The sequence below is a fragment of the Ornithodoros turicata genome, chromosome 4 (genome assembly GCF_037126465.1).
Source record: "Ornithodoros turicata isolate Travis chromosome 4, ASM3712646v1, whole genome shotgun sequence".
In the NCBI taxonomy this organism is placed as follows: domain Eukaryota; kingdom Metazoa; phylum Arthropoda; class Arachnida; order Ixodida; family Argasidae; genus Ornithodoros; species Ornithodoros turicata.
The window spans coordinates 42,249,754-43,393,813 of NC_088204.1; the positions used below are offsets into that span (position 1 = coordinate 42,249,754).

Below are 1,144,060 nucleotides of genomic sequence, written 5' to 3' on the forward strand. Positions count from 1 at the left end.
CGACCTCCCGAACTCTATATCTTCATCCATACGTCTTTTTGCCAACGACTGCGTCGTATATCGCCTAGTTTTTTCTGGCTCTCACCGACATTCCTTACAACTTGACCTCGATCGAATTAATGCCTGGTGTTCCACTTGGCTGCTATCACTTAATGTCTCGAAGTGTGCACATATTTCCTTCTCACGCGCTAAGCAATCTTATCATTATTCATACACACTTAATAATCGCTCTATCCTAAAATCTGATTCATACAAGTATCTCGGATCGCATCCTACATCTAATTTAAGCTGGGGTAACCATATTAACTCCATAATCAGCGATGCCAACCGCAACCTAGGATTTATACGCCGCAACTTAAAACACGTCCCTCCGACGATAAAGACTGTAACTTATATCACGTTGATTACACGTAAATTAGAATACGCGTGCAGTATATGGGATCCTCACGTCGCCAATCTTGCCAACTTTTTTGAAGCGTTACGGAACCGGGTTGCTCGTTTTATTACTAACGTCTATCATTATCCTTCAAGTGTTACAACTATTAAACAATCCACTTTCCTTCCTGACCTCGAGGCACGCAGGAAATTTATTAGGCGTGTCTCTATCATAAATTATTTTATATCAGTTTATTGATACCCAATTTTTTGTTACCAGCTGTACATATATCCCCGCGAGTGGGTCACCCCTTTAAAGTTGAAGATTTCTCATGTAACACCACACATTTTTCTCGCGCATTTTTTCCTCGATCCACCACCGAATGGAACAGTCTTCCATTGTCGCTAGTCACCACTCATGATATAAATGCTTTCAACCGTCAACTTTTGCATTTTCTCCAGATTTAAGTTATTGTTTATGCACATTATTTTACATATATCCATTATGTCTCACTGTAGGTATATACGTGTTCATCTTGCTTTTCATGTGTGTGTCTAGCTGTAAATATCGTATTCATCTTGTTTCTTGTTTATCAGTGTGCATAGTAGTGTAATGTATACGGTAGAGCCCTGCACCATCCGTTTATTGAAGCGGATATCCGCAAGATACTTGCAGATTCGGATAAAAATTTAGCACTGCCTGCGGTGTGCGGATCGGATGCGGATGGCTCGAGGTCGGATGCGGATCGGACGCGGATGTGAAAGCACCGGATCGGATGGGGATATACCGCGTGCTGTAATTTTTCGACGAGAAAGTTATTTGCGCCGACAGCGAGCGCATATTCGGGTTCACCTTTAGCCATGAACGGCCAAGACGGGAGAGGAGGAATTCTGGCATTTCGAACCACGCGAGCACCAGGGAGGTAGTGTGTGGAAGGCGACTGATCAGACCAGGGTGATAGGCAGAACTGACTGTTTATTCCAGAGCGCGAGGGGAGACCGCGCTTGGTGTCGCGCGGATATGGCCGCTACAGGGCTCCCCCCCAGCAACGACAAGGTCGCTCCAGGATACCCGTTTGGGGGGTTTGGGAGGTAGGTCTAGTTGACAGGTGGGGGTGAAGCCTGAAGCGGTAAGGAATGGAGGCTGAGTGTCGGATTCGGTGAAGGCGGGTTTGAGCCGATCGATGGACACCGTTTCCCGACGACCACCGTAGTCGATGATAAAGTATTTGGGATGGCGTTCGATCACGTGATGTGGACCAGAGTAGGGGGGCTGTAGAGACCGTCGGAGGGCGTCAGTCCGGAGGACAGTTGACGATGTCTGCCACCTCGATGAGAATGTCTTCGGGGAGGGCGGACAAGGCATGGTGAAATTTCGTTACTTGGGATGCTGATCGGAGGTGGGGTGAAACGAAGGTCCGATGGGTACTAAGAACTCGAGGGGCAGTTGGTCGAACTACATTGTTGTTCGAGTACAGCGAACTCGAGAGTTGGTACCGTTGCCATCCATGATCACGTCCGGGTCACCAGTGTGGAAGACGACTGATCAGACCAGGGCGATAGGCAGAACTGACTGTTTATTCCAGAGCGCGAGGGGAGACCGTGCTTGGTGTCGCGCGGATATGGCCGCTACAAGCGTTGCACGCGTTCCAGAAGTCTTTCCATATCGCGTTTGTTGAAAGGTTTAATTTTGCTTGTCGTCGTGAGTCCTTCCGTGACAGCATGGAGGCATCCAAAACTATACCAACATGCTTCCTGCGGTCTTTACGCGTCCTTCGAAACGTGCAGTTTTGCGGATCGTATGCGGATGGTGCGTCCTGCTCAGCGGATCGTATGAGGATGTAAACTGTTGTGTATGCTGCGGATGCGTATCGGACGCGGATAACGTGTGCGCGGATGTGGGTGCCAAAAATCTCATCCGCGTAGGGCTCTACTATACGGGTTCATCCTGTTGGTTATTCAGGAGTGTGTCTATCTGTAAATATGTGCGCGTTTATCTTGTTTGTTGTTTACCTTGTTCTTGTTGTTCTTGTACTGGAACAACCTCCCTCATGTAATGCCCCATTGGGGTAATTTGAGGTATTTACATAAATAAATAAATAAATTTGTACCGAACCAGTTCAGTTAGTTTGAGTAACTGAGCTCATTTATTTATTTATTTATTTATTTATTTACCCTCAGGTCAGGCAATTACACAGGGGAGTGGCATAATGAAATGAATATACAACGAATTACATGCAAAGTAATTGGTCCAGCAGCATGCGGAAGCAATTAGGGTCCCGGACGATGATAGTTGAGGCGGGAAGACTGTTCCAATCGTTCGCTGTTCTGGGAACAAATGAATTTGCGAAGTGATTTGTGCGACTAAATGGAACAAGTAGTTTCTCTGAGTGGTCGAGGTAGTTGGAAATGTGATTGGGTGATGAGAACAGCAGGTACCTGGGGAGAATGTTGTGGCAGTAAAACTTGTGCGGCAACGTGAGGCGAGCTATTTTGCAACAGAAAGAGGAAGAGAGGCTTGTTTCTTGAGTAGTGTTACGCTTGAGTGTCGGGAGTAGTCAGAAAATATAAAGCAAACTACTCGGTTTTGTAATGCTTCTAATTTGTTAATGAGGTAATCCTGGTGCAGGTCCCAAATAGATGATGCGTATTCTAATTTTGGGCGGACTGATGTAACATAAAGCTGCCGTTTTATGTCGCAGGGTGCCTTTGAGTAATTGCTTATGATAAAGCCAAGAGTTTGAAGTCAGGCTTTGGAGAGCACAGAATTAATGTGGATGTCCCATCTAAGATCATCTAAGTGTGCTTGGGGGTTCATCGGTCAGCTTCTAACCAGCTCACAGTTGCAGACGCGAAGGAACCTCCGGTACCAGCTCTAAGAGTTCAGGAATCACTTCGTCACTTCATTCGACTGTCAACGCGGCATCGTCGGCACCACCTTGTTGAAGCAATTAATAAGAGAGATAATTCCACTTTTCACCAGGCCATTCTGCCATACCGAGGCATCTCACCATCATATAAACGCATTCCAGCATAGCCTTTGCCATGGTGGGGCGTTGTCCCTCTCAGAGTCAATACAGAAATTCCAGTTTTTTCGTCGAAGAAGTCCTCACCTCCTTGCATGCAGCGACAGCTGAGCTTGGAACTGATCTGGATGATCGCACGGCGGTATATGCGGATGGCTCCGCAATACCTGCAGGATCCGTCTGTGCCTTCGTTGTACCAGCGTCGAATACTGCGCGCAGTGCTCGACTATCGCATCGAACTTCATCGACAGCAGCACAGCTACACACTCTTCTTCTAGCCATAGTGCATATCTCGTGTGCGCCTTCCCAGGAAAAATTGGTTATTTTAGTGATTCTAAAGCGCTTTACAGACCCTTATGACACCGGGTACACACCACCTCTCAGCTCCTATACTTAATGACATACTAGTAGCGCACCAAAAAGCAGTGACCGCTGGCCATGACGTGATTTTCCGGTGGATACCTTGCCACTGTGGGATCATCGGGCATGATGCGGCCGATGACAACGCCGGGAAAGCACATGGGAATAGTACATTCCACAGTGTTTACTTCACGAAGGCGGACGCCAAGAGTGCCTTAAAGTCTCTGAGCCATAAGCTGTTAAAAGATGAACGGTTTTGTGGCGAGGCTGGATCTTCTCTTGTGCACCAGGTTGATCCCGAACTAGCCCTGGTCCTCCCAACATCCATGCCACGGCAGCTTATGCCATTGTTTCACAGGGTCCGGCTCAATGTACCATACAGTGCAAGACTGCTGTACAGGCTTGGGAAGGCGGACTCTCCTAATTGTCCAGTCTGTGGCTCTATCGAAGACGTCGAACATATTATAGTTATGTGCCCATGATACTCTGAGTGTCGTGACAGACTTGTAGCCGCGTTAGGCCGGGGAGGGGGGATTTATTGGCAGAAAAAAAAAAAGAAAAGGGAAAGGTCAGCCATGCAGCACGCCGGCTTGCTATTGCCTAAACAAAAAAAAGGAAGAAAAAGGAAAAATATAAACAAGAAAGAAAAAGAAACAACAAAAAGGAAACTAAATAAATAAAGAAAAAAGACAACAACAACTTTATTTTGGCTTTGGAGAGTGGGGAGCTTCGTCGCCACATGCGATACTCTACCCTATTGCTGGTGGGAAAGTGGGGAATAAAATAACGAGCCCCTTCACAATAACCATCGAAGTCCGATGGTGTCCAGAAATGTCAGAAGAGCTTTGAGCGCAGAGCGTTGCTGGGCTGGATTAGGCCAGGGACCAAGCAATTTCGATAGGGAGGGGCGAGAGTCCAGCTGACGAAGAGACTCGGAGAGTGTGGTTTTGGAAGGTTAGCAGTGGGAGCAATGAAGAAGAATATGCTCCAGATCCTCAAGAACACCACAGTGGCAGCAGGTGGGAGAGTCAAGTGTTCTCAAGCGGTAACGCCACTGAGCTGTAAAGGCCACATCGAGGCGCATTCGGTGGATTAATGCAGCATCTTGACGAGTGGTGTTTCGTGGCATGCGGAAAGCGAGCGCTGGATCAACTCTGCTCAATATAGGGGGGGGGGGGGGAGAATGTCGGTTGTCCATTGGCGGGAAGCCAGGGGTGTCACTAGGCGTCGGAGAATTGAACGGCGGTCTCCTCTCAGCAGAACAATGCTGGTCCGTTTCCGATACGAGAGTGCTGCTTCTGTGGCGCTGTCGGCCTGCTCGTTCCCCACGACGTCACAATAGGCTGGAACCCACTGGAGAACTAGCCTGTGGCCTGCTGCGTAGATAGTGTGGTAAGCCATTAAAGCTCAGCTACGCCGATTTTCGAGTGTTACAGAATGGAATGTGTATATTCACACGATGTGTTCATAAGGGAGCACTCATTATGTATGCAAAATAGTTATCCCAAACTCCTCGCGGTTTTCCGAAAAAGTGAATTTTTAGTTTCACTGACATCCCGTCTTGTGGCCCGCAAACCCTGTGTCGACGACACATTCGTGGTCTGCCCGCGCTCCGGCTTGGCATGACTTTTGGCTTGGTTTCTTCCGCCAAGCCGGCCAGTTTCTTCTGCCGAGCCGTCTGCTGCGCAGATTCACATTGGGGAAGTGATACACAGTTCGCTATTAGGGAGCCAGTATATTTCTGGACTTCACTAAACCCACGGGGAACGTGAGTTTTGCTTCCTTCGACTGCAAAGCATTTGCTAGGCCAGTACAGACTTCCTGGTGTGATTCGTGTTCTGTGCTGCGTGCCGAGCATGCGTGAGCGTTTTGCTCTCGTCTGCAAGAGCACTTCAGCATGCAGTCCCAATGTTTCAAACCACAATTTTCCGAAAGGCGAAAGAGAAATCTATTGACTGCAACAATGGGTTACAACTCCGACTGGGTGCCACCTTCGAAAGCAGCGATTTGATCTGTTCATCTGGCTCATACGAATGTTACGGAAGCAATGCGCAACTTGTTTCACAAGAAGCCGAAGATGTGTCGTCCGGGATGCTATGCCAACCTTACCTGCAGCAGGAGATTGCAGGGGCAGGACTAGGCAGCAGATAAAGGTAAGACGCGTAATGTTAGACAAGTCAATCATGCGGTGCAAATTGCATCACGTAGAAGAGAAAAATACGCTATCTGTCAGTTACTGCTTCATCCTTTAGAGATTACGCCCCAGCGGGTGTATTCTCAGTACATATTTGGAATTGCCTTATTTGTTAAATGATTTCGCAGGCATTCTGGCACCACCGAAAAGCTTGCAGTCCACGTTTCAACTATCACCGTCTGGGTTTCAAGCTGAAGGCTGTCACCAGTGCCAACCAGACGCCCCTTCAAAGTTCATCTGTTTTTCTTGACGGAACAGTGACACCTGGTACTGAGAAATTTCATTTTCTGATTAATCAAGTGCATTCCATCACTTGTGCTGGACTTCTTGTGTTCGTATACCCTTGCTGTTGCTCGCTAGCATAGAGCAACCATGCCTGAGGTGCCAGCGCTTTCAGAGTACATTTAAGGAGGATCATCGTATCATATGCACGGCAGCACATCTTGTGTATTTTGAGTAAGGTATAAATTCAATGTTGGCTCAGCTGTTGTATTTTGGTCACAAATAAGGTGTTCTTCCAGAGCGATCAAAGGCAGTTCCAAGCAGTTTCATGTGTGCAACAGCACATACTTTTTCTCAGTTTTGACTAAAGTAAAGCGAAAACTTCCAGTTGATGCACTTTCGGTCATAAATTATGTTTTTCGAGACATTTAAACAGCATCATGTGTGCAACAGTACATACGTTTTCTCAGGTGAAGTAAGGTAAATCTGTCCGCCGTGGTGTTCTGGCAGTGCAGCAGAAGCTTGTGTTGCATTCAAGTGGTATCATGTATACAAAAACTTGTTTTATGCCTTTCTGTAGCTGCTGTACTAATATTGTGAGTACTGAGCCATTCCTGCAGAACATATCGGAGCATTTTGTGTGCTATTGTGCTAATGTTAATTATTCAATGACTTCAGCTAACATTTACATTCTTACTTCCAGCTAAACTTGTCACGCAGGTGCCCTACCCCTTGGTATGCATAATTCAAGATTGTACCGAAACAATCCACCTGGAGCATTATTCTTCAATCGGCAGTGGCATTACTATCACAACACACCACATACTGCATGTCTATGGTGCGTCTACAATGCATCAAACCTATTCTCAGGTACAGGCCAGCTGGTACACAATTACAACATGAAACAACTGACACAGAGACCATAAAGTCATGCCTTTTCCTCCGCGCCTCAGGTTTCATGTTATTATCCTCACATGCAGCTCAATTAGCCTGTGCTGTGCAGCATGAGCGAAAGCATATATTGTTTGTGGTCACATGACACGGAACATAAATACGTGAAACCTTCATATGTTGGACACCCGCGGTGCAGCCGAAGCGTCCCCTACTTATAGAGGTGTCCGAGTTACAGAATATGACGGCAACAAAAAATGGAAGAGATCACAGCTGTGAAATATGTCCCCCTACTTCAATTTAAGGTCCTTAGTGGTACCTCTTGGTGGTGCCTGGTAGTGGTTCCTCTACCCACTCTTCACTGATAATTATTACTGATTTTAGTATATTCAATTCCGTTCAGATTCTACTCCATGGCATTACCTCTGGAGCTTTTCGAGCAGCAAGGACTTGTCTCTGAAGCGTCAGCCCACTTCTCATAGCTTTGGTGCAGTGCTCGTTCAAAGGCTCTAGACAAACTGAAGACAAGTGCTCACATAAAGAATTACAATGTAGACTGACAGCACTTGTTTTTGGGCTCTAAAAACTAAAGCAACAAAATGCTGAGACCAGTATAGGGGAAAAAAGGGGGGAAAAGTCAAGGCCACTGACTCATTTTGGGTCTTTTTGGTGCAAAGATGGGCCGATATTGAGGTAATTTGGCCAGGGTTTTGTCCGACTTTGCAGGGAAAACCCTATCCTACTTCCAAGATAGGCAGGTGTCCGACATAGAGAATTTCGTCCCCATGTAGTTTCAATGGGAGCGTGCCCGTGCAATGAAATCATGGGGAGTTGTCCGAGGTAGGGAGGTGTCCGACTTTGGAGGTTTTACTGTACTATAGAGCATTCTACATCATGTAATCTAACAGTTGTTCACGTTTGGATATTTTAACCATGGAATTTACCCTGCATGCACCATACCATGTCCAAACACGAACAACTGCTAGAGAGCAGCATGTACTGTTTCCGTATAGCACTTATGGCTTGCGTCCTGTGATCGGAAACAGTGGTATCTTTTTCTGCTACAACCGGTAAACTACAGTAAAGATTTAGAAATACTGTGTCATACCATAAAGCACTATGGGAAATGGCAGTTTGAAAAACTGGAGAAGACTGTCATTAGAATGGGGGACATGTTCTACGGTGAAATTTTTTACAGTGTGTGCTGTACCACGTAATGCACTGCAGACCTACCACAGTATGGTAACGCTCTGAATACTGATTTGCTCAAAAAAGGAATGTGTGAATTTCTTGTACTAACTTCCCCATATGCAAGGTTGTAGAAAAATGTTTTCAGCTAATGAGGAGGGAGAGGACATCATTCTGGAGTCTCGTTGACCTACAATGTGTCCATGCCCAAGAATTAGGGACAAAACGTAAAGCAGGCTTCACCTAAAACAGCTCCCATAGAGCCTGTGTATTTTGGAACGAAAAGCGCGTGCTACATATTCTGCTGGCAGCGCTTTGCATTCGTTCTCTAATGGGATGTTGCCTCTGCCAAGACGAAACTTTTGAGCATTTTTTTGGGCATGAATAGTGGCATCTTCAAGGTTCCATTCGGGTTCCAAATTTTGAACATGTAAAGGAGCCTTCAATCGCCGCACGGACGCGTAGCGGCGAAGCCTACGTTCAAGGCCACGCGCAACCACAGGTTTGGAAAATGGCTCGCCGCAGAAGAGACTACAACGGATAAAGAAGACAAACAAGAAATAACAATACGAGGAGCAAAGATTTGTGTGTTACTTCACGTGGTAATGGTATAGGATATAAAAAGTTAAAAACTTGACAGCTGTTAGGAGAACTAACATTGTTGAGCAAACGTGTGTACATTATGGCTGTTACGAAGTCTGTTGGTATCTGCTAAACTGTGAGCAATCAAACAAAACATAAAATAAAGGTGTGGTCGGAGTGAACGGCACAACAAAGACAACAATAATGACGATGATGAGATGGGGTGTTTCACCGCGGAGGTGCGTACCCTACCCCACTGCACGTGGAACATTATGTGAAGATGATGAAGGAAGGATGAAAACACAAGAAAGAACTAAAATCAACAGCAGAAAATGAACCAACGACAGCTTAAGACGACATGTACTACTTTGCACAGGAAAATGTGATATCTGAGGTCCTACGATGTGTTAGGGTTGTCAAACCAAGTTTATCGAGGATAGGTTCATAATTATAGACACCAATGCGTCGGTCATAGAGAATGTACAATGACTCCAAGGGATTCGACGCTGTCATTCGGTCAATCTCTTATCTTTGAAAATTAGTGAAGCTAATTAAGTATACCATTCTAGTTAGCCATCGAACACTGATGAGACCGGCTAGGAAAGATATCCGAGAGGCCAGGTATGTTAGGCGTCCAAACGGCACGTCAGGGGCTCTCATAAATTTTTAATAACAACTGTGGCACCTAACAAAGGACAACCTGTATATCCTCATGTGTTTCCATACTGACTCCCGGAAGAATTCGAGGTTCGTTCGAGTAGACCGAATGTACAATCGTGTTTATGAAATAGCGCAAAAAAAAATTGGACATGGTTGCAAAATTTGAGACATGGAAAAATAAAAGATGTGACTCAAATTGGTGGGCTAAAGTGTGCCTAAGGAACCAACATTCAGTTAGCTTATAGAAACAAGGTATTCTGTGGCACGATAGGTCTGTAAGTTGAGTGAATGTTGGCGTGGATATGTCGCGGTGACGTAGATGGTGTCGTCTAGACGAAAGAGGCTGGAGGCTGGAGGCTTGAAGGCTCGGCAGTGCAGAGAACCTACGGATATGCATGTAAGATGAGGGAAGTAGGACAACCACGCTGAACTATAAAACCGATCTGTATATTCCGAAACTCCGAGTGGCTGAACACACCGTTTGTATAGACTGCGGTTTCGTTTCTTCTCTCTCGCTCTCTCCTTTTTCTTTTTTTTTTTTTTTGGGGGGGGGGGGAGGGGGCTTATTAATACCTGAAGACAATTTATGATACAGCTATAGGATGTCAGGCTTCCTCGCGAACGCAGGAGCCTCTGTCTAGGGAGGAAAGCGCAATTGTAAAAGGCGGTCACGTGTTCCGTTTGTATTATAACACATTACTCTGCTCTCTTTTGATCACAATAATGCTCGTTGCCTTGTCAATGTCATCTGCATTTTTTAGATACTGTAGATATGTCGTTCACCTCTAAACTGCAAAAAAAGTTAAGAAGTCACGACTTCTGTTGTTTGAGTTTCATTTGCGATTTTGTGGCGACTTTCTGTTCTATCTATCAAAGTCTACCAAAATAAGCACAATTTCAGACAACGGAAAAAAAAAAGACGTATCGTGCTGCGTTCCTGTCTTTTATTATCCATACTTAATACAGCTAACGCTGTAGTGGCTCAGATCTATCCCTATTGCAGCCTAATGCCGCGTGCGTTTCGACAGCCGTACTCCTGGCTTTTCTTTTCGTCAGTGGAGAGAGTTCTAGCAGGTGTGCTGTCTCATCAGCGTATTTCTTCTGAAGATTTACTATCTTGATCCAGCCGTCGTACATGCTCGCGCTTTCAGCAGACTGCTTGGGACTGTGTTGTTCGCTGTCGCGTCTTCTTTCATTCGATCATCTTTGTTTCTGTAGGTGTGAAGAAAAATTTATTGACTAGTTGATAAGCAACTGGCGAGCACCACGTACAAGTCAGTTGTGTAGCATCGATTGCTAGTACGTATGAGTTGAATAAATATGAATGAAGCACGATGAACATTTGATTTACACATAAGAGTTAGCGACGTCTTCATGTCGGGAAAAAAATTCGCATGGTTGCATATGCGATCACAATGTCCTCCTTTTAACGTTGAAGCCAAAATAATCGGGGGCACTTCAAACCACGTTACTCAAGCTGTGACGCAACATTTGCCTCAGCTTGCCGTCGTCTGGATCTTTGGACGTCGTTCCCGATTTCCGTTCTTAGCTCACCTCGCATCATAGAGTCCACATCTAACATGCGTGACACGCGCTGGTTGAGTTCGACACTTAAACCTGGCCTCTTTCCTCTTGGGTGCCACCTTCTTCCCAGTACGTGACGTCACGTTTCTGTTATCTCCTAGCCTGTAGCGCAGAATTTTCTTCCAACTTTAACATATTTTAGCCCATCCCATGCTGCGTCCCATTTGTTTGTTCGCCGGTGATGTAGGTTCTCTAAGACACAATTTATCTTTTCTAGTCCTTGGCTAGAAGGCCATCCTAGTCAGCGCTGCTGCATGTGGCTCATCGCGGCGTAATGCGAAAAAACATGTATATACTGGGTCACGCTCTACTGTCCGTACCTCTTGCATTTGTTTCCCAGACCTAGAAACATAGTTAGGACGTTTAACGTCTCCTGACGCAGATATTTCCCTGCAGTACCTTGCTCAATTATTTTGCCACACCTCTGAAAAGACCACATAACTGTGCTAGTTCATCTCTGGTGTCCGAGGACAGGGCTGGGGTCGCAAGGCGTGGTAGACTCTCAAGAAGTAAATCGTCATTCTTCCCTGTTAATGATGTGAATTTAGCAACTTCCGTTTTGCTGTCAGTGAGCAGTCTGACGTTCGCACCAGATCCCTTTATAATCTCTGCCAGCTTTCTCACGGACGTGTAATATATTCCTTGTATATTCCCATACAGATTATCGAATACCCTTTTAGCAATTATTCGTTCTATGGCGTACAGGCAGTCTGAAGACATATAGGAAGGCCCATCTGTTCGTACTCCCGTCGCAGACTCCCAGAATTCTCAGACGCAGAAAATAGGGGCACAAAAGCTCTTGCATACAGGAACAATGGCAAGAACGCGCGCAGAGCGAATAAGCTTTGGCAACGTCCTAGCATACTTCCTACTCAAGACAAGACCGCAGTGCTATCAGGTCCAGTAGATATCTTGATGAACAAGGAATTATTTCATTAGATGAAGTACGGAAGGGGAAAAAAAGTCACTAAAATCGAAGAAAACAATAAGTCGGTCGTTACTTTTGTGCACGGGTTTCGTTGATAGCGGCTGTAATCGCCCTCGCCTTTCTGTCTGTCGTGTGGTTAATGCAGAAGTCGTGATGAAGCGGGCAACTCAACAAGATACAGATAAAATAATGATTCCGCGCTTGATGCCCCGGTACAAGTACATCATGAGCCGTGCAGTAGTGGCCGGTCTGCAACCGCTGTAAGAAAAAAAGAAAAGAAAAGAAAAACAAAGAGAGAGAGAGAAACTTCAGTAGTCGAGTGGCATCGGCGAGTCCCGCAAAAGAAGCTGATTATCGCTTTTATCTCTTATCGCTCTCAAAGCATGAACGCGGAAGGTGGACGGTTGTTTAGCTGTGAGACCTCATGTATTTATTTCCCCTGTTGGCCATGGAGGCAATACAGAAGGGAGGTTAGCATTTCGTATCATAATGCTACCACAGCAGCATACAACCACATGAAAAAAATGTGCAGATACGTGGAGGTAAATAAACAAGTACATTAAACATTTTGGTCAACTGGAGCAAAGAATGACAACACGTACAAAGTGGAAATTGAAAACGGCAATGCAGCGCAATGGTCATGCCGGCCAGACGCGTGAGCCTTCCTCCTTCATCTCCCCCTCTTCATCCCTTCCCCCAGCAAAGTGCCGCCAGTGTAGGCATGCAGATCGCTCCAATTTCCACGTCACCCCTCCGCCCGCAATGGTCGCATAAGCATTTCTTAAATTGTTTGGCATCGGTAACGGAATGCATATAAGCTCTTGAATTAACGATCCTCTTAGGTATTATTATGACAAATTTGTGAAACAAACACTCACAATTATTATTCGGCCAGTGGAAAGCAGACGCAGATGTACGGCAACATGAAAAACCCAGTGCGGCACCCCCCATTGTTCTCTATAGAACCCCGCTTCATTGTCCCTGATGTTTTGCACATGAAGATACGAATAGTAGAGCAGCTTCTTGAAAACCTGCTCTGGAAATGCAGGACGTAGACACTGCTAATAGAGTGCGCGATCCAAAAGGAAAAGACACGTCCGTGAGAAAACTGGTGGACATTATAAAGGAAACTGGCGCGAACGTCAGACTGCTCACAGACAGCAAAACGGAAGTCGCTAAATTCACATCATTAACAGGAAAGGATGTCGATTTACTTCTTGATAATCTACCTTTCCTCAGACACCAGAGATGAACTAGTACACTTGTGGGATCTTTTTAGACGTGTGGTAAAAGAATTTGAGCAAGATACTGCAGGGAAAGATCTGCGTCAGGAGCAGGAGACGTTAACTATGTTTCTAGATCTGGGAAACAAATGCAAGGGGTACGGACAGTAGAGCGTGACCCCGTAGATACATGTTTTTTCGCATTACGCCGCGATGAGCCACATGCAGCAGCGCTGACTAGGATGGCCTTCTAGCCAAGGACTAAAAAAGAAAAATTGTGTCTTAGAGAACCTACATCATCGGCGAACAAACAACTGAGACACAGCATGGGATGGGCTAAAATATGTTAAAGGATAGAAGAAAATTCATCTGCGCTACAGGCTAGGAGATATCAGAAACGTGACGTCATGTACTGGGAAGAAGATGGCATCCAAGAGGAAAGAGGCCACGTATAAGTGTCGAACTCAACCAGCGCGTGTCACGCATGTTAGATGTGGACTCTATGACGCGAGGTGAGCTAAGAACGGAAATCGGGAACGACGTCCAAAGATCCAGACGACGGCAAGCTGAGGCAAATGTTGCGTCACAGCTTGAGTAACGTGGTTTGGTGTGCCCCCGATTATTTTGGCTTCAACGTTAAAAGGAGAACATTGTGATCGCATATGCAGCCATGCGAAGTTTTTCCCAACATGAAGACGTCACTAACTCTTATGTGTAAATCAAATGTTCGTCGTGCTTCATTCGTATTTATTCAGCTCATACGTATTAGCAATCGATGCTACACAACAGACTTTTACGTGGTGCACGCAGTTGCTAATCAACCGGTCAATAAACTTTTCTTCACACCTACAGAAACAAAGATGATCGAATGAAAAAAAGACGCGATAGCGAACAACACAGTCCCAAGCAGTCTGCTGAAAGCGCGAGCATGTAGTACGTCTGGATCAAGATTGTAAATCTTCAGAAGATCTACGCTGATAAGACAGCACACCTGCTAGAACCCTCTCCACTGACGAAAAGAAAAGCCAGGAGTACGGCTGTCGACAAGCACGCGGCATTTGGCTGCAGTAGGGATAGATTTGAGCCACTACGGCTTTAGCTGTATTAAGTATGGAAAATAAAAGACAGGAAAGCAGAACGATATATTTTCTTTACTTTTCTATTTTTTTTTTCGTTGTCTGAAATTGTGCTTATTTTGAGAGATTTTGAGAGATGACGACAACAGAAAGTCGCCAGATAATCGCAAATCAAACAAAAACAGCAGGAAGTCGTGATTTCTTAACTTTTTTTGTAGTTTCGAGGTGAACGACATATCTACAGTGTCTAAAAAATGCAGATGACATTGACAAGGCAACGAGCATTATGTCCGCATGCAGCATGTGGTCGAAAGAGAGCAGAGGAATGTGTTGTAATACAAACCGACCACGTGACCGCCTTTGCGTTTTCCTCGCTAGAGAGGCTCCTGCGTTCGCGAGGAGCCTGACATCCTATAGCTGTATCATAAATTGTCTTCCGGTATTAATAAGCCCCCCCCCCCCCCCCAAACAAAAAAGAAAAGAAAAAGGAAAAAGGAGAGAGCGAGAAAGAAGAAACGAAACCGGCAGTCTATACGAACGGTGTGTTCAGCCAGCCGGAGTTTCGGAATATACAGATCGGTTTTATAGTTCAGCGTCATGCGTGTGCGTGCATGGTTGTCCTACATCCCTCATCTTACATGCGTATCCGTAGGTTCTCTGCACTGCCGAGCCTTCAGCCTTCAGCATTTTTTTCGTCTAGACGACACCATCTACGCCACCGTGACATATCCACGCCAACATTCACTCAACTTATAGATCTATCGTGCCTCAAAATACCTTGTTTCTACAATCAAACTGAATGTTGGTTCGTTAGGCACACTTTAGCCCGCCAATTTCAGTCAAATCTTTTATCTGTGTGTGTCTCAAATTTTGCAACCATGTCATTTTTTTAGTTTCCTTTTTTTGTGTGCGCTATTTCATAAATACGATTGTACATTCGGTCTACTCGAACGAGCCTCGAATTCTTCCGGGAGTCAGTATGGAAACACATGAGGATATACAGGTTGTCCTTTCTTAGGTGCCACAGTTGTTATTAAAAATTTATGAGAGCCCCGGACGTGCCGTTTGGGCGGCTAACATACCTGGCCTCTCGGATATCTTTCCTAGCCGGTCTCATCAGTGTTCGATGGCTAACTAGAATGGTATACTTAATTAGCTTCACTAATTTTCAAAGATAAGAGATTGACCGAATGACAGCATCGAATCCCTTGGAGTCATTGTACATTCTCTATGACCGACGCATTGGTGTCTATAATTATGAACCTATCCTCGATAAACTTGGTTTGACAACCCTAACACATCGTAGATGGGTAGAAATCCAGCGAACCGGTAGAATGTAGGAAGGAGTTGCCTCAGGACAGGCTTCTGTCCTGAGGCAACTCCTTCCTAACACATCGTAGGACCTCAGATATCACATTTTCCTGTGCAAAGTAGTACATGTCGTCTTAAGCTGTCGTTGGTCCATTTTCTGCTGTTGATTTTAGTTCTTTCTTGTGTTTTCATCCTTCCTTGATCATCTTCACAAAATGTTTCACGTGCAGTGGGGTAGGGTACGCACCTCCGCGGTGAAACACCCCATCTCATCATCGTCATTATTGTTGTCTTTGTTGTGCCGTTCACTCCGACCACACCTTTATTTTATGTTTTGTTTGATTGCTCACAGTTTAGCAGATACCAACAGACTTCGTAACAGCCATAATGTACACACGTTTGCTCAACAATGTTAGTTCTCCTAACAGCTGTCAAGTTTTTAGCTTTTTATATCCTATACCATTACCACGTGAAGTAACACACAAATCTTTGCCCCTCGTATTGTTATTTCTTGTTTGTCTTCTTTATCCGTTGTAGACTCTTCTGCGGCGAGCCATTTCCCAAACCTGTGGTTGCGCGTGGCCTTGAACGTAGGCTTCGCCGCTACGCGTCCGTGCGGCGATTGAAGGCTCCTTTACATGTTCAAAATTTGGAACCCGAATGGAACCTTGAAGATGCAACTATTCATGCCCAAAAAAATGCTCAAAAGTTTCGTCTTGGCAGAGGCAACATCCCATTAGAGAACGAATGCAAAGCGCTGCCAGCAGAATATGTAGCACGCGCTTTTCGCTCCAAAATACACAGGCTCTATGGCAGCCGTTTTAGGAGAAGCCTGCTTTACGTTTTGTCCCTAATTCTTGGGCATGCGTGTGTGAAGGTGGTTTTGAAGAGTGTAGGTGGTACAAGACTGTATTCCCACATTCTTGGCAGTGTTGACTAATAACCATAATCAAGTAGAGGGTACATTTGTTGCTTCATATATTTGTATCATGGCAAAGTATGTAGAGATACATCTGTCTCAACATGCAGGTGACAAAACTGCTTTTTATGCCTAAACTATGACAAATAGTTGTCTGTTCAGCACCACTAATCATGTGCCGGCCTCCATGACATGTCTGTGACATTCCAAACTGATTAATATGTCCCATAGATGTGTGCAATGCTGAAAATGACTGTGTACCTTCTATGGATTCTTGATTCAAGAAAACTACTGTGTGATTTGCTAACAGCGCCTGGCTGTAACTTCACAATTCTACATAAAAATATGTAAAGTTTGCCGAAGGAAACATAATGAAGGTCCATAGCGAAAAACCCTGAGACAAGGGATAGGAAGGGACACACACAATGTCTCAACATAGCGTGTTTATGTCCCTTCTTGTATCTCCTCTTCAGGTCTCGCCATCATGGACACTATCACCAGCTCGCTTGCTGTTGAACCGTTCTTTCAACGATAAGGGTCACTTTCATGGACTGGATGGCAGCCAGCATGCTGTCAATAAAAATAATAACGGAAGGAGCTCAATATGATCCTTAGGCTGTGCGTGGTCATTGCTTTCTGACAAATGGTGACTTAGATGTGTCATCGGTCACCTGTAATCTGCTAATATGCACATAGCTAAAACAAAGTATATTTTTATTTCTTTGAATACAGTTGGTACAGCACATTGTTTTTTACATGTTCCTTGGAAAATATAAATAAAAAATTCTCTACTCTGCAAGTCTCCTGTCAGCTCTACCGAGCAGCTTCGAATTTCACTACAAGCCACGTGTGAAACCTAGACCAAACTAGTGGTGAAGGTCCATATACGTCATAGATAGATACTATTATTATTATTAGATCATAGGTCAGGCTTAGGTCCTGGTTGGTAGCAACGCATTTGAATCTTATTAAAAATTGGTGCAGGAGGTGACCAACATAACTAAATACACCAAATGACTCTCACAAATTTTGTGGTGTTATACTTTTGAAACAACATTAATACGTTGCAGTGATCTTTTCTCCTTTTAAACTAGAAATATTAGGTCTTCGGCATCACCAGCCTTAGTTGCTAAGCATGCAGTTATTTACGTTGAGCGCTGCAGTTTCATATTTGTTTCTCTGGACAAGCAAGCCCGCTTCCCGATTTTGATAAGAGTCTTTCAGCTTTGACAGTGCATTTGTGGACAAGGAAAACATTGGGACTATTGTGTATTTTGCTATGAAGTGCACCGTACAAGGCAGAGGACACCATCAACCATTCCCACCAAGGTTTTGTGATAAAGTACATATACCTTTTGTCACTGACTAATTTGGTGGCAAAGTTACTTGAGTGACAGTTGTGCAATTTTAAGCACATGTTTAAAAAAATAGGATATGGGAAGTGCTGACTGGTTGAACATGTGGAGTACCCAATATAATAATTGGGGGTTTACGTCGCGAGACAACTGAGTGTGGAATACACAGCACAGTGTAATGTTCCTTATTCTGGCAATGTTAGCACGGTTCAAGATGTGGGAAATGTTGCACTACCCTTAATAATATCTGTTGGGCCCAGCAAACAGGATACACATACCCTGATCTGAAGACACTATGCCTAACTCAAAAGCAATATGAGATCGACCCGTACGTGTTTATTTGCGAAACTATTATGAATGAAATATGGCCTGTGTGGTATAGAACAATGCGCACACTCAAGTAAACATGCAAAAACTACGACCTACATACCGCGATGCGCTCTACGAGATAAACAACACACTACAAAACTACATCCAACACTTTTTGTGCGGGCAACTCTAATGAGCACTTTCATATAACCGACGAATGGTTCGACGAATGGTTCAACGAATGCAGTTCGAGTGGTCACGATACATTCCTACGTCGTTCATTGCAGTCGCGCTATGATGCTGCACAATATATGTATCTCGTGTAACAAGCCTGGCAATCGCACGATGTGCATGGGCAGAAATACGGTCTTCTTTCTTTGAAGACCAGTCCTCTGCAGGTATATATATATGCTCAAACGATCACAAAGTCTCACGTTGTTGCTCAATCGCTCCCATTCCTGCACTTGTAGTAAAAGCAGCAAACGGGTTGACGTGAATGGCAGCTGAACGGTTGAACTGCGAAGTTCTCGAGCACACAATCACAATTTCACGCCGAAAATGATGTTGAGGTGAGTTCGCGGTTGTTGTTTCCATCGTTCAATAGTTCTCGGGATTACCTCGGACCAAACGACCAAACGCTCATCGTAGCCGGCGGCCATAACTGGATTTCCTCGCAAACGGGAGAAGACGCCAGGGAAGTCAGAGAAAGCCTCAGCTTTCATCCAATCAGACGCACGATTCTCTATCTACGTAGATGGAGCAGGTTTATCCCATCTACGTCACAAAAATGGCTGCGCCCATGGCTTGTTTTGGTTTCTTTGATGAGTTAATTTTCGTAATAGGAAGACAAAATTGAGAAACGAAGGTGCGTTTCGGGGGCAGTTGGATGTGCTCGTTCTGAATATCACAACCGTTTCAACACTTCGGGAAATCGGCGTAGCTGACCTTTAACACATCTGTGACTAAAGGCGCGGATGGGCCTCGTATGCCGGAATTTTCAATTGCTTGAAGTGCAGATTTGGAGTCTGTGAAGACTGCCCATTCCCGCGGTGTAAAATCAGCGATGTGTTGTAAAAAGAAAAGAATGGCATAGAGTTCCGCAGCTGTGGAGGAGGTTGGATGTGAAAGGCGTCTTCCGTGCACTACGCCTTCGGATGGTATGACGAATGCTGAGCCGGACATGTTGTTTCGGGATGCGCCATCGGTATATGCTGCTGTAAACGTAGAAAACTTCTCGTGTACCAGAGCATGAAAATCGGCTCGGAGGACTTGAGGGGGGATCTGATCTCTTCTTTCCAGAAGGTTTGGAAGGCGTACAAAAGTGGGCGGTACCGGTAGAGACCAGGGGGCTTCCGGCGGTATAGTGTCCTTAGTTATGAAGCCAGTGAGAGTCTGGCGTGTCCTCTGCGCTACTCGATAGAAGTCGCTTTCAGGGCGGTATCGAATTTTCCTGAGGAGCGGGAGGCGGGGAATGTGAGCACGCAAACGGAGAAGAAAAAAAAGAGAAAGACACTGGGCTCACAGGGAGCCCAGGAGGCCCGTATCACGCAGAAAGCGGAGCACCGCTTTTGTGACTCGCCACTGGCTAGCTCGCTGCACAGGGCCAAGGAGTTTTGCGAGAGAAACCTCTGTCCGTTCGTCCGTGCACCCAAGCTCTCAGAGGTGTTGCCAGAGCACGGCCCGATGGTGGTGGTGACGCTGACAGTGGGGGAGCTGATGGAAGATATCGTCTTCTACGGCGCAGCAGGGGCAACTGGGAGATGGGATGATGACCATTTGAACAGGAGTGAAAGGGTGAGGGCAACGTTCAGCCGAAGACTATGTAGAAGGGACTTCTTCTCGCGGGTACAGCGGCAGCCGATGACAAACTCCAGTGAGGGATCGATGGACTGCAGGAACGCACTAGGTTGGATAGCGTTTACAACAAACAGGCGGGTGCCGTCGCCGCGGAGACGAGGTACTAGCAGGCGACACGCAGACACCGGGAGTGGCAGTAGGGGCACCGGCGTGGCCGCATCAAGCGCGACACGTCTCGCAGCCCCGTCAGCACAGGTGTTTCCGTGTAGCCCTGTATGCCCAGGTACCCACTGAAGGTAGATACCGTGGCCGACATAGGAGAGGTGGGCGTACTCCTGAAGCACCGGGGCCGGGTTGACAATCGACCTTTGACACACCACGGGAGTGAAGAAGGTGCTGGGCCCATGGCCAACGAGCACTCAACTGCCAGCTTTGCGAGCAGTTACACAGTTTTTAAGGGACACCAAGCTGTTAGACGGGTTATGACCCTGACTGTGGCGTTCGTCGCCACTTCGCGACATCTCCAGTGGGTGTGGGTGGATGTGTCTGGCATTCCTTTCCTTTGGTGATCTGGGGTAGCCGGTCCTCGTGATGAGGACTACAATCCTCATTTTTTTTCTTTCAATCATCATCATCATCATCAAGACCACATGAAATGTGCACACCTAAATATTTGTAACTCAGTACGCTGTCCAGCTTAACGTTGCCAAGGTGGTAGGAATTAACAGAATGGTAAGTGTGGCTGATTGCCATGTGCTTGCATATGTTAATGTTCAAGACCATGAGCTCAGTTCACACCAAGAAGATAAGCTGTCAAGGTCATTTTATAATGCAGACACGTCACTGGAGGAGTTAATAATACGGTATATTACGCATTCGTCAGCAAAGAGCCTTATATGCGATGTAATAAAGGAAGGTAAGTTGTTAATGTATATTAGGAATAGGAAAGGCCCGAGGACGGAACCCTGGGGAACCCCTGAAGTGACAAGCGTAGAAGGAGAAAATAGCGTAAAATAGCGTAGGAGAAAATCTTAGCGTACACAAACTGAGTATGAAGGAAGTCGCCGATCCAAGCTACAATTTGAGGATCGATTTTCAGAGCTGACAGCTTCTGGAGAGGGAGATGATAAGGAACAGTGTCAAAAGCTTTGCGAAAATCTATGAATATGGCATCAGTAAGAGACTTGTACTCAAAACGCACTCTCGCACACAATCTGGATCGGTCCGCAATCCTGGTCGGCGTAATCCCGCTGGGCACGTCGTACCGTCCGCACTTCACATTCGTGATCTTGGTTTTCATTTGCAGCCGTCTGGTGGAAGCTTTACACAATACCACCAGAAGTTAAAACTTAAATAAAAAACACTGGTCCAGGGTGTCTACTTTAAATAAATTCACATTAATACAAATGCGATTTCGTCTGTTTCGGCGTTTGTCGATGTTGTTTTCTTCGTGCGGGCTGCTGTCATCATCGCCATCTTGCCAACCCGGAACCGAAGTAGTAGACTTTGAGACGGCATAAGAACCAGACTGTATAAGAACCACTTTTTCTAATCCAAGATGGCGTATACTAATCCAATTCTAAGCCAAAATCCAGTTCTAAGCCAACACAGTCCACTTGTAATCCAACACAAGCCAAATTCAAAGCCATCTGATTGGCCGCCATTAGCCCCGCCCACTTCACGTTGATTGGTCCACGCCAAGCCCCACTGATCATTCATTGGTCAATCGTTGCTCTGCTCCTTTATGCTAATTAGTTGGCTTGGCTCAGCCCACTTCACGTTGATTGGCGCACACCGAGCCTACTGATCGTTGATTGGTTGATCGTAGCTCCACCCCTTTATGCTATTTAGTTGGCTCCGCTCACTTCATGTTCATTGGACCATGCTAAGCCCGCTGATCGTTGATTGGTTCACCATAGCTCCGCCCCTTTAATGTTAATTACTTGACTCTGCCCACTTCAAGCTGATTGGTGCACGCCGACCCCGCTATGCTAATTAACCGGCTCCACTGATTGGTCGTACTCTCCAGGCGCTCCGCCTTCACCAGCGCGACGGCAGCCCCGCTGTGGCTTTATCTCAGATGTTCAAAGTTACCTTGTGGCGTGCAACTTTCCGCCCGCTTCATGCTGATTGGTCCATTCTAAGCCTACTGATTCAGACATCTAAGCCAAAGCCTACTGATCACCCTCCCAGACTTTCCTGACGCTCAAATTGGACGTCCCCAATGTAAGCCTACCTATTAGCCCTCGCTGGCCCGTTCTAAGCCCACTGACACCAGATGGCACAACTCTTTACTGGCTCCGCCCACTTCACGCTGATTGGTCCTTCACAACGATTGGTCCATTCTAAGCCTACCAATGGCTGGGCCTGATTGGTCCACGCTAACGCTCCTGAACGGTGATTGGCTAACCTGAATTTGTCGCTCCTACGCCAGGCAGCAGCTTCAGACAAGGCACACGACAATTGTTGATTTCAACCTTTATTTGGTACAACAGCCTCCTAGTCCAGCTGTGGGTTGGTTCAGCTGCATCAGAGAGATCATTGGTCCATAATTCTATGCGGTCATCTCTCGCGCTCATTGCTCACTCAGCTCCCTCGGTAGATTCCAACTGTTATTGGTTCATCTAATTGCAAGTGGTCTGCGCGTAAGTCCATCTGACTGCAAGTGGCCGCTCACCCAGTTCCTTATTGGTTCTAGTTGGTCACAGCTCCCTCATAGGCTCCAACTCCGATTGATCCATCTAACAGCAAGTGGTCACTCACCCACTGCTATTGATCCATGGAACTGCAAGCCACTCATTGGTAACTTAAACTCATCTCTAGATGAGATAAATTTAACTGTGGGAGGTTGTAACTTTTACCATAAGATAGGTTTAGCGGGGGTCATATGCTGGTAGGCTCCAACTGCTATTAGCCCGTGCTAACCGCATGCCTCCACCCTGCTGCTCATTGGTTCACAACGTTTCTGCGCATGCTCTGACAGCGCCGAAGAAGGTTCCCTACACATTTAATAGAAATTATGCTATTGGTTCAGCTGCGTCATTGGGCACGGCTTGGTTCTGCTGTGGCTGGCCCTGATTGGTCCATGCCACTTACCTCGTGGCACAACTCTTTACTGGCTCCACCCACTTCGCCTTGATTGGTCCATTCTAAGCCTACTGACTTCTAAGCCAGTCCACGCTAAGCCTACTGATCACTCTACCAGACTTTCTAAACGCTCTAATTGGCTGCTACTGATTGGCCCTCACTGGCCCGTTCCACTGACACCAAATGGCACAACTCTTAACCAGCTCTGCCTACTTCATGCTGATTGGTCCATTCTAAGCCTACTGACTTCTAAGCTGAACCACGCTAAGCCTACTGATTGTCCCTTCACACCGAAGCCTACCGATGTCTGGCCCTGATTGGTCCACGCTAAGCCTACTGAACAGTGATTGGCTAGCCTGTCGCTCAAAAACCACAATGCAGTGGCTTCAGACAAGACGCACGACAATTGTTGATTTCAACCTTTGTTTGGTACAACAGGCTCCTGGTCCAGCTGTGCGTTGGTTCAGCTGCATCACACAGATCATTAGTCAGGGTCATCTCTTGCGCTCATTGGTCACTCATTGACACACCCTCGATAGACACAAACTGCTATCGGTTCATCTAACTGCAAGTGGTCTGCTCATTGGCCCATCTGACTACAAGCCTCTCATTGGTCACTTATGTCTAGAGCTCCCTAACAGGATCCAACTGCAATTGGTCACTTCCACGCATCGCTAGACCCAACTGCTACTCCCTCTAATCTCTAGATGAAATAATATAAGTTTAACTGTGGGATATTGAAACTTTTACCGTAAGATAGATTTAGCCTGGGGCTGGTAGGCTCCAACTGCTATCGGCCCCATGCCTCCATCCGGCTGCTCACTGGTTCACAATCAAACTTTTTCACATGCTCTGACGGCGCCGAAGAAGGTTCCCTACACATAGAAGAGATGGCGCCGCTTGTGATTACCCTCTTTGCAAAGATTGACAGCTGTGTCGCGCCATTGCATTGGTGACTCATTTCTATCCAACTGGTTCATACTTCTAGAGAGCCAAGGTTAGAAGGCTGAACAGCTTACATGCCGCCGTCTCCCGCTGTTCACATAGCCACAGTTGCTAATGGGAAATTAAAAAAAAGAACGCGTTTAGGGTACACATCCCAAAACACACTCTACACGAGTAAAGTTAGTTCACCTGGTTGCATGCGTGCGCTACGTCAAGCCCACCCCTGAGAACAAGCTTAGGATGTGTGTGCTTTGCAGTGCAACCTAAAAATTTTTTCAATCAAGTAGAATGGAAAATGATGGAATGGAGCGCGTTCATTCTTGAGAACGAATTTTGTGACAGAACCACAACAACAACAAAAAAATTCAACGTGTATTAAACAAACTGAAAAAAAAAACTCATCGTGATGCTAATCAGGGAAGCCAGCACGCGTTCGAACTAAACAGGAAGAAGCACATGATCGAGAAAACATCGATAGTTGATGCTGTGCAGAGAAGCTGGTTTGAGAGAAAAACAACTTGAATGATCAATAAACCCTATAGGGTCCGCTTGGGTCCGTTTTTATTTTAGACAGCGCGCATTCAACACACGAAATTAAATAAATCGAGCAGAATGACAATAACATAGTGGCGCTATGTGGTGAAGCTCAAGACGCACTGACGCTCCAACGTTTATTAAACAATGCTATGCAGTGAAGCTTCGCACGTACTCAAGCTTAAAAAAAAGAAGACTCAACCCAAGCTGAGTATGAAGAAACACAATTTCACATTGCTCCCCTCAGAATACTCTATTCAAACATAGGCAGCGTATATTTCACGCGACACAGCTCGTACGCAGAGCACAACTGGAAGCACCCTTAGAAATATAAGTTCAGGGCACAACGTCGCACTATGAACGAGTTCATCTCGGAAAAAATCGCTCACCTTCGCAGACGGGCACATAGATTCACAAGCACCATGCAGCAATATCTGAAACATGCGACGCGTGGACAGCTCACGCGACTTTAGTCAGCCCGTGTTTACGCATATTGCAGTTTTAGACGGTGCACTTCAACATAAGATATTAATTAAATCGAGCACAAAGCACAGTGATGCTATGTCGTGACTGACGCTCCAATGCTTATGAAACAAATTGCTTGGTGCTGTGCACGCACGTACTCAACTCAAGCTGAGTATGAAGAAACACAATTTCAGATTGCTCTCTCCCCGAACATCCCGTGCAGTCGCACCTCCGCGTTCCTTCTCTATACTGGAGGCACCAATATTAGAAATATTAAGATCGTCGCACTATGAACAAGTCCATCTCATCAAAAAAAAATTGGCTTACCTCATCACACCGGTATGACGCACGTAGATTCTTGTCGCGCGACGCGCTACAGCAGGGTAGGGAAACACGGGCGCGTGGACAACTCACACGACTTCAGCCTGCCCGCGCACACCTCACAACATGCGCCGACCTACCAAAATGTCGCGCACCTTCCAGGCATCCACATGTCGACCACTTAACCTTCCAGCCGCACGGAAAACTAGATAGCCGAAACACAGGCGCATAACACACCCCTCCGGTTGGGACCATCTGTTTTATATCAATGCTCGCTCGTTTCCGCAAGGTTGCAAGTCCGAGAAATTGGGTCACTTTGAAGATGAGCCGATGTTCGAGCCATTTGTTTAATATCGAAACGCACTTCCATCCGTCATGGCCAAACTGAGTACTCTGCGGCTGGCCCTAGCGGAAAAAATGTTGCGTCAAGGTGATGTAAATACGCTTTCTCCGAGAAACTGGGTCACCTCGTAAATCATGTTTTCCGAGGCCGCGCGTATTAAAACCAAAAGTAAGCAGTGATCACACCACGCTATGCGATGAAAAAAATATCCATATGAGCCCACGTCACCACATTGCCGAAACAAGCTTTCTCTAACCAAAAACAAATGGTTCGCTTATGCAGTTTCCAAGAAGTTCCAAGTGTCCTTCGCAGCTAACGGGCGCGCATCACGGGCCGTTCCTGCGTGATTGTGTAAACAAAATCGCACCACCCTCCAAGGGCGCATTTGAGTTCCGTCCGTCGGTCGACTCTGGGTCAAGCGCACAACGAGGAAGATGAGGAAAGTTCTCATTTTCAGTTCATTCGGTGTGCGTAGAAACTGAGAAGTCGTCTGTTTTCGAAAAGCTGGATAAACCCGGATGGGAGCATTGTTCCGGAGAACGAAAAGCTGGACGTGTTGGACTTACGCAAGGTCGACACGGGGAGGCGAACGCCTGATGGAAAGCGATAAACGCGTTTTAAGCGATTCACGGATGAAGAGTTGCAAGAAATGCGTGAATTACCGGATCTGAAACTAGAGAAGAGACTCATGGATGGATCGGCCGAAATCAGCTCCCGCTCCCCTTTATACAAATGACGCGTGTGCCATATCATAACTTGTTTCAGCGTGCTCAAACAAGCTCTGGCTTTTGTGCGTTGTGGTGAGACGTGGGACTCGTATGATGGTGCAGATTTGTAAGAAACACTGGTAATTCACACATTTCTTGCAACTCTTCATCTGTGAATCGCTTAAAACGCGTTTATCGCTTTCCATCAGGAGTTCGCCTCCCCGTGTCGACATTGCGTAAGTCCAACACGTCCAGCTTTTCGTTCTCCGGAACAATGCTCCCATCACTGGGTTTATCCAGCTTTTCGAAAACAGACGACTTCTCAGTTTCTACGCACACCGAATGAACTGAAAATGAGAACTTTCCTCATCTTCCTCGTTGTGCGCTTGACCCAGAGTCGACCGACGGACGGAACTCAAACGCGCCCTTGGAGGGTGGTGCGATTTTGTTCACACAATCACGCAGGAACGGCCCGTGACGCGCGCCTGTTAGCTGCGAAGGACATTTGGAACTTCTTGGAAACTGCATAAGCGAACCCTTTGTTTTTGGTTAGAGAAAGCTTGTTTCGGCAATGGGCAGGTGGTGACGTGGGCTTATAGGGATAGTTTTTTCTTCGCATAGCGTGGTGTGATCACTGCTTACTTTTGGTTTTAATACGCGCGGCCTCGGAAAACATGATTTACGAGGTGACCCAGTTTCTCGGAGAAAGCCTATTTACATCACCTTGACGCAACATTTTTTCCGCTAGGCTCCGCCGCAGAGTATTCAGTTTGGCCATGACGGGTGGAAGTGCGTTTTTGATATAAAACAGATGGCTCGAACACCGGCTCATCTTCAAGGTGACCCAATTTCTCGGACTTGCAACCTTGCACAAACGAGCGAGCATTGATATAAAACAGATGGTCCAAACCGGAGGGGTGTGTTACGCGCCTGTGCTTCGGCTATCTAGTTTTCCGTGCGGCTGGCACGGTAAGTGGTCGACATGTGGGAACCTGGAAGGTGCGCGACATTTTCATGTGTCGGCGCATGTTGTGAGGTATGCCCGGGCAGGCTGAAATCGTGTGAGCTGTCCACGCGCCCGTGTTTCCCTACCCTGCTGTAGCACGTCGCGCGACAATAAACTACGTGCGTCATACCGAGTGTGATGAGGTAAGCCATTTTTTTTTATGAGATGAACTTGTTTATAGTGCGACGATCTTAATATTTCTAATATTGGTGCTTCCAGTATAGAGAAGGAACACGGAGGTGCGACTGCACGTGATGTTCGGGGAGAGAGCAATCTGAAATTGTGTTTCTTCATACTCAGCTTGAGTTGAGTACGTGCGTGCATAGCACCAAGCAATTTGTTTAATAAGCATTGAAGCGTCAGTCACGACATAGCATCACTGTGCTTTGTGCTTGATTTAATTAATATCTTATGTTGAAGTGCACTGTCTAAAACTGCAATATGCGCAAGCACGCTCTGGCTAAAGTCGCGTGAGCCGTCCACGCGCCGCATGTTTCAGATATTGCGGCATGGTGCTCGTGAATCTATGTGCCCGACTGCGAAGTTGAGCGCATTTTTTCCGAGATGAACTCGTTCATAGTGCGACGTTGTGCCCTGAACTTATATTTCTAAGGGTGCTTCCAGTTGTGCTCTGCGTACGAGCTGTGTCGCGTGAAATATACGCTGGCTATGTTTGAACAGAATATTCTGAGGGGAGCAATGTGAAATTGTGTTTCTTCATACTCAGCTTGGGTTGAGGCTTCTTTTTTTTAAGCTTGAGTACGTGCGAAGCTTCACTGCATAGCATTGTTTAATAGACGTTGGAGCGTCAGTGCGTCTTAAGCTTCATCACATAGCGCCACTATGTTATTGTCATTCTGCTCGATTTATTTAATTTCGTGTGTTGAATGCGAGCTGTCTAAAATAAAAACGGACCCAAGCTCTATAGGGTTTATTGATCATTCAAGTTGTTTTTCTCTCAAACCAGCTTCTCTGCACAGCATCAACTATCGATGTTTTCTCGATCATGTGCTTCTTCCTGCTTAGTTGGAACGCGTGCTGGCTTCCCTGATTAGCATCACGATGAGTTTTTTTTGCACTTTGTTTAATACACGTTGATTTTTTTTGTTGTTGTTGTGGTTCTGTCACAAAATTCGTTCTCAAGAATGAACGCGCTCCATTCCATCATTTTCCATTCTGCTTGATTGAAAAAAAATTTTAGGTTGCACTGCAAAGCACACACATCCTAAGTTTGTTCTCAGGGGTGGGCTTGACGTAGCGCACGCATGCAACCAGGTGAACCAACTTTACTCGTGTAGAGTGTGTTTTGAGATGTGTACCCTAAACGCATTTTTTTTATTTCCCATTCGCAACTGTGGCTATGTGAACAGCGGGAGGCGGCGGCATGTAAGCTGTTCAGCCTTCTAACGCTGGCTCTCTAGAAGTATGAACCAGTTGGATAGAAATGAGTCACCAATGCAATGGCGCGACACAGCTGTCCATCTTTGCAAAGAGGGTAATCACAAGCGGCGCCATCTCTTCTATGTGTAGGGAACCTTCTTCGGCGCCGTCAGAGCATGTGAAAAAGTTTCACTGTGAACCAGTGAGCAGCCGGATGGAGGCATGGGCCGATAGCAGTTGGAGCCTACCAGCCCCAGGCTAAATCTATCTTACGGTAAAAGTTTCAATATCCCACAGTTAAACTTATATTATTTCATTTAGAGATTAGAGGGAGTAGCAGTTGGGTCTAGTGATGCGTGGAAGTGACCAATTGCAGTTGGAGCCTGTTAGGGAGCTCTAGACATAAGTGACCAATGAGAGGCTTGCAGTCAGATAGGCCAATGAGCAGACCACTTGCAGTTAGATTAACCGATAGGAGTTGGTGTGTATCGAGGGAGCTGAGTGACCAATGAGCGCAAGAGATGACCGGGACTAATGATCTCTCTGATGCAGCTGAACGAACCCACTGCTGGACCAGGAGGCTGTTGTACCAAATAAAGGTCGAAATCAACAATTGTAGTGTGTCTTGTCTGAAGCGGCTGCCTGGCTTAGGAGCGACAAATTCAGGTTAGCCAATCACCGTTCAGTAGGCTTATCGTGGACCAATCAGGCCCAGCTATCGGTAGGCTTCGGTGTGAAGGGCCAATCAGCGTGAAGTGGGCGGAGTCAGTAAAGAGTTGCGCCATCTGGTGTGGGCTTACACCGAAGTGTATTTAATGAAGTTATTGATATCCTGTACAGAATAGGAAGTCTGTAAAGCACAGTCGCCCTCACCAATGCCGCGTGAACCGCGAGCAGGGAACGCTGATCACAGCCCCATCCTGAGCCAGAAAGATGTTGAATTGCGGCGAGCCATCGCTGCACTTTAGTTTCAAGGTGTTTAATGTGCCGAGCCCAGCGCAAGTCCGAGTCGATTAGCACGCCAAGGAAGCGGTGAAAACGTACCGGTTCAAGCTTCACGCGTGAAAGGGAGCTCGACACACTTTTCGGGTGAAAGGTCCATCCCAAGGTGCGTGAGGTACGTATGGATATTGTTTAAAGCGAGCTGCAGGCGGCGCTGGAGAGCTGGGCGTGATTTTCCTACTGTCCAAAGGGCGACGTCATCTGCATACACGGAAAACGACACTTTGCGAGGAATTACTGATTGTAGGCCAGCCATCACCACGTTAAAGAGTGTCGGGCTGAGAATGCTTCCTTGGGGGACTCCTTGAGGAACAGGATGCTGAGGGCTTTGGCCTTGGGACGTACGGACAGCGACAGTTCGGTCCGTAAGGAAGTCTTGGAGCCAGATGAAGAGCCGACCGGATACCCCAAACGAGCGCAAGGCGTGCAGCACACAAATGTTCGAGACGGTATCAGTAGCATGGGATGGACTCTCGTAGTGCACAACGCTACAAGGCTTCTGGACATGTTTAATTAGCAATTAGAGCTAATTGGGACCCCCCACATTAATCAGCACCCTCCAGGGAGCCACCACACTAATTGGGGAACGTCTATCTCGTGTCCAGACCACCCGAGCGTTGTGCACTACGAGAGTCCATAAAAAATAAAAAATAGGTAGAGATTAAGTTTAGAGAAAGATTTTAATTGAAGATCAACGACGCCATCTTGAAGAAAGCGGTCCGGAACGGCCGGTTGCAAAGCATCGCAGCTGTGACCACCAGTTCCGGACATCCTGTGACGTCAGCTGTGACGTCATCATGGCATGTCTCGGCAAGTTAGGACAGCTCTGGACATGCAGGGAGAAAAATACTCGTAATACAGAGGCTGGGAAAGCAAGAGTATGCAAACCATCAATAGCTAACAAGAAAATAGAATTAGTTACACAACAAATGATCCCACCACAACAGGAGCGCAGAACGATGCGACTGCTCTATCCGACAGCCAGGCAGAGAACTGAGTCGTAATGGTTTTTTTCTCCTGTATAAAGCCCCACAGCTGCACCACCTAGCGGTTACTTTCTCAACTAATCTTAAAACAAAATTATTAAGAATCACGCCAGCGCTCCTGCCGTTCCCAAGGCAGAAGAAGAGAGGAAAATGGTGGGGATACCCGGACAACAGCAACCAGCACCCGACGTGCACTGGCACGAAAATCGCAAACAAAGTTGACGAAAGCATTAGTTACACAACAAATCAGCTCACCACAGCAGGAGCGCAGACCGATGCGACTGCTCTCCGCAACAGCCAGCCAGAAACTGAGCGAGCGCGGGGAGCGCACGTCTGCTTTCCGCGACAGCCAGAGAGAAACTGACTGAAGCGACGCGCCGCGGCAGCTACGCATGCGCGCGCGCTCCTAGCGCTCTCTGGGGCGACCACCTCCGAGAGGCTAAGAGACAAACTTGGCCTTCGGGAGAGGAAAATCAGTTGCGCTGCGCATGCGCTAGAAGGGATGTCATGTGTCTCTCTTTGCTGCCGCCGTGCCGTCTGCTCGCTTCGCGTGCGCGTGCGCTAGCACACAGCGGTTTGTTTGCTTGAGGATGAGATTTGTGTTTGTGGTTTGTGGTAGCGGTGAAGCAACTTTGCCAAATATTCCGTTCAAGTTCCTCGCTGGATGTCCCGCTCGTCCGTCGATGTTCAACAGGTGAGGGAACGTTTCAGCAACGCCTGCGAGTTTCATGCTCCCAGTTCAAAAGGTGAGGGCGTCTGTACAAAATTGTAAAATGGGCCGCTCTGTTACTACAGATGCAGCAAGTGCCAGTCCACTTTTTCTCAGCTGCACCTTCTCAGTCCAGGCAGCAACAGCACCGCACCAGGTGAATGTAGGTACACAACTTCCAAGTGAAAGACGCACGAGTGCAATTCTGAAGCTGGTAAGTACGTCTCATGCTACACACCATTCGCGTTCAGCGCTCTTATTTTGCATGTGTTGTAGCAAGTAATTCAGTGGCATAAACCGGCAGACTGGTGCGTAATGTACACCCATAGTGCTAAGTTGCACTAATTCTGGTGACGTGTTCGTGAAATCTGTGTAATCGGACTGTCTAATTGTCACCTGGTCGCGGTATATGAGTACGAAATATCGTGGTTTCGGCAGTTATCAGTAATCTTTCGTTGTGCTTAATGGTTCCTATTACTTTGTATTTGTGTTTCTACTGAGAATTATCATACTGTATTCTTAACTGGAGCAACAAAATTACCAAACACATGAGGATTGTGTTGAAACTGAGGACATTGCTTATTTTTACTGATTTCAGATTTTCAGGCATGGAGAGAAGAAATGCAGGATGCAGCCAAGAGTCATTTTACTAAAGGCACAGGGGTAAAAAGATTGGAAGATGGAGGTTTAAAGTGTTGTTATATTTGTAACTGATCGGGTGCTTTTACAGAGAAGAACGTCAAAGGAAAAAGGTCCATAAAATCATAAGGTTCCGTCAGGCATGGGGCAACCTGCATTGATGATTCGTCTGCATTGTTCCAGACTGGCAAGGTTCCAGGACACAACGGGACATTCCTAAGGGACCCCCTACCATCTCGCTCATGATCAGAGCTGACAATTAAGGCATAATGGTTTCAAATTTCCAAAGATTCTCTAAGAAGTGGCATGCATTTCAGAATTTGTATGAGTACAACACAACAGCGTGTACAGCCCGAGACAAAAGTTCACGGCACTACGCCTTTCTTCATCGGAGCGGTCCCCTGCCAGCTACCAGCAAAAGATCGAATAAGAAACGGGTCTATCTCTCAGTATGTGCGTCCGCTCTTGTTTGATGGTAGGGTGTCACTCCAATGAAGAAATGTAACACCATGGTGCTCCGTAAAGATTTGTACCAAGCTGCACATCGTACAACCCCGACAACTAACAAACACTGCTCGGTAAGGTCAGTGTTCCAATTTGAGATTTTGCTGCCTATTTCTTCCCAAAAGGCTGCTCTTGCTTGTGAACTCCGGTGTACCAAGACAAGTTCAGAACAAAGAATTTATAGTTAGACTTTGAAGGCAGTAGTCAACATAAATAAGTTTTACCTCTGAGATGATTGCCCATTCAAGGCAACAACAAACTCGTAGGTTCACCACATCATCTAAACTTCCTCGGCCTGTTACAGCTTGTTTCTGTCCACAAGGAGTGGTGACATGAACTATCATTCATCGAGCATTTGTCAGGAGGTTGTTAGAGGAATCAGTCAGACAGATGTGCTTCAGATGTTTTTTTTCTTTTTTTTCAGTTTTCAGGTTTTTATTGTTCTTCCATTACAGTATACACTGACACTGATAGTGGGCAAGCCCTGTTGAACAGTCCAAGACACAGTCAGTACAAATGTCTACACAATTTGAGGGGAACAGAAATACCAAGAACACATGACAAGTATTAGAAACAAATAGCAAATGAACAAAGAGAAATGCAAATCATCAAAAAGTAATTGCACCCTACGTATCAGCAGAAAAGTCCTGTTTGATGGTGTTTTTGAAGGATGCCAGATTATTGTTGGGACGAATACGTACACCAGTGTTTTTCAAACTGTGGGTCATGAGCTGTTGAAAGATTCATTGTTTCATGCCCAACCAGAGGGTAAAGCTCAATTCATGTTCAAAGCATTAATGGACTGTCATGTGTTGTCAAATGACAGTGTTGCATTCATGAGTAAATGATGTAGATGTGAAGGTCCTTAAACATGAATTCAACAGAAATCCTCTGGCTGGGTGTATTTCCTGCTGCTTGGCACACTCTTGGAATCTGGTTGAAAACTGCCCTGCTACTATGGCTTTCTTCACACCATCGGTGCATCAATATTCGAACAGATTGGGACAAAAGTTTATGGAGGACCAGGGTGTTGCATTTCTTCATGGGAGTGACACTCTAGCAGCAAACAGGAGTGGCCACACACACTGAGAGGTGGACAGAACAGCCAGTCACCTGTTTCTTATTCGATATCTTCCTGCTAGCCAGCAGGGGGCCGCTCCGATGGGATGCAAGGCAACAGGCTCATTGATATAGTGTCCAGCTGGAATTTGTGGTATTGTGGAACGATGTATTGCTAACGAGACCAGTAAAAATATCCAAAACTGGACCTGGACTGCGTGTTTGGCTCACTGAGGTTACCGAAGAGCTACGTTTCCTTGAGGTGTGAAACAAAGCTTGATAAAATGAATCAACCAAGTTGTGTGATCTAACTGGCCAATACTGAGTAGATTTACAATATAGATTTGCAATATCTTGAGGACTTTTGCTCTCTTGTAACAAATGCTAAATAAATGCAATCAAGCATACATTGGAACTCATTTGCTGAGGCAAGACAAATGAACATGCAAACATATGTGATTGTGGTAGTTATTTTCACGCACATAGTATGATCTTCTGAATTCCCAGTAGCTGTTCGAACACATAGCTGCTTTCACATAGCTGCACCCGTTTTAACTCCTTGCATCTTTGTTGAGACAAAGCGGAGTTGTTTGGCATTTTTGTTCCGCAGTATCACAGCAGGTTTAGCACTGCATAGCCAAGATCGTACCTTTACTAGTGCATCTGGGAGGTCCCCATAGAATCCCGCATAATATTTTCTGGCTACCGCACGGATAGCCAACACTAGCATGAGACAAAGTAGAAGCCAACTTGAATATACAAGGCGTAATGATGTGCATGAAGAATTTTAAAATGATTGAGCATTGTATGCGAATTACATTATCAAAATGTTGATGAGAGTCATGTACCCCGGCCACCATATTTTTGATGATAACGAAAGACGGCAATTGAGCTGGTGTGATGCCAATATATTTTTCCTTTAATCTAATGAAATAATTATGCATTATATATAGTCATGAAGAGTTTGCTGATGGATGTTGGAAGGGTGTACATTTCCTTAGATAAATCATTCACAAGAATACACACAGCGGCTTTGAGCTCACCAAGGTTTTATGCAATGCCAACTGATGTTAGTATTTTCATGGTAAAAAGCATCTGCTGCAGCTGAAGAAAACAATACCATCAGTCAGGGGCAGTTGTCTCGTTATATTGCAAGAGAGTACTCAGTACTGGAGAGATATAAACACACGGAATAAAACAAACTGCCTAGTGCAGTGAGTGGAAAGTTTATTCCACTTCTTATTGGCAGAATATTAACACAATTTTTTCTACAAGATTTCTCAGGTCAGAGCACTTTATATGATATACAAATTGCCAATTATGTGTGTTATGTGTATGTATATCACCACACTTAAATGTATTTACCTGCTGTAATATACCCCACACCAAGCTAAAAATGGGGCATATTGTCTTCAGTTGAAAAGTCAATGCAGGAGAGCATGCATGGCTGTAAAGTGTTTCACCTGAACCATTACCCAAAATGTATGAAGTGGCAGTACACAACTATCACATAGAATGACCCATCTGTGGTGCTATGTGTAGAATCTATGCACACTTTTCTTTTGATGTTAACATTGCCTTGAGTTTGAGGGAAAGCACAGGACGAACACGGGACGAGACGAACACAAACACACGAACCAGCAAAAAAGCTTTAATACACGAAGTGAAGGAGAGACGGGTAAAAAGAAAGTGTACACTTCGGCATTAACATCAAGTCAACACCAGCTAGCTTTCCTGCTCCTCCTGTGTTCATCACACTTTTGTTGGTGCCCAAATGCCTTAACAGCTGTTTTTGCATGCCTGTCATGAGAACTAGCAAGAAATCCTCATCTTGCAACAAGTCAGTATTTCCTCGTTGAAAGACAGTAGGATCATCCTTCTTGCCTTTGTGTGTGAGGGAAAGCACTGGACTGTTTGTTTGGGCTCTGATAGAACTGACCAACAAGGCAACACTGGTTTGGTTGTCGTCGTGTTTCCTCTCACTGTAACATATATTATAGTCCCTCATGGTGATGTACAGGTACTGCCTTGTAGTGAGGTGAATTGGATCCTTCGAAACGTGCCATCCAGCACACCCCGAATACTGAGCTGCATAGTACGCTGAGTGCAATGCCGTCACGTAGTTTCCCTAACATAAACAAATAGTTTCTGGAAGGTAAAAAAGGACACTCCAGTACAACATAGTGTTTTACAAGTGCCTGTACGCCCGCAGCACATCGTTGCCATCTCGGCTTCTCCCGTACCTGTTTTTTTTAAGGAGTAGCAAGCTGGCACTTGCCTGGCTGACATCTCTTTTGTGTGAATAAACATATACCCCCCCTGCACGGGCTGCCTCTATTACATCTTCCTCTGTTTTTGTAAGTGGGGTGTAGGGCAGCCCCAAAATCATGTGCATAATAGGAAGCTTGGAAGACAAACGAGACCTTGCCAGTTTGGAACATTGCAGACATATCAGCAAGGCAGGTGTCCCCACGCCTGACGGAACATTGTGATTTGATGGACCTTTTCCTTTGATGTGTCCTCTCTATAAAAGCATCCAATCAGTTACAAATGTAATAACACTTTAAACCTCCATCTTTCAATCGTTTTACCCCTGTGCCTTTAGTAAAATGACTCTTGGCTGCATCCTGCATTTCTTCTCTCCATGGCTGAAAATCTGAAATCAGTAAAAATAAGCAATGTCCTCAGTTTCAACACAATCCTCATATGTTTGGTAATTTTGTTGCTCCAGTTAAGAATAGAATGATAATTCTGAGTAAAAACACAAATACAAAATAATAGGAATCATTAAGCACAACGGAAGATTACTGATAATTGCCGAAACCACTATATTTCTTACTCATATACCGACTTCGGTGTTAAGATGGAACAGGTGACAATTAGACAGTCCGATTACACAGATTTTACGAACACGTCACCAGAATTAGTCCAACTTGGCACTATGGGTGTACATTACGCACCAGTCTACCGGTTTATGCCACTGAATCATTTGCTACAACACATGCAAAACAAGAGCGTTGAACGCGAATGGTGTGTAGCATGAGACGTACTTACCAGCTTCAGAATTGCACTCGTGTGTCTTGGAAGTTATGTACATACACCTGGTACTGCTGCTGCCTGAACTGAGAGTGTGCAGCTGAGAAAAAGTGGACTGGCACTTGTTGCATCTGTAGTAACAGAGCGGCCCATTTTACAATTTTACAATACAAAGTTGCTTCACCGCTACCACAGACCACAAATCTCATCCTCAAGCAAACAAACCGCTGTGTGCCAGCGCGAGCAGACGGCACGGCCAGGCGCCCACAGCTCCCCATAGAGCCCATAGTTTGAGATAATTCAGGCAACACTGGACATACGACCAATGAAAATGCGTCGTGATGCCTAGCAGCCAACCAATCAGCAACCTCTCAGTTTGGCTCGGCTTTCGGCCGGCCCTGGCTGGCTGCCATTGACTTCTACTGGTTTTCATACCTGGCGCCCGTTATTCCAAAATAACTAAGACATTTTTGATAGGCGAAATACATATTTATTGATGCAACGTATAAACTCAAATGTTTGACTCATATATTCACCGTGCGTAGAGGACGTTTCGTTCCTTGAATAGACAGTAACCAAACCAAGTTCGAACTTGCAAAGCACACATACAGTCTACTTCTGGGGGCGAGCGAAGTCCACGAGTGCGTGCGTTTCACAGATGAGCATCGTTTTCTCATTTTGGCGATGCACCGTAGGTCACACAGTCACGGGAAATACTTTTGTCGTACGAACACTCTCTTCTTTGTCACTGTATTTGAAAATGCGACAGCGCTCGAAAGTGTTCCTCAGGCGTCAGCTCACCAAGCATTCCAGTTCCGACCCGGCAAGAATGTCCGTAGGTTGACACTTTATCGGAGATCAGTACATGGCCATCACTATAGCTCACGAACAAACCCGCGCGTACACTTCCTCTTTGGTCGTTGTGGTCAACCGACATCGGCGAGCCGCGGAGACGCAGCGACCTTGCTTGGAGCTGCCCGCCTGGCCGACTGCCCGCGAAAAGTGAGCTGTCAGATATTTCGAAACTTTATCAACCAATCCCGGAGCGCGCATCCTCCTTTGGCCAATGGGCATCCGTCATGATGCCTGACGATGTAATACCACGTGACTGTGACGTGATTTTATTTTTCTACTGCCGCAAATGCGGGGAGCTGTGGAGGCCTGGCACGGCGGCGGCAAAGAGAGACACGTGACATCACTCCTAGCGCATGCGCAGCGCAACTGATTTTCCTCTCCCGAAGGCGAGGAGGAGGAGGAGGAGGAGTGTCGTTGGGAGGAACCCGAGAGGTCTGCCTGCCTGATTAGGCGGCATGTTTCTCGGGAAGGGAAAGGTGGTGGAGAGGAGGAGAGTAAAGGGTGAAGTGGAAGACCGAGCGGAATCCGCTCGGGGGGAGGATAGCTGCGTCCATGGGCCGACTTCAGGGGAACTGTGCCGGCATACGCCTATTACACATCTGAGGGAAACCCAGGAAAAACCCCAGACGGCACAGCCGGCCCGCGGATTCGAACCGCGAACCTCCCAGTCTCCAAGCGCACACGTTACCGCTGCGCCACCGGAGCTGGTCTCTCCCGAAGGCCAAGTAAGAGACAAGAGCATTCCTGCGCCCCCTGCTGGCCGTTCTCATTGGTCGAGACGTCATCCTATTGTCTCAGGGCTACACTGTTTTTTTTTTCACTAATGCTCGTTTGGACAAGGTCAATCTACAATGAAGCCATGGCATGACGTCATCATGCACCAGCGTGGCTCAAGGACGCGTGCGCTCTAGACAGGGGACCTATTATTTATTGAATCACTATCCCAATATTATTTCCTTTATTCTTCTATAACGATTGAATAGGAAACTATTGCAGAAGAGCACCATGCATGAAAGCTGATCGTAGGAATTCCAAAGTCTTACTAAATGAGACTTGCAAAAGAACAAAATATCCTAACATGTAACTCCATCAACGGCAAATAAGAGGACTAGGCACTCAACAAATCAACACAGAGTACGGGTAACAAGGAGTGCAGAACGATGCGTCCACTCCGTCCGACAGCCAGGCACGGAACTGAGTCGTAATGCTTTTTCTCCTCTATAAAGTCATGCATCTACTCCTCTTGCGGTTGATTTCTGAACTAATTTAATCGCGAAATTATTAAGAATAGCACTATTCCCATTCAGGCCAGCAGTATCGTCAAGACAATAATGTTCCTTGTCAAAAAAGAAAAAAATACAAAGCGCCAACAAAGGAAAGCATGCATGTCGGGGCATGTCAGAACACGTCAGGACAAATTGCACGAGTGCTGGGCAACAGAGGAAAACAAACACTTGAACAGAGTGAAAAGACACTCACCATCCTTTTTCACGTTCACAGCATTCCTCCATTGTAAATCCTCTCGTCACAAAATCCACCTACATCGTCGAACACCATTCACCAGTGACGAACCACACATCCGCACCCCATCAGAGGCACTACTACTACAAAACTATAATTTTACGAGCCCATTAAATTCTACTTTCGATGGAAACTATAATTGCCCTGTTACTTGGATCGCTATTAATGAAGCGCTCCATTTTTTTCTCTCTTCCCATTTCAGCCTTGTCATGCAGTGAAGCAGACTCACATCCAAAATAATTAATTTACACTGAGGGTGCCGTGCTTCAGGAATTCCTATCCTGCGCTCAGATGCAAGCATTTCTTCACGGATACCTTTAACAGCTGACTTCCTCAACATACCGAGCTCCTAACAACATCTAACAAACAATCAGAGAAACCCTCTTCTCAGCTGCACCATGCGACTTTCTTCTGGGTAAAATCGGTGATTTAAGGAAGAGAGAAGCGAAAAATTGCGCGCACTTGTGCTTGACTTAAAAAACCTGAAGCATATGCTAATAAACTAAGAAAAAGACACTCATGTCTGGTATGTGATAGTGCCACATACGCAGACGCATTGCCCTTGCGTAAAGAAAGCACAGGAGAGGGATACACAAATTTCCTTAGGTGAGCAGGGAAAAGGTTTAAGACCTCAGGTCACCACACATCGCTGCAGCTTTGCGATCGCAGCAGTGTTTAATTTTGCAGGTTTTTGAGCAGAAATGCTGGTATCGGAGCACGGAGTAGAAATTTCTATATTTCTCTGCTCCTTAAGAAAATTTGTACGTCGTTTTCCAAGCAGACCGCGTTTAATTTACGCGAAAATGAAGTTGTGTATGCTCTATGATGATCCGCCGCGGGCTTAGGCCTTTTCCCCGATGAGCAGTGTTTTGTATGCGATGTCGCATGTCTGGACTTGTTCAGTAGTGTTGCAATTTTTACCCTTCGCAAATATCTTGTTGCTGCCGTCTTGTGTTAGACGTTGAGCCAGGCGCCCACAGCTCCCCATAGAGCCCATAGTTTGAGATAATTCAGGCAACACTGGATATATGACCAATGAAAATACGTCGTGATGCCTAGCAGCCAACCAATCAGCAACCTCTCAGTTTGGCTCGGCTTTCGGTCGGCCCTGGCTGCCATTGACTTCTACTGGTTTTCATACCAGGCGCCCGTTATTCCAAAATAACTAAGACATCGTTAAGACATAGGCGAAATACATATTTATTGCTGCAACGTATAAACTCAAATGCTTGACTCATATATTCACCGTCCGTACAGGACGTTTCGTTTCGTGACCAACCAAACCAAGTTCAAACTTGTAAAGCACACATACAGTCTACTTCTGGAGGCGAGCGAAGTCCACGAGTGCGTGCGTTTCACAGATGAGCATCTTCTTCTCATTCTGGCGATGCACCGTAGGTCACACAGTCACGGAAAATACTTTTGTCGTTACGAACACTCTCTTCTTAGTCACTGTATTTGAAAATGCGACAGCGCTCGAAAGTGTTCCTCAGGCGTCAGCTCACCAAGCATTCCAGTTCCGACCCGGCAAGAATGTCCGTAGGTTGACACTTTATCGGAGATCAGTACATGGCCAGAGTCACTATAGCTCACGAACAAACCCGCGCGTACACTTCCTCTTTGGTCGTTGTGGTCAACCGACATCGGCGAGCCGCGGAGACGCAGCGACCTTGCTTGGAGCTGCCCGCGAAAAGTGAGCTGTCAGATATTTCAAAACTTTATCAACCAATCCCGGAGCGCGCATCCTCCTTTGGCCAATGGGCATCCGTCATGATGCCTGACGATGTAATACCACGTGACTGTGACGTGATTTTATTTTTCTACTGCCGCAAATGCGGGGAGCTGTGGAGGCCTGGTTGAGCTTCGTAGCGATGTGCGGTAACGCTACGATTATTCCTGAGCGCTCCGTGCGTTTAATGCGTTGTCCTCTTTGCGTGCATGCGTGTGCGTTTTTCCTGATTTGTAACGTCATCGTGGCATGTCTGGACTTGTTTAGCAGTGTTGCAGTTCTTCCCGCTGCTAGTATCTTGTTGGTGTCATGTTGTGCTAGCCGCGTGACGATGTGTGGTGACCTGAGGTCTTAAGCCTTTTCCCTGCTCACCTAAGGAAATTTGTGTATCCCTCTCCTGTGCTTTCTTTACGCAAGGGCAATGCGTCTGCGTATGTGGCACGATCAGATACCAGACATGAGTGTCTTTTTCTTAGTTTATTAGCATATGCTTCAGGTTTTTTAAGTCAAGCACAAGTGCGTACAATTTTTCGCTGCTCTCTTCCTCAAATCACCGATTTTACGCAGAAGAAAGTCGCATGGTACAGCTGAGAAGAGGGTTTCTCTGATTGTTTGTTAGATGTTGTTAGGAGCTCGGTATGTTGAGGAAGTCAGCTGTTAAAGGTATCCGTGAAGAAATGCTTGCATCTGAGCGCAGGATGGGAATTCCTGAAGCACGGCACCCTCAGTGTAAATTAATTATTTTGGATGTGAGTCTGCTTCACTGCATGACAAGGCTGAAATGGGAAGAGAGAAAAAATTGGAGCGCTTCATTAATAGCGATCCAAGTAATAGGGCAATTATAGTTTCCATAGAAAGTAGAATTTAATGGGCTCGTAAAATTATAGTTTTGTAGTAGTTCTTCTAAACTGCAATGCAAGGTAGAAAATAATTAATATGGTGGTAATGCCATCATGTTCCCGTAAAGGCGTTCTGTGTCTTGTGCTTTGGCGTGCGCGAATGGAACTTTGCTCCCCGGCTTTCCCGCTTTTTTGCTCGCAATGCGCGAATGGAACTTTGCCCCCCGGCTTCCGCGCCTTTTTGATCGCAGGTGTAGCCTCAGACAACGAATGTATGAGCATAGAAAGGGTCATGTATTACATAAGCCTGGAGGTGATGTGGAGTGGACTCACTTATTATTTTAAGGAGCAGTGGTAGTTTACTGTAATTCTAATGACCACGATGAGCCTTTGGGGTGAAAATCGTTAATATGCAGGGTGCTTTTTTGTTGAATTTTAATAAGAGAATGAATGTCATTAAGAGTAGGACAAAGGAAATAATCTTGCGATTCAATAAATAATAGGAGTCTTTGCCGGTGTCTTCTTCTTCAGACAGGATGTGATGACGTCACGCAGTCTGTAGCAATGCATTGACCGTTACTGGAAAAAAGTGTAGCAATAGAAAAATGGTGTGTATTGTCCTGGACGGATTTATGATGAGCACTGTTTTTGAATAAGAGGAGTGCGTGTACTTAGAAATAGTTTGATGCTGGTTTTCTTCTTTGTTTCTTTTCGCTTTCCCCTCCCCCCTGTTGTCTGACAAACATGCGCTGACATGTCTGGGCCTGTTCTGACATGCTTTCCTTCTACATGTAGTTTTTTTCTTTTTGTACAAGGAATATTCTTGACGATGACGATAGTGCTGCCTTGAATGGGAGTAGAGCTATTCTTAATAATTTTGCGATTCATTTAGTTCAGAGAGTAACCGCGAGGGTACAGCTGTGTGACTTTATTCAGGAGGAACAAAGCGTCATTATTCACTTAGCTGCATGGCTCTCGGCTGGGACGGGCATGTCTTGCTGAACCTTTTTTTTTTTCCTTGTACAGCAAGACTTTGGGAATGAAATGCTACAATCGCCTCGTGTCTATGGTGTTTTTCTGCAATAGTTCCCTATGCAATCATTATAGTAGAATAAAGCAAATAATCTAGGGATAGTGATTCAATAAATAACAGGTTCCCTGTCTAGAGCGTACGCGTCCTTGAGCCACGCACCTGCATGATGATGTCATACCGCAACAGTATTGTTTCAGGTTGACCTTGTCTAGAGGAGCATTAGTGGAAAAAACAGTGTAGCCCTGAGACAATAGGATGACGTCACGACCAATGAGAACGGCCTGCAGGGGGCACAAGGATTCACTTCTCTCTTGAACACTGACGGGTCTGGACACGCAAATTCTGCTCCTGGTAATTGCGTTGGCTGTCAGTGGAAGAGCGTAGCTTCGGTAGGGTTCTGTCTGCCTCTGATGGGGTGCGGATGTGTGGTTCGTCACTGGTGAATGGTGTTTGACGATGTAGGTGTATTTTGTGACGAGCGGATTTACAATGCGGGAATGCTGTGAACGTGAAAAATGATGGTGAGTTTCTTTTCACTCTGTTCAAGTGTTTGTTTTTCTTTGTTGCCCAGCAGTCGTGCAATTTGTCCTGACGTGTTCTGACATGCCCCGACATGCATGCTTTCCTTTGTTGGCGCTTTGTATTTTTTTCTTTTTTGACAAGGAACATTGTTGTCTTGACGATAGTGCTGGCCTGAATGGGAATAGTGCTATTCTTAATAATTTCGCGATTAAATTAGTTCAGAAATCAACCGCAAGAGGAGTAGATGCATGACTTTATAGAGGAGAAAAAGCATTACGACTCAGTTCCGTGCCTGGCTGTCGGACGGAGTGGACGCATCGTTCTGCGCTCCTTGTTACCCGTACTCTGTGTTGATTTGTTGAGTGCCTAGTCCTCTTATTTGCCGTTGATGGAGTTACATGTTAGGATATTTTGTTCTTTTGCAAGTCTCATTTAGTAAGACTTTGGAATTCCTACAATCAGCTTTCATGCATGGTGCTCTTCTGCAATAGTTTCCTATTCAATCGTTATAGAAGAATAAAGGAAATAATATTGGGATAGTGATTCAATAAATAATAGGTCCCCTGTCTAGAGCGCACGCGTCCTTGAGCCACGCAGGTGCATGATGACGTCATGCCATGGCTTCATTGTAGATTGACCTTGTCCAAACGAGCATTAGTGGAAAAAAACAGTGTAGCCCTGAGACAATAGGATGACGTCTCGACCAATGAGAACGGCCAACAGGGGGCGCAGGAATGCTCTTGTCTCTTAGCCTCTCGGAGGTGGTCGCCCCAGAGGGCGCTAGGAGCGCGCGCGCATGCGTAGCTGCCGCAGCGCGTCGCCTCAGTCAGTTTCTCTCTAGCTGTCGCGGAAAGCAGACGTGCGGTCCCCGCGCTCGCTCAGTTTCTGGCTGGCTGTCGCGGAGAGCAGTCGCATCGGTCTGCGCTCCTGCTGTTGTGAGCTGATTTGTTGTGTAACTAATGCTTTCGTCAACTTTGTTCCCGCTTTGTTTGCGATTTTCGTGCCAGTGCAAGTCGGGAGCTGGTTGCTGTTGGCCGGGCATCCCCGCCATTTTCCTGTCTTCTTCTGCCTTGGAAACGGCAGTAGCGCTGGCGTGATTCTTAATAATTTTGTTGTGAGATTAGTTGATAAAGTAACCGCTAGGGGGTGCAGCTGTGGGGCTTTATACAGGAGAAAGAAACCATTACGAGTCAGTTCTCTGCCTGGCTGTCGGATAGAGCAGCCGCATCGTTCTGCGCTCCTGTTGTGGTGGGATCATTTGTTGTGTAACTAATTCTATTTTCTTGTAAGCTATTGATGGTTTGCATACTCTTGCTTTCCCAGCCTCTGTATTACGACTATTTTTCTCCTTGCATGTCCAGAGCTGTCCTAACTTTCCCAGACATGCCATGATGACGTCACAGGATGTCCGGAACTGGTGGTCATAGCTGCGATGCTTTGCAACCTGCCTCTGTGCCCCGTCGCCTAGCGACGGTCAGCGGCCATTCCGGACCGCTTTCTTCAAGATGGCGTCGTTGATCTTCAATTAAAATCCTTCTCTCCACTCTATCTCTACCTATTTTTTATTTTTTATGGACTCTCGTAGTGCACAACGCTTGGGTGGTCTGGACAAGAGATAGACGTTCCCCAATTAGTGTGGTGGCTCCCTGGAGGGTGCTGATTATTGTGGGGGGTCCCAATTAGCTCTAATTGCTAATTAAACGTGTCCAGAAGCCTTGTAGCGTTGTGCACTACGAGAGTCCATCCCATACTACTGGTATCATATGCGCGCTTGATGTCGAGGAAAACCGATCGGACGGTCTGTCGATGGGCACGACCATGTTGAACTGTAGAGACTAGGTCGAGAACTCGATCCATGGAGCTTCGGTGGCGACGAAATCCAGCCGTTTCGTGAGGGAACGCACGTTGCTTTTCGAGCCACCAGTCGAGGCGATGCAAAACCATTCTCTCCATCAGTTTCCCCTTGTTTCCATCAGTTTCAGCTTGTCAGGCTCACAGGGAGAAAGGAGGATAGGGCATTTGGGGGCTTGCCTGGTTTCAGGATGGGAGCAACCAATGCCTCTTTGCATGTATGTGGTAAAAATCCTTGTTGCCAAGACGTATTATACACATGAAGGAGAGCTTGGAGTCACCGCCCGTCCAGGTTTCGTAGGGCGGCATAGGTGATTTTATCAGGTCCAGGGGACGAGCCAGCGTTCACAAGCTTCAACGGTGCCTTTAGCTCGATTACTGTGAAGTCGCGGTCCATAACTTCCGGGGGACAGGGCCAGTCTTGGTGAAGTTCAGCCGTCAAACTGTGGACAAAACTGTGGTGTAGTGGCGTGGTCGAGGCAGCCGCCGGAGTCGTTAGTACCACACAGAAGTCCGTCGCTAGCGTGTTTTCGTCTACACCCTTAACGATAGCCAAGGCCGCGAGAGGATTCTTTTGAGGGGGCGCCTCCTTCAGAGAAATCCTCAGAGAAATTTCTAGAATCCTCGTACATTCACAGAACAGAATGCATGTAACAGTCACAAGGGGCCTCTGCTTGTTTGTTACAAGGGTTTAAAAGGTTTCCAGTGCTAACTACCTCAACAATTCGTTGCTTTCATGCTGATGAGGACGCATGTATAGGTGCCGAAACGTCCTAAGGCTTTTGTTTTGTTTCGTTGTTATGTAGTCCAATGCAAAAAAAAAAAATCAATATACTGAATAGGATACCTGGAAAGTTTACTGTACAGCGATAGTACGTTTCGTTGCGAACCTGTGCACGTTGTAGATTGTGGTTCCCTGTTGTGCTAGAGTTGTAGAGCCTACGGGTGATTCCAGGACTCGAGGTCCAAATCGATGCGTGGGAGATAGTGGCTATGGTCCCGACTCCAACAAAAACTAACTTCATGGAGAAGAGGCAAGGTCGTCTGCTAAGCGCTAAAATCAAGGAACCACCACCATCAAATCGAGAAAACTCCCTTTTCTCTGTGAGCGCACATGTATCGGAAGCATTTTACAGAAGCCACGTCGCAACCATGCTCCTAATATGCGGGAGTAGGTAATCGTAAACAATGCCCTGTTAGCAATTCGTACAAAATCTCGTCAGGGGAGCGTCACCTATATCCACATAAAATAAAACCCGGTCGTCTGCTTTGGCTAAAAGAAAGGCACGGCTTTGGAAGAAGAAGTGAGAGAGGAATCCGCGTGTTGCAGAAGAACCATCGTCGATTCGCGAGGGTCGGACGTGCGGTAAGTCCCACAGTGACAAATTCATTTGCTATAAATACTTTCAGTGTGATATGTTTTGCAAGCAGCAGTCAAGTGGCCAAGCGGTCATGCGCGCATGCAAAAGACAAAGTTAACCAAATTGGGCAACCATGAGGCAACCATCAATTGGGAAACCAATTATTTGTACGTCGCCGTACATGTGCGATTATTCGTTCTACCTGATGTCATAGACACCTCGCTGACTCGTTCTTAGCCTAAAGTTTTATACAATATGAGGCTCCAATCAGACGGACATATTTAGTGTTATTCCTATTAAGTGCACTCCAACTCGCTGAATGTCATTTTCAGTACACGCTTTCTACTCGACATAAGTACACTAAGCTATGATAGCAACCTTTCCTTTCTTTTTTTCTTAATGAACATATCCCCCTCCCCCCTATGATAGCAGCGACAACAGCTGAGATTCACGCAAGCAATTTAAAATGCCGTTTGATAACGTCACTAAATTTTTGACCACGTGTGGGTTTCTTAGTCAGATGTAGATGATAAGCATCGCTCCGCATTTATCCAATATCACCGAACTCCTCATGTAAATATCTCATTGTCACACTTGTAGATAGCTTTTAACTGCCATGCTCGCTTGCTATCGTCATCCTCCTCTCTCTCTTATCCTGGTCAATCTCATCGCTCATCGCTCATACCTGTAGATAGGTTTTAACTACCACACACTCTCTCTCACATCATCTTTCCCATAATCATCTCCGACACACTCACCATAGTTTTGGCGCTCTATCGCCTTTGTTGCCTTTGTGCCATTAAACACATAATCAATCAATCAATCAATCAATCAATCAATCAATTTAAAATGCACTTCGTGCAGTTTGTTCTTTCAAGGTTAAATGGACTTTCCAGTAGATCGTAACTACGGTGTCATTTTATCCCTCGTGGACCACTGGCCATGGTATTGAAAATTCCACGCGAAATGATGGCGTAGTTTGACTGTTGCTCGGTGGAATGCATGGCATGAGCAGACTTCAGATGTTGAGAATATGCCGGAATTCCCTTTCTGGAAAAAGGCGAAAACGTCATTCCCTACACGACCAATTAGACCACGACCTTGAGTGAAGGGATGCCACCACTGTCTTCCACATAGGGAGCGATGTCACAGTGATAGCGTTACCGCCGGATCATCTGCAGCTGCGGAAGCAGCGCTGATCTTTGAAATGCCAGACATAGTGGTACCTTGTTCATAGGTGGGTTTCCTGAGGCGACTGTCCCGTTAAAGAAGCTTTGCTTCAATTATGTGACCAGTCAACACTAACGTGACCATTTTGGCGGGACAGGTCTCGCTTCTATACTGTTGTGGCCCCACTGTCCTACTAACATACTTGGAGACTGCACACAGCAGCTCAAAGTCTGTGTTCTTGTCCCGCTCAGGTTTTCCGTTTTCTCCCGTTTTCCGGTTCTTCCACCAGCTTGCCTTTGTCCACGCAATTTTATATGGCTAACAAGGGTATTCTACTTCCACGTAGCAGTGTTTCGGCTCACATTTTCCCAGAATCCAGCCAATGGAACTTCATAAGGTGTTGGCTAACAAGCCATTCCTATAGGTACTACTTTGTTAAGAGCAAAGATCGCTCGCGCACGTTTGCTCATTGTACTTCATCGGTGGCAACAGTGGTTTATCCAGAATCCCAAGCACAGAGGGGCGTTGGAAAAAATTTGTGTTTGGGAGAGTCATTATTATAGTTCCATGATTACAGCTTAACATATCGTTACCAACATGTGTCTAAAGCTGACATCACAAGGGCACCCCCTGTAGGGGGTACATAGGTGAAAAAGTTAGGGGGTGTCACTGAGCATTTGGTGGTGTTAGGGGTGTAGGGGTGTGTGGATAAATCACTGGATGGCAGCATGGCATTGATATAATGATCGATCATCGCGACATTGAAGATATTCACGAAAGGGAAGCTAAAGTTCGAGATCAGGCGAGATTTTCCATTGATATCTGCAATTATGAAACTCACACGAAGCAGAACACATTTTCGTAAAGTAAATTACAATATGGCCGTCCCGGAGTGCCCATATTGCGAACTGTAGAGCAGGCGTACTTATTTCCAACACGCCGCGAGGTCGACCAGTGTCGTCATCATGCGACTGCTCCATGAACTGCCGTTAGTTTGGTTGAAGGGCTGAAGCCGTGCTTTCGCTGTGGTTGTCATGCTCGAAAACGCGTGTGGAAACCTATGTTTCTAGGCATCGAGTTCTTCAATAGCTTCAAATAGTCGAGTTCAGAAAATCCCAGTGCTCTTTTCGCACGCATTGCATCCTGGGCGCTTGCTAAGCGGGGGAGCGAAGAATAATCCCTCACATTTCGCTTTCGCTGACCTTGACACGTCGTGGACAATGGACCGGTAGGGGAGAAATCGAAACAGTTTGGAGGCTACCCGTTTCTTTCGTATTAGTAAACTCCCACAGTTCAAAGCGACGCTAAGCACTCTGGGATTTTCTGAACTTGTCTATTGAGTGAAACAGGTTTAGTGGAGTACTTTTTGAACTAGTCAAACTCCCTGCACAGGGCTCCTAGCCAGGGACGAAAACTACAGCACGTGGAATTTCTTCCAGTATGCAGGATGCACTGTTTATTATATTTCACTAGACAGTATGACATGACAGGGTTGACTTTTGGCTTTGACATATGCAACCATTCGGATTCGCATTTTCGTCTTTTCTGTGACAAATGGAAAAGGCCAGAACACATTTGTTTAGTGGGTATCTTGAAGCACGTGTTCAACGCCATGTTTCTGAACATCTTAGTTGCAATAATTATCTGGCCACCTCACACAAACCTGCGTGCGTATGCCAACTGAAACATCGAAACACCACCACTGACGAATAACCACCACTGTTAGACGGAGCAAGAATTAGAGCGAAGTGGTTCTATACTTATTGGATTATTGTCCTTACACGCAACAAAATTATCCACAATATATGAAGCACTGACACCTGCAATGCATCAGGGAACACTGCGAAGCTTAAAGCTGTCCGCGTAGGAAAGCGCGCGCCTGCTGCGCCGGATCATGCTGAATCCACATTAGCGCCGGAGCCGTATATGAAAATACTAGCCGTATATGAGTTTGGACATTGGGAGGAGTCACAAAAAAAAAAGGATCGACCTGTCAATCACAGTTTCCCTCCACTGATTGGTTTGCTTTTTATCAAGGGGTTCGCCATGACACTTCACTGCCACCCAGAATGGCGACGAAAACAAACACAGTGAAGCGGGGATTTCGTGACAAAAAATTTTCACATAGTGCTCTGATTTTACGCTGCAGATGTACATCGTCATATACGTTTCTCGGAAATCAGTTTCAATTGATGCTCACCCATCGATATCTAACCGAAAATAATACGTTTTGTCGCCGGTGTTAGGCCTAGTGAACACTGGGATCACGACGAAGTCATCACCAAAAACGGCATTGTGCTGTACAATATTTTATTTAATTGCTGGATTTCATGAATGTAATCATTCTTGCCTTTTATATTCCAACTATTCATGTAGATTTGTTTAAAAATTGTACCGACGACAGAATGTGCCCCAGCAGGTTGTTCTGCCGACAACGGTACAACGCACTGGTACAACAACGGGAGCAGGCGAGCAATTCCCGACTTGCCCCACACACTCTATAGGTGGCGTTCACCAGATTTGCACCAAAAATCCACTACTTTTTCGGATTGCGTGGTATTCATTTCCATCCCATCCAATCCACTTGCCACCCAAAATGGCGCTGCCCATGTTGGACAGGGGACAAATAGTGAGGATAGGCTGATTGAAAGCGTCCCATATTTCAACACTCCATTGGTCGGAGAGCTGAAAAAGTGGGTGGAGCTTCAGGTATAGGCATGACCCATTAATGGCCAGACTCCCTTTTAATATACGGCTCTGATTAGTGCTGTGCCGCAGCGCCACTTACAGTTGGATCTCGTGGCGAATATGTTAACTTCTCCTTAAAACTTCGCCGCCGAGTCCACGTACTGAGTGAAGTGGGTTTAGCGAACTCACTTAATCGACAGAATGCTGATTTGTGCGACGATACGAATCATACGAACTCAAACCTTCATTCGTTCGAAGTGACGCTAAATCTGTCCCTGTGATAGGGGTACGGCAATTCTAGGAACGAGAAGTGCCGTTTCTTAGGTTATACGTGCTCTAGCATACGGGCGAAGGCTGCGATAGCGCATCAGTGAACACGGTTTGTCGTGTATGAGCGAAGTGTATGAGCGAACTCCAAATGCATATGGTTGTATAGTCAGTGTGCTCTTTAAAAACGCACATAATATTAGGCAGAGTATCGCGCGCGTCCGTTGATTTAGTGGATGCTCAGAAAAATGAAGCGAAACCTGCCTTTGACCTGCCTGTGTTTGTCGGAATATGCTGACCTGCATTTTACTTCACTGCCATTTCGGTCATGCTTGAGTTGCCATCGAGCTTTCCACCCCTATGCAGGCAGCTTGAACGTCGCGGAAAAATCTATGTACACCATGTAATCAAGTACCAGAGTCTCGCCAATTTCAGTACAAAGTTTTCATCATGAAGGAAAATCAAATACAAGTCATCAATACGGTATAGTTTTGTTCCTAAGTGCGTTATTGTGCAAATGTTGTGTAGACGGTTGATATGTGGTAGCCGCCAACAATCAATGAAATGTGTAATTTTTCTTGAAACTGGTGATTCGTAAATGTTCATGGATGTGGAAGAGACCAGCCTGAATAAGCTTACGAGAATCCGAATTCTAACTCTACTTAGAATCTCAAGAAACCTCCCGTGAAAAATGCGCACGGATACCAAAATTTCATGAGACGTTACGACACAGAATATGCGTATAAGCTCACTATAATCAAAGTAGTTTCTCATAAACTCATACTAACATGCAGAGAGTGAACCATAGCGAGATGAGTAGCTGGGGCAGCCAGCTCCCTCTCGTCCTCTGGAAGCACGTCTACCTCACCCGAATCCGACGACATTACGTAGCAACATTGCTGCAAGTGGCCTTCATGGTGCTTTTACTAAACGGCGTTTGGGAAGAATCCGTTGCTCCCTACTCTGCTGCCCCTTCCAAAGAACAATTCTACGACGTGTCGGACCCCTTGGAGCCATGGAGAAGAAAAAACTTCACACACGGTCTTTTCGCCTTCACACCACCTACTGGAATCGCCCTCAACATAAGTGGAAAAGCGGCTCCTATTCTTGGCTCCTGGAGTAAGTGTAACTGCATTGAACTTTAATGCATGTGCCGTACATCCGCGATTGACTTTGCTTCATGACAATAGGAAGGTAAACATAGGGGGACATATAGATTTTTTTATGTTCTTCTTATTGCCCCCACTTCTTCATTGCCCCCACTACCAATCTGCCCGAACCGCACTCTCCGAGTCTCTTCATCAGCTCGACTATCGCCCCTTCTCCCTATCGAAAAAGCTTGGTCCCTGGCCCAATCCAGCCCAGCAACGATCTGCGCTCAAAGCTCTTTACGCATTTCCGGACACCATCGGACTTAGATCGTTATTGCGAAGGGGCTCGTTATTTTATTTCCCACATCCCATCCAGCAATGGGGTAGAGTATCGCCTCTGGCGATGAACCTCCCCACTCTCCAAAGTCAAAATAAAGTTGTTGTTGTTTGTTTTTACGTTGCATTTCGCACGTAAGAAGCTCCGTGTCGGACTTATTTGCGCGGGATCCAATGCGAAGCAGATTTTACTAAATTCGTTTTTGGACCTATCATGACGATACTAACCAGCGGCATGGCCGAGCGGGTTATGGCGTGCCCCTCCTTGATTGTAGCCGAGGTCGTGCTGAAGACTGAGGAGTGGTGGGTTCGAATCCTACCACCGGCTGTGCTATCTCGGGTTTTTCCCTGGGTTTTCCGAAGACTTTCTAGACGAATGTCGGCACAGTACCCCCTGAACTCTGTCCAGGGCTCAGGATAACCCCTTGTCCCGCACTCCTTCCTGCTGTCCTGCCTCCGTCACTACGCATCTGTACGCCTCTCATAGCCACAGGTGCTTCGCGGCGCTAGCACGAAATACAAAAATGACGATACAAAGTAAAATACTTCGAAATACTCTGCGCCTATTATTGTACTATAAAACAGGGGTCTCAAAGACGGCCGCATGTGGTCCACAATGACCTGTTCTGTGGCACGAGAGCCCTTGCTCATCAAACAGAATGAAGCCACCCTCTCGTAAAATTCAATGAAGCATTGGGAATAAAATCAGATTTCCAGGCATTGTTTTTACCCTTGATTTGCTGGTAGCTGATTCCCGAAGTAATATAATTGAGCCAAAGGGCAATGTTCTCGAAAACGTTCGTGAAGCTTACGGTCAGTCTCGCCGACGTAGAGCGTTTCGGGGCACGACCAAGCAGAACATACAGTGTTGGGAGCTCTAAAGAACGACAACCTGTTCGGTTAGTGGCGAGAGCCCAACTGATGCTTTAATGATCGTGCTCGTGAGATGGTGCCTCGCACCAGTAGCGATGTGGATGAAGGTGCTGCACTGCTACATGGCCCTCCCCTTAGCGAAGCGGTCGATAGTCATGGGCAGGCGGTGGTAAGGGGGAGGGCCCAGCGGACGTGGCGAGGTGAGCGGGTAGTTGCTGAGGTGGCGGGTCTGGGAGACGGTGAGCAGGGAAGCTCGACGGGGGAAACCACTCCTGAGGTGGGGGCAGAAACCGACGCGAAATAGGAAGGGGAATCTCCGGGCTCATCCAAGAATGCCGGCTTCAAACGGTCGTGGACACTGTGTCCTGACGGTTTCCGAGCTGAAGCGTGAAGTGCTTCTGAGAGCGCTTGATGACACGGAATGGTCCATCATAGGGATGTTGCAGAGGCTTGCGGGTGCCATCATGCCGGACAAATACATGGGTGGCGGACTCAAGAAGTGGGTGCTGGAAGGAGGGTCGTGTGCAAGGTCGCGAAGGTTGAGGGCGAAGGTGGGCCATGGTTTTGCGCAAGCGGTCGACGTAGGAGGTCAGGTCAGCGAGGGGAGGATTGGCTGGAGTCGGCAAAAAATCACCGGGAATACGGAGCGTGGCGCCGTAAACCATTTCCGCCGGCGTGCAGCCCAAATCTTCTTTAACGGTCGCACGAAGCGACAGGAGCACGAGAGGCAGCACTTCGGTCCAGCACGAACTGCCATTTTCCTTGAGGGCGGTCTTGAGACGACGATGAAATCGCTCTACCATGCCGTTCGCCGCAGGATGGTAAGCGGTGGTTCGAGCGCGGTGAGAGCCGAGTATGGTGGTAAGGCGGGCGAAGAGGCCGGACTCGAACTGCCTACCGCGGTCGGTCGTTATGGTAGCCGGGACAAAAAAACGGGCGACCCACGTCTGGACGAAGGCTGCAGCTACAGATGAGGCTGTGATGTCAGCAAGCGGGGCGACTTCAGGACAGCGGGTGAATCTGTCTATGATGGTGAGCAGATAGCGAAAGCCTTGCGAGGGTGGAAGTGGCCCGACGATATCTATGTGAATATGAGCGAAACGAGACTCCGGTGCCGGGAACTTTGCAAGCGGAGATGACGTGTGCCGGGATATTTTGGAGCGCTGGCACGGCAGACAGGATTGGACTCAGCGCTTGACGTCGCGTTGCATGTTGGGCCAGACGTAGCGAGCCGATACCAGCTTATGTGTAGCCCGGACGCCGGGATAGGCCGCGCCGTGGAGTTGGTCGAAAATAGCACGGCGGATCGTTTGCGGGAGAAAAGGGCGGGGCGTGCCGGTAGACACGTCACACCAGACGGTTGACGAAGCTCCAGGCAGCGCGACGTTCCTGAGGGCAAGACGTGTTGGCGAGGAGCGGGGATCGTGAAGTTGCAGATCGGCGATGACGTCGAGTGACAAGGTAGAGGTGGTAGCGGCGGCGATGTCTACGCGACTGAGAGCGTCGGCAACGGAGTTTTGTAGGCCGGAGAGATGGCGTATATCCGTCGAGAACTCCAACACAAAGGCAAGGTGGCGTTGCTCCCGTGTGGTGTAGTTGGCACCGGACGAACGGAAGGCATAGATGAGGGGTTTATGATCCGTGAAGATGGTAAAGACACGGCCTTCGACAAAGTGCCGGATGTGTTTGACGCTGAGGTATATGGCGAGCAATTCGCGTCCAAACGTACTGTAGCGTGTTTCCGCAGGGCGCAATTTGCGTGAAAAGAAACCGATGGGAGTCCAATCATCCGAGTCGTCAGACATCTTCTGCTGGAGCACGGCGCCCACGGCAGTAGCCGAAGCGTCTACCATCATGCAAGTTGGGGCGTCTGGGCGAGGATGGGCAAGGAGGGTGGCGTTTGCCAAAGCCTCCTTGATTCTGTCGAATGCAGCGATGGAGTCGGCAGTCCAGGCCAGTGGTTGGGACGCCGGAGACTTGGCGGTGAGGAACTGCTCCAATGGGCGAAGGATCTGAGCGCAATGCGGGATGAAGCGGCGATAAAAATTCGCTAATCCCAGGAATTTGCGGAGCTGGTTTAGAGATGTTGGCCGGGGAAACTCGGCGATTGCCTTGACTTTCGATGGGAGTGGTGTGAGGCCATCCGCAGAAATCCTATGACCCAGAAAGTCCAAGGAGGAGACGTTAAATTCGCTCTTGCTGGCGTTAATAATAATTCCGTACTCGGAGAGACGAGAGAAAAGCTTGTGCAGGTGGATGATGTGCTCCTCTTCGGATTGACTGGCCACGAGGATGTCATCGATGTATGCAAAAACAAATGGCAAACCTCTGGTGACGTAATCTATGAAGCGCTGGAATGATTGGGCGGCATTCCGTAGCCCGAAGGGCATCCGTGGGAATTCAAACAAGCCAAACGGTGTTGTAATGACTGTTTTTGGGATGTCGGCTTCCGCAACGGGTATCTGGTGGTAAGCGCGCACCAAATCAAGCTTCGAGAAAATCGTCGCGCCGTGAAGGATTGCCGTGAAGTCATGAACATGAGGGATGGGATACTGATCGGGGATGGTAACCCGATTAAGCGCTCTATAGTCCCCACATGGCCGCCAGTCACCGGTTTTCTTTGGGGCCATGTGGAGAGCAGAGGCCGAGCTGCTTGATGATGGACGAATAATGCCCATTTCCAACATGTGGTCAAATTCGTCCTTCGCAATTTTCAGCTTCTCCGGCGGTAGTCTACGGGGGCGGAAGAAGACGGGAGGACCTTTTGTCTCGATGTGGTGGACCACACTGTGCGGGACAGGCTTCGACCAATCTGGTGGGCGCCTGAGTTGAGGGAACTCCTTGAGGACGGCAAGGTAGGGATTACCGTCAGTTTGGAAGACTGACACGCCCAGAGACTGATGGGACGACCGTATGCCGGAGACAGTGAGGCTGGTGGCTGAGTCAATGAGTCGGTGGTTGCGCATATCGACGAGCAGCTGATGGATCTTAAGAAAGTCTGCGCCGAGAATGGGGTGAGAGACAGCCGCAACCACGAAGAGCCAACGGAACACACGGCGGAGACCCAGGTTCAATGTGAGGGAGCGTTGACCGTACACGGAGATCTTAGATCCGTTAAGAGCGGTGAGGTGGAAGAGAGGTGGCTGTCGTCGTTCGTTTCCGCTCGCTGGCAATACGCTCACCTCCGCGCCGGTGTCCACAAGGAAGCGGCGGGCTGATGTTTTGTCCCGTATATAAAATAGGCGACTGGACTGGGAGGATGGACCATTGGTCGCCATCAATGGCCCGCGGGCGGGCTTCCCTGCTGCCAAGCACATGGTAGTAGGCAATGACGGGCCTCGGCGCCAAACTTGCGATGGTACCAGCAAATCGTCGCCGCCGGGCTTCCGTCGCGGCCTCCGCTATTCGAGCGGCTGGGAGAATGGCGCCGTGGACTCTGACTGAAACGGCGGCGACGGTAGGGTTGACGAGTTTGCTGCGGTGGAGCATGTGATGCTGCAATTAGAGAGGCAAGCGCGCGGAACTCGCGCCAAAGGTCTTCAAATTGCGGAGAGCCAGAAGGGCTCGCCGCTGCAGACGGTGTTGGATGAACGGGGTGTTGTAGTGCAGCGGTGGCAGCGATGGACGGGGTGGCGACCTCAACAGCCGCATCTGCGAGCGTAGCCAGCTGGTCGAGTGACATTTTCGCTGCTGTTGCCAGAACCATTTGAACGTTCTGTGGCAGACGTTGTAAAAATAATTCACGGAGAAGAACGTCGTCCACGGTAGCGGAATTGTCGCCAAGCAGCTGCCGCATTCGGCGAAGTAGCTGTGTGGGGCGGCGGTCTCCCAGCTCTTCAGCGGATAGCAGTTGTTGAAGGCGGGACCGGCTGGAGGAGGTGATGCGTTGCAGGAGGGCTTGCTTGAGCTGATCGTAAGGTGTGGTTGGCGAGGGATTGGCGAGGACGTCGTACACCTCACCGGCCGCAGTTGGGTTGAGGGCGGAGGTGACGTGGTAAAATTTCGTCAGTTGTGATGTTACGCCAGCGAGATGAAATTGCGCCTCCGCTTGGATAAACCACACGGCCGGGTTGCGGTCAAAAAATTGTGGTAACTTGACAGCCACTGCAGATAAAGATGGGTTCGATGGAGGCGGCGGGTGGGCTTGATTGTCGACGGACATGGCGGTTAAGGACGATGTTCGATCCTTACGTTCGACGTTCGGGTCACCAATGTTGGGAGCTCTAAAGAACGACAACCTGTTCGGTTAGTGGCCCATCTGGAAATTTGCCGTCTCCGAACCCCATTTCCTATGGAGGGCCCCCAACTTTACGCAACATCCTTGTTCATAGCACTCTCCCCAGTCCCGCTAATCAACGCGACGTTTCCGTGTTTGAAGCCCCGCTGTGTGATACATTGGTCCAAACAACCGACTATTCAGCACAAATTACCGTTATCTACATACGGTAAGTCATCACAAATGTAAAACTGCCAACTTAATATATTGTATTTTCTGCTCCGGCGTGCCCCATAACGCTCTATCGGCGAGAATGAGCGTAAGCTCCACGAACGTTTTGGTGAGCATTGCCGTCTGGCCCAATTACAAATTACTACGGGTATCAGCAACCATCAGATTACCCTGGTCTCCAAACATTTTTCCAGTCCCGATCACACTATTGATAATCCGTGCGTGGTCATTCTTCACTCCGGTTTTTCTTCTGCTTTAGTACGCAAACGGGAACAGGCCTGCCGTATCCATTATCACAACACCCTTCATCCGATACTTTTAAACGACAGACAAGACTTCGGTTTTTAATCAAAACGTGTCACACATGCCGTCCCCCTAACACCTGTTGCGTAACCACCTAGTGGCTGGTTGGCGTGTTTGGCGTGCTTGCCTCTCCGTTTTGAATTTTTCCTCGCTTCCGATGAAGAGCAAATGCTCCAAATTTTAACAGACACTATTAACCACTTCGCTTTTTTCCCCCAGCTGTTTCTTCTCCTCCCCGTTGGTATCTCCTTAAATTCGCTACCTGGCATTCTACCTGCTACACTGGCTGGCTACCTGGCATTCGCGCTTTGTCGTTTTTTTTTTTTTTATAACTTTCGTTAGCGCTAAAATTATGGCTGGACCAACTAACGAGTATCGTAATCTAAATCCGCATTCGCCTCTGTCAGACGATGGAGGAAGAGCTCCCCCCACTTGATTCAGAGTCGCAATTTGGCAGTAAAGCGTTGACGTATCTACATGTGTGACGTATAATTAAACGAGTATTGGAATACACCTATGAATTGTACCGGTGTGCACTGTACAATACGCGCTTTGCTATTTGCTTTGTGCTTGCTCCAGCATGGAGGAGATGGCTCCATTGGGGAGGCTAACCCACTACCTGGCACTACCGGGAGTTGACGGCCTTCGAGGGGCAGAACTGGCCCCGCTCACACTGGCAACGTCACGACTATCGCTGGGCGGGGGGATGGAGCGTCATCGGCCGTGATCACAGGGAACTGTGCCGATATTTGCCTTAAAACGTCTCAGGTAAACCCAAGGAAAACACCCACACAGCACAGCTGGCACCCGGAATCGATCACCACCCGGTCTCGGCGTGGAATGCCATCATCCTAGCCACTAAGCGACGTCCACCCGACGGCTAAGCCACAGAAGCTGGTCCGGAGTTCCTCATTTAGCAACAGTAATGCGGCATGATTCACCGTTCATTGAAACCAAACGCGACACTGCTCGAACCCTTTTCCCTCTCACTCATGATCCTCTGGAAATTTGGGATGCATTACAGGCGTCGTTGAACATTAAAGGTCAGCTACGCCGATTTCCCGTCTTCTCCCGTTTGCGAGGAAATCCAGTTATGGCCGCCGACTACGATGAGCGTTTCGTTCGAGGTAATCCCGAGAACTATTGAACGATGGAAACAACAACCGGAGAACTCACCTCAACAACATTTTCAGCGTGAACTTGTGATTATGTGCTCGAGAACTTCGCAGTTCAACCGTTCAGCTGCCATTCACGTCGACCCGATTGCTGCTTTTACTACAAGTGCAGGAATGGGAGCGATTGAGCAACAACGTGAGACTTGGTGGTCGTTTAGAGCATATACCTGCAGAGGACTGGTCTTCAAAGAAAGAAGACCGTACTTCTGCCCATGCACATCGTGCGATTGCCAGGCTTGTTACACGCATCATAGCGCGACCGCAATGAACGACGTAGGAATGTATCGTGACCACTCGAACTGCATTCGTTGAACCATATTTCATTCATAATAGTTTCGCAAGTAAACACGTACGGCTCGATCTCATACTGCTTCTATGGTGAGCTAGAATGACTGGTGTGCTTACCGGCCTATCCAATGCATGGGAGCGCTTGGTCACGGCCTTGGCACTCGACCACGTGTGATTGTTTACGTGGATGCGCTGGAGCTCCCTGCGCGCCTTGCGGGAGGATTTTTGTGGGGATCCGAGGTACTCTTCTGTTTCGTATCACGTGCCCTTTTCATGAAATGCAGAGGATCGCACCGTGCCGGCCGCGAAACAAAACAGTGTCGATGAATGGTTTATCAAGAGTATCACGAGCTCAGTGCAAGGTCGTTGCTTGCTGAGGTTATCTCTCACTCTCTTGCAGTTGATAATTTGTTGCTTACAACAATGATCATATGCGATGCAACAGTGGTCGGTCTGTGCATATCGCCGTATTCTCGCTCAGGCTTGAGGGATATTTGCGCTTCGGGGAACCCTTCGAGTAGGATTGGCAATGCGTTGGGCGTTCGCTCGCAGCGCGTGCACGATCTATAAGCAACTTGTACAACTTGTACCCCGCCGAAAAGCTGATAGCCTCCTCAGCAGGAATTGAATCCATAACCTGACCACAAGCAACTGAGGGTTTTAGTAAGGGGGCCTCCATAAATCACTGATTGTAAAATACGCGCACAGTTGGTTAGACGAACTGCAATGGCTATTCCTTGCAATCTAACTGTGCTTGTTTTCTCGCATTCGAAATCGGCTATCGCATAAGGACCGCGTTCAGGCGCAAGTATGGAAGGATTGTGTATCGAAGGCAAGGGAAGGGCCACTACAGGACCTCACAGGATTACCCGAGACAGCACGGTTTCAATAGAGAACGCAGCAGCAACAAATCGTATACTTTGTCATTTCACACAGTTTTCAGAAACCGTTTCTCGCAGTGATTCACAGGTTAGAGCGCAGGAGTCGGACTCGTGCGTAGTGCAAGAATTAAGAGTTTGTGATGCGTAGCGTTTTATTAGGCCGGTAAGTGGCCGGGATAAGTAGGGAAGCGCACCAAGTGTGCGGATAAACAGTTTTCCACGGTTTAATCACGGGTCAGATAAACCCTCGTTGCTTCGGACACTGACCTGGTGACAAATGTAGGACCGTGCAGTGCTTTAGAGACGATTGCCTCATCAAATACCGCGATCATATGTACTACACCGCAATGTACTTGATGCGATATAAATTACATCTAAGCATGCGACAATATTCTCACTTGTTATCCCTTAATGCAACCCGACGTTTCGTTGCTTTTCTATTCATCCTGTTCTGAACCCTGAACTGGTGTACGTACAAGTGGAAAGAACTTCGGCAATAATGTGCCTGCTGTTCACAGTCACATCATAACTACTGCTTGTTGCTCGCTATTTTCAAGAAATGAGACTCAATGTAAGAACAGAAGGAAGTGTGTTTGGGGAAGACACTCATTGTTTTAGCCCGTACAGCCTGTATGTGTACATCTCGCGCTTTTTTTATTGTACACACCATCATATAAGGACAATAAAATGTCTTTATATATAACTGGTTTGTTGAATGCCAGTATTCAATAGCGAGCAATGGAAGAGCGGCGCTAATATTGGAAGTAAGAACGACAAGATAAATCTGCAATAAAATGACCCCCAGCACCAGGAGGGCCACCGCAGATTTACCAGCGTTCACGGAGTGGCCCGGACTTGACCCCCCTTGGGATTGCTGGTTCTGCTGAAGCTATCTTCCGAAATTTGGGCGGATTTGTTAGGAAGACATCTGCTCCTGAGCACAAAATTGATGAAAGTGCTCTCTCTCTCTTTATTAGTCATGATGTACTTTGGGAAGTTCGCTGCTCTGTGGTGGCGTCTATGAAAACAAAGTACAGGTCACAGCTCAGCATGGAGCGAACACTAAGAACTGTTACGCTGAGAATGCGCCCTCGTTTTGAGACAAGCTCACCTGAGCCAGCAGGAAGAGTCTATTCTGCTGGAACTGTTTTTCTTTTCCCCTTTGGTACGGGTACCAAAGTGGAAAACAAAACAAGGTATCTACACTGTGTCACTGCTCTCCCCCTTTCCCGGCTTTTCGCGATGCAATAATCTTAAAGAATATGAAGACCAATACACAAAAATGATCCTGAAATTCTGTTTCACAGTTGATATATAATCAGAATGGGTCAGCTGGACTAGAAAGCATACCATGCTTTCTAGTCGGACGGGTGGACGGCGATGGGACGATGGTGGAATGACGCTGTGCTGCCTCCACAGGGTCGGGGCCGAGGGTATCCTCCACTGAGCACTGTCGTCGCGGGCGTCGTTGAGCGCCTTCGGGGCTGGGGGCATCTTCAGGGCTTATTCATTGTCGTCTCCGGTCATCGTCGTCTCTTGTGATCCTGGGGTCGGGGCTGGGGCGTTCATGGCCAGAACAACAGCGCTTCGAAGAAGGATAGCCCGCACCTCCACCAAATGATACGGGCAGCTCAGCGTGGTGATGGTGTTGGGAGCTCTAAATAACGACAACCTGTTCGGTTAGTGGCGAGAGCCCAACTGATGGTTTAATGATTGTGCTCGTGAGATGGTGCCTCGCACCAGTAGCGATGTGGATGACCAGACCAGCGATGTGGATGAAGGTGCTGCACTGCTACAATGGCAATGGTTTAATTGACAGAATGAGAATGGCCGTGCGTGACCCGCGCCAGTGCCTGCCGACACCGTCGTCGTAACAATATATCAACTGTGAAATAGAATTTCAGGATCATTTTTGTGTATTGGTCTCCATATTCTTTAATGCATCGCGAAAAGCCGGGAAAGGGAGAGAGCAGTGACATAGTGTATAAACCCTGTTCTAAAATCGTAAGCAAAAACCATTGCTTCTACGACGAAGGTATAAAAGAGACAGTGTTCCTACAGGACGTGACTTTCTGTCAAACAGCATCTCACCTTCTACTACCTCTAGTACGATGTTCGCGACTAATACATAGTCACCCCGACTTTTGCTTGTCAAACGACGCGATTATATGTTATGAGGTAAATAAGGAGATCTTCTGCAGCTTGCATAATTTGATGTCAAGAATTGGCTGAGGTATCTGACTGATTTTCCAAATACTCTGCATCTATTAGTACATGACGCTGTTTTTGGAAATGGCGTCTTAAACAACACTTCAGGGGCATGAGTATGGAAGGATTTGTGTGACTTTCAGAGCGTGTGTCACGATGGTCAGTCTGTCGCGCCCAAAACTTTATACATTGTGCACCAGTGTATCACTGCATTACTCCACTAGCGCATCATGTTGGGTTGTACAACAATGGCGTGTAAAAAATCCTGCAGCCAAAATTTTAGGAGCCTTCCAACATGTCTCCAAACGGAGGTATTTTATTACCAAACAGGGGCTGGGCATATACAGACAAGCAGCAAGCAGCAAACGAGTATGTACTCTGCTGTGAATGCAAACTACCTCAAGTATATCTTTATGACTATCGAAGTCACTTCCTTATACATTAATTTATACATAACGTATCTGTGTGACGTACCCAAGGAGACTGGAACGGAATGCCTTTGTGCTACTTCACAAAACATGTTAGAGCTTCACACAGAATTGTACAAAACAAAAATACTCTACTCAAGTTACTTTACCCGAAGTGCTTTTGGGAGTAACTTGGTATCTTACAATTACTATTAAAAGGCAGTATTTAGTATATTGACTTGAATACTTTTTTATTATCTTCTACAAGCTTGCAGAAGTGAAAGTCCACTTCATGCCTCCCTTTTATTTTCTATTTTTTTTTCTTTGAGTTATATATGGCTAGGCGAACACCTTCTCGAAGAAAGTATGTAACTACAAGGTCACTAATTACCTATAATTCATTAATTAACCTCTTTAATTAGGGGATTTCGCGCAGAAGCGATGTAGCAGAACCAGAGATATTCCTTATCCCCCGAAGAAAATTATCTCCCGATTATCCCAAGAAGGAATCGAAAGGCATTGAAACACTGCCTTTACCACAACATTCCAAAACGCGAACTCCTCCGTCCGTCGTAATCATATCTCCGAAGCGTGACGTATCAGCACGCTCACATTTTTTTTCTCTCTCCCCTTGTATCTGCCAGATTGCTTCAATTTCGGCCATCGCGGGAACTCCCTGGCGCTCCCAGGTGCTCTTTGCGCATGCGGCCACGTGGCCTTGAGGGCGCAAAAAGCGGCAGCGAGTCGTGCCCTTGGTAGCCACCTATCGGCAGGCCCGTCGTCACGACCCGGTTTCAGTCGCCGTTCAGCACACCATTCATTCTAGCTCACCATACTGCTTCTGAGTTAGGCATAGTGTCTTCAGATCAGGGTGTGTGTATCCTGTTTGCTGGGCCCAACAGATGTTATTAAGGGTAGTGCAACATTTCCCACTTCTTGAACCATGCTAACATTGCCAGTATAAGGAACATTACACTGTGCTGTGTATTCCACACTCAGTTGTCTCGCGACGTAAACGCCCAATTATTATATTGGGTACTCCACGTGTTCAACCAGGCAGCACCTCCCATACCCGATTTTTTTTTTTTTTTTGAACATGTGCTTAAAATTGCACAACTGCCACTCAAGTAACTTTGCCACCTCAGTCAGTGACAAAATGTATATGTACTTTATCACTTCGTAGCAAAATACACAAGAGTCCAAATGTTTTCCTTGTCCACAAATGCCCTGTCAAAGCTGAAAGACCCTTAACAAAATGGGGAAGCCCGGGCTTGCTTGTTCCGAGAAACAAATATGAAACTGCAGCGCTTGACGTAAATAACTGTATGCTCAACAACTAAGGCTGGTGATGCCGAAGACCTAATATTTCTAGGTTAAAAGGAACAAAGGAGAAAAGACCATTGCGGCGTATTAATGTTGTTTCAAAAGTATAACACCACAAAATTTGTGCGAGTCAGTTGGTGTCTTTAGTCATGTTGGTCACCTGCTGCACCAATTTTTAATAAGGTTCAATTGTGTTGCTACCAACCAGGACCTAAGCCTGACTTATGATCTAATAATTATAATAATAGTGTCTATCTATGACCTATGTGGACCTTAAACACTAGTTTGGTCTAGGTTTCACACGTGGTTTCTAGTGAAATTAGAAGCTGCTCTGTAGAGCTGACAGGAGACTTGCAGAGTAGAGATTTTTTATTTATATTTTCCAAAGAACATGTAAAAAAAGTGCTGTACCAACTGTGTTCAAACAAATAAAAAATATACTTTGTTTTAGCTATGTGCATGTTAGCAGATTACAGGTGACTGATGACACACAATGGGCTTCAAGGGTGAGAACACAAGAATACCAACCACCACCACCAGCCAACCAACCAACAAGAATACTACCACTGCAGGCACTGTCCTGAAATTCTAAGTCACTATTTGTCAGGAAGCAGTCACCACGCAAAGCTTCATGATCATATTGAGCTCCTTCCATTATTCTTTTTATGGACAGCACGTTGGCTGCCATCCAGTTCATGAAAGTGACCTTTATCGTTGAAAGAACAGTTCAACAGTAAGTGAGCTGGTGATAGTGTCCATGATGGCGAGACCTGAAGAGGAGATACATGAAGGGACATATTTCAAGAAACATATTTCACACAAGGGACAGCATTTCACACATCTATGGGACATATTAATCACTTTGGAATGTCACAGACATGTCATGGAGGCCGGCACATGATTAGTGGTGTTGAACAGACAACTATGTCGTATTTTAGGCACAAAAAACAGTTTTGGCATCTGCATGTTGAGACAGATGTATCTCTACATACTTTGCCATGACACAAATATATGAAGCGACAAATGTACCCTCTACTTTATTGTGGTTATTAGTCAACACTGCCAAGAATGTGGGAACACAGTCTTGTACCACCTACACTCTTTACAATGACCTTCACACACGACACATTGTAGGTCAGCGCACACATTCCTTTTTTGCGCAAATCAGTATTCAGAGCGTTACCATACTGTGGTAGGCCTGCAGTGCATTACGTGGTGCAGCACACACTCTAAAAAATTTCACTGTAGAACATGTCCCCCGTTCTAATGACAGTCTTCTCCAGTTTTTCAAACTGCTATTTCCCATAGTGCTTTATGGTATGACACAGTATTTCTAAATCTTTACTGTAGTTTACGGGTTGTAGCAGAAAAAGATACCACAGTTTCCGATCACAGGACGGAAGCCATACGTATAATAATAATAATAATAATTGGGTGTTTACGTCGCGAGACAACTGAGATCTGGAAGCCATAAGTGCTATACGGCAACAGTATATGCTCCTGTCTAGCAGTTGTTCGAGTTTGGAGATAGTATGGTGCATGCAGGGTAAATTCTATGGTTAAAATATCCAAACGTGAACAACGGTTAGATTACATAATGTAGAATGCTGTATAGTACAGTAAAACCTCCAAACTCTGACACCTCCCTACCTCGGACAACTCCCCATGATTTCATTGCACGGGCAGGCTCCCATTGAAACTACGTGGGGACGAAATCCCTTATGTCGAAAACCTCCTAATCCCGGAAGTAGGACACGATTTTCCATGCTAAGTCGGACAAAACCCTGGCCAAATTACCTCAATCTCGGCCCATCTTTGCACCGAAAAGATGCAAAATGAGCCAGTGGCCTTGACTTTCGCCCTTTCTTTTCCCTATACTGGTTTCAGCATTTTGTGGTTTTAGTTTCGTTTTTTGAGTCCGAAAACAAGTGCTGTCAGTCTACATTGTAATTCTTTGTGTGAGCATTTCTCTTCGGTTTGTCTAGAGCCTTTGAACGCGCACTCCACCAAAGCAATGAAAAGCGGGCTGACGCTTCAGAGAAAAGTCCTCGCTGCTCGAAAAGCTCCAGAGGTAACGCCATTGCGTGGAGTCTGAACGGAATTGAATCTACCAAAATCAGTAACAATTATCAGTGAAGAGTGGGTAGAGGTACCACTACCACCAGGTACCACTACCAGGTACCACTAAGGAACATAAATTGAAGAAGGGGGACATTTCTGGCAACACAGCTGTGATCTTTTCCATTTTTTGTTTCTCTCATATTCTGTAAATCGGACACCTCTATAAGTAGGACACGCTTCGGCTGCACCGCAGGTGTCCAACGCAGGAAGGTTTCACTGTATTTATGTCCCGTGTCATGTGACCAAAAACAATATGTGCTTTTGCTCATGCTGCACAGCACAGGCGAAATGAGCTGCATGTGAGGAAACCCGAGGCGCGGAGGAAAAGGCATGACTTTACGATCTCTGCGCGAGTTGTTTCATGTTGTAATTGCATACCAGCTTGCCTGTACCTGAGAATAGGTTTGATGCATTGTACAGGCACCTTAGACATGCAGTGTGTGGTGTGTTGTGATAGTAATGCCACTGCCAATTGAAAAATAATGCTCCACGTGGATTGTTTGTTTCGGCACAATCATGAACTAAACATACCAAGGGGTAGGGCATCTACGTGACAGGTTTACCTGGAAGTAAGAATGTAAATGTTAGCTGAAGTCATTGAATAATTAACATTATCAATATACTGCTGCAGATCATACCAACAATAGCACACAAAATGCTCCGATATGTTCTGCAGGAATGTCTCTGTAATCACAATATTAGTACGCAGCAGCTAGAGAAAGGCATAAAACAAGTTTTTGTATACATGATACCACTTGAATGCAATACAAGCATCTGCTGCAATGCCAGATTTACCTTACTTCACCTAAGAAAAAGAGTGTATTGTTGCACACATGATGCAGTTTGAATGTAATCCTGAAACTTCTCGTAAAACATAATTTATGACCGAAACACACCAACTGGAAGATTTCAATATACCTAACTCAAAACTGAGAAAAGGTAAATGCTGCTGCACACATGAAACTGATTGAACTGCCTTTGAGGGCTCTGGAAGAACACCTTATTTGTGACCAAAATACAACAGCTCAGCCAACATTTTAATTTATACCTTACTCAAAATACACAAGATATGCTGCCGTGCATATGATACTGCTTAAATGTACTCTGAAAGCGCTGGAGTAAGAACATAAACACCTCAGGCATGCCGGCAGACTTGGCATACTTGGCATACTTGGCAACATATACCGGCAGACTTGGCGGAAGCCAAGTGTCATGCCAAGCCGGAGCACGGGCAGACCACGAATGTGTCGTCGACACAGGGTTTGCGGGCCACCAGACGGAATGTCAGTGAAACTAAAAATTCACTTTTTCGAAAAACCGCGAGGAGTTTGGGATAACTATTTTGCACATACAATCAGTGTTCCCTTATGAACACATCGTGTAAGTACCATTCCATTCTGTAACACTCCAAAATCGGCGTATCTGAGCTCTAACATCCAGGGAAGCTAGAACGTAGTCCAGACATGCTCGCGAACCAACTAGAGTTGTAGCTTTGCTCCGAGTGGTGAAAGGAAAGCGGCTTGAACATTCTAGCCACGACAGCCACAACGGATGCGAACAATGACGCTCCGCGGCTGACGATGCGAATACAGAAAGACGTCTAGAGGGCGCAAATGCCTGTGCAGGTTCTAATTCATCATCATCATTTTAAAAAGAAAGTGCGACAGTAATAGTAAGCACTAATAACCTCCGTGAAGCTCTGTGGTGTACTTCCGTATTTTTGCAGCGTTCTTCTTATTTTTTAAAATAATTCGTTAGCATTAGGGGTGTCAAAATGGAAAAAAAGCTATATGTATGTGTGTATATGTGCGTATGGTGTTTCTGTGTATGAGATGAAGCCTGAACGAGGAAGGCGTATAAGTGGACATGTAAAAGGGATATAAGAGGATAAATGGAGTTAAATGATTTGAAATTCAACTAGTAGAAGATAATTAAGAGTAAGAATAATCAAAGCTAGTTAGATGTAGTTCGTAAACGCAAACGATGTAAACGTAATTCATGAGCATTAATTGAAATTCAAGATTACCTCAGATAACCTGCAGTTACCTTTGGTAATTAAAGGGTAACTGAGGGATATAGTGATTGAAAGTGTCGAACTGGAAGTCAGGTTAGACCGGAAGTGGAGAACCAAAAGTCGAGTTGGACCAGAACCGGAATTCAAGTACAACAAGTACATTCAAGACAGGAAGTGAACAACTGGAAGTCGGGTTTAGTCGGGTTTAGGGAAGTCGGGGTTTAGTCCAGCATGGACCGGAAAAGGCGCTTAATGCTAGGGCATTTCTCTCGCATTTATCGCTAAATCGTCACTTTTTTTTTCTGCTGTACCTCTTAGCTCGATATTCCGTGCTTTTTTTTTCGGTTGTGTAGGTATAAATAATATGAAATTGTACCTCTTCGTTTAAGCTCTGATGCCAATGGAGAACACCTCGGCACTGCAAGACTTCGTGGCACAAGAGGGAGAGGATCGCGTTGGGATTGCATTCAAGGAAGAACCAGACGGCATTTCTTACGTCGTTCGATTCAAAGACACTGAGTTTGATATTGGCTTGGATTATGGTGAAGACCTGCTCACTCCTGGCCCGCGCAGCGTCGACAACTCGCACGAAATAAGTGAGTCCTATATATTTGTGATAATGTGACATAGATGTAAACATCTGTGACGAAAATTGAGGTGAGGGCAAAGATCGTGAGGGCATTTGCCCACCTCTACATCACGCCACAACACCTCCAGCCTACAACCCGTACGAGCTTGCTAACGGTTTGAACGTTTGAACCTCGCTCCCACTGGGCGCCTAGAAGCAGTGCAAGTCCCGTATCTTTATAATACTGGATGTTGCCATGCGAAAACATGAAGAATAAAACTGATAAATTTTACATCGTGTTCGGTTACGATCATATTAAGGATCACACACTAACGTTACGTAATGCAGTCGCAGTTGCGTAACGCGCAAGCGCAGTTGGAGGCGCGGAGGGTTCGCGGCATCTGCATTCTCGCAGGCAGTTCTCGCAGGGATGAATATGGGACGATTTCCTATTGCTCGCTCCCGATGATCCAGGGGATGACACATGGATGAACTCATCCCGATGAGGCCGTGAGATCAAAACGGGGTGATTGGGAATCATATGTGTTTGCTCGGATGTTTTCCCTGACCCTTCTAAGGAGCCCAGAAAGTCATCTGAAAGATTGTTGCTGGCTGACGCATTATGAAAGGGATGTGACTTGATTTGACGGCTACTACAAAAAAAAAATATTTTTTATAACAAATGGCGCAGAACATCGACGCGCGCGTTCCCGCACAACTCACTCTGCAAGGCAAAACGAGGAGGAGGAGGATGTCAACGTCACCGATAATCTCATTACGGGTCCAAGGGCGACCGTACTCCAAACAGAATCTGCGTTTCCTGACCTTTCTTTTTTTTTTTTTTTGGCTCTCATTCATCTGCGTACAGCAGACAAGAATTCTCCAAATCAGTTAGCGGGCTGTACCGTAATCAGTGCCGTGTATGCCAAAGGGAGTCTCGCTATTAATGGGACCTGCCTATACCTGAGGCTCCACTCACTTTTTAGGGTATCTAGCCAATCACAGGTAGAAATACAGTTGTCTATTATTATATCCATCCAGGACTTATACCTCACCCTTATTTGCTGGGTGCCACAATGTTGGAGAAACTCGATTGATTCGGATTGAAACGCATACCAATGCTGACAGACCAAAACAACGGGTTTTGCGCCCACTTTTATCAACGCCATCGGCATGAAGTGTGAGCGTAGTACCTTCTCCCCACGCTAACCACTGGCGGCGCCCCGGTGCCAAGCCTCGCCCTCTCCCCCGCTGCTGGCCAGACCAGGCCTCCATAGCTCCCCGCATTCGCGGCAGTAGAAAAAGAAAATTACGTCATAGTCACGTGTTATTACATCATCAGGCATCATGACGGATGCCCATTGGCCGAAGGAGGTTGCGCGCTCCGGGATTGGTTGACAAAGTTTCGAAATATCTGACAGCTCACTTTTCGCGGGCAGTCGGCCAGGCGGGCAGCTCCAAGCAAGGTCGCTGCGTCTCCGCGGCTCGCCGATGTCGGTTGACCACAACGACCAAAGAAGAAGTGTATTCGCGGGTTTGTTCGTGAGTTATAGTGACTATGTCCATGTACTGATCTCCGATAAAGTATCAACCTACGGACATTCTAGCCAAGTCGGAACTGGAATGCTTGGTGAGCTGACGCCTGAGGAACACTTTCGAGCGCTGTCGCATTTTCAAATACAGTGACTAAGAAGAGAGGGTTCGTAACGACACAAGTATTTCCCGTGACTGTGTGACCTTCGGTGCATCGCCAGTATGAGAAGAAGATGCTCATCAATGAAACGCACGTACTCGTGGACTTCGCTCGTCTCCAGAAGTAGACTGTGTGTGTGCTTTGCAAGTTCGAACTTGGTTTGGTTGCAGTCTATTCAACGAACGAAACGTCCTGTACGCACGGTGAATATATGAGTCAAACATTTGAGTCTATACGTTGCATCAAGAAATATGTATTTAGCCTATCAAAAATGTCTTAGTTATTTTGGAATAACGGGCGCCAGGTATGAGAACCAGTAGAAGTCAATGGTAGCCAGGGCCGGCCGAAAGGCGAGCCAAACGGAGAGGTTGCTGATTGGCTGGCTGCTAGGCATCACGACGCATTTTCACTGGTCGTATGTCCAGTGTTGCGAGAATTACCTCAAACTATGGGCTCTATGGGGAGCTGTGGGCGCCCTGGCCAGACTGTTCTCCTGCCTTGCCTCGCGTGCGGACGCACGCTCTCCTGTTCGTCAATAAACCAGTTAACATTATGTAGCCACAGCAGCCGCCGGCTCTAAAGCGAAATGCACCGCCTCCAAAATATTGTCGCCACCGGCGCGCGTACTCGGAAGATCTCTGATTGGCTGTGCAATATATGTATAAATATTTGGATGCTCATTGGTCTTAAAAACTGGCGTCAGTTTCCTTCGGGCTGATTGGGCGAGAGCCATTTGACTGAGGAGCGAGCATCCGAACGCGCGAACCGCTCAACGGAAGCAGTCGAACGGAGGAGAAAGAAAAACGACAGAGGAGACATCGGAGACACCGCATCTGTCCGGCCCAGGTGGGTCAAGCTGCCGTTGAATCAGCGTCAAACAGCGGAGGCTGCCATCTTGTGGAACGTAGTTGCCAGACCTGGAAACCCGAAGTTCGCCGTTACGGCCGCTGTTGTCTTTTTGTCATGTTTGCTTAAACAAACGAATTTATTGAAAAATGATGCAGTAAACGCGTAAAAATTAGTAATAACTAACCCATGTTGTCTTTAACATTCTTAGTGATTGTTGTAACGCTCGCGTTGTAACGTATGCACAAGCTAGAATGGCAGTTTCGGTTTCGTGGTTGCGGGTTTTGGCGTGCTACATATCTATCATATGCAGGCACATCTGGAACTACATGTTGAGCCAAAATCTTCCTGAAATGTTTTTGATATATTTGTAAAGGAGGGGAAGTATGGAACGTTAAACACTCCGGGTAAAACCTAATTGATAAATGCAGACGTCCAAAGATAACGAAATGTGACCACACCTCCATAGACCAGAGGGGAAGGCATAGCAAAAAAAGAAAAACAGAAGACATCTACCAAAATGTTACAGATCAATGACTTGATGCTTCCTCTTTTCCTCTATCGTGATTACTCAAGCAGCTCATTTCTAAGGTACAGAAGTGACGAACTCTCACCAGCACACTGGTGAGTAGCCTGCCCTCTTCCTGCACCAAAACGAGTAGCCTACACTAAGCGTATATTGGTATGATGGTTGACCACCGTGGGAACAGCATACTTCTGCTTATGGAAAGCAGTCTCAATATAGCTTATCCCTCCTTATTGGAGAAAATCTTCACTGTGATGAGCATACATACAGGCAAAGCACATATGTTGCTTTGCAACCACTTATCACCTGTGCATTTTAGATCTTCGCATAGAGACAGCGCTTTGGAAGTGCACAAGTGAGATATTTTGCTGAAGGCACAGTGCACGTGATTTCAAAGTTCCTCGGAACGACGTGCCATTCAGACACAGGTAACGATCATGGCACATGACAGAGCCCAGGCCAGATATGTTGTACACGTCCATACATAAACAACTTTTACTTCAAAACAAGAAGTAGTTACGTCCAGCAAAGTAATGTCACTATGTGTGCACACATTTTGTGTACGCAGTGACGGTGTTCCACATTTCACTTCTATGAGGCATGAAGTGTTTGTGTGGAAAAGGCAAAAGGCATATGGGTGGGTGAATATGAATTTTGCAGATATTAGTAACCTGTAATACAAACCATTTACTTATCTTTTACTGCTGCACAGATTTCTTAATTGTATGCATGCCCCGACTAATGTGAAAGCGAAGCAAACAAATTTTCTTAAGAAATCTATAATCACTGATCTACAACAAAGTAAACTTCATTTGTGCATAAGCTTTGTGAACGTAATCACTGTTTCACACCTTACGTCTAATATAGTTAAAAACGATAAACCCCCTGTGCAGGAAAAGACGAGAGCGGAACACAAAAAAGACGAGGACACCACACTGAACTGCCAACCAAAGAAATTTTCTTGTGAAACGGAAAAGTGAATATAAACCTATCGATACTTTATGTTCAGCGAAAAGCTTGAACCTTCAAAAGTTCAAATATCAAAGAACTCCGCTGAAATCGCTGTAGTTTTTCTGTAACCGAATTTTCCATGATTACATGTCCAGGGACCTAGTAGGAAACAACAATTGCATGACCCCGCGCCATCTGTCGAGGACGCATGTAATACGCGCACTTCCGGGCGCTAATCCCGCGAAAACGAAAATGGCAGTGGGCATTTGTGACCACTTTCTACGTCGAGAATGTCGAGCCTCTTGAACATGAGTGCGCTGGAATTCCACATTCGATAACTGTCGCTCACACAGAACTGCTGTTCGTGCGTTGGCGTGCTGGAAAGTGTGTTCTTCGCAGCAGAAGATTCCTCATCCAGAAATTAATCGGAGTCACATTCGTCCTCAGCAGTAGCTCACCGTGCCGTGAACATGGACTGCTTTGTGAAATTTCCATGTATCAGGGACAAGCACTTGTGTAAGCCGAAACAAGCGTTGTTTTTTCGTCGTGCAGGTGTTCATGTGTGAAATGCAAACCGACGGATACTACGGATGGATACTACGGTTTTTGCTGCCGGGAGGTAGAGAATGCGTGTGAAAAGCAGACAGACAACTGCATCAGAACTAACGAATATTTCGAAATACTGTGCCTTGGCACCGAAGTACTGCAAGTGTCTTTTACATACATCCGAGAAACCGAAGAACACGGCAACATACACGGCAGCGCCGTGTGGTCTTTACGCGCTACTTGAACGGCAAACTGGACGTAAAACCCTTATTTCTGGAGGAAATTTCGTTATACCACCTGTCGGCCATTCACAAGAAGGATATGGGGTGCTCCGAGAAAATACAATAGAAAGTACTCCACTGGATCTCGATCTGCGTCGTGCATGCTATTAGGGATGCTTTCCCCTCAGTGCGCAGACTTGTAGAAATGTTGATGTCAGCATATTTTCATTTCTTGCTTGCTGCAAGTTTTTCTCATTGCTTTTTCTTTGCTGTCACAGCATATTATAATTACTAGTTTGTTCCTGGAGGGTTGAGTAACCTGTGGGCATAGATGTATTTGTAGGTTATACTCATGTCTCAATTGTATATATGAGGAGTAAGTAAGATAATTTTAATCAGTGTCATTCAGCTTAACTGTGTTCAGAACCTTTTAGTATACTTCTTAGTGACCACGTTTCCAAATGTCAATTAATATTTGAACCAAGATTGGGATTTACATTTAATTAACTCTGTTTTGCAAAACGGAGTACTTGTAACTGATTTATTATCTCGTCACCAACTAACATTTGTAAAGGAGGACTTGAGGGCTGACTTCAGGTATTATTAACCCTTGATCTGGGTTCAAAGTTAACCATGGACCATTGGTGTTCATAATACTCCAAAATGGCTAAATAATTATTGCATAAGTTCTCTGTTACTGTAATCGAGATGTACTTTTGTAAAGTACTTTTAACAGACCCGTAAACTGCAACTGGCTTCAGTGTGCATGACAAATGCATCATAACATTTAACTGAAATATAATATAAGAACAGAAGCAACATTTTGTCACAACTCAAACTATATCTTTCTTTTTGATTGTCCAGAGATTTAGGAAACAGAGTAGGGCTTCCTGCCCTCTAATGTTTCGACGTACTTGATAGAGCTGTAAAACCTGCAACAAAATAAACAAGAGAAGTATAAACAGTTTCTTCTTTCGCTTTTGTTCACTCTTGTATTCTCTCTTGGTGAAAAGATTACAGGAACAATAATGCTGCAGATCATGCATCATCATCTTGATGAAGATGAGAACATTTCTTCAGACATGCAAAGTGAGACAAAAGAAATGTACAATGCAGCTAGGTTGTTCAAAAACAGCATCTATCCTTCACAGCAAATCTTCGTCGACTAAAACTTTATATATGTGGATGTTACCACATCGTGTAGTTTCCATCCAAAAGTAGGACTAGGCAAGGTTGTTTGGTTGTTGTTGGTAGGTTGTTGGCATGCTGATGTGCTATACCGTTATAGCACATCAATATAGATGAGGGGCAAACACAGTAGCCAGCATGATGGCTACAAACTCAAGTGAAGATTTATTCAACAGAACAAGAAACCGAAAGCATGAGTAGAAAAAGGCAGTGCCCATGCAGTGTATGGTGAACCACATTAACCTCTGAGAAGGTGGGATCGGAAGAGCAATAAAGAGAAATGACAGTTGCGTCCGAGATAGGGGAACTCTGCAAATTTAGGACCAATATGACGTGGTAACCTTGCATGGCTCACTGCAGCTCTGACACACATTGAACAATTCCAGTAGTGGGGCTTCAAAGACAATGAACTTTTGCTGTTTCATTGGGCATTCAAGTGTAGAGGATGCATCTCTAGAAAATTAATTAGCCTTCCTTAGTCATAACTACATCTCAACAGGAAGTATTCTTGTACCCTTCAAACAAGCTAGTAGCTCTCATCGGTTTCTTCTCCTATTGTTGACGTCATACTAATGTTCTGTACCTGTCCAAAGACTCCAAAAAATGTCACAAAGTCTGCAACACGTAACAAATCTAGTGCTTCCATCTGTAGACTTTGCATACCTGCTTTCAGCTATTTCTGTCATGTCAACTTGAGTGCCTGGATCACACACACACGAAGCAGTCTTGCGCCACTTCAACACTGGAAGGCTCCTAAAACTAAATTTGTTGATGTTGACAATGTTGAGTACGGGACAAGTAGGATAACATAAGTTAAATGGAATACGTCATCGCTATATTATAATTTATACATGTGTGGCGCCTGTACATACCTAAGACGTTGTGTTGAACTCGTCACCTCGGTGAATCAAAATCACTAGTTACTGAACATCAGTGTGCTTCGGACGTCTTTGCAATTCGCCTTCTACGGCATCTTCGTAGTCATCGGCAGCAAAATGAGCTCAGCACACACGACATGACTGCTACATCTAATAGCCGAGTGTTTCGAACCACATTCGTTTTCGCGCACTCTCCTGTAGAACCTTGTGGTAGAAAACGCCCGCCGCCGATGGTGAATGATTTTTGCATCCCCGAACACCAAAACTACACCGGGCATATGTAGGTCTCTCGAATAATCGACACAACAGCCACGAACATGTCATTCACTTATACTTTCCCCCACCCCCCATGACCACCCACGACGTAAACAATAAACGCGATAACACAGATGGCCTTGCAGATGGCGCGGCGGATCGTAGCTCGTAGCGGCGAAGTAGCTGAATGCTTTATTAACGTAAAAGCTATGGAAGTGAGCGTCATTTTTAAAATGGCGTTTAGCTGTAAGATAATGTGCGTCAACTTTGTTCTCTACAAAATTAACTCTCACGTGGTAAGGGTTGACCTATCCCTGGGAGCCCTGCACCCGAAACCCAAGTTGCTCTTTTTCGCCGTTCGCTGGCAGCACCGTCCATGTTCCGGCAATCTTTAAAATATTTATACGTAAAAAATATGCCGAATTGAGAAGTAATGCTTTCTGTGTCTTATCAAACAACGATGTTGTGCACGACAGTGGACAAAAATATGGGGGTTATTTTTCACTTTCCGGTCCCTTTAAATACATAAGAACCCTCCTCTCCCCCTTTATTCCCTCTCGTGTTTTACTTCCTGTTTACACCACCATCTCTCGCACACACAACCGTTATAATTAAGTGGTCGACATGAATGCTGATATGTTTTGGGAAAGATAAATACAGAGGTTACTGACGCAGTTACTACCTGCTTTTTTGATGCACCTCTCGAAAGAGAAGGCTACCGTGTTTTTTTACACCTGAACAGAATTTTTGTTTTTTGGAATTCTGCATGACAATCCCATACATGTCAATAAGTGGTCCCCCAATGCACCGTATCTATATTAGAGGTACTGGTTGAATGTTCTTTTAAACGAGTGGTCATGCACCTTTCAATTAAAAACAATTAAAAACCCCCCAGTGCTGTATCAACCAGCCCAAACACTGGCTCTGTTTATGCACCTTGATGATTGCCCGATATATACGTTATCACACTTTAGTGGTATAGAGTAAACTATATGAATATGGCATTCTGCAAATTTCTTCCCATGGTCACCAACCAGGCCAAGTTTTAACCGTTTTTCATGTTATATCTAGTCAATCAGGCTTTCTCTTAATTCATATGAATCACCAACCAATCCTTTTTCGTGTTACGTCAATATGCTTGCATATGGGGATAACTGAAAGGTATACGCTATGTGTGAATATGAATGTCAGCAGACTGGACGGTGGGAAAGGTCTTTTACCATACAGCTGAACACACACCGTCCTTCAGCCCCTTTCTTTGAGTGTGGAAGGGGATGACGTGAACGAGACGGTTACAAAACGAGATGCATGAAAGCGGTTCCACTTCCAAACCAGACTTTTAAGAGAAAAGTTACATGGAGGTTGAAATTGATACATGGAGTACTTGCGAGGGATTCGAAGGGATTATGCAACTTGCCTTATCAAATATAACCGATTACAAAATATATATATATTTGCGAATAAATCCAGTCTACCACTATCATACACTGTGTGTTATTATTCCACAACTCAGTCGCAAAAATATTTGTAGTTACGAATAGCGTTTAAAACAATTTCCAGTGGTAAACCTTCGCAACATAGCTTTCAGGGTCGTTGCAGGAGAAAATTGTTTTACGAAGCACTTGTGACAGAAAACATTCTTCACTTGCGAAAGCGAAAACGAAGCTGCCTACTTCAAGCACTGCCGTTCATTGGCAATCACAAAACATAATCTGCGCACTAACGAAGAAGTGTTCTAGCCAATATACGCACGACGACGGGTATGAATGTACAAATGTAGTCACTTCTTCGCACAATATCGTCGTAGAGTTACGCTGGGCACCTTCTTCTACATCATCCAAAGCAGCCTGAACTGGCTGGTCTGCATCACAATATTTAACGAACATCACAGTCCACAGACACAACTGGACAGAACGCACAGGATCGTACGCCCGCAGTGATTGGAAATACCGTGAACACATCCACACACCCATTGAGGAGCGACGGCAGTCATAATTCACGCTCGATTGGATACAGATTGAAGTGGCTATTTTGAGAAATAGCATGCTCGGTGCACATTGCTTGTAGATAATTTTTACTTCGGTACAAATCTAGGTGGCAGATTTTGCGATGTTGGCAACAACCGTCCCACAAGATGGCGATCCCCGTTGTTTTACGCGGGGAATGGGGCGAAATACATGGCAAGATGGCGACTTTGACTCATCTGGTCCGGCCACGCGTGTTCTCTCGGACTGCAACCGTTGTGCACGCAGACGCTAGGGGGTAGTTTGAGGGTTTTGAATGCTTTAGATTGTGGCGAACTGCTAATGTCAGAACGGAATGGCGCATCCACCTCATCACAACAGCGGGAAGACGAACATGACATGGAATCCCTGCGCCTCCAAAGGACGCAGAAATCGTCAGAGAGGAAGTCTTTCCGACGTCAGGTGAACGATAAGACAAGTTTGATTACTTTTTGTGACTGAAGGAAGTAATGCAGGGTTATCACGTTAAGTGTATTACATATAACATTTACGAGTCACTCGGTACGTTAGCGGCGTTTCATTGTGCAGTGCATTGCCGTAACTTGTACGTTTCTGATATGCCGTTAATCAAATTATGTGTGGTTATGCTAGTTGCCCCTCATGCGCGTCGCAGCCGTTCATTCACTGTGATCTACGAACATTTGTGACAAATGCCTTGGTGTTCAAATACGAAATCAAGATCGATTGCCTATCATAGCAGTGATTTTCGTGCAGAGTTACGGATCATCAATATATTTTTTGTTTTGTTTTAGTTCTCCCGCAGCCATCGGCAACAACGACGCACATAGCTCAGCATTGGCTTTTGAACTGCTCTTCGATGTGGAAGCACCTAAAGCTCCAGTGAAGCCTGTTACAAGACGTAAAAAGATATGTACTGTAGCTCTTTCGAGGCAGTTCCCGAGGACATATAAAGTTGATTTGTCATACACCATCGCTTTTTGATTGTCTGCTTTGGGACAGCATGATCGTTGATCTACAGCAAGACAGCAAGCGCCGAAAACAAACGGACGAGGCTGGGGAGGGTAGGGGGGACGAGAGGAGAGACGAAAAACCCGAGGAGAGAAGGGGAAGGAGGTTGGGAAAGGAGGTCGGTCTGCGCATGCGCACTGGGCCCCAGCTTTAGTCCCACGCTGCACCTCTGAGACGCTATGAGTGGCTCCTGGGGATCACGTGGTTTGGGCGCCCGCCATTTTCCCTGGACCATTGCATAAACGGCAGCTTCCGGCGGATGGCCACAGTGAGTACAGCCTTATTCACCTTCATTCTTTCATCATTCTCATCATTACTCCATTTCTCATCATCACCCCACCCTCACATGGCGCGGTCGACCTACGGATCTCTGCCTAGGGAATCCGGCGTTCACTAGTCATTCAAGCCCAAGCCAGACTGCACCCTCACATGGCGCAGTCGACCCACGGATCTCTGCTTCTGGAATCCGGCGTTCACTAGTTATTCAAGCCAAAACCAGACTGCACCCTCGCATGGCGTAGTCTACTTTCGAATCTCAACATGGGCAACCTCGCAGCCGATAAGTAGACAAGCTTACAGGATAATCAGTCACCACTCCAAGCCTAGCAGCCCCGCATCCCCGTCCCCTGCTGCAAAACCCCTACCCGTCCCCACGGCAGCCTCGCCACCCAAGACGGACATTACACATTCCATGATGGTCGCCACTTGAACATTCGTCCATCAACCTCCTCGCCTGGCTTCCCCCCCGAGCATAGCAGCTTAGTATACGGCCCCCGTTCATGTCGTCGCGGGTTCACGTGACTTGCCATTTGCCCTTTCCGCTCCTTGCCCTTCGCTTCACGCTTCGCCTCGAAACGCGATGGCGTCGCTCATCAACTGCATCAACTGGGACGCATTGTCCAGTATCACTCAGCTTGGTGACGTATCGAATGAAGCCCTCAAACAAGAACTGCGACATCATGGATTATCATATCATGGTCGTCGAAATGCCCTCATGCGCAGACTATTCGACTGTATACAAGAACGAGGCGCTTGGCCATTATCCGTCCAACCTCGTACCCAACAATCACCTGCCGCCCCCTCGCAAATATCGTCGGAGTCTTCACAGCCTTCTCCCCAGTCAGTCACTCCGTCGTTGCTGCAAGTCACGACGACACCTTTGAGGACAACGGCCGTCACTCGTCGAAGCAGTGGTTGAGCGAACTCGAATGCGCACGCAAGCTCGCAAAGTGGTCTGACGAAGCCCTTCGAGCAATTGCTGTAAGCAAAACAACTCTTGGGAAACACTACGAAACGTGGTTATCTTGGAAAACGGCGTTCCAGACTCAGTTCAGAGATGATCTCACGCTGATAGAATGGCAAGCAAAAATCTCTGAAGGCGTTCAAAGTCCAGGGCAATCACTGGACAGCTACACGTTCGCCAAACTCAAGCTCCTTGCCCGTTCTCTAGTTCCCTTGACTGAAAAGCAGCAAATTGACTATCTTCTTCAAGGACTTCAAGACCTCAACTTTGTGGCAGCAATTGTTGTCCAGCGACCAAAGACCGTTGCAGACTTCATTGACATCGTCACTGACCTCGAGAATAGCCTCCTACATGCCCGACATTGTCATCCCCTTACGTCTCAGCAACGGACTGACAGCCCACCTCACCCGCGAATGTCAACAACTGGATCACATATTCAAAATGGTCGCATGTCTTCGTCTACCTCCCCTAGTCACACTCTTCCATCGCCTGCGAACGGCATCACGAACTCTTTGGTTGCTCGTCGCCAACGTATCTCTGCTTTGCCTACAGCTGAGCAGGAGGCGAAATACAAAGCGATATCCGACCAATACGGAGCTCCAGCGTTTCGTAGAAGACAAGATATTTCCACCGCTATGTGATACAAATGTAAAAATATGAGACATTTGGCAAGTGCCCTGGTTCTATGGCTCGCCCTCAGCCTACCCAAGCTCAAGGAACTAATGTACCGCCGTCACAATCAGCACTGCACAGCACCCCAGCTGTTACGGATGGCTCCCAGCTACAGCGTTCCTTCTTTGAGGCCACCATCACAGGCCTTGGTACATACGACGCATTCCCGGACACAGGATCCAAGCTCACTCTCGTGTCCCAATCACTTCTTCCCGCCCACATGGTCCTTCCATGGACCCAGCCTCCTCTGGATGTAGTAGGTGGTTCCTCAGTGCTGCCCATAGGTACTGCCATCCTTGAGATCACCATCGGAAACGTCTCTGCCTTGGTCAAAGCAGCAGTTCTGACCAACAATGTGTTGCCCTTCATCATTGGTGAAGTTTGGTTCGAAAATGCCAAAGCGCGATTGATTTTCCAGCCACCCAAGCCAACGTACTTACAGCATGACTTCTCTGGCACTTTCTTACAGGGACGCCCCAAGGTTGCACCTCGCGTGGCCAATGCTGTTATCCTCCGAGGTTCTGCCCTTGCCTGTACTGCTGGTGCTCCTATTCCCTCCTATTCCTAAAGACTGCCTACAAACGGATCCCTTGCCTTCTGAGCAGGAACCTCCCTGGAAAGCCTTCAACCAGGAAGTACCTTTCAACATGCCTGAGGCCAACACCAAACCCCACCCTTCAGCCCAGCCCACCAGTGTTATCTCGGTTTCAATTCATAGTGAGCTTCCACCAGCCGCAATCGGAGCTCATCTGTCGCCAAACCAACAGTCAGAAGTTCAGTCCATCTTAACAGGTCATCATCAAGTCTTCTCCCGCCATGAAGATGATATAGTCCACTACACGCGCATTGAACATCGCATTGACATTTTGCCAAATACCACACCTTATAGCTGCAGCCCGTACCGCTACACTCCGGATGACCGAAAATTTCTGGAGGAACAGACAAGGAAACTCCTGTCTCAAGACATTATACGTTATGCTACAGGCCCCTGGGCGTTCCCCGTCGTTGTCGTCACCAAGGGTAACAAAAAGCGACTTTGTGTGAACTATGTGCCTTTGAACGAACGTACTATCAGTGTTGTTCAACGTTTGCCTCATGCGGTGACATTATACAAGACATAGCCGGATGTGGATTATTCGCTTCTCTTGACTTAAAAAGCGCCTACTGGCAAGTGAGCCTTTGCCCAGAGGACTATGAAAAGACCGCCTTCATTACCCACCATGGTACTTTTATGTGGACTCGCATGCCATTCGGGTTGAAAAATGCCCCGTCGACGTTTCAACGTATCATGCAGTTTGTCTTTCGGGACCTCCAGCCTCATACCGGCAAGCATGGCATTCGTGCTTATTTGGACGATATTCTGATCTATGCTGAGTCACTTTGCACCTTTTTCACTTTTCAGTTTTCTGGCGTTTTTTGCTATATTTTTGAACCTTTGCACTGTGCCACCAAGAGGGCTTGGTCTCTTCGGAGAAGGGTGGTATGTGAGCGTAGTACCTTCTCCCCCTGCTTACCATTGGCGGCGCCCCTGTGCCAAGCCTCGCCCTCTCCCCCGCTGCTGGCCAGAGTGTTCTCCTGCCCAGTGTTGCCACACCTACAGATTTATCATGAGATCTACCTACTTTTTGAAGAATCTACAGATCTACAGAGATTTCTGAAAATCTCATGATTTTTTTTGCTCCAACGAATGAGTCAGTCGACCCAGTGTTTCGCATCAGTGCACAAAACGACAACGATGAAAAACGTCAGACGCGGGAATGAGTGTTTTACTGACTATTTTTTAGAATATTTTCCACAGTCAATTTGACGAAAACGAAGCAAAGAAACAGCCTCTCAACGACCACCAACTGGCCTCCTGCACACAAAACGCATGCTGTTGGGTCAAACTGCTTCAACTTCGCCGTTGACAAGGATTTGACCCGTCGATCATGAAACTGGCGGGGCTCGCCGAAGGAGAAGGACGTATACTGCGTCTGAATTATTGGCGAGCCTCAACGCTAAATCAGTTTTCTTGAGTGTTTGTGTGCGCGTTACCAGTTTGCATCACAGACTTGACTCGCGTTGAAGTGAAACAACAACGTTTATAATTCACGTCACGCATGTACGCTTTCATTACGTCTGTGGAAATAATATCGACCTGTTTTTGTGGTCCATTGCGATCCTCGCTCACCATTGTGATGGCGGGACGAGCGAGATAATTGTTCCTACTACACGCGGTGCGTTATTCTTGCATTGGAGCGCCACTGCTCATGTGGATATATCACATGCCAAAGTATTAAAATCTACGTGCAGTGGCACTTTTTTGTGATTGTAGCAGATTTGAATACGCGACATCGCAAACCGAAAGTTCCAAAGCGTAATGCCAGTGCGCTGCAGCAAATAATTCCGGCTGTGGTCTTCAGCAGTGGAACGAAATAAGCCCTTGCTCTCCCACTAATTTAGAGACGCAGGTAGACATTACAGATTTGAAGGCAAAATGTTCAAGAAACAGTTTTGAGTGGCTACAGATTTTTAGCTCTATCTACAGATTTTTCGGGCTTGGATCTACGGATAAATTTGTTTTGCGTGTGGCAACACTGCTCCTGCCTTGCCTCGCGTGCGGGCGCACGCTCTCCCATTCGTCAATAAACCAGTTATCATTATGTAGCCGCAGTGACTCCAGCCTTATTCACCTTCATCCCTTCATCATTCTCATCATCACTCCATTTCTCATCATCACCCCACTCTCACAGGAGAGAGGCATGTTGGGAAGGCTCAGAATTGCAGAAATGGTTGCTGGCAGAAGTGATCGGCCAGGAGAGCGGTGGAAACGCTTCTTCGTAGCAGACGATTGCCAGAATGAAGTTTTAAATCACGTTATGTAAGTAGATCGAATCAAAAATGAGCAAAGATGTATGTACAAATAAAATTCGATTATATAATGCAATATCCTCCGTATGAGGGTCGTTCTTCTTGCTATTTTTTTTGGTATCACGGTCTTAAGGGGGTGCAACACCATCTAGGCCCAATGGCATTTCTCATGCATTTTAAAACCGCGTAACTCCGCAAGAAATTGCTCAATTTGCATAAAATAAGTATTGAATGGAAGATCTCAATGGGTTCTAGTTCTTAATGGTGCCAGAAATTCATCTTTTATGTTGGAAATGTTTCCGCAGACGTCAGAAATTGTGTTTCGCGCCTCCTTCAATTTTGTTGGCCGGTCACAAAATAGACCTAAGGTGAGAATTTTAATCTCATTAAAGCTCAGCTACGCCGATTTTCGAGTGTTACAGAATGGAATGGTACTCACACGATGTGTTCATAAGGGAACACTGATTATGTATGCAAAATAGTTATCCCAAAGTCCTCGTGGTTTTCCGTAAAAGTGAATTTTTAGTTTCACTGACATCCCGTCTTGTGGCCCGCAAACCCTGTGTCGACGACACATTCGTGGTCTGCCCGCGCTCCGGCTTGGCATGACTTTTGGCTTGGTTTCTTCCGCCAAGCCGGCCAGTTTCTCCTGCCGAGCCGTCTGCTGCGCAGATTCACATTGGGGAAGTGATAAACAGCTCGCTATTAGGGAGCCAATATATTTCTGGACTTCACTAAACCCACGAGGAACGTGAGTTTTGCTTCCTTCGACTGCAAAGCATTTGCTAGGCCAGTACAGACTTCCTGGTGTCATTCGTGTTTTGTGCTGCGTCAGCGTGACGAGACGAGAATGCGTGAGCGTTTTGCTCCCGTCTGCAAGAACACTTCAGCATGCAGTTCCAATGTTTCAAACCGCAATTTTCCGAAAGGCGAAAGAGAAATCTATTGACTGCAACAATCGGTTACAACTCCGACTGGGTGCCACCTTCGAAAGCAGTGACTTGATCTGTTCATCTGGCTCATACGAATGTTACGGAAGCAATGCGCAACTTGTTTCACAAGAAGCTGAAGATGTCTCGTCCGGGATGCTGTGCCAACCTTATCTGCAGCAGGAGATTGCAGGGGCAGGACTAGGCAGCAGATAAAGGTAAGACGCGTAATGTTAGACAAGTCAGTCATGCGGTGTAAATTGCATCGCGTAGAAGAGAAAAATACACTATCTGTCAGTTACTGCTTCGTCCTTTAGAGATTACGCTCCAGCGGGTGTATTCTCAGTACAGATTTGGAATTGTCTTATTTGTTAAATGATTTCGCAGGCATTCTGGCACCACCGAAAAGCTTGCACTCCACGTCTCAACTATCACCGTCTGGGTTTCAAGCTGAAGGCTTTCACCAGTGCCAACCAGACACCCCTTCAAAGTTCATATGTTTTTGTTGACGGAACACTGACACCTGGTACTGAGACATTTCATGTTCTGATTAATCAAGTGCATTCCATCACTTGTGCTCGACTTCTTGTGTTCGTATACCCTTGCTGTTGCTCGCTAGCTTAGAGCAACCATGCCTGAGGTGCCAGCGCTTTCAGAGTACATTTAAGCAGTATCATCGTATCATATGCACGGCAGCACATCTTGTGTATTTTGAGTAAGGTATAAATTCAATGTTGGCTCAGCTGTTGTATTTTGGTCACCAATAAGGTGTTCTTTCAGAGTGCTCAAGGGCAGTTCAAGCAGTTTCATGTGTGCAACAGCACATACTTTTTCTCAGTTTGTGAGTACAGAGACATTCCTGCATAACATATCGGAGCATCGTGTGTGCTATTGTTGGTATGATCTGCAGCAGTATATTGATAATGTTAATTATTCAAGGACTTCAGCTAACATTTACATTCTTACTTCCAGGTAAACCTGTCACGCAGATGCCCTACCCCTTGGTATGCATAGTTCAAGATTGTACCGAAACAATCCACATGGAGCATTACACACCACATACTGCATGTCTATGCTGCGTGTACAATGCATCAAACCTATTCTCAGGTACAGGCCAGCTGGTACGCAATTACAACATGAAACAACTGACACAGGGACCGTAAAGTCATGCCTTTTCCTCCGTGCCTCGGGTTTCATGTTATTATCCTCACATGCAGCTCAATTCGCCTGTGCTGTGCAGCATGAGCAAAAGCATATATTGTTTGTGGTCACATGACACGGAACATAAATACAGTCAAACCTTCCTATGTTGGACACCCGCGGTGCAGCCGAAGCGTCTCCGACTTATAGAGGTGTCCGAGTTACAGAATATGACGGCAACAAAACATGGAAGAGATCACAGCTGTGAGAAATGTCCCCCTTCTTCAATTTAAGGTCCTTAGTGGTACCTGGTGGTGGTGCCTGGTAGTGGTACCTCTACCCACTCACTGATAATTATTACTGATTTCAGTATATTCAATTCCGTCAGCCTACTTCTCAGAGCTTTGGTGCTGTGCTCGTTCAAAGGCTCTAGACAAACTGAAGACAAGTGCTCACATAAAGAATTACAATGTAGACCGACAGCAGTTGTTTTTGGACTCTAGAAACTAAAGCAAAAAAATGGTGAGACCAGTATACCCTCTTAAAAAAAGGGTGTACTTTAACACCTTTTTTTGCCACATATATAACACCCTTTTGGAGAGTACAATTACGCTCAAAAGGGTGTCTCCTCACTCTCTCAAGGGAGTAACATAACACCTTTCTCCCTACTCGAGTGTAATATTACTCCCCGGCAGGGAGAAGGTGTTATGCTACTCCCTTGAGGGAGTGAATAGACACCCTTTTGAGCATAATTGTACTCTCCAAAAGGGTGTTATATATGTGGCAACGAAAGGAGTTAAAGTACACCCTTTTTTTAAGAGTGTAGGAGAAAAAAGGGGCAAAAGTCAAGGCCACTGGCTCATTTTGGGTCTTTTTGATGCAAAGATGGGCCGATATCGAGGTAATTTGGCCAGGGTTTTGTCCGACTTTGCAGGGAAAACCCTATCCTACTTCCAAGATAGGAAGGTGTCCGACATCTAATTTCGTCCCCATGTAGTTTCAATGGAAGCCTGCCCGTGCAATGAAATCATGGGGAGTTGTCCGAGGTAGGGAGGTGTCCGACTTTGAAGGTTTTGCTGTACTATAGAGCATTCTACATCATGTAATCTAACAGTTGTTTACGTTTGGATATTTTAACCATGGAATTCACCCTGCATGCACCATACCATGTCCAAACACTAACAACTGCTAGAGAGCAGCATGTACTGTTTCCGTATAGCACTTATGGCTTGCGTCCTGTGATCGGAAATAGTGGTGTCTTTTTTCTGCTACAACCAGTAAACTACAGTAAAGATTTAGAAATACTGTGTCATACCATAAAGCACTATGGGAAATGGCAGTTTGAAAAACTGGAGAAGACTGTCATTAGAACGGGGGACATGTTCTACAGTGAAATTTTTTAGAGTGTGTGCTGCACCACGTAATGCACTGCAGGCCTACCACAGTATGGTAACGCTCTGAATACTGATTTGCGCAAAAAAGGAATGTGTGCGTTTCTTGTACTAACTTCCCCTTATGCAAAGTAGTAGGAAAATGTTTTCAGCCAATGGGGAGGGAGAGGACATCATTCTGGAGTCTCGTTGACCTACAGTGTGTCGTGTGTGAAGGTCATTTTGAAGAGTGTAGATGGTACAAGACTGTGTTCCCACGTTCTTGGCAGTGTTGACTAATAACCATAATAAAGTAGACGGTACATTTGTTGCTTCATATATTTGTGTCATGGCAAAGTATGTAGAGATACATCTGTCTCAACATGCAGGTGACAAAACTGCTTTTTATGCCTAAACTATGACAAATAGTTGTCTGTTCAGCACCACTAATCATGTGCCGGCCTCCATGACATGTCTGTGACATTCCAAAATGATTAACATGTCCGATAGATGTGTGCAATGCTGAAGATGACTGTGTACCTTCTATGGATTCTTGATTCAAGAAAAGTACTGTGTGATTTGCTAACAGCACCTGGCTGTACCTTCACAATTCTACATAAAAATATGTAAAGTTTGCCGAAGGAAATATCATGAAGGTCCATAGCGAAAAACCCTGAGACGAGGGATAGGAAGGGACATACACAATGTCTCAACATAGCTTGTTTATGTCCCTTCTTGTATCTCCTCTTCAGGTCTCGCCATCATGGACACTGTCACCAGCTAGCTTGCTGTTGAACCGTTCTTTCAACGATAAGGGTCACTTTCATGGACTGGATGGCAGCCAACATGCTGTCAATAAAAAGAATAATGGAAGGAGCTCAATATGATCCTTAGGCTATGCGTGGTCATTGCTTTCTGACAAATGGTGACTTCAAATTTTAGGACAGTTCCTGCAGTGGTAGTATTCTTGTGTTCTCACCCTTGACGCCCATTGTGTGTCATCTTTTTTTTTTAATTCCGTGTTAGCGCCGCGAAGCAACTGTGGCTATGAGCGGCGTACAGACGGAGAGAGGACAGCAGGAAGGAGTGGGGGGTTAGTATGCGTCCTGGGCCGACTTCAGGGGGAACTGTGCCGACATTCGTCTGGAAAGTCTTCGGAAAACCCAGGGAAAACCTCAGACAGCACAGCCGGTGACAGGATTCGAACCCGTGTCACCTCCCAGTCTCGGCGTGGAAAGCGATCATCCTAACCACTATGCTACGGGAGCTGGTTTGTGTGTCATCGGTCACCTATAATCTGCCAATATGAACATAGCCAAAACAAAGTATATTTGTATTTCTTTGAATATAGTTGGTACAGCACATTGTTTTTTACATGTTCTGTGGAAAATATAAATAAAAAATTCTCTACTTTGCAAGTCTCCTGTCAGCTCTACAGAGCAGCTTCGAATTTCACTAGAAGCCACGTGTGAAAGACCAGGCCACCTAGACCAGGCTAGTGGTGAAGGTCCATATAGGTCATAGATAGATACTATTATTATTATTAGATCACAGGTCAGGCTTAGGTCCTGGTTGGTAGCAACGCATTTGAATTTTATTAAAAATTGGTGCAGGAGGTGACCAACATAACTAAATACACCAACTGACCCTCACAAATTTTGTGGTGTTATACTTTTGAAACAACATTAATACGCTGCAGTGGTCTTTTCTCCTTTTAACCTAGAAATATTAGGTCTTCGGCATCACCAGCCTTAGTTGCTGAGCATGTATTTATTTACGTTGAGCACTGCAGTTTTATATTTGCTTCTCTGGACAAGCAAGCCCGCTTCCCCATTTTGGTAAGAGTCTTTCAGCTTTGACAGGACATTTGGGGACAAGGAAAACGTTTGGACTATTGTGTATTTTGCTATGAAGTGCACCCTACAAGGCAGAGGACAGCATCAACCATTTCCACCAAGGTTATTATATTAGTGATTGAGTACATATACCTTTTGTCACTGACTAATTTGTGCCAAAGTTACTTGAGTTGTGCAATTTTAAGCACATGTTTTAAAAAAATAGGATATGGGAAGTGCTGACTGGTTGAACATGTGGAGTACCCAATATAATAATTGGGGGTTTACGTCGCGAGACAACTGAGTGTGGAATACACAGCACAGTGTAATGTTCCTTATTCTGGCAACGTTAGCATGGTTCAAGAAGTGGGAAATGTTGCACTACCCTTAATAACATCTGTTGGGCCCAGCAAACAGGGTACACATACCCTGATCTGAAGACACTATGCCTAACTCAAAAGCAATATGAGATCTACCCGTACGTGTTTATTTGCGAAACTATTATGAATGAAATATGGCCTGTGTGGTATAGAACAATGCGCACACTCAAGTAAACATGCAAAATACGTATAAGGGCTCTCGACCTACATGCCGCGATGCGCTGTACGAGATAAACAACACACTACAAAACTACATCCAACACGTTTTGTGCGGGGCAACTCTAATGAACACTTTCATATAACCTACGAATGGTTCAACGAATGCAGTTCGAGTGGTCACGATACATTCCTACGTCGTTCATTGCAGTCGCGCTATGTTGCTGCACAATATGTATCTCGTGCAACAAGCCTGGCAATCGCACGATGTGCATGGGCAGAAATACGGCCTTCTTTATTTGAAGACCAGTCCTCTGCAGGTATATGCTCAAACGATCACCAAGTCTCACGTTGTTGCTCAATCGCTCCCATTCCTGCACTTGTAGTAAAAGCAGCAAACGGGTTGACGTGAATGGCAGCCGAACAGTTGAACTGCGAAGTTCTCGAGCACATAATCACAATTTCACGCCGAAAATGATGTTGAGGTGAGTTGGCGGTTGTTGTTTCCATCGTTCAATAGTTCTCGGGATTACGTCGGACGAAACGCTCATCGTAGCTGGCGGCCATAACTGGATTTCCTCGCAAACGGGAGAAGACGCCAGGGAAGTCAGAGAAAGCCTCAGCTTCCATCCAATCAGACGCACGATTCTCTATCTACGTAGATGGAGCATGTTTATCCCATCTACGTCACAAAAATGGCTGCGCCCATGGCTTGTTTTGGTTTCTTTGATGAATTAATTTTCGTAATAGGAAGACAAAATTGAGAAACGAAGGTGCGTTTCGGGGGCAGTTGGATGTGCTCGTTCTGAATATCACAACCGTTTCAACACATCGGGGAATCGGCGTAGCTGACCTTTAAGTACTAGAAAAATATGTCTAAAATCTCTGTGTCCTGAAAGATTTTGTTTATATCGAAGCATAGTGATTCTCGTGAGCAATGGTTAGCCGATGCTGACCCGCTGGGATTTTGCTGTGCGCGGTAGTGCTATCTCCACAGAAATCTGCACAAGTGGGAAAAACCGGATAAATTGTCACAATCTGTCTTTTTGCATGTGATAATAAATGAAGTGTGGGCGCGCAGCTATCGCTCTTATCTCGGAATCCTTCGTTCCGTGGTTGTGCTGTGCCTCGACAGTCACGGTTTTTCGCATAGCAGGAAACCTATCTGCGGAAAATGGTTGAGATGCAAAGAACAATCCTTGAGCTTCTACAAGAGAAGGCATCTGGATAATCTTTCAGTAGTATCAGACTCTCACGAATCAAGCAAGCGACAGTACGCAAGACGTGTCTGCAGGAACGTCCGGAAACAGATCCCATGTTGTTGAAGGGCGAAGCATTGTGGGCTACGTGCACTTCTTCAACAGATTTCAAGCGCTGGGAATCCACAGTCTGTTCAACTGCACACTTGCAGACATGGAGATAACGTAAGAAAAGAGAAATGGATTGCGGAACGAAATTACGCTGCAATGCAAAGTGTGCTCGCTGAAGGCCGTTGTAGATATTGAGGGCCCACCAGATAGCATGTCAGATTGTATGGACGTGAACACAGCAACTGTTTCCGGGGTGCTCTCCATTGGGGCTGGCTATACCTTGAGCGGTTCTATAATGACTAGCTGCTTCCAGAGTTCGTTGACCCACGCGTACCACGCAGTATGCCGATCAGGGACCCTGACTACAAGAAGAAATACAACACGCAGGAGAGGTCTTCGTAGTGCAACCCTTCCGCCAGACTGTGTATTCATACTGCAGTGGTACATGTACTATAATTCCCTTTTCGTCACACAGCTGTCCTTTGCTGTGCTTGCAGTTGACCCCAATGGGGGCTTTCATCATCTAATTCAAGTTATCGGACCAAGTGGCCGAAGCCTCTGCTCCGCCTGCGGTGTCATGACGAACATGAGCATATTCCCGTGGAGCGTGGACTGCGTCACACAGAGGGACACTGTACGCTAGCTGGCTTATCACAAGAAGCCTGATTCCTGTATGTTTGTGTGTCCGTGGCGTTTCTGCTAGTGTACATTGGGTATATTGTGGAAGCTTATCTCTCGTATTCACCTTTTTGACTGTTTTTTTATATACTAGTTTTTTATATACACATATCTGAGCTCTTCTTAGTCGGTATGCCCCTTAACTAAAATATGCGCATCCTGCCCAACGCTGCAGTTGGTCACCTTATTGCCCAATCACATTTGTGTGCGGCAGTCGCATACTGTTATAGACAACACTCAAACGTTACGTTGTCTTGAACTGTCCTTGTGGATTAGGACGTGCTGTATGAGGGATGCGTGAGTTTCAGTGAAATAACACAGCGTTCACATGCGTGCTTAGTTTTCTTTTAATGGGGTAAAATACTATAGGGAACGGTAATACTAATGTGCCACAGGTGACAGTTGACAGCTCTACAATTTCGACGTTCTGCATTCTGTGTACTAAAACATCTGGCAGCGAACAGTTTGGCTGACAGTTAAAACATTGGTGTAGAACGTGGCGTAGAACTTGGTATAGAACTTCGCGTACGCCAGATCGCCCTTCTCCAGGTGAGGGAAAGGAGGGACTTGTTGCAAGCACGGTGGCCGATGGTCAGCGTCCGCGTCTCATTGGTCACAATTTGTGCACTGAGCTCGCCTTAGAAATTCCACTGCAGACCTGTTGATGCATGCCACCTCGTTACAAAAGCAAGTTATCCGGTTGTTGCAGCCTACCTTTGCTGCCCACCGATGACGACCACCAACCTGTCCGACGCCCCCGCACGCTGTACAATCCGCCACAAGCACTGTACCGCTGGCACTGTGCTCGTGAAGATAACTGCCGCCGCTGTCATATGCAGCTTCATTCCCGTCTTTTTAGACTTTGTGTACAAATATGAGTGTCGAAGTTGTGGCGTCGGCGTAAATGAGTCGACAACAGCACTGTCAACTATACTGAGACACCCATCACTGTTCAGGTGATCAGATGCCGTCAAAATTAGGCAATGAACGCCATGTAAGACCACGCTGCCGACTACACAACTTGGCTCGTCTTTACCGATCACACTGAGCCAAAAATACAGCTTTAGATGTGCCAGTGTCAAAGCATCGTGATATCGTAAAACAGTCCACAATAAGTTTACAGGACAGTGCACTAATGATCTGGGGCTGACGATGGTGCAGCAGTAATTTACCTGTTCACGAAATGATCCCGACGATTCCGAATACAGAGAAGAACACGTGAGTTTGCCATGAATTTATTCCTGAATTCATTCAGGCATCCGCAAGCCATACCACTTCATTGCTTTCTCAATTGGCCAGCGACTCTTTTTCAAATTATGTAAAGGTCTGCGCAATCAGCTACTGTTCTTTCTTGTTTCTCCGCTGTTCCACGAGTGTTGCAAACATTTGGTGTGTTCGCGAGGTTCTGTTGAATGAAATTGTTAATCCGTCTGCTATCACACACACAAATAACAGATAACACGCGGACGCTGTTCTCAAGGTGATAATGGCAAGCTAGAGGTCGAAGGTAAAAGAACAAAGCAAGAGGAAAAGAGTGCCTTGTAATCCTTTCCGCTGATATCGTGGATCAGTCGCGTAATGTCCCAAGCAGCACAATGTACTGAAAGTCGAGTGCAATAGGGGTGGACGGTATGTGTCTTATCAATGTTCTTTAGTTTCACGAGCTTGTTCAAGGTCTTTCACTTACCCGTCCACTCCTGTTGCACTCGCCTTTCAGTACATTGTGCTGCTTGGGGTAACATGTAACCGTCTGGCGCCGTAGTACCAGGAGCCTCCACAGTGAACACACCTCCGCGGTAATCAATTAGATCATCCTGTGCTCCATCCATTGGGCGGAATTGACGAAACGCGGAGGGTGTTGCACCCCCTTAACTAGGTCGTCTGTCTTAACTAACGCTAGCGACGAAACATCCCATTTTCGCGTAAATAATGATGGCGGAGCGAAAGTTGAAGCTGATTTTGCACATGCCACTCCACCTCGCCTCTCCACCACCATCCTCCATTTTGGAGAAAATGTGGTGTCATGGCAGCTCCCATGGAAAACGGTAACTAGTGAAGTTTGACTGACAGCTCGAGCCTCTTTTTTAGGCTCCTCCTAATGGCCAGACACCCTCTTGCATACACGGCACTGACCGTAATGACATCAAAGCAACCCGGGCGGCCTCGGCTACTTGCGGGAATTGCCATCGATGCGTACGGTCCCGATTTTTAAAATCGAATTCTGCGATATTTATGCATCTGTCGAATGAATCACTTTGCATGGTGCGTTTCAATAGGCAGGATAACTGCTTCGATTTAAAAAAAAGGTAGCGACTGAAGTGCTTTATGGGCTTCGTTGAATACCATGCCAATAGTCAGGACGTAGCCCAGAGAAACTAAAAGAATGAAAGAAAGAGTCTCTATTCTAAATATCGGCGAAATGTCGTAGTCAGGCAGAGCTTCCTTGTCCTCAAAGCCGCTCTTTATTTTCTTGTGTGTGGCTCCCGACACTCTTCTGTCTTGTGTGCGCCATGTATATGTACTATTATGTGACACGAACCCAGGAAGCGAAGCCGAAGCCTTCAGAGGCACGGTTGTCCAATATAAATATTTGTACATATTCACGATGAAAGAAGGAAGTCACTGAAAATGTTAGCCAGCTGTAGGACTCGAATCCACATCTTCTGGATTACGTTCTGGAACATCGATTGCCATCATGTACATAGTCAATGCTATTGTCCCTCTAGTTCTTCGCAAAGTGTCCGATGCGAGGAAGGGAACCAACGTTCTCCCAAGGGGGAGAGAACTCCATGGATGTGAAAATTACACCCATCCACGCCAACATTTCGTCATCTTTATCGCTTCTTGTAGACATACAAAATTCTGAAAGCCTCCGTTTGTCAGCAAACTGTGAGGGTTTGAAGCCGTTAGAGCCATCCTACTTTGGTGTGGAAGACTTTAAGGACATATTTGCTCCAAAGGAACCGTCACCAGCGAGAATCACTTCGATAAAAACCATGATTGATTACCTCTTCGAATCTAAGAGCTGGGAGCGTGAGCACTGTTTCCTTGTTTGCATCCAGAATGCTGCAGTGACTGATGTTGGACTGTATCATTTGCGTCTAGAGCAAATCCTTTAGTTTCGGATTAGTTAATAAAAGGCACGAGCAGCGCGAGGTGTGTGATGACAAAGTGGTGTACCACATTCTCTCGCTGACTGGACCGAACTGGATGTCTCCCGGTAGTGTTGAAGCCACACGCACAGGCTGTCCACGGAGTGAAGCCTCAATAAAGGTTATGGGCCCAGTACTCAAGTCAAATCCCACCACGAGAACCAGAACCTCCTCATGTTAAAGTATGTGTTGATATGGATGTGGCTGAATCACATGCAGAAGGTGGGAATGTTGTGAGCCCCCCAGGTGGGAAATCACAGCTCAGTATCTAAACTTGAAGAAGACCGTGAATATGAAGCTACTGACGAATCTGATGTGGAGCCTCCACAGAACGACACTCCAATAAGACGATCGACGAGAATCAGTAGACTACCTAATCGTCTGCAAGTTGATCCAAAGAAGGTTAACTACTGTGAAATGGCGACAGAACAGCAAACTGACGAAGAGCAAACTGACCCACGATCTTACGATGAAGCAATGGCATCGCCATGACGACCACAGTGGATCGAAGCCATGGAAGAGGAACTCAAATCTCTTCATGAGATGGAAACGTGGACCTTAGCATACCAAAGAAAGCAGACATGAAAGTGGTCAAATCAAAGTTTGCGAATCCTCCTTGCATTAGGCCTTGAGGAAGGAATGGCCATGCGCCAACTTTATGTGGAGACAGCGTACCTTCACGGAAGACACGAGAGAAACTGTCTACGTGAAGCCACCTTTGGGCTATCCCGGAGCTGCCAATATAAGTATGTCTACTAAAGAAGGCACTTTACGGCCTCAAGCAATCCGGGAGGACATGGTATACCTAACGCTCGATGAAATCCTCAGGAACTTGGGTTACAGGAGACATGAAGCGGATAGATGTGTTTGCATATTGATCCAAGGACATCAGAAGGTTACCCTAAGCGTATATGTGGACGACATGCTTATGATGGCCACTTCATCAGCCCTTCTAAAAACAGCGATCAAGGACCGAAGGAACAAAGTAGAACTGAAAGACTTGGGAGAGCCAACCTATATTCTCGGAATTGAGGTACTACATGACAAACAGAACAGGACCCTAATGATCAGTCAAAGTAACTACATCGACGAGATCTTAAAGGGACTATGAAATTTCCCGAACCCCCATCCTTTTTTCGCTGGAAACTGTTTTTCCCGCCGAGAAACTAATATGCCACAAATTTTTCCAGACGAAACTGCTCCGCTCTGGTGGAGCGCGCGCTTGAAATGTGTCTTCCGTGTTCCTCCTCTCCCACGCACATTCTCCCGTCGATGGTGTAACCAGCCGCCGGCTCTCAAGCGAAACGCACCGCATCGAAAATATTGTCGCCACCCACAGGGGTGCCCTGTCGTATCCCTTCCCATTGAAAAGAGCGTGCAACCCTGCGCAAAGAACTGTGGGACGGTTCAGGCCTGACGTTTACGCAAACGTCATTACTCACATGATCAGTAAAATGGCGGCGCACATGATCGCCGGTGAACACGTTTGTAAACAATGTCACTTTTGCTTCTGTGATTGGATTCAAAAGCATGTTTTGATCGTACTGACAAGTTTGATCGAATGCAGCAACAGTTAAACATGATCCTCAAGGATGTGGCCTCATAGTACACGGTGAAGTGTTGCGTACAGCGGCTAATTCCTTCGCAATATTTCCGCGGTACCGGCTGCCCGTTGATAAATAAACCTTGTTGTGAATGTATGTCATCTTTGTGTTTTACCTAAACTGAATGTGAAGTGTCCACAAAAAGAAAAAAAAAACGTCCCCTACCTCAGTCAGTTGGGCAGCCGCAGTAGTTTATCGCTTTACCGGGTTTTACCATGACATGGTGTTCCTGAAACCTTGGTTAGGAAGTTTGAGAGACAAGTTGGTAGTCCAGTAGTTACTAAATGAAGTGTTTACTGACGCAGGTTAAAGGAACAGTGCTGGGGAGACCCAGAACAAAAAGCAGCAACAAACTATTTACATGAGCCAACGTTTGCTCTTGACATACACTATGTGAAGTTTGTATTGTATCACTATATACAAGGCAACATGACCCAAGGGCAAGTGGGTGAAATATTTACAAACTATAAAACAATGAAAGGATGCTCTATATAATATATACATTACTGTAGTAGAACAGAGTGTGTTACAGTAGTAACCTGTGAAGTGGTCTTAACCATAGATCGAGAAAGTGCCCGTCATAAATAACTCGTTACAAATTCAGTTACCCCATGAAAAATATAACAGTTAATAATTATGTTCTTCAGCCTGAAATGTAACTTGCAGTTACTGAGTTACTTACACTTACGTTACTTCGAACAAAAAATAGGTAAATAGTATTTGGTAATAGTGTTAGGTAATTAGCAGCGCGTGTGAGCAGTTGAGCTAGACCTTGAGTTACCTGCGGAGAAGTACAATACGACTAGGTCGTTTTCATTTATGTCCAACAATAGACCTCTCCCTTTTTGTAAACAAATGACGTCATAGTGTTCGACACCGCTACAAATTTGGTAAAGTTGAACTACACTCGAAGCTAGAGGTGAACAAGGTCAACCCCGAAAGCCTCCGTCTTGATGATATTATGATGGTCCCAGAAAGGGATGCGACCTTCTTTCCTATTTTTCTTCCAGTAGGAGGCAGGAAACAAGTTCCCATTCGTGGAACCCAGCCCACCCCTTCCGATTTGTCTCTGTCTACCAACATTATGATGACGTTTCTCTGGTAGGGGTCCATTCGAACGCTTTGCATCTTGCTCCCTGTGGGCACACAACGGGCCAGCTTCATTTCAATGGCAGCAGTTCTTACTCCCTGAATAGAATACTGTCATTGATTGAGCATCACGAAATGGTAAAAAATGGCATAAATGAACTGGAGGGAAAGCAAGAAAATATGTGGACGTGAGTGAAAAGTGAATTAAAAGTAACTTGGTACTTAACTTACGTTACTCTGGCAAAGTTACCTAAAAAAGAAACGAGTTCCTCTGAAAGTTACCACGGCACAAGAGTACCGAGTTAAGTTACAAGTTGCCAAAAAAAAAAGGAACTTTGTTACGGTAACGAGTTACTTGTAACGAGTTACCTCGAACTCTGGTCTTAACCGTGATACTGAGTACCTGCTCAATGCAATGCTTCTTGCAACAAACAAAACACTTCAATTACTCCCCCTTAAACTGTGTTAACTTTGTGAAAAGCTGCCTGCAGCGCTGTCTATGCAAGTCAGCAGTGGCTTGCCTGCTTGCATGATGTAATCGTACCTCGAGGTATTTTTGTGCTATACTCTTCACGATGTGATAGTAATGATTTTCCAGTGGACCCTGATCAAGCATATGTTGTTGCCGGAGTGATTGAAACACTTGACTTTCAAAAAGGGGTTCAAGCACACGAGGAAGCACTTCACGCAACACTATGCTCGACGGCTGTCCTTTCTCATTTAGCGCCCCACGGAGAACTCTTTCTGATTTTCGACAAACAGCAATAACGTCTTGTGACGGAAAGACAGCTTCACCTTGCAGTCTTCGTAGTATCAAAGAGTGATATGGCCTTGGCTCTGACATGGTTAGCGTTGGGACACATGTCTCACATTTCAGGTACCCTTGTAGGTAACGTGCAATATACCCTGCGATGTACACTACCACCCTCTCTCCAAAAACTGAGGGTTCACGTGAATCTGGGAAGTAGTCATGGTCCCGCAGGTCAGCCGGCACGACGTGGTCCTCTGTTGTCATGTTTCTTCTAATCGATGTTACATTAATGATGTCTTCTGATCGAGATGTATAGCTGCTGGCATGAAGAATTGCAATGTTTTCTAGTGGAAGGCAATTTCCCATTCCTGTTTCTTGTACTTCATTTTGGATGAGCAGTTTCTTGAATCCAGCTGCCAATTGTCGTGCTGTTGGGTTGTTATTCCATCCCCCCTGAGCTCGAAGTGTGCCAAAGAAGAGTTCCAAGTGATCTTGGCTGATCCTATGTGTGGGTAGGTACGTTATGGCACCCTTGGAAATCAGGTGCTCATAAACTTCCAAGGAGCTCTGGCAACAAACAAGGAATCCCAAGAATCCAGTTTTCCTGTTGCATTTTAGGATAGCAGGGCCGGATATGCTTGTTCTAAGTGAAGTGATGTACGCTGCCGCGCAGTTGAAGAGGTCACGAACATTTTCTATGTTTTCTGGACATAGGGGCTTCTTCCAGTTCTTCTGTATCATGCTGCGGGAGTTTAGCACATCAAAAATGTCATTCACCATCCTAAGGAACTTCTCAGTGGCTTCCGAGTCACTGAACTCTGGAAGGGGGAGACTGCGGCATTCAGCTAGTGCATCAGCTACAGATGTGCTCATTACTTGGGCGGCCAGGTTAACCTTCATAGGCTGCCGCTGCCAGTTGATGTGTGCCACCCGCAGCCTATTTCCTGCATGCAGGCCTTCCCTCGCTTGCAGCAAATGCAGCTTCTCTATATATGCCCATGAGATAGTGTCTCCTTCATTATCTACAAAGGTTTCCTTGTGGGACAGGGCATTGCGGATTAGTTTTAGCATATGACATGCGTCCAAAAATGCACTTATTGGCTCACCAGTCTCAGGGTGGGGAAAGCTTGTCTTGAGGCCCTTTTCGTAGTCAAAGGAGCAATCCAAGTTGCGAAGCATGGCAACGTTTGACGATGCCCCATCACAAGTGATTGACACGATGGTTGCACCTGCTTCATGTAAAAGTGATAATGCCTCGCGCACAAGGTGTGTCTTCTGCTCACCAGATATGCCATCAACTAAGAAATAGCCGATTGGCAGCTTCCACTTTTCCGTGATGGAAACAATCATCACAACAAATGCTTCTTTGGCTATTGCTGTATCATCGGTGGAGTCAGGCCCGAGGCTGACATAGCCGTATGTCCTCCTTCCATCCCACTCGACATGTTTCCTTATTGCCATTTCATCAACCATGAGGCTGCACACTGTAACTCTGCCTTTGCTGTTTTCATAAGCTGTCTTCATTCGGAGTGCTGTGAGGGCTTCTTTTGAGAATCCTGGTTCGCCGTCGATTGATTGATACCACTTCTTTATTGTCCGTGGATGTGGCAGGCAGGTGTCGAAAGTGCTACGCACATATTTATAAGCACGAGGGGAATAAAAGTGGAGTGTCAAGGCAAAGGCACGTAACTCTGGGCTGTACTGACGTGGCACGGGTTTTCCCTTCTGTTTTGCTGTTTGTCGTTTGAGGATGTCTTTGTGGGCTCCTGCTATGTTTTCTAAGCAGTCTGCATTTTCTTGCAGTAGTATGTTCTTGGACCTCAAGTCTTTTATTACATCTTCGAGGTGTGCCACTTTTTGCTTTATGCGTCGCTGTGCCTGCTGGAGAGCCTTTATCCTCTTTTTGCTGGCAGTGTGCAGCGATGCCACTCGTTTGACCTCCTTTTTCAAAAACGCCTTAACAGGTGTGTCCTCAGTGGCATGGCTGTCCTGGACAGTGAGCATGCAGTCGTCTTGTTAGACGTAAATTCATAACACACACATTGAAATTTACCAGCTTCTCGCAATAAAAAATAAGTATGCATCATTTAACTTATGATTTTATATATTCTACATTGAAATTATCGTGCAAAAATGCAGGTTGCACGGTACATAATTATGCCAATCAATATTAGGTACCTCATTGTAAGTTTAATCAAAGGACCTTCAGAGAAATGTCTCAGCTTTCTTTACCGCTACGTTGTTGCAGTTCACATCCCCCCTGCCTTTGTGTGAAGGGTCAGCTGCGAGTGTTTCCACCTGACTTTCAGTTTATAGGAACAGGCATGATTCATGATTGATTTGTACCATGCACATGATTAGAAGCAAACGAGATGCACTAACAGCTTGCGAGGGCTACGTAGATGGACAAGCTGGAGTGCTCTTCCTCTATGCCTCCCAATCCTACTTCCTAGAATAAATGACACAGACATGCAAATCAACAAAGAATAAATCAATGTAAGTATTTTATTTCATCATTGAGTGTACATCATAAATGCAATTCATTTTTCTCATGCTGTTAGTAAAAATCAGTCAAATCACAAATCAGTCAAATCACAGATCTAAATCAATACATGCCATCAAGATGTCATGTTAGGAATTAGAAGATACATGCAAACACATTTGATGGAATAGAAAGAGGCTGGTTTATAGCGCGTAGTACGCTCCAAGTAAGCTACGTAGATGCAGCCTGTACAAAATGTCAGCCGCCATCATACCCTCGTGATGAAAGATTTTTCTTCTAAAACGTAAAGGGCACAATAAACCCTTGAGTGTTCAGGGTACATCTTGCTCTCCCTTTCTCTTTTATTGTGTGCAATATGTTGTATTTAACTGCACTTGGTTATTAATTTCGAGGTAGTGGCCATGTCTCAAGACAGATTGGTATATCCTCCAATGACAAGAAGAACTATATGGTTTGAATGTATCCCCAACTGTAGTGGCACAGAGAGATTCTATGTTACTGTTGATATAAGCATGCCGCACATTCCCTCTGTGGTCTGAGATGAAACAGTAGCCCTCCTGATTGTTCTTACCAATATAATCCCTCTGGTAGGGGTCACAGGAGTGGAGGTGCTCGCAGTATCCTATGTGTCCGATAGAAAAATAAAATGCATGTATATACCTTGACTGCACTTAAATGTATAGCATCCTTTCAACTGTTTTGCTTTTGGTAGTCCTCACCAGTGAAATCCTTCTGCTAGATGTGGCAGCAGCATAGGGAGCATAGGTGATGGCACTGGTTTCCTGTATACACAAAGGAAAGGAAAAGATGGAGATCACCCTCAGCTATAGCTAAATGTACTGTAGAATTGTAAAAGCAGGTGTACACCAATAAAGAAGGCAAAGCATAAAAACGTTAGCATTCACAAAGCATCACTACTGTGTTTCCATACTTATAACCCCTTCATAGCAACAGTGTGGGCGAGTTGGTACATACTGGACACAAAATACACTGCAGAGACCGGACATGACTAGTCAAATGAGACGGATGATTCAAATTCATAATAGAGGTGGTAACAGTGTGCCTTCCATTACCCTCCTTTCCCACGAGACCCAGTATGTCAACCACAAAATTGTTTTCATTCCTTCCCAATAAACCACAGTTGTTAGTCAAGAGCTTCATTTGTCTACTCACATCCTGTCTCTGCGCTGTTTTTTGTGCCAGTTTATACCTAGGGAGTGACTTTTTCGGGTTCAATGCCTTTCTCAGATTCGGGGGGTAAAAATCAGGCGATAATTGTGCCTTTGTTATACATATATATAATTATATGTATAAATATATATAATTGTGCCGGGTGTTATCGGGTGTTTTTGTTTCTCCTCTTGTCTATTGAGTCCTTTCCTAATCTCTCTTTTTGTGTTTTTTTGCGGGATCGTGACCTTCCAGTGGTAATCCTCGAAGGCATAGACAGTGTTGACACACATGGGTGTATTGCTGGGAGCGTAAGTGACCCATTCTTAAATGTGTTACACGTGGCGACCTTTGTTTGTCTTCAATGGAAACGTCACTTGAAAATTCCATAGTGACTGGAGATCAGAAAGAAATCGGGTTTAACCCGAATTGGTCGTGCATCAGTTCGGGGGTAATAACCGGGCAGAATCGGTTTTAACCCGAAAAAGTCACTCCCTATTTATACCCCTTCTTCATTTCTCTTTCACATTAACATGTCTCGGACACTTGATAGCCTTATGGACATAATTATGTTTCGGCCCAGCTTACTGATTTGACCCAGGTATAAAAATAACCTTGGGTCATGTGTACCAATATGTAAATTTCCAAACACAAATCAACAGGCCGGTCCAAAACATTCAAAACAGGATTGCATTGAGCAGGAATTCTGACAGTTGACATTCTCACCAGTGAGGTATTTAAGCTTGAACAAGAAGCTTGAGGTGATGCATGTCCAGCTTGGACATATCCCTGCAAAATTTGATGAATGCAGTACTGTAGCACAGTTAACTCTGTGCAAGCATATGGAGAACCAGAGAAAGCAAGTACTTACTAATACGTCCTCGTCTTCGAGCTCTGTAAATGGGTTGTGCAACGGGTTACAGTCAAAGCCCGTGCTTTCCTGCAGCCAAAGTAAATCACATACAATACAGGTTTGATGGTTTTAAGAAAGCATAAAAAAAACGATTGTTCAGACCAATTAGATGCCGTTAGATGCCGATGTTAGAAATTATGGTGCTCTGTGCATATGACTAATATTTTGCATAGCTGAAAAGGCAGCAATTTATCTGTATAATGTAAAAACCCCGAGACTAAGGAACACGAAGGGACAGACACAACACCCTTCGTGTTCCCTAGTCTCGGGTTTTTTACATTATGCATCATCTTCACCAGCTCGCGTGCTTCCTAGCCATTTTTTCATAATTTATCTGTGCCCTGTTGTGACCCCGTCAGATGAAAAGTACTGATAACCAAGCAGAACGTGCACAGTGACGTGCTTTGTTTCAGCACAATATAAGAAACAACATCGAGTCGTCTCACTTTGTGTTTGCTGGTTGACATGTTGAGTCACTCAGTTATCTCGATATCAGTTGTTTAACAGGAACCACACATTTTAGTGCAGCATGATTTAGCATCATAAAGCAAAATGTACTATACTTACATCACTCATCTCTGCACAGGAGCTGGACAATAAGTCTTGCTGTCAGGATAGAAATTTCAATGTGAGCTGACTTGTGGAACTCACAGCAGAGTAAACTAAACTGTCTAAACTCTGAGGTAATAAGATGCACAAATAAATTAGCAATACGCTATGCAAGTAGGTCTCTGCGCACGAGAGGGGAAATGTTTGGAAGACGACATGACAAAGTGAGTATCCTCTCCGAAGGCAATAATAGAGGACCACATGTGGACATGTAGTAAAATTATGACACTATATGGTGAAAGACGAAGCCACCTGGTACACAGTGTAATTGATGGCCCTCTTATTTTCGAAAAGGGTGGGGAAATTGGGATGGCTCCACCGGCACGAGGAGAAAGGGGCAACCTAAGGGGCTGCGCAGATAGCTCACACGCTTGCATAGCATACAATGGCATACAAGTTGATGTGTAGAGACTACACTCCTTCACACAGTAAGATACATTATGCATACTGATTGCAGCAATAGTAGACAATGGATAGCAATGGTGGATAAGTTTTTTAGACTCTGTGTTAGTACTGCAAAGCAACTGTGGCTATGTGTGGTGTACTGAGATGGATAGATAGAGCGAAAGAGAACAGCACGAGGGAGTGGTAGAAAGGCTCTGCATCCTGTGTCGAATTCACAGGGAAATGTTGCATGATGTAGCAATAATTGTCCAAATAAAAAATCATATACATGTTTGAGGACTTCAAGTCCTGTAGCTCACAGCACCCTGAGTGTGCACACGAAAGGGCCACTCACTTCATGTTCTCCCTCACAGGTTTCCTCTAGAGCGAGTTCCTCCTGTGTTCTGTCTGGAGCTGGGAGTTGCTCCTGTGCTCCACCAGGAGCTGTGACTAGTTCCATCTAGGAAACAACCAGTATGCCATACAGCAATTGCCACGACATAGCAGAAAAATACAGAATATAAACCTAAATGTATGAAGCACAAACACTGTGCAAGGAAATGCTGTGAACACTGCGTATCATGCCCTGAGAGTGTGAACACGAAAGTGACACTCACTTCATGCTCTGCTTCACGTGCTGCCTCAGGTGCTGTTGAAAGCTGTGCTACCTGGAACATAACCGACATTATATGTGTGCCATAGGTAATTAAATATTGCTAGGGATTGGCAGAAAAATGTAGATCACAAGTTCATATCTCATGTGCTGCACTTTCTAGTCATGTTACTTAATTGAAAATTTCAATAAGGTTACTGCGCATGACCAAAACAAAAAGTATGTTCCCTGATAGCATTACTTACAGAATTTGCTATTCAAGTTTTTTCTTTCCTTTCTTTTATTTTTGTCGACATTAACGCTCACTGATTCATAACAGGTTGTCACAATTTCTTGTACCGTTCAAACAATATTATACGCACTTTGGAGTACGGGAACGAGAGCACTCAAACGCACCTGCAGCTCAGGAGCAGACACAGAAGGATGAGCGATGGGCACCGCACCAGGTCTTAATCGAATCCGTGCTAACGATGTCCAGTCCATGTCACGGTTCTGAAAGTGCTTGGAGCACACTACACTGTGTTTGCTGGGTGTCCATCCAGTTCTCCCAATGGCCTCAACCCAAGCTTCTCGAAGCGTAGGATCTCGTGGGAAACTGTAATCAATAAATAGAAGTAAAGTCAACTGTCGTACGATGTGCGACAAACGCATATACTTACCAGTGAAATGTTATGCCCGAGGCTTTTGTTGCCTCGCCGGACCGGTGCTGACAGCCCATGTAGCAACAACGTCCCATATTTATTATTGTAAAGTGTTATTCACAACTTTAAATACCTAAAAGACGCAGACAGCGACACCAGACTAACACCACATAGTTGCGTTTGGCAAGTTGCCACCGATTGCCACACAGCATAGAAACCACGCCAATTTGTTTTCGTCGCCTTCCGTGCGCGCCGTATCGTCTGCTAGTGACGTCAGGCCTGGACAAGATGGCGGTTTTGCAAGGAGCGACCGCTTGGGGGTGGTTACAAGGTCTGGGACTTCTGGCACCCCTGTGTCGCCACCGGCGTGCGAGCTCGGAAGATCTCTGATTGGCTGCGCATTATATGTATAAATATTTGGATGCTCATTGGTCTAAAAAACTGGCGTAAAAAAGTTTCCTTCGCGCTGATTGGGCGAGAGTCATTTGACTGAGGAGCGAGCATCCGAACGCGCGAACCGCTTAACGGAAGCAGTCGAACGGAGGAGAAAGAAAAATGACAGAGGAAGCATCGGAGACATCGCGCCTGTCCGGCCGCGCGTGTGCTCTCGGACTGCAACCGCTGTGCACGCAGACGCTACGGCGTAGTTTGAGGGTTTTGAATGCTTTAGATTTAGATTGTTGCGAACTGCTAATGTGAGGACGGAATGGCACCTCATCATCACAACAGCGGGAAGACGAACATGACATGGAATCCCTGCACCTCCAAAGGACGCAGAAATAGTCAGAGAGGAAGTCTGCACTCTTTCCGACGTACTGCAGGTGAACGGTAAGACAAGTTTAATTACTTTTTTTGTCACTGAAGGAAGTAATGCAGGTTTATCACGTCAAGTGTATTACGTACAACATTTACGAGTCACTCGGTACGTTAGCGGCGTTTCATTGTCCAGTGCATTGCCGTAACTTGTGCGTTTCTGATATGCCGTTAATCAAATTATGTGTGGTTATGCTAGTTGCACCTCATGCGCGTCGCAGCCGTTCATTCACTGTTATCTACGAACATTCGTGACAAATGCCTTGGTGTTCAAATACGTAATCAAGATCGATTGCCTATTATAGCAGTGATTTTCGTGCAGAGTTACGAATCATCAATATATTTTTTGTTTTGTTTTAGTTCTCCCGCAGCCATCTGCAACAACGACGCACATAGCTCAGCATTGGCGTTTGAACTGCCCTTCGATATCGAAGAACCTAAAGCTCCAGTGAAGCCTGTTACAAGACGTAAAAAGATATGTACTGTAGCTTTTTCGTGGCAGTTCCCGAGGACAAATAAAGTTGATTTGTCATACACCATCGCTTTTTGATTGTCTGCTTCGGGACAGCATGATCGTTGCTCTACAGCAAGACAGCAAGCGTCGAAGACAATCGCACAAACTGACGAGCCTGGGGGGGGGGGGGACGAGAGGAGAGACGAAAAACCCGAGGAGAGAAGGGGAAGGAGGTTGGGAAAGAAGGTCGGTCTGCGCATGCGCTCTGGGCCCGAGCTTTTTTCCCGCGCTTCAGCTCGGGGACACTGAGTGGCTCCTCGAGATCACGTGGTTTGGGCGCCCGCCATTTTCCCTGGACCATTGCGGAAGCGGCAGCTTCCGGCGGATGGTGTAACTGTACGGACCGCACTTCTGTACCCCGTTACGTCACCGGTGTTGCGCAATGGCAAGTAATGCTGCGAGCCCGCTGGTGCTGTCGCCTCCCAGTCGCAGATAGAAGGTCACGAGGTCTCTCGTCGCGTCTGAGGGTTGAAGTTGAATCATTACGTTTTCTTGGTTGGAGGCGTTCGGATAACACGCTATAATGAACAGCGTTTTGTGTGTGAATCGTTTGTTACACTTGAGCTGCCAAGTATGACATGTGAGCTGTACTTTTTCATTGAATGTATTCGTCCTCTGCTCTGCGACCGTTCACAACAAGGAACTCACGCACCTCCGTGGCTTTGAGAGTTTTGCCGACGAGTTAGCGATTCACCGCAACGTGTACTGGTTGTATCGCCGTCACCAATGGAAAGTGTCTTGTGGTTGCTTGGCGTTGCAGTTATATTTACGTCAGTTGCAGTTATGTTTACGTGTTGGCAATCCGACAACAAAGGAAGTGCGTTGTGAAGTGTGTGATATTTGGAAGGTGCCCCCTTTGTTGCTCGATTTGTTTGCACGAATTATCGTAAAAGACTGGGTGCTCTAATGTTTTGTTTTACTTTGTTTCAACTCGTGTTCTTCGTCACCATTACTGGTATTATTCAAAGCAGCTTCGCGCCTTCACGAGATTTTGATTTACTCTGCATTTATTGTTCTACAGATGGCTGTATTTCCTTCCGCCGAAGGACTTGTTGTTTGCCTAAGAATATGTTTCATGCAAGAATTTATTGATGAGCACGTCACGTATTCTGTATTCAATGTTGAGCACGTCTTACATCTGAACATTTAGCATTGTCAACCACCATGCCTACAAATGCAGCGCATTGTGTAAGAGTTCTGCACATCGTAGTTATTTCTGCTAACTGTTTGTCGTTTCACAAATTTATTGTTCAACCAGGTTTCCAATACTGCACCCTAAGGCTGAGGGACACAATCTAACGACACCAGTTCGCCTGCTTCACTGCCATCTTATATTATTGTGTTACGTAAGCTTGAAGTCACCAGTTGAGGTAACTGGAAAGAAGCAAAAAAACCCAGTACTCACGTAACATGCCCAATATTTTGCAATTAAAAAAAACAAGTAATTGGTACTATTTCAAGTAAACTGCTTGTTGGTCTTCTGACGGAAATCTGCTTTCTTTGTGCTGTTCCATTTGCCAACAGGACAGAGTCCTCAGCGATGCAGGCTCCTCCGAGGGTATGAGCACTCTTGTATGTGCGTCAAGGACGAGGGCATCAGGCTCAAACAGCTGAAATGTCGACATTTCGCTCAAATAATACAATAACTAAGACCTAACATCTACATATACACATTATATGCTATACATACATAACTTTTACTTTTAATAGAACACAGGATATTTTCTATTTTACACTGTCACACAGCTCATCTAACAAAGTATTGGCACCAGTGTTACCAGCAAATAAGGGCTGAAGTAGCTGCACAGGCTTGCAGGATACCCAGAGCATGGTTGAACACAGTAGTACACCACTGGTATGATAATGGTTGGTAGGGTTATTTTTTGGTAATGTGAAACAAAGTGGAGAGTTGTAGCAGGAACACAATCTCACGAGGGCATAGTGCATCAAAGGTACGTTCCTTTAATTTAGGGGTGACCTGCAGAACACTTGCTGGAGTTGTTCTGGCATGTTACCCCGGTGAAAGACTTCAGCTGCCATACACATGGGCTGCCCTGATTTGAGAGAAGAAAATAACACAGCACACAACTCGAGTTCCAGTGAATGCAAATGATGTAATCTAAATGAGCAATGATTATAAGTGTAAACAAGAAAATGTCCCCCTCAATATCATAATTGTGCACATAATAAAGCAAACTGTAAATCAAATAACAAAAAGGTAAAACAAAACTGGAAGTAAGGAATCTGGAAAAAGGGTTCACAGCATTTGTCTGCTCTGAATAGTGGGTTGCAATGATCATGCTGTCTCACCTAAGGGGTTTCAGGCTCCGCCGAGGGAGTCACCTGTAAACATGAAAGCAGATGAGTGGAGAGAGAAGAACGGATACGTATCTTCAACATATTACATAAATATTCTGTTGAAGTATGGTTTCTAAGATCATGCTAAACGAAGTGTACTTTTATCAACAGTGCACCACCTGAGTTTAGGGACTATATTCGGTAACTTCTGTTTTCTTTTTTTAACTCTCTCTGTGCCGTAAGCGGTGGCAAGGTTCAGAGTCACGCAGATGAGAATTAACCCATTTACGCAACCCTGAAATCTGTGATAGCATTTGAACCACACGGACTAAGAGACCTTTGTTAGCCCCAATAACGAAAAATACTCACACCTTTGCGCCGTTTAGGTGGATGTTCTTTCCCCGGTGTGGACAGGTATTGTGATGGTGCTACACCTTGATTCAGACGACACTGAGCTCGTTATCCAGTACGTTGAAGAGATTCAGCGTACGCTTCGTAAATGCGATCATGAAATGTCCGCTACAAATACGAGCAGTCGATGGCACCACATCGTCTTTCCACTCCGGCGGCCCGATTGCTTCGTGGCATCAAAAGCTGTCCGTCTCGTCACTGGGAAGCATGATACAGTGGATGCCAGGCGAATATTGACGTAAATTAGGGCAACCAAATATCCAACATCGTCCTGGCATGTCGACGAAAACCGCAGGATGCGACTGCGATAGACTGCGACCATCGCGCGAAAACTGCTGTCATGGAGATTCCCACTCCAGATGAACGCATACGCGGGATCCTACGGCGCATGCTTCTGGTGGGACGCGGGATCCTACCGGCTCAGCAAAACGTCACGATGACGTGTTGCAGAGCCGGCCGTGGTCCCGTCAAGTTGCTTGCGGTGTCTCCGCTCGGCAGTTCACCACGGCGCGGCGCCAGCTGTCCTTCCTTCGCCGCTCCGTTTAAATTCGCTCCCGCGAATACTCCTCGCATGATGAAGGTACAATTTTGGTTCTGACTCGGGAAAAGGTTTCCTTTCTGATGAAAAAGAGAAAAAATAATTTCATAGTCCCTTTAAACCGCTTCAAGATGGAGGATTGGAAACCGATAAAAACACCAATGGAAGTTGGACAGACGATTGACACGACGACTGCGACTGCTGCAGAGAAGAATCCGAATGTACCATATCAGTCCCTGATAGGAAATTTAATGTATTGGGTGCAAGGGACACGTCGAGACCTTGCTTTTGTCACTCACTACCTGAGCCAGTTCAACTTAAACCACACGGTAAGTCACTGGAGGATGGCGAAAAGAGTGCTCGCTACCTCAAGGGAACCCGCAACGTTGGAGTAACATACAGCGCATGCAAGGAGCCAATAACAGGTTACACCGATGCAAGCTGGAACGAGTGCGGTACTGACAGATCGAGGAGTGGTTACGTGTTTATAATGTCTCAGGGTGCAATCAGTTGGAGATCGACGAGGCAACAACTAACAGCTTTGTCAACATGCGAAGCGGAATACATTGCGCTCACGGAAGGCTTAAAAGAAGGAAAGTGGATGAAAACGTTCCTGGCAGAACTTGGATTCAATAACTAAGGAACACAGATCTTAAAAGTCCGTTGTGACAACCAGTCTGCCATCAGAATAACTGAAAACCCGATTTATCACGAACGAACAAGGCACATCGATCTCGAATACCTATTCCCCAGAAATGAAGTGGAAAACAAACGGTCCAGGATCACATTCTTACGCACTGAAGACATGATCGCCGACGCTTTGACGAAACCGGTGCCGAACGCAAAGAACACCGTGTGCGGCAAAGGATTGGGCTTCACAAACTTTCCTTGATGTGTAGGATTTGCTGGACGCAGGGGGGCATATGTTGGGCTGTATCTTTTGCGTCTAGCGCAAATCCTTTAGTTTCGGATTAGTTATCTTTTAATAATAAAAGGCCCGAGCCGCGCGAGGTGTGTGATGACAAAGTAGTGTACCACATTCTCTCGCTGACTCGACCGAACTGGATGTCTGACTGATGCTCTCTCCGTAGTGTTGTAGCCACAGGCACAGACTGTCCACGGCATGAAACCTCAACGACTGACTTTGTGCACCGATACTTTCGGTTGAACTTTCCAATACTACCTTGACATTGTGCGACATGCCATGAATACATACGGGAATGATCACCCGCACAACTGAAGGGTACTTCCCTTTACTGCTCTTCCTTCCACTCATCTTTAAGTTCCTGACACATTCAGAATCACCGTATCAGCGTATACTGCGCAGGAAGCGGTTTGTGCGGTATTGTGAAAGGTTTTGTGCAATATTTTTGCACGAAGTACAACACAAACAGTGCATAATTGATAAAAAACTAAGCGTCGATTACGTTTTCTTGAGTATGCACTTGAAAAACAGCTTCACCACGCAACATGATGAGAACCAGCCGTCGTTCTGAGTATCTGTCTCATAGGTTTTGTTTGAGGTGTATCAATTGATAAGAAAATGCATAAACGTCCTGTTTTGAAGAGATCCGGAAAGAGAAAGATATCATTTTGAATAACCGTTGGTCCTGACCGTGTTAGGAGTCGTTCTCTTTTTATAGTGTATAGACCCGATCCACGCCACTTCATCTCACAGGTGTCCTTTCATCATTACTTGGGTGGGTGTTCGTGTTGGGTGGAAGAACTACAGTTGTCCCAATTTCTTAATAATGTTGGGCTGTATCTTTTGCGTCTAGCGCAAATCCTTTTCGTTTCGGATTAGTTTCGGATTAGTTATCTTTTAATAATAAAAGACCCGAGCAGCGCGAGGTGTGTGACGACAAAGTGGTGTACCACATTCTCTCGCTGACTGGACCGAACTGGATGTCTGACTGATGCTCTCTCGGTAGTGTTGAAGCCACACGCACAGATTGTCCACGGCATAAAACCTCAACAAAAGGTTATGGGCCCAGATCGGTTTCAAGACACCGAGTAACCTCAAGCGGTGAGCAAGTTCATATTCTTTTGAGAAAACAAAATGGCGGAGGGAACGTCGACTAACCACTCGGTCCACTTAGAGAAGCTTGACTTCAGCAATTATCCCACATGGCGTTTTAAAATGACGATATACCTCAAGGCGAAGGGACTTCGGTCAGCCGTGGAAGGCGAACGCCCAATTGACCAAGATGCCAGGCGTGAATGGGACAAGAAGGAGATCGAGGCTACTAACGTCATGGTCCAGTCGCTGTCAAGCGCACAGACGAGTTACGTCGTAAACCAGACGTCTGCAAAGGACATTTGGAACAAACTCGAAGAGGCTAACCGAGGTCGTGTACTCGAAAAGAAAATTGCTCTAAAACGGGAGCTTAACGGGATTAAGTGGACCAAAGAAGAAAATGCAGCACAATACATGCACCGCGTAGAATCCCTTTCTGAGCAGTTACGGAGTTTAGGCGAGACTATGCTGCGAAGATGCTGAAGTAGCAACTATAGCCATTCAAGGACTGCCAAGAGCATATTATGGAGTAGCCCGAGGCTTTGACGTGTGTTCTATGCCCGATATTACCCTACAAAAGGTCAGATATGCCGTTCTACAAGAACAACAACGTCAGAAAAGGGACTCAGTTGATGAAGCCGCTTGTAAAGCAAGTGCTCGGCCGAAAAGGTACCAGCACGAGGATAAATATGCTTCGCAAACCAAAGCGCTAAAGTGCTACAATTGTGGGAAAACTGGACACTTCGCACGAAACTGCTGGACCCGTTCAGCAGGAAACGCTGGAAGTGGGACGCCACGTCAGAACAGGAATCGAGACGAGTCATTCAGGATTCGACATCCCGACACAACTGAAGGAAAGTCGAGGCAAACGGCCAGACTAGCCAGAGCACCCACAGCACAGGATAGAAACGGACGACTGACAAATGAATTTGCTTTCGGCGTTAAGGAATTTAAGTGTGCCTCTGAAGATTGGTCCATTGATTCGGGAGCCACAAGCCATATGACCGGATGCATGGATATCCTAAGGGACTTCAAGCCCGAAAAGAAGAGGCAAGTTACGGTGGCCGGTGGCAAGACTATTGACGCTGAGGGGTCCGGAACCGTCATTTTTCGCGTCCTAGATGACGATGTGGACAACAGGCTAACAGCAAGAAACGTTCTTTATGTTCCTGGTATAACGGATAACCTGATTTCCGTGTCTAAGCTTACCGACAGCGGTATGCAAGTTATCTTCAGCGACGACGATTGCACCGTCCACAAGGAAGAGAACTTCGTTTTCTCCGCGGTGAAAACTGACGGCATCTACAAAATGAATGCACAAGCCATACCGGTAACAGAGCGGGCGGATCATGCAAAGATCGACAGTGCAGAAATGCTGTGGCACCGTCGTATGGGACACTTGAACGTCGACGCGCTTATGAAAATGTCACGAACAAATGCGGTGACCGGCCTACCACTCCTTTCGAAGAGAATGGAAACCTGCGAGAACTGTGTCATTGGGAAGCACTCAAGATAACCTTTCAGGGCGCTCTCAAGTCACAGCTCAGAAGTACTAGAATTGCTGCATCTAGACCTATGTGGCCCTTTTCCAGTGGAGTCAATAGGGAGAAGCAAGTATTTTATGGTTATTGTAGATGACTGTAGTAGACGAGCAGCAGTTCATTTCTTACGCTATAAAAGCGAAGCCGCTGAAGCATTAAAGGAACACATATGCACCGCCGAAACCCAACTTGGACGGACTGTCAAAAGGATTCGTACTGACAATGGGGGTGAGTTCGTCAACGATCGTTTGGCACATTTCTTAAAAGCAAGGGGAATAGTTCATGAGAGGACCGCGCCATATTCACCCGCTCAGAATGGCGTTGCAGAGCGAATGAACAGAACATTAGTCGAGACAGCTCGAACGCTCCTGCACGAAGCTGAACTGCCTATGTTTTTTGGGCCGAGGCAGTCAACGCTGCGGCATACATAAAAAACCTTTGCAGCAAGAAGGTTCTCGATGGAGGCATATCAGAGGAAATATACTCGAAACGCTACCAATCGGTACGATACTTTAAAGTTTTGGTTGCCTTGCCTATGCCTGGATTCCTGGTAACCAAAGAAACAAGCTCGATAAAAAAAGCCGGCAGGTTATTTTCGTGGGATATTACCAAGACAAGAAAGCTTATCGTCTCTATGATCCGTCCAGCAAGTCAATCATTGCTAGCAGAGACGTAAAATTTATAGAAGACAAAAAGGGTTCACTCCTGTTGAACAGCGACAGTAAAAGCCAGGAGGATTACGAAAGTTTTCAGTACTCAAGTCAAATCCCACCACGAGAACCAGAACCTCCTCATGATAACGTATTTGTTGATATGGATGTGGCTGAATCACAAGCAGAAGGTGGGAATGTTGTGACCACCCAGGTGGGAAATCACAGCTCAATATCTCAACTTGAACAAGACAGTGAGTATGAAGCTACTGACGAATCTGATGTGGAGCCTCCACAGAACGACGCTCCAATAAGACGATCGACGAGAATCAGTAGACCACCTAGTCGTCTGAAAGTTGATCCAAAGAAGGCTAACTACTGTGAAATGGCGACAGAACAGCAAACGGAGCAAAAGCAAACTGACCCACGATCTTACGATGAAGCGATAGCGTCGCCACAACGAGCACAGTGGATCGAAGCCATGGAAGAGGAACTCAAATCTCTTCATAAAATGGAAACGTGGACCTTAGTACCAAAGAAAGCAGACATGAAAGTGGTCAAATCAAAATGGGTCTATCGCATCAAGAGAGACGCCGCAGGAAATATAGACAAGTATAAGGCACGCCTTGTTGCCGTAGGGACATAGCAGGTTGAAGGCGTGGATTATTTTGAGACTTTTTCACCCGTTGTCAAGTTGACAAGTTTAAAACAGCCATCAAGGACCATCAAGCCATCAAGGACCTAGGGCAAAAGGTCGAACTGAAAGACTTGGGAGAGCCAACCTATATTCTCGGAATTGAGGTACAACATGACAGACAGAACAGGACCCTAACGATCAGTCAAAGAAAATACATTGACGAGATCTTAAATCGCTTCAAGATGGAGGATTGCAAACCGATAAAAACACCAATGGAAGTTGGACAGAGGAATGACACGACGACTGCGACTGCTGACCTCAACAACTAAGTCTCCGCAAATTAGGCTACATGTTTCCATGGGCGTACGGGGAGTGTGTGTGTGTGGGGGGGGGGGGGGGGTTATTCTCAGACGTCATAAAATATTAACCTCTGAGCACCCGCACAGTCCGCAGTGTCCGTCACCAGTAAAAGCAGTGTGTTTTACGCTTTGCCCCCCCCCCCCTCCCACCTCCGGAAAAAAAAAATTCTGGGAACGCCCATTCATGTTTCGGTCTGTTAGCTCCCCTTAAAAAATATGAGCACGCAGCTTCAGACAAAAGTTTACGGAACGCGGCACTGGTGTGTATCTTCGTTGGAACGGTACCCTGTTACCTATCAGGGAGAGGTTGAATAAGATACGGGTGACCGGCTGTTCTACCCATGTCGCAGTATGTGTGTCCGCTCCTTTTTGCTGCTAAGGTGTCGCTTGAATGGAGAAATGCGACACCCCGGTTTTCCATAAACTTTTATCCCAAGTTGTATCAACCATACCACGTATGTCGTTTTTTACCTGTACTGCTTTTGTTCACACTACCTCTATGTTTTGAACAGCTCGCCTGCTTCCTGTCCAATATGCCGTGGAGTCTAGCATCATCCAACTGACTGCACCTCGGGAAAGCAATTATAGTGATAATCACAATATGGTGAGACCGTTCCCCAGCTATCCTTTCTCTAGTCTGTAGTATGTTTACTTCATGATACGTTCCTGAGCAAAGTAGTTTTTGCCATGAATGTGGGTCCCATGGTTCCCATGGGTTTTTCGAGGCAATTCCAGGCAGATCCAGTGGAGCTGCCTGGTCTATTAATGGATGTTCGCTCTTCCCATTTGTTTATTGACTATGCTTGACTTTCATGAGTGGTCTATGTAAGATCGGATCTCTGCAATGGCAAGTTCCGTGACTAAATCATTGTAAGCCAATGAAGCTTTCCAGAAGCAAACGAGAAGAAGGCAACAACTTGTGTTTGGAGACACTCTCGTGCATCCTAAAACGGAACTTCACCATAACGCGATCTTAGCCAAATCTTAGGTAAATATATATTAGCGTCGAATTTTTTTTCAGCTGGAACTCCAACGCTTTCCGTACCCCCGTGTGTTTGAGGGATCTGAAGGTGCCACATTGTCCATGGTCGCAATACGCTTTGGAATTGGTATCTTCGTACCATTCTGTACCCTAGTCATGACACTGGTTCAAGAGAAGTCCACAGGCATGAAGGTAAGCAAGCAATCAACCACATGGCATCATGCGTTTAGCTGTTCTTTCATCACTCTTGGTTGCTTCGAAAAAGTGCGCATACCAACGGCTATGACGTGAAGGGTGGCTGCTTGATTCTATGATGAGAAAAGCCAGCTCAACAAGCAAAACCGACGACACAGTATATACCAGCAATGCTCTGTCGTGTGTCATTCGATTTACGTGTTTCTGATATTTCACAAGTCAGTCTGTGCATCTTTACCTACGAGCAGGCTTCTTGCTTGTTTCATTTGCTGAAAGACAGCTTTAGGCGGCTTCACTTTGATTGACTCACATTTTGTTTGTTTCGAAATTGTTTCACATTTTGATTTCGGTGCTTCTTCCATTACACCAATAACATAAATCTTCGTGACAAGGGGTCAACAGTCACAAGGGGCCCTTACCAGTCTGTTAAAAGGGTTTAAAAGGATTCCCGTTTTAAGCCCCCGTTTCATTTTCCTGTGCTGATGATGACGCCCGAATAGGTGTCGAAACGTTCACGATTTTTTCTTTTGTCACTTGTTATGCAAGCCAGTGTTACTCCATACTATTAAAGAAATAAATCTTCGTCTAATATAGAGCCGTGCTTTATGAGGCCATGAGGAACCATCACGCAAAATATATTCGCAACGCCGTGTAGTGTCACCACAATGAAATTTAAAATGTACTCTGATAAAAGAACCTCGGAAAATCCCCAGCTCTTGTACTGGAGCTCTTCAATGCTCATCATACGGCCTGGGGTCGCATTCTCCGTGTATGCCGATGACGTTGCCCTTTGGACAGTAGGCAAGTCACGACCAGCCATTAAGCGCCGTTTACAACAAGCCTTAAACAACGTTCATCTCTACCTTACGCGACTTGAAATTGACCCTTCTCCCGAAAAGTGCGTCGAGCTCCCTTTCACCCAAAAGGCTATGAGTAATTTCCCTCTTTGGGTTGGTGCACGGAAGCTCGAGCCTGTGCGTTCCCATCGCTTCCTTGGTGTGATCCTGGACTCCCATCTGCGCTGGGCTCGCCACATTAAACACCTTGAAACCAAAGTGCAGCGATGGCTTCCTGCCATTCAACATCTTTGTGGCTTCGGCTGGGGCAGTGATCAACGCTCCCTCTTAGCCGTTCACGCGGCTTTGGTGAGGGCGACTGTGCCTTACAGCCTTACAGTCTTGCATAGGGTTTCTGCAACATCGTTCAATACCCTTCAGCCCCTGTTCGCCCGAAGCCTTCGTCGCTGCCTTCGCGTTCGACGAGTGGCTGAAACACGGCGAGTCCTAGCTGAAGCTGGAACTCCCGGTGGAGGTCCTCCGTGAGCGGGAAACGGCTCGACACTTCCAACGAACGTTCCCCGTCATCCACTCGTCAGGAAAATTCGATACCGTCCTGAAAGTGATTTCCATTGCGTGGCGCAGACGGCACGTCCCGCTCTTACCGGCTTCACACCTAGGACTGTCACACCGCCAAACGCCCCCTGGTATCTGCCTGTGCCACTCACCTTCCCACGTCTTCCTGACCTCCAGGTCCGCAGAGCTCAGGTTCCCCCTCAAGTCCTTCGAGCCCATTTTTATGCTCTCGTCGACGCGAAGTTTTCCACCTCTACCGCCGCTTACACCGATGGCGCATCTCGAAATGGCAAGTCCGCGTCAGCATTTGTCGTCCTCGACGAAGGCGTTGTTCAACGACGTCGCCTTTGGCATTCTACATCATCCACAACTGCGGAACTCTACGCCATACTTTTCTTTTTGCAGCACATCGTTCCATTCCCATCCCGGAATTGGGTGGTCTCTACTGACTCAGCATCTGCGCTGCAAGCAATTGAAACTTCTGGCATCCGAGGTTCCTCCGCCCCGTTGGTTATGGATGTGTTAACCGCTTACAAACTTGTCTACGAAGCAGGAGATAGGCTCACTCTTCAATGCGTTCATGCCCATTGCGGTGTCGAAGGCAATGAACTGGCGGACAGCGCCACCGAAGCATCTCTCTCGTCTCGGACACGGACGCGTATTGCACTGCTGAGAGGCGATCGGCGCTCCATATTTTGAAACCTTATGACTCCTCTGGCTACCCGCCAACGGACCGCCGACATACTACCCCCCGCCATTCTGAGCAGAGTTGACCCAGCGTTCGCTTTCCGCATGCCAGCACATATCTCTCGTCAAGACGCCGCATCAGTTCATCGAATGCGCCTCGACGTGGCCTTCACAGCACAGTAGCGCTACCGCTTGCGACAAGTTAACTCTCCTTACTGCAGCCACTGCGGTGCTCTTGAAGATCTCGAGCGCATTCTTCTCCGTTGCCCACACTGCCACCTTTCCCGCTCCGTACTCTCCGCCTTCCTCAACGAGCTCGACTCCCGTCCTCTCTTTCTCACCAAACTGCTTGGCCCTTGGCCGCGTCCAGCTCACCAACGCTCTGTCCTCAAGGCTCTCTTCGCCTTTTTGGACGCCACATGACTTCGATCCTCATTGTTACGGGACCCATTCCTTCATCCCCTGCTTCCCCTCCAGCAATGAGGTAGAGTATCGCCCCCGGCGATGAAACTCCCCACCCATTATCCTGAAATAAAGTTGTTGTTATTGGAACCTCGGACGTACGGCCAGATCTCCTCGCCTGGCGTAGACAACTATCGGTTTCCGCTGCGCCGGCGTACGTCACGAGATCTTCCTGCGAAGCATGGAGGAAAGAAACACAGGAGCAGCCCTTCCAGCCTTTCGCCATTGGGACGGGCGTGCAAGCCCTCGCACTGCATTCTGGGATGCTCCTGTCTACCATGTGACCGCTCACGTGACCCCACGAGCATGCGCAGGTCAGCTCCCAAAGCAACCCTCGGGAGTCGTGATTGTCTTGCAGCTCAGACCGCTCAGACATCTGCATTGTGATGAACGCCGCGCGTCCAGTTTTATTTGTGTGAGTTCGGAGGTTTACTCTTGTTTTACCCTTCTACTACAAGACCGTTCACAGTCTGCAGGACAAGCACGCATGACTAGAAACATCATTCGTGGCAGTGACGTTTGTGTGACGACGTGACCACGTTTTGTGTTTGTTGCTGAAGTGCTAAAGCGTGCCAGTAAACAAACTTGTACAACAATGAAGGAAATGAGATGAATCTGCAGCTCTAGCACAGCGCCAGCTTGCTAACGAACTATTCAAGATGACTCTCTCACAGACAGGGGTACAAAACAACCGATCAAGTACGTACTTACGAATGAACGTTATTCCCGTGACAGAGCTGCTTTCTGTTAACGACAGCCGCAACCGCGGTAAGAACACCTTAACAAACCGTTGTTTCCGCAATGGTGCTCACATTTTATGAGTAAATGACTTCGGAAAAGCATAAAAGCACGTTAAGCAGCGCGAGCAACAAAGCGTTGCTAAACCGAAACTTTAGAGAGGATCACGTGGCGGACAGGAAGTAACGGCGGTTTTGACAGGAGCGACCGCCAGAGGGGTCCCACGAAAATCTGTTCGAAACGCCCCCTCCTGTGTTTCCTTCCTCCATGCTGCGAAGGGAATGGCTTACGTCAGGAAGTATACGTCCCTACCCTCGCACCCCTGCGCGCTCTTTTAAAGAGCGTGTGAGAGGTCTCTTCAAAGGCGTTGAGAAGAGAGGCCTCGCGTCCGTCACTGAGGTCACCGGTGCTCCCAAAGCCAAAAAATAAATAAATAAATAACAAAATTAAAATAAAAGGGCGGGCGACACCTCGCTGCTCCTTTAAATATATTTTATTTCAGAAACACTCTAACTCTTGTGACAGGTCCAGTCTTTTCGTCATTTCGGATATGTTAGACGTCAACTGTTAGTTGTCATAGCGACCTCACAGGACTGGAAGGGAGCGAGAAACCAGTTGCATAGTGTACGGCAAGGACGTGCTGAGACACTCAAGAAAAGCACTGGGAATGGCAGTGTTAAACGAAATGGCAGTTTGCCTACCTCGTAGACTTTCTTCTGGCACTCTTGCAAGCATACGCTTTTATAACGCACCACGTCACAGCTTCACCCACGAGGCGGCTAACGATCACAGAATGGCCAGGCGCTCCCTATACGTACTCCTCTGTGGGCCTACGAGCATAAGAAGTTTCAGGGTAGCGCCAATCTCTTTACTCCCAAGCACTTGACTTCATATAACCTGAAACGTCGTCATTTCCCTTCCGGCGGGCTGATGCGCTAATTGGATACGTTTAGATTAGATGCGCTGTGCTGCAGGTGATCAAAATCACGTAGATTTACTTGTGCGAATGGTTCTCGGCGGTGCGGGGACACATATACGGTGAAAAGTAACTGTTCTGAGGCTGGAACACACAATCAGATAAACAAAACACAAGCCTCAGTGCCTTAGAAGCATTTGACAGGGACTGAAGAGATGCGTTGTTCAAATCCCGGCGCTCTGGCTTTTTTGACGGCTGCCATAAGACTGAACACACATAAATACTCGCATTGCGAAGTGGAAAGGGTCTTCGTGGAACGGCGTTGCGCGGGACAATCTTTTAAAGTGAGCCACCATTGCAAAATAGATGGTATAGGTACTTGATGGAATAGATTGAAACATTCAAATAATTTATTTTACTAATTCCGTCCTTCATCAGACCCGGTTGCCAGGAAAGGAAACTCGGGGTTTCTCGGGTGGCCGATGGTGCAACAGATGATGGACTAACAGATGGTGAAAACAGACTGCACAGTATTTCACATTAGCCTCTTCTTTACTTCAGGCATTCCGTTCTCGAACTGGTTCGGGTGGGCGTGCGACACAAGGAACGCCTGCAGACATGAATCTGTTCAGAGCACACGTTGACGCGTATGACTCCGAGTTTTAATGGAACTCTGACCTGAAGTTGGACGCGTTTTTCGTTTGTATGTATTCGAAAGGATAATATACCTCCAAGCCACACCCGGAATATTTCGGCTGTAAACGGCAGCCAAGTTTGCCAAACGAAGGCTCAAAAACAAACTTGGATTTCTCCCCTCAACGCGCTAAATCAGCGCCGAAAACTAGCTGTGGCTAGCGAAATCTTATTTGAGGTGAACTTGGGGCTTATGTTCATTGGAAGATACTCCGCATGAGATGTTCCGTTTGTTTGTTAGTGAGCAGCCTTCAAAACAGGAGGGTTGGACTCGCTCGAGGAAGCGCTACCACAAGGGAGCTGCCATCTGTTAGTCATGGAATGCATTGAATTCCGTTGTCTGCTTTATCCTATGTAGCGGAAGAACGCGAAGTCCTGTCCCGTATGAAAATGACGAAAAAGAAGTAGCGCGAGCCATTTGTACACTCAGGAGGCAGAAAGTCCCGGTTTGACTTGAACGCCCCTCGTAGATTCAACACTAGCGCTTCCAAAACGAACAAGCGGGTGCAGGTGCAGGCCATAGTGGTCTGCTGCCAGCACCGCGGCCACTGTCGTGTTCTTTACGCTTGTCTTTCCTTTCATGCTGCTGCTTTACTCCTGCTTTACTAGTGACTGGTACAAGTGTTTGTTATGGCTCTGACCTGTAAGTAGAAATGTAGTTGCTGGGTTCCGACAGTGACAACGAGTTGATGACGTATGCATTCTATTCGCGGGGAAGGGAAGGAAGATCGCATTCATGTTCCTGGCTATCACGGGAACATTGTGCGAAGATACTATGAAGAGGAGTCTTGTTTTTTTTTATTGCGTGTTAGCGCCGCGAAGCAACTCTGGCTATGAGCGGCGTACAGATGTGAACAGACGGAGAGAGGACAGCAGGAAGGTGTGGGGGACAGGGGGATTCGTATGCGTCCTGGGCCGACTTCAGGTGTAACTGTGCCGACATTCGTCTGGAAAGTCTTCGGAAAACCCAGGGGACAGCACAGCCGGCGGTAGGATTCGAACCCTCCACCTCCCAGTCTACAGCACGACCTTGGTTACCACCAACGACCGGACGCCTTAGCCCACTCGGCCATGCCGCTGCTAGTCTTGTTTTTCCTACTCGGTTCTTCATCAATGTATATTTTTATGAAGAAGAAAAAACGATTTTCGGCCGCTCCAAAGCTTGCGCCTTTTTACAACGCTGTAAAGACAAGGGTAATATGCTTCCCGTGCAGGCAAAAATTCGAATAATCCATTCGGTAGGTCTCAGATATGACCGCGTTATCGCTACTCACGTGTTTATCGCGACAATGAAACCGGTATTGTACCGCACACATATCAAGGAACCGTCAGCGTTATACAGACGAGTCGTCCGCTCCATGTGCACTCGTTCTGCACTTTCTATCCAGCATGTGGAGCCCGCCTGTGAACTCGTTCAGAACTAGTGCTGCACCTTTACAAAACGAATACGAGAATGCAGAGGACACGAGCGCCACTCGCAAAACGAATACAGCAGTGCTGCACCGCTTGAACTAGTTCAACCAGTGCAGCCAAATCGAAGATACCTCCTGTTTCATGTGGTACCACGTGGTACAGCTTGGGAGTTTATGGAACACTGCAGTGGCGTATTTCTTCATCGGAGCGGCCCACTACTAGATATCAGGACGGAATCGAATAGTAAACGGGTGACCAGCTACTCTTTCTATCTCTCAGTATGTGTGTACGTTTATGTTTGTCGCTAGGGTGTCGCTCTGATGAAGAAATGTGACACCCCTGTGTTCCGTAAACTTTTGTCCCAAGCTGTACTACTCTTCTGGGCCTGGATGCTATTTCTAAGCTGGGTCTCGACATTTAGGGAGCTACTCTCCGCTATTTGCAAACAAGTGAAACTGCTGTAGTACTATCGTCTCATCTTTATTTTCACCTTGGATTTGCCAAAGGTAGCGTGAATACCGTAAAACTTCGTCGAGGAGTACAACCTGTTATAAGTAAGTTACGCAGGCTACCATTGTATTTGAGAGATCAAGTCTCGAACGAACTTCACAAGGTCGAAGACGAATGAATCGAACGAATTCAAGCACCTGAGTGGATTTGATCCATCGTTGTGGTCAGAAAAAAGGACGACACCTTGCGGATTTGCGCAGACCATAGGGAGCCTAAAGCAGTGGTCGTCTAGGCTTTTCAGCTTCCTCGCATAGAATTTCATCTCGTTAGTAGGGGCGCAATACTTCGGATAATGGCTATTCCTGTTGTGCGATGACATGGTGTTGGAGTGACTTTTCCTTTTATCTTTGCGTTTTGATGAGTCCATTCTCCGTTCTTCTCTAAATAGTACACGTGAGCATGGAAACAAAGCGCAATATTGGATCTCGAGGGCGCATCCCTCGCTTACCTCGTCTCAGTCATCATAACTCCATGACATTAACAGATGACTATACTCCACCATAGCACGAGGATGACAGCCAAACGATTTTTAGTGACCTATTTTTCTACTTTTTCTTTTCATTTTACCGAGGCTGTAGCAGTATCATCTACTACTGAGAGCGTGCGCATGTGAATACGACATTGGATGGAGGTTTCGCAAATCTTGAGTTGCAGGACTCGGAGTGTCTGAGGACTAAAGACATGTTCCTACATTTCTTTGAAAAATCTTGCAAGATGTGCGCATCCCCACGACGTAAAATTACTTGTGCGTTGTGCACGCGTGACACCGAAGCAACACTTGGGCAAAACAAGGTGCTGACAGAGCCGGACGGGCTGTCCTACCACAGCTGTGTAACAGCCTCCCCATTACCGGAAACAATAACGGAAGCGTAACGGAATCGAAATCGAAAGGCTGCTATCAAAACGGGTAACGGCAACGAAAAGATAAAGGTAACGAAAACGGAAACGGTAACGAAAATACGTCCGTTACCCTCTCCTGGGTACAACCCACGCATCAGATCACAGGTTAGGAGCAGTGCTGCAACTATAACACAACGGTCAACATCGTAGCATTGCCTTTGCATCCAGAACACTGACATCAGCAGATCGAAAGTATTATGTGGGTGAACGTGAAGCCCCCTCGTGCTGGTGGGCCTGCGAACACTGACACATTTACTTGTGGGGACGTTGATTCCGATTATACACGGATCATCATGCCTTAGTGACGCCGCCGTAACACAGTCTCGAACGCCGTTAGTTACGCATTGCAAGGTGCACACAGAAAAATAGCCGTACTTCGAGAGTTCTTCATAGTGCGAGAACCTTTTTTCTTGAACCTCACCTGTCCTCGAGAACAAAAGTACTGCCTAGGATCTCTTGGCGCCATACTTTTGATGGACCTTTTAAAGGGGAAAAATACGGACAAGCCGAAGAAATTTTAAACGGTCTTTCCCGAATGGTTATTTTTATGTGTGTGGACTGCACGGTTACTTTGATACAATTTTGAGGTGCAGCATAAGAAAGGAACAGAAAACGTAGTCTTAGATGCGTTGTCGACTAAAGTGATACAGTCGAGACATGTTATCCGTCACAGTACACCCAAGGGAGACTTAGCCATGTAGCGAAGGCGAAAAAAATAAATAAATAAAGAACAAATCTGACCCGGCAACACTGTCATCTCCGTGACTCGAGCGATACTGGGTGTTGGTAGCACAGGTACGACCGTAAACAAAATATTTGGTACGCGCTCATGGGTCTTGTATCTACTAATAGTTTATTCATAATTTAAATATAGGAAAAGCTCCCTGTTGCCCCACTAGTACGAATATACGAAATCATCTACCACCCGAGTACGTTTCCGTATCCTGCTCCAGTGCGCATGTGTAACAGTAGGCTCGTTTGTCCATGAGATGTTCTGATACTGGAACACATAGTCCGAACACGTTTGTCCATTCATCCTTGTATCCGTGCGGTGTGTCCGTGCATTGTTATTCGGAGTTCGTAAATTTTTTGGATTGAACTCGGAGCGACGTTCACATCTCGAAGCGGTAGACCAAGATTAACACGTGTGAACAGATGAGTGCAATGCATGCCCTGTTGCCCTGCATGCATGCCGCGAAAGAAAAAAAAAAGTTTCGTCATGGCGAGACTGGCCATGATAGCGTGAGTGCTAACGAATCAGCTGTGCAGCAACGATGCCATGTTTTCTTCATTTTTTTTTTCAACTGACGTATTATGATTGGTCACTCATTCAAGAAGTACAGACGGCTAATCACTACGTGTACATTTAGCTCTAAGTGAGAAATGTGCCTCAAGTGACTTCCTGTTTACTTGCGGTTATCACGTACCCTTCGTCAAAAGCTGTATTTCGAACTGATATGCTTCATTAAGTCTGATATGATTTTCCCTGTTCTCATCTGGTATTGCTGTCCTTCATGGTTAGCGTGGTTCGGTCAGGAAAAGGGGAAGGGAATAGAACGCGGGAAGGACCAACACCACCGAGATAACACAAGGCCTCTTCATGCACGCCACGCTAGTTGTCCCTCCGCTGCTTCCCAGAGCGTGCCTAAGCAAGCGACGTCGCGCTCTTGTTGTTGAAAGCGATGTTTTACCGAACGTAATGGAATTTAGCATCAACTCAGGAACAAGGTCAACTGATCAATGAAGCACTTCTAAGTTTATATATTTATCCGAAGGTTGAAAATACTACTTTACTCCTTCGAACACTTAAATGGTTACATAAAGCCTTAAGTGCGATGATGGGTTGCTTTCAATGTGGTGAAACATCACAAACATGTCGGTCACACTCATTGTCCAAAATTGGTGTTGCGGATGCTTCCTAACTTGCTTTTTAGGTTGTCACAGAAGACACTGAATTCTTCATCACTTCTTCTCTTCTGGTTCCTAGTGAATTTTCTAGGGCTTTCTGAGTGGTCGTGTTCTTCATCCTGGCGCGTTAGGAACTCGTTGATTCGCGACGAGCACACGTGGATGACATGTAGGCCGGGCAGCTTGAATAAACTGAAAGCACAGCACCTGGCACCAATCGTAGTCGATTGCTTTCGATTTCAGTCGTCTTCCCAGTGGCCCCATCGCTGTGCGTGAGTTTCGCGACAATTCCGATTGCTGAAAATGCAGTTTGCAGACCTGCGAGAGAATAAGGACGACCGTATTACAATCAACATATAAGCAAGATCCCACAGCGCATTTCAGCGGCAGTGGCTTCAAGTTTACTTACATACCTTGGAACGAATACTCGGTTTAAAATCTGCGCGTGGAATCGCCTTCAGCTAATGATACCTTGAGAGCTTCATCCTTTGGAAACGAGAACACATGCACATATTTGGCCCTCGTCGTTGTTGTCTCGACAGCGAGGAACGCAGCATAGAGCCCTGCACGGGCCCGGGCCGTTAAAATACGCCACCACCGCGGGCCAGGCCGGGCCCGGGCCGACAAATATGTTTCCGAGAGTCAGGCCCGGCCGGGCCACGCAGCTAATTCCACACAATGGAGATGCATTAGTTATATCATCATGCGCTTTCGTCATTCCTGTGCATATTTTGCAAAGACACGCAAGGGATACTGCATTAGGCATATGATTTAGAAGATTCTGAGAGCCACTTTACATTGCTCCTCACACCTACAGTATTTCACAGTCACTTGGCAAAGCTTGGTGAGAGGGGTATGGACTGGGAGAAGGAGTTTGTCGACAGCATCCTCTACCTCCGCAAAATCTTGACAGTGTAACTATAACGCCCATGCCCGCGTACGTTCTGGATTTAATTTGGTCTGGTGCGGTTATGGTGTTAAACCGCCATCACTTGTATGCTTGTCTTCTCTCCTTATAAATTTACTGATAAATTTGTTTGATAATCGCCAGAAACGCGTACGTCGCGGCTGGAAATACTATGCCGGGATGTACTCGCCGGGTCACCGGGCCGGGCCGGGTCGGACCGCATAAAAATATGAAGGTCCGGGCACGGGCAGGGCCGGGCCATTTTTCGATGCGCCCGGGCCGGGTCGGGCCCGGAAAAGGCGGCCCGTGCAGAGCTCTAACGCAGCACCTGCCCATGTGGAACTGACTCACCAACATCAGTTTCAGTTAACGGAGACTGCCTATCTCCACATAGAGCGTTCCAAAACCATACGTGCCTGTCACTCAAGAAACCTGACAATGCAGTACGCGACGCACAGGCCAAAATCTCACGAAACAGACACTAGAAGCATGGAGAGATGATCGACAAGTTGCACAACGCTTGCATCAGCATGCATCGGGCCATCGGACTCGGGCAACTAGCGTTACGTCACACGCTGGGAGAGGGAAGCATGAAGAGGCCTTGTGTTATCTAGGTGGTGTTGGAAGTACGCGAATACAAACGCGCCATGGTTAATTATGCACTGCTTATTATCCATACTGCTAACGTCATATCTGACGTCATTCATTTACAATCGTAGTAGTCCGCACAACGGATGGATGGCGCTGACGGTCTCTATCGTGGCGCCGTTCTGAAGTCGCAGAGGCCTACGGGAGTTTCGCTACCTGTCTATATATACCTTGGTACATCACCTATCGAAGCTAGTTTTGCAAACAACTGTCGACTGGTCTGATATATGCCCTCTAATACCTCGCATTCCGAATTCTGGTTAACAATGTCGCGCGACACTATAATCAGGTCAAGTATCGAACGTGCGTCACTACGTGGCCTTGTAATTTGTTTCCTCATGTGATGCAAATTCATGTTGAACAATGTACTCAACATTATTGATGAACATTGACACCATAGGTTTACAGAGCGTAACGTATTACAATCTACTGTATACCTGGGGGTTAAATAACCAGCAATTATTAGTGTCTCGTTTTTCAAGGATAACAAGAAGTCATGGGGTAGATGTCAAAGGTAACAAGGAGTCATGAGTCATCTCGAGCAGCATCTATTAGTATCAGGAGGTCGACAAAATGCTCAAAAAACAATCGTTGGTGAAAAATATAGCAACCTAACCGAGACAGATTCCATTTGCGGTACATCTAAAAGACGGACATAGCCCACATCGTGTCTCAACCAACGAGATAGAGAGGAAATAGAGTGCGCAACTGCCTCGGCTTTAAGCTCTGATGCCAGTGGGTGTCCCTGTCCTTTCTCTCTCACACTACCCCTGTCAAGGCAAAAACGAACGAAAAGCGAACCGAAGGACCAGTGAAACGCGAGTGCGCAACGCAAGTTGGGTTCAAGTGGCCATGGGATATGCACGCTCGAGGGAGTGCAACTTTTTCTGCACGAAAACAATCAGCTGAATTCGCTATAAAGCCAGTTCCTTATCAGACAGGTCCTTATTGGCCATCGCCAGCAGTTGCACCGGTGCAGCAGGTGGGCGTCGCCCAGCTCCACACTGCTGACGATGGCCCAATGAGACCGAAACAGCTGTCCAGTGCTGGTGTGGCAATGTTTGAGACTTCTATACACATATTCTACGTGCATGCTACTAAAAAAATTACTCGAAAATCACTCAAATTCGAACCTATTTGGCACTGTCTCAAAGTGACCATTGCTACGGCCTCAGGTGCCAAAGCCCGGCGAAGTAAACCGAGTCAGGCTGTTTATTTAATTAACGAGAGCATGCTAATGAGAAACTGAGCGGCCAGTTTGTCGCCGTCGCATCTAGATGCTAACTGAAAAAAGTTTCCCGGTAGGTGGCGCCGTTTTCGAATTATTCAGCCCGGGAGATTTTTGTGAAACACGTATATGTCTACAGGGTGTCTCAGAAAACATGGCATTGAATTATAAGAAAAACTGCGCCAGAATCATACGGTGAACGGCATTTGTTTTTACTAGGTGTTTCCCACCCCCTGATGTGAATGTCATGTGACTTAATTTAAAGTTTAATTATGTAAATATTTGCGAACTGGACTCAGAAATTTGCCAAGTAAGGGTCACTTTTTTACGATACCAATATGAAGACCGTGCTAAATTTACTAAAATTCATGATAATTGAGTTATATTCAGGAGCTACCCTGTCTGAAAAAATAGCGGAACATCATGCTCTTCCGAACACTGAGCATAACGTGCGACGACGTTTTGAGCGCGATCGCTGCCAGTCCGACGAAACGGGGTCGCAAACCGAGCCCACAAGGCTATAGTTAAAAAGTTGATCCCAGCGGAAGCCTGATGTGATGAGCCATGCCTGTGTTATATCTTTCTACGATGTCGGTATGGGCTGGGTTTCCAACCCCGATTCGTCGGGCTGACAACGATTGCGCTGAAAAACTTGTCGCGCGCTATCCTCTGGGTGCTCCGAACAGCATGGTGTTTGGTTATTTTTCCCGATGGCATAGCTCCTGAATATCAGTGTCAAATATCACAAATTTGAGTAAATTCGGCACGCTCTTTATGTGTTTTATTTATTTAGGATACTGTCGACGCGACGGGTAGGTCGTTACATGAGTCAGCCGGCATAAAACAAACATTTCAATTTTTGTATAAAAGCGGAAACGTTTCTGGCACTAATAACACTCTCCAGAAGACTGTTCCAGTCGTGAATTGTTTTGGGGTAAAAAGAATTCTTAAACACATCTGTACAGGCATAGGCTTCTTGTAAATGAAGGTGATGTTTATGCCTTGAACCCGTACTATCTGACCAAGTAAGCGACAGGGCGCAAGCTGCTGAGTAGTTGGAAAATGAATTCAAACCGTAATGTCTTGAATTGTAATTCTATAGGAGGCAGTCTTGCTCGGCGGCATAGCCTAGAAGCAGATGTGCTAGTGCGAAAATACCTATAAATGAACCGAGCTTCTTTGGTTGGACAAGTGATTTGTACGCGTTAAGTCTTACTTGAGGCGTTGATTGCTATAACGCGCGTTTTAGCTGGAACAGTCTTCTCACTGCTCTTTGAGTAGCGTAGTCGACATGTGCTCTCCACGATAAGTTCGACTGAAAATACACTCAAGTACTTCTGGGAACTAACCTTGCTCAGTAAAGCATCGTTGATGCAATAATTATAGGCTAGAGAGGTTTGCTTTCTTGTAAAAACATTCTTCTTCGCATTCTGACTTAACTGGGATATTATGCATCAACCTACTACATTTTGCAGAGCACTGGCAGCATTGTGCAGTCTGGTCGTCCGTACAAGCAACTGCCCTATAAAGTACAGTGTTATCAACATAAAGACGCAGAGTAAAGCCGCTAACCCCGAGTAACCAGTTACATCTGGAATGTCGTAAACAACGGGGGTCCCTGTTGTTGTAACTGAACCCTGGGGAACCCGTCTAACAACCCTTAACTAGAGGCTTCAACCTGCACAAGCTGTTGACGAAATGAAAGTTATGATTCTATCCATTTAACAAGTTTACTCAGCAATTTTTTGTAAGGAATGGAGTCAAAAGCACGAGTGAAATCAATGAGCACAACATCAATTTGTAAACCTTCACTGATTGCCTTTGCCAAATCGTAGTAAAATTCTGTAAGCTGAGTCAAGGTTGAAAATCCCTGTGTGAAACCGTGCTGTCGTGAGCTCAGTAGACCATATTTTTCTACATGTGTTATGTACTCATAGAGCACGTGCTCTATGATCTTACATATGCATTGCTTGTTAATGCTACAGGACGATTATTACAAGGCAGCAATGGGTGTCCCGTTTTAAAAATTGGAACTGCTTTGCTAATGTTTCACTCAAACGGAATCTGACCAGTTTCAAAAGACTTTTGAAAAATTAGCTGCATATATCTGGCACACCAAAGTGAAGGACGCCTCAAAAATTCGTTAGGTATGTTATCTGGCCCACAGCTCTTTTTTATATTGAGTTTTAATAAAAGGTTTAAAATACCTTCCACCGAAAATAAAGGATTCGAGATACAACTCTGCACGGGCGCTACTGTGCTAGTACTTTGATTATTCTCCTTCGTGTAAACGCTGTGGAAATAACTATTGAAGATGCAAGCCACTCTGCTTGCGTCGTCAATTATTTCATTTTCTGAGCGTAGCTTGATTTCTGCTCCACTCTTTCCCGTTACCTGCCCTCAAAATTTACAAGACTCGTTTCGCATGAAGTTTGTTAAAGTTGTGGTAAACAACTGTCTTTTTGCATTTCTAAGTTCTATTTTTAATTGCCTGCAGAGGGCGCTCAATTTAGACCTCAGACTTGTACAGTTGATTCTTTCACGATAACGTGAAATGCTACGTTTTAAATGTATGATATTTCTATTTATCCACAGGTTACGTTTGGTAATTCGTTTGCGATGCCTAAGAATTTTTTCAAGGCATTGGAGCACTATGCCCTTAAATTGTCGCCACACGTTGTCAACTGATTCTTCTAACGATATACGTCTGTGCTGAAATGTATCAAAGTTATCTTCAAGAAAGTGCATATCTGGTTATCTGGTGCCTGACTGAACTTAAGCACGGATATCACTTTTCCTGGAATTATTCTCTGTCGAAAATTCGTAGTTGTCGGAAGTCCCACCATCTCATGGTCGGATATACCCTTTTCGACCGAGGTGAATCGGCCAAAGCTCTGGTTACAAATATGATATCAGGAATTGAATGTTTATTATCGAATATTCTAGTCGGTTTATGAACTAGTTGTGTCACACCATATAGTATACGCTGAGAACTTTTCCGTTCCGATACACCACGTGATAGAGATGATAGAGAGGGGGGGGGGGGGCGAAGGAAAACACACTTGAATTTGCGATGCACTCACGGACAACAGGGAACATGGCGTTTTGTTGACCACCTCACACCTGTATTTTCTCAGAGAAGATGACACCTCCGTCCATGTAGGTCGCGGCATGTACCATTTTCCTCTTCAACAAACGATCCTAATCTTTATACTCGTCTTAACCATGTTTATCAGGTTCCTCTAGCTCCTGAAATAAAACACATAATCAGGTAAGCATTTATACCTCTTAAAATCGGAAGAAGCATTCTGTGCAGTCCGTTTGGCGTTTCATCGTCCGGTTCTTCTGCGGACGCTGTGTCTTCCTAGCGTCGAAACTTCTCCGAGATATCGCCAATATGTTTCACATGACTCATTGTCATCACGGCGTCTTAGAAAACGCACTAAAACCACGTAAATAGTGCACAGGAGATGCCCGATATCTGCCACGGCAACTGAAGAGAAAAAACGACCTCGCAACGACGCGTCAAGTTCCAACTGACGCCTGCGCCAGCCGCCGGCTCTACAGCGAAACGCACCGCGTCGAAAATATTGTCGCCACCGGCGTGCCAGCTCGGAAGATCTCTCATTGGCTGCGCATTATATGTATAAATATTTGGATGCTCATTGGTCTAAAGAACGGGCGTCAGTTTCCTTCGCGCTGATTGGGCGAGAGTCATTTGACTGAGGAGCGAGCATCCGAACGTGCGAATCGCTCAACGGAAGCAGTCGAACGGAGGAGAAAGAAGAACGACAGAGGAGACATCGCGTCTGTCCGGCCACGAGTGTTCTCTTGGACTGCAACCGTTGTGCACGCAGACGCTACGGGGTAGTTTGAGGGCTTTGAATGCTTTACATTTAGATTGTGGCGAACTGCTAATGTGAGAACGGAATGGCACATCCACCTCATCATCACAACAGCGGAAAGACGAACATGACATGGAATCCCTGCACCTCCAAAGGACGCAGAAATCGTCAGAGAGGAAGTCTGCACTCTTTCCGACGTACTGCAGGTGAACGGTAAGTTTGATTACTTTCTTGTGACTGAAGGAAGTAATGCAGGTTTATCACGTTAAGTGTATTACGTGCAACATTTACGAGTCACTCGGTACGTTAGCGGCGTTTCATTATGCAGTGCATTGCCGTAACTTTCACTGTGATCTACGAACATTCGTGACAAATGCCTTGGTGTTCAAATACGAAATCAAGATAGATTGCCTATCATAGCAATGATTTTCGTGCAGAGTTACGGATCATCAATATATTTTTTGTTTTGTTTTAGTTCTTTCGCAGCCATCGGCAACAACGACGCACATAGCTCAGCATTGGCTTTTGAACGGCCCTTGGATGTCGAAGCACCTAAAGCTCCAGTGAAGCCTGTTACAAGACGTAAAAAGATATGTACTGTAGCTTTTTCGAGGCAGTTCCCGAGGACAAATAAAGTTGATTTGTCATACACCATCGCTTTTTGATTGTCTGCTTCGGGACAGCATGATCGTTGCTCTACAGCAAGACAGCAAGCGCTGAAGACAAACGGACGAGTCTGGGGGGTAGGGGGGACGAGAAGAGAGACGAAAAACCCGAGGAGAGAAGGGGAAGGAGGTTGGGAAAGGAGGTCGGTCTGCGCATGCGCACTGGGCCCCAGCTTTTTTCTTGCGCTGCAGCTCGGGGACCCTCTGAGTGGCTCCTCGAGATCACGTGGTTTGGGCGCCCGCCATTTTCCCTGGACCATTGCGTAAACGGCAGCTTCCGGCGGATGCCTGCGCTCTCTCTGCTCCCTCTCGCGGCCCGCCGTTAGAATTTGAATTGAAAGCCTCCCGCCGCACCGGAGCGCCCTCATAATTATTGCGTCTGCTTTGGGTCAGCCCGTGCAATTACCTCTTTGTTTTTAGTTCTTCTGATTATTTTGCGGAGTGTGCCATCTTTGGATTGTATCTTTTGGCATTTTGCTGGTACGTTTTATGACATTTGCCTTTAGAGGAGAATATGAGCACGAATTGAGGTTACAGCATATATTTTATCGAAGACGTAAACGGATAAAAAAAAACAGAAATATAGATCATACGTGTGCTAAAATACATCAAAATAATGGCTAAAAAAGCAAAAAAAAAACAAAAAACACAAGGATATATGACAAGAGTGGACTCTTCTTCCCCTGCCGGATCTCAAAGGGGGAAGCTGCCCAGCTTGGAATCTAAAGTGGTTCAATTGACCATGGGAACAATATGGTACCTGTGAGGCTCCCACTGTAAGTTCTGGAACCATTTGAGGCCAGAGTGGTACCACTGATTTCACCAATGTGGAACCAGCCACCCCACTTGCGAATCCAGCTGGGACCACCAAGATTCAACTGGAACCATTCAGGAACCATCCACATTCAAATGGAACCAGTCCAGATTCAAATGGAACCATTCTGGAACCAGTCCAGATTTTTGCATGGGATACGAATGTGCAACATTCAACGAACACGCTTTTATTCCGTTACTGACGCTAATTGGGACGTACTTGTTAAGGTTTGCGACTCATCTAATCAATAAATAATGCAACAAGATATCAAAGGTTTGTTTCTACTGCAAAGGTATCCAAAGAACACATACCATTGATGGTACACATTTAGTAGACGCATGCACACCACAATATGAAAGTACAAAAAAGGGTGCATGTTATTTCTTCTGCAAGTGTCAATGCACCACATGGGGTACAGTTATAATTTAGAAAAAACATACTCGATTGATTGTTCGGTTAGATTTTCAGTCTTCCCTTCATATAGTCCATATCCAATGCACAATCACGGTCCGCATGATGCCGAACGAAACGCGCATTCAAAGACGTCACACATACGACCAGTCGTCACATTGCCCTCAATGCATGGCTTGTATTTTCTCGTACTTCCACTCGTGCACAGGTTGGAAAGCAAACAACGACACATAATGCAGAACTTCAGAAACACCTATTCAAAGTTGCTCACACTTGTGCGCGGTTTTTACTAGGCTCCCACAGCTCCTCCTCTTCGCGGCTCTAAAAAAATGTTTGCACGTCGTAAACACGTGGCATTACTCCGTCAGGGATCGTAGGTGATATCCATTGGCCGAAGGACATTGCGCGCTCCGCGATTGGTTTGCAAAGTTTCAAAAGAGCATTCTTTGGCGGGCTGCCGGTCTTGCGGACATTTACGAGAAGAGAAGACAGAAGTGGCAGCGGCGTCTCGTCGATGTCATCAGCCGGACGCTCCCATAGACGCAATGGTCCACGGAAAATGGCGGCCGCCCAAACCACCTGATCTGCAGCAGCCACTCACAGCGGTCAAGATCGGCAGCGGGGGAAAAAAGCTCTCGTCAAGTGCGCATGCGCAGACCGTCCTCCTTTCCCAACCTTCTTCCCCTTCTCTCCTCGGGTTTTTCCAGCCGCCGGCTCTAAAGCGAAACGCACCGCCTCGAAAATATTGTCGCCACCGGCGTGCCAGCTCGGAAGATCTCTCATTGGCTGCGCATTATATGTATATATATTTGGATGTTCATTGGTCTAAAAAACTGCCGTCAGTTTCCTTCGCGCTGATTGGGCGAGAGTCATTTGACTGAGGAGCGAGCATCCGAACGCGCGAACCGCTCAACGGAAGCAGTCGAACGGAGGAGAAAGAAGAACGACATCGCGTCTGTCCGGCCACGCGTGTTCTCTTGGACTGCAACCGTTGTGCACGTAGACGCTACGGGGTAGTTTGAGGGTTTTGAATGCTTTAGATTGTGGCGAACTGCTAATGTGAGAACGGAATGGCACATCCACCTGATCATCACAACAGCAAGAAGACGAACATGTGATGGAATCCCTGCACTTCCAAAGGACGCAGAAATCGTCAGAGAGGAAGTCTGCACTCTTTCCGACGTACTGCAGGTGAAGTTTGATTAGTTTTTTGTGACTGAAGGAAGTAATGCAGGTTTATCACGTTAAGTGTATTACGTACAAGATTTACGAGTCACTCGATCGGTACGTTAGCGGCGTTTCAATGTGCAGTGCATTGCCGTAACATGTACGTTTCTGATATGCTGTTAATCAAATTATGTGTGGTTATGCTAGTTGCCACTCATGCGCGTCGCAGCCGTTCATTCACTGTGAACTACGAACATTCGTGACAAATGCCTCGGTGTTCAAATACGAAATCAAGATAGATTGCCTATCGTAGCAGTGATTTTCGTGCAGAGTTACGGATCATCAATACATTTTTTGTTTTGTTTTAGTTCTCCCGCAGCCATCGGCAACAACGACGCACATAGCTCAGCATTGGCTTTTGAACGGCCCTTGGATGTCGAAGCACCTAAAGCTCCAGTGAAGCATGTTACAAGACGTAAAAAGATATGTACTGTAGCTTTTTCGAGGCAGTTCTCGAGGACAAATAAAGTTGATTTGTCATACACAATCGCTTTTTGATTGTCTGCTTCGGGACAGCATGATCGTTGCTCTACAGCAAGACAGCAAGCGCCGAAGACAAACCAACGGACAAGTCTGGAGGGGCAGGGGGGATGAGAGGAGAGACGAAAAACCCGAGCAGAGAAGGGGAAGGAGGTTGGGAAAGGAGGTCGGTCTGCGCATGCGCACTGGGCCTCAGCTTTTTTCCCGCGCAGCAGCTCGGGGACGCTGTGAGTGGCTCTTCGAGATCACGTGGTTTGGGCGCCCGCCATTTTCCCTGGACCATTGCGTAAACGGCAGCTTCCGGCGGATGGTTTTTCGTTGGCGTTTGGCCAACGAAAAACACACACATTGCGGCACATTGGCTCTCTCTTCTCGTCCCTCCTACCCCAGGCCCAGCTTTGTTCGTTTTTCTTCCGCGCTTGCTGTAGAGTAACGATAGTGTTGTCTCAAAGCAGACACTTAAATAGCGATGGTGTCTAATAAAACAAGTTTATTTGTCCTCGCGAACTGTTTCGAAAAAGTTACAGTACATATCTTCTCACGTCTTGTAACAAGCTTCACTGGAGCCTTAGGTGCTTCGACATCGAAGAGCTGTTCAAAAGCCAATCGCAGTTCGCACACCCAGAATATACAGGTGTACGGTTTTCGAGAACAGCTACGAGGTGTGTCGTCGTTGCTGATGGCTTCGGGAACACTAAAAAAATAAAATAAAAACAATCTATTGACGATGCGTAACTCTGAACGAAAATCAATGCTGTGAATAGGCAATCGACGTTGATTTCGTACTTAAATGCCAAAGGACACGTGTCACAAATGTTCATAGATCACAGTGAATGAACGGCTGCGACGTGCATGAAGGTCAACTAGCATAACCACACATTTGATTAGCGGCATATCCGAACGCACAAGTTACGGCAACGCACTGCATTATGAAACGCCGCTAACGTACAGAGTGACTCGTACATGTTGCACGTAACACACTTAACACGATAAACCTGCATTAGTTCCTTCGGTAACAAAAAGTAACCAAACTTGTCTTACCGTTCACCTGCGGGACATCGGAAAGAGTGCAGACTTCCTCACGAACGATTTGTGCGTCCTTTGGAGGTGCAGGGATTCCCTGTCATGTTCGTCTTGCCGCTGTTGTGATCATCAGCTGGATGTGTCATTTCGTTTTCACATTAGCAGTTCGCCACAATCTAAATCTAAAGCATTCGAAACCCTCTAAACTACGCTCTGGCGTCTTTGAGCACAACGGTTTTAGTCCGAGAGAACACGCGTGGCTGGGCATGTCTCCTGCGTCGTTTTGTTTTCTTTCTCCTCCGCTCGAAGCACCGTCCGCATCCTTCCTCCTCAATCAAATGACGCTCACCAAATCAGCGCTTAGGAAGACTGGCGCCAGTTCTAGGAGACCAAAATATTTACACATAGATGCCGCAGCCAATTAGGGATATTTAGATCAGCTGCGCCCAGTGGCATATCTAGAGAGGACGGCGCCCATGGCAAGCTGTGCAGTTGCGCCCCAGTCTCAGCGTATCCCCATGATGTTGTTCGCGATAAACATGGAGTACTGCTGGCTTGTCGCTTATGTTTTTGTTAACCCAGAATACACACAAAACCCTCATAAAAAAGAAAACTATTGTCAGATTGGACAATTACAACACTATATTCCAAGCCTTCGCTGCTGCGTAGCTGTCTATGATGTCATCGAAGTCCGATTTTTTTTTTTTCAGTTTTATGTCTTTCTATGCTGAGCAGGGCAAGATCCCAGAGCCTTCTTTGACCCATGGAAGCTCTCAAATATGAAAGTATCAGTTTTATTTCACTGAAAGACCTTTCACAGCTGACGATAGAAACCGCTATCGTTAGCATCATCTAGATCGCAATACGGTGAGGACATTGCCCTGGGCGCCGTTTCATGGGGGGCGCCGATAGCGTTAACTAAGGTGGTAAAAAACACAGGAAAAAAGAGTGCAGAAGCTTATTTCTACGGAGGCTCGCAATGAAAGCTACGTCACCTTTATTTTCCTTCTTTTTTTATTTTGGAGGTTGCTCCTCCGTAACGTGTTCTGGCCACGGCTACCTCTGCAAGCAAAGCAGGAGGAACAACAAAGCCACACACCTCGCCTCGGACCTCGGACACTGGAGCAAGTGACACAAACCCGCCATTGTTGTAACTACCCTCAAGCGGGTGCTTTTGGCAAAACTGCCATCTTGTCCTGGTCGCACGTCATAGAAAACGTCATTTGTAGGTCATGTGACTTTGTTTACATGTCGTTTTGCCGCTTACCGACATATTTCCATCGTCATAACGCCAAGAGGTGAACGTATTTTGCTAGTGTAAACTATGCGGTGCTTCTTCCGCAACATGGTAGCCCATTTCTCCTTAGTGTAAGTACATCGCATCGGCTCAGTGGGTCTTAACGCTCGGTCGTCATCACATCTTTGAAAGTCGTCAACAGTACGAGGCCTTATGTGCAAAAAACTGTGCGTTTTACCGCGATATTATCGGATAAAAATAATTACCGTGATCGAAAGACGTCCAAAACCTTGCCCAGAAACTACAGACGCGAAGGGGGTCGGACTCGCTCAAAAAAGCGTGACCACAAGGGAGCTGCCATCCGTTGGTCATGGAAGGCGCTGCTTTCCGTTGGCTGCTTCATTCGGCTAAACTTGACGTGCTGATTTTCCTGAATTCATCACTTGCTATCTAAATTCGGCGTACTATGTGGGTGTCTCATATATATTTGTTAAACAAATAACCAGTGAACATTTTCCCGTTACATCACTTGCGTGTGTACTGTCGTTCGTTCGTCACTTTAGGTATCTTCAATTTGGCTGCACTCGTTGAACTAGTTCAGGTGGTGCAGCACTTCTGTATTCGTTTTGGCAGTGCCGCTCGTGCCCTCTGCACTCTCGTATTCGTTTTGTAACGCTTCGGCACTAGTTCTGCACGAGTTCACGGCCGGCCTGCACTTGTGGGACAGAAAGTGCAGTACGAGTGCACGCGGAGCGGACGACACGTCTGTAACGCTGACGGTTCCTTGATATGTGTGTGGTGATATACCAGTTGGTTTGTCGCGATAAACACGTGGGTAGCGATAATACGGTCACGTCTGAAACCTACCGAACGTATGATTCGAATTTTTGCCTGCATGGGAAGCATATTACACTTGTCTTTACTGTGTTGAATAAATGCGCAAGCTTTGGAGCGGCCGATAATGTTTTTTTAAATAAAAATATACAGAGATGAAGGACCGAGTAGGAAAAACAAGTCTCCTATTCGTAGTATCTTTCCACAATGTTCCCGTGATAGCCGGGAACACGAATGCGATCTTCCTCCCCCCCCCCCCTTCCGTGCAAGCAAATAGGATGCATACGTCGTCAACTCGTCGTTATTGTCGGAATCCAGCAGCTCCAATTCTGCTTACAGGTACACAGCCATAACAAACACTTATACCAATGGTAGAGCCCTGGACCGGCAATCCAGAAGATGTGGGTTCGATCCCTACAGCTGGCTAACCTTTTCAGTGACTTTCATCTTTCATCGTTACTTATACCAATGACTAGTAAAGCGAATGGAACAGAACTCACACAAACAGTATACATGAAAGGAAAGACAAGCGTAAAGAACACGCAAGTGCCGCGGTGCGGGCAGCAGACCACTATAGCTATAGCCTGCACCTGCACTCGCTTGTTGGTTTTAGAAGCGCCAGTGTTGAAGCTACACTTGCACTGTCTCAGTCGCCGGTGCACTCTCTTTGCTCCACATCGGCACTCCCCTGAACTAGTGCCGGTGGTGCAGGCCAAATCGAAGATACCTTTCTTACCACGAAACTCAGACCACAGACCAGAGCATGCAATGGCGGGTGGTTTCGTTTTTGCCATCTCCGGTTCCCGTTGGTTCGCAGAGCAGCATGAATATGACGGTTAACTGTGTGTATTCATCTTTGGATTATTGTTGCCTTGGGAAATACATGCCTACATTTGTTACGATGGGTAACGATTTATTGGTTTCACTCGCAAAGCATACAAACGCCACATCAACACGTCATAGGCGGTAAATATGTTCATCTGTGTTGGCGGAAAGCAAAGGGTTGGCGGTGTCGCAGGTAATCTTATAGATAAAATATGATTCACGTTTGATATGACAACGTTTATCTTGTGATTCCGATAGCACTACTCAATTCTGCACGTATCCCGAAGGTTCGTACGTACTCAACGCAATTACACGACTTGCCTCGCTTCCTATGCTGGACGTCGTTCCCTCCATCGGTTCGTTTCCTAGTTTGTTATCCCACGTGACTGCACAGGGTTGGCAACAAACGGAGCAGAAATTCGTCCACTAACACTGTCCATGACCAACGGATGGCTGCGCCCGGGGATAAGAGAATCCCATTGACGGCGCTCCAAGTACGTTCTCTAGAGTCTTCCTATATTAACTTTATGACAACCGCATTGTTTACAAGGGGTTTGAGCGCCGATCACGGTGGCCGCCATCTTTAAGGTCACGTGTGCCTTGACGTTTGCTGTGACGGGCGACCAGGACCTGTCCAGGATGCATTGCGTTCGCCCAGCACGCTTTCGACTACGGGGCAATACATTGGATGCCACCCCTATGATGTCTGCATTGTTCAAAGACAAGTCTTTTCGCAGATTTGTTCGTGTGTCAAAGTGAATGAGCGCGTGTTGTGTTGTGATGTTTCCCGACACAAGTATCCTACGTACGAACAGTCTCTCGAGTTCAGAACTGGAATGCAGTGGTTAGCTGACGCCTGAGGAACACTTGTGAGCGCCGTCAAATTTTCAAATGCAGTTACAACGGAGACAGGATTCGGTGTCCATGCGCCAAGCATTTCCCGCTTCGTTGTAACATTGGCACTGCAACCAACGAAAGGAGATGCTCACCGTGAAATCGGATGCACTCGTGTGAGCGTCGCTGTCTTCTAGGAGTCGTCTGTGTGTGTGTTTTGCGAGTTCGAACTTGGTCAACGAACGCAACGAGTTGGACTCTGTACGCACGGTGAATATTTGTGTCAGACTATTGAGTCAGTACGATGTTTCAAATAAATGTGTATTTTGTTCAAAATTTTCCTTGTTATTTTGGAGTACGGAATAACGCGCGTCAGACATGTACCAGTACAAGTAAAAGCCGATGGTAGCCAGGACCGGGCCGAAAGGCGAGCCAAACTAAGGGACGCCAGATTGGCCGAATGGTAGGCATCATAGTTCATTTTCATTGGTTGCATGCCCAGTGTTGCCTGAAGTATCTCAAACTACGGGCTCTGTGGAGAGCTGTGGGAGCCTGGTTTTTACCGAGCTTGCTGAATTCAAAACAGACACTAATGCCGGTGGCGCTGTCGCTGTCTTATGTGACAATGAGAGCGTAAGGTTGAAACTCGAGTCAAAGTGGTCAATTTCTACACCCGAGGGAATTATTTGCGAAGCGAATTATTGTTGCTTTGAAAAAGCAACAATAGCGAAGCAACAAAAGCAACAAAAAGTAAAACAACAAAAGCTTTAAAAAGTTTTCGTAGTAACAACGCGTAGTGCTCGTACTCCTGCGCCTGTATCTCTGGCGTCTGTGATACACACCAGACCGCTTTAACGGTCATATTAAAACACTACGTCTGTCTAGTGCGCACAGCAAGCATCCTAGAAGGCACCAGAATCATTCTGCTGTCGTAGTAGGCCACTCTGGTGTTGACATCAGGAGAACTCGGCAGCACCAGAATCACCCTGGTGTCATGCCATACATTTTTGCTGTGCACATTACGAACACCAAAAGAGCCTAGTGTTAACACCAGGAGCAGCAGGGAACACCAGAATATTTTTTTTTCAATCGGGCTGTCGCATATGTAGGTCCAAAAGGGAGTTAAAGTTAGACCCTTTGAATGGGTGGCATTATTAAATACTGTTGACAGAGTGTAACAGGGCGTAACACAGGGGGGAGAATAGCGTACGCCGTGGATAGTTAGTAAATTTGACATGTGTGCCATTTCCAACGTGTGTGTGCGTGTGAGTCCATCTCCGCGTATGGCACCTCCTTCCCGCCTCTTCCCGGGCCATTTAGCCTTTTAGAGCTACATTTGACTGGAAGTTATCATCACTGGCGGATCACCAAGGGAAACACGCAAACAAAAATTAGTCGCGCTTACAAACATGCAAACTTCCCGCGCAAGGACACACGCCCAAAGCACAGGTTAGACAGAGAGGTCGTGCAAATTCCAGCCATGTAAGCGGGAGCAATTGGCCCGAGAACAGATCCTACTAATACGCAGAGAGTTCACAAATTCTGAGATTATCTTCGTCTGACAAGCGACTTTGCAGGTGAGGGTTCGGATATTTCCTAATCGTAGTAACGGAAAGTCCTGCACCAAAGTAACAACACTTCGAATTAAAATACAACTCTGTTGCCGACTGTGTTCTCTGCTTAAATTACTCCTCAAATATGATTATAGGGTAATGCAAGGTGACCAAAGACTACACACAATGAACTGACACTTACACAACTTTAGCTGCCTATATTGCCTTTCCCCAGTTCAGGGATGTGTATTGTGTCGTCTTTTTATGTGTTGCCCTGCACTGGGGTTTTTAGCGACGTGAATGCAGGACAAAACCAATTTTGAGCGGCCAAATTTTAACATCGTTCGAGAAGAACACATGTGACTTACTTGTGAATATGAGCGCTCATATATGTGAAATTAAGGTCACGGAGTTTCAGCCCCCTACCGGTTTCGCCTGTTGCACTCTCTAAGTTCACGTTTCACAAAATCGCTTCCAAAACGGCACTCGCGAAGGACGGATGACCAATTTGACGGAATTGTGGGCTTACTATAGTCTGATATCAAAATTATATCGAAGATGTCCTAAGCTGATTTCGTAATGTCTATATGTGAAATTAAGGTCACGGAGTTTGAGCCTCGGACCTCTTTTCCCTGTTGCACCCTGAGAGATCGCGTTTGAGCTTTGGACCACTTTGCACTGTTGCACCATGAGAGATCGCGGTTGACAAAATCGCTTTGGAGACGGCACTCTGAAGGGTCAAATGGCCAATTTTATCAACTCCTGCGCTTAATATCATGTGATATAAAATTATATCAAATATGTCCTTTTGTAATATGTATATGTGAAATTAAGATCACGGAGTTTGAGCCTCGGACCTCTTTTCGCTGCTGCACCCTGAGAGATCGCGTTTGAGCCTTGGACCCCTTTGCACTGTTGCACCATGAGAGATCGCGGTTGACAAAATCGCTTTGGAGACGGCACTCTGAAGGGTCAAATGGCCAATTTTATCAACTCCTGCGCTTAATATCATGTGATATAAAATTATATCAAATATGTCCTTTTGTAATATGTATATGTGAAATTAAGATCACGGAGTTTGAGCCTCGGACCTCTTTTCGCTGCTGCACCCTGAGAGATCGCGTTTGAGCCTTGGACCCCTTTGCACTGTTGCACCATGAGAGATCGCGGTTGACAAAATCGCTTTGGAGACGGCACTCTGAAGGGTCAAATGGCCAATTTTATCAACTCCTGTGCTTAATATCATGTGATATAAAATTATATCAAATATGTCCTTTTGTAATATGTATATGTGAAATTAAGATCACGGAGTTTGAGCCTCGGACCTCTTTTCGCTGCTGCACCCTGAGAGATCGCGTTTGAGCCTTGGACCCCTTTGCACTGTTGCACCATGAGAGATCGCGGTTGACAAAATCGCTTTGGAGACGGCACTCTGAAGGGTCAAATGGCCAATTTTATCAACTCCTGTGCTTAATATCATGTGATATAAAATTATATCAAATATGTCCTTTTGTAATATGTATATGTGAAATTAAGATCACGGAGTTTGAGCCTCGGACCTCTTTTCGCTGCTGCACCCTGAGAGATCGCGTTTGAGCCTTGGACCCCTTTGCACTGTTGCACCATGAGAGATCGCGGTTGACAAAATCGCTTTGGAGACGGCACTCTGAAGGGTCAAATGGCCAATTTTATCAACTCCTGTGCTTAATATCATGTGATATAAAATTATATCAAATATGTCCTTTTGTAATATGTATATGTGAAATTAAGATCACGGAGTTTGAGCCTCGGACCTCTTTTCGCTGCTGCACCCTGAGAGATCGCGTTTGAGCCTTGGACCCCTTTGCACTGTTGCACCATGAGAGACCGCGGTTGACAAAATCGCTTTGGAGACGGCACTCTGAAGGGTCAAATGGCCAATTTTATCAACTCCTGCGCTTAATATCATGTGATATAAAATTATATCAAATATGTCCTTTTGTAATATGTATATGTGAAATTAAGATCGCGGAGTTTGAGCCCCGTGCCTCTTTCCCCTGTTACACCCTGAGAAGTCGCGTTTTACAAAATCGCTTCCAAAATGGCACTTGCGAAGGGAAAGCGACGAATTTGATCAAACTAGGAGCTTAATATAATCTGATATAAAGATGTCCTACGCTAATTTGGTAATATGTACTGTTGGCGACACGCTTGTTTGAAATCAGCACCCTGTGGTTTATCCCATCTCAAAACCCCGGTGTTGCGAGATCATTTATGTTCAGTAATAAACACGTCCAGCATATCGTCTTTCTTTAAATACAATATTGGAACAACATTTCCGAGGGCAACCAAGGAAATATGGACTGCAGAACTACCGGCATGCGATTCCAGACAACCGTGTCGCAAGCAATACATGTGAAATTAAGATCACGGAATTTGGGCCTCATACCGCTTTCCCCTGGTGCACCCTGAGAGGTCGCGTTTGATAAAATCGCTTCCAAAACGGCATTCGCGAAGGTAAATGCCCAATTTGACCAAATCGGGGGCTTAATATCATCTGATATAAAAATGGTATAAAAATATCCTAAACTGATTTGTATATCTGAAATTAAGATCACGGAACTAGAGTCCTGTACCCCCTGTTGCATCCTGAGAGGTTTCGTTTGACAAAACCGCTTCCAAAACGGCACTCACGAAGGCAAAGTGACGAATGTGATCAAATTTGGGCCTTAAAGGGATAGTAACATGCAGCAACTCGCTTTGGGAGATATCACCGTTCGATTACCCGTAGCTTGAAATGTAAGCCTACAAATTATGCCGCAAAAAATCTGCATTGTTTTGGAGAAAATTAATTTTCAGATAATCATATCCGCATTTTCACCACAAAAGTCAGCTGGCAACAACAGCTACCAGGTACGTTCTACGGAATTCCAGCTGATTTGTTCTTTGAGAGGCCCCAGATGATGCCGCAGACGACGTACGGCTAGTGTTTCCGCGTCTGCTTCTGTCCTGATTCCGGAGCTTCAAAGTGTTTTGCTGTACGCGGTATTTGTTGTCAAGGATGCCGGATGTCTGCAGTGTGCCTTACTGCAAGAATACTTCAATGGCCGCTTTAAGCAGGCTCCCGAGCGCCATAACCCGGGTTTTCAGGGGAACGTACCGTTGGTGTCTCTACTTAAAGGTCAGATATGCCGATTTGGAAGTGCCACAGAACTGAGCGATACTCGCGCTGTGTGTTCATTACCGAACACTGAATATGTGTGCGAAATATCTTGCTCCAACTGTTCGTAGTTTTTTAGAAAACAGTTTTTTTAGTTCCCACGCCCGGTCGTCAGACCGTCGGTAAACCCTGCGCACGGGCGCACCGACGTCACTGCTCTCGGTTTATCTGTCTTTGGCTTGGCATGGACTCTTGGCTTGGCTGCTTGGCTTCTTTCGTTTCCTCCTCTATGGATCGTACATAAGCGAACAGCTGTTATGTTGTTGCTAAGCCGGAAACAAAGCATGTGAATGTTTTTTTTTTGGCACAGCGTCGTTGGGAAAGTGCACTTCCTTGTTCTGACCTTGCCTTTTATGGGCTGGAGCGATATGAATCGTAAATATGCCACGGCGAAGTTGTCGAAGATGCGAGAGTGCTACGCTGTTAGAACAATTCATCGGTGCATTCAAGTGTTACCTATTATAAGCTGCCAAAAGACCAAGCAGTGCGAAGCTCTTGGCTGACAGTGGTGCCTGCTAATTTCCACTGCAAGGATTTCGTCCACGAATGTTATAATAGGTTACGCGCGACTCCAGAGGCAATTTGGAATCTCGGCACGAAATCGTCTGATGAAAATCTGAGGTGCCCGACGCATAACATTTTGAACGTGCCACGGAGGATCAAGGCAAAAAACGAGAGCAAAAAATGGTAAGTCGAGGTTCAGATATAAAAAATAGCAAGCGTAATGAATCGATTGTGCAGCTGTCCTACTGCGCTTACTCTGATATAACCACGATTAACAACACAATAGTACTATTGATAATCTAACTTCTGAATTATCACAGGTGCACGCTGAAGGCGGAAATGAAGCATGATCTGGCTTGCATCTGGTCATGAAGAAATTGCTGACACGTTAGTTGCAGTCCACCTCCACCAACAGGTATGACAATGTGATGTTATAATTTGAGTATTCATCTATGTTCAACTTTTCATGTGCACTCGCATGCAGACATTTTGACACCACTTTTAAATCTGCCCTCAAAGTTACAACCTGTGCTTCCAGGGTGGAAAACAAAGATCGCCATTCCGATTAGCTGCTATCTCCCAGTTCAAGCACTTTTGTGTCTGGACACTGGTTCCTGTGGATGGGGTGTTACAAGCTTTACTGTCTGATATAGAAGGTACGTTACATTAGTTCAGTTAATTTGTCTTTTGCACATTTTTGTTACTGTTAGTTGGATTACTGTTGGACATACAATCCTTTGACACACCGAAGCTGATGTCGCCTCTGATAACATTTTAGAATTTTCAGTGTCATGAACGTCCATTGAGGAAGGTGCCTTTACTATCTGTGAATCTTCAACTGAAGAATAGCCCAGAATTCATGTTAACATTGTCTACTCTTATTAATTCACTGTCTGTTTTCTGAGAGCTAAGAAAAATGGAAGCTATTTATTTGTCACAACTTCACACTGGATACTGGTGTGGTACTGGCTTGACATGTAAGCTAAAATACCTGGATTCTACAATAATTATGTTCAACTTGGTGCATTACCGTGGGCAATGCCACATTCACTACATTTTTAGTGGGTCCGGTGCACAAATACTGTGTGCATACTGAATACATACATACTGTTCGATAGGCAAAAATACCTGAGCAGTGCTGTGTAGTCTTTTTACCCAAAGTCCATACTCTTACTGCAAAGTCACAGTACGTAGAACAGCAATGTGCAGGTATGCTGCGATAGAGATTCACAACAGAAAGAAGACTGTTGAGAGCATCTAAATTTTAATGAGACGAGACTTTCGTGCACAAGGCTGCTCTTGTCAATGTCTGACATGAAGTTACAAAATCCCAGAATACATAAAACATGTTGTAATGTAGAGAGCGAGGGGTGGTACAGACATAAAGATAATTATATAATCATATATAATAAAATAAAAAGGGGGTACGACTGCCCCCTCAACTCAACTCGACAACTCAATAACTCTACTTATTCTCTACCTTACAACATGTCATATATTCTGGAATTTTGTAACTTGATGTTAGACATCAAGAAGTACAGCCTTCTGTGCAAAAGTATTCTTTCTGTTGTGCATAATCATTATGCAGTAAATGCGACTATCCATTTCTTGTCATTAAATGCTTTTCCTTTCTTTCTTTCTTTTTTTCTGCAGTGATGAGCATCCATAAGGACACATGCCAGAAAGGGAGTCTCTCTGGGATGACAAACCCTCATCACCTCATGAGGATACAATGGTTGACGAATGGTTCTCAAGCACATCGAAACTTCCAACAAATAATTCATGAAAAAGCCAGTCAGTGCTAGCACCAGGAATTGAACGTGGGCCATCCTGCTAGCAGTCAGAGATGTTCAGTGGTGTAGCCACGAGGGGGCTAGGGGGTCTCGAGCCCCCCCTACCTGCCACGGACCGACCCACACAAATCGTGCAAATCCGAGAACATAATATATGGGGGGGGACCAGTGTGACTATCGCGAAAGTTCTTGCAGTTCATGGCGTCTATCTAAGAAGCATTCTTGAATGGTTTTCAAAGTATGAGCTTTTCAAAATACTTCCAATCTCGTGACACCACTTCATTGGTCATGACAGCCTATACATGTAATCGTACTGTGAACGTCTAAATCAACTATTTTCGTTCCCTTTTTTAATCCTCAGTTTGAAGTGTGCACAAGTATGTGTGTGTTGTCGACACAGGATCAGCGGGGGGGGGGGGGTTTCGTATCGAGCCCCCCCCCCCCCCCCTTTGAGGTCGGGCTACGCCACTGGCGATGTTACATTTCAGGCGCTCATTGACTTTTGGTGAATTACTTGTTGACTTTGTCCCAAGGTGGAGCTCGCTACAGCTCATTTGCTATCTGTTAATGTTGTGGCGTGTGTTGCGTTTTTTTCTTTGTGTGTTCCAGACTCAGAACGGTTAATTTGGATCAGGTCAGGTACGTTTCATTTAGACATGGCAAACATAAAGTGGTGTTTCTCCACACAACTTAGCAGTGGTCTTCATGCATTACTGATACAGGCGTGAATAGAAACCTAGCCAGAGCAGCTGATACACAGAGAGAACATAGCCCGTGTGTGTTTGTCTTTTCCACCGCAGCCCTTGGGTTTCCTCCCTGATGGCTACACATGTCAGGGATAGGTTTCAGAACCGGTAGTTCCCGCCAAGTGTGAATTGCTTTTCAGGGGATCATCACGCTGGCAGATGAAACATATGGTTTAAATTATTTGCAGGACAGGAATTGCGCAGCTTCACACAAATACTACTACTACGACGTAAGAGTGGTTTAAAATCTATATTTTTTGTGTTCCTGACATTATCGCACAAGATGTAGTATCCACTATGATCCTTTATGTGGGGGGTATGTACAGTGCAATCAACAGATGCTATTTACAAATCTGTGTTTTCTACTGTGTTGAAATGGGGTAGTTTGTATCTGAGAGCCATAGTGAAACACAGGCCCTCGAGAAACATCGCAACACATTGCAGGGACTCTGGATGCTGCCTAAATTTCCAGAACACACAGCTCAAGGCAGCGGTTAAATAACAAGTGGTTAGAGAAATCAAAGATAGTTGCATCCGTAAGCAGTCCACTGTTGGATTTGCTTCTGTCAGAGATACGTTATCTCAAAGGGAACGCACGGACACACTCAGAATGATACTAGGGCTGCCTGTGAAATAGAATGAGGAGAGGGGAAGATATATAACCTTTTCCTTGTCTGTTATTCTATTGGTTAAATTGTCATTTTCTTAGCAGCGTATGTGTGTATATTCCAGAGTCTGCTAATAAATATATCAGTTTAGAGCTAGCAGTCGCATTGTAGATGTCTCATCCTGTCCTTGGTTGCTTGTGATTCACTATGGCCATGCTTGCTAATGCAAAAACAGAAAACAAAAAAAGACAATAGAAAAACACGGAAAGAGCGACCTAAAAAGCTGCCTGTTCTAGTGCTCACATGGAGGCAATGCAATGAGGTAACATGTTCCATTCATGAATTGTGCATAGTAGTACATATCACAACGGCAACCGATTAATCAGATTTTTCTTAAGTACTTTTTTTTTTTTTAGCTTTGTTTGCACAGTCTATTATTGGAGCTTTATGTGATTCCCCTCTTCAGATACTTTAAGATTGCTGATGCTGTGCAGTTTGTTAATTTTGAAACTGTACTGTGCTGAGGTACAAAAACAGAATTGTCATATCTGCATTTGAGCACATTGGAATAATTTGTAAGTACTTTACTTGTTGACATTAATATTTGCACCAGGTCACAACATTGTTGATTTATGGAAAATGTAAATAAATATATTTATTTGCTTGCCAAACAATGCACAAATGTCTTCTTTTCTAGTGAGATATTCCCTGTTCACCAGACATAAATGTGGAAAAGTTAAAGGGGCACAATGATGGTAGAGTCTAGCGTTGCTTTTTGCCACTTCACATATATGCACTGTTATTCGTGTGCACATGTAGGAATAGGAAGGTAGAGGATGCGCATAAAACATTTTGTATGCAGCCACAGATATGGTTCAGAAGATTAATTAGATGATGTCCAAGCATATATAATTGTGCTTCATGTGCAATGGGTATGCTAACGGATTGCTTCCATGAAGCCTTTTTATTTATTTTTTATAAATTCTTTCTATAAATGTTATTTTTGATTTTATATAAATTTCATATTACATATTGTATACTTATATTTTTATAAATTTTATACTAAAAACTCAAGTTACACGGCCCCTGTAAGAGTGCCCTTTGCAAATGGTTTGATAACGTGTCTCGAACTGTAAAGGTAAGAGGCAATCGAGAATGCTGCAGACAAGGTTGCAACTTACATATTGCTTATCACGTCCTACATACAAAGTGCTTTGTACAATAATTCCTGAGCACGGAATTAATCCCGAGGCTGGCCAGTGATGTCACCCACGACGACAAGTCACATAACTGCCTTTAATACTTTTACACCCCATGGGCTGAGTTGTGAATTGAAAGAGCACTCTACAGAAGGATACGGTGCACCTGATTTCTAGGATCTATGCTATGCCCTAACTCTTCAGACACCACATTTCTAAGTGGCAATATGTGCTCTGGTACTTCTTTTGCGTCTGCATAGTGTGCAACCACATGGCTACTGGAGGGTCCGTGTGCATGTTTTTGTGCGACGGTGTTCATTACAAACAATATCCAGATGTTAGACATAAAATGCAGTAGCTTGTAGCGTACCACACAACGCAGCGTGACATGGGAGTGCGTGATTCAAAGAAAGCTTCTGGAAAATACACAGAATCTCACAAAAAGTTTAAAATGTGATTTGTATTTCGTTTTACGTCTTTCGTCGTTACATACCATCGTCGACGCTGTTGCACATTGATAAATCGTACGTAAAACTTGTCCCATAGCAGTATGCGGTTTCTCAAATACATAGCAAAATTTTCCTGCAGTAATAAAACGCTGTCGGCACTTTCTTGCTGACACGGCTGTCGAAACGTCAGCCTCTACAATGGGCAAGTGCTGTAAAGGGGCTAAGGCAGACGCGACTTGATACAAATTGTACGTGCTCACAAAACACAAACGACGAATTCCAGTCACAACATCGCACAGAGGTTGGTTCGCGAATGAGTTCGCAGCTGCTGCACTGTTTACTTATCGCGGAACGGTGGAACCCGGCTGTCCGCCATCTTCAAGCACAGATACGTGAAGCCGCGAGAAGCCGTAGCTGAAATCCACTGACAAGTACGAAGGCGCGTACACGTCACAATGCCCGTTCGGGCGCATTTACGTCATAAAGATGGCTGCGCCCATGTGTGTTTCGGAATGAATTACCTATTTTTTTGACATGGTACTGTACCGAACTGAGAGAATGAAGGTGTATTTTGGGGAGAGCTGGATGTGGGCTTTCAGAATATCACAACCGTTTCGACTATTTGGGATATCGGCATAGCTGACCTTTAATGGTGTTTGTGAGTTTGTGAGCCTCTCCGGAAGCCGAGCGCCAGAGCCGCTGAGCGCGCGTCGCCTATCGAGCTTTCTTTTGTCGTCTGCTTTTAAGTAAACATAGCAGTAGACCATAGCAGTCCTCTATAATCGTATAACTATTTACCGCCGACATCCGATGATTCCGGAAACACAGAGCATGGGCGGTTGCAACGTGTTCCAACGGTTGCGCCATTTCAAAAGGCAGTACACCGGAACATGCGTCACGCTCCGGAACTGGCCTCGCTCTTCCCCAGCGTTCTCCGGCTCCCCGGCTCCGAAGGAGGGGTGCGCAGGGTGCACCCGGGAACGTGCACCGGAAGTCACTTTGGAGGTGTTAAGTGATCCCCTGAAAGAGGGGATGTTCCCGGAGCACGAACCTAACCCGCCCAATGAGGAATACGAACATTTCGTTTTACCATCGAAGACGACGACGTACGGAGAGAAAGTGGTAACCTACGATTGCGTGCTATCATACCGATTTCCCCAACTTTGCACTTTGCTGCGTGCTATCAACCGTGGGATAAAACTTAAAACAGCGTCTCGTGTATGTTCGATGCACTTCCCAGACGACGCAAACGTAGTATGACGTAGTGATATCTTCAAAGCAAGACTGAGTGTGCCACCGACAAAGAAGAAAAGAAAAAGTCGCTGAAAGTCGATGTTGTGCCGACCGTCTTTGTATGACTTCTATGGAGAAGATATATGAAGGTAAGATTACCGTACATTTGTGGCCGCTTACGTGCACGAGATAAAGATGACGTAGCGTTGAAGTAATATAGTAGCGCTGTAAACTTGTGTTATTTCTTTCTTTTGCTTTCAGAATGAAACCTATCCATATTTCAAGCACATCGATGGATATTCGCACTTGTGGCACAATGACAGGTATAAGCATTAGACTTTCTGCAGTACTTGAGTTCGGGGTTTCGTGGACACTAACTGAATTGAAACTACCGGTAGTTATGACAGGAGTACTTTGACGCGGTCACTCCCAGCTGCCGTTTTCGTTTCCCGGCGCATGAAATCATTATTTTACGCCTGTTATTTTCGTTTTCTAGTGTAGATTTAGTTGTAGCACTGGACCAAACTGTAAGCCGGTGTGGATTCCTCAGCACAATTGTGTCACATCAGCAGCGACATGAAAAAGTAAAGCAAGTGCACGGGACAACACAAACTGCAGTTCCTGACCTGCAATTTGCTTGCGATTTATGTAATATCAATTACATTATGCCAGTGCTTTCTTTCACAGCTGCTCAGACTAGCTCCATTCAGCGCCCCAAGACAGACTGGCTTGAGTCTCAATCCGTCCTGTGCACTCTCTCAAATATCAGATCAGCTCAGTGCCCTGGTAATTTATGGCACAAAGGACTCCTGTACCGGGGTGCTGCAACTGGAACCAACTGGTACTCGCAACACATCAGTACTGCACAGTGTTGAGCAGCGGCTTTCATATCTACATACATGATACCGCTGCACGATCTGAAGGATAAGCTGTACAGACTTCATAAAAGTTTGATGATACAGATATGCAAGAAAAAATTCTCAAGAGCAGAACATGTGCAGGTATGCCTAGTATAGGATATTGATCACGCATCATTCCATATTTGTTCAATTTCCCATGTCCAGCACATGTCACCCAATGGACATAACCTTTCACCTGTCTGATGTGAGTGAAGGGGGCGACACTGATCTGAAAGCTCAGAAATTTAGTAAAGTTTCTAATTCCAAGGGTACAAATATAAGACGTGTATTTCAGTAATGTCTACCATTGGGAGGGTGCACTAAAGCCAGCGGGGAGCACTGCAATATGAGTACATCACACAATTTTGCATGTCAGCCACCTGCTTTTCATCTCTGCAGTTGGACATCTCGTCCCCGTCATATCATGTCAGGTGTGGTGACAATTGTCAGTGATCACTTCACGTGGTGCTTTGTGCCACCCCCAGTTTTCTTCATGAGTATGGTAGTGTTGTTTCATGGAATCCAGTATCTGGATCACCATTTAAGTGTAATACATTCTGGTTTTCAGGGATGAGCATGCTACACCTTGATCTCGGCCTGCAGAATCCCTGCGAACAAGCCAAATGTAAGCCTGTGCATTGCTTAGCCAACATCAGACCAGGTTCTCTAAAAATTATCCCCCTGGTAGTTGAAAACTTGTGAAAGGGCCTGTTATCTTAACTGGCGACATTTTTTTTCTGTCAGTCCAGTAAAAACATAATGGGCCATTGTCCCTGTGATGGGGGCTGCCTGCCGTTCGTAGAAAACTTTCAGCAATTGGACGAGGACACAGGACAGACTGGAGAGGCACAAACTCAGGCCTCTCTCCTGTGTCCTCGTCCAATTGCTGAAGTTACCACGAATGGATATGTACCAACTACCCCGCATGGCTACCTTGACTGCCTGCCAGACACACTGACCCTCGTGAGTACTCTTGGCAGCATAAGCTGGTAATAACACCCACGATACTCTATACGTCACATACGTAGCCCTGGAACTAAACAAGAATAGAGAAAGGGGCAGATTTTGAAAAGAAATTAGTGCACATCATTTCACAGCAGCTGTTTTATTGTAAGATGTAACAAAATGATCTCACTAGTAAACTTGAGGAACACTAGTATGGGAAACACCGACATTCACAAAAAGAGCAGCATAACAGGCTCATTCTACACTGAAACTATACCATTTCTGCATGAATAGACATATTGGCATAAAAATTCATACTATGATCTCCACACGTGAAGCAATGGCTAACAATATTTGACCACGAATCATGGAGTTCATCTCGTACTAAAGTAATGTAGAAGACTAGCTGGTTATATATGGTGGAAGAAAACACAGAGACAGAGGAAGACGCTAAACCATTCTATTGTGTTCACCAAAAGTAAAGTCACGAGGGAGAGGAAATATATATATATATATATATATATATATATATATATCTGTAACTCAAACATCGCCATGCCAGTACTGGACAGCTGTTTCGGCCTTCTTGGACCTCATCAGCAGTACGCAGGCAGGCGACGTTTGAGTGGATGGCGTCAGAAGGTCACGTAACACGTAACACACACACACACATATATATATATATAAAAAATGAAGAAAAATAGCATTCGCTCTTTGGCTGCACGTTAAACATATGTTTATAAGTCCCAAACGTCGCCACACCAGCGTTGGACAGCTGTTTCGGCCTTATTGGGCCTTCATCAGCAATGCGTAGGTGGGCGACGTTTGAGCGAGTGGCGTCGGAAGGTCACGTGGAACGTGATGTCCTCCCGTCAGGGTGAGTGACTCACCTCTGAAAGCCCAGTGCGAAGCCAGTAAAGTATCAAATGAAGAAATGCTATTTTTCTTCATTTAATACTTTACTGGCTTCGCACTGGGCTTTCAGAGGTGAGTCACTCACCCTGACGGGAGGACATCACGTTCCACGTGACCTTCCGACGCCACCCGCTCAAACGTCGCCCACCTACGCATTGCGGATGAAGGCCCAATAAGGCCGAAACAGCTGTCCAATGCTGGTGTGGCGACGTTTGGGACTTTAATATATATATATATATATATATATATATATATTAATCAGCCTACTCAAAGTGAAGAGGTTTTATGGATTTGCTTGAGTAACTGGGCATTACACTCATCCATGACGAGTGCTAATGCTCTTTTCACAACAAGAGACAAGCAAGAAACTCGGCAGTGTGAGTTTCAATACTGTGGGTATCAGTTCAACAATAATTTCAATACTGACAACAACAAAGAAACAGTGTACATTATATTGCACCACGTCAATAAAGAATTTTAGAAAAAATCTTCCTGGGAACAGCATCACGAAGGATACTGCCCTGACGACTGTTTTATAGGTCGTGCATTCACAGACACAGCTCACCCGGGGGCAGACCGAGTTATCAAAGGGTCCTTCTCAAATACATTAAGGACTGGCTCCCCTTTGCCTTCCTCCACCTAGTATGTGGATTTAAAGGAAGACCAGGGCACAAATAATTAGTCTGCCGAAAGGGAAGGAACACAAGCGAGCTTATGTAACGTTGAAGTGGGAAGCATCACCTCGAGCTTGGGGTCTCTGCCATAGTAGCACAATTTGTTGCCGGAACGTTGAGGTAATATTTTACTGAAACGTTACAGAAACGTGGCTAATGTCCTCTTGAAAATCTGTTGCAGCAACATTGCCGGGAAACATTTCTGCAACATTGTGACAGCACTGGAACCATGTTTCCCCAACACAAATGCAATATTGAGGTGACATTTCCGTCATGTTTCCAGAATATTGGGGCACCGTTACAGCAATATTCTTCAACGGACACACAATATTGCGGCAACATTTGCGTAATGTTTTCGCTACATTGTGACAGTGTTATAGCCACATTTCCTTACCACAACACAGCATTTAGGCGACAGTTATGTAACGTTCGTACAACATTGTAAAGCGTTACATCTGTATTTGTTGAACACGCCCCAGGTAGCACCGAAAGGTATGGCAACATTTCATCAATGTCATACTGCGACGTTGCCCCAATGTCGCTAACTTCATTTGCAACATTCATTTGTAACACTCGAGCAACGTGTACACAAACAACATTGCAGCACCGTATGTACGCATTTTTCAATGCGTGACTTCACTTGAATAATTTGCCTTGCACACGACATGATGCAATGTACAAACAATGTTTTTGTTTTTGTGTAGACTATACACAGGTGCTGGAGCTCACACGGTGGTGTCCTACATTCAAGATCGCCAACGAAGCTCCGGATGTTGAAGTGCTCCCTGCTCGTGCATGTGGTGGCAAACTGATTCTTGCAGAAGCTGTGGAGCAAGAGAGTGAAGTAGGATCAAACGAATGACACAAAAAATAAGAGGAAATGTATTATCTAAGCATCTACAACCGATTGCATTTAACCCTCCTTGCAGGGGTTCCATAAGTGAAGAGTTCAATGCTGCTGACCCACCCGTGTGTGCCACTCTGAGACCTACCACCACATCTATTCAAAACGGATACCTGCATTTTCACTACAACAACGAAAGAAGCTACAGTAGTGACCGCCCACTTGAGTGCCGCAGTTGCAGAAATATCTTTTCTTCGATTTCCCCTTTTGGTCTCAGCAAGTAGATATTAACAGCATCTATAGTGACCTAATATGTCTCTATCCCAATAAATGGTATATTCTCAGACAACATATTACTGAATTAGGTATGCACACCCAAGGTACGTATGCATCAAGGGAAGTAACAGGCAGCAAAGCACATCTGAGAAACTGTAATATGAATGTGCAAAATTTCATTTTTCCTCAACGTCAAGGTTTGCACAAGGACGGTTTTGAGTGTTAGGAGATATATCTCTGTGAAATTAAGCTGATATTTCTGTTTTGTTGTTTACACACCGACCATTGCAGCTGCACTGTTTTAATTGGTCCTCCCCGGCTTCAACAAAATCGTTCCTGCACGTTTCACAAGGCTGAAGATTTTCAGAAATCTTTATTGTGTAGATGCTGCATACAATAAATTTACATAACAAAACATAACACTTTATATAATGGTTGAAATATTAGCAGAAAATTTGGACTGTCCTGTAGATTACCCTTAATTCAAGGGAATACGTACCACTTGGAATAAATTTGAAAGAGACGTGCCAGATCTCTACAGCTTTACATTTGTTTTCTGTCCAACTTCATTATCTTGGTTGTCAAAACATTATATTGTCTGTCATGCAACAATAGCTATTTGTGGTTCGAACCAGACTCTCTTCCCTGTGAGGAACTGAAGGCAGCTTGTCTGTCTCGACTATCAAGTTTGAATCACATTAACTTGCATGTGGCAGCACAGCACGGGAACTATCGAGGTTGTGAAATTCCAAGGGGACTGGACTCCTGCCTCATGTTCATTGCCATTCACGTCGAAATCAGACTCTGTGGGGAAGTGCTGCAACTGATTACGGCACTGCAAGTTAAGAACCCGCCTAAACCTGTGCAGTTCATCGGTTTAGTTTTATGTCTCTGTGTCACTCTTTCTCGTTGATACATGCTTCATGTTTAGGGCAGCAATGAAAGTAGTTGCATCAGTGATATTACACTTGATCCAGCCGAATATCGTAACTCTAGAAATATCTCTTGCATCCTAGGTGATGCTTTGTGATTTCAGGATGCATAAATTTGCCAACAGCTCAAATGTAATGCCAACAGAGATTCAAGAGGTTATGTTTAGCTAAATATCAAAGAACCAATAACTCCGGAAAAAGGTGCTTACGCTAAAATTCCGGATCTTCCGGATTTCCTTTTTTCTTTTCCCCCTGATTTCTCGTTTGTGTATATGTTTGTGGCCTGCCTCGACTAATTCCCGTTATTTGCGTCGTGTACGTTAGCTACCTATGACCTTCAAAACATGGGAATATGCGAACCACAGTTCGATTGGGGTACGTTCGCAGACTTAGCTAGGTGACTGCAAAACCAATTTACAGCGGGCCAGGAGTCAGTAACGCACATTGTGTGATGTCCTGTTAGATATGACTACTGTTGAACAAGAAAGCACACATACCTGTTTGCATGAATTTTTCACCATCCGTCAAATGTCGGCACACTCCATATACGACGTGACCAGTTTACAAAGGGTTAGCTTACAAATTGTTAAAACTGTGTGCTAGTCCTGTTGGTGTCGAGTTATAACTGGAAGCGCTAAGATAAATGCACAGAGACAACCACAAAAGATTATCCAAGCGGCGCACTGGCGTTTTGCCGCTGGTCGGTGTGTGTTCGTGTCGGCGTACGCGTTTAACACTGCGATTCCAGCTACGAAGTATTATAACAGCGTCAGCAAATGATGCGTCGATCTTCCATAATAATTTATACAGCACGGCACGAACGAGATTCCACAATTCTGCCCGGCAAAACATTGACACAGCGGGAACATCTATGCAAAGCGGAAGCGGTCTTCTTCCGTGTCCGCGGCGATTGGCTCCTCCGCAGAGATTCTGTGTGACGTTTTGACAGTTTTTTGGGTGAGGGACTTCCGTTTCACCGTCGTCTGCTGTAGCTGGACGTTTGTTGAAATTGCGTGCAAAGTATGACGTTGTCTGAAGTGAAATTTTCGCCGTCGTGAATATTGTCGGCCGTGTGATACACCCACACCATAGTTTCGGTTTGCATGCCGCTGCATGAGACGGTCCTTTTAACAAGACCCCATATAAGGATGATATCAGAGATGTCGTAAGCTGATTTTTTAATATGTATATGTGAAATTAAGAACACTGTGTCTGAGCCCCGAACCTCTTTTACCTCTTGCACCCTGGTAGGTCGCGTTTGACAAAATTGTTTCCAGAACTGCACTCGTCAAGGCAAAATGTCAAATTCATCTACATAATATTATGTGAAATAAATATAAAATAAAAGATGTCCTAAGCGGCCGAAACGACTTGTATCATATTGCCAGCGACATATTATCAACGGGTTATGCAATGTCATTCAACTGGGATTGTAACAAAGGCGATCACAAAGTTCGGAAACGTATAGCAGCAAAACCCTCCGTTACGTACAGAACCCTTTATTAATCATGGTGCCAAGGGGTACCTGTTTCCCCTGTTGCACCCTGAGAGATCGCGTTTGACAAAATCGTCTCCGAGACATGCCCTATATACAGGGTGCCCCAGCTAACTGCAAACATATTTTTAAAAATATATATAACACTTTTTCTAAGGTGAAGTCAATTGCAATATAGCATATGCTGAAGTGCACTCCCTAGGAGGGCATTAGCAAAGTCCAAAGGCAATGACTTAATTAACTTTCAATAATTAACTTTTTAATTATAAAAGCTATGAAGTTGTCGCAATGAGAACATCTGATCTCTTGTTACCTGATACCAGAGCCGTTACCTGTGATGTTGAAATAAATGGGAGACAGAAGACGAAAGTAAAGTAGGGGAAGTAAGAAAAAAATGGCGTTCCTTCACGAATTTTTTGCGGGCGATCTATCGAACGGATTTTTCTTCTGAAAACAGCTACGATATCAGGTGACCGAAAGGAACAGATGTTCTCATTGGGACAACTTTGTAGCTTTTATAATAAAAAGTTAGTTAATTAAAGTTAAGACATTGCCTTTGGACTTTGCTAATGCATTCCTAGGGAGTGCCCTTCAGCATATGCTATATTGCAATTGATTTCATCTTGGAAAAAGTGTTATAAATATTTAAAAAATATATATATTTGCCGTTAGCTGGGACACCCTGTATATATATACTCATGGAACGATGCGACAGCACCAGAGGACACGTGTCCTCTGGTGCTGTCGCATCGTTCCATGAGTATCTGTTTTTCTGCGTGCAGCCATAGAAGCCATCTTACTCTGTAATTTTGAATTTCAAACACGTCTAGTGTCATTTACTTGTTTCTTTAATGGCTTTCCCCCTCATTATATATATATATATATATATATATATATATATATATATATCCCTTCCCCCTCATATATACATATATATATATATATATGTTTGTAACTCAAACGTCGCCATGCCAGTACTGGACAGCTGTTTCGGCCTTGTTGGGCCTCATCAACAGTACGCAGGCAGGCAACGTTTGAGTGGATGGCGTCAGAAGGTCACGTAACACGTGATTCCTCCCGTCAGGGTGAGATAACTCACTCACTGAAAGCCCAGTGCAAAGCCAGTGAAGTATACAAGAGCGTTACGTGACCTTCTGACGCCATCCACTCCAACGTTGCCTGCCTGCGTACTGTTGATGAGGCCCAACAAGGCCGAAACAGCTGCCCAGTACTGGCATGGCGACGTTTGAGTTACAAACATATGCTATACGTGCAGCCAAAGAGCTCCGGCTATTTTTTTCCTTGTATATATATATATATATACATACATCTGTCTGTAACTCAAACATCGCCATGCCAGTACTGGACAGCTGTTTCGGCCTTCTTGGACCTCATCAGCAGTACGCAGGCAGGCGACGTTTGAGTGGATGGCGTCAGAAGGTCACGTAACACGTGATTCCTCCCGTGTACTGGCATGGCGATGTTTGAGTTACAGACATATGCTATACGTGCAGCCAAAGAGCTCCGGCTATTTTTTCATTTTATATATACATACATATATATAATCAGCACCAGAAGGCACGTGTCCTCTGGTGCTGTCGCATCGTTCCATGAGTATCCTCTTTCTCCGCGTGCAGCCGTAGAAGCCATCTTAATCTGTAATTTTGAATTTCAAACACGTCTAGTGTCATTTACTTGTCTCTCTAATGGCTTTTTCCCGCTGATTATAATTCACTGGCTTGCACTGTGGCATTGAGTGCTCAGTCACCCTCCCAGGTGTATATCGCTCGCTGAGCGAACCCTGGTTTGCCAATTCCGAACGATGCGCAGCTACCCAGAGCTGACGAGCCGCAAACACGGCGAAACACGTGTCCTCTGGTGCTGTCGCATCGTTCCATGAGTATCTGTTTCTCTGCGTGCAGCCATAGAAGCCGTCTTAATCTGTAATTTTGAATTTCAAACACGTCTAGTGTCATTTACTTGTCTCTCTAATGGCTTTTTCCCGCTGATTATAATTCACTGTCTTGCGCTGTGGCATTGAGGAGTGCTCAGTCACCCCCCCCCCCCCCCCCAGGTGTATATCGCTCGCTGAGCGACCCCTGATTTGCCAATTCCGAACGATGCGCAGCTACCCAGAGCTGACGAGCCCCAAACACGGCGAAACACGTGTCCTCTGGTGCTGTCGCATCGTTCCATGAGTATCTGTTTCTCTGCGTGCAGCCATAGAAACCATCGTAATCTGTAATGTTGAATTTCAAACACGTCTAGTGTCATTTACTTGTCTCTCGAATGGCTTTTTTCCGCTGATTATAATTCACCGGCTTGGACTGTGGCATTGAGGAGTGCTCAGTCACCCTCCCAGGTGTATACCGCTCGCTGAGCGACCCCTGGTTTGCCAATTCCGAACGATGCGCAGCTACCCAGAGCTGACGAACCGCAAACACGGCGAAACACGTGTCCTCTGGTGCTGTTGCATCGTTCCATGAGTGTCTATATATATATATGCTCGATGTGCAGCCACAGAGCATTAGCTATTTTTCCTTTGTATATGTACTTGCTGGCTTGCACGGCGGCCTCCACAGGTGGCGCTGTCACCGTGGAACATTGATGTCTCGCCGAGACGCACTGTTAGTGCCGACCCAAGATCGTGTCACTTCCCTACGCCGGGCTGACGAGTCCCAGGTAGGACGAAACAGCTGTACTCGGCTGGGCTGTACTCGGCTGTACTCTGGTTGTTTAAAATGGCGTAAGACTAGAAGATTAGGTTTCTTGGTAACATCCGATCGGTGATTGTTGAATCTAATTCGGAAAGAAGTTTTTGTCTGACCCACGTATTGGGCCCGGCATGTGTTGCATTGGATTACATAGATAACGTTGCATGAGTTACAGTCCGCGTCTGCGTTGATCTTGACGGTCAAGTTGGAATTCGTACTTCTGACTGTTTGTGCGGTCTACATTAACTTGCAAATCTGGCGTCTCCTGCCATTACATGGATGACAGCCCGCCGGAGATTTAGTGCGTTCGCCTACTTTAGAGCGAACCAAGCTATCTTGTAAGTTACATGTACGTCTGTAAGCGACACGTGGTGGATCAGGAAATATGTTTTTCGTGCGTTCTGACTGGAGAAGGATACTGTGGTGGCGGCTGAGTATGCTGTTAATGTTTGGGATATTTCCGGCAAATGTTACAGTTAAGTTCACAGCATTACCTTCTGATTTGTTTTGTCTTTTTTCGAGTAAGCTTAGAAGGTTTGCCTTGCGAGCTCTGTTGAGAGCATCTTGAACTACATCGGGTGGATACGGGTAACTGTCAACCGACAAAGATTTGCTGCAGCTGTTTTAAATTTCTGTCCAGATCGTCGTCATTCGAGCAGATTTTCCTATACCGAAGAGCGTGACTGTAGGGAATGGCCAGTTTCGTGTGGCGAGGATGACAACTACGGAATGACAAGTACTGCTGAAAGTCTGTGGGTTTACGGAACAGATCAGACATTAAAACTCCATTGATTAGCTTAATTTGAACATCAAGAAAGCTATTCGTGACGGGAGAATAGGTGTGGGTGAAGTTAATAGAAGTGTGGAACTCATTGAAATCGCGTATAAATTCGAATAGGCTGTCTTCCGAATGTGGCCAGATCAGAAATACGTCATCAAGGTACCGCTTGTATAAAGTGTGTATGCCCTCACGCGTGCTCAAGAATGCTTCTTCTAGAGAACCCATGAATAGATTTGCATACTTTGGTGCCATCTTAGTGCCCATAGCGGTGCCATTGACTTGTAAATAGTGTCCATCGTTAAATTCAAAGTTGTTGTTCTTTAGGATAAGTTTTAATAGAGTTGATACGACAGATGGATCACAAGAAGAATCAGAGCTGCAGCCTGCCTCGGCTGCAGCTATGCCATCATCGTGGGGAATATTGGTATATAGGGAAGAAACATCTAACGCAACTAGGAGACTAGATGGGGGTGGCTGACTTTGATTTAGTATTTGCAGGAACCGATGAGTGTCCTTGATGTACGATGGTAGTCGCGGGGGTATGTCCTTAAGAAGATTATCTACGAAGCTACAGAGTTTTTCAGTGGCTGCCCCATTGCAGGAGACGATTGAACGCCCGGGGTGCCCCGGTTTAGGAATCTTTGAGAGCATGTAGAATTTACCTGGCTTTGAGTTACGGGGAAGGAGGTATTCATATAACGCCGAATCTATCTTCTTTGCGGCCTTTAATGCCTTTAGATGTTTTGTGATATCTGAAAGAATCTGTTCCGTGGGATCAGCATCTGAAGTTTTGTAAAACGTGGCACAATCAAATTGTCGCAGTCCCTCATCGATATAATCCTGCATATTCATTACGACAATTATCCTTTATCTGCCCATCCTGACATCCTGACATCCTTTATCTGCCCTTTAGGTTTTTCGATTCTTTAAGATGCGACAGACTACTTTGCTCGGCTTGGATCAAATTTGGTTTTGTTTTGCGGGAAGAGGAATTGTATGATGTAATTATAACTCTTTGAACTGCCTTTGTATATATATCGAGAGCTTTCTCGCGATTGGGCTCTGGCGTAAATGCACACGGTATTTGAAAGGTTTGGGTGTTGTATCAGGCTTATCATGAGAATACTCTTTGAGGCGCATACGTCTTGCAAAATTATCTAAATCGAGGTGGAGTTGGTATTCGTCTACCTTGTTATTATTTGGGCAGAATGAAAGCCCACGGCTAAGAAGTGATAGTGCAGAATCGCCGAGGGGGTGGGACGACAAATTAACAACATCTTGAGGTGATGTTGGTGTCGTGAGCGTTAGGATTTTGATTGTTACAGTGTTCGCCTTCACCTTGGGAATCTAACGAAGGAGTGATTATGCAACTTCTGCCTGCGAGATTCGCGTTATATTTAGACATAAGGTCAGGATCTATCTGGTCCCTTGTCATTTTTTTTACATTTGGTGTTATTCACCGTTTCTTCAAAGTTCCTAGTGAACAGTGCCAATTCTGACTCATGCGCGTCCGTAAGGGTGACAGTATCCCGGATAGTTTTAGCTTGCTGAGATATTTCTGCAGTTGTTTCCTCGCAGTGGGCTATCAGAACTTCTAGTAATGCAGTAAAGGCGTTGTTAGAGGTTTCATTCCACTTCTTTTGAACGGTGTTGTTCAGAGGGAAGGTTGGCTGGTGCTTAATTGCGAGTCCTTTAGGAATTTTGTTATAATCGCTATAGACTTGCAGTGCGGTACGGTGGGAATTGTAACGTATACATTTGTCGCTTAATTGTCGGAGTTTTAAAAATGCCTTTGAGCTTTTCAATGAGTTCCACACTTCTATTAACTTCACTCACACCTATTCTCCCGTCACTGTTAGCTTTCTTGGTGTTCAAATTAAGCTAACCAATGGAGTTTTAACATCTGATCTGTTCCGTAAACCCACAGACTCTCAGCAGTACTTGTCATTCTGTAGTTGTCATCCTCGCCACACGAAACTGGCTCAGTCAAGCTCTTCGGTATAGGAAAATCTGCTCGAATGACTACGATCTGGACAGAAATTTAAAACAGCTTCCTACAAACCTTTGTCGGTCGTCAGTATCCACCCGATCTAGTTCAAGATGCTCTCAACAGAGCTCGCAAGGCAAACCGTCTAATGGCAAAAGGGCAAGGGTGCAGGCCAGCTGGTACATGGTGAAAAAATTTGGAACCCGAGAAAAGGACAGAGGAGGGACGACACGACACGTCTAAGCTTACTCGAGAAAAGACAAAACAAATCAGAAAGCATTATGAGAGAACTGATGTTCTGAGGCTGGAACAACACAGAAAGGACAATCACATACAAAGCCTCAAGTTGCTCAAGTTGCCTGCTCATCTTTCATCTTCCAGCAGAAAGCAATGCTGTGAACTTAACTGTAACATTCGTAGGAAATATCCCAAACATTAACAGCATACTTAGCCGCCACCACAGTATCCTTCTCCAGTGAGAACGCACGAACAACATATTTCCTGATCCACCACGTGTCGCTTACAGACGTACACGTAACTTACAAGATAGCTTGGTTCGCTCTAAAGTAGGCGAACCCACTAACTCTCCGGCGACCTGTCATCCATGCACTGGCAGGAGATGCCAGATTTGTAAGTTAACGCAGACCGCACAAACAGTCGAAAGTATGAATTCCAAATTTACCGTCAAGATCAACGCAGACGTAGACTGTAACTCATGCAGCGTTATCTATGTAATCTAATGCAACACATTCCGGGCCCAATACGTGGATCAGACAAAAACTTATTTCCGAATTAGATTCAACAATCACCGATCGGATCTTACCAAGAAACCTAATCTTCCAGTCTCACGCCATTTCAAACAACCAGAACATTCAATCAACAAAGTCTCAGTTTTTATTCTCCAGTCGAACTTCTCCGACCGCTTCCGGGAACAACGTGAATCCTACCTAATTTACGAATGCCGATCGGCCATTAACGAGAACCCTGGCAGGCTGTCAACAATAAGAAGTTTAACTACCTAGATAAGACCCTGTTGCCTTTTCTTGTTTGAGCCGGATCAAAATCCCCACTGACCCAGAAGGACGATGACCCCACTCCTGGACCTGACACAAAAGCATTCTGGAATTTTCCCAATTGACAACCTCCAGGTGGGGGAAATTTCCCCCAACCGATCAGGACGTCATTCCCAAACCCCTTATCAGCCTCGTGGCCACATTTAGCTATTTCGTCCCGAAGAAGGCGGAGCTTCCGCCGTAACGTAGACATCCTCCCTAACTTTTCTAATTTTTCAGTTTTAATAAACCCTTCTTTGTTACTTCCCCTACTTTACTTTCGTCTTCTGTCTCCCATTTATTTCAACGTCACAGGTAACGGCTCCGGTATCAGGTGAACAAAGAGATCAGATGTTCTCATTGGGACAACTTCATAGCTTTTATAATTAAAAAGTTAATTATTGAAAGTTAACTAAGACATTGCCTTAGGAGTTTGCTAATAGCCTCCTAAGGAGTGCCCTTCGGCATATGCTATATTGCAATTGATTTAATCTCGGAAAAGGTGATATATATATATATATATATATACAGATACTCATGGAACGATGCGGCAGCACCAGAGGACACGTGTTTCGCAGTGTTTGCGGCTCGTCGGCCCTGGGTAGCTGCGCATCGTTCCGAATTGGCAAACCAGGGGTCACTCAGCGGGCGATATTGAACAGTTAGACTTTCACGGCTGCTACGTGACGTAGCAGCCGTCTGTCTGTCTGTCTGTAAGCCAGTGAAGTATAAAATGAAAAGAGCTCCGGCTATTTTTCATTTTTTATATATATATATATATATATATATATATTTTAATATGTTCGGATTTAGCTTGGACACCCTGTACACTCGGCTCGGACTTCGGAGGCAGTGTCACCTTTCTATTGTTCGCCACCGCTCTGGCTGGCGCTCGCCGGAAGCCGCGACAGGCCGCTGGAGAAAACGTTGGAAAAACGTATCATGTGGTTGGGAATTAAGAGTAACATACGTGGAAATCTCCAGGCCCTTGGTAACAAAAGCAGGAAATGAGCGATCAGTGCTGACCAGATATTGCAAAACCGTGGCTTTTTTATAGCCTTATGTTGAAGGCATAATACTGCAGGAATGGTAAGGAATACTTTGTCCTGGTTGCTTTTCTGAAAAAGGAACCGATTCCTTGCGTGGCTGATTTTCTGTGAGCGGAATAACAGCAAAAATTTATTTATTTTAGGAAGAGCTTAGTGATGTTTGCTGGCAGCGAGGCAAATTGAAATGCCCGGCGTCGTACGTGTATTACGCAACTAAAACCGACAAACAATTTCAGGGAATGCTGTGGAGGACAGGCATAATTGAAGGCGTCTACTGGATGGGCCATTTCCTTGATGCCGGCTTGGTGATTATAACAGCTGTATCCCTGATGTACGGGCCGTTGTTTGTGTTGCCAAATAGTTCGGGAACAACATTTCTGCAATACACCAATCCTGCTATCATGCTCCTCATCCTACTACTCTTCGGAGCCCTTACCATATTACATGGAATGTTCCTCTCCGTTTTCATCTGGAGGCGTAAGTTTCCTCTTGTTACGTCTCTCCTTCATTGCTGGTTTCATTCAAAAACTAACTGTTGGCGACTTTACAATAAAAACCAGGGGCTGTGAACAAAGCAGAACGGACATATCTAGCTGTGTCCTGTCTGGTTTATTTACTGTCCCTGGCTTTTAGTGTAAGGTCGCCAATAGTCAGTCATGTACCAACCGGCCACATAGTTTTCGTGATCGTTCCGTCATTCAGCAAGGTCATAAAATGCGTTGATATTTTCAGATGAAATGTCCTTCGTGGTGTCCGCCGTCTACTGGTTTTCTATGACTGTTGTACCTTATGTCTGCTTGCAAAATCTGTTTGGTCACGGTTACTACTTTGTCAACGGAGCGGTGAAAATGTGGTCTTCCATTTCACCATTCATGTACTTGCACTGGTGCTTCAGGGTTATCGAACGGTACGAGAAATATAGTGAGTATGCGCCGTTTAGTCTTCGAGAACAGTATAAAATTGACAAAAGAAATGACAATCGAATAAGATCAGTACAGTACAGGTACAGATGCTCCGGTGACAATTGCCTGTGCAATGACGCGGGAGCTCCATGCAGCACAATATCTGCAGTAAATATATTTAATTTATTTATTTATTATACCATAAAGGCCCATACGGGCATTACATAAGGGGGGACGAAATGATAGCATCACAGCGCACAACAGCACAACAAAAGCGAATAACACACACACACACACAAAGTATCAAAGGCACACAATGTAAACGAAATACACAGGAACGTGACAGACATATGACAGAGGTGTGTCATATGAGTAGATCTCACAGTCCTCTTTTAAACTCAATGGTGTTGGTGATTGAAACAAGAGATGAGGGTAAGGTGTTCCACTCGGAAATCGCTAATGGGATGAATGACTTGGAAAAGCTCAATGTACGAGCTCTAGGGCAACAACAACAACTTTATTTTCGGTCTTGGAGAGTGGGGAGTTTCATCGCAACAGGCGATACTCTACCCCAGTGCTTGGTGGAATGGGGGGAATAAAATAACGAGCCCCTTTACAATAACGATCGAAGTCCGATGGTGTCCAGAAATGTCAGAAGAGCTTTGAGCGCAGAGCGTTGCTGGGCTGGATTGGGCCAGGGACCAAGCAATTTCGGTAGGGAGAAAGGGCCAGAGTCCAGCTGACGAAGAAACTCGGAGAGTGTGATTCGGGAAGGTTCGTAGTGAGGGCAATGAAGAAGAATGTGCTCCAGATCCTCAAGAGCACCACAGTGGCAACAGGTGGGAGAATCAATTTGTCTCAAGCGGTAACGCCACTGAGCTGTAAAGGCCACATCGAGGCGCATGCGGTGGATTAATGCAGCATCCTGACGAGATGTGTTTCGTGGCATGCGGAAAGCGAGCATGGGATCAACTCTGTTCAACATAGAGGGGGGAAGAATGTCGGTTGTCCGTTGGCGGGAAGCCAGGGGTGTCACTAGACGTCGCAGAATTGAACGGCGGTCTCCTCTGAGCAGAACAATACGGGTCCGGTTCCGAGACGAGAGTGCTGCTTCTGCGGCGCTGTCGGCCTGCTCGTTCCCCACGACACCACAATGGGCTGGAACCCACTGGAGAACGAGCCTGTGGCCTGCGGCGTAGATAGTGTGGTAAGCCATTAACACGTCGGTGACTAGGGGTGCGGATGGGCCTCGTATGCCGGAAGTTTCAATTGCTTGAAGTGCAGATTTGGAGTCTGTAAAGACTGCCCATTCCCGGGGTGGAAAATCAGCGATGTGTTGTAGAAAGAAAAGGATGGCATAGAGTTCCGCAGCTGTGGAGGAGGTTGGATGTGAAAGGCGTCTTCCGTGCACGACGCCTTCGGATGGAATGACGAAGGCTGAGGCGGACTTGTTGTTTCGGGATGCGCCATCAGTATATGCTGCCGTAAACGTAGAAAACTTCTCGTCTACCAGAGCATGAAAATGGGCTCGGAGGACTTGAGGGGGGACCTGATCTCTTCTTTGCAGAAGGTTTGGGAGGCGTACAAACGTGGGCGGTACCGGGAGAGACCAGGGGGCTTCCGGCGGTATAGTGTCCTTAGTTATGAAGCCAGTGAGAGTCTGGCGTGTCCTCTGCGCTACTCGGTAGAGGTCGCTTCCAGGGCGGTATCGAATTTTCCTGAGTAGCGGGTGGCGGGGAATGTGAGCACGCAAACGGAGGTAGTGCCGAGCCGTTTCCCGTTCACGGAGAACTTCGAGCGGGAGCTCACCAGCTTCAGCCAGTACTTGTCGTGTTTCAGCCATTCTTGGAACTCCGAGGCATCGACGAAGGCTTCGAGCAAACAGGGACCGAAGCGTATTTAATGAAGTTGTTGATATCCTGTGCAGAATAGGAAGGCTGTAAAGCACAGTTGCCCTCACCAATGCCGCGTGAACCGCGAGCAGGGAACGCTGATCACAGCCCCATCCTGGGCCAGAAAGATGTTGGATTGCGGGGAGCCATCGCTGCACTTTAGTTTCAAGGTGTTTAATGTGCCGAGCCCAGCGCAAGTCCGAGTCGATTACCACGCCAAGGAAGCGGTGAAAGCGTACTGGTTCTAGCTTCTTTGAGCCAAGCCAAAGTGGGAAATTGGCCATAGCTTTACGCGTGAAAGGGAGCTCGACACACTTTTCGGGTGAAAGGTCCATCCCGAGGTGCGTCAGGTACGTATGGATATTGTTTAAAGCGAGCTGCAGGCGGCGCTGGAGAGCCGGGCGTGATTTTCCTACTGTCCAAAGGGCGACGTCATCTGCATACACGGAGAACGACACTTTGCGAGGAATTACTGATTGTAGGCCGGCCATCACCACGTTAAACAGTGTCGGGCTGAGAATGCTTCCTTGGGGGACTCCTTGGGGAACAGGATGCTGAGGGCTTTGGCCTTGGGACGTACGGACAGCGACAGTTCGGTCCGTAAGGAAGTCGTGGAGCCAGATGAAGAGCCGACCGGATACTCCAAACGAGCGCAAGGCATGCAGCACACAAATGTGCGAGACGGTATCATAGGCGCGCTTGATGTCGAGGAAGACCGATCGGACGATCCGTCGATGGGCTCGAGCATGTTGAACTGTAGAGACTAGGTCGAGAACTGGATCCATGGAGCTTCGGTGGCGACGAAATCCAGCCATTTCGTGAGGGAACGCACGTCGTTTTTCGAGCCACCAGTCGAGGCGATGCAGAACCATTCTCTCCATCAGTTTCCCCATACAGCTTGTCAGGCTCACCGGGCGAAAGGAGGATAGGGCATTTGGGGGCTTGCCTGGTTTCAGGATGGGAACAACCAAGGCCTCCTTCCATGTATGTGGTAAAGATCCTTGTTGCCAAGACGTGTTATAGACATGAAGGAGAGCTTGGAGTGACCGCTCGTCAAGGTTTCGGAGGGCGGCATAGGTGATTTTATCGGGCCCAGGGGACGAGCTGGCGTTCACAAGCTTCAACGCTGCCTTTAGCTCGATTAGTGTGAAGTCGCGGTCCATAACTTCCGGGGGACGGGGCCAGTCGTGGTGAAGTTCAGCCGTCAAACTGTGGACAAAACTGCGGTGTAGGGGCGTGGTCGAGGCAGCCGCCGGAGTCGTTAGTACCACACAGAAGTCCGTCGCAAGCGTGTTCTCGTCTACACGCTGAACGAGAGCCAAGGCCGCGAGAGGATTCTTTTGAGGGGGCGCCTCCTTCAGAGAACGGATTGTCCGCCAGATCTTCGTGGCCGGATCGAACGGTGAAAGGTGGTGGCAAAACTTACGCCAACGCTTCCTGTCCTCGTTTTTAAGTTCTCGTGTTACTTTAGCTTTCATCCGGCGGTATTCCACAATGTCCGTAAGTTGCCCTGTCCGACGAGCCGTTCTTTCTGCTCGGCGACGTAATGCTCTAAGGTGATTAATAGCGGGGGAATGGCCGATATGGCCTGTTACCCTTTTAGACGTGACCACCGCGTCCTGAATACCGCGGGTAATTGCTTGAGAGAGAGCCTCTGGGGACATACCGGTGTGCACAGATGTTCTGAGGCCCTCACGAAAACGTCTCCAGTTTGTGAAAGAAATCAGTCCAGCAGTGGCTGAGAGGGGCAGTCTGTCGTGCGAAATATATAGAGGAAAATGATCGCTGCCTCTAGTGTCGACGTCCGTAGCGCACGACAAGTGGCGAATCATGTCGGTTGAGGACCACGAGAGGTCCAATACATCAAGTGACAGTGGGGATCGCATGTAAGTGGGCTCGCGGTTGTTCAGCAGGCACATGTTATTATTCTCCATTGCCTCTAACAACCTCCTTCCCCTACTGTCTGTCCTTCGGCTTCCCCAGGCCGAGTGATGTGCATTGAAGTCCCCTAGCACAAGCGCCGGGGCTTCCAGAGAACCAAGTAAGCGTTCGAGGTCACTCCACGGGACCTGTACCGCGGGACGGATATAGATACTGACGACCGTTAACAGCATGGGGCCAAGGCGGATCCTGCATGTGACGTAATCATAAGAGCGATGACAAACTGAGCCGATGGGTGCAGCAACGAGGTCATTGCGAACGTATAGCGCTGCTCTACTCTCAGGGGAATCATGAGAGCGATAGATTGTGTATCCACTAACACGATGTGTACAATCCATGCCGTGTTCGCATATAGCTATGAAAGGGAACTTGTACTGTTGGAGATGTAATTTAAAATCTGGGAGCTTGTTACGCAGGCTTCGAGGATTCCACTGCATGGCCAGGGCTTTTTTATACAATTCCGTCATGCTGATGCGAAGATAATGCCTCCAGTGCCAGAAGCGCTTGAACCTCGGGCAGTTGCGACGCACCAGGAAAAGCAGAGACAATGGCCTTAAGGGCAGCGAGTACCGCTGAGAAAAGTCCCAGAGGAGGCATATATTGGGGGGCTGATGAGGGTGCTGGTTCCGTCACACTGGCGTAAGTGTTTGTAATCTGTCTCGATGGACGAGGAGGCGGTGCGCTTGTGATAGGCGTAGCCGCGACTGTGTTCAGCGACCCTCGTTTACCTGGTGCAGATCGAGGGGGTAGTGCAGGAAATTCTTGTACATTTGGACGAGACGGGAGTGTGGCACTAGCATCCCTAGGAGCGTCAGACGGAAGTCGTAGGGTTCGGTCTTGGTGCCTCTTGGTGGCGGCGGTCTTGACAGGACATAAAGAAAATGATGCGGGATGGCTGGATTGGCAGTTAGCACACTTTGGCTCTCGTTTATTGTTGCAGTCTGATCTCCGGTGAGGTCCGGCGCAGATGCCACACCGTGTAGAACCTCGGCAATTTCGTGCAATATGGCCAAATCGTTGGCAGTTATAACACTGTATGGGGCCTTCTATGTACTCTTGGACTGTGAAGGTCTGAAACCCAAGGGCAATTCGGGGAGGAAGACGATTGTAGGTTCAAAAGTCAGGATAACGCTCCGTAACGGGGTGAACACATCACTGCCATCTTCTGCTAGGGAATGCCGAACCTGTCGCCGTGCTGATAAAACCCCTGCGTCTTTAAGATAGAGCACGAGGTCGTCGTTCGAATACTCTCTTGGAACATCATATATCTTGCCCATATTTCTGGCGTACGATTGGGGTATGGATGGTATCACCGGAATGCCAGCTAAGCACTTAGCAGACAAAAGGTTGCGGGCGGCTGCTTCGGACCGTACGGAGACGAAGAGAGAACCATCTCGGTGGAAACGGTGGTGCATAACCTGTTGTTGGGTTAGCAGGCGTATCTCACTAGCGACCGCATTAGGATTCACCTTCCAGAAGGAGTAGTCAGTAGTTGCTGGTCGAAACAGTATGGGAATACCGCCGGCTCGGTTCTTCTTGTAGGTGACAGTGGTGAACGGGTCATGAAGTGAAGTGGCAAGGTTGCTATCGTTCATCGCATCTGTCTGCTGAGGAGCTGGCGGTGCCGAGGTGTCCATGGTGTTATCGGGAACATTCACGATCTGTGGAATGTTGGGATCACCAGAGGATGGGCTCCCTACCCGTTGGCGTTTGGCGGGGCTGACGGGGACCTGTTGACCTGTGGGAAGTGTCATAGAGACGTTGGACCTCCCGTCCAGATTACGGCGGGAGGTCCGTGATGGTTTGATTTCTTTTTCAACGGCTCTGAAAAAGCCGAAGCCGTTCCACTTCACAACGACGGTTATCCTCGTTGCTGCTTATCGTCGTTGCTGCTTATCAGGGAATCTCAGCTCTAGGGCAGATGATATAGGAAGGATGTTGAATTCGACTTAGTCGACGGTGAGGAGTTGACAAATTAATGTCGACGGAAGGAACCTGTGAGTAATATAATCTATGGAATAAAGACAGCCGTGCTATTTTTCTAGGAACAGCAAGAGGGGGAATGGCAACATCTTGTTTCAAGGTTGTAATCCTAGTAAATCTAGAGTAATTAGATGTTATGAACCTTACGGCGCTATTCTGAACAGCTTCAAGGTCATTAATGTATGTTACTTGGTGTGGGCTCCACACAGCGGCGGCGTATTCAAGTTTACTACGAACAAAGCTTTCGTAAGCTATTTGTTTAAATTTTTTTGTATAAAAAGTTGTTAAACTTTGGGTGTACACCTCTTGAAGTTACACTTCAGATAACCTAGAACTTTATTGGCGCCAGAGACTGTATTATGAATGTGAGTTTTCCAGTTCAAATCATGTGAGAGGTAAACCTGAGGTATTTAGTGAGAGCCGGAACTGAGAGTAGTAACTGAACAAGCGCAGAAAGTTGGGCTAGTTGGTGAGACAGCATACTGCAGATTTGCCACCAAAACAATTCAAACCATTCAAATCTGCAGTATGCTGTCTAACCAACTAGCCCAACTTTCTGCGCTTGTTCAGTTCCTTTCTTGTACGTCGGGCTTCTCTTCTACGTGTTACCCCAACATTTCATCACAGAACATTCCACATTATATTCTTCTGATTGGAGCGACTACGTGCCGTGCGAAGTCTGTCACCGTCGCCCTCAAGCAGGGGTTAGTTTTACCTGAGGTTCGAGAATTCTGTGGTGGTGTACCCCCGTCGAATGGGCATCTCAGGAGGTTTTACAAGATTCTACGTTCAGAGTTGTGGCGACAGGTTCGCTTCTACGTCCAATGCCTGCGAACGTCATGTGCGACTGTGGGAGCTAGTCAACATATAGCTTCAGAAGCTTCCGCCATTTGTTGAACCTTGCTTATGCCCATGGTGAAGTATTGTGGAAGGGCGTGTTGCGCGACCTTCTGATGATCAGCAGATCCTTACGCAGGGAACGGCGGCCGCAGCAAGTGGTTGTCATTGGTGATGTGCAGGTCCCCCTAAGGTGCGCAGTGTGCTGGAGTTGGGTCCGAAGTTTTGTATCCCGGCCCACCTTTCCAGGCATGATGCCCTCACGCTTGTAAGGAAGGTTACACAATGTTTGAAGGAGGAAGACAAGGACAGTTGTGTGAGGGATGGCATCGAGGCGCTTGAGGGGAGTTATTGTGCATCGAGGAGGATGATCGACGTGCATGTGATCAAGAGGTTTGTGCAGGACGCTGGGGTCTCCTTGTTGTTGGCTGATAAAGAAGGGGGATTTGTCATTATGCCTGACGCTGTGTTTGAAGCTAAGAAGTCGGAAGCTTTGGACAAGAACTTTGTCAAGGTGAATCAAAACGTCTTCAAGGATGCTAAGCGAAGAGCCTTAGTATTGTGCTCCAGCCTTGAGCTCGGAGCGTTGACGAAGAATATCAGAAAAACCAAGGTAGGGTTTCTTGGCGTGTTTTTCGCTGTTAAGACGCACAAGGTCGATGCCCCTTTGAGGACCATTCTTACAGAGAAGGGGACTTGGCAGAAGATTGTGAGTGGTTTCCTTCAGAAGCACTTGACTGTTGTCTCTTTTGAGGATCCCTATGTGATTCGTAACTCTCTGGCCGTGATGGACTACTTGGTGTCAGAGGACCCGGGTGTAGAAAACAAACAGGAAATACACCGAACGAAACCAACCCACGAGGTTCTGTATCCGTAACCTAACAATTTAGAACAGAACAAAGTAAACGTAATGAGCTATAGGTTACTAAAATTTAAAAAAAAATGCTAATTTATTCGGTCCCTTACACGGTTAGATGACGAGCGCGTGTCAGAACTCGGGGCGTCGCCCGACCTCCCTCGGCACAGCAGGAACCCCGAAGCCACCTTGGAAAAGAAAAACAATAAACCGCGGGGGATTCAAAGCTTTTTTGACATTTCTGGACACCATCGGACTTCGATCGTTAATGCGAAGGGGCTCATTATTTTATTCCCCTCATCCCACCAGCAATGGGTTAGAGTATTGCCTCTAGCAATGGACCTCCCCACTCTTCCTCTCAAAATAAAGTAGTTGTTTGGCCATGTTGTCTTCAACACAAGCATGCCAGCCGCCCCGTCACAGGACCACAGCGCTGAGCTGTTTTTAACGTCCTAGTAGAAATAAAAAGACATACCCTGGCTTCATGTTCCCTGCAGCCGGACAGACGGGTTCAGCAGAAGCAAGATGGGCGCCAGTTATGGGGAAACTACGTCCTCGTACGTCCGCAGGTCCACCCAGCCTGCGAAGGGACAGAGATATTCAGCGAATTCAACAAACAACCGAAGTTTATTTTGCCTTGATACACCGCGACCAGGCGCCCCGCGTAGTACAGCAACAGATAAGTACCCTCCGCTCCAGTCCCGTGAGCACATTCACCACACCCACACCCTCAAAACGCTTTCGGCGCACTCTTAAATGCTCTGCTTCCTGCGGCAGCGCCCTTTGGCGATAACAGTGTCCTGTCTGAGATGTCTGGTGGCGCCACCCCATAACTTCTATAGCCATTGCGAATAAATTTCTCATTTAATTTCCATCGAAATATTTCAGGAATCGATAGGCACCAAATTTATATGTCTACCACTTTCCGTTTTTATAAAAAAGCGTGAAATATGAGTACACACACACCGACTGAAAGTAACGTCAAGTAATGTAATGTTACACACGGAAGACCCCTTGCCTCCACCCTAGAGCACTGGAACGTAACTTTATTGTTCTCTTTCGCAACCTCTTCCTCTTCCTCTTCTACTCACTACAAGTAACATTCATGAACATTGGTCTCTTGCATACTGCAGGTTGAGTAAATGAAGCTGGTTTATTTCCTGATCTGTGCAGCAAACGAAATTTCGTGTGATCTTAACGAGGTAGCCAGTCACAGCAGTACCCCTAACAATATTTTTCTTGTTGCCTGGAACATTTATGATCTGATGAGTCTCACACACGGAATGAGCAGAGCTGCATTACTCTAAGTTACTCAGGATATAAGGTTGTTACGTAACTGAGTAAAAGTAACTTGTACTTGTAACTAGATACTTTTAGTGTATCTTGATTAAAATATCGAATACATTTTTATGCAGCTAGGTACTTGTAACTGTAAATGAGTTACTTTTTACGGGTAACTTTTACTCCTTTTTGAGTATTTTTTTGAGTACGTTTGAATCAAGAAATAGGCATCGACAGCGCGAGCTAAGTGGAGCCACCAGTGACGAAGTCCGCAACCCGGTGAAGCTCGATAAACTGTGCTGCAGACAATCCAATCCGTCAAACCTACCCAATCAGCGCGGTCGCTGCTTTCTCAGTCAGTCCTGCTCTTCTGCTCCCCCAATTCACCGCCTGTCACATGTCTGCACATGTCTGCCTATGCTTACGTTTGGCGCTTTTGGTCACGACCTACTCTATACTAGAGACCTGGAGAACTGGCAATCGCCTATGGGAGAGCCGGGTCATGGGATAGTTATGGTAGTGGCCACTGCAAGCGCCACATAGCATTATTGGGGAGAGGGAATGTCACTGTCACCATTGCCACCGTCTTTCGTGCTACCAGGCTGTTGCTAAGCACGCGTCATTCTCTCTCTTACTGCTTCGTCGTTGTCAACACAGCCCACCATGCCGCGGTTTTGGCAAGTCACGTGGTAACGTATAGTGCGGGCTAGCGCCAAATGCCTTAGCCAAGCGGCGATTGCCAGAACTACTATCCCGGTGCTGGGAGCTTTGAGGATGTCCAGGTCTCTAGTAGGTCGTGCCTTTGGTGTGGTTCGCGTCAGTGTCTGCCGTTCAACCGGTTCAAGTTGCCGATTCGATATGACGGAGCAATCTGAGTGTGACGTTGTGGACAATGGTAATGACACTGACAAAGAGGCTGCGTCACCCGTTGGCTGCTCTAGAGGAAGCACTTCGAATTTATGTCCAAAAAGGACAACTGAAACCTTGAATTGAAGTGTGCGTCGTGTGCACCTAAAACGAGACTTTTAAGAGTCTCGCTCACCTCCACCTCCAATCTGCGGAAACATATGATGGTAAGTGCGGGAACCTCTCATTATATATTTGCTTTGCCTCTCTCAAGATTTGCGAATGATCGGAAGGAATCCATGTGTGCATCGTATGGTACTGCGTATTTGCTGTATTATACTACCATGCCGCTGACTGGATACATTACAGCTGTTTCAAATTAATAACTTTCCTAGCGGTTTCATCTGTCAGCGATGAAGAACTTGGATAGGAGCAAGCAGGGGGGGGGGGGGGAGTTAACTGAAAGCATTCAGAATCCACATATGCCAATGCGTCTCTGCAAACCACTCCCGATATTCGGATGTATGGACGCGAGCGCTCAAGGTACTCGCAGGGTATGTGCAATATTGTTGGCTTATGAGTTACACATTTGGTGCCATCCATGTTATTTTGCGATTGCAATATGTGGCTTTCCTTTCCTTACCGTTTTAAAGAGTAGAAATTACTTCAGGCCAGCTTGCTTTCCATGCAGCCGCTTTTACACACACTTGGACCACTTGTATTGCTGAAACAGTACAAACAACTAACATGAAAGGCAAAGGCAAACAAATGGCAACTGTGCCCGTGTTTTTGTGGTTACTAGTATTGCTTGATTTGTTTATTTTTTGCAGAAGAAGTCAACAAAATGGTGCGACGGCTGATTGTCAATGGTTGCCTGCCCTTCAGCTTCATAGAGCAACCACACTTCAAACACATGATGAAGTGTGCATTTCCAGGAAGAGTTGAATGTCGACGAACACTTATGCACAATTTAGAAAAGGAGATGTCTCAGATGAAGAAAGAATTGAGGGATGCGCTCATGAAGTGCAACTACGTAGCATCAACAACAGACTGCTGGAACGCCCACAAAAAGTAATGGTTGTTTTGTTATTCATGCTTTAAGTTAAATCATTAATTAGGTTAAGCTGTTCTCACACATCATATCTTGGAGTAACAGCTCACTGGGTTAATGGCGAAACACTTGAAAGGGAATCATGCGCCCCGGCTGTGCAGAGGATCCATGGTCGGCACACATTTGATTTCCTAGCGTCTGCCTTGGAGTCCATATATGCAGACTACAATATAACAAACAAGCTTGTTTGCACTACCACTGACAGCGGTTCCCATTTTGTTAAGGCTTTTAGGTAAGGTAGCCCCATATGTGGATAATTTAAAATTCCAATAAGGAACAGTGACTCTCATTCTCATTTGTCATCACCCCAGTTGCTTTGGAAAACCTGTGACAGTCCAGGGCCCAGTACTAGAGAACGACATGAATGAGGCTGACGTGGATGACGAATTCGAAGTCCCAATATGTGATGTGGTCACTAGTGCGGAAAATGAAGGTGACTTCCAGTACAGCCTACCGACTCAGCAGTGCTGTGCTTGTCATATGCTTAACTTAATTGCTACAAAAGTAAATATGAACTTGTTTGTTTTCGGAATCGCAGCAGTGATGGGGTTTAATATGCTGTTTTGGTCAGCTTCTGTAAGTTCCTCCGCGGAAGTAATGCCACAACAACAAATGCAGTTCTTATATGTATAGTTTGAATATGTGATGAACGGTTGTAGGTACTTAGCAATATCTTAAGGCAAAAAGCAGTGTTTACATCTAATCAAAAGCTTCCCCCCAGAAAAGAAGCAGACACGTGTTATGGAAGCCTCTGCTATTATCGAATGTAGTGGCATATAGAGTAATACTTATCCTCCCATGTTTCTATCTAGGACATTGAGAGCATTGAGTCTTCATTCCCGGCATTGAAGAGGCGATAAACGTTCGCCAAGTGCTCTGCTTTGTGAAGTAAACAAGCGAAATCCAACATAGCTGCTGATGCCATCAGCGCAAGTTGCTCTGTGTACCTCCCAGCTCTTGTCGTCACGAGATGGAACAGTGAGCACGACGCCTTGAAGTCTCTTCATGCAGTACTCACACAGAAGGATGCAGAAATGAAACAGATTTGTGACTAGTTTAACATTCCTCGTTTCACAAAGGCAGACTACGACTTCGTTGGGGAGTATGTGGATGTCATGACATCACTAGCACAAGCTCTTAATTTGTTGCAAGGGGAGTACCATATGTATATGGGATACCTACTTCCAACCATAATCATACTTGAAATGAAACTCACAGGTCTGTCACATGAACGCATGAAATATTGTGCACCTCTTGTAGAGAACCTTCAGTGAAGCATAAGAGAGCGGTTTCACTCAATGATGTGAGATGAAAGACTAATTGTGGCTCCTGCGCCATATCCATGATTTAAAACGCATTGGTTAGAGGAGAGTAAACGGTCACTTGCGTGGCGTGGCAGGAGAAAATGAGCTACACTCAGCAACACTGCATGTAGTACAGTACAGGAGAGAGTGACGGCGACTGTTGTGACACATTTTTTTCGTTCAGTCCAACAAGGACATCGGTTCCAGAGTGTGAACAGGAGTTCCTAAAGTACACAACCTTAACGACAGTGAAAGACCTTAGTGCCTTTCAGTCCTTCCCTGTAACCAAGTCGGTGTTTCTGAAGTACTATACTGGACTGCCAAGCGGTGCCGCAGTTGAGAGGCTGTTTAGTTTGGGGGGTCTTGTGACTACGAATCTCCGCGCCCGCATGAAAATTTTGAAATGGCTGAGCTCCATCAAGCAAACAAAACGTTCGCAAAGGCGAGCAAAGACAATTGAGGAGGTGTGATAAGTAGATATAATTAATTTATATGAACTTATCATAGTTTTATCAATGCGGCATTGCTTGCGAGTCCAGTTACATACTATCTACTCATGTGTGTCTTGAAAAGAACTTGGAAAGAATATTTGAAGAGGGACTTTCGTCCAGCAGTGTGCGCTTCATCAGGCTACAAACTTGGTGTTAAGGCACACTATATATCATACAGACAGGAGAGGAGTAATACACTGGTACATCGAGTCAAACAACAAACATACTGGAAATTTCAAATTACCCCTAGGCGTAAAGGTTAATGGTGACCATGAGTTAAGTTACCGTGTGAAAAATGTAACTACGTTCAGAGGCCATACCAGTCGGGGAGCAACTCCGATCCACGATTTTCCCGATTCTAGATGGCGCCACGCTCGCCGTCCTTATCACGCCATTCGCCTCCGACCCCCGAAATAATCCCCATTGTGCATGGTTGACCTCGCGAGTTTAAGGCGGCCCGCGCCCTCTGCGTTGTTTGTCGAGTGGTAAAGTGTCGGACTTTGCCACGAAAGGTCCGCAGTTCGATTCGAGACATTCACGCTTTTGCTTGTCTTCTATTGCTACATGAATACTTTATTTTTATTTTTTTGTTCTTATATATTTATGCTACAATTATTGTTTTCACAAGTCACTACCGCCTGTACTGACTGATTGTGGAATGTTTAGTTGCTCTTCGTATTGTTTTACTAGTGCATACTTACTGTATGCCGAGTTGCCAACGTACAAGTGTGATCGGATAGTACGGATGCCGGTATCTCGGAGGCTCTCAATTCGATCTACCAGCGGCTATAAATTAATCTATAAACATTGCCTACACACAGCGCTTACAATGCCAGTCTGAAGAATCTAGTGCTGGAAACGGTATTTTTTTTGCACCCGCTTACATTATAATAATAATAATAATAATTTTACTCAAGAAAGCAAACTACAAATACAATAAAACAGGCCCGTCTAAGCCCTAATAATAAAGCCGTAAAAGCTCTAATAAGGGGGATGCTTCCGCATTGTTCTATTCAATTCAATTCAGTTTTATTCAATTTTATTTCCTTTCGGGTGGGAGAGAGTAAAAAGTCAGAAGGCTGTGCTGTTCGTGAATGACCAATAAAACCTTTCTGCAAACGACCAGTGGTCTCCCCTCTTTAGCTGAAAAAAAAAAGATCAAGAAACAAACAAGAAAGGAGAGGACACTGATTGCCTCATGCTCCATATGTTCAAATCAAAAGTTACCGAAAAAGAGGTGCTAAGGACTCGTTGCGAGCTTCGAACTCCCTTCGAAAAAACGTCTTTCGAACAAACGGCGTCGATCAACCTGCTTTCGATCGAACGGCTTGCGACCAAGCGGTCTTCGATCAAACGCCTTGTCCAAACAGCTTAGGATTTCGGAATAACTCCTTGAACTCAATCTTTATGTATAAATGGACAAGATAAAATGAAAGGAACTTGACGCGCGACGAGGTCTCTGAGCACGATTTCCGTCTCATAACGCTCTGATTATTACCCGGAAACTTCAGTACTATATTTTTAGACACTCCTTGGTTTTCACAGGGTACTTCACATTACACAAGACCTTTCGTTCAGCGTAGACACTAGTGCAGCGGAGAATCCCCAGTGACCCGGAGCTTTTCCTTATCTTCCTCAGAAGGCCTCCCTTTGTTCGCCGTCCAAAGACAGACGGGTACACGTTTTTGGTCATTCAACGTGCAACTAGCAAGGATTGTCGAAAGATGGAAAATCCAGGGAACCGGTCTCGAAAAATTGGCCGTATCTCAAAGTAACGTGATCGAAGTCCCCGTTGCACTGTACCCCCCCCCCCCCCACTCCACACTACTGCAAGTCCCCCAGTGCACACTACTGTAAATATGTTATCTGGCTGTTTCTGCGCGGAAACTGCCAAAGCCCACTGAGACTAACCTGAACATGAAAATGCAAAACATGAAAATGCAAACACCGCTGTTCCGTCGCGTCCGTTTCATTTATCTCCTATTTCTTAATTTTATTTATTTATTTATGTATTTCCTGAATATGAATAGCAAGCCGACGTCCCATTTGGCTGACCTTTAGCTTTTTTTTTTCTTTTCGTCTAATAAATATATCCCCCCTCCCCCGTCGCTCTCGTTGGTTTTCCTTGCTTCGCGAACGTGAATTTGGGTTCCGGAAAAGACTGTTGCTCATTGCGTGGGCGGAAATAATTGTGCAGCGGCCGCTTGATCGGTTTTTCTTATTGGTTCACGTGGAGCGTTCATGAAAAAGAAAAAAAGAAAACAATAAAGATAAAAATAAAAATAAATCGATCAATAAAAGAAAGAAAGAGAAACAACAAATAAAGCTGCAGTTCTAAGTAGCGTTATCCTAAAAAAAAACATTTATCTGTGTGTAATCCGCTTGCTGGCTGTTTCAACATTACGAACGTTACAGGGCAGTCCTGTTGAACGTTACTGGAATGTTTGTGAAGTCGGCCTTCCACTAACCGTAAATACGAGAGATTCTGGTTAGCCTTATGAGACAGTTGACTGAGTAAGCACAAACCCGAAACGGCAAAATCGAGCAAATTGACGTTTCATGTCAAGCTAATAAACTCATCTCACCTCTCTATAAGCGCACCGAAAAGCGCTCATTCATTCTCGCTCATTCTGTAATTAAACCTCTGCATACCGCTAGCACAGCTGTACGATTCCTCTTCAGAATATCATGGACGCATAGTACTACACTCCAGAATACAGAGGAAAAAATATTATTCATGTAGGTGTCGTACTTGTAGGCGAGACAGAAGCCCTCAAACACACTCCGGAGCAAAGCGCAGACATTACAGGGCTTAGGGTTGCGCCCTAAACACCGGCCTTCTCGTGCGCTGCCTCACTGGCGGCGGCAAGGGTTGTGGTGTCCGGTTTTCCGGTTCAGGTTTTCGCGGTGCCCATTTTCTCCGCCTCTGTGACCCTCTTCGCTGTGAAACTTTTAATGCTGGTTCACGTCGTTGCAAAGCAAAATATTTCACGTTTATCTCAATTAACATATAGGATGACCTGTCGCAACCCCCTTAAGGGGCACGCACAACATCAAAATTAAATTTATAAAGACAGGTGTTCAAGTTTACATTGTTGGCTGATGAGATGAGTGTCCACATGTGAGGTTCGCAATTCCTTCAGTGAAAAGGAGTCCAATCGTAAAAATTACAGAAAGGCGGCAATATATTGGTGATGTAGTGTTCTGTCCTGTCAGGATGGGGTACCATATTCACAAGGTATGGAGATGCCAGCTCTCCGGTTGCAACAAAATCGCTGGGTCAAAAACAACAACAACTTTATTACTGGATGATGACTGGGGAGCTTCATCGGCAGGGGCGATACTCTACCCCGTTGCTGGTGGTGATGCGGGGAATGAAATAATGAACCCCTTCACAATATGGATGGAAGTCCTGTGGTATCCAGAAAGGTGAAAAGCGTCTTGAGGGCAGAGCGTTGGTGTGCTGGATGTAGCCAGTGACCAAGCAATTTTGTGAGAGAGAGGGGGTGCGGGGGTCTAGCTCGTTGAGGGATCCGGAGAGCACGGTACGGGAAGGTCGGTAGTGTGGGCAATGGATAGAAAAGAAGCACATGGTGCCCAGCCAAAGTAGACATCAAACCAAAGTGAAAGTAGACGCAGAGAACAAAATTGGCTCTTCCTGAGAAGCGACATGCCACATCGGCATAGATCCATTCGTATAGAGAAGCGCGACTAACGAAGCGATGAATACAGGACGGAACACACACAGCGCATTACTGACAGCTCAGTGTACTGCTTCCTAGTTTTCACCTATTTCCCAACATTTTCATGGATTCCGTTTTACAGCTAGTGTAGCCGTGCTCCCTCTTTTCATCATCTTTAAGGCATATCTCAGTTTGTCCAACAACTTTCTAAATTTATAGTGCAAAATAAACCACCTGCTTCTGGGACGCCAGGGACAACGGGACGACACGAGCGTCATCAGCCTTTCGTGTTGTCTCCTCATTCCCCGGTGTCCCTCAAGTTAAATGTTTTTTCTGTACTATGAACATTCACCAATCCCCCCCTAGCCGCCATCCTTTCAATTCTCTCAACTTTCTAAATTGTTTACAAGGGCAGCATTCCGGGACACCCCCCTGAAACCCGGCTTGACCTGATAGCAGAGGACTACTCAAGAAACCTATAGGTTTACAGGGTGGTGCGTTAGTAGGTGAGGAGGAACAGATTTGGGCAGGGAGAGGAGGACATATCTGAGGCGAACAATTCCCTTTCGCGGCCCGACCTGATAACAACGCCGATAACACGCCCAGGAACTTTCGAATAAAATAAGACGTGATGTATAACTGTAGGAACGAGCATGGGACTTTCCAGATATCGAATGATTGCCGGATAGAATTGGCAGGTTTGCGCCTGTGATAGCCTTCTGAACGACAAATTGACTAAATGCGAGTTCTAAGGGTGCAACAAGGAAAACAGCTACGGTCCGCAGACGATACACAGACTACGTAATTTTATGATGATACCGTCAGTATCAAGTTGGTATCAAGAGTTACTACGAGCTAAAATAGAGGAAACTGACAACTTTGCGCCAGCGAGTGCCACTTGGGCGACGATTTGGCAAAATGTCTGAAATATATAGATTGGGCTGGTTGGTGTAAATCCACAAGCGACCAAAGAACACACACGAAACAACAACAGGGCGACTTTTGTGTAATCTTCTCTCCTGTTTGTTCTTTGGTCGCTTGAAAATGAACGATTTGACCAAACGCTACTTCGCAGGCTGTAGCATGGGAAACAGGTATCGGCCGCGGAGTCATAGCTATTAAGCACGCGTATACAGACTACGTAATTAAATGATGATATCTTTGATATCACGTTTATATCAAGAGTTATTACTAAATGAAATGGTAGATGGAATATGGAATGGAAGATATGGACATTTGGCGTCTGAGCAGCGGCATGGCCGAGTGGGCTAAGGCGTACGCTTGGCGATAGGCGATGACATTTGCAGAATTTTACTGTCATTGTAGAAAAATCGCAGTCTAAACATGGGCGCTGTGCAAAAATCGACGGAATCCCCATAGGCGCAATGCATTAAACTTCATTTGGCCAGGGTGCACTAGGTTTATATTCTGCTAGCGCCTTTCATGTCTCCAGGAGTTCCTTGCATGGTGTTCTTCTGTATTAGACGATGACATCTTAAAATTTTTATTCTGTTTAGCTGTCAATTGGCATAAACGCAGTCTCCCATTGAATTCACATCCTGTAAGGCCGCTTCCCGCATAGCGGCTGAGCATAGTAACGGAGCGCGCCGGCGGGGGGGGGGGGGGGGGGGTGACCACGAAATTTGGGATGGTTATTTATCTCCCAGCGCATAGACTCGGTTTTGGAACAGTATTCACGAAAATGTCAAGAAATAGAGCATGAACACTAGTACACGCAGGTCTTTGTATTAAATCGTAACATAGTTTCGCGTCTCCTCACGGAAAGACATCCTCTCTATCTCTTCCTATTTTTTTTCTTTTTGTCCAGCTTGGTTGAATAGTAAGTGACTCGGAGGTTTTCTTGCGGCTGGAGGGCTGGTATTTCCATGCCCTTGTGATACGCCATCCTCACAGCAATGAAACATCCGGAGGGCTACACTAAATGGGCACTAGAGTGCAAAAGTTTCTCTTCGCGATATGAAACAGTCCGTTATCTTGAGAATAATGCAAAAGGAACGATTTCTCCCATAACGCCGTCTGTAATTAAAACGTCAATAAAGGTGCCAATTTCGAGGTTCCTTCCTCCGAATCTGCGCAAACCGTCACGGGTACGTCACCCCAGCGCATCTAATTGTCAAATGAAATAATTTGCGGGAACTGCCCGCATTTCTTTGTCAGTCAACGCAATACGAGGTGAACTCAGACTTGACTGTGGCGCATAGGTATACACCTCGCCGGAACGCATATCATACGCATCTTTTGTAGCAGCGGAAGCTTTTGCAAATACGAAACAGGAGTATCCCGTTTGAAACCATTAAAAATAACCTTTATAAACCTAACCTGAAAATAACCTTTCAAAAATAAACGCGTAAGTAGCCACTGTCGAGAATAAATCTCCCAGAATATACGCTTAAAAATCAATGCACAAAAATAATCGCTGGTATATCACGAGTGTAAATGAAAACACCATGGAAGTCACGGTTAAGAATATATCACTAAAAATAAATCGTTTCAGAATCCCCCCAAATCCACCGTACGGTTCCTACAGTCACGTGGTAGGGCCGCGAGTGAAATAGTTCCGAAGTCGGCCAATTTCATTGGGCTTCTATGCGCATAAGTACTTCGTACTTATATACTTCGTTCACGAAACAACCGCGCTCCACTTGAACGTGAGAGTAAAGCGAACTGAGGACACATGCACGAATGAACGGGCACTCACCTACACACGTCCTATCGATGCTTTGTCAAGCGAAATCACGCGAGACGTGCATATACTGCATAGTGTTTCTACACTACAAAAGGAAACGTAGCAACACCACATACAGGGAAAAGAACACGGCAGCCATGACTGTCCATTAGGTAGGGGGTGAGTAATAACAACGGCAAAACCACCAATGTGAGCTACAACGTTCCGCTATCCTCTGCGTTGAGATACAGAAGTATTACTCCGCTGTCGCATTCGACTACAGGATATATTTTGAAGCAGTTTATTTTTAAGGACATCTTTTGATACAGTTTAGTTTTAACGATATATTTTGCAACGATATACTTTTGATTGTCGATTCTCGAGCGATTGTTTTGTGGGCGGGGATTTTGGCGCGGTTGATTCCTTGTCGGGGAATTTTACGCGGTTTATTCTGCAACAATGCTTTTGAAAGTGTTTTTCTGAAAGGATTTATTCTTAAAGATTTATTAGTGTAAGCCCGCATACGAAACATAGATGTATGTAAATGCGTCAGTGTGCAGTTCGTACACCCTGACACTTGACCCTGACTACTTGATTGCGTTTTCTGGATCTGAAAGAATATCAGCACGCAAAGCATATATGTTCATTTTTGTTTCATGACATATGTATCGTAACTCGAGTCCAAAACCAGCTTTAAGAAGCGGCTGAGTGATAGCGGTGAGCTCAGAACGGTAATGATCATGATGCTATAGCGATAACATCGTAAGTCATGGCTGTAATGTACCTGCATATCATTACACACGATCATTACACAAGTGGTTGTCCCATTACGTACACCTCGCACGGAGATAAGAAATAATCATTCCCCATGTGGAAACTTTCTGAAAACACAGCAGAAAACTATATTTACGCATTTCTCGTCGGACATGCACAATAATTTTCATTTTTGCCCTTTTCATTATGCAAACAACAGCGCAATAATCGTGTTCACAGCGCTCACACACAAACATATATAGTGCATGTTGTTATTTGGAATCAGCTGTTTGTGTTTCGTCACATTCAAACAGGTGCCCGCACATATTCTTCTAAACACACTTGGAAGGCAGCTGATCACAAGAACGCAATGCGAAGGGTTCTAACGTTGGTCGACTGCGTAACATCCTTCTAAAACATGAAGTTGAACAGTGATAACGTAAGCGGTGGGAAGTGACTGTTCTAATGCTGGAACACACGAACAGACCAACACAAAACAAGCTTCAACGCCTTAGAACATAAAAATGGCGGGGCACTTGACAGGCAATCAAGAGGTGCGTGGTTCAGACGCCGCCGCAGTCTGACATATTTCTATATATTTCTATTTCTGACGACTGACATATTTCTACAGTGATAACACGAGTTAAGGACAGCAAAAAATACCCTTTGTATCATTGGAGAGGATTCTGCGTTTGAAGAAACGTGACGTCCAAGGTTTCCTTCCGCAACACATACTCGGGTAGAAATCTACGCAAACAGAGTCATCACGCATTATCCGAAAGTACGGATAGCTTTACCTGTTTCATAATTCCACATAACACATGTGGACGCGTGGTAGCTTTCTAGCTTCCAGTAGCGTATCTGAAGGTTGCCTGTGCCGCTGCGCATTTACAAATTTTCTTCTATGCGACGGGTACATGCAGCGTCTGTGCCGCGTCTACATTCATATTAAATATGAATGTATTGTAGCACAAAATTACTTGTTTCTATACGCTAACTTCAGATAATTGCCCTATGGTAAAAATGGTTGAGTGAGTTTTGCGAAGCCGGAAGGTTTTTATCGGAAGCGCTTTATTTTGTTATTTTTTTATTTATGATATTTGCTGTTGTGTCATGTTTCAATTTGTCAATGATACTAGTGTTACCTGGTGGTGTCATTTGTTCTTGTTGTATGTGGTAATATGATTACTAAGCGTTTCCATTGTTCATATCATACATAGTTATGTGTTCAACATTGTTCCCGTTACAATTGTTACAATTGTTTTGGTACATGCTGCCCCCTTCTAATATCGGCCGAAGCCGGCGGGCCCGTCAAGCTGCCTCTGTTTCCTCGACCCCGCCCATTGTTCCGAATGGGGCATAACCTAAACAATATGAATGAAATCGATTGGAGGCGTTTTTTGTACGTTGTACGTGCGTTTGGCGCAGTTTACGAGACCGCATATCGAGTGAGACAACAGACAGATATTTGAGTACACTTCAATTTTGCAAAATTTCCCATTTCACAAAAACTAACGCGACATTCCGATTGCTCGTAGCGTCTCACTAATGATACTGGTGGGCTTCACAGAGCCGTCGCGGGGCGAGTTTGCGCCCGGGGCAGGGCAAACCTGAAGCGCCCACCTTTCCAGTTGCCGCCGGAAGCGCTGTAAACAAAGGGGGAAAAAAACGCTTATTTGTACTACCGAGATCGTAAATTCAAATTATCTTTATGCCCGCTTTATACTGTCCAATTAATCTGCCAGGGCCTGCCGTTCGGCGGCCTCTGCTGAGAGCACCTGTGGCGGCTGCCCCTCTCGCACCCCCGTCGCGACGGCTCTGAGGCTTCACCCCAACGCTTAAGTGTAGCAAATGACGCCTTCTTTACATGTTGAAAATGTTGAACCTCAATAGGACCTCGACAATCTCAATATTCACCCAAAGACATTGCATGAGAAGTTTCGCCGTGCCACAGGCCACGTGCCACTAGCGAACGAATGCAGAGCGCTGTCAGCGGAATGTGGTGCACGCGGTTTTAGATTCCTAATACATGGGCTGTGTGGGAAACAAACAGGTGAAGCCTGCTTTACGTTTTGTCCCGAATTCTCTGGCTGGTGTGCACCACAGGTGTGTCCGCAAAAAGGTAGGACTACGGATAATTTCGACCACCTGTGGTTCTTAAGTCTCCGACCCACGGTGCTGGAAACCCCACCCCCACATTGCTACCGTCCTCGACCAAGATCGATCTTAAGCTCAGCAAGGCTGGCAGTAATAATTCCTACCAAGTACTACGAAGGCTGGCAGTAGTAAACCACATCTATCGAAGTGCCGCAACGGCTTTAATCAGTAGTTTTAGTGATATTTCAAACAGTTACCTGATACCATTGTTCTTCATTACGATCCTGCGTATACACCTCAATGTCCCTTAAAGGTCAGCTACGCCGATTTCCCGATGTGTTAAAACGGTTGTGATATTCAGAACGAGCACGTCTAACTGCCCCCGAAACGCACCTTCGTTTCTCAATTTTGTCTTCCTATTGCGAAAATTGCGAAAGAAACCAAAACAAGCGATGGGCGCAGCCATTTTTGTGACGTAGATGGGAAAAACCTGCTCCATCTACGTAGATAGAGAATCGTGCTTCTGATTGGATGAAAGCTGAGGCTTTCTCCGACTTCCCTGGCGGCTTCTCCCGTTTGCGAGAAAATCCAGTTATGGCGGCCGGCTACGATGAGCGTTTCGTCCGAGGTAATCCCGAGAACCATTGAACGATAGAAACAACAACTGCGAACTCACCTCAGCAACATTTTCGACGTGAAATTGTGATTATGTGCTCGAGAACATCGCAGTTCAACCGTTCAGCTGCATACACGTCGGCCCGTTTGCTGCTTTTACTGCAAGTGCAGGAATGGGATCGATTGCGCAACAACGTGAGACTTGGTGGTCGTTTGAGCATATACCTGCAGAGGAATGGTCTTCAAAGAAAGAAGACCGTATTTCTGCCTTTGTGCATATCGTGCGATTGCCAGGCCTGTTACACGAGATACATATATTGTGCATCATCATAGCGTGACCGCAATGAACGATGTAGGAATGTATCGAGACCATTCGAACTGTATTCGTTCATCCATTCGTCGGTTATATGAAAGTGGTCATTAGAGTTGCCCCGTACAAAAAGTGTTGGATGTAGCGCATCGCGGCAGTAGATCGAGAGCCCTTATACGTATTTTTTGCATGTTTACTTGAGTGTGCGCATTGCTCTATACCACACAGGCCATATTTCATTCATAATAGTTTCGCGTGCGGGTCAATCTCATACTGCTTTGGGTTAGGCATACTAGCATATGTATCCTGTTTGCTGGAGCCAACAGATGTTATTAAGGGTAGTTCAACATTTCCCACTTCTTGAACCATGCTAACATTGCCAGTATAAGGAACATTACACTGTGCTGTGTATTCCACACTCAGTTGTTTCGCGACGTAAACCCCCAATTATTATATTGGGTACTCCACATGTTCAACCAGGCAGCACTTCCCATACCCTAATTTTTTTTTTAACATGTGCTTAAAATTGCACAACTCAAGTAACTTTGGCACAAATTAGTCAGTGACAAAAGGTATATGTACTCAATCACAAATATAATAACCTTGGTGGAAATGGTTGATGCTGTCCTCTGCCTTGTAGGGTGCACTTTGTTGTAAAATACACAGCGTTCAACTGTTTTCCTTGTCCACAAATGCCCTATCAAAGCTGAAAGACCCTTATCAAAATGGGGAAGCCCGGGCTTGCTTGTCCAGAGAAACAAATATGAAACTGCAGCGCACAACGTAAATAACTGCATGCTCAGCAACTAAGGCTGGTGATGCCGAAGACCTATATTTCTGGGTTGAAAGGAAAGAAGAAGAAAAAAAGCACTGCGGCGTATCAATGTTGCTTCAAAAGTATAACACCACAAAATTTGTGAGAGTCAGTTTGTGTATTTAGTTATGTTGGTCACCTCCTGCACCAATTTTCAATAAGATTGAAATGCGTTGCTACCAACCAGGACCTAAGCCTGACCTATGATCTAATAATGATAATAGTATCTATCTATGACCTATATGGACCTTCACCACTAGTTTGGTCTAGGTTTCACACGTGGCTTCTAGTGAAATTCGAAGCTGCTCTGTAGAGCTGACAGGAGACTTGCAGAGTAGAGAATTTTTTATTTATATTTTCCAAAGAGCATGTAAAAAACAATGTGCTGCACCAACTGTATTCAAACAAATACAAATATACCTTGTTTTAGCTATGTGCATGTTAGCAGATTACAGGTGGCCGATGACACACAATGGGTGTCAAGGGTGAGAACACAAGAATACTACCACTGCATGCACTGTCCTGAAATTCTAAGTCATCATTTGTCAGAAAGCAATGACCACGCACAGCCTAAGGATCATATTGAGCTCGTTCCATTATTCTTTTATTGACAGCACGTTGGCTGCCATCCAGTTCATGAAAGTGACCTTTATCGTTCAACAAACGGTTCAATAGTAAGTGAGCTGGTGATAGTGTTCATGATGGCGAGACCCGAAGAGGAGATACAAGAAGGGACATACACACACAATGTTGAAACATTGCGTATGCCCATTCCTATCCCTCGTCTCAAGGTTTTTGCTATGGACCTTCATCATGTTTTCTTCCGGAAACTTTACATAATTTTATGTAGAATTGTGAAGGTACAGCCGGCGCTGTTTGCAAATCACACAGTACTTTTCTTGAAACAAGAATCCACAGAAGGTACAGAGTCATCTTCAGCAGTGCACATATCTATGGGACATGTTAGTCACTTTGGAATGTCACAGAAATGTTATGGAAGCCGGCACATGATTACTGGTGCTCAACAGACAACTATGTCATATTTTAGGCACAAAAAGCAGTTTTGGCACCTGTATGTTGAGACAGATGTATCTCTACATACTTTGCCATGACACAAATATATGAAGCAGCAAATGTACTCTCTACTTTATTATGGTTATTAGTCAACACTGCCAAGAATGTGGTAACACAGTCTTGTACCACCTACACTCTTCAAAATGACCTTCACACACAACACATTTAGGTCAACGAGAGTCCAGAATGAAGTCCTCTCCATCCCCATAGGCTGAAAACATTTTTCTACGACTTTGCATAAGGGGAAGAAACACGTTCCTTTTTTGAGCAAATCAGTATTCAGAGCGTTACCATACTGTGGTGGGCCTGCAGTCAGGGTTGTTAAAGTTACTTTTCAAAAGTAACTAAGTTACAGTTACATATACTCAGCTTCAAAAGTAATTAAGTTACAGTTACAGTTAGAGTTACTGACAGGAAAAAATACTGAGATACAGTTACAAATACCGTGGCAAAGTATCCGAGTACGAGTTACTTTCTGCAATTCTGTACTTAGACCATATCTTTCGCCTTTGGCTCATAATAGGTGTCACTCTAGAGCCACAGAGACATCCCTTCTTGGGTAATCGTACGCAATTGCAGGCAAAACATTAAAAGGAACGCCTAAACTGGGGGTAACCGAGACAGGGACAAAAATTGGCTCAATGAGCAACAAATGAACATTTTAATTGCCAAAAAATCTCACTGAGTTTCGCATGGCCATCAGATCGATGGACTGAATATCTTATGCCCCGACTAGTTCTCTATGCGACTGCGATTCTTGTGGGTAAATTATATGAAATGTATACAATGAACACAGTACATCACACAAGCAAAAAATGTGCAGCGCAGCACTATCTACGCTCCGCAAGTACAACACACCCACTGAAGTATAAAGTGCCTCAACGCCTCAACAGTGCCTGTACTCGCGCACTTGTTTGAAAATCACACAATTGGTTCACACTGCGCATTCATCACAAGAGAGTGGCGAGGAACAAGGAATGTCACGTGCGAGTGGGCGTGAGCACGTGCAGCAAAGGGCGGGAGGAGTGGAGCTCGTGCCTGGTGTCGGCTAGGGAGCCTCGACGGGTTGCTGCAGCTTCTTACGTGCATGGAGGATCCCTTGTGTCGGCGCGCCCTTCGCACCACCTCCTGCTCGGCGACAGTGTTTCATCGTTTTTACTCAAAAATACTCAAAAAGACAGATACAAGTTACTGAAAAAAGGAATTAAGTTAGAGTTAGAAGTGCGTTTTTGCAAATGCATTTATTATTTCAATTTCATTTTTTTTCAATTTCAATTTTATTTCCTTGCGGTTGGGGGAGCAGAAAAAACCCAATGAGGCTTGACACCGGCTCCTCCCCCAAGTTCACTATTTACAGCAACAATACAGTAACGATCATAGCAGAAAGCAATATTGTAACAATAGGCAAATGAGAGTGAGAAAAATGGAAAGAAGAAATATAATGCCCATAATACAAACAAATCAACTAACAGTTCAAAATTGACTCAATTAACAGTTAAATACCCAACATAAAGCGACAGAGCATTCCTTTTGACATCAACAATGGATTCGGCGACGTACCAACAAGCTGATTAAAAATAAATGGTGACATATACGTCAATGACTGCTTGCCGTAGTTTGTTCGATGCAATGGGACAAACCAAATCCTATGTCGAAAAGAATACATAGATGTCAGCGTAGTTAACTGACATAGTTCTAGAAATGTCGTGTTATTTTCACTGACGTTTTTTGAATAAGTTAAGGTAAGCTTATAGTTGTAGAATTTCGGTATCGGAATAATATTGTACCGTTCAAATAATTCCACAGTATGAGACAGTCGACTGACACCAGCAATAATCCTTATAGCCCATTTTTGCAGGACAAACAGCTCGTGAATATTTCCAGCCGTCGTTGTTCCCCACACTAAGAAACAATAATTGTACCGTGAATAAAATAAAGAATTGTAAAGCAGCAATTTAATGTTACCTGGAAGAACGCAACTATGTCTGCCTAAAACGCCATTTGTAGGAGCAAGTTTTTTGGAGACATAAGATACATGGTTGTCCCATTGCAGATGTTCCGAAAACATTACCCCTAAACATTTAAAGCTAGGGATTACATCAAGTTTATGACCGTCATAATTGACAGAAACGTCTCGAGCTATGATTTTCCCTTTAGGTCGAAACAGCAACACCTTAGTTCTTGCCGTATTGAGACTAAGGGAGTTACACTCGGACCATTCTTTGAGTTGTTTAAGGGCGTTATTTGCTGCTGTTACAACTTTCGTAACAGATTTCCCAGAAAAAAGTAATGTTGTGTCATCGGCGTATATAATGAAATCTAAGTAAGTCGTACCAGCTGAATGTGGATAAACGTTGATTATATCGTTTACATAAATGTTGAATAATAAGGGTCCTAAAATACTGCCTTGCGTGACTCCCGATTTTATAGTCGCAAAATCTTATAGAAAATTATTTATAGAAACGGCCTGTTCACGGAGGTGTAAATATGACCTTATCAGATCTAACGGAACACCGCGAATGCCATAATACTCCAATTTTTGTAATAAAATGTTGTGATGAATACAATCAAACGCTTTACGAAAATCTACGAAGACCGCTAAGATTAGACGCTTTTCTTCAAAGTTTTTTATTATTATTTTAGTTTTAACAAAGCTGTTTCGGTTGACCCATGTTTACGAAACCCAAATTGCTCATTAATGATAACATTATGCATGTTAAAAAACTTCAATAGTCTATTGTAGACGACTTTTTCAGGGCCTTTCGAGAATATAGGGAGGACGGATATAGGACGGTAGTTGGACAATTCATTTTGATCGCCTCCCTTATGTATAATTGAGGCGTTAATAATGGCGTTCCTTCACGATTTTTTTGCGGACGATCTACCGAACGGATTTTTGTTCTGAAAACGGTTTTGGTATCTGGTGACCGAAGAGATCAGATGTTCTCATTGGAGCAACTTCGTAGCTTTTATAATTAAAAAGTTAATTATTGAAAGTTAATTAAGACATCGCCTTAGGAGTCTGTTAATGCTCCCCTAGGGAGTGCCCTTCAGCATATGCTATATTGCAATTGATTTCATCTCGGAAAAAGTGATTGATATATTTTAAAAAAATCTGTTCACACTTAGCGTGGACACCCTGTATAAAACACGAGGACAGGGCATTTCCTCAAGCTACGCAAAAAGTATCTAAGTACACGTACTCAGATACTTTTACTAAGTTACTTAAAAACCCTGCCTGCAGTGCATTACGTGGTACAGCACACACTGTAAAAAATTTCACCGCAGAACGTGTCCCCCGTTCTAATGACAGTCTTCTCCAGTTTTTTGAAATGCCGTTTCCCATAGTGGTTTATGATATGACACAGTATTTCTAAATCTTTATTGTAGTTTACAGGTTGTAGCAGAAAAAAATACCATTGTTTCCGATCACAGGACGCAAGCCATAAATGCTATACGGCAACAGTACCTGCTGCTGTCTAGAAGTTGTTCGTGTTTGGACATGGTATGGTGCATGCAGAGTAAATTCCATGGTTAAAATATCCAAACGTGAACATCTGTTAGATTGCATGATGTAGAATGCTGTATAGTATTTATGTGCCGTATCATGTGACCAAAAAATGTGTGTTTGCTGATGCAGCACAGCACAGGCGAAATGATCTGCATGTGAGGATAACAACATGAAACCCGAGGCACGGAGGAAAAGGCATGAATTTACGACCTCTGTGTCAATTGTTTCATGTTGTAATGCGTACCAGCTCGCCTGTACCTGAGAATAACTTTGACGCATTGTACACGCACGTTAGACATGTAGTGTGTTGTGATAGTAATGCCACTGCCAATTGAAAAATAATGCTCCAGGTGGATTGTTCCTATACAATCTTGAACTAAGCATGCCAAGGGGTAGGGCATCTGCGTGACAGGTTTATCTGGAAGTAAGAAGGTAAATGTTAGCCGAAGTCATTGAATAATTAACATTATCAATATACTGCTGCAGATCATACCAACAATAGCACACAAGATGCTTCGATATGTTCTGCAGGTATGTCTCTGTACTCACAATATTAGTACAGCAGCTACAGAAAGGCATAAAACAAGTTTTTGTATACATGGTACTACTTGAATGCAACACAAGCTTCTATTGCATTGCCAGAACACAACAGCGGACAGATTTACATTACTTAAACCTGAGAAAAAGAATGCACTGTTGCACACATGATGCTGTTTGAATGTAATCCTGAAACGTCTAGAAAAACATAATTTACGACCGAAACACATCAACTGGAAGATTTCGATTTACCTTACTCAAAACTGAGAAAAGGTATGTGCTGTTGAAAAGGATGTGCTGTTGTATGTGCTGTTGACACATGAAACTGCTTCAATATAGCCCTTGAGGGCTCCGGAAGAACACCTTATTTGTGACCAAAATACAACAGCTGAGCCAATATTTAAATTTATACCTTACTCAAAATACACAAGATGTGCTGCCGTGCAGTAAGAACACCTCAGACATTGGTTGCTCTAAGGTAGCCAGCAACAGAAAGGGTATACGAATAAACGAAGTTGAGTACAAGTGATGCAATGCACTTGATTCATCGAAAATGAAATGTCTCAGTACCAGGTGTCACTGTTCCGTCAACAAAAACAGATGAACTTCGAAGGGGCGTCTGGTTGGCACTGGTGACAGCCTTCAGCTTGAAACCCAGAAGGTGATAGTTGAGACGTGGAGTGCAGGCTTTTCGGTGGTGCCAGAATGCCTGCGAACTCATTTAACAAATAAGACAATTCCATATATGTTCTGAGAATACACGCGCTGGGGCCTAATCTTTAAAAGATGAAGCAGTAACTGACAGATAGCGTACTTTTCTTTTCTATATGATGGTATTTGCACCGCATGACTGACTTGTCTAACATTACGCTTCTTACCTTTATCTGCTGCCTAATCCTGCCTCTGAGATCTGCTGATACAGATAAGGTTGGCACAGCATCCCGGACGAGATATGCTCGGCTTTGTGTGGAACAAGTTGCGCATTGCTTCCGTAACATTCGTATGAGCGAAATGAACAGATCAAATCGCTGCTTTCGAGGGTGGCACCCAGTCGGAGTTGTAACCGATTGTTGCAGTCATTAGCTTTTTCTTTCGCCTTTTGAAAAGTTGTGGTTTGAAACATTGGAACTGCATGATGCTGAAGTGTTCTTGCAGACGGGAGCAAAACGCTCACGCATTCTCGGCACGAAGCACAGAACACGAAACACACCAGGAAGTCTGTACTGGCCTAGCAAATGCTTTGCAGTCGAAGCAAAACTCATGTTCTGCGTGGGTTCAGTGAAGTGCATAAATATACTGGCTCCCTAATAGCGAATTGTTTATCACTTCCGCATTGTCAATCTGCGCAGCAGACGGCCCGGAAGAAGAAACCGGCCGGCTTGGCGGAAGAAACCAAGCCAAATGCCATGCAAAGCCGGAGCACGGGCAAACTACGAATGTGTCGTCGACACAGGGTTTGCGGGCCGCAAGACGGAATGTCAGTGAAACTAAAAATTCACTTTTTCGAAAAACCGCGAAGAGTTTGGGATAACTATTTTGCACACATAATCAATGTTCCCTTATGAACACATCGTGTGAGTACCATTCCATTCTGTAACACTCGAAAATCGGCGTAGCTGAGCTTTAACGAGCTGGTCTCTCGCCCCCTCTCTCTTACAAAATTGCTTGGTACCTGGCCAGATAATCCAATCAACCAAAGCTCTGCCCTGAAAGCTCTCTTCACCTTTCTGAATACCATATGACTTCGATCCTTATTGTGAAGGGGCTCATTATTTCATTCCCCACATCACCACCAGGAATCAGGCGGAGTATCGCCCCTGGCGATGGAACTCCCCATTCATCATCTCGCAATAAAGTTGTTGTTGTTCAATGGGTGCGTTAAGTGGAGACTTCAGAGTGAAGGGATCGAGTCATCCACTAAACGGCCAAACGTGCGTTACTCGAGCCAAACTCCGTGGCTACATCTCAGAAACGAAGTGATGGAGTGAAAAGGACCGGGAGGGAAGTGTAGTGACGTATAGACCTTTTTCGTGAGATATAACGTGAGAGGATGTTTTGTCAAGTCCTGCCGCACACGCGGGGCAAGGCACATCTTGCACTTTTTTGTCAGGAAAGGCAACGGTTACCCTGTACGAACTTGAGACAGTCTGTGTTCACCTCACATTGGCTTGGAGACAACAGACGCTTCCACCCACTTTGTAGAGCACAATTCCGACGTGACCAGAGTTGAGGGGGTTGGTTGCCTCAGCAAATTCCCTGTAGTTCCCAAATTCTGCTGGCCGGCTATCAATGTCTGTTTTGTTTATTATGTACTTGTACACCACTGAAAAAGAATCGAAATAAAGAAGTGATATTTCGTAGTCGTTCTATTGTTACGTATTGCCCTATTGGTTTTAGTGCGAAATGTATTTGTTACACGACATACGGCAGAAGAAGCACCGTACATAGTGGCACTGCACTGATAAAGAGCACTGTTTTAAGAGCTGGTTCGAATAGAAGCATATTTCGTTCACTTACGTGATCTCCGTGTCTTGAGCCACCGTCGTATGTGGTCCTCCCATTCCGTGTCATTGCTTACGGCAGTTATTATTACATGTCGTACCTCCGTGGTGGTGGAGAAAGACGAGGACTTGTCACTTCATCTCAGGTAATGGTAAATCTGAATGAGCATAAAATAAGTGTGATGCCCAAGAGGATGCTTTGTTGCACCTTCACAGGATTTCGACTTTGGAACACGTCAAATACAATTTATACATTGTTGCTCGCAGTTCAATGCAGTTATTTAGAGCGTCATATTTACATTGCTAACACACATAGTTGTTTTTCTGTCCCCGCTCTAAAACTATGGCTTACAAACCGAGGCACGGTCAGGTATTTCTGCATTTTACTGTTGCGGCCCCCTTTTTTGTGCATTGTTGGGGCTGTCTTAGGAGGGCATTGTGGATACTGGGAAAATCCCTGGATTCAGTGATTCGGGTTGACCATCACCAACATAATGGTACCCCATTCTGTATCGTTGAACACTCTGTGCGGGTTGCTGTAAATGCTCGTTTGTCCCATGTAAACAATGATCTTCCGCAGTTTGCATCTCGAGTAGTTTCGGGATCTCTTGCACGTTTGTACTGACTGTTCCTCCGCCCCCCTCTTACTACTATCATGTACACACTTCACAACAAAATAAGTAACTGGACAATTTGCAGGATCTCCGTCATAACTCTTGGACGAATGCAACCCTGATTGGGCACCATAGCCGGTTCCACATTGAAAACGTGGAATTTGCTATATAGAATAGAGTGGAAAGTTGAAGTTGAAATTCTGGCGTCAGCGCTCTTTTTCCTGAGTGGTTCGAGTGAGTGCTATCCTTATTTTGACGTTAACAGACTTATCTTCTAACGATATGGTGTCTTGAATGAAAACAACTCTATGTGTGATGAAATGGTTTTATGATTTGGCACCAGTAAAGTCTGCATTACCAACATATCGTACATATTCGCCATTGACTTAATGCATGATGCATAATACAGTCACAAACATCTGCTGAAACATAAGGCTTTAATCTGCACAGAGTCCTCCTATTTTCTATGTTGGGTGAATCACTTTTCCACCATTTCTGAGAACAGCATGTCTGAAGAACACTTCAGACTTTCTTATGGCAGCTTCAACAAGTTGATCATTCCTACAAATCCGTTGCACAGAGATTTCATCTTTTTCCAGAGCACAAAGTCTGCACACTCTACTTGATACACAAGTATTTGACATTGCACCTGATAATAGTAGGCATGAGTATCGCAGGCTATGAGCTCGCCAATATTAAGTCATGCACAGTTACTACGCTTATTGTACAGCTGCTCAAGCTTCTCGTTTGCTATGAAAAATAGGCACTTCACTTTGACTACTCGTCGTCCACAGCAAGAACGCTGTGGTATCATGTCAGGCGTAGGAGCTGTAAATGGTTTGGCAGATGTGAAATCCATTTTTGCAACTGGGTGAGCATTGCATTTCCTGACGTGTGCAGGGAGGCTCTTGTTCTCCGAGTCTGTGCAGGTTTTTTTTTCTTTCAGGACTCCAGCCTCCAGGTAGAAGCAAACTGCGGGCATCCACATGTGGCACGGGCGCCATGCAGTCGCAGTGGGACCGTCACAATTTCTCAATCTTTTAAACAAAATCCACACCTTGAGATGTGGTGCAGACAATGCTTCGGAATGATTCACCTGCAAAAATAGTGGAATATGAAACAGAAAACTTGAAGAGGTCCTGTAGAGTGTGCATGTTATCGGAGATTTACTATGGCCACACTTGTACACCCCCCTTCTTCTCAACGTCTTAATCTTGCTTTATTTATTTAATTTTTGCACGTACATCTAGTGCCATATGTATGTGTCTGCAACAGCACTGCGCGAAGTAATGTGTACAAATAGAGAAATTAGGAATAAGAGAACTGCTTGAGTTTTGAACACCAGAATATCCAGTGTCTCAGTGAACATAATTTCTATTTGAAAAGTATGTAATTCATCCGTAGTTACTTCAAGTAGTAGTACCCACATGCCATATCGTATTATTGTAGTATAATTATAACGTTGTCGTAAATTTTTGTACAACATAGCATCCTCATGTTGTGATACCTCATTGTGACGATAAGACATATCAAGGAGTCAAATTAAGGTTCTCACCTGTGAAAGCTTTAGCATGTGATCGTCTTGAATCTCTCTCAGTCCGGGTTTCTGACTTGCAAAAAAAAAAAATGAATGCCTCCAGTGCCTTCTTTGCAATCAGTTGCTTCTTAGAAATAAAGCTATTTTTCAACACAAATTATTCGTGGATATCACTATGGTCCACCTGAGGCCACAATGACAAATCGTGTGCACAGTCACCACTCTTTAGAGCGTACGGACTTGGTACGGATGAACGCCAAAGCATAACTTTATTTTCGCTTGATAATGGGACAGATCGTCACCGTCCAAGCTGTCTATATGTTTCTTGCTTGCACTTTCGTCACACATGAAGCCGTATATCCGTTGTGGAAGGAAGCTATCCAAAAGACAGTCCGCCAACGTCGTCAACACTCAGATATTCCGATCCGGTGGTACCACAATATGGCGTCAGAGCAGAAGACTCGCTTCCGCGACGTCACGTGAATAAACCCTATAGTCCGTTTTCCACTGTTCCGCCAGCTCACAGGTGTACTTTGGAGTGTTGTGGCGTTTTGGCGCGTAGCGTGAATTGTGTTGTGGATGCTTGCCTTGCGCTGCACAGAGACACCTCCGCCTCGAATGCCCCGCACAAATTTCCAACGATTGACGATGTATCGACTCAGCCTTTCGCAAAAACAATTTCTTAAATGCTTCACTTCTATATATCGCACGCCTGCTGTATCTGACATCTCCCAAGCAAGCACTCCAACGCGCAAATAGGTGCGAGCGGGATGCGATAGGGAGTATCTGGCAAAAAGGCGGAGATTGCGGAGCGTTCAACATTTGATCCTTATGGGGTTAGACAGGGTCACTCCCTTGCGAGCGCAAGAGTCGCTACTTAGCGCGCACTGATGCTCTTATAATACATCTGTATTCATTCTATGAACGTAGGTCATTTATGATTTTTGTTATCATGCAACCCAAGTGTTTGTGACAAATAAGAGTTAGCGAAAATTACCTATAATATAGTAGGGTTCCGTGTTTCCGGTTTAAATCGAAAAAGACCGAAAAACATACACCGAGTAAAGTTTGCCTCATTTGGTTTTAACCGAACACCGAATAGAGAGGGATATTCCAGGACATGACCGAGGTAAATTGCTGCACATGCCCAGAAAGTTGTTGATCGAGATCAGAAAACCATACAGAAATATGGTGGTTGTGAAAGATGTCCGTTTACTTTTTCGTCAGCTGTGCAATGCCACCGCATCGACCAACGCCATGTTGAATGAGCGGCTTGCGGAGATTACATTGTAATTTCTGTTATGCGATAGCTGTCGGGTAAACCATGTACACGCCAGGAAAATCATCGAAAAACGCCAATTTAGTGAAAATCAATAAACGTCGGAAAACATTCGCCGAACCGGCCCAAAAATAAAAGCTGGTGGTTATTAAACGACGCATGCCTTGTAGCTCCTCTTTCAGCCCAAGGAGAACCGGGCTTAAATGAAAAACGAAAGTCTGTTAGAGGAACGGTGAAATGTTCCGATTTCGTTTTTTTTTTCCTTTCCTGGATGCACCGTGTAAAACGTGAGCTGTTGCGGAGGAACGGAGCTGATCTGATACGAACATCCCATAGAAAACCTTCCACTTCTTCAAAGAGGTTGATATAGGTTGAATAGGATGTGATTGAGGGAAGTCTACGTCGCTTCGTAATGCTCACAGTCCCCATGGAAGGGTCAGTCAGTTATCCGGCGCCGTCAAAGCGCCGTTGCAGTAAGAAGCAGGGTGTCGGAGCGAATCGAAAACCGGAACCGAAAACCGAAAAAAACGCTATTTTGGTGCGAACCGAAACCGAATCGAAACCGTATACGTTTTTTTCGCTCAGGAGCGAAACCGAACAATTTATTGAGCGGTTTTCGGTCCAAGCAAAAACTTCGCCGGTTTGTACTACGAGTAGCGATTGAAACTGTTGTCGTGTGTTCTGAAGTCATGTCATGGATACTTTACGTGGGTTACGGTTACGGTGCAATGTATGTCGGTATACTATGACCCTTAGGCTCTTAGGCTGTAACGTTTTATCGTTCGCGCACATAGACTTAGAGGTACATGTGACCGGTTGTGACTCTCTACCAAAGTGCCGTAGCGTTCGTTTTTATTTCATCTGCCCAAACTCTCCTCAACTAAACAGCGACCCAAGGGGGCTGCGAAACGGCTTCCCTATCGGTAATCTCGCGCAACGTGTCCCTTGTTTGAGAGCAGCGAAATTGAATATATTTACGTATCCGCGAGGCAAGCGCGTGCGAAATGGCGCCTCTTTTGTGGACAGGACACGAAGTAAAGAAAACGAAGCCGTCGAGTTCCTCGATTTGCGTCGTACTCGTGCGGCGAGTGCTTGCTGGCGAGGAAGCAGCAACAGGCATTCGGATGGGACACGATCGCACCAATCCAGCAAGAAAGTACTTTACGTACGGCATCACGACAAACAAGCCCGTCTGTATCATGCGCTTCAAGGGAGGAGAAAGCCTATTTGAACAGACAGTTACCTACAGGAACCAGGAGCATATCAATTTCTCAACTGCCTATTAACATTAAATGCCATGTATGCGGAATAAACGGGTTTACATTTTGCAACATTGATTTTTTTTTCTGGGAATGAATGTGCCCATCAGAAGCTGAACCGGTTAAAACCGGTATGAACCGTTATTTTTTTGCTCTGGAGCAGAACCGGTACCGGACCGTTTATGATAGAACCGGAACGAAAACCGGAACGAAAAACGTTTCGGTTCGACACCCTGGTAAGAAGCCGACGAATTATCCGTGTCCAATGAGGCCTTCCCATGTATGCCTGATGCCAAGGGGGCCTGCTGACGTCACCCGTACAGATCGGGCCGGACCCCTGACAGCCGCTTTCTCCGAGCATTTTGTAAATTTTACTGTGCAGTGACAACACACCGGACAGCTAAAATGTATAAATATATAATATATAAATATGGCACTTCCTGATAGACTGCTTGATAAATGAAAAAAAGGTTTCAAGTTATGCTAAATATCATTTCCTTGCTCTTTTGACAATGCAGGTGCACAACTCTCCTGGACTGAGCTTTTCGATGAGGAAACGACGCTTGACAACGTCAGCATCGGAAGCTTGACTATGATAGCCTTAGTTACTGCTGTCGTGCTCGGTTTCCTCATCTGGTATCTGGACAACATCGTTCCTTGGAACTATACTGTTTCGAAGCCATTCTACTTCTTTCTCACGGTATGACATTAATTTCAGGGCCATAAGCTCGAATGTTTTCTATTAAATTTTATTATTTTCTAGTTCGACTACTGGACCCCTTACCGGAAGTGGAACATTCGCAGGGAGCAAATGAAACTAGATGCTGAGACATTTGAACCAGAACCTACTAAAATGGACCCTGCGGTTGTATTCGTCGATACCAATAAGGTAATGTTACGGGAGCGCGTGTTGTTCATACGTTTTACACGTTCTCTCTATGACCTTGTACTATGCCTGAAGACTGGGACGAAAGGAATATCATCACCGGTGTATAATGTTAACTTGAACATCTACAGCAAGCAAACTACGGTTCTCTTGGGCCCAGAAAAGTGCGGTCATATTACGCTTATTAACTTCCTTACAGGTGAGCAGTTGTCGGATTACACCAGTTGTAATATGTTGTAAGAACATAACATGTTCTTGCAATCACAACTAGCCAATGCATTCACTTGGTGAGTCTGTTGAATTTGTTTATTTTTCCTCTACTTTTCAAGCATCGAACGCCATGGCATAGCGCGTTAATAACCAAGTCTGATTGAGAATACTACCACTGCTTTCCTCATTTGTTCAAAAGAGGATGTGTACGCCTATTTGTATCAATTAACATACAGGGTGCTAATGTGTTTCTTATTTACCGTTATGTAAATTTATGGGTGGATGGTATTAACCCTCGGCAAACTAACAACCACTCTGATGAGTTTTCTTTTGCAACAAATTGACTTTTCTTAATTGGGCTTCGAAATTCGCGAAGAAGCAGAAAGCGCGTGTCCGATGTATCCCGTTCCGTTGCAAAATACACTTCTTCGTACAATGGCAATAAGTGGAGAAAATTTTGAGAAACCCTTCATTTTGAGATGCGGAACTTGACGGCCGCCATCAGTACTTCGTCAAGGGTGTGTTCCTCAAGCTACTCCTGAGTAGGGTAGTTGACGTGGTTGTACTACACTGTGTGATTCTATACAGTAGCTAGCCGGTAGAGTAGATTTGAGAACGCTGCCATCGAACTAGAATGAAGACGAACGGCTTTTTACGGAGATGATGGGGGGAAGCTTCCAACAGGATGGCTGCATCGTTTCTGAAGATCTAAAGTCAATCCCAGTTGAAAATATCATAGGAAGATTCAGTAAAAATACACAATTGCAGTTCTTTCCCAGCAGCTTAGGCAGCGCGAAACGAAGAAAGGAATGATAAGAGCATGACGGCGAATATGGAATACAAAGAAATATGCAAAGCACAAAATGCACTCTGAGCTGAAAAAAAGAAGAAAAAAACGCTGGACGTTTACGATTGTGTAACGCGAACTATAGCGACATCATCGTCGGCATTGGGCTGTTATTTTAATCGTCCAGTTCTAGTCCTTGCAGCTCATGATAAGGCAGTGGCAGCGCTGTGAGATTATTCTTGAACCACAAGCGATCATACACGGTGCAACTGTACCCAAGTGGTTACCAAGTAAAACGTTCCCGTACACTTCTGCTGTTTTCGAAACAATCCCCAGAACTTCTTCGTAGGTTATGGCTCTGTTCTTCAGCTTCCTGCCCCTACAGGGCTGATGCACGGTATACTCCTGTAAGAAAGAAAATGCAGGATATGTAGTACGACAGCTGCCGCCATCGGAATGCAGCTCCACATGCACACACCTCTGCACATTACACATTCAGTATGGTGGCACTAGTTCAGACATCTTTGTGGTGCTGGCTGAGTTTCTTTCCAATACAGGCGAAGAAATATTTTAAGGTCTTATTCTGGTCATAAAGACCTTAAATCACTCATATTTGGATAGTACATATATATTGATTTAAATCTTGTTAGATATTGATGATTTTGTGTGGAGTAACTGTGTGAAGACTCAATGATGTTAGTGTTCGTCATTACAAATGTGGTCTAAAATTGTTGTAAAAAAGAATATGTTTGGTTACAAAATAACCACACTTCAGTCATATAATCACAAATGTCACTTTGAGATTATTCGAGGAAATACATCCCAAGCAATTCAACAGGTAGTTCCAATCACAAGGTATGTGTTAAATGAAAGAATCAGCAACGCCGTCGGTGATGCAAGTATATATTTTTACTTTTGATGACTAGTGCCACGGGTGATGTATGCAGGAATGAGATGGTTAGTTTGTAGCAAATCACTGCACTAATGTCACCTTGCACCCGAGAATTGCACGCCTGTGTTATTTCATAAAATATCACATGCACGTCCCGCACCTGTACTACTCATCACCGAAAAAAAAGGGAGAGAAAGCACACAATTTCCATATTGAATCTAACACTGATTCATTTGTTCCGCACACAAATCATGATTGGAACCACCTTCCCATTTGTCTCGCATCCATTTTACCTAGGAGGAGGAGGAGGAGGAGGAGGAGGAGTGTCGTTGGGAGGAACCCGAGAGGTCTGCCTGCCTGATTAGGCGGCATGTTTCTCGGGAAGGGAAAGGTGGTGGAGAGGAGGACAGGAAAGGGTGAAGTGGAAGACCGAGCGGAATCCGCTGGGGTTGAGGATAGCTGCGTCCATGGGCCGACTTCAGGGGAACTGTGCCGGCATACGCCTATTACACATCTGAGGGAAACCCAGGAAAAACCCCAGACGGCACAGCCGGCCCGCGGATTCGAACCGCGGACCTCCCAATCTCCAAGCGCACGCGTTACCGCTGCGCCACCGGAGCTGGTCCCATTTTACCTACTAATCATTTTAAACAGCATACTGCAATTACGTCGCATATATTTTGTGACCAACGTGGACTTCCTTTACTACTCAGTTTTTAGACTATAGTCATAACAATTCTCGTCCCGAAGGAGGCGGAGCTTCCGCCGTAACGTAGACGTCGTCCCTAACTTTTATAACTTTTAAGTTTTAATAAACCCTTTTTTGTTACTTCCCCTACTTGCGTCTTCTGTCTCCCAATTATCTCAACGTTCACTATAACTACGTAGCCGTCCGGCCGAACTCCAATTTTTCAAAATATCTGAGCCGGAGACGGAAGTTACATCAAAGGAAGTAAAAGATTCAGTAGTTTAATGCATTAGTTAACAAAAATAATTAGCTCTTAGATTTAAAAAGTTCCAAAAATGCAGATGACCGACGTTTCGGAGGAAGCTCCTCCTTCATTAGGATAAAGGTAAATGACGCTGTGCAATGGCTTATGTAGGTTTCTTGTATGACGTCGTAGTTGAGCAGGAGCTCGCCACCTCCTGGCGATTGTCGTACAAAGTTACGGAAATTTCCTGGAAGGTCACGTACGGGGTCCTTGGTACAAAGGGTAAATAGCCCAGCTACAGAGCTTCGGCTATTTACCCTTTGTATATATACTTGCTAGCTTGCACTGCGGCCTCCACAGGTGGCGCCGTCACCGTGGAACATTGACGTCCCACCGAGACGCACTGTTAGCGCCGACACAAGATCGTGTCACTTCCCTACGCCAGGCTGACGAGTCCCAAGTAGGACGAAACAGCTGTACTTGGCTGGGAGTGCACGATCAAATTGTAAACACATGCTCAACGTGCAGCTACAGAGCTTCGGCTATTTACCCTTTGTATATGTACTTGCTAGCTTGCACTGCGGCCTCCACAGGTGGCGCCGTCACCGTGGAACATTGACGTCTCGCCGAGACGCACTGTTAGCGCCGACACAAGATCGTGTCACTTCCCTACGCCAGGCTGACGAGTCCCAAGTAGGACGAAACAGCTGTACTTGGCTGGGAGTGCACGATCAAATTGTAAACATATGCTCAACGTGCAGCTACAGAGGTTCGGCTATTTACCCTTTGTATATATATATATATATATATATCTTGAAAAGTTGGAGTTGGATCGGACGGCTACGTAATTATAGCTGAAACAAATGGGAGACAGAAGACGAAAGTAGGGGAAGTAACAAAAAAGGGGTTTATTAAAACTTAAAAATCATAAAAGTTAGGGAGGATGTATACGTTACGGCGGAAGCTCCGCCTTCTTCGGGACAAAAGAGCTAAAAGATATATAGGTAGATATATATAGATAGATATAGATAGATAGATATATAGGTATTCAATAAAGATCAGAAGTGGAGACGGTGCTTCTACAGGATAAGGAATAAAAGGGGGACTTTATTAAAAACTAAGAGGGGGTATTCGACGTTTCGACAGCAGCGCTGTCTTCAACAGGTATTCCTGTTGAAGACAGCGCTGCTGTCGAAACGTCGAATACCCCCTCTTAGTTTTTAATAAAGTCCCCCTTTTATTCCTTATCCTGTAGAAGCACCGTCTCCACTTCTGATCTTTATTGAATACCTTTATTTTTCGTGGTCAACCGCATTCGTTTATTTCAACTTATATATATATATATATATACACACAGGGTGTATGCTATAAAAGGTCAGTCACATTTTCGCGCGTGGTGCGATACCTACTTGACAGACAGACTTCCGCTGCCGCAGAGTGAAGAAGTTACGGCAGGAAACCCTACAAAAAAATCGTCGATATCAGGCACTGCGTGATAGTTGTTTGTAGCTTCCGCATGGGGCGCTAGTGACGTTGAATCCACATGTGTACGCTCCTGAACCGTCAACTGGCGCACAGCAACGACAGAAACAAATGGAACACGAACAAATATAATAACAGGAATAATGAAACTCTATTGAGACACAAAATGAATGAAATAAAAACGTTAGAAGGGCGGCTAAAAGTGTCGTTCTCGCAACAAAGCAATCGCAAACAGACTGTCGTCTGCTAAGAGAAGAAGCAGAAATGTTTCGCTAGGAAGCGGCATACGAACCGCAACATGTGCAGAAAACATCTAAAACAAATCGTATCAAGCTTCGTTAAACGTAAATCTGAATGAGTACCACGGGTACGTATCGTGCATAACAGAAATACGTGCCCACATGAGTTTGTTTCGGATTCAACGTCACTAGCGCCCCATGCGGAAGCTACGAACAACTATCGACAGACTGGCGTGTTTACGTCGGTATAGCACATAGGAAATGCATGAAGACGAAAGTTTGCGTGGCCGTATCTATTTTGTTACGCAGTGCCTGATATCGACGATTTTTTTGTAGGGTTTCCTGCCGTAACTTCTTAACTCTGCGGCAGCGGAAGTCTGTCTGTCAAGTAGGTATCGCGCCACGCGCGAAAATGTGACAGACCTTTTATAGCATACACCCTGTATATATATATACGAAGGGTGTTCAAGTCAAACCGGGCCTTTTCATTTTTCGCAAAAGTAAAATGAACTTACAGGCGAGAAAGTAGTTTTATTTTTCAACGTTTTATTGTTGTTGTACGTTGTTAAGTTTTATTTCTCCAGCTGCACTAATGCACTTGTCCCAGCGTTTCACGAGGGCTTGGATACCAGCAGCGTATAGAAATCCTTACCGGCGCGTAGCAGCCTCGGACCGCATTCTTGATCTCGTCGTCGCAGCTGAAGTGGCGGCCCACAAGGAACGCCTTGAGTGGCCCGAAGAGATGGAAATCGCTTGGGACGAGGTCTGGACTGTAAGGGGGATGTGGCAGCAACTCCCAGCCAAGTTCCTATAAGGTGCGTGACGTGTGATGCGCGGTATGAGGGCGTGCATTGTCCTGTAGGGATGAGCTGCAGTATCCTGTGCATTATCCTGTAGAAGGAAGCACATCCCTGAGAACCTGTAATATGCACTATTGATGGTGGTACCGCTGGGCGGAAAATCAACATGAACAACGCCAGCATTGTCCGAGAAAACCGTGGCCATTACCTTACCCGCAGACGGGGTGCTTCGGAACTTCTTGGGAGCTGGCGAGCCCGGATGCTTCCACTGTTTTGATGCGCGTTTAGACTCGGGAGTGAAATGGTGCACCCACGTTTCATCGCACGTGATGATGTGTTCAACGTGTTCAACGTTCCCACAGAAAGGTCCGTCTATCCAGCCAGTTCGAGACATGTTATCCGTCGGTCCTTGAGGATAAGGCGCTCCACAAGTTGGATTTTCTCAGGAACGCTGACACTGGGCTATGAGCCGCCCCGGCCGGGATCGTCCTCCACTGATGTACGGCCGTCTCGCAACCGTTTGCACCACCGCTCAAACGCTTTGCTGCGGCTGAGTGTATCGTGGCCATACTGAGCCTGAAGTCTTCTGTGAATTTCAGATGACTTTACGCCTTCATTCACGAGAAAGTTCATGACAATTCGCTGTTCGATGTGCGCGCTCACCTCGTTGTCGGCCTCGTTGTCTGTCTGTTCTGCACCAGGGTGTGGAACCGAAACGTTTTTCGTTCCGGTTACATCATAAACGATCCGGTACCGGTTCTGCTCCAGAGCAAAACAATAACGATTCATAACGGTTTTTAACCGGTTCCGCTTCTGCTGGGAATATTCATCCCCACAAAACAAATCAATGTTACAAAATGTAAACCCATTTATAACGCATACATGTTATTTAATATTAATAGACAGCTGTGAAATTGGTAGCTCCTGGTTCCTGTAGGTTACTGTCTGTTCAAATGGGCTTTGTCCTTTCTTGAAGCACATGCTACAAACGGACTTGTTTGTCGTGATGTCATACGTGAAGTACTTTCTTGCTGGATTGGAGCGATCCCGTCCCATCCGAATATCTGTTACTGTCTGCTACTGTCTAGCCAGCAAGCACCACCGCACGAGTACGACGCAAATCGAGGAACACCTTCACTCACAAACGCGCTCTACGGCTGCGTTTTATTTTCTTCGTGTCCTGCCCAGAGTTGCCACTTTGCACGGGCTTGCCCTCGCGTATACGCAAATGTATTGAACTTAGCTGCTCTCAACAAGGGACGCGTTGCGCGACATTACCGATAAAGAAGCTGTTATGCAGCCCCCTTGGGTCGCTGTTTAGTTGAGGAGAGTTTGCGGGGATCAAATTAAAACGAACACTACGGCACATTGCTAGAGAGTCACATGTACCTCTAAGTCTGTGTGCGTGCGCGAACGATAAACCATTAGAAAGGGAGCCTAAGGGTCATAGTATACCGACATACATTCCACCGTAACCGTAACCCTCGTATAGTATCCATGACATGACTTCAGAGCACACGACGTCTGTTTCATTGGCCTATCCGTAGTCCAAAGTTTTTTCTTGGACCGAAAACCGTTAAGTATATTTTTCGGTTTCCCTCCTGAGCGAAAAAAACGTATACGGTTTCGATTGCGATGCGGTTCGCACCAAAATAGCGGTCTTTTTCGGTTTTCGGTTCGCTCCGACACCCTGTTTTGCACAAACCACGTGGTGAACGCGGAAGCCTGTCGCGTGTGAAAATGACGAAAAGGAAGTAGCGCGAGCCATTTGTACACTCAGGAGAGAGAAAGTCCCAGTTTGACTTGAACACCCCTCCTATATATACAGGGTGTCCCACAAAAACGTGGCATTGAATTATAATAAAAAACTACACCACCTAGAGTCATGCGGTCAATGGCATTTGTTTTTACTGGGTTTTTGCCACCACCTCATGTGAATGTCGTGTAACGTGAGTTTAATTATGTAAATTTTTGCGAGCTTAAGTCGGAAATTTGCCTAGTAAAAGTGACTTTTTTACCCCACCAATGTGAAGAGCGTGTCTAATTTAGTGAAATTAATGATAATTGACAGGGATATTCAGGAGCTGTCCCATCGGAAAAAATAGCCGAACATCATGCTCCACGGAGGTCGCACAGAATAGCGCAGGATGAATTTTTCAGCGCAATCTTTGTCAGTCCGACGAAAGGAGGTTGGAAACCCAGCCCTCCCCGGCATCACAGAAGGAGATAAAACAGGCACGGGTTATCACGTCCGACCTTCGCTGGGATAATGCTTTCCCTCTCCCAATTTTAGGAACTGTTACTTTTTCTACTATCACTCTGTGGGCTGGCTTCGGAACCTCCTTTCGTCGCACTAAGAGCGATTGCGCTCAAAAAGTCATCGCGCGCTATGGTCCGGTGCTCCGAAAAGCATGATATTCGGCTATTTTTTCCGGTGGGACAGCTCGTGAATATCACTGTGAATTATCATGAATTTGAGCGAATTCGGCACGTTCTTCATTTTGGTGGGGTAAAAAAGTGACCTTAACTTGGGAAATTTCCGAGTTCAGTTCTCAAATATTTACGTAATTAAGCTTGGAGTACATGACATTTACATTAGGAGGTGGCAGAAACCTAATAAGAACAAATGCTGTTGACCGCATGATTCTAGGTGGCTTAGTTTTTTTATTATAATTCAATGCAATGACACGTTTTCTGGGACACCCTGTATATATAGACTTGTGTTTGAAGGCAGCGGGCATACGACAGGTGATTCCAAATCGAAATATCAGTAAATTTGGCGCGCGGTTGGATGACTGCGCTCGAAAATGCTTCGGAATCGTCGGTCCTACGTCGATGAAGGTGTCCGCCCATTTGGTCGAACGCCGTTTGATCATAGGTGTTTGGTCAAACGCCGCTTGGTTCAAAGCCGTTTAAAGGGGCTATCGCATCCATCTCTGTCTATTCCGAAACTTCAGTACACAATATTTCTCAGTGACCTCTGACAAGGGCAGCCAAAACCCCAACTGAATTGCTCGCGTATATGCTGAGTAATCTAATGAAATACATCGAGAGAGCAGACGACGCATAATGAGGTCCCTCTCCACCGTCTCTGCACAACGCCTTGATAACGTCACGCTCAACAGCGCCAATGAGAGCGCTTCTTCCCGCACAGCTGATCGGTGGGGCCGCGGGGCATCTGGATGCGAGACGGCCAGCAGACAGCAATCGTAATCTTATAAAACTTATGTATCTTATGCTTTTTTCCTTTAGCCTGGATTTATGCTTTATTTCTAAATAAATAAGGTAGAGGTTATCGCCACTGTGTGTATTGCCACAGTTTTATCTCCTCCTGTATATGGGAGCTTTCTGAACCTGATACATATATTAAACATTTCAAACAAGAACTGATTATATTTAGTACATTTTATTTCCTCATTCTTGCTATATTTTCAGTTGCTATGTAGGGAGCTGGCATTATGGTTCATGCAGGTTAGGGTGGTAACAGGTTCTTTTCTTCCATACGAGCAGTGCGAGCTTGATGTGCTGAAAAAAGTAAAAACAAAAATTTAAGACAAAGATAAAAACTTACCATCATATGCATATCGGAGCCCGATACCATACCGCCATATTCTTGAATCCTTAGTGTGTCCTCTGTGCGCTGAAACTGTAACTGGAATTCCAATAAAAGTCACACAGGTGCGCATATGGTTCGTTAGATGCCATTAATAGCCAGAGTTACTAACAAGGAATTTAAAAAAAGCAGTTCATTTGAATCACCAACAGAATTCAGAAAAGTGTATGCAGCTGGACCAAAAACAATAATGTGCACTTTAGTGGGTTCATAACGCAACGCTTGTCTCTGCATAGACCTTGTGGTGGCCCTGAAAAGGGCCTTTTTTTAACTTAGTTTCAATGCAACGTTCAGTGTGTGATGCAGGTGGGAGCCTCATTTCTGGAACCTAAAAATAAAAATTCACAATATATAACAACATCAAGCCATGACAGTATGTGAGCAATATATGGTATGAAAAGTGTGCATAAACCTTGCCTGATGCTTCAGGACTGCTTCTGTAAGGCTTGGCCTCTCACCATACGTTGATGACCGCGCTGGCAGAGTTGCTACAACTCCAGACTCCCTTCTGCGCTCCTGAATGCGTGTCAGCACCTCAGCAATCAAGGCTGATGCATAACCTATCCAATAAGAAGATGGGAGTTGGCACGTAAACTATCTGATCAATGCACTGAAAATTGCTTGAAAATATTTCAAAATATTTCACTTACATTTGATGCCTACGAGATTTTGAAAGCCCTTGTGGTTGCAACATCTTGTCTCCATCACTGCAAGAAAAGAAAACAAACTCTCAAAGTTTCTATTTGCCTCATGATCTCAAACTTACACTTCAGTGTCTGAGCTTTCTGCGGTTTCAGACAACTGGAATGTCACATCCTTTGTGTCGGGTGGGCTGTACGCACAAGAGAAACAGATTAATTTGCCTTCATCACAAGTGCTTTTCATCTCTGCTGAAACAATGCCACATTGTCACTTTTATGTACACCAATCCAAACAAAGTTCCCGGAAATAACAACAATGCTGAATACATGTTGAAAAAGAACATACTGCCCATACCATGTGGACATCCGTCGTGTCCAAGTCCACAGGCGCTGGAGTAGAGGTACGGCCACCAGGCGATGACGTCGAAAGGCCAGCATGCTCCAGTGGCACAACACAAAGCTATGCTGCATCATCATGTGGCAGCAAAGCCTCTGCTAAAGAAACAGCTGCGCTTTTGTTTCAACTGCTTTCTGAAAACTCTGCTGCAACTTGTGAGGATGTAAAGGAGAGTGTACCAGTGGGTGGGAAGGTTATAGCCGTCTGGGTTCCCCTGCTTGGCATGAGGATGCAGATTGGGGAAGAATGTCAGTTGTCCATTGGCGGGAAGCCACGAGTGTCACTAGACGTTGGAGAATGGAACGACAGTCTTCCCCTGGGTTCTGGTTTGATAGCCCTATAGGTGATACGAAAGTGCTGCAGGCAGTAGTGGTATCAGGATTCCACAGGGGAGGAGGGGCATAATTGTAGTGACGCTATAAAAAATGTATGTATTACTGCCGACATGGTTCTAAAGCTGCGATAAAATGTAAGCAATCAGACAACTGGTCAGAGGCGTTGTGCTTCTTTAATGGTCATGAATCGAATGACGGAAGATGCGCGTGGTCACCGGATATGCATACTGAGTCTTCGTCTTCTCCAATACACTCCCGGCGCCAACGATGGACAACAAAACAGAAACACGGGACAAACAGCAGCAGGGGCGGATCTAGAGGGGGGAGGGGATGCCCTGCGGATGCCTGATCCGGATGCCCTGACCCCTACTCAATTTCTGTCTTCACATAGTGTTTGATTGACCCTAGATCGCGTACGTGTCTGTCTTATTGTCCATGGCTGGACCCCCTCCTCAGAAAGCTCCTGGGTCCGCTCCTGCTCCCGACGTTTGTAAAAGATGAAATATTTCATTGTCTACACATCCCAAGAAAATATCTGACAATAAAGGGGCTAAGCAGGATCCTATACAAATACCTGACTTTTGAGTATACACTTTGTCTTCAACCTTCACTTTTAGTGATTGTAGGTATAAATCCAGCAAATACAACAAGCCCTGGCTACTAAAACCGCATTCATTCTGGAACTTAATAAAGCCATAGTCTTGAATACAGTCCTCAACACATTCCATTAAGGGACTTGTAGGAATAGAATAGTAGAGGTCCTTTACATCGATTGACATAACACTTAGATTAGTGTTTAAGTTCTCCTGTAAAAAGTTCACAACTTCCTGCGAGTACTTGATCCTAAACGGGTCACTGATAGTCAACTTCCGCAGTGTCTTTTGTAAAAAGGCACCTAACTCCTTCTGTCATGTTCCCTTTTCTGATACTATAGGTCTGAAGGGAATGTCCGGTTTGTGAAGTTTGGCGGTGAAGAAGATTTCCAGAATGTCTTTTTTTACCTTTGCTATGTTGTTGGCGACACTGTTCAGGGAGAGGTCTTTGCACTTCTTCACTACACTCGTCTTCAGGTTGTCCCTTTTAGTCTTCTCTGTAGTTTTGAAGTTCTTGGCCACTGCTTGGGCAGCCTTTTCATGATAAAGGCCGCTATGCAAAGCGACAAAACTACCATCCTTATCAGTTTGTAACAGCTTAACTTCTTGTTGTTGTAGAGATGTTGCTATCTTCTTAACCTTTACAGCTCTGTGTGTGTTTGGTAGACGTTCTTCAGTCTTTTCCAAGCAGGTTATGCCTTCTTTGATAAATCTGGCCCTGTCCTGTTCAGGTACGCTTTCGCACGTTCCTCTGACAAACGACGCTTTTCTTACGGCAGACACATCCTGCTTCGGGCAGAACTTTGGTCCCAAGTTTAACGTCGTCTTAACGTAATGTCTTCTGTTAGGGACGATCCCCCCAAACACACCAAGCCTCCAGCCATGGTCGTGCCTTTCGCCTTTTTCTTGGGAAGATATGGCATAACGAATTTCCACATTACCTCTGTAACAGTCTTTATCCATTTTCTTATTCTTCAAAACAAAAACTGAAAGGGAAGTGTTTGAAGTCTTTTTAATCGAGAGATTGGGCAAAGGTAATTGTGTCAGCGAACCGTCTGTGGCACTGACACGTGAAGAATTTAAATATCTAGAAGGCAGATGTAGAACATGAAAAGTGACTTGTTTTGTTTTCCCCTTTCCCCTCGGCAACCCCTTATTTAAGGATTGCTGCCATTAAAGAATCTGTTGATAGTGGAGCAGCAAGTGTCGTCTATGTGTGTTCTTGTCCGTGTTTTGTGCTCCGGTTTTATTCATCAACTACAAGTTTGTACCAACACTCGTAGCAGCAGTCTGTGTGCTCCATAACATTTGCGAGGACAGCAACGAGGGCATCAACCCAAGGTAACACATTGTAGCTTCTCATTTGTGCTAGAATCTTGTGTTTGTAGGGTTATCTTTTGTAGTGCTATGTTCTGTAGAGTCTTCACAATTATATGCACATATTCTTTCCATTAGCTGGGCTGCAGACATGCAGGACTTAGAACGAACCTTCCCTCAGCCAACATGCCAGTCCCAGGCAGATGGAGGCAATGCAGCCGTGCGGGATGCCCTGTGTGCCTACACAGCAGCCCATCTGCTTTAAGGTGAGCACGGCATTTGTCCTGCTCCCTGATGATAGCAGAAGACAAATAAGCACACAGTAGATCAATGAATGGGCATGGCGAGCCTGAATGCTACAAATTATATTTTGGTCGTGCATCAGGGGACCCAGGTGACGTTCTTCATAGCGACGAGTCTTGTATTTATAATGGCAAAGTCCAGGTACATGATTACATATCGGTTTTGCGAGGGGAAGTATAAATGTGCCGATGTGCAGGAAATGAATTGATCACATGCAGCTAAAAGGTAGGAAAATGATACAATTTATTTTACATGTGCGTTAGGATATATTTAAGAGCATTCTTTAAAGGCACACACAGACACTACAAACTTGCACAATACACAATTTATACAAGCATTGCTTCATGCTTTTACAATATACACAGTGTTTCACGAAGGGTCCCCAGTCGAATAATTTGTGAACAGGTGGTGCCATCGAAGATAGTTTTAGTAAAGATCCTTGGGAGTGAACTTAGAATGGAACTTATGAATCCTTTGGCCATGAAGTGGGTGGTGAGCAGCTCATTTGCGTACGCTCAACAATTGAACATCCATCCTATCTTTAAAATTTACTGTGCAAGATTTACTGAGCCTCTCTTTTACGTACCGAGGCCTTCAGCGAAAAATATTCCAAGAAAAAAAAACCCCAACAACACAGTGATTTTGCTGAGTAATTAACCATTTTCGGTTTACATATTTCTTGCACGGAGCAATTCACCAATCTGCTCCATGGATCACCCACACTATCTCTCCTATGGTACGACGGAACAGTACAAGAAATATGTGGACCGAAACAGATTAATGGCTCGAAAAAATCAGAGTTGACGAGGTTATTTTCTTTGAACATTTTTCACTGAAGGCACCGCTACATAAAACACAGGCTCCATAATCGTGCAAAGTAAAATTTAAAAATTACAATGTGTATTTGTTTAGTGAGCGTGTGCAAACGAGCCGCTCACTACTCTCTTCGTGGTCGATGGCTGATGTCCCAAAGATCCTTATAAAAGAGAGTTATTCAGTGGCGCCACCTGTTTACCAATTACTCGGCCAGGGTACCTTCGTCAAACACCCAGTATACAATGAACGCACACTAAATATATTTGTGTGCTCTCTGTTTAGTGTTCCGTAGCAGACCTTGGTGGGATGAATGTGGAATATTTACAGGGTACATTGGAAACAGTGGTGTACGTGGTGATGGTGTGTCTCGTGTTGTGGAGTGTAGAAGTGTTTGTATAAGTGAAGCTTGCTGCTGTTGAAAAGTCATTAGCATCTGTGTGCAATTTTGAAAAAAATGATTGTTAAGGTATGCTCCATTTTGCCAAACTCCTGTCTTTCTTCATGCAGGAGCTCGCAATGCTGCTGCTCTTTCCGCTCTTTCTGCTGAGGACTTCATTATCCTCTCCAGGCCATCCAGGAAGGTGTCTTTCCTGCTGTGCTTTCTGGGACGCTCCTGCAGTTGAGGACGGCCTCAAGACGACAGCAAACGTTATGTATTGCAGAAGCTGTATGCGACATTTTTCATGATGAACTGTGAAACACAAAGCGCCAGATGCCTTACCGTCACCAATAGGCGATGTCGTCATGTTGGCTTCCTCTTCGAAGACATATTCTACATTTGTGGCGCCAGCAGAAAATTCTGCACTTGTGTTTGGCTCTGAGGTGAAAAATTACACATTTCATACCATGGCTTCCATGTTCCTCCATTTACTGTAACAACACAACTCTGCAGGAAATGTATCAAAATATCAAGAACTTAATTCACCTAGCATTGATGGTTGCTCTGTAAACCCGTCTTCTGCAAAAGCTATGGAATGTCAGCATGAGTCTCGACATGCACTACATATCCTATAAAACAAATACAAAGTGATACATACGAACGCTCTGTGTCATGGGTCATGGCACAGTTGGCAGCAGCACTGTCCACTCCATTTTCTGCTGCTGTTGGACTTGGTCTTCCGCCAAATATGGCATCCATTTCTTGGAACCATTTCCAACATGACGGTGACTGACCGCTCCGACCCCTTTAGTTTTTTCCTAGTAGTAGTGTAGTAAATAGTAAAAGTAGGTATTAAATAAAAATTCAGCCATGTACCAATCATACGCCTCATCCCTTATACTGGCATCCTACTCATATATCATTCCCCAGACACTGAGATATGGCATCGCAACTGTTGCGATGAAACGCCTCATCTTATCGTCACTGACGCAGTAGTAATTGAAACAGTGCTTTCCGAACTCATTCAAAATGTCCGCGGTGTAGTGCCGCCCCGCTGCTATCGTACGCAGTTTACCTTAACGAGAATGGCGGTGCGTTCATTGCGTATTGTTAGACACGAAGATGCAATTGTGCTTAAAAGCTTACCTCGTTATACCTGTGCTTCATGTTCTTCCAGTGGCTCCGTATCTGCGTCCACGTGAAGTTACCAAAACCGATGTCCACCATCTTTTGCTGGACCATTTCAAACGTTGTCTTATTTCGCTGCCGCTTCGAGTCTAACAGCGACGCGACGTCCAGCTCCATAACTACGCACAGCATAAATCTGGTGCTGTCGTCGCTCCACACACATCGCTGTTGACCCGAAGGGCCAGACGCTACAGCAGTAACGTCGGTAGCACCGTGGTCGGTAGCCATGCTGTTATCAGGTGGGAGATGGGAGTACGGTGTGGGAGGGAGCACGAGAGATCCGGCAATGGAAGTACGGGAAGTCGCGTATTAAGTCGACTGGCGCGGTTTACATGTCGGTGTTCAAGCGACGCCTGTCGTCTCATCTACCCGTCTCGAGCGACTCATTTCGACTGTGTCGACTTCTGTTTTAGGTCGATATATATATATCGGTTTACATGCAGCGCATCAGTCGACTTCATTAGATAAGTCGACTTTTGTCGTCTTCATGTAAACGCGCCTTATATGTGTCCCGCGGTACAGGTTCGGTGGAGTGACCTCGAACGCTTACTTGGTTCACTGGAAGCCTGCCGCTCGTGCTGGGTGGCTTCAATGCTCGTCATACGGCCTGGGGAAGCCGAAGGAGGGACGGCACCTCAAGGAGGTTGTTCGAAGCAATGCAGAATAGTCACATGTGTCCACTGAACAATCGACAGCCAACTTATATGCTATAACAAACGTCACGCGATGTATTGAACTTTTCGTGGTGTCCAGCGGATCACATTTACCCTGCAAATTTTGACAAGCGTCGTGTCTGCCGTCCGCACAAGGAGCCCAGTAAAAAAAAAAACTGATTTAGATAAAAGCTGGTGCCGTCAACGCGTGTCTCCATCCCGGCTGTCAGATGGTCAGGCGTATAACTAGACTGCATCCATGCGCACTAGGTGGTAGCCGACTGAATAGCGGACTTGGCGAGATTTGGAACGAGACTTAACATGGCGGCACTTCCGGTTAGACCGCTAGGCAGTCGACTAACCGGGGTATTGGAACGCAGCCGTAAAGTTGCACATAGTGGTATGTTTTTTAAAACTGCGTAGAGAGTTGCAACACATGTTTAGTTGTGAAGGTGACAGTTTATGCACGATGTCCTAGAAACTTAGCGCATTAGAGTCCTGCTGCGCTTGCGCCGTACGCATTTCTTGCGTGAGCAACGAGATGGCGCCACAGGCGCCTCGGCTAGGCAAGCCTGTTCCAATAGTGACAAGCAAAGGGGTCTACTCAGCTGCCTAGTCAGGCGGCTTCGCGGGCGCGAGGTATTGGAACGCATCCTAAATCTTATCCGTTGACTAGTGCGGTAGATTCGGAAGCCGCTTCCAAGACCACGTAGACATCGGAAGCCACGTTGTCAGCGGTCCACAAACACTGTGCAGTATTGCGGTATTCTTACGCTCTTACTTTACGAAATATCGAGTAGATGCGGCATGTCGGAAATGCGTGCACGTGAAGTAATAAACCGCCTACGCCAATTAAGTAGCAGATGTACAACTGCACATCCATATATATCAGTATTCGTTGTATTAACGCCATTTATTGCAGGTGCCGACGTACCGACTACTGGGGAAGTTTACATCAACAACTACGATGTAGTGAGCAACCCACGAAAAGCATGGGAGTTTCTCAGCTACTGTCCCAGGGACAATATCGTGTTTGCTGACATGACAGTAGAGGAGCACATCCTCTATTTTACATCGGTCTGTATGCGTATAGGTCCAGGCAGCTCTCTGAAGTAAATTAACGAATTGCGAAAATGCAGATCCGCGGCACATCTTGGAGGGACGCACATGATGGAGCAATGGCTGTTCTGAGACAACTCGACCTGTTTAATGTAAAAGATGAGCTGGTGGGAACCCTCACCGTCCGCATGCAGAGATCCGTATGCGTTGCCATCGCCGTTTGTCTAATGGATAAGGTAATACTCAAAGAAAGCTTGCGTTAGTCATTTCAAGCGAGAAACGACTGGACTTAACTGTTAAGAACTTAAAAGGACCCTGAAATGATTTTCGCGGATTCCGAGTACTCTGCAGGACACCGTTCTCATGATCCATCACTATCGTACACACATCGACTTTTAACCGTATCCAGTACAACGGGGGCGCAGTTATCAGACAAAAATAGCGGGGCGTGACCGCTGGACATATGCCTTCGAAGCGGGCTTACGTCATCGCCATCCAATTCTCTCAGCCAACTGGGAACGACGAGGACGACACACCCCGCGGGACCATGTGGGTGCATGGTCTCGGTTTGGACAACAACGACGTCGTATATCTGCCGTCGAAATCACTTGAAATATGGCGAAAGGCAAATTCTCAGCAATGGAGGAAGAAATTATGTGACGCACACAGCGCCTATGGATCGTTCGGTACTCAGCAGCTCGTAGTTCTGACGAAGAAGTTCAAAGAGGAAAACGTGCCCCGGTAACCATGCTGACAGTCAACGGCTATATTACATTTTGCGTAGGATTCTGTGTCAACGGTTAGATACAATCTTGTCTCCAGGTAAAATTAAAACATATTTCATAGCGAAGTATGCAAGCTTGTTTGCAAATTTTGCAGTTTGCTCGCAAAAGCTCGTCCGCGAATCGGCAACAAGTTCTGTGCATGATGTCACGGCCAGTTCGCCTCGGAGGCGGGCCGTAGCAGCTGCAGTTCACGCCCGTGGTTAATATGGAATATCTTCGCTATTTGAACGATTTTCAACTTCATATTTCACAGCGTGAATTCTTTAGTACACGGGAACAGATTAAAAATGATCGTGGGCTTGTCAAATATCCTTTCATGTTCCCTTTAATTGCTCTAAGGTCGACTGTAGTAATGAAAAAAAAAAATAGCCGAAGCTCTTTGGCTGCACGTATAGCGTACGTTTGGGCGGTGACAAACATATGGGTACTATGGGGAGCTGTTACAGTCGGGCCCTGCCTGGATTCCCTGCATTTTGGCCCTGTCTTGCATGGGATGAGGTGGATTGTGAGGGACCGTATCTAATTCTTGAAAGCGCTGGGTACGGAGGGTTCTAATAATATTTTAGAGGCTGTCTACAGCATCTTCATGTGGCGTAGCTTTGATTACTTAATTTAAATTGCATATTTCACAGAGTGAATGCTTTAGTACACGGGAACAGATTAAAAATGATCGTGGGCTTGTCAAATATCCTTTCATGGTCCCTTTAATTGCTCTAAGGTCGACTGTAGTTTCACTTTCCGGGAGCAAGTGTGCTCTCATGTACGCAATGGACGTTTCAGTATCAAGTAAACTGTGCTATACTGTCTGCTGAGAGATGTGGGAAAAGGATTCAGGCGAGCCGGTACATGGTGAGTACGGTTGCCACCTTTCCGTCGACAAATACCGAATACCAAGGGGGGATGGGGATTCTTGTGGTTTCCACCTCGCGTTCTTTCTATTGATCATCACGCAGTAGTATGCACTCGTGCTACTCGCTCGTTATTAGGAATTAGAGAGCGTGGTCGTTTTACAAACCACGGAATTGGTTATAGTGTGATAGCAAGCGGGCTCTGTATACATCGATCTTTGAATCAATGAGATTTATGGAATGTCTTATTATCACAAGTTGGTTTAGTTATTTCAAACTGGCCGAAAACCAGTAGAAGTCCATGGTAGCCAGGATACGCCGAAAGGAGAGACAAGCAGGAAGGCCCCTAATTGGCCGACTTAAATGCATTATGTCGCATTTTTATACCTGCAGTGGTCCGGTCAATTTCATTTGCATTGTGTCCAGTACTGTGTGAACTATATCAGACTATGGGTTCTATGTAATGGAAGAAAAATAGCCGAAGCTCTTTGGCTGCACGTATAGCGTATGTTTGGGCGGTGACAAACATATGGGCACTATAGTGCCCATATGTTTGTCACACTGTTACAGTCGCACCCTGCCTCGATTCCCTGCATTTTGTGCCCTGTCTTGCATGGGATGAAGTGGATTGTGTGGGACCGTATCTAATTCTTCAAAGCGCTGGGTACGGAGGGTTCTAATAATATTTTAGAGGTTGTCTACAGCCTCTTCATGTGGCGTAGCTTTGATTACTTGATTTAAATATCGCTCAATCTTTGATGACGAAAAAGTCGTATACTTCGACTCCGGTAATTTCCGAAAATTTTATGTCCGGATTACATTTTCACCCGGACACCGAACGCAAGCCTTGAATTTCCGAACTGTTCGGGTGAAATCCGTACAGGTGGCAACACTAGATACAGGGACACAACCTGGGACAGGGAGGAAACCATACCATACATGTGATGAATGTCTAACGTATTTAGTTTGTTTCTCAATAAAGGGTTACTGTGTTCCAAATTGTCTTGTATTTACCTTGCTTTGCCCATGTCTCCGGTACGTCTCTCTGTGCCGACAGTCGCCTGAGATGTAGCAAAACACATTGATGAGTCGTTAGATTAGTATGCGGCTCCTAACGTTAAGCCTCCAGTTCAAGAGGTGGTCCAGTCAAATTATGACTGCACCACGATAAGGTATCGCCACATGACATGTTTTCCATTATCGTCGCGGATGTTTTTGTGCGAGCACTGGGCCAAGGTTTTCACTCACTCAACAACATTCCAGTCTTCCCTAGAGTAACGGGTTCGTAACTTTGCTTAAAAGTTATGAGACTGGTAATCTCAGAATGCTTATTAACAACTTAACTACAAATCACATTACCCTTTCGGGATTGTTCCGTCGACTGCTTCCACCTGTCGTTGCAGTAGTCTTGGAATATTACGAGGCCCTGATCCTCAATTCCTGATCTGTAGTTTTCGAACTGGAATTTGACTTTCACGAAAAGAAACATATGACACTGCGAGGCTGCGAACTTCGGTTTCGCACATGGCCGTTGGCGCTCTTCAATTTCAGGTAGAATTCAAAACCGCATCTCGCTCCTTCTGATATTGCAGGTAGTGCAGCGTTTATGATCTTTTCTGCAAAATGAGTTAATATAATGGTAGCAACTGTACCTGAGAAAGATACAAAATCCGTTGAATTGTGGCTCTGAGTTAGGAATGCTGCACAATATTTATTAGGCAATGAAACTCAACACGCCAGAGCAATCTAACAAGATGAGCTTTTAAAGGTGCTAGTAATGCAGCAGCTGATTATTTCACGATTATTTAGCTTTTTTTTTTATATTCGCGACATCCTGCAGGTGTTAGATAGAGATCTAGCTGAAGACCAAGAAAGACACAAGTGAATTATATCTATAACATTATTGTCAGCAAGTAGCACGTATAAGTTAGTTGTAGCGAAGAACTTCACCGCAATGGACGAACACTCAGCGTACACGGCGATATCACCCTGTCTCCTGAGGAGAAGAGTTGTACGAATGTAGGAATGTAGGAAGAGGAAGGTAGCGCCCTAATGGTACTTATGTTGAGGTAGTGTTCTGCAGAGAAGAAAAAAGCGTAGGCCAAGTAGTTGTCTCGCGACGTAAGGCTGCGAATTATAAATAAATTGGCGTATGGCAAGCGTACTATGAACATGGGAAGAGTCTTAGACTTTTTGAAGCATCGTAATGGTCACGCTGTTTGATAACGCCAACAAGGAGCAATCTTACTCGCTATTTGCAGAACTATCCGTAGCGACTCGGCATATGGCTATATAGGCAAATATAAAACCGATAGCAGAATAATGGCAGTGACATCTCTAGGCGATCCTGAATATGAGCTTCACTTTTCCGTGGTGGAACGTTCCGCTCGTGTGATGTTCCTTTACTTGCAGTGTAGACGAAGCGCAAAATCAACAAAGGAAAGGGATACGCTTACGTGGACACCCGCGCATGTGAGAAGGAATGATGCGTCTAGTCGTCTGACAACAGGAGGCAACGCACAATTTTCATCTCCGATGTTACACACTTTATACGAGCGACGACACAAAGCGAATGACGCGCACTGGCGGCAGCTGGCGAGAAGAGTGACCAACCATCGTAGAGGAGGTGGTGTTCCTCTACATAAGTCCTGACCGGCGATGATGGAATGTCCCAGCGGGCAGATGGACGTGCATGGACGGCACGCTGGAACGGTGCCGGTAGAACTGGCTGCCAGGCGCAGTGGCGCGCGGCAGCAGAGGCACGTCGTTTTCGTCGTCCACGGGCCGCCACATCACTCCCCCCCCTAAGACTCGGAGCGGTGCATGCGGTTGAGGTCCGCGTCGATACCATGAAGAGGAGAATGAGGACGACTCGTGGATGATGGACGACTGGACACACGTCTTGTGCTTGTGGCTGTTGATGCAGCAGCAGCGGGATGGCGGGAACAAGAGTGCTGCGGTCCGGGCGCGTTCCAGTGATGAGATGTGATGTGAATGCTAAGTGTTTGACTGCTTGGATGCTTCAGTGGTAGCTGATTGTGTTGAGCGGTGCTGTGTGCGTTGTGTGCCGTTGAGTGATCGTTGCTGCGTTGCTTGTTGCTGAGTGTTGCTGAGTAAGTGCGTTGAGTGGTCTTTGCTGGGAGCTGATTGTTGCTGGGTGAGTGCGTTGCTGAGTGGACGAGAGTACCTCGACCGGTACGTAAGCGTGGACGCTGTTTGTCGCCAGAGAAATTCCGGGGAGGACCATCATGAAGCAGGCGGAGGCCGTAAACTGAGCTTGCTGTGGTCTCCCTGCGGGTTCCCGGTGGAAGAGTGGTCCCGGCGTTCTTGCCTGGTAGGCGTGTGGTTCGCTGCTGGTTTGCCGATAATTTTAGGATGATTAATTTAGGATGACGGCACGACGGCACCGATGGCCTTCTCCATGTTGCCCGTTATGGTGCGAAATACTGACTCGAGATGACTTGGCAGTGGCCTACATTCCGGCTTTCCGGTCTTGAAGAGGGAATATGGTTTCGGTTGATGCTTCATCGATCTTTGAGGCTTTCTTAGATGTTGTTGCGCCATCAAACATCGAACATCCTTGAGGCTTTCCTACAGTCCTTTGTGTAGGCTCGGTCCCAGCTCAGACCTCCGCTACCGCACTCATCCTTTCGCCTCTTTGCTTCTTGTCGTCGAATATCCCTCGCCTCAGCCAGTCGGTGCGTTTTCGCCTTTCCATAGGCTCCATTTCCGTTCCTGAATTCCAGGCTGTAGCTTTCGGTTGTTGCGCCCGTTTATCTTGGAGGCTTTTCTATGGTCTTTGGAGGCTCGCTCGCGACTCCTTCGAACTTCGGATATCGACCTCCTCGCTCCTTGTCGTCCAGCACCTCTCGTCTCAGCGAGTCGCTACATTGGTTGCTTTCTATAGGCCCCATTTTCGTTCAAGCGTTCCAGGTTGTGGATTTCGGTTGCTGCACCCGTCAATCTTGGAGGCTTTTCCACATTACATTTCTGTAGACTTGGTCCGGGACTTCGGCTACCACCATCGTCGGTCGGTGTGGTGGAGTGTCCATATTCTCGGCCAGTCGGTGCATTTCCCGCTTTCTAGGCTCCATTTTCGTTCCTGCATTTCAGGCTTTTGGCTTTCGATTGTTGCACCTTGTCGATTTTTGTAGACTTTCCTACACTTCGTTTGTGTGTTGTGAACGGCCACGTCCCAGTTCGGCCATGTAGATAAAACGACGTATACAGGGTATCCCAGAAAACGTGTCATTGAATTATAATAAAAAATACATCACCTAGAACCATTCGGTCAACGGCATTGGCTCTTTCTAGGTTTTTGCCACCTCCTGATGTGAATGTCGTGTAACGTTAGTTTAATTATGTCAGTTTTTGCGAACTGAAGTCTGAAATTTGCCACGTGATGTGAAGAGCGTGACTACGTTTACTCAAATTTATTATTGAAATGAATATTCAGGAGCTATCCCATCGAAAAAAATAGCCGAGCACCATGCTCTACAGAGCTCCAAGAGGATAGCGGGCGACGAATTTTTCGGCGCAGTCGTTGTTAGTCCGACGAAAGGAGGTTGAAAACCGAGCCCACACCGGCATCGGAGAAAGAGATAACACAGGAATGGCTTATCGCGTCTGGCTTCACTGGGGATCATGCTTTCCCTCTCCCAATTTTAGGAACTGTCACTTTTTCAACTATCACTCTGAGGGCTGGGTTTGGGACCTCCTTTCGTCGAACTGACAGTGATTACGCTCAAAAAGTCGTAGCGCGTTATGGTCCGGTGATCCGAATAGAACGATGTTCGGCTATTTTTGCAAATGGGAAAGCTCGTGAATATCACTCTTAATTACCATGAATTTGGTTGAATTCCGCATGCTCTTCATATTGGTGCGGTAAAAAAAGTGACGTTTACTTTGAAAATTTGTGAATTCAGTTCATAAATATTTATATAATTAAACTTACGATGCATGACATTCGCATCGGGAGGTAGCAAAAACCTACAGTTTTCTCGCTCATTTTAATCAATTTGCCAAATTTTTAATCTAGGCGCCAGGCTAAGTAATCCACCTGCCAAAGTTTTAATCCAGGTGCCATACCACTTAAACCGTACGCAAAATTTTTGATCCGAGCTTCAAATCAAATATGCGTGCAAAAATTTTAATCTGTGTGCCGCATCATTTAATCCGCCCGCCATTTATTTTAATGCACCAACGAAATAAATTGCTGGCAAGTGTATTTGATGATGCGGCAGCTCCAAATGACTTCGTTTTGAGGAAATTTGTTCAGTATTTTTGATTTTCCTGACAGGAGCACGTCTCCTAATAACACAACTTTCTACCACACGACATATCCTTGTGACGAAGGCAACTGATTATAAATGTAGGTTAAATAATTATGTAAACAACAAGAAGGAGAAAATGGTGACGGGATTATGGCTGTCGTGTGACTCTGAGCATGAACACCAACCATCGGATGATGTTTCTGGCATGGTAGTGTTTCATTTAATTTGAGCCGGGCATATGTAATGTGGAAAGCACTCTATAGCCAGGGAAGAACACTGTCTGGTCTTGCACGTATTCCAAACAATTTATTCAGTGAAATTAAGGAAATAAATAACACAAAGAACACAATGCAGTACAGCTTTTTTGGCCTTGCTATCGCAACTACTGAGCGATCACATATCGTTGCCTTCAAGAGCAGCTGAGACAAACTTAAAATAATTGCGCTCGTAGGCCGCGCAGTCCACACGCAGGACCTTTTGCATGGCATCTTGCGCAGCAGAGGTCAGCATAGCCCTTCGGTGCTCCTTTTTTGTGGTGCTTGCAGGAGTTTCTAGCAGTTGGTCTTTTCTTCCTCTGAGAAAAGCCTTTACGCACAGTTTAAATTTCGCAAACACTTCTTCAATAGGGTTGAAGAATGGACTGTACGGACTGTACGGAATACTTCGTGACGTGCGTTTCTTGGAGACTGGCTTCATGCGCACGCTTGTGACATGGAGCGTTATCGAATATAAAAAACTGCATTTGAGCTTGGAGAAAGTAGCAAGGAGAAACAGCTACTCTTGGAGGAACGGCGGCTGCGCCTAGAGGAGCAGCAACTGCAGTTCCAAAAAAAAAAAAAGTATGACATGGAGGCAGCCCTGGAGAGACAGAGATTCGAGGCCCAAGTTAAGCTTGAAAGAAGACGCCTTGAGTGGATGAGAAGCGAGAAGAGCAGCGCATGAGGATGAAAGAAAGTGACAGAGAAGCTCGAAGAGAGGCTGAACACAGACAAGCAAACCTGATGCAGTTGCTTTTGGAAAAACTTTTGACGCGTAAATAAATATCGACTGCATATGGTACACCAAAGGTAGTCACCTTTTACAGTCAGAGCGCAAATGAAGCCCAAATATCCTTTTTATCTTTCCTTTCAAATAAAATACAAAATTAAGTGCCCATAATAGTTGTATTTGGTCTTCAATGCAGCGTTTTTTTTATACCGTTAGTTTTTTTCATAAAAAAAACTATAAGGGCTACAGAAATGCTGTTTTCACTGCTGTCGTCCCTGGGTCGGCGGACGTTCTTGGCCATATGTTGCTCAATCGTCAAATGACTAATTAGCAAAAAATCGTTTATTAAATTTTTAATTATAAAAGCTACGAAGTTGTCCCAATGAGAACATCTGTTCCTTATGGTGACCTGATATCGTAGCCGTTTTCAGAACTAAAATCTGTTCGGTAGAAAGTCCACAAAAAATTCCTGAAGGAACACAGTTTTTTTGTTCATTGCGCATCTTCGGAGACGCGTCTTTGCTTCACCCCCAATGTGAGAAGGTGACGGAGCCTCATGCGTCGAAGATGACCTTGAACTTGCGTAAACAAAACAAAAACACATGTATCGGGTGACGCTATCGGAACTGCCCTTATCTTGGGTTGCATGTTCTGTTTGCTTTTAATCTTTTTCCAGGACGCAACACGCTACAGTGTAAGTAACCAAATTACAAGCATCATGTTTCCGTCCAACCAAGGGTCCATGAAAGCTGCATATCACACCGTTGGGACACAAAGGCTGGAACCGGAGACACGGAGACGTAGACCTTCCACGTAGACCCATCTGTAGACTCTCCACTGACCAGCAGCTTTACTTTTCGGGACACAACAGGTTGCATGCTGTGAAATTCCAGTCAGTCATGTGTCCCAACAAAAGAGAGAGGGCGCAGACAGGTGCATACTGAAGGCTGGAACCGGAGACACGGAGATGACAAAATTTCTCTTACACAGCAACGGTTTAATAACAACCAACCGCTTATATCCCCAAGAACCTCTGAAGGGGGGCAAGGAGAATGAGCGAGGGGTTACTAACACAATTTTCCCTCGTGGCTATCTCCACCGACTCCAACACCAAACGCTTCCACTTGTTCATTTCCGCACGCAGAACTGTCAGAAGAGTCACTGAATACAGGCTGACAGCCATTGCATTCCCTGATGTGGGCTACAAGTTCACTAGACACAAAACTCTTCTGGGTACTACGGCTGTGTTTTAAAAGGCGAAGATTCAAGCACCGACCTGATTGACCCACATAACAGAACCCACACTGAAAAGGAATGCAGTACACAACGTTCTCCACACAGTGTACAAATGGATTTTTGTGGGCAACAAGGCATCCGGTTTTCACAGAACTGAAGGGTGACAATCGGCTTAGCTTGAAAGCGATCGGGAATACAATTCTAATGCCAAAATTCTTGGCAACAGCAAGTATGTTATGCGAAATAGAGCGATAATAGGGGATGACAACAGTTTTGAGTTGCTTATGAGGGTCATCAGACGGTTTTTCAGGAATGAAAGACAGACGTCTAATTTCAATGAATGCCCGAGAAGAAAGCACATGGAGATCATAACCTCTGACATTGTTTTTCTACGCTTGAAACCACACAACGAATACAACTTTTCGAGGTAGCAGCTCTCAACAAGGAAGAAACTATGCCATATTTCACAATTTTAGAATGAGCACTCGAGTAAGGAAGAAGAGATTTGGCGTTGTCTTTTCCGTAACGTCAGCAAAGGCCATTCTGAGTCATGAATGTGGGTGAAGAGATTCAGAGGGCTTAAGAGGGTGAAGAGATTCAGAGAGAATGCCAATGATGCGGGTCTTGGCTTTCCGGACGGACCTGTCAAAGGGTTTAAAAGGATACAAGAACGGTGTTAACTTTAGCATGAAACGACGATACGAAGAGAATGGCAAATCGCCCGGATTTATAGCACTCAAGAAGCTTCAGATCGGATCGTTCCAATTCACTCAACGTGGCAGAAACCTTAGAATTTGTGAATAAGCACTGTCGGGAATGCGGGAAATGCGCCGTTCAAGAAATACATTCTTATCAGTGATATCGGGATTTCTAGAGGAGACATAGGAAAGCATGGAAGTGTAGGAGCCCGAGAGGAATGTTGTGAACAGCCCGGATGACAACAAGAACTAGTTTATTCGACGGGATCGCCTAGGTTGCTATACATCACGCGCTCTGCGCTATCTTCGTCATTGTCGATGCTGACGATATGCTACATAGCCCCCCCCCCCCCCCCTCCAGAAACGGCGAAGAGACGTCCGACCAACGAACGTGTTTGGTCTTCGGCGGAGAAAGCGTCGTCAAGGGGAAGACAGCTGCGGCGAGGCGCTCGTTGTCGACGTGGGCGGGCTTCAGGCGGTCAATGCTGACTGTGTCCTTACGGCCGTTTACCGAGATGGTGAAATGCTTGGGTGAACGGGACAAGACGAGTTGCGAACCGGAGTATGGAGGGTGAAGGGACTTCCGCGTGGCATCCGTTCGAAGATACACGAGAGACGCCGTGGCCAATTCATGGGGAACGTGATGCGGGCGGTTGGAGGGTACACGGGTATCCGTGGGACGGATCTGAGCGGAGGTATGGCGCAGGCGATCAATGTATTCGGGCGCGGCTGTGGAGGGCTGAGCTGATGGATGAAAGAATTCGCTCGGGAGTCGAAGCGTGGTGCCAGCACTGCTGACGACAGATCTTGCTTGACGGCAGAACGAACTCCGAGGAGGACTATGGGGACGATGTCAACCCAGTTGGTAGGGTCTGCGTAGGCCATGATGGCTACCTTTAGTTGACTATGTAACCGTTCTACAAGGCCGTTGCAAGCAGTGTGGTATTCGGTTGTGCGGCTGCGAGATGTTCCCATGAGCGTCGCGAAGGCGGCGAAAGGGTGCGCTTCAAACTGACGGCCCCTGTAACTATTTTAGAAGGGACACCAAACCGAGAGATGCACGATGAGAGGAAGGTGGAAGCGACCGTTCCCTCTGAGGCGTCAGGCATTGGGGTGGCTTCAGGCCATCTCGTGAAGCGATCAACCGCCGTCAGTAGGTAGCGGAACCCTTGACAAGGTGGCAGCGGCCCGACTATGGCCAAGTGCACCACGTCGAAACATGCGTCGGGAGGGGCGAAACGTCCTACGGGAGCTGTGGTGTTGCAAGAGACTTTGGTGGCCTGGCAAGCTGGACAGGAAACAACCCAGGCACGTATGTCCGCGTGCATTTTGGGCCATATGAAACGCTCAGCAACGAGCTTTTGTGAGACGCGAATTCCTGGGTGCGAGAGGCGGTGCAACGACTCTAAGACAGTTCTTTTGAGTGACAAGGGCACGAAGGGTCGCTGTCGGCCTGTAGATGTGTCGCACGGGATATGGAGGGAGGAACCGGGAATTTCCAAGTCTTCAAAGCATAGAGAGGAGGAAGACCTCCGGAGGCTTTGGAGCCCGCCGTCCGCTTGCTGCTCTCGAGCAATATTCTCGGAGGAACAAGCGGTGCTGTGCATGGCGTCGATGTGGCTGGGTGCGTCCGCCGGACTATTGTCTGAGCCCATCACATGCACGATGTTGGTGCAGAACTCCGAAAGGAAAGCTAGAAGGCGCGTTTCCCGCGGGAGTAGCGGGTGCTTGCACATCGAAAGGCAAAAGTCAGGGGCTTGTGGTCGGTTAGGAGAGTGAACTTCCTGCCTTCGAGAAAGAAACGGAAATGGCGCACGGCTAGGTACGCTGCCAGGAGTTCTCTTCTGAACGTGCTCTATTTGACCTCTGCCGGTTTGGAGGCCTTCGGGAAAAACGCTATGGGGCACCAGACGTCATCGATTTTCTGCTGGAGAACAGCGGCGACTGCAACGCCTGAGGCGTCGACCATTAGCACTGTTTGGGCTTCGTGCTTAGGGTGGTGAAGGAGTGCTGCGTTAGAAAGACTGGTCTTGATATCCTGGAAAGCCTGCCGGGCTGGTTCGGTCCACGTCAGAGTACGCGCAACGTGGCTGGCGCAGCGGAGGAGTTCCTTCAGCGGGCGCAGTTTGTGGGAGCAGTGCGGAATAAAACGTCTATAAAAATTGATGAGCCCGAGGAAACGTCTGAGCTGGCAGAAAGATTGGGGCTCCGGGTATTTGACGATCGCTTCGACCTTGGCGGGAAGAGGCGCGATGCCGTGACCGAGGAATTCCAGCGACGATTGCCCGAACTCTCATAGCTGTTCATGATGTTCATGATGATACCGTGGTCTGCCTGGCGGGCGAAAACGAGACGCATCTGCGCGAGATGTTCTTCAAGAGACGAGCTGGCAACCAAAATGTCGTCGATGTAGGGAAAGGTGAAATGAAGGCGTCGAAGGACGCTGTCAATAAATCTTTGAAAGGTTTGAGCGGCGTTCCGCAGTCCAAACGGCATACGATGAAATTCAAAAAGACCAAATGGGGTGGTGATTGCCGTCTTAGGGATATCGTCTGGTGCAACGGGGATTTGATGATATGCCTTCATTAGGTCTATCTTGGAAAAGAACTTCTTCCCGTTTTGATTGGCGGCAAACTCGTGGAGTCGGGGCAGAGGATATCGGTCCGGCACTTGGGCTCGACTTGGGGCTGTTGGAATTGTCGTGAACCGGTGAGGCACTGCTGCGACGTGAGCGGCCAGAGGAATTTGGTCGAGACAGGGCAGAGACCATACTGTAGAGGTGTCGCACTTCGGCGCGAAGTTCCTCGATTTGCTGCAGACTCGAAGATGGGGGGAGAGGCGCGGTGGAAGCCTACTGAGAAGAGGCACAATCAGCTGCGACGGAAGGGCCTGTGACCTCTATGATTTTGTCAGTGTGCTGTGCGAGCTCGGAAAGGGAAATGCTTGAAACTGTGGTCAAAATCATTTGAACTTGCGGCGGCAAGCGTTGCATGAAGAGTTCGCGTAGCAGCGAATCGTCGAACGTTGCTGCACGGTCACCAATCGGAGCTTGCATGGCCCTCAGTAGCTGGGAGCCGCCGATCGCCCAACTCCTCGGCTGTGAGGCAGTTGTTGCAGCTGCCTGCGCTCAGACGCTGTCGTACGCTGGAGAATAGCGTGTTTGAGCTGGTCGTAGAGGCGGTCGGCTTGTGGGCTGGATAGAATGTCGCCTACCTCCAAGGCGACGTCGAGAGGCAGAACAGCGACAATGTGTCAGCACTGCGTCACCCGAGTGGTAATATCTGCCAGCTGAAATTGTGCATCCGCTTGCAAAACCGAGACCTTCGGGTTGAAGGTCCAGAAAGGGGGAAGCCGCACGGCGACGTGTGCCACGGGTGGTACAGAGGAAGCGCTGGCCATACCAGGAGGTGGAAGGTTAGAGGCAGGCTGATCAGAAGGCGGGCTCGTGCCGAACATAGGCGGCTGTTCCGGGTCACGAAATATGTAGGAGACCGAGAAGAATGATGTGAACAGCCCGGGTGACAACAACAACTAGTTTATTCGATGGGATCGCCTATGTTGCTATAGATCACGCGTTCTGCGCTATCATCGTCATTGTCGATGCTGACGATATGCTACAGAAGCAATATCAATTTTGGTGGGCTTAACCATAAGACATGATTTGGGTGTAGCAGAGAGCAGGGCAGCCGTACTATCAGAGAGAACAACATTGGATTTAGGCATTAGAATTGTATTCTTGAACTCTTTCAAACTAAGCCGATTGTCACCCTTTAGCTCTGTGAAAACCGGATGCCTTATTGTTGCCCACAAAAATCCCTTTGTACACTGTAAGAACGTTGTGTATTGCATTCCTTTTGAGTGTGGGTTCTGTTATGTGGGTCAATCAGGTCGATGCTTGAATCTTCGCCTTTTGGAACACAGCCGTAGTACCCAGAAGAGCTTTGTGTCTAGTGAACTTGTAGCCCCAGGGAATGCAGTGGCTGTCAGCCTGTATTGAGTGACACTTCAGTTCTGCGTACAGAAAGGAACAAATGGAAGCGTTTGTTGTTGGAGTCGGTGGAGATAGCCACGTGAGGAAATTGTGTTAGTAACCCCTGGCTCATTCCCCTTGCCCCTTTCGGAGGTTCTTGGGGATATAAGCGGTTGGTTGTTATTAAACCATTGCTGTGTAAGAGAAATTCTGTCGTCTCCGTGTTTCCGGTTCCAGCCTTCAGTATGCACCAGCTTGTCTGCGCCCTCTCTCTTTTGTTGGGACACATGACTGACTGGAATTTCACAGCATGCAACCTGTTGTGTCCCGAAAAGTAAAGCTGCTGGTCAGTGGAGGGATGCGCAGCAGTTCTGTAGCTGGGCACCCTTCGCAGCAATTGCCTGTGTAAAAGATGAATTTTATCAGACATGTAGTCATGCTGTTAATAAACTTTCAGTATAACTTGTCAATGCATGTGGTATACATGAATGCGAACAACAATCACAGAATCAGAGCTTGCAATACTAGAATTTACAGGGAGAAATGTGGAACAGCTAGAAAGTGACAAGAACGCTACAAAACTTGCAAGGACCCACATTTGAAAACACTTTGAGGCAGTCCACATTCAGCCACTTGTGAGCCCGCAGCGTTGTTAAGAGGCCCTCGAACTCTGTCGATATATGCTTCAAAACCGCGTTTGCTCATAACGATAGCGCGGATTCGTGTCTTCTGAACATGCGCTCCATAGCACACAGTGGTAGTGGATACGCCAACCGGCGCAAGGTGATCCAGAAGGCTTCATTTTCCCTATTGAGATTCCTTGGCACGTGCAAACGGTTGACTGTAGACGAAGGGCGTCCGCTATTTGTCCAATGCCTTGCTTTTCAAATCTAAATTGCTGTTTAAACTCCCGAACGTTGATCGTCCATGGCCTGGCGGTGATGCAGCGAAATCCTCTGCCAGCAGGGCATCTTCTATGTCGTCACACTCAAGGTGGCTAAGAAGGAACGGATCATCAAGAACACTATAACGGGCCGCAGACTCAGGTTACAAAATATAAACCGCGACTAGCCCTCACAAAGCACAGGAAGCAACTAGAGAAAATGTCGTCACACGCGCATATGACACTGAAGTTTATCGCGTTGACAACAGATGGCGCGACGGTAATCGTACCGCGAAACGGAGTCGAAGGAGACCTTGTGCCAAAACACTTGTGATGTCTCTCCGTATCCCTATCGTGAGTCGTTTAGGGAAACTGAGTCGGAGGCAGCTTACGATTCTCTAAAACTCTATTAATTATGCGTTTCAGATACCCGTATTAATCTTAGAAGAACCGACTCGATTAATGGATCCTAAATGTCGTCACGAAGTGTGGGAAATGATCATGAGAGCGAGCCGGAGGAGCAGCGTGTTGATGACGACGAACAGCATGGAAGAAGCGGAGAATATGGCCGACAGGGTTATTATGATGCACGAGGGGAAAGTGGTCTGTGCAGGATCTCCAGGGTGGCTCCGTGAACGTTTTGGCTCCAAGTACTATATGCATTTCACGAAGGCCACGCAGTTCAGGTAAGCAGTAACGTTTTACAGCGACAATTTTTTTACTCAGTGTTGAAAACTTATACAGAGAATAATTAAAACATAGACTATTAGTAAAAACTTTTAGCAGCTATAAAACCCATATTTTATCTCAAGTCGTTCTCTAACACAAATATTATTAGGTAGTAGTTGATGGTAGTTTTGGTAGTTGATTGCTTCATGTCTAATAGCAATGCGGTATACTTGGACTGAGTTCTTTAATCGTCGTTGCACCTCATCACAGAACAGAATAGCAATGTACCGTGAACTAAGACCGCCAGTTTCCCTGCGCACTTTCTACTGCACACTAATAGCCTGTGTTCTAGCAAGTTAATACAATAAATTTTTAGATCAAACTGTTTGTCACGGCAGCGCTTTGATATTGTTATCAATCGCGTGCTCTGCAATGCACATAAACTAGCTAATGAGGTAATGAGTGAAGCTCAATTTTGCATAAACGCTGTAAGTAAATATATATTAAGCACCATAATATGTCCTTTTCGTATTGGTCATAAGCGGTCACCGTCACGTATTCTTGTACAAAGGTCTTCAACGGGTAGAAAAGACATTTTTGTTACCCTGAGAGGAAAACTAACCAATTTTGCACATACAACGACAAAAAATGAACATGATTGTAAAGGGAGAGATACAACCAGCAAATAAAGTAAATGCTTCAGGGTTGAATTAGAATATACCTTTCTGAACGGCCTCGCGTGCTTGGACAACGGTTCGGTTACTTGTGGTTCGGTTACATTTCATTAGCTTCAAACTGCGAAAAAAAAACAGGGTATTCCTTTTCTTCTCGCTATTTGAACCCTCCTGTGCATCATATTGTAGGTCCAACTACGTGGAAAGGTTGATATGGCAATACGTCGGGAAGCCTACAAAAATATCTGATACCACGTACGAGGCAGTGTACTACATAGGGGAACGCAGCAGGACATCGAGGATGGCGGCTTTGTTTCGAGCACTAGACCTGGACAGAACCAGACTCGGCTTCGTATTTATGGGTGTGGCGGTCACATCTCTTGAAGACATCTACCTCAAGTGGGTACTTCAAGAACATTGTTTACCAACGAATATAGAATACGCAACAATTAAATAGCAATACAATAGAATAGCGCTATCCGTCAGTACCGCTGTACTTAGAGCTGCCTCTACTGCCGCTAGACACATAGCATTATTTGCACGAGTGGCAAGTATGTGTACATTGATCGTTACGGGCACGCAAGTGCTCAGTGGCACAGCGGTGTTCCCATTTCGCAGATTTTCTTTTTCTCGTTTTCCGGATTTCAGACGAGGAGTACAGTTGGGTAGCACATTAATTGGAGAGTTGATTGCATAAACGTCTAAGACATGTTGTATGAATCTTGATTTTTATCAATTCTTCTAATTTGCAGTACATTCCCCCTGTGTGAAGTACCAAGATCTGCAAATGCCATTTGTTCTACGCCGTGCTCTAGTAATTGGGTTTGGGTGCGCTGATACCGGGATCGCGTATGATTCACTATGCAGGGTGCGTTACGTAACCTGTCATTTGACCTGTGTAAAAAATGGCTCAACAGAAACATATGGGGTAAACGGCTGCATTCCGGCCATCTAATTTGCCACCTACTAAAGATTATTTCGAGGACTTGTAATTGAAATAAATTATATTTTAATTGAACTCTGAAATTTACCTAGTCAATGTAACGCTTGTCTTGCTAAATCAGATATATCGTGGTTCAATTAGCCAAACCCACCGCAAAATACGATTCGTAGTACGGTGGTTATGTCCAGGAAAGTCATCCGAAAATTGAAGTTTTCATTTGCGCATTTGTCAGCGATGCACTAAGGCGGCCGCAAAACAGCGGCGTGAGGAGGGCATATCACTGTCCACCTGATAGAAAGAGCAGCTGAAAAATAAGGCAAGGGTACCTTTCGCATCCAGCAATCAGAAACCCGCTTATCTGCACATACGGGGCGTATCTTGTTCCCTTTCCTCCTTTTCTGCAGCTGCTCTGTCAGATGGACAGTGATATGCCCTCCTCACGCCGTAGTTTTGCGGCCGCCTTAGTGCATCGCTGACAAATGCGCAAATGAAAACCTCAATTTTTCGGACGACTTTTCTGGACATAGCGGCCGTACTACGTAACGTATTTTGCGGTGGATTTGGCTAATTCAACCACGGTCTATCTGATTTAGCAAGAAAAACGTTACATTGACTATAGGCAAATTTCCGAGTTCAGTTCAAAAACAATTCATTTCAATTAAAAGTCGTTAAAATAATTTTAGTAGGTAGCAAATTGAAGTCTGGAAGGTAGCCTCTTACCCCATATTTTTCTGTTGAGCCGTTTTTTACAAGGGTCAAATGACACGTTACGTGACGCAACCTGTATATTTACGGGCGTGTGGGGTATAAACACTCTTTCGATTACATAACAGTTATCTTGGGGGAGGGGGAGGGCAGAGAACGCATCATAGGACGACGACAAGAACCGAGAGGCAATCCATGTTTTAGGGAGTAGGATTAAATGTGAAATGGACGATTGAAGAAGACACGCTCACAGCCAGCGCCTAATCATAGGAAGCGAGCACTGGATGTGCTTCGACGTGTTGAGAACCATCTCACAACTATAGGAACTGTTTGTGCACTATGCACTATGGTCAATCATTTACCAATAACCATAAACGTAATACCCTTTAAGCACATGAGGAAGGCTAAATTACGGCGAGCACGACTTCAGTAAACACAACTTTAGCCACCGAAGTGCACAGCAACGCGACCTCCAGGAAACGGTCGCCGGTATCGACGACGGTCGCTCGCATCAGCCTGTCAGTGACATAATGGGTATGATCCAAGAGTTTCATCCCGATTAGGGCAAAGAGTGACGACAATAGAAAAATGGATGTAACGTATGGATGAGCATGGTGAAGCTTTCGTTGGCCAGACCTGGCTCTTTCTAAGCTCAAGATTTTACTAGAACGTGGCACAAGGTCGTATCGCATAACGTCCAGGTGGAAGCAGAGGGAAAAAAATTGATAAGGCGAAATGGCTTCCAGCATTTCATTACTGGGATCGCTGTACTGAAGCTAGCTCAACCCTTGATAATGTTGAGTATTCTGTACCATAATGAGCTTTTCAGGCAATCATTAGAAGTAAACAAATTAAGTAACGCGAATTGCTATGCGTGAATTGCTAACGTGAATTGCTATAGTCACGTGGTATGGCCGTACGTGAAATGAACAATCCGCTGCGAGAAATAATCCCGAAGTCGGCCAATTTAATTGAGCCTCTATGGGCATGGGTATACTTCGCTCTTCGATACTTCGTACACGAACCGTAAAGCGGTAAAGCGAACTCAGGATACATTCACGAACGAACGGGCACGTAATTCCTATCGATGCTTTGTCAAGCCACATAACGCGAGACATGCATATAATGCGTAGCCTTTCTAAACTAGAAAAGAAAACGTAGCGACAACACATACACATAAAAAAAAAACATGGCAGCCATGAGAGTCCACTAGGTAGGGTGTGAGTACTAACAGTCGCAAAACCACAAATGTAAGTTATATGCCTATATCGTAGAGCTATCCTCTGCGTTGAGATACATAAGTATTACTCCGCTGTCGTATTCAACTGCAGGATATATTTTGAAACAGTTCATTTTTAAGAATATATTTTTAAAGAGTTTATTTTTAACGATATATTTTGCAACGATATATTCTACATTGTGGATTCTTGGGCGATTGTTTTTGAGCGTGGATTTTTGCGCGGTTGATTCGTTATCGGGGAATTTTACGCGGTTTATTGTGAAACAATGTTTTTGAAAGAGTTTTTCTTAAAGAATTTATTCTTAAAGATTTATTAGTGTTACCCCCAGCACGAGTTCTTCATTTTTAGGGCGATGCAGGGTTGTTTTTGTAAAGCTATGCAACGTGGATCAATAACAAGATCTGCAAAAAGAAAAAGGAAAAAGAAAAGAGAAGTAATATCTGTGCTGGATATTATACCGCATAATGCCTTATTATTACGCGGACTCACCGTGTCAGGGAAATATTGGCGCAATATGGGCAAAATGGGCTTACCAATATAGGCAGCCCGTATTGGTCCAATATGTTAGTGTATACTTACCGTAGTATCATGTTTTTATACACTACGACGCAAGCGGTTAATCAATCATAAGATGAAAATGATAATGTGTTAGGAAAAGAAATATAATCTACCATAATAACTGCAGAGCTCCATGTCTGTCACAGCGTAGTCCAGGATTAACAGTGACTGTTGTGCTACTTATCTACAATACACGAAGTGATACAATGCACGAAGTGAATGCGGTGTTGTAAGGCAATAAGCAATAGCAAATGACTTACGTGCCGACTGTTGTTGACCGGGTATCGGAAGAACGAGGCGTTCGAACTGTCGAATCCCTTCTCGTTTCTACCCAAAGAAGCCGAGCAGAAATGTTGCTCGGGCATCTTCCATGGCGGCTGTGACTCTTCAGTGACACTGACATGGTCCGGCCTGCACTTTTAAAGGAGCATGGAAAGTGCTGAGAAAGGAAGTTCTCTCTTTGACCACGTTTAATTGTGTCCCCACTGTATAATGTTTTTACACCATAAATACTGTCCTAGCGACCATATTGATCCCACGGCAGACGTTTGATTGCCCCGCCCGCACGAAACTCCCGCTTTTCTGTGGAGGCGTGAAAAACCAATGAACGCGGAGTGACGTCAGCAGGGATCGGTCATCGACATGGCGGAGGCGGCGGTGGTCGGAGCGGCGTCTGCTGCGTATGTTTCTTGCAGTTTCTTCTGACGGACGCTTCTCAGCAGCTCGGGTTGTCGTGCAGGTGCTTCTTCTCCTTCTTGGGGGTTAAGTGAGGTCAGCGAATGTCCATGGCTGGCTTTGCCTTCTGCATTGCTCGCTGGCGTCAGGTAAATTTAGCGACGGAGCAACACATCGCTTCAGATAGATTCAGAAATCGGTGAGAATTTCGCGACGCTCGGTGGTGACTCGTAATCAGTCACATTGAAATGTAGACTGCATACGCGGAGTTCAGTGCGGGCTGAACAGCTCACGTTTAAATCAAGGCAAGTCACCTACCTTTTACTGGCTTATTTGCCGGAACCTGATGCATGCGAAAGCCGCGCGTTCACTTTCGTTTCAATTGCGCAGTCTCGAACTCCACACGGCATGATTGCAGGTCTCATCAATGAAGCACATGCTTGTGTAAAACACCTGAGACAACGTATCGATTACATGGAACGCATACGAACCCCCTGTCCCCCACTCCTTTCTGCTGTCCTCTCTCCATCTGTCCACGTCTGTACGCCGCTCGTAGTCACAGTTGCTTCGCGGCGCTAACGCGGAATTTAAAGAAAAATTAAATGGAACGAAAACGAGAGACCGATCAAACCGCAGAGAGCCACATTGAACACCGCCACATATGAGACGACGATGCCGACGTACATACGGTACATACTCTGTACTCGTAGACACATACAATGACGATAAAAGAAACCACCGTCACGTGCCATCGGTAAACCGATACCATTTTCAAAACGTTTATTTTCTTGTTTGATATCCTAGAATGAATAGCAGCGAACAGGATGCACGTCGCTTTGTCGACAGCAGACGAATTTTTCGCAGCGAATGAGGCGTATCGCCGGTGTGACGTCACAGGACTAGAGGGGTGGCCCTGAGTCCTGAAACATCCCGCCGCGGCAGCGTCTTTTACAATTAAATTGCGTTGTAGTGGGACCTTTTTGAGCCGAAATATTTTTCGTGTGCGTATGCTTTTCATAGACCATTTCACGAAATACGAGCCGTTTTTATACAGCTTGAATAGTTTCCTTCTTCCCTCTCCACTTACCGCGCATGCGCGCCGCGCCGTGGCTACAGACCGACCACGCCGCGATTCTTTCGTAGCGAGGGCTCTAATGCTAACGCATTAATAACAAAGCTCGAGGAGGCCGCCTTGCGAGGAGGCTTGCCTGATCTGACCGGTGAGGTGGGTCTATGCAGATGACAAAGCGCTAACGAATAGGTCTTAAAGGGGTACTGCACAGTTCGAAAAACACTGCTACTGTTGTATGCATCTGGTCGTCCTCGAGGGGGAACGACTCTGCAAAGTTTCATCGCATTTAGCAGATGCAAAGATACTTGACAACTATTCCCGATTGTGTAAAATGTCGTTGGCTCTCCTCTGTAGGCAACCTGTTCTCTAGCGTAATGACCCATTTCCGAACAAACAGAAGCTGACGTTTCTCAGTCTTCGCATTCGGCCACATCAGGCTATGTGGCTCTACTGTGACTACGCTTGCGGAGCATTCTCCTGTTTCTGGCCGGCTGACTCTGACTGGATCCGGCTACCCCGCTTCGGAAGGGCGCACGTCGACAGACTGGTATCGGGGATGACTTCATGATACACAGGAAAATGGCGCTTAGGTTGCCGAAACCGAAACGTAAAACGCAGTTAATTTCCACCGCTCTGTAACAGCCGCAGAAAACAATAATGGGTGGCTATGAACTTCACGCAAACATTCGAAACGTTTCTGTCCCTCTGCACAGAACTCCTTTCATGAAAGGATGAATGACGCTCAAGTATAGCTTGAAGGTTAATTATTTGTTATTGAATCATGTTTCGTGTATGAGTAATAAATTAATAAATTTAAAAGGAAAGTCCGCTATAGCCACTATTTGGAATTCATTCGGGCCAGCCCAAGCAGCACGCCAATATTGGTCCACTATTGCCTATATATTGGTCCACTATTGCAGATTCTGTTGCCTCCTTGCTGTCTTCCTTTCTCTGCGACACGCCACAGACCCATATAGGTTGCCAAATTGCCAATATTGGCCCCATGTGGGCTGCCAATATTGGACCAATATGGGGAGTGCAACCAGGCTCCATAGTGGACCAATATGGGCTGCCCATATTGGCAAGACCATTTTGCGCCAATATTGCCAATATTTCTGTGATAACACCAACGGGGAGTTCGTGTAAGAATAAAGCATTATCCTGCATAATATTCACCACTGATAACACTGCTCTGATTTTTGCTTATTTTATTTCTGCGGAACTAACTGATCCACGTTGCAGATAATCGCAAAAAAAAAAAAAAAAAACGAAAAACTACGCCCGCCTTGCAGAAGGGCACAGGCAGTCCCACCGAACTGCCAATGCAAAGATCCCTCAGAAGCCCTCATTGGGATCGCAGTATTCTGTGAACCAGAAATTTCCAACTCGCTCCGAGACTACAAAGGAGCGAAACACTTTCGTGACGGTGACGGACATACGCCAGAGCAATTCACACTGCTTGCAGCAGCTTGAAAGCACCTAACTTTACAGAAGAGCCATCCCTTCCTATCACACATTGTGTTTTTTTTTACCTGCCGCAATTCCGTTATCATTACAGCAACCAGCGACATTTTAGCCCTATGAAACGTCCGTTCGACCTGTCGCGCATGCGCATTAGCTGTAGGGCGCGTGATTTCGCTCGAACAACCCGATCGCTCTCAGTCGGCTCGACCGATTGGCATTGGCATCGCGAAGGAAGATGGCGGCTATTTGCAGAACGTGGAATGTTGAGTTGTCGAATTCTAGCGAACGTTACATTGGGATTGCCAAGTACGTTGACTGTTTCGAACAATGTGTATCATCTGCGGGAAGTTGTTGGATTTAACGATGTCCTGAATTGGGTATTTTCACACGCTTCAACGTTCAATCTTGCCGTGCTGCTTGGGCATTTGTGCAACACGGGTACTACCATTTTCTGTATTTTCAGTCAATATGGGGTGTACGCGGGCAATATGGGGCCCATATTGCCAGGATTTTCCCAATATTGGCTCAAACTGGGCAATATGGTGCTCATATTGCCCATTTTCAGCCAATATGGGGAAAATCTTGGCGAAACGAGTCCCATATCGGACCCGTATCGCCAGTGACCAGCCAATATGGGCCCAATATTGTGTGCTGCTTGGGAGGCTGGACTACAAGTCTACATTCCCAAGATTGGCGGACACGTCTCCCTGTGTGCTTAGCCTAATAGCACGTGTTGTGTAAGCAAGACAACTTTACGTTCGTACATGTGTATAAGTGAGAGGAGGCATGAAACCCGAAATAAAGGAGGAGGGCAGAAGAGAGCGAACGGCATGGGTCACTTCCTTTTGATTGGTGATAACGGGCACTGCGTGAAGAGCTTGATAAGGACTCTTCAAACTGTTTCATCGCTTTCAAATGCCAGACTTCCTTTTAGACGAGTAGCGGTGGTACAAATGGCATTTTCAATGCCATCATACCTCTGACACTTGGACCTTTTTTTGAATGATGAAGGATTAAGAGCTGCAGACCTGGGGATGGCTGCTGCTCGGGCTGATGCTCTATCAAGAAGATGTGAGGGATACCCGCGGGTATTGAGAAAACGTTTCATTCTGGACGGCTGATCATATAAGTCAGAATCAGAATCGGTCAGGGTTGTGTTGCAAAATTGTGAGAAACCAAAATTATCTATAAAGGAAAGAAGATGGGCGCCTTATTGTTCCGTGAAGCCATGGAGATAAAGAAAACTGGTTTGAAATGTGTAAACTTGCCGTCAATTCATTTATCGGATCGGGTTGAGGGTTTTCTTGTTGGCGATAAAGAACGTATTGTTTCTGATAGGGAGGAACAACGGGGCATTGTAAGAACACGGGATCAGGGAGACCTGTTGGAGGTTGGGCAACCTTGAGTAGAAGGCGGAGCTAATTACGAGAAGATCAGGGTTTAAGCGGGTGTCAAAGACAATAACGTTTCTTGGTTCGCCAGTCAGTGCTATGTGTCTATGTCTGTCTCTTTAGCTTCCCGACACTGGGGTTTTAGCGATTTTAATCATCATTCACCGAACAGCCCAATTTTTAACCCTCTTTCAGTCAGAATGAACGCTACAGATGCGGCGAAGCCGTAGAAATTGGGAAAAGAGGATAGCGTCTCTAACATGCCGTGGGTGGCATGAAGAGTAAGAGAGATAATTGTGCGAATAAGTCTCTTTTTAACAGATAGTACTTTCAAGCGTGGAGGAGGCAGCTGGTCAAGAATGTTAACCGCTTTCTGAGAAATTTCGCGCGTGAATCTCAAAGCAGAATGTATGTTGTTAAACGCATCCATAAACTGTAGGGCCTCCGTGAGAGAGCCAGCTCGAGCAGCAGCCATCCCCAGGTCTGCAGCTCTTTATCCTTCATCATCCAAAAAAAGGTCCCCACTTCCCCTTGCGGTTGGTTTACAACCCCGCCATTACTCCCTTAATGAGCCAAATTAAATATGGTGCAGATGATCTCTTCACTTCTGGGCACCTTTCTTCGAATACTATCATTTCCTATAGACGGCCCCTCAACTTGAGGTCTCCCTTGTTCATAGCCCTCTGAAAACTGTCAATACACAAAATGGAACTTTCCCTTGCAAGTGACCCCGTTGCTTCACATGCACTCATGTTGGCCCGAGCCACCACCGCCTCCATAGTTCCGATGGCAGGTACGTGAGTGCGTCTGGTCATTACACAATCAAAACCGCTAACGTAGTCTATGCTATCTTCTGTTCGATCTGTCCCAACATTCTCTATATAGGTGGAACCGAACAAAGCTTCATGAAAAGTTCCGGGAACATCGTCGACTCGTACATTTACAAATTTCTGACGGTATCAGCAACAACCAGATAACCTTGGTTTCTAAACATTTCTCGAGTCTCGACCACACTATTGATAACATTCGCGTCGTTGTTCTCCGCTCCGGTTTCCATTCCGCAAACGCAGGAAAACGGGAAAAGAGCCGCCTGACCTGATACATTATTTGAGCGCTACCCATCCAACGGGCCTAAACGAAAGACTGGTTTTAGGATTCTAATCAACTGCCGACCGGTGTTACACACGCTGCCCTGGTTAACACCTTCACGTGCAGCCCACTACCGCTTTTTGGGCAGTATGTTTAACAGCCTCAGACACTAGCTTTCTGTTTCCCCTTTTTCTGAAAAAGAGCATCCGCTCGAAACGTCAAGCACAGTAAGTATCGTCCTCCCACTTTTTTCCCTTTTTGGGTACACTAGCCCCGGTTCTTACTCTTGTGTTTGGTGTACCGGGCAGTCCTTTTTATCGTTTTAACGTCCAGATGCAACACATCTGGAAGGTAGATTCAAGGAAGGCAGTGCAGACTTTCGTAGGTGGAGTTTCTTGGTACTCAAACCCAGTTGTTGCACAACTGACGGATCCCTCTCATAGTGTGCATTCTTAAAATACAATTGGCAAAATATGCGCTTCTCTACATCACTGCCAGGACGCCCTCCAATGCTGTCAAGCCACAGCTGCCGCCGTGGTTGATCGTGCGGTATGGAAGCGTTTGTTCGCGGAGAACACTCCGTTCGGGCACCCTTGGACGACACAACCGAGAGGCACGTTAAATGGAATCCAAGACTGTACTGCGATAAATTGGTCTGTTGTTCCAAAAGATATTTAAAAAGAAGCTTGGAAATACACACACGAACCCTATAAAACAGCGTGCTGGATCCCGAAAGTCCTTCCGATGAGTTTTCTGTACATGCGTACGTTTTTTTTTTTTTTTTTTGTTTGACACCAGGTGTGCAAGTGCCAGAGCGAACCGCGATGTTTAAAATTCGAGTTTACGAAAATTTCGAGTTGTTAACGCATGCATTTTCGTATGTGAAGTTGCTTTCGGGTATTCTATCGGCAGCAACTGCGGGAGTCCCTCCAGCATCTGGTCAGAGACCCTTTAACATCATTTTTGAAGTTTAGATATCTCTGCACCACTAGTCACCAACTCTCGTGGCAATTCAGAGTGGCTTGACCCAAGTACACTGTGCAATAGTCTTCGTGTAATGGGGACGACACCTATGGTACCCTATATCGTATATGGAATATGCACCCTACTTAGGTAATTCTGAGGTACTTTTCATCATTCCCTAGGCGGAAGACACTGAGCAGGGTTTTCCCATTTCCCTTTCTCACCAAGTCATGCTTCCCCTCCTCCCCCTCAAAGTGGTGACATGGAAATTCTGTGCAGCTAGTTGCTGCAATGCAGACTAACACTGTTTTGCGATTACGTCAAGAAATACCAGGATTTTGTGATGATCTCGTCGCCAGATGATCCGGATAGAGGTATCGCTGTCTGCAAGTTTTGTCTTAATGTACTTACAAGGCAGCCGCTCGTTCTTTTCTGTGAGCATGTCGTTCGAAGGAAGTTTTCGGTGACTCTCTTACAAAAAAATGGACGTCAAAAAACACCGATTTCTACATCGGTGTGTTCTACATTTGATGTGTTCTGTCTGCGCAGCGGAAATAAACTGGCGCTTACGCGGAATGCGGTGGACAACAACGTTCTCTTATTAATACATATTGGGAGTAGATTTGCAGGCAAGATGAGTCGCCTAAGGTCACCTTACGTTCAGGGTGTCGAACCGCAAAAAATACGGGTTCGGTTCGGGTTCGGGTTCGCGTTGTTTTGATTTCGTTCCGGTTCAGTTCCGGTTCAGCCACGCCAAAACTCGAACCGGTTCGCAAACCGGTTCGCAGCCCCGAACCGGTTCGCGAACCGGTTCAACGCTTCCGTTTTATATGTTCCATAAAACTGATTTTATCAGGAAATGCGTGGCTAATAGCTTACTGCTGTTGTCTGCATTGACGTCTTTAGCGGTGAGGTAGCTCTTTAGCGAGAGAAATAAGAAATGGATGAACACTTATTGCAAATAGAGTCCACGCTGATGAAGCGGTGTTGTCCCGCTACTTTCTGTTCCCAAAATCTCTTTTTCACACGCACAGTGCCAGCAAGATAAACTTAAACGAAGCCTAGTAAGATGGACAGCGTAAGATAGACGACAGTACTTGCCGGCACACTGCCTTCGCAGCGTGAATCGATCTGAAACCGTACTGAAGCATGTCGAAAATAAGCCTGCCAGCCTTACTCTGTCCGAGCTCACAGCAGTGTACTAGTTAATCCACAACACAAAGGCAATGTGTCACGACATAACTGCGCTACCAATAAGCAGAACCACATTTACTTTTCAGACTACGACCAATCAAACAGGCACCGTTCTGCGTACGCTCCTTCTCTACTTCTTATGTTTCTGACTTGTTTAATTTGTACTGCTCACATGTAAAGGGAAATCTTGGGCGCTTATTTGATCACATATTCGTCCTGTAGAGCTATATAACTGGCCTACTCCATTCCTGTTTCATTCTTAGGCGTGGCACCTCGTCTCTGAAGAGTAGACGCCGCAACGCGTGCGGGGCGCTAGCCGCGGCGCTCACAAGGACAACTGCGCTTCAACATGTTAAAAAGACGCTGGAAGTATACTTACTATACGTCGTCGTCTGACTGCTAGGTGAAAATTTTGGAAATCCATGATATAGGCGCGTGATGATGATACCAATGTGTCTTCGTTCGGGGATAGAGAGGAACTCTTATGCTGACTTCTTTTATGTCCGAACCGTTTTGTTGCGAACCGGTTACCGCTATTATTTTTTACGGTTCTGCTCCGGTTCGGGTTCAACAGTGTCATGAAAATTTCGGTTCGGGTTTGGGTTCGGTTCCGGCAAAAATAACGGTTCGGGTACGGTTTTCGGTTCGGGTTCGGGTTCGGTTCGACACCCTGCTTACGTTTAATGACGGATCGTGCAATATCCCAATACAGAACGAACGGAAGAGAAACGAAAGAAGGAACACATGTAAAGCGAGCTGTACAAGCTAGAAGCTCAGGAGGGGGTCTCACGCGTGTGCTTCCCTTACTTTTTTATGCCCTCTTCTTTCTTTGTACCCTATGCAGGCCGCAGCCCTCCTGAGATGGTATGTTGAGACATTGTTGATAAATGCAGTGTTGACGGATGGTCTGGTGTGCCGCACCTGACGCTCTTTAGAATGCCTTGCTTGGGAACAATGTGTGCCACAGTAAAACGGCGGTTTGCGAGCTTGTGGCGGTTGGCGGCTGCGAAGCCACCCCTTTCGTGCAAGCACGAGGCGCTACTATATTTGGGCCGTGACGGCTGTGGAGACGATCGGGCCGCTGTTTCATGGCTGGTGATGGATTTCATTAGTGGTCTTAAGCTGCTTTACGCTTTGAACTAGTCCCCCCTAGGCTAAGGCGTCGACTGGCTCGCAGCACTGGTGGTGTACCGCACAGAGCGGGCTGTGGCGTACAATTGCTTGTGGGAACGGTTGTGCTGGTGTATCGCTCCTTCTTATGTTTTGCAACGTGCAAGGAGGTCGGAATACATGTGAATGGATTGTTTCATATATCTGTGCGAGAATAAATACAAACCCACAGGTCGAATGGCTTGTAGCCGTTTACTCGCTGATCAGCTGCGAAATAATAATCAGCTAGTAAGGCGGGGGCTCGCGCCTACGTCGCGTGTGCGCTACATTTCGTATGGCACGCTCAGCAACACCATTATTGTCTAGACACATACTAATAATGTGTGGAAGAAATTATTGGACCCAGAATGGCACTCAATCTCTGCTCGACATTCACAGGATTGCGGCTGGAGAGGACCCTAAGAAAGCCGGTGCAGGCGATGCCCCAGAGGCACAGGCAAAGAAGGAAGCCGAAGGTGGATGCATTTCGTATAGAGTTTGGTTGTATCTGCGCCTGCCTTTCTGCACGACTTTATTTAATGTACCAATCGGTTTCTTTTTCGCAGATCTGGAAGCCTTGCATGTTGTTGCCAGTGCGAAAGCTGGTCCCGTGAACGTTTGCGCATTTCTTGTTGGACTTTTGATGAAAAGGTTCGTCATCTGGAGAAGGGTATGGTCAACGAGAACACTCGAGCTGTGGCTACCTCTCGGCCTCTTCCTTTTGTCCGGTTTTCTTGAAGCGCGTCTTAGCCATAAAAACAATGGCTCTCAGCAGAAGCTCACTTACACCGTACAGACACTATTTCGCCAGTCTTATGGCTTTGTCGTGTCCGACAAACCAGATTCTCGCTTCGTAAAGAATGTTATCGTGCCGCTGATGCAGGACAACAATGTGCACCTGCTGCCTATAGAGGGACATAGTGTTGAAAAAGAGCTCTTAGCGCTTGCACAAGAGGACATCTACCGATACGTCTACTGGTATCATTATGGCGTGACCATCCTTGGTGACAAGTAAGTCTTTTGCTATTATTCAGAATGTAAACAGTACCCACAGAAGTCAAATCAATGAAACGTAATCAAAGGTACAGTCTTAATCTGGTGACGGCATTTCAGCGTTAGGAAAATAGCATTTTTTTAACGACAGCCTTCGCCGTCACAGCTTTACGCCTTCCTACATGACGCCACTGAGCCGTCAAAAAGTGATCGTTCTGTTAACGCCATTCTGGCGTGACGTGTTTTCGTGTGTAGGCGCACTACAACGTTAAAAGCACTCGTGATTTCGACGGCCATACGCCGTCAGGGTGTGGCTGGCGTATACCGGAACCGGCATCGCCGGTTTACGCGCCTGCATCGTGACCGGTGGTGTAACCAGTGCTCCGGTGTCTTCCAAGTCACCTGCCACAGGTATTGGTCACTCGCCTATAGAAGAGGTCAAGGTGAAGAGGCAAGGTGTAGAATGGCGCAAAATGAAACGTAAGAATGCAAAGTTATTATGTGTATTATATCTATTAGACGCCATTTTTACATTGCCAGAATACATGGTGCGTCAACGAAGTTATGAGGCTGGTTAACGGTTGCACGAACAGTGGAACGAAGTTACATGGGTCATTTCGCACGTCTGCTACAGGCGCTAACCCTTTCGGATGCTAAAGGAACGCAACGAAGGAATATTACTAGTTGACTAACAAAATGACATTTCATCCTTTCGTAAAATTTGCGAAACTCACCAGAAGCACTGTGCTGCTCATTTCTAGCTGCATGCATCTGGTCCAGTGCTCCTGTGGTTGGATTTGTACTTTACATTTTTTAACGGGCAACAATAAACACACGAAATAATCACTCCAACGTAAACTAATTGTACCTGTAGTCACTTCAATGCTGATGTCAGTCTCATCCCTCAAGTGAGAGCTCTGTAAAGGACGGCGTGCCCTGCACATGCAACATGTCTCACTTAGAACATCTTTAGAAGTCGAATGGCACATGCTCGAGATGTGCTCTTCGTGGACCGAACACCGCTTACCCAAGAGCATGTGCGCTGTCGGGGGGTGGCCACTGTAAATACACCAGCCAGTTCTCGTTCTGCTCGTTCCCCATTAAACTCTAATCATCATCGTCATCATCTAACCCTTTTCGGTCAAAGAAGAACGATAAAAAAAAAAACAGAATATATATCTTCAACACCTGCAACAAGTGACAAGGAATTTTGTAACAAGTGCTTGACCCTTTTTGTCTTGCACTGAGCAGTAACTACCTCTGCGCTGCAATACATTTTATTATAGCAGCAATCTGCGCTGCAATAAATCTTCTAACTTGCCCCGATTTGAGAAATATTCAAGCGTCTGGTACGTATGATACTCAGCCTTATTAGACACTTCTGGGAGTAAGATCAATACCTGATGAAAGTAATGGCATTAGTCACCACAATAAGGTAACGAATAACGTAATGCATTACTTCTGAAAAGAAGTAATCAGCAATGGTAATGCATTGTAAAATAAAGGTAATTTCCCCACCTCTGTTTGGTAGCGCATTTGGGAGAGGGAGACGAGGGTGAAATCCTCCTCCGCCATGTAAAGTCCCCATAGAACTCCTTCCAAACTTGTTCCTTTTTTTGTTCGTTTGTTTGGCTGCGCCGCTGGCACAGAGAGTATGAGTTCAATTCAAACGTTGAACGTTGCCATGCCAGCACTGGACGGCTGTTTCAGCCTAATTGGGCCATTGCCAGGGGAGCGCAAGTAGGCAGGGTTTCAGTGGGTGGTGTCAGAAGGCACGTAGAACATGATGTCCTCCCGTCTGGGTGAGAGCTCCACCTCCTAAAAGCCCGTGGCCCCTTAAGCATAAATGGAAATGACATTTACCGTCCTACGCCTCAGAGTCAGTAAGTCAAGGAACGACATCATCATCACGGCAGTGTTGGCTGCCTTTCAAGTGGTGATGCTCTGATTTAGACTGTCACTCATCTTTCGTCTTTTCAATGGGAGCTGTACACTTTTTGTGACGCTTTTCATTTGTCGCAAGTCACGAAATCTGTCCTCCGTCTGCAAAAGAGGTACTGAGGGAAGACGTGAAAAAAAGAAAAGACAGAAATCTGGGGACCGTGAGGAAGCAGTCTCTGCAACGTCAAATAATTTTTGTGTATCGATCGTTCTTCGTAAAAGAATACACTGTATTCTAAGTATTGTGTCTATTCTCTGTAAGTTTCTAAATCTGGCCTCCTAGACGAGGAAAAGCTTAGGCAACACAAATGTAACACCAACCTGGGTTGAGTAGCTACAACATTAGATTAACGAGGATCTGTTTTACCAGTCCATAACTGAGCCTCTCGCTCATTTTCTCCCTTCTTCGTTCTTCCCTATTGCTGCCCGACATAGTTCGCTACAACAAACATCACACAAAGTACTCCACTGAGGCAGTCGACCGGTCGTCACTGTGGTGTCTGTGTTGCCCAAGCTCAGGCTCTGCTCGTCATGGGTCTCGTCCAGCAGTTATGTAGTCTCCTTAATATCCTATTCTATCTGGACACCTAGGGCATACGAGCGTCGCGCAGCGCTCGTAAAATTATGCTCGGAAATTTTAGGGACGGCTTGGAGAGCATCGGAGGTGGTATTACGTTTTTCTACTCTATGTTGTGAATACACGGCTATTCGTATTCTGTCATGAGCAGCCGACAGGGCGCTCGCGTTTTTGCGAAAACCAGATAAAAACTCCACGCCGAACTTCATACGTAAGCGAAATCTATGTTTAAATACCGGGAAATGACTTCATAAGTGAAGTCTTATCGTCCTCTTTGAATGTATCAGCCCTCTGTCCATGCCCGGAGAAGTACTATTTATAAGGTTAATCGTGTCATAAATATATTTATTCAGACAAAGGATTAACATCGTTCAAATTTGATCAATACGAGGTTACCAGTAAATACTACTGAATGAGCTATCAAGGTAGTATGAAATGCTTTGGCCTGTGCATACTGAAAGCTTTGATTACCACATGAGATGTCAGGTTACGGTTATTATGAAAGGATAAACAAAACAACATTATCTTCTGATACAAAATGCTGTTTGTGACATGAACATCGTGCTCAGAAGAATGAATGTACACAAAAAGAAGGATAAGAGTATCAACAACTCGTGTACGCTGATTAGCTTGCTAGAGGAAATGGATAACATGATGTCGACGCAGATTTGCAATCGAGTGCGAAGTGCGAGCCATGCAACTTGGGCAATTAACACGTGGAAGATTAAAATCAATCAAGTCAAAGCATATCTTCCTTCACTATCACGCCTAAGTACAGCTAGGGTTGCCGAAGATAAATTTCGGGATTTGTGATGACGATAAAACAAATAATACGGCGTTTCGGGATTTTAACACTGTATCAGACGACGCATCATGTACTAATTTTATCTCAGCACAGTCATTCCGTTCAACTTCCTCCGAATAACTCGTGAACAGGAGGCATCTGCTCCATACAGGTGTTGAGGAACCACACGGATAGAACTTTGTATCTGGCATAAATCGGCATTGCGCGTGGCGTATCGCTGAGCTCGATCATGCCGCATATTAGCGCACTCACTAGCACCACACCCGTGACCGTCGTGACGTCGGCAAAACAGCACATGCTGTGGTCACAAGTGTGATGTTATCTGGTGAATGCGCTAATCTGCGGCATGATCTAGCTCAGCGATGTCCACCTTCACCCGAGTTCGTAGCTCGTGATTAGCTGACGTCTTACCAGATGATAGTGATGGCGAGTTTCCAAGACCCGAAATGCCGACGTTTACTCCAGTAAGCCTCTGTCAATACTCTCTGTGAAACTCGAAAGTTCGATAAAGATGTTCTAGATGAACTTAAGAGACAGGTAAGGAAACAAGACCTATAACTTCAAAACACAAACGAAGGCGACGTGTGCGCATTATCGTTGGACCAACCACAAGAAAAGATAGGAAGAACCAGCACATTTCAGAGAGTTAAAGGAACATCATATCCCTCCCCCTCCTGGAGGGGTGCCGAGCAAACTTATGGGGTGTAGGTGTGCTGGGAAAATCCCTGAACGCTATCCAGTGGGATAAGATATATCAAGATGTTTTTGTCATCCTACATTATGGCTAGGCTTTGCGGCAGTACAACATTCATCACAATAGAGCAACACTGTGCGACTAGCATAAGGGCCGAACCCCATCCGCCTCACCTGGGTCACTTGGGAAAACCCACAGTTACCTCTGTTTGCGAGCCGTATGGAACATACAGGGTGTTTCACCCAAGATGATAAAAAATTGTGGGACTTTCGGCAATTACCTTCTGAAAACTTTTGCCACCAGGCTTTGGACAATTTGCAATGGACCTTTTCACATACGCGTCGTATCCTAGCGGCTCTCCAAGGAACCATGCTCGGCGCGCGTCAAAACAAATCCACGTGGACATCACAAAGGACCAAAACCGGTCCAGACTGGGGCCGACAACGTCGCTCCTTTCGTGCGGTCTCCCCACTGGTCCCCACTTCTGTCGTTCCCATAGTGCGCCATCTAGTGAAGGCGGAGATAATCCTCTACGGCGCGTCAAGGTCATACGCATGCGCATAGGCCATTGTGAAAAAGGTCCATTGCGGGAAATATATTTTTTTTTTCAATTGAACTTCACTCACTTTTTTTACAGAAATATGAAGTCATCCACGGATAACCACAAACCCAACAAAAACTATGCACAGTATCGCAATAGAAATAGTCGAAAAAAAATTTGCGAAGAGTCGAAAGTGTCGAAAGCCAGGTCTGTTCGATTTTCCCAAAGACGCGTGCGCGACATGTGCGTCTAGAGGAGCAAGTGTCCCCGCCTTCATTTATTTTTCCTTCCTTGTGATAAGACGGTTATCTTGTTTTCTTTGTGATAACACTGTAGTCACCAGCATCAAGGTCAAAGCGGGGGAAAGGAAGGTAAAACAAGAGGCGGGGACACTTCCTCCCCTAGACACACATGTGGCACACGTTTCTTTGGGAAAATCAAGCAGGCGGGGCTAAAGCGTAATTTTCAGTATTTTTTCGACTATTTCTGTTGCAATACTGTGCATAGTTTTTGTTTGGTCTGTTGTTATCCGCGGTTATCGGTGGTTATCTGTGGTTATTTCTGTAAAAAGAATGAGGTTTGCTGGGCAATTTTCCAACTTCAATTGAAAAAATCAATTTCCCGCAATTAAAAAATTGTCCAAAGCCTTCATAGATGGTGGCAAAAGTTTCTAGAAGGTAATTGCCGAAAGTCCCACAATCCTCCGGTGAGTATATCCCTAGTTAAAATTTTCCCCGTTTTGTCCCCTTATGTCCACTTTTAAAAAGGGTTCACACGACCCCGGGATAAGTGTGCGGATGGGGTAAACGTCACAGCCTACGTCATCAAAATGTGCGTCTTCTCCGGTACGCGGAGGACCGGAATCCCACCGCGACCCACAAACGGTCTCCGTGTTGGCGGAGGACTTGAGGACGGAGCAACGTCTTTTGACTGTCTCTTCTTTCTTGTTTTTTTTTTCTTTCGACAGGCTGTTTTACAGTTCTGACCGCAGAAGCAGAGGAGATTCGAAGAGTCGCGTAATATAAAAGAGAAATCGTGTGCGGGTCTTCACGAAGCAAGAAAAAAAGTGGAAAACGAGGGTTTTGCCACGGGCAAGCTGATCTCCAAATACGATACCCACTATTCGCTCCGAGATCGAGCAGTGTCGGCCCGCTGCGGGGAAACGATGAAGTACCATTGTGTGGACGCGTCGTCTGCTTTGACACGTTTATTCAGCGTTTACTGCAGTAGGTGGAGCATTGGAGAACCAGGCAGTATCGTACCAGTGATCTTCCGGTGAATATATACTAGAATTACAGAAAAGAACTATCAATTCCGAACATCCGCCCACGTGTTATCCACACTAGAAGGGTGACAGTTTCGCCCCCTATAGGTCGATCTCTCAGCGAATAGCACGGCGTGGAAATGTGGCCTTACTGCAGATAAATTATGATTATGACTATTATGATTATGACAGGCTTTGCATACGCATATGTTACTCCGCACTGTAAATAGCTTTTACTACGTGTCCATACCTGTCGAGACTCGAGAACTGACAGTTGCCTGTTTCCTTCGCTGAAAACTCAGTGCAGTTTGGGTTCTTTCTTATCAACGAAGTGTACATTTTATGACTCTGCGGCACAGCAAGACAGCTCCTACGCAAAGGCGCCGACCGCGAAATATGCGTTCTCATGGACGATAGCAGTTCCTTTTTTTTTTTTTTTTTTTCGCTAGTGCAGTGGTTCCCTCCATTGTGGAATGCTGGAGGTGCAATGTACAAGGGGGGTTCCATAAGTTTCCGGCCCGACGAACTTTTAATAGTCATCGAGACGAAACAAGTGTATCACTTTTCGACATAGTCACCCTTAACTTCGATGCACTTTTGACACCTTTCAACCAGCATTCTTATACCCTTGAAAAAATAGTCCGAAGTTTTGTCCGCAAAATGCTGGAAAACTGCCTCTTGCACCTCACCATCGTTTTGAAATCTCCATCTTCTGAGATCCCTCTTCAAGTTTGAGAACAGGAAGTAGTCACTCGGTGCCAAGTCTGAACTGTAGGGTGTGTGGTGGACTTATTGGAAGCCGCACTCCTTCAGTGCAGCCTTGGCAACAGAAGCCGTGTGGACAGAGGCATTGTCCTGGAGCGACCGGACACCTCGACTCAACCTTGAAATGGCTGCAAGTTATTTCACGTGGCTCATTGCAACACAACCACGGTCGGCGCCTGTGTTTAGGTCGCGCGACTATGCCTTTGAATTAAATGACACGTCTTTCGTGAAACTTTTTCGGCTCACTAAGGAAGCAGCATGGGATTTATGGGAGGAGCTTCGACCTGCCTTCACGTCAGTGTCGCAGAGACATAGCTGCCTGCCGCCAGAAACAAAGGTTAGCAAATGTATTTTCCATTCTTCTGCCATCTTTGAGAATTTTAAGCTGCTTTATACTACCATCTCATGCAAGGCTTTCCTCCAGAGAACCATCGGATGAACGACAGTTGTGCTGTTGTACCAGACTGACTCTGTATTTTACTATACCAACTTCCTCAACCAGTACAGCCTTGTAATATTGAAAATATTTTGTGACAATAACCTTGCTTTGAACAAAATATGTTTGCGCGAAGCAAATTGTGTGTTGCCTTGTATAAATTTCAGAGAGGAACGCCCTTGTATACATATTTTTACCATGTCAAAAGGCCCCGTTCCACAACTGCATTCTGGCGAAATATATTCGCCGCTACATTAATACACCTTGAGACAACGTCCGTGTGACAAATGCTATTAACTTATCCCTTACAAAAATGTGTATGGTCAGTCTATAAAATGTGTATTGAACTTCGACAATATAAGGCTGTAAGGAGTCAATAAGTGGTCTATAGACTGTGTATGATCATTCTATAGAAAGTTTACTCAGAATTGGCCACCGACTTCTTATTGAGTTCTTACCACGAAAAGTCTTTAGACAAAGCTATATAGAATCTTCATAGACGTTTAATGTACTTGCTATTGTACGTCCTATGGCTGTGTATATATGCAGAAAATCACACTCTAGGACACACATATCTGGAGCTCAAACGTTTATTAGGAATCACTGGTAGGTACAAAATAAGAGCATTTATGTGCATTTGGAAGGATGTAGGACACGGCGTTACTTGTAATCCCTAACCAGGAGGCTGGACAGCGTATTTTTTATCTTGCTGTCATCCGACAGCTGAAATACAGATGCTGTATATGCTGGAACAGAGTAATAAGATATAAGCATCTTTTCGTCACATCGTACTAACACTACCTAAATATGAAGATGCCTGTTGCACTTATATATAGTGCTTTAGTTAAAATTGCAACTATGGGGGTCATTATTGCGAGGGGTTTGAAAGCCTTTTTTTTTGTGTGTGTATGTGGATATTCTGTAAGGGTTGAAGCATATTGGTGCGGTTCAGGTGCAGAGCAGCAAAAGTGAACACTTGTATCAGTTTAAAACGGTCGATTCCTGTTCGCAGAAGGGAATGTTAATGAACTGATTAAATTGAATAATCTAGACAGGGTTACGTACAGAAAGTAGATATTTTTCACACTGCAGTCACCGATACCGTAAAAATCTGCAGGAAGACTTACAAATCAGGCTCACATTGCAGTATAGGCGCAAAACCACTGCTGCGTTTTAGATAACCTCTGCATGTAACCGTGTAATCACACGAGCGCCTTTTCTGACTGCGCAGCGACTGAAGGAGGAGAAGGAAATTTGAACACTACCCAAGCAGTAAATTGTACTGAAAGTCGAATGCGATAGGGGTGGACGAGTAGGTGGAAGGCCTTGAACAGGCTCGTGAAACGAAAGAACATTGATAAGACACATACTGTCCACCCCTATTGCACTCGACTTTCAGTACATCGTGCTGCTTGGGTATCTGTGTAGGCACTCCAGGAGGGCGTACCATCTGCGCGTTATCATTTACCCTCTCACGCCTTCAGTCGCTGCGCCGTCAGTAAACACGCTCGTGTTAATACACGGTAAGTTACAGGACAACAGCGGCCCCTTGCTCTGCTTGGAAGGCAAGTCCAAATTTCATTCTGGAATTATCCAAACTACTGCCTTTATCACAAGACAACACCTTGGCAGTAATTATCAACGAATAATGAAAGACAGAGAAGGTGGGTAGAAAGTCAGGAAATTTCACCATCTGGTTCTTGTGAGGGCTGTCACCGAACAATTGGGAGTGTTAGGGAGTGGGGACGTCCGGATGAATATAAAATAAGTCTCGGATATGCAAGGGCGGTGAACCAAATGTGACAACAGCTAGAAATTATAATCAGAATTCAGTTGCGCATGCTTCGAGAATACAATGGTAGCAACGATAAACGGCATCCCACTAAAAAAGTGGATTACCCAGACGTTTGTCACAAGTTCACTTACCGATGAGTGTGTTCACCCTCGCCCTGTCTAGTCCCTCTTTGGCCGGCCTATCTTTGTGGGCATTTGACGCTACACCGAACAAGGATTTCCCCTTTAATTCGTCCTCTGTGAACAGCACACGCAGCAAGGCTCTGGCAAACTTGGTGGGCTGACCAGAGCACCTGTTCTTCAAGTAAGTCAGATGGTGACTCCCTACAAGTATGCCTCCTCCAATATCCACCTACAAAGTATGCATATATTAGGGAGTGCAAGAATGTGTACTGCGTGTTGCTTGGGACTGAACATGATTGAGAATGCGGAGGGACAAAGACGACACACACACACGGAGGCATTCAACTAGCAGTTGGACAAACAACTCTAGTCAGGAAAGTCCCGAACAACAAAGGCGACCTCTAGCGGTGAGAGGTTGACTGACCTCTGGCATGCGTTACTGGAAGACTGACGAATGAAGGTCGCTTCTACAATCTTGCGTTCAAGCCGTGAATTGTGTCTGTGAAGAACAGAGGCATGTGGTAGGGAGGAGTGCATGTAGGACAAGAGCGTAAGTGGTCTTTGAGCCTTAAGGGCATGTCATCTGACTGAGCTCGAATCTGTGTCCTGTGCTTGAGGAGCTGAACATTTAGACATTGTGACGTTTATATATTGTTCCTCGTAGGATAGCGGGAGAGAGTATATGACACCTCTTTAGCATGGAAGAAATCTGTTTCGGTGATTAACTTGACATTCTTGATTGGTTCTTGGTCTATTTACCACGGGGATCATTCCAGTATAAAGGAGTATAAAGGAGCAGCGGAAAATAATTTCTACGGGAAAGGAGGACGCCACTTTTTTTACCCTGTGAGCAAATCCATGGAAGTAGGGAATGCTCACAACCAGTTCCTTTTCCTCTGGAGATGGCAAGGTCCTACCCACTGAAAAAAACTTTCTTTGCCAACATTTGCACTTGTGATGGCGGGTACCCAGCCTAAAGCAGTATCTCAATCTGAAGCTTGAGGCTACTGTAGCAGAGATGAGCGAATCAGTTATTGAGAGCCGATTTAATGATGGAATCTTTTACAGTCTTCGAATGATAGCTGGAGAATGGGAGTAACGGTGTTTTGCTTCTTTGCTGGTAAGACTAACAGGTGCCAGTTTGGGAGAATCGGAGTGGAAGATCAAGGAACTGCAGCTTGTCCTTGTTGGAAAGCTCCTAAGTGAACTGCAAGCCCAGGCTATCTTGCTTGAAAGTAGAGACAATTTTTGCCCTCTTAACTGATCTATGGTGGATAGCTAGGTAGTCATCCACATAGTGAAAAGGACTTGTGAAGTTGTCCGCCATAGCACGATAAAAAAAAGCTGGCATATTTCACTCAGCACGGGCGTTACACTTGACCCAAAGCACACCCCAGCCTTTTGAGTGAAGATATGGTCTTTGAATTCAACAAGAAGGGAGCTGAGATACACCACACAGGAAGGTGTCCATGGTAAAACCACACGCGTTCTGGAACTTCACGGCTCCATATTCCATGGAGTCGTGAAGTTTTAAAAGTTGGCAAAAAGCGTTTTTCTTTCAGTGGGTAGGGCCTTGCCTTCTCCTGAGGAAAAGAAGCAGATTGTGAGCATTCCCTACGCGCATGGATTTGCTCACAGGGTAAAAAAAAGTAGCGTCTTCCTTTCCTGTATAAATTGTTTTTCGCTGCACCTTTAAACTGGACGGAATGATCCCCGCGGTTACCAAGAACCAATCAAGAATGTCAAGTCAATCACTGAAACAGACTTGCTCCGTGGAAAAGAGGTGTCATGTACTCTCTCCCACTATCCTGCGGGGAGCCGTATATCGGCCAAACGTCACAATGTCTAAAGGTTCGGCTCCTCCAACACAGAGCAAAAATTCGAACTCAGTCAAATGACATGCCTTTAAGGCTAAAAGACCACTTATGCTCCTGCCCTACATGCACTCCTCTCTACCACAATGCCTTTGTTCTTCACAGACACCATTCTATGCTTGGACGCGAAATTGTAGAAGTGACCTTCATCAGTCATCCATCAGTCTTCCAACAACGCGTGTCAGAGGTCAGTCAACCTGTCACCGCTAGAGGTCGCCTTTATTGGCCAGGACTTTCCTGACTAGAGTTGTTTGTCCAATAAAATCAGTTGCTAGTTGAACACCTTCATGTGTGTGTAGCCTTTGTCCCTCCGCATTATAAATAATGTTTAGTGCATATATTAATGCTGTTAGACTCCACGATTATATTCATGGAAATAACATTACTTTAGTGGCTAAAGGATGTCTGTGAACAATTAGTTTCATGTGCAATTTTCCTTCACAACCATGATACATCAGCACAGCACTTAGTAACTGCAGACTGAAGAAACATTATGACAAACACAACATTTGAGCCTCATCAACGCTCAAGCTATGACCTGAAAGATGGTGATTAATTGAAGAATGTGTCTCGTGCAGTGCACCGGCTGTGCGTCAAAATATCAGGACAGGAAAAAGAGGGTGTCGTAAAAATTTTGGATACCTGTAGGAGGCTAGATAAGTCACTACTTATACAGACAATCATGCTCAGGTAAAAAAGCACATTTAATATAACCGACAGCATAGTATTATGCGAGGGAAAAATACTGAATCCCCAAAACTTTGTCGCAAAAGTTTGCTTTGGATATGGAGGGGGCTAGGTTACCTGAGGCTCTGTCACGACAGCGCTGGATTGTGCTTTCCCTGGATCCATTTCCATCATTCTCTTCAGCCTTTTCACCATTCTTGCAGAGTCTTGCAGATTAGAAGAAAAGCAGGGTAAACACATTACCCAACAAGTCAGATGCACGCTGCCCCATAAAGTGTGTGTGTGTGGGGGGGGGGGGGCATTCCAGCCAATACCAACCAGAGGTGGCTGAAAAAAATTGTGTGCATGCCCCTTGTGGGAATGTGTTCAGAATAAAAATGCATTGGGGTGCCTCGAACTTGGCCCAACCATGAGACTTGGCCAAAACGGGCTCTGTTCTTGAGCTCTTACAATGCCGCTGGATTTGTTATCGTTCCATATGCTCTTGGGGGGACTAAATAGACCCTTCCGCACTAGTACCAGACAAAGAAAGTGCAGGTATGCCGTCTCTGTATGTCAGAAGGACACGCATAATGGACAACACTTTTTCATGTTTGGGCAAAGTTCGAGGAACCCCAATGCTAAAGAAAACAAAGTACTGATGTAAAAAGTTTATGCCCTATACACATACCCCTAAGGGGATGCACACAATTTTTTCAGCGAAATCTGATAAGATCGAGATACACCTCTGGTTGGTTTTAGCTGGAATGACCCAGGTCGAACATGCTCGAGTTGGGATTACAAGCATTCGATAATAGCTTGTGGCATATACCTCAGACACCCTCACGAAACTACCTCAGATATCTTGTGTCATATAGTAGAGTGAAGTATAGCTCAGGTAGCTGCACGTCATGAGAAGTAGCCCAACGGCAGAACAAAACACAAGGTGCAGGCAACAGAAGACAAGCTCTCATCCTGTGCTTCTCTAGCACTTGCCCTGCATCCTTCCTGGTTTTGTGTTTCATTCTGCTGTCGTGTCACCTCGCCTTGCAGCAGAAGAGAAGAAACTCCCTGAAGGCATTTTTACACAACTGCGTTACCCATTCAATTAGACACCACTATATAATACAGACAGACATACCAGCAGATTCTTGTGCCTTTTGGAGTTTTTCCTTCAACTCTGTGACTTCTTTTTTTAGTGCTTCAAGTTGTGGTTCATGTTCACAGCATTGTCCCTGAAAGAAAACACTCATTTCATACAGCGGCTGAAATAGAGAGAAACCGAACAATCGCATGCTTACTGTCTCAGCGTCTAGTGGCTCTTCATCTGATGCAAGACTAGCCTCTCTGGCGCTTTTGGTTCGCCTCTTCTCCATGGAGTGTTCTGATCCTGTGACGGGAATCAGTGCAGCAGTTTAAGTTAAAAACAATCAAAGCGGGAGTGGGTTTGCCGCGGTACCCCAGCGTTCAGAATTCAAAATCTCAAAATCCACAATACCAAAATGTTACCACATCATATCTGCGAGGTGTGTTTATGTGTGTCAGAAGGCACCGTTTTTGAAAATAAGATATGAAACAACCTGTCAGGTTGTCGTACCGGGAGACGCTGTATCAACGCCAGAGAAGTACGTAGCGTCTTCTTTTTAACTAACTCCGCAAAGTACCATAAGAGCAATATTTCTGAGAGATGGAAGGAAAATATACTTACCAACTGCTAAGACATACGCCAGTGCAGGTGCGACACCCTCCTTCCACTTAATAAGAACCTTTTGCTTGACAGTTTTTACATGGGCAGGATAGGCGGCGAGTTGCCTTGCAAGGTCTACATCAACAAGGCACCGGGTTGGGTAAACGTCCCATTTCTCCAACCCGGGCCACTTCACCAGAACATGCGTCATCGCACACACGCCAAAAAAGTCAGGAAACTACAACACAGGGACAAGCGAACAGAAAAAAAGACAAACGAAAATGAAAATACAATATGGTGGGCGGCGAAGGAACGGTTAGCCAGCACGGCGCCGAAACGTCCAAAACGTTATATGCTTGGATTGGATTGACTTGCGTGCTTCCTAGCTGGTCTTGCGGTCTGAATGAGGTCATACGGCTACATAGCACATAATTAGACAAATTTTGTATTCGTTCTTCAGTCTCTCAGCTTTGAAGCATACAGTTTTATGAAATTTCTTGTATGTCGTTTTTATAACGTAGCCGTGGCTTCTACAAAAGGAACGCATACAAGAAACTGGAGAAACCAATGTTGAGAAACCGGAACAAGAAACCGAAGACACGTTGCGGAGATACCGTGTACGTGAACGTTCGTGGCAAGGGTTTACCATGTTACAAAGCAAAAAAGTTTGAAAAAAATGCCAAGCTATTTCAATTTTAAAAAACAAATACATTTACAGTACGAACTTAACTATTCATGTGGCACAGCAGGCAGCGGTATGCCACGCGACAATATTGCACCCCATTCTAACGCTCACGAGCACTCAGTGAATTTGGTGTAGCTGTGTCTTCGCTGCTTATGGCAAAAGCTAAACCAACGCCCCTCAATATCACGAATATAACCAGTAAACCAGGGAACTACAACGCACGCGTAAGAGCACCTGCTCCGTATGCCTCACTACCGATGTGGTCTGCCGCGCCGCGCGCGTATGAGGTATGACACTTCTTTGACAGTCTGCGAGTTTGTGCTTTGCTGATGGTTCCGGTCGTCTGCTAAGGTCACTACATCGCAGCAGTTGTAGAATCAGACACGGCATGATGATATGATCGCTACGTTTTGAAATGTGCTTCCCTATATGGAGCGTCGCTTTGGATTTTGTCGCTTCAACTTCTACCGTCGCCTCTTTTTTGGGTGCGCACCCTAGGCTTGTTTTTCGCAATGCCAAACAAAAAGCGTTATAACCAAAGCTTGTGGGACCGTAGTTTCCCGTGTCCCGTGCGCACTCGTCACCGAGAGAAGAGGGCAAAGCTACAAGACCTGCCAGCAGCAAGCCCATGTAATGTATCCAGCATTCATGGCACGTCACACAGTGCTGGTACTGAACTTCACGAACAGGAAGTGTCGTGCACAGAGGGGCAACACCTTGCTATTAATGACGATGAGGATCGTCCCCATGAATCTGCGACTAACAGTCAGAACAACGCAGAGGGTGCGAACTGTGAAAGCGATAATGCGGAGTTGTCGGAAGCTGGTAGTGGCGACGAAACGAGTAGCGACAGAGCGGGCTATGATGGTAACGGCGACCAGGACGCTTCAGATGGCGGCACTTCGGATGACGACACTTCAGGTTCGGATGATTCCCTCTACGAGGAAGCACCAGGGAGAGATCAAATCCCAGACGAACTTGTAAGTTGCTATCGTAAACACATATATTATAACACAATAATTAAGACAGTAATCATCATTCCTGAACACATCTTGTACTGGGCATCAAGCGTGTGCTAACGTAAATTCCTCTTATTTCAGGATGAGCCTCTCTATACCGGATCGAAACTCACTCGCCGGGAAAGCCTGCTGCTAATTATGACGCACAGTCTCAGGTATCATTCCTCGAAAGAGGCAACTGAGAGTCTACTGAGAGTCGTTGAAGCTCATATCCCCAACACGTCAAGCCTGCCACAGTCCAAGTACCTTTTTTACAATGCATTCACAGCATGTATGGCAAGCCGTACTTTCCACTTATATTGCCCCACTTGTCAGTCGTATATGACACAGATGGATGGTACTGATGAGACTAATGCACCTGTTTCTTTGCTGTGCACTCAATGCGATTGCAGCTACGATGCAAAAAAGCTGTTGAAGGACAGCTCCTACTTCGTGACACTAAACATTGGCTGCCAAGTACGCAGTGTCTTAGAGCAGCATGGCCTTCCCACAAGGAACAACGATTCAACTTTTGACATCTCAGACATCACGGAAAGTCTCGCATACCGGAGGCTCCCAATGGGGAACGACGACGTATCTGTTACTTGGAACACTGACGGCGTGCCTGTTTTTTCATCTTCAGGATTCAGCATCTGGCCGTTACTGCTTCAGATGAACGAATTACCTTTCAAGACACGGAGTGAATCAGTCATCCTCTGTGGTTTGTGGTTTGGGTCGTGCAAGCCCAATATGAATTGTTTTTTGAAACCATTTGTGAACGAGATGAACACGCTCTCGTCGGATGGGGTATCCTGGACAGACAAGAACGGAACTGAAAGGCTCTCCCGTGTTTTCCCTGGGCCGTGTTCTGTGGACACTGTTGCAAGGTGTCTCTTAATGAACATGATACAGTTTAACGGTAAATATGGCTGCGGGTGGTGCGAAGCACGTGGTGAGCAAATGGCAGTGGGCAGGGGCACTGCTCGTGTTTACCCCATGGAACAGCCCCTTCCAAAGTGCAGGACAGATGACAGCATAAGGCAAAAAGCTGGTAAAGCAGAACGGAAAGGCGAAACAGTGTGCGGCATCAAAGGACCTAGTGTTCTGTTCTTCCTCACGTATTTTTCCTTTCCTTGTGGGTTTGTGGTGGACTATATGCACGCTGTGTGCTCTGGCTTTGTCAGGGCCACAGCGTGCATGTGGTTCACACACAAAGGACCTGAGCAATATCACTTGGGTCACTGCCTTTCCCAACTAGACTCTAGGCTCCAAGGGCTGCAGCCTACATGGGAAGTGTCACGGTTACCGCGATCATTGCAGGCATGGAAATACTGGAAGGCCTCAGAGTGGCGCAGTTGGCTTTTGTATTATTCACCAATTGTTCTAAGAGGCATCCTGCCAAGTAAATACCTGCACAACTGGCTTAAGTTTGTAAGCATAATGCACATACTTCTTGCGAAGTCAATTCCTCTCGATAGGCTTGTTGTTGTAAAGAAAGAGCTGCAATCTTTTTTACTTGAGTACCAGAAACTCTATGGTAAGCGACACATGACCTACAACGCTCATTTGTTGTTTCATCTTGTGGATAGTGTACGGGAGTGGGGACCACTGTGGTGCTATTCATGCTTTCCCTTTGAAAGCATGAATGGCACACTTCTGAAACTCTTGAATGGGACTAGGTACATCGACAACCAAATCGTTGAGAAGTACTCTTTGCTACGAGCACTTCCGCAACTAGCTAGTTTTTGTAGTGACAAGACTCCCAGCTTTGTGCACCAGTTTGTCAGGGATACACTTCATGGCTATAGTTTGCGAAAGAATGCTACAAGGTATAGCTCTGCTGTACTGTACGGCAAGGGAACATTGCTCTCCTGTGGGTCCAGGGCTTTCAGGAAGGTTACGGTGGATGGGTTTACCTATTGCACTAAAGCCCTTGATAAATCTCGGCGCTGCAATTCTTTCATTTACAAAGACGGGAACTTTGGTCGAATTCATTCAATTTTGTTCACCTCTGGTTCTGATAATGGAGATTCAGTGATGTTACGGATTGAGAGGATGGAAGTGAAGAAATACATGTTGGCATCTATAGCTGAAGCAAGTGCCTTATTTGTAGAGGCAAGTTCCACCTCTGAAACGTTTGATGTTCCTTGTCGTGACATTCAGAAGTGTCTGTATTTAAATTGTGCAGGTGCTATGTACTTATGTGTGTTGCACAAGAGTGGTGTCCTTGAGGCCACGTAAAACTGTAATATCATTGTCCATGTGAGGGATGCAGAAATAGTGGACTTGTTGTTTGTGTCCGTTTACACTGCTCTTGTACATATGTACGTGTCATGTTGAGCCTTGATAGTATCACACTTTTTTCATGTTTGACGTACCTCAGTATTATTTAAAGGGGCAATAAACAGGTATACGGGACACACTTTTTTTAAATGCATTGTGATACGCTGCCGAAGTTGAATGTTTTAAAAAAAATGTTGTCTCAAAAAAGTAAATGATGGCTCCATACTTCATATTCACTGCACTGTTTCGCCCTCATGACCCGCCCTGCGATGTCCTGGCGACAATAGCGACACATCATTGTGACATTGCGCATCTTCAGCCATTTAGAATGTGGGACGCTTATATATTAATTTTGTTGTAATATCGAGAAGTGAAGTCAATTGTAAACATACTCCCACTTATCAAATCCGAGATAGCCAGTTCCAACCCTACCAAAAATCCTCCACATTCTATTTCACGTGCGCACTGAGTTTTCAATGTTGTATTTCACCGCGAGGTCACCGCAATGTTCCTGCAACCGGTTCCCTCGTGAGCCGCAGCTTGTATCAGTGGGGTCCGTCATTGACTAGGAGAACGAGATCTCCTCCGGGGCCTAGAATTTGGTGTTGCTATATGTTGGAATATGGTGACGTGATCCGGTTCCAAGGAAAATGAGAGACTCACGCGGATTATGCTCTTTGAATGGCATTGTTTCATGATAAATACACTCGCTGGAAGTAAAAGAATTTCATATTTGGATATCGTGAGCTACATTCTTTCATTTAGCATAATAATAGGAAAATGTTATTCGACCTGCTTTGTGCCCCTTTAATATTCAATACTCATTCATCGCATGCATTCATTATAATCCTATTGAGCTGAATATGATTCTACGTGCTCCTCTACTCTTATAGTTTTTCACTCTTCATGTTATTATCATCAGTGTCTGTACAGTTCATTTCACTGATAAAATTTATGCGGTGTTCATTACAAGCTTGTGCAAGAAGTGCTTTCTGTGATTTGTCACTGCCATATTAAACATGACCACAAGTCACAAAGAGGACGCAGACATCCACATGTGTACCACTATAGCTACATTATCACATGTGGTATCTGTTGCATTGTCCGTATCAAATATACTGTACAAAATGCAGGGATCTAAACTTTTGTCCCAAGCACCAACATTGAAGTGTGCCAGTACACTTGTCGGCTTCATCGTTCTTTCAAACATATTATTTTGTCGTCTCAAGATGCACTTGCATATCACATAGACGACTATTGTGCCTATAGTGCACAGAACTGAGAACTACGTTCCTACACACTAACTTCATTACATTCGCATTGCATGGCTAACTGAAGTGGGTGATGACATTTGCACTGAACTCAAGTATTTTCAAATACTGGGGCGACCAGAGTTGGCAGTAATCATAATGTTTAGCGGCATAATGATAATACTGTGAAACTAGTTTACCGGGTACTTCACGACTCTACGTGCACATTTTTCCTGCCGCAAAAATTAGTCTGTGTACAAACCAGGCATTTAGCATGGCTGGTCCCAAAAATTCTGTCTTCTCTCTGGGTCATGTCCTCCTCATAAAATTGACAAATGAAGTATATGTACATTGTCAATATGTTGTCTATAAACTGTATATGGCCATTACACAATAGGCAGTACGTAAGTAGAAAGTCAATAGGTGGTCATTACACTTTTTATTGACAAATGGCAATAGAAAGTGATTGTCAATAAAAATTCAATACAGTGCATAGCAAGTCCATAGGATGTAAAAAGAAAGTCAACGTTCATTTTTGTAAGGGATTTGAGATAAAGAAAGCTGTTTCTGTGCTGACATTATGCATATACAGGGTGTGGCTATAAAAGGTCAGTCACATTTTCGCGCGTGGCGCGATACCTACTTGACAGACAGACTTCCGCTGCCGCAGAGTGAAGAAGTTACGGCAGGAAACCATACAAAAAAAAATCGCCGATATCAGGCACTGCGTAACAAAATAAATACGGCCACGCAAACTTTCGTCTTCATGCATTTCCTATGTCGGAGCAAGTGGCAGACTCTGCAATGGAGCGGCTTGATCTGGCCTATAGAGCAAGTGATCCGAATCTGCGACTGGAACACTTACGCCTAACTTGGAGTTTAGCCCTGGCCAATCTCAGTTGGTGGATGGCGGCCAGAGCCGGAGGAAGAAGGAGGAGGTACTCATGTTCCATTATAACGCCACGTTTTGCAACATCAAGGTCCTCCTAATCTCCTAACGTTGCCATTGTAATCTCTGACGTATCGCTTCCTTCATGAAACAAAATCGCCAAGGTACGATGCGAAAGACTAGTCCCGGCGAAGACCCGTTGCGAGGCGGCCATGTTGGCGAAACAATGACAGGAAATAGGAAGCACAAGCGACAAGTGACACGTCACATAGAGTTCCGGTTGAATCTGCCTATTTTGGCGGAGCGGTCTGGGTTGCTCCCTGGAGCGACTTTGGCTCCAATGCCGCTCCGAAGCTCCCATTTGAAGACTCCAGAACTGTTCCTAATCTACCAATCGAACAGACTTGCTCTCGGCGGAGCAACAAAACTTGCTCCGGAGGCGCTCCGAATCTACCTTTGGAATTCAACATTATGGAACCACCCTCGTACCGCAACGTACAAAATGCCTTTTTTTTTTTGTTCAATCATAGTGCAGAAAAGTGAGAGTGAGTGAGTGAGTGAGTGAGTGAGTTTACGCAGCCTGATACCTGTTGTTGGAGACGGACTTATCCGCTCCCATCCCTCGTCTCGTGTGAATGTTCGGTGGGGACGGGGGCTCCTCCGTCCACGTGACGTCACCGCCCGCCGCGGACTTATCCCGGGGATGCGTCCCTTGTGTGAACCCACCCTTAGGTGAAACACACTGTATACTGAAATACAAGTTGTTACACGCACGTTCGTTAAGTGTACCGGGGCGTAAAACGTTTCTAACGGCAACGAGGATGCTCCTTCGGAATTACCGTGAATCTGCATCGAGTCACAGTATACCTAGCAACGCTCCTGATATAGCTTCCTATCAAACAGTGCCTTTAATTCAGGTTATTCTCTATACTGTCCAATAGGTCCCTCCTGGGTCTCCCATGGATATCCCTGTGATATTCAGACTGCTTCGTATGGGATATTCGAAGATCCAGGGCACGATATCCCACAGACGTACAAGGACATCTGTTGTTTGTTGCAGTAAGGAAAACGCCTGTCATTGTGCGATATCCCACAGATATCTTGTGGATGTGGATATATTGTGGAGGTTCACGACCTTGTATGGATGACAAAGGGATATTAGTATTGCACAGTCTCTGCCAGTGTCTGATGGTCACACGCCACGCACTTCGTACGCAAAGTCCCACCTCCTATTATATTTTAAGCTGCCGAGTTTTAAAAATCTCCAATTTTCGAGGCCCCCGCTGACCGTGGCGCCAAGCCGTGCCAAGCAGCTTCATGAAACAGGCAGGAAGTGACGCTTTGACCGGTTGCTCTATGGCTATACGCCACAGTGTTTCCGCTCACTTCCGCTTCCATTCCGAGCATTTCGCTGCGCCGCGTCCCTGTTTACAGGCATCGTCATGAGAACGCAAGTCTACGCACTTCCGTTGCGCGCTCGGTACTACGTCATACCAAGATCGGACTAGGTGGAAGCGAGCCAAGAGTGAAAGGATGGCCTTATATTCAAAGTGCTATGATGCCGTGACGCGGAAGCGCAGCGTGAAGGGGTTTCGACGGAGATGTTTGGCACCCATAGGTCTACATTTCAACCATGACTTCGTGTAATATTAGGGATTGGATTCACAACCCCTTTAACGTTTTCTATTGCTCATACCTGTGCTTCAGCTCATTCCGCTAGATGGTGTCACAGTCGGAAGCCGCGTTATGGAAGGTATTGAAAGCAACAGAGTGCGTCGAACTTGATGCACAAACCTGCTGCACAAAGCGCTTTTCTGCCTATAAAAAAGCACTGCAATACGTAACGTAAAGCCACGAAGGCGAAATAGAAGAATGAAGGCAATCAACAAGCACCCATGCAGAGCTATTGTCTGCAAATCTGTCGCTGTCACGGCAAAGCTGCCGAGTCTGCTGTCTCTTCGAGTGCATACCGTGTTTCCACTTTATCCACATTACGTAGAACGCATCAACTAACTGTACACACTACTCTTCGAACTGTGACACGTGGGTGCGGAAGACACAGTTCTCTACATAGCGTACAATGCCGTCCGCAACGCCGATTCCGACTGTGGCGCCATCTAACGGAAGAAACTGATAACAGGTATGGGCCACGGAAAAACAGAAAATGTTTGGAAGTAGCCGGCGGTATATTTTCACGAAATATTGTTATGGCGCAGAGAGAGAAAGACCAGGAGCGGAGGAGGGATGCGAAGGTAGAACCACTTATTGGAAGTAAGAGCCCGTGGCACGCACACAGTTGCCCCGCGTCCTCTTCCTCTCTTGCTTCTTTACAATATTCGCAGCAGGTACACTGCACTGACGTAAAATTTTAACATTTGATAAGTCGTCCGATGCAAGCTTCCGAAAGGCAGCGTAGTTCGTTTTACCGTCATTACAAACCGCGAACTTTATCTTAAGCAACCCTGTATACAGGCATATAGCTTAGTCAAGAAAAAAAAATGAGGAGGGCGGAGGGAACACGAAGGCATTTTCAAATATTCGATCGCTGTGCTGCCCTGACGCCGTGGCATCTGCCACTGTAGAGGTGTGGTGTCTATCTACATGAGTCTTGATCGGCGATGATGGTATGCAACGGAGAGGCGATAACAGTGGCCTATCTGGGTGGCCGCGCCGGTGGAACCGACGTAATCGAGGCCCGTGCTCCAAGCGCGTGCCCATCTTCGTCGTTTTCCATGGCCCGCTACAGTGCTCTGCCTTCAGGCGCGGAGCGGAGAGAAAGGTGAGTGTTGAATTTCAATGGCAGAGTCGGAGCAAGATGCAGACTCGGCAATGGAGCGGCTTGATCAGGCCTAGAGCAAGTGATCCGAATCTTCTACTGGAACACTTGTGCCCAACTTTGAGTTTAGCCCTGGCCAATCTCCCTTGGTGGATGGCGGCCAGAGATCGCTTCCTTCATAAAACAAAATCGCCAACGTACGACGCGAAAGACTAGTCACGGCGAAGACGCGTTGCGAGGCGGCCATGTTGGCGAAGCAGAGACAGGAAATAGGAAGCACAAGCAACAATTGACACGTCACATACATGTAGAGTTCCGGTTAAATCTGCCTATTTTGGCGGAGCAGTCTGGGTTGCTCCCTGGAGCGACCTTGGCTCGAATGCCGCTCCGAAGCTCCCATTGGAAGAGTCCAGAACTGTTCCCAATCTGCCAACGAACAGACTTGCTCCGGAGCCGCTCTGAATCTGCCATTGGAATTCAACATAAGGGCTTTCTACACCGATGGAAGAGAGCAAGAGCGACCGTGGATAAGGCGCACTGCTGGACATGTCGACGGCCCGGCACATCACACATTGCGTGAAACGGTCGGTGAGTGGGGAGGCAGCTGCAGAGATAAGGCTTGCCGGTTATGATCGGTGGAGGCGTCGGGCGTCAGAATCCTCCGTTGTAGTCGCTGTTCGGAGTCGAGGAGAGTGGTGCCGTGGGGTGGAGTGGGGTGCGGCATGGGAGCGAGAGCTAGATCGATCCTAGTAATATCAAGGCTGCGCCAACCGTGTTGGCTGCCGAGGCGCCCGCTGAAAACGTGCCGTGGCGTCGGCAGCCGCGACTGCCGAAACAGACAGGCGAGCACATTGCTCTCGTGCCGCGGCCGGCAACACATGAGCGTCGAGATGTATGAATTGAAGCTGTGGGTCGTGAGTGAGTGTGGAAGGCTGTGGATAGCGCGCGTCGGCCCCTGGAAGCGGTGAAGCGATGGTCGGTGGGAGGATGGGATGGTCACTGAGCGTTAGGGTCATTGCGTGGTGGTTCGCATCGGTAGCGTGGACGGGAGCTGTCGGCGTGTCGGTCGAGAGGCGAATGGCTGTTGTGATGTGGTCGTGATGAGCCGAGTAATGGTGGTGGCTTCCAGGGATAGCGTGGCGTGGTAGTGCTCGCCGATGGTGTCACCAAAATTCGTGATGGTGAATGGCCGACGATGTTCATCGTTCGGGTCACCAGATGTATTGGTGTGGTGTCTCTTTACATGAGTCCCGACCGGCGAAGATGGTATGCTACAGAGAGGTGATGACGGTGGCCTATCTCCATGCACGCTCTGGTGGCACTGAGGCCGGTGCTCCAGGCAGTGTTGCCAAATCTCCTTCACAGGAAGTCGCTAGTGGTGTCCCGAAAAGTCGCTAAAATTGAAACAAAGCCGCTAAAAAAAGTCGCTGCCACTACTGTGCCATTTTTGTTCATTGCACGTTATGAAACAATGTGGTCACAGACCTACCAAGATGTTTCAGCAAATGAGGGTGCTAAACCGCCAAGAGAGCAAATGGCAAAATGTGTCTGAGGTGGATAAGAATGAGAAGTAAATGAAATTCGGAACCTTGAACATCTTCTGCAGAACTTTTTACCGTTTTCTCATCGGAGGCACGGAACGTGGTTCGTTTATTACTTAAAAAAGGCTCCGATGCCTGCTCGTGTTTTTGTAACCTACTATGCTTCTATACAGGGTGTCCCAGAAAACGTGTGATTGAATTATAATAAAAAAACTACGCCACCTAGAATCATGAGGTCAACAGCATTTGTTCTTATTAGGTTTTTGCCACCTCCTAAAGTGAATGTCATGTACTCCAAGTTTAATTATGTAAATATTTGCGAAGTAAACTCGGAAATTTGCCAAGTAAAAGCCACTTTTTTACCCCACCAATATGAAGAGCGTGCCGAATTTACTCAAATCCATGATAACTCACAGTGATATTCACGAGCTATCCCATCGGAAAAAATAGCCGAATATCATGCTTTTCGGAGCACTGGACCATAGCGCGCGATGACTTTTTGAGCGTAATCGCTCTCAGTGCGACGAAAGGAGGTTCCGAAGCCAGCCCACAGAGTGATAGTAGAAAAAGTAACTGTTCCTAAAATTGCGAGAGGGAAAGCATTATCCTAGCAAAAGTCGAACGTGATAAGCCGTGCCTGTTTTATCTCTTTCTGCGATGTCAGGGAGGGCTGGGTTTCCAACCTCCTTTCGTCGGACTGACAAACATTGCGCTGAAAAATTCATCGTGCGCTATTCTGTGCGATCCGTAGAGCATGATGTTCGGCGATTTTTTCCGATGGGATAGCTCCTGAATATCCCTGTCAATTATTATTAATTTGACTAAATTAGACACGCTCTTCGCATTGGTGGGGTAAGAGAGTGACCTTTACTAGGCAAATTTCCGACTTAAGCTCGCAAAAATTTACATAATTAAACTTACGTTGCACGACATTCACATGAGGAGGTGGCAAAAACCCCGTAAGAACAAATGCCATTGACCGCATGACCCTAGGTGGTGTAGTTTTTTATTATAATTCAATGACACGTTTTCTGGGACACCCTGTATGTCTGAGTGCATACCACACTTGCAATAGATCTCTTGAATACTAGCGGCGCCAGCCTAGCTCTTGTGGTACTTATTCTGGTCTTACTTAGGAGGCATTTTGGAAAGCGCTTGCGTCTAGTCCACGCGGCGAGTATGAAAAGGAGCAAACTGGAAACAGCTCCAGGAAACTAGCGCGCTAGTGCTGCGAAGAGCAGCATCGAAAGTACACGCTGCAGGGAGCACGCTGGAGCTCTCTCTCTCTCTCAGAGGCGATTGCCCCTGAGCAGCTACGGCAGGGAACAGGTGGCACGATATCACATTATTCTTTGCCAGAGCTTCTCGACCACCGAAATGTGCCAGGAAAATCACGATTCTTCCTCACTTCACGAAGGAATATTGGAATGTCCGTGTCGCTAAAATGTCACTGAACATGAGATAAACTGATGTTCTGAGGCTGGAACGACATAGAAGGGACAGATACAAACAAAGCCTCAAATTGCCTAAGAAATCAACGATGAAAGATGAAAGCTGGCTAACCTTTTCAGTGACTTTCATCTTTCATCACTGAACATGCCAGAAAGTCACCAAAAAATCCGCTAATCCCAAATACAAAATTTTGTGGCTGGGCAGACCTGGAAATCCGCTAAATTTAGCGACTTTTCCCCAAATTTGGCAACACTGGCTCCAGGCGCGTGGCCATCTTCGTCGTTGTCCAGGGCCCGCTACACCACTCTCCGGCGCGGTGCTGTTTGGTGTCGCATTCTCGTTTTTACGCCCTTCAATGCATCCATTTTTCTCTGGAATTTTCGTCACTTCTGTAAGGTTGACAAACGGAGTGAGCAAGTGCTATAGGCTAAGTATGATGCGCTTTGCTACACATCCTGCTGAACCCAAGTAATACAATGTGACCCGTCCCTGCACATTCGTAATGGGTTCGTGATAGAGTCGCGACTGACAGATTTCCATACATCAAAATATCCAGAGGTCTAGCTCACAGTAAATGAGTGAATCCACATGCCCTGTCTGCACCCGTGAGGTTGCTAACCTAGGAGAGAGATTACCGCTGTTAACTAAGGTGTGGTTCCAGTTTTTCAGTTTACGTCTTAGCTTCCCAACGAAAGTACATTTTAGAGAAGAGTTGGCTAGTGGTGTAAAGCCACGCGCTAGACAAAACTTCCACAACGTCACAGTCTCAACCTTTTGGCAACAAACGCGTAAACACAATGTACCAACAGGGATGTACCAATTGGTCCAATATAGCAGGCGCGCTGTCATACTCTATTAAAGGGACTCTAAAGTGACCGGCAAACACATAAAAAGTGTGTGCTTTCTGGAAGCTTGTAACTTCTACGCTTCGGATAGATAACAGTTCTGCCCTGCATTGAGCGAAGGATTGCTGCGCCAAGCAAAATTTGCGTACTCCAAGACGTGGCAAGCTCGAAGCGACACGAACCACCTAATCAGAATGCACTCAACTGGGACAGCCAGCTGTCAGGTCGTGGTCAACTGCAAAGTGCTTCGTAGTCGAACATGCACTGTTGGCGCATCCCGGAACACTTCAACGCGAACGAGACATTCGTAGAAATCGCTTGGATGCAGTGTTGCGTACAGCAGCGCTACCAAGTTACGTTCACATCTTTTACCTTCTGCTCACTCTACTCGCGCCGGGACCGTGGGTATACAGTCAAACCTCGCTTTACGAACACCCTTCGTTTCTCAGAAAATCGTTCGTAAATCGAGGTATTCGTAAATCGAGGTCCAAGGTGTGCATTGCACAAATACATCACAAAACCACGGGAAATTGATTTGAATAAGTTTTATTTTTGAAAATATTGCGTAATTGTACTTTGCACCATACTTTCTGCAGGGTCTATCCTGTTTAGAAGAGATGACAGAAAGTCTGACACTTGACTCATCCACCCGGTCCTCAAAGTACCGTATCGCGCGCGGATGAGACTGTTTCTAACGGCAAATATCACGCTTGTCACCGGCTGTCAGGACTGAACGCTTTCTCTTGGAACGGCAAGATGTTTCCATCTCGGAGACCTGGTCCAAACTCACAACCGTTCGGCTGTAAACGCCGGAATTATTCTTTCAGGAAATGGTGAATCATGTTTGTGGAACGTAGTGGCGTTGGGATATTGTATGTTTGACCTTGGCAGCATGTACTGAGGAACTTTCATTATCCTCCGATCAATTGGCCTGTCCTCTGTACGTTCATAACGCCCGTTCGTATATCGAGGTCAGAATGGCTTGGCTACTTTGGGTCCGTTCCCTAATAATCCGTTCATAGTTCGGATATCGAGGGTTCGTAAAACGAGGTCAAAATACACGGAAAAAGTTTGGTTCCCTGTGGAGCCGTTCGTAAGTTGAGGGAATTCGTATATCGAGGGTTCATAAAACGAGGTCCAACTGTATATCGTGGGTAATGGCAGAGCAGGAGACGACAAGAAGTTACGAAGAGAGAGAAAAGTCGACAGATGGCGCACATCGCGTATTACAGGTTACAACTGTTTGAAGTCTAAACTGAACTGCGCATGTTTTCCTGTTATTCGTTAAAAAGGGTCTAATAGTAATTTGTGACCTGTCTGAAATGCGTTATGTAGGACTTGTAGGGACTTCTCAAAGCCTTTGAGGCCGATCTATTGCGACCTTGCGACCGAGTTTACGCACGTGCACTCGCGAGAGGGCGCGGAGGCGGAGGACCAGAGGATAAAAAGGCTCACACGGGTGTGTTTCGGGGGAATCCCCTCGGCCGGAACGGTTCCGGTGAGGTTTGCTGTGCGACGTTGAGGAGGAGCTGGCCGCGGGCACAATGGTGAGGTCACCAATAAACCTTCTTTGCTGCTTACTAGTTCTTGTGTAGTTCTTCCGGAGGGTGACTGACTCGGGAAGCCCCGAGAATGGGACTGTCGGCCGGCCAAGGCCGGGACGGTGTTTTCCCACAATTGGCGCCCAACGTGGGGCCCGAGTCAGTGCGTTTGGAAGACCAAGTTTTACTTATGGCTTTTGGGTGTGCAGGTCGGACGGTAGGACCGGTGAGGTCTGTTCGACGCTTCGAAGCTGCTTATGTTCTTTTTATTTTTCCGTGGTCAGCTCCCCTCTCCCGATTGGTTGTAGGCAGCGACGCAGCTGCAACCTACGGAGCATGACGAGGTACCTGCAGTTCCCCAGTCCTGCTCTTCAGGGACGCCTGGCCTGGTCGCAGCAGTGCCTGCAGCGCTCACGCGACAGTCCGACGACAACTCGACGAAGTGTGGACGCCGTCTCTCCCACACCTCCGCTCAGGTCGACGTCCGCAGTGCACGCACTATCGCCACCTGATGCCGCGTCGGCTGCGCCGCCGGCACGGAGATCCGCTGCAGGCTTCGGCTGTAGCTGATGTTGAGTCATCGCATGACTGCCAGCAGCGTTATTGAACGAACTTCCCTCCCGCGTGTGCCGCGTGTGTTTTTCTTTCTTCAGTGTTTTTCCCCATTTGTCCTGAACTTCGGTTCACCTGTGTCGGTGGTAGTGCCCGGACGGCGCGTATTGTTTTGGGGTGGGGAAGTATAGGGACTTATCAAAGCCTTTCAGGCCGCAGCGCAGTGCAGCGCAAGAACTTGATAACCGCGCTATCAAGATTCCGGAGGTTGTCGCGGCCGAGGTTGCTCGAACATGCCGGTTTACACACGTGCACTCGCGAGAGGGCGCGGAGGCGGAGGACCAGAGGATAAAAAGGCCCACACGGGTGTGTTTCGGGGGAATCCCCTCGGGAGCTACGGCCGGAATGGTTCCGGTGAGGTTTGCTGCGCGACGTTGAGGAGGAGCTGGCCGCGGGCACAATGGTGAGGTCACCAATAAACCTTCTTTGCTGCTTACTAGTTCTTGTGTAGTTCTTCCGGAGGGCGACTGACTCGGGGAAGCCCCGAGAGTGGGACTGTCGGCCGGCCAAGGCCGGGACGGTGTTTTTCCCACAGACTTCAATATTACGTGTAACCTGTCTGCAATGCGGGGCGACCTTCGATATTTCCCGTGGCGGACGTCTTTTGGCGCTGCGGTTGTGAAATTCTCAGTTTGAAATTGGGCAGTATGAAAAACATGACGGATTGAAATGTGACGGCCTGTGTGTCATAACAAAACCAAGTTGTACCTGGCGCTACATAAAATATGGTAGTAGTTGCACGCCACCTACAGTCCTTTTAAACATTTCACATTCGCAAATATGTACCTGTTACACGCCATGGAAACTGAAAAGGCCAGCAAAATCCTGCCTGCGTGTATGTTCACAAACTGAGTCTCTTCAAGCACAGGTCTCGTTCACGCGGTCAGGGCTGCAGCGCAAGCCGTTTTGTGTGGATATAGTGGCGTCTCATCCAAGCTGATCCGGCTGACTTGGTTGTGAAGCCCCTCATAAAAAAAAAATACAGCATCAAAGCGTTCTGCTAACATAACTTTCTTTTCCAGGGTCCGTCTGTGGTACAACGCCCAGTGTCCACACACAGCCATCCTCATAACTAACATGTACCACACAGCGGTCTACAGAAACCTTAGCACAAAACAGAACTGGCATATCACGCTGACGAACTATCCGTTCGAAGACGTGAAGGACCAAGCAGAAGACAGTTTCCGGATGCAGCACGGCTCCATCGTATCCGACCATGAAGAGAACCTGTTCGTTGCTAGGAATGGACTCCTCCGTGTTGTCCACTCGTTGGTGATTTCTTTGGCAATGTCCTTTCACTCAGCCAGTTACATTTTTTTGCCTGTCCTGGAAAGAGTGAACGGAGTGAAGCATCTGCAGCTCATGACTGGAATGCCCGGGTACATCTTCTGGGCGGGTAACCTCCTGTTTGACGGTTTCTTTGCCGTTGTTCATGGCGGTATCTTCACTGCAGCGATCTTCTGGAACCACAGCTATATCACGTCCCCATATGTGGGTGAGCTATGACATTGTACTAGTGTTTTATGTACGTAAGGTTGACATAGTGCAGCAACGTATGAACATAGAGTCGGCCCCGATGGCTCAGTCGGCAGCGTGTACCGCCTCCTGATCTCACGATCGCGGGTTCAAACCCGTTCGAGGACGGTAGCAACTTGGTGGAAGGGTACAAGTTGTTCAGACACGCAGTCTCCCGAGAAGGACGTTAAATTTCGTGGTTCGAGATTTCTGCGCACGTGAAAGAACCCTCATGTGGGCAAGAGTAATCCAGAGTGATCCAGATCCACTGTGGCGTCGCTCCTGACCATAGTTTTCTCGCTACGTAAAACCCCGAATTATTATGATGTACGTAGAGGACCCACATTTGTTGAACCGGTCGTGTGGGCAAACAGCCACGGTAGTGAGACTCGGCGGGAACTGTACTTTGCATCTCACCACATCATGTACCTTGCCAAGTGCCACTCTACAATCCACATTGACAAACGCAACACGAAACATACTCCCTAACACAAGAACGAGATGCTGTCGTAAAAGAAGCAACGCAGTTTCCTCAACTCTTCTTCTTGATTGCCGGTCAAATGTGCTAGCAGCCATGCTGTGGAGGTAACACATGACATCTTGTCCTTTATTTTATTTCAAGCATACATAGAGGGGCATCTGGTGAATATGATAGGAAAGAACCAAGTCGGGACTAGACACGCAAGAAAAGCCTCCGATGCCTAATATATATACATGGTTATGTACCCTGGACCACAGGAAGGAAAGGACCCCCACAACGCCCCATTGCACATAACGATTGCAGAACTGAGCCGATAAAAAGTCAGGAGCCCAGGGGGTCCACTCTCCGCACTCTGACCGGCAAATGAACCGTATGCATCCCCATCTAAAAACGCGCCGAAAGAAAATGATTTTCGCAGCTCAATTTCTCATTGTAATTTCTTCGATTAAATTTGAATACGTTTAAGAGTGTCAGCGTCAAAGAACGAATCAACTAATAAACGTCAGGTGGATATCCGGAGTTTGCGCCATCTTATATTGGTGGGCGTTGTTGTCATCACCCCAGGAATATCTCAGCGTGAATAGGGATACTTTTCGTATCATACTGCAGAGACTTAATGTCTCTTCAATTTGGCCTGCACCTCTGGCACTAGTTCAGGGGAGTGCGGAGGTGTGGTGCAAGCGCGTGCGCCGCTGACTGAGACAGCGCAGATGTAGGTTTAGCAGTAGCACCGCGCAGTTCCTTCCAAAAATAAGAAGCGAGTGCAGGAGCAGGCTGGTCGTCTGATGTCCGCACCCGCATATTGTCATGTTCTTCATGCATGCTTGCTTTCTTTTTTCATGTACACTGTTTGTGTGTGGTGTGCTTCATTCGCTTTACTAGTCATTCGAATAAGTGTTTGTTATGGTACGTTACCTGTAAGCAGCGGCTGGACGACGTATGCATTCTACTTGCTTGGGCGAAAGAAAGGGAAGATCTTGATCGTGTTCCCGGCTATCACGAGAACATTGTGGGCGACACTATACGAACACGAATTATCCTTGTTATTCATACTTGGTCCTTCATATGTGTATATTTTTATTAAAAATAATTCCAGGCCCCTCCAAAGCTTGCTTCATTTGCCGGCGCAGTGAAAGCAAGCGTAGTAACTAATGTTCTGTGCAAGCGAGAATTCGAGTTATCTTTTCGGTTAGGTCTCTAAATATAACCGCATTATCTCACGTATTTATCGCTATCATGCAACTTCACTGGACTGCTGCCTCGCACACATGCCCAGGCTTGCGCTGCAGGAAGGAACCGTCAGCGTAGCAACATGCACGTCGCTGACGCGGACCCGCGTCGTCTGCTCAGCGTGCACTCGTACTGCACATTTAACCAGCAAGTGCAGGCCAACAGTAAACTCGTGAATTAAGTAAACTTCATTACAAAACGAATATGAGAGTGCACAGGGCGCGCGCGACACTCGGAAAACGAATACGAAGGTGCTGCACCGCCTGAAGTAGTTCAGGGAGTGCAGCCAAATCGAGGAGACCTGTAGTGCGAACGTGTGTCCCGATCGGTGTTATTTTAGGTCTCTTCGATTTGGCCTGCACCTCCGGCACTAGTTCCGTTGAGTGCCGATGTGGTGCAAGCGTGTGCGTCGCGGACTTCGACAGTGCAAGTATAGATTCAGCAGTAGCGCTGCGCGGTCACTTCCAAAATGAAGAAGCGAGCGCACGAGCACGCTGGTCGTCTGCTGTCCGCACCGCGGCCACTGTCATGTTCTTTATGCTTTTTTTTTCTTTCGTGTATACTGTATGTGTGTGTTGTGCTTCATTCGCTTTACTAGTCATTGGCATAACTTTCTTATGGCATGTTACCTGTAAGCATGCAGCGAGAAAGAAAAGATCGTAATCCGGTTCTCGGCTATCACGAGAACTTTGTGGCAGATACTACGAACACTAGTTCTTCCTGTTTTCCTAGTTGGTCTCCATCTGTGTATATTTTTATTTAAAAAATATTTCCAGCCGCTCCGAAGCTTGCGTCATTTGCCGGCGCAGTGAAGACAAGCGTGATAACTAATGCTTCCCGTGCAGGCGAGATCTCGAGTTATCCGTTCGGTTTTAGGTCTCAAATTATAACCGCATTATCTCACGTATTTATCGCGACCATGCAATATCACTTAACTGCTGCCTCGCACACATGTCCACTCTTGCTTCAGGAAGGAACCGTCATGCCGCGTACCCACATCCGGCAAATACGCGCGGCATCACGTATGCGGGGTTGAAAATTCATGCCGCGGTGCGGGGCAAGCCGCCTCCGCGTTCTGCTTTTGCTCGAACGCCCACTGCACAATTTTTGGCCGCATGCACACATCTTCGTCCAGTCATGGGGTCAACGGAGATTGCGTCACGCTCTTGTCTTCTTCCGGCCACCCACGTAGTCTGCAGCACGTCGTCAGCGTCGCCATCTTGAGAGCCGCGGAAACCGCAGGCGGTAGGGGCTGCTGGGCGGCAAGCATTTTCCTTTCTCTTTCTTGCACCCTTATTTGCCGCCCAGCCGTAGTCCGTAAGCCGTTTCCGCGCACGTGTACCGCATGTGGGTACGGGTCCATAGCGTACCAACATCCATGCCGCTGACGCGTATCCGCGTCGTCTGCTCCGCGTGCTCTCATACTCCACTTCCTATCCAGCTGGTGCAGGCCACTCGTGATGTCGTGAAGGGGTAGCGCTGCACCAAAGTACGAGTGCTGAGGGCGCGACCGGCACTGACAAAACGAATACAGAAGTGCTGCAGTGCCTGAACTACAGGTTTTCCCGCTCATTTTAATCCTTTTGTCACTCAATTTAATCCATGCGCTACCGAATTTAATCCAGTGGTGAACCATATTAATCCAGACACCAACCAATTTAATCCAAGCGCTACCCAATTTAATCCAATTGTGTATTGTGTACGACTGTGTATTCAGTCGTCTCATGACTGAGACTTTCATGATTTCGCCAATGTATCATGAGTTCATGACTACTGATTCAACAACCCATGGATTTTGCCGTGTCATGCGGTGTTTTATGATTGCTTTTTGTCATTAGGACATTTCATGACTATTTTCATGATATGTGCCATGAATCGATTTTATGGAACTACCACTGCTTCAAACAGTGTCATACAGTAGTTTGTGACTACCGACGGTCATTATGACATTTAATGACTATTTTCATGATTTGTGCCATAAATCGATGTTATGGAACTACCGCTGTTTCAACATTGCCACACAGTGTTTTATGACTAGCGACGGGCATTATGACATTCCATGGCTATTTTCATGACATGTGCCATGAATTCATTTTGCGGGACTACCACTGCTTCAAACAGTGTCATACAGTCTTTTATGACTTCCGAGGGTCATTATGACATTCCATGACTATCTTCATGACATGTGCCATGAATCGACATTATGGGACTACCGCTGCTTCACACAGTATCATACAGTGTTCGGTCACAGCTGATGGTCATTATAACATTTCATGACGACTTTCATGATAAAAGCCCTCAATCAATTTTATGGCACTATCATTGCTTCAAACACTGTCATATTCACATTCTCTGACTATTTTCATGATAAGGGTCGTGACTCAACTTTATGCAGATACCGCAGCTTCACGCAGTGTGGTGCAGTTTTATGAATACCGATTATCACTAAAGTATTCGTAGATAATCATCAAACACTGTATAACACGATGTGAAGCAGCTGAGTTGCATCGAGTCGGTCATGATAGATATGATGTAAATATCATGGAATATCATAATGAGCGTCAGTAATCATAAAACTGTATATGACACTGTTTGAAGCAGCCGTAGTCGCATAACACATTGGTACGGTCAAAACTGGAATACACAGCCTGTATACGGAGTCGTTATCAGGTGTGATAGGCTAGAGCTTGTTCAGAACAATGCTATGAGGTTAATTTTTAAAATACGTGGTCGCGCAGCAAGTATGTTCGAGATTAAAAGGCGGTATAAAATCCCGTTATTGGCAGTGAGACGTAAATAGCTAGGCTTGTTCTTATATATATATTATATCATTCTGATTCTTATGTTACCCCTGCTAATTTTTTTCTCTCGTGGTGTAGAGCATCCTTACACGCTAGAATCAAAGTTAAGTTACACAGACACACATAAATACTCCACACTGGGGCTAGGTATTAGCGAATGGAACGACTTGGCAGCAGATGTTGTCGCACTGCCAGATCTTGGTAGTTTTCAGATAGCATGCGAGAAAATATTCTTTTGATTGTAGCACTCAAACTTGTCTAAAAATTTCTACTTTGTGTTCCTTCTTCTCCCCCTGATGTAACGCCTTTACTTAAAGGGTCTTTAAGGAAATGAAATAAAATAATGTCGGTTCATGCCACATATAACGGAAATGGTCATGTAATGCCATAATGGCCGTCTGTAGTCTCTAAAACACTCGTGACACTGTATGAAGCAACGGTAGCCGGATGAAGCCGAGTCATGACCCATATGATGAAAATAGTCATGGAATGTATTAAAGACCATTGGTCGTCAGAAAGCACTATGACGCTGCTTAAAGCAGCGGTAGTCCCATAAAATTGATTCATGGTACATATTGCCACGAATCATCATCCAGACAGGCACGAAACGGTACATCTCATCCCGGCGCATGCTGAAGAAGAAGGTGGTGAAAGGGCTTGCCGTTGTCGGCCTCACAGAGGTGGGCAACGTCACGACTGACGCCCTGGGCCGACTTCTAAGGGAACTGTGCCGACATATGTCTGAAAGCGTCTGAGGAAAACCCAGGAAAAACCCCAGACAGCACAGCCGGCACCGGGATTCGAACCCGGGTACCTCCCAGTCTGGACGTGACATGGCCAGCACGCTAACCACTGAGCCACGGGAGCTGGTTGCTGAAGAAGAAGCAAGAAGCTTCCAGACCACGGAGTAAGAAGACTAGGAGATGACACTGCCCATAGAAGCAAGCGCCGGCGCGCGACCTGAGACTGTCACGTTGGGGAAGAGAAAAAAGGCAGTTGCTGACTTCACGCGACAGATGGCACGGCGGCACTGTCTTCCATTTTGCGCTTTTACATGGAAGGCTATGGGGGAAAACAGTGCTTCTCGCGAGTCGTACATCAGCCTCTACGGATGATGACAAACTAACGAACGTGAACGATGTTTGTCTTGGCAATAAATATCATGCTTGTCAACTACATAACGCTTCTTGTTTAGCGAAACCAACGGAAAACAATTTCATTCTTTTGCCTCTCGGTTCTGTTGAGCAGACGACAGGAGCACGGTGATCGGGTAAGCGTTTCATCATCATCTTGTTTCCTAGCGTTTAATTCACGTGCTTTCACGTGTTTTAGTCACGCCGCCTGACAAGCGACAGTATCACGTGACCGCATACTTCGGAAATTCTGCGTCCTCGTGCAACAGATGGCAGTGCGGGCCGGGCCGCCGAGCGCGCGCTCCTTGTACATTCTCTGGTCGCGGGAGAGAGTGAAGTTTCATCTCCTAGTCTTCTTACTCCGTGTTCCAGACACATCGCCTGCTCTCTGGCAAACGCACGTGCTGTTTCTAGACTTTTCGGCGCGACGCTTAAATGCTTGTGCGCTCCAAGCTGGAGCATTCATTCTTTGGACTCAGTTGTGTTCAGAGAGCTATCGCTCTTGTGTTTTGCTACCAAGTAGTCTAATAAACCGTTCGCTGTTTATTCGACGACTCGCCGACCCATTTCGCTTCGTGACAATATCACGAAAATAGTCATGAAGTGTCATAATGACAGCCAGTAGTCATAGAACAATCTATGACACTGTTTGAAACAGTGGTAGCCCCTAAAATTGATTCATGGCCCATATGAAAATAGTCACGGAATGTAATAATGACCATCGGCTGTCATAAAACACTGCATGACACTGTTTGAAATACTGGTAGTTCCATATAATTGATTCATGGCACATATGAAAATAGTCATGGAATGTCATAATGACCGTCGGCGGTCATAAAACACTGTATGACACTGTTTGAAGCAGCAGTCATCCATAAGATTGATTCATGGCGCATATCATGAAAATAGTGAAATGTCATAATAACCGTTAGTAGTCATAAAACACTGTATAACGCTGTTTGAAGCGGTAGTCCCATAAAATTGGTTCATGGCACATACCATGAAATAGTCATGGAAAGTCATAATGACTGTCAGTGGTCATAAAACATTGCATGACACTGTTTGAAGCAGCGGTCGTCCCCTAAAATTGATTCATGGCACATACCATGAAATAGTCATGGAATGTCATAATGACTGTCAGTGGTCATAGAACACTGTATGACACTGTTTGAAGCAGCGCTAGTCCCATAAAATCGGTTTATAAAACATATCATGAAGATAGTCATGAAATGTCATAATGACAGCCAGAAGTCATAAAACACTGACACTGTTTGAAACAGTGGTTGTCCCATAAATCGATTCATGGAACATATCATAAAAATAGTCATTAAATGTCATAATGACCAACGGTGGTCATAAAACACTGCATGACATTGTTTGAAACACTGGTAGTCCCATAAAATTGATTCATGGAACATGTCATGAAAATAGTCATAGAATGTCATAATGACCGTCGCTAGTTGTAAAACACTGCATGACACTGTATGAAGCAGCGGTAGTCCTAAAAGTCGATTCATAAAACATATCATGAAAACAGTCATGCAATGTATGATGACAGCCAGAAGTCATCAAATACTGTATGACACTGTTTGAAGCAGCTGTAGTCCCATAAAATTGGTTCATGGCACATAACATGAAAATAGTCATGAAATATCACAATGACTATCGGTAGTCATAAAACACTATGACACTGTTTGAAGCAGCGGTAGTCCAAAAAAATCGATTCATAACAGTATGACAGCCAGATGTCATAAAACACTATTACACTGTTTGAAGCAGCTGTACTCCCATAAAATTGATTCATGGCACAAATCATGAAAATAGTCGTGAAATATCATAATGACCGTCGGTAGTCCTACAACACTATATGACTGTTTGAAGCAATGGTTGTCCCACAAAATTGATTCATGGCACATACCATGACATATTCATGGAATGTCATAATGACTGTCGGTGGTCACAAAACACTGCATGACACTGTTTGAAGCAGCAATGGTCCCGTAAAATTGATTTATGGCACATATCATGAAAATAGTCATTAAATGTCATAATGACAGAAAGCAGTCATAAAACACCGCATGACACTGTTTTAAGCAGCAATAGTGCCGCAAAATTGATTCATGGCGCATATCATGAAAACAGTCATGAAATCGCATAATGAAAAAAGGCAGTCATAAAACACCGCATCACACTGTTTGAAGCACCAATAGTCCCATAAAATGGATTCATGACGCATATCATGAACATAATCATGAAGTGTCATAATGAAAAAAGGCAGTCAAGTCATAAAACACCGCATGACACTGCAAAACCCAGGGGTTGTTGAATCAGTAGTCATAAACTCAGGATACATTGACGAAATCATGAAAGTCTCAGTCATGACATGACTGAATAAATACGGAATACATTCGCATGTGTTGCTTGGATTAAATTTGGTAGCGCTTAGATTAATTTGGTTGGTGTCTGGATTAATTTGGTACAGCACTGGATTAAATTGGGTACCGCTTGGATTAAATTGAGTGATCAATGGATTAAAATGAGCGGGAAAACCTGTAGTTCAAGGTGTGCAGCCCAATCGAAGAGACCTTTTGAAGAAGCAGCCGAATGTGTTAATAACCGTGTTCACGCTAATGACAGTGCCCCCGGCATGTCGGCACGGTTTTTATTTGCGCAGGTGTCAGTATTTGGTGATAGCGCGCTAGTTTGAAAGAGCTGTCACCATATTTAGTTAATTGTCTGGCACGGTCCTACGGGAAGCAAGCCAGTAGACGTCAGAAGAGTGCAGCGACGACCTTTAGGTAACCGACTAGTTTGCTATAGGTCTCTTCGATTTGTGCACTTGCTGAACTAGTTCAGGCGCTGTATTCGTTTTGCCAGTGCTGCTCGCGCCTTCTGCACTCTCATGTTCATTTTGGAACGTGTTGCACCGGCCTGCACGTGCTGTATAGGAGCGCACGCGGAGCAGACGACGCATCTGTAACGCCGACGGTTCCTTGACATGCCTGTGATGCACCAGTTGCATTCTCGCGAGTAGCGATAATGCGGTTGTATTTGAGAAGTAACCGAACGCTTGATTCCAATCTTTACCTGGCACGGGCGTAGTATAATTAGAAGTCCTATAGCCAAGAGTTTTCTCTAATCCAATTCCAATTCAATTATAATCCAATTATAAGCCAAAATCCAGTTCTAAGTCAATACAAACCAATTCCAAAGCCATCTCATTGGCCGCCATTAGCTCCGCCCACTTCACGTTGATTGGCTCATGCCAGGCCTACTGATCGTTGATTGGTTGACCGTAGCTCCGCTCCTTAATGCTAATTAGTTTGCTTGGCTCCGCCCACTTCACGTTGATTGGCTCATGCTAAGCGCACTGATTGCTCATTGGTTAACCGTAGATCCGCCCCTTTATGCTAATTACTTGGCCCCGCCCACTTCACGCTGATTGGTGCACGCCGATCACTGAGCTCCGCTGATTGATCCATTCTAAGCCTACTGATCACTCTCCCAGACTTTCTAAGTGCTCTGATTGGCCCGTTCTAAGCCCACAGATTGGCTCGCTGAACATAGCCTTTATTCGCGGCCACGAGATGGCAGCGACCCCGCTGCGGCTTTATCTCAGATGTTCAAACTTACCTTGTGGCGCAACCAGAGCCATTTATAGGGAGAGTTTGGCCATTTTTTTATCTTTTGCCGCCTCATGGGAGGAGCTTATTTTGATGTCAGAGTCGTCGTTGCGCCGCAAAAAAAGCTTGAATCCGAGCGGAACCCGCTAATCAGCCATGTAGTCCTCGCCATATTGATGCTGCCCGCCAGCTGTGACAGCTTCATGGTCGCGTTGAATGTAATCTACAGGAATAACCGGCTTATCACCCACTGGCGCCAGTGATAAGGGAGGCTTTATTGCCGAACTGACCCAAGCAGCACAATGTACTGAAAGTCGAGTGCAATAGGGGTGGACGGGTAGGTAAAAGGCCTTGAATAGACTGGTGAAACTAAAGAACATTGATAAGACACATACCGTCCACCCCTATTGCACTCGACTTTCAGTACATTGTGCTGCTTGGGGAAAGAGTTCCAAGGGCAGAAGGCTTTTGAAGCAAGAAGTACGCACGTGTCATCTCTGCTTGGATTGTAAACAAGGATCAGCATCAACATGGCGTCGGCGACCGGTTGATGACTGGATAACAATGGAGTACGATGGGGGGAGGGAGGTCGTTCAGCCATGACGTCGCATGACGCGCTCCTCCTAATAGCCAAACTCTCTCTGGAAACGCCTTTGGGCACAACTCTTTACTGGCTCCACCCACTTCATACTGATTGGTCCATTCTAAGCCTACTGATTCAGACTTCTAAGCCGGTGCACACGAAGCCTACTGATCACCCTCCCAGTTCGAGACGCTCTGATTGGCTGTCCCCAATCTAAGCCTACCGACTGGCCCTCACTGGCCCGTTCTAAGCCCACTGACTCCAGAAGGCGCAACTCTTTACTGGCTGCGCCCACTTCACGCTGATTGGCCCTTCACACCGATTGGTCCATTCTAAGCCTACCGATGGCTGGCCCTGATTGGTCCACGCACTACTTTTCTGTGTGGCTGGCACGGTAAGTGGTCGATGTGCGGGTGTGAACCTGGAACGTGCGCGACATTTTGGTGTGTCGGCGCATGTTGAGCCTGTGTGCGTGGGCAGGCTAAAATCGTGTGAGCTGCCCAGCGCCCGAAATTAGTGCCCTACTGTGCGGGGTCGCGTGAAGAGAATCTACGTACTGCGTCATACCGATGTGATGAGGTGAGCCCTTTTTTTTGTTCATAGTGCGACGATCCCAATATTTCTAATATTGATGCTTCCAGTAGAGAAGGAACGCGGAGGTGCGACTGCGCGGGATGTTCTGTGAAGGCAATCTGGAATTGTGTGTCTTCATACTTGGGTTGAGTACGTGCGTGCATAGCACCAACCAATTTCGGTTTAATAAGCGTTGGAGCCTCACCACGTAGCATCACTATGCTTTGTCATTCCGTTTGATTAAATTAATTGCTTATGTTGAAGTGCACTCTCTAAAACTGCAATATACGCCGACATGGGCAGACTAAAGCTGCGCGAGCTGTCCAGGCGCCGTCGGAAATTCGTGCTTCAGATATTGCTGCATGGTGTCGCGTGAATGACAAGTTTGTGAATCTATGTGCCCGCCTGCAAAGGTGAGCGCATTTTTTCCGAGATGAACTTGTTCATAATGCGTCTGTGCGTCGTTGTGCGAAGGAACGCGTGCGAGGTGTGTCGCGTGCGCTGGCTATGTTTGCACACTGGGGTGAGTTGTGAAGGCAATTGCGTTTCTTCATACTCAGCTTGCGTTGAGTCTTCTTTTTTTAAGATTGAGTACGTGCGAAGCTTCACTGCATAGCATTGTTTAATAAGCGTTGGAGCGTCAGTGCGTCTTGAGCTTTAACCGTATAGCATCACTGTGCTTTTGTCATTCTGTTTAATTTAGTTAATTTCATGTGTTGAGGTGCAACGCACGCTGTCTAAAATAAAAACGAACCCAAGCTCGATAGGGTTTACCGATCATTCAAATTGTTTTTCTCTGCACAGCATCAACTATCGATATTTTCTCGATCATGTGCTTCTTCCTGCTCAGCTTTTTTTTTTTATTTCGAACGCGTGCTGGCTTCCCTGCTTAGCGTCACGATGAGTTTTTTGCACTCTGTTTAATAATGTTTTTTTGTGGGTCTGTGACAGAATTCGTTCTTAAGGATGAACCCACTTCATAGCACCATTTACCATTCTGCTTGATTGAAATAAATTTTAAGGATGAAGTGCAAAGGACACACAAAAAACGACCCTAAGATTGATCCCAGGGGTGGGCTTCACCTAACGCACGCATGCAACCGGTTGAAGCCAATTTTACTCGTGTAGAGCGTGTTTTGAGATGTGTACCCTGAGCGCGTTTTTCTTTTTTTTTTCGCAACTGCGTCTATGTGAACAGCGGCATGTAAGCTGTTCAGCCTTCTAAGGCTGGCTCTTGGACCACCATGAGTCACCATGGACCTTTTTTTTACACTCGCGACGCAGCTGTTCATCTTTGCAAAGTGGGTAATCACAAGCGACGCCATCTCTTGCATGTGTAGGGAACCTTCTTCGGCGCCGTCAGAGCATGTGAAAAAGTTTCATTGTGAACCAGTGAGCAGCCGGATGGAGGCATGGGCCGATAGCAGTCGGAGCCTACCAGCCCCAGGCTAAATCTATCTTATGGTAACGGTTCTAATATCTCACATTATTAAACTTATATTATTTCATCTAGAAATTAGAGGGAGTAGCAGTTGGATCTAACGATGAGTGGAAGTGACCAATTGCAGTTGGAACCTGTTAGGGAGCTCTAGACATAAGTGACCAATGAGAGGCTTGTAGTCAGATGGGCCAATGAGCAATGCACTTGCAGTTAGATGAACCGATAGCAGTTTGTGTCTATCGAGGGCGTGTCAATGAGTGACCAATGAGCGCAAGAGATGACCGGGACTAATGATCTGTCTGATGCAGCTGAACCAACCCATAGCTGGACCAGGAGCCTGTTGTACCAAATAAAGGTTGAAATCAACAATTGTCGTGTGTCTTGTCTGAAGCCACTGCATTGTGGTTTAGGAGCGACAAATGCGGGCTAGCCAATCACTGTTCAGTAGGCTTAGCGTGGGGCAGTCAGGGCCAGACATCGGTAGGCTTCGGTGTGAAGGGACAATCAGTAGGATTAGCGTGGTTCGGCTTAGAAGTCAGTAGGCTTAGAATGGACCAATCAGCATGAAGTAGGCAGAGCTGGTGAAGAGTTGCGCCATCTGGTGTCAGTGGGTTTAGAACGGGCCAGCGAGGGCCAATCGGTAGCGGCCAATTAGAGCGCTTGCAGAGTGATCAGTACGCTTAGCGTGGACCGGCTTAGAAGTCAGTACGCTTAGAATGGACCAATCAGCCAAGCCGTGCCCTATGACGCAGCTGGACCAATAGCATAATTTCTATTAAATGTGTAGGGAACCTTCTTCGGCGCCGTCAGAGCATGCGCAGAAACGTTGTGAGCCAATGAGTAGCATGGTGGAGGCATAGCAGTTGGAGCCTACCAGCGTATGAGCCCCGCAAACTTCCCTTATGGTAAAAGTTACAATCTCCCACAGTTAAATTTATCTCATCTAGAGATGAGTGTGACTGACCAATGAGTGGCTTGCAGTTCAATGAACCTATAGCAGTGGGTGAGTGACTACTTGCTGTTAGATGGACCAATCGGTGTTTGACCCTATGAGGGAGCTGTGACCAACTAGAACCAATAAGGAGCTGGGTGAGCGGCCACTTGCAATCAGGTGGACTAACGAGCAGACCACTTGCATTTAGATGAACCAATAACAGTTGGAATCTACCGAGGGAGCTGAGTGAGCAATGAGCGCGAGAGATAACCGCATAGAATTATGGACTAATGATCTCTCTGATGGGACTGAACCAACCCACAGCTGGATTAGGAGGTTGTTGTACCAAATAAAAGCTCAAATCAACAATTGTCATGTGTCTTGTGTGAAGGTGCTGCCTGGCTTAGGAGCGACAAATTCAGGTTAGCCAATCACTGTTCAGTAGGCTTAGCGTGGACGAATCAGGGCCAGCCACCAGTACGCTTAGAATGGACCAATCGCTGTGAAGGGCCAATCAGCGTGAAGTGGGCGGAGCCAGTAAAGAGTTGCGCCATCTGATGTCAGTGGGCTTAGAACGGGCCAGTGAGGGCCAATCGGTAGGCTTAGATTGGGGACAGCCAATCAGAGCGTCTGGGAGGGTGATCAGTAGGCTTCGTGTGTACCGGCTTAGAAGTCTGAATCACTAGGCTTAGAATGGACCAATCAGTATGAAGTGGGTGGAGCCAGTAAAGAGTTGCGCCCAAAGCCGTTTACAGAGAGAGTTTGGCCATTAGGAGGAGCGCTTTATGCGACGTCACGGCTGAACGACCTCCCCCGTCGTACTCCAGTGTTATCCAGTCATCTACCGGTCGCCGACGCCATATTGATGCTGATCCTTGGTTACAATCCAAGCAGAGATGACACGTGCGTACTTCTTGCTTTGAAAGCCTTTTGTCCTTCAACTCTTTCAGTTCGGCAACAAAGCGCCCCTTATCACTGGCGCCAGTGGGTCACAAGCCGGTTATACCTGTAGATTACATTCAACGCGACCCCGAAACTGTCGACGGCTGGCGGGCAGCATCAATATGGCGAGGACTACATGGCTGATAAGCGGATTCCTCTCGGATTCAGGCTTTTTGGGGGGCGCAACGACGACTCTGACATCAAAATAAGCTCCTCCCATGAGGCGGCAAAAGATTAAAAAATTGCCAAACTCCCCCTATAAATGGCTCTGGTTGCGACACAAGGCAAGTTTAAACATCTGAGATAAAGCTGCAGCGGGGTCGCTGCCATCTCGCGGGCGCGAATGAAGGCTATGTTCAGCGAGCCAATCTGTGGGCTTAGAACGGGCCAATCAGAGTGCTTAGAAAGTCTGGGAGAGTGATCAGTAGGCTTAGAATGGACCAATCAGCGGAGCTCAGTGATCGGCGTGCACCAATCAGTGTGAAGTGGGCGGAGCCAAGTAATTAGCATAAAGGGGCCGTGCTACGGTTAACCAATCAGCAATCAGTGGGCTTAGCATGGCCAATCAACGTGAAGTGGGCGGAGCCAAGCAAACTAATTAGCATTAAGGAGCGGAGCTACGGTCAACCAATCAACGATCAGTAGCCTGGCATGAGCCAATCAACGTGAAGTGGGGGGAGGTAATGGCGGCCAATCAGATGGCTTTGGAATTGGTTGGTGTTGGCTTAGAATTGGATTTTGGCTTAGAATTGGATTGGAATTGGATTAGAGAAAACTCTTGGCTATAGGACCTCTAATTGTACTACTCACGGGAATGTATTTACTGCGCTGAAAGGCTCAAGCTTTGGAGCAGCGGATATTTTTTTTTTCAATAAAGATATACAGAGATAGAGGACCGAGCTGGAAAAACAAAAACTCGTATTCGTACATCTTCCCACAATGCTCCCGTGATAGCCAGGAACCCGAAGGCAATCTTCCTTCCCTTTCGCGCAAGCAAGTAGAATACGTCGCGAACTCGTTGTTGCTCTCGCAGTCCAGCAGCTCCAAGGCTGCCATTACGAACACTTGTTCCAATGACAACAAAAGCGAATGAAGCACATGAAAGGCAAGCATGAAGAACATGACAGTGGCCGCGGTGCGGACAGCTGACGAGTAGCCTGCACTTGCACTGTCTCAGTCGGCGGCGCACGCTTTTACGCCATATCGGCGCTCTCATGTATTAGTGCCGGAGGTGCAGCCAAATAGAAAAGACCTTATATTTTTGGAAGCTTCAGGTACGCCATTATGCATTACGTACTTATCTCTTTCAGGAAGCATATTTGCGCTTTTCTGTGCATATGCTATGGCTGTATTGCCGTTAACGTACCTGTGCTCAATGATGTTCACCAATGCTGCCTGGGCGTTTTCAATCTTGGCGTTGCTTCTTTTCCTAGCGGGTAAGTTTGGGTCTTTCGCTACAAATTTCAGCAAACATGCCGCTGACTTAGCCGCGTGAAACAAGTGCCGCCAGAGCAAAAATAACTTTTGAGGCGTTTAGATGTGAAATGCCTCCAAATGCTTCAGTATGTCTGCATGGCAGTAGCGGACAGTATCTTTTGTCTCGTAAAAGCCTGCAATGTATTGTATGGGTGTGCATCACGTGTAGAGAGGAGGACGTTTCGGATAGGTGCTGTTGGGTATCCACTCTTAGAACGGAACTTGATTGCATAGCATGCTCCCAGTCAACCTTCACCCCGAGTTTTTCTCCCCTGATCTCTTGAACATAAGAGGCGTACGCGTTTTTCTGACACTTCTGCTTGCTTTGCAAACAGTTACTGCACGATGGGACACATCGCATTTCAGAACTCTGGACAGCTGTTTAGGCCTTGTTGGGCCATGCGCTTATGTTGTTACGTTAATTGTAACAAAAAGGCGTACGCCCGGCACTTTCCAGAAATCAGGAGAGATGACACTATCATTCTCTACAATAATTTACCTTCAGCGTGTTACGTGGCCAAGTTCTGCTTAATTACATAGTCTCTATATGCCAATGGGACAGGAAAGGGGTAGGCGAACAGACAAGGTAGCGGTGTAGTTCGTGACCTTTATTGCACACCACTGTACCGCAGGCTTCGATGCTATAAAACTTAAGCTCGGTTTCAACCCTCAGAGCGCGTGCTAACACGTGCTTGCCGAGATGGGTCGTCATTCGCCGTTGATGGACAATGGGACTGTCACACCAATGGGACTCTCAGATGACCTTTTGTTCCGTTTGCTGACTACGTTTCTTTCGCCAGGGTGCTAAAAGGAGGTTGTCACAAAGAGGCGAAAGGCGCCGTTGTTGCCATAGCAACGGGGTAACTTTTGCATATACCGTTCAATTTCGACACCGCGTCGTTTGCACCATCATACCAAGAGTGTAAAGGTCGACGAGTGTGAAGAAGAGGTCGTAAAGTGTCAAAGGGGGTCGAAATGGCGAAGTCCCGGTGGTTGCGAATTTGCCCTCAAATTTGCTTGGGTTCCGTCGGAACCATGGCAGACTTCCGCGCATTTTCTCGCTTTTAAGATGTCTGGCGTGCTTCCACGGTATCACTTTACTGGCGGATCCCTAACTTTATTGAAAAGCCAAAACAAAGGCGAAATTAGAAAGCACCATTTACATACAGCACCCTCTTGTGGTTTCTACCTTAAGCAATGTGTTCTGTTGCAATGAGCCCTAAAAACGTGTATTATAATGTAGACTGGTAAAGTTCCTATTATCGTAACTAGCTAACTTAGTTCGTTTAATATGGCACGCTTAATCGAGGTCATGTCTAAAAATCTAACATACGCATACCGTTTTATATTATGTATATCGTTCTTATATTAAACTGTACAATTTTACAAAATTGTCCATTTGGCCTATCGAGTCCGGGCGGACCCAGGCCCACCCTCTTGAGGGTGTGGTTGGAGTTTCGTTGTCCAAGTGGCGAGTAATAGGGGCGGGGAGAGGAGGAAAACTAATATGTAACATAGCATTGGGGGGCGGGGGGGGGGTTTGGTTCAGGGCCGTCACTAGTGAGAGTGTATGTTACGGAGGCTGTTTTGTGAAACGCTACCCTCCAAGCTGTAACATGGGAAACATGCTCTATGATTAAAGGGGTTTCTCCCGTTCCAAGGGGCTCTGCTGCCGCCTTTTCCCAACTTCGCCGTCGCCTCTGTAACAATCCCAGTGGAATGGCATAGCCATAGCATAGCCGTTGATAATATCTCTGTGGCACCATGATACAAGTCGTTTCGGTCGCTTTGGACATATTTTATTTTATTTCCATTTCAGGTCATATCAAGCGCAAAAGGTGATGAAATTTGCCATTTTTCCCTGACGAGTGCTCTTTTGAAAGTGATTCTTTTTTTTTTTTTTTCAAGCGCGACCCCTCAGGGTACAACAAGGGAAAGACGTACGGGGCTCAAACTCCGCGATCTTAATTTCACATATCCATATTACGAAAATCAGCTCAGGACATCCTTGATACCATTTTTGTCAGATGATATTAAGCGCCGAAGTTGATGAAATTGGCCATTTGCCTTCGCGAGTGCCGTTTCGGAAGCTATTCTGTCAGACGCGACCTCTCAGGGTGCAACAGGGGAAAGAGGCACGAGCCTCAGACTCCACGATCTGAATTTCACACATCCACATTACAACATCAGCTTAGGACATCTTTAATACCATTTTTATTTCAGATGATATTAGCGCCGAAAATGATGAAATTTGCCATTTGCTGTTCGTGAGTGCCGGTTTGGAAGCAGTTTTGAAGCGGCATGAAGAAAACACGAGCTACGGAAAGAGGCGCTTTCTCCACTTCTGTCGATCGCCTTTCCAATAACTACTCAGAAAGCAGATTATGTTTCGCTGCTTTATGACACATGATCACACCAATCCTGCAGGAAATGCTCAGCTTCTTAGTTCGCATCTTGTGTCAAATTACGGCGCCATAAAACGTTACCGCCACTTCGACACTGCGCCATACATGTTGCTGTGATGGCGTTGCTTTTGAGTGTCCGCAATGGAACTTCGGCCATTTCTGAAGTGATTTTTTTTTTCACTACGCTATGCGAGTATGTCATGAAGATCATGCGTGATAAATCTAAATCACGTCAAGAATGGGCGAATATGGAACATACGCAACCGAAATTGTGTGTTTTTGTTTTACGACCCCTCACTAAATGCGCGTTAGGAAGGATGTCGGAGCTTTTTCAACAATCTCTTTTTGATGGATGGAGGGAGCGTTTAAAGACGAACAAAGATGTCACCCATGTTAACCCTTTGGTATTTGCAGAAAAGCAGTAACGCGCCGAAAACGTGCATTGCTTTTTTTTTTTTTTTTTGCAAATGAGGATATTTTACGATTTTTCATCTGGACACCTGCAAAACCGAGAACCTGAAGGATACAGCAAACAGTAGAGCAGCACATGGTCAATAAGCGCAACTGATTGCAACTGTGGTTGATTGCATTGATGAAGATGCAACTGTGGTTATGAGCGGCGTACAGATGTGGACAGACGAAGACAGGACAGCAGGAAGGAGTGGGGGATCGGGGGGTTAGTATGCGTCCTGGGCCGACTTCAGGGGGAACTGTGCAGACATTCGTCTGGAACGTCTTCGGAAAACCCAGCGAAAACGCCAGACAGCACAGCCGGTGGTAGGATTCGAACTCACCACCTCCCAGTCAGCACGACACCAACGAGTGAGACGCCTTAACACACTCGGCCATGCCGCTGGTGGAAACTAGCTTCGTAGTCAATATACCTATGATTCACAAATGTGAGCTAAAAAGTTAGAAAATGCACAGACTAACAATACATGTTCCTACATATTCCTAACTACTCACAAGTTTAGCTTATACAAGTTAGTGAAATAGGGGAAGATCGTCATATTATCAACCAGCCTCATATTATCAACGCCTTATCAACAAGTAACGAAGAGGAATGACAAAAGGCCGTTAGCAGCTACTTACCGCCAAAAGAAAAAGATATGCGTGTCTTCTGGCGAAAAATTGAGAAAAAAATTCTCCTTCGTCGTTATCTCACTTCTTTTGTCTCTGTTCCACGTCTTCCATATCATGAAAACTGCAGGAGAAAGAGTCCGCCACTACCCGTATTTGTGGCGGAGATACTTTTCGGCGATCGCTACTTCGCTACTGAAAAAAGTAGCGAATACTGTAGCGGCGCTACTAGTAGTGCCGCTATGTACAACACTGCCTCCGACACACAGGGTTAGAATCCTGCTCCTATACTCCCACTTCTGACACTTTGGATACGTCTGATGTAATAAGCGCTCCGATACGACCATGCATCTTACACATTCGTACACCACACGCTGACTTCGTTTCTTAGCGTCCTATACCACTGACAACAAAACATTCCACAGAGTGCGCAGAACGCAAGGCGCTAAGGTTGCTCGGGGCCGAACAGGAGACGGTATTGCTTGTGTGCGCGGAGGCTAGTAGCGGCATTATTGGGCCTTATGTGGAAGTGTACATCTTCTGAAGAGCTTCGAGAACGTCACGTCGCATCAGCACGAGAGCGAAGCTGCAGCTGCAGAGAAATCCCGTAGGAGACCCAACATAAGCGACAAGCGAGCTCAAATATACAGCTCTATCTGTGTATTCTCAAAAAGCAACTACGGACAACAACCTATGGAAGAACAACTATGGAGCTACATTAACAGCGCTGTCGCTGTCGTTGATTTGATGCCACTGTAACTTGCATCATAGCTTTTCTCGTTTCACCCTGAGCGATTTGACTGGAAACACTGCGTGTCGATGTTCAAGTGTGTGTTTTTGTTTTTGTTTTTTAAGAAAACTAATTGCATACAGATAACTGTTTGTGGTAGTCACGAAGCATCCTTTCATAATGCGTCACAAACGGAAAATCTTCGAGATGACTTGCTCGGTTATACTTCAAGTGCGGGGGAGGATAAGTAGCAACTTTTGATCTCCTTCGCATTGATGGTTAAGGGAAGAACCATCTCTTCTAATTAGAAAGTTCATTAGCGAAAATAGGGCAACGGTGCACGTGGGCGCTAGTTGAATACCAAATATAACAGGGTAATTCCAAAAGTAACTACAATTGCAATACAAATTATTTGCAAATGCAACTGAATGACAGTTACATAGTATGGAAAGTAACCCTGAAGGTAATTACTGAGCATGCAATTTCACTACTTGTTCTCTGTACGTGCAGGTTAGGAAAGTGCTAGCTCCTCAATCGGCTGCGCTATTAAGACCCTACCATTGCAGAACACACTGTTGGAAGTGTGTGCCTTTGCGTGGAAGTGTTGATAGACAGCTAATACGGAGGCAGTTAGGGTACTGCTGCATTACACCCAAGAAGTGTCTAATGCTCAGCAGTGAATTGCTATGTTGTATTATACACATACGTATATACGCATTTAATTTGCTTTTGCAGGTATGGTTGGCTCCCTGGCTGTGGAAATGTTTGGAATCCTATTGAGACATGCACCTTCCGACGCAACAAGTATCTTAATAGTATTGTGGGGATTCTTTTGCCGTTGGTTTCCTACCTACTCCCTCACGCGTGGTGTGATTAAAATCATCCTCCTGTATAAGTTCAACGTACTTTGCACAACTGGAGGCGATGTACTAATTGAAGCCTGCTCCGACCACTACCTCTCCAATGATGGAAGGATTACACCATGTTGCAACGGTACGAAATATGACGCATGTGTCAGTTCGTCAGCAAATACTGGGGGTTATCGTTCTGTGGAATACAGGGTAATGCCCGCAGGCACTGTCACTCTCTCGTCCGTGTCTCAACACTTTAATGCTGAGCTTGGAGTGCAAATTCCGAGTTTGCACATTCAGAATCATGCTCTTGCTACAAATATTGAAACAGTGTAGGATAAAAAGGGAAGCGAAATCGTTCAGCTGCGAATTAACGGCACCTGAACCAAGACAACGAGGGCCCCCTGTCACCCACTGCTTCCTACTGTATACTCTCTTTATCTGTTCACATCTGTACGCCACTTATAGCCACAGCTGCATCACGGCGCTAACAAAGAATATGAGAAAGAGAGAGAAGGCGGGATAATACACAAACTCGAGAATTTGTAGCAGTACAGCAGGGCGTGGCTGCAACGAAAAACCGGCAAAGATCGCAGACTGGCCCATGGGGGGTCGACGCAGACGGCTACCTTCCGGAAGGAGTGCCGCTCCAGCGAGCGTGCTAAATTGAATAAGCTCTTTAACTGGAAGCACTTCAACGTCTTCCATAGGGTTTTCCTCTTGAATGTATAAGAAATCCGCACTCGAGGTTTTTGCGTTTTATTTTATTAGGTAGGTGATGCCTGTCAGTCGTCACAATATGCGCGATATTCGTCAACTATTTTCTGAGCCAACTACCTTTCTGGAGAGGGCCTTCGCATGTAATGCGTTCATTGCAGCATAAATTGCCTTGCCTTGCTGATTGCTTCTGGAATCATACTGTATCTCATTTACCTTCCAGCATTGAAGAATAATGAGACAGCTGGGGCGACGCTGACGCCTCTCGGCATGGGCTATGAAACAGGCTTGTTTGAACTGGTCACCATGTTAGTTGAAGGCTTGCTGTATATGGGACTCCTGTCGCTCATGGACTCCCCTCAGATGAGTGCCCTCCAGTGGTACTGGTATGGACGCAACGAAACCCAGGGCTCTGCTGATCAGGACAAGGGTCCGAGACTCGTTGCTGTCGCTCTCGACCACGACGTGGAGAAAGAAGCAGAACTTGTAGAGGAAATTTACAAAGCCCACGTCTTTAAGAATGTCGCACTTGCTGTCCGCGGCCTTGAGAAGTGGATCGGACACATCAATAGGGTACGCCCACTACTACACCATGATATATGAGCAGAATGACCCATGTTTTCGTTTTTGAGAAACAGTTGAAAAACATAGGAAAATTCCTCCAGCATGAGAAGGAGACGTGCAGGAAACAAGGGAGCGCTACTTTTGGCTACAAGCTAGCTACAAACGAAACCCAGCCAGAGACAAGGGACGGCAGACTTCACGCTACATCTGCTTAAAGCTACATCTACGCTAGATGTACTTTTGGCGTATAGCATTTCAGACCCATTGCAAAACTCGAAATGTCGTATTCAGTTGCAGGGGCTAGATAGAAAGGTGCGCATTTATTACAGGATTGAATATTCCGTACACTTTAGTGCATCGCACTGGCAGAGCAGGGTCAAAGTTTCTCTTCCGGAAGGGGCAAAAACTGTTCTATTGGCAGAACCGGGTCAGGCGTTGAATGTTCCATTGGCGAAGCAGGAGCACAACATTTGCTCAAAGGAGCAACAGTTTTTGACAGAGCGATTTCGTTGGGGCAAAGCCAGCGGAGCACGACGAAGGAGTGAAATAAGTGAGGCCGGTGATATCACAACTTTTATTTATTTATTTTTATATTTTTCGTGTGTCGCGCAGGCTGTCGCCTTTGGAAACATCACACGCCTCACTGTGTGCTTCAATTTATAAGCCCCGAAACAGTTTGGAGAACCCCATATGGCCAAAGCAAACCCGAGAACGCGCACGACTAGCGCGTTATACGCAAAACGCAGTCGCACTTTGAATGGGTGCCAGCATTCCATTGACGAAGCAACACCGTACGACCCCGCCGCGAACATGCTTAAAGGAACATGGAAAGGTTCGAGAATACATATGTCGAGATAACTCGAAATTAGGATTACAAGCTCTGGGACACACATTCGCACAAAAACCACGAATGCAGCGCGTTATCTCGCAGCGCAAGACCGCTTTTAATCTGGGGGTCAGAAAACCTGCTCCCCTATGCTGCCTCTGCCTCTGCGACGTCATGTGCCTCGCCAATACCAGTGGTACGAAGCTGTCATAGAAATCTATTGTAGCGGGAAACTCACGTGCCCTCCGGAGCTGAACCAATGACTGAGGACTAGCCACCCTTTTTTTTTATTATGTCGCCAATGACGTGTGGCGTGCGTTACTCTCGCACTACTCTCCTCCTTTCTGCTCTGCTTCCCGTCTTTTGATCTTGTTCCCTGTTTCTCTTTTGTGCTGCTGTTTGGTTTGCGCTTGTTCGAATGCAGTGGGTTACAGAAAAACGACGGAGCCTTGGCTGTTTTTTGTTCCATGAAGTATATTATTGTGCGGTACACGTTTATGCAAGCAACACGTACACAGCATGTCTACAGTAATGCAAACAACATGACATTAATATAGCTCCGGAATTTGCTTGAAGAAATCTGACGACGTTGGACTGCCTCGGGCAACGACTGCTACGGGCGGCTGGAGCTCAGTGGCTGCAAGATTAAAATTAGGATCAGATATATAGGTATGCATGTGAAAGTTGCAATGTAAACACAAAGACTAAAGGTTCTACTGAATGCGAAAATAAGACAAGTTACGGTACGGTTGTACAAGTTGTACCTAAGTACAAAAATATCATTGATTGCACTACCTCACAATGATATATAAAGGATGAACACCCAGACAAACTTGGCTTTGGAGCTATGTACAGGACAGCTGGATGAAACTGGTCGAGCGAAATCATCGAGAATCACAGACACACTGTAGTGTCACGCCTTTAGAGAGTAGCATAGGTCTCTTAGAGAGTAGGACGTGAGCGGGTATTTAATCATAACATGAAAATGATATTGTTTCACGAAACGAAATAAAATCTACCATCGTAACTGCAAAGCTACGCGGTTGGTCACAGCGTATTCCCCCGGATTTACAGTGACTGTTGAGATGCTTAAACACAAAACACGAAGTGAATGCGGTGTTGTAAGGCAACAAACAATAGCAAATGACTTACCTGTCGACAGCCGTTGACCGGGTATATAGGAAGAACGAGGCGTTCGGACTCTCAAATCGTTTCTAGACCGAGCAGCAGAGCAGAAATGTTGCGCAGACATCCTCCCTGGGTGCTGTGACTGTTCGAGGACAGTGACATAGCCAGTCAGCGCTTTTAAACAGGAAAAATTGGAAATCATAGAGAAACCCATCCGCTATACACAGCATGAGCCATCCGGGGCGGACGCCGGCGACCGCGTGGACACAGGTTTCAGCCGACACAGCCGACGCGCTGTCGCCTGTTTGAGCGCTCTCGAACAAATTTGAAAACGACCAATCATCGTTCAGAAAACAAATTCATCCCCATAGGAACCAATCAGTAAGCACTAGCCACTGGATGTCGCCCTGACGTTAAATTTATGACGTTTTGTGACGTCCGAATACGTGAAACGCATGAAGCGCCTGACTTTATCCCACAAAAGAACTTGCGAGTTTCGGACCCTTGCCAATACTGATGCGAGCGCCTTCTTTCTGTGTTTCTTTTGCAGTCGCATTTTACGCCGATCTTCCCGCGTCTCGACTGGTCGCTCTCGTTAGCAGATGATCCGCGGTGACCAATTACAAGACCTTTGCCGCCTAACGTCACGAGCCGCTTGGACCCGCTGAGCGAGGCCGCCGCCGCTGAACTCTCTTGCAAGGGAATTATCAGTAAATTGCCACTTCCCCATGAAAGTAGTTTGCTTGACGGTTCCTGAAAGTAGTATACTCGTACGACGCAGTAAAAAACTATGTTCCAAGAACCTTCCATGCTCCTTTAAAGTCCACCCAGAGGGGGCAAAATTTGCTCCTCCATTGAAATTAACCATACATGCGCTAAACATACTAAATGGCTTCCTACTAATTCCCTTGAGCAGGTAACTGGTTCACGTCACGATCGTCGTCCCCACGGCTGCAGTAAAGTGGGATATATTTCTGTTGTATCTGTATCTGTACCGTTCGTTGTGTGCTATCTGGTAGACAAATAGATAGATAGTTGGCCGACAAAATGGCGCATTCTCATGTGTTCCACACTATAATCCCACCTATAATTTTTTTGGACAACGTTTGTCTTAGCCCATGACACTCCGAGGAAGGAAAACGAGAGAACTTTTTATGTGGAACTAGACAGACATTTTTAGAACCAACTTATACCATTCACTGTTTAATTGTCGTAAATCTTCCGCAGTTCAGACGCGAAAGGCGAAAATATACACCTGTAAAAATTTGGCTTTTTTCAAGTCCGTCATAGAGACCATGCTCCATTGTCTTAGATAGCATCCATGTTTTCGAAACTTAGTTCGTACACTAGAATATTAATTGATTGGTTTACTTTTCGGAATTACCTTCCGCAGATAAAAACAGTGGGCAGTCTCAGCTTCACGTTGAAGCAAGACGAATGTCTGGGTTTGATCGGTGTCAACCTCTCGGGCAAGACAACCATCATGAACATCCTCACTGGCTTGGTTGTGCCTACGTCCGGCAACGCCTACATGCCAAAGTTAAGCTTACGAGGTGACCTGAAGCAATGGCAGCAGTGTATTGGCTACGCTCCAGAGTCCACTTTCCTAATTCCCTGTATGACTGGACGGGAAGTGCTGGATCTGTTTGCGCGCTTCAAGGGGATATCAGACAGGTCACACGTCGTCACAAACGTCTTGAAGTTTGTCAGCATTACGCAGCAAAATACCATGTGGAGCAAGTACAGGTGAGTGTCAGGTACTTCCACACATGTGGGTAAGGTCAGCAATCGATATGACTAATGGTTGGAAGACGGAGGCCCGCAAAATGGACGGGCGGCGTTTTGTACGGTCATTTTGCGGCAGTCACAAGAAACACCGCGGCATGGTGACGCTGTGCTACATATGGCATCATAGCGCTATGCCTAGCATTTCGCGACGTACCTTTCGATGCTAACATTCAGTAAGTTCAGACTCTTGAGCTACATAAGTACTCAAGCGGCTTAACCTTAAAGTGCAGGAAAACAAAATGGAACGAGATTCATCCGTTGTTCACACTAATTAAAACGAGGCTTAAGCAGGAGTTTTTCCAAAGAACAATAACGTGTAGAAGAGTGCCAATCCTGAGGATCCTGCAGAGTTCGAGGTAACTCGTTACAAGTAACTCGTTACTGTAACTAAGTTCTATTTTTTTGTAACCTGTAACTTAACTGGGTACTTTTGCGCCGTGGTAACTTTAAGAGGAAATCGTTTCTTTGCAAAAGTAACTTAAGCTAAGTTCCAAGTTACTTTTAATTCGCTTTTCACGCACAACCACATATTTTCTTGCTTTCTCTATGGTTCTTTCACGGCATTTTACGCCATAAAACGTGATATTCAATCAATGACAATATTCTATTCAGGAATTAAGAACCGCTGCCATTGAAATGAAGTGTCTCATAATCACAATTTCTTTGTTTGATAGCGAAAGCTGTAAAGTGGAGGTATAAAGGGGGTAGGGGATATTTTGGAGTCGGCGGAAGAGTGTCTGAAGTGTCTAGTAAAGCGCCTGAGGCTCATGTTTGGCAGGGAGCGGGGTTTATAGGGAGGGTTTGGCCAGTGGGAGGAGCCTATTTTGAAGCGAGTCGTGTTACGTCACTCAGCGGACCGGAGCAAAGTTCCAGCACTGCCGCCGACGCTAATTCGTACCAAAGTGCAAAGTTGGGGTAGTTGGTGTGACATTACTAGTTTAGGCTGCCAAGGGGGACTATGGACAAAGTAGGAGACACGACAACAGAAACAGCTTACTCTCAACTGACGAATTTAATGCAAGGAACAAAAATATCTGAACTACAAGATATGATGACGTCAACGGCAATGACAGCAGGCTTAGCACAATCCAATGGCGATATCACGATCTGTGCGACTTTCAGTTAGATAATCAAATTCCGCAGAAGACAAGGCTATTGACGGGGAGCTGACACAATCGGGACCATGCTGAAAAATGTTGATGGCCTCATGTATCTCCCTCACTGTCTGATTGGGATGCTTGGCAAGCATGCACGTGCGGTCAAATCACGGTGTACAGCCGCAATCCCGTCAATTCGTCAGTTGAGAGTAAGCTGTTTCTGTTGTCGTGTCTCCTACTTTGTCCGTAGTCCCCCTCCTAAACTAGTAATGCTAATTCGAATCAGACGCCCATGCGCATGTGCACTGAAGTGATGCCCGCACAGGCTCTGAATCGTGAGCACGGAGGAGAAGTAAGGAGACCGAACTCCGCTGGAAAACGACGTCGCAATTCCTCGAGTCAATTGTTGGCCGCGGCGCGGCGCTCGCGTTCCCTCCGGTGCTAGCTCCGCGAAATCGCCTGCACGGCAATGCGCCGTTTGTGCTCGAATACTCTATTAAAAAGCGTTCAAAACGAATGTTTGATTGATAAGCATAAACAACGGTGTCTCCAGTAACGCGTTAATATTTTCTGGTCAGCTACAATTATTTTTCTTTTCTTTTTTTTTTCAGTTTCTGCTACTTCATTTTTGTCTCATAGATGGAAGCTACCTGTCGGATAAAAATGAAATCGGAAATAGGAAGACAAAAGAAACTAAACTTTAATACGTAAGACAAACGTCTGATATTGCCAAAGGTGTAGTGTCGAATGCCTCTGACGGAATCACCTGTCGCTTCTCCCCGGCCGTCGGGGGTATCGTGCCCTTCTCTCTTTGGTGCGCGCGTACTTCGACCACTGATCTCTATGTATATAGGCTGGATCGCGCATAGGAGAGGGGCTCGTGGGGGAGAGGTGCGGCAACCGGCCGCCATGTTGGAGGGCCCACTGGCACCGGCTGCTCCCTTAGGAAACAATGGGAAGCGATTTGATTTGGAGTATTTTTTGCGCTTTAAACGCTCCTCATTGCTGACTAGCACGCATCTTTCTAAGGAATCAGTGTGCTGATGTATTCCAAACGTGCTTCAGCCGTGTTTTTCTAGTTTTTAATGCTAATTGCCTTCTTTTTCTTCTCCGCTGCATGTATTCCGAATAGGGGGTCGTAACTGTCGTGCACAGGCGCGTACGCATGAAGGTGAATTTGGTGAATGTCAACCTATAAAATTAATTATTTTTATTCAGAAAGATTTCACACTGTCTGGGTAAGGTACCTCCACATTGTAAGGTACCTCCGTTTTTATATTTTTTGTGTGTTGTTCGGTTTTCGTGTGGTGTTCCGCGGTTCTCGTTCGTTATTATGTGATTTGGTATTGTACGGTTCTCGTTTGACTTTTTCCAATATCGTATTATGTTCTACGAGTGTCTGCGTGTGTGTGCTACAATAAGACCTCGATCCTTATTCTGAAGGGGCTCGTTATTTTATTCACCACATCGCCACCAGCAATGAGGTGGAGTATAGACCTTGGCAATGAAACTCCCCATTCCTCATCTTAACATAACGTTATTGTCACGAGTGCTTTGCAGTTGTTCAGCTGTCAGCGTATTTCATTACAGAAATTCGAAGCGCTGTGCACGAAGAGCATGCACATGCATGACTTATCACACACGCTGTAGGAGCAACTGCACATACGAGGTTAACACAGCAGTTTATTTGCTTCCATCGTACCTCACAGATTAAAAGAACAGTGGAACAAATTGGCATATTGGCGTAGGTTCTGCATCCGGTTCTTCGGCACAGCTGAGTGACTGAGGGGAACCTGCAAGCACAAGCGCATTGTTTATAGAAAATACATGGTCTTGAGATCTGTAGGAGCAGTCACACATACTTTCTTAGTACGCAATGGCATCAGCGAAGTGCAAACAAGTCCGAGTTGTCAGATGCACGCGATTCGAATAACAGATTTTTCTTCAAAATAAAGAGCTTGAAAATAATATTGTATAATATTGCAGAAAAATTAACAGCAAGGTGACAATGTTTACTTCACGATGCCATTATGATGATAATTAGACGTTGACCACTAGTTATTTAAACCTCCATGCAGCCTTTTTCTAATGCACAAATAATGACACAGGAATGTATAAAATCAATTATTATTAATATCAGATATCACAGATATAGCAGTCGTCCTGGGTTACAGGTGATGGTTATTGGTGATGGTTACAGGTGATGGTTACAGGTGCTGTCTTGCCCTGTAGTCTAGCTCCTTGTTGTCGCGCATGCGAAGGGTGAAGTAAACAGGCTCGCTACAGCCCAGCTGTATCCGTCTTCTGCAAAGTCGAAATCAGTGCGGCTGAAATCAAAACGCCAGAAATAACTGTAGGAAATATTTAAAATTCAAGGGCAGTAGAATCTAATAATTAGGGAAGGCACAGCATAATGTGGCTTTGTACTCCACATATATATTAGGTGCAGTGCCCACATACCTGGGCCTTTTTCGCACCACCCCTGGGGCACACCGAAAATAATTCCTTGCAGCAGCTGCGATCTCTGTGTCCGTAGTACTTGGAAATGCCCTTCGAACGCAGGCTGAAAGAAGTTCGTACAACTTAACTAACTAGGAAGATATATCCACAGGAACACAGTATAACAGTGAAGTGCAGTGCATTGAATAATTAAAGGATTTCAAAAATTAACCGTACCAGTTAGAAGACGTGATATTAGGATCTCCTTGAACACTCTCTTATTCGCATTATGTCCGGAGTTGCAAACCCAAGGCTCACGAGTCTTTTCAATACGTTCCTGGTGCACTCGGCGCTGCTGGAGCCCCCTGATGTCCAGAGCTGACAAACCTGCACAGTAGAACGGCAGTTCAAATAGCTTCCATAAAACATGTAGTGTGAGCGTACAAATACTCTGAAGTTAGTTTCATCTGTCAGGCTTCTCTCAATTGCGTGAAGGCGAAGCTCATCTTTAACGGGTAAAATATCAAAAGACTCCACATGTGATACGTCATCAGGTTGCATGTGCTGTTGCAGCATGCTGCGTATTTGTCGAGTTTCCCGACCGAGCTTCTTGGTGTCATCAGATAGAGCTTCCATCTTTTGGAGTAGCCGTCAGAGCATCCCCGAAAAGTTATATGCCACATCAGGCGTATGTGTTTCTTTGTTTCGTACTACGATACTCACGGCGGTTGACCTTGTTGGAATCCAGCTTGCGTGTTGAGGAACCTGCGATTCGATTTGCATGCCACGTAAAAATCATGATGTGTACGAATATAATTGTGTAGCGAACAGTAATGCATTTCGAATGATATGCTAACCATGTTCATCTTCACTGGCTTGCCTCTTCTTCCCTGAAGTGCATGCACCGCTTGTGCAATATACTTCACTGTCATCAGTGCCTGAAATATTGAAAAAATTCAAATTGCAAAAAAATGATATAATGTGGAAAAAGTAATATAACGCAAAGAAACATTCACGCACTCCCCGAGGCAGGTATGCTGAGAGGTAGAGAAATTTCTCTAATCGAAGTGTAGAAGTAATACTTAAGTCATGTACAGTGTTTAGCAAGGGAATAGAGTGAGCAATATAGCAAGGCCTCCACTCACCAGAGCGCATACTCCCACTTCTGCTCTGGCCTGCAGCACTGTTTGGTGTACCGCAAGCTTGTGACGACACAGGTTGAACTAGGAGCCCGAAGCTCTACAACAAGAACATGACTTGAGTAAGCCTGCTGAAATGTAGAGATAAATGCATACCATCCGACTCATCATCACCATGCAGGTCGGTCATGTACTCTGCTTCTTCGGCTTATTTGAGTGCACTTTCATAATCTGTAATAACTTAAGCTAGGTTGCACAAAGCAGTTAGATGAATTAGCAAAAACTGGCTGCAAATGGTCACCTCCAGTAAAGATCACCCTGCAGCTGAAGGTTTTCCATGTGTTTTCAGGTCTTTGTTTTTCAATTGCCCTTTTCATTCGCATAAGTCCATATGCCGGCCACAATACAGACTTTCTGTCCTTGGACACCCACGTTCTTGGTACTATTTCTATTGAGTTTTCGCCCAAGAAGTGTACGGCAGCGGAGTCTAGACTAGTTCCGCCCCAAAGTGGCCGCTCATTTTACCTGCAGGAAATGTATCAAATGAGAAACAACGTAATTGTGGTCAAAAGATTAATTGCCCGTTAAACAACCACCACAGAACAATGCGAAGCATGCAAGTTGTGTGTTTATCAATCATGCAATATCAGTTTTGCTGCGTACCTGCAATTCGTTTGCTAGAATAAAGAACGGAATTGCTACATTCACAAACAACCTCCACAACGACATTCCTAGATTACAAATCGCGTTGTGGTGATGTCCGTGGACCAGTTACCTAACCACATCTTAAGTGAAGGGATAGAAAGCGAGCAATACAACATACCCTTATGAAAATGAAGTTTTCCTGTCTATTGACATCATTTGGACATTATTTGGCCTCTTTGGTATTTCTATAGACTTTGACTTCCTATAGACAATAGTCCAAACGATGGCTATAGCCTATCATTGGCCTTCGTTTTTCCCAAATGTCTATAGACAGTAGTCTAAAGGAATTCTATACATTTTCTTTAGCCTTCCTTTATCCTTAGTTATCAGAAGACAGCAGCAAATATAAACTCAAAAGGGTGACATCGTATTTAATCGTTATATCATTGGCCTGTTTGGGAAATCTGATACAGGCAGCAAAATGAGACTCTGTTAGACTGTTCATACATATTGGTAATTAGCTGTGTGATTAGCACCCTGTGTGATATTCTCGGACAAGTATATGATGACACAATACAGAAATGCACACATGGACACCGCATGATACAATGTAAAAAATACATGACAGATACTTCTAACTACACGTGCAAATTAAAAATGTTCAGATAAAAAAAAATATGATCTCAGCACAGGCCACACCCATGGGACGATACGTAGTCTCCCATTGATACAAGAATAAGATGTGCTTATGAAAGGAGGACGTGGAATCACCACATACAGGGAAGATGGGGCAGGCAGCAAACAACAAAAAAGTGACTATTAGGGTGCTTATGTAGTGAGCAATGTTCCATGAAATAAATTACTATAAGACACCGCCATGATACAATGTAAAAAATACATGACAGATACTTCTAACTACACGTGCAAATTAAAAATGTTCAAATTGGAAAAATATGATCTCAGCACAGGCCACACCCATGGGACAATACGTAGTCTCCCATTGATACAAGAATGAGATGTGCATATGAAAGGAGGACGTGGAATCACCACACACAGGGAAGATGGGGCAGGCAGCAAACAACAAAAAAGTGACTATTCAGGGTGCTTATGTAGTGAGCAATGTTCCATGAAATAAATTACTATAAGACACCGCATGATACAATGTAAAAAATACATGACAGATACTTCTAACTACACGTGCAAATTAAAAATGTTCAAATTGGAAAAATATGATCTCAGCACAGGCCACACCCATGGGACAATACGTAGTCTCCCATTGATACAAGAATGAGATGTGCATATGAAAGGAGGACGTGGAATCACCACACACAGGGAAGATGGGGCAGGCAGCAAACAACAAAAAAGTGACTATTAGGGTGCTTATGTAGTGAGCAATGTTCCATGAAATAAATTACTATAAGACACCGCCATGATACAATGTAAAAAATACATGACAGATACTTCTAACTACACGTGCAAATTAAAAATGTTCAAATTGGAAAAATATGATCTCAGCACAGGCCACACCCATGGGACAATACGTAGTCTCCCATTGATACAAGAATGAGATGTGCATATGAAAGGAGGACGTGGAATCACCACACACAGGGAAGATGGGGCAGGCAGCAAACAACAAAAAAGTGACTATTCAGGGTGCTTATGTAGTGAGCAATGTTCCATGAAATAAATTACTATAAGACACCGCATGATACAATGTAAAAAATACATGACAGATACTTCTAACTACACGTGCAAATTAAAAATGTTCAAATTGGAAAAATATGATCTCAGCACAGGCCACACCCATGGGACAATACGTAGTCTCCCATTGATACAAGAATGAGATGTGCATATGAAAGGAGGACGTGGAATCACCACACACAGGGAAGATGGGGCAGGCAGCAAACAACAAAAAAGTGACTATTAGGGTGCTTATGTAGTGAGCAATGTTCCATGAAATAAATTACTATAAGACACCGCATGATACAATGTAAAAATACATGACAGATACTTCTAACTACACGTGCAAATTAAAAATGTTCAAATTGGAAAAATATGATCTCAGCACAGGCCACACCCATGGGACAATACGTAGTCTCCCATTGATACAAGAATGAGATGTGCATATGAAAGGAGGACGTGGAATCACCACACACAGGGAAGATGGGGCAGGCAGCAAACAACAAAAAAGTGACTATTCAGGGTGCTTATGTAGTGAGCAATGTTCCATGAAATAAATTACTATAAGACACCGCATGATACAATGTAAAAAATACATGACAGATACTTCTAACTACACGTGCAAATTAAAAATGTTCAAATTGGAAAAATATGATCTCAGCACAGGCCACACCCATGGGACAATACGTAGTCTCCCATTGATACAAGAATGAGATGTGCATATGAAAGGAGGACGTGGAATCACCACACACAGGGAAGATGGGGCAGGCAGCAAACAACAAAAAAGTGACTATTCAGGGTGCTTATGTAGTGAGCAATGTTCCATGAAATAAATTACTATAAGACACCGCATGATACAATGTAAAAAATACATGACAGATACTTCTAACTACACGTGCAAATTAAAAATGTTCAAATTGGAAAAATATGATCTCAGCACAGGCCACACCCATGGGACAATACGTAGTCTCCCATTGATACAAGAATGAGATGTGCATATGAAAGGAGGACGTGGAATCACCACATACAGGGAAGATGGGGCAGGCAGCAAACAACAAAAAAGTGACTATTCAGGGTGCTTATGTAGTGAGCAATGTTCCATGAAATAAATTACTATAAGACACCGCATGATACAATGTAAAAAATACATGACAGATACTTCTAACTACACGTGCAAATTAAAAATGTTCAAATTGGAAAAATATGATCTCAGCACAGGCCACACCCATGGGACAATACGTAGTCTCCCATTGATACAAGAATGAGATGTGCATATGAAAGGAGGACGTGGAATCACCACACACAGGGAAGATGGGGCAGGCAGCAAACAACAAAAAAGTGACTATTCAGGGTGCTTATGTAGTGAGCAATGTTCCATGAAATAAATTACTATAAGACACCACATGATACAATGTAAAAAAATACATGACAGGTGCTTCTAACTACACGTGCAAATTAAAAATGTTGCAATTGGAAAAATATGATCTCAGCACAGGCCACACCCATGGGACGATACGTAGCCGCCCATCGATACAAGAATAAGATGTGCTTATGAAAGGAGGACGTGGAATCACCACACACAGGGAAGATGGGGCAGGCAGCATCATCATGCGTGACGTCATGCGTGACGTCACCGGTAGTCTCGTGTGGGCCACCGGCTGCTTTTTCGGCACGCGGTTTGTAACTTCTTCGTGTCGCATGCATGACCAGTCGTCTGCTTCCTCGATTTCATTCTAAAATATGCGCCAGCGGTAAAAGCAAAACCTACAGAAACCCGTACACGAGGAATACGGGTGAGGAGAAGCACAGTGTTGCTGGACTGCTTTTCCGTGGAGGAGCGCCTAATCACTCAAAGGAAAATATCCATTTTCTAATCATCTGGGCCACTTGGGGATGAGAAATTGTATCCACTGAAATATCATACGGTACGGATTGATGTCGCACTGTTACCCCAACACGTTTTTTGTGCGGAGTCTCCCTTTAAAAAGGTTATTGACAGAGCTGTGTACCAACACTTCCTAGCTTTCAGTGCTGCGGTCTATATTTTGAGCAAACATAGCCCAGTTGAAATGCCTGATGTTGCAGGATCACTACTGTATTCATTTGCTGCCAAAGGATGTTCAGTTTACGGAAAGGAAATTTGTCCTGAATTTTCACAGTTTAATACACATAGTCGATTATGTCCGCAGATTTGGTGCTCTTGACACATTTTCATGCTTTCCCTTTGAGAACTACTTGAAAGATCTGAAGCATGTGGTTCGCTCTCCACACAAGCCCCTCACAGGTAGTTAATCGAATGATGAGAGAGTTCTGTTTTAAGCAGCATGATTCCAAACATATTACACTGAAATGGGAGCATGACGAAGGACTATTGAGTGCAGCAGCTGACGGTGCTAAACAGTGAAAACGGATTGACCTGCCATGCTTCTGCGTATGTACAAACTCCGATGCTGACTGCACAGTACAGCTCAGGAATGGAACCATCGTTGTACTGAGAAATATTTGAGAGCACAGCGGAATAATCGTTATTTTGGGTAGCACTTTCAAGAGTCTTTCCGACTTTTATAAGACACCAGTGGCTTCCTCTTCGCTAGGCATACACATTGCTAGTGAGTTGTGCGATACATTAGTGTTGGGATGTTGATTGCGTCACATGTAAAGTTGTTCGCTTCCCAATCAGGAAAGGTTTCCTTGTGATACCTTTACTTCACACTGCATCAGATCAAAGTATGTGCATATATTTGACTTGTGCGTTGTAACTGACGTTTTTTACCTGATGTTGTAGTTCAATTCATTCAATTGAGTTTTTCAATTGAGTTCAGTACCAGTTGCAAGGTGACCAAGGTGGTTGCATGCTGTTGTAGAGGTCACTTTGAACGTATGATTTTCATGAAACTTTGCCCTCATTAGCCTGCTTAAAGGTCAGCTATGCCGATATCTCAAATAGTCGAAACGGTTGTGATATTCTGAAAGCCCACATCCAGCTCTCCCCAAAATACACCTTCATTCTCTCAGTTCGGTACAGTACCATGTCAAAAAAATAGGTAATTCATTCCGAAACACACATGGGCGCAGCAATTTTTATGACGTAGATGCGCCCGAACGGGCATTGTGACGTGTACGCGCCTTCGTACTTGTCAGTGGATTTCCGCTACGGCTTCTCGCGGCTTCACGTATCTGTGCTTGAAGATGGCGGACAGCCGGGTTCCACCGTTCCGCGATAAGTAAACAGTGCAGCAGCTGCGAACTCATTCGCGAACCAACCTCTGTGCGATGTTGTGACTGGAATTCGTCGTTTGTGTTTTGTGAGCACGTACAATTTGTATCGAGTCGCGTCTGCGTTAGCCCCTTTACAGCACTTGCCCATTGTAGAGACTGACGTTTCGACAGCCGTGTTAGCAAGAAAATGCCGACAGCGTTTCATTCCTGCAGGAAAAAATTGTGCTATGTATTTGAGAAACCGCATACTGCTATGGGACAAGTTTTACGTACGATTTATCAATGTGCAACAGCGTCGACGATGGTATGTAATGACGAGAGACGTAAAACGAAATACAAACACATTTTAAACTTTTTGTGGGATTCTGTGCGTTTTCCGGAAGCTTTCTTTGAATCACGCACTCCCATGTCACGCTGCGTTGTGTGGTACGCTACAAACTACTGCATTTTATGTCTAACATCTGGATTTTGTTTGTAATGAACACCGTCGCACAAAAACATGCACACGAAAGCTCCAGTAGCCATGTGGTTGCACACTATGCAGACGCAAAAGAAGTACCAGAGCACATATTGCCACTTAGAAATGTGGTGTCTGAAGAGTTAGGGCATAGCATAGATCCTAGAAATCAGGTGCACCTTATCCTTCTGTAGAGTGCTCTTTCAATTCACAACTCAGCCCATGGGGTGTAAAAGTATTAAAGGCAATTATGTGACTTGTCGTCGTGGGTGACATCACTGGCCAGCCTCGGGATTAATTCCGTGCTCAGGAATTATTGTACAAAGCACTTTGTATGTAGGACGTGATAAGCAATATGTAAGTTGCAACCTTGTCTGCAGCATTCTCGATTGCCGCTTACCTTTACAGTTCGAGACGCGTTACCAAACCATTTGCAAAGGGCACTCTTACAGGGGCCGTGTAACTTCAGTTTTTAGTATAAAATTTATAAAAAATATAAGTATACAATATGTAATATGAAATTTATATAAAATCACAAATAACATTTATAAAAAAAATTATAAAAAAATAAAAAGGCTTCATGGAAGCAATCCGTTAGCATACCCATTGCACATGAAGCACAATTATATATGCTTGGACATCATCTAATTAATCTTCTGAACCATATGTGTGGCTGCATACGAAATTTTTTATGCGCATCCTCTACCTTCCTATTCCTACATGTGCACACGAATAACAGTGCATATATGTGAAGTGGCAAAAAGCAACGATAGACTCTACCATCATTGTGCCCCTTTAACTTTTCCACATTTATGTCTGGTGAACAGGGAATATCTCACTAGAAAAGAAGACATTTGTGCATTGTTTGGCAACCAAATAAATATATTTATTTACATTTTCCATAAATCAACAATGTTGTGACCTGGTGCAAATATTAATGTCAACAAGTAAAGTACTTACAAATTATTCCTATGTGGTCAAATGCAGATATGACAATTCTGTTTTTGTACCTCAGCACAGTACAGTTTCAAAATTAACAAACTGCACAGCATCAGCAGTCTTAAAGTATCTGAAGAGGGGAATCACATAAAGCTCCAATAATAGACTGTGCAAACAAAGCTAAAAAAAAACAAAGTACTTCAAGAAAAATCTGAATAATCGGTTGCCGTTGTGATATGTACTACTATGCACAGTTCATGAATGGAACATGTTACCTCATTGCATTGCCTCCATGTGAGCACTAGAACAGGCAGCTTTTTAGGTCGCTCTTTCCGTGTTTTTCTATTGTCTTTTTTTTGTTTTCTGTTTTTGCATTAGCAAGCATGGCCATAGTGAATGACAAGCAACCAAGGACAGGATGAGACATCTACAATGCGACTGCTAGCTCTAAACTGATATATTTATTAGCAGACTCTGGAATATACACACATATGCTGCTAAGAAAATGACAATTTAACCAATAGAATAACAGACAAGACAAAGGGTTATATATCTTCCCCTCTCCTCATTCTATTTCACAGGCAGCCCTAGTATCATTCTGAGTGTGTCCGTGCGTTCCCTTTGAGATAACGTATCTCTGACAGAAGCATATCCGACAGCGGACTGCTTACGGATGCAACTATCTTGGATTTCTCTAACCACTTGTTATTTAACCGCTGCCTTAAGCTGTGTGTTCTGGAAATTTAGGCAGCATCCAGAGTCCCTGCAATGTGTTGCCATGTTTCTCGAGGGCCTGTGTTTCACTATGGCTCTCAGATACAAACTACCCCATTTTAACACAGTAGAAAACACAGATTTGTAAATAGCATCTGTTGATTGCACTGTATATACCCCCCACATAAAGGATCATAGTGGATACTACATCTTGTGCGATAATGTCAGGAACACAAAAAATATAGATTTTAAACCACTCTTACGTCGTAGTAGTAGTATTTGTGTGAAGCTGCGCAATTCCTGTCCTGCAAATAATTTAAACCATATGTTTCATCTGCCAGCGTGATGATCCCCTCAAAAGCAATTCACACTTGGCGGGAACTACCGGTTCTGAAACCTATCCCTGACATGTGTAGCCATCAGGGAGGAAACCCAAGGGCTGCGGTGGAAAAGACACACACACACGGGCTATGTTCTCTCTGTGTATCAGCTGCTCTGGCTAGGTTTCTATTCACGCTTAATGGCCGTAGCAGTAATGCATGAAGACCACTGCTAAGTTGTGTTGAGAAACACCACTTTACGTTTGCCATGTCTAAATGAAACGTACCTGACCTGATCCAAATTAACCGTTCTGAGTCTGGAACACACAAAGAGAAAAACGCAACACACGCCACAACATTAACAGATAGCAAATGAGCTGTAGCGAGCTCCACCTTGGGACAAAGTCAACAAGTGATTTACCAAAAGTCAATGAGCGCCTGAAATGTAACATCTCCAGTGGCGTAGCCCGACCTCAAAGTTAGGGGGGGCTCGATACGAAAACTCCCCCCCCCCCGCTGATCCTGTGTCGACAACACACACATACTTGTGCACACTTCAAACTGAGGATTAAAAAAGGGAACGAAAATAGTTGATTTAGACGTTCACAGTACAATTACATGTATAGGCTGTCATGACCAATGAAGTGGTGTCACGAGATTGGAAGTATTTTGAAAAGCTCATACTTTGAAAACCATTCAAGAATGCTTCTTAGATAGACGCCATGAACTGCTAGAACTTTTGCGATAGTCACACTGGTCCCCCCCCCCCCCATATATTATGTTCTCGGATTTGCACGATTTGTGTGGGTCGGTCCGTGGCAGGTAGGGGGGGCTCAAGCCCCCCCTAGCCCCCTCGTGGCTACACCACTGAACATCTCTGACTGGTAGCAGGATGGCCCACGTTCAATTGCTGGTGCTAGCACTGACTGGCTTTTTCATGAATTATTTGTTGGAAGTTTCGATGTGCTTGAGAACCATTCGTCAACCATTGTATCCTCATGAGGTGATGAGGGTTTGTCATCCCAAAGAGACTCCCTTTCTGGCATGTGTCCTTATGGATGCTCATCACTGCAGAAAAAAAGAAAGAAAGAAAGGAAAAGCATTTAATGACAAGAAATGGATAGTCGCATTTACTGCATAATGATTGTGCACAACAGAAAGAATACTTTTGCACAGAAGGCTGTACTTCTTGATGTCTAACATCAAGTTACAAAATTCCAGAATATATGACATGTTGTAAGGTAGAGAATAAGTAGAGTTATTGAGTTGAGTTGAGGGGGCAGTTGTACCCCCTTTTTATTATATTATATATGATTATATAATTATCTTTATGTCTGTACCACCCCTCGCTCTCTACATTACAACATGTTTTATATATTCTGGGATTTTGTAACTTCATGTTAGACATTAACAAGAGCAGCCTTGTGCACGAAAGTCTCGTCTCATTAAAATTTAGATGCTCTCAACAGTCTTCTTTCTGTTGTGAATCTCTATCGCAGCATACCTGCACATTGCTGTTCTACGTACTGTGACTTTGCAGTAAGAGTATGGACTTTGGGTAAAAAGACTACACAGCACAGCTCAGGTATTTTTGCCTATCGAACAGTATGTATGTATGCAGTATGCACACAGTATTTGTGCACCGGACCCACTAAAAATGTAGTGAATGTGGCATTGCCCACGGTAATGCACCAAGTTGAACACAATTATTGTAGAATCCAGGTATTTTAGCTTACATGTCAAGCCAGTACCACACCAGTATCCAGTGTGAAGTTGTGACAAATAAATAGTTTCCATTTTTCTTAGCTCTCAGAAAACAGACAGTGAATTAATAAGAGTAGACAATGTTAACATGAATTCTGGGCTATTCTTCAGTTGAAGATTCACAGATAGTAAAGGCACCTTCCTCAATGGACGTTGATGACACTGAAAATTCTAAAATGTTATCAGAGGCGACATCAGCTTCGGTGTGTCAAAGGATTGTATGTCCAACAGTAATCCAGCTAACAGTAACAAAAATGTGCAAAAGACAAATTAACTGAACTAATGTAACGTACCTTCTATATCAGACAGTAAAGCTTGTAACACCCCATCCACAGGAACCAGTGTCCAGACACAAAAGTGCTTGAACTGGGAGATAGCAGCTAATCGGAATGGCGATCTTTGTTTTCCACCCTGGAAGCACAGGTTGTAACTTTGAGGGCAGATTTAAAAGTGGTGTCAAAATGTCTGCATGCGAGTGCACATGAAAAGTTGAACATAGATGAATACTCAAATTATAACATCACATTGTCATACCTGTTGGTGGAGGTGGACTGCAACTAACGTGTCAGCAATTTCTTCATGACCAGATGCAAGCCAGATCATGCTTCATTTCCGCCTTCAGCGTGCACCTGTGATAATTCAGAAGTTAGATTATCAATAGTACTATTGTGTTGTTAATCGTGGTTATATCAGAGTAAGCGCAGTAGGACAGCTGCACAATCGATTCATTAAGCTTGCTATTTTTTTATATCTGAACCTCGACTTACCATTTTTTGCTCTCGTTTTTTGCCTTGATCCTCCGTGGCACGTTCAAAATGTTATGCGTCGGGCACCTCAGATTTTCATCAGACGATTTCGTGCCGAGATTCCAAATTGCCTCTGGAGTCGCGCGTAACCTATGATAACATTCGTGGACGAAATCCTTGCAGTGGAAATTAGCAGGCACCACTCTCAGCCAAGAGCTTCGCACTGCTTGGTCTTTTGGTAGCTTATAATAGGTAACACTTGAATGCACCGATGAATTGTTCTAACAGCGTAGCACTCTCGCAACTTCGACAACTTCGCCGTGGCATATTTACGAATCATATCGCTCCAGCCCATAAAAGGCAAGGTCAGCACAAGGAAGTGCACTTTCCAAACGACGCTGTGCCAAAAAAAAAACATTCACATGCTTTGTTTCCGGCTTAGCAACAACATAACAGCTGTTCGCTTATGTACGATGCACAGAGGAGGAAACGAAAGAAGCCAAGCAGCCAAGCCAAGAGTCCATGCCAAGCCAAAGACAGATAAACCGAGAGCAGTGACGTCGGTGCGCCCGTGCGCAGGGTTTGCCGACGGTCTGACGGCCGGGCGTGGGAACTAAAAAAAAACTGTTTTCTAAAAAACTACGAACAGTTGGAGCAAGATATATCGCACACATATTCAGTGTTCGGTAATGAACACACAGCGCGAGTATCGCTCAGTTCTGCGGCACTTCAAAATCGGCATATGTGACCTTTAACGCCGGCAGACTTTGAACGAATTGTTTATACTCATATCTTCATTGTTTTGCATTGCAATGTATACTGCTTATAGGTACAGGTATGTGCTTGTGAGTTTCAATAAAACATCAGAAGAAGTTGTGTGTACTGTAATTACTAAGGAAGCTAGAAACATGTTCAGTTTTCCTGTATTTTCCTTGACCCTGCACGACGTAAATTTCATCAACTGGAACTGACTGGTAATTTTGTTTCTAAGTTTGAACAAGTGAGTCTGGGCAAAAGGATAACAAATGGCACAAAACATGTGACATTGATTTTACAGTTCTGACTGCACTGAGTACACCAATCAGCTTGCCTGCATTTATGCTATTTATTACATATTCTCCGCGAATTCTCCGGAAACATTTCCAATTTAGTGCTAGTGCGCACTCATCCAGCATAGCCAGACACAGGACCGGTAGACTAGCTGAATGAGAGCATGATGAACTTCATTTTTCTTACTAGTCGCTTCGCAATGCCAGCAGAAAAGAAAAAGACAAAGATACAAGTTCTTCATACCAAAACAAATATAGATGCCAAAACCCACAGTAAAATGATGTGGGTTACATGTGGTATCAACGTTATTTCTATATTTGTGTGTAGCATGTTGGGTTATGAAGTGAAATCTGCATTGAAACAATGCTGTCTCCCCCACGTTTCCAGTTACGCAAAATGTCATTATGATAATCAACGCTGTTTTAACGTGCAACTCTCAACTGTTGCACTATTGCTGTTGAATTTGCGTTGTGTTGATGCACTACAGTTCGCAGTGTTGAAGCATGAGGTACAGTCTGCGTGAAATTAGCGTTCACTTTTTGCGTTTCACATAGTTCAACGATATTCAACGTTGATTTTGCATTCTGTCAACCATCTGTGTTGACTGGGAATGGACTTAAAATAACCTTACAGGGCCAAACTAGCCTAAAGTGTCCCAAACTTACCAAAACTACCTGATCTATCCCGACGCAGATTGCAATCAATCCCCCTCCGTGCTAGATGATGAGACGATTTTGAAGCAGTTTATGTTTAACGGTAAATTATTAAGCGGTGATCTCTAGTGAAGCAGTTTATTTTAGGAGATTTATTTTAACCGTATATTTTTAAGCGGTTTATTCTTGCTTATTCTTAATATTCGGGTGACCCCCGAACAGACAGGCCTCTGCTGTGCTTTTGCAGCTTGGTCCCGCACAACCCCCATGCTGAGCCGGTAACATTCCCTTCCCTTCCCTACGCTTCCCTTCCAGCTGACGTAATCTTCAAAATGGCGTCGAGATGATGCTGGCTGGCCGTCCCGTGACGAAACTTATGTAGGAACACGTGAAAAACACGTCACCCGATGCACCGCCCAGAAGGCGGCAAAAGATCGGAGAATGGCCAAATTCTCCCTATAAACGTCTCTGGCGTTGGAATAGACAGGGGTGACACAAACCCGATATTGTTGTAACTACCCTCAAGCGGGTGCTTTTGGCAAAACTGCCATCTTGTCCTGGACGCACGTCATAGAAAACGTCATTTTGAGGTCATGTAACTTTGTTTACATGTCGTTTTGCCGCTTACCGACATATTTTCGTCGTCATAACGCCAAGAGATGAACGTATTTTGCCAGCGTAAACTATGCGGTGCTTCTTCCGCAACATCGTAGCCGATTTCTCCTTAGTTTAGGTACATCGCATCGGCTAAGTCAGTCTTAACGCGCCGTCGTCATCACATCTTTGGAGGTCGCCAAAAGTACGAGGCCTTATGTGCAAAATTGCGCGTTTTACTGCTAGATTATCGGATAAAAATAATTACCATGATCGAAAGACATCCAAAACGTTGTGCAGAAACAACAACAAACTGTTTGGCCGCCGATCACGGGCGCCGCCATCTTTAAGGTCACGTGTGCCTTGACGTTTGCTGTGACGTGCGACCAGGTCCTGTCCAGGATGCATTGCACTCGCGCAGCACGCTTTCGCCTACGGAGCAATGCACTGGATGCCACCCCTTTGTATGTGACTCTCATTTTTTCAATGAGTCGTTTTGCCGTCGCTTTGCGCATGCGCTCTGGCTACCATCTCGCCTTGCCTAGAAAGCAAAATAAACCACTATTCTCGCCGCGTTGAGCGGTTGTTGTGCGTTGTGCCCACGACCTACTCTACACTAGAGGCCTGGACATCATCAAAGCTCCCAGCACCGGGGTAGTAGTTCTGGCAATTGCAGCTTCGCTATGGTATTTGGCGTTAACTAGCTTTATTTGTTGCCACTTGATTTGCCGAAACTGCGGCAATGTATGGTGGGCCGTATTGACAACGATTAAGATGTACGGAAGAGGGTAGCGCGTGCTTAGCAACAGCCTGTGTAACAGACGAACGACGGTGGCAATGGTGATAATAGTGTACATATCATTTCCTCTCCCCAATAGTGTTACTATTGGATTGAATTGGATTGAGGTTTTACTGGCGCATGAGCAACTAAATGTTACTATTGCTGCCAATGCTACGCAGCGGCCACTATTGTAACTAACCCTTGGCCTAGCTCTCCCATAGTGCAGGTGCCATTTGGCGCAATTTGTCCATGTCTCTAGTACACAGGCGGTCGTATTGTGCCGCTGTGCGATGAGTTGCCCGGTTGAGCGTTGAGTTGCTTTTTCGTGTACTTCCTCATCCGTGTGTGTGTATTTTCTGTTCTCGTCATACTAAAGGAATATGATTCTTACAAGTCGACTCTGCGTCTCTCTTTCATGCGTATTTTTGTATAGTTCGGAGAGTGCTGCATGGGCACAATATCTACGAAGCCTTGTGCCACATACAATCATGCAAAGTACGCGTAGTAGAACGGAAGAAAATCAACGAATAGGCGGAGAAATGCTAAGCGAAGAGCCTCAGCCACAACGGTAGTGGATAAATACACTTGCTATTTGTGTGGATCTTCCGCCACACAGTGTGGAAAATATTTTTTTATTCCGTGTTAGCGCCGCGAAGCACCTGTGGCTATGGGCGCCGCACAGACGTGGACGGATGGAGATAGGACAGCAGGAAGGAGTGGGGGACAGGGGGTTAGTATGCGTCATAGGCGGACTGTAAAGGAATTTCACATTAATTCTGAAACACGCAACACGTTCCCTGTAAACAGGCAGTTGTTTGTTGGATCCCATTCAAGCATTCTCCATTATTTTTAAAATAAATAGATAACTGATGCATGTATGCACCAACATTTCTGCACCGGAAATAAAACGCTGCAAGAGCACTGATGCGAGCGACTTGGTTTGGATCAAACGTAGACATGACGCGGAAAGAAGACAGGACGCCACACAGACAACTGATTTGTTTGCTTTGTGAGGTGTACATTGCGAGTTAACGCAAACATCTCCTATACCCGGTGTGTGCTCCCCATATGGTCGCAAATGCAACCGTGCAACTTGTCAACTTTGGAAGTTTTTAATGCGTTAGCATTAGTCGTGTCAGAATGGAAAAAAGCTGTACACAGTATGGGTTTGAATGTGTGTTTGTGTATGTGGTGTCTGTGTATCAGATGGTAAGAGACACGAACATGGATGGTATGGACATGTAAACGGGGGGTATGAGAGGGTAAATGTAAATGGAGGTGCATAATATGAAATTGAAGTAGTTGAAGGTTATTAAAGGGGCCGTAAACAGGCCACTAAACATTTCTGAAATAATGATACCCCATGAAAGAACCCAGCTCATAATACCCAAATATACATTTCGTTCGGCTCGTGCCAGCTCATTGACCCGTATAACTGCTTTCAAAGATGAGTAACCAGCGAGCCTCTCTCCACAACGCATTCGTCACATGGCTACGTAGCGTTTTGCCGTCCAATCGGGGGGCCGAGCTACGCACATGACGCTTCAAATTACCAGCCAATAAACATACTTCGTTATCAGCTGTGAGCCGGAGCGCTCAGCTTGTTTGTGTGAAACGATGTTTCGCGATCCGTGGTTCCGAAATTCAACGTCATGACATCTTCAACATCTCCGGCTGGCGCAAACGTCAACAGCTGGGCTGCTATCACATGACGCGATTCGAACCCGGGTTCCTCCCAGTCACGACGTGACAGTTCTAGCACGCTATCCACTGTACCACGCGAGCTGGTGACGCGATGCCGCGTGGCTCAAACCAAAGTACGGCAGCCCAGTTGTCGGAACCATTCGAAGATGACGAAGATGTTCCATAGTGCACCTATGTGCACCTACCTAAGATTCCGGAACTGTAGTCCCGGATATTCGTTCGCGCTCGTGGTGTGCTGCGTGCTACTGCCCAGAAAACGTAGTGCGCGTATGACACCTAAATTAAACGCATTTCTTTCTCAGTTTGAGGCTGTAACTGTTTAGATTTTGAATAGAAGAGGATTCACGTTCATCTAGTCCAATTCCGCATTTGAAATGAAATCGTACGTGGAACACTCAATCGTAATTGGTGGGGAAAGCGCAACGTCAAAATGACGTAAAGTTAGAGCGCGGGGCGGAGCTAAAATGCGAAAGAGTGCAGTGAATATTTCATCCGTATGCAAGCGCCTTTTGTTTTTGAGCGTTAGTAATTGCAAGGAGTTTTCACTGCCTAAGTTCCAATAATATAACACAAAGAAATGTGCACCTTTTGTTCCTGTTTACGGCCCCTTTAAGAGTAAGACGTAGGAGTAATTAAAGGTAATTAAAGGCTTGAGTTTAAACGTAATCAATGTAAGAGATATGGAATTAAGAGAAAGATTAAATGAAATTAAAGGTTACCGAAGGTAACCCCAGGGTTCCGGAGGTAGTTAAATTTAATTAAAGGTAATTAGCGTCAACTAAAGGAAAATTGAGAGTAATTAAAGGAAATTAAAAGGAAAGGGAGGAAAGTTACCTCTGCTAACGTGCAGTTACTTCAGTAATTAAAGGCATATTGAAAGTAACTGAGGCTAATTAATGGTTTAATCAAATGGACTTACATATAGTAAGTGAAAGTGTCGAACCGGAAGTCAAGTATAGCCCCGAGGTGGACAACTGGACGTCAGCTTAGACCGGAACCGGATACCGGAAGTCAAGTACAGACGGTGTACAACCGGAATTCCGGTTTACACAGGAAGTGGATACTCGGAAAGCAAGTATGCACCGGAAAAGGCGCTTAATCCTAATGCATTTCTCTCTCATTTACCGCTAAATCGACACTGAATTTTTAATCCGGAATTGTGTTGGAAAACGTGGGGAGACGTCCCACCCCAGGCTGTATTGTCCAACCTATTTCATTACACACAATTGTTATGGTGACAAAAAAAAAGAAGAAACCTAGCACATGTCATAAAAATTCATTTAGCGGTAAATGCGAGAGAAATGCATTAGCATTCAGCCCCTTTTCCGGTCTATACTTGACTTTCGAGTATCCATGTTGGTCTAAACCCGACTTCCGGTTGTTTACTTCTGGTCTAACATGACTTCTGTTTCGACACTTGCAATCACTATATGTAAGTCCATTTAATTAACCTTTGACAAGCGTCTATTACTTTGAAGTACCGTTTAATTACCTAAGGTAACCACAAATTATCTAAGATAATCTTGAATTTTATTTCATGTCTTTTAAGTACATTTACTTGCTTTAATTACTCTCAATTTCCCTTTAATTGACGTTAATTATATTTAATTACCTCCGGAAACCTGATGTTACCTTTGGTACTCTAATTTCATTTAATCTTTCTCTTAATTATATATTTCTGACATTTATTACCTTTAAACTCAACTATCTTGCTTTAATTACCTCTTATTCCCTTGAATTACCCTTACATGTTACTCTTAATTGCCTCCAGCTAATTTTATATGATTTACCTTCACTTAGATTTACCCTCTTACCTCTCCATTAGATCTCCAGTTATTTATACCTTGCCTCAGTGTGGCTTCACCATCTCATACACCACACACACAGATTTTTGCACTTTGACACTCCTAATACTCACGCATTAAAAGAATCCGCGCATGATGTGCGCGGCGGAACGAGCCGCGTCGCATGGCGCTTTCCTAACTCCTGCGCTATCCATTGCGCTACAAACCAGAAGAGCGACTATTCATCCACCTATCCACAGCGCATGCCCAGACGGGCGGATTCTTTCTTCTCCGCAGACGCAATCGTATTGTCTCAGGTGGACCCAAGAGCTATCGCTGTTGGTGAAATGCCGCGAAGCATTCGCGTTTTTTGTTGTTTCATTGCCCTTGCAACCCGCTACTGCTGAAGACATGGTTCATCGATATCGATAATCTGTAAAACCTCTGTCTGACCAACAATAACAAAATACTATCATCCATGTCAGCTTGGGAACTACATCCGACGAGCCCCATATATATAGCCAGTCGGAGCCTCAGGCTAGTGAACTCAATTACAAGCATTTATGGCTTATGCGTTTTATTTTAGTGGTGCGAGTACAGAAGGTAACGTATCATTCTCCAACGTCTGTGACAGAAATACGTAGAACGTGGAAGGACCTTGGAGAACAACCTCATAACGTTGTCTGTACTCCACTGAATAAAAGAAAGAGATAGAGAGGAACAGAGAGAATAATGGTGAGCGGCTTTTATTGTCCATTAACATCAATGGTAATGAAAAAGTTTGAGTCCTAATTTCAACAAATTAGTAAGGCGAATGATAACACTTCGTTGGCTGTCATCCGTTTCATCGGCTGTCCACAACCACGCTCCTGTATTTTTGTGCGCACGGAATCTTACGGGGCCATTATTTCCGCCAACGCAACCTGGGGTCATCTTTTCCGGGACCAAATTTTCCGCGACCATCTCTCATGTAATAGAGTATACAGAGTGTTTTTTATTCATTAGAATTTTTTTATTAAAAAATTGGCAGAGCAGAACATATGCGTTTTTAGCAGGTGGGTTGTACGGCCGGGCAGACATCCTGAAGGACAGAGTATGCAACTGCTCGACGACTAATTAGTTAAAATTCATTAATTAACTGATTAATTACATGTTGTCGGGGAAATGCGGGATAGCAGAATTGGAGACAGTCATTATTCAAATCCATCGGCCTTATTAAACGCTTAGAAGCGAGCGTACTTCGAGATATAAATTGCAAAATTTCCCTAATGCAAATGAGCCGTAACTAGAACTATGCGATTTTTGAGCGGAGAAAGAGCGACAGGCAATCAAGGTGAGAGGGCACGTGCTTTGGAGCGATACCCAAGCAGCAAAATGTACTGAAAGTCGGGTGCAATAGGGGTGGACGGGTAGGTGGAAGGCCTTGAACAGACTCGTGAAACTAAGGAACATCGATAAGACACATGCCGTCCACCCCTATTGCACTCGACTTTCAGTACATTGTGCTGCTTGGGATGGAGCTGAATGGAATAGGCACTAATCTGTTCGCCAGATACACCGCTCTCCGACCAAGATAAGGTCAAGGTCGCGTCGTTTCTGCGTTCGAAAAGCGCGTAGTTCTTGAACATGAGAGAACTGATGTTCTGAGGCTGGAACAACATAGAAGGGACAATCACATACAAGGCCTCAAGTTGCCTAAGAAATTAACGATGAAAGATGAAAGTCACTGAAAAGATTAGCCAGCTGTAGGACTCGAACCCACTTTTTTGCACACTCATACAATACAATGTAAGAGTGAAAGGAGGATGAGTGAGAGAGAGTGACTGGTTTGTCCCTTCAGATGACGCACCCTGGAAGTCGCTGAGAAGGCGTGTTAGATTTGCTCAATTGGTAGAGCCCTGGACCGGTAATCCAGAAGATGTGGGTTCGAGTCCTACAGCTGGCTAACCTTTTAAGTGACTTTCATCTTTCAGCGTAGTTCTTGTTTCGGCTCATCTGCATAGCGAAATTTGACATTTTATATCTCAAAATACGTTTGCTTCACATGGTGTTTTATAAGGACGGTGGATTTGCATAATGACTGGCTCCACTTCTGCTATCTCGCACTTCCCTGAAAACATCTAATTAATAAGTTAATTAATGAATTATACCTAATTAGTCGTTCAGTAGTTGCATCCGTTCTTCTGGACAGGATATTCGCAAGGCCGTGTAACACACCTGCTAAAACGGCATCTGTTTTGCTATAGTAGTCCTTTTTATTAAAAAAATGTAACGAACAAAAAATATACGTGTATATTGGCCAGACGGGCAGGTGCCTAAATATCATACTTAGAGAACTGTCCCAGAGCATGAAAAGCGTACCGTCGGGTACTTTGGCGTACCACTGTGATAGGTGTGGTTGTCTTCCTGATTTTCGGGGCTGTCCTAGGGAGAGCGCGAACCAGATCACTTGGGAGATCATCGAAACCCATCACATTAAACAGGAGGAGGGGGGGGGATTAGTTGGAAATGATTCCGTCTCCCGCGTATGTTATTGGTAATGCCATATGGCTTTGTATCATCCACAGAATCTTTTGCATCCCGAACTTCAAAACTGAGGGTATTGTCACAAACAATACATAATCTATTGATCTTTCAGCTGTTACAATTCACGTTTTTGCTTGCCACTTCGCGAGAGCTACAATAAAAAACGTCTACCAGGTCGCGCGCTTTCCCGGCTTAGAGCAACATCGCATATGTCGTTAATAAGTAATAGAGTAGCACTTCTAGTTGCCAACTGTACGAGGGCTACGATAAAAACATTTTTCTGAGAGATACCATTGGGGACTCCCCATTGCGAAATGCAGCGTGTTTCTAGTGACAAATCACAGTGAGCGAATTGTCGGTCTTCGTCCATCATGTCAAGGTCACACACGCAAACAATAGTAAGCCACCATTCCAACAGAAATGTCATCAATACCTGTGCATCAACACACAGGAGAGTGCTACGCCGCTGCTGTGTTGCAAACGTAAATCCGTTTTAAATTATTACATTTTGATTTTTTTTTATTCCGTGTTAGCACCGCGAAACAACTGTGGCTGTGAGCAGTGTACAAAAGCCTGGACAGATAGAGACTGGACAGCAGGAAGGAGCCGATGATAGGGGTTTAGTATGGGTCCTGGGCAATCTTCAGGGGGAATTGTGCCAACGTTCGTCTGCAATGTTAGCCTGAAAGCACAGGGAAAATGTCAGGTAGCATAGACGGGAGTAAGATCTAACCTCAGTCTTCAGCACGACTTTGGGAGCCACCAACGAGCTGATTTTACCAACGCGGCGCTGGTGATGTAGGGTTCACTGGTATGTTTCTATCCATATGTAAATTATTTATCAATGGTTTCCGGAACTTCCATTATAGAGCTTCAGGAAACCAAAGAATCATCATTGGTGAAACCTATGTTTCCTCTCACTGATGCAGCTAATTAAGCAATTTTAACCGAGCCAATCCATGCTTATTTGTGCAGTCACGTTAATTGAATTAAGAGAGTACAACTGACTTTTTGAGACATAACCTTGATTATGCGTATTAAATTAAATAAGTAGTAAGTGCACGGGGAAATGGGAATTGAATGGAGTAAACTGCTGAGATGTTGAGTGAAACGGGAATAAGTGCGTGGATTTTGTCCTACGGTTTTCAGAGTGCACAGAGGGGAAGAACAAGCGGTAACTTGAAAGAATACCCAGCTTACCCAGAGAGCCAGTGGGTGCAACAACGTCGCCGCATAGTTACGCCTATAGTAGACACTGAGAGCGAGAAAATGTACTGAACCATACTTTTATTGCAGCATTGGCGAGCAGAAGATACTGGGAATCGCTATAGCACTTCTCGGTGTTCCACCGATCCTTCTGCTCGACGAGCCCATTTCTGACGTTGACCCCGTGTCACGAATACAGATCATGCGTATTCTCCAAGTTCTGAAGAGCAGCCGGACCATGTCAATAATAATTTCGTCTCACGGGTAAGATGCCCACTTCGTGTTATATTTGCGTATGATAGCGACAACACTAACACATTTCCTCTCAGGATCAGGCACTGCGAGCACCTTTGCGACCGCGTCGCACTCCTTGTAGGTGGAAAGATCGAAGCGATGGGAAACGCTTTGCAGTTGAACGAAAAGTATGGTCGTTGCTACACGATCACCATCAAGACACTGGCAGCACAGCGCAATGACATCTACTATCACAACAGGATATGTAGGGCAATGAAAGAAGAATTCCACCAGTGTGCCCTCAGTCACAATTACAAGGTATACGAGTTGATTCTTCCCCACTTTTCTTCCGTTTTGTCACCCTACACGCCCATTGTTACACCAGGTGGCGCAAATACAACCTCACCATATATAGTAGATTGTTCTTTGCGTCTAAGAGTCGAAAATAGATACCGTGTAGAGACTTGATGACATCCACCACACGTTGCACGAGCACAACGATGGATTTGCGAATGTCTCTGGAGATATCGATATATGCACATGTTCATGCAAGGTCCGTACGAGGCAGCACTGCGGTTGGGTAAGTTTGTAATGAACAGCGTTCCTCTGCATTTTACTCTCACGTACGACTGATCGATACGAACCAGTTGAACGCTTCCAGAATATATACCTTGTTCCACGTACATATGTCCACATAAAACCAAGCGAGAGATTGGTAGGGATTTCTCCAGCACCCCCACATCCCAATACCACCCGACGAAGCTGCAGCACCCCGCCTCCATACATGACAAAAAGGATAAAAAGTATACGAAAAGCGAGCAGATATGGGTGTCACAACCAGGGCACGGAGCCGTTATTTTTTTGGGTTCGGTTCATTCAACCGATATTAATCGGTTCAAACCGGTTTACGTCTGCTGTGCTAATCAGTGTACCACATGTCCATGAGGGGTAATATCAGGTTCCGGTGATGGCTTGGTCCTCCTTGCTTCCTCTTACTCGCTCGCCTACACACTTCATAGATACAAAGAACCAGGGAGTTCACAGCAGATCACACTTTACTGTACCGAAAATAATTAATTAATGAATTAATTAATAATTCGGGGCTTCACGTCGCGAGACTACTGTACCGAAAAGTAGATGGGTAATGGACTGGGCCTAATGGACCTGGTCCTTAAATTGAACTACTTCGAGTTCAATGGCGAATACTACCTACAAGTACACGGTACAAGTATGGGCACACCTGTTGCACCCACGTACGCAAATATCTTAATGGGGTTCCTAGAAAACGAAGTTCTTAGCCCCCTCGCATTAAAACCCACTAAGTACCTTCGATACATTGATGATATACTTATAATATGGGAACACGGGAACATGAAGTTCAAAAGTCCGTAGATCTACTGAACACCGCGCATAGCACTATAAAGTTCACATCACAACACTCAACTCACTCAATCAACTTTCTCGACACCACAATATCACTAGACAACGACAACCTCACCACAACCCTGCACAAAAAGCCAACTGACAAACAACAATACCTTCACTTTAAGAGTCGCCACCCGCGTCACTGCAATGTTGGAGTGGAATTCCTAATGGGCAGAGTGTAAGATTGCGCAGAATTTGTTGAAACAACGCAGATTATGCTGAGAAGCTTGACGAACCCTGCAGCACACTTGCCCAAAGGGACTATCCAGACTCCCTCCTAACCGACCGAATTCAGTCGCAAGGCACTCACACTCAATCGAAACGAGGTTCTGGAACACCGAAAAGATCCTGACGCGTGCCTAATAAGCTTCATCACAAGATATTCCCACGCGCTTCCAAACATCAACGCCATTCTACGGAAGCACGAGCCCCTCCTCTAAAGCAGTCACCGACTTAGCAATATATTCACCCATCCAATACAGGTGACTCCCCACCCCCACCCCCCATACCGACGCGCAAAAAACCTAGCAGACTCCCTGCTCAATGCCAAAATCAGCAAAACGAACACCCAGTACACTGGAACACGCCCCTGCCACCTCCCTAGCTGCAAAACATGCAAGCACGTTCAACACAATAACTCCATCACAAGCACTGCGAGCAATTACACCCACCCTGTTAACCACGCATTCACATGCACAAGCTCCAATGTCATATACTGCATTGAATGCGGCGACTGCTCTATGCAATACATTGCTGAAATCGGCCAACAAATGAACAACCGCCTTACCGGACATAGAACCGACACGTCCAACAAACTCCCCGAAGCAGTCGCCGAACACTTTAACGTTCCTGGTCAAAATTTTGACAATATTAAACTATACATTCTAGAAACCGGGTTCAGGTCCACACGTGACAGACGTGATAGGGAGTCTTATCTCATATACAAGTTCAGCGCTCTTCACCCGTTCGGTATCAATAAATCACAAGGAACCCAAGAAACACTTCACAAATAAAATATGCTCAGACCTTTTCCCTTCTATCCCCTATATCATCTGTTATGTTTTGTGTGGCCACTGCTTTTTGCTTTCTTTATTGCATGCCACAACTTTGTATTACGAATATAGATCTTATAAAAAAAACGCTTTGCTCCCTCTGGAATTTTCCCCACGTAACCACTAACCTCCTTATCTTTCGGAATGTTGCCAATTCCTGCCCGTTGTGCCGTTTCGTCCCCGTGTTCGTGAACCTCCCATTTCTGTAACCGGTCTGGAGCCAAGGTCACTTCACTCACATAATCCCCTCCACACTCTAACAAAGCTCCGGCCGTAGAAGCCCGTACGGACCCTTTCTTCCCTCCGGGATATTGACCCACAATTCGCATGAACCTTTAACACGTCACACCTAACCCTTTAAATGCCATGCCAATGATGAGGACGGTGCCCAGAAGAAGAACAGTCTCTGTTCCAAATATCGGGAGCTCCTGTCCTGAGGCAACTACTTTTGTATCGAAAAGTGGTCGGAAAATGGCGTACAGCATACCAGTGAACTCCATTGCAAAAGGCCAATGCCTAAAGAAAAAAAGAGATGCAAGCGGTCACGTGGTGGACAGGAGTATCTCAAAGAACCATGCGCAGGCCGGCACGCTGCTCGTCGTTGAAAAGAGGATGAGAGGCTGCTTCTGTGTGTCCTTCCACCATGCTCTGGACCGCACGCCAACCTCTTTCCCGTGGTCGCTAGAGGTCTACGTGGCTTGTGGATGTCACTGTGAACTATTAAAATTTACGTCACCTTCACACTGCGACGCTGAATGAAAGGAAACAGCTGAGGCAACAATGCAAAGTGTAGCTGTCGTGTAGCCTCGAGTCACAAAAATGTACAAGGATGTCGTGAACCTTTTGTAGGTAAGGCTGTAGGAGATGTATGAACTCACCACTTATTGGTTTATCAATTTGTCCGCTCTATGAATTCGGCAAGATTCCGAGCGATGCAGGGAGCTGGTGCGCGGCAGTCGAGTGAGAAGGTATTGGCGTTTTTACTGTCTGGCGAGCCGGTTACCGCATCATATTTTTTCGGTTCAGTTCCGGTTCGTTCAGCGGGAGGTAAAAAATGTTTACGGTTCGGTTTGGCAAAAAATAACTTTTTTTTTTGCGGTTTTCGGTTACGGTTTAGTTCCGGTTTCTACCCTCACAACACCAACCACACGGGATCGCTCCAAGATGAAAATCCTTGGAAAGTTCTCGGTCATCTAGATTCCTTATTTCTATGTTCGTTCGTGTTTTCTGTGAGACAGACGATCGATATTCGGAAGCTCTAGTGCTACTATAGTGATATTATTTTATTTTCTATAATACTTCAGTGTCATTGTGCATATTTGTGCACGCGGTTTGCAGACGCTTGAACTGTTCCCAGATAGTCAACACGAATACAATAAGGCGCTTTTTCTCTTTTCAGGGCATACTATGCTTCCGCGTAGGAAAAACCTACAATGACTGGAATGAGATCTTCTACAAGATGGTGGATATTCAACAAAAGCTCGAGTTTAAGGATTTTCTCATCAGTGACATCACACTGGAACACATATTTGTTGGGCTGGCACGGAAGCAGATCCTGGCTACAGCAAACCGCGTGTACCTTAGTACTAGTCAGTAGCGTAATGAAGAATAAAAACCGCTGTACTGGTACCCATGGTTACAATTGCTCTCCATTATATAGTATCATGATTGGCTGGTTGGTGTAAAAACGAAAACTATGGAGATGTTGACCTAACTCTACATTGGGACGGCTACTTATGACTCGTAGTCCCATGACTCCCCAGCACTACACGAACAGAGTCCATAAACTGCGTAAGTGAATGCAACGTACTGCGTAGGCATGTGATCTGCTGGGATTGGTTGAACAAAAAAAAAAAAGAAAAAGCAGCTAAGTAATTTTGTGTATACAGACTAAAAAGGTATTAGCGTTTCGTCCCCAACAAAATTTGCCAAAATGCATGTCACAAGATTTTATAACTTGACATAAGCACAACAAGATAAACACACCCCTTTCATTTCTACTTATAGAATTCACGCTCAGCGATTCGATAACAACGAAACACACCGCGTGTCGAGTTCATCAAATGGCTGTGAATCCTGGTAAATTAGCGTTCCCAAAACAAGGATTTCTCATTGTCTACATTCAACTAGATTGGAAACGCGATAAACCTTATTTTGGAACGAATGGACATATATACGCAACGGCGATACAATACAGATGCGGAGCAGATGTAATGCATGTCGCCTGTTGACGTCAAAAATCAAAGAAAAGAAACAAACGCAACAGCTCAGGAACGCACGTGGAGACGTGTTTTATAGGAATTTCTACTCCGCGCTCAGGTACCAGCACTTCTGCTCAAATCAGCTTACTTCATCAACATCGAGCAAAGTGAATACTGTAAAGCAACAACATCTATCAAACAAACAAACCCACTTCTCCTGATTGAACAGCACTGAGCTCTACCAAGCGGCACGGATTTCATCTGCGTAAAAGCAGTGAAAGAAGTAGAGGGCAGTGAAAAATTACACATACTGTTGCCCGAATAGCTATGGCTGCAAAAACCAAAGCATACGGTAATAGACTGAGAAAAACACACCCATTTCTGCTATAAGAAAATTATTGTATAATGAAATACACACAATTGTATTGTCCCTGCGTAAAGAAAGCACAGAACATGGGTACACAAATTCCTTTTTGCGATCAGGAAAAATCACTTCTAGTGGAACAGCATAATACGGCATACGCTGGATTTTTGCGGATGAAAACTGCAATAAGAAAGGTACTGCTAAACAAGTCCAGACATGCAATAGCGTAATACGGGGTGAAGGCATAATACCCTAGTTACACTAGCGCTCTCAACCACGGTTGAACTCAACCGCGGTTGAGAGTGTTACACTGCAGCGCCAACCGTGGTTGACACGTCAACTGCGGTCGACTATCATCTGAGCTACTCGCCGTCAGTTCACCGATTGAACTGACAGACAAGATGGCTGCCACCAATGCTGCGTCTGCGTCGTCGGCCGATTTTGCGATGGACCAAACGAAAAAGAACCCTATTGAAAAATCTCATATGTGATGTTGTGGGAATCTGGTGTGAGATCTCATATCCCACATCAATATAGGACCTCATATCCCACATCAATATAGGACCTCATATCCCACATCTGTATAGAATCTCATATTAGTATAGGATCTCATAAAATTATAAGATCCCATACCATATGCGAGTGGCTTGGGTTTTGCTGTCTTAGCACATAACATGAAGTTCTTTCTCTGCTGACACCAAATAGTTCAAATTAATATTACCAATCAACAAAACGTTAAATAACAAATTAAAAACAAATATCAACGTACGTTGAATTTGGACCTGTGAAAATGACAGTGAATGAAAATTTTCACAGGACCATGAAGCTTAAAATCTAAAGTTACTGCAATTCGAAGTGTGTTTGATATTTTTTTCTCAATATGCATTTTTAACTGCCATCCACTCAGTACTGGGGAAATATAGGGCCCCATATGAGTTCATTCTACGAAATATGTGGCCACATATGGGGCCAATATTGGAAATTATGATCTCATAAGGGGCCAGTATAGTCGCCCACAAGGGTAATACGAGTTCCCAAAAAAGGCTGGTGTGGGAAGTATAGGGTCCCATAAAAGCCTGATGTGGGAATTATAGGGTCTCATAAAAGGCTGATGTGGGAATTATAGGGCCACATAAGTCTCATATCGATGCTCACATCAAATCAATATGGACATGCGAGATCTTACATGTCTCATACAGATTCCTACATGTAATAATGTGGGACTTTGTGGGATTTTTCAATAGGGAAGCGTTTCGTCTGGTCGGATGCAATGACCAGGCATCTCCTAAACCTGTGGGAAGACAATCTAGGGGCTTTGAGAAGCCAAAAAAGGAATGCTGTCATTTATGACCGCATCACGTCAACCCTAACCGAGGGTTGCCACGGTGCAACCTTCGTAGGAAAGCAAGTTAGGATGAATATAGAAAGCCTGACGAAAGAATACAGGTAGGGGTGCTTTCCATTTCATTGCACTTCCTATTTGGCGTTCAGTACTGAATTACAAAACCCGTTTTTGGAAATGCAGGGCACTAGCGAGGTGCGGAATTCGTTCGGCGGCGATAACCTGACCATATATTCGCAAAATTCATGGATTTTTGGGGACACTTCCTGTCAATGACATCTCGCTAGTGGAAGAAAGTATCCAGGTAAAGCGTTTGGACGTTTTGCGGCTCTTTAGCGTTTGATGCTATTTGTTACGACTTGTGACATGTGAAAACCTGTATTTCCAGCTGCCTGAACTACAGCTACACTATTTCGTTTACACACATCTACACAACAGCTTCATCATCAAGAACATTGAAGTCATGAACCATAAGCTGAACCACTACGCATGGGTGATGACCTGATATGATCTGTGGAACTTGGCATCCGACTGCTCTGCTTCAAGATGATGAGGGGAGACGAAAATGGGGGAGTTTATTTCATAACTCAATATAATATGCACTCGTTGCTGCTGGTGCACTCTTTTGAAATCAGTACACATGGCTTAAGAAATGTATGTGTTTGAAGGGAGACACACCCTATGTAACAATAGTTATACCTGTGCAAAATGCTTTTTAAAGATGTTTTATACCTTACAAAAATATAGGATTATCTTGAAAGGTAAATGTTTGGTTTAGTAATGTTTGTATTTGTATGTTAGGTAAAGCAGCTGTTACAAGATGTAAGATAAGAAGAATGATGAATAACAAATAAGGAGGTTGCTTCTTAATTAACTATTTTTCACTGCTACGAGTGACAGGAAATGGAATTGTAATTATAATAGTACCTGTGCACTGCTGACAATTGCCCAATGCCGAAACAGCTGTCCACTACTGGTATGGCAGCATTTGTGTCCTGAACCAATTTTTATTCAGCCTGCTATCCCCGAATTCACAGATGTGACTTGACTTGAAGCCGCATCTTGACTTGTACAAGTCTACACGAAGACCTGTCTTCGCTCAAGACGGTTTGCGTCTTTCATGAACTTTCCCGCTGGCACACTTTGCCAAGTTGCCTAACTTTAACTGTGTCTGGGAGTGAGATTTAAATTTCTTGTACTTTAAATTTACTTTGCAATAAGAAAACACGACATTTCTTACCATCAGGAGCCCTATGATTTGCGGTATACCTGTCATCTGGCACCAACACTTGTGCAAAGACTTTGTAAACGAATTGATGGCATATCAGCTCATGTAAAGCGAAGACAAGGGAATATTCTGAATGTCATGCGGCTTCCTGAAGCTTGCGCACTGCAGTGCTATCTGTCTGGTTCAAAGTAGCGCAGGAGCTAACTTGATTGCCCAGTAAGGCCAGAATAGCTGTCCAATGTCTGGTAATGTGCATTATTACACATTTTCAAGGTCCCGGTTGTCCATGAGCCAGAGGAAGGTGCTGAGGTAGTTGCCTCTGCACCACAAGAAGTATTGACTGAGGAGGAGCCACAGGAGAACGTGGATCCTGTAGAAGCACCTCCCAGAAAAAAAAGAAATAAAAAACAGACTGTGCTGATGCAGGTTTTGCAGCTTACAAAAGCTGCAGAAAAAAGAGCTGCTAAAGCAGACAAAAAAGAACGAAAATGGGGAAAAGAGCCCTACACCTTCAGGAAGAAGCAAATCAGCTGCAGCGGGAAATGTTGCAGATGATGAACAGTTATTTTAATGGAACGTAATGTTTTGCAGCATCATGTGTAATTTGCAGTTTCATGTACACGGTGTGTGTAGATAAGTGTCATTTGCACACTTAGCTTGTTGTATGTTTGCCCGAGGAACTTCTGGCGGCAGGAATTTATGCTTGCAAACTCTACAAAAAAAATCGTGGAAGCCATACTCAGCTTAAACTGACAGACAAAAATATCAGCCCCCGTGCATTAGACTGGGGCAGCATGTCAGCCTCAGGAGAGTTGTATTCAAGTATCGCTAAATCTGTGCTGAAACCGAAGCGATGTCCCAAATGGATAATCATGGGTTGTGTTCTTAGTGCACACAACTCACTTCTTGATATTGCCTTGTTCTAATGCACGGAAGCTGATGTTTTCGTCGCTGTTTATTTTTTATGCTGATTACGGCTCCCAGTTTTTTTTTTTTTTTTTTTGTAGATTTCGCACGCATAAATGTGCCATTGTGTTCCACCAACTCTTGTCAGTTAAGCAGACAAGGAGCTAAGTGCACAAGTGTCACTTATCTGCACACACCCTGTGTAATAAACTTTCACTCTTTGTAGTAGCTGTTGCATAGTATTTGTACATCAATTCAGAATGTGTTAAGCCTGTTAGTTCTAGCCTGTAAGTGATGATGTTCTGTTTACTTCTGGCATAGCTGGTCATAACTATACATGACATTTTTCTCGAACGCGCCTCAGCCGAATAGTTCAGAAACAATTTACGCTGTCAAAGAACTTTATTTTAGGTTAGTATCCTTGAGACACGAGCCAATATTCTACACGCATATGTAGCCTTTGACGTAGGCATTTGGGGTGGCCCTGAAAAGGGCCGTTTTTGATTGGTGATGGTCCGTCGTTCAGGATAGGGTCTTCTGCAGCATACCTTAGGCTGTGGTCTTCATGCAGTACAGGTGCTGTGCAAGGGCATCACGAACACGTGCTCCGCTTCCCGTATAGCAGCAGATATGTGATGTTGCGGCATCTCTATTGGGAGATGTCTGCACTCTTCAATCCAGTGTTGCTCAACTCCGTCGTTGAGGTCCTCACAGATGTTATGGAGGATGCACACACTAAAACATATCACACCTTTTTGAGTGTAAAGTTGGAGTTTGATAACTCATACCAAATTCGGTGTAAAGTCAGTAGGGTGTAAGAATCTACACCCTTTAGAAGGGTGTAAATTGAAATATTTCTTACACCCCTTGTGGCGTAAAGTTGGTGTTTGATAACTTACACCAGTCGTGGTGTAAAAACAGTGGGGTGTAAGAAATTACACCCTTTAGATGCACGGGCCGATTGTGATCTGTGCTTCAACTGCAAGGATGGGTACAGTCAAGAGCCATCAGATGAAGCTGTGTTACATAGCAGGCTACCATTATGCGTGCATGCACCAGAGGACCCACAACCATGCGCCTGGTGGAAGTAAAATGCTCGCATGCATTTTTAATATAGTAATTTATTCCTGACTATTCAGGCATGGACACAAAGTTTAAACAGATACTTTCTGACTAGACATCACACTGAGAGTGTCTGACTATAGGCACAGCTTGTACAGGAACCATGGGTCATTTTCTCATGAAAAATCACTTTGCATAAGCTAAATGTAAATGAGCAGCAGTCAACTGGGATATGATAAAGAAATCCACTTGATAAAAAGGAAAACAGCAAGTGCAGTTACATATATGCTAAACACAGTTCTGTTGATGAAAATAAGAACATGTGGTAAAAGCAAACGTACTTATATGCAGTTTTACATAAGGTACTTCAACAAAGTGATGAAATGATATGAATAACAACACACGTGGAAAGTTCAGCGAAGGCAACTGGTTCTTTAGTTGCGATTTTGACATTCTACCGCATGGCGTGCAGCTTCCCCACCAGTATGCAGTGCAGTAGACGGTATGCTCACAATACCACAAGCAGATAGAGTGCTCACCTAACTTGCCTAAGAACTTCAACTGAAAGACTGTACTTGCCTGAGGATGATGCGGTCATTTGCATTTGACCTGGGAAATGTTTGCCAGTGTCTGAATTAAATTTGGCCTACATTTTCAAATGTGGCTTGTTTACTTTGTTCAATTGTGTAACATGGAAGAGAAGGAGGCGCAAAGGACAAAAATCGAAAAGCAGATGGGGGGGGGATATATATTTATTGAATGGAAAGAAGATGGAAAAGCAGATGGTACATTCAGGGATGCTCGTGCTCATCATAGGCATTGCATTTAAAGGTTAGGCAGATGACACGTTAAGAAGAAGGCTTTTGTCTTAGCCAGTACACCATTTTTACACCAAGATAGGTGTTGCTATTTTGACTGTGGGGTGTAAACTGTACAGTACACCATCTTTGCACCTGGATAGGTGTTCTGCTTTTGGCTGTAGGGTGTAAATTGCAAAATACACCCCTTCAACACCTAAATGGGCGTAAATATTCTTAGTGTGCAGCAGGCTCTGATGATGGTGGTACAGTTGTCAATATCACACTCAAGTCCTTTGTGTAGAATCCTGAACCTCGCTTTCAGCCTTCCAAATGCGTTTTCTACGACTCGCTTTGCACCAGAGAGTCGGGCGTTGAACTATTGCGTTTGTGGTGTGTTTGTAGCCCTGTCCGGGTACGGCTTCATTAGGTGTTGCTGCAGCGGAAAATCCTGGTCACACAATATGACAGGGCCCACATCCACACCTTGCAAGCTCACTGTGAATGTGTTGAAGAGGGTACTGTTGATTACAGCACTCAGCCTGGACCTCTGAAGTACTGCTGAATCGTGTTTCCTTCCAGGGGACCCCACATTCACATATGATAACGTGTAGTATAGTCAGCAATGGCAAGCAAAATCACACTGTACCATCCCTTAGAATCGTAGTAGTCTGAGCCCTGGTCCTTCGGCGGCACACCTCAATATGGCAGCCATCTAGTGCTCCAAAGCCTTGCGGAAAAACTGTTACGGCTTCGAACCGACGCAGGTGCTCTGGCAACTCAGCGTCTGTTGGAAGCTTGACAAACTGCGCTTGCAATTTACTGACAATTTGTGCGCAGAACTCCCTGTAGACCATGTTGACGAAAGACCTGCTCACCCCGAACAAGTTCGCGACAGTCCTGTCCTCCGCATATGACGACAGCCTATACAGGGCAACGGCCACTCTCTCTCTGAGAGGTATCGCTTTCCTTAAGTGGGTATCGACCTTGGCCATAGTTTGGCATACTTCAACCAGGTAGTTGAAAGTGGCCCGAGTTACACGAAAGTCACTTTTAAAATAGTCGTCGGGAAGTCCTGGGAGTGTTGTCTCCCACCAAGATGCTGGGCGGCGGTAGTTGCGAAGCTCTTTTTGTCTTGTACACAACCGCAAGGCAACAGTGGTCAGAGTCTGCATTTGTTGTTGCGCTCGTTTTCTCTTCCGGCGTTGGCGGTCCAGTTCGTTACGGACAGCGTTGAGCTCACACTGCCTTCGTCTCAGTTCACACTGCAGCTGGGCGAAACAGAGGAAAAAGTTCTTCCTTTCCCCCGTATCTCCGCGGACGTAGCTTTGCTCAGTGACATCGCTACGCGCGATGAAGCACAATAGATACAAGATATATACAGCAACGCGAAAACAATACACGGTGGAACTCAGAAAGCAAACGAACGAAACAGAAGGCAAATGGACAAAAATACGACGGGAGCGAGCATACAAAGACGAACACGACAGATTGAATTACAATGTTGCTAACGCCCGGTCGTATTCCGTTAAAACTGAAAGTCATAGTTGCAACAAGTTGCCAAAAATAAGGTCATACATAACTACCTGCTCGTATAGTGCTTAAACTGTTTTAAATAAACGTTACATGATGTATAAGTCATCTATGCATGACTAAATTCTATTTTTGCTCACGTAAAGTTTTTTTACTGTTCCGTAGCTTCTGATCTTGTCCGTTTGGGGCACTAGTCTCGACCGAGATCAATTCGCTCGGTGTAACTGGTTTCGACCGTGGTTGGGTCAACTGCGGTTGACGCTACTCAACCGTGGTCGACTCAACCGCGGTTGAGAAAGCTGGTGTAACTAGGGTATAAGGCGGAGCGCTCAGGCATAATCGCAGGCTCAGCGCACATCGCTACGAAACTCAACGACTAACACAAGATGACAACAAGATCCCAGTGGAGGGTAAAAATTTGGGACAAGAAAGGCACTGCTAAACCCATTCAGACATGCGACATCATATACAAAACACTGCTCATCGGGGAAAAGGACTGTGACCGAAAATCATTCAGCTTACACACGTGCATTTTTTTCGGGTAAACTAAACACGGAGCGCTTCTTCCTCCCTGAAAAACGACGCACAAATTCTCTTAAGTGAGCAGGGATAATAACTTCTATTCGAACCACACTCTGAATTTCTACCAAGAAACGAACAGGGCAGCGAGCTTCAAATCCACCTCACAGACTCGATACCTTTTTGAATATATCCTGCGGGTATTGGAATACAGCTTTATCGCCAAGATAAAGCTTTTTTCTATTTCGTTTTAGCACCGCGAAACAACTGTGACTATGAGCGGCGTAGAGATGTGGACACATGGAGAGAGGACAGCAGGAAAGAGTGGGGACACAGGGCTTAGTATGCGTTCTGGGCCGTCTTCAGGGGGAACTGTGCCGACATTCGTCTGGAAAGTCTTCGGAAAACCCAGGGAAAACCTCAGAGAGCACAGCCGGTGGTAGGATTCGAACCCACCACCTCCCAGTCTTCAGCACGAGGTTGGCTACTACCAACGAGTGGGACGCCTTAGCCCGCTCGGCCATGCAGCTTGTAAAGGTAATGATCTGCTGCGCGCTGTTATTGAGTATAGGAAATGCTGAAAAATATAGCTCTCAGCGTGTTCAACGCTACGTAGGAAATAATAATAACAACAACGTCAGAGCAATTTTTTTCTTTCATCATTTTCAAGAGCTCTTTACTTTGTGCGCTCGAACCGTGATCTCACGCATACGCCATGCTGTGAAATTTCACCAAGAAAATTAAGCTTCTGTGATCAACGCAAACACTGCCAAGAAACATCAAGATAAACACACCCAATCACTTCTACTCATAGAATTCGCGATGAGTGATTCGATAAGAACAAAGCGCACCACTTGAGGAAAACATATCAAATGCAGCGCAACAGGAACCCGTCGAGAGCTGCTCATAAAATAGCCTGCCCAAAACGAGGACTTCATCAGGTTCACGAGGCAATTCTATTAAAACGCAACAACCCTCATTTTTTAAGCCAATATTTCAAGCAGTTGTAGATCACTTTATCACTCAAGTCACAGTAAAGGCATATACAAAGAAGTTACTTCTAAAGTGGGGTCCCAGCTTCACAAACGCGCACGTTCAGTCACACATTTCTGTACCCACTACGAGCAAAAGCCCGAAGTCTATTCACAACCACATAAATCCGTATTAGTCCTCATATCAATAGTCATCCAACCATCGTCAGAACGCGGAGCAGACACATATATGCGATTGCGAAACAATAGGCTATCGCTCCGTATTAAACACGATACCGCTAGATGACCGTCGCGAACCAAAAAAGAAACACAGCAACTCAGGAATGCATGTTGGCTATACATCCAAGAGAGAAACGGCGTCGTGCTTTTGTGCAACACAGAAGAGGATTGATTTGTTTTTAGTTTAATTCCAAATATTATCCCAAATATTTTGCAAGAATACTATGAGAATAACAGGAGAACAACATTCACTACACAGTGTAGCTCTTATCATTTTTTAAGCAAAACCAGTTTACATATAATTATTCATAAGCATTCTACCATTCACTAAATAGGTGAGTCACTAATGACTAAAATAATATAAAATAAAAAATGTCATTCCAACATCATTGGCTGCAAGCTTCAGTACCCAACAGAGCTGTGCGCTTTGATTCCCCTCTACACGCCTTGGGCCCACCTCACAGACTCGAAACCTTTGACAGCTAGGAGATATTCAGGAGAGTTACCGCAAGAATGATCATCTGCTGCGCTCGTCGTATTTTTTATAAGAAACGCCAAAAAACGAAAAAGAAACTCTCACTGTCGTCATGTTAAAGTGTCACGGTCCGTGAGCAGCCACCGCGTCACATTCCATGCATTGTCCGCGCGTTGCTTTCGCGGCCCGTCTCGAGTTGATGACACTTGTAATTCGGGAATATTGGCAGTGCCATTAGGTAAAACCTTTAGAGGGGAGCGGCACAGAGTTACCGGCGGAAACACCGAACGATGTTTTGCCGTTCCGGCGTCTGGTCGTCGCCAGTCCCGTGCGCCTAACAAAGCCTCCCCCTCCTCAGCTAATCGTGTTAATAAGTGGAGACCTTTTTGGTGTCGCCGACATGAAATTACCTGTGCGAGGGTTCGGAACATGAACGCCGACACCAAGTCAGTTGGTATCGGGCCACCTCCAGGACAGGTCGCACACCTCAGTGGCGTATCGGGCGCCTCGGGACTGTACCTCAGTGTTGGGCTGATGAAGTGTCTCTTCTAACCTGTGCGCGACTGCGTCCGAATTGATCTTCAACTCCGGATCCATCGTTGGTGTTGTGCGGACAATCTCCGACACGGTCATCTGTTCATCACTTCACCGCGACAAAGGTCGCGGTGAAGTGATACCAGCCGTCTACCACCAGCACCTCAAGACTGGACACCCCGTCAGCCGCAAGTTAAATGTCTTTGTTCTGTTTATGTTTCGCAACGCCACGTTGCTATTGAGTGGTCCTAATTTTGTATCAGTATTATCTCGTGTCAAACTGCCACGTATAAATGATGTTAATGGAACGAGTGTGTGACTGCCTATTCTTTGATCGGGTGACTAGCTTTCCGACCCAACGTCGTCCGGGATCATTCGGCCTCATCAGGGTCTAGACCTCACACCTGTGCGTGTGACAATATAAACTGGCGTCCGCGACAGGACACTGGTGAGACGTTCACCGAATTCAGAGAGAAAGCTAGAGAGAAAGCTGCAATTACCCGATCTTGGAGTAAACAGTCACTCACTTTGCAAAGATGAATGTTGTATCCCTTATAGCGGCAGGTAAAGAGTTACGATTGGAAAGAGAGGAGTTGAGAGCATGGGTGGAAGCTCAGGAAGCGAAGCTTCACGTAGCAGAACGAGAGAAACGTGCAGCCGATAGAGAAGCTGCTAAAGAGGCAGTCGAGCTACGTATGAAAGAATTAGAGGCGGCAAATGAATCGCGGCGAGTGGAAGCCGGGTTAATTGAAATGAAATTGCGACTTGTCGAACTTGAGAATTCGAGGCCGACCCCGGTCGTTCCTCAACCAACGCACCATGCCCCTATCTTAGGTTTGCGAAAAGGCATGGCGCCTTTTGACGAGAAAAGGGACGACTTACACGCTTATTTACTTCGTTTTGAGCGTGTCGCGAAGAGTCAAAATTGGCCGGAGGGTCAATGGGCAGCGTCACTAAGTATGTGCTTGACAGGAGAGGCGCTGGGAGTGTATTCGCGTATCGCACCTGAAGATTGCGGAGACTACGAGAAAGTAAAGAGAGCGTTGTTGAAGCGTTTCCGCTTAACGGCGGATGGGTTCCGCGAGAGATTCCGGACCAGGTTACCGGAAGATGGAGAGTCCGGTACACAGTTCGTGACCAGGCTGAGTGGCTATTTCGACCGTTGGGTTGAATTAGCGAAGGTGAAGCTGGGCGATTTCCAGGAACTTCGGGGACTACTCATTAAAGAACAGTTCCTCTTAGACTGCTCCGACGCAGTGTCGCCTTTCTTGAAAGAAAAGAAGTTGAAGACGTTAGAAGAGATAGCGGAAGCGGCAGACGATTATCTGGAAGCCCACAGCATACGTAATCTGGGTCGTAAGCAAGGAGACACGCAGAAAACGGCAAAAATGGGCATTGATGTGCAAAAAGGTCAAGATCAAGCGAAGCTGGGAAAGACCACGGGCGGCGACCAAAAGTCAAACCACAGTAAAACTGCCACAGTAAACCACAGTAAACTGCCACCCAGGTGCTACCTGTGTGGAAGGACAGGCCATATCGCGAACCAGTGTCAAAGTACTTAGCACAAGAGAACCGACAGTGTGCGTTTGAAGTAACTGCGGAGCGATTGGTCACAGAGCTGAAGCATGTAAGAACCAACAAGACGGGCGGCCCGATAACGCGGCGAAACCGCAAAGCTCCTGCTTTGTGGCTCGAGAGCAAGGGAGCGTAGAAAGCGACATACACTCTAAATCTTTTCACACCTTTAAAGGTGTAATAGCGTGCATGGCGCACGCCTTTTTAGGTGTAATTTTGGTAACATCATAATGGAGCACGGTTTCGCACAAATTTTCTTTACTAGAGTGTTGTCTGTCCTCCAAAAATTCATTCTTGGAACATCTCAACATTGTTCAACAGTATTGTAGACACTTGCGCGTGCTCGATTATCGATAGCGATGCATATATGCATTAGCACGTACCTACGATATCCAAGACATAATGAAAGCAAGATTTGCACTCACACTTGATCTTTAGTAATGCTTTCCGAATTTTGTAAAATCTCATCCTGGAGATGCAATGTTACGCAACCAGATTGAATGTGCATAGCGCACACCTTTAAAGGCGTGAAAAAGTTTAGAGTGTAGCCAGCGGCTATATAGAACTGAAGAACGGCGACCGGGTTCCCGTTGTAAACGCTGTTTTGGCTAACAAAGTCAAAGTCCTTGAGAGGGACTTACCAGTTGTTGAAGGAAGGATTGGGGAAAAGACAGTGTCTGTACTGCGAGACACGGGCAGCAATACCATTGTCATTCGAAGGGATTTAATTCAAGACACCCAGCTCACTGGTCAGGTGGGACTCGTCTACCTTGTGGACGGAACCATGCGACGATTGCCTGAGGCTGTTGTGTCAATAAGAACGCCCTACTTCTCTGGCGATGTTACGGCTAAGGTTATGGAGGCACCGTTGTACGATGTCATATTGGGCAATGGGCCGGGAGTGCGAGCTGCGGATGATCCCTATGAGGACTGGGATCGAGGTGAGGAAAGCCGCAAAGTTGAGTTCGCAGATGGCGAGAAAAGCACCGGTATCGAACCTTTCGTGGATAAACCGGAAGGTACTGCTTTTACAATCCAAGAAGGTTGTAAGAGGCTGCTGAAGGGCGACGTTCATCCCGACAGTGGGCCGACTGAAGGGAGCGCGATGGCTGTTGTAACCAGGAGCCAGAGCAAGGCAGCGGGGAGACCAGTTCCAGGTCTGCGAGTTCCTCAGATTGACGGTGGGCCAACGGATGTTGCAACGCTGATCAACGCGCAAGAGGAAGACGCAACTTTACAACATTGTTATCGGAAGGTGGGACAGGCACAGCCATGTCACAACACGACGAGAACATTCGAGTTCGTCAGAGAAGGAGGAGTGTTGTATCGAAAGTATCACCTCAACGAGGGAACGATGCGGCAGCAAGTGGTAGTTCCGACGCCGTATCGAGACACCGTTCTGCGACTGGCCCACGAGGGCATCATGGCAGGTCATCTTGGAGTAAAGAAGACAACAGAGCGAGTCCTGACTGATTTCTTCTGGCCCGGGGTACAGGCAGACGTTCAACGTTTCGTCAGATCCTGCGACCACTGTCAGAAGACCACCCCGAAGGGACGAATTTCGAGAGCGCCACTCCAGTCGATGCCGAAGATCGACACACCATTCCAATGGGTAGCGCTAGACATCGTGGGACCCATATCACTCCCATCACGTGCAGGGAACCGGTACATTCTAACTCTGGTGGACTTCGCTACACGCTACCCTGATGCAATCCCTCTGAAATCCATAGAAACAGAGCGCGTCGCCGAAGGTCTTGTGGAAATTTTCTCCAGAGTAGGCATCCCTAAGGAGGTATTGAGCGACAGAGGAAGCAACTTCGTGTCAGGTTTGATAAAAGAAGTGGGGCGCCTCCTTTCAATCAAGCAATTACAGACGACCCCGTATCATCCCATGGGAAACGGCTCGTGGAACGGTTCAATGGGACCCTGAAAAGCATGTTGCGCCGCATGTGCGAAGAAAGACCCACCGATTGGGACCGATACTTAGCGGCGTTACTGTTCGCGTATCGGGAAGTCCCGCAGGAGAGCCTATAGGTTTCTCACCTTTCGAGATGCTCTGCGGTAGGCAGGTCCGTGGACCCCTGACCGTGCTGAAGGAGCTTTGGACTAAGACCGACATCCCCGAAGAGACTAGAACGACCTACGAATGCGTCGTAGAGCTGAGAAACCGCCTGGAACAGACATGCAAATTAGCTCATGAAACGCTAGAAAAAGCCGGAGCGCGGTATCGTAAGTGCTGCAACGCAAGAGCACGGGAGCGCAAGCTTTCCCCTGGCGACGACGTCTTGGTACTTCTTCCAACCGACAACAATAAATTGTTGATGCACTGGAAGGGGCCCTTCCCGGTAACAGCGACAAGGGGAGCTGTCGACTATGAAGTGGATGTGGGAACAGCGAAACGTGTGTTCCACATAAATATGTTGAAGAAATATGAACACCGCGATCTGCCCAAAGAGACTGCCCCGAAAGTGAACACCGTGATAGGACATAGCCCCGACTGCAAGGAACCCGCTCGTTCGGGACAGGCGTTATGTGCGGTCATCTCTGAAGCTGGAATGTTGGGAGAAGAAATGCCGCTCATCAGGTTGCAGCCCACGGAAGACGTCCACGACGTTATCTTATCTGGATCAATTTGTGAAGAAGGGCGACGTGAAGCGGAGCGACTGTTGGACCGGTACAGCTCCGTATTCTCCGATGTTCCGGGAAGAACGGATCTCATGAAGTGCCGTCTACAGCTCACGACTGAACAACCGATCTACGTCAAGCAGTACCCACTTCCATTCACCTTAGGAGGAGCGGTGGGCGAAGAGGTGGAGCGTATGTTGCAAATGGGAGCCCTCAGAGTCCGCATACAACTCTCCTTTAGTGATAGTCAAGAAGGCGGACCAAACCAACCGGCTGTGCATTGACTTCCGCCGAATAAACAGTGCTCTCGTTTCCAATTCCGAGCCAATTCCAAACGCCGATGAAATATTTGCTTCTATCGCGAATAAGCGAGTGTTTTCCAGGCTCGACTTGTCCAAGGGCTACTGGTAGGTGCCCTTGGATGACGAATCGAAACCGAAAACTGCGTTTTCCACCGGAACGGGACTCTATCAGTTCCGCTATATGCCGTTCGGGATCAAAATTGCCCCAGCCGTCTTCACCCAATTAATGAGAAAGGTCTTCGCAGGAGTGCCCGACGTGGTACACTACTATGACGATGTTCTAATTGCCTCGGAAACCTGGGAAGAACACCTAAAGTCGCTCGAAAACGTATTCCAACGTCTACAGGAGGCAGGTCTGACAGCACGACCGACGAAATGCGAACTAGGCTGCAGCAGGATATCCTTCTTGGGACATGAAGTCGGCGAGGGAACTAAGACTCCGCTTATAAAGACGTTGGAGAAGGTGCAGCATGCGGTGCGACCGAAGACAAAGCGGCAGGTCCGTTCGTTTCTTGGTTTATCCGGCTATTACAGGGAATTCATTCCGGGATATGCCGCCATCACAAAGCCCCTCACTGACGTCATCAAGAAGGGAGCGCCAAACAATGTGACCTGGACCGAGGATCTGGAACAGGCGTTCCAAGCACTCAAGACAGCACTGTCCAGCCCTCCTGTCTTGCGCCTGCCCGACCTGCAACGCCCCTTCACGTTGAGGACAGACGCGTCGGACACGAGTTTCGGGGCTGTACTGCTACAAGAGCATGATGGAAGGCTTCACCCCGTCTCCTTTGCAAGCCGCAAACTAACGGCGGCTGAGACCTCATACGCTACAGTGGAGAAAGAAGGGTTGGCCCTAGTTTGGGGGATAACAAAGTTTAACCCTTACCTTATGGGGGTACCCTTCGTTGTACAGACCGACCATCGGCCATTACAGTACTTGAACAGCAGCAAGCACCTCAATCAGAGGGTGCTGAGGTGGAGTCTCATACTCCAAGAATATGATTTTACCGTTGAATACATTCGAGGTAGCGAAAACGTGGGCGCTGATTATCTGAGTCGCATTTGACCTGATTTCTCTGTATCCACAAGAGAACATTAGCATTTGATTTTGTGTATGTATGTGCTTATACCTGTTCAACCCACAAAGTTTTGTGTTTGTTTTGCGATTTAGTAAGCTGGGATAGTGTATCCCCGATTTTATTCCCCTCACCAGAGAAGCGCGTTGTGTGTGTTTGCATGCTTCTGTATTTTTCGTGTTCATTTAACTATAGCTGTGCTATGTATAAAACAGAAGGGAATCCCTGTTTGGGAATATTGTATGCGCCTAACGGTTTTTGGGATTTACTAAGTGTGGACCTGTGATCCGGATGAATTACTATAGGTCAGTTCATTATTGTTGTATTTCGATATTACCCATGTCTCATGAATGTTCGTGTGCGCGGTGGTTTGCTCAAAGGACCCGAGACTGTTTTGTTTGTCAACGTGTTTCGTACCCTAAACACGTCTTAAGTGGGGGGAAATTGTCACGGTCCGTGAGCAGCCACCGTGTCACATTCCATGCATTGTCGGCGCGTTGCTTTCGCGGCCCGTCCCGAGTTGATGACACTTGTAATTCGGGAATATTGGCAGTGCCATTAGGTAAAACCTTTAGAGGGGAGCGGCACAGGGTTACCGGCGGAAACACCGAACGATGTTTTGCCGTTCCGGCGTCTGGTCGTCGCCAGTGCCGTGCGCCTAACAAAGCCTCCCCCTCCTCAGCTAATCGTGTTAATAAGTGGAGACCTTTTTGGTGTCGCCGACATGAAATTACCTGTGCGAGGGTTCGGAACATGAACGCCGACACCAAGTCAGTTAGTATCGGGCCATCTCCAGGACAGGTCGCACACCTCAGTGGCGTATCGGGCGCCTCGGGACTGTACCTCAGTGTTGGGCTGATGAAGTGTCTCTTCTAACCTGTGCGCGACTGCGTCCGAATTGATCTTCAACTCCGGATCCATCGTTGGTGTTGTGCGGACAATCTCCGACACGGTCATCTGTTCATCACTTCACCGCGACAAAGGGCTCTCGTCTACCACCAGCACCTCAAGACTGGACACCCCGTCAGCCGCAAGTTAAATGTCTTTGTTCTGTTTATGTTTCGCAACGCCACGTTGCTATTGAGTGGTCCTAATTTTGTATCAGTATTATCTCGTGTCAAAGTGCCACGTATAAATGATATTAATGGAACGAGTGTGTGACTGCCTATTCTTTGATCGGGTGACTAGCTTTCCGACCCAACGTCATCCGGGATCATTCGGCCTCATCAGGGTCTAGACCTCACACCTGTGCGTGTGACATAAAGGGACTATGAAATTTCCCGAACACCACATGCTAGAACTGTTCTTCCCGCCGAGAAACTAATACGCCAGAAGTTTTTCCGGGCGAAATCGCTCCACTCTGTGAGAAGCGCGTGCTTGAAGTGTCTCTTCTGCATTCCTCCTTTCCCGCGCGCTGTCTCCTGCAGATCGGGTAATTATACGGGCTCTCTTTTTGGCCCCCGTTGCGTCACCGGTGTTGCTAATTCCAAGTAATGCTCGCCCGTTGGCGGCGTTGGCGCCTGCTGGTCGTACCTGGTACCTAAAAGGTCACAAGGCCTCTGGTCGCGTCTGAGGGCTGAAGTTTCTCTTCGTTCGTTGAAGGCGTTCGGATAACAAGCGATAATGAACAGCTTTTTGTGTGTGAATCGTTTGCTACACTTGCATAGGCAGGTATGACATGTGAGCTGTACTTTTTCAGTGAATGAATTCGTCTTCTACTCGGCGGCTGTTCACCACAAGGAACCCAAGCACCCATCTCCGTGGCTATGAGGTTTTTGCTGACGCGTTAGTGGGCCTCTAGCGATTCACCGCAACGTTGTATTGGTTGTATCGCCGTCACCAGTGGAAATGTCTGGTGGTTGCTTGGCGTTGCAGTTATATTTACATGTTGGCAATGTGACAACAAGTGCGTTGTGAAGTGCGACTGTGATATTTGGAAGATGTCCCCCTTTGTTGCTCGATTTGTTTGTACGCATTGTCGTAAAGGACTGGGTGGTCTAATGTTTTGTTTTACTTTGTTTCAACCCGTGTTCTTCGTCATCATTACTATTCTTATTCAAAGCAGCTTCGCGCCTTCAAGCGATTCTGATTTACTCTGTGCTTGGTCTACAGACGGGACGTGCTGGCTGTATTCCCTTCCTTTCCTAAGGACTTGTTGTTTGCCTGTTTGACTAGGAATATCTTTCACTCAAGAATTTGTTTTATGAGGTATTCAATGTCGAGCTCGTCGTAGATCTGAACATTTAGCATTAACACCCGCCATACATACAGAAACTCAACTGGAGCGTATTCTATAAGAGTGTTCCGTACATCGTGTATATTTATTATAACTGTTTGTTGTTTAACACATTTATTGTTCAACCAGACTTCGAATACTGTGCAATACATCCATAACCCTGAGACTGAGGTACACAATCCAACGACACCAGTTCGCCTTCGTCATTGTCACCTTGTATTATTGTGTTGCATAAGTCACGGGTTGAAGTAGAGCTCTGCACGGGCCGACTTTTGGTGGCCCGGTGGCCCAGTGAGTAGAGCCCGGCACAGTATTTCCAGCCGTGACGTACGCGTTTCTGGCGCTTATCAAACAAATTTATAAGTAAGTTGATAAGAAGAGAAGACAAGGCCACAAACATACAAGTGCTGGCGGTTTAACACGCCGTAACAGCACGAGACCAAATTAAATTCAGAACGCACGTGGGCATGGGCGTTATCGTTACACTGTCAAGTTTTTGCTGGAGGTAGGGAATGCTGTCGGCAAACTCCTTCTCCCTGTCCCTACCCCTCTCACCAAGCTTCGCCAACGTGATCGTGAAATACGTGAGGAGTGAGGAGCAATGTGAAGTGGCTTTGAGAATGTTCTAGAGGGTCGAATTATACGCATAATGCAGTGTCCTTTGCTTGTCTTTGCAAATATATGCACAGGAATGACGCAATCGCGCGATGATATCAACTAATAGCCCTCCATTGTGTGGAATTAGCTGCGTGACCCGGCCGAGCCTGACTCTCGGAAATATGTTTGTAGGTCCAGCCCGGCCCGCGGGCCGGGTCGGGGCCGGGTCGGTGCAGGGCTCTAGGTCGAGGAAACTGAAAAGACGCAAGAAGCCCCAGTAGTCACGTAGCATACTCTATATTTTGCAATTACAAAAAGGACAAGTAACTGGTACTATTTCAAAGAAACTGCTTTTTAGTCTTCTGGCGGAAATCTGCTTTCTTCGTAATCATCCCGCCATCATCCCGTAATAAAGTTGTTGTTTTTTGGTTTCTTTGTGAATCAATTATTCCATTTGCCACCTGGAGAGAGTGTCCTCAGCTGTGCAGGCTCCACCTAGGGTGTGGGCACACTTGTATGTGTGTCAAGGCACTAGGCTCAAACAGCTGAAATGTTGACATTTAGCTCAAATAGTACGATAACTAAAATGTATGAGACCTAACATCTACATATACACATGATATGCTACACATGCATAATTTTTATGCATATGCCAAACACAGGATGTATTCTATTATACACTGTCACACAGCTCATCTAACAACTGTATTGGCACCAGTGTTACCAGCAAATAAGGGCCGAAGTAGCTGCACAGGCTTTACAGGATGCCCAGAATAAGTTGAACTAGTTGAACACAGCAGTACACCGATGATATGGTAATGGTTGGTAAGGTTATTTTTTGATAACGTGAAACAAAGTTCAGAGTTGTAGCAGGAACAAAATCTTATGAGGACATAGTGCATCAAACGTAGGTTTCTTTAATTTAGAAGTGACCTGCACAGCACTTGCTGGAGTTGTTCTGGCGCTGTTACCCCGGTGAAAGACTTCAGCTGCTATACACATGGGCCTCCCTGGTTTGAGAGAAGAAAATGACTAACACAGTATGCAACTCCAGTTCCGGTGAATGCAAATGGATGTAGTCCACCTGAGTAATGATTATAAGATAAGGAACAAAAGTCTGCACCTCTTAAAAGCACCCTAGCTTATTCAGGTGTAAACAAGAAAATGTTCCCCTCAATATCATATTTGTGCATATGGTACGGTAAACTGAAATCAAATAACACAATTAAAAAAAAAAACTTGTGAACAATATACATAGCCTGAATTGTAGACAAGATGAAGAGGAATCCGGAAGGAGGCTGCACAGCATTTGTCTATTCTGAATCGCGGGTTGCAGCTCTTGGCCATGCTGTCTCAACTCAGGGGTTTCAGACTCTGCTGAGGAAATTACCTCTAAACATGAAAGCAGATAAGTCAAGAGAAAAGGACGGATACATATGTTTAATATGTTAAAGCATGGTTTCTAAGGTCATGCTAAACGAAGTCTATTTCTATCAACAGTGCATCACCTGAGTTGAGTGACGAGATTCGGTAACGCTATTTTGTCTTTTTTTGACACTCCTTCCCTCTTCCACATATGTGCCCCAAGCGGCCGCAAGGTTCCAACCTTGTTAGCCCCAATAACGGGAAGTACTCATATTTTTGCGCCATTTAGGTGGATGCTCTTTCCCCGGTGTGGACAGGTATCGTGATGACACTACACCTTTATTCAAACGACACTGAGCTCGGTATCCAGTACGTTGAAGAGCTTAAGCGTTAACGTCGTAATCGCAGTCATGGAAATGTTCGCAACAAACACGGGCAATCGATGGCACCGCGCCGTCTTTCCATCCCGGCGATGCGATTGCTTCCTGGCATAAAAAGCTGTTCGTCTCGTCACTGAGAAGCATATGACACTGGATGCTCCGCGAATATTGACCTGAATTAGGGCAACCAACCATCTAACATCGTCTCGGTATGTCGGCGAAAACCACAGGATGCGACTGGGATAGACTGCGACCACCGCGAGGAAGCTTGCGTCATGGAGATTTCCACTCCCGATGAACGCATACGCGGGATCCTACGGCGCATGCTCCTGGCAGGACCACGACGCGTCACGATAACGTGTCGCGGATCCGGCCGTGGTCCGCGTCAAGTTACTCACTGTGTCTCCGCGCAGCAGCTCGCCACGGCGCGGCGCAAGCTGTACTCCCTTCGCCGCTCCATTTAAATTCACTCCCGAGAAAACTCCTCGCATGACGAAGGTAAAATTTTGTTTCTAGACTCAGAAAAATGTTTTCTTTCTGATGAAACTAGAAAAAAATCATTTCATAGTCCTTTAAGCACTGCGTAGGGAATGATAACAATAACACCGACGAGGCAATTTTTTATAGATTTTGTCGTTTCCAGGAGCTCATTACTTGGTGCGAGTCATCGGAAATTAAAAACGTCTGCTGTGCTGCTGTTAAAGTGATAAAACAGTGCTCCCGCTCGGCGAATCGGTAACCGATCGTGATAGCGCGCGTACTCCCCGTCAGCGCGTTGGTGAAATTTCACAGTATGATGTATGCGCGGGGCCGCGTCTCGAGCACACAAAGCAAAAAGCTCTTGGAAAAGATGAAAGAAATAAAAATTATCTAACGTTGTTGTTGGTTATTTCCTACGTAGCCTTTAACACGCTGAGAGCGAGTTTTTTTTAGCATTCTTATGCTAATACGGCGCGCAGCAGATGGTTATCTTTGCAATAAATCTCTATTCCAATACCCGCAGGATATATTCAGAAAGGTATCAGTCTGTGAGGTGGACCCTAGGCGAGTAGAGGAGCCGCAAAACTCGCTGCCCTGTTCGTTTCTTGGTAGAAATTCAGAGTTTGTATCGAGTAGAAGTTATTTTTTCTGCTCACCTAAGAGAATTTGTGCGTCGTTTTTGTCGTTTGTGAGCTTTTTAACGCACACTGTTATCGAACATGTAGACGTTCTCTGAAATTTCGTGTCCTCATATTTAATGCGCACTTGCTGTTTAAGGTGCCGGTGCGGCTGGTGTGTCACAATACCGAAGGAGATCGACTGCTTGTGCTGTAAGGAGCTCGAAAGCACGCCGAATGACCGCAGTATGAATGCATTACAACCCACGAAGATTTCCAACTTCTATGCCTCAATACTACTGTCCTGAAGGTGGCATATTTTGAACTCCGTGGGCAGCGCGAACCCATGAGCGACCACATTCACAAGTAAGTCACATGTGTCCTTGTCGAACGATGTTAAAATTTGGGCCCTCAAAATAGGTTTGGTCCTGCATTAAAGTCGCTAAAAACGCCAGTACAGGGCGCAGCACATAAAAAGACGACACAATACACAACTCTGAACTGGAGAAAAGCAATATAGGCAACTGTGTAATTGTCAGTGTGCTGTGTCTTGAGTCACCTTTTTATGTATTGCCCTGTGCTTAGGCTTTTAGCGTAGGCTCTTAGCAATATTGAGTGTTCTTTCTTTCGGTTCAGTGAAAAGTAAAGAAAAATTGGTTCCTAAAGGAATACAGCATGTGTAGTGATATACAGGGTGTGTGCAGATAAACCGCAGTGGCCCTCAGGTACGAGTGCATGTGGAAATGCCTGTACTGTGACCGCTTACCTATTTGCCCAAACTATATTTTATGTACATCTGTGTAGACGGTACAGATACACTGCGTATCGCCAGTTTGCAAGGTGAGTTTGGCACAAGCTTGAGAAAAACCCCAAGCAGCACAAAATATTGGGCCCATATTGGATGGTCATTGGCGATACGGGTCCAATATGGGGCCCGTTTCGCCAGGATTTCCCCCATATTGGCTGAAACTGGGCAATATGGGCCGCATATTGCCCAGTTTGAATCAATTTTGGAAAAAGCTTGGCAATATGGGCCCCATATTGCCCAGTTTGAGCCAATATTGGGAAAATCCTGGCAATATGGACCCCATATTGCTCGTGTACACACCATATTAACTGAAAATGCAGAAAATGGTACATACCGGTGTTGCACAAATGCCCAAGCAGCACGACGAGATTGGACGTTGAAGCGTGTGAAATGCCCAATTCAATACGTCGTTACATCCAACAACTTCCCTGACCAGCTCCGGTGGCGCAGCGGTAACGCGTGCGCTTGGAGGTCCGCGGTTCGAATCCGCGGGCCGGCTGTGCCGTCTGGGGTTTTTCCTGGGTATCCCTCAGATGTGCAATAGGCGTATGCCGGCACAGTTCCCCTGAAGTCGGCCCATGGACGCAGCTATCCTCCCCCCAAGCGGATTCCGCTCGGTCTTCCACTTCACCCTTTCCTCTCCTCCTCTCCACCACCTTTCCCTTCCCGAGAAACATGCCGCCTAATCAGGCAGGCAGACCTCTCGGGTTCCTCCCAACGACACTCCTCCTCCTCCTCCTCCAACAACTTCCCGCAGATTATACACATTGTTCGAAACAGTGAACATACGTGGCAGTCCCATTGTAACATTCGCTAGAACTTGACAACTCAACTTTCCACTTTCTGGAAGCAGCCGCTATCGCCTGCCCCTCGTGAGAGACTCCGCTCGGTCTATTGCGCATGCGCCATCCCGCCCTCCAACTCTCTCTCTCCTTCCGCTTGTATGGACCCATGCGGTCTGCACGCCAACCAAAAGCACGCAAAGCGTGTGCCGCTGGCGGGCAATTTACTTTCGGTTTCTCGGTCTGAAACGGAGAAACCAGCTACGGATGAATGTCCGTACTGCGATCGGTGTTTCAGTAAAATGTACAACTTGAAACGATATGTGCTGAGTGTCCATAAGGTAAATTACTCTCCATAACTGAAAAAATAACTTTATGTGCTGTCACTGCACGGCCGAGTATCGCATTTACGAGGACTTGGTAGCGCACCATGAAACGATCCACAGCTTCGCAGCGAAATATGAGTCGCGGAAATTTACCTCCATGGAAGGTAGGTCTCTAATCTCATCCCCTACGTATAAAGAAGGGACAATTTGCTAAGCCAGAGGCGCTGGCAGAGCAGAAGTTCCACATTGCAATTCATGCGGCCTGCTGCAGCACTTCTTTGCCGCACTTATTTCAAGCAGACTCGGGCTACGCTGTTGTGAAAGCAAACATAGGGAACCTACGTCGAGGAGATATTAATTGTTTGTTTGTTTTTTAGAATATGTGAAACAAAATTCGAGAAAGCTTTGTTTTGGACAGGATTGTCAACCTTGCCTTATACATGCACATACTTGTACTAGATTATGTGTTTGGATGGTCATATATTATGGTCTATACAACTTTAAAATCTCTAGCACAGGAAAAGCGGTTGGAAGAAAGGTTCTATATTTGTCTAAAAACATAATTTGGAAATGTATATGATTATGATTAGAGTGAAAATTTTATACAAAGCACTTTGAAAGACATACCCCCACCTGAGTCTTCAGACACTGCTTATCTGAGCTCATTTCACTATCCCACATTCAATAGCATATGTATGTAACATCACATCATTGAAATATCACCTGGCTGATAGTGTTGTCATATACTAATTGTGAGAGGCACATCACATACATTTCAGTTTTCAGTACAAATGCTTGATTCGACATTCCGTACAAGAGCACAAATGTGTATGGTAATTAGTGGCACACCTCAACAATAAACTTAAATTCAGAATGATTTTAACAGAATTCAAAGCGTGGAAGGAAGAAGTGGAGAAGGCCACACACACCAAGTTCTCAGCCCCAACCGGATCAAGAACAATTGCTGGTGGTGTCAAGAAATGGTACTTGCGGTGTCACCGGTCAGGCAGTCCCTTACAGGCACAGGTGCAAGACAGTTGAAGTCCCAAGGGAGTGTTAAAACTGGTGGGACATGTCTCGCACACATGACGGTCTGCAAGGATGGTACAGAAGTGAGAGTGAATTACCAGAGTTCACACCTGGGGCACAATTTTGAGTTGTGCCACGCTACTTTGTCTCCAACTGAAAAGGCGGGTATTGCAGGTAACAAAGAGTACAATCAGTATTATAACATATACCAACAGACAACCATATCAAAACTTATGATTTACATGCACAATATTGAGAACTATTTTTTAGTATCCATTGCTAATTAAGTTTTCACTATGAAGATGTTACCTAGTGACCCTTGCAGGCACATAACACACAAAAATAGGTGGTTTCAGCCTTTGTTGCATATACTACAAAGTATAACCCTTCTCCAGCAAAACTGCAAGAAGGCGCGACCATGGACGCTGTCTTGGATGGCAACAACCTCGATGGAACCCTTGACCGCATAAACCTGGCGACACGACAAGATCCCGACAATATAATGAGAGATTTCAAAATCACCTACAATGAAAAGCTTCATGAAAATGATTACATCAGTGTCAGACTATGGGTCGAGAGAATGAAAATGGAGTGTCAGGATCCGATTCCCTTTTTCAAACATCAAAACCAACAAGATGACCCTAGTGTCCTAAATCGAACACACAGTGAGCTGCTTGATGAAAAAGATTTCCTGCTTCTCATTATGTTGCCACCACAAGAGCAACTGCTAAAGGCCCTTGGCACTGACAGACTGTGCATTGACGGCACTTATGGGACTACAGGTATTGATAATCTGCAAGCTCTACACAAGTTGTAAGTCTTTACTTGTTATGTGGATAGTAACCTCTATCATGGTTATGCTAATTTTAGGCAGACTTGTACATGTTTAGAGTATTGTATTTATGACAGTATTTTCTACACTATTTCTGGTATTTTGGTATCTTACTCAATACTTTTTAGGGGAGTATTTGTACTCGCATGCTTGCTGTTCACAAATTTCCATTCCCCGTCCATTCGAACCCCTACGGTAACCTTTCTGGAAAATCATCCAAATTCAAGGTTTTGTGCCAGGTGCACAATTCCAGGGAGGGCAAGGGTTTCATGATGTGTGCCCTGCAGTTGCAACAGAGTTCTGACCTAAACATCACCTCTAGCTCAGTCATAGTCTTCCAGCTCTAGGACAACCCTACTTGGCAAGCTTCTACTCTTTCTCTTTGTGTACGACAGATCGGTAAGTCACCGCCACAGGCCCTGTTGTTGTTGTTTTTTGTGTGTGTGTATTTAGCGATATAAAGAAGTTATACTGTAAGGGTTGTCAGTTCACAGACGGGAGCCAACGAAAGAGGTACATTCACTCTCCTGGCACAATTTGCTATCTTATTTTAAATTCTTTTTGGGTGTCTTGTACATGTCTGAATTTCTAGGATATTCTGCATGTAGCAGTTGGCTATTGGCCTGTTCATTCAATACCCGAGAGTGTCACTATATGCATTGTACCAGGGCAGCGTGCAGGATGTCTACCTACAGATGCAGACAATTAAACATGCATACGAAGTCTTGAGTCTTGACGAGGACGAGGGTTATCAGATGCACTCACAACATTATGTGGCAATCCAATTAGGTATCATACAACAAAAAATGACAAAGAAGGACTTCACTATTACTGACATACAGTTTACATTTTTAGTGTCATCTATCTTACTTGATAAGTACTCACACCACACAAGGAAAACATGCTTATCAAGCCAAGTGTCACCATATTTGTGTATCAAAAAGAAGTGTAAGTGGCATTTGTGTTGCTAATAGTTCCCAGCGTAACCTTTTCTTTATCTCAGTGGAGTTGGTTGAAAAGGAATTATTACCTGCCACCAACCTCGCTGCCTGACTTTGTACGGCCTCTGTTAATTTTAATTTTTTCTCTATTAACTGTTTCAACTAGTCTCAATTCATCTTCATCAATTTATCTGTTGTTCCTGTCCAAGTATTCCTGCTGAGAACCTCATACAACAGATGTACATTCTAGAATGCAGGAAGGACGTATGATTTATAAAGTCCCTCCTTAACATTGGGAGGACATTGAAATTTTAAGGAAAGGCAAAGAACAATTTTTTGACTGTAATAAAATTAGGCAAAAATTTTTACAAAACATTACCATTCTGCCATAGGACTTTCTTTTTAACAAAAGAAAGTATGCAAAAGTTTGTGAGGGTGTTTCATATTTCTTCTCTTTTTAGAAGCTTTGGTTTTAGGTTGAAAAAAAAATCAGTGTAAAGCGGAGCTTGTTGGACACAGCTTTTTCAGCTATTTCTCAAGGCATACACAACGTTTGCATTGATATCTTGGCTGCTAAAATCAATATTCTAAATGTAGCATGTTTAAGTGTTTGTTAATTACTATATCTATGAAAAACGCACAATGAAAAAATAGTTGCCATCAGGCTAATAACAGCCAGTCGGTTTGATCTGTGTAAAGTCTTTTTTTAAAGGATACTGGTACACAATGCTGAGACACACTGTAGAAAGGGGCAACATTTCCTTTAGGTGTAAACCAAAGAAGACATGGAGCAGACCTGTGTCTTGTGTCGTTCTTTTTGATCGTTTATTTATTGTTTGTGTATTCCTCAGGCTTAAAGAAACGTTGCCCCTTTCTACAATACACCAGCCCACTGGAACACTTCTGATTCGTTCTTCGACACCCTTTATATGAGCAGCTTAACTGAAGTTGCAAAGGGATTCTCACCCTGCGTCTGTGTCATCCCTATAGGTTTCGACTTTGAACTTGTGACGCTCCTATGTGTTGACGAGTTTGGCAGTGGGTTTCCTTGCGCTTTCTGCATATATGTAGCCATGAAGATCTTCTTTGGTGCCATAAAAGAAAGGACTGGAATCCTGGTCGTAAATACCTTCATGAGTGATGATGCACCAGCGTTTTACAATGCCTGGAAAGAGACCATGGGAAAGGCTGACCGACAACTACTATGCACATGGCATGTGGATAAAAACTGGAGAAAAAACATCAGAAAGCATGTAAAAGGCAAAGAAGCACATGAGTTCACATACAAGGTAAGAACAGTTTAGATGACACTAGAGGCCATGTAGTATCGCACAGCAGCAATAGCTTATGCTAATCACATTCAGTTAGCTTTTTGAAGACCTGGTGGCTTTTGAAACACACGTTCTTCCAGAGACCGTAATCACCGTATTTTGAACTACTATAATGTATTCATGTTGGTTTCCCTGTGGGATTACCCGCAGGCTTTGCGGACACTAATGGACGAAGCAGATGAAGGCAGGTTCCAAGAGCTGTTGAAAGCCTTCCTTGAAGAGTGTGCAAACTCAGCCGGCAATGGAACTTTTTTTAAAGTACTTTACGCGCCACTATGCGCCTTGCTACCGCATAGGGGCCGGGATAAACACAAACATGCGGCTTGAGGCACTGCATAGGGTTCTCAAGTATTGCTACCTTCAAGGGAAGCACAATGAGAGGGTAGATAGGCTCATATCAGCTCTCTTGAGACTTATGAAAAACAAGCTGTTTGATCGCTTGACCAAGTTTTTTAAGAATGTGCCCGGGGCACAAGTAAAGGACATCACCAAACGGCATGAAGCTGGTGTTCACATTCCGCAAGAACACATATGTAATGTTGGCACACACCAATGGTCAGTGAAGTCACAGTCTTCTGAGGGTGTGTCGTACATTGTGACACAGCAGCCAAACACTGACTGTACTTCATCGACATGCAGCTTCAGGTGTCCAAAATGTGCCATATGTGTCCACAACTTCACTTGCACATGTATCGACAACACAGTGAGGCTTGGTCTTTGCAAGCATATCCACGCAGTTGCTGCCACTCTGATGAACGCTGGACACCTGAAAGAAACTGTACTGCAACTGGATGAACAGGTACGATATTGTGTGCATTATACGCTTTTACAAGGGCAAGTGCATGCATGATTTCATTAACATGATTATATGCGACACTGGCACCTAATTGTGTATCTGACTATCTGTATCAGTCATTGTGTCTGCATGAGCAAAATGTCTTCTTGCACTTTCAGCACTTTTAGTACAATGACTACTACAATGAGTATTTGATATCAATACCTCTTCATAAAATATTATCTTTTTGCATGCCTCATCATGCTTTGTGCCACAGCAGTAGTATTGGATTCACTACCTTGCAGTGATGTTTGTTTCATCTTTCCTCATTGCAGGTATGCAGCAGTGAAAGCTTCATGGAGTCACTACACTCTTAACTCGGTACCCTTTAGTAAAGGGTAAAAAATCGCAATATTTTACCCTCTGTTTCAGAAGCTACCAGGTACCCTCTGAGCGACCCCTTTTATAAAAGTTACAAGGAAACCCACTAATTAGAGGTTACGGCCTTCAATCCAGCACCTGCCCGTAAAGGTTACGCCAACGTGCGGTTTTTATACAGGATGTTTATTTTTATTCGCAACAGAGTAGCGCTCATTTGGCAGGTGGGTTATGTGAATTTTTGCTAATTAATCGATCCGTAGTTACAAACACATGCGTCAGGAAATGTCGGAAATGTTTGTAACTACGGATGGGTTAATTTGCGAAAATTAACATAACCCAAATGTCAAATGAGCGCTGGTGTGATTCGAATAAAAACAAACACCCTGTGCGTGGGATATGGACAGACCTTTACACAACACACCAAGGTACCAAAATGAACCAGCAGAAAAGGAGATCTTGAACATATGTATATTACAAAAACAGAAGTCTGTCAAGAGGTGACACATTGTGCACAAGTGCGATTCTGATGTGAGGAGAAACCATGGTCGCTTTACCATGTATGTGGAAAAAAGAACTATCTTCTAAGTGAGAAGCAATGCATAAAAGTGCGAGGAAGCCAGCGAGTCAAAACAACTGACCTATGTTTGCCAAGCTGAACAGACCCAATGAAATGGAGAATTGCAGCAGAAAAAAATTTATTCCACATTCGTGTTGCAGAGGCGAGCGCAAATGGCAATACAGTATTACATAAAACGCACACAACCTTGAGGAATATGAGTGTACAGTAACGCAGGAGACACTACCTTACTGCGTTATCAGCGTTGGAGGCGCTCTGGGACGAGTTTGTGAGGTACTGCATTGCGCTGGTGACGGTATGTGAACCTGCATGTGGGATCCTGGGAACAAAAGTTTGAGCAATGAGAGTAACATTTACGGAACCATTCAAATCCGTACAAAGCACAAGCTATAAAGCACAAGCTATAAAGCAGCATAAATGCGGGAAGGCGTTCACTCCGCGATTGAGTCTTAAAATATCGTAAGAACACAACAAGTAGGAAGCTGCGAATTATATATCTCGATGCATATATCCGCAGCTCGCAAAATGCAAGTAAGAGCAGAAAAGTAGCAAGCGTTAGTGGCGTTCATATGCAGGACCGCAAAACGCTTGCCGTAATCACAACAAACATGCGCTAAGAGCTCTTACTATCAAATTAAGCACGTACCTAGCACAAAATGTACACTTACCCAGTGTATGAAGTGTGTGAATTAGGGCTGCGGTGGTGACGTCCGTTTTCGGTTATATATTCTTTGCAATCTTCGCACTCACTACACTTTCCCCTGAGAACACCGAAAATATCCTTGTTTGCTAGCGACATCTAGCTTTTCCGTTCTTTTTGACGATACTATGATAAACGCGAGGAAAACCACTGATTAAAACAGATTACACTTGTTAACGGACGGACGACGAGCGTTAAGCGTTTCAAGGAAACCGCTTTCAGTGTGGATAGACCTAGACCAGGCTCTGCTACGCAGCGAAATCGGAAATCTTGGTGGTTGCGGCATTGACAATGGTTTTCCACCCTTTAGAAAGAAACATACTATCAGTATTCCAGACTGCGAACTTATAATCTGTGTTCATACAGCATTGATAACATGTAGTCGAACGATAAGACAAGAAACGATACATTTAACAAACGATAAGAAACTAACAAAGAAATTATCGTTGGAGATTTCGCTTAGAAGTTACAGTGTCGGAGTAGAGGGTACATTTATAAGTTACAACAAGCTGTTTTTGTTTTTTCCGAGATGTAACTTCTATTCGTCGTGTAAAGACATGACCTTGGTCGCTTTTAACCTCTAAATATACGTTACAGTGGTGTAACCTATAAGAAATCTCGAAATCTACGTCTATATAGAAGTTACATGTTTCTAAAAGTTACAATAAAAGGTACGGGTTTAAGAGTGTAGTCATTGTTGATGTCATACAGGGCAATGGTAATGATAGTGACAACGATAGTGAAGACAAACGCCTAATGGCTGGGGCCTTGTTTCATCAGCTTCAATCCACAGTAGTAGATGCAGCAACAAAGGAAACAGTCAAGTCTACATTGCGTCCCCTCCTTGAATCTGTAGCATCATGCACTTCGACTACTTCAGTACCTCTGCAAAGACAAGCTCCAAACAAAAAAATAACCCCCCAGCCACGGTTCACAAGCAACAGGAAGAAAACCTCCAGAGTGTCAGCAACACACATGGCAAAGCCAACACATGAAAGTAGAAATGAAGTGGCATCTTTACTGCTGAACCACGGAGAAGTGCAGCACACTGGGTTTGACCACACATACTCTAAATAGACAATACCAGGGGCAACCCAAGTTTTTAACCCGTGCATTTTGTCATGTACTGTGAGTTTATTTTTGGAGTAGCTGTTTGAAGCAGGATGTGACCTGCTAGTTCTGAAAAATTGAAGTGTGAGTACATGTATTGTTATTTCTCTCTTACTGTCTTCTTTTGGCAAATGATTTCTTCCAAAGCACTTAACTTTTGAGCATTTAATGAACAGAAAAGTGGAACATCCTGCTTTCATGGATGAGCTTAGGTATACTATTTGCCACCCACTAAACTGGTGATGGGCACAGCTAGTTTGTGAACACTCAACATAATAAATCAATAGGGTCCGGGACTTTATGCGCCAAGAATCTTGCATGAATATAGCATGCAGAATATAGCATGAAATGTCTAAATATGCAGATATAATATGTTCCCGAGAATGTTCCTCCAGGAGCTTTCTTGTAACTGGGAACTGTAAATACGTAAATTGTCTAAGAGTGTTCTACAAATGGAAATGCATGTTCCTTATTCGCATTTGGGGAGTATACGTTTAGATGTGCCTACTCAGGTATTATTCGTTGGCCATTATCGTATGCCATTATGGCCACCATACTTGGGATTTTCAACAGTGCAACACACATACATATGCATTTCTACATGGGATGAGTTAAGAATCTAGTTAAGAAAGCAATATACCACAAAAATGTGTGGTATGTAGCTGGATGTTATTCGGGCGGACTAGCTAGCTACCTACACCTTGTGCAGACAACTCTTCACTGTCCCATTCATTGGCTTCAGTAACGGCGCCCTGCTTTTAGAAATTTCTTCTGGGTGCTAGCCGTGCTATCTGAACCCACCGATTACATAGCAAAATGCAGCCTAAGAGCAGTGTAGCAGCCAGACATGTGCGTAACGCATTACTAGTAATTACGTTACTTGTAATCAATTACTTTTTGAGTAATCAATTACTTTTCTGAGTAATTTATTTATTTATTTATTCAAACTACCCTACTTCTCCACTTACTGTGGAATTGCGTAGGGGAGAGGGAAATACAGCTGATACAAAAATGTCAATCACTATATCTAGCTAACAGAAACTCAGTGCTTTCTAAGTATCAGGAAGATTCAGACATACATAAACAAAGCTCCATTGAGAACCTGTTTCTACTGTTGGTGGCAACTAGGTCCCGTGGAAGGCCATTCCATTCTGATATAGTTCGCACGAAAAATGAATCCTTAAAGACCGACGACCGGTGGCGATACGGCTCGACCTTGCATGCGTGATCCAGCCGTTCCGATATAAAATGGGGACTTCGCAAATAATCGTATCGGCTAACACCCGTGTATCCATAGTATATGTCGAAAAAAAGTTTCAAACGAGACGCCTTGCGGCGATTTTCCAGTGATGTCCAGCCCAAGGCTGCTTTTAAATCTGCTGATCTGACATACTGAGAGTAATTGTTCATGACAAACCTTGCAGCTTGATTTTGTACCCTTTCTATTTTCTTCCGAAGACCAATACCAGATGGGTCCCATACTGCGCTAGAATATTCCAAGATCGGGCGAACATACGACTCGTAAACTATTATCTTGATCTCTTTAGGAGCTGATCTAAAATTTCGTCGCAGGAATCCAAGTGTTTTAGTAGCTTTACTAACAGTCCGTTCGATATGTTTATCCCACTTTAAATTCCTGCTCAGCGTGATGCCTAAATACTTGTAGTCTTCTACAGTTTGAAGGACTGTGTTGTTTAGATTATATGTTAAAGTGTGTATATTCGAAGAAAACGCGATAGACTGACATTTAGAGATGTTTAGTGCCATGCCCCATTCTCTGCACCAGGTCTCGATTTTGACCAGGTCTCTCTGTAGGATATTAATGTCATCTGCTGAGTGGATTGCCCGATATACTACACAATCGTCAGCAAATAACCTGATGCAAGAATCCACGGCTTTGGGAAGGTCATTTATATATATCAGGAACATTAGTGGGCCCAATACTGATCCCTGTGGGACACCAGATGTTACATCAACTACTTTTGAAACTGCACCATTTATCACCACAGATTGCTTCCTATCTTTAAAATAGTCATTGAGCCAATTCAATACCACAGGGTCCAATTTCAAGAACTGCAACTTGTGAAGCATTAAGTTATGATTGACAGTGTCAAATGCCTTTCTGAAGTCGAGGAAAATGCAGTCAGTTCGGATCTGATTATCGAAATTACGTGCAAGATCATGATAAAAGCAGACAAGCTGAGTTGTACATGACAAGTTTTTCCGAAATCCGTGCTGTGATGGAAAGAAAAAAAATATTTAGAGATAAGTGAGACACTATATTTGAACAAACAACGTGCTCTAAGATTTTGCCACAAATGCATAGGAGTGAAACAGGTCTGTAGTTTTCAACGTGAGTTTTATCACCTGCCTTAAAGATCGGAACGACGTTCGCAAACTTCCATTCCTTCGGGACCTTAGCCGTCTCCAACGAGCGTTTGTAGATCACATAAAGATATTCCACAATAACACTGGAGCATGCCTTTAACACAATAGAAGATATACCATCAGGTCCCGGACTTTTTTGGGTGTTTAGATTTCGAATCTGAATTAATATCCCATTTTTTGATAAGCTAAGGCTGTCCATGTAGTAGTCTAACGGCACAACATACATTGGTTTGCGTGTAGCAGCATGACACGAAAACACAGATTTAAAATAATTATTTAAAACGTCACACTTGTCCACATCATTTGTTACAAATTCACTAGCAACCTTAATTGCTGGGATACCTGTAGGGACCTTATTCATCGACTTCACATATTTCCAAAGTTCCTTTGTATTGCCGCGAAGTCTGAGCTTTAGTTTGGAAAAATATGCTCGCTTTTCTAACCTGATAGACTGTCGAATGAGTCTTGATAATAGCTCTATTCTATCGTACCTTGACGGGGTTTTATTCTTGACATAAGCGGAAAAGGCCCTCGCTTTCTGCCTAATTAGTTTCTTTATGTGCCTCGTAAAGTAAGGTTTGTCACATTTTGCTTTATGTTTGATTGTAATCAAAGGGACATAGGTACGAACTAAATTCATCAAGGTATTTTTAAACGCATTCCACAGATCATCAATATCTAAATGTTCTCCAAGAGCCTGGAAATCAGGAAGACTAACTACGAGCTCTCTACTTATAGCCTCGAAGTCTCCATTTCTATACGAGAAGACTTTCCTCTGGTTGCGATAATTTCTGACACTGTGTGGGGTCCTCATTTTAAATACTACACAGTCATGATCTGATATGCCGGGTATAACTGACGTATTACAAACGATGTCCCTTTGGTTACACAACACTAGATCTAAAATGTTTGAAGCGCGAGTAGGAACGAGGACACTTTGTTGGAAAGAATGTGCTGTCAACAAATCTTCAAAGGCTCGGTACACTGGTGAGTTATTTAGTCTAACATATGCCGTCTCACCCCAGTTGTAATCTGGGAGATTAAAATCTCCTGCAATTATCACCACGCTGTCAGAAATTAAACAAACCTGTTCATGCAATTTCATTATTGGATCGTCACCACTGTTTGGTGGTCGATAAAAGGAGCAAATCGCAACAGTTAAGCCTTTGAGTAATAGGCGGCACCATACTGACTCGCAACAGTCAGCATGAATCGGGACATGAACAGGTCGTAAATGACTACGCACACAAATAAATACACCTCCTCCGTGGCTGCCTCTATCATTTCTAAACACAGTATATTCTGTTGGGAACACTACAGAGTCACCCACCGAACAATCAAGCCACGATTCAGTTCCTATCACAATGTCAGGGTTTATCGCAGACAAGAGCATGCAGAAGTCGTCCGCCTTATTTTTTAAGCTTCTAACATTCAGAGATAAGACAGTGAGGTCAGGTGGTGTACCGGGGGTTTGATGGCTTAGCTATGTCGAACTGGCATTCTGCTTCGAACGGTTTTTGTTTGTTTGAGATCTAGTGGCCCGGCCTCCCGCTGCCAATAAAGATTCAGACATATCATGAACTGCCGCGTCATCGGTATTGGCAGTAGGCTTTGTAGTATGCACCTTAATCGGTCGCCTATTCCCGCTGGTACAATCCCATTCATACAAAACTCCGCTAACAAATAGTCTGTTATACACCAACCGAACGGGCTTTCCTTGCAAACGCTCCTCTTTCGCGGAATCCCAAAGACGTCTTCTAATATCTCTTGTTCGTCGACAAAAGTCTTCAGACACGGAAACATTAGTGCCTTTCAGTTTGCGACAATTCTTTAGAACCTCCATCTTTTCCCTGTAATCACAAAACCTCAATGCGACTGGTCGATGCTTATATGCTACTCGTCTACCAAACCTGTGAACTCGCTCAACAGTTCTAGTCTCTACTCCAAGCTGTTCAGAAAAGAGCTTAGCCACCTTGTCGTGAAGGCCTGGTGGTGTTTCATCGTCAGTTTCGTCCAATCCAAAAATTAGTAGGTTATTTCTACGCGACCGATCTTCTAGGTCGTCAATTCTGTCGCACAACTGGCTAACACTCGATTCTAATCTAGTTATGCTATCCCTATTAGTATTTACATCATCAATAAGGTGCTCGAACTTCTGGATTTGAGACTGAATGGCTTTGATTTCAGTACTGGTTTCGCTCATGAATTCTTTCATTTGGTTTTGATCCTTCCTAATCTGGGCCATCACTTCAGCGTCCCTCCTTTGATTACTTAGTATTTCCTTGAGCATATCGTCAGTAGAAGGACCTGGGTTGGTTTCAATATCCCCAGATAACAGCAGCTTAGTCACGTGCCAACACTCAGACATCATCGCTACAACTTGTCGGGTGCACGGCAAGACCACTATGCATACGTTATTGCTTTTAAAACCGTCATGTCTTTTTCTGCTCACCTGTATAAACAGAAGAGGGTTAAGCATTTTGACACATTGGTTGCCGTGCACCCCTCTGAAGAGTTCGTCTGGATGGCAGTCTTTTAAGCGTAGCGATGATGTAAGACCCCTTGCGGTAAATGGCAGAAGTTGAAAATCAGCAGTCTGATCAACAAGATAGATGAAATCCAACATGTGTCGTGTTGGCACGCTGGTGCTGCCGTAGATATCAGTGGATGCAGATAAGTTCGCGGGTTCCGAGGTCCCAGGCTGCAGCACTAAGCAAAAAACCTGTATAAACAGAAGAGGGTTAAGCATTTTGACACATTGGTTGCCGTGCACCCCTCTGAAGAGTTCGTCTGGATGGCAGTCTTTTAAGCGTAGCGATGATGTAAGACCCCTTGCGGTAATTGGCAGAAGTTGAAAATCAGCAGTCTGATCAACAAGATAGATGAAATCCAACATGTGTCGTGTTGGCACGCTGGTGCTGCCGTAGATATCAGTGGATGCAGATAAGTTCGCGGGTTCCGAGGTCCCAGGCTGCAGCACTAAGCAAAAAACCTGTATAAACAGAAGAGGGTTAAGCATTTTGACACATTGGTTGCCGTGCACCCCTCTCGACAAATGTATGGAAGGAAGTGCCTCTGTCGCCAGGCAATTCGCTCTGGGTTGTAATTAGAGCCGACTATGACAAAACTTTCAATTGAAATGTAATATTCTCACGTTATTTCATGCTGTGAAGGTAAAAGTGACACATTTTTCACTGTTGCCAAACACACAAACGACAGGCATGTCTCAAATGTTTATGAGAACCAAGACGTTGTAGAAAAACGTAGAGAGAAAACAGAATAGGAGAGGTGCATGGCCAGGATGTTTTCCAGGGGGAGGTTCAGAGGACGTAGACAGAAATAAAAAGGAATCATAGTTTGTTTGTTTGGGGGGCAATGGCCCAGCCTTGTTTCAGTAATTGATCATGGATATAATATGCGAATCATAGTTGTTTCTTGTTTATAATTGTTGTTTCTTGTTTATAATTGATGAGTAATCGATTACTCAGTAATTGATTACTTTTCCGGCAGAGATTACCTTATCTTTCAGATGCTCTGCCCAAAGTCAAGCCCCTCTTGCTGTCAGCCCTTGTTGGGACGTTCTACTATAGCACGCAGAGGCCATTGTAATAACGTTCTGGAATTTCAGGGTATCTCTCCCTAATCTCTTCCTACACCAGTGTGGTGGAACCTGAAGCTTTCGAGGTTTAGTGACTCATTGTGAAGTTCCCTGCATTGCTCTTCCAGAATCGAGTCAATGCCTTCCCTGGTGATAAATACAGCGGACGTCCAGATGTACTTGTTCTACATTTTTGTGTTTCGTATTATTTCAGCTGCTCCGCTGTTTAACCTGTTTTCTCTCTCTCTCTTTCCTTCTTCTCTGAGGCACAGAAAGGCCGGCTTAATTTGCGTGAATGCAAAGTAACGGCCGTAGTAACGCCCTACTTTTCTACGCGTTACCCAATTACATTTGGAGCCGATTAATTGGTAACGGTAATCAATTACTTTTTCGTAGAAGTAACGGTAATCAATTATTTTTTCCGAGTAACAGGTACAAGTCTGGTAGCAGCTTAGATGTGTTACTGGAACATGGGTTTTCGGCCGATGACCTCTCTTTTGAACTAACGTGAGTAGTGGCAAAACAAAGTTTTAGTTGCAAAGATACTGTGGCACAACAAAGGAAATGTTAAAAACTGATTCAAATGGCACAGAAAGATATATTCAGCCGAGGGCACGGAAGTATGACATTTGCAACCAAATGTTGCCGAAATATGACACCATATGCAACAGTCACACAATACGGTGACCAGGAACTAACACGGCGAAATATGCGCCCATATGACACATCAAACATTGCAGATCTATGTTGTGGTTGGTAATGCATGGAGAAACGCTATGATATCCTTTTGAATACATTCTTAAAATATGCATTTTGCATGAGCTTCTGGGTCCTAATGATCAATATGTTGATGTTTGTTACATATGTAGCTCGTAGCTCGTGTGGAACAATTTCTGAAGTGTATTGTCATAAGCTAAAACACTGTAAACAATTATATTGCACTATAGGAACAATTATAAACAAGAAACAACTATGATTCGCATATTATATCCATGATCAATTACTGAAACAAGGCTGGGCCATTGCCCCCCAAACAAACAAACTATGATTCCTTTTTATTTCTGTCTACGTCCTCTGAACCTCCCCCTGGAAAACATCCTGGCCATGCACCTCTCCTATTCTGTTTTCTCTCTACGTTTTTCTACAACGTCTTGGTTCTCATAAACATTTGAGACATGCCTGTCGTTTGTGTGTTTGGCAACAGTGAAAAATGTGTCACTTTTACCTTCACAGCATGAAATAACGTGAGAATATTACATTTCAATTGAAAGTTTTGTCATAGTCGGCTCTAATTACAACCCAGAGCGAATTGCCTGGCGACAGAGGCACTTCCTTCCATACATTTGTCGTATGAAAATAGCAATACACCACACAGCCCGCAACCGGAACAGGCCACAGCTGCTTCAATGCTGCTCACAACGTGGCGATCTAAGACACAGACTACCTTGCACTTTCGTAGCCGTACGAAATATAACCACATAACAATAAGAGATGGAAGTCACAGAAAATAACCTACGTTGTTCCAGCCTCAGAATATAAGATCTCTAACTCACGTAACAACCATAACAACCGCGGTTCGGTATTTCGGGGTTTCTACGTGACCACCAAGCGGAAGGAGAGAGAGTTGGAGGGCGGGTTGGCGCATGCGCAATAGACCGAGCGGAGTCTCTCACGACGGGCAGGTGCCGCTATCTTGCTTCGCGATGCCAATGCCAATCGGTCGAGCCGACTAAGAGCGAGCGTGGTCGTTTGAGCGAAATCGCGCGTCCTACAACTAATGCGAACGCGCGACAGTCGGATCAGACGTTTCAAATGTCGCTTGTTCCTCTAATGACAACGAAATTGCTGCAGGTCAAGTAAAAAACACAATCTTTGATAGAAAGGGATGGCTCTTCTGTAAAGTTAGGCGCTTTCAAGTTACTGCAAACAGTGTGAGTTGCTGAGGCGTATGTCCGTCACCGTCACGAAAATGTTTCGCTCCTTTGTACACTCGGAGCGGGTTGGAAATTTTTGGTCCATAGACTATTGTGATCCCAATGAAGGCTACTGAGGGATGTTCGGCATTGGCAGTTCTGTGGGACTGTCTGTGCCCTTCACCTACACGGGCGTAGCGCCCGTTCTTCGTTGTCGGGACGATGCAGTGTTGTTTTTCTAACCGTATGCAACATGGATCAACAAGATCTGCAGAAATCAAAACGCAAAAAGAAGAGAAAAGTAGTATCAATGGTGGATATTAAACCTGATAATGCTTTATGATTACGCGGACTACCCGTTCGCGTTATCACAGAGATATTGGCAATATTGTCGAAAAATGGTCTTGCCAATATGGGCAGCCCTATTGGTCAAATATGGAGCCTGGTTGCACTTGTGGTGACTGCCGACGACGAAGCCGGTCAGCTGCCGCCGCCCACGCATCGCGCCGTCAGCGCGAGGCCGTGCAGAATAAATCATTCCTTCGTTTTTGGGCTCGCTGGCCGGACGTGTCTCTTTTATCTCTAGCTGGGATAGTTTCCCACACACTCCCCATATTGGTCCAATATTGGCAGCCCCATATTGGACCAATATTGGCGACCTTGGCAGCCCATATGGGTTCAATATTGGACCAATATTGGCGTGCTGCTTGGGACATGGTCATCCCAGCCTGTGCAGTGAACAGGATCTGGCAAGCCTTTCCCACAGAAACTGCCACGGGCTTCAAGTACCCAACATCCTAACTGGGGGTACCTCTTCGCACAGCTCGTCTATCGCATTTAAAATAATTCAGCATCTGCACTTAGGATGATTTATAGCTCAGGATGATGCATGGTTCATGAGTTCAATATGTTATGTTCAAACACAACACTAGTCCTTTTTAATGAGTCTTGCGGAACGATACGAGAGCACGCCTTTCGTGACATTGTGTACCGTTGCTACGATGAACAGTTTCTTGAGCAAGACTGATGAACATACGAAAAGCAGAATCTGCCTTTCAATTATGCATGTTCCTTGTAACTTCTGCATTTGTTAAGTGACCCATATTGATGTCCCCCCTCATGAAATGCCCTCAAAGGCCTTTGAGGTATATTCAGAGATAAATAAATATCAAAACCAGAAAAAGATGTAACATCTATTGTACTACCTACCCTCTCTTTGTGTGAATGATACATAAACATTCTCAGAAGGTACGTTGTCACACTTTGCCTCATTGTGCCTAAAGCCTAGTGTCTCCTCTTACATCATCTCCGCATCCTCAATCTCCAAAGCTGAACAAGGCTAAAGTAATCAGGTACTACATAAAAAGAAGGGGGGAGGGAGGAAATAGAAAGCTGACACATCTAAAATTCAAAGAAACCCTGGTGCTTTTGCGGGGCTACTCATGGCTCAGTCCTGGATCAAATCCCCATAGAAAACAGCTTTTCTGAGCCTCAGTGATTGATTCCCTTGATTGCCCTGAGTGTGAGGCAATACTTATCGGCTTGGTGGCAAGTGGGCTTGCGTGTGATAGTGCCGTTTGAAATAAAGGGAGCAAGGGACATCTCTCTGCAGTCTTAAGAAGGATATCAGCATAACCTGTCAAGGCACACATTTCATATTGCCCTCAGTAAGTAAAACACTGTTCATATAGGAGTAGCGACCATTCGTGTTGGGAAAGCATGCTGAAGTTACCTCAGGCAGTGCATCCAGAACTAGGAGTCAGGTTCATAGAGAGCACCTTATGAGAGGGACAGTGACAGTACCCAGTGAAGACACTCCAGGAATTTTGTGCAGGTTTGGGAGTCACGCCTTTTAGCAGTTTTGAAGGGAAGCAGGGTGTGTGAAACACTGACCTCTGGTGTATGAATTCTTGTTATTTGTAACCAGGTACCCATGTTCTAGTAATATGAAAAAGCTTTAGCTCTTTTGGAGGAAATTGCTAATGAATCTGAGTGTCTTTTTTGGAAACAGATTGTAGCTGCCTTTCTTACCACCCTTCTTAGATGCCCTAGCAAAACCAAATATGTAATGCTGCACACAATATCTAACCCTAACACTCATTGGTTTGAGTGTTCTCAGGCCTCTGAAATGGAGCTACCACGTGCATACACTGTGCAATATTGGCAAGAACATAAATCAGATTGCCTTCACTTTTAAAATAAAGGGAACCTTTAAAGGGAAAAGGCCCTTTAGTGCTTGATGTGACTGCAAGAATGGTATCCCCTAATCAATAGGCAATAAGAATGATTTCTACAATGTAATGAGCTTTGTAAAACAAAAACTTTATTTGAAAATATATTCCAAAAGCCGGGTGACGACCTCATAATATAAAATCATTTACTGCAAACACCGGCTTAACACAACGATTAAAAACAGAGCGTAAATGATGGAAATGGACGTTCTGAGGCTGGAACGCATAGAAGGGACAGATACATACAGAGCCTCAAGTGCCTAAGAAATTAAGAGCGTAAATGTTTTGCCGCCTATCCGGGTGACATCATCAGTACAACAGAGGCCAAAGACGAGCATATCAGCCTACTTATCTAAGAGGGCGTCATACACGTCCGATAGGGGGGCACGGTTTGAATTACAGGCTGATGCACCACGCCTGATAAACCAGTCCTCTAAGACTTTCTAGGGCCCCATCGCTAGTCATGTGCAAAGGCTACCGCACAATCAAAATTAAATACATGCATTTTAGGCCAACAACGGTTTGGTCCTGGTTCGAGTAGCATTAGTAGCCCTGGCAACGTCCCTTGTGTGCTCTTTTAGTCTTGTCGTACTTCTTTTGTCTATCTCGCCAATGTAGGTTGCATCACAGTCTATGCACTCAATTTTATATGCACAACCGTAATGCCTGATGGGCACAGTGCCCTCCAAATGGCGTATGAAACACCTTAGATGAAAGGAATGCATACCACTGACTTGACTCTTTAGATGTTGTTTTTGACTGTTCTTCGTTGTAGCGATGATGCCACCTGGATAGGCGCCGAAACGTTTACTGTCTTCGTTCCTAATCGTTGTGCTAAGCCGGTGTTTTCAGTAAAAGACTTTACACTATGTTTGAATGATGATTAGTGGCGAGCTTCCAACCTTCCTACCCTGAGCCACTACTCTAACAATTGCTTGTGGTAATGTGGTGAAATGGGGTAATGGGCAAGCCTTGTAAACAATTTACCGGGCAATATGTTTATTTATCTGTCATAGGTTGAAGAACCGTGTGGGGTTACATAACGGAGGGGCGTGTAATTATACAAGGCCAATCACCAAAAGGCCTTGCTTCACACTAGATTAAAATGTGATGCAATTGTAGCATCACAAACGCTGCATGGTGGCGATATGATAGGTTCTCCTCACGAATTGTTGCCACGGTTTCGGTAGTTAAGAAACTGCATACCCAGTTAATGGTAGCAGGATCGAATCAGAATGAGGCTAGTTTGGCCAACAAGCCAGCATAAAGCACAGTGTCAAAACCCCCTACAAAACAAAAAAATACTGCATCTACGTCAGCCCAGAAATCAAGACAGTTTAAAATGCTGTGAACGAATTCCACTATGTTAGTTTTGCTTGAGTACCCTTTTTTAAAGCCATGCTAGAATTTATCAAAAGAAATTGATATACTCAACATGGTGAACAACGTGCTGGTATGTGATGTGCTCAATTAGTTGACAAGGAACCCTAAAAAGTGGAGCTGGTTAGTAGATAGAAGGAGCATAGTTGACACCTCTTCTGAAGACAGCAGTTAGCATGTGACCTATGTCGTCGACTCAGACACATACAAAGCACCTTTCACACAGATTAACGCATCTTAGTTCCAGCAGTTTCACCTTCAAATGTTCATCGCTGTTGAGTGGTCTGTCATTCTTGTAACACAGATCTTAATTGAAATGCAGGTGCATAAGAGACGCTCTGAAAGAAAAGTGTTTGGATTTAGTCCTCTTAATCTTTCTGAAAACGAAAATAAACTTCACAGTGACTATTCTTCTGGAATGAGCAACTGAGAATGAAAGCAACAGGATGAAAGCAAAAAAATATATCTGGCCATATCATTCTATCAAACTGAAACCTGGCACTTCAATTGAATAATGGCAGTTGAAGACGATGATGATGATGATTTAATTTTAACGGCGCATAAGCAACTCAGGCTACAGTGCGCCAAAATCATGGTAAAACTGTGAGTAGTTAAAAACCATACGATTACACTAAAATAATAATATGATAAAAATAAACCGTTGAAGAAAAGGCAGAAACAATTCTTGGCATTGTGTGGCTGGTCTCGAGTTTGCCACACTAGGTGTTGGATAATAATGTACGCTAGCTATGCTATAGCATCAAAGGTACACTGATATACACACACAATATCTGATGGGGATATGTGAATTCAATATAACACATACTTACATTTCAAACTTTCTTGAAAAACGAAGTCCAGGACTGTCGGATTCGTCGGACTCGGTACAAAGCCAGTAAGCACAGTGTGGAATAACTGTTTCATCTTTCGAAAGCAGAGGTGCAGCCGCCACGACCCTTCGTGATCTCAATGCTTCAGAGCGGCATAGCCTAGTTAGAAGAAATCACAAGGGTCACATAAAGTATAACTGGGTTCATGAAGCGGAGGGTTCTGAGGGATGCGTAAGAAAGCATACGTGTTACACAACACCTACGAGAATGGTCGGATGCACTTGCACGGTTTTCAGTGCGTAGACTTGAAACTGAAAAAAAATGTGCTAACCTTGTTGAAACTACTTTTCCTTCAGAACCACACGAGAGCACACTTAGTTTCCTTAGATGAAGGTTCAAAGAATTCAACATCAGCATTTTCAGTACATCATCAGCTCCCGATGCTCCTTTGAGATATGCAGCAGACAGAATTTCGCTGAGGCGAGTGACTGCCGCTGCGGTTCGTTGCTTCGCAGCAGATCAAGAACAGTACGCCGCAATGGTAGGTTAAACGTTCAGAATATGGCGAACAACTCCAACTCCAACCCAATGACGCAAAAAAGGCAGGATGAGCCGGGAATCACACAAGTTCGCAAGCTCGTCATATGGCAACCATTACGGAACCATATGGAACGCCGTGCACAGATTGAAAAGGCAATCGTACAACCTACTGCAGGTGTTAAATGCAGGGTATATTTTCTTTTTGAGACTCTGTAACAAAAACATATTAACATATAAATGTCATTTCATGAAGGGAATTGACAGGGTATTGCGAGATCACGTGATGCGTTTTAGCCAATTGTGAGTGTTACCAGTGGCCCTCCCCAGGCAAAAATCTGGACTGGTTCCAGTTGAATGTGGATGGTCCCGGAATGGTTCCAGTTGAATCTTGATGGTCTCAGCTGGATTCGCAAGTGGGGTGGCTGGTTCCACATTGGTGAAATCAGTGGTACAACTCAGGCCTCAAATGGTTCCAGAACTTACAGTGGGAGCTTCACAGGTACCATTTTGTTCCCACAATGGTCAATTGAACCATTAGAGATTCCAAGCTGGGCAGCTTCCCCCTTTGAGATCCGGTAGGGGAAGAAGAGTCCACTCTTCAATATATCCTTCTGTTTTTTAGCCATTATTTTGATGTATTTTAGCACACGTATGATCTATATTTATTGTTTTTTATCCGTCTACGTCTTCGATAAAATATATGCTGTAACTTCGATTCGTGCTCATGTAAAGGCAAATGCCATAAAAGATACCAGCAAAATGCCAAAAGACACGATCAAAAAATGACGCACTCCGCCAAATAATTAGAAGAACTGAAAACACAGAAGTAATTGCACGGGCTGACCCAAAGCAGATGCAATAATTATGAGGGTGCCCCGGTGCGGCGGGAGGCTTTCAATTCAAATTCGAACGGCGGGCCGCGGGAGGGCGAGAGGGAGCAGAGAGAGCGCGTCAGGCGTCCAGTTGGAACTTGGACGCGTCGTTGCGAGGTCGTTTTTTCTCTTCGGTTGCCGCGGCAGAGATCGGGCATCTCCTGTGCACTATTTAAGTGTTTTTAGTGCGTTTTCTAAGACAACGTGATGACAATGAGTCATGTGAAACACATTGGCGATATCTCGGAGAAGTTTCGACACTAGGAAGACACGGCGTCCGCAGAAGAACCGGATGATGAAACGCCAAACGGACTGCACAGAATGCTTGTTCCGATATTAAGAGGTATAAGTGCTTACCGTGGTGCTTCGATTACTACTGATTATGTTTTATTTCAGGCGCTAGAGGAACCTGAGAAACATGGTTAAGACGAGTATAAAGATTAGGATCATTTGGTGAAGAGGAAAATGGTACATGTCGCGACCTACATGGACGGAGGTGTCATCTTCTCTGAGAAATTACACGTGTGAGGTGGTCAACAAAACGCCATGCTCCCTGTTGTCTGTGAGTGCATCGCAAATTCAACACAAGCACATGCCTCGCCTGGTCGCACTGAGTGATTACCCGTGTGCGACTTAGTACGTGAGAGATGTATCGATTATTTCTTTATTCTTAGTGCATATGCTCATAGCAGAATAAACAATATTTACTTGAACAGTGTGTGCTTTTCTACGCATTACTTTCGGCCATGCATTCAGTGGTCCCAGCTGCTAGTGGTCGGATCCGAGACCACTTAGCAGAGGGGACCACTGGATAAATTCAATTGGTTCCACTTTTAACTGGTCCCAGCCAGTGAATGGTTCCACATTCCAAGTGGTTCCTGTCCAATAATCCACTTCGAAGTGGTCCCACTCCAGATTTTTGCCTGGTGTCGACGTCATTTTGATGGTGGGCCGGGGTGGATATGCTATATAAACGTATGTTTTCTCGGTTTGACGCTAGGCGTGCTGCACTCGGATGAAGTCGAATGTTTAAAATTGGAGTTTAGAGAAACCGTGGAGTTTTAATGTATGAATGTGAATTTTCGCGTGGAGAGTCCTTTTTGGGTGCTTCATCGACTGCAAGTACGAAACAGCTCCAACAACTTCTGGTCAGAGTCCCTTGAATCATTTTCCCCGATGAGCAGTGTTTTGTATATGATGTGGCATGTCTGCATGGGTTTAGCAGTGCCTTTCTTGTCCGAAATTTTTACCCTCCACTGGGATCTTGTTGTTGTCATCTTGTGTTAGCCGTTGAGTTTCGTGGTGATGTGCGCTGAGGCTGCGATTATGCCTGAGCGTTCCGTCTTAGGCCTTCCCCTCGTATTTTGTATACGCTATTGCATATCTGGACTTGTTTAGCAGTACCTTTCTTATTGCAATTTTCACCCACAAAAAATTCAGCGTACAGCGTATTATGCTGTCCCAGTAGAAGTGATTTTCCCTGATCGCTTAAAAGAATTTGTGTACTCTAGTTCTGTGCTTTCTTTATGCAGGGACAATGCAATTGTGTGTGTATCTCAATACACAATAATTTTCTGATAGCAGAACTGGGTGTGTTTTTGTCAGTTTATCAGCGTATGCATTGGTTTTTGCAGCCATGGCTATTCGAGCAAAAGTTTGTGTAATTTTTCACTGCTCGTTACTTCTTCCGATACGTGCCGCTCCTGTTGAAAAAAAAACAGTATGATTCGGACTGGAATTTTAACTGGTACAGACTGGTCGGACTGGAAACATGACTGGGAAGACTGGAAATGAAACTGGTGAGACTGGGCACCAGTCTGCACTGGGTACTGGTTACACTGGAGAATGACTGGTTAGGCTGGAAATCACACTGGTAGACTGGACGCCAGTCTGTGCTGGTTACTGGTCAGGCTGGAAATCACACTGGTAGACTGGACACCAGTCTGTGCTGGTTACTGGTGAGGCTGGAAATCCTACGGTAGACTGGACACCTGTCTGTACTGGTTACTGGTGAAGCTGGAAATCCCTCTGGTTGACTGGACCCCAGTCTATGCTGTTGTCCGGTAACACTGGAAACTGACTGGCGAAGTAAAAACTCCCAGTGATAAACTCTACTCCAGTCTCTACCAGTTATACGACACACTGGAATTTGAGCGGGAAATGCTGAAGTCACACTATGTTTGACTGTTTCCAGCTCTTGCTGAAGCAATTGGAAGAAATTGCTGAGCTATACTGATGAAGCTATACTACATGGTATCAGACCCCATACATGTCCTATACGTTGATGCGCAGCCAAACAGATGCTGCGGTGACCGATATTGAGTAGGGGTACGGAAGCTGACTGGTCCACAGTTCTCTTTCTCCTACATCTGTCCCTCAGCACCTGGAATATGTCACACTCAGTGAATTACAGTCAACTGTTGTTATTATGACCATGGCCGTTCCCAAAGATTTTCGTCATAACGTGAAATTGTCACATTAACGGGGGTAATTCGCAGAGGTTTGTACTACATGGCTCCCCAGGAACTTGGTCATAAAGCAGGTATGTCTGATTATCTGGAGTCAGCGAGGGTTGGCTGTATGTCCCGCTGTTCAGTTCAGAGACCAACAAGGAACTGCACTGTGCTAGCTTCAGTAATGGCTTGTCACTCAAGGAGGTGAGAGGGAAGAGCATGTTTAATGCAGAAAACAAACAGGAGAAAAAGGAAAGGTCATGCAACGCAAATGTCAACTTCATATGCAAACAAAGTGATTATCACACCAAATAGGTACGGGATAGGGATGTCTGGCCTGAAGAACACTGTTTTCACTGTAACCTAGATATTCAGTGTCATGACGACGAAGCACATGGCTCAGCTTTGCACTTGGCACAATTTAATGACACGGCCTAAGCCCATTTTTCAGGATGACTCAGCTATAATCGCCTTTAATAAACAAAGAAACAAATAAATTTCAAAAATTATACATTGATCTACGTTTAGAAATAGCAGCCGTTAACAAGCTAACTTCTCACTAGAACTGGATGCAGCAGTCAAATGCACCACGGAACCTCTGCTCTTCCGTTCTCATCAAGAATATTCCAAGGACCGCGACAGCTCCAACAAACCTTGCACAAGAAACTCAGTCTCGTTCCACTTTGTTTGGAAGGTCACAGACATAGGACTGACCTGTTTGAAAGGAAATGAATAGACAAATGTCTCGAATGTGCTCGGGTTCAACAATGTGGAGCTCTGCACGCTGAGACAAAAAGCATTCCTTTATGTGGTACGGCAATGTGCGCGTAGGAACGGAGACTACGACCTTCCTGCAGATTAGCAAGCACTTTTTAGCCGCCTGCACACAATTCTCGATCACCTTCTCAATTTTATAGTACTCTCCAGAACAGTCAACAAACACAGTAGAGTCGCTTTTTCTGCATCTTGTATAGGCACTGCTGTTGTAGACCTGATGGTGGTAGATGAGCCGGTCATGTTCCACAATGCTACTCATTTGGCTGCCTGTAAATTCTTCCACTGCCTGCAGCTCGGTTGCACTGAGATGAGCTCTACGTCCATGACCCAGCATGCAGGCACCTCCATCATACGAGGCAGCCTGAATGTGGGGATGCCCAAGAAGCCGCTCACAGGCAATCTTCTCTTCAAGGGGCAGACGGCCAGCTGCAAGAGCAGCTTCGAGTTCTTGGTGCATAACCACCCTTTCTACAATCTGCTGTGGTGCGCCCTTTGCGGCTGAAACCAGGTTGACTAACGTGCCGTTTCCCCCTTCAAATACAAATGCCGAATGAGCCCAGAGGGGCCCAAGAAATTTCGCTGACGCAGCAAGATGAAGGAGGGCATGCACGTTAAAGGTCATAAATGCCTCTCCATACAAGGCGATACAGCGACCAACGAAATCCTTCAGTAGCTCATCTGTAGAAAAGGGAAAAAGAAAGAAAAGACAACAGTGAACATGTGGGTCGCATTAGGAAATCTCGTGATCAACTACTTGCAGCTAAATGTAGGGTTGCTACCAGGCCGGTATTATACCGGCACGGCCGGTTATTTTCTCGCCCTGCCGGTTGCCGGTAGGAAGGTGATACCGGCAGCCTTTTGGAGGTATTTGTGGCTCAACACCTTTCATGTGGGCTTTTACGGGGTTTTCCTCTCAACATTTCACTACAGCTTGTATAAATCTGGAGCACAGACCCAACTCCGTAGTCACTAGTCATTTTCTTGGTTATTTTATCATTGCTGTTTTGAGTGAGTACGCTCGTTCTTTCTTTCTCTCTCTCTGTACACTCTCCACCCCTCATCCACTTTCCCTTTCCCACAAACATTTCCTCCTTTCCCTCTACTCCACCTCCTCTCCCTCAGTCGGTATTTTTCACTACGAAACGTGGCAACCCTAGCTACATGTGTGCATGACATTAGCATTGTTTGCTAGTGCACATGTTACATAAGGCTGTAAAAGGAGTGTAATACCCCCCCCCCCCCCCCCCAGTAAACTCTCAGAAATTCAACCCCCAGGACCCACCATTCTTTGTTGGAGTTGGAGTGATTTGAGGTATTGAATGTGTGTGACAACACAGTAGATACACAAGGAAAATCATGGTGTGCTTCAAATAAATTTAGGTTATCTGACTGACTTCAAGTGAGTTAACTGTAACTGGCCAGGACCGCTGCAACGGACAGCTGTGAAAACACATTTTCTGGTTGTCAACTTGTTGCACTTATGATGTTTCCTTTATTCGGAGCTACAGTAAACAGTCAATGAATAGTCTGTAGGCATACAGGCTCGTTTCACTTAAGCCTTGTTTAACTTTGTTTTGGCAGTAGTTTGACTTATGTGACCGGAAATACAATGCTACAAAGCACCAACACCTGCGCTGTTTTGCATGTTTGATCACGGAATCATTGCAAACTGCACTGATGTGACATTATTAGCATTACCCTGAATCGACATTTGGGGCTGTATTCCCGTTACAGAGATACACTGTCTTGCTCCTGTTCTGCACTCCTCTGATATGTTGCAAGAGAGAAAGGGATGGCAGGCACTGTTAATTAATGATGAAGCGTGTGACCCAGTGACCTCATGACATGAGGTCACTCATAGCACTTCCTAAAACATGTTCAGATTGCGGACGGTAGTGAAGATGCCAACACAAACACCACTGTGTGGTGTGCACAAGCAATGTACATCATAATTACTCTGTTGCGCTATTGTGAGTTGTGAACTAGCTTTGTGAAGCATTTTCGGAGTGAAAGTTTTTGCCTGAGAAGCAACACCTGAAGATAGTAATAAAAGGCAAACGAGCTGGTCTAACACAGAAGGTCTATACGTTTCCTTGAGCATGAGGAAGGCACAAACGACAAGGACACAAGCCCTTCTGAAGTAACACCTGCGTGAGCCTGCTACTGGTTACGAACAGGGCGTGGAACCGTTATTGTTTGGGTTTAGGTTCCGGTTCAGGAGTATCGGTTCAGTTCAAGTTCAGCAAAAAATAGTTTTTTTTCCGGTTTTCGATTATGGCTCAGAACCGGTTACATGGTACAAGGCCCGGTTACAAAGGGTACTGGTTAAAGCGTAGATGGTAATAATGATGAGGACAGCTTACATGTTCTAGTTTGTAACGCAAGAGAAAATTATGCACTTCATAGAAAAACAGTCAAGGAAAATATTACAGCCCATATTTATTTTCCTTATACCACTTATGCCATTTTTGCAACAAGAAAAACAAAGGCCTTCTGCAGCGATGGCCTACTATGCTCGGTGGATGACACTACGCTAGTCAGCAGAGCGTCAACCATGAAAGGAGTGCGCAGAATGCTCAACACAATGATTATGCTTAGACCCTGAAGTTCTCGGGCCTTCCTTTTTTCCAAATTTGGAGGGGGGGGGGGGGTTAGAATCGGGTCAATCACTTGACGTCAAAAATAACGAAGCAACAACAACAGAGTGATAACGACTCGCTATGCTCAAGTCTGACTCATTCTCTGGTAGTGACTGGATCTTTCACCCTCTTAGAACAGCGAGAGGTGACCTTGTAATCCTCCATTTGTCGCATCGTTGTCGGACGTAGTTTTCTCGCTGCTGAGTGAGAGTGGACAAGCAGCGATTTTCGCTTATTTTGGTAATTATGTTACAGCTACTTTGAGCACTCTGTGAAACAGTTTTCTGGGTAGTGGGCAAACTCACGAAGCGCTTTCTTTTCGTGTAAAAAAAAGAGGGATTCGCTTGGCAATTTTCAGAGTTCAATTCAAGAAATTACATTTCCCGCAACTGAAAATTCATCCAAGTCGCATGAATATATGGCAAAGGTTCTCCAGAGTCAAACACTGGCTACAGTGTCATCCTCCGACAAATAGTTATTTTGCTATATTTTTAACACCTTAGGTGAAACAACCCTGTAGAATAAACATTTGAGTTCATCCATAGTGTCAGAGGTAGAGATGAACCATGTATCTTCTGAAAAATTTGAATGTCATTGCCAGTGTGCCTAGCTTAGTGCCTAGCAATGTCAGTGCCTAGCTTAGGTGTCGTTTTGCGTGTACAGGTGACTCTCGTTTATAACGAACTTGACAGTCATGCAAATACTGTATGTTATATCCGGAAGTTTGTTATAAATGCAGTCAGGTAACACTGAGTTAAATATTGAGTGTCGTTTGCGACATGTTTGTTATAACGGGAAATTCATTAGCCGGCGTTCACACGCAGCAACTCGGTAGCTCCACCCACAAGCAACCTTATGGCGATCGGACAATGTGGGTTCGAATCGAACTGGTGGAATCTTTTCTTTAGCTGCTGTTAATCAAATTTCAGTCAGTTTTATTGCCCCAATAGATCATTATTGCCTTCCAGAAGTGGCAACTGATATGTGTCCGTGAAGTTCGTAAAAAAATAAAAAGTTATTTTTCAGCTGCACCTGCAGGATTTGAACCCATGAACCCACGAACGAAATCCACAACGCCATCGGGAGTCACGTGGCAATGCCTCCCTCTCTGATTGACCGATGCACCAGCAACTTCTCAAGTTTTCGGTCGGGGTGCGATTCGCAGCAACTCTGAGCAACTCGAGTTGCTGGAGGTTGCCGGCTGACAGCAACTCCGAAGTTGCTCATAGTTGCTGCAAAAAGTTGCCCCGTGTGAACGCTGCCTTATAAGTAGGGCTGTTATAACCGGGATTTACTGTAGGTATCAAGTTTAACCTGAAACCGGTGAACCTCGATTCCGGGCACAAATTGCGGAAAATATCAGTCAACCCTAAAGCTTCATGGTGTAATTATGCTCTATGTTACTTTAGCACGCGTACACAGTCAAAACGTGATTTCCCAAGCACGTATTTACCTTAATTTCACGCGTATAAGTCGCACCGCAGATAAGCCGCAGGACCCGTTTTTAGGAACGTTTTGAAAAATATCCGGCAGATAAGCCGTGGGCAATAGGACACAACTGACTTTTGTGGTAAACCAGTGGCGCAATGTGAAATCAATTTTGGGGTCCGCATAGTGTACAACCAAGGAGGTAAGTTCTAGCACGGTTCTAGTGTTCTACTAAGATTGGATTGTGCCCTTGTTGCGTGCTTTTTCTGGATCGACGGGTCTGTGGTCCTCCCGACCGACATGAATCACTGTGACCCGTTCCGGTAAAGCTGCATGGGGAATATACCAGGAAGGTCAGTGTACTCTAATGTGAAGACACCCCTGTTATGTATTGTTCGTGCATTGGCGGGGCAGTGCTGTTCCGGAAACACTGTCGGCTCTTTCGTTAAAACCGGGATATGGACAAAATACCTGGGAAAAATAGTCATCAGATAAGCCGCAGAGCACAGGCGACAGAAAAAATGTGCGCAAAAGCCACGGCTAATACGCGTGAAATTACAATATTTAAGGTGGCATCTGTGTTTGCATTTTGACTACAATCTGTTGCAATCTCCAAACATATGCTTTTGAGAGTGTGATGAGTCACAGCATGTCCAGAGGTCACCGCTTGAAACGCAAGGGATATTGGTGCCTATTCCCTATCTCTCTCTCGGAACCGATTGCAGGAGACACACAAAATAAGACAGTGTATTACTTTGACAGAAATACAGCCCCTGGTCTGCACTGGCAACACAACTATCAAATATTTGCAGAATTTTTGTTTGATATTTTTTCTTCTTGGTTCCTATGAAATAAGACCACATGAGTTCCAGATTCTCAGTATAAACCTCCTTTTTACCTGCACGAGCAAGGTCCCGCTCTGATATCTTCTCTCCTAAAAGGATGTGGACCGCCTCAGAGAGCTTGGCCAAGTGCCTCCAGTGTTCTCTTGGTAGTACATCTGCTGTACATGGAATGCTATAAAACAGCAGCCAGTTTCTCGATTCGGAGGCTTTCCAGTGAGCACGATCAGTGACACTTCTCGGGAGCCTTGTAATACAGTGTGGCGGCTTTATGGAGAGGAGCAAACGGTTGACCTTTGTCAGGTGGGTGCGGGAGCCTAAACAGGTTAAAACACGTTACACTGTAAGATGCGCTACGGTATCCTACAAAAGAGATGTGAATTCAGGTTGTGAAGAGAGGAAGACTGTTGTTTTCAGCAGACCCAGACACAATCAACGAAGCAATTGTAATACCTATATAATAGCATTCCGAAGAGTGCGATGAGCCGAAGTAGTAGTCATTGAGCTGTCGTGTCACACCGAGTAACACTGAATGCATGTATTCAACACTGCATCCGCGCACGAGGTCAAATCCTGAAAACGCAAAATATCATAGTGTAAGGGATGAAACAGGCAACATGTTGGCAAGTGGTCACAGCCGTCTCGCTGTCAGTTTGTGCCCAAGATAGTGTGTGGTAAAAATGCCTGCTACGGTGCTTGGTAAGTGGCTGCGGAGGGTTATGTCAGTTAAGCTTGTTTGGATTGGCTTGTCAGGTTTGCTTGTTTGTTGACCCACACAAATGTCCCCAATTATGAGCACATCCTGGTTGATTATGTGGACCGCACCACAAGCCTGAGTGCATTAGGTTCCATGTCAATCAGCCTACCGGTTCGGAAGAAGCGACGAGAAAATGTATGTCTGATTATGATATGATGGCATGTATCTGCTAAAAATGCACTAACCCCCTATATATGCATTTTCTCGCACAATAAACGTGGTGCCAGTGCACTAGAAGACAATGGTGTAGCCAGAAAAAAAATTGGGAGGGCCTTTTTCAAAGGTTTATATGGGAGAGGTGATTTTAATTCTCATGGACGAAAGCTTGTATCCACTTTAATTAAATTAGTTATGCTCCGCTCGGCTTTGTTTCTTGTGTAAGCTTTTCTCTGTCCTAATTGCACTACCACAGGTACTGTTTCGAAAACAAGAGCCCCTCCCACAACACCGCTGCTATAACATTCAGGGCATGTTGGTTGAGGCACCAGTTTGTTTAAATGCACGTGCGAGCCAGCCTTAAAGAACAGGTTACCTTGCAAGTTCATTAATGGTGTCGGTCCTTTGACACCATTGATGTCAGTGTCCAATTCGAGAGCAAGCTGAGAATCTCGAACTACCAATGCAGACGTCCTATCTTCCACGGGGTGACTGCTTATGTAGCGCACACAATCTGGAACAATATGCACATGAATTTGCAGTTTCTGACAGCACATAAAGTTTTGTCTCTCAGAGAAAATAGTGAAGGAGCTGACATGCTGGTGCTGGCAAATATACATACAAATTAACAACCCCAAGACTGCAATTTTTGCCCTCTTGTGTTTCCTTTGAATGTTCATTATTCTTTGCTCCAAGCACATGGGCAATAGTATAATCGAACAACTTACTTACCGTCAACTTATTCACACGTTATGAGGCACCAGGTACAGGAACTGTATCCATTATGCTGTTTCATGTTGAGTACAGCTGCCCGTGCTGGTGCGTCAACTGCGCAGCAAACCACGACCATCCGTGATGTGTAGTGGTGCCCATCCTGCTCCCAAAGAAGTGGACCCATTTGGTTGACTTCCTCTACAAACTTTGCCAGGAAGACAGACATATCTGGATGTGTTTTCGCGATCCAGAGCCCAGCAAGAGTGCAGTTTTTGAAGCGAGTGCGAGGTGGTAGCTCATTTAGAACAAACTGAATCGGCCACACGGAGGTGTTGGACGATTCAAAAAGTGGCGACCCATCGGTGTTTATTGTCAAAGTCAAATCGCCATGACATAGCCCAACTGAGTCCTTCAAAGCTAGGTATCCCGCGGAAGACGTCATGTCACTTATGATGGCGGGGTTTGAACCGGATGTCATATTTCTGGTGATGTTTGTGTGCAGTTCGTCCTTGTTCTTTTCCACAACATATCTCAGCTGTTTCTGCATACTAAACATCACAAGCGATGGGCTGTCACCATTGGCTTTTCTTTCTTCTCTACAAACTTCACAGTTCTTGCCTGGTTGGTTGTTTTCGCCCAAGATGGAGTCACACGTCGCGCACAGCTCATAGAACTTAGCATGGTCCTTGGTTTTTCGCGACCACAGCTTCCGAAATAGATATTTGCTTCGTGGCAGGACGTTTGGTTCCGGTTCGAACAGCATGTTAACGAATCCAATGAGATCGCCTAACGCTTTCCACGTAAGGCCGTTGGATACAACGATAGACATGAGCATCGCAACAGCTCCCGCTTTCGTAGTTGTTGAATGTGGCAGCCTCTCTGTGCCGAACTCGTCAAGGCATGTTGTGAAAATTTCTTCTTGGGAAATATCCTCGGGCAATCCTCCCACAGGCTCCATATCGTCCTCGTCGTCGTGTTCGGTGAAACTAACGCTCTCTGTTTCATCTTCATTTCGGGCCTCTTCGTTAAGTGGGGCTTCCTCGGCATGTGTGGAAGACGTTGTGGATATGCCTTCACCGCTTTCGCTCAATACGATTGGAATGTCTTCGTGTTCGTCACTGCGCAACCGACTTGCGGAAATGTACCTTTCCTCGCGGGCAAGCCTGCGACGTAACGTTGACACTGGTACTGACAAAGGGGAGTCTGCATCCAGGTACACCTTCCGACGCTTCGGTGTACAAGATGTACATGCGTCGTCGTTGGTTGCCATCGCTATAGTGGAGACCACAACACACAACACCTTTCCCGTAGCTTATTGAACAAGGTGATGCAGCAAGCGGTAAACGTGGTGTAATCAGCTAAACAAAGCACAAAACAGTCGCAAGCTGAGAAAAACCGCCATAATGATGATGCTGATGCTGATGGTGATAGTTTTGTTTATGATAACGATGTCCTGTTGGCTGCCCCTTATCATATGGATCGGCTTCTGCCTGCACTACTTTGCACGGTGCACGTCAAAGCTGACATGCCATACGAATACACGTAATTTCACTCAACAGCCAATAACTGGGACTCCATGCATTGCCTGATTAATAGAGGTCGTGCTTTCACGCAAATGCATACTTCCCCAATCCCGATCACATTCTTGTCTCCGTAGCACTTATAAAACCTGCATCGATGTCCGGTTTTTGAATCGCGTGCATACTGACATAAGCTACATTAAACTTGTTAAAGTTTTGTAAGTTTTTGCCACCAGTAACGCCTTCCACTTCCATCACATCCAAAGCATATGAACGGGCTTCCTCATCAGCGTCCGCAGCGCTGACTTGGTTGGTTTGCGGATCAGATGATTAAAAATAACAAAGTAGGTCTTAGTCCACCTTAGTCCACCTACTTTGTCAAGTTCCACCGGATCAGATGATTCGGTAGAACATCGTGGCTTGGGAAGTATTAGTTCCCCAAATAAAAACGCCAGAGGAATGTCAGAAACACAATCAAGAAGAATAGCCGCTGGCATCGTGCGATGTCAAAAAGCTTGCCGACATTGTGATTTCAGGGAGTGGGATGCAAAGTATTTCGACGGTTTCTCATCAACCTTTCACGTTGCACCCCGGAGAAAGTCGGCATCTGTATAACATTAGTGCGGCTCACATCGGGTGTTCAGGCCCTCACAGATATTGTTTTACGGAATTCGCAGACACGCGCGCAAACGCGTACAGCTTGGGACAAAAGTTTATGGAACACCGGGGTGTCGCATTTCGCTGTTGGGACGGCACACTAGAAGCGAAAAGGAGCAGACACACATACTGAAAGATTAACAGAATAGCCGGTCACCCGTTTCTTGTTCGATCTCTTCCTAATATCTAACTGGGGCCCGCTCCGATGAAATGTGTCAGTGCTGTGTTTGCTATGTTACGTATGGGCTTTTGAGACCTGCAGCCAATTTTGCCTTCGCTACACGGGCGTCTCTCGATATTCCTGCAGGATGCCTTGTCGCCTCATCAGCATCGAGCTCTGCATTCTGCAAGGCATGTAAGACTGACTTTTGACCGCACCTAATATAAATACACCAATAAATTGACCGTAAGGTGTTTGGCTATTTTGGCTATGTTCAGATATTCCGACTTGGCTATTTTTTGTCTACTTTCTGGCCCTCACTTGGCGGGCTACGGCTTGGGCGTCTGGTAACCCTGTTCCTGTCGCATAGTTCATGGCGGGGTTCAATTCGCTGTTGTGCACGTGTGATTTGGATTGCTGAATAATCAGTTCAGAACCATCCGTTTTACCTTCACCCGCGTTACAGTGCTTTGCCCGTGTTCCTTGCGCAATGCACGCTTACGTCAGTTATGTGCAGGACACTGTCAAGGCTATTGTGCCTGTACCTCTCATCAGAAACTTTCGGCCAAAAAGCGAAACAGATTTTGACAGAAACCGTCGAATGGTTTATGGTGCTCGAAAAAAGGCGGAGGTAGCGATGAAGAATTCTACGAGGCCGAAATACTGGATCTGGCAGGTAATGTGTTCTAAAATTTCTGTTCTTGGACCTGCAATGGCTGTCTAAGCATGATATCGCTCGTGTCTACCAGGCACAAGTGTAATGTAACAGAGTTCTCACATCGTTCCAGAATCGAAAGAAACTTTAATACTGAAGCTCAAGCACAAAAAGCTGCCTATCCCGACAATTTTTGAGTGCGACAAGGAGTATCATCCACCAAGTAGCCTAAAGGTAGCCTGCCTGGTTATTTGGGGAAGGGGAGAGGGTCAGTGGCAGAAAAAACAAAAAAGAGAAAGAAACGTAGTTTTTTTTCAGCTTCAGACCCCTTTTATCCCAGTCAGCTTCTACTTTTGATCTTTGTCGCATGTGATTTACTTGTTCTATTCAACTGCAATTCAACTTTCGCGCATAACTTTCCCAATTCGCGTCCCGTTTTTGTCCTTTGTTTTTAGTTTCATAGAGGGTTGTGTTTAGTGCCTAGCCATCTCTTGTATCTGTTTAACTGGCTCAATATTCGGTGTTCACAATTGTATTCTGATTGCTGCGTCTTAGGCGCCCAAAATGGATTCATTTCGTATTCAACCATACAAGCGTATCAGGCGGAGCCGATCAACGCGGGTACAAAGTTCGCTCGAGACGCGAGACTTGCGCGGCAATGGAGGGTGATTCGTTCGTTTATTCTATGACTTCAAACGTGCTTGGACATAACACTGATCAGTGCGCTGATGCTGAGTTATTTTGACGCTGTGTGCTGTCTGCCCCTGCATAGCAGTGCTATAAGCTGACATCATTCCTAATTCTATTTTTCTTACCAGAAGTCTAAATCAGACACAAAGAAAGCAAAAGAAAATGCAAAGAAGGAACGTCTGAAGAAGATTGCTTCACATCAGGGGAAAGTGAGCCAAGCCCCAAAGAAAGTGAGTAAAGTGCATACTGTCATATTGCTCAGAGTTACGATAGGTTGGGTTAGAGGCCTTTTTCAATGGTCATGGAGTTGCAATAAGCATTTTGAAGTAAACAGAGCTTTCTCCAAGTCCCAATGACTAGATGTGTGTGTAAGGATCCATGTCCTGGCCCGCACCCTCTCACAACGCACACGTGCCGCCCACATCCATATGGGCGTCGGATGGGTTATGGGCGTCGGAAGGTGGAGGCAGGGGGAGCAGCTGGCCTCCCTGAACTCGGGACAGGAGGAGCATCGCCCCCCAGATATTTTGACGGAGCTCGCGACACACCAGTATTTCGTTTTGATAACGAAACGGATTCGAGTGACAAACTACGTGCACACATATGACGCTGAGGTTGTCGTTTCCAGGAAAACAGTGGTTTTAGCACAGAATTCCAGGAATCGCTGTGCATAGAGGAAGTATGCATTGGGACCATCGTGCCACTGTGAACCCCCAGCGTTAGCACACATTGTTGCCGTTGCGGTAGCTTTCTATGTCAAATCCATCTATTTTGTCTGTACGAGTCGGCAAAATTTCATTGTAAATTTTTGTCGTGTGTAAGGGGATTCCAGGAAAACGTGTTACCTTCAACATATATATTTTCAAGGGCAACAAAAACTGAATCGATGTGATCCCCCTGAAGAAGAATGCAGTTCCTCTGACGAGAGTGTCGTACCTTCAAGCTTACTTGTGCAGAAGGACAAGATAATTGCAAGACTGAAGAAAAAACTTTGTGAAGAGCAAGACAAGAACAACCGGCTGACACTAGCACTTCTCGATAAAATCGGTAAGGGGTGGGCTTGAGATGGAAATTCGAGTCAAATACTTCTGAACATGGTGCCTATGGTGCAGAATCAAAGAGCTATGTACTGTTACTTTTATGTTACTTGTCTTCGTAGAGCTGTCATACCACATATGGTGTACAGTGAGCAGAATATATATACAGTGAGCGAGTGGAATTAGGCTTAACCTGAAGAAGACAGATCTTACTGATAAGTGACGACTTGCGTCGTACGGGTCAAGACTGCGCTGAAATCTCCAGACACCCGTCTGTGGTCTACGTTGCTAAACCCCCACATTAAAAATGTGGAAGGGACTTATACAAGTAATCTGTAATCCAATTATTAGGCAAGATCAAGTGTCCATGCATAGAAGAAACAAGTTGCATAAACATTGGGGAGATAAGCAGCGTGACTGCTCCCTCCAGAATTGCGCTGCTTAGAGGAGGGTGGAATGATATGCTCACTACATAGTGTGTCGTGGCAGTGATTACGTTTGCTTGTTTCAGAGATTGCACGGGAAACTTCAGCACAACGAGCACCTATGGCTGGCAAGTGTTTATTTTTCTACTTTTCTCCTTTGTAATATTGTGCCAAATTGCATTACAGAAAACCCTCGTTATATCGAAGTCAGCGGGACCGCAAAAAAATTCGATATTAGCGGTATTTCGATAATAGCGGAGACGCTTCAAAAACGGTAAACTCAGACACAGGGAATAGCGAAAACTCCGTCGAATCGCGACAGTATTTTATTGTCGTTCAAAAAACGCTGTTAGTTGGGTTTGTCGCGTGGCCTGGCCCCCGCAAGGAGTCGTTCCTCGAGTTTCCTCAGGCACGTCATCAATTCGTAGTCACCGCCACTGCACTCTACTTTGTTGCGAATCAACCGCAACATATTGCGTGTCCGCGCTGCCGTAGGGATTTCACAAGGTCCCTCAGACTCGTCCTCCGAGGCTCCTTCGTCGACGTCCATGTGACCGACGATGATGTCCACAATTTCGACATCCGTCACAGGACTGACGACCGGAACGTTCGTATCCAATCGCGCAAAGGAGTCGAAATAACCATCCACTTCTTGCCCCACAAGATCATGCACTCTTCTGTAGAGGCTCTCAGATTCCTCCCTGTCATCCAGTTCGACTGGCTGAGCCGTCGCACGTACGCGGCAAAAACCCGCATGCACGAAGCAATTCGCAATCTTTGCTCCTTCCAGGTCCCTCCACGAACGGCAAATCAGATGAATTGCACCAAGGAGATCAATGCTGTAGCCCTTGTTACAGTCGTACGCAAGCAACATACGCTGAAGAAGGCTTTTCTGGTACAGCCTCCTCGTCATTTCAATGATGCCCTGGTCCATAGGCTGCAAAACGGACGTGGTGTTGGCTGGCAGGAACTCCACAGTAATGGCCTTAAGATTTTCAATTTTGCCGTGGCTCGGGCAGTTGTCGATGATGAAGAGTACCTTCCGTTGTTTTTGCATGGAATTTGCAGTCCAAAAGCCGTACGTAGTCCTCGAAGATGGCTGCTGTCATCCAAGCACGCTTGTTACTCCTGTAGACGCAGTCCTTGGGCAGAGTTGCGCCACGAAAGCAGCGCGGTTTTCCAGCCTTGCCCAGTATTAGCAACGGCAGTTTGTCGTCCCCAGTAGCATTAGCTCCAAAGAGGACAGTGATGCGTTCCTTGCTTTGCTTGGCGCCTGACGAAGAGCCGTCCGCAGTTGTGTACGTCCGCTTGTGCAGGAGTTTGTAGAACAACGCAGCTTCGTCAAGATTGTAAATATCCCTGTCCGGGTACACTTCTAGAAGTTCCACAAGCCGATTTCGTCGCCATGTATCCACGGTGTCCTGGTTCACGGCACCACTTTCACCGTTGATGGGTGTGCTTCGTACAGCATGCCGCTTTTTGAAGCGCTCGAGCCAGCCATTGCTGCATTTGAAGTCCGGCATACCCAATTGCAAAGCTAGCGCCTCCGCCTTTGCGATGAGCACGGGTCCGTGCACAGGGAGGTTCGCAGACCTGGCGTTCTTCAACCACTCAAGTAGGGCAACTTCCACCTCTGGATACTTTGAACCTCGATCACGCTTTATCTTGCTTGAGAAATTCTTCTCGAAACCGTTGAAGACGTCCTGCTTGTTCTTCAGAATGGTCGACAGCGTTGACGCCGGTATGTTGAACTCCTTGGCGATGACAGATTTGCTCTTCTCACCTTTTTCCACAGCGCGGATGAGCGCTACCTTTTGCTCGAGGGTTAAGCACTTCCGCGGAGCCATGGTGCGAAAGATACAAAAGACTACACCAGCACTTGCCAAATGGACAATGAACCGCGCAAAACAAAACCACATGAGAAGTGCCCACGTGTTAAGGCGGTCACATGACTGGTCTTTCCCTCTACCATGTCAATGAACCGTCTTCCTGCGTCCTACTTTCCCGCTCCTCCCTCATTGTACAGAAGGAAAAGAGGTTGCAGCGTGATTGTGCAACGTTGTGCAAGGGGAAAAACAAAGAAAAGAAGGAAACGCGGCCTTCGGGAATGTTCTGCGTGGTAACCAGCAGCCGATGCCAGGCGCGCCCTTCGAAATATGCGGAGTTCGCTGCCCTCGCGCTTCGAATAATCCGGTTGAATATACATGTAAATGCACGGGGGCTTCGCCGTACTTCGAATAAAGCGATAATTCGAATAAAGCGACTTCGATATAACGAGGGTTTACTGTATGTGCTTGACAGTAAAGGAGCAACAGTTTTTATGTACCTACACGTGTCTCTAGATCCTGAAGCTTCAAAGTTTAGTACTATTTTCTCCAGAATCTGCTCCCTGAATCGAGGTTTGCCGTTCAGTGTTAAACCTGCAAAATTGTGCCTAAGCTAGGCACCTTAAGGCATATAGGGAGAGTCGCAGAGAGCTGGGCGTGAAACATAACCATTCGATTCCCCATGTTCGAAAATTGAATTCTGCTAATTTACTCGGTCGTGATCAGAAAGGTTCTTCAAAAATTGGGAAAACTCATCAGAGCGGTGCGGCTTTGGTCACTTCTCCAGCCACATCACTTTTATCTTGAACGAACAGGGGCATCATCAGCTGTTTGACCCGAGGGCTCTTTAGACTCTGTTTGGCCAAACCAAGGGCATGAATTTTCCCAAAATGATGCAAAGCTGCTTTATAAATCCACCTGTGTCCTCTGTGAGGGGAATTTCTTGAGACTGCCGACCCCCCCCCCTTTTTCCGAGGACAGGGAGCGGGTGAAAGAGACCTTCCCCATGATCGCCAGCCTTCTCAACCGCATATGTTGTGACATCTGGTGAAGTGCTTAACCCCTTCAACATCCGTCATCTGCTATTGAGTGATATTCCTTCAAATTCCTTTCTAACCGCTTCTCCTTTTTGAACGAAACCTTCACAATTGTGTCCATACTGCGTCTGCAAACATTATTTCGGTTGAGTTGTTGGCTGTCTTACGAGATCGTCCCTTTAAGTTTGTGTGGCAATGGTTTTGACATTCTCATCCGTCTTGTGACTTGCAACGTTTTTCTAGCAAGTATAGTTGCCTGTTTCTGCTGTCATGGGTTGTAACTAATGAAGCTGGGGGGGGGGGGGGGGGGCTTTGTGTTACAGAGCATCAAGGGCCACTTACTCCCTCTTGTGACGATGTCATGATTTTCGATGTAGAAGGTGAGTGTGTACATGTATGAGCATTTTAACTGTGACAAGTATCATAGTGCCTTTTGCGTACCATAGAGGCGACTCAAAAACGCATACCTGCCAACTCTCCTTTTTTATCTTTGTGTGAGGAGGTTTAAATATAATTAGACCGTAGGTAACGGTCATTTGCGATGTGTTTACTTTACTTTATTTACGTTACTTTATTAAATCAAGGAACAGTTCTTTTTGTCGTACACCGTTGTAACTTCAGCAAGTGTGGGTGAAATGCGATGGACTGTGGGGACAAATTGTCCTTCATAACAGTGTCCTTCTGTTGCATGATTCAGGTGTTCCACGGGGACCTGTAGAAGTGGGAGTGCCCACACCTGGCAAGTATTCATTTTGCTCTTTTTTATCTTTGTGTGAGGAGGTTTAAATATAATTAGACCGTAGTAACGGTCATTTGCGATGTGTTCGTGATAACTGGAAATTCGTTGTAAGTGGGGCTGTCATAACCGAGATTTACTGTATTAAATCAAGGAACCGTTCTTTTTGTCGTACACCGTTGTAACTTCAGCAAGTGTGGGTGAAATGCGATGGACTGTGGGGACAAATTGTCGTTCATAACAGTGTCCTTCTGTTGCATGATTCAGGTGTTCCACAGGGACCTGTAGAAGTGGGAGTGCCCACACCTGGCAAGTATTCATTTTGCTCTTTTTTATCTTTGTGTGAGGAGGTAGTGTGAGGTTGACGAGGCCAGCCATTATTAGGTTCTTATAATGGAATCAAACTGAAACCACTTTTTTACAGACAAAGTGTACTGCATATCTGGTGGCAGCAGTGAGATGTCCTCTATGCTTACAGGTGAATATTTGCATAAAGGATCACCTTTAGTGACGTGTGAAGTTAATGTGCATGTATGTGACAAATTTCTCTCTCTTGGGATCTATTTAGCTGCGTTTTTGTAGTAAGTGACGCTGTTTGTTCATGCTGGATTGAATCGCGGTAACAAGTTAAAGTCGGGACGTCTTCTGTTCCAGAGCATCCTGGGCCACATAGTGCTTTCTGTGGGAGTGACGTGAACGCGACTTCAGGCTCGACTGGTAAGCGCACACGAGCACGACAATTTTTATGGCTTTCGGACTGTGCACTTGCTTCGGATTCAGGTATTCATTTGCCAACCGATAATTCTGGCTTCTAGGAGCAACAAAATTATCGGAAATATAGGACTAATTAAGGAATTATAGTCTGAATTACATCTGCCAACCAATAATTCAGACATCAGGAATTCTGACTAGGTGTTGTCAGAAGCCCCATTTAACCAATGCATGCTGACCTCCAATAATTTGGACAATTTTTTTTCTAGGTGAGTGCTCAATAATTCATACTAATTTCGATCTCAGCTTCTTCCCCCCCCCCCCCCCGATTTTCTGCCCTAAGCCAGATGATCCCGAACACAGCGCATCTCTCTCTCAAAGAACAACATCATAGGTTTGCTTTCTGTTTCATGATTCATGCATGCTTCATGTGCCGACTTGGTGGTTGGGTTACAGAAGCGTGTCGTCCTTCCAATCCCGAGGTTGTGGGTTCGAACCCTGCCGAGGAGGCTAGCACTCCGGTACCCCCTCGGATGCCTTACACACTGTGTCTCCGGAAGGGACGTTAAGTACTGTGTTATATGTATAAGAGTTACATACCTTAAAGATCCCCCTGCTAGGAAAATTAATCAGCAGACTGACCACTGTGGCATCGGTCATGGCCGTAGTTGTTTCGCGATGGAAAGTGGGTCCGGGAGGCTTTCGCATTTTCTGAAATCGTCTATTCCTAGTTCCGCCAGCACAAGGATCAGGCACTGACCACAGAGCAAATGTTGGAGGTCACATGACAGTAGCAGCGATTCGTTTGCAGGCCATCAATATGCTTGGAAACATGTTACCCGCTAGACAAGAAACATTTTGGAAGCATATTTTGACCTTTCACTAATAATTTGCACTACCTGATAATTGTGACAACTTCTATGGTGCCGATAAGAGCCTAAACTGATGGTCGGCAACTGTTTTAGTCAAAAGTTAAAACTTGCTACAGCAACATTTGTCGGGAATTAGATGGTAAGGCAGGTACAGAAAGTAGATTGAAGAAAAAAATATATTCCAGTTTTTGCGCTGGTTCAGGGATGAGAGCTGGCGTTGTGGCCTCTCTCTCCCAATGTTGCATTTTCTGTACGCACACCCAAGTACAGTGATGGCCCTGTAAATTGATTTCCTATATTTGTGTTGACAAGTCTAGGATGTGGGTGCAAAATGCTGCATACCAGTCAATGCCAGCATAAATGTGAAGTGCAAACTGGATGGCGTTGTCATCGCCAAGTTCTCTAAAATCATGCACATGCATCCGCATGTACCTTACACTTCGACGAACACTCTTGTTAACAATGGCTATACGCAGGGTCTTCGTCAGTAACTGTGCCTGACCCACGACGCGGTGGTCGACGATAAGGTATGGACTACCCGATATGCTTTGTGCGATTGGCTACCAGGAAATAATTCTGAGCTTGGTGTAGCGCATTGTGATGACACAGAGGCCAGCTTCATTTTTGTTATCTCTACCATCAGCACGCTTTTTTCAAATTGAGAATGGAAATATGGGTTTTAGAGCAGACAGCAGATTTTGAGAGCAGACAGGGAATTCTTTGCAAACAGGTTCATTTTTTGCATAGCCACAGACATTAATTTCGCCATCACAGATTTTGTATAAAAAATAAGCATATGTTAGGCGCACAACCTTAACCACAGGCTAGTGAGCTCAGTTTATGGGTCGTACAGAGACGCTTAAGTATTCTGCAAGTTCTTGCCTTAAAGCAGAGTACATCAATAGGTGAGAAAACTGCTGAACATGTGACAGGGGTAAAGGTTTGTTAGATCCAGCCCCAGGTATGGAGAATAGTGGTCTAATTATGATTCATTATATTTGTCAGGTTCACCTTGGGAATAGCTTCTTTATTCCTCGCAACAAGTTAGATTTCCTTCAACGTGGAACTACTGATTCTAAATTGGTGAAAGATGTAGCCCGGCATCTCTGGACGATAGAAGAGATGACTAGCCGGAGCATTACTGGCCATCTGTGCCGCAGGCCAGGTGTGCCCGGATCGATCAACCAGCAGGCAACCCCTGCGAAGGTCGAAGCCATAACTAGTAAGTTGTCCATCTTTAGCAAGTTGGTGAGAAAGTGCACATTATTGCCATTGATTTTGAGCCATGTATCTGAGACGTGTGTGCCAGCCATTTTTGATACAACGTATGCCAGTACGTGTGCCATATATTAATACAACCCTAGGAACTGCAGGCCAGCCTTCATGAGGAAGTGCTGTACTCATCATTATTGAAATTTTGCAAGACTAGGAAGGATGTGCATTGGTGCTTTTGCATTCCAATTACAGTGGGTGATATCTGATGAATCTTTGAATTTTTTTCAGATGTCCTTTCAAAATTTGTTGAGGGCCACCCGAACCAGACGCCTGCTGAACAAAGAATGAAAACCGTCAGAAAAACACTAAGCGATTTCTTTGCAGACATGGCCCGCCAGGGCAAGAGAAGGAAGATCGTGTCATGAACTTTTCCTACATAAATACATGTATCAATACATAAGAATAAAAATGCAGTTTAACAAGTTGCACATGTCTGAACACATGAACACCACATTAACACAAGCAATGGAGCAGGCGGGCCAGACCGGACGCCCGGAAAACCAGTCTATCAGTACAGACTGGGCACCAGTCTGCCAGTACAGACTGGACACCAGTATGACCAGTGTCAGACTGGGTTCATAATCCGGTCTATCACTGGAGACTGGTTTCCAGTCTGTCCAGTAAGACTGGTTTTTTCAACAGGGTATGGTACACCTGAATAATGTTCTATCAGGAGGAGTGAGTTTGTCTGTTTGTTTGATAGATGTTGTTGCTTGACAGTATGCACTTTGCTCGATGTTGATGAAGTAAGCTGTGCTTAACTTTGCAGTTATGCATATTGGAGCAGAAATGCTGGTATCTGAGCACGGAGTAGAAATTCCTATAAAGCACGTCACCCCGTGCATTCCTGATCTGTTGCGTTTGTGTATTTTTTTCCTTTCTGATTTGAGACGTCAACTGTGGCGATGTCCATTACATCTGCTCCGCATCTGTATTGTTTCGCTGTCGCGTATACGGGGTGTCCAAGAAAACGTGTCATTGAATTTTAGTTAAAAAATTACGCCACCTGGAATCGTGCGGTCAACGGCATTTGTTCTTACTAGGTTTTTGCCACCTCCTGATGTGCATGTCATGTAAGCTAAATCTGATAATGTAAATTTTTGCGAACTGAACTCAGAAATTTGCCAAGTAAAGGTCACTTTTTTACCCCACCAATATGAAGAGCGTGCTGAATTTACCCAAATTAATGATAATTGACAGGAATATTGAGGAGCTACCGTATCGGAAAAGATGGCTGAAAATCATGCTCTACGGAGCTCGCAATGCGCGACGAATTTTTCAGCGAAATCATTGTCAGTCCGACGAAAGGAAGTTCGAAACCCAGCCCTCACTGGCACGGTAGAAAAACATAATACAGACATAGCTTATCGCGTCCGGCTTCGGCTGGGACGATACCTTCCCTCTCCCAATTTCAGGAACTGTCACTTTTTCTGCTATCACTCTGTGGGCTGGGTTTGCAACCTCCTTTCGTCGGACTGACAACAATTGCACTCAAAAAGTCCTCGCGCGTTATAGTCAAGTACCCGAGAAGGATGATGTTTGGCTATTTTCCCGGTAGGATACACCCTGAATATCACTGTCAATTATGAATTTGAGTAAATTGGGAACACTGTTCATGGTGGTGGGGTAAAAAAGTGACCCTTACTTGGCAAATTTCCAAGTTCAGTTTGCAAAATTTTACATAATTAAACTTAGGTTGCGTGAGATGCAGATAAGGAGGTGGCTCCAGTAAGAAATGCCGTTGACCACCTGATTCTAGGTAGTGTAGTTTTTTTTAGAATTCAATGACACCATTTCTGGGGCACCCTGTATGTTGCCTTCATGTGAGTCTACTTCACTGCATAACGGGACGCAGCAGGCTTGAATGGGAAGTGTGCAGAACTTGGAGCGCTTGAGTAATCATTATCCACCCATTATCCATACCACTTCATCATTTCATATGTCATACCAACCAGTGTGCCAAGTAATAACCCAACTGTATAATAAAGCAGGCGTGACAGTTTCTATAGAGAGTAGATTTTTAAGTGTCCTAAAATTATAGTTGAGCTTATTAAGAGTAGTAAGGGCCTTTTGTTATAGTTTTTTTTGTTTAAACTCCAACGCAAGGGTGAAAATCATTAATAGTAGGAAAAAGAACTTGACCTACGGAGGTAGACAACATATTCCTAGAACCATGGAGACAAGAGAAACTATGGAGACATCTTGTCTAGTCCTTGGTCATGCGCAAATGGAACTTTGCGCCTCAGATTTTCGCACCTTTTGGCTGGCTGTCGTTGCAGGTGTGTCTTTAGACAGTGAGAATATGAGCATAGAAAAGTTTGTGCATCGCGCATTACATAAGCCTAGTGATGACGTTGAGTGTTCCAGGGCCTCAGTTATTATTTTTCTACTATATTCTAGAGAGAAGTGATTCCAGCTTTCATAATGAGGGAGGATTTTACTACTGTTGTGATTCTAGCAAGGGTGCTTTTTAATAAATCTATGGGGTGAAAATGCTTCATTGCTACGATAACATTTCGTGCATTGTGTTTTTGTGATTATTTGTTGTTGAAGTTTAATATAAGAGTGAATATCATTAAGAGTAGGATAAAGAAAATAATCTTGCAATTCAATAAATAAAAGGAGGGTGGGTATAAAGTCTTTGCCGCTGTCTGGCGCAGCTCTACGTGTCCCCAATGGCATGCGATGATGTCATGCAGGGGCTCCATTGTTTAGGTGTCTGTAGCATTGTGTTGACCATTAGTGGAGAAAAAGTGGACCCTCATAAAATGGGAGGTTTGGTTCTTATTGGTCGATGGTATGCATTTTCATAAATTTTGTGACGAGCGGATCTACGATAAAGACTGTTTTTTGAATAAGTGGAGTGTAAGTGTTTAGAAATAGTTTGATGCTGGAGAGACTGTTTTCCACTTTCTTCAAGTGTTTCTCTGCGCTATCTACGCCGCAGGCCACAGGCTAGTTCTCCAGTGGGTTCCAGCCCATTGTGGTGTCGTGGGGAACGAGCAGGCCGACAGCGCCGCAGAAGCAGCACTCTCGTCTCGGAACCGGACCCGTATTGTTCTGCTCAGAGGAGACCGCCGTTCAATTCTGCGACGTCTAGTGACACCCCTGGCTTCCCGCCAACGGACAACCGACATTCTTCCCCCCTCTATGTTGAACAGAGTTGATCCCATGCTCGCTTTCCGCATGCCACGAAACACATCTCGTCAGGATGCTGCATTAATCCACCGCATGCGCCTCGATGTGGCCTTTACAGCTCAGTGGCGTTACCGCTTGAGACAAATTGATTCTCCCACCTGTTGCCACTGTGGTGCTCTTGAGGATCTGGAGCACATTCTTCTTCATTGCCCTCACTACGAACCTTCCCGAATCACACTCTCCGAGTCTCTTCGTCAGCTGGACTCTCGCCCTTTCTCCCTACCGAAATTGCTTGGTCCCTGGCCCAATCCAGCCCAGCAACGCTCTGCGCTCAAAGCTCTTCTGACATTTCTGGACACCATCGGACTTCGATCGTTATTGTAAAGGGGCTCGTTATTTTATTCCCCCCATTCCACCAAGCACTGGGGTAGAGTATCGCCTGTTGCGATGAAACTCCCCACTCTCCAAGGCCGACAATAAAGTTGTTGTTGTTTCTGCGCTTGCTTTCCTTTGATGTCTAGCAGTCGTTCGATTTTTCCTCGTGTGACAGTGGTCGTTGAGCAATGTCTTAACACGCCCTAAGCTGTTCTGTTTTATGATACATGCTTTCCTTTTGTTGACGCATGTAGTTCAGTATTTTTTTCTTTTTTGACAAGAAAGATTGAAACAGTGTTCTGACAATGACGATAGTGCTGCCACAACCTTGATCTGGACAGGAGTAGTGCATTTTGGTAAGGTAATAATTTTGTGATTAAATTAGTTCAGAAAGTAACCGCAAGGGGGATACATGCGTGGGTTTAATTTACGAGGAAAAAAGCATCATTCAGTGCTCTGGCTGGCTCTCGGATGGAACGGATGTTCCTGACTGAGCTCCACATTATTAGTCATTGATGGTGCGCCTTGTTAGAATATTTTGTTCTTTCTTGATTTTCGTGAGACCAGCTAGTCATTTAGTAAGTCACATGCTTAATTGCTACAATCAGCTTTCATGCGTGGTGTTTTTGTGCTTTTTTGCAAAAGGTTTTTCTGTTTTTATGCAATAATTATAGTAGAATAAAGGAAATAATCTTGGGATAGTGATTCAATAAATAATAGGTCTCCTGTCTAGAGCTCAGCAGTATGCATCCTTGAACCATGCAGCTGCATGCCTTGGACAGGTAGTGATGACTTCAGGTGAACCTTGTCCCTAGCAGTTGCATTGGGCTGGTGCGGAAAAAAACGTGTAGTCTTGAAACATTAGGATGACGTCACGACCAATGAGCAAGACCCGCCCAGGGCACACTTCTCTCTTACTTATTCTTATTCTCACTTACTGATTCATTTCTCTCTTAGCCTCTCATGGGTATGTGGACGTGTGACTGGTGGATGGTGCATGTTATTCTGTTCGTAGCAGTTGCATTAGCTGTTAATGGAAATGTGTAGGCTAAGTGGGATTCAGTTTGCCACTCACGGGGAATGGATGTGTTGGTGGGTGGTGTGCGACGATTCTGGTGGATTTTGTGTCAAGCAGATTTGGAATGAAGGAGCGCTGTGTACGTGGAAATGCTTCGATGCCAGTGAGTGTCTTTTTCACTCTGTTCGAGTGGCTGTCTGTGCTTGCATTCCTTTGTTGCCCAGGAGTCGTTTCATTTTTGTTCATGTGGTAGTGCTTGTTGAGCAATGTCCTGACATGCCCTGACCTGTTCTGTGTTATGATGTATGCTTTCCTTTGTTGACGCAGCTAGCTCTGTATTTTTTCTCTTTTGGACAAGAAATGTTCTTGTTGATCATTTTTGTTTCGAGGATGACGCTAGTGCTGCCCCATCCTTGATCCAAACAGGAGTAGCGCAAGAAAGATTCCTAATAATTTCACGATTAAATTAGTTCAGAAAATAATCGTGAAGGGGACAGATGTGTGGCTTTTGGAGGAGAAAAAAGCATTATGATTCTGTTCTGCCTACGCCTGCCTCTCGAATGGAACGGACATTATAACTTTGTTCTGGATTTGTTTGCGATTAGCAGTGACGTGCCCATGCATGTCGGGCGCTGGTTGTTGTTGCTGTCCATGCGTCCCTACAATTTTCTGTCGTTCTGCACTCCTCGTGACTGCTGATGTGGTGGACAGTGGGCCGATTTGTTGTGTGCCTAGTCCTTTTTGTCGTTATCTATTGATGGTACCCATCGTTACCATATTGTATTCTTGCTTTCACAGCAGCTTGCACAACTCTTCCTTGATTATAAGTGTTTTTCTGCTTGCTTGTCCAGAGCTGTCCTAACCTGCTCAGACATGCCATGATGACGTCACACCCGACGTCCAGTGAGAAGGACAGTGGTTCCACCAGGTGTGATGCTTTGCAAGTAGGCAGTCACCTGTCTCCCAGCGATGATCAGCAGCCATTCCGGACCGCTTTCTTCAAGATGGCAGCGTTGATCTTCAATTAAACTGCTTCTCTCCACTCTATTTCTATCTATTTTTTATTTTTTATTACCACTAGTTGCCCACAACAGAGTGGTCTGGATACCAGTTAGATGCTCCCCAATTAGTGTGGCGACTCACTGGATGGTTGCAATTACTGTGGGGGTCTTAATTAGCTCTAATTGCTAACTAATGGCGTCCAGACCCCTTGTTGTGTTGTGGGCAGCTAGTGGTCACTCCCTACTACTGAGAGCGGCCAGTTAACAAAAAACATGCGTTCGGGGACTTAGGGCTCAAGGGCGAAGGATTGTGGAAAGTGGTGCGGAGTTCGTGGTTTACTGAATGTGTATCATCGTGCAACATGTAAAACTAATAATGAAAAAAAAAGTTTGTGCAAGAAAAATAAAGAAAAGTAAATAACCTCAGCGTGTAAATGACTACATATGGCCGCCGTACACGTTGATACCGTGCGGTTGCAGCTTTGCGAATTTCGAAATGAAATAGGATTCTCTATTTTTGCATTTCACGTCATTAGCGTAGACGCATTCTAAGATGGGTATGCAAGTCATGTCCAGGAAGATTAAACTGTATACGATTGACGGACGATTATTAACAATATCTGATTTATGGCCATAAAATCTTCCACGGAGGGTGTTTTGTTTATGTATTGTTTATAGGTCAGCTATGCCGATATCCCAAATAGTCGAAACGGTTGTGATATTCTGAAAGCCCACATCCAGCTCTCCCCAAAATGCACCTTCATTCTACCAGTTCGGTACAGTACCATGTCAAAAAATAGATAATTCATTCCGGAATACACATGGGCGCAGCCATTTTTATGACGTAGATGCACCCGAACGGGCATTGTGACGTGTACGCGCCTTCGTACTTGTCAGTGGATTCCAGCTACGGCTTTTCGTGGCTTCACATATCTGTGCTTCAAGATGACGGACAGCCGGGTTCCGCGATAAGTAAACAGTAAAGCAGCTGCGAACTCATTCGTGAACCAAGCTCTGTGCGATGTTGTGACTGGAATTCGTCGTTTGTGTTTTGTGAGCACGTACAATTTGTATCAAGTCGCGTCTGCGTTAGCCCGGCCCTTTACATCACTTGCCCATTGTAGGGTCAATTATCTTAGGGAATTGACTGACGTTTCAACAGCCGTTTTAGAAAGAAAATGCCGACAGCATTTTAGTTTTGCAGGAAAAAATTGTGCTATGTGTTTGAGAAACCACATACTGCTATGGGACAAGTTTTACGTACGATTTACCGACGTAAAACGAAATACAAATCACATTTTAAACTTTTTGTGGGATTCTGTGCATTTTCCAGAAGCTTTCTTTGAATCACACACTCCCATGTCATGCTGCGTCGTGTGGCACGCTACAAACTACTGCATTTCTTGTGTAACATCTGGATATTGTTTGTAATGAGCACCGTAGCACGAAAACATGCACACGAAAGCTCCAGAAGCATAATTGTGCCCCTTCAACTTTTCCACATTTATGTCTGGTGAACAGTGAATATCTCACTAGAAAAGACGACATTTGTGTATTGTTTGGCAAGCAAATAAATATCTGTATTTACATTTTCCATCAATCAACAATGTTGGGCCCTGCTGCAAATATAAATGTCAACAAGGAACGTACTTACAAATTATTCCTATGTATTCAAATGCAGATATGACAATTCTCTTTTTGTACCTCAGCACAGTACAGTTTCCCTTGTCTTAATTAATTAATGAATTAACACACTGCACAGCAATCTTAAATATCTCAGGAGGTGAATCACATAAGGCTCCAATAATAGGCTCTGCAATCAAAGTGCCAAAAGACGGAGTAGCAAGAAAAATCTGAATAATCGTTTGGCATTGTGATGTGTACTACTATGTACAGTGGAACATGTTCAATGAACATGTGAATGGAACATGTTACCTCATTGCATTGCCTCCATGTGAGCACTAGGACAGGGAGCTTTCCAGGTTGCTGTTTTCGTGTTTTTCGATGCTCTTCTTTTTTTTTTTTTTTTTTTTGCAATAGGAAACATGGCCATAGTGAAGCACAAGCAGCCAAGGACCGGATGAGACAGCTACAATGCGACTGCTAGCTCTCAAGTCATATATATATTCATCAGACTCTGGAATATACACATATATGTTGCTAAACAAATGACAATTTAACCAACAGAATAACAGACAAGAAAAGAGGGCTATATATCTTCCCCCTCCCTTCATTCTATTTCACAGGCAGCCCTAGTATGATTCCGAGTGTGCCCGTGCGTCCCTTTGAGATAACGTATAACGGACAGAAGGAAATCCAACCACGGACTGCTTACACATGCAAATGTCTTGGATTTCTCGAACCACTTGTTGTTTAAACGCAGTCTTGATATCGGTGTTCTGGAAATTTAAGCAGCATCCAGAGTCCCTGCAATGTGTTGCCAAGTTTTTCGACGGCATCAAAAGTCTGTCCTTGGCTGCCTGTGTTTCGCTATGGCTCTCTGATACAAACTACCCCATTTCAACACAGTAGGAAACACAGATTTGTAAATAGCATCTGTTGATTGCTCTCTACATACCCCCCATATAAAGGATCATAGTGGATACTACATCTATTGCAATAATGTCAGGAACACAAGAAAGCTAGATCTGAAATCACTCTTATGTCGTAGTAGTAGTATTTGTGTGAAGCTACGCAATTCCTGTCCTGCAAATAAGTCATCGATAGGTTTCATCTGCCAGCGTGATGATCCCCTGAAAAACAATTATCACTTGGCTGGAACTACCGGTCCTGAAACCTATCCCTGACATGTGTAGAATCAAGGAGGAAAACCAAGGGCAGCGGTGGAAAAGAGAAACACACACGAGCTATGTTCTCAGTGTGTAACAGCTGTTGTACTACTACTAAACTACTAACAGCTACTAAAATGAACATGTTCCAAATTAATATAACATGGCTTGACACAATACGCCGGCGAAAGCTACGAAATGAAATTAGTAGTAAAATGTACAATATATAAGCACTTGCCACAACATGACAGTTTCCTTCCGGCATTCGTGTGCTGCCATTCATCCCACAGTACTGAACTATATGATAGCATTGCACGCTCGTGTGACAGAACTTGAACAAGATTACATAGCACACGATAAAAGTAGAGTGAACATAATGTGCAGTTTTTCATTCACGCATAATGGCCGCAGCAGTAATGCATGGCCACTGCTAAGTTGTGTTGAGAAACGCCACTTTCTGTTTCCCATGTCTAAATGAAACGTACCTGACCTGATCCAAAGTAACTGTTCTGAGTCTGGAACACACAAAGAGAAAAACAGAACACACACTGCAACATTAACAGATAGGCAAATGAGCTGTGGCGAGCTCCACCTTGGTACAAAATCAACAAGTAATTCACTAAAAGTCAATGAGTGCCTGAAATATAACATCCCTGACCGGTAGCAGGACGGTCCACGTTCAATTCCTGGTGCTAGCACTGACTGGCTTTTTCATGAATTATTTGTTGAAGTTTCCATGTGCTTGAGAACATGAACCATTCATCAACCACTGTATCCTCTTGAGGTGATGAGGGTTTGTCATCCCAAAGACATCCCTCTCTTGCATGTATACTTACGGTTGCTCACCACTGCAGAAAAAAAGAATGATTTAATGTCAAGAAATGGGCTAGTCATGTTTACTTCATAGTGATTGTGCACAACAGAAAGAAGACTTTCGCACAGAAGGCTGTACTTCTTCAGGTCTAACGTCAAGTTACAAAATTCCAGAATATATAAGACATGTTGTAAGGCAGAGAGCAAGTAGGGCGAGGGTTGGTACAAATATACAAATAAAAATACAAACATAGTATAATTAAATAAAAGAGGGTATGACGCCATCAGTTTCAAACAGACAAGGGATGAGTTGTGTAGCACAATACATGGAATGAACACGGCGGCCAGATAAGTACTATTTGGCACAAAAGGGGTTCACGGGCGAGAGATTCACAGGAAACAGTGCTACAGTGCCTTGTCAACTCATGCCTTGCCGCCTTGAAACTGATGGAGTTGTACCCTCTTTTTATTTTATCATATATATTTGTATATTTATTTTTATGTCTGTACCAACCCTCGCTCTCTACCTTACAACGTGTTTTATATATTCTGGAATTTTGTAACTTCACGTTAGACATTAACAAGAGCAGCCTTGTGCACGAACGTCTCGTCTCATTAAAATTTAGATGCTCTCAACAGTCTTCTTTCTGTTGTGATCTGTATCGCAGGATACCTGCACATTGCTCTTCTATGTACTGTGACTTAGCAGTAAGATTATGGACTTTGGATAAAAAGACTATACACAGCACTGCTCAGGTATTTTTGCCTATCGAACAGCATGTATGCAGTATGCACACAGTATTTGTGCAGTGGACCCACTAAAAATGAAAAGAATGTGGCATTGCACACAGTAATGCACCAAGTTCAACACAAGTATTGTAGAATCCAGGTATTTTAGCTTACATGCCAATCCAGAACCACTATTCAGTGTGAAGTTGTGACAAATAAATAGTTCCCATTTTTCCTAGCTCTACTAGCTAGCTAGTAACAGACAGTGAATTAATAAGAGTAGACAATGTTAACATGAATTCTGGGCTATTCTCCAATCAAACATTCACAGATAGTAAAAGCACCTTCCTCAATGGACGCTGATGACAGTGAAAATTCTAAAAAGTTATCAGAGACGACATCAGCTTCTGCGTGGCAGAAAGGACTACGTCCAACAGTAATCCAGCTAACAGTAACAAAAATGTGCAAAAGACAAATTAACTGAACTAATGTAATATACCTTCTATATCAGACAGTGAAGCTTGTATCACCCCATCCACAGGAACCAGTGTCCAGACAGCAAAAGTACTTGAACTGGGAGATAGCAGCTAATCGGAATGACGACCTTTGTTTTCCGCCCTGAAAGCACAGGTTGTAACGTTGAGAGCAGATTTAAGAGTGGTGTAAAGATGTCTGTATGATAGCGCCCATGAAAAACGGAACGTAGGTGAATACTCAAATTATAACATCGTATTGTCATACCTGTTGGTGGCAGCTAGACTGCAACTAACGTGTCAGCAGTTTCTTCATGCACCAAATGCAAGCCAAATCCTGCTTCATTTCCGCCTTCAGCGTGCACCTGTGGTAATTCACAAGTTAGATTATGAATACTGTTGTGTTGTTAATCGTGGCAGTAGGACAGCTGCACAATCGATTCGTGAAGCTTGCTATTTTTATATCTGAACCTCGACTTACCTTTCCGCTCTCATTTTTTGTCTTGACCCTACGTGGCACGTTCAAAATTTGTGTGTCGGGCATCAGACAATTTCGTGCCGAGATTCCAAATTGCCTCTGGAGTCGCGCGTAACCTATTGTAGTGGGCCGTGGACAACGACGAAGATGGCCACGCGCCTGGGGCACCTGCCTGAGTTCCACCGACGCGGCCATGGAGACAGGCCACCGTCATCGCCTCTCCGTGGCATACCATCACCGTCGGTCGGGGCTCATGTAGTGGAAGACCATCGTCCTCGTCGCCGAAGCGGTCGGCGTGTTGATCGAGAGGCAGGCAGCGGTCGTGATGTCGTGATGAGTCGAGTAAGTGTGGGGGCTTCCTGGGAGAGCGTGCTGTGGTAGTGCTAGTCGATGGTGTTGTGAGAAATTTGGGATGGTGAGGGGCCGAATTGCTCCGAACTTCATGTTCATCGTCCGGGTCACCAAATCTAGAGGACGATGGTCTTCCTCTACATGAGCCCCGACCGACGGTGATGGTATGCCACGGAGAGGCGATGACGGTGGCCTATCTCCATGGCCGCGCCGGTGGAACTGAGGCAGGTGCCCCAGGCGCGTGGCCATCTTCGTCGTTGTACACAGCCCGCTGCACTATGATAACATTCGTGGACGAAATCCTTGGAGTGGAACTTAGCAGGCACCGGTGTCAGCCATGAGCTTCGCACTGCTTGGTCTTTTGGCAGCTTATAGGAGGTAACACTTGAATGCTCCGATGAATTGTTCTAACAGCGTAGCACCGTCGCATTCTCGACAACTTCGCCGTTGCATATCACATATCACACCGCTCCAGCCCATAAAAGGCAAGGTCAGAACAAGGAAGTGCACTTTCCAAACGACGCTGTGTCAAAAAAACATTCACATGCTTTGTTTCCGGCTTAGCAATAATATAACAGCTGTTCGCTTATGTACGATTACCATAGTACGATGCACAGAGGACGAAACGAAAGACGCCAAGCGGCCAAGCCAAGAGTCCATGCCAAGCCAAAGACAGATAAACCGAGAGCAGTGACGTCGGTGCGCCCGTGCTCAGGGTCTGCCGACGGTCTGACGGGCAGGCGTGGGAACTAAGAAAAAATGTTTTCTAAAAAACTACGAACAGTTGGACCAAGATATTTTGCACACATATTCAGTGTTCAATGATGAACACACAGCGTGCGTATCGCTCAGTTCTGCGACACTTCAAAATCGGCATATCTGCCCTTTATTGCACATTTGCATGTAATCAGATAGCAGACATTGAATGAGTTACATTGACCCCAAGAACACACTGTTATCCCAGGGATATCCTAGGAGCATTATGTACGGACAGGGATGACATCCCCAGGAGCGTCAAATCTGATCCTCAAATTGTCCCCATCGTGTCAATGTGGCACTATATATGGCATACTCAGAATGTCCTCATACCTTCCTTGCGGACAATTTCAGGACAGAGTGATGACACAGCTGGGACAGTTTCACTTTACTGTACCTCATTCTTCAGCGTATAAATGATACGAAACCACACGCAGTCCTGACAACTTCTCTTTCTCCACACATCTCGATTAACTTCCAGAAGAAAACCTCGCTGTTCGTTTCTAGTACAATCCATAACGGACAAAGAGCGCAGCGGTTTAAAAAGAAAGCAGAGGAATATAAAAGACGCAGAAAACAATCTTGTCAGTGGCGCGAAAATCCGCGAAACCTACTCCGAAAGGTACTATAATTCTATTTGGAAGCCAAAATAGATGCTATTTATTGCTTTATATCGCGACCCTCCGTAAATTCGAGAGTCCTCCTCGCCTGCGACACAAAACGAAGGGTGAGCTGTCCATGTTTCTTTCGATAACACAAAGAAAAAATACTGAGGAATTGATTGAAATATTAAATCTGAATCAATGCAAAGTCTATGTTTCTTACTCCTTTCGGTTTGAGACATTCATGTAGGACCTTTGAAGGTCAAAAGCAGTGCGACTTTCATGCATGTATAGACATTACATAGAATTTTACGCTGGACCACGCTTTATTTAAAAAAATATCAATTAGGCCCCAGGACCGGCCAAAAAAACAAAACAAATGTGTTTAGGGAGTCTGAGCAAGTAAACTCAACGAAGTAATATTTCTCGTCCCGCTAGCGATCCAGAGGGACGGGCACAGGACGTACCTGAATGCCCCGTCACGGACAGTTCGAGAGTGTTATCCTCAGGACGTTTGGGAGATAACCTCGATGGACGAGAACACGATGACACTGTGGGGACATCCTGAGGGCCGCGTGTGTTCTTTGGCGACAGGACTGCTAAATAGAGAAACTGAAGCCATTAACAGTGCTGGAGGTAGAGTTAGATGGTGCAAAAAAATGTTCAAATTTGGCAGCGGTTAGTGTTGCAAGGAGTGCAACCGGAACTATGTTGATTACAGCGGGAGGAAGTGAGGAAGTCGCATACGTCCCCAAGGCAGCACATGGTGGGATAATAGACGTCTAAACATGTCTAGGACGAAACTTTGTGGCTAAGGCTACATATTGTAATTATGTAATAATTAATGTAAGCCTATACGTTATTTAGACTTCTACAGAAAGCCGTCTACTAGACATTGCTCAGACGTTGCACAGTAAACATCTAATTTTTCACGTAAAATAGACGTATAATTTTTGAACGTACAGCAGACCTCTAATTTTTTATGTGTAACAGCTGGCTAATTGTAGACCACATGGAAAAAGACCTGTATATGGCCACACGAATTATGTTTTTTACTTCCATGCCTTGATCTATAGGGACAATATGGTACCATGCATAGTGTATCATATATGTTGTGTCAGGGTAGGCCCTACCTGAAGCAATACAGAGATCAGATATCTCAAGTGAAACATGTTTAGTCCCATATCAGGCCACAGGGTACATCCAGAGCCAGACAACACGAAACGTTGTTCGGACGTCCCAAAAAGATCCCAACGTCCCAGATTCCAGAAGCCGCGTTTCTGGGACGTGTCCCTCGTAAAACGTGGCTCTACTTGTTTTTTTGCTAAGGAAGTCTCAGAAATGTCTGTCGGCGTGCGAAGCAGCGATGGTAGCGATCTGCTCTCACTCTCCCAAGTTGTTGAGAGAAAGAGTAAAAGAGCAGGTGGCCTGAGCAGTGCTGCCAAAGCAGGTAGCAGAAAACTCGCTAGAGCGGCCTCAAACAGTCGCCAGATGTCGCTAGGTGAATTTGTAGTGTCGCTAGAAATAAAGTCCCTAGATTCCCAGTCTAGGGACCGTAGCTAAAAAAAGTCGCCACACATAAAGTTGGCGTGAATCTATTTTTAACAGCAAGCTTTTCTCATACAATTCGTAAACATCGGTTTCTTGACATCATTTCCGAAGTTTCTACTTGGAAGAATTGCATATAAGCAGGCAAGCTGGTGGCAGAAATTCATCTTAAGAAGGCTTGAGTATGACCGGAAAAAATAGAACGGAGCTCAGAATTTGAGTTCTGTGTGTCGTCTCTGTTTCTTCCGCTCAAACTCAAGCTTTCTTACGGTGGATCTCTGGTTGGTGTCAGCTTCCGACACCAATAGAATAGAATACGAAGCACCGAAGAATGCGAAGCACCGCTACGGTTGACATTAATCTTTATCGTGATGTTTATGTTTGTGGTAATAATTCGTGGTGTTTGTTTTCGTGATCAGGATTATAACGAATACAGACATGTAGCTAGCTGAAACTGATCTTTGAAAGTGGCGGGAAGGCAAATTTCCCTTGACACCCGTGTAGCAGCCGGCAGTGTCCCCAAAACGTGAGACTGTGTGAAACGGCAGCTCGCATGCAGTAAAACTTTTGCTCTGCGAATGTGTCATGCACACGCAATGATTTGTGCATCTGGTTAAACAATTAAAAACTAAAATGAAAAAGCGAAAACATACACATACACATATAATGCCCCGTTGTATGATGACACATTGAATGAGACTCCTTCACCTGATGTATTCCTCTGCACGACCAGTTCAACGCAGGACAGAATTTCCACGTAGTGTTTCATTTTTATATAGTACGACTGCTACAATAGCAAAATATTAATGTGCAGATCGAGTGATTCACCACGTTCACAGGTTCGCGCCCTGAATATAAGACTTGGGCGTTATGTGATACTGCAAACTTGCATAGAATATCTCTACGCATAGAACATCTCTCGATGGAATATAGAGATAGATAGAAGAGAGAGATAGAGATAGAATATCTCTCCGATATTGAATACCTCTCGAGAAAATGCAGGCAAGCTTCCCGCTCGACTTCACGATATTTGTGTACCTCACTCTATTAACTTTACCACTTCAGAGTACGACGGTGTTCCCGAAGGATTGTTGGAGTTTCGGTAGTTAACTTCTGGAAATTTTGCCACCATAGAGGAAGGCTTTGGAGAATTTTTATTTGCGGGAAATTTATTTTTGGTCAATATTTTTAGTCAAGTTTCGAAAATTGCCAAGCGAACCTCACTTTCTTTTTACAGAAATATGAAGTCCTCCACGGATAAGCGCAGACCCCCCCCAAAAAAAAACTATGCACGCTATTGCAACTAAACAGTAAAGAAAAGTAAGAAGTAAAAATTACGCTTTAGGCGCGCGTGCTTGGTTTTCCCAAAGGAGCGCGCGCGTAATGTTGGTCTCCAAGAGGAAGGTGTCCCTGCCTTCATTTGTTTTGCGTTCTTTGCGATAAGACTGGTGTTTTGGATAAGACGGTTGTCCCCAGCATCAAGGTCAAAGCGGGGGAAAGAAAAGTAAAACAAGAGGCGGGGTCACCTTCTCCCCTCCCACGCATCTTCCATGCCCTCTTCTTTGCGACAATTGAGCAGGCGGGGCTAAAGCCGATATTTTACTAATTCTTTTCCGGCTATTTCTGTTGCGATACTGTGCATAGTTTCTGTTGGATCTGCGGTTATCGGCATCGGACTTCATATTTCTGTGGAAAAAAAAGTGAGGTTCGCTTGGCAATTTTCAAAGTTCAATTGAAAAAATAAATTTCCCACAATTAAAAATTGTCTGAAGCCTTCCTGAATGGTGGCAAAAGTTTCTACAAGGTAATTTCCCAAAGTCTCACAATCGTCCGGCGAGTACGTCGCGAGTTAGAATTTTTTATTGCGTTAAGTCAAACACCCGGTATAGGTACGGCAGGCTGCATTCCAGTGATGTGATTGCTCCGCCAATTGCGCCATACAGCCAACCCTGCTACATCCTACTACATTTTCGCAAAATATCAGAAATCCGCTCCCGCTCCCGCTGAGACTCTATGCTTGTGTAGCGCGGTCTAGTCAGCGGGCAGCGCAAGTTATCGCGGGACAGTAGGCGCGTCTCCTACTCGTACAGTTTCGCTTCTGTTTTGCAGGCGTTAGTCTGGTATCCTGCTGTTAGGGAACCATTTCCTGACATGTTTTGTTTAAAGCATGAAACTGTCTATGAGTTTTTCTCCTGCCTGTTGCGGCCAGGCAATAGTAAAGCGATAGAGATAAGATCTCCTCCACCGTAAGGATTAGGAATATGACAGGATGAAGTCTTGTCGTCTTTTGACTGGAACCAAGTATATAACGAGGATGTGAACCGCGAATGTGATGGGTTCCTCACCGTACTTCGAACTTGTATCAGTTCCTCAACTACTTTTGATTGTAGCCGGCGGTATGCGAGTCCTATCTGTCCATGGATGAACTCTCACCTTTTGCTTATTTTGTCTCAGAAAGCATTCTGGTATAGGAAGTTCAAGCGTCATCCAGACAACGTCACGTTTAGAGACAAGTTTAAGCATTTACGTAATCGGGCTGCAAAGTTGACCCGCAATCTGAAGCAAAAATACTATTCTGAGAGGCTGTTGAATTGTCACGGTGACTCACGGAAAGTGTGGTCTGTAATCAATGCAATCACGAAATCCCGTGAACAGAAAAAGATCCTGCCTAACGTAGGAGAGTCAACAAAAAATTTGTGTGAAACATTCAATAGATACTTTGTTTCGATAGGGCAAGAACTCGCCTCTGGCGCGTCGACCCATGTTCTTGATTCTCCAACGTCTTTTATTAGGGAATCCGTTCCGAATTCCTTTTTTATAATGCCTTTCACTGTTCCGGACATTATCGCAACGATACGCGGCATGAAAAAGAACGTTGCTATTGGTCATGACAATATTTCTATACTTGCCCTCAAGACGTGTGCTGATGTCTTGGCTGCTCCACTGTGCCATATTTTTAATCATGCATGTGGCACAGGACTGTATCCGGACACTCTAAAAATTGCGCGGGTTGTACCTATTTACAAGTCAGGCGACAAGAATTTGGTCGAAAATTACAGGCCTATTTCAGTTCTTAGTACTATCAATACTCTTTTTGAAAAACTACTGTGTAAACAGATTTCCTCATTTTTGAAAAAATATAATGTACTGAGTTGCTCTCAACATGGATTTCGAACTGGAATGTCCACCGCTACAGCTGTACATGCCGTCACCGATGGAATCAACCAGGCTTTAAATGAATCTCATGTTGCTGTTGGCCTGTTTGCCGATTTGCGCAAAGCTTTTGATACCGTCGATCATCACATTTTGCTACAAAAGCTCTATTGTTATGGTTTTCGTGGAGATATCTGGAATCTGCTGAGGAATTACTTGTCGTGTCGTAGAATGTTTACTCGGATCGATGGAGAATCGTCTGTGTCTTTGCCTGTATGTACGGGTATACCCCAAGGTTCTGTCTTGGGTCCTGTGTTATTTTCGATTTATGTGAACGATCTTCCATCGGTTTCCGACAGGCTTTCGACTTTCATGTATGCGGACGACACGTGTTTCCTCTTCAGCTCTCCAGATATTTCCGAAATTGCGCCGACCGTGTCTCATGAGGCAAACAGGATTGCTCATTGGTTTGCTATTAACCGTCTGACGTTGAATCTGTCTAAGACAAAGTTTCTTGTCTTCTGCAAGCCTTCTGCCAAATATGTCAAAATGAGCATCTCAATTCATAACAATGTTATAGAACAAGTACATGTTATTAATTACCTAGGCGTGACCTTAGATTCTCATCTCACGTGGAAACCATACATTGATAAAGTTGCTAAGAATATTTCCAAGTCCTGTCACATTTTATTCCTTGCCCGTCAATATTTTCCACTACATGTTTTACGTCAATTGTACCTCTCATTTGTGCAGTGTCATCTAATTTATTGTGCCGCTTCTTGGGGTACTGCATTCCCAACATATCTGGATCGTCTGTTCAGGCTTCAGAAGAGAGCTATAAGATTAATTACTTGTTCTGGCAGTAGAACTTCCTGTATTGAGTTTTTTAATTCTTTGAATATTCTCCCACTGCCTGATCTTATTCGAGAGCGTCGTGCCTTACTTGTAGAGTCAATTGTAAAGAATAACGTTCCTTTTAATAACAACATATTTCAAAAATGTCCAAGAGGTAACCGAAGCGTCATGTCGAATGACTTTATGTTATATCGGCCAAAAAATATGTATGGTACGAGGTTGACAGTGTGTTTTGGGCCGCGACTCTGGAACTCTATGCCTGTTGAGGTTAAAAACAGCCAGTCATTCCGCAACATGCTACGACGATACCTTATGGACACTTCAGCCTATGTGAACCCAGGAATGTAACTGTTTGTTGCATTATTTATCTCACCTGTTTTTCTGTTCCATTTACCGCGCGGGGCATGAGCCTGTACTAGCGAAAGCTATTGGACACGCCCCACGGTTTTTCTTGTTCTTTGTTTCCTAGTGATGACAAATAAACAAATAAATAAACAAATAACGAAAGAAGAAAAAAAAAAGTACGCGGCCCGATCACTATCACGCTTTCTTTCATTTTTGAAGACACTGCTGTGCTTCCGTCCTGCTTCCGCTACTTATAGCAGGTGTCACATGACGTCCCTAACGCGATAACGCAAAAGGTTTGCGAGAACGCACGTAATAGACGATCAACAACAATTTTATTTCGGGATGATCAATTAGTTGGTGTTGTGGAACGAGAAACTTTGGCATTTCCTTTAACTATTTCGTTTGTATTTGGCACTGCGACTGCCAAATATCGGCACAAAATGACTAATGAGAAATGATTCGCAGTTATCTATATTCAATTGTGTACTGTACTCCACCTCGAATTTTCGAATTTTGACACTGCTCTGTCGCTGTTATGAACACTGGAATAAATTCTGTCATTTCAAATAACCTACTTCAACCGATTCTAGCAGATGACAATCGCTACATGGTGATGAGCTTCGGCTTCGGTGACCACATGTACGTCACTCTTCTGAAAGTATATTATAAATAAAGCATATAGAGTGTGCATGATGATGTAGCATATCTGCTCAAAAGCACCGTTTTGTTGCCTGAAACGGGATTTTTTCCTGCTGCAGCAGGTTTTCTAAAATGGCTTGGGTCAATCACATCACTGCAGTGCTGATGAGAAACATCCTCATTTAACCTTATTTAGTTCACGCAAATACGAACTCAATTTTAACCCCTGAATTATGGTATGCATTTTCCGCGGAAGAGACAGAACTTATGAAATTATATTATTATCTGATAATGCGGTATTGTTTTCCTGGCACTCTTCAGAATTTCACTCTTAAAATAATTTACTTGCAGAAGCAGGGAGAGGCCCATATGTATCCTACCATCATCCATCACGCAGGAGATGACTTGCAAATTTCTCATTCTCTGTTTTGATCGAAGGGTTCATGGTCGGGCATCCTGTATGGAGGACAGTAGTAAAGGGCCTGGTCCAGGCTACATGGTGGCGAAACTACGGGAACCCTGCCCTGAGCCCTGCGCGTATTTTTCCCTGCGCGGCGCGTGTGCGGAGGGTTGTCCGCGCGCTTATCGGCGGGGGAGGGCTGCGCGTGCGCTCATGGTAGCGTATTTTTCAGCCTGGGCAGACTTCTTTGGCCATACGTGGGCGACTTCGCATATTTTTCCGATACAACAGGTGAGCGGTTTACATGCAGAGACATGCAAAGAAGGGTCATACACAAAAAGTACAAGTGAAAATATATTTATTAATGCCAGTAGTAATGCCATTCAAGTTGAGATATATTTATTAAAGGCAATAGTGCTGGGAATTGTGATGCCAATCAGGTGAAGGAGAAAAACCCAGCCGAAAAACCTTCACCACCTGTAACAGGGGCGGTGCTCGGGTGGAGGGCTGCTGTGGTGGGCGGAGCGTGACCGGAGGGCTGCGTGCGCGCTTACCCTTCCCCCTGGGCTGACTTCTTTCACAATTTTCCTACTTGGGCCGACTTCCTTCCCGCGACAGGTGGGCGGTGCTCGAGTGGAGGGCTGCTGTTGTGAGCGTCGCGTGGCCGTAGGGCTGCGTGCGCGTTTACCATTCAGCCTGGCCCGCCGACTTTCGTCATTTTTCAGCCTGAGTCGACTTGAATCGTAATTTTTCCAGCTACAACAGGTGTGCAGTAGGCTGTTTACATGCAAAGGATAGCCATACACAAAAGTACAAGTGAAAATATATTTATTAAAGTCATTAGGAATTATGTTATGACTCTGCGTGAATGGGAAAAACTTAGCCAAAAATCTGAAATAGAAGGAACACAATACACGTAACAAAGAATATACTGATTGCAGGTATGATACAATAGCATTTTTAATATCCACGACATAAAGAATTCGCATTATGTTATAGTGTATACAGAAAATATCAATCCATTCGATTAACTTCTCTGACATCGTGAAAGAGTGCTCGTCAAAGTGATCGAGCTAAAGCTTGCGTATTGTGAAATTACACATTCTACAACACTGATCATAAATCGCAACACCTGTTCAAATTTTAATTAAACTCTTACTGATGTGTGGTAGTCACCACTTCTCCTGAATGTGAATCGATAAATTTTAGCATTTAATCCACAATCGAATATCTTGTATGGTATCTGTGAGTATATGCACAACTTTTTAATCTATATCTCTAGAGAAATGCAAGAAATAGTGTGCAGTTTTGACTTTGAAAATTTAAAGAAGAAAATGATCTTCAGTGTGGAATTTGCGTTTTACAACGTTATGAGCTAAAGACTTATACAATTAAAGTATGGTCTTTCCATTTGTAGTGCTCGGATGGTATGACATTAAAATAATATGATAGTTTTTCTGTATGGCTACTTGAAATCTCGAGTATATTTTGTGAATTGGATCTACATTTATGTGTGACCTGCGCTGATCTGGTTACTATAATTAATATAACATATCTTCCATTGTGTTTGTGCATAACGCTCATCTTCATTGTACATTGGTTAAGCACTTCTGATGGCGGTTGTATTATCCACTTCTCCCAAAATCTGATTGCCACTTGGAAATTATTTCATATATGTTTGTGTGCCGTGTGTTACGAAGACTACGTGATTAGTAATGTAGACTTGGCCTGCACGTCATGCTCGTAAAATCTTTCGTTTGCATTGTGGCATCTGATAATAGATTCGCTTTTCGCAAAGGCTTCGTGTTATCTCCCAGGCACTGAATCCGAATGCGATTGTAAAAGTCCGCGACACTGTGTCGCGAACGCTTTGACTTATCCCGCCGCAATCTTGGCTTATTTCCCGTTTTGCTCTGTCTAGCACGGCTCATTTTTCCTATTCAGACATACAAACGGACAACTGTGTTGACAAAAATATTTATTTATTTGTTCCGCACTCCAATCGGGTTGCTTGTCAAACACGCCTTTTCTTCTTCTTTTACTAAGTCTGGGCTAGTGCAACTGATTGAGAAATATACATGCACTGTGGAACTTAATTCATGAAATATGCTAAGTTTTCACAGGAGATTAGTGGTCCTTTTTGTAATCATAGACTGATGTATCATGTCTCTAAATTTCAATGGCCGATCTTTCTCGGGCAATTCTATCCTTCTGGTGTTGAACTTGTACAGAGTGTAGTCGAGTAAAACCTATTTGGTGGTCAGGTCTCATTCCATATGAGAATTCTTACACAAATTGTGGAATATTCGTTTCCTTAGCGATCTTCAATCTAATCATAAGCTGTTTTCATTGCGATGCGTAGAATTCATTATAATGATAACAAATATTACATTTATTGTTTCAGTTATACACTTGTCTATTCCGATAAATTACAGTGCTATTTCAAACTCCGAAGTTTTTGTTTGTTGTCTTCATTGATGAATTCCAAAGACATGTCTAGCTATGCTAAGTGCAAAGGTGTTTTTCATTGTGGTGCGTATAATTAATTGTAATGATGGCAAAGATTAGATTTATTGTTTCAGTTATACACTTGTTTATTTCGGTAAATTACAGTTCTCTTTTAAACTCTGAAGTTTTCGTTTGTTGTCTTCATTGATGAATTCCGAAGACATTAAATAGTTTATTCTGATTATTGGGCGCTTGAATCCAGCACTGATTAACGCAGGTGATATGTTGTCGCCGTGTTTGTATTGCTTCAACAACTTGGACTTTGTCGCGATGAACTTGCACAGTATCTTGTTGATGTTTCCTTTCTTTGTATGAAGATTCTTGAATGGCGTACAAGAGAGTATTAGATGAAAATCGTCCGGTGGTCCACCGCAATTGATATGTTTGTTGAGTTTCAATAAATGATGGTACATCAGACCTTGCACAACAATATTGAACTTCTGTTCATTCAACATCACTGACTGGTAGAATAATTGCGTTTGCTGTGCTAGTGGAACATATCACTTGAGAAGATTTTATGTACTTTCCGTCTCAGATATGTGTAATTTCAACAAATCCGTAATGAATCGTGCGATATAGACCGCTTGTATATGATAATTTGATCTGAGTGTTTTCTTGATGAATGCAATGCCCATTGCAATGATTACAATTACACCTGGTCTAGTGTATTTCAATTCTTCGTTAGCAAACCTCAAAAACTCCGCCATCAATCTCAGTGGCCCTTCCGACGTTGATGTGCAGATATTTTTATAAGTATTGTAGATTCGGCATATAAATTCTTGCACCTTCAGTTCTCTAATTTGTACCATATCTCCGAATACGACCATGTCTAGGACGTATTGAAAGGCAGCGATAATGGAAGCGTTTCGCGGCTCCTCCTTTTCGAAGCAGTTTTTTATCACATCTTCCCATGACTTATGGCAGCGAGTACAAAATCTGTTCATCTTTCAATGTTGAGCAAATGTTTCTTCTGTTTTCAAGTGCGCGTCTACACTTAATTAAAAGCATATCTATGTTTATTGTATTCATTAAAATTTTATTATCTGGTTTAGAATGCCATAATCTCCACATGTCGTGAGACTTATTGTTTTGATTTTGTTTCAAGTATTCACTCGACTGGTATTCTATGAGTTGTGAACTTACTGCCCAAAATAATTATTGTCTTGTATTTGTTTCAATTGTTCACTCGATTGACATAAGTAAGTACCTCTAAGATGGGAATGCCTCATAACTCTGAGTTGCATTTCACATTTGATATTTCTGTGTGGTTCATTAGAAATTTCTGTTGTAAGATATCATGAAAATTGATGTAATTAAATTTGTTTCTTGTTTTTGATTGAGTATCGTTGCTACCAATTAATAATTTGGACTTTCTCTACATGTTCAATAACAATATCGCATCTCTACAAACTTAGTCGACTTGTCAACCACTTTGACGAAAGATTTCCGTTTCAGGGAAAGGATGCGAAAAGATAGTGACTCCCCGCGAGTGATATCGACATCTATTTGCGGTGCACAATAAAATATATCGCCTTTGAACTCTCTTATCTGACCTCTAGAGCGCCCCGTTTGCTGGAAAAAAGTAATATAGCCCCTAACCCTCTAGTGATAAAGCATGCGCGGTGCTATGGTCACATAGATAGAGACAAAGTCTCCTGGCTTTGAGGAAAAGAGTGAAAACAGTGCATATTTCCTACGTCTTGGATACCTCCATCAAGGTTTGTAGTGTTTGTTAGAATGAGAATTGTATATTGGTCGATTTTATGATGGTTCAATGATAGATTATTTTCTTCTGTTGTTGCTTACATGTCGCCGCGCGTTCCTCTGTTCTTCAGCGTTAAGTCTGTACTATTTCGCCTTTTTGATAGATTGATTAGTTATTATTTCTATATGTGTTGGATGGTGCTCAGGTTTTGGCTCTCTATTAATTGTAGGTGTTGGTTGTGTTGTTTCTCGTTATTTCCTTACGTCTGTGCTGTTCACTTAATAAGAAATTAAAAGTTGAGCAATGTTGGAATATGAAACTGAGATTCCCTATTGCGCTGGAAATGTTATGACAGATATGATGGTTCTCACGTCTCAGACCCGGCGTCGGGAACTTGGCGCCCCCATCGTCCGGCAGCAGCCGCAGTAGCCCCCTCCTGCACTCACGGTTGGGTCGCCGCAGGAGGGAGACCCCCCACGTATAGCTGTGCGTGGACTGCCCGTGTCTGGGGAAAGGGGGATCCTGGCGGTTGAGTGGACCCGGAGGTTGTTTAGGACCCTTCTAGGCCCCTCCGGGAAAGCAACACACTGCTTTGGCCCCTGCTTCCCATAGACGGGTGGTCCTGGAAGGCCAGGCCAGGATTATTCAGCTAGTCGCCATCTTCCTTTTCATTGCTTTTCCTTTCTACACTCTCTTCTACCCCCCTCCTCCTTTCACCCTCTTTGGCGGCAAGGGTCAACCTTGGGCAGTGCTTTCTGTCTTTGAGAAGCTGCACTTGGGTATAGTGTAGAGGCAGTGTTAGCGTGTGGGACACGTTCCCTGAGTTGGGCTCCGTGGTGGGTGACACGCCTTCTACACCGAATCATACTCCCACTGCATGGATCATCAAACAGCCAAAAAGAATGATCGGCACTTTAAGAGGAGCCGCAACGAAGTACGCACACTGCAGATCCCAGCAAAACCTGAAGGGCCATGGTTCCCTAAGATCCTTGTTATACATTCTGATGATCAAGAAAAACCACTCTCCAAGATATCTCCCTTTCTTGTTGCAAATACACTTGAACAGGCTATCGGAAAGGCATACAATGCCAAGAAGCTTGGCTCGGGTGACATCCAGGTCGAGATCCAGAGCAGACAGCAGAGCTCGGCGCTAATGTCCCTTGGAAAGATTGGCGAGACTTTGGTCTCTGCCACCGCACATCGTACTTTGAATATGGTGAAGGGGGTCATCTCTGTGGATGAGCTTCTGTCATGTACATAGTCTGAGATTGAGGAGGGACTTAAAGAGCAAGGTGTCGTTAGTGCAAAAAGGATAGTCCTACGAAGGGACAACAAAGAATCCCCACAAAGCATATAATTCTGACACTTCAACTTCATGCTCTCCCACCGGAGATAAAGGCCGGGTATGTTAACTGTCGCATCCGTCCGTACATACCAAACCCTGAACGGTGTTTCAACTGCCAACGTTTTGGCCACCATTCCCAGGTTTGTCGTGGGCAGCTGGTGTGCGCGAAATGTGCCAGTACCAACCACAGTCAAGAGTCATGCGGCAACGCTTTCCATTGTGTGAACTGCCAGGGCGATCACTCTGCATATTCTAGAACTTGTCCACGTTTCAAAGATGAAAAAGAAGTTCTCAAAATAAAAACTGAATAAAATCTGACCTTCAAAGCGGCACATGCGCAGCTAGATTTTCAAAGAAAAGGCACTTTTTTCTGAGGTGGTGCGTAGGGGAGCCGCACCACCCAGAAAGTCGGTGGAGTCCCAAACTGTTGGGTCTCCACTGCAGACTCCCCATCATGTTCCCACGTACACTCAGGTGTCCCCTTCAGTTTCCCTGACCAGCCAAAGTGCTGAGCAGGAAGAAGCAGCTGGCACCTCGAAGGAGGTTGGCAGCACGCTTTCTCTTTGGGATGGGTTTGCTGAAAGCCCTTCCCAGAGTATTGCACAGGACATGGAGCTCGATGGCGACGACTGCATGTCGCAGAAGTCGTCATCCAGCCGTCCAGGCATGACCTCTCAGGTGAGAGAGCAAAGAGAAAAAGCTGGTGGCAGAGGAAGGGGGAATAAACCCAGGGACAAAAGCAAACCGGCCCCACCAAGAGTGCTACCTCCCTGAATGCTCTTCTCTTACAAGATGCCTAAGCAAATCCCTACACACACTCAAATGAAACAGTGGTCTTTTATTCTCCTCCTCTTCCTCGTACTCCTCATGGCTCCTACTAGCATTATACAGTGGAATTGCCGGGGTCTTACCACAAACATTGATGACATCCATGATCTCTCAGAAAAACATAATTCCATCTGTTTCTGTTTGCAAGAGACATACCTTTACCCTGAAATTTCCAATCCTTTAAGACAATAGAACATCTTCCGGAGAGACAGGGTAGACGCAGGACGAGCAGCAGGAGGTGTTGCAGTGCTGACTCGAAAGGAACTTCCTGCGCGAAATGTCCCACTCACAACAACACTCGAGGCAGTTGCTGTACAAATCTGTTTCGATACTGTTATAGCAGTATGCTCTTTATACCTTCCACCTTCCGTTGCCGTGGAACAAAAAGAATTTGAGAAACTCCTAGATCAACTACCCGAGCCGTTTATTTTACTGGGAGACTTCAATGCGCACAATCCACTGTGGGGCATTAGGAAGGCTGACGTTCGTGGCAGGATGTTCGAGCGAGTTCTACTTGCACGACCGCTCTGTCTGTTGAACACAGGCTCACCAACGGATGTAAACAGCTCCACGCAATCATTTTCTTCAATTGACATCTCGATGTGTAGTCCGTCTGTGTTTCAGGGCATACACTGGGAAGTGGATGAAAACCTTTACGGCTGTGACCACTTCCCGATCGTACTGAACTATTGCTCTACAGAAAGTAGTTTAACTTCCATCCCACCACGGTGGAAGCTGTGTTCGGCAGACTGGAGCGTCTTCGCACAACATTCTGATCTGTCGTCTTTGGTTTTAGAGGGAATGACTGCTCAAAATGCAAGTAACGTCATTACAGATACAATAATAAGCGCAGCCTCTGTCGCTATTCCGCAAACATCTGGTCGTCTACCAAGGCGGCCGAAGCCTTGGTGGACGGATGAGTGCAAAAAGACCCGCCAGGAGCAACATCGCATGTGGGGTATTTTCCGGAGGTACCCTACTGTGGCAAACTTACTTGCTTTTAAAAAGGCTCGAGCTAAGGCACGATGGACAAGGAAACAATCTAAAAAAGAATCCTGGAGAAATTTTATCTCGTCACTGAATAGTAACACACCTTCCAAAAGGTGTGGGAAAGGCTGAGAAAAATCAGGGGAGATTATCGAGACCTTTCTATTCCTCTCTTGCAAATTAATAATAGCCCTTGTGAGAGCTTGGAAGAACAAGCTAATGTCCTGGGGAAACACTTTCAGAATATCTCTAGCTCCTCCCACTACAGCAGGGAGTTCCTTAAGGTCAAAATGCGTGCTGAGAAACGCAGCATTTTAAATGGTGGTAGTGACAACAGTGCATATGACATGCCCTTTGACATGTCTGAACTCATAAGGGCGTTACCTCCTTCAAAAGACACAGCACCGGGTCCAGACAGGATAACTTATTCTATGCTACGCCATCTGTCGGGTACATCGAAGGAACGCCTCTTCACAATGCCTTCACTTGAACAATTCTTCAACCTGGTTTGGAGAGAAGGATGTCTTCCATCTCAGTGGAAGGTACCTACAATTATCCCTGTCCTTAAACCGGAGAAAGACCCATCATCACCTGGTAGCTACAGGCCTAAGGCGCTCACCAGCTGTTTAGGCAAAACTTTTGAGCGAATGGTGAACAACCGTTTGGTACACTTTCTTGAGGAAAACGAGTGCCTTAGTCGATACCAGTGCGGTTTCCGAGCAGGCTGTTCAACAACTGACCATCTCCTCCGCTTGGAAACTACCACTCGTGAAGCCTTTGTGAAAGGACAGCACTGCGTGTCGGTATTTTTTGACCTCGAAAAAGCTTATGACACCACGTGGCGTCACGGCATCCTCGTAGACTTGCATTCGTTGGGGGTACGAGGCCATTTGTTACGATGCACTGCCAACTTCCTTCAAGGAAGGACCTTCAGAGTGCAGCTTGGTACAGCTTTATCACACCTTTTTAGCCAGGAGAATGGTGTACCACAGGGGGCGATCCTTAGTGTTACCTTGTTTATCGTCAAGATGAACTCTGTTGCCAATGCAATCCCACCTTCCGTAGCCTACTCCTTATATGTCGACGACATTCAAATCTCGTATTGCTCCAGAAGCATGGCCATGTGCGAGAGACAACTCCAGTTAACTATAAACAAACTCTCCGAATGGTCTACAAAGAATGGTTTCACCTTCTCACCCAATAAGACAGTTTGTGTGCCATTCTCAAGGGCTAGAGGAATTGTCCCAGAACCTGACCTCAAGATGAATGGTCACAATCTGCTTGTTGCACACGAACATAAATTTCTTGGTGTTCGCTTTGACAGTAAGCTCACCTTTTTACAACATGTCAAACAACTAAAGGTCAAGTGCGTCAGATCACTGAACATACTTAAGATATTGTCACATAGGTCCTGGGGTGCCGATCGCGAAACGCTATACCGTATATATATCTCGGTGGTCCGTTCAAGGTTTGACTATGGTTCTATTGTGTATGGATCGGCCCGTCAGTCAGTCCTAAAGATACTAGACCCTGTGCATAATCAGGGACTGCGACTTGTCCTCGGCGTCTACCGAACCTCACCAGTCCAGAGTCTTTACGTCGAGACCAATGAGTGGTCTTTGGAGATGCGGAGATTCTACCTTGCAGCCATGTACGCATTAAGAATCCGGAGCTACCCGCAACACCCTGCCCTCCCTTGCGTCAAAGGCACGCACTTAAAACAGCTGTTCATAAGAAAACCGAGGAGTATTCCCCCGTTCAGTATGCGGATGCAGAGAGACATCGAGTTCTATAATTTCACTGCCTATGACTCTATGCTATCAGAGTTCAGTCGAAGAATTCCTCCGTGTGCAGTACCCCCCAGGTGCGACCTCACACTGGCAAAATACAATAAACATGAAACACCTCTGATGATTCAGCTTCAGCACGAGTTTCAGCATCTGCGGGAGAGTTTTGGAGGCCATGTCGAGATATATACTGACGGATCGAAGACAAACACAGCGGTGTCATGCGCCATGGTGTCCGAGACAGAAATAAGATATCACAGGTTAAAGAATGTTGCATCTATCTTCTGTGCTGAGGTTTATGCAATCATCCTAGCACTGAACTTCATTTTGCAGAATTGCATGAAGTCTTTAGTAATCTACACAGACTCCTTAAGCTCATTACATGCTATATGTAGTCTGAGGACGGGGAAAAACTTCCTTGTACACAGAGCACAGTGTTTGGCATGGACAATTTGCAATAAAGGGTATTCTTTGATCCTTTGCTGGGTGCCAAGCCATGTGGGCATCCATGGCAACGAGTGTGCAGATAGAGCGGCCACTGCTGCTCTCACGGCCGACTTACCCCTTTTGACATCCCATATGAAGAATTCAGGCGCTCTTTAAAGGCAAACATAGACACCAAATGGCAACACCTCTGGGACACACAGGAACAAAATAAGCTTCATGTCATCAAGCCCCACTGTGGGGCCCGTGTAAGCAGTTTAGAATGTCGGCTGCATGACGTCTTGCGAAGTTGCCTCAGAATTGGCCACACATACCTCACGCACGGATTCTTGGTTCGTGGGGAGGACCCACCCTGTTGTACAGTTTGTGGTGTGCAGCTCACTGTGCTGCACATGCTGATCACCTGCCCATTGCATGAACAGCACCGCCGTAGATATTTTAAAGAATTTTATGATCAGTATTTACCTTTTCACCCAGCCCTTTTGCTCGGTGATCAGGCTGTTGTTCCTTTTAGTAATGTATGCAATTTTTTAAAAGACATTGGTTGTCTCAGTGACATGTAAGATATCCCCACTTTAGCCCTTTAGTTTAGACCATAACATATCTCACCTCTGTTTTGGCGCTCTCTAGTCCTCGTTGCTTTTGCGCCAAAAACCCAAACATCATCATCATCATCATCACGTCTCAGACTTTTTATAATACAGTTTGTAATTTGATTGTCATCACATTGATTAAGAATATCTTCTTTGTACTGGTATAGATTTTATTTCCTCTTGTGTTCTTGTCGTTCGTGTTCTGCTTGTTGGCTAGGAGCGTGCTATGTGGTGAAGTTCATTTTTAACATGTCTATTTTCTGATGAGTTTGATTTTTTCTTCTGATTTTCTGAATGATAGATTACTCTGTTGTTTTGATTAGGAATATCTTCTTTGTATTGGTATAGATTTTATTTCCTCTTGTGTTCGTGTCGTTCTTTGTTCTATTTGTTGGCTAGGAGCGTGCTATGTGGTGAAGCTCATTTTTAACATGTCTATTTTCTGATGAGTTTGATTTTTTCTTCTGATTTTCGGAATGATAGATTACTCCGTTGTTGTGATTAGGAATATCTTCTTTGTAGTGGTATAGATTTTATTTCCTCTTGTGTTCATGTCGTTCTTTGTTCTGATTGTTGGCTAGGAGCGTGCTATGTAGTGAAGTTCATTTTTAACATGTCTATTTTCTGATGAGTTTGATTTTTTCTTCTGATTTTCTGAATGATAGGTTACTATGTTGTTTGATTAGGAACATCTGCCTTGTAGTGGTATAGAATTTTTTTTCCTCTTGTGTTCGTGTCGTTCGTGTTCCGTTGTCTTCCATTGATCTATTGGCAGCTTTCTTCAACAAATCAGGGTAGATATCATCAGATGTAGTTGTTGGCTAGGAGCGTGCTATGTGGTGAAGTTCATTTCTAACATGTCTATTTTCTGCTGAGTTTGATTTTTTTCTTCTGATTTTCTTAATGATAGATTACTCTGTTGTTTTGATTAGGAATATCTTCTTTGTAGTGGTATAGATTTTATTTCCTCTTGTGTTCGTGTCCCGTGGTCTTCCAGGTTCTCTGCTGTCCACAATTAACTATCGGCACTTGCAATTAAAGCTCCACTATGGTGGTCACGTATAATAATACTTTATGATAAAACTTGTAATTTTGATTGTAATCGTATTGATTAAGAATGTTTTAAATGTGTTATCACTTCTGATTCATTGAAAACTTGCGTGATTACAGTTAATACAAAATATTGTGTTTGATTTGTGATACCTATTCAATGCTATTGTATCATACCTGTAATAAGTATATTCTTTGTTACGTGTATTGTGTTCCTTCTATTTCAGATTTTTGGCTAAGTTTTTCCCATTCACGCAGAGTCATAACATAATTCCGAATGACTTTAATAAATATATTTTCACTTGTACTTTTGTGTATGGCTATCCTTTGCATGTAAACAGCCTACTGCACACCTGTTGTAGCTGGAAAAATTACGATTCAAGTCGACTCAGGCTGAAAAATGACGAAAGTCGGCGAGCCAGGCTGAATGGTAAACGCGCACGCAGCCCTCCGGCCACGCGACGCCCACAACAGCGCCCTCCACTCGAGCGCCGCCCACCTGTCGCGGGAAGGAAGTCGGCCCAAGTAGGAAAATTGTGAAAGAAGTCAGCCCAGGGAGAAGGGTAAGCGCGCACGCAGCCCTCCGGTCACGTTCCGCCCACCACAGCAGCCCTCCACCCGAGCACCGCCCCTGTTACAGGTGGTGAAGGTTTTTCGGCTGGGTTTTTCTCCTTCACCTGATTGGCATCACAATTCCCAGCACTATTGCCTTTAATAAATATATCTCAACTTGAATGGCATTACTACTGGCATTAATAAATATATTTTAACTTGTACTTTTTGTGTATGACCCTTCTTTGCATGTCTCTGCATGTAAACCGCTCACCTGTTGTATCGGAAAAATATGTGAAGTCGGCCCACGTATGGCCAAAGAAGTCTGCCCAGGCTGAAAAATACGCTATGATGAGCGCACGCGCAGCCCTCCCCCGCCGATAAGCGCGCGGACAACCCTCCGCACACGCGCCGCGCAGGGAAAAATACGCGCAGGGCTCAGGGCAGGGACCTGTAGTTTCACCACCATGTAGCCTGGACCAGGCCCTTTACTACTGAGGACACAGTGTCATTGCTGGTCGCCACCTTCTTAACCTTTATCGTTGTGTACAGTCCTCTGGCTTAACTGATTAACTGTTACATTAACGTGGAATCACCGGGGAAGGGGGGATATGTATATTAAGAAAAAAAGAAAGGAAAGGTTAGCCATCACCGTTTATAGGCTATGCAGATTGAAACTTTGCACAAATCTTATAATGTTAATCGATTAAGAAATAGTAGTTGCCATAACAAGTAGCTGTGCTTCATTAATTTCCAGGTAATGCTCCATAGTAGAGGGGGTTGCCTCGGAAAGCCCGCCCCTATTTAGTATTTTGTGTGCTGCATTTGTGTGACGGACACCTCTGAGGTTACAGCACCTATTCTTGTTATAAGGGGGAAACTGGAAATTAATTTGGAATAGCAGCAAAACGTTACTCGAAGGCGTGAAACAGCATGCAGAAGGATTTTGAAGACGGCGCGTAAATGTTACTGGCAAACTTCTTATACAGTAACCATGGCAGCATCAACGGAAAGTATGCAAGTGTTACTTGAATTCTGGCAGCAGCATCACCAGGCAGCACATCAGCAAGACGTTCATGCTGTTGTCAGAAACTTTTTCATTACGTTTTGTACATTTTTTAGGAACTTTCCGTATCGAATCAGATTCCAATTTTTCTCCCCGATAATGAGAATTCGTACTCTGTCAGTTCGGAAATTCGCATGTACCAATTCCGTATCGGCAGTACATGAAATATCTGAAGGGTGGGTTTTTGAAGGCAACACCTTGTAGATCACATTACGTAAAACAAGAAGAACAAAAGCATTTATTCTGGTCAAAAATTGAATAACTCAGCTATTCACTCGAAGTGGATGAAACTGGTTTCAAAGAATATAGGGTAGTCAGTAGCCACTACGCTCAGGGACTGCTAGTTCTTAATCGATGTGGATCATCAGATTTGTGCAGGGTTGTGAGCAACGTCAAAGTTGAGCGGGTGCTTCAGCTGTTTCAATTTACAGAGCAAAGCGTGTGTAACCTAGTTGCTGCAATCTTGTCTCAAAGGAGTGCTAATACTCAAAGCAATAAGAAACTCTGATCTTAAGCCTACACCCTGTTGAAAAAAAGCCAAATAGGTTGTATGCGATCCTATTTATCCTATACAAATTGATGTAGGATCCTTTATGTCCTATTTTGTATCATGTGGGAAAGTTGTGGGATCCTACATGTCCTATATTCATTCACATATAGGTGAGTCTTAGGATCCTACATGTCTCATATTAGGCTATGTAGGAGAGTTGTGGTGTCCTACTTGTCCCATATTCGGCAATATAGGAGGGTTGTAGGACACTACATTGCCTCTATCCGGCTACGTAGCAGACTTGTAGGATCCTACAAGGCATCAAAAAGGAGCTATGGGAGATCTTACGTGACCTGTTTGGTTTCATGTGGGGAGGACGTGGGGAATTATTTGGAGATATGGAAGTGATATATTAACACAGCAACAAACATTATTTGATTGCATATATATATCCTTCAGAACTGGGGCCCAGAACGAACTAGTCATATTCAATCATGTTTGCCAACGCGCACACATACGGCAAGTTGTCAAGTGCGAATTCTATTAGAACCACTGCAAATGAATATATTTTTTTAGGTTGAAAACAACTGAATGGACTGGTTGCATTCATTTACGGAACATGCATAGAGTATGTCCATTACTAGTCAACGAACCATCAAGCATACAATGATGCGTGCATTCCTTTGAGTGCTATTTAAGCACAAACTTCGACAGCAGTGCGCAACAGGTCGACGTAGCGGTTGAACCCCATCGAGCGACATTGCGGTGTCGATGGGGTTCTCGGTCTAATTTCTAGGACTAAACCGGTTCTATCAGGACGCGGTTTGTTGTGAGGGATTCCCGAATCCTTCGCCTTCACGTGCACGCTCACGGCTCGCAGGAATCCTAAGAGTAGTCGAGATACTTGAAAATTCCAGGCCTCCGTCTGCACTTCCGGTACATTCGGAGCTCCGTAACATCCGTCCCGCTGGTCATGTCGACGCCAGAATTTCCGTCCTAGTAGGACTTGAGTCGCTCTACGATCGGTCAAATGGAACCATGGGTCGATCTTTAACGATTCGGGGGTTGTGGGCAGAGACGCGTTCGTAACTCTGTTTTTCTAAGCTTTTATGCCCTTTTTCGGACGGAAGCCCGCGATGGACAGTTTTCATCTTTCTAGAGTGTACTCGCCTCAACTCAGTGAACGTGGCAAAATTTACTACAGCTGTCAAAGTCTTCAGGTTCTCGAGCTACCGGTTTCCGTGTTTACACTCCTCCCAATACATGGGACTGCCGGCTGTTTTTTCCCTAAAACCATTTCCATCGCACCTACAGAGTCGTGTTTGACATAGTTTTGAAGCTCTTGACGTGTTCTTTCCAACGGCTTTAATCCCGTAAGCGCGCGACTCTCCGTTCCCCGGATATGGGCTTTGGAGTTGGAGGGTCATGGCACTGGCGCCAGCAAGTCTGGCTGACGCCGCTCGGAGACGCTTCCGTGGGTGCCGTTCCTTTAGTGCCGTAATCTCGCTTACATAACGTCCAATTTACTGGAAATTGTGGATGCGTGTTCTTCGTTCTTTGCTCTACAACTTTTCAATTCGCGCCTTCCGTCTATTTACTACAGGTTATGGCGTTATTCCCAAAATTCCTTAGGCTGACTCTCCTTCTGCAACCATCGGCCCTGTTTTTAGGTTTGAGCCCTATGGGAGATTTGAATCACCTATTAACGGATTCGTGCACTCCGAACAACGAACGGCTAGAAACTTGCGGGACCTTTTTATCTCTCTCCATTCTCGAGTGAGGACAACATGGCAAAAGCGTCTCGTTATACATGGGGCTGGGGGCATTTTTTTCGATGTCGGTTGTTTGTTGGCGTAGAAATGTGATTGAATACTTATTTTGACGGGAAAAACGTCCTCTTTCCAATGGCACTGGTCGCCCGTACGCGCGACTTTCTGCTTTCTGGATGTAGCGCGAGGAGAGCATGGTGGAGAGCCGTTACAGCCAGGTGGCGCCATTGGAGCTTGGAATTCCTCCAGCTCATTTGGAAGGGAAATCTTAGAACTTAGAAGCGTTCGGACGAATGTCCAGAGAGCTCTCGTTCGGGAAGCGTCTTTCGTCGTAGTTTTGGTGCCCCGCAGTGCTGTGACTGTATTTCATGCCTTACTAGTGGTATCTGGACCTGTTTCTGTGTGTGTACCATGGAAGACCGAAAGCTGTTGGATTTCGTGAATTGAAGGTTAGTTGTGTGCATGTAATGCCATGTTTCGTGCACCTTTTGCTTTGTATTCTTCCTAGCGTGCGGGTTCCTATAACTTTATCCGCTCAGTGTGATTATTACCCTATTGTTACCTATTTCCTTATCCTCCATCTGTAATCTTGTTGTAATCTGTAATGTTGATATCATGTGTGATGCTTCAGCGGCCCTGCTACAGGGTACCGGTGCTCTAAAGATACGGATCTTCCTTTTTTGGTTATTAATTCATAATAACTCAGCTTGGGTCATGCATATTTTCCCCGAGTGTGGAAGGAATATGTACAGAATGTAAATAATTGCGGATATTATAACTCAACGTGCATTGTTTTCACCCTGTTCAGGTAATGCCTTACTGACACCCTTGCTGTAGCCCCAGTTGTCATAGTTAATTGATCTTACTGCTAACAAACAAAACCATTGTCTTTGGACCTCAAGTAACAGCATATGTGTGAAGTCTGGTTAACCTGTGCACAAGTTTGGCATATTTTATGTGACACATAATGTATTATTCCTTGTTAAATCTAGCTTCCTAACTCACTTTATTGTTTCAGATGCCTACAAGAAATATATCTTAGAGCTATCATCTAGCATGATCTGTAAAGGTGTTGAAGACGCTGTACATCAGTCAAGAGTGTGATTGTTCAACAGACATGTCAGAGGGATGATGAGCGATATCAATAAAAAATAAAGAATAGAAGCTGCATGATTTGTTATTTCCTAATATACACAGCACAATAGGGTGCACAAATTATACAGGATCACCACGAGAGACTTGGACCTATTTGCATGTAGGACCCAATGTAGGTCCCACAATCAAATAGGATCCTGTTTATATGTAGGATCGCATTTGCATGTAGGTTCCACAACCAAATAGGATCCTGTTTATATGTAGGATCGCATGTAGGACCCACAATTAAACAGGATCCTATTTGTATGTATGTTCCTTCATCATGTAGGACCTGGTGTCATAATACCATATGGAGTCAAGTAGGAATTTCCAATAGGGCAGTCTGGAAACATTCAGTAAGTTGTCAAAAATGCAAAATACCATTTGCAATAAATTATGTCTTTCTGCCGTATGTTCTAACTACCGGTATACCTTGATGTAACTGATCAAAGGGAACACATATTTGTAAATTCAGGTCAAGAACTGGTCCAGATATCGAGTACTGCAGTGAAACAAAATTTATTGCAGCGGTGCTTCGTTTTCGTGCAACGTTCTAGCGCGATTTGTTGAACACGGCATAATTGGTACAAAAAAAAAAAAAAAAACGAAGCGTACGCCTCCCATTTTCATCAAATCAAAGCAGAGAACGTTGTTATTCGGGATGATGGCTGGCTAGGAGCGTGCTATGTGGTGTAGCTAATTTTTAAGAGTGTACCGCACTAGTTGACAGCGCTCGCGGCGCATTCGTCATCATCCATGATAAGAGCACTCTATCTCACGTACGGAACACCAGAACTGCCAGCGCTGTTTACCAGACACTTTGAGAACGAATAGGGCCCTATCCTGGTCAAAGTAATCGAGCTCGATTACTTGAAATCTCTTCTGTCATTGGTGGACAATCTAAAAAGGCGTGAATATTAAAAGTGGTTGACATTTTTTATCAGCCAATGACACAACGTATTATCTTGGGATGCAACCAGCCTTATCGATGTTTCCTCCTGAGAACCCGAAGGCCACACCTGTGACCTGCCCGCCTTGCCTTGTTGCTTCGGTTGTTTGGTGTCGGAACCAGAAAGCTCTTCTGGCGTAAAACTGAATTTCGTGGGAAATGTGCGCAAAAGCACGCTCGTAATTTTCTTTTTTCATTTTGTTATTTTTCATGGTGTACAGATGTGCAAGGCAGCAATGTATCTGTGACACCGTGACTGTACTTGACGTTTATAATAGCGGTATGTGGCCGTGAGATGGCGCCGGTGGCCCACGGCGGCATCAGAGCCTTCGGCAGGCGACAAAACAAACCCACAAAGGATCGAACGGACAGTGTGGCGCGAAGCGTAAACGCGACTATAAGAAATCGGTTTGTGCTTTAAATCATGAGCTTCAGCTTATTTTTGTCACTTTTTGTGTGTGTCCGAGTGCTAACATGCGATGACGTTATGGAAGTCGTCTTTCAAATGTTTCCTTCGTGAGTTGTGGGGGTAATAACGGTACTCAAATGATCGTTGATACTCTATCCACAAGCAGTGAATTTTGAGTATGATGAGTGATGTGTGTGATATGTGAATGATGAGTATTTTGTGTGCACACTTCTATTGCAAGAACATCGATTGCACGACGCCTCGAAAAGCGCGCCACTCTCACACATACGAGCGGCGATCGGCGCAGAGAAATTGTGACAGTGAAGCGCATTGTGCATCGATACTTTCTGCATTATTAAACCATTAAACGAAAAAGATCTGAACTTTTTGTTGCCACGAGCACATACACACTTCATACAACATCATATAAAAGTATGCATGCGGACGCATCACTAAAGTCGCGCAGCTCAAAGTAATCGACCCCTTTTCGCTAGATTACTTTTCAGCTTTGAAACTAATCTTTTACGTCATGATTACGTCAAAATGACGTAGGGCCACGGTCCTGATTAGCATGAAGCCATGAGCTAGGGAATGCTAGGGAGAAATGCAGGGACAACTAAGACGGCTATATTCAGTAATAGAGGCGAATAGAGGCTAGACTCTACATTGGGGCGCCACTTTCCAGTAGCATTTCACGGCTGCACGTAGTCGCGTCGCCGCCGTCCTTTTTGGCCGCCGAAGCTACAGAAATCGACCGAACCACTTTCTCTCTAGTGTTCACCAGCGTTTCATTTTACGAGTACGAAACCGAAACTGGAGTTGTAGTTCATTTGAGAACGCGATTGTGGTTGTCGTACTTTTGTTGCATTGCTGTTCGCTATCGGACGAAGAGAATGAAGTTATGCGTACTACGAGAAACCGTGACAAGAATGAGGTTTTCAGAAGGCGCTTTTGTGGCTCTTGTTACTATACATTGTTAGAATGCAGAAGCTCAGTATTTCATTTCAAAGTATGGCCCTTGGCGATGAAACTTGCCATTCATGATCTTAAAAATAAATGTGCTCTTTCTCCAAGACGCCATCGGCCATCTCCGCGCAAGTTCTCACACCACCGTAATGACATTGCACTGTAGCAATTGGCTGTATGAATGGCAAATGAATACAGTCAAAAACTGTGCAGTTGTTGCATTGCTTATAGCGCACATTAGTCGTATTATGAAATAATGCACCTTATTGGTGTTGTATGGGTGTGTAGCGCGATCCAAGGAGGGACAACCGGGAGCCTCGGAAGGTCAATCGAAAGTGATTTATTCGCAGCGCACGGGGACCGTGCTAAGCTCGGTGCGCGGCGATGACGATGATGCTACATAGCCCCCCCGCTGGAGGAGAGCTATAGTCTCCAAGTGACTGTCTTGGGTGAAGGGCTGGATGGGGGATGCGAAGGTGGAGAGAAACTTGCCAAGGCTTCAGCAGAGACGTCCGGATTCAGAACATGGGCCGGCTTTAGTCTGTCGTTAGAGACAGTCTCCTCTCTGCCGTTGACCCTGATGATCGAGGTCTTGGGGGTTCTCGAGAGAACGGGATGAGGCCCAGTGTATGGCGGTTGCAGAGACCTGCGTACGGCGTCGGTCCGCAGGAACACGTGGGAGGAGTTCATGAGGTCGGGGCTGACGTAGGGAGACTGGTTGTGCCGCTCGCGAGGCGGGGAAGGTCGAAGGCAGCGGAAGGCTTGCTGCAGCTTAACGAGGTAGGCTGCCGAGTCACCTAGGGAATGCGTGGTCTGGGAAGCGTAGAACTCCGACGGCAAGCGAAGCGTGGTGCCATAGACTAATTCGGCGGGGGAACAATTGAGTTCGGCATGCAGGGCCGTGCGGATGCCTAGAAGCGCGACCGGAAGCGAAGAAACCCATTCGGCTGTGTTTCCAATGCACATGAGGGCGGCCTTCAGGGTGCGGTGGAAGCGTTCTACAAGGCCGTTAGTTGCAGGATGGTAGGAAGTCGTCCGGAGACGCGAGCAGCCGAGGAGCTTCGTGAGGGCGTGAAAAAGGGCGGACTCGAATTGTCTTCCCCTGTCGGTGACGATCTCCGAGGGAACGCCGAAACGGCTGATCCATGTGCTGACGAAGGCAGCAGCAACCGAGTGGGCGGTCATGTCGGCAAGGGGAACGGCCTCCGACCACCGCGTAAAGCGGTCGACGCATGTCAAGATATACCGTTTCCCTTCGCAGTGTGGCAGGGGGCCGACAATGTCGACATGTACCGTGTCGAAGCGGGCGTCGGGAGGAAGGAAGCGGGACAGAGGTGTGACGGTGTGGCGGTGGATCTTGCACCGTTGACAGGCCAGGCAGGCCTGAGTCCAGAGCCGAACGTCCTTGGTGATACCGGGCCAGACGTATCTTGCGGAGACAAGCTGGACAGTACGCCTGACACCAGGGTGGGCGAGGTTGTGAATGCTGTCAAAAAGCGCCCGGCGAAGGCTTACTGGAACGAACGGTCTAGGGGTGCCGGACGAGGTATCGCAGATGACGGGCGAGGAAGTACCGGGCAGCAGCACGTCTTGCAAAATCAACGCAGACGAGGAGCGTCGAAGGGCTTCGAGCTCAGTGTCTGTTTGCTGGAGCTGAGCTCGAAGCCCTTCGACGCTCCGTAGCAAGGACGTAGCCGGATACAGCATTCGTACCACAAGGTTTACTAACTCGCTATCCGCTGTTTCTTGCGAAGAGGACATACATGTTGGTTGAACAATTACGTGTGACAGAAGTTTGTGAGCCGTTTGTTGGACTCTATGTAGGTGCGTCTACATGGTGCGGCTCCAGCGTTGAACTGCGATTTCCTTTTCCGTTACGCGTGACGGTAATGGTGGAACCCAGTCTTCACCGATCATGAGGAGGTGCGCCTGCAAGGCGGTTGCCACTGTTCAAGAACGGACTTGGGGGTGGGGGAGAGCCAAGGGGTCGTAAGCCCCCAAGATATGTGCTCTTGTAAAATTTTGCAAATGTGGTTGTTATGTCAAATTCTTGCACGGAATACCATATGCCACAAAAAATAAAGTATATCAACAAAGTATACAGTTGTTTTCGCGTGTGAAATATTTAAAACAGTGACATATTGGTACAGAGCCCTATGTACTCATGCACGTCCGCCACTGATGACAACTGGACGTGTACATTGCAATATATGAGCATCGGTTGCGTTCTACGCCATGCATAGTTCGCGGTCCGGACGCAAACTCAGCGTCAAAACGCGCATGTCCACCCACATGTTGTACCCAAGTCGTGCAGGCGACGTGTGCTTATCAATCGCACTGTCAGCGCACAGATACAGGTGCACGTTGGAAAAGAAAAAGATAAGTAATATGTGGAGGTGGCTGGAGGAGTGGGGAAAAATATCGGCAACGTAATTCCTTGGTTCGTGGCGATAACGGGGTTGCTTTATCTGCGGGGCGTATCCCGAACATCGTGTGCTAGTTCTGCTGAAACGCGACCCTCTACATCACTTTTCTGCTGCTCCCAGTTGAATACTCCTCTGCGCTCCATTCCTTAGTGATTTTCTCTACGTTGTGCCGTCCGAGTTCTATTTGTGTTGTGTGTTTGTGACTTTTTCAACGTGTATATTGAGTGAAACTATTTTAATTGTACATTTCCACTTTTTTGAAACTTTTTATTGTATTTTATCTTTTTTTTTTCTCTCGCTATTTGCAATGCAATACGCGTTGCCGGGAGTTCTCCTGGAGCACGACGCTGAACGGACATTCCGGGAGCGCGCGGATGCTTTCGAGGAAAGTGACCAAGTTTTCCTCAACAAATATAGGTTGACGAAGGAACTCGTCCGCTGGCTCTGCCACCAGCTTAGGCCCGCGTTGCAACCTAGAAGGGCGACAAGGAGGATGTTGACAGTTGCGGAGCAGATACTGATTGCCCTTCGCTTTTATGCAACGGGCAGCTTTCAGGGGATGGTTGCTACTGACCGCGATCTGTCCGTCTCCCAGAGCACAGTCAGCAGGGTGCTGTTTAGAGTGACGAATGTCATCGTGCTTCGCCTTGCACCTCTGTGGATTAAATTCCCCCTAAGCTCTGCAGAGGTGCACGCGGCAATGGCTGGTTTCCAGAGGAAGTGGAAGTTGCCCGGTGTAATTGGTGAGTGCTTCGTAAAGTTAGTTAATGGGTTATGGATGATCTCTCAACAAATGTACCCATGTAACATATTGATTAACAGAGCACATAATTTGCTACGCAGGCTGCATTGACGGCACACTCGTCTGCGTCACTGCTCCCTCCGAAAGCAGTGGACAATATCAGAAGAGCGCGTTCTTCTGCAGAAAGCAGTACTTTGCACTGAACGCGATGGTCGTAAGTATTCATCCTCTACCTCCGTTGCAATGAAGTGTTTGCATGTTTTAAGCAGCTTCTTGAGTCTAAGTAGAAGACCCATTGTTATGTGGTGCTGTTTCACCTACAAAATATGGCTCTCGTGTGAGAATGACCTGATTACGCTTGGCAGTGGAAGATGTTTCACAAGCAGTGTCATCATGTGTTTTAGGTGTGTGATTCGTCGATGACAATCACATCTCTAGACTGCTCCATCTCCGGGGGGACGCACGATGCCTACGTTTGGCGGCACAGCGAGCTGCGAGAGGAGCTCCGCAGCACCCATTCATCTAACGTGCGCAAGTATCTGTTGGGTATGCTCTACTGCAAGTTCGATGGGACCGGAACATGATATTCCTCATTTTGCTTAGGTGACAGTGGTTATCCCTTGGAGCCCTGGCTCTTGACTCCTTTGCCAGGCGAACAGGAGCCGTCGACACCCGAAGCGCGGTACGGCAGTCGACACCGACGTGCACGCAGCACAGTGGAAAGGTGCATCGGCCTCCTTAAGGCTAGGTTCCGGTGTCTGCAGCGCTACAGGGGTCTACACTACAGCCCCCATAGGGCATCCAACATTGTGGTGGCTTGCGCAGTGCTTCATAACATCTGCATGCACTGGCGCGCGCCCCCCGCTGATGCCCAAGGTGAAGATGACCTCGAAGACGGCGAGGATTCCACTAGCCATCCTGTGCCCCCTCGCGAAACAGACACTTATGAGGCAGGTGCTGCGGTTCGAGCACAGTTAATTGATGACCTGCGGCGAGCGTAAGCAGCGCTGGCCGCGTCTCTGTCACTTTGTGAGGTTGGTTTTCTCCTCTTGCTTTGGTCTTTTAAATTAACATGTCTCGTTCTCGCTCAGGTGGTGCTGCTTTGCCGGTGTATTTCCATGCTACTCGATCGGCCACCATAGGAACAGCCTGAGTGCTTCGCCGACTGCTAAGGAAACAGGGAGGATATTCTTGAAGTTGTCTGTGGCATACCCCGGAGAAACCGTCGACATCAAAGCCGTCGTCGGGATTCGAACACGAGACACCTCCCGCGGTCTCGGCGCGGAAGCTTAGCATGCTAAGCACGCATCGTATGCTCAGAGTCGAGAGTTAGCGCATGGCGGATATCTGCTCATTTGCCGTGTCACTCTCTTGAACACCTTCCACGTAAATCAAAGTACATAATGACTGCAAACCCTTCATTATCAAACGTTAGATGGATCGAAGCAGTATCTCTGTAACTGCGTCAGCGCGCCTCCCACCTAGGCGCTACTTGCTGGAGTCCAGCGTCATCGGGTAGTTTATTTTGCACAAGAGTATGCATTGCACAATGGTGAAAAGCACCCGCATATTATGGGCCATGTCTCCACGCTATTCCTTTCATAGTTCAGAGTTGTTCTGATCCCAGAGTCGCGTGCTCCAACCCGACCGAGGACGCTGGCAGCTCCGTGGCGAGGTACAAGTTGCCCAGCACACAGTCTTCTGCGAGGGACGTTAAACACGGCGCTCCTTTAGCATTTGCAGGTGGGCAAAATTAAATCACAGACGCGAGCACTGTGACGTAGCTATAATGATTACAGCTGTCCCACGACGTAAAGTCACGAATTATCAGTTTGCAGTTATCATACGCGCGTGTCTGTGAAGTCTGCAACGGCAGGCACATGCTGAAATTGAGGTGAATAGTTGCAAGCTTTGTTGCTACGTGTCTCTCCATAATACATGTCGCTTTATTGCAAATAATAAAAAAGGCATTTGAAAACGTTGTCTCATTTCACAATACCAGGAATTCTCGATGCTTTCAAGAACCTCATTACGTTACTCGTTTTAAGATTGCGAACCAAGCTAGAACAACGCACACACAAGGGAAAGAGCACTCGGAAAATTTTAATGGAACTGAAACCCCCGAAGATCAGCCCCCACATAAGGAGTCAGCAGACAAAACAATGTAGCTACGGCTTGTATAAGAAACAGGTGCTAACCTGAGAGCGACATGGAACTCTTTCTCTTGATTCCTGCCTGAATGACTTTCGTATTCCTTCTACGGGCTTTTGAATGCACTGAATTTGTCAGACAATGCCATACAATAGCGCATACGTATCGCAAATATGTGTGGTAAGATCATACGAGCCCTACTGCTTTCAGTAAAACTTTTTGGGGAGCATTTGTTTCGGTCCGGCTGTACGGTTGTTCCGCGGCGCAGAAATCGCTCCTCTTTGAAGAAAAGAATGCACCGTACAAGATTGAGGGGCGCACTCGCGCTTCCATAGAGGGAGAGCAAAACCAAAATGAACGCTATGTTTTCGTCCCACACACACCACGTTTACACTATACAGTCTGCATACATGTCCACGAGCTGTATACACAGCCGAAAAGAAACGAAAGACAGATACAGAGTTAACGGGAAGCAGCAACTGAGAAATTTATTTACAATTCAGTATATACAAATACATGCTGTCTCAACCAACATCACCTACAGAAGGCATGCCTATTGCCTCCTCTACCTCCTTTGCTACGTGGACATATCAAGTCTGAAATCGTCTGGTTGTGAATCGGTGTTCTGCGAAATCAACAACTCGCCAAATGATCGCAGGCAATTTGAAACTTGAAGGCCTGAATCTGTAGACAAAGAGTGCAACACGCTTTCCAGAAAAGCAGTCTTGCGGAAAATATGGGACCATATTGTGCTTCATTTTGAAGTGTTCCATATGTACAATGTATACTACATTAAATATGCACTATGCCTACAAGTTGATCGTGCCCTCCTAGCCGAGGACGGCCGTTTCGTCCTACTTGGGACTCTTCAGCCCGGCGCAGGGAAGTAACACAATCCTGGGTTGGGTCTTGAGAGTATGCTCTGTGGCTGCACGTGGCTGTGCCTATGTTTACCAGTTGATCGTGCACTCCCAGCCGAGGACGGCCGTCTCGTCCTACTTGGGACTCTCGAGCTCGGCACTATATACACTATATACATTACATACACTATATACATTATATACACTATATACATTACATACACTATATACATTATATACACTATGTACATGCCTCCTCGCCGTAATGCGTAATTATGGTCCCTGGCGTGGCGTCGCTTCCCTAGCCAGGGCAGCCAGGAAGGCCCGGAACATGGCTTCGTTCTTTAACCATGTGATACAGTGTTAGAGAATACCCAAGACACGTCATAACGTATGTGATGCAAATGATTACCCGTTGCTGGTGAGCCTCTTGCTGGCGTACAGAGGCGGTGATAGCCGCCGCAACGTTGTCCAGGCCCGCCGCTACCCTCTCCATGACCTGCGTATGCTACGCGACCGCAGCCATTAATTAATTCATCAATCCGGGCGTGCAGCCGGCGATACACACACACAAAAAAAACACACATCATTACGCATTGCGATGCAAATGATTACCTGCTGCTGATGGACCTCCTGTTGCCGTAAGGAAGCAGTAACTGCAGTCGCAATGCCGTCCAGGACCTCTAAGACACGGTCCATTGTGCGGGTGTGCTGCGCGGCCCCAGCCATCAACTCGTCAATGCGAGCGTGCAGTCGACTAGGCTGGGGACGCGGTGGGCTGTCAGGGGAGGCTGCGAAAAGAATGGCTCACGTTAAAAAATGTCCTACACCATTCAGTAGAGTGTGTGTGTTTGTTTCCTATAGTCAGAATAAAAAAAACGTGGAAGATCCTCAAAATACCGTCACCTGTCGAGCTGTGTCGGGGAGGTTCCACTGATGGAAGGGACCAGTCCTCCTCGTCCGACTCGACATCCTCCACATCATCCATATGCACGGCAGAAGCACTGGGCGCCGACGAAGCAGACGTACTCGGACGCGGCTCCGACGACGTACGTGGCGCTGAGGACGTGCTGGGCTGCGCTGGCTGAGGCTCGGGACGCCTGCACTGGTTGCGGTAACACATGTCATTACAAAAAATATCGCGTCGACGAAAACCATCAAATACACACCGCTACAAAACGTCACTTACGAGGCCGCTGGAGAGACGTCGGTTGGACGAAAAGCTCTCCACTCTGCAGGCCCCCAGGAGCTGTAGAGCACGCGCATCAATGTCGTTGAACTCGCCAACGGCGTCCTCAAACGTCCTCACGTTGCCGGTCTTGGTGCACGCCGCCTTCCAAGTTGAGTACTTGAGTTTGATGGTGCGGCGCTTATTAAGCCACACCGTCCGCCACTGCTGCGGCGTGCGGCGGTATGACTGACCCTGGTTGAGAGTGTCAGCCAAGGCCCGCCACTCGGCCTCCAGGCCCCCACCGCCACGCGGATGACCGGACATATCGTCCGCGGGATTTGCCAAGTGCCTGTTGGCTTCCATGTATGAGATAAGCGCCTCCATGCGCTCCTGAGACACTTGCGGACCACGGACACGGGGCCTCGTGGCCGCAGCTCCAGGTGGTGCGCCTTTGCTCGCCATTAGTGGAAAGGAAAATGGAACGAAGGCACAAGTTCATTGTTGCCAACGTTGCAAACGCGCTGTCCACCAGAGCATATAAACAGTCCTCCCGGAATTCGTTGTAAATGTACCCTTCAATGCCCTATTGTAGCTCTGTCTTGCGCAGATAATTGTACATTATTCGCGCTTACCCCCAGGTACAGAACACACTTAACATATATTTTGTGCTGGAGTACTTAAAATCTGCATAAAATGCTCCATGGGTTACAAACCACATACAGGGTGTCTCACCGAAAAAGGACCAGTGGCTAAAAAAAACCCGGAGTGCTGGACACAAATGGAGCCAAATGTACGTGTTTGCCAGTTGCCAGTTGTGTGATCTATCAAAAATTTTTTTTTTCGGCCCTTCTTAATTAATTAGCGATAATTAATTTTCTAACTTTTTCATTATAAAACATACGAAGTTGTTCCAATGAGAACATCTGATCTCTTCCTCCTCATCATCCTGATCATCCTGATACCAAAGCCGTTTTCAGAACAAATATCCGTTCGATAGACCGTCCGCAAAAAAATTGTGAAGGCACACCTTTTTTTTCTTTTCTTTATTTCGTTCATTGCGCATCTTCGAAGACGCGTATTTCCTGTATTGTATTATATATATACATATATATATATATGCTGTCGAAACGTCGAATACCTCCTTTTAGTTTTTAATAAAGTTCCCCTTTTTTTCCTCGTCCTATAGAAGCATTGTCCCTACTTCTGAATCTTACTGAATACCTTTATTTTTTCGTGGTCAACCGCATTCGTTTATATATTTATGACTCATATATGACTCTGGAGAGCCCTCGTTAACTCCACTACATCACAGCCACATAAATATTTCGCTGTATGACGAGGTAACCCCTTTCGCAAGGTTCACCGCCGTGCTGTGTTGGCATGCACATTGGTAGCGTCATATTATGTAGGCACATTGCAAAATCGGTGAATAAATATGTTAACAGACTGTATGGGGTAACAGAAGTGGTGTAAACCATGACAAACACGCGCTCACAAACACGAACTTTTACTACCATGCGAGAAACGAAAACACCATTTAAGGACTACGCAGCAACGAACGTTGGAGACCATGCATTCAGTTTCGGTTTCGGGGCCGAAATGGTCACGTTTACCTGGGCGGCATGGCGGCGGCGGCGGCGGCGATAATGTTCAAGCAACCTTTTGGCGTGAACGGATCATTCGCGTTTTACTATTAAAGTTGTAAGTGTTTAAATTGTTGCGCTGTGCTTTATATTTAAGTCATGATCCCTATTCTTTTTCAACATACAATATATTCCAATCCGGTACATAGCGCCTCCGCAAATCCCAGATCATATCCACGTATTCACGGATGCTGCTAGGGAAAACTAGGGATAAATTTCCCTAGAAATGGGCGGGCCTTAAGGGCGGAGTATTTTATTGTAGCCCCACCTGGCCCCACCCTAGAGCTCGTGACGTAAAGTAATCGAGGTCGATTACTTTTGACGAGGATAGGGCCCCAAAGCGTCTCTTGCGGCTGTTCCTAATCTTCCGTCGCCCCCGTGCGTGAAACGGGCGGATGAACACGAAATTGGAAGCCGGATAGCTGATCCGAAGAGCGCGTTGGTGCGCTGCTCCGCGCAGGAAATATGTAAACCGAAACCAATTAATTACTCGAAAAAATCAAGTCTCTATGCGTTTTTTTCTTTCTTGGAATGCTTTTCGCTGAAGATCCCGTTGCATAAAACAGAGGTTCCAAGAGCGTGCGAAGTAAAGGCAACAAGTTATTAATTTAACATGTTTATTTAATTAGTGAGCGTATGCAAATGGGCCGCTCACTACTCAGTTCATGGCCGATGTCCCAAGGATCTTTACCAAACAGAAATTTCTTCGATGGCGCCACCTTTTCACGAATTATTCAGCCAGGGGACTTTCGTGAAACACCCTGTATATCGGCGCATGTTGAGCCCGTGCGTCGCGATCATCCGCAGATTGTGCATTTCAAAATTGTATTGTGTGTGTGTGTAGCTACGGCGTGTGGATGACTCTGAGGTGAAAAATTGCAATATACGCGGACATGAGTACACTCTTAGAAATGAACTTCACCGCATAGCACGCTCCTAGCCAACCATAATCTCGAATGACACCGTTATCTGCTCGGATTTGTTGAAAACGGGAGGCGTACGCCTTTTTTGTGACAATTATGAACCGCATAAGTGTCACAAAAAAGGCGTACTCCCCCTGTTTTCAACAAATCAGGGGAGATAACGATATCATTCGATATTATGGTTGGCTAGGAGCGTGCTATGCGGTGAAGTTCATTTTTAAGAGTGTAGGGTAAAATCGCGTGAGCTGTCCACGCGCGGGAAATTCGTGTTTCAGATATTGGGGAGAGGTGCGCTGCATGCTGGTCGTGAATCCTTCGCGTGACTTGTGTTGTGTGAAATTGTGTTTCTGAATACTCAGCTTTGGTTGAGTATAATTCTTCTTTTTAAGATTGAGTACGTGAGGAGCTTCACTGCATAACACCGAACCACTATGAATTTACTCGATCACTTCGTTTAATAAGCGTTGAAATCATTGGAGCGCCCATCAACGAGAGAAACAATCTTGAGCTACATCGCATAGCATCACTATGGGTTTTCTTTGCCATTCTGCTTGATAAACATTTAAGCAAATTCTTATGTTGACGTGCACAGCACACACTATAACAAGGATCTTAAGCTTGTTCGCAGAGGTGGGCAAAACATGCATGGAAGCCAACTTTAGTCTCTTTCTATGGAGAGATGGATATAGTGTGTTTTGTGATGTGCACGTCGTACCCTGAACATGCTTTTTAATTTCCCGTTAGTAACTGTGGCTATCAGTAGTGTGAACAGCAGAAAGGACTTCAGGCGGCGGCATGTTGATGTAAGCTGTTTCACGAGTACTAGTGTGTGTATTGTTCAGCAGCGGATTAGCCTCCTAATGCTGGCTCTCTAGCTACAAGTATGAACCAATAAGAAGTTGTGTAGAAATGAGTGACAAATGAGTGGCTTGCAGTTAGATTGGACCTTTTTCACACTCGTGTCATATCCTAGCGGCTGTCCAGCGAAACACGATCGGTGCGCGCTAAAACACAGCCACCTTAGAGTGCCTCAGCCTTCTTTGCAAAGAAGGCGCAGGTATCGAAGCACCCTACAACCGGCACCATCTATTGAATATGTAGGGAACCTTCTTCGGAGGCGTCTGGGTCACAGAACATGCGCTGAAGCATTGGAAAAAAGGTCCATTGCGAACCAATGAGCAGCAGGGTGGTAACTTGGAGGTGTGACCAGTGAATGACATGCAGTTACCATGGGCTAATAACAGTTGGAGTTTACCAGACTATAAAGAAGCTCGAGAGGTGATGGAAGTGACAGGCTAGAAGTATGAACCAATAAGCAGTTGGGTAGAAATCTTAACGTGAGTGGAAGTGACCATCTAGGAATGTGAACCAAATTGGTAGAAAGTTACAATGACCACTGCTAAGCTTATCTTATGGTGGAAAGGTCCAATAACCCTGGCTAAACTTGTCTCATCTAGAGATGAGTGGGAGTGACGAATGAGTGGCTTGCAGTTCAATGGACCAATAGCAGTTAGGTCTAGAGTTGAATGGCAGTGACCAATGAGTAGCTTGCAGTTAGACGGACCAATCGCGGCAAGCCTATGAGGGAGCTCTAGAGATGTGTGGAAGTGACCGGATAGAAGTAGGAACCAATAAGCAGTTGGGTGAGTAGAAGTGACCAATGAGAGGCTTGCAGTTAGATTGGCCACTGAGCGGTTGGGAGTGACCGCTTGCAGTTAGATTGGCCAATGAGCGGTTGGGAGTGACCGCTTGGAGTTAGATGAACCAATAGTATTTGGAGTCTACCGAGGGAACTCAGTTACTGGCTAGAATAACCAATGAGCGGTTGGGTCAAGATGTGAGTGGAAGTGACTGGATAGAATTATGGATCAATGAGTGCATCGATACATGACCGAGCAATGATCTCTATGAGGTGGCTGAACCAGTGACTAACCCATGCTCTATGATTCAGCCGGACCAATAAGAGGAGGCTGAACCCTGTTGTGCCAAATAAAGGTTGAAATCAATTTTGTCGTGTCTTGTGTGAAGCCGCTGCCTAGCGCCCGGTGTGGAGCCTATGCCGGACCGTCTTAGGAGTGACAAATGCATGCGGGCCAATCACTGTTCAGTAGGCTTAGCACGGACCAGCTTGAAGAGGCAGAACCATTAAAGGACCAGCGATCAGTAGGCTCAGAACGGGCCAATCAACGTGAAGGGTCAATCGGTAGGCCAATGGGTATGGAGCTAGGTTCCACCAATCAGAGGGCTTCGAAGTCTGAAAAATGTGGAGAGGAGCAATCAGGATCAGTAGGCTTAGAATGGACAATCAACGTGAAGCGGTGGCGTACCCGGCTATTTAGCATAAAGGGGTGGAAGTATGCTCACTAATCAGCGATCAGCAGGTTTAGCATTGGCCAACCCTAGTGAAAAGACCCCTCAGGTCTAATGTGTTATGGGACTGAGAGGCCCTCTCAGGTTGGTGGACTTCTCAGGTGACCTCTCAGGCTGAGAGGACTTCTTAGATTGACAGGACCTCTCAGGACCTCTCAGAAGCTAATGCCCAGATCTGACATCGGAACATAATGTTCAATTTCGCCGTCTACGCTTCACCTGTCGTCGGAGCGGTACAATCATACAGTGCTATGATACACCAGAGATAGATACAGGCAAGTACATGTCACAAAACTCCACATATATTGAGTTCCATCGATTGTACAGATACTCTCAAGGCATGCACACTGCTATCAGATTATATAACAGTTATTTCAAATGTCTTGCAGAATTGTTGAAGGATCGCTCGCAAGAAACTACACGAAATGGTAAATAGCAGCAACAGAAACTAGATTTAGCACTTACATGTCTACGAAAGCATACAGTCATCGTCCACAAAGCGTGAACTCATGGGACGCATATTCGCAATGTCCGCATACAGCGGCGATGAAAAATATTCTTGAGGAACTCTGCGTCTCGGTGATCAAGTTCGTCTATTTTACGTATACTTGGGGACTCGCGATGCACCGTCTAGTTTCCCTTGCTTGCGAAAGACGCCAACTAACTGGCGAGATTGGGTTCTCACCACCTTGGGTTCTCACCACCTGTCGCTTCGTACGAGATTCATCTGTAAGAAATACCATTTCAAAATGTCAGTGTAAGTAAGTGTGTAGGCATCGAAATATATAACATACCGCTTGGCACAAAGCGCCGTTGGTAACCTAACGTGGTTGGTAATCTTCCTATCGGCGCTCATCATGCGTGTCTGCGAACAGTGGTAGAACCGTAAAGTGAACAGGAATGCCTGTCACTCACAAAAGCATATTTGACACATCGTCTACATATCTCAAAAACAGTTAGAATCCCGAAGACAAAACGCAAATTACTTGAGATCTGCGGCCGACGTCCTCACACTTCAACGTTTCAAAACTGACTGATTGAACCGCTGGCGACTGGCCGAAACGCTTCCACTTACGTGCAGTGCAATAATGCACGGATTGCAAGAACAATACCTTCAAGGGGGAACGGCAATACAAGGTTATCACGGCACGTGTTCCTTGGAGGAATAATGCACAACATGTGAAATCTTGCAAACTATTTTCCAAAGCGGACGAGGTAGCATGTCCCGCGTCGCGGAAAACATGTAGCAACTTGCTCTGGGAGGTGTTGCACGACGCACTGTCGCAAAGCTGTCTGAGAGGTCCCCCCAAACCCCTCAGGGCTACATGAATGATTCTACAACGTCTTCCAGATTTTCTCTAAAAGGTCCTTTCATACCCCTCTGTGCTGCCTGAAAGGTCCTCTCAGACCCTTCAGAAGTGCTAAAGGGTCCTACCAGACCTTTCAAGATTTCTGGAAAGGTCCCCTCAGACCTCTCAGGAAATTTTGAGAGGTCTCCTAGACACATTTTCGATAGGGAATCAACGTGAAGTGAGCGGACCTAAGGGCGATGAATCAGATGGCTTCGAATTGGCTTGTGTTGGATTAGAACTGGATTTTGGCTTAGAATTGAATTAGAAATGGATTAGAATTGTCTTCTATTGGAGTAGAGAAAATCTTGTCTATCGGCTCTCTAAGTATACTACTTGTGGGTGCATTAACAAAGATGGGTATAGCTTTCATGATGGCTGTGTGTGCGGCAGCTGATGTCTTTCTGCGCGCTTGTTTGGGAAGCTTCTACTCTACCCTGACACATATACAGTAATATCAATGTTATACTGCTGCCCGCAAGTGATGTATGCTGTTGGTTCGGGGGTCTTGTCATTGAGGAATAATGACACAGTGAATAGTGACACAGTGAGGAATAATGCGACCGACTTGATTGAAAGCATTGCTGCACGTTAGCTCTGTTCTCCAGCGATTACGCGCTGAACCGCGCTTGCATTTTTGTAAAACAACTTTAATAAATTGCAGTTATAGCGTGATCGTCTCCTTGGTTTTGTCGCATATTGTTCGAGGTGCTGGAGTCCACTTCATCTGCATTCTCTTTTCCCCAAGTCGTGTAACCCTCCCCCCGTTGGACTATCGCGCCCTCTAGCGGTTGTGACCCACGGTTCGGAAGACACTGAGGTATACTATTTAGAAAATGGTTAAAAATTGTGCTGTTCGATATTTCATAATTTAAAAGCGAAAAAAAAAACCGTGCCTGAAACAAACAAAACGACGGCACAAAACACAGCACAGACTGACAAACAATATTTTGGTTGCAGACCTGCTTCTTAAATAACCTGAGCCAGCAACGCGCTCTTCTGCAAGGTTACCGTTTTGCACCCTCAAGCCTGTCTAGTGCCTTTAGCTTTTCGAAAGTACAGGACTTATGAAGAGGCCCTCCTCTTAGCAACTTCCGAAAATTCCTCCACTCGATCAGTTAGCAGCACTGAAGGCACACTCAACGTACCTATTCCCCGATTATTTTTATCTGTAATGCTTCATGTTATAACAATGCACCGACCTTATTACTCTTATATAAAATAAGCAGCTCTGGTTCAATGTGTCATGAACATGTGCAATATTGCCAGCACCGTTGCCCTCTTACCACAAAGAGAGCCTCACAGAAATAAAACTGCAGGTTGTCAAACGCACATAAACAGTGCTTACATTGGTTGTGGTATTCATTCATTTAATCTTCGTGCCAGAAAATTCCAAATCAAACTCAATTGATTAATCCATTTAAGCTAACCTGTCTATCACAGGACCAGTTATTTCCCCAGAAATTCACTGCTGGGGGGGGGGGGGGTGCTAAGCTTTCAAGGGGGGGGGGGTCATGCTTGGTGAAGGTTCCACTTACGGAATTTTTCTTAGACACGGAAAGAATCGTGGCACAACGGTGACATATCTGCACAGCTTTCCCGGTTTATTTGTACATGTTTACTTAGAACGTTAGAAGCAGAAAAGACTGAATCTAGAACAAGATAATAGGTTCAATTTCAAGCCAGGACAAATTGTACAGAAAGTGGCTGTGAGAGACCCTCATGTCTCAATATGTAGTCAACATTGATACTCCTGTCAAGAAAACGATGGATGTTGTCAACAAACGTTACCAGCTGTGCTTTGAAAATATCGCAATTCCTCACAAACATATTAGGCACAGGCTTGTATGTAAAACCAACAAACCAGTCTCAGCATGTACTTTACCTACTTCCCAATCCGTTTCTAAGAAATTATGTAATAGTGGTGTGGAGGTGACTCTACTTGATGCAGTTTGGTTGCTGATCGAAGCTTAAAATGCTTATTTGCATAACTATTTACAGCTGTTTAACTGAGAGACAACATTTGGATATGGGCCTGGTGTGGACCGTCCCTAGATGCTGGGAAAATGACTTACCTTGTTCTGGGGCCGTTTGCACAAAGCTCGGTGAGGACACTCACGGCCCAGAATTTCCTCCGACATACCACGTGACCTTTGAGTGGATTGCACGAAGCGCGCCTGAGGTGAGAGTGTGAGGGAGACTCTCTCTGAGCCTACTCTCGCTGCTGGAGGAAGCTACATAGCTTCCTCCAGCACCCTGAGTGACTTTCTCCCACTGTGCAACATAGACGCCGTTCGACGAGACACAGACGTCTCGTTTTGATGCGGCGGTCGCTTGCTAGGCAAAGGGTATTTCGTGATCGTCGAAACCCTTTCGAGATATACGACGACGACGAGATGTATGAACGCTTTCGCTTCCACCACCGCGGCGTTACTGTGATTGTGGACTTGGTGCGCGATAAAATGGAACGGAAAACAAAGCGTAGCTGCGCCGTACCAGTGGAGCTGCAAGTCCTCGTTGCGCTGAAATTCCTCGCAAGTGGAAGTTTCCTCATAACGTGTTGAGACACCGTTCATGTGCACGTGTCCACTGCGAGCCGGATTGTTCGTGCCTTTGTGCTGGCGTTACTTCGTCACCTCCACAAGTACGTGCGGAAAGTGCACAGACTTAATTAAACAAACTATTTGGTTACGGGACGTGCGGTAGACGCGCTTTTTGGTGCATTGATTGTTACTGTATTGCAGGCCAGGGGCATTAACCACATGCGGCTTGCCGCACTCGCCAACCACATTTCTATCGCATTGCTTACTAGTGATTTTGTTTTCTGATTTCGGTTAGATTCTGACAGTATCCCGTCCTTCTTTCCTGAACTGCGACAACATATGATTTTAAATGCACAAAGAGCCCTTAGTTACTGTGGCAACAATACTTCGCGCAGGTTCCCAACTGGTGACGAAGCAGGCTCTGTGAAGGAAACGTTTCTACGAAAAGGTGGTTTTCCTGGAATTGTGGGTGCTGTCGATGGCACTCACACTCGTATTCAAGCTCCTATACAACATGAGGAAAACTACATCAACCGAAAAGGCTTTCACTCCCTGAATGTTCAAGTGGTAGTGGATGCCAATTCGTACATTACAAAAGTTGTGGCTAAGTGGCCAGGCAGCGTTCACGACTCCCGAATACTTCGAAGCAGCATCGGAGAACGCTTTGAAAGTGGCCACATTCGAGGCATGCTGCTCGGCGACAGTGGGTACCCGTGCAGGCCGTGGCTTATGACACCGTTTTTAAGACCAAATGGGCATGCCCAGGAGATGTACAATGAGGCACACAAAACGTCACGGTCAGTTGTTGTGGAACGGTAAGCAATCTGGATCAGTTTGGTAACCACATTTATGGATTATTCTATGTCTCTCTTTCAGAGCAATTGGTCAGCTGAAGAGAAGGTTTGCTTGCCTCCATGGAGAATTTCGGCACCTGAACGTTGCTGTGGCATTGTTGTTGCGTGCTGCATCCTCCACAATCTGGCAAAGCAGCTGGGAATTCCTGACGACAGAGCTGAGCCAGAGCTTCAGGATGACTCTGATGAGCAAGAGCCACAACGGGCACCACAAGACGGGGTGCACGTACGAAACTTGATTGTGCAGCGACATTTTACGTGAGGTAGGGAGCAAGTAAAATTCATGCCTAGATGTAGGGCTGCCACACAACCCCCAAAATATACACATTGCTCATTATGCGTGCAGCATTTTATTCAAGTATTCAAAACAAGTAGAGCACTACATAATGATGCTCAGCACTAGACAATTGATACCCAGAAAACTGATACAATTGATATTTGATGTAAACATGTGACTGACATGCTGAGAGACGTATGTTCATCAACTTCCACATAAACAAACAAAGGTATTGTGTCACAGGAATAAAGTACATATACTAAACATTTTGCAAGCATGTTTACTGACATGCTTACATGTACTTGCTAAAAAAGATTTATTCTTTCTTCTGTTTTTCCAACTGTCCTCAAAGAAATTCAGTCATGTAAAAAAAAGCATTCTGTGCCTGGAGCATTGTCACTACTCCCTGTTCGTAAAACATCTTTCTTTCCGCCAATGCTTCTATTTCCAGCTGGAGTTTTTGTTTTTCCAATTTCAGGACCTCATCATATAACTGTGCAGATGGCTCCTTTTTCTTTCTACGAGCACCTGCACTGCGACTGCGGCTTCGACGTGGGGCTGACTGCGGAGGGCTACCTCATGGTAATTTGTGGACACCGGGGGGGGGGGGGGGGGGCAAGGACGGCACAGATGGTTCTGCTGACTCATCTGGGAGAATGTCAGTAGCTGCGTCAATGGTGGACCAACCCTCATCTCGCTGTGTGGCCATCCTGCAGTGATACAGAACGTCCACAAGATATGTGATGGGTAATGCATCGCCATATGTGATTTGTAGCCTTACATGCTACAATTTGTGTCATCTTGACTGATTTTCCAAATAAAGCTGAATACTATTGTACACAATGCCGTATCGTAACTTACAGCAGTTCCTCTGGAGTCTCTGCGCTATCAATCCCTCCAGCAATCCCAATGACGCCTGCCGACTCTGCCCCTATGACGTCAAGGACAGCGGACATGACAGGTGGTATACCTACAACCTGGCCCTTTTCACCTAAAAACAAAAAAATCATGTTGCCAATCTCCCTTTCAAATAACTCAGCTACCTCAAAAACGGATTTGTTGTGCTCAGCTCTCCCACTCCTCCACTAACTTTTCGTGAACGCATCCCCATGAAGGCATTTTTCTTTCTTTTTCTCGTTTTTGATGGTGACGCAGTGGGAATTGTGACGCAACTTCACATAACGGCAAATGAATTTAAGATAAGGATACGTCGTCGTGTGTACTTACCTGTCTTGTTCATGTTTTTTCGAATTTCGGAGTATTGCCTCCGCCCCACTCGCGTGTATACGTTGTCCCATCTCTTGACCTCCTGCTGCGATCTGTGGTGGTGGGGAAACCTACTGTTCAAACCTAGCGTGACGTCTTCCCACGCTTTGCGTTTCGTTTGGGTTGTCACGTCTTTCGAAAACTTTTTGTTTGTGATATGTTTGCGCGGCTCGACCTCATGCACCAGTTGTAGCGTTTCCTCTTCAGTCCAATTCGGTGCCTTTGGTTTTTTTGCTTCAGCGGTTGCCATCGTACATCGCATGCACTACTCACGCCGTTGGCCACGTGAAAAAGTTTACCGCGTGTACTTGAATCTCCTCGGACACCTATACCGGCAGTGATTGGTGCAGAGCACTCAAACAGAAGGCGGGGCTAAGTTTTCGCGTCCGGCGATGTCATGGCAACGGAGGAAACGCATTCGTGGGGAGACTTTGCCTCCAAGAGCAATCTCACGTGAGAACCTCTTTACCGTCGTTTCGAGCAAACCACTCGGATGATTTTTTTTTTCGTGAGGGAAACTCTCCGCGTGAGTCTGCTCAGGCTCAGAATATTCTCAAGCGTTTCGTGCAAACGACCCCTGGTCGTCATCCTAGGATATGACTCCAAGCTGGGACTCTTCATGGGAAATATATGCACCTACGCCTAGATAAATTATGTCGGACTGTTTATTGATGTGCTATTAACTAATTTTACGCTTTATGCTTAGTATTCAATCTACTCTACACTCTTCGCGTTTCTGAGAAGCTTAGAGCTCAAATAATCCCTCCTGTGTGAATATCAGCTACTTTTTTCTTAAAAGCCTGAAATACACAAAACTACTAGCCAAATTACCGAGCACTGCACACATAACTAAAGGGTACTCCCCTATTTGACATGGCATACTGAATATGAGCGTGTTCCAGAGCCACGAACTATATTTTTAATTAACATTGCTGTACGTTAATCAGCACACATGAAATTCGCTTCATAAGTTTATAGATGCAAACTCATTGGTTGTGATGCGAACTACTCATGGGATAACATGAACTAGCAGTTACGTCACTAGCAGTTACGAATTTTCACTGAACCCTGCAATTCAGCAATGCAATTCACATCATGGTTGCAGAAAAAAATAAGGGCATGTTTCTGCTATTACTTGGTATAGAGTTGAGACTTGGTACTGCGACGACGGTCATTCCCGTGGATTTTGTAAATAAAACCATTTTAGGATAATAACGAACTCCTGTCACAGACGTAAGCTACGAAAAGTAGTAACTGAAGGAAGCTGGTCACAGAATACAAATAGTGAGGCATTTTAAAATAATTTTTTCCTTGATCTTTTCAAAGTTGCCCAGGCAAAAATCTGGAATGGGTCCACTTCAAGATGGTTTATTGGACAGGTCCCACTCTGAATGTGGGACCATTTAGTGACTGGGACCAATTGAAAGTGGAACCAGTTTTACGATGGTCCCACTTGAAGTGGACCAGGGGAATTGATCCAGTGATCCCCTCTGCTAAGTTGTCCAGGATCCGGCCACTTAGCAGCTGGAACCACTGAATGCATTACCGAAAATAATGCGTAGAAATACACATATTGCTACTGTTTATTCTGCTAAAAGCATACACTGAGCAGAAAGAAATAACCGATACACATATATATGTGCGTACTATGTAGTATAAGTCGGATCACTCACTCAGTCTAGACAAGGCATATGCCTGGCTGCGCGATGCACTCACATAAGGAGCTTTACGTTATGTTGGCCACCTCACATCTTGTATTTTTTCAGAGAAGATGACACATGACACCCCTGTTTTCCATGCAGGTCGCGATATATACCCCCTTCCTCTTCACCATACGTTCGGAATCTTCTTATCCTGTTTCTCTTCAAGTGTTTCCCAAGTTTCTAAAATGAAACATCTAATTAATAGTAATCAACACATCACGGTCATCACTCTTACCTGTGAACATCAGAACAAGCACTACGTGCAGTCCGGGTGGCATTTCACCGTCCATTTCTTCCCCGTACGCAGAGTTACGTCTTCTTAGCGTCAAAGCTCTTCCGGGAAATCTACACTGTGTTGCGCAGGAGCCATTGTCATCGCATTGTCTTAGAAAGCGCACAAAAACACGCAAATACTGCGCAGGAGATACACGATCCCTGCCACGGCAATTGAAGACAAGACCAACTGCTGCGACGCGTCCAAGTTCCAGCCAGGCTCTAACAGCTCCTCATAGAGCCCATAGTTTGAGATAATTCACACAACACTGGGCACACGACCAATGAGAGTGCAACGTTGTAGAAATTATGCATAACACAGGGGTGACACAAACCCGCCATTATTGTAACTACCCTCAAGCGGGTGCTTTTGGCAAAACTGTCATCTTGTCCTGGTCGCACGTCATAGAAAACACCATTTTGAGGTCATGTGACTTTGTTCACATGTCGTTTTGCCGCTTACCGACATATTTCCATCGTCATAAAGCCAAGAGATTAAGGTAGTTTGCCAGGGTAAACTATGCGGTGCTCCTTCCGCAACATGGTAGGCCATTTTTCCTTAGTTTAGGTACATCGCATCGGCTCAGTTGGTCCTAACGCGCGGTTATCACATCTTTGAAAGTCGTCAACACCACGATGCCTTACGTGCAAATCTGTGCGTTTTACTGCGAGATTATCGGATAAAAATAATTACCGTGATCGAAAGGCATCGAAAACGTCACGCAGAAACAACGACCGCATTGCTTACAAACGCTTTGGGCGCTGATCACGGGCGTCGTCATCTTTAAGATCACGTGTGCCTTGACGTTTGCTGTGACGTGCGACCAGGACCTGTACAGGATGCATTGCGTTCGCCCAGCACGCTTTCGTCTACGGAGCAAAACATTGGATGCCACCCCTGTGATGCACAGCCAGTCGGCCAATCAGGAGCCTTAACCTTTGGCTGACCTTTCGGCCGGTTCTGGCTACCATCGACTTCTGCTGGATTTCACGCTTGCCGCCGTTACCCGATATTCAAAATAACTGAAGCTTCTTTTGTCTAAAAGAAATATTTATTTGACACAGAGCACTGATTCAAAGATCTGATACATGGGTGCATTGTGAATACAAAGTCCACTGCGTTGTTGGCACATTGTAACCACGTTCGAACTTGAAGCAGAACGAACACATCGTTCATTTCTTAATACCAAATCAGTCTCATGAGTGCGTACCATTTTATGATGAACATCTTCTTTTGCTGCTTGCGGAGCGGAAAGCGCTTTTGTGGCACGTAATCCTATCTTTGTTGTCAGCCCTCGAAATCCGACGGCGCCCGAAAGCTTTCTTCACTCTCCAACCGCTTCAACTCACGAAGCATTCCAGTTCCGGAGTTGATAGACTCTTCGTGGGATAATAGTCGTGTCCAGGAACAGCACAACGCGCGTAGAATCACATTGACGCATGAATAAACCAGCAAACATATTTATACAAACTGTTCTGTCGATTGACATCACCGAAACACGGAACACAAGAGGACGCCGCGCCGGCCGAGACGTGTTAATTCTGAACTATCCTGAAACGGCCGCTGCGACGCTGCACGCACATGCGTCTGAACCAAGGTATATTTAAACAGGTAGCGCAACTCCCATAGGCCTCTGTGTCTTCAGAATGACGCCATGATTGAGACGGTCAGCGCCATCCATCCGTTGCGCGGACTACTACGATTGTAAATAAATGACGTCAGAGATGACGTCACTAGTATGAATAATAAGTAGTGCATAATTAGCCATGCACGTTTACATTGGCCCACTTCGCTTGCTTTGTATTCCCTTTTCAGCGCCCAGTCAATAATACCAGACGAGAACACAGAAAAATAAAGCATATCAGGTTTAATGAATCATATCAATTCCAAATACATACGGTTATAACAGATTTTGACAACTCCAAACAGAAAGACATCGTGATGACCATACAGAAATTAGGAAGGCTCACATAAGGCCCATTTCTCACCTAGAGCTATACGTACACCTAGTGATTAGACATTTGCATTTATTCAATGAGTGGCCGTTATAAGTCCATTGCAACAAAACACGACATCGTTGGTGCACAGTTGGTTCCTGCTAACACTCACACTATCATGGCCACTCGTCCCATGACGAAATCTTTTTTGTCGCGGGCCCAGCAACAGGGGATGCATTGTATTCACCTGTTTACACGTGTTAATCTGGGTCTACACTACGGAGATATGAACGTCGATTCCTGTTTAACCCAAAGAGTGTACGAACTCCGTATTACAATGCACGGACACACGGTACGGATACACAGACGCACGGATAAACACCCCCAACTGTGACACATGCGCAAACGAGCAGGACGCGGAAATGTACTCGAGTGGTAGATGATCTTGTATATGTGCACGAGCGGGGCAACAGAAAGCTTTTTCTACATTGAAATTATGAATAACCTATTAGTACACACACAAGCGACGCCCTCTCAAAGTACCAAGTGAGCAACAGTACCTCTACTGTCAACACCCAGGATCGCTCGCGCCTCTTGCTGGTGGCCTTGCCGATGGGTCTGATTTGGTATTTTCGCTAGTTTTCGCTACCAGTTTAGATATACCTTGTCTGAACCACAAATTCAACATTGGAAAAGCAACTGGGAACGAGATTACAGGAAGTGACGTCATACCACAACAGTGAGGCAACGCGGGCCGTTTTTTGAGTAGATGCCGTAAGTTTTCTTGCTTCATATGAAATAATTCACCGTTTTTATTGAAAATCAGTGTTTGATATCAATAGATTAGTTGTTCCTCTACTGGTTGGAGCTGTGTTTTCTTTCTTAAAGGGACGGTCTCGTACAGCCTGGCCCATCTACAAAGCATACCATTCGATTCCTCATTGCTCAAAACGTAACACTGTGAATTCGCTCGTCCAGAATCGTCACGGTTACTAAATAAACGAATTAAGTTGATAAGAACAGCGCCAGCACATCGCGATTTGTGTTGGCAACAGCGATATCCGCTACAACGATATGGTGGCAGACCCGTTATTGGATGAAGAAATCGTCTGCTCTCGCGCCCTTTTGCAGCGGTGAGAGCAGACGACTTCCAAAAGGTGCTCGAGGACGACGGCAATACATTTGCTGCATGTGGTCAAACGAAAGACGCGTATTTTAAAATGTGGCCGAACAACAGTGTCAATACGTCTCGCATCTTCATTTCGAACGGGAGTTTACGTGGATAACTCGACCTAATAATAAAGTCAGTTCACGCTTATTTACGAACTTGTATCGTACCGTTCGGTATTTTGAGCATTTGTAGTTCGTCTTGCCTGCGAAAAGAATATTCCGTATGGAGGTGGTGGAAACGTAACCCGCGTGAAACAACTCTTTTGTCGTCGACAATGCGACGAAAGTGGATATAGAAAAGCAGCTGTTGGGAGTCACATACTCGAAGCATCTTCAACAAAAGGTCTGATTGTCACACGCGTGTACTCGCACGTTTCGTTCACGATGCATATGAGGTAAGAGACGTTCTGCAAGCACGATATGGGACGGCGCCGGACGCAGCTCAAACTAAAAGCTGTCGATCGTCACGAGGTCAACTGTTAGCGGCAACGATGTCCAAAGAACTGCATACGCAGTGTTGAAAGGTAGGTATTACATTGTTGATAATAGCCAAAAGTGATGTGTACAGAAATTGTCCGCAGCGCACGAAACGGCAGTCCCGCGTACCGCGGTAGTATTGCGAGAAGGAAGTGATTGATCCAGCAGGTTACATCAATTTGCTTTGCATATAGCCTCTCCAAGGTATTATCCGTACCGGAGCAGTATATCGCCAAACTATGCTCAATAAGATTGTTTTCTATCCTTTCAGTAGCTGACACTAACTGAGGGGAGTGGCACTCCTTCCTGTGCTAGAATCAACACCTATTAATGGGTCACAAATAAACTCAAATTCGCAGGCTTCACAGATCAATTTAATTTTTCCCTGCATATTGCTGATGTGAAAAAAAAAAAGTTGTATAATATAAATATGTAAGTTATATCCACAAATCAGTGTTGTGATTATATGATGTTCAAGCAGCAAAAGACAAGACAACCTTGTTGACACCACATGACGACAGGTTGCTCAGAGCTTGCTGCTTGAACATCATTATTACTACCCGATACCCAAGACCCAATTTTAACACAATTGGTCAGTGCTGTGGACATACATTACAATAAGGGACAATAAAAGATGACTACATAAACACTCAACTTCCGCAACCTTTATAATCAACGTGCTGGGATACGTTAGCTTGCAACTGCTGATAGTGAATCAAAATCTCAGTCAGCATGGGCTCATGGACACACCGGTGTGACATGAGCAAAAATAAGGCAGACGACAACAAGTTGCAAACCGCTGTTCCATCTTACAAATTTGTCATGCACGTCTAGGTATTTTTGATATTTTTGAAATTTTTTAATCATTTCCACATTTTTTATATTCAACGTGCTGGACATGTTAGTGTGACCAGCTCCCGTGACATAGTGGTTAGGATGATCGCTTTCCACGCCGAGACTGGGAGGTGACACGGGTTCGAATCCTGTCACCGGCTGTGCTGTCTGAGGTTTTCCCTGGGTTTTCCGAAGACTTTCCAGACGAATGTCGGCACAGTTCCCCCTAAAGTCGGCCTAGGACGCACACTAACCCCCTGTCCCCCACTCCTTCCTGCCGTCCTCTCTCCACCTGTCACATCTGTACGCCGCTCATAGCCACAGTTGCTTCGCGGCGCTAACACGGAATTAAAAAAAATAAATGTTAGTGTGCAACCCCTGATATCGAATCAAAATGGGAGCCAGTATGGGCTAATGAACACACCGTTGTAACATGAGCAACAATAAGGCAGACGACATGTGAACAAGTTGCAAACTGATGTTCCATCTTGCACATTTGTCATGCACATATAGGTATTTTTGATGTTTTTGAAATGTTTAAAACATTTCCACTCCTTTTATATTCAACGCGCTGTAGATGTTAGAGTGCAACCCCTGATATCGAATCAAAATGTGAGCCAGTATGGGCTCATGAACACACCGGTGTAACATGAGCAACAATAAGCCAGACGACATGTCAACAAGTTGCAAACCGCTGTTCCATCTTGCACATTTGTCATGCAAATCTAGGTATTTTTGAAACTTCTTAAACATTTCCACATCTTTTATATTCAACGTGCTGGACATCTTAGTGTGCAACCCGATATTTAATCAAAATCTGAGCCAGTATGTGATCATGAACACACCGGTGTACCATGAGCAACAATGAGGCAGACGACATGTCAACAAGTTGCAAACCGCTGTTCCATCTTGCACATTTGTAATGCGCGTCTAGGTATTTTTGATTCATAATCATCAATGATGATAAGGGTTTATTCTATGCAGAGGCATAGTCTTTGATACAGACATTTGTCATGGTCCTGAAAAGGGCTTTTTTTGTTTTTTTGCCATAGGCCAGGGGTAACTGAAGTCGTTGACATATATCAGCTTATCCTTGATTTTGTCATTTGCTCCATGTGCAATGACATGAATGGAATGCCTTCGCTTATCACGTTGACAACCTCCAGCCGGTTGCTGAAATGGATACTGAGAGCAGCTTCCTTCAGAAGACTATCCAAGTTGTGATGCTTACGACTAAGTGCCCAAACCTGAAATTTTGCATAACGTACCATGAAACACACATTTTTATATGCAAATAAAAAGCTACGCAACAAAAACAAACCTTACAACACCGTTCAGGGGAATACAACACCATGTGCCATGTGTACGTGACGGACGGAAACAGGTTCCGGATTGTGCGCACAACACATGCTGGTATCTGGCGCCTATTCCTTGGACCAAGATATCCCCAGATCCAGTTTGTAAAGCATGCATACGCTGTATATCTGATGTGTCAGAAGTAGTACAGAGCATGTCAATCCCGCGTTTGGTTTCCTTGCGTCACAATAAATGGAAACGTGCCATTCTTAAAACAATAGTGCAAGCTCGGAATCGCAACACACCTCCAGTGGCCGATCCAGTTGCCGCTGTACTACGGATACGGGGTGCCGTTGACGATTAAAAGTTCCCGATCGACGTGTGCGAAAATCAGGGAACAACACATGTTCCTTGCGTAGAGCATTTCCAGCGTAGACCGGTGTCGTCAACAACAGCCGTTACCCTGTCTACAGCGATGCGCAGCATATGAACTCGCCTGCTACGGCGAGCAGTGGCTAGACACACACCTGGAGCGTTTTTACAATTTAGAAGCGGTGTCACGATCAGGCGGAACATATATACGCAAAACAGCACGCATTTATTTATGAGTCTTACCCAAAGTCAATCAGTTCTGAATCATCCACTAATTCCGTAATTCAGTAGGTCGGAGCCGATGAACTCACCTTCACCGCTCAGTGACAGGGACCCGTCGCTAAATTCGCTGTCAGACATTACGACGTCGCGCATTACACCTTCCAACCGCAAACAACTGTTTCGTTCTTCGGTCGCTCAATGGGAGGCCTTCCACCATAAAACCCATAACGATGTTACGCGTGACGTTGCATGAGAGGAAGTGAATCCAGCTGCAACTTCCGTCGCCTGCTAGTACGGCATATTTCTCTAAATATCTCGAAAACCACTTCCTTGTTTTGGATGAAACTTTCGCGTCTGTGTTTCTGTAGCACTCACGAATATAGTTTCATCTAAGTTTCGGAATTGCTCGGTCTGTACGAGACCGTCCCATTAATACACGATTAAACAATGGTTTGCATGATGTTGCTGCATGTCGTCCGCAGCGACGGATTATGAAGCTTTTATCATTTTTCCCAGTTATCATATAGAACACACCGAGGCCAAACTTCAATTGATTAGTGCATTGCTCATCTAAATACATCTACTTCTCTTGATATATACCCTCACACTTAACGACACGACGCATCTCCTGAGCACTTGCCTATGATTCTTGCCAATCTTAAAAATTTTACTCCCCCACTCAGACTAAATATATTTATGTTGCACGCATGTCGCTGAACGGCCATTTCCAAATCACTTGTCAATCTTTCTTTCCAATGTTAAAAATATTTCTACCCCACTGAGGTTTAATTCAAGTCCACATTCTATAAACAGACACTCTAAATCCTTCCGAAAATCAGTTTCACTTGATTTCCTCAATGCTTTCATCACCCACCTCGCGCATTTCTCGACACAGGCCTTTTCTCAAGCACTAGCCAATTTTTTTTTCTAATGTTCAAAATATTTCTACCCCACTGAGATTCAATTTAGGTCCGTATCCTCTAAATAGATATTCTGAAGTTTTCCAGAAACCAGTTTCACCTCATTTACTCAATGCTTTCCTCACGCACCTCGTACATTTCGCTGCAGGACCCATCTCCGAGGCACTTGCCAATATTTTTTTCCAATGTTAAAAATATTTCTACCCCAATGAGATTCAGAGTAGGTCCATATCCTATAAATAGACACTCTGAAGTTTTCAAGAAACCAATTTCACCTCATTTACTCAATGCTTTACCACCTCTTGCATTTCGCTGTAGGACCCATTTTGAAGCACTTGCCGATATTTCTTTCCAATGTTAAAACTATTTCTACCCCCTAGATTCAACAAATATAAATAGACATTCAGAGGCCTTCCAGAAATCAATTTCACCTCATTTCCTCAATGCTTTATTCAATCACCTCACGCATTTCGCTGCACGTTCCATTTCAGTAGCACTTGCCCGGGTTTCTTTCTAATGTTAAAAATATTGCTACCCCAATGAGATTCAATAAATGTCCCTATACTATAAATAGACACTCTGAATCTTTCCAGAAACCAATTTCACGTTATTTCCTAAATGCTTTCATCGCTCACCTCATCCATTTCACTGCAAGGCTCATTTCGGAAGCACTTGTCGGTGTTTCTTTCCAATGTTTAAAATATTACTACCCCACCGAGATTCAATAAAAGTCCCTATTCTATAAATAAACATTCTCAAGCTCTCCTGAAATCAATTTCGCCTCATCCACTCCAATTTTTCATTCACAGAGGCCAAATTTTGAAAACCAGAAGCCACCACCCACCTCAATTAATTTCACCAAATTCACTCCATTTTTTATTCATATAGTGGCCATATTTTGAAAACACGGCTCCAGTCTGGAGCAAATTCTTGCCAATGTTAAAAATATTTCTTCACCACACAGATTCAAGTTAACTAGACATCTGCAGCAATCCAAAAACAAATTTTGTGTCATGTACTCAGTTCTTTCATCACTTGCCTCACACGTTTCGCTGCATGGCTTACTTCTGAAGCACTTGCCGGTGTTCCTTGCCGGCGTTAAGAATATTTCTCCTCTACTGAGATTGAAGATAACTCCACATACTATGAGTAGACAATCTGAAGGGCTCTAGAATTAGTTTGATTTCATTCATTCTATTTTTTAGTAACATATTGACAACAATTTTAAAACACGGCTCCTGTCTGGAAGAATTTGCAAAATTTCTTTCCGATAATAAAAATATTTTCTCCCCACTGGGATTGAATTTAATTCAGTATCCTATAAGTAGACATCCTGAAAGATTCTGAAAGATTCCGGAAATCAACTTCACCTCATTCACTCCATATTTCATTCTGAAAACACAGTTCCTGTCTGAAGCAGTTTGCAAAATTTCTTTCTAATATTAAAAATGTTTCTCCCCACTGAGATTCAATAGACGACTTGAGAAACTCCCAATGCTTATCGCGCAAGCGTTGCATCCTGGGAGATTACTGGAATTAATTGTCCTTCACGGTTCGTTTTCGCTGACATTGACTCCTCATGGACAATCGGCCGAAAGAGAAGGAACCGAAACATCTAGGAGACCTTTTCTCCTTTGTTACCAGCAAGTTCCCATAGTTGAAAGGGGCGTAAAGCTCACTGGGATTTTCTGAAGTTGTCTACTTCAGTCGATATCCTATAAGTAGACATTCTGAAGCTTTCCAGTTACAAATTTTATGTCATTTACTCAATTATTTCATTAGTGCACATTTCATTATTTGCACATTCCAGAGCACATCTCCAAACCACCTGCCAATGTTTGTTTCCAATTTCAAACATATTACTACCCCACACATACTCAAGATAACTCCATATCCTAAAAGAGACATTCTGATACGTTCCAAAAATCTATTTCACTTCATTTCCTCAATCATTTCATCATCACTCTCCTCACACATTATGCTTCACGGCCCATTTCCGAAGCACTTGCCCAATATTTCTCCCCCGCTGAGATGCAATTTAAGTCAATATCACATATGTAGACATTCTGAAGCATTCCAGAAACTAATTTCACCTCATTCACTCCATTTTTTTATTCACATAGTGGCCATATTTTGAAATACGGCTCCAGCCTGGAGTAATTTGCAAATCTGACATCCTGATGCATCCCAGAAAGAAATGTCATGTCATTTACTCAATTCTTTCATCACTAACCTGCACATTCCAGTGCGTGACAAATCTTTGGACTATTTGCCAATGTTTCTTCCCAATGCTAACAATATTTCTACCTCACACAGATTCAAGGTAAGTTCATGAAGCAAGCAATATGACACAATCCAGTGAATGTAGAAACATGCACCATGCAGTTTGGTTAAGAAAAGAAAACTAACCACACACACTGGGCTCGAACCAGCAGATACTTTTAATAGGCTTAGAATTCATAGATAAAGAAAGTGTAAAAGTGGAAAGGGCAGTTCAACCGAAGGCATGCTGATGCATCAGGGTGCTGTTGCAATCTTGAAGAGGGCATTCTTCGACATGACTGGAAAGGTGGTTCCACTCCATAAATCAGGAGACATTGTGCCTGTAACTATCGACCAATAATTTCATGTACAACACTAGAGCACATTATCTACTCACATCTTGTTGAACACCTAAAGTCGTCTTCTCTCCATATTGACACGGTTTTAGAAAAAAAAAATCTTGTGAAACGTCTACTTTGTCCATGACTTTTATGTTGCACTGGATCACGAATTTCGCACGAACTGCATACTTCTTGACTTCTCGAAGGCATCCGATAAGGTATCACACTCTCCATTTTTTTAAATAAATTGCACAATTTTGGCATTGATGATAAAATTATATCTTGGATACACTCCTTGACTAATTGCTCACAGTTTGCTCTGTAAACGGTATAGAGTCCAGCCTAACGCCTGTTCTCTCTGGAGTTCGCGAAGGTTCTGTCCTTGGCCCGCTTCACTTTCTCATATACAGTCATGTCTCGATTATCCAGATACCTCAGGAGTCGTCCCTTCTCATCTGGATACCAGATAACTGAACCAGTCAAGCTAAAGGGAAAACTTTAAAATCGATAAACCTCCCCCTGCCTGGGTACTCCCTGGGCCTTTTGTTGTTTGTTCCCTGGACCAGGGATTTTTATCAATTTGAAAGTATGAACCACCGAACAGCCCAATCTTTAACCCTTTCCAGGTGAACCCGGCAAATTTGAGACTCTCTAGGTAGAAAACAGCGCAGAGACGGGACACGAAGAAGAAACAAGTGCACACACAGAGCGCTGACTAGCTACTGAAGCTTTATTCCCCAAAGGGGGCAAAACCGAAAAGGAGAGAAGGAAAGGAGGACAATCAGGAACACTCTAGAAGATAACTAATCTCTTTGTTCAATAGGTCCACTGATGGCTTGCGGACACCTCTATTATGAATTTGTGCTCCTTCGTAAATTTCCCTGGCGAGCCTGTCGGAGTAGCTCCTAAGTACACGTGTGTCTTCCAAACGAGGTCGGCATCCGCAATCGCGACAGTGCATGGCCAGGTTGCTGCCTGTGTGAGTCTGCAGGAAGGATGAGTGTTCGCGCAGCCTGTCATTCAGACACCGTCCTGTCTGTCCCACATATGACTTCCCGCACGTCAGAGGAATGTCATAAATAACATTACACTTGCACTGGACGAAAGGCCTTACATGCTTTTTGTTGCATCCGGAAGCAGCGGCTTCTTCACTGTTGACGCGTCGACACAGCCCGCCTAACTTGTTAGGTGCAGTGAATACAACGCTAACGCCGGCACGCTGGGCAACTTTCTTTATGTTGTGGGAAACTGCGTGGATATATGGAATGGCCGCTATCCTGGACGAGCGATCATGCCTGGGAGCCTCTTCGTGTTTCTTGTGCAACTTCCCGAGGAGAACCTCAGCTGAGCCTCTTATCAGCTGAACTGGAAAGCCCGCGGTTTTAAGCCTCAAAACTTGTGACAAGAGGCTCCGCTGAACTTGATGCGGGCATGAGCGTTTCACGGCATTTTCCATTGCCGATAGTGCAATACTGCGTTTGACCAGCTTGGAGTGGGCCGACGAAAACGGCCCTTCTTAGAGCGTGGGGCGTATGTCCAGCACAGGTGGTCAGGCTCGATGGCGAGTTCAAGGTCTAGGAATCTGAGTCGATGTTCCACTGGTAACTCCCTCGTGAGTGTGAAAGGTGAGACGGTGCTGAGATAGTCGGTATGCGTGGGAATAACAACGAATAAATACGAGTAACTAGGGACGAGACAATACATGTTGGAGCCTATGTCTCCAGACGAATCAGCCAGAAGAATGATCCAGGCGGAGCTCTCGCGCATCGTCTTCAGTGTCCGCAGCCCAACCCACTAGCGCCACTACAATACCTCCCCCTTTAATAAGTAGAGCCATAGCGGTCTACTGAACGACGGATCCTCAAGGGGTATCGGCGTGTATTGTCGCCCGTAGGAGACGCTTCACTTGAAGGTGCGACAGCCTGTCCATCCCTCGGTGGTTGAACACTTAAGGACGTATGACGATTTCCGTCACTCAATGGTGGGTCCTCCACTTCGGGGAACGGCAAAGGAAATTCAGGTCCCTCGAGCACAAGATCTTGATCTGCCGTTGTCTTCGAAAATCCGCTTTCCCACGATTCCAAAGATTCCCTGAGCTTAAGATGGTCCTTATGTACTCGATGAGTCTTCCCATCAACATCTCGCACATGGAAGATCACTCTCCCTTCTTTTTCCATAATTTTTCCTGTTTTACAGTGACCTTTCCTCTGCGGATCAAGCATCCACACGCATGCGTCTTTTCCAAAAGATCGGTCCCGTGCCCGTTTATCATGACAACGCCTTTGTCGCTCTCGAGCACCCGCATCCGTTGACGTAGGAATCGGAGAAAAATCAGAAGGTCTAACAAGGTCCAACACAGACCGATAGTGCCTGCTGTTGAGCCGCTCGCACGGTGGACGACCTGTAGATGCATGTGGCGTTACACGGTATTTGAACAGGAACTCTCTGATATTTTCTCTCCCCTCCATAGCGGAGCGAGATAGCGCTGTTTTAAACGTTCGTACAAAGTTTTCAGCTTGTCCGTTAGACTTCGGATGATATGGCGGCGTACGAACGTGATGAACTCCAAGTTCCGCAAGGAAGGTCGTAAACTGCTGACTGGTGAAGGGAGGTCCATTATCTGTCACCAGAACCTGTGGAAGCCCATGCTGCACGAAAATGTCTTTCATGGCATCCATTGTCTTCGTCGCTGTAGTTGCTGCCATAGGCACCACCTCTGGCCACTTACTGAATGCGTCAATTATTATGAGGTAATGTTTCCCATGCAACTCTGCAAAGTCCGCGTGTAGCCGAAACCACGGTTTCTCTGGCGGCTCCCATTGATGAAGCGGAACCGGGGACTCCTGGGCTGCAATGGCTGCACACTGATGACAACGTCTCACTGTAGCTTCAGTATCTTTATCGAGGCCTGGTCACCACATGTATGAGCGGGCAAGCATTTTCAGCTTTGTTTGACCGACATGGCAATCATGAAGGGTGTTCAGAAGTTGCAGACGATACTTATCAGGAACTACCGTACGTAATCCGAGAAGTATGCACCCTCTGTGAGTCGTCACCTCCGCTCGTCGTTGAACATATGGTGCGAACTGGGGTTCGGTTCTCTCAGGCCAGCCGTTTGTAATAAACTGAATTACTTCTTTTAAACGGGGATCTTCATGTGTCGCTTCAGCAATCCGCTTCGCGGTGACCGGAAGGGTAGACATTCGAAAATCTTGCACAGCCTTTATCTCTTCAACCTCGACGTTGAAAATACCCTGTTGCATTTGCAGATCAAATTGCACATCCGGCCCTTCTGGAAGTCTGGAAAGACCGTCAGCATTTGCGATATTTAATGTCGACTTGAACTGGATATCAAAAGAATAACTCATGAGGATGATAGCCCAACGTTGCAGACGGCTTGCTGTAGTAACGGGAATGCCTTTGGACGACCCAAAAATCACCGCTAGAGGCTTGTGGTCTGTGAAGAGCGTAAACCTCCTCCCCCAAAGATATTGGTGAAATCTCTTGACACCAAAAATTATGGCGAGAGCTTCCCGTTCTATCTGAGCATACCTTGATTCGGCGGGTGTCAGAGTCTTTGAAGCATGTGCGATCGGACGATCTGCGCCGTTAATACGGTGGTAAATGACGGCCCCAAGTCCTTTCGAGGACGCATCCACTGCCAGAAATATTTCCTTGCGCGGGTCATAATGTATCAGTACTTCGACTGAAGTCAATTTCTTCTTAATCGTCTCGAAAGCTTCAACACACGACGTCGACCATTGCCATAGCACACATTTCTTAAGCAAGTTGTTCAGCGGAGCACACACGTCTGCCAAGGAGGGTATGTATTTGCCGTAGTGCTGAACCATGCCCAGAAACGAACGTAATTTGGATACTTGCGTGGGAGGCGGCATGTTCAGTATCGCGGATGCCCTTTTCGGAGATGGTCGAAATCCCTCCGCTGTAACAACATGACCAAGGTACTCAACCTGTTGCTGCATGAACGCACACTTCTCTTTTTTCAGTGTGAAGCCAAATTCACGTAGTCGCAATAAAACCTGCTTCAAGTTTTCCAAGTGTTGATGGTCGTTCTCGCCAGTCACAATAATATCGTCCAGATAACAAGCCACTGAGGGTATTCCAGCGATCACCTGTTCCATGATACGTTGAAACACCGCTGGGGCAGACGCGATTCCGAACGGCATTCGGTTGAACTGATAGAGACCCATATGAGTGTTGATGACCAAGATTCTCTTCGCATCTTCATCCAGCTCCATCTGGAGATACGCTTCGGACAAATCTAGATTGGAAAATTTCTCGCCGCCGTTTAGCGTTGCCAAGAGTTCCTCTGGCCGTAGTAGGGGATATTGGTCGAAGACGTCCGTAACACTGAAATCTCCACAGACTCTTACAGCCCCATTAGGCTTTGGCACGACAACAATAGGAGTGGCCCATTCCGAGACTTCGACAGGTTTCAAAACGCCGTTCTTAACTTGGCGTTCCAGATCAGCTTCAACTGCCTCACGAGTCGCAAAAGGAATCGGGCGGGGCTTAAAGAACCTTGGCCGGGCGTCCTGTTTGAGATGAAGGTGCACTAAGTCTTAGTACATCTTCCCAGCTGACTGCCAAAAAGTTCGGAATACGTTGCCAATGTTTTCTCCAACGCCAAATTCGAAGTGATCCTGTCCACTCCCACTCCTCCAGATATCTTGCCAACGAATAGCTCATTGAGGTTCACGCCAAGCTTACGAATCCACTCTCGCCCAAGAAGATTGGTATGGTCCATCCTGGTGAAGAGGGCTTGTAGTATCTCTTCTTTTCCACCGATGGCAACCTTAAGATCTGCCGCTCCACGAAGTGGAATTTCGTCCTTGTTAAAGGCACGTAAGCGATATGGAGATGAACGTAGCCTTGGCTCACCCAGTTTCTTGTAAGTGCGGTTGTCCAGCAGTGTTGCTCGAGATCCAGTATCTACCTGCAACACAACCTCTTTGTCTCCCACGCGACAAGTCAGGAACTTTACATCTTCTTCGTCGACGGGGAACACATCAGTCACCAACTTCACCTTCCTGACCCTGTTACCCTTCTTCTGTTTCACCTGTGGTCCAGAAGAGCGACACATTTTTGCAATATGGCCCGTTTTCCCACAGGCATGACACTCTTCCGTGCGGAATCTACATGATTCTTGGAGGTGATTGGGATTGCCGCATCTGTAGCAAGCCAAGCTGCTGGTGTCCCTAGTTGCCACCTTATGCACGTCCGTCCCCGCATGTAGTTGCTTTGATTCAGCCTCCGCGGCTAAGCAGCTTTCAGCCAGCTTAATTGCCGATTCTAACGACAAATTGTTTTCCAACACAAGTCGAGTAGAATACGAGTGTCATTGAGGCCAACAATGAACGCAGTGAGGAATGAGCATGCTCGAACATCCGTTTCCTTTTCGTATTCGCAACGAGAAATGACTGCAGATAATCGCTGAACGAATTCTCGGACGGATTCGCCATCTTGCTGATGCGTGGAGAAGAGTTTGTACCTTTCAAACTCCTTGAAGCTTTTAGGCGTAAAGTGCTGAGACAACTTGATCGTAATCTCTGAGAACGGTACCTCTGTGATGTTTCGAGGCTGCAACAAGTTGTAGAGCCGTTTGAAGACGTCCGGAGTGAGCGCCGAAATTAGAAGTCCAGATTTGTCTGCGTCGTTAGTGACCCTTGCCACTTGTAGTGATGCCTGGAAACGAATTTCGTAAAGCTTCCAGTCTTCCTTCTCTGGATCGAATGTTCCGGGACTGCGAAACCTTCGAACAGCATCATCAGGAACTGCGCCCGTAGTAGGCGCTGGACTCTCGTCCCCTTGCATTTCCAGACAGCAAACCCGCTCGTCACCAGTTGAGATAGTCGGTATGCGTGGGAATAACAACGATTTAATACGAGTAACTAGGGACGAGACAATACATGTTGGAGCCTGTGTCTCCAGACGAATCAGCCAGAAGAATGATCCAGGCCGAGCTCTCGCGCATCGTCTTCAGTGTCCGCAGCCCAACCCACTAGCGCCACTACAGGTGCGCTGGAAGATGCGAGTTATGTGTTCTGTGCGCTCGTCCGCGGCCACGTTTTCAGAGTCAAAGATGATCAAGTAGTCGTCAACGAACCGGAAAACCCTGGGGACTCCTATATCGCGGAGGGCACGTTCAAGCCCCTGTCGTATCTCGCCAGCAGCAAGTTGCTGAGCACGGGGGCAACACATGAACCAATGTAAACTCCGGCTCTTTGCAAGTACACTCCTCCCAAAAACTCCACCGTAGTTGATTGAAGGTACAGTCTGAGGACTGCTAGGAAGGTGGAGACATCAACTCCAACTTCATTTTGAAACCGAACGGTTCCGTAACGGTCGATTCCTTCACTAACAACTTCGATGAGCTCGTCTTGTGGCAGGGAATAATACAGGTCCTTGACATCAAGTGAGAAGACGCAACGCGATGCTGGGCTTAAACCCTTGAGGAAGTCGGATACGTCGCTCGGGCGGAACACAAGGAACGGATCCTCAATCTCCAAAGCTGAAAGCGCCTTCTGGATGAAACGTCCTACCGGCTGCTGCCGGGTATGCCGCTCTGACACGATGGCACGGAACGGTGAGCTTTCCTTGTGAGTTTTAATGGAGAAGAAGACCTGGAGACTGAGTGTTTTTGCTTTCTTCACTGAGGCTACCAATCTAGGCAGATTCGCACTCTCGCAAAGTTCAATGGCCCGTTTCCTGAGTGAATGAGGAACTAGGTTTGTCCTGACAAAGTTGTCATCCATGGCTTCCTGTGCCTTCCTGTAGTAGAGGTCTGAGGGAAGAACAAAAGCATGTAAGGCCTTTCGTCCAGTGCAAGTGTAATGTTATTTAGACATTCCTCTGACGTGCGGGAAGTCATATGTGGGACAGACAGGACGGTGTCTGAATGACAGGCTGCGCGAACACTCATCCTTCCTGCAGACTCACACAGGCAGCAACCTGGCCATGCACTGTCGCGATTGCGGATGCCGACCTCGTTTGGAAGACACACGTGTACTTAGGAGCTACTCCGACAGGCTCGCCAGGGAAATTTACGAAGGAGCACAAATTCATAATAGAGGTGTCCGCAAGCCATCAGTGGACCTATTGAACAAAGAGATTAGTTATCTTCTAGAGTGTTCCTGATTGTCCTCCTTTCCTTCTCTCCTTTTCGGTTTTGCCCCCTTTGGGGAATAAAGCTTCAGTTGCTAGTCAGCGCTCTGTGTGTGCACTTGTTTCTTCTTCGTGCCCCGTCTCTGCGCTGTTTTCTACCTAGTTATGTACCAACTTGCCCAAATCTCCGCCTTAACTTAACTGAGACTCTCATTTATAGCTCCAGAAAAGAAAACAAGAAAAAGACTGTTACTTCAAAAATTCAAGCGAAGTGAGCTGCTTGAAATTAGTTGGCACGTGTGTGACAGGGTTTTGGTCACACCCACAGCTCCCGCTGAGTCACCCTGCTGTTCAAAGAAGACTAATGTCACAGAGGGTTGCTCTTCTTCCAGGAAACCGGGACCAAGTCCAATGGTAGCAGGCTCGTTCCCGGTAATGCAAGTTTTCCAGATATCTGAAATCCGGATAAGCAAGACACGACTATACATGAACGACCTTCCAAATGATCTTACATCCCCTCGTTCCTATCCTGATGATTGTGTCATCTATCGTCAGATTACTAACAATTCTGATATGGAATTATGTACTTCGCGCTGACCTCATTAAGCTTTCTATGTGCTGTCAAGCATGGCACATGCAACTTATCAAAATGTAAATCTATGATAATTTCTCGCTCTAATAAATTGCATGTGACGTATTCCATTAATAACATTCCATTTGAATCAGTATCACCACGGTCTCTGGGTATCACTTTACAAATACCTCAGCGTTTTCATTTCATCTAATACCCCTGTCACACGGGCATTTTCGATCCTGCTCGACCGAACCTGCTTGAACCCAATGCAGATCGGATGGTGCTACACGGCCGCTTCCAAGCTGGATCGAACTTTGATCCTGCTTGACTCAAGACAGTTTCCATAACAGGATTGAGAATTTCAAGACGGCTCGACGGACGCCATTTGCATCCTCGACCCCGGTGAACTGTCATAACTTAAGACGGACATGCGCGTGAAGCCACAAATGATGCTTACATCGGTATACGAAAAATTACCACTAATATCGCTGTTATATAGGAAACGCGAAATTAATGAGTTCCGTTTATTCATTTGCCTATATTCTCGACACCGCGCGACAACAGCCGGAACAGCTAATAGGATACGTACTCAGACGGCGACGGTTGCGCCGCCTCTCGCGCCACAGGTCAACCATTCAACGCGCATTGAAAGTGGCCGTGTAGCAGCGTCAAAACTCGAACGTGCTCGGGAAGTTCGATGCAGATCGGATTCGGGAAGGATCGAAATGCCCATGTGACAGGGGTATTACCTATGATGGCGCCCTCATGTTGAATATATCACTACAGACGCTTCTCAAGCCCCAAGTTACACTCGCCAGCATTTTTCATCCGCTCCAATAAACACTAACGTGACTGTATAAATGACTAGTCCTTCCTAAGTCGGAATATGCGCCTCTGTGTGAGATACTGACCACACCAACATTTCAAACTCAATAGAAACAGTACAAAACAAGGCAGCCTGATTCATATTTGGTAACTGCAACGCCAGTGTCACTGCTATAAAACATAACCTCAACCTGCTTCTACTTTGCACTCGTCGCAAAATAACTTGTCTTTGTTTCCACATGATTTATTATCACACTAATCACCTCAGAGAATCTTTGATCCAACAGGCTACATATATCTCATCTCGTACCGATCATCAGTACAAAGTGTGCATTCCCTCATGCTCAACGAAGTCATTTCACAATTCATTTCGCCCTCGTACATCGTTGTAGTGGGACCGCCTTCCCGGTACCATCGTCAGGCAATTTAAGAACTGGTTATGTGTGTGCGTTTTCATTCTACATGTTGTACACTTGTGCTGTATTTTTTGCTCTCTAATAGACTCAAGCACTTCATTTTTGTCACATTTTTTCAATTCACTTTATGCAGTTTTGTTCATGTGGACCTAATTTGGAAATATTTTTGTATGCTGCTTATATTAACATCATTTTACCAATTTTTAATCCACTCCTGACTTGATGTAAAGAAAAATTTAAAAATTGTGAAACTACATGGAGCATGGAGCACATATATACATGAACATAAAAAAGAAAAGATGCTAACAAGCTTTGCATTGTGGCAGTCAGTCTGAACATATCTAATGATAATCACAATCATAATGCACTGTGATGATAATCATAATGCACTGTGTTGAAAGAACAAACCACCTCATTTTGTGGCCTTTTTCCTTTCAGGAGTGACTAGGTTTACCTCAACAGTTGGACAGCCAGATTCTTAACATTCCATCTGTTTGATCCACAGGATTCGATCTGTGCAGCCCAAGCCTATAAAACAGAGAGGTCAAACAACAGCAATGATGCCCGAGGTGCCTGTTCGCCCCACGTCAACGCCAAGAGTGTAAAAACATCAGTTTTGACGACAAGGAATCCGTCAAGATTATTCGTAATAGCGAAAGCAGCACACTTCATCGGGTGACACATCTAGAGTCAGCACTGCAAATTATAGGACTTGATATGTTCCTGTCATCCACCACAAAGGTTCAAGTGATTTACGATGTAGGCAACGTGGAAGAAAAAAATGACCTTTGGCGGCCTGCAAAGGGGTGCCAGTTATTCAGTGGTAACGGCAGTGGCCACGCGTGGGACCAGTAATGTGCGCCCGCTTGGACATTCCATCACTGCCAGTCAGGACTCGTGTCGAGGAAGACCATCTCCTCTAGATTTGGTTACCAGAGGAGTAAGAACACACCATGTGATGCCGTGGAGAACATTCTACCTCTCCAGCATTATTTTTCTATTAACTTTCCATCCCGTGCGAGCGTCACCTCATCTGTCATGAGAAACACTGTAGGTGCACAGAGCCTTGGTAGCACCCATTACACACCTACGTCCCCCATTCCCCGACACTGTTCTTTTGCCAGCAGTAACGTTAGCAAGGGTAAAGCAAGTTGCTTAAGTGGCTTAATACTGTACTACAATGCAACTTCTTCAGCTACTGCGCAATAAATCCTCGAAACTTGATATTCTATAGGAATGACTTCTCGAATGACTGCTGCGTTTATCTACCAGACAACTTTAGTCCCACACCATTACATTGTTGATTGGTATGAGTTAAATATTCAATTTTCTGAATCTCCTGAATCCTGGTTGGATTGACAACTTTTTACATTCTCCGATTGCGTTGGCAACCAAGGAAGTTTGAGTACAAATGGTGGCCTCAATCAGTTGTGATAGAAGCGGGAATACGGAAACGGGTGACCCACATGGACAACAAAGCGCGGGCAACAGTGTCCGCGGTGGCATTGGGAATGGGATTTGCTTCGGGCCAACTAGTGACGAGCAAACGGTCTAGGTCGTGCTTCTGTGACTCTAGGGCCGACGAGTAAAACGGTCTTTGCAGGTGAGAAAAAAACGGAAATCTCGTGTGCGGGCAACGCCCAACAATGTCAATATGGACGTGCTGAAAACGATTTCAGGACGGTGGAAAGTTTTGAAGTGGAGGGACAATATGGCAAGTGACTGTGGCTCGCTGACGCTCCATACACGAACGAGTCGATTGAGGAATGTCAGCATTTGATTCGTGCCCAAACGTACCCGGCGCACGTTGCGTGACACGGAATCCAGAATGCAAAAGGGAATGGAACGTTTAACGAACTTGCTGGAACACGAAGGGGCGGTGTACCTGTAGACACATCGAAGGTCAATGAAACAGTCGTGTCGAGCAGGCTGACTTCTTGGAGCAGGCCCCTGGAAGACTCGGGACAGAGAAAACCCGGGAATAACTATTGAGGTGATGTCTTCAGAGTGGGCGGCAGCCATGGCAGCGAAATCGAATAGGTTCGCGGGAAGTCAGAACGGGCGAGACTTGGATGCGGGACAGTGCATCTGCAGCGCTATTGTCAGTGCCACTGATGTGACGGATGTCGGTGTGTCTACTAGGATTGAGTCCACACAGTAGGTCTGCCGAGAAAGAAGTGATGACTTAATGGTTGGTTCAGGTGTATGACGAAGGCGAGCATGAAAGGTTTCACCCATGTCACACAGCAAAGTGAACGCCATTCACAAGGAATGAAAGGCACGGGTATGTCATTTGCTCAAGTAAGATGGAGCTGTGGCGGCCCGTGGACGACGATGAAGACGGCCTGTGCTGGCGCGCGCCACTGCGCGAGCCAGTTCTACGGGCACCGTCCTAGCGTGAGGCCATGACCATCTGCCCGCTGGGACATTTCATCATCGCCGGTCAGGACTCATGTAGAGGGACACCACCTCCTCTACATTTGGTGACCCGAACAACGAACACCATGTTCGGCGCAATTCGGCGCAGTACCATCCCAAATTTTCGCAAGACCGCGTTCGAAGCCATCTCTGGAGGTCCTGTGCATCGTTCTACCGAGGAACCGCTAGGCGACGACGCCAATTCATCGCGACTCGCTCAACGTACTTAATTGCAACGCCCGGCTGCTCAACACCATGGTTCTACCCAGCTCACGTCAACATGGTCTCCCACTCTGCGTCACGTCGCCAAACGCTTCGCGATGGCACTCCTCAGGCTTCACCAGCGGCACCTTCCCGAGCATTAGGCTCCCATACCGGTCGCGGTACGCCGCTGGCGACTGCATGGCCCTATCCACATCGTCATGCCGGTCCCAAGGAGCCTGCCCGCCTTGGCTTCCCACCAGACTTCCATACAGGGTGCTGGCAGCCATCCAATTGCGTTCAAGAGGCACCGGGCCAACGTTCCACCGGGGGCTCGCACGGAGGTCACTGAGTTCTACTTCCGGTCTCCCCGTGCTTCGCGATGGTCCTCCCCGGCACTCTCCTTGGCGACAAAATTAGCTCACTGCTCACGAACCGCTCGCGGTTCTGAAGCCGTCCTCCCTGCGTCACATCGGCCTACCTCCCTGCTCTCCACTTCGGCCCGCCCGTGGAACCCTCCCGGCCAGCTGTTGTCCGCACCATTCATCCCGCCACTTCTGCCCACTCAGCACAAGACGCAAGTTCAGCCGTCCCTGTTCCACGTGTCGCCCCTCCCAACCTCTTTCTTCTCTTCACGTATCGACGCGGACCTCAACCGCTAGCTCAACACCCTCCGCGTCTGAGGGGGGGAGTGATGTGGTGGCCCGTGGACGACGATGAAGACGTGCCTGTGCTGGCGCGCGCCACAGCGCCTGCCAGCCAGTTCTACTGGCACCATCCTAGCGTGAGGCCACGACCATCTGCCCGCTGGGACATTCCATCATTGCCGGTCAGGACCCATGTAGAGGTACACCACCTCCTCTACAAAGCTACACTGCAAAGAAAGATGTCAACGCTAATGACGAGGATGACGATCTGTGAAACAGTTTGACCGTATTGTTTTTATTTATTTTTATTGATAGAATACTGCCGGCTATTGACAGGTCCCAGCAGGGTGGTAGAAGATAGTACGAAAAAAAGTAACAGCACCAGTTATAAGAACAGAGAACAAAATCCAAAACTTCACTTCTTCAACTCTGTTTAATACACCAATCTAATCACATGCTAATCTAAGACACACTAGAGTAACCCAGGTCGCTGTGACAGTGCAGTAACGCTAATTTGTCCGTGAAAATTAACTGGTTACAACTAAAGAAGCGAATGATAAACAACGACAAACACCGAAATAGGTCACTACTTCAGTACAAATCCACAAACATAACAGTGGCCCTTCTGGGTAAAACTCATTGTATCAGATGTTAGAGCCCTAACAAAACCTTCTAAAGAGCTACAATTGATTACATGTTCTGGAAGCCTATTCCAACCAACAATACTTCTAGGAAAAAAGAAAAGTTAAAAAGATTTGTACTAGATGAGCGTTACGTTAGTCTGTTTTGTTCGTTGAGGAGCCGAGGAGGACCGCATAATATCTTGGGTGAGGCTCCAGGGTTGTTCATTAGTTGAAAAAAGCATTTCAAACGGTTGAGAGTAATGTGCTTTTCAAGAGGCACTCCGTGACGAAACAGGTTGAGTATAACTATAGCTGTTATAAGCAAACCTGAGAGCCCTATTTTGAATGTGCTCTAGACTTTGAATATTTTGTTTAACAACCGGGGGCCCAAACGGTGCAAGCATAATCAAAGCTAGAACGTACCAGAGTCCATTAGCACCATTGTGTGCAAATATTAGTGGGTATTTCTTATAAATTCACTTTCCACTTTAAAAACTCTACTTAATCGTTGACACAACTAGACTATTTGCTGCGCTTTGACGATCGTGGAATGCACAAGCCTAGTCAAGTACGTAACCGACAGTAAATTTGTAGCGCCAGTGCCCGGCAGGAAGGTCATTCGCGTTCTAAATTCCAAGTCCGAAGGAATCAATTTCGCGCTAGAAGAAGCCCTTAGGATAGCACTGGATTATAAAAAGTTAGCTAGTTGTCCCTAGTCATGCATTTATTTGCACCCACGGGTACTCTGTACCGGGCTTCAAGAAATCTGCCATGTAGCGCTCAGGTGCAATCTCAATTGTCACATTTCTCCCACAAATGTTCTGATCTCTCCATAACGCAGTTCAATCTGAACGTAAGTGTTGTTCTCCCAGATGTCTCCACTACGCGCTTTTGAGGTCATCCCTTGCGGTAGATTCCCGTGGTGCTGCCTATAGTTTGAACTTCCAGGGAACCACCGCGATGCTGTCAAGCCCGTTTCGCGCAGTTTCGTAATATTATACGTTGTGAGTAGTCCCTGAAATAAGGAAGCAAAAAAATCAAAACCATGTGAAAGTCAGCGAGCGCGAGATCTCGAAATTCCACACATAAGAATCGACAGATTCGAAATCATCAATCAACACGGTCTAATGCTGGCACCGTCTACAACTCGCGTGGGATCGTATAGCCAACAAACTTGTACTAGTGGCGAATTCGGGTGGTCATTTCGTGGCAACTTTTTTTGCAAGATCCCGAGCATTCATGTTAGCTTGGTCAAAGCGAAGCAATCTTGCATGTTTGCGGGGCGCTTTCCCAGCGCCTGGAATTTCCCAGCTAGCACATTTTTTTTCGCCCGGCCGCGACACGATCGGTCAGCGAGTTGCCCCACTATACCCGGTGTCGTCACATTTGCATTGCAAGGGTGGCGAGGACCCGCATTGGCCCGCACATCAAATCACGTGGGTTAGTAGACGATGAAACCTGAAAATGAGGAACCGCGATGACCCTAGCGTGACCCAAGCGACTAAAACCGCTAGATTTCTGGCACTCATGCTCGGGTGGCATGGGTCACATGACTCATGGCGGGCAATTTCGGGCAATTTGAGTGCTTGGCCGTGTTGTCGTGAAATGGCCACCCGCATTCTCCATTACCAAGGTCTCAGTGTACCACCATATAGGCCATTTCCGCCATTCCGCCATTTTCTACTAGTGTCACTACATACGTAGTCTTACCTTTAGAGGCACATTGACTTTACTTCGGTATTTGATTTCATCTAGTTTGCCGTCCAGGTTGTATTCTTCCTCTAATCGCAGATATTCGAAGCGCACCATGACTTTATTTTCGTCAGGTAGTCTTTCCAAGGACAATATGCGCACCCCCATGGGCAGCAGGACACCGAGTCCAGTAAACTGCAAAGGCAGAGACAAGAACATTTTATGAAAACAACACAGTCAATAAACAGCAATGAGAACACTTTTTGAGAATGTTGTAATAAAATTGTTTTTTTAATGTTTAATTTCTTAAATTGTTTTTTCAAGTAATTGCTTACTGCTTCTCGTACTCGAGGTACCTGTTCATTTTTAATTGACGCAAGAAAGGTCTGTTGACACGTTCTAAGAAAGGGTGTAGCGTAAGCAACATGATACATGTTGGCAATCTACAGCTGAATATAATTCCCATCTGGAATAAAAAGTGTACTAGCTTTTGTACGTATGTTTTAGATTATTAAAGGGTTCTCAATCCTAACACCACATTATCGGTACTCGAACACGTACGTGGATGAACCAATGCACCCTGCCTTAAACTGAAGTGCCTATCAAGGGCCTGCATTTTCATGAGGTCCTCGTGAGGCAGATGAACACAGTAGAAGAAGGTAGGCTACCAGGTGCGAGTTCGAGGGGTCGTCTAAGTTTAACACGGAAATGTACAGTGAAATTCAAAAGTATTGGGACGAAATGAGACAACTTGCCAAACTCAAACAACTTGTCGAACCGTGCCAATTAATCCTTGCAATGGAGGAAAGCACACTGACCGTCATCATTCACTATGCAATATTCGTGAGCCCATTCACCGCATGCCGTGGACTGGTCCCTTGCAAATATTGGACTGCCAACATTGCCGCGTTATGCCACGTGCATGTCCTTACCCAAAATAAAATTCTCTCCTCGAAACCAGCAGACCCAAAGAGCCTATTCGCAGCTCCAACTGGCTGCTTGCAGACCCTAGTAGAAGCACTCAATAAAGGATGGTAACAGCAGCCGGCCGATATGTTTCGCGGTGACCCGAAACTATGCCGCAACTTCCCTTCGCGATGGAGTTTCCCGGCGAACATAACTCAAACAGCAACAAGTACTGCTCAGTTCCGCAGTGCAAAAATACTGCGGAGAAGAACATTCAATGCCGAGAAGGAGAAAAAAAACATCCCAGGAGCGGCCTGAACGAAAACAACGAAGACAGCGCGAAACGACACGCGAGTTATGTTATTTGTACAATTCTGAAGTGTGTCTCGTGGAAGAAGGCATGAAGCAGCTTTCGCAGGATTCCGACGTAAGTTGCGAGGATTTTGCGACAAGAGCCCTTCGTGAATCTAGACTTCGTCGTAACTTCGAGTTACGACAGATTCCGTCGTACAGCTTTTTGTGAATCCCACTCCTGGACTTCTTGATTATCAAGTCCGCAAACAACACGGTCTCTCAACATGTTCTGAAGTTCGCTGCCGAAACTGCAGTGTTCGGAAAGGCTCTTCAGGGCTGCAACGAAGTCACTAACCGACTCGCCTTTCATTCGGACTCTTGAATTGAAGCGAGACCTCTGTACAACTTCGGACGGCTTTGGATAGTAGTGTATCCCAATAACTTTCAGTACCTCGTCCAGCGACTTGTGCGGTGGCGTTGCGGCTTGAGCAGGTCGCGAAGCAATGAATAAGTTTTCTGAAGCTGCTGAAGAAAATTGCCCTTTTCTTATCATCTCCAACGTCGTTTGCCCCGAAGAATGCGCCTGCAATCGTTCGACGTAGTACGGCCACTCGTCTCCTCTTCCTTCAAAGTACTCTATTCTTCCAAACGTAGGCGGGTTATTCCACGCCAAACGTCCCAGAGGTGACGCTCGACCATCATCGATTTTATTTCAAAAAATCACACTTGGTTGGTCTACGTATCTGAAAACTCAAAATGTTCTCATGACCCACCGTATGTGATGCCACGGGTGTGTGAAAGCCGAATCGAACCTCAACATTTGCTGTTTTTTTCCCGCTACACTTCGAGGAACGGTGTCAAAAAAATGTTTTAATCTACGAGATATCGAAGAGGTGTATGAGCTTAGAAATTTTCGTTCAGAGGCAAGGACGATAAATGGGTGAAAAAAATACGCGAACTCAGGCCGAACTCGAAAAAATGACAAATTTACCCTCAAATATAAAAAAAAAATGTGCACAACATAAAAATATGCGGCAAGTGTTAGAATATACTATCATGTTCATGGAACAAACTGAGCAAGTTTTAGAAAAGTATATTTTTTTATTCACGAGAAAATAACTTTTGAAGTTTGGTGTCCAGAGAGGTCAGGGTCTGATCGCCAGACCTCGCGCTCGCTTCTTCGCGGCAGCCCATCGATGCTGCATCAGCACCACGTCCGTTTGTTGTCGTCTGCTACTGGAAGCGAGCATTCGCACGCGATTTCGGAAGCTATGGAAGCCGGAACAAGAGATGCAGTACCAGAATTGTACCGTCCAGCAAGTGACAGTGAGGAAGGCAAGCGTTACACTTTACATTCGACTTTGTTTGAGATGTCTTTTGTGCTGTACTGCAGCCAAACATGTTTCTACGGGAGATGCATATAAGGGTCTCATTTTTTCGGGTTAAATCCGATTTCTCTCCGAATTCTAATCACGCATTAGGTTGTACTATGTATCACGTACACGATTTAGTAGCCATCTGGGTACACGTCTGATGAAAATATTATTTGAGTGCAACGATAAACTACGCGAAGCACATTTAATGTTAAATTGTGTGGTGCTTGTGACTATAAGTCGCGAAGAATGCATGTTTGACAAATATGTGCACCTCTAGCCATACGGGGCGCTTCCTGAACAGAAAGACAAAAATAAGCTGAAAACATCCGATTCTGTCAATAGTACCCGATTTCACCCCGAAATACAGGTTCAAAAATAGCACCCGATTTTCCCTCCAGAATCTGGTAAAGGCATTTAACCCGAAAAAGTCGGACATTTGCATATCCAATCATTGCGATGCTCTAAAAGTTGACGAGGTGGCTGGCTGGCGGGTATATGATGCTTGGTTTTGCAGGGCTGCACATAAAGCTTGACAAGCACCATCTAGCCCTGTGCGTTTACACTTTCACTACATTGTGCTGGGGGTATGTTTATTAAAAAGGAAAAGGACAGGTTAGTCAGGCAATCCAGGTTAGCCACTGTGCTGGTTAGATTACTACTACACTGTAAAAAATAGTCGTGAAAAATACGGGCATATCGCCGCGAAAATAACAGCCGCCAACCCGTTGTTTTAAATCACACGCGTTTCCTGTTATTTCGCGGGGGAGGAGTAGTCTGGGCATGCGCATTGGACCTGCATGGCCTTCTCAGAGCAACCGGCCGGCACTCGTGTGAGGAACACAAGTGTGCCCCGACGTCAAAACCGTAAAAGTCAAAGCTGTGCCTGCCCTCGTGGGCTTTCGCAAGAAGATTTTGAAGGTATGTGAACTGTTATTATGCCCTTTATGATGTCAGCTTTTTAGAATAAAGGGAAACATGCGCCGCCGTTGTGTGTTACCAAATACGTAGTGCGTACGTAGGCGACAGCGTTCCGTTGAAGGCGGCGCCATTCGAATGGCGCCTTCTTCAACGGAACGCTTTCGCCTTCCGCTGTGTTCTCACTTGTCACACTGTCCATGTCATAGCCATGCAAATTCTCCAAATTTCCCTATCAAACCACTAAAATGAGCAATGTGTAACTTTCTGGAACTAGTGGAAGGGTGTGCGTTCATCCGCGTGGACATTTGCAACAGGCCCGGGTTGACAAGCGCCGGTTAACGAGATTGAACGCTCAACCGAGATTAAGGATGCTTTACACCTTTTTATTAATATGGTTAATTCGTGACGCAAGATTTATTTTAGAAATGCTTCACAGTGCTGTCGAAAGAGAGTTGAGTCGCAATTCCAAGTCGAGGAACCCTTGATCTCGTTTAACCGACGTTGATCGAATGAGGCCATTGTGTACGCCCGTGGTTCATATAATTTTTAAGTGTTTGCACTATTTTTAAGACCACAAATATCAATGCTCCATACAGAATGCATAAAACAAACATGAGGATAAAACAGTAGCACAAATGTTGGTAAAAGCGTTGGCGAGACGTTTTTTGCTTTGCCCCGTATAAGCGAGAGTGTCTTCGTTATCAGCACAAAAAGCGGTCGACGACATCGCCTGATATGAACGGGAATCAAGTTACGGCTCCGCACTGATGGAAGCACACCAGCAAGAAGAGCCCGCTTTGAATGGGGAGAATAACGATTGCGCGTCTCTGAGTTTAACGAAAATATGGCGAAGGGTACGCGATAATGTTGTGACACGTTTCGTTAGCCGAGCGGTGTTTGCATGATGAAGTGATAGTGTAGCTGCACAATACTTTTTTTGGTACACAGCTTTTACTCTGACGCAGACAACACCTGTTCTTTTTCTGGCATCTTCTTGTATACGCCCTTTTTTAATACTTTTGTGGCCTTATCTCTTTCTCTGTTTTATTACCAAACAAGGGTCTGGGCATGTACATACAAGAAGCAAGCAGCAAACGAGTATGTACTGTGCTGTGAATGCAAACTGTCTCAAGTATACCTTTATGACTATCAAAGGCACTTCCAAATACATTCATCTATACATAACATATCTGTGTCGTGCACCCAAGGAGACTGGAATGGAAGCCGCGAACAAGAAAGTTGCTGCAGCCCATATAGGGCACCCGTGATCAAAATGGCTGCCCAGGACAACATATCTTTGTGTTGAAACCGGTCTGTGCATATTATAATGAAGACCATGACGCCTGCACCTCGTTTCACACTGTAAGTTCTCATGCACCATCTTGATTCTGAGAGTTCTTCTGTGATAATATGATCATTGACATATTTTTTGGTGACACACATGAAAAAGAAAATATCAAAGATCAAAGTACTATAGTGACATCTGAAGGTTGTGTCAGTGCAGGGTACAGACAAGCAGTTCTAAAGGCAGCAACTAGGCAATCACAGGCGACTCTCTCCATTGTCTCTGTTTCCTGTCTGTCAGTGATATAGCAAAGTGCTGACAAAAATTTTGTAAGAAGTAACGAGTGCACAAAGCTTTTTCATGTTTAGTTTCTGTTTAATGTGGCATATTTTCTGGTGTCTGATGACTATTATATGGCTGTTCAATTGTTTGCATTACTGAGTGAGGTATATACAATCTTCCTTTGCACAGAGCTGTGCCAACAGCTGCGGATTGCGCACCCCCAACACCACGCCTCTGCTATTAGTATGAGTGCTTCCATTTGCTGGAAGTCTTCGTTGCCTGCAATTGGCACCTTGCAGTGGTCATTTCTTCTTTATGAAAAACATATTTCTGTTTTGCGCAACTGAAAGAAAGTATGCTGTCACAAAACAAAAGTCTGTGCTGCAGCTGCAACATGGGCTCTCAAAGCATTTGCAGCCACTGCAATAGATTTATAGTACATCTCTCTCTCATTGGGTCATCACTGCTACACTTCTTAGGCATTGTTCTTCCCTTGGACAACGACAAAATGCTAACTGCAAGCAGCGTGGAGAAAGCATTGACGCTTCAGCTCGGAGTGTATTTCAACTACGATGTGCAGTACCTGCCACCAACGTTTCTTGTGTTAGAATTCATGCAATGGTATGCGTTCTCATGTATTACACTCATCGACAACTACTCCGCTGTATTGTTCATAGTTACCGTGGGGTGACAATAAGTTTTAGGGCAATGTGTTTCAAATGTTTATTTTGCCCTCCTTGTTATTTCACAGCTATTTTGGACACATCAGCCCTGAAAGAGGAACAAAGCACCCCCAACGGTAAACAAGATTAAGTGGCATGCCTGTTCGCGTTCTATCACTTCTCTGCAAACTGGGGTAAAGTTCAAAGGTAGGTATCCCTTTAGCCCTTTCTTAGTCTGCAATTTGGTATTGAATATTTCTATTTGGTCCACATTTCCCAAAATTTCATACTCTTAACCATTTACCATTGTGCTTTTGAGTCCCTATTTGTGAGTCTTGATATTGTTCCGTGTATCTTCTTCCACATGTGTTAGTTAGGATAAGCTGACTACTACAGGGTAGGCACAACAGACACACTTCAGTGCTTTAACGTACTTTGTCTACATCCGTGCATTGTGCTTTTTCAAGTGCACAGATTCAAACTGTGTGTTGAGCACTTCAGTTTATACATAAATATGTCTTGTCTCTTCTTATGCCTTACACTCAATGTTCCTAATTTCATGTTTTTGTTCTGATTTCAGGAGCCGTTGCAAGCTGCCGTTCTGCAGAAAGTTACTGCACTGTACACTTCATTGAATATATTGTTTTATGAACACAGAACATCTGGTGTGGGTGTCTGATAATGATACAGGTCGAACACGATTCCATAAAATGATACAGTAATTTTTACAGGCTGGTGCGTGCTTCTATAATACACTCTGCCATCATAATAACGGTGAACCATTAAACAACAAGAATACAGCCTGATCTTTTAGATGGGGTGAACACGTAATGTAGGAATACAGCGACATGTGAATTTCACGAGTTTGTGTCATATATCTCGAAGACACTTTCCCGTCTTTTTCACGGTGTTCACAATTAATACAGCTGCCATGCATTTTCACGTTTTTTTCACTGAATATTTTTTGCAGTGTAGTACAACTACAGGGTTCTCAAACATCACGAAACACATAATTATAGTAGGCTGTGTAAGCTAAGGTGTGTAGAAAGATTTTCTTAACCCTGCGGCAAATTGTAAACGGAACATCATCTAGAGGTCCCTCTTGTGATCTGAGTAACCACTGCCTCCTTTCCGAGTGCCACACTATCACATTCTGCTGCGCATCATTTGAACATTGTGATATTACTTTGTAAGTGTGGCCCTTCCACCTTGTCCTCTTGGACCATCAATGTGCCACCAAACTGTCTATTCGCATAGGATGCTGAAGAACATTGAGGACCATCCTGAGGTTGAACAAGAACTAATCGTACTTCAAGCTAAGCCAAGTTGCACTCCACGAGTTATATGCGGGCACCACTATCAGGTATACGTAAAGAAGCGTCTGTTTTCCCACTCAACAAATGTATGGAGCCATTCTCTCCGCACGTGTCTCCAAGACGAGGGATGAACGTCCTTTCGTTACAACTCGCTCGAAAGTTTCCCTCTTTGAAGCTTGTACCTGGCAGCAGACTTTGCCCGAGCTGTTACACACAGTGTCATAAAGCGAAAGAAGAACGTGAACAAGTAGAGTCTTTGAATGAATTGGGAACTGAGACGTCCGGCTCTTGTCAGGAAGATTACACCGATGTAGCGCCATTAAACACCGTTTTGACAGCATTTGGATAAAGCCCGCTAAACAGGAGGCAAAACTACAAACGGCGCCGAACTTATGGTAGAAACAAAATCGCGAAATTGCAGAAAAAGCTTACGAGTAAAGTCGAGGAATCACTGGAAGTAGACCTTCAGCACAGTGCACAAACCAGTAGAAGCGAGCACCACACATTCCTTGAAGACGATTATCGAACTCTGATGAATGAACTAAACGAGAGGTACCAGACGGAGCAAAGTCGTTCAAAAAAAAAACAAAAACAAAAAAAACCAGCCATTCTGACACTAACGCCGAGTTCTTGGTCCCGTGATAACATCATCGACTTTTTCGCATCTTCGGAAAGGTTGGTGCGACAGGCAAGGCAACTTAAGGACTTTTATGGAATTTTAAGCGAACCAAACCCAAGGAAGAACAGGCTACTCGACGAGTCAGTAAAGTCATCTATACTGACATTCTATGAGGATGATTCTGTATCTGTCTGCCTGCCTGAAAAAAAAAGGTGTAGTCCGCGGGAAAGAAAAGATACTAATGCTGTTAAACCTAATGTCGAAAAAGGAAAATATTGATATGGAAGCTGGGTTTTCTAGCTTTGCCGCTTTGAGACCACATTGGTGTGTCCTGGCTGGTGCCTCGGGAACACACTCCGTGTGCGTGTGCCAGTAGCACGAGAACGCTAAGCTAATGATACATAGAGCCTGAAGTTTTCGGGAAATATTTTTTCTAAATTCGGTTGGTAAAAATCGGGTAAATGAACATGTGCACTAAATTCATGCGAATTCGGGTGAAAAAACTTCCATTACGCTAAAATCTGGGGGAAATCGGGCTCAGTTATTCGAACTAACTGTAGCGGTTTGGTACAAACGGTGATGTAACTGCATTTTTCTGCCAAACAAGTAAGTTGGTGCATTCCTACAGACATCCCAGAGAGGGCAATTTGCCTGGTAAAAATCGGGTTTCACCCTAAAGAGGCAAGTTTCAATTCGGGGGGCAAATTCGGGGAAGAATCGGATAAAACCCTAAAACTTCAGGTTCTAATGATACATGCAGCTGGCCTGAAAGACGACTGTGAAAGTCTTATTTCACACATCGTTTGTGACATCCACAAGGAGGAGTGTATGACCGGAAACTGCGATCTACGCCCTGGCTCGACGCATCTAAAAATCTTTCTGGACTGTGCCATTGCTCTCAGTCAAGGTTCAGCGGAGTTTGTCTCGTTCCAACAGTGGGTGAGTGCTAAACGATACAGACCGGAAACTTTGACTCTTGCAATAGACGACTTCATAGAGAGGATGGTAGAAACGATCACCGAGCTTACCGCGCACCATTTTGTCAGCAAATCACAAGCAAAGTATTTGCGTGACCTCAAGAGCCGTCTGCCGAGAACTGAAGCCATTGTGATAATGGATTTTGCAGAGAATGATGGCTTTGTTGTGCAGGACGCTCCACAAGCTTACCACTGGAACAACACCCAAGCCACTGTCCACCCTGTATGCGTTTACTACTACGAGCAGGGTGACGCAAATGGTACCCTCCACGGGAAGTCCTTCGCCATAATTTCCGATCAGTTGACTCACGATAACGCCACAGTATACCCATTTCAAGAAAATGTTATCAAGGAAATCAAGTTCATCCTCCCAGGTGTAACGAAACTTCACTATTCTTCCTGAATCATCATCATCATCAACTATTCTTCCGACGGTGCAGCATCTCCAATATAAGAACAAAATAATTTTATTAACCTCTGCCACCTCACCAACGACTTCGGCATCGCCGCGACGTGGAACTTTTTTGGAACCTCTCATGGAAAGAGTCCCTGCGATGGTGGTAGAGGACCTCTTAGCTGCAAAGGCGAGCTTACAGCGACCGTTCAAAGATCAAACCCTAACGCATGCGCAGCTGTATACATGGGCACAAGGCAGCCTCACTAACATTAAACCGATCTGTGTTTCAGAAGTTTCTGTACAGGAGGCAAGATTATTCCTGGAAGACCGGTACCGGAGTGCATCGCCCATACCAGGTACACGCCGCTACCATTGTTTTGAACCAGCGGATGACTGTACTATGAATGTTGCCCTGACGTCGTACTCAGGTAAGGAGCTTCTCACTACAAGTTTATCTCCGCGCAAAGCTCTCAATTCAAGTGCTCCCCTCGAGCTGCAGACGACATCGGCTAGTGCTTGATGCTGCATCGATGGGCTGGCGCGAACACGCGAGCGGTAGGTCTGTCGAGCAGAACCTGACTCCTCCAGACATCAAAGTTCAAAAATTATTTTCTCGTGAATAGAAAAATATACTTTTCTAAAACTTGCTCAGTTTGTTCCATGAACATGATAGTGTGTTGTAACACTTGCCGCATATTTTTCTGCTGTCCATCATTTTTTACATTTGAGGGTAAATTTGTCATTTTTTCGAGTTCGATCTGAGTTCGCGTATTTTTTTCACCCATTTATTGTCCTTGCCTGTGAACGAAAATTTCTAAGCTCATACACCTCTTCGATATCTCGTAGATTAAAATATTTTTTGACACCGTTCCTCGAAGTGTAGCGGGGAAAAAATAACAAAAGGTGCGGTTCGATTCGCCTTTTACACATCCGTGGCATGACATGCGGTGAGTCATGAGAACATTTTGAGTTTTCAGATACGTAGACCAACTCTTCTTCCTTGCCGCAGCGCAAAAACATTCAAGATCTGACACTCATTTTTGCGCTACTATTTGTTTCCTACATGGGTACTCACAGGCGATTCCGATTCTCTTAAATGTACATATTTAGACCAAAAAACATTCACGCGGCTAAAACATTCAGCATAGTGTTTTCTCGTGCTAATAAATCAGTGTGATTTTTTAAAATAAAATCGATTATGGTCGAGCGTCACCTCTGGGACGTTTGGCGTAGAATGACCCAGCATGCTTTCCTGAGCTCCCGCAATTGACTATTTGCACGAGAATGCACAGCGCATGTGCGGCTCTCGTTCTGGCTGAAAATATCCGGAACCATTACTACGCTAACGCTACTACAATTCTTCCGTTCCTGGAATGCGCAAGTTGCACAAAACCTGCCATATTGGTGATATTTTATGCCGCCTTACACATCTCATATCCAATTGATTTTTATCTCGCTTAGTCCCCACAATGTGGACATCACGTGCAGGCCGTTTTTTAAATAAAAAAATCTGAAATTTCAGTTTTTTCGCACAAATGCCGAAGTAGAGACGACAAAAAAGCAAACTGCCGGACGGTCTAGAACCTCAAGCGTGGTATAAAAGTGTAGATCAATGCCTCGAGTGTGCAGGAATAAAATATCTCGAGGGTGTTTTTCCTTTTTAGGAACATACAATTTTTTTGAAGAAGAGCGGTGTAGGAGCCATGCCGCATATGAGGTTCCCGGGTCCCGGGCACTCCTTTCGCCCCACAACTCGATCTTAACTGCTGAGTGTCCTATACACTTTAATCACAAACGCATAAAGAAAATAACAAGTGGCAAGAGACTTCCTTAAAGATATGGAAAACACGGAGCTTAAGAGTTCAACACAACACGCACAACAACACGCGGACCACATGTCTCAATATTGTGTCTCTAGCTTGCTGGCCAAGCGGTGTTTGTATCTTGCGTTTCTGTGGAAAGTTTCGCTACAAGTTTGCATTTCACAGTGACCAACAACTTAGTTGACACATTACCATAAAACGCGGAAAACATCGCCCTTGTCTGAGGTTGATGTTAAGGATGGCCGCAGGTGCGTGTGCGACAACGGTTAAACATTGTGGTAGTTGTGTGTACCCTGAACTGAACAGCTTGCCGAAACGGTTGTCCGAATACCTCTTCTTCTTCGCAAACCTTTGTGTCTTTGTTTGTTTGTAAGAAACAAACTATTCGTTTGAAACCCATATTGAATATATGTCATGCAGATGTTCTTCAGCCCATGGAAATAGATCACGTGGACACGGGATTTCAGTTTCATGCGTTCTTTACAAGTTGGCTTTCGTGGCGAGTCTCTTTACCGTCCCGCCTATTCCACCGCAAAGTCCGTTCTCGTGGGAGATGCCGAAGAAGTTCCAAGCGGCAGCGACACCGAAGTCCTCTTCATGGTAGCAGAGGTTCGCCAAGTTTTTGCGTTTCTTGAACTGGGAAGCAGCTGCACATTCATGCATGACTTGTAACAAGTCGGGCAGAGCTTGTCACCAGGTGCCATGCCAATTGATTTCAACGTTTGGGTAAAGCTGACGGAAAAGCCCTTTGTGCCCCGAACTCTCTTTTTGGATGTTATTGCAAATTGATACTTACTAGTGTAGGGGTAGTATTAGTGGGCACTACATATGCCGTTGACGGTTGCTACGCTGCGCCGAGAACAAGACTGCTGATCCTCGGCAAGGCTTGGAAACTGAATACTCGTGATGCTGTAGAAAGGCTTGGACTTCTGTGGTTCATATGAGCATGATTTCACAATATCAGCATTCTCCTCTTCCAGATTTTCGCGGCGGCTACTGACCGATGTACTCTCCGTCGTGAAGTGTAAAAAGCGAACGGCACATCACCTCAGATTTGGGTGCCCGCATGACTGACTTTGGCGTCATCATAGCTTGCACGTTGCCACGAAGTCGGTGTTCGGCACGTTCAAGGGCGACACATGTCCCTTCAATTTTCCTTTATTCACACACACCTATATGACGTCATAAGCGGGGAACAGCCAAGTGTTGTGGTGGAAACGAGCGACCGGAACTCGGAAACCTCACGTGCGGCGTGGCTAATACACCGCTCTACTTCAAAAAATTGTATATTCCTAACAAGGAAACTACCGCAAACTAGACGCATTGCTCTACACTTTGATACCAAACTTGAGGGTCTAGGCCGTCCGGCAGTTTACTGTTTCGTCGTCTCTACTTGAGCAATTTTACAATAAGACTGACATTTTGGATTTTTTATTAAAAAAATGTCTATACCTAGGGGCTTGAACATTTTTTGAGGTAATGTCCACATTGGGGGATTAACTAAAAAAGAAATATTTTGATATGTGATACGTAACGTGTCATAAAAAAAATCATACAAACCCAAAATTCACCCCCCCCCCCTGCCGGCGCGCTCCTCCACTATGCTCAGCCGCTATGCGGGAAGCGGCCTTAGAGGATGTGAATTCAATGGGAGACAGCGTTTATGCCAATTAACAGCAAAAGAGAATAAAAATGTTAAGATGCCATCGTCTAATACAGAAGACCACCATGCAAAGAACCCCTGAAGACATGAAAGGCACTAGCAGAATATAAACTCAGTGCGCCCTGGCCAAATGAATTTTAATGCATTGCGCCTATGTGGATTACGTCGACTTTTCCGCAGGGCCCATGTTTAGACTACGATTTTTCGACAAAGACAGTCAAATTCTGGAAATGTCATCGCATATTTGTGGTCAGTACGTCCTCCAGGCCACATACCAACCACGGCACGATGTGTGAGTGTTAATCCTGACGCACCCAGGGCCTTCAAAGTTGCGACTCAGACAGGGTTCCCCTCGTAGGCGCTCGACGGACTAAGTCCCAGTATTATCCTAATACGCATACGCTGAGACTGTACGGCCGATCTGAAGGAGTTCGAAAGGCGGACGGTCATTTTTTCCGGTACTCCAAAGGGTTTTGTAGTTTATATCCCTGTTCTATTAAACTATAGAACTTGACAAAATTGTTCATTTGGAGTGCCGTTTTCGAAGCGATTTTGTCAAACGCGATCTCTCAGGGTGCAACTGGGGAACAAGATACGGGGTTCAAACTCCGTATCTAACTTTTACATATACATATTACAAAATCAGCTTATGACATCTTTAATATTATTGCTATATCAAATGATATTAAGCCCCAAAGTTGATGAAATTGACCATTTCACCATTTCGAATGCGGTTTTGGAGGCTATTTTGTCAAACACGACCTCTCAGGGTGCAACAGGGGAACAAGGTACGGGGTTCAAACCCCGTGATCTTAGTCTCAGATATACATCTTATAAGATCAGCTTAGGACATCTTTAATTTATTGTTTTATCAAATGATATTAAGCTCCTAAATTGAAGAAATTGGCCATTTGGCCACTTCGGGTGCCGTTTTGGAGGCAACGCGACCTCTCAGGGTGCAAAAGGGGAAAATGGTACGGGGCTCAAACTCCGCAATCTGGATTTCAAGTATGCATTCTGTAAAACCAGCTCAAGACATTTTTGATATTATTTTTATATCAGATCATATTAAGCCCCAAATTTGATTTTGTTTTTGCCTTCGCGAGTGTCGTTTTGGAAGCAGTTTTCTCAGACGCGACCTCTACATGTACAGGGGAAACAGGTACGCCCTGTCATTACGATTAAATGAGCTCCGCACGTTTTAAAGGGCTCGATCTGCTGCCGAACGTTGCGGTAGCCTCTGTTACAATCCCAGTACAAGCCGTCCATAGTATCTTTTTGGCACCATGATACAAATCATTTGAGTCATTGTAAAGGGCCCTGCTGCCGCCTTTTCCAAATTTTGCGGTAGTCTGCGATACAATCACAGGAGAGGGGCATAACATAAGCCGTCGCGTCTTTGCATGAGTGTAATATGTCTTTGCCACCACGATTAAAGGTGTTTTTGCCCATTTTAAAAGGTTGTGCTGCAGCCTTCTATGGAGTTTGCGGTCGCGTCCGTTATAATTCCAGTAGAAGGGCAACGGCTTAAGCCGTTGCCAAGACGTGCATGACTAACTATGATACAAGTGGTCTCGCCCATTTTGAAGGGCTATGCTGCATCCTTTTCCGATATTTGCGGTCGCCTGTGTTATGATCTCTGTAGAATGGCATAGTATAGGTTATGTATATAAGTCTTTGGCAGCATGACACAAGTGTTTTTGCACGTTTAAGAGGGCTCTGCTGCCACGCTTTCCGAATTTGGCGACCGCCTGTGCTATAACCCCAGCAGAATAGCATTGCACAAGCCACTGCTGACTTTCTTTCGTTTCATGATGCAGGTGAGTGTCGCCCGTTTTAAAAGGCCTTACTGCCGCCGTATCCGAATTTTACGCCCCCCTTTTGCGCAATCCCGGTAGAAAGGCATAGCATAAGCCGTCATGAATATGCCTTTGGTACCATGATACAAGGGGTTTCGTACGTTTTAAAGGACTCTGCTCCTGCCTTTTTCCAAATTTTGTGGTCGCTTCTGTTGCAATCCCAGTAGAAGAGCATCATAAGCCGTTGATAATACCTCTTTGGAACCATGATTAAAGAGGTTTCGCCCGTTCTAAAGGGCTCTGCTTCTGACTTTTACGGATTTTGCGGTTGCCTCCGTTACAATCCCAGTGGGAAGGGTAATAGCATAAGCCGTCACGAATATGCTTTTGGCATCATGATACAAAGGGTTTCACCTGTTCTAAAGGGCTCTGCTGGCGCTTTTTCCAAATTTTGCGGTCACCACTGTTAAAATCGCAGTACAAGGGCCTATAGTATAAGTCGTTGATAATAGCTTCGCTATGCAGAATACATCAGTGACTCTTTGTGGTGTATTCCTTGGATGCCCCTCGTGTCATCGGGGTTGCAGAAAGGTTGCTTTCCTTCCTTTTTTTTTTACTTTTAGCAAAGAAGTTGGCAAGTGATGCAATGTTTCAGAAGAAGACTGTGGGTCATCTCTTGCAGGTAGAGGTGTAAGCGAAGCATGGACTTCTCTGTGCGTGCTGTACTTCGAGAAAAATTGGTTGCTTACCATGAACAGTGAAATTCAAAAGGCTCCGTAAAGGATATGTGTTTTCATGTATGATGTCTTTTCCTCAGACTTTAGCACCAGTGCTCGTAGGTGTCTGCTCCCGTGTAAGTGTTCGGACTGCCGGCGATTTGCCGTGCAAGTTGCCACTTTTGTGCCTCGTATCTTGGCAAGTTTTTTCCTTTCCATATCGTCGCGGCTCTCTCGTGCTGAATTCAGACAGATGGTATCAGCTTTCAGTCCGTTGCGCAACTCGTATCAGCAGTGAAGAGCAACAACAATTTCTTCTTCGTCATTGTTGTTGCGGCTGGCACTATCATCAATGCGCATAGAATAGATGCGGGACCCGACGTAATAAGATGTCTGCGTCATTTCGTGTGGAGCGAACCATGGGGGGGGGGGGGACATGTTTATGGATACATATTTATGGGTATATGCATTTTTGGCCAGGCTGTATTAGGTAATCTCAGAAATTTCAGGGGGGGGGCTGGGGCTGGAGAAATTCAGGGGCAGTGTACACTTTCCTGGAGGGGGGGGGGGGTGATGAAACTCCTGGAAATGACCGCAATCATAGCAAAGTACCTTAGCGTAAAAAATATAGAAAAGAAACAGCTGAGCCGTATAGTTATTAGGCATTCGCATATAGAATTCATCAATGAAAAACTTCACTTGATACACGAACAGAAACAAATGAGCTGCCTTTCCAAATGAAACACTCAAAATTTGAAACACGTTTCAAGTTCTTCGTACATAGTTCTTCACGAATGATTATCCCAACGTTCAGGAGCACTGAAATTGTCGGTTTACACAATATATTGCGGATTATGCTTACATTTGCAACGCGAAAAGTAAAAATAAGAGAAAGAGAAATAATTCAAAATTTTCACACAATGACCCTCGTGCATAACTGCTCCATCTCTTTTTTTTTTTTTCAATTTTCTCTCTGCGCCTCTCTGCGCTCCGTATGGTATAGTTTTTCGCGCATAATATCCGGAGGGCTGCTGCTATGCTGCAAGCCCATAAACTTAGTGTAACAATTAAGATGATGCCATTCTCTGGACTTGTCTTCACTATTACTTCTTAATTATCGTATTACTTACTGTTTAGTTTATCAAAATGCACGTTCAGACCAGGTCGCTATAACTACTTGTTGTGGTTCACGGGTCACAAGAACTGCTCGAATGAGTATGTACTTCCTAAGATCGCCAGGAGCAGCACTGCATCGAGCAAGAGTAAAAACAAGGCCTGAAAACCTGGTTTCTTTCCGAATTCTTCATTGTTGGGGAGGTCAGCTTTATTCTATTTAGTGGTCAAGAGCCCAAGGGGCACAGAGTAGCTGACTGCAAGCAACGCACATGCGGCCCGCGTGTGTGTGAGGCCCCTGGTTAGCCTGATCTAAGCGTTGATTCATCTTCATCGAGAAATAAATAATGTACTCAAGGGGGCGTGGCACTTGTTTATCGCTATCTCCACATCTACTCAAGAATCCATACAATACCATGGATCCATACAAATGGTTATACATACAATAAACATTGGAGATCAAGTTGTTATAGGCTGGAATTGAAGGAAGGGGTCGCACAATCAAACCGCGTTATTGTTGTTTCGTTTATCTAAACGCGCTGATTGCTATGCAATTTAGTTTTGGAGCACCTTATATTTTCCACGCATAACTATGCTAGTGAATACAACAGACATCTGTCGACGTCCGTACGCCGCTCATAGCCACAGTTACTTCGCGGCGCTAACACGCAATTTAAAAAAAACTGATGACAACAAGCTTCGTACGCTGGATCACGTTACGGAAATGTTTCCTTTCCAGGCGGGGAGCGGCAGACATGGATTGTCATTCAGAGATGCGATAACACATCACCGAACGCGTTTCAAAATGGACACCCACAAAAAAGCTCATTTTCATGTTACGAGGGTGGTTCCATAAGTTTCCGGCCCGACCAACTTTTAATAGTCATAGAGACGAAACAAGTGTATCACTTTTCGACGTAGTCACCCTTACCTTCGATTCACTTTTGACACCTTTCAACCAGCATTCTTATACCCTTGAAAAAATAGTCCGAAGTTTTGTCCGCAAAATGCTGGAAAACTGCCTTTTGCACCTCACTGTCGTTTTGAAATCTCCGTCCTCTGAGATCCCTCTTCAAGTTTGAGAACAGGAAGTAGTCACTCGGTGCCAAGTCTGGACTGTAGGGTGGGTGGTGGATTTCTTCGAAGCCGCACTCCTTCAGTGCAGCCTTGGCAACAGAAGCCGTGTGGACAGGAAGGGCATTGTCCTGGAGCAACCGGACACCTCGACTCAACCTGCCGCGCCTCTTTTCCTTGATGGCGTCCCGCAGTCGGTGCAGGAGTGAAGCATAATAGGTCGCATTCACTGTGGTGTTCCTCTCTTTGAAGTCGATGAGGAGGATCCCGTGACAATCCCAAAATATTGTTGCCATGATCTTCTTTGTGGATTGTGTGACCTTGGCTTTTCTTGGGGGTGCTTCTCCTGGTTCGCGCCATTCCATCGACTCCTTTTTCGAAAGGGTATCAAGTAGAGCACCATAGTCTCATCCCCTGTGACAATTGACTTCAATATTTCTTCTTCGTTCTCTTGACAGAGCTCCAAAAACTCTGGCACAGACGACGCGCTGCTGCTATTGAACTGACGAGAGAAGTCGTGGCACCCATCTCGCACTGACCTTTTTCATGTGAAGGCCCCCGCCGATGATGCGAAAAACGGTTGTTTTGGAAAGCACCAGCCTTTCTGAGATCTCCTTCACCTTCAGACGACTGTCGCTCAGCACTTCCTCCTCGACAAGAGACAAATTTTCTTGTGTCACCACTTCCACTGGACGACCGTCGCGTGGATCATCTTCAATGGACTCTCGCCCGAGTCGAAACTGCTTAGCCCAGTATTTTACCGTTGTGTACAAGTTGTCCAGTCGCGCTTCAATTTCCTTAGGCGAAAGTCACTTTTTTGTCAAGAATTTTATCACAGCGCGGTACTCGATTTTTTCCATTTTAACTGAAGAGTGCACCCTGGCTGTTGGAAATGCCGCTCTCCAACCTACAAAAGCATGGAGAGGGTTGAGGGTGGTGCTCCGGCCCTCCAACAGATGGTGCCGCGCGTCCTTAATCGCATTTTCAAATTCGCGCGCATTTTCTACCTCGCGCCGGAAACTTATGGAACGACCCTCGTATTTTGGTTTTGTCACTGATTTTCCTTTTCCACACTTCAGCCAATCAAATTTTCTTGCTTCCGGAAGGCAAAATCTGACATGGGGCTTTAAATTAGAAACTGCAACATCTGTTGTAATTGTGTGTAATTGTAATATTACAATTAATGTAATTAATTGTAATAACGTGTAATTGTAATTGTAACATGTGTTGTTGTAAATTGCCTTGTGACCTATCCACCTGCGACTATACCCACAGGTATGGGTAAACAGCATTGTAAATACACTAAAATAAAATTCACTCTCTGTTCTCTACTTCTTCACCGCCTCGTGTGTCGGCGACCTTCTGTAGCCACTGCAGGGATTTGGGAATACACACGCCTTCGATTCTGAATATATTTAGATCTGCACCAAAATTTCTGGTCCAACGAAGTCGCGTTTGACCAAATCATTGCCAAGATAGCACTCGCAGACGCCAAATTGTCCATATCTTCCACTTCATTTCGTAATAACTCTTGCTATAAACGTGGTATCGAAGATGTCATCATTTAATTACGTTGTCTGTATATCCATGCTATATATATCTATATATAGCATGCTATATATATTTATATATAGCATGCATATATCTATGCTTAATAGCTATGAGTCCGCGGCCCATACCTGCTTCCCTTGCTACAGCCTGCGAAGTAGCGTTTGGTCAAATCGTTCATTTTCAAGCGACCAAAGAACAAACAGGAGACAAGATCACACACAAGTCACTGTGTTGTTGTTTCGTGTTTGTTCTTTGGTCGCTTGTGGATTTACACCAACCAGCCCGATCTATATACTTCAGACATTTTGTCAAATCGTCGCCCAACTAGCACTCACTGGCGCCAAATTGTCAATTTCCTCTATATGAGCTCGTAATAACTCTTGATACCAACTTGATATTGACGATATCATCATGTACTGACAAAATATCGTACGGCTTGCTGTACATATCGGCAACACGAAGCGCACGAACCGTCGGCGCTACAGTCCGCCCTCGAGATTGTTTCCGTCATTTGCCATATCGCGGCAGCAGTTTTCTTTTTTTAGCGCCAAATGGCGACTTCACCAAGTGCCCGTTTCCACACATTCATCATATCACGAAGCAGCGTCATTTTCTGTGGATTCGTGTAAATCCCAAATGCGTTTCCTGATTAGGGCAAGGTAACACTACCTGAGCTATGCACAATTCGGAGTTACCCGTGGTGAGTGCAAGAGTTCCGTACAGACAAATGCTGTCCATCACACATTATTCCGCAGGGTGCTTTTCTTGTTAAAATTTTTGACATATTGAACTTTCTAGAGAGTACACAATACAAGACGATGAACACCACAGAAAATCATAAGCATCAGTGCCCTAACCATGCGTAGCACAAGACCACGAGCCTTAGGGGATGTAGCATCGGCGAAAGCGAGCACAGGCATTCGTAACACCAGGAAAAGTAGGTCCCGTAGTCGGCTTGCTGCGTGGTCGACTTTTCCCATGTGCAAGAGATGGCGTCCTCGGAGTACCTGTCCACGCTTGTCCACCCCTTGGTCATTCAGGGGTTCACCTATTTCATCGGAATCCCACTGGCCGTGTCGCCTGTGTACCTGTTCACGAAGAAATACTGAACAATGTAATATTCATTTGACAAATACGCGACGTAAACGCTATAGTAACAAAATGTAGTCAGGAGATGCAAATTGTGCGTGAATTGTGTTCTTCCAATGTGAACACGAACGCGAAGCTCCACGCATACCCACGCCTGCCGTACTCACTAAGCTGGATGACGGTGGGCTCTGTATTCACATAAGCCATGTTATGCCTGAGATTGGTGGTTGTGGAAGCAAACTGTACTGCTTGCTTGCAGCACAATGTCCACGCACCTTATACTCATTAGCCTTCGCAAATACGAATAACAAATTGTGAGCTGCACGTGCACAGCACTATCCCAAGTATGCACACTTTTCCGCGATATAAGGCAGGTACAGGATAGGTTACCCATGTATTCTGCCCCCCCCCCCCCCCCGCAAAACAAAAAGTGCAAAGTTCAGGATCTCATCAAGCGCACTGACGAAACTTCATTTCTTTCGGACCTGATAAGGCTTGGTACCCTATGCTAAAACGGTAGATCTATTTTCGAAAATTATGTGGGTATCCAAACTCGCCTCAACTTGCGTCACCATTGTGCGGCGCGACAGGTTATGAAGGAGCTAACGCCACAAAAAAGAAGTAAAATAATACACATCGCTAAGTGTGACATTCTATTCAGCTACGATATTTGGGTCCAAAACTGGAATTTTTCATAGAGAAACGCAAAGCTGGCGGTTGCAGCCAAAACGCTGTCAATGCTGTCCATCCCCGACTCTTTTTTTTTTTTTTTTTTCGTTAAGCTTCAAGGAAGCCACCGCGCGCTGCATGTGCATGTAATGCTTGTATCTTTGAAATGAAATAAATTTTGTACACAAAGTGACAACCACGGTTACCGCTTGATGGTGTCGCAAGCGCAAGGTGCTTGCATTTCGGGTTGCGGTGGGGAAGCCCTATTCTAAACTTCTCTCACTTTGACTTCATTTGCGTCTGCTGTGCGCCTCGTCCATTGAGCTCGCGAAAACTGCGCCCTTTTTTTTTTCGGAAGCCGCATTATCACGATTTCATTGTCTGCGCCGCTTGCGTCAGAAGCTCGAGTGCTCATTGGCTGTATCTTCTAGTTAGGTCCAGGGTTGTTAGGATTTAATTGACATGGATGTGTCCAGCTTTTTTTATACACTCAATTTAACCGGATCTTTTTGGATTTTATCCATCGTGAAACAGACTCATAAAATCAACATTCGTTGAAAAGCCGTTTCTTTTTTTTTTTTTTTCTCTCCAAGTGCCGCCTCATGCGTCGAGATGAGCTTTAATAACTTGCGGGAACAAAAACAACTGCATCGAGTGACACTATCGCAATCTGTTTCCAGGACGCAAGAGGCGGCACTGTGCTCCTTCACCCTCTCACGTTGGGACGGAAGGGAAGACGCGGCAAAAAAAAAAAAACACGGCGAAACACGTGTCCTCTGGTGCTGTCGCATCATTCCATGAGTATCTGTTTCTCTGCGTGCAGCCATAGAAGCTATCTTAATCTGTAAGTTCAAATTTTAAACACGTCTAGTGTCATTTACTTGTTTCTTTAGTGGCTTTTCCCCCTCATTATAATTCACTGGCTTGCACTGTGGCATTGAGGAATGCTCAGTCACCCTCCCAGTGTATATCGCTCGCTGAGCGACCCCTGGTTCGCCAATTCCGAACGATGCGCAGCTACCCAGAGCTGACGAGCCGCAAACACGGCGAAACACGTGTCCTCTGGTGCTGTCGCATCCTTCCATGAGTATCTGTTTCTCTGCGTGCAGCCATAGAAGCCATCTTAATCTGTAATTTTGAATTTCAAACACATCTAGTGTCATTTACTTGTTTCTTTAATGGCTTTTCCCCCCTCATTATATATATATATATATATATATATATATATATATATAAATTGCAGAAGATGAAAAATCAAACAGCCGCGACGTGGAATATGAGCGAAAGGAAAGGGGACACAGCGACGGATTTGAGGTGTTAATAGTGTCACGAAGCGAAATGGGCCGGCGAGTCGTCGAATAAGCAGCAAACGGTTTATTAGACTACTTGGTAGCAAAACACAAGAGTGATAGCTCTCTGAACACAACTGAGTCCAAAGAATGAATGCTCCAGCTTGGAGCGCACAAGCATTTAAGCGTCGCGCCGAAAAGTCTAGAAACAGCACGTGCGTTTGCTCGAGAGTAGGCGATGTGTCTGGAAGCTTCTTGCTTCTTCTTCAGCATGCAACGGGATGAGATGTATCGTTTCGTGCCTGCCCTGGAAGTTTCGCGATGATGATTCGTGGCAATAGAATACAAACAAAGGTTTATTTTACATAATTAAAACATTATTTAGGAAAATAGGGAAGTGTCGACATTTCGGAGGGAAGCTCCTCCTTCTTCGGGACAGAAGAGGCAACAAGACTGTCCAAGGCCTTTATGGATTCCGCTTGCTGACGTAATCTTGTGTATTCGCGCCACCTGGCGTTCGTCGATGAGTCACGTTCTGGAAGGTTCGTTTGTCGCTGTCCGGTGTGGTGTCACTGCCCTGACGTTCCGGGATCTTCTGAAGTCAGAGCTGGGGGTCATCGTCTTTTTTCCAAAGGCGTCGTCCGTGGTGAAATCATTATCTGGGAGTCCTGGGTTTAGGTCATCGTGTCTGGGAGCCTTAGGTGGCCTCCTCGGGAAGTCGTCGTTTGGGGCGTTGTTGTTCTCGTGGCCCTGTTGCTTCATCAATAGTCCATGTAAGGCGAAGTCATCTATGAGGTTTTTCCGTAGCATTGTCCGTAGTGCGGGGATGTCGTCCATCCATATCTGAAAAAGAAGAAGAATGTGAATTGTTTAAGTTTCTAACTGTTGACAGTACACCGGGATCTTCATTGATTGCGGATTTAAACTTATAAATCAAATATGACTCGCGTTGTTCTCTGCATCTGTCAGAATTGAAATTTGATTCAAGAATAAAAAGGGAGACGTCATTTATTGAGTGTCCGGGCTGTTTGAAATGGCGGGAAACAGGAAGCTTCGGCTTCTTGCTAACGTCTGATCTGTGGTTATTAAACCTGATTCTGAAGGATGTTTTACTTTGTCCCACATACTGACATTCACATGCTTTACACTGAATGACGTAGATGATGTTAGAGGAATTACAGTCAAAATCTCCGTTGATTTTGATGGAAAAATTCGAATTTGTACTTTTGACAACCTGGGTACTTTGCATTAGCTTGCAGATTTGACATCGGCTGCCGCCACAAGGGCGACAGCCGGTCAGAGAAGCATGCGGTTTGTTAACTCTCTCGGTTTGTTAACTCTCTGACCGGCTGTCGCCCTTGTGGCGGCAGCCGATGTCACATCTGCAAGCTAATGCAAAGTACCCAGATTGTCAAAAGTACAAATTCGAATTTTTCCATCAAAATCAACGGAGATTTTGACTGTAATTCCTCTAACATCATCTACGTCATTCAGTGTAAAGCATGTGAATGTCAGTATGTGGGACAAAGTAAAACATCCTTCAGAATCAGGTTTAATAACCACAGATCAGACGTTAGCAAGAAGCCGAAGCTTCCTGTTTCCCGCCATTTCAAACAGCCCGGACACTCAATAAATGACGTCTCCCTTTTTATTCTTGAATCAAATTTCAATTCTGACAGATGCAGAGAACAACGCGAGTCATATTTGATTTATAAGTTTAAATCCGCAATCAATGAAGATCCCGGTGTACTGTCAACAGTTAGAAACTTAAACAATTAGCTATCCTCCGTCTCGCCGTGTTCTTCTTCTCTTTCAGATATGGCTGGAGGACATCCCCGCACTACGGACAATGCTACGGAAAAACCCCATAGATGACTTCGCCTTACATGGACTATTGATGAAGCAACAGGGCCACGAGAACAACAACGCCCCAAACGACGACTTCCCGAGGAGGCCACCTAAGGCTCCCAGACACGATGACCTAAACCCCGGACTCCCAGATAATGATTTCACCACGGACGACGCCTTTGGAAGAAAGACGATTACCCCCAGCTCTGACCTCAGAAGATCCCAGAACGTCAGGGCAGTGACACCACACCGGACAGCGACAAACGAACCTTCCAGAACGTGACTCATCGATGAACGCCAGGTGGCGCGAATACACAAGATTACGTCAGCAAGCTGAATTCATAAAGGCCTTGGACAGTCTTGTTGCCTCTTCTGTCCCGAAGAAGGAGGAGCTTCCCTCCGAAGCGTCAACACTTCCCCATTTTCCTAAATAATGTTTTAATTATGTAAAATAAACCTTTGTTTGTATTCTATTAACACCTCAAATCCGTCGCTGTGTCCCTTTTCCTTTCGCTTATATATATATATATATATATATATATATATACAGGGTGTCCCAGAAAACGTGTCATTGAATTATAATAAAAAAACTACACCACCTAGAGTCATGCGGTCAATGGCATTTGTTCTTACTGGGTTTTTGTCACCTCCTCATGTGAATGTCGTGTAACGTAAGTTTAATTATGTAAATTTTTGCGAGCTTAAGTGGGAAATTTGCCTAGTAAAGGTCATTTTTTACCCCACCAATGTGAAGAGCGTGTCTAATTTAGTCAAATTAATGATAATTGACAGGGATATTCAGGAGCTATCCCGTCGGGAAAAATAGCCGAACATCATGCTCTACGGAGGTCGCACAGAATAGCGCACGACGAATTTTTCAGCGCAATCTTGGTAAATCCGACGAAAGGAGGTTGGAAACCCAGCCCTCCCCGACATCGCAGAAAGAGATAAAACAGGCACGGCTTATCACGTCCGACTTTCGCTGGGATAATGCTTTCCCTCTCCCAAGTTTAGGAACTGTTACTTTTTGTACTATCACTTTGTGGGCTGGCTTCGGAACCTCCTTTCGTCGCACTGAGAGCGATTGCGCTCAAAAAGTCATTGCGCGCTATGGTCCGTGCTCCGAAAAGCATGATATTCGGCTATTTTTTCCGATGGGATAGCTCGTGAATATCACTGTGAATTATCATGAATTTGAGTGAATTCGGCACGCTCTTCATATTGGTGGGGTAAAAAAGTGACCTTTACTTGGCAAATTTCCGAGTTCAGTTAGCGCATATATACATAATTAAACTTGGAGTACATGACATTCACATTAGGAGATGGCAAAAACCTAATAAGAACAAATGCTGTTGACCGCATGATTCTAGGTGGCGTGGTTTTTTTTATTATAATTCAATGACACGTTTTCTGGGACACCCAGTATATACTCATGGAACTGTGACGGTTTGAGGATTTGCTTCTGGGAGAGGTGAAATGGCTTTCCCGGGGGAGGCAACTGTAACACGATACGACCCGCCTTGCGCGAAGTTGCAGTGCCAAGGGGGCCATGAGGACTCGTCCGGCAAACGTTCGGCCACATGTTTTCGGGTGCTCCCGGTGTCCGGTTTCAACACAGCGTCCGCGAAGAGTGTCTAAAAATAAAGAGCAAAAAGAAGAGCCCGCGAAAACGAAGGAAGTGGCAGTGGGCGGTTGGTTCGGACACGGAAAGGAAGCATAGAGAACGCTGCGACTGATCGCCAGAACCGAGGTTCAGCGGCCAGTAAGTAGCTGTAGTTTTCTCCTGAATCGGCCACCGCCCCGTAATTCGAAGGACGTCATAACCCAGGACTGAGAATTCTTGGAGAAGCGTCTCATCTTTTGTCGACGCCGGGATCCTCGCTTCAGCCAGTCATCGGCCCCTACGCTTCGGACGTGAATCTCGCCCCAAATCCAGGATTCATCGCCGTGTGACGAGAGACGACGCACTCGGTGAGAGCACTGACTTTGTCACCGTGCCGAGGTCCTCTTTAGGTTAGGGAACGCCATAGTAGATCTGTCTGAGCATTTTTATCGTCTATATCGTGTATCGCATTTGCCACATTAAATGGTTGTTATTCCTTCTCGCCTCTGCGGGTGCCCACGCGTTGAGTGTATCCCCTTTTTTTCGGTAATTTTGTGCTCCGTCCCCCTTACGGCTACGGCAAGGGACGTCACAATTGGTGGCAGCGGTGGGATCGCTCCTGTGAGTCCGCAGAGGAAACCGTTCGAGACCCCCCTTTGCCCTCGAGCGGGGAGGAGGAATGCCATCCTTTAGATCTGTGCTGTAGCGCGTCATAGAGTGCCCGCTGTAATGTTATTTGTGCGGAAGAAATTATACAGGTTGCAGGCTGCACCGTTGAGCGTCGTAGAATACCCGTGGCGACATGGTTCGCACGGATGGAATGTTAGAAGCTGTTTAGCTGCATTTTTGAGCGTCGTAGAGTACCCGTTGCGACGTGGTTCGCGCGGATGGAACGTTAGAGGTTGATTAGCTGCATTGCTGCGTGTCGTAGAGTACCCGTCGCGACGTTATTCGCACGGACGGATTTGAAGTTGTGAGATGCAGCGTTGAGCATTGTAGAGTACCCGTGGCGACGTGGTTCGCACGGATGAAATGTTAGAATTTGTTTAGCCGCATTGCAGGGTACCCGTCGCGACGTTATTCGCACGGATGGAAGGTACAGTTTACGGAACTGTAATGTTGCAGTAGCGTAGAGAATAGCCTGGCTGCAAGTAGGCAGACCGGATGACCATGTGAAGTTCGGTAGCCGCACATCCGACTTATTGTGGATGCAGCGAGGTGATTTGACTGAACTATGACGCATTTGTTCGAATGTGGCTCATTGTGGGAAGTTGTCCACAAGTAATTTGATGATGTTGTGAATATTTGTTGCTCATTGTGTGATAGTTAAGTGTGTATATTGCGCGTCATATAAGTCGGAGACAGTACGTATCTGAAGTGTGGTTTGCGTGTAATCTGTGAATGGTGAATCTATTGTTTCGTTCTATGGTTATCGAGGCGTTTGCGCCTGCTCTTAATTGTTTCATCTGTTGCGCGACCGTGCAGGTTCATTGTATTATCCAGTTTTCAGTTCAGTTTTGTTGTTGGACCTAGCACAGGACAATGGACATTTTCGTGAGTGTGTGAATTTTATTTCGTGATTCGGCTGTGCATTGTGCGTGTTTTGTGAAGAATGTAGCCGAACTTTTGTGGTGGTCGACGCAACGATTTGTACTGTTTGGTGTGTATTTTGCGGATTTTCACTTTATGAAAATCCTTTCTTTCAGGGGTGAGCGAGTGTGACGGTCCGAGTTTCTTGATAAAATCGGTTTCACAGACTTTTTCCAATTATCTGGCATCAAAGGGACAGCGCGCCCTGTTACTTCCAAACGGTTGCGAGAGCTCGTGTTCCCCCTCAGTTGAAAACCATAAAACTTTAGTTGGCATGTGCGCAGTCTCTCCGTGGCTAGGGTGACATCTGCTCCCCCTTAGACAGTGTTGTTTGCCCCTAGAGGCGGCTTTGTGTAGAGGGCAGCATAGCTGTATGCTAACGGATGCAGTGGCAATTACAGCGTTCTTCGAATGCAGTCTCGGACGCACATGTGTTTTTGGTTTGGCGTACGTGACTGACCCGGGCTGTGTCATGGCGCGGGAAGGTTATATAAACCATGGGTGACTTCGAGAGAGAGAGAGAGAGTGGGACAGTCGCCGAGACAGACAACCGTAGTTTACGTCGAGAGTCCGAACCAGCGAACAGTCATCAAGTCGTGATCCAGAGCGGGAGCCAGGACGGATGCCTGGAGGGAGATGGACGACGGCGGCGCCTTGATGCCTGGAACCCACCTTCGACCTGAGGGTTCGTCCCCGAAGTCTCCTTCCACCTGCGCTGACGTCCGGGCAACCGAAGTTACGACCAAGAGGCCCAGCTGGCGGTGACTGAGCGGAAAGAGGTGCACCCGACGACGATGTGGCGAGCGAAGAGACGGATCGACGAGGGCGGTAGCCGAGCTCCTGGGACCGAGCCTCCAAGTGGGACGGCAGGCCTGCCGCCAAGTCGCCGTCTTCGCTATTGTGTGACCCGGCCGTGGACCAAGAATGGAGACCAGAGCGGATGAAGATCGACGGAAGCAGCAACCGAAAGCCACAGCATGGAAAGCCGGCCGCGTAGGTCACTGCTGAAGTCATCTTCCGAGCTCGTCTGCCACGCCATCGTCCATGGCCTGGTGAAGATGTGGTGTCGTCGGGATGCGCAAAGTCAGGGTCAGTCACTTTTGCCGCCTTGTTGTGTCTCCAACGTTTGCACACGATTCACGTGTTCATTAACCGCGCGTTTTGTATGACTGTTCTTTTAAAGTATACCATGTTCGCTTGATATCATGTGTGTTGTTGCCGCGATTTGTATTATCCATCATACCAACTGAATAATGGCGTAGTGCTTAGTTTTATTCATTAAATCATGTCTTGTTGTTGCTGACGAGGTGTGTGGTTGTTATTCCTTCTCGCGATACTGTCTCAGACATTTGATGGTCAAGAACACCCGGTAGCGTACGCAAGTAGGCAGCTTAATAAAGCAGAACGAAACTACGGCGCCACTGAGCAGGAGTGTTTGGGAGTAGTGTGGGGCATACGTCATTTCAGGTGTTACTTGTACGGCAGGCGCTTCCAGGTAATAACTGACTGCAGATCGCTAAAGTGGCTCATGAACACCCGAGACCCCAGCTCGCGTCTAGCTCGGTGGAACTTGCTCTTACAGGAGTACGACATGGAAATCACACATAAGGCACGGAAGGTGAATCAGAACGCTGATGCGCTCAGTCGAACAGCTGTGAGATCGGTGCATTTCCTCCCTGTCATTGAGGACTCCGAAATTCACCGAATGCAAAGGGAAGACGATAAGCTAAAGAAAGTTATGGCGGCGTGCGAAGCGACAGCTGAACAGAAAAACGGGCAGTTCTTTCTGGACTCTGATGGACTCCTTAAACATAGGTCAAGTACAAAGTCCCCCCCGGAGGGCATGCTAACGCGCGTTGTCGTTCCGCGAGCGCTGGTGTCCAGCGTTATTAAATTATTCCATGATGCGCCGTATGCAGGGCACTTGGGGGCTCGCAAGACAAGGGCACGGATAAGGGCCTTGTATTTCTGGGAAGGAATGATAAACGACATCAAAGAGTATTGCGCGAAATGTGTGTCGTGCTGCCTCATGAAAAGCCCTAAGAATGTGGAGCGGGCGCCGCTTCAGGTATTCCAGGAGGTGGGGACCCCTTTCGAACGCACCGCCATGGATATAATGGGACCGTTACCCACGAGTGGTGGCGGCAACCGCTATATCCTTATGTTTATTGACCACTTATCACGCTACGCTGAGGCGATTCCCATGCCGAATCAAAGAGCGGAAACAGTAGCTCGTGCATTCGTGGAAAATATAGTCCTTCGTCACGGCGTACCGCAACAACTGCTTACCGATCGCGGAGCGAATTTCACGTCACAGTTGATGCGAGAGATATATAGTCTTTTGGGTGTCAAAAAGCTACAGACGACGGCTTACCATCCCCAGTGCAACGGTGCAGTAGAAAGGCTAAACCATACCATCAGCACCATAATATCTCACTATGTGGCTCATGATCAGCGGGACTGGGATCAATGGCTTCCGTACGCATTGTTCGCGTACAATACGGCGGTACACGAGGGAACTAAGGAAACTCCGTTCTACCTTCTCTACGGCCGCAGCCCAACCATCCCAAGCGTCGCTGTATCCTCGCCAACAATGAACTACGGAACTCTGGAAAACTACAGAGTAGAACTGGAACAGCGCTTGGCGATGGCACATGAAATAGCACGAAAGGCGCTGAGTTCGGCTGCTCACGCACGACGAGAGCGTCAGGGAGTAAAGACCCGCGACAGGCCATACAAAGTAGGGAATGCCGTATACCTTAGAACATTTGCAGCGCGAACGGGTCTCGCTAAGAAATTGTCGCCGAAGTGGAGGGGTCCGTTTGAAGTTGTCGAAATTTTATCGGATGTCACTCTAAGATTAAAAGGAAGCAGATTGAGAGATGACAAGATTGTTCATATCGACAAGCTGAAGTTGGCCCCAGGGTCGGTCGAATTTAGCTCCAGCGTGAATGCGAGAACTCGAATGCGATCTGGAAAAGAAGTTGACGGCCATGCAAACGATGCAACCGACGTCGAGGTGCCGCACACGCTGACCGAAATGACGATGATGGACGCGGCGCTCGCCGAGGCATCAGCACAGTCATGCGAGGAAAATCAGTTATGCCCGCTGCCACCGAGCAGTGTCAATGCTATGTCTGATGCTGTCCCGGTGCACTCATACGCCCTCAGAAGTAGAGGTCCGGTTGATTCTGTTGCAGCACTGTACCTGGAGGCGAAGACATTTAACTAGGCGGGAAAAACTCCTCTGGATTAATTGTCCCTATAACATGCAGCTTTTGGTACTACCGTTGCGTCTATCTGCAGTCGCGCTAAGTTAATGTGGTGCTTGTGGTGTTTTTCAATCCAGCTTTCAGTGCCTTGTTGTATTTTATTGTTGTCTGGAGACAATTTTGTAATAGATATCATTTGACTGTGTTGTTTAGGTTAGGTTTTTGAAGTTGTACGAGCACCTTGGGCGGTTACGGGGTTAGTTGTTCTTACTGGGGAACGCATGCAGTGCAGTGCACTGAACATTGTTTCAACATGTGTGTCTGCAACTGCGTCTCGAGTGAAATAACTTTCAAGAACATCCAGTGAGTGAGGACAATGTGATTGTGAGGGCTGCAGTTCGTGTTGTCGTATTTGAATTTTCGTTTTTGTAGAAAATTCCTGTTGTAGGGAGGGCGAGTGTGACGGTTTGAGGATTTGCTTCTGGGAGAGGTGAAATGGCTTTCCCGGGGGAGGCAACTGTAACACGATACGACCCGCCTTGCGCGAAGTTGCAGTGCCAAGGGGGCCATGAGGACTCGTCCGGCAAACGTTCGGCCACATGTTTTCGGGTGCTCCCGGTGTCCGGTTTCAACACAGCGTCCGCGAAGAGTGTCTAAAAATAAAGAGCAAAAAGAAGAGCCCGCGAAAACGAAGGAAGTGGCAGTGGGCGGTTGGTTCGGACACGGAAAGGAAGCATAGAGAACGCTGCGACTGATCGCCAGAACCGAGGTTCAGCGGCCAGTAAGTTGCTGTAGTTTTCTCCTGAATCGGCCACCGCCCCGTAATTCGAAGGACGTCATAACCCAGGACTGAGAATTCTTGGAGAAGCATCTCATCTTTTGTCGACGCCGGGATCCTCGCTTCAGCCAGTCATCGGCCCCTACGCTTCGGACGTGAATCTCGCCCCAAATCCAGGATTCATCGCCGTGTGACGAGAGACGACGCACTCGGTGAGAGCACTGACTTTGTCACCGTGCCGAGGTCCTCTTTAGGTTAGGGAACACCATAGTAGATCTGTGTGAGCATTTTTATCGTCTATATCGTGTAACGCATTTGCCACATTAAATGTTTGTTGTTTCTTTTGTGCTGAGTCTCTCTGCCTCTGCGGGTGCCCACGTTAGCGTTTCCCATCCCGTTGTGCTCCGTCTGCTCCAAAACCGGGAGGCGTCACAGAACGATGCGACAGCACCAGAGTCCATGAGTATCTGTTTCTCTACGTGCAGCCATAGAAGCCATCTTAATCTGTAAGTTTGAATTTCAAACACGTCTAGCGTCATTTACTTGTTTCTTTAATGGCTTTTTTCCCCTCGTTATTTATATATATATATAAATAAAGAGGGGGGAAGTAGTATAGTAGTAGTAGTAAAAAGAAAAAAAAAACATATATATATATATATATAGGAGTTGAAATAAACGAATGCGGTTGACCACGAAAAATAACGGTATTCAATAAGGATCAGAAGTGGAGACAGTGCTTCTACAGGACAAGGAATAAAAGGGGAACTTTATTAAAAACTAAGAGGGGGTATTCGACGTTTCGACAGCAGCGCTGTCTTCCTATTTCTATTGTATCCCAATCCTGTTGAAGACAGCGCTGCTGTCGAAACGTCGAATACCCCCTCTTAGTTTTTAATAAAGTTCCCCTTTTATTCCTTGTCCTGGACCAGGCAGACCAACAATTTTCCCTGAGTTGTTTCCATCCGTTTCCATCAGCCAAAGAGCGTATGCTATTTTTCTTCATTTATATATATATATATATATATAGATACTCATGGAACGATGCGACAGCACCAGAGGACACGTGTTTCGCCGTGTTTCCGGCTCGTCAGCCCTGGGCTGACGAGCTGACGAGCCGCAAACACGGCGAAACACGTGTCCTCTGGTGCTGTCGCATCGTTCCATGAGTATCTGTTTCTCTACGTGCAGCCATAGAAGCCATCTTAATCTGTAAGTTTGAATTTCAAACACGTCTAGCGTCATTTACTTATTTCTTTAATGGCTTTCCCCCCCTCTCTCTCTATATATATTATATATATATCTCAAATCTGTTCGCGTTTAGCTGGGACAACTTGGCGTCAGACCAAAGTCCCTTGAAACTTACACAAGTGATCAACACAAACTTGTACAAATTGTCATGCACATCGCCAGAAATGCCTTCATCGGTCTCTGAGCCGTCAGTATTGCAAAGCGGTTTCTAATAGTGTTCCATGCAATACCGCATGTGCAAAATATATACGGTCAATAGACGCTGCGGTTGCTGGGCGCAAACAAAAGTGAGCTGCCGCCGCATGATGTAGGGGTAGACTGTTCTTCAGCATCGCCATGATTTCCCACCTTTTTGCTCTGCAACTTGAGGGAGCAGTACAGATCGAGGAAATGTCTGCGTAGTTCCATAATACAAAATCCAGAAAACCTCAGGTCGTCATATTATAGAGTTCGTCCAGCAACTTGCCCGCGTCTTCGCCATAGTGTCTGCCTAGATGTTGCTAGAGGAGGTTTATAATTTCTAAGAATAGGAGATGATTCAAAGAGGGAGGGACAAAACACATTTGGGGTCTGCCCTCTTCGCACTGCTCAATATTCAATATTATCCAAAACTATCCAACAAAATCCTGGTTTTATCCAAAAAAGACCGCTGGAGCGGACTTTTTAAAAAATATATCCGCATTTTTTTCGACCCTCTATGTCCTTGCGCGGTGGTCAAGCGCACAAATAAAGTGGAACAAAAGTCTACAGAACACGTCACTTGCGTGTTTGTTGATCGGAGCGGCCCACTGCTAGCTACCAGAAAGAGTTCGAGTAATGAAACGGGGGACCGGTTCTTCTGTCTATGTCCCAGTATGCGTCCGCTCCTGTTTGCTGCTAGGGTGTCGCTCCAATAGAAATGCCACGCCCCGATGTTCCGTAAAATTTTTGTCCCAAGCTGTACATTTGTCATCCAAAGGACTGATAGAATGCGGTCAAGGGGGAGAGCTGGGCTAGTTAGACATGGCGAAAAACGGCGAGCGCGATACACAGAGTTCCAAACCCTGACCGATGCGGGACCGCGGCGGCGGCGGCGGCAGACCACCCTGAAAACCCGGTGCGTTGCTGTACGGACGCGAATTCGCAAACGTCATGGTGGCCTCCGTATACATTTGTAAACAAGACATCGGTGGGTTCGCAGGAAGACTAGCGCAGGGAGTTTTTAATTTCTTTGCTATCGCTTTGGCTTACAAGCAAGAGTGGACCAAGTTTGCCTCTTGTGATGTAGTTGATGAGATGGAACGTTACGAAATCAGTGTATTCCACGCAGGCATTATCTCGAGCATATGGAGCGAAGAAATATTGTACCTTACACTCTAAATCGTTTTACACCTTAAAGGGTGTAAATCAAAATGTTCATGGCGCACACCTTTTAAGGTGTATTTTAACACCCTCATGGCAATTGGGGTGTAAAGGGTGTAACGCCGAATAAAACTGCTTGGTTTGTGGCAATAAGCCGGTAACTGTGTATTCACAGTTACCAGCATATTGCGTATAATCAATGTCATTATGCGTATAATCACATTGAGGTCCATATATGTATGCACATCAAGGTGACTAAATATGTGTGTAAACATGCACAGCCGACATACAGACAATCATGTATGGCGTGGCAGCTGTGCATGGCAATGAAGCGTGGCAGCTGTATATAGCTTTTCGTGAAACTGTAGACCTTCTCATGAGCAGGCACCTCCCCCATATGCATGTTCATTACCTAGAACGCTGCATTTATTCGTTTCTTCAAGGCTTTGCAGTGTTGTAGCCACAAATATCTAACCCCTGTAAAATGCATTACGTTCTTCATTATTCGCGACTCATCATGATATTTGGTTCTTTCCTATCTGTATAGTTGTACGCGTTTCGAAGGCAAACACCAGCATTTTTTACTAGTTTGAACCGCACCTGCTTTCAACAAACGTAACAAAATACAGTTAACGTTTCGGGTCCCATTCGAGTCCCATCATCAGTCATTCTGATGATGGGACTCGAATGGGACCTGTACATAGGCGCCGACTGCGGGGGGGCGCGGGGGCCCTTGCCCCCCCGGAACATGAACTAGGGGGGCGCCGCCTCCCCCGGGAAGTCCCGCTAAGAGACTGACACCAACCTTTGCGGCTCGGAGCGCCCGGGTCAAAAGAGCGGAGAGGCACCAACCCCAAAAATGCATCTTGCAATTTGTAAAATATGTATCCGCCCACATGTGAAGGCGTAACGCCTTCAGTTGTGCACATGTTCACTGTTTACGTTCTCTCTGTTTCTCTTTTTCTTTTTTCTGTTCTTCCTTCCTCTTATTTCTATACCAGTTCTGCATACATCATAAGATCCCGCCAGGGTGTTGATTAGTTTTGTGTTCTTCATTTTTCTTTCCTTCTTTTTGTTTTCTTTTCCTTTCTTTTTCCTTTTTTTGTCTTCCCCTTTTCACTTTTTTTTTGAATAACACGCCGACATCCATCTGGCTTACCCTTCTTTTTTTTCTTAATAAACATATCCCCCCCACCCCACCCCCGCCAGAGTACTTATTGCGCGGTGCGCCCTTGCCCCCCCTGGGAAAATGAAAACTCTCCGCCTCTGGGACCCGAAACGTTAACTGTATTTTGTTATGTTTGTTGAAAGCCGGTGCGGTTCAAACTAGTAAAGATGTCTACTCCCGACAATTGGACTATATTCAAACACCAGCATTTTAAAGATGTTGCTAGAAAAACTCGACATTTTAAGAAGATAACCATTTCATTAGCAAGAAGACATCAATTTTATCAAATGTATTTGTGGTCGCAGCCCTTCATCAGAAATGCTACATCTGCTGATGGTTCCAAGGAGATTCACGCAGAATCTATAGTCTATGTGAAAAGTGCAGTTGATAATGATAACACATTTGCTGTTGGCTGTTGTTGCCAAAGAATCTTCAGAGGAGGACTTACCCGTGTTTATTGAGATTGCAGGCATACATGTTATTAACTCTGATACCATTTTTCTCATACAAACATGAACTACAGTTGAATATGATGAGCGCTATGATGTATTTGTTCTGTCTTGCAATGAGGAGCAACGTGTTTTAAGAAATTTAAGCACTATCTCAACAGATCTTTTAAATCTGCATGCATTACCAGATGGTAGACTTGTTGTAAATCCAGGCCATGCACTGTTATAATGTAACTTCCTGTTCCCTGTTGTTTTATATATTTACTTTTGTTCACGTGAACGAAAACAAACATACTCCCTTTCTACACCCATGCGACACACTATCATCATATTTCACCTGAGGGTGGAGTACACCAACGTTACACCCTCAGGAACTTCCAAAACAAAGTTGTAGGGTGTGAAAGGGGTGTGATCTTTGTTAATACACCTATTTTACACCTTTAAAGGTGTGAAACGATTTAGAGTGTACGTAGATAGGGAAGACGTAGCAAGAACTGTTCATTAAAATGTACGCTTGGAAATCGCCGTATAAGCAGAGGCGGATCTAGAGGGGGGTCAGGATGTCCTCACCCCCTCCTCAATTTCTGTCTTCACATAGTGTTTAGTTTACCTAGATCGTGTATCTAGCATGCCGGCCAAGGCTGGACCCCCTCTCTGAAAAATCCTGGATCCGCCCCTGCGTATAAGCAACACTGCTTCTAATCGCGCTGATCAGAATGTCGTTGCCGCTAATTGCGCTATAGTAGACGGTGGTGCAGGCCGCTCATCTTCGTCAGGCGGCTGTCATTGAAGATTCACGACTGATAATTCATACGTGGCAAGTAAGCAGAATGAGTGGAATAGACTCATGGTGACATGCACAAAACATGTACTGATACCTCAGCACAGTAGCTACAGTGTGTTGCTGTAGCTAGTGCTAGGAGTGCACTGAAGACGAGACCACAAGCTATGCATGAGTGCGAAAGATGGACCACATTGCACGTTGTATTTCCACACAGATAATGAGTGCAGGTTTGCATATTTCACTGCAGCTGTATGTCTCAACATATACACAAGTGAACATGTAAAACCAACTTGGAGGTGACACGGTTTAGACAAAAACTGCATACAGGGGAGAGAAACGTCGCGACTTTCAACCACAGTTTTACTACGAAAAATGAAAAACTTGTCGGTTTTTATATCTGCAGCCTAACAGAGGGGCAGGTAATGCATCCTACCGAAAGGTGACACCGCTGTTGATAAGCCCTGTTTGTCACAGCTGTGGGAGCATTGACACACTGTCTAAACAGTTGTCGCCTTCAAGTAGATGTGTACTATTAATGTGGTAAAATTGTTCTTATACTATAGGGAATATTAAGAGCACAGTTAGGTTAGGAAACACATGCGACAAAGTTGTAGTCCAGTCGATCAAACCACATACGTAGCCTGCACAAGTAGTGGATGAAAACTACATTGTGTCAAATATGCAAGAATGGAATGTAAGCCACATAACTAGGCCTTTGTGATTCAGTGTATAGTCTGCATCCATTCACAGCTACAGAAATCACAACAGAAGGAAGAGGGTTGAGAGCATCTAAATTTAAAATTGAGACGCTTTAAACAGTCTTCTTTCTGAATCTCTGTCGTGGAATACTTGCACATTGCTCTTCTAGCTACTACAGAAATCAGGTCAGGGAGTTATGAGCCAGTACTGTACATGAGAAAAAGCTGATACAGATCATGATGCACTTGATATGTACTCTCTCCTGTGGGAAGAAGGTAGTGCTGAAAATAAGCCAAAGCTAATGCTGCAGTTGTTCAGTATTAGATGAGGACAGATAAAGTTTCACAGTTGGTTTGTACATGTAACATGATGCAAAGATTTAATCACACAGGCAACAATGAGCATGTGTAGTGAAGAAACAGACATTGGTGGGTAACACAAAGCAACCATTTATTGACTATTCAAAATAGCTCTGTAGCCAACTTCAGCATATCAACATAACTGCCTCTAGGCACTGCTAGAAACAATGTAGCCCCCACATCCCCTGTGCACAGGGCCGGGATTTTCTTAAGGAGGGGGGTCCAAGCCACGGAAAGCTTGCTACATACACTGAGCTACATCAGTTGAGCACTATGTGACAGAAATTGAGATGGGATCAGTACCCTAACTTTATAGACCTGTGTGTGCAGCATTTCAGTACGTGCCAGATCATAAAGCCTCTGTTTTGTACAATGGTCTATTTTCCCTGATCATGCGGTTTGGCCTGGGGAACATTTTTCTTATACCCGAGCTCACTCTGCAGAATCTTTTTTTTTTTTTTTCTTTTTCAGTGCAGGCTCTTTTGGAGACCGAACAGCGGGTATTCTCTTTGAACGCCTTGTAACTCCTTCACATGTTCTTGCGTACGGAAGGGCAGCACTTGAAGTAATAACTGCTCCAACCACATCACATCGCCTGTTTCGATGTGCCTCAAATGTGATGCAATCTTTTCCAGGCGCTTCCCAAAAGTGTCAATCTGCCCTACTAGTCTGTACAATTGCTCCAGCTCATTTTAAACAGTCCGCAGGTCAGTGCCCTGATATAAACAAAGCACAATAATTTGGTTACATGACAATAGCTGAACTGGCAAGTTTCTCATACGGCACTGTCAGATTTTTGACCAGTAAACATGTGAACCTAGAGGCCTGTTTGCCCATTGTACGACTTCTTTCCTGGATAATAATAATAACGAGGATCAGCGTTGGGGGGTAACCGATTTCTGTAACTAGGTACTTCTTCTCCTAACTTTTTTAGAGAGGAAGATAGACCCTATTCAGAGTACAGTAGTTATAAACTGACTACAGTGCGGGGCCGTTAAGGCGAGCTGTGTAGACTTTTAACCTACCTCGTTGCTTTTGAGCTGCGGTACTTCTTGAGGAACTTGTTCCTTTTTTAGGTTACTTTGACAATGAAACTCAGGGTAACGCAAGCTGCATCCTACCTCCACAGTGAGATGAGCGATTTGTGCACAGTTTGACTCTGCTTCCTTGTCGTCGCACGGTGAATGACACAAATTCAATTGTACAACAGCAGCTAAAGAAAAGGGACCAGCAGTGGTATTCGAACCACACACTCTGAGTTATGGTCGGAGATGGTGTAATTGGCAGTGGACGGCAAGTAGGTGCATGCAGAGATGCACTGTGTACATATCACATTTTGTGAATAACTTTTTCAGGGGAAAAATAATTGGTAGCATATCCGGCCGGAAATCGGGGGGGGGGGGGGGATGCAAAAAGATGCAGAGCGTATTGGTTAGTCCAAAACTTGAGGGATCAATTCGAAGAGGACAAGGAAGTCCACATCACCACGAGCAATGGGATAGAGAATCGCCCCTGGCGATGAAACTCCCCATTCATCATCTCACAATAAAGTTGTTGTTGGACAAGGAAGTGTCCAACCTAAGCTCTGAAGCCAAAGGTCATGCTCGGTCATGCTCAAAGGCCGTGGGTTTCAATCCCATTGCTGGTGCCTTTTCTTTAAGTGCCACTGTTCACAACGTAGTACGTACAAGGACAATGTACAAGTATCCGGCGATAGAGATTCACAACAAAAAGAAGGTGGTTGAGAGCATCTAAATTTTAATGAGACAAGAGTTTCGTGCAGAAGGCTGCACTTCTTCAGGTCTAACATCAATGACCTGACCTGAAGAAGTGCAGCCTTCTGCGCGAAAGTCTCATCTCATTAAAACTTAGATGCTCTCAACCTGCCACTGTTCAACTGAAGCACGCAATTATCTGTTGTGAAGCTTGTATCGTGTTTGCGCTCCTATGTTTAATTTCATTATCTACTATTATGCAGAGTTTGAGGTAACTCGGTATTGCAACCAAGTTCCTTTTTTTGGTAACTTATAACTTAACTCGGTAGTTTTGCGCCGTGGTAACTTTCGTTTCTTTTTCAGGTAACTTTGCGAAAGTAACTTAGGCTAAGTTCCAAGTTACTTTTAATTCGCTTTTCACTCACGTCCACATATTTTCTTGCTTTCTCTCCGGTTCTTTCATGGCATTTTATGCCGTAAAACGAGATATTCAATCAATGACTATTCTATTCAGTAAGTAAGAACCGCCGCGATTGACATGAATCTGAACCATTGTACGCCCACAGGGAGTAAGATGCAAAGCGTTCGAATTGTTGGACATAAACGAAAACGATCTAAGCGTGTTGCACTCCTCCGCAGGCAACAAAAGTCTAACTCAACTGCTCATGTGCGCTGCACCTGTGTAGTGCTATTTTGTGTCCGAAGTAACTGGGAAGTAACTCGTTCTTGTTTTTTTTAAGTAACTCCGTAACTGCGAGTTACATTTCAGGCTGAAGAACTTCGTTATTAAGGCGGACTCATGCGGTCACTTCCGGAGAGAGTTGGCAGCACCGTCGCAAAATTGTTTACTTCGCTTTGCTTTCCTCGCGCGTTTTAAGGAAGTAATGTAATCGGAGCCAGCTTGCAAGACATGATAGCAAACCACAAAGCCATTATTTTCATTCGCAGGGATCTAGAAAACTGCTGTAAGCTTGTCGAAATCGTCGATTGTAATCAATTCCTCGACTGTTACTTTAGGGAATGACATCATTTTGGCCCAAATATCGGGGGCGGGCGTGTCAAGAGAAGCGATTTTGTATGCATCTCCAACGGACTCCCATGTATTGAAAATTTGACAAATGTTAATTCGCCAAAAATCAGTGGAACGCATCGGACCTTCAAAAATACGTCATTCCCTCGATAAACTCCAGGGGAACACGCCTGTACCTGATTCGTGTAGAAATTTAGCGGGTTTACGAGAACCCTGCGAACAAAAATTCCCCATAGACTTCTTAACAAGTGAGTCCGCCTTTACTTAGTTGCAATTTTCACACGGTAGCTTAACTCGTAACGAGTTCTTTTTGACGGGTAACTTCTCCGTCTAGGCTATTATGTTACAAATGCGGTTTGGCAGTACGCTAGGAGGCTCAGGTGACGTTCACCATCTTGAAGAACAGTGCATTTATAATGGCAGGAGGAACTGTGAAGCAAGATTGAAATGTGGCATGCATGGTTCTACGCAAAATGCATGAAGACAATAATTCACGTAACCTAAAATGTTGATGTCTACTTTGTGCTCCACTAAAGCAATTTATTGCAAAACCAGAATCTTCAAATGCAAACCTACGAAAGCACATCAAGGTACAGCTGGGTCATTCCACGCCAAGTGATCCAGCGATGCTGCTCGACCACCGCCGATTTTCACGAAAAAAATCAGAGTTCATTGTGGTGGTAGACGTATCCCAAAATATTAGCCTCAAATAGCGAAGCGTTCCGACGCTAGGGGGCTCTGAAGTGCGCGCTTCGAGCGAAAACCGTGCCCCCTCTGGGTGCGTGTTGTGAGCGTTCTACACCCACGAAGAAACCCAAAATTTCAACGTCTTTTCTAGAGGGACAATGCCACCAAGTGACCGAGTCTCAATAGTGTACCGCAAAATTGCGGATTGTGGGAACCACTTCAAAACTTTGGCATATTTTATAAAAATACCAGCATCTACCAAAACGACATTTTGTAGGTTTTGAGTACGTCAGGAGTAGTCTGTAGTAAAAAAAATATTACCCCTTTTCTCAACGATCTAGGTGTTGTAAAAAATTCGTAAAAAAGAAATCCTTAAAAAGTGCACATTTCAGGGTTACAATTTTCAATGGCGATAACAAGCTAGAAAGATGCGTTTCACACAGAACTGTAGAAGAACTCCTCATTTATGCGTGGAGAAAAAATCAGGAAGGTTCTTTTTTGATAAACTGAAGCAATATTTTTTTTTCGGCCCCCTACTCGCGACGTAGGCTTTGCAGCACGGTCAGCGAGTATAAGCGCACGCTGATCCTGCTGGCCTCGAAAAACCTTGAGGTAAAACTCAAATTTTAGCAAAAGGAATGCCGGAAGCTTTGCTGAAAGTGAATTAATTCAATATTTTACATACATAAGAGCTCTTTCGACCATCCGCCAAAGGACAGCTAATTTTTCTTTTCCCCTTTTGGCGCTTGCCGCCATGCTGCTTAAAGTGTGTATATAAATTTCGACCCTGTACACCTTCAGTTCCTTTTTGCGCCCCTCCTTCCTTCAAGCCACAGAAATTAGTATCTCCGTTGGGATATCACCCGCCCTCTAGTTAAAGGGCGGTTTTATGAGCAAAGTCAAAGCTTCCGTTTCAATTTCGTTTATGGTCACCCACATCATCAGGTGTCAAGAATTATTTTTTGGATGGTTTTTGAAGCTTTTGCTGCGAGCCTCTTCAACGTTTCGCCGATACCGTCACAGGGACCCTTCCCATGTGATATCGCACAAAAAATGCCCAGAAGCTGATACCAAAGTCGTATATATGGGGCAGAGATTGACGAATTTTTTGTTTTGTTTTTATGCTATGCCGCAGCGCCATCTGTAAAATACTCAATGTGAAAATTTCTCAATGTGAGGAATGTCCGCGGTGAAGCGTTGTAGGAGTTGCCTTTCAAAAACGTGCACTGCTGATTCGTCATGCGTTAGTGAGTCTGATATCACTTATAAGTCTTGTGCTGTAGGTTTTTGTACTGTCTGTCGACATCACGGATATACACAATGATAGGATGAACAGTAGCCTGGCTATCGCACCACTACGTATTTTCTGTCGCGCCTGGACCGAAGGTATACGATGAGCTGAGCGGCAGTGCTCAAATCGCAGAACTGGAGTGATCCAGCGGATTTCACCATGTGCGCTTATGGCAGTGCAGTGGCCCAAAGCTACACGGCGGAGGATCATTACCGTCATGCATGAAAACACAGTCAAGAAAAAAGGTTTTACAGAATGACACCCATGATTTTAAGAAAATGTCGTGGAAGAAAATGGGGTCACTGTGACACCAGGAAGGAATAAAATCAAATGATATATGAAGAGTGAGTTCTGATACACTCCAGGTTAATTTTATAGGCAAAAATATCTATCGCATTATGTGCTTTAGCTGAATTTAGTTCGAAATATACTAGTCGTTGTAATCCCATAGAAGAACTTTCATATGGAATACCAGTCGCGAACAAATGGGAAGGAGAGAAAAGCCAGATGATTGAATATGTTGCTCTAATTCGTTGCTTCCCGTGAAACGGTTACAGTAAAACAAGCTACGGTAAAAGGAGGAGAGCGATTCGACACTCACCGCTGTGGATGTCCTTGCTGGTGCTAGCAGTCGCAGAAGTGTCACCGGCGTCCATAGGTTCAAGATATCCGATAGTGCAATGACGATCACCATCAAAAAGTAGCGGTCTAACAAACCAGCAACACAAATTGCACGTGTGCAAGTCAGTCGAAATTGAAACTGTCTCTTAAAACTGGCAACTAATATAGGATATTCCTGTGCAGAATGTGTTGTACGTTTGAGTTCCAAATAGGAGCAAAGACGAGTCGAACTGCTGCCACAAGAGATTATATGTGCACCACGGGCGGACTGCCCTCCGACCAAGTCCGCCAGGAAAAATAAACAAGGCAGTGATCATGAGAAGCGAAAGGAGAGCCTTGAACCGACTGTGCGAAAGCGTGTGAAGATGAGTCACCCGCTTGGGTCGAATACCGGATAGTCCAAACCGAGTCTACTTCCAGAATGCCTGTGAGACATATCCTCACAAGTGCTCATTCTTTCGTGCATTTGAGCGTATGTGTGGTCGGTAGTTTCAGTGAACTGTGTGCAGCCCCGACATTGAGATGGTCGAAAGAGCTCTAGCGAAATAGGCAATTACGTTTTCAATATTGACTCACTCCACTTGTAGAACAGCTTCCGGCATTTCTTTTGCTAAAGTCTGAGTTTTACCTCAAGGTTTTTCGAGGCCAGCAGGATCAGCGTCCGCTTATACTCGCTGACCGTGCTGCCAAGCCTACGTCGCGAGTATGGCGCCGAAAAAAACAATTCTTTACTTTATCACAAAAAAAAAGCCTTCCTGATTTTTTCTCCACGCGTAAATGAGGAGTCCTTCTACAGTTCTGTGTGAAGCGCATCTTTCTAGCTTGTTATCGCCATTGAAAATTTTAACCCTGAAATGTGCCCTTCTTAAGGATTTTCGCGAATTTACAAATTTTTTACAACACCTAGATTGTTGAGACAAGAGTTAATATTTTTGTTATTACAGACTGCTCCTGATGCGCTTCACACCTGAAAAATTTCGTTTTGGTAGATGCTGTAGTTATTTTTTATAAAAAATGCCAAAGTTGGCCAAATTTTGAAGTGTTTCTCACAATCCCGCAAATCCCAAATTTTGCGGTACATTATTGAGACTCGGTCAGTTGGTGGCATTGTCCTTCTAGAGAAGTCGTTTGAATTTTGGGTTTCTTCGGTGGTGTAGAACGCTCACAACACGCTTCCAGAGGGGGCACTGTTTTTGCTCGAAGTGCGAACTTCAGAGCCCCCTAGCGTCGGAACGCCACGCTATTTGAGGCTAATATTTTGGATTTGGGATACGTCTTCCACCACAATGATCTCTGATTTTTTTCGTGAAAATTGGCGGTGGTCGACCAGCATTGCTGGATCACTTTGCGTGGCTTCTTTTAATATATTGAAGATTGGTATGAATTCAATGTATCAGAGCTAGCGAAGAACGTCTTGGATCACCCATTGCAACATCAGTGTCTGAATTATAGAATGGTCAGGAACTAAAAAGTGTCTATTATGGCGAATTGGGGTGGTCATTTCGTGGCAACACGGCATAGCGCTCGGAAATTGCTAGGTCGGAGGCCGAGCTGGATCACGTGACCGTTGCAACACGAGTGCGGGGAATCTAGTGGTTTTAGTTACCGTAATTTCACGCGTATAAGCCGCACCGCAGATAAGCCGCAGGACGCGTTTTTTTTGGACGTTTTGAAATTTTTCTGGCAGATAAGCCGCACCCGCAGATAAGCCGCGGGCAATACGAGACGACTGATTTGTGCGACAAAGGAGACCATAGAGAAGGCCATAAACCCTGTGGTCCATACTCCGGGATCGGCACAGTGTACAACAGAGGGGGTCAGTTCTGGAGTTCTACCAAGATCGGATTGTGCCCTTGTCGGGTATTTTTCGTGGGCTGATGGGTCAGTGATCTTCCAGAAGGCGTGAATCACTGTCACCACTTTCGTTAAAGCTGCTTGGGGGAATGCACCAGGAAGATCAATCTACTCGAATGTGGACCCGTGCCTGTTACGCACTGTCCGTGCATCGGCAGGGCAGTGCTGTTCCAGAGATACTGTCGGCCCTTTCGTTAAAATCGGCGTATGGGGAAAATACCAGGAAAAAATAATCATCAGATAAGCCGCACCGGTGGATAAGCCGCAGGGCGCCCGTGAGAAAAAAAAAATCGCGCATACGCCGCGGCTAATACGCGTGAAAATACGGTACTTGGATCACGCTAGCGTCATCGCGGTCGCACGTCTTCGAGTCCCGTCGTCTGCTAAACCACGTGATTTCAACGTGCGGGCCAATGAGGGCACTCGCCACCGTTGCAGTGCGGATGTGACGACACCGGATATAGTTGAGCAATCCGCTGCTCGATTGTTTTGAGACCGGGCAAAAAAAAAGTGCTAGCTGGCAAATTCCGAGCGCTCGGAAAGCTCTACGCGAACATGTGAGATTGCTTCATTTTGACCAAGCGAACATGACTGCTCGGGATCTGGCAAAAAATGTTGCTGCGAAATGACCACCCGAATTCACCATTAGTACCAACTAACTTGAAAGTAACTGGTTACTTTTCCAAAGTAATTCAGGAACGTAAAAGTTCAATTTCATTGCCTCTAACTTTGTTATTAACTTAACTTTTTTTGCACAGCACCTTTACTTGTAATGCGTTGCTTTTGTGGGGTAATTTTTTTCCTTTCCTTTTGTCAGGTAACCACATCTCTGACAAGGATAACATGTCACATGTTAGTTGACAAAGCAGAGAGTGTATTTCCTATATGATACACAAATGACAGCAGAAGGGATGCCAGAATCAGTGGGTTAAACCCAATTCTCACTGAATTCCAAACACATTTCAATCATTAACTAAACTGGATGCAGCCTACTTGGTTGCAATGAATACGCAACTCTGATAAAAATAATAGCTAAGTGCGAGAATAAAGAATGCAAATCACGTTCGATGTCGCAATATTTGGTGCTCATGAGTGTCATTCTGGAGGAATATGTGTTTCACCATGATATGCATATTTCACTGCGAGCGAATGGCTGCACAGAAAGAAAAAGACATCATCTGAATGTATTAGCAGGACCCGATTGCACATCGAATTGCGAGTTCGAGAATACTGCAGGAATCAGACGCTAAATATAAATCAGACGGTACAGGTATCCGACACACAGTACGGTGCTGTCCTTTGTATGCACTACGTACAGACTTCAGTGCATGCACTACATCTTCTGTTTTTGCAGATATACCACGACGGCATCATAAGTCGACGATGGCCATATTTCTTTAATATTTGAATTCCAACGTTCTCCGTAAGCAGCTCCACAGAGAGTAGTCGCTATGAAGAATCGCAGTAAAGAACGAAATCTTACGACGCGATTGGCACGCGCCATCTCTCGTACTGTACAGGTGCATATACGCTTACACGCAACAAAGCTTTAGTCTATATTCGGTTTTTCACTGTTCGCACTTTCTTTTTCGAATATTTCGAACGATCCTACTGTGTATTCATGCCATCGCAAACCGGAGACACGAAGTTGCAGCACAACGTCACTGACATCATAGGCGCCGACTGCGGGGGGGGGGGGGGGGGCGCCCTTGCCCCCCCCCCCCCTGGAGCATAAACTAAGGGAGGGGGGCGCCCCCTCCTCCTGGCAGTTCCGCTAAGAGACTGACACCAAACTTTGGGGCTCGGCGCGCCCGGTTCAAAAGAGCGAAGAGGCACCAACCCCAAAAATGCATCTTGCATTTGTAAAAAAATATATCCGCCCACCATACTCATTATCACAGTAGAAGGTGAGGCGAAGAAAAACAGGGGATGACACAACACATTGCCTGAATTTCGCGCAAAGCAATCAGATCAATGAAACGAAGCAGTCGAAAAGGTACCAGCAGCTGCCAGTAAGGTTAACGGTAGGATCTTCGGAACGCGGATCCGTTGGGAGCGGGTTCAACTCCCGCTGCTCCATTTCAGTGACCATATTTATTATATTGCGTGCATTTCGGGACAAAGACCGAGGATTCAATGCATTTTGTTCCTTTTGCACTTAGTTTTCAAAGGCGTAAGGCCTTAATTCAGTTGTTCACATGTTCACTGTTTAGGTTCATCTCTGTTTTTTCTCTCTTTTTTTTTCTGTTCTTCCTTCCTCTTATTTCTATAGCAGTTCTGCATACATCATAGGATCCCGCCAGAGTGTGCGATTCTTCAGCTTTAGTTTCTTAGCTCTCCTTTCTTTTTTTCTTAATAAACATATCCCCCCCCCCGCCAGAGTACTTACTTCGCGATGCGCCCTTGTCCCCCGGGAAATGAAAACTCTCCGCCTCTGACTGACATACACACTTCACTGAAAACATTGACCAATCCGTGGTCTCACGTTCTCAAAAGCAAAGTATAAACTGTTCGAAGAACTTGCAAATTGATTATCGTAATCCAAGACACCTGAACAAATCTGTCTGTTACCTTTCACTTGTCATCAGCCACCCGCGTAAACACTCCGAACCTCAAAACATAGCGGCCGCCATTACGTGTACGTACAGCAATGCACCGGGTTTTTAGGGTTTTCTGCTGCCGCCGCGGTCCCGCATCGGTCAGGATTTGGAAATACGCCACCGGGCAGCCTGTCCGGTGTTGTCTCTGTCTATCTCGCGTGCCGTTTTTCGCCACGATTGACACGAAGTTGACACAAATATAACTTATTTCATCCCAACATTTTTCTTTTGAAACGCGCGAGCCGTACTAAGTTTGACGTTCCTATGCCATTCGAATAATTTGATACAAGTATATTTCTTGTGACAATTACATTTATCATGCACCTAATATTCAAAACATTTTTTTTTCAGTACTACCGTGTTTAAAAGCGCAGTGATGCCTGCGAGTTGGATGATATCCTCAGGGTTCACGGCGCAAGGAGGAGCAGAAAGAGAGTGCATACCATGAGCTCTATTTCCCCGCTGTGGAAAACTGTTCCTCCCTGTGGTCTGTCGGGTATGACCGTTATTTGTAGATCGCTGCTTTTCATGTAAATCCAGGACACAACAGGATAGTAGTTTGCAGCCACCCTATACCGGTTACTGTCCAAGCTCCAGTCATTGGACGAGTTCGTGCTGAAATTACGAGACACCTTATATGCTGACGTAATTGTAAAATTTTGCCTTACATTCGTTTCACGGATTGTCCTGCGTTGGAGTCCGTGTAGAAAATCCCTTCGTTTTCCAGATCCGATTTGAATCGTGTTACCACGTCGAAGCCTGATCCTTTGTGCCTGTAACAAAAACACCATCACTGTTTTGTTCTTCTTCGCCATAACTCTTTTGTGTCTGGAGCTATGTAGTTCCTGCAGGTCCATTTCTTGAAACTGGTGACACGCACCAATGTTACTAGCACGTGTGGCACTCTGTCACGAGTGTCGCAGCTTTCGAGTCTGCGTCCCATGCGTTCGGGCCAAGTGTTAGTATCGGTGTGGTCATGATGATGCTGATTCAGGTTTTTGTCTTTTTTTTTTTGCGCATAGACAACTACGGTCATAATGCGCCACAGCAATGACGAAATTGAACTAGTTAAAAGAAAATACAAAGTTTAAAATATGTCATGAATGTATCAAACCCATCATTTTAAAACTACGAAAGGTTAATAATTCCAACGTCTTTTAAGAAATTAAATAGTGCACTAAAAGGGGTGATAGCTTCGTCACCCAACAAGAGCGCTGGGTGTAGTCGTAAAAAGTATTTGTAAGACTCACTTAAATTGTTTACCGTGTCTCCTATGAGATGGACGTGAGATGAGTATGTGTAAGACGGACAAAGGTTCGCCACAATAAGTGCATTCAGTTGGTTCCTCCCCTCGAAGCAGGAACCCGTTGGTCAAAAATGTATGGCCGATTCGTAGCCGTGGTCGCACCACACATTGCAGTCGGTCCTCTATTGGGCGCAGCATTGGGCGGTTTTGCTCTCTGCAGTTTATTTTCTGTATGCCGTTCCCAAAATTCTTGCCATTTGACCGCTTTATTTAAACCTGACCTAAGATCCTGATAGGACATTTCGAAAGGAGTGATGTCAGAAGAAAGGGCTCCTGTAGCAGCAGCCCGATCTGCGCGCTCATTGCTCTGTATGCCAGTGTGGCTTGGCGCCCAACAGAACTTGGTGGTAACCCCGGTTTAGCACCACGCTAGCCAGATATCGTGCTCGTTGTACGAGGTGCTTTTTCTGTTTGTGTGCGTTGCATACGGCCTGGAGAGTGGAAAGGGAAGTCTGTGTATATCACAGAGGATTTTATGTGAGTTTGTAATATGAAATTTAAAGCTAAAATGACTGCATAAACATTTGCTCTAAATATTGATTTCACCCTCTTCAAGCGATGTGACCGTGTACATGTACCTGTCATTTCTTCGTGACAGCGAGGATTCGAAGGTTCCTGGAACCTAAGGCGGTCATCCAAGGGGAAGAGACCGACTCGAGAGATCAACCCACGGTAGTGATCCCATATATACATTGGGCCACCCATAGGCTCATGAGTCCGTATTCACCGACTTACTGAAACCATTGCTTTAGTGACGTCGGGTTTAAATCGATCACGTGAGACGTTCGTTCGCCAATCCTGGATCACCACTACTCCTACTCTACTACCTACTCCTGCTCTACTACCTACTGCTGTGAAGCTTATGGCACCGCTCATAGCGAGCTTCCTGCACGACGCATGCGCATTTCGCCAGAGTCTGCCTGAAGCGACGGTGGCCGGTAGGCCTAATCCCCGGTTCCCGAAGAATTTTTCAGTAAATCTTGGGTAAGTTCTGACTGACATAGTTACTAGAAGCGCCCAGGACACCGATTTTATCACAATGGGACGAATATTTGCCTCGAATGTTCCATTTCGATCATCCACCCAAGCCACTTAAACTGTCGGTTTAAGCCCCATGCATTTCAATGGGACGTATTTTAAACTAGGGGAGGGGCTAGTTTAACGTCGGTCTAAGTACGTTGCAACTACTGTGAACATGTGTGTTGAAAGAAACTATCGTAGAGTAGTTGCGGTGGGTGATGTTGCACTAATTCCAAGTTAACTGGTAAAAATTGAGCAGAATCGTTTTGAATGCACGGTTAGTGAAGAAAACGGCGTAACGCTTGACCAGGGGCACGAAATGCGGCAGCTGTTTCAAGGCGCTATTGCGTGCTTGGCAAACGTAAAAAAACTCCGTGATAGTATGGTCAAAGAGAGTGACATCGACATGTGCCACTGGACAAAATTCATATACCAATCCATGTGACCGAGAGAGCGTGCGGATGGCCGAACTAGCCGAACGTCAACGTGCATCTTCCAAAACAAAGTATAAGTAGTGTTGGCGCTTATTATGAGTGTCATCTCCTGTGATACACACTGTAAGCGCCCCCGTCATTGTACAGTACACTCTAAAAACGGTGACACTTTAGTGACACGTGAAATTGGTGTGACACTTTGGGGCGAGCCCAAACTTGGATTTGGAATGTGTCACAGAGCGAACTTAGTCCATGTACAGTTACCGGAAACGCGTTTTTGTTGCCACCGAAGTGGCTGAGGTGTCGTAGATGATTACTGAAGCCTGGGAGGGCGTTTGACACTGGAGTTGTGACACTTGCCACAGCTGCGGCCGTTGCCCGTGACACATGGTTTGATATTTTCGGTGTTTGAACGCTTCGGATCTCTATGTTTTCTCATTCAGCTACAAACAATGGGCAAGTCATTGGCCAGTTCAAGCGAGGACGCTCACAAAGTTTCTCGCGTCCAGTTTTATCTGCTAATGTAGCTTATTTAACTCGCTTTCGGGAATACTGTGACGACTCAGACGTTGATGTTACTGGAACATCTCGAGGAATCTGTGCGTATGACCTATGCTAGTGCCTGTCATATATGAGGTCACACCGTTCACATCCGTGTGCACGGCAGGATGGTGCATCATGTGAGGGCATCCTTCAGTGAAGCACGGACGTATCGGTAAGTTCTTTGGGGTTTGTTTTCTTTTCGGTACGACGAACGCAATGAAATCATGTGAATACAGGGAGGCTGGAGGATAAATTGGAGCGAAGTGTGTCGCATTGTCTCTGTGTCTCTGCCCTCTGTCGAACGCGGGCACACTTTCGGAAACCCCACCTTGCTTTCCCTAAAGCATTAGGAAATACTTGACTTTATGCATGTGAAACTGTTACCAAGCGGACAATCGCATCCGCGCGTCTGCACCACGGGCACGACGCGTATTCGCATTATGAGCGTCCTTCCCCAGTGCATCTGTGCGCCATAATGCTTTGACATACGAAATCGCAAGTTACAGATGGAGAGAAATTCAAAGGTTTCTGAGTATCTCCCGAGAATGGAGGCTTTGCGGCCTGTTTTTCTTCATACTTCATTGCGCCGTTTCTTCCGATTACGTTCTGCATTTCGATTGTTCGTGATCTAAACTGACCACTTATGTTTAGGACCTGCGGAGCCCCTATCAGGAAATTTCAGAATAACGTGTGAGTCGCCAACGCAAGCGCAAATGAAGCTCTTTTGCTAATTATTCAGTTACCATGCTTCCTTTCAGGACACCCATGTATTTCGAGATGCAGTTCGAGCAGCGATTGCCATCTTAGTCGGGGTTCTACGAAATCAAGCAACCAGGAGGGTCTTGAGCTCCGTGCTTGCTGTGCGATTACCTCGCAGTGTATCGATTCTGAAATAAAATGTTTCTCTTTTCACGTGACCCCTAGCATGTGAGCGTGCCTTCCACATACGAGTACATCAGGTGTCAGTGTCCGCTGCATGTTCCACCCATCTCTTAAGCCTGTAGAGCCACATTCTGAGAGTCTTCTGCATAAAAGTTAAGTAGCTGTCTCATACTCTGTCTCATGCTGTCTCGGACGCTTTGACTCCTTCCCCGTGTGGGCTCGTGGGAGCGCACTCAATGCACTATCAAGATTGTCAAGATTGAGATTGAGACAATACACTCAACTTTTAGGCAACTAGGCGATGTTGCGACCACGAGGGCAACGTCATGACTGACGCCGTGGGGGAATGTCCCTCCTGTGCCGACATCAGATGGCTCAAAGTGTCCGAGGAAAACCCAGGAAATACCCAAGCAGCACAGCCGGCACCTCTGTGAGGCCGACAACCACAAGCCCTTTCGCGAGCACCACCAGCACAGTCGTGACCACGACACCACCTGCACTCTAAACACAGAGCTCATCGCATAGCACACCGACGGCCACCATTGTACAGATCGATGTCTTCATCACTGTTGGTTTGTTGAAAACGCGAGGGTAAGCCATTTCGGACACTTATCATAACTGCATAAGTGTCCCAAAAAGGCTTGCGCCTCCTGTTTTCAGCTAACCAACAGTGATAAATGCATCATTCTGTACCATGGTTGGCCTTCGGCGTGCTATGCGGTGAAGCTCTGTTTTTAGAGTATGCGACTATTTTTGTGACACTTGTTGTGGGAGCTCTCGTGACACATGCTTCAAAAAGCAAAAAGGAACAAAAAGCGTCTGGAAGTGACACTTGAGCAAAGCGTCACTTTTTTGCAAAAAAGTGACGCTTGCAACGCGTCACAAAAGTGTCACGATTTTTAGAGTGTAAGAGCAATAACATGCCAGATGGTTGGGCGAAGCCCCGATGGAGAAATTGAGGGGCGTTATCCATCTGGCATGTTTATCAACCATCCTAGTATCTCTTCCTGGCATCATCTCTTCGCAGGTTGTCTGATCTCCAGGCATATTTAAGAGTACAATAGGACTGGTCATGAAGTGCATTAGTGTCTTCCAGCTGTTGTGTGGATACTATCAAGGCATGGAAATATTGCTTGTTGTTGCACTACACTGAACACAAAATTTGATTTCAGCATGCCACAGCAGAACAGACCAATGAAGAGCAGTTCTTCAGGTATCGTGTTATCACTGGTACATTAGAAGACATTCAAAGAGACAGCTGCTTACTTCTGTATTGATTTATCGTCTGGTAACAGTAGATATACTTTTGTAGGGCAGCTTCTGCAAAAGCCACTACACAGCAATGTGGGAAAGGAGGCTGCAAACCTTTTGGAAGCATCATTACTTTTCGAGGTTACTATTGCAGGTACAAAACCATGACTAATCACCGACAGCTTCTGTGCACTGTATAAGCACAATATTCTGGAGGTCCTTTCTCGAAAATTATCTGTTATGGACTCATTTATCACAACAACTTTGTATTCGTAAGCCTTTTGTTTATATTCAGACAATAAAGACTGTTACGTAGTTGCACAAGGATTACTTTTTTCATAGAAGCGTGCACTCTCAATATCCTGCTCAATTAGTTGCCCAGGTCACATGAGAACATAGGTGAGCAACGCCGCACAAGGAAAAAAATTCCTTGCTACATTCCACATGCTGACTCCACTAATATATCTGAGATGTCGTATACTGCACTAGAGTTGAATTGCACAGGAATAAAGGGCAATGCGTACAGGAACTTTGAAGCTCCCTTGCTCCCATTGCACCGTGCTTAAAGTTGAAAATTAGATCAACTGCAGTTACTGCATATAGCACCTTCGAGATGAATATAACAGAACATAGGCTATAGACTCAGAAATAGATGGTATTGACAATTATAGTAGGAGACAGCTGGTACATGCAACACCAAAATGGAAATGCGGTTCTGCCATACTGTAGCATGAACGCATGGACAAATTGTACATGGCCATATGACAGTTGTCAATTACTTAAAAGAAATCGTAGAACGTGAAGAAAAAACAATGTACAAGTTTCCGGCGATGCAGAATCAAAAATAACAAAGACGGTTAAGAGCATCAACTGTTTACTATATACATAAAAACAAGACTTTCGTGCAGTAGGCTGCACTTCTTCAGGTTTGAGGACCTGTTACAAGTGGTGAAGCATATATCAAAAACCAAGTCACATGGTACAAGAGAAAAGGGTAAGGGTGAAATGAACTACAAACGCAATACAAATATCAACAAAAATGAAAAACAAAACGCAATCAATAGGAGGTGGCTGGACAAGGTCAGACAGACATACAGACGAGTCGGAGTTGTACGTGGAGGAAACCAATGAACATCACATGAATAGGCACAGCAGCCAGTTGGCACAAAGAGCTTTAGAATGCGTACGGGGAATTAGAGCTCAAGAGCGAAGGATTGAGGACACACAGCACCTTGATGGCTAAGAGCTTCCAGACTCTGGGAAAGTACCGCGGAGTTGGTGTCTTACTGATTGTGTATCATCGTGTATGATGTGAAAAATGGCAGACAAGTGATAATACAGTAAATAGACTCATAGTATAATGGACTGGAATGGGCCGCCGTACACGTTGATGCCGTGCGGCTGTAACGTTGCAAATTTCGAAATGAAAAAGGATTCCCGATTTTTGCGTTTGATGTCATTAGCGTACCCGGATTCTAAAATGGTGATAAGTATACGCGTATGCAGATCATGTCCCGGAAGATTAAAATATAGCGATACAGGCGATTGACGTTTATTAACAATATCTGATTTATGGCCACAAAATCTTTCACGGATGGTGTTACGTGTTTCGCCTATATATTGTTTATTGCGCAATTTGCATGTAATGAGATAGCAGACATTGAATGAGTTACAATGAAGAGACTGCCGAATAGAGAAAACGAAACCATTAACAGTGCTACAGGTGGAGGTATACATGTTGCAATAAATAAGCAAGTTTGGCAGCGGTTGCTGTTGCAAGGAGCGCAAACGGGACTATGTTGATTATTGCGGGAGGAAGTGAGTAAGTCGCGTATGTTACGTGATCTCCGAAATGTAGCCGGAGCATTAGGGAAAATGTCTTTGAGATATTCATCGGGGTGGAGTATGTTTAAATGGCGTTTGAACACAGATCCTACATTACGGAGTGCGCGGTTGTAAGGTGTAATGAAAGTGCATTTATTATGACTTTGTGCCTTATTGGATTCACGAGAAAGCAACCTTTCCCTGTCTAGGAAGGTGGCTCTGGCTAGGGCGTTGTCGGTGAGTTCGTCGGGATATCTGCGCTCCTTGAAGTCATTGCACATGTCCTTTGCATGCTTCAAAAAATCTTGTGTATTGGAACATATGCGTTTTAAACGTGTGAGTTGTCCAAATGGAATGTTTCGCTTTTGGATATTAGGGTGATGGCTGTTGAAATCAAGGTACTGCCGTTTGTCAGTCGGCTTCTTATAGAGATCTGTGACGAGTTTACCCGACTCGAGAGAAACAGTGACGTCTAGAAAGCTGATTGAAGTTCGAGAGTAGTTGCACGTGAATTTGATGGAATTGTGCCGTGAGTTAAAATGATCAAAAAATGAGAGTAGAGAGGTTTCGTCAGCTGTCCAGATGGCAAAAATATCATCAATGTATCGCAGGAATACTAATGGTGTCACTGGAAAAGACTCTAAGGCTCTTTGTTCAAAAAGCCCCATGAAGAGGTTTGCGTAATTGGGTGAGACACGGGAACCCATCGCTGCGCCCTGAACTTGGACATTATGTTTGTCATTAAAAACAATGTTGTTGTACTGCAAGACTAACTCAAGAAGACAGATAATGGTTTTAGTTTGAAGAAGATCAGCTTGAAAGGAGGAAAGAAAAAGCTCTACAGCGTTAACACCTTCATCATGGGGAATATTTGTATATAATGACGTCACATCCATAGTTACCGGTATAGCGTTGTTGAGGTTAGGAGAAATGTTATTAATGGAATTTATTTGGGCAAGGAAGTCGTTAGTTGCTTAAAAGAAAGTTAGCTTGCGTTAACATGGGTGCAGATTTGTCCAGTCAGTGGAGCCATTTATGTCCACACTGAGCACACGAGCACGTGGAAGAACATGCACCCATGTTAAAGGTCAGCTATGCCGATATCCCAAATAGTCGAAACGGTTGTGATATTCTGAAAGCCCACATCCAGCTCTCCCTAAAATACACCTTCATTCTCTCAGTTCGGTACAGTACCATGTCAAAAAAATAGGTAATTCATTCCGAAACACACATGGGCGCAGCCATTTTTATGACGTAAATGCGCCCGAACGGGCATTGTGACGTGTACGCGCCTTCGTACTTGTCAGTGGATTTCAGCTACGGCTTCTCGCGGCTTCACGTATCTGTGCTTGAAGATGGCGGACAGCCGGGTTCCACCGTTGCGCGATAAGTAAACAGTGCAGCAGCTGCGAACTCATTCGCGAACCAACCTCTGTGCGATGTTGTGACTGGAATTCGTCGTTTGTGTTTTGTGAGCACGTACAATTTGTATCAAGTCGCGTCTGCGTTAGCCCCTTTACAGAACTTGCCCATTGTAGAGGCTGACGTTTCGACAGCCGTGTCAGCAAGAAAATGCCGACAGCGTTTTATTACTGCAGGAAAATTGTGCTAGCGCATCACTATGTGACATGAGCGGTAGGGACACTCCTCATTGGACCTGGGATCACATGATCGAGGTGAGCAACACCGTGCAGGCCGGAGCGTTTGCTACCGCTTCGGAGACTCTAGGCGTTGTCCGGCTGCGTGATGTCCGAAACGGAGGATTTGAAGGCTATCAACGACACGACCTCGATTTTTTTTACCGCTGACACCACGGGAAGAACGAGTGGTGCAGCACGAATCTAACTGTGTGTTGTACAGCGATACCCCAGTGCTTCCCAACACTGTGCAGCCTGGCTGACCGTTTTCACCGCACAGTTAGTTCAATGGCTAACAGGTGGAGCCACAATAACGCCGTCATTGCTTGCTTTCTGCTACTGTGAGTTTTATGAGCCAGCGAGTGCGTCCTGTGCCTTTTCCTGGTGTGGTACTGTCTACTGTGTTGTCGCACCAGTAGGGTCTTCACTGACGCCATCAGGACGTTAGAATTCGTAGGGACATGCGTGGACGCGTGTGTACGTGCGGTAGTTGCATCGCCATGCCGACCGAGCGGGGGATATTTGCTGCTGTTCCATCGTTGAAGTAATACAAAAACGCTCAGCGGTGATTGATATTCGGTCTCACTGAAGTATAGACTGCATACTCGAAGGTTTGTATCAGGCTTTGTATCCTGACGTTGAATTAAAACCACCGTCCTGCTTCTTTCTGGCTCATTCGGCGGAACCCTGTGCAAGCGACGGTCAGGCGTTGCCTTTCGTATTCACACAACCTTGACCTCCGCGCTGGTGAGTCATACGGCCACGCACTTCGCTGATGTACACACGACAGATCAAACAGACTTTGTCGTGACTGAGAATTAGCGAATAAATCGGAAAGACAGCAAACGCCTCGGAAGTAATCTCGCTTTCAACGGCGCACTGGCTCCTACGTCGCACCGCAGTCGTATACGGATATTACTCTCGTAATCGCAATCTTATTTTGTCAGGCTGCATATTTGCTCTGTTTCTCAGAAAACGTGTCATGAATAGCAGTCAACAAGAAACAGCTCGCAATATTCGTAGCAGACGGTTTTTCCTACCAACCAATAAGGGGGCCCTCTACCACAAACGGGTGTGGTGTGCTGTTGGAGCGCTCCGACCTGCCACCGCGGCAGCGATTTTGCAAATTAACTGCGCCGCGGTGAAACAACTTTGGGCACAAATATTTTGGAGGAATGCTTTTCACATGCTGCTTTACAAGATGACAGCAATTTTGGACCATTTTGGATAACACTTTAATGCTCCTTTTATCATTCGAAAGCTAGCTCTGTACGCAGCAAGATAAAAAATGAAGACCCTTTAGCTCCTTTTTCTTTTCTTTTTACGTCTGAGATATTCTCGAGAACAGAGAACCAAATATCGCCGTTTAAAATATCGACACGGGGGCTACGCTCCCGCTTCGGCGACTCTTTTCACGTAGAAACCAGTAAGTCGTCTGTGTTCCGCATATCATAGACACGAATAACGCTAGGCTCTGGCGTTGTAATCCGAGACCATTGAGTGTGTGTAAGCGTGCTTCGTTAGACGCTACTCTAGCCGAAATACTCCAAACTTGTGCAGCTCAAAGGTCCAATATTCCATGGGCAATGCTACTGCGCTTCCAACGCTTGACTGTACAAATGGTTTTTGCAAATCCTAGTTGCCCCGTGGGATGTCCCGAAAACAGCCTTTATGTGTCATAGGGGTTTGTTGAAGTTTGTACCGATGCCTGTCGGTCTGTTCAAGAAACCTGCCAGTTTCCAGCGGTTAACGGATACCGTCGATGCGGAGTATAACTTCGTCATGCCTTACATGGATGGTGTTGTGTTTTCCAGACATGTTCAGAAACACTTCCATCACTTGGAAACGGTATTTCAGCGTTAAAATCATAGGCCTTTTTAACGCTGAGTTCCAGCGACACACGGTAACGTATATTAATGTGACGCTTCTTAGGCGTCGAAATTATACATTTGAACGCCATTGAATAGAGACTCCTAGATGTCATGACACCGTATCAGCGTCCCAGTTCCGACGCGTGCAACGCGTCATAAGCAGTGCGCGTCTTCGGACCAGGATTCCGGTTCCGGACCCGCTACAGTTGGCGCCCTCTCAGACGACCCATGTAGCAGCCACTCTTCCGGTCATTAGCCCCTGGTGCTCCTGATTTGGCATAGTATACCCTTGTCACGTGGGGGCTTCGTATTCACGGCCCCCCGCATTGGATATTACACAGGGCCTGTGGCCTGGCATTCGAGGCTCATCCGCATCGTTGGTGATGGATGTGTTAATGGCTTAAAACTTGGTCTACGAAGCAGGGCACCGCTGGTTCTCCAATGGGTTCCAGCCCATTGCGGTGTCGAAGGGAATGAACAGGCCGACAGCGCCGCTGAAGCAGCTCTCTCGTCTCGGAGACGGACGCGTATTGCGCTGCTGGAGGAGATCGTCGTTCGTACTTCGACGCCTCGTGACTCCCCTGGCTGCCCGCCAATGTACCGCTGACATTCTCCCCCCAGCCATGTTGAGCAGAGTTGATCCAGCGCTTGCTTTCCGCATACCTGGACATACCTCTCGTTAAGATATCGCATTAGTTCATCGAATGCGCCTCGATGTGGCTTTTACAGCGCAGTGGCGTTACTGCTTGAGACAAGTTGACTCTCCCTAATGCAGTCACTGCGGTGCTGTATAGAAGATCTAGAGCGCATTCTTCTGCACTGCCCACACTACCAACCTTCCCGAACTGTACCCTCCGGATCCCTTAAGAGGGCATACCGGCTCTCCGTCCCAATGTATTTCCTATGGAACAGTTTTTATGCTTTTTCTCGGTAACCGCCGCGCAGATTTTGACGCGGGTGGTTTCATCATAAAGAGGAAGACGAGATGAAGAGCATTACGCTACCAGATTTCTCTTACATGTCGTATGTATTTTACGGCGACGTCACGAATGCGAAAAAAATACAGAATTTTCCTCCTCCCTCTTTGAACAGGTTTTATTAAACTTCTATAGACATTTCAAAAAAAAACTTTCCATTTACTTTCTCTGGAAATCTTTCAGGAATCGATAGACATCACATTTATATGTCTACCACTTTCCGTTTTTAAAAAAGCATGAAACGTGAGTACGGATAAATACCGTCTCAATGCCCCGTAAACCGCGTCATTCTGTGTCGCCCTCTAGCCGTAGCACAGGAAAAACCGCGCGGAACATTTTGACCTTATACATCCGCCGGCCATGCGGCGCGCACGCGCACTGCAGTGCTCCCTCTCTCCTTTTTACTTTCATGGACAGCGGACTTAGGGCATGGCCTTGGAGACCAGAACAAAAGCTTACTTAGCTGCTCGTAAAGGGATTATCGTCATCCAGCATTGTCGGGGGGGGGGGAACGTTGGGTAGACGAGCCAGCATTGTCGCGGCCCGTGTAACAGACCACCGAGACCAATAAACCTCTTCTTTTTTCGGTGCGCTTATAGAGAAGTGAGATGAGTTTATTAGCTTGACATGAAACGTCAATTTGCTCGATTTTGCCCTTTCGGGTTTGTGTTTACTCAGTCAACTGTCTCATAAGGCTAAGAGAATCTCTCGTATTTATGGTTAGTGGAAGGCCGACTTCACAAACATTCCAGTAACGTTCAACAGGACTGCCCTGTAATGTTCGTAATGTTGAAACAGCCAGCTAGCGGATTACACACAGATAAATGTTTCTTAGGATAACGGTACTTAGAACTGCAGCTTTATTTGTTGTTTCTCATTCTTTCTTTTATTGATCGATATATTTTTATTTTTATCTTTATTATTTTCTTTTTTTCATGAACGCTCCACGTGAACCAATAAGAAAAATCGATTAAGCGGCTGCTGCACAATTATTTCCGCCCACGCAATGAGAACCAGTCTTTTCCGGAACCCAAATTCACGTTCGCGAAGCAAGGAAAACCAACGACAGCGACGGGGGAGGGGGGATATATTTATTACACGAAAAGGGAAAAAAAAAACTGGCTAAAGGTCAGCCAAACGGGACGTCGGCTTGCTATTCCGGAAATACATAAATAAATAAATAAAATTAAGAAATAGGAGATAAATGAAACGGACGCGACGGAACAGCACGTTAGTTAGTTGATTATAAGGTTAGTAAAAGTTCGGTGTTTGCATTTTCATGTTCAAGTTAGTCTAAGTGGGCTTTGGCATTTTCCGCGCAGAAACAGCCAGATAACATTTGTTTACAGTAGTTTATTTTTCAACGGGAACTTCGGTCACGTTATTTTCAGATACGGCCAATTTTTCGAGACCAGTTCCCTGGATTTTCCATCTTTCGACAATCCTTGCTAGTTGCACGTTGGATGACCCAAAACCTGTACCCGTCTGTATTTGCACGGCAAACAAAGGGAGGCCTTCTGAGGAAGATAAGGAAACGCTCCGGGTCACTGGGGATTCTCCGCTGAACTAGTGTCTACGCTGAACGAAAGGTCTGGTGTAATGTGAAGTACCCTGTGAAAACCAAGCAGTGTCTAAAAATATAGTACTGAAGTTTCTGGGTAATAATCAGCGCAATTATGAGGCGGAAGTCGTGCTCCGAGACCTCGTCGCGCGTCAAGTTCCTTTGATTTTATCCTGTTCATTTATACATAAAAATGGAGTTCAAGGCGGTTCAGGAGCTTCCTCCTTCTTCTTTTTCTTTTTCATTTTTTTTTTTTTTTGAATAGCTGTTGCTAAATGCAGTGCATTTATTTAGGCTGATTGAGCCTATCAAAAGGCCGAAAATCATGACGCCGAACTATCAGAAGGCCGACAGCCAAAAGACCAAAAACTCATAACGCCGAACTGTCAGAAGCCTGAAAATGGAAAGGCCAAAGAGACACAGAGTGAGCACTCCAGTGAATGACCACTGAATGGGATGGTGTAGATTCTGAAAAAGTTTTGTAGCTATTGTATTAGAAATCAAATAACTGGAATGCATAGCATTTGGTGCTCACAAATAGACTAGCCAGCGAAGATGAAAAACATTAATCTACAATATGTTTACTACGAAAAGAAAGTGTGTGGTGGGTAAAGTGAGTATAATTGTGCATTAAAAGCCCCTGAAATATAGATGCAAGTAAGAACTGAAATCTAGACAGCCGATGAAGCACATCACAGCCGAGCGAATGTTATCGTTCGCTTTTCGGATTTGTTGAAATTGGAAGACATATAGGGTGCTTTTTTCTTTTTTTATGTGTTAATAATGAGTAGTTAAACCCAGAGTTCGAGGTAACTCGTTACAAGTAACTCGTTACTGTAACTAAGTTCCTTTTTTTGGTAACTTGTAACTTAACTCGGTACTTTTGCGCCGTGGTAAATTTCAGAGGAACTCGTTACTTTTTCAGGTAACTTTACCGAAGTAACTTAAGTTCCAAGTTACTTTTAACTCGCGTTTCACTCACGTCCACTTATTTTCTTGTTTTCTCTCCGGTTCTTTCACGGTATTTTAGGTCACAGAACGTGATATTCAATCAGTAAGAATAGTAAGAATCAGTATTATATTCAGGAAGTAAGAACCGCTGCCATTGAAATGAAGCTAAACCATTGTGCGCCCACAGGGGGAAGAAGCAAAGCGTTCGGATAGACAGACCGAAACCGACTAAAATCGAAACAAATCGGAAGGACGGCTGGGTTCCACGAACGGGCATTTGTTCGCTGTCTCCCATTGAACGAAAAGTGGGACCGAGGGTCGCGTCCTTTTCAGGGACCATGTCGTAATCCCCTCAAGACCGTGTCTTTCGGGCGCGACCTCGTTCACCTCTACCTTTGAGCGTAGTTCAATTCTACCAAATTTTGGCGCTGTTGAACACTATGACGTCATTTGTTTACAAACAGGGAGAGGTCTATTGTTGGGCATAAACGAAAACGATCTAAGCGTGTTACACTCCTCCACAGGCAACTCAAGGTCTAACTCAACTGCTCACGCGCGCTGCACATGCGTAATGCTATTTTGTGTCCGAAGTAACTTGGAAGTAACTCGTTCTTTTCTTAAAGTAACTCAGTAACTGCGAGTTAGATTTCATGCTGAGGAACTTCGTTATTAACTTAATTACATTTTGCACACGGTAACTTAACTTGTAACGAGTTCTTTTTGACGGGTAACTTCTCAATCTATGGTTAAATCTACATTCCATTCAACAAGCAACATAAAATGGATATTGTTCGCTGCATTAGTTCGCTAGCGATATCGTTCGCTGAATGCTGGTATTTCTCTACTGTCGGTCAGACACAGGTGTTACAGTTGTCCTTAAGTCTTTTTCTGGGCCGATGTTTATGTGTTATAAAAGCTCTACACCCACTTATTCAGGTATTTCATTGCGGTTTCATTGCATTGAAAATACGGTTCATCAACATAGAAAGTATGAGACAACAACTACAACATCATTGTCTGACCGCCACCAATAACAAAACAGAACTATATATGGAAATACTAGTATTCCGGTTGAGTTGGGAACTACGTCGGACGATATCGACGTTCAACGAGAGTGAAGTCAGAGCCTCAGGATAGTGGGCATTTGCGTTTCATTTCATTGATACGAATACAGAAGGTAATGCGTCATTGCGCTCAGTATTCTGTAGTACTCCCCTTTATAAAAGAACGCGGCTAACATCATATAAAATCATCAGACATCATCAAAAACATCATCAGAAATAAGTAGAAGGTAGCAGGACCTTGGAAAATCACCAGTGAAGAATCTCCTCGTTTCATAGCCAATATTTATTGGTTGTTGGAGAATCCCTTCCTAATCTTACCGCGTTGTCTGCACTTAGCAAACTTTGCGAGAGAGGAACAGAAAGAACAGATGTAATCGGCACAATGCAAGCGGCGCAGTGGGTGTAACCGCATTTATGTTCCTTGTTGAATGGTTTTACTGTGCATTAGCATGCATGTTAATTTAAAAAATCCCGTCTCCCAATTTAAACAAATAATGTGATAGTACTTGATCGGCTATGATCCGTTTCCTCAGCTGTTCACAACAGCGCTCCTGTAATTTCCGGGATACGGAAAAATCGTCCCCGGTGGGAACCTAGGTTAGAGCGATTCCGTGCCACTACATCCAACGCGCCGTTACGTCTATCGTGCTCTTACATCCACCCTGCTCTTACATACAGACGACCGTTACATCCAACGAGACTCTACGTCCATTTCTGGCCGATACCATCCATAGTCTGTACATACAAAGAGCCGTTCCTTTCATTCGAAGTTCCTTTCATTTTATCTTGTCCATTTATACATAAAGATTGAGATAAAGGAGTTATTCCGAAATCCTAAGCTGTTTGGAGAAGGCGTTTGATCGAAGACCGCTTGGTCGCAAGCCGTTCGATCGAAAGCCGATTGATCGACGCCGTTTGTTCGAAAGACGTTTTTTCGAAGGGGGTTCGAAGCTTGCAGCGTGTCCTTAGCACCTCTTTTTCTGTAACCTTTGATTCGAACATATGGAGCATGAGGCAATCAGTGTCTTCTCCTTTTTTGTTTGTTTCTTGCTTTTTTTTTCAGCTAAAGAGGGGAGACCACTGGTCATTTGCAGAAAGGTTTTATTGGTCATTCACGAACAGCGCAGCCTTCTGGCTTTTTACTCTCTCCCATCCGAAAGGAAATAAAATTGAATAAAACTGAATTGAATTGAATGGAACAATGCGGAAGCATCCCCCGTAGCTGTAGGACACATAACGAAGTAAATGTCTTCAAGTTGGGAGCAGCCAATAGTCTGTGCTTCTTCTGGGCACCCTTTTCATTGCTGGGATCCGAAATGGGATAGTGATATGTGGACGAAAGGGGTGTCCGCCCATTTGGTCGAACGCCGTTTGGTCGAACGCCGTTTGATCGAAGGCGTTTGATCGAACGCCGCTTGGTCGAAAGCCGTTTGATCGAAAGCCGGTTGATCGACGCCGTTTGTTCGAAAGACGTTTGTTCGAAGGGAATTCAAAGCTGCATGCACTGTGTTGTCCGCACCACTTTTTCTGTAACTTTTGACTCGAGCATACGGAGCAGGCAATCAGTGTCCTCTGCTTTTTTTATTTATTTATTTTTTTTGCTTTTTGCAGCCGAAGAGGGGAGACCACTGGTTAGTTGCAGGCATTTGTCATTTACGAATCAGTAGGGCACATATTGAAGAAAGCTGCCCCAGGTTGAGGGGAGCCGATAGTCTATCCTTGTTCTGGGCGCCCTCCTTATTGCTGGCGACATATTTAAAGGGAACGGTCTGAAACGGGATAGTCATATGTGCAAAGCCACTCGAAGTCTGTGGGTGCTAAGAACGAAATTTCGCCATGGTACAACGAGAGATATTAAATTAACAGCATGTAAAACCTTAGTTCGCCCTTAGAGTATGCATCTGCAGCCTCGAATCACTACACATGCACGATCTGCTGCCCTATAATTTTGTCTAAGTTTCGAAGGACTTCTTCGGTTACATGTCTGTTGCAAGAACTAAATTTAGGTTCACTTGCACGTAGGCGAAAAGTAAATAAACTGAAACTGCTCTTTCTCCTATACAGTGGTCAGTTGATTACAAACAATAATCCACTGTTAAAATTTGTTCACATTCGACGGGAATAAATCATCAAAAATGTCATTTACTTATTCTTTAATTCATTTGCCAAAATGTTTAATACTTGACATCTATTATTATTTCACAAAGGGTTGGGGGATTAACAAGTACAGCATGTTTAGTCACTATGTGTCAGAGCGGATAAAACCTATTCGGTTGTCCAACGGGTTAACGGTGAACAACCCTGACCCTTGTACTGCTTTTTGGACACTAAAAAGTGGGTTAGCATGAGGAATGTGTTTACGGGGAAGCAGATTACACAAAGTTAAATGTTCCTTAGGATAACTGCACTTAGAACTGCAGCTTTTTTTTCTTGTCTTTTTTTGTCATTTTCGCTCCAAGTGAACCAATTAAAAAAATCGATCAAACGACCGCTGCCGTTTCGATCAAACGGCGTTCGATCAAGTGGCTTTCGACCAAATGTCCTGCGTTCGACCAAACGGCTTTCGACCAAACGGCGTTCGATCAAATGTCCCGGAACCGACGAAAGGCACTCGAAGTCTGAATGCTAAGAAGGAAATTTCGCCATAGTATAAAATACAGATATTGTATTAACAGCCATATAAAACTTTAGTTCAATCTTGTTTAGAGTATGCATCTGCTCCAAACGAAGCAATAAAAACATCAATCAAACGACCGCTGCCGTTTCGATCAAACGGTGTTCGATCAAATGACTTTCGACCAAATGTCCCGCGTTCGATCAAACGGCTTTCGTTCTTGCTGAGACGATTTCTCCGGGGGACATTTTTCCCTGGGGACGGTTCTGACTGGGGACATTTTTTTTCTGGGGAAGAAAATCTGGCATCTCGGGCGAGCTTTGATTACATGAAACGACTTCTCCGTGATCATTCTTTCATTTGGCAACTAGCGCTCATATTCATCTCTGGAAACCCCAATTTTGTAATTTCATCTGTGTTGCCCTTCAAGAATAGTGATTTTCCTAAAATACGCATCAATTTGGCTCACATGGTGTCCAGTTCTTCAGCTTTTCCACGACCGAATTTCACGTTTTCAAGTTTAGATTGAATTAACTGAGACCTCAGCATTCAACACAACGAAATCTGGAGTAAAAATTTACGCTTCAGAAATTCTAAAAAAAGAAACGAATGCATATATTATCCTGTCTCACATATTAAGGAGGCCGAACTGTACTTTTTTGCCACACTCAAACAAGAACCTGTTATGTTGTCAGGTGACCATAGTTATTATTTTTCTCCAATGTGTCCTCTTCTTTTTCGTCGAATCGTTCCTCTTGGCGTCCAGAAAAAAAAAAAAGACAGTGTAGGGAATATCGCGACTCCCGCTGCGAGGCCTTGCCGCTCGACCTTCCCATATCTTTTTCGGTTGGTTTCCGTGTGTCGACCCGAAGCGTTTATCGCCCTTCACCTCCTTTCTACGGTTTTGCAACCTGGTACACCTGAAGAAAAGGGGCCCCCTGTCACTGGGGTTGTCGACTGACATCATTTTTTCTGAGCGGGTGTTAGGTAAAAGAAAAAGAAGGGAGAACATGGAGGAAAGGAGCCTTTCAAATATGTTACTGAAGTTTTCAGGTAATAATAAGAAGTCTGTTCTACGACGGAAATTTTAGTAAGTAGAAAGTATTTTGCACCAACGCCTTGTAATTGAATTCAGATATTTGATAATGCTTACTTACCAGAAATATACATATCAAAATATCATTTTTGCATGAATAATAGAGTTATTATCAAGGTAAATTGCATGTTGTAAAAACATTTTTGGGACCCCTCATATAGGACCCCGTTTAGCGAATGCTGCTCTTCTAGACGCAGGCGGGTTAACTTTGCTGTGCATTTCTCACACACAAAATATGGACTTTGTCGCAGGCAATGCTATGTGCCTCGTAACTTTAATGAGCTCCCCTTCGACAGTTTTTCTTTCGAATCGAAGTACAAACTAAAAAAAGCGCTACGGCAACTTTATCATAGGATGTAGTATCTTTATATCTTCATATAGTGTCAAACTGTATGCCGCTGGCTGCTTCAGGGCGAGTGCCACAAGCCTTTCGGCTTAGACGGGCCTGTTTTATTATATTTGTAGTTTGCCTTCTTGAGTAAAATTATTATTATTATTATTATTATTATTATTATTATTGTCGTAAGTCGTTTTTTATGCCCGCTCTGTGACTCTGTGCCATCGCCTTCGGTGAACACTAAGCCTAACGAGCCCAACCTGCCATCGTCTCCGGCTTCCCGACCGGGATTCTCCCTGTCCCAACCGGATGACCTTGACCTAGCTTCCCTACTCCAAGCTGCCCTTCAGGGGATTTCCTTCCTCACCGACGAGGTGGCCGCGCTCCGCCGTGAGAACGCCCAACTCAAAAAGGAGTTTCACGAGTCTTCTTCGGCTATGGTGATCCAGATCAACTCTCTGCGAGCTGAACTGCGTAAAGCTTCTCTTCGTAGGGATGCAGCCGTCACTCCGAATTTTTATGCTAATGTGGCGCCATCGCAACCGGCCTCCCTCCCTACTTCGGCCCCATCTAAGGATATGACTCGAATGCCGGGAGTCACGTTCGCGGCACAGGCCGCTAAACTACCTGTAGGTAACACATGTTCACCAAGTCTTTCTAACGGTGAGATGTCGCCGATTGAAATGCCCAAAGTACGTGCACCTCAGCCCAGAGCTTTCTTCGGCACGTCGATTTCCGAAGGCCTCCGTGCCGTGGAACCGCGCCGCGCCAACAAGGCACTATTCGTCACCAAGCTCCTTCCTGCGACAACTGTAGACGACATCAGTGCATTCGTCGCACAGAAAACTGACTCTTCGTCTATCAAGTGCACAAAGTTAAAATCACGTTTCGAAACCTACGCCTCGTTCCACATCTCAACTGACGACGCTGCTTTCGACCTCCTTCACGATCCTGCGGTGTGGCCCTCTGGCTGCTTAGTCAAGCAGTTTAGGGGTCGGCTCCACAGCAGCATGATCTACGGTTCCGATCAACATGCTCCCACGGATGGCAGTCAAGAATGAGTGGGCAAGTCTCTACTATCAAAATGTGCGTGGTTTGCGTACGAAGAGTTCGAGCTTTTTCTCTGCTGTGTGTGAGTGCGAATACAACATCATTTGTCTTTCTGAAACCTGGTTAAATGACTCTATTCCGAACAGCGCATATTTTCCCGATTGTTATAGTGTGTACCGTTCAGATCGTGTTGTTCCTGGGAAAGCTACTGCACGTGGCGGTGGGTGCCTAATTGCAGTGTCAAATGCCCTCAAAGTTATACGTCGCCGCGACTTGGAGCAATACCCTGAGTCGGTATGGATAGAAATTCATCGCCTCAATGACCCCAACTTAATTGTGGGTGTTCACTACTTCCCACCATTGTTTAATCCGTCAGAACTCTCCCAGTACCTGCTGTCCCTGGAACCATTACTTGACAGACACTGTGACATCTTCATGTTAGGTGATTTCAATCTACCTCATTTCGAAGCTCAACAACTTTCCCCTGCCGTTCCTCAACCGTCTTACGGTTTAAACGGTGTAAACTGTCTTCGTGACTTTGCCGATTTCTTGTCACTCTCCCAAGTTAACACTGTCCCCAACCATAGGGGACAATTCCTTGATCTTTGTTTCGTCCGCTCGGCCAATTTTACGTCTGTTAGACCTGCTTCCCCGTTGATTCCGCCAGACAAATATCACCCCCCTTTTGCAGTGTCCGTGCCTACTGTCGTGCCGTGTCGTACCGTGCCGTGTCCGTATTCACCGACTTACTGAAACCATTGCTTTAGTGACGTCGGGTTTAAATCGATCACGTGAGACGTTCGTTCGCCAATCCTGGATCACCACTACTCCTACTCTACTACCTACTCCTGCTCTACTACCTACTGCTGTGAAGCTTATGGCACCGCTCATAGCGAGCTTCCTGCACGACGCATGCGCATTTCGCCAGAGTCTGCCTGAAGCGACGGTGGCCGGTAGGCCTAATCCCCGGTTCCCGAAGAATTTTTCAGTAAATCTTGGGTAAGTTCTGACTGACATAGTTACTAGAAGCGCCCAGGACACCGATTTTATCACAATGGGACGAATATTTGCCTCGAATGTTCCATTTCGATCATCCACCCAAGCCACTTAAACTGTCGGTTTAAGCCCCATGCATTTCAATGGGACGTATTTTAAACTAGGGGAGGGGCTAGTTTAACGTCGGTCTAAGTACGTTGCAACTACTGTGAACATGTGTGTTGAAAGAAACTATCGTAGAGTAGTTGCGGTGGGTGATGTTGCACTAATTCCAAGTTAACTGGTAAAAATTGAGCAGAATCGTTTTGAATGCACGGTTAGTGAAGAAAACGGCGTAACGCTTGACCAGGGGCACGAAATGCGGCAGCTGTTTCAAGGCGCTATTGCGTGCTTGGCAAACGTAAAAAAACTCCGTGATAGTATGGTCAAAGAGAGTGACATCGACATGTGCCACTGGACAAAATTCATATACCAATCCATGTGACCGAGAGAGCGTGCGGATGGCCGAACTAGCCGAACGTCAACGTGCATCTTCCAAAACAAAGTATAAGTAGTGTTGGCGCTTATTATGAGTGTCATCTCCTGTGATACACACTGTAAGCGCCCCCGTCATTGTACAGTACACTCTAAAAACGGTGACACTTTAGTGACACGTGAAATTGGTGTGACACTTTGGGGCGAGCCCAAACTTGGATTTGGAATGTGTCACAGAGCGAACTTAGTCCATGTACAGTTACCGGAAACGCGTTTTTGTTGCCACCGAAGTGGCTGAGGTGTCGTAGATGATTACTGAAGCCTGGGAGGGCGTTTGACACTGGAGTTGTGACACTTGCCACAGCTGCGGCCGTTGCCCGTGACACATGGTTTGATATTTTCGGTGTTTGAACGCTTCGGATCTCTATGTTTTCTCATTCAGCTACAAACAATGGGCAAGTCATTGGCCAGTTCAAGCGAGGGCGCTCACAAAGTTTCTCGCGTCCAGTTTTATCTGCTAATGTAGCTTATTTAACTCGCTTTCGGGAATACTGTGACGACTCAGACGTTGATGTTACTGGAACATCTCGAGGAATCTGTGCGTATGACCTATGCTAGTGCCTGTCATATATGAGGTCACACCGTTCACATCCGTGTGCACGGCAGGATGGTGCATCATGTGAGGGCATCCTTCAGTGAAGCACGGACGTATCGGTAAGTTCTTTGGGGTTTGTTTTCTTTTCGGTACGACGAACGCAATGAAATCATGTGAATACAGGGAGGCTGGAGGATAAATTGGAGCGAAGTGTGTCGCATTGTCTCTGTGTCTCTGCCCTCTGTCGAACGCGGGCACACTTTCGGAAACCCCACCTTGCTTTCCCTAAAGCATTAGGAAATACTTGACTTTATGCATGTGAAACTGTTACCAAGCGGACAATCGCATCCGCGCGTCTGCACCACGGGCACGACGCGTATTCGCATTATGAGCGTCCTTCCCCAGTGCATCTGTGCGCCATAATGCTTTGACATACGAAATCGCAAGTTACAGATGGAGAGAAATTCAAAGGTTTCTGAGTATCTCCCGAGAATGGAGGCTTTGCGGCCTGTTTTTCTTCATACTTCATTGCGCCGTTTCTTCCGATTACGTTCTGCATTTCGATTGTTCGTGATCTAAACTGACCACTTATGTTTAGGACCTGCGGAGCCCCTATCAGGAAATTTCAGAATAACGTGTGAGTCGCCAACGCAAGCGCAAATGAAGCTCTTTTGCTAATTATTCAGTTACCATGCTTCCTTTCAGGACACCCATGTATTTCGAGATGCAGTTCGAGCAGCGATTGCCATCTTAGTCGGGGTTCTACGAAATCAAGCAACCAGGAGGGTCTTGAGCTCCGTGCTTGCTGTGCGATTACCTCGCAGTGTATCGATTCTGAAATAAAATGTTTCTCTTTTCACGTGACCCCTAGCATGTGAGCGTGCCTTCCACATACGAGTACATCAGGTGTCAGTGTCCGCTGCATGTTCCACCCATCTCTTAAGCCTGTAGAGCCACATTCTGAGAGTCTTCTGCATAAAAGTTAAGTAGCTGTCTCATACTCTGTCTCATGCTGTCTCGGACGCTTTGACTCCTTCCCCGTGTGGGCTCGTGGGAGCGCACTCAATGCACTATCAAGATTGTCAAGATTGAGATTGAGACAATACACTCAACTTTTAGGCAACTAGGCGATGTTGCGACCACGAGGGCAACGTCATGACTGACGCCGTGGGGGAATGTCCCTCCTGTGCCGACATCAGATGGCTCAAAGTGTCCGAGGAAAACCCAGGAAATACCCAAGCAGCACAGCCGGCACCTCTGTGAGGCCGACAACCACAAGCCCTTTCGCGAGCACCACCAGCACAGTCGTGACCACGACACCACCTGCACTCTAAACACAGAGCTCATCGCATAGCACACCGACGGCCACCATTGTACAGATCGATGTCTTCATCACTGTTGGTTTGTTGAAAACGCGAGGGTAAGCCATTTCGGACACTTATCATAACTGCATAAGTGTCCCAAAAAGGCTTGCGCCTCCTGTTTTCAGCTAACCAACAGTGATAAATGCATCATTCTGTACCATGGTTGGCCTTCGGCGTGCTATGCGGTGAAGCTCTGTTTTTAGAGTATGCGACTATTTTTGTGACACTTGTTGTGGGAGCTCTCGTGACACATGCTTCAAAAAGCAAAAAGGAACAAAAAGCGTCTGGAAGTGACACTTGAGCAAAGCGTCACTTTTTTGCAAAAAAGTGACGCTTGCAACGCGTCACAAAAGTGTCACGATTTTTAGAGTGTAAGAGCAATAACATGCCAGATGGTTGGGCGAAGCCCCGATGGAGAAATTGAGGGGCGTTATCCATCTGGCATGTTTATCAACCATCCTAGTATCTCTTCCTGGCATCATCTCTTCGCAGGTTGTCTGATCTCCAGGCATATTTAAGAGTACAATAGGACTGGTCATGAAGTGCATTAGTGTCTTCCAGCTGTTGTGTGGATACTATCAAGGCATGGAAATATTGCTTGTTGTTGCACTACACTGAACACAAAATTTGATTTCAGCATGCCACAGCAGAACAGACCAATGAAGAGCAGTTCTTCAGGTATCGTGTTATCACTGGTACATTAGAAGACATTCAAAGAGACAGCTGCTTACTTCTGTATTGATTTATCGTCTGGTAACAGTAGATATACTTTTGTAGGGCAGCTTCTGCAAAAGCCACTACACAGCAATGTGGGAAAGGAGGCTGCAAACCTTTTGGAAGCATCATTACTTTTCGAGGTTACTATTGCAGGTACAAAACCATGACTAATCACCGACAGCTTCTGTGCACTGTATAAGCACAATATTCTGGAGGTCCTTTCTCGAAAATTATCTGTTATGGACTCATTTATCACAACAACTTTGTATTCGTAAGCCTTTTGTTTATATTCAGACAATAAAGACTGTTACGTAGTTGCACAAGGATTACTTTTTTCATAGAAGCGTGCACTCTCAATATCCTGCTCAATTAGTTGCCCAGGTCACATGAGAACATAGGTGAGCAACGCCGCACAAGGAAAAAAATTCCTTGCTACATTCCACATGCTGACTCCACTAATATATCTGAGATGTCGTATACTGCACTAGAGTTGAATTGCACAGGAATAAAGGGCAATGCGTACAGGAACTTTGAAGCTCCCTTGCTCCCATTGCACCGTGCTTAAAGTTGAAAATTAGATCAACTGCAGTTACTGCATATAGCACCTTCGAGATGAATATAACAGAACATAGGCTATAGACTCAGAAATAGATGGTATTGACAATTATAGTAGGAGACAGCTGGTACATGCAACACCAAAATGGAAATGCGGTTCTGCCATACTGTAGCATGAACGCATGGACAAATTGTACATGGCCATATGACAGTTGTCAATTACTTAAAAGAAATCGTAGAACGTGAAGAAAAAACAATGTACAAGTTTCCGGCGATGCAGAATCAAAAATAACAAAGACGGTTAAGAGCATCAACTGTTTACTATATACATAAAAACAAGACTTTCGTGCAGTAGGCTGCACTTCTTCAGGTTTGAGGACCTGTTACAAGTGGTGAAGCATATATCAAAAACCAAGTCACATGGTACAAGAGAAAAGGGTAAGGGTGAAATGAACTACAAACGCAATACAAATATCAACAAAAATGAAAAACAAAACGCAATCAATAGGAGGTGGCTGGACAAGGTCAGACAGACATACAGACGAGTCGGAGTTGTACGTGGAGGAAACCAATGAACATCACATGAATAGGCACAGCAGCCAGTTGGCACAAAGAGCTTTAGAATGCGTACGGGGAATTAGAGCTCAAGAGCGAAGGATTGAGGACACACAGCACCTTGATGGCTAAGAGCTTCCAGACTCTGGGAAAGTACCGCGGAGTTGGTGTCTTACTGATTGTGTATCATCGTGTATGATGTGAAAAATGGCAGACAAGTGATAATACAGTAAATAGACTCATAGTATAATGGACTGGAATGGGCCGCCGTACACGTTGATGCCGTGCGGCTGTAACGTTGCAAATTTCGAAATGAAAAAGGATTCCCGATTTTTGCGTTTGATGTCATTAGCGTACCCGGATTCTAAAATGGTGATAAGTATACGCGTATGCAGATCATGTCCCGGAAGATTAAAATATAGCGATACAGGCGATTGACGTTTATTAACAATATCTGATTTATGGCCACAAAATCTTTCACGGATGGTGTTACGTGTTTCGCCTATATATTGTTTATTGCGCAATTTGCATGTAATGAGATAGCAGACATTGAATGAGTTACAATGAAGAGACTGCCGAATAGAGAAAACGAAACCATTAACAGTGCTACAGGTGGAGGTATACATGTTGCAATAAATAAGCAAGTTTGGCAGCGGTTGCTGTTGCAAGGAGCGCAAACGGGACTATGTTGATTATTGCGGGAGGAAGTGAGTAAGTCGCGTATGTTACGTGATCTCCGAAATGTAGCCGGAGCATTAGGGAAAATGTCTTTGAGATATTCATCGGGGTGGAGTATGTTTAAATGGCGTTTGAACACAGATCCTACATTACGGAGTGCGCGGTTGTAAGGTGTAATGAAAGTGCATTTATTATGACTTTGTGCCTTATTGGATTCACGAGAAAGCAACCTTTCCCTGTCTAGGAAGGTGGCTCTGGCTAGGGCGTTGTCGGTGAGTTCGTCGGGATATCTGCGCTCCTTGAAGTCATTGCACATGTCCTTTGCATGCTTCAAAAAATCTTGTGTATTGGAACATATGCGTTTTAAACGTGTGAGTTGTCCAAATGGAATGTTTCGCTTTTGGATATTAGGGTGATGGCTGTTGAAATCAAGGTACTGCCGTTTGTCAGTCGGCTTCTTATAGAGATCTGTGACGAGTTTACCCGACTCGAGAGAAACAGTGACGTCTAGAAAGCTGATTGAAGTTCGAGAGTAGTTGCACGTGAATTTGATGGAATTGTGCCGTGAGTTAAAATGATCAAAAAATGAGAGTAGAGAGGTTTCGTCAGCTGTCCAGATGGCAAAAATATCATCAATGTATCGCAGGAATACTAATGGTGTCACTGGAAAAGACTCTAAGGCTCTTTGTTCAAAAAGCCCCATGAAGAGGTTTGCGTAATTGGGTGAGACACGGGAACCCATCGCTGCGCCCTGAACTTGGACATTATGTTTGTCATTAAAAACAATGTTGTTGTACTGCAAGACTAACTCAAGAAGACAGATAATGGTTTTAGTTTGAAGAAGATCAGCTTGAAAGGAGGAAAGAAAAAGCTCTACAGCGTTAACACCTTCATCATGGGGAATATTTGTATATAATGACGTCACATCCATAGTTACCGGTATAGCGTTGTTGAGGTTAGGAGAAATGTTATTAATGGAATTTATTTGGGCAAGGAAGTCGTTAGTTGCTTAAAAGAAAGTTAGCTTGCGTTAACATGGGTGCAGATTTGTCCAGTCAGTGGAGCCATTTATGTCCACACTGAGCACACGAGCACGTGGAAGAACATGCACCCATGTTAAAGGTCAGCTATGCCGATATCCCAAATAGTCGAAACGGTTGTGATATTCTGAAAGCCCACATCCAGCTCTCCCTAAAATACACCTTCATTCTCTCAGTTCGGTACAGTACCATGTCAAAAAAATAGGTAATTCATTCCGAAACACACATGGGCGCAGCCATTTTTATGACGTAAATGCGCCCGAACGGGCATTGTGACGTGTACGCGCCTTCGTACTTGTCAGTGGATTTCAGCTACGGCTTCTCGCGGCTTCACGTATCTGTGCTTGAAGATGGCGGACAGCCGGGTTCCACCGTTGCGCGATAAGTAAACAGTGCAGCAGCTGCGAACTCATTCGCGAACCAACCTCTGTGCGATGTTGTGACTGGAATTCGTCGTTTGTGTTTTGTGAGCACGTACAATTTGTATCAAGTCGCGTCTGCGTTAGCCCCTTTACAGAACTTGCCCATTGTAGAGGCTGACGTTTCGACAGCCGTGTCAGCAAGAAAATGCCGACAGCGTTTTATTACTGCAGGAAAATTGTGCTAGCGCATCACTATGTGACATGAGCGGTAGGGACACTCCTCATTGGACCTGGGATCACATGATCGAGGTGAGCAACACCGTGCAGGCCGGAGCGTTTGCTACCGCTTCGGAGACTCTAGGCGTTGTCCGGCTGCGTGATGTCCGAAACGGAGGATTTGAAGGCTATCAACGACACGACCTCGATTTTTTTTACCGCTGACACCACGGGAAGAACGAGTGGTGCAGCACGAATCTAACTGTGTGTTGTACAGCGATACCCCAGTGCTTCCCAACACTGTGCAGCCTGGCTGACCGTTTTCACCGCACAGTTAGTTCAATGGCTAACAGGTGGAGCCACAATAACGCCGTCATTGCTTGCTTTCTGCTACTGTGAGTTTTATGAGCCAGCGAGTGCGTCCTGTGCCTTTTCCTGGTGTGGTACTGTCTACTGTGTTGTCGCACCAGTAGGGTCTTCACTGACGCCATCAGGACGTTAGAATTCGTAGGGACATGCGTGGACGCGTGTGTACGTGCGGTAGTTGCATCGCCATGCCGACCGAGCGGGGGATATTTGCTGCTGTTCCATCGTTGAAGTAATACAAAAACGCTCAGCGGTGATTGATATTCGGTCTCACTGAAGTATAGACTGCATACTCGAAGGTTTGTATCAGGCTTTGTATCCTGACGTTGAATTAAAACCACCGTCCTGCTTCTTTCTGGCTCATTCGGCGGAACCCTGTGCAAGCGACGGTCAGGCGTTGCCTTTCGTATTCACACAACCTTGACCTCCGCGCTGGTGAGTCATACGGCCACGCACTTCGCTGATGTACACACGACAGATCAAACAGACTTTGTCGTGACTGAGAATTAGCGAATAAATCGGAAAGACAGCAAACGCCTCGGAAGTAATCTCGCTTTCAACGGCGCACTGGCTCCTACGTCGCACCGCAGTCGTATACGGATATTACTCTCGTAATCGCAATCTTATTTTGTCAGGCTGCATATTTGCTCTGTTTCTCAGAAAACGTGTCATGAATAGCAGTCAACAAGAAACAGCTCGCAATATTCGTAGCAGACGGTTTTTCCTACCAACCAATAAGGGGGCCCTCTACCACAAACGGGTGTGGTGTGCTGTTGGAGCGCTCCGACCTGCCACCGCGGCAGCGATTTTGCAAATTAACTGCGCCGCGGTGAAACAACTTTGGGCACAAATATTTTGGAGGAATGCTTTTCACATGCTGCTTTACAAGATGACAGCAATTTTGGACCATTTTGGATAACACTTTAATGCTCCTTTTATCATTCGAAAGCTAGCTCTGTACGCAGCAAGATAAAAAATGAAGACCCTTTAGCTCCTTTTTCTTTTCTTTTTACGTCTGAGATATTCTCGAGAACAGAGAACCAAATATCGCCGTTTAAAATATCGACACGGGGGCTACGCTCCCGCTTCGGCGACTCTTTTCACGTAGAAACCAGTAAGTCGTCTGTGTTCCGCATATCATAGACACGAATAACGCTAGGCTCTGGCGTTGTAATCCGAGACCATTGAGTGTGTGTAAGCGTGCTTCGTTAGACGCTACTCTAGCCGAAATACTCCAAACTTGTGCAGCTCAAAGGTCCAATATTCCATGGGCAATGCTACTGCGCTTCCAACGCTTGACTGTACAAATGGTTTTTGCAAATCCTAGTTGCCCCGTGGGATGTCCCGAAAACAGCCTTTATGTGTCATAGGGGTTTGTTGAAGTTTGTACCGATGCCTGTCGGTCTGTTCAAGAAACCTGCCAGTTTCCAGCGGTTAACGGATACCGTCGATGCGGAGTATAACTTCGTCATGCCTTACATGGATGGTGTTGTGTTTTCCAGACATGTTCAGAAACACTTCCATCACTTGGAAACGGTATTTCAGCGTTAAAATCATAGGCCTTTTTAACGCTGAGTTCCAGCGACACACGGTAACGTATATTAATGTGACGCTTCTTAGGCGTCGAAATTATACATTTGAACGCCATTGAATAGAGACTCCTAGATGTCATGACACCGTATCAGCGTCCCAGTTCCGACGCGTGCAACGCGTCATAAGCAGTGCGCGTCTTCGGACCAGGATTCCGGTTCCGGACCCGCTACAGTTGGCGCCCTCTCAGACGACCCATGTAGCAGCCACTCTTCCGGTCATTAGCCCCTGGTGCTCCTGATTTGGCATAGTATACCCTTGTCACGTGGGGGCTTCGTATTCACGGCCCCCCGCATTGGATATTACACAGGGCCTGTGGCCTGGCATTCGAGGCTCATCCGCATCGTTGGTGATGGATGTGTTAATGGCTTAAAACTTGGTCTACGAAGCAGGGCACCGCTGGTTCTCCAATGGGTTCCAGCCCATTGCGGTGTCGAAGGGAATGAACAGGCCGACAGCGCCGCTGAAGCAGCTCTCTCGTCTCGGAGACGGACGCGTATTGCGCTGCTGGAGGAGATCGTCGTTCGTACTTCGACGCCTCGTGACTCCCCTGGCTGCCCGCCAATGTACCGCTGACATTCTCCCCCCAGCCATGTTGAGCAGAGTTGATCCAGCGCTTGCTTTCCGCATACCTGGACATACCTCTCGTTAAGATATCGCATTAGTTCATCGAATGCGCCTCGATGTGGCTTTTACAGCGCAGTGGCGTTACTGCTTGAGACAAGTTGACTCTCCCTAATGCAGTCACTGCGGTGCTGTATAGAAGATCTAGAGCGCATTCTTCTGCACTGCCCACACTACCAACCTTCCCGAACTGTACCCTCCGGATCCCTTAAGAGGGCATACCGGCTCTCCGTCCCAATGTATTTCCTATGGAACAGTTTTTATGCTTTTTCTCGGTAACCGCCGCGCAGATTTTGACGCGGGTGGTTTCATCATAAAGAGGAAGACGAGATGAAGAGCATTACGCTACCAGATTTCTCTTACATGTCGTATGTATTTTACGGCGACGTCACGAATGCGAAAAAAATACAGAATTTTCCTCCTCCCTCTTTGAACAGGTTTTATTAAACTTCTATAGACATTTCAAAAAAAAACTTTCCATTTACTTTCTCTGGAAATCTTTCAGGAATCGATAGACATCACATTTATATGTCTACCACTTTCCGTTTTTAAAAAAGCATGAAACGTGAGTACGGATAAATACCGTCTCAATGCCCCGTAAACCGCGTCATTCTGTGTCGCCCTCTAGCCGTAGCACAGGAAAAACCGCGCGGAACATTTTGACCTTATACATCCGCCGGCCATGCGGCGCGCACGCGCACTGCAGTGCTCCCTCTCTCCTTTTTACTTTCATGGACAGCGGACTTAGGGCATGGCCTTGGAGACCAGAACAAAAGCTTACTTAGCTGCTCGTAAAGGGATTATCGTCATCCAGCATTGTCGGGGGGGGGGAACGTTGGGTAGACGAGCCAGCATTGTCGCGGCCCGTGTAACAGACCACCGAGACCAATAAACCTCTTCTTTTTTCGGTGCGCTTATAGAGAAGTGAGATGAGTTTATTAGCTTGACATGAAACGTCAATTTGCTCGATTTTGCCCTTTCGGGTTTGTGTTTACTCAGTCAACTGTCTCATAAGGCTAAGAGAATCTCTCGTATTTATGGTTAGTGGAAGGCCGACTTCACAAACATTCCAGTAACGTTCAACAGGACTGCCCTGTAATGTTCGTAATGTTGAAACAGCCAGCTAGCGGATTACACACAGATAAATGTTTCTTAGGATAACGGTACTTAGAACTGCAGCTTTATTTGTTGTTTCTCATTCTTTCTTTTATTGATCGATATATTTTTATTTTTATCTTTATTATTTTCTTTTTTTCATGAACGCTCCACGTGAACCAATAAGAAAAATCGATTAAGCGGCTGCTGCACAATTATTTCCGCCCACGCAATGAGAACCAGTCTTTTCCGGAACCCAAATTCACGTTCGCGAAGCAAGGAAAACCAACGACAGCGACGGGGGAGGGGGGATATATTTATTACACGAAAAGGGAAAAAAAAAACTGGCTAAAGGTCAGCCAAACGGGACGTCGGCTTGCTATTCCGGAAATACATAAATAAATAAATAAAATTAAGAAATAGGAGATAAATGAAACGGACGCGACGGAACAGCACGTTAGTTAGTTGATTATAAGGTTAGTAAAAGTTCGGTGTTTGCATTTTCATGTTCAAGTTAGTCTAAGTGGGCTTTGGCATTTTCCGCGCAGAAACAGCCAGATAACATTTGTTTACAGTAGTTTATTTTTCAACGGGAACTTCGGTCACGTTATTTTCAGATACGGCCAATTTTTCGAGACCAGTTCCCTGGATTTTCCATCTTTCGACAATCCTTGCTAGTTGCACGTTGGATGACCCAAAACCTGTACCCGTCTGTATTTGCACGGCAAACAAAGGGAGGCCTTCTGAGGAAGATAAGGAAACGCTCCGGGTCACTGGGGATTCTCCGCTGAACTAGTGTCTACGCTGAACGAAAGGTCTGGTGTAATGTGAAGTACCCTGTGAAAACCAAGCAGTGTCTAAAAATATAGTACTGAAGTTTCTGGGTAATAATCAGCGCAATTATGAGGCGGAAGTCGTGCTCCGAGACCTCGTCGCGCGTCAAGTTCCTTTGATTTTATCCTGTTCATTTATACATAAAAATGGAGTTCAAGGCGGTTCAGGAGCTTCCTCCTTCTTCTTTTTCTTTTTCATTTTTTTTTTTTTTTTGAATAGCTGTTGCTAAATGCAGTGCATTTATTTAGGCTGATTGAGCCTATCAAAAGGCCGAAAATCATGACGCCGAACTATCAGAAGGCCGACAGCCAAAAGACCAAAAACTCATAACGCCGAACTGTCAGAAGCCTGAAAATGGAAAGGCCAAAGAGACACAGAGTGAGCACTCCAGTGAATGACCACTGAATGGGATGGTGTAGATTCTGAAAAAGTTTTGTAGCTATTGTATTAGAAATCAAATAACTGGAATGCATAGCATTTGGTGCTCACAAATAGACTAGCCAGCGAAGATGAAAAACATTAATCTACAATATGTTTACTACGAAAAGAAAGTGTGTGGTGGGTAAAGTGAGTATAATTGTGCATTAAAAGCCCCTGAAATATAGATGCAAGTAAGAACTGAAATCTAGACAGCCGATGAAGCACATCACAGCCGACCGAATGTTATCGTTCGCTTTTCGGATTTGTTGAAATTGGAAGACATATAGGGTGCTTTTTTCTTTTTTTATGTGTTAATAATGAGTAGTTAAACCCAGAGTTCGAGGTAACTCGTTACAAGTAACTCGTTACTGTAACTAAGTTCCTTTTTTTGGTAACTTGTAACTTAACTCGGTACTTTTGCGCCGTGGTAAATTTCAGAGGAACTCGTTACTTTTTCAGGTAACTTTACCGAAGTAACTTAAGTTCCAAGTTACTTTTAACTCGCGTTTCACTCACGTCCACTTATTTTCTTGTTTTCTCTCCGGTTCTTTCACGGTATTTTAGGTCACAGAACGTGATATTCAATCAGTAAGAATAGTAAGAATCAGTATTATATTCAGGAAGTAAGAACCGCTGCCATTGAAATGAAGCTAAACCATTGTGCGCCCACAGGGGGAAGAAGCAAAGCGTTCGGATAGACAGACCGAAACCGACTAAAATCGAAACAAATCGGAAGGACGGCTGGGTTCCACGAACGGGCATTTGTTCGCTGTCTCCCATTGAACGAAAAGTGGGACCGAGGGTCGCGTCCTTTTCAGGGACCATGTCGTAATCCCCTCAAGACCGTGTCTTTCGGGCGCGACCTCGTTCACCTCTACCTTTGAGCGTAGTTCAATTCTACCAAATTTTGGCGCTGTTGAACACTATGACGTCATTTGTTTACAAACAGGGAGAGGTCTATTGTTGGGCATAAACGAAAACGATCTAAGCGTGTTACACTCCTCCACAGGCAACTCAAGGTCTAACTCAACTGCTCACGCGCGCTGCACATGCGTAATGCTATTTTGTGTCCGAAGTAACTTGGAAGTAACTCGTTCTTTTCTTAAAGTAACTCAGTAACTGCGAGTTAGATTTCATGCTGAGGAACTTCGTTATTAACTTAATTACATTTTGCACACGGTAACTTAACTTGTAACGAGTTCTTTTTGACGGGTAACTTCTCAATCTATGGTTAAATCTACATTCCATTCAACAAGCAACATAAAATGGATATTGTTCGCTGCATTAGTTCGCTAGCGATATCGTTCGCTGAATGCTGGTATTTCTCTACTGTCGGTCAGACACAGGTGTTACAGTTGTCCTTAAGTCTTTTTCTGGGCCGATGTTTATGTGTTATAAAAGCTCTACACCCACTTATTCAGGTATTTCATTGCGGTTTCATTGCATTGAAAATACGGTTCATCAACATAGAAAGTATGAGACAACAACTACAACATCATTGTCTGACCGCCACCAATAACAAAACAGAACTATATATGGAAATACTAGTATTCCGGTTGAGTTGGGAACTACGTCGGACGATATCGACGTTCAACGAGAGTGAAGTCAGAGCCTCAGGATAGTGGGCATTTGCGTTTCATTTCATTGATACGAATACAGAAGGTAATGCGTCATTGCGCTCAGTATTCTGTAGTACTCCCCTTTATAAAAGAACGCGGCTAACATCATATAAAATCATCAGACATCATCAAAAACATCATCAGAAATAAGTAGAAGGTAGCAGGACCTTGGAAAATCACCAGTGAAGAATCTCCTCGTTTCATAGCCAATATTTATTGGTTGTTGGAGAATCCCTTCCTAATCTTACCGCGTTGTCTGCACTTAGCAAACTTTGCGAGAGAGGAACAGAAAGAACAGATGTAATCGGCACAATGCAAGCGGCGCAGTGGGTGTAACCGCATTTATGTTCCTTGTTGAATGGTTTTACTGTGCATTAGCATGCATGTTAATTTAAAAAATCCCGTCTCCCAATTTAAACAAATAATGTGATAGTACTTGATCGGCTATGATCCGTTTCCTCAGCTGTTCACAACAGCGCTCCTGTAATTTCCGGGATACGGAAAAATCGTCCCCGGTGGGAACCTAGGTTAGAGCGATTCCGTGCCACTACATCCAACGCGCCGTTACGTCTATCGTGCTCTTACATCCACCCTGCTCTTACATACAGACGACCGTTACATCCAACGAGACTCTACGTCCATTTCTGGCCGATACCATCCATAGTCTGTACATACAAAGAGCCGTTCCTTTCATTCGAAGTTCCTTTCATTTTATCTTGTCCATTTATACATAAAGATTGAGATAAAGGAGTTATTCCGAAATCCTAAGCTGTTTGGAGAAGGCGTTTGATCGAAGACCGCTTGGTCGCAAGCCGTTCGATCGAAAGCCGATTGATCGACGCCGTTTGTTCGAAAGACGTTTTTTCGAAGGGGGTTCGAAGCTTGCAGCGTGTCCTTAGCACCTCTTTTTCTGTAACCTTTGATTCGAACATATGGAGCATGAGGCAATCAGTGTCTTCTCCTTTTTTGTTTGTTTCTTGCTTTTTTTTTCAGCTAAAGAGGGGAGACCACTGGTCATTTGCAGAAAGGTTTTATTGGTCATTCACGAACAGCGCAGCCTTCTGGCTTTTTACTCTCTCCCATCCGAAAGGAAATAAAATTGAATAAAACTGAATTGAATTGAATGGAACAATGCGGAAGCATCCCCCGTAGCTGTAGGACACATAACGAAGTAAATGTCTTCAAGTTGGGAGCAGCCAATAGTCTGTGCTTCTTCTGGGCACCCTTTTCATTGCTGGGATCCGAAATGGGATAGTGATATGTGGACGAAAGGGGTGTCCGCCCATTTGGTCGAACGCCGTTTGGTCGAACGCCGTTTGATCGAAGGCGTTTGATCGAACGCCGCTTGGTCGAAAGCCGTTTGATCGAAAGCCGGTTGATCGACGCCGTTTGTTCGAAAGACGTTTGTTCGAAGGGAATTCAAAGCTGCATGCACTGTGTTGTCCGCACCACTTTTTCTGTAACTTTTGACTCGAGCATACGGAGCAGGCAATCAGTGTCCTCTGCTTTTTTTATTTATTTATTTTTTTTTGCTTTTTGCAGCCGAAGAGGGGAGACCACTGGTTAGTTGCAGGCATTTGTCATTTACGAATCAGTAGGGCACATATTGAAGAAAGCTGCCCCAGGTTGAGGGGAGCCGATAGTCTATCCTTGTTCTGGGCGCCCTCCTTATTGCTGGCGACATATTTAAAGGGAACGGTCTGAAACGGGATAGTCATATGTGCAAAGCCACTCGAAGTCTGTGGGTGCTAAGAACGAAATTTCGCCATGGTACAACGAGAGATATTAAATTAACAGCATGTAAAACCTTAGTTCGCCCTTAGAGTATGCATCTGCAGCCTCGAATCACTACACATGCACGATCTGCTGCCCTATAATTTTGTCTAAGTTTCGAAGGACTTCTTCGGTTACATGTCTGTTGCAAGAACTAAATTTAGGTTCACTTGCACGTAGGCGAAAAGTAAATAAACTGAAACTGCTCTTTCTCCTATACAGTGGTCAGTTGATTACAAACAATAATCCACTGTTAAAATTTGTTCACATTCGACGGGAATAAATCATCAAAAATGTCATTTACTTATTCTTTAATTCATTTGCCAAAATGTTTAATACTTGACATCTATTATTATTTCACAAAGGGTTGGGGGATTAACAAGTACAGCATGTTTAGTCACTATGTGTCAGAGCGGATAAAACCTATTCGGTTGTCCAACGGGTTAACGGTGAACAACCCTGACCCTTGTACTGCTTTTTGGACACTAAAAAGTGGGTTAGCATGAGGAATGTGTTTACGGGGAAGCAGATTACACAAAGTTAAATGTTCCTTAGGATAACTGCACTTAGAACTGCAGCTTTTTTTTCTTGTCTTTTTTTGTCATTTTCGCTCCAAGTGAACCAATTAAAAAAATCGATCAAACGACCGCTGCCGTTTCGATCAAACGGCGTTCGATCAAGTGGCTTTCGACCAAATGTCCTGCGTTCGACCAAACGGCTTTCGACCAAACGGCGTTCGATCAAATGTCCCGGAACCGACGAAAGGCACTCGAAGTCTGAATGCTAAGAAGGAAATTTCGCCATAGTATAAAATACAGATATTGTATTAACAGCCATATAAAACTTTAGTTCAATCTTGTTTAGAGTATGCATCTGCTCCAAACGAAGCAATAAAAACATCAATCAAACGACCGCTGCCGTTTCGATCAAACGGTGTTCGATCAAATGACTTTCGACCAAATGTCCCGCGTTCGATCAAACGGCTTTCGTTCTTGCTGAGACGATTTCTCCGGGGGACATTTTTCCCTGGGGACGGTTCTGACTGGGGACATTTTTTTTCTGGGGAAGAAAATCTGGCATCTCGGGCGAGCTTTGATTACATGAAACGACTTCTCCGTGATCATTCTTTCATTTGGCAACTAGCGCTCATATTCATCTCTGGAAACCCCAATTTTGTAATTTCATCTGTGTTGCCCTTCAAGAATAGTGATTTTCCTAAAATACGCATCAATTTGGCTCACATGGTGTCCAGTTCTTCAGCTTTTCCACGACCGAATTTCACGTTTTCAAGTTTAGATTGAATTAACTGAGACCTCAGCATTCAACACAACGAAATCTGGAGTAAAAATTTACGCTTCAGAAATTCTAAAAAAAGAAAGGAATGCATATATTATCCTGTCTCACATATTAAGGAGGCCGAACTGTACTTTTTTGCCACACTCAAACAAGAACCTGTTATGTTGTCAGGTGACCATAGTTATTATTTTTCTCCAATGTGTCCTCTTCTTTTTCGTCGAATCGTTCCTCTTGGCGTCCAGAAAAAAAAAAAAGACAGTGTAGGGAATATCGCGACTCCCGCTGCGAGGCCTTGCCGCTCGACCTTCCCATATCTTTTTCGGTTGGTTTCCGTGTGTCGACCCGAAGCGTTTATCGCCCTTCACCTCCTTTCTACGGTTTTGCAACCTGGTACACCTGAAGAAAAGGGGCCCCCTGTCACTGGGGTTGTCGACTGACATCATTTTTTCTGAGCGGGTGTTAGGTAAAAGAAAAAGAAGGGAGAACATGGAGGAAAGGAGCCTTTCAAATATGTTACTGAAGTTTTCAGGTAATAATAAGAAGTCTGTTCTACGACGGAAATTTTAGTAAGTAGAAAGTATTTTGCACCAACGCCTTGTAATTGAATTCAGATATTTGATAATGCTTACTTACCAGAAATATACATATCAAAATATCATTTTTGCATGAATAATAGAGTTATTATCAAGGTAAATTGCATGTTGTAAAAACATTTTTGGGACCCCTCATATAGGACCCCGTTTAGCGAATGCTGCTCTTCTAGACGCAGGCGGGTTAACTTTGCTGTGCATTTCTCACACACAAAATATGGACTTTGTCGCAGGCAATGCTATGTGCCTCGTAACTTTAATGAGCTCCCCTTCGACAGTTTTTCTTTCGAATCGAAGTACAAACTAAAAAAAGCGCTACGGCAACTTTATCATAGGATGTAGTATCTTTATATCTTCATATAGTGTCAAACTGTATGCCGCTGGCTGCTTCAGGGCGAGTGCCACAAGCCTTTCGGCTTAGACGGGCCTGTTTTATTATATTTGTAGTTTGCCTTCTTGAGTAAAATTATTATTATTATTATTATTATTATTATTATTATTATTATTGTCGTAAGTCGTTTTTTATGCCCGCTCTGTGACTCTGTGCCATCGCCTTCGGTGAACACTAAGCCTAACGAGCCCAACCTGCCATCGTCTCCGGCTTCCCGACCGGGATTCTCCCTGTCCCAACCGGATGACCTTGACCTAGCTTCCCTACTCCAAGCTGCCCTTCAGGGGATTTCCTTCCTCACCGACGAGGTGGCCGCGCTCCGCCGTGAGAACGCCCAACTCAAAAAGGAGTTTCACGAGTCTTCTTCGGCTATGGTGATCCAGATCAACTCTCTGCGAGCTGAACTGCGTAAAGCTTCTCTTCGTAGGGATGCAGCCGTCACTCCGAATTTTTATGCTAATGTGGCGCCATCGCAACCGGCCTCCCTCCCTACTTCGGCCCCATCTAAGGATATGACTCGAATGCCGGGAGTCACGTTCGCGGCACAGGCCGCTAAACTACCTGTAGGTAACACATGTTCACCAAGTCTTTCTAACGGTGAGATGTCGCCGATTGAAATGCCCAAAGTACGTGCACCTCAGCCCAGAGCTTTCTTCGGCACGTCGATTTCCGAAGGCCTCCGTGCCGTGGAACCGCGCCGCGCCAACAAGGCACTATTCGTCACCAAGCTCCTTCCTGCGACAACTGTAGACGACATCAGTGCATTCGTCGCACAGAAAACTGACTCTTCGTCTATCAAGTGCACAAAGTTAAAATCACGTTTCGAAACCTACGCCTCGTTCCACATCTCAACTGACGACGCTGCTTTCGACCTCCTTCACGATCCTGCGGTGTGGCCCTCTGGCTGCTTAGTCAAGCAGTTTAGGGGTCGGCTCCACAGCAGCATGATCTACGGTTCCGATCAACATGCTCCCACGGATGGCAGTCAAGAATGAGTGGGCAAGTCTCTACTATCAAAATGTGCGTGGTTTGCGTACGAAGAGTTCGAGCTTTTTCTCTGCTGTGTGTGAGTGCGAATACAACATCATTTGTCTTTCTGAAACCTGGTTAAATGACTCTATTCCGAACAGCGCATATTTTCCCGATTGTTATAGTGTGTACCGTTCAGATCGTGTTGTTCCTGGGAAAGCTACTGCACGTGGCGGTGGGTGCCTAATTGCAGTGTCAAATGCCCTCAAAGTTATACGTCGCCGCGACTTGGAGCAATACCCTGAGTCGGTATGGATAGAAATTCATCGCCTCAATGACCCCAACTTAATTGTGGGTGTTCACTACTTCCCACCATTGTTTAATCCGTCAGAACTCTCCCAGTACCTGCTGTCCCTGGAACCATTACTTGACAGACACTGTGACATCTTCATGTTAGGTGATTTCAATCTACCTCATTTCGAAGCTCAACAACTTTCCCCTGCCGTTCCTCAACCGTCTTACGGTTTAAACGGTGTAAACTGTCTTCGTGACTTTGCCGATTTCTTGTCACTCTCCCAAGTTAACACTGTCCCCAACCATAGGGGACAATTCCTTGATCTTTGTTTCGTCCGCTCGGCCAATTTTACGTCTGTTAGACCTGCTTCCCCGTTGATTCCGCCAGACAAATATCACCCCCCTTTTGCAGTGTCCGTGCCTACTTCTTTCCGTAATCATCATGTAGCATCCGATATTTTCGATCTTCGTCGAGGAGATTACGTTGGTCTATATCATCATCTCGCAGCAGCTAATTTTGAACCCGTATTCAATGCCACTGATGCTAACAGTGCTGCTGTTTTATTTACAGATATTGTTCATTCAGGTATAAGTTCCTTTGTCCCCACTCGGACCATACATAATGTTCATAGATACCCTACTTGGTTCTCGAAGGAGACCAGATCTTACCTAAAGAAGAAAAAATTCCACCACCGGCAATTCAAAAAGCATAACTCCACAACACACTACATACTATTTGCTCACTACCGGACTCTTTAAGCAGGCACAATCGCGTGACTATGCCAATCGCATCAAATCCATTGAAATGGATCTCAAGAGTAATCCTAAACAATTTTGGAAACAAGTGCGTCTTTCTAAAAACGAAAACAGTCTATGCGCTTTGAACAGTAACGGTGGGGTATCTTCTAACCCAACCCTGATGTCTCAGCTCTTCGCTACACATTTTTCTTCAATATATAAACGCGGTAACGCACAGCCAATTGCGAATTCGAGCTCCGTGTCGAACGCATCTTATCACCTTCCTTGTATAGCAGTGTCCCACGAGGAGGTCATCGCAGCTATTCGGAAGCTAAAACCTACTTTGACCCCAGGGGCCGACAAAATTCCTGCAGTATTCGTTAAAGCCTACGGTGACCTCCTTGCACCCGTCCTCCTTCATGTATTCAACCTGTCTCTACGAGACTCTGTGTTCCCCACCTGCTGGAAAACTTCGGTTGTCGTACCAGTCCACAAGTCTGGCGATCCTTTAAATGTGTCAAACTATCGTCCTGTCAGTCTACTGTGCGCGTTTTCAAAGGTGTTTGAGCAGGTAATCTATGATCGCACGTTTTCTTTTCTCAAGTCGCAGATATGTGAACAACAACATGGTTTTATGCCAGGCAGATCCACTGTCACCAATCTTGTATCGTTTATGTCCGTCGTGGCTCCCTGTGTCTCAGAACGAGGACAAGTAGATTCAATTTATTTTGACATTTCAAAGGCATTTGACATGATGGACCATACTATTTTACTTCACAAACTTCATATGACTGGTCTCGGAAACGCCCTCATTGCTTTCTTCCTTTCGTTTCTGAGTAACAGATGCTGTGTCGTAAAGGTGCACGGTGCCTTCTCTTGTCCTTACTTTCCCCCTTCAGGTGTTCCTCAAGGCTCAATTCTGGGGCCGCTCCTTTTCAATGTATTTATTAATGACTTAGCTGGGCATATTCGTCATTCTAATGTTCTTCAGTACGCCGATGACGTGAAGATATTCAAAGTTATCCACGACCCAAATGACGTTCACAAGCTACAAACTGACGTTTATTCTGTAATTGAATGGTGCTCTAAAAATGGGATGACTATTAATCCATTGAAGACGAAACATGTGACTTACTCCAGAAAAACTAACATAATATGCAATACATACATGTGTTCCGATGCCATCAAGCGTGTCGATGTACTGAAGGATTTGGGGGTCATTTTCGACTCCCAGCTGCGTTTTCATGATCATGTCTCTTACGTTCGGTCTTCAGCTCTCAAAATTCTTGGCTTGCTCACATATACATGCAAAATCTTTTCCACACACTCTGTATTTCTTCACCTGTATCGTTCCTTAATTTTACCGCGACTGGAATACGCGTCTCCAGTGTGGAACTCTCTTTCCTCCACTGACTCGTCACGGATTGAATCTGTCCAGAAGAAATTTCTACACATTGTACATAGCGTATTCTTAAGAAAAAGCCCTCACTTTAGAATGTATGTCTATACTGAGATAATGTCATTTCTTAACCTCCAACCACTCTCAACGCGACGCCGTTTTCATGATATTATGCTCTGTTATAAGATCTTACACAGTTTTCTCGATACACCATCTCTATTACATCAGCTTCATATCGCCGTACCTGTCAATATAACCAGACACACGAATATATTGTACTTATCCCATCATATGCCTGCAAATCCGATCGTACGTATTCAACAAATGACAAACGTAATTCACCCCTCTGTTGATATCTTTACCTCCCATTCAAACGTTTTTAAAACTCTCCTCTTGCGTTCACTCACTAACACATGAAGTTGTACAGTTTTTTCCCCTTTTAGTACTATATGTACGGTATATCTCCATGTCTGTATTGTATATATCACTGTGAATGTCTTCCCGTTACGCTCCTCTTCCTGAATATGTTATGTTATGTTTCGCCTAATCTGTATATGTATGTATGTATATATATATATGTGTGTGTGTATATATTTGTAAATACTGCATTGTCTGCGTGCGCCAACACCAAGGCTTCGGCTGTTCTTGGGCACATTAATAAAGGTATTATTATTATTATTATTATTATTATTATTATTATTATTATTATTATTATTATTATTATTATTATGTAAGCGAGTGCAAAAAAAAAAAGGAATACCGTTTCGAGCACTAGATTCTCCAGACTGGCATTGTAAGCGCTGTGCGTAGGCAATGTTTATAGCCTAATTTATAGCCGCTGGTAGATCCAATTGAGAGCCTCCGAGATACCGGCATCCGTACCATCCGATCACACTTGTACGTCGGCAACTGGGCATACAGTAAGTATGCACTAGTAAAACAATAGGAAGAGCAACTAAACATTCCATAATCAGTCAGTACAGGTGGTAGTGACTTGTGAAAACAATAATTGTAGCATAAATATATAAGAACAAAAAAATAAAAATAAAGTGCTCATGTAGCAATAGGAGACAAGCAAAAAGACGTGAATGTCTCGAATCGAACTGCGTTCCTTTCGTGGTAAAGTCCGACACTTTACCACTCGACAAACAACGCTGAGGGCGCGGGCCGCCTTAAATTCGCGAGGTCAACCATGCACAATGGGGATTATTTCGGGAGTCGGAGGCGAACGGCGTGATAAGGACGGCGAGCGTGGCGCCATCTAGAATCGTGAAAATCGTGAATCGGAGTTGCATCCCGACTGGTATGGCCTCATAGCGAGCTAGACTCTCGCCCCTCTCTCTCACAAAATTCCTTGGTCCCTGGCCACATCCAGCCCACCAACGGAAATAACCACATTATGCGACGCAAATAATCCAACACATTTCAGTGAGAGCGGTACGACACACTATCTTACATATTGATATATTACAATATATCACATACCATTCATTTCAGGAATGACTGCACCGAAAATATTGCATTATACCTCGGTAGCAAAATTAGCTGCGAAGTACGTAAACATTTTTATATTCATATTTTCCTGTAATTTTTCTCTCATATTTTCCAAGTCTTTAAAAAGCGAAGTATTTTGGAAGGTTCATATGCTGGGTCCACGGTAAGGTTCAAGTTATTATAAATCAAATGACGAAAACATACCCAATATTTAGATGCATTGGATTTGTTACTCAATCTATTTTTGTCTCTTCTTGTCCTCGATACCAATTGCCAATCTTGAATGGCAAGGCACGTTATCATTTTTCTGTTGTACTCCGTATTTAGGAGTCACCCATGCGGCTGCACAGCTTCGTATACGCCCACGTGGCGCGCGAACGAATAGACCATGCCATCTCTACGCGGGCCGATGCTCGGGCATGGTTACTACAGGTTTCCCGTCCACTTTAGTCCAAGTGGCATCTGAATTAGTCCAAGTACCATCTGATATAATCCATGCGCCATTCAATTTAATCCGGGCGCCATCTGAAAAAATCCAGACGCTATTCAATTTAATCCGGGTGCCATCTGAATTAACCCATGGTGTTTTTAAGCACTATAACCGTGTACTCACACGAGGGACATCCCCGCAGAATATTCTACAGACATGTAGTGGAAGGAGAAGTAAAAAGCTGCTGACAGGACTTAAGTTCTGCTACGTCTTATGTTGAGCATTCGTACGGCGCCGAGATATCGAGAGTTAAAGCGGAAGAATAGCAGACGACACCATTGGCCATGTCGTCTGCTACAGAATATCTTCGGACTGAGCTGCAGGATATTCTACACGGTTAGAAGAGCACGAAAGGGCATGACTCCCATAGCAGACGACACCACTGGCGCTGTCGTCTGCTACAGAATGTCTTCTGACTGAGCTGCAGGACATTCCACGCGGTTAGAAGAGCACAAAATGCATGACTCACATAGCAGACGATACCATTGGTCCTGTCGTCCGCTACGGAATATCTTGTTTCTAAGCTGCAGGATGTGCGTGATGTCTTTCCGTGCTCTTCAAACCGCAGAGAATATCCTGCGGCAGAGTCACAAGATATTCCTTTGCAGACGACAGGACCACTCGTGTCGTCTGCTTTGAGCATATCATGCCTTTTCGCGCTCTGCTGATAGCGCGGAATATCCTGCAGTTCAGTCAGAAAACATTCTGTAGCAGAGGACAGCACCAGTGGTGTCGTCTGCTACGTGAGTCGTGCCATTTCGTGTTCTTCTAACCATGTGGAATATCCTGCAGTTCAGTCAGAAGATATTCTGAAGCAGACGACAGCACCAGTGGTGTCGTCTGCTATGTGAGTCGTGCCTTTTCGTGTTCTTCTAACCATGTGGAATATCCTGCAGTTCAGTCAGAAGATATTGATATTCTGTAGCAGACGACAGCATCAGTGGTGTCGTCTGCTACGTGAGTCATACCTTTTCGCGCCCTTCTAACCGTGTGGAATATCCTGCAGCTGAGTCAGAAGATATCCTGTAGCAGACGACAGCACCACTGGCGTCGTTTGCTATACTTCCGCTCCAACTCCCAATATCTCAGCGTCATGCGAATGTTCCACATAAGACACCGCACAACTTCAGTTCCATCAGCAGTTTTTTTTGTTTACTTTTCCTTCCACTAGAATACTCTACGGGGATGTCCCTCGAGTGGATACACGGTTATAGTGCTTAAAAACACCATGGATTAATTCAGATGGCACCCAGAATAAATTGAATAGCGTCTGGATTTTTTTAGATGGCGCCCGGATTAAATTAAATGGCGCTTGGATTATTTGAGATGGGACCTGGACTAATTCAAATGGCACTTGGATTAAAATGGACGGGAAAACCTGTAGAGCGGAGAGGTTTGAAAACCGCCGGAGCAACGCTGGCCCCAGCGCGCGAGCTTGCCGCGCGGTGGCGCTGCCCACAGCGGCCCCGTCATTTCTGTGCGGAGGCACTGCCGGCGCAGCGTGAAGTTCGCCGTTCTCTCGGGTAATTTGCTTTATAAAAAAAAAGGGGGGGGGCGTACGGGCTTCCGAATACCGAATGCAATGGCAAGTCATTAAACATTAGAATATGGGCTGATCATTTTCTTCCGTTTGTTTCAGCCGCCCAAACGGGAAGCTATCGGTGGCTTTATTGTTGGACACGTTGGAGAGATCAAGTGATGTGTCCTTGACATAATTATCTTGCTTTTAATGTTTACCTGTAAATCAAAAGTCATTTGCCAAGTAATGCAGAAACGCAGGATGCTTAATTTATTTACAGTTTATTTACAAAAATACACAAGTCTTAATTCTACAGGTAGGGCTTCGGGTTCTCAGTGCTTTATATATATATACAGGGCGTGTGCAGAAAAACGTGACCCGAATTTTTACATGTAACTCGTTGTCTACTTAGCCGAGGAACTTCCGGTGGCGCACGACGGCGTATTTAAGCGTGCGTAAGCCACAAAAAAATCCTGGAAGCTATACTCCGTGTAAAAAAATAAACAGAGCGCGAAAACATGGGCTTCCATGCATTAGAATAGGGCGGTCATGACAGTGCATGGTAGTGTATTTCGGTCTCAGGAGAGTTATGTGCAGGCACCGCTAGGGGTACTGCCGATGAGCATCCATGTGTGCGATTTATGCACCGATAGCTCCCCTAGCGGTACGGAACACAACTCTCCTACGTCTACCGTGTTGCCCTTTCACATACACCCTGTTGTCCACCATGTTGCCCTATTCTGATGCACGGAAGCCGACGTTTTCGTTGTTCCGTTTATTTTTTAAGCTGAGTATGGCTTCCACAATTTTTCTGCAAATTTCACACGCATAAATGCGCCATCGTGCGCCACCGGAAGTTCGTTAGTTAGGTAGGCAACAAGCTATGTGCCTAAATGCGGGTCATGTTTTTGTGCACACACCTTGTATATTCGTTCGCGAAGATAAACTTCGGGGTTTGTAACGTAAATAAAACAAATAAGAACAGTGCTGGGAAGCTGAAGCACATGTTAGAGGGCGTATTATGCAACAAAATTTTATATCGCTACTGTAATTTGTACTGCCAGACCATCTGCTATTGGAGTTCCATGTCCTAGTTATTATATATAATAGCTGTTTGAGGCTATTACATATTTATTATACAAGTTTTGTGCCTGTGAGTTCCTGCAAATGTGCTCTGCAGTGATCATACTGGACAGAGCGCTATGCCTGTATAATAACAGAGACTAATGTTCTCCTGCCCATAAACCTATTCCTAGGGTACATCCGCACACTTGGAAGTCACTGGAGAGGCGTGTTAGCTTAGCTCAATTGATAAGAGAACTGGATCGGTAATACAGAAGATGTGGGTTCAAGTCCTACTACTGGCTAACCTTTCCAGTGACTGCCTTCTTTGCCATGTCCAAAAGAACTGGAATATGCCTCTGCAATCTGGAACCCATCCCAACATCTCTTAATCGACAAAGTAGAATTTGTACAGAACCGCACGGTTCGTTGCTCGTGTCGTGATTATCATCCTTTTTCCAGCGTCTCAGCCATTAAAGCCCAACTCTTTCTTACTCCTTTGATTACCAGATGAAAGGTATCAGGCCTGGCATTCTTTCATAAGTTATATTACGGTCACCCTCCTCCCCACCCCACTTACTGTCAATCCCCTCACAAGTTACTTCCAAGACTTGATGACCCGCACAAAACACAAAAGCACACAAAAAAAATTCCTCTACTCTCCGCACTAGCTGATGGTGTCAAACTGGAATGACCTTCCTGCCCACATAGCATCAGAACAAAATATATCGCCATTTATTTCCAAATGCTGTGATCATTTTCAGATGGAATGAATTTCTTTGTGGTGAGTGAACGAATTTTGTGTATTTTTGTGTACATCATTTTGGTATTTGTCTTTTTTGGATACAAACCTCCCCCCTTTATGTAAATCCCTTCACAAGGGTCTTTAAAGTAAGCAAATGAAGTGAAGAACTTCGTGATACTTTCATAGATGGAGCATTTTTAATGCATATTTTAAAACAGTGGCTGCTAAAAATGTGTCACACACTGTTACAAAGGCTGCCGTCTGTATCAGGTGAATCACGATTTTTCCCAGAAGCCCAATAATGTATGACGCTGCATCACATAGGCTATTTTGGAACAATCTCTGCAGACATATTATGAATATATTATCTGAGTGCCACAATAAACTGTATGAACCACATTTCATGTTACATCATCTTTGGCTACAACATGCCTATTTGAGTATTTGAGCAGCCCAAGATACAAAGCTTGGTTCCTCAAGGTCTACATCCTACTCAAACTGGGTGCGTGCTTTGAACACAAAAGGAAGATTGAGAATGAAAAAATGGCTATGAAGCAAGCGAGCTGGGGTTTTACATCATGCATGGAAGATTGAGGTTTTCGATAGTCAACTTGCGTAGTGAGCACTTCTGGAGGGCTGAGAGCAGGAACCAGAGGTCACACACAGGGTAACCTGCATAACAGTCTGATTTACTTCCACATAACAACCATTAAAATACTTGAGGTGCTAAGCAATACTATTTGGGTGCTATCAGACAGTAAGAGTTCGAACAACACTTACGACATACTGACGGAATGGGAGGACAAAAGGATGCGTCAGAACGGGATTGGATTTGTGTCTGTGGTGGAATTGAGAGCCCAATGTAATTCTTACCAGGCGGAGCAGTCTGATGAGATGGGGCTTTGTGCCAGGGATCAGCACAGTGATTTATCCAGAATCCCAAGCATAGAGGGGTGTTGAAAAAAGTTGGGGGGGGAGGGGGTCATTATTATAGTTACATCATTGCCAACATGATTCTACAGCTGAAATTGCAAGGGCACCCCCTGAAGGGGGTAGTTCCACCTAGTATCTTGGGTATTTAAAGCATGTAGTAGTTACTATGGGAAAGGCTTTGCGTATCCTGTTCACCGCGCAGACTGGTATAACGATTCTCTTGTTTTTTTCAAGTTTGTGCAACACCCATCTCACGAACTGTTGGTATGTAGTGTATCTATTTCCTGTATGAAACACGCAAGCTTTGAACAAAGCTGAAGCTTCTGAATAAGTGACGAACAATAACGAAAACTTCAGAATAACTATTTTGTATTGAAACCAACCAGCATGATTGTGCATGAGACACGCTTCTTACTTGTAAATATGAGCGCTAGGTTCGTGCTGCCCTTGAAGTTCTAAATATGCTACTTTAAGCTCCTTGCACTCCACTTATTTCTTTCGGCATTATTATGCATGAACCACTCTGGCCCCTTTACACGGCGCAGTCAAACACGAAATTTACACAAACTGTTCATGTGCTTCATCATGATAGATGCTGAAAGCTCATCTAACAGTCTGTCGTTGAAACTTCCTCTTCATGCTGAAGTCGATTCGCGGCTCAACATTTCAAAAGCAAGGCCTCCAAACTCTGCTGCACGTAGCAGGTGCCTCTCAGCTGCTGAAAGGTAGCTGAAAAGCTGACTTGTTGACTCCGCTGTGCTTCCACGTCCATATTGAAAAAACACCCAGCAATACGGAAGTTGCGGAAACCACCCGAATTTCCGGTGTGGACTTTCCACCAATAAGCGTCGCGGGCGTTTTACGTCATACACATGGGAAAACAACTGCATAATAGCTAGAGTTTTGCGCTGATCGCACGAGTAGAGGGCAAAAATCGAAACAGCTTTTCGGCTCCTTGTTTGGAATAGTTCGCTGCTCCGCAGAGACGAAACGTTTAAGTTGTAACTTGGAGGCACCATGTAGGTTCGTTATCCATACAAACAAAGACATCGACCAGGTTCTGGTCAGAGACCCTTTAGCGAAGGAATGTCACGGGGTATAGTGACTTGCTGACCATTCACGATGTTAGTGAAGTCTCGCAGTATGAACCTGAAAAAAAGGAGAAAAATTGAAGGTCATGGAAATGTTAGAGAAAAACGTTTCGCACTTGCATGAGTGCCGTGGTTTGGCTTGGCGCGTAACCCGGCGTCTGCTTCTCCCGCGCAGACGCCGAGTTAAGCGCAATTGTAACTTACGCGTTTACGAATCTAGATCAGCGATAAAAACCCCACATACCTTGCATAGAAGTGCCTTTCACACACTGTAGAGTTCTCCTGTAGGGTTCTGTCAGCCCTTGGAATGGCACGAGACCACTTTGCAAAGAGATCCGGGGAGGATGGTGCGCGGAAAAGCGAAACCTTTTCCGTGCAGTTCTTGTAGCCGCCGTCGCAACCGGGTATAAAACACCATATTTGAGTTTTCTTCTTTGTCGACGGCATGCCTTCACACGCCTCAGTCCTCGGCCGCTACATCTGTCGATAACTTCATCGCGCAACAAACTTTTAACGTACGAAACCATCAGAAATAACTTCCTCCTTCATGCGCTTGTACTCCTGATATCAGTAGCGTCTAAATACGGAGGAACTGAGGCAATTTCCAACCCATGTATATCACGTTTCGCGCGCTCTTAAAATGGGACATAGCACGCTACACACAGCACTACACACAGCATAGCACTACAGCTGGGCTTCCGGTCGGTTTGTTGCGCTTGAGCCTTGAATAGCTGCCGACGAGGAAGGTTCTTGCGTCGAGTGCATCGCTAATAGCTATTAGCCACCTTGAGGCTTGTGTTGTGTTCTTGTATTTTGCGTTTCAGCCTCAGAACAGTTCCTTCCACGCTAAGAAGTGTAGGTGAATGATTTCTGAGACGAAACTTATTTATTTAGGAAGCTTCCTGGGCTCGAATGCAAAACAGGTAGCAAAGCTATATTATCTTATGTTATCTATACTCCGTTGCCCGTATTCACCAGTCCCACTTAGCCACTGGTTTAGTGACGTCTGGTTTAAGTTGATCACGTGAGTACTTCGTTCGCCAATCACGAACAACCACCCCGCTGGTCTAACCCGGCTACCGTGAGGCCCATGGCGGCCTCCATGGAGTTTGTGTGCACAACGCATAGGCCTAATCTACGCTTCGCCGGAAATTTTTCGTCGAAATACAGGTAAGTTTTGACTTGTAAAGCTACTAGAAGTGTTTGTAAGGCGAATGTTGTTGCACTTCAATCAATATTTGCCCTCAAAGTCTCACTTCGTTCGCCGTCGTTCACACGACGTAAACTCGGCGGCCTAGCGATGGTCTAACTCCCATGTATTTGCATAGGACTGATTTAAACTAGGGGTGGGGGCAGTTGAAAGCCGGTCTACTGCGGAGCAGCTGTGAATGAGCCTTTCGAGAAACAACCCAAAAACAGTTTTTGCTGGACGCTGTTTTCAAGTTTTCAATAGTTTTCAAGTCGAAATTGCGCTAATTAAGCAAAAAGAACGTTGTGAGGAACAGGTGAGCGAAGTAAGCGGTAATAAACCCGCCAGTGAGTTAAAAGTTAACGATCGGTATGAAGTGAAATTTCGAAATCCGCTCTCCTAATTTAGGACCAACATCGTCAAAGTTAGTGATGTCAACGTTGGCAGCTAGACAGGAGTCACTTTCCGATCCAAAGCTGACAGGAGGTCGTGCACAAACAGCTGTTACCTCCAGCAACAAAAACGACGCTGATTGTGCGTGGTACTTTTAATACAGCCCCTAGTGCCTCTGTTATACATCACTAACAATAGTTCGTACTGTGCTGCCGTTACTAGTTCTGATTGATACATTTGTGGTGCGCGATGACAAAGTTATCGTCCATCGCGCGCGCACCATCTGGCGCTTACGCCAATAAATCATACTTTCGCCTGCCATCAACCTGTGTGGTTGTCTCCTACCTTTCCCCTTGACGCGACAACCCACAACTGGTGACCCGAACGTGATTTCGAACGCCATTCGCTTCACTCATGGAGGATTCACCAGCCACAGCCACATCGCAGGTTAACCACATCGCAGTTCGGCTACCGCCCTTTTGGCCTGCGAACCCTTCCATCTGGTTTGTCCAAGCCGAGTGCCAGTTCCAGCTGGCAGGTATAACAACACAGGCTACTAGATACCAGCATGTCGTCTCCTCTCGACCACCTGAGGTCGTCTCCGACGTTGCCGACATTCTATGCGCACCGATGGGGACAACACCTTACGACATCTTAAAAGCAGCCATCATCAAACGCACTACGGCCTCCGAACGTCGGCGTTTTCAACAACTGCTGTCAGCCGAGGACCTCGGGGACAGACGACCGTCCCAATTCCTGCGCCACTTGCAGGGCCTCCTCGGCGATCGGGCAGCCACCTTCGACGAATCTTTTCTGAAGGAACTTTTCCTTCAGCGTCATTTTTTGCAAGATTTCCTGGCAAATCTCACATGCTATGCATTGTTGACGGCTGTCATGACACTGATGTCATGACATGGTGGCGACATGGATGTCAACGACACTCCAGCTTTACACTGGCGTGATCTGTGCACTTGTTGTGTAGTCTCATATGCTGTAAGGCGCAAATCTTAAGAATAGAAAAACACAACCCTGTGTAATCAGGTCACAAGATTTGTTCTATACATTTGCATTCACATCCACATTGCAACCATGCCTCTATTTATCATGAATGCCCAAATGCCTGTAATTTCGTTCTGTTGTGTCTGTCTTCAATGTGTTCTAAATAGCTGAGTTCGAGCAATAAGTATAGAATAGCAGAAATTGTAGTAATACTGCATGAACCAAACCAATGGCCACTTAAAATATACACTTCATTGCACTGTACTTTCAATTACGTTGCAACTTCGTTCTCCTTACACCAGTACAGGTACGTGCTAAGTGCCCACAGTTCTTCCATTTTGACATGTCCTGTATATTACCTGATAGGAACAGGTACTCCCATTGCGTACTAGCTCACCTCTGCCTTGACTCACACTCCACCCCTAAATGCACAGCAGTGAATGAAGGATGAACGCAATATGTGCATACTACCGTCACAAAATTCTGATGTAAGTAAGGGTGTTGTAATCAGCATCTTTACAAATGGGTCTAATATGTATGAATCTGTCACTCGAAAGCCCACAGGAAAGAGTGCCCAGATGCCGTTACAATGCAAGACACTACGGCACTCATTTACATTTCGTAAGATTGAAGCTTCCTTCCTTCACATCATCCCCAGGAGAATGTGTGGCGCCTCAAGCATACTAGTTTTACTACATAACCGGCTGAAAATGCCTGTGACATATGTTACACCTTCTTATTTAGTTTGTTTCAGGGAAGCAGTTCTTCAATGCAATACGTGAAGAAAACGAAAACTAATTGTCGTACAGATATGTGGCTGGAACGTGACTAACCCTGCTTAAATGCATGAAAAACATGTCATTGTAAGAGTAGAAACCATTGCTTCAGGAATATTGTGGTTGTGTGTGCGGAATTTTTCCTTTCTTCTAAAGAGGAGTTTCGTACTACCTCTACCTCTGTTTCTTTTTGTAACCCTGCCCCCTCCCACATTTTTTTTTTTGCAATGCACCCTTATGGGTACATAAAGTTCAATAAAGTGTAATGAAATAACTATATGCCCTTCATGTGTGCCAACATAGATGTGTTTGCCCCAAATCTGTGAAACTGTTGTTGCTGTTGGGTGCTGTTAACTTGCAAACCATCCCCCCTCCCCATACGTCACCTATTAATTTCCAGAATACGCCAGCTGAAGACATCGCATGTTCATCACTGACTATTGAAGTTAGGTGGTCAGCCATGCAAAAACATCTATGTTATTTTTCTGCATATTAATCAATGTCCCACATTTCTGCTCCCAGACTTTGTCCTTGATGATGCAGTACGCCGCATTCACTACTCTAATATACTGTCTGGAGACCCCAAGACCCAAGAAGGCCGAACCAGCTGTCCTGTGCTGGTGTGGCGACGTTGGGAACTTGTAAACACATGTTCTATGAGCAGCCAAAAAGCTTTGGCTACCTCTTTCTCCTGTATATATATCGTTACTGGTGACCGTATGTCGTATTCAGAAACAGCACGTACGATAAATTGTTTCTAAACTGTGCCGGGCGCGAAGTTTACGACAAACACTGAGTTCAGGATGCGTCATCAGGTATTCGCATCTTACGGCAAAACTTTATGAGACTCATCTAGCCGTGGTAAGTAGCCGCACGATCATCGTCGCTGCATTATTGGCTGCATCACACGGCAAATCTAGACTATCGTTACGGTATGAGTGATCTTTTAAGCCACAGATAACGTTAGCCAAGACAGAACATTGTGGGCCATCGGCCCTGACGTTATCATACATGATGGCGTTATTAGCATTAAAGCCGTCTACAGACTTTAAGCCTTTCAAACTAGCCACGGTTATTCCGCCGTCTTGAGCGGCGCTTTTTGATTGCCTCGTAGGCTCCATGGGTGACCTAAACAAAGCTGTTCGCGTTTGCGCTCCGAAATAACTTATCTTACTCAGTACGTCGAAACACTACAGGGATACGATAAGTGCATGTTCCTGATGGGCAACCAGCGAGGAAAAGTCGCTTTATCCTCCTCTTGTTCTTTTGTTCGTTATCATAAGCTGTCTAAGGAACACTGCGCCGAAGTTCATTGACCATTGGTCGCAGCGATACATTGGAGACTGTTCTTGAGGAGGAGCGACGCTCTTCCCGTACTCATGACATCGTTCGAAGGCACGGGACCTTCTGTATTACTTGCTTGAATCAGTGCTACTTGCATAGCAGCAGAACAGGCGACGATTTTACACGTGCGACGAAAGTGAAAACAGGTGGTAATGATAAGAACAGTTTGTGAAAAACTTCCACAGCGAGGAAGCATGTCCCTATAGAAATTCAGTGTAGCAGACACGGTGGAACAATTGCTAAAGCATGGTTGCTTTTTTAAGATGCGTAGAATGCCACAGGATATGCGAAAGGTAGAAAAAAAAGTGGTGCTGCAGGAGCATGGAAGGCACATGGAACACAATTCTTTTACCGCCTTATACAGGGTGTCCCAGAAAACGTGTCATTGAATTATAATAAAAAAAACTACACCACCTAACATGCGGTCAACGGCATTTGTTTTTACTAGGTTTTTGCCACCTCCTGATGTGAAGGTCGTGTAACGTAAGTTTAATTATGTAAATTTTTGTGAACTGAAGTCGGAAATTTGCCAAGTAAAGATCACTTTTTTACCCCACCAATGTGAAGAACGTGTATAATTTATTCAAATTTATGATAATTGACAGGGATATTCAGGGGCTATCCCACCAGAAAAAATAGCCGAACATTATGCTCTACGGAGCTAGCGCGCGACAATTTTTTCAGCGCAACCCTTGTCAGTCCGACGAAAGGAGGTTGGAAACCCAGCCCACACCTGCAACGCAGAAAGAGATAACACAGGTATGGCTTATCACGTCCGACTTTCGCTGGGATCGCACTTTCCCTGTCCCAATTTCAAGAACTATCACTTTTTCTACTATTACTCTGTGGGCTGGGTTTGGAACCTCCTTTCGTCGGACTGCGAGCGATTGCGCTCAAAAAGTCTTGGCGAGTTATGGTTCGGTGCTACGAGAAGCATGATGTTCTGCTATTTTTTCCGATGCGATAGCTCGCGAATATCACTGTTAATTATCATGAACTTGAGTAAATTTGGCACGCTCTTCGTATTGGTGGGGTAAAAAAGAGACATTTACTTGGCAAATTTCTGAGTTCACTTCGCAAAAATGTATGTAATTAAACTTAGGTTACAAGACATTCACATCGGGAGATGGCAAAAACCCAGTAAGAACAAATGCCGTTGACCGCATGATTCTATGTGGCGTAGTTTTTTATTATAATTCATTGACACCTTTTCTGGGACACCCTGTATGAACACACTACATTCGGGAACCGTCACGCAAAATATTTCGTTTTGGAAGTTCCTGAGATAATTAGTAAGAATTAATAATAAGTAGTAGTGAGATAATAATAATGAGCGCAGCAGCGGCGATCTCATGTCCGTTAGCACGTGTGTGGTGACACCAGGTGCGTCAGCACATTTTATTGGCTGCCGATAATTGTTTGCTACTAAAGCGATCAGTCGAGACGTGGGATGGGCGATGTGATAGCAATTGCAAAAAGAAAGAAATGAAAAAGAAGGCGTGCGTGTCACTATTGGGTGACTGGCTTGACGCTCCGAATGCAGTCTGACTGATTTTTCCTCCCGATATAAGTTGATCGCCCCGGACTGGCAGTCTCACCCGAGAGACTGAAAGTTCTCTTCCGCTCCAGGATTGTGCTCTGCTGTCATAGTATACTAGCTGTTATACTATAGTATATCCCAGGACTCCTAGACCCTCTTAGGGGATCTGCCTTCAAATCATCTGGTCTCCCTTCAAATCCACGTCTGCGGCGGAGGGGGATAAAAAGGGAGTCTGCTCTCCTTAACACGGTCTGCCTCGGCGATCCGTGTCTTGAAATATGGCAGAAGGTCACGGGGCAGTATTGCTTGTAGTACTGCCCCTGGAAATATTTTGTCTACTATATCTGCTTCTCCTGACATATTTTTGTTCGAGTCCTTCAATGCTCCTGTAAGTAAGGGCGTTACTAAGGGTGGAAACGTAGTGTGAACACATACTCTGTTGGAATCGGCCCGACGATCCAGTCGAATTCAATAAAATCTTCACTAGCATAAAGACGTATCACTTGAGACATCCATGGGTTTACCCACTGGTGGATTTCTTCAACGATGGAGGTCTGAAGGTATGCCATGCAATAAAATCGGAATGCATTAGATCATGCGCAGTATAGGCCACATTTGCACAAGTGATGTGCATTTGTAAATGTCTAACGTATGTCGCATTAATCTCTGGAAATCATTGATGAAGATGGGTGTCATGTTCATATAGTCGTCGTTACATACACACACCTAAAAAAAGAGCAACGAGAACTAAGGAGTAACTCTTCACTTTTACTCCATTTTCATTCCTCTCAGTCAGTTACTCAGTCTTCCTCCCTGCTCCGTCTACTCCCGCTTCCTGTCCAAATTTTAATGAACAAGTTGTCGGTGACGCATCTATGAAATTGATAAAACCCTCAACGTGGAGATCGATTTTACGTGATCGAGTTACCTGGCCCGCAATAACCTATCCTGTGGCCCGAGGGCCGTTGACCACAAAAGAAACAGAGCTGCCCCGTCAAAAAATATGAAGAATTAGGAATAACAATAGATATTCAGGCATTGTTTTTCACCGGGACGGCGTAGTGCTTACCCGGTTTCACGGTTTCAAAAAAAGTGCACCACACCACAAGACACACACATTACTGAATACAGAGCAAACAGCTGGACTTGCCGTTGTTTGCATGGCATGACAAGATCTGCTACAAAAAGTTGGACCATCATCACTGAAAGAAAGAATCTGAGGCACAAATCTTATTGGCCACTCCTCAACGATACCCTCCATTAGGTCATTGATTTCTTTTCGCACGGCCCGATACTGGCCCTGTGTAATTCTGAATTAAAGGTCACGACAGCTTATAAACACAATAAGAAATAAATTGGCACTGTGCGTCATATGGCGCGGGCGGATTCAGAAGAATTAATTCACTAACGAATTTGTCTTTCTTTGTAACTTTAATATTTCCCATAACCACAAACCTTACCTTGAGTTGAAGAGGTCCATGCATCCCGTTTTGCAGGCACACATGAGTTGGAAGCGCAGCTGTAGCACGCAGTCAACCTGAAGAAATGGTTATATTTTGTCTGATATCAAACATCCTATACATGCGCTTCCACACTTTACCGTATCAAATTCTCTTCAAAGCATAACCCGTTATCTGAAAAACAACGCGAAAAGCATAGTGGAGCACTGAAACCGAGACCATGTGATGTTGCACTGCTAAGTTTTGAGAGATACCTTCTAGAGCGGTGTCAGTCATGTTGAAACGCATCTATGAGTAGTGTTCATCAATGCGAGGAGTACCACAGAAATGAATCGCTTCCACAATGACGAAATTCATCGAAAGTTCGGTGGTGCGGCAGGACATAATTGTTATTGACAGCGAGGACGACGGGGTGTCCGATGATGCAAACAACACTGGTCGATCAAGCCACATCATCGGTCAGATTCGAAACTGTGCCTGAAGTGATGCTACAGCCGGCGCCTAGCCGCCTACTAGTCGTGGAACATGCCTCGGTCATGTGACTTACTATCGGGAAGTGATCAGAGCAGCATCTGGGAGCGATCCTATATTCTTGGTCACGTGACCATCGAGAAATGATCGGGGCACCGTCGGGGGACGATCTTATGTTCTCTTGCGCTCTACCACTTCCTTTCGCACACGACGCCCCCATGGCGTTCCCATCCTTTCCCCGACGGCCTGTGCGGCCTGGGCAGTGTATAAATAAGGGATCATTTCAGTGCTCCTGAACGTTGTCATAACCGTTTATGAAGAACTGCGATTTCTTTTTTTCGAATCGTTTTTTATATGTTCAGCACCGGATTCCGAAAGGCAGCTTATTTATTTCTGTTGGTGTGTCAAGTGAGCCTTTCAGTAATCAATTCTGCACACACAGTCCCGCTCAACAATAACTACACCGCTCCTATTTTTTGTGCATATTTTTAGTTCATGGCATATTATGGGATTTTACGGTAACTACAGTAATTTATTTTCTGTGTGACCCTCCCTGATGTGATCTGAGGTCAATGCGGCCCAGACTCGATTTCAGTTTGAGGCTCCTGCTCTACATGAACATTATATAGTTCTTTTACTATTCACTTTACTGCGTTCCAATCAGTGCATCTTCATTTTGTTGAGCAGTATTGCTTTCCTCTATATGATGCCACTCTCTTAAGAAGTCTGAGTAAGTCATACGCACTGGAAGGTATCAGTATATAGGCCAGGCAACGCAAGCAGTCAGGGGAAAGAATGGGAACGCAACGGGGGCCTCGGCTTCTGAACGAGCGATAGTGACCGATTGGTTGCCAGTCGTGTGGGAAAGGAGAAGTAGAGCGCAAGAGAACATAAGAGTGTCGCCAAACGGTGCCCCGATCATTTCCCGACTGAGGGTCATGTGACCAAGAGTATAGATAGGATCACCCTCGATGGTGCTCTGATCACTTCCCGACACATGACCGAGGCGCTGCAAGGGACTTCTCTTCCCCGACTGCTAGGCACCGACTGTAGAAACCACGTGACCCACAGTTTCGAATCTGGCCAATCAGGTGGCTCGATCAACCGGTCGTGCTTGCATGGTCTGAGACCCTGTCGTCCTCCTTCTGCGTAACGAATGTGACCTGCCGTGCCACCGAAAATTTCGAAGAATTTCGTCATTTTTGAAGCGATTCATCGCAGGTAAGTGCTATTTCTTTCTATGGTACTCCTCGTACTGATGAACGTTACTCATAGATGCTTTTCAACATGAATGACACCGCTCTAGAAGGTTTCTCTCAAAACTTAGCAGTACAGCAGCAAATGGTTTCGATTTTAGTGCTCTAGTGTGATTTTTCCGTTGCTTTTTGGACAGCGGGTTACGTTTTAAAGAAAATATAGCTCACTAAAATGCGGAAGCGCATGTTTAGTGTATTTCACATCAGACTAAAGGTAACCGTTTCTTCTGGTTGATTCATGTGCTGCAGCTGTCTCTCCAACTCCTGCGTGCCTACAAAACTGGAAGCCTGGACATCTTCAGTTCAAGGTAAGTTTTCGTGGTTATGCGAGTTAGAGAGAACGTTATAGTTACAAAGAAAAATAAATGAATAAATGAATAAACCAATCGGCATTAATCCGAGTAAAGTTGTGGTGGTTGTTTCCCGTGTTTCCCGCTGCTTACTCGGTAACCCAGGGAAACGATGTCCGGGATACTCAACAATAACTTGTTTATTTACACAACAACAATATTTACAGAAACAAACTTACAACCCGGCGAGACTGTCCGCCTGGTACGGAGTCCGGCAGCCAAGTCGGCACCAATCGTTCGCAGGCGGCTTTTAAAAGCGCTGTGACGAAAATTACAGTTTTCGGAAATCCACCACACGTGCTAAAACATTCCCATACAACACTGTGTCCAATGTCTTACAAACTGGCTAAAAGGCTCGCCTTCTCGGAACCTTGAGACTTCTAGCCTGCTTATCTTCTGAGAACGGCTCGTACGCAGGAAGTCAGCTCTAAGCTAACTGCGATCGTAAAGGAAGTACAATACAGTCTAAATTATTCACAGTAGAGTAGTAAATACTTCAAAAAGTATTTAAAGGAGCATGGAAGTGACCCAAAAAATATGTTTAGTTTTTCGCTGCGACGTCTTCTACAACAAATAAAATGATCCATGACTTGAAAACCCAAGACGAGGTAGGGACGATAACAGACAAACACAAACACGGTCTCAAACTCAGCTGAGTTTCAGACCGTGTTTGTGTTTGTCTGTTATCGTCCCTACCTCGTCTCGGGTTTTCAAGTCATGGATCGTCACCACCAGCTCGCTTGCTACCTGACTTTCCTTTCGTTAAATAAAATGAGCTGCTGCGAAAGAACGATGAGCGCACGTAAACCACAGAGCACGCGTAAGGCTCTGATCCGCACACCAACGAATGGGTTAAAGAACCCTCTCCACATCCGAAGAGCGCCGAAGCGAAGCCGAAGACGGCGTGATGTATCAATGGCTACAGCACGTGACCAGTGACGTCCAACGCCACAGCTAAAACCTGTATAAGCGGCGCGTGAGCCAAGATGAAAAAAACAAAGAAAAAAAGGCACCGAAGCAGCTTCTACGCCACGCGGGGCTCGTGCCTCTCGCCCGCGACTGCCGTTCTCCGCCTGTCTTTTGTAAATTTTATTGCGCAGTGACGTTAAACCGCAGACTTAAAATATTTTGCATAGTGACTCCTTGTGGACAGCTTAACAAACGAAGCACGATTTCGGGTCATGTTAAATGTCACTTCTATGCTCCTTTAAGATAGATTCAAAATACTAGAGTCATGATTAAATGCAAAGATTTAGGCTGTGAAATTAGACGCAAAAAGTAACGTAGGCTTTCTTCGCTCTCAAGGGGAAAGGCGGCACCCAGTAAAAAGAACAGAACTCCATAAAATGGATTCCTTTGTGACCCCGAGAACATGCCAATTATCTGCTCCCCTTTCTTTGTAACCCTTAGTTTATCTCTTGGTTTCCTCTTCGTCACCATACTTTGCCTCGGCCCAGTTGCTCTTTTTCTGGAATTGTAACAAGCAAGTTGCTAGCCAGCCCTGTTAACCCCTCTTCCCCGTAGTCGTCGCACGACACGTGGCGCGAGGTTGGCAAACGGATGGATTGTAATGAAAGCTCAATATTTGCCAATGGCCCCATCAAAATCAAACCAGTTTGCATATTCCCCGAAAGGATAAAAGTAATTGGAGTATTGAGTAGCAAATACGAAAAAAAAGTATTTTAAATAGAGTACAAAATACCGTTCTGTAAAAATACTGAGTAAGCTACTTAAATACCAACACAAGTATTTAAGATACAGTATTTGAAGTAGGATACTCCAAATACCTACATGTCTGCACTGGACCACTACCGGGCCGTGCGAAAAGAAATCAATGCCTTGATGAAGGTTATCTATGAAGACTCCACCACAAGATTTCTGCCTCAGAGCCTTTATTCCACTGACGATGGTCAAGATTTTCCTTGCCAGATCGTATCATGGCATGTGACAACGGTATGCCTATCTATTTGCAGTATATACAATAATGTGTGTGTTTATGGTGTTGTGCACGTTTCTTGAACAGTGTAATCCTGACCCGAAACTATCTTATTCTTCCAGAATCCACCCCGCACTTCGGTTACAACACTGAACGTACCTTGCTGTGACGTTTGCTTTTGCAAGAAGTACGGTCTGGTATGCGTTGTTTTTGTTTGAAAAAGACTTCCGGTATCCATAATAACAAGCTTTCAGAGCAAAAAGCCAAAAACAAGGCATCTTGTTGATGCATGAATATTTTTCACAGTTCTCTTAAAGACAGAGGCACGAGACGTATTACATGTATTACATGTGCATTATTGGTTCTAAAATTGTTAGGGCTGTGCGAGTACTCGAAATTTCGAGTTCGAGTCGAGTCGATCTCATACTCGACTCGAACTCGACTCGACTCGACAAATGATGACTCGTCAACTTTCGAGTACTCGATATCGTTTCCAGCTCGATTTAGATCCACATTAAAATCCATCACATATAAGATATAACCTGTCACAACGATTCATTCCACCATTTGGAAACACGCATTTGGCGCAGCCGCGATCGCTCTCACAATTCCGCCATCTTCTTTTCACTATTAGCTTCGGCTAACCTCGACTTGGCTACAGACTGAGTAGTGGCTATGAGTGGCAAACCGGCTTCAACTGGCTACTGCTGGCCATGGAAGCGTCTCGCGCGCGGAAGCGTGTTCGACATGGGAGGAGCGCACTTCGTAGTTTCGTTTGTTCGGCCGAACAGTCTGTTTCGGTTGTACTAGTTCATAAAACTGCCTCAAAAGAGTGACACACTGCACACAACCGAAAAAGGCTGGAAGCCATGTGTAGGACTACGAAAATTTCCGGTACTAACGCTTCCTTACCGCGCAGAGGCGATCACCGGTAATCGACGCTTTATGAGCGGCGCTACTCGGCCACTAAAGTAGATTTGGACAAGTGGTCACATTTGTTAGATACTATAAACACTACAGAATGAGTTCCATTTTCACTCTTATCTTGTCCTTGTAGTAGTGATTTATAAAGTTGGCCCTGTGCCAAGGAGGCAGTGTGGAGACTCTATCTTGGTTGCGGCATCGCGTTCCCGCGGGAGACCTTTTTCGCAAATGCGCAATACTCGTATTTGAAGCATATCTGAATTAGATTTCGTTTGTTACAACGCAAATAACAACTCTGAAGGTGTTAGACAATCAGATATTTGTCCTGCATGTGTGGGCATGTATAACTTGCACTATTGCTGTTCTTCCTGTCTCAAAACCAACCGGGACGAATGGAAGAGTGGTGAAATAGCAATAAGTGGTAAAACAGGAAAGTTGAGCCTGAAACTAATGTTTTCAGCGGAAATTACGATGTTAATTTCCGTTTTACTCCTACAATGAACTCTCTCACTCAGTTACATGAACAACATGCACGGTTAACGTTATTTTCCAAAACTCATTAACTTATTTTCAGGTATTATTTTTGACAAAGATTGCCGCGTTTTGTATATTTTAGAACTTGTAGATTGATATTTTTGTTCGAAATACACACATATCTTCATGAGGTTTCTGCTGTTACACCAATTTTTTGGTGTCCCAAAATCAATTTTAGGAATACATGGATAGCTTTGTTTAAGAAACTTACATCATTCGATAGGGCATTCATTTGGCTACATTTTCCTTTATAGCAACATATTTTGAAGTGATACTGTCAGCAACAACAACAACAACAACAAAAATTTGTCAACCCACCGAAAAATGTGTTAAACCACACGTTGTAGGCAGACCAGTTTTCCTAACCATAACTTTTAAATATTTTATGGTTGCAATATTCATTTAGCAATGCTGCCTTAGGTGGCACATTGTTTTCATAAAGCTCTTATAATCCTCATTCATTCCATTTTTTGTTAACTGTAGCACAGAAGAACATTTTTAAGGGGAAGTTGGCCAAAAAGTCGTGCTACAGCAGCTTGAAATTTTATATCTATCTTCCTGTTTCTATACATTACCTATCATTTAATGGAATGCCAACTACTCGAACTCGACTCGATACTCGAAACAGGGATTTGGTATTACTCGAACTCGACTCGAACTCGAAAATTTTGCTACTCGCACAGCCCTAAAAATTATACGTATATTACCCTTGTGTTAGCAAAGGTGCACAAATATTTTGTTCTCTTAAAGGGACTATGAAACGATTTTTTTCTTCGTTTCGTTCGAAAGAAGCCATTTTTCTGAATCTAGAACCGAAATTTTACTTTCGTCGCGCGAGCGGATTTCTCAGGAGCGAATTTAAACGGAGCGGCGAAGGGAGGACAGCTGGCGCCGCACCGTGACGAGCAGCCGAGCGGAGACACAACGGGTAACTTGACGCGACCACGGCACTCTTCGAGCGTCGGCGACGCATCTCTGACGTCAATGCTGCTGGTGGTGGTGATGGAATGCTTGCCGTAGTTGGCCACGCTCAGGCGCGCAACGCCACAACTCACGTCAGTACTGAGAGCCGCACAGTTGCCATATCATGACACTTCAAGACCAGTAAATGTCGGGCACGCGACAAGCGTGTTGCTTGAGAGCACAAGCCTTTTGGCACATGCCTGAGGTGACACAACCACAAATGTGAATATTTGGCACTTGACCAATGCGTCAGTTTTTAGCAAAGCAGTGACGCTAGAAAGTGTGACGAACCCGTGTTAAGAGTGGAGTAATTAGGGATTTTTTGTGCGCCCAACGCATCGTGTTCCCAACCATAACAGCTCCGAAAAAGGCAAACGAGTTGAGGCGGAGATTTGGGCAAGTTGGTCTGTGTGTGCATTTGTTTGTTCTTCGTGTCCGGTCTCTGCGCTGTTTTTACGTAGTTTTTACGTAACGAAACGACTTATGATCCTTGAAGCATTTCAGTGACTCCCCCTTTCCGTGGTTTAGCTGGCGGCGCGAAAATTTTCCGATAAGGTACACACGACTCAGTCTAGCATGGCCTCCCAAAGTGTGGTACGCGGACCCCTGGGGTCCCGCAGAGTATTCGTGGGGGTCCACGGTGATCGAAGACAGTCCGAAGACCGTCTGGGCGAGCGCTGGTCACGTCATCTCTTTTGGGGACGATGTTGATATGTGATGATATTATGATACTAAAGAAGGCAGACATATGCTACCTTCTCATTTCCCGCATGGCGGCGCCTTGTTTGTTTGTTTTTCCTCTTCTGTCTTCACGCCCCTTAGTTATGTCAACGTGAATCGTACTTAACGGGGGTCCTCGAATGGATTCTCAGTGGTTTTGGACGTCCGACGCTACGAGAAGTTTGGGAAACGCTTCCCTAGAGCGCTATCTGATATTACATTTTTGACGTTTCATGCAGCTGGGGTGAACGTTGATGGTTGGGAAAGGTCAGAGCTGAAGCGTCGGCAACTTCAGACACCATGCAGGGCATCTCGTTTTCACTCGCCTGCACTGGCGCTGATAAGATCCCTAGTAGCACAATTTGTTGCCGGAACGTTGTGATAATGTTTTACTCAAACGTTGCACAAACGTGGCTAATGTCCTTTTGGAAATCGGTTGCAGCAATGTTGCTGGAAAACATTTCTGCAGCATTCTGACAGTACTAGAACCATGTTTCCCCAACGCAAATAGAATATTGAGGCAACGTTTCCGGCATGCTTCCACAATATTGCTACACTGTTGCAGCAATGTTCTTCAGCGCACACACAATGCTGTGACAACATTTGGGTAACGTTTTCGCTGCATTATGACAGTGCTACAGCCATATTTCTTTAACACAACACAACATTTACGCAACAGTTATGCAACGTTCGTGCAACATTGTAAAGCGTTGCATCCATATTTGTTGAACACAGAACAATGGCATGGCAACATTTCATCAATATCATACTGCAACATTGCCCAAACGTCACCAATGGGTTTTTTTCCATGACTTTAAAGGGACAGTCGCATCGACCACAGATCGATTCCGAAACCACAGTGAAATGAGATTCCCCATCCTTCACTGACCAGGAATCCGAAAGTCCCATCCCATTCAACGGAATATTTTTTGCATAATTCGTATGTAAGCGGCGCTACAGCAGACGACGGATGGGGGCGTCAAGCGGAACTCCCTGCTGAGAATATTTAGCAACGTCACAAGGAATCTGACCAATAAGAACGCAGCGAGACAGAGGCGTCCCCGCGGCTTGCAGCTTGCATGAGCAAGGTCAGGGAGACGAAGGCGAACGCGCATACGGAGATGTAGGACTCGGAACGCGGAAGTGGCGAATCGTGCTGTTCAAATGCTTTTAGTAATAGCTCCCGGGACGAATATACATGTTTGACGACGGCCCATATTCGACGGATCCGCTTCCTCTGCAAGTCGCTGGTGATGTACGTGCCGCAGCTGCGTTAGCGCGACAGAACGAGCCTCAGGACCACTGCTTTAGGTACGTTCATGATCGGAGTGCTCAATACTTGATCCCGTGCCATTCACTACGACGCGGGAAACAATCCAGGTGCTTGTGCGGCGTCTGTGCTCCCCAGGAACCGGATGAGCACCTATATGCTGCAATGCTGGTGAAGTGGCAGAGTTGTGCAATCAGTGGCGTATCTAGGGTGTGGCAGGTGTGGACAGGTGCCATGGGCGCCAGGTGAACAGGGGCGCCCTTATGTGGTCGGGTGTGAATGTGCCAGGTCGGGCACTCAACCTGGCACATTCATAAATGATCTAAAGCACCCGCCATTACAGAGGTTGTAGTGCGAAATCTAGTGCGGACCACACGAAAACGCATCCCCAAGGACATCATGTTAACCATGTTGCCATGGGCGCAGGTAGCTCTAGATACGCCACTGTGTGCAATGACGGCGATGTACACTGTAAGCATGCATCACGCCTTGTTCCCAGCTCTCTGTCTTCGGCCAGAACTTCTGGTGGTGCATTCACTGCGGTATTGCAGCGACGATCACAGTCTTCGTCGATCAGTAGTTCACCGAGAACCTCAAGCTTGGGGGGGGTGTTGCAAAAAAAAATGGGGCTGCGGTTACATTATAACAGTGGTACACTGGAAAAAACTTTGGGTGTTTGGGGGGATCTGGATCGATCTCTGGGCACAACCAAGTGTAAAATTTTTTGGAAGGGTTAGTACATCCTGAAATGACCCTCATGCCTCAGACCCCACTACTCGAATAATGCACCTCCCTTCTACAGTAAGAGGCCTCTTACTATCTACGGCATATCCTATCAAAGCTCACAGGACAGCAAATTTGGCCAATGCTTATGTGACAGTGCCTCGTAGAACATGCAGTTTTTCTGCTGAATTGACACTACATCTCTGGTAGCTCCTTTAATGTCTGGAGATAGGTGCATCATTTTACATTTAACCAGCAGTAATGTATAGCATTGCAAAAAAGGAAACAAGGGCTTAATCTCAACGCTGCATCAGCATCATTCATCGTCTCACAATAAAGTTGTTGTTGTCAGCCTCTGCACAAACATTTGGGTAGACCTGAAAAGGACTTTTTTTTGTTTGTTTTTCGTTTCCTTCTTTCAAGTTATTTTGTCTTGGCATGTAGCTGTGAGATGTCAGTAGAAGCCATGAAGTCATTCTCTTTACGTGTTGAACTTGGATGAAGAAAGTACTGTTCTGGAAGATTTATCAGAGGCGTCGTAAAGGCCTTAGTGTAAAAACCAGGTCTCTCAGCAAAATTGTCGTGCACACACGTACATTGTTCGATGCCAGTTCATGGATGGATGGGACTTGGATCCGCAGCACCTGGTCCTTCTATAACACAAAAAGTCAAAAGTGCACTTTAAGTTGGCAACGACAACCACAAAAACCGCCGCCCTACAGCACACAAACCGTTCACAAACAGCGAGATAAAAGGAAACTGGGAAGTGGTTTACGGCGCTTATGTTACGGACAGAGGTACTGCTTGTATATAGTGTTTGTTTCTAACACCAGCATATAAACAGCGTCAGTTCTTCCTTTTAGTGATCGTGGTTCATAATTTGCAAATTGTTCTGTGTCCAAACATTGTAAACACATTATATGTATTTAAGTAATATACCTACCACTTGCGCTTGACCCTGTCGAGCTGCCTGCAGCTGTAATACACATGAAAACCAATCATGTCTACCACATTCCACAAAAGGAGACGAAAGTCAAAGGTTCAGTAACAGGGAAATGCGAACACGATAACGCGTCCGACAACGAGAAAATCACGTTCATATGAATGACATCATGTTCTTTTACTTGTTTATCGTATTTTATTTGTTTATTTAATAACCATAGGTTAGGGGATACGTTATGTTGTGCCGATCTTGCTAAGTTATTCACGCGCAAGAGTGACAGATCCGATGGAGAAACTACATAGACATTGTGACTTACTGTCGAAGTTGCTGGCTCCCTTGGTTCGTGGAACACTGTCGGAACCGCGTCAAGCTTTAGCTCTTTCCTTTTTTGTTTCCGGGCACTTTTGGAAGGACAAAATTTGGCAAAAAATTTGGAAAATTTAGCTCGTGGTAGTGTACCGAACACATTGGTATTGGATTCGTAGCCGTGGTTCCGGATGCGACAGTCCCTTTAATTTCATTTGAAACATTCATTCGTTACACCCGAGCAACATCTAACAACACTGCAACAACATAGCTACACCGTATGTACACATTTTTCAATGCGTGACTACATAAGTGCCGTGCCCCTCCTGCCTTACTGACGTTGGGGGAAACCCGTATTGCCATCAAGCAGGAGGGCTACCTATGGGGCTGCTGGGGAAACTGCTTAGGCGTCCCACTGGATGGAGCATATACTGAAACACAAACTGTTGGGGTACTTTCATTAGGTGTAGTGGGACGTAAAGCATTTGTAACGGTGACGATGATGCATACTTGCAATTAACCCACGTATCTATAACGAGTAAACTATGCCCAACAACATTCCTGACATCCCTTCCTGTCGAGTACCATGTTTTTAAGTCACACTTGTACTACGTGGGATATTGACTGAAAGGAATGGACGAGGCCCCCTCACAAAACCTGGATGCATTACGAATATGATGCCTGAAACGTCGTATTTCTTTCCAAGAAACATCGCTGTAATGCTGTCTAAATGTTGCAAAAATACAATGCAAATGTTGCTTCCACATTGTATTTGTGTTGGAGAAATATGGGTGTAACGCTGTTTCTACATTGCAGAAACATAAGACAAATGTTGCCTTCGTATTGCCTTTGCACTGAACTAATGTGGCTGTAATGGTATCTCAGTGTTGCAGGAATAGAAAGCAAATATTGCCTCCACATTGTATTTATGTTGGAGAAACATGGCTGTAACGCTGTCTCTACGTTGCAGAAAGGGAACACAATGGTTTCCTCAATATTGTTTTTGTGTTGGAGAAATATGGCTGTAATCCTGTCTCAATGCTGCAGCAGCATAACACAAATGTTGCCTCAGTATTGCATTTGTTGAACAAGAGAGAACTGATGGTCTGAGGCTGGAACAACATAGAAAGGACAAATACGTACAAAGCCTCAAACTGCCTAAGAAATTAGCGATCTCGTTAATTGCATTATTGCTGCAAGTCACGATCGTTAATTGCATTTGTGTTGGGAAAATATGGCTCTAATCCTTTCTCAATGTTGCTGCAACGTAACACAAATGTTGCCTTAATATTGTATTTTTAGTTGGAAAAATATAGCTGTAACGCTATTTCAATGTTGCAGCAACGTAACACAAATGTTGCCTCAATGTTGTATTTCTGTTAGAAAAATATTACTGTAACGTTGTCTCAATGTTGCAGCAACATAACACAAACGTTCCCTCCATGTTTTATTTGTGTTGAAGGAATGTGGCTGGGACGCTGTCTCAATGTTGCGGAAATGGTCTCCAGCACCGTTGCTGGCAACAAACTATAAAGGGGACATTACCCACGTTCGCGCTATGTTTGAGGTAACATGTTCACAACTGTCTCGCAAAATATTGCGCGACTATATGTTACAGTCAGGTGTTTGGATGAGTAATGTTGCTCGAAGGTGACTGAGGAACGTGCAGACACTGTTCCATAGCAACATTGGAGGAGCATTGCACTGCCCACGTTGCAGGAACATCGTAAAATGGATAGTAACATTGGCCCACTTTTAGTAATATTATAATAATGTTAACGAATGTTGCAAAACGTTGCTCCACATTGGACAACATTTGTAATGTTGCTTCAACGTCACGGCAACAATGTGTGCTACTAGGGATTGTGCATTGTGTTTGCCGTTATGGCGTCTGTCCTGGTCGGTCACAGCCCAATCTGCCGAATCCCAGTTCGCCGAATGCAGTTAAGCGGATTATCTTTGAGGGGAAAGGTCAACCCCTTTCGGCAAGTTGGGAAATGATATAGGAGCTTTTCGGCGAGTTGGGTATGGTGGAAAATGACCTGTAGATAGGAAACTAACTAACTAGAAATGATGTTGAAAGATGACACCCATCCAATCGCAATATTTATGACGAAAACCCCCGACTATATAGGGAACGTAGCAGCACATGCAGATAATGCCACAGCTGAAGATTTTAATAGGAAGACGATAAATTTATCCACGGCCACAGTAACAAAGGGGCACATCTCTGGATCAAACTTCTCTTGTGTGTGGTCGTTCTATGTACCCTGGTCTCGCGGGGTTTTCGTACTTAATCCTTGCCAACATCTCGCATGTTTTCTCGACATTTCATTAATAAAATGTTGGCTGTTTAGTAATTTGTTTATTTAGAGTAAGAAAAATATCTCTTAGAGACATTTCAGTCCGTTAATTTTTCTGTGCTTTTCATTTAAATATTTTACAGTTATTTTATTTCGGCTCATGAACCTAGAAGCCGTAAGCTCTGCGTCACTATCGTGAGGGGTCCTATCGTGGTAACGTTGTGGCTGGCTATGACGATGATTTTGAAGCCCTCTGTAATCGCTTATTAATCAATTCCAGCGAAAGCGTAATGCTTATCAAGGCAATGGAAAGCCCCATGAGAGATGAACGTAGGAGGGACAGAACGTTCCACGAACAATCGAATTGGTTGATTGACGGCGTGTTAGTTACATAGCGTTCTGCCTGCTGGTGCGGCGGAAGATACGTTACACTGGGAGGTAGGACCGGCGAGTGGGGGGGAATGGAGCCCCGGGCCTCTTCATGGGCCTGCCCGACCCAATGCCCGACAGTTGCAAACACGAGGAGACGTGAGGAGGGGGCGCGGGCAGGACTCCGTAGTCTTGCATCCTTGGTGTCTGTAATTTCTCTCACCAGCCCTGCTGGGAGGACAGTGAGCCCTGGGCCGCCTTCATAGGAAACCTTATCAGCATCTGAGGAGAACCCAGAGAAAACATCCAGACAGCGCAGTCGGGTCACCTCACCAATTTCGATGTGGAAGGCGATGACATTAGCCACTAAGTCACGGTGGCAAGGTAAATTCGGCGAATTAGGAAGGGACATGTCGGTCATTCGGCCAGTCGAACCAGTACATTTGGAGGTCAAGGGATTACGGCTGTCTCCCTGCCTTCAATGCATTCGGCGAGTTGGGATTCGGCAGATTGGGAGGACACGGAGTCCTGGACGATGTCTCTGAGCAGTAGGAGATTTTCGTCGTACGAAAAGCGTTTTCGTTAACATTTTTTTTCCTACTACAACAGCACCAAGCACACTGTCTGCCATTTTGCTTTCAAACTTTTCCGGTGACGGAGACGTACGCGACACACTTGCGATAAATCCCGAATGAGTGGGAGCGCAATAGGTTTTCGTACACGAAACCCTCTCCCATTCAGCCGGAGCATGCGCAGTCGCGACGGCGCTGAGTCAGAGACTTATCGGAAGTGCCAAACCGGGCACCTAAAACTACCTATTAGGCAACGGATTAGGAAATATCCCCAGACATACATTTTTATTAAAATTTCCATATAGGGCATCGACATTCGATGTTATCCTAATTCAGCCAATATGCAATCAACATAGATAGATATAGCAACAAGTCATAGCACGCATTAATTACACAATACTCTCCATTATATTATTATCAGAATCACAGCGAACGATTCGCGATTAATAATTGCAATAATTAAAACTAACAACAGCAACAACAACTTTAGTGCGAGACGATGAACGCGGGGGTTTGATCGCCAGGGGCGACACTCTACCCAATTGCGGGTGGTGATGCGGGGAATGAAATAACGAATCCCTTCACAATAAGGATCGAAGTCCTATGGTATCCAGAAAGGTCAAGAGAGCTTTGAGGCAGACTGTTGGTGGGCTGGATGTGGCCAGGGCCTATAAATTTTGTACTATCGAGTCGTATAGGCAAGTGCCATCATAATCACACACATTATGTTCATATCATTAACCACTGACATAAAATTTAATTGCAGTAGAGAATCTTAATCAATACAATGACAATCAAAATTATTTTTTTATGATAACACGTCTGTGCTTCCTGTATGTGACCACCATCCTCATGACAGGAATCACAGCGCAGACAATTTCTCCAGACCTTCCAACCAACCCATGCAAGAAATAGACGTACGATATTATCCTAATTCAACCAATGTGCAACCAACATAGATACATGTAGCAACAAGTCACAGCAAGCAGGTTCCAATCAATTCAGATAGGTATAACGAACAAGTGAGCATTAATTATTGTATGTTCATATTGTTCGAAATCATTTCTACCAATACGATTCTATCAACTGAAGAAACAGTTAGCACATGACTCACCACATAGTTTACACTAACAAAGGGACAAAGCACAGAGAGGTAGAGCAGCAACCAATCATAGCAATAATTAAAACTATATAGCAACAGTCAACACTACAAGCTAGCAGGGGGATAGGCAAAGAATTATACGAACTAGCAACCTAAAAGATGACACAGAACTCACTTTCTTGTGCATACGGACCCAGTCATCGCATTCAATGCAATTTTGACTCACATTCTTGCATTTTGTCAAAGATTTCCGCGTGAAGAACACAGGAGCACACGTGCACAAGCGCTGTGACACTCAGTTAGACATATTTACTCATCGTATAGTCTACAGATAATAATAATTCGGGACTTTGTTGCGAGACAACAGTGATCATGAGCGATGCCACAGTGGTCGGGTCTGTGGATTATTTTGCCCACCTGAGGGTTCTTCAACGTGAGCTGAAGTCTCGACACATCTCGACTGGTAGAAAGGCACAAGTTGCTCAGACACGCCGCCTTCCAAGAGGTACGTTAAATGTACTGTGCCCTGTGTCGAGATTTCAGAGCACGTTAAACAACACTCAGATGGGCAAAATTCATCCCCGGACACGTCCACTGTGGCGTCGCTCATGATCACAGTTGTCTCGCGACGTAAAGCTCCGAATTATTATTATTATTATTATTATTATTATTATTATTATTATTATTATTATTATTATTATTATTATTATTATTATTATTATTATTATTATTATTATTATAGAATTTCCCCTTCTCTCATCCCTCTGCATACTGATTATCTGCCACGTAAACAGGTGGATTCAATTACTTGCACCCTTCGAGCATCTCCATGTCGTATTGGTGCCAAGGGGTGTGGTTTTTTGGCCGGCGGGGGGTGGTCTCCCCCACCCCTTCCTTAATACAGCCTATTGATCTCTGTACAATTTAGAAAGATACATGCCAGATGATAACTGCATATTTTGCATCGAGTCCCTAATTAATCCGTTCTTGGGGCTTTTGTGGAAAAATACTACATTGTCCACTTCTCTTGTATGGTAACGAAAACAAATTCGTTTGATTCTTGAGTAAGGAGATATGGTAGATTACAAGAAGTCTCTAGTTGAAATTTCATGGACTTTGCTATCCGAATAAGTTGCATTTGTTTATTTCGATAGCTGTTTTTAAAGTAGTTTTTGAAATCTCTAAACTTTCGGAAACCGTCACGCACGGCGATCTTATAGAAGCATTATCATGAAAATTGTGCTGGTTAAAAGTCTCTTCTTCAATAAAAATGATTATCCTAATTAATGACAGAATGATGTTTCATACATATTATCGTGCTTGTAAATGCTATTTCTCTGTGACATCATCAGTGACGTAATGGGGAAGACCAGAATGGTATGGGTATCAAGTAAAAGTTGTAGTGATACGAATCAATATTTTGATATTTTGAATTCTGATAAACTGTCAACAATGTTGTACATGTACACATCCCATTCGTATAATATCCTAATCCTCCTTATAACATTTTCACTTACCATGAAGGATCTCTATGAGGACGATGTGTGAAAATAATATCGAATTTTGTTAACTTTAGTAGTCTGGTTTCAGGCAATTTCACGGCACTTAATGCTTCAGGAACAAGAAATAAAAGCATGCTTTTTCGACAGTTCCTGGGTGAGAAGACCACCTTACCTGGATAAGCGAACATATGCACTGCTGGTCCAGCCGCTTGTGAGCTCCGAAATACCAGAGGAGCTGTTCAAAATCTGCTCGATGTGTCTAACGATGCCGTTGGACACCAGCGACAACGTATTGAGCCTCGTCCTGCCTACTCCTTTGTGTGTCTTCTCGTTCCCTCAAGCTCAACGTATGCTACCATCGTCTAACGTATGTTGCCACCCAAGGAAGAGTTCCACAGTCTCTTTGGATATGTCTGAGAGTTATGCACAGCGCGTTATTCCCACTCAGTCTCACACCATGTTCGATGCGAACGACACCCGGAATGTGGAGGGCACATCTCAGACGACACATGTCCTGCTTAGGAAAGCCAAAATCCAGTGCCATATGGTAATCGCCAACCTGCTGTTTTTTTCTGCAAATCTGCTCGATATCTAACAACGAACGTCCGTACCTTCTTGCTGTCGGCGGTAAGCCCTCGAACAAAAGGACTTTTTGTATTTCGCTACTAGAAAGCGTATAAAGTACAAACCCGTCATCCAAGACAGATGCCATTGCGGAAAGCACAACGCACGGCGTTCACAGCGCTCGTACAGGGAAAGTTAAGACGTGTTACCCTGCGTTGCACTCAAGTAGCCGATGCTTCACCTGTCACCTTTCGCAATCATCAACGTTTACCCCATCCGCATTATACGTCAAAAATGGCTTTAATGTCACCTACCGGCGTTTTAATGTCGAAACAGTAGTTCATCTTGTGCAAAAGCTTCACGAGAAATAGCGCTCCAGACAACAGTGGGCTGAGACGTGTGCGCTTTATCGTTGGGCACACAAAAACCTCCCTATTGTTAGACGCAAGTAAGTTCCAAATGTCTGTATTCGTCATGATAAAAATATAGCACACCGGCTTTACACAACAGAATAACGAGTTTACTTAGACGTTTCGTCCTCCATGCAGAAGACATCATCAGTGAGGAACGGAATTTTAGAATGAACAACAAACTGAGGCTATTTAACTAAGCCCACGTATAATTTGGCAAGGTGGCCGCTGTTGGCGTTGCAGATCGACGAGTCGCTGCAGTCACATATTTAGCAGATCAGACTGACTCGTACCCGAACCATTGCACTCGCACTCGTGGATCACTCGTACCTCGCATTGCACGCGGCCGAAGACGGTCGCTCAATCGCTCATCAAACGGGGTTAGCCTCTACGCTTCATCGAGGACACCCGAAAACAATAGCGGAGGAGCCTACAACAAGAAACGAAGTCACCCTAAGGAGCGCTTACTTACCATATCATACATCAAAGGTGTTTCTGAGTCAATTCGTTCGGCCCGTCAGCCATTAGACAAAAAAAAAACAACGTTCAAGCTGCACGCCAAACTGCGACACCTGCTCTCGCAGTCCAAAGACCCCTTCCTCCTGGGGGAGCAGACAGCCGTCGTATATCTAATACGCCGCATACATTGGTGAGACCGGCAGGAAACGCGGCACCCGCTTTAAGGAGCATAAACGCGACGTCGCCACGTCGACGAATGCCACTAGGTCTAGAGTCACTAAATAAGCTTCGCCTCAGAGTATCGACACTGAGTTCCAAGGGAGAGCAGGAGCGCCATCTTGTTTCCGCACCACACCGGTATTACCTCCAGTTCGCGGCCACTGAATTCCGCGAAATCTTAACGCCAGAGCTGGCGGCGAGATTGCTTCGCCTTAGATTGCCTTGAAAATACGTGAATTATCACGGCCGTAGGAACAATAAGGGTTTTACAGTATTTTCGACATTCTGGTTAGTGGTGAAGAGCCTGGCCCCTGAAAGACTTACCTTGACAAAGCGGCATGTGATATTCCGGATGAAGACCGTCGCTGAGGTAGGCCGAAATATGTAGTGACCGAGGTTGCTCTGGTAAGCAGCGAAAAACTGGCGAAAATCCACTGTAGTGTAGGCATCCAATACACGGACAGTTTTCATAAGACACGTCTTCGCGTCCACGGTCACTTCGTACCACTGCAAGAAGCTCATATGATGACCAATTCAAAGGAAAAGAAACACATGTTGTCAACATTAGTGTGTGCATCCTGATGCGAACCTCTGCAGAAGCAGCTATGATCTTCTGGTACTAAGGAAATCAAGTTATCAAATAAACGTTTTACTCGAAGCGCACACAATAAAATTAAAGCAACCAGGGCGTGCTTCTCGATGGTCGCTTTTCTTTGGCGTGCATTGATGACCAGACTAATTAGGTGGACGTAACCGATCACGTAAGTATGTTCATCCGAGCAATAGTGACGTTTCTCAATGCTCATCCCAAAACCGTTCATCGAGCATAATCATTTCGGTAGAAGACACGAAAGGTTAGCAACTTAACTGGTTTAGGGACGAGGAATGCATATCCCAGAATTTGGGGCATAGAACGGACGTCACGACACGCAGAAATCAAACTAGTATTATTTTAGTAATTGGGGGTATTATAATTATTTTGTAGGGTACAGTTATAGACTGCTCCAAAACTATAGGCTAGAACTGGTGACTAATCAACCCAGCGGTGACTAATCAGCGCAACTGGTGACTAACCAGCAGCCAAGAAAGCTTCTTCGCTGCTTGTTTCTGTGAGACTATATGTAGCAACTTCACCGCACAGCCAGCCTCGTGTATTTCTACAACGCGCGTTATTTTTAATTAACCATTCCGGACACGTTAGATGAAATGAGGCTCTTCTACAAAACCCGACTTTTACAACCAACTTATCATCTTCCAGATTATTTACGTACAGTCCGCAACATTTTTTTTCTCTTGTGATTCGTGGCAAGGATGTGTATTAGTCAACAAAATTTATAGGCCATTGCGTCGGTTCCAGCGCATCACTTTCCCTCTGGGCGATAAAGTTTACCTTCGAGAGACGCCATCATTACACCACAGCTGCCAGAGCAGCATCTCTGTTTACGTTACGAACATTATTGGAAACGGAAGTATCCCCTCTTACCATATGTAATAATAACCAATCTGCCGAATCAAAATATGCAGCGGATGATTTGTAAGGCGAAGGTAAGCCAGAAAACGAAGGTATTCAGCGAGCTGACAATAACGGGTAGTTTATAGGTATGCAAGGAATGTAAGACCAGAATGTGTACGCGAGGCATAGTGCTATATCCATTTGTACATAAATCATATTAAGCATTGTGCGCATTTAGGTATTGCACATATGTGTGTGCCCACTACACAGGGTGTATTTTATTCACCATACGTAGCTTTAAGCTATGAAAGTGATGTGTGAAGGTTGGAGAAAACAAACTTGGAGAGAAACAGACACAACAACAGCTCCATCACGAACTGAGTTTATTCATAAAAGCGTCGCAATAAATAGGGCAGGAAAGAGTGGGTGGGAGAGCGAAAAGAAAACGCAAAAAAAAGCGCAAATGATACTTGATTCATTCTAACCACATTTAATCTAGGAGGCAAAGCTTCACCTGGGCAGAATGTATGGCATACAGACAGGCTTCGGTCCCGTTTCTCTGAACTTCCAAAATGTATCTATCAATCTGCCTTTTAAACCTTCAAAACAGCTGCTTTGGCCCGTTCGTCTTGAATCATTGCAGAGAATGTGTTTCTTCCCTACGCTAATGTTCTGCAATGACTTCTAAACTTTTCAAAAATGTCGTTATCTTGAAAAAAGGGGAGCTTACCTGTACCTGCAAACATAAGCACTCAGACGACCAGGTATCCTTTAACGTTGCTGGCATGTTCTCTGGGTCTATCATTTAGATAGCTGAGTGGGGGTGACTAAGTTCGTACCCGCACCCGCAAACATGCCACCTGCAACTGCAAATCGTGGTACGCGATAGTGCTAAATCCGCTCTACCCGAGGATCCGGTGCGCGTGAACTCGCGTTTTACCCGCAACCCACAGCGACACTGAGTTCCTATTCAGAAACAGCAATACTACGAGACGAATGACAAAACGTCGGTATCGTCCACATTGGCGGTTAGTTCTGAGCTTGTCATATAGTCAGCGCGCGAAAAACGACTGACGGTAACAGCTAGTCCAATGCCGTCCAATCTGGCCGCGATGTTGTGAGATGATTAGCTGGTGTGTTGCGGGATACAGCTCAGCTAAAAAAAAAAAAAAAGAAAGAAACCACAGGAACTTCCATGAGGGCGTGGTGTTTAGCTTAATGTTCGCTGACGAATTTGTCAGCAACAAAGGTGCTCTGGCGAAAGGTCAAATGACCATGGGATACGCTAAAAAGAAAAAAGATAATGCAAAGTGGGCTGTGTACACTTTGGCATACTCCAAACCCTTAAGCTGGATTCACACATGCGTTTCTTGAGGCGGCGCCAAGCGCGCTGAGACCGCGAGGAAGTAGTCGGGGGTGTTTCCAGACGGTTTTCGAGAACCGCTTCGTGCTGCATCTTCGCAGCGCTGTCCCACAAACGCTTTTTCATCCAGCCAATCGGAGCGCTCGGAGGGGTGGAAGTGGCTTTGTTTTTGCGCCGACTGGCATCTGCAGGCCTCCCGATACAGCGCTGGAATCTTGTGTCCTCTGTGTGTGTGTTTGGTGCTACCGTGCGAGCAAATTTTTTGTCACCAATAATTGTTCGTGGTCTGAGTTGTCAACGATGAGCTGGGAATTGGCGCAAACCACGGAATCGACGAAAATAAATATGACATCCGTGAGCCGTCTGTTCGTCGTCAGTAGGTAAACATGTGTCTCGCTTCTTCTACCGTTCCTTCTCTGCATCAGCGCTAGTTGTGTCACGTCTGTCGTTCCAACGAGTGGACTGGCAGCAGAAATGATTCACAATAGTTGTAAAATAGATAACATGCTTCACAATGTAAGTTTGGAGGAAGAGAGCTGGAAGTGTCCGTACGATTTTAATAGGCAACAACAACAACATAGCGCGTTTGCAGGCTGGGGGTTCGGCTATGTGTGGCCCTCGGCTGCGCCGCGATCGCTGAGGCGACACCCCTTTTTGAAACGCCTGTGTGAATGAGCCTTTACGCACGCGTGCACACATAAAAGACAAAGGGAGGTGCGTCCGCTGTGACTGCACTTGATTTGGGTGTGGCACGACGATGCGCTTATTGTTGAAGTCACTATACTCTTTAGTGCGCATTTCTGAGGATCCGGATGAGTGTACTGTCTGCACACTTTGTCGCACGGCGCTTCCTGGCATTGTCAGCCACACGCCGATTACGTTCCTCATTGTTGGCAAATCCGTCTGCATCTCCCGCAATAACGGCGGCACATCTGCGAACTCTATGCCTGTGCGAATGCTCCCCACCACACCACCTATGCATTAACTCCGCGGCGTCGGCGTTGCCAGACACCGTGGACGACATCACGTCAGAGGCGCTGTGGGGACACATGGCTGAGCGGGTCACAACGTACGCTAGTCGGTGGTAGGCAAAGTCGTGCGGCAGATAAAGAGGCGATGGGTTAGAATCTTATCGCTGGCTGTGCTGCCTAGGGTTTTTCCTGTGTTTTCTGGCAGGCTTTCAAGATGTATGCCTGCACAGTTTCTGCTGAAGTCATCCCAGAACGCAAAGCATTTCCTATGTCCCGTACTCTTTCCTGCTGCTCTCTCTCCATCTGTTCATGTCCGTACGCCATACACTCATAGCCACACTTCCTTTGTGGCGCTAACACGGAATCAAAAATAGGCAAACATTCGGGGATTTGTCAGTCCAGTGCCTCCGTCATTTTCGTTTCCCCAGCCCATGGGGCTTTTATCGATTTTCGAATTAGGGAGTTTTCACACATCCGATGCGCTCTACGAAAATCATACGATAAAGGAAGCTGTCATATCCGAAACCGGCATCAGAATGCCAGCCACTGCGGAGGAACCAGGTGCTTGGCTTATGTATTTGCGGAATCGTTATCGTGAATAATTTCCAATCTGCTATACATCTTATGTGGTGTGATGTGATGCGATAAGGAAAAAGAATGGGGATGTGAGTTCTGACGGAGTCGAACTGGCTACCCCAGTTCACTTACACACAGAAAGTACAACCAGATTATGATAAATCGAAGACATGATGACCAGAGAAGAACATAGGCAATGGAGTTCAATACGTAGTTCAAAAATTTTGACCAAGTGAGTGCAAAAAGTCGGAATCGCTGGGGGCACACATTCATAGGATGTCCATAAGCCCGGTTGTATGCAGAAAGTGCCCCCAGCGCCTCGTCGGACGATGGAGAACCTAACAGTTTCGCGATGTCGAAGGCTCGGGAGCCTACACGAGAGAGTCTCATATCTAATACCCTACGAGCATCAACGTATTTCCGACACCTGAGAAGGATGTGTTCTACGTCTTCTACAACGCCACACTCACTACAGTTCGGAGAGTCTCGGTTTCCAAGTTTGAAGAGGAGACGTGCGCTGTACGGTACATTGAGCTGTAGCCTATTCAAGACAGTCGTCGTTTTTCGCGTGAAGGAAGGTGGTACTCGAAAGCGTAACTCTGGGTCGTCCTTGTACACAAGATAATCCGGAGCAGATCTTGTCAGGCAGGAGGTGTTGCACATTTGTTGATCGAGCTCGTTCAGCGCGTCACACTTGATGAAATAAATGGGCAATATTTGGAAGTGCCTTAGTTGAAGAGCCCGGCGTACAGCAACGCGTCCACAGCCTCGTTGCCTGCAATGCCACAGTGACTAGGGATCCACTGCATTTGGATGGCATGACCTTTTTAAACTACCGCATGGTACGTGCGCAAGACATATTGCACTGCTGACGCCAGAGATCCCGTAGTAAACATGGTAGTTAGACTCAGTAACGCACATTTTGAGTCGCTATAGATGAACCAGCGAGCAACTGATGATTGCGAGCTGATAAAACTTAGTGCCAAGAGGACTTCATAAAGTTCAGCGGCCGAAGCAAGGTGACGTGAGACACCTTCCGTCCGGGATAACAAACGCACACGAGGAGCCGAGACAATCTGTATTCCGCCTGCGGTGCTGTCTAGTAACTCAAGACTGAACTGACCGAAGAACATGCGTTGGTATCAATCCCAAAATTCGCCCCCCACCCCCCTCCGCCGACGCACTCCGCCACTATGCTCAGCCGCTACGCGGGAAGAGGCCTTACAGGATGTGAATTCAATGGAAGACAACGTTTATGCCAATTAACAGCAAAACAGAATACAATTTTTAAGATGTCGTTGTCTAATAGAGAAGAACACCATGTAAAGAACCCCTGGAGACACGAAAGGCGCTAGCATAATATAAGCCTAGTGCACCCTGGCCAAATGAATTTTAATGCATTGCGCCTATGGGGATTCCGTCGATTTTTGCACAGCGCCCATGTTTAAACTGCGATTTTTCGACAAGGACAGTCAAATTCTGGAGCCTATTTTTCTTAAGTACGTCCTCGAGGCCACATACCAACCACGGCACGATGTGTGAGTGTTAATCCTGATGCAACCAGGGCCTTCAAAGTTGCGACTCAGACTAATGTTGCCCTCCTAGGCACTCGACGGACTAAGTCCCAGTATTATCGTAATACGCATGCGCTGAGACTGTACGGCCGGTCTGAAGAAGTTCGAAAGGCGAACGGTCATTTTTTCCAGAACTCGAAAGGGCTGACAGAATAGACAACTTTATGTTGAGTGAGTAATATACAAATGATAGCGTTTTGTATTTTATATCGCTTTCGTATTAAACTATACAACTTGATAAAACTGTCCATTTCGAGTGCCATTTTGGAAGTGATTTTGTCAAACGCAACCTTTCAGGGTGCAACAGGAGAACAAGATACGGGGTTCAAACCCCGTGATCTTACTTTCACATATACATATTACATAATCAGCTTAGGATATATTTATTATCATCGTTATATCAAATGATATTAAGCCCCGAACTTGATGAAATTCGCCATTTGGCGATTTCGAGGGCCGTTTTGGAAGCGGTTTTGTCAAACGCGACCTCTCAGGGTGCATCAGAAGAACAAGATACAGGGTTCAAACCCCGTGATCTTACTTTCACGTACATACTACAGAACCACCTTAGGACATCTTTAATATTATTTTTATATCAAATGATATTAAGCCCCGAAGTTGACGAAATTGGCCACTTGGCCATTTTGAGTGCCGTTTTGGAAGCGATTTTGTCAAACGCGACCTCTCAGGGTGCAACAGGGTAATAAGGTACGGGGTTCAAACCAGGTGATCTCACTTTCTTATATACATATAACAAAATCAGCTTAGGACATCTTTAATACTATTTTCATATAAAATGATATTAAGCCCGGAAGTTGACGAAATTGGCCACTTGGTCATTTTGAGTGCCGTTTTGGAAGCGATTTTGTCAAACGCGAGCTCTAAGGGTGCAGGGTGGTGCACGATTAAAGGGGCTTCGAACGTTTTAAAGGCCTCGATCTGCTGCCGAACGTTGCGGTAGCCTCTGTTACAATCCCAGTACAAGCCGTTCATAGTATCTTTTTGGCACTATCATACAAGTCATTTGAGTCATTAAAGGGCCCTGCTGCCGCCTTTTCCAAATTTTGGGGTGGTTTCGGATGCAATCACAGGAGAGGGGCATAACATAAGCCGTCGCGTCTTTATATGTGTGTAAAATGTCTGCCACCATGATTAAAGGGGTTAGTTAGCTTAGCTCAATTGGTAGAGCCCTGGACCGGTAATCCAGAAGATGTGGGTTCGAGTCCTACAGCTGGATACCTTTTCAGTGACTTTCATCTTTCAAAGGGGTTTTTGTCCGTTTTAAATGACTCTGCTGGAACCTTTTATGGGGTTTGCGGCCGCGTCCGTTATAATTCCAGTAGAGTGGCAATAGCATAAACCGCTGCGAATGCGTATATGACTTTGGAACTATGATACAATTTGGGTGTCGGCCGTTTTAAAGGGCTCTGCTCCCGCATTTTCAGTATTTTGCGGTAGCCTCTCTTACTATCCCAGTAGAAGTGCATAGCACCAGCCATTGATGATATGTCATTGACAGCATGATACAAGGGGCGTCGCCCGTTTTGAAGGGCTATGCTGCATCCTTTTCCGATATTTGCGGTCGCCTGTGTTATGATCTCGGTAGAATGGCATAGTATAAGTTGTTGATAATAAGTCTTTGGCAGCATGACACAAGGGACAGCTGCCACGTTTTCCCAATTTGGCGATCGCCTGTGTTATAACACCAGCAGAATAGCATTGCACAAGCCACTGATAACTTTCTCGCTTTCGGTCCATCATACAGGGTGTGTCGCCCGCTTTAAAAGGCCTTGCTGCCGTCGTATCTGAATTTTGCGGCCCCCTCTTGCGCAAGGCACAAGAAAGGTAGAAAGGCACTCCCGGTAGAAAGGCACAGCGTAAGCCGTCATGAATATGCCTTTGGTACCATGATACAAGGGGTTTCGTACGTTTTAAAGGACTCTGTTGCTGCCTTTTCCGAATTTTGTGGTCGCTTCTATTGCAATTCCAGTAGAAGAGCATCATAAGCCGTTGATAATATCTGTTTGGAACTACGATTAAATAGGTTTCGCCCGTTCTAAAGGGCTCTGCTGCGGTCTTTTACGGATTTTGCGGTCGCCTCCGTTACTATCCCAGTGGGAAGGGCAATATCATAAGCCGTCTCGAACATGCCTTTGGCACCATGATACAAAGGGTGTCGCCCGTTTTAAAGGGCCCTGCCGGCGCCTTTTCCAAATTTTGGGTCACCACTGTTAAAATCCCAGTGCAAGGGCCTAGTATAAGTCGTCAACGTCTGTACGCCGCTCATAGCCGCAGTTACTTCGCGGCGCTAACACGCAATAAAAAAAAAAAACAATACAACGAGATCCGTACGGTGCATCCGATGCATCCGACATTTGTAGTAGTAAGGGACGAATGTCGTCTCGGTAGAAATACCAAGGTACATCTAAACTGGTAGCGAAAACAAGCGAAAATACCAAATCAGACCCATCGGCAAGGCCACCAGCAAGAGGCGCGAGCGATCCTGGGTGTTGACAGTAGAGGTACGGTTAGTAAACAGAAAAACTTTACAACATGGGCGTAGCTTGTGTGTGTACTAATAGGTTATTCATAATTTCAATGTAGAAAAAACTCTCTGTTGCTCCGCTCGTGCACATATACAAAATCAGCTACTACCCGAGTACATTTCCATGTCCTGCTCCCTTTGCGCATGTGTCACAGTGGGCGTGTTTACGGTGGTGTTTATCCGTGCATCTCTGTGTCCGTGCCGTGCATGGTGCCATGTGTCCGTGCATTGTAATACTGAGTTGGTACACTTTTTGGGTTAAACAGGAAACGACGTTCACATCTCGGAGCTGTAGAACCACTTGTGCGAACAGAAAAAATACAATGCATCCCCTGTTGCTGGCCCCGCGAAAAAAAATTTCTTCATTGGACGAGCGGCCATGATAGCGTGAGTGTTAGCAGGAATCAGCTGTGCACCAACGATGCCACGTTTCGTTGCAATTTACCTATAATAGTCACTCACTGAATAAATGCAAACGTCTAATCGCTACGTGTACGTGTAGCTCTAGGAGAGAAATGGAACCTAAGTGAACCTTCCTAATTTCTGTAGTTGTCATCACGATGCCCTTAAGTCTGGAATTGTATAAATCTGTGATAACTCTATGTATTTCGAATTCATATGTTTAATTAAACCTAATGTGATTTATTTTTCTGTATTCTCGTCTGGTGTTGTTGCTTGGGTGAGGGAAATGGTATACAACGCAAACACAGTACGTGAATACATGCACTACTTATTATTCATAGTGGTGACGTCATCCCTGACGTCATTTATTTACAATGGTAGTAGTCCGGTCAACGGATGGATGGCGCTGACCGTCTATATCATGGCGTCATTCTGAAGACACAGGGGCCTATGGGAGTTGCGCTACCTGTTTAGATGTACCTTGGAAATACTTTCACCCGCTGGATCACGTCATGGAAATGTTTCCTTTCCAGGCGGGGGGCGGCAGACGTGCATTGTCATTCAGAGATGCGACAACACACCACCGAACGCGTTTCAAAATGAATCCCAAGAAAAAAGCTCATTTTCATGTTATTTTGGTTTCGTCACTGATTTTCCTTTCCCACACTTCAGCCAATCAAATTTTCCTACCTGCGGAAGGCAAAATCTGACATTGGACTTTGAGTCTGCAACATCTGTTGTAATTGTCTTTTCTTGTGTTTTTGTAAATTGCCGTGTGACCTATCCACCTGCGACTATACCTACAAGTATGGGTAAACAGTATTGTAAATACACTAAAATAAAATTCACTCAGTGTTTTTCTACTTCTTCACCGCCTGGTGTGCCGGTGACCTTTCGTATTCCTACCCACTGCTGGGATTTGGGAATATACACGCCTTCGATTCTGAATGTATTTAGTTCTGCACCAAAATCTGTGGTCCAACGAAGTCGCGTTTGTTCAAATAATTGCCACCACTCGAATCGCCACAGCACTCGCAGACCCAAATTGTCCACATCTACCATTTCATTTAGTAATAACTCTGGATATAAACGTGATATCGAAGATGTCATCATTTAATTACGTAGTCTGTATATCCATGCTTGAGTCCGCTATGAGCTATGAGTCCGCGGCCCATACCTGTTTCCCTTGCTACAGCCAGCGAAGAAGCGTTTGGTCAAATCGTTAATTTTCAAGCCACCAAAGAACAAACAGGAGACAATATCACACACAAGTCGCTCTGTTGTTGTTTCGTGTTTGTTCTTTGGTCGCTTGTGGACTTACACCAACCAGTGCGATCTATATACTTCAGACATTTTGGCAAATCGTCGTCCAAGTGGCACTCACTGGTGCCAGATTGTCAGTTTCCTTTATTTTAGCTCGTAATAACTCTTAATGCCAACTTGATACTGACGGTATCATCATAAAATTACGTAGTCTGTGTATCTGTCTGCGGACCGTAGCTGTTGTCCTTGCTGCACCCTTAGAACTCGCATTTAGTCAATTTGTCGTCCAGAAGGCTATCACAGGCGCCAACCTGCCAATTTCATCCGGCAATCTCCCGATATCTGGAAAGTCTCATGCTCGTTCCCACAGTTATACATCACGTCTTATTCTTTATCTTACGCGAAAGCTCCCGGGCGTGTTATCGGTGTTGTTGTCGGGTCAGGGCGAAAAAGAAGGATTTGTTCGCCTCAGATATGTCCTCCTCTCCCTGCCCAAATCTGTTCCTCCTCACGTACTCACGCACCACCCTGTAAACTTTGCTTCCTTGTGTAGTCCTCTGCTATCAGGTCAAGCCGGGTTTCAGAGGGGGGTGTCCCGGAATGCTGCTCTTGTATCATTCTTTCCTGGAAGTTCAGGCACATTAATTCTTATGTCAGTAGGCTGTAGACCCCATGTTGGGATATCCGGTAATGCATGTGGCTTATGTTTCGGAATAACACCACGTTGTGTCTGGATAGCTCGGGTAAAGGAAGTCTGGTGACGACTCATAATGGCTCGGAGCTGAGTATGGCGATGGTGACGCGTTGCCAACGGAATGTAGTGGAGGAACGTTTCTTGCATCCTGAGAGCGGATACAGGTGGTTTCCGTAAATCTGCCATGGCTAATGCGTTTGACGTCGCTCCAGCAAGGCCAAGACAGAGTTTGATGCCGTTTGCTAGGATGGACTCTAATGTTCTCTAAGTCTTTCTCTGTTGTAACAGGGAGGTTGTGAAGCGGGGACGAGATGAGCAACCATGTGATTTATAAGATATCGGTGAACGCTGAGCATTGCCCGTGGAGACGTACCCCACCGGAAACCGCATAAGTAACCAAGAACATTAAGACGACTCTCAGCCCTTGCTTTTAGATAGCGCACCCTGCTACCCATGACAAACTCCGGTCGAGAGTAACGCTGAGAAACCGGTGATGTCTTACACGACGTACCTGATGATAACCGATATGTAGTTGAAATCTCTTAAGATGGCGACGCGTAAAAGGCAGCATTACACTCTTTTCTGAAGGCTGGTCCACACTGAGGTCCATGTTTCTCTCCAGGAGGAAGTGCACTACGCGGTCAAGCGTAGTCTGAAGGCGACGCTGTAAAGCAGCCCACTGCTTTCCCGATGACCATATGCAGATGTCATCCGCGCAGAGATTAATAAATACCCCTCTGTGCGAGAGACCAGGCAGGACAGCCATGACAGCATTGAAAAGTAAAGGACTGGGTACGCACCCCTGTCGTACACCGGCTGACAATGTGTGTAAACTCGTGTCGCCTTCTGCTGTTCTCATGAAAACAGACCGACCATTAAGAAAATGAGCAATCCATCGAAGAGCACGGCCATTGATGTTGAAAATGTACAGGTCGTGAGGCTGTAGCTCGTCGTATCATATGCTCTCTTTATGTCCAAGGAAACAGCCGCTGTAAGAATCTTCTAATCCTTTTAATCATATTGAATCTCTCTACTGAACCGCCATAAAGAACTCTCTCCAAGTGGTGTGACGCGACGTTTCTGTTCTTCGTGTCCACCCCTCTGTTCCTCGTGTTTTCCGTTCCTTGGTGTCTCGTTCCTTTAACTAACAGAGATGTTAAGCCGACATGCACCGCTACGAAAAAAAAAAAAAGAACCACAGTCAGATTGTAATATTCAAACGTTTCTGTTGTATACCAAATCCTACTGTCCTGTGGTCAATTGTAAATAGGACATACAGGACACTGAGGGATGCCAACAATGTTCAAGGAACTATATTTTGTCATCGGAGTACTTCCGTAAGCAGGTGCGGGTGTACTCCCTTGTTCAGAAAAAAAAAAAAACAGAAAACGTCATTCTTCCAAGGTTTAAAAGGAAGTCTGATACAGAAATTTTCCCAGCTTTTTAAATCAGACCGGCCTCGGTGGCTCAGTCGGTAGCGTGTTCGCCTTCTGATCCCGAGATCGCGGGTTCGAACCCGGCCGAGGACGCCAGCAACTTGGTGGCAGGGTACAAGTTGCTCAGACACGCCGTCTTCCGCGAGGGACGTTAAATACGGGGTGCCGTGTCATGAGCTTTCATCGCACGTTAAAGAACCCTCAGGTGGGCAAAAGCAATCCACAGACCGACCGCTGTGGCGTCGCTCATGATCTCAGTTGTCTCGCGACGTAAACACCCAATTATTATTAAATTATTTTTAAATCAGAAAAACAGGACAGAATTATGCCAGCATGCCGTCCATACATCTACCTGAATGAAAATGCACTTTATGCTCCTATGGGCTCGGCTCGGCCAGAGGGCGCTCCTGTTCACCGCAGCCAGCGCCACTTGTCGTGAGAGCGCTCAGTTTTCACAAATAGGGCGTCCTCTAATCACGCGCATGGTATGCGCTGTGTCAGCGGGCGTTAAAGAAACCGAATATTCTGCCCGCTATAGTAAGTTTAAGGAACGGAAACCAACTACGATGGTACTTTATCGCAGCATAAAAAAATATATATATTCTTGGACAGGCCCTTGACTCGAGGAAGATGTCTCCCATTTGCAGTAGATCTGTTAGGTCTAGCTGAGTGAACCCTGACTGAAGAATGGAGGTATACACTTGGATATCTTCGGTTATGGATCAAGGCTGCATCCAGAAAAACGCAGGAATCCGCGCCATTTTAGTGAGTCCTAACCTTCCAAGTAAGAAGATGCGACCTTTTCTCTTCAACGCATGCACAAATCACGATAATTCCCAAGTCAAATAAAGTGGACACGTAGAGACGCCTCTCAGTAAAGTGTGAGGCTCCCCAAACCGTAAGTTCCTGAGATAGATAGCGTCAAGTAAAAAGTGTCCCACCCCGCGTCCCGTCTTGCCTCACCATATACCCTTAACTCGTAGATGTTCGTCACCGCCGAGAGATGGGACTTCCCATCACGTCGCTGTGTGACCACTTGTTTCAAGTCCTCTAAACAAGCTTATTAACAAATTACGGTGAGCCCTTTCAAAGGCAGTGACATGGCTACGTGCTTGACGGATTAAGAAGTAAACCAATTTCTCTCCAACACGTTATCGCAATTTTTGATGCAAAGTGTTAAGGCATTCAATGCATTGCACGTGTTGGGATTTGACATACGGGGGAAGACGCGCATATGTCAATTCAACAAGTTTGCAGCAGCTTTCGTTTCTCTTTTTGCTGTCCAATGTGCCCTGACTTCACTGCCTGGCTTGCTGGGCTTCCTTGCGTTGGTTTTACGGTTTTTGATTTCTCGGATGTATGACGTTCTAGTTCCCAGTGAGATGTCGTTCACTCACAAGGAACATCCGACTCCTGGTTGGTACATGCTACTTCCTTCTATACTTCCCTCCTTCACTTGCTTTTGTTAGCCGCGACTGATGCGTATAAGGCATTGTGTTCACGATATTGTGCCTTCCAGTAGACTTATTACGACGGGTATTGGTTGTGTTATTACAGTACTACTCACTTACTGCAGTATAAAGCATACCTTGTTTCTGAGGATGTACTCTTCTGGGTCAGTTGCATCAGTTCCAGTGGTAGCACGCTCAATTGTTGATCCGCGAAAGCGTTCCACCTTGTACGTAGAGATACCAAGGGAAGGGGCGGTAGCGAGGAACACCAGTTCGTGCAGTGCAGAGCCCTGCCTTCCTGGCACATGAAGTATCGCATGCTGGATTGGTAGGACCTGTCGAAAGTGCCGGGTTTATTCAAACGAACGGGACTTTATCGACTTAACATTGTTGGAACGCAATGCAACGACGGCATAATTGAATATTAACGCGCAAGACGCCGTCAGAGGTCATTGTAACAGATTAACTCACTTGATTGTCCATTCATTTGTATATATTAATAATCCCCGAATATTGAACTCCCATGCAATTATAAGTAGGAAAAAAAAAGCACAAATTGCACTTGGGTGAGAATGATTCGCCTAATGCGTCAGAACAGATTATTATACAGGGTGTTCAAAATTAAGCTTTCACTAGCACTCTATAAATAGGCGAACAAAAGAAAACTGGTGCTATTTCTTCTGTTCCTTGAGTAAGAAACAGGTGCTACATAATTAGCAGGACCTGTTTCTTATACAAGTAGCGTAAAGTTATCATCCGGTATCCTGTCATCGCTGTGTTTGCGTGGCGCTCGTGAAAGCTTAATTTTGAACACCCTGTATGTATAATAAGCGACGTATTCACCATAAACAGCGATAACTAACCGGTCCTGCGACTGCTTTGTCATATCATAACATAATTTTCGGGTAATGTAACCCTTAAGCGAATATACTGTGTAAGTGACTTAAACATTTTGCGCACACTCGCACATGTTTCTCGGCAAGAAACACTCGCGTGCGCCCTTTATCCCAGAGAGCTTAGTGTGTCCAAACATCGCCGAGCCGAAAGCCAAGCGCCACAATTGCTTTTAACTCGCTGTCTAAAAAACCCTCCGAAGAACGGGTGTGCCTAAAATGCCGCTAGAGCACTGGACCCGAGCTGTCCCAAAAACCTAAGCACGACCCGGTTTGAGTGGGGGCTCAGGCCATGTTGGCTCTGGGAAGGGCCGAGCTAGACTGCAATTCGAGAATTTTGCTCGGGCCTGAAGCTTTTGTCAGGCGTTCTTTTTCCAGTTGCACTTTTTCAGACTCTTCTGTTTCACATCATTTGATAATTTTTAGGGATGTGCCAATCGAATCCTCGAATCCTAGGCAGGGACTCGAGATTCGGGAATCCGAATCCAAGTGCCCAAAACGGCGAATCGAATCTTTCGAATCCACCAACGATGTTTTTTTTTTTTTTTTTTTCAAACTGGCGCCTCCGGAGTACGCCGAAAGCGTCATTGACCGACGGGTGTTTTCTTGTTTGTTTGTTTACATCGCTCTAGGCTGAAAGAGTTCAGGCATTACGGGTTCAAAAGTAACATGGTTTTGTTTTTCATAGTTGCTTAGTTTTATGGAAATACATCAGACTCGAGAACTTATGTATGTCTTGTAGTCGTTGAACAACATGTGAAATAAATAAAAAAATTAAAAAAAATTCATTAAACAAACGTATCATATTCTGCTTCGAAACACTTTTCAGTTGAATTTTTTTTCCTGTTTTTTTAAACTTTTCTTAAAGAAAGGATTCGGAAGATTTGAGATCCATAAGATTCGTGGATTCTCAGTACCTTCCTTGCATTCGGATTCGTAAAATTCTGGATTCGTCCCATCTCTACTAATTTTCCACTTGTAATTTGAAAACAAATTGAATAACTGGTCCTTCTTTCGTCGAAAGGTCAAACAGAAGTCGACAAATAAAGATTGCATGTTAACAAACAGCCCCCCCCCCCCCCCAAGGATTATGCCTCCCTCGCCATTTCGTTTCGTTAATGGCCATGTGATGTGAGCGTAATACCTTCTCGTTCCGCTTACCATTGGCGGCAGCCCCGGTGCCAAGCCTCGCCCTCTCACCCTGTGCTTGCCAGAGTTGTTCTTCTGCTTAGCCTTGCATGCGGACGCACGCTCCCGTTCGCCAACAACAACAACAACAGCTTTATTTTATGATGATGAATGAGGCGTTTCATCGCCAGAGGCGATTCGCCACCCCATTGCTGGTGGTGATGTGGGGAATGACATAATGAGCCCATTCATAATAAGGATCGAAGCCCGGCTGTATTTATAAAGGTCAAAAGAGCTTTGAGCGCAGGGCGGTGGTGGGCTGGATTCGGCCAAGGACCAAGAAATTTTGACAGGGATAAGGGGCGAGAGTCCACCTGACTAAGAGACCCGGAAAGTGCGGATCGGGAATGTTGGTAGTGTGAGCGATGAAGGAGAATGTATTCCTGATCCTTTACACAGTAAATCATTTTACACCTTTATTCGCTCAAAAATGGAGTATTCTTCTAAAAAAACACCTTTTTCTATTCCACAAAGGGTGCAAGAAAGGCATTACTAAAGGTGTAATATCGACATACACCACATTTTATCGAATGTCGATCATTCATGGTGTAAAGTGGGGCGTTGAAACTGGTGTTTATGTCCAATATACACCATTTTTACACCCCATTTGAATTGGGAATATGGTGTTAGTAATGGTGTTTTAATCGGTGAGAGAAAAATTATGCTGGTTTCACAGCTCCGCTCAGCAAGTAATCACATTATAGACGATAACCTGAGTTAAAACCACAGTATTTGACAGGGAATGATGTCATTAATTTAGTTGATATCTTTGACTCGTTGCAAGCGTGGGTGTTAATTGCAAAAACGCATTCCCGTCACCGTTACAAACGTTTCCCGTCCGACCACATTTAACGAACGTGCCTCAACAAATTGTATTTCACTATATGATCCATCCCATACGCCAGTATGAGCTACTGAGGTTGCCCAGGTATCTTCAAACCTCGGCACTCACGTTGGTCGCACAGTGTTACCAAACTAACGAGGCGTGCCTGTGACGCATTGCGCTCCGGATGGAACCACGGCTGGAAGTGTGCCGTGTTCAGGGTGGTGCTTGCTATAGAAGCAAGGGCGTCGAACTATATGTCTCGGCCACTGGTCTCGGAATGGCCGCGGAAGCTCGTATTACACTCATTCCGAGAATCGCGGGACACCCTCCCTAAAGTCGGCTATACCTGCATATCCCATAGGTGCAATATATTGCACCACGTTTTTCTCTTGCATCTCAATAAACCCAGTGTTGCCGGAAAATGTCCACGTCTGGACGAACGAATGAGACCCCCTACGACATTTTTTTATAGCAAAATGGCGCCTCTAGAAAAACATAATTTTTTGCCCGGCCAACTTAGCCTATTCGCGTTTCTTCTAAGGAGTAACAGCTGGCCGTATGTCTTTGCTTGCAAATATCTACGAAACGCTAAGCTCCCTAAAAAATGCCCACCATGGGACGTGAAGGTGAGAGATTCTACTTCAAGCAGAGTCGAAGAACGCCACCCGGAGTAGCGTAAATTTTTTGCCCAGGGCGTAAAAGTTCTCGATCAACGAACGAGGCGTCGAGACGAGCTTATGCCGGGTTACGCGGGTACAACTCGTGCTCAGGTAGCGTCGCCGGTAGCGTCGCCGGTAACGCTTTGGCGTTCACCGAGAAATGCCCGGGTTCGAATCCCCGCGTTTCGTTCGTTGCACTTTTTTTTTTATTTTACTCTATTTCCTCCTTGCTACGTATTTTATGCATTTCGCACCGGTTGCTGTTTGCGCTTTTTTATTTTTATTTTTGCTAAAAGCCGCGCGTACAGGGATCGGGACTTGAAGACAAGCGCTGTAGAGATACCGTTGCGTAAATGCATGCAACTAATATAAGTACGTTGTTATTAGTACGTGGTGAGTGTGGTGATCTGGCAACCATTCTAACAGTTCGCTGGTTCAAACTTCAAAATCGAGTATCGATATCGCGCATGCGTTGCAGCACCTGCTGTTTGAGTCTGAGTTGGTAGGCAGTTTGCTGTCCAGTAAACCATCAATATCCCAGGTATGTCCCACAAAGGTCGCACATGTCGCGTATGTCCGCCACGTCTATGCGACGTTACTTGTATGTCCACAATGCGACTACAAAAAAGTGTCTTACTTTCTATATCCCTGGGACATCTGGTAGATGCAAAAAGAAAGGAGCAAGCGCGCGTTATTTTTCGGAGACATCTAGGACACGTGACACTTAGTGGCATGACGTAAGAAAACGGGGAAAATTTTTGGGGTTTACTACTTTATTTACCAAGTACTCACATTATAGGTGGTAGCTTGAGTTTAAAAAAATGATATTCGCCAGGATGGGGTGTCAAGAACGTTCGCAGGTATACGTTGACGTCGTTTGCAAACTCACAAGTGAACTGCAAAGACGTTGTCACCGTTGCAAACGTGATACGCCACGCTACACTTGATGAACATACTCCAACAATTTGTCTTTCTGTTTATGCTCGCTCTGGTATCTCTCCGCGTCCGCGGTGGAGGGGCCAAAAAGCGAGTCTGCGTGCGTCTCATATGGTGAAAGGCGAAAGCACATCTATTATGGCGCGGTCTGCATTGGTCTTGGATTGTGGCCGAAAGGTTGCGGGCACCCCTCCCCAAGTGGGGTGTGCTGCCAAAAGTACATGTCTTTTTGCTTAATTAGTGTGTACAGCATTCATTTGCTATAGCAATGAATCAATTTGAAGTTGATGCAACACAAACATAGCATTAATTTAAGAATATCCCCGGAACAACCAAATATCCAAATTAGATGCCTATGCGACGGTTCTGGGATGTGAAAACCGTAGGAATCTGGCAGTCGCATGGATGTACTTTCTACGTAAACGGGCTCTCTGTGAAGCTCCCATGGATATCCTAATATCCAATTTCTGATATTGCCAGGATGTACCTGGGATGTATATGGTTTCCTGGGTGGTTTGCACGTTTATACCCACAACCGGCTTAAATATAGGAACCAGTTCTTCCCTATTGCTTACACGCTATCGCGAGAGCAGTTCCGGAATAGTGATGTCTCCCGAAATTAAGTCAAAGCGAGTGATTTACGAAAAAGGGAATACCTCGTGTTATCACAGTTTATTCTTAAATGTGGACCTCGTTAAGGATTCTTCTAATCACATATCATTGCTCAAGTTACATTCTTCGGCCCGATCTTTCTGCCACAGGTCTGTTGCCTGGATGATTCACATATAATAATAATAAGAAATGTGCTCGCGAGACGTGGATGCAAGGGCGAAATCTTCCTGTTGCAGAGAAGCTATCCCGAGACGGCCATTTGAATTTTTTGCTTAGCACTTTGTCATTCGTTTCTTTGCTCTATCCATGCTGCGTGTCTTTGTGACAGATACGCCGTGTGCACGTCAGGTCAGAGGGCAAAGTGAGCCTAAAAGCGAAACTTACATCACGCTATTTCAGTTCACATGTACCATGTGTCCCATGATTTCAACAAAATTACAAGGAAAAGACCACTGCGATCTAAGACGGGGCTATTCGCGTTCTCTGGGAAGCCAGAACAAGATTTGTCACTATCACACCTGGCAGCTCTATCAATATCTTTTGCCACGAACGGACAGTGCAGGTGATCATTGTTTCTGTCAATTGGTACGGAAACGCTCACTCAGCTTGGTTGAAGGCAGCTAAGAAGAGTGGTAGAGCGTTTATTAGCAATGATAAGAACGGTTGATGATGGCGTCAAGCAAGTGGTTTCTCTTTTATTTATTTCTTTTTTTCCAGCGGGGGAGATGATACATTTTTGCAGTTAGGAAGGTGAAATGGAGCGGTGTACGGCGAATGACGCCTGCAGCGGAGCATCGACCTCAAGGACAGATCCACAAGATTGGTTTCCTCGCTCGTGCTTTTCGGCGGGTCCGACTATAATCTACTCAGTGCAGCGGAGGCTATTCGTACGTTTGTCGTGTACTCCCAGAAGATGCGTTTATTACACTTAATAATGCACTGCATTACGTTAAACGTCCGGCGTGCGCATTACATAACGATGCAAGGAACACGTCATTTTCCAAAACATTCATGCATCAAAAGTTATTGAAAAGAGCTACATTACCAAGACATAAGACAATGTCTAAATGGAAGTACATGCAATATACATAGTACATCCACATACAGGGTGTCCCGCCTAACATGTCACGAAATTTAATAAAAGAAAAACAATGCAAGTTTGCACCTGCTTGAGTTAGAAACAGGTGCTACTTTTGACATAGCACGTGTTTCTAACTCAAGTAGCAGAAAAGTAGAGATTGCTTTCGTTTGATCGCCTTCTTCAAATATCATTTCGTGACACGTTTGGCGGGACACCCTGTAGACCCGACAGCGCAAGCACGTTATATATCCATGGATATCATTGTACAGAGTTTCCTCTTAATACACTCAAGTTTGCAATTTGCTAACCGCAAGTAGTACTACTATATTGTATATGATATACACATAAATAATATGACCGAGAGTAGGCGCGTGCCCGGTGAATAATTAGGAAGTCTCAATTACGACTGACTTCCGAAATATTCGACCTAGCAGCATTGTAGCCTGGCATTGACAAAAGAAACGTGACGAAAGGCGCCGTCAAAAAACCCGAATGGTTCGCGGACACCACGCACTATTCGAAATCGCATTTATCTTCATTATGAAGGCATTGGCAATTGCAGTGAAAAATATTGATGTTTCTGACGCCGACCGACAAATAAGCTACCTGGGTTTTTTCGAAAAATAGCTCATTAAACGGCTAATTAGCGACCTTTTAACGAAACCACTGCACGAAAGTCTTGCAATTAATTAAATGATATAAGGAAGCTTCTAACCACTTAGCTTATTTATATCACATTGTTTTGTGGGCTTTTGATGCAATCAACGGTGCGATCCTAGCGATTTTTTGTTTTCGTCAAGCACGCCCGCACTATAGGTCGTATCATTTCCGCCACGACATATATACAGTGTGCAAGAACGTAGTTGTTATTTTGCTCTTTGTTGTATCCAATAACGCCCTAGCTCGCGACATAGCAGCAGACAGACCAATAACCCCAAGAACAGTCGACAACGGAATGCTTTATCACCAAACACAACAGGTTGCATGAGTCACACCAAACATGAGCATAGCAGTGCCGTCTGGCAGGAAAGATGCTTATCGTGTTCTGCTACACCTTCCTTTTCTCTCTCTCTCTCTTTTTTTTTTTTACAACCCAGGGACTTCTAGTCTCAAAAACAGAACTCCACTCTTCAAACATCAAAATTGCAAAACCGTTCAAACATGTGACATAATTCAAATTGCAACTCTTCAAAATGGCAAAAACTTCAAAATCGGACCACCAAGTTGTTTATACGCGAGCCTTTCCGGTTGTTGTTCGTGACGGCTACTTCGCCAGAGTGTAGGTTCGCTAGATTCCGCACACGTGGTGTACCCCTCCAATTCGTCATCCGACTGCTCACTCATCGCGGGCTCTTTTCCAGGGTCGCTTTCCACATCGGAGTCATCTGTATCCGAGGTATTTAAGCTGACGCCTACATCAGTCGTGTGACTCTTGGATGGTAACTTTCCGTCTGGACACCTCCGGATGTTGGCTCCTCTCCAGGTGCATAACAAATACGGAGGTGATCTGCGTGCACGAACCTCACTTTCCCTTGAACAGAAGCGAGATAGGTGACTGCGCTGATCACACAGATGACTTTTCCCTTTGACCAGCTCACTTGTTCCCCTCTGACATTTTCCACCCAAACCTACCGACCCACTTGGAGGGTCCTCGATGGCGCACGCCTCTTGTCGGCTCTTCTTTTCACCCTTATTTGTCGTAGCTGGCGATCGCGGCGCTGTTCCCGTGCCCTCTGGCTGGGACGAGCCTTCCCCAGAGCTTGCGGTTTGAGCTGTACGAGCGTTGTCCGTGGAGTCCTCCCCAAAAATAGTTTCGCATGCAAACAGCCCGTTGTGCTGTGTTTCGATACTGGAATAAGAACTCGGACAATTGTTGCAGCAGGCTTCGCCTCGTTGCATTTCCGCGATCCACGAGAGAACTTTTCAAGAGAGCTTTTTTAACCGTCTGCTCGTTCCTCTCGGCCAAGCCATTGGATGGCGCATGATACGGCGTCGTCTTTACATGGATTGTTCCGTGCATGCGAAGAAAAGACTCGAACTCGTCGCTGACAAGCATCTGCAACGCTCTCTCCCTCAGCGTACTGGGAATGACGATACGTGTGCCCCAGACGATGCAGTTATCTTCAATTGTTATCGTCTCTTTCCTCAGCCACTACGGTTTCCAAACTTCATTTGGCGCTTTCTTCCGCCATCCCGCTTGAACATATTTAATTACTTGTTGCAACTGCGTGTCCTTTTTCGTTTCATCTTGGACCAATGCGCACTTTAGTGGGCTGGCTTCAAACGGCTGAAAGTAGTTCAGCATTTTCTCCTCTCCTTCCGTCGTTTGCAAGGGGAGACGCGATAGGCCGTCTGCGTATCCTATGGACGATCCTTTTTGGTACCTTATCGTAAACTGGTACTCTGCAAGCAAGAGCCTCCATCTGTGAATGCGTGCTGTAGCAATTCCTGAACCCGTATACTTCGGGCCAAACAACGACGTCAACGGAGAATGGTCTGTCACGAGCGTAAACTCGCGGCCGTGGAATTTGTGGAATTTTTTTATCCCACATACGAGAGCCGGTCCTTCCTTTTCATACTGGGAGTACTTTTGTTCTGCTGTGGTCATCGTGCGGGATGCGTAGGCAACCGGCTTGAAAATGTTGGGTTTTGTTTCTTGTGAGAGTACTGCTCCTAGCCATTCCCGGATGTGTCACATGACAACCGCAAAGGCTTGCGTGCATCGTATATTACTAGTACGTCCGCGCTGCACAATAATCGCTTCACCGTCACAAAACTAGTTTGACACTCTTTTGACCAGTACCATGGCGTATGTTTTTTAACAAACTGTGCAATGGCGCCAGCACGGTCGAAAGATCCGGCAAAAAGCGGGCGTAAAAATTGACTAAACCTAAAAATCCCTTAAGTTCAGATACATTCTTTGGTTTTGGTGCTTTCATTACCGCGTCAAATTTATCAGTACAAGGTTTGATACCTTCGCCCGAAATTTCGTGTCCGAGGTACGTTACAGAACGGACAAAAAATTTACACTTCTTTTCATTGATGGACAAGTGATACTCAGCAAAACGTGCCAACACTTGTCGCACTCTCTCCAGGCATTCTTCATAGGTACTACCGCCTATCAGCACATCGTTACACCTTATCAATTACAGCTTGAAAAATAGCAGGAGCACTGCTGACACCAAAGGGTAACCGTGTGAACTGGAATAGTCCGAGGTGAGTATTCACAGTTAAAACATGCCGCGATACCACATCCAACGGTAACTGAAAATACGCTGACTGTAAGTCAAGAACCGTAAAAACGTTACAACCCTGCATGTTAGCAAACAAGTCATCAGGTAGCGGCGAGGGATAATGCTCTGTAAGTAATTGTGGGTTCACAGTCAACCGATAATCTCCACAGATGCGAATATCTCCTCCTTGCTTTGGTACAACTACCAGAGGTGTACCCCACTCACTGGTTGTTACCGGTGTCAAAATGTTCTTTTCAACCATACGGTTCAACTCTTGTTCTACCTTTTCCCTTAAGGCATATGGCACCATTCGAGGTTTACAAAAAACAGCTGAGTTCCCTGCTTCAGCACAAGCTTTGCCTCAAATCCTATAACAGTCTGAGGGTCCCCGAACAACGTCGAGTACAGAGCTTTTAACTTTTCTACATCACAGTCACCACTGGTAACCCTGTTCACCGCTCTTTTAACTCCTGGAGCCGATCTCTGCCCAATAACGTGGGTAATCTGGTCCCTCCACTCTGAACTATGAGCAACGGCAGAACCTTTCTTTGTCCTTTATGCTCTACCTGCACATGCATCCCACCTTTGACCTATACATTTTGACCAGTGTAGGTCCTTAACTTCTCGTTCGTAGGCTTGTATCTTTTGTGTGGGAAGAATTCCCTACAGCTTTGCTCAGACATGAGAAATACAGCCGCGCCTGTGTCAATTTCCATGACAATGTCCCGCCCTTCAATTTGCATGGTTACCTTCCACGGTTCCGAACTTCCCTTTTTCACGGACGTTACAACAGAATCTATTTTCTTAACGAACATGAAAGAACTGATGTTCTGAGGCTGGAACAACATAGAAGGAAAAAATACATACAAAACCTCAATTTTCCTTGGACCGGCAATCCAGAAAATGTGGGTTCGAGTTCTACAGCTGGCTAACCTTTTCAGTGACTTTCATCTTTCATCGTTAATTTCTAAGGCAAATTGAGACTTTGTATGTATTTGTCCCTTCTAGTATGTTGTTCCAGCCTCAGAACATCAGTTCTTTCATGTTCAACAGTTGCCGCCTGCGTCGATTCCGTCGTATGAATGTGTGTATGAGTGAGCAAAAATGTAAGAGTGAAAGGAGGATGAGTGAGAGAGAGAGTGGCTGGTTTGTCCCTTCAGATGACGCACCCTTGGAAGTCGCTGAGAAGGCCTGTTAGCTTAAATCAATTGGTAGAGCCCTGGACCGGCAACACAGAAGATATGGGTTCGAGTCCTACAGCTGGCTAACCTTTTCAGTGACTTTCATCTTTCAACTATTTTCTTAAATTTCGGAATAAGGTTAGACTTACACATTTTTCTGGTGTGTCCCCTTTTTCCACATCAAAAACACTGTTCGTTCATGAACCTGCAGTTCTTGGCAGTATGTTCTGTCGCACCACAACGTGAACATCCTGGTCCTTTCGGCCTGCTTCGCGGTGTAAACTTCTTACGGTGATCTCTTCCCACCGGAGCCGTTGGTTTCCCAGTGTTGTGAAGTCGATGCACCTCCGATAGAGCTGAAGTCTCGTTAGCGCACGGATGCAGCTCTTCAGACTTGGCCATTGCCAATTCTTTAGCTGTGCCCACCTTGAAGCATTCGTCAAAATTCTCGTCATCTATAGTTCAAGCAACGCTTTCTTGATTCCCGTGTCGCGGCAGCCCACGACCAGCCTATCCCGTAGGGCTTCATCCAAGAATGTGCCAAACTTCCACGTCATCGCCAGACCTTTGATAGCGACAACAAACTAGCTGAGCGACTCGCCTTCTTTTTGATGTCTTCCGTGGAATTTGGCTCGTTCTGCTATCAGCAGGCGCTTGGGAGTAAAGTGGCCTAGAAGTTTCTGCTTCAGCGTGTCATACGTTTGCGACGTTGGCAGGTCGGGCTTTATCACCAAACTGAACAGGTTACATGAGTCACACCAAACATGGGCATAGCAGTGCCGTCTAGCAGGAAAGATGCTTATTGGTTTCTGCTACACTCTTGGTCACTTAAAAAGCAGCATTGATAAAAGGGAGAGGTAGCCACTGTGTGGGTAAAATAGGATATCGAATATCGCAAACTTTGGATTCCGTAATTATGAGTAGCATACTCATTCTGTTTTCGTATACACACGGACGCAGCGTGGTGCAAATTCCATGACCAACAGTACACGTGTGTCAGACGAATATTTCCAAAATTAGCTCACTAACTTTCTCTTTGGTGGATTTTCGGAAGCACGAGCATAGCAGAATTGTAGCCACGTATTAGAAAGGCCGCATTGTTTGGTAAGCGTCCTGAAGGTTGCACGACGACCTGATATTGCTTTTAAAAAGTCGCTTGCAAATGAGCTTGGTGCAACGTGCGCCGAACTCAATATCCCCGTTTTTTTATCCATATTTTTAAAGATTGTTTTTGATTACTGAGACATGACCTAAGGGGCCGGATATCCTGCAACACGCGCTATGTCCTCATTATGCACTGCTACGGCCAATGCACATGCAGCCCTGTGCGTGCCAATTTTGAGAACAAGGATCACGCTTGCTGTGTGCAGTTCATGATTAGGCCTGTGATGGGCTTTTTGTATTCTATCCACCTATGCTGTCAACACAGCTTGGGACAAAAGTTTCTATAACGCTGAAATCTTGTATTTAAATCGTTCCCCTGCGGCCCTAAGGGAACATTTCTTGGACACAATCCGTGAGTTCATTTATTTCAAGGACTCTGCTCAACACCTGCTCCCCTAAACAGAGGGGAGGCTGAGAGAAGTTCAATACAAAATCCCAGCGTTTCAGAAGCTTTTTTTCCCTAAGCTGTACTCCCGAAAACGGCGAGCTTACAAATCGGCGTACACCCGAAGCGGCGAAACAAGATTACTTATTCAGCTTGTTTAGCAGGCGTCTGGTAAAAACATCAGGGAAACAAAAAATGATAAACTGATAACCACGCTGGCGGAAGGATAAAGAAACAACCCAAGCAGCACAATGTACTGAAAGTCGAGTGCAATAGGGGTGGACGGTATGTGTCTTATCAATGTTCTTTAGTTTCACGAGTCTGTTCAAGGCCTTTCACCTACCCGTACACCCCTATTGCACTCGACTTTCAGTACATTGTGCTGCTTGGGAATGATAAGTCATTTCACGCGGCCTCCGGCTTACTCTCCCGCCCTACCCAACAGTTCCTCCTTTCAGCTGTTATGACCCGTGGCATTGGTTATCTTACAAGGCATTTCTGAAGTAAGGTGAAGCCAGCGTTCAGAGGGAATACCCCTGAATTCTCCTCATGAGCTATTTGAGACGGAATATTTGCCAGAAAACAATTCCATGCTGAAAGGTGTTTCCAATAGAATACACCTCTTTTAAGGGTGTTTTTGTTTTTAAACGCCCATTATAAGAGTGTTTTATTAGGAATACACTTAACTAAAGGGTGTTTTAGAACACACCCTTCATTCGATTGTGAGGGCAACACCAAAAAGGTGTACGCCATGGGACAACCTATTTACACCAAAAAAGTATAAAAAGTTTACTGTGTAGGGCACCGAAGTGACAGTATCTAAGAAAGTCAACTTGTCCGAAGCGGTAACGCCACTCAGCTGTAAAAGCCACATCGAGTCGCATTCGATGAATTAACGCAGCATCTTGAAGAGAGGTGTTCCGTGGCATGCGAAAAGCGAGCATTGGATCAACTCTGCTCAGCGTAGATGGGAGGATAATATCGGTTGTCCATTGGCGGGAAGCCAGGGGTGTCGCGAGGCGGTTTGCCGGTTTACTCTGATATTGATGTGTTCTTAGTTTTTGCTGGCTATTAATTGTTTTGATAGAATTCTTGTGTTCTTCAGAATCGAATAATCCTGATTATTAAAAGTCGCGTCCTGTGATATAGATTCATTGAAAACTTGTGTGTATGATTATCAATAATAAAAAATATTGTGTTTGACTCTTCCTGTGTGATGCATCTTCAATACTATTGTATCATACCGGAAATGAGTACATTCTTTATTATGTGAATTGTCTTCTATTTCAGATCGTGAAGGTTTTTCGACTAGCTTTTTCGCCTTCACAGATTGGCATTACAATTACTAGCACCATTGGCATTAATAAATGTATTTCCACTTGTACTTTTGTGCATGGCTGTCGTTTGCATGTCTATACTTGCATGTGAACCGCCCACTGCACAGCTATTGTAGGGGAAAAAATCGCGAGTGAAGTTGACTAGTCGCAAGAATCGAGAATGAACTCGGCCAGGTGCAACGGTGGCACCACTTGGCGGGGTTGCCAAAGTGCCTGCCTATACTTGCATGTAAACCTCCAGTAGTATGACGTGCACCGGGATAGCAACGTCCTTTTTCTAATTCAACAGTAGCCAATTCTAATCCAACACAAGCTAGTTCTAAGCCCTCTGGTTGGTGACCATACTTTGATTGACAGCCCCCCCCTTTTGGCTCCGCCTCTTCACGCTGATCCGTTCAAGCTCTAATTGATGACCCCACTTCGATTGACAGTCCCCATTTTGGCTCCGCCCACTACATTCTGATTGGTCCGCTCCAAACCTACCCTACTGATCGCTGATTGGCTGGCCATAGCTCCAACCCTTATGCTAATGAGCTGGCTTGGCTATGCCCACTTAACGTTGATTGGCCCATGCTAAGCCTACTGATCGTTGATTGGTTGGCATAGCTCCGTCCCTTTGTGCTGATTGGTCCACGTCAAGCCTACTGACCGCTGATTGGCTGATCGTAGCTCGGCCACTTTTTACTAGCTCTGCCCATTTCAACCTTTATTTGGTACAAGAGGGTTCAGGCTCCTCCTATTGGCCCAGCTGCATCATAGAGCATTGGTTGGTCACTGGTTCAGCTGCATCATAGAGATCATTGGTCACTCATGTATCGATCCACTCATCGGTCCATAATTCTATCCGGTCACTTCCACTCATATCTTGACCCAACTGCTCATTGTAGCTGGTCACTCAGCTCCCTCGGTAGACTCCAACTGCTATTAGTTTATCTAACTGCAAGTGGCCTAACTGCAAGTTTATCTAACTGCAAGTGGCCAATCTAACGGCAAGCCTCTTATTGATCACTTCTACTCACCCAACTGTTTATTGGTTCCTACTTCGAGCCGGTCACTTCCACACATCTCTAGCGCTCCCCCATAGGCTGGCTGACTCCAACTGCAATTGGTCCATCTAACTGCAAGCGACTCATGGTCACTTCTACACATCTCTAGACCCAACTGCGATTGGTCCATCGAACTGCAAGCCACTCATTGGTCGCTCCCACTCATCTCTGGATGAAATGAGTTTAGCCAGGGTTATTTTTTTTAAATTCCATGTTAGCGCCGCGAAGCAACTGTGGCTATGAGCGGCATATAGATGTGGACAGTTGAAGAGAGGACAGCAGGAAGGAGTGGGGGACAGGGGGCTTAGTATGCGTCCTGTGCCGACTTCAAGGGGAACTGTGCCGACATTCGTCTGGAAAGTCTTCAGAAAACCCAGGGAAAACCTAAGACAGCACAGCCGGTGACAGGATTCAAACCTGTGTCACCTCCCAGTCTCGGCGTGGAAAGCGATCACTCTAACCACTATGCCACGGGAGCTGGTGTAGCCAGGGTTATTGGAACTTTTACCATAAGATAAGTTTAGCAGTGGCCATTTAGAACTTTCTACCCAATTGGTTTACATTTCTAGAGGGTCACTTCCACTCACATGGAGATTTCTACCCAACTGCTTATTGATTCATACTTCTAGCCTCTCACTTCCATCATCTGTAGAGCTCCCTCATAGGCTGGTAGACTCTAACTCCTATTGGCCTAAGCTAACTGCATGCTACTCATTGGTCACACCTCCAAGTTGCCACCCTGCTGCTCACTGGTTCACAATGGATCTTTTTTAAAATGCTTCTGCGAATGCTCTGCGACCCAAACGGCGCCGAAGAAGGTTCCCTACATGTTCAATAGATGGGGTCAATTGTAGGGTGCCTCAATACGTGCGCCCTCTTTGCAAAGAAGGCTGAAGCACTCTAGGTGGCTCTGTTTTGGCGCGCGCCAATCGTGTTTCGCTGGACAGCCGCTAGGATACGACGTGAGTGTGAAAAGGTCCATTCTAACTGCAAGCCACTCATTTGTCACTCATTTCTACCCAACTGCTTATTGGATCATACTGCTAGCAAGAGCTGATCACTTCCACGGCGTTAGAGGACTAATCCGCTGCTGAACAATACAAAACACTAATAAAACAGCTTACATGAACATGTTTTCCACCACCACCTGAAGTCAGGCTCCTTCCTGCTGTTCACCCTGCCCATAGCCACAGTTGTTTTGCGGTGCTAACGGGAAATTAGAAAACATGTTCAGGGTACGACGTGCACATCTCAAAACACACTCTATCCATCTCTCTACAGAACACGAGTAAAGTTGGCTTCCATGAATGTGTTAGGTTCACCTCTGGGAACAATCTTAGGATCGTTGTTATAGTGTGTGCTGTGCACTTCAACATACAAATTTATTTGAATGTTTAACAAGCAGAATGGCAAAGAAAATCACAAATGATGCTATGGAGTGAAGCAGGTTCATTCTTAAAAGCTTAAGAACGAATTTTGTCGAATTTCAAGTGTTTATTAAACAGAGCGCAGAAACCTCATAGTGATGCTATGCAGTGAAGCCCACTAGCTCCGCACGCGGTCCAAATATAAAAGCTGAGCATGAAGAAGCACATGACAGAGAAACATCGATAGTTGTTGCTGATGCTGTGCGGAGAAGCTCGTTTTACAGAAAAACGATCTGAATGTTGATCAAGCAGATGATCAAGAAACCCTGTAGAGGTGCACTGTAATGAAGCTTAGGAACGTTTTTCTCTTATACAGTGGGCTTTGCACTTCAACATAAAACACGATTTAAATGTTTATCGAGCACAACGGCAAAGAAAACTCATAGTGATGCTGTGCGGTGTAGGTAAAGATTGTTTCTCTCACTGATACTACGACGCTCCAATGATTTCAACGCTTATTAATCAAAGTGATCGAGTAAACTCATAGTAGTTGGTGTTATGCAGTGAAGCTCCGCAGGTGCTCAAACTTAAAAAGCAGAATTGTACTCAACCCAAGCTCAGTATGAAGAAACACAAGTTCAGATTGCCTTCAGAGCTCTCCCAGAACATTCTGTGTGTGCACGACAAACACATCAAGCGTATATTTCACGCGACACACCTCTTTTCCACGTGATCCGCAACTGTTCCTTGAAGACAGTACCCAAGAGCACTACTGAACAGTAAGAAGCATCATTAGAAATACAAATTTAGCGTGAGCACACACATTCAAAATGAATAAAGCTCGTCGCGTTATGAACAAGTTCACCTAAGAAAAATCTGTTCACCTTAAGCGTATCACAGTTAGAAATATGACAGGTTTCACACCACATAGATGCACACAAACTTGTCACGCGGAGAATTCACGAGCACCATGCAGAAATATCTGAAACACGAATTTCCGGCGCGTGCACAGCTTATGCGGTTTCACCCTGCCTATGTTCGCGTATATTGTAATTTTTCACCTCAGAGGCATGCACACGCTGTTATAACGTAGCTACATACACACACACAATTTTGAATGCGTAATCTGGGGATGATCGCAACACACGGGCTCAACATGGGCCGATACAGGCACATCCAAAGATATCGCGCATCGCTATCTTCCAGGTTCACAAATCTACGTCACACTGCATGTCAACAAAGGATAGCTCGACTTTCCGTGGTGAATGCCAGCGGCATAGAAAACTAGATAGCCAGAACACACGTGCGTAATATACCCCTCCCGGTCTCTCCACCGTATCCCGACATGTTGGGGCCATCTGTTTTATATCAAAGCTCACTTGTTTCCGCGTACTCCCATGATTTGGAGGTTGTAAATCATGTTTTCCGAGAAATGAGAAATAGGGTATTCGAGCTTTTAAGGATGATCCGACAGCATTCGACAACATGTATGGGGGGGAGCCATCTGTTTTATATAAAGGCTCGCTTGTTTCCGCAGTTTGGGGTTGTAAGTCATGTTTTCTGAGTCATCCAGCTTTCGTTTGAGGTCTCCGCCACGCGTATTAAAACGTATACCAAAAGTAAACTGTTCTGCCTGATCAGACAACTATATCTGAAGAAAAAAACTTCATATGAGCCCACGTCAAAGCAAACCACCTGTTTTACATCATAGCCTGCTCATTCCTCATGCTGAAAGAAGCTTTCTATAACTAAAGAGAAAGGCTTCGCTTTTTCAGTTTGGTTTCCAAGATGTTCCAAATGGGGTTATCCAAGTCCTAGTGTTGTAAATAAAGGACACCGTGTTTTATGCCGCAAACAAATTTTTCATCTTCGTTATTGATTTTAGCGATGAAATTATTGGAAAACTGGCTTTGCACTGCGGCCTCCAGAGGTGTTGCTAACACCCTTGAACATTGATGTCTTGCAGAGACACACTGTTTGTGCCGACCCAAGAGCGTGTCACATCCCTACGCTGTGCCGATGAGAGCCAAAAAGCTCGAAACAGCCGTCCACAGCTGGGATTGTGGCACGCTTGAATTGTGAACATATGCCTCACGTGCAGCCATGAGCATTCGCTCATTTTTATATTTGTATATATATATATAATAGATATCCAACAAGAATCAGAAGTGGTGACAGTGCTTCTACAGGAAAAAATGTAAAAGGGGGACTTTATTTAAAACTAAGAAGGGGTATTCGACAGCGGCGCTGTCTTCAACAGGAATGGAGTATTATGGTGACGCACGACAATTCCAAAGAAATATTTGGAATTGTCGAGACATACTCAGACATATATATATATATATATATATATATATACAGACTGCAATTAATGAAAATACTTGCGAAGCCGTATAAGGATTAAAAACAGTTGCTACTTTTATTACATTAATAATTAAAGGGAAGGTACTAGAAATAGATTTACAGTTACAGTTAGGGGTCGACGTTTCGGCAGTCAGCGCTGCCTTCAACAGGAGTAAACTTGGAAATAGTTTACGAGGGCTTATATACAAGGGAAAGGGGGGAAAGGAGAGGGGAACAGTACACGTGGGGCGGCGTTGGTGATGTTCCAGGAATGTTCCAATGCTCATGGAACATCACCAACGCCGCCCCACGTGTACTGTTCCCCTCTCCTTTTCCCCCTTTCCCTTGTATATAAGCCCTTGTCACCTATTTTCAAGTTTAGTCCTGTTGAAGTCAGCGCTGACTGCCGAAACATCGGCCCCTAACTGTAACTGTGAATCTATTTCTAGTATCTTCCCCTTAATTATTAAGGTACTAAAAGTAGCAACTCTTTTTAATCCTTGTACGGCTTCCCAATTCTCTTCGTTACTTGTATCTCTACTACCTGTGTCTCTTCATTATTTCCTGATCTTTCTCGCGCCCATCTGTACCCAGTTATCCAACATTCAACATGTAACTCTCGCGTGGCGGTGGCTTGGTGTGGAAGGGGTGAGATGATGAGTGATTGGATGATACAGGTTTATTTACATTGCTATTTACGATGGATACAAGCTATAACGGAAATGAACTGGCTCAGACGATGGCTGAGTCCGGACTGCTTGGGACAGTCGAAGCGTCGCTCCCGAATTGTTCTTGGAAGGAGTCCTCTCCCCCATTTCTTGGAACTGAGGGGTCGCCCTTCGTGTGACACAGCTGTGGGGTGGAGATGATGAGGTTTTGGGTATGGCTATGTTACATATATATATATATCAAGAAGCTACTTGTCTAAGATTCCTGAGCCAGGTATTCCACAGGTGTCCTTTGCACAGAGTGTCGGGAAGGTATATTGTCCTCACCGTGAGGAAGCTGAGCTAATATTTGTTCTGATTTTCAATTCATTCTGTGTGTAGAAATCCATTGCAAGAAGACATCATAAGTCATCTGTTTTCGAGAAACTCCATAAACTGAAGAAACCGGATGATTCCAAAGATTGCAAAGCTTGATGCATTCGACTTGCGCAAGATCGAAACGACGTACGGGAAGACGGTATATTCGGTTCTCCTGATGGAAAATGATTCGGAAAAGTGTCCAATTGTTTCAAGCAATTACCTGCATTGGAAGAAATGCGCCAGCTGTCGAATCTAACACTGGAGAACAAGGAGTGATCCAAGGATGGTGAAAGACTCGCGTCCCCTGACATAATCAATACGAAGAAAAAGTGTGAAGGCTGCGAGCGATTACCCGTAAATAAATACGTGTACAGGGAGAGAATGCTCTTCAACCGCAAATCAGGAGCGAAAATATTTCATTAAGCTTAAACACACATCCATGTATTTACTCAGTGTCCATACTAAAAAAAATCTTTGAATATGATTGGGTGTACACCTTTTTGTGACAAACGTTCGCAATTTTCTGCGCGATTCGGCCAAAAGTTTTTCTCGACACTGTACCGCCCTCCGCATGGAGATGTCAATTAATTTCTTTGCTTTTTTGATGAGTACTTGTCCTTCATTAATGAATATAATTATCAGTTATATTTGGGAGAAGAATTTTGAATATAAATATGATGGAGAGAAGCAATTTACAACGGAGGCAATGACACTGGAGTCTAACCACTGTGAGAACGTCATCTTGCATCCAACTCGCGTAACAAGCAAGTCAGCAAGCCTAATAGACTTATTTATCACGAACGCGGATAGAACAGAGCACTCTAATGATGTTATTGCAGCTGACGTTGGAGACCATCTCCTAATGTTCATGTTTACGAAAAACGCTAATATCTGTACTAATGACAAACGAACGAATAACAGAACGAACTGAATTTACCGTACAACCTATTTCTCAATTGAGACTTGATAGGTTCAGACAGCTTTTATTAAAGACCACATGGGCCTCAGTATATGAAACTTCTTATGTGAATGAGGCCTTTGATAATTTCTTAAGGATCTTTTCGTGTGCGTATTCCGGCTTGGAGTCCATAATACATCATAGAGTATCCTCTTTCTTCGATAAACATAACATTTTAAGTGATATACAACACGGATTTACGAAGTCGAGGTCAACAGAAACAGCACTGCTAATAATTAAACAACAAATTCTTCATGACTTCGAATGCAGGCAAATCACGCTCGGTATTTTTCTTGACCTAAGCAAAGCATTTGACATGCTAAATCACAATATGCTGTTAAATAAATTGGATAGTTACGGCGTCTGAGGGATACCTTTAGCGCTATTAAGATGCTATTTGTCCCATAGAAGTCAGAGCGTGGTATCAGAGGGCATAATTTCGACTTCAATTGCAATCACGGCCGGCATTCCTCAAGGCAGCATTTTGGGACCGCTGCTGTTCAATGTGTATATGAACGACATTGCCCATGCACGTAAGTGCACCAAATTGGTTGCATACGCAGATGACATAACTTTACTCTGTTCAGGGACTAATGCAGAAAATGTCATCGCATTGGCAAACAAGGATTTAGATGGTATTCATGCATGGACCTGGAAGAATTGTCTGAAAATTAATACAGAGAAAACTAGAGCAATGATCTTCATACCTAAAAATAAGCGCATTACTGTTAACTCCTATTTACTGTTGAAAATAGGAACTGATACGATTGAACTGATCAAAAACCAGAAGATACTTAGTATTCATCTACAAAATAATTTGCTATGGGATGGACATATAGAATATATAGTTAGTAAAGTGTCCAAAGTTGCGGGCATCTTGAATAGAAACCGATACATCTTACCTGTCAAAAGTAAACTAACCATCTACAATGCCTTGTTTCACACGTATCTAAATTACTGTTGCCTAGGCTGGGGCACGGCAGCACACACACATTTGAATTCTTTATACTTATTGCAAAAGAAAGCCATAAGAGCTATAACTAGACCGTTACCTTTGGAGTCGGTGCAACCACATTTTGTTAAATGTAATATCGTTCCTGTCCAGATGGTTTATCGATATCGCTTCCTGATTGGATACAGGAATGCATTATGAACAAATAATACTTACTTTCTTGACTTACTTAAACTACATCAGTCAGCATCAAATGTCGTGGTGCGTCATAGAGACGACTGGGCAGTCCCTCGAACTAGAACAAAATATGGCGGCCAAAAAATATCTGTACAAGCGCCTATGTTGTTAAATCGATGCAACATAGTCTCTAGCGATACCACACGAGAAATTCGCAGACTTATGTTTAGTAACTTATAATAAATATTAACATATATTATGCATACGTTTTTCCCATGTATGTACTTGCTTTGCTTCACCCATTAGTGTCCCGGTGTTATACTCAGAATTTGATTGTACGTAGTATGTAGAGAATTATGTACTTAAGAGCCATTTTCTATGTATTTATGACTGTCACTGTCCACAAGGGGGCCCTGTGCCGTGTCAAACTTGCATATGCAGCTTTTTGCACAGAGCCGACCCACATTGTATTGTGCTCAATGTGAATAAATGAATATAAAAAAAGGATTAATAATTGCGGGAATGCTCATGTATAGTAAAGTCCCTGGATTGGGGGTTCCCTATTCAGGGACTTATAGTGGAATGGAGTTACCCCTCTGACTATTTTGTAGCATATCACACCGCGCGCACGATCTTCGCCCCAGAGCGCAACTTCCTGATTCTGCGGACCAAGTGGCGCGAGCGAGCAGCAACATCAACGTCCTAAAATATGTAACACGTGGTAGTTTAGAAGACGACGCGGCACTTTCGGTCTCGAGGTAGTTGCACTTGGTGTTTTTTTCTGTGGGTTTCTTACAGGTTTTGCAGGTTTCCTTGATGCCAACCCGCTTGAAGCGCCATGCAGGACCCGCTGATGAGACTGTTGGATCCGTGGCCGCTTGGGCCCGGAATGGCGCTGTGTAAACTTCGCTGCAACCGCCAGCTTAGATAGCCAGGAAGGTAGACGTTGTTCTATATGGACATCGCGAAATCTTCGTTGTTTACGCACATTGAGTCAGTGATCATCCATAGATTTGTGATGCAAAAAACGTTTCTTTTACCGAAGCGTTGTACAGTTTCAATCAATCCTTGGATTGGTATGGACACTGAGCAATTACATGCATGTGTGTGCGAACTTTATGAACTATTTTTCACTCCTTATTTGGCGGATGAAGAGCATTCTCTTCCTGTTTTCCAATAATTTCATCGCTAAAATCAACAACGAAGATGAAAAATTTGTTTGCGGCATAAAAACACGGTGTCCTTTATTTACAACACTAGGACTTGGATAACCCCATTTGGAACTTCTTGGAAACCAAACTGCAAAAGCGAACCCTTTCTTTTTGGTTATAGAAAGCTTGTTTCAGCATGAGGAATGAGCAGGCTATGATGTAAAACAGGTGGTTTGCTTTGACGTGGGCTCATATGAAGTTTTTTCCTCAGATAAAGTTGTCTGGTCAGGCAGAACAGTTTACTTTTGGTATACGTTTTAATACGCGTGGCGGAGACCTCAAACGAAAGCTGGATGACTCAGAAAACATGATTTACAACCCCAAACTGCGGAAACAAGCGAGCCTTTATATAAAACAGATGGCTCCCCCTCATACATGTTGTCGAATGCTGTCGGATCATCCTTAAAAGCTCGAATACCCTATTTCTCATTTCTCGGAAAACATGATTTACAACCTCCAAATCATGGGAGTACGCGGAAACAAGTGAGCTTTGATATAAAACAGATGGCCCCAACATGTCGGGATACGGTGGAGAGACCGGGAGGGGTATATTACGCACGTGTGTTCCGGCTATCTAGTTTTCTGTGCCGCTGGCATTCACCACGGAAAGTCGAGCTATCCTTTGTTGACATGCAGTGTGACGTAGATTTGTGAAAGTGGAAGATAGCGGTGCGTGATATTTTCGTTTTGATATGTCTACATCAGCGCATGTTGAGCCCGTGCGTCGCGATCATCCGCAGATTATGCATTCAAAATTGTGCGTGTGTGTAGCTACGTGATAACGGCGGGTGGATGCCTCTGAGGTGAAAAGTTGCAATATACGCGGACATCGACAGGCTAAAATCGCGTGACCTGTGCACGCAACGGAAATTCGCAACGAAATTCAGATATTGCTGCATGGTGCTCCTGAATTCTTCGCGTGACAAAAATGTGCGGCGTGAATGTATGTGGTGTGAAACCTGTCATATTTCTAACTGTGATACTCTTAAGGTGAACATATTTTTTTTTTCTGAGATGAACTTGTTAATCGCTGACGAGATGACTTGTTCATAATGCAACGAGCTTTGTTCATTTTGAACCTGTGTGCTCACCCTAAATTTATGTTTCTAATGGTGCTTCTTACTGCTTACTTAACGCGTGCGGATCACGTGGAAAAGAGGTGTGTCGCGTGAAATATACGCTTGATGTGTTTGTGGTGCACGCACAAATTTGTTCTGGGAGAGCTCTGAAGGCAATCTGAAATTGCGTTTCTTCATACTCAGCTTGGGTTGACTACAATTGCTCTTTTTACGGTTGAGCACGCAGGAGATTCACTGCATAGCACCAACCACTATAACCCGTATTCATGAACTTCCTTACACCATTGGTTTAGTGACGTCGGGTTTAAATTGATCACGTGAGACTTTCGTTCGTCAATCCTGGATCACCACGCCATGCTCTACCACCTGCTGCTGTGAAGCATATGGTCCGCAGATAGCGAGCTTCCTGCATGGCGCATGCGCATTTCGCCAGAGTCTGCCAGAAGCGGTTGTTACCGGTAAGCCTAATCCCAGGTTCACGAATAATTTTTCATCAAATCTTGGGTAAGTTTTGATTGATATAGTTACTAGAAGCGCCTAGGAGACGGATTTCATCGCAATGGGACGAATATTTGCTTCAAATATTCCATTTCGATCATCCACCCAAGCTAGTTAAACCAGTGGTTTAAAGCATCTCAGAAAGCCATCTAAAAAAATTTCCGTTCCGAACGCGTTGTAGAAGCAGATAACTTAACTTGATGATTAACACAAAAATTTTCCCTGTACGCGATATTTTTCGTAGAAAAAGAGACACTTGAACATCGCCGCGTGCGTTCCCGCTCGACTCGCTCTTCAGGGTTAAACGAGGAGGAGAAGGAAAAAAACGTCACTGGTGACGTAATAAAAGTAGAAAGCGGGGACCACGCTTCTATCTGGGTCAGTGCTGCCCGGTTTTCTTTTCCTTCTTTCTTTTTTCTTCCCCTGCTTTCTCTTTGTCAAGTAATGAATAAGGAAGGACCTCGATATTCTTGGCCGTGAAACCCCCGTTCTGGAAATTATGTTCTCGTATTGACAACTTTAGGATGGGATGAATTCATGTTCTGGAAACAAGGAAGACCAGGGAAAATGCTGGTTCGTAAGATGATATGCGTGATTAAGAACATAACATCTCTATTCAACCACTCAAATTCACGGGTTTTCGATATGTGTCCAAGTCGTGTTAGCGAACGAAAGCCACATGTTAGCAGCCATTTGGCTTAGCAGGGCGGCATGTTGGTTAGTTTATTATTAGGTTAGTTAGTTGGGTGTTTGCAATGTTATGTCTGGGTAAGTCACAGTTCGCCGTTCGCAGTTTCCCGCGCGTGACTGTGCATTTTATGGTCAGATAACATTTACGCTAGTCACGTGTTGTTTCAGTGCATGCTGATATGTCGACGGGCGCAAACTTAACCGGCGTTGTCGGTCATTATGTGGTGACAAAACAAAAGGCGCCGGGCACGGATGAACTCAAACTTGCGTGTTTGTGTCGTCCACGTTTGTAGCCTGCACCTGCTAATTCTCGTTTAGCTCGATGATTGCTGAGTTGACCATAAATTGTGGTGATTTTATGACACTGCTTCGTTATGTTGGTGTGTAACCCAGCCAATGGATATTCAACGCCTGATGCCGCGACGTGCCGGCGACGGCATATTGCGATAGATTTCACTGGATTGTATCTGATAACGTATCGGCAAGAACACTCCTCCGGCTGAATGATACATTAACTGAATGGCTAGCAACGTTGCTAGTCGAAGTGACGGGCAAATTAGTGATCGTAGCGATGCAGCGATCATACTGAAGCGTGAACTGAAGCAGCGCTTAGTGCTGCACTCTGTTTATACTTATTGCCGCCAACAACAGAACAACAAACAGCCACCACGATAATGACCACCGTACAAAACACAGACATGGACAGAACAGCGTTCAACTGGCACCTGGGACCTGATCACAACTTCCAGATCTGTTTTCGATCAGGAATTGGGACATTTCCAGATCTGGCTTTCTCGTCAGGCCAGATCTGGAAATGTCCCCATTCCTGATCTGTGTGGTATCTGGCCTGATTAATATGACAGATCTGTTATGTGTCAGGCCAGATCTGGAAATGTCCCAATTCCTGATCTGTATGGTATCTGGCCAGATTAATATGCCAGATCTGGAAATGTCCCAATTCCTGATCTGTCTGGTATCTAGCCTGACTAGATCTGATTGTATATCAGGCCAGATCTTACTGCAAACGGTGTCCCACATAAAATATTCACAAAGATGTAAAGAAGGTGGATATCACACCACAAAGGTAGAAAACAGCATATATATGTTGTTTTCTACTTTTGCAGTGTGGTACCACTTTTTTAAACCATTGTGCATTTCAGTAGGACACACTGTGTGCGGCCAGATCTGGCCTTATATAGTTATTGCAGGTGTGTGGTATATGTCGCAGTACTTTTCTCTTATACCTCATTATTTAATTTGGAAAGACACACCAGCTAACACATGAACTTGTGCATTAAGGGCCAGAGTTGCAGAGAAATTACTCATGGGGGTGTTTGCGATATACACTTGGTGTGAATGTACTTCCCTGTCGAAAAAGAAGGCTTGCAAACTTAGCGGCATATATGTAAAGCACTTTTGTTTGTCAGTGCACCGTAAAAGCTGAGCCCTGAAGCTCAATATGAAGGAACAAAGTCAGTAGTTGGACTCCTCACCTTAAGACGCAGGAATGGTGTACACGTATACTGAAGAGTGTTGCAAATGCAGGACAAATGTTACATAATGCTAGACCGAGATAGGGGAAACAATATATCAGGCATTATACCTTGTTACAAACACCTGTGTTACGTCTTTCTTGTTTATGCTCCGCAAACCTCCATTTCCATCATGAAAACAATATTCATATAAGCTGCTAACACTGCTAGTAACTTAGGCACAATAAAAAAAGCGCTGTGAACTGGCTAACAGCAAGGTTGTCAACAGCTGTTTTCACCCATGCAGGTTACATCGCCATAGTGCATTTTTGCTGACATAAACCATATAGCAAATTTGTAGGTGTACCGAGTATCCATTTCTTGAAAGTCATATCGGGAAATCTTCATTAGTCCACTGTATTCTCGAGAGCTTGCAGGGTACACACCGTGCAAAGGGTGTAACCACGTCATCAGGAGTCGTGCTGCACGGTAAACCGTGTAAGTTGAGTGAGCTACGTATCGTGTCGCACGTACTAGCAATGTCAAGAAATATGGAAGTCTATACAAAGGCTACCATTAACTCTGTAGTTGTTACTTCTGAAATGTACGGAAGACAAGAACGGCGAAACAACTACACGGTTACCTACACTGTGAATGGTGCGGCACACTACAGTTCCGTGCAGTTCTTTGTTAGTCGCTCAAACTCTGTCTATATTGCTGTTAAACGACTAATGCCAGTAGCGGAAGCGGTATTTACACATGGAGACACAGGTTTTAAGGTTACCCATGTTATTCCAGTTAGTGTAGAAGGGTCCACATTGGAAATAATTGCTTTGCCGCAGGATCTAAAGAAATGTGTGAGGGTCCTTGACTGTGTCTGCTTATCGCCCAACTTTACAGAACTGAATTTGTAATGAACTCCACTTTTACTGGTTAGCATGTAAAATAAACGTGAACAGTCGTACACTGATATTTGTCGTTGCTGTTTGACGATCGGGACTGAGAGACCTTAACTAGTTCCTTTCCTATCTCTCTTCTCCATTATTCTTTCTAGATGCCTCACTAGTCGTTCGCACCGGACATTAATTGCGACGGTTAATTATCACGAAAGATTCGTCCAACGTGAATTGCATCTAGCACACACGACATACTCGTAAAGGGCACGATCATTCCGATGATTTCCGGATCCGGCCGGTCCGGACCTTATATGGTCGTCAATCCAGATCGGACCTTGTCTGGTCGGATCTGGTTCCAGCTGATCTGGACAGGTGTCCGGATAATACTGATGAATCCGGACTAACACGGACTGGTTTCCGGATCTGGGTCCGGCACCTTCCGGTGAAAACCAGATAAAACCGGATATACCATGCTCGCTTTCAGATCTGACCCGATCTGGCCTGAATCCGGGCTCGTGTCCGGCCGATCTGGAATTTTCGTACGGGTAACGAAGTATCGGTAGAAGGTGGCGGATCTTCTGCAATTGCTGGGGATTGAAGTGGAGAGCCGAGAGCGCTTAGCTTCAGTGCAGAAGACCGACAACGGAGGTCACCCTAAGGGTGTGACTCACAAGAAACAAGCGAGACAATACGCAGCTTCAGCAGCGGCATTGCAGCACATTGCAGGACGTCCGAGTTGTTTGTTTTGCGAATCCAGAAAGCATGGAACCGAGGACTGTGACGCCGATCTTGGGTTGACCAAGAAGAAGGAAATACTAAAGTTGGATGGGAGATGCTACCGATGTACCAGACCATATCACCAGTCCAAGGCATGCAAGAGAAAGATAAGGTGTCAACGATGCTATGGAAGACATGCATGTTCAGTTTGCGATCCGGGTTACCAGCCGAGGGAGCCGCGCAAGGACGGTGGAGAAACAGAAGACTCTGTTAAGTAGTCATCAGCACCGGTCAGTCTGCATTCTACAGCTGGCAGCAAAGAGCATACCACGGTTCTCCTGTAAACCGCAGCAGCCTGCGTAGCAGGCCGAAGGGCCACGTCGCTAGCAAGGATCATTTTTGATGGAGGAAGCCAGTGGTCCTTTATCACGAAAAGAATGTCTAGGAAACTGGGGTGCAAATTTCTGGCTGAAGTAGAGCTCACCGTTGAAGTCTTTGGAGGTCGACTCTCCTAGCGCACTTTCAGAATGGTGTTACTGACACTGGAGAGCAGAACTAAAGGGAACTTTTCGGTTGAAGTTCTCGAGACGGATAACATTTGCGAACAGTTTCTGCCAAGAGTCAGCACGGACATCAAAGGAACACTGGAGGACCTGGGTTTGCTGGTCGCGGACGTACAATCGGGTGTGGCGAGAGAGATTTCTGTTCTCATTTGTTGCGACTACTACTGGGAGTTCGTCAGTGGGAAGGTCTTAAGCCTCGGAAAGGGACTCAGGGCTACTGAAACAGCGTTTGGTTGCTGTGTCCAGGGACCGGTCACCGGAGACAGGGCGGTGGTGCACTGTAACAAAACTATAGTGCTGTGGACTGCGGTCCAGGAATCACATCTTGAAAATATGGTATCGAAATTCTGGGAGCTGGAGAGCATCGGAGTGGCAATCAACTCTCTGGAAGACCACGAAGGCTCGACGGACGGTATCTTCCTGACATCGTTCAAGGCTACAGTAAAGAAAGTGGATAACCGTTGCGAGGTACGTTTGCCGTGGAAGAACGATGTGTATCTAGACGACAACGAACACGTCGCACAGAAGCGGCTTCATCAGCTACTGAAGAAGTTGGAGAAAAATCCAGAACACATGCTGGAATGTGACAACGTTGTAAGACAATATCTCCACGATGGCATAGCAGAAGAGACCGATCCGGACACGTCACTGGAAACCAGAACGTATTACATGCCGCATCACGCGGTGATACGGGAATCTAGCAGCACAACGAAGCTCCGGGTTGTCTTCGACGATTCATCGGATGCACGATCACTGAACGACAACCTGGAGAGTGGCCCCAACCTCAACTCGGATTTGGTCGCCTTATTGCTAAATTTCCGGAAGTATCGGGTAGCGTTAGTTGCCGATATTGAAAAGGCGTTCCTAGAGATCAGCATCAACTACAACGACAGGGACGCGCTCCGTTTCCTCTGGCTGCAGGAAACTCCTACACCTGGTCATCCTTTGCCGGACATCGTAACGTTTCGGATGACAAGGGTGCCGTTCGGCACAACGTCGAGCCCTTTCTTACTAACAGCCACTCTCCAACATCACATCGAGACTATGGAAGCAACGTACCCCAGCACCTGCCAGCTACTCAGGACATCTCTCTACGTCGACGACCTCCTAGTTGGAGCATCGGATGAGCATCGGATGAGGAGTCAACCGACAAGATCTACCGAGAAGCCAACGATATCTTCCGGGCAGCGTCCATGAAGCTCCATAAGTGGGCGTCTAACAGCAGTCTGATGAGAGGCCGTTTTCAATCTGAGGCAACGGGAGCTGTGCCACTGGGTGAAGTCACTGGGGTCCTCAAGGTGCTTGGTCTGACGTGGAATCCCACAGTGGATACGTTGACATTATCATCGAACGATGTGCTGCAATTCGCGCAGCAGCGGAAGGATGCAAAGCGGTTCCTTCTTCAAACAACGGCCAGACTTTACGACCCGGTAGGGTTCCTTTCACCTTTCCTTGTGCAGGCGAAGATTTGGTTTCAACGGAGGTGGGAACTCAAGCTCAACTGGGATGATGCTTTACCGAACGACATAAAGCAGAAATGGCACGAGTGGTGTGAGGGCTTACCGCTCCTACAGACTATACAAGTTCTACGATTCTATGAGCACGGCGTGGATGGCAACGTTGTCAGCTGGATGCTGCATATCTTCGCGGACGCCAGTCCCTTAGCGTATGGTGCAGCTGCATACATTTGCGTCAAGGATGCAACGGGTGAAGCAACCACTTCGTTACTTCTGGCAAAAGCGAGGGTTGCACCGTTGAAGAAGCTGACATTACCCAGGCTCGAACTCATGGCGTGCCTCATCGCATCGAGGCTGTTTAAGTACATTTCTAGCCATCTCAAGTTGGAGACCGACGAAATTCATTTCTGGAGCGACAGCATGATTGCTCTGTACTGGACCCAGGGGAACGCAACCAGGTGGAAACCTTTCGTACAAAATAGAGTGGTCGAAATTCAAGGAAATGATTCTTCTCACCCTTGGCACTATTCTCCTAGCAAGGAAAACCGAGCAGACCTCATGACTCGAGGAATCACGGCTAAAGGCCTAGTGGAGAATGAACTTTGGTGGAAGGGTCCAAGATGGCTGGTTTACGGAGATAACCGGTGGCCAGTAGAGCAATCGCCAACATGGTTTTCCGTCGAAGAGAGCGAAGAACGGAGAACTGAGGGACTGAGCGCAGCTACATCAACTGTACCCGTTCTTTTGGAGGCAAGCAAGTTCAGCTTGGCGGTAGCACTTCACAGGACTACAGCATGGATCATGCGGTTTGTGCACAACTTCCGGACTCCAGAGAAAAGGAACGGTCCGCTTTCCACGGACGAAATAGAAGCGGCAGAGGCCTACTGGGTCAAGAGAATACAACACATGACGTTTCATCGTGAAATCAGCAATATAAATACGAACGTAAAGCTACCGAATGAGTCTCCTCTCAGGGATCTGGCGCCATTTCTCGACAGTGGCGGGCTGTTTCGTATAGGTGGGCGACTTCATTTCAGTGACGGGACGTATAACGAACGACACCCTCTAATCTTACCGGGAAGCCACCACTACACCAAGCTACTTGTCATGCAGGCGCACCACCCCTTGCTGCATGCCGGTGTAAGAGACACACTGGGTCATATACGTGAAAAATTTTGGATCATACGGGAGCGCCAACTGGTTAAGGGCGTGATCCACCAGTGTATCACCTGTAAACGTCTCCAGGCTAAGGCGGCTGACCAGACGATGGCCCCTTTACCAGCGGACCGGATAACGAAGTCGCAGCCATTCGAAGTCGTGGGAATCGACTTTGCGGGACCTCTGATTGTCAAAGTGGACGAAGACGTCGCCAAGTGTTACATCGTGTTATTCGTCTGTGCAGTTACGAGGGCGCTGCACCTGGAATTATCCAGCGATATGTCGACCAGGGCTTTCCTTCAGGCGTTACGGAGATTCGTCTCTCGAAGAGGACTTTGTCGGGTCATCTATTTCGGGTCATCTATCGGGACAACTTTCGGACGTTTAAACGAAGCAAACGTGACCTGATGGGCCTGCGGCACGTCCTAAGGGATCCATAGGTCAGCGATCACTTCTCTACTTGTACGATCGAATGGAAGTTCATCGTGGAACGGGCCCCATGGTGGGGCGGCTTCTACGAGCGACTAGTAAGGACTGTGAAAACTTCCCTGAAAAAGGTTTTGGGAAGGCGGCTTCTAGACGCTGAAGAGATGCGTACTGTGCTAACTGAAGTAGAGGCAGTGGTAAATTCACGTCCCATCACCTTCATTTACGCGGACAGGGCAGAGGGCACCCCTCTTTCTCCAGCGCTTTTCCTCGTGGGAAAGCGGTTGACGTCGCTACCAACGCCCAAGCGAGACGACATTACTTCTACTGAAGCTGTGCTGCACGACCTGTGGACCAGTCAGCAAGAATATCTAGCTCACTTCCGGAAACGGTGGCGCAAAGAATATTTAGCAGAACTTCGTTCAGCTCATGCATCCAAATCAACTAAGTCTTCATCGTCAACATCACTAAAGATCGACGACGTTGTTATCCTGCACGATGAGCATCAACCACGACATCCGTGGAAGTTGTGCAGAATCGAAGAGCTATTTAGCGGCAGGGACGGCAAGGTCAGGGCGTGCAACGTACGGTTACCAAACGGGACCACACGTAGACGATCCATTCAATTGCTTTACCCTCTGGAACTGTCGGACGTCTGGAAATCAGCAAGAACTCATTTAGGGGGAGTATGTTGGGACTTCGTTAATTGATTGTGTAAACGTTGTGGCATATAGTCTTGATAACGACGAACAGGAAGGTGTTGGCTCGCGGGTATTGTGTGACGTAGTGCTTGGTTGGGCTTTTTTGGTTTGAGGGATACGAGCACGGTCGTTTTCTTCTTTGTTTTTTTTTTTTTTTTTTTTGAATAAACGCATTCAGGAACGGTTGGACTGGGATCTGCTCCCTTGACGCTGCTTACGAAATATTACCGATTCGTAGTTATTACACATGTAAAACTGGGAAAATAGTCCGAGAACTATTCCAGGACTGGAAAACTAAAAAAAATGCCAAGAAAGCGGTGAAGAGCTGCTGAAGTAAAAATTCACAAAATAAGTTTACACAATTTTACAGTGTCAGTTATCTTTCTCATGGCATCACACAGGCCTCTTATGTCATTTCACAGTCAAAGTTGAGTGATCTGTGTCAGAGTGGAGTGATAACTAACTGCATCACTACGCAAATTCTTTCTGAACATGAAGCCTAAAAAACCTAAATAAGGAATGATTTCATAGAGCGTAGTGCATGATGCAGTCGTCCGTGGCATCGTTCTTCTGAACAAGAGATAAACTGATGTTCTGAGGCTGAGTGAGAGTGAGTGGCTGGTTTGTCGTCCCTTCAGATGACGCACCCCGAAAGTCGCTGGAGAGGCGTGTTAGCTTAGCTCAATTGGTAGAGCCCTGGACCGGCAATCCAGTAGATGTGGGTTCGATCCCTACAGCTGGCTAACCTTTTCAGTGACTTTCATCTTTCATCGTTCTTCTGTACGCGTCTTTTGGCTGTCTACACACCATAATTAGTACGAACTACCCCGCCTTCATACACCTGTTTAGTGCATGATGTGCTGTTGGCAGTCGTATCATAGCACGGCATGGCATGAGCTGTGGGGAGTTTTTAGGCATTGGTGGTGGTGATGGTTTGGCATGTAATGGTGCGATGATAATGCTAGTGAAATTTACAATGCCACGAAGTTGAGAGAGAAGCTTGTAAAGAATGAGCATGAAAACATATGTAAGTCCCCAACAAGGTGTGTAAAAGTGTTTCCTCAATAATATATGACGTTGAAGAAATAAGCACAATGCAATTATTGAACAAAATAGCAGCACAGGCTTGTTTGTAGCTGATGTTGCAGCACTTGTTGTATGTGTTCTCTATGGTCCATTCCTGTTTGCTCCATCCTTGAAACACCACGCTTGAAACTGGTATAAGACTTCCTTCTTTATGAGATATTTGGTTCATTTTAACATGTATATTTTGTGTTCATGGTCTCAATAAACTACAAATTCTGAATGGCTCAGATGTAGTGTAATGGCATTAAAGTGTGGCCGTTTATTTTAACAAATGTGACGTCTGTGATGTCAAGTGCATCATATGAGATGATCCTATTTTGCGAAATTTCATCAGAGCAAGAGACAGTCACAACGTAACGATGAATCTTTGTGGGCTGAACAGAACAATCAATTTAGTGCTTAATGATTTGTAAATAATCTGTACATGCTGAAATGCAGAAAAGAGGTCAAAGTTAAGCACAGCAGCGCACTGCGCTGATAGGGGGTCACGGCACTTCGACGCTCACAAGCAGGGACACCCTGGGCAACATGACGAAAACACTGCTAAACAAACAAACGAAACACACACACGCACAGGACGAGGACGTAACCAAGGCAGCACCCTGAATACGTTTTCCGTATGAGTTTCGCTCCAAAGAAACACCGCCAACAAAGAGATGCTCTAACGCGTTGCAGGTTTGTGACACATTGAAAGTACCACGTCGATTACTTAAAACTATAATACCGTAAAAGTTATGCGTGTGGGAGTCCCATGCAGCATAAGGCCACCCTTGCATCAATGTTCTTTCTGTTTACATAGCCTACAGTGAGCAAACACTTGCACACACGTTGCGCACATGACATCAGGCTCGAAAGCGTATAAAGGACGCTGCTGGAATGCCCAAACAATCGACAGGCAATCGTGATCGTTGCAGTTAACCACACAGATCGCACAACAGACGGTAAATAAGCGATGGTCGATGCGGATGAAATTATTACACGCAACCACAATCGACGACCAAACACCGACGAAAGCACAACGATCGCCTCCGTGAAGGTGCCTACTGCTGCCTTTCAAATAACATTGGCAAACGCTCTCTATGTACACTTTTTTAGCGACCAAACAATATCTCACAGAGCTTGTCATTAACAGATACAGAGGTTGGTCTACCGCCGATTACCGACACCCTGATCCGCAACCACCTGAACAGCCCCAGCGCCGTCTGCACTTTTCTTCCGTAACAACCTCATAATCAAAAAAGAAAAAAAAGGAAAAATAAATAAACAAACGGGAGCCTTCCTCCTTTTGCGCAGTCCTGTTGTCTGCTACTTTCTCCCTCCCCTCAACCTTCTCGTGACAATGTGCATAATGCACATACGTTGTGGTTGTGGTCAACCCTTTGGACGGCTCTTCATACCCGGAGAGATCACATGATCGATTTAAATCCGACGTCACTAAACCAATGGTTTAAGTCGGCTGGTGAATACGGGTATATGAGTTTTCTCGATCACTTTGTTTAATAAGCGTTGAAATTATTGGAGCGTCGAAGTATCACTGAGAGAAACAATCTTGAGCTACACCGCATAGCATCACTATGGGTTTTCTTTGCCACTCTGCTTGTTGCTGTCTGTGGATTTAAATGATGTTTTATGTTGAAGTGCAAAACCCACTGTATGAGACAAAAACGATCCGAAGCTTCATTACAGTGCACCTCTACAGGTTTCTGGATCATCTGCTCGATCAACATTCAGATCGTTTTTCTCTAAAACGAGCTTCTCCAGACAGCATCAGCAACAACTATCGATGTTTCTCGATCATGTGCTTCTTCTTGCTCAGCCTTTATATTTCGGACGTGTGCGGAGCTAGTGGGCTTCACTGCATAGCATCACTATGAGGTTTTTGCGCTTTGTTTAATAAACACTGAAATGTTTGTTGTTGGGATGTGACAAAACTATTCCTTAAAGGGACGGTCTCGTACCCCCTGCCCGTCTCATAAAGTGTACCATTCGAATGCCCTTTGTTGAAAATGGAATACTGCGAATTTACCCGACACAACACGCCACAGTTATTAAATAACCGAATTAAATTGATAGAGATTGCAGGGCATGCTGCGATCTGTGTCGGCATCAATAAGAACAGCCACGTCGCCCTGCGGGAAAATCCGTGATAGGACACAGAAATCGTCTGCTTTTGCGCGCGCTAGTGCATCGGAGTGAGCAGACGACTTTCAGAAGTTACTGGACACCACGACAACTCTCGTACATTTTCTTTCAGTTCTCAGCTGAAAAATGCACATTCTAAGAAGTGGCAAGCATGGTGGTTTAGAACAGCTATGTTAATCATCAGAGACAAGTTAAAAGTCGCAGGACAACCCCACCCACAATCACAAATCTGAAGTCGCCGGCCATCGGCACGCGCGGTCGCATTACAGCTCCGGCCAAAAATATATTACGCGCGCTTCCATTACGCTCCCCGTTGCACACTGATCATGCTTCGAAATGAAATGTCGCTGACGACGTACATGGGGAAGGAGTGCGTGTTTATTTAAAAACCGCATTAGATACTCGCGGAAAGAAAACACCTGACTTGGCTTCCACGTATCCGATTATGCGCCACATTATCGGAGACCCCACAGTCAATGCTCGGACTACATTCTCCGCTCGCGGAAGTATATGCCTGAGTGTCCCCATTTCGAGAGCAAAGCGGATGACTCAACTCAAGGTGCTTCTGCAAGTTACAATTACCATGACAACGACGACGTACCCGCAGGCGGACGTCATACGTGACGTATGCATGAGAGAAGCGCACGTTTCGTCGTTTGCTATTACGGCACGTTTTGACAAATTCCTTGAAAACGACTTGGTTATTCCGAATGATGGTTGTTTGATGGTTGTATGTGTACAGTACTTGTGAAGCTAGTTTTGGCTAAGTTTCGGAATCGCCCCGGCTGTACGAGACCGTCCCTTTAAGCTTTTAAGAATGAACGCGCTTCACTCCATAGCATAATTAGTGGATTTTCTTTGCTATTCTGCTTGTTAAACATTGAAATAAATTTTTATGTTGAAGTGCACGGCACACACTATAACAACGATACTAAGCTTGTTCCCAGGGATGAGCTTGACCTAACGCATGCATGGAAGCCAACTTTACTCTTGTTCTATGGAGAGATGGATAGCGTGTGTTTTGAGATGTGCACGTCGTACCCTGAAGATGTTTTTTTTTTATTTCCCGTTAGCACCGGGAAGCAACGATGGCTATGAGTAGTGTGAGCAGCAGGAAGGGCGCGACACCAAACATGTTGATGTAAGCTCTTAGTGTTTTGTATTGTTCAGCAGCGAATTAGCCTTCTAACGCCGTGGAAGTGACCGGCACTCTAGATAGAAGTATGAACCAATCAGCAGTTGGGTAGCAATGAGTGACAAATGAGTGGCTTGCAATTAGGTAGTGGTGGTGGTGGTGTTGGTGAGGGCTCGCCGTTGTCGGCCTCACAGAGGTGGGCAACGTCACGACTGACGCCCTGGGGGAATGTGCGTCCTGGGCCGACTTCCAAGGGAACTGTGCCGACATATGTCTGAGAGCGTCTGAGGAAAACCCAGGAAAAACCCCAGACAGCACAGCCGGACAGAATGGACCTTTTGCATAGCATCGGCCAATAGCAGTTGGAGTCTACCAGCATATGAGGGAGCTGTAGAGATGATAAAAGTGACAGGCTAGAAGTGGGAACCAATAAGCCGTTGGGTAGAAATCTCTACGTGAGTGGAAGTGGCCGTCTAGAAATGTGCACCAATTGGGTAGAAAGTTCCAATGACCGCTGCTAAATTTATGTTATGGTAAAAGTTCTAATAACCCTGGCAATACTTATTGCATCTAGAGATTAGTGGGAGCGACTAATGAGTGGCTTGCAGTTCGATGGACCAATAGCAGTTGGGTCTAGAGATGAGTGGAAGTGACCAACGAGTCGCTTGCAGTGAGGTTGTCGAATCAGCGGTTGGGAGTGACCACTTTTAGTTAAATGAACCAATAGCAGTTTTTAATATAACTTCCCATTTATTCAGTTAAAGACAAACTTAGTACATCTTAGCGAAAGCCCGTCACATGCTTCGGCCAAGCTTCGCTTCGAACAGAACAGTGCGCGAGCGCAAACACTTCGTTGTCGTCCTCCTTGTCCGGTCTATCTCAGCCTCTGACACTCCCCCCGGCTAAGTAAAGAAATACCCATGCGTTAAGGAAACTAATTTAACTAATTTAAGTGAAAGTCTTTGTAGCGCTTAGGCGTCTTAACTTCCCTGCCAAAACGTCCTCTCTTGTGAGCACTTTGTGCTGTAGAGTCGTTTCTTGTCTGCTCTTGCGATGAAAGGTTTGCCGGTTGGTTCACTTCCTCGCTATTGTGCTCTGCCTGCTCAGAGAGGCCAGCTGATTCTGGAGGCTGGTGATCCTTGCTTGAAGATTCCTGTTGAGGGGGCAAGTCACCTGGGGTCTGACTCTGGGGCCGGAGACTTTCATTACTCTCAGCTGACTGACCTTCCTGAGTTGAATGGCCGTGGTCGTGTGACTGAGTCACTTGCGGAGCATGCTGCATGTCGAGGGGAAAGTTGAGTAAGCTTGCTTTGGCTATTTCCCATGTCGCTACATGGTCGCTCTTCAGCAAACGTGGCTTGATGTGGTCCACGTGCCGACGGTGAACTCTGCCGTCTGCAGTTTTCGCAGAAAATGAACAACGACCGATCTTTTTGATTATAACGGCCGGTATCCACGGCTGCTCTCCCGAGAAGTTGCGAATGAAGACTAACCGGTCAGGTTCAAAGTCGTGGGACCGTGGAAGAACTTGGGGAATCTCGTGACTGGACGAGTCATTTTCTGGGTGCATCCAATCCAGGGGCGTAGTCAAGCGCCGCCCGAAGAGGAGCTCCGCCGGGGTCTTCCCTGTACTTGTAGACACTGTGGTGTGTTGTTTGAACAAGAAACGTGCTAACCGACACTCGATGCTGCCGTCAGTTAATTTCCTGAGAGCACGTTTGGTTTCTCCGACCATCCTTTCTGCTTGTCCGTTCGTGGATGGGTGGAACGGAGCGCTTGTTCGTTGCTTGATTCCATTCCTTGTGTAGAAATTCGCCATCGCCGCCGAAACAAAATTGGGCGCATTGTCTGTGACGATTACCCTAGGGATGCCCAACGTCGCAAAAATGTTGCGTAACTGTTCTATTATGCGTGCTGACGTTGTGCTTCGCATGCGCTTGACTTCGAGCCATTTGGAAAATGAGTCTATGACGGTAAGGTACGACCAACCGTCGATGGGTCCCGCGAAGTCCATGTGTAGCGTGTGCCATGGCCTGTGGGGACGCTCGAACTCTTGTCCACGAGTGGCGAAGAAGCGCGAGCCCAAGTCTGACACATCGGACAGCTCTTCACCGTGATCTCAATATCATGATCCAGCTTGGGCCACCAGAAATGGCTTCTTGCTGTACTTTTCATGGCTGCGATACCCGGGTGGTTGGCATGGAGCATTCTTAACGCTAGCGATTGTGCTTTCTTGGGCAAAATTACACGTGAGCCCCAAATCACGCATCCTTTACACGTGGAAAGCTCACTGGTACGCCTCCTATACGGTGTGAACGCTTGTTCTCTCTAACTGGAAAAGTCGCCGGTTTGTACAGCATGAAATACCTTGGACAAAATAGGGTCTTGTTTGGTTAAGCTTGCAATGTGTCTTGGTGTGAGTGGTTCACACTCGACTGATTCCAGCATTAAAATGTCACCAGTAGAAGTGTCCTCATTAGCTGTGATTGGAAGCGGAAGACGACTCAACGCGTCTGCGTTCTGATGCCGATGACCCGGACGATATATCAGTGTATAATCGTAAGCGCTTAACAAGAGACACCAGCGCAGCATCCGAGGCGATAGTACTGCTGGTATCTGTTTTTCTTGACTGAAGATACCAAGTAGCGGTTTGTGATCTGTGACCACGGTTATATGCCTACCAGCCACGAAGTGATGAAAGTGTTTCATACCAAATACCACTGCTAAGCCTTCCTTGTCTAGCTGCGCGTAGTTCTGCTCGGCTTTGCTGAGTGTCCGTGAGGCGAACGCTACTGGAACCTCCAAGTGGTTCTGTGTCCGTTGCGAAAGGACTGCGCCTATGCCGTATGGTGAGGCATCACATGCCAGCAAAACGGGCCGGTTAACGTCGAAATGTGCCAATACTGGTGCTGCAGCTAGCAACTGCTTGAGCTTGTCGATAGCGTCTTGTTCTTGGGATCCCCAAAACCATGGTGTGTCCTTGTGTAGCAACCGATACAAGGGTTCTGCAACAGACGCTCGGTCCTTTAGAAAACGGTTGTAAAAGCTCAGCAATCCTAAGAAGGACTGCAGCTCTTTCTTGTTCCTTGGGTTGGGTGCCTGAAGGATAGCTTTGACCTTGACTTGTGTGGGTCTGATTCCAGCTGCGCTGATATGATACCCAAGGTACTCAAGTTCTTGTACGCCGAAAAGGCATTTCTCCAGACGAACCTTGAGCCCTGCATCAGTCAAGCGCTTAAGCACAGAGCGCAGACGCTTGTTATGCTCGTCGAGGGTACTGCCAGAAATGACAATGCCGTCGAGGTACGCCCCGACACCTTCTAACCCTGCCAGAAGGCTGTCCATGTATTTCTGGAATACCAGAGGCGAGACAGATACACCAAAAGGTAAGCGTGTGACACGAAATAGGCCACGTGGCGTGTTCACCGTGAGTAGCTCTGAGGATGCGTCGTCCACTCGTAACTGCTGATACGCTTGCTGAAGGTCGATCTTGGAAAAGATCCTGCCTCCTTGAACTAGAGCCAGCATATCATCTACTGTGGGAAGCGGATACGCTGCCTTCGCTACCGCTTGGTTCACCGTGCTACGGTAGTCTCCGCATAGACGTAAGCTGCCGTTCTGCTTCGGTACTGATACTAGCGGCGTAGCCCATGTCGAAGAAGAAACGGGTTTCAGAATGCCTTGCTCTTTTAACTTGTCTAACTCTTTGTCGACTGCTGTCCTCAATGCCAGTGGCACTGTGCGGGACTTCAAGAACCTAGGGACTGCGTTTGGCTGCAGCTCGATGTGTATAGGGTCGCCTACATGGCCTGATATATTGCCATTAAAAAGGGTGCTGAACTGATCGAGTAGTGGTTGGCACTGTGACTCCGTGACTCGGTGAATGCCAGACAGTGAAATTCCCAGTGGCTCAAACCAGTCTCGACCTAGGAGGCTTGTTCCAGTTCCCGCGACGATGTACGGATCGAGTTTTGCTTGCTTCATGTGTAGCTGAACGGTGACTCGTGCTTTGCCCCGGACTTGAAGCGGTGTGCCGGTCCACGTCCTCAATTTCAATGCTGCTTTGAGTAGACGTGGTCTGTTGCTGTCCCATCGCTGGTTGAAGGTGTTCTCACTCATTATTGAAAGTGATGCACCGGAATCGACTTCGAAGCAGCAAGGGCGTTCGTTTACCGTAACCCATACGGTTAAGCTCTCTGTCGATTGGCTCATGGAGTTGACCGTGAATAAGCTGTTCCACGAATCTGCTTCGTCGGCAGTTAGATTATTCGCTTGTTGACGTCCAGATGAGCGCGTGCCGGAAGTCTGCTTCTTTTTCTTCGTTATGCATGCTTTTTCAATATGCCCCAGTTTCTTGCAGAACTGGCATGTGGAATTTCGATGAGGGCAGCTTTTCTGGTTGTGCGCACCGTCACAACGGTAGCACTTTTTGGACGGCTTAGGGAGCTTATTCTTCTTTGGGCTTCTGGTTGCTGAAGTTTGAAGTACTTTGTTTTCTTCCCTGCTGCGCATGCTTGCCTGTTGTGAAACCGTGGATTCCATGGCTTTCGCGGTGTCGACCGCCATTTGGAATGTGATATTCCTTTCGGAGAGTAGACGCTGCTGCAGGTGCACGTCCCTCAGACCACAGATGAATCTGTCTCGTAGCATCACTTCCAAGGGTAAAATTGTTTTCGCCGAAGCCGGAACAGCGGTCGTCGGAGCTTGTGAGACCGTTGCTTGTGACGGTGAAGCGATCGCTGAAGCCATGGTTGCAGTTTGGGTCGCTGGGGAATCACCGTGCGCCGTGGCAGGCGATCGTGTGGTTGGTGCAAGTGGTAGCGGTAATGGAACGGCAACATTACCGAAATTGCAGTCTTTAGCTAGAGCTCTCAAAGCGTCGACATATTCAGAGATTGTGTCTTGAGGAAGTTGATCCCTTTTGTGAAAACGCCAGCGCCCTAGAAGTTCAGAAGGACCTGTTTCAAAATGGCTGCTCAGACGTTCGATTATGTCGTCATACGGAACTTGCGCCGGTGTGAGCGGATGCAGCAAGTCTCGCACCTTGTCGTAGGTCTGTTCGCCGCAAAACGTGAACAACAGAGCCCTTTTCTTAGCTGCGTCCTGCACGTTATTCGCCTCGAAGAGAAATTCTAGGCGTTCATGCCACGAGTTCCAACTGGAGCCTGGTACGAATTCAGGAAGCCTTGCCTGATTCATCTTGTAGTGTCCGTGGAGTTCGTACTTCCCTCGTCGCCAGTAATATAACTTCCCATTTATTCAGTTAAAGACAAACTTAGTACATCTTAGCGAAAGCCCGTCACATGCTTCGGCCAAGCTTCGCTTCGAACAGAACAGTGCGCGAGCGCAAACACTTCGTTGTCGTCCTCCTTGTCCGGTCTATCTCAGCCTCTGACAGTTTGAGTCTACCGAAGGAGCTGAATGACCAGCTAGAATAACCAATGAGCGGTTGGGTCAAGAGATGACTGGAAGATTATGGACCGATAGACGGATAGTATTATGGACCGATGAGTGGATCCTTACATGAGTGATCAATGATATCTGTGATGCAGCTGAACCAGTTACCAACCCATGCTCTACGATGCAGCTGGATCAATAGGAGGAGTCTGAACCCTGTCCTACCAAATAAAGGTTGAAGTATATCTTGTCCTGTCTTCTCTGAAGCCGTTGCCCAGCGGCCGGGGTGGGGCCAATGCCGGAGCGGCTTAGGAGTGAAAAATGCAGGCTAGCCAGTCACTGTTCAGTAGGCTTAGCCCGGACCAATCAGCTTGAAGAGGCAGAGCCAAATAGCATAAAAGAGCCAGCGATCTGTAGGCTTAGTGTGAAGGGCCAATCGGTTGGCTTAGCGCGGAGCAATCACAGAGCTTATAAGTCTAAAAAATGTTGAGAGTGATCGGTACGCTTAGGATGAACCAATCAGCATGAAGTGGGCGGAGCTAATAAAAAGGGGCGGAGCTACGACCTGCCAATCAGCGATCAGTAGGCTAGGCGTGGACCAATTAGCATGAAGGGGTGGAGCCAGGCCAACTAATTAGCATAAAGGGGTAGAGCTATGCCAAACAATCGACGATCAGCAGGCTTAGCATGGGCCAATCAACGTTAAGTGGGCGTAGCCAAGCCAGCTCATTAGCATAAGGGGTGGAGCTATGGCCAACCAATCAGCGATCGATAGGTTTGGAGCGGACCAATCAGCATGAAGTGGGCGGAGCCAAAAAAAGGGGCCTATCAATCAAAGCGGGGTCATCAATCACAGCTTGAACCAATGGGTGCGTTGAGTGGCGGCCCCAGAGTCCAGACAGTCATAGCTCTCTCCACTAAACGGCCAAGCGCACTTCCGGTGTTCTCCTGTCAAAATTTCCGAGAACTTCTCCAAAGCGGAGCTCGAAAGAGACAGTGACGGAAGCGAAGTGACGTAGTTCCGCCAAGGGGATGAAACTCGCGAGTTCCTTTGCGGACTAAAGTGAGGCGCTGCGAGCCTTTCGCGTCATCAAACGTCATCAAACGTCAAAATTTTTACGTCGAAGCGCGAGTTCGCGAAATGCGAAAATGCGAAATTCGCAATATTGAACCGGAAAAAACGTGATGTGGGCGTCGTGATTCGGACGTTTCGTTAACGGCAAAACGAAGTGCTATCTGCCTACATCAAACCTGCAAAAAACTAAAAGGCTTATATGTGTTGTCTTTTAGTAGTGACTTTTTAAGTTTACTATGCTCCATAACTGCTCGCTCGCTCCCTTCGGACTTGCGCAGAATCAGTCGCGCAGTGTGAAATAGATGGCGTAGTTTATCTGCAATATTTTATTACACTCACGACAGGAAACATAAATAGTTACAGCTTCTCATCAAGTTAAAATTTTCTCTTCATAGCTGTTTCTCTTGAACAGGGCACACTGGGGAAGGCATTCAGTATCGGTCCATGCTGACTTTGTAGGTTTTTGCAACACTAGAGGATGATGTCACGCGCACCTGGACCTTGTGTGTGGAGCGTAGTTGAAAGTACTGAAAATCACGCGTGCCAGGGATGGCTTTGGCCTTCTCGTAACGTCCTTTCAGCCTGGTCTGTTCTTCCAGTGCTTCAGAGCAGGAGACCCACAGTGGGAAAATGTTGCGAATATTCTCTTGGGCCCACAAAAATAGTTCCTGCGGGGTTAGAATTTGACGATCGAAGATCTTTGAAGACTTGCTTTTGATGAGAGTCTCTTTACTGTACCTCCAATCCCCTCGCAAACACCTTTCCCATGCGATGTTCCGAAAAAGTTCCACGTCGCATGAAGTCCGAAGACTTCGTGATGAAAGCAGAGATTGATAAAGTTTTTTAGATATATTGTGAGGTAGCTCCGTCCGAAAAGTAGTGCAACCTTTTAATATGCGATTGAGCATCCAGGAAGTGCTGCAGGAAAATGTTCTGATATATGTGGACAGATGCGTTGTCATGAGTGAGAGAGCCGGAAATGACGACATAGGTTGAATGTTGCAATTGGTCACCTGCTACATCTTTGAAGTGGGGGGTAATGGGGTGTAATGGGGTGTGATGTTGCCTGCGACGTATGCCAGTAAAATGGCCGCGGGAATTTTGCGCTACATATGTGTAGTTTTCTTAGTAGTTCAGCTGCACAACGGCTTCGTCTTGAGGATGGCCTGTCTTCAAGCTCTTCAGATATGCGGACTGCGCAGAACTTGCAAAGTGGTGCTTTTTCAAAGCTTCAAGTGCATGGATGAGTTTCTGACGAAACTCTTCAGGTGTTGCAACTAAGGTTTCCGTTCATGATCTGGTCGCAGAACTCAGACATTCGGAGTATATGTACTTCAATCGTGCCATGAAGCGCTCCAGGCCCAGGGCAGTCACGGCAGCCGCCCAGCATGCATGTTTCTTCACATATACTACATTCCATCAACCTCAGAAGCTCTTTGTAGGATTCTTGTATCCCTGCTGCGTTGAGCATCAGTTTCACGTTCTGATGATAACTGCAAACGCACACAGAATGCGGTCCGGGGCTCCCAGCAAGCACACACCAGGAAGGTCTCAAAGAAGCGAACTTTTCGAATCAAATTTTCTATGTAGGATTGCTGGCCTTCCACAGGTCGAAAGCTTCCTTTAATCCAGTCAACAACAAGCGCTTCTGCTGTCCCTTCAAGACATACTTCTTTCCTGGCTAGCAGTATGTTATGAAATTGTCTTCGTCGTCGTCGTCGCGCTCACTGATTGTTTGGTTTCATTATCCAGTGGTTGTTTTCCCCTTGCGGATGTTGGTTCACTGAGGACGCCAGTCTTTGTCCCTAATGTCCCTGGCTTTACGCACCAAGCGGTCAGACGCTCCGGAGTAATCCATGGTTTGCTGTGTTGACCACGACGCTGGTGCCAGCGTTAATGTAATCGCTCTTCGTGATACGCTCTCTTCTGTTGAGAATTTCTCCTTCAACTCTCGCAGCAAGGTCTTATAATCAGCGACGAGGATGGGGCACGGCTCTTCTGATGTCGACGGCGTTGCTATGCCGATGCATAGAGACGTCTATAGAGATTTTCTTGCCCTGGACTGTATTTTACACAATTTCGCTTCTGCGTATCTCTGTGGTTGTGCTATGGCCCTTTTTCGTGTTACAGGAGTTTCACCAAGGATTCCCGTTGATTCGTTCAGTGAACGGAGTGAGTCTTGCTGTAGGCTCCCGGATGGTGTTCCAGGGCTCAACGCCGGTTCAGTTTCACCTGATGTGGTGTCCTTTCATGCTTGCTACATTCCATGTAACAATTTCGACACAGCTTGTCCCCAGGGACCAGTTGAAGCGACACTGTGCGCTTAGCCAATGTTGAAGGTATTATGTTTGTCCCACGCATGTTCTTCTTGTGTTTATCGAAGGGGTTGGCACAGCACTTTGATGCCACCTTTTGGGCGATACTTTCGGATGTACAGCGGGCAATGACCTCCGCACACAGCACTGATAGAAGAAGGCACGCGCTTTGCACGTGCGAATATCAAATACTGGTCATGTTCACTAGAATCGCTGAACTTGCTTAGAGAAGGTGTACGTGCGTGGTGTTGTACCCTTTCGGGCCAAAGGGGGAGATTGGGTCATCGCTAGCCTGCGGTGAAGTCGATGCCACATCCATGGTCACGCCTGAAGAAATGCTGCTACCAGAAGGAGCGCGAGTAAGAACGTGGTTTGGTATGGCAACACGCTATGAGCGTCTATCCTTCTGCTATACGCAATGAGGGATCGACATGACTTGGCTTGCAAGTGAGGCAGTGCAACCTGCGTGCTGCATTCTGTGTTGTGTTGTTGCAGTAGTTTATTGCCCGTGGCGCCCTTTCTCAGCGCTTAAATCCGTCCTAAAAAGGTGTTTCCTCTGCAACAGTACGTTGCACCTCAAGCTTCAGTGTATTGCAGAATAATCTTCTTACAATAATAACCAGCAATAATTGCCGACACAGAGAGCGTAAGACTGCTAGCTTTCGACGACAGCTGGATTATGGTGTCTATATCTGTACATCTATATTTTTGCTGCCTACCACCAAACGCGTCTTTCAACAAGAGCAACCTGAGGCCGGGAGGCTCCAAATGTGAGCCAAGCATCTGAACCGAAATTTCGGCGACATAGGGAGCAGTAATGTCCGAAAGTGAACCTGGTGCGCTAACAGGTAGTATTGTCCCACAAGCTCACTTGTGTAGTCAGTATCTATCTACGTCACGCGGTACAGGTTCCGTGGACTGACCTCGAACGCTTAGTCAATTCACTGGAATCCCCAGCTCTCGTGCTGGGTGACTTCAATGCTCATCATACGGCCTGGGGAAGTCGTACGACAGACGGCCGGGGAAGGAGGATGTGGAGCCCTGCGCGGATGAGAATTGTGGCATCCGCATCCGACCCGCATCCGCGCACACGTTATCCGCATCCGATCCGCACCGCAGCATACACAACAATTTACATCTGCATCCGATCCGCTGAGCAAAATGCACCATGCGCATCCAATCCGCAAAATCCGCACGTTTCGAAGGACGCGTAAAGACCGCAGGAAGCATATGTTGGTATAATTTCGGATGCCTCCATGCTGTCACGGAAGGGCTCACAAAGACAGGCAAAGGTAAACATTTCAACAAACGCGATATGGAGAGACTTCTGGAACGTGCGTGGAACGCTACCTCGTCGGTGGTCGCATGGTTCGAGACGCCAGAATGCTTTCTCTTCCGTCTTGGCCGTGCATGGTCAAGGCGAAACCGAGCATGCGCTCACTGTCGGCGCGCCATACAAATAGATTGCTCGTGGAAAAATCACACCGCGCGGTATAGCCGCATTCGATCCGCTACCGATCCGCCGCCTTCGTATCCGCATCCGATCCGCACACCGCAGAAAGTTCTAAATTTTCATCCGAATCCGCAAGTATCTTGTGGATATCCGCGGATATCCGCTTCCATCCGCGGATAGTGCAGGGCTCTAGTTGGAAGCAACGGAGAACGGCCACATGTGCCTACTTAACAACCGGCAGCCAACTTACATGCGATCACCAACGTCACTCGATGTGCTGAATCTTTCGTGGTGCTGAGCAGACATAATTTGCCAGTTGTCGTGCGCTGCCGATGTCGACACCCGAGGTACAGTAACCATTTTCCGCTAAATATTTCGCCCGACAAACTGCCTCTCTCGCCCACCTCCGGACTGATTACTTTCACGAACGGGAGACTCTTTCGTGCCGGCATCCGAACATTTATGCACACCGGTATGTCCCCATAAGCCCTCTCGCAAGCCATTCGTTGCGCCATTAGGAAAGCGGGGGTCCTGTCTAAAATGGTAACAGGTCACGTCGGTTATTCCCCAGCAGTTAACCGTCTTAGAGCATTACGTCGCTGAGCTGAAAGAACGGTTCGTAGAACAGGGCAACTTTCTGAGATTGTAGTAGCAACCGCCGGATGAAAGCTAAAGGAGCACGAAAGAAGACCGGAAGCGTTGGCCTAAGTTTTGTCAACACCTTTCACCGTTTGACCTGGCCACGAAAATCTGGAGGACAATTCGAGCTCTGAAGGTTGCGCCCCCAAAAGAATCCTCCCGCGGCATGGGATATCGTTAAGGGTGTAGACGAAAACAGGCTAGCGACAGATTTCTCCGTTGTACTGACGACACCGGCGGCTGCCTCGACGACTGCGGTACGACGCAGTTTTGTCCAGAGCTTGACGGCCGAAATTTACCAAGACTGCCCCCGTCCACCGCATGTTATGGACCGCGACTTCACTCCAATCGAGCTAAAGACGGCATTGAAGCTTGCAGATGTGGGCTCATCCCCGGGATCAGATAACATCACTTATGCCGCACTGCGTAACCTTGACGGCAGGTCACTCCAAGCTCTCCTTCATGTTTATAATACGTCTTGGCAACTGGGATCCCTTCAAATTACCTCGAAGGAGGCATTAGTTGTCCCCGTCCTGAAACCAGGCAAACCCCCAAATGCCCTGTCCTCTCTTCGCCCTGTGAGCCTGACAAGCTGTGTGGGAAAACTGATGGAGAAAATGGTTTGTTATCGTCTCGGCAGGTGGCTCGTAAAGCAAGGTGCGTTCCCTCACGAAATGGCAGGCTTTCGTCGCCACCGAAGCTCCATGGACCCCGCCGTTCACGACCTCATTTCTACAGTCTAACATGCTTGTGCACATCGGCGGATTGTATCCGTTTTCCTCGACATCAAGCACGCCTATTATACCGCATTTGTGTGCTGCACGCCTTGAGCTTTTTTGGAGTATCTGGTCGACTATTCAACTGGCTCCACGATTTCCTTACGAACCGGACCGTCGCTGTCCGCACATCCCACGACCAAAGTTCTAAGCGTCATGTTCATCAGGGCGTCACCAAGGAAGCATTCTGAGTCCTACACTCTTTAATGTGGTAATGGCAGGCCTAAAATCGATAATTCTTCGCAAAGTAGCATTCTCTGTGTATGCCGATGACAACGCCCTTTGAATAGTAGGCAAGTCACGACCGTTTGCACCTAGCCTTAGATAATGTCCATCTGTACCTCACGCGACTTGGGTTGGACATTTCGCCCGAAAAGTGCGTCGAGCTCTCTTTCACCCGCAAAAGGCTATGAGAATTTTCCCGCTTTGGGTGGTGGAAAAAAGCTCTAGCCTGTACGTTCCCATCGCTTCCTTGGTGTGGTCATGGATTCGGACCTGCGCTGGGCTAGTCACGTTCAGCAACTTGAAACCAAAGTGCAGCGATGGCTTCCTGCAATTCAACATCTTTCTGGCTTAGGATGAGGCTGTGATCAGCGCTCCCTCGTAGCCATTCACGCAGCTTTGGTGAGGGCATAACTCTGCTTTACAGCCTTCCAATCTTGCACTGGATTTCCACAACGTGATTAAATACCATTCAGATACTTCATTAAATGTTTGCCCGAAGCCTTCGTCGCTGCCTTGGAGTTCCAAGAATGGCTGAAACACGGCATGTCCTGGCGCAAGCTGGTGAACTTCCGATGTAGGTGCTCCGTGAGCTTGAAACGGCTCGACACTTCCTACGTTTGCGTGCGAACATTCCTCGTCACCCACTCCTCAGGAAAATTCGATACCGTCCTGAAAGTGATTTCCAACGGGTAGCGCAGAGGACACGCCATGCTCTCGCTGGCTTCATAGCTAAGGACGTCACAACGCCGGACGCCCCTAGTCTCTGCCTGTGCCACCCACCTTCGTACTTCTCCCGGACCTCCAGGAACGACGAGATCAGGTTTCCCCTCAAGTCCTTCGAGCCTATTTTTATGCTCTGGTAGACGCGATGTTTTCTACCTACCAATCAACAGACCCGAAACTGACGTCAGTACTCACATTACAACAATGTGTGGTAAAAGGGAAACTCCAGCACAGAAGTACTGCATCAGTTGAATTAAAGCTGTGCCGCAAGACAAGCGGCGGACGTTTGTCGCAGCGTTCGAAAGCGCCGGGCACCGCAGAGTTAACCTCGGACGCCTATTATCCACCTTAGTACATCATCCCTCTGCTGCTTTCATGATTTTAACCCCCTCGATGTCATTTGATGCACCTCATTGATGTGTACCTGCGTACCGATGACGACTAAAGATGGCCTCTAATCTTATGTCCGGATGTCTTATGTATTATGTCCGGAATGTCCGTAAGTTCTGGAGTTCCCATGTCGGCGAATAGGCGCACTGTACAATAAATCTCGACGACAAACACTTATTACACGTATACTTGCTTGAGATAATTCATGGACAGTATTTAGAATGTTAACAAATTTATGCCATTGCAATCCACGTGTCTCATTCTTCTAAAATATTGTTTCTCTATGTGAACTGGAAGTATCATAAAACAAATTTTGTAGTTTTGACATTGTAAAGATGTATGTGTGATGATGATGATGTGGTTTCAAATTTACCCAGGCGTTTGGCAACATTGCTCCTCCGAGGTCGATTTTCCTCTCCTCACTACAGCTATTGACAGACTTCCAACAAAGCTTCACGCTGGGCTAGTTGGTATAAGTTCACAGTTCAGAAGTTTTGGCGCTGCCAAGGAGTGCAAGCAAGACAGGACGAGAGGAGTGAACTACACAAGTGTCAACAACAACTCTTTAATGAAATGACCAAAGAAACGGGGGGAGGGAAAAACACAAGGGAGGAGGAAAAATCATTCCTGTTCTTCGGCGCCGGAGATAACGATTAAAAAGATTAGTGCCTTTTTTCACGGAGGATGATATAAGATGTGCTCACGCAAGGATTATAACCTGCATGGTGTATGTAGAATGCTTCATCTACTGGGCGTCCACATGCCGGTCGCTGAACACCCTAAGGACTTCCTATGTGAGGTCTGTGCTCAGGGCCCCGGAAGAAAAATACACTAAACATTGTGTACGTAACGGAAGCACTTAACCACACCAAATGTTTCAAGTTTTACCGCAAACTTCCCTTCCTGCCATAACCATGTCACATAAGAGAGGTGCGACGTTAGAGCCGATGCGTATGCCTTCTGTCATGACATATATTTTGCCGCCTTGTGAGACGTAAAGTGTCTGCAAGTAAGTCGTGACTAACCCTAGGACGTCGGCGGTGCTAATCCCAATCATGAGAGCCCATATCTCACGTCACTTGGCAGCACAACGTGCGACCTGTGGATGCATCCCTGCGTTTGATAAAACTTCCACTCTTGCGACTGCGAAAACTCGGCTTGAAAGGGAGAGAGTGGGAACATTCTACATACAAGATGGAGGTTAATAACCTCCACCTTGCAGCACAGAACTGCGCATACCCGTGTCTGTGCGACCTGTGGGTGCACCCCTGCCGATTGACCAAGACTTCCAACGTTGGGTTAAGAGCAGAGACGCTTGCACTGTTGCTAAGAGAAACATGTCAACTGTTGGTGACGTCACCTACTCCTGAAGAATCCGGATCTGCTGAGTTTTGAGGATTCTTTGAAAAATTCGTGGAGCCGCGAAATGCTCACTAAAGCCTTTGAGCACAGTTTATTTCTGCGTAGCATGCGAATTTTTGTAATGCAATATCCTATTTGTAATAGGGAATAGAAGAAATATAATTTTTAACCTACGTTCCACTCGAAGCGTGGTACGATTCACTCGAAAACGGCAGGAGTGTCCACGGATGTTCGATGTGCTCTCGAGACGTACCGAAAACAGCGTGACTTCTGAGCGCGGTATGAAACAATCGTTTGTTTGCCCGTGGGCAGCACAGCGGAAAGGAAACGACGTGGTCGGAAACCAAAACCGTCCCTCGTCGTTGTCTTTACTTTGATTGGTTAGTCATTGGCGTTTGGCGGTCAGTCACACAAGGAGTCACTGCTTGGACGGCGTCGGAAAGCGTTCCTATAGTGACTTCCAAGCGACGTTTTTGTCGTTCGGTCGCCATTGCGGGTGCTTGCCCTGTAGTGGGAATGTAGCTCTACTGCACTCTCAAGTGCCCATGCATTTAAATTATGTTATCCAGAAGGCGCATCACATTCGTTCATGACAAGGTGCATTAATATACCTACCTCAGATGGTATGATGCGATCGTTGGTGCTGGTCACCTTGTACCCGCTATTTCCAACTGGAAAGCGAACAATCGTGCGTAAAGGACTACTGTTCGTGTTGTACACGACCACGAAGAACTGCGATGGAAGTGTGCAGTGTCAGAGCACAGGATATTTCCTCTACCTCTACACAAATACCTTTTCTTTTCCTTCGCTTATCTGGCACTCACTCTGATTCAGAAGGTGGCAGAACCTCGGGAAGAAGTTTCGGTTTTTCCCTACTGTCACTAGCGCTTCCAACCCCGGAGTAAGGATTTCCTACAGAATAGATATTAATGCAGGATTACACTAACATCGCAAAGCGCTCAATATTCGCTTGTGCATGCTTTGTTCATCAAGCTGCCCCGATGGGAGCATGATCATCCAATTGGACGCTCAAGAAACAAACATCGGAAAATAAATGCAAGTTCGCTAAAATACTAGGGAGGGAGGCAAAGTTCCCATTTATATGTGGAAACACGAACACACAATAAGCTAGGCGGCAGGTAACATGTAAAAAGTAAAAAGAAGAAGAAGAAGAAACATGGGTTACTGACTGGGTTACTGACAGCACCCCTCTACCCCTCGGGCGATGACCTTCAGGCTTGAGGCATATGGTCACATTAATATAGGGTTCATAAACGTAAGAATTGTTGGCTGTAATACATGATTAAAAGCGGGCGGTTTTATCGCTTCGAATTATGTGGTACCAGGTGTCCCGCCAAGCGATATTGTTTTAGACATTTTCACAGACCGTGAGATACATTTAAATATATTATTCGCGTAAAATTAAGAAAATGTGTGGGTAAAAACTCACAAGGCCACAACTGTACAGCTTTCACAGACGTGAGGGGAAGCAACTGTTATGACGCAGGAACACACAAACAAAACACAGACAAACACAACACAAGCATCAATGTGGGAGAACAACCGTGCATGAGGTGCCATATTAAACAGTTCAGCTGTCGTAGACAGTGAAGGTTTGGCAAGTACGTGATTCACGGGGCTTTTCCAGCGGAGAAGAGTATGGACGCACAAGGAATCAAGGAAGCTTTTTTTGTTCGTTTGTTTTACTGTGGAGCAGCTTGTAGCTGAAGCTGGTCAGTTTTGACAGCGGGAAAAACAGCCGGTGAGCTGCATACACTAGCGGAAATGGTACTGTTGTATTAGCTAGCAAAAGGGACACGAACACGGAGTGGAAAGGAAGAGACCGAGCTTGTTCGGAAACATGATGCTCAGTTGCCGAAACCAATAGCCATGGCAGTGTCCAAGGGTAGTTCAAGGTTGATGGAATCTTTTGTTCGAGAATAATCAGTGAGTAAATGTAGTGAATACAACATTCGGAGGACGAACTGCAGCCCCTCTGGGGTCAGCGGCACGTGCAGCAGCGGCAGCTATCATACGCGGCCAGCAGTGTGTCTGCAGCTGTGACATAGCCATGGATAGTCAAGTTATTCGTGAAGGAGAACGTCGAACCAGCTGAGATATTGCTATATTACAGATACTGTATGGGGAGCAAACGATAACAAGAGGCGTTACGAGAACAGCACTCAGGTGGATAGATCGTTGTATATATAAAGACCACAGATGGCGAAACCTGCCATCATCATACAATCGCAGGTGTCCCCTAGGATGCCATTAGCCCGCTCCCGTTCACCGTAATCATGGGCAACTTATCAGGCCTCCTTCCCAAACGCGCGTGCATAAGCGTGTAAGCTGATTACATATGTAGATGGTCATCCGGGCAACAGCGGCCAGCGTTACAACTCAGTCTTCTGACCTCTTGATGCTTTAGCTACCTTTCTGACACAGAGAGGCATAGATATAAAGGGTGTCCCAGCTAGATGCGAGCATATATTTTAAAAACATATACAGGGTGTCCCACCGAAAAAAGGGCCAGGGGCTAAAGAAAAAACGGAGTGCTCTACACAAATGGAACCAACTCTACGTGCTTGGCAGTTGTGTGGTCTATCCAAAAATATTTTTTTCATCGCCCCTTGTCAATTAATTAGCGGTAATTAATTTTCTAACTTTTTAATTATCTGTTTTAGTTCTCAGATGTCAATGAGGAAGTTGTGGTACATGTCAAAAAAGACGCAACTGAAGTGGTTCGAGGTTGCTCTGGCTTGTGGTTTTGTTTTTTCCCGGGTTTAAAAATTGGTTTCAGAAGCCACGCGCACCACAGAGCGCTCCCCATGATTCGGCGCCCGCGCGCGACGATTGCAGTGCGCTCTGATAGGTGTGCCGTGAAACAGGTGAAATATCTTCCTCATGTGTGTCGTGGCAAAAGGATGGTCTCCAAGCGCTAATCTCAAGGTGAATGTATGCCGGAGGGCGCTGGAATCGTCGCGCGCGGGTGCCGGATTGTGGGCAGCGATCTGCGGTCCACCCGGCATCTGAAACCAACTTTTAAACCCGGGAAAAAGCGAAACCACAAGCATAGCGACCTCGAACCACTTCAGTTGTGTCTTTTTCGACATGTACTACAACTTCCTCATTGACATCTGAGAGCTAAAACCGATAGTTAAAAAGTTAGAAAATTAATTACCGCTAATTAATTGACAAGGGGCGATGAAAAAAATATTTTTGGATAGACCACACAACTGCCAAGCACGTACAGTTGGTTCCAGTTGTGTAGAGCTCTCAGTTTTTTCTTTAGCCCCTGGCCCTTTTTCGGTGGGACACCCTGTATATCACTTTTTCCGAGATGAAATGAATTGCAATATAGCATATGCTGAAGGGCACTCCTTAGGAGGGCATTAGCAAACTCCTAAGGCAATGTATTAATTAACTTTCAGTAATTAGCTTTTTAATTATAAAAGCTACGAAGTTTTCCCAATGAGAACATCTGGTCCCTTCGGTCACCTGATACCGGAACGGTTTTCAAAACAAAAATCAGTTCGATAGATCGTCCGGAAAAAACTTCGTGAAGGAACACCTTTTTTCTCTTTATTTTCTTCATTGCGCATCTTCGGAGACGCGTCTGTCCTTCACCTCCAACGTGAGAGGGTGAAGGAGCACAGTTCCGCCTCATGTGTCGAAGGATCAGCTTTAACTTGCGGAAACAAAACAAAAACAAATGTATCGGATGACTCTATCGGAACTGCCCTTATCTTGGCTTGCATTTTCTGTTTTCTTTTGAAAGAGCTATATCTCAGCTATGTTCGTACAACATATCCGAAAATTTGAAGATGTCCTTTTTGGGTAAAAACTGCCGCGAAATATTAGAATTTTCCCCTACCCTTCCGTGTTCACGGCATTGTTACGGTAATGGCTGAAGATAAAGCAATGTATTTAAGTCAAACGAAAGAGCAAAGAATGATCTTTCTGCTCATGCGAAGAACATCACAGTCGGAGATCCAGGGCCTCGCCCAGGACCTTCCAAACGTGCGGTAAAAAGGCTCTCTCTTGCGTTTTCTGGATTTTTTTCGTATACGTTTCTCTTGACCATATAAATTTAATAGCACACGGTGGAACGCGCACCATTCACTCTGTCAGAAAAAAAATCGTTCAAATGGGACATCTCGTTCAAGAGATACAATGTCACAAAGTTGGAACAAATTTAAGCCGCGACATCGCGCCGGTTGCTTCGAAGCGCCGTGGACGGAGAAGAAAAAATCGCGGAGACTTGCGGTCAGGCACCTTTTACACCTCTTTGTGGGTGGGAGAACATATATTTTTTTCGAGAGAAATAAAAAATGTGACCGACGGGCATCATTCGATTATAAATGGAACTACCCAGCTGGAAGGGATAGTGGATGCACCTCCTCTTCTGCAGGACACCCTGTCATTGTGTGCACTACAAGTTTCCTTGCCTCAATGCTCTTTATCGGTCATGTATTTAAGATAAATCAGAACACCACTTCTACCTTATCTGTGTGCCACATGTTGTATCTACACAAGAGGAATGCATGCGGGAAAACTACTGAAATATGAAATTGCATTGTTCCTTTCAAGTCCCCCAAACTCACCTCGGAAAAGCGTGCAACGAAGAAGGCCGCCACTAGATACCCCACTGTTGCCATTCCGGATCACTTCAGCGCGCTAAGTTTAGCGGCAAAATGTTTTTGTTGTTTCTGCGAATGAATCTAGTCTTTATATGTCCAAATAAAACGCGTATATAACAACTTTCTGTGTCGTGTTTCACTTTTCGGTCCCGTTTTTAAACGTGTTGAGCGATCGGAAGGATCTAGTGCACGGCTGCGTGCATCACATAGCGTACCTGTCATACCAGGCGCCGCAGGCGCAGTCGTCCATTTCTCCTTCGGCGACTTGGCCTGGCTTGGATTGTGCTTCAACTGGATCTTTAGTGCGCTACAATCCAACGCAAGCCAACGTCTGGTAACAATGGGGTATCTAAGGGCGGCCTCCGGCATTGCACGCATCGGGATAGGAACAAATACATGGGAAAATGGCGACCTTGGGGGACCTGGTTCCTTTACTGTGCAGGCTGGTTCTGTGAGTGGCTGGTGAGTTGCAGGCATTCTAATAATGCTAATTCTCATGTTAGGTTATGTCCAGGAGCTTACTGGAGCTGTACTCAACCTTTGTTTGTGGTGACTGTTCATGAGACCCTGACCAGAAGCATGAGGCTACACAAGCTCACCCCAAGAGATACAGTGAATGAGTCACTAAAACACTGACAACTCTGCAAAGCATTAACTGCAAGTGGACAACAGAAGAGCTTCAATGAATGTGTACGAGCAGTCTCATACCTAGGATTTTTGGTTTTCGCACCTCATTCGCCAATAACCAGTGGTTTCTGCAGAAGAGTAGGGATGGGGAAACGCACACCAGTTTCCCGAGCACACGGTAAACGGTACGCCTTGTTCCCTAGCTATTTGAACTATATGAAGTGTCAGGGAAAGATAATGGGGTCGGGATGCTTTTTCATATATATGATTTGTTACGTCATAGGTGCATGTTTTCCACACCATAATACTGGTAAAAAACTTTTTGTTATGTGTCTTACTTCGCGAGATAAAAACCCTCGAACAGATAGCACAGACCTCAGAGCTACAACCAATCCCATTGGTAGCCGTCAGAGCTGTGACATTAGAGCTGCAGGAGTTTCGGCATTCAATGTGCCCATTTTATACAGTTCTATTCCCATCTTGGTTGTAAAACATACAATATTGAATTTCATTTAATTGCCTTTAATTGACTTGCTCTAATTACTCTCAATTCCCTCTAATTGGTGTTAATTGATTAATCCATTGCTTTTAAACTCATCTTTCTCGCTTTAGTTGCCTTTAACTGTCTCTAATTACCTTCAATTACTCTTACCTCACCTCTGACTCTTATAATTACTTTAACTACCTTCACTTGGGGGTGGGGGATATATTTATTAGACGAAAAGGAAAAAAAAAACACGGGGGAAAGGTCAGCCAAACGAGAATAATAAATAAAGAAAGAAAATTAAGAAATAAGAAATAAATGAAAAGAAAAGGAAAGAATTAAAGAAAGAAAGAAATAGGAAGGAATAAGAAATAAATAAAAAGAAAAAGAATCACGAAATAAAGGATAAACTAACAAATTATGAAAGAAGGATGAGGTAGATTAAAGACAGAGATGACAAACAAAAGATCACTAACAAACGGTGAAAGAATGATGAGATGGATCACAGAAGATGACTTTAAAAGGAAAGCATGAGGTTAATGCGTTTAGGGTGAGAGTGGGGCACAGAAGAATGAGATTGCACGACTGAGTTCACAGGCTGTTCGTAAGACCTGAATCTGTCAAGAAGGTCAGAACTGCTTTGGTCACAGACCGCTGTATGTGATCTCGTACTGGGCCGAGCAGAGTGGCCAGAGAAAAGTCCGTGCACCGCAGCTAGAGTAGGCGTCGTCTCAGCGTGGCTCGAGGGGTTTCGAATCTGTGATAGTCGAGGAGAAGGTGTGGACCATCAGCCTCAACAGCGCAAGTGGGGCATTTGGGCGACTGGAGAAGACCCATTTTACAGAGAAGTAGAGGTGTCCTGGCGGCATTAAGGCGTTGTCGGCGTAGAATGGACGTTTCTTGACGCGAGCAGTGGTGTGGGGCAACGAAATCCATCGACGGGTCGATAGACCGGAGATGGTCGTTCAGTCGGACAGCGTCCTCTTGAAACTGCCGAGTGCCGCTATGACGGAGTCGCCGTGTCTGTAACCGACACGATGAGGCTGAAAGTGGTAGGAGACAGTTATTGGAGGTGCCGTCCCCATGTGCCCGACGTGCTAAGGCGTCTGCGCGGGTGTTTCCGTGCAGGCCGGTGTGACTGGATACCCATTGGAAACACAAGCTATGACCAAAGGATAGAAGTCGGTTGCATATTGCGACTATCATGGTGTCTAGGCCGCCGATTGTTCTGGAACAATAATTTGGTAGAACTTCTAGCGCCACCTTACTGTCCGTGAACACAACACAAGCGCCAGGCGGTGATACCGCTATGTGGTTCAACGCGGTCAGTATGGCGAAGAGCTCGGACTCAGTAGATGACGTTTCGTAGAGGAACTTGTGCGCCACTTCAAGGTTTTCATGTGGCATATAAAAGGCTGCAGTAGATCCGCCTTGAGAGACTGATCCATCAGTGTACACAGGGAGTCGTTGAGAGTACGCTGAGTTAAGGTGCTCCAGTGTAAGTTGGTGAGCAACAACGGGAGATACAGAGTTTTTTTTTTTCAGAAGACCAGGAATGTGGTCACATACAGGAGGCCTGCGAAGAGTCCACATTGGCGGGGCATAGGAAAGCACTGATGGTGTGGTGGAGAGGTGCACTTTCAGGCGGTCAACAGCAATACCAATGCTGGAGTCCGGACAGTCAACATCAATGAGCCGAAGATGATGGTAAGGATGCTGTGTTAGGTACCGCGCATATATCCGGAGTGTTTCCACGTCTCGTAGGACGCCTACTGGTGTTTCGCCTGCTTCTGCCAGGACAGAATAGGTCTCTGTCGTTCTAGGAACACCCAAACAGACGCGGAGTCTTCGGGCCTGAATATTGAAAAGCTCACGCTCTCCGGATATACTGAGGCCGTGTAGAATAGTCAGGCTGTACCGCAATGTGCCCAGAATCAACGCTGTGTGCACGTGACGGAGGTCAGCGCATGAAGGGCCCCACGACGATCCAGCAATGCAACATGGAGCATTTACAAAACCGCTGGTCTTGGTGGCTATTGTTTTCACGTGCCGGGACCACGTCATGCCTCTGTCTAATGTCACGCCAAGGTACTTGCAATGAGGCACAAAATCCAGCGGTGTCCCACTGACGAACAGTGGATACCTTTGGAATGAGCGTCGGGTGAAAGCCATGGCAACGGTCTTAGCAGGAGAGACCGATAAGCCTCGGTCGGCAAGGTATTCTACAATAGAATCCAAGGCGCATTGTAACCGGCGTTGAACGGTGTCTTGACGGGTGGCAGAGGTCCATATGCAGATGTCGTCTGCGTACAAAGTGGTGCGGGTATGATCACGAAGCTGGGCGGGAATCGAAGCCATTATAACATTAAAGAGGAGAGGGCTCGATACACTTCCCTGGGGGACCCCACGACGGACGGGATGGAAAGCGGTGTCACCTTCCGTTGTGCGCACGAAGATGCGTCGGTCAGCTAGAAAGTCCTGGATCCATGAGACGGCGCAACCTCCTATTTCCGCCTCTTGTAGCGTCGCGACGACGGCGCTGTGCCACACGTTGTCATAAGCTTTCTCTACGTCGAGGAAAACTGCACCGGTGAGGTGCCTTCAGCCTTTGCTGGTTGGACTTCAGCGACGAGATCGAGTACGTTGTCAATTGCTGAACGTCCCTGACGAAAGCCTGCCATCGCCTCAGGAAAAAAGTGCGTGCTTTCCAGGTGCCAGTTCAAGCGGCGGAAAACCATGCGCTCCATTGTCTTCGCAACGCAGCTTGTGAGGGCAATCGGTCGAAAGGAATCAATATGATGCGGTGACCTGCCTTGTTTCAGAAGAGGAACAACCATTGCAGTTTTCCATCCGCGTGGAACTTCATCTATTCGCCAGGCTCTGTTAAAGAGCCTCAAGAGGAGCCGACGCCCACATAGATTCCGGAGGGCTTTGTACGTCACCTGGTCAACTCCAGACGAGATGCGTTAGGGGGAATTCCTCAGGGCAGATTCAAGCTCAACAAGCGAGAAAGGTACGTCCAAGGGAGGCATTTGGATTTACCGTCTTACCTCCCCTTTACATGTCCATTTATACCTCTGCCTCGCTGAGGCTTCACCATCTCATACATACACACACACACACACACACACAAACACTTACAGCCTTTTCCAATTTGACACTCCTATAGTGCTAACGCATTAATAGTTCCTCCCTCCCTACGCGCTTACATACTTCCTTGCTAGAAAAACGACTTACCTCACATAGAGATATCCCTTTAGACAAAAGGTGTGTCATATTTGTCATTGCCGAGAGTACAGATGTTCCCCTAAAAGGTTATCAGTATCATGAGTCGCTAGTAAAGTGAGGCTGCACTTCAGCTTACGTTATAACATTATGGTCTTGGGCCAGTGCAACAGACTGCGCTGCAAGTAAAGAAAGCATGATCATATCATGGATTCACAATACACTGACAGGTTCTCTGCATGCAATCTTGCATAATATATCTTTCTTACACCTTTTCTAGCAAAGCTAAAGTTTACCTAGTTACTTCCCAACATATTCGCCCTCTAAGGAAGATAACGGCCTAGTGTACTTCACAAATACACTGAAATACACGTTCTCGGTGAATGGTCTCCTAACAATGATAGGGAGACCTAGAGGAGCCATCTTCAACGTTGTCGTGCCCACAGCGAAAGCCAAGGTCTACAGAACGCTCCTCGGTGGTAGGTTATTCGGCTATTACAATCGGCCAGTCAAGCGCTCAGAACAGCTGTGCGGTTCTTTGCGCAACTCAGACATGGAGAATGTGTCCACGAATGACTGTGCAATAGTGTTGTAACGGAATACAAGGAACTTTTGTGACTTGAAAACCCGAGACGAGGTAGGGACGAAAACAGACATACTGCTACTGCTATACATACGTCTCGGGTTTTCAAGTCATGGATCGTCACCACCAGCTCGCTTGCTACCTAACTTTCCTTTCGTTAACTTTTGTGGTTTAGAGTGGCGCGTGAATTCGAGCGGCGATCCGTGGTCAGATACCCTGACATCCATTAAACGTCTTCTCCCCTCTTCTTCTAACATTGGTGTCGAAACCATGGAGTCCCGATCCGTTCACGACGATCGAGAAGTACCGGCAAGACTTTGCAGGAACACTCGCAGAGAGGCTAGGCGATGGCCAGCGTAGCCCGTTCGAAGTTGCGAGCGGCGCTAAGGACAGCAGTTACTCGCACCGTCAACGAGCTCATAACTCTTCTTGTGACGGATCCTTTACCTCGTGAGGAACTCAAGACTGCACTGGGGGGGGGGGGGGGCATTTCTGGAAAACAAGGCATCCGTTCTAGGACAGAAAGACCTGTCTATTGAAGGTTGTAATCGAGGACGTCCACTCGCTGGAGACTGAATGTCAATCCAGCGACGGTTATCTGGAATCCATCACCGCCATCAAGATTCAAGTCACCAGCGCAAGGCGCAGTTCGAACACTGTCTCACTTGAGTCAGCATGAGGCGACTGCAGGTTGGCTCAACAGCACGCGCCGAACGGCGGTGGAATCTCACTGCCAAAGCTAAAGTAGACAGTTTTAATGGTGATTTGGCCAAATGACAACGCCTTTGGGATCAGTTTGGAGCAGACTTTCCAGACGAATGTCGGCACAGTGCCCTATGAAGTCGGCCCAGGACGCATACTAACCTCTTGTCCCCACTCCTTCCTGCTGTCCTCTCTCCATCTGTCCACGTGTGTACGCCGCTCATAGCCACAGTTGCTTCGGGGTGCTAACACGGAATTTAAAAAAGTTCGAAGGAGGTATTCACGACAACACTCGGCTTACCAACGTTAACATGATGAAGTACTTAGTCTCCCTCGTCACCGGACCAGCTGCTAGAGCCATCGCCAGACTTATCATCATGGACGACATAGGAACAGCAAGTGACATGTTGCGGAAAAGATTCAGCAAGGGCGAGCTCTTTGTCAACGAACATCTGGGATCTGTTTGAGCTCAAGCCTGTTATCCACCTGCGGCACGAGGGGCTTACGGGTACTGCATGAAGCAGTTACAGTAAGGATCAGAAAGCTACAGAGTCTTGGAGTTGCGACAAGTGAGTAAGGCATCGCTCTTCAGCAAGACTTACCGCGCAAGCTTCCTCAAAGATTGGAATTAGAATACCACCTGCTCAGAGGCAGGGAGGCAAGAAGTGATACCGCAGGAGCGGAAGTGTAGAAGTTGTTAGCACAGCTCGAGTTTCTGGAGACAGAAACTGAATGTCTGGAACAAATCCCAAGAGGGTGGGACGAGCCGCGCACCTCTATATCCAGAGCGCTGCTGTCGGCCTCAGGATTGGCACTTACAGCAAGCATCTCGGAAACATCGTGCGTGTTGTGTAAATCACGTGGGCGAGAACTGTAACGCTTCCTTGGCTCCCAAAGAAGCGAGACCTAAACTAGAGTTCAGTACCTGGCAGAGGTCGTATGCTCCAACCTAGTTGTGAAGCGAGCTGACTCTGAAATCAGTAGCATTGAGAGGTCACGTTCTGCTGCGTAGCCTGGAGAGGCTCCAGAGGCAATAAGCAATGATTCAGTCGAGGACAAGCCATTATGTACACCGAAAAGTTAAATATGCAGTCGGGCCTGAGAGCTCGCTACGACGAAGTTCAAAAGGACTTTGCCGTTAAGAAGTTGGATAGAAGGTGAAAGACACATTTACTCAACTCGCAGGAAATCTGCTCGAAGACGAAGGTGATCGGTTCATCACTTTGAACCTCTCCGAGTGCTTTACGTCGGACCCGACAAGGCGTGAGGATAATAATACGCTGTACATCGGTAGGAGAAGTTGCAGAATTGTCCAGACTGACTCTCCCGAGAGTCCAGGGAGTGAAGTAGGACCCCTAATTGTGTACGAGCACACAAACAATTCAAGATGGCGTACAACACAGGCTGGAAGGCATGAAGTCAGAGAGGTAGAGCAATCTCGTCCAGCACGAGCACAACACTGCGGTGAGCTCAGGGATGCGTTATTCGCACACATTATGTTCACAAGGGCCCCTAAGAAGTGGTTCAGAGATGCACTTGGAGAGCCTGGTTGTGCCACCCCATGAAGACGGCGTACACATTAAGGGAGTAATGTCCAGTACTGCGATGCGACTTCATCGGCCAAGTTTGTCCTGGATGGCCTAGACGTCTCCCTGATAGATTGCAGTACAATTAGAAGTTTGGAGAAAGACGCCGAGGACGATAGGTGCCCGAACCATGTCAGCATTTCACTAGGCGGCGGATAATTGCGACAGTTCGGTCGCACAACCAGAATCGGTTGCACGGATGTCGGCGAATGGAGAGATGATTCTCAACAATTTATCCAAAGACATGTCCACTTTAAAGGATCACCTATACAGCACCGCAGACTATAGCACCAAGGTGATACCGAAACCGCAAGATCCTGACCCCATCCTGGTAAGCACGAAGGAACTTCATCGGCGAAGTCCTGGGCTTCGTGGCCCGTAGGACGTGTCAGCAACCTCAGAATCAGCGCGGACGGAAGTACAGTCCTACGAAATTCCGTTGAGCGCCGGAAAAACTATCACAGGCCCATCCAACTAACCCATGTAGCCACAGGTGGGATAATAGACGTCTAACCCAGGGATAAGTTGAGACTCTAGGGCTAGGTCTAAAAGTAGACGTCTACTAGACCTCTACGGGGTTAGATGTTTAGTGAATGTCTGCATCCAGATGTCAACTAGACCTCTACGGGGTTATACGTTTAGTAGACATCTCAATTTGGAAGTCTACTTGACCTCTACAGTTTTAGATGTTATTTAGACATGTACTAAAAATGGCCCACGAGACACCCCCGACGCGTTCCAGGCTAAAAATTACCCTTTCGCGTCATAGCAGCTCGTATGAATTGTAGACCACACTTAAAGACTCTCAATGTCGTGCCTTTTCTTTTTTTGTGTGTGTATGCGTGTGTGCAGGGGTGATATGTAGAGATAAAATACGCGGAAAGGTTGCCAGGTTGGTGAGAGCTACGAGGACCTGCTGATCCTCATCCGTTTGCTGAGGCTGCAAGCAAAGCCGGTGAGAGGTGGGGGGGGGGCAGCCGGGGGGGGGGCGCAGAACCAAGGCCTGTCGTAATCATACAAAGAAGAAGCACTGAACTGTGTTATCACGACGTTATCGTGATGAGGGAGGGGGGAGGGAACCCGGGCATGACCCATCCCCGGGGCCTGTAATTTCGCTCACCGTCTTTGGTTGCAGGCAGTGTACACTGAAACACTGGGGTAGTCACAGTCAAAACGTGACAGTCAACGTCGAGACGCAGTCAAAGGCTAGATATCCAGCCTATGTCTGTCAGAAGTCGTTGCAGGGCGTCTGCCGCAAAGCGTTTGGATGATGGATTATTCCAGAGCCCTAGAAGAACTTTCAGATACTTTCGTATGCGGGTACTATTTCGTATATGGAATTAACGTTGAAATTTTTCTACTCTGTCTGGCTACTTCTGTCTCCTAACCACTGCACTGATCCCACGGGTGATGGAGCTAGCAGACAAGCTCGACCAGAGCCGTGTATGAGCTCGATTTTTTGCAGCCCTCTCTCACCCTCTTCCCCACCCCACTCCCGCGCATGGGATCTCAGGAAAACCAGTTCCATCATGGAGCTCGAAAATGCGACGCGTAATAATTGTAGAAGAAACATTACCTTTTTTAAAGAAAGCAAGTGGTTCAGGTAGCATTGCATAAGCACACGCAAAAAAGCATGTTTTCACACAAAGCGAAGTATATGCAGGAGAAGTGGAGACGAAACAGACCATTTGGAGCAATACGCAACATAGTTGTTTGTGAGCCGTTCTTGTGCTCTCCCGTTTTTTGAATATAAACAGTGAGCACAAAGCACACATGAGAGACCGAAGGAATCATCGTAACGCTCATGTCACAGCGTGGCACGTTCAAGTCACGTCTTCGCAATTACGCAGAAGTCTAAATGAAATGGAACTGCAGGTGCCCACCAGGGAGACCGCATAGCTCCAGTTATTTGAAGGAAGAGGAGGTAGATGAAAGAAGACACAACACGCACACATTTGCTGCGCGTCACATGAGCACATCCACAACTTTGGATGCACTAGTAGCACCTGAAGGTGGTTAATGAAATAATAGTGTAGCTGCACTGCAGATATAATTGCAAACGTCAAAGATAGGAACGTCTTCAGGAGCCACTCACAGCGGCCCAGATCAGCAGCGCGGGAAAAAAGCTCGGGTCAAGTGCGCATGCGCAGACCGACCTCCTTTCCCTTCTCTCCTCGGGTTTTTCGTCTGCCACTTCTCGCCCCCCTCCCCCTAGTCTCAGCTTCGTCTGTTTTTCTTCCGCTCTTGCTGAGAGTAACGTATGTGTTGTTCGAAAGCAGAGAAACAAAAAGCGATGGCGGTTGATAGAGCAAGTTTATTTGTTCTTGCGAACGGTTTAGAAAAAGTTACAGTACATATCTTTTCACGTCTTGTAACAGGCTTCACTGGAGCTTTATGTGCTTGCACGCCAACCGCAGTTCGCACACCCAATGTGTACAGGTGTACAGTTTCCGAAAACGGCTGGGCCATGTGTGTCGTTATTGCCGATGCCCAGAACTGAAAATGAAATGAAAGCAATTTATTGATGATGCGTAACTCTGAACACCTTAAATCACTGTTATGAATAGGCAATCGATGTTGATTTCGTAGTTGAACACCAAAGCACACTTGTCATAAACGTTCGTAGATCACAGTGACAGGAGGAGTGAGGAGTGACAGGAGGAGCGAGGCTGCGCTCGGCTAAGGAGCGGGTCAGACTCAGATAACCGTGTATTCACACGAGCGTGTTTTCTGACGGCGCAGCGACTGAAGGAGCGAGAGAATAAATGATAAGGCGCTGAGGCTACACCCCTCTGGAATACCTACACAGATAGTGTTCCAATGTGCTGTCAGCTCAGATGCCGGGGATAACGTTCGCGCTGCGGTTGCGACAGAAAGCGAAAATCGGTGGCTTTTGCTCTTCTCATTGACGATAGTGAATGCTGCCATGAAAAGAAGTGGTTAAGGAAGATATAGACGAAAGAATGGGTGTTGAGGAAAGAGCACGGTCTGCAAAATAGCCTTCTACGGGAGCTACGAGACGAGGACTCAGGTGCCTACCGCAACGTTTTGAGAATCGATGCGGCCGCTTTTGAATACATTCTGCTTCGCATAGCAAAGCGCATAAGGAGAGTATAGAGACGAATATGCGGGACATCATACTAGCCAGTGATCGTTTTTCCGTAACCCAACTGCAACAGGTTCCTTCGAATTATGCGCGCTCAAACATGCCTCTAAATGCATAAAGCGTTCGTAAATAAGACTGAACGGGAAAGAGTGTAGGAGAGAGTGCTATAAAGGCTGTGTGTCTTCGTTTTCTACCGTTCCCAGGCGAAAATTTGAGCTGGGAAGTCAACTGGTACCAGCTCGTTCCCAGTTCGTACCAACTGGTGGTCAACTGGAACCAACTGGTACCAAACTGGTGGCAACTGGAAAGTAAACTGGTACCAGTTCAAGCTGGGCGGGTGGCAACTGGGCACTTTGTGGTACCAGTTCAAGCTGAACTGGTAGCAACTGGGAAGTGAACAGGTACCAGTTCAAGCTGGGCTGGCGGTAACTGGAAAGTGAACTGGTACCAGTTCAAGCTGGTCTGGTGGCAAGTGGGCACTGTGTGCAACCAGTTCAAGCTGGACTGGTAGCAACTGGAATGAGGTGGTGCCAGTTCGAACTGGAGCAGTTTACATATTTGGGGGGAAGTTTCGGTTTCAGTGCCAGGACAGGTTAATATGAAGATTGCAAGACGAAGTTATAAAAACGATCAGAAAGTAACTTTATTAATAGAAATAATCATATTCCAATTTTTGGTAAAGTTCCTGTTAACGAAAGTTATTTTGGAACTCTTATATATTTGTATTTTGTGCGTTGCTGCTCCCGCGATGAATGATGCGTTTAATGTGCAACGGTCGCTTGCTTAGCATCGATTTTTGCCCGTTATGTTCTTAGCGTGATGTGTGACATAGGCGTTGGTTTTATAATCTAAAGGATTTGTCTTCAAGTTACGACAGTGCGACAGTACAATGAGCGCCAGCGGCCGGCGGGTGGGTGTTATAGGATTGCAGCTTGACTACAACTGTGGAGACCGCTTTATATCGTGAGCACTATATGCTTAAGTGCTTTTCCGTTGTGCACCATTTAGAAATATTACTTCCACTAGAACCTCTTCTCTTTGTTCCGCGTCACATTCGTGGCACCTGCAAGTGCATGCCGTTTTACGAGTAACATCCGGTTTATGTTAACGATACCAGCAACTTTTTTCATTCATGTTTTTGTTTTAGCTCTTTTTTTTTCGTTCATGCTGGTGTTTTAGACCCTTCACACCACGGATGTTGTCGAACTAGCGTAGTGCGCCAGAGTAGTACTCATTGCCCCCGAAAGCTTGCGAATCTCTTAGTTGAAAGGTCCAACTACTGCACAACGAAAATGTTGAGAGATTCGCGTACTTTCCGGGGCCACGACCGCTCAAATTGAGTGACTGTCCAGGCACACACTACAATTACATGTTGTAATTGAATGCATATTCACTTGTGCCCTTTCAACTTTCCAGAAACGTTAAGCTGCTGGGGCTCAAAGGAAAATATCGATCCATTATGTGCTATTAAGAACATCTCAAATACTTTGTTGAATGATTCAAGATGTCCACAAGGCAGTCAAGCAAGGGACCAATCAACCATGAAGTATTATCTATTCCATGTAACTCTGTAGTTCATCTACTGCTATAATTTAATTACATTATAGTTATGCTACATGTACCTTAAAATATGTGTGATGTTTGACTACAAATAAAATACAATTTTGCATTGCAGTTCTTTGGATCTGCCGTTGCTGGGAACAGCAATCCTACAAAGGGGCACCGGCTATATACAAGCTAACCTCTGTCCGAAGAGGCCGCTCTAAGTGACGGCACTTCAACCGGTCCCAGCTCAACAATGAGGTTTGCAACCAGTTCCAGTCGAGACTGCGACTGGTTAGAAACCAGTTGGGCCAACTGGTACCAGTTGAGACTGGGACCGGCCAGAAACCAGTTGGGCCAACTGGTACCAGTTGATCGAACTGGTCCCTGTTCGATAACACAGCTCACCCAGTCCCAGTTTAACTGGTCCAGTTGCAACTGGGACTGGGCGAACTGTGTTATCGAACAGGGACCAGTTCGATCAACTGGTATCTGGCCGGTCCCAGTCTCAACTGGTACCAGTTGGCACAACTGGTTTCTAACCGGTCCCAGTCTCAACTGGGACCGGTTGCCACTGGGACTGGGTGATCTGTGTTATCGAACAGGGACCAGTTGTCCCAACTGGTACCAGTTGATCTGGGACCGGCTGAACTGGTCCGTGTTCGATAACACAGTTCAACTGGTACCAGTTCAAAAAATTTTCGCCTGGGTTACGCCGCAGTAGTGTGAAGGTGATGAGTGTTATGTAAGGCAGAGACGGCTGTAGCGTAAAGGTCGCACCATTACAACACAGTAAAAACGCCTTCATCGCATAGCACAATCTGAGCCAACCATTGCCCTGAATAATAGCCCTGGCTCACTTCTGATTGGAAGACACAGCGGAGCGTACACCTTTTTGTTTCAATGATGTGTGTGTGTGTGTGTGTGTGTGGTAGTTCTGCCGGACGTTCTGCTAAAGCAAGAAACCTTGTCCACTTTCCGCAGAAGGCAGGTCTTGCTCCAAGACCCATCTAACAGTTTGCTCCCCCTGACGAACTCATGCACCCTCTACGCACCCAATCATCCATCCGGCTTGCTTCTTTTCTTCTTTTTGCTAAAGTCGTGACGACGCCGACTTCTGTGTGGAAAACAACGGCGAGCCGATCCTGCCATAAACCCCCTCCCTTGTGTCAATTCAGATATATGATAAGTGACACAAAAAACCGTTCGCCCTCCTCTCTCTTCGAATCAGAAGCGATGACCCTATCGCTCGTGGCCATGGTTGGATCATAGCCTGCTATGCCCTGAAGTTCAGTTTTACAGTGCAGAAATGGGATGTTTCATGTACCATCCCCTCCTCTGGGAGCTTCCAATTCCTGCGTTTCATTGGCCCCATTGCTTTAGGCGTTGGACAGGCCATGTTGTTGTGTCTACTGCCTTCGTACACTACTCATTGTAGTAAAACGTTCATCGCATATACCGGTGGCATAGCGAGGTAGAGTTCCCCACCATGAACCCGCACCGTTGGTAGTGCAATTAGAACGGGAGAAGAACCTCTCTTGGAAATGATCCCCTCCCACTCAAACAACCCTTATGATCTTTCCTTTCTTTTCCTTTGGGGGGGGGGGGGGGCTTACGTTAAAGTCCCATCCATACATATAAAATTATGGGACAAAACGAAATTTACGAATTCGCACTTTTTGCATATCGCGTTGTATAAGAAGCACCCTCAGTGAATAATTACGAAATAATGCTATGGCAAAGCGAGACGCTATAACGTATGTTCGTCAATATGTTGCATTTTTAGCACTAGCTTTATCCAGATTTAAAACACGTTACTTTGAAGCGCTGTGGCAGTTCCTAAACTTTGTGGTCGCGATGGATGGCAAACACGCAAAAATAGTGAAACCCAGGAAAACTGGCTCCGTTTATTAGAACTGTTCGTCCTCGTTGATGCTTGTAAGGACACAATGTATGCACACAGTGGCCTCCCGCGAGCGCACTGCAAGACGTGATGGTGAACATACTGTGCTACCTCTAAGCTTGTGTAATTACAGCCCTAAAATATTATAGCATTACACGGTTAATTTATGATGCAAGACAACTATGAATATGCGCGACCTCCGCAGTGGCCGGCTCGTGGACTAAATTTTGAGCCCATTTGCTCACCTGGCGTGACTGCTCACACATTTTCTCGTTTTTAAACGAAACTACCAGCATCCTGAGCCGATACCTTTTGGTTTGGAATGCGAGCATGCAGCCAACTCGTTATTAATAATTAACGCGTTCTTAACTGACACAACGACTACGCCGTGAATATGGGGACCCAAAAAGTGCTTTGGTGTATATACATACCGTTGCTTCGGCATCCAGGTGTCTCTTTTTCATTTCAAAAACGAGCTGTTCTCACATGGCATGTTTCCGTGGTACATTTCGGTATTGCTTATCGACAAGTTTCCACAAAATCGAGTGTTGCTCTACCAGGTGTATTAGATAAAAACAAAAGAGCTTGTCACACTGGCAACAGAAGTTGGCTTTCTTTTTTCTTTTTTCGTCCTCCCGGAAGGCTCTGCGCGTCAGTCGTCAGATTCTGTGCCCCGCGAACAAACTATCCGGGTGGTTCTTTCTGACGGACGGAGCTGCCAAGCGCAGTGATGTTGCACAAGGCTCTTTCATATCTCGCCAAAAATAAGATAAGAACGTGCGCGCTTCCTCGATTCTGCTGTACGATAAGCCCCGCCCGCGACCGAATGGTTGGATGATTGGGTGATTACGCTGATACCTCCTTCTCCTCCTTCAGTCGCTGCGCAGTCAGAAAAGGCGCTCGTGTGAATACACGGTAAACCGCGAGATTGCGCCATGAGTTTGCTTCACACTAGGTACAGAACAGAGTACAAGTTGTATGAAAGCCGCTCGCACATCTGAGAGAGATCTCTGGCGTCTCGAGTCGACGTGCGCGTTCGGCGCCGATCTTGCGCTTCACTTGCAATGAACTCTACTTATCCCGTTTGGTGCAAAATGTGTTGCTGTGCTTGGTGCCGTATAATCTTTCGTGGAAGCTAAAGCTGTACTTGCTGTCGTGTATCCTTTGGTAGCATCATGGACGGTCAGGACCTGTCCTCGCTAGAAAAGCTATGCCGCTCCGGGGTTTTCACTGTCAGAACGAAAGTGAGGAAGTTGCCCGTGTTGATCAAGTTTGGTGACAGCTTCTTCTGTTGGCTTTTTTTTTTTTTTTTTGCTGTTTTGTGCTGACGGGAAATAACGTGTGTTTGCTGGAAAATTGGCCTGATATATCGAGCATAGAAACTGAACTATTGCTGCGTGCCGTGGGAGACGCGGATTTTTCGGATAGGATGCTGATGTCAAAAAGCTCATCCGCGCAGGGCTTTAGCTCACATGACAAAAAGTGTTACTTAGACCTGCCCATCAGCGCTAATCCCCAATCTCCGTTGCCGGCACCGCGAACACCGGAAACAATGCCATAAACTTAACCACCCAGGATTGCAATACGCGTGTTATGCTACAGAAGCAAAGATTATGGTAACCATGCAGAAGTCTGTGCCACAGCATATTGCTTGCTCATTAGAACCCAACCAGACCAGCGAAAAATTAAAAATAAAACGAATTAATACAGGAGCCCAAGAAAAAAAAAATATAGCACCCCACTGGATACATGCAACGTGGGTCCCTGTGGTCGTAATACCCTCTACTACAAAAAAATATTTTCTCCTGTATACGAAAAAACACCCTCGAGATTTTTTAATATGTTGTAGAGGAAGGCTCGTTCTATAAAACTGCGTTGGTTTCAGGCGTCTCTTCCGACCTCTTCACTGCTTGTTTTACGCTCGATTGTAGCGAATTTTGGAAAAATCGCATACTTCCTCTTTTTTTCCTGCAATGACTATGAAAGTTACGTGTCTGGCGATTTTTCCTGTTGAAGTATTCCTTGGGGCCTTGGCAGGAAAAAATATTCATCAAAATTTAATGGTTTGATTTTCCACAAAAAAATCGCGAAATAGGAAGAAAATTGCGAAACTTCCGGCCTTTGTATACCTGCACCGATTACAGCACGACAACCGGGATTTGGACGCTGTGTAGAGCATAGTTTCCTCTATACGCAGAAGAAAACCGCAGAGTTCTATGTGCTTTCTATGAGCCGCACCTGCCGTTCACGCCAGGCACGGTTTTCGCCAGCGCTGCGAACTTTGCTCGTGTCTAACACCCGCCACATTGAGATTTGGGAAGAAATGTTTCGTGGTGTGTCGTTTTGCACTATTACGGACTGCTAAACAAAAATTCGTTAAAATCCGGGATCGTTTTGTGGGGCCCGAGCAGGTCCGCTGGATCATTTCGCGTGGAATCGCCCAGTTGCAATCTTGCACGCGTATGTGTGACCGTTGAGACAGGAAACAACCTGTAAAGAAACCGAAGTGAATATCACGCTGGTATTCTTCCAACGTTAATGCTGGAATAGTACTCCATTTTGTAACTCACCTCCTCGCAATCGATACAGTCCCACGGTCACCTATAACGAAATAATACAATTAACCTCGCTTGTAATGTACATCGTCGCTTCACCGATGCAGCCGATCCTCTCCTGCCGCCATTTGCAATGCGTCCACCGCCTGCAACAGAATGTACATCGATTGTTAAACACGAGTAAAATGCAGGCATCATACGATGCATCACAGCTAGGTTGGCTTACCTTAAGCAAACATTTGACCTGTACTTAAAAAGCAAGGTGTCATCCTTCTCAAAAGCGAGGTTGCAACGCAGACAGCGGCAAGAAAGCGTGAATCGGGAAGGAACGTACTGCAGGAGGATACGTTGTGCCATGTCACTCCTCACCGGCGGAGCGCGAAACAACGTAGTGCGCTCCAACGAAGGCACGCATATTCAGCCGACACACGCATTATTCAACAAGCACACGAGTACAAGGTTCAAGAGGCACACATATTATTCGGCGAGCACAAAGCCGTTTCATACCAATGTGACGGCTTTGTACCTGCTGAAATTTGGCGATGAGGATCGCTGTGTTTGCTATTTGATAACCGTTACGGCTGCTTCCAGACGGTTACGGCTGTGTACCGGCTGCACTTTCTGATAGAACATTTTTAACTGGCACATGTCCGTCACAGGATTTAGAGTGTATGTTCACTCTGTGTCTCATAACCTAAAGAAGGTGGGGGAACGTTTTGGGGTTAATGTGCTGTTTTCAGCTCCCTTTGAGCTGAGCAGGTTATCGGCGATTGTCAAGTCTCCTGCACGGAAGCCTATATGTGGTGTCAATCATGTTAAGCCATTTGTGTCCTGTAGGCTAGGTGTGGTCTACAGTATCCCCCTCTCATGTGGCCAGACGGGTCGGTGCGTCATATAAGGCTCGGAGAGCATGCTTCATCCTTGGAAGGCACACCCTCTGGTCATCTTGCGCTGCATTGTAGTAGATGTGGGTGCAACCCGATTTTTCAAGACACTGTAGTTGTTGCTGTGTCATCTAATGCCTTGACTAGAGAAATAGTAGAGGCCTATGCTATCAGTAAGATGGGCGTTAAGTGCGTGAGTCAGGTATCGGTAACATTATCAGAGAGGGAGATTTTCTTCCTTGATGGAGGCCGCATGGAGGCCACTTATCTCTGTTTGGGATGACCCTGATTGAGGCTGTTGCTGCCGTAGGTGGCGTCGCGATGTGCGCGTTTGTGTCTTTTGGTCACATTAAATATAGAGTTGTGAGTAGCGCTGGTATTGTCGTCTTCTTCTAGTCCGTGTTTTTGTGCGCTTTCTACCATGTCGTGTAATTTCGAGAACTGGTGTGAAAAAGGTGTAGTGGCCATCAAAGTTGTAATGCTTCGCTACGACAGGTCTGGTAACAGTGTGCTGTTTACTCTATGTTCTCCAGCTATGGCAGTTGGAGTTAGTTGTGGTAGTTTTCGTGTTATTTGGGCAGGTCGTTTGTTGAACTACAGGTCATTTGACCATCTGAGTTGACCACACTGCAAGGATTACGATCCCGGGTCTCGAACGGAGGCAAGCAACGGCTGCACCGTGCCCATCGGATCGAGTAACTTGTCCGAGCAGTCCGCTGCATCGTGCTGTTTGGTATGTGTTGTCGGTGTGTTTTGTCTTGTCTGGTTGATTGAGGTGCCTATGAAGCGGGTATTTTCAGATTATGTTTGAACCTTAAGTGGAATGCACGAATTAGATCAGAGAACAGTGCGCGTCGCGTTGTAACGGTCACATGTGGCCTTTAGGCAAAGTCAAGAGGTATACGTAACAAACGAAGTTGGTGCAATTTGTGGTAGAAAGCAAAGCAGCTGGCAAGAGTCAACGACTCAAGAGGCAAGAGGTAGCGGGCAATGAAACCACAAGGCCACAACCCTCTGATTTCCGGTCAGATGTGCTGAGTCAATGGCTGTGCGCGTCTTCTGAACGAGGCCCTGGCAAGTTTGTGTGTTGGTGATGTCAGCATGGTGTAATTGGTAATACACTTGACCAGAAATCAGAGAGATATGGGTTCGGGTCTCGCTACCGTCACTTCGCTGACCCTTTACCGATTGCAGCTTTGTAGGGACATTGGTCTTTTAACTACACTATGATTGTGTGCTTCTTAATTTCTACGTTATTTTAGTATAATCGTCTTATTTTTAACTAGTCACAATATTTCCATGGATTTGGCGTATTATAGCTCGAGTTGCTTTTGTGCCAATAAAATTCGATCATCATTTATCAATTGCTTTACTTTCTATCTTGAGCTGCTTGCATGCTGACGAGGGCTGTGTTTGTGTATACTCTTAATTCTTCTCTAAGCCTGAGCCATCTGCGTAACTGTCACGTAATTTGTGGTTCGCCTTTAATTTGATTAAGGCATTTCACACTACTTTTTTTTTTCTTTCACTACAGAGGCAGGATTTCTCTTGGCCTCACCGTAATACATTCATCTTGGTCGACACGTTGGTGGACACTTTTATGTTTTGTATTGTGCGGTGACTATGTAATTCTTATTGCAGTGCATGCAGTGTATTATAGGTAATCGAAATAAAGAATATGCCTGTTATTTTAACCGTTGTGTTTCTGTTGCCCTCGGCATCACACCCTTACTGTAGGGTGTTGTCTTGCCTGGGGGTGTAGACATACACCAAAAAGGGAGTCAGTTAGGGTACCGCTAGATTACACCAAAAGAGGTGTTCAGACAACACCCTTTCTGAGGGGTGTAGTTTTGCCAGAGGGTGTATATATACACCAAAAAGGGAGTCAGTTAGGGTATCGTCAAATTACACCCAAAAAGGAGTTATATTTTTTAGAGTGTACCTTCATCTTCGTCGTTATATTGGCGAACTATGACGTGCGGTGACTTGTGCGGTGACTATGTAATTCTTATTGCCGTGCATGCAGAGCATTAAAGGTAATTAAAGAATATGGCTGTTATATATATATATATATATATATATATATATATATATGTCTGTAACTCAAACATCGCCATGCCAGTACTGGACAGCTGTTTCGGCCTTCTTGGACCTCATCAGCAGTACGCAGGCAGGCAACGTTTGAGTGGATGGCGTCAGTACATGACGTGGATGACGCCATCCACTCAAACGTTGCCTGCCTGCGTACTGCTGATGAGGTCCAAGAAGGCCGAAACAGCTGTCCAGTACTGGCATGGCGATGTTTGAGTTCCAGACATATGCTATACGTGCAGCCAAAGAGCTCTGGCTATTTTTTTCCTTATATATATATATATATATATATATATATATATATAATATGGCTGTTTGCCTGTTGTGTTTCTGTTGCTCTCGGCATAACACCCTTACCAAAGGGTGTTGTCTTGCCTGGGGGTGTAGACATACACCAAAAAGGGAGTCAGTTAGGGTACCGCTGGATTACACCAAAAGAGGTGTTCAGAGGACACCCTATCTGAGGGGTGTAGTTTTGCCAGAGGGTGTGCATATACGCCAAAAAGGGAGTCAGTTAGGGTATCGTCAAATTACAATCAAAAAGAATCATGCGGTTAACGGCATTTGTTCTTATTAGGATTTGGCCACTCCTGATGTGAGTGTCATGCATCGTAAGTTTAATTCTGTAAATATTTGCGACCTGAACTCGGAAATTTGCCAAGTGAAGGTCACTTTTTTACCCCACCAATATGAAGAGCGTGCCGAAATCACTGATAATTGACAGTGATAATCATGAGCTATCCGGCCAAAAAAATTGCCGAACATCATGCTTTTCGGAGCACCGGACCATAACGCGCGATGACTTTTTGAGCGCAATCGCTCAGTACGACGAAAGGAGGTTCCAAAGACAGCCCACAGAGTGATAGAAGAAAAAGTAGCAGTTCCCAAAGTTGGGAGAGGGAAAGCATTATCCCAACGAAGGTCGGACGTGATAAGCCATGCCTGTGTTATTTCTTTCTGCGATGCCGGGGTGGGCTGGGTTTCCAACCTCCTTTCGTCGGACTGACAAAGATTGCGCTGAAAAATTCATCGTGCGCTATCCTGTTGGAGCTCCGTAGAGCATGATGTTCGGCTATTTTTTTCCGATAGGATAGCTCCTCAATATCCCTGTCAATTGTCATTAATTTGTGTAAATTAGACACGCTCTTCACATTGGTGTGTTAGAAAAGTCACCTTTACTTGGCAAATTTCCGACTTAAGCGCGCAAAAACTTACATAATTAAACTTACGTTACACGACATTCACATGAGGAGGTGGCAAAAACCCAGTAAGAACAAATGCCGTTGACCGCATGACTCTAGATGTAGTTTTTTTTTAATTATAATTCAATTACACGGTTTCTGGGACACCCTGTATGCGCGCATGTGGTTACCTGCGCTACATCCTGGTTTGCGGATAGGAATATAACGTTTTGAAATCCGCGCAGATACAGTGCGCACCTCTGCGGTTGGAGCGGATATCTGCGTTTTATCCGCAAATAAGCATTAGTGTCTCTATCGACGTTCCCCAGGTGGAGATATAATGACGTAGCAACAACACGAACTCTATTAGGGGTAACATCTCATTACGGCCGAAGTCTCATTACGGCCGAAAATTCTTTAATCCCCAAGTGTCTCGTTACGGCCAAAGTCTCAATACGGCCGAAGATGTCTCATAACGGCCAAAAAGAAAAAAAGAAGCATCCACCATATTAGCTCTGTATATACTGTGTTTTATGCTTCCCAAAATGTGTCTGCGGCGGTGTGCCCCCACGGCTTGTGTCACACACAATGGTTCATGCACACAATATTGCGACAGTGTTTCATGCATCCCTCGTGAAAAATGTTTTTATTGTCATATGTGTCACACGATATTTGTATGTGTTACGCCATTTTCTCTCAGTATTCAAGCAACATCCTACTCGTTGGTTCTATGAGCAAACTGTGTGTGTGTGTTCTGAAAAGTACTCCACAAGGGAGCCCACTGGGAGCTCCAGGAGCCACATGACCTATGACCACGATCTTCTCCCCCACTAGCTGCCTTCTACGATTTACGTCCACCTGAAATTTTAAAAAAGTACGTGAGGCACTGAACAAAATGACATATGCTCTTGTTTGATGATGACCATAAGACATATGCTGTCAAGCAGACTTTTTTCCATATATTCAAAACATATTCAAGAATTATGGACAACAATGACAATTACGTCATAATGCTGCAGCTGGATAGCCAGGAAAATATTTCAGGAGGTGTTTTATGAGGCTTGACATGGGGTGGAGGAGTCCCCCTCGTCAGTGCTTTATCCAGACCCCCCTAACTTTTTTGCCTGTGCACCCCCTGCAGGGGGTGCCCCTCCGATTTCAGCTTCAGATACGTCTGTAATGATATGTTAAGCTGTAATGACGTAACTATAATGATGACCTCCCCCCACAATTTTTTCCAACACCCCTCTTGTGCTTGGGATTCTGGATAAACCACTACCCCTTGTTCATTTTCGTGGGGCACTACATTAGAGCTTATGCCACTGCACTGATGTCACAATGTTATAAGTGTGTGTCACTCTGGACATTCGGAATTCCTCTAAGCTACAATATGTAAATTCAGAATATCCGAAGGGTAAGCATCAGATGTTACCTGCAGGCTTCATGCTGAAACGCGTGTACGCAAAACACTTCCGCCGTGGTCGGCGACGTCGTTAGTGTAATCATACACGCAAGACAATTGCGGGCACATGGAGTAGTGGCAGCAACCTGAAAACGATACATTTTCTTGTTATATATGAGTAATCAAAAATATACATTCCCACATGTTTCGTTTTGTCGTTTGTAGGAAGCGCTAGTAAGGGAACAGCACTTGGTTGGTCACATGCAAGCCACAATGCGAGAGGTGTCGATATTTCGATTACGCGATCACAAATTAAAAGTCTAGAACCATGCACACTTCCCCATGAAACTACTTCCCCAACATCGTGACACCATGTATTCACGTATAGTGTAATGTAAAATGATATGGAGGAATGAAAAAGATGCCAACATACCTGTAATCCAGTGTCCCATAAGTTTGATTCGATTTTCTGGCAGCTACCATGAAGAGCAAATGCGCGATTCAAAAGTTTCGTTTCGCCATTTTCATTGCTGTTAATTTCGCAAGCGTCAAGCAATCCCACGTGACCTCCTTTGGAACAGTGAAAAGTGAAAATTACTCGCGTCATGAACATATATGTTCATCTCAGCGCAAATCACGTTTTGCATGCTATAGAAGGAGGGGGGATCAATACTCTTCATATCGTGTTTTGATATCTTGTTGTTTTGCTACTCTCACTTTGGAGTTCGGATGGTGTCTAGCAACGTTGGGTACCTCGTTTCTTGTGTGAGCGAGTGGTTGCTGTTTACGACGTGTTCATATATCGATTTGTAGTGCTGTAATGTGCAAAATAGCGGACTCTATAGCGGCTCTCCATTTTCCGTCGTTGTCTTTCGAGTAGCGCCTGTTGTTCCGGTAAAAATAGAGTTGAATGAATCGCCACAGCCCCAACGTATATCGCGCAGTGTTGACCAAGACCAAGTCAAGCAGGAATTCTGGTGAGTAATGCTTTCGTAGATTGTCTGGCTTAGTAGTGTGCTGTCCACACATGGTTGGATTCTCATACGAGTAATTTAAATGGATGAGCACACGAAGTGCCTGTAATAGATGTAACTCGGTATCTGTTCGTAGGTTTGCGCCGTTTCTAGTTGGTTGCGCGTTTAGGAACAACAAATTTATCCGAAGACGATAAGATACCGACAATGCATCACCGTACAGCAGCATTTACTCGTATCATAGTAGTATATAGGGGTATCGAGGGAGACCGGATGTCAGTTAGCTCTATGGGTGTCTGGTTCGAACCCCACAGCGTCTGGGGGAGCGGCGCCTGTGCGGAGGGTTGTCGGCGCGTTTATCGGCGAGGGGAGGGCTGCGTGCGCGTTTGCCCTCTCACATTTTTCAGCCTGGGCCAACTTCTTTCGTCATTTTTCAATCTGGGCCGACTTTTTTCGCGACTTTTTCCCGTGCGCGGCAGGCGGCGCTCGGGTGGAGGCTCTTACCGGGGGGCGGAGCGTGGCCGGAGGGCTGCGTGCGCGCTTACCCGCTCATATTTTTCACCCTGGGCCGACTTCTTCCATCATTTTTCCACCTGGGCCGACTTCACTCACAATTTTTTTTCCCGATACAACAGGTGTGCAGTGGGTGGTTTACATGCAAAGGATTGTCATACACAAAAGTACAAGTGAAAATATATTTATTAAAGTCATCAATGTCAGGAATTATGTTATGACTCTGTGTGAAGGAGAAAAACTTAGCCAAAAGCATGAAGCAGAAGAAACACAATACACGTAATAAAGAATATACTTATTACAGGTATGACGCAATAGCATAAAAGGGGTATTTTATTAGTGATAATCACGCAAGTTTTCGATTAAACAGAAGGAGTAGTACATTTTTAACAAAAGAAGATCAATATGATTACAATCAAAATTAAAAGTTTTATTATAAAACTCTAACATGAGCACTCTAGCGGAGTTTTAATTACAAAGTTCTGATATGTAACTTCAAGAACAACAGCTAGACTGACTTCTCTAGCGATTTTTTTTTCAGCGCGCGATGGGCGGTGCGCAGGTGAGGGGCTGTTCGTGTGTTTACCAGCTGGCTGAAGAGCTGAGCGTACACTTATGGTTGTACACACTGGGCCGACTTCTTTGGCTATTTTTCAGTCTGGGCCGACTTCGTTCGCGTTTTTTTTCATGCGGCGCGCAAGTAGGGGCATGCACACTGACAACATCGGGCCACATCTTTGGCGATTTTTCACCCTGGAACGACTTCATTCGCAATTTTTTTTCAGGTGGTACGCGTATCAAAATTAAAAGTTTTATTATAAAAGTCTAACATGAGCACTCTAGCGGAGTTTTAATTACAAAGTTATGATACGTAACTTTATGCACAACAGCTAATATTGCGTTATGACACATTTAATCGAAAAATATATTTTTAATTACAATCAAAATTAAAAGTTTTATTATAAAAAGTCAAACATTATTATACGTGACCACCATACTGGAGCTTTAATTACAAGTGCCGATATATGCATGTGGACTGCAGGGAACCTGGAAGACCATGGGACACGAACACAAGACGAAATCAAAACAACAAAGGAGGAGAATAATCTATCATTTTAACTATCATAAAATCATCATTGTGACTTCCCCATAAAATTTTCATTCTAAGAGACACTACAAACCTTACTTTGTTTTATGAATTCAATATGGAAAATATATTTTAAAAAATGAACATCAACACATAGCACACTCCTAGCCAACAATCAGCTCTAATAATATTTGCCTTGATTTGTTGAAGGCGGGAGGCGTACGCCTGACAGTTATGAACATTTTCGTGTGCAATAGGGAACATTATTCCAACATTACACATTTAATCAATTTCTTATTAAGTAAACAGCATAGGCATACGGAAATAATGAGAAACACGATCAACAGCTAATAGAGAACCAAAACCCATCACATAAACAACAGACACATGCAGGAAAATAAATGAAAAAAGAATCTATCAAAACGATAAACATACACGGATGAATAGCAGAGAAACACTCTAAAGGGCGCATCTGCCAGCGTGTAAACAACAGACAGGAAAATGTTATTGAAACATGACCAACAGCTAATACAGAACCAAACGCATGTACCAAAGCAAACAAGAGGTACACAGAAGAAAATAATTGAAAAATAATCAATCAAAACGATAAACATGCACGGATGAATAGCAGAAAAAAACGTTTTAAACAATGCATCTGCCAACATGTAAACAACACACACACAGGAAAATAATAGCAAACATTACAAATTGAAATAATATATCTTTTGAACTATCATAAAATCAATGTTGCGAGCTAACAATATAGAATTTTCATCCTACTCAGGCACTATAAACATTACCTTGACAGAGCTATCCAAACATGCACCACGGCTATGCTTTACACCCAGACTCGAGACCAGGCGGGGTCACTCTTTCCCTGTACCGGCCTCGGTGGCTCAGTCGGTAGCGTGTTCGCCTTCTGATCCCGAGATCGCGGGTTCGAACCCGGCCGAGGACGCCAGCAACGTGGTGGCAGGGTACAAGTTGCTCAGACACGCCGTCTTCCGCGAGGGACGTTAAATACGGGGTGCCGTGTGATGAGCTTTCATCGCACGTTAAAGAACCCTCAGGTGGGCAAAAGCAATCCACAGACCGACCGCTGTGGCGTCGCTCATGATCTCAGTTGTCTCGCGACGTAAACACCCAATTATTATTATTATTATCTTTCCCTGTATGCAGCCCGGTGGGGTCACTCTCTCCATCTATACAGCCCAAAGTGTGGAACCTGTTGTCAATCTGTGGGGTTGGGGAAATCCTCTCTCTTTTTCACATTCTTTTCTCCAAAAGGAAATATTCTTAGGATCGGTGTACAGAGACGAATTTTTTATTGATCGCAAATAGACATTGGAATTATTCAACTCTCGAGAACACAATAAGAACTCTATCAAAAAAACAATAGAACACAAAAAAATCTAAGAATAGACTTTCCAAGCAAACGAGAAAATATTATCGGCGCAAACAATACTCAACGAGAAACGTTGCATTTAATGTATTTCAGATCAGACACAACTATTAGGCAATCATTATTCTCAACTTACAAAATATCAATCGAGTGAAAGTCAAGTTTATTCAGTGATAGAAACAATACTAATTCGAAAACGAGAAACAAATTTAATTCCATATTTTTTATGATAACTTTGCAACAGTAATTTCTACATGCAGAAGCCACAATCAACTCATCTCAAATGCAAATTATAGTGTTTGCTACAGCGGAAATCAACGCACACAACATTCCCAACTAATAGAATATTTTTATTAATATCAATCGAGTGATCATCTGAAACAAAGTCAAAAGCAGTAATTAATTTAGGCAAACATTTTTCGTAACCACGCAGCGCAAATATACATCACAGAAACATGTCTTTTTCATTCAGGACCCACTAGTGGAAACGAAGTGAGAGAGGGAAGCTGAGTTCCCGTACACTTTCGTTAAGGTTACACCCGCAGGGAGTAGGGGAATCCAAACAATGGTCTTGGTATACAAAGCCATAAACCGACTCCAGCAAGTCAAGTTAGGGAAGGAGGGGCTCTAGCGCTGTCTTGTACGTAGAATCATTGAAAGCACACATTTTTTCATTACACATCACATCTTTTTTTTGTAAATTGACTTTCATAATTCTATCGTCAGGTGGAACATTCTAAACCTGATAACATAATAAATAAAATTAGCATCGATATGATTTAATTAAATGTCGAGGCACGCTACAAAACAGAACAGACAATTGTTATACATTGAAGAGATGGACGGATTTTGTACTCGTTACCATACGTCATGGGAGTACCTGATAAAAAGTTGCTTCGAAAAGGAGGAGACGCGAAACGATTCATTTATCGCTGCATTTCAATACGTCCTAGACATGGTCGTATTCGGAGATATGGTGCAAATTATGGAATTCAAGATGCGAGAACTTGTATGCCGAATCTACAATAGTTATAAAAATATTTGCACGTCATCGTCGGAAGGACCACTTGGGTTGATGGTGGAGTTTTTGAGGTTCGCTAACGAAGAATTGAAATACACTAGACCAAACGTAATTGTAATAATTGCAATGGGCATTGCATTAATCAATAAAGCAATCAGATCAAATTATCATATACAAGCAGTCTATATCGCACGATTCATTACGGATTTGTTGGAATTACACCTAACGGTTGAAATGAAAAGTACATAAAAAAAATCTTATCATGTGGTATATTCCACCATAGAACCTCTACACATTTATTTTATTCTACCAGCCAAGGATGTCGAATGAACAGAAGTTCAACATTGTCGTGCAAGGTCTGATGTATCACCACTTATTGAAACTCAACAAACATATCAATGGCGGTGGACCACCGGACGATTTTCATCTAATACTCTCTTGTACGCCATTCAAGAACCTTCATACAAAGAAAGGAAACATCAATAAGAGACTACGTAAGTTCATCGCGACAAAGTGTAAGTTGTTGAAGCAATACAAACACGGCGACAACATATCACCCGCATTAATCAACGCTGGATTCAACGCCCAATAATCAGAATAAACTACTTGATGTCTTCGGAATTCGTCAATCAAGACAACAAACGAAAACTTCAGAGTTTGGAATAGAACTGTAATTGATCGAAATAAACAAGTGTATAATTGAAATAATAATTGTATTCTTTCTCATCATTGTAATGTATTCTACACATCGCAACGAAATCAGCTTATGACTAGATGAAGATTCCTAAGGAGACACTACATACAAGGATCTTCGCATGGAATCAGCGCTGGCATTCAAAGAGATTTTTACACGACCACACCCTGTACAACACAGACACCCGAAGGAATGAATTGGAGCTATGTTTATGTGTGCTGCTTTGGTTAAGTTTACAAAAGGCATATTCACTTATTATAATTACGTACCTTATGGATAGTGCTCATCTTCATTGTATAGTGGTTAAACATTTCTGATGACAGTTGCGTGATTCGATTCTCCCAAAATTGTATTGGAACTGTGTGCCGCATGTTATGATGATTAGAATTGTAGACTCCGCCTGCGCATCATGCTTTTCCATCACTTGCATCGCGTCATTTGATAATAGATTCCTTTCAGTATAGTATTGTCAACTGACCAATCGTTTGAGAAAATATATACACTGTGCAATTTAATTCATAAAATAAGCTTTCGCAAAATATTCGTGATCCTCTTTTGTAAACAAAGGTTGATGTAACATGTCTCTAAATTTCTATTAGCGATTCTTCTACAATTCTTTCCTTCGGGTGTCTGTGTTGTACAGAGTGTGGTCGTGTAAAAATCTCTTTGAATGCCAGCGCTGATTCCATGCGAAGATCCTTGTATGTAGTATCTCCTTAGCAATCTTCATCTAGTCATAAGCTGATTTCGTTGCGATGTGTAGAATACATTACAATGATGACAAAGAATACAATTATTATTTCAATTATACACTTGTTTATTTCGATAAATTACAGTTCTATTCCAAACTTTGAAGTTTTCGTTTGTTGTCTTGATTGACGAATTCCGAAGACATCAAGTAGTTTATTCTGATTATTGGGCGTTGAATCCAGCGTTGATTAATGCGGGTGATATGTTGTCGCCGTGTTTGTATTGCTTCAACAACTTGCACTTTGTCGCGATGAACTTACGTAGCCTCTTATTGATGTTTCCTTTCTTTGTATGAAGGTTCTTGAATGGCGTACAAGAGAGTATTAGATGAAAATCGTCCGATGGTCCACCGCCATTGATATGTTTGTTGAGTTTCAATAAGTGGTGATACATCAGACCTTGCACGACAATGTTGAACTTCTGTTCATTCGACATCCTTGGCTGGTAGAATAAAATAAATGTGTAGAGGTTCTAGGGTGGAATATACCACATGATAATATATTTTATGTACTTTCCATTTCAACCGTTAGGTGTAATTTCAACAAATCCGTAATGAATCGTGCGATATAGACTGCTTGTATATGATAATTTGATCTGATTGCTTTCTTGATTAATGCAATGCCCATTGCAATGATTACAATTACGTTTGGTCTAGTGTATTTCAATTCTTCGTTAGCGAACCTCAAAAACTCCACCATCAACCCAAGTGGTCCTTCCGACGATGACGTGCAAATATTTTTATAACTATTGTAGATTCGGCATACAAGTTCTCGCATCTTGAATTCCATAATTTGCACCATATCTCCGAATACGACCATGTCTAGGACGTATTGAAATGCAGCGATAAATGAATCGTTTCGCGTCTCCTCCTTTTCGAAGCAACTTTTTATCAGGTACTCCCATGACGTATGGTAACGAGTACAAAATCCGTCCATCTCTTCAATGTATAACAATTGTCTGTTCTGTTTTGTAGCGTGCCTCGACATTTAATTAAATCATATCGATGCTAATTTTATTTATTATGTTATCAGGTTTAGAATGTTCCACCTGACGATAGAATTATGAAAGTCAATTTACAAAAAAAAGATGTGATGTGTAATGAAAAAATGTGTGCTTTCAATGATTCTACGTACAAGACAGCGCTAGAGCCCCTCCTTCCCTAACTTGACTTGCTGGAGTCGGTTTATGGCTTTGTATACCAAGACCATTGTTTGGATTCCCCTACTCCCTGCGGGCGTAACCTTAACGAAAGTGTACGGGAACTCAGCTTCCCTCTCTCACTTCGTTTCCACTAGTGGGTCCTGAATGAAAAAGACATGTTTCTGTGATGTATATTTGCGCTGCGTGGTTACGAAAAATGTTTGCCTAAATTAATTACTGCTTTTGACTTTGTTTCAGATGATCACTCGATTGATATTAATAAAAATATTCTATTAGTTGGGAATGTTGTGTGCGTTGATTTCCGCTGTAGCAAACACTATAATTTGCATTTGAGATGAGTTGATTGTGGCTTCTGCATGTAGAAATTACTGTTGCAAAGTTATCATAAAAAATATGGAATTAAATTTGTTTCTCGTTTTCGAATTCGTATTGTTTCTATCACTGAATAAACTTGACTTTCACTCGATTGATATTTTGTAAGTTGAGAATAATGATTGCCAAATAGTTGTGTCTGATCTGAAATACATTAAATGCAATGTTTCTCGTTGAGTACTGTTTGCGACGATAATATTTTCTCGTTTGCTTAGAAAGTCTATTCTTAGATTTTTTTGTGTTCTATTGTTTTTTTGATAGAGTTCTTATTGTGTTCTCGAGAGTTGAATAATTCCAATGTCTATTTGCGATCATTAAAAAATTCGTCTCTGTACACCGATCCTAAGAATATTTCCTTTTGGAGAAAAGAATGTGAAAAAGAGAGAGGATTTCCCCAACCCCACAGATTGACAACAGGTTCCACACTTTGGGCTGTATAGATGGAGAGAGTGACCCCACCGGGCTGCATACAGGGAAAGAGTGACCCCGCCTGGTCTCGAGTCTGGGTGTAAAGCATAGCCGTGGTGCATGTTTGGATAGCTCTGTCAAGGTAATGTTTATAGTGCCTGAGTAGGATGAAAATTCTATATTGTTAGCTCGCAACATTGATTTTATGATAGTTCAAAAGATATATTATTTCAATTTGTAATGTTTGCTATTATTTTCCTGTGTGTGTGTTGTTTACATGTTGGCAGATGCATTGTTTAAAACGTTTTTTCTGCTATTCATCCGTGCATGTTTATCGTTTTGATTGATTCTTTTTCAATTATTTTCTTCTGTGTACCTCTTGTTTGCTTTGGTGCATGTGTTTGGTTCTGTATTAGCTGTTGGTCATGTTTCAATAACATTTTCCTGTCTGTTGTTTACACGCTGGCAGATGCGCCCTTTAGAGTGTTTCTCTGCTATTCGTCCGTGTATGTTTATCGTTTTGATAGATTCTTTTTTCATTTATTTTCCTGCATGTGTCTGTTGTTTATGTGATGGGTTTTGGTTCTCTATTAGCTGTTGATCGTGTTTCTCATTATTTCCGTATGCCTATGCTGTTTACTTAATAAGAAATTGATTAAATGTGTAATGTTGGAATAATCTTCCCTATTGCGCACGAAAATGTTCATAACTGTCAGGCGTACGCCTCCCGCCTTCAACAAATCAAGGCAAATATTATTAGAGCTGATTGTTGGCTAGGAGTGTGCTATGTGTTGATGTTCATTTTTTAAAATATATTTTCTGTATTGAATTTATAAAACAAAGTAAGGTTTGTAGTGACTCTTAGAATGAAAATTGTATGGGGAAGTCACGATGATGATTTTATCATAGTTAAAATGATAGATTATTCTCCTCCTTTGTTGTTTTGATTTCGTCTTGTGTTCGTGTCCCATGGTCTTCCAGGCTCTCTGCTGTCCACATGCATATATCGGCACTTGTAATTCAAGCTCCAGTATGGTGGTCACGTATAATAATGTTCGACTTTTTATAATAAAACTTTTAATTTTGATTGTAATTAAAAATATATTTTTCGATTAAATGTGTCATAACGGAATATTAGCTGTTGTGCATAAAGTTACGTATCATAACTTTGTAATTAAAACTCCGCTAGAGTGCTCATGTTAGACTTTTATAATAAAACTTTTAATTTTGATACACGTACCACCTGAAAAAAAATTGCGAATGAAGTCGTCCCAGGGCGAAAAATCGCCAAAGATGTGGCCCAATGTTGTCAGTGTGCATGCCCCTACTTGCGCGCCGCATGAAAAAAACGCGAACGAAGTCGGCCCAGGCTGAAAAATAGCCAAAGAAGTCGGCCCAGTGTGTACAACCATAAGTGTACGCTCAGCTCTTCAGCCAGCTGGTAAACACACGAACAGCCCCTCACCTGCGCACCGCCCATCGCGCGCTGAAAAAAAAAATCGCTAGAGAAGTCAGTCCAGCTGTTGTTCTTGAAGTTACATATCAGAACTTTGTAATTAAAACTCCGCTAGAGTGCTCATGTTAGAGTTTTTATAATAAAACTTTTAATTTTGATTGTAATCATATTGATCTTCTTTTGTTAAAAATGTACTACTCCTTCTGTTTAATTGAAAACTTGCGTGATTATCACTAATAAAATACCCCTTTTATGCTATTGCGTCATACCTGTAATAAGTATACTCTTTATTACGTGTATTGTGTTTCTTCTGCTTCATGCTTTTGGCTAAGTTTTTCTCCTTCACACAGAGTCATAACATAATTCCTGACATTGAGGACTTTAATAAATATATTTTCACTTGTACTTTTGTGTATGACAATCCTTTGCATGTAAACCACCCACTGCACACCTGTTGTATCGGGAAAAAAATTGTGAGTGAAGTCGGCCCAGGTGGAAAAATGATGGAAGAAGTCGGCCCAGGGTGAAAAATATGAGTGGGTAAGCGCGCACGCAGCCCTCCGGCCACGCTCCGCACCCCGGTAAGAGCCTCCACCCGAGCGCCGCCTGGCGCGCACAGGAAAAAGTCGCGAAAAAAGTCGGCGCAGATTGAAAAATGACCAAAGAAGTTGGCCCAGGCTGAAAAATGTGAGAGGGCAAACGCGCACGCAGCCCTCCCCTCGCCGATAAACGCGCCGACAACCCTCCGCACAGGCGCCGCGCCCCCAGACGCTGTGGGGTTCCAACCAGACACCCATAGAGCTAACTGACATCCGGTCTCCCTGGATACTCCTATATACTACTTATCATTGTGAGCCATATTTAATTTGTTAAAATTTGTCGTCGTATTTCTTCAAAAATAAAAGCGCAAGTCGGCGTACTTGAATTGATCTCCTTGAACTGCTTACGTCGAACGTCTGCAAATGTTGTACTTATGTGCCTTCGCGCACCATACTAGGCACAAAAGCATATCTGATTAGAATAAATACTTCAAGAGGAAGTCATTCAAATACATTGCTATTTATAGCTGGTTTTCCATTCCAGGCATGGTATGTGGCTGCACGGAGGATTCCGAAAAAGAAAAACAACAACATGGCTAATAGGATGTTGCTGCCCAGGGAGTCCTGGCCGAAGAGGTGAGCTGTTAAGATCATAATAAGATTCTGTTGTGAAGTGAGAAATTTTGTAGTAGTGCACGAATGTTAATTCGTGCACTACTTTTATAAAAAAGAAACCAGAAATGGAAAGTTATGCATGCATCATTTCATGAATTGTAATGTATTTGATATTCACATGTTTCCATTAAGGGAATGAACTACTGAACCTATATTCATATCATTGTCATGCTCTGTGTCCTGGAAGTCAGAACGTTCTCGCCCTAGATTTGTTGAAGACGGGAGGAGGAGCCTATTTTGTGTCCATTATGCATGGCACAAAATAGGCTCCTCCTCCCGTTTTCAACAAATCAGGGGCGAGAACGTTCTCATTCGGGATGGTGGTTGGCTAGGAGCGTGCTATGTGGTGAAGTTCATTTTTAAGAGTGTGGAAGGAAGGACAGAGGAGACATCGGAGACATCGCGTCTGTCCGGCCACGCGTGTTCTCTCGGACTGCAACCGTTGTGCACGCAGACGCTACGGGGTAGTTTGAGGATTTTGAATGCTTTAGATTTAGATTGTGGCGAACTGCTAATGTGAGAACGGAATGGCACATCCACCTCATCATCACAACAGCGTGAAGACGAACATGACATGGAACCCGTGCACCTCCAAAGGACGCAGAAATCGCCAGAGAGGAAGTCTGCACTCTTTCCGACGTACTGCAGGTGAACGGTAAGACAAGTTTGATTACTTTTTTGTGACTGAAGGAAGTAATGCAGGTTTATCACGTTAAGTGTATTACGTACAACATTTACGAGTCACTCGGTACGTTAGCGGCGTTTCATTGTGCAGTGCATTGCCGTAACTTGTACGTTTCTGATATGCCGTTAATCAAATTATGTGTGGTTATGCTAGCTGCCCCTCATGCGCGTCGCAGCCGTTCATTCATTGTGATCTACGAACATTCGTGACAAATGCATTGGTGCACTCTTAAAAATGAACTTCACCACATAGCACGCTCCTAGCCAACCATCATCCCCAATGACAACGTTCTCGCTCTAGATTTGTTGAAAACGGGAGGAGGAGCCTATTTTGTGCCATTATGCACGGCACAAAATAGGCTCCTCCTCCCGTTTTCAACAAATCAGGGGCGAGAACTTTGTCATTGGGGATGATGGTTGGCTAGGAGCGTGCTGTGTGGTGAAGTTCATTTTTAAGAGTGTGTTCAAATACGAAATCAAGATCGATTGCCTATCATACAGTGATTTTCGTGCAGAGTTACGGATCATCAATATATTTTTTTGTTTTGTTTTAGTTCTCCCCGCAGCCATCTGCAACAACGACGCACATAGCTCAGGATTGGCTTTTGAACTCCCTTCGATGTCGAAGCACCTAAAGCTCCAGTGAAGCCTGTTACAAGACGTAAAAGGCTATGTACTGTAGCTTTTTCGAGGCAGTTCCGGAGGACAAATAAAGTTGATTTGTCATACATCATCGCTTTTTGATTGTCTGCTTCGGGACAGCATGATCGTTGCTCTACAGCAAGACAGCAAGCGCCGAAGACAAACGGACGACGCTGGGGGGCTAGGGGGGACAAGAGGAGAGACGAAAAACCCGAGGAGAGAAGGGGAAGGAGGTTGGGAAAGGAGGTCGGTCTGCGCATGCGCACTGGACCCCAGCTTTTTTCCCGCGGTGCAGCTCGGGGACGTTGTGAGTGGCTCCTCGAGATCACGTGGTTTGGGCGCCCGCCATTTTCCCTGGACCATTGCGTAAACGGCAGCTTCCGGCGGATGTCACAGCCCTATCCTGAGCCAGAAAATGTTGACTAGTGTGGAGCCATCGCTGCACTTTGGCAACAATGTGCTTAATCTAGGGAATCCAGTGTAGTGATCTGAGACCATGACCACGCAAAGGAAGCGATGGAAACGTGCTGGCTTAAGCCTCTTGGCAGCTCAACCTCAACATAGCACACATACATTTCTGTTAGCGAGCAGCATGTGTTCCAAGGTTGCCTCGGTGAGGAGGAGTTCCTATAAGTTTATATTATTATTATTATTATTTTATTTATTTTATATTATTAGTAAAGTAAGTTCGTATTATAATAAGTTTTATCTTTCCCTTCTTGTCCAAGCTAGATGTGTGAATGCAAAGCGTGCGTTCCCTGCGCTCTGACATCCCATTCTTCTCACTTTTCATATACAGGAATTTATACTGCCGAGCACCGCTTCTCTGGCGCTTGCCGTTCCGAGCGAAAATGTCCGGGTAGCAGGGAGTCCGGTTCAATGAAACCCGTGAGGAGATGAGTCATCAGTTGTCAACAAAACCTCTATTTTTCTTCGAAGGAAATAGGAAACTCCCCATCGTCGTTTGCGTAAAAGTACACTCTCAAAAATAAACTTCACCGCATAGCACGCTCCTAACCAGCCATCATCTCGAATGGTATCGTTATCTGACATGATTTGTTGAAAACGGGAGGCGTACCCCTTTTTTTTTGTGACACTTATGCTGTTCATAATTGACACAAAAAAGGCGTACGCCTCGCGTTTTCAACAAATCTGGACAGATAACGATATCACTTGAGATGATGGTTGGCTAGGAGCGTGCTATGCGGTGAAGTTCATTTTTAAAAGTGATCTGTAGACATTCGGGTGCTGCAGACAACTACCTACAACATTAACATAATGTAAGTTTTTTCACATTAGCATAAGAAGCATTTTTCTGGTAAAAAGTGTCAATGCATTTTTTCAGTGTATTCTATTCGCCCTCAAGATTCACAACACTATGTTCCTTTGTCCTGGATATCCGCAATCTTCATGTATGACTTGGACCGCTTCTTCTTGGACTTTGTAGTTTGCTTGCCATGCTATCTGCTATTCTCTGACGCTTTGTCTGGCAACATGCGTGCCCAAGACACTTGAGAATGGCCTTCCCTCGGCGTCAAATGAGTGAACAGGGCATTCGTGGGGTACGTAGGGACGGTGAGAAAAAGGAACATTTCTCAGTAGGTTGTCACACCCACTTGAAAAAAATATAAGTCTCATCCCGTCCACGACTCAACGTCGGACAAACCATCCCTGTTACAAAAAGTCTCGCCAGCGGGTCCTTACTCTATCCCACAAACCAGCCGGATAAGTGAAGTTGGTTGTTGGGTATTTTCCTCAGTGGTTCCTGCAAATTTTTGTGCGGATCCTTTTGCCCGGATAAACGCAGGTAAATTGCTTGGACTGATAACCGTCCATTTATTTTGTGCCCGGATAGTGTGGGATCCGGATAAGTGAAGCCCGGATAAATCGACGGAGACTGTAGAATGATGGTAGATATTGTTTCCACATCTACAGGTTTTCCCGCTCATTTTAATCCATTGGTCACTCAATTTAATCCAAGCGCTACCCAATTTAATCCAGTGGTGAACCAAATTAATCCAGACACCAACCAATTTAATCCAAGCGCTACCCAATTTAATCCAAGCAACACTTGTAAATGTATTCCGTACGTATTCAGTCATGTCATGACTGAGACTCTCATGATTTCGCCAATGTGTCATGAGTTTATGAGTACTGATTCAACAACCCCTGGATTTTGCAGTGTCATAGGGTGTTTTATGACTCCTTTTTGTCATTATGATATTTCATGACTATATTTTCATGCTGTGTGCCATGAATCAATTTTATGGGACTGTCACTGCTTCAAACAGTGTCATACAGTGTTTTATAACTACCGATGGTCATTATGACATTCCATGACTATTTTCATGACGTGTGACATGAATGAATTTTCTGGGACTACCGCTGCTTCAAACTGTCATGCAGTGTTTTATGACCACCTACGCTCATTATGACATTCCATGACCATTTTCATGACATGTGCTATGAATCGATTTTATGGGACTACTGCTGCTTCAAACAGTATCATCAACGTTTTATAACTACCGATGGTCATTATGACATGCCATGACTATTTTCATGATATGTGCTATGAATCGATTTTATGGGACTACTGCTGCTTCAGACAGTGTCATGCAGTGTTTTATGACCACCTACGGTCATTATGACATTCCATGACTATTTTCATGACATGTGCCATGAAGCAATTTTATGGGACTACTGCTGCTTCAAACAGTGTCATGCAGTGTTTTATGACCACCTACGGTCATTATGACATTCCATGACTATTTTCATGACATGTGCCATGAATCGATTTTATGGGACTACTGCTGCTACAAACAGCATCATACAACGTTTTATAACTACCGATGGTCATTACGACATGCCATGACTATTTTCATGATATGTGCCATGAAGCAATTTTATGGGACTACCGCTGCTTCAAACAGTGTTTTATGACCACCAACGGTCATTATGACATTCCATGACTATTTTCATGATATGTGCCATGAATTGATTTTGTGGGGCTATCACTGTTTCAAACGGTGTCTAGCGATGATTCATGACTACTGCTTGTCATTATGGCATTTCATGACTATTTTTGGTATAGGGGTCATAACTAGACTTTGCCCGACTGCACCTGGTTCAAACTGTGTCATGCACCGATTTATAAGTATAGCTACCCTTCCTACCTCTCTTTATTCATGCCATGAAGTTTCAGTAGCACTATGCTTTGATCGATCAACTGTACATTCCATTATGTGTTTCATGTACATGTGTTATACTGTAATGAACTTGATAAGAAAGCGAGTCGAAGTGGAACCACGTCCTTGTCAACTTTATTACATCAGATACAGCGGAAACTGCAGAAAATATGACAATGTCGCGAAACATTGATGGGAAATGAGAACAACAAGCGGGTCCGGCGTTACACTTTTGCTCAATTCCTACATGTCAGCGCCTTGGAGAGCTTGCTCAATATAGCGGAAGTGATTTCTATCATATGACGAGCAATCCACGCGGTGGATTCTCTCCATGGCGTGCTGCGCTGCGTCAAGCAATATAGCACGGCGGTGCTCCCGGACCGTTACGCCATTTGGGTGTCCTAATATTTCGTCTCCTTTTTCCCTCAGGAAAGCACGAACTTCAAGCTTAAATTTGGAGAACATCTCCTCGATAGGATTGAAAAAAGGGCTATACGGCGGCAGAAATTTAATAGTGTGTCCCTCACAGAGCGTTGCTTGATGTGCTCGCTTGTGTGCAGGGGCGTTATCCATTATCAATACGGTCTCTTGGTCCGGCTCTGAGACCGCAATGGAGCGCGACACCTCCTCCAGATAGTCATTAAAGGTGAGGTGTGTCACCCTTTCCAATGTACTCCAGAGCTGGAGGCCGTTTCCCGACAGGCACGCCACTACGTTGATGTTGGGGCCTTTGCTGCTTCTAGTCTTCCTAACGGCTGCAGTGCCCTTTTTTGCTCTGCCATATCTACGGCTGCACCAGATATTGAAATTGGTTTCGTCTATGTAATACCGCAATGTTTGTGGTCCTTCAGACTGCAGCCACAATGCATAATTCCTTCGCACTGACTTGACGTCTTCCCTGTTGCGGTCGGCAGGCTGTAAAGTCAGCTGTTTCAAGCTGTAGCAGTGCCCATCCAGCAAGCGGTCAATCGACGACAAGCTAATTTGTATATTTGGCACACGCTCCGTGAGCACGCACTTCAGTTGAGTTAAAGTATAGTCGGGATGAGCGTCAACCAGCGAGGTCAATATTTGGACGACGTCCGTGCCAAATCTTTTCGATGACCCTCCTCTTCGCTTAGGCACGTCTCTGTCGGTACGCACTATAGAACGTGCAGTTTTAATGTTGATCCCCAAGGTGGCAGACAGCGAAACGAGATCGCCACCGCGCCTGTGACAATCCAGCAAGCGATCTCTATCTTGTTGCGATAATCTTGCGTACCGCCGCAGAGGATCGCCGGGTTCTTTTCGTGGACGCCCTGGTCGCCGCCGCTCGCATCCCACTTGATTTTCTCTTCTCGCGCCGACTTCAGCTCTCCACGAGTTCCATTTTAGCTGAGCGTCAAAACACCACCGAACAACTTAGCAGACGACAGCCTAGCAGACGACACGGCGTGCGACGCCGTGTCGTCTGCTAAGTTGTTCGGTGGTGTTTTGAAGCTCCGCCCAAAGCCGACAAAAGAGCAGCAGACGACACTCCGTGAAAGAGACACGGCTATAGAACTGACGCAGCGTTTTCTTCACAAATGCGCTAAAATGGAGGACTCACCTAGTGCAATACCTAGTATATGGTCTCGTGGCCGTATTTTTTTTAAATTCGTGTTAGTGCCGCGAAGCAACTGTGGCTATGAGCGGCGTACAGACGTGGACAGATGGAGAGAGGACAGCAGGATGAAGTGGGGGACAGGGGCGGTTACTGTGCGGGGGACTGTGGGGGGGACTGTGCCGACATTTGTCTGGAAAATCTTTGGAAAAGCAAGGGAAAACCTCAGACAGCACAGCCGGTGACAGGATTCGAACCCGTGTCACTTCCTAGTCCCGACGTAGAAGGCACCACTACTCCACGGGAGCTGGTCGTGGCAGTATTGGCAATGAATAATGCCCCTCTGCACAAGCAAGCACATCAAGCAACACACTGTGATGGACATTGCGTGAAATTTCTGCCACCGTATAGCACCTTTTTCAATCAGATTGAGGAAATTTTATCCGAATTTAAGCTTGAAATTCGTGTTTTCCTGAGCACCGCCGCGCTATTTTGCTCGATGCGGCGCAGCACGCCATGCAGTGCAAACACCGCATGGATTGTGCATCGCATAACAGAAATCACTTCAGCTATATTGAGCAAGCCCTCCAAGGCGCTGACATGTAGGAATTAAGAAAAAGTGCAAGGATTCCGCTTTTGTTCTCCTCGTTCATAGAACACCGCTTCAAGAAAACTTAGCGGTATTGCCATACTTCCTGTAGATTCAGCTGCTGGTATCTCATGTTATAAAGTTGACAATGACTTGGCTGCGCCTACAGAATGAACGTTTCATGAACTTGAGTACGTACATCAAAGACATAACTAAACCTATATGATCTATGATCGTTGCTCTATGGAAACATAAGCGTACTGGAATTTAGTGTGATGGATAAAGACACGTTGAAATGGGAAGTCATACATATAACTCATCGCGAGATCTGGTTTGAGCCTGCTGTGATCCCGCAAAGTATACGCAAAGTTGAAATGAAATGTCATGCCTAGAAGCAGTAGTCATGAATCATCACCTGACACCGTTCGAACCAGCTGTAGTAGCCGAAAGTTTAGTTTTGACTCGTATATCCAAAATAGTCATGAAATGTCACAATGACAAGCAGTAGCCACGAATACTTTGTAGAAAATTGCACTAGCAATAGCAGATGGAATGCCATAATGTCATAAAATACCATATGATACTGTTTGAAGCAACCTTAGTCAGGTAACATCGATTCATAGCACATATCATGAAAATAGTCATACAATATCGTAACGGCCCTCGGTAGTTATGAGGCATTATATGGCACCCTTTCTAGCAGCATTAATAATGATCATATTAATAATAATAACTGGGGGTTTACATCGCGTGACAGCTGAGCTCATGAGCGACGCCACAGCGGTCGGTCTGTGGATTAGTCGCTAAAATCGGTTCATGGCACGTAATATAAAAACAGTCGTGGAATGTCATAATGACCATCGGTGGATATAAAACATTGCATGACATTGTTTGAAGCAGCAGTAGTTCCATAAAATAGACTCATGGCACATATCATAAAAGTAGTCATGGAATGTCATAATGACCGCCGGTAGTCATAAAAGGCCGTGTGACACTGTTTGAAGCAGCGGTAGTCCCATAAAATTGATTCATGGCACATGTCAAGAAAATAGTCATGGAATGTCATAATGACCGTAGGTGGTCGTAAAACACTGCATGACACTGTTTGAAGCAGCGGTAGTCCCATAAAATCGATTCATGGCACATATCATGAAAATAGCCATGTCATGTCATAATGACCATCGGTAGTTATAAAACGTTGTATGATGCTGTTTGAAGCAGCAGTAGTCCCATAAAATCGATTCATGGCACATATCATGAAAATAGTGATGGCTTGTCATGAAGGCCATCGGTAGTTGTAAAACGTTGTATGATACTGTTTGAAGCAGCAGTAGTCCCGTAAAATCGATTCATGGCACATGTCATGAAAATAGTCATGGAATGTCATAATGACTGTAGGTGGTCGTAAAACACTGCATGACACTGTTTGAAGCAGCGGTAGTCCCAGAAAATTCATTCATCTCACAAATCATGAAAATAGTCATGGAATGTCATAATGACCATCGGTAGTTATAAAACGTTGTACGATGCTGTTTGAAGCAGCAGTAATCCTATAAAATCGATTCATGGCGCATATCATGAAATAGTCATGGCATGTCATAATGACTATCGGTAGTTATAAAACGTTGTATGATACTGTCTGAAGCAGCAGTAGTCCCATAAAATCGATTTATGGTACTTGTCATTAAAATAGTCATGGAATATCATAATGACCGTAGGTGGTCATAAAACACTGCATGACACTGCTTCAAGCAGCAGTAGTCCCATAAAAGCTATTCATGGCACAAGTCATGAAAACAGTCATGGAATCTCATAATGACCATCGGTAGTTATAAAACACTGTATGACACTGTTTGAAGCAGTGGCAGTCCCATAAAATTGATTAATGGCACACAACATGAAAATAGTCATGAAATATCATAATGACAAAAAGAAGTCATAAAACGCCCCATGACATGCGAAATCCAGGGGTTGTTGAATCGGTACTCATAAACTCATGACACATTGGCGAAATCATGAAAGTCTCAGTCATGACATGACTGAATACGTACGGAATACATTTACAACTGTTGCTTGGATTAATTTGGGTAGCGCTTGGATTAAATTGGTTGGTGTCTGGATTAATTTGGTTCACCACTGGATTAAATTGGGTAGCGCTTGGATTAAATTGAGTGACCAATGGATTAAAATGAGCGGGAAAACCTGTAGTTATATCTCCTTTACGTGTCTGAACAAGTACGCTTTACGACGACAATAGAACTGTATATTGCTCACCAAGATCTTTATAGATATCCGCAGATATGTTAGCCAATACTGTGACTTGCTTGCAAGCCTGCAAAAGAACATGAAAAGAATGTTGAGGTCACACATGTTAGTAGTGTAGACGCGTGTCCCCCTACCAACAACATTGCAGGCGTACCAGTCCCCCTTTTCAGATTTTCACAATTTCTAGAGCACCCTTCTACTCATTGGCTGAGCTGTGTTGGTTCTGGGCCACCCCTACAATTATGCCTACGCTTCCAGGGTGCCAACTGGTCATCCCGTAATTTCTTCTAGAGCACTGCGCGGGCTCATTCTTTAGACCCAGGCCCGACCCGAACGCCACGAATTGTTAGGTTTTCTGTCCCTGCACGTCCCATTCCCGGGAAGTTTCCCCGGCTACCCTGCCCAGCACGTCCTCTACAAAGTAGCGGGCTATAAAAGTTTACTGTGGCTAACAAACAGCGGCTAACACAGACAGGGCACAGTCCTGGACCGACAATATATGGATTCGGTGCCCTCCCTGGCCCACAATGTCAAACCCAAGCCCGGCGCAGGCTTGAAACATTAATGCTGAATACGGCCTGCGAACATGAAAGAATTGATGTTCTGAGGCTGGAACAAACATAGAAGGGACAAATACATACAAAGCCTCAATTTGCATAAGAAGCCTGCGAGCCGGGCAAGACCCGCGATTTTGGGTACGCCCGTGCAACTCTCTATTTTTTTATTTATTTTACACATTTTACTGCAATATTGTCAAAAGGTTCTCTGTGATACGCTATCTCTAATCATGACACATTTCAAACGGTTTCGTATCACACTTAAAGGGGCTATGAACTCCACCAAACCAGCCCGCCGACTATGCGGGCACGAAATGTCGATTTCAACTTGTGGGTGTCACACCTTTTGTGCAGATGAATCTGATAGGTCCAATGGGATAACGGTTACCTCGGCTCAATTCCGTGGTCGGTCCGCCACTGTTTTTCGACGTGAGCACGCATTTGTTCTTATGTTCAAATTTTTTATCAGCAGGGCTGCACCAAAATCTCCCCGAAATGTTTTTTTTTAATGTATTTGTCAGGGAAGGGAGGATGGAACGTTAACCTCTCCGCACTACAGTTCTGGTATAGGTAGAACTTAATTGATAAATACAGACGTCCAAAGATCACGAAATGCGCACCACACCCCAATGGCATAATCCTGATATAAAGCCTTCAATGACCAGAGAGGCAAACATAGCAAAAAAAAAAAAAGGAAGCATAGCGATACAGAAAACAGCTATCAAAATGTTACTGATCAATGATAGTCGATGGAGCTGCCTCTTTCCTCTGTCATGATTACTCAAGCAACTCATTTCTAATGTACAGCAGTGATGAACTCACAGTACGTACGTCAATATTTTATTTATTTTTTAGTAACACTTCGAAAGAAAAGGCGGCGGAAAGGATAGCCGTGTCGTACAAGAGCATCCTCTTTGTGTGTTTCCTTCTGTTTTGCTTTCACGTGCCTTCTCAAAGCCTACTACTTTTTTGAATCGATCCATGTTATCATTCAGCAGCTTCCCTTTTCTTCGTGGCTTCAACTCCCAGTCCCCGCCCTCCACCGAGTGCCGGAACAGTGTAGAAATAATAAAACGAAACTAGCGTATCTGATTACCTGCAGGTAGTTGTTACTGTATCTGGCGAAGAGCTTGAACGCTGGTCTCGTGGTGTAGAATCCGGTGTAGAAGTCATGCCCGTCGAAGTATGGAAAAAAGTCTCCATTGTACGTGTTCCAGGTGACGTTGATCCTGCTTAGGCTGCGAAGGTAGCACGACGGTGTGGAGTAGTAAGCCTGGTACTTTCTTCCATGCTGCGTGCAAGGTTGGGAGTATAGCGTTTTTAGAAATATCCATTTTGAAATTGCTCTTCAGTTCTGCATTTACCGTGAACGTTGACAATAAATTGTATTGGATCGTCGGTAATAATAATGCAACGTTGAAAGAAGAAAAATTATGACTTGGGATACTGCGATCTCGTACAATGAAAGACACCTTGACACCAATACAAAGCGAACAGGTTTGATCGGTTGGGTCGTTCATGATTTATGGATGAACGGAACTGCACGATTCTACACGCCGTAGAATCACTGCACTGTTGTGTGGAACTTCCGTCAATCGGAGAACATGTGCAGCATTGAACCCCACCTTCCTTGTCTTTTACCCACTGAATAACGGTAAATTTCTCACTCGAAGACATGAAGATTCTATTCGTAAGAAATTTTGGGAGTCCATGCACTCGAGACGACCTCCCCCTGCTTCCTCCCGCTGCGCCTGGCAGCTTTGACACAGTGTTGCCATTAGTTGTCAATTGAGTTTTCTAAGAACTACAGTGCGTTTCACCTAACGGGCTTCACCTAACATTCTATGGAAATGTCTACCTGTTTGAAAGCTGTGCGGTCAACAGCATAGCCTATTTATCTTGGGGGGTTTTGCCACGACTTACGTGCAGTATTATCGTTTCTCACTCGGAAGGAATTTAATTTTCTCAACTGAGCTCCGAAATTTACTGAGCCAACGTGGTTTTGTTTTGTTTTTTTCACCACACAGAAAAAGCGAATTGAAATGGTAGCAGCTAGAAAAAGCATGTGGAAACTGGAACTTTCAGAAGTAGTATTAAAGGAGCATTAAAGCGGTATCTAACATGGCCAAAAACTGCTGTCATCTTGTAAAGCACTATGTGAAAAGCATTCCCACAAAATATTTGTGTCCAAAGTTGTTTGACCCCGCGCAGTTAATTTGCAAAATCGCCTACCCACTCTCTCAAATCACCCACTCTAGTGTGGCGTTTGTGGTAGGGAGCCCCCTCATTCGTTGGTAGGAAAAACCGTCTGCTACGAACATTGCGAGCTGTTTCTTGTTGACTTCTATTCTCTATAAGACTTATATCACGTTTTCTAAAAAAACAAAGCACATATGAACCCCCACAAAATAAGGTTGCAATCACAAGACTAATAATCCGTGGCTTCTGTGCAATCTCAGAACTCACAGTAGCAGAAAGCAAGCGATGACGTTGGTTCTGTGGCGCCACCTGTTAGCCACTGAACCAACTGTGCGGTGAAAACTGTCAGAGAGGCTGCACACTGTCGGGAAGCACTGGGGTATCGCTGTACAACACACAGTTAATTTCTTGCTGCACCACTCGTTCTTCCCGTGGTATCAGCGGTCCCAAAAAATCGAGGTCCTGTCGTTGACAGCCCTCACATCCTCCATTTCGGACATCACGCTGCCGGAGAACGCCTGGCGTCTCCGAAACGCTCCCGCCTGCGCGGTGTTGCTCACCTCGATCCTGTGATCCCAGATCCAATTAGGAGCGCCCCTACCACTCGCGTCACATTGTGACGCGCGTGGCGGCGCTTGTCACGTGACTATCCTTAAGGCGAAGGAGGGTGTTTCGCGCACGGGAGATTCGGGGGGGGGGGGGGGCTATTGCAGGCGTCCAAACTTCGCTGTGGTTGCACTAACTGTGGGAAAACTGTTTTCGGCCGCGTAACATTCCATACCGACCAAACACAGAAACAACGTTTTTAGCCTCTAGACTGCTCCTTTAATGAGACGCGCACAGTTTTGCGATAAAAGCGACGCGGCGAGGACATGGACCTCGTCTTCAGCGTTCTTCCGAACCTTCTCCTGACAACGGGAGAAGGGCTACGATGTCACAGTTTTCTGAGACAATGGTATCAGGGTAACCGGTGACTTCTTAGTCACCGGTTTCTTTCGATGTTTCGTGAATTAACCTGACAGTAAATTGAAGGCGGCTGAAAATTTGCGCTTCCTCGAAGTAACAGTTTTATAACTATTAGCATAGTAGATAATTTATTATCTTATTCTGTACTATTCTGTACTAGAATGGGGTATAAATCAGACACGCGCTTTCTTTTTCTGGCAAAAAGATTGGCATAGCCAAATTCGGAACTCAATTCAGAAAACTATATACGAGAGGCGTTCAAGTCAAACCAGGACTTTTCATTTTTCGCAAAAGTAAAGTGAACTTACAGGCGAGAAATGAGTTTTATTTTTCAACGTAATCTCCAGCTGCACTAATGCACTTGTCCCAGCGTTACACGAGGGCTTGGATGCCAGCAGCGTAGAAATCCTTACCGACGCATAGCAGCCATGATCGGACCGCATTCTTGAGCTCGTCGTCGCAGCTGAAGTGGCGGCCCCCAAGGAACACCTTCAGTGGCCCGAAGAGATGAAAATCGCTGGGGGCGAGGTCTGGACTGTAAGGGGGATGTGGCAGCAACTCCCAGCCAAGTTCCTGTACGGTGCGTGTCGTGAGATGCGCGGTATGCGGGCGTGCATTGTCCTGTAGGAGGAGGACTCCTTTGGTGATGAGGCCCGGCTTTCCGAAACTGGAGGTGTCCATGAATGATAGTGTTCAACGTTCCCACAGAAAGGTCCGTCTTTCGAGCCAGTTCGACACATGTTATCCGTCGGTCCTTGAGGATCTAGCGCTCCACAAGTTGGATGTTCTCAGGAACTCTGACACTGGGCTCTGAGCCGCCCCGGCAGCGATCATCCTGCACTGATGTACGGCCGTCTCGGAACCGTTTGCACCACTCAAACGCTTTGCTGCGGCTAAGTGTATCGTGGCCATACTGGGCCTGAAGTCTTCTGTGAATTTCAGATGACTTTACGCCTTCATTCACGAGAAACTTCATGACAATTCGCTGTTCGATGTGCGCGCTCACCTCGTTGTCGGCCGTCTTGTCTAGCACGTGTCTTCTGTTTTGCACAAACTTTGGACCACTACGTGGTGAACGCGGAGGCCTGTCGCGTGTGAAAATGATGAAAGAAACTCCGAGTTTGACTGGAACGCCCCTCGTACATCACGTTCGAAAATTGAATAAGATGCTCGTCAAAAACTTGGACGGACACGAATACTGTTGAGCAGATAGTTTTATGACGAAGCTTTCTTAGAAGAGGTCTCCGCAGTATTATTATCCGTCGGAAGCTCTGTCGAAAGCACCGCTTCGAAACTAGTGTCACCACCAGCGGAGGATCCCAGAAAAGCTGCATTACTTGCGCCAGATTCTTGGTGCCAATTCCAGTTCCCGGAAACTCGCGAGTTCCTGTGCGTCATGGGATGTCAGGAAACGTCATAAATTTAGCCTCACAACAGCGTCTGGTGGCTAGTGCTTACTGATTGATCCCTATGAGGAATTTGTTTTCTGGCGATGATTGGCCGTTCTCAAATTTGTTCGCGAGCGCTCAAAAAGGCGACAGCGCGTCGGCATTGCCGGCTGGAACCGGAGACGGTCCACAGAGACGCTGGCGTCCGTCTTGGATGGCCCATGTTGTGTGTAGCTCGAGGGTTGGTCTATGAATTCCGATTTTTCCTGTTCAAAAACGCTGGCCGGACCATGTCAGTGGCAGTCAAAAAGTCGAGAAGTCACAGCCGACAGGGAAGATGCCTGCGCAACATTTCTGCTCTGCTTCTTGGTATAGAAACTATTTGAGGGTCCGAACGCCTAGTTCTTCCGATACCCAGTCAACGATAATCGACAGGTTAGTCATCTGTTATTGCTTGTTGCCTCACAACACCGCACAATACAGCGCCTGGTTGAACCAACCATCTTCTTCCTCACAATATATATGGGCCGCGTATGAAGTCGTATGTACGCAATACGGCATTCTTATGGGTACCGTACGGAGTCATATGGAGCCAATGTGATGCTTATATAGGCCTCGTATGAAGTGTCGTTGGACTATGTATCATATATCTTTCACCCGTATGAATTTATATGACAGCAATATGGGTGCCGCATGAGTTCGTATGGGACAGCAATAGTACACATATGGGTCCGTACGATGCACATTAGGATTGTATGGGCGACATAGGAACCACATATGACACATAATTCGAAACGTTTATTCTGCTACATGGTTATAATTAGAGCTGAGCGCGGGTGCGCGTATACACCAGGGTACCCGCAGTTACCCGCACATCGTCCCGATTTGCGGGTAGGAATTCGCGATCACTGCGGGTAGTGGGTAAAATGCGGGTGTACCCGCAATGCGACCGCGGGTAATGCGGGTATACCTGCATTACCCGCACTTCATGGCCAACTAAGTGATCCCTCTCTGTCACACGCGAGCTCAGCAGTGCCCTATGTCGTTGGCCGTATAAATCCATGTGCCAGACTGCAGCAGGCAAGTGCTGGCGGGCGAGTTCGATTATTAATGCAGGCATATATGGCTCTGTGTTGAATTGCAGTTTTATTGGCATACGATTGAAGCCGTCCGAGACACGTAGCCAACACTCAGAATTTCCATTGTTTTAAAATAGAAACAGCGGTAAAGTGGACGAGGAACACTTCCCCTGCGGGTTCCAGTGCGGGTATGCGGGTATACAGACAGCACTGCGGGTGCGGGTCGCCCAGATTAAATTCTTGCGGGTGCGGGTCACACACGCGCCGGTACTGTGCGGGTGCGGGTCCAAGTTTGCTTACCGGCACTCACCTCTAGTTGTAGTTACAAGTATGCCAAACTCATTTGTGAAATGGACCACTTAATTGCGTCACGCACTAGCCTTACAAAAATGGATTGTGCGAACCAAATTTGTGTCACGGCCCCGGAGGAATGTGCAGATAAATAAACTCACTGCTACGTTCCTGTGTTAGGGACAGAAGAGTAACGAACGAACGGAAACCATGCAGAAATAAGATACACGTTCTGAACGACATGTGAGGTGACATACATGACTAGGTTAGGTCAGGTTGGATGATGTCGCTTTTTGCTGAAAATACAATTAGTTGTGCCCTAACAAGCATTTATCCTGCTTTCTAACCTGTTCCCGTACTCAAAGCATTGATTCTTCAGATATTTATCAAGTACACGGATAGCCTGCTCAAGACCCTTGGGGATCATAGTGGTTCATGACAGTAGAGTCTCTTTCGGCTGACATCTCTTGATGCGGTTGTGCGTCTAACGTAGAGGCCTGAAATGGCTCGAGACGCTGTTTGTTGTGACGGATTCCACATTCTTCCCCCTTCGCGAGCACGCCCGAGGTTTCTGAGAAATCCCAACGGTAGCCGACAAATGTGTAAATTTTTGGCCTCCATCAGCACATACGACTTGTTCGGAGCGCCGTCACTCCCGCAGCGTTTGTCGGATTAACGCCAAAATTTGCGTTCGAGTAGGTCTCGAATAGTTGATCGGTCAAATTACATATGATCGCTCAAATCACACCAAGGGATGGTCTTTAGCGGCTGGGAAATTGTGGACGGAGACGCGTTCGCAGCGCTGTTTTTGCAAACTTTGAGGTCATTTTCCGGAAGGAAGCTCGCGTCCGACGGTGTTCATTTTTTGAGAACCTACTCCCCTTGACGTTGCAAACATGGCAAAATGACCGCAGCTCTCAAACCTTAGCGGTTCTCGAGTTACTGGTTTCCGTGTTTGCACTCCTCACAACACATGGGACGGGCGGCCGCATTTTCCTTAAACCGCTCCCATTGCAGCTACATAGATAGTTTTGAAGGTCTCCACGTGCTCTGTTCAATCCCGCTTGTCCTGTAGGCGCGCGACGTTCCGTTCTCCAAGATGAAATATTGGCTTTGCAGGTTTTCGACGCCGGCGTGTCTGGGTAACGACCCCCGGAAACGCTTCCAGCTGTTCAATGCTGTACCTGGCTTACCTAACGTCCGATTTACCCGAAATTTTGTGTGCGCGTGTTCCGTTCACTGCGCTACAACTTTCTGATCCGGACCACCCATCAATTTCCAGCTGTTAGGGCGTCGTTCCCGAAATTCCTGACGCCGACCCCCGTTTCGCGACATTCGTCCCCGTGTTTAGGTTCTAACCCCGCGACGGATCCGAACCCCCTTTTGATGGGCAAACGCACTCAACACGGGCAAGGCGTAGGAACTTGCTGCACCTTTCTATCTCTCTCCGTCCTCGAGTTAGGACCCCGTGGCAACGGCATATACATGGGGCCGAGGGCATTTTTTTTTTTTTAGATATTAGGTGTTTCTTGGCGTAGGAAGGTGAGTGTGGTCTCGTGTTGACGGGGAAAACGTCCTCTTTCCGATAGCATTGCTCTTGTGTTAGCGCATTTCTGTTCTCTTGATATAGCACGAAGAGCGGCGCGACACGTGGCGCCGCCGGCGCCCTCAGAGGAGGCACAGTAAGCGGGTTTCGCGGCCGCAAAAATAGTGTCGCCGCTGGCATTTCCCGCCAAATTCCGGCTACTTAGTTTTCATTGGCTCCGGTCCCCCACGTGACCTTTCTCGATCATGATTGGCTGAGGCTCATTTAACCAGTGGATTCGCTCGCGTTCGTTTCCTCTGAGGCGCCGACCCCTCTGACCGCTGTGTAGCTGGCGTCTATGTGGGCAGACGGTGATTTCGTTTCGTGGATTTCGAAGATCTTCGAGACATAGACTATCGCCGGAATGAAAGGTAAGCAGACAAACGTATGATGCACGTCAGTGATCAGACGTTAATACTGCCGCCTAACAGTGTGCATAACTGAGGTACGCCTTGTCCCGTATTACATCACTTTCTGCCGGTTATCAGTCATGACCTGGTTGATGTGATATTCTGTATGGCATTACTAGTTACGTTTTGTTCCGCTATTTGAATGTGTCTGATGTGTAATACATTGGTGTGCATGAAAATGAAAACAGCATGTATCGCGTACGTCGAATCCTCGAATTTTGTCATTAGTCGACATGTCGGTGCGTAACGATAGCATGTCTTACATGGCGTATTAAGCCAATTAACGTTGCCTATGCTCTGGTTTACCATATCATTAACAAGTTCCTTTGTTTTTTGTTGTTGTTTTTTTCATTCAGACACCGACAGCTGTTCGTGGCCCTGCGATTCCCGAGCATGTGTCCCCTGTCACCTGAAAATTCTGCAGTTGTGCTAAGATGAAGCGAATGGCTCCTGCGTCTCATTACGTGCTATATATGTGTATAATAATATCCACCAAACCGAATAAGTTCCCTTAAAGACTGTATAATATGATAGTCACGCTTTCTGTTGTTCTGCAGTATTTATTCTTTATTTATTCTGCAGTATTATGTAATAATCGTGTAGATTTACTTCCATTAAAGGAGCATGGAAATGATCGGTATATAACATGAGGGGAGAAGTAGAAATTATGACTCTGAACCCTGTGATACATATTCGCACAAAAAGTTTGAGCGTAGCGCGCAATCGTGGCGCGCGAAGGAGCTTCGAATCTCGCGGCAGAAATGCCCCCTCACTCGGCTGCCAGTCGCTGACGTCACGTGGCTGCGCCGTCTTTTTCTTCCTTTTTTGCGATTTCGCCGGCGTCGCGGCGCCGGCAAGCCGACCGAGCAAGGGCGCGTTGTTGTTCATCGGACGTCGTGGAAAGGACAGGTGATGAACTGAACACTCATTAGGCGACACGTCTGCTCTTCTTGACGAAACGTTTTATGGAGTTGGAGCCTAAGCACCGCCAGCTTCGATTTCGCCACATGAATGTACCGGAGGCTGATAAGTGATGCTGCTAAGTGTGAACGAACATTCGGATTGAAATATAGTGCTTCTTCTTGGTTACAAATGCATAGTCATGAAGACGCGGCGCAGTGACCAGTACTGTCATTTGAATTCCGTCGACCATCATGACTTTTCCGTGTTGAGGTCAACACTATGGGCTCTGAACCGCGTGGACACTGGCATCTCCGAGGCATAGGTCGGCATTTTCCTAAGAATTCATTCAACATCACATCATGGTCAGTTTTCTGCAAAGCCCATCACATCACATCACCGTCATAAACCATCACATCACGAGCCCGTAACTGAAATTCAACCTCAGAATTCATCACTTCATAACCCATAAGTCAACTTCAACTTCAGAACCCATCATCAGAGTTCAACTTCAGATGCCATCGCGGTTTTGAAGTTGAATTCCTGTGATGGGTTCTGAAGTGAGTGATGGATTTTGAAGTTGAAGTTTGTGATGGGGTTTAGAAGTTGAATTCCTATGATGGGTGCTGCAGTCCGGCGTTTACAGGGGGGCTCCTACAAACAGGTGCGCCAAAAGGACATTTCAAGGGAAGAAGACCGCCACGTTAACAAGAGCTAAAACAGATGTTTCTTGGGGCTGCGGATTCATGCTCAGTCACCCATGTTCCTTTTTTTAAAATAGAGCTCGGAATTTGCTAAATTCAGGTCGCGCTACTTGAATTGGACAATTTTAACAGTCAAAGTTAAGAAGTTGTAATCTTTCAGTTACTGTTTCGTAAAATAATTTGTAGTGCGTGGCAAAAATACCTACAGATAAATGCCATTGATCGCACATTTTTGGGTAGCATGCTTATTACATTACAATTTTTACTTGTTGACTTAGATGCCCTGTGCTGTGTTTTGTATACAATACAGGTAACAGCCTTAGAGTTCAGAATTCCAGAGCATGGCACTCCAAACATTGCACGTGGCTGTTCTTTCCTGAGCTCTATTTTAAAAAAGGAAAATGGGTGGCTGAGCACGAATTCGGATTCCCTAAAAAAAAATATCTGTTTGAAGTCTCATCAAGGCGGTGGTTTTCTTCCCTTGAGGTGTCTTTTTGGCGTCCCTGTTTGTAGACTCCCCCCGTTAGGCGCCGGTCCCGCGGACAAGTAACAGGGCTGTGCGCCGACGCATGCGGAATGCCAGAGGTCTACTATTAGGTAACAAATTAAAGATATTTAATCTTTAAGTGATAATGGTTTTATTGACTAAAACTAGCTTATATTTGAGGGTACCATAAAATAAGCATTCACAATCGGGCACTGGGTGCAATGCAGCTCGATAAAGCGGTGTTCGACCAAATCTTCTATCAACTTCCTTGACGTCAAAGTGTCCCTTAAAGATGGCAGGCTTGACACCGACCTTTACAAGAAACCTACGGATAAGCGACAATATCTCCATTTCGAAAGCTACCACGCCAACACACAAAAGGAGAGCATACCATATGGACAATTCCTCCGGCTAAAACGAATTTGCTTAATAATTTTGTCAAGCATGCTCGGGAGATGAATTCGGACTTTCAAAAAAGAAATTATCCATCCGGTCTTATTCAGGAATCCTTTACTAGGTCTTCCTCGGTTAATAGAGATACCCTACTCATCCCTAAGCCAGAAAACGACAACAATAACTTGATCTTTGCGACTACTTTTCACGAATCACTCACTAATGCCAAATCCATCCTTAAGCGTCACCTCAACATTCTGCATGCGGACGACAAATTAAAAGAAGTTTTTCCTTCTCCCCCTGTGGTCGCCTTCCGTAGATCTAATAACTTACGTAATATTCTTACATCATCCAGATTAACACAAAACGAACCTGGTTGACCACACTTGTGGCAATACGCGTAGCCAGACATGTAAATTCATCTTCCCCTGCATAACCGCACGTAGCTCCAGATCTAACTTTGAACTTAAAATACGTCAATCTCTTCACTGTCATACCTCTAATCTTTGTTATCTAATATTTTGCAACAAGTGTCATGTGCAATACATTGGGGAAACTTCGAACACTATGCGAGGGAGATTCTACGGTCACAAATTCGATATCCTAAATAACCGGCAATCTCCAGTATCAATTCACTTTAACCTTCCGGATCACAACATTGATAATGATCTTAAAATTGTGCTACTAGAGTCTGGTTTCAACGCAGATATCAAGCGCAAAAATCGCGAATCATTCCTCATATCCAAATTTAAGTCCCTAAATCCCCACGGTCTCAATATTAGCCCCGGTTCCCTTCATCAGTTAATCGAGTTTTAACTTCCCTATTCCCAAAGCGAAACATACTTTCACCCATTTTCCACGAGCTCAGACAGACATCATGTCGCCGTTAAGCATTAAGTAGGACCGCCACCCCGTCGGCCACCTTTGGTGTCTTGGCTCCACTTGATCTTCCGGGATGACGCCGAAATAAATCATGTAAAAATAAAACGTTCAAAAATAAATCACTTAAAAATCAGACTTTCAAAATAAACTCTTCAATATAAATCATGAGAAAATCCACGGCGTCGAAATAAACTCCGAAAAATAAACTTTGAAGAATAAACGCTTCGAAATACATATTTTAAAATCCACCGTCCCTGATTGGTGGACGCCGACGGCTCTACGTCCGCCGCGGAAAATAGTGCGCTCATCGCGCCTGGGGCTAGCCGGGGCCAGAACTGTGAACCAGGATTTCTCTGCACTGGAAGTAGGTTGTCTCTGTGTATGTGACCCGTGGCGAGTACTCCCAACTTAGTGGGGGAAATATTTTCTGATTGGGCGACTGGCGAATTTTATTGGTCGTGTATCCTGGCCGGCTTATCTCTCTCTCTCTCTGGCATAATAACATCCAGTGCGAATGACCGTCGCCGCGCAATCCGTTCACAACACTGCCATAGCCATCTCCCCCCCCCCCCGGCCTGTTACCCTCGTTCACAGCTCAGTTCTCAGCTGGTTCAAGGGTCAAGAGTGTGTGTCCTGTATTCATACGCGCATCGTCCTCATCATTTTTACACTGGATATTTAGAAATCCAAAGTTGTTATTTGAAGAGATGTACTTGATAACAGTACAAACATGAGCAAGAAACATCATAATAGATGTTCCGCCGAAAAGAACATCGTGTTGCCCATAAACTACCATACGGAACATCACCTTGCTAAGCCTAACCATGATTTATTTTAGCAGCGTTTATTTTGAGGGCGTGTATTTTTAAGCGGTTTATTTCAGAAAATGGATTTTGAAGGGTGGAATTTTAAGCGTGGGTTTTTTAATGATTTATTTTAAAAAACTTATTTCGGCGTACAGCCGACCTTCCCAATGTAAATCCGCCGAACCCTAACATAAAGGCAAGGTCACTCACAAGGCAGGTTCCTCTCCTCCTCCTGCTTTTTCCTTTTTTCCTTTTTTTCATTCTGTGTTCACGTGGTATCCTGTGACTATGTAATGTACACAATGTGCCCTGTGTTTTTCACACCTGAAGAAATGTAGTCTGCTACATGAAAGCTTGCGTCATTAAATAAGTTGAAAACTTCAGTGTTGGATTTTTGTACCGTTTGTGCCTTCCGCGGACGTCGACGAGACCCTTCATCTTTCTTGTGCTGCTAACCTTCCGAAGGTTGAGAAACAGAAGCGTATACGAAGAGGGGAGTCAAGTCCTGTAGATCGCATAAACAAAATACAGAAGCCGACACTGAAGATTTTTGTTTAAGTTTAATTTGTACAAGCTTTCGCATGGAGGTCCACGCTTCCTCAGGTACAAAGTGAAGTTGTGGCACGCATAAGTATATATAGTATAAGCTTCGTGCATCCTCTGTAGGCGGCGCCAGTTCGCGGCCACCTGGAGGCGGAAGCGCGAACTTGTTGTGTGAGTCGCCCCAAGCGCCCGAAGCTATTCACATGCATAGCTTGCGTGTTGACAGCAGGTGAAAGATGTGTGATGACGTCGTGCAGCACTGCGGCTTCCTGACGGTTTCAACTCCAGGTGGGTATTTCAGACCTTCGACGATCGAAAAGGGGGAAAAGCTATGCCAAAGTCGGCATGTCAGCGGTGTTAACGAGAGGTTTTCAAACGGTTCTGTGACCATAAGCGGAATGTGTTTGCCGCAGACGTGTGTGACAAAAAAGGCATATATGATTACAATTCAGGTAAGAGCGCTCGTGCACTGGTTGCACTCTGTTATTTGGTCACTTTTTTTTATTCTTTTTCGAACCGGTGGTAGCCTCACCGATCGTACTATCCACGGGGTGCACTCGCTGACGTCTTATGCCCGGTTTCACCAACGCTTGTTAATTCTCGTACCAGGTGGACTCGCACACACGTGTTGTACAAGGAGCCTGCTGCCGCTGCAGAGCCGGGAGAAGAGGGATCTGCAAGCACATAGCTGCTGTCGTTCACTATGTCAACACAGAACAGCCAGATTCTTGCACATCAGATGTGAAACGCTGGGGTAAGCCATCTGCTGCCCAGATGAAGCTCTAATGTAAGGGTGTAAGATTTGAGACCTTACAGATGAAATGTATAGAAGAAATAACGAAACAAGCTCCATGCGTTGCACCCGTTACAAAGGTTGAAGATATAGTTTCCAGTCTTCCGAGCGGTGGCTTTGATATCAATTGCCCCTTCAGCCTTATGCTGAAGGCAGAGCTTCAACCTGGAACGGAGGCTACACCGGAAGCTTTAGACCATGAACCATCAGCCCTGGAGTTGATTAGGAGCCTACGAGATGTCGATCTCTTTTTCCCATTTGAGAAAATCGAGGTTTTCTCAACCACCGTAGTGCTGAAGCGGGCCCACTACTTACGAAGATGCATACAGCATTGTATATTTTACTATCTAACAAGAGTAGTGGTGGACCAAAATGAGTGCATAGATATAGAGAGGAAAACAAAGCCGCAGTCATCATGTAAACTCTGGCATGTGGTGAGACGTGAGAGGGTTTCAAGCTCCAAAGCACACCGTGTGAAGACCTGCAAAGGCAGCTTGGACTGTTTGGCTGAAACACTCCTCAAGAAAATCATTTTTACATCCAGTACCACGTCGTACGGACAGAAAATGGAAAATACTGCGAGACAAGCTTTCCAGTATGACATCATGAATGTACAGGTTCGTAGTGCTGGAGTCGTCATCTTGTATCAGCAGCCATGGCTATGTTGTTCCCCTGACGGTATTTTCATGCAAGACGAGGAGCCCACCCTTGTGGAGATAAAGTGCCCATTTTCAAGAAAAGGAAAAGAGATTGTGAACTTTGAGGAGAGAAAATGCTTTGTTCCGTACCTCAGTTTTACGAAGTCCGGAAACCTAGAGTTGAAACGATCACACTGTTATTATTCCCAGGTACAGCTTTCACTCTATTGCACTGGGCTGACAAAATGGTGTCTGTTTGTATACTCTTCAAAACAGCGTGTTGCAGTAGATGTTAATATTGATGATCGCTACTTGTCAGAGCTTGTCCCACGACTTGAAATGTTCTATTTTATGCACTATCTACCAGCATTGCAAAAATATAGTGAGAGCTAACAATTAGCAGAAAACTTCTGATTGCTTTTCGTGCGAAGTGTCTCTTGGCATGAAAAGTCTTAAGTAGTGCCTTCTAATATACCTATAGGACTTTGTAAACCGAACTAGTCACTTTTATCTTGTGAATATGTAGACTTGATATGTAATAAATGACTATGTTTATGTCACTGTAGAAATTCATGAAAAAAATTATTTTCACATGCATGCAAGGGGTCGCATAAAGGCAGTGTCTAGCACTCCTTTGCTTGTCAATATACACAATCCTGCAGCTCTTCTTGGATGATCGGTGGCTGCAGGTTTGCCAAAACAGCACACATATGTGCACTATGTCATCAAGGAAAGGCAGCAGTTCAGCACGTAGCTTGTGGGCAAGTATTGCGTACACCTTCATGCGTTGTATGCACCGTTCCACATGGATTCGCACTGATGCCACTCTGTATGTCTCGTCTACCTCTGCTGGAGTAAACTGTTCACCGGCCCTTGCGAACGGAGGCATTACAAGGACACCTTCCTCAAGGGATGACTTTATGGAGGGGAACCCCTTGTCAGAAAGTACCAAGTCACCTTGCTCAATTAAGTGCAAAAATCCGGAGTCAGACGTCACAAAGCTGTCACTTGATCTCCCACCATAGGCCTTCGAAATAAATGAGATGAATCCACATGGCGTCACACACACAAGAAATTTCATTGTGTGTGTTCCCTTGTAGTTCGAATACGTCAATGCAGCTTCATGAGGCTTTTGGGGTTTGCCAATTGTAACTTCAGTGCAGTTGTTTGGTCAAGGGTTGCAGCCAATAGAAGCGAAACCTTTGAATCACGTGTCTTTGGAGAGGTCTTCCACGTTCATCGGGTCAAGTCCAACAGAGGTGGTTTTGACAGCACAGGGCTCTTTGGCCTTCGTGAAATGTAGCAACGTGAGAGTGCTTGACCCTTCTGCCTCGATAACACAGAAGATAACTGGCATGCCAACATCAGTGGAAGTAGCGTCCTCAGTCTGTGTGCCGCACTGTCAATGAAAAAAAGAAAATTATGAAAGATTATAAAAATATGTAAGACAGTCGGCTGCTAAAATGAATCGAGTTACTTACATCGGTCTTCTTAGCAGCAGGCCCGGGAGCAGTAGCTTCATCCTCCTCTGGTTCCGTGCTCTGATCTACTTCGCTGTCGTCCAATGTGCCAATTTCCGGCCTTTCTTGATTTGTGCTCCCCTCTACTGAGTGGCCTGAGGGTAAGCCGGTCCGTTTACGCATTCTGCAAAAGAACAAAAGGTATGCTATTCGCATCTGAATATAGATATTAAAATGAAAGGTGGTGATCTGACAGAGGAGCTTCATAAACCTCAGGGGTGAGCTTGCTACACACAAGTACTTTTAATATATGTGTGTTGCAACACTCTTCTATTCTATTTTGCGGCTAGTTCACCTTCTGAAACGGTCCAAAGCAACTTCGGATGTCCGTCGCCTGTAGCACGTCGGGAACACACTTGGAATGTACGCCGGGCTGGACGGGTGATCTGACTTTGCACCACCCACGAAGTGTTGGCTGCAAATTCTGGTGAACTTCGATGGTTCCCATAGCTTACCCTCTCTACCAGACAGAAGAAAAGAAAAAAAGAAAACGTTAAGGGGTCGTGGATGTTCCCTCTTTCAACGCATATAATTCAAGAGGCTTCATATGCAATGGACGTCTCAAGGTACGGCTATGAAGTCATGGCACAGTAGGAAAAAGCAGCAACAAAGACGTGGTAGCATGAATCAAACATCATATGTATCAGAGCCTTTAGACTGAACAGTTCGTAGCGCGGCAAACACAGGAAACCAACTTACTTTGTAACGCGTTTGCCTTTGATCTTTTCCGCCTGTCCACGTCATGGGGCCTCGATGGGAAGCTCTAAAACTTGGTACCTGGCGGAGCACTCCCGTATGTGTCGGTACAACCCACTACACAACAGTTTGTCCGTGACATTACACCGTAATCTGACTAAGAAACACAGCGTTTTAAACGAACAACGACGCGTAAACTCCAGGCTCCGCAATGCGGAAGCGAAAAGAACTCACACAATAAGTTCGCGCTGACGCCGCTTGGGTTCTCTCTGGCGCGGCGAGCGCTTTGCACGAAGCGCATAGACATATACATGACTAAACACACTGCTGTACAAAGAAAGGGAAGGGGAAAGGAGATATGGTGCCACATGTCTGTGTACAATGAATAGCTGGGCAGACGGATAAGTGACCTCTAACCGTTTAATAACAGTAAAAGGTGTTATTGTGAACAAAAAGGCTCGCCAACCCAGTTTCGCGGAAGGGGGGGTCGGAACGAGTGGCCCAGAATTGACAAAAGGGAAGGTTACAGATTATCTAACGGAGTGCCAGACGATGACTGAAGCGAAGATTCAAGAATTGTGCACAAATAAATATAGATATATAGATATATAACTATTAAATTTACATAAGCGGATATAACGAGCCAGGACTAAGATTCAGACCATTTGGTGTGAGGCATTTGAATTGCGAAATTAAGTAGGACTCTCTATTCTTACATTTAATGTCTGTGCGGAACCCAGATTCTAGCAATATAATTTTCAAATTAGCTTCAAAATCGTGATTAGGTTGATGGAAATGAATGGCGACAGGAGTTTGGCGGGCATTTAGGATATCAAATTTGTGGCCATAAAATCTTTTTCTCATTGTGTTGGAAGTTTCACCCATGTATTGTGAATTGCACTTGCAGCAGAATATCAAGTAACAAATATTGGGTGAATTACAGTGGAGTGAATGACGAATTTTCAAACAGAAGTCTCCCAAAGTGCTACGGGCAATGGTGAACGGCTCGATAAATTTACAGGTCTGGCACAAGGGTACCAGCGCAACTCCTTGCCGATCTACATTCTCTCACCGACTGCAGGTTGAGGTGGCGCTGCTTCTGCACTTTAACTCAACCCTGCGGCCCTTATGGTAGAATCAGTCTGAGAATTTTATCACACCTACACTCTTAAAAATGATGGTGGTGGTGGTGGTGGGTGGTGAAAGGGCTTGCCGTTGTCGGCCTCACGTAGGTGGGCAACGTCACGACTGACGCCCTGGGGGAATGTGCGTCCTGGGCCGAAAACGGGAGGCGTCCGCCTTTTTGTGACAATTAACATTTCTACATAAGTGTCACAAAAAGGCGTACGCCTCCCGTTTTCAACAAATCAGGGGAGAGAACGATGTCACTCGGGATGATGGTTGGCTAGGAGCGTGCTATGTGGTGAAGTTCATTTTTAAGAGTGTAGGGTTAAAGCGATTTCTTTCCTCCTTTTTGTGTGTTTCATAGCAGGGTCGCTCATGGAAGTGTAAACGGAGTCAACGAAGTGACGACAACGGCTGGGTTGGTGACAACGACTGGGCGCAAGACGTTTGGTTGAGCTATGGGCTCACGGTTAAAGATATACTGTAAAAGTCGTTAATTTAGCGAGGATTACCTTTTCGCATTGGTGCACGGCTTAGTTGAGACACAGTTCGCGGAAAACGCGGGCTCATGTGTCTCGGTGATTTCAGAGATCGGCCCTCAGCTACATTCAAACGGATAGATAGCGATAACAATGCAGTCCCTGCGCGAAATAACAGTGCGTATTCGTCGGTGAGGTTAGGGAAAGCGGGTGCTGTGCGTTAGGACAGCAACGACATAATCATAATAATGGTACTCTGATGTTGCATGTAAGGGTTGTCTGCCCGGCGTGGCGGCATTTTGTACGCCTTCTAGGTCGCCGGGAAAAAACCCAGGTGCGCAGTGATTTATCCAGACCCTACTATATCCCCTAACACCCCCAAATGTTCAGTAACACCCCTAACTTTTTCACCAGTGTACCCCCTACTGGGAGTGCCCTTGCGATTTCAGCTTTAGACACATGTCGGTAATGATATGTTAAGCTGTAATTTTAATAATGACCCCCCGCCCCCAATTTTTTCCAACACCCCTCCGTGCTTGGGATTCTGGATAAACCACTGCAGATGCGTATAGTTCCGTACGAAGAAGAACCTCTCTTGCATTCGGAATTTAACATCCTGGTGCTGTTGCACCAGTTGCACACATTACCCGCGATGTTCATATCGGTATCAGTTTACTTACAGTAAACACTGTATCTGCTTCGCGGGTACTTAAATTAGCGAATTTTTGGCGTTCGCGAAAAACGCGAGGAATCGTTCTGCTCGAAAAAGTGAAAACAAAGCACAATATCAGAGTAATTGAGCCAAAGCGACCAAATACGGAGTGTCTGCACATGCGCAGAAATTAGTATACAGACGAAAACCGAACTGTCGGTTTGCCATTTTCCGGTCAGTTTGCCATTGCCGCCATTTCCGGAAAATGGTGGTTATAATGTACACGTTCAGCTCACAACAATTTACGTTTCTTTGTTTTTTGGTAACAAATGAGCAACACGGAGTCGTTACAAACCCAGAGTAGGACTGCGTAATAATTGTGGGACACAATTCAGAAAAATGCAAAGAGCGGAAAGGAATAATGGATGTCTCACTCTTCTGTTTATGGTATCCATAAGTAAATCCATTTGGCTGTACCAGGTGGTGGCGTTTGTATTCCCGCTGTCAATTCCAAATACTGCCACCAAGTGATTAGATGCAAACCCGGACGCGCACTGGAAGCAGAAACATGCGTGAGTTTTTCAGGCCCGTGCAGCTCATACATCTACAAAACTGAATATTTATCCAAACTTCTTGTTTTTGAGGCATACTTAATGTTTCTTAGTAAACTTAAAGTGCAAAAAAGGAATGAAATTATATTTATGAAACTAGCTTAATGAATTTAACCTTGGGAAGGAAACACTCTATTTAGGAGGAAGCACGCTAAGGACACACAACTCTGGAAGTGTAATCAACGCGTCTTGCTGCGGTTCGGAATTTCTTAGTGTATGATGCAAATAAAATGTTCTATAGACGCGTACTCCACAAATTTCCTGCAGTAACTTTGCGAAATTTGAGATAAAGAGTTTGTAGGATATGTTGCAAAGATGCAGTACAGAAAGCAGCACTGAATTTGAATATTTACGCATTGCTGCGGCACGTTGGACCAGTATATGTATCATTTCTGCGCTAACGCTTCCATTCTGGTAAGAGATCAGTAACGCAAGCAAAGGATAAGCGACAAATTCTTCTCGCTGAATGGACGTCGTAAGGCCGAAACAAATAAGACCGTGGCATCACTTTCCTGCCGGACCTGACGCACCTACTTCAGAAACAATGTTCAGAAGTACAGTATGTATGACATTCCTTCACAAACAGCAGGTCTTCCATTGACTGTTTGATTGTCTTCTTCAGGAAGCAGCATGTGCTAAACATCCTTAAGCGTAGCTGAATTCGGAGATCGGCAACTCTACTTCGGTTAGCGAACCCCGTATCCCAGATTGCGACGTAATTATTCACGAGACAACTAGGACCGTGAGCGACGCAGAAGTGCAAAGGTGCGTACTCTCAACTAAACAGATTTTTGATGACAACACGTTCTTAAATAATTGAGTCGTGCGCTGACATTAACCTTCGGCAATGCAGGGCAGCCAGTGCTATCTACTGCATTTTTAAAAGAGTATCTCTTCTAGAGTATGTCGTCGTCTGCTGCTGCGTTGTGTTTTCATAACCCTGTTTGTCCCTTATACAGGGGGCTACATGGAAGTCAGTGCCGTCACTACATCATGTGGATGTGGATGTGGAAGAATTCGCGTTAGACAGGGATGTCGTCATTTCGGACATAGATATTCGTACGGGAAGGAGCAAAGAGTAGAGGCTACGACGTCATGGGCCGCGACTGACGTGGACCCTTCGGCGAGAATTAGATGTGGGCAAAGCTCTCACTGGAACGGGATGGCTTTCTTTGGCTCTCCCTATAGGTTTCCACAGACGCTTTCAGACAGAGGTTCTCTCTCTGTAAATTTCTCAGTTCACAATGCACTTAATTTCCTGTACAAGCTCCTCAGTATATATAGTAGAAAGTAGTGGGAAGTAGGAAGAGTAAACTAGGAAGAAATTAGTCTTGATCTCCTGTATTAGTCTTTCTTCTCTGGCACTAAAATAGGCTTCTGCAGTCTCTTTTTCGTCTTTTCTTTTTTCCGCCCCGGAAAGAAAGAGAAAAATGCACATATTTGGCATTTGCTTACACATCTAGAGAATTCTTTCAGGAAACCACCCGTTAAGTCCTCGGCATTCTTCTCCTGTAACACACAGATAGAGACAAATAAGAACCAGCTTCACTCCAAAAAGGTGAATAATGATAAAGCCTTACGTTTATCGTTGAGCCATTGAACGATGACATTGCAAGTGTGTCATAGCGATTAGGGATGACTGTTGTACGGATGCCCTGTGCTGGATGTTTAGAAACAGTTTTACAATTACAAGTACGACAGATGTTCTGTCACTCCACGTATATAATCATAAACTGTAGAAAAATAACTGTCTAAAATCTATAAACGTTTTCAGTGATGTGTTCTTATAAAACCTAAAATCTTTCTCGTGTCTTATCTTATTGATCGGGAATCATTCAACGATTGCGATTTATCACTGTAAATTAATTTACTATTTTTCGGCTCCACAATTTTGTTCTGCGCACCAATTACAAATGACAAGCAGCAGCCGGCTCATGGCGTGTAAATTAATGTGACGTATGGATGTGAGGTATCCGGGAAATTCCTTCTGTCCATTACTTTTAATCCATATGCTGCAAACAGTTTCTCATCAGCTGTTTTTATATGAATGCAACAAAAGTGTATCGTATCGACTTATCGCAACAAATCCTCTCCCACGGGTCAAGCCCACTGGTCGGGATGGGTGCGACGAAGTGGCTCAATACGATCAACTCCAGTCGCATTCATGTAACCGTGGCTATTAGGATCAGCGCAGGGCTGCTATGAGCGGCTAAAGACGTTTTACGTATGCAGTGATGGCCATGTCCATAAGGCTGAATTTACGTGTAAATCTACTCAAATTACTTTGTTACTATCGGTGTTATACCTAGCGGCGCTACTAGTGGCGCCGCTACCGTATTCGCTACTTGTTTTCAATAGCTAGTTAACGACCCCGCTGCATTTTACATTGCTAGCGAAAAAAAAGTATTGCTTTTGCGTGCGTCCGTTGCTGTATGCTCGGCGTTTGTTGCATTAATTCAATCTTTTAGAAATGGTAATGCTTTACGCACCCAGAGTTGCTAATTCGTAGTAAAAACGGATAGAAGCCTGTTTTGAAATAAATATGTGATGTGACATAGTGGTAGAAGTAGATACTATCACCGCGTTGATTTTCCTTGTAAGTACAGGGAAGAGTTCGAGTTTGGGAATTGTGGATATTGCGAGCTCAAAACTCTTCTCGTAGAACAATATTGTTTGGAATATCGCGTTGCAGAAGATAACGTAAATGCACATAATAGAGTGATTCCACCGAAATTCGACCATGCCATCTATCTCGACATCTGCGATCTTCCGGCACAAAAATAAAAACATAATAGAAAAGTTAGTTGATGCAGAAGTATGAACAAAATAACGTCTTTGCGGTGTCCAAAATGCACACGTTTTCGATAGAGAGGAGGAGAAAAAAAGTGTAGTAGTCGTGCGGCCCCGGGCAGCACACAATGACTGGACAAATATTGGCAATCGGGGTTGCCAATATTGGTCCAATGTGACAACTGCAACATGGCCCAGTATTGGGGACCCAATGCTGGCTAGCCAATATTGCTGTTATGGGTCCAATAATGGCAGGCCAGTTTTCCAGTTATCTCGTAGGCACATTCATTGGATCTTTCAAAGTACTGTATCTCAACAAAAATCACAAAGGTCATTTACGATTTGTGATTTTTACTGGAACACTTGGGTTTCTAAGAAATTATGTTTATCATACCCCTTAGCATTGAAGCATTCCGGCAACATGTTCACGTTGCATTTTATTTAAAAATTAGTACACATATTCCGACAGTGCAACATCAGAAATACGGGTCTTCGTTCCGGTATGAAGGGCCAGCAGGAGTGATGCATAAGTTGGCAGTTGTCTTGCGATTCTGCCTGCCGCCGTCTCTGTCACCCAAGCCAGAAATGAACCTCCCTACAGTCTTGTACACCGCTGGCCCCTCGTGCAGTGGTGACCGCTGCACTATTCCTCCTGAAAAGTAAGCAGTATATGATGAGTAGGGCTCATAGGTATAATTCCATATTTAATACCACTTTGTAGAAACACAGGAATAGCACTAAAACACATCGCAGAAGAACAAAAAAGGAAAGAACATTTCTCCACATTTCTCTTTGCATGACTGTATTTGTGGCTTATTGCTCAAGCAAGATCCTGTGCTTCTATCCAAAGCTGATGAAGCGCATACTGAAAGCACAGCAAATCTGCCCGAAAAAAAATAGTTTGATACACCTGGGAAACCTTGTAGCAATAGGAGGAATGTAAACATCATCCACACACTCTATTTCCACATGCCACTGCTATATCTAGAGTCGCAAGACAACTGTAAACCCCATTAGGATTACCTAACAATCACAACAGCACAGGGATTGAACCCCTTGAACGCAGACATGCCACCTTTCTTCCCATTCAAACTGAATTCGGCCTGTAGCGATGGGCACGATATGGAATATTACAGCCCTGGATATAACAGCCCTGACTACAGCATGGAAAGTGGCTCCTCCCAAAACCAGCAAGGTATTCTTTCTGAAACAAATGCATCACAGACCATATAGCTTTTTCTAAACCATCATGACCTCCCTCTTGTAGTATACACAGTAGCAATGTTTACTTGCTTGCATGAACGTTAAAATTGCTATTTACAAAAGGATACACTACACCACAGGTTCCTGAGGGTCCATTCCATGACAAATGTTTCAGACTTTGAGATTGTAACCAAGCAGATTTGGGGACTTATAAAAAATGTTGAATGAGAAACACGAGCATAAAGAGCACCTGAGAATGAAAAAACTGAGAGTTACTGTCAGTTTATTACATATTATACTCATTGTTCTCTTTTTCTGTGGCATTGGCTTGCAATGATGACCTTCATAATTGATCGCATGCATCTCCGGCGCCAGTAGAAGGGAAGTCGTCAGTAGTGAGGTTGACAGCAACCTAACGTAAAATTCAAGATGATGAAATGTACGAATTGGTCCTACACTTGAAAAACATCAAGGTCAACCTACATTATTTGCTAAACACTGCGTGCAAGGAAATTGCACTGCTGTGTGCCATTGCGTACATTCTGTGCCGCTCTCTATGTAGAAAGACCATAAGCATGTAACAGAGAAAAAAACTTATGTACTATGTAAGACTGAGCATTAAAAGCTATGCAAAAACTTGTACTGTGATAGCCCCTGAGCATTTCACACAAAACAAATACCAGTACAATGAAAAAACCACAGGCATGAGATACTGCGAAAAGTTGTAATGCGACAGACCCAAAAGCATTCAACACTCTGCAGTATTTGTGCCATGAAAGGCTACAAGGATGGAATGCTCTGTCAAACATTGCACTATAATAGGTCGTGACGGCCAAAGACAATTCAAAAGCCGTACGGAAGAATGGTGCATATACGCCATTGGGTTCGAACCAAAAAACGATAAAGGTGAAAGATGATGAAAGATGAAAGTCACTGAAAAGGTTAGCCAGCTGTAGGGATCGAACCCACATCTTCTGGATTGCCAGTCCAGGGCTCTACTAATTGAGCTAAGCTAACACGCCTCTCCAGCGACTCTCGGGGTGCGTCATCTGAAGGGACGACAAACCAGCCACTCACTCTCACTCACCCTCCTTTCACTCTTACATTTTTTGCTCACTCATACACACATTCATACGACGGAAATCGACGCAAGCGGCACCGGTTGCAACGATAAAGGTGGCAGAAACAGGGGTAGGCACGGGAATTTGCCGAATAACTTCGTAACCATTCTGAACATATCACATAGATGTGGGATAGAAAGTTGTTGCGGAACGAACGCGATATACGAACCTAAAAATTCAACGAGGTCGAACGAGGGGGAACAGACAGTGACGAGCCGCTACAAGATGCACCGGCGCCGGTACCCGATACTCTTAAGCGAATTTCTGGAGAACGAAACGTCGCGTGCTTACGGGACCGAAGTAGTTGGAAAGAGGACGTCGAGCCCTTCAAAAAGACACAAAACACACTATATGTAGCTCCACTATTAACATTTTTCGGAAAGAAACTGCACCGAGATATAACTGATAATTGCAACGCATAATGTTCACTGCCCTAATCTGTGCATTCTAGTTAAAGTTACAGTATAGTCTGAGCAACCCGTTACAATGGTATAGTTCAAATGAGCAATAGGCAGCAAAATATAGAGACAATACTTACCAATAGCAGAACCTTGTGTATCAACTTTAAGTTTGAGACGCGCCGCTCCGACCAGTTCAATACTCCACGTTACTTGCATTTGGAACCGAGAACGGTTATCCTTGCAGATATCACACTACACTCACACGATCAATGACTTGTAGAGCTACGAACGACCTGTCCCAATACCTAGAGATAACTGTTGAAACATGTCGCAAGTAACACCACCACCGCCACATTCACAACCGCCACAGCAGAGTGATGGGCCGAGAATCAATGATTCATTCTTGGTGAACGAATCAGTAGCTTGAACTGAGTGAATCGATTCACTTCCCCTAAAAAGATTCGTTCATTGATTCACCTTCAGTGGGGGTCCTCAGAAACCACAAATAAAAAGAGGAAACATTCTGATTTCAAAACATTTGACAGAGGTACGCGGCGCGGTGCCATCTCTGAATGCGAACTCATCTCTCATCTCTGAATGCGAATCACAGCACGCATCCACAGTGACGTGCGCATGCGCGCACACGGTGTGGTCAAGGGCCCGAAACTCGCCAGTTCCTTTGCGGGATAAAGTGAGGCGCTTCATGCGTTTCACGTCATCGGACGTCAGAAAACGCCATAAATTGAACGTCATGGAGACATCCGGTGGCTAGTGATTACTGATTGGTTCCCAAGAGGGTGAATCCGTTTTCTGAGCGATGATTGACCGTTTTCAAATTTGTTCGCGAGCGCTCGAACAGGCGACAGCGCGGCGGCTGTGCCGGTTGGAACCGGCGTCCACGGAGTCGCAGCCGTCCGTTTCGGACGGCTCGTGTTGTGTAGCGGTTGTGTTGGACTATGAGTTCTGATTTTTCCTGTTTAAAAACGCAAGCTCTATCATGTGAGTGTACTGGAACAGTCACAGCTGCCAGGGAAGATGCCTGCGCAACATTTGTGCTCTGCTTCTTGGTGTAGAAACTATTCGAGCGTCCGAACGCCTCGTACCCGATACCTGGTCGACGACTGCCGAGAGGTAAGTCATTTGTCGTTGCTTGTTGCCTTACAACACCGCTTGTTCGGCTCACCGATTCATTGAGTGATCCATTTGCGATGGAAGTGGGTTTGGTGGTTCGGTTGTGCTGGTTGTACGCTGTGCTCGTGGGCCTCGCTGAATAGTTTTCCGATCCGTTCGCTTCGCGCCGGTCGCTGGGGAATTATTCTCAGCTGCGCTGCTGATTCATGACGTGAATCGTTCTCTTCGGGCTACTCTGGCACTGTTCGTTCGCGCTTCCTAGCGTGCTCCACGGAATGGTCTGGCCGCTCCTGATTGTGTCAGCGGGAATGGGGTTTGAATTGGTTTGCTGAAGAGACGAGCCAATAGTCAAATACATTTGTAGTGTTGGACGTCTTGTTTTTATTGCCGTAGGGATCAAATCTGTACTGTTACAGTAAGCAATAGAGTGCCTGCAATATGAGGTCCAATATGGCAGGAAGCAGTACCACTAACAGACAGACGCCCTGTCATCGGTGCTGAGACAAATGGGGCTTCAAACGATTAAAAAAATTCTTGTTAATCTTTTTATAAGCAAGCCGTCGGAAAAAGTGTTTGCGCTTCTTCAATCGCGTCAATGTATCTAGAGCCAACGACACCTTTCCGTTCGATATATTGAGACAAATTTAGGAGAGGTGTTTAATGTCAGACAAGGAAGAACGTCTCAAGACGTCGGGATGGCGCAGAGGGGGTAGAGTGGAGAGTACCTTGATAAGGTGAGTGAGGGCAGATATTCATTTGGAGCGTACATATACTGTAATTCATGCGGATAAATACCGCTGTGCAGCCTGTGATTCCCGTGTGTATAGTTGTGAAGATCAACGGGTAAATAGGGTAATCGGGTAATCAGTTGTTTATATGCATCCAGAAAATCGTCCAATCTTTTTATACCAAGCTGTTATTGCAAAAAAATGTTCCATCTTGTAAACACTGCGAACAGTGCGCCACTGGACGATACAACTGGCGTTGCAAGATATAGCTTTAAAATTGCTGCTGCTGCTGAAAAATATGTTTTGAATTAGTAAGAATGCTAACGTGTTGGCGTGGTGAGAACCATGAATGAAAAGATCGGTAACCTCCTTCAAGGAATTGGCATCAGTCATGTGATTGTCGACGATGATGAGCGTAGCGTGCGACATATCCCATTCACAAAACGTATCTCTGTGGTAAATTTTACATTCCCCAAATTCATTCTGCATGCTTTGCGAAGCAGATTTCTGTACACGCAATATTTGCGACGGAGGCTTGTACACGGCGTTGATCTGGTTCCTCAATTTGTCTGCTACGAACGTGGATTTACTGCATATGAAGAGACCACTTAAAACACAACAGAAAGGATGTCGGAAACGGAAACGACTGGAGGGAAGACGTGGCGCGTGTGTACACTTTGTGCAATGAAAAGGAAGAGACTGAGTCTTGCAGAGAGAACCATGTTTTTTATTTAAACATTGTCTTCTGATCCGAGCTGCGTTCCTAATCCAGATTATCCAGACTAAAGGTGGACTTCTGTTTCGTCTGTCTGTCCGAAGCTAAGATGCGGTAGAGCGTCTGTATCTTGTCCTTACACATTTCTTGACATGCTGGGAGCCATTGGAGTTGGAAGGCTTCCTCCACGACGCTGCTAATAAATTCGCGAAATTCTTCGTGGTTTGTGGTTTCCCGTCGACGGAATACGCATGAACGTAAACCACACATGCTGTTTTCCAAGTATCGGTCAGAAAGATAACGCGCGGGTTGTGCACACTCCCTGTATAGAGCACTTTCGAATAAAAACAGGCAAAAAATACGATAATGTAACCGAAACGCCGAAGCAGTGGGAGGCGCTAGTAGCGCGCTGGTGCATGCGTAATGAGAGTACGCTGCAGGTACACTCTTAAAAATGAACTTCACCACATAGCACGCTCCTAGCCAACCATCATCCCGAATGACAACGTTGTCGCCCTGGATTGGTTGAAAACGGGAGGCGGAGCCTATTCTGTGCCGTGCATAATGGGAACAAAATAGGCTCCGCCTCTCGTTTTCAACAAATCAGGGGCGCGAACCTTGTCATTCGGCATCATGGTTGGCTAGGAGCGTGCTATGTGGTTAAGTTCATTTTTAAGAGTGTAGTGCTAGGAGCGCGCGTCGGGCGCGCGCGCATGCGCCAGGCGAATGCGCGGCGAGAACAAGGAGATGAATACTCTGTTTTTCCGCTACCCACTCGATGACAGTAAGTCAGTTCCTATTCCATTCTGCCACCCCCAAGAACACTCGCGATCCTCAGGACGTCCTCAAAGTGTCATCGCGTCCTCGGCTGTGATGGGATGTCCGGAGGAGATCCGGAGAGTGTCATCATGGGATCTTCCAGTGATAGTCATTTGCGTACGTCCTGCGGCCGCCAGCCGGAGGACATATGTATGAAAAGTAAATTAGTTTAATGATGCGATGTGCATTTCTATGCCTGCGCCCATTAATTAGTGTTTCGGTTTGTTTCTCATAACCAAATCAGCAGTGATCATTTATAAACTACAAAAATACTACAAAAAGAAAATACAAAAAATACAGTGGTAGAAATACAAATTGAATGATTTCAACGGATACTCCATGCACTGGGTTCAATGCGCGATAAAATATAGCTGGCTAAACCTTTCATTGTGATCTTGTTGCCATGAACATCCGTGCAACGTCCTCGACGGGATGCTGCACGGAACATTTGCGTGGAAGATACAGAAAAGCGATGGCATATTACAGCGCGTGCTTGACTTTCTGTGGATGTTTTAAACCAACTAAGTAGGAAACACGGACGTTACCTTGGTTGTATCCTTATCCTCCTAGGGATTCATCACTGGTGTGTTGCTTATACATGAAATTGAATTAAACTTAGGTACCTCACCCTTGGGTTTGACTGCGATGCTAGGAGGACTCTCGCACATGCGGGAGTTTGCACGATAAGCAATATATAGTATATGGTTTATCTGCGAAAGGAAATTCCACTGTTTGATATTCCTTTCAAAGTCGGCTGTCTTAGTCTTACACTTAGTGGCACCCATTGTTCGTCATCGAAAAACAATCAAAAATGAGAGACGGAAAATGACAAGCTGGTGGTCGAGGCTGATAACTGCAAGAAAGAGTCCCTTTCCACTGTAAACGTCTGGACACTTCTAGAAGTGAGAAATGAAAGCAGATTTACTGGAGGATTTTACATGATCCTATAGTGCTACTGAGAGTATCCCAGTATTGTCCCCAGGTGTTGTCCCTAGGACCATCTCTGGAGTCTCATTCTAACACTTTTCTAACTAATTGAGGATCATGTGGGGATATTCCCAGGATGTCACTGCTGTCCCGCAATGACATCCCTAGGATGAGTGAGGGATGTCAGTGTGTTCTTGGAATTAGCATCGCATAGCACCACGCCTGTGTCATATATGCAGTATTTCAGCCGGGAGAATTTTTGGTTTTTACGTTTCTGATCCCTATTCTGATCATTCTTGCTCAGGTTTAAGCACTCAACTCATATCTGCTTCAGAAAAGCATCTACATACAGTAGAATACAGTAGAATCGATAAGCCACTCTGAGTGGTTGGATCATCATCTTTCGGCATTGCATCTGCACAAATTCATTTGTGACGAGACAACCAAAAGCAGCAAAGGGATATGGACATGTTCTCTGTCATGCTGGATCTGTGAATGCGTGTGCCTGTGCAGCCAATATACTGTTGTTCTACAGTGAAATATTCCACGTGAGACATCAGCTATCAGTGAACGCAAAGTTGTTTCGGCATATCACTCGAATTTGAAAAACAATGTTCATGCCTGTGTCCCGATTAGTAAGTCAAGCGAGTCAAGTGAGGAAGAATGATCAGAATAGGGATCACAAACGTAAAAACCAAAAATTCTACCGGCTGAAATACTGCATATATGACACAGGTGTGGTGCTATGCGATGCTAATTCCAAGAACACACTGACATCCTACACTCATCCTAGGGATGTCATTGCGGGACACAGCCAACCAGACACTGGATGGTCCCAATTAGTGTGGGAGTCCTAATTACTGCTAACTTCAATTAAATCATGTCCAGTTTAGTCGTGGGGGTCAGTTCATACTACTTCTATGGTGCATCAATGTGGATCCACGACCTTATGTGGAAAACAGGGACAGGACACCGAAAAGATACAGTTGATCTTAGACATTGATTTTACACACCTGCGCTCCCCGTGCATGTGTCTATCGTTTTTGTTAGTGCCCAACCTCAGGCTCATTCAACTATAAAATTTAGCCACCCGCTTGCATGCACTTGTCCTGTATTACACATTGTAACCTCGGTACCGGTCTCGTGAGCATCTATTTTTGTAGCCTTTCAGTTACTTGTGCATTATCCCATGTAGCCAAAGGTGGGATAATATATATCTGATCGACGTATCAATTTGGACGACTGACAGGCCTAGTCGACGTCTTCCAATAGCCTTGATGTCTAGGAGAGCTCATCTAGCCTTCCTCTAGCTATGCATAAGGTTACACAACCTAGGCGTCTCAACTTGGACATCCAATGTCTTGCCCTAGTCTAACATTCTCCTTTTTATACCACACTGAGGCGGCTTCTAGCCCAGTAATATCCCTTAATTAGCCATAATGTCTAGGACCACACCAAAAAGTTTTTCTGTATCTGTGACCTGTTTCAGGAATGTGTGCTGTGCGTGTAAAAGTGACGCACAGTAGCCCACACATAACAAAATATTGAAAAAAAACTTTATTTTACGTAATGCTATTAAAACGTTGCAAAGGTGACGAGCGTATGCACACGTTCGCACAGCATTGCGACAAGACAAATGATGCTACAGGCGCTTATCAAGGGTTGACAATGACTAGATAGTAATGTCCATAATATCACAACATATATTGTTGAACTTCTAGAGATAATATTGAAATATTAACTCCAGTTACTTATGTTCCCTGATGTTCCCTCTAAGTCCACAAACGCAAAATATCAAGTTGAAATAACCTACGAACAAATTTCAATAGATACTGGGCACCTAAAAAGCTGTCGAATGTACAGCCTGGGACAAAAGTGTACGAAACACCGGGGTGTCGCATTTCCTCACTGGAGCGACAAACTAGCAGCAAATATGTTCCAAAAGCCGGTGGAATACATATTAAGAAAAACACACAAATACACCGACTTAACACAACAAATCAACAATTTACTGCAGGCGTTTCGTCTTCCATTCGGGAGGCATCATCAGTGCAAAAGGCAGCAATGAGAGAGTGACACAGAAGTCGCAGAAGGTCGACATAGATTTCCGGGAGAGGGTCACGGCTCACGTTGCACGCAAGTGGGTCACCTCGAATGTGCCACGATTCCAGGAGCTTCCTGGGCCAGCACCTTTGTTCGCGAGCCAGAGTCTCCGCATTTGCAGAATCGAAATTATGGCCGGTCGTCCAACAATGGTCAACCAGTTCCGTCTTTGACCTTGTCGCATGTGTAGCATAGTCCACGTCACGTTTGTGCTCTTTGAGACTGGTACAGCATTTGCGACCCGTTTCCCCTATGTATACTGCCTCGCAATCTTGACATTGTACCCGGTAAACAACTCCGCTCTGGGAACCGAGGGGAACAGAGTCTTTGGGCTTGGACAGCATACTTCGAAGTTTCATGAAAGGCTTGAAGGTTGTCTTGATATCTAGTGGAAGAAGCGCTCGATGAACCGACTCGGATACACCCTTGACGTACGGAATGCATGCAGTGCCTTGATTGAAGTCGCGTTTGTGGAGCGGTCGTTTTTTCTCTTGTATTCGTTTTGTGTGTGTGTGTTAACAATAAATTATTTGGGATAGCCGCGGTTAGTTGGTGACATGGTAATAGTTGCCTCCTATTCTGCGCGGAGTTCAGGGGTCGAAGTGAACTTGTCGGACCTTCGAAGAAGACTTCTAACAACACTTCGTTTGTGTTCGATAGGATGGTGGGATTCAAAGTTCAAGAAATTTCCGGTGTCACATGCTTTACGGTGAATGCTAGTTTCTAACTTGCCATTCTGACATCTTCTTACGTCAACATCCAAGAAGGGCAGCCGGCTATCCTGCTTGACTTCGTATGTGAACTGAATGCCGGGCTCAACATCATTTAAGGTAGAAAGAAAGTCATTCACGTGTTCTCGATTGAGGATGACAAAGGTGTCGTCGACATATCGTCTGTAGAACGTGATCTCATGGCGTGTCCTCTGCAACGCGGTCACCTCTAGGTGCTCCACAGCGAGGTTCGCCATGGTCACCGACACGGGGCTACCCATGGGGCAACACTTGTCCTCTGAAGGCGAAATGAGACTGGTTCAGACAGAAACGCAAAAGAACCACGAATCACGAAGAATAGGATATATCATAGATAATCCGCCGTATCAATAAGCATTTGCCAAGGAGTTGGCAAAAAATATTTAACTGCTCTTCAGTTTTCAGGTGTCAAAACTGATACAAATGACGCAAACCATGTTACGAAGGAAGAAGCCGCGAGGGCGGACTTGCCCAAATGCACAAATTTGCAGACGTCGTAACTACAGAGAGGTTCGACATTTTTTAGTTAAACCTCGGCAAATGCCTATTGCTAGACAGAAGTTTATTTTATATATATATATATATATATATATAGATACTCATGGAACGATGCGGCAGCACCAGAGGACACGTGTTTCGCCGTGTTTGCGGCTCGTCGGCCCTGGGTAGCTGCGCATCGTTCCGAATTGGCAAACCAGGGGTCACTCAGCGAGCGATATACACCTGGGAGGGTGACTGAGCACTCCTCAAAGCCACAGTGCAAGCCAGTGAATTGTAATGCAGGAAAAAAAGCCATTAAAGAAACAAATAAATGATACTAGACGTGTTTGAAATTCAAACTTACAGATTAATATGGCTTCTATGGCTGCACGCAGAGAAACAGATACTCATGGAACGATGCGGCAGCACCAGAGGACACGTGTTTCGCCGTGTTTGCGGCTCGTCGGCCCTGGGTAGCTGCGCATCGTTCCGAATTGGCAAACCAGGGGTCACTCAGCGAGCGATATACACCTGGGAGGGTGACTGAGCACTCCTCAAAGCCACAGTGCAAGCCAGTGAATTGTAATGCAGGAAAAAAAGCCATTAAATAAACAAATAAACAAACACGGCGAAACACGTGTCCTCTGGTGCTGCCGCATCGTTCCATGAGTATCTGTTTCTCTGCGTGCAGCCATAGAAGCCATATTAATCTGTAAGTTTGAATTTCAAACACGTCTAGTATCATTTATTTGTTTCTTTAATGGCTTTTTTTCCTGCATTACAATTCACTGGCTTGCACTGTGGCTTTGAGGACTGCTCAGTCACCCTCCCAGGTGTATATCGCTCGCTGAGTGACCCCTGGTTTGCCAATTCGGAACGATGCGCAGCTACCCAGGGCCGACGAGCCGCAAACACGGCGAAACACGTGTCCTCTGGTGCTGCCGCACCGTTCCATGAGTATCTGTTTCTCTGCTTGCAGCCATAGAAGCCATATTAATCTGTAAGTTTGAATTTCAAACACGTCTAGTATCATTTATTTGTTTCTTTAATGGCTTTTTTTCCTGCATTACAATTCACTGGCTTGCACTGTGGCTTTGAGGAGTGCTCAGTCACCCTCCCAGGTGTATATCGCTCGCTGAGTGACCCCTGGTTTACCAATTCGGAACGATGCGCAGCTACCCAGGGCCGACGAGCCGCAAACACGGCGAAACACGTGTCCTCTGGTGCTGCCGCATTGTTCCATGAGTATCTGTTTCTCTGCGTGCAGCCATAGAAGCCATATTAATCTGTAAGTTTGAATTTCAAACACGTCTAGTATCATTTATTTGTTTCTTTAATGGCTTTTTTTCCTGCATTACAATTCACTGGCTTGCACTGTGGCTTTGAGGAGTGCTCAGTCACCCTCCCAGGTGTATATCGCTCGCTGAGTGACCCCTGGTTTGCCAATTCGGAACGATGCGCAGCTACCCACGGCCGACGAGCCGCAAACACGGCGAAACACGTGTCCTCTGGTGCTGCCGCATCGTTCCATGAGTATCTGTTTCTCTGCGTGCAGCCATAGAAGCCGTATTAATCTGTAAGTTTGAATTTCAAACACGTCTAGTATCATTTATTTGTTTCTTTAATGGCTTTTTTTCCTGCATTACAATTCACTGGCTTGCACTGTGGTTTTGAGGAGTGCTCAGTCACCCTCCCAGGTGTATATCGCTCGCTGAGTGACCCCTGGTTTGCCAATTCGGAACGATGCGCAGCTACCCAGGGCCGACGAGCCGCAAACACGGCGAAACACGTGTCCTCTGGTGCTGCCGCATCGTTCCATGAGTATCTGTTTCTCTGCGTGCAGCCATAGAAGCCATATTAATCTGTAAGTTTGAATTTCAAACACGTCTAGTATCATTTATTTCGTAGCGGCCGCTGGCTGCTTTAGGGGTGTCATCACCATCGCCAAGAGCTTGGGCGAGACGCTGATGACCTTGAGCTCGCGCAGGGAGCTCTGAGTTCGGTCTTGGAATCTGGACCCACGGTATGCGGGCCCACTTTGCTATTGATTAAACGCTTGGTTTTTGCTCGGACGTTACACTTGGTGGCAGCGGTGGGATGACGGCCCCGGATGCAGCCTGCCCTCGACAATTTCTCCTGCCCGACACGTACTCGGGGGACGGAGATTTCGACTCTTGGGAGAAGCACTTCTCCGCTTGCGCTGTAGCTAATTCGTGGTCTGATGAAAGGAAGTTGCTGGTTTTGCCGGCGCGGCTACGTGGTCGCGCTCAAAGGATTTACGATCATCTCACGACGACTGAAAAAGAAACGTACTCGAATCTGCGTGCGGCTTTGTCCGCTAAGTGTTTTCCTTCTGCTCTGCGCATATTGGCGGCAGCCAATTTTCGCGCCCGCGTTCATCGTGGTGAAGAGGCCCTCGACACCTTCGGGTACGATCTTTTCGACCTCTACGACAAGGCGTACCCAGACTCGTCGGCGGCAATGCGAGACACTATGGTCAGGGATCAGTTCGTTCTCGGACTCGAACGTGGGACGCGTGATAAAGTCACGTCCGCCAATCCCGCCACGTTTTCTGACGCCCTCCAAGCCGCCGCCCGCGTCCTTGCCCTCCGCCAGCTTCCTGGTCCGCTGTCAACTGCTGCAACCACAAGCCTGCCACCCACGAGTTCTTCCGCATCTGGACAGCCGGTCCAGCGCGACGCCGACACCATGGAAGCTCTCGCAAGCGCAGTCGCGGCGTTGAGCCAGAGGGTCGACGCCTTGTGCACCTCACGTCAGCCTCTGTCCCGCGGGCGGGACGCCACTCCCAGCTCTGCCTGTTACGACTGTGGCGATTACGGCCACTTCGCCCGGTCATGCCCACGCCGCTCACGGTGACAGCCTGCACAGCGACGTGGCGGCGATCGCTTCCCGCGGCCCTCGTCGGAAAACTAAATGGCGTCCCCAGCACGGCCTCGCTCGGGACGCCGCCGCAGCAGGCCCCATATGCGCATCACGTTTTGGTCACCGTTTCCGGAAGCGTTGAAGGCGTGCCTGTGCGTATGCTACTGGACTCTGGGTCTAGCGTCACCATAGTGAATTCCGCCGTTCGGGGCATGATGCCGTCCAAACACTCAATCCCGTCTTGCGGAAGCCCCCAGCCCGTTGTCGACCTTAACACCAACCCGCTTGACATCACAGGAGTCTTCTATATGAAGATATCTGTGCCCGGAACCACTACAATTCATCCCGTCTATGTCGTCCGTGGCATCTTGCATGAGTGTATCCTCGGCTGCGACTTTCTGGTTCAACACCGCTGCGCCATCGACTTTGCCTCCCGTACCCTCAAGACTTGCCTCGCCTCACCAGCCCCCCAGCCCATTACCCTCACCCTTGCAGCGACTTCTGTTCTTCGCCCCTATTCCCAGCGCTTCTTGGACGCACGTACCCAGCATACCTCGACCATCCCGCTCTCTGGTCCCGCCGTCGTTGAACCCAGACCAGACCTGTTCCAGAAGAAACAAGTCTTGGCTACTTTCTCCCTGTCGGATGCCCACCACAGTGTTTCCGTGCTTGTCAGCAATCCCTCCTCCAAAGCCGTCACCCTTTACAGGGGTACGACCCTGGCCAGCCTTCATCTACTCCATCAGCACTTCCCCGAGTACGTCCTCGCAGATCACACCTCCAAACCTACCCCTTCCTCCCCGCTCACCGCAGCCGCTGCTAACTCCCGTCGCCCTTGGCGTCGGGAAGACTTGACGCCCTCTGTCCAATGCACCCAAGACTTAGTGCCGCGCCATCGCAACTCTCTACTTGACCTTATTTACGCATTCGAAGATATCGTATCTCAGGGTGACTGGGATCTCGGACGGACGTCTTTAACCCGTCATATTATTGACACCCAAGATGCCCCTCCCATTAAACAGCGGCCTCGCCGAATGCCGCCGAATGGACGGGACACCGTGGACGAGAAAATATCAGCCATGATGGACATGGACGTCATCCAACCTTCCGACAGTCCTTGGGCATCCCCAATTGTCCTAGTCCGCAAAAAAGTTGGTACGCTTCGTTTCTGCGTGGATTACCGTCGGCTCAACGCTGTCACCCGCAAAGACGCGTTTCCCCTTCCGCGAATCGACGATACCATAGATCTCCTCAACGGCGCCACGTATTTCAGCACTCTCGACCTTGCTTCGGGATACTGGCAAGTAGAAATGGACGCGGAGTCACGCCAGAAGACCGCGTTCACCACCCACGCGGGTCTCTTCGAATTCAATGTCCTTCCTTTCGGACTTTGCAACGCGCCTTCAACATTCCAGCGCCTTATGCAGCACGTTATCGGGGACCTTCCATTCTCTCTGTGTTACCTCGATGACATAATCATATTCAGAAAGACACCCGAGGAACACCTTCAAAATCTCCGTATAGTTTTTGACCGCCTCCGTGGTGCCAACCTCAAAATTAAGCTACAGAAATGCAACTTCTTCTGCCAGAAGGTTCTCTATCTCGGACATGAAGTTGGTCCCGATGGCGTTCACACCGACAAGGCCAAGACCGCCAAGGTTCTAAACTGGCCTCCACCGTCCACTGCTGATGACCTGCGATCATTTCTTGGGCTCGCCTCGTATTATCGCAAGTTCATCCGAGACTTCGCGACCTTAGCTGCTCCTCTTCACCGCCTTCTTGAGAAGGGAGTTACGTTCACTTGGTCCGCGGACTGTGATGGCGCCTTCACTCGTATAAAGGAGCTCCTCACCTCTGCACCTGTACTGGCGTTCCCCGATTTCTCGCTGCCTTTCATACTCGACACCGATGCCAGCGACAAGGGCATCGGCGCTGTCCTCTCTCAAAAACAGGGTGGTCAGGAACGAGCCATAGCTTTCGGGAGCCGGGCGTTAACCAAGACGGAGCGATAGTACAGCGTAACTCGGAAGGAGCTCCTCGCACTCGTGTACTTTACACGCTTCTTTCGTCACTACCTCCATGGGAACAAGTTCTTGTGCAGAACGGACCATAGCGCGTTACAGTGGCTGCGTAATTTCAGGGAACCCGAAGGCCAAGTTGCACGCTGGCTCGAGCAGTTGAGCGAGTTCGACTTCGACGTGGTACATCGGCCCGGCAAACAACACGGCAACGCAGACGCCTTGTCTCGAATGCACATCGCATTTCTCTCCACTGCGTTACCCGCGCTCTCTTGTACCGATCTTCTGGGCCGTCAGCTGGCCGACCCCGTCGTGTCCGACGTCATCGGGGCACTCTCCTCTCCATCCGCGGCACCGCCTCTCCACCCACAGGCTCGCCAGTACCTACGCTGCAGACGACACCTACGCCTGGTGGACGGGTGTTTAGCATGGACACAAAATTCCGGCTCGTCACCGGTCCCAGTAGCGCCAGCGTCCCTGGTCCCGGAAATTCTTCAACTGTGCCACGACTGCCCATATGGCGGCCATCTTGGTCGACGCAAGACTCTCGCGAAGGTTCAGAAGCGATTCTTCTGGGTCGGCATGGCGTCTGCCGTGTCTGATTGGTGCGCCAAATGCCTGAAATGCTCTTCCAGGAAACCGCCCCCAGCCAAGCCCCGCGCACCCCTAGTGACGGAAATCAGCATTTCTCCGTTCCAGCGAATTGCCCTTGATTTCCTAGGCCCACTACCGCAAACGGACCGTGGCCACAGGTATATCCTTGTTGTCTCCGACTACTGTACTCGCTGGGTGGAGGCCTTTCCCATGTCGTCACAACGCAGCGACGCCATTGCCACTTGCCTCATCGACCGCTTCTTCTCCCGCTTCGGGCTCCCGGGTTCAATCCATTCTGACCAGGGACGATTGTTCGAGAGCGCCGGCATTGTCGACGCGTTCCACCACGCTCACCCTGCAGCACCCGCCGACGTGGAGGCTATTCGACGATCCCTGCAAGCAGCACGTCAAGCAGCAATATCCAATGATGTCCGGAGCAAATCCCGGCAGAAGACAAACTATGACCGCACGACGGCCGAGGTGAAGTACTCCGAAGGAGACACTGTTTTGCTCCACAGCCCAGCTGTGCCGCGGGGACAGTCTGCCAAGCTTCGGTTACCATGGCAAGGGCCGTACACCATTCTCAAGAAGTTGCCCAACAATGTCTACCGCTTACAGCACGCCGAGCATCGTAGGAAGCGTCCCGTCGTCCATCACAATCGCCTGAAACCCTATCCGGTTGAGTCTCCGGGCTGTGCAGACCGCTCGTTGGCTCCGCTGGCTCACCCTTCCTCACCGCACGCCGTCCCGCTCCGCGACGGGAGTTCCGATTGTGACGTTACGCTACCCTTTTATACTGAGCGCCTTGGGGGTCCTCCACCCAATTTGTCCCACGAAGAAAACCTGGCTCTGCAGTGCTTGGACGATACGCCAGTCCCACACCACACCACTCCTTCGACCGCGCTGGATGACGGGACACACCCTGTGCTGAGCGGTGTCGACCCCGACTCTGAAAGCTCCGACGGTCGTCTGTCTGGGGATGTGCCCGAACTGCCAAGCAACGTCGACCCCGACTACGGAAGCTCTGACAAAATTATCTCTGAGGATAGTTCTGAAGTCGGAGGCCCTGAAGATCAATCCGATGACTCCCACGGGAGTCCCGACCGTCGCTGTGGACCAATGAGTTTACGCCCAAGGGCGACCCTGCGACAGCCTCAACGATACCAGGCGAACACTGCTGACACGTTCGCGGGACGCGGACGCTCTTCTGTTGGAGGGGATAGTGTAGCGGCCGCTGCCTGCTTTAGGGGTGTCATCACCATCGCCAAGAGCTTGGGCGAGACGCTGATGACCTTGAGCTCGCGCAGGGAGCTCTGAGTTCGGTCTTGGAATCTGGACCCACGGTATGCGGGCCCACTTTGCTATTGATTAAACGCTTGGTTTTTGCTCGGACGTTACAATTTGTTTCTTTAATGGCTTTTTTTCCTGTATTACAATTCACTGGCTTGCACTGTGGCTTTGAGGAGTGCTCAGTCACCCTCCCAGGTGTATATCGCTCGCTGAGTGAACCCTGGTTTGCCAATTCGGAACGATGCGCAGCTACCCACGGCCGACGAGCCGCAAACACGGCGAAACACGTGTCCTCTGGTGCTGCCGCATCGTTCCATGAGTATCTGTTTCTCTGCGTGCAGCCATAGAAGCCATATTAATATGTAAGTTTGAATTTCAAACACGTCTAGTATCATTTATTTGTTTCTTTAATGGCTTTTTTTCCTGCATATATATATATATATATATATAAAGAACTGAGAGGGGTGACGCGTAGGACCTTTGGATAATTCGCAGTAGCATGACCCTGATTTAAACATCAGTCTGCAGTTTGCTACCTAAATGCTGTGACGTTGAACAGCAAGGTCCAAATTCACTCATTTGCAGTACGCCTTTCACGCACGTATCACGCGAAGTATTTTCAACGCGGACGAGGTGGCGCTCAGCGCAAAAAGTGTAGTACCGACTTCAGAATTCAAAAGGAGAGGGTCACCATGTGCGGAAGTCACCTGGCGCTGCTCTGAACAGAGGAGGAGAGGGCAAACCAGAGAGGAGAGGCACGCAGTCAAAGAGGAGTCATTGGTGTCATCTTTTTTTTTTTTTCTGTTCCGTCCAAGCGCCGAAGCTCGAAAGTCCGCTAAATAATGGTACCGTGGTGTTACACGTAAGGTTTGTCTGCGCAGTGTGGCGACATGTTGCACGTGCCGCAGGGTAGGACTGCGGATAATTTGGACCACCTGGGGTTCCTTTGACGTGCGCCAGAAATCTCCGACACACGGTGCTGGAATCAATGTTTACCTCCCCCACATTGCTACCGCCCTCGGCCGTGATAGAACCCGCGATCTTGAGCTCAGCAAGCTAGTACGTTACCGACTGAGCTAGCCAGGACGGTGGAAGTAGGAGAAAAGCTTGCTGGTTGCGGGTGGCCAATTTGAAAGGCATCCTTGGCATTTGTAATTTCACCTGCAGTGAAGCAACTGACGGTATGGTCTTGTAGACATCTTCAGATGCCACTAGTGCATCGAAAGCTGCGGATGTGCTCGAGTAACATGCAGCAAATGTGTGTGTGTTTTCTGTCTTCTTTATGCTACCTCCTCCTTCTTCAAATAACTGGGTGGTTTCTGGAGCTATCTGACCTCCCTGGTGGGCACCTGCAGCTTCATTTCTTTTAAACTGCCGCGTAATTACGAAGACGTGACATGAGCGTTACGGTTTCCTTTGTTCTCTCATTTGTGCTTTGCGTTCACTGTTTATTAGAAAAACGCGACCGCACAAGAACGGCTGGCAAACTAATTATGTTGTGTGTTCCTCCAAATGGTCTCTTTCGTTTCAACTTCTGTTGCAGATACTTCGCGTTATGTGAAAACATGCTCTTTTGCGTGTGAATGCATTCTGAACCCCAATGGATATTCGATGCTTATTGTTAAGGGGCTCGTTATTTCACTCTCCACATTACGTGTCGTGTTCGCCCCCCCCCCCTCTTCTTTTCTCGATACCTGCGCAAATCCCGAGCTGGAAGGCGCAGAAGCGTTACATTCTATGCTTTCATCTACAGCGATGAATACAGCCCCCAATTAAGTTAAATGTAGCTTCTTCGTGTTACTCTAGCCGTGACATGTTGTGCATAGTTGCGGCATGTTTTACAACCCCACGACAGGCGTTCTTTCCGTGACCCGTAGCTAAAAATCCGTTTCTTTGAAGCCGCGTTGCGCTTAATCTCGAGGTGCTAGAACCTATTCTTCAAATGCGTCAGGGCTCTGTCAGGGATCCCTGCTGGAAACAGTCCAGTTCAAAATAATCCAGAAATCTCATTCACTTTAAGTGGATATTGCACTGAGAAGGCTAATTGAAAGTCACCAAAAATTTCCCATTCCGAATTAACAATTTTGGGTAAATGCCACATTGAAAACAACAGGAATTCAGTGGGCCTCAAGCAGAGTTCGAGGTAACTCGTTGCTCTAACTAAGTTCCTGTTTTGATAACTTGTAACTTAACTCGGTACTTTTGCGCCGTGGTAACTTTGGGAGGAACTCGTTCAGGTAACTTTGCCAAAGTAACTTAAGCTAAGTTCCAAGTTACATTTAATTCGCTTTTTACTCAGGTTCACATATTTTCTTGCTTTCTCTCCGGTTCTGTCATGATATTTTTTTGCCATAACACATGATATTCAATCAATGACAGTATTCTATTCCGGAAGTAAGAACTGCTGCCATTGAAATGAAGCTGAACCATTGTGCGCCCACAGGGAGTAAGATGCAAAGCGTTCGAATAGACCTCTACCAGAGAAACGTCATCATCACGTTGGTAGACCGGCTGAAACCGAAACAAATCGGAAGGACAGGTCTGGATTCCACGAACGGGCACTTGTTCGCTGCCTCCTACTGAAGGAAAGTATAGGGCGAAACCGCACTGAAGGCGAATCCGCTCTCGCCTTCCTGCCGTACGCAACCTGATGTTGACTTTTTTTCTTTTTTACTTTTGCAATGACCAGTACCTTTCGGGTACCCAAGACGCTTATATCGCCGCGACGTTCGCAGCTCAGGAACCAAGGCAGAACCAAGGGAAGTATGAGGTTTTATCGTTTCCCTGCCCGGCTGTAAAAATGGCCGCAAGAAACGCTGGATACAGGTCATCTTGCGCGACAACGAAGTATGATCTGTCCTGCAAATTCATTTATGCAACCTGCATGTCATTTATTTTATTATGTTGTATCAAAGGCATCGAGGTAGAACTTCTGTACACACGTCAGCTTCTGCTCATAATGCTTGCACACCAGTTTCATCGTAGCGGAAAATAACTAGTGTTGAAAACAATAAGCCGCCACTGTGGCAAATCGGTGAAAGACGCAAAGTCGTGCCGATTGAAGAATATCGCGAATGCCGCACCGTGTTTATACATTTGCCGTCCGCTCTCGCTTTACGCTCGCAGCCTTCCTTCATTACACGTAGGGTTTGTGGTTTTCGGCACTTACTTTCAAGCTAATTCAGCAGGGGGTGTTTACACTCTTAACTCTGTACCCTTTAGTAAAGGGTAAAAAATCGCAATATTTTACCCTCTATTTTAGGAGTTACCAAGTGCCCTCTGAGCAGTACGTTTTATAAAAGTTACAAGGAAACCCACTAATTCGAGGTTACGGCCTTCAATCCAGCACCTGCTCGTAAAGGTTACGCCAACGTGCGGCTTTTTATACTGGATGTTCATTTTTATTCGCAACAGAGTAGCGCTCATTTGGCAGGTGGGTTATGTGAATTTTTGCTAATTGATCGATCTGTAGTTACAAACACATGCGTCAGGAAATGTTTGTGACTACGGATGGGTTAATTTGCGAAAATTAACATAACTCACCTGCCAAATGAGCGCTGCTCTGATGCGAATAAAAACAAACACCCTGTACATTGTGCGGACATCGACAGACATTTACACAACACACCAAGGTAGCAAAAAAACACCAACAGAAAAGGAGATCTTGAGCATATGGATATTACAAAAACAGAAGTCTATTTAGAGGTCTTGTACCACGCCTGATGTTACGAACACTTGAAAGGCCACATGCTGACACATTGTGCACAAGAGCGATTCTGATGTGAGGAGAAGCCATGGTCGCTTTACCAAAAATATGTGGAAAGAAAAACTATCGTTTAAATGAGAAACAATGCATAAAAGTGCGAGGAAGCCAGCGAGTGAGAACAATTGAACTATTTTTGCTAAGCTGAACATACACAACGAAACGGAGCCAAAAATATTTATTCCACCTTTGCGTTGCAAAAGGCGATACAGCATTACATAAAACGCACACAACCTTGGGAAACATGTGTGTAGAGTAACGCAGGGAGACGTGGGAGGCGCTCTGGGACCAGTTTGTGAAGTACTCCATTGCGCTGGTGACGGCATATGTGAACGTGCACGTGGGATCCTGGGAACAAAAGTTTGGGCATCGAGAGCAACATTTACGGAACCATTCAATACGTTATTTTTTCATATACTGCTTTCTGATGAGCCCTCCCCAGCCTCTGCACGAAGAACTTCCTGGGATGAAGACAATAAGCAGGTAGCCAATAAATAACCTCTAGCACTACATATAGTTTTATGGAACACCTTTCAAGCAGGGAAGCGCCACCACAAATGCCAAAAGGAAAACAATAACTAAAGATCACATACTTTTCTCTATCAATGTGTCGTGTGACGCATGAATCACAAGACGCGGCCTTTTTTACAGCATCCAATTCTGCTCCATCTGGAAACATGATACCTAGCATTATACCTAGCAGCAAGTACGTACGAAATGTGATCTGACCGTTACATAGATGAAATCGGAGGCTAGCAATAAGATAAAACTCGTTGTCGCTGCGCCATGAAACCCCTAATTATCATTATCAATATGGTAAAACTTGTTGCGTTGTGCACCTCTATTTGGAACAATGCAGAGCTTCCATCCGCATCTAGCAGCGACGTGGAGCAATGTTTTGCTGAATTACATCCTTAGAAAGCACAAAGTACGCTGAGAGAACATCATAAATGCGGGAAGGCGTTCGTTCCACGACTGAGTCTTAGAATATCGTAAGAATATAACAAGTAGGAAGCTGCGAAGTATAGATATCGATGAATATATCCGCAGCTCGCAAAATGCACGCCGGTGTATTGACTTGGCGACCAAGAGTCGAAAAGTAGCAAGCGTAAGTGGCGTTCATATGCAGGACCGCAGAACGCTTGCGATAATCACAACAAACATGCGCTAACAGCTCTTGCTATCAAAATAATGTACGTACACAGCATAAAATGTACACTTACCCAGTGTATGAAGCTGTGTGAACCAGAGCTGCAGTGGATGATGTTCGTTTTCGGTTATGTATTCCTTGCAGTCTTCGCACTCACTACACCTTCCCCTCAGAACATCGAAAATATCCTTGTTTGGTAGCGACATCTCGCATTCCCGTTGTTCCTGACGGCGCCATGATGAACGCGAGGAACATTGACGAGCAAAATCACCGATGAAAACAGATTGCACCTGTCAACGGACGCATGTTGAGCGTTCGGAGTTTCAAGGAAACCGCTCTCAGTGTGGCTAGACCAGGCTCGGCTACGCAGCGAAATAGAAACTGTCGCAATTGCGGAAATCTTGGTGGTTGCGGCATTGGAATGGTTTTCCGCCCTGTAGAAAGAAACATGCTAACAGTATGCCAGACTGCAAACTTACAATCCGTGTTGATACAGCAGTGATAATATCTAGTCGACGCAGATGACGCTGAAACAGATATAAAATAAAAGCGTGCGCGTAGATTCGCAACTGTCGTCTCGAATGGGAGGCTGAAACGCGGTATTATGCTGCAAAACAGAAGAGAAAAAAACGACAAGAACCTAACAAAAAAATAGTCGTTGGAAATTTTGCTTAGAAGTTACAGTGTCGGAGTAAAGGGTACATTTATAGGTTACAACAAGCTGTTTTTTTTTTTCCGAGATGTAACTTATGTTGCGGCTGTAAAGACATGATTTCGGTAGCTTCTAACTTCTAAATATACGTTACAGTGGTGTAACCTATAATAAATCTCGAAATCTACGTCTATATAGACGTTACATGTTTCTAAAAGTTACAATAAAGTGTACTGAGTTAAGAGTGTATTGACAATGATATGATTTAATAAAAATCGAATCCTTTCAACAGCTACGTTCCGTCGGCACAGACGGGATCTCCGAATGCGGGCGTCCATTTTATTGCACACGAAGCAATGCCTATTTTATGGAATCAGGAAAACAACCAACTAGCAAAACTCAAAAAACAAATTAACAATGGCGTTTGTCGTCTGTACAAAACAAGCAAGCATGGAAAAACAAGCAAAACAAGCAAGCACCTATCTTTTGTTGTAATAAATGCAAGCGTACATGATCATACACACATCTGGCATAGCAGTCCGCAATGGCGAATTTTTGAAATTTTCGGAATATGCCGAATTTGTAAAAAAAAAAAAAAATCATTCGGGGGTTGTTGTTGAACATTTCTTGAAAAAAGTCGAAAGTCACAAAATCTACGTCTGAGATATGTATGAAGCTGAAACGGGAAGACTAGTTGAGAAAAGGCATGTTGTTATCACCGCACTGTCCCCTCCCGGGTGTTTGAAGGTATCTCCCACTTCAGAAACGTGTCAGAACTTACAAATACTTCCTTGGTCTACAGTTGTAGCGTTGTACGTCAAAAAAGGAGACTGATGCTAGCTGCAGCGATCGCCATGGCGCAACAGAAGACAGCACAGCCAACGCTCAGCTCAGTCCTACCGATTTTCTCCACTAGTGGCGCGCGTGTCAAATTTTCACCGCGCCCTCTGGTTAGCGCACGGGATCTATACCCTCAAGACCGCGGCTTTCGGGCGCGACCTTTTTCACCTCAGGCTTAGAGCGTAGTTCAACTCTACCAAATTTGTGGCGCTGTTGACGTCATTTGTTTACAAACAGAGAGAGGACTATTATAGGACATGAACGAAAGCGATCTTAGCGTGTTGCGCTCCTCCATAGGCAACTCAATGTCTAACTGAACTGCTCACGCTCGCTGCACCTGTGTGCCGCTATTTTTTGTCCAAGGTAACTTCGAAGTAACTCGTTTTTTTTCTTAAGTAACTCCGTAACTGCGAGTTATATTTCAGGCTAACAACTTCGTTATTAACTTAGTTTCATTTTTCACGCGGTAACTTAACTCGTAACGAGTTCTTTTTGACGGGTAACTTCTCGGTCTATGGTCTCAATGATAAATCGTAATACGCGTCAATGCAAACCAACAAACACGCTCAATAACACGCATTGGACGTCAGTCTACCCAGTAAACCACCAATGTCCCAAGAGCGTCCTGAAATGATCCTGAGTTCTGGTCCCAACGAAATGTCCCGCTGATGTAAATAAAAGCGTCATTCGTGCTAGCGTTGTCTAATCAGGATATCTGGTATGATTAAAGATGATGTCGCCAGCTTACTAACGCGAAGAGTACCAGTCGTGGTGTAGAAAGATAGTCAAAATTAGCACCATGTGGCACACGTAGTCAAAGAGTGACAACAAGACCACTGGGTCAAACAGATTCAATCTGCAGAATCATCTTCCCTATATAGTGAACAGCTTTCATGATACATACCTAAGGCCCTCCGTTTTCCACGATTCAGCGATTCCGCGAAATTTCGCGGATTCGGAGTTAATCACGGAATCTTTCGTTTGGCACATACTTGATTTTGAGATGATGAATGGGGAGTTTCATCACCAGGGGCATACCCTACCCCATTCTTCATTGCCCGCACTACCAGCCTTCCAAACCGTCCTCTTCGGGTCTCTTAATCAGCTGGACTCTCGACCCCCCCGCCTCTTTTTTTCTCATACAGAGGAAGCAGAGAATGCGAGAGAGGAAGCAGAGAAAGCGGCTCCAATAAATGACAAAGCTGTCATGTCACACGCCATGGAATGTCTGGATATGGAACGTCTTGGAAAGTACTTTGTATCAAATGTCCGCAATGAATCGGGTCACGCACCAAAAGGCGACGGACTGGCTTTGCGCCTGCAGATATTGCGGGTATACCCGCGTAATCCGCGGAGGCAGTGCGGGTATACCCGCACCTTACCCGCAAACCACAATGACACGAAAATGTGCAAATGCTAAGAACAAACTTGGGTGGGTAACCCCGGATAGTCGCGGGTATATCCGCACTCGCACTCATGTTTAGTCATGATATCACTGGGATTTCGAAATTGCGTCCCGCTTTGCGTTGATTTCGAAGTAAAATACAGGCATATTTTCGATGCTAATTATATTCTTGCAGCCTTAGGACAACGTTCAACAGCATGCAGCGAGGAATTACTAACTAGGCTAATTTTTAACAGCTGTACGAAAGTGGCAACACACCATAATTATTCATCCAAAGTTTGAAAGCCAAAATTGCTAATATGATCAAAGCTTGGAAGAATTGGAAAAGTCTATAGCTTCTGCTTCCCCTTGCCGTAGTACCCATAATGGTGGTTGGCAAGGCTAACAAGCGTCCCGATATCTCCCGTAGTATCTCAACGCAGAACAGAACACATTAAAATATATGTCTAATGTGCTTCACTGCCGGAACTAGAAGACATGATATCACTGAATTATCTCCACAGTTCCAACGAGATTCAAATGAGAAATCAGTCAGCCAATTCGTGCAATGTGTACAGGCCAAGTACACGTTTCTCACTGACGGAATCGGGAGTTTTGCAGGGAAGCACGGCATCGTGTTCCACCGTGTTGTGTGGCGAACACCTCCCCCCACAGAGTAAAAAATCAATTCAATGAACAGGCTTAAAGGAGCATTAAAGTGGTATCTAACATGGCCAAAAACTGCTGTCATCTTGTAAAGCAGTATGTGAAAAGCATTCCCACAAAATATTTCTGTCCAAAGTTGTTTCACCATAGTGCAATTAATTTGGAAAATCGCTGCCGCGGTGACAGGCCGGAGCGCTCCAACTGCAGACCACACCCACTCTACTGTGACGTTGGTGGTAGAGAGCCCCTCATTCGTTCGTAGGAAAAACCGCCTGCTACGAGCATTGCGAGCTGTTTCTTGTTGACTTCTATTCTTTATATAATTTATGACATTTTCTAAAAAAAAAACAAAGCATATATGCAGCCTGAGAGAATAAGATTACGATAACAAGAGTAATATATCCATGGCTTCTGTGTGCAATCTCAGAATTCAAAGTAGCAGAAAGCAAGCGATGGCGGCGGTATTGTGGCGCCACCTGTTAGCCACTGAACCAACTGCGCGGTGAAAACGGTCGGACAGGCTGCACACTGTTGAGAAGCACGGGGTTTTCGCTGTACAAGCGCAGTTAATTTCGGGCTGCACCACTCGTTCTTCACGTGGTGTCCGCGGTCCCAAAAAATCGTGGTTGTGTCGTGGACAGCCTTCAAACCCTCCGTTTCGGACATCACGTAGCCGGAGAACGCATGGCGTCTCCGAAGCGGTAGCAGACTCTGCGGCCTGCGCGATGTTGCTCACCTCGATCATGTGATTCCAGGTCCAATGAGGAGCGTCCTTTCCACTTGCGTCACATAGTGACGCGCGTGGTGGCGCTCATCACGTGCCTATCGTGAAGGCGAAGGAGGGTGTTTCGCGCACGGGAGGTTCGGGGAGCTATTGCAGGCGTCCCAATTTCGCTACGGTTGCACTAATTGTGGGAAAACTGTTTTCGGCCGCCCAACGTTCCATACTGACCATAAACAGAAACAAAGTTTTGGGCCTCTAGACTGCTCCTTTAAAGGGACTCTGACCAGGAGTTGTGGGAGCTCTTTCGTACCTCCAGTGGATAAAGCACCCAACAAGGACTCTCCATGCAAAAATTCATGCATTAAAACCACACGGTTTCTCTAAACTCGAATTTTAAACATTCGACTTCATCCGAGTGCATGACGCCTACCGTCAAATCGAGAAAACATACGTTTATATAGAATATCCACCCCGGCCCACCATCAAAATGACGTCGACACGAGGGCCACTGGCAACACCCACAATTGGCTCAAACGCGTCACGTGGTCACGCAATACCCTGTCAATTCCCTTCATGAAATGGCATTTGTATGTTAATATGTTTTTGTTACAGAGTCTCAAGAATATACCCTGCATTTACACCTGCAGTAGGTTTTACGATTGCTTTTCAATTTGGGCACGGTGTTCCGTATGGTTCCGGATCCGGCCAGCTGTCATGGCTGTCATATGATGAGCTTGTGTGATTCCCGGTTTATCCTGCCTTTCTCGGTTCATTGGGTTGGCTTTGGAGTTGTCTGAAGAATTTTCGAGCTCGTTGTTCGTCATATTTTGAACGGTTCACCTATCATTGCGGCGTACTGTTACTGATGTACTCGAACCAACGAACTGCAATAGCGCTACACTCGCCTCAGCGAAATTCTGTCTGCTGCATCTCAAAGGAGCAACGGGACCTGATGATGCAGAGCAAAATTCTTTGCACCTTCATCTAAAGAAACCAAGTGTGCTCTCGTGCGGTCCTAAATAAAAGGTAGCTTTAACAAGGTTAGTATATTTATTTTTCAGTTCCAAGTCTACGTACTGAACACCATGCAAGTGCATCTGGGAACCTATTCTTGTCGAAGTAATCGACCTGTATTACTATGTGTTTCACCTGTCATTGGTCGCTGCGTGAAGAAGGCGTGAAGAACAGAGGTGAATGTCACACGCGCTCAACCACTTGTTGAGCACTTATGCTGCACCACCTGCATCTTCATGGTTTATCGCAAAAATTGCAGGATCGAGTGCTCAAACGATCGGTTGAGTGCGCGTGACACAGACCTCTGTTTTGACATCACGTGTTCACATCGACCTCGATTACATTGACGAGAATAGGGCCCCTGATCATTGTAGGGCACGCAAGTTAGGAGGGAGTGTCCCAGTGAGATTTGTAGCTGCTGTGTGAGAGGTATGCTTTCTTGGACATCCCACAGAACCCTCCGCTTTATAAAACTCAGCTGTGCTTTATGTAACGCTTCTGGTTTCTTACTATAGGCTATGCCGCTCTGGAGCATTGGGATGGCGGATGGTCGTGGTACCTGCACCTCTGCTTTCAAATGATAAAACAGTCATTCTAACGCCGTGCTTACTGGCTTCGTATCGGGTCCAGCAAGTCCGACAGACCTGATCTGCCTTTTTGCACAAAAGTTTGAAATGTAAGATGTGCTGCATTTGTTTCACATATCCCCACCACATACTGAATGTATTGTACTGTTGGGGACACGGTTTTCTAAAATCTCCAGCCCGTGGCCGAGCAGTCCCCTATAGGCGACGTCGCGCACGAACGAACTACAGTCAACCCTCGATTTATGAACACCCTCGGTTTCCTGAAAAATTTTTCATAAATCGAGGGATTCATAAATCGAAAATTCCGTTAGGTGAGTGCTATCGAGCAGTATTTGAGAGTTGGGATTGCGTTTATAATGTAACATATAGTTAGCACAATAGCTGACATGGACCGGGAACACGTCACTGGTATGCTCAGAAATCCTTCTGACCTGCGGCCACCTTATTAATAAATTGAGGTCAGGAACACTTGGTCCCCCTAATGCGTCCCTGGAAAACCCGTTTATTGTCCGGATTTCCAGGGTTTAAGAACCGAGGGTGCAATACCTGGAAAAAGTTTCGTCCGTTCCGGCGTCATTCATAAGACCATAGAATAATCCCTTTGAAGGTTTCTGTTGACATCGGAACGATCCGTTCATAAATTGAGAGCAAAAACGCTGGGCACTTCCTAGTTCGTTCCCAGAAATTCCATTCATTATTCGGATATCGAGGTTCATAAAACGAGGGAAAACTCATGTAAACAGTTTGGTTCCTTGTGCTCCTATTCATAAAACGAGGGAATTCATAAATCGAAGGTTCATAAATCGAGGGCTGACTGTATACCATTACAGTCTCCGAGGTAAGGCCACGCAGCGCCACCTGTCGGGGAGAGTACCATCGCATTCTCAGCGTCGTGTGCTAGGTGGAGCAGTTCAGCGCGGCCTCCCCTCGGGGAGGGTATTGGTATAGTTCGTCTGTGTGCGACATCGCCGATAGGGGATCGCCCCGCCACGGGCTGTAGATTTTAGACAACCGTGTCCCCAACAGTACATAATCGTACTTTTGATACTATAGCGTATCTAGCGTACATTATTATCCGACACCTAGTGTGGCCAACTCGACACCAGCAGCAGCAGCAGCAGTAGTGTACCGCCTCAGCGGCAGTGAATCGCCCACCCCATCACCATCCCATGTATGTGTGTGTGTGTGTGTCGACACCAGCCACACTATGCCAACAATTGCGTCTGCCTTTTCTTCAACTGCCATTATTCAATTGACGTGCCAGGTTTCAGTTGGATGATATGATATGGCCAGATATATATTTTGCTTTCGGTCTGGAGTTGTTTTGTTTCAGAAGAATCACTGTGAAGTTTGTTTTGTAAATATTAAGGGAACGAACCAAGCACTTTCATTTCAGAGCATGCCTTATGCACCTGCATTTCAATGGAGGCCTGTGTTACAAGGATGACAGAGCACTCAACAGCGATAAGCACTCGAACGTGAAAGCCGGAGGGTAGGACTGCAAAACTAATGGGCATAGATCAATTTACGTAAAGTCGATGTCATGTTCCATGTTCGAAGCCCCACCTCGTGCTCCACCAACTTCAGTGTTTCGTGCTCATTGCACTGCCACTGGCCAGCAACTATTGAACATCCTTAGCTGGTAAGTGCTATATGCTATAGTAACCAAAGGTATGCTGCTGCTCCTGCTGCGCTAATTTTATGTTTCCGCGGTTCGTCTCCTGAGATTTGCCTATGTGCTACATTACCAATGAATACACTTGTGTTAAAAATTATATCTACAGACACACATAACAGATGTGATTAAACAAAACTAATTTTAAGGTTCTGCACAATTGCTGTTTAACAATGCCTGGTTCCGGATTGGTCACTACATGACGTCCTCGTAAGAGCAACGTTCTATCCTTATCGTTTACGCATTCCTTTTTTGGCTGACATAAATTTCTAACACACAATGATGCAAGCAATGCTTACCTCCCTCACACAGCTACTGTCCTTCGGCACTCTCTTGTGGTCAGGCTCCACAGACAGTAACATTTTATTTTGCATTAGGTTTGACTGATGTAATTTTGTGAAAAGAAAGTGGCCCTCAGTGATTAACGTCGAAACAGGCACAGAGGGGAAATTTCCAACTTCACGCGTGTTCAACATCTCCAGTTCAATGAATAATGCTGCATCTCCCGTGCTTCTAGTAGTGAAGGATGCTTACAAAGTGTATACCTACAAATCTGTGAGTAATAAATGCTATGCAGATGATCACATGTGCTTGTATGTTTACTATTGTCAGCTACATGAAAGATTGCACATATCCTCTTCGCATACAGATGCATGGTGAACATATGAATACAAAACTATACCGTAATTTCACGCTTATTAGCCGCGGGTAATGCGCAAGTTTTTTCTCACAGACGCTGTGCGGCTTATCTTAGGACTATTTTTCCCTGGCATTTTCCTCATACGCCAGTTTTAACGAAAGGGCCGACAGTGTCTCTGGAACAGCACCGCCCTACCAATGCACGAACAATGTGTAACAGGGGCGCACCCACATTCGAGTAGACTGATCTTCGTGGTATCTTCCCCCAAGTGGTGACAGTGATTCATGTCTTCTGGAGGGCCACTGACACGTTGATCCATGAAAAACACACGAGGGCACAATCCAATCTTGCTAGAACACTAGAACTGACCACCTTTGTGGTACACCATGCCGACCCCCGAGCATGGACCTCAGGGTTTATGGCCTTTCTATGGTCTGCTTTGTTGCACAAATCAGTCGTGTCGTATTGCTGCAGCTTATCTGCCCGAACATTTTCAAAACGTTCATAAAAACAGGTCCTGCTGCTTTTCTGCCGTGCGGCTTATACGCGTGAAATTATGGTACATGTAACAAGCAACAGTAGCATCTCCTGGTGCAGCACCTGCTATGTGATGACGTGCAACTTTAATGGCTACTAATGTGGTAGGCTGATTTCGTTCTCATATGTAATTGTCTTAATGGTTCGAGAATTCTGAACAACAGAACATCAAACATATATTTATGACGTACGTTGCAAGCATTCGCCCAGAGTCCAGGCATCTTCAGCAAGACTCGGTGTGAAAGTTTGTAACCCACATAAGAAATATGTGTTACATGTCTTTTTGGTTGCGATATTTGTACATTTATGAATATACCTTAAAATGCTTGCGGGCATTACATGAGAGGGTACATCAACATGGGTCATTTAATAAACACAGCAGTTACAAGGAACATACATATTTGGAAGACAGAATCTCTTCATTGGTTCATCAGTCTTGCTCAAGAAACTGTTCATTGGTAGCAATGATACACAATGTCACCAAGGGAGAGACCATCTATCGTCCCGCAAGACTCATTAAAAAGGACTTCAGTGTCGTGTTTCAACACAACATATTGAACTCATAGCCATGCATCGTCCTGCATGGCTATGAATCGTACTGAAATACAGATACTGAATTATTGTAAATCCGATAGACAAGCTGTGCGAAGAGGTACCTCCAGTTAGTATCTTGGGTACTTGAAGCCTCTGGCAGTCTCTGTGGGGTAGGCTTGCAAGCTCCTGTTCACTACACAAGCTGGCACCCTCTTGTTTTTTTCAAGCTTGTGCCAATCCCGCCTTGCAAACTGGCATTACGCACTGTATTTGTATGTACATAAATACGTACACAGATTTACATAAATATAGTTTATGCAAATAGGTAACCGGTCACAGTACAGGTTGCGTGCAGTGCCATTTCCACATGTACATGAGTGCCACTGCAGTTTATAAGCACACACCCTGCACATGCTGTATTCTTTTAGAAACCAACATTTTTTTTACTTACTCACTGAATCGACAAGAAATAACACTCAATATCGCTAAACAACCCTAACCGCAGGGCAATACATAAAAAGGTGACTCAAGACACAGCACACTGACAATTACATGGTTGCCTATATTGCGTTTCCCCACTTAAGAGTTGTCGTCTTTTTATGTGCTGCGCCCTGTACTGGAGTTTTTAGCGACTTTAATACAGGACCAAACCAATTTTGCCCACCCAAATTTTTACATCGTTCGGCCACATGTGACTTACGTGTGAATATGGTCGCTCATAGTTTCGCGCTGCCCACGAAGTTAAAAATATGCTGCCTTCAGAACAGTCGTATTGAGGCGTAGAAGTTGGAAATCTTCGTGGCTTGTAACGCTCTCATACTGCAGTCATTCGGCAGTGCTTTCGAGTTCCTTGCAGCACAAGCATTCGATCTCCTTCGGCATTATGACATACCAGTCACACCGGCACCTTAAACAACAAGTGCACATTAAATATGAGGAAGCAAAATTTACACAGACCGTTGACATGTTCGATCACAGTGTGCGCTAAAAAGCTCGTCGCTTACCATGTCTGTCGGATACAGGCGACTGATGGTGTCTGCTTCATCTGTGCCCGGTGTTCGTAGAGCTTTGCGGCTCGCATTCACAGCATCGGCGACGTTTCGAATGGAAGGAACTGTTCAGCACGCTGAATTTCCTTCTCAATCGCAGGAAGGTCAGAAAAAGGTTCTGGGCTCAAAGTCTCCGCATTTCTTGCTTCGACGTCCATTTTAAATTTTGAAGATCGCTTTCCAGATACCGCCACTCTCATTAACGCACTAACAACTGAACTTCCGGTCGGGGCGCCCAATGAAACATGAACCTCGTGCTTTAGTCACACACACGGAAATTGGCTGACATCCACTACAAAGAGGCTAGATTTCGGAAAAGCCAAGCCGGTTTTCAGTTCCCCGTTTGGAAAACTTTGCTTATACTTATACTTTGCTTAAACTTATAAAACTTATACCTTCGTAATAGATGCAAACGAAAGATTTGTCCAACTTCTGGTCAGAGTCTCTTTAGTGACTATCAATGCGAAATGCTGATTTCCAATTGATATAATGTTATCCAACACATCTTCTGTACACACTGCACCAAAGCAAGCAATGAGAAACCAATTGAAGGAATTGCCTACAGTATCAGTCAGAAACAAGATACCAATTGGTTTAATTAGACCGAACATGTTACGTGGCCACCAATGCACTAAGTCAGAAGCCAACTAAAGACGAGAAGAGAAGCCAATCAGTCACCGTCATTTACAACTGAAGCAGCGTGATGAGATGCAACATAGCGTGGGAATACCGCAGAGAATGAGGAATCAGTTCGAGGAGTCGGTAAAATCCGAACAAATGATAATACAATGTACTAAAAATTATTGCATTTAAAAAATGCAGACTAGGGGGAACATCTGAAAGGAAGATTTTTGTACAAAGAATTAACTACGAACAGTATATCAGGGTCTCTACCAAGCCATAATATTCAAATTCCTGAACTTTTTCATGCTTCTGCGGGCTAGTGAAGGAGTCCCCCTGCCCTTTACTTTTTTGGAACAAACATAACCCTTTATAAACGAAGAAAACACGCTGGTTTGCATAATAATCACAAAACAAACCAAGGTGTGAACGTTTCGACGCCTATATACGGGAGTCATCATCAGCACGGGGAATGAAGCACATTCTAAAATGGGAATCCTTTTAAACCTTTGTAACAGACTGGTAAGGTCCCCCTGTGACTGTTACATGCATTTATCTCACAATGAATATGCCATGATTCGAGGAATTTTCTCTCCCCCATCTGTTTTCAAAAGCCAAGGTTTCATAGTAGCACAAAACCTCGCAAAAACGTCTTTATTTGGTCAAATTAGGATAGAAGACTACCAGTACGTCAACGCGACGTCTAGAACCCATAATTTATAGTACGTTTATAAGACGTACCGATTTTCCGTTTATATTACGTCTTCGCTATCTCTGTTGAAGACGTATCCTAAAGGAAGTCCTGCTGTAAACGTCTTCCGTTCACGTATGCAAGACGTACCGACATTCGATTTATAATGCGTCTTCGCCATCTCTGTTCAGGAGGTATCTTAAAGGAGGACGATTTGTGTGTACTCAGTCAGTTTACTTTCGGTGAACCTACTAACTGTCTCAAACCAAAAGCAGTAAGAAAGACAGACGTTGTGTTGATGGTGAGTTAATACTTCCAGCAATTCCCCACATCATTGTTGTTTGTGTGCGTAATTGAATTACACTTAGACACCTCAACCTCCATTTTGACTCAGAGGCGAGCAGGACTATTGAGTTTGCGGGAGTTCGACAAGCAATGTATAATATCTGTTTTCCCTTTGCAAGGGAATAGACCACATCCATGATCTGGTCTCCCTACGCGTGCGTGATGAACAAAAAGGGAGCCTCCTCTTAGAGTGAGAGCACCTTTGTTAATGCGGTCTGCCTTGTAAACGAAAAAAATGGCTAAGAAGCAACCAAATTGGTGAAGATGATGCATAATGTAAAACCCAGAGACTAGGGAACACGTGTTGAACGTTGTAGGGAACGTTGGTTCGTGTTGTGTCTGTCCCTTCGCGTTCCCTAGTCTCGGGGTTTTACATTATGCCTTGGTAAAGCGCGTCTTCGATTACGGCCGAATGGTCGCGTGGCAGTGTTGCTTGCGGTACTGCTTGGAGAAAGAAAAAAATGAAACATGTGGTGACGGTGGTTGAGGTTGAAAAAAAAGAAAGACAAAAATACAAAAGAAAGACAATTTTGCAGATCTCTGCAAAATTGTACCCGATGGATATCCAAAGGGCTGAATTTTCTGGCATTCAAATATGTGTTTTAAACATTTGTGAGACATCATCAAGACGGCGACAAACACGTCTTCAAGACTCGGGAAAGCGTCAACATATCACGGGATAGAAGACGTCATGTAGATCAGATTGAAGACGTCTCCTAGATGAAAATGTGGTCGTGGCTAGACCTTTCCTCGACGTTTACAAAACGTTTTGTGCTTCTATAGGGTTGTTACATCGTTCACAGTGACCGGTTTTTAACACGTGATCAGAGTGGTGGCTGTTAGTAGGTTGTTTTGTTATCTGAGCTTTGTGCGCTGTCATTCGCGTGGCCTTCTTCCACGCGAATGAAAGAGCACAAAGGTCATGTCTTCTATTCCAGCTGGGACATACACAGCACTACAAAGTTTCGAGCCGAAGATTTACGCGGGTATCGAGAAAATAAATCAGAATAATGGGATAACGTTCAACCAGTGTCGAAGCTTCGTTACTTTTATGTATGAGAGCAAACACAGGAACAACTTTATTTGAATCATGATGACTGGAGACTTTGAGCGGCGGAGTTTCATGTATGAGAGACACCATGGTGTCTCTCATACGTGAAACTCTGCGCAGAAACTTCCAGTTCATTAGATGTTGAACTTACAAGTTCAACATCTAATGATCTCGTAATTAAAAGGGTACGAAAACAGCTCTTCAGCAGACCGGTGTTACCGCTACCAGTAGTATCATTTTTGGCCTCTAAAAGAGAGAGAGTGTCTGATATCCGTATTGGGGTTGCAATGAATAAGAACAAGTGTACAATTTTTGCTGTTTCATGTCTCTGCTTTACCCAATAAACTCGTGCGCCTACATCATCCTGCACTAACATTTCTGCACCATAAGAATGGCGCATCTGGAAAGTGCGGTTGTGGACCGGGAAGCCTTGAAAGTCACGACTAGCGATATAGGCCAGAAGACTAGTGCATTTATTTCTCCCCAACCTTCTCGAAAACGGCTGCAGATTGGACACTGGAATCGTCATATTGTTTCATAAATTGGCATAAAATGACAAATATATTTTTTGCCTGTTTCAGTTTCAGGTGGGTCTTACACGGCTCGCCGTTGTTGGCCACACAAGAGTGGGAACTGTCGCGGGCGTCACTTAGTTTCAGTGGTGGGCACTCTTTGTCTGTTTCTTTTTACACAGTTCTTTCACGTGCAATAGCGCCAGCTGCACAACATAACATAACATAGTTCATAACAACAACACAATATCAACATAAACATTCCATTCGTTTATATTGTCATGCTCCTTTTCTTATCCCCCCTACTGAATGCCTCCCTGGCGAATGTAGGTATCCGATTCAAAAAATAATAGGTAGAGACGAAGAACGAGAGAAAACAAATAAGCATTTCTCAGTTCAATTCGTGACTGAGAGCCCTAATAAATTACACGTATTGTAGTAAGTTGCTCAGATTCTACAAGTTAAATATGCAGCGTCTTTTTTTTTTTCTTTTTTTAACGGCGAACCTACGAGCGTTTTCCGTTTTGTGTTACGGAACGGTATGCGGTATGCGACAGGTAGCGTGGAACAGGAGACGGCTGTTCTCCTCACGTTGATTACTGTTTACCTCTTCCGAAATTTCTTGACGATACGCTATACATAGTTCATACGGAGTGTAAAACGGTACGACTTTACCAATTGTCGATAATATCTCAATTCCCTCATAGCCTGACGAAGTTGAGGACGCTACTTGAAATTGTACACAGTATAAATATAACTTGCGTCAGGCGAATGTAGACTCTAAATTAAGCGCAATCGCCATTGGACAACCAGCATTTGTAACACTCGTTGTCAACGTTCGTAGAGTTTCAACGCAATGCCAGCGAGCGGGCAACACACTTGTTGTTGGGAAACAAATGCCTTAAGGGGTACGCTTACCTAGCCGACTGCCTCCTCGCCAGATGAACTGCAACTGAGAGTGTTTCTTTCGCCACTTCAGCTCACGTCTGTCGATTCGGTCGAAAAATACGCCCTCGAATCCCATCTGGAAAGAAAACGAAACGCAACGCGGGAGTCTTGCTGATGAACTTAAGGTCGCGAAACAATTATTATTCTGAGCGATGCCACAGTGGTCGCTCTGTGGATTAATTTTGGCATCTAAGCTTTGTTTAACGTGGGAAAAAATATCGGTACATTACGCACCGCATTTAATGTTCCTCGCCGAAGATGGCGTGTCTACAACTTGTACCATGGCACCAAATTTCATTTCATTTTAATACCCCAAAGGTGCTTTAAAAAGCGCGTTACATAAGGAAAGCAAAGTGAGTGAAATGCAGGTAAGAAACGCAATAACACAAAAATACACAGTATAACGTAATTACATTGTACAAAAGTAAAAACACAAAAATACACATAGTAAAACAGCAAACAGAAAACATACAGCTAATGTGCGTAGTATTACTTTTCGCATGAGATTCTAAATTTCACTGGATCGCATACAGTGAAGAATGCAGGAGCAAGTTCCAATCACGGAATGATGCTAATAATGGGGAGTGTGTAAATGCATTAGTACGCGTATGAAGTGGCTGACCCTTGAAGCAGTGATCGATTCTTCAAATATGCAAATATGCGTCGGGGGGGTGGCAGTACAACTGCTTCTGGCGAGGCATTCGAAAATAAGCGTATCGAAAAAGCAAAGACGATCGATTTTCCTGCGGACGTCGAGAGTAGTCATGCCCGTAACTGTTCCTTGAAGCAGCTGACGCTATCGTAGTATGATTGTAATCAGACAGTATGAATCGAGCTGCCTTATTCTGGACCTAAGATAAACCTGATGGGGACACCAGATGAGACTCGCATACTCGAAGCTTGAAAGTACAACGGTTTTATATGCTAACAGCGTAACCTCAACGGCGGATTATGAGAGTATCCCTGACAAAAATGAATGTTGACTTTCTGTTAACATGCCATGTAATCTCTATGTACTCTATTGCATTCTTATTGACATTTACCTTCTATTGCAATTCTTCAATAGAATGTCTAAAGAGAGCGTATTGAGCTTTTTACTTACAGAATGCGTACTGCCTATAGAGAACATATTGACTTCTTATATGCTGTTTTTATATTTCTCAAGTCAATACACAGTCTATACAGAGTCCAGACGCACTCTATAGCCTTTGTACTTACACACCCTGTAATTACATATTGTGAGCAGTATATAACACAGCATAATTAATGTTTAGGTTAGTCTCCACTCCGTATTTTTCTTTGCAGTTAATATCATTTTGGGGTGTATCCTGTTTGAACCTTTTAAAAATAATATTTCGAAAATAAACGCATAAGTACCCACTATTAAAAATATATCTCCCAGAATATCCGCTTAAAAATCAACGCACAAAAATAATAGCCGAAATATCCCCGCTTAAATAAAAACGCTAAGGAATCCACGGTTAAGAATATACCGTTAAAAATAAATCGTTTCAAAATCCCCCCAAATCCACCCTACAGTTGCTAGAGCCATGTGGTATGGCCCAATTCAAGGTGAACTGCAAGCAAGGGGCTTAGACTAACCTCACAGGACCAAACTATCCTAAACTATTCCAAACTAACCGAAACCAAACTAACCTAACCTAACATAACCTGATCTAACCCGGCGCAAATTGCGATCAGTCCGCCTCCGTGCTAGATGGTGAGGGGATTTTGAAACAGTTTATTTTTAATGGCGGATTATCAAACGGTGATCTCTAAGCGGGGATAGTAAGCGGTTTATTTTAGGAGATCTATTTTTAACCGTGTATTTTTTAAGCGGATTATTCTTGAGTGTTTCATTCTTAAGCGTTTATTCTAAATGGTGGATTTCGGGGACCCCCGACAAATATACAGGTGAGAAGATATTTTGCAATTTATTACAAATGTTACAAAAGTTTACTAGAACACAAGTAGTTCAATACACATACATTCAGTAGGGTTTGGCGATTGCTCGAACTACGATGCGGCTCTACCTTTGCGAAATACACAAATGTACATCACCTCTGCACGACACAATAACACTCATGTTGCACGAGTAAAAACTGGTACGACGATTGTGAACAGTGCACATCCTGTTTGATGACATTTGAATTTGTTACTATGATACGCAACAGTACTTCTATGCGACTCTATCCTCATGAAATACACACATGTACATAACCTCTGCACGACGCAACAACACTCAGTTCTGGATTTTTTTTTTTTTTTTGCACGAGGAACAAACATAATGTTGGCAATAGGGTAACGATTTGAGTAAAAACATGTTGCACGATTAAAAAGTGGTACGACGATTGTGAACAGTGCACATCCTGTTTGGTGGCATTTGAATTATTTGTTACTATGATAGGCAACAGTACTTCTATGCGACTCTATCCTCATGAAATACACACATGTACATAACCTCTGCACGACGCAACAACACTCAGTTCGGGATTTTTTTTTTTGCACGAGGAACAAACACAATGTTGGCAATAGGATAACGCTTTGAGTAAAAACATGTTGCACATATTAAAAAGTGGTACGCCGATTGTGAACAGTGCACATCCTGTTTAGTGACATTTGAAATATTTGTTACTATGATACGAAACAGTACTTCTATGCGACTCTATCCTCATGAAATACACACATGTACATAACCTCTGCAGGGCGCAACAACACTCAGTTCTGGATTTTTTAATTTTTTTTGCACGAGGAACAAACACAATGCTGGCAATAGGATAACGCGTTGAGTAAAAACATGTTGCACGATTAAAAGTGGTACGACGATTGTGAACAGTGCACATCCTGTTTGGTGACATTTGAATTATTTGTTACTATGATACGCAACAGTACTTGTATGCGACTCTATCCTCATGAAATACACACATGTACATAACCTCTGCACGACGCAACAACACCCAGTTCTGGATTTTTTATTTTTTTCTTAACGAGGAACAAACACAATGCTGGCAATAGGATAACGCGTTGAGTAAAAACATGTTGCACGATTAAAAGTGGTACGACGATTGTGAACAGTGCACATCCTGTTTGGTGACATTTGAATTATTTGTTACTATGATACGCAACAGTACTTGTATGCGACTCTATCCTCATGAAATACACACATGTACATAACCTCTGCACGACGCAACAACACCCAGTTCTGGATTTTTTATTTTTTATTTTTTGAACGACGAACAAACACAATGTTGGCAATAGGATAACGCTTTGAGTAAAAACATGTTGCACGATTAAAAAGTGGTACGACGATTGTGAATAGTGCACATCCTGTTTTGTGACATTTGAATTATTTGTTACTATGATACGCAACAGTACTTCTATGCGACTCTATCTTCATGAAATACACACATGTACATAACCTCTGCACGACGCAACAACACCCAGCTCTGGATTTTTCATTTTTTTCTTAACGAGGAACAAACACAATGCTGGCAATAGGATAACGCGTTGAGTAAAAACATGTTGCACGATTAAAAGTGGTACGACGATTGTGAACAGTGCACATCCTGTTTGGTGACATTTGAATTATTTGTTACTATGATACGCAACAGTACTTGTATGCGACTCTATCCTCATGAAATACACACATGTACATAACCTCTGCACGACGCAACAACACCCAGTTCTGGATTTTTTATTTTTTATTTTTGAACGACGAACAAACACAATGTTGGCAATAGGATAACGCTTTGAGTAAAAACATGTTGCACGATTAAAAAGTGGTACGACGATTGTGAATAGTGCACATCCTGTTTTGTGACATTTGAATTATTTGTTACTATGATACGCAACAGTACTTCTATGCGACTCTATCCTCATGAAATACACACATGTACATAACCTCTGCACGACGCAACAACACCCAGCTCTGGATTTTTCATTTTTTTCTTAACGAGGAACAAACACAATGCTGGCAATAGGATAACGCGTTGAGTAAAAACATGTTGCACGATTAAAAGTGGTACGACGATTGTGAACAGTGCACATCCTGTTTGGTGACATTTGAATTATTTGTTACTATGATACGCAACAGTACTTGTATGCGACTCTATCCTCATGAAATACACACATGTACATAACCTCTGCACGACGCAACAACACCCAGTTCTGGATTTTTTATTTTTTATTTTTTGAACGACGAACAAACACAATGTTGGCAATAGGATAACGCTTTGAGTAAAAACATGTTGTACGATTAAAAAGTGGTACGACGATTGTGAATAGTGCACATCCTGTTTTGTGACATTTGAATTATTTGTTACTATGATACGCAACAGTACTTCTATGCGACTCTATCCTCATGAAATACACACATGTACATAACCTCTGCACGACGCAACAACACCCAGCTCTGGATTTTTCATTTTTTTCTTAACGAGGAACAAACACAATGCTGGCAATAGGATAACGCGTTGAGTAAAAACATGTTGCACGATTAAAAGTGGTACGACGATTGTGAACAGTGCACATCCTGTTTGGTGACATTTGAATTATTTGTTACTATGATACGCAACAGTACTTGTATGCGACTCTATCCTCATGAAATACACACATGTACATAACCTCTGCACGACGCAACAACACCCAGTTCTGGATTTTTTATTTTTTGAACGACGAACAAACACAGTGTTGGCAATAGGATAACGCTTTGAGTAAAAACATGTTGCACGATTAAAAAGTGGTACGACGATTGTGAATAGTGCACATCCTGTTTTGTGACATTTGAATTATTTGTTACTATGATACGCAACAGTACTTCTATGCGACTCTATCCTCATGAAATACACACATGTACATAACCTCTGCACGACGCAACAACACCCAGCTCTGGATTTTTCATTTTTTTCTTAACGAGGAACAAACACAATGCTGGCAATAGGATAACGCGTTGAGTAAAAACATGTTGCACGATTAAAAGTGGTACGACGATTGTGAACAGTGCACATCCTGTTTGGTGACATTTGAATTATTTGTTACTATGATACGCAACAGTACTTGTATGCGACTCTATCCTCATGAAATACACACATGTACATAACCTCTGCACGACGCAACAACACCCAGTTCTGGATTTTTTATTTTTTATTTTTTGAACGACGAACAAACACAATGCTGGCAATAGGATAACGCGTTGAGTAAAAACATGTTGCACGATTAAAAAGTGGTACGACGATTGTGAACAGTGCACATCCTGTTTGGTGACATTTGAATTATTTGTTACTATGATACGCAACAGTACTTGTATGCGACTCTATCCTCATGAAATACACACATGTACATAACCTCTGCACGACGCAACAACACCCAGTTCTGGATTTTTTATTTTTTATTTTTTGAACGACGAACAAACACAATGTTGGCAATAGGATAACGCTTTGAGTAAAAACATGTTGCACGATTAAAAAGTGGTACGACGATTGTGAATAGTGCACATCCTGTTTTGTGACATTTGAATTATTTGTTACTATGATACGCAACAGTACTTCTATGCGACTCTATCCTCATGAAATACACACATGTACATAACCTCTGCACGACGCAACAACACCCAGCTCTGGATTTTTCATTTTTTTCTTAACGAGGAACAAACACAATGCTGGCAATAGGATAACGCGTTGAGTAAAAACATGTTGCACGATTAAAAGTGGTACGACGATACATAACCTCTGCACGACGCAACAACACCCAGCTCTGGATTTTTCATTTTTTTCTTAACGAGGAACAAACACAATGCTGGCAATAGGATAACGCGTTGAGTAAAAACATGTTGCACGATTAAAAGTGGTACGACGATTGTGAACAGTGCACATCCTGTTTGGTGACATTTGAATTATTTGTTACTATGATACGCAACAGTACTTGTATGCGACTCTATCCTCATGAAATACACACATGTACATAACCTCTGCACGACGCAACAACACCCAGTTCTGGATTTTTTATTTTTTATTTTTTGAACGACGAACAAACACAATGTTGGCAATAGGATAACGCTTTGAGTAAAAACATGTTGTACGATTAAAAAGTGGTACGACGATTGTGAATAGTGCACATCCTGTTTTGTGACATTTGAATTATTTGTTACTATGATACGCAACAGTACTTCTATGCGACTCTATCCTCATGAAATACACACATGTACATAACCTCTGCACGACGCAACAACACCCAGCTCTGGATTTTTCATTTTTTTCTTAACGAGGAACAAACACAATGCTGGCAATAGGATAACGCGTTGAGTAAAAACATGTTGCACGATTAAAAGTGGTACGACGATTGTGAACAGTGCACATCCTGTTTGGTGACATTTGAATTATTTGTTACTATGATACGCAACAGTACTTGTATGCAACTCTATCCTCATGAAATACACACATGTACATAACCTCTGCACGACGCAACAACACCCAGTTCTGGATTTTTTATTTTTTATTTTTTGAACGACGAACAAACACAATGTTGGCAATAGGATAACGCTTTGAGTAAAAACATGTTGCACGATTAAAAAGTGGTACGACGATTGTGAACAGTGCACATCCTGTTTGGTGACATTTGAATAATTTGTTACTATGATACGAAACAGTACTTCTATGCGACTCTATCCTCATGAAATACACACATGTACATAACCTCTGCACGACGCAACAACACCCAGTTCTGCATTTTTCATTTGTTTTTTTGAACGAGGAACAAACACAATGTTGGCAATAGGATAACGCTTTGAGTAAAAACATGTTGCACGATTAAAAGTGGTACGACGATTGTGAACAGTGCACATCCTGTTTGGTGACATTTGTATTATTTGTTACTATGATACGCAACAGTACTTCTATGCGACTCTATCCTCATGAAATACACACATGTACATAACCTCTGCACGACGCAACAACACCCAGCTCTGGATTTTTCATTTTTTTTAACGAGGAACAAACACAATGCTGGCAATAGGATAACGCGTTGAGTAAAAACATGTTGCACGATTAAAAGTGGTACGACGATTGTGAACAGTGCACATCCTGTTTGGTGACATTTGAATTATTTGTTACTATGATACGCAACAGTACTTCTATGCGACTCTATCCTCATGAAATACACACATGTACATAACCTCTGCACGACGCAACAACACCCAGTTCTGGATTTTTCAATTGTTTTTTTGAACGAGGAACAAACACAATGTTGGCAATAGGATAACGCTTTGAGTAAAAACATGTTGCACGATTAAAAGTGGTACGACGATTGTGAACAGTGCACATCCTGTTTGGTGACATTTGAATTATTTGTTACTATGATACGCAACAGTACTTCTATGCGACTCTATCCTCATGAAATACACACATGTACGTAACCTCCCATTGAAATCCCATTGTTATGAAGTTTCCCACGTCGGTCGCAAACCCTGAAGCCTACAGTCTATCTGGGAGAGAAATTTGCCCAAGTGGCTTTGCCCAAGGCTTTGAGCCCTTGTGTGTGAACCACATGCATGCTGTGGACCTGACAAACCCAGAGCACACAGCATGCATGTAGTCCACTACAAATCCACACGGAAATGCAAAGTACGATAAAAAGAACAACACACTTGTTCCTTTCACACCACAGACCGGCCTCCCTTTTCTTTCGGCTCTGGTTGCTTTCAGTTTCACACTTTCTTCTGTTCGGCACTTTGGTGGGGGCTGTTCGAGGGGGTGTACACGAGCTGTGCCCCTACCAACTTGTACTTGCTCTCTCGGTGCTTCTCACCACCCGCACCCATGTTTCCCATTGAATTGAGTCATATTCATGACAAGACACCTTGCAACGGTGTCCACAGAGCACGGGTCAGGAAGCACACGGGAAACTTTTTCACTTCCATGCTTATCTGTCCAGGTTATCCCGTCCGAGGAAAGCCTATTCGTCTCATCCACAAATGGTTTGAGAAAGCAGTTCATATTGGGCTTTGTTCACCTAAACCATAAGGCACCAAGGATTATATTTTCAATGAAAGGGAGTTCATTTGTAAACAATTGCAGTGGCCATATACTGAAACCCGACGATTCAAATATTGGCACACCATCAGTGTTCCATGTCACACTTACATCATTTTCACCAATAGGTAGGCTCGCGTAAGCAAGGGATTCTATTATGTCTGTAATATCGAAACCTGAGTCCCTTTCCTTTGTAGGCAATCCATGCTGATCGAGAAGGTCCCGTGCCTGACTACCAATGCGTCACAAAATATGAACCGTTCTTCATTAGTGTTTCAACATTATGGTTGCGGCTAGAGTAATCACAGGGAACAGAAGATTTAGCAGCATCCTCCGACTCTTCCAACTTCCAAAGATATGACTGGCAGGTAGGGTAGTACAGGTGGAAAGTGCTATTCTGTGTGTGCTCTGAAAACTGGCTGTAGAAAAGATATTTTGACAGTGGCAGAGTGACTTTGTCTGGGATATGGGCGTTCACCACTCTCAGGAGGCTCTCCGTCGCCTCTTTCGAAGAGTGGTGCCTGAGGCTGTGCGCCATGATGAGAAGTGAGCTTTCTCTTCGCGTCAGTTTTGACCCTGGGTAGAGGGGTTGATCCTGCAATAGATTGAATGTGTTAGCACACGTTTTTTATGGTATATATCTGAAGTTACAGTTACATAAGCGTCACCTATATTATGAGACAAAGGCCACTTACGAGGTCGTCTGTCGTTTGCACTTGCGTGGCAGGACTTTCGCGCAAACTGTCATCTGAATTGGAATCGTCGTCGTCCCCTGCCTGGTTAGCAATGAAACTGTTATCGTCGCCGCCGTCAGTGTCGATGTCAGACGAGAGTGGATAATCATCCTCATGCTCTCCTAGTCCTACAACGTCGTCGCTGTTGGTTTCCAACTGCTGTGTACAAAACTCTCGATGGCTCGATACGTATATATTGCTTTCGTGCGACAGTCGCAGATCAACTTCCGCATCATCACGGTTCGACGTGTTGTCACAGTGAGCCGAATGCGCCCGGTCTGCTCTTCTTTCCGCTTGACATCATGTTTCTGTTAGCTTTGCCCTCTTTTCTCGGTTTCTGGCCCGAACATCACAAGGGCTGCTGAGATCCCACAGGCTTTGATTATAACGCTTGTTACCCGCCATAACATACGAGGGTTTAGCGGTCAACTCGCAGGCTCAAACATTTCAAGAGATCAAGCAGAAAGTAACAATGCAAACTTGTAAAATAGTGACACAAAACAAGAGCCGAACTTTGCACTTTCTCATTACCGCGTTTATGGATGGATGGATGGATAGTGCACTGTGTCCAGTGTCAGTAGACGAGAAACGCTATATTTCACACGGGACCTGTCGGAGGGCGTTACTCTGCACCATGTTCTCCCGTGTATGTTAAGCGATATTTGTTTCAGTATATTTCGCTCCCGTTTTAAAAAGCGTCCCGAGTACTTCTGCACCTTTTCAAACATTGCAAAAATCACGACACCCGGAGCCGCTGAGTCTTGTGTTTCTTGCCATCTAGGTAACACTGAGGGAAGACAATGTTTAGGCTAGTTCAGAGCCAATCCATAAGAAGTCCTTTTTATTCTTTGTTGTGGTAGCTTGCAGTCGCGGTTCTGGCAGTACGATACGTGTTCGCTTTCTTTTATTTTATATTATTTTTTATTTTTTTTATTTTTTTTGGGGGGGGGGAGAGCGATGTCTCATATTTTGGTGAAGTGGCCAAAGGATAAAAAATGGGACGTGTACCCTATTCGTTCACTTGTTGACACAGAACTTGCCAGAAAGTTTTATTTATTTATTTATTTATGATTGTGCCTCAAAAGGCCCTGTGGGCGTTACATGAGGGAGGGAAGGCAAAAAAGAAGAGAAGAAAATCACATCAAAGCAACAAGACATTTACAGTAAGTACAATGAGAGCAATGTGCTACAATATGAGAAATCACAATAATAATGAACCGCAATGTTTACAAGCCTAGGTATTGAGAAAGTACATTCTTGAAGGTTTCAAAATTTGTAATGGTGACCAGCGCCTGGGGAAGAGAGTTCCATTCGGTTATGGTCCATGGGAAAAACGAATACGAGAAATGAAGGGATCTACACCGGAGTCGGGTGACTTTTAAGGTATGGTCGACTCTGGCGGTGATGTATGAGGCAGGTTGTATGAAGTTAGGGCGCAATTGGGGATTGTGGAAGAATTTGAAAAGAGACAAAGACGGAAATATCTTCGGCGTGTAGGGAGATCCGGTAATTGGAGAGAGAGTTTAAGGGATGATACACTGGAAGGGAACGAGTAAGTATTTGTGATGAATCGAGCGGCTCGATTTTGTACGGATTCAAGAAGACTGGTTAAGTTAACGTAGTGAGGATCCCAGACAGAGGAGCAATATTCGAGCTTCGGCCTGACCAATGTAGTAAACGCCTGGTGTTTAACCGAACTAGGTGCTGACTTCAAGTTACGACGAAGGTACCCGAGACATCTGTTCGCTTCATTAGTAATAGCGTTAATATGGTGCGACCAAGAGAGGTTACTGGTGACGTATTTGCCGAGATATTTATACGAAAAAAGTTTACTGACTGGCGACGTCTCTAGGAGGTAACTACGAACTAAGTGTTGCTCAGACCGTATGAATGTGATATGAGCACATTTAGACACATTTAATGAGAGAAGCCAGATCGAGCACTAGGCGTTAATTGCGTCCAAGTCATGCTGTAGGAGGACAGTGTCGGCAGTAAGGCAGTAAGTGCAAGTTAAGCGGGTATCCACAACACGTGGGTACACTGACAGGTAATTTTTTGGTGAAGTGGAAGGACGGCGAGAGGCCGTCGCGCGCATATATCCTGGCTGTTGCTAAGTACATGTTAAACTTTTGTGTACTGGTGCTTAATAGCTTGTAGTGATGGTTAGACAACAATATATGTCGGCATGAGACTTTCATAGCTTCCCACGTACGAATTGACAACTACCCAGAAATGCACTTTGTTTAGCATTACGATTTATCTTCTTGTTAGGCAGCGAAACAGCCATGGAGAGGAAGAGGACTAAGATCGTGAACGAAGTAAGCGTTTCTCAAGCGCTAAATGACCCTTCAGATGCCTCAGACACGGAGGACGTAAGTATTCGTAGTTTCACTACATTGTACTTTACTGGTGGCTTTAGGGAGAGGGAGTTCTGCTTCATATGTACATACATGTACGGCTAGTTTCTTGTGCAGAATTCTATAAGTGAATACTTAATAAGCCAGTGTTTTCTTTGCTGCTTGTCATACGCTATGGATGCTCCATTGTAATGCATTTCTGTTTTACAGCGGGAACCATGCTGCCAGCATTTAGAAGAGCTAGACGCTGCAAGAAGGGAGAATGAGTCGCTCAGGGACAAACTGCGAAAAGCAGAGGAGGCTCTTGGTATGTGATTGATATTGGTGCATTCCTACTACGAAGGCCATGGCCAGGCAATGGCCGTGTTTGCATATTATGGGGTTACTATCTAACTGCTATATAATTAGTCTAGCAGCTGCACATGCACGTTGCTTCATACAATGTTCTCTGGGCTCTATAACCAATGTGTAAATATTGTGTGATGTGGTATGATAGAGAGATTCCACCTATTTGGCCCCTTCCTGATTGTCCATAATTTGCCTAAGTAGTTTGCATTACTGTTATTTAGTTGCATTATGTTGTTATTAGTTTGCATTACTGCATTGCATAGTTGTTTCATGTTTCCAGTGATGTTTCTTTGTTCTTTACCAGACTCGGCCAAGACGATCAGAAGATTAAAAAGAATGATGGATTCTGATGTTGGAAGGCCACTCTCAGCAGCAGTGGTTGCTGAACCTCAGGTGATTAGCATACTGCAAAGTCAAAATCCAAGATCCTTTTGCAGGGAGGGGGCATGGGTTTCTTTGATCGGTAAAAGAACGAGAGGGGGAGGCAGGAGGCAGGTGGATAAACCTCTGGAGCAGAAGAGGCTGTGCTTCGGTAAATAAGATGGTAGCCAACACTGCTCAACAGCTGTGTTTGTCTCGTCAGTCCTCAGATCTGCTAAAGCTTGGACTTTTATATCATGGACATGATTGTTTTAACCTCCTGAGATAAGTGCCCTCCTCTTCCCGAGTGATGCTATGACAAATAGAGCATGTTGGTCCGGTTTTTGCTTCTGACATGTATGGAGGCGTAGCTTCCAAACCCTGTCCGTAGAAGTAATTGAAAGTCATGTATAATTTTTAAATGAATACAAGAAAGGAAGATTTTGAGTATTGTACTTCTTAAGAACTCACAGGCCTGTTTTTGTGTACCTAGTAAAGACATACAGTGAATTTGTACTTGTAGGATTAGAGAGCTAATTTGTAATTGCAGTGCTAATTTCTAGAATGTTTCTCTGTTTTGTGTATGAAGGTGTGGCATTAGGCCATTAACAAAAAGACTAGTATGGTGCCACACAATAAAATTTTGTCTATATCTATCTTTTTTTGTATCTGGACATCGGTGGTGGTTTCTTAGTGGGCAGTAACTATTTGAGTAGTAAGATTTTGGAATTTGGTTTCATGTTTTTCCACTGAAAATTGGAAATTACCAGATGGCTGCAACTCTATCATCCCCCATGCAGCATCTGCTGTTTTTTTTTTTTGTTCCTTTTTGTACATAGACAGTAGCAACAGAAGTTTCCTTTACTTGTATTTTTCTGTGCAAATTTTGTCATTATGCCTTGTCATTTCTCAAATTTCATAGCATGTGGCAGGAAATTACATGCACAACTGAATTCTTCTTTTCCAGCATACACAATGACAACCTTTGACATGCAAGATGATTGCAATAGCATGTCAAGCCTATTAGTCAGGGAATGTAGATAAACATGTTAATAAATGATCACAATCCATACTTGATGGCTGTTTTAATGGACCAAGAATGATTTCGAAGAGGAACAGAGCAGGGGAAAACAGTAGCCATTTTGCAATAGAAGCTCAATAAGAATCCTATTGACGAGTTGCAGGATGAACTCAATAAGAATGCTACTGACTGTTTTCAATACGGACTCAATTGGAACACGGTGGCCAATTCCCAAAATACTCTCTATAGAAAGTTCATACAGGGTCTATAGACTTCTTATGATAATTATATTAACCTCTATTGACAAATATCAATAGCATTCCTATAGAACAGCAATAGATTTTTTCTAAGGGATACGTCGCTTGTAACCCAAAGAAGATAATGATTTGGAAACTATATTAGAAATATTAGTGTTCCGCTTATCATCACAAAAAGTCACTCCACGGCACTTGTAAGAAGAAACTCACAAATTCTGTGACTCATATAGTCAGCCCGCAATATAAGAAGAAACTATTTCAAGAATGCGTAAATTAAGACTATACGAAAAACGTTTAACTGATTTCGAGGGAATAAAGGACATGACTTTGCTCTTGATTATGTTTACATTAATCTGTCAATTATGCACACCTACGACATACGAGTAATTGTTTCAAGCCTTCCTGTAGGGAGTCAGAATCGGCATCAGGGTAGACCTTTCTATAAATGACACAGCCGTCTGCAAATAAACTTGTGACGTAATATTAACACAACAGGGGAGATCGTTTATGCATACTAGAGGCAATAATGTGTCCAGGACAGATGCTCGAGGGACTCCAGATCATACAGAGATATTGGTGGAATATTCATGATTTATAAATACACTCTGCTCTCTAACTGACAAATGCTTCGATCCACTTGAATTACTTTTGGATGAACTCTTAGACGTGAAAGTTTATAGATTAGACATTCGTGGAGGACAGTGTCGGATGCTTTTGCAAAAACAAACAACATCAGTCTGATGACCATTGTGGCAGTTTGCGTGAATGTCGGAGGAAAATTGAAAAGGCTGCATACTGGAGGCTACTGCAATTGTTTACGGAAACTGTGCTGTTTTGGAAACGGCACGTCATTCTCACATAGGAATTTCATAATTTCAGAGTATATAACATTTTCCATATATAGGGCGGTAGTTCGAGAGATCATGCTGGTCCCCTCTCTTGTTTATCGGGTAGGCTCCCACATATCTGCAGTCAAAAGGTACAAATGAGGTGTCCAAAGAAAGCTGAAACAGCTTGCACTGAAAGTAACGAAGTAGAAGGCGCAAGCTTAAGCAGCTTCACCGTGATGCCGTCACTACCGCGAATGACTGGGCGAACTCACTCATCGAGTGCCTCATGAGCGCCTTCACCCTCACCCTGACGCCCATGAGGTGAGGCTAACTGAAGAGAAGCTAGCGTCCGGCGACTAGGCCTACCGGAAGGTCTACTGATAACGTCTTGCTCCTTATTATGGCTACAGTTAGTGCACTCATGAGGCCTACCATGAGTGCACTCACAAGATGACTTTGAAGTGCGTGTGTCTGCTATGAGGCCTCGGTGGCTCAGTCGGTAGCGTGTTCGCCTTCTGATCCCGAGATCGCGGGTTCGAACCCGGCCGAGGACGCCAGCAACTTGGTGGCAGGGTACAAGTTGCTCAGACACGCCGTCTTCCGCGAGGGACGTTAAATACGGGGTGCCGTGTGATGAGCTTTCATCGCACGTTAAAGAACCCTCAGGTGGGCAAAAGCAATCCACAGACCGACCGCTGTGGCGTCGCTCATGATCTCAGTTGTCTCGCGCCGTAAACACCCAATTATTATTATTATTAAGTCTGCTATGAGGCTACTCAACGATAAGGCCTTGAGGGGCACGAGGCATTTGAGGCGTGTCACAGTACACGAGATAAGCAACTTTGTTTAATTGTATTTAACTTGCGTAGAAAACACAGCAGAGCAATGTAATTTGAATTACTGTTTACTGCTCTGGTGCCAGTGGTACAACCACTAGCATATTGCAGTTTAAAGGGGCATTGTACGACCATTTAGGAATTGTATTCAACTTCCGCCAGAAGCCCAGCGGAGAAAGGTAATTTGATTTACTGTTTGCTGCTCAGGTGCCAGTGGTACAACCACAAGCATATTACAGTTTAAAGGGGCGTTGCACACCTATTCAGGGATTTTGTGTAACTTCTGCCGAAGCTCAGCGGAGCAATGCAATTTTAATCACTGTTTACCGCTTTGGTGTCACTACTGCTTCCGGCATGTTGCATTTTAGAGGCGTGGTACACACGCTTTCATGAATTTTATTTAACATCTGCAAGAAGCACAGTGGAGCAATGTAGATTGAGTTACAGTTTACCGCTTTGCTGCCAGTGGTACCATCGTTATATCGCAGAATAAAGGGACATGGCACACCCCTTTAGGAATTTCATGCAATTTCTGCCAGAATCTCGGCGAAGAAATGCAGTTGTAATCACTGTTTACCGCTTTGGTGTCACTAGTGCCACCGGCATATTGCATTTTAGAGAGGTGGTGCGCACGCGTTCAGGAATTTTATTTAATACCTGCAAGAAGCACAGTGGAGCAATGTAAATCGAGTTACAGTTTACCGCTTTGGTGCCACTGGTACCACCGTTGCCCAAATTACCATCCATACTATCCGATCACATTTGTACGTCGGTATATAGCAAATATGCACAAGTACAACAACACGAAAAGCTACTAGAAAATTCCACAATCAGTCAGTACACACGCCAGTGACTTGTGAAAAGAATAAATATAGCATAAATATATAGCAGCAATATAAAAATAGCAAAGTAGTCATACAGCAATAGGAGAAGAGCAAAAAGACGTGAGTGTCCCGAATCGAACTGCGGACCTTTTGTCTGAGAGTCCGACACTTTACCTCTCGACAAACAGCGCAGGGGGAGCGTGCCGCCTTAAACTCGCGACCTTAACCGTGCACAATGGGAAGTATTTCAGAGTCAGAGACGAACGGCGTACCAGTCCATTCGGGGTATACCATATCAGTCGGGGAGCAACTCCGATTCACGATTTTCCCGATTCTAGATGGCGCCACGCTCGCCGTGCCTTATGACGCCGTTTGCCTCCGACTCCGAAACAGGGATTTCCCTACACCCCCCAGGGGGGGGTGTACACCCTCCGTGGATTTTTGCAACCCCCCCCCCCCCTGAAATTTCTCAGGTGACCCCACCCAGCTCGGCCACCAACACTTTCTGGTAGTGAGTCCGGCGCAGCGAATTACATCCCGTACGCTCAAACTTGGGCTGTAGGACCACAGTCGTGTAGTTGATCGTACCATGCATTTGTCCAGAATAATTTGAAAGTGACTGTGCAATGCATATATTGCGCGTATGTACGAGCAAAAATGCGTGCGGGCACGCAAACTCAATGTGGATCATCAAGAGCCATTTGCGCCCAACTCAACCAAGCGAGATATTCTAACGTTTTCACCGTTGACTGCTAGGTGTTCGTTAACAAGATGGTGGTCACTTATCTTTGTCGGTCGTGTGATTATGCATCTTAATGCTAAAATGCCGTTCACAATTAATCTCTATTCTAATGTACTGTGTGCTAAAGTAATAACATGTACAAATAAACCGGGAAAGCTGTGCAGAGATGTCACCATTGTGCCATGATTCTTTCCGTGTCTAAGAAAAATTCCGTAAGTGGAACCTTCGCCAAGCATAACCCCCCCCCCCCCCCGGAAAGCTCGGCATCCCCCCCAGTTGTGAATTTATGGGGAAATCACTGCTCCGAAATAATCCCCATTGTACACGGTTGAGGTCGCGAGTGTAACACAGAACGCTCCCCTGCGCTGTTTGTCGAGAGGTAAAGTATTTGAGTTTTGTAAAAGTTTGATACAAAAGGTCCGCAGTTCGATTCGAGACATTCACGTCTTTTTGCTTGTCTCCTATTGCTATATGAGAACTTTGTTATTTTTATTTTGTTGTTATATATTTATGCTATAATTATTGTTATCACAAGTCGCTATCACTGACTGATTATGGAATTTTAGTTGTTCTTCGTATTCTTGTACTAGTGCATACTTACTGTACGCCGACGTACAAGTGTGATCGGATAGTACGGATGGTAATTTGGAGGGGGGGGGGGGGGGGTAATATGTTTATTATATTAAAAAAATAGGAGGGAAAGGTTAATATGGGCAATACACACAGATGGTATTATAAACGAATGTTGCCAACACTGAGTCTGAGCACTAGTCGATTGCCAATTAAGAAATCAGGAAATGGCCACTGAAAGGTTACTTGATATTCTATCAAAGCTCGCCTGAGATGCCGGTATCTTGGAGGCTCTGAGCTGGATGTACCAGCGGCTGTAAATTAAGCTGCACACAGCGCTTACAATGCCAGTCTGGAAAATCCAGTGCTCGAAACAGTATTCTTTTTTTTTTCTGCACTCGCTTACACGCAATTTACCTTGATAATACCTCTATTATTCATGCAAAAATGAAATTTTTTAATGTATATTTCTGGTAAGTAAGTATTATCAAATATCTGAATTCATTTTCAAGGCGTTGGTGCAAAATACTTTTCAAAATTTCCGTCGCAAAATAGACTGCTTATTATTACCCGGAAACTTCAGTAACATATTTGAAAGACTCCTTTCACCCCTGTTTTCCCTTCTTGTTCTTTCACATTATACCAGCCCAGAAAAATGATGTCAGTCGACAATCCCCAGTGACAGGGGACTTCGTTTCGTCTCTGCGTGGTGTGCTAGTTTGCCAAACCGTACAAAGGAGGTGAAGGGTGATAAAGGCTTCGGGTCGACACACAAGAAACCAACTAAGGAAGATACGGAAAGGTCGAGCGGCGAAGCCTCGCAGCGCGAGTCGCGATATTCGTAAAACAGAGACTGTTCTCTCTTTTTTTTTCCTGGACGCCAAGAAAAACGATTCCACAAAAAATAAAAGGACACAGAGTAAAAACATAATAACAATGGTCACCTGACAACATAAGAGGTTCTTGTTTGAGTGTAGGAAAAAGTGCACTTCGACCTCCTTATCATGTGGGACAAGAAAATATATGATTTCTTTTTCTTTTTTTAGAAGAACTTCTGAAGCGTAAATTTTTTCTCCAGATTTCGTTGTGTTGGATGCTGCGGTCTCAGTTAATTCAATCCAAACTTGAAAATGTGGAATTCGGTCGTGGAAAAAGCTGAAGAACTGGGAAGTCCATGCGGATTTTAGGCGAATCACAATTCTTGTAGGTCAACACAGACACAGATGGAATTACAAAATGGGGGTTTCCAGAGATGAATTTGAGCGCTAGTTGCCAACTGAAGGAATGATCACTGAGAAGTAATTTCATATAATCAAAGCTCGCCCGAGAGGCCGGATTTGCGTCTCCGGAAAAATGTCCCCAGGAGAAATCTGTCTGTCTCCGCAAGAAGAGTATCACGAAAGGTAGTTTTCGTCAAACGGGGTTATAGCGTAGCGTAGCGGGCGTGCCCAGCTGTGGGTATAGGGCTCTACGCCGAAATAAATCTTTTAAAATGAAACATTAAAAAATCTACGACAAAAAGTCACGGAAGCTAGCAGCAACAACTGTGTAACAGGAACTTTCATTTCGTAGTGAGGGAGGGTAGCCAAGGACATTTTGTCCGGGGACACTTTTGGGGACATTTTGTCTGGGGACCTTTCGTCCGGGGACGTTTTGTCCGGATCCCCTGTAAAACCTGTGTGTGACTAGCAGTAGAGAAATACTAGCATCCAGCGAACGATATCGTTAGCGAACTAATGCAGCGAATTATATCCATTTTATATTGCTCGTTGAATGGAATGTAAATTTAATTATTCATTAACACATGAAAAAAAATAGAAAGAACCCCATGTCTCCCAATTTTAACAAATCCGCAAAGCGAATGATAACACTCGGTCGGCTGTGATGTGCTTCTTCGGCTATCTAGATCTCAGTTCATAGTTGCATCTACTGTATATTTCAAGGGCATTTAGTGCGCAATTATCCACACTTTACCCACCACACACTTTCGTTTCGTAGTAAACAGGACGCAGATTATTGTTTTCTCTCTCTTTTTTATCTTCTATGGCTTGTCTATTTCCGAGCACCAAATGCTATGCATTCCAGTTATTTGATTTGCAATACAAGAGCCACAACTTTTTCGTAATCTGGACCATCCCATTCAGTGATCATCCACTGGGGTGTCCACCCTGTGTCTCTTTGGCTTTCCATTTTCAGCCTTCTGATTTTCGGCCTTCTGACAGTTCGGCGTTATGATTTTTCTTGACGCGCGAGAGGGTCTCGGAGCACAAATTTCGTCTCATAATGCGCTGATTATTACCCGGAAACTTCAGTACTGTATTTTTAGACACTCCTTGGTCTTCACAAGGTACTTCACATTACACCAGACCTTTCGCTCAGCGTAGAGTCACTAGTACAGCGGAGAATCCCCAGTGACCCGGAGCTTTTCCTTATCTTCCTCAGAAGGCCTCCCTTTGTTCGCGGTGCAAGAACAGACGGTTATAGGTTTTGCGTGATCCCACGCGCAACCAGCAAGGAGTGTCGAAAGGTGGAAAATCCAGGGAACCGGTATCGAAAAAATTGGGCGTACCTCAAAATAAAGTGATCGAAGTCCCCGTTGAAAAATAAACTACTGTAAATGTTATGTGGCTATAAAATTTCACAGTTGTGCGCGGGAAACTGCCAAAGCGCACTTAGACTAACCTAAACATGAAAATGCAAACACCGAACTTTTACTAAACTAATAATAAACTAACCAACGTGCTGTTCCGTCGCGTCCGCCCCGCTAAGCCTAAGCCGCCAAAAATATGGCTCTCGTTCGCTAAAATGACTTGGACAGACATCGAAATTTCGTGAGCTTGTGTGGTAAATAGTGATGCAGGATTTTTAAACACGGCATATCATCGTACGAAGCAATCGAGCATTGTCGTTGGTTTTCCCTGTTTCGAGAACGCGAATTTGAGTTCCGGAAAAGATGATTCCTCATTGCGTGGGCAGAAATGATGGTGCAGCGGTCGCTTGATCGATTTTTCTTATTGGTTCACCTGGATCGTTGATGAAAAAAAAGAGATAAAAATAACATATCAATAAAAGAAATAAAGAGAAGAACAAAGAAACTTGCAGTTGTAAATGCCGTTATCCTAAGGAACATTAATCTCTGTCTAATCCGCTTGCTCGTAAACAGATTCCTCATACTAACCTACTTTTTCGCATCCAGGAAACGGTCAAAGGGCCCCTTTGTTCACCCTAACCCGTTCGGCAACTTGATAGGTTTTTCCCCTCTGACACATAGTGACTAAGCATGCCATTACATGTCTTTCATCCCTAGTCTCCAACCCTTCTTCAAGTAATAATTGATGTCAAATAATAAATAGTTTTTGACAAATAAATCAGTCAAATGAATAAATGACATGTTTGGATGATGCTCACTGGGTGGTGCTCCTATATCGCATATCGTATCTCCAGTATGGTATTTTCCTATTGTAGGTCAGACACAGACTTTCCAGTTGTTCTCTCATACTTTCGATGTCCATGAACCGTATCTTCACCAGAAGCGGAGTTGTACGGGCCATGAAACAATGAATAAATGGGTGTACAGCTTTCATTGTACATAAACATCGACACAGAAAAGATGCAGGGGACAACTGCAAAATCCGTGTCTGGCCAACTGTAGAAAAATACTAGCATCCAGAGGACGATATCACTAGCGAACTAGTGCAGCGAATTATATCGATTTTATGTTACCCATTGAATTGAATTTCAAATCAGGAGAGCGAATGGTAACAGTTGGTCGGCTGTGATGTGCTCCATCGGCTATCTGCAACTACGCCCCTGTATTTTTGGCAGCGCAGGTGCTTGCATTTTTTCCACACAACCAGGGACCTTTTTTTTCTTATACTCCGCGGATTTCGAGATCGTGGATTTCGCAACCGGGAATATCGAGGTCTTCCTGAAAACTTCAGAAGTTTGGAACTGACTGAGCCGTGCACTCTTAGCGAAAAGAAAAGGAAACGGGGCGATTCCACGCGAAATAATCCAGCGGACCTGCTCGGCCCCCACAAAACGATCCCAAATTTTTACGAATTTTTTTTAGCAGTCCCTAATAGTGCAAAACGACACACCACGAAACATTTCTTCCTAAATCTCAATGTGGCGGGTGCTACACACGAGCAAAGTTTGCAGCGCTGGCGAAAACCGTGCCTGGCGTGAACGGTAACTGCGGCTCATAGAAACCACCTAGAACTGCGCGGTTTTCTTTTGCGTATAGAGAAAACTATGCTCTACACAGCGTCCAAATCCCGGTTGTCGTGCTGGTATACAAAGGCCGGAAGTTTCGCAATTTTCCTCCTACTTCGCGATTTTTTTGTGAAAAATCAAACCATTAAATTTTAATGAATATTTTTTCCTGCCAAGGCCCCTAGGAATACTTCAACAGCAAAAATCACCAGACACGTAACTTTCAAAGTCATTACAGGAAAAAAACAGGAAGTATGCGATTTTTCCAAAATTCGCTACAACCCAAGCAGCACAAAGGACTGGGATTCGGCTGGGAACGTAACGGGGATGATGGGTTCGAGGTGGCCGATATCGCCGTCACGAGCCCGACTGCTTCCCGACTATGTGAGGGGGAAGAATTGAGAAAGAGGGAAAATACATAAAATTATTTCCCGGTAGATCCCCGTTCGTGTCCCGGTCAGAATTCTTTCCCGATAGATTCCCGTTTGTGTCCCGGCCAGGGTTCTTTCCCGATGGATCCCCGTTAACGTCCCGATCTGGTGTGGTGTACTGGCTAAGTATTTCTTCACGCTCGTCTCCCGATGTTTATGCAGATTCGGTAACACGTGATCGGATGGTACAGCTTGAGACAAAGTTTCTGAAACACGCGGGTATTCTGTATTGGACTTCTCCCAGCCACCTTTGGGGAATGCTTGTTGAACAGAATCCTTGGGAAAAATCTGCTCAAGGATTCTGTTCAACAATTGTTCCCCTTAGGCCGCAGGGGAGGCGTGGAGAAGTGAAATACAAAACACCCGTGTTTCAGAAACTTTTGTCCCAAGCTGTGCGAGACAGTGAAGCGTCCCTTCAGGAAGGACTTTGGCTGTCTGGTATGAAGTAACTCTTTCAAACATTGGGCTGAAGTTCACTTCATGTGTTGTATAGTTCGCTCAGTTTCAATGACTGAAAACATGCACACGCAGCAGCCTGAACAGAAGTATTAATGGAGCCTCACTGCAAAGCAGGCAAGTACAAAATACTCGGGAAGAGTCGGCCACGCCCGAACGAACGACCGAATCCCCCGAAACGAAATACTCACGTGAAACGAAACGAAGAGAGCTTTAGCAAGTCGAACTGATCGGACGAAAACCACTGCACCGAAACCCTCAAAGACTACGCTGGAGCTCCCTGCATTTGGGCTACCGCGACTGCCATCGCCATCATCTTTGTTTTGGTTGTCATTGCTGGGTGCAAATGGCCGGCGTGTGTGTTGTTAATGTTTCTGTGCTACAAGTTTTGCAAAGTTTGGTTCGGAGGGAGTATGGAACGCCGTGTTGTAGTCAACTTTGCCAGAGTGCCTCAAAAGTACTCCTGCCGCATTCTCGTCACTGTTATAAGGGTGATGCCCTGACACCATCAGCAGCTTTTAAGTAGATTCATGGCACATAAGGAACCTGTGATGTACACGATCGCACACAGTCAAGAAAAATGTAGCATTTAACCTTGCTTTCCTTGATTATAACAAAAAAAGAAAAGAAGGAAAGAAAGAACACTAGAGAAAGGGTCGGCAGCACAGTGAGTTTTTTTTGTTGTTGTTGTTTGATTCCATCGATCTCTCGCTGTCAGATTGCACTGCCGCTCTGTTGACAATCATAACTAACTAATAGCTTAGCTTTGGTCAATCTCATGTTGTAATTTTGCTTCAAACACAACATTCAGTGATTCTTATGAAAACAGCAGCATTTCCCGAAAGATCCTGGAACGGCCACAATCTCAAGAGGTAGTACGATTCTACCGTTGTCATATTTCGTCCGCCAAGCCATTGCGCGGAGATGTTGGCTCCATGCCCATTTCGACACAGGCTCACCCGCACTCGCCCGCGCTCGCGCGTCGTCGCCAGTGTTGCCACACGTAAAACAAATTTATCTGTAGATCCGAGCCCGAAAAATCTGTAGATAGAGCTAAAAATCTGTAGCCATTCAAAACTCAGTTTCTTGAACATTTTGCCTTCAAATCTGTAATGTCTGCCTGCGTCTCTAAATTAGTGGAGGAGCAAGGGCTTATTTCGTTCTACTGCCGAAGACCACAGCCGGAATTTTTTACTGCGGCGCACTGGCATTACGCGTTGGAACTTTCGGTTTGCGATGTCGCGTATTCAAATCTGCTACAATCACAAAAAAGTGTCACTGCACGTAGATTTTAATACTTTGACATGAGCCGTGAGCCGTGGCGCTCCAATGCAAGAATAACGCAAAGCGTGTAGTAGGAACAATTCTCTCGCTCGTCCCACCATCACAGTGATGAGCGAGGATCCCAATGGACCACAAAAACAATAAAGGTCGATATTATTTCCACAGATATAATGAAAGCGAACATGCGTGACGTGAATTATAAACGTTGTTGTTTCACTTCAACGCGAGTCAAGTCTGTGATGCAAACTGGTAACGCGCACACAAACACTCAAGAAAAGTGATGTAGCGTTGAGGCTCGCCAATAATTCAGACGCAGTAGACGTCCTTCTCCTTCGGCGAGCCCCGCCAGTTTCGTGATCGACGGGTCAAATCCTTGCCAACGGCGAAGGCGAATCAGTTTGACCCAACAGCATGCGTTTTGTGTGCAGGAGGTCAGTTGGTGGTCGTCGAGAGGCTGTTTCTTTGTTTCGTTTTCGTCAAATTAACTGTGGAATATATTCTAAAAAATAGTCAGTAAAACACTCATTCCCGCGTTCTGGTGACGTTTTTCATCGATGTCGTTTTGTGCACTGATGCGAAACACTGGGTCGACTGACTCATTCGTTGGAGCAAAAAAAATCATGAGATTTTCAGAAATCTCTGTAGATCAGTAGATTTTTCAAAAAGTAGGTAGACCTCATGATAAATCTGTAGGTGTGGCAACACTGGTCGTCGCTTGTCTTCCGTGCCACCGGCCAGTGCTGCCTGTCGCGCATGCGCTGTTTTTGTTGGATTCGCTTTGGCTGCTGTAACGGTCGTTTCTCGTCGCCGCGTGTAGTTCGCGTAATTGCGAGCGTTCCAGCAAGTCTAAAGCGTTTTAGAGGCTTTGTATTGTTGTTCTCACCTGATGCTGTCGTTCTTGCAACCCGTCTGATATTGCAACTGTCCGTATGTGGAAGCCTTTCTCCTAACCGCGAGCAGACCAGTCGGTCTCGTTTGACATGTCAAAGAGTGAAGACGCTGCCTTGCATGTAAAGCCAAATCGTTCTTCGCCTTCAGGATTCTTGCCGTTTCAGGTGTGTAATTAATATAACTGTGAAGTAATATGTTCGACTGCGCCATGCATTCTCATTGTCCGTTTTACTCTATTTGCAGGGATCTGCACAACGACAGGGAGATAGAACGCCAAGTGAAGTCGACTGTATGCCTTGTGCAGACGATATGGCATATGTATCTACACTGCTCTATATATAGGCGTCCTGCCATCGTATTTTCTGGAACGATATTTCTGGCACGTTCAGCGTGTATGACGCAGCGGCCTCCAGCAAGTGAAACGCAAGCACCGTGTTCAAATGTGGTGGGGACTCTTGCTCGACATGACAACGCTTAGAACTGCTTTTTCGGAAGAAGGACAAGTTAGACTGGAAATGAGGACCTAGGTGTGCTCTTTTGCGTTGTTGTTCACCGTTCGATCATTACCAATTTTTGTGCCCCCGTGAGTTCAACGCTCAGGTATGTTGATGATAAATGGATATGCGTTAAAAGGTACGTACTCCGGAGTGGTGAATAAAGTGATTTGTTGCTGCTATCTCCTGTTTCGTGAGGGTTCTTGTCGGTACTCATATACCGCAGGCATTAGGGGCTTTCTTTGCAGAACATTTCAGGAAACCAAGACTGCAGCATTTTCAAGATTGCCATAACCAGCATCAATGCAGCTCATGTCAACATCAGCATCAAGACAGCTCTGATGTTAGCATCATCATCGGAGCAGCTGTGATGTTAACATCAGATCTGATGTGATTTGGGACACTGTCTTGATGCTAACATCAGCATCGGAGCGGCCCTGATGTTAACATCAGCTGGTGTTAGCATCAAGACAGTGTCCCAAATCACATCAGACCTGATGTCGCTTTTTTGCAATAGAGTGCTTCTTCTGGGATCACTCTGGTTTACACTTCGCAAAATAAACTTCGAGAATAAACTCCTCAAAATAAACCACGAAAAAATCCACGGTGTAAAGATAAAGCCGTAAAAATCAACTTTTGCGATACAAACGCTTCAGATTCAAACTTTCAAAATAAATCGTCTCTGATTGGTCGACAGGCACGACAGCCTCAGAGCAGCGAAGGCTTTTGGCTCCCGCGTCTCAAAATAGTTCCCCGCAGGGTGAGGCTTTTTGCGGTGGGCTGGGAACGAGAGTACCGAGTCTGGACGAATCATTTACTGTATTCTCCGCCGGCTATCAGGATTCTGTTGACACTGCAGTTAATGATTTGCTCTGCTGCTCGCCTGTCAAATGTGAGTATGTCGAACTCTGAATTCGTGTGGTGTCACCAAATGAGTTCCCGGTGTTGGTCCCAGCCGTCCCAGCTATGGTGGACACCTGATATATTATGAACATTGTCGCGAACATCGCCATTCTCCTGCAGCTGCCTTGGCTGTGAAGTGGTAGAGTTGAAAAGTGACGATCGACGAAAAAGCCTGATTCCGATACCGTCTGTATGTGTTTGTGTGTGTTCTAGCCTCAGAACCGTAGAATCGTGAAATAGGAACCTGCCTGTGGTTTTCCTTGTGAGCCTACGTTCTGATTAACGCACGGAACAGGTACTGGACAGACTCTCGAAATGCATTTCTGCAAATAAGCTGCATATGAATGTGAAGAAATTGTGTGTTTGTTTGCAAGAAAAAAAAAATATTTTCTCTCAAATGAATAACTTGAGTCAGCAGAGGTCCTAATTTTTTTGTAACCAGCATACGGTAATCTCAAAGTGTAACGAAATAAGATTCTAATTTCAGGAACATCCACATTGATTCGCGCACCTTCCTAGACAACGATTTGCCATGCAAAAGCTGCAAAAGATGTATCTAGACATAATACTTCAAGCACTTTGTTTTCACTGGTCTTTGAATACACTGGAACCGAGGAATGCCATTTTCAAGGTATTAAAAACCATGTAATTTTCTCACAGGAATTTTTGCATCTTTTTTATTCGCGTGGACATACAGTGTAAATTCTGGTTATCAGATGTCGGAACTGAAGAAAACTAAGAGCAATGAAGTAACTGAAATCAGAAGTGTGAGAAATGAATGGCACCCTCTGTTGTATTTGTTTGCCTTCCTTTCTCTCCTATGATCTTCGCATTCAGAAATCCCCAAGTACGTTTATTAGCAGTCACTCTTTATGCCAAGCACCCACGCCAGGAAGAGGTCTAAAATTTACGGTACCAGCTACTTCACTGTATGGTACCCTTGCACCCATTTTTACAGCTTATAAATATTGTGCTGAAATATGAAATCGCTGTAAAACTTGCATCCTGTACGACATTACATTAAATGTGCTGCTTGCAGTTCTGCAGCGTTGTTTCTTCCTCACGTTCAAGTGAAAAGGCAAAAAGAACGTTCCGGGACTTACTCTCACACAGCCATTATTTTGGGGCCATGTCCTCGCACTAAATGGTCACGAGCATACTTTGGAAAACTATAGCGGCACATAGGGAAACCGACATTGCATTTGCACCGACCTTCTATTTCTAATAATTAAACGAGACCTAATTAGTACATTCGCTTCGGATGTAGAACATGTTGTCATCCTTTATAACTGCAAAAATATTATTTCTCTAAGAATGAAAAATCAGTCCATGGACATGCTATATGCACTGCACCTACTAGAAATTAACCAGTGCTTGCTGAAAATATACTGGTATTTGTGTCTTATGTGATGTATGGCCCACATTTTCTTTTTGACCAGCTATGCCAGTGTGAGAGCTCCTACGCCAGACTAGCTAATTCCTCCTCTTTGTCCTCTATGTGGTCACATATACAGGGTGTCCCAGAAAACGTGTCATTGAATTATAATAAAAAAACTACACCACCTAGGGTCATGCGGTCAATGGCATTTGTTCTTACAGGGTTTTTGCCACCTCCTCATGTGAATGTCGTGTAACGTAAGTTTAATTATGTAAATTTTTTGCGAGCTTAAGTAGCAAATTAGCCTAGTAAAGGTCACTTTTTTACCCCACCAATGTGAAGAGCGTGTCTAATTTAGTAAAATTAATGATAATTGACGGGGATATTCAGGAGCTACCCCATCGGAAAAAATAGCCGAACATCATGCTCTGCGGAGGTCGCACAGAATAGCGCACGATGAATTTTTCAGCGCAATCTCTGTCAGTCCGACGAAAGGAGGTTGGAAACCCAGCCCTCCCCGACATCGCAGAGAAAGATAAAACAGGCACGGCTTATCACGTCCGACTTTCGCTGGGATAATGCTTTCCATCTCCCAATTTTAGGAACTGTTACTTTTTCTACTATCACTCTGTGGGCTGGCTTCGGAGCCTCCTTACGTCGCACTGAGAGCGATTGCGCTCAAGAAGTCATCGCGCGTTATGGTGCGGTGCCCTGAAAAGCATGATTTTCGGCTATTTTTTCCGATGGGATAGCTCGTGAATATCACTGTCGATTATCATGAATTTGAGTGAATTTGGCACGCTCTTCATATTGGTGGGGTAAAAAAGTGACCTTTACTTGGCACATTTCCAACTTCAGTTCGCAAATATTTACATCATTAAACTTGGGGTACATGACATTCGCATTAGGAGGTGGCAAAAACCTAATAAGAACAAATGCTGTTGACCGCATGATTCTAGGTGCCGTAGTTTTTTTATTATAATTCAATGACACGTTTTCTGGGACACCCTGTATGTTACGCTACAAGGAAGCTACCTGACACCACAGTACCAAAGAGGTGAATTTACATGAAGACAATCACATAGCAGAGTGAATAACAACCACCATTATTGACTTAGTTTGCTTGGTCGATGACAACTGAAGGTGGCATATTTCTTTCCTCAGATATTTTTTGATTGGTTTGTTCCAGCTAAAAACAGAAGCCATACACTGAGCAGCAGGGCATAATAAAACCCTCCATAAGCATCACTTTGCCTCTTTGGCTTTGGCAAGTGTGACTTTGCCTCCACAAGCATAACTTTGACATGATTGCTTTGTGCCGTGATATAGGGTACTATGGCTGTGTTCGCAGTACCATTTAAAACGTTGGCACCTATAGGGCTAGATTGTAGCCCCTTATTGCGTGCAAATTTTCTGATGCCTGCAGAGCTGTAAGCTGTTCTTCCGGGTGAAAGAAAGCTTGAAGACTGCATACGTTGTGGCTCACTGCCAAAGAGATGCGGTTGGAGAAGAAATTACTGGACATAAAGCACAGTGAGGCATGCTCCACCCAGGCCACAAGGACGTACACAATTAATTTGATCCACAATCTGTTAATGCAGCAAAAACACCTATTTCCACTGAAAGAAAGACTGGTTGTTTTTTTTTCTGTTGTGGTTGAAGGGCACACGAGATCATAATAAACTGTTTCCAAAAGCTGTTACGTCGCATTCTGACATGATCTGAGCCAATATGGTCAGCTGATGCTATAAGACCTACAGAAAACACATGCCAGCAGATTCTGAACATGCTATAGGAGAGGGTATGCCCTTGAAATGATGAGATTTGTTCACTTTCCAGATGACTTCAGGTATGTGAAAACAATCATAAATGTTGACAAAGCTGTTATGAAGCAGCGACTGCAATTAATCTGTAGAACTGGGCAGAACGGTTGAATGCAGAATTTGTTCAAAGTGTGCTATAGCGTCACACAGATGGGATATGAATGAGCTGACGAAACATTTTTCTTGCGTAAGAGCAAATACACCTGTAGGTTCTCAAAATATTTTTTTTGCTTCTTAGATGGCCTCAACTGACGAACAAGCTGCAGCACATTATGGTGACAATTTTTTTAAATTTTTCTTAAAGAAAAATAAACCTCTAGATTTTCAATATGTTGCAGGAGGGGACTAGTTATACAAATAAGGGAAGATTTCTTTTAGACGACCTATATGTGAATATACTATCTGAAAAAAAAAGTAATTTTTTTGCAAATGCTTGTTATTCCCAAACACATGGTTAAACAATGAATATAGATCAGCTTGATATTTTTATGTGAAGCTAATCGCAAGCAATCAGTTACAAGCATAAATAATCTGGGGCTCCTTCAAGAATGCTAATGTGTCAGAAATTTATTGTAAACTTGACTCCAAATGTGTTCCTTTCTCGAGTTCTCACTACGTCACCAGATTTATTATCGTTCTACATACCCTTTGGGATGGCAGAGCCGTGGTTCCCCTCTAACACCAGGCAAGGAAAGCGCACAAATGACGCATATGTAGATGTCAGAAGGAAGCTCGTAAGGAACAACTTCATATTTCGGCACAGTTTAATGTGCCCCCATTGTTCAAGAAAACAAAATGATGAGTTACATTCGATATATGCATCATCTAAAAAATGCACACAATTTTTTTCAGTGATATTGAACAGAGTCAAGCTACATCTCTGGCTGGTTTTGGCTGGAATAGCCCAGGTTGACAGTTACACAAGCTGATGTATGTCAGCACTGAAAATATAAAGGAAAAAAAGGCAATTTAAAATGCCTCACTCAATTTACTACTTTTCATAGCTTACACCTTGACAGGTGTTTTTTATCCTAAAATGGTTTCATTGCCAAAACCAACGGGAATGACCGTCATCACATTAACAAGTTTCAACTGTATACCAAGTAATAACAAACATGTGCTTACTTTTTCTGCAATCAAGATGTAAATTTCATCGTTGAGTTGCAGGCTTCAGTGAAAAATCACTGCTGAGTGAGTACGGCACTGCTAGTGACGCAACATGGGATTCCAGTGTCTTTCACCCCACCCCACGTTATTTCATGAGCAGTTGGCATCAGAATCAATCAGCTTGCATGATGCACTTATGAAGGGTAATTTCATGTGTGCCAATAAACGTACTGCAGTGCTAATTTACAATGTAGTTTGTGGCTGTGGAGCACACTCATATTCAGCATGCCATGTGAACTAGGGGAGCATTTTCTGGCATAAACATTAGATGAGTGAAGACCCAAAAAAAATTAACCACTGTTTACGTGCATTTTTATTGCTGAGAGGCTCTCTTCGTAGCAAGAGGGAAAGGGTGCTGGCAATGTGGCGCATGTTCATAAGATGTAGAACCAGAGACACAGAAAAAAAATGACAGCATATCATGATCTCAATCATGTCATTGTGTCCGTGTTTCTGTCTCCTGTTCTGCATTTGTTAATCTTTTTGTGTAGTTGCTGGATTTTAGCCCAACAGCAGGGGTCAGCAAATAGAGCACATCCAGAACATGCAAGGCATACATTTCCTCATTCTCCGCATTCCTCATTCAAGTAATGTTGAAGAAGTAACCATGCGAAGAAACAATACAACAGTGAAGCTGGCTTCAGTACACTGCAACATGTAACAATATTCAGTATGCCTCAGTGTTTCCCAAACCGTGTGTCAGGACCCCCATTGAGGCCGCGATAGCCCAAACGGGGCCCAAGAGAAAGCAGATGAAGTGAGGGCAATATGCCACAAAACCAAGGAAACTATCTCTCTACGACTGCATTATATTGAAGTTGTTTTACAAAAATGCAAGTTCAGTTCAGCACACAATCAATCGGGAAACAAGCTAACTCGCAGCAATGCTTTGAATCAAGTGTGCCGCAGTATTCCTCACTGTATCATGACGAGACCGTGGACCTACATCAGACGCTACTTGCATGCACTAGTATCACATTCATATTTCTTTATTTATTTCGAGAACCCCGAGGGTCCGGAGGACATTACATGGGGGGTGGGAACTGGAGCGTAAGATACATTTACAGCAACTTAATAGAAACAAACAAGCAAGCAGAAAAGAACAACACAATTAGCAGTAAGTAAACAGGAAAATAAAGAAACGACGACAGTACAATCTTATATGAAAACAAGTATTAAAGCGTGAAACAGGGAGTTCGTTCACATAAGTACAGATAATTAACAAATATGATAAGTGGGAGGTGAAAAATTTCATAGCAACTGACATACAAGCGTGGTGGTCTTGTGGGTGGATTGAACGGGAGAGGGTGTTACAAAATAGTGTATGGTAGATAATAGTTGCGAGAGGTGATGGGAGGTTGTTCCATTTGATGGCAGTTGAACAAAAGAATGATCTGGATAATGCATTGGTATTACAATGAAAGCATGTGACCTTATTAGTGTGGTGGATGCGAGGAAAAATGACACTCGGGCGGGTGATGGGCGATTGGTGCGGTGGCAAGATGAAAAAGAACCAATGGAAGAGGGCTAACTTGGCAATATGGCGACGATGTTCGAGTGAGTCGAGATTAAGGTTTGATTTTAACGCGGTTACAAGGGATCGAATTTGTAGTCGCTGGAAATGAAACGGGCAGCCCGATTCTGGATGGCTTCTAGGGCGTCACAGAGATACTTTTGGGGAGGGTCCCAAATAGGTGATGCATATTCCAGCTTGCTTCGTACAAGAGCCGTGAAGGTTAGGAGCTTAAGATGGAGCCCGCCAACCTGAGGGTGCGTCTAACAAAGCCTAGGGAGCGAGAAGCGTTAGTTATTATGTGGTTGATGTGCTCGTTCCAAGTTAGGTTGGAGGAAAGGTGGATTCCAAGATATTTGTAAGAATCTGCTCGGGTTAATGTGATATCACTTAGAGTGTAGGGGAAGGGAGGAAGGCAGGAGACCCGTCTTCGATAAAACGACAAAATGTGACACTGTGCAATGTTCAGAGGCATTAGCCACTCATGGCACCAACGCCGGATTAGTTAAAGGTCGCTTTGTAAGGTTAGTTGGTCAGAAGGAGAGAGGATTTGCCTGTACACTACACAGTCGTCAGCAAAGAGACAAATCGTGGAAGATATGCCTGAAGGAAGGTCATTTATATAGATAAGGAAAAGGAGAGGGCCGAGGACTGAACCGTGAGGAACACCAGAAAGCACAGGCACATCTGGGGATAGGTGGTTGTTGCAAGTAACAAATAACGTACGATTAGTCAGAAATTGAGCTATCCAATGGACGACATACGGGTCGAGGTTAAGCAGATAGAGTTTGTATAGAAGCTTAGAGTGTGGCACCATATCGAAGGCCTTGCGAAAGTCAAGAAAGCGGCGTCAGTCTGATGATTATTGTCCGCGTGGAGAAAGATGTCGTGAACAAAACTGACTACTTGAGTTTCACATGAAAAGAGGTTTCGAAACCCGTGCTGCAAGTGATAGAAGAAGCATTTTTCTTCAAGGTACTTAACTACGTTGGAGTATGCGTTCGAGAATTTTACATACTATAGATGTGAGTGAAATGGGGCGGTAGTTATTAACGATGTGGCAGGTGTCTGATTTGTGAATAGGGACAATCTTCGCCATCTTCCAGTCCTGCGGTATGGCAGAATCTTGGAGTGACTGAGTAAATATGCAACATAGAATCTTGCTAGAAATAGATCTCGTGTTGTATAGAACCTTCGGGTTAATAGAGTCCGGACCAGCACTCGACGACAGCTTAAGTGACTCAATGATTTTACAAATGCCATGAGTGCTGGTATGAATGGGGACCATAGGTGACAAGGCGATTACTGATAGTGGAGTTTGGGTGTACCCGTTATCGTTGTTGAAAACGGATGAAAACAAGGAAGCGAAAGCGTTGGCGCAGTCGCTGTCGGCGGGTGTCAGTTAGACTGATACGGTGGGATTTTGGTGGAGATAAGATTTTCCAAAATTGTTTTGGTTTATTCGTCAAGAGAGACGGGAGGTCGATGGTAAAGAACTTATGTTTCACTTCCTTGATCGAGCACCTGTATTCCCGTTCACAGTAGTGAAATTTAGCCCATGATACGTTGTCGACAAGACGCTTTGCTTTCCTGAATAAGCGCTTTTTCTTGGTTAGCAGGATTTTAAGACTTTTCGTGAACCAAGGATTGTGATCATAAGATTTCACTCTTATCTTTGGAACATTGTACTCGGTAAGGTAGTTTATGTTGTCACGAAAGAGGGACCAGTTATCCTCAATGGAGTGAGGCAAGCTGCCATGAAATGAATTTTCATACAGAGCTTCAAGAGCCTCGTTGATGGCTTGGAAGTTAGCTCGAGCATAGTCGTATATGGTTTTATCGTTGAATTTATGAACATTTGGACTACTTGAAGAGATATCTTAGAAAATGGCCTTGTGGTCACTGAGACCATCAGTGACATGCAAAGAAGTGATGTGCTCAGGATGGGAGGTTAAAACCAAGTCAAGGGTTGACTGCGTGGCATGAGTTATTCGGGTAGGTCGTGGAACGACATGCGATAGATTAAATGTAAGGCATAAATCCACAAACAGTGTCTCTTGTGAACTCTGGGAAAGATTGCCGTGGAGCAAGTCCCAATTTATTGACCGTATATGTATCAGCGTATATTGAAGGTGTATATTACTGTATATGTATCAGGGCAGATTTCAAGCTTCCTGAGCGCGCTCAGACGGTGATCTCAGTTGTCTCGCGACGTAACAGACGGAGAAAGACACCGGCTGACACACACAGACATCCCGAAGGCTATGCCCATCTTTGTTGATGCACCCACGAATCCACAGGAAGACTGCCGAAGCTCTCCCACTCGTATTAAGTACCTGTAGCTTGAACTACAAACAGTTTAGTGCACACTCCACAAAACGAGAACAGCTGATTGCTGATTTCATGGGCGCGGCCATGCGAGCCGAGAAGGACAGTTCAACAGAGGAGATAAGTTCGAACGTGGCGCTAGTCGTCGGTGCAACCATTTCCAGAGTGAACCGAGTTCGATCAGCTCAGATAACGCCCTTTTTCATTCTTTTTCTTTCTAGTAATATTTATCATTCTTTTTGATTCATTTCCAATTCTAATTCCAATTCCAGCTCAACCGCTCAGCGCGCTGACACTAGTGCAACGTAGAGTCAATAAATCTTTCGCTTCCTCGCTTCCCTAAGGAGAAGAGTACTTGAAGTATATTCCTGTTGTGTGATTCCTTTTTTCCCTCTCTACGTTCCAAAAACATACGGTTTCTGAGCCAAGACAATATAGTTGCGAGCGCAGTTGTCTTACAGAAGTATCCCATACAGATCCCGTACCGTAAAGACCACCACCCCAAACGTGGTTGCCACGGTTTCGGTTTTGGCCATTTGCATGTCAAAATTCAGGGATTGATATTTTAATACACGTACGCGTTTCAAAATTTTTAAACGTGGATTTTAACTAGGACAGTCTCTCATATCGGTATCTGGCTTTTGTTCAAGACGTCCTTATTAGAGTTAATTAATGAATTTAATTGATTAGTCATCCTTATTAGTCATTACAGTCTCTCTTGGAAAAGATACGCGCCCGTAGAACTCAACTGTGAAAATGACGTGCTCTCGTGACTTTTTTTATAAAAGTTTGTCCCCCCCCCCCAAGCTGAAACACACACACACACAAAATAAACGGGGTGCCACAAACGCATACTTCGTGGTCGTAGCATATTTTAATGGAGATTTTTTAAAATAAAACAACTAGGACTATGTGTACATTAGTTTCGCACGTACGCGTACGCGAGTGGAGGAAAACCTTATCTGCAAGGTATTTTGGCATTCTAATTTGGATAATTCACTAAGATGTATTTTTTTTGTGTGTGTGAAGCTCTTTTTCTTTCTTCGAGAAACAGAAAGAGCAGAATTGCTGGCAATCGGTTTAGATATAAGATGAATCCTTCATCTATATGCTTCAAATTATTATCCCCAGAGGTGACATTTGTTTTTAGTGCACCGTTTCAGATTTTCCATTACCGAGATACTTCGCTCGCACTAACTCTGAAGTCGGCACGGGGAGCGAGCCCTAACCTAACCTAACCCAACCTAACCTAACCTGAAGGAGAGCACTGCTGGACGTGGAGTTAGACATTGAGAAGTACGGCATTTTCAGGTCCTCGGAGGGAAAATTCGTGGGTGGGAGGTGAGGGGCAGAGCCAGCACTGTGAAAACTCGAGGAGCGGTGGACTGTTCCCCCTGCCCCCCACATTCCGATTTATACCGAAACTAAACAGGAGCAGCTTTCCAAGCTAGGGCTCCGGAACGAACCGACAACAGTAAAAAACAATAAAAGAAAAAGAAAAACAATAAAGAAAAAGAGGAAGGAAGCACAAAGAAGATATATTCGCTTGAACCGCAACGGGTCAAAAAACATTGCAAACTCGTTTTTCTTGTGCCAGTCATCGGTATTTTTAGCAGCTTTTCTGAACCGTGATGTGGATTACAGGCCCAAATAATCACAAATGAGCAAGCACGCATCCTCGCTGCTTACTTTTGGTCACTTTACGTCGTTTGAAGTGCAAATTGTTGCGCCTACCACTAGCGCCACATTCGCGTTCAAATTGCTCCTCTGTTGAACTGTCCTTGTCGGCTCGCATGGCCGCGCCCATGAAATCGGCAATCAGCTGTTCTCGTTTTCTGGTGTGTACACCAAACTGTTCACAGTTCCAGGTACAGATACTTAATCCGAGTGGGAAAGCCTCGGCGGTCTTCCTGTGGATTCGTGGGTGCATCAACGAAGATGGGCATAGTTTTCGGGATGGCTGTGTGTTCGACAGCTGATATCTGTGCGCTGAACTAACTTCTATTTTTTAAAAAACAACTTCAATTATTGCAGTTGTAGCGTGATAGTTTCGTTGGTTTTGGTCGCATATTGCGTTCATTTCATCTGCTTTTTCTTTTCGCCAACTGGTGTAACCCCTGCTTTGACTATTGCGGCCCTCCCTAAGGTTTATGTGTCAGTTTTGGAAACACTGATATTGTTACATGTGACACATTGTAAGTGTACTGCAGCCAGCTTCACTGTTTGACTCATAATTTGCACGGTTACTTCTTTAATATTTTTGGATTACTTTCATCTGATACTGTACCATTAAATAGGATAGAAATTCATTATGGTTCAGAATTATTTTTCCCTTTGCAATGTTCCCACACTGATCTTGATGACAAGTTGTCTCTCATTAAATTCCTTTTGGGTTGTATTTCACACTGCTTACAGCATAATGTGAGAATGAGAAAATATATGCTTCACATGTTCTCAGCATCCTCTACAGCAACTGCTCCTGGGCTTAAAATCCAGAAACTACACACGAAAAAAAAAAAAACTGTAGAACAGAAGACACATCAAAAAGGACACGACAAAATGATTGGGACTGTGTTATGCTATACTTTTTGTTGTGTGTGTGTCTCTGGTTCTGCATTTTTGTGAACATGTGCCATGTTGCCGGCACCCTTGCCCTCTTGTCACAAAACACACCCTCAGCCATAAAAATGCAGACAAAAAAGTAGAGACCTCCAACTTAGCATAACAAGAGAGAACAAAGATGGGGACACAGGAAGCCTTCTAGAGTCTCAAAACATACGCCAGTGACCCCTCGGTTTTTAAGAAAAACCGTGGCGCTTCCCCCGAGCAATACTCCCATCTCCTTAAATAATGACCGGTTGTGCAATCGCTCATTCAGTTTGGCACTGATGATCTCTGTCGCATGACGGATGAAACGTCTGAGTAAACCTTGTTATTTTGTTATGTTAAGTTGGAGTTCTCTACTTTTTTGTCTAGTTATGTCGTCTCCCGGCTTTTGGAGTACTTTTGCATAAAGATGCAGGTTGTGACAGGCACATAAACACTGCTAACATTGCTAACCTGTCTATCACAAGACATGTGAAAGGATTGCCAAATTAAAATTCAGTAATACAAAAATGGTTCTGAAATACATAATTCCAATAGAAGGGAGAGTAAACATTGGAATAACAGGTAAAGGTAAAGCACTGAAGTGTTGGCATTCTTCTGATGTGTATGATATACTGCTCTATTTAACCCATGACATATATGTTGTCAAACATTAACTTCTTGCATTCAACATCAAGATGCTGTACCTATTCCATCTAAGCGACTTGTCTTTACACGGACACGTGGCACACCATTTTGGCACAAAGATTTGATATCTCTGCTTGTTGGACATATCAAGCAAATACTGTGCCAAAATTGTGTTACCTACATGACATACTGCTTTGCTGAGATATGTTACGGAAGAAATACTCCTGAAGCGTTATAAAGGAAGTGCATACGAGTACATATGCTTTGCAAGTTGTTCCAAAGTTCCAAGTGTTGAATTGGCAAAGCGTTAGTCATCTCATAACAAAGTGATGAAAGAAACTAGTGAGAAATGCGAAGCCGCAAGCACTGTTGCATGGCCATGTTCACAATGGGCAATGACGCTTTTCACTTTGTGTACCGCGACTGACTATGCTCAATGAGTGGTTTGCAGTATCTATGATTGATGTAGGCCATGGCAACTACCGATGCACTTTGCAGAGTGTGCAATGATGTCTTTTGTGAACGAGACAAACCTCAATTAATTCCCACGTAATTTTGATCTACAATTAATTGAGTTGATGGTTTTCAGGTATTTAAGTGTGCACCTCTCTTCTGATATTTAGTGGGAATCACACATTAGTTACGCATCCTCTAAGCCTCTTAGAAAAATTGTCTTCTTGAAGTGGACACGGAAACTACCTTTCGCAGACAGTAACATTGCTGGCATACAAAACCCTTGTACAAAGTGCCCTTAGAAACGGTACAAATGACATCACACTGTCCATCATAAAAACAAATGACATCATACTGTTCAACAGTGCCACCAATTTGGTACAGTTGAGCTACGCTCAAAGCTAGGGGGGACGAGTTCGCATCAAAAAGGCACGGTCTTGAGGGATTATGGTGGTCTTTGACAGAGCACGCGACTTTCGGTCCTACTTTTCTTTCAAGAGGAGGCAGTGAACAAGTGCCCATTCGTGGAACCCAGCCCTCCCCTTCCGATTTGTTTCGGTATCAGTCTGTCTACCAATGTCATGATAACATTTATATTCTGTTGAGTTTCTTACATGCTGTCCAGGACATATATGTAGGTAGGTAGGTATGCCAAGAATTTTTTTTATTACTACCCTTTTTTTGTAGTTTGAATCCCTCGAAAAACCATTGCACAGCACCAGAACACAAAGGCTACATAATGACTTAGTTTCACCAACCTTTTCAGCATCTGAACTAAGATGAACGGTCATTAAACTATCTGCTTCACCACATCACCGATGGAAAAAAAGAAGTGTCTGTTAAGTGTCTCTTCGAGGATTGGCAACCCTTGATATTGGTTCAGTTAACCAGAGTTGGTGAAACCGGGCTATGGAAGTCACCGAAACATTCATCACATCACAAACCAATGTTTGTAAAAAGAATTGAGTGCTAGCATGAAGTTTTGGCAATTCCGAGTAGCATTTTAACTGCTGCCTATGTAGCTGCTGCATAATTACAAGTAATTCAGAAAAAGTAGTACAAAATTTGAGGGTACTCTACTCTATCTTCCTGTGCATGGTATTGAAAACTGTGATGATTCCAAGTGCTCATCGTCTTGGCCCAGGTTCTGTAGCAGATTTATCAGCCATTTGTGTTCCTATTTGTGGTACTGTGGCAAACTAGTCACTCCACCCACATACCAGCATTCCTAGGTTACACATACCATGTGGTTGATATACGAAGAGGGGAGTCAAGTCCTGTAGATCGCATAAACAAAATACAGAAACCGACACTGAAGATTTTTGTTTAAGTTTAATTTGTACAAGGTTTCGCATGGAGGTCCACGCTTCCTTAGGTCCTACCTGAGGAAGTGTCGGTTTCTGTATTTTCTCTGTATCATGTAGTTATAAGAGTGGTTTTAAACCACCTCACAGAAGTTGCAGATGCTGTTCATCAACTTTATTTTGAGATGGACAGAGAGTTTCATTGCCTGGGGTGGTACTCTACCCCATAGCTGCTTGTGGTGTGAGGAAGGAAATAATGTCCCATGGAGTCCAAAATTGCCAAAAGAGCTTCGAGAGCAGGCATTCGTGGGCTCGATTTAGCTATAGGCCAAGAAATTTTAGAGAGAGGGGCAGGAGTTCAGATTATTGAGATCTCAAAATGGCAGTTTGGAAAGCTCAGTAGTGTGGGCAATGACAAAGAATATACTCTGGATCTTCTACAGCACTGCAGTGACAGCACCTGAGAGAGCCAACTTGCCTCATGTGGTAATGACACTGAGCTGTAAATGCCCCATTGAGTCACAGTGCACCACATTGGCGAGAAGAGTTTTGTGGCATCCAGAAACCAAGCTCTAGGCCAACATTTCTCAGTATAGACAGGACGAAAACGTCAGTTGTCCATTGACAGGAACACTATTTAAACAATCCATTGATATGTTGGTGAACGAGATCTGCTTTCTACATCACCAGTAACATTCCTTTGCTATCTTTCACTGCGATTTAATTAAACACATCCCTCATGTGACGGCGTTCCCGGCACAGTTTTACCTTGCTAAACCACTTTTCGCGGCGCTTATCAAACATAACATTAGCGGTTGTTCGTAGGCCGAGGCCGAGGAAAGCGAGAGACGTTTCCATGATGTTTACCGTGATGTACGTGATTACCGTCGTGACCAATGGTCGACACAGCAGTTTTGCGGTACGTTTTATATGTTGCCTATCGTGGACATTTTTCGCTACCAGATTGTCTGTCTAAAACAGCTACGACTGCATCAATGCCACTTCACCAATGAATTCCTTCATAAGTTACACGCGCGTGTTAGCACACCAAGTCGTTACACGTCTGAAAAATACCTGACGAAATCGGCAGAAGAAACATATGCTTTATTAGAGCTTGCAGTGATTATCCTTTTCATGCAGCACATCACGCAACACCATACAGCTCCGTCGTTACTCCATTTTCTCTAATAGCCTCGTCCCCAATAGTAGGCGAACGGCCGAACCTCTGAAGCGTTGTTTTCTTAGTATTCATACGCGTAGTTATTTACGCCTCTAACTTAATTAAATTAATGAATAATTGAGAGATACATGCTGAATACCACACAGAATTGCATAAAGACTCGTTATTCTGGAGTGTGACCTTCTTAAACACTGATTTTCTCACGTAAAACCATGCTTAACACTGGACTGCATAGACCCATTGTGATTTATTTTGACAGTTTGAATTTGAAAGGATTGGAATTTGAAGGGTGGATTTCAAACGTTTTATTATTACGAGTGGGTAACAGGGTACACCGCTTCTTCTTGACGATGTTTTTTTTTTTTTTTCTTTTTTTGCTAATTGACGTTTTTGTCAAGGAACGCTGGATATGTGCACACCATTGACTGTCAGCTCTAGTCACGGTCAGCTGTCATTTTTGACAGTTTTCGTTGTAGTAATTGCTAGTCATTTGCACCAAAGGCGCTGGATGTGAACTATTTTCTCTTTCCTGGACTTGCATTTCTCCCAGTCGTTGGCTTTGTCATTTTTTTTATAATTTAAATTTTCTCTTGGTAACTCTTGAATTCCATAATCCCTACGCTATTTTTGATAAAGCTCATTCCACATACCGTGCACAGACTATTTTGTGCTGACATGCAGCAATTGTTCCGTTACGCCTAATATTACATGACATTCATTTTTGTGTCTGGGCAGTATACTGAAGCGTGAGCAGATAGGCAGACTGCCTATTACTGCATAACTTTGTTTTCAATTCAATTCAATATCTTTCGTTTTTTTCTATAATCAAACTCAAAGTCAATTTTGTTTTCTTTGAGACACCGTTGACGTGCCAGTGGTTACGCAGGCAGGCTGCATGTTACTGTATACCATTTCCCCCCATGCAGCAATTTTACCGTTACGTCTAATATTAATGCTACAAGCCGTTCATTTCTTCCTGGGCCACTACCGAAGTGCAAGTGGTTAGGCAGACTGCCTACTACTGCATACCTTTTTTGTTTCCTTTGAGAGACCACCTCTTACTGTGTACGTTTTCCCCCCTTTTGAGACACCATTGAAGGGCCAGTGGTTACGCAGGCAGGCTGGATATTACTGTAGACCATTTCCACCCTTTTCTTTTCAGGCTACATTGCCAATGACAGTAGTTATGCGGACAGGCTGCATATTTCTGTATACCCTTCTTTTTTTGTTTTTCATTTCAGACACAATTGGCATGCATTGGGTGATGCAGGCAGACTGCTTATTTAGTATGCACCACTCGACGTTTAGTCTATTGAGGTGCTACAAGTGTGTCTATTTCCTTTCCGAAAATAAAATGTTGGGCTCTACACACAGTGTTTACACTCGAAATTATTATAATTCTTAAAAATAAGCAAATTAATGCTAAAATATGCATGGGGGGTAAATATGCATGGGGGGAGCCAGTGCCAGCATTATCGGGGATCCGTCGGGGACCTACTGGGACTTGCTGCCGATGTCGGTCCTTAATCATCCCGGTGTTGCAAACTGGAGGAGGGACCGGTATCGGCTGGTGGCGTGCCCCCGACTTTGTAGGATTCTTTCCTGATGCTGGACCGGCTTCGCCCCGGTCCTTTGTGCTACTTGGGAATCGAGCGTAAAAACACGCAATGAAGAGGTCGGAAGAGACGCCTGAAACCAACGCAGTTTTATAGAACGAGCCTTCCTCTACAATATATTAAAAAATCTCGAGGGTGTTTTTTCGTATACAGGAGAAAATAATTTTTTTGTAGTAGATGGTATTACGACCACAGTGACCCACGTTGCATGTGTCCAGTGGGGTGCTATATTTATTTCTTGGTCTCCTGTTTTAATTCTGTTTATTTTCAATTTTTCTCTGGTCTGGTTGGGTTTTAATAAGCAAGCAATATGCTGTGGCACAGACTTCTGCAAGGTTACCATAGCCTTTGCCTCTGTAGCATAACACGCGTATTGCAATCTTGGGTGGTTAAGTCTATGGCATTGTTTCCAGTGTGCACGGTGTCGGCAACGGAGATTGGGGATTAGCAGTGATGAGCAGGTCTAAGTAATACTTTTTGTCGTGTGAGCTAAAGCCCTGCGCGGATGTGCTTTTTCACATCCGCATCCTATCCGAAAAATCCGCGTCTCCCACGGCACGCAGCAATAGTTCAGTTCTATGCTCGATATGTCAGGCCAATTTTCCAAGAAATAAACGTATTTCCCAGCACAAAACAGCAAAAAAAAAAAGAAAAAGGAGAAAAAAAGAAAGTGCCAACAAAAGAGCTGTCACCAAACTTCATCCACACGAGCGACTTCCTCTCTCTCGTTCCGATAGTGAAAACCCCGGAGCGCATAGCTTTTGTAGCGAGGACAGGTCTTGAGCGTTCATGATGCTACCAAAGGATACACAACAGCTGGTACAGATTTAGCTTCCACGAAAGATTATACAGCACCAAGTACAGCAACACATTTTGTACCAAACGGGATAAGTACAGTTTATTGCAAGTGAAACGCAAGACCGGCGCCAAACGCGCACCTCGACTCGAGACGCCAGAGCCAAAGATCTCTCTCAGATGCGCGAGCGGCTTTCGTACACCTTGTATTCTATCTTCTGTACCTAGTGTGAAGCAAACTGATGGCGCAATCTCGCGGTATATCCGAGTCTGACCCGCTCCTGATCCGGCGCCATCCACGTCCGATCCGCAGATCACAACAAGCGTCCATATTTCATCCGAACCCAGAAGTTTCTTTCCCATATCCGCGGGTATACGCTTCCATAAGCGAGTGGCGCAAGGCTTTATATAGCTGTGAGTCTCACTGGAACCTAGGACAGCATGGACGATGAACCACCACCACGAGATTCCGTCGTTTCCAGCACTGCCGTGTAAATGACCTTTTTGCACGTTCGTCTTTTCCTTTAGCGTTATAATTTGTTAGACATTTCGTGGTTAATATTTTTGCTGAATTATTCAGCATTTAAATGTGACAGTTAAAGGAAACTTTCATCAACTGAACCTGCATCTACGCGCCTATAATATTCATACTGGTGAATTGGAACTCCACAGCGCTCAACTGGAGCCATGTTCCTTTGGTGGTTGTCATATTGAAAACCAAACAGAAAAAAAAAAAGAAAGGAAATACGTAGAATTAAAACGGGAGCCCAAGAAACAAATATAGCACCCCACCGGATACATGCAACGTGGGTCAGTGTGGCCGTAATACCCTCTACCACAAAAAAAAAAAAAATATTTTCTCCTGTATACGAAAAAACACCCTCGAAATTTTTTAATATGTTGTAGAGTAAGGCTCGTTCTATAGAACCGCGTTGGTTTCAGGCGTCTCTTCCGACCTCTTCAGTGCGTGTTTTACGCTCGATTGTAGCAAATGTTGGAAAAATCGCATAATTCCTCTTTTCTTCCTGTAATAACTATGAAAGTTACGTGTCTGGCGATTTTTCATGTTTAAATATTCCTTGGGGCCTTGGCAAGAAAAAATATTCATTTAAATTTAGTGGTTTGATTTTCCACAAAAAAATCACGAAGTAGGAGGAAAATTGCGAAACTTCCGGCCTTTGTATATCAGCACCGATTACAGCACGACAACCGGGATTTGAACGCTGTGTAAAGCATGGTTTTCTCTACACGCAAAAGAAAACCACACAGTTCTAGGTGCTTTCTATGAGCCGCACCTGCCGTTCACGCCAGGCACGGTTTTCGCCAGCGTTGCGAACTTTACTCGTGTCTAGCACCCGCCATATTGATATTTGGGAAGAAATGTTTTGTGGTGTGTCGTTTTGCACAATTAGCGACTGCTAAAGAAATTTTTCGTAAAAATTCGGGATCGTTTTGTGGGGGCCGAGCAGGTCAGCGATCTAGCGATCGAGCAGGTCAGCGTGGAATCGCCCAGCAGCACATTCCGGCATACACGGGACTGTAGTTTCGCCTTCCGTCGACAGGGGGGAAATTGGCGCTGGCGTCGTTCCGCTAAACTCCAGGCGCGCGCCCCTATGTCTCCAATCACCACACTTCACACACCTGTGTGGAAAGTAAATTCCGTACATCTTTAATGACACACAACACATAAAGATCATGTACAGTACCAGTGCTTTTGGCACCTATGAGGTCTGCGGTTGTATTCCTGGCCAGACAGGTTGTTTTAAGCTACTGGATTTTCACAACAGAACTATATTACAACAATGCGCGTGCGGTTCTTGAAGGTGATCTTGGTGAAAACATGTGCAATGCGAAATAACATTATTCCATTTTTTGCGCAATTCTATAGGCGCGCAGTTCTAGGTGCTTTCTATGAGCCGCAGCTGCCGTTCACGCCAGGCACGGTTTTCGCTAGCGCTGCGAACTTTGCTCGTGTGTAGCACGGCCACATTGAGATTTGGGAAGAAACGTTTCGTGGTGTGTCGTTTTGCACTATTGGGGACTGCTAAAAAAAATGTCGTAAAAATTCGCAATAGTTTTGTGAGGGCCGAGCAGGTCCGCTGGATCATTTCGCGTGGAATCGCCCAACGGCGAATTATTATTATGGAAGGCGACGGTAGAATTTCTAGCATTTTTTCTGCATTACGAGCATTACAGCACAGTCCTGTTGAAAGTTACTGTAAAGAATGACTGTAAAGCCCGGCTTGCACTAACCGGAAATACGAGAGATTTTCGTTAGCCTTATGAGACAGTTCAAACAGTTGACTGAGTCCGCACAAACTCGAACTGGCAAAATCGGACAAATTGACGTTTCACGTGAAGCTAATAAACTCGTCTCACTCTTCTATACGCGCACCGTGCGCACAGAGAGAGAAAAGAAGAGGGTTGTTGATGTCGGTGTGCTTTCTCTTAACATTACACAGGCCACGACTATGCATGCTCAGAGGATAATCCCTTTACGAGCAGCTAAGCAACCTTTTGTACTGGCCTCCAAGGCCATGACCTAAGTCAGTGGGCCATGAAAGTAATGAGAAGAGACAGAGAGAAAGAGGTTGCAGGAACCAGCATGTCATCCAGACCCCACGACACTCATACGAGCCAGCATTGCTGCGCATCCGCACCGCTTGCTCGACGGAAGGATACGGTCCGCGCGGTTTTCCTTTTGCGTCACCAGATGGCAGCACAGAATGACGTGTTTCACTGGGCTTTCAGTCGATGTGTATGCGTACTGATGTTTCATGCTTTTTTATAAAAACGAAAGACAGACAGACATGGCAGACATATCAATTTGGTGTCTATCGATTCCTGAAATATTTCGAGAGAAAGTAAATGCGAAGTTTTTTTTTTCGAAATGGCTATAGAAGTTTAATAAATACCTCTTCAAAGAGGGAGGAGAAAAATTGTGTATTTTTTTCACATTCGTGACGTCGCTGTAAAATACATACCACATGTATCAGCAATGTATAAACGTTATCCGATTCATCACGTCTTTCTCTTTATCGTTAAACAACCCGCGTTAAAAATCTGCGCGTTGGTTACCGAGAAAAAGCATAAAATATGTTCCATATGTTGGGTAATCCTGTAGTTTATTTCTTCCCAACGGTGTTACACATCAATACACAATACATTTTTGGTACACAAAGGAATGATTCCGAACAACGCCGCTCACACCGATGAACTGACGCACCCTTTCGTCTCAATACACTTGAGAATACCCTTTGGATTCTGAATATACGGTTACAGTCTCTTTCTCTCTCGCCTGGCGCTGGCTGGCGCTTCTCACTTTTCCTTCTAGCGTCTACATCTTCATTTTTGTTTTGTTTAATCCCCTACATTCGGCCATCCTCGAAACTTCTCTTGTCCTCAAGAGGTTGTACTAGGTCTCTCCAATTTTATACGTTGGTGTTTGTCTCTCGGTGTTTCCGAGGTGACCGCCTTGGAGGACTCGCTGGGGATTCTACGTCCTCTTCCTCATCACTTTCGTTTGATTCGTCCTCTTCTATAGAAGGGTCTTCGCGGTGTCCCCACAGTTTCATCTGCGAGACATGTGCCGTAGTAGGGAACCTATGCTGTCGTCCGCCTCCTCTCAATTCCATCACTCGATACGTGTCTCCTGGAATACACTGAGTAACGACGAGTGGTCCTCGATACTTCTGTTGCGTTTTCGTAGGTTGTCCTGTCTTCTCAGGACCACGCTGTAGGACAACAATATCTCCTACTTGATATTCAGTGGCTCTGTAGTGACGCTTGTCGTAGTGTGCTTTCATGTGCTCTTGTTCTTCCAAGATTTTCTCCCTGGCCTGCTTTTGCAGTTCCCTTGGGTCGCTCCACGTCGCGTCATTCCTCTCATCCGTTAACTGATGTAGTCTACCGTCATAAAAATTGGGCGAGTAGCCATGCAATGTTTCAAACGGTGTCTTGCCTGTAGTTTTGCGTACTGCGTTGTTTAAATCTCTCTCTATGCTAGGGATTTCAGCGTCCCAGTCCTTGTGGTCTCTCCTCTTGATGGCAGTTGAAATGATGGGCACAAGTACGCGGTTCACGCGTTCCACTTGTCCATTTGCTTGAGGATGTCTGGAGGAGTTGAGAATGTGCTGCACTCCCCTTGATTGGCAAAATTCTTCAAACTCGTGAGAAGCGAAGCAGGTTCCCCGGTCACTGATAATTCTTCGGGGAAGGCCCCTCTCAAGAATAAGTTGCTCTAACGCCTTCACCACGCTCTTGCTTGTAGTAGTCTTCGCAGGAAACAATCTGACGAACTTCGTAAGATTATCCACAGCTACGAGAAGGTGTTGGTTTCCTTTCGTGCTTTTCACAAAGGGCCCCAAGTGGTCCACGTGTATCACCTCGAATGGATACGTTCCCGGTGGAATCGGATGGAGCAAACCTGGCTTCCTTCCGCTTGGGCATTTGTTTAGAAGGCACTCGAAACATTTACTGATATGGCAACGCACATAGCGCCTCATTTTAGGAAACCAAAAACGCTCCTTGATTTTTGCGACGGTTCTTTCTGTTGCGAAATGTCCCATTAGGTCGTGTGCCTGTACCACAATGCTTTTTCGCATGCTCTTTGGCAACGCAAGAAGCCATTTTACTTCACCGCCATCCGTCACCCTTTTCATCAGGAGTCCATCCTTTAGCTCGAAGTCCTTGATCCGACTTTGATCCGACGACGTGAGATCCTTCCTGCCTTTCTTCAGTAAGGCAATAATTTCCGAGAGATCAGAATCCTGTCGCTGCACAGTCAAGATTTGATCTTCTAAACTCATTGTTAGCAGTACTTCGAGTTTGTCCGCTACAATATCTTTCAGGGTGTTATCACCAAGCTCCACTGGTGCTCTACTTAAGGAGTCGACATGAGACATCTTTGTTCCGCTTCGGTGCTTCACCTCGAAGTCATATTCTTGTACAAGGTCGAACCATCGAGCCACTTGTGGCTTCAGGGTCTTGTTGGCGTTCAAGTACACCAGTGCTTGGCAATCGGTCACTACCGTGAAGTGAATCTCGAGCAGGTATGGACGGAGACGTTCTATCGCCCATACAATAGCTAATAGCTCCAACTTGCTGGAATGGTAGTTCTTCTCTGTTTCGGACGTTCGCTTGCTGATGCAGTAAACGAGTCGAAAACGTCTCTGGTCGTCCTGCTGCAAAAGCATGCCTGCTAGGCCATCCTGGCTAGCGTCGGTATGGAGTTCAGTCTTCGCCTCTGGGTTGTAAAGTGCGAGTGTCGGTGCGCTCGTTAATGCCTGTTTGAGGTCCTCGAACGACGCATTTGCTTTCTCTGTCCATATGAAAGTGGAGTTGCCCTTTAGCAGTCTTTGCAGTGGTTCCGCTCTTGTAGCATAATGGTCCACAAACCTTCTGAAGAAACTAGTCAAGCCCAGGAACCTACGTAATTCGTGGGCGTTTCGTGGCATGGGGAAATCCAGTATAGCGTGAACCTTGCGTGGTCCAGGCTTGATGCTACCTGCTTCGAGCGTAAACCCCAAAAACTCTACTGAGCTCCTTCCGAACTCACACTTTTGTAGTCGGAGTGTGAGCTTAGCTTCCTTGAGAGCCTCTAAGATTTTTCGGAGCCTTTCTAGCATCTCATTCCAGTCCTTGGCCGGCACCAAAACATCGTCTAAATAGCACGAAGCTATTGTATTTCTGTACGGCCCTAGCACCTTGTTCATTAGGCGCTGGAATACTGCTGGCCCGTTGGTTAAACCAAACATGAGTCGCTCAAACCTCCCAGTGGTATCGGGTGTTACGAAAGCTGTCTTGTCCTTCGCTGCTTCCGTCAGGGGAACTTGTAAATACCCGTGCGCGAGATCAAGCGTTGTGTAAAGTCGGCTGCCAGCAAGGTGCAGAAGCTGATCGTCGATATTTGGAAGGGGATAATGCTCCTTGACTGTTTGACTGTTTAGCTTTCTATAGTCCACCACAAGTCTGCTCTCTCCATTTTTTTTCTTTACTAGGAGTACGGGGCTTGCATACGGTGAAGTGGTGTCAGACACTATGCCATGCGTCTTCCATTCCTGAACAATCCGAGATATTTCGCCCCTTTCCTTCGGTGTTGCCCTATACGGTCGGGATACGACCGGACTGCTTCCAGGTGTTTCCTTAATGTCCATCGACACCAGCGTAGTGCAACCAAGTTCCTCAAGTCTGAAGGCGAAGCATTCCCGATATTCGTTGAGTAGATCAAGAAGACGTGTGGCATCTGGTTCTGATATTTCGCTGCCCATCTTCACTTGCGACATTTCTATTGGTGCCTTCTGTTGGCACGATTGAGCCTTCACACATCCTTCCTCTGAGGCTTCTCGTAACAAATTGACCTCTTCGATCTTCCCTAGTCGCTGTCCGCTCCTATAAAGCAAATCTTCCTGTCCACAGTTGAACAAGGGAATACGGATTACGCCCTCATTTACACGTAACAGCCTGTCCGGTCCACACTCTTGCGCGTAAAGCGCATCAAGTGTCTTCCGTTCAACAGTCTCCGCTTCTACCCAGACAACGGTATTACTGGGCACGATGGTATCCCTCTGTACTGTGATTCTATGCTGATTGCTTGGAGGCGAGACAATGTCGATGTCACGGAAGGGTTCTTCGTCTCGGTATCCCAGCATGAAATTTTGACCAACCTTGCAATAGGCTATGTGAGGGAGCTCTGTCCAAGTTCGACCCACCAGGAGTTCAAACGGCTGCACAGAGTCGCGAACAACCAGTACCTCTACATCGTGTGCGGTCACACCATCAATCGTCAAGTCCACCGATGCCTTCCCAATAGCGCGTGTTGTTGACTCTGTGTTTGAGCCGAACCCATACAGCGTCTTGTCGCAAGGTAGAATGTTCAGTCCACACATCACGGCTACTGATGCTTGGAGTATGCAGCTAGAGCTGCCTGTATCCAGCATTGCCTGTACCTCGTGAGAACCATTGATCTTGGCAACCTTGATGAACTTGTCGGGTCCACAGGGGTTGACGTTCTCGGCCACGACAAACTGCGATGATCCCCGGCTTGCGTCGCGCGCTTGACGATTGGAGTTTGTGTCCTTAACAGCTGGTGATTGTTGTCGTCGAGACGGCTCTGGACAATCACGAGCTATATGCCCTCTTTTATTACAGTTAAAGCAGCGTGGCTGCCCCTTCTGATTCTCTGACTTGGGCACCTGTGCCTGCGATTTCTCTGAAGCGTTTTCTTTCGACTGTTCAGGTGGTTTTCCTTTCTGGTGCCTTTCTGTGGACTGTCCTGTGGCGAGTTGGACTCTTTCCTCTATCTTCTTGATGTGTCGTAACAGTTCCTTGGTGTTCTGGTAGTCTCTCACACTCAAAGCTTGAACGAGCTTCATGTCGGTGAGCCCTGTGATGATGTGTTCGATAACGTCTGGCTCGGAGAGGTTGCACTTGTCTTGCCTTCGTCTCCTTGTCGTAAAAGTACTCTTCGGATGTCTCCCCTGGACGTTTCCTTCGGGCGACCATTTCTCTGTAGAGCGACTGAAGGCCTGATGTGGAAGGAAATGACTCGTGCAACAGTTCTTTCCATTCCTCCCAAGTTCGACGGCGTACGGACACACCCTCATACCACGTTCGTGCCGTTCCTCTGAGTTTCGGAAGAGCCACCACAACTGTGTCCAGATCTGACCAGCCAAATGTTTCTGCAAGTTCGTCAATACGTTTCGTCCACCTTTCTGCTGTCATCACCTTGTCCTGATCCGGATGAAACTCGGGAACGAGATCCTTCATGTCGTTGACACGGTGGTGAGGAGGACGCGCTGCGTTTTGCTGCAGAGCTGGTGATATGCCAGCAATTGCTGCTCTGACCGCTGTCTCAACTGCGGTTTGAAGAATTGCCTGGAAGTCGAGTTGCTGTGTGCCCTCGGTGGTCGAAGTCACATTCGGTGCGGTGGAGCCTTCTTCGCAGGTGATAGAAGAATCTGTGATCGCCTCACGGCTCTCATGTTCACCATCGTCAGCGGGGTCCTGCACAGACTGACCAATTGTATCGGCAGTTGGTGTTGTGCCATCTCCCGAAGGTGAAATTTGAATGTTCGAAGCAGATGTATCTTCTGCTGCCTGCGGCTGAGCTCCCGACTGCGGACGCATCTTCTTCGGTCGTCCCATTGTTAGCTAGGCCTAAATTCCAACGAGAAGTCTGCTTACTTGACTTTCGCTTGTTGTCTTCGTCCGATGGTGTGTTCACAATCCCACTTCTGATTAATGTTGGGTAATCCTGTAGTTCATTTCTTCCCAACGGTGTTACACATCAATACACAATACATTTTTGGTACACAAAGGAATGATTCCGAACAACGCCGCTCACACCGATGAACTGACGCACCCTTTCGTCTCAATACACTTGAGAATACCCTTTGGATTCTGAATATACGGTTACAGTCTCTTTCTCTCTCGCCTGGCGCTGGCTGGCGCTTCTCACTTTTCCTTCTGGCGTCTACATCTTCAGTTTTGTTTTGTTTAATCCCCTACACATAGGAAATACATTGGGACGGAGAGCTGGTATGCCCTCTTAAGTATGGTGGGCTAGAAAGACTGGTGTGCCGTGCGCCGATTGCCATAGGTACCCGCCGATGTTCCTGCCGAGAGATGGCGCCAAGCGTACCTCGGCGCTATGCGATGTAATCGCCTCTTGCGGCTGATTTCACTGCTACTTCTCACGTGATTACTCACCTGCCGTTAGCCCATGAGCGTTACTTTTTTTTGTTCTGCATGCAAGATGCACCTTGAGTGTCACCTACAGCAGCAAACGAATGGCGCACCTAGATATAAGTCCTGGTATTCGCTGGCGCGTCCCGATCAGCCCACGGATCTGGGACATGTGTACTGTGATATCGATAAAGACGTGTTCGAGCAGCCGGTTTTGCGTTTGTGTTGTGATATTGGTGATATGTGCTCATCCTTCCTTTCATTCGAGAGACATTTACCTTCTAGGTTGCGAGGTCCGGTAACGGGGAATTATGATAGAAATGTTTTGGGATATGAGCGTGATATATACTTCCCAAGCAGCACGCCAATATTGGTCCAATATTGCACCCACATGGGCTGCCAAGATTGTCAATATTGGTCCAACATGGGGAGTGCAACGAGGCTCCATATAGGACCAATATGGGCTGCCCATATTGGCAAGCCCATTCCTGCAGGGCACGATTTTTTTTGCAACAGGAAGGCTACGCTGGTAATAAAAGAAGAAAAAATACGAAAAAGTTTTTTTTTTTAATGTTCATGCACAACATGCAAAGTTCCGCCCTTAGTTCCGTATGACCGTTATTTGAACCGGTTACCGGTATTTTTTTAACGGTTCAGTTCCGGTTCAGCTCCAAGATGGCGTCGACCGTTTCGGTTCGGTTCAGCAACGGTTTGGCCGAAAATAAGGGTTAATAACGTTTTTCGGTTGGCGTTCGGTTCGACTCTCTGGTATGAACCAAAAATTTCCAACCCGCTCCGAGAGTACAAAGGAGCGAAACACTTTCGTGACGGTGACGGACATACGCCAGAGCAACTCACACTGCTTGCAGCAACTTGAAAGCACCTAGCTTTACAGAAACGCCACCCCCTCCTATCAAACAGTGTGTTGTTTACTTGACCTGTCGCAATACCGTTATCATTACAGGAACCAGCGACATTTTAGCCCGTATCCCTTTGAAGGGCACTACATTTAGAATACATTTTTTTGTCATAATACTTTGTCCTGTGCCTCATGACATCTTCCTGATATCCGCCAGACATTTTTTTCACGAATATTTTGTTTACCTTTCAAGATATAGGGTGGTACTACACGTATGAAACCAGCGCACCTTTGGTGTCAAAAAATCACCTCGTATGATGGTCTAGGAAACAGTTGCGTCCCTGCGTCATGCAGCCCGACATTGTACATTTCATGTCAAAACATCTCGTATGAGACTCGTCTAGAAAATCCGATCAAAAAAGGACAAAGATGTTGACGAGCACACGCTTCTTTTTATTCACTTTTCTTCACTTTGATTTTCCCGCGCGCGCCTTGGCGCGAAACGAGCGCGTTTGCACCGGCATCCCCGAGATGGCGCTCCCTGAGCCGTCGGCTGACGTGGTTTTCAATGCAAAACCGCTGCGCGCTTGAGGTACAGAAGGCGAAACGCGGGTGGTATCAGCATGAAACCACCGCCCTTCAAAGGGGTATGAAACGTCCGATCCGACTGTCGCGCATGCGCATTAGTTGTAGGACTCGTGATTTCGCTCAAACGACCACGCTCACTCTCAGTCGGTTCGACCGATTGGCATTGGCATCGCGAAGCAAGATGGCTGGTGCTTCCAGAAAGTGGAAAGTTGAGTTGTCGAGTTCTAGTGAACGTTACAATGGGATTGTCACGTATGTTGACTGTTTCGAACAATATGTGTATCATTTGCGGGAAGTCGTTGGATGTAACGTATTGAATTGATCATTTCACACGCTTCAACGTCCAATCTTGCCATGCTGCTTGGGCATTTGTGCAACACGGGTACGTACCATTTTCTGTATTTTCAGTGAATATGGGGCGTACACGGGCAATATGGGGCCCATATTACCAGGGTCTTCCCAATATTGGCTCAAAGTGGGCAATATGGGGCCCGCCCAGTTTGAGCCAATATGGAGGAAATCTTGGCAAAACGGGCCCCATATTGGACCCGTATCGCCAATGACCAACCAATATGAGCCCAATATTGTGTGCTGCTTGGGTTATGTTAATTGCAGCTAACCAACGGATGCGATAGAATTCATTATTACGGTCTGTATATGGGCAGTCTGTAGAAGGAAGAAATCCGGAAGACAAAAAGGACGACCACAGAAAACATAACGATTTATTTATTTCAGAATACTGCTGGTCTCAGAAGGGACCCTGGAAGGAGCGACAATTCGAAAGAAACTCGCAAGAGAGTCGCTGGTCAAGGGGTCCCAAGTTACCTTTGCGAACGTGACGATTGGTCACACGAGTGCTGTACAGAGTGTTTGCTCGAACGTGTCCAGAAATTATATCTAATTCGAGCTATAAAAGAAAAGCAATGGTGCTTTTCTGCTACTTGAGTAAGAAACAGGTACTGCTACACTAGTAGCACCTGTTTCTTAGTCAAGTAGCTGAAAAGTAGCACTCGTTTCTCTTTTATCGCTCGCTTTAGATAAAATTTCTGGACACGTTAGAGCAAACACCCTGTATATACCGGTAGTGTCACCTAAGCGGTACCATAGTGCAGTGTTCTAAGGTAGAAGAGCTTTCTCTTGACAGTAATGCCTATTAAGCGCACATGAAAATTCCATATCAAATCGGACGGGATGGTGACCCCAAGATCCCCGGTGTGTCTTCTTTCCTCGTTTCCTGTGATAATGTCCGGGTAGCGGGGGAACCGAATAAGTGAAACACGAAACTCCAGAGTGATCCTAAAAGGACATCTTTATTGACTATTACACAGAAAACTCTCCATTGCCATCTGTTTCATTCTAAGACACACATCCAGTTCTTCCAAAACTTTGCTAATGGCATTAATTTGCGAAATATTGTTTTGTTGCTCGGAAGATACTAGCGCTGTTCTCAGTGCCGCCCGCGCATTTTCTACCGTCACAGCTGGTGCATCCCCGCTTTCATAATCAGATTCTTCTTGAACACTACCGGAAGCGACGACACTGACGATGTCATCATCTGTGATTGCAGCACAGGGTCCTTGTTGCGGACCTTCTCAGTCTGAAATGACCAGACTGCTCAGTGGATTACTTTTGTGTAACGTGCAAACTGGGAAAGGGAGAAAATTTTTCCTAGCAACACCCTCTTTGTCAGTAAAAAGGAGGCCACGACCAGGGTCCTCGACCTCGCTTGACTAGGTGTGGGCCAAGTGCTCTTCCAGGACAATGACCGGATAACTGAAGCCGATTGTTGGGTATTAGTCACTTCTGTTCCCTGGAATTCTCGTCCGAGTCCGGAAGCTGAAGTCCGGATAAACGCGGGCCACCTGCCACCTGCTGCCACTGTGGTGCTCTTGAGGATCTGGAGCACATTCTTCTTCATTGCCCTCACTACGAACCTTCCCGAACCACACTCTCCGAGTCTCTTCGTCAGCTGGACTCTCGCCCTTTCTCCCTCTCGAAATTGCTTGGTCCCTGGCCCAATCCAGCCCAGCAACAGTAGTAATAGGCCTTGTCCAGACTACAGGGTGTCCAAACTACAGGATCCCTGCCCCTGAGCCCTGCGCGTATTTTTCCTCGCGCGCGGCAGGCGGCGCTCGGGTGAAGGCTCTTACCGGTGGGCGGAGCGTGGCCGGAGGGTTGCGTGCGCGCTTACCCGCTCACATTTTTCAGCCTGGGCCGACTTCTTTCATCATTTCTCAATCTGTGTCGAATTCAATCGCAATTTTTTCCCCGCTACAACAGTTGTGCAGTAGGCAGTTTACATGCAAAGGATAGCCATACACAAAAGTACGAGTGAAAATATATTTATTAAAGTCACTAGTGTCAGGAATTATGTTATTACTCTGTGTGAAGGAGAAAAACCCAGCCGAAAAACCTGAAGCAGAAGATGTAATAGCATTGAAGGGGCATCACACATCATACACAATATTTTTTATTAGTGGTAATCACGCGTTTTCAATTAAGCAGAAGGGATAGCACATTTAATCAAAGAAGATATTTTTAATCCATAGGATTACAATCAAAATTACAAGTTTTATTATAAAAAGTCTCACATTTTTTCAGCCTGGGCAGACTTCTTTCGTCATTTTTCCGCCTGGGGCGACTTCATTCGTATTTTTACCCGATACAATAGGTGCGCAGTAGGCGGTTTACATGCATGTATAGACATGCAAAGAGGAGTCATACACAAAAAGTACAAGTTAAAATATATTTATTAAAGCCATTAGTGCTGGGAATTGTAATGCCAATTGTGATGCCAATCAGGTGAAAGAGAAAAACCGAGTCGAAAACGTTCACGACCTGAGACAGAAGAAACAATATACATATTTTATTCACTATACCTAGCCATCTGATTCTGAAAGAAAACATAAAATCAACATTCATCACATTGCTTACTAGTTTAATATTCCAACATGACACCAATAATCAGTTTCTTATGAAGTGAATAGCGCAGACATAAGCAAATAATTAGAATCAACACAATCAACACATAACATTAATACAGAACCAATCCTCCAACATGTAGGGAAATAATAGCTACTGATTATTCCAACATTACACAATTAATCAGTTTCTTATGAAGTGAATAGCGCAGACATAAGCAAATAATTAGAATCAACACGATCAACACATAGCATTAATACAGAACCAATCCTCCAACATGTAGGGAAATAATAGCTACACAATACAATATCAAAACGAGAAACAGTCACCACATTTAATCAAAGAAGATATTCTTAATCAATGCGATTACAATCAAAATTACAAGTTTTATTATAAAAATTCTGAGACGCGAGAACCTGATAGATGTAAGTAATTTCGAGCGCAATAGGGAAGTTTATTCCAACATTACACAATTAATCAGTTTCTTATGAAGTGAATAGCGCAGACATAAGGAAATAATTCGAATCAACACGATGAACACATAGCATTAATATAGAACCAATCCTCCAAATGTAGGGAAGTAATAGCTACACAATGCCATATCAAAACGAGAAACGGTCACCACATTTAATCAAAGAATATATTTTTAATCAATATGATTACAATCTAAATTAAAAGTTTTATTATAAAAAGTCTAACATGACCACCATAGTGGAGCTTTAATTACAAGTGCCGATAGATGTATGTGAACAGCAGAGAACCTGGAAGACCATGGGACACGAACACAAGAGGAAATAAAATCTATAACAATACATTGGTTAATCAAAACAACAGAGGAGGAGACTATCATTTTTAACTGTCATAAAATCATCCTCGTGACTTCCCAATACAATTTTCATTCTAAGAGACACTACAAGCTCTACTTTGTTTTATGAATTCAACACAGAAAATATATTAAAAAATGAACTTCATCACATAGCACGCTTCTAGCCAACAATCAGCTCTAATAATATCTGCCCTGATTTGTTGAAGACGGGAGGCGTACACCCGACAGTTATGAACATTTTCGAGCGCAATAGGGAAGATTATTCCAACATTACACAATTAATCATTTTCTTATTAAGTAAACAGCATAGACATACGGAAATAATGAGAAAAACGATCAACAGCTAATAGAGAACCAAAACCTATCACATAAACAACAGACACATGCAGGCAAATAAATGAAAAAAGAATCTATCAAAACGATAAACATGCACGGACGAATAGCAGAGAAACACTTTGAACGCCACATGATGAATAATTTAATACAGCACAGAGCTAACGCTGAATAGCAGAGAAACAATCTAAACGGCGCATCTGCCAACGTGTAAACAACAGACAGGAAAATATTACTGAAACAGATAATAGAGGTACACAAAGGATAAATAGTTGAAGAACAATCTAACAAAACAAGAAACATGCACGGATGAATAGCAGAGAAACACTCTAAACGGTGCATCTACCATCGGTAAACAACAGACACATGCAGGAAAAGAATTGAAAAAGAATCAATCAAAACGATAAACATGCACGGATGAATAGCAGAGAAACATTTTGAATGATGTATCTGACAACATGTAAACAACACACCGGAAAATAATAGCGAAACATTACAATTTGAAATAATATATCTTTTGAACTATCATAAAATCAACATTGCGAGCTAACAGTATCCTACTCAGACACTATAAACATTACCTTGACAGAGTTATCCAAACACGCACCACAGCTATACTTTCCACAGTACAACCAGACTCGAGACACGGTGGGGTCACTCTCTCCATCTATACAGCCCCAAAAGCGGGGAACCTGTTGTCAATCTGCGGGGTGAGGAAATCCTCTCTCTTTTTCAAATTCTTTCCTCCAAAAAGGAAATATTCTTAGGACCGGTGTACAGAGGCGAAATTTTTTATTGATCGCAAATAGACATTGGAATTATTCTACTCTCAAGAACACAATAAGAACTCTATCAAAAACAATAGCACAAAAAAAATCTAAGAATAGACGTTTCTAAGCAAACGAGAAAATATTATCGGTGCAAACAATACTCAACGAGAAACATTGCATTCAATGTATTTCAGATCAGACACAACTATTAGGCAATCATTATTCTCAACTCACAAAATATCAATCGAGTGAAAGTCAAGTTTATTCAATGATAGAAAGAATACTCTTTCGAAAACGAGAAACAAATTTAATTACATATTTTTTATGATAACTTTGCAATACACGCAGAAGCCGCAAACAACTCATCTGAAATGCAAATTATTGTGTTTGCTATAGCGGAAATCAACGCGCACAACATTCCCGACTAGTAGAATATTTTTATTAATATCAATCGAGTGATCATCTGAAACAAAGTCTAAAGCAGTAATTAATTTAGGCAAACATTTTTCATAATCACACAGCGCAAATATACATCACGGAAACATGTCTTTTTTCATTCAGGACCAACTAGTGGAAACGAAGTGAGAGAGTTCCCGTACACATTCGTTAAGGTTACGCCCGCAGGGAGTAGGGGAATCCAAACAATGGTCTTGGTACCATAAAATCGCTCCTACAAGTCAAGTTAGGGAAGGAGGGTCTCTTGCGCTGTCTTGTACATAGAATCACTGAAAGCAAACGTTTTTCCTTTACACATCACATCTTTTTTGTAAATTGACTTTCATAATTCTAACGTCAGGTGGAAGATTACGAACCTGATAATAAAATTTTAATAAATAAAATTAGCACCAATATGACTTAATTAAATGTCGAGGCGCACTACAAAACAGAACAGACAACTGATATACATTGAAGAGATGGACAGATTTTGTACTCGTTACCATACGTCATGGGAGGACCTGATAAAAAGTTGCTTCGAAAAGGAGGAGCCGCGAAACGATTCATTTATCGCTGCATTTCAATACGTCCTAGACATGGTCGTATTCGGAGATATGGTGCAAATTATGGAGTTCAAGATGCGAGACATTGTATGTCGAATCTACAATAGTTATAAAAATATTTGCACGTCAACATCGGAAGGACCACTTGGGCTGATGGTGGAGTTTTTGAGGTTTGCTAACGAAGAATTGAAATACACTAGACCAAACGTAATTGTAATCATTGCAATGGGCATTGCATTAATCAAGAAAGCAATCAAATCAAATTATCATATACAAGCAGTCTATATCGCACGATTCATTACGGATTTGTTGAAACTACACCTAACGGTTGAAATGGAAAGTACATAAAAAATCTTATCACGTGGTATATTCCACCCTAGAACCTCTACACATTTATTTTATTGTACCAGTCAAGGATGTCGAATGAACAGAAGTTCAATATTGTCGTGCAAGGTCTGATGTATCATCACTTATTGAAACTCAACAAACATATAAATTGCGGTGGGCCACCGGACGATTTTCATCTAATACTCTCTTGTACGCCATTCAAGAATCTTCATACAAAGAAAGGAAGCATCAATAAGAGATTGTGCAAGTTCGTCGCAACAAAGTGCAAGTTGTTGAAGCAATACAAACACGGCGACAGCATATCACCCGCATTAATCAACGCTGGATTCAAGCGCCCAATAATCAGAATAAATTACTTGATGTCTTCGGAATTCATCAATCAAGACAACAAACGAAAACTTCGGAGTTTGGAATAGAATTGTAATTTATCGAAATAAACAAGTGTATAATTGAAATAATAATTGTATTCTTTGTCATCATTGTAATATATTCTACACAGCGCAACGAAAACAGCCTATGACCAGGTTGAAGATTGCTAAGGAGACACTACGTACAAGGATCTTCGCATGGAATCAGCGCTGGCAATCAAATAGATTTTTACACGACCACACTCTATACAACACCGACACCCGAAGGAAAGAATTGTAGAAGAATCGATAATAGAAATTTAGAGGCATGTTACATCAACCTTTGTTTACAAAGAGGATCACTAATATTTTGCGAAAGCTTATTTTACGAATTAAATTGCACAGTGTGTATATTTTCTCAAACTATTGGACAGTTGACAATACTATATTGAAAGGAATCTGTTATCAAATGACGCGAAGGTGGAGTCTACAATTCTAATCATCATAACATGCGGCACACAATTCCAATAAGATTTTGGGAGAATCGAATCACACAACTGTCATCAGAAATGTTTAATTGCTATACAATGAAGATGAGCACTATGCATAAGATATGTAATTATAATAAGTAAATATTCCTTTTGCAAACTTAACCAAAGCAGCACCCATAAACAGAGCTCCAATTCACAGAATGTATCCGAGGTTTTTCATTAGCCATACTGAAAAACTATGTGTCTGTTCATTATGTCACGGCATATGAGGCACTACAAATGGGAAGGGCATACTTTAATTTTAGAAAATTTTAGCTCATAATGAAACAAAACGCAAACTCCAAAGGTTCTTGTTAAAATTTCAAAGTCAAAACTGTATACTCTTTCTTACAATTGTTTAATGTATAGATTAAAAAGCTGTCTATATAGTCACACATTGTATACAATATATTTTTTTGTACATTAATGGATAAAATCTATCAGATCACATTCCGGAGCAGTGGTGACCGTCGGTAAGTGTTTAATTAAAACTTGAACTGCTGCCGCAATTTACGAACTGAGTTGTAGAAAGTGTAATTCCACGGCTTTAGCTGGCTCACTTTGATACGCGAAGGTTTTAAGAACTCTTTCACGATGACAAAGAATTTAATTATTATTTCAATTATACACTTGTTTATTTCGATAAATTACAATTCTATTCCAAACTCCGAAGTTTTCGTTTGTTGTCTTGATTGATGAATTCCGAAGACATCAAGTAATTTATTCTGATTATTGGGCGCTTGAATCCAGCGTTGATTAATGCGGGTGATATGCTGTCGCCGTGTTTGTATTGCTTCAACAACTTGCACTTTGTTGCGACGAACTTGCACAATCTCTTATTGATGCTTCCTTTCTTTGTATGAAGATTCTTGAATGGCGTACAAGAGAGTATTAGATGAAAATCGTCCGGTGGCCCACCGCAATTGATATGTTTGTTGAGTTTCAATAAGTGATGATACATCAGACCTTGCACGACAATATTGAACTTCTGTTCATTCGACATCCTTGACTGGTACAATAAAATAAATGTGTAGAGGTTCTAGGGTGGAATATACCACGTGATAAGATTTTTTATGTACTTTCCATTTCAACCGTTAGGTGTAGTTTCAACAAATCCGTAATGAATCGTGCGATATAGACTGTTTGTATATGATAATTTGATTTGATTGCTTTCTTGATTAATGCAATGCCCATTGCAATGATTACAATTACGTTTGGTCTAGTGTATTTCAATTCTTCGTTAGCAAACCTCAAAAACTCCACCATCAGCCCAAGTGGTCCTTCCGATGTTGACGTGCAAATATTTTTATAACTATTGTAGATTCGACATACAATGTCTCGCATCTTGAACTCCATAATTTGCACCATATCTCCGAATACGACCATGTCTAGGACGTATTGAAATGCAGCGATAAATGAATCGTTTCGCGGCTCCTCCTTTTCGAAGCAACTTTTTATCAGGTCCTCCCATGACGTATGGTAACGAGTACAAAACCTGTCCATCTCTTCAATGTATATCAGTTGTCTGTTCTGTTTTGTAGTGCGCCTCGACATTTAATTAAGTCATATTGGTGCTAATTTTATTTATTAAAATTTTATTATCAGGTTCGTAATCTTCCACCTGACGTTAGAATTATGAAAGTCAATTTACAAAAAAGATGTGATGTGTAAAGGAAAAACGTTTGCTTTCAGTGATTCTATGTACAAGACAGCGCAAGAGACCCTCCTTCCCTAACTTGACTTGTAGGAGCGATTTTATGGTACCAAGACCATTGTTTGGATTCCCCTACTCCCTGCGGGCGTAACCTTAACGAATGTGTACGGGAACTCTCTCACTTCGTTTCCACTAGTTGGTCCTGAATGAAAAAAGACATGTTTCCGTGATGTATATTTGCGCTGTGTGATTATGAAAAATGTTTGCCTAAATTAATTACTGCTTTAGACTTTGTTTCAGATGATCACTCGATTGATATTAATAAAAATATTCTACTAGTCGGGAATGTTGTGCGCGTTGATTTCCGCTATAGCAAACACAATAATTTGCATTTCAGATGAGTTGTTTGCGGCTTCTGCGTGTATTGCAAAGTTACCATAAAAAATATGTAATTAAATTTGTTTCTCGTTTTCGAAAGAGTATTCTTTCTATCATTGAATAAACTTGACTTTCACTCGATTGATATTTTGTGAGTTGAGAATAATGATTGCCTAATAGTTGTGTCTGATCTGAAATACATTGAATGCAATGTTTCTCGTTGAGTATTGTTTGCACCGATAATATTTTCTCGTTTGCTTAGAAACGTCTATTCTTAGATTTTTTTTGTGCTATTGTTTTTGATAGAGTTCTTATTGTGTTCTTGAGAGTAGAATAATTCCAATGTCTATTTGCGATCAATAAAAAATTTCGCCTCTGTACACCGGTCCTAAGAATATTTCCTTTTTGGAGGAAAGAATTTGAAAAAGAGAGAGGATTTCCTCACCCCGCAGATTGACAACAGGTTCCCCGCTTTTGGGACTGTATAGATGGAGAGAGTGACCCCACCGGTCTGCATAGATGGAGAGAGTGACCCCACCGTGTCTCGAGTCTGGTTGTACTGTGGAAAGTATAGCTGTGGTGCGTGTTTGGATAACTCTGTCAAGGTAATGTTTATAGTGCCTGAGTAGGATATTGTTAGCTCGCAATGTTGATTTTATGATAGTTCAAAAGATATATTATTTCAAATTGTAATGTTTCGCTATTATTTTCCGGTGTGTTGTTTACATGTTGTCAGATACATCATTCAAAATGTTTCTCTGCTATTCATCCGTGCATGTTTATCGTTTTGATTGATTCTTTTTCAATTATTTTCCTGCATGTGTCTGTTGTTTACCGATGGTAGATGCACCGTTTAGAGTGTTTCTCTGCTATTCATCCGTGCATGTTTCTTGTTTCGTTAGATTGTTCTTCAACTATTTATCCTTTGTGTACCTCTATTATCTGTTTCAGTAATATTTTCCTGTCTGTTGTTTACACGTTGGCAGATGCGCCGTTTAGATTGTTTCTCTGCTATTCAGCGTTAGCTCTGTGCTGTATTAAATTATTCATCATGTGGCGTTCAAAGTGTTTCTCTGCTATTCGTCCGTGCATGTTTATCGTTTTGATAGATTCTTTTTTCATTTATTTGCCTGCATGTGTCTGTTGTTTATGTGATAGGTTTTGGTTCTCTATTAGCTGTTGATCGTTTTTCTCATTATTTCCGTATGTCTATGCTGTTTACTTAATAAGAAAATGATTAATTGTGTAATGTTGGAATAATCTTCCCTATTGCGCTCGAAAATGTTCATAACTGTCGGGTGTACGCCTCCCGTCTTCAACAAATCAGGGCAGATATTATTAGAGCTGATTGTTGGCTAGGAGCGTGCTATGTGATGAAGTTCATTTTTTAATATATTTTCTGTGTTGAATTCATAAAACAAAGTAGAGCTTGTAGTGTCTCTTAGAATGAAAATTGTATTGGGAAGTCACGAGGATGATTTTATGACAGTTAAAAATGATAGTCTCCTCCTCTGTTGTTTTGATTAACCAATGTATTGTTATAGATTTTATTTCCTCTTGTGTTCGTGTCCCATGGTCTTCCAGGTTCTCTGCTGTTCACATACATCTATCGGCACTTGTAATTAAAGCTCCACTATGGTGGTCATGTTAGACTTTTTATAATAAAACTTTTAATTTAGATTGTAATCATATTGATTAAAAATATATTCTTTGATTAAATGTGGTGACCGTTTCTCGTTTTGATATGGCATTGTGTAGCTATTACTTCCCTACATTTGGAGGATTGGTTCTATATTAATGCTATGTGTTCATCGTGTTGATTCGAATTATTTCCTTATGTCTGCGCTATTCACTTCATAAGAAACTGATTAATTGTGTAATGTTGGAATAAACTTCCCTATTGCGCTCGAAATTACTTACATCTATCAGGTTCTCGCGTCTCAGAATTTTTATAATAAAACTTGTAATTTTGATTGTAATCGCATTGATTAAGAATATCTTCTTTGATTAAATGTGGTGACTGTTTCTCGTTTTGATATTGTATTGTGTAGCTATTATTTCCCTACATGTTGGAGGATTGGTTCTGTATTAATGCTATGTGTTGATCGTGTTGATTCTAATTATTTGCTTATGTCTGCGCTATTCACTTCATAAGAAACTGATTAATTGTGTAATGTTGGAATAATCAGTAGCTATTATTTCCCTACATGTTGGAGGATTGGTTCTGTATTAATGTTATGTGTTGATTGTGTTGATTCTAATTATTTGCTTATGTCTGCGCTATTCACTTCATAAGAAACTGATTATTGGTGTCATGTTGGAATATTAAACTAGTAAGCAATGTGATGAATGTTGATTTTATGTTTTCTTTCAGAATCAGATGGCTAGGTATAGTGAATAAAATATGTATATTGTTTTTTCTGTCTCAGGTCGTGAACGTTTTCGACTCGGTTTTTCTCTTTCACCTGATTGGCATCACAATTGGCATTACAATTCCCAGCACTAATGGCTTTAATAAATATATTTTAACTTGTACTTTTTGTGTATGACTCCTCTTTGCATGTCTATACATGCATGTAAACCGCCTACTGCGCACCTATTGTATCGGGTAAAAATACGAATGAAGTCGCCCCAGGCGGAAAAATGACGAAAGAAGTCTGCCCAGGCTGAAAAAATGTGAGACTTTTTATAACAAAACTTGTAATTTTGATTGTAATCCTATGGATTAAAAATATCTTCTTTGATTAAATGTGCTATCCCTTCTGCTTAATTGAAAACGCGTGATTACCACTAATAAAAAATATTGTGTATGATGTGTGATGCCCCTTCAATGCTATTACATCTTCTGCTTCAGGTTTTTCGGCTGGGTTTTTCTCCTTCACACAGAGTAATAACATAATTCCTGACACTAGTGACTTTAATAAATATATTTTCACTCGTACTTTTGTGTATGGCTATCCTTTGCATGTAAACTGCCTACTGCACAACTGTTGTAGCGGGGAAAAAATTGCGATTGAATTCGACACAGATTGAGAAATGATGAAAGAAGTCGGCCCAGGCTGAAAAAATGTGAGACTTTTTATAATAAAACTTGTAATTTTGATTGTAATCCTATGGATTAAAAATATCTTCTTTGATTAAATGTGCTATCCCTTCTGCTTAATTGAAAACGCGTGATTACCACTAATAAAAAATATTGTGTATGATGTGTGATGCCCCTTCAATGCTATTACATCTTCTGCTTCAGGTTTTTCGGCTGGGTTTTTCTCCTTCACACAGAGTAATAACATAATTCCTGACACTAGTGACTTTAATAAATATATTTTCACTCGTACTTTTGTGTATGGCTATCCTTTGCATGTAAACTGCCTACTGCACAACTGTTGTAGCGGGGGAAAAATTGCGATTGAATTCGACACAGATTGAGAAATGATGAAAGAAGTCGGCCCAGGCTGAAAAATGTGAGCGGGTAAGCGCGCATGCAACCCTCCGGCCACGCTGCGCCCACCGGTAAGAGCCTCCACCCGAGCGCCGCCTGCCGCGCGCGAGGAAAAATACGCGCAGGGCTCAGGGGAGGGATCCTGTAGTTTGGACACCCTGTAGTCTGGACAAGGCCTATTACTACTAGCAACGCTCGGCGCTCAAAGCTCTTCTGACATTTCTGGACACCATCGGACTTCGATCGTTATTGTGAAGGGGCTCGTTATTTTATTCCCCCCATTCCATCCAGCAATGGGGTAGGGTATCGCCTGTGGCGATGAAACTCCCCACTCTCCAAGGTCGAAAAAATAAAGTTGTTGATGTTGGCAAAGCCTTTGTTCTAGATGTTACGACACACGTACAGTTTTGTCGATGTTCAACATCATTTGCCATTTGTGACGCCACTCGTTGATGTGTTCTAAACTGCTTTGTAAAGGTGCATCCTCACTATGCTGATGAGCAAGGCGGCATATTGAGGACGCACGTTTACATATCTCTATGTTTTTCGGAATATATCGCGCGGTATGTTGTGCCTTCATCAGCGAATAAGCATGCTTTACAATTAACATTTTGTTTATATAAACAAGAAACAGCAAAGGTCTCAAGATTGATTCCTGTGGTATACCCCGATGTTGTACCCAGTCATCGCGGGATGCCTTAAGTTCATTATATTCCACAAGCTGGGGTTCGATCACACGGGGAGTCCCGGAGCCAAGCATGATCTTGGTATTAGATGTCAGCTCTCGAACAGGGTCGTGACAGCGGAGTGATCCCCACAAACTCGACGCTGCAAGGGAGTTAGTAATCCATTTTCTTCCAGGAATGGTGTTACTTGATCATGATCTTACTTGTTTGAAAAAGATATGCTCTAATAATTCACAACAGCTGGAAAGAAGAGATAATTCAAAACGAAAGACGGGTCTCCTGCCTTACGTATCGGTCTTACACGAGGGCATTTCCATTAGTTCGGTACAGTCCCTTCGTCCAGCGACACCTGGAAAATAATTTTGAGGAACTGCGCAACCCCCACGGGGGAGCTTCCAAGAATAATAGTTCCAGTCCCGAATCTTTTGGGACTAGCATCTCCACGTTTTTCCTTTATCAACCAACCAGTAGAAGACTTCTTGATATTTAGCTTCCTCAGTGGCATAATAACAAATACAGATATAAGTACTGATTCAAAGTAATGTAATACTAATAATAATTCGGGGCTTTAAGTCGTGAGACAACAGTGATAGATCTAAAGTAATGATTAAAGGAGTTCGCCATATTTTGTATATTATCTGTTCTCTGCTGTGCCTCATTATGTTCCTGTTTTGCTCGATCCATAGAGTAATCGTATGCCAACTGTTTCCTGGGGGTACGCAAATAAGACGTTGATATAACATTTATTTTTAGCATCACTTAATTTTCTCCTTTAGAACCTTCGTCAAACCGGAACCAAGGTTAGTTTAGTTCGCCGTCTAATTTTGGTTATGCGACGTTTAAGATGCTAAACGTCGCGTGTTATCCATGGTCCTCGAGTGTAAACCTGGCGAGACTTCTTGGGCACGAACTGAATTTGTTACGCACATGTGTACAGTGGCCTTGAAACATTTTCAGGCTATGTTAGCATTTCTCGTGGTGCTACGTATCTGGTTAAAATTATACAAGGATCTGCCCTAGGAAAATCGTAGAATGTATGGTTTGTAAATCTATCAGTATCAACCTTACTTTATACAGTGCATCTCAAAAGAACCATGTTGTGATCTGAAAGTCCACCAAGTACTTGGCAGTCCCGTTTCCAGTCAAAGGTGTTAGACACCAGGAACAGGTCAAGTATTAATGCAGAAGATTCTTGAATTCTACTGTAGCTCGTGACGACCTCGTATAGTTTATAGTGTTGCATTATCAATATCCAGTGTTGCATTTCCATTCATGAAGTCTCCAACTCCGGTTAAGGTTTCCTAATTTACACTTGAAATCCCCCGCAAGGATAACTTTTTAATGATGTGTTACTGTTGGAAATCTTGGGAATCATGTAACCATATAATGTGTTCAAGAAAGAAGGCATGTAACTGTTCCCGTAGTCGACCACGCTCAGGCGGGCAACGTCACGACTATCTGAAGGTGAGACTATACTCAAGAATCGAATCGTGACATTATATCCTTAACCGTATTCAATAGGTTCCATTTGTAACTATGTTATACCCTCTTTAATATAACCTGAGGATGGGGATGATGAGGGAAGAAAAAAAGATGGGGATGTGTGCCGCGACAGAGTTGGACTGGCTACCCCAGGACGCCTAGAAACAGTTCAAATGCAAACAGATGCACATACGGTGAACGGGTTAACGTGCAAAATGTAGGACAAAGGTTTCAGAACCAGTAAGGGTAGGATGACAGAAGTAATATCACTGGAGGGGGGGGGGGAGGATACCAAGCACACACTTAGCAAGTCATATGGCACACATATATATTAGGCTTTTCAACTTGGAACTGTATAATCTATGCTGTCGGCATTCTGGATTGTCGGTAGTGCGCCACAACCCACATGGCGAATTTCTCCATTCATCGTCATCAGTGTATTTGTTGTTGTTGTTGTATAATGTCACGTTACGAGCGCTCTCAGGCCGCTCAAACGGTGGATAAAATGATGGTAGAAGTGCAAGGGTGCAGGCGAGCTGGTACATTGTAAAAACGACGATAAAACCAGAGACACGGAACAGAAAACAGACAACACGACACGTTCTCAAACACAGCAACCCATTTAATGAACAGACCTACACTCCCAATAACCTCCGGATGGGTGGAAAGGGGGAAACAGAGGGAACACTAACGCAACTGCCTCGTGACTTAATCTCTTTGTACTCAGCTAAGAGTCGCCCAAACGGGTCACGCACCTTTTTCAATACACTTGTCTCTTGGAAAAGCGTTAAACAATTGTGACATTCTTTCAAGTGTTCAAGAAGTTCTGAATTTCCTGAAAGGCTGTCTGCATTCCTTTATGCTCTAAAAGCCTAATGTTTAAGCATCTACCAGACTGTCCTACGTAGCAAAAAACACATGCAAAAGGAATATAATACACAACGCCTACGGCGCACTCCACAAAACGGGTCTTGTGAGCAATACGGCAAACTGACTTATCTGAATGAAAGGGCGTTAGAGAACTTAAACGCGCAACATTTGAAAAAACAACTTGAACATTGAACCTCTTTGCAGTGGCTAGGATGTTATGAGACATGGCATGAAAATATGGAATGCAAACTCGTGCAAAAGGCTGCTCAGAACGACAAGGTTTTACATCACCTTTGCAAAGAAAACACTCTAGTAACTTTGACTGCAACAAAGCAGGACCAAACCCCGCTTTTGTTAAGCGGCAGACCTGATGGCGAAGACTATCAGAAACAAAGTGGCAGCAAGACTTATTTAACGCGGAACGAAAATAAAAAATACGAACGAAAAATAAAATGAATTTAACATGATGTTCTAGGAAACTTTCTATCGGATCAATTCAATTCAATCATTTTCGGTTGATAATACAAGTGGACACTTTTCTTCTTATTTTATATATATCTGCGTTGTTGTATTGATCAACAATAAAATCATGCGCGCAGAGATAATACTACTGCGGTGCTACAGGCAGAGGAAAGACTCTTTAGGCTCCACGCATGTCCTGTACACACGAATTCCGCTAAAACACGAGTATACAATTTCGTGTTTTATAGCCGATACCGTATTCCTTTAGAGCTACATAAGGAGCAAAAAAAATTCCTAACAAATAAGATGTGCGTCGAGGTACACTGTATAGAATGCACCATAGTTTAGCTAAATGACAATTTAGTTTATCAATCTACCATCGGCCTATATTCCGTGACAAAATGTTCACAGCTTCCTGTACACAGCAACTCGATAACCTAGGTTCAAAACAGAGTGAAGAGAAAGAAACCGTCAAGAAGGCGAGCTCCCGGAAGCAGTAATCACTCTTCATTTTGTTTTTCTCCCCGTCTGTCATCACGCAACGAAGATCCACGTACTTCGCAACATTCCGATATCTTTCGCTTGCAGGGATCGTCGGTTAGGCAGACGTGACGGTGTGGTGGGCTAGAAGGACTGGTGTGCTTACCACCATATTCAATACATGGAATGTGCGATGCCCCCGTTTTGAAGCCAAGCTGAGCTCCGGCGCTATGCGCTCGCTGCGAACCAAGCGGGTTCTCGTTGAACTAGTCCAACATGTCCCGTGTGTGACGGTGTACGTATGCTTGACTATTTTTAGAGTGAATATATTTGGACCAGCAGTACGTTGGTTTGCGTACTGACCGTTTACTAGCACCCGCAGTTCTTTGTAACGAAACCACGTGACATTTGCTACCGTCAAGTCTTCATAGCCGACTATCCTTGCAAGCGAAAGATATCGGAATGTTGCTAAGCACGTGACCGCATGTCTTATCTTCGTTGGATGATGACAGACGGGTCGAAAAACAAAATAAAGAGCGGCTACTGCTTCCGAGAGTTCGCCTCCTTGACGGTTTCTTTCTCTTCACTCTCTCTTTTCAACCTAGATTATCGAGTTGCTGTGTGCAAGAGCTGGGAAGATTTTGTCACGGAACATAGGCCGATGGTAGATTGTTCAACTAAATTGTCATTTAGCTAAACTATGGCGATTTCTATACAGTGTGACAATTGATGTTCTGAGGATGGTTCGAGTCCTGCAGCTGGCTAACCTTTTCAGTGACTTCCATCTTTCATCATTATACAGTGTACCTCGCCGCACATCTTAGTTGTTATGTAATTCTTTTGCTTCTTGTGTAGCTATAAAGGAACATGGTATCGGCGATAAAACACGAAATTGTAGCACCGCAGTAGTATTCTCTCTGCACGCACGCTTTTACTGTTGGTGAGTAGAACAACGGAGTCATATATACGGTCAAACTCATTTAGAACGAACGCCTTTATAATGAAAAGACCGTTATAACGAACATTTTTTGCGGTCTGGTCAAGCGCCCATAGGATTCAATGTATACTTCGGACATTGTATATAAAGAAACAAATGCCACACTTGTATTATTAACCGTAGATGCTTGAGTGGAATTGATGCGATACAAAGTGTTCCTAGAACGTCATGTTAAACTCATCTTACCCACTGATTCAGCGGCCTAAGAGCTCTGCTAGCGTGACATTATACAACAACAACAAAAACACTGATTATGATAAATGGGGAAATTCGCCCCCTTAGTTGTGACCCACTACCGACAACCTCAATGCCGACATTATAGATTATAAAGCTTCAAGTTGAAAAGCGTAATATACGTGTGCCCTATGACTAGCTAAGTGTGTGCTTGGTGTCCCCCCCCCCCCCTTCCGTCATATTACTTTTTTCATGCTACCCTCACTCGTTTTGAGGCCTTTGTCTTTCGTTTTGCACGTTAACCCGTTCACCGTATGTGCATCTGTTTGCATTTTCGCCGCTTGTAGACGTCCTGGCGTGGCCAGTCCGACTCTATCGCGACTCATTTCCCCATCTTTTTCTGTTACCTCATCACCAGCATCATCAGGTTATATTAAAAAGGGTGTAACACAGTTACAAATGAAACCTATATTGACATCGAATACGGTTAAGGATATAATGTCATGATTGTTGAGTATATGGTCTTGGGGTGTAAATTAGGAAACCTTAACCGGAGTTTGAGACTTCATAAATGAATACGCACTACTTGCTATTACCTTTTGCTATGATCTATCCCAGGTCGCCAAGAGCTGCACTAGAATTCAAGAACCTTCTGCTTCAATACGTTATATGTTCCTGGTGCCTAACACCTTTGACTGGAAACGGGGACTGCCAAGTACTTGGTGGACATTCAGGTCACAAGATGGTTCTTTTGAGATGCACCATGTAAAATTTAAGCATGACAGACCTAAAATCCAGATATTCTTCTATTTTCCTTGGGCAGATCCTTGCAAACCAGATCTGTAGCATTTCGAGAAATGTTAAAATGCCCTGAATTTTTTTCAAGGCCACTGTACACATGTCCACAAGAAAATTTGTGTCTAAGCAGCCTTATAAGGTTTACATTCAAAGACCATGGCTGACACGCGAAGTTTAGCATCTTAAACGTCGCATAAACAAAATTAGACGGGGATGGAAACTAACACTGGTTCCAGGTTTGACGAAGGCTCTAAAGGAGGAAATTTAGTGAGGCTAAAAAGAAATGTTATAGCTACGTCTTTGTTGCGTATTCACAGCAAATTTGGCGTATGATTACTCAAAGTATCGAGCAAAAGAGGACCAAATGACGCATAGCACAGGACAGATTATATAGAAGATGTGGCAAACTCCTTTAATCATAGATATCTGTCACCGTTGTCTGTATCACATTACTGTATTCTGTTTATCTTATTATTTGTATCTGTTTATCTTATCTTACTTATTATCTGTATTTCTTATTATGCCACTGAGGGAGGTAAATATCAAGAGGTAAAGATGGACCAAAGGCCGGGAACATACATCTTTAATTACCGAAATTCACACCGGCTCACAACAATTAAAAACAGTGAATTAAAATTGACGTTTCGGAATCCATCCGGATTCCATCATCAGAATGCGGTCTAGGTGGTCTTCCCCGCTCTTTTATACATTCCATACACAAAGGGTGTCTCAGAACAAATTAGGCGGGCTCTTGATGAGGTAGGTATACGCACTGCTTTTAGACCACAGGTGACTATAAAGAACTTAATATCTCGCCCTAAGGATAAGACGATACAAGGGGACGAACGTGGGGTTATATATAAAATAAGCTGCAACGATTGTCCAGAGGTTTACGTTGGGGAGACAGGTAGGAAAACAAAAACGAGAATGAAAGAACACAAAAGGGATATGAAATACAATACTAGTAAGCAGACAGAGCTCTGTGATCATGTTTTGAAAACAGGGCACCAGGTGAACTTAGAAAAACCGGCAATCTTGGCACATGAAAAACGTTGGGGGGTACGTAAACAATTGGAGTCCTGGTTTATCAAGAAGATAGATAACACCATGAACAGGCATCCCGGCCCGTTACCCGAATGCTACGCCCCCTTGATGTATAAAAGAGCGGGGAAGACCACCTAGACCGCATTCTGATGATGGAATCCGGATGGATTCCGAAACGTCAATTTTAATTCACTGTTTTTAATTGTTGTGAGCCGGTGTGAATTTCGGTAATTAAAGATATCAAGAGGTCCTTAGCGGGTTGTTTGGCAAAGGAAAAAAGTGGATATGCTAGTACAAAAAGTCTCGGGACTGGTTACTCCAGGACGGGATATTGTGATCTTCTGGGCAAGATGATATTCCGAATTATTTTCTTATAAGGTACGCCGAATAAGCTGCGCAATTCGTCAAAATTATTTTCTAGATATCGCTGGACGAAGGGACTGTCCCGAACGAATTGAAATGCGCTCGTATAAAACCGATACGTAAGGCAGCAGTCCTGACTTTGTTTCGAATTTTCTCTTCTTTCCATCTGTTGTGAATTGCTAGAGCACATATTTTCCGAACAAGTAACATCATGATCAAGTAACAGCATTCCTTGCAGAATCTCTTTCGTGGGGACTACTCCGCTGTCATGGCCCTGTCTGATTCCATCCACGACTTGGCATTTGCTTTACATAATAACCTACAAATTGACATTTTGTTTTTGCATGTCTCCAAGGCATTTGACCGTGTACGTACTCTATAGAACGCAGACGCCTAATACCAAGATCATGGTTTGGCTCCAGGACTGATTCCCTGTGTGATCGAACCCCACACATCTGGGGTATACAACGGGAGTCAGTCTTGAGACTTCTGCTGTTTCTTGTCTATATACACGATATGTTAAGTAACATTAATTGTAAAGCATGTTTATTCGCTGATGACTGCATAATATATCGCGCGATATATCCCGACAAACATAGGGACATCTGAACGTGCGTCCTCAATATCCCGATTGTTCTCTCTCTCTCTCTTTTCTTTTTATTATTATTTTTTCTGTGTGCTTTGCTTATGGCCCACCTTGCTCGCCTCATATTACGCCTTTGCAAAGCAGTTTGGAACACATCAACGAGTGGTATTACAAATTGCAAATCAAGTTGAACACCGACAAAACTGTATTATGTATACATATTATAATTAATGTACCTTCCCTACTCCTTCCAGGGTCCCTTCTTGGACCAGCAGTATTCTGAAATAAATGTCCCATCCTACAGTTGGCAATACAAAATGAATAAATCGTTATAATTTCGTGCCGTCCCTTTTGTCTTCCGGATTCCTTCCTTCTACAGACTGCTCATATGCAGACTGTAATCAGGAATTCTATCGCTTCCTTTGGTTAGCTGCAATTAACGTATACAGGGTGTCCACGCTAAGTGTGAACAGATTTTTAAAACATATATCAATCACTTTTTTCGAGATGAAATCAATTGTAATATAGCATATGCTGAAGGGCACTCCCTAGGGGGGCATTAACAGATTCGAAAGAAGTGACAGGGCGCTGACAAGCTGGTGCAAGATGAGAGAGGTGGTACCCGAGACGGGGAGGGAGAGAGACGACACAACAAGAATACTCGAACACAGCAAAAATTTTTATTTACCAGAGCTCTATATATTCAAAAACCTCCGGAGAGGAGGAAGAGGAAGGAGGGAAGGCTTGCTTACGCAGTTGCCACGTGTACTAATCTCACAGGTCTCCCTGAGCAACCTACGCCAAGTGTTCTTTTCTTTGCACAAAACTTGGGTCTCGGGGAAAACCGGTTTACAGCCTCTGCATTCACGGAGATGCTGCACGAGTTCGCTCGACACAAAGCTCCGTTCATTGTTGCGCGAGTGTTCCCCTAAACGGTCATTGAGGCAGCGTCCCGTGTGCCCTACATAGCAAAAGCCGCATTCAAGGGGAATAGAATAGACAACAGAGCGGTTACAGGGCACTAGCGGGTCACGGTGCTTGACATTGCATCCCTTAAAAACAGAAGAAAAAGGTGTTAACTTGCTTAGCTTCAAAGCATTTGAAAAAACGATCTTTATGCCGAAATCCTTGGCGACTGCATAAATGTTGTGCGACACAGAGTGATGGTACGGGATGACAGCAATTTGACCAGAGTGAGATTGGGGGACAACTGAAGAACAAGTGTTGTGATAAAATAGCTTTCGAAACAACATAAGAGCCCTAGCAGAAATGACATCATAACCATACCCAGCAGAACATAATCTGGAGCATTGGCGCAACAAACTGAAATTGACATGATGGAAGCAACTTTTTGTCACAGAAGCGTTCAACAACGATGATATAATACCGGATTTGACAATCTTAGAGTGTGAGCTAGAACGAGGCAGAAGAGGCTTGGCACCATCCTTACCGTAACACCAACAAATGCCTGACAGAGAAAAAATTGTTAAATCAAGAAACTTCAGCTTACTGTCTGAGGGGTACTCAACAGAGAATTTAAGCTCGGGGGCAAAGGAAGTAAGGGTGGTGACCAAACTCTCCGTTGAATAGACACTGGGATCAAAAAGAACAATGATGTCATCTACGTATCTTCGGACAAATAACACACCATCATCAAAACGGGAGATGAAAGACCGAATCGTGTTGTCGAGAACGTTCAAATAGATTTCAGCCAAAACCGGCGCTACCGATGACCCAATACATACACCTTCAGCCTGAATGAAAGACTGATTATCCCAATTGATGACGGTGGATGTTAAATAGGACCGAAGAATAGCCAAAAAATCAACAACAGGCATACCTGCAGAGTTCTGAAACATAATCAAGTTGTTGTCAATTACATCTGAAATACGCTTGAGAAGAAGTGGGACATTCATAGAGTAATAAAGATCCTTGATATCAAGGGAAAGCATGCTGAGGCGCGTGCCATGGAATTGTCTAAGACGCATGGCAGAGGTGGGTATCCGATTTCCTCCCCCCAACGTGTTCTCAAAACTTTGCCACTTCCCGGTTCCCTGTCTTTACGTAACTCCATGGAATTGATTGATTCCCTTAGACAATTCCATGGCACGCGCCTCAGCATGTTTTCCCTTGATATCAAGGATCTTTATTACTCTATGAATGTCCCACTTCTTCTCAAGTGTATTTCAGATGTAATTGACAACAACTTGATTATGTTTCAGAACTCTGCAGGTATGCCTGTTGTTGATTTTTTGGCTATTCTTCGGTCCTATTTAACATCCACCGTCATCAATTGGGATAATCAGTCTTTCATTCAGGCTGAAGGTGTATGTATTGGGTCATCGGTAGCGCCGGTTTTGGCTGAAATCTATTTGAACGTTCTCGACAACACGATTCGGTCTTTCATTTCCCGTTTTGATGATGGTGTGTTATTTGTCCGAAGATACGTAGATGACATCATTGTTCTTTTTGATCCCAGTGTCTATTCAACGGAGAGTTTGGTCACCACCCTTACTTCCTTTGCCCCCGAGCTTAAATTCTCTGTTGAGTACCCCTCAGACAGTAAGCTGAAGTTTCTTGATTTAACATTTTTTTCTCTGTCAAGCATTTGTTGGTGTTACGGTAAGGATGGTGCCAAGCCTCTTCTGCCTCGTTCTAGCTCACACTCTAAGATTGTCAAATCCGGTATTATATCATCGTTGTTGAACGCTTCTGTGACAAAAAGTTGCTTCCATCATGTCAATTTCAGTTTGTTGCGCCAATGCTCCAGATTATGTTCTGCTGGGTATGGTTATGATGTCATTTCTGCTAGGGCTCTTATGTTGTTTCGAAAGCTATTTTATCACAACACTTGTTCTTCGGTTGTCCCCCAATCTCACTCTGGTCAAAGTGCTGTCATCCCGTACCATCACTCTGTGTCGCACAACATTTATGCAGTCGCCAAGGATTTCGGCATAAAGATCGTTTTTTCAAATGCTTTGAAGCTAAGCAGGTTAACACCTTTTTCTTCTGTTTTTAAGGGATGCAATGTCAAGCACCGTGACCCGCTAGTGCCCTGTAACCGCTCTGTTGTCTATTCTATCCCCCTTGAATGCGGCTTTTGCTATGTAGGGCAAACGGGACGCTGCCTCAATGACCGTTTACGGGAACACTCGCGCAACAATGAACGGAGCTTTGTGTCGAGCGAACTCGTGCAGCATCTCCGTGAATGCAGAGGCTGTAAGCCGGTTTTCCCCGAGACCCAAGTTTTGTCCAAAGAAAAGAACACTTGGCGTAGGTTGCTCAGGGAGACCTGTGAGATTAGTACACGTGGCAACTGCGTAAGCAAGCCTTCCCTCCTTCCTCTTCCTCCTCTCCGGAGGTTTTTGAATATATAGAGCTCTGAAAAATAAAAATTTTTGCTGTGTTCGAGTATTCTTGTTGTGTCGTCTCTCTCCCTCCCCGTCTCGGGTACCGCCTCTCTCATTAACAGACTCCTAAGGCAATGTCTTAATTAACTTTCAATAATTAACTTTTTAATTATAAAAGCTACGAAGTTGCTCCAATGAGAACATCTGATCTCTTCGGTCACCAGATACCAAAGCCATTTTCAGAACAAAAATCCGTTCGATAGATCGTCCGCAAAAAAAATCGTGAAGGAACGCCATTTTTTTCTTTATTTTATTCATTGCGCATCTCTAGAGACGCGTCTTTCCTTCGCCCCCAATACGAGAGGATGAAATAGCACACTATGGCCTATTGCGTCCTGGAAAAATATTAAAAGAAAACAGAAAATGCAGCCCAAGATAAGGGCAGTCGCGATAGAGTCACCCGATAGATTTGTGTCTTTGTTTTGTTTCCGCAAGTTAAAGCTAATCTTCGACGCATGAGGCGGCACTGTGCTCTTTCACTCTCTCACACTGGGGGTAACGGAAAGCCGCTTCTTTGAAGATGCGCAATAAACCAAATAAAGAAAAAAATGGCGTTCCTTCACGAATTTTTTGCGGACGATCTACCCAACGGATTTTTGTTCTGAAAACGGTTTTGGTATCTGGTGACCGAAGAGATCAGATGTTGTCATTGGAGCAACTTCGTAGCTTTTATAATTAAAAAGTTAATTACTGAAAGTGAATTAAGACATTGCCTTAGGAGTCTGTTAATGCCCCCCTAGGGAGTGCCCTTCAGCATATGCTATATTGCAATTGATTTCATCTCGGAAAAAGGGATTGATATATTTTTAAAAAATCTGTTCACACTTAGCGTGGACACCCTGTACCTCACGCTTATAGCCCAACACCGACCTAAACATTTCTATCACAATTCCTCGTCACCGGAACTCGCAACCTACACTCTTAAAAATGAACTTCACCGCATAGCACGCTCCTAGCCAGCCATCATCTCGAATGATACCGTTATCCGCCCTGATTTGTTGAAAACGGGAGGCACACGCCTTTTCTGTGACACTTATGCTGTTCATAATTGTCACAAAAATGGCGTACGCCTCCCGGTTTCAACAAATGAGGGCATATAACGATATCTTTCGAGATGATGGTTGGCTAGGAGCGTGCTATGCGGTGAAGTTCATTTTTAAGAGTGTAGAAGGTAAAGGTCGCTCAAATGAAGGGAAGGATGAGCACATATCACCAATATAACTACACAAAGGCAAAACCGGCTGCTGGAACACGTCTTTATCGTTATCACAGTACACATGTCCCAGACCCTAGGGCTGATAGAGACGCGCCGACGAATGTCAGCACTGATATCTAGGTGTGCCATTCGTTTGCTGCTGCAGGTGACACTCAAGGGACATTTTGCATGCAGAGCAAAGAAAAGGCACGCTCATGGGATAACAGCAGGTGTGTAATCACGTGACGAGTAGCACCGAAATCCGCCGCTAGAGGCGATTAGATCGCATAGCGCCGAGATACGCTTGGCGCCATCTGTCGACAGGAACATCGGCGGGTACATATGACAACCGCCGAACGGCACACCAGTCTTTATAGCCCACCATAGTGACGGTAGTAAATGTCTCGTGGTTTCGTTACAAAGAACCACGAATGGTAATAAACGGACAGTACGCAATCCAACGTAGTGCTGGTCCAAATATATTCATTGTAAACATAGTGAAGCATACATACACCGTCACACATGGGATATGTTGGACTAGTTCAACGAGAACCGGCTTGGTTCGCAGCGAGCGCATAGCGCCGGAGCTCGGGAGCTTTGCTTCAAAACAGGGGCATCGCGCATTCCATGTATTGAATATGGCGGTAAGAACACCAGTCCTTCTAGCCCACCATATCTTAAGTGTATTGTCAGTGGAGAGGGACGCTTTGAGTCTTGCTATGCGTTATCTCACCCTCGCTTGTTTTCCTTATTGCAAGCCTCCACTGGTAAGAAACATTTCGGCAGGCGGGGATTTAGTAGATTGGAGGGTCTTGATGATAGCGGTTCCGAAAACACGATAAGCCTTTATTTCTTTGAAGTGGCTTGCATCATGTTATGGGTTTTTCTTTTGGCAGCTTCCTTTATTGTATCATTTTCGTAGAGTGCTTGCGACCTGGTGAAACTCCTCACAACCTTAACTCGGTACCCTTTATTATAACTTTTAGCGACGTGTAACCTCTATAGACTTACATTTCAAAATATCGTAGATGTTACACGTCCGACACATCTCTTTAGAGGTTTAAAAATGACTTGTAACATGACGTTGTAGGAGCAGTAGCAGTTACTCCTGAGTTCAACACAAATCCAATCGTCGTAATTTATAACTGTACCCTTTACAGGGACGTTGTAACTTCGTTTGTTCTCTTTTGTTTGCGAAGTAACCTTTATAAAAAGTACTGCTCAAAAGTTACTATGTTTTCGTTCTAGCCGCACATCCAATACGAGGGTTTCGGATCAGTGTGCGTTACGTTATTGTGTGTCTGCTTCTGTATCAGCTGCGAATCGTGTTCAGAATTGCGAAGACAGCACAAGCTGAACTGAGCACAATGGCATCGTTAACGGTTAGTTGGAGGCTCTCACATTCATTGAGAACGACGGAGTAGGTCGCACCGCCCGTCAATGGCTCCGGTATTTTGGTGAAGTGACGGGTCGCACCGCATCAACCTTGTTTGAGTCTGGACGGGGTTCCCATCAACCCGAAAACGGTCAGCACCGTGATGTCAAAAAAAGAAAAAAAAACAGGTGCCGCCCGCGAACGCGTTCACTTCCCTCTTGTCTTGTGCAAGACAAGACAGACAGACGGGTAAACTATTGGTTTATTGGAACGAGTGGAAAAGGAATGAATCAGGTATAAGGCGCGTGCGCGGGGGGCAGGTGAAGATCGTTGTCCTCTTCATATAGATTCAACAACTTGCTGCCCCAGGAGTTGCTTGATTGGATGACTGCTGAACTTCGGCAAATGCGGTCCTGTACGGGTCGGCACAGTTCCCTTAGAAGTCGGCCCAGGACGCACATTCCCCCAGGGCGTGAGTCGTGACGTTGCCCACACACGTGAGGCCGACAACGGCAAGCCCTATCACCACCACCACCACCACCTCCTGTACGGGTGCTCTACTGGTCTGCTTATGGTTGTACGATTGACAGTGCGGAAAATACAGACTCTAACTTTACCGTCTGAACTAGGGAATGTTTCCTCTATGATGCCATCTGCCACTGCAATCTAGTTCTGTCGGGATCCTTGATGAGCACGACGTCCCCGACTTTCACGTCGGAAGCATGTAAGCCCTTAGACTGATATGCTGATCTTAGCTCGGTGAGGTATTCTTTGCAAGGCAAGATGCGTATTCGTTTTGCTTCCACCATATGGTCTTCAGCAGACTGATGACTGTTCAGCATCATGCAATAGATCTGTGGAGGGTACGACCATGTGAGATGACGAACAGGCCGTTAATCGTCGTCCCTTATCATAGAAGTCGGAGTCAGTGATATGGGTTCCCTGTCTTCTTTTTTTTTTTTTTTTATTGGGTGTTAGCGCCGCGAAGCAACTGTGGCTATGAGCGGCGTACAGAGGTGGACAGACGGAGAGAGGACAGCAGGAAGGAGTGGGGGACAGGGGGATTAGTATGCGTCCTGGGCCGACTTCAGGGGGAACTGTGCCGACATTCGTCTGGAAAGTCTTCGGAAAACCCAGGGAAAACCTCAGACAGCACAGCCGGCGGTAGGATTCGAACCCACCACCTCCCAGTCTACAGCACGACCTTGGTTACCGCCAACGAGCAGACGCTTTAGCCCACTCGGCCATGCCGCTAGTTCCCTGTCTTCGTTGTAGACGAATGTGAGAGGTCTGGAATATATCATTGCCTCAACTTCGGTCAGTAACGTTTGCATTTCTCCAAAGTGCAGTACTTTCCTTGACAAGGTCTTGCAACAGTGCAGACTTAACGGATCTTATGAGGCGTTCGTAAAAACCTCCCCAGCAGGGTGCCGGTTCTGCTATAAACTTCCACTGAATTGCATTTCTAGAGGAGAAGTCTTGAAGTAGCTGTTCTTTGAGGATTTTCCTTGCACAAATAAGTTCTTTTGCCACACACTTGAACGTCTTGGCGTTATCGGAGTACATATATTGTGTGATACATTCCTCTCCTTGCACGGAATCTGCGAAGAGCCTGTAGGAATTCCGGAGCTGACATGGTTTGACATAGCTCGACCTGCACTGCTCGGGTTATGGCACATGTGAATAAGGCGATGTATCCTTTGATGTATGAGTGTCGCGCTTTAAGTAATGTTAGCGGACCCGACCATTTGAAATGAAAGACACATGGTGACACGCTTAGCTGGGATCTGTCCATCGGCCTGTGTCATTTGCCTGGAGTTGAATTTCCTGCATGTCGTACACTCACTTAAGGCGTGCTTGATCAGTTGCCGAGCGCGGGGTATCCAGAATCTTTCTCTCAACTGCCTGAGTGCGTGGCGCACACTTGCTTGCATGAGTTGTCGATGTCTGTATACTATATGCCCATGTGTACTTTAATTCTATTTGACAATAAAGTTCACAATTCACATGGGAGACGTCGATCATGAGTTTGGCGTAATATGATTCTGTCGGAACGATTATGGGACGTAGTTCTGCGAAAGATAGCTGACTCGCGCGCATGCGTCCACCAATTATCATTATACCGTCCTCATCCATGAAGGATGTCAAGTGCCGCAGCTTCGAATTTCTAGGTAGCGCCTTTTTTTTTTTTTTCATGAATACAGAGAAGTTCAGTTGTGTATGCAGACTCTTGAGCCCGTCTGCTCCAACACGTATCCGCACGTTGTATTTCGTTTGTTAACGGACCTTGCGCCCTCACCCGAAGCAAGCAATGGCCGACGGTTGGCAAAATCCCGGATGACAGCTAGCAAACGACTCCTTCGGCCAGCCAACGTTGGCGCAATGTAGCATAGTGATAGGCAGAGCGAGGTTTGGCAAGCCGTCAGCCAAGGGACAGATCCATACCAAGAAATGAGCTCGTTGGCCAAGCACTTGCCAAGCAGGGCTAGGTTGGCACGCCAAGCGCTTGCCAAGCGTGGTCCAATCTCAGTATGTCGCTCTGGGGAGAGGATAACGCCGAATGGTGTAGCAGTGCCCTTTCGATTTCGACTTTCGATAGACCAAGTGAATGTCTCAAGCCAAAAGCAGTAAGAAACATAGTCGTTATCTTCATGGCGGGTGACAATTTGCACATCACGAATTATTATTATTATTTCCTTTTTTTGTTGCTATTAAAAATGTAGTGGGGGAATGCGTTTTGGTTTGAAGTTGGGGGAAACGATGAAATGCCCTTCCTGTTTCAGACAAAAAAAAAGAAAGAAAACAACACACACACAGAATACAAATTTGTCGAATTTCAGACTTCAATTCAGAAAACGCTATTTCTCGCGCCTGAGAAACTAGAAACTGTGAGAGTGTGAAACTAGAACTGAAAGGCGAACGCAGCAAAACCTGACAAAACGGGGACGTCTAAGTGAACTGGTGAACGAGTACGATCGACGATAGTGCATGAGTTCATGCTGTTTGTGCCCGGGATTCGTTCATTCCGAACTGTTCGTTCGTGAACGACATATCACTAATTGGAACTTGGACGCGTTGCAGCAAGTAGGTAAGTACAGTAGTAAGTAAGTACTAAGAACAGTATGTCAAATCCGTTCCAAGTCGATATTTCATTCGGTTTCCTACAACGCAGTCTCAATCTTCACCACCACCATTTAAAAACTTTCCTTATTCCTCCTTAGCTAGACCGAAACTTAAGTGTGCTTATCTGGGACCCTCGTCAAGTATTTCCTTCTTTAATTCTGTCGACGATGTTTAAACCGCCCCGTACACTTTATTCTGTACGACTTTAGCACTATACATCCACCGTCGCAGCAATGAAACGCCTCCTCTCTCTGCCTACTTCAACGCTGTGTCGTATATTGTCAGGTATCTGCATGCCATATCACGTTTCATGACAGTATTCTGCGATCCTCAATGATAAGCCCTCCCTCATATGTCTCTGAACAACAGGAAGATGTGTTAGACTACATTCGCGTGAAGAGAGCGACTACCTTTCGTCCCACGCATCCTTCCACTCTGGAATGACCTCCCTGATGTAAGTGCCTTGCTTACTAAATCAATCAATTCTGGGGACGCTGTTACTAGATCGACTGGTATTTAATGACTCATTAATTGTATTTTGTGGTTGATGACTTATTACATGATGTCTTGGTATTTCGATGACTTATGACTGAGTTTGCGTTAAGTGTGCTTGTATTTAGTGTGCTTGTAAATTACGTATCGTTGTTATATTATAGTTGTATTTTCTGTTCTTTCTGTGCTGATGTGCCATAAGCGAGCTAGTAAATACCTTCGAGCCCTTAACGATCATCCACCAATCAATAAATCAAGTTAATTTGATAAAATTTAACAGCAAATTACTTTCGCTCAGAGACCATCGACCTCTTATCATGAATATTAGTTCAATAATATCACCAAAGATACAGACACCAGATGCACGAGCGGAGATACGTACTGGTCGTCGATACCGTGTGGAAACGAGCGGAGTAATCTGCTTCATATAAACGACCGTAACTATAGTGGAATTTTAATCAACAAAGAAGGCGAACTTTCTTAAATTCTGGTTTCGGTTAAAGGTTCTGTAAATGAACTCCACTTATCTCTGACGAACTGAATGCTCCTGGCAAAATGAAAATACTATTCGATGAAAGCTTTGGAGAAGGCGATGGCTTTAGATGACGTTTCGATTTCTCGATGAAATGTCATTGTATCAGATGGGGCTAGTAACCCTTAGTAGGCACTCCATTGTGCTAAGTGTTATATGTCCTGTTTTTTATTTCTTCGTTTTGTGTGTGTGTGCGAACAAGAGCCGTTTAAGCTGTTTAAGCCGTTACCCAGGATAAATGTTTTTAAGCCTAACGTGCCTCTGTCTGTCCTGGTTGTAAATTGTCGCAGTCTGAGGAACAAGGTGTCTGAATTTATTGGCCTTATTTCTTCGATGCAGCCAACAATAATTGTTTGTACGGAGTCGTGGCTCCACGAAAACATTAAAGGTAGCGAGGTTTTTCCAGATGGGTTTTCTGTATATCGTAAGGACAGGCATGAGCATGAGGAAGGAGTATTTGTGCTTATCGATGAGCGAGTCAAAAGTCGCGAAATTATCACTATTGAAAACGAAATTGAAACTGTGTGGTGTCAGATTGAGTTAAATAATAATAAGACGTTAGCAGTTGGGTCCTTCTACAGACCACCTAACAGTGATAGCATCGTTATGCAGACTCTAAATGATGTTCTTGTGTCAATTAGCAGTGACTACTTATTACTGTGTGGAGATTTTAATCTACCTGACATTAAGTGGTCTGAAGGTGTTGCCGCTTCTTTCCCGCGTGACGCATTACACGAAGAATTTGTTAAATTGTTACCCTTCTCCAGTCTTTCGACTTTCACCAATTTGTAGATGTTCCCACTAGATGCACGAATACTACGCAGAACATCTTGGATTTAATATTATGTAATAAATAACTCCAATGTTATTAAATGTGTGAGGAAACTTCCAGGATTGAGTGATCATGATATTGTAACGGCAGATGTATCGACTGTGTTCCCTGTTTGTAACACCCACCATGAACGACTTGTTTATTATTATGATCGTGGTGATTATGAATCAATGTCGGCTCAACTTTCGATGTTTCTTCTCCAGTTCATTGAAATGTCTACCGTTGTTAGTATAAATTATTTGTGGCATTGTTTTCACTCCGTAATTAAAGACGGTGCGTCACATATTCCAAGTAGGACTTTAAATCGTAGACGTGTAAGCGATAAGCCTTGGTTCAACTCAGAGCTACGGGCTTTAATTAAGCGTAGGAAACTTGCATATGTAAAATATAGAAAATCCGGTAGTCACTTCCATCTTTGTAAGTACAGAAAGCTCTGTGATCAGTTTAAAACCAAGGCTAATGAAGCAAAACAGAAATTTTTCCAGCGAATTAGCTCTGGAATGAACGGAAGGAAGGAATTTTTTATATTTCTGCGGTCGAGCAGAAGTGATAGGGCAGCAGTCCCATATATTTTTGATGAAGGCACGTGTATATCAGATAGCGCAGAGAAAGCTGAACTGTTCATTGTTACTCTTCATCTGTGTTTCAATCATGTAACCCAACCGTTCTCAAAGAGACCACTGAAGATATTACCGATACGATGATACAAGTGTCTTTTAGCTATGAGGGAATTCTGCATCTGTTAGAAAATCTTGATGTTAAAAATCAGTGGGACCTGATGAAACGTTGTGCGAGCGTAATTGCATCATACCTTGTCATTTTGTATGCTATGCCCAGCGAATGGAAATTAGCAAATATTATCCCTATCTTTAAGGCTGGCATCAGGCATGATGTTGCTAACTATTGTCCAGTTTCTCTTCTTTCTGTGTCCTCCAAGATAATGGAACATATATATTTTTCGAGTATTATCGAGCATTTGAGTGATCACGATTATTTTCTCAAAGCTCAGCATGGTTTTCGACAAGCTTACTCATGTACCACGTAACTAACAGAATTTTACCATGACTTAGTTTCGTCCTATGATAACTCTGTTCAAACAGATGTTATTTTTGTGGACTTTAAGAAAGCATTTGATATGGTACCGCACGCTTATATATTGCACAAACTTTCTTATTTAGGTATTGATAGAGACCTTTTCCTGTGGCTTAAGGACTATCTGAAAGACACAGCACAATGCGTAGTAATCCAAGGCCAAAAGTCTTCGAAGTGTCATGTGCGCTCAGGAGTCCCACAGGGTTCAGTTTTGGGACCTTTACTATTTCTTATTTTTATTAATGATATTACGTTCTCTGTTAGTTCCAAAAGTAGGTTATTTGCCGATGACTGCGTATTATATAGGGAAATTAAAACTGTTTCGGATGCGCAAATACTTCAAGATGACATAAATGGCATTGTTTCTTGGTGTGAGAAGTGGGGTATGAACTTAGACACAAACAAATGCAAAGCAATGAATGTTACAAGAAAAAAGAGTGAGATTCCATTCTGTTATAAGCTGTGCTCTTCCAACCTAGAAATAGTTTCGGAGTATAAGTATTTAGGTGTTATTTTTAAAGATGGATCTCGCATGTAAGCTATGTTTCTGCAAAAGCTATAAAAATACTTCATTTTGTTTATCGCAACATCAGGCAGGCTAATTTCAAGGCTAAAAGCGATTCTTATACTACAATGATCAGGCCGATTTTAGAATATACCTGTACAGTATGGGATCCTCACGAAGTTACACTGATTCAAAAACTTGAAATGGTCCAAAACATAGCTGCAAGAATGATATTTAACTGTATGTGTGCCCGAAATAGTGTGACTGAATTAAAGGCAAAGTTGGGGTGGGATACCTTATCGTTGAGAACAAGGCAACTGCGACTTAAGTTTTTGGATGATATCGTAAATGACAGGACTGGTATTTCAAAGGATTTGTATCTGAGCCCTCCTACGTTTATCTCACCAAGATTAGACCACCACAGGAAGTTGAGGCCCTATCATTGCAAAACAGACGCTTTTAGGCGGTCATTTTTTCCGAAATCTATATACGAATGGAATTACAGTGTACAGGAAAGTTCATAGACTAAACTTCATACTCATACAAGAGACATATTTTACTTTTAATAATGCAAAAAGTACTGATTGGGCTAATGGAAACTGTATTCGGCAGTGAAGTGTATCAGTTTTAGTTCGGTTTTCTCAGCTTTGACGCGTGTGATATTGCTGTGATTGCTGTAATGTTATGTTCATGTTCATTTTTCGTTTTTGTACCCCCGCTACTCTACGCCGCAAGGCGATGTAGCGTAACAAGCATAAATGAAAATAAATAAATAAAAGAACTCTCTAGCGCATACCTCAGAGGCTTGAGATGCGTGGACGCATGAGATAGGGGGCTTCCCTGGGAGAAATTATCCAGCATACATACACGATGTTGCTGCAATGTGACATCCAGAAACGGGATGAATCCCCATTTCGGCACTTCAAAACTGAACATCATACCCAAAGGGGTGGACAAAGCGCAAAATAAGAAAATGTGATTCACCCGAAGTGTCATCCATCTTGCAGGGGCACGGATGAGCAAGCTGTGCAAACACCTGTCACTATAGAGAAGAAAAATTTGGGGCTTTACGTCGCGAGTGACGACACAGCGGTCGAGTCGGCTGTCACTGTAGAGAGCCGAACTATGACATGAACACATCTCGAAGATGGCGATAAAGTACTTCGAAGACAGGGATGACGAGACCAGCGTTAGATTACTAACATCTCTTGCGCAAGATTGGTGCAGAGCGCTGTTAAGAGCAGTATTTTCATTAAACATATCCCTCCAGTATTTTCAGAAGCGACGAAATCCCACATCACAATGCGTTTCTTGTCAGTCTGCACTTCTGCGCTATTCCGCTCCTTACAAACCTCTATTTATGAACCCCTCGAGTTACGAACAATTTTTCGAGAAACGTCAACCGTTCTTAAATAAGGGGTTACCTACATATCCGCGGCGCAAGCAATGATTTGCGAAAAAACGTTTTCATTTTCACTGAGATTCTCGTATTCTGAAGTATACTTGCTTGCAAGAGAGTCTGGCAAACGAAGCATACGTGTCCGCCTGTGCTAGCATTTCCCACGTTGTTTATGACTGCTAATGTGTATCCGCGCTACCCCTCTTGCTTCAGAGTTTGACTAATAATACATTTGAATATATATATATATATATATATATATATATATATATTCAAATATATATATTTCTATGAACTTGTTGCGCGTCGTGTTTTTGCACGTACCTCGGCGAAGAGAGCAGCTGTTTGCTTGGAGTGGCCGTAGGAGTCTAGTTGCCAGGCAGCAGTAGGAAGCATGCACTCTCCGAAAGTCTCGTTGACCCATCTGTGACCGAGTGTCATTTGGTCAATGAGAGACGCATAGTCTGTCGTTGCTTCGTCGTGTTCGACCCAACCACCGCCCGTGAACTCCAAACGTCCTATAAATAATTCATTAGTGTCAATAGGCGACCCATGGATGCGCAACAGTGTAAGCTTTTTGAAGACGACAGCCAGTTGAGCAGTATCGGTGACATCACGAAAAAGTGAACTCCTCTAACGCGGGTCTATATTTTTCAGTGGGAAACGTTAGTATTAAAAAAATGACCAAAACTAAATTAATGTGTTGCCTTGAACGACAACGGCTGTGTGGGGTGGTTGGTACATGTCTGTAAAGTGGGAGCATAAAAAACGCGGACATTTCAGTAGGTGTTGCGTGCGTTTTCCGTCCTTGATGTCGTTCGCGTTTTTTACGCTCCGACTTACGCTCCGACTTGCGCTCCGACAGACATTTTGCCTTCCTTCTGATTACAAGCTACTGTATTACATCTGAAGATACTGCTGTTACTTGACATTAGGGGTATGCTTTAACTATGCAATTAACGGATTGTATAGGGGGGTACGTGCACATGGTGCAAGAATTACAGCAAAAAGACGAGGACAACAGGTTAAAAACAACGTAGACGGGACGACAGCAGACTCGCATCTGAAACTTGGACAGACATGCTTACTTGTGTAATAAAACAAAGGCAAATTACTTCCGCTAGAGTGAACCCCAACCCCAGAATGCAACCCGCACAGAGTGTGCATAACCCTGAACTAGTATTGCGGAATTCTGTTTGCAACGTACTGTTGCGCGTGTGTCACAGTGCTCCCAGATAATCTAATTCCAGGTTAGTTAGCGCAATAGAGAGTGAACTAATACAACACTCTTCCAAAGCGAGGATCCCAAGCAGCACCATGTACTGAAAGTCCGAGTGCATTGCTGGGGGACGGGTAGGTGGAAGGCCTTGGACGGACCGGTGAAACTAAAGAATACTGATAAGGCACATACCGTCCACCCCCATTGCACTCGACTTTCAGTACATTGTGCTACTTGGGATGTTATGTGGATCAGTTATTTCACGGAGTAATTGTTATCTGTTCCTAGTAATGCTGGTATTGTCTTCGAAGGTGGCAGAGCACGTGCTGCAGTCTCTACAGCGAATTGATAAATGGCCGGACGGTGTCATGCCTAAAGATGACGCATGCTCCTGTATAATATCACATATTAAGGCATCTACCAGACTGCCCCACGTATACTCTGTCAAAAGAGAGGGGAAGCTGTATAGGCACAGCATACCGGAAGAAGTCCAAAATGCATTTCGCCCCATCGTTTCAACATTGGAACATTCCAGGAGAGTCATTAGGATCATCAGGAATGAAAACTGGAAACACCTGTTTCTTTTTTTTAAAGACAACCTGTGAGTAACGGGTCACGTGCAAGGCGACTCCCAGCCAGCGTATGAAAAGCGCTACACTTAATACAGAACCCTTGCGCAGTAACTGTGTCAGACTTTCTGAGATTTCAAACTCAAACAGTTGCCGGGTCTTCGTCCCAAGCTCAACAAGGCCAAAGGCCAAAAAGAGGTTGTAGAGGAGGTGGAGTTCCTCTACATGAGCCCCGACCGGCGATGATGGTATGCCACGGAGAGGCGATGACGGTGGCCTACCTCCATGGCCGCGCCGGTGGAACTGAGGCAGGTGCTTCAGGCGCGTGGCCATCTTCGTCATTGTCCACGGCCCGCTACAGTGCTCCCCTCCCCAGACGCGGAGCGGCGAGAAAGAAGAAGAATGGTGAACTGCGTCTACACCGGAGGGAGAGAGCGAGAGCGGCCGTGGATGACGTGCACTACTGAACGAATTCGTGGGACAGCAGAATACCCGTTGCGTGAAGCTCTCGATGAGCGAGGCAGATGGAGGGCGAATCGTTGGGCGCCAGAGTCGTGGCCTGGGGTGCCGGAACCGGCACGGGAGCGTGAGCTCATAGGGTCCCAGGAAGTGGTGCTGCGTACCAGTGAGGACTGCCGTGAAAACTGCCGAGACGATGGCTAATGCTTGCCGTGGCGTCGGCGGCCGCTACTGCCGAAACCGGCAGGCGAGCACTTTGCTCTGTTGTCGCGGCCGGCTGCGAATGAGCGTCGAGAGGCGGAAGGGAAGTGGCGGGTAGTGAGTGTGGCGGGGTCCGTGCACAGCGCAGGGCGGTCCCCGGGATCCCTCAAGCGATGGTCGGTTAGAGGATCGTATGACCAGTGACCGGTCGGAGCGTTGCATGGTCGTCCGAATCGGTACCGTGGAGGGGGGCGGTACGTGAGCGTCGGTGCGTCAGTCGACAGGACAAGGGCAGTCGTGATGCTGTCGTCGTGAGCCGGACGGTGAAATGCTGCCCGGCTGCAGAGGTGGGCGGGGCCGTGCTGGACGGTGAGGCCGCAGGTGGAAAGGCGCCGGGTACGTTAACGGCGGGGTTTGCAGGCGGTGGGTCCATGTATAGGGCGCTGTGGTAGTGCTCGTCGAAGGCGTCGTCAGGAATTTGGGATGGTAAAGTGCCGAATTGCTCCGAACATGGTGTTCGTTGTTCGGGTCACCACATGTAGAGGAGGTTGAGTTCCTCTACATGAGCCCCGACCGGCGATGATGGTATGCCACGGAGAGGCGATGACGGTGGCCTATCTCCAGGGCCGCGCCGGTGGAACTGAGGCAGGTGCTTCAGGCGCGTGGCCATCTTCGTCATTGTCCACGGCCCGCTACAAGGTGAAGATCCTGGGGAACGTGCTCGTTCCCGGGCAAATTTTGGACACACTCGGATTAAATCCAAAATTTTGTTTTCAGCCCGGTTTTCAAAAGCCGGAACTTCTGGCGTTGATTAGGAAGGTGACGGGTGCCATACCCGAAGAGAACAGTCATGCCTGCATTAACCAAATACTGAGTCATTTGATGACTTTACCTTCTCCAAGGTCCGACACCACGGTGTTGAACGTGTGCGTACTTAACTTTCCTCTCAGTGACTAAGCTACTCACCGTGAATAAGGAAGGCCTCTTTGTTATTTGCCCAGAATACATTTATCCCCGAGAAACAATACACGCCCTGGCAAAAATTTCGTCGTTACCAACGTTCAACAAACAAAGGCTGCACATGAAACCGTCTCCTGTACCTGCAAGTCCGCTAACCTTAATAGTTTACTTAAATCCATTTAAGGTAAGAGGGAAATCTACTGTCCCCTTTTTTCACCTCCAAAACCAACAAGTCTGAGGTTCCTCTGCGCATCATGATATTCGTAAAGTCAACCTGGTAACGAAGCGTTTCATTTCTATGTAAACGCCTTAGTAGCCTCCCAGTAGAACACCCGTTTCTGGTGAGAAATTCTGAGCCTACCCTGCATTTCTTGAGGGAGAAGCATGGACAGAAGTTTTTCTCCATCGACGTCACAGATCTCTTCTACTCAGTTCCTCCCAACCCGCCTTATTCCATACCGTCAGTATGGTGAGCTAGAATGAATGGTGTGCTGAACGGCGACTGAAACCGGGTCATGACGACGGGCCTGCCCATAGGTGGCTAGCAAGGGCTCGGCTCGCTGCCGCTTCACACGTCCTCACGGCCACGTGACCCCCTGTGCACAGAGCACCTGGGAGCGCCTGCGAGTTCCCGCGATGGGCGAAATTGAAGCAGTCCACGGCGGGGGGAACGAAAAATATGTGGGCGTGCTGATACGTCACGCTTCGCAGATATGATTACGACGGACGGACGAGTTTCGCGTTTTGGAATGTTGTGGTAAAGGCAGCGTCTCAATGCGTTCCAAGGAAAGGTCACTCGGCTATCTTCCGTTTTGGGATACTGTAGAAGGTTGCTCTAAAATTTTGACTGCAGGATTTTTTTACATCCCATTATTGTACAACACAATATAGCGGTTGACGCATGGTGCGGTGTTACACTGGTGTACTATGTGTGAAGTTTTGGGCGTGAAAGATTGACCATCGTGATACGCGCTTTGAAAGTCACAAAATTCCTTGCCATATTCATGCTGAAATTTTGTTTTAGCCGCCTTTTCGAAAACAGCGACCTGTACTAATACATGCAGAGTATTTGGAAAATGAATCATATACCTAAGTCAGTTCCTGACATCAAATTATGCAAGCTAATGAACATCTCCTCGCGAACTACTAGACCTCGCAGTATGACCGTCATGATGTATTTGTCATCTTACTAGGGGTAGTGGAAGGTGGCATCCTGTTCAGACAGTAAGCGGCATCTGGTAGGAGCACTCTGTCTCTTTCATACTTTCGTCGTGCAAGCAAATGCTTTCGCTTACGATTTGAGAACCGGGTTTATACACTATGTCACTGCTCTCTCCCCTTTCCCGGGGTTTTCGCGATGCCACAAGCTTTCTGTTGAAGAATATGAACACCAATACACAAAACTGACGTTGAAATTTTATTTGAGAGTTAATATATAATCAGAGTGTATCAGCTGGGCTAGAAAGCATCGTACTAAAGGGCAAAAACAAAAACACGTGCCAGCAAAAGAGACTCTTCCTACTGGCTGAAGTGAGCGTTTCTCAAAACGAGGGCGCATTCTCAACGCAGCACCTCTTAGTGCTCGCTCCATGCTTAGCAGTGACCTGTACTTTTTCTTTTTTTAGCAGGAGTTATGATGTGACTGTGAATGGCAGGCGCATTAACCGCCGAAGTTCTTTTCACTGGTACGTACACCAGCTGAGGGGTTCAGAACAGAGTGAATAGAAAGGCAACGTCGGGTGGCTTATCGTGAAGCGATAACAAGTGGAGATGTTGCGTCTGTTGTTGCCGGCTGCTTTGATGAAATTTATATAGCATGAAGTACGTTGTGTTGTAGTACATATGATCGCCGTATTTGATGAACCAATCGTCTGTAAAGCGCGGTACTTGTGGTAAAGCGCTGGGCGATCCTATACGTTTGTCAGCCGGACAGCATCCGAAGCGACAAGGGTTTACCTGGGCCTGACCTCTGACAAAAACCGTCGAAAACTATTTATCCGCACAGTTACTGCACTCCCCTACTTATTCGGCCACTTCTTGCCCGATACAATGTGGAAGAATACGCATCACAAACCCTGATCCCAAGTCGATAATTCGTGCGCTACGCTCGAATCCGACCTGTGCTGTAACCTCTGGGTCGCTGAGAGAAACAGTTTCTGAAAACTGCGTGAACGGTGTGAGAAAATATAATATCCAACGATTTGTTGCTGCTGATTTCTCTACTGAAACCGTGCTGTCTCGGTCATACTGTGAGATCCTGTAGCGGCCCTTCCTTTACCTTCAATACACAATCCTGGCATACTTTGCCTGGACGCGGTCCTTGTAGGATAGCCGATTTCGAACGCGAGGAAACAATCACGGTTAGATTGCAAGGAATAGCCATTGTACTTCGCCTGACCAAATCTACCCTACGTTATAATCAGTGATTTATCGAGACCCCTTTACTAAAACCCTCAAATGTTTGGTGACAGGTTGTGGATTCGATTCCAGCCGAGGACGCTATCAGCTTTTCGGCAGGGTACAAGTTGCACATATATATACGAAACTTGTACTCTGCCGAAAAGACGTCTTTTCAAGGGACGTAAATAAGGTGTACCGTGTGCTCAGCTTTGGGCTCACGTGAAGGAAGCCTCAGGTGAGCACAGACCGACCACTGTTGCATCGCTTATGATCATTGTTGTCTCACGACGTAAAACAAAAACATATCAATCAAGAGAGACAGAGAACCTCATGCAGCAAGCAACGACCTTGTACAGAGCAAGAGCTCGTGACGCCCCGATAAGCCATACATCGAAACCATCGGCACTGTTCTGTTTCTTAGCCGGTGCGATGCGAACCTCTGAATTTCACAGGAAGGGCATATGACTCGAAACAGAAGAGTACCTCGGATCCGCACAAAAATCCTTCCGCAAGGCGCGCAGCAAGCGTCAGCGCATCCATGTAAACAATCGCACGTGGCCGGGTGCCACGGCCGCGGCCAAGCGCTCCCATGCATTGGATAGGTCGGTCACACCAGTTATTCTAGCACACCATACCGTCAGCGAACGTATTGAAGATTCTGGACTGATAAAATTTCAGAACAACACCGGCATGGCCATGGATACGTTCCTGGAACTCTTTAGTGCGTATTTGAACTCAAACACAAGGGCTGATCCAATACCCAGGAGGAGGGCACTCGCATCTGTTCGGCAGCCTCCCTTATCCTGTGTTATATCTACACAAGTAAGTGTAGCACAGACATGAAGACGCCCTGGAAACTATCCCTTGGATCACAATATTCCACTACGTTGACGGTTTTTTACTTCTGTATGTTGATCACGATGAAAATAATTTCGATACCTTTGAGCGCCATACACCTGGCTTGCAGCTGACTGCAGAACGCCCAGCGGATAACTGCCTGCAGGTCTTAGATATCCAGTTGTGAGCTACCCTAGACCATATCTGTTGGAAATACTGTCCTGATACTGAGAAAAAAAGACCTGCTCCCATTTGGGTCGGCCATTCAAGAATTGTAAAGAGGGCCATTGTAAAGTCCGCCATGAAATCCGCTATCACTAGGTCATGTCCCCACTTCACCAATAAGAGCTTTCGCTCACAGCTGGTCAAACTGAGGGAAACGGGATACCAGTTAGCCTTCCTTGTCGCCGCCGCGGATTCCCAGTTGAGTGACCTGCAGAAAGGTTCTTCCTTCAGGAATAGGGATCCGGCACCACGTAAACCGACCTGCGTCCCCTATATTCATCGTTTTTCTCATTATCTAAAAAAAGTAGTCGCCAGGTTTCAATCCAGAGTCGTTTTCTGGCTCCCCCTCAAGCGGCAAGGACTTTGCGCAAAAATCAGTCATAAGAGGGCGCCTGTTTCCTGTAACGTGCAGCACAGGTAGCTTTTGTCGATTGTACTCTGCACAAAGTATATATATATTTACGGAATCCCCTCTCTTGTGATAGAGTATAGGTGGGGTGCATTGAATTGCGCTGGTTCACCAGAAAGAAGCATGCGTATGGGCGAGGTGCGCCGGTTCACCAGAAAGAGGGAAAAAGCACGGGTAAAGCTATGGTGTGACGTCATATGCACGCCACCTATACATTGGGCAGTCTTGCAGACGGCTTAAGGCGGACTCATGCGACCTAGTTACGCTCGCTTCCGGCGAGGGATGGGGGCACTTTCAGAAAATAGCCTTCTGTGCAGTAACAATAGTAACAATGTGGGGCAGGTAAACATTGCTTCCAGCTCCGTGTGTCGGAGATTTCCAGCGCACGTCAAAAGAACTCCAGGTGGTCGGAATTATCCGCAGTCCTACCCAGCGGCACGGGCAGCATGTCGACACGTAAATAGGCTGACTCACCTTACGCGTAAATCTACTCCCAATTTGATTTTTTTTTCGTTTTCTTTGTTTTCGTTCCTCCCGCGCTCTAAGGAGGTGATGTAATCGGCGCCAGTGTGAAGAACATGCTAGCAAACGACAAATCATTATTTTCGTACGAGGGATCTAGAAAGCTGCAGTAACCTTGTCGAATTTGTTGATTGCAATCAATTCCTTGACTGTTACTGTAGGGAATGACATCATTTTGTCCCGGATATCGCGGCCGTGCGTGCCGAGAGAAGCGATTTTGTTGCATCTACCATAGGCTACCATGTTTTAAAATTTTGCCAAACTTTAATTAGCCAAAAATTAGTGGATCGCTGCTGCATGTGTTCAAAAATGTGTCATTCCCTAGATAAACTCTAGAAGAACACGCCTGTATCTGTTTCGTGTTGTAAGTTAGCGAGGTTTACGAGAGGCTTGGGAACGAAAATTCCCCATAGATTTTCTTGAGAAGTGAGTACGCCTTGATGTTAGATTGCAAGAGCATGCGTCATCCTTAGTTTGGACCTCCTCCGTGCATTTAGCCGACGTTTCCATAACTTAAACACTCGAGACTGGAAGCCAAAACTAACACAAGTCGTCCAGTCTCGGGTTTTTCAGTTATGGATCTATACCATCAGATCGCTTTCTATTTCTCTATTCTCTCATGCCTTTGTTTTCAGCGTTAGCTGAGGAAAAAATAAGGAACGGGCAGTTCCGACTTTTATTTATCTATTTTTTAAACCGGCAACAGAGCAACCTTGCCCTTGCACTGTAAGCAACCCAGTGGAACCTTCGTGTGTGTCCTGCCTTTGTTTTGTTCTAATTGGCATAATGTTCCGACACCTACATAAATCACGCAGGCACAATCGCAATAAAGACATCGCACATCGTCGACGACACGAAGTATGTGTGTCTCTGGCGTAACGTAACGTAATTCATACAGCGGCCGTGCGTTGTTGTGATTATTCAAAATTGTTTCAACACCCTCCTTCGTACTTGATACGGAGATCGACGTCGTTTTCGGCGGTCATCACACACAATGTAGCAGTAATCGGTACACGGGCTTCTCTGTCGATGTACGGCACTGGCCACTGCTAATAACTCATCTGCTAGTGTCTGTGGTCACGTGGCAGCCTTCCAGTTAAGGTGGTGGTGGTATTGTTACTGCTTGCCGAGACAGCAGATAGCAGTGGGACTATTTTCTGTCGATTTTCCCACCTCGCAGTCACCTGGCAAATGAGATTCCAGGGCTTGGGAACCAGTTGCGGCACCGGATTTTGACTTTGGTTACCATTTAACCCACGTGACCGAGGCGCCAATCCCTGATGAGATATTTTGAAACGTATATTTTTAAAGGTATATTTTTGACATTATAAATCTGAGCGTTTATTTTACAACGGAGATTTTTGAGGGACTATTTTTCAACTGGGAATTGTAACCGTATATTTTAGACGATATATTTTTGAAAGTATATTTTTCACGATCTATTTTTAAACGATTATTTTCGACGTGTTCAAAGAGTGTACAACCGCTTAGGTTACTTATCCCGTGTCGCATTTCTCTACAAAAAGGCCCTTTCTATAGGAATATACAAGGAATTATGAAGCTCACACCCTAAGCAGTCACCTGTAGCGCTTCCTTGAGTGTTTTAACTGGTCTAGCGGTGTAATTCTGCAGTTAAAGTTATCATAAAGGTGTCTCCCGGCATAGCCAACCGTGTCACGTCGTTTTCCTGGTATTCTGCTTCAATGAGGCAGTGACTTCACGTTTGCTGACGTGACACTGGAAAGCATACTGCCGCACCGGAGTCACACAAGGAGGGCATGCCTCGATTTGTTGCGGTATGCGTGCAATTACGAGAGGAAATTCTAAAAACACACGCTGCTGCCAGCCCTCCACAGCTCTCGCAAAATCTGTATCAAAACACGTATCCCTCCGCAAGGAGCAATCCCTGTATCTCCATTGGTCGAGCGTGCACGTCAGCTCTGATTGGTTATAAGAAGTTCAAAGATGAACTTGACGGTAACGCGCATGTCGCGTGAAGCGTCTCGACGGTTTCGTTTCGGTTGGTTTCGGTTTGCGTCCGTGGCGTCCAGCGTCTGTCTGTCGTCAACGAACGCCTGTCTGTCTATGCTACATCCATGAAAGAACGGCCCGGGAATGCGCCAAGACGGCCTCATGGCCTGTACTGTAAGGCCCAGGGATGCAACAACTCTATTCTGAACTGCTACCATTCGTTTTTTGGATTTCCAAACGACAACAGGTAAGCCCTAAGTGCTTTCGGTTTGTTTTCCGTTTCAGCGTGTAGATGCATGCCGCCCTCCAGGTTTCTTCCTTAACTTTGAGTACTTTGTTGGAACAGAAAAGCAACATGGATAGCCTACGCTGGACGGCCAGAATTCGCAGGACTCACAAAGAGTCAGCTAAAGAACAGGAGGCTTTGCTCTATCCACTTTGCACCTGACGCATTTGCTAATAAGCAAAGGACCATATTGAAACGAACAGCTGTACCTACTGTACCCCTTGGAACGGCCACAAGTGGTGCCGCAACGCTGACAGGTATGATGTATTTTCTGGCTATATGGTGATTGCTGGTTGGCTGCCCGAAGTTACATTTTTTAATTTAATCATCTCCGTGGGTGGGCATATACTCGAGAGTGTCACATAATATTGACATCACTCAAAGCACTTGAAAACTCAAAATTTATTTCGTCAGCTAAAGAGCAATGAGGGTGGTGGTGTATGTATCCCCCTAGCCCTGTCACACCAATGTTCCTGTCTGTACCTGTGAACAAATATGAATGTTAAATTGTGTTAATAAGACCAGAATGGTTCTACAAACGTGTCTCATTTTTTCAGTTGCTTGTAACAGGCTCACCAAGTGCCTCTACAAGTCATTCGCAGGACTCACATGCGACCAGCTGTAAGTTACATTGGTGTTAACCAACTTGCCGAGTTCACTACCATTCTGTAACTACTTGTTTGTACCCCTTTGCATTTGTTTTAGATAGGTTTGTCATGTGTATGCTTTCGCAGCATAAATCATAGTTAAAGTCCAACATTTTTGGGCCGAAACCCAACTTTACCCCTTGCCAAATTCTACTCATGTATTAACTTACAAGTACAAGTTACTCATTATTAAGTTGAGTACAGTATCACATTACAATGTGTATGCACGTTTGATGAAAATACTATTTCGTCGCAATAATGAATTATGCAGAGTACATTCAACGTTACAGCTTGTGGTGTTTGAGATTATAATCCGTGACGAATGCATGTTTCCGCAATACGTGATCCTTACGTTGGCTGCTTGCGGAACAGAAAAAAAAAATATTAGCACCCGATTGTATAAATAGCACCCCATTTCTGATTCAATTTCATATTCAAAGTAGAACCGGGAAAAACCAATAAACCTGCAATGCTAGTAAATCCAACGATACTCAGCGATACCATTATGCGTTCATGTCTCACTGTATTTTAAGAGACACTTCATGCTCCCGGCACACTCCTGGAACACCTGAAGCAGTTTGCTTAGATGTATACCCAGTACATCGAGCATGGGTACACTTTCACGTTTACCCATAAGTGGCTCCACACCCCCAGGGACACTGCTCGTAGACTTTCAACCTTGCATCACAACCCATGATATTGATACAATCAGGTGTTAACGTCCCTTTTTTCCTATTCTGCAAGCAGCCAACATAACGATCACATATTGCTGAAACATGCGTTCCCTGTACCTTCATGCTTATAAAGTCTTGATACCCTTTGGGTTGTTAGATGCATAACATATCAATATACAACTTTTGCAGCTTTAGCTCAACTTCTGGAGCCTGAGCACAAAGACGATGATGCTTTACCATCATGTTCCTGGCACACTCGTGGGACAACTGGGGTGGTCCGCTTAGATGTACCCAGTACATCTGGGATGGGCACTTCTTCAAGCACACCCATGAGTGGCTCCACGCACCCAGGGACAAGGCTTCAAGTCTCACCGCCGCCTTGCGCCACATCCCATGATCTGAGTCGTAAGTTGATGCATATCCATCTTTTGTTAAAAACATTTTTGTTTCTACAAGCTTGTAGAGTTTTCTTACTTTTTGTTTTGTTGGCTAGATGCATAACATATAAATATACCTTTTGCAGCTTTACCTCATCACCTGACGCCACAGCACAGAGGCAACAAAGCTGCACCATTAGCGCAACGTGAGCAGCACATTTCATATTAGATTGGCTCATAGCTTGCATTATTTGTGGGGCTTGCTATAAAATCAATACTTGTTTAAAGCATTGCTGTTGTAGTTCTGATTTGGTAAATGTTGCTACAAAGTGGAATATGCAATGTGAAATTTGTAGTCACCATCCCAGCAGTACTGTACTACATAGATGGGTGGAAATCCAGCGAACCGGTAGAGAAGTACGAAGGGAGTTGCCTCAGGACAGGAGCCGCCGATATTTCGAACAGAGACTGTTCTTGTTCTGGGCACCGTCCTCATCATTGGCACGGTATTTAAAGAGTTAGGTGTGACGTGTTAAAGGTTCATGCGAATTGTGGGTCAACAGCCCGGAGGGAAGAAAGGGTCCATACGGGCTTCTACGGCCGGAGTGAATGGCTGCTTTGTTAGAGTGTGCAGGGGATTATGTGAACAAAGTGATCTTGGCTCCAGACCGGGACAACGGAGGAGGAGTGTCGTTGGGAGGAACCGAGAGGTCTGCCTGCCTGATTAGGCGGCATGTTTCTCGGGAAGGGAAAGGTGGTGGAGAGGAGGAGAGGAAAGGGTGAAGTGGAAGACCGAGCGGGACAACAGGCAGGAATTGGCAGGCATTCCGAAAGAAAAGGAGGTTAGTGGTTACGTGGGGAAAATTCCAGAGCGAGCAAAGCTTTTTTTTTTTAAGATATATATAAGTAGTACAAAGTTGTGGCATGCAATAAAGAAAGCAAAAAGCAATGGCCGTGCAGAACATAACAGATGATAAAGGCGATAGAAGGGAAAGGTCTGAGCATATTTTATTTCTGAAGGGTTTCTAGGGTGCCTTGTGATTTGTTGATACCGAACGGTTGAAGAGCGTTGAACTTGTATATGAGATAAGACTCCCTATCACGTCTGTCACGTGTGGATCTGAACCCAGTTTCTACAATATATAGCTTAATGTTGTCAAAGTTGTGACCAGGAATGAAGTGTTCGGCGACTGCTTTGGGGAGTTTGTTGGACGTGTCGGGTCTGTGTCTGGTAAGGCGGTTGTTCATTTGTTGGCCAGTTTCACCAATGTATTGCATAGAGCAGTCACCGCATTAAATGCAGTATATGACATTGGAGCTTGTGCATGTGAATGCGTGGTTAACGGGGTGGGTGTAATTGCTCGCAGTGCTTTTGATGAAGTTAGCGTGTTGAACGTGCTTGCATGTTTTGCAGCGCGGGATGTTGCAGGGGCGTGTTCCAGTCTACTGGGTGTTCGTTTTGCTGATTTTGGCATTGACCAAGGAGTCTGCTATGTTTTTTGCGCGTCGGTATGTCACCTGTATTGGATGTGTGAATATATTGCCAAGTCGGTCATTGCCTTGGAGGAGGGGCTCGTGCTTCCATATGGCTTTGATGTTTGGAAGTGCGTTGGAATATCTTGTGATGAAGCTTATTTGGCACGCATCAGGACCTTTTCGGTGTTCCAGAGCCTCGTTTCAATAGCGTGTGGGTGCCTTGCGACGGAATTCGGTTAGGAGGGAGTCCGGATAGTCCCTTTGGGCAAGTGTGCTGCAGAGTTCAAGTTTCTCAACATAATCTGTGTTGTTTGAACTGAGAAGCGTAATGAACTCTGCAGCACACTTGCCCAAAGGGACTATCCAGACTCCCTCCTAACCGAATTCCATCGCAAGGCACCCACACTTGATCGAAACGAGGCTCTGGAACACCGAAAACATCCTGACGTGTGCCAAATAAGCTTCGAAATATCGGCGGCTCCTGTCCTGAGGCAGCTCCCTTCGTACTGTACTACTAAGATGGTTCCGGTCAGTTGCCTACTCAAGTAATCTAGTATGCAATTATTTTTATCAAACATTTTATATAACTCACTTTTAGTGATGTAAGTTCTACTTATGTACAGGTTGGGACAAAAGTTGACAGAATACATCACTCGTGTATTTCTTCATCAGAGTGTCACCCCTCGTAATGAGCAGGAGCGGACAAACTACAAACAGGTGACAGGACAACCGAGACACTACAGTTTCCAATTCTGGTCACTCCCATTCACTCCCACGGAGGCAGTCTCATAATGGAATGCACGAGTGACATATTCCGTAGATATTTTTCCTGAGCTGTATTCCAGAAACGCCACTCATTACACAACTTCAGTAAAACTCAAATTTGCATGAAAAAATCTTCTGCTTCTGTTTTTTACTTTAGGGCACACCATCAATTGTAAGTAAGTATTTCAGTGTAGTGAAGTTGAAACACACATAACGATTCTAGTCTCAGAACTTGCATGTGACTATTTCTTTGACAATGCTTTCTATAATGCGTATGTACACATTGCCACTAAAATATTTTCCTTTTAGTCTTTCTCTTTATGCAATTTTTTTTCTTTTATTGTTTTTGGTCTGGTTTGTAGCATATATTACGACGCATCTATTCCTTCCTTGCTCTGTCGTCAATTCTTCTTCTGTTATTTATCCCAATTACACCCATGCCCCACCGACTATGTAACTGTAGACAAACGTTTTGAATCGTTGTGCTGCAGCGTTGGAGGTTGTGACAATGTGTGACCTTTTGTCCCAGAGTCTATCGGTGTATGCTGTGAAATAACAAACACAAAGAGGGCTTTGCAAGGTTTAAAAAGGGCAACCGTAGAATGAGCTCGAGGAAAAGGCAGGGAAAACTGGAAGACATTGCATTTAGACATTTATAGGCAAATGCTTAAAGATCTGTGCCCCACTGATATAATGATGACATAGTTATGTTGGGTATACAGCATATTTTAAGCCTTTATCTCTTAATATTCCAATGAAATACTTTTCATTATTCTTCATGTTTCTTAGGTTCTACGCCCAAATCTTGTAGGAGAGGACGTCCTTTGACGCAGAGGACACCAAGAACTGCTTCACTCATTTACAAGCTGCAGACCACAAGAAACAGACTAAGGATCTCTTTGTTTCGTACACACAGGGCACGTGGCTTTAGCAGCTTGACCAGGAGCCAGATAGTTCAGGGAGCAGCACAATACCTAAACAGACGCTCCCTAAGCATATTTCGTGTCCAGATGCAGCGTTTGAGCAAGTTCGGCAGGAGGTGGCCATCAGAAGCCAGGGCATTCGCACTTAATTTACACTTCAGGAGCCCACAAGCTTACCGTTACCTGGCCGCATCGCTGACTTTGCCATCTGTGAGCTCACTAAGGAATCGGCTTAAAGATATTGTGTTGGAACCTGGAGTCATGCCTGCAGTCCTTGAAGGATTGAAGTCAAGATTACAGGGGCTGCCGCAGAAGGATAAAACATGCTGCCTGATATTTGATGAAATGTCCATCAAGCAGCACCTGCAATATGACTCTGCATCAGACACTGTATTGGGATTTGTCGATACAGGTAAGGAAAGGACCTCTCAGATGGCAAACTCAGCGCTGCTTGTTGTGCTCTCTGGAATCACCAAAACCTACGTACAGCCATTGGCATACATCTTTTCAAAGTCGACCGTGTCAGCAGATATTCTAAACGATTTGATTCTAGACCTCATTCAGAAGCTTAATTCATTTGGCCTTTTTGTGAAAGCGGTTATCTGTGACCAAGGTGCCAGCAACTGTGCATTGTGTAGAAAGCTTCAGATTTCCCCGGCAAAACCATATTTCATTGTCAATGACTGTAAGGTGTACTTTATTTTTGATCCACCTCATTTGATGAAGACTACACGCAACCTTCTGTTGAAACATGACCTTCAGATTGGAAATGCTAAAGACAAGGTTCAGTGGTCCTTCATCAAAGAGTTCTATGAATCAGACTACCCCTTAAAACTCAGACTGGCACCTAAGCTCACAGATGAGCACATTCAGCCTACAGTTTTCAATCGTATGAGGGTCAAGCTTGCGACGCAAGTACTGAGTAATAGTGTTTCCACGGCAATCGCTGTCTGTATTAGCACCGGGTGTATGCATCCAGCTGCCGCTGTGACTTCAGACTTCCTCCTGAGGATGGATGTTCTGTTTGATTGTTTGAACAGCTCATCTGTTTAACAAAGTGACGACAAAAAGATGAGATATGCAATGAGCAATTCCACTGGTCACAAGGAGTTACTAGAGTCTGCAGTTCAGTGGATAGCACAGTGGAAGTTTGACAGCGATAGGCAGCCTCCTACTGTAAGAGGGTGGCAAATCACAATTCGTTCAGTACTTGCATTGTGGGAGGACCTCCACGAAAATTTTGATTTAGAACACCTGCTGACACGGAGGCTCAACCAAGAGCCCCTGGAAAACATGTTTGGTCAGTTCCGGCAAATGCACGGGTGCAATGAGACACCAAACGCGTTTCAGTTTGTTGCAGGCCTTAAGCATACCCTCGCAGGGAGGATCGCGAAACTTCCCAGTAGGGGGAATTGCGAGGCTGATACAAGTGAGCTCCTGAATGAACTCTTGCGCATGCCGGTTTCGTCAGCTGCAAGCATTCCTTCTGAACCTTCTGGCACAGAAGGAATATCTGCTGCTGAAGAAATGGAGACTGAACATGGGATGCATGATGTACAGGAGCCAGCTCACATTCTTGAGGCTAATGCACAGCATGCATACGCGGGGGTAGTGGTCCACTCTTTTCTGAAAGCCTCAAAATGCACCGACTGCCCAAGCTTGTTAAAGGCTGCAGGAGACGGACTTCAGAGAGCAGAAGGCTTGCTTTCATACCTACAGAGCGAGGCTTCTACCTCTCATAGTTCCCTTTGTGTGCCATCTGACCCTTTCTTTGACTTTTTTTGGCAAACTTGAGAGCATTTTTGAAACAGAAATTGATGCTCTCCTACACAAAAAAGGGGTAAAGCAAAATCTCCTCAGTGCTTTCACCCAGAACAGCTAAGAGCCATTTTGTAGTAGTGCATGCTAGGCTCATTTCCTGACTCTGTTTGCTGTGAGGCGGATAGAGTACCACACATCAGGAGGAAAAACAAGGAGGAAATGGAAGCTGCACGCAGGAGGTTACAGGAAAGGAAACGTAAAAAGGTGTCAGGGTAATGTGATGATACATTCCGCGGCATTTTAAAAGAGTAAAGAGTTTTTGTGCTGACATGTTAAAGGACCCAATGCCAATTGATGTTCTGAGGCTGGAACACATAGAAGGGACAAATACATACGAAGCCTCAAGTGCCTAAGAAATTAATAATGAAAGAAGGAAGTCACTGAAAGGGTTAGCTAGCTTTCATCTTCCATCATGTCAAAGGAGCATGGAAGGACTCGAGAACCAATATTGTCATGAAAACTAGAAATTAGGATTACAAGACCTGAGACACACATTCGCACAAAAGCTACGAGTGCAGTGCGTAACACTGGAGCACAAGACAGCTTTTAACTCTCAGGTTACAAAACCCGTTCTCCTTGGCTGCCAGTCTGCAATGTCATGAGCCTCAGCAATACTGAGGCGAGCATCTTTTTTATTTGCATTTTGTCCCGCGTCTCAACAGCTCGCTCTCCCTAGCAGATTATTCTCGGTGGCCAATAGAATACTGCTGTACCACCTGATGTGACGTGAAACGAGGAGACACTGGGCGAGGTCGCCACCAGTGCGCGCTCTCCTGCAAAGCAATTTTCTCAGCAAATTCGCACTTCCCAAACAAAATATTTTGTGTGACACTTCCTGAAGGTAGTACGCTTATGTGACGCAGTAAAAAATATGTTCCACAGGTCTTCCATGCACCTTTAAAGAATCCCCAAGTCGGCAGAATTATTCCTCGGACTAACCACAGCGCCATTGCCCATGCTCATGGTCCTGTCCCAGAGTAAAGCCAAAGTTTACCATTACCAGATGAGGATCTCAAAGGAGAAATGAAAAAGAACCTCCATGCATTGTTGTTGTGGCAGGTTGCACAGCAAGCATGCCGTTTTGCACAAAACTGTGATTTTAGCTTAACTGTTGTTGCTAGCAAAGTTATCCCCCCCAACACAACCTCTGCAGGCACTTCCATTCCTCCTGGGATCCTACAAGAGATTGAATAAGCTTCAAGTCACTCTGCAGTTCAGCTTTACCTGCGCAGAGTGTGTCATAACCATAGTTACAGGGTCAGTGATGTTACATAGAGGTTTCGTGATTCAACTCCTGCAGTATTGAGGCTTCTGGTCTACATTCGGAGCACATGGTAGCCCGATAATAAACAGTTTTTTTTCTTTTTTTATAGCCCAGGAGGGCTATGTGTGGCCATCATACACAGTGCCAACACATCGTGAAAAATGTTGAAATGTTGTTGTTGGCAAATGACAACAAGAAGATAACGTTTGTTCATCCTATTTTATTTGTTAGAGAAGTGGACATGCAGTTTTGGTGAAGATCACAAAATTCATAAGTGCATATGTCTCATTTCGTGGAGATTACGTGCACACATGTTTTGACTTTGCACTCACTATATCATCAGCTCGCCCAACACAGTGATTTATTGTATATCTCGTGGACCTTCATGTTATTACATAGTGGAGCATGCCTGTTTTCATGCTGATTTAGTCGATCTAAGTTAATCAATCTAGTCAATGCAAGAGCTGAGGACGAGAATGTCCGTTATTTCAAACAGAGATTGCTTGTCTTCTAGATGATTAGGAAACCTTAAGGGATGATCCTCCTTTAATGTCTCCTTATGATGTGCACAGGATTTGTGTGAATGTAGTCACGCATAGAACATTTATATAACGGTGCCTTCAGAGTGTGTGCTCATGATAGCATATTTGCATAGTTTGTTTATATATACACATTCTCTGTTATCATTCTCTCATCTAGTCAGGTTCTGTTCATATTAGCACTACAAACGGTTTATCAGATGGCATATCTTAACACTGTGATACTATTTAGTAACAACGATATGTGTATCTTCGAACGTCATGTTGAACACAATTTACAGATTTCCTATTTTTGTGTGTGCGTTGGGCCGAGAAATTTAACTATTCGGGCCGTACCATTTGCTCACATCATGTGTAGGTCAAGCTTTAGGTCATGTGCAATATTTGTGTCTACCGTGAAAAATTGTAACCGCGTACCTTACATGCCGCAGATCCCGAAGTCCATGTTTTTACATTTGCCTTTGTCACGAAGGCGTTTTGTTCATTGGTGGCACCTCATCATGTATTGATTGTGTTGGACCTCGCAGTAGAATAAATGTCTCTTTCACTTGACCTTACCAAACATCTCCAGCTTGCTTTGTTCATTATTGCTGCGTTCTATCGGCTACAAGCGATACAGTGATCGCGAGCACTATAGCAAAATGGCAATGGCCAAGAAGTCGAGAGAAGACAGCAAGAGCCAGAAGCGGGTCAGGCTGCAAGCCGGACGGAGAGCCTTCTGATTGGAGGATTGAGGAAGCAATCGCCGCATTCTCATTGGTCGTGTGCCCAGTGTTGTGTGAATTTTGCTATACTATGGGCTCTATGGGGAGTTGTGGAGGGCTGCTGCTGCCTCATTCGGCCCGCACTAAGACGTCCGTGACGCATCCCCATGTTTTCCCATGTCACGTGGCTCCGAGGCGTTCAAAGGCTGCGCGGGACGTCATGTGCACGAGTCTCATTATTCCAGCGTAAAATGAGCGCAAACGGACGCAGAATTCACCTATTCCTGCAATTCCTACGGCCGGCGAGCGCGCCGAGGAGGGACAAAGGTGTCGTGCGCAGCGGGGCGACGCGAATTGAGGAGCAAAGTGTGATACGCGGTACGTTGTCATCGTGCGTATCTGTGTACGTCAGGGGTGCCGAAGCGGCGGCCCGCCTCGCCCCCAAGCAAAACATACAAAAATAAAAAAAAAATGGTCCCAAGCTACACGAACGGTTGCGGCGTTCTACTGGGCGTTATCTGGGCTGTACACCCGTGCAGTTTATCTTGCATCGGTTAGTGATAGAACTGCTGCCATTAACCTGTAACAGCCGATGACTCTAAATATGAGACGAATGGGACCGGTTGGTACATGACAGCAGCGAAGACGACCAAAGTAACACAGCAACAACAAGTAAGTGGTGGGGATGTTTGATGTTTGACGGGGATGTTTCGCCGCTGAGGCGGCACCCTATCCCATTGCTTGAGGAAGAAAGAGACAAAAACAGACAAGGATTGTCGAAATTTCAACTTTTAATCAGCCTTTAATAGTACGATTATAGGTTGAAAGTTCGACGTTCCCTATTTGGGTTTCTGTGTTGCTTGCGCCGTTTTCGCTGATGACTCTCTAAACCTGCCCCTGAGTGGCTGATTTTTACTTCATTTATATTAGTAGTGCATCCCTACAAAATTTCTGAGCAAACCCTACATGGCCAAATTGTAATACTGGTTGCTACAATGGCACCAAAACGGACCGGTTGAGTTGCAGGCTTGGTAATCTCCCGAATGAAAGATTCTTCGAGTCCAGGATACTTGAAACAGGGCTTTTTGGGCCGCCGTTTTCTGCAGCTGTGGACAACGTTCCTTATGATTTACAAATGAGACTGATTGACCTGCAGTGCGACGTACCGATATACAGTGTGTGTGCAGATAAACCTAATACTCCTGTCACACGGCAAACCAAATGGCATTCCCAGTGAATGACTGTTGCACCGACTCTAATTCGTTTTTCTTACATCGAGATACACGAAGAAACCGAATGTAATTCGCAAATGATCTCAGTGTCGATAATTAAGACACCGCGGCCGAACATATAAACCATTACACAGGTACATCAGTTATATTTTTATTTCTTTTGCTCGTAACTAGCGAAACATTACATTATTTCACAAAATCGTTGCTTTTTCAAAGACAGATAGAAGTACCACAAGCAAAGACAACTAACAAGCCTAACTGCACCCCACTTTGCAACGTGGCGACTCGGAACGAGGGTATAGCTCTCCGAAAAACAGGGTTGTCTTCCTCCCTTCGTGTCAAAAGTTATCAAATTCGTCATAAAATATTGGAATACAAGTTTTCATTCGTCTTTCATTTCTTCAAATGGTTTATCGTTGTTCGTTTTGCTACCTCTCTACTGCAAGGGTACGCTGTCGGTGCGAGAGGGAAAAGCGAATGAGTTCCCTGAACTCATTCACATCTATTGCCATTTGATGTCACTCAGTGACACGAAACGAATGTCATTCGCTGGGAATGCCATTCAGTTTGCCTTGTGACAGGAGTATAACAAGCATTTGCGCACTCATCTTGTTGTCTACTTAACTGACGAACTTCCGGTGGCGCAAGATGGCGCATTTATGCGTGCGAAATCTACAGAAAAACTGTGGAAGCCATATTCAGCTTAAAAAATACAGAGAGTTACGAAAACGTCGGCCTCCGTGCATCAGAATAAGGCAACATGGCCGATGCGGGAGAGTTGGGTTCAGGTACCGCTAGGGGAGCTATCGGTGCAGAAAGCGAAACGATGTTTCACATGGATGCTCATCGGTAGTGCCCCTAGCGGAACCTGCACATAGCTCTCCTGAGACTGACATCCACTGCCACGGCTGCCCTATTCTAATGCACGGAAGTTCTTGCAGAACTTTTAATGAGTCGCAAGCTCCACACAAGAGTTCCTGTTGCCAGTGAAGAACTACTGCCTAAGGTAGTTGATTTCGCCAAGTTGCGGGAGACAGAGCAAGAGCTCAGACGGACTAATGCAAAGTACTACAACCGGCGCGCCGTTAAGAAACGACCTCACTTTCTCTAATAACTTTACGAAATGTGTCATTTTGTCGCGTGGCTGCCAATTTGAGCCGCATCACACTTTTTTCACGGATCTTCCAAGTAAATTCCGCGTACTGTCTTTTGTGAAGCGCTTCGTAATGACGTCGGATATTGTACACTTTCGGAACAGCAACAGTTTTTTGGCACACCAGACGGTGTTTATATTCGCGAACAGATATTTTACCTTCCAATGCTCTTCGAAGGTATGCTTCTCTTCCTCAACCGTCCGCTTCAGATGTGTCTTCGAGCAGGTCATACTCCCTGTGCTTTTTTGTAGTTGGTCCCAAAGGCATAGAAACACCGCAGAGCGCAAACCGACGTCCACAGGAGGCTTGACAGTTTATTGATTTACATTATTATTTACATTATTATTTACATTATTGATTGACAGTTTAGTGATTATGGAAAAGATGCTGTGACGCCTACGAATTCCGAGACTAGGACGACATTCGAGCGCTCGGTCCTTCCGAGGAAGCGTTGGGTGGCCGAGGCAAGTGTGTATTGTAGTCAAGAGAGCTCACGTGTGAAGTGTATTATTTTAAGTGGGTCAGTGAATGTTGTGTTTCGACAAACACAATGTGTTTGCGAAACCCAGATGTGTTTGTGTTTCGATGATATCCAAAAACTAAAGGGCTTTCCGCAGGGCCACGATTGCCCATAGCGTCTATACCCAAGCTGCACAATGTACTGAAAGTCGAGTGCAATGTGGGTGGACGCGTAGGTGGAAGGCCTTGAACAGACTCGAGGAACTAGAGAACATTGATAAGACACATACGGTCCACCCCCATTGCACTCAAGTTTCAGTACATTGTGCTGCTTTGATAATAGCTTCTTTTTTTCTTTCTGTCTCACTGTGATTAAGTTTTCTCGTCTTTCCCTTCCTCTCCTTCTCTCTCTCTCTCTCTCTTTCGTTGCGGGAGCCCCGCGGACCGCACAAGAGAGGCTCTCGGGCCTCATGCGACCTGCGTGTTGGAGACCCCTGATTTAGGGGCTTCAGTTCTACCGGCAGCATCCTAGCGTGAGGCCACAAACATATGGCCGCTCATAATAATTGGGGGTTTACGTCGCGAGACAACTGAGATCATGAGCGACGCTTAATCTGTGGATTGCTTTTGCCCACCTGAGGGTTCTTTAACGTGCGATGAAAGCTAATCACACGGCACCCCTCGCGGAAGACGGCGTGTCTAAGCAACTTGTACCCTGCTACCAAGTTGCTGGCGTCCTCGGCCGGGTTCAAACCCGCGGTCTCGGTATCAGAAGGCGGGCACGCTACCGACTGAGCCACCAATGCTCGCTCATGTAGAGGAATACCGTCTCCTCTACAAGTATCAATCATTATACGATTGGAGCGGGCACGGTGATAGGGAGCTCAGGGCTCGGCGCCCGCTGTATCCCGCAAACGGCGTAGCACATCGGGGGACAAGCAGCCCAGCGGCTATTGGCTGTTCGACATGACTCATCTCTCAGGGAACACAAAGCGGTTTTGATGAGACGAAGTCGAGAAGATGTGAGTTAGGGAATTGGTGGTGGTGATGATGATGAAAGAGCTCGCCGCTGTCGGCCTCACAGAAATGGGCAACGTCACGGCTTACGCCGGGGGGAAATATGCGTCCTGGGCCGGCTTCTAAGGGAACTGTGCAGATTTATGTCTGAAAGCGTCTGGGGAAAACCCAGAAAAAACCTCAGGCAGCACAGCCGGCACCGGGATTCGAACCCGAGTACCTCGAAGTCTCGACGTGGCGTGGCAAGCACGCTAACCATTGAGACACGGGACCTGGTAAGTTAGGGAATGCCATCCTACGCCAAGAGACGAAGGAAGATAACGAACAAGTACGCGAGCATGAAGCCGTGGCCACGAGATATAAATGGTCCCAGATCTCTGAACTTGACCATTTTGTAAAGCGCCAGGGGGCATTTTGTAAAGGGCCAGCTCCCGTGGCTCAGTGGTTAGCGTGCTGGCCATGTCACGTCGAGACTGGGAGGTACCCGTGTTCGAATCCCGGTGCCGGCTGTGCTGTCTGGGGTTTTTTCTGGGTTTTCCTAAGACGCTTTCAGACATATGTCGGCACAGTTCCCTTAGAAGTCGGCCGAGGGCGTGAGTCGTGACGTTGCCCACATACGTGAGGCCGACAACTGCAAGCCCTATCACCACCACCACCAGGGGGATGAAAACAAAAGACACAAGAACACAGGCGCAACTTTCCACAGCGTGTTTTCCGCGGGCCAAAGGAATCTTGTATACAACCGCGGTGTTGCAGGGAACAAAACTGTTTTTGTGTTTGTCCTCGCAAACGGGACGTTCCTTATCTCTGTTGACCAGGAGAACCATTCTTCACTTCATTTTAAAATCGACCCCCAACACCACGTTGACGTTGTGCTTAGAAGCGAATTTCTTTCACCGCTTTCACTTTTGTTCCCTGCAACACCAAGGTTGTATAAAATTTCTTTGGCCTGCGGAAAACACTACACCGGACAGACGGGCAGATGCATACACACTAGATAGGTGAGCACGCGTAAAACTTCAAAACTGGCAGGCACCTTGTGTGAACACTGCATCATTTGAGGGTGTGTGCCGGTAAAGTAAAGGAACAAGTCCGGCAGGTTTATACTGGAAGCATTCTTTATCAGTGAGCAAAAGGGCGGACGTGTCAGCATACCATCAATAGCATTGCGTGACAGTGAGTCAGGTTGTTTCTCTCTTTTTTTTTTTAGGGAGTGTTTAAAACCCCAGCTTCGTCCATTAAACTGTTGTCGAAAGTTGCGCCTGTATTGTTGTGTCCTTCGTCTTCGTTCCCCTGACGAGCGTCAGGGGAACGAATACGAAGGACACAGAATTGATTTTTTCCAACAGGCAGAACTTAAAGGGACCGTCGCGCCCCTCGTGGTAGATTCCGAAACTACAATTTCGTTTTACTTCGCGTTCATAACTGATATTAAAGCTGAACATCCAACGTGGATTACTGAAGTTGTTCCTGTGCAGTTTGATCTAACGTATGGCAAATCCAGACGACGGACGTTGAGGGTATTCTGGAACTGTAAATCTGAGAAAACGTCACTCCGACGGGCCAATCAGTGAGCGCACTCTCGCATGGACAAGTGCAATCAGGGAGCGGCTGGAGAACCCTTGGTGTCGCCCTCGCGACCGAGCGGCAGGCGCCAGAGACGGCGTCTGCTGGTCGCGGAGAGCCTGTGATCGGCATGTGGAATGTTGTTTCCGGTTAGCGTCGAACGTGCTGGTACAGCCAGGAGCGTAACACCGTGTTCCACGCATGGTCACGTCAGAATTCACACTGGTAAGCGCAAATCAGACCATTTACTGAGGTCTCTTCGCTTGGTATATTTGCGGTGCGAACACGAAGCAGACGACCTCGGAAACAATCGCCTGCGCTGCGGGGAGTACAAATCTTCAAGACTTTTCGGAAGAGACGAGACGTCTTCTTCGACTGCAGCAGCATATACAGATGGCGTACCCAGAAATTGCAAGTACGCCTCACCATTCGTCATACCATCCGTTTCAGTTTCACAGCGATACCTGTTGGTGCCTCGTTTCCCGAGATTGTGGCGTCGGCATCCGCAGACGGAAGGACATTCACGTTCTCGTTAATAGTAATTCAGTGGTCATTCACGCTTGGCGTAGAGGGCGCTTTGTATCCTGCATTACATCAGTGTTTTGAAGGAAACACAGCATTAGTGACGACGACGACAACAGTGACGAGGACAGTGTTAGCACGACCATAGCCTCCTAGGTACTTCAATGCCTGCCCAGTCGAGGCGGAACGGCCGTTCAGCGCACTGTGCGGCGGCGGCGCCACATGCCTGGGGTTGTGATAATCATATCGCTGCGCTTGCTGGCTGGTGATGTTTGACTTGATACCTCAAACTTAATGAGCAGCATAGAAATTTCCCAGTTTATATCTATAGTGACAGGCTTGCAAGCAGACGAGGGTCTAGGTTGACACCAGACAGACAGAACAAGCTGGCAGGCAGACGACTCTGCAGTCACACGCGAAACCGAAACAGCACGCGCGAGAAAACGGAGCGATACACAGTAAATCATTTTACACCTTTTCAGAGTAAATTGCTTGTCCTATAACTGACTCCTTTTTTCATACCACAGTGGCTGGTGTATTTCAACACACCCTTTAATAAAGGATATTTTAGAGGAAGCACTCCTACAATAGGTGCTTTAAACAACAACACTTTTATTAGGGGTGTAATCCATTGAAAACACCATTTGGGAAAAGGGTGTTTTGTAGAGAATACCCCCTATCTTATCGCGTATAGTACTAGCTTCTGCAGCAGCTGCAGGCTCGCATTTTGTTGTGGCAAGCACCACACAAAACAGAAATGTGGTAATTCATGTACTGTGTTGCCTGCCCGTGTATCATGTATAATACAGTGCAACTATGAACAGTGAGTACCTGTGCACTGATTGGCAAGGTTGATCAGGTGCTGAAGTTTCGGATCGCAGCATCGTAACGCCGTCAGTGCCCGTGCAATGAGCGCCGTTCCGATGCCGCGATCTCCAGGCGATGCCAGCAATGCGCCCGAGCACCCTCGTGTATTGTCATCTACAGCCTTTATTGGCGTACCGGATAGATCATATACTGAAATACAGTTTTTTTGGGGCATGTTCGTTAAGTGTAGTAGAGCGCAAGACACGTCTGTAATGGTGACATGAATTTGTCTTTGCAATTTACACATATGCCTGCAACGAGTCAAAGATACCATCTAAATTCCCGACATCCTTCCCAGTCAAATACTGTGTTTTTAACTCAAGTTATCGTTTATAATATGAATAATTGCTGAGTGGTAGTGTAAAACCAGTACAATTTCTCTTTCGCGAATTGAAACACCATTTTCAACACCACATTTCCAGTTCAAATGAGGCGTAAAAAAGGTCTATCGGACCAAAACACCTCTTTCAACTCCTCATTTTACATCGACATGGGACACAATGTGGTTTATGTCGATATTGCACCTTTAGTAATGCTCTTCTTACACCATTTGCTGCAGTATGCGGGATATAAAGGGATGCTTTTATAAGAATACACCTGTTTTGAGCGAATAAAGGTGTAAAATGATTTACTGTGTATGATCATCATACCCCGTGTATGTGGCGCCACTGCAGTGGACGGCCGGTTCGCGTGGGTTCCGCTTCGACTGGGCAGGCATTGAAGTATATAAGAGGCTATGGCACGACGAAAAAGTGTACTGAAAACACCGTTAGTGATTCTGCTTCGAATACCATGGAGATACTGGGTCCTGCTGCCGCACAGGCTTTGCAGTGGGCCCGAGAGCGTGAACGGAAGCGCAGAGTGCGCGAAAACCCAGCTTGTCGTGCAGCCGAAGCCTCCAACAAGAGAGCGCCACATCAGGATGCTAACGTGCGTGCCGGTGAAGCTGAGACAAAGTGGACTCAGCAGCAAGGCCCTGTAATGCGTTCCGCCAAAGCGAAGGCAAGGAGGCGTCAGGGGCAAGTGAAAGCCAATGTAGCCACGAGCTTTTCCCTAGGCAATTCACGGAGAACCCATTTGGGTACACAGTAAATCATTTTACACCTTTATTCGCTCAAAAATGGAGTATTCTTCTAAAAACACATTTTTCCATTCCGCGAAGGGTGCAAGAAAAGCATTACTGCAGGTGTAATATCGACATACACCACGTTTTATCCAATGTCGATCATTCATGGTGTTGTCAAGCGGGGCGTTGAAACAGGTGTTTATGTCCAATATACGCCTTTTTTACACCCTATTTGAATTGGGAATATGGTGTTAATAATGGTGTTTTAATCCGTGAGAGACAAATTATGCTTGTTTCACAGCTCCGCTCAGCAAGTAATCACATCATAGACGGTAGCCTGAGCTAAACACATAGTATTTGACAGGGAAGGATGTCAGGAATTTAGCTGATATCTTTGACTCGTTGCAAGCGTGGCTGTTAATTGCAAAAACGCGTTCCCGTTGCCATTTACCATACAAACGTTTCCCGCCGGGCCACATTTAACGTACGTGCCCCAACAAATTGTATTTCAGTATATGATCCATCCGATCCGCCAATATAGGCTACTGAGGGTGCCCAGGTCTCTTCAACCCTCGACACTCACGTTGGTCCCAGTTACCAAACTGACGAGGTGTGCCTGTGACGCACTGCGCTCCGGATGGAACCACGACTGGAAGTGTGCCGTGTTCAGTGTGGTGCTTGCCATGGAAGCAAGACCGTCGAACTATATGTCTCGGCCACTGGTCCCGGCATGCTCCCGCGGAAGCTCGTATTGCATTAGCTGTTTGACAGCAAATATTTGCCAGAAAACAATTCCATCCTAAAAGGTGTTTTCAAGAGAATACACCACTTTTAAGGATGTCTTTGTTTTTAAACGCCCATTATAAGAGTGTTTTATTAGGAATACACTTAACTAAAGGGCGGTTTAGAAAACGCCCATCATTCGAGTGTAAAGGCAACACCAAAAAGGTGTAGACAAGCCATTTAGACAAGCCATTTACACCAAAAAAGTGTAAAAAGTTTACTGTGTACAGTTGTTCGGAGTGCGATTACTTGTGGTTCAACAATGATCTCGCTGCGCTGCTTCGACTAGAATTCGCAACTGCCAATCTTACCACCTTCCGCTTCTGTTCATTGCGTTCGCAGGGGGCAAGTGCCTCATTTGTCTATGTCCAACGGATACAGATATCCAGTGAAAGCACCCGATCTCCACCGTTGAATAGCGTGAGTCCACCACGCCATCATACGAGGTGTGTTGAAGTCAAACCGGGACTTTTGATTTTTCGCAAAGGTAAAATGAATTTACAGGCGAGAAATTAGTTTTATTTTGAAGTTGAGTTAGTTTGAGTTTTTAAAAAGCACCCTTTTTAACTTCAGATGCTGGGATCAGAAAAGGTGCCGAAGTGATCTACACCCTTCTGCACCCCCTGTTACACCGTTTTAACCGAAAGCATGTCAGAAAGGGTGTTTTCAAAAGCGATTTAAGTTAGGGAATCATGTCAGTGTGATCCCATGCGACGTTCCAAAGGCACTTACACCATTTGGCTGTCTGAATTGTTCACTGAAGACACGCTCTGACGACAGACAGCCATCAGTTCAAAGTGGTTTATAATAATGCTTTCTACGAGGGGTGTTCAAGTCAAACCGGGGCTTTTCATTTTTCGCTAAAGTAAAATGATCTTACAGGCGAGAAATTAGTTTTATTTGTCAACGTAATCTCCAGCTGCACTAATGTACTTGTCCCAGCGTTTCACGAAGGCTTGGATGCCAGCAGCATAGAAATCCTACCGGCGCGTAGTAGCCATGATCGGACCGCATTCTTGACCTTGTCGTCGCAGCTGAAGCGGCGGCCCCCAAGGAACGTCTTCAGTGGCCCGAAGAGATGAAAATCGCTGGGGGCGGGGTCTGGACTGTAAGGGGGACGTGGCAGCAACTCCCAGCCAAGTTCCTGTTAGGTGCGTGTCATGAGATGCGCGGTATGCGGGCGTGCATTGTCCTGTAGGAGGAGGACTCCTTTGGTGATGAGGCCCGGCCGCTTTTGCTTCAGCGGCTTATGCACATCCCTGAGAATCTGGCAGTAATATGGCACTGGGCAGAAAATCAACATGAACAACGCCAGCCTTATCCCAGAAAACCGTGGCCATGGCCTTACCCGCAGACGGGATGCTTGGAACCTCTTTGGAGCTGGCGAGCTCGGATGCTTCCACTGCTTCGATGCGCGTTTAGACTCGGGAGTGAAATGGTGCACTCACGTTTCATCGCACGTGATGATCCGATCAATGAACGGCTGTCCTTCAGTGTCGAAACGGTACCTTAGCTCTTGGGAGATTTCCAGTCTTCTCTGCCGGTCAAAGACGGAGAGCTGCCTCGGGACCCAACGGGCACTAACTTTCCGAAACTGGAGGTGTTATTGAATGATAGTGTTCAACGTTCCCAGACATGTTATCCGTCGGTCCTTGAGGATCAGGCGCTCCACAAGTTGGATGTTCTCAGGAACTCTGACACTGGGCTCTGAGCCGCCCCGGCTAGGACCGCCCCGGCTTTGATGTACGGCCGTCTCGGAACCGTTTGCACCACTCAAACACTTTGCTGCGGCTAAGTATCGTGGCCATACTGAGCCTGAAGTCTTCTGTGAATTTCAGATGACTTTACGCCTTCATTCACGAGAAACTTCATGACAATTCGCTGTTCGATGTGCGCGCTCACTTCGTTGTCGGCCATCTTGTCCAGCACGTGTCTTCTGTTTTGCGCAAACTTTGGACCACCACGTGGTGAACGCGGAGGCCTGTCGCGTGTGAAAATGACGAAAAAGAAGTAGCGCGAGCCATTTGTACACTCAGGAGACAGAAAGTCACGGTTTGACTTGAGCACCCCTCGTATATTACGTAACACCACCACGATCACGTCATCGCGCTCTGTTCATCCTGTGTTTATCAGAAACATGCGTGAACCCTAACCGACCGTTGCAGGTCAAGGGCTTTCAGTATAGCTATACCTCTCAACACGACGGCAAGAACCGTGCGACCGGAGCGGCCATGTACATGGGAGACGGCGTCAACACCCCACCCCTAGTCCCCGTTGCTCACTGCGAAGACGTTGGTGAAAGATGTGCGGTGCAATATAAGAACTGACTCATCGTCGTGGCAGCCTACTTCGCCCCCACCGCAAGAGTTTCGCGAGTTATAACGTACCTCACCTACGCCTTAACAGTCAACATGTCATCGTCGCTGCTGCTGCTGGGGGACTGTAGCATCGACGCAACAGACCACCAACTTCATCACCGGTCTACAAGAAGCGCTGATGTTGCAACTCGCCACCATATCACGGGCCGTACCAGCCTCGAGAAAGACATGCATTGATTTGGTCATCCGAATCCGAGACCCCGTCAAGGGCATCGACCAAATTACCACTCACTTCACAGATCACAAGGCAGTTCTCGTCACTCCAAAGTAGTTACCCATGAAAGATGGAAGTCACTGAAAAGGTTAGCCAGCTGTAGGACTCGAACCCACATTTTGGTAGAGCCCTAGACCGGTAATCTAGAAGATGTGGGTTCGGGTCCTACAGCTGGCTAACCTTTTCAAAGACTTCCATCTTTCGTCGTTAATTTCTTAGGCAAATTGAGCATTTGTATGTATTTGTCCTTTCTATGTCGTTCCAGACTCAGAACATATCAGTTCTTTCGTAGTTACCCATACATCAGCAATAAAAGTGTCAACATTCACCCACAACAGCTGTCGCTGAAATTCGCGTGACACAACCGTAACAGTTCTGTGATTTGTTTCCTTTTTTTTTTTTTCCTTTCTTTTGTCTCTGTCAACTTTTCACGTTCACCAAAATCTACACAGCACATACGCTACGTTATCAACACGCTTTCATTATATTGATGTGCCGCCGAGCCCCCACCCTCAGTTAGTGTAGACAGGTCCATTGGACGCACACCGCTACACGTCGCGATTTTGCGATCTCTGATGTCGCACGAAACAAATGTCAAAATCTCATTTGTGTTGTCGTTTTACATTTCAGAATGCGAATGCCACATTAGCAGACCTCTTCCTGCTTGTAAACAAGTGACGTCGTAGTGTCCGACAGCGCCACCAATTGGGTAGAGTTGAAGTACGCTGCAAACTATGGGCTAACAAGGTCCCGCCCAAAAACCACGGTATTCAGGGGATTACGATGGTCCCTGAAAGGGACGCGACCTTCGGTCCTACTTTTCTTTCAATAGGAGGCAGCGAAAAAGTGCCCATTCGTGGAACCCAGGCCTACCCTTCCGATTTGTTTCGGTTTTAGTCTGTCTACCAACGTCATGATGGCGTTTCTCGGGTAGAGGCCCACTAGAAAGACGTTACGAACGACACCTAGCCATTTATATAATTGCTGAACAGTTTATCATGCATGCTCACAGTAGAAGCAGAGTATCACGTTCGGAACTCCTGGTCTCTCCCACGGTGGAGACCTTGAACATCAGTGGTGTCTAATTGCATGAGCTTCTGAAACGTTGGTTCGGTCATGATGTTGCGGCATGATGTTGTAGATCAAGCAAAAGGCATATTATCTATTATGTTCAAAATGGCAACCAAAACGAACAAACCACCGCCAACTGAAATGTGATTCGTACGGAGAGGGAGCGGCGAGAAGGCATGCGCCGTATGAGCGGTCAGTCTATGAAGGAATATGACCACTACTTTTGTTGTTAGGTAACGGAGAAATTGGTGTGCTACCTTGTTTTGAATCAGAGCTGGAAACCTTTACTATATAACAGAGCAGCACGTGTATATACACGAACGGAGCGTCAGTTTTAAATTGAGTCATAGAATTTTCGACGTAACATTAAATGTTATTACATTAAGAAAGTGCTGTCTGGGTATGAGCTCTCCAGCACGCGCCACTGGTTTGGGCATTTCTGTCACGGTTGTCTCATTGGATCTTGCCCTAGAGCAGGTGCGCGACGCTAATTCAGGGGGTTATCCAGAATGGCATGCACGGGGCGCATTGTAGAAAAGGGGGGGATTATTGCAGTTACCTTGTAACTGAATTATGCGTCATAAGTCGACATGTCTACTTGCTTCTACAGCTGAAATAGTGAAGGACCCCCTGTAGATGGTGCATAGGAAAGAAAGTAAAGGGGTGCCGGTAAAACATATGAGGGTGTATGGGGGCTGTAGGTGGGGTCTTGATAAATCACTGCACCGATCGACCTCCATACCACCCCCTTTTGATTGTGGCACACTGTGAGACGGAACATTCCTGCTTGACTTAAAATGCGAACCAAGAAGATCATTGTGAAGAACAAGACTTTCTCTTACCTTCATAAACGAATTTTTTGGCTACGATCCTAAAGACCTCATTGGTGTCTTCATACCACCGCTTGAAAAGGGCAACATGAGGAATGGTGAACATGCGTCGCTTCTGCTTTAGTATTTCTCCTGACACAGACACCAAGATTTCATTGGCCACTGAAACAAAGAAAAAAAGGTGTGTTGGGAATTTTGTCAGTAAATCGAGCAAACGCAGGATCCTGTTCAGATGAATTCCAAAATCATTTTGGGCAGTTCGATTCTGCGAAAGGGCGCACTTATACAGTGAGCCGAGTGCGTGAAACATGGGCCAGAATAGGACACGCCGAGAGTTTATGTGCACGGACACACTGTCCGTGAACAAACGTGCATGTGTTGATAGCACCATAGACTTCAATGGGTTCCTTTCTCGCCCTTGAAACTACGTACGAAAACACGTTAGTGACCTAATGGTGACAGAACAGGTAGTTGAAAATCCTGTACCACCTCACACACCTCTTTCTCTTGATGTCACGGCTCATCAGCGGAGGGCTCAGGTGATAGCCCCTTTTACAAGATTAAACTCTTTCTTTTCCTCCGATCTCCTTCGATGCTCAGTTTCCTCAAAGTGTTCGTTCAGTGGTCCTTTAATGTCACATTGAATAAGTGTCCCACTTGACCGACGTATATCCTGCCGCAAGAGAACTTAAACCTGTAGACGACGGCCGTGGCGCTGGGACGAAGCGTGTGCCCATTTATCTGTTCACACTCTTTCCTTCTTTTGGGATTTAGGGTCTACTTTTCTTACGAGCGAAGACAACTTGTTGGCTGCAAGGAAACTACGGGGACACCTTGTCTACTTCCGGTCTTTTTCATTCTATGGGATACTCCGTGCACATATAGAATACTAGCTTTGCTTCTCTGTTTGTCCTCAACCATATTCATTTGTCTCTCCTGCCGATTTTTTCCCGCAAGAAGCCTGTGGGCAGTGGCCACAATGAGACGTTCAGGTAACCCCGCTATAGCCTGAACCCACGAATTCTGTTTACATAGTCCGACGCGGGTCAAATTATGCTACAATCTGGTCAAGACGGCCCGCAGACAATTTTCAGCAATACCGTTCTTTGTCCGCTTTGAATGATTACAGGAAAAGGGGAGGGGTGGCGTATTAGTCCCTTGCTTATATTCACAACACAGGTGGCCACTGGGTTGTCCCATGTAACTGTCTCAAACTCCTCATGTAAGGTTCTATCACTGCGAAGTCCAGTCCCCTCCCGAGCCGTCCTAAACAGGCCCCTCCAAAACCTTGTATCGTGCTTAGACGGGCACCGTCCTCATCATTGGCGTGGTATTTAAAGAGCCAGGTATGACGTGTTAGAGGTTCATGCGAATTGCAGGTCAACAGCTCTGGGGGGAAGAAAGGGTCCGTGAAGCCTTTTTCTGCCGATGTGAATGGCCGCTTTGTTAGAGTGGAGGGGTTTAATTGTATGTAGACTCACTAAATAAGCTTCGCTTCATGGTATCGACACTGAGTTTATGGTGGGCTAGAAGGACTGGTGTGCTTACCGCCATATTCAATATATGGAATGCGCGAAGCCCCTGTTTCGAAGCCAAGCTCCTGAGCTCCGGCGCTATGCGCTCGCTGCGAACCAAGTGGGTTCTCGTTGAACTAGTCCAACTTGTCCCGTGTGTGACGGTGTACGTATGCTTGACTATTTTTAGAGTGAATATATTTGGACCAGCACTACGTTGGTTTAGGTACTGACTGTTTACTAGCATCCGCAGTTCTTTGTAACGAAACCACGTGACATTTGCTACCGTCACGTCTGCCTAGCCGACGATCCCTGCAAGCGAAAGATATCGGAATGTTGTGAGGCACGTGACCGCATGTCGTACCTTCGTTGGATGATGACAGACGGGTCGAAAAACAAAATAAAGAGCGACTACTGCTTCCGAGAGCTCGCCTCCTTGATGCTTTCTTTCTCCTCACTCTTTCCTTCCAACCTAGATTATCGAGTTGCTGTGTACAGGAAGCTGGGAACATTTTGTCACGGAGCATAGGCCGATGGGTAGATTGTTCAACTAAATTGTCATTTAGCTAAACTATGGCGATTTCTATATAGTGTACCTCACGGTACATCTTAGTCGTTATGCAATTCTTTTGCTCCTTATGTAACTATAAAGGAACATGGTATCGGCTATAAAACACGAAAGTAGCACCGCACTAGTATTCTCTCTGCACGCACGCTTTTACTGTTGATCAGTAGAACAAGGAGTCATATATACAGGGTGTCCCACCGAAAAAGGACCAGGGGATAAAAAAAGAAGCAGTGCTGGACACAACTGGAACCAATTGTACGTGTTTAGCAGTTGTGTGGTCTATCCAAAAATTTTTTTTTCATCGCCCCTTGTTATTAAATTAAAACTTTTCAATTATAAAAGCTACGAAGTTGTCTCAATGAGAACATCTGATCTCGTCGGTCGCCTGATACCAAAGCCGTTTTCAGAACAAAAATCCGTTCGATAGATCGTTCACAAAAAATTCGTGAAGGAACACCATTTTTTCTTTATTTTGTTCATTGCGCATCCTCGAAGACGCGTATTTCCTTCATTCCCAATGTGAGAGAGTGAAAGAGCACAGTGCCGCCTCATGCGTCGAAGATGAGTTTTAACTTGAGGAAACAAAACAAAAAGAAATGTATGGGGTGACTCTATCGCACCTGCCCTTATCTTGGGTTGCTATTTCTGTTTTCTTTTAATCTTTTTCCAGGACGCAAGAGGCGATAGTGTGCTCTTCCGTCGTCTCGTTTTGGGGGTGAAGGAAAGACGCGCCTCTAGAGATGCGCAACGAACAAAATAAAGACAAAAATGGTGTTCCTTCACGAATTTTTTGTGAACGATCTATCGAACGGATTTTTGTTCTGAAAACGGCTTTGGTATCAGGCGACCGATGAGATCAGATGTTCTCATCGAGACAACTTCGTAGCTTTTATAATTGAAAAGTTAGAAAATTAATTACCGCTAATTAATTAACAAGGGGCGATGAAAAAAATATTTTTGGATAGACCACACAACTGCTAAACACGTACAATTGGTTCCATTTGTGTCCAGCACTCCGACTTTTTTTTTTTTAGCCCCTGGACCTTTTTCGGTGGGACACCCTGTATATAGAAGAAAAAAGTGCCACACTTGTATTATTAACCGAAAGTGCTTGAATGGAATTGATGCGATACAAAGGGTTCCTAGAACGTCATGTTAAACTCATTTTATCCACTGATTGAGCGGCCTAGGAGCTCTGTTTGACAGAGCTCCTAGGCCGCAAGACAACAACAACAAGACAACAACAAGAAATACACTGATGATGATAAATGGGGAAATTCGCCACCTGGGTTGTGGCCCACTACCGACAACGTGAATGTCGACATTATAGATAATAAGGATCCAAGTTGAAAAGCGTAATATACGTGCGCCCTGTGACTAGCTAGGTGTGTGCTTCGTGTGCGCCCCCCCCCCCCTCTTCATATTACTTCTGTCATACTACCCTCACTCGTTCTGAGAACTTTGTCCTACATTTGCACGTTAACCCGTTCACCGTATGTGCATTTGTTTGCATTTTCACCGCTTGTACACAGTAAATTTTTTTACACCTAGTTTTGCACCAAATCCGTGTTTTTCTACATAAGCACCCCTTTTTACTCCCTGAGGTGTAATAAAAGGCGTAAAAAACAGCGTAAGAAAAGGTGTTCTGAAAATTACACGGATTTTTACACCTACAGGCAAATCAAATGGTGTTACTAGAGTGTGAAAAAGGGTGTAAACACCAAAACACCCTTATTACACGATTTTTACTCTTTTTGCGCGAGTTAAGGGTGTTAAAATGGTGTTAAAAGACGTCAATGATGGTTTTGAGAGAAAGGCTATACTACCATCACTGGTGTTTTAGAAGGCACGAAGGAAGCACACACTGTCGAGATATAGTGTGTATGGCAGGCCAAAGTCAGATGTGTGCAATTAGCTTCGTTTCGTTATTTTTCTTTTTTCCAAGAGGTAAACAGGCGTCGGTCCCCTGGCGGAAAACCCCGCCAGGGGACCGACGCACGTTGGAGTCGGTGGGCGGCAAGCCAAGCCAAGTCAAGGCCGTCGGCCGGCACGGCGTTCGTTTTTTTGGTTCGTCTGGTATGGTGAGGCTTGTTTTTCAGCAAAGATGACAGACGTAGCGTGCCTAGTTGTGGTGCTTCATGCGGACATTAGACAAAAGTGCCTGCTTGAAGAGGACACTCCAACTGCTTTGAGGAGTGCTATCTCGGCTTCGAGAATTTTGGCGTCATACGTGAACGCCACTGACAGGATTCAGGTATGTTGCTTCTTGTGCCATACGCTTGAAGTAGAACACAGAACTACACATGCAGAGCGTTGTGATGACTTAGTAACAACATTGCTGTCACCTCTAGGTTCGGGATAGCGACTTCAGTGAGTGTTGAATTCGCAGAGGGCGATGAGATAATGCATACGGCGACAGTACCCGTCTTGCAACCTCACCGCCAGGAACGCTCGAAGGATTCAGTACGTATGAGTCGACTGTTATCCTATCTCTGCAATTTAAGCTATATTGTGATCATATAATAGTAGTGTTGCTCAGACTCTCATGCGTCTCTCGGAGCCCGCTACCATGTGTTGAAATAGCTTGTTTGGAAACTTAAAATTGCGCGTCGTTGTAGTCGCCAAAGTCATATTCCTCTTCTCTCGCCACGGCATTGTTCGACATTGTGCAGAAAAGGAATGTCAGGCTCCCTTCTGGTAATTCATGCTGGTAGTTCATGGTGAACAGTAGGATTCAAGGGGAAGACGTCGAGCACTGAAGTGTTGCCTATCAAGCAAAAGCTATTGTTTTCTGTTGGAAAATCAGTGTGCATTGGGTACATATCTGCTGTGCTGTGTGCACTTGGTGTTTTCTCATTGAAAACCGTAAAAATTCAAATTGGGAGTATATTTACATGTAAAGTTACTGAAAACAGTAAGTTGTGTTCCCTGTTGGGGCTTTTACAGACCTCCTTGCTGTCCACGCCCTGCGAATACTGGGTTCGTGTGTGAAGGGTTCCGAAGCAATAAAGAACATGTTTGTGCATTATGTAAGTATATTCCACTTATAACCATGATCATAGTCCTGCAATTTGGTAAATTTAGAGAGTACGCAGTGGTACCAGTGAATCTCATGGTAATTGAATTACTGGGTCGTGTAAGAGAATATCTATCACTATTTTTATCGATATTTAAATAGATAAGCTATGTATATAAATATTGACGTTTTGTCGGTTCAGAGACAGATGTCTTAGAGGTAGAAGGTCGAAAAGGCATGGTTATGCTCAACTAAGCACAACGTACAAGTGCAATTTATTTGAAGGCTGATGACGTCGCACAAGTATCTCAAGCTGTAGATCTGGTACCGATATTTTTCATTGAATGTCTACTTACATATCGATATACTAACAATTTCCAATATCGATATAATATTGTGTTCATCAATATTTTTATCGAAACTCGATAATTAATCAATAATTTTATCCAATCTCGATAATGATATATGTGGAAATTTTTTTGATATCTTTGCTCCTCTACAGGTTTTCCCGCACATTTTAATCCAAGCGTTACCCAATTTAACCCACTGGTCCACCACATTAATAAAAAACACCAACCAATTTAATCCAAACGCTATCCAATTTAATCCAAGCAACGTGTGTAAATATATTCCTTCATGGAAATAGACATGACTAAGACATTTGTGATTATGCCAATGTATCTGATACCTGATATCCTTTCTGTTAATGTATCCTGAGTTTAACACCTGATCCGTCAACCCCTGGCTTTTGCAGTGTCTTATGACTGCTTTTTGTCGTTATGAGTTTTCATGACTATTTTCAGGATTTGTTCCAATAATTTATTATATCGGATTGCTGTTGCTTCAAACAGTGTGATACAGTGTTTTATGACTGTCGATGGTCATATTGACATTCCATGACCATTTCCATGCCATGTGTCATGAATCGATTTTATGGGACTAGCGCTGCGTCGAACAGTGTGATAGTGTTTTATGAGTACCGATGGTCATTATCACATTCCATGACTATTTTCATGATATGTGTAACGAACCAATGTTGTGGGACTACCACTCTTTCAAACAGTGCGATACAGTGTTTTATGACTATAGATGGTCATTAGTACGTTCCATAACTATTTGAATGACATACCATGAATCAATTTTATGCGACTACCGCAACTCCAAACAGTGTCATATATGTAGGAAGGGAGTTGCCTCAGGACAGAAGCCGCCGATATTTCGAACAGAGACTGTTCTTCTTCTGGGCACCGTCCTCATCATTGGCATGGTATTTAAAGGGTTAGGTGTGACGTGTTTAAAGGCTCATGCGATTTGTGGGTCAACAGCCCGGAGGGAAGAAAGGTTCCGTACGGGCTTCTACGGCCGGAGTGAATGGCTGCTTTGTTAGAGTGTGGAGGGGATTATGTGAACGTAGTGATCTAGGCTACAGACCGGTTACAGAAGAATGGAAGGTTCACGAACACGTGGACGAAACGGGACAACAGGCAAGAATTGGCAAGCATAGCGGAAGTTATCTTCCGCTATGCTTGCCAATTCTTCACGAATTGGGTCATGACTATGCTTTGTCCGAACACCGTTTTCCATGCCGTGTTGTAAGTGTTTTATGACTTCAGACGGCTGTTATGATATTCAATGGCCATTTTCATGGTTCTGTGTCAAGAAACGTCGTTATGGGGCTATTGCTGCTTCATACAGCGTCATATAGCGTTTTATGACTACCAACAGTCATTATGACATTCCATGATATTTTCATAATATCACTATGGCCTGACTCAATGCAACTCAGCTTCTTCAGATCATGTCATGCAGTATTTTATGACCATCTACTAACATCTTAGTGAGCATCGGCAGTCATAAAAAAGTGCGTGACACTGTGTGAAGGAGCAGTATAGCTGCATACAGTCATGACCCGCATTATGAAAATAGTCATAGAATGTCATAATGGACAACTGTAATCGTAAAACAATATATGGCAGCGTTTGAAGCCGTGGTAGTCCCATAACACTGATTCATGGTACATATCATGAAAGTACTTATGGAATGTTATAATGACCGTCGTTAGTCACAAAACACTGTATGACACTGTTTGAAGGAGCGGTAGTCCCTTAAAAGCAATTCATGGCACCATATCATGAAAATAGTCATAATGACAAAAAGCAGTCATAAACACCGCATAACATGCAAAAACCAGGGTTTGTTGGATTAGTATTCATAAACTTGTGATACATTGGCATAACCATGACGGAATAACACAGAATACCTTTACACATGTTTCTCGTATTAGACTACGTAGCGTTTACATTAAATTGGTTGGTGTTTGGTTTATTTTGGTTGTGAAATGGATTAACTTGGGTAGCGCTTGGATGAAAGTGAGTGACCAGTGGATTAAAATGAGCGAGAAAACCTGTAGTAATTACACAACTTTCGTACAAGTATGCAGTTGAGGCAGTGTTTCCATTTGGAAGGCACAGTCCCTTTGCATATGGGAACTGTTTGAACATCTCAGACAACATTTGTCATAGATGATAACAGTTCTCAAATTGTTATGCAAATTCCCTGAGCAGTGAAAGAAGGACGGGGTCATATATTTGTGTACTACAATCCTATCCAATGTTCAAGGCCACACTATTCACACCATACGCATTCCTAAACCTGTGTTTCCCCTTTCATAGGATGCACCTGTGCCGCTGACACCGTGCATCATGTTCACTGGGAGCAGCATTGAAGAAGCGGAGCATGACCTGGCATGGACCGGCGAGCATGGACCTCTATGTCGGCCAGTAGCGCCTTCTCAGAACTATCGACCTTGACGAGGGCTTGGCTGCCATTCTTGCAGCTATTGGTTATTTCATATTGTCTACAGTTCAAAGCCGCACCGTACATCTTGAAGCCTGGAGGAGCGGTGCCTGAAAGTGAGTGACTCTCGTGCAAGAAGCCCCGTGGATCAATTTTTTCAACAGTTACGGAAAAGAGCTTGTGAATGCTTCGAACATCTAGAACATTTGCTACTTTAACTGACTTGTAGTGAGCCCTGCATCCCCCCCCCCCGCCCACCTCCCAAGCAGGCAGCCATTTCGTCAAGGAATTGGAAATTCTTCGGAAGCACGGGTGTGTTCTTTCTTGTTCTTTGGCACTGAACTCTCATAAGCATGGGGGATTACCATTCTTCTGGCAATGTAGCCGTCCATTTGTCAGCATACCTGGCACAGCGCATTACATTTAGGGAAATTACTTTGGGTATTCTGTGCTTCCATTTCTAGTCTTTAGTATGTGCTCTTGTTAAGAGATAGTCTTCTATCCGTTTTCTTTTTTTTGCTTGCCAGAAAAGCTGTTTTCTTTTGTAAAAGCTGTTTGCTAGCTGTTTTCATTACCCTTTCGCATCAACGTGCTATATTTGCACTAGCTTCTTATTTGGTGTACTGGATCTGTAGTGGTGCCTTATGTGGATTTAAATATTTAATATGCCTTTTCATCTTATTTTTTGTCTCATTGCTGCTGTTTCAATTAGTTATGTCATCAAGGACTCAGTTCCGCTTTGCCTTCCTTCCACATACTGTGCATATTGTTCCACTCTGGGCAACGTTATAAGGAATTTAGTTTCACATGTGTACATGCACTTGTACTTCGCCAATAAACATAACTTTGTCGTCATACATTGTTCCAGGCATATTCCTCACATTCAAGCGCACTGTTGAGCTGGTCGGGCTATCCTTCTTTTCCAATCTGCGGAACACCAGTCCTCCAGTGACCTGCCATAATGGCTTTCTATTGCTCGTCGGTGCGCCAAAAATCTCAGATTATACAAGGTGACAAGCCGAGGCCTGGCAAGATTTCCGTAACCAGCATGTGCAGCTATGCAACAACCAGCTCAACAGCGGAGGTCCGTGCAATGCTGCGTCCGAAACACTCCATTGTAAGGGTGTTTCTTCTGCAAAACACCCCTTTCAATCAGTGTTTTTGGCAGCTTACACCTTATGGAAGGGGTGTTTTGTGCACGTTACACCTTTTGAAAGGGTGTTTTGTGCCGATTACACCCTTTTAGAAAGGTGTAAAAAATTACACCCTCGTGTATGGTGTAAAATTTACACTGATATGAGGTGCGCTATGGGACAAACCATTTACACTAAAAAGGTGTAAAAAAATTTACTGTGATAGGCCTCCTGGCGTGGCCAGCCCGACTCTGTCGCGACTCATATCCCTCATGACTACCATCATCAGGTTTTATTAAAAAGGGTGTAACATAATTACAAATGAAACCGCTATTGACATTGAATACGGTTAATGATATAATGTCATGATTGTTGAGTATATGGTCCCCTCTTGGGGTGTAAGTTAGGAGTGGGGTGTAATCAGGTCGTCAAGAGCTACACTAGAATTCAAGAACCTTCTTCTTCGATACGTTATCTGTTCCTGGTGCCTAACACCTTTGACTGGAAACGAGGACTGCCAAGTACTTGGTGGACATTCAGGTCACAAGATGGTTCTTTTGAGATGCACCATACAAAATTTAAGCATGACAGACCTAAAATCTAGATATTCTACGATTTTCCTTGGGCAGATCCTTGTACAAATTTAACCAGATCTGTAGCATCTCGAGAAATGTTAATATGGCCTGAATTTTTTTCAAGGACACTGTACACATGTCCACAACAAAGTTCGTGTCCAAGAAGCCTTACATGGTTTACACACAAAGACCATGGATGACACGCGAAGTAAACAAAGTTAGACGGTAATTGAAACTAACCCTGGTTCCAGGTTTGACGAAGGCCCTAAAGGAGGAAATTAAGTGAGGCTAAAAAGAAATATTATGGCTACGTCTTTGTTGCGTACTCCCAGAAAATTTGGCATATGATTCCTCAAAGTATCGAGCAAAAGAGGAACAAAATGATGCACAGCAGAGAACAGATTATATAGAAGATGTTGCAAACTCCTTTAGTCATAGATCTATCAACGTTGTCTCACGACTTAAACCCCCGAATTATTATTAGTATCACATTATTGTGAATCAGTACTTGTATCTGTATTTCTTATTATGCCACTGAGGGAGGTATATATCAAAAAGTCTTCTGTGGGTTGATTGGCAAAGGAAAAAAAAAGTGGATATGCTAGCACAAAAAGTTTTGGGACTGGTTACTCCAGGACGCGATATTGTGGTCTTCTGGGCAAGGCAATATTCCGAATGATTTTCTTAGAAGGCACGCCGAATTCCTCAAAATTAGTTTCCAGATATCGCTGGACGAAGGGACTTTCCCAAACGAATTGAAATGCGCTCGTGTAAAACCGATACGTAAGGCAGGAGTCCTGACTTTGGTTTCGAATTTTCTCTTCTTTTCAGCTGTTGTGAATTGCTAGAATACATCTTTTCCAAACAAGTAACATCATGATCGAGTAACAGCATTCGTTGCAGCTACTCTTTTGTGGGGACTACTCCGCAGTCATGGCCCTGACTTATTTCATCCATGACTTTGCATTAGGTAACAACCTACAAATTGACAGTTTGTTTTTGCATGTCTCCAAGGCATTTGACCGTGTACGTACCCTATTGAAAGCTGACACCTGATACCAAGATCACGGCTTGGCTCCGGGACTCACTCCCTGTGTGATCGAACACCACACATCTGGGGTATACCACGGGAGTCAGTCTTGAGACTTTTGCTGTTTCTTGTCTATATACACGATATATTAAGAAACATTAATAGTAAAGTATGTTTATTCGCTGATGACTGCATAATATATCGCGCGATATATTCCGAAAAACATAGGGATACCTGAACGTGAGTCCTCAATATGCCGATCGTTCTCTCTCTCTCTCCCTTTTTTTTCTGTGTGCTTTGTTTATGGACCACCTTGTTCGCCTCATATTGCGCACCTTTGTAAAGGAGCTGAGAACACATCAACGAGTGGTGTTACAAATTGCAAGTCAAGTTGAACATGGGCAAAACTGTATGCACGATGTATACATATAGAACAAAGGCTTTGCCACCATCATAGTACCTGCAAGGGAGCTTAGTACAAATACCTTGGGGTCGCCGTCCCATCCGATTTTAGATGGAATTTTCACGTGCGCTTAATAGGCATTACAGTCAAGAGAAAGCCTCTTCTATCTTAGAAGAACACTTCATTATGCTACTGCTTAGGTCAGACTGCCGGTATATAGAACACGCGTGATACCGATCGTCACGTTCTCGAAGGTAACTTGGGACCCCTTTGCTGCGTCTCTTTTGGGGGTTTCTTTCGAATTGGTCGCCACTATATGAGTGTATTATGTGTACCTTCCCTGCTCCTTCCAGGGTCCCTTCTGGGACCAGAAGTATTCTGAAATAAATCGTTATTATGTCGTGTCGTCCCTTTTGTCTTCCGGGTTCCTTACCTCTACAGACTGCTCATATGCAGACTGTAATCAGCAATTCTATGGCTTCCGTTGGTTAGCTGCAACTAACGGGAACCGGTCCACTCGTCACAATCCCACTCGTCACCGGAAGTCTTGTCACAGGATAATTGGTCACACGGGCCCTCTGGTACGTTCGTCACCGGAACACTGGTTGCAATGTTGACCCCGTTCCAAAAGGAATGCGTTTCACCGTGTTTTACCAAAGGGATTAGTCCAGAGCAGGACCCGCACTTCCGCGAATCCGGATTCCGAAGACGGCTGACCGTACAAATTTCACGTCTTTGCTAAGGGCACGGAGAGCATGGAAGTGACGAAAACTCAGCGTGGGGCTCCGTTGCTGGGGCGCGGACAAAAGTTGAGAGACTGACCAAGGTTAGGTCGGGAGAGCCTTTTACGTATTTCACACGTTGGGGAGTGGGTCAGTTCATGTAGAATATGCACCCGTCGAGACTGACGAAGGTAGATTAGGAGAGCCTTTTACTATTTCACACGTTGGAGAGTGGGTCAGTTCATGTAGAATATGCACCCGTCGAGACCGACCAAGGTTAGGTCAAAAGAGCCTTTTACTATTTCACACGTTGGAGAGTGGGTCAGTTCATGTAGAATATGCACCCGTCGAGACTGACCAAGGTTAGGTCAGGAGAGCCTTTTACGTACTTCACACCTTGAAGAGTGGGTCAGTTAATGTAGAATATGCACCCGTCGAGACTGACGAAGGTTAGGTCAGGAGAGCCTTTTACGTACTTCACACCTTGGGGAGTGGGTCAGTTCATGTAGAATATGCACCCGTCGAGACTGACCAAGGTTAGGTCAGGAGAGCCTTTTACGTATTTCACACCTTGGAGAGTGGGTCAGTTCATGTAGAATATGCACCCGTCGAGACTGACGAAGGTTAGGTCAGGAGAGCCTTTTACGTACTTCACACCTTGGGGAGTGGGTCAGTTCATGTAGAATATGCACCCGTCGAGACCGACCAAGGTTAGGTCAAAAGAGCCTTTTACTATTTCACACGTTGGAGAGTGGGTCAGTTCATGTAGAATATGCACCCGTCGAGACTGACCAAGGTTAGGTCAGGAGAGCCTTTTACGTATTTCACACCTTGGAGAGTGGGTCAGTTCATGTAGAATATGCACCCGTCGAGACTGACGAAGGTTAGGTCAGGAGAGCCTTTTACGTACTTCACACCTTGGGGAGTGGGTCAGTTCATGTAGAATATGCACCCGTCGAGACTGACCAAGGTTAGGTCAGGAGAGCCTTTTACGTATTTCACACCTTGGAGAGTGGGTCAGTTCATGTAGAATATGCACCCGTCGAGACTGACGAAGGTTAGGTCAGGAGAGCCTTTTACGTACTTCACACCTTGGGGAGTGGGTCAGTTCATGTAGAATATGCACCCGTCGAGACTGACCAAGGTTAGGTCAGGAGAGCCTTTTACGTATTTCACACCTTGGAGAGTGGGTCAGTTCATGTAGAATATGCACCCGTCGAGACTGACGAAGGTTAGGTCAGGAGAGCCTTTTACGTACTTCACACCTTGGGGAGTGGGTCAGTTCATGTAGAATATGCACCCGTCGAGACCGACCAAGGTTAGGTCAAAAGAGCCTTTTACTATTTCACACGTTGGAGAGTGGGTCAGTTCATGTAGAATATGCACCCGTCGAGACTGACCAAGGTTAGGTCAGGAGAGCCTTTTACGTACTTCACACCTTGGAGAGTGGGTCAGTTCATGTAGAATATGCACCCGTCGAGACTGACGAAGGTTAGGTCAGGAGAGCCTTTTACGTACTTCACACCTTGGGGAGTGGGTCAGTTCATGTAGAATATGCACCCGTCGAGACCGACCAAGGTTAGGTCAAAAGAGCCTTTTACTATTTCACACGTTGGAGAGTGGGTCAGTTCATGTAGAATATGCACCCGTCGAGACTGACCAAGGTTAGGTCAGGAGAGCCTCTTACGTATTTCACACCTTGGAGAGTGGGTCAGTTCATGTAGAATATGCACCCGTCGAGACTGACGAAGGTAGATTAGGAGAGCCTTTTACGTATTTCAACCTTGGGGAGTGGGTCAGTTCATGTAGAATATGCACCCGTCGAGACTGACCAAGGTTAGGTCAAAAGAGCCTTTTCCTATTTCACACGTTGGAGAGTGGGTCAGTTCATGTAGAATATGCACCCGTCGAGACTGACCAAGGTTAGGTCAGGAGAGCCTTTTACGTATTTCACACCTTGGAGAGTGGGTCAGTTCATGTAGAATATGCACCCGTCGAGACTGACCAAGGTTAGGTCAGGAGAGCCTTTTACGTATTTCACACCTTGGAGAGTGGGTCAGTTCATGTAGAATATGCACCCGTCGAGACTGACGAAGGTAGATTAGGAGAGCCTTTTACGTATTTCAACCTTGGGGAGTGGGTCAGTTCATGTAGAATATGCACCCGTCGAGACTGAGCAAGGTTAGGTCAAAAGAGCCTTTTACTATTTCACACGTTGGAGAGTGGGTCAGTTCATGTAGAATATGCACCCGTCGAGACTGACCAAGGTTAGGTCAGGAGAGCCTTTTACGTACTTCACACCTTGGAGAGTGGGTCAGTTCATGTAGAATATGCACCTGTCGAGACCGACCAAGGTTAGGTCAAAAGAGCCTTTTACTATTTCACACGTTGGAGAGTGGGTCAGTTCATGTAGAATATGCACCCGTCGAGACTGACGAAGGTTAGGTCAGGAGAGCCTTTTACGTACTTCACACCTTGGGGAGTGGGTCAGTTCATGTAGAATATGCACCCGTCGAGACCGATCAAGGTTAGGTCAAAAGAGCCTTTTACTATTTCACACGTTGGAGAGTGGGTCAGTTCATGTAGAATATGCACCCGTCGAGACTGACCAAGGTTAGGTCAGGAGAGCCTTTTACGTATTTCACACCTTGGAGAGTGGGTCAGTTCATGTAGAATATGCACCCGTCGAGACTGACGAAGGTAGATTAGGAGAGCCTTTTACGTATTTCAACCTTGGGGAGTGGGTCAGTTCATGTAGAATATGCACCCGTCGAGACTGACCGAGGTTAGGTCAAAAGAGCCTTTTACTATTTCACACGTTGGAGAGTGGGTCAGTTCATGTAGAATATGCACCCGTCGAGACTGACCAAGGTTAGGTCAGGAGAGCCTTTTACGTACTTCACACCTTGTAGAGTGGGTCAGTTCATGTAGAATATGCACCCGTCGAGACTGACCAAGGTTAGGTCAAAAGAGCCTTTTCCTATTTCACACGTTGGAGAGTGGGTCAGTTCATGTAGAATATGCACCCGTCGAGACTGACCAAGGTTAGGTCAGGAGAGCCTTTTACGTATTTCACACCTTGGAGAGTGGGTCAGTTCATGTAGAATATGCACCCGTCGAGACCGACCAAGGTTAGGTCAAAAGAGCGTTTTACTATTTCACACGTTGGAGAGTGGGTCAGTTCATGTAGAATATGCACCCGTCGAGACTGACCAAGGTTAGGTCAGGAGAGCCTTTTACGTATTTCACACCTTGGAGAGTGGGTCAGTTCATGTAGAATATGCACCCGTCGAGACTGACGAAGGTTAGGTCAGGAGAGCCTTTTACGTACTTCACACCTTGGGGAGTGGGTCAGTTCATGTAGAATATGCACCCGTCGAGACTGACGAAGGTTAGGTCAGGAGAGCCTTTTACGTACTTCACACCTTGGGGAGTGGGTCAATTCATGTAGAATATGCACCCGTCGAGACCGACCAAGGTTAGGTCAAAAGAGCCTTTTACTATTTCACATGTTGGAGAGTGGGTCAGTTCATGTAGAATATGCACCCGTCGAGACTGACGAAGGTTAGGTCAGGAGAGCCTTTTACGTACTTCACACCTTGGGGAGTGGGTCAATTCATGTAGAATATGCACCCGTCGAGACCGACCAAGGTTAGGTCAAAAGAGCCTTTTACGTACTTCACACCTTGGAGAGTGGGTCAGTTCATGTAGAATATGCACCCGTCGAGACTGACGAAGGTTAGGTCAGGAGAGCCTTTTACGTACTTCACACCTTGGGGAGTGGGTCAGTTCATGTAGAATATGCACCCGTCGAGACTGACCAAGGTTAGGTCAAAAGAGCCTTTTACTATTTCACACGTTAGAGAGTGGGTCAGTTCATGTAGAATATGCACCCGTCGAGACTGACCAAGGTTAGGTCAGGAGAGCCTTTTACGTATTTCACACCTTGGAGAGTGGGTCAGTTCATGTAGAATATGCACCCGTCGAGACTGACGAAGGTAGATTAGGAGAGCCTTTTACGTATTTCAACCTTGGGGAGTGGGTCAGTTCATGTAGAATATGCACCCGTCGAGACTGAGCAAGGTTAGGTCAAAAGAGCCTTTTACTATTTCACACGTTGGAGAGTGGGTCAGTTCATGTAGAATATGCACCCGTCGAGACTGACCAAGGTTAGGTCAGGAGAGCCTTTTACGTACTTCACACCTTGGAGAGTGGGTCAGTTCATGTAGAATATGCACCTGTCGAGACCGACCAAGGTTAGGTCAAAAGAGCCTTTTACTATTTCACACGTTGGAGAGTGGGTCAGTTCATGTAGAATATGCACCCGTCGAGACTGACGAAGGTTAGGTCAGGAGAGCCTTTTACGTACTTCACACCTTGGGGAGTGGGTCAGTTCATGTAGAATATGCACCCGTCGAGACCGATCAAGGTTAGGTCAAAAGAGCCTTTTACTATTTCACACGTTGGAGAGTGGGTCAGTTCATGTAGAATATGCACCCGTCGAGACTGACCAAGGTTAGGTCAGGAGAGCCTTTTACGTATTTCACACCTTGGAGAGTGGGTCAGTTCATGTAGAATATGCACCCGTCGAGACTGACGAAGGTAGATTAGGAGAGCCTTTTACGTATTTCAACCTTGGGGAGTGGGTCAGTTCATGTAGAATATGCACCCGTCGAGACTGACCGAGGTTAGGTCAAAAGAGCCTTTTACTATTTCACACGTTGGAGAGTGGGTCAGTTCATGTAGAATATGCACCCGTCGAGACTGACCAAGGTTAGGTCAGGAGAGCCTTTTACGTACTTCACACCTTGTAGAGTGGGTCAGTTCATGTAGAATATGCACCCGTCGAGACTGACCAAGGTTAGGTCAAAAGAGCCTTTTCCTATTTCACACGTTGGAGAGTGGGTCAGTTCATGTAGAATATGCACCCGTCGAGACTGACCAAGGTTAGGTCAGGAGAGCCTTTTACGTATTTCACACCTTGGAGAGTGGGTCAGTTCATGTAGAATATGCACCCGTCGAGACCGACCAAGGTTAGGTCAAAAGAGCGTTTTACTATTTCACACGTTGGAGAGTGGGTCAGTTCATGTAGAATATGCACCCGTCGAGACTGACCAAGGTTAGGTCAGGAGAGCCTTTTACGTATTTCACACCTTGGAGAGTGGGTCAGTTCATGTAGAATATGCACCCGTCGAGACTGACGAAGGTTAGGTCAGGAGAGCCTTTTACGTACTTCACACCTTGGGGAGTGGGTCAGTTCATGTAGAATATGCACCCGTCGAGACTGACGAAGGTTAGGTCAGGAGAGCCTTTTACGTACTTCACACCTTGGGGAGTGGGTCAATTCATGTAGAATATGCACCCGTCGAGACCGACCAAGGTTAGGTCAAAAGAGCCTTTTACTATTTCACATGTTGGAGAGTGGGTCAGTTCATGTAGAATATGCACCCGTCGAGACTGACGAAGGTTAGGTCAGGAGAGCCTTTTACGTACTTCACACCTTGGGGAGTGGGTCAATTCATGTAGAATATGCACCCGTCGAGACCGACCAAGGTTAGGTCAAAAGAGCCTTTTACGTACTTCACACCTTGGAGAGTGGGTCAGTTCATGTAGAATATGCACCCGTCGAGACTGACGAAGGTTAGGTCAGGAGAGCCTTTTACGTACTTCACACCTTGGGGAGTGGGTCAGTTCATGTAGAATATGCACCCGTCGAGACTGACCAAGGTTAGGTCAAAAGAGCCTTTTACTATTTCACACGTTAGAGAGTGGGTCAGTTCATGTAGAATATGCACCCGTCGAGACTGACCAAGGTTAGGTCAGGAGAGCCTTTTACGTACTTCACACCTTGTAGAGTGGGTCAGTTCATGTAGAATATGCACCCGTCGAGACTGACCAAGGTTAGGTCAAAAGAGCCTTTTCCTATTTCACACGTTGGAGAGTGGGTCAGTTCATGTAGAATATGCACCCGTCGAGACTGACCAAGGTTAGGTCAGGAGAGCCTTTTACGTACTTCACACCTTGGGGAGTGGGTCAGTTCATGTAGAATATGCACCCGTCGAGACCGATCAAGGTTAGGTCAAAAGAGCCTTTTACTATTTCACACGTTGGAGAGTGGGTCAGTTCATGTAGAATATGCACCCGTCGAGACTGACCAAGGTTAGGTCAGGAGAGCCTTTTACGTACTTCACACCTTGGAGAGTGGGTCAGTTCATGTAGAATACGCACCCGTCGAGACTGACGAAGGTAGATTAGGAGAGCCTTTTACGTATTTCAACCTTGGGGAGTGGGTCAGTTCATGTAGAATATGCACCCGTCGAGACTGACCAAGGTTAGGTCAAAAGAGCCTTTTACTATTTCACACGTTGGAGAGTGGGTCAGTTCATGTAGAATATGCACCCGTCGAGACTGACCAAGGTTAGGTCAGGAGAGCCTTTTACGTACTTCACACCTTGTAGAGTGGGTCAGTTCATGTAGAATATGCACCCGTCGAGACTGACCAAGGTTAGGTCAAAAGAGCCTTTTCCTATTTCACACGTTGGAGAGTGGGTCAGTTCATGTAGAATATGCACCCGTCGAGACTGACCAAGGTTAGGTCAGGAGAGCCTTTTACGTATTTCACACCTTGGAGAGTGGGTCAGTTCATGTAGAATATGCACCCGTCAAGACTGACGAAGGTTAGGTCAGGAGAGCCTTTTACGTACTTCACACCTTGGGGAGTGGGTCAGTTCATGTAGAATATGCACCCGTCGAGACCGACCAAGGTTAGGTCAAAAGAGCGTTTTACTATTTCACACGTTGGAGAGTGGGTCAGTTCATGTAGAATATGCACCCGTCGAGACTGACCAAGGTTAGGTCAGGAGAGCCTTTTACGTATTTCACACCTTGGAGAGTGGGTCAGTTCATGTAGAATATGCACCCGTCGAGACTGACGAAGGTTAGGTCAGGAGAGCCTTTTACGTACTTCACACCTTGGGGAGTGGGTCAGTTCATGTAGAATATGCACCCGTCGAGACTGACCAAGGTTAGGTCAGGAGAGCCTTTTACGTATTTCACACCTTGGAGAGTGGGTCAGTTCATGTAGAATATGCACCCGTCGAGACTGACGAAGGTTAGGTCAGGAGAGCCTTTTACGTACTTCACACCTTGGGGAGTGGGTCAATTCATGTAGAATATGCACCCGTCGAGACCGACCAAGGTTAGGTCAAAAGAGCCTTTTACTATTTCACATGTTGGAGAGTGGGTCAGTTCATGTAGAATATGTACCCGTCGAGACTGACCAAGGTTAGGTCAGGAGAGCCTTTTACGTATGAAGGAAGAGAGAGAACCTTCTAGTTGAAGGGTGGAACGAGAACTGTTTAATTGCAAGAGCGCAGCGAGCGGGGAGCGTGCGCAGGGGCCGACGAAGATCGGCGTGCGCAGATGACGCTGTGCGCAGATGACGCTGTGCCTGGCGGGGTCGCTACAGCTGCTCCCCCCCTTAGCGCGTTGGTGAAACGCAAGAGCGGTGCGTCACCAGGACAGGGGCCCAGTGGACGGACTTTGCTGAATGGGGAACGGCAGGCTGGTAAACGGAGTGAGGGGTGGAGACCAGAGCAGCCGTGAGGTCAGCAGCAGGAGCCTCAATGTATGCAGGCTTTAATCGGTCGATGGAGACTTGCTCTTGCTTGCCGTTGATGATGAGGGAGAAGAACTTGGAAGTGCGGCTGACGACTTCATAGGGACCAGTATAAGGGTGCTGTAGCGGCTTTCGGACAGCGTCGACGCGTACGAAAACGTGTGTGCACGTCTCCAGGTCGTCGTGCACGTAAAGCCTGGAGGAACATGGTTGACGAGGGGGTGCTGGGCGAAGCTGGTTGAATATGGCTTTGAGCCGGGAAACGTAGTCTGCTGGATCTGGCGGGGGAGTAGCCTTGGGGGACACGAGGAATTCTCCAGGTAGTCGCAGAGTTGTGCCGTAAACGAGCTCTGCTACGGTGCACCCCAAGTCCGGCTTGAAAACTGAACGGAGGCCGAGCAGGACGACAGGAAGAACTTCCGTCCAAGAGGTGGGGTTGGGGTGTGCCTTGAGGGCGGCTTTGAGTTGTCGATGGAATCGTTCCACCATGCCGTTTGATGCCGGATGGTAGGAAGTGGTCCGAATGCGTTGAGATCCCAGTAAGGTGGTGAGGGCGCTGAATAGACACGACTCAAACTGCCGCCCACGGTCAGTAGTGATAGTGGAGGGCACTCCGAAGCGGGCAACCCACGTGCTCGTGAAGGTAGCGGCGACAGTTGCGGCGGAGATATCAGGCATGGGGGCCGCCTCAGGCCACCGCGTGAAACGGTCTACCACCGTGAGTAGATAGCGGTGACCTTGAGAAGGCGGGAGGGGGCCCACGATGTCCAAGTGGACCTTTTCAAAGCGGGTGTCAGGCGGAAGGAAGGGGTGCACGGGAGCAAAAGTGTGTCGCTGTATCTTAGCTCTCTGGCACTGCTGGCAGCCACGCGTCCAGTGCTTGATGTCGGCTTGCATGCCGGGCCACACGTAACGCGCACTGATTAACTTCTGCGTTGCGCGTATGCCCGGGTGCGATAGTGCGTGGAGGGTATCAAATACCCGCCGGCGCAGGGCTGCTGGGACAAAGGGTCGTGGATGCCCCTGGGATACGTCGCAGACAAGCGTGGTGGCGGTACCGGGAAGAAGGACGTCTTCGAGACGAAGCGACGATGTAGAGTTTTCGCGGAGCATGCGGAGGTCTTCGTCTGAGCGTTGCAGGTCAGCCAATGTCTCTAGGCTGAGTGGAACACTGATGTCTTGAGGAAGACGTGGTGACAGTGCGCTGATGCGGCTGAGAGCGTCGGCCACGGGGTTGTCGTGACCGCTGACGTGCCGAATGTCCGTGGAAAACGCGGACACGAAGGTAAGTTGGCGAATCTCCCGTGGTGAGTAGCTGTTGCCGGATGAAGTGAACGCGTGGGTCAGCGGCTTGTGGTCGGTGTATATAGTGAAGACGCGACCTTCAAGAAACGGGCGGAAATGCTTCACCGAAAGGAAGACAGCAAGCAGTTCACGGGAAAAGGTGCTGTATCGAGTTTCCCTGTCTTTGAATTTCCGAGAGAAAAATGATAGCGGCTGCCACGCGTGGTCGATCTGTTGCTGAAGCACAGCGCCAACGGCCGACGACGAGGCGTCCACCATGAGCGCCGTGGGCGCATCGTGCACTGGATGCCTCAGCAAGGTGGCTTCAGCGAGAGCCTGCTTGAGACTGCAAAAGGCATCGGTGGCGCGCGATGTCCAGGCAAGAGGGGCATTGCGGCCTTTGGAATTCGTTAGCAACGCTTCCAAGTGTTGGAGGGTGGATGCGCAGTGCGGCACGAATCTTCTGTAAAAATTTACTAGGCCGAGGAACTCGCGGAGTTTTCGTGAGGTAGTCGGCTGCGGAAACTCTTGGATGGCTTTCACCTTGGACGCGAGAGGAGTGATGCCCGAGTGGGTGATGTGGTGGCCCAGAAAATCAAGTTCTGCCACTCCAAACTCGCTCTTGGCAGCGTTCACGATTATACCAAACTCGTTGAGGCGGGCAAAGAGTGTGCGAAGATGGTCGGCGTGTTCTTCCGGGGTGGCACTAGCGATGAGCAGGTCGTCAATGTAAGCAAATGCGAACGGCAATCCTCTGATGACTGAGTCGACGAACCGTTGAAAAGTTTGTGCCGCATTCCGGAGTCCAAAGGGCATGCGCAAAAATTCAAACAGCCCGAACGGCGTGGTTATTGCGGTCTTTCCGATGTCCTCGGGCGCCACCGGGATCTGGTGGTAGGCGCGTACTAGGTCGAGTTTCGAGAATATTCTTGCGCCATGCAGATTTGCCGCGAAGTCTTGGACGTGTGGTATCGGATAGCGATCGGGTACAGTAACCCGGTTTAGCTGTCTATAGTCCCCACATGGCCGCCAGTCACCTGTTTTTTTGGGGACCATGTGGAGAGCCGAAGACCAGTCGCTAGATGATGGCCTGATAATTCCGAGCTCGAGCATGTGCTCGAATTCTTCTTTGGCCACTTTGAATTTCTCTGGCGCCAGCCTGCGAGGGTGAACGTGCACTGGCGGGCCCGATGTCACAATGTGGTGCACGACGTGATGTTTGACCGGGAGCTTCCAGTTTGGTGGTTGAGTGAGGTCTGGAAAGTCGTGCAAAATAGCTTCGAAGTCAGTCTTCGGTTCGAGTCGACGGATGGTTGGGGTAAGTGGCGAGGTGACGGCAACCCCTTGAACCGAAAGGCTGGTGGTTCTGTCAATTAGCCTTCTTCGACTCATGTCGACCAGGAGCCCGAAGTGAGCCAAGAAGTCGGCACCGATGATGGCTTGGGGTACCTTGGCAATCACAAAAATCCACCGAAAAACGCGGCGTAGGCCAAGGTTGAGCGTAACGAGTTTTTCGCCGTAAGTCGTAATAGGGGATCCGTTGACAGCTTGAAGACTGGCGTTAGGTGGGGTGCGCTTCTGATCGTCTCGAGAGGCGGGGATGACGCAGACCTCCGCGCCCGTATCAACCAAAAAGCGGGCGCCAGAGCCGCGGTCAGTGATGTAAAAGAGGCGTGGACGACTTGGGGCTGCGTCAACTAAACTGGCCGTCTTCAGTTGTTGACGCTCCCGTTTCCCTGTCTGGAGCAGGGAGGCTGGCAGCGTCGGGCACGGTCTCCGAAAGTTTGGTGGTACCAGCACTCATCGGGATTTGCAGACTGCTGGAGAGGCGATGGTGTGCGACGACGGAAGTTGCCGCGACGAGGGCTGCGGTGTCTTGGGCTTCGCGATCGGCCGAAGCGTAGGCTTGATGCAACTAAGCCGGAAAGGCGGCTGACTTCGTCACGCAGCTCCTGGAAGTCCGACGGTGATGGTGCAGAGGGTTGTGGAGATATGGCACAAACAGTTGGCGGCGCAATGTCCATCATCTTATCCGCCATCTCCGCTAAAGCCTCGAGCGAAACGCTGCTCGACGTTGTTAGTATCATGCGAACCGTGTTCGGAAGCCGCTGCAGGAATAATTCGCGCAGGATGGATTCGTCCAAGGATGAAGCCCTATCGCCCAACAACTGCTGCATCCGACGCAGCAGCTGCGAAGGCTTCCTGTCGCCGAGGACCTCAGCTGTGAGCAGTTGTCGCAGACGTTCCTGTTCAGAGGCTGTCGTTCTCTTCGTGAGCGCGTCTTTTAACGCGTCGAAAGGGTTGGCTGCTGGGGGGTTGGTGATGACGTCCCTGACCTCTGACGCTTCGTTAGGGCCAAGCGCTCCAACGACGTGAAAGAATTTTGTTTGCTGTGCAGATATGCCTCGGAGGGCAAACTGCGCTTCGATGTTGGCGAACCACAGAGCCGGGTCGGCTGGCCAGAAAGGCGGAATCTTCACGGCTACAGCATGAAGAGTGGAAGGTTGCGACGCCAGCGGTGCGGGGTCCGGCATCGTCGGCGCCGGAGAGGTCATGGTAGCTGTGTTCTGCTGTTCGGGTCACCAGTGAAGGAAGAGAGAGAACCTTCTAGTTGAAGGGTGGAACGACAACTGTTTAATTGCAAGAGCGCAGCGAGCGGGGAGCGTGCGCAGGGGCCGACGAAGATCGGCGTGCGCAGATGACGCTGTGCGCAGATGACGCTGTGACTGGCGGGGTCGCTACACGTACTTCACACCTTGGAGAGTGGGTCAGTTCATGTAGAATATGCACCCGTCGAGACTGACGAAGGTTAGGTCAGGAGAGCCTTTTACGTACTTCACACCTTGGGGAGTGGGTCAGTTCATGTAGAATATGCACCCGTCGAGACCGACCAAGGTTAGGTCAAAAGAGCCTTTTACTATTTCACACGTTGGAGAGTGGGTCAGTTCATGTAGAATATGCACCCGTCGAGACTGACCAAGGTTAGGTCAGGAGAGCCTTTTACGTATTTCACACCTTGGAGAGTGGGTCAGTTCATGTAGAATATGCACCCGTCGAGACTGACGAAGGTAGATTAGGAGAGCCTTTTACGTATTTCAACCTTGGGGAGTGGGTCAGTTCATGTAGAATATGCACCCGTCGAGACTGACCAAGGTTAGGTCAAAAGAGCCTTTTCCTATTTCACACGTTGGAGAGTGGGTCAGTTCATGTAGAATATGCACCCGTCGAGACTGACCAAGGTTAGGTCAGGAGAGCCTTTTACGTATTTCACACCTTGGAGAGTGGGTCAGTTCATGTAGAATATGCACCCGTCGAGACTGACCAAGGTTAGGTCAGGAGAGCCTTTTACGTATTTCACACCTTGGAGAGTGGGTCAGTTCATGTAGAATATGCACCCGTCGAGACTGACGAAGGTAGATTAGGAGAGCCTTTTACGTATTTCAACCTTGGGGAGTGGGTCAGTTCATGTAGAATATGCACCCGTCGAGACTGAGCAAGGTTAGGTCAAAAGAGCCTTTTACTATTTCACACGTTGGAGAGTGGGTCAGTTCATGTAGAATATGCACCCGTCGAGACTGACCAAGGTTAGGTCAGGAGAGCCTTTTACGTATTTCACACCTTGGAGAGTGGGTCAGTTCATGTAGAATATGCACCCGTCGAGACTGACGAAGGTAGATTAGGAGAGCCTTTTACGTATTTCAACCTTGGGGAGTGGGTCAGTTCATGTAGAATATGCACCCGTCGAGACTGACCAAGGTTAGGTCAAAAGAGCCTTTTACTATTTCACACGTTGGAGAGTGGGTCAGTTCATGTAGAATATACACCCGTCGAGACTGACCAAGGTTAGGTCAGGAGAGCCTTTTACGTACTTCACACCTTGTAGAGTGGGTCAGTTCATGTAGAATATGCACCTGTCGAGACTGACCAAGGTTAGGTCAAAAGAGCCTTTTCCTATTTCACACGTTGGAGAGTGGGTCAGTTCATGTAGAATATGCACCCGTCGAGACTGACCAAGGTTAGGTCAGGAGAGCCTTTTACGTATTTCACACCTTGGAGAGTGGGTCAGTTCATGTAGAATATGCACCCGTCAAGACTGACGAAGGTTAGGTCAGGAGAGCCTTTTACGTACTTCACACCTTGGGGAGTGGGTCAGTTCATGTAGAATATGCACCCGTCGAGACCGACCAAGGTTAGGTCAAAAGAGCGTTTTACTATTTCACACGTTGGAGAGTGGGTCAGTTCATGTAGAATATGCACCCATCGAGACTGACCAAGGTTAGGTCAGGAGAGCCTTTTACGTATTTCACACCTTGGAGAGTGGGTCAGTTCATGTAGAATATGCACCCGTCGAGACTGACGAAGGTTAGGTCAGGAGAGCCTTTTACGTACTTCACACCTTGGCGAGTGGGTCAGTTCATGTAGAATATGCACCCGTCGAGACTGACCAAGGTTAGGTCAGGAGAGCCTTTTACGTATTTCACACCTTGGAGAGTGGGTCAGTTCATGTAGAATATGCACCCGTCGAGACTGACGAAGGTTAGGTCAGGAGAGCCTTTTACGTACTTCACACCTTGGGGAGTGGGTCAATTCATGTAGAATATGCACCCGTCGAGACCGACCAAGGTTAGGTCAAAAGAGCCTTTTACTATTTCACATGTTGGAGAGTGGGTCAGTTCATGTAGAATATGCACCCGTCGAGACTGACCAAGGTTAGGTCAGGAGAGCCTTTTACGTACTTCACACCTTGGAGAGTGGGTCAGTTCATGTAGAATATGCACCCGTCGAGACTGACGAAGGTTAGGTCAGGAGAGCCTTTTACGTACTTCACACCTTGGGGAGTGGGTCAGTTCATGTAGAATATGCACCCGTCGAGACCGACCAAGGTTAGGTCAAAAGAGCCTTTTACTATTTCACACGTTGGAGAGTGGGTCAGTTCATGTAGAATATGCACCCGTCGAGACTGACCAAGGTTAGGTCAGGAGAGCCTTTTACGTATTTCACACCTTGGAGAGTGGGTCAGTTCATGTAGAATATGCACCCGTCGAGACTGACGAAGGTAGATTAGGAGAGCCTTTTACGTATTTCAACCTTGGGGAGTGGGTCAGTTCATGTAGAATATGCACCCGTCGAGACTGACGAAGGTAGATTATGAGAGCCTTTTACGTATTTCAACCTTGGGGAGTGGGTCAGTTCATGTAGAATATGCACCCCTCGAGACTGACCAAGGTTAGGTCAAAAGAGCCTTTTCCTATTTCACACGTTGGAGAGTGGGTCAGTTCATGTAGAATATGCACCCGTCGAGACTGACGAAGGTAGATTAGAAGAGCCTTTTACTATTTCACACCTTGGAGAGTGGGTCAGTTCATGTAGAATATGCACCCGTCGAGACTGACGAAGGTAGATTATGAGAGCCTTTTACGTATTTCAACCTTGGGGAGTGGGTCAGTTCATGTAGAATATGCACCCCTCGAGACTGACCAAGGTTAGGTCAAAAGAGCCTTTTCCTATTTCACACGTTGGAGAGTGGGTCAGTTCATGTAGAATATGCACCCGTCGAGACTGACGAAGGTAGATTAGAAGAGCCTTTTACGTACTTCACACCTTGGAGAGTGGGTCAGTTCATGTAGAATATGCACCCCTCGAGACTGACCAAGGTTAGGTCAAAAGAGCCTTTTCCTATTTCACACGTTGGAGAGTGGGTCAGTTCATGTAGAATATGCACCCGTCGAGACTGACGAAGGTAGATTAGAAGAGCCTTTTCCTCTTTCACACCTTGGAGAGTGGGTCAGTTCATGTAGAATATGCACCCGTCGAGACTGAGCAAGGTTAGGTCAAAAGAGCCCTTTACTATTTCACACGTTGGAGAGTGGGTCAGTTCATGTAGAATATGCACCCGTCGAGACTGACCAAGGTTAGGTCAAAAGAGCCTTTTACTATTTCACACGTTGGAGAGTGGGTCAGTTCATGTAGAATATGCACCCGTCGAGACTGACGAAGGTTAGGTCAAAAGAGCCTTTTACTATTTCACACGTTGGAGAGTGGGTCAGTTCATGTAGAATATGCACCCGTCGAGACTGACCAAGGTTAGGTCAGGAGAGCCTTTTACTATTTGACACGTTGGAGAGTGGGTCAGTTCATGTAGAATATACACCCGTCGAGACTGACCAAGGTTAGGTCAAAAGAGCCTTTTACTATTTCACACGTTGGAGAGTGGGTCAGTTCATGTAGAATATGCACCCGTCGAGACTGACCAAGGTTAGGTCAGGAGAGCCTTTTACTATTTCACACGTTGGAGAGTGGGTCAGTTCATGTAGAATATGCACCCGTCGAGACTGACCAAGGTTAGGTCAGGAGAGCCTTTTACGTATTTCACACGTTGGGGAGTACTGTGCGGTGAGCAGGTTGACTGTGACGATTATTCCGGCGACGAGTTGGCCTCCTTGACGAGTTCACCTATGACCAGGCCTGTGACGACCGGGCTTGTGACGAGTTCTCCGAAACCCGCAAGTAACGTATATCTCATGTTTATTTATTTATTTATTTATTTTGTCTTTTTGTTATTCCTTTTTATTTCTTGTTTATATTTTCCTTTTTTTAGTGACCAACAAGCCTGCGTGCTGCATGTCTGACCTTTCCCTTTTTTTATTTCTTTTTTCTGCCAATAAATCCCCCCTCCCAACACCGACTTAAACATTTCTATCACAATTGCCCGTTCACGGACCAAGGTAAAGGTCGCACAAATGAAGGGAACGATGAGCACATATCACCAATATCACTACACAAAGGCAAAACCGGCTGCTCGAACACGTCTTTATCGTTATCACAGTACACATGTCCCAGACCCGAGGGCTGATAGGGACGCGCAGACGAATGTCAGCACTGATATCTAGGTGTGCTATTCGTTTGCTGCTGCAAGTGACACTCAAGTGGCATTTTGCATGCAGAGCAAAGAAAAGGCACGCTCATGGGTCAACGGCAGGTGTGTAATCACGTGACGACTAGCAATGAAATCAGCCGCAAGAGGCGATTAGATCGCATAGCGCCGAGATACGCTTGGCGTCATCTCTCGACAGGAACATCGGCGGGTACATATGACAACCGCCGAACGGCACATCAGTCTTTCTAGACCACGATACTGAGTTCGAAGAGCGAGCACGCGCCATCTTGTTTCCGCGCCACGGTAGCCACGCGCGTGCCCTCTTCAGGCGCATTTTTGCGGACGATGCCATCTATCGGGTTCCGGGTGAAATGTTACTTTCTCTTGCAAGCGGCTCATCAACGCTGACGCCCTTGAGCTCACCTTTTTTTCATTAAAAAAAAACTATAAGGGCTATAGACATGCTGTTTTCACTTCTATCATCTCTGGGCCGGCGGACGTTCTTGGCCATATATTGCTCGACCGTCAAATGACTAAATACCTAAAAATCGTTAATTAACTTTTTAATGATAAAACCTACGAAGTTGTCCCAATGAGAGCATCTGCTCCTTTCGGTGACCTTATATCGTAGCCGTTTTCAGAACAAAAATCTGTTCGGTAGATCGTCCGCAAAAATTCGTCAAGGAACACCTTTTTTTTTCTTTATTTTGTTCATTGCGCATCTTCGGAGACCCGTCTTTCCTTTGCCCCCAATGTGAGAGGGTGAAAGAGCACACTGTCGCCTCTTACGTCCTGGAAAAGATTAACAGAAAATGCAACACAAGATAAGCGCAGTTCCGATAGCGTAACCCGATACATGTGTTTTTATTTTCTTTCCGCAAGTCAAAGCTCATCTTCGACGCATGAGGCGGCACTGTGGCGGCATCTTCGACGCATGAGGCTCCACCACCATCTCATTTGACGGTCGAGCAACATATGGCCAAGAACATCCGCCGGCCCAGATATAATAGAAGTCAAAACAACATTTCTATAGCCCTTCTAGTTTTCTTTTTTTTTAGAAAAAAAAACTTACACACACTGGATTGACGTAACAATGAAACAAAATGTAATCATCATCAGAATGAAACAAGAAACAGTACGCCATGCGAGTTCTACTTATAGCTTACACTCTTAGAAAAATGGCTAGTAAAAAGGTAGTAACGACTGCGGTTACTACCCTCGAAGTGCGTTACTAGTTGGTCACTAGCTGAGTACTAGCTAAGAGTTGTGGAAAGCAGTAAATACTGCCGTTACTAGCCAGAAAGTTTTGCTTACTAGCTGTTACTTGATCGATACTTATGTTTGCTACATGTTATTTTATGCCGGTTAATTTGTGATGGAGGCGATATTATCCGAGTTAAACGGTAATTTGATTTAAAAACACATGTGTCAGTAGAGTAGCATTTTATTCAATAAGGGAGAGACTTACGGCAGCGTATTATTTGCTCCTGAGACAACCGTATGCGCGCATCCACACCCAAGAAGTCGCTTCACGGCTGTTGGCGACTTCGTAATCTCAGAAGTTGCGGTGCATTATACATTATATCAGTATCTGTTGTCCAGCAAATGGCAATCTCAGCCTTTTCCTTCATAGCAACATCAGCACCGAACTGAATATGCTCTGGTCTCCCTTCAAATCCGCGTATTGATCTTTCGCCTTTGGGCTAGGATCTTTCGCGGTGGAGGGAGGCGAAAGGGAGCCGATCCTTCATATTTGGAGAAGGGCCCCTTGATAACGCGGTCCGCCCTTGGGTGGGCCGTGTCCTTGAACGCGCGGCCGATAACAAGGTCGTCGGGGCAGCACCGCTTGCGGTGCTGTTCCGGGAAGATCTTTTCCTGATCTCAGCCTTTTGGCTAAGATCAAAGTGATCAAGTGATAACGCGGTCCGCCCCCGGGTGGGCCGTGTCTTGGAATGCGCGGCCCGTAAAACGGTTGTCGGGGCAACATCGCTTGCGGTGTTGTTTCCGGGAAGATTTTTTCTAAAGATCTGCTAGGAAGAGCTGTCCTTTTTCGTTCACACCCATGCTTTGCGAATATGAGTTCGTGTAGGCGCTGTATCCCCCGAGTACACCCCCCTCCCACACACACACAACCACAGCCAGAGGTGACAGATCTTCGTATGTTTTTACTACTTCTATATACAAGTTGGGAAATATATTGGCGCTGAAAAAAACTTTAGCATTCTCTTTTTCGGAAATTATACGCAAGCCATGTATGCTTTTTTCTTTCTTTTTTCCCTGTGTACACTTTGTAATTTTCACTAAGTGAAGGTCGCGCTTTTACTAGCCAAAGGCAGTGCTATCAGCTAAGACCTACTGCTGAAAGCAGTGCTCTTTACTAGCCTCTTCAATTAGTAAAGGTTACTACTGCCACTTTTACTACCTACGGTTACTAAGATCTTAGTGGCTGGTGTGACAAGTAAGTGCTTAGTTTTTAGTTAGTACCCAAGCAGCAAAATGTACTGAAAGTCGGGTGCAATAGGGGTGGACGGTTAGGTGGAAGGCCTTGAACAGACTCGTGAAGCTAAGGAACATCGATAAGACACATACCGTCCACCCCTATTGCACTCGACTTTCAGTACATTGTGCTGCTTGGGTAAGCGCACCGACCTTATTTTTAAGAGTGTAGTCATGACCTTGTAGCAATCAGGTAGAGGCCCATTGTGACTGTTACATGCGTTATCATTACGGTGAATGTGCCAAGATTCCAAAAAGTTTCTTACGCCCCATCTAAGCTCGTGTGCCACGGTCTTTGCATTGTGAAAGTCAAAAGAATGACCTGTTTTTAGCATGTGCTCGACAAGTTCTGTGCTGTGATTCACTGCCGGTGGTTTTGATATCTGTTGCTGATGTTCTTTCAGTCTCGTGGCTTTCTTTCTTCCAGTTTCTCCCACGTAGCAGGCACTGCATTGTTCACATTCCAAACTGTATACAACACCAGATTCTTCCATGTGGGACACAGGATCTTTGGGGTGACATAAAATGTTATACAGTGTTTTGATGGGTTTAAAGGCTGTGTGTATGCAAAGTGGTTTTAAAATTCTTCGCACAGCTTCTGATAGGCCCCGAACATAGGGATTGCATACAATGTTTTCAGGAGTGGGGTTCTTCTCATGAACATCAGACATTCTAGAAATGGTACTTCTGACGAAATTGACAGAGTAATGGTTCTTGGTGAGGATGTCACTTGATAGCTTACGTTCGGTTCCTCTTGCTTGGCGAGTGCTTGAAACTGCATCTAGACGTTTGTAAAGGCTTCTGACAACAGCACGTTTGTGTTCAGGTGCGTGGTATGAATAAAAGTCTAGGACAGATCCAGTGTCACATGGTTTGCGGTAAACTGAAGTGTTAATGCGTCCTGACTCGTCACGAGTAACTAAAATGTCCAGAAAAGGAAGACTATGGTTATTCTCCTTCTTTATCGTAAACTGTATGTTAGGGTGAAGGCTGTTAAGTAACGTATGGAATGAAGTGACATCCTCGCGTTTTAAAACAACAAAAGTGTCGCAAACGTAACGTTTATAAAATTTAACAGTGGCGTTGTCAGGATTAAAAACATGTTGTTCGATGTATTCCATGACTTAATTAGCAGCCGAAACGTGAACTGGGCTCCCCATCGGGCAGTCTGCTGTTTATACACCTGGTTGTCAAGCTTGAAGTAAGTTTCTGTCAAACAAAACGAAAGTAAAGATGTGATCTCAGTCACAGACAGAGTGGTACGATCGGGTAGCGTATCGTCAGAAGATAGGCGACATTTTGCCACGTCAATAGCAAGATCGACTGGTACATTGATAAAGAGCGAAATAACATCAAAGGACAACATTATTTCGTCAGGATGGAGAACAAGATCGCGCACCGCTGAATAGAATTCATTAGAGTTCTTGTGTGTGTAAGTTTTTTTTTTTTTTTTTGTCATGATGTCCCCTGACTTTCGGTCTATCTTCAGTTTTTTTTATTTAAAAAAATCTGTATCGCCTAAAAAAAGACACACTGTATATTTTTAATGCACAGTTGTGGCATGCAATAAAGAAAGTAAAAAGTAGTGGCCATGATAGATGATAGACGGGATAGAATAGGAGGGAAAAGATGGCGTGTTTTGTTTCTGAAATGTTTCTTCTAGGGTGCCTTGTGATTTGTTTACTCCGAACGGGTGAAGAGCGTTGAACTTGTACATGAGATAAGACTCACTGCTTCCTGCCCTTCGTGCAAACCCTGCCCTTCGTGCCCTTCCTGCCCTTCCTGCCCTTCGTGCCCTCCTTCGTGCCCTTACATCGCCGTCTCCGAGTTCCTCTCATGCGTAAACTGGCCGAACGGTTTGCCCTGCTCAAAAACTGTTCGCACGTTTTCGTCTCCGTCAGCTTGTAACAGCGTTTCTCGCTCATCAGCACCCAAGCAGACACAGGGACAACTATTCTTGTCAGTGTGTACGTAAATTAAGGAGACCTGGGGTTCTCTCTCACTAGGCCTCACTGAATGCCTAGCGAGTTTTTCTTAAAAGTGGTGTGCGGACAGAAAACGCAGTCGAACTGAAGGTGCGATAGGAATAGAGGGTGCCTGAAATGCACGTAACCGGAATATTTCGTTTTGAAACAGTCGCAAACACTAGAAAAATAATTTAATCGAATTTGGCAGCTGGCTGTGAGCTTCCGGATGAATTCAGGCAACAGTGTGCAGACCGACGTCACAGGAGTTCGATTATGAAAGCAGGCTTCCGTCACAAAATGTGGTCTTTCGACTCGCAATTTGCTGCCGAACATTCGCTAGAAACATCTGCGTTCATGCTTTCAGTGTTCCGGATTGCAATGAGCCTGGCGACGCCGTCAGCTGAGCGATTGTGAATCTTGCCGGCAATGCCAATTAGGTCAACGGAAGAGGCGAAGCAAGGAATGGCCGTTTCAACCGGAAGCTGCCAGTTTTTGTTTTTTTTAATTCGATGTTTTTGATGTTTAATAAGAAAACACGAATGAATTTTGCGAAACTTTTTCGGTGTTTTCTTCGTGGAAGGCATTTCCAACTGGATATCACATTAACTTTATATTTCCAGGTTCCTCACGGACACCATCTGTAAGCAACAAGATCAGGCACTCTGTACCTACCTGCGGCTGTCTGTTAGCTTTTCGCATATAGTGAGTGTGAAAATCACTGTATGGCGAAAAATTATGGTGATTACGGGAAGATGTTAGTTAGTAAAGAGGTTCACGCAAAAGTTTCAGCCATTCCTGAATGTGAGCTTTCGCGTGCCCGAAAAAACACGCATGAGGGATCTGAACCTCACGATGCACTTGGCTAACAAGCAAAATGTCAACGTTTGACACATAGTGCGTTTGGCAAAAGGCTTGCAAACGTCACATTCCAACGAAGGTCCACCGCCGTATTTTAAGAATCATACATCGAATGCATTTCTAACCGCGTCATTATTCAGAAGTTGAAATATCAGATATAATGATGTACTTCTGAACTTGTAATGCTAGGGGCTCCTACACACCACTGCATCAAGTGCCCGTAACCCCAACTGTAATGTGTTTAATAGTAGATTATAATTTTGTGATGCGTTTTGCTTACCATAACAAAATATGAAGAAGAAGAGTGAGCTACACAACACTACGTATGTTCCGAATAGGAACTTATTGTTAGTATATATTCTTTTATTTATTGCAAAAGAAGCGTTGCCTTTGTCTAAAATCTCTGCGGATATTTCTTGCACCTCAGTGCTCTTATTTTCGTGGAGCGCTGTTTAATTGCGTCTCACTGTACTTTAGTGAATGTGTGCAATATGTGAACGTACCATCGATGTTCGCGTCGAAGGTCTTCGTCCATGCGACATTCCCATGAAAGTATGGAATGAAGTGAATGTTCAGGACTCCATTTTTCTCTTTAGGACAGGACTGCATGAAAAGATAAAACAGTTTGCATAAAATATAATACAATTTACGGATTGTGTCCATAATCCTCATGTGCAATTTGCGTAATTTTCCCACAGAAATGTATTAAAAGCAGTCTTCGGAAGTAACTTAGTTACAAATAACTAGTCACAAAAAAGTTAACTTATAACTGCAACTAGTTACTTGTCCCGACAATCTAACTTGTAACTGTAACTAGTTACTTTTCTCGGTAACTAGTAGCTTTATTTCGAAATTGTAGATTTGCATGATGATTTCCTCACTTCGCATTTGTTTCACAACTGCACCGAATGTGGTGCAGTCACCACAGGGGTACGAAGTTGCCATAGAAACTCATTGTAGCGGAAAACCCACGTGACCTCCGGAGCTGGACCAATGACTGAGGACTAGTCAGCCCTTTTTTTTTTTTTTTTGATTATGTCGCCAATGACGTAGAATGCAGTAGCCACCGTTACTCTCGAACTACTTTCCTCCTTTCTGCACTGCTTCCCCGCTTTTGATCTTGTTGCCTGTTTCTCTCTTTTTCTTGTTATTCGGTTTGCGCTTGTTCGAATGCAGTGGGAGTTACAGAAAAACGGAGCCTTGGTAGTTTTGAAATGTGAAGGATTTTATTGTGCGGTATACGTCTATGCAAGCGACAGGTACACAGCATATGTTTGCAATAACGAGACCTGCATCACATTAATATTGCTCCGGAATATGCTTGAAGAAGCCTGACGACCTCGGTCTGCCTCGGGCAAGGACTGCTACGGGGGAGTGGAGCTCAGTGGCTGCAAGATTAAGATTAGGATCAGATATACAGGGTGTTTCACGAAAATCCCTCGGCTGAATAATTCGTGAACAGGTGGCGCTATTGAAGAAATTTCTTTTTGGTAAAGATCCTTGGGACGTCGGCCATGAACTGAGTAGTGAGTGGCTGATTTGCATACGCTCGCTAATTAGATAATCATCTTAACTTTTAACTTTTACTTCGCACTCTTACAGAACCCCTGTTTCACGCACGGAACATTCAGCGAAAAATATTGCAAGGAAAAAACCGCATCGACACTTAGTGATTTTTCCGAGTAATTAATCGGTTTCGGTTTACATATTTCTTGCGCGGAGCAGTGAACCAATGCGCTCTTCAGATCCGCTATCCAGCTGTCAATTTCGTGTTCATCCGCCTGGTTGACACACGGGGGTGACGGAAGATGCGTAAAATAGAGGTTCCGTAAGCGTGCGAAGTAAAAGGTAAAAGTTAAGATGTTTATCGAATTAGTGAGGGTATGCAAATGAGCCGCTCACTACTCAGTTTATGGCCGATGTTCCAAGGATCTTTACCAAAAAGAAATGTCTTCGATAGCGCCACCTGTTCACGAATTATTCAGCCGGGGGAGTTTCGTGAAACACCCTGTATAGCTATGCACCTGAAAGCTGCAATCTAAACACAAAGTCTAAAGGTGCTATTGAATACGAAAAATAAGAAAGATTATGGTACGGTTGTGAAACTCGCAGCTATGGGGTGTGATCAGCGACATAGGTACCAAACATATCCTTGATTGCGCTACCTCACAATGATATATTGATACGGGCAGCACAGCGTGATGATGGCAATGGTTTAATGAGCAGAATGAGAATGGTACAATGGGAATGGCCGCGCGTGGTGGCATGGGCCCGCCGCCCTCGTCGTCGTTACACTGCCCCCCTCCGAAGGCGCGACCCCCGGGCGCGGCACGTCAGGGTCAGCAGGAAGATGAGTGGACAATGTGATCAGAAAGGCAACCGTGCGGCGGACGATGGAGATGCATGATGGTGACGCACAAAGGGTGGACAGGTGGCCGATGATGGGGCGCTTGTGAATTGGGCTTGGTGAACGCTGTGCTGCCTGTACAGGGTCGGGGCCGAGGGTATCCTCCACTGTGCGCTGCCGTCATGGGCGTCGTTGGGCGTCTTCGGGGCTGGGGCATCTTCGGGGCGTCGTCGTCTCGTCATAAGGGCTGGCGTCTCGTCGGGGCTGGGGCGTCGATGGCCACGACAAGAACGCTTGCGAAGAAGGATAGCCCGCACCTCCACCAGATGATAGTTCCGCTAGCTCCGCGCGCGGCTTAGCGCGCGGAGATTCATTCTCTCGGCTGCCCGGCTTCCGGCTGCTCATTAAAGTTTGGTGCTCCTCTATCCTACCTATCCTACAACTTGCGTCAATAAACAGGACGAATACCCAGGCTTTAGAGCTACGTACAGGACAGCTACTAAGTTAAAGGGACTATGAAATTTACCGAACCCCCATTCTTTTTTTTTTCTGGAAACGGTTCTTCCCGTCGGGAAACTAATATTCCTGAAATTTTTTCGGCCGAAATCGCTCCACTCTGTGAGAAGCGCGCGCTTCAAGTTTGTCTTCCGCATTCCTCCTCTCCCGTGCGCCTTCTCCAGTGGAGCGAGCAATTATGCGGGCCGTGCTGGCTGGGACCCGTTACGTCACCGGTGTTCCGCAATGCCAAGCAACGCTGTTGTGAGACTGTGAGCGCAGTGGGGCAGTGGCTCCTGCCAGTCGCACATACATGGTCACAAGGTCTCTGGTCACGTCTGAAGTCTGAAGCATTACGTTTCTCTTCGTTGCAGGCGTTCAGATAACAGCCTATAATGAAGAGCTTTTTGCGTGTGAATCGTTTGCTACACTTGCCCTGGCAGGTATGACATGTGAGCTGTACTTTTTCGTCGAATGTAATCGTCCTCTGCTCGGCGGCCGTTCACAACAGGAAACGCAAGTACACATCCCCGTGGCTATGAGGATGTTGCTGACGAGATACATGGGGCTCTAACGATTCGCCGCAATTACCATTAGCGATTCTCGTTGTATTGGTTGTTTCGCCGTCACCAGTGGACAGTGTCTGGTGGTTGCCTGGCGTTGCAATTATATTTACGTGTTGGCATTTGACAACAAAGCAACTGCGCAGTTGCTTTGTTGTCAGATGCCAACACTTCACAACGCGCGTTGTGAAGTGCGACCGTGATACTTCGAAGCTGACCCCCTTTGTTGCTCGATTTGTTTGTACGAATTATCAATGCAAAAGACTTGATGGTCTAATATTTTGTTTTACCTTGTTTCAACTCGCGTTCACAATTACCATTACAATTATTATTCAAAGCAGCTTCGCGCTTTCAAGCGATTCTGATTTACTCTGCATTTCGTGGTCTACGGACGCGACGGGCTGGTCGTATTTCCTTGCGTCAAAGGACTTATTGTTTGCCTAAGAATATGTTTCACGCAAGAATTTGTTTTATGAGGTATTCAGTGTTCAGCACTTCGTAAATGTGAACAGTTGGCATTAACAACAACCATGCCTACGGAAACTCAAATGCAGCGTATTCTGCAAGTTCAACACATTTATTGTTCAACGAGGTTTACAATACTATGTAATACATTCGTAATCAATCCCGAGACTGAGGGATACAAACTAACGACACGAGCTCGCCTGCTTCATTGCCACCTTATACTGTGGTGTTACATAAATTTGAAGTCACCGGTTGAGGTACCTGTAAAGAGGCAAAAGCCCCAGTGGTCACGTAACATCCCTATATTTTGCAATTAAAAAAACAAACAAGTAATTGGTACTATTTGAAATAAACTGCTTTTTGGTCTTCTGGCGGAAATCTGCCTTCTTCGTAAGAAAACTGCCCAGTATGCCATCTGGACAGAGTGTCCTCAGCTGTGCAGGCTCCACCGAGGATGTGGGCTCACATGTATACGTGTCAAGGACGAGGGCACCAGGCGGAAACAGCTGAAATGTCGGCATTTAGCGCAAATAGTACGGTAACTAAAATACACAAGAGTTAATAACTGAAACATCTACACATGCACATTATATGCTACACATGCATAATTTTTATGCATATGCAAGCACAGGATGTATTTTTTACACTGCCGCACAACGCATCTAACAACTGCATTGGCACCTATGTTATCAGCAAATAAGGGCTGAAGTCGCTCCGCAGGCTTTAGAGGATGCCTAGAGCAAGTTGAACTGGTTGAACCACTGATATAGTAGTGGTTGGTAAGGTTATTTTTGGTATTGTAAAACTAAGCACAAAGTTGTAGCAGGAACAGAATCTCCTGACAACATATTGCGTCCAACGTGGGTTTCTTTATTTTAGAGGTGAACTGCAGATCACTTGCTGTAGTTTTTCTGGCATGTTACCCCGGTGAAACCCCGGTGTACCCCGGTACTTCGGCTGCCATGTACTGCTGCCATGCACTTGGACCACCCTGGTATGAGAGGAGAAAAAGAATAACACAGTATGCAACTCCAGTTCTGGTGAATGCAAATGGATCTAATCCTCCTGAGTAATGATTATCAGATAAGGAACAGAAGTCTGCACTACTTTAAAGCAACCTAGCTCATTCAGGTGTCAACAAGAAAATGTCCTCCTCAATATCGTATTTGTGCACATAATAAAGTAAACTTAAATCAAACTTTAAGAAAGCTTGTGAACAATATACAGAGCCCGAATGGCAGGCAATACAATGCTGCAAAGAGGAATCTTGAAGGAGGCGGCACAGCATTTGTCTGCTCCGAATAAGGATTTGCAGTGATCATGCTGTCTCAGCTCTGGGGTTTCAGGCTCCGCTGAGGAAGTTACCTCTAAACATGAAAGCAGATGAGTGAAGAGAAAAGAACGGATACATATGTTCAATGTATACGCTCTGCAAGTAAGCGAGCGTTCTGCGCATTTCTCCTCTCCCGGTTACTCCAGTCGGGAAGCCCCATTGGCTACGGCGGCGCCCTCCCTCTTCCATCTCATTGCCTCTTCTCATGCGCAGAGACGCACTTGCAGAGCGTATTACATAAATATTCTGTTAAAGTATGATTTCTAAGATCATGTTAAGCGAAGCCTATTTTGATCACCAGTGCACCACCCGAGTTTAGTGACTAGGTTCGGTAACTTCTATTTTGTCGTTTTTTTTTTTTTATTGTCTCTCCCTCTTGTGTGCCAAGTCACGTAAGGTTCCAAGTCACGCAGATGAGAATCAACGCATTTACACAATCCTGAAATCTCTGATAGCATTTGGACCACACAGATTGTGAGATCTTTGTTAGCCCCAATAGCGAAAACTACTCACACTTTTGCGCCGTTTAGGTGGATGTTCTTTCCCCGGTGGGGACAGGTATTCTGATGGCACTACACCTTGATTGAAATGACACTGAGCTCGGTATCCAGTATGTTGAAGAGATTCAGCGTCACCCTTCTTAATCGCAATTATGGAAATGTTCCCTACAAACACGAGCAGTCGATGGCACCGCACCGTCCTTCCATTCCAATGGTCCGATTGCTTCGTGCCATCAAAAGCTGTCCGTCTGGTCACTGGGAAGCACATGACATTGGATGCAGGACGAATATTGCCGGGAATTAGGGCAATCAACCATCCAACATTGTCTCGGCATGTCGGCGAAAACCACAGGATGCGACAGCAATAGACTGCGACCGTGGCGCGGAGGCTGGCGTCATGGAGATTTCCACTCCCCATGAACGCATACTCGGGATCCTACGGCTCATGCTCCTGGCGGGACCACGACACGTCATGATGACGTGTCGCGGACCCGGCCATGGTTACATCAAGTTGCTCGCTGTGTCTCTGGGCGGCAGCCCACCACACTGTAAATATTTTCACACCTTTAAAGGTGTAAAATTGGTGTATTCTCATGTATTACACCTATTTTCCACCCTAGAACCTTGGCTTGAAAATTTTCGAGGGTGTAACTATAGGTGAATTACACCCTCTTATGAGACATTGTCACACTCCAAATGACAATCCAATGACACTCCAAAGTACCAAGCATGTGCCTTCTGTAAAAACTAGAAACACTATATTTTCGAAGTGAAGCTGTAATAATTTCCAGCTGCCTCTTCTATGGTTTGCGGGTTACATTACACCCTTCCATACAATTACACCCTTGACTTCTTGAGGGTGTTCTGTTACACCTTAAAATGTGTGCGCCATGCACATGTTCTTTTACACCCTTTAAGGTGTAAAATTATTTAGAGTGCACGGCGCCGCGCAAGCTGTAGTCCCTTCGCCGCTCCGTTTAAATTCGGTGCCGAGAATACTCCTCGCACGACGAAGGTAAAATTTTGGTTCTAGACTCAGAAATATGTTTTCTTTCTGTTGAAGCGAGATAAAATCATTTCATTGTCCCTTTAAACGAGGCAAGCTCAGTGATGTAAACTTCGAACACCAGTTGCTGCTCACGTGTAAAATCTATAAAGAGCACATATACATAACTTCCATCTTTGCAATAAAGCCTGTGGATGCCATGTCTTTGTTTGGAAAATCCGCAAAGTAACTGGAACTAGTAACTGTAACTTAACTAGTTACTTTCGTCATGAAATAACTGCAACTGTAACTTTGTTGCGTTTTTGCTCGTGTAACTGTAACTTTGTTACTTTGCAAAGCAACTTTTCCCAAGACTGATTAAAAGCCACGTGTATGTACAGATATGCAGGAGTACGACTGTATCTGCGGATAAGGGCCGATGTTCACACAATAGCCTGATTTCTGCATGGAACTTGAAGGTTCCAAAATCGGCGGATACAACTGCATGCCTCCGCGTACAGGAAAGGTATCCACGCCACTATTCGCAAATTAGCACTATCGAGACCCTGCCTACGTCCCCTATGTGGGCCAACTATTGAGGGTAGTCAATAAATCCAGAATGACGTGTCAAAGTAGGTTTGTGTAGCTGTAAATGACACAACGTCCATACGCAGTTTTTATGCTCAGAAATAAAAATGTCTGTCGCGTAACATTTTGATCATGCAGGTTTTGCCTACAAATGTAATGATTACGGATGTGTGGGTATGGTATTCGAAGCCTTGAACTTTACGGCCGTTAATAAAGGCAGTATTCTGTAGATCGCTGCCAGTCGGCAACGGCTAATGCCAGTTACGATAATGAGGTTGCTTGCTGGATTTCGCTACAATGACAATACATGCTGGAGCACTGCACGGGCCGGAATTTACCAGGCCGACTGGGCCCGTACCCGACGCCACGGAGGCTTACCCGACCCGGACGCCGAAAACCTGGCCGAGGCCCGTATCGCAGTTGCAATGTGGCGGACACTGTAGCCAGCAAACAGCGTAAACCATACATATGCTTGGTTCGAGGTAACTCGTTACTGTAACTAAGTTCCTTTTTTTGGTAACTTGTAACTTAACTGGGTACTTTTGCGCCGTGGTAACTTTGAAATGAACTCGTTCCTTTTTCGGGTAACTTTGCCAAAGTAACTTAAGTTAAGTTCCAAGTTACTTTCAAACTCGCTTTTCACTCACGTCCACATATTTTCTTGCTTTCTCTCCGGTTCCTTCATGGCATTTTTTGCCATGAAACATGATATTCAATCAATGACAGTATTTTATTCAGGAAGTAAGAACCGCTGCCATTCAAATGACGCTGAACCATTGTACACCCACAGGGAGTAAGATCGAAAGCGTTCGAATAGACCTCTACCAGAGAAAGGTCATCATGACATTGGTAGACAGACTGAAACCGAAACAAATCTGAAGGAGAGGGCTGGGTTCCACGAACGCGCACTTGTTCTCTGCCTCCCATTGCACGAAGAGCAGGACCAAGGGTCGCGTCCCTTTAAGATATCATATCGTAATCCCCTCAAGACCGTGGCTTTCGGGCGCGAGCTTGTTCACCTCTAGCTTCGAGCGTAGTTCAATTCTACCAAATTTGCGGCACTGTCGAACACTATGACGTCATTTGTTTACAAACAGGGAGAGGTCTATTGGTGACATAAACGAAAACGATCTGAGCGTGTCGCACTCCTCCGTGGGCAACTCAAGGTCTAACTCAACTGCTCATGCGCGCTGCACCTGCGTTATGCTATTTTGTGTCCGAAGTAACTTAAAAGTAACTCGTTCTTTCTTTTAAGTAACTCAGTAACTGCGAGTTACATTTCAGGCTGAAGAACTTCGTTATTAACTTAGTTACATTTTTCACACGGTAACTTAACTTGCAACGATTTCTTTTTGACGGGTAACTTCTTAATCTATGCTTGGAACGCACAACTGTAGCTTTTGATGCCGTTTGTACTTGTAGCAACATGTGGGCGTCGAGTCTAGAGCGCCTCTTCATGGTTGATGGTATCCTCCCAGAGGGAGGACATATGCAGACAGGCTAGTCAGCCATTATGGTATATATATATATATATATATATATTTATTATTTATTATTATTTATTTATTTATTTATATGTGTCTACTAACAGCCTAAAGCCTTACCAGCAGTACACAATAAAAACACACAACACAGGAATGTATTAATACAATAAAATTAAACGTTCACAGCACAATGAAAGAGCAGCTCGCATTGGCCATACTTTTACAAACATCAGAGTTCACATGCGCGGCGAAGAGCTGATTGGACACTTCTCATATTACTATTAAACAAGTCAACGCAAGCAGAATTAATGTTACTTGAAATCTGTATTCTTAATGAGGGACATTTTTCTGTAGAGCTACCAAAAACATGGAACATTCGCAGCGCCCTGGTGTTGCGCTTTGGGACGGAGAGAGCTAGCCTCGTAATTACACTAGTACAATCTACACGATTTTGTAGACACTTATACAAAAATATCTGATCACGGTAAACCCGTCTGCTCAAAAGGGATGGCAGTGAAATGCTGTCACTTAACCACGGAAAGCGGTACTCTACTGTGCGCACGAGTCTTTTTTGCACCTTCTCAATTTTCTCTGCATTGGTTTTTGACAGTGAATTCCAGGCCACTGACCCGAACTCCAATATAGGCAGAACAAGTGACCGGAATAAAGATATAATGCAGTTGGGATTGCTAAAAGCTTTCGTCACTCTTGCAATTGCTCCAAAAATAGAGTAAGCCTTGTTGGTAACAGCAACAGTGTGATCACCAAACGCAAGTCTGCTGTCAAACGTCACACCTAAATCGCGTACAATAGATTCACGATGAATGTTTACAGTTTCTATACTGTAAGCATAAGTAATTGGCGATGGCTTCATTGTGTAAGTCATAACATGAGATTTCTGCGAGTTCAACACGAGGCCGTTATGGCGACACCATTTCACAAGAGAATTGATATCATCTTGGATCCTTTGACAATCTGCAGTGCTGTCTACAGAACCAAACAGCTTAACATCATCCGCGAACTGAAGTAATTCACAGTGTTTTATGACAGAGATTAAGTCGTTAGCATAAATATTAAACAATAAGGGTCCTAAGGTGGAGCCCTGTGGAACACCTGAGGAAGGAATGAAGGTTTTGGAGCGCGCACCATGCAATTGAACGTGATTAGGACGACAAGTCAAGTAACTAGTGAACCACTTACAAAACTTTTCCGAAAGACCATAAATCCCCATCTTGTAGATAAGACGAGAATGATTGACCAAATCGAATGCTTTTGAGCAATCAAAATAGACAGCGTCAACCTGACCTCTATGGCCAACACGTGCAGCTGTATAATCTAAAAAAGTAACTAGATTGGTCTCAACTGAAGGACCCTTGATATAACCGTGCTGGGCGGACGACATATAAGCAACAAAGTAAGCAGAAAGAGAACATTGTACTGTCTTCTCAAAAACCTTAGAAAATGAACACAATAATGAAATTGGCCTGTATTTTGTAACATCATCACGTCTACCACATTTGTGAATAGGAATAATCATAGTCTGTTTCCATGAATCGGGAAAAATACCCTGTGAGAGAGACAGATTGAATATGTGACTAAGTACCGGAGCTAAAATATCGCTGCAGCCCTTTACAATAAACACAGGCACAGAGTCTACACCCATGGATTTCTTGGGGGGCAGTTTCTTAATTGCACACAATACATCTGCCTCAGTCACGGTAGGTAGTCGAAGACAGGTGTACGTGCCCAGGAGGTCAGGGGTGTCCAATGTTTCACTCACATAGACCGAAGAAAAATATGCAGCAAAAGCTTCGCACACTGCTGACGGCTCTGACATCAACACACCTTGGTGCTTCACAGCAATGTTTGGTCGGCAAGAGTTTCGACAATACGAAAGGTGCTTCCAAAAGAGATTTGGGTTGGCGGTCACATTTCTAGATATTAATTCATCATTGGCTGTTTTGTCGCGTTTGAAGAGCATCTTTACTTCCCTACGACACTGGCGAAACTTTAGATACCAATGTTCAGCGCCGCTTCGTTTGAATTTCCTATGATATTTTAACTTTTTTCGCAACGCACCCTTGAGTTCCCACGACCTACACCTACGTACCTATGTACCTACACCTACACAAATTATGTCTAACTGTTACTTGATGTGCTGTTAACAAATTTTATGCTTTATGCTTAGTAATCAATCTACTGGTACTGTACAGTTCTCACCTTTCTGGGGAGCTTAGAACTCAAATTATCCTTCCTGTGTGAATATCAGCTACTTCTTTTTTAAAAGCCCGAAATACACAAAACTACTAGCCGAATTACCGAGCATTGCACACCTAACTAAAGGGTACTCCCCTACTTCACATGACATGCTGAATGTGAACGTGTTCCACATGTTCCACACTAACTATATTTTTTACTAACACTGCAGTACATTCATCGGCACATGTGAAACTAGCCTTCATAAGTGCATAGATGCAAACTCGTTTTGGTTCTGATGATATATTCACGTGGCATAACATAAGGGTGGAGTGGAAGACACTGGCATGATACGTTACGCCACTAGCAGTTATGATTTTTCACTGATACCTACAATCCAACAATGTAATTCTCACCATGCTTACAGCAAAGTAAACACAGGCTTCTGTTGTTTTCATGGTACACAGTAGAAATTTTGTTAATGTGACGACGGTCGTTCCCGTGGATTTTGGAAGTAAAACCATTTTAGGACAATAAAAAAGCTGTTGTCATAGCTGTAGGCTATGAAAAGTAGTAAATTAAAGAAGCTGGTAAAACTCATAGTGAGGCATTTAAACTTTTTTCCTTCATCTTTTCAAAGTTTATATACTGTTACAGGTTACAATAGGTCCGAGTACAGTATAGTCCTTGCAGTCCTAGTTCCACAGCTCAACTGTTCGTGGTCCCGTGCCCCCCGTTGCCTGTCTCGGGTCACGTGCCCGTTTACACAGCCGTCATCGTCTTCGGCTCCGCAACACTACTCCCCCTCCTCTCCCGAAGGAGGCGGAGCGACATCCCGAGGGTGTTGGTCGTTGGCAGGGCCTCGGTACGGCGCCAGACGGTCGATGTGAACTACTACAGGTCTGGATCGCCCCGGACGTCTGAGTCGGTACACGACGTCATTCAGCCGCTTCATAACAGTGAACGGTCCTTGCCACGGCCGCTGAAACTTCGGCGAAAGACCGCGTCTACGCACCGGGTTGTACAGCCAGACTAGCTGTCCCTCCGAAAACCCACCACCGTTCGCACGAAGGTCATACCGGGTCTTCATGCGCGTAAACGCCTGCCGCATGCGATCCCTAGCGAACCTGTGGACGATGTCCAACCGTGCGCGTAGCGTACGAAGATAGGTGCCGGTGCTGGAGGCAGCTTCTGAGTCAGGCGTCGGACCAAACACGAGGTCGCTCGGAAGACGTAACTCTCGACCGGTGAGCAGCATCGCTGGTGTCTCCTGGGTAGCCTCGTGGACTGCTGTTCGGTAGGACAGGAGGAAGAGGGGTATGAGGTCGTCCCAGTTCCTGTGATTATCGGCCACAAACAGGCTCAGGTGTTGAAGTATCGTGCGATTGAACCGCTCGACCATGCCGTCCGACTGGGGATGGAGCGGTGTCGTGCGCGTCTTCGTTATGCCAAGGCAACGACACATGCCTTGAAACACCTGCGACTCGAAGTTCCTGCCTTGGTCTGAATGCAGCTGCAGCGGGGCTCCGAAGCGTGAAACCCACTCATTCACTAGCGTTTCTGCCACCATGACAGCTTCTTGATTCGGAAGACAATATGCCTCGGGCCACTTCGTGAAGTAATCCATGATGACCAGGATGTACTTGTTCCCGCGCGTCGTCACAGGCAGTGGTCCTAGGATGTCAAGGGCCACTCTTTCGAACGGTACTCCAGCGGCGCACTCCTGGAGCATACCCCTTGTACGTGTGCGTGGCCCCTTTCGCGAAGCACACAGGTCGCAGAACCGGCACCACTCTTCGACGTCCCGCTTGTACTCCACCCAGTAGTACCGCGCTCGGACTTTTGCCAGTGTCTTGTTCACGCCGAAGTGGCCCCCAGCAGCGCTGCTGTGAATCATCTTCAGAACGTCCTTTCTAAGGGCCGCTGGCACTATGAGTTGACGCTCGGCAGTTCGCCCATCTGCGGACTCCCACCTGCGGAAAAGGAGGCCGCCGTGCAGTTCGAGCGATTCCCACAGCGACCAGTAGCTCTTTAGCTGCTCAGATTGACGGGACACTTCCTTCCACGGTGGCCGCGCTCCATCGCGCTTCCAAGCGATGACAGGGCCGATGTTTTCGTCGGCTTCCTGCGCCGCCCTCATGGTCTCGCTGTTGGCTTCGGAGTCGACTCCCACTGCGCAGGCCGCTCGCTCAGCAGGTGCGTGCTGAGTGCATTCCCCGTCTTTCCCGTCGACACAGGGCAACCTTGACATGGCGTCGGCATTCGTGTGATCCCGACCTCGACGGTGTTTCGCAGTGAAGTCGTACTCTTGCAGTGTCTGCCACCTGTCCCTCGCGCCACCTGTCCCTCCGGATTGCGAAAGGAGAGAAGCCACTGTAACGCCGCATGATCTGTCCTGAGAGTGAAGTGACGCCCGTATAGGTAATGGTGGAAATGCTGTACCGCCTTGACGACTGCTAGCAGCTCCCGCCGTGTAACACAATAGTTTCTCTCAGGCTTACGGAGCGCCCTGCTAAAGCATGCAATTATCCTCTCTTCACCGTCTTGCACTTGCGATAGGACAGCCCCTATGCCGGTCAGGCTTGCATCAGTGTCGAGGACAAACGGAGTATCTGGAAGGGGAAATGCAAGGGCAGGCGGCGACGACAGGCAGGACTTCAGCTGGAGGAACGCCTGTTCGCACGGTGGTGTCCATTTGAAATTCTGTCCCTTGTCCAACAGTTGGTAGAGGGGGTCTGCAATCTCTGCGAAACGTGGGACAAAGCGACGGTAATACGAACAGAATCCGATGAATGTTCTGAGGCTGGGTTTGTCCCTTGGAGCAGGCCAGGACTGGATGCAGTGAACTTTGGCAGAGTCGGCTTGTACACCAGCTGCTGACACAAAGTGTCCGAGGTATACGACGGAGGGTTTCAGAAAGTTGCACTTTTTCGGGTTGAGTTTGAGGCTCGCCGTACGTAGTCTCTGAAACACCCGGCGCAGGCGATCGATGTGTTGGTCGAATGTCCTGCTATGCACAATGATGTCATCGATGTAAACCAGGCATACCTCGGGAGGAAGGCCGGCCAAGACAGTTTCCATAAGTCGCTGGAAGGTAGCAGGCGCATTACATAAGCCGAATGGCATCACTTTAAACTGCCAAAGCCCACGGCCGGTGGTGAACGTAGTCTTTTCCTTGTCCTCGGGAGCAACCTCCACCTGCCAGTAACCACTGCGCAGGTCCAATGTAGAAAACCATGCGGCTCCAGCAAGCTCATGCAGGGTGTCGTCGATGCGCGGCAGAGGGTACGAGTCCTTCTTGGTAACGTTGTTCAAGCGCCTGTAGTCCACGCAAAACCGTGTGGAACCGTCCTTCTTTTTAACGAGCACTATAGGGGAGGCCCACGGGCTGGACGATGGCTCGATGACATCTTGATCCCTCATGTCGCTGATGAGTTTGACGACCTCCTTGAAACTTGCCAGCGGAAGTCGTCTGGGAGCCTGCTTTATAGGGGAAGCTATCACGGTGTCTATGTGGTGGAGGGCTGCCGTTGTTCTGCCGAGATCTGCCGCTGAGAACGAGAAGACGTCGCGGAATTCCTGGAAGAGTGCACGTGCCTTCTCCGCCTGGTCCTGCGTCAGCGGCGGTTGGGAACCCTCGATCAGCTCATCGATGTAGTGCAGTAAACTTGTATTGTGCTCCATGGCAGCAGGAGGAGGCGCATGACCCCCGGCCCGCTCTTCTGTGAACTGTATCTCTACAACTTGGGAACACTGCCCCAGGCGTTGTCCACGCTGAAGCACAATTGGTGAGGGAGTTGCGTTAAGAACGCGAACTGGTACTGCTCCTTCACCATGATGGACGAGACCGCGGGCGACCATGAGCCCAGCGCTCGGGGGACCTTCCGCACAAGGCTCGACGACACAGACGTTCGGGGCTTGCCCTGACGACATCCGTCCCGGTATAAGTAGTTGCGCGTAGGGCGGCACCGTGACGGTGCGGCGACACACGACGTAGGAGGGGTCCGCGTCAGGGTCCCTACACGAGCGGAGGACCAGTTGCCGGTCACCGAGGAGGAGAGTACCATCTCGGAGGTTCAGCACGCAGTTGTACTCCTTCATGAAATCGTAGCCCAATATACAATGATCCGTGATGTTGGCTACTAGAATGGCACGCCGAAATTCATGTCCCGCAATGGACAAGCAAACCGTGGCGACCCCTTCCACTGGTACGGTGTCCCCGAAACGATGCTCGAGGGTTGCGATCAAGTGTGAGTAGCTACGGCGCTCGGATGCAGACAGCGCTTGAAGGACAGAGAGCGCGGTGCCTCGTAAGGAAGAGACGAGGTGGCTCGCCCGCTGCTCGCTAGTCCAGCCATTAGCGTCCGCCACGACTTCGAATTGAGCTAGATAGTCGCTCCAGGGCGTTTCCCCGTTAAACTTGTCTGGCTTTGCGGTCCCACCGGTAGAGGCGCCGGCAGGTCCACGTGGCACGCTGACCGGTCTTTTGGCGTCCGTGCTCTCCGCCCCATGCTCCATCGACGTAGGGGCCCGCGTATCACCATCCCCGTGTGGCCGCTCTTGTGGCCGGTCCTGCGGTGGACACACAATCGAAGCAAATTCGGCTCGCATTTGCTCCATCATTCCGCGCATGTTCTCACGAAGGAGAGTCTGCAGCTGCTCCTGCGTGACGAGCCCCGTAACTTCAGATCGCTGGTCAAGGGGCGCCGGTGGTGGTGATAGCTTTCGTCGGCGAGGGGGCATACCTGGGGTGTCCCGAAGTATCCCACTTCTGACACCAAATGTTACAGGTTACAATAGGTCCGAGTACAGTATAGTCCTTGCAGTCCTAGTTCCACAGCTCAACTGTTCGTGGTCCCGTGCCCCCCGTTGCCTGTCTCGGGTCACGTGCCCGTTTACACAGCCGTCATCGTCTTCGGCTCCGCAACAATACATTTGCTTGTGTAACTGCCAACCTGGGCCATTCCAGGCAAAACCTGCCAGAAGTGCGGCCTGAGTCTCACTAAATTTCACACACACAAAAAAAAAATATGTGTACCTTTTTTAGTTGCATGATGTCTATATAGAATGTAAATTTTTTCTCATCATTTCGTTTTTTTCTTGCTTTTTTTTTAATAATGGGGCGTGTCAAACTGTGCCCAAACATGAAAAAGTGTTGTGTGTTATGAGCTTCCTTCTGACATCTACGTAAGTCATTTCTGCGCTTTCCTTGCCTGGTGTTAGAGGGGAAGCATCGGTCTACCTTCCCGAAAGGTATATAGGACGAGAATATATATCTGGTGACGTGGTGAGAACTCAAGGGCCGAACACATTTTGGGTCAAGTTGACGATGATTTTCCGGCAAGTTAGCGTTCTCGAAGAAGCCCCAGATTATTTATGCTTCTAAACTGCTGTATGGAGATTAGGTCCACATAAACATTGCAAGCTGATTTATTCGTCGAGGCAGACTAGCACTGGAAACGAGGGCAGACAGGGGAAAGGACAAACGCTGTGCTAGCAAACGCTGTGATCTATATTCATTGTTTAAACAAGCGTGCGAGAATATCAACCAGTTGCAAAAAAATGACACCTTTTTGATCAAATAGTATTTTCACAGATTGGTCGTCTAGACTAGAACATATTCGAAACGTACAGGTCTATTTTTCTTTCAACAAGAAAAAGTTTTGTTTTTCGTCACCATACTGCGCTGCAGTGTGTTCATCGGTTGAGGTCGTCTACGAAGTAAAAAAATGCCGCCTTTGTGGCTATCTCCTGTGAAAGTCGACAAAGGCTCTTCCATTTGAGAGCCCACAGGTGTATTTTTACGGGAGAAAAAAATTCATCAGCTCATTCAAACCCCATCTTCCTGGTGTTATATCGCACTTTGGTCGCATTTTGCATTTTGCTGTTCTGCCGAGTCTACAGATTAGTTTCAGTTGCTGCTTCGTAACAGCTTCGTCGACAGTTATGATTCTTTTCGCATGCCTGAAGTTGTCTGGAAAATGAACAAATCACACCATTTCAAGGACAGACCCTCTCCAATAGCATGTTCAAAATCTGCAGGCAAGTGTTTTCGCGAATGGGAAAAACTATCATCACTGCATTTGCATCCTGCTCTGTAAGGTATCATCACATTTGTTCAAGTGTTTTCTGTAGATCTTACTGCATCAGCTGACCATATTGGCTTAGATTACGTCAGAACGCGACATAACAGGTTTTGGAAACCACTTATTATGATCTCGTGTGCCCTTCTCCCACAACAGAAAAAAAGAAAAGAAAGAGGAAACACACAGCCTTTCTTTCAGTGGAAATATATATTTTTGCAGCATATACCTGAAGGGAGGTATTCGTTCAAAGTAATAGTACCTCCATGTGGCCTGGGTAGAGCATGCCTCACTGTGATTTATGTCCAGTAATTTCTTCTCCAACCGTATATGTCTCCGGCAGTGAGCAGCCGCAATGCATGCACAGTCTTCAAGCTTTCTTTCACCCGGAACAACAAGCTGTGCAGGCATCAGAATATCTGCACTCAATAGCCAGCAGCAATCTAGCCCTATGGGTGCCAACCTTTTAAATGGTACTGCGAACAGCGTCGTATCCTCCGTCATCACGGGATGAGACCTAAAAGTGCTACAAAGTGCTACAGACATAAAAGTGCTGATTTTTGTATAAATACAAAAATCGTTTTTTTTTTGTGTGTGTTTTTGTATAAATACAAAAATCATGCTGGTGGAGGCAAAGATTCGGAAATGTATTTTCTGTTTTTCTATGCTACGTCTGTGCTTTCCCCGCTGCTCACTGTATGGCTTCTGCTTTTAGGTGGAACAAAGCAAAAATGTATATGGTGAGTAAAGAAATATGCCACGTTCTATCGCCATCAATCATGCAAGATAAGCCAATAAAGGTGGTTATTATTCACTCTGCTATGTGACTGCGTTAATGCGAGGTGACCTGTTTGGGTCTGGTACGAGCACGAGTTAGCTTTCTTCTAATATAGCATGCAGGTGCCCGCATGGGGGACAAAGAAGAGGAATTGGCTAGTCTTGGGTAGGAGTAGCCCGCCATAGTAGGAGCTTGTTAAAAATAAAGGATCTTCTTACACTGGCATAGCTGAACAAGAAGCAAATGTGGGCCAAACTTCACATAAAAGACAAATAGCAGTATATTTTCAACAACCACTGAGTAGTTTATAATGGGCGCAAATGCATATGGATGTCCATGGACTGATTTTTTAATTATTTTTGGATAAATCATTGTTTCGCAGTTGTAAGGGATGACAATATGTTCTACATCCCAAGTCGATGTATTAGTTAGGTTTCGTTTAATTATTGGAGATAGAAGCTCGGTGCAAATGTAACATCGGTTTCCCTGTGTGTGCGGATGCCGCTGCAGTTTTCAAATGAAGGCGTAAGACCATTATAGCGCGAGGACATGGCCCCGAAATAATGGCTATAAGGTAAGCCTTTGAGCGTGCCTCTTGCCCTTTCACTCAAACTTGAAGAAGAAACAACACTGCAGCACTGCAACCCGCACGTTCAATGTAATGTCGCGCAGGATGCCACTTTCATAGCCGTTTCATATTTCACCCCAATATTTATAAGCTGTACAAAATAGGTGCAAGCCCAGGCAGCACAAATCCTGGGGAAAGAATGGGAACGTAATGGGGGCTTCGGCTCCTGAACGGGCGATAGTGCCCGACTGGTTCCCAGCGGTGTGGGAACGGAGGTGGTACAGTGCAAGAGACGATAAGATCGTCCCCCGACGGTGCCCTGATCGTTTCCCGGTCTGATCTGGTCAGGGATGGACAGTATTTAAATACATTGTATTTAAAATAGTATCTAAAATACAAATACATGTATTTAAAATACGTATTTAAATACAGACAAGAAAAATGTATTCATATTTATATTTAAATACCGTTTTAGGCGTATTTATATTTAAAATACACTTAAATATACATATCTCATCCTCCTGTATTTGTGGACTTCTTTCGAGTTCCATATTGTTAGCCTCCACCCATGAAGGGTATCTTGGTTAGAGGCTACAGGTTACTCATGCCGTGTGTTCGGGGATTTTCGTCCTTCTAGAAAACAGCACAATGTGCGAATGAGGGCATCCCCACCCCCATTGCTTCAGTCTTGGAAGCGGGGAGAGAAATGAGAACACCAATTTGGGAAAGATGTGATCGCAACCCTCTTGCGCACTTGACATTCACTGGGAACTCAGGACAATGGCTGCAGCGCACCAGACAGATTTTGACAGGGAGTTTTCCACTGTCGTCGCTGAAGATGGAAAGTCGATGAACATAAGTAGAGGAGCCAAGCAAGCTGGTGTATACGATTGAACGGAAACATCTCCTTGAGTCCGAGGAGCAGCGGGGTAGTGGGGGGGACTGGACAGGACGGACAGGGGACAAGAACCGACAACGACGACTCAAAACCAGCAAATGAACACTTTATTCAACATAGAGAAAGTGGAAGAAGCGATAACGAGTTCATTAGCTGGTTTTGAGTCGTCGTCGATTGTTGTCCCGTGTCCGTCCTGTCTAGTACCCCTCTCGCTGCTCCTGAGACTGAATGAGACGTTTCCGTTCAATGGAAAGTCGGTCCACGCAAGTTGCTGAAATCATCACACTGCATCACGGAAAAATAAAGAAATATGTGGGCATGGTGTGCAGCAGACATGCATCCACAGGTGGGTCCATTTATACACTAATTTAAAAGAATGATGTGCCTGGACGGCTCAAAGTATCTACCGAAGTAGTTACAGCATTTAAATACCGCCTTAATGTATATATATTTTGTATTTAATTACTTTCATCAGAAAATATTTATAGGCAGCATTTAAATACACGGAAACATGTAGTATTTTGCATTTATATTTAAATACCCGAAAAGTGTATTTATGCCCATCCCTGGGTCTGGTTTTCGTCATGTGACCAAGAATATAGGAACGCTCCACGATGCTGCTCTGATCATTTCCGGGTCTGGTCTGATCTTGGTCATGTGACCAAGAGTATAGGATCGCTCCCCGATGCTGCTCTGATCACTTCACGATAATCAGTCACATGACCAGGGCGCAGTTTTGAATCTGGCCAATGACGTTCTTCGATCAACCAGCCGTGTTTGCATTGTCGGAGTCCCCGTCGCCCTCGCTGTGAGTAACAAATGTGTCCAGCTGTGCCACCGAAACTTTCGAGGAATTTCGATATTTTTAAGGGATTCATCTAGGGGTAAGTTATATTTTATATAACTTACTTATAAATATTTTCTTTCGTTTTCTTAAAGGTAGTAGTACGAGTATGACGTGCGTCATATGTATTCTCAAGTTGTGACACATGTTCCATATCAGTGTTGGAAGCAACTCGTTACCGAGCTCGATACTGTACCTAAGCTTTTTTTTTTTTTTGTAACTTTTAGCTTAGGTCGTTGCTTTTGAGCTCCAGTAACATCTCGAGGAACCTTGAGAAAGTTCCAAGTTCTTTGCGTTCGATTCTCGTCTACAGACATCGCCAGCGGCGTCCTCCGTCCCCTGTGACTTGAGACGAAAGCAACGTGCACGCCGCCGATACGTGCACGCCGCGTCTGACTCCCTTGTTGTTACGCGGTGAACGTTACAAATTCTGTTTTAGCTGTACATTAGGAGGCTCAGGTGTCGCTCATCTTAATCACGAGGAGTGTATCCATAATGATAGAGGGCATTTTGTAGTAGGGTTAAAACTTGGCGCGGTTCGTAGAGGTCAACTCAGAGAACATAAAGTTGCTTTATGCTCCGTTCAAGAACCTTATTACGAGGTCAAAATGATCAAATCACTCCCTAAAGAAGACTAAAAATGTAGGCGTCTTTTGTCTTATCAGATACTGATATAGTTTTTAAGTTTAGTTTAGTAGTTTAGTTGTTATAGTTTAGTTTTAGTCATCAAGACTATTTTGAAACGTCTCACATCGCCCATTGTGAGATCAAGGTCTGAATTAACCACGGACAGGTCAAGAACTAAAAAGTATATATTAAGTAGCAAGTAACTTCAAAGTAACTCGTTACATTTCTAAAGTAGCTTAGGAACTTCAAGTAAATTTTCATTACGTGTAACTGCGTTTGTAACTTAGATTATTGCACAGTAACTTAATTGGCAACGAGTCCCCTTTGTCGAGTAACTTCCCATCTCTGCTCCATTTAACCTCTTTTAAGTGGATATTTGTGAAGTAAATAGTACATATGTACGACAGATGACAGTATACTTTCTATGTAACACTCATTTTTTCATTGCTGGTAAAGTGATGCCATAAAGAACCCATGTATCTGCTGACGATGATGAAATAAAATGTTTTCTACAATGACATATTGTTTTTATTGTTAAAAATCACGCTAAATTAACAATCTCGTGGGGAAAGGAGGCACCCGTAAGGGTGCATTGGCTGCATCTCGGGAAATCGTTAGGGTACGGTACACGCTGCCGATCACGGACCATTAACATTCCCGTGTTGCAAACCGTATGCCGGTCCGTGGTCGGTCGCTACCGGCGCACAGGCAATGGGTCGCCGCGCTGTGCTGCCTGGGAGAGTACCATTGCATACAGTGAAGTAAGTGGTACCGCTGTATCTTTTAGACCTCTTCCTGCCATGGGTCCTGAGCATAAATAGTGATCTGTTAATAAACGTAATTGAGTTCCCTAGTCTCGGGGTTTTTACATTATGCATCGTAATTGAGGATTTATGAATGTGAAGATCATAGGAGAGAACGGAAGGCAAACGAATACAATGGAGGGTGCTGTTCATTTCTCGCACTTCCGATTTACACTACTTATTGCTATCGCAGTGAGTGCACTGCTGTGATTTAGAGACACAGTTCCGACATGAGATAACCAGAGTTTGCACTGTAGGCCCGCGAGAATAAGAAAAAGATTCTTCTTTTTATTTTCAAGGTCTGTAAGAAAATTCCATGGTTTTTGAGTCCTTGAAATTGGCATTCTGAGGTTCCAGGGTATTCAAAGACCAGTGAGAACAAAGTGCTTAAAGTAGTATGTCCAGATACATATCTTACAGCTCTTGCATCGCAAATCGTTGTCTAGGGAGGTGCGTAAACGAATGTGGATGTTTCCGAAATTAGAACCTTATTGGGTTACACATCGCTATTACTATCTGCTGGTCACAGAAAATGAAGGCACCTGTGCTGACTTAAGTTGTTCATCAGAAGGATTTTTTCTTTAGAACCAACCAAACAAACAACAGTTTCTTCACATTCGATTGCAGGTTATTTACAAAAAGGCTTTTCGAAAGAGTGTCAAGACTTGTGTTAACTGTACCAATTTCCTGCATTTATCCCAATGAAAAACGTTGCTTATGCTGGCCATTTCTGCGGCATACAACAGCCCGAAAAGTACACAGGCAAGTTCCGTTTTCAAGATTCTGTGGTTCCGAGGCCGGAACACACACAGAAGGACGAACACAACACATTTACTAGGTGTCGATTTCACAATAACCAAGGCAGCCCTGTAGGAGAATAGCGATATGCCGTGCCATGACAGTAAAAGATGTCCGCGACAATGCTTACAAGATATCTAGAACCAACACTGGGAACTGATTTGGTGACTTACGACATCAATTTAAAGTTGGACATTCTCAAATTTGACAGGCAGGCAGCAGAACAAAGCTCTAACTGCAATGTCAGCAGAATCCTGATAGCCGGCGAGGTATACAGCAAGCGATTCGCTCAGAGTCTGTACTCTCGTCCCCAGCCCACTGCAAAGAACCACACCCTGCGGGGTAACTATTTTCAGACGTGGGAGCCAAAAGCCTTTGCTGCTCTTGGGCTGCCGCGCCTGTCGACCAATCAGAGACGATTTATTTTCAAAGTTTGAATCTAAAGCGTTTATATCGCAAGAGTTCGTTTTTACCGCTTTATCTTTACACCGTGGATTTCTTCGTGATTTATTTTGAGGAGTTTATTCTCAAATTTCATTTTGCGAAGTGTAAACCAGAGCGACCCCGTCTTTACCGATAATTCACCTTACCGCGATTCCGTTTGTGTGTCATGTTGCATTGCTTTTAGTTTTCCTCCCTGTGAAACTTTTCTTTCATTCAGACGTAACTGGTAACACTCCGTCCTCCAACTACACGGGGGGAACACTGTGACCTGAATATTTCGGGTAAGGAAATTTCGAATTATTCGTATCAGCAGGTACTCGTTTGTGACCACTTGAAAGGAAGACATTAGCCACTCGTGTCTATGCCACACTATTTATTTCTCATTAACAAATTAGAAAGAGAGGCACATGAACACGATAAAAATCGCGACGCTTGAATGGTGAAGAGTGCGAGCATGTGAATCAGAGTGTGTCACATACTCTTGGATTATTTGCAGAAATGTTTGAATGTCTGCACTGATTTTTTCCTCTAACCTGGGTGCAGCGAGGCTCTTATGCCAAACATAGGTGGCTCTTGTTGGGACCTCGATTAAGGTGGTGTCACCTGCGAACGTGCATTGTATGCAGGACACACATTTTTTCTTACCTCCATATTTTGGCGACTTAACGGACGCTTGCTTAATTTCTTGCCATCGTAAGTGTATTGTAGCGTTGAAAACATATTTTAGTTCCTTAATTATAGTGTACTGATAAATATCACATTCACCGCAGCCCACCAGAGTGAGAATACACAGGCATCATACTCAGATTGCTGCTATCATGCTGACCCTGGTCCCTCAAGTTCAATTGAACAAGTCCGTGTATGTTCAATTGCCTCATCCACTACAGTATTCCTCAAGTTCATCAGAAATTGGTGCGCGTGGTACGGTACTGTTACCTGTTCTAAATCTGCTTTCGTGTATTAGCAAGGGGACGGCATGTCTAGGCACGAAAGTGTTCAGCTTAATGTCTGTTGCTATTGTATCTGCTTTGCCACCTGGGTAATGCATTTCGACCCAAGAATAAAAAATGGAATAATGTTCTTCCGCATTGCACATGTTCTCACCAAGATCACCTTCAAGAACCGCACGCGCATTGTTGTAATATAGTTCTGTTGTGAAAATCCAGTAGCTTAAAACAACCTGTCTGGTCAGGAATACAACCGCAGACCTCGTAGGTGCCAAAAGCACTGGTACTGTACATGATCTTTATGTGTTGTGTGTCATTAAAGATGTACTGAATTTACTTTCCACACAGGTGTGTGAAGTGTGGTGATTGGAGACATAGGGGCCCGCGCTGGGTGTTTAGCGGAACGACGCCAGCGCCAATTTCCCCCCTGTCGACGGAAGGCGAAACTACAGTGCCGTGTATGCCGGAGTGTGCTGCTGGGCGATTCCACGCGAAATGATCCAGCTGACGTGCTCGGCCGCCACAAAACGATCCCGAATTTTTACGAAAATTTTTTTAGCGGTCGCTAATTGTGCAAAACGACACACCAGAAAACATTTCTTCCCAAATATCAATGTGGCGGGTGCTAGACACGAGTAAAGTTCGCAACGCTGGCGAAAACCGTGCCTGGCATGATCGGCAGGTGCGGCTCAGAGAAAGCACCAAGAACTGTGTGGTTTTCTTTTGCGGATAGAGGAAGCTATGCTCTACACAGCATCCAAATCCCGGTTGTCGTGCTGTAATCGGTGCAGGTATACAAAGGCCGGAAGTTATCAAACCATTACCAGGCCAAAGGACAATCAAACCATTAAATTTTAGTGAATATTTTTTTTCCTGCAAAGGTCCCAAGGAATACTTCAACAGGAAAAATCGCCAGACACGTAACTTTCATAGTCATTGCAGGAAAAAAAGAGGAAGTATGCGATTTTTCCAAAATTCGCTACAATCGAGCGTAAAACACGCAATGAAGAGGTCGGATGATACGCCTGCAACCAACGCAGTTTTATATAACGAGCCTTCCTCTATACAACATACTAAAAATGTCGAATGTGTTTTTTTTTGTTTTTGTTTTTTTGTGTACAGGAGAAAATAATTTTTTTGTAGTAGAGGGTATTACGACCACAAAAAGAAAAGAAAAAGGCCAACAAAAAAAAGCTGTCACCAAACTTCATCCACACGGGCGACTTCCTGTCTTTCGTTCTGACAGTGAAAACCCCGGAGCGGCATAGCTTTTGTGGCGAGGACAGGTCCTGAGCGTCCTGTCATCAACTCGTGCACTCCAGTCAAATAAATGTATCCCAGTGCAGTGAATATGTCTCTAAATCCTAGGGAACGTAATTTCAGTGGGGCTTTAAAACAAGAATTTTGGCACGAGACTGTCCTTTTAACCACTGAAGTCAGTAACATACCTTTGGCTTCCACTTGAGCATCATTTATTCAGTTGTTAGAACATTGCTACAGAATAAAGCAAATGTTGATATTCAGATAATATAAGCCACAAGTTTATTCAGTCTCACTGAGCTCATTGAGGAGATATGTAAAGTAAAAATACTCTAGCTTTGGGATTAATCCTGAAAGAAACGAGTCATCCCGAGTGACTACCACAGTCTGTGTCTCCTTCGGACTGCACTCTTAAACCCGTACCTTTTATTGTAACTTTTAGAAACATGTAACTTCTATATAGACGTAGATTTCGAGATTTCTTATAGGTTACACCACTGTAACGTATATTTAGAGGTTAAAAGCGACCAGAGTCATGTCTTTACAACACGAATAGAAGTTACATCTCGGAAAAAACAAAAACAGCTTGTTGTAACTTATAAATGTACCCTCTACTCCGACACTGTAACTTCTAAGCGAAATCTCCAACGATAATTCCTTTCTTAGTTTCTTACCGTCTGTTTTCCTTCTGTTTTTCAGCATAATGCCGCGTTTCAGCCTCCCATTCGAGACGACAGTTGCGAATCTACGCTGTTATTTTTTATCTGTTTCAGCGTCATCTATACGTCGACTACATGTTATCACTGCTGTATGAACACAGATTATAAGTTCGCAGTCTGGAATACTGATAGTATGTTTCTTTCTAAAGGGTGGAAAACCATTGTCAATGCCGCAACCACCAAGATTTCCGATTTCGCTGCGTAGCCGAGCCTGGTCTAGGTCTATCCACACTGAGAGCGGTTTCCTTGAAACGCTTAACGCTCGTCGTCCGTCCGTTAACAAGTGTAATCTGTTTTAATCAGTGGTCTTCCTCGCGTTTATCATAGTATCGTCAGGAACAACGGAAAAGCTAGATGTCGCTAGCAAACAAGGATATTTTCGGTGTTCTCAGGGCAAAGTGTAGTGAGTGCGAAGATTGCAAAGAATATATAACCGAAAACGAACGTCACCACCGCAGCCCTAATTCACACACTTCATACACTGGGTAAGTGTACATTTTGTGCTAGGTACGTGCGTTATTTTGATAGCAATAGCTCTTAGCGCATGTTTGTTGTGATTATGGCAAGCGTTTTGCGGTCCTGCATATGAACGCCACTTACGCTTGCTACTTTTCTGCTCTTACTTGGTCGCCAAGTCAATACACCGGCGTGCATTTTGCGAGCTGCGGATATATGCATCGAGATATATAATTCGCAGCTTCCTACTTGTTGTATTCTTACGCTATTCTAAGACTCAATCGCGGAGTGAACGCCTTCCCGCATTTATGCTGCTTTGTACCTTGTGCTTTGTACGGATTTGAATGGTTCCGTAAATGTTACTCTCATTGCCCAAACTTTTGTTCCCAGGATCCCACATGCAGGTTCACATACCGTCACCAGCGCAATGCAGTACCTCACAAACTCGTCCCAGAGCGCCTCCAACGCTGATAACGCAGTAATGTAGCGTCTCCTGCGTTACTGTACACTCATATTCCTCAAGGTTGTGTGCGTTTTATGTAATACTGTATTGCCATTTGCGCTCGCCTCTGCAACACGAATGTGGAATAAATTCTTTTCTGCTGCAATTCTCCATTTCGTTGGGTCTGTTCAGCTTAGCAAACATAGGTCAGTTGTTTTGACCCGCTGGCTTCCTCGCACTCTTATGCATTGCTTCTCACTTAGAAGATTGTTCTTTTTTCCACATACATGGTAAAGCGACCATGGTTTCTCCTCACATCAGAATTGCACTTGTGCACAATGTGTCACCTCTCGACAGACTTCTGTTTTTGTAATATACATATGTTCAAGATCTCCTTTTCTGCTGGTTCATTTTGGTACCTTGATGTGTTCTGTAAATGTCTGTCCATATCCCACGCACAGGGTGTTTGTTTTTATTCGCATCACACCAGCGCTCATTTGACAGGTGTGTTACGTTAATTTTCGCAAATTAACCCATCCGTAGTTACAAACATTTCCGACATTTCCTGACGCATGTGTTTGTAACTACGGATCGATTAATTAGCAAAAATTCACATAACCCACCTGTCAAATGAGCGCTACTCTGTTGCGAATAAAAATGAACATCCTGTAAAAAGCCGCACGTTGGCGTAACCTTTACGGGCAGGTGCTGGATTGAAGGCCGTAACCTCTAATTAGTGGGTTTCCTTGTAACTTTTATAAAAGGTACTGCTCAGAGGGTACCTGGTAGCTTCTGAAATAGAGGGTAAAATATTGCGATTGTTTTACCCTTTACTAAAGGGTACCGAATTAAGAGTGTGTACACAAACAAAACACCCCTGGATAGGTTTTGAACATATAACTGGACTTCGATTTGAGTGTAGTAGCAATGTTGATTCCTTAGTGATACCTGTCCATCACACAGCTCTAGATATTCTACCAAACATCGTGCACCATCTTCAAAAATAACGCTCCTGTGAAGTATGCTTCCACGTTCTCCACCTTGCCGAATCCACAAAATAGACGCAACATTGCCATAGTTAGGAAAGCACGGCGGCACAACGCAGAAGTAGCCGTTCACTTACTACGGTAATTACTCCGCCACCGCGAGTGGCGCTGTACGCAGTGAAGTTGCACGCCACCTGGCCGAGGCGTTTCACCCTTACAGGGTGAAACGCCTCGGCCAGACATAGTGTGTAGCTGAAGTAGCATATACTGGTTGAAACGAATAAAGCGCGCAGCGCATAAAACTGGGGGCCTATAGGAGCCGCTGCGCATAGAGCACGTGGCGTATAACCTGGAGGTGCATTTTATAGTATGTTAACCCCTGTAGCGGATATATCCGGTCTTGAAGGAAGCGCTATACATTTGCAAAAAAAAAAAAAAAAAACAGCACTTATTTATCTGCCACCGGGTTTAGAGTACACTCTGTGATGTCTGCGCTTTGCTCGTGTGTGTGTGCTCGAGGACTTGTATCTCCCTAAGTACGAGAGGTAGAAGACTAATTATTTTTTCCTCCGTATTCGAGCGTGCAGTACAATGCGTCCATGATGTAATGAACCACATCTATGAAGGTGTCCCAACCCCTGTAAAGTGCGTAATCGATGTGGGAGGTATGGATTCGTGCGTGCAAGGCGCTCTAAGCAGACCATTCGAAGCCCCAACGTTAGAAGAGGCATTCATTCTTCACACGCTTCCACGCCTGTTCGCAGTCATTATGCTACGTTCCCAAACCAGCTAGAGCCAGAAAGCGACGCCAAGACGAAGACCGGCTGCCTCTTAGCGGCCCGCTTAGCCACACTGTGTCGAGCGCCTCTGTTCTCAAAGGTGTACTCTTGAGAAACGATTGTGCATTATCAACGATGAAAATTGGCCCAGTATGAAATAAAATCATTAACCCAGGTAAACTACGGCAATTCTGTGTGAACCTATAGATGGCTAAACACCCAGGTTCTGCGTATCCGAATAAAGGGCAGACCACGATGGCAGATGAATCCAACTATAAGAATGATTCCAAGTTTTTATTCTTTTCAGGTCTTAACCCAAGCAGCACAATGTACTGAAAGTCGAGTGCAATAGGGGTGGACGGTATGTGTCTTATCAATGTTCTTTAGCTTCACGAGTGTGTTCAAGGCCTTCCACCTACCCCTCCACCCCTATTGCACTCGACTTTCAGTACATTGTGCTGCCTGGGAAGTTAAGCTGTGTTCTTAATGTTGATATCTAATACCCAAAACGCACTGATGCAGGATCCACATCGTGCGCAATCGTGATTAGGCAGCGATTGTGATGGCCCTCAGGTGCGGACAAAGCGAGTCTCGGCAACAGAGATCAACAACGCAGACACTTGTTCCCCGTTCGCGAACATGATTACACACATGAAGGAGGGTTGGCGCAGGCGCAGTGGCTTCCTTTCACCCTCGCCTTCTCGCTACTCGCACTGCCGCTTCCGGGTTGGCAAGATGGTCATGGCGGCGATGACAGCGGCCCGCGCGGAGAAAACAACATCGACGAACGCCGAAACAGATGAAATCGCATATGCATTAATGTGAATATCTTTAAAGTAGACATCCTGGACCAGTGTTTCATTTTAATTTGAAACTTCAGGGGGTGTTGTGCAAAGTTTCCACCAGACGGCTGCGAATGAAAACGAAGATCACGAACGTCAAGTGCGGATGGTACGGCGTTCTCAGCAGGATTGCGCCGACCAGGATTGCGGGCCGATCCAGATTGTGTGCGACAATGCGTTTTGGGTATAAGGTGATGTGACTCCACGGATCCATATCCAGATCCGGATGCAAGAAAAAGCACACTTTCGGGAGTTTTAGCAGACCAGCAGCACTCTACGGAAACGATACGGTAACGGAAGACTGTTAAATCGAAGATCAACAACGTGATGGTAGCCACTTACATTGAATCGGAGGATTGACTGATCATAACTTAAAAACCCTAGACTGGGGGAGAAAAAACGGCAACACAGACAAGGTCTCAAATGTCTTCTGCATTCTGCAAAGGCATCCCGCTCACTTGCTACACCTCAAACCTCTCGTTACTGACTTATCTTGTTTTCCGAAGCGCTGTCGATAAGACCTTTTGATCTGCTAAAACTCGTTATTTATTCCTAAGGCCACAAATCTGAACGTATGTGTGTCACTGTAGACCATCTGCTGGACGATTCCTCCTCGTTTTGGTGGTTTTCGATTCTTGCGATGCGAAGAATAGGTTTGTGGATAGTGTAGTATAGGGGGCGTAGTACATGCAGTGCACACTTTAAAGCTTGGTTCAGTGTACTGCGTTTCATTGCATGCATATACATACGTGCCTATAGGAACCATGCGACACCTAAAGTGTCCGCGCTGCTCCGTGGCGACAGCGCCGCCAGCGGCGGTCTTGGGAGTATCCAGTGTGACACCACGCCGTGCGTTCTATGCATTCTCAGGTGGAACCACACTCTAAGACCGGTGGCGGATAAAGGACGGATAAAATGCGCATATTTTGCTGCTGTTGTTAATTGTCTGCAAGCTTTATCCACCACACCACCGGGACGTTAACAAAACGAAAAGAACGCAATAACAAGACAAAGAAAACAAGCTCCCTGCACGAGTTCAGCGAAAGAAAAGTGGACGTATTTCTTTGTTTTGTGTGTTGAGTGTCTCGCGAAACGGTCTGGCGGATAGAAGTGTGGCGCTTACCAGTGTTCCCAAGTTCGCTGCTGTGTAATTGCTGCAAGTTGCACCACGTCGTGCAACGGTCGGCGTCTTGGTGGTGGTTAGGCGGACGCCACTTATTTTCAATGCAGTTTGTCGGTTTGTCTCCTTGGCCGTGACACATTGTGACATCGCTGGCGTTGTAGAAGGCCGACGTCTAGACTGGTCGGCAGTATGTGCGCACCGTTGACGTCGTAGAATTCTCGCAAAACATGTCAGTTGGGACATCCGTGCAGAGTTGGCATCCGCCGATCAGTCATGAAAATACCGGTAAGCAACACGCTGCGCATTGTATATCTTTTCGAGCACGTTTACGAAATATTGACCATGCTTCCAGCACAACGAGCACTCGTAGTTGCCTCTGACGAAGAAAATGATGTTCTGGTCGTCGATACCCGTAATTCACCTGTCCGTGATTGCGTTTGTGCGTCATATTGCGCTTGCGTTTGGTTTTGTTTGTTTGCTTGTTCGTTTATTTTTCGTGTGAAGCTCTTCCTTCTTTCAGACTTAACTGGTGACACTCCATCCTCCAACTACACTGAGGAAACACTATGATCTGAATATTTCGGGTAAGGAAATTTCCAATTATCCCTAGCAGCTGGTGTTCATTCATTGTGACCCCTTGAAGGGAAAACCTTATCCCATCGTGTGTATGCTGCACTATTTAATTCTCAATAATAAATTAGAGAGGCACATGAACACGACAGAAACACGACACTTGAATGTAGAAAAGTGTCAGCATCTGAATGTGTGTCGCAAATTATTCGGTTAATTGTAGAAATGCTTTAATCTCTGCACTGATTTTTTTCACAAACCTGGGTGCAGATAGACTCCTATGCAGAATCACGGCCACTTGCGCGCGTCCTGCTCCGTTTTAGGGAAACAATAGGAGAGCTGTGATTGTAGAGTTTCGGCATTCCGCCGCGGGGGCGCTGCACAACGCGGACGGACCAGATGCGCATATTAGCTGGTTTTCATCACGTGCTGCCCGTATTCCGTACTTTGTTTTGGGGTTCCAGTGATCCTCGATGAGGACGACGCAGAATATGCCGAAAAACTGTTCGGTGCCGCTGTGTCTGTCAGCAGAGAGGACAAGTTCAGGCTTATCTTACCACGAAATACCGTAAAAGCAGACAGTTCGTGATTCATGTACCAGCTCCGGTGGCGCAGCGGTAACGCGTGCGCTTGGAGACTGGGAGGTCCGCTGTTCGAATCCGCGGGCCGGCTGTGCCGTCTGGGGTTTTTCCTGGGTTTCCCTCAGATGTGTAATAGGCGTATGCCGGCACAGTTCCCCTGAAGTCGGCCCATGGACGCAGCTATCCTCCCCCCGAGCGGATTCCGCTCGGTCTTCCACTTCATCCTTCCCTCTCCTCCTCTCCACCACCTTTCCCTTCCCGAGAAACATGCCGCCTAATCAGACCTCTCGGTTCCTCCCAACGACACTCCTCCTCCTCCTCCTCGTGATTCATGTCTCAACGCAGTACCGCGTCAATGTGAGCGAAAGGGAACGCGCTGTGTACCAGCCCTACGTTCCGGTCGTTTGTTCCCAGCACTTCAAAGAAGACAACTTCAGGCCAGGAGGAAAAAGAACTCTGCTGTCTGCAGCGGTCCCATCGGTTTTTTCTGCCTACCCTTCCCATAAACAGACTGCGGAACCAGCCAAACTTGTGCGCATAGTCGCATGAAGAAGCATCCAACCTGCCACCGACACTGAGTGCCGAACATGATGCCGAGGCCGACGTTGTGTCTCGTAATATAGACGAGGCGTCACAGACGGAGTTTGGCATCTAGAGCTTCATAAACGACACGGAGACGGCAACTGCTCAATCTGCCATCAAGATCAACGTTGCAGAAATGTGCTGGATAGTCTTGCGGTGAAACTGGTGTGGCACTTCTGATCACAAAACGACTCAAAGTACAGATGGAGGAACTGAGCTTTCCCCGAGCTGTCTATTGCTCTTTAATCCTTGATGAGATGTGCATACAGAAGAGTGCATTTAGACGAGAGTGTCCAACGTGTCGTGAGCTGCTACACAAGGCACTTTCAAGAAAGGTCTTGAGATTATAGGTGAAATATCTCATATGAAATGAAGATTCTCAATGAAAACAAGAAGCCCTGAAACTGACATATGTAATGACAACTATAATTTGTATGTACTCCTAATTGGAACGGTCTTTTTGGCATGTGTGATTTTGTGTTTTGTACGATAATAAATAATGGCCCGTCGTTGTGTACGTACAAAAACGAATGCACTAGTTGACTTAGACTTGTGCTCGTGAGAGTCATTATCATCCATGAGCGTATTCGGCACGCCTCCTCTACCATGTGATGGACAAGCACGATACCGTTGCCTGAGTCACACACACAAAAAAAAAAAAAAAAGAAAAATAAACGCATAGAAAACAAGTAAACGGGGCTCCGAGGCACAAGCGCGGCGCGTTGCTGGGTGCCCTACGTCGTCTACTCGTTCGCGCTGCATGGAGCCCCCCGCGGCTCCAAAACGAAACTCCGCCGTCACAGGAATCTCGGCGCTGGCGGCAGGCCGGATGAGAGAAGCGACGCGCGCAAGTGGCCGTGGCAGAACATACATGCCGCATGTTGGAATCGCGATTAATCTGGATTCACCTGCGAACTTGCATTGTAATGCAGGACAAAGAGTTTTATCTTGCCTTTGTATTTTGGCGACTTCACGGACGCCTACTTAATCCCTTGGAATCCTAAGTGTGTAGCAGCGGTCATAACGTTTTTTTGTTTTTTTTTCTAATGTTACTAATGCCATTAAGTCAGTTTTACATGTATAGTTTATGTAGTCTTCCCTGTAGTTGTTTCGTTTCTCCCACGACTGACTTTAACATTTGCTGTTTCGTCTACTGTACTTGATGAGTAGCTTCTTTGTATTTATGTGTATTTATGTTTATCTTTGTATTTTTGAATTCAGTTATGTTTGGTGCACCATTTCCCAAACCTTCGGGTTGTTTATGGGCACCTTATCAAAAATAAGTTATTATTATTACAATTATAACTGCGCTCTTATTTTAGTTCTCTTGATTATAATGTACAGAGAGATATCATATCCACTGCATCGTACCAAAGTGAGAATGGACGGGCATCATACTCAGATTACTTTTATCATAGTGACCCTGGTCCCTGGACCCTGGACCCTCAAGCTCAATTCAAGAAGTCCTTGTGTGTTGAAGTGCCTCATTCGCTACAGTGCCTTACAAGTTCATCAGAGGTTGGTGCTCCTGGTACAGTACTGTTACCTGCTCTAAAACTGCTTTGTTGTATTAGCAAGGGAACAGCATGTTGAGGCACGAAATTGTTTACCTTAATGTCCTTTGCTGTTGTATCTTATTTGCCATCTGGGCAATGTATTTTGATTCAAGCATAAAGAAAAGGAATAATGTTCTGCATTGCCTATGTTTTCAACAAGATCACCTACTGGAACCGCACTCGCATTGCAGTAATATAGTTCTGTAGTGAAAATCCAGTAGCTTAAGAAAACAACTGTCTCGTGGAAAATACACCGGCAAGCCTGATAGATACCAGAAGTATTGGTGCTGTAACTTTGTGTGTTGTGTGCCAATAAAGATGTACTGAATTTGCTTTCCACACATGTGTGTGAAGTGTAGTGATTGGAAACATAGCAGATAGTTGAAGTAGTGCATACCGCTTGAAGCGAATTAAGCGCGCAACGCATAACAGTGGGGGCGTATAGGAGGCGCGGCGCATAGAGCACGCGGCGTGTAACCTGGAGGCGCATAGAAGCCGTGGCGGTTAACCCCTGTGGTGGATATATCCGGCCTCAGAGTAAACGCTATAAATGTGAAAAAAAAAAATAGCGCTTATTTATTCGCCACCGGGTTTAGAGTGCATGTGCGTGGCCATAGCAACGTTTGTGTCCACTTGCACGTGGTAGGCGGCACGTTGTGCACACCCTGGGACTCGTTCCTGGAAGCACGTTCGTGGAAGCACCGTAGCATCGTAGTGCCGCTGATTGCAAAAGCACGGACTGCGCAACGATGCTAAGGTGCTCACGCGCTTCCAGGAACGCGCCCCTGGGCTCTGCCATTTTTCTTTGCTTCTTCTCTTCACAAAGCACACGTGTGTTTGTGGTACAGTGCGTGCCGGCGCAATGGACCGGCCTCGGTAGCTCAGTCGGTAACGTGTTGGCTTGCTGAGCTCAAGATCGGGCGTTCGTTCCCGGCCGAGGACGGTAGCAATGTGGTTGAGGTAAACATTGCCTCCAGCACCGTGTGTCGGAGATTTCCGGCGCACGTCTAAAGAACCCCAGATGGTAGAAATTATCCGCAGTCCTACCCTGCGGCACGTACAAGATGTCGCCACTCTGGGCAGACAAACCTTACATATAACATCACGGAGCCATTATTATTATAACCGACATGGATGGATGGATGGTTTGGCACCCCTGGCGGGCCTCTTTGTAACGAGGGTCCAGCTCCGGCGGAGCGGACATGCAGTAAGAAATAAAAAGTTCACAAGACTACAAAGAATACACTGTTTCTTCCACTCAGTCTGCCTCTGTTGTCACAGTCTCTTGTCCGGTAGATCGTCGTGTCTTTTGAAACCAACTTCTTAGTCTTCTTTTCGTTTCCCTGACTTCCGTTTCCGGTTCGTCGCCGTCGTCTGCGGTGAAACCCAGTGCATTTTCGAGCGAGCACAATCGTCGAGTTCCCAACCCCTCACATTCGAGAATTACATGCCTAATATTTTCCGGTGCTTTATCCTTGCAGAGCTGACATCGTTCCTCTATGTCTTCGTACTTACTCCTCAGTACCCTGGTTCGGAGCATGCCCGATCTCGCGTCGAATAATAGCCCGCTCTCCAGTGTGTTGTCATAGAGATGTGCCTCGTTTCTTATGGATGATTTTGCAGTTCGGTATAGTTCCAATGATGGTTTCTTCTCCATTTTTCTTTGCCACTTCTCAGTTTTCTTTTCCGTGATTCGTTTTCGTATTTCCGCGTGTGAGGGATTAGCCGAATTTCCGTTGATGAGCATTGTCGGTATTCCGTATTTGTCTGAGAGTTTTTTTGTTCTTGATTTCCAATTCGTTGTCATTCACCGCAAACGGTGGTGGTGGTGATAGGGCTTGCCGTTGTCGGCCCCACGTATGTGGGCAACGTCACGACTCACGCCCTGGGGGAATGTGCGTCCTGGGCCGACTTCTAAGGGAACTGTGCCGACATATGTCTGAAAGCGTCTGAGGAAAACCCAGGAAAAACCCCAGACAGCACAGCCGGCACCGGGATTCGAACCCGGGTACCTCCCAGTCTCGACGTGACATGGCCAGCACGCTAACCACTGAGCCACGGGAGCTCGCAGCACGTTCTCTGCCGCTCGAGTATAAACACTCCGACGGCAGTCAACCACGTTGCGCTCGCTCGCTTGTCGACGTTACGTCAGAGTATAAACAGCCCTTGCGACAGCGGAAGCGAGCCAGCAGAAGCTCACTCAGTAAAATGGAGGGATGTGGGCTCCTGCAACATACAAACAGGGGTCTGTCAAATGTTTCAACTGTAACGAATATGCGAATCGTGTAGCAGCACACTGTCCGAAGGAGAGAAGAACAAAATTCTGCACAAAGTGCATGCAACCGGGCCATGGCAAGACAGACGGCAAAGCTAAGCCGCAAGATGCGCACCTGAGGCGTCAGGACACACTGTGTGTAAGAGACATTGGCAAGTACACGGGAATGTTCACATAAACGGGAAACGTAGACGCTACATCTTTCATAGATCAAGGCAGCGCTGTGACCATAATGACGGCGTCAACAGCACTAAGATCAGGCTGTGTGGTTCACCCCGCAACTGAGTATGATTCACTCTACGGGTTGGGCCAGAAGAAAACAGTGCCGTTAGGAAAGACACGAGCAACACTCGAAATCGGTGGCATAAGGGCCGATGTGGAGATTTACGCAGTCTCCGAAGACGTAATTTGTCACGACGTACTAGTTGGCCGTACTTTCCTGGACCTGGATACCGTAGTTATGATAAAAGCCAAAGATCAGATGCGGCTCATTGATATAGCTTAGAAGAAGGACCGTACAAAGACATCACCCTAGATGACGGCAAGTTCAGATGCACATATAGAAGCACTGTGGCAGTAATGGTACCTCCGAAGACCGTGCAATTTGCTAACGTTGAGTCTGGCGACAGTGACCATACCAATTTGATTATGTTCCCACACTACGGCGGCGGACTGAGTTGCTTTCTGGAAGTACGAGAAGGACACACCATGGTTCCTGTAAACAACGACTCTCACGAACCACTGATTTTCTAAAAAAGACTTTTTCTTTGGACGAGCAGAACCAGTTGAATTATATGCTCCAGAGGGCACTATGCCGATGGATGATGATATGCTAATGCAACAGACGACCCTTGAGGGGAACACTAGCGCTGCGCTATCGTAAGTACAATGGTACAGCCAATAATCCAAGATAATGTCAAAATGGGAGCTAACATTACGCAGTTACAGAAATACGAACGCGGGAAAATGCTGAATGAGTACAGGAGATGTTTCGCCGTGAAACGAAATGAATTAGGAAAGGCTACCATCACATGTATGACCATTGAAGAAGCCGAGGATTCGAAACTACCTTACAGCCGACCATATCGTGCCACCCACGACGAAACAGAACAATCGTACCGCATAGTGGACGAGTTCAAAGCAACGGGTATTGTTAAAGATTCCACTTCTACCTACGCCAGTCCCTGCCTTCTAGTAAAGAAGAAAAACGGGAAATTCAGGAAGGTGATGGACTATAGGCGACTGAACCAACAGACGAAGAGGGATAGGTTTCCGTTGCCAATAATCGATGACCAGTTGGACAGACTGAACGACAGCAAGTATTTCACGATGCTCGATTTTGCAAGCGGTTACATGCAGGTGCCCAAGAGTCCGTCTCTAAAACAGCATTGAGGGGGGGGGGGTATGTTTATTAAGAAAAAAAAGGAGAAATGTCTCTGCAATGAAACCCAGTGTATTCCCGAGGCTGATTAACAGGGCCTTAGGGCCTCTAAGATTTCAAACCGCTGTGTTTTACCTAGACGACATACTCGTTCGGAGCAGAACGTTTGTAGAGCGAATGTCAACACTTAGAAGAGTTCTGGGGGCTAAAAAAAAAGCGAACTTGACGCTAAAATTGCAGAAACGCGACTTTTTGATGAAGGAGGTCAGCTTCTTGGGATTAATAACGAACAATGGAATACAAGCCGGCGAAATAAAACTTGAGGCTATACGCCAGTATCCGATTTACGCGTAGATTTTCGCCAATTTCAGGATGTTTATGAGAGAATGTTTCTTTGACCATGTACGTTTATTTTAAATAGACCGAAAAGTGGATATAAACCTATCGAAACTTTATGTTCAGCGAAAAGCTTGAACCTTCTAAAGTTCAAATGTCAGAGAACTCCGCTGAAATAGCCGTAGCTTTTCTTCAATCAAATTTTCGATCATTGCATGTCCAGGGACCTAGTAGGAAACCGACAGTCTGTCAATAGTTGCATCACACCGCGCCATCTGTCGAGGATGCATGTAATTCGCATGCTTCCGCTCGCAAAAACGAAAGTGGCAGTGGCCATCTGTGACCACTTTCTATGTCGAGAATGTCGAACTTCCCGAACCTGAGTGCCCTAGAACTCCGCATTCTAGAACTATCGCTCGCACAGAACTTCTGTTCGTACGATAGCATGCCGGAAAGTGTGTGCGTCGCAGCGGAAGATTCTTGTTCACAGATTTACCGGAGTCACCGCCGTCCTCACCAGTAGCTGACCCTTCCGGGAACACGGACTGGTTAGTGAAACTTACATGTATCAGGGAGAAGCACTTGTGTAGGCCGAAACAAGCGCTGTTTTTTTCGTCGTGCAAGTATTCATGTGTGAAATGCAAGGCTATGGATACTGCGGACGAGTGTTTGTGCTGCGGAGAGGTAGAGAATGCGTGTAAAAGGCAGACAGACCATTGCATCGCAAACGAAATACTGTGAAATTTCGAAATACTGCCTTGGCACCGAAGTCCTGCAAGTATCGTTTACATACATTATGGTGGGCTAGAAATACAGGTGTGCCAGTCGGCCTATCCAATGCATGGGGAATAGGGTGTCCCTCAAATGAAGGATAGATCGAGTCGTCGCTCGCAGCGAACCATGCGGATTCGCCACGAACTACAAAGCAAAACTAAGTCTCCGCCTGTATCTCTGTGCAAGCAATAAAACATTTTTGATGTCGAAGCTTTCTTCAGCGGCAACTGTTCCTTCTGCTTGCATTTATGGTTGCCAATTAGGATACAGTACGTCGAAGTCGTCACGTGACAACGGCAGACGGGTGTGCCTAACTGCACACACCTGAACGTCTCGATGTGATAACACATGCCATGGTGTGGTTCGTCACCTTATCAGTAAAGCGCGTGGGCGTGTACGTACTATGATTCCCAAGTTCGGTGAACAAGAAAATAAATAAGGAAAAAAACGCTATCTCGTCGTCTACTTGCTTCGATAGACGTAAAATGAAGGGGTTCTCGTGGAATAATATTCCACTGGTGAAAATATTTATAACGTTTCTAACATAGAGTAATATCAGTAGACAGCAAAATGGTTCCTGTTGTGGTTTCGCAGTGTACTAATGGCCACAACAGATTTTGTTCTTCAGTTTGTGATACTATACGATCGACTCGAAAGTATCGTCGATTCGCCTATCTTCACCTGCTGTGAATCTTTGTCACAGTTTTGTGGCGTTTCGTATGAAACCTGTCCGTCGTGCCGTAAGTCATAAGTCGCAAGACATGCCACTGTGGTCAATGGTACTGTGTTAATGCGTGATAGAATAGATTGCTGTATAGAGTTTCTTGTTTCGTCGGGCTGCCTCAGTTCAAAAGCAAACGAATAAAAAAAGCAGTGAAGGCCAGCCGCGGTGATACCTGCAACAAAACAACTGATAACGAGTGACTCTTGTCCTTGTTTGTCCGTATCACATCCCAAGCACTGACATTCGCACACCAGCGCTCTTGGGCAAAGTGTAGTGGAACATCACGTGACTTAAGAATATCCGCCAGAGCGCGGCTCTATCGCGGACATCCGCCCCCTGGAGCATCCTTCATTTTTGGGTACCTGAAAAACTTGCCGATTGGCACACCCGTATTTCTAGCCCACCATGCATACATCCGAGAGGCCGAAGATAACAATCATTTAATAAGGCGTGATTTCGGGCCCTGCTACGAACTCACGTCAAGCTCGACATGACGTATCTGTGAGTTCAGGTCATCGGAGCTTATCCAGAACGACCGTCAAACGAAGGAAGCCGCTATTAGGCGTCCCCGAGTTGCCCGACCAGAACTGGCGGAGCCCGCTAGTTTTGGCGGAAGAAATCTGAAAGACGTTTTTGGTTCGTGGTTTGTCGTTTTTCACCTGTGTACCAAACAAAGACACGCGAGACACCCTAATAAACGATTAAAACAAGGCTGGGGTCATATCTTCTGTTTTTTATTGTTCCGATGTATAGTTCTTTTAAACCGGCCACTCACATAGCTTTGTAACTCGAGTCTACTTAGGTTTCTGTTTCTGTTCCGTGACTGTCAAACGGTCAAGCCATAAAGAATGGTCATATAACTTTGATTAGTGAGTTTATTGGCGATTTCAAGGATTTCTTGGTTAGCAATGCTTTTAAGAGGAGCTGAAATCCGGGAGCTTCCACGTTCAGTTTCGGAAGTCAGCAACGTCAACATACCCAATAAATGCATCATAGAGAACTGCAAGCAGTTCAGAGAGAGAGGATCAGGAGTATCTTTCTTTGAGCTTAAAGAAATACACTCCTGATCCTCTCTCTACTACTAGTACTACTAGGAAAAGTAGGCAACTAGTAGCCAACTTTTCCTACTTTTATCTACCTGAATCTCCCAATATGTGTTCGAATTAATGAAGTTTGTTTTTCCCTGGCTGTAAAACTTTGTGCATCAGACTACCAATGTACGGGAATACTCATTTATTTTTGTAATATTTACCCAAACAAGTAAATTTGACCATCAGAAATTTTGACTAACAGAGCAGTGCCGAACAGAGGGCACATGCCGTCGAGCACCCACTGCTCCCAGAGCCGCCACGCGCCTTATCTCAGTTACCTGTATTTGTTTGATACCATCTGTCACGTTTTTGTTGAATCAACAGTAAAGGTTGTTCTTTTCGTCTCTCTTTAATCCCCGTGGCTGGCCAGTTGTCGGTGATGATGATGCTTGAGTAAAAGTGGTCGACAGCAGACGATCTTCAAGACTTGGTAACAGGTTTATCTACAGCAATAAACTTTGTTGCAAAATATACATGTTACGGCAAAGTCACTCTGCCTCCGAGCAAGTCCGTTTGCTACGGAGTCCGCAGACCAAGTCCCTCTGTTTTCCCAAACTCCCCCGCTCTCGGTTGTTTTCCGTCTCCCAGATGTCCTGCTTTCATGATACCCAAACCACACATTCAGCAAAAATATAACAAAACAAAACACCCCTGGCACAACAGTTAGCTCGTCTGACCTCTTCGACCCACAATTTATGACCTCCTGTCGTCCGCTATACGGACACGTGCGAAGCACTCCTCACAGAAACCCGGTCCTCTGTGTTTTGGCACCAGAATCTGGTGACTATTTCCAGACCACATGTGTGGGAGGAACGGCGACAAATCCTCACAGTGGCCAGTCCTTTTCTACGAAAGCGCGAGCAGAAGTAAAAATGCAAAATAACGAGCCCTTCTGTCGCACAGCAAGTTTAGACTTTACATCATCCAAGAAAAGAAGCGAAGCAGTACAAGTTACTGAGAAAATAACTGCATTTCAGATACAAGTACACACACATAAAGAAGCACCTTGGATTTTCGTCAAGATACGTGTACTACAAGCACTCAGATAAAGAAACTTGACTGAACCCCGAGATATTACACTCAGATACTTACACTCTGCCCATATGCCAAGTAGAAGCTGCATCATCCCATGAACAGCTCTACACAGGAAGGCTCAGTTGTAATAGGGATGCATGCACCTACATGCTATAGCTTTTCCCTATAGCTTTTCCCTATAGCCTATAGCTTTTCCCCACATATTTTAAAGCGGATTATGCATGTGTTACATAAGGAAAAAGTGAAGATTTTTAAAAGTGTCTTACATAGGTGGGCAAGTAGTTTTTGTGAGGATATTCATCCAGCACATGTTAAATAATTAAAAATTGTTTCTTAACCAAGAAATTATTGCTTAGGTTTTTATGCAATAATGCATAAAGTAGGGAAGAGTCTCCAGCAATGTTCGCAGGCACTACAACTGTCTACATCAAAGAGTCATGTGCTACGAAATGTTCTACATCCTGGCTGCTCAGTCGTTCATCTCTTTTATATGGGGAGTAGTCGACATTGACAGTGCAGCATGTCGAGGTGAGGGTGCCTGTGTAATACAGTCACAGCTCGTTACAGAGAAAGTCAACGTAATTATATTTTGATTGACACGCAATTCAATCAACTCTCGATTGATGAAATTTCAGTTTACGAATTCCCTCATTTTATTAATAACGCACTTTGGAACAAAATACATTCCCTTCATAATTACAAAATTACAAACCTCGATTTATGAGTCTCAATTGATAGAAATATTTTGCAAGAACATTGACCGTTCATAAACTGGGTACTAACTGTATTCGATACAGCAAAATAAATCATGATCACTATGCATCTTTTAGATATAGAGGTTCACCTGTGTCGAACAGTGTCGAACAGTCTGTATACTTACAACATTATATTTATGGTCTATTCTTCAGGTTCAACTCAACTCCTACTGATTACTACCCCGAATCCATTGACCACCAGTTTGAGTTCAACATAATTTCTGTCCGAACTCCAATCACGTGTCACATCTACTATTTAGTGGCAATGTGAATGCATATGTGCGATGCAAAATTATGTTCGTGCAAAAATAGACTATGCAAGGCACATTTGGTAACAAAACATTTGACGTTTGTGACCATAAATTGCGACAACTGTATATTTGACCTACTTTACTTGAGGTCCAGCTGCTCAGACAGAAGAGAGAAAAAAAAAATGACGTAGCTCATAACACCAAAATACATCAACAGAACCTGATGTCATCATGATTTACAGATTCTTTCTGAAAGACGGTACCTCCACATTGTTCTTTTCCTATCTTGGGAGCAAACTTTACTCAAAGCAGCCAGACGCAAACATAATTTGTTTAGTCGTAGCCTGTGGAACAGCATCCACATCTATGTTTTCAGTTTGACGTACTCCTTGACAGCAGCTACATGTCTGTCAACTACCCCGTGAAAAAGCTTAAATTTACTGCACTTTGCTCTAAAGAAATTGTGACATGCATTAATAAACATATTTTCTTTGTTGCAACAAGGTTGCGTGTGGTGTGGTGGTGGTGGATGGTGAAAGGGCTCGCCGTTGTCGACGTCACAGGAAGTTGCGTGTGGTTGTCTCATTCGGCTACAAGTTTCCCTCTACTTTCTGCAGCCGAATACCTATTCTACCTGCAACACGGCAGATTTCGTATCGGGCACCTAGAGAGCTCTGTGCCAAGTACCGTCAGCATATGCAATTCACTTTTCCTCTTGAAACTCATGTGTGCAAATATGCAAACAACTTAACGCATGTGTTAATAATTCAATTGCATGATGCAGCTAGCACTATCATCCACCTGCTGCATACTTCACTTCGCTACTCGAAAAGAATTCAGAAAAACGAACGCATTTCACTGTTCACGATAAAAGCGCTAAATGACACGCAAAGCCAAGGACCACAGCACCGACAACACTTCTCCAACAAGCGTGACGACGTTAACACGGCTTGAAGCGACGGAAGCCACAAATCACCAATTTCACAAAACTCTGCAAGTAATTGCAGATCAAGAACTAACTTGAAAATACGTTTCCCTAATTCAGAAATCGACGATTTCGCATAATCTTCGCCTTCGCACTGACTATTGACATTATGTGCATTAGGCTGGGCTTGGACCGGTTGGATGGCTTGGACTGAATCTGTAATCCACTGGGATCCAAACAATGATACAACTTTGACCACAGTGTGACCAGACACGTTATACTTGCGCCAAGTATTGAGGGAGAAATTTCTGTGCTAATAACTGTGGGACGTCTGATGGCTGTCGCCGCGTTTGACGCGCTGAATAGGGGGAAATGCGTGGGAAGATGGCGACTTACGCCCACCGGGTGAGCTCGATCATGCCGCATATTAGTGCACTCACCGGATAACATATCACAGCTTGAAACAGAGCAGGTGTGATGTTACCTGGTGAGTACGCTAATATGCGACATGATCGAGCTCACCGATACGCCACGTCGACCTTCACGTGAGTTCGTAGCAGGGCCCGAAATCACGCCTTAGCAGATGATTGTGATCGTGAGTTTCGAAGGCGCGAAACGCCGGTCTATGCACGCCAATGCTTGTAGAGATGGACTGGTGGTTAAACTCCTGCAAACAGGGGGGTGACGGACGAATGCATTTAGTTTACTGCGTAAGTCGCAGGACAAGTGAACCCGGATTGAATTCTTATTCCATCCGGTTGAAATTGATGGCAGTCCTTTGGGCAGTGGACACGCAGCGCACTTTTCTGGTGGGCATTCATTTTACTATCTTTACCGGCTGTCGAGTCATTGTATACAGGGTGTCCCAGAAAACGTGTCATTGAATTATAATAAAAAAAACTACGCCAGCTAGAATCATGCGGTCAACAGCATTTGTTCTTATTAGGTTTTTGCCACCTCCTAATGTGAATGTCATGTACTCCAAGTTTAATTATGTAAATATTTGCGAACTGAACTCGGAAATTTGCCAAGTAAAGGTCACTTTTTTACCCCATCAATATGAAGAGCGTGCCGAATTCACTCAAATGCATGATAATTCACAGTGATACTCACGAGCTATCCCATCGGAAAAAATAGCCGAATATCATGCTTTTCGGAGCACCGGACCATAGCGCGCGATGACTTCTTGAGCGCAATCGCTCGCAGTGCGACGAAAGGAGGTTCCGAAGCCAGCCCACAGAGTGATAGTAGAAAAAGAAACAGTTCCTAAAATTGGGAGAGGGAAAGCATTATCCCAGCGAAAGTCGGACGTGATAAGCCGTGCCTGTTTTATCTCTCTCTGCGATGTCGGGGAGGGCTGGGTTTCCAACCTCCTTTCGTCGGACTGACAAAGATTGCGCTGAAAAATTCATCGTGCGCTATTCTGTGCGACCTCCGTAGAGCATGATGTTCAGCTACTTTTTCCAATGGGATAGCTTTTGAATATCCCTGTCAATCATCATTAATTTGACTAAATTAGACACGCTCTTCACATTGGTGGGGTAAAAAAGTAACCTTTACTAGGCAAATTTCCGACTTAAGCTCGCAAAAATTTACATAATGAAATTTACGTTACACGACATTCACACGAGGAGGTGGCAAAAACCCTGTAAGAACAAATGCCGTTGACCGCATGGCTCTAGGTGGTGTAGTTTTTTTTATTATAATTCAATGACACGTTTTCTGGGACTGTATATGGACGCAGCCAAGACAAAGGTTTCGTCGATTGCGAGATGGAGGGAGTGTATACAGGAACATGAGTTTTTTTTTTTTTCACCACTTTGCTACCCAATATGTGAGTTGAGTCTGAGTTTGAATGTTGCAGCGTTACATGTACTTCAATGTGTTGCACTGCCATACGTATTATTCCTAGTGTTATTAGCCATTGTGTAAGAAAACCGATGACGGTGCTTCGTATAGCGTTACGGGCACGGCTTTAGTTATGTACCGCAAGCTAAATTTTTATACTATGTAAACCGTTTACCAATATGTTTGTCTGTCAGGATGTGTTTCCAGGTTCTTTCCATTTTTATTTTGTTGCAATGTCATACTCATTCGCAGCGTATGCACGAATATTCTTTGTTGTGTTTCGAGGGCGAAACCTGTTTACGATGGCCGATTGTGAGCTGCCCTCTGACAGGTCGGACATAAACACGGCAAGTGTGTGTGTTTGCCGTCATTGACATGTTGGTCATAACTTGCAAGGAGATACCAGGGTCCAGTGAACGCTTCCTCGGCAGGATGGTTGGTACGTGCCCAACGGAGCATATCGTAACTCACGTAATCCAATGCTCCGATTCCGTTTACTGCACATAGTGTGAAATAAAGGAGTCTGTTCTCGAAGTTCCAAGTGTGAAGGCTCTCTGTGTGAAGAAGTTCTCTCGACTCAGTGTTCCCACTGCCATTGCGGGACCTCGGCATAAGTGCCATACGACGACAACGAAGCTTGGTATTTCTTTTTATAGACGAAACTTTTCCTGAAACCATGCATGGTATCCCCCATCCTGCCCTTGCTGGGCATCCACCCGCTGTTTTCCACGGAGAAAGCTGCGCGTTGAGGCGCAGAACCCAGTTTTGAACGCGCACTACACCCAGCACTCCACGTGGTCGAAGACTGCAGGGTTTACACCGACGACCCCTGCCAAACACGGCAGCATTCACGGTTCGTAGCAGCCCAGAACAAAACAAAATCCACGTATTTCAGAAGGTACTGAAACACGGTCTGAGGGTAGGCTAGAAAGGTCTACGCGTACGACGGTTGCGAAGCTTACACGTGGAACGCGCAACTGAAATATGGTTTCCAGGGCTGGCTGTCATGAATGGGTACTCCCAATGGTAAAGCTCTATAGTTTAGTTTATTTGGGCTTCCCCTCGCATGGAGTGTCAATACAGTAGAAATAACGCGTAGTTTGCAAACTTGAACGCGTCAGTTGAAGCGTATTTTGGGGTGGCTCATATATGTTGAATTGTGCGGCATTGACAATGCAATCGCACAAATTATGAAATGCAATCACAACAGAAGGAAAATTAATGATGATGAATGGAGAAATTCACCACATGAGGCGCGGCCCACTATCACAAGGCACAATGGACTGAATCAGATGTGTCTTGTTGATTATGAAATACAAAAATGGCGTCCAGATGCGATTATTTCTGTTTAAGAATTGTGTGTGCCCTCTTACGTGAGGTACTTTTCTGCATGCTCTACTATGAATTATGCATTAGGCATCTTTTGTCATAGGTAGAGAAATAGAATGCGATAATGAAGAAAATCCACGCCGTATGTAGCTCAATAGCAGAATGCCTTACCTAAATGAAGTTTTGTTAGCTTAACAACGCAGCTCGTCTATAGCTTACTCCACTTCCCTTCATCATGGCATCTTTGTTTAATAATGCTTACCTCAAATGAACAGCGCTGTGCATGACCTTCAACCTTCAGCAAGGTATCAATCGTGTCCTTAGCGGAAGTCACTAAAATCACGGAAACTAAATGCACGAGTAACAAACGCGGCTTCATCCTACACTGCATCCTGCATGCCACAATGTATTGCGTTAAGAACCCCACTAGCCGATCGCCGACGGCTCAATACATGTAACGGGATAGCATCCAGGAACATATCCATCGCATGGGCCTGAGAAGAATGGCTAAAAGAAAGCGACCTGATATGCTTTGAATGCGTGCGGAAGTTCCTATCAATCCGATCCTCTCGCTCGCTCTCAGCTTGTTGGTACAAATGTCCCTTATTACACAACGGTAGCGAAAAGATTCAAAAATTGCAAGCTGCACTGCTTAGTTGCTATCATTGTGAGTTATTGATCGTGAAAGTGATATCTCGTGGTAACGTACATTGCATAGGTAAGTCGACAATGTGTCCATGTCTTTCTGAACGAGGGCCTGCTATGTCGACGTGGGTAGAGATTGTTCGTCTGAACTACATCATAGGGGGTCCGATTCCCGTCACAGGCACTCGCTGACCTACCGTGAACTCCCTTGCTTGACACCTCATGATGGCGCAAAACAGCCTCTTGTCAGCTTTGTCCATATTCGGCACGAAAGCGTGACTTATACTCCTAACCGTTTAGCTTTACTTTGACTACGTTGTTTTGCCGCATCAAGTGACAGAACTTGATGTCTTTCTTCTGTCGCAAAAAAGTCGTAGTGGGGACCCGTGTCCGTCAAAATTAGTGAGGCGGAGTTCATAAGTTGTTCACTTCTGAAATGCTGAGGTAACGTAGATCCCCGTCTGACTGCAGGACTCTTCTACACTCTAAACCTTTTTACACCTTAAAGGGTGTAAACCCAAATGTGCAGGGCACGCACCTTTTAAAGTGTAGTTTAACACCGTCAACATTGTTAGGGTGTAATCATGTGGAAGGGTGTAATTCTCAACGCCGAATAAGAAAATACGCAGAAAATGTTGTCAGCTTGATGCGAAAAAACTACTTTTTTCGCATCGAGCTGACAACACTTTCTGGGTATATGCCCAGGATCATCTAGGAATGAAGTGTATTTGTATGTCATTTTGATAATCACCAAATGAACATATCTATAAAAAGTTTTATTGCACCTAAAGTATTCAGTAAAAGTTGCTCTGCTCATGCAGCATGTCTATAGGCAATTGGTGAACTCCAATGCGACCAAGTATGTGTATAAGAATGTTATGTTAAGGAAATATATACGGCTATACATAGGCAACTCAAGGATAGTCCAATTCACCAGAACACACTTCAATGAGCTATATTAAAAATGGTATGCATGACTTCTTATATGCTCTGAATTGGTTTTTTGTTCTGTTTTTTTTTTTACTGAAAACTGAACTGAAAACTGAAACTGAACAAGACAAGTGTCACTTGAACAGGTACAAGAATGTCACATAAACTATGTTTCTGACAATCGTATAGTTGTTGACGTTGTGATGTCTGTCAGAAGTGTCACGATTGATGGCTTTGCAGTTTCAGCAAGTTGTGTAATTGTAAAAGAATTCCTGAAAAATGCGACTTGCCGGAAATATATGTTGTAAATTCTCATATTCTTTTCATTGCCCTGTGTTTAACCACCGTTGAATACGATTGCCACTTACATGCCCATGTGGTAACTACCACTCAGGAATCCACTGTTTTGGAAAATTGGAAGAGCGTTTCACTTGACGTGCTGCACGTGCACAAACTCCCGGATGGCAGGCGCGTTATCAGTCCATGTCATGCGCATCTGTAGTGTGCCTTACTTATGTCAATTCATGTGACGCGCTCTCTGATTGCCTATGTTATTTCTTAACTTATGTCAAACTCTCCTTAGTGTGCCTGAATTAATCTACGCCTGACTGTTAATCATGACATGTGTTTATTATTTCGTCATGTCGTGCGTCCTTGTAGTTTTTCGTAAGTAATTTTATGTAATGTGGAAAACCTGCCCACTTCATCGTCAAAATTGTTGTTGTTATGTATGCGCTCCTTTATAATGTGCCCCTGTCATGTCTGCGGTATTCGATCTCCTTTCAGTGAACAAAGTAAATATATGTTCAAGATTCGAACACACCCTAGAATACACCCTGTATCACACCCTCACAGAGATTTTCCAGAAAAGGGTGTAATACACCATTCTTACACCCTCAAGAGCTCTGAAACATATTTTTGGGGTGCACAAAGGGTGTAATACTGCGGTGTGCAACCATTTTGCACCCATTTTAAACCTTTAGGGGCGTGAAAAGATTTAGCGTGTAGAAGGACACTAATCATAATGTGCTAATCTTTCACTAATCTTTCAACAGAGATTAGTACCATAACTTAAAAACCCGACACTGGGGGACAAAAATGACAACACAGACAAGGTCTCACCCGTACGTAAGGTAACCCGTATGTAATCAGTAAAGAAAAAAAATCCTTTTCGCCGTTGAGTTCCTCGCCCCGTCCTCTCCTTCTCTTGATATATTTGACCCAGCCGTCATGGCCCAGCAGCTCCCCATGCAACCAACTCTGGGAAGCAAGGTGCTTGTGTCTCACGTAATCATTACTTCGTTGTCACATAATCGAACGCGACGGCTCTCGATCGCGATCATCATGCTCCCAGTTCGTGCGTGTGGAACATGAATTGTTTATGATGGCAATGACAATTGATGTTCTGAGGCTGGAACATGAATTGTTTAATTTGTTAATCATTATCGGTGAGTTCTCGCAGAAAATGTTGGGAACGTGCGCTGGACGATGGAACCTACATACATGCGTATAGGAGAAACTAACATGGCAGTGCAATACTTCCATGTGCGCCGTGTTAGAATCCCGAGGGGCATCATGACACATCAATTCTACAATGAGTTACAGGGTTGCAGATTTGCTCGTTAGCCGGCGAAAAATTTATGAAACACCTTGGCCTAATGAACCAACACATACAGGGTGTCCCAGAAAACGTGTCATTGAATTATAATAAAAAACCACCACCTAGAATCATGCGGTCAACGACATTTGTTCTTACTAGGTTTTTGCCACCCCCTGATGGGAATGTCGTGTAACGTAAGTTTAATTATGTAAGTTTTTGCGAACTGAAGTCGGAAATTTGCCAAGTAAAGGTCACTTTTTTACCCCACCAATGTGAAGAGCGTGTCTAATTTACTCAAATTAATTATAATTGACAGGGATATTCAGGGGCTATCCCATCAGAAAAAATAGCCGAACATCATGCTCTACGTAGGTAACGCGTGACAAATTTTTCAGCGCAATCCTTGTCAGTCAGACGAAAGGAGGTTGGAAACCCAGCCCACACCTGCAACCTAGTAAGAGATAACACAGGTATGGCTTATCTCGTTCGACTTTCGCTGGGATTGCACTTTCCCTCTCCCAGTTTCAGGTCACTTTTCTGTCACTTTCACTGTCACTTTTTCTACTGTCACTCTGTGGGCTGGGTTTCGAACCTCCTTTCGTCGGACTGCAAGCGATCGCGCTCAAAAAGTCGTCGCGCGTTATGGTTCGGTGCTACGAAAAGCATGATGTTTGGCTATTTTTTCCAATGGGATAGCTCATGAATATCACTGTCAATTATCATGAACTTAAGTGAATTCGGCACGCTCTTCATATGGGTGGGGTAAAAAAGTGACCTTTACTTGCAAATTTCCGAGTTCAGATCGCAAATATTTACATAATTAAACTTACGATACATGGCATTCACATCAGGAGTTGGCAAAAATCTAGTAAGAACAAATGCCGTTGACCGCATGATTCTATGTGGCGTAGTTTTTTTATTATAATTCAATGACACCTTTTCTGGGACACCCTGTATGAGTGTACGAGTAACGAAGTGGGCAGGATAAGACCTCTATGTGCGGCGGTAATTCCGACCAGAGTTTTGTTCCAGCGATTCAACGGGGAGTTCGAGTGTTTCAATATAGGGAGGGAGCATGCTGGCCCAAGTAAAGTAGAGGTATGCATATCAGAGCAAGTAAGTTGGCAGGAAAATTTTCACCCTCATTTGTCCTCCTCGCGTCACTTCTGGACGGATAATTACTTGAGGGAGGTCGACAATTCGGGCGTCTCGAAACGACGGTTTTAGCAACTTTCACCTTTTACTATCGTAGTAGTGAATGTAGTTTGTAATGCAGTTGGGCAAATCTAACATACACTTTCTGCTTCTCAAGAAAAAACGTTACGTCGACTATCCAAATTCATTTTAACTTAAAATTTGATAAAATTACTTGCAAGGAGTGCCAAAAGTTCCCTACGTGTAAATATCGTTCATCGCATATTTTTCCAGAGATGGGAAAGGTACTCGACAAAGGGAACTTGTTATCAGATAACTTACCGTGCAGGAAATGTAAGTAAGTTACTACCGAGGTATAAGCGAGGAAAAACTTCGCAGTGCAGGGACTTGTCCTCAGGAACACAAAAACGAACAAGGGGGAGTCGAAGCACCTTTCCGAACGTCTTCTACGTTGCGGTTTATTCACAAGATAGGCATTCGTCCCAAAGACGTGGCATTTTACAGACCTTCGATTACTTGAACCGGGACCGCAGCGAGCCTGGGATTGGTCACTTTGCCTCGCACCCGGTCATCGGTGCGAGCGCAGCAGGACATCTGGATGTCCAAGTTTACGGGAGGGAGAAGCGGGCAACATGGAAAACGGACTCCATCTTCACACTCGGCCATTCTGCTTTAATTTCGCCCTCTAAATAGGTACAGGTAAACATTGACACATTGTCATGCCATCTTTGGAAAACAAACATAAACCACAATCAACGAGAATCGGCCACGCAACAGTACATTAACTTCTCATCAAATAGCCCACTTGTAACAACGCATAATGGGCATAGCCTTACGTGCAGAAAAGCTCTGACATTGATAGAGGTCAATCATGGGAGACATTAAGCCTACATTCCTGTACAATGTCATACAAGTATCAGCTTCGTTGACAAGCAACTCGTAAAAAGACAAAACTCATCAGGTAACAAATGAAACAGCGTGCGAAAGTAATAACGTGAAACATGACGGATATTCGTAGTTTTCATCAAGGTAAGCAGCATTAAACATGTGAGAACTGATGTTGAACAGTTGCCGCTTGAACAGATCCCGTCGTATGATTGTGTGTATGAGTGAGAAAAATGTATGAGTGAAAGGGGGATGAGTGAGAGAGAGTGGTTGATTTGTCCCTTCAGATGGACGCGCCCTTGGAAGTCGCTGGGGAGGTGTGTTAGCTCAGCTCAATTGGTAGAGCCCTGGGCAGGTAATCCAGAAGATGTGGGTTCGAGTCCTACAGCTGGCTAGCCTTTTCAGTGACTTCCATCTTTCATCGTAAGCAACATTAACTTCAAAGAAGACATAGGTGAAAGCAGTACAGGGAAATCGCGTCAGATTCATTATCATCAGTTATCTCACTCGCTTCATTTCTGCAGGAAAGCCAGAGCCTTATCTGGTCATCATGTGCCGTTTGCAGTAGTCGCGTCTCCCCCGTCTTCCCCTTAATTGAGCGGTGTGGTGAGGTGTGGTGAGGAAGCACATTATCAATAACCATCGGACCCCTGTACTTTTGCTGCGTCTTGGTCGGTTTTCTCGTGTGGAGTGGAAGACGTTTTATCACGACAATGGTTGCCCATATCGTACTTGGGTGCAGCTCGACGTGTCAAGTTGTAGTGATGAGCTTGCTTGGTTTGTTGTTGATTGATCTCCTCTGGGCTGGCTTCTGATTCGGCAACGGCAGCTAACGCGCGCCGTCGACCGTCGTGATGCCTGGCATTGAAGCCGTAGAGAATTTGGAATGGGGTATTTTGCGTCGCCTTACTCCGTGTAGTGTTTATACTGCGCTGAATTTCGTCGGTGCATGCTTTCGTCCCAATCTTTATGATCCGGAATCTCGATTGTCATGGAAATCCTTGGTATGATCGTCCTGCGTACCATCTCAACCTGGCCGTTACCCTGCGGACGCTGCGTTGAGATTTTCACGTGTTGGATCCCCATGTCTTCGCAGTATCTTTCGAATTGGAACGATGCGAAGGCCGTTCCCCGCATGCCCAAGATTCGCGGACACGTCTCCCTAAAGTGCGCTTTGCCTAATAGCACGTGTTGTGTAAGTAGGACAACTTTACGTTTGTACACGAGTATAGGTGAGAGGAGGGATAAAACACGAAAAGAAGGAGGAGGACAGGAGAGAGCCGACACTTGTCACAGGTCACTTCCTTTTGATTAGTGATAACGGGCGCTGACGTGTCGAGCTTGATAAAGATTCTTCAAACTGTTTCATCGCTTTCAAATGCCAGGCTTTTTTTAGACGAGTATCGTTGGTACAAATGGCTTTCTCAAAGCCATCATACCTCCGACACTTTCTGTTTTCACTATTATTGCAAGGCGTTTCATTTAAAATAAGTCAAACATTTTTTTTTAAATGGCGCATTGCACTTGAACGAGACTTGGTGCGTAATATTACAAAGGGTCCAGAGACACTCAGTCTATTTTTGTTTCCTCGTTAATTAATTAGTTCGTTAATTGAAATTAATTGGTGATCCTTTTAACGCCAGGAACTATAGCGAAACTGTCAATGGCGGAGTTGTAGAGGGGGAGGGGGTCTTCGATTCTCTTAGCCGTGATTATGTACCACATCTCAGTTCTTTTTCCTTTTTTTTTCTTTTCCCCCGGCTTCAAAAAAAAAGAAAAGAAAAGGAAGTGCGGCTGACGTTTCGAAATACCGCCCGACAGCAGTACAAACGCGCACGCAAAGAAGACATCCTTTCGTTCAGTTCATTCAAAATGTATAGACCACTTTACTGTTTACAAATAAAAGGCGCCATCACACACTGAACGCAGCCGTGCGAATGCTTTCTGAAACTGCGGCATCGGCTGTGTCGCACTCCTACACAGCTCTCGACTGTCTCCTTCCACAATACCCGAATAAGTTAGAGCTATGAAGGAATCAGAGAAGTGTCGCTGCAAGACCAAGTTGTTTATGAACGGTATATAACATGACGATGTGTTTGCGCTATACATCGACAACTGGACAGCCCAGCCACAAAACATGCCGACGCTCACAATCTCATTGTGGTTTACCTAATATTTTCGCCAAGCCGGGTCACCACTGGTATTGTGCAAGTGTACAGGTCACTGGAAACACTCTGTCTGCCTGTGTTGCTTTCAACGTGTGACTGATGCCTCTCTAAACCTGTCTCTGCGTCAGATTTTTACGCGGTTAGTATTACTAGTACATTCTCACCAAATTTCTGAGCAAACCCTGCATGGCCGATTTGTAATATTACTGCCATCAAAGCTACCAGAAACGGACCGGTAGGCTTGGTGATCTCCCGTGTGAATTCGAGCATCTATATCAGAAGCAGGCTACCCCAAGGCAGTCGTATGCGGCCCCCTGTTGTTCCTCCATGGCTCAATGCGGCCCGCGGACACGAAAGATTTGGCATCCCTGGTGTACACTATAAAAAAAAAAGGTTGATCGGATATCATCCTTGTTGAGGGCAATATTGGGGTAAAATTATCTTAGGCCAGGGTGTCGAACCGAAACGTTTTTCGTTCCGGCTTTCGTTCCGGTTACATCATAAACGATCCGGCACCGGTTCTGCTCCGGAGCAAAAAAATAACGGTTCATACCGGTTTTTAACCGGTTCCGCTTCTACTGGGAATATTCATCCCCACAAAAAAATGAATGTTACAGAATGTAAACCCGTTTATTCCGCATACATGGTATTTAATATTAATAGACAGCTGTGAAATTGGTAGCTCCTGGTTCCTGTAGGTTAATTACTGTCTGTTCAAATGGGCTTTCTCCTTTCTTGAAGCACATGCTACAAACGGACTTGTTATTCGTGATGTCATACGTAAAGTACTTTCTTGCTGGATCGGAGCGATCGCGTCCCATCCGAATGTCTTTTGCTACTGTCTAGCCAGCAAGCACCACCGCACGAGTAGGACGCAAATCGAGGAACACCTTCACTCACAAACGCGCTCGACGGCTCCGTTTTATTTTCTTCGTGTCCTGTCCACAAAAGAGTTGCCACTTCGCACGGGCTTGCCCTGTCGTATACGTAAATGTATTCAACTTAGCTGCTCTCCAACAAGGGACGCGTTGCGCGACATTACCGATAAAGAAGCCGTTATGCAGCCCCCTTGGGTCGCTGTTTAGTTGAGGAGAGTTTGCGGGGATCAAATTAAAACGAACACTACGGCACATTGCTAGAGAGTCACATGTACCTCTAAGTCTGTGTTCGTGCGCGAACGATACACCATTACAAAGGGAGCCTAAGGGTCATAGTATACCGACATACATTCCACCGTAACCGTAACCCTCGTATAGTATTCATGACATGACTTCAGAGCACACGACGTCTGTTTCATTCGCCTATCCGTAGTCCAAACCGATGAAGTTTTTTCTTGGACCGAAAACCGTGAAATATATTTTTCGGTTTCCCTCCTGAGTGAAAAAAACTTCTTTCGGTTTTCGGTTCCGGTTTTCGGTTCGCTCCGACACCCTGTCTTAGGCTATTGACAGTACTTTTTCGAAGACGAAGTACAACGTCACCTCGAGTGTTTGCAAGAATCGCACAAGGGTGCAGTATTTCACGCGCAAAACATGCCGCTAAAATAAGCAGGCAGCTGCGCAGGCCGATGCATTCTGCAAGCATTTGCTTAAAGGAAGGATCAAAAAGCGCGCTTCTGGCAATGTATTGTCAAGTTTCTGCACAGGTACGTCGCCATGATCGTCTTGAAGTCAAGAAAACATTGACACAACACGATTATATGCGTCAGGTCCCAGTTGTATTCGATGCACCTGAGTGAGTTGAACATAGAGGCACATGTCTTACTTAGATTACATTTACATTTTGTTCTTGAATGACGCTGCCGGACAGCGCAGGCGCAAGGGCTCGGCCATGCACAAATTAAGAATGCTGTCGCCGAGACAAGATGTAGGCATGAAGAAAAGGAAAATAAAAATTGTCTTGCGTTCCCTTCTCCTAAATCGTCGGACAAAATATACGAGCTCACAGCCATTAAGGTATCCATCAAATTTCATACTGGTGGCAACCAAGCTTCCCGTGGTACTACGAGGAAAAAGTATGAAACATACTTTAAGAGAATTAAAAAAATATTTTCTTAATTTTCTTAATTGAGAAAAAGTATGAAACATAAAAATAAGCATACATTATATGCATGCAAAAAGCATGACGACCTTTAGGTAAAGATTAAAAGGGAATCATCGGCCGACACACAGTAAATCCAAAAACACCCTTTTCTACACAAAAATGATGTTTTAAGTGATATACACCTTTTTTTACTCCAGTGACCATGATGGGATTACAGGCACTGATACAGGCAGTGGGATTACAGGCAGATACACCGTGTAACAGGCAGTGTTTAAAAATAGTTTTTAAAAAGCACCCTTTTTAACTCCAGATGCTGGGATCAGAAAAGGTGCCGAAGTGATCTACACCCTTCTGCACCCCCTGTTACACCGTTTTAACCGAAAGCATGTCAGAAAGGGTGTTTTCAAAAGCGATTTAAGTTAGGGAATCATGTCAGTGTGATCCCATGCGACGTTCCAAAGGCACTTACACCATTTGGCTGTCTGAATTGTTCACTGAAGACACGCTCTGACGACAGACAGCCATCAGTTCAAGGTGGTTTATAACAATGCTTTCTACGAGGGGTGTTCAAGTCAAACCGGGGCTTTTCATTTTTCGCTAAAGTAAAATGAACTTACAAGCGAGAAATTAATTTTATTTGTCAACGTAATCTCCAGCTGCACTAATGCACTTGACCCAACGTTTCACGAGGGCTGGGATGCCAGCAGCGTAGAAATTCTTACCGGCGCGTAGCAGCCATGATTGGACCGCATTCTTGACCTCGTCGTCGCAGCTGAAGTGGCGGCCCCCAAGGAACGCCTTCAGTGGCCCGAAGAGATGGAAATCGCTGGGGGCGAGGTCTGGACTGTAAGGCAAATGTGGCAGCAACTCTCAGCCAAGTTCCTGTAAGGTGCATGTCGTGAGATGCGCGGTATGCGGGCGTGCATTGTCCTGTAGGAGGACTGCTTTGGTGATGAGGCCCGGCCGCTTTTGCTTCAGCGCCTTATGCACATCCCTGAGAACCTGGCAGTAATATGCACTATTGAGGGTGGTACCATTGGGCAGAAAATCAACATTAACAACGTCAGCCTTGTCCCAGAAAGCCGCGGCCATCATCTTACCCGCAGACGGGGTTCTTCGGAACTTCTTGGGAGCTGGCGAGCCCGGATGCTTCCACTGTTTTGATGCGCGTTTAGACTCAAGATTGAAATGGTGCACCAACGTTTCATCGCACGTGATGATCCGATCAAGGAACGGCTGTCCTTCAGTGTCGAAACGGTACATTAGCTCTTGGGAGATTTCCAGTCTTCTCTGCCGGTCAAACACGGAGAGCTGCCTCGCGACCCAACAGGCACTAACTTTCCGAAACTGGAGGTGTTCATGAATGATAGTGTTCAACGTTCCCACAGAAAGGTCCGTCTTTCCAGCCAGTTCGAGACACGTTATCCGTCGGTCCTTGAGGATCAAGCGCTCCACATGTTGGATGTTCTCAGGAACTCTGACAGTGGGCTCTGAGCCGCCCCGGCCGGTGTAGTCCTGCACTGACGTACGGCCGTCTAGGAACCGTTTGCACCACTCAAACACTTGCTGCGGCTAAGTGTATCGTGGCCATACTAAGCCTGAAGTCTTCTGTGAATTTCAGATGACTTTACGCCTTGATTCACGAGAAACTTCATGACAATTCGCTGTTCGATGTGCGCGCTCACTTCGTTGTCGGCCATCTTGTCCAGCACGTGTCTTCTGTTTTGCACAAACTTTGGACCACCACGTGGTGAACGCGGAGGCCTCTCGCGTGTGAAAATGACGAAAACGAAGTAGCGCAAGCCATTTGTACACTCAAGAGACAGAAAGTCCCGGTTTGACTTGAACACCCCTCGTAATACACATTACTATAGAAAGCATGTGAGCAAAAATGTGATACACAAGGTTGGTTTCAAAACATAATAAAAAACGGAATGACAAGCCATAAAAGAGAGCTCCCTGATGTCATTAGCGTGCAGTAAAAGCTCGTTAACTCGAATTTCATGGGGTCTCAAAAGATTCGAATCAGTCGAAGCTTGAATTAACAAAAATTCAAGGAAACGTAGCCATATCCATCGCGGGTTAAACCAGATTCGCCTAATGTTTATTTCGAAAAGAAGTCTGTCAAAGTTGAGGGGCGATCTCATGCAATTTTGCGGAATTCGGTATGCCGGGCGGAATCAGGCGCCTGATACGGAATTTCGCGGAGTTGCGCAATGATGCGCCGTTCTTAAAGCGGGCTTCACCTCGCGCACTGAAGCATTGCAGGAAGCCGAATTTACAGAACGCTTTTCAGCTGGTCAAAATTGCGCAGGCAATAGTCAAGCTGTAATATTTTACAGCAGTCACGGTAGCTTCTTGATGGCAAAAATAACTTTGGTAGTCAACAATTTTTGCGCGAGAGGCGGCGCCGTGTTCGAATTAACGAAATGCATTATACATACATGTATATGAGGAGCTAGCGAGACTCTGAGCGTGGGTTCGAATTTTCCGGAAATTCGAATTAACGAGTGGCGAATTAACGAACTTTCACTGTAGTAAATTATACTGAACACTTCTTGCCATATATACATTTGTTGTTGTAAAATATGCTGACCATCTCAATAATTGGCTGGAGCACAGAGTAACAGGAAGGAAAGGAAGCCAATGTGCCTCGAGCAAGTGTTCCTCACAATGCTGCAGAGACCGTCAAAGGAAACAGTTCAAACACATGTGAATGAGTGTGTGACTATACATCAGTATTGTGTTTTCACAACGAACCCAGTAAACCAGAAATATCCCAGGGACGTCCCAGAAAAGTCTCAGACGTCACCTATGTCCAGGAAGTCCACCAGACGTTATTTGGACGTCCTCAATGTGACAATGAAAATCGTCCGACATTGTATCTCCCAGGGACATCTGCAGGATGTAAAAAGAATTGCCCCACCGCGTTGCATTTTGCGCACATATCTGGGACACGTGACGCTTACTGGAGTGACGTAAGCAAAGCGAGAAACATTTAGGGTTTAGATCATTATTTGCAGAGCAATCACATCATGGAAGATAGTTTGAATTAAAAACACAATGTTTGTGAGAAAGGGACGCAGGAAATATCAACGGTTATGCTTCGGCGTTGTTGGCACACGAACTAATTAGTTCCCAAGACGTCTTCATCGTTACAATCGTAGTTCACCGCGCTGTACACTTACTGAACGTACTCCTACAAGTCTCATTTCAATATATGCTCCATCCAGTACGCCAAAAGAGGCCATCACAGGCCTCCGTAGGTAGTGTTCACTCGATATCACATGTGTGTGTATGTGCGAGTGCAAGCGGTCTCCCATAACAACAATGGGATACGCAAGGTCACGTGGCGTTGCCGATAGGTGCTGTATCCATAGCTACATACAGCGGTTGCATACCGCTCTCAAATAAAAGATGTCGATTATTCATCCAAAACAATTTCTAAAACGTGGACAGATAACAAAAACTGAATAATAATGCATAGTGCTCAGCATACAAGCTAATTTGATATGAAACGGTAAACGTCCCATTCACATCCAGATATCCAACAGAGACGTTCATAGGATGTCCCCCGGACTGCAAAATGAGGAAGAAAGTCTGTTCCCAGGGACCTCGCACGGACGTAAACGGGACGTTCACGAACATCCCTGGGATATCCAAATGTCAAATTCAGATCTTCCCCAGGATATCCTTGGGACATATTTGGTTTACTGGGAAATTATATCATAAAAGGGAAAAGAGCATGAGAAGGAAGTAAGGAGCAGCACGGCATCACATATGTGCATGTGAAATGAAGTTCGATATTTGCCCTCCTTCCTCTACAGCAGAGCACTGTGAGCACTGACTATGTACTTGTCACCCTTTTGTGCAAGGCATAACACATCAGTTTTAAGGCCTGAAATGTCATTTATGACAAAGCAATTGTGTGTTGAACAGACCATATAAACGTGATAGTGCCTATCAAACTCGGACATCTAACCTAGGAGTGCCTATCTAAGAAGTGCCTATCTAACAAACGGACCTCAAAAATTGTTAATGGAGTAGATATTGCACACCTGAATGAAGTCTGGGAGATCATCGCCATTAACTCTGTAAAGCAGCGGTGCACCAGGAACAAAGAGCATCCCTCCAAGCTTCACTGAATTCAGAATGGAAACATTTGGCACGTAGTGCTCCTGGGTTCAATGTAAGACCTCACTACATCTGGAGTGTGCTCGGGTACCACTGGTAGGCTTCCAGAAACAGAAAGAGAGTCGGTCTTGAACGCTTCTGACAAGACGTACGCCTGAAGGTACTGGTGCCTGAATGATAAAGTACGCGTGACATTCTTGAAACTGTGTAGCTTGCGTGCCATATCTTTAAAATACTGGTGTTTCCGCTCGAAACGCATGACCCAAAGGTAAACAAGGGCACCGTACTTGTAGGTAAGGGATGGGTAATGGACCAAGAACTGGAGTTTGCAGGGAACAGCAGTTTGTGGGAACATGACCTGAAAGTCTATGCAGAAAAAAATGGATAAGTCGGTATAAGTATGGGACGTAGTGGGTCGGCAGCTTCCGGCTCATAACCAAGTCCGCAATCTCTCGCAGGAGAACGTCTCAACCTTCTCCTGCGAGAGATTGTGGACTTGGTGATTTGCAGGTGATGGAGATGCCCTTCTGGTGATCGAATAACAAAGTCACTTTTCAAGTGTTTGTGGCTGATCTTGTTCCCAGGCACTGTTTCCCGAGGGAATGGAGTCACCAACATACAACGTGAAGTGCCTAAAAAAGCAAGGTATCTGGGACGCACTTCCCTTCATGCTACCTTTGTCTTTTAGGAGCTCCTGTGACAACTTCTCGGGCTTATTTTTCGAGTCACACATGCCATAGCCATATGTTTCAATGCGCTGGTTGAGGTGGTCGAGGGAGAAGAACCTGTTCGATATCAGGTGTCCAATGATATGCTTCATCAAAAGAAATAACACCCTCTAAAACGTCATGCATGACATCGGGTGGGATATCTTCGGTGGGTTGAAAGCCACTCGTGCTCACGGGCAAGGCTCACGTACTCCATATATGGACAAGGTAGGGATACCGTTCTTCAGCATTTGCAGGTGATGGAGATGACCTTCTGGTGATCGAATAACAAAGTCACTTTTCAAGTGTTTGTGGCTGATCTTGTTCCGCAGTGCCAAGCAAAAGCGGCAAATCCTGCCGCCACTAAAGCTACACTTGAATCCACCGACGCGATGGCTTGCAAGGTTATCTCCACTCACCACGAAAATAATTCCCTTGAGAATTTCCCCACTTACAACGATCCCCTCCTCTTCCAGTTTAAGAATGTCTTGCATGAGAGGTTGGAAAACCTTCTAAAGGCCATATGCTGACGCATCCTTGTCTTTGACCACACAGTAAGTTTATTTACACCCCTATGAGTGTAAAATGAGTGTTAGATAACTCACACCCTTATGGGTGTAAAGGCTACACCCCAATGATGGGTGTCATAGGGGTGTCACATATTGCACCCAAAAGAAGGGTGTTTATTGGGTGTATTGATCCCAAAAATGGCTTGAAAAAAGGCTTGCTCCCCAAATTCACGGAACACTAGTTGCACTGCAACCTGCATTTGCAAGTGTGAGCATCTTAGCTATCTGGACTCTTGGAGCTTTTTTTATTTCAGTGTTAGCGCCGTGAAGCAACTAGTGGCCATGAGCGACGTACAGACGTGGACTGACAGAGAGAGGACAGCAGGAAGGAGTGGGGGACAGGGAGGTTAGTGTGCGTCCTGGGCCGAGTTCAGGGAGAACTGTGGCGACATTCGTCTGGGAAGTCTTCGGAAAACCCAGGGGAAACCTCAAACAACACAGCCGGTGACAGGATTCGAACCCGTTTGACCGGCGTGGAAAGCGATTATCTCAACCACTATGCCACGAGAGCCCTCTTAGAGGATAGCTACCTGTGCACTACAAGAGCTTATACCTTAGCTAGCTAAGCAAAGTGCTTCCGCTCTAACCTATTATGGAAGCTTGACTTACCATTCATTATATCACACCACATGTACGCTCTTCCTGCATGAACACTGCTTAAATGTACTTGTATGTATATGTATACAGGAACGATGCGACAGCAACGATGCGACAGCACCAGAGGACACGTGTTTCGCCGTGTTTGCGGCTCGTCAGCCCTGGGTAGCTGCGCATCGTTCGGGATTGGCAAACCAGGGGTCACTCAGCGAGCGATATACACCTGGGAAGGTGACTGAGCACTCCTCAATGCCACAGTGCAAGCCAGTGACTTATAAAGAGGGGGGAAAAGCCATGAAAAAAATAAGTAAAGGACGCTAGACGTGTTTGAAATTCAAACTTACAGATTAAGATGGCTTCTATGGCTGCACGCAGAGAAACAGATACTCATGGAACGATGCGACAGCACCAGAGGACACGTGTTTCGCCGTGTTTGTGGCTCGTCAGGCCTGGGTAGCTGCGCATCGTTCGGGATTGGCAAACCAGGGGTCACTCAGCGAGCGACACACACCTGGGAGGGTGACTGAGCACTCCTCAATGCCACATTGCAAGCCAGTGAATTATAAAGAGGGGGAAAAGCCATGAAAAAAATAGGAAAAGGACGCTAGACGTGTTTGAAATTCAAACTTACAGATTAAGATGGCTTCTATGGCTGCACGCAGAGAAACAGATACTCATGGAACGATGCGACAGCCCCAGAGGGCACGTGTTTCGCTGTGTTTGCGGCTCGTCAGCCCTGGGTAGCTGCGCATCGTTCGGGATTGGCAAACCAGGGGTCACTCAGCGAGCGATATACACCTGGGAGGGTTACTGAGCACTCCTCAATGCCACAGTGCAAGCCAGTGAATTATAAAGAGGGGGGAAAAGCCATGAAAAAAATAAGAAAAGGACGCTAGACGTGTTTGAAATTCAAACTTACAGATTAAGATGGCTTCTATGGCTGCACGCAGAGAAACAGATACTCATGGAACGATGCGACAGCACCAGAGGACACGTGTTTCGCCGTGTTTGCGGCTCGTCAGGCCTGGGTAGCTGCGCATCGTTCGGGATTGGCAAACCAGGGGTCACTCAGCGAGCGATATACACCTGGGAGGATGACTGAGCACTCCTCAATGCCACAGTGCAAGCCAGTGAATTATAAAGAAGGGGGAAACGCCATGAAAAAAATAAGTAAAGGACGCTAGACGTGTTTGAAATTCAAACTTACAGATTAAGATGGCTTCTATGGCTGCACGCAGAGAAACAGATACTCATGGAACGATGTGACAGCACCAGAGGACACGTGTTTCGCCGTGTTTGCGGCTCGTCAGGCCTGGATAGCTGCGCATCGTTCGGGATTGGCAAACCAGGGGTCACTCAGCGAGCGATATACACCTGGGAGGATGACTGAGCACTCCTCAGTGCCACAGTGCAAGCCAGTAAATTATAAAGAGGGGGGGGAAGCCATGAAAAAAATAAGTAAAGGACGCTAGACGTGTTTGAAATTCAAACTTACAGATTAAGATGGCTTCTGTGGCTATATATATATATATATATATATATTGAAAAGTTGGAGTTGGATCGGACGGCTACGTAATTATAGTTGAAATAAATGGGAAACAGAAGACGAAAGTAGGGGAAGTAACAAAAAAGGGGCTTATTAAAACTTACAAATTATAAAAGTTAGGGAGGATGTCTACGTTACGGCGGAAGCTCCGCCTTCTTCGGGACGAAAGAGCTAAATGTGGCCACGAGGCTGATAAGGGGCTTGAGAATGACGTCATGGTCGGTTGGGGGAAATTCCCGCCACCTGGCTGTTGTCAATTGGGGAAATTCCAGAGTGCTTTTGTGTCAGGTCCAGGAGTGGGGTCATCGTCCTTGTGGGTCAGTGGGGATTTTGATCCAGCTGAAACCAGAAAAGGCAACAGGGTCTTATCTAGGACGGGAGTTGCCTCAGGATAGAAGCCGCCGATATTTCGAACAGAGACTGTTCTTCTTCTAGGTCGTTATCTAGGTTCTTATCTAGGTTGTTAAACTTCTTATTGTTCTTCGCTACTGATCCTAAAGAACAACAACTTTGAATTTAATGATGGCCATATTACAAGTCAACGGCACCGCTATGGGCACTAAAGTGGCAGCAAACTATGCAAATCTATTCATGGGTTCACTAGAAGAAGCATTCTTGAGCACGCGTGAGGACAAACCCACTTTATACAAGCGCTACCTTGATGACATATTTATGATCTGGCCACATTCGGAAGAGAGTCTATTGGAATTTATAGGCGATTTCAATGAGTTCCATACTTCTATTAACTTCACTCACACCTATTCTCCCGTCACTGTTAGCTTTCTTGATGTTCAAATTAAGTTAACCAATGGAGTTTTAAGGTCTGATCTGTTCCGTAAACCCACAGACTCTCAGCAGTACTTGTCATTCCATAGTTGTCATCGTCGCCACACGAAACTGGCCATTCCCTACAGTCAAGCTCTTCGGTGTATAGGAGAATCTGTTCGAATGACGACGACCTGGACAGAAATTTAGAACAGCTGCAACAAACCTTTGTCGGTCGTCAGTATCCACCCGATCTAGTTCAAGATGCTCTCAACAGAGCTCGCAAGGCAAACCGTCTAAGCTTACTCGAGAAAAGACAAAACAAATCAGAAAGTAATGCTGTGAACTTAACTGTAACATTCGCCGGAAATATCCCAAGCATTAACAACATACTTAGCCGCCACCACAGTATCCTTCTCCAGTCAGAACGCACGAAAAACATATTTCCTAATCCACCACGTGTCGCTTACAGACGTACACGTAACTTACAAGATAGATTGGTTCGCTCTAAAGTAGGCGAACCCACTAGCCCTCCGGCGGGCTGTCATTCACCTAATGGCAGGAGATGCCAGATTTGCAAGTTAATGCAGACGGCACAAACGGTCAGAAGTACGAATTCCAACTTTACTGTCAAGATCAACGCAGACGTAAACTGTAACTAATGCAACGTTATCTATGTAATCCATGCAACACATGCCGGGCCCAATACGTGGGTCAGACAAAAACTTCTTTCCGAATTAGATTCAACAATCACCGATCGGATGTTACAAAGAAACCTAATCTTCCAATCTCACGCCATTTCAAACAACCAGAACATTCAATCAACGAAGCCTCAGTTTTTATTCTCCAGTCGAACTTTATCTCCGACCGCTCCCGGGAACAACGGGAATCCTACCTAAGTTACAAATTCCAATCAGCCATTAACGAGGACCCTGGCAAGCTGTCAACAATAAGAAGTTTAACAACCTAGATAAGAACCTAGATAACAACCTAGAAGAAGAACAGTTTCTGTTCGAAATACCGGCGGCTTCTGTCCTGAGGCAACTCCCTTCCTAGATAAGACCCTGTTGCCTTTTCTCGTTTCAGCCGGATCAAAATCCCCACTGACCCACAAGGACGATGACCCCACTCCTGGACCTGACACAAAAGCACTCTGGAATTTCCCCAATTGACAACCGCCAGGTGGCGGGAATTTCCCCCAACCGACCATGACGTCATTCTCAAGCCCCTTATCAGCCTCGTGGCCGCATTTAGCTCTTTCGTGCAGAAGAAGGCGGAGCTTCCGCCGTAACGTAGACGTATTTTTGTCGCGGCTGATCGCGGCGAAGCGCAAAAGGATGTAATTCATTGTTGTAAGGACGTAATTCATTGGTGGACATGGGAGTGAAAGGGCGTCCTTTTGCGCTTCACCGCGGCCAGCCGCGACAAAAATATGTAAACCAAAACCAATTAATTACTGCAACAAATGACCCGATTAGTTTGCAGATTTTTCGCTAAAAGGTATCTACTGAAGGTCTCAGAAGGGGTAGTACCCATTTTAATACCGACGGCGCCCTGCTTTAGAAGTTAGCTTTTTTCCGAAACTCACTGAATTTTCATTTAAATAATGAGCGGCTCCCGCTCATTCACGCGGTGCGCATCTTGTAGGCGGTATTGGACAGATATTTGTAAAAAAGAAAGTTATTCGATTGGTGCACCGGTTCGCGACTTAATTAGGCCGGGGGTTTAACTGAAACGCCCGGTATATATACAGGGTGTTCCAGCTAACTGTGAACATATTTGTAATATATATATATATATATAACACTTTTTCCAAGATGAAATCAATTGCAATATAGCATATGCTGAACGGCACTCCCTAGGAGGGCATTAGCAAAGTCCAAAGGCAATGTCTTAATTAACTTTCATTATTTAACTTTTTAATTATAAAAGCTACAAAGTTGTCCCAATGAGAACATCTGTTCCTTTCGGTCACCTGATATCGTAGCCGTTTTCAGAACAAAAATCCGTTCGATAGATCGCCCGCAAAACATTTGTGAAGGAACGCCATTTTTTCTTTATTTTGTTCATTGCGCATCTTCGCAGGCACGTATTTCCTTCATCCCCAACGTGAGAGGGGAAAGGAGTACAGTGCAACCACATGCGTCGAAGATGAGCTTTAACTTGCGGAAACAAAACAAAAACAAATGTATCGGGTGACTCTATCGGAACTGGCCTTATCTTGGGTTGCATTTTCTGTTTCCTTTCAATCTTTTTCCAGGACGCGAGAGGCGATAGTGTGCTCTTTCTCCCTCTCACATTGGTGGTGAAGGAAAGACGCGTCTTCTAAGAAGCGCAATGAACAAAATAAAGAAAAAAATGGCGTTCCTTCACGATTTTTTTGCGGGCGATCTATCGAACGGATTTTTGTTCTGAAAACGGCTACAATATCAGGTGACCGAAAGGAAGAGATGTTCTCATTGGGACAACTTTGTAGCTTTTATAATCAAAAAGTCAATTAAAGAAAGTTAATGAAGGCCTTTGGACTTTGCTAATGCCCTCCTAGGGAGTGCCCTTCAGCATATGCTATATTGGAATTGATTTCATCTTGGAAAAAGTGTTATATATATATATATATATTTTAAATAGGTTCACAGTTAGCTGGGACACCTTGCATATATATAGATACTCATGGAACGATGCTTTCGAACGATGCTTGCGATGGTTTCGCCGTGTTTGCGGCTCGTCATCTCTGGGTAGCTGCGCATCGTTCGGAATTGGCAAACCAGGGGTCGCTCAGTGAGTGGTAAACACCTGGGAGGGTGACTGGCACTCCTCAATGGCACAGTGCAAGCCAGTGAATTATAATGCGAAAAAAAGGCCATTACAGAAACAAGTAAATGACACTAGACGTGTTTGAAATTCAAAATTACAGATTAAGACGGCTTCTATGGCTGCACGCAGAGAAACAGATACTCATGGAACGATGCGACAACACCAGAGGACAAGTGTTTCGCCGTGTTTACGGTTCGTCAGCTCTGGGTAGCTGCGCATCGCTCGGAATTGGCAAACCAGGGGTCGCTCGGCGAGCGATATACACCTGGGAGGGTGACTGAGTACTCCTCAATGTCACAGTGCAAGCTAGTGAATTATAATGCGGGACAAACAGCCATTAAAGAAACAAGTAAATGACTCTAGACGTGTTTGAAATTCAAAATTTCAGATTAAGATGGCTTCTATGGCTGCACGCAGAGAAACTGATACTCATGGAACGATGCAACAGCACCAGAGGACAAGTGTTTCGCCGTGTTCACGGTTCGTCAGCTCTGGGTAGCAGCGCATCGCCCGGAATTGGCAAACCAGGGGTCGCTCGGCGAGCGATATACACCTGGGAGGGTGACTGAGCACTCCTCAATGTCACAGTGCAAGCTAGTGAATTATAATGCGGGACAAACAGCCATTAAAGAAACAAGTAAATGACTCTAGACGTGTTTGAAATTCAAAATTTCAGATTAAGATGGCTTCTATGGCTGCACGCAGAGAAACTGATACTCATGGAACGATGCAACAGCACCAGAGGATAAGTGTTTCGCCGTGTTTGCGGTTCGTCAGCTCTGGCTAGCTGCGCATCGTTCGGAATTGGCAAACCAGGGGTCGCTCAGCGAGCGATATACACCTAGGAGGGTGACTGAGCACTCCTCAATGCCACAGTGCAAGCCAGTAAATCATAATGCGGGAAAAAGAGCCATTAAGAAACAAGAAACAAGTAAATGACACAAGACGTGTTTGAAATTCAAAATTACAGATTAAGATGGCTTCTATGGCTGCACGCAGAGAAACAGATACTCATGAAACGATGTGACAGCACCAGAGGACACGTGTTTCGCCGTGTTTGCGGCTCGTCAGGTCTGGGTAGCTGCGCATCGTTCGGAATTGGCAAACCAGGGGCCGCTCAGCGAGCGATATACACCTGGGAGGGTGACTGAGCACTCCTCAATGCCACAGTGAAAGCCAGTGAATTATAATGTGGGGAAAAAGCCAGTACAGAAACAACTAAGTGACACTAGACGTGTTTGAAATTCAAAATTACATATTACGATGGCTTCTATGGCTGCACGCAGGGAAACAGATACTCATGAAACGATGTGACAGCACCAGAGGACACGTGTTTCGCCGTGTTTGCAGCTCGTCAGGTCTGGGTAGCTGCGCATCATTCAGAATTGGCAAACCAGGGGTCGCTCAGTGAGTGGTAAACACCTGGGAGGGTGACTGGCACTCCTCAATGGCACAGTGCAAGCCAGTGAATTATAATGCGAAAAAAAGGCCATTACAGAAACAAGTAAATGACACTAGACGTGTTTGAAACTCAAAATTACAGATTAAGACGGCTTCTATGGCTGCACGCAGAGAAACAGATACTCATGGAACGATGCGACAACACCAGAGGACAAGTGTTTCGCCGTGTTTACGGTTCGTCAGCTCTGGGTAGCTGCGCATCGCTCGGAATTGGCAAACCAGGGGTCGCTCGGCGAGCGATATACACCTGGGAGGGTGACTGAGTACTCCTCAATGTCACAGTGCAAGCTAGTGAATTATAATGCGGGACAAACAGCCATTAAAGAAACAAGTAAATGACTCTAGACGTGTTTGAAATTCAAAATTTCAGATTAAGATGGCTTCTATGGCTGCACGCAGAGAAACTGATACTCATGGAACGATGCAACAGCACCAGAGGACAAGTGTTTCGCCGTGTTCACGGTTCGTCAGCTCTGGGTAGCAGCGCATCGCCCGGAATTGGCAAACCAGGGGTCGCTCGGCGAGCGATATACACCTGGGAGGGTGACTGAGCACTCCTCAATGTCACAGTGCAAGCTAGTGAATTATAATGCGGGACAAACAGCCATTAAAGAAACAAGTAAATGACTCTAGACGTGTTTGAAATTCAAAATTTCAGATTAAGATGGCTTCTATGGCTGCACGCAGAGAAACTGATACTCATGGAACGATGCAACAGCACCAGAGGATAAGTGTTTCGCCGTGTTTGCGGTTCGTCAGCTCTGGCTAGCTGCGCATCGTTCGGAATTGGCAAACCAGGGGTCGCTCAGCGAGCGATATACACCTAGGAGGGTGACTGAGCACTCCTCAATGCCACAGTGCAAGCCAGTAAATCATAATGCGGGAAAAAGAGCCATTAAGAAACAAGAAACAAGTAAATGACACAAGACGTGTTTGAAATTCAAAATTACAGATTAAGATGGCTTCTATGGCTGCACGCAGAGAAACAGATACTCATGAAACGATGTGACAGCACCAGAGGACACGTGTTTCGCCGTGTTTGCGGCTCGTCAGGTCTGGGTAGCTGCGCATCGTTCGGAATTGGCAAACCAGGGGCCGCTCAGCGAGCGATATACACCTGGGAGGGTGACTGAGCACTCCTCAATGCCACAGTGAAAGCCAGTGAATTATAATGTGGGGAAAAAGCCAGTACAGAAACAACTAAGTGACACTAGACGTGTTTGAAATTCAAAATTACATATTACGATGGCTTCTATGGCTGCACGCAGGGAAACAGATACTCATGAAACGATGTGACAGCACCAGAGGACACGTGTTTCGCCGTGTTTGCAGCTCGTCAGGTCTGGGTAGCTGCGCATCATTCAGAATTGGCAAACCAGGGGTCGCTCAGCGAGCGATATACACCTGGGAGGGTGATTGAGCACTCCTCAATGCCACAGTGAAAGCCAGTGAATTATAATGTGGGGAAAAAAGCCATTACAGAAACAAGTAAGTGACACCTGACGTGTTTGAAACTCAAAATTACATATTAAGATGGCTTCTATGGCTGCACGCAGAGAAACAGATACTCATGGAACGATGCGACAACACCAGAGGACAAGTGTTTCGCCGTGTTTACGGTTCGTCAGCTCTGGGTAACTGCGCATCGCTCGGAATTGGCAAACCAGGGGTCGCTCGGCGAGCGATATACACCTGGAAGGGTGACTGAGCACTCCTCAATGTCACAGTGCAAGCTAGTGAATTATAATGCGGGACAAACAGCCATTAAAGAAACAAGTAAATGACTCTAGACGTGTTTGAAATTCAAAATTTCAGATTAAGATGGCCTCTATGACTGCACGCAGAGAAACAGATACTCATGGAACGATGCGACAGCACTAGAGGACACGTGTTTCGCCGTGTTTGCGGCTCGTCATCTCTGGGTAGCTGCGCATCGTTCGGAATTGGCAAACCAGGGGTCGCTCAGCGAGCGATATACACCTGGGAGGGTGACTGAGCACTCCTCAATGCCACAGTGCAAGCCAGTAAATCATAATGCGGGAAAAAGAGCCATTAAAGAAACAAGTAAATGACACCTGACGTGTTTGAAATTCAAAATTACAGATTAAGATGGCTTCTATGGCTGCACGCAGAGAAACAGATACTCATGGAACGATGCGACAGCACTAGAGGACACGTGTTTTGCCGTGTTTGCGGCTTTTCAGCTCTGGGTAGCTGCGCATCGTTCGGAATTGGCAAACCAGGGGTCGCTCGGCGAGCGATATACACCTGGGAGGGTGACTGAACACTCCTGAATGCCATAGTGCAAGCCAGTGAATTATAATGCGGGGAAAACAGCCATTACAGAAACAAATAAATGACACTAGACGTGTTTGAAACTCAAAATTACATATTAAGATGGCTTCTATGGCTGCACGCAGAGAAACAGATACTCATGGAACGATGCGACAACACCAGAGGACAAGTGTTTCGCCGTGTTTACGGTTCGTCAGCTCTGGGTAGCTGCGCATCGCTCGGAATTGGCAAACCAGGGGTCGCTCGGCGAGCGATATACACCTGGGAGGGTGACTGAGCACTCCTCAATGTCACAGTGCGAGCTAGTGAATTATAATGCGGGAAAAACAGCCATTAAAGAAACAAGTAAATGACTCTAGACGTGTTTGAAATTCAAAATTTCAGATTAAGATGGCTTCTATGGCTGCACGCAGAGAAACAGATACTCATGGAACGATGCGACAGCACTAGAGGACACGTGTTTCGCCGTGTTTGCGGCTCGTCGTCTCTGGGTAGCTGCGCATCGTACGGAATTGGCAAACCAGGGGTCGCCCAGTGAGTGATAAACACCTGGGAGGGTGACTGGCACTCCTCAATGGCACAGTGCAAGCCAGTGAATTATAATGCGGAAAAAGCCATTACAGAAACAAGTAAATGACACTAGACGTGTTTGAACTTCAAAATTACAGATTCAGATGGCTTCTATGGCTGCACGCAGAGAAACTGATACTCATGGAACGATGCAACAGCACCAGAGGATAAGTGTTTCGCCGTGTTTGCGGTTCGTCAGCTCTGGCTAGCTGCGCATCGTTTGGAATTGGCAAACCAGGGGTCGCTCAGCGAGCGATATACACCTAGGAGGTTGACTGAGCACTCCTCAATGCCACAGTGCAAGCCAGTAAATCATAATGCGGGAAAAAGAGCCATTAAAGAAACAAGTAAATGACACAAGACGTGTTTGAAATTCAAAATTTCAGATTAAGATGGCTTCTATGGCTGCACGCAGAGAAACAGAGACTCATGGAACGATGCGACAGCACTAGAGGACACGTGTTTCGCCGTGTTTGCGGCTCGTCATCTCTGGGTAGCTGAGCATCGTTCGGAATTGGCAAACCAGGGGTCGCTCAGTGAGTGATAAACACCTGGGAGGGTGACTGGCACTCCTCAATGGCACAGTGCAAGCCAGTGAATTATAATGCGGAAAAAAGCCATTACAGAAACAAGTAAATGACACTAGACGTGTTTGAAATTCAAAATCACAGATTAAGATGGCTTCTATGGCTGCACGCAGAGAAACTGATACTCATGGAACGATGCAACAGCACCAGAGGATAAGTGTTTCGCCGTGTTTACGGTTCGTCAGCTCTGGGTAGCTGCGCATCGCTCGGAATTGGCAAACCAGGGGTCGCTCGGCGAGCGATATACACCTAGGAGGGTGACTGAGCACTCCTCAATGCCACAGTGCAAGCCAGTAAATCATAATGCGGGAAAAAGAGCCATTAAGAAACAAGAAACAAGTAAATGACACAAGACGTGTTTGAAATTCAAAATTACAGATTAAGATGGCTTCTATGGCTGCACGCAGAGAAACAGATACTCATGAAACGATGTGACAGCACCAGAGGACACGTGTTTCGCCGTGTTTGCGGCTCGTCACGTCTGGGTAGCTGCGCATCGTTCGGAATTGGCAAACCAGGGGCCGCTCAGCGAGCGATATACACCTGGGAGGGTGACTGAGCACTCCTCAATGCCACAGTGAAAGCCAGTGAATTATAATGTGGGGAAAAAGCCAGTACAGAAACAACTAAGTGACACTAGACGTGTTTGAAATTCAAAATTACATATTAAGATGGCTTCTATGGCTGCACGCAGGGAAACAGATACTCATGAAACGATGTGACAGCACCAGAGGACACGTGTTTCGCCGTGTTTGCAGCTCGTCAGGTCTGGGTAGCTGCGCATCATTCAGAATTGGCAAACCAGGGGTCGCTCAGCGAGCGATATACACCTGGGAGGGTGATTGAGCACTCCTCAATGCCACAGTGAAAGCCAGTGAATTATAATGTGGGGAAAAAAGCCATTACAGAAACAAGTAAGTGACACCTGACGTGTTTGAAACTCAAAATTACATATTAAGATGGCTTCTATGGCTGCACGCAGAGAAACAGATACTCATGGAACGATGCGACAACACCAGAGGACAAGTGTTTCGCCGTGTTTCCGGTTCGTCAGCTCTGGGTAACTGCGCATCGCTCGGAATTGGCAAACCAGGGGTCGCTCGGCGAGCGATATACACCTGGAAGGGTGACTGAGCACTCCTCAATGTCACAGTGCAAGCTAGTGAATTATAATGCGGGACAAACAGCCATTAAAGAAACAAGTAAATGACTCTAGACGTGTTTGAAATTCAAAATTTCAGATTAAGATGGCCTCTATGACTGCACGCAGAGAAACAGATACTCATGGAACGATGCGACAGCACTAGAGGACACGTGTTTCGCCGTGTTTGCGGCTCGTCATCTCTGGGTAGCTGCGCATCGTTCGGAATTGGCAAACCAGGGGTCGCTCAGCGAGCGATATACACCTGGGAGGGTGACTGAGCACTCCTCAATGCCACAGTGCAAGCCAGTAAATCATAATGCGGGAAAAAGAGCCATTAAAGAAACAAGTAAATGACACCTGACGTGTTTGAAATTCAAAATTACAGATTAAGATGGCTTCTATGGCTGCACGCAGAGAAACAGATACTCATGGAACGATGCGACAGCACTAGAGGACACGTGTTTTGCCGTGTTTGCGGCTTTTCAGCTCTGGGTAGCTGCGCATCGTTCGGAATTGGCAAACCAGGGGTCGCTCGGCGAGCGATATACACCTGGGAGGGTGACTGAACACTCCTGAATGCCATAGTGCAAGCCAGTGAATTATAATGCGGGGAAAACAGCCATTACAGAAACAAATAAATGACACTAGACGTGTTTGAAACTCAAAATTACATATTAAGATGGCTTCTATGGCTGCACGCAGAGAAACAGATACTCATGGAACGATGCGACAACACCAGAGGACAAGTGTTTCGCCGTGTTTACGGTTCGTCAGCTCTGGGTAGCTGCGCATCGCTCGGAATTGGCAAACCAGGGGTCGCTCGGCGAGCGATATACACCTGGGAGGGTGACTGAGCACTCCTCAATGTCACAGTGCGAGCTAGTGAATTATAATGCGGGAAAAACAGCCATTAAAGAAACAAGTAAATGACTCTAGACGTGTTTGAAATTCAAAATTTCAGATTAAGATGGCTTCTATGGCTGCACGCAGAGAAACAGATACTCATGGAACGATGCGACAGCACTAGAGGACACGTGTTTCGCCGTGTTTGCGGCTCGTCAGGTCTGGGTAGCTGCGCATCTTTCGGAATTGGCAAACCAGGGGTCGCTCAACGAGCGATATACACCTGGGAGGGTGACTGAGCACTCCTCAATGCCACAGTGAAAGCCAGTGAATTATAATGTGGGGAAAAACCCATTACAGAAATAACTAAGTGACACTAGACGTGTTTGAAATTCAAAATTACATATTAAGATGGCTTCTATGGCTGCACGCAGAGAAACAGATACTCATGGTACGATGCGACAACACCAGAGGACAAGTGTTTCGCCGTGTTTACGGTTCGTCAGCTCTGGGTAGCTGCGCATCGCTCGGAATTGGCAAACCAGGGGTTGCTCGGCGAGCGATATACACCTGGGAGGATGACTGAGCACTCCTCAATGTCACAGTGCAAGCTAGTGAATTATAATGCGGGAAAAACAGCCATTAAAGAAACAAGTAAATGACACTAGACGTGTTTGAAATTCAAAATTTCAGATTAAGATGGCTTCTATGGCTGCACGCAGAGAAACAGATACTCATGGAACGATGCGACAGCACTAGAGGACACGTGTTTTGCCGTGTTTGCGGCTCGTCAGCTCTGGGTAGCTGCGCATCGTTCGGAATTGGCAAACCAGGGGTCGCTCAGCGAGCGATATACACCTGGGAGGGTGACTGAACACTCCTCAATGCCACAGTGCAAGCCAGTGAATTATAATGCGGGGAAAAATCCACTACAGAAACAAGTAAATGACACCTAACGTGTTTGAAATTCAAAATTTCAGATTAAGATGGCTTCTATGGCTGCACGCAGAGAAACAGATACTCATGGAATGATGCGACAGCACTAGAGGACACGTGTTTCGCCGTGTTTGCGGCTCGTCATCTCTGGGTAGCTGCGCATCGTTCGGAATTGGCAAACCAGGGGTCGCTCAGTGAGTGATAAACACCTGGGAGGGTGACTGGCACTCCTCAATGGCACAGTGCAAGCCAGTGAATTATAATGCGAAAAAAAGCCATTACAGAAACAAGTAAATGACACTAGACGTGTTTGAAATCCAAAATTATAGATTAAGATGGCTTCTATGGCTGCACGCAGAGAAACTGATACTCATGGAACGATGCAACAGCACCAGAGGATAAGTGTTTCGCCGTGTTTGCGGTTCGTCAGCTCTGGCTAGCTGCGCATCGTTCGGAATTGGCAAACCAGGGGTCACTCAGCGAGCGATATACACCTAGGAGGGTGACTGAGCACTCCTCAATGCCACAGTGCAAGCCAGTAAATCATAATGCGGGAAAAAGAGCCATTAAAGAAACAAGTAAATGACACAAGACGTGTTTGAAATTCAAAATTACAGATTAAGATGGCTTCTATGGCTGCACGCAGAGAAACTGATACTCATGGAACGATGCAACAGCACCAGAGGATAAGTGTTTCGCCGTGTTTGCGGTTCGTCAGCTCTGGCTAGCTGCGCATCGTTCGGAATTGGCAAACCAGGGGTCGCTCAGCGAGCGATATACACCTAGGAGGGTGACTGAGCACTCCTCAATGCCACAGTGCAAGCCAGTAAATCATAATGCGGGAAAAAGAGCCATTAAAGAAACAAGTAAATGACACAAGACGTGTTTGAAAATCAAAATTACAGATTAAGATGGCTTCTATGGCTGCACGCAGAGAAACAGATACTCATGAAACGATGTGACAGCACCAGAGGACACGTGTTTCGCCGTGTTTGCGGTCGTCAGGTCTGGGTAGCTGCGCATCTTTCGGAATTGGCAAACCAGGGGTCGCTCAACGAGCGGTATACACCTGGGAGGGTGACTGAGCACTCCTCAATGCCACAGTGAAAGCCAGTGAATTATAATGTGGGGAAAAACCCATTACAGAAATAACTAGGTGACACTAGACGTGTTTGAAATTCAAAATTACATATTAGGATGGCTTCTATGGCTGCACGCAGAGAAACAGATACTCATGGTACGATGCGACAACACCAGAGGGCAAGTGTTTCGCCGTGTTTACGGTTCGTCAGCTCTGGGTAGCTGCGCATCGCTCGGAATTGGCAAACCAGGGGTCGCTCAGCGAGCGATATACACCTGGGAGGATGACTGAGCACTCCTCAATGTCACAGTGCAAGCTAGTGAATTATAATGCGGGGAAAAAATCCACTACAGAAACAAGTAAATGACACCTAACGTGTTTGAAATTCAAAATTACATATTAAGATGGCTTCTATGGCTGCACGCAGGGAAACAGATACTCATGAAACGATGTGACAGCACCAGAGGACACGTGTTTCGCCGTGTTTGCAGCTCGTCAGGTCTGGGTAGCTGCGCATCATTCAGAATTGGCAAACCAGGGGTCGCTCAGCGAGCGATATACACCTGGGAGGGTGATTGAGCACTCCTCAATGCCACAGTGAAAGCCAGTGAATTATAATGTGGGGAAAAAAGCCATTACAGAAACAAGTAAGTGACACCTGACGTGTTTGAAACTCAAAATTACATATTAAGATGGCTTCTATGGCTGCACGCAGAGAAACAGATACTCATGGAACGATGCGACAACACCAGAGGACAAGTGTTTCGCCGTGTTTCCGGTTCGTCAGCTCTGGGTAACTGCGCATCGCTCGGAATTGGCAAACCAGGGGTCGCTCGGCGAGCGATATACACCTGGAAGGGTGACTGAGCACTCCTCAATGTCACAGTGCAAGCTAGTGAATTATAATGCGGGACAAACAGCCATTAAAGAAACAAGTAAATGACTCTAGACGTGTTTGAAATTCAAAATTTCAGATTAAGATGGCCTCTATGACTGCACGCAGATAAACAGATACTCATGGAACGATGCGACAGCACTAGAGGACTCGTGTTTCGCCGTGTTTGCGGCTCGTCGGCCCTGGGTAGCTGCGCATCGTTCGGGATTGGCAAACCATGGGTCGCTCGGCGAGCGATATACACCTGGGAGGGTGACTGAGCAGTCCTCAATGCCACAGTGGAAGCCAGTGAATTATAAAAAGGGGGGAAAAGCCATTAAAAAAATAAGTAAATGATGCTAGACGTGTTTGAAATTCAAACTTACAGATTAAAATGGCTTCTATGGCTGCACGTAGCGAAACAGATACTCATTGAACGATGCGACAGCACCAGAGGACACGTGTTTCGCCGTGTTTGCGGCTCGTCGGCCCTGGGTAGCTGCGCATCGTTCGGGATTGGCAAACCAGGGGTCACTCAGCGAGCGATATACACCTGGGAGGGTGACTGAGCACTCCTCAATGCCACAGTGCAAGCCAGTGAATTATAAAAAGGGGGGAAAAGCCATTAAAAAATAAGTAAATGATGCTAGACGTGTTTGAAATTCAAACTTACAGATTAAAATGGCTTCTATGGCTGCACGTAGAGAAACAGATACTCATTGAACGATGCGACAGCACCAGAGGACACGTGTTTCGCCGTGTTTGCGGCTCGTCGGCCCTGGGTAGCTGCGCATCGTTCGGGATTGGCAAACCAGGGGTCACTCAGCGAGCGATATACACCTGGGAGGGTGACTGAGCACTCCTCAATGCCACAGTGCAAGCCAGTGAATTGCCAGTGAAGCCAGTGAAGCAAGTGAATATATATATATATATATATAGTTGAAATAAATGGGAGACAGAAGACGAAAGTAGGGGAAGTAACAAAAAAGGGGTTTATTAAAACTTAAAAATCATAAAAGTTAGGGAGGATGTCTACGTTACGGCGGAAGCTCCGCCTTCTTCGGGACAAAAGAGCTAAATGTGGCCACGAGGCTGATAAGGGGCTTGAGAATGACGTGGTCGGTTGGGGGAAATTCCCGCCACCTGGCGGTTGTCAATTGGGGAAATTCCAGAGCGTTTTTGTGTCAGGTCCAGGAGTGGGGTCATCGTCCTTGTGGGTCAGTGGGGATTTTGATCTGCCTGAAACGAGAAAAGGCAACAGGGTCTTATCTAGGTTGTTAGACTTCTTATTGTTGACAGCATGCCAGGGTCCTCGTTAATGGCCGATCGGAATTTGTAAATTAGGTAAGATTCCCGTTGTTCCCGGGAGCGGTCGGAGGTAAAGTTCTCTAAAATTCTCCAGTCGAACTTTACCTCCGACCATTCTCCAGTCGAACTTTACCTCCGACCGCTCCCGGGAACAACGGGAATCTTACCTAATTTACAAATTCCGATCGGCCATTAACGAGGACCCTGGCATGCTGTCAACAATAAGAAGTCTAACAACCTAGATAAGACCCTGTTGCCTTTTCTCGTTTCAGGCAGATCAAAATCCCCACTGACCCACAAGGACGATGACCCCACTCCTGGACCTGACACAAAAACGCTCTGGAATTTCCCCAATTGACAACCGCCAGGTGGCGGGAATTTCCCCCAACCGACCACGTCATTCTCAAGCCCCTTATCAGCCTCGTGGCCACATTTAGCTCTTTTGTCCCGAAGAAGGCGGAGCTTCCGCCGTAACGTAGACATCCTCCCTAACTTTTATGATTTTTAAGTTTTAATAAACCCCTTTTTTGTTACTTCCCCTACTTTCGTCTTCTGTCTCCCATTTATTTCAACTATAATTACGTAGCCGTCCGATCCAACTCCAACTTCTCAAGATATATATATATATATATAGGGGAGAAAAGACACCAGAGACTGAAGTAGGGAGTAGGGGAAAGTTATTTATTTCCCCTACTCCCTACTTCAGTCTCTGGTGTCTTTTCTCCCCTATCTATATTCAACATCCTGGTCGTTCGAACCTAAATTTTGTAGCGTATATATATATATATATGGAAGTTCAAAAAAAGACGCGGAAAAAACATTTAGGCAAGTTACAAACACTAGTTTATTACATAGGGAGACGTTAAAAAGTAAAATGCGCAAGGGGTCGACGTTTCGACAGTGGCACTGTCGAAACGTCGACCCCTTGCCCATTTTACTTTCGCAGGTGGTTTTACAGATGCAGGAGAGATATGTATATACCTGTGGCATTGCCGAGTGGGCTAAGGCGTCCGCTCGTTGGTGGTAACCAAGGTGGTGCTGTAGACTGGGAGGTGGTGGGTTCGAATCCTACCACCGGCTGCGCTGTCTGAGGTTTTCCCTGGGTTTTCCGAAGTCTCTCCAGACGAATGTCGGCACAGTTAACCCCCTGAAGTCGACGCATACTAACCCCCTGTCCCCCACTCCTTGCTGCTGTCCTCTCTCCATCTGTACGTCGCTCATAGCCACAGTTGCTTCGCGGCGCTAACACGCATTAAAAAAAAGATATATGTATGTCATTCACAAGTCTGCTTTTTGTTGGTTGCTCCAGTATGCTTAATGGCCTTATCAGAAAGGCTAACTACAAATTATTTTTGATCACAAAGAGCATGCGAGCACTTCCCACGTAGAAGGCGATGCCAGTGCACGTGACCACCAGGAGTGGCTCATAAAAGAGAACAAGAAACATGCACCCAATGAAGAGCTTATCGGTATCATAATGCAGTTCACAATGAAGCAAAGAACAGCGGCTCTTGTGACATTGCCAGTGCCCGCTGTCAAACAGACATATCCCTACTTAATGGATGCCGCAAGAGTATGTAGACCGTGTTTGCGATATTGCAGCATCACAGTGGCCTTCTTGTCTATTTTCCAGTTCTTCAACAAATGTCAAAGAAGATACGGGCAACACCCATATCAAGAAATGGTAGCTGCTCTTCAGCTGCTACGGGAGCTCGCAGTCAGAAACAGAATCGACTGCAAGGAAGAACTACGAGAATTAATAGTTGCTGATGAGGCACGAACTGGCATTTGTGAGAGACGTCGTAAACGTGAGTGTTTATGATGATCATTTTAACATCTGATTTACCTGGATAGTCCTAGGGAAATACCATTCCTGTTGCTTGTGCAACCTTCATTTCGCATCATTACAAGTACGAAATCAGCCATTTTCTGCTTTGTTTCCAACATTATGTAATTTATATGTTATCTTACATCATTGTCCCAGCTGGGCAGAAAACATTGCAGAAAACATCCACTTGAAAACAGCTTGATAATAAAATAATAAGTGTTTTGATGCCTCTGCTCGCATACTCATCAGCGAGACTGACTGTCGCGAGTAACACATATGTGCCAGTAACATCCTTGCCAGATCGCCACAGGAGACAAAAGCACTTTCCCTTTTAGGCCGCAACGGTTGTCTCATTTCCTGCCAGTGATGAGGATGCCTACATGGGCGTAGAAATGTCCAATTATTTCGTTACCTAATTGTTGCCAAGTCGGTATTTTACTGGAATATCCTCCTACTGTTGTACTTTCTTGAAATGTTACGAGTGGCACAATTCAAGCCTACATTTTCAGCTTTCCAGTTTGACACACTGGCACCAAGAGCTGCCTGAACTGTAATGCAAACCTGGATTTTGTAGATGCTTTGATGTGTTTGGCCTTGCTGTTCGGTTAGTTCAACTTTTGCCATATTCTTTTTCACCTTCCAGGTCTCCTGGCTATCATGCACGGCGGATCCTTGGGGGCTATGTCCGGTAACCTGACGTCATTGATGCTGTTGTGGAATATCCACTGTATAAACCTGAATATATATATGAGTATATACCTGAATAAAGAGTATATACCTGAGTATATACCTGAATAAAGGAACTGTACTTGCCACTTCAAATACGTTTAATTTCAGCGACCGGCTTCAACCATGTCCGAGTACAGAGGGTGGAAAAAATATCTAGAAAAAGTACCCTAAAAGGCTCACACACACACGCTTCTAACACGCGCTCTCAGTTGCTTCGTAGTCGTCTCACGATGCACACAAAGAAAGCTGCAACATCCTCCCCCGCGCAAAATAGAGTTAATCAATGTCTAGTCATTTCTAACGGGTACAATAGCTGCACAGGCCGTCGAGTTATAGTCCCATTGGGTAGCCTCACTGTACAAGAGCGCACATTGACATCTCGACCGGGATGAACTTCGTTGGCTCTAGCCACCTTCCAGATATGTCGAGGTGTCTTATGGTCGTGCAGAAGAACCATGTCCCCTTCCGAAAGCTTTGGGAAGCACTCCGTTGCGTATGTTTGATGAGCTGACCTGAGCTCGAGGAGTTACTCCTGCTTCCATCTTCTCCAAAACATGTCTGCAATCTTCTGTTTGTGTCGCCACCTTCGGATGCTTGACTGGGCTGTCGAGGATTGAACTTCATGCGAAGGTTTCTCGGGTAGTGCCGTTAAGGTCCTGCCTATTAGTAGATGAGCTGGAGTCAGCGCGGCAGGTTCGTCGGGAGTGGAATGAAGAAAGGTGAGAGGTCTGGAGTTAACAACTGCCTCCACTTTATGAAGAAGAGTTTTCATCTCTTCGAATGTGAGGCACTGTTTTCTCAGAATTCGCCGCAAGCAGCTCTTGACCGTCCGTATCAGCCGTTCCCATATTCCGCCCCACCATGCAGCCCGTTCGACGATGAACCTCCAGTTAATACGTCTTGCAGACATAAAGTATTGTGATTCGGTGCTACGCATTATCTTCCACAAGTCTTGAATATCCCTCGACGCCTCCTTGAAAGCAAGGACATTGTCTCTGTATATGATAGAAGGAGTTCCCCTTCTTGATATAAATCGTCGGAACACACGAGGAACACTTTCGCCGTTGTGTCGGTCACTAACTCGAAATGAATCGATCTCGTCGTGGCACATGTGAAGGGGGGGATATATGACTTAGAGGAGGATTCGTAACCTTTACTAGCTTTGATGTTCAACGGTCCCGCAAACGGTCCCTGTGGTCTCAAAGGAGTGAGTCGGGTTTGTCCGAACATCTGGCAAAGGCGCAGTTGGCGCTGTGATTCGAGTAGCACGAAACCTTACGCATACGGTGGAGTCGTGTATGATCGACTTCACAATCTGCCTGGCCTGGACTATCCACCACTTCTCTCGGAAGGTCGACAATGTCAGTTGTACCCCTCCATGTAGCGTTAGTTCATGTGCATTCTGAACAATCAGCTTGGATAGCGTGTGCTTCTTTGGTAGCAGAATGGGATGCTTGATATCTTCAGGGTTGTCCGAGCACTGTAGTCTGCCCGTAAGCCGCATCACTCCATTTTCATCGAGAAACGGGTTCAGCCTCAGAAGCTCCATAGCTGTCAGCTCAGGAAGCTCAGAAGCTCCATAGAAGCTCCAGCTGTCAAGCACCATTCTGTGCTTGGATGATTTGGCAATTTGCTCGTTGCGACTGAGTGCGAACGTCTCTTCGAAGTAGACTTCACGTTGCACATGTCTCACCCATAACATCTCGGACTCCGCCACTTCAGATGCCGTAAGCGCCCCTTTGTTTTTTACATTAGTGCGGCAATTCCACACAAATCTTCTTATCCATGCGGTAACCCGCAGAACGCAGTTGTAACTGCTGTACTCAGAAAGCTCGAATAGAGGAGAAGACCCCTTTAAATCACCTGCAATCACTAGTGCGGCTCTCAGCTTTTCTTCCTCGACGCTCTCGAAGTCCGCATCTCCTTCACCGCAAGGCTTTGGCCAAATTGTGCGTGGGTGGGAAAGCCACCCTGGTCCTTCAAACCACTGTGTGTTCTGACTTAATGACCTGACGGTGAGTCCCCTTGTTAAGGCGTCCGCTGGGTTATCGCAGCCAGGGCAATGCCTCCACTGCTGCTGACGGCTATTCGCCTGGATCTCTGCCACTCTGTTCCTCACGAAGGGTTTCCACCTCGTTTAGTCACCTCGGATCCAGCTTAGTGTAATGGTGGAGTCGGTGCAGAATGTCGTCTCAAGGTTCGACAACGACAGCGCTTGACTCAGGAACTTGGCTATTCGCACTCCTATCAGGGCCCCCATTAGTTACAGCCTGGGCCAAGTGATCTTCTTGAGTGGTGCTACTCGTGACTTTGCAAACAGCAGGGACACCTTTGTTTCTCCGATCTCACTCGTGCTCCGTAGGAGGGCGCATGCTCCATATGCCTGCGGACTAGCATCCGTGAAGGTGTGCATTTCATAAGTGTACAAACGCCCTTCGGTTGGAAGCACACATCTTTCCACTGAGATCATATGTAGATCGGGCAGCTCCTTAAGCCAGAGGTTCCATGTCTTCGATATCTCCTCTGGGAGTTTGGAGTCCAAATCTGTCTTCGCCTTCCAGAGTTCTTGGAAGAGCATCTTGACTCGAATGGTATACGGTGACAGGAACCCCAGAGGATTGAACAGCCTGGCGGAAGCCTGCAGTATGGACCTCTTGCTGTCTTTCATGTCAGCAATGACATCCAGCAGGTGCTGTGCTGAGAACCTCAGTCTGTCACTAGATCGGTCCCACACCACCCCGAGTACCTTAGTATGTGCAATGTCGACGAATGATTTTCCTTCGCTAGCTCCACCGGTGTCGGACTGCAGGAACATAGTCTCTAGCTCAGCAGAGTTGGACGCCCATTTGCTTAGTTTCATTCCTGCCCTCTGAAACATGTCTTCCGCCTTTTGGACCAGATGTTTCCCTTCCAAAACGGGAAAATATATAGAAAAAGATATTCGTAGTCGTCTTACGATGCACACAAAGAAAGCTGCAACAGATGCCATGCTTCTCGAAGAAGTATGTATATTGAACGCTGTTATTTTTTAAACCAAGACCTGATAACGATTACATGTGTGGTCTGGTGACGTGAAATAATGTACAACTCCTCTAAGAGTTAATAACATTTGGTTGCGCCCCTAAGCACGGTCAGGGACAGTCCAGCACAAATTTGGGTACGTCTGCTGAACAGAAAACTCTGGCCAAACTAGTTCGAAAATTCTGCTCAGCAAGCATCCCCCAAGGGGATTCGGATCTTGCTTGAGGACGCAACCTCATGTTGTTATTAACTCTGAGAGGAGTCGTACAACCTAACTCAGAAAAATCCGCAGGCATAAGCATAACATTCCCTGTGTGCCTGACAGCCGTGAAACTCGTTGTACTACTGTCTTGTCCTTAACATGCTCCCGTATTGCTAGCAATTCGGGACAAAAGCTATAACCAAAAATGACACAAACTGTGGCACACAAGGCTTCATGCACAGCATAGACTCTTGTCGAGTGTAGTTGTGCATCAGGTGCCGTACTTTCACTTCCTTGCTTATAAGACACTAGCCATGCTACCCACTATCGCTCATGATCCCTGCTGTAATTGAAGTGCTGTCCCCCTTTCCTGCGCAGCTCATACCCACTTGCGTACTATACTCGTGCTCCTCTCCATTGATTATCAAGCACAACTGTGCCCCTCCCCCGGCTCGTGTTGTGAACTTGCAGTTTGAGAAAGGTTGACACATCTTCTCTTCGTCCGCTTTTCGCACTGTATGCACTTTTGTGTCGTAAGCTTGAGGCTAGCGAGAACAAAAAGAAAAAGGTATAGCGAGCATGGGATTGTCGCAGCACGTAGTACAGTAAACTCCAGGGCTGTGCGAATATTCGAATTTTCGAATATAAATCGGGTAGTTCGTACTATTCGATTCTTATTCGCATTGAAAATTTAGTACTCGAAAGTTTTCGAATATTTTTCGAATATCCCGAGAGCGAGCCCTTCAACGAGAAAGAACGCGAATGCACGGAAACCAGTTCATTTTTAGCTGCTTTAACTAAAAAGAGGTCCACGGGATGTCTTTCCTGCTTCGCTTCGCTAATAGCCTACAAACCCAGCACGCAAGTGCAAAAAAAAAAAAAAAAAAGAAGAAAAATCGACATGCGGGCGGCACAGCGCCGAAACCACTTGACACGTGCTTCTCAGTCAGGGGTGGTGCAGTTGGTAACGTGCTGGCTTGCTGAGCTCAAGATCGCGGGTTCGATGCCGGCCGAGAATGGTAGCAGTGTGGGGGAGGTTAACATAGCTTCCAGCACCGTGTGCCGGAGATTTCCGGCGCACGTCAAAAGAACCCCAGGTGTTCCAAATTATCCACATTCCTACCCTGCGGCACGTGTAACATGTCGCCACACAGCGCAGACAAACCTGATGTGTAACATCACAGTACCATTACCATTAGGCGCCACGTCACTTCTTGTTCATTTCTACTTCTTGTTCACTGAGTTAAAAACGCACGCGGCTTCGCCTTCCGATTCGCAGTTATACTTCTGTATATGTCGCCACTCACTATCAGGGTGAACAACAGATTTTCCCTCTTTGTGACAAACCCATGTCAAACTAAAAGCAAAAGTTACGATTTCGGGCTCCAGAGGGCGCCGGCTCCCCCTTTGTATATATTCCTTGCACCGGATGCAGAACCCGTTTTTCTTACTTTGTTTTAAACATATCCCCCCCCCCCCGTTTTCCCTCTTTGACAGGCCCCTGTCAAGTTTCATTCTTGAGACAGTCGGCAATTCTTCCCAGTTTCGCCTTACACCTTTCGGTTTTTCCTTCCTTTTTTTTCCAGCTATTTACTCCATAGGTAAGTACTTCCCGGGCCGTTTCTTCTTACGAAGGCTTCGCTCGGAAGCCCCCTTCGTAACATCGTACGCGGCACTACTTTTACTTTGCCAACCCTAACCTTTGTTTTTCGGGGATATTTACTGGGTCGGACAAATACTGGTCGGATATTTACTGGGTCGCCCAAATGTGGCACTACAGCCACATTTGGGCTAGATCGCCAATTTCTGCAGGCCGAGGTGCCTTGCTTAGGTCGGATGACCACCTTTGGGCTGGATAGCCGCTTTTGCGGGCCGAAGTGCCTTGCTTTGGTCGATAGGACCTCTGGCCTGGATAGTCACTTTTAAAGGCCAAAATTCCTTATTTGGGTCGGATGACCTCCTTTCCTCGAGTTTGCCACTAACAAACCAAAACCAACGTGTTTTTTGTAGCTTCCTTTTTGACGACCGTAGGGTCGGTCTTGTTTCGTGCAGGCATGACCACTATGACGTCTCCCCAAAAGCAGGACACAGACCCCCCACGCATGGTGGAGTCGCTGGCGTGTACGGTGGCCTCTTTGGTGCAGCGGCTGCCACCTTTCCCGGCGGAGGAGGTAGCCATCGAAACGGAGTCAGTGGCTGAGGAACGCAACGATGAGGACTTCAGCACCGGGGACCCCTTGCGGTCCACGCAGCTACCACCACCCACCTTTCCCATCCCAAAGCTGGAGGACACTGACCCTCCAACCAACGATTGGCTGACAGGTTTGTCAGGAGTGGGGCTCCACCAGCCTGAGAGGCCCTCTCAGGCTGAGAGGACCTCATAGTCCCATAACACATTAGACCTGATGGGTCTTTTCACTAGAGCCTGCCGGTCGGCGCCCCCTCTGGCGAGGGCGCCCGGGGCGGTTGCCCCCCCCCCCCCATCGCTACGGCTCTGCTCCCTATACATCGTATAATTCCTGCTCTATCTTGAGGTAAGTACCACTCACTAGAACTGGTAATGCATATCGCCTACCCAGCCCCCACCCTCTCCCGAAGACAGTTACCTCTCCCAGAGGGCGACGACCTTGGCCTTTGCATTTGCGTTCCGCCTCCATTGAGTTGTCACGCGCAAGATGCTTACGGTCCGCACGCGCCGACTGTTCGTATCATGTGGAACAGTCACTTCAGCTTTCATATTAGATGAATTGTGATAGATTGTAAATATGCCGTCTTGACCTGGACTTAAAAAAAATTCCTATCGACTCGAAATTCGTATCAGGATGGATCATGTCCTCGAGTATTCCTCGTTTGAATATATTCATTACAAGATGAGGGAAGGGAACCCACCCTTGCCCCATTATGCACCAGCTTGTCAGTGCCCTGTCTTTTCTATCGATTCATTACAAGTCTGTATACAATGATGAGTAAGGAACAGTGGTATCCAGAAGCTTATTGTGCTGCGCTCTGAAAATTAAAGGGCCAGGAGGGAGTTTTAGCCAATACTACACCTCCTGCTGTGTAAAACTTTCAGCAAACTCTTCCAAAACTCCCACGTGGGTGCATTTCGTTCTTTTTCTTCTCCCCTTCATGCAGTGTTGAACTCCATTCAGCGATGTTGAGGAAAGTCAGCTACTGCACTTGGAAATTTGACTCGCTCCCACACATTTTCTCTTCGATGTTGTCCACTCAGGAATTTGTAGGGACCGTGCGACACCTAAAGGAGGGGGGGGGGGTGGCGCTGCTCCGTCGCGACAGCGCCGCCAGTAGCGGTCTTGGAAGTATCCGACATGATACCACGCCGCCCGTTCTACGCATTCTCAAGTTGAACCGTAGCTTGCGTGGCGACCGCCGTAATTAGAAGGGGGGGGGGGATATGTTTAATAGAGTGTAAAAAAAGAAAACGGAAATGTCAGCCAGGCTATTGCCAGCTTGCTATTCCGAAAAAGAAACTGAAAAATAAACAAAATGAAAGAAAAAGAAAGGAACTGAAAAATAAACAAATACAAAGATAAAGAAAGGAACTGAGAATAAACAAAAGAAATAAAGGAAACAAAAAGATGAAAGAAAAACAGGCACGCAGTGCAGTGCAGTACAGACACGAAAGAAAGTCCCAAGGGCTCATTTTCGAAGTAATGTGGAACCTTTTTGGGACGCGAATGAAGCGAATGGAGACAAACTGCAGAGAAGCAACCACCGTATTTATAATGTATCTAACAGTGCGGAAGGAGAACAGCCACTCGCGTCTGTCTGGTCAAAACGCCCGTAAGTGATACGTCGATAGTATGTTTATTTGACGCCTCACAAAATCATGGCTTGCAAGCTAAGGCTATATACGTGTATTCCTCTTACTCCAGCCATTTGTAATATCATGTTTTTGACTGAGTCTTGTATTCCTTTCGTCCTCTTTGCACACACATAGCTTCGTCACTGAAATCTACATCGTGCGTCCGTTTTATCCATACAAATAAACACGTAAGGTTACAACTTATTGTCTGAACTTGTACTGCAGTTTTTCCAGTATCTTCAGATACAGTAACGCTAAAGAGATCCTCAAAGAAGAAATTATATGAGTTTTTACCTCGTCTACCGCCGTAGGCTTGCGGCACGACAACTGTGAAATGTTCGGTGCGTAATTGCTAAAAATAAACCTTTTGGACAACGTTGAACTTCCGTTCTCTCTGTGAGACTCGTCAGCCAGATTACCGGGAGCAATATCGGCTCTGGGCACAGGCGATGAAACACCTCAATCATTATCTCGAAATGGGTTGCCGTTTGGTCGGTGCATTTGACGGTGATACAGTATCCAGCGGCGTTTCACCGTCACGAAAGTGGCGACTGTAAATCATTGATCATTTTGCAGGTCCTCGTTCAGTTTCATTGAAACTAGAACAAAAGAAATAGAATATGTTGTGCACACCTCATGCAATGGCCGAACGCGCGTCACAAACGCTATTCGCTGCGAGTCTAGTGCCCTCGGTGGTATTGGAAGCATAGAAATCACGAGAAATGAAACATCTGGTCCTTAGTGAAGAGTTCTTTTATGTGTTTGTGCAGTAAGTGATTCAACAGTTCCAGTGTGGCACAAAAAGACTCCCGCACTTCACATGTAAACAAAGCTGGCTACCCGGCGGCTATCACGCAAGGTACTTTCTCCGGAGGCCACATCGCGGCGCCACCAGTTTGTCGCACACTCCCTATAGTTACTCTTTAAAAGTGAATTCTTCACACACAGTTGAGTTATTTTATTCTGCAAGAGAGTTTAATTTGGCACTTTCAACTCGCTTTGGTTTGAATGTGTGCACTATTCAAAATTATTCGAAACTATTCGAATTCATAATCTTACCATTCGTATTCAATTCGCAGTGAATTTCAACCATTCGGAACATATTCGCAGTGAGTGTAAATTATTCGAAAATTATTTGCATTCCACATCTTGGTAATCGCACAGCCCTGGTAAACTCTCAATAGCTCACTCCCCCCTCCCCCATTATGCACCGTTGTTTGTTTCAGTTAAGCAGTAATTTGAGCTATTGAATGCATTTTACAACAGAGTAAATGTACCAGGGAAATCATGGTGTGTTTGAGTTAAGCATAAAATTAGTCTTATCCAATTTTGACTTAAAGGGAGTTCAAGTGGTGAAATGACCAATTTATTGTTTGTTCTCCACATAACTGTGTGGTGGGCCAAAAAAGTTCTTCAAAATTTTTAGCCATTTATGATAGTCACTTCTAAAACCCCTACTTATTGCTCATCTACATCGTAGGACGAATGTGTCTGTGTCTAGCTTTCTGATTTTTCAAGTGCAGATGTAACACATCGTTGACTTCAGTCAATCAAATGGACTTTGCAGCTATGCAAAAGCAATATGTGTTTATTTTCTCTCTGTCTGTCTGCCTTGTCCTTTATGCCTTAAAGGAGCATTAAAGTGGTATGTAACATGGCCAAAACTGCTGTCATCTTGTAAAGCGGTATGTGGACACCATTCCCACAAAATATTTCTGTCCAAAGTTGTTTCACCACAGTGCAATTATTTTGGAAAATTGCTGCCGCGGTGACAGGCCGGAGCGCCCCATCCGCAGACCACACCCACTCTACTGTGACGTTGGTGGTAGAGAGCCCCTCATTCGTTCGTAGGAAAAACCGTCTACTACGAACATTGCGAGCTGTTTCTTGTTGACTTCTATTCTTTATATGATTTATATTACATTTTGTAAAAAACAAAGCATATATGCAGCCTGAGAAACGATCACAAGAGTAATATATCCACGGCTTCTGTGCAATTTCAGAATTCACAGTAGCAGAAAGCAAGCGATGGCGGCGGTATTGTGGCGCCACCTGTTAGCCACTAAACCAACTGCGCAGTGAAAACGGTCGGACAGGCTGCACACTGTCGCGAAGCACGCGGTTTTCGCTGTACAAGCGCAGTTAATTTCGGGCTGCACCACTCGTTCTTCCCGTGGTGTCTGCGGTCCCGAAAAATCGTGGTTGCGTCGTGGACAGCCTTCAAACACTCCGTTTCGGACATCACGTAGCCGGAGAACGCATGGTGTCTCCGAAGCGGTAGCAGACGCTCCGGCCTGCGCGGTGTTGCTCACCTCGATCATGTGATCCCAGGTCCAATGAGAAGCGTCCTTTCCACTTGCATCACGTAGTGATGCGCGTGGTGGCACTCATCATGTGCCTATCGTGAAGGCGAAGGAGGGTGTTTCGCGCACGGGAGGTTCGGGGAGCTATTGCAGACGTCCCAATTTCGCTACGGTTGCACTAATTGTGGGAAAACTGTTTTCGGCCGCCTGACATTCCATACTGACCAAAAACAGAAACAAAGTTGTGGGCCTCTAGACTTCTCCTTTAACACATTAATTACTTTGTATATTTTTCTGACACATGCTTCTTCAGAATATGTCATCCAAAAGCATCAGTCACGTTGCAAGTCCCTTTATATGACTAGTAAAATATATACTGTATTTGTTCTCTAGGGAAAGCCTCTTCCAAAAACACCATGCGTAACCTTCACCGGAGCTACAATTGAAGATGCTGAGCACATGCACCTCTATGTGGACCATAGGTCGGCGAACCCATTCATGATGGCCTTTACCGACTTCATTCACCATCACCTGATAGAGAATGATGTGATGTTGAATGAAGGGCATGATGTGATGTGAAGTTGAAGTTGAATGAATGGCATGGTTTTGAAGGCGAAGTCAGCGTGGTGGGCTTTGAAGTTGAAGTCTGTGCGATGGATTTTGAAGATGACGGATAGGTTTCGGAGTCCTCGTAATAGGTTTTAAAGCCGAGAATGTTTAGTCGATGTCTGACGTTCACGTGTCGTGACTGTTATTTGTGCGAACGCGTGCCGAGTGAATGGCAAATGTGTATTGGAGTGCACCGAGCGAACATAAACGCTTCGCGCTTCGTGTCTGGTGTGGGCGTACACTGCAAATGCCAGGCGGACTCCCTCCCCCCTCGTTGTGTACGCAGAGAGGGAAAGTGTTTGGAACGCGTTACTCTCTCGCGTAGTGGGATGTGGAGGGCAATGTCATGTAGCCGCAGGCAACTGTAGGTTGCAAATGTAAGCGGTAGATCAGATGGAGAGGCGATTTGGCGTTCTGCGGTCACGGGGTCTGCACGTTGCGGTTGTTCTGTTTGACAAATTTGCTCGTCTACAGCTATAATGTGCACATATATATATATATATATATATTGGATGGGTATTCATGTTTTTCGTGCTACGTGTATTACCCTGGACCGTTTTTGTCCATACGGTATCCTTGCAGTATGGCTTCACGAGCGGCCCGTCTGTATCTTTACCCTTTTTTGCGGTAACGCTTGTCATGCCCCGAGCCTGAACAAGACAGTGTCAGAAAGAAATACCGATTACATGCGCACCCTGCAAAACCAATAGGTACGTTCGATTAGGCCTGCACTACCTGAACCTGTTCCGGTGGGGCTGCACTCGCCCGTTCGTTTCGCCAGTGCAGCCGAGCGCCCCCTGCACCGTCTCGTTCGTTTCAAACCAGTGCACGCCAAATGTAGCCCTAGTGTAAGGAAACTCTGCACTCCCGCAGGCGTCAGTTCAACGGTAGTGCTGAGTAATGGCGGCAATGGCAGCAGACGGCACAAGGCAAATAATAGTTAATGTAAATGCCGGAAGAGAGGTTTGAATTCGTCGAAGTCGAAATAACGATCGACTACAGTTTCGGTGTACATTGGTACACGGTCCCTGTCACTTCGCAGAAGATTCAACGCTATCGCGGTTACCAGGTCGTCGAATTATTCGTCCTCGCTGTCAGAATCCACAAGTTCCATGGCTGTTTGCACAATGGTTGAACAGTTCATTGTTTTCGAAATTAAAAAGCAGCAATGCACATGTGATCGAAATGTCACACGGGTCCTTACAATCAGTAGCGGTGTTAGGACTGGCGGAGAGTAGAAGGTCTGCACTAGCGCTGCACTTCGATATTCGTTTCGCGGCGGCACTAGTGTTGCACCGTTGAACTGGAGCTGGCCTAGTGCTGCGATAGTTCAGAACTAGCCCTGCACCGCCCGGAACTGGTTCAGGGAGTGCAAGTCTAATCGAACAGACCTAATGTTTGCGGTTCAGTGTGAAAAATTATCACGGGAATCTAATACCTTTTGCACGCACTATTGAGCCTTCGCCTTCGGTCACGTATACGCGTTTTACTAGACGGCGGTAGATTGCTGTCGTGCTGACGACGTGTGTTTTACTAGACTTAATTATTTTGTGTATTCTTAGATTGCATTTTTTTTTACTTTGTGTGATTGGGATCTAAATTGGACAAGGTCGGGGTGGCATTTCTCTGTGGATTTTCCTGCTCTTGAGCTCTCAATAGCCATGGATGCCCTCATGTAAGTACATTGTTTGTTCTTGTATCCGGTGCTTGATCTCTCGACAATGTATAATTTCGGCAAATACGTTCATCAGAAATCTGCCGCTAGAGTTGTCATTCATATATAATTCTTACGTATGTACCTACAGTGTGTATACGATACCATGTCGTTGTCAAATGCGACTCGTCCACACGAGTAATTACTGTTCCAGGAACGTCAAACGCCAGGCATTCGAGAGAGAGAGAGAGAGAGAGAGATGTGCGTAGTGTGTGGCTTCGCAAGCAGCAAGTGATACAGCGGTTACGATACGAGAGTGAAGTCTCGCAATTAAGCAAGCAATTGACTTACTTTATCAGACAACTACAGTTCCGTCAAAAATATCCTTCCTATGTAGGCGTAGCACAGCTGGGTTGATAATACGTAACATTTATGGTGCTCTTTGCCAGTTAGCCGCAGGCCGGCATCGCGACAGCATAATTGGACAAATCCTAGGCGCACAGGTGGTATCAACAACGTGTTTTGGCATTAGCAAACCATCCTACAAATAAAAAAAACACTGCAATCAAGAAGGCTACGTAGATAGGGTAGACGCACCCTGCCGCCGTCGCTTGTCTACATTCCCATATGCTCCGTATAGAGAGGGAAGGAAGTCTTGAAGAACACCGACACCACTTACGTCAGTGGGATACACCGCCTAAACCAATTCCTTCATAAAAATGACGGCCCCCATGTGTGTTTCGGGATGGTTAATTTGCGATAATTTTAAATATGAGGCCGTTTTGTGTAAATGAAGGGTGGTTTCAGAGGCAGTTCGATATGGGCTTCCAGAATATCGTTACAGTTTCAAAAAGTCAATGTACCCCCAGTGCTGACCTTTAAGCTTTGCATGCCAAAGAATTCGACAGAAAGCGTACAGTAGGCTTCACCTATTCATGTCTCCATAGAGCCCCATGTATTAGGATTCTAAGAGCGCGTGCAACACATTCCGCTGACGGCGCTCTGCATTCGTTCGCTATGGGCGCATAGCTGGCTGCACGTGGACATCTGCGTCTTTCACTGGATGGCGCGCAGGAGAAATGTTTATGCTTCGCTTTTTTTCACCCTCCTTGCTCTCCTTTATGGAAGTGACGGCTACCTCCTCGCCTCCTCGTAAGCGGGGAGCCGTCGGGTGGTGTCATGACCGGTCTGACCTTGAACTATGATTCACGTATCGTTTGCTCCTACATTTGTCGATGCTTTTATTGTTTTTAGTGGAGGCGCGTGTTCGAGATGTGGGGTGTGTGGCTCAACTGCTCCGATCGTCTCGGCTGGTTTGTCATCGCTTCGCAGCTTTGCTGACCGTTTCGCGAACGGCTTGAAGTGATAATCCATTTGGACTTGCTTACAGAATGACTGTAGGGTTCTTCGTTTCCGGGTTTTATGATTTTTTTTAATTCGGGAGGGAAGAATCGGGTGGCTATTTACAGACGAGGTTTCGGGGAGAAATCGGGCGCTATGATCTCTGCGTGATATGTCACCGGGGAATTTTCCGGTGAAACGAAAGGCATATGAAACAAGCCACTGCTGTGGCTTTGGGATGAGAAACAAGAATCTTTATATTTCCGCTCGGAACTAGGGCAGTGAATGACCGCGGTATTCAAACACCTGACCGAGCTCCACAAAAGCTCGTATCTGACTCTTGCAGGAGGAGAGACGAAATTAAAGACAATGACACAAGAGTACAAATCGTACTAGTAGAGTACAAATCGCTCCCACACTATAGGAATGACTCAGAGTACATAGAAATGGCACTAAGGAACGAAGAGAAACCCGTGCACGATAAAACTCCATAAACAGATGGTCTGGTTTATGACGGACAGAACCTGCTGTTGCATATAAGGACAGCCACACACGGTGTTCGAAAGGACCTCATGAATGGAATGGTACACAATAATAATGGTATGCAATTCACGCGTCTTTCCGACACACTTCCCTGCTGGAAAAGCAGACTCGATCTCATTCAGCGCCCGCATCAAATTCAATGAGTTTCAATGAGAATCTATGCAGCCAATTCATTTAATGTGAATAAAGCAGGCATTTCTCATTGAAGCAATGAGAGCTGTTGCGGGAAAGTTGACTTTATGTTTGAGCGCCCCAACATACGTTGTGGTGAAGGAGTCTTCCAGGAAACCAGGAGCTAATTTGTCCAATGAGAACCAATGATTTTGACAACTGAGGCACTCAATTCATTTCATGTAAATAACGCATGTATTTCTCATTGAAGCAATGAGAGGTGTTGCGGGAAAGCTGACCTTATGTTTGAGCGCCCCAACAGATGTTGTGGTGAAGAAGATTCACAGGAATTCAAGAACCAAATCAAGTAATTAACCAATTGGGTGCCAGTGAGAAACAATGGTTTCCAACTGAAACAATCTGTACCGACGTATTGTGCAGTGAAGATCCCCTTCACAGAAGAAAAATGAATTGGGCAGGTGGTTTAAAATCGAACCATCATGATCACTGTCTGAATTGAATTAATTTGAGCAAACATGTTGTGCGGGTAGGACTGCTCCATGCATAGATGAAAGGAGGAAGATGATAGAAGACACATTCGAGGGATAGAGAAAGTTGATTAGCATTGAATACAGAAGTCAATCATTCTTATTTAAAATATCTTCTTCTACTAAAAACGAGCTTGAATTGCTACATACTTCAATGGGCACAAACTACGCAACTGACGAGTTTTAAAGTGCTTAAGTTTCAATCTATATATTTTTTGCAATGCACGAGAGTGAAAGAGAATATCCTTTTCCCCAGGAGCACGCATATAGCAATACGCAGGAGTGTCTCAAGTGAAGTATGCTCTGTATCCATGCATAGTTTTGCACATTGCTGCTGTAACTGGTGAACACCTTTAAGTTAACAATATATAGCACAACAAATGCAAGTAATGTACACTTGTATGTGACAGCTATAAGTATGCTCCAAACAAGAGAATTTCAAAGACACGGTACATGACATCGTGTAAGAAAGATTGCCGTTTATAGCCTGTGCTATCACAGGAAAAAAGAAACTGCCAGAAAAGACGTCAATGGTTATTTCAAGATTGTCGTACTACTAACAATTAGAAACTTGAATAATACATATAGTGAAAGAAATTTTACCAAGAAAGGAAAGAGTTTTTCACAAATGTTGTCATCACTCATATTCAATCGTCTTTGCCATTTAGTGCCATGTGCATACATCTACGTGCCAACACTACAGGTGAAGGTACTCTTATTCACTGCGAAACTACGTACGTGTCATACTGTTACTTGTGTTCCGAAGACTGTTGTATTGCAAAAGTGTCAGTGAACTTACCTTTTCCTGGCCCTTGTGGCGAAAGCTAATGCGAAGAATCTCGGCATATGACCAGCCGTCCAGACAAACTATCTTGTTGTTTGCCCTCTGACACTTAATATAATCTGTAGTGGAATGGTACATGAGCCATTTTGTGATCATTCGCTCGTAAGCGGTGGATGATGAAGGCAATACTGCCGTTGCATTTTTGAATATGTGAACGGTCTCGAGCTCTACACCTTTCCTAAGTGCCCGTGCAGACGAAAGCTCGGCATGATCAAAGATAAGTGTTTGTACTTTGTAGCGGCCACTGAAATAGGGAACCGAGAGGTCCAAAATTGCCCAGGCAGTTTCTATGCTGGGTCAGTGCAGGTTGGATTTCCATTCTGAAACCATCCAACTTCCATTCGAAAACCAGGATGCTTCAATGCAGGACTCGAGCTGGAAATGGGATGTTCCAACGACTACGCCGGATAGTGTTAGATTGCTGGCTGTGAAGATAATCTGGGCTTATGTAAAGCAAAAAAAAGTCGAAATTGATTGCACAACGATCGCATATTAATTTATGCTGAAATATAATAAAAAAATAATAATAAATAATTACTGTAATAATACTAAATAAATAAAATAATCAAATAAATAAAGACCGAAACGTGTGCAAGGTTATGTACACAACTCCGCGTACATGAGTAGGTTGCAAAAAAATGATTTTACAATACGACAGCTCTTGGCTTTACCTAGAGACACTTCAGCTTTGCCACTCTGTCAAAACAAAATTATAGCCATAACGCGATAATGCTCTCATCGTCATATGCGACCGTATGAGACCGAGCGCCATCGGCATCAATTCAGAGTATGTTTTGAACTTGCAAACTTCTCTCGGAGTGTTGGATCTAAGACTCTGCTCTGGTCAATTAGATGATTCTTCCTGCCTTTCAACGCCTCCGACTGTATAAAAATGTGAACGTCTTTGCATTTGTGTAGTGAGGTGCTCCGTCATGCATTTTGTTCCTGAACCAGTGCACGAGCTCTGTTACGACAAAGGTAAGCGGTGTGTTTCGGACGCTTGATCCTAAAGTCCAAAATGTGAGCCAAGAGGTGTACTAGTGAACCGATACTTATCCATAGTTATCCGAACTGCCTTTATGATGTGCCATCATCCCGCTTGCACTTGACGGGCTCTCTTTGTCGGTCAATTAAGGGAGGAAGTGCTACTGACATGTGACGTTCGTGATTTCACATATGCATGCATCAGACTTTGCCTCAGATTGTGTGACACATTATCTCCTTATAGTGTTGTCACTGTTGCTGCATGTACATTGAATATTTGTAGTATATCTTTTATCATAGCAGCTAGTCTGGATCGACTTTCTGCACTTGGATCATAAATTAATGACGCAGAGAGCTGCCTTCTTCATGCACCTTCCTTTCTTGCTGTTAAACGAGTTTGCATAGACAATGTCCTCGTTTTCAATCAGACTGTCTCACATTCTTACAATAAATCTTTCAATTTATTGCTCATTCATCCCCAAGAATTAGGGACAAAACGTAAAGCAGGCTTCACCTAAAACAGCTCCCATAGAGCCTGTATTCTGGAACGAAAAGCGCGTGCTACATATTCTGCTGGCAGCGCTTTGCATTCGTTCTCTAATGGCATCTTGCCTCTGCCAGGACAAAACTTTTGAGCAATTTTTGGGGCATGAATAGTGGCATCTTCAAGGTTCCCTTCGGGTTCCAAATTTTGAACCTGTAAAGGAGCCTTCCATCGCCGCACGAGCACGTTGCGGCGAAGCCTACGTTCAAGGCCGTGCGCTACCACAGGTTTAGGAAATCGCTCAGCGCAGAAGAGACTACAAGAGAAGACAAACAAGAAATAACAACACGGGGAGCCCAGATTTGTGTGCAACGTCACGTGGTAAGGGTATAGGATCTTAAAAACGAAAAACTTGACAGCTGTTAGGAGAACTAACATCGTTGAGGTTGTTATAAAGAGCAAACGCGTGTACGTTATGGCTGTTACGAAGTCTGTTGGTATCCGCTAAACTGTGAGCAATCAAACAAAACCTAACATAAAGGTGTGGTCGGAGTGAACGGCACAACAACAACAACCATAAATGATGACGATGAGATGGGGTGTTTCACCGCGGAGGTGCGTACCCTACATCACTGCACGCGGAACGTTATGTGAAGATGATGAAAAAAGGATGCAAATACAAGAAATAACTAAAATGAACGGCAGAAAATAGACCAACGGCAGCTTAAGACAACATGTACTACTTTGCACAGGAAAATGTGATATCTGAGGTTCTACGATGTGCTAAGGTTGTCAAACCAAGTTTATCGAGGATAGGTTCATAATTATAGACACCAACGTGTCGGTCATAGAGAATGTACAATGACTCCAAGGGCTTCGATGCTGTCATTGGGTCAATCTTTGAAAATTAGTGAAGCTAATTAAGTATACCATTTTAGTTAGCCATCGAACACTGATGCGACCGGCTAGGAAAGATATCTGAGAGGCTTAGTTTTCGTTTCTTCTTTCTCGCTCTCTCCTTTTATCTTTTTCTTTTTTGTTGGGGGGAGGGGTGGAGGAGGCTTATTAATACCTGAAGACAATTTATGATACAGCTATAGGATGTCACGCTTCCTCGCGAACACAGGAGCCTCTCTAGCGAGGAAAACGCAAGTGTAAAAGGCGGTCACTTGGCCCATTTGTATTATAACGCATTACTCTGCTCCCTTTTGATCACAATAATGCTAGTTGCCTTGTCAATGTCATCTGCATTTTTTAGATACTGTAGATTTGTCGTACACCTCGAAACTACAACAAAAAAAGTTAAGAGATGACGATTTTCTGTTGTTTGAGTTTGAGTTTGATTTGCGATTTTCTGGCGACTTTCTGTTGCTGTCATCTCTCAAAATGTATCTATCGAAATCCATCAAAATAAGCACAATTTCAGACAACGAAAAAAAAGGAAAACATCGTTCCTGCGTTCCTGTCTTTTATTTTCCATACCTGATACAGCTAACGCCGTAGTGGATCAAATCTATCCCGATCCTAATGCCGCGTGTTTCTCGACAGCCGTACTCCTGGCTTTTTTTTTTTTTTCGTCTGTGGAGAGGGTGCTAGCAGGTGTGCTGTCTTATCAGCGTTCTTCTGAAGATTTACAATCTTGATCCAGCCGTACATGCTCGCGCTTTCAGCATTACTGCTTGGGGCTGTGTTGTTCGCTATCGCGTCTTTTTTCATTGTACATCTTTGTTTCTGTAGGTGTGAAGAAAAGTTTATTGACTGGTTGATAAGCAACTGCGTGCACCACGTAAAAGTCAGTTGTGTAGCATCGATTGCTAGTACGTATGAGTCTAATAAATACGAATAAAGCACGATGAACATTTGATTTACACATCAGAGTTAGTGTCCTCTTCATGTTGGGAAAAACTTCGCATGGCTGCATATGCGATCATAATGTCCTCCTTTAGCTTTGAAGCCAAAATAAACGGGGGCACTTCAAACCACGTTACTCAAACTGTGACGCAACATTTGCTTCAGCTTGCCGTCATCTGGATCTTTGGACGTCGTTCACGATTTCCGTTCTTGGCTCACCTCGCGTCATAGAGTCCACATCTAACATGCGTGACACGCGCTGTTCGAGTTCGAGTTCCACACTTAAACCGGGCCTCTTTCCTCTTGTCTCTTGGATGCCACCTTCTTCGGAGTACGTGACGTCACGTTTTTGATATCTCCTAGCCTGTAGCGCAGATGAATTTTCTTCTATCCTTTAACATATTTTAGCCCATCCCATGCTGCGTCCCTTTTGTTTTGTTCGCCGATGATGTAGGTTCTATAAGGCGTAATTTTTCTTTTCTAGTCCTTGGCTAGAAAGCCATCCTAGTCAGCGCTGCTGCATGTGGTTCATCGCCGCGTGATGCGAAAAAAACAAGTATATACGAGGTCACGGGCTCTCCTGTCCATACCCATTGCATTTGTTTCCCAGATCCAGAAACATAGTTAGGACGTTTAATGTCTCCTGACGCAGATCTTTCCCTGCAGTATCTTGCTCAAATTCTTTTACCACACCTCTGAAAAGATCCCATAACAACTGTGCTCGTTCATCTCTGGTGTCCGAGGAGAGGACACAAGGCGTGGTAGATTCTCAAGAAGTAAATCGACATTCTTTCCTGTTAATGATGTGAATTTAGCAACTTTCGTTTTGCTGTCAGTGAGCAGTCTGACATTCGCATCAGATCCCTTTATAATGTCCACCAGCTTTCTCACAGACGTGTCTTTTCCTTTCGGGTGGTGCACTTATTAGCAGTGTATACGTCCTGCATTTCCAAGAGCAGGTTTTAAAGAAGCCACTCGACTATTCGTATCTTCATGAGCAAAACATCAGGGACAATGAAGCGGGGTTTGTATGGAGAACAATGGGGGATGCCGCACTGAGTTTTTCATGTTACCATAACCTCAATCTGCGTCTGCTTTCCACTCGCCGAATAATAACTTGTGGGTGTTTGTTTCACAAAATTGATTATCATAATAATTCCTAAGAGGATCGTTAATCCAAGAGCTTATATGCATGCCATTACCGATGCCAAACGATTTAAGAAATGTTTATGCGACCGCTAGCGGGGGGGGGGGGGGGGGGTGATTGGCGGCACTTTGCTCGATGAAGGGACGAAGAGGGGGAGATGAAGAGGAAGGCTCACGCGTCTGGCTGACATGACCGTTGCGCTGCATAGTCATTTTTCAATTTCCACGTCTTACGTGTTGTCATTGCTCCAGTTGACCAAAATGTTTCATGTACATGTACTTGTTTATATACCTCCACGTATCTGCGCAATTTTTTCATGCGGTTGTAAATCTTGTATGCCGCTTTGTTAACATTATTCTACCAAATGTTAATCTCCTGTTTGTATTGCCTCATGGCCGCGAGGGTAAATAAACAAATTAGTCTGTAGGTCTTACAGCAGAACAACCGTCCATCTTCCGAGTACAAATTCTTTGAGCGCGATAAATCAGCTTCTTTTGCGGGACTCGCCGATGCCACGCAACTACTGAAGTTTCTCTCTCTCTCTCTCTCTCTGTTTTCCTTTTTTTTTTCTTCTTCTTACAGCGGCCGCAGACCGGCCACTGCTGCACAGCTCATGATGTACTTGTACCGGGGCATCAAGCGCGGAATTATTATTTTATCTGTATCTTGTAGAGTTGCCCGCTTCATCACGGCTTCCGCGTTAACCACATGGCAGACAGAAAGGCGAGGGCGATTACAGCAGCTATCAACGAAACCCGTGCACAAACGTAACGACTGACTTATTGTTTTGTTTGATTTTAGTGACTTTTCTTTTTCCTTTCATACTTCATCCAATGAAATCATTCCTTGTTCATCAAGATATCTACTGGAGCGGATAGCACTGCGGTCTTGTCTTCAGTAGGAAGTATGCTAGGATGTTGGCAAAGCTTATTCGCTCTGCGCGCGTTCTTGCTATTCTTGTACGCAAGAGCTTTTGTGCCCGTATAGCTCTGCGGCTAAGAATTCTGGCAGTCTGCGACGGGAGTACGAACAGATGGGCTTTCCTATATGTCTTCAGACTGCCTGTACGTCGTAGAACGAATAATTGCTAGAACGGTAATCCATAATCTGTATGAGAATATGCAAGGAATATATTACACATCCGTGAGAAAACTGGTGCCCATTATAAAGGGATCTTGTGCGAACGTCATACTGCTGACTGACAGAAAAACGGAAGTTGCTAAATTCACATCATTAACAGGAAAGAATGTCGATTTACTTCTTGAGAATCTACCACGCCTTGTGACCCTAGTCCTCTTCTCGGACACCAGAGATGATCGAGCACAGTTATGGGATCTTTTCAGAGGTGTGGTAAAAGAATTTGAGCAAGATACTGCAGGGAAAGATCTGCGTCAGGAGGTGTTAAACGTCCTAACTATGTTTCTAGATCTGGGAACCAAACGCAAGGGGTACGGACAGGAGAGCGCGACCCCGTATATACATGTTTTTTTCGCATCACGCAGCGATGAGCCACATGCAGCAGCGCTGACTAGGATGGTTTTCTACCAAGGACTAGAAAAGAAAAACTGTGCCTTAGAGAACCTACATCATCGGCGAACAAACAAATGGGACGCAACATGGGATGGGCTAAAATATATATTAAAGGATAGAGGAAAATTCATCAGCGCTACAGGCTAGGAGATATCAGAAACGTGACGTCACATACTGGGAAGAAGGTGGCATCCAAGAGACAACAGGAAAGAGGTAACGTTTAAGTGTCGAACTCGAACTGGAACAGCGCGTGTCACGCGTGTTAGATGTGGACTCTATGACGCGAGGTGAGCTAAGAACGGAAATCGGGAAAGGCGTCCAAAGATCCAGACGACCCAATCCAGCTGACGCAAATGTTGCGTTACAGTTTGAGTCAGGTGGTTTGAAGTGCCCCCGTTTATTTTGGCCTCAACGTTAAAAGGAGGACATTGTGATCGCATATGCAGCCATGCGAAGTTTTTCCCAACATGAAGACTCTGATGTGTAAATCAAATGTTCATCGTGCTTCATTCGTATTTATTAGACTCATACGTACTAGCAATCGGTGCTACACTACTGACGTTTACGTGGTGCACGCAGTTGCTTATCAACCAGTCAATAAACTTTTCTTCACACCTACAGAAACAAAGACGCGATAGCGAACAACAGAGTCCCAAGCAGTACTGCTGAAAGCGCGAGCATGTACGGCTGGATCAAGATTGTAAATCTTCAGAAGAACGCTGAGAAGACAGCACACCTGCTAGCACCCTCTCCACAGACGAAAAGAAAAGCCAAGAGTACGGCTGTCGAAAAACACGCGGCATTAGGCTGCAATAGGGATAGATTTGATCCACTACGGCGTTAGCTGTATTAAGTATGGAAAATAAAAGACAGGAACGCAGAACAATATTTTCCTCTTTTTTTTTTCGTTGTCTGAAATTGTGCGTATTTTGATGGATTTTGATAGATACATTTTGAGAGATGACAGCAACAGAAAGTCGCCAGAAAATCGCAAATCAAACTCAAACAACAGCAAATCGTGATCTCTTAACTTTTTTGTTGTTGTAGTTTCGAGGTGAACGACAAATCTACAGTATCTAAAAAATGCAGATGACAAGGCAACGAGCATTATTGTGACCAAAAGAGAGCAGAGTAATGCGTTATAATACAAATGGGCCAAGTGACAGCCTTTTACAATTGCGTCTTCCTCGCTAGAGAGGCTCCTGCGTTCGCGAGGAAGCGTGACATCCTATAGCTGTATCATAAATTGTCTTCGGGCATTAATAAGCCCCTCTCACCTCCCCCCCCCCCAAAAAAAAAAAGAAGAAAGGAGAGAGCGAGAAAGAAGAAACGAAAACGAAGCCTCTCGGATATCTTTCCTAGCCGGTCGCATCAGTGTTCGATGGCTAACTAAAATGGTATACTTAATTAGCTTCACTAATTTTCAGCCCGTGGAGTCATTGTGCAATCTCTATGACCGACACGTTGGTGTCTATAATTATGAACCTATCCTCGATAAACTTGGTTGGACAACCTTAGCACATCGTAGAATCTCAGGTATCACATTTTCCTGTGCAAAATAGTACATGTCGTCTTAAGCTGTCGTTGGTCTATTTTCTGCCGTTCAGTTTCGTTATTTCTTGTATTTGCATCCTTCCTTCATCATCTTCACATAACGTTCCACGGGCAGTGGTGTAGGGTACGCACCTCCGCGGTGAAACACCCCATCTCATCGTCATCGTTTATTGTTGTTTTTGTTGTGCCGTTCACTCCGACCACACCTTTATTTTTTGTTTTTTTTGATTGCTCACAGTTTAGCAGATACCAACAGACTTCGTAACAGCCATAATGTACACACGTTTGCTCTTTATAACAACCTCAACGATGTTAGTTCTCCTAACAGCTGCCAAGTTTTTAGTTTTTTATATCCTATACCCTTACCACGTGACGTTACACACAAATCTGGGCTCCCCGTGTTGTTATTTCTTGTTTGTCTTCTTGTAGTCTCTTCTGCGCTGAGCGATTTCCTAAACCCGTGGTAGCGCACGGCCTTGAACGTAGGCTTCGCCGCAACGTGCTCGTGCGGCGATAGAAGGCTCCTTTACAGGTTCAAAATTTGGAACCCGAATGGAACCTTGAAGATGCCACTATTCATGCCCCAAAAATTGCTCAAAAGTTTTGTCCTGGCAGAGGCAAGATGCCATTAGAGAACGAATGCAAAGCGCTGCCAGCAGAATATGTAGCACGCGCTTTTTGTTCCAGAATACACAGGCTCTATGGGAGCAGTTTTAGGTGAAGCCTGCTTTACGTTTTGTCCCTAATTCTTGGGCATGTGTTAGAGCACTGCACGGGCCCGGGCCCCCGACCCGGCCCGGGCCCGACCCGGCCCGCGGGCCGGGCTGGGCTTGTTATTGGCTGTGTGCTCCGGGCCGGGCCGAGCCCGGGCCGACAAAATACGCCAGCACCGCGGGCCGGGCCGGGCCCGGGCCGTTAAAATACGCCACCACCGCGGGCCGGGCCGGGCCCGGGCCGACAAATATGTTCCCGAGAGTCAGGCCCGGCCGGGCCTCGCATCTAATTCCACACATTGGAGACGCATTTGTTCATATCATCATGCGCTTGCGTCATTCCTGTGCATATTTTGCAAAGACAAGCAAAGGGTACTGCATTATGCATATGATTCGACCCTCTAGAACATTCTCCAAGTCACTTTACATTGCTCCTCACTCCTCACATATTTCACAATCACTTTGGCAAAGCTTGGTGAGAGGGATAGGGACTGGGAGAAGCAGTTTGTCGACAGCATGCTCTATCTCCGCAAAATCTTGACAGTGTAACGATAACGCCCCGTGCGTTCTGGATTTAATTTGGTCTCGTGCGGTTACGGTGTTAAACCGCCATCACTTGTATGTTTGTCTTCTCTCCTTATAAATTTACTTATAAATTTGTTTGATAATCGCCAGAAACGCGTACGTCGCGGCTGGAAATACTAGGCCGGGATCTACTCGCCGGGTCACCGGGCCGGGCCGGGCCGGGCTCTAGTCACTGGGTCGCCGGGCCGGGCCGGGCCGGGCCGCATAAAAATATGAAGGTCCGGGCCCGGGTCGGGCCGGGCCATTTTTCGATGCGCCCGGGCCGGGTCGGGCCCGGAAAAGTCGGCCCGTGCAGTGCTCTAGCATGTGTCACTTGAAATCTTTCTAGCATATTTCAGGTTTTTCTGCTTCCTGGTGCAACAGTTTATATTGGATCAGTTGCTTCAACGCGACCTGATGTAAGTTTTCAGTAAGGATACCCTATATTCATGGGAGTTTCCATTGTGAGGCCTTCCAAAAGTGATATTCACCGACGTCCCTTCGTGGTTTCGATAAAGAGCTTGGTGGAGTGGTTATTCTTCTGTTAATGATATGGATGGTTTGTTTGTCGCAAACATGTAGGGTGTTCGTTTTTATTCGTTACAGAATCTTTATTAAAGATCTAGTAAAGCAAAATAGATATAAATAGTTTTCCAGTTGAGTTATATGGCCAGGCAAACATTCGCTCGAAGAAAACAGAAAGCAAGGAAGAGAATCATGCAGCTATATAATCACTAAGTATCGAAAACTCATGAACTCTTAAATTAGGGGACTTCACGGAAAGGGGAAATAACAGAACGGGATGTATTCGTCGTCGAAAGCAGTTTTATATTGAGAGAGAGAGAAAAAAAAAACGCGCACGTGCGTTGGAATATCCATCGCTGAATTTCGCTATGCAAATGAACCGCAACGTATGAACTAAGCACTTTTATGACGCAGAAAGAGCAACATGCAATCCACGTGAGAGGGCCACGTGCTTTAGAGCGATGAAGCTAATTGATGTAGGTCTAATCTGTTCGCGAGATGGACCGCTCTTCTACCAGGATAAGGCGAAGGTCGCATCATTCCTGCGCTTGCAAACTGCGTATTTCTTGTTTTTACTTACGAAATTTACTTAAAACTCGAAGAAAGGGTCACCCGCGTCCTCGAAGACGTTTCGGCAACACGCCGGACTGCGTTTCCCAAATGCCGTACCCGAAACCGAACGCGATTCAGCGCCCGACGCGTTGACGCGGTACTGCACGCGAGCGTATTGCTTTTTCCGGAAACGGGTTCGTCGACGTGGGTGACCCTTTCTTCGAGTTTTAAGTAAATTTCATTCGGAAAATATTCGTAACTTTTAATATCCACGACATAAAGAATTCGCATTATGTTATAGTGCATATAGAAAATATCAATCCATTCGATTAAATTATCTGTCATCGTGAAAGAGTGCTCGTCAAAGTGAGCGAGCTAAAGCTTGCGTATTGTGAAATTACACATTCTACAACACTGATCATAAATCGCGACACTGTTCAAATTTTAATTAAAATCTTACTGATGTGTGGTAGTCACCACTTCTCCTGAATGTGAATCGATATATTTTAGCATTTAAGCCACAATCAAATATCTTATATAGTATATGTGAGGATATGCACAACTTTTTAATCTATATCTTTAAAAAAATGCAAGAAATTAGCGTGCAGTTTTGACTTTGAAAATTTAAAGAAGAAAATGATCTTTAGTGTGGAATTTTCGTTTTACAACGTTATGAGTTAAAGACTTATAAAATTAAAGTATGGTCTTTCCATTTGTAGTGCCCGGATGCTATGACACTAAAATAATGTGATAGTTTTTCTGTATGGCTACGGGAAGTCTCGAGTATATTTTGTGAATTGGATCTACGTTTATGTGTGACCTGCGCTGATCTGCTTATTATAATTAACATAACATATCTTCCATTGTGTTTATGCATAACGCTCATCTTCATTATATGCTGTTTAATCATTTCTGATGGCGGTTGTGTGATCCGTTTCTCCCAAAATCTGATTGCCACTTGGAAATTATTTCATATACGTTTGTGTGCCGTGTGTTAGGAAGATTACGTGATTAGAAATGTAGACTTCGCCTGCACATCATACTTGTAAATCCTCCATTTGCATTGCGGCATTTGATAATAGATTCGCTTTTCGCCAAGGCTTCGTATTATCTCGCAGGCACTGAACCCGAATGCGATTGTAAAAGTCGATGACACTGTGTCACAATAAAATATATCGCCTTTGAACTATCTTATCTGACCTCGAGAGCCCCTGTTTGCTGGAGGAAGGAATACAGCCCCCAACCCTTTGAGTGATAAAGCACGGGAGTTGCTTCGTTTTGGTCATATAGATAGAGACGTAAAGTCTCCCGGATTTGAAAAAAGAGTGAAAACCGAGATAAAAACAGTGCATATTTTCTATGTCTTGGATACCTCCATCGAGGTTTGTAGCGTTTGTTAGAACGAAAATTGTATGGTGTTCGATTAGATTAAGTCATGAAGATGATTTTATGATTGTCCAATGATACATTATTTTCCTCTGTTGTTGTTTACGTGACGCCGCTTAAAGTGTTCCTCTGTTCTTCAGCGTTAAGTCTGTGTTATAATGTAATATTTCTCCTCTTGGTAGATTGATTAGCTATTATTTGTCTATGTGTTGGAAGCTGCGCATGTTTGGCTCACTATTAATTGCAACTGTTGATTGTGTTGTTTCTCGTTATTTCCTTACCTCTATGCTGTTCAATTAATAAGAAATTCAAAGTTGTGTAATGTTGGAATTGCGCTCGAAATGTTATGACAGATATTCACATTATTGCAATGATGGTTCCCAGGTATAGGAATATTAGATTTTTTATAATACAACTTGTAATTTGATTGTGATCATATTGATTAGGATTATCTTCTTTGTAGTGGTAGAGATTTTATTTCCTCTTGTGTTCGTGTCGTTCGTGTTCGGTGGTCTTCCATACATCTATCGGCACCCGTCTTCAATAAATCAGAGCAAATATAATCAGATCTGGTTGTTGGCTAGGAGCGTGCTATGTGGTGAAGTTCATTTTTAACATATCTTAACATATATTTTCTGTGTTGGATTCATAAAACAAAGTAATGCTAGTAGCGTCTCATAGAATGAAAATTGTGTTCGATTAGATTACGTCACGAGGATGATTTTATGATAGTTAAAATGATAGATTGTTATCCTCTGTTGTTTTGGTTAAGAATAACTTATTTGTAGTGGTATAGATTTTATTTCCTCTTGTGTTCGTGTGCCATGGTCTTCCAGGGTCTCTGCTGTTCACAGTTAATTACATACAAGTATCAGAACTCCCCGCTATTGCATTGATGGTTCTCACGTATAGGAATATTAGACTTTTTATGATGCAACTTGCAATTTTGTTTGTAATCATATTGATTAAGAATATCTCCTTTGATTAAATGTGGTGACCGTTTCTCGTTTTGATATGGTATTGTGTAGCTATTATTTCCCTAAATGTCGGATGATATGTCGGTTAGGTTCTATATTATTGTTATGTGTTGATTCGAATTATTTCCTTATGTCTGCGCTATTCACTTCATAAGAAACTTGTTAATTAAATGTGTGTCATATTGGAATATTAAACTTAGCTTCCATATTGTGTTTGAAATTACTTACACCTATCAGAACTTGTAATTAAAGCTGTAATTCAAACCCCTGTGATGCAACGATGGTTCTCCCGTCACATAATATTTTTTTTTTTCTCATAAGACTTTTTATAATAAAATTTGTAGTTTTCATTGTAACCGTATTGATTAAGAATATCTTCTTTGATTAAATGTGCTACCCCTTCAATGCTATTCCATCAGATTTTTGGTTAAGTTTTTCCCGTTCACGCAGAGTCATAACATAATTCCTGACACTAATGACTTTAATAAATATACTTTTCACTTGTACTTTTGTATACTTTGCATGTAAACCGTCCACCACACACCTGTTGTAGTTGAAAAAAATTGTGATGGAAGTCGGCCCAGGCTGAAAAATGTGCGAGGGTAAGCGAACGCGAAGCCCCCCCCCTCCGCCGGGAAGCGCGCGGACAACCCTCCGTACACGCGCCGCCCGCCGATAAGCGGGAAAACATTCGCGAACGTGTGATACCCCTTCAATGCTATTGCATCATACCTGTAATAAGTATAATCCTTGTTACATGTATTGTATTGTGTTTCTTCTGCTTCAGGTTTTTGGCTGGGTTTTTCTTCTTCACATAGAGTCATAACATAATTCCTGACACTAATGACTTTAATAAATATATTTTCACTTGTACTTTTGTGTATGGCTATCCTTTGCATGTAAACAGTCTACTGCACACTGTTGGAAAAAAATTGCGATTGAATTTGGCACAGATTGACAAATGACGAAAGAAGTCGGCCCAGGATGAAAAATGTGAGCGAGTAAGCGCGCACGCAGCCCTCCGGACCCGCGCCACCCACCGCAGCACCCCTCCACCCGAGCGCCGCCTGCCGCGCACGGGAAAAAATCGCGAAAAAAAGTCGGCGCGACGGTAGCGCTGCCCTGGCGGGGGTGCCGTAGTTTCGCTAGGCCGTAGCCTCGGCCCGTCCAATTACTACTTACGGGGGCTCTGCCCGTAGCGGCCGCTTAGTAACATACTGGACACCTCATCATGCACACCTCATGTTATCGTGCAGTTGTGTTGGTTGCATGACATGTCAGCACTTCTCGACCAAGCCAGATTCAGGCATGAATACTGAAAAATATCTGTCCTTCGCTCCATATTTGGGCTGAAGACTACACTGGGTCGTGAACCAGTGTAATCAAACAAGTTATGTAATCAAACAACATTATGAGGCAGGATGTACCACAACAATTGTCATGGGACAATGTTGAACACATAACTATGAACAATGGAGAAGCTTAGTAAATTATGGACGGGTAGAAATCTAGCGAACCGGTAGGGAAGTACGAAGGCAGTTGCCTCAACACGAGAGCCGCCGATATTTCGAACAGAGACTGTTCTTCTTCTGGGCGCCGTCCTCATCATTGGCATGGTATTTAAAGGGTTAGGTATGACGTGTTAAAGGTTTCTAGAGGAGGTGGTGTTCCTCTACATGAGTCCTGACCGGCGATGATGGAATGCCCCAGCGGGAAGATGGTCGTGGCCTCACGCTAGGACGGTGCCGGTAGGCGCAGTGGTGCGCGCCAGCACAGACACGTCTTCATCGTCGTCCACTGGCTGCCACATCATTCCCCCGCTCAGACGCGGAGCGCGTGTTGAGGTAGCGGTTGAGGTCCGCGTCCATACGTGAAGAGAAGAAAGAGGGGCGACACGTGGAACACAGAACGGTTGGACTTGCGTCTTGTGCTGAGTGGGCAGAAGTGGTGGGATGAATGTTGCGGACATGAGCTGGCCGGGGGTGTTCCAGTGCAATTTAGGAAACATAGTTTACACAACGCTACAGTTTAGAAGATAAACGCAATGAAAACAGGGCCGCGTTTGACGGCAAAGAATGGGAGTTCCAGGAGGCGAAGGTTGGCGGCATCCAATCAGACAGCAAGAGAAGCGCGTGCATACCTAGCGTGTGCTGTGGACTTGGAACGCATCCGATCGCAGAGTTCGGTATATGTGCGGCATGATACGCACTGATGCATGTCTCAATGCTGATTCACTGAATTGTAGCCCACAACCGTTCTCGCGAATGTTCCACTGACAAACATTTATCTTCACGTCCTTTGGACAGCGACGCCAGTCTGCTTCGCAACGCGCACTGCGTTTTTCACCGGGCCTGCTGCATGGCGTGGCACGTGCGTGCACGCGCAGCTTGGGCTAAAAACCACGACCTACTAGATTATAACGACCATGTCATGGGCACCCTTTCCCAATGTCGCATTTGGATGCTAGCGGTGGCGCTACTTATTGGCCCGGCTATTGCTTCCTGAATTTCTGCAATACCTTGTACTTCAGCTTACTTTAGTATGTTTGTACAAGCGGTGCATGTCCCACGGGAGATGCTTCCCTCTCATCATTATTCCACGCGTTTTCATAATAGCAGGGTGTCGAACCGCAAATACCGGTTCGTTTCGGGTTCGCGTTGCTTGGATTTCGTTCCGGTTCGGCCACGCCAAAAATCGAACCGGTTCGCAGACAGGAACCGGCTCGCGAATCGGTTCAACGCCTCCATTTTATACGTTCCATAAAACGGCTTGTATCGCGTGCTTGAAATGCGTGGCTAATAGCTTACTTCTCTTGTCTGCATTGACGTTTTTAGCGGTCAGGTACGTACTCCCTTTTGCGAGAGAAAGGAGAAATGGATGAATGCTTATTGCAAATAGAGTCCACGCTGATGAAGCGGTGTAGTCCTGCTACTTTCTGTTCCCAAAATCTTTTTTCCCACGCACAGTGCCAGCAAGATACACTTAAAGGAAGCCTAATCAGATGGACAGCGTTACATAGACGACGGTACTTGCCGGCACACTGCATTCGCAGCGTGAATCGATCTGAAACCGTACTGAAGCATGTCGAAAATAAGCCAACCAGCTTTACTCTGTCCGGGCTCACAGCAGTGTACCAGTTAATCCACAACACAAAGGCAATGTGTCACGACACAATTGCTCTACCAATCAGCAGAACTGCATTTACTTTTCAAACCAGGACCAATCAAACAGGCACCGTTCTGCGTACGCTCCTTCTCCACTTCTCATGTTTCTGACTTGTTTAATGTTTACTGCTCACGTGTAAAGGGAAATGTTGGGCGCTTACTTAATCACATATTCGTCCTATAGAGCTACTTAACTGGCCTACTCCATTCCTGTTTCATTCATGCGCGTGGCGCATAATCTCTGAGGAGTAGACGCCGCAGCGCGTGCATGGGGCGCTAGCCGCGGCGCTCCCAAGGACAACTGCGCTTCAACGTGTTAAAAATACGCTGCAAGTATACTTACTACACGTCCTCGTTTGACTGCTTAGTGAAAATTTACGAAATTCATGATATGGACGCGTGATGATGATACCAATGTGTCTTCATTCGAGGATTGAGAGTAACTCTTATGCGGACTTCTTTTATGTCCGAACCGTTTTGTTGCGAACCGGTTACCGCTATTCTTTTTTACATTTCTGCTCCGGTTCGGGTTCAACAGCGCCATGAAAATTTCGGTTCGGGTTCGGGCTCGGTTCCGGCAAAAATAACGGTTCGGGTACGGTTTTCGGTTTGGGTTCGAGTTCAGTGCGACACCCTGCATAAGAGGTGTTGCTGTTGTCTGCTACGGCAGTCGTACATCCGCTCCTGCGAGATCAAAATTCAAATTTCCATTGTCCAATCACGATGTAGATCTCGCGGGCCGATGAATAGCGCCCCTAGCGGATCGTGCGGACGGGCTCCTCAGAGGGGTTATGACATGGTCGTTATAATCTAGTAGGTCGTGCTGCTAAAAACACCGATGCACGAGCTGAAGCGTCGTTCACTGTTTAGCGCCGAAACCGCCGCCGGTATAATTTTGATTGTAGCTTTGTAACGGAATCAAAGTTTCCAATTATGATAACAAGCACGAAATTAACATAGCGTGTAACATACTTTGAAGAGAACGTGTTTTTGGATTTTGGTGGTACTTCTTTCACGCACACGCTTCCGGAGGCGACTATCACTTTAATTACTCTGTCGTGACGACGCGTCGCACCGCCGTTTGGTGTCGTACGGTCCCTAGAAATATCATGGATGGTATACCCCCAATAGTATACATGGATTCCATGGGCGCTCTGGAAGTCAGCCACAGGACAGGTAATCTGTCGGTTCTAACGCAAAAGCAAAAGTTATACAAAGAGGAACACACATTTATTTTTTAACTAAGACTGAATGAATATCTCATTATCTCAGTTTGACCAAATCGACACGTCTTTTATCCAAAATTGTTGGTACAAACTGAAAATAATGTTCAACCGCTACTTGTAGCTCATCATCATCGTGAACTAGATAGGTGCTGCGTCGCATGACGGAACTGGAAAACGTCAGTAGAGGAGAACAGGAAGGGCAGTTGGCAACTAGAGCCACATCTCCATATAGTCGCTTGTCAGAAGTGCGTGTGAGAAATGTGTATGTGCGTTTCAGGATCCCAGAGGTAAATCCTCACTCGTCATCGAACGCTAGTAAAGGCATCCATCATGGCTCTTTATGGCATCACATCACTGGGATTTTCTTCATTTATGGTGTTATCAGGTTTTGTTCCGACAGGTTTGGTATTCCTCACGCATAGCAAACCAAGATGACCTCCAAAGGCACAATGCTAATCGCCGGTTCTGGAACAAACTCAAGAAGCGTGACACGCCTCCATGATCAAGTGTTCCACTTATTGGCACATTTCATCAGTCCTTACTTAAACTGGGCAACCTATTATGTTCGCAGGACTCTACGATGCTCAAAGGGATAGTCTGCAGGTGTCGAATGATTTTGAGGTTAGAGTTGCATCTTCAACTGCAGGTTACAAGCAGATGTATGCTTTCGAGATAAACAAGAAAAAACGAACGGCATGTTGACGTCGGTATCAGGTCACGTAAGCATGAGCTGAAGCGCCCTGGCAGACGTAACAGAGTGACCGGGATAAAGGATGAAATCAGCAAAGTTTATCCTTGGCTTCATTGCGTGGCGGATCATAAACCTGAAGCTACTGATATAGTGACGTCACGGCCGGCAGCGAAAGCAATTGCCATAAAGTTCAGTGTTAACTTAATTAGGTTCGAAAGAAATAGGAATATATTTCATTAACTTTGTAGATCATAAGAAAACGTTTGGTTTTCGTCCTGACTGTCACGTTAAAGAATGCTGCCCTTGTTTTGACAGTAGCATACGTAGGTTCCCGATACATATTTTGCGTATGTTTTTGAACAGCAGCCTGTCGTACCGCACGCCGCATATTACCTTCTCACGCATGATACTGGAGCACCAACTCACTGTTATGTCTCAGTGTCAACCGTATGTATGTGAAATGCAAGCTGGGATTCTACGGACGTGTTATACTTTGATGAATATCATTTTTTGCATTGTGTAATTTCGCGCTGGCGGCGCAACCGTATCTAGTAGCGTAACTGGGTGGATCCTGGTGGACAGCCGTAGTTCCCAACTGTAGAAATACCACCGATGTCACGTAATAAAATCATTTATTCCGTATCCAAAGAACTGGAAATCATAAAACAGCTTCTTGTATAGTGCCAGTATTTTGTCCCTCGTCAGTGACTTAAAATACGACCTCGTTTCAAGTCCCGCTTGCTTTCTCTCATTTTTTCTTTTTACGTTTCCTCCAGCGTAGTTTACACCTAACTTGTTGTATAGGAACTTGAAATCAGCATCACCCGTTTCTAACTTTCCAACAAGATTGTACTTAACTAGACACATTTCACAACGCGAATAATACGGCGCCCAGTGCTCATCCCAATCGCGCGTTGGTGTTGACAGCAAATAATCTATAAATTGAGGAAACGTCACCCGTGTGTTCTCCCTCGACTTGTTCAAAATCGAGTCCCAATATTGAGCATAAAAATATGGTACCTCGCTTCTAGATTTATTCGCTTTGTCCTCGTATGCAGAGACAAGTCGATCGAACGGATGACGAACAAAAATAGCTTTGGTGTAGCTTTCTAAAAACCGCGAAGAAAAATGCGTCGGTCCAACCCTGAGAACTCGTTCATTAAAATCCGCGTGGAATGTAGTGAGGCTCAGATTTTCTCCTGAGGTGAAGTTTAGGAGATCCCAGAACAGGGACTTGACGGTAGTTGAAGCCACTTTCGGAATGAAGCAGAATAGAATCTTGCGGTGTGTATCGACGAGCATAGGGCATAGCCTTGTGGGGCAATAGGTTGGACGTCCCTTGCGGACGTTGCTTTTAAAACCTATGTAATGTGCCGGACGAAGTGAGCGCCTGTATTTTTCGCAGACGTCTCGGATACGCTTGGCCCTGGACGCCTGCCGCTCCTGAAAAGAGAGAAGTAAAACTTTCATCACTGGACTGTTGCACGCGCTTCTAGTATTTAACTGATGGATTTCCATGAAGCTACCCTGAATGGATATTTAATCTCTGTATTTCTCTCTGTATTTATTCTCTGTATCTCATTAGATATCGTGCTTCATATAGTCCCTAGTGCTCTAAACAGTTTGTTTTCAAGTCCTGAGCGTATTCTTCCTAGTATTGTTCGTGAATACTTACAGGTCAACTAAGGTTAAATCCGACACAGTGTACATCAGCATCTTCGGATCCTCAATCTATTTGGTAGCAACCTATAAACGTTTACCCATGCCGGTACGCCGCATTCACCAATTACTCAATGCAGGTGTGTGTCCTGTGTCCGCGAAGAATTCTAATTGGTACGTTTCATCGTGGTAAATTTCAAAGCAATTCATCATCGCAATCCAAAGTGACAACCAAAAGCCTTCAAATCTCTATGAGAAAACAAGCTACATGGGAGCGATGTTGGGTAACATTTTGTAGGTAGCTACCGTGTATATCCATCGGCTTTCTTTCTAACACTCATGAGGATATGGAGATGTAATACCCCAACAAGGTGCAGCAGTAATGGCCTGGTAGGAAGGTTGAATACATATACATGATGTGCACTAGTCCTCACTAACTACGATTAGTTGGCAGCGGCTGCGAAGGTTTTCTGTGAAGTAATGGATGGATATGATGAGTGATGTAATCTAGTATTCCGAGCAACATCTAGCTTGAGTGGCAGCATGGTATTTTCCTGCGCACCTGTAAGTAGTTCGCCTGATGCATAGGCATTCTAACAAACGATCCCAATATTATGTCAAAGGCGCAAGGAAGTGACATTTAACGAATTCGCCCCTGAGAATGTGCCTATTCCTAGTTTCTTTTTTGTAACACGAAAAATAAAAATTACATGATCAATTGCAAATTTCTGTGTCATCTTGCCCCACCGTCCCGTATATTTACGTAGGTTATAGTGCATAAGCGCGTGCATATTTCGGCAGCTTTTAGAGAATCCTTTTCCTGACCCCAGTATGATGTAATAATACTAGAAAGGATAGCGTCTGTGGGGTTTGACACGAATAAAAAGAAAATGCAGGGACCATGCATACTGCACCCGAGAAGTGTATGGGAATCCCAGGTCATTTTGCAGCCCTGGGATTTCCTGATGCTGCTCAACGAATCCCTACCCTTCGTTTATCATCATTAAACACATCCCCATCGGGACGGTATTACGGGATTCAGATAATGCCGAGACGTGCACAGCATTTCTGTTGTAACTCTGCCTCTACAATCTTTGCTTATGCCTCTGTAACTCCTCCTACAATTGGTCTGTCTTGGCAGAGCGGGACGACCATTTCAGCGCGTCAAAATTCTAGGGCAGTTGGATCCACAATTCAAGGAACGAGCGTAATGTACAATATTTCAGGGGGAACATTACAACAGTGCAACGTTTCAACTGAACGTCAGCAGAACGCGAACGTAACGTCGACGTTCTGGTGACCGACGGTGATGGGCGCTCGAGTGATGCGCCCATTTCTGCCATTTCGGCTGAGGAGAGGTGGTGGTGGTGTAACTGCTTGCCGTAGTCGGCCTCGCAAAGGCGGGCAACGTCACGACTAACGCAAGTCCGTGAAGACAAAAAAGAAAAAAAAGAGAAGAAAAAGACAGGGGTGAAGGTTCCGATTTGCAGTGAAGTCCAATCAAGGGTTGAGCGATGAGCAGTAGAACACCAGAAGATGAAAATGAAAATAAAAATCACTATGGGGATGCTGAACTCAGGCGTTGAAGAGTACTCGACGAAAGGGCCACTTGTTATGCGCCCTTGGAGACGGTATATCAGCTTGGTATACCTCAGGAAGGAAACCAGTTGTGACGCGTGGTAACGTTTTTCTGCCGGCATTGAGCCGCCAAAGATGACGTCATGTACTTGCGAGCCGTTGCGGATGATGGGGTCTAGATGCTTAGATCTTTCCAGCTAGATCCTTAGATGACGCACCTTGATTAAATCGTATCTGCCAATGAAAAACGCCACCACAGCTACAAGCACGCGCCGATGTGACCACGTTTGTTTTTCGTTTCGTCTTCTTCTTCACCCGTGCAGTGACCCGGGGAAATATGAAAATGGCTTAGATGCGGAGATTTTGATTTGACATGTCGGGAAAACACCATCGCGTTGGAACGTTAAACTCGCCCAATACGAAGACATCAATGTAAACTTTGGGAAGAGCTGGCAAGACGCGTGCGAGGCGAAGGCGAAATAATCCGCATTGTCTGAAACTTTCTGCACATGGCGATGGAACACGAAATCACAACAGCCTTCGCGGCGCGTCAGACGCCGGAACTTAAGGCGAGTTCCCACGCTTCGCTCTATAGGGCTAGAAAATAGCGCTCGAAACCTAGCGCTGTTTTTCCGTTTGCCGTTCTCACATACAACCGAGCACATAGCGCTATCCTGCTGTGGTCACGGGATATCTCTTTGCGACGTGATGCCCCAGTGCTGCTGTGATTGCTTACTGTCGGCGTCGGGTATCCGCAGCATCAAGGGGGATAACACTTTCGATGCTGTGATCGCGATACCAGACTATAGTAACCAAACAACCATGCATTGGCAGATGAAACTCGTGGCCATTTTCACGTCGTCGTCGTCATCGTCGTCGTCGCATTCCCGTCTTGCTGCTTCGAGTGATCGGAAGCAAGACAAACCCCAGCTTCCGCGACGTCACGGCTGAAAGAAGCTCACGATTGGTTAACGCAGACTCACCGCTCAATATAGCGCTAGAAAAGTTGACCGGGGCTCTACTTCGACAAGAGCGGTTTTATAGCGGTTTTTAGCAATGCGAGGAGGAAAATGTAGCGCAATTTTCTAGTGCTACGTAGCAAAGCGCTATATGTGGGAACTGGCCTTTACGTGAGCAAATACCTAATGCAGTCTCCGCATAGACTTAATAAGCATATATGCTATTAGAAATACCAGAAGCCTGCGTCGAGACACGGCCTGCAAATACTCAGTTAAGAACAGCCGGTAATAGTCCTTGGCCACCGTCTCACCTCAATGTGGAGATCCTGCTGTGGTTAAAACGCTTCGTTTCCGTTCCGTTCACGCTCAGCCCAGGCCAGTCGGCGCTCCGCTGGAGCAGTTCGGTTGGCACAAGTTGCTCCTTGCGGTTCCCACATTAGAGTTCGTGAAATTTAGAAAGATTGTCCCATCCGTCTGCCTGAGTAATAAGTAGCTAAATAGAAGTGCAAGGCTGCTGACTAGCTGGTACATTGTAACAGGACGGAAAAGCTGAGACAAGGACGAGAAAGGAACGCACACAACACATAATCAAACGCAGCATTTAATGACGCAAACGCCTACACTCCCAATAACGTTCTGATGTGCGACAAGGGGGAGGATAGGAAACGCTAACCAATTCAGAGTTCCCTGAAGGGCATTCATTTTATGTTCTATGTTATGGCTAGGGTTCCGCGTATTCGGTTTTTATTTTTGGGCGGATTTTGAGCATGTTTTTCGATGTTTATTGATTTTCACGTAGTCGGTGTTTCTCGGTGTTTTTCCTGGCGTGTATACATGCTTTACCCGACATCGGCGAATAGAAATCACAATGTAATTTCCGCACGACGCTCATTCAACATGGCGTTGTTCGCTGCTGAGGCGTTTTACGGCTAACGAGAAAGTAAACGGACGTTTTACACAACCATCGTATCTCTGTATGGTTTTCTGATCTGCATCAACAACTTGCTGGGCACGTGCAGCAATTTATCTCTGTCATGTCCTGGAATGTCCCTCTGTATTCGGTGTTTTTAGAGTAAAACCGAATTAGGGAAGATTTACACGGCTTATGTTTTTCGGTGGTTTTCGATTAAAACCGAAAACGCAGAACCCTAGTTATGACTGACAGCCTTTCAGGAAATTCTGAAATGGTTGAACACTTTAAAGAATGCCACAACTGCATCCCGCCATTCAAAGAGGCCGATGTTTTGGAAAAGGTGCGTGACCTGGTTATGCGAGTTTTAGCTGAGTTCAAGGAGATTAAGTCCAGGGGCAACTGTATTAGCGTTCCCTTTGTTTCCCACTTTCCACTCATCAGGAGGCTATTGGGAGTTTAGGCGTTTGTGTCATTAAATGAGTTTGTTGCTTTTGATGATATGTTGTGCGTGTTCCTTTTTGCTCATTGTCTCAGGCTTTTCGTCCTTTTAGCTAAATAGAAAAAAAAAAAAAAACTCCTGTGTCATTTTCTCGCTTTTGTTTATCTGCGTTCCACGTATAATTCCCGTCCTAACCCCTTTCGCAGTGACGCAGGATCCACATCGCCCCCAATCGTGATAAGGCTACGAATGCAATACGGACAAAGTGCATCGACCTAGATTCACACATTTGTCCCCCGTTCGTGAACGGGATTACAGACTTGAAGGAAGATTGGCGCATGCGCAGAGCCTTCCGTTCTTCCTCACCCTACCGTTTGGCGTCTGATGAAAACCTGGATCCTCAATGTCCGGTGTGGCTGTGTAGGACAGGGTAACCGCGATCATTATCGAGTGCCCATCCAGATTGTGTTTGGCAGTGCGAACGGGGAAGTAGAGCACATTTTTATGCGCTTGGATGGGTACAAAAGGAATCTTGGGGATTCACGTACACGCACTGTAATAATGTAACAGAAGAAAACAAAATTTAATGTGACGTTTCGACGTCTTTTAACGTTGTAGTGGATAAGGCAATTAAGGCAATAAGGCAAATATACAAGGACAAACATAACACAAGTGTCACAACACCCGGTTGCATACTTCAGTTGAATGATTCAATTGCACCAGCAGAGGGATTCGAACCCACACCCCCTGATTGAACGATCAGAAAGATGCTGCCATCATTCAATTTCAGTTTCGATGCCTATTCGGGCATCGTCATCAGGTGAGACAAAACGGTACCTCAACCAAATCCTAATAATTATAGCTTGGTCATTACTTATGCATTATCTTCAGAGTGGATGTAATAGTTACCAGGGTGTCGAACCGAAACGTTTTTCGTTCCGGTTACATCATAAACGTTCCGGTACCGGTTCTGCTCCGGAGCAAAAAAATAACGGTTCATACCGGTTTTTAACCGGTTCCGCTTCTACTGGGAATATTCGTCCCCACACACACACAAAAAAAAACAATGTTACCAAATGTAAACCCGTTTATTCTGCATACATGGTATTTAATATTAATAGACAGCTGTGAAATTGGTAGCTCCTGGTTCCTGTAGGTTACTGTCTGTTCAAATGGGCTTTCTCCTTTCTTGAAGCACATGCTACAAACGGATTTGTTTGTCGTGATGTCACGCGTAGAGTACTCGCTTGCTGGATTGGAGCGATCGCGTCCCATCCGAACGTCTGTTGCTATTGTCTAGCCAGCAAGCACCACCGCACGAGTAGGACGCAAATCGAGGAACACCTTCACTCACAAACGCGCTCGACGGCTCCGTTTTATTTTCTTCGTGTCCTGTCCACAAAAGAGTTGCCACTTCGCACGGGCTTGCCCTCGCGTATACGTAAACGTATTCAACTTAGCTGCTCTTCAACAAGGGACGCGTTGCGCGACATTACCGATAAAGAAGCCGTTATGCAGCCCCCTTGGGTCGCTGTTTAGTTGAAGGCAGTTTGCGGGGATCAAATTAAAACGAACACTACGGCACATTGCTAGAGAGTCACATGTACCTCTAAGTCTGTGTGCGTGCGCGAACGATAAACCATTACAAGGGGAGCCTAAGGGTCATATTATACCGACATACATTCCACCGTAACCATAACCCTCGTGTAGTATCCATGACATGACTTCAGAGCACACGACGTCTGTTTCATTCGCCTATCCGTAGTCCAAACCGATGAAGTTTTTTCTTGGACCGAAAACCGTTAAATATATTTTTCGGTTTCCCTCCTGAGCGAAAAAAACGTATACGGTTTCGATTCCGTTCCGGTTCGCACCAAAATAGCGTTTTTTTTTCGGTTTTCGGTTCCGGTTTTCGGTTCGCTCCGACACCCTGATAGTTACAGCGGGTCTCGCCCTGAATGCTACAAGGTCATGACCAGGCTATAGCTATGAGAACTCTGATGATGTAGCATTTTGTTTCATCTGATGATTGTTCCCGAATAGGCATCGAAACGCCATATTCTGTCGGTCGTCATCAACGTTGTTCTGTTACGCTAAGCAGTGTGTGTACGTGAATGCTCATGACGTGCCCTGACCTTTGGTCTATCTTGAAGAGGTATCTTGGTAGGGTAACTGTGTCTTGAAAAAGTGCGCAAACGGGTAGGAAGAGAAAGATAGTAATAATTGAGCATTTACTTTTTTCCCCTGGAGTGATGCTTTTTAGGGCCCACCGCATGAAGTAGCCTTGCCAACTGACGGCCAGTAGATCGAGGACGTAACGTCGACATACTGGTGACCGACGGAGCCAACAATGGGCGCTCGAGCGATACGTCCGCCAAGGATAGATATTTCGGTTGAGAAGAGGATGACGCAACTCGTGTGGTGGTGGTGGTGATGGTGAAAGGGCTCGCCGACGCAACTCGACTGAATCGTATACGTAGTATGCGCCAATGAAAATCGCTGCACTGCCGCAAGCACGCGCGGATGTGGCCACATTTGTTTTCCCGCTTAGTCTCCTTCTCCACCGGTGCAGTTACACGGAGAAAGACGAAGATGGCCCGCCACGCTGCTTGTGCGCCGAGATTTTGATTTCCGATGTCGAAAAACGGTCAACGCTTTGGAACGTTACACTCGCTCAATACAAAGGTATCAATGGTAGAAGTGCAAGGGTGTTCTGGAACGTTTTTCTGCTCCGTGTCTCAGGTTTTATCGTCGTTTTACAAAGGTATCAACTTAAAATACTGGCATTGGCAGAAGGTAGCAAGACGCATGCAAGGCGAAGGCGAGGTAATCTGTGTGTCTGAAAGTTTGTCGCACATGGTAACAGAACACGGAATCACAATAATATCCAGGGGGCGTCCGACGTCGACACTTCCGTGAGAAAATAATATCTAATGTAGTCTCCGCATTGATTTAATAAGCATATATGATATTAGCTCACCTAGAACCCACTAGAAGCCTGCCGAGAGACACGGCCTTCCAAGACCAAGTTAAGAAGAAGAAGAAGAAACGATGCTTAGCGATACTAATGCAATGCTTAGCGATGCCATAGCCTCCTATATTTGAGAATGGCTCATTCGCCTCGAAGCGCCCGTTCAACCTCCTCCCCTATCCTCATCTGCATCGCGCCGCTTGGGGCGCTCGCATCCTAGGGTTCTCCTCAATGCAAATGCTATGGAGCGCTCGCGCAATTAGTAGTAATATGCGTTGACGACTGCCACTACTGGGATGGATGATTGGGAAATCTATTAATATTAAATCAGGTATTTTTTAAGAAATTCGACTGCTCGGGATATTGATTCTGAGCTGCGCAAAAACCTAATTGAAAAGTGGAGAGCCCAACGCTGCCGGCGCTCTTGGTGTCATATGTGTATTTTTCATCACATTATGTAAAATTGCAGTTGCGTCTTGCTTTGAACTGTATGCGCAAATACGTGGCCTACAGGTTTGACAGCTGCTGTTGCATGCGTACATGTGTACACATTATTGTAACGAACTACTCCAGGAATTACGAAATTACGAAACTCCGCGCTTTGATTTCTTTATTTCCTTCTTTCAAGAAATATAATAAAGCTGATCGTTACAAACAAGCAGGCTGCTTGCTGTCGTGCCCTCTTGTACCAGCATCTTCCGCTACGTCAAGGTGCAGTTATTGTGCGCCGGACAAAAAGAAAAAAAGAAAGAAAAAGGAGAAGCGGGTGATCAAAATACCGCGGTTGCTCATCCCCCGGGACTATTTGGCTAAATCATTTTAAATCTCCTAAAGCAAGTACTTCTTTTCAAAAGACTTAACTTCATGAAAACGGCTTCAACATGCAAATGCGCTTCTCTGCCAGAGGATGTGCGATACGAACGATAGCGCACCTGTTCGTGGCCAAGCTTGCGCGGCAACGCGTTCCCGGCCACGAGGCACACATAAAGGACACATACGTGAGCATGCATTGGCAGCATTGCAAACGGCTTTATTTTATTCTTGTACTTTTTGCTTTCCACCACCATGAGATTATTTATTCATTTTTATTTAAAATGCTTCCGGCATAGAAAACATTACGAGGAAGGCAATACATTGGAAAACAAATACATTGCTTGAAAATCTACATTCAAGTGATGCTAGCAAAGAGGAGGAACCTGAAACCATCCCTTAAAGCAGCTGTGGAGCATGCTACTGAAATATTAAATGAGCGGGAAGTATTAAAATGCTCTGTTCCTTGACATAACCGGCAGCTTCTGGAAGCGTTGCTTACCAAGTTTTTCCGCACACTGTTCACAAATTTTGCTCTCGGAGTAACTGACAAGAATGACATGGCAAACTTTTTCGCCTCCAAGCCCCTCTCACCGAAGGCACTAAAACTATGAAGAAATGCGATAACAAGCGGGGCGGAGTATAACCCGATATATATATATAACCGGTTATAATATATATATATATATATATATATATAACCGAATAAATAATTTGTCTGTATTTTGTTTGCTTGTATTTTTACTGTCATTTTTGCGTCGCACATTCTATGCGTATATAATCTACACCGCTGCACTATGATGATCTGTGCATTCGTGAAGCTCGCTCAGATCTCGGGGCATCCATACTAAAATCCGTCGTCATCAGCCTTTTTCACTCCCTAGCCACAATACAACATGTTCACATAATCTCCCCTGCTTCATAACGTCAGCTATAATTCGACGTGAAACATCTTACTGCCGGAAAATGGATATTTTTTTGAGGCTCCGACGTTTGCGCCTTTCATCACAAAACACCGTCGAAAATAACCTAGCGCTTATATTTTTTTTTTCTATTATCAACTTCTCAACTAATTATCGTAAGCCCTAGTTCGCGTTGCAGTATTAAAATGTCGAAAATACGCCACATAAAATTAGTTTCGCGATGCAACATCGCTCATAGAAAAGCATGGCAATCGCAGCGCAGTATCCTACAGGGAGGCAGCGCCCCTTGCGGTGTGCGCCGGAAACGGATTGGACGGGCGGTGCTCTTTGATCTCGGCGCCGTTGAACAGGCATTCTCAAATATAGGAGGCCATGGCGATGCTAATACGATGCTTAGCCCTTGGCCGCTGCTTCGCCATGGCAAGCTCAACGTTGATATTGTGCTTTATGTGGTTGCAACACGTCGACTCCGGTCTGCTCACGCTCAGCTCAGGCCAGTCGGGGCTCCTGTGGAACAGTTCGGTTGGCAAAAATTGCTCCATGCCGTTCCCGCCGTATGCTATTTCGGCGAACTCACCTCCTTTTCTACCTGGTGTTTCCGTTACGTTTTATTTGATTTTATTTATTTTATTTTTTTTTTTCTGAGAGTGCGATTGCCTTCAGAGCCAATCCACCAGAAGTTGTTCGGAGGACTTTGCCGGCAGTCGGAAAGTGGATATGCCTCCACCTTTGTCATACGTACCGAGGATATTTCCTACGGACTACGGGAACACGTACAGATCTCTAGCGATCAAAATCCTGCAACTCACAATATTTACTGTAACGTCTGTTATGTAATGAGTTAAATCATGACATTGGAATGTTAGAACTCATGGCACATCTCCGTCTTTACGCGCTACATCTATTAGTTGACTTGACATGAAATATTGACTTGTTTCTAGTATACCAATCCGCATCGTGGAAATATTGTGGTACACACCAAATTGGTTTGCAAATAAGTTTTGCCAATTACACTTCGAATTAAAAACGAAAGGCATGAACAGTAAAGCTCAAATCTATCACCGTCACAATCAGTTATGGTGATAGGACAATTAAACATCTAACATCAAAACTAGCGCTTAGAAGGATCCTAGAAGGAATGAATCTAATGTGTTGTATCTATGTGTATTGTAAAAACCACTATATTCTAAGGCAATGAAGCATCACATGGTTCGCGTACTCACGGAGTCCACACCACAAGCACACTTCCAATAATGACACATGATTTCTCTTTAATTCGCACAAGCGCTAATCTAAATTGATTTAGCCTAGGTCGTAAACAACGGCTCTCCTCACAGGAAGGGGACACATTTGCTTTGAAGATTTCTATATGTACAATACAATACAAAACTGTAGCAATGGTTATGCTATGTAGACAATATAGTCTTCCTTTATGCTTTTGTCCCGCGTAAGTACCGGAACCCCTCTTACTTTTTTATGATTGAAGCAATATTCAGAGCAGCTGTCTTCTTTCTAGCCTTATTTTTCTTCAAGCAGTCCATATTTAAAACTGCCGTAGCGCACACGGCGATCCCACTCTATAAATTATCGAGACCCGCCATGACAATATTTTTCGTTTGCAGTGTTTCTATGATTGAAAAGCCTCTAGGCAAATATTAAGAGATATATCGTACGCGAACTCACCGACACAATGCACGTTCTACATGAACTCACTGACTTGCCATTGTGAAATACGTCAAAACCTAACCTTAGTCAGTCTCGACGTGTGCATATTCTACACGAATTGACTGACCCTCCAACGTGTGAAACAGGTAAACGCCTAACCTAACGTAACCTTCGTCAATCTCGACGTGTGCATATTCTACGCGGCCTGACTCACCCTCCACCGCGTGTAATACGTAAAAACCTAACCTACCCTAACCTTGGCCTGTCCAGACGTCTGCATACTCTACATGAACCGACTAACTCTCCAACGCGTGAGATACGTAAAAAGTGTCCCTGACATATAACCTTGGTCAGACTCGACGTCTGCATGTTCTACACAGGTACCACAATCAATGATCTGCATATGAGCCAGACATGCGCACCATGGTATCTCGCCTTGGACACTGCTGGCACAAGTCAATATTCCTCTTCGGCGGACTGAAGGAATCAGACATTATATTCTAGCTTTTATTTTCTGCATTTTGTTTTTGATATGTTGTCCTGTATGAAGGCTAAAGACTGCTCTATGTTCTTTTTCTAACGTGTCCATTTCCTAACTTACTATTTCAAGTCTTGAATAAATACAATAGATGACATATCATTTAGCAATTTGGAATGTTATTGCCCAGACCGCTTCATTCAGTAGCAGACGATATCGTGTTTTGTCCCATGGATGTCTCCAAATCCATATTCAGACGTCTGGCAACAATGAAGTCGCAGAACGGGCCGAACCACCGCTAAATCTACACCTATACGTCTGCCGCGGGATCGTTACTAAAATACAACCATAAAAACTCTCTACGATGACAGAGATCACACGATGATATCGACGTAAAAACATTGCAGCTCACCTGCGCATCTCGCAAAGTACTAAATGTTCTCAGATTGTATCAGCTAATACCAGCAGGTGACCTCACCTGTCCGTCGCTGTCTGCTCCAAGCACGTCTTGATAATATCGCCGTGGGACAGAAATGCCAATTAATAACAAGCATGCAACCGTGACGCAGCTGAAAAACACTGCCCTCCACAAGAGCGGTCGCCATCTTGACGCAGCCATTTTCCAGATAACTATGAAGCACTTCCGGAATGACTGCGGAAGGTTATCCGGTGGTTGACCTTACTCTACTGTGCCGTTTTCACTCTCCGCGAAGGTCATGCGAAATGCCGTCAAGCAGGTTCGTCCGATGCTTTCTGTTCCTCCTTCGGCGACGAAGCTTGGTCTCGCAGAGATCGTTCGCCGCGATAAATTCCGTTCGCCCTCCTCACAACGTTCGTGGAATTTCATGCTTGTCGTTATCCTATCGCGCGTTAAATGCATCACTTGGCCCCATTGGCGTTCCCAGGATTTTTTTCAAGCGAGGGGGGGGGGGGTTCAAACCCCCACCCCCTACCAATTTTTTTTCTGGAAATGGACATTGCGCACTGTGTGGGTGTATAGAGATTCCTATTATGACATCTGAGAATAATCAATACGACATATGACTAAAGAGTGCAATTTTGGCAAGCAACCTTGGAGTTCTAGGGGAGGGGCACGGCCCCCCCTTGCCCCCCTCTCAGTACGCCCACGATTGGCCCCGTGCACGAGCTCTCGCTCGAGCCTATCAAAGCTGTGTTTGAGCCCGTGAACTTTAACTGTAACGATCGTTTTGTGAAAATTGAAGATTGGAACCCTGCAGGTTATCTGACTATAAATCGCCGTTGCACCACGAATAGATTATCAGATGATGCCCAGATGCTCACTTACTAGCGAGTTTGAGAGGTGTCCAGTAATGCGGTTGCGGAAATTGTATGTCAATCGATCTGCTTCTTTGCAGCGGGTAACATCACATTGCTAAGCTTCGATTTGCGTTGCGATGCGTTGCGATGCCTTCAGTTACCGTATCACGACTTAAAAAAAAAACAGCATTATTCTGGTGCTTTTTGGTGTTCCTGGCATCAACACTATATTATTGCGGTGTTTGTAATGTGCACATCAAAAATTGTCTGGTGCGACACAAGGGTGAAAGATGAAAGTCACTGAAAAGGTTAGCCAGCTGTAGGGATCGAACCCACATCTTCTGGATTACCGGTCCAGGGCTCTACCAATTGAGCTAAGCTAACACGCCTCTATGTTGTTCCAGCCTCAGAACATCAGTTTCTTTCTTGTTTGACACAACGATGATTATGTTGCTGTCAGGTCCTCCTGATGTGCTCACTAGACTGGCGTGCTGTTTTTGGTGTCCGCATCAGAATGGCCTACTATGACACCAGAATGATGCTTGTGCCTTCTAGTATGCTTAATGTGCGCACTTCACTGATGTAGTGTTTTTATGTGACCGTTAGAGTGCTCTGGTCTGGTTTACAGACACACAGGCGCCAGAGTATGTGCACTATGCGTAGTTACCATGAAAACCGCAATTTACAATTATCATGAGATCTACCGCAGCTTCTTTCTCGAAAGGAATGATAATTCGCGTATCAAGCAATTCCCCCGAGTGTCGAAATTGAGACGTTTTCGCGGCTTTCACACTCGAGTGTGAAAGCAAAACTTTATGCTGTCATTGTCACATATGACAGCGATAGTGCCTTCGGCAGTTGTGTCTGCTTTGAACTTCGAGCTTGGTCGAGGTAGCTGAGGTTGCGTTCCGTCCTGGTTTTCGACAAAAAGAAAAAAAGAAGAAGAAGAAATAAGCAGAAAGAAAACGCGCACAAATGTGAGAAACTTTGAATACATGTGGTGCTGAAGCACGGTATTACGTGTGTTGTTTTGCTTTCCAACCTGTACACGAGCGGAAGCATGCGAATATACAACCGATGCCTTCGGGGCAGATGTGACAACTAGGGACGTGCGCCGATGCATTTTTGTCGGGGGCGGCGTTGGGCCCATTTTAAGCCGGCGGCGGCGGCGTGATCACTACTGTCGCGCTTTTCAATAACGGCATTAATGCGAAATACCGGAAATATCTGTGGCCCTCATAACGGTGTCCGTTTCCATTTCTTTTCGCTGTAGGTGATAAACTGCTTGTAAGTGACCTAAGGCTTACACAAGCAGTGAACTGACAGGTATCATCATCCATCATGGAAAAAAGAATATTCCAAAACTGGGAAAGAAGCACTCGAACAAGACATCTGCCTTGTAACTTCAACCTGAACACTGTAGATAGTGAGCGAGCACGTTTGAACATTTTTTGCTCCAGCTATCCAAATTACGGATTTGCTCTGCAAACACGACAGTTGGATATGTATCTGCTGAACATTTCGCAACAAAAGAGTGTGGCATACAGGGTGTCCTAGCTAAATGCGAACAGCTTTTTTAAATAATATATATATATATATATATATATATAAGCAGGAAAAATCAGAAGACGACAAAGAGCTTACAGGAAAACACAAAGGGGAGTTTATTAAGACATATAGGGATAGGGGTCGACGTTTCGGCAGTCAGCGCTGCCTTCGACGGGACTGGGGTTTGGTGACAAGAACAAGCTTTATATATGGGAGAGGGTTATGTACAAGGGAAAGAGAGCAGCGCATGCGCTTTTGTCATGACTAACATAGGTTGGTGACTAAGTGAAAGGGGAATGACCGGGTCTGTGCAGCAGGACCTTGAGGAAATACCCGTGAGCCTGAAAAAGAGACAAAAGAGTGTATGTATTGTGCTGGATTAGGAATGCAGGTTGCGAATAGTAGAAAGGATTCCTGGATCTTCGTTTATCTGACACTGAAATTTATGAATGAGATAAGACTCACGCTGTTCCCTGAGCCGCTGGGAAAGAAAGCCTGACTGCAGGATGAAAATAGATATATTGGTAATTGAGTGTCCTGGTTTACTGAAATGGCGCGACACTGGCAGATTAGGTTTCTTCGCGACGTCAGATTTGTGGTTATTGAATCGCGTTCTAAATGAAGTAGCTGTCTGTCCGATATATTGGGCGTTGCATTCATTACATTGAAGAAGATAGACAACATTGGAAGAATTACAGTTAAAGTCGCCATTAATGTTGACCCGATAATTTGAATTGGTACTATCTGCAGAGTTAGCGGCTTGCATTGATTTACAAATTTGGCATCTAGTTGCATTACAAGGGTGGCAACCAATGTTATTTTCTGGAAGTTTGTTAATTTTGGCATTTACTAGTCTGTCTTGGATGTTCCGCGCCCGGCGATAACTTACGCGCGGTGGCTGTGAGAATATTTCCTTCATCCGATCAGATTGTGAAAGAATTGTGTAGTGGCGGTTGAGTATCCGGCTAATGTTAGGAACGCTGCCATTGAATGTGACAGTGAGATTTACTGCAGAATTACCATTGGCTCGAGGAGATCTTTGGAGCAATTGTTGGCGATCTGTGGATCTTGCTCTGGCTATAGCGTCTTTAACAAGTTTGTCCGGGTATTCACGATCAATGAAGGTTTGTTCTAGTCGTTGGAGATGGTTGTCTAGTTCGGCATCGTTAGTGCATATTCTGCGGTAGCGCAATGCCTGACTATAAGGTATGGCTAATTTAGTATGCCTTGGATGGCAACTGCGGAACGATAAGTATTGCTGAGCATCTGTAGGCTTCCGGTATAAGTTGGTTGAGATGCCGCCGTCTTGTAACTTGACTTCCACATCCAAGAAGGTAACAGTGGAGGCGGAGTAGTGGGAGGTAAATTGAATGTTAGGGTGAATTTGGTTGAACCGGTTGATGAACGTGAGAAGGTCGCTTTCAGAATGAGGCCATATGATAAAAATATCATCTAAAAATCTCTTGTACACAAGTGGTTTCAACACGGAACATTCGAGAAATGTTTCCTCCAGGGATGCCATGAAGATATTTGCATAGTTGGGGGCCATTCTCGTGCCCATAGCTGTCCCGTTAACTTGCAGATAGTGCTTGTTATCAAATTCAAAGTTATTGGAGGTCAAAATAAGTGTTAGCAGTTCGGTGAGGACAGTAGGATCATACGGCTGGTCAGGTGGATTTTTGTATGCTGAAACGGCCGCTGCTATACCATCTGCGTTGGGAATATTAGTGTAAAGGGACGTGACGTCTAACGTTGCCAAGAGACAGCTTGAGGGAACGGTTACTTGCGATACAGTTTGAAGGAAATGGTTGGTATCTTTGACGTAGGAAGGTAATTTAGGGGGGATAGATTTGAGAACGTGATCGACGAAGGACGATATATTTTCTGTAGCGGTACCGTTACTGGACACAATTGGTCTTCCGGGATTGCCTGGTTTATGTATCTTAGGGAGCATGTAAAATCGGCCTGGTTTAGGGTCTTTAGGAAGTAAGTATTCGTAGAGCGCATCGCCAATTTTCTTAGTGGTCTTTAACCGTTTTAGTGTTTTACATATATCTGCGGCAATTTCATTAGTGGGGTCGGATTCGAGAGGTTTGTAAAAGTCTGCACAATTAAGTTGACGGAGTCCTTCCGCCACATAAGCTTGCTTATCCATTACGACTATGGCACCTCCTTTATCAGCCTGTTTGATGATGATACCTTCGTTGCTTTCTAGCGCGGACAAGCTTTGCTGTTCTGCTTTCGTAAGATTGTGCCGGAATTTCCGATTGTTTGAGCTTGCATAAGTACTGAGAATATCTTTCTGAACAGCTTTGATATACATATCAAGACTTTTATCTCGGTTCGGGTTGGGAGTAAAATCGGATTTTATACCGAAAGGATTTAGATTTGATTGCGGTTTGTCGTAGAAGTATTCCGTAAGGCGTAGTCGCCGCGCAAAGTTGTCAAGATCCAGATGTAGCTGATATTCATCGATTTTACTGTTATTGGGACAAAACGATAATCCCTTCTCCAGTAGATAGATTTCCGCGGGTGTAAGGTCACGGGAAGAAAGGTTCACTACGCTAGATTTGGTTAGTGTGGGGATGTCGGGGGCAAACTGGCTGTTGCTGTCTAACGGAGTATCTGGACGTAGTTGTGAAGTATTGCTACTGGCTTCGGAATTAGGGGATGCCGAATCTGTGGAATTATTATGAGTTGGAGGGCAATCGATTTTGTCTCTAAATAATTTCTTTTGCTTTCGGAGCTTCAGGTGGACGTTTTTCTTTTGGAGGAATTTGTCTAACTCTGATCTATGAGAATGTGACAACGGGGTAGTGCTGTTAATGGCGTCGGCGTCTTCGGATAGATACTGGATAGTATCTTGGCAGTGAGAAATTAGAATTTTAGTTAGGTCTAAAGATGCTTTGTTAAGAATGGACAGCCATTGCACATTGCGTTCATGGTTCAGGGGGAAGGTTGATGTTTTTTGGATTTCTAGCCCACGCGGAATCCTGTCGTTTTCATGATAAGTAGCCAAAGTATCACGATGGGAGGTGTAGCGTGCAACTTTATCCGCGATTTTTCTGAGCTTAAAGAACGCCTCAGTGCTACTGCTGACAATTTGTGGAGAGTGAATTGGTACTGACTCACCGGCTAGTCAATCCTGCTGCTTGGATCGTGACGATTTCTCGGCACGTGTGCTTCTTTGTGTCGATGCTGCAGCCTCCTGGAGTGTCGGCCATACGGGGTCCGGCGTTCCAGTGCTTGCTGTACGTGTGGGTAGGCGACGGAGCAGCCGGGGTACCAGGGACCGCAGTCGGTGTGCGATCTGGGTGACTCCTTCAAAACTGGGGTGGAGGCCGTCAGCTGCAAGGACTCTGGTTGGGGGCTGTCGGTGGAAACCATGGTCCAGGAAATACAGGTCACGGGCACTTCGGCACAGGGTCATCAGTCGTTGGTTGAACGCAAACGCCCGGGGATTGCATTGGAATTCGCGTCGCCTGTCAAGATAAGGACGACGGCGGTTGTAGGATCTGGGTAAGATAAGGGTACATACCACAAGTTCGATGTTATATTCCATATTTCATTCTCGTGGTCAACCGCCCTCCTAAGCTTCTAATATATATATATATATATATATATATCACTTTTTCGAGACGAAGTCAGTTACAATGTAATACATGCTGAAGGGCACCAGCAAACTCCTAAGGCAATGTCCTAATTAACTTTTTCCATACAAACAAACAAACTAACTAACTTTTTAATTATAAAAGCTACGAAGTTGTCCCAATGAGAACATCTGGTCCCTTTGGTCACCTGATACCGTAGCCAAACCAAAATCCGTTCGATGGATCATCCGCAAAAAATTCGTGATGGAACACCATTTCAGTTGCTTCGCGGCGCTAACACGGAATTACAACACCATTTTTTGCTCTATTTTGGTCATTGCGCATCTTCAGAGAGGCGTCTTTCCTTCAGTCCAAATGTGAGAGGGTGAAGGAGCACAGTGCCGCCTCATGCGTCGAAGATGAGCTTTAACTTCTGAAAACAAAACAAAGACAAATGTATCGGGTGACGCTATCGGAACTACCCTTATCTTCTGTTGCATTTTCTCTGCATTTCGGTTGCATTTTCTTTCAATATTTTTTCAGGACGCAAGAGTCGATTACATTCTCGAGATCACTCTCTCGCATTAGGGGTGAAGGAATGACGCGACTCCGAAGATACGCAATCAACAAAATAAAGCAAAAAATCATGTTCTTTCACGAATTTTTTTGCGGACGATCTACCGAACGGATTTTTGTTCTGAAAATGGCTACAATATCAGGTGTCCAAAGGGACCAGATGTTCTCATTAGGACAAGTTCGTATCTTTTATAATTAAAAAGTTAATTATTGAAAGTTAACTAGGACATTGTCTTAGGAGTTCGCTGCTGCCCTCTTAAGGAGTGCCCCTCAGCATATACTACATTGTAACTGGCTTCATCTAGGAAAGAGTGGTATATATATATATTTAAAAATCCGTTCGCATTTAGCTGGGACACCCTGTATAAAAGCAACTATACAGGGTGCGTTAGAAATCATGGAAAACTATTCAACACAAAAACGTTGCGGGGAAAAGCTGCGATCAACGATACAGTTACACGGTCACATGCTACAATTCGTTTGATCAAACTTTAAATTGAATAAATTTAATCATGTCAATTGAACCCAAAGTTTATCATGGCAACATAACTTTTTTTCGTCAGGAACAGGTCGTTCTACCCCACTCTGTTAGTAAATACATTCCCCCACCCCCACACTAGTACCATATCGACAGCAATCGTTCTGAGACCCACAGAGCAACTTTATTTTGATTATTGTGATTGAGGAGTTGCATTGCCAGGAAGAAGGGTAGACTAGCGTCAGGAAGACTAGCAAACTACCATTGTATTGCCCCAACTATTACATTATGGAATATACTTCGTAGTGGAATAGGATAAATCATATATCTAAAAATTTCTCTTTCTGTTAAATGATGTTACATTGCCTTGGCAAATTGTGGAGTTCCACTCAAGAAATAAAATTTCTTTCAATTAAAATTGGACAAAGTTACTTGTAGCAGATGGTAAAAAATTACCCATAGGTAAATGTCGTTGATCGCACAGTAGAGATAAAAGTGAAGAGCATTTTGGTCCAAGTATACTAGCCGATCACGAAGAGGAACACAGTCAAACGCATGTACTGTAATGTACTATACATGTACAGAGCGTACTTCTTTTAGACAGTTACTGGAACACCCTGCATATACTGTCTAAATAAATACTGGTGTACACAGGCTGCCCATCCGTTTACATTTCATACTACCCAAACCAGAACGTTTTCTGAAGACGCTAAATGCTAAAGGACTACCGTGTTTCTTTGTGTAATTTTGTCGCTTACATAACCGTTTCTTCTCTTTCTTAACTTTTGTTTTTTGGAACACAGAAGAAGCATCGGAATATAGGACGAATAAAGGATGGAATCGATGGACAAGCATCGGAATAAGGGCTGATTTCGGCGCTACTAAGAACATCCAGGTCCATGCGCGCCTATTCGTGTGTGTGTTTCTACTCCCATAAGTATCTAAAGAAGGTACTTGCTCGCGATAAGTGTCATCTGATAGAGAACATTTCCCCCTTCCCAGACAATCCTCAGTCACGTATAAAAATTTGGAGTCGATCTATACGCAAGGTGAGTCAGCCTATATGTGTGGCTACATGCTGCACGTAACGCAGGGTAGGACTGCGGATAATTTCGGCCTCCTGGGGTTCTTTTGACGTGCGCCGGAAACCTCCGACACACGGTGCTGGAAGCAATCTTTACCTCTCCAAAACTGCTACCGTCCTCGGCTGGGATTGAATCCGCGATCTTGAGCTCAACCACATACAACAGTTTTCCTGTTTTATGGGGATTGTTATCGGGGAGACAGCTCTCTTTTGCTCAATAATCTTCTTGGCGGAACGACAATCGTTTTTAATAATCATTTTAATAATTCGGGGCTTTATGCCGCAAGACAACTGCGATCATCAGCGACGCCACAGTGGTGTCGTAACTGGTCCAGTCACCAAATTGTCACCATTCTCGGCCGGGTTTGAACCCGCGACCTTGGGATCAGTAAGCGGACACGCTACCGACTGAGCTACCGAGGGCGGGTCGTTTGTAATGGCACCTGTCTTTCAACGGTACGGTACCTGGACCACGGAACAGAAAATTTTATTGTAGTGAACCTGCACCAGTAGGGCATACAACTCTGCAGTACCCGAGGTAACCTAACATCATACGTTGACCAGAATAAGTATTATAATTGAGCGACTATGTTTCTTTAGTGTGGCATATGGTCACCTGTACATTACGATGCTTACCCTTTACTTCTTCTTTTCTAGTGTTTCAACCTAGTTATCCCCAGAGTTCTCTGGAAGCGCTCTCGGTGTGAAAATTTATCCAATAGTTTTCAGTCCGTGGGGAGGGAATCTGTTGTATTACCGAACTTTTTTTTTCGGTAGGTAACAGAAGGTTATCAACGGTAACTTCTCCGTACTCATTTCCATATGAAGCCGCAGTATTTTCCCGTTGTTCTTCGCTAACACACCTGTATTTAAGCCACAGGACAGATTTCGTCGTCTGGAGGTACGGAAAATTTGGTTGGCCAGAGAGTGGGAAAGGAGAAGCAGTGACGAAAACAAAATAACAAGAAAATGCTGGATCAGCCAACACTTTCTAGATAGTAGAATACCTGCGCAATGCCCAACTCACGGAGGCCTGCGTGAGCTTTGCCAGCTTCTCCGAGCTTTTCTCTTGTTCGCTCTTTCATTGACGTCATAGCAGCATCCACAGCAGGCCTTCGTGAGTGACACTGTGTCACGTGGGGTACAGGCCTGATGCTATCTAAGAGGTGTTGGACCAGCCCGGTTTGTGAGGCGCTCACCGTGCGTTATCGCTACATCTGAAGGACACAACAGCGTCTGTCGCCTGCAATGAAAACATTTCCGTAGCCTGATCGAGGGGTTAAAAATATTTCTAAGAAGGCGACATTCGCCCCTTACAACTATAGCTGTAGTGTGCACCTGTTTGCTCCTTCGTGCGTTGTCGTATTCAGTCGTACGATCATGGCGTAAAAAATGTAAGGTGCTTGAAGAATAATGAAATCATGTCATTCAATTGCAGCGTTCCTTTCGACTTAAGCGGGTTTTAGTACATCGAGGGTTATCAAATCCTATCTTAGCAATGTAATGTCACCTGGAAGAGACGCTGCTATTGCCTTGCCATACTTTGGGGACCGTTATCGTGGCTACCTTCCTATCTCCTGAAACTCGTTTTTGTCTCTGATATTTCTTGTAGATTTTGAAGAATAACCCAACAGCGGTAGTATTGCATGGACCTATATTACGAACACCGCAGGTTAACAGTCTTTGGACTGTAACGTAGGTGATTGACAATTCTGACTGTGCAACAATAGCACGATTGCTCTAATGACTGTAAAGTATTCGTGTGGGAGACGAAGCAAATGACGCAATGTGCTACCGCTGCCTGTGCTATTAGCAAAGGACATCGATCACGAGGGCCGGCGATGAAGTTGAGAAATACAGAAGGGAACGTACATACTGGTTCATAGCTATGCATCAATCTTACATGGTCCTGTATAACCCTTATGGTGGAACTAGAATTCTAGTCCCACCACATAGTGAACAAGCGTATGAAGGCGAGGTAGTTGGTAGAATCCATGTGTAGACAGCAAAAAGACGCGGACAGAACAAAAGAACAACAGAACAGAAGAACGCGGACAACGAAATGAAAGTTAGGTAGCAAGCGAGCTGGTGGTGACGTTCCATGACTTGAAAACCCGAGACGAGGTAGGGGACGATAACCGACAAACACAAGACCGTGTTTGTGTTTGTCCGGACAGTCGTCCGTGTCGTCGTTCTTCTGTCCGCGTCTTCTTGCTGTCTACACACCTTGGACCCACCATATTGCGCTAGTCAACTTCCATCCGTTGTCCACACCCCAGGTGGTGCAGAGCAAGAGGAGGGTATAAAAAATAACACATCAAGTTGTATGTAAATACCAAGAGCAGCAGAAAACGAATACTTCGGATGCGTTCAGATGTTCGCCGCACAGCATATGACATGCTAAATAGGTGCACATGAATGGTGTTAAGCCAAGACAACGTGTCAGGTATACGCGGGTATGCCAAGGGGTTTCAAAATATGTATTGTTCACGTACACCTTTGACATACAACCACATAGTTCTGCAAACATCCGGGTCAGAGCTAACGTCATATAGGCACGTTTTATCACCACCACAACAAACAAAGAAGTGTTCTCTTGAGCTCTTGCAAATGCCCATGTGCACGTTAACTTGTGCATTCAATTTTTTTATGATTACTTCTCAAAGTTCCGATAAAAAGTATCTAATTCCTAGAGACACTACACTTAAAACGGAGCTGCTGTTCCCTTGCAACACTCACATGTAAATGCTAGAGACTATCGGACTAGAAACTCAAGCATGGTATTGCTTGCAGACTACTAATCCACATGCCGAAACACGTGCTATGTCACTCTTCTTGGAAACTGATCCTTGCTTCGCCTTCTTAGATTCTAAAACCTTCTTTGTTCTCTCGACTCCCGACGTTTGCAAACAAACTATGAGGACGGAAAGTTTCTGCCTACTTCTCTGAGTTCAACTGCACAGTATGAGATGACGACAAGACAAAATTAATTAAGTTTCCATGAAACATGTTAATTTGTGCGTATTAAAAACTGAAACAGACGACCGTAATTCGACCGACACCGCATTCACTACGCTCGCATCGCTCGGGAGACCTCCTTTCGTCCGCATCTTGGAAGCTCAGGGCGCCACCTGTATTCCATTGGAATCGCGAATTTCCTCTGCCGAGCGTTCGTTGCTGAGAAAACACGTGGACGTACTGAGATATTTCTAAACCCTTTTATGATGAACGTTGTCCTTCGAGACCGATATTACAAAATGTTTTGGTGCTCTCTGTCAAATCTGAGACGGGATGCAGGTCATCTTCAAAGGAAACGCCGTGATGCTCGGAGAGCTGGCGTCGTTCTATCCAGGCGCGAAATAATTACACTATAGCCTCGTTTACATAAACCGAGAGGAGCGGGTCGAGGTGACTAGCTGCCTGAGTCGAACCCAAACCCAACACTGTTTATATGTACTCGCTCGAACCAGAAGCAATCGCAACTTCCTCTGCTTTCGGGTTGACTTGACTTGACGCGACGCTGGGTCACCATGATGCGACACCGTTTACCTAAACGAGACGAACTCGACAAGTCAACTCAGCCTGCTCTTATTGAGCTCATGTAGACGCGGCTAATGTGTAGGGACGGGTGTGAACCCACCCATCATGCCGTACGTTCCCCGCAAGTGGGTGCAGTAAGGGTCACAGACCGTCTTGGTCAAGAGACTCAAGCTCAAATCGAGTCGCGAACCGCATTCACCTTGGACGATACAATGGAAGACCGGATAGAAAAGTAATTACCATAATTATTGCAAAATTTCCCAGCATAAAAAGCATACTCCAAAACAGGCGCCGTGCACTTATTGGGCGCTCGGTGTATGTAAAATTAATCACTGCAAAACTTCACTCGACACATCAACACAAATTAATAGGCCGCCTTTCCAAACGGGACACTGAAAATTTGAAAGGCGTTTCAAGTTCTTCGTGTATAGTTCTTCACGAATGATTATCTCAGCGTTCAGGGGCACTGAAATTGTTTATTTACACACTCTATTGTAGCCTTTGCTTGGATTTTCAATGCGAAAAGTGAAAAAGGGCGAAAGTAGCAATAATTAAAAATGTATTACAATGACCCTTGTACATAACTGTTCCAGCTCCTTCTTTTTTCTCTGCGCCTCTCTGGTCCGTACAGTGTTTCGCGGATGATATCCGGAGAGACGGCTGCTCTACTGCACGCCCATAAACTTAGCGTAATAATTAAGATGAGGCCATTTTCTTCACTTCCTCTTCTCTTCACTGTTACTTCTTAATTATCAGTGCAGTTTACCAAAATGTACGTGGAGGCCAGGTCCCAGTGACCATTACTTGTTGAGGTTCATGACCCAAAAGAACTGCTCATATGTTTATCTTCTTCAGCAGCTCTACGGCGAGCAAGGGTAAAAACGATGCCTGAACATTTGGTGTAATTCCCAATTTCTTCATTATTTTTTAGGGGGGGGGGGCAGTTTGTTCTGTTTAGTGGACAAGAGCCTCAGGCCACAGAATAGCTGACTGTGGGCCACATGCGACCCTAGTGTGTAAAGACCCCTGATTGCCCTAATGTAGGCATTGCTTCATCTTCATCCAGAAATAAATCAATGTACTCGAGAGCGCGTAGCACTTGTTTAGCGTTATCTCCAGCTCTACACCTAATAACAACTTTATTCTGACAATAGGTGGGGTGTCTAATCGCCACAGGCGATAGTACACCCTGTTCCCGGTCTCTATGCTACACTATACTCCTTCCCATTCCGGTCTTCATATCATGGATCCCTGCAAATAGGTATTGGGTTATTGGAAATCAACAGTTTTGGAGCTCCTTACATTATCCACGCATAACTATATTACTGAATACAACAAGTACCGCACGATGTATCCGATGGCCACTACAATCGTAGTTGTTAGGGACGATGTCACCTTGGTAGAAGTACTTTCAGCCGCTGCATCACATCACGGGAATGTTTCCAGGCGCGTGCGGCGACCTGCCCTGTCATTCAAAGATAGCGATAACAGACGCCAATCGCGGGCCGGCCCGAAAAGCCCATTTTCTTGTTGTCCTTTCCTTATTATCCTTATCCTCTCCCATACTTCAGTCAATCAAATTTCGCGTCCCTCCGGAAGACAAAATCTGACCTGGGGCTTTAAGCCTAGTGGCCCTGCTTTCTCCATTTTTACAGGAATGTTGAAAAAAAGAAAAACACTGGAGCATTATTCAGTGGGGATATGTTAAAACATGAGGGTATTTTCTGTGGGAACACTATCACTTTCGAAGGTAAACGAGTCGGCACAGCGGAACCGAAACTCTCCGCGTCCCTGTCAGACATACGCTATTCTTCGAGTTATTTCGGAGGTATTTAATGACGCTTAGCCTAGCGTACAGACTACAGAGTACTCATTTAGATATCATTAAAGGTTTCTGAGCTCCAAGGTACGTTTCACACCTTAAGTATCTTTTATCAAAATACTTCATTTTTCTAAAACGACGCCCCTGTATTTGTGATACTCATGAACATGCTGCCAAGCTGCTTTAGGGCCTTGTCAGCTAAAGTAGGGCAAACTAACTTATACTAAAAATCCACATTCGGCAAGGGGGATTACGACATAGATTGTCGTAGCGGTGCAGCCCAGAGGACGAGTAGAGTGTACTAGAAATACGGCTGTGGACATATTGGTGATACTTCATTCACCTTCACTTCACAAAACACTGACATTGTCGATTTCATTAAAAACAACTCACATGACCTCATGTACGCGACCCCTCAATCACCCTCGGCACGCTGTTTTCATCAGTACAGGCCACCACCCTCCTTTACAGTCACCCCCCCCACCCTCAAGCTGTACTCTCACCAGCTTTCAACTGACGACCTGAAAACTACTCAAGGCCTAATGGCCTGTCACTGCACAAAGTCACTTGCATGTCATGCTCATGGCATGCCTCGGAACTCCAAATGCCTCCCAGCCTTTCCCCTCTCATGCCTTCAACTCGTGGCGGGTCTCACAACACCTCAATACCCCCTCACTATCACATCACTATCACCCTATCACTATCACACTCACTGCCCCTCACTATCACATGCCTTCCACCAATGACAGGCGTCATGGTCCCCGCGCCTCACCCGCAGATGTACCACACGCACCCGCAACTACAACCCGCGGCGTCAGATGCGGGAGCACCTCCAATTACCCCTAACCTGCACCAGCAATGAATATTTACTGGCAAATAACGAGACAGCGAAACAAATCAGAAAAGAGAACGCATTTCAACGAGCACGTGATATATCGCTGTCGAATTGGTGAGCTACAAGCCTCATGTGCTCCGGTAACATGTCAATCACCACGCGCCATGTGAAAATAGTTTACTTATTATTCGGGAATTTTCGTCGATGAAACCTTACGAAAATACCAATATTAGTCGAAAAGTTAGGGTCGCGAAATGTTAATTTGGCCTCACAACCCCTCAAAGCTTGACTGCCCCTCATCATCATTATCGTACGCATTCAACTAATGATCAAGCTCAGTTAGAACCTCTCAGTGCGTGATATCTGCTTTGATACACTGACACCGGAGGCAATTAAAAGCCATGTTAAAGGATTGGGGGCCGCATTTTCCACACTTTTCGACCTCCGGTGTTTCAATCCCAGTACACTGAGCCATCAGTTTATGACTCTGATACCAGCGATACGACAGTGTAGCAGATCTGACGCTATCCTCATCTGCCATCGTCGTGCGCATCGTCACGGCTGGTGTGAGAAATAAATTCGCTGATCGTCTACCATGAAGACCATGTCTAGTTTCTTCAACAGCATTGGTCCACTGTAAAGGTCAGCTATGCCGATATCCCAAACAGTCTAAACGGTGGCGACATTCTCAAAGCCCACATCCAACTCTCCCCAAAATGCACCTTCACTCTCCCAGTTTGGTACAGTAACCATGTTAAGGAAACAGATAATTAATTCCAAAACACACATGGGCGAAGCCATGTTTATGACGTTGATGAACCCGAACGGGCATTGTGATGTGTACGCGCCTTCGTATATTTGTCAGTGGATTCCAGCCACGCCTTTTCGTGGCTTCACGTATCTGTGCTTGAAGACGGCAGACAGCCGGGTTCCACTGGTTCCACGATGAATAAACAGTGCAACAGCTACGAACTCCTCCGTGAACGAAGCTCTGTGCGATGTTGGGACTGGAATTCGTCGTTTGTACGATGAAAGATGAAAGTCACTGAACAGGTTAGCCAGCTGTAGGATTCGAACCCACATCTTCTGAATTCCTCAGCCTCATCCTTCCACACGGTTCAAGCCTCAGAACATCAGTTCTCTCATGTTCGTCGTTTGTGTTTTGTGAGCTCGAACAATTTGCATCAGGACGCATCTGCGTTAAGCACTTTACAGCGCTTGCCCAGTGTAGGGTCAATTATTTTGAGGAAATAGACTGACGTTTCGACAGCCGTTCTAGCAAGAAAATGCCGACAACGTTTTATTTTTGCAGGAAAAAAGCACGCTCTGTATTTGGGAAACCGCATAATGCTATGGGACAAGTTTTACGTACGATTTATCAATGTGTAAGACCGTCGACAATGTTATGGAACGAGGAGCGACGTAAAGCAAAATACCAATCACATTTTATACTTTTTGTGGTATTCTGTGCATTTTCCAGAAGCTTTCCTTAAATCACACACTCCCATGTTATGCTGCGTCGTATAGCACGCTCCAAACTAGTGCATTTCATGTCTAACATCTGGATTTTGTTTTTAATGAGCACCGTAGCATAAAAACATGAACACGAAAGCTCCAGAAGGCATGTGGTTGCACACCGTGCAAGCGCAAAAGAAATACCAGCGCACATATTGCCACTTAGAAATGTTGCTTCGGGGGTCTAAAGAGATAGGGCATAGCATAGGTCCTAGAAATCAAATCAGTGGGTGCACCTTATCCCTCTTGGCGCCGGGATCTTGTGGTGGCGCCGCCGTGCGGACACGGAGGAGTGATGTCACGGGTAGGACTCTGAGCAGACGACAATACGAAACGCCGATCGCCAGTATGCATCACGGACAGAGGTACAGAATTTGGTTAGCTAATATTGCTATTCATTATGTTTGTATGTCGCAGACTGAAGTTGCAGTAGTAGGTCGGCATTATTATTGCTTCGTACTGCTCAGATTATGTGCGATGGAAGGTGGGAACAACGACGAATGACAAGGATACGCGGGTATGGCACCATGTGACTGAACAAATTAACGAAAAGTACTGAAGCAGCCGGCTGCTTTGTTTGACTGTGTCGTTCTTATTTGCTACAGCGTGGCTTCCTTTCTCGAGCATCTACGCGTACGTTAACAAGCAGTTTGAAACGTCGTGATTGTCACAGGGCAACCAGTTGTTGTGCGAGATTGTGTTTAAACATATTTCAGTTCTCCTTTTTTGCGAGTTAATTGGCGAAATACTACTTTGTTCCCCTGTACCCACGTTTTTGCTCTGCCTCTTCCTGGAAACAAGGAATCAGTTGAAAGCAAAATGAAGTGCTGCTGCGCACTGTTTTGCGCGTCGTCCGAGCGCAACAAACAAACAGGCGCGTCATTTCACGAGATCCCTGCGGACTTGGAACTCCGTGAAAAGTGGCTGACAGTGATTTCTATAGAAAGGACTGGCAACCGTCCAGTTGCGCAGTTCTCTGCAGTCTTCACTTCCCTGAAAGTGACTTCCGGACCGATACGAAGAGGCGAATGTTAAAGCAAGGAGCTGTGCCCAGTATATTTCCCCAATACCCCTCGTACATGCAGCCAGTCCAAAGGAAAAATGGAGACGATAGCAGCATCAGAAAAAGGAAACGTGCATCGTCGCCTGTCTCGAAAATGAATGAGCGGGTACCTATCCGGATCAGGTTAACAACGACTTCCGACTATGTGTCAGCGGAAATAAATGCAGAATGTAGCATCTCCATTGGTGAGGGCGAGGGAGCCCAGGAATCGCTTCAGTGTCGCCAGGCCTGGCTGTGCTCGTGCAAGTTATGCGATCTTTCGGGACCCAGACATCATGGGCTCATTCGCCAGCTCTTTTAAGGGAAAGAAAAAAAATCCGTGAAAAAGAACGAGTCTGGAAATCACGGTATGAAAAGCTACTAGCGACGGTGGATGCCTACAAAAAAGAATTTGAGCACCTGAAGAAAGAATGCTACGTGGACAAGTTTCTTGCTGTCGCAAGGGATTCTGGACACGCCATAAAAGCGAAGCTTCTCATGGACCAAGCTCTAAACTACGGTGCCAAGCAACCCAAGTGGTCCGAAGCGACTATTCGACACTGTATAATACTGCGCAACTTTTCAGCGAAGTCGTACGAATACATGAGGGCAGAAAACCTATTTTCCCTTCCCTGCAGGAGTACACTTCAAAAGTACCTTGGCATCTCTGCAGGCGAAATCGGCTTCAGCGACCTAGTGACGAAAAGACTGCGCACTGAGCTTGAATCCCTGGACACACCTGAGTCCTGAATATGTAGCCTCGTCGTGGACGAAATGCACATAAAACAAAAACTTGAATATCACAAACAAAGGGATTCCTTTCTTGGGCATGTTGACATGAGCGAAGATCTTGAGTAACGTTTGCAAAAATCTGAAAAGGATCAGCTCGCCAACTCGCTCCTGTCTTTCTTGCTGTGTGGCCTCCACGCGAGGTTTAGGATCTCAGTGGGCTACTTTTTTACAAGGGGTTGCACTGGTGACTTGCTAGCAGAAACAGTGAGGCACGTCATTAAGAGGACAGAGGAGATAGGATATGACGTCGTGTAACGGCGTGACGGCTTGTAACAGATGACCATAAGGTCAATGTTGCAGCCATGGAGGTATTGTCGAAAGGGGAGCCCCGAACCCGGGTGCCACACCCTGCGGACCCCTCGAGAAGTTTTATGCTTGCCTTCGACCAAAGCCACATAATGAAGAACATCCGTTCCCAGTTTTTGGCAAAGGACATGGGCGCCAATAAGGAAATTTCATCTGTGTACCTAAAAGGAGTTGTACAAGATGCAAAAGGGGTCCACAGTAAAACCAGTGCGCTTCCTCACTAGGAAGCACATCTTCCCATCGAATATTGAGAAGATGGGTGTGAAAACTGCAATTCAAGTCTTTTCACCACCAGTGACAGCAGGCTTGAGCTTTATGAAGGACCAAGCGGGGCATGCTTGTGACTTACAGTTTGCGGACGCAGGCCCGACCATCGACTTTATGTCCACCATGTACAGATGGTTTCTCATGATGGATGTGAGCAACTCTCAACAGCACATTCACCAGGTCAATCCAGATTCAAGGCAGTTCTCCGATACTGAAGACCCAAGAACTGGCTAGAAGCCGATTTCCTTGAATATTTGAAGGACATCAAGGACGACAGTCAGGAAGGAGACCTACCACGCGCTTGTCTTCACGACTCTTTCCAACGTGCAATGCATACGGTTTCTCCTAAGCGAACGAGGTTTCCAGTTCGCTCTCACCCGCTAATTCTCCAGCGATCCAATTGAATCCCTGTTCGGCATACTCAGGCGCAGCGCGGGATGCAATGACATGCTCGACGTAAGAAGCGCGCTGTGCGATCGCGAGAAGAGGCTGAAAACTGGAATTGTGGCATCGTCCGAGAAGAGCAACGTTAGCAGTTCCACTCCATTTTGTTCGTCGCGGCCACTAATTAGAGCCCCTGACAGAACTGCTCGACAAGACCATCGTGATCGCACAATAGGTATTACGGGACCTGTGCGCGTCGTCGCGTCCGTTCGTGCCAAGCCCAGACATGGCAGCTATTGCACTTGTTGGTGGATATATATCTCGTGTGGTGACCGAAAAATTCCCATGTGAGAACTGCGTTAATCTGGTTCTCAAAGCGAAGGGAAATTCTGTTTTGGACGGCATGATCAAGCATCAAGACAGAGGAGGGCTCTCCTACCCAACTCCAGAACCGATAAGGGTCCTCTATATACCCTCAAGAAATTTGTGGACGTTATTTTCTGTCATCCTGAGCGTCTGAAGAGGCCCCTCGAGACGTGTGTCAAAAACAGCACTGCCACACTTCGGTGTACAATCGATGATGATGGGCACAGGCACGCTCTCTTAGAGCTTATCTGCAGGAAATTCATGAAACCACTGCTTTCGAACCATGCGCTGGACATTACTGATAGAAACGCCGTAGCAAAATATTTTAACAGAAAACCGCTCTCCCGCAAAGTTTTGAAGCTCTAAATACACCAGCTGCGCCAGCAAGGCAGATGAATCGACAGGGACGGCGTCACCTTCATGAAAAATGAAAGTGCATGTGGAAACGACGATATCCCTATGCACGAGTGACGACCGCTGGTGATGGAATGCTCTCGAGAGCCAAGTTCAGATGGATTGCGGAGCTGCTGCTTCGATGCTGATGTTGCAGCTGTGCGGAGCTTCTCGGCACGTCGCCCCAGGCCATGCCTCGGCCCGAGTCATCATTGGTGCACTTCCCGTTATCTGCGGCCGCGACACGCATGAACGAGGTAAGATGAAAAAATCGTCTATGAACACTGCGCAGCCCTGTTCCTGTGATAACCGCAAATAAGGATGCGAGAACTCCAGGTACGAACAAACGTTTTCATATCAATTTTTTGCCAAATTGCGGCCGCGCGGAGCGTCGGTTTCTCTGTTCCCTCTTCTTTTCTCCCCTTATTACTGCTCAGTGTTCTGGTATTGAGGTGAGAATTTTCTCACACAGGGTCAGTTCTGGCTACTGTATCGAATGCAGCTCAAATTGTAAAAAAGAAAGCAGGATGCAGATGCAGAGCGCGAGGAGTACATTCTCACAGAAACGCCTCAGCCGCCGCTCTTACAGCAACCACAGAACGCACGCATCAGAACAAAGCAATACAAAGATGTATACTGTGCGGTTCACAACAGCATTCGGTTTCCACCTGCACCATATTCCTAATCCCTGACAAAAAGATTACAAATTGAAACAAGCCGGCTGTTGCTTCAAATGCGGCAAATACAAGCACCTTGCAAAGGATTGCCGAACCGCTAGAAATCTGCCCTGTAGCAACTGCTGTGGTAAACACTTTATGCTGCAAGACTCCGCAAGCCGCAAACGTCTCTTCTGTAGAACAGAATCTGATATCTCCACGTTCTGCCATACCATTTACTGACCAGATGACAGTGTCTTCTCAGGATATGGCAGCCCTCACTGATCGCGCTTCCATCAATGTTTCTACCGTCAATCCTAGCTCAATCCATGACGAAAACCCGAGACTGGGAAAAGACGAAAAACAGACGACACAACAAAAAGAGAGAGACTGAGAAGAGTGAGTGAGACTTTTTGTTGTGTCGTCTGTTTTTCGTCTTTTCCCAGTCTCGGGTTTTCGTCATGGATCTTAGCCACCAGCTCGCTTGGTTTTTAACCATTTTATCTAGCTCAGTCATTTTACTGCAGACCGCACGAGCAACGCCATCTGCCAGGCCATCATCCTGAAAAAGACTCATACGTATACTTCTTGATGGGGGCAGCCAACGCACCTTCATCCGAAAGGATGTCTCTGCCAAACTCCACTGTTCTACGTCGGGCTACAGGGACAGGCCCGTAACCATCTGCAAGGGAGCTGAAGGATACACAGAAACCCCCCCCCCCCAAAACTGCGCTTCTTCCGCGGTTCCACATAGAACCACATTGTCGGTGGGGTACAGAAGGCTGCGCCATACCGCGGACAACTGCAGAAACAGGTGGCAGATGGCTTATAATGGAAGCTCGCTCGCCTCGGCAGGCATCTAGTTAGAGGAGGCGTTGGCTACACTGAATGTAAATATCTTTCTCACATATTGTAGCTCACCCTATGCACTTTTCAGCAGGATGCATCCAGACACATCATGCCCCACTGCCCTGTACCATAAAAGAAGTGGTGGGACAGCTGTACGAGGCACAGCAAAAGGATGGCACCACTGCAGTTGACATCGCTGCTTTATACAGTCAGGGACTTGTACACAGACAACGATCTGTCTGCAATCAAAGGGTTAACCAGGCAACAGAGTGCCAAGTTGTAGAAGAACTACAGGATTGGATTGATCACTGCATCAATTTCCAACTCAGTGTACACGTGAGTAAGAACAGTTCAAACTAGATGGGGACCCCATGATGTGCGATCACTTTTGAAGACCATCATGCGAACGCAGGCAGTTCAAACGCAATCAACGAAAAAAGGACTGCAGTTGGAGTGTACTGCAAAGAAGCAATACTTAAACATGCAGAGCAACCATGGAGACCTGGAGATCAAAGAATGTGGGCTGTTTATTGTGAAAGACTACCATTTCGTTGCGGCCACACCAGATGGACTTGTGATGGACTTGTTGATGGACTCAGATGAACAGAAGTGCAAGTGCTGTGCTCCACGCACACTAGAAATCAAATGTTAGTCGAGCGTTGCGTTAGGAAAGTGCACATGTTGCAACGAGAAGATAATGCACTGAAGTGTACTAGCCACTATTATGCCCAAGTGCAGCCGCAGATGGGAATTACAAACACCAAGTCAGCTTATGTGTTTGTATGTACATAAGAACCCAGAAGTGCACCTGTTATTTAAAGGTCACATATCACAACAAAAGCGAGCAGGCACAAAGGTTGGTGCCTACTAAATGTACTCCCAAAATAATTTGTCCAAACACCCTGTATTTACGGAGAAATCAATTTTTTGGTTTGCCGTCCGATCGTCCGCTCAAACCAGTGATGTCACGGCCAGCTTTCGCTTTGGCTCTTCTTGGCTTGTTGACTTGCTCGCGGTTTCGCAATCGCCAGCAATCGTCAGGCTGAAAGCGAATTCGAGAGTCGCCCGTACATACAAGCACCACGAGCACCGTTCTCTTCATCTAAATTTGATAATCCTTCGGCTGGTCAGTACACACAACTTCGTCTCAGGTGTCATCTTGTGAGAGATGCTGTGCGAAAGAGCTGGTACGCTAACAACGGAGATGTTTTGTACCAAGTTACCAATTGATGATTTTGTGCGTGATTAGGTGATACGAAACCAGTGGTCGAGTGCTCTGAACTTATCAAGGCAACAGTCGTGTGTGCTCGACGCATTTTGCATCAGAATGTTACGAGGTCGTTCCCCTGACGGCCGATTGGACTCCAAAAGTCGCTGAAAAGGGATGCGGCACCTGCCTCGTTCGACAGCGACAAAGAGGATAGCACCAAAGGACCGAATAAGTGCTATGGCTTGCACACAATATGAACAACAAATGTGGGGCTGCTGAGCCCTATAGTCCGCGGTTGTATGTAGAACTACGCAGTTTCTCAGAGAAGTTGGTTGCGAAATTACATGAGTTTGAAGGAGCTTGAGCCTGGGCACAGAGAAGACGAAACAGTCACAGCAGCTGAAATCAGCTAGAAATTGAGGGTTCCTGTGTTGAGACGCTCTGTGTCGTCTTCACTTCTGTATGATCATGCTCAGCCTTTTCCCAACCGTGGAACAGCCCCGTATCCCACTTACATGGCAGCATTATTGTTCCTCTTTAAAAGCCGGGCTGTGTCTGTGAGTGCTGTGTGTTCAAGTTGTAATGTAAGGTTATCACATGCCACAAATTGTGTTCTAGTCCTCTGAAGTTGACTCCAGCAAACAGCAGACCTTCAAAGGGTGATCGAGTACCTTGACCAGCAAGGGATGACAGTCTGCATGCTCACCACCGATAGGCAAAATTAGGCTCATTCATCTGTGAATCATCGCTTTGACATGCTTCACATTGCAAGAGGTAATACGCCACATTTCCTTTGTATAGTTCACACCGTCATAACACACATGTGCAGTCCAGCTTGTGTATGTTGTTCGACAACATATTGCCTATTAGAAAGAGTACATTTGGGGGCAAGCTTCGCTGTTAACATTATTGATCACATTTGTAGCCTAAATGTGTAGATGCTTTTTGCACATTTTTTTTAGCAATGTTAGCCTTAACCGGTGTAATTATATTACTCTGCTTCTCCGTGCTCAGGCCTCAGTACATGCAGCAGTACTCGTGAAGCAACACCAGGTGCTACAAAAATTGTGCCACAGCATTGTAAACCACCTCTACTGGCGCGCATGGACAAGCAATGATAATGGGAAGTTGGTCCTGGTAAAGTTGCTCACAATATTATCCGGGATATTGGGATCATGCTGTTGCTTCACATATTCATGAGAATCAAGGTCATGCAATATGTGCACGTCGAGACATTGCAGAGCAGCTTTGGCACTATTAAGGTGATTTACAATATTTCCAGCTATAGTAGGGAATACTAAGCAATTGTCCTGCATTCCTCACTTACAGGGACTGAAACATTCAAACAGCTGGAGGGGATAGTGGATGTACCTCCTCTTCTGAGGGACACCCTGTCATTGTATGCACTACAAATTTCCTTGCCTCAATGCTGTTTCTCAGTCATGTATCTAAGATATATCAGAACACCACTTCTACCTTAGCTGTGTGCCACATGCTGTGTCTACACAAGAGGAATGCATGCGGGAAAACTACTGAAATATGAAATTGCATTGTTCCTTTATTATTTATGTGCAGGCTGGTTCTGTGTGTTTTAGGCATTCTAAGAATGCTAATTTTCATGTTGGGCTAAGTCCAGGTGCTTACTGGAGCTGTGCTCAAACTCTATGTTCGGTGGCTGTTCATGAGACCCTGACCAAAAGCAAGAGGCTACACAAGCTCACCACAATAGATACAGTGAATGAGTCACTAAAACACTGACAACTCTACAAAGCATTAACTGCAAGTGGACAACAGAAGTGCTTCAGTGAATGTGTACAAGCAGTCTCATACCTAGTATTTTTGGTTTTCGGCACCGCATTTGCTATTAACCGGTGGCTTCTGTAGAAGAGTACGGATGGGGAAACAAACACGAGTTTCCTGTGCACACGGTAAACGGTACTCCAGCTTGTTTAGCCATTTGAACTATATGAGGTGTCAGGGAACGATTAAAGGGGTTGGGACGCTTTCATAGAGATTGTTTGTTACATCATAGGTGCATGTTTTCCACACCATAATACTGACAAAAGAGAATAATTTTTGTTACGTGTCATATACTTCGCGAGATAAAAACCCTCGAACAGATGTCACAGACCTCAGAGCTATAACCAATCCCATTGGTAGCTGTTAGGGCTACGCCATTAGAGCTACAGGAGTGTCGTTATTCGCGGTGCCCATTTTATACAGTTCTATTCCCATTTTGGTTGTACAACACACATTAGTACAAAAGAGGCTTCTATTACGTTTACGTGGGATGATGGTGTTGCAACCCTTCTCAGTGGTTAGTGGGGTATGACCTCATTTTGGCTATAAGACTGACCAGAGAACACCTCAACTTCATTGAGGATTTGTCCATCTTGCATGTCCTTGTTCACCCGTGGTAAGCACTATGCTGATCAGTCAGGAAGTTATATGGTCTCTGTTTATGGTGATAAAATTATGTGTTCTGTGTGAAACTACAGTATCTGTGGGATGTGTGGAAATGTGCATTGGTACTACAAGTAACCTGTCCATGTAAAAATGAATCTTTTTTTTGTTTTTCTTTTTTTGACTGCATCTCGGGCTTGCCTAGCAGTCCCTATCTAGCAGTTTATGTACATATTGAAGTAAGAAAAAATAAAACAAACTTCCAGCTTCCTGGCTCCTGAAACCAATATCCAGATCTAATCCAGATCCAAATGGTCATGTAATAATGACATGACCATTTGATGTATGCAAGCAACTCATCGTCATCTTTTTTTTGTGTGTGTGTGTGGTTGATTAATGTGTTGTGTCATGACTGCATTGGTCTTGTGAACCAGCAGAAGTGAGATGCAAAAACAAACAACGTTGGGCTAGTTGGTAAGCATACGACATAGTAGAATGCGCACAAAAAAAAACACGGACTAGAAGAAGACAACACCAGCGCAACTCACAACTCAATTTTAATGTGACCAAAAAACACATATCGCGCACACCGCGACCCCACCCACGGAAGCAACAGCCTTAATCAGGGTCATCCCATACAGAGATAAGTGGTTTCCATGCGCTGCTATCAAGGAAGAAAATCGCCCTCTCCGATAAGGTTACGGACGCCTGACTGACGCACTCTTACTGATAGCGTACGCCTCTACTATTTCTCTAGTCAAGGCATTAGATGACACAGCAACAACAACAGTGTTACATCTAGTTGCATCGGGTTGCACCCACATCTACTACAATGCAGCGCCAGATGACCAGAGGGTGTGCCACCCAAGGATGAAGCATGCTCTCTGAGCCTTATATTGACACACCGACCTGCCTGGCCTATATAAAATCGACCACACGAGAGGGGGATACTGTAGACCACACCTAACCTACAGGCCACAAATGGCTTAACATGATTGGCACCACACATAGGCTTCCGTGCAGGGGCCTTTACAATCACCGATAACCTGCTCAGCTTAAAGGGAGCTGAAAACAGTACATTAACCCCAAAACGTTCCCCCACCTTCTTTAGGTTATGAGACACAGAGTGAACATACGGGGTGACAAGGAACTTCTTACGCATAGACTCTCCCTCCTGGTCAGTACCAGAGTGATCCTTAGACACCCTCAATAACTTGTCACAGACACTCTGGAGCAAAGTCACGGGGTACCCGTTCTGAAGAATGCGGTCACACTGCTGTGTACGCTTCAGCAACCTTGTGCAAGCATGACTTATTAAGAGCTGCAACAATACAAGACCTAACAATTCCTCTTTTAACAATCTTAGAATGCCCTGATTCAAAAGGCAGCAACGCCTTTTTCGACCTTGGGGAAAACCCCCAGCACAAGTGATCCTTACTAGAACACAACCTAAGATCTAAAAACCTGAGAACCCCTTCTACAACAACTTCGCCCGTGAACTTCAGGCCAACACCTAACTAACCTAACTGAGGTTGACATTCAGTTGTCGGGTGCGTTGCCCACAGTGGTGGGGGTCAAACGGGCTTTCAGGTATGTGGATGATTATTTGGTGCTTTTGCCGCCTGGTGCTTTAGGGGAGGTGCACGTCTGTGAGGATAGGGCTCGACAGGCGATTGATGTGTTTCATCGCTTCCGTGTTGGTCGCAAGTGATGCAGCGGTTACGATACGAGAATAAAAGTCTCGCAATTAAGCAAGTAATTGACTTACTTTATCAAAGATAACTACAATTCTAACAAATATATCTTTCGTATGTAGGTGTAATACAGCTCGGTTGATAATACGTGACGTTCATGGTGCTGTTCGCCAGGTAGCCGCAGGCCGGCAACGTGACAGTATAATTGCACGAATCCTAAGCGGTATCAACAACGTGTCTAGGCATTTGCAAATCATTCCACAAATAGAAAAACACTCCGATGAAGGAGCCTACGTCGATCGAGCGGACGCTCCCTGCCACCATCGCTTGTTTACATTCCCGTATGCTCCGTAGAGAGGGAGGGATATCTGAAGAACACTGATATCACTTACGTCAGCGGTATAGACCACCTAAACCAATTCCGTCATAAAAATCTTGGCCCCCATGTGTGTTTCGGAATGGTTAATTTACGATTATTTAATTTATAGAGCCATTTTCTGGAAATGAAGGGTGGTTTCTGACACAGTTCGATGTGGACTTCCAGAATATCGTTACAGTTTCAATAAGTCAAGGTACTCCCGGAGCTGACCTTTAAGGTGGAGTTTGACATCGAGTTTTTTAATGATGCTGTTGAAAGGTTTCATCACTGCTCTACAGGTCATGTTCTTCCTTGTCTGTTTACGCCACGATTTCATGTAGACCATGTGTAGTAAGTGTAAATAACTCACTCATCAACCATGAGTTCAGCACAGACATGTCATGTTCCATTTACTTCACTGAAAGAACTTGTTACTTGCAAACAGCGGCTTAGAAATATTTACAAGACCAGCAATTATGGCAACTATATCATGTAAGCAAGGTAGTAGTTCTAAGGGGCGCCTCCGCTGGAGAATTTTGAACCGCTTCATGCGCTGGATCGCTCTCCCAACATGAGCGCGTGCACTTGCAATGGAAGCATTATTTTCAGCTTTGAGTCTGCTTAGCTGCTGCTGCTTCCTCAAAAAAGGCGTCCTCACGAGGTATATGCCATGCAGTTCATACAGATCATCAGTTAAAAATACTTTATCGGCCATCACCTTGTCGGGAGGCACTTCTCGAGGATCTTGCTCTCACGCGTTATGTAGGTGTCTGAGGCTTTACCACCATAGGCCTGGCTGACGGAGCCAATTAGGCCAGCGGGTGTCTCACTCACTAGGATATCTGCAGTGTGTTTCTTTTTTTTCTTCTTCTTGTAATGACTGTACTTCAGGATTTTAGATCTTTTGGTTGCTCAATCTCTATTTCAGTACAGTGCAAAACCAAACGCGTCTGACGGTACATATCAAAATATTTCGTCAAGCACTGCAGAACTGCTTCCTTCCTAGGCCAGAATACTGCATGTTACTGCTGTCCTCAGGACTGGAACTATTTCTTTAAAAATGTTGGATGCTGTGGTTCTGTGGATGCCAAATAACACACCAAACAGAGCAAATGAGACGTTATGGCCATACAGCTTAAAGAACGTAAGCAGCACAGCATCTTCGTTGGTGAAGGAAAAGTCCCTGCTAGACTGCTTGATTGGAACAGCAGTGACGAGGTCGCAGATGTTGTAAAATACGTGGAAATGCGCTATTCCAGTGATCGCTAGCAGGGCTTGTTCATCCTTCACTGTAGATATGCTTATCAGTTGCTTCTTCAATGCACCGATAGTGTTGACCTGAACTGTTGCATCTTGCTTGAGGCTCTGAAGTTCCTCCCGTAAATCTGTAAGCACAAGAAGCAGAAAAAAATTATAACAACCTGCCATAGTTTCTCGTCCCAGTGTCACAGCAGTGGCTTATTTCACATGCCTTTCGTTTCAGCCGAAAATTTCCCGATGACATAACAAACAGGGATCATAGCGCGCGACCCCCCCCCCCCCCTCCCCAAATTTGAAAAATCATAAAACTCGAAAATGAAGAGCTCTACCCACTTTGCAGTGATGAAACCTGCACAATGGACTCGAAACGTGCTGCAGCTTCGACGTGCTGGAGCACTGAAGGAGAACAAACAATGAACTCCACACGAGACCGAACAATGAACTGTGCAATGCTGTGCCAGCCCAGAGGGTATTATACATAAATAAATAAACTGTGTATGAGACAAGTGTTGTAAGCAGCACTACAAGGAACGCGATGATATTTAACTAGTGAGTGTCCCTCAAAATTTGATAAGACTGCACATTAAAAGCATTAAAACCTGTAGCTAAAATCACTAAAAGGGACCAACAAGTCCACACATGCACATAACAGAGTGGTAGTAAAGGCTGTAGAAGCAGGGAGACGTAGTACAGGTAACTTACCGTAATTGGTCTCATCAGAATATGTTATTATGGAGCCCTGCTCTTCCCTGCTGCATCCACGGCAGAAGATAGAGCTTTCGTCAGTGCCCTGTGTGGTACAGCACACTACAGGTGTGTCATGTTGTGTCCTGTCCATGTGTGCTTGGAATTCGCATGTTGAAGCCAGCTTACGAATGGCCATAACGAAGTCAGACACAGTTTCGTCTTCTGCTTGTATCCGTCGCTAAAATTCGTGACTCTCTGTGACGACAGAACGCTTAGGTTTGTAATGCTTCCTGAGCGTTTCAACAATGTCATTAAATTTTGTTTCTGCTGCGGTTTTTGTATATAGTAGGTTGCGAAGAGTGACGTATGCAGTCTCGCACACAACTGTTATGAATACCTACTTTTTCACGTCCTCCGTGGATCCGTTGACCGTACCGAAGGCTTCGAAGCGTTCGCAGTACGATTCAAAAAAAGCTCCAACGAGGGTTCTGAATCCCGCTGCCCTGTCTGCGACATCGGCGGAGGTCATCCCTCCGTCGCCAGTTTTTGGCATGCAGCGCAGCCTCTGAGAGAGCAGCTAGCGCTCAGTCCCTACTAACGCCTCCCGTGCTCGCTCGTCCCATTTTCGTCGCCAGTGTAGATACACGGGCAAGCATACTGCGGAACACTTACCAGTACAACACCGGTCAAGACTTAACAACAGAATCAATGAAGTTGAGGCAGGTTGCTCTCTTATCACCTCGGTGGGCGGATACAACCACGCTAGATAACAATGCCCTGGGGTTCAGACGCAAGCTATCGTGCACGATACCATCGTCGATAACAGTACGTACACTCACGGATGTATCTGCACGAAATGAATCGCGGTAGTGTGAACCGTGCTTTATAGTGGGCACCGCATGGACTACATCTCCTACCAGAGTAGGAGTTCACAAACCCCTTCTGCGCATCGCCGGAGTTGTAGACCACCAAAACAAAAAGGGACTGTCCATGCGTTCACACACACACGCAGACACGTACAGTCACGACGTTAGGAGTAAATAACGAGTTTTAGTAGATCGAAGCTCTTAACGATATCGCTTAGGAAAATCTGACAAGTCAATCGCCTGATTCATATGAAGTGGCTCACATCACGGCTTATCTCACGTTGTTGATTTGACAGCTTCCTTTATCGTATCGTTTCCGCAGAGTGCTGCCGATCTGTTCAAACTCCAGAAAGCTTTTGCATCCGAAATGGGGTCTTCGTCTTCTTGTAATGCTATCCGATTTCATACGTGTTTGGCAGAGTGCCAAAGGGTAGGATTTTTTTTTTTTTTTTTTTTTTCACGGGAAGTACAAGGAGAGGATGTGTTTTCGATGGAGTACATCCTTGAAAAAAGCCTTTTTTTGGTATAGTTGCGTCATCTGGAACAGTATGTTTTACATTGTGGAAAGAGGGATTGAGAAAACACCATTCTTGAAAGGTGTGAAACTTACACCAAAAAAGTGCCCGCCAGGCAACAAACTGTTCACGCCTAAATGTATAAAAATTTACTGGGATAGGACTGAGATTCCGCAGCCGTCCTAAATAAGTTCCGCCATGCCTAAACCGGACCACAATGCGTGTGTCACGTGACCAGGCGTGTAAGTACTGTATAGTGGCCGTACCCCTCCCAGCTTACACTGCACTCTTGAAACAGAACTTCTCAAGCGTTGCGGTTTGGGTCAGTTGGTACATCTACTTGCTACAAATGCAGCCAAAGGCAACGTACACGAAGAAAACATATTCACACAGTCCAAGGAAACGGGACAAATCAGTATTTTTGGCGGCCAACAAACAGCCGGTTGCTACACATTTGTTTTCTTGAACTCGTATGCTTTTACTGGTAAATGGCGCGGCGCTTGTTATCGTTCTTGCAGTAAATATTTAAGTTCATTTTTAGTTTAGTCTAAGTTTAATTAGCACCGTTGATGGCTGGCTGACGCATTGTTGCCCTGATTCTTTTATTAGGGCCGTCAGCCTGCTTTATGGTTCAGCAATACTGATTTGTCCAGTTTGATGAATACTAAATCTGTTAGTTGAGAGAAGCAGCTCTGACTCGTTGTACCTGTGTTTCTTACCTTTGGCTGCATTTCTAGCAGAAAGAAGAAAGAAAACTGAAGTTGATGGCATAGCGCGCGCATCAAGCCAACCGTCATCCTGAATGACATCGTTATCTCCTCCGATACACCCGTTGCTTGAAGAGTGGTCTACTTTGAGTTTTGTTCGCTTCCTGTCAGTATATTTTGAATAGTTATATACTGTACATACGGGCGTAGCCTTTTCCTCGATCCTATGTATAACGAATATCATGGAAACACCATTGTGTTTTGCAGTCTGCAGCCTTTTAACAGTCTGCTTTTGGAGTAAAAGCAACTTTGCGCGGAGTGCAAAAACATTTACTGTGTAGGCGGACACGTTAGCAAATGATCAACTGAGACCCCCCCCCCCCCCCCCCAACTAAACTGTCTTTGTTAGACAAACTATAATTGGCAAAGGAAATTACATTGTCTAACTGGGGTCGCCTGCTTCTACTCAGTCTTGTGCATTCAATTGTGTACTTAATCGCGGTCCAATGTACAAAATATCGGCTTTATTTTTCATGGTCTTAGCGGCATATTACCCACATTATCGCCTTTGACTTACTGGCTCTAGCCTTTTCCGTGCAACCGCTGTCCTTATTGCAAACAGATGAGTACCCTCCCGATTCCCAATATGAATGGCAGCATTGGAAGACGGCAAAGTGTGTTCAGCGCACGCTTGGCTGCCTCCGTTCAATGCTTTTTGCAGAGCTAGACACTGGACCTGCGATGTACTCTGTCATATAAAATCGATCACATTGCATGTCGTACATCCCGTTTCCAATTTTCCTTCTTCCCCAAAACCATCATTGCTTGGAACAACCTCCCCCAGTCTATCGTAGCCAACTCCGACCTTTTAGTTTTTCGCAGCGAGCTAGCTGCCAGTATTGGTATATAATTTCCTTATCGTCATCTCGTATTTCTAACTCAAAATGATTTCACAATTTTTTCTTGTGTGTTTTGCTTCTCCTGTTGTGTATATTTGTTGATGTTACCTCCCCCCTCACACAACGCCCCCTGAAGGCACGTGAGGTATTGCCATAAATAAATAAATAAATAAATATGTGGGTAGCTGAACCGCCGTACGCATGAAACGTTCGCTGGAGCACTACTGCACACTGGATGAATTTGTGCATTGCACACAAGGTTTAACTGAAATGACAGGATTGACTCATGCAGGTACACTTTCTAACTATGCACAAACGTTATGTGCGTAAAACGTTGGCACTGGAAGAAGCGATTACTGAGTACACAGAAGCTGTGCAGGGAGGTAGTACGTTAGTCATTTATTTGCCTGTTTGAAATTACTCCTTACGTGATTCAGAGAATTTTCAAAAACGTGGTCATAGGAAACTCCACCTTCTACAAGCTTTATTCATCAACAAGCCTTTGTTGTAGACTTCAATTGTAGACTTCTTGGTGTGTCAGGAGGAATGGCTCACTCACATAGGAAAGAGACGTTTTGCGTGAATGCTTTTTTCCACAGTCACTATCTTTCACTCTCTTGGAGACACCATAGTGCATGTCGACCTCCTTGGCACTTGTTTCAGCACGTCGGTAGTGCGATTACACCTGAAACATTTCGTCAAAATAAGTAAGCAGAAATGACTAATTTATATTATTTGGGTTCAAGTAGGCTAATTTAAGCCCAATTTAATTTAGATATCACAATTAAGATTAATGGAGCCACTTTATAAAGCCATGTTGTGACATTCCATGGCACAATATAGATCTACTGTTACTGTCCATCTCAGAAAGAATCGTTTCAGGGAAGTGTAAATAGATTCCACAAAAATGGCATAAGCGGCTTTTGAGGGAAAACACACAGCAAGATTCATCCACGAGCATGCGGACTCATGCTGAATATGGCGAATGAGCTCAGCATAAGTCAACAAACGGAGATTCCGCCTACGAAATACTACCAACCTTCGCGGGCGCTATGCAGATCAGCCGGACGAGGTCCACTAAGTGAATCCTTCACAATTAAGCCAATCTGTTTACCCTAAACAGTTAGAGTGGCTTCAATGGACCACGCGCAAACGCGGTCTCATGGCCAAAGCGCCTCCAGCTGCTACACGGAGGAATGTGACATTCTCGACGGATATATCACAATCTAACTGTTTACTTGGCAAAACTCACTCATGTTCAATGTGGCCGATCAACTCAACATCGAGAGCTGAACTGGAACTGAGTAAGCTTTAGTGAGGAAACGGGAAAGCTGGGCGGGAAATGACTGTGCGGGAGTCATAAGTGCCTGCCTTATGCCTGCCCGTGGTATTATCAGTGTTGTACGTTTCGCCGTTACAGTAATCGATACTTTATCGGTATCGGTGTGCGTATCGCGATACTTTTTTTTTTAAATCGGCGTCGGAAAAGCATTTCCGTTACAAACTGGTGGTAACGCGATTTCTGTATCGTTACCGATGCCGATACCTTTTAGTGCCCCCCCATTGCTTCACCGACCATATTTCTCCCTCTTATTCATTGTCAATGGTCCGCCTAGCGCACGACAAGAAGCCTGCGGACACGCCTACATGCTCCCGTAACCGGAATTATGGAATTATACCAAACACATGTTCAATGTTGAAGTAAAATGTAATAATCACGCTGTGTTCAACAAAAGAGTTGAGGTCAACAAACAGAGGTCAAGTCTTTGACTGTCCGCTCTCGATTCAACTACTAAGCTGCCGTGTCGCGACTGAGCCACGCTCACATATACTGTGTCATTGTTAACTTCGGATAGGATTCCTTGGTCATTAGACTCCACGGTATGTGTGGGCCTATGAGACCAACGTCACACTGGCCTCTATCAACTGCTGGAGAGACCACGGCATGCAAGGGTGGCAGAAGACGACTTCGAGAACCAGCTATTGTCAACCAGTCAAGAATCAGTCAAGCATAACGTGTCCGAGCTATACATATGAAATATGCGGTCTTTTTACTGCAAAATTGTTCACGTAAGCGATATTTCTATGTTGCATCATCTTCGTATTTCAGACAAAAGAATCGCGCAAAGTATCGCGTTACTTTTTTTAGTAACGGTAGTGGTACTCCGTTACTTTAAAATAGAAGTATCGATATAGGTATTTCGACACCTTTTACTCAAGTAACGAGTATCGGTATCGCGATACCATATTTCGGTAACGGGTACAACACTGGGTATTATTCACCCGAATTGAGTGCCCCTTCCAGTCTCCGGGAGCTATTCTCGTCGCCAAACTGCGCGCACGAAGATGGAGCAAGTTTGGGATGAAGTTCGTCCATGTTGAAAAGAAGCTTCTTGTGACCCCTTCCATTTGAAGTGAACGCAGCGTGCGCATATCACAACATGATCAAGCTGTAACCAGCAAATAGTTATCGCCAACATTGTGTTGAATATTAATTTGGCTACGATCCTCATTCGTAAGCTGTTTCTTCCCTTCTTGTTTTCTAAATGTGGTGGTATAAAGAGCTTGCTATTTTTGGCCTCACAATTGCGGGCAACGTGATGACTGCTGCTTTAAGATGAACCTATTTTTAAGTGTACACATATGTGCATAGCGAGCTGGTGTCCGTGACTCTACAAAAATGTCACGTCACGAGCGAGGTTTCGGGTTACGTTCTAGACGTAACCCGACTGCACCCCGCATCAGAATGGGTAACGGCTATAATCAACGCACCTGAACCTACGTGCGTCCTCGAAGTTCAAGATACTTGTGAGCCTTGTCGGTTTCTACGGATTTTAATTTTTCTTTTTTCTTTTTTGTCTAGCTTGGCGAGTGATCTTTGTACGAGCTGCTGCGCTGGGAAAGAAAGTGGACTCGCAATGCCGAAAATATTTCGGGGAACAGTGTAGAAAAGGAGAGACCGGTAGAAAGGAGAGAGCTATGGCATTTTTTAAATAAATTTTTATGTGACAAAAGTACGTATGTCAGACCGTTGAATCCGCTGCTGAGATGGAGTTGGATCTCTTGGCTACATACTGCATGTATTGAACAAGGGTCAGGTACAAACGTAGCATACAAAAGCTACTCCGTGCGGAAGTTGTCAAGTATGACTACATGACTTGATATCTTTACTAGTTTGAACCGCACCGGCTTTCAACAAACATAACAAAATACAGTTAACGTTTCGGGTCCCATTCGGGTCCCATAAATATGAATCGGTATATAAATCGGGTATATAAATAAATAAATATGGGACCCGAAACGTTAACTGTATTTTGTTATGTTTGTTGAAAGCCGGTGCGGTTCAAACTAGTAAAGATGTCTACTCCCGGCAATTGGACTATATTCAGATGACTTGATAGTGGGGCAGGTTCTCGTACAGGCTGGAATAATTCGTCTCATGTGTGTACCCTTTTTATTGTTTACTGTGGGCAAGTACCCAACACAACTTCTCTTGGAAGTGCATATCAAAAGCTAGACGAGAAGCAAACATGGACTGTTCTAGCTGTGCAGCCTGGGCCCACTGCAACTTAGTCATTTTCTGTGCATTCCCGCATTGTGCATATAAAAGACGGTTGCAAATACTGCACGATCCCTACCGACTGCTAAAAAGAGTAACTGAAGCAGTTTGCTGTGGGTGCAGTTTGTGGAATCCGTCGTTCTGCAAGTCCAGACACGTGACGACTTCACAATTCAGAAACGGGACAACTCATCCAGACATAACGCAAAGTGTATATGTCAACAGTAGACTTTACTATCCAACGTATACTGCTGATTCCCATAGGAGGACTGAATCTTGCTGCCAGGCACAACTTTCAGAAAAATTTGGGAATTTACTGGACGGAAATTTTTACTTATTCGCCACTGAAACACGTTTTAAATGCGATAACATTGATGAGCGAACCCACTGCGTTTTCTTGAGGTAAGGAATGTCACAGCTTAAGACCTGCGCTCATTGGTTGATGCTAGGAGATCACGTGTGTGGTGATAACGCCGAAATGTTCCCAGGCGATCACAAACGTGGCCACGAAATGTGGAAAAACTCCGTCGTGGGGACTGATGGGGAGCGGAGCCATTAAATGCGGCAGTGACAGCAGCACGAAGCAGAGAGAAAAGAAGAGACAACACATAGTTGAAGAAGCTAGTAGTCCATTCTCAACAGCAGAATTGTACAGAGCAGACAGAGGACACTGCATGGCTGAAGCATGTATTGCATGTAAGCAAATAAACATATGTTGTTGTTCGTTAACTTGTACGCTGCTGTATTACCTGGGGCTGCGGCCAGACCGGTCGGCCTAGGAACCATGCGTGATTTTGGAGTGAAAATTCCCATACGTGTTCAAGCGCAGCTACAAAATCGGTTTGAGAGATTGCACGCTTTTAGATGTCACACCACGGACGCCGGCGCTAGCAGTTTTCTGCGGAGGAACTTATCCAGTTCCGGCGAAAAGTGTACCTAGCCTCTCCGACAACTGTGTACGACAAAGACTTCAGACCAACGCAAAGCGCGTTTGCACAGTACGCGGCAAGCTAAGCAGGCGATGCAAGCGAATGCAAGGCGCAGAATGCAGCAAGCTATGAAGCCTACTGGCACATCTGAACCCAAACTAGAGGTGGTTGTCTATCCCCTTGGCGACCTTCATCGTCGGAAGCTCGTCAATTGTGGTCTTACGAACTCTTTCAAGGTCGTCGACCCTCAAGGACGGTTATAAGAACACATGCTGCATATCAATGAATAAGTTAACAGCTCCTGCCCTTCCCTTCCAACCCACTGCCCTCTTCCCCGAGCACTACCGCTCGTGTCCTCAAAGTATTGTTTGTTTCGTTACGGAAATTTGTTCAGGAGAGGTTATCCAACTTGCCTTACTAGCCTTACTTGAGTAGCCAAGCCCTTGTGGGTGAGAATGTCTCGCGAAAACAACCAAGAGCAGCAACTTCATCTACAATGTAAGGGGGCCGCGCGCTAGACAACGAAAAAGGGCGATTTCATCTCAGTTCAGGCAAGCTGGTCCCCTTCGGTCCTCCGATTTCGTCGATTCTTTTTTATGCTAAAGCTACACCGCTATGATGAACAGTGTCACTGGTCCGAAACTGGAGATCGCAGCACTTGCAGAGAAAAAAATTGACGAGCGTGCCTGGGTGGCGTCGTGCGCTTCACAGAATCTTCCTCGGGTGGTACTTTGAGGCCGTCTCGCCCGCACCACGAACGCGCTAGAAAAGCGCGAATTTTTTTGCGCGTTCTACAGATGCCGGACTACCACATAATTTAAAAAAACGGGCATTTCCTCTCACGAACTCTTCTATAAAAAATCGCGAAAACGCTCGTGAGCGCGATTTTGCGCACATTTTAAACTTTTATTACAGAAGAAGTACGCATGGTAGAATTACGAACTCTGCACCAAATGAAAGATAATTAATTGCTCTTTCCAACGACGTATTACGCATAAATGTGAGTGTTGCTGGAGAATAGGTAGAATGAGACGAACCATGCTCCCTCCTTGAAAATACGCGAAGTTCGTAGGTCAATTCCTCAAAAACCCCACCTTTAATTTTGGCAAAAAAAAATTGCATGGAATCCTGATTATATTACCTTTCCAATGGTGTAAAATTTGTGTGTTCCAAAAGTTTAGAACCGAAATGCCAGCGCGCATAAGGAGAGCAGGTACAACACGGCCATGCGGTTCCAACTCCGGCCACCCTCCGGCGTTTGCACTGATCGTCGACGAAGGGAACCTGGCTTTCATCATCTCCTGTGCCTGAGATGGACATTTCGTGCCATATCGTATTTCGACTAAGGACAGGGTGCAAAGAACAAACGTTCCTATCATGTTACGTGCATGAGGAGAGCAGGTACAACGCGGCCCGACGGTTGCAACTTTCGTTCAAATCTTTTGTTTTCTGTTGACAGGCGCTTGAGATGTGGTCCGTATTTAACTACCTTGAAGCAGGGCAGCTGGCCTAATGCATTGATACGCATTGAAGTACAGGAATAATACAACATTGCAAGCCGGTAAAGTGGTTTATTTGGTGACTGGCTTTGCTATTGCTCACCTTTAGAGGGAATTTACGAAAGGCACTAAAACAAGAGTAAGATATAGTTACGGTGCATGAAAGAGCCATACATACATTTTAAATACAAAACACAGCTCTGAAAGCGGAATCGGGAACAAATGTTACCTATGTGTGAGCGGCATCACAAACTGATTCTGTTGGAAAACATAGATTTGTATGTACATTCTCGAAAACATCACCAGCCCGACGTAGTGTGCTGATCGTTCGACGGGCTGAAAACAAATCAGCTATGACCGAGGTTCAAACATGTCCTCGGCGGTTCTTGCTAGCTGAACTCCAGATACTGCATGACTTTCAGATGCTTTGTACCACGCATGGGATGAACGGATCCCTGCCACTGGCCGAACCAGTTCCCATTCATCCTTTTTTGAATTTCGAAAGGCTGCAACCTGAGCCGACGGAATGTGCAGCAGTTCCGTGGCGTGTTCCTTCTTTTTGAGAGCGCACACAAAATCTTCAGCGGTTTGACTAGCTTCAGCAGGTGGACATCGCAAGTTATGCAAGCTTGCGATATGTTTCAAAGAGCCCCCGACCCCATCGCACACATTTTTTCCATGGCCACTGGCAGAAAAAATCCATCGCAGCAACAAGTTGTTTTACCCCATTTCATAGAGCTGGTACCTGTTCTTAAAGTGCGCTGCTGCACCGTCGGACACGTATATCACATGGGAAAACACGGGCAGGATGTCTTCTATAGCCTCGGTTATGTTTTGGAGGGCAAGAAGGGCATGTGCAGTATCGTGAGATATGTCGTCACTCACTGTTGCGAAACTTTTTGTCGAAGACATAGATAGGGATGAATAGGGATAGTTGATCCGTCTTCCAATAACGCCCTTGGACCTCACTTGAGAAATTGACTCTCCAGTTTTCTGCAAAATCAAAGTGCATGAAGACAAGTCTTGGATCCACGAAGGCCTTCTCGTTCCAAATGGCGCTTCTTTGTATGTTGTATATATATTCATGCTTGGTGTACAGAGCAGCACATTTCTTGACCGCCTTCAGGAATACCGATGCCTTTAGCGTCTCCCTATTGAGGTCACCAGATTCCCAGAGAGCCATATCAACGTCGTCGGCACGCTCGATCCTTAGCTTCTGTAGGTTGACCCGTTTGGCCCCTTGACAACTGCGACACTCAACAACAACTGCAAAAAACATGTCCTTTGTGGCTCAGGACATACAGAGATCGCATTCAGTTGGTCTCTGCTTAACTGGATGGATGACGCACTGTTTATGGTCGCGATTATCAAATCAAAGTTTGCGCAGTACAAACACACGCACTGTTTCGGACGTGGGACTGTGCGAACCCACTTAGGCCGAAGTGTGTAGAACTTCGTCAGTCCTATATTGATGTCCGGATGAGCGCTCTTGAGCAGGCTAACCGTTTACAGTATTGAACGAGTCATAAAGCGCTTTGCAACAGCGACTCGCTTCCCGTCTCTGGTGACATGAATTACGTCTTTTTTGTTTGGACTTGAGACAGAACAGTCCTTTTCGTCTTCAAGATAGTACCGGAGTGCAACCTGTACGCCGTTCTCGCTGACAGGATGCCCGCCATACTTGTCCGGCATCGCCCACACGCCCTGTTTCCCTCTCAGACTTTTTGATTTTTCTATCACATATTTCGTTGCATCCGGGATCAGTCCTACTATTTCTTTTTTCGTCATGTTTTCCGGAAGAAGCGTAAGAACACGAAGCGTAAACAGAAGCGTAAGAACACGAAGCATACGTGGTACATTGTGTAGTTGATTATGCTGAATTGTTGTCTCCTATGTGCAGTGCCTGCATTTCGTGTTTATGTTCCTTTATATGTTTTCTCTTTGGTTAGATTTCTGATATAACTATCACTGATGAGTGACAAAGGGTCGTGCCCTAGTCAAGCATCTTTTTTGCTGCTTTTTGGCCACCCTCTGATGTACAGATTCCTACAAATGTTTCCAATAAATGAAATGAAATGAATCTGGCATCTTTCTTGATTGGAGGTGCACTTCTGATAAGCGGTCCTGATGTTGCGCAAAAGGCTAGAACATCTCGTGCAGTCTGTTCCGGAGGTGGTCGGTTCGTCTACGTCATATGCATCACGTATTCTGCGGCTTATTGAGCTGCTCAATGCGTCGCCAACTTCTCTCCGTTTCCGTGACGCATACGGCATTTGTTTCCTTTTGAGAGGCGCCGGCTGCCGCAGCGGAGTTACGTCGATATTTGCCGTCGAAATACTCTTATTAATTTCTTCAATAATGTCCTCGCTCTGAACATAGTCTGTGTCAGATAGAGCAACGGGCGAGGACTGCGATAGATCACTAATTGCTGAACGAAAGTACGCAGCACAATTCTTACATAGTTGGTCCTCACCGCTGACTTCATCACGTCGCTCAGGGTCGAGAAGCGCCTTCAGCGCCGCCGATGTCAAGGATTGACACAGTTGTGAATCCACTCTGGCGAAGAATTATTTTCCGATGTCGACGTGCATAGTCGGCACAAAACACACGTTCCTCGCTATAAATGTTCCGAGCCATGGAGACGACTTCCAACGCTGACGAACCAGGAGTTATTCAGACACCTCACTCAACCGCTGCATCGTCGACGGCAGGTCCGTGCATTATTGTCCTTGGCCACACACGGCGACCAAATGAACCTGTCCACACGATTGTATCTCATTACGGCCGAAGTCTCATTACGGCCGATGCCTCAATACGGCCGAAAGTCTCAATACGCCGAAGGTAGTCTCATTACGGCCGAAGATGTCTCATAACGGCCAAAAGTCAAAATGTGTATTGTAACGTGCATTGACATGCAATGTTGCTGCCAGGTATGGATATACATTCCAGAGGGTATAAGCCATGCAGTGGGCCCTTAGGGCCTTTATCACATATATAAACATATTGTGTGACAATCAGTATGTTATCATACCATAGCACAATGCAGCATATTGTGTAATGTGTACACCCCAAAGGTAGTGTTGATGCTGCTCTGAAGCAGCAGGCTACTAGGTGGATTTAGCTGCTTGTGGAGACCTAGATGAACATCGGCTTTTTTGTGACGTTTTTTGGAGACATCATACAGTCATTGGCCAAGAAAGAACACCTATCTCAGTCGACGTCAGTTTATTTCCATTCGCTTTACAATTGTACAATTCTTGCTTCTGGAATGAGTAGACCTGCAATAAGCAAAGAGCAACCGTGAATAGACTAGAATATTTAAAAAAAGACAGGCATTTGACTCTACATGACTAGTTTTAATGTGCACAAGCTGCATACATGTTGATATGTGTCTGTTATTTCATACAAGGCTAACATAAACCTTCATCTAGGCAAAAAAAATGAAAAAATATGACTTCCAGGTAAACACAATGCATAACCATGAGACGAATTTTGTTGCATTAGTTCATTCACTTAATGGAAACATGTGAATATGAAACAGTGATACATTACAATTCATGAAATGATGCATGCATGACTTTCCTTTTCTCGTTTCTTCTTATAAAAGTAGTGCACAATTTTTCACTTCACAACAGAACCGTATAATACAATTGGTAATCTTAACAGCTCACCTCTTCAGCCAAGACTCCCTGGGCAGCAACATCCTGTTAGCCATGTTGTTGTTTCTTTTCGGAATCCTTCGCGTACCCACATAACATGACTGAAATGGAAAATAGCTATAAATAACAATGTACTTAAATGACTTCCTCTTGAAATATTTATTGTAATCAGATACGCTTTTGCGCTTAGTACAGTGCAAAAGCCTGCGCAACATTTGCAGATGTTCGCGGTAAGCAATTCGAGGAGATCAAGTATGCCGACTTGTGCTTTTATTTTTGAACAAATATGACGACAAATTTAAAAAAATTAAATATGGCTCACAATGATAAATGCTGCTGTACGGTGCGGCATTATCGGTGTCTTAACTTCGAATGAATTTGTTGTTCCTAAACGCGCAACGAACCACAAACGGTGCAAATCTACTAACACATACCCACCTACATCTATTACAGGCACTTCGGCTGTTTTGATTCAGTCAAATTACTCGTATGAGAATGCAACTATGTGTGAATAAGACACTGCTAAGCCAGACAGTCTACGAAAGCATAACTCACCAGAATTCTTTGTTCTCGGTCTTGGTCAACACAGCGCGATATACGTTGGGACTATGACGATTCATTCAACTCAATTTTCACCGGAACAATACGCGCTGCTCGAAAGACAACGACGGAAAATAAAGTGCCGCTTAAGTCCGCTAATTTGCACGTTACAGCACAACAAATCGATAGATAATATTATTGCGTCGTAAACTACAACTGATCGCTAACACATGGATGGATGGATGAATGGAGCTTAACACAAGAAACGAGATACCCAACGTTGCTAGACACCTTCCGAAGTGAGAGCGTGAGAGTATATATAATAAGATATCGAAACACGAAAGGAAGAGTATTGATCGCCCCTCCTTCTATAGCACGCAAAACCTGATTAGCGCTGAGATGAACATGCACGTCCATGACGCCAGTTATTTTCACTGATCAAAAAGAGGTCACGTGGGATTGCGTGACGCTTGCGAAATGTGCAGCAATGTGCGGTGAGCATCATGGCGAAACGAAGCAAACTTATGAGACACTGAATTACAGGTACGTTGGCATCTTTTTCATCCCTGCATATCATTTCACATTACACTATACGTGAATACATGATGTCATGTCATGGGTGTCATGTCTCACGACGCTGGGGAAGTAGTTGCATGGGGAAGTGTGCATGGTTCTAGACTTTTAATTTTTGATCGCGTAATCGTAATATCGGCACCTCTCGCATTGTGGCTTGCATGTGACCAACCAAGTGCTGTTCCCTTAGTAGCGCTTCCTACAAACGACAAAACCAAACATGTGGGAACGTATATTTTTGATTACTCATATATAACAAGAAAATGTATCGTTTTCAGGTTGCTGCCACTACTCCATGTCCCCGCAATTGTCTTGCGTGTATGATTACACTAACCACGTCGCCCACCACGGCGGAAGTGTTTTGCGTACACGCGTTTCAGCATGAAGCCTGCAGGTAACATCTGATGCTTACCCTTCGGATATTCTGAATTTACATATTGTAGCTTAGAGGAATTCCGAATGCCCAGAGTGACACACACTTATAACATTGTGACATCAGTGCAGTGGCATAAGCTCTAATGTAGTGCCCCACGAAAATGAAGAAGGGGCAGTGGTTTATCCAGAATCCCAAGCACGAGAGGGGTGTTGGAAAAAATTGTGGGGGAGGTCATCGTTTTAGTTACGTCATTACAGCTTAACATATCATTACAGACGTATCTGAAGCTGAAATCGCAAGGGCACCCCCTGTAGGGGGTGTACAGGCAAAAAAGTTAGGGGGTGTAGGGGGGTCTGGATAAAGCACTGACGAGGGGGACTCCTCCACCCCATGTCCAGCCTCATAAAACACCTCCTGAAATATTTTCCTCGCTATGCAGCTGCATCATTATGACGTAATTGTCATTGTTGTCCATAATTCTTGAATAAGTTTTGAATATATGGAAAAAAAGTCTGCTTCACAGCATATGCCTTATGGTCATCATCAAACAAGAGCATATGTCATTTTGTTCAGTGCCTTACGTACTTTTTTTAATTTTCAGGTGGACGTAAATTGTAGAAGGCAGCTAGTGGGGGAGAAGATCATGGTCATAGGTCATGTGGCTCCTGGAGCTCCCAGTGGGCTCCCTTGTGGAGTAACTTTTGAAAACACACACACACACAGTTTGCTCAGAGAACCAACGAGTAGGATGTTGCTTGAATACTGAGAGAAAATGGCGTAACACATACCAATATCGTGAGACACATATGACAATAAAAACATTTTTCACGAGGGATGCATGAAACACTGTCGCAATATTGTGTGCATGAACCATTGTGTGTGACACAAGCCATGGGGGCACACCGCCTCGGACACATTTTGGGAAGCATAAAACACAGTATATACACAACTAATATGGTGGATGCTTCTTTTTTCTTTTGGGCCGTTATGAGACATCTTCGGCCGTAATGAGACTACCTCCGGCCGTAATGAGACTTCGGCCGTAATGAGATGTTACCGACCACACCGCAGCAAGGTCATTTTTGTTAGGAAGTCTGGCGTCTGGTGTCCCCAGTGCGGATTTGCTTATTACTTATAATCCGTATGTACATCCGGCAAAGGCGATGGGACGCGGGCACAAAGTTTGGGTGAAAGAGAATATAGCATCCGCGTCACGCAACCTGATACCAAAGTTTCTTCTTTGCAGCCTGTCCGTAGTCGAAATACGATATGGCACGAAATCTCATCACAGGCACAACAGGTGATGAAATGGAGTGTAGCATAGCACTCAGATTTATGCGTAATACGTCGTTGGAAAGAGCAATTAATTATCTTTCATTTGGTGCAGAGTTCGTAATTCTACCATGCGTACTTCTTCCGCAATAAAAGTTTAAAATGTGCGTAAAATCGCGCTCACGAGCGTTTTCGCGATTTTTTATAGCGCAGTTCGTGAGAGGAAATGCCCGTTTTTTTAAATGAAGTGCTAGTCCGGCATGTGTAGAACGAGCAAAAAAATTCGCGCTCCTCTAGCGTGTTCGTGGTGCGGACGAGACGGCCTCAAAGTACCACCTGAGGAAGATTCTGTGAAGCGCACGACGCCACACAGGCACGCTTGTCAATTTTTTTCTCGGCAACTGCTGCGATCTCAAGTTTCGGACTAGTGGCACTGTTCGTCATAGAGGTGTGACTTTAGCATAAAAAGGGATCAACGAAATCGGAGGACCAAAGGGGACCGGCTTGCCTGAACTGAGATGAAATCGCCCAAAAACTAACTACTGGTCTCGAGATTTCCGAAACGATGGTGCAGCGGGCCAGAGAGAGCGCCAACATTCACGCCCTTATCGTGCAGAGCCCCAGTGCACATCTTACCGACACGGCGACTGACCCGTTACTGGCCAAGTGTGAAGTCCTCGCCCTCTCGGATACCTCTAACAACAACAACTTTATTCTTGGCTTTGGAGAGTGGGGAGGTTCATCGCCACAGGCGATACTCTACCCCATTGCTGGTGGGAATGTGGGGAATAAATAACGAGCCCCTTCACAATAACGAGCGAAGTGCGATGGTGTTCAGAAACATCAGAAGAGCTTTAAGCGCAGAGCGTTGCTATGCTGGATTAGGCCAGGGACCAAGCAATTTCGATAGGGAAAAGGGGCGAGAGTCCAGCTGAGGAAGAGACACGGAGAGTGTGGTTCCGGCAGGTTGGTAGTGGGGGCAATGAAGAAGAATATGCTCCATATCCTCAAGAACACTACAGTGGCAGCAGGTGGGAGAGTCAACTTGCCTCAAGCGGTAACGCCACTGAGCTGTAAAGGCCACATCGAGGCGCATTCGGTGGATTAATGCAGCATCTTGACGAGAGGTGTTTCGTGGCATGCAGAAAGCCAGCGTTGGATCAACTCTGCTCAACATAGAGGGGGGAAGAGTGTCGGTTGTCCATTGGCGGGAAGCCAGGGGTGTCACTAGGCGTCGCAGAATTGAACGGCGGTCTCCTCTCAGCACAACAATACTGGTCCGTTTCCGATACGAGAGTGCTGCATCTGCGGCGCTGTCGGCCTGCTCGTTCCCCACGACACCACGATGGGCTGGAACCCACTGGAGAACTAGCCTGTGGCCTGCTGCGTAGATAGTGTGGTAAGCCATTAACACATCTGTGACGACTGGTGTAGATGGGACTCGTATGCCGGAATTTCCCATTGCTTGAAGTTCAGATTTGGAGTCTGTGAAGACTCCCGCGGTGTAAAACCAGCGATGTGCGAGTAACACGCGAAACACACATGCGGCGTAAAACCAGCGAGTTCCGCAGCTGTGCAGGAGGTTAGATGTGAAAGGCGTCTTCCGTGCACGCCTTCCGTGACGCCTTCGGATGGTATGACGAATGCTGAGGCGGACTCGTTGTTTCGGGATGCGCCATCGGTATATGCCGCCGTAAACGTAGAAAACTTCTCGGCTACCAGAGCATGAAAATGGGCTCGGAGGACTTGAGAGGGAACCTGATCTCTTCTATCCAGAAGGTTTGGAAGGCGTACAAAAGTGGGCGGTATCGGTAGAGACCAGGGGGCTTTCGGCGCTATAGTGTCCTTAGTGGCCTTATGAAGCCAGTGAGAGTCTGGCGTGTCCTCTGCGCTACTCGATAGAAGTCGGTTTCAGGGCGGTATCGAATTTTTCTGAGGAGAGGGTGGTGGGGAACGTGAGCACGCAAACGGAGGAAGTGCCAAGCCGTTTCACGGTCACGGAGAACCTCAATCGGGAGCTCACCAGCTTCAGCCAGTACTTGCCGTGTTTCAGCCATTCTTGGAACTCCGAGGCATCGACGAAGGCTTCGAGCAAACAGGGACCGAAGTGTATTTAATGAAGTTGTTGATATTCTGTGCATAATAGGAAGGCTGTAAAACACAGTCGCCCTCACCAATTCCGCTTGAACCGCGAGCAGGGAACGCTGATCACAGCCCCATCCTGAGCCAGAAAGATGTGGAATTGCGGGGAGCCATCGCTGCACTTTAGTTTCAAGGTGCTTAATGTGCCGAGCCCAGCGCAAGTCCGAGTCGATTACCACGCCAAAGAAGCGGTGGAAGCGTACCGGCTCAAGCTTCTTTCTACCAAGTCAAAGAGGGAAATTGGCCATAGCTTTGCGCGTGAAAGGGAGCTCGACACACTTTTCGGGTGAAAAGTGCTTCCCAAGGTGCGTGAGGTACGTATGGATATTATTTACAGGGAGCTGCAGGCGGCGCTATATGGCTGGGCGTGATTTTCCTACTGTCGAAAGGCCGACGTCATCTGCATACACGGAAAACGACACTTTACGAGGAATTACTGATTGTAGGCCGGCCATCACCACGTTAAAGAGTGTCGGGCTGAGAATGCTTCCTTGGGGGACTCCTTGTGGAACAGGATACTGAGGGCTTTGGTCTTGCGACGTACGGACAGCGACAGTTCGGTCCGTAAGGAAGTCTTGAAGCCAGATGAAGGGCCGACCGGATACCCCAAACGAGCGCAAGGGGTGCAGCACACAAATGTGCGAGGACGATATCATATGCGCGCTTCATGTCGAGGAAAACCGATAGGACGATCCGTCGATGGGCACGAGCATGTTGAACTGTAGATACTAGGTCGAGAACTGGATCCGTGGAGCTTCGGAGGCGACGAAATCTAGCCATTTCGTTAGGAAACGCACGTTGTTTTTCGAGCCACCAGTCGAGGCGATGCAAAACCATTCTCTCCATCAGTTTCCCCATACAGCTTGTCAGGCTCACAGGGCGAAAGGAGGATAGGGCAATTGGGGGACTTGCCTGGTTTCCGGATGGGAACAACCAATGCCTCCTTCCAAGTATGTGGTAAAGATCCTTGTTGCCAAGACGTATTATACATATGAAGGAGAGCTTGAAGTGACCGCCCGTCAAGGTTTCGCAGGGCGGCATAGGTGATTTTATCGGGTCCAGGGGACGAGCCGGCGTTCACAAGCTTCAACGCTGCCTTCAGCTCAATTAGTGTGAAGTCGCGGTCCATAACTTCCGGGGGACGGGGCCAGTCTTGGTGAAGTTCAGCTGTCAAACTGTGGACAAAACTGCGGTGTAGCGGCGTGGTCGAGGCAGCCGCCGGAGTCGTTAGTACCAGTACCTTAGTACCACACAGAAGACCGTCGCTAGCGTGTTTTCGTCTACACCCTTAACGATAGCCAAGTCCGCGAGAGGATTCTTTTGAGGGGGCGCCTCCTTCAGAGATCGGATTGTCCGCCAGATCTTCGTGGCCGGATCAAACGGTGAAAGGTGGTGGCAAAACTTACGCCAACGGTTCCTGTCCTCTTTCTTAAGTTCTCGTGTTACTTCAGCTTTCATCCAGCGGTATTCCACAATGTCCGTAAGTTGCCCTGTCCGACGAGCCGTTCTTTCTGCTCGGCGACGTAATTCTCTAAGGTGGTTAATTGCTGGGGAATGACCGACATGGCCTGTTACCCTTTTAGACAGGACCACCGCTTCCTGAATACCGCGGGTAATTGTTTGAGATAGAGCCTCTGGGGACATACCGGTATGCACAGATGTTCTGAGGCCCGCACGAAAAAGTATCCAGTTTATGAAAGGAATCAGTCCAGTAGTTGCTGAGAGGGGCACTCTGTCGTGCAAAATATATAGAGGAAAATGATCGCTACCTCTAGTGTCGACGTCCGTAGAGCACGACAAGTGGCGAATTATGTCGGTCGAGCGCCACGAGAGGTCCGTTGACGTTGACGTTGACGATCGAGTGACGTTGGGGATCGCATGTAAGTGAGCTCGCGGTTGTTCAGCAGGCACATGTTATTATTCTCCATTGCCTCCAAAGACCATCTTCCCATACCGTCCGTCCTGCGGCTTCCCCAGGCCGAGTTATGTGCATTGAAGTCACCCAGCACAAGCGCTGGGGCTTCCAGAGTACCAAGTAAGCGTTCGAGGTCACTCAACGGGACGTGTACCGCGGGACGGATATAGATACTGACGACCGTTAACAGCATGGGGCCAAGGCGGATCCTGCAGGTGACGTAATCATAAGAGCGATGACAAACTGACCCGATTTCCGCAGCAACGAAGTCATTGCGAACGTATAGCGCTGTTCTGCTCTCAGGGAATTGATGAGATCGATAGATTGTGTAGACATTGACGCGATGGGTTGAATCCATGCCGTGTTCGCATATAGCTAGGAAAGGGAACTTGTACTGTTGTAGATGTAATTTAAAATCAGGGAGCTTGTTACGCAGGCTTTGAGTATTCCACTGCATTGCCATGGCCTTTCTATACAGTGCCGTCATGCTGATGCGAAGATAATGCCTCCAGTGCCAGAAGCGCTTGGACCTCGCGCAGTTGCGACGCACCAGGAAGAGCAGAGACAATTGCCTTAAGGGCAGTGAATACCGCTGAGAAGAGTCCCAGAGAAGGCATATCTTCAGAGGCTGATGAGGGTAACTGTCTCCTCGTGCCTGTTGGTTCCGTCACACTGGCGTAAGTGTTTGTAATCTGCCTTGATGGACGAGGAGGCGGTGGGTGGCTGCTCGTGATAGGCTTAGCCGTGATTGTGTTCAGCGAACGGGTGAACGAGGAGACCTGTATCAACGTACCTCGGCATATGGAAGCCATGTGATGCATTTCCCTTACCACTTCCCTTACCAAACTGGCGGTGTCGCGACCTACTCTACAGGTTTTCCCGTCCATTTCAGTCCAAGTGCCATCTGAATTAGTCCAGGTGTCATCTGAAATAATTCAAGCGCCATTCAATTTTATCCGGCCGCTATTTGAAAAGATCCAGATTCTATTCAACTTAATCCGAGTGCCATCTGAATTAATTCATGGTGTTTTTAGGCAATATAACCGTGTATTCACACGAGGGACATCCCCGCAGAATATTCTACAGACATGTTGTGGAAGGAAAAGTAAAAAGTTGCTGACGGGACATCTACTGCGTCTTATCTTGAGCATTCGCACCGCGCCGAGATATCGGGAATTGGAGCGGAAGTATAGCAGACGACACCATTGGTCATGTCGTCTTCTAAGGAATGTCTTGTGACCGATTGGAAGGATATTCCACATATTCCACGCGGTTAGCAGACCGCGAAAAGGCATGATGCTCATAGCAGACGACACCAGTGGTCCTGTCGTCTGGGAAGGAATATCTTGTGACTCTGCCGCAGGATATTCCCTGCGGTTTGAAGAGCACGGAAAGACATCACGCACATCCTGCAGCTTAGTCACAAGATATTCCGCAGCAGACGACAGGACCAATGGTGTCGTTTGCTATACTCCCGCTCCATCTCCCAACATCTCGACGTTGTGCGAATGTTCAACATAAGACACGGCAGAGCTTCAGTACCATCAGCAATATTTTTTTTTTACCTTTCCTTCCACTAGAATACTCTACAGGGATGTCCCTGGTGTAAATTCATGGTTATAGTACTTAAGAACGTCGTGGATTATTTCAGATGGCACCTGGATTAAATCAGGTGGCACTTGGACTAAAATTGGCGGGAGAACCAGTAGAAACGACGAAACTATCTTTGCAATCAAGGCAGTCACTCTCATGGTAGACAAGGCAGAACACGCCCTAGCCGCTGCAGACAAAGTTGTTGACGCATGCGTCGTACAGATGGGGTAAGGGTGTCCGAGGGAGGTGCGGTCAGCCTGCTCGTGAGTTGAGGCTCGGTGCAGCTAAGCCAGGGAGTAGAGGGAAGGGTGAAATGTGGTGGTGGTACAGGAGAGGGAAGGCTGTGCAGTCTCTCCTGCTCTGTGAATAGGTAGTCGCGAACTACCCACCGCAGAAAACACACGAGCATCCCTCAGTAGCCTGCATTGGGATGATGTCTGTTCCACGGCAACCGCCGGTATGATTGGCGAAGTTAACTCCATCTAAGCGGCCAGAACTGGACTATACATGGATGACCCACCCTCATCGTGCTGGTACGTATTACGCCGTGATTCTCTAAAGGCAAGATCAAGAAGTTCCTTCTAGCCAAATTCTTGAATGACTGCAAACAACACCCTCGTAGAAACGTCGTAAGAACACAGCATGCCCACGATTGTCATGGGAAACTTTAATACAGAGATAAAGAAGACCCAGAACAACTGGTTCGCGGGCTTTATGGAGAGCTTCCACCAGCCAGTGACGATAAATTACCATAACCCGTACAGAAAGTGGTATACATTGTGCTACGTTAGAAGCATAGACAAACTAGTGGTGGCCAAGTTCGCCAGCTACTTCAGTCCACACAGGCCTATAATCTCCATCGTCGGAGTATGCCGCGATGAGCTCTTAAATGTTATTGCATTTCAATGACCATGACAATCTGCACAGCGATTTCTGCCGTAATACTGAGCTGTGTGCTCGCAGTCGCGTGTTCATGACACGCAAAATTTGCTCAGTTACTGGTAACCCGTCCCTCGTTCAGCTGACGTGTGGTGCTTCTTTGTACGGTCTTGAAGCTAACGTTTCGTAAGTTGAAAACTGTACTTATGCCTCGCAGATATTAACGAAATGTAAAATATGCCAAAAGTTTCGAAGAATATTTGTTTTGACGGGAGTTTTAAGTCACTGACCATCAGCCACTGTCTTCACTCGTCGACTCTCGCAAGCACACTATATAGCCGCGTGGCAGTCAATAGATTGCATCGTGGTCTCACATTTTTTGCCAAACTTCGTTTCCGTGTTTCGTACAAAAAGGGAGGTACTTCAAGGGACGTAGAAAAAGCTCACGGTCACGAAATAGTGCTGTATTGTTGCAGATAAACTCTCCAGAATTAATTTGCATGAGACAGACGAGGAAGTGGAAGGCATAACTATATTTCATCAGTAATATACTGCTAATATCACTCAAGGTGCAGGGAGCTGCAGGCAGTGATAACACTCGTACATTATCTTACAAAACATATGTTGCTTCCTTCTGGCAGAAAGTCTACAGAATTCAAGCCACCCGGTGTTCAGAAACCCTGGGTACTTCTTATAGGCTCCCTTATTATAGCAGGGCGGGCTAGTTGGTAACTATCCATAGCACTGTAATTGTGCAGGTGCTTTCGACCGTATCCCCCTGCTAACTTTCAATATTTAGGTTTCTTGAAACTCATGTCACCTTTCCAAGGAGAGTTTTAACAAATTCTCCTGAGTAGGGACTACATACCATGTATGGGAAAGCAGACAGAAAGTATACTCGTCTATCGCCTTATTCTGCACTGTAGCCCTCAGATGTGCGAAAGCATGTAGAAGGCAGAACTCTTCGGAGTGTTTCACACTGAATTGGAAACTCAGGTAAGTATGTGCATGAACACTTAAAGCAAACGAATAGGTACTGCTTTCCCGGTGTTTATTGCATTTTTCTCCACCAGATACAGCTTAACTGCAACATTAACCAGAGCTTGTTTTCACTTGTGCGTCTGAGTACTTGCACCAGCATCTTTTGTAACAGATCGTGAAGCACGGGCTAATCAGGTTTATGAAGTATAGAGGCTGGAAATTTATGAGATTTCTTATCCATAATGCACTATACAAGGACAAAGAATTCCGAACTAGCTTAACGAGAAAGCTGTGCAGTATCTGTCATGCCCCGCATGAAGGCTCAGATAGAGAACCACATGGGTTTGAAATGACGTGACGTCAGACACACCCGAAGTCGATGACTACGACAAAGGAGCACATGCACGTTAATATGCATACATTACGCCACGCGTTTTCTGATCTGCATCAACGGGAAGGGTTGATATGACTGGAAACACAATACGGTGTAGAACGAAACGCCGCCGGTGTTTACCGTTATCTTGGTAGCAAACAGGTGAGAGCCAGCGCTGTACCCATTACCCAAGGAGATAAAAACTCTGATGGCTTCACAGATACCAGCCTGTATTGGTACTGCTCACTCTGGCAAATCCTACACTTGTCTTTTCGGACGCTGGCAACGTCAGATCGTTGAAGTGATATCCGTGCGCAGTGATGATAGATTGGCTAGGTTGTGGTTCCAGGTTGTTGGCTCTAACGCGTCCAGAAATTATATTTCAAGCGAGCGACAAAAGAAAAGCAAGTGGTACTTTTCTGCTACTTGAGTAAGAAACAGGTACTGCTTCACTAGTAGTACCTGTTTCTTAGTCAAGTAGATGAAAAGTAGCGCTCATTTCTCTTCTATCCCTCGCTTTAAATAAAATTTCTGGACACGTTAGAGCAAACACCCTGTATATCTCTGTAAAGGTTGCGTGGGATGAGAGGGGCTACTGCGGAGGGGCAACTGTCGGTGTCAGCTTCCATGATTCCATTCCATGAGTAGGCAATGTGCATTTCGCAAACACTATGTCCCAGGCAAGTTGGTGCATGTAGCATTCATGCCGTGTAATTTGGTTGTACATTGTCTTTCAAGATAGTCAATTGGAATGGAAGCATGTGCGACAGTTTCGTGGTGTGCGTGCACTAAGAGAAATGCATATTTTAATTAAGGGCCTTATAATAATTATGCTCGTAATGATAGTCGTGAGAACACCTCTTTGAGGCCGACAACGGCGAGCACTTTCAGAAGCACCACCACATAACACACAAAGGTGAAAGAATATACAGAAAATACCATACGCTGAAGACAATACGCTGGAGTTCCACAGAAAGATGACATCCAGTTTTGCAAGGGTTAAGAAATGTCCGAGAGTTGGCATTGTCACGCTGTGCGCGGAGGGTGTTGCCGGAGCCCAACACAGTTGTTTTTGTTTCTTTGTTTTTCACACAGGCTCCAGTTGTCTCTTGACCAAGATTGTGTAATTCGGAACAACATAGTTGATATTCCGAAAGCATTACAGGGTTATGTTCTTGAGGTTTTGCATGGCAAACAGGTGAGAGGGAAAAAGAACAGAATGTGAGAAAAGAAAGGTCTTGCTGTACCATAGCATGGTGGACAGACATTGAGAAGGATTTGGAAATGATAGTTAGTGGGTTGTAAAATATGTCATAGTGTAAATACATCGTTGGTAGCTGCGCCGCTGCGGCCTTGGTCATGATGTACGACGCCATGGTATCGCTCCTACGTAGGGTTTGTGGAGAAAGAAGGAAAACATTTCTTAGTACTCAGTGGTTTACACTCAAAATGGTTGGATGCGTGTATCATGAACAGCAAACACGTTTACTAACCAGACACGAAGGGATATAATTGTGCTTCGCAAGTTACCAATCACATTATATGAGCTCGTAAAAATCGACTGGAATACAGCGAACTGTACTGTGTAGGTGAATACCTGTTTATCATAACAGTTGGTGCCGAGGACCTTGACTGGCAACCAAGGAGGGCAGCACCAATTAAATCATCGCCGGCATTGCTCGTGAAAGTCTCTGGACATATTCAATCATCTGGATCACCTGAGAGCAGCTTCAGCGGGGACTGAACTTTGCGCGAAGAATTTCTGTCACCGTTGGCCAACGAGGACCGCAAGCACCGAGGTTGTAGCTGAACCTCGTGGTACGTCGAACGAGCCTCGGCCTGAGACGCTAACTGCAGAGGCCGTTGAACAACCGCAGCTCTGACGCAGAATCCGGGAGCATCGTAATTTGTAATGTAATGTAATTAGTAGTTAAGGTGCCATTGCGGACCAATTCGCCTCCCTCCGAATGTATTCTCCCGAATGAAATACCATAAAATTAATTCATGGTTCTGAAAAGTATGACTACATAGGTCAAGAATGCGCCTGGCAACATTTCTCCCCGAAGGTCATCACCACAGCTGCTGGCAGACTTCCAACGGTGGGTGAAGAGCAGAGACCCTCTCGTTGTTGCTAGGAGGCTGATTTCAACTCTCGATGACGTCACCTACTCCCGGAGAATCCGAAGCTATCGACATCTATTAAAACTTGGTGGAAGCGTGTAATGTTCACTTAGGGCATTTATACAATTTTTGAATTCCGTGTTAGCGCCGCAAAGCAACTGTGGCCATGAGCGGTGTACAGACGTGGACAGATGGAGAGAGGACAGGAAGGCGTGGGATACAGGGGTTTAGTATGCGTCCAGGGCCGACCTCAGGGGGAACTGTGTCGACGTTCGCCTGGAAGGAGTGCCAGAACACCCAAGGAAAACCTAAAACGGCACAACCAGTGCGGGGATTCCGACCTGCGGTACCTCTCAGTTTCGGCGTGGAAAGCGAATATCCTAACGACTACACCGCGGGAGCTGGTTTATATTTTTATTGCCGTGTCCTTAGACGAGATTAATTTACATTATGACCTAAAATTAATACAGCTTTTTAATCGGCAGTGGCACCTTAAAATGTATCCACTGTGAATGTGTCAACTGCTAGTATATCTGCATCGATTGTTACTCGTACTTTCTGGTAGAGAAGAGTGGTGAATCGAACTGGTGTGTGTAGTGTATCATAACCTTGGGTAATCACGTTTTTAATTATACCGATAAAGCCGGGTGACTAGGGCTTTCTGACTGTCTGCCGTTGTGAAGTATACGGCTGCCTGCCAGAATTAAGGATGTGTCCCACACTCTAAGAACAAAGGTAGGCGCCACGACAGCCTTCTGGGGTGTAGTCAATTGTCCCGTACGTGACGCCCTATAAGCGTCAATGGACACCCCAGAATGAGGGGCGTTATAGTACTCCCTCCGGACCCTCCCTGACGGAGTACCGCAGTACACCCCTGTTTACTGGAGGGTGTTCTTGTACAGCCTCATTGAGGGAGTGGTAGTACACTCCGTCCTACTGAAGGGTGTTCTGTACACCCCCACGCCGAGGGAGTGCTAGTACACTCCTTTTACTGAAGTGCGATGGTACACACCCCAACCCTCCGCAGGAAACGGTGGTTCATTGCAGACCTCAGAATTTAATCTACACTGTGTAAATGAAACAGTACTTCATGCAGGTGAGTGTTTTCTGATACATGCAAGCCACACAGAAGCCACAATAAATGCAATGTTCATTGAAAACAGTTTATTGCAAATATGTGTACACCTGTTGGAATGAAGGACAGGAATACATAAAGGTTTCAGGAAACAAAGAAACGAGAACTAAAAACGTTCTTTAAAGTAATGTGTGGTTTGTGAGCAAATTGTCGATTCGGATTATGACGCTGGTGATATCAGTACCTGTTGTTTCGGGTTTTTTTACTACGAGGTAGCTAATTATAAAAGTTTACCCTTATCGCCACGCCATACCCACCAACTGTTTGTCACAGGTGAAATATTGTTGTGGTCACCTGTAGAGCCTAAGGGTACATTTTCATCGTGGTGAATTTCAAACCACTCGACCATCGCAGTGCAGAGTACCAATACAATATGTGCAAAATCATTGGACAAAATAATCAAATGGCAGCATTAACAGATGATAGCCATAGAAATCGTATGGAGTGTCTTAGAACGAAACCTCCGAAACTGGAACGTACGTGCGAGGGGAGCGCCATATTGAATCAGCTACCGTTGCCGCAGCCAGGGATGGGCATAAATACATTTTTTGAGTATTTAAATATAAATACAAAATACTTTGTTGACAGGGGTATTTAAATACTCTTCATAAATAGTTTTCAACATGAGTATTTAAATACAAAATTTAAATACTGTATTTAAATACCGTAACTACTACCATAAATACTGTGAGGAAGATGTCATCTGGAATCATAGAAATAATTGTGATCATAAGGACAAATCAGCAAGAAAGAATAGCATTTATTTGTTAGATTATCATGGCGATTTTAATATTAGAAATTTCTCGAAGACTGCTTCTTTTAGGCATCTTCTGTTCGGCCGTACAATCAGGTTCGCAAAGGAGAACAGCATCTCCACAGGTGCCGATGAACAAATGCTTGTATTAAATTTGACGAAGATGCTTCGTAGAACAATGCAATCGGGTAGTCACGACCATTGTCCGCAACAACAGTGAAAAACTCGCCATCTAAAATGGTTTGTCGCATGCGCATGCTAGCGCACACCCGGCATAATTGCGCCCCAAACTCGCCCTTCTTCCCGAAAGGTGAAATGCAGGGCAACTTTAAGATATGAGTCAGTATATTCTGTATTTAAGAGTATTTATAAAGTATTTACAAGAATAAATACCCGAAAATTGGTATTTAAATATAATTATAAATACATTTTTCAAGTCTGTATTTAAATACAAAATATAAATACATGTATTTATATTTTAAATAGTATTTTAATAACAATGTATTTAAATACTGCCCATCCCTGGCCGCAGCGCATGTAAAAAAGGAATCCGTCAAGCATACACCAAACATAACGCCAAAAATGTTTTTGGAACAGGAGCACACAACAAGGAAACAGGAACACACTATAGGTAACGACGTCGTATGTCAGTGACATTTAATGTGCACGTAATGCTGTTACCAGCAGTAGAGGAATACAAGTTAGTGTGTGTACGCTGCACGCTCATCATTCTCTCTAACATGGTGAGCGTATTTTAAGAGTAATTAAGCGTAAGCGTAATTACATATTGAATCTTGAATGCCCAATACAGGGAAATAACAAGGAAACCGCAGAGGTCACATCTGGTACCTGAATGATGGGTCCCTGTGCTGTTACACTAACGTTTTGGCTTGAGTTCGGGTCTTCCCCAGAGTATACTGCTGCTGGATATGATTGTGCTTGGCCTGAAAACTGTAATAAGAAAGAACAAGACTACTACAGTTTGTGTCGACACGTAGAAAACTGTGTCATAGATAAATTAGTTTGCTTTCTGACACGTTCTTCTACAGTTCCACTGAGCTGTCCGCTGTGGTCGAACATCATTTAAACAAATCAAGCATTGCCTCGCGTTAAAAAAGCAGTGTTGCAAAATGGGCTAGACTGGATATGTGTGTTGTTCCTTACGTGCGAGGCGGATCGTAGCTTGTTGTGTGCCTGCTGTAGTAGGATCTTTAACAATGGCATATTTTACTGTTATGTCGACAAGCCGGTGGTGCTCAACGATGTCATCTGTTCAATACCTGTCAGTTAATTATAAGATTCTTTGTCATACAGCTGGAATGAGTATAGCTCCTTGAAGCACGTTATAACTCCGTACTTCGATGCTGAGTAACTTGGAAACTGGCAATCAAGAAACATAGCTATATAAATATATGCAGACACACGTGTTTTTCACCTGTATTTCAGAATTAGTAAGCGACGCAGTATTAAGCAGTATGTGCGACAATTTAAATTAAGAAGCTGCCTACACTGCAACACAGGCTCACAGATAAGGTCCTTTTTGTCTTAAATTTTCAGGCAGTAACTTGGGCTCTTTAGTTTTTCTCATACTTTTATTGCTGAGCAGTCTCAAATTAGAGTCACTTCGTTCGCCATTATTTTCTTAGCGAAAATGTATTGAAGTATTTACTCTTTTGGAGACGTTTCGTATATAGCTAGTTTAGAAACAAATGCGTCGGTTACGAGATCGCTAAAAAGGCGACTGCCCTAGAGGCTCGAAGCATCGTCACGTTTTTGCGTTCTCAACGTATGATTATTTTCTCTCTGGCCATTCCGGTGTCACAACGCAGACCTCCATTATGTCAACATCGTCAGTAGTATGCCCAAGATTCGCGAACAAAAACTTAAAGCGTGCTTCGCCTGCATTACACCCATATACCCAATACATAAGAAACGTATATAATTTTGGCGGATAACGTCGACGCTTTTCACTGGTTCCACACTGGATCCTGTGAGATCTATAAGGTAGAGTGGCCTATGTTGAAGGCAGTTCAACTATTTTGTTGATAGCAGTTAGAATGATGGCCTAAACTGTATCATAATTCGTTAACGGAATTCCCAAACCCTCGAGAAATTATCCACAAATTACTGTGGCGTTAAGCCAGATATTTATTTGGTACCGGCCAAAAACGACAGGCTACATATTTTGATCAACTTACCCCAACCTCTGGGTAATTTGAGGACATCAAAAAACTTGGTGTGGGAAACTTGAACACACACAGAAAATCACTAAAATTCCATCACGCGCATCTCCGGCACGTGAAGGAGGCCTCGTCAAATGTTCCGACACACACTTCGTGGTGCCACACCTTGCAGACTGTGCACTGAATCCAATTTCTGTGCTTTGAAGAGCACGCTGCGTAAAAGTACGCGTAAAAGGCAGCAGGTGTACGATCTATGCTGTGGCTGGCTTCCTTACGTACAAGTTGGGACAAAAGTTTACGGAACACGCGAGCGGCATACGTTTTTTCTTTTTTTGTGCTACACCCTAGCGGCTGCCGGAAGAAGGTGAGTTGACTGTTGCGAAGGGATGGAAGGGTGCGCTGTTAGCGAGACAGTGTGGTAGTTCCTGTGTCACTTGGATGTGCCTGGGAAATGGAAGCTACCGCTGTGTGCCACTAACAGCGTACCCTTCCACCCCTCCAGAACAGTGAACTCACCCGCGTCCGGCGGCCACTAGGTTGTTGCACCGAAGAAAAAGTACGCCGCTCGCGTGTTACGTAAACATTTGTCCCAACCTGTACCTCTCTTGCAGCGCAGAGCTCATGACCGGTGTTTCCAGTTGCGCGGGAGCGAACATATGGCCTGGCACACGCAATGGATTGAACGTAAAGATTCCTGGTCGCCTCAAAGCCGCGCGAAGCATTAACGGGGGTAGCCACAGAAGCCCACACCTGTCCCAAAATGTTACCAAACTTCGATTTGGTGAACACATCATTTGGATGAAACCGGCCTTCCGGTGGATGAAAGGAGGTCTTCCCTGGTCTACAATTGTTACATGAGGCGTCTTCTTTGACCGTTTAACATATCGCTCAAGCATTGACTTGTTGATAGAAAACATAATGGCTGCTTCACGGTAACACGTACCGTCTTCTATGGCAGCTACTGTACTGGCGAGTTCATCATTACCGTAACAGCAAATTCTCTCTGACGTCTAACGATGAGCAATAAAGAGTGTACGATCAGCGCGACTGTCCTCCGCTTCCCCCGCGGTGCCGGGTTTCAATTTTGTCTTTTGTTTGCGAGAGCGGAAACACTCAGCCACAAGTAATGCGCGCGGAAATACAGGACAGTGACACAGCATCCTGACGGCCAGGTGATATTTTGTCAGCCGAGTACCAGAAGTGAGCAAATTAACAGCAAATACCCGCAAAAGTTACTGGGCAAAAAGAGGCCCCTCTTACCTCGACCACATCTGCAGAAACACGCCTGGCGTTTTTCAAGAAAGCCACGTGCAGAAAAACAACCCGCCACTTCGAAGCCCAGACAACGACTGTGCTCACCATTGGTGTCACAGACGAAAAACAATTATTGCTAAGAAAACGCGACGCGAAAAATCGAAACTGTCCTCAACTTGCCCCCGTCTTCAAGTAGCTCCACCTTACCCTATGCAAGAAATTACGCCGAAAAAAGAATTATCCGTATATCTATAAAGGCTTTTGTTCCCCAGCATTTGAAATCTTACACGTTGTACTCAATGGGACAGAAGTAGAATTGGCGCTCCAGCGTGATTTCACAGTCCTATACATCAAAAGCTCTCCGCTTTAGGTAACTTTCCACCGCAGTTTCACAATTAGGGGGACCATGTTAGGACCTTATAGTGAATGTCTTGGTTATGTAGCGAGCCAATTTCCTTCCCGAGGGCATGAAAGTGTGACTAAAATGTGAGACATCGTTACTTAAAGAGGGCTTAGCGTAACAACACTTCCGCGTGTAGGAAAGCCGACTGTTCGTTTGAGCACGTGTAAATGGGAGGAGGAATGAAACTGGAAACGCAAGGGAATCATCAGAGTTCAGCACGCATTCTCCTCTGATAACCAGCACCGCAAGACGGGTTTGATAAAATCATCTACAAAATAAATGTGTGCTTTCACGCCCAAATAGGCTGAAGAACATTTCTGGTGACTTCTGATTTAAAGGGGCCGTAAACAGGCCGCCAGACATTTCACAAATAATGGTACCCCGTGAAAGAACGCAGGTCATAATACCCAAATATATATTTCGTTCACCTCGTGCCAGCTCAGTGACTCATATAAATGCTTTCAAAATTAAGTAACCAGCGCGCCTCTCTCCACAACGCATACCTTACATGCCTACGTAGCCTGTCGCCGTCCAATCGGGGGGCCGAGCTCCGCACATGACGTTTCAAATTACCAGCCAATAAACAGGCCTCATTATCAGCTATGAGGCGGAGTGCTCCGTTTGTTCGCGTGGAACTACATTTTGCGCTCCTTGCTTCCGAAATTCAACGTTATGACATTTCGTAGATCTTCGGCTGGCGCAAACGTCAATAATTGGGCTACCTCGTACCCGGCACGTCCCCGGTCGAACCCGGTACCTCCCAGTCACGACGTGACATGGCCTGCACGCTAACCACTGTGCCACGCGAGCTGGTGACACGATGCCACGTGGCTCATGCCGGCAAGCCGTACCCAAGTACGGCAGCGCAGTCGTCGGAACCATTCGAAGATGACGAAGATGACCCATGGCGCACCTACCTAAGATACCTAAGATTCCGGAAATGTAGCGCCGAATATTCATTCGCGCTCGCGGTCTGCTGCGTGCTACTGCGCGGAAAACGTAGTTCGCGTGTGATAACTCAATTGAACGCATTTATTTTCCAGCTTGAGGTTGACTGTGTAGATGTTGAATAGAATAAGGCACACATTCATCTAGCGCATTTTCGCAAGTGAAATAAAATCACAAGTGGGCCCTTGATAGTAATTGGAGAGGAAAGCGCCACATCAAAATGACGTAAAGTTAGAGCGCAGGGCGGAGCTAAAAAGTGAAAGAGTGCAGAGAGTATTTCATGCGTATGCAAGCGCCTTTTGGTTTTGAGCGTTAGTAATTGCAAGAAGCTTTCACTGTCTGAGTTGCAATAATATAATGCAGAGAAATGCGCACCTTGTATACCTGTTTACGGTCTCTATTTAAAAACAGAAGAGACAACGCCGCAGGTACTGCGTTCCCCTGAGGTTCGCGTTTTGGGAAATCGAACGCTCTCTGCTTCCCAGTATCCGTTTTTTAAACTCGAAAGAGTTCAAAAAAGCATTCTACATTCTAATTATGGCGGTAAAAAGATGTAAAAATGTCTGATAGCTGTAGTGTACCGTTATTGCCATGTGATCTGTCCGTCGATGATTCCCATTTAATCTTGACTTTGTCTGTGACCACCATGTTTTTGCATGTATATAATGTATGTTTATTTATATGTTTTACGCTTTTTCTTAATTTTTCCTCGCAGCACTACGGGGAAGCTTGGTTACCACCAGTACGAAATTCGATGGGTACCTTAATGACTGTGAACTTGTATATTTTATCTAGCGTTATATACCTCTCTTTAGGAGAAGCGGAAGCAAGGCAATTTTTGTTTTTCTTTTCTTCATGCGTACACTTGTCTTGGCGACAGCTTTGTGCATTGCCGAACCAATGCGCCTGCACTGTCCAGCAGCGTCATTCACGAACAAAATGTTAATGTCATCTAAGTAAGACATATGCCTCTATGTTCAACTGACTTAAATGTATCGAATACAACTGAGACTGGCGCATATAATCGTGTTGTGTCAATGTTTTCTTGACTTCAAGGCGATCATGGCAACGTACCTGTGCAGAAACTTGACAATACCTGGCCAGAAGCGCGCTTTTTTATCCTTCCTTTAAGCAAATGCTCCCAGATATCTATCGTCCTGTGCAACTGGTTGCGTATTTTAGCGGCATCTTTTGCGCGTGAAATAGTGGATCCTGCCCGATTTTTGCGAACACTCGAGGTGACGTTGTACTTCGCCTTCGACAAAGTACTGTCAATAGCCGAAGATAACGGTACCCCATTATTACCATCTCCATGGCGATATCCGATCATCCTTTCATGTTTCCTTTCCTTTCTTTCTTTCTTTTTTTCTTTTTTTGTGCACACCAGGGGTGCCGAACTCATTCGTGTCCGCGGGCCGTATTGAGCCATGAAGGAACTACGCGGACCGCATACGACAGCTTTTGGGGTAGCCGGCTTCTGATATAGATGCTCCAATTCACTCGGGAGATCACCAACCCTACCGGTCCGTTTCTGGTAGCTTTGAAGCCGCTAATATGTATTATAAATCGGCCATGAAGGGTTTGCTCAGAAATTTGGTAGGAATGTACTAGTAATACTAATCGAGTAAAAATCTAATGCAGAGACAGGTTTAGAGAGTCATTAGCCAAGACGTCGAAAACAACAGACAGGAAATGTCGAACTTTCAACATTTTATCGTATGACTAAAGGTTGAAATCACTTTTCGCAATGAAAGAAGAAAGTCCATGAAAGGTGTTCCAGCCTCAGAAAATCGATTACCATCACTTTTCATAAGTTTCTGCGCAACGCCGAACGAAGAAATCGTTTGATTGTGAATTGTTTCAAAAATGTTTGATTTTTGTGTGTTGGAATCGTTTTGATCAGGCAAACGGAAAGATTCCCCTACATTGGATTTGTGAGATCCCTTGACGATACCTGTGTATAAATAAACGACGCTAACATGAACCGGTGCACCGTAGCAAATCAGCGGTGTTTGCAGAAACGCCCTGATCAAACAGCTCGCCAAAGGTGAAGTAATTGTGTGCTTCCAGTGACCTGTATGCTTGCACAATATCAGCACTGAACTGGCTCGTCGAAAATATTGGATAAAGTACTACGCGATTGTGATCGGCGGCATGTTTTGTGGCTGGGCTGTCCAGTTGTCGATGTATAGCGCAAAGAGACACTTGTCTGATTCCTTCACAGCTCTAAATTAGTCGGGTATTGTGGAATTAGGAGACTGCCGCGAGCGGTGTAGCAGTGCAACACAGCCGATGTCGCGCTTGCGGAAAGCATTCCCACGGCTAGGTTCAGTGTGTTTTGCCCACGCCAACTCTGCGCATGCGCAGATAGCGCCTCTTGTTTGTGAACGGTAAAGTGGTTTATACATTTTGAACGAACGAACAGATCACTTCTTTCCCGCGCGTCTGTGCTGCTGTCGAGCGGTATTCCGAAGCTTTAGGCGCGCTTTTTTTTTGAAATCGGAAAAGGAAAAAGAACTGAGAGGAGGCACATAATCATGGCCCCCTTGTCCCCCACTGGAAGAGCCCCCCCCCCCCCACGGCCCCCTTGTCCCCGATACAGGAAGGCGACATGGGTTTGAATCCTGTCACCGGCTGTGCTGTCTGAGGTTTTCCCTGGGTTTTCCGAAGACTTTCCAGACGAATTTTCTGCACAGTTCCCCCTGCAGTCGGCCCAGGACGCATACTAACCCCCTGCCCCCACTCCTTCCTGCTGTCCTCTCTCCATGTGTCCACGTCTGTATGCTGCTCATAGCCACAGTTGCTTCGCGCCGTTGACACGGAATTAAATAAATAAACAAATTAAAATATTATAAACGAGGAAACAAAAAATAGACTGAGTATCTCTGGACCCTTACTAACGCACTAAGCCTCGTTCAAGTGCAATGCGCCATTTTTATAAGTTTCTCATTTTAAATGAAACGCCCTGCAGAAAACAGAAAGTTCTGTTTTCGGAGGTGTGTGTATCGGAGTTATCGATACGGTAATGTCGGAGGGCATGTGTCGGAGGTATAATGGCATTGAGAATGCCATTTGTACCAGCGATACTCGTCTAAAAAGAAGCCTGGCATTTGAAAGCGATGAAGCAGTTTGAAGAATCCTTATCAAGCTCGTCACGCAGTGCCAGTTATCACAAATGAAAAGGAAGAGAACCATAGCAGGTGTTCGCTCTCCTGTCCTCCTCCTTCCTTTTGGGTTTCATGCGTTCTCTCACCTATACACGTGTACAAACGTAAAGTTGTCTCGCTTACACCACGCGTGCTATTAGGCTAAGCGCACTTTAGGGAGACGTGCCCGCGAATTTTGGGCATGCTGAGAACAAATAACATTCCTCATGCATCCTGTTGAACTATAACATAGCAACCTTATCTGTGCTTTGTCGCGGTCAGTATCAACACGAACGGCGTCAACCCCTGACGCAGCCACACAAACTTTCCTAGACTGAAACACGCATCACCTGCAACATTCACGATAAGCTTCCCAAGCAGCACAATGTACTGAAAGTCGAGTGCAATGGGCCTGTAGCTCTCGGCCAGGCGGCGTTGCGATCAGCGGACGACAGCGCCGCATGCGGAAGCAAATCGAAACAATGGTCCGCACAAGAGTGTTTCGGTTTCGCGGGTTTCGCTCTGGCGCAAGCAAGCAATGTATCGCATCCTGCGTGGGTTTGAAAAGCTGGAGGTCATTGACGATTGGGCAAGTTACTAGTCAATGTTTTCGGCGTCGACGAAGCATCGGACGGTAACGAAATCGTCGTTAATGCATTTCGGAAGAAGTGAAGGACAGCGTGGTTAATAGCGTCCGGTTCGAGATGAGTCGGCGTGATCGTACGTAATATTTTTTAACTGTACATCAAAATGATATACCTGATCAGAAAAACATTGAATGCACATTTTACCCGCACTGAAAGCTGATTTAACTCAATTTCGGTACCTCTCCATCACAGGTGTCCAAGTGCTCGTGACAGTTTATGTTGCGTCGTGTACCTGTAAAGCGGGAATTGCGGGAAAATGTAAGCACGCGACAGCAGTCTGCTACTACCTGAACAAGGAAGAAGACGCCACATGTACGGGCAACAACAAAAGAGGGGCAAGCCAAGCTCAAAGCCGCAGGCGTGACATGACAAAGGGTATCGCCGACTTATTTCCGAGTACGTATGTATAATGTGGACAATGTGCTTTCCTTTAGGCAGGAGCTCGGGTGCAGACCTTTCATATTGTATTTTTAGAGCTGATGAGGCTACAGTCATCTCTGCTGCATCGTTGATCATTTGCCAATGATCTTTCTCTACTGAATGCTGCTGCTGTACCCTGCTGCATCGTTGATCGTTGGCTATTCTGTTATTCTTCAGCATTTTATATGTTTCATCAACCAGTATTGTACCGTGTACCTAGTACGTTGCCTCAAAACAATGCTTTATTGCTCTTGGTAATAAACAGCTTGCATCTGATATATTTCTCCTTGTTTGTGTAATGTAGGTATATCAACCAAATGTCTCCCGCTGCAAAAAGAAAACCGCCTGGTGATATCATTCACGCGTACCCAGACATAGTTTGTCCACTCGCTGAGGTCCTTGAGTCTGAACAGAGGGGAGCCTTACTGTGGGACTGTAAAGAGGTTCTGAACGGCATTTTCGACAATGTAGTAACGGGTGAGCAAACGGAGAATCTATTTGATCTCCTAAAGGTCATGAGAGGGACACGCACGGTGTTCCATTATAGCATTCCAACAAAAATGCCAGGGGGTAGCTTCGTAGCGGGTCTCTTGAAGAACGTAAGTAAGTAAGGGCATTGCTTTTATTTAAGTAAACATCACACTGCACGAAGACCCTCGAACATAGCAGTAAGAAGAAGAACCGGCGGGAGTCGATGTCTACAGTAAGCCTTTCACATTTCCCTCTAATCTGCATATAAAGTACTAACTGTTTGGCAAAATTTGTGATATAATAATAATAATAATCCAATAACACAATACTAATAATATATCCAAGTAAATTTCTACCGCAAGTTGTTTGGGTATAACTCTACATTATCTCCAGGTGGAATGCAGAGCGGAAACTTCGCGGCGTTTTTACGGTAGACGCAATTAACGCTTTCCGCCTTTCTGTCTCCCAAGGGTTTCCGAGGAAGCGATAAAACCTTATTTTTTGACGTTTTGGAATCTGTTATGGTAGCCAACGACACAATAATACTGTGTGCCCGACTTGTGTTGTGGCTTGCCGTGCGTTGGCAATCTGAAAGGCGGCATATTTAACCACGATACATGCTTGGCTGCTGGCTGTGCGGACCAGTCACTGCTCCCGCTCCCGCTTGGGTCCCGATTGGCGCTCGCGTCGCCGGGCAAACTTGAGCGCAACAGGCCTATAGGGGTGGACGGGTAGGTGGAAGACCTTGAACGAACAGGTGAAATGAAAGAACATTGATAAGACACATATCGTCCACCCCTATTGCACTCGACTTTCGGTACATTGTGCTGCTTGGGTTTCTACGGGATAGATTACGCAATGTGTTTAGTACTGCGTAACACTGGCTTGCACAACAAATAAAAAACAAAACAAGAAAAGGACGTTTCGACGCCCATGCGGGCGTCCTCATCAGCTTTAAAAAACGTTCATGAGAAGGGGAACCTTTTAGTGCCTTGTAGCAGTCCGGTAGAGGCCCCTTGTGATGATTACAGGCATTGTTGTTACTATGAATGTACCATGACTAAAGTAATTTCCTGACTCCCAATCTGTGTTCACGTGTCAAGGTCTTTACATTATCAAAATCGAAGGAATGACCTGTTTTTTGTACATGCTCAACAAGTTCGGTGCGACGATTCTGTGCAGGCGGGTTCTTGATCTGGGCTTTGTGCTCCTTCGTCCTTGTGGCTTTCCTTCTTCCTGTTTCTCCTATGTAGCATGCGTCACAGTCTCTACACTCTATCTTGTAAACAACACCTGATTGGTACATATTGGTACATATATGTACACGACATCATCGATCCGGGTGATGTAATGGTGTCTTTTGATGTTATTTCGCTTTTTACAAATGTGCCCATTGACCTTGCCATAGATGTTGCCAAAACCCGCCTACATAACGATGACAACTTGTCCGACCGCACTGCTCTTACCGTCTCGGAAATCGTATCTTTGCTCTCATTCTATCTTAAAGAAACCTACTTTAAGTTCGACGACCAAGTTTACAGACAAATAAGAGGCTGCCCAATGGGAAGTCCAGTCTCAGTTCCAGCGGCCAACTTGGTAATGAAACACATCGAAGAATGAGTTTTTGACACCAGTAACATTGCTGTAAAATTTTATAAGCGTTATGTTGACGACACTTTTGTAGTGCTAAACCGTGAGGATGTGACTTCTTTGCATACTCTTTTTAACAGTACTCACCCCAACATACAGTTCATGATAGAAAAGGAAAACGACGGTCAGTTACCTTTTCTAGATGTTTTAATTACTCGTAATGAGTCCCTCAGTTTATCGTAAACCGTGTGACAATGGCTCAGTTTTAGATTTTCACTCGTACCATGCTCCTGAACACAAACGAGCTGTGGTCAGGTCATTATTCAACCGTTTACACACGATACCACGCACGGGTAAATCTAAGGCAGCTGAACAAATCTTACCGAGTGACACCCTCACAAGGAATCATTACCCTGATAGTTTCGTTAGAAACACCGTTTTTAGAATGTCATCCTATAACACAGTGGAAAGACTTCCCCCTGATAAGATCGTATGTATCACATACGTCCGCGGACAGTCCGTACGAAGGATTTTAAAACCACTTGGTATCACTACAGCGTTCAAACCAAAACAAACATTGCGCAACATACTTTGTCACCCTAAATACTCTGTGCCCCATATGTACCAATCAGGTGTTGTTTACAAGATAGGGTGTACTGTGTACAGACTGTGACGCATGCTACATAGGGGAAACAGGAAGAAAGAAAGCCACAAGGACGAAGGAGCACAAAGCCCAGATCAAGAACCCGCCTGCAGAAAATCGTCGCACCGAACTTGTTGAGCATGTACAAAAAACAGGTCATTCCTTCGATTTTGATAATGTAAAGACCTTGACACGTGAACACAGATGGGGAGTCAGGAAATTCCTTGAGTCATGGCATATTCATAGTGACAACAATGCCTGTAATCATCACCAGGGGCCTCTACCGGACTGCTACAAGGCTTTAAAAGGTTTCCTCTTCTCATGAACAGTTCATTTACGTTCTTTTAAAGCTGATGAGGACGCCCGCATAGGCGTCGAGACGTCCTTTTCTTGTTTTGTTTTTATTTGTTGCGCAAACCAGTGTTACGCAGTAATAAACATCATGACCCCTGGCGTTTGGTCTATTTTCATTACGCAATGTGAAAATACACTTCAAACTTACCTGTGTTAAGAAGGATAGTGAAGATTCAATGATGGATAATCTGAAGCCGTTAACCATCAGCACTCAAATGTCACGCGCGTCCCAAACTGGATAATTCAGTTTTGCGCATGAGCACGTAGTCCGCACGTTCTGCGCATGCCTACGTACTGCGCGCTCACGGATGTAGTGGGCAGGATGTACACCCGAAAGTCATCGAAAGAAAACAATAGGTTCTATACAGCGGTCTTCTGTGACATCACCGGGAGTACAAAGCAGCCGTGGGGTGTAAGTGGTGCCCTCCACACCCAGAAAACACCTTTTCTTAGAGTGCAGTATGATGTCCTGTCTTAAAGCAAGTAATATAATAGATTCAATAATATATCTGGGCCACGGTTGCCTAAAAGGCTTTGATACACGTATGTAACAATGAAACTGACGACTGACCTATCCTACACAAACTATAAAATTTGTACGTACCACACAGTTCTCGAGTGGTCTTGTAGACCCTGTTACAAAACAACCGTCTCCCTTTTATCCCCACATCAAGACCGCATAACTAGTACCTTTTCCGGTATTTCCAGTTCCTCAGAGTGCTGCGTTTTCGAAACAGTCGGGATGACCTCCGTGGACGCTATTGCTGCTGCACAAGCCTCCTCTGTCTGAGTGACCGCATGAACAACATTTTGATCCACTTGGGGTGTCGACCCATTCCTCCCAGCAGCATTCAAATTATCTTCCTCGTGTTCCGAAATCTCTTCCACCTGTTGCCCAACGTTTTCAACGCTTATCTGCACAGCATTGCAGTATTTCCTGAAAAAGTAAAAGCCACAGTGTTTTCGTTAACGAAACTTCTGCACAAACATGCCCGTGATGATCGAGCTGCAAAATAAAGTTGACGAGCAAGCGTTTCTGCCTCTTCCACAGACCGACCGCAGTGGCGTCGCTCATGATCTCAGTTGTCTCACGACGTAAAACCCCAATTATTATTATTTCTCCCTCTTTTTCGTATGCCTTTTTTCAAATGGTTTGCCATCTGGGATACTCAATGGAAGATAAAGGAATTACTCATACCTGATGACTTCGAGGTGGAAGATAAACAGGATGCTGCTACCCATAATTTCAAAGGGCCAGCTGTGAAAAAACATTCCAGAGATAATTTGACTGCAGGAGACAAATAAGAACCACACGTGGAAGGCCATGTCCAGGACCCAGGTGGCAATTTGACAGAGTACGCCATAGTCATGCCTAAAAGGAAGATACCCCGAGAAATGTTTTTAGTTACGTCCCCCTTAACATCGCTTTGCAAACGTTGGGGTGCATCCATCTATTTTGTGATTTGCTGTTCTCCATGTGGACTCGATGCTTTCCAGGAAGTTCATTTGATTTTGAAATGCAGCATTTTTTACGTACAATTACATTTCTCTTTGAGGTGCGTAAAGCGTATCATGACCGGCCAAGCTGCGTCATAAAATTTAGAGTAATTCGAAACAATTAGAGATATCGCAATGAGTGAGGTGGCGTTTTATGTATAGAAAATGTATGTTTGACGTAGTAATGCTCATGTCACCAGCCATGGTGCGGGGGAGGGGGCGGTGGAGGGCCGAATGCCACGCGCGTTGCACAACTACCCTCTGTCGCTGTAAAACAATTGTAAAACCACTCTTCTTGACGAGCTCTAACAGTATGCGAACATAACAGAAAGCAATTACATTTGAAAGCTTCAGACGAACTAATGCGGTAAAGTGTGTCGGCACACATGAAAGGAAAACAACCAAATTCAAATAAACAGGTCCTACAGGAAAGAGTAGACCCGTGGAATGTAAAAAAAAGTGCCACTCACTGCAGGATGTTCTTCACTTCGACATAAAAAGAAATCGGCCTTCAGGGTGCACCATATGACATCATACTTCTCAAAACCGGGAATTAACTTATGCTTCACATACTAAAACAATATTTTGAATGTGAGAGTCGTGTATTGCAACGGCAGAAGTTGGGTGATATTCTCAAGACACGAGGTTTAATCTGTAGAGGCATTTTAATATAGAAGGGCACAAGGTGCTCATCATCCAGCGAGTGATAGGGTGAAGAAGGAAAAACTGCATATGAAACATACATAGACGAAAAGTATCTTCACGCTGGCCTTAGTAAAATGAATATGCAATAAGAATACGCGATAGAATGATGCGATAGATAGATGCATGCACTCGGGTTGTTCCTTCCCAAGACGCAAGATTCCGTGGGTGAGGGAGGCGCGTGCCCCAACTTCAAATGGAAGAATGATAAACCTGACACGGGCACTCTAAATGCCTTTCCAGAGAGGGACAAGCTGCGATTGTGGCCATTGACACATCTTAACAAACGTTAATAGGAACAAGGACCACCAGCGAACTGCTTCAAGACTCATCGCCGCAGGATAAGAGATTCCCTTTCTTGCTTCGAATGTTTCCCAGCGTTGATCAAAAACAAGTCGACATCTTTTACTGGGGCGAAATCAGTGTTTTTCTGTATCGTCTAAGCAAGGCTACTGAATGCCGTGTCGCTATTCTTCGCGCAACTGGTCCACTCATACAGTATCACATAGGGTTGTTAGATGGATGGCACCTATTCGGGTGTGTTTAGTGTTCTACTTTTTAACGGGTGTTCGTTTTCACCCTGCGCGGTAACAGAGCTGAAAATGAACTGAGAACGACACGTATGCGGTGTCGAGCAAATCCCTTGACAAGGGTGCCGCACAATGCGACTGCGCTCGACTTCCGGTGCCGTAAGCTGTTGTATCTCGTGTCGCACCAGTGTGACAGGCCCTTTAGTTGCAAAAAATGAGCATCCATTCCAACTGGTGGAGGGCTCTAGCTTCAGGAAAGTTTTGGATCCATTGATAGAAATTGCTGGCGGAGGTTCGATAAACTCTAAACATATCATTGCAGAGATTTGTGAGACAAGCGCAAGAACACGGCAACGAATCACCGAAGAGTTAATGCACCGTCCTATCAGCCTACAAACTGAGTGTGCTACTCGTCTGGACAGGGTCATCTTGGGAGTTGACGCTGAATGTGTTGAAAGAGGAGGGTTGGCGATATAGACACTATAACCATGAAGAAACTGTACGAACGATATATAGCCGAATACAATAAAGTGCAGATGCAAGAGGTGCTTGGCAGATACAGGATTGCTATGACGCAAATTTATAGCCTGACGACTGACAAGGGCAGCAATACGCTGAAGGCCTTATTGAGCGAAGCTCCCGATGATATCTCTGACGAAGAGGACCGAGAAAGTTCCTTTGACGATGGTTTGGACATAATGATTGAAGATCTCAGCTTCAGCAGCCGACAGCACGGTCCCTTGCAATTATACAAGGCATCGGCTGTGCGGCGCATACATTACAGCCAGTCAACGACGCCCTAAAGGAGAAGATGCCTGTCGATATGATAACCAAATGTCGTAAGATCCGCAAAAGACCTCGGACGCAAACACATATGTCAGGCATCCGGAAGCTAAAACTCTAAAACTCAGGAAGCCGGCATTGGACTGTGCCACACGATGGGGGGGGGGGGGGGATCGAAACGGATCGCCGTTGTTTACCTCACAGTAGTGGGCGTCGTCACGACTATAGCAAAAAAATGAAGATAAAAGAGACACGATGGATGTCCATAGTGCCGATGCTTCGCATTTGGAGTTGATGGCCAAGCTTTTGTGCAGATGTGTTTTCTATGGTTTCTACGGATACATAATTTCGTCTTGCAGATAAGGACCAGAGGACGGTGCAGACTAGTATTGAGGCGTTCAGTCGCACTGAAGTAGCCATCAAAAGGTTGCATCCGGTTGCAAAGGTTGCGTCCGGACAACATGCAGCGAAAGACTGCGAATATGCCATTACAACTGCCATTTCATGTTATTGCAGCCATGCGATTAAGGGAGACCTGTTTGATGGGGAGTGATCTGTTTTGCACTTGAGTCTTCGTCTGTTTCAGATACTACTTAGTTGTGTCCTCGATTACGCCGCCTCTCTCGGAAGACTATACGTGAAGCTACGCCTCAGGAAGCTGTGGAAACCCCTGACAACACCCACACGCAAAGAAACCACAAGCCCAGTAGAGCGGGACTGCCTCCTTGCGGATCGAGATGACGAAGTTGAGGAGCTGCTGCAAGCTATTGTATTGCAAGTATGTATTGCAGCAGCTGCGAGTATGTTGTGCAAGCTATACAACGACGCCAGTGCTCTGCATGCATATCAACGCTCTTAGAACGGGTAGATATGAAACCAATGATCGAGAGATACATGGATATTCTTCAGTACAGGGAAAGCAAAAAAAGAAAAAAAGAAACATCGAATGGGGGAACTGAATGCACTTGCAGAGGTTTCTCTCACTGTCGTAGCAACGCGAAGTGTTGAGAGAGCTTTCTCCGAAACAAAACGAAAATAAAAGCAATAGAACTTTTTACCAGCTCATGTGGAGTTTGTTTGCAGAAGCGAGTACGGAAACGTCCACATGGGACGCCGTCCACTCACCGTTCTGGAAGCGCTGCTTGTAGTTAACTTTTAGGCGTTTTTCAACAGCGTACCTTGCCGCTCAGCAAAGCTCGTCCGCTCGAAAAGGCCAAGGGTGCTCGAATAGGCCGCTCACGCGGTATAGGGCCTGAATGGGCCCAAACAAATGGCAATCGCTTGGTGCTAAATGTGGACTGTAAGGGGCAGCGCATTTCGGCAAGGTTTGCCTTGTCATGAAGAATGACACTTCCAGACCACATCCCAGGCTTTTTCTTGCAAACCCCAGGCTTGCCAGGCATTAAAATGAAAAAAAAAAAAACTTCTCGTAGCTGAATGAAGCCACAGGACCAAACCCCGCTTATTGCAGATTTGGAAGCGTGACATTTAAATGACGTTACATGCTCAACAAAAGAGTCCAGAGGCTTAACGAGAACAAGCAAGAGTGATAATAAAACCATACAATTACCCACATCATCTAGAGCTGAAACTCAGGACTAAATTACATAATTTAATACTATAACTACAACGTGATCTTTTGAGGTAGCAGCAGCGGCATGGTTCCAAGAATCCCAACACCTTAAGGAATCGAAGAATTAAGAGCTCATTGCTTCGCGCATTGTGACAAATAGTGTGAAATGCTTATACAGGGTGTTTGCTCCAACGTGTCCATAAATTTTATTTAAAGCGAGCGATAAAAGAGAAACGAGAGCTACTTTTTAGCTATTTGACTAAGAAACAGGTGCTACTAGTGAAGCAGTACCTGTTTCTTACTCAAGTAGCAGAAAAGTACCACTTGCTTTTCTTTTATTGCTCGCTTTAAATATAATTTCTGGACACGTTAGAGCCCTGTATATCAATATTCCCCAAATGAAATTGCTCTCTCACTGTGACGCGATAAAATACGAAGATTCATAAGAGCACCAGTACCTCATTGAACTTTATCACGATAGCACCTAAAACTAAAATTTAAGTAGTGCACAAAACAAAATAAATGCAAATGCCCAGTGCGGATACAAATGCCGGGTAATATCAGGCTGAAAATGGAGTCGACCACGAAACTGTGGGACATCTTCCGTTGAGACTGCGGTGACCAGTTTTATCCATTAATACGTTCCACCGGTTTGGTACCCTACCGAGGATACCTAAGAGTCGTGCGGCAAAAATTTCGCAAAAATGATTCAGTTCCAGCGATGCCTGTGATGTCCGTGATCATCGTTATCCCCGTGCCCGCGCTATTCGGCTGCTGAGACATGTGCCCCAACCATGGCGGTTGGGAGCGAGAGCTGAGGCTGTTTCGCATATCTCTTATTAAGCGCAACTGTGTTTCCAACTTTTGAAAATTGAAACTCTATGCCTGTCCTGACATATAGCGCTACAAAACACCGTGCAGAAACAGCGCTCCCTGTTATCGGACGGTTCGCACTTGCAATGCGGCGCTACAGCTATAACTTAGCGGAAGTTCGGTGTCCGTTTCCGGTCTCTCCCGTCATGGCGCCTCCGGAGTTTGACAGCATTCGAACAAACAAGTTCAAGCAACTGACTGAACGAAAAATTATCAGACATTTTGCATCACAGACTCGCCGGTTCCAATGCGGTCGTCGTGCCGTGAAATGCGGAAGCAAAACAACTCCACGACTTCCGCGACGTCATCGCTGAAGAGTCTCCTCATTGGCCAACACAAATGTAGTGCTAATATTAGCTCTGAAAAAGTTGACACGAGCTCAACTCTGGCAAGTTTGGAGCACTGCCAGGAGGAAAATGTCTAACTATTTTATAGCGCTATATATAGCAAATCCCTATATGTCGGAACAGGCCTTAATTTCCCTGTTTTGCGACACACGTAGGATAAACGATTCTTTCGTTTTCCTGAATGAAGTTACCTCTTTCTTGCACGTACCTGAGCCTTACGAAGTGGAACGGCAGGAGAAGGCACTTGTTCATAATAGCAGTAACTTCCGGAACCGAGTGCAAACCGCTATAGATACTGTATCCCAGCCACCACAGAGTGAAAAGAGCAACTCCAACGTGAAAGACATGATCGCCTAGATCGACAACTGCATCCATCTCTCTGCTGACAGGCTGTTCGTGTGTCACTTGGTGAGAAGCACTCATAGTTGCTTGGGAACGCACCTCCTGCATGAGAAAGGTAATTAACAAAATGTTAATGTCGATGGAACACTCCAGCCTACGGTATTTTTGCGTAATCAAAATGTGCAGAGCTGTTTCGTAGATCACCTAGCGCTTCGAAGTTTTCCATACGCATACCGTCATGATGAAGGATTAATAATGAGAAAGCGATTTCCAACGTGACGGAGACCAAAAACTACGCCTACCATACTACGTATTCTCTGTCGTTGGTAATGCAGCAGTGCAATTTCTCGTGTTCCAAAAGTGTTGCTACTGTTATTAATTATATAAAGATATTAAATTTATCAGAGCTCCATAGCTTCTCACCAGCCGTACTGGCAACGACACCCGTTACGCCTATCCAAATAATCATGTGACAGTCTGCGACAGAAAGAAACTCGAATTTTCTCTGGTTGTCTAGGGGAAGCAGCCTTCAAAACATAGAAGCAGGGTGACTTTGGCACTCCCGCTCCAAGGCCAAAGGGAAAGGCCAGCTTGTACTGTACTAAGACAACTGCTTCGCTGAATTTGAGATTCGATTGAGCTTACCGGGAACTTTGGAGAAGACAGAATAGGCACAGGTAATGCTAATGCTCCGGATGTTCTATGGTCCAGGGTGGCGCTTCGATTAAGTCCAAACGGCCGTTTTGCGGCACGCTTACCATTTGCTTTATACCAGTGGCTCTAAACGTCCCTTCTTGAACGCCTTCTCTCCCTCCCCCCTCAATTACATCAACTCAAATGTAATGCACACATAAAAACTGAAAGCATTTTATTGTTGCCCAACTTTCTACCTAGAAAGTGCTGTCCGTGGCGCGGGACATCGCCGTTACATAGTCCCTTGACTTTGCCCCTCCTAGTACCTTGTGCGGCCTGAGCTTTCATGAAATAGCATCGAGGCATTGTAGCCGATGGAGATGTATGAATTATACAGGGTATTGGTTTTATTTTCTTTTTTTTTTTGTTCTACCTGCACCTGAATTTTAAAAACAGCATATGAAAGCAGCATAGATACCGCTTTGCAGTTGAGTTACGTGGCCAGGCGAACATCCTCCCGAAGAAGGTATGTAACTACTAGATGACTAATTACCTAAAATCTATTAACTCTCTAAATAGGCGCTTTGGGGCAAAAGTGAGACGGCAGAATGGGAGACAATCCTCATAAAAAGTCCTGCAGCGAGCACGTACGTTGGAACATCAATCACTGAACTTTGCAACGCAAGTGAGCCGAAACCGTAGCCGTGCGCCTCACTCTGGTCTGAGTCGGGACATCGACGTCCCTCTTGGGAAGGCGCAGCGTGCAGCGCCTCTAGTTTGGAAGCATGCATGAGGCAATTTGTTGTCCTGGAGGGTATGCAATGAGACAGATTCAGGCAGGACATAAGACCAGTGCCAAAAGCCGAAGTGAGAGAGGGCACGAAAAGATAACGGGTTAACTCATAACGTGTTAACGCAACCGTAAGGAGAAAAACGACAGTAAATTATGTAATTTCTGCACTGGGGATAACGTGTTTCAGGTGGCGGTCGCGTCCGGAAACCCATTTATGAAACCGGTACCAGTAGCGGAATGTCTGCTGTCGGCCGGAAATCTACCTTGCTAATTGTTTCGTCCGGAAAGTGATTACATGTTTAATAAAGGAATTTCAAAGATCAGCAATGCTTCTGCAGTTACAGAGGCTCCGGTGGCGTGACGTCACTCCGCAAGCGATGAGTGAGAGGGCGGCGCTTAGAGGAGAAAGGCGCCGTGCAGACGCCCAGTAACTCTGTGAGATGGCACGGCATTCCTTTTCTCAACGTCGCGTCCTCATTGGTTCTTAGAAAGTGACGTTTTATTATTTTTTGCAGAGGGATTTTTTTCAGCAAACTGTCAACATCCGGCACCCGCTCTTATCATGTATTCCATCGAATAAGAGTAAAAAATATGCCACTCATTCGTGTGGTGAGTGGTTCACGAGGAATAAAAGGACACTACAGTTTCGCAATCTACTGGAACAAACACCACCGTCCCTTTAAAAAGACAGGGCAGGCTATCGAATAATAATTATGAAAAAGCTTTTTTGTTATGCCATTTTGAACTTGACGATCTTCGTATTTCTTCTATAGAGAACTCCAACCAAGTAGGTTGGTTGCTGCGAAAACAAAAGATATGTAATTTCAACTGTGACATCAAAGTATCTTGAAAGTAAAGATTTCCTCACGGTAGCATCCAGAAACCGATGAAACCGCTACCACTATGTTCATAATCGGCCGGCAATCTACCTGGCTACTTTTAGTCCGAAGGTGCTTAGATATTAACTAAACCAATTTTAAAGTTAGCGCTGCTTCCGCGGCCGCAGAAGCCCCGACGCGGGGCAACACTCCCTAAGCGGAGAGTAAGAGCACGACGCTCAGAGCAAGAGAGGCCAGACGCTCGTAACTCTAGGTGCGAGTTAAGTGACGGCTTTCATTTGAACGGGATATCTTCTTTTGTCCTACCCACGATTTGGAGTGTTTCTCGCGCTGTGCACCTGACAAGCTCCGGTAAGGCTGCAGACAGCCGGATCTGAAGCCGGCTCTACCGGAAAATAACATTCAGTGACACTGTGACACCCAGATGCCTGGAGGCGCATTGCACACGCAACGCTCTATCGTAAAGAGCGGCAAGAAAACAGGTGAGCTGGGGATTGGTTCATTATGAAGCACTATCGTCTTTTATCTCCTTTAATAGAATGTGAATAGAGTGTGAGTGAATTTAATATGGGTAGAAAACAGTTACGAGACTGAATGGTACCATTGGATATTCCATTTCGCCAAATTTCTCTGCTGAGAAATGCTAGGGTATCAAATAAACGAGTTTTTGCGATCAGCGCGACCACTAGTAAAATAAACTACGATATCATAGTGACACATGAGATACTTCGACCAATGCAAGGGCGGCGCGGCGTTCCCCCATTTTCTCTCGGAGTAACGCTGCGAGATATGGAGATATCGTCTGCTTCATGTGTGAAAGAACCTACTTCCTCGAAATTGCTGTGAGTTTCGCTCAATAGTGAAATTACGGCATGAGGCGGAACTTGGGAACGCGGCCTGACTCGTATGTTATAACCAGGATGTGAAATTGATGGGTAGAGAGTCGTGATTGTGGACAGTGCCGAGCCTGGTACAGCTGCCTTCGGTTAGATGACGTAGCCATAAACCCAGCTCTAGGAGGAACTAGACAGGGCAGACGTGTGTGTGAAGCAGTAATCAAGAAAATAAAGTATTGATTTATTTACTAAGAGCGTTACGTAAGTCATGTATCACAGAAACGTTTTTTCTTATTTTCTTCTTTTCAATACAACATTCTACTCTAAATGAAACAAGTGTTCGTATGGAATCATCGGTAAACGTACGTACGAGACGTTTTTTGTCACTCCACCTATTGTCAACTGGCTCCAGAAGACGTATGCTGTCGTCAGCACGATAAAAGATGGGTGCGTAGCGCAAACGAGCAGGAACGCCGTCCGCAGACACACGTCAAATACAGCTGCCACCTAGCTAACATAAACAATAGGCGTTCTTCAGGTTTCACTCGGGCACAGAGGCATCTTTCTCTTTCAAGGGGACAACAGTAAAAATGTTTGGCTGAACGGTGCACAATCATGGGCGATCGACATGAAGCGTACACGAAAGTGTCATCGGACATTTCGTTCGCACTGCCTGCACCTTCACCCGTGACAGGATGAAGTTGCAGAGGGCGTATGGAGCAAAGGTCATAATCTAGCCAATTTCATCACTGCTACTCCTCAGAATCCCTTGCAAGTGAAGCGACGTCGCCTCCGATCCGATTCCGACGATCCCGACATAACTAGAATCACTAAATAGGGAACAGAGTAGTGACACTAAGCCACGCCGGCGAACGAGCCCGCCATCTTGAGTAAGGCGCGACTGTGTCGCCTAGCAATAAGACGCCAACTGCCCCTTCTCTGGCCGAGAACAACGCGCAGTCGAGCCAGCTCGCAACCTAGGAAACCGGATTTGCCTGGAGGTGACTCAACATGGACGGCGAGTTCTTAGAAGGAGAAACCACGCGACACGATCGGCCCAATCGCGGACACCGAACGGCGGCTCCGGCGCAGAAAAGGAATACCAGGCCGGTTTCACGTCAGTTCAGGCAGGGAGGTCCCATCGACCTCGTGGATTTTCATTATTTTTTTATATTTAGAAGCTCATCGTACATGATGAGCAACAGCGGTAAAATGAATAATTTCTACGGAATAGTTTTCGCGCAAAAAAAATCCACAAAATCCGGCCCTGAATTCGAGTTGTTCATTTTTGCCGTGTTTGCACGCGTATATCTCCCGAGTCTTAAAAGATACTGCAGTGAAATTTTTTAAGCTTTAGTATGCCTACAGGCCAGCAGTCCGAGCGCAAATTTTGGCGCGCAGGAGCCACTCTCTATGACATAAAAAATGGCGAACATGCTCTCTCGTGCGGTTTTGTTCCAACTTCGACGCGTGATTTCTCTGACTGTAGATATTCCTCACTACTTTATTTGGTATCACTTCATTCAGCTTTTAACGCTCTTTCATCTGGTATATATATCGTGCGTATGCCCCCTACAGGTATCTGCTGAATCAGGCAAATGTTAAGGTATATTTTAAAAAAAAAACAAGGATTTTGAGCGTCCCTTTCTCGAAAAGGCCCTTTTTTATTTCTTTTATATTTTGCCAGGACATGGCCCGATGTTAGATCTTTCACCTTACGTCAAAAAATTCTGCTTCAAAAGGCGTACACTGGCGATTAGCGCGTTAAAATGCGGCCCTAGTCTGCGTGCATACGTGTTGGAGCCCGGCTTCCTGTACCGCAGGATGGCGGGCCTCGTGTCGATGATCCCTTTGTTTGAGCAAGGTTGTCTGGCCTTAGGCTTACCTGAGCTATTCGTCGGCAAACTTTTGACGTCCTGCTGAAGAGATAATTCACTTCTGGGAGTTAGTGATTTCCAACAAAGCATCAGAATGAAATCCTACGTTGCCGTAAAGCCGTATTTCAAAGGCTAGGTCAAACTTAATGCACAGCGAAGGTAAAACCTCACTCTTGCAAGCTCCGTACACGGTGATACCAATACTGTACAAATAAATATCGAGTTAGGAATTGCTTTTTCCAGGGTTCCCGCAAGTTCCTGCGGAGCTTGCTTAACTTCACTTTACGATATTTTTAAGTTATGCAGAGGGCTTTTAGCACAAAATGCATGTTTTGTGCTGAACTGGCAGCAGTACATCTCTTCTCAGAGCTAGGGAAGTGGGCGGGTTCTCGCATTTGTCATAGATACATTAGATACGTTCAGAGCAGAGCCATGCGGGAGACGCACCTAATGCACTTCGATTTCGCTCAAAACTGGACAGTAGCCATGCCTAACGAAATACAAGCGTGCCAGTGCGGAAAACAGATTTCCATATTCACATGTGTGGTAACAGCTGGCACGGAAACGCACAGTTTTGGTGTGGTGAGCGAAGACTTCTGTCCTGCCACGATTCAGCACAGTCACTGTTAGCTTCCATAGCTATGGAAGAATGTCTTGACGAGAATGTTCCTCTTGCAGCTAATGATTTACGTGTCGATGGAGCGGCGAGCCATTTTAAAAATCGTCATAGGCTCTATGAGCTCTCCAAATGTACTTTTGAGAGCGCGACATGGCTGTTCAAGAACAGACCACGACAAAAGTGCGTGTGACAGGATCGGTGCACAGGATCGGTGTGACAGGAATCAAGCACCATGCCACGACACCTAACTTGCGTTTCGAGCAAGACGTCATCTTAGAGTCACAAGATATGCTTGCCAAAACACCAAACGCGCGTTCATTTACTCCATGTACGGGCTGAGGACGTGGCTTCTTTTAGAATGCAAAAGAAAAAGCAATGGATAAACCTATACCGCATCAAAGTGGCATACAGGGCTCGCATGCGTGGCACAGCAAGACACCGGAAAGTCTAGGCCGAGAAACATTTATAGCTAGTACCGTGGACAGTGAGTGCAGAAGAGTGATGTTTTCATAGAAAGTGAGTGAAATCATTCGTCGCTCTCATTGCAAAATACTGTCTTGTAAATATATCGACATAAACTACCACTTTGGGTTACACAAGGTGTCCCTTTCTTGTACGACATCCACAGGAGGCCCGCCATCCCGCGGTACCGGCAGCCGGGCTCCGACAAGTACGCACGCAGACTAGGGCCGCGTTTTAATGGGCTAATCACCAGTGTACATCTTTTGAAGCAGAATTTTTTTTACGTAACATGAAAGGTCTAACACCGGGCCGTGTTCTGGCAAAATATAAATGAAATAAAAAGGGGCCTTTTCGAGAAACGGACGCTCAAAATCCTTGTGTTTTCGAAATATACCTTAACATTTGCCTGTTTCAGCAGATACCTGTAGGGGGTATACGCATGATATATATACCAGATGAAAGAGCATTAAAAGCTGAGTGAAGTGACACCAAATAGGGTAATGAGGAGTCAGAGAAATCACGCGTCGAAGTTGGAACAAAACCGCACGAGAGAGCATGTTCGCAATTTTTTATATCACAGAGCGTTGCTCCTGAGCGCCGATATTTGCGCTCGGGCTGCTGGCCTGTAGGCATACTAAAGCATAAAAAAATTTCACTCCAATATCTTTTAAGACACGGGAGATATACGCGTGCAAACACTGGCAAAACTGAAACACTCGAATTCAGGGCCGGATTTCCTGGATTTTTTTGCGCGAAAACTATTCCGTAGAAATTATTCATTTTACCGCTGTTGGTCATCATGTACGATGAGCTTCTAAATATAAAAAAATAATGAAAATGCACAGAGGTCGATGGGACCTCCCTGCCTGAACTGACGTGAAACCGGCCACCATACTCTGTGCCCCTATTCAGTGACTCTAGACGTTTTGAGGAGTGACGTTTTCTCGCTTTTCCAGAGAGGGAACTCTGGTATTCCCTCTACATCCATCTGGTATTCTACTCTTGCCATGTATTACGTCGAATAGCAGAGGAACTACGCTACTATTTCGCGTGGTATATTCGACACCGTGGTCAGTGGTCCATGAGGAATAAAATGATAGTATAGCTGGGAAGTCGTCTGGAACAGATACGACCGTCCCTTTAAGAGCATCTAATATCCTGTCTTAAATATTTTTCAAGATTGAGTATTTACTCTACTCAGTTACTTCTTTCTCCGGTACTTAGTAACTGGACTTATGGCACATTCCATTGACAGAGCTGTGTCAAGGAGTTTATGTTGGTCACGATGATAGGGGTGTTTTATTGAGACTCCGGCAAGTGAGATAGCACAATGCAAATAAATGTAAATGTTATCTATTGCATGCTACATGTTCATAGTCTTGCGTTTTGGCTGCTTGCTCATTATACTTGATCGCAGTCCAATTCTTCTATTTTTCATTATGTTCCACATTACTTTATGTACCTTGTAACAGCTGCGGATGTAGTTGGATCTATGGAGAGTGTAAAACCAGCACTTTGCTGTAGTCAATCAGTGAATTCTTTAAAACATTCTTTGCAAAACATTGTGTCGATGCATTACTTTTGTTTCTTTGCTTTATCATTTTTTACCCTTTCAGAAGTCGACACTAACTGCGACAGCACAAAGTCCTCCTTATTTTGCCACTAACAACACTTGATGTCGGTCGGTCGCTAACAGGTACATAGGAACTGAAAGTCACAGTTCTGTTGATTTTTCTCTCTACCATCGTCATGAATTAATATAAATATATAGCTTTATAGACCAATTTGCGATCGTGACGTCACGGCTTGCGGCGGGCCAGCAATCTGTACCCAAGAACACAATGATATGCTCAGGGATGTTCCACTGGGACAGGAATAACATCCCTCGGACACCCCGTATGTTCCTCAGTTTGTCAGAAAAGTGTTAAAATGCAACGCCTCGGGCCATCCCAGAAGTTCCTCAGGGAGTGTCCCAAAAAGAGCACCAGTAAGGTTTTAGGAGCAAAACAGGATATCTTATTATTTTAATTTGAGAAAGGTTGCCCATTTTGAGTACAAGGTCGTTTACTCTCTTTCCGGCACTTCTTCAACCCTTGTCACCCACTTTCCGTTTTGCACCTTTTGATTTGTTTAGCGTCTCCACAACGGACAAGGAGCGCGGCGGTTTAAAAAGCAAGCCAGAAAGAAAATGTAAGATTCAGAAAAGCATTTCCAGGAGCCGTAAACTCACTTCGAAAGGTACTGGACTTTCCCTCCAAACAGAACCAGATACTAGTTATTGCTAGTTACGCATCCTCCCGAAAATTCGAGTACCCTTAGTCGCTCCGTATTAGAACACGAACGATGTGCTGCTACGTTTAATTTCGATTATGCAAACAAGATAATACAACAAACGAGGAATTCTTAGAGTTATTAACTCCCCATCGATGCAAATGCCTATGGTTTCTTACTCCATTTGGTTTGAGACATTCACTGGGATTTTGGGAGGTCAAAAACAGTGCAACAAAATCGTGCATTTCTGTCTTTTTCGCGGTAAATGCTCCATGTGTCATAGACAGTCACGTTTTTTGGGAAGAGGAATCTTACACAGGACCGCACTTTGTTGATGACAAATGCCATTCAAGCCCATGCAGAGATCGACCCAAAAACAATGCAATGTATCACATCAATATCTGGGGAATCTTAGCAGGTAAACTGTACAAAATAATATTTCTCATCCTGTCAGTTACCCACAGGGACATGCACAGGACCTATTTGAATGACTCTTCGTGGACAGTCCGTCAGTATCGTCCTCAGGGACGCTCTGCGGATTCATATCGAAGGACCAGGACACGATGGCACTTTGGGGACATCCTCAGGACCGCGTGTTTTCTTTGGTAGATCGTCTACTTGGTGTGGGCAAAACAGCAATCAATTGGAGTGATGATGATTGGAGTTTCGTTTGCATGCAAAGTGGGCATACTGCAAAACCGTGTACACAACTTCGGGTTACTTCGGGTACACAAACTTGATGGGGTAAGGGTGGTGAAATCGCTTTTCATCAGGCAACGCAGAACGAAGAAATCATTTGAATGTGAATCGTTTTTCTGTGTTGGAATCGTTTTGATCAGTTAGGGGCCTATCACACTGGTGCGACACGACATTCAGCACTCAGTGACACGACACAAGAAGTCGAAAGCAGTCGTGTCGCGTCGAGTCGAGTCGTGTCTCAGGATGTCGCCGACATATGTTCGCACTGACGCGACACCACCGCGACACGACAACAGATTCAGTGTCGTAAGACTTGTTTCGTCAGTGTGAGTGCAGAACCTATTCAACTGTCGGATGACACGTGTCGTACGATCATGTCGTGTGATGTTGAAACTTTGTTCAAATCTGTGATCACTGCCCCAAACCCCTCCTATGGATAAGAAAGACAGCTTAGTTGTCGACGTGATGTAACAAGTAAGAGTCAGCCAATCAGGATCCTGTTTTTCAACACTGGTAGCTAATCCACTAACGAGCTCTCAGCGGTCGTACCCATGGAGACGAAACACCGCCGATCTGCGAGTAATGATTGAACGTCCCCGCGTATGAAATGCAAAACGGTCCCATATCTTCCTCGAGGTGATTTTCTGGAACGCGTGTTGGACTTTCTGTCTACAGATTCATGTCTACAGGTTCCAAGCTAGCTGCAATCATTTGCGAGTTGTTTAATTCGCAGAACGGCGAATCTCAGTAGCAGACGCATTCTGACATGTCCATGTAGAGAGGTAGAAGAGGAGGCATAGGCAGGCCCTTCCGTATCTATAGGCGGCGTTGTCGCCCGCTCGCCTAACAGGACCATTCTCCACCATTGTATTTCATTTTGGGGGGGCGGGGGGGACACGTTCACTTACGTTTTTCTTCGTCGTCTTCGATATTCGTTGCGATCCTTCCAGCTCGCGCATCAAATTCTCATTACAACTGAGGCGCTTGCGGCGCAGCAGCCATAGTCGCGACAAAAATCCCTTCCCCTCAGGCTCGTCGTCACTGTTGCCAACAGCAAGATAAATTGAAAGCGCGGCAGAAGCAGCGTACGCCTCTGTATCCACCATTTGCATTCGCCACACAGTATCGGGTGTCTGTCGGCTGCCTGGGCCCAGTCAGTGTGACTCGCGACGCGACGGGACATCTGCCGAGAGGTGTTGTGAACAGCGCACGACTCAACTTGTCGTGGAAAGATGTCCTGTTCGCAGCTGACGTGTCTCCCCTGTGTGACTTGATATCCGACACGACGGGACACAGAACTCCCGACTGTCGCATCCTGTCGTGCCGCACCAGTGTGACACCCTTTAGAGATGAAAATAACACATACGTTTGGGCTAGCTGGTATTCCATAGCTTAAAATGCAGAAGCGCTGCAACGTATAAATTACAGGACGGACGGTGAAGGGACAACAAAAGCGACGGTAAAGAGGTCGTGCCTGCACAAAGCGCGGCTTATTGTTAACTCCCAGTTTGACAGACTAAAAGAGGCTACAGCGGTAGGTGAAAAGCTGTTGAAAAAGCTGACCAGCAAAAGAATGGATGTTCCGAGTGAACCCGAGGAGAGAAGAAGTTTGTGGTTTTGCCATCACATATTGGTGCACCCACGGGTAAAGAAAGTTGCTAGTGGCGCTTGTTCCGTTTGTTGTCACTTCAGCGTCCGTCCTGTAATACTTTGCAGCGCTTTTATACTTTCAGTTAGAGATGCGCCCACTTCGTTATTCGGAAGCTTTGATTTCGCTACACTGCCCTCCTTGTACCTCAAACACACTTGGCGTATTTTCTGGGTTACACCACTGTATCATCTCCTCGAATGAAAGGTACACACTTGGGACACGCGACCGGCATAAGCTACTCTGTTCTTTGTGGCGACCACCTACCGTCGATGACGACGATGTCCATCGCAACCGCGGGCACGCGCCTACGCGCCGAATAAACAGTTGACCATCTGGGCTCCCTCCTGTGTGGCTGTCTGCTAGCTAGTTCCCACAGTTGGTGACCCGAACATTCGAACACCTCGGACTATTCGGCCTTCTTACCATCCTAAATTCTCCCTCTTCTGCACCAAGCTTCCCAGGCCCACTCAACGTCATTCCCAGGAGGAAGCTGCCTTTTCCACCCGGCAACAGAGGTCACTCACCGCACGGCAAACCACCACCATGCGCCAATTCCACCTTCGGCAGCCATCGCCGTCAGCACCACGTCATCAGGTCAGCTTGGAAGGTTCGCACCAACGCTACCTCATTACCACCGCATTACCATCACCTGCCGGCCGTGACACCAGAGCCTCGTGCTCGCCGAGCGGTCCCGCTCGTCACGGCAGCCGACGTCACCCTCCCTGCAGCCGACGTCTCGGCAGCTCATCAGCGCGGCGACCAACGCCACACACGCGCAGCCAACACGGCTTTCAACCCCTCTACAACCAACTTGTCAACCTCGCTTCACGGCCCCGCAAATCTCTCTTCACGGCCTCGCAAACCTTCTGGCGCACATCGCCAAGCTCTTTCAAAGCGACTCAAAGCGACTGACGCGACTCAAAGCGACTCCTTCAGCACCGCACCTGCCTCCCATCATCGCATCACCCATCTGCGTTCCATCCCATGCTGCGTCATCACCACCTTCCTTTCGGAAGCTCCCACCCGCCTGCACAAGCGCGGGCTCCTGCTTCTGCTGCAACCTGCCCACAACATGCAACCTGCAACCACAGCTGCCGCTGTGTCTGGGCGGGGAGTACCTGTGGCGACCACCTACCGTCGATGACGACGATGTCCATCGCAACAGCGGGGCACGCGCTACGCGCCCGAATAAACAGTTGACCTCTGGGCTCCCTCCTGTGTGGCTGTCTGCTAGCTAGTTCACACAGCTTCATCATCGCGAAACACGCTACCAAGGATGCAGTGCTCGTAGCCTCAACAGGCCTGATACTGTGTCGATGCAGACGTACCCGTGGCAACCTCTTTCGTGTACAGTGCGACAAGCTCAACGTAGATCGGAGGAATAACCGTGTCCTGGCGAATAGGTGGGTATTTTAATACCCTGTATGGGGCCAACCCCTTTCTCGAGGTGCTCGTGTTCATCGAAGATCGGCAGCATGTCACCACTGCATCTATGCTGGTGTGTTTGCTTGCTCTGTGAAGGGTTCCACGATCAGCAATGGAACTGGTATTGGGCTTTGTCCGGGGCAACATATACACCCACTGTTGCTGTGCCCACTGTGCTGTGTCAGTTCAAGCCGCACTTTGCCTATTTTATTTCGCCACAGCTGTAGTCGTGGATCTCAAATGGATTTAACACACCGTCTGTACTGAACAGATAACTCGTGTACTCTAGTCTTACAAAGCGTGACGAACGTCAAGGAAAGACGTCATTAAAAATTTCACAACTCTTCTGGCTCTTCTGCCGTGTCCACGCTTTGTGTGAGCACAGTCGGCAATTTTGGCGTTGTCGAACCGTTGCCTTTCTCTTGACGAGATACTTTTGTCTCCTTCATTATTCCTGGGGGAGCCACCTTAAGACACATCACAACGACACAGCACCCAGGTCCGAATTACTGTGTTGACAGCTTTCTTTCATGCCTTTTTTTTTCTCGTGTCCTGTTCCTTTTTCAGGTTTCGCAGCGCGGTTTCCTTGGGGGCTGTGGACATTGCGGCTGGAAGGTTTCCATGATCGAAGCAATAAGAGCAAAGGTGTTATACTTTTTCGTTGAACTTTGGCTCTCCTTTTCCCTTAGAGAGATCAGCTTAACGCGTATCTTGTTTCGTACTTTTACTTGACTATGGGTCTTGGCCGCCCGCGAGCGCGAATACTTGACGATGTCCACTAGTTTATCTAATAGTTTCAGAGAACGACGGAGTTCCCGGGAATTAATAACTTCATGCACGCATTGCAATCGAATTGCATTTTCGTCGTTGAGGTCAGCGATAATACAGTTGTTGCAAGCGAGCTCATCCAACAGTTGTATACTCTAAGTACTGTTCATACCTCATCATTCCTGCCACATCTTCCAGTTTTGAAATCACCATTCCCGATACAGAGGGCGTAACCCGTGTCAGCTTCAGGTACCCAATAGCTTTCTGGTTATCTGTACGGCTGTGACATATATGCAGTTCAAAGTTTCGCTTTCCTTTTTTTTATTTGTTTTTCATTTTTTGCTTAGTTTTCGTTGCTAGCCTTCTGAAGTGAAACATTTTTCTGTTAACCATGGCTACAGCGTGAGAGAAAATGGTGTCGGCACAACTCCTTTAGGGGAGTAAATGGCTTGTCCCGTAGAACACTCCCTTTTGGAGTAAAACTTACACCCTACAAGAGGGATTTCCACTACACTTCATTTCCTAGGAGTAATCATGACACCAGTTACAGGTATCATGCTGACACCATGAAAGAGATTTATGCCAGTGCCTCTGCAGCTGCTTTAGAATCATTCGTGAGATTTCTGACTTCGTAATATCGGTGTGTCCGCTTCTAATCATCAGACTTGTGCCCGTTACCAAAAAATAGGAACTAAATACCGTTACCCGTTACTTCAGAAAAAAGTAACTAAATACGTTACTCGTTACCAACATACAAAAGTAACGAGTCTCGTTACTCACAGGTAACGAGTTACTTTTTCGTTACCGCCGCATAGTTAAAGAAGCCAACAAACATGCCGTCACTTGCCTTCAACAAAATATTAATGAGAAATTGCACTTCACAAAAAGCTGGTACTCGAAATTTACATCAGTGATCTTCGTTCTCTTTCGTGTGATGACATCTGCTGCCGAAGTGGGGGTGATCGGAGGTTATGAAAACACGAGAGAAGACACCGGTTTTCGTGCCACCGATCACCAACGGTTCCCAAAAACAGACGAGGGGCTGCGTCACAATTTAGCGCTCTCAGAAGCTTAGCAAAGACAAGAAAACGCTAGAAGTCGAAACGCGTTTTTTATAGCCATAGCACAATTGGTACCCATCCTTGGGAAGGAGTGATGGTCGGAGATGACGGAAACAAGACAAAAGACAAGGGCCTTCCTTTAAGACGATTGAGCACGTCAACAACACATCCAACGAGGGACTGCAATAATACTTTGAGTCACACGTGGTCGTGGGTCACGCAGGCCCACACATTGCGCCACACGGAGTGCCGAAATGTGCTCCCCCGCGCTGAAGAAAATGAACGAGTAACGTCAGTAACGAGTTACCAATTTTTGTAACTGATTCCGTTACTATTACAATTTTTTTAAAAGTAACTGAATCGTTACTGCGTTACCAAAAAAAGTAACCGCTACCAAGTAACGAGTTACTTGTAACGAGTTAGGCACAACTCTGCTAAGCATCTCGTTATAGTACATACTTGATGGGGATGGGAAAGGTTGCGCGTGAAAGAGCAAGGGAAGTGTTATGATACTGTACAAGAGGTAGTGGGTATGATACCTCCATCTGAGAAATTTTAGTAGTCCCACGGAACTACTCACTAGAAATAATATCCGAACATCCCTCAGTAACCTTCATTGGGAAGCGCCCTCGAAGGCGGTAAACTCCGGGATATGTATTCGACGTAATTAGTGTGTCATAAGGTCACATTTCACGATGCGCTCTCACGTAACGGTGCCAACTTCACCAACTGAGAATCTCAGCGCAAAAACATGAAATATATAACACAAATGATGCAACATATGGATGGCTGCACTGTAGTACGCAAGTTTATAACTTCAAAGTTACAGTACGAGAAGGAGGGCGAAGGTCACACATCATTTGTCCACTAAAATTTGTCTTACAGTGATGGAGTTACATGGCAAATGCAGGAAGAAAGAGGGAATAAGCGATTGATAGGGGCAGTGGAAATTGAGTAAACATGGGAAGTTACTCCCCCGTTACGTCCTTTTTTCTGAGAGAGTAGCTATTCCAACTCGGCCATTCGATGCCCATTGCACGCAGGGTGCAGCATTTGTTGCTCCTTGCAAGATGAGCTCGGGTAGTACTCTTTCGAAGCAGTGTTTATTTTGCTTGTATTTTTATTTTCTATGTGAGGATTCTGCCTGGTACATCTTACTATGGGAAGAGTAATTATCCGTCTAGATTCCTAACGCTGGCTACCTCCTTTCACCTGGAACAGTCACGCATTGGCGATCTAACCCAAATCATTCCATATAGCGAAGGTTACTTCCTTTTGCCTCCTTCAATCTATAGCTCCGCATGCCGTAGTAGTGTCATCGTCTTGCAACTATATTGCAATTCGTATCAACGGTATACGTACACCTATCAGCTCAAATGCCGTATACTGCAGTATTGTTGCTGAAGAACAGCCCAACATTAGTGAGTTTTTACATGATACGCTATCACCGTAGCAAGAGAGCTTCGCGCATTGCGCAGAACCACCGCTCTATTCCTTACGCACGCAAAGTAATAGAGTACGATGCACTAAAACTCGCTATTGTCCCACATTGACCTTCTTTCGTACGAATCACATCCTCCATACTATTAGTTATCATGACATTTCCTACTGTCACACATACAACACGAATCGAAAGCCATAAATGGCCACCGTAAAACCAAGTACACTTCACTGCCGTAGACCAAGAAGGAAAAAAAAATAATTATAAGCGTAGCCTCGTTAATTTACTTCCCCTTCCACGACGACATGCTACGCTTGCATAAATGATGTTATTGATACGTAAGTAGAGCTTCTTACCTGCACGATGTAATCATTATCAGGTATGGATATGTCAGCACTATATGCGAGCTGGTGTACCCCGATGAATTTAGTCGTTGCACATTCCTATGAATGCCGCACCCAGGTCCTGGACAGAGTATTAGTAAATGGATGACACGCGGTCACGCACAATGACTAAACGTGATGGCGACGACGATAACGCTTGCATCTCAA

General features: G+C 45.4%; 9 protein-coding genes and 9 long non-coding RNA genes across 30 annotated transcripts; 9 read left to right on the forward strand and 9 right to left on the reverse strand.

Moving 5' to 3' along the window:
* Positions 1 to 31,636: 31,636 nt before the first annotated feature.
* LOC135393052 (uncharacterized) lies at positions 31,637 to 32,554 on the forward strand. The gene is made up of 3 exons (XR_010422408.1): positions 31,637 to 31,699; positions 32,084 to 32,148; positions 32,216 to 32,554. It is a non-coding gene; the product is annotated as an uncharacterized LOC135393052 (long non-coding RNA).
* A 1,626-nt stretch (positions 32,555 to 34,180) lies between these two features.
* Positions 34,181 to 36,815, reverse strand: LOC135393053 (uncharacterized). Its single transcript, XR_010422409.1, has 4 exons — positions 36,742 to 36,815; positions 36,279 to 36,343; positions 36,111 to 36,211; positions 34,181 to 34,316 (listed from the first exon to the last, which is right to left on the reverse strand). It is a non-coding gene; the product is annotated as an uncharacterized LOC135393053 (long non-coding RNA).
* A 9,576-nt stretch (positions 36,816 to 46,391) lies between these two features.
* LOC135391463 (phospholipid-transporting ATPase ABCA3-like) lies at positions 46,392 to 334,395 on the forward strand. 3 transcript variants are annotated; one of them, XM_064621719.1, is made up of 24 exons: positions 46,392 to 46,439; positions 51,354 to 51,678; positions 68,416 to 68,622; positions 114,974 to 115,065; positions 115,483 to 115,635; positions 166,279 to 166,519; positions 166,775 to 166,963; positions 203,275 to 203,456; positions 203,520 to 203,645; positions 203,718 to 203,841; positions 220,142 to 220,296; positions 220,359 to 220,514; positions 235,385 to 235,644; positions 236,491 to 236,700; positions 249,145 to 249,221; positions 249,312 to 249,756; positions 278,800 to 279,272; positions 294,344 to 294,469; positions 299,460 to 299,717; positions 300,516 to 300,865; positions 304,204 to 304,556; positions 330,146 to 330,319; positions 330,385 to 330,607; positions 334,166 to 334,395. In XM_064621719.1, the coding sequence occupies exons 2-24, from the start codon at positions 51,372 to 51,374 to the stop codon at positions 334,361 to 334,363; spliced, it is 5,079 nt and encodes a 1,692-aa protein (XP_064477789.1). In that variant the 5' UTR covers positions 46,392 to 46,439; positions 51,354 to 51,371; the 3' UTR covers positions 334,364 to 334,395. The 3 variants fall into 3 exon arrangements, with proteins under 3 accessions (XP_064477789.1, XP_064477790.1, XP_064477791.1); XM_064621720.1 differs by lacking the exon at positions 166,775 to 166,963; XM_064621721.1 differs by lacking the exon at positions 51,354 to 51,678 and having other exon boundaries at positions 46,412 to 46,439.
* On the reverse strand, positions 56,137 to 57,021 carry LOC135390494 (uncharacterized). Its single transcript, XM_064620194.1, has one exon. It carries the CDS (start codon positions 57,019 to 57,021, stop codon positions 56,137 to 56,139), a length of 885 nt encoding a protein of 294 aa, XP_064476264.1.
* Positions 85,186 to 87,777, forward strand: LOC135393054 (uncharacterized). The gene is made up of 3 exons (XR_010422410.1): positions 85,186 to 85,226; positions 85,358 to 85,389; positions 87,648 to 87,777. It is a non-coding gene; the product is annotated as an uncharacterized LOC135393054 (long non-coding RNA).
* Positions 145,514 to 147,169, forward strand: LOC135393055 (uncharacterized). The gene is made up of 4 exons (XR_010422411.1): positions 145,514 to 145,634; positions 145,772 to 145,866; positions 145,990 to 146,107; positions 147,105 to 147,169. It is a non-coding gene; the product is annotated as an uncharacterized LOC135393055 (long non-coding RNA).
* On the reverse strand, positions 318,173 to 319,942 carry LOC135393056 (uncharacterized). The gene is made up of 4 exons (XR_010422412.1): positions 319,779 to 319,942; positions 319,546 to 319,640; positions 319,305 to 319,422; positions 318,173 to 318,315 (listed from the first exon to the last, which is right to left on the reverse strand). It is a non-coding gene; the product is annotated as an uncharacterized LOC135393056 (long non-coding RNA).
* A 24,245-nt stretch (positions 334,396 to 358,640) lies between the features above and the next one.
* LOC135393057 (uncharacterized) lies at positions 358,641 to 364,940 on the reverse strand. The gene is made up of 5 exons (XR_010422413.1): positions 364,642 to 364,940; positions 364,200 to 364,292; positions 362,791 to 363,016; positions 361,876 to 362,074; positions 358,641 to 359,200 (listed from the first exon to the last, which is right to left on the reverse strand). It is a non-coding gene; the product is annotated as an uncharacterized LOC135393057 (long non-coding RNA).
* A 17,715-nt stretch (positions 364,941 to 382,655) lies between these two features.
* Positions 382,656 to 389,953, reverse strand: LOC135392379 (uncharacterized). Its single transcript, XM_064623095.1, has 5 exons — positions 389,335 to 389,953; positions 388,964 to 389,101; positions 388,128 to 388,247; positions 387,587 to 387,991; positions 382,656 to 383,443 (listed from the first exon to the last, which is right to left on the reverse strand). The coding sequence occupies exons 1-5, from the start codon at positions 389,855 to 389,857 to the stop codon at positions 382,656 to 382,658; spliced, it is 1,974 nt and encodes a 657-aa protein (XP_064479165.1). The 5' UTR covers positions 389,858 to 389,953.
* Positions 389,954 to 394,794: 4,841 nt separating this feature from the next.
* On the reverse strand, positions 394,795 to 396,292 carry LOC135392381 (tigger transposable element-derived protein 4-like). Its single transcript, XM_064623096.1, has 2 exons — positions 395,528 to 396,292; positions 394,795 to 395,484 (listed from the first exon to the last, which is right to left on the reverse strand). The coding sequence occupies exons 1-2, from the start codon at positions 396,290 to 396,292 to the stop codon at positions 394,795 to 394,797; spliced, it is 1,455 nt and encodes a 484-aa protein (XP_064479166.1).
* A 2,018-nt stretch (positions 396,293 to 398,310) lies between these two features.
* Positions 398,311 to 400,148, forward strand: LOC135393058 (uncharacterized). Of its 2 annotated transcripts, XR_010422415.1 has the most exons (5): positions 398,311 to 398,353; positions 398,469 to 398,522; positions 398,613 to 398,625; positions 398,699 to 398,761; positions 400,104 to 400,148. It is a non-coding gene; the product is annotated as an uncharacterized LOC135393058 (long non-coding RNA). The 2 variants fall into 2 exon arrangements; XR_010422414.1 differs by lacking the exon at positions 398,613 to 398,625.
* A 41,535-nt stretch (positions 400,149 to 441,683) lies between these two features.
* On the forward strand, positions 441,684 to 443,411 carry LOC135392382 (putative nuclease HARBI1). Its single transcript, XM_064623097.1, has 5 exons — positions 441,684 to 442,119; positions 442,220 to 442,332; positions 442,523 to 442,664; positions 442,722 to 443,115; positions 443,210 to 443,411. The coding sequence occupies exons 1-5, from the start codon at positions 441,684 to 441,686 to the stop codon at positions 443,409 to 443,411; spliced, it is 1,287 nt and encodes a 428-aa protein (XP_064479167.1).
* A 12,056-nt stretch (positions 443,412 to 455,467) lies between these two features.
* On the forward strand, positions 455,468 to 456,221 carry LOC135392383 (putative nuclease HARBI1). The gene is made up of 2 exons (XM_064623099.1): positions 455,468 to 455,943; positions 456,005 to 456,221. Exons 1-2 carry the CDS (start codon positions 455,468 to 455,470, stop codon positions 456,219 to 456,221), a joined length of 693 nt encoding a protein of 230 aa, XP_064479169.1.
* A 25,602-nt stretch (positions 456,222 to 481,823) lies between these two features.
* LOC135393060 (lysosomal alpha-mannosidase-like) lies at positions 481,824 to 974,671 on the reverse strand. 3 transcript variants are annotated; one of them, XM_064623631.1, is made up of 22 exons: positions 974,512 to 974,671; positions 928,387 to 928,486; positions 895,039 to 895,188; positions 862,944 to 863,137; positions 775,648 to 775,753; positions 737,923 to 738,002; positions 737,798 to 737,851; positions 736,166 to 736,285; positions 718,292 to 718,486; positions 716,648 to 716,705; positions 679,244 to 679,283; positions 679,117 to 679,186; positions 670,921 to 671,040; positions 670,744 to 670,860; positions 619,314 to 619,511; positions 605,773 to 605,955; positions 586,528 to 586,646; positions 531,218 to 531,322; positions 530,993 to 531,164; positions 503,483 to 503,713; positions 483,873 to 484,049; positions 481,824 to 483,177 (listed from the first exon to the last, which is right to left on the reverse strand). In XM_064623631.1, exons 1-22 carry the CDS (start codon positions 974,638 to 974,640, stop codon positions 482,962 to 482,964), a joined length of 2,934 nt encoding a protein of 977 aa, XP_064479701.1. In that variant the 5' UTR covers positions 974,641 to 974,671; the 3' UTR covers positions 481,824 to 482,961. The 3 variants fall into 3 exon arrangements, with proteins under 3 accessions (XP_064479701.1, XP_064479703.1, XP_064479702.1); XM_064623633.1 differs by lacking the exons at positions 862,944 to 863,137; positions 928,387 to 928,486; positions 974,512 to 974,671 and having other exon boundaries at positions 895,039 to 895,126; XM_064623632.1 differs by lacking the exons at positions 736,166 to 736,285; positions 737,798 to 737,851; positions 737,923 to 738,002; positions 775,648 to 775,753.
* On the forward strand, positions 486,743 to 490,236 carry LOC135393059 (uncharacterized). 3 transcript variants are annotated; one of them, XR_010422418.1, is made up of 4 exons: positions 486,743 to 488,710; positions 489,395 to 489,536; positions 489,667 to 489,784; positions 490,158 to 490,236. It is a non-coding gene; the product is annotated as an uncharacterized LOC135393059 (long non-coding RNA). The 3 variants fall into 3 exon arrangements; XR_010422417.1 differs by having other exon boundaries at positions 486,743 to 487,348; positions 488,408 to 489,536; XR_010422416.1 differs by having other exon boundaries at positions 486,743 to 489,536.
* Positions 974,672 to 1,041,428: 66,757 nt separating the features above from the next.
* On the reverse strand, positions 1,041,429 to 1,053,880 carry LOC135393061 (carbohydrate sulfotransferase 11-like). The gene is made up of 2 exons (XM_064623634.1): positions 1,053,687 to 1,053,880; positions 1,041,429 to 1,042,256 (listed from the first exon to the last, which is right to left on the reverse strand). The coding sequence occupies exons 1-2, from the start codon at positions 1,053,825 to 1,053,827 to the stop codon at positions 1,041,429 to 1,041,431; spliced, it is 969 nt and encodes a 322-aa protein (XP_064479704.1). The 5' UTR covers positions 1,053,828 to 1,053,880.
* A 31,715-nt stretch (positions 1,053,881 to 1,085,595) lies between these two features.
* On the reverse strand, positions 1,085,596 to 1,144,034 carry LOC135393063 (uncharacterized). Of its 6 annotated transcripts, XM_064623636.1 has the most exons (7): positions 1,143,866 to 1,144,034; positions 1,128,001 to 1,128,236; positions 1,122,686 to 1,122,859; positions 1,122,178 to 1,122,424; positions 1,122,092 to 1,122,120; positions 1,110,278 to 1,110,379; positions 1,085,731 to 1,085,813 (listed from the first exon to the last, which is right to left on the reverse strand). In XM_064623636.1, the coding sequence occupies exons 2-6, from the start codon at positions 1,128,213 to 1,128,215 to the stop codon at positions 1,110,301 to 1,110,303; spliced, it is 744 nt and encodes a 247-aa protein (XP_064479706.1). In that variant the 5' UTR covers positions 1,128,216 to 1,128,236; positions 1,143,866 to 1,144,034; the 3' UTR covers positions 1,085,731 to 1,085,813; positions 1,110,278 to 1,110,300. The 6 variants fall into 6 exon arrangements, with proteins under 6 accessions (XP_064479707.1, XP_064479710.1, XP_064479706.1 ...); XM_064623637.1 differs by lacking the exon at positions 1,110,278 to 1,110,379 and having other exon boundaries at positions 1,085,596 to 1,085,813; XM_064623635.1 differs by lacking the exon at positions 1,122,092 to 1,122,120.
* Positions 1,118,315 to 1,118,705, forward strand: LOC135393062 (uncharacterized). Its single transcript, XR_010422419.1, has 2 exons — positions 1,118,315 to 1,118,405; positions 1,118,484 to 1,118,705. It is a non-coding gene; the product is annotated as an uncharacterized LOC135393062 (long non-coding RNA).
* Positions 1,144,035 to 1,144,060: the final 26 nt, after the last annotated feature.

What these genes read in the sequence shown, in the direction of transcription:
- LOC135391463 (XM_064621719.1), top strand. Translation starts at nt 51,372, where the DNA reads ATGAGTAGCTGGGGCAGCCAGCTCCCTCTCGTCCTCTGGAAGCACGTC. An exon ending in ATAATAATTTCGTCTCACGG is followed by an intron (nt 330,320 to 330,384) that starts GTAAGATGCCCA and finishes ATTTCCTCTCAG; the next exon opens with GATCAGGCACTGCGAGCACC. An exon ending in CCCTCAGTCACAATTACAAG is followed by an intron (nt 330,608 to 334,165) that starts GTATACGAGTTG and finishes TTCTCTTTTCAG; the next exon opens with GGCATACTATGCTTCCGCGT.
- LOC135390494 (XM_064620194.1), bottom strand. Translation starts at nt 57,021, where the DNA reads ATGTCCGTCGACAATCAAGCCCACCCGCCGCCTCCATCGAACCCATCT.
- LOC135392379 (XM_064623095.1), bottom strand. Translation starts at nt 389,857, where the DNA reads ATGTTTAGTATGCAGAAACAGCTGAGATATGTTGTGGAAAAGAACAAG. An exon ending in ACCATTAATGAACTTGCAAG is followed by an intron (nt 388,248 to 388,963) that starts GTAACCTGTTCT and finishes TTGCGTTTTCAG; the next exon opens with GATTTGACCTCGTGCGCGGA. An exon ending in TTCGGAATGCTATTATATAG is followed by an intron (nt 387,992 to 388,127) that starts GTATTACAATTG and finishes TAACCTGTTTAG; the next exon opens with GCTCCCGCACCCACCTGACA.
- LOC135392381 (XM_064623096.1), bottom strand. Translation starts at nt 396,292, where the DNA reads ATGGCTCCGCGGAAGTGCTTAACCCTCGAGCAAAAGGTAGCGCTCATC. An exon ending in CAGCCATCTTCGAGGACTAC is followed by an intron (nt 395,485 to 395,527) that starts GTACGGCTTTTG and finishes AAACAACGGAAG; the next exon opens with GTACTCTTCATCATCGACAA.
- LOC135392382 (XM_064623097.1), top strand. Translation starts at nt 441,684, where the DNA reads ATGCAATACGCGTTGCCGGGAGTTCTCCTGGAGCACGACGCTGAACGG. An exon ending in TTGCACTGAACGCGATGGTC is followed by an intron (nt 442,333 to 442,522) that starts GTAAGTATTCAT and finishes CATGTGTTTTAG; the next exon opens with GTGTGTGATTCGTCGATGAC. An exon ending in ATTGATGACCTGCGGCGAGC is followed by an intron (nt 443,116 to 443,209) that starts GTAAGCAGCGCT and finishes GTTCTCGCTCAG; the next exon opens with GTGGTGCTGCTTTGCCGGTG.
- LOC135392383 (XM_064623099.1), top strand. Translation starts at nt 455,468, where the DNA reads ATGATTTTAAATGCACAAAGAGCCCTTAGTTACTGTGGCAACAATACT. An exon ending in CGGTCAGTTGTTGTGGAACG is followed by an intron (nt 455,944 to 456,004) that starts GTAAGCAATCTG and finishes TCTCTCTTTCAG; the next exon opens with AGCAATTGGTCAGCTGAAGA.
- LOC135393060 (XM_064623631.1), bottom strand. Translation starts at nt 974,640, where the DNA reads ATGCAGTGTAGGATGAAGCCGCGTTTGTTACTCGTGCATTTAGTTTCC. An exon ending in TGGATACCATAAACAGAAGA is followed by an intron (nt 718,487 to 736,165) that starts GTGAGACATCCA and finishes CCTTGCACGCAG; the next exon opens with CATGGAAGAAAGTACCAGGC. An exon ending in AAGTCAATGTGCCTCTAAAG is followed by an intron (nt 483,178 to 483,872) that starts GTAAGACTACGT and finishes TCCTTATTTCAG; the next exon opens with GGACTACTCACAACGTATAA.
- LOC135393061 (XM_064623634.1), bottom strand. Translation starts at nt 1,053,827, where the DNA reads ATGGCTGCGTCAAGATGGCGACCGCTCTTGTGGAGGGCAGTGTTTTTC. An exon ending in GAGCAGACAGCGACGGACAG is followed by an intron (nt 1,042,257 to 1,053,686) that starts GTGAGGTCACCT and finishes CTCTCTTTTCAG; the next exon opens with GAGCGGCAGGCGTCCAGGGC.
- LOC135393063 (XM_064623635.1), bottom strand. Translation starts at nt 1,128,215, where the DNA reads ATGAGTGCTTCTCACCAAGTGACACACGAACAGCCTGTCAGCAGAGAG. An exon ending in TTCCACCTCGAAGTCATCAG is followed by an intron (nt 1,122,425 to 1,122,685) that starts GTATGAGTAATT and finishes TTACTTTTTCAG; the next exon opens with GAAATACTGCAATGCTGTGC. An exon ending in AACTGGAAATACCGGAAAAG is followed by an intron (nt 1,110,380 to 1,122,177) that starts GTACTAGTTATG and finishes TTCTTATTACAG; the next exon opens with TTTTCAGGCCAAGCACAATC.